At 42.9% G+C, this 1,153,433-nt stretch overlaps 10 protein-coding genes, 5 long non-coding RNA genes, 1 other non-coding gene and 3 pseudogenes across 50 annotated transcripts; 7 read left to right on the forward strand and 12 right to left on the reverse strand.

The window, feature by feature from the left end:
* Positions 1 to 5,879: 5,879 nt before the first annotated feature.
* On the reverse strand, positions 5,880 to 12,649 carry LOC129525059 (uncharacterized). Its single transcript, XR_008669089.2, has 3 exons — positions 12,134 to 12,649; positions 8,345 to 8,473; positions 5,880 to 6,603 (listed from the first exon to the last, which is right to left on the reverse strand). It is a non-coding gene; the product is annotated as an uncharacterized lncRNA (long non-coding RNA).
* A 142-nt stretch (positions 12,650 to 12,791) lies between these two features.
* Positions 12,792 to 16,788, forward strand: LOC101147528 (uncharacterized). Its single transcript, XR_175701.2, has 5 exons — positions 12,792 to 12,970; positions 13,446 to 13,560; positions 14,302 to 14,423; positions 14,677 to 14,774; positions 16,633 to 16,788. It is a non-coding gene; the product is annotated as an uncharacterized lncRNA (long non-coding RNA).
* Positions 14,944 to 122,329, reverse strand: TEX36 (testis expressed 36). Of its 3 annotated transcripts, none has more exons than XM_019035106.4 (4): positions 122,097 to 122,329; positions 101,045 to 101,176; positions 100,220 to 100,300; positions 14,944 to 15,296 (listed from the first exon to the last, which is right to left on the reverse strand). In XM_019035106.4, the coding sequence occupies exons 1-4, from the start codon at positions 122,208 to 122,210 to the stop codon at positions 15,171 to 15,173; spliced, it is 453 nt and encodes a 150-aa protein (XP_018890651.2). In that variant the 5' UTR covers positions 122,211 to 122,329; the 3' UTR covers positions 14,944 to 15,170. The 3 variants fall into 3 exon arrangements, with proteins under 3 accessions (XP_018890651.2, XP_004050301.2, XP_055208976.1); XM_004050253.5 differs by lacking the exon at positions 14,944 to 15,296 and adding an exon at positions 94,425 to 94,923 and having other exon boundaries at positions 122,097 to 122,328; XM_055353001.2 differs by lacking the exon at positions 14,944 to 15,296 and adding an exon at positions 94,425 to 94,923 and having other exon boundaries at positions 122,190 to 122,326.
* LOC109028452 (fructose-bisphosphate aldolase A-like) lies at positions 106,072 to 107,174 on the reverse strand (annotated as a pseudogene).
* A 35,532-nt stretch (positions 122,330 to 157,861) lies between the features above and the next one.
* EDRF1 (erythroid differentiation regulatory factor 1) lies at positions 157,862 to 203,452 on the forward strand. 3 transcript variants are annotated; one of them, XM_019035073.3, is made up of 25 exons: positions 157,862 to 159,162; positions 160,449 to 160,657; positions 162,302 to 162,368; positions 163,044 to 163,169; positions 164,535 to 164,659; positions 164,899 to 165,055; positions 168,215 to 168,316; positions 168,570 to 168,691; positions 169,505 to 169,616; positions 172,601 to 172,748; positions 172,832 to 172,940; positions 173,267 to 173,378; positions 174,838 to 175,098; positions 177,111 to 177,182; positions 177,509 to 177,659; positions 179,714 to 179,902; positions 180,251 to 180,451; positions 182,359 to 182,577; positions 185,030 to 185,253; positions 186,858 to 187,016; positions 187,186 to 187,335; positions 188,753 to 188,906; positions 192,141 to 192,256; positions 193,030 to 193,181; positions 202,610 to 203,452. In XM_019035073.3, the coding sequence occupies exons 1-25, from the start codon at positions 159,055 to 159,057 to the stop codon at positions 202,779 to 202,781; spliced, it is 3,717 nt and encodes a 1,238-aa protein (XP_018890618.2). In that variant the 5' UTR covers positions 157,862 to 159,054; the 3' UTR covers positions 202,782 to 203,452. The 3 variants fall into 3 exon arrangements, with proteins under 3 accessions (XP_018890618.2, XP_018890619.2, XP_055208977.1); XM_019035074.3 differs by lacking the exon at positions 168,215 to 168,316 and having other exon boundaries at positions 158,486 to 159,162; XM_055353002.2 differs by lacking the exons at positions 186,858 to 187,016; positions 187,186 to 187,335; positions 188,753 to 188,906; ... (1 more) ...; positions 193,030 to 193,181; positions 202,610 to 203,452 and adding an exon at positions 186,550 to 186,774 and having other exon boundaries at positions 158,746 to 159,162.
* On the reverse strand, positions 184,408 to 188,836 carry LOC129524999 (uncharacterized). The gene is made up of 3 exons (XR_008669023.2): positions 188,716 to 188,836; positions 184,867 to 185,021; positions 184,408 to 184,710 (listed from the first exon to the last, which is right to left on the reverse strand). It is a non-coding gene; the product is annotated as an uncharacterized lncRNA (long non-coding RNA).
* Positions 203,438 to 216,099, reverse strand: MMP21 (matrix metallopeptidase 21). Its single transcript, XM_055353006.2, has 7 exons — positions 216,012 to 216,099; positions 213,142 to 215,460; positions 211,923 to 212,062; positions 211,530 to 211,671; positions 209,646 to 209,903; positions 206,839 to 207,011; positions 203,438 to 206,270 (listed from the first exon to the last, which is right to left on the reverse strand). The coding sequence occupies exons 2-7, from the start codon at positions 213,503 to 213,505 to the stop codon at positions 205,974 to 205,976; spliced, it is 1,374 nt and encodes a 457-aa protein (XP_055208981.1). The 5' UTR covers positions 213,506 to 215,460; positions 216,012 to 216,099; the 3' UTR covers positions 203,438 to 205,973.
* Positions 215,897 to 262,620, reverse strand: UROS (uroporphyrinogen III synthase). 7 transcript variants are annotated; one of them, XR_010135308.1, is made up of 11 exons: positions 261,262 to 261,362; positions 255,760 to 255,848; positions 255,500 to 255,583; positions 254,357 to 254,453; positions 251,538 to 251,612; positions 246,744 to 246,818; positions 237,396 to 237,476; positions 235,434 to 235,519; positions 234,188 to 234,286; positions 224,961 to 225,151; positions 217,929 to 219,678 (listed from the first exon to the last, which is right to left on the reverse strand). XR_010135308.1 is itself a non-coding variant. In XM_019035079.4 (11 exons), exons 1-10 carry the CDS (start codon positions 261,311 to 261,313, stop codon positions 225,391 to 225,393), a joined length of 858 nt encoding a protein of 285 aa, XP_018890624.2. In that variant the 5' UTR covers positions 261,314 to 261,362; the 3' UTR covers positions 225,015 to 225,151; positions 225,367 to 225,390. The 7 variants fall into 7 exon arrangements, 6 of the variants coding, with proteins under 6 accessions (XP_055208995.1, XP_018890624.2, XP_063566648.1 ...); XM_019035079.4 differs by lacking the exon at positions 217,929 to 219,678 and adding an exon at positions 225,367 to 225,510 and having other exon boundaries at positions 225,015 to 225,151; XM_063710578.1 differs by lacking the exons at positions 217,929 to 219,678; positions 224,961 to 225,151; positions 261,262 to 261,362 and adding exons at positions 227,892 to 228,315; positions 228,593 to 228,673; positions 262,356 to 262,620.
* Positions 259,063 to 259,172, forward strand: MIR4484 (microRNA mir-4484). The gene has a single exon (NR_106520.1). It is a non-coding gene; the product is annotated as a microRNA mir-4484 (primary transcript).
* A 235-nt stretch (positions 262,621 to 262,855) lies between the features above and the next one.
* Positions 262,856 to 292,979, forward strand: BCCIP (BRCA2 and CDKN1A interacting protein). Of its 2 annotated transcripts, XM_004050258.5 has the most exons (8): positions 262,856 to 263,082; positions 265,962 to 266,036; positions 266,932 to 267,012; positions 269,927 to 270,016; positions 270,785 to 270,972; positions 273,122 to 273,296; positions 280,590 to 280,665; positions 292,409 to 292,979. In XM_004050258.5, the coding sequence occupies exons 1-8, from the start codon at positions 262,858 to 262,860 to the stop codon at positions 292,525 to 292,527; spliced, it is 1,029 nt and encodes a 342-aa protein (XP_004050306.2). In that variant the 5' UTR covers positions 262,856 to 262,857; the 3' UTR covers positions 292,528 to 292,979. The 2 variants fall into 2 exon arrangements, with proteins under 2 accessions (XP_004050306.2, XP_004050305.1); XM_004050257.5 differs by lacking the exons at positions 280,590 to 280,665; positions 292,409 to 292,979 and adding an exon at positions 275,434 to 275,881 and having other exon boundaries at positions 262,877 to 263,082.
* Positions 275,667 to 335,734, reverse strand: DHX32 (DEAH-box helicase 32 (putative)). Its single transcript, XM_019035021.4, has 13 exons — positions 335,457 to 335,734; positions 320,256 to 320,343; positions 319,815 to 320,146; positions 306,264 to 306,457; positions 298,869 to 299,241; positions 293,266 to 293,508; positions 291,827 to 291,926; positions 291,577 to 291,735; positions 281,078 to 281,269; positions 280,182 to 280,331; positions 278,333 to 278,520; positions 277,538 to 277,719; positions 275,667 to 276,188 (listed from the first exon to the last, which is right to left on the reverse strand). The coding sequence occupies exons 3-13, from the start codon at positions 320,094 to 320,096 to the stop codon at positions 276,017 to 276,019; spliced, it is 2,235 nt and encodes a 744-aa protein (XP_018890566.3). The 5' UTR covers positions 320,097 to 320,146; positions 320,256 to 320,343; positions 335,457 to 335,734; the 3' UTR covers positions 275,667 to 276,016.
* Positions 329,802 to 329,956, reverse strand: LOC115936158 (uncharacterized; annotated as a pseudogene).
* An 11-nt stretch (positions 335,735 to 335,745) lies between the features above and the next one.
* Positions 335,746 to 509,286, forward strand: FANK1 (fibronectin type III and ankyrin repeat domains 1). Of its 15 annotated transcripts, none has more exons than XM_019034890.4 (11): positions 335,751 to 335,894; positions 436,723 to 436,900; positions 445,150 to 445,274; positions 452,036 to 452,117; positions 453,169 to 453,243; positions 454,046 to 454,111; positions 461,485 to 461,650; positions 464,989 to 465,132; positions 465,639 to 465,716; positions 465,807 to 465,851; positions 465,958 to 466,177. In XM_019034890.4, the coding sequence occupies exons 1-11, from the start codon at positions 335,882 to 335,884 to the stop codon at positions 466,021 to 466,023; spliced, it is 1,038 nt and encodes a 345-aa protein (XP_018890435.2). In that variant the 5' UTR covers positions 335,751 to 335,881; the 3' UTR covers positions 466,024 to 466,177. The 15 variants fall into 15 exon arrangements, with proteins under 15 accessions (XP_055208983.1, XP_030870909.2, XP_018890435.2 ...); XM_063710575.1 differs by lacking the exons at positions 465,639 to 465,716; positions 465,807 to 465,851; positions 465,958 to 466,177 and adding exons at positions 358,101 to 358,231; positions 395,414 to 395,476; positions 508,978 to 509,286 and having other exon boundaries at positions 335,778 to 335,894; XM_063710576.1 differs by lacking the exons at positions 335,751 to 335,894; positions 465,639 to 465,716; positions 465,807 to 465,851; positions 465,958 to 466,177 and adding exons at positions 336,027 to 336,147; positions 358,101 to 358,231; positions 395,414 to 395,476; positions 508,978 to 509,286.
* LOC109028453 (guanine nucleotide-binding protein G(I)/G(S)/G(O) subunit gamma-10-like) lies at positions 399,127 to 399,333 on the reverse strand. Its single transcript, XM_063709793.1, has one exon. The coding sequence runs from the start codon at positions 399,331 to 399,333 to the stop codon at positions 399,127 to 399,129; it is 207 nt and encodes a 68-aa protein (XP_063565863.1).
* Positions 468,979 to 845,988, reverse strand: ADAM12 (ADAM metallopeptidase domain 12). 3 transcript variants are annotated; one of them, XM_019034886.4, is made up of 23 exons: positions 845,407 to 845,988; positions 788,060 to 788,157; positions 736,267 to 736,340; positions 611,573 to 611,651; positions 591,958 to 592,034; positions 574,183 to 574,369; positions 565,914 to 565,979; positions 564,724 to 564,795; positions 557,222 to 557,391; positions 554,561 to 554,645; positions 550,133 to 550,281; positions 527,086 to 527,263; positions 522,329 to 522,418; positions 520,442 to 520,637; positions 506,110 to 506,218; positions 505,802 to 506,000; positions 502,615 to 502,692; positions 499,602 to 499,710; positions 495,859 to 495,994; positions 494,816 to 494,924; positions 492,714 to 492,893; positions 476,261 to 476,391; positions 468,979 to 473,911 (listed from the first exon to the last, which is right to left on the reverse strand). In XM_019034886.4, the coding sequence occupies exons 1-23, from the start codon at positions 845,492 to 845,494 to the stop codon at positions 473,851 to 473,853; spliced, it is 2,721 nt and encodes a 906-aa protein (XP_018890431.3). In that variant the 5' UTR covers positions 845,495 to 845,988; the 3' UTR covers positions 468,979 to 473,850. The 3 variants fall into 3 exon arrangements, with proteins under 3 accessions (XP_018890431.3, XP_018890434.3, XP_063566644.1); XM_019034889.4 differs by lacking the exons at positions 468,979 to 473,911; positions 476,261 to 476,391; positions 492,714 to 492,893; positions 494,816 to 494,924; positions 495,859 to 495,994 and adding an exon at positions 497,907 to 498,800 and having other exon boundaries at positions 845,407 to 845,946; XM_063710574.1 differs by lacking the exons at positions 468,979 to 473,911; positions 476,261 to 476,391; positions 492,714 to 492,893; positions 494,816 to 494,924; positions 495,859 to 495,994 and adding an exon at positions 497,907 to 498,806 and having other exon boundaries at positions 845,407 to 845,930.
* On the forward strand, positions 730,165 to 733,568 carry LOC129525022 (GTP-binding protein SAR1a-like; annotated as a pseudogene).
* Positions 845,989 to 869,866: 23,878 nt separating the features above from the next.
* Positions 869,867 to 878,982, reverse strand: LOC109028536 (uncharacterized). The gene is made up of 5 exons (XR_002007547.4): positions 878,782 to 878,982; positions 876,055 to 877,022; positions 875,008 to 875,100; positions 874,091 to 874,202; positions 869,867 to 872,100 (listed from the first exon to the last, which is right to left on the reverse strand). It is a non-coding gene; the product is annotated as an uncharacterized lncRNA (long non-coding RNA).
* A 3,004-nt stretch (positions 878,983 to 881,986) lies between these two features.
* C8H10orf90 (chromosome 8 C10orf90 homolog) lies at positions 881,987 to 1,128,084 on the reverse strand. 8 transcript variants are annotated; one of them, XM_031015705.3, is made up of 11 exons: positions 978,460 to 978,599; positions 977,686 to 977,851; positions 973,593 to 973,633; positions 970,951 to 971,042; positions 961,331 to 962,459; positions 921,974 to 922,264; positions 918,666 to 918,850; positions 916,305 to 916,482; positions 886,782 to 886,845; positions 882,982 to 883,081; positions 881,987 to 882,893 (listed from the first exon to the last, which is right to left on the reverse strand). In XM_031015705.3, the coding sequence occupies exons 1-11, from the start codon at positions 978,479 to 978,481 to the stop codon at positions 882,855 to 882,857; spliced, it is 2,307 nt and encodes a 768-aa protein (XP_030871565.3). In that variant the 5' UTR covers positions 978,482 to 978,599; the 3' UTR covers positions 881,987 to 882,854. The 8 variants fall into 8 exon arrangements, with proteins under 8 accessions (XP_030871565.3, XP_055208048.2, XP_055208049.2 ...); XM_055352073.2 differs by lacking the exons at positions 973,593 to 973,633; positions 977,686 to 977,851; positions 978,460 to 978,599 and adding exons at positions 1,103,735 to 1,103,807; positions 1,127,282 to 1,128,084; XM_055352074.2 differs by lacking the exon at positions 973,593 to 973,633.
* On the forward strand, positions 1,059,734 to 1,068,020 carry LOC129524846 (uncharacterized). Its single transcript, XR_008668777.2, has 3 exons — positions 1,059,734 to 1,059,843; positions 1,066,722 to 1,066,803; positions 1,067,675 to 1,068,020. It is a non-coding gene; the product is annotated as an uncharacterized lncRNA (long non-coding RNA).
* Positions 1,128,085 to 1,153,433: the final 25,349 nt, after the last annotated feature.

Below are 1,153,433 nucleotides of genomic sequence, written 5' to 3' on the forward strand. Positions count from 1 at the left end.
TTATGAATTTGACTCCTTTAGATACCTTGTGCAAGTAGAATCTTACATATTTGTCTTTCTGTGACTGGCTTGTTTCACTTAGCATAGTGTCTTCAAGGTCTATCCACATTGTAGCATGAGGCGGGAGTTCTTCCTTTTCAAGGCTGAATAATATTCCATCATATGGGTAGGCCACCTTTTGTTAATTTATTCATCCCTGGGTGGATAGGTCACTTCCACCTCTTGGCTATTGTGAATAGCCTAGAACATGGGTGTCCAAATATCTCTTTGAGACCCTGATTTCAATTCTTTTGCATACATACCCAGAGGTGGGATGGCTGGATTATATGGGAGTGCTAATTTTATTTCTTTGAGGAATATCCGTACTGTTTTCCATAGGGTTTGCACCATTTTACACTGTTGCATCCTACCAACAGTGCAAAGGGGTTCTAATTCTCATTCTTTTCTGGGTTTTTTGATAGTAGCCATCCAACAGGTGTGAGGTTTGGATTTTCATTTATCTGCTGATTAGGGATTGAGCATGTTTTCCTATGCTTCTTGGCCATTTGGCATATCTTTGAAGAAATATCTATTTAAGTCCTTTGCTCGCTTTTTAATTGTTATTTGATTTTTTGTTATTAAGTTGTGATTTCTTCTTCCTTAGAAATGTAAAGATTTTCTGTTTTGTTTTGCTTTTAACCATAAAAATTGAAAAAGAGAAAAATGACTAGATTGCTGTAATGGAGATCCAGATACTTATACAGAGGTGGTTTCCAATGTAAGCCAGATAGAATTAATGGGTGAATTTGAACTATCCATATAGCCAATGTGAATCATCATTCAGACAACAAATATTTCCTGACAACGTTCTCAGCCAGTCCTCCTGAAGGCACTGGGATATGACTGTGGAAAAGGCAAGGCATCTGCCTTCAAGGAGCTCACAACAATTCAGAAAAAGTGGCAGGGGCTTTTGTCTGATTTTTAAAAACCACCTTTATCGAGATATACTTCACATACTATACAATCCATCCACTTAAAATATACAATTCAATAGGTTTTGTATATTACATTATTAATATTTAAATTTATGCTAAAATATTAATAGCATAACATTTACCATTTTAACCATTTTTAAACTGTTGTCTGTTTGATCTTTTAATCAAAGGATTGTTTCTCTGTGTTAGGGTGCCTGCTGCCTACTAGGCCTATGGAGTCTTCTAAGAGAAGCATCCCTCTGCTGATGGGATGATAGCTGGATGTAGTCAGATGGCCACGTCCGGACCCCACGACCCAATCTTGTCCTGCCTGCTTCATACAAAGCCATACACAGGTGCCCCATCTAGGAGAGCTGTGGAGCACAAGACTTCTGGGTGTGCACTCCATTGGTTGCTGGCCAGCAGTCTTCAAGGTGGTTGAGTTCTTCCTGCCGCACAGGCTGGACAGTCAAGTGCTCCTCTTGCGTGGCTTGTGAGTAAAGGTAAATGCATTAGCCCTTATTCCTGCCTCGCTGGTTCCCTTCAGTTAAAGGATAAATACCAAAGGGAAGCTGGTGAGGCATCTGAACATGCCCCTCCATCATTTAATCACTAATCATCAATTACTTTTTTTAATTAAATAATTATTTGGGTTTTTGGCCAAATTACTCATTGACATGAATGAGTTTATTTGTTCAAGCATCGAAAAATCCCAAAAGGCACCCAGTGGAAAGCCTTCTTCCCACTCCTAACTCCTATCTGCCAACTCCCTATCCCTCTCAGCCAGGGACTAGCGTTATTAGATTTGTCTTTTGCTTTTATTACCTTTTCCTTTCAGACATCTTAAAGCATTTAAAGCCAATACAAACATATATTCTTCTCCTCTCTTCTTTTATCATAAATAGTACCATATTATATACTTTCTTCTGCATCTTGCATTTTTCACTTAATATATTTGGAGAGCTTTCATGCTACTTTTTTATTATCACAAATAACAAGAAATCAAGACTCCCGATGAGAAGAATTTTTGCAAAGTATTTAGTTAGTACCTGATAACTAATATGTGAGTTATTTACAATCAGTGTCTACAGAGTACACTGAAATTTACACCTAGGTAATTTACAGCCTAAACTACCTAGTCACTTAAATGGAAAGAGACCTCATTTCTATCTGAATTATCTAGGCAATTGTGGTTGATTAGAGTGGATCTAAAAATACATGAATCTTCCCCATTTCCCTTCAGGGAAAAACTCTGGATCTCGATCCCAACTTCTCTTCAAAATCAGCATAACTGGATTGTGGCTTGAATTGATTTGCCAATGTTTCAAATGTAAGGCAATGCTCAGAAAGATGAGAAATGGCTCAGTGGGAACCATTTTGTATTCTAGAACACCAACAGAACACTGAAGAGTAAATAAAGAGCCCTGAAATGTGAAAACCATTTACCGGAATGCAAGGTTGTGGCAGATTCTGAATTAGTAGATCAGCTCCCCAAGAAAAACCACATCATTAATCAAAAATGAAAAAAATTCTCCTTTCAAGAGTGATATATACTGTGAGAAACTGGACTCAACTTGAAAATTCATCTAGTCACTGTAGCTGGGCTATTCCTGAGCAAAGCTCTTGATGACCAGCCAGCCAGTGCCCAGGACACACCACGAAGTTGAATGGAATTAACTGCATCTGAGGAAACAATGGGGGTACAGAGATGGGTTCCTGAGGATTAAAAGGGACTAAATTTAATAAACCTCAACTGATAATACTTTCCTTTTGACCTTACATGGGAAAATAAAAAGAGGTGAGAAAATGGGAAAATTGCATTTTGGTGAAAATATTTCATGTATAGCAGCAGTCCCCAACCTTTTTGGCACTCACTAGAGACCAGTTTCGCGGAAGACAACTTTTCCACAGGCTGGGGAGGGGGATGGTTTTGGATAATCATAAAACTCACCATAAGGTAGAATCAGTGGGAGCCCTGAGCTTGTTTGCCTGCAACTAGATGGTCCCACTGGGGGGTGATGGGAGACAGTGACAGATCATCAGGCATTAGATTCTCATAAGGAGCATGCAATCTAGATCCCTCACGTGCACAGTTCACAATAGGGTTCATGCTCCCATGAGAATCTAATGCCACACTGATCTGACAGGAAGCAGAGCTCAGTGGGTAATGCCACCAATATGGAGTGGCTGGCTCACCCGCCACTCACCTCCTGCTGTGTGGCCAGTTCCTAACAGGCCAAGGACCTGTACTGGTCCATGGCCTGGGGGTTGGGGACCCCTGATATACATGTGTCTGTGATGACATTCACCATCGCCCTGTTAAATCTTCCTCTCTTTATTAAATTATCATCCAAGTCAGTCCACCAGCTATCTCATCCCACCCTCCTTCACTCATTGCATCTCAGCCCTCAATCCTTTTAAATTGGATACCCACTTTAGTGCTAGTGAAACAAACAGGCTGCACATAGTCGAGTACCTCCTAGTCCAGCACAGACTCCACTCCCGAAGATGACGAATGGAGCCTGCTACCTTGGCCTTCAGGCTCTGGCATGCTCAAGAATTCACAGAACTTTAATATTTTTCCCAGATGTCTCATAATTGTGCCAATTTAATGTTTTAAAAATAATCTATATTTTATTTCCCTAATCCCATTAACAGATTTATGACTTAACATTTCGTCAATAGCACAAACTCGTGGGGTTTTTGCCAGAGAAAGCAAGTTTAATCACTGGAAGTTGTCTGTTGCAACATTTATTCTGAAACCTCAAGTAAGCGGGACTGGTGGAGAGATTTTGTGTGTGCCTGGGGAGGAATTCATTTGTGCCACTTGCCCCAAAGCCATGTCACAGCTCCAGCAAGGAGAACACTGGGGTTTGTGAGCACATTGTTTTTGGAGAAGGATAACGTGGCAGGAGTTTGTTATTTAATAACCAGTTGCCTTCTGAGCTGGAGAGTTAATCACTACCATTAAGTACTGATCACTCCAGGTGAGAAGATGAGAACAGTTCCACATTTGCAAAAGTTTGGAAGTCAAAAAGCTAATAGGCTAATGCCATCGAAACTTGTCAAGAATGCTGTTTTCCCTTCTGATTGCGTTTGAGCTTCATTACCTTGCTTTTTCACGAAGTTCTTTTTTTTCTAAATGGAAATTAAAATAAAACAACTAGATCCCGGGGAACTGCCCCTTTCCAGGTTTTATCTGTCTATCATGTTTGAAATTTTTTACAATAAGCCCATATAATTTTTATAATTAGAAAAAGCAATTGACCTTCCTTAAAACAAAAGAAAACTGTTTTTTTGTTTTTTGTTTTTTTTTTCATTCTTGTTTTTGTCTGGCTCAGCCTTCTGTGGCTCACAGGAGTAGCTCGAGGTTTAAGGATGTTTATTCAATTGTGATAAACAACAGCAGATTTTTGTTTGTGCTTTCTGACTCTATGAAAGACGAGATACATGAAAGCCATTTCCAAGTAAGACAGCAAAATTAAAAGCAACAAAGAAGGTGGAGATAAAACGGTCATCACTTCTATCCTACTAAGCATTTGTCTTCAGTTTGTCTTTCAGTTCCCCAAAGCCATTCTGCACACTCTGCCAGGAATCAGCTTTGGCTTTAAAAGCCAGAGAAATTAACACACAGGAGTGGGAGTGGTGTGGCTTATGGAGGGATAAATTCAGCTGACACTGGCTCTATGACACTGCCACTCAACCTTGCCGGCAGTTTTAGTCACCTGGGGAGCTTTACAAAACACTGATATCTGTGTCCACCCCCCAGAGATTCGGATGCCATCACTCTGGATGCGGGCCAGGTGATTCTATTGTGTAGTCAAAGTCAAGAACCTTCACTGGTCTCCTCCCCTTTCTACCCTCTGCTGCTGCCAAAGCCCTCCTTTTTAAAGTGTGGTCCAGGGACTCACAGCACCAGCAACACCTGGGAGCTTGGTAGAAATGCAGAATTTCAGACTCCGGCCCAGAACTTCTAAATCAGAATCTGTGTTTTAATAAGGTCCCCAGGTGTACTGTGTGCACATTAAACTTTAACCTTCATAGCTCTTGCCCAGACTCATCCAGTCTCCAGAGGGATCTTCTGTTCTCTATTCTCTCCCATTTCAAAGCAATCTCCATATTGAAGTGATCCAGAATAAGCCACTGTGGCATAAAAGTTATTTTGAGCTGAAGGCATTTGAGTTTCCAAAATCCCTTATCTACCTAAAAGAAGAGCCTCCACAAAACCCAAAAAACTAAATTGTCATAAATTCCCTCCCCAGGAGCAACTCTAATCCCTACTCCCTGTGAACCAAAAAGTATCTGAGACACGTATCAATCAATTTGGTAACTTTATTTTGCCAAGGGTAAGGACACACCCGTGACACAGCCTCAGGAGGTCCTGCAGACACATGCTCAAGATGGTTGGGGTACAGTTTGCTTTTATGCATGTTAGGGAGACATGAGACATCAATCAATACATGTAAGGTTTACATTGGTTTGATCTGGAAGGATGGGACAACTCAAAGGGAGCAGGGCACTTCCAGGTCATAGGTAGATTTAAATATATTCTGATTGGCAATTGGTTGAAAAAGCTATTGTCAGTAGAAAGGAATGTATGGGTTAAGATAAAGGGTTGTGGAGATCAAGGTTTTATTGCGCAGCCTCCAGGTAGCAGGCTTCAGAGAGACTAGATTGTAAATGTTTCTTATCAGACTTAAGGTCCATATTGATGGTAATGCTGGAGGGGTATAGTTAAGCATGTTCGACCCCCCAGTTCCCGTCATGGCCTGAACTGGGGGGCTGGGAGGCCTTTGAATTTTATTTTTGGTTTACATCCCAGACAAACGTCACAAAACCATCATATCTCTCATCTTTTCTCCTAAGGCCTTATTTATTTTTCCAAAAAGACAATTGTTTTTCCATAAGTGACCCTTCTCCCCTTCGTCTAAGAAGTCATTTCTCCCAGAGGTGTCCCTTCCCCTGTTAAGATGATACATAAGCCCCAAATTCTAACTGCTTCCTTGGGTCACATTTCTTTGTGAACTCCCACACACACATATGTAATTAAATCTGAGGGTTTTTTTCTCTCGCTATGTTGTCTTTTTTTTTTCAGTTTAATTTTCAGGCCCTCGATACAAAACCTAAGAGAGTAGAGGAAAAGGGTTCCCTCCCTGAAACTGTGCACATGATTACATCACATGCATGCTGACACGGACAGGAAGCAGAAGGGCGTTTCCCCGGCAAAGGCCCCACCCCCAAGTCTGGAAACCCACGGCCCTAAATGGGAACAGGCTTTCCTGTTTTCGTGCCCAAATGTTGCCTTCTTCAAGATCACTCTGGCTCACCACACCCCTATCGTGTGTCCATATAAACCCCAAGCTCCATGAGCAGAAAAAAAGAAGAGCAGAAGAACGGCAGGGCGGTGAGGCAGAGAAGGAGAGAAGAGAAGGTGCGTCTGAATGTTGGGAGGGGTTCGGCTGGGGATGGTCAGAGAGGAGACTGGCCAAGGGACAGCTGGACTCCAGGGGGAAGATAATCTTCCAGTCCGTCTCCTTTCCAGCTCCCCATCCATCCCGCTGAGAGCCACCTCCATTACTCAATAAAATCCCCACATTCACCATCCTCCAAGTCCGAGTGACCTCATTCTTCCTGGACACTGGGCAAAGACCTGGGTACCAAGAAGGCAGGGTATAAAAGGCTGTCACCCTGACTCTCCACTGAGCTGGTTTAACACTTAGCCATTTGTGAACAGCAACTGCTAAGGGCATTAATTGTAACACACTCTAGATGCTACCATGGGGCCGGAGCCCAAAAGTGCTCACCCTGGCTCCTGCACCTGCCTGTCTGCATGCTCCCTCTCCAGAAAAGGGTTTGAGCACACCGCGGGCCAAGCAAATGAGCCACACCCCTGTTGCAAGTCCTGCAAAGGGGTCAAGGAATTCTCTCATTTCAGTGCCTATAGGATAAATTATAAACTCCTTAACATGGCAACAAGACTGCTCAAAACTAGGCTCCAGCACACCTCTCTAGACATATGGTGTGTTCCGGGCTCCTTGAAACTTGGCCCATCAGACATGTTCAAACCTAGACATTAAAACCCTTTCATGAATCTGTGCCTTTGCACAGACTGTTCCCTCTCGTCTGTTTTTCTCTCTCTTCTCCCCTAGTGATCACTGACTCTTCAAGACCAGCTTTCATGTTGTCCCATCCAGTATAGCTTTCTCTATTTTCTTCTACAAAAGGGTTCCCAATGCCCCCAGTCTGTGACCCTAGCACCTAGCATAGTACCTAGTACATAGGAAGTACTCAAAAAAAATGTATTTGAATAAATGGATGGATGGGTAGATGGACTAAAACTCTTGTTTCCCAAATTTCTTCATTTACAATATTCAAAAATATTTAAACGTTGGTTCTACCCTTAGTTCCAAACAAGAGGAACCTCTGTCCTAGGTTCTGAAATTGTGAGGGTTCTGCATATCACAAATACACACAAGGAATGTTTTAAAAAATACACAGGGGCTGGGCGCTGTGGCTCACGCCTGTAATCCCAGCACTTTGGGAGGCTGAGGAGGGCGGATCACAAGGTCAGGAGATCGAGATCATCCTGGCTAACACGCTGAAACCCCGTCTCTACTAAAAATACAAAAAATAGCCAGGTGTGCTGGTGTGCGCCTGTAGTCCCAGCTACTCGGAAGGCTGAGGCAGGAGAATGGCATGAACCCAGGAGGCAGAGCTTGCAGTGAGCTGAGATCGCACCACTGCACTCCAGCCTGGGCGACAGAGCGAGACTCCATCTCAAAAAAAAAAAAAAAAAAAAAAATACACAGGTGAGCCGGGCACGGTGGCTCACACCTGTAATCCCAGCACTTTGGGATGCCGAGGTGGGCGAATCACAAGGTCAGGAGTTCAAGGCCAACCTGGCCAATATGGTGAAACCCCATCTCTACTAAAAATACAAAAAATAGCCAGGTGTGGTGGTGTGCGCCTGTAGTCCCAGCTACTCGGGAGGCTGAGGCAGAAGAATCGCTTGAACTTGGGAGGCAGAGATTGCAGTGAGCTAAGATCATGCCACTGCACTCCAGCCTGCGTGACAGAGCAAGACTGTGTCTCAAAAAAAAAAAAAAAAAAAATACACAGGTGCCTCTGTCCCATGGGATCTGACAAGTAATGCTGGCATAGTGCCACCTGCCACCTTAAACATTTACTCAGGTGACTAACATAGCTCAGGTCCCAGGGAAACACTTCTTTACATCTCTTGCCCTATTCCTTGAAACAGAAAGTAACTGAGCCTGAATGCCACAAAGGTTTGTGGGTTGTACCTGCATGTGTCAAAAACAGACACTGCTTCAGAATCAGGGAGGACCTGAGCAGTAGAAGTGCTTAGGTAAGATAAATCACTAATTAATTACCTTATCAACTCCATCTTCTGAGATCAGACAAACAAAATGGATTCTCACATAATGAAGCATTTTTTCTCTATGGTGCTGAGAGTCTATTTTCTTCTGTCTCTTCATATTCTAATTTGTGGCCCAGAAGTCCTGAAGAATTAGTGCATAATTTGCAACAGTTGCATCTAATATCTGAAGAACATTTTTCAATAGTTAAATAATTCATATTACTCTTAAATTTGCATGTATGTGGATCTAGCTATGGCATGCATGAAGCCTGGTATCAACTCCTACATGCACAACTAGATGGCCATTGAACACTAGAATTGGAAGTAATCCTGTTATTGTAAACTATTCAATAAGATAGAGCTAAATTTTCAAAATTAAATTAAAAATTTTATTTCTCAAAAATGTTTCATTTTTATATTTGTTAATTATGCTATTTTTAATTTAATTTTAAAATTTAACATCTCTTAAAAGTAATATTTAAAAATATAAAAATAATATTTTTGTCACATTTGCTTTTTATTTTTTTCACATTTGCTTTTTAATACAAATATATTTAAATTGTTTTTTCTTAAAAGACAATTACATTCTATTTTTAGTGTTTAAATAACCAAGAATAAATATAAGGCAAGATCATGACAGGAATAAAAATAGTAGAATTCAAAAAGAAAAAAACTAAAAAGAAAAAATACCTATAATACCTTCAAAGAAATGGTTTGCTTAAATTTTGTAAAACTGAAATAATAAAAGTGAGAAGTCTTATACAAAAGCATGAGACACATAAAATTTGCTAGTAAGACATTACAACTGCTACATTTAATAAAGTTTTAATTATGAATCAAAACAAGATAAATGAGCAAGAAAATGATTCTCATCAAATTCACAACTTCAAGAGGTCGATGAAATCCCTGGAACTTCACATTCTTCAGTACATGAAGATTTAATTAGTGCTCAGAGCAATGAGAATGAAAAAGAGGATGTTCATAATGAATTCACAACTCAGGAGTGCAACTCCGGCCTGCCCTTTAGAAGGGGAAGAAATATCCGCCTTGAAGGCAGCAACCTGGATGAGAAAGAGCAAGTCTCCAGAGCACCCCTCATTAAAGGTCGATCCTAAAAATGGCGCTCATCCCCCTCACAGCATGAGAATGTTTCTAGCAAAACACAATCTGATTCAAATGAGCAAATACGATGTTTCACTGGGTGAGCATGGCAGGAAACTTAGTATTTCATTTTAGACCAACATTCTTTCAAATGGAAAAAGAATCTCTAGAGCCAGTTTTTCATATTTCAAAGTGAAACTTGAACTTTTTGATTATATGGGTTACGTGATTCACACCAATTTTCCAGATGAGTGTTGGCCAAATAAGTTATTTTTGACCAGAAACATTTGGATTTTTAATTAAAATAACACAAAATGTCATTCACACACATAAAAAAAATACGCATGTAAATACTAGAAATTGAAAAATAGGCCAAACCCCCAATAATATTCAACAATGATAAGTGCACACCAGATTAGAACATTGTTGTGATGTTCTGAAAAAAAATATTAGGGGTCCAATATGTAACCAAGAGAAATGATGCTTTTCACGTATTAACAAGCACCATATTCATAGAAGCAATAAAAGAATTCTAGGTTTAATAGAAATAACTCCAATTTTTATGCTAGAAGGGCCAAAAATGTAACATGAATAAAAGTAATAAAACAGTCACTATCTAGGATGAATAATTCAAAATGAGATTACTAATTTAGTAGGTAATAGAGTGAGAGAATAAATCATACGTAACACACAAAAGTAGGTAAATATTACTCAATGCAATTAGATGATGGTCACAGGGACAAAGATCATGTTGAACAACTAACATATATGATATGTACTGTTGAAGAGTGAAACAAGAACATATTAATTACATTGTCTCCACACCTAGAAGTACAGGTTTCGATTTAAATGAGGAACTGGAAAGATAACTTACAATTTTAGGAATTAAGTTAAAAGATTGTGAAGCTAAGTCTATGAAAATGGCAGGAACATACTTGGTAAAGGAAAAGGTGTATAGGCCAGAATTTTGGCGGAAAATTCAGCAGCATCCACTGTAAAGCCCATAGTATAAATCTGTTGCTAGGACACGTGGTCTCAACTTGACCTGTGGTGATGCAACTTTCAGAACAATTAAGCAAGTCTGAAGGGTAGTTTCTGGACCCACCCGAAGAGGGAACATCTTCGTGAAACATATATCCAATTTGACCTTACAAGCTCTCTCAGCATATGGTGGGAATGCCAACTAAATGCTGTTCAAGGAATTAGATTTCATTTAAACAAGACAGGAGAAGAGTTAGGCAAAGTAACAGAAGATCTACAAAAAAAGTGCATGAATAGAAAATTAAATTTACTTTGAATTTGCACTATCCATAATCTTTTGGTATACATTGTTGCTTGCTCTCAATTATATTATCAGAAGCTTTCAAAAGAAAAAATAATTTAAGTGTGGCTACCTCATCTTTTAAATATTAAAACGAATTTTTTGAAATTTTAAAGAGAGAGTTTTCTAAATCAAAAGAAAATACACGTAAAATGTGTGACATTCCAATAAAATGTAAAGAAATTAGAACAAGGAAACAAAAATAATTGAGTCACTGGGAAGAAGAGCTACATAAAAATAATTCCCAAATGAATTTTCCTTAGATAATATTTTGGGGGTACTGTGGATCAGAGAAGAGTCTTAGTTGAGTAGGGATATGAAAAAATTGAGCAATTTACTAACATTTTCAGCTTTCTTCATAATATCCCAGCATTTAAAAATTTGAAAGAAGAAATTGAGAAATATTAAATCAATCTAGACACTGCTTTAAGAGATGGCTAAAATTGCTAAATACATGATTATTGTATATATGACAAAATTATAATAATTTATAACATTTTCTGCAATAATTTATCATATTGCATACGTGATATGTAAAATTCATGGTCTATTTTGGCATCTAAGTATTACTGGAAGAAGTTTATTGATGACTTCAGCAGCTACTGCTTCAATTTGAAGTTAATAAAAAACTAAGAACTATGATAACTCAAGAAATGTTGTCTAATTTGGCATTATTCCATGTGACATGTAAATTATATGGAAATCTTTATTATAACAAGATAATTAGTGATTTTACTGAAATAAAAATGAGAAATATAAATTTTATGGAATAAGTATATAATTTATGAGTTATGCATCCCAATTTTATTACCAATCCATCACCGAGCCATCAGTAAAATGCTTAAACATACACAATAATAATTAAATTTAGTTATCTTTGAAGTTTTGCCAACTTTCTGTCATGTACAAACTACAAACATATTTTTACCATATTTAACACATTTGTTTTTAGCATGCACTCATGTGCTGGGCCCCACCAATGTCAGGAGGTGGCCTTCTTGTACCCAGCGACAGACATTTCACCCCAGGCTCATCCACTGTCGCTCCTGGAACTTTAGCAACACTTCCATTTCTCTTCACCCTTTGTTTTTTAACTCAGCCACTGGGAGGGAGTGGGGGTTAGGGGGGCACCGAGCATTGTACTTTCCTGCAGACCTCCAGGGGCTGGGGCTGCTGAGGGGCTGCTCAGCACCTGCCCCGACCCCTCTGCTGCCCTCCTGGCTGCTGATGGCTCCTGCCAGATGCCCTGTTGTAGCAGGATGTTGTTGTGAGTATGGCCACCACCACCACCTACCTCCCATGTGGACCACTTGTGCCACCCAAGAGGGCCTCCCTCTCTCCCCAGCCTCGGTTCAGTAATCCCAGGGACCCCATGCGTACCTCCAGAAGTGTAGCTGTGTGCTCCAAGCCCAGTGACTGACAGCTCCCGCTAATGCCATGGCTGCCGTGAGGGAGGAGTAGCTCCCCCAAGTTTCCCCAAGGTGGGCCCTGCAGCCAGCGTTCAGCCTTGGCGTGTTGCCCTGGCTCCCCACATCTACGGATTTGGGGCCTTCTCTTCTTATTGATTTCCTGTCACTGCTGTAACAGATTCCCACAGACTTAGTGGCTTAAAACAACACAAATGTATCATCTCACAGTTCCAGAGGGTGGAAGTCCAAACCGGGTCTCCCTGAGCGAGGGTCAAGGTGTTGGCAGGACTGCTTCCTTCTGGGGCCTCGAGGGTGAATCTGTGCTCTTGGCTTTTCAGGCTTCTAGAAACTGCTTCATTCCTTGGCAGTGGCCCCTCCCTGGATCTTCAAAACCAGCAATGGCAGGTTGAGTCATTCCCATGTCACCTGATGGTGACTCTTTCCTGCTTCCGTCTTCTACTCACGGGGACCCCTGTGATGACTTTGGGAGCACCTGGATGATCCAGGAGACTCTCCCCATCTGAGGGAATGGTTGGCAACCGTAATTCCATCTGCAACCTTCATTGTCCTGTGTCATAGCATATTCACAGGCTCTAGGGACTAGGTTGTGACATCTTCAAGGGGCCATTATTCCACCTCCCACACTTTCCCAGCCCTGGCTGTGCTGGCCCTGACTGAGAGGAGGGGGCTTCCACTTCCGTCACCTGGCAAAGGAACCTCCACAGCCCAAGAATATTAACATTTATCAGGTGCCGGGCATGGGCCTCATGTGTTTTATGTAATTCAATCCTCCCAACAAAAGTATGAGGTAAGTAAAATAATTCCCACCATTGTACAGGTGAGGAAACGGAGACATGGAAGGACTTGGTAGTGAGACCAAGGCCCCATAGCTAGGAATGGACAATGCTGAGATTTAAGGCAGAACATGGATTCCTACAGATTGATTCGGGTGGCCGTTCATCGGGGAACGGATGTTTATTGCCCACCTCCTAGTGCCAGGCGTAGTGCCCAGCTGGGGACACAGAACAGGGAACAGCACCGTTATGACCTCTGCTTCTCTGTAGGGAGGACTTCTCCCACACGGAGAACTCGGCTCTAGAATTGGATAGGGGCGAAGGTGATGGTGGGCCGAAAGGAAGGAGCGGGGACAGGCAAGCTTCTCCCACCCTGCAGTCTCCCCTCCTCCATTTCGTTCTACATGTAGCAGCCAGGGTTGTTCTTAAACCCAGACCTGACAATTCTCTGCTGAAAAACCTTTCATGTCACTCCACTGCTCTCACCAGAAAGACCACACTCAGGCCAAGCACTGTGGTTCCCGCCTGAAATCCCAGCGCTTTGGGAGGTGGAGGCAAGAGGATTGCTTGAGCTCAGAAGTTCAAGACCACCGTGGGCAACACAGTGAGATCTCATTTTAAAACTTTTTAAAAAAATTAGCCAGGCAAGGTGGTGCATGCTTGTAGTCCTAACTATGTGGGAGGATTGGTTGAGCTCAGAAGTTTGAGGCTGCAGTAAGCTCTGATGGCGCCACCGCACTCCAGCCTGGGCAACTGAGTGAGATCTTGTGTAAAAAAACAAAAACAAAACAAAACAAAATCCTCTTAAACCCAGCTTATAAATCTTTAAACATGGGGCCTCCCCACCTCCCCAACCCATTCTCTCATCTTTCAAGACTCCTCCGCCCACACTCTATGCCCCAGACAGCCTGAAACCCCTTTCTTCCACGTCTTGCCTCTAGGCCTTTGAACATGCTGTTTCCTCAACCAAGCCTGCCTTTCCTGCTTCCCCCACCTCTCACTGCCTTTGCCATCTCCTCCCCTACCTCCTACTCCCCAACAGAACTTGGCTCAGAGCCATTCCCACCTAACTCCTTCAATGGGTGGCAACCCGCTAGAGACTCCATTTTCCTATTGCACACTTGCCACTTCCTCATCTTTGTTCGTGACCGGACTGCAAGTTCCTTGAGGTCAGGGGCTACCCGTCTGATGTGGTGTTGTACTGCCAGTGCCTGACATGGTGCCTGGCTTATGATGCTCAGAATATTTTTGTGGGTGGCTAGATGGATAAATGGATGGGTGAATGAATGGACTGACTGGTGCCTCAATTTTCCTGCCTTAACCTGTTAATCCGCTGCTACATCAGAGCCAGCCCTGCAGCCCAGCCTTCAACATGAGCAACTCCTGCTCTCTGTAGCTCCAGCCCCAGCCTGGACCTATCTTTCAGAGCCATAATGCTGAGACAGTCCCTGAGTCTTGGATGAACATGTGAGTACCTCCACGTGGTAACTGTGAAGGAGCCATGGCACACCCATCTTTCATGGAGCCGGGGCCTGCCCACCTCCTCCCTGGGCCAGCCACACCAGTGTTCCCAGTTCTTGAGTCCCTCTAGGTCCTTCCTGCTCCCCTAACTCCTGGATGCCTCTGCCTGAAGGACAGTCAGGACAATGCAAAGTTCAGACGTGCTCTCGCTGCATGGGATGGGCCTTGCATGTGTAAAAAGCTGTGTGTTTTTCTGTAGAGGACTCACCGTGTCTACACCGGACGGTTTCTGTTTGCACAACATTGAGTAAACTTCACATCCGTCGGGGAAGTCACCCTTTGGAATTACTGATGAAGGTACTCCTTTTGAGATGCTCTCATACAACTCCAAAAGATGCTCTGTCAGGGGCAGAGTGGTCCTATCTGATTTTTAGGGTTTATACATTTACTCTGAGAGTGAAACAACAGGACAAACATCATCTCACTGGCTTAAGAGGGCAAACAAAAAAGACCATTAGACAGATCATTCTTCCTGCCAGGGAGATAGCCCTATTAATACCTGCGCCCACACAGGCAAGCAGAATAAGAGGATTTCTCCATAGCTGGAAATTTATTTTTCCAAGAATGCTGAATAAATCCTGGTGGTTACTAACTAGCTAGGCTAAGACAAAAGGTCCTTTTCTTCCCAACTAATACACACTCTATTAGTCAGGACTCTGGGGAATGGGTGACAGAAACTTGCTCCCAAAGAGCTCACACTGCAAGGAGGGGTGCATTAGTTCTCAGGCCTGGATGAGGAATGGACTGGGTCCTCACTGGCTCACAGAACTCTTGTCTCTTTTCTGGTTCTCCCTGTGAGTCCGTTGCTGTCATTCTTTCCTGTGAGGAAGAGGGAAGATGTAGAACCATGAGTAGTTGTGTGCTTAAATCCTTGTAGTTCAGCAATCAGAGAGGAAAAGGGGCCTTATTCTCCCTGCCCAAGCTTTAAAAACACCCCAGAGAAGGATTTAGTGAGACTTAGCCTGAGCCCTAGGCCCATCCATGAACTGGGACAAGGGAATGGGATATCATTACTGGCTCAGTTGGGTCTATCTCTCCGACTGGAAGGATGGGGTACAATGAGGGGCAGCCCTCAGCAGAAGCACAGGGTTGAAACCAGGCAGGAAGTTTTCCAGGAGGTCTCAGGTGCTCTTCTGCATGGACAAAACAGTAAATATCAGGCTGGGTGCAGTGGCTCACGCCTGTAATTCCAGCACTTTGGGTGGTGGAGGCAGGAGGATTGCTTGAGCCCAGGAGTTGGAGACCAGCCTGGGAAACATGGCGAAACCCTGTCTCTACTAAAAATACAAAAAATTAGCCAGGCATGTTGGCGCACGCCTGTAATCCCAGCTGCTCAGAAGGCTTGAGGTGGGAGCATCACTTTAGCCTGGGAGGCAGAGGTTGCATTGAGCTGAGATTGCACCAGTGCACTCCAGCCTGGGGTACAGAGTGAGACTGTGTCTCAAAAAAAAGAACACACACACAAAAATTGAATATAAGTATTCATTATTTTAAATCATAAAAAATAATTTAAAATGTGGAGTGAAAACATCACCCATAATCCTGTCATCTCCAAACAACTGTAATTAACACGATAGAGTATTTCCTCCAAGTCTTTTTTCTCCAGGCACATGTACGTGTTTAATATAGTCCTGCCATATTGTATAGACAATTTTGCATCCTGCTCTTTTTACTTAAAATTATAACAGAAGGATTTTCTCATGTTATTTCCTTTGACTCTGTTCCCTGCACAATCCACTTCCTTTCCTACTCAGCTCTTTGGCAGAAAAAGTTTGTAGACTGCACAAATAACTGGAAGGAGTACTGACTTTTTTTGGTTTCCGGGGGAATGTGAGCAAAGAGAGGAGAAAGAAAGATTAAAAAGGGCAGGTCTTGGTGACTCTCACAGGGCTGCTGAAATAAACAAATGTCATATTCTATGAGAGCATGCCTTGAAATGGCTATACTTATCAGCATTATAGTCATTAATCACTAAATTTATTTTTCCCCATTTTTTAAATAACTGAGTCCACTGGACAGCCTTGAATGCTAGTGGAGGGTGGTGCTCTCCTGCCACAGCCCACTGCGGGGAAAAGAGTAATTTCCCAGAGAACCTATGGATTTACAGTGGGTTGTGGGCGATAACAGGGTTTTCTAAAAGCACTTTCTGCTTCAGGTGAGGAGAGGATGCTGTTCTGAGAGCTGCTGATAATACGTGGATCCAAACCCACAGGCTTGAGCTGCTTAATTGAAATTCACGTCAAAATGGAATTCTGGTTTAGCTCAACTTGACTACTATGGATGATGAAAATAAATCCCTGGGTCACACAAGGATAGTGATTGAGTAGAGCTTGTTTGCTGGCACAGGAATGACATTTCAACTGGAATTAAATTGTCGTCAGTTAACAGAACTGAATTTTCAGTGATTCTTTGACTTGAATTTTCTTTTTTCCCAAGATAACGTGGACAGGACCCAGGTATTTTCAATGACTCAGAAAAGAGTTCATTTGGCTATGGGCTTACCCAGCTTTAAGCGGGCTCTGCTGTCCCTGAAGAACAGAGCCAAGGGAAGGTGGGGTACCTTGTCGTCCCTCCTCCTCTCATTTTCCATCCTGTCTGTCCAGTCTATAAACATTCTGTGGCTCTACCTCTAGAATCTCCTCTGCTACACCCATGGCCAGACCACCCCATCTCATGCCTAAACTACTGTGGTCCCTTCAGCCATTATCCCCACAGTAGTGAGAGCAACCTCTCAAAAACCAAACCCACCTGTGCCAATCCCCTGCTCACAGCCCTCAATGGCTTCTTGTTGCCCTGACACCAAAACCCTCATTTGTAGCCCTGCTGATGGACTCCCTTTCTGACCCACCTCTACCTTTCCCCACATGCTGTGCCCTGGTCGCCCATGCCTCCTTCCTAGTTCTTGAAGCCCCCAAACTCGTTCCTGCCTCAGGGCCTTGGCACATGCTCATGCCTCTATCTGTCTCCTCCCCAACTCATTACACAAAGGACTCCTGATTAGTCAGATATTGACTCAAAAATGCCTTCCTTGGTGAGGCTTCCCTGAATAACTTCTGCTTTACTTCATTTCTGGCACACTCATTCTTGGAAAGAAGCTTGCCGTATTAGTCCGTTTTCACGCTGCTATAAATAACTGCCTGAGACTGGGTATTTTATAAAGAAAAGAGGCTTGATTCACAGTTCCTTATGGCTGGGAAGGCCTCAGGAAACTTACAATCATGGTGAAAAAGGAAGCAAACACGTCCTTCTTCACAAGGCAGCAGGAAGGAAAAATGCAGTGGGAAGGGGGGCAAAGCCCCTTGTAAAACCACCAGGTCTCATGAGAATTCACTCAGTATCATGAGAACAGCATGGGGGAACTGCCTCCATGGTCTAATCACCTCCCATGAAGCCCCTCACCCAACACGTGGGGATTATAATTTGGATTACAATTCAAGATGAGATTTTGGGTGGGGACACAGTCAAATCATGTCACTTGCTTTCTCATTCCTTCATGCCCATCTTCTTGCTCTGATTTGGTTTGGATTTGTGTCCCTGCCCAAATTTCATGTTGAATTGTAATGTCCATTGTTCGAGGAGGGTCATGATGGGAGGTGATTGGATCATGGGGGTGGATTTCCTCCTTGCTTTTCTCATGATAGTGAGTGAATTCTCGTGAGACCTGGTTGCTTAAAAGTGTGTGGCGCCTTCCCTTTTGTTCTCTTCCTCCTTCTCTGGCCGTGTAAGACATGCCTGCTTCCCCTTGACCTTCCACCATGATTGTAAGTTTCCTGAGGCCTCACCAGCCATGCTTCCTGTACAGCCTGTGGAACTGTGAGGAAATTAAACCTCCCTTCTTTATAAATTACCTAGTCTCAGCTAGTACTTTAGCACAATGTGAGAATGGACTAATACAGTCTCCCCAGTTTGAAGTAAGCTTCTTGAAAACAAGAATGTTGTTAGATCTTGGTCAACATGATTTAGAAAGTACCTGTTGGGTACTTAATAAATATTAGTTGAATAAAAGAATGAATGAACATGCAGTTCTGAAAAGGCATGGTCTGTATTATTAGACATGGAGGAGATTTTGGAGTGTCAGCTTCTCTCCAACAAATGGCTGCTTGGTTTTTACCACTAGTTTCTTGCACATTGGACTTGTCTTTAAACCATGAAAGGATCCCTTTAACATTCATTAAAGTCAGGCAAGTGAAAGTCTTATTTCTAGTACAGGAAAGCAAAAGCGTGACTCTAACTAAAATGTCAAGTGCCCTAAGGTGTGAAATATATTTAAAAACTCTCCATTTGCTCTTTTGTGGTAGTACCCTTTGTCAAAAGCTTTTCTCCAACTTTATTCATGCCTGATAAATGGAAGAGGAGAGTTTTCCCAGAATACCATAAAATACACCAGCTAGACAGGGCTATGAGATTTAAGTGGCTTCCTGCCTGTCCCAGTGCCTGGAGGGGTAAAGGGGAGGAAAGAAACTTTTGAGCTTGAAGACTGCTGGAGGGAAGAAAAGAGAAAACATAAACTTAGGTCCCAGAAGCTTCTGAGAGGGAAGGGATCAGACCCCAACCCTTGTCACCAAGGGCCCACATTACTGAAGCCCGCTAGGTGGGATGGCTGGTCCTGGTCAAAGTCCAATGACCAGAAAGGGCGCAAGCTTCTACTGGCCTCAGCCTCCCGCTTCCAGTTACAGGCCCCATCCCTCTGACCAGGGCTAGGGAAATGACCCATCCCGGCCCAATCATAATCTTCCATCACCCTGACTACCATGATTGGCATAGGGATGGTCACATGACACAACCAGGCCCATCAGAGTCCTTCCCTGGGACTTTCCTGCCTGGAGCTGGAAGGGAAGAGTCCTCTATAATCTCTAAGAACCTCAGCCCAGAGTGGCCTGAGATGGAGCAACCTGAAGAAAGCCCACTTGCTGCCAGAGAGAGTGAAAAAACCAGCAGACACAGACAAAGGAGTCCCAAGGACATTTGTGCTCAGAGTAGAAGGTGTTGGTGCTCACCCCATAGCCCTGGCCCACCTGAGTTCTCTAGCAGCAGCAGCAGCCTAGGGACAGCTTCCCTCCCATCTCAAGTCCCCACATGTTTCCTCTCTTCCTGAGGCCTTTCTCCACCTTGTTCTGTCTCTGATGCAACCAGGCACACCCTAAACAGGGAGATTTAGGTTCCCAGGGACAACCCTCAGTCAGGGACGGGAGTTGATTGACAAACACCCCCAGCCTGCCATTCTAGTACCGAGAAGATTCTGAGGCTGATGCGATGGCTTCTCAGAGGGTCCCTACCAGAAAGGCCCTGTTGCCCCTAGTATAACTCACCACTCAGGCACATCTTCCTGGGTAATTCATCCTCCCAGGCACATCCTCCTGCATAACTCACCCCTCGGGCACATCCTCCTGGGTAGCTCCCCACTCGGGCATATCCTCCTGGGTATTCTCAATTTCCTGTCCCACTTTTCCCCCACGTCCTTACAAGGACTTTCTGGAAACACCTTTTAAGTAAACTACCTGCACTCACCTACTTCTCTCGGAGTCAGCTTTTAGGGAACCCAAACTAATCAGGAATGGCCTGTCTGTGGGTTATCCCTAAAGCCAGTTCAGTCTCTGCCTTTTTCCCCCCGAAGGTTGAGTAATTGAATTAAATCCTGTCATTCTCAAGCAAAGAATCATGAAACAGAGAAGGTGGGTAAATCACTCAACCCTGGGATTTTGAGAGAAGTGGTCACTGGGGGATGTAGGATGGTGGTCTCTCAACCTTATCTGAGCTCGCACCTCCCAACCCATGGAAATAATTGAGGCCCAGATGCCATGAACTGGGCATATCCCTGTAGAGGGTAAGTAGCTGTCTGTCCTCCCACCCAAAGAAGCCTGCATCGAGCAGAGTTTGGCTTCAGCCACAGAGGCAGCAGTGAGAGGAGGAGGCTGAGCTCCACTCATACAAGGCCACAGTGACGCATGGTCTTAGGGGGTAAGCAGGGGCTCTCACCAGACCTCAGGGAAGGGGTGGTTTTCCCGACTCAGCCAGCTGGAGGAAGCGAATCTGAGTGCCTTCCCATGGCAAGGCAAAGGGAGTAAGAAAGCCAAGGAACATGCTCAGAGAGATGGCCAGCAGCATCCCGCAGGGGTGGGGTGGAGTGGTGCCCTCAGGGAGGGCTGGCAGCCTGTATCCTAACAGCTGCATCATCCCTAAGAAGAATCATGAGTTTCACCTCAGTGATGTCTAGTTGTAAAGCACTTTCACTCCCATAATTTAACTGTATCTTCTTAACCTCAAATTCTAGACCACAAATTTTCTGCACATTTCACAGAGGAGGAAGTTCAGGCTCTGGAAGGTGAGGTGGCTGCCAGCTCCACAGGGCCAGGGTGCATCCCTAAAAACAGACAACTTCCCCAGTCTCAAGAGCATGGTCATGTCTTTCAAATAAATGCACATACCTAACTTTAAGTTTGGTTCTTCCATTCTGCTGCGTGCGTGCCTACAGATCCAAAATGGTGGCCAAGTGCACTGGATTTTATCATTTATTTGAGTGAACTTGACTGCTTACTTAGCTGCTTAAAAGTTTAGTTTAGAGAGTGATTCAGCGGCCTACACCTAAAGGCAACAATTCATCATTTGTTCATTCAGACAGTCAATAAATAAACCTCAGGAATTTACATGGATTAAGAGCTCAAAGTCTTCTTGAAGTGGTATTTTTCAGCACTTATTTCACTTTGGGTTGCTAGGAGATAAATTGGTTTTTTTAAAAAAGCAATTTGCATAAAGACCAGGAAAGCATTTTAATAATGTCAATATATAGCCAAATGGACTAAAGTGCTAAAGTGACAATTTTTCACTGGATAATTAAGCCTCCAAATTTAAATGTTATAAAAGAGATATAGTTGTATTCCATGGAGATCTATTCCACTTAGGTAGCTAATTATTTCTCAAGAACAACACTGAGTCATGTTAGACATCTTCTTGCTAATCTAATAATATTAAGAAACTGGGAGATGGTCCTATCCTACCACACAATCAGAAATGGAAAACTGGTAGGATTTTAATTGCAGAATTGTGGGAAATTTATTCTTCTAATCACTAGCACAAATCTGACAATCTGTCCAGCAGCCAGGAACTAAATTGAAGTTTACTTTCCCTGATACATACGTTGTAAATTTCACTAATTTGAACGGGTGGAGAGGAAGGCTGTCTTAGTTCAGTTGTGCTGCCGTAACAAAATCCCCGAGACTGGGTAACTTACAAACAACAGAAATTTATTTCTCACAGTTCTGGAGGCTGGAAGTCCAAAATTAAGGTGCCTGCAAGTTCAATGTCTGGTAAGGGCATGGTCTGTGTTTTCAAGATGGTGCCTCTTGCTGTGTCCTCCTCCAGAGGGAATGAACGCTGTGTTTTTGCATAGCAGAAAGGGTGGAAGAACAAAAGGTTCTTTTTGTTTTGAATGCTGCATGGATCCTCTTTTGTAAGGTATTAATCTCATTCATGAGGGCAAAGTCTTCACGACTTAATCACCTCCTAAAGGCAGAACTTCTCAATACTATCATACTGGCGATTGAATTTCAGCATGTGAATTGTAGAGGACACACTCAGACTCTAGCAAAAAGCCCATCTATTTTGGTTAAAAATATCAGCTGTAGGACTTATGTAATACTTTTAAAATGTTTTCCTTCAAGTCCAAATAGAATCTTGAGTCTGGCACAAAATAATTATATAAGTGTCAGCCATTATTATTGCCTCTATGTAGATACATAGCCTGGAAGAAACTAAAAAATTCTTTAAAACAGTATGGTAGATCATTTGCAAAGAGTCTGATCATTCTTCCCATCCGTGTACTCCAGCCTTTTCATCCTGTGACTTTACTGCTTCTCCCATCCAGAGAGGCAGAAAAGATGTCTCTCCTCACCACCCCCAAATCTGTCAAGCCTGTGACTTGCTTTGAACAACAGGTTGTGGAGGGAGTGACACTGTGGGAGCTTAGAGCAGGCCTCAGAGACCTCAAATCTTCCACTCCTGTCCTCTTCGAGCTGCTGCCACTATGCAAAAAAAGTCCCAGCTGGCACTGTGGACATGAAAGACCACCTCGAGAGAGAGGCGTGCCTGCCATGTTATGAGTCTATCTTGTACCCAACAGCCCCAGGACAGCTACCAGACTAGGGCCACCTGAAAGACTCCAGGCAAGACCAGCAGAATCACTGCCCAGCAGAGCCCAGCCAAAGCTGCTGACACACAAAACTGTCCACAAATAAAATGGATGTTGTTTGAACCCACTAAGTTTTGGGGTGGCTTGTAATGCAGCAACAGATCACTGATACAAATGGGTTTTTAATAAATGTAGATAATTCAGAAATAAGAGTATAAAAATAATCCTCGTAATCCTACCCCTAATTTTAACAGCCATTAATATGTTGGTATTTTCCTTCCAAAGTTTTTCTTTATGTTTTTTACAAGGATGAAAACATTGATCTGAAATGCATCTCCTACCTCCAGTTCATCTGTTGAAGCCCTTACCACCAAGGTGACTGTATTTGGAGATAGAACCTTTAGGGAGCTAATTAAGGTTAAATGACATCATAAGTGTGGGGCCCTAATCCAATGGAATAGTGTACTTGTAAGAAGAGGCAGAGACACCAGAGATTTCTCTCTCTCTCTCTCCTCCTCTAATGTGCAGAGGAAAGCCTCTGTAAGAATGCAGCAGCAAGAAGATAGCTGTCTACAAGCCAAGGGGAGAGACCTCACTAGAAACCAACTGTGACTTCCAAAGGGCAGAAATGTGAAAAAATACATTTCTGTCACATAGTTCATCCCTCCTGTAGTATTTTGTTACAGCAGCCTGAGAGGACTACTACACATATTGAACATCTGCTGTTTCATGGACCCAATACAAATGTTTCTTCATGTCATAGATAGCCTTCAACATCATTTTAAACAATAGCTCAGATAAATGTCTCAACATGGGTCCATTAGAAAATACAGCCTTAGGCAAGGATTAACCTGCTGATACTTTCTTAGGGAGGTGCAAGCTCCGGGAAGAGACCTTGAGAAGAATCGAAAGAAAAACACCAGGAAAAACACAAATGCTGTGTGATGAGTCACTGTGTTGACTGAGATCTCACGACAAACTGCACAAAGACATAGCAGGTCAGTCATCCCCTGGCTTAAGGTGTGTCCCGAGGGCCTGCGAGGAGGAGCTATACCATGGACGAGTTCCCAGAGGGAGAAAGTGGAGAGGATGTACCTGCGCAATTCCCTCCCGCCTCCCACTTCCAGCAGGTCAAGAGTCACCCCCAGAGGGAGTGTCTTGGGCTTAGAAGACAATACCCCAAAGTATGGCACGTTGGTGTGCTGAGTACTTTGAGCTGAGGAAGCTTGGGGAGGCCTCAGAAGCAAGGGCTCTTCAACCTTCTCCGCTTTCTCCCCCAAGGCCTGTCATAGAAAACAAAAATCCTCTCCCCCAAGGTGGATCAAAGAAACTAGAACTCCTCTACCCCAAAGCTAGCCATAAAATATGGGAAGGTCACTCTGATCTCTCTTTCCCTTGTAAGCCCTCATGGGACAGGTGTCCTACCCTATGTGTAGAAGGGAAGGAAAGTCTTACAGAGACAAAGAATCCGAACAAACAGGGCTTTCTGGATTCCCCCACACAACTCACCCAGTTTGTTACCCCTTTTGTGTACAGTCACGTTTCTCCACAACTATCCACTTCTTTCATCAGACTTCGCATCAAAATCCATAGTTTTCCCCAGGCTTTTGGGACTTCATTTCCTTGGGAAGGCTCCCATGTCACATAAAACTTTCATTTAATGATTTGGATTCGTTTCTGCTGTTAAGCTGTCTTTGTCAGTTTTACTTTCAGCCCTAGCATGGAACCCTAGGAAGGTTTGGAAACTTCCCTGCCCTATAGGAGCTAACTGTCCCATAGGACTGGGATGTGTGGTCCAGTCCGTTGGGTTTGCACAGAAGCCCTGACTTGTGGTATTTTATCTAAGTTCAGTAATAGACGGCAACTGTGTGCAGGTGAGACACAGAGCTCAAATGACAGTGAGACAGAGGCCGTCTGGGGCATCTGACAAAGCACACAAGTTTGTGTCCTATATACATGTAGATAGCATAATTTAGTCAGTCAAATGTTTCAGTCCTATTATTGTATACTTAGTTGGTTTCCAATGTATTATCTTTATAAATAAGGTTGGGATAGACATTTTTATAAGTTAACCCTTACTCTCATCTGTGCTATTTCTTTAGTGTAAGTGCCTAGAAGTAAAATCATTGGGTCAAAGGTAATGAACAACCTAGACAGACACTATTATATATCTTCATATATCTTGTAGTTTTCAGGTCTTGTACATTTCTTGTTAAATTTATACCTTGGTATTTTATTTTATCTTTTTGACTCTTGTGAATAGGATCTTATTCCAATAGTATATTCCTTAATGGGTTAGTGTGTATAATAGTCTATCAAAAAGATTTGCCAGGGTGGCTCATGCCTGTACTTCCAGCAGTGTGAGAGGTCAAGGTGGGCAGATCGCTTGAGCCCGGGAGTTCGAGACCAGCCTGGACAACATTGTGAAACCCCGTCTCTACTAAAAATACAAAAAAAAAAAAAAAAAAAAAAATTAGCCAGGCATGGTGTCACACACTTGTAGTCCCAGCTACTCAGGAGGCTGAAGGGGGAGGATTGCTTGAGTCCAGGAGGCAGAGGTTGCAGCACTGCACTCCAGTCTGGGCACCAAAGTGAGACCCTGTCTAAAAAAAAAGAAGAAAAAAAAAAGATTTGCCAGGCGATACGGTTTGGATCTGTGTCCCCACCCAAATCTCATGTTGAATTGTAATCCCCGGTGCTGGAGGTGGGGCCTGGTGGGAGGTGATTGGAAAGGTGGTTTCTAGTGGACTAGCACCATCCCCCTAGTGCTGTTTTGTGATAGAGTCCTCTTAAGATTCACTTGTTTAAAAGTGTGTAGTGTCTCCCTCCTCTCTCTATTTTCCTGTGCCTGCCATGTAGACGTGCCTACTTCCTCTTTGCCTTCCACCACGATTGTAAGTTTCCTGAGGCCTCCCCAGAAGCAGAAGCCTGCACAGCTCACAGAACTGTGAGCCAATTAAATGTCTTTTCTTCATAAATTACCCAATTTCAGGTATTTCTTTACAGCAGTACAAGAACAAATTCACTGGGTGTGGTGGTGTGCTCCCAGCTACTCAGAGGCTCAGGCAGGTGAGTTGCTTAAGCCCAGGAGTTCGGGGCCAGCCTGGGCAACTTACTGAGACCCCATCTGGAGAAAAAAGGGTTTTATGTTTTGTATTATCATGTTTTAATTTAATTTTTAAAAGTTATTAAACTTACACAGTTGAAACTTTTAAAGTTTAAAAAAGTTATAGAGTAAAAAGCCTCCCACCAGTATTCTCACTGCTGGAAACAATCAATGCTATCAGTTTCTTACCTTAGAGACACTTTATACAGGCCAGACCAGTGGCTCACACCTGTAATCCCAACACTTTGGAGGCCAAGGTTGGCAGAGCACCTGAAGTCAGGAGATCGAGACCAATCTGGTCAATGTGGTGAAACCACATCTCTACTAAAAATAAAAAAATTAGCCAGGCATGGTGGCATGCACCTGTAATCCCAGCTACTCAGGAGGCTGAGGCAGGAGAATTGCTTGAACCAGGAGGTAGAGGTTGCAGTGAGCCAAGATCTCACCAGCCTGGGCTACAAGGGCGAGCAAAGCTCTGTCTCAAAATTAAAAAAAAAAAAAAAAAAAAAAAGAGACACTTTATATACATGAAGCAGACACACACACACATATACACACGTATCCTTCTCATTATAACTATAACAAGTAATAGTTCTTCTGTGCCTTGCTTTTGTTCATTTTGCAATGTATCTTGGAGATCATCCCATATTAGCTGCTAAGGATTCCTTTTTTTGTTTTTTAACTAGATTCTCCATCATAGTGTGGATACCATAATCTATTTAATCATTCCACTGGTGACTGGCATTTAGAATGTTTCTAATCTTTTGCTATTTCAAAAACAGCGGTAACTTTGTAAACATATCACTTCATGCACATGTGAGTATATCTCTAGGATAAACTCTTAGATGGTGGATTAATGAGTCAAAGGGTACAGACATTTGTAATTTGGATAGAGCTCTCCATAGAGGTTGTACCAATTTACGTTCCAAAAGGATTGTATCCAAGAGAGTCCCTCACCTTCATCTCAGTGCGGTATTGACTTTCTCTATCTTTGCAAGTGTGATTGGTTAAAAGTAGTATCTTAGTGTAGTTGTCATTTGATTTCACTTACTGTGAATATGCGTTAGTTCATTTTTGCATTGCTTTAAAGAAATACCTGAGGCTAGGTAATTTATAAAGTCAAGAGGTTGAATTGGCTCACAGTTCTGCAGGCTCTACAGGAAGCAGAGTGCTGGCATCTGCTTCTAGTGAAGACCTCAGGAAGCTTCCACTCATGGTGAAAGGTGAAAGGGGAAGCAATGCAGCATGTGACGTGAGTGGGAGAAAGAGCGAGAGAAGCGGGAGGCCCCAGGCTCTTGTTTTTTTTTTTTGTTTGTTTGTTTGTTTGTTTGAGATGGCATCTCGAGCTGTCGCCCATGCTGGAGTGCTGTGGCCCGATCTCGGCTCACTGAAAACTCCACCTCCCGGGTTCAAGCGATTCTCCTGCCTCAGCCTCCCGAGTAGCTGGGACTATAGGCACGTGCCACCACGCCCAGCTAATTTTTTGTATTTTTAGTAGAGACGGAGTTTCACCATGTTGGCCAGGATGGTCTCAAACTCCTGACCTCAAGTGACCCACATGCCTTGGCCTCCCAAAGTTCTGGGATTACAGGCGTGAGCCACGGCACCCAACAACCAAATCTCAGGTGAACTCACAGAACAAGAGATCCCTCATCACCAATGGCTGGCACTAAGCCATTCATGAGGGGTCCACCCGGTGATTGAAACACCTCCCACTTGGCCCCACCTCCAACACTGGGGGTACCTTTCAACATGAGATATGGAGAGGAAAACCTCAGACAATATCGGAATGATTTTCAGCATCTTCCCGTATGTTTAAAAACCATCTCTATTTCTTTTTTCTGAGAACTACCCATTTATGTTCTTTGCCTATTTTCATGAGATTGTTTATTGTATAGATTTGTTAAAAACAGCAAACTCACTGGCTTCTCCTTTTCATTCTAATAGTTTGTCAGTTGACCCTGTTGGATTTTTCGGATGAATAGCTAAAACACCTGCAAATAATTACCACCCGTATCTCCTTTCTAACATTCTTATCTTTTTTCTGTGTGTGTATTTTTACATCAACTTAGAATTTCCAGAAAAGCATTAAAAAATAGGGGTGATAGTGGCCATCCTTGTCTTATACCTGACTTTAAGGGGAAGGCTCCTAGCGTTTCAGTAACAAGTGTGATATTGGTTGATACACTGAGATGGATACTCTACTATTTTAAAGGAGTGTCTTTCTATTCCCAGTTTACTGAGATATCATTAGTGTTTTGTAAATTTGATCAGTATTGGATGTTGAGTTTTATTAAAATATTTCCAGAATACATTGAAAGAATCATATATTATTTCTTTGTCTTATAATATGATAAATTACATCAATAGATTTCCTAACCCTAAACTATCTTTGCATTCCTGGGATAGTGCAAGACTCAATTATCTACTATTGTATTTAGGATTTCTGCATCTCTTATGTATAGTCATATGAAAAATTACAGTATAATTTTCATTTGGTCAGAATTCACCATATGACATTGAGCTATTATCAGAATAATATTGTCTGATGAAGAAATATGATTCAGTGTACGCTCATCTTCTCAAGTGATGTGGTTTGTAAAGTCTCGGTATCACAATTGGTTAGATTGTTCTTGGGCAATCTTCATCTTTGAGCATCATTTTGCTTTTCCAAATCTGCATAATTAAGTTGCAGGTCTCCTTTTTCACAACTGCAATCACGTGTCTGCAAGGTGTCTGCAGGAAATCCACTTATTAACATTATACGACCTTGGACAAGTCTGTTAATGTCTCTCAGCCTCATTCTCTCTCTCACTTTTTTTTTGTTTTAATTTGAGACAGGCTCTTGCTCTGTCGCACAGGCTGGAGTGTAGTGGCACCATCTCGGATCACTGCAGTCTCCACCTCCTGGGCTCAAGCAATTCTGCCACTTTATCCTGTAGCTAGGACTACAGGTGCGTGGCACCACACCCAGCTAATTTTTTTAAAAAAAATTTTTTTGTAGAGAGAAGATTTCACTGTGTTACCCAGGCTGATCTCAAATTCCTGGCCCAGGTGATCCTCCCACCTTGGCCTCCCAAAGTGCTGGGATAACAGATGTTAACCGCCACGCCTGGCCTTCTTTCTCTTTTATTTTATAAAAAGGTGGGGGGCAGCTAATCATAGTACTATCTTCATGGTGGCAATATTTTGTAAAGATTAATAAAATTTTACAAAAGCCTTTAGCACAACATTATAGGGTAAGAGCTCAAAATGCGGCAGATATTATTATTACTATTATTACTAGACTAAAAGTGTTTCCTGAAAACCAGTTCCATCCAGTGGAAGTCCATGTCAATAATGTACTGACTTAGTGAGTGCCGCTCAGTGCTCAGATAAGATGATGTTTATGAAAACCCATTGGAAAAAAGCACTATATAGAAGTTAGCTATAATGAGAATAATATTGTCTGATGAAGAAATATGATTTACTTTGTGTTGATCTTTTGGATTGGTGTGGTTTACAGAAACATCATGACACAATAGAGAGATTCTATATATAGATATAGATATATTGATATATACACATATTATGCAAGCAGGAGTTACAAAAGGGCTCCAAAAGTTGTTCTGTTGCACAGTTTAAATGTTCCTCTTCGGTTATGTTCACATGAGTAATGTTCGTGGGATATATTTTTTTCCCCACACGTGGCCCAAAGGTGAATCGTCTCACAACGGGCCTGGCCTGCACTGTACTATACCTGGAGAGAGCACAGCCCAGTGATAACGGTGGATCTGAGCTCCCTCCCTTCCACCAAGCTGTGAGGCCATGCACAAGTGATTCTCTTTCTCTGTGTCTTAGAATGATAATGACAGAAATCCATTTCATTTGGAATTTGAGAACGAAAAAGTGAGTTACTAAAGGTAAAACATTTACAATAGTGCCTGGCCTATCTGGGAAGCATTCAATGAGCGTTTGATGTCATCTATATTATTTTAATTACTGGACTCTCCTCTCAACTATCAACAGGAGGGAAGATCAGTTGGTGGATGGTGAAAGTTTAAATTCAATGTAGTCCCCAAATCCCCCCAAACCCTTGCAATTTGGCTCTGCCCTTAGTAACTGGGAGCCACCAAGGCCCAGAAGTGAGGGCCCCCAAGCTGTGTGGATTTGTCTTGAAGATCTTCCCGCAGTGGGAAGCCAACAGCTGGCAGGATCCACACACTATCCTCCTGGAGTGTCCTGTAGTACTCTAGAACTGTCTCAGCTTCACTATCTGTGTGTACACATGCTGGGAAACCGCACTGATCAATACCCTCGTGTCTGCCATGGTTCTCTCTACACTGAATTTACTTGAATCAATAGGAAATTAGTGTTCCTGTATTAGAGCAAATCTTAGTCTTAGCCTTGAAAGTGTAGCTACAATACACATGCATGTTCATGAAGCTGCCACATTAAAGGGAAATATCCCTCAGACTCAGAGGATCAATTAGCAGATGCGTTCATGACGAACTTGTTTACTCTGCTCTTGTCAACTTTTCTTTGTTGAAACTGACCTTCCCTGCTTGTATGAGAATCATTAGTGCCCAACAGGAAAGACAGGGCTTTCCGTTTCACAAGTCTGTGAGCGTTCATTTCTGAGTAGGGCCCAGGCTCAACAATATTTTCACAGAGTGACAGTCGTAATCAAGTCCTAACAAATGACTGTCCCGCACAATAGAACTGCAAATAAAACTCTACATGTTGAATGTGCTTATTGTTCCTCCTTGTTTGCAAACATGTACACAGTGAGATCTTGATTATTTCAGAGCTTGGAAAAACAAAATTGTCTTCCAGTCTGTTTGAGCACTGGTTTATTTTTCTGGCTCCTGGAGAAATGCCCAACTTTTTTGGAAGAGCGTATCTTGTGCATCCTAAACCCTCCCGCTGGGAGAAAACCTTCGGTAAAGACAGCAGGCATGAGGAAAGCGAGGCTGGGGGTGGCAAGTGGAGACCATCCCCATGAAGCCAGACGTGCGTTAGGCCACCAGGGCCACCAGCCACAGTCTGTCTTTGATGAGCTTCCTGTGAGTTCTGACCTCCGTGTAACGACTCCTCTCTAACTACATGCTCACAAATACAACATATTTTTTCTTTGCTTGTATAGAATGTAGCTACTTGAATTTTATGTTTAGATTTCTGTAGAAGATAGAGGAGAAGGCAGTGTTTTTCCTACTTTCTTACACAGTCACTCAACACAATGCTTCTGACATCAGATATGCTGGGTTTCCTCCCTGCACATCCAGCAATTCTCTAGCAGACACCAACTGAATAAAAAATCCTGTCATTTCATTCAGTTTTGACACTATCCACCTAGAGATGGCTTCAGATCCCTCAGGGCGAGGGCTCAGTCCTACAGCACTCCCATATGAGAGACCAGTCCCAAGCCCCAAGTTGTGACCCATACTTCCAACCACCTGGCTATAAGTCAGGAGTCCCACAACCCCCTTCCTCACATTTGATTACTTTGTTAGAGCAGCTCACAGAATTCAGGGAACACTTTACTTAGGCTCACCCATTTCTTATAAAGGATGCTACAAAGGATAGAGAACAACAGCTAGATGGAAGAGATGCCTAGGATGAGGTATGGAGGAAGGGGCACAGAGCTTCCATGACCTCTCAGGGGCAACACCCTCCAGGAACCTCCATGGGTTCAGCAACCTGGAAGCTCTCCAAACCCTGCCCGTTTGGGTTTTTATGAAGGTTTCATTATGTAGGCGCGATGGATTACATCACTGGCCACTGGTGATGAAATCGACCTTCATCCTCTCCATGCTCCACTGAGGGTGGGAGGTGGGGCTAAAATTTCAACCTTCCAATCACAGAGTTGATTCTTCTGACAACCATCCCCCATCCTGGGGCTGCCCAAGGGCCCCAGCCACCAGTCATCTCATTAGTATGACACTTGCTACTTTGGGGATTCCAAGGATTTTAGGAGCTGTGTGCCAGGAACCAGAGGCAAAAACCAAATGTATATTTCTAATTATATTATAACATCACAAGATTCAGGAGGAAAGAAATCATCCCCAACTCCTGAGAAGTTGCCATACTCTAGAAAGAATAATGGAATTTGTAGACCTAGACTTCTCATCCTGCTTCTGCCACTTGCTATGTGACTTTAGACAACATGAGTAGCTTCTCTAGACCTCAGAGTCCCGTTAGGGTAATAAAGTCTTCGGTGCTTGCCTTAAAGGATTGTTATGAAATTCAAACAGGCTAATACATTAGAAAATTCATGGATGGTGCAAAGCATCACACAGTGTAAGGCATTATCCCTTACAGAGGCATGTGAGGTTAGCTCCTATTAAATGTTCGATGAGGAAACAAAATACAATTTTAAAAATGAACAGATATGCAAAAGGGCAACTCTTGTGTGCTTCCACTACAAATAGGCAAATTCATAAAGACAGAAAGTAGAAGAGAGGTTACCTGGGGATGAGGGGAAGAGAGAACAGGGAATTCGTGTTTGATGGGCACAGAGTTTCTGTTGAGGATGATAGAAAGTTTCTGGAGATGGATGGCGGTGATGATTGCACAATAATGTGAATGTACTTAAGGCCACTGGATTATACACTTCAAAATGGTTGATTTTATGTTATGCAAATTTCACCTGAATTTTAAAAGAGAAAAGAACAGATGTGAGTCTTCCTAGTGGAGGTGACACAAGGGATGTTTTGGTAGAGGAACACGGAGTAGCACAGGAGACAGGCAAGCACGCTGGCCTCTCTGGAGCTGTAGGGAGCTGTCTGAGGCTAGAGTCACAAGCAACCTCTCTCCCAAGACGTAGAAGGACCCAACTGCCATCTGGATTATATTTTGGGGAAGAGGGACCACACCTTACTTTAGCCCAGAAGAACTTAAATTTTAAACTTCTGGTTTCTACAGTATAGTAGCCAACTGTCTTCTCGAATAAGTAGAGCAATGGACAATTTGCTAGATACATATTTAAATAAGCAAAGGTTAAAAGTCAAAGCATTTTTTAAATGTCCCAGCTAAGTGAAAACAAAAAGAGAGCAGATGTAATAAAATTAATAACAGAAAAAAACTGAATTCATAGTGAAAATCATTAAAAGAGACAACTGGGATCTTTTATACTGATGAAAAGTGTATGCTTGAGCTCTCATATACTCAGCAACACAGCTTCAAGATAGCGGAAGCAGCTGAAAGATCAGATGGGATTGAGAAGCCCACATTAGAGTTTAGCACATCTCTCTCAGACATTAATCAAGTATATTTAAAAAATGTTTCCTTCAAAAAAGCTCTCAAACCTACATTTTTAGAAATGTAAACACACGATTCTACATAAATATGGGTCAAAGAAGAAATTGTGCTGACATTTTTGAGATATTAAAGAGTGAATGACAAAGTTCAAAATATCAAAATCTATGTTTTTGCTAAACTATTACTTAGAGGGAAAGTCACAACATATGTTTGGGAAAAAAAGGTTAAAATTGATAAAAACTGTCTGCACAAGTTAGAAAAAGAATAGCAGCATAATGGCAAAGAAAGCTGAATGAAGAAAAGTATAAAACTAGCAAGGAATAAACAGAATAAAAGAATATACAGAATCCACAGAACCAACATTTGTTTTGTAAACTTAAATAGACAAACATCTGGCAAGATTGATTGAAGAAGATCTAGAAGGAGAAAAAGAGAAGTCGCAATAAAAACTATTAGGCATATAAAGGGGTAATATAACTATAGTCACAATTAAGATTTTAAAAATTAGAAGAAAGCTTTGATGTAAAACAGTATTCTTTATGTCACAGGGTTTGAAAATTTAAGTGAAAATGAATAATTTTATAGAAATACACATTACAAATGGTGAATTTAGGAAATCAGAATGGATCTCTTAAATAAATCTGAATCAACGGTTTTCTCACACCGAAGGCCCTGACCCAGTCATCTTGACAGGTGAGATTTACCAGGCCTGCAAATAATAAATAGGTTGTCCCTCCCTCATAAAAATCACCCCCCCCCACCAAAATAAATAAATATTAATAAATGAAAAGTTCCCCAACTTGTCTGAAGCTAGCATCACATTGATATCAAAATCAGACAAGAACATTCAGAAAAAGGAAAATCCTTGGCCAATCTTCACAGCATCCGCCTAGCTAATCTCTCTGTTGCCATTTTTGCCCACTTAGTTTTTCTCCTCTTTGGGGCCCAGGGGATCTATTTAAAGTATAAGTCAGATACATCACCAACCTGCTCAGTAGCCCCTCCTGCTCAATATGTGCTGCCTTCCCTCTGTGCTCCTCCCCAGCCACCTCTCTGTCCTGCCCTCTACTGCTGACTGTATGCCCCCCTTCCAGCTCCCCAAGCAGGCTGTGCACTCCTGCCTCAGGACCTTTGCACTGGCTGTTCCACTGATACTCACATGGCTCACTCCCGCCTTTCTTGAGCCTCTGCTCAAATGCCACTTCCTCAGAGCATCCTGCCCTTATCACTTTGTCTAGGATGGCAGTCACTCTCCACCTCCTTCCCCTGTTTACTTCTCTGCCTAGTACATAGCATTACCTAGTTATTGTCTCCCTGTCTAGAATGTAAACCCTACAAGGCAGGGATTTTTTCTATTTTATTCCCTGATGAATCCCAAAGTCCTGGAACTGTGCCTGACACATTGCTGATGCTCCAAAGTGTTTGTTAAACAAAGAAAGAAATCTCACTTATAAAGTTAGATGTCAGGAATCTGCAATCTGAATCCAGAAATTATTTCAAAATACTAATAAAGCAGCAACATGACTAGGTAAGTATTTAACCTCAGGAATGCAAGGATGGTTTAACATGAGAAATGTGCCGATGTAACTGTGGTGGGCTGAACAATGGCCCCTCAACATGTCTGTGAATATGTTGCCTTATACAGCAAAAGGGACTTTGCCAATGTGATTGTCAAATATGTTGACATCTGGATGTTATCCTGGATTATCAAGATGGGCCCATAAAATCACAAAGATCCTTATAAGAGGAGAGAAGAAGGTCAGAGTCAGAGAAGGAGATGTAAGGCTAGAAATAGAGGTGAGGAGGTTAGAAGGAAAGGGAAGAGGAGGAAGAGGGAGGGAGAGAAAGAGATTCAAAGATAAAGCAAAACTGTTGGCTTTGAAAATGGAGGAAGGGACCATGAATTAAGGAATACCAGTGGCACGTAGAGGCTGGAAAAAATGAGAAAATGGATTCTCTCCTAGAGCCTCCAGAGGAAGCACAGCCTGGTTGATACCTTGATTTTAAGGCTTTTGACCTACAGAACTATAAGATAATAAATATGTGTTGTTTATTATCTTATTGTTGTTTTAAGCCATTACATTAGTGGCAATTTTTTACAGCTGCAATTGGAAATTAACACAGCAATTTACCACATTAACAGATTAAAGAAAAGGAAATCTCAGTAGATGCTGAGAGAGCATTCAACCACCTGCATGAGAAATCGGCAGATAGGCCCTATAGTCCCACTGGCAAGGATCAAGCCAGCCATTCTTTATGGAGTGCTGTTTCAAGCACAGCTCAATATAACAGATAACCTGGGACTCTGGATTCAGAAATTCCTGGCTGGGAATCTGGACTTAAAAAGCAGTTGTGTAAATTTGTAATCTCTCCTGTTAACTTGCCTAATCTGTAAAATGGGTTAAAAATATTACCTACTTCAAAAAGCCATTATGGGATGACATGAGATGCCCTTTGCAACATTGCTAGAACAGCTGGCACCTGTGAACTGCCTGCCCCAAAAAGAGTGACCCAAACTTGGCTCAGCCCTGCAGGTGACCACATGCAATTTTAGGGGAGTGACTGTTGACTTCACCATCGCTTAGAACTGCAAAGTGCTTACACTACCCAATGTTGTAGTCCATCTGTCTTCTCTATCCACTGCAGGTGCATGTTTGCACCTGAGGCTTGGACTTCACATCAAACTCTACTTGTGTCCACCATGTGAAGTCCATTCTTTGTTCCACCCATTGGGGTTCCTCCAGAGCCCAACCACTGTTACCAAGCTGTACTTGGGTCTGCTCACCCAGTGCACAGAAAAAAAAAAAAACACTCACATGGGCATTTGCAGCAAGAGAAAGTGAGGCATTTATTACAGGGTGCTGAGCAAAGAGAGCCTTGCAACTAATGCTTAATACCCAAACTGCCCAATAGCTTACAAGCAAGAGTTTCTAATGGTAGGGTTACATTTCAGGAAAGCAGAAGTTATGGGAAAAGCTGTAAATCAATACATGGAGGTTTTATGTTGGTTTGGCCCAAAAAGGCAGAATATCTTGAAGCGGGCACTTAAAGGTTATAGGTGGATTCAGAGATTCTTTGTTTTGCAATTGGTCAAGGAAGCAAGGCTTTCCTAAAAACTGAGGGTCAGAGTAAAGGAGCCTTCAGCTCTGGCCTGGAGGACTTGCTCCAGGCCCCACAGGAAGAAATTTAGAAGAAAGAATGGCAGTCAGGGTTTAGTCCTTAGTTCCCCCTTATCTAGATCCACATGACAACGGTTGACATTTTCCATTTGGCGGGGGGCCTGTGTTTCCAAAAACAACTCAAGGGCATATGCTAGGTGTTATCTTTTAGTTTCTATAGGGATCCCAAACACTTTGTGACTCTGGTTCACTTGGGCGGCTATTGTTGAAGTTATTATTTCCTTCTTATTTAGCGGGTTATTTATTTACTTTCTTAATTGCTGATTATAGAGCTAGCTAGGTGCCTGGAATTTCCCTTGAAGAGACTCAAAATTTGCCCTTTATCTCCATGCCAGGGTTAAGGAGGGGGGGAGTGGCAGGCCCCTAAGAGGGGTCCCTGCTAGGGTCTGTGGGCCACCTGCAAATATGATTCTAGCCTCATGTCAGCAGGACACACAGGTTTCCTAAGTCTCCAGTGTATGGTTGTTTGTCATGTTCTCTGGCCTGTCTTTGAAGACACTGCTGATATAAAGCACATTTGTTGAGGTCGTAGTCTAGGCTGGACCCTGCCCAACTGTTATGTGTAAGCTCACCACAACGCTTCAGGGTAGCAACAGTGGAGGAAACAGGATTACAAAAACTGGGTTAGTTTTTTGGCGGTGATGGTAACCCTGTCTGGATGATGCTGAGGCTAGCACTCCTCCTGCCTTTGCCTCTGAGCGTGTCTAGGCCTACAGGCAGCTCAGCAGCCAGCTCACTCTAATCTCTAGGAAGAGGATCCTTGGAAAAATTGTCCTTTAGGACCTTGACAAGGCCACCTCTCCCCAAACCAACAGAGCCCAGTGCCAATCATCCATTGCCAAGCCGGCCTAATTTTCATGCAAAGAAAATGAATCCAGAAAGTCCATTCCTAGCATTCTCAACATCTCTTCTGACTCTGTATCTTGCTAATCAGTAGATTTTACTGATTTTTGCTTGGAGGTTTTTAGAGACCCAGCAGATTCACTATAGGAAATCAAATTCATTCAGCAAACAAGCAAGTCCTGTTTAATCATTGGCCAGGCTCAAAATCATCTCAACAATAACTCACTTTACCTGAGTTAAATTGCACCTTTTCTGGAAAAGAAATTCCTAACATTGAGCTGTCTTGAAAATTCCATACCATTGTTGGAACTCCCAATCCAAAAATTTATAATTGGTCCTGCTGGTTAACCACTAACAAATCAGCTAAATGTGAAGTTGACCATATCAACCCTATTTTTCCATAAACTGGAAATTTGCTCTGGAATCTCATCTTTCTTAACCATGACCTTGCCTGCCCCACGCCATGCCCCCTGCCTTCTGCTACCTGAAGAGTCACTTACTGAAAGATGAAGAGGTACTCATCTTGGATTTTTCTTCTTAAAATAATCGGAAAAAACTTTTTTTATTATAAAATATAACCACATTAAAGAAGATTTAGAAAATGGAAGAAGAAAAACACCTATAATCCTAGCAAACTGCATCCACTAATGGTTTGTGGAAGAAGTCCACATTGTGGCCCTTAAGATATTAAAACTGAAATCTGTCTCAGTGTGTAACCAGGGAGACGCATGTCCTGGGCTCTTGGAACCCGCTGAGGACCAGCTGACACCAGTGCCAGGCCACCACACCTGCCCTGGGGGCAGCGTCCTGTTCTGTGTGTGCATATGTGTGTGTTTCCTCTTTACTTCACTCTCTTTATTGATGTTCATTCCTTTCATTTTCCACTTTACTTTTGGTTTTGTTTTTCTGCATTTCCTTCCTTTGTAACAGGTGTCTTTCAGTATCATGTTCTTAGATTCCATGCATGCTGGAGGACCTGGATAAATAGCAAATGGAAATTGCCCATCTGCTTAGGGAAAGATGGCGCATATGAGCACCAAGGTTTACCCAATGCCAGGAACACACACCTTGCTGGAATTAGTAACATTTTCACTGCCTCAAACAACTGGCGAAAAATTCTGTGATGATATCTCTCCCTTAATATAATACGCTTTGTATTGTATTTGTGCAAATACTACTTTGTGGCCCAATATTTCTGAATGGGCAATGGTCAGAGGCTTCAAAAGTGTAAATCCGTTTCTGAGTCTCAGTTTACCCATCTGTAAATGTGAGGCACTTCAGGTGGACCTTCCCTGGCTTCCGGGCCACCCCAGCCCTCCTCAATGGAAGCTGTGCCTGTGAGACCCCCAATCCCAGGCTCAGCCCTGCTCTAGACTTTGGGATCCATGCTGTCCTGAGACAGGTGGGAATTAGAAAGCTTCAGTCCCTCATTTCAGGATTGGCTGTCTGATTCAGCCCTAACGTCTCTAACCCAGTTCAGGAAACTGGGCCTGGATCCAATTTATTTAGGCAGCAAACACAAATGAGTCCCTGCCCAGAGCAGAGGAGCTAGTCTACAGGATGGCAGGTAACTTACGACCTGTGTCATCTTCTTAATAAGATGAGCTGGGCCAATCCAATTACTTTCTCAGAAAGTCTGCATGAGAAAACTAAAATTTCGGAAGAGTTGGCTGTGGGGATGAATCACAAGTTGATGTAGAGGGGCCCAGGGAGGTTGTGCTGGCTCACGTGTAGGCTGAGGAGAGAGTAGAGACTGGGGAGCTGGGGAGGGAAGAGATCTGGGTGGGCAGACGCAAAGAGAGGTGGAAAGATGTCACTAGATGGGAGTGATCACGGGGGTCTCCAACCTTTACCACCATTCCTGTGAGATCCCTGCTGCTGGAATCCTGGACTCCTGAGCCTGTTGTACTTCTGGTGGACCTTCCTTTACTTCAGCAAATGTGGGTGAGTTTCTGTTTCTATTTGAATTACTTAAAATCAGAAAAAAGAAAGCCCTTGGATCTAGCCCTACATGCTACATTTGTGGAAAGTGAGGACCACCGCAGTCAGGTCACTTGCTGAGGACCCCCAGCGATACCCCAGGGTCCCAATCACAACCCTCTATGCAATGGCCTTTGAGTTACAGAGCTCAGGAGGACAACTTTCCCATCTTTAAGCTAAACACAAATCATTCTGTTTCTAAATATAACCCCCACGGAATGACCTGAAAGCCTCTTGGCATCTCATTAGTGTTTCAAGGGTACAAGGAGCCCTGTCTGTGAGAAAGCACAAAGATCTGATTTTGCAATTGTGAGACACTGAATACCGTGGCCCATTTCTATCTGGATCCTACCTGGAACTGCACTAATCCCAAGAGCCTCACTGATGACCTTAGCAAGCAAGAGCAATTGCTAAAGAATACAGTGTATTTGCTGAGTCCAAAAGCAATTTTGTTTTAGCTTTCTCATTTGGCCAGAGGAGTTGGCATGCATAAGTGTTGATTCAATTTTGCTCTCTGGTTGAAATAGAAGACTCAGGAAAATTAAACATGTTTGTGAAATCTAAGCATAGTTTATCTATAAATGCCCACATCCTAATATTTTTGGTTTAATTTTCAGTTAATCATAACAGCTAATATTTATGGTATGTTTACAATGTTTGAGGAACTTTTGATTAATAATCACATTTAATCTTCACAATAATTCTATAAGACACATATAGTATTAAAGAAACTATAATAATTAATATATGGATGGGGACCTCCCTGTAACTTGCCCAAGAGGCATAGCCAGGAAGTGGCAATGCCAGGTTCCCATCTCAGAGGCCCATTATCTCCCAACCTTTTAGCCATATAGCCCCAAAGGTGGTTAGCTAAGGAAACAGATGATTTCTTGTTTGTTTGAGTTACAGACAGTGAAGATAATTCAAGAATTTGTAATTGCTCATCCCTGCTGGGGGATATTAGCTAGACATTAGCTGTAGCATGTGAATCACGACACTTGTTTCTGGCTGAGCTATTACCTATGCACAATGGTGCTCACCAGCTTGCCAGCTTGGTTTAGAAAGTTTGGGGAGAAGATGGTGCACACTGCTTCCAGTTGCTTCCCACTGCTGATGGCTCAACTGGGGATCCAGGGCCCCCACCTACCCTCAATTGTTAGCAGGCAGTCCCTGGCTTCAGTTTTACATCTGAGTTGTGACCCTGGGATGATTTGGGGGATGTTGATGTATCACAGCCCATGAACTCTTCAGACATCCTCTGGGAACACCGACCTGCTAACCAGTTGGAGGGAGTGGTAGACACTTGGCAAGCCTCCACACATTGTGCACTGGGGTCCTCGCCCTGGACAAGGTCCAGAGGCAGCACCTGCATGCGGGGTTTCTTCCTTGTCCCTGCTCTTGCTGCTCTGCCAAAGATGCACATCCAAGGACCATCCCCATACCCCCAGCAGGGAGGTGAACAGATTTATAGCAAGATCCAGGGAGGTGTTGCAGGGGGAAAGGGGAGGCCAGCCTGGGCTCTGCCTCTATCTGCTGAGCAAGCCACTGCCCCTCTCTGTGCCTCAGCTTCCTTGCCTGTCAAAAAGAAGGGGCAAGAGTATCCTGGGGAGAAGGAGGGGGCTCAACTGTGACTTAGTGAGGCAGAAACGCTGCCTGGTTTATGCGGGATATGAGGCTGGCCTAGCACCCATCTCCTGGCAGGTACATCTCAGGATACACAGGGCCTTCATTTTCACCATGAAATTTGAAGTGAATATTGTCATTCTTGTGCTTAAAGCCATAGGTGGGAAAGTGCTTTTCATCTATTAAAAAAATTCTCAGCTGTCATCACATCCCTCTACCACTCTGTATTCAAACCAGGGAGGATTTCATTACTCCTCAAGCCCCACTGGGCACCTTCCACCCTGTCTCGTGCTATTCCCCTCTATCCTTCCTTCAGGGGTCAGGCAAGCCCCATCTGATTCCCTCCACTGGGATTCGTCTCTCCTCCTCATGCTCCCCGGCAGCTGTATTACTCTGACTTGTGTTTGATTGATTCATTCATTCATCATTCAGTCATTCATTCAACAAACACACTGTGAGTGCCGGCTCTGTGTCCTAAAGACACAAATCAAAGATGGGACAGAGAAGAAATGGATGAAGTGAAGAAAGCAAAGGTGAAGGTACAGAATAAGTCTAGACACATTTCCAAACTCTCTCCATCCAGACTTTTAAAAATTCTATGTGTTTATATTTCTATGCCATATCGAATTCTGTTCTCTTTTTTAGGAATTAACATTTGTATCCTTTCCATGGAATACTTGTTAAGAATACATCAAACGCATGCGGTACAAATGAATACTTCGAGGACAGCCTGATGATTACATGACACCTGGAGATTTCCACGGGGACCTGTGTGGCTTGCGGTTCCGGTTCTGTCCTCTCCGGGGCTTGGGAAGGTTCCACCCAGCTGGACCCTGCCCACGGGCCCACCTGGTACCATGTATGGAGAGGTGAACACGGCTCCCAAGGCCAAGCATGACAGAACTGGGCAGAAAGAGACTCGGACCATTTTTCAGGAGCGATGACCATCTACGGACAAGGCCAACCAGCCTTCCTGTCCTAAGAGTCCCATTTGCCCAATAAAACTACTTAAATAAAAGCACCACCCCTCTCCATGGCCCCCCTCCAGAAACTACAGGAAGGGATGGTTCCCTTACCAGATGGTTTCCACTTTGATTTCTCCGACTTCCAAGTACCCGTGCCCCCATCCCTGCACCAGAAACCTGGTGGGGGTCCGGGGGTGGGGTGGGCAGGGCAGAGGTCACAAGAAAGTCCATGAGCTCCCCTCTGCACCTCTTAGTGGTCCCCCATCTGCTCCGCCCGTTGCCTGAGCCCATTTGCCCCAATGGTCCTTGCCCCCGCCACCCAGTGCTTCTCTTCTCTAACCCAGCCCCCAGGAGAACTTGTTGACGAACCTTATACTGCACAGTGGTCACAAATAAGGCTGTGCCATCATTCTCACCTCTAAAATGCTGGCATGCAATTGATGGCAAAATCTGGGGACAGGCTAAGCTGTTGCTGAAGCATGGCAGCCCTGGAGGCTGGTTTCTGTGGCAGGGCATGCAGCCACCTGCACAAACCTCACGTCCACAGTGCCAGGCGTCAAAAGGACAACATATCCACAGTTCCCTTATGCAGTCCTAATATTGAAAATCAGAGCCACAACCTCCCCTCCCCACCCAACTCCTGCAGTCTGAGATGATCCACCCTCTCCACCAGAACACAGGACCCTCTAGAGTGCAAAGTGCCCCATGTCACCGAGCAAAGAGGGAAAGGAGGCACTGGCTGGGCCCAGTGGGCAGGTCAGGCAAACTCCAAATGTCTGGCTCTTGTACTGCACTGTAAGAACTTGGGCCCTAGGGGATAAGGGGCCCATTCCGGTTCAGTCCAGGCCTCCCCCGGGACCCGAGAAGCTCAGAAAGTGCTTGCTGGTGAGCAATGAGCCTAGGATGAGGGTCTGTATGTCAGAGTTGATAAGTCGGGGAGGAGTCCTCAGGAAAAGAAACTTGTTTCCCATAAAATGTGACCAGAGCCAGGAGAAAGAACTCTCAATGGCAGGGTTCCCCGACCAGTACCAGTTGGTGGCCTGTTAGGAACCAGGCCACACAGCAGGAGCCCAGATGAGCAAGTGAAGCTTCATTTGTATTGACAGCCCCTCCCCATCATTTGCATTACCGCCTGAGCTCCCTGCCCCCTGTCAGATCTGGAGTGGCATTAGATTCTCATAGGGGCACAAACCGTATTGTGAACTGTGCATGCAACGGACTAAGTTGCATGCTCCTTATGAGAATCTAGCCTGGGCACGGTGGCTCATGCCTGTAATCCCAGCACTTTGGGAGGCTGAAGTGGGAGGATCACTTAAGTCTAGGAGTTCAAGACCAGCCTAGGCAACATCATGAGACCCCTGTCTCTACACATAAAGAGAAAAAGAGAGCCAAGGGCAGTAGCTGCAATCCCAGCACTTTGGGAGGCTGAGGCGGGCAGATCACAAGGTCAAGAGATTGAGACCATCCTGGTCAACAAGGTGAAACCCCATCTCTACTAAAAATACAAAAATTAGCCAGGTGTGGTGACACGTGCCTGTAGTCCCAGCTACTCAGGACGCTGAGGCAGAAGAATCGCTTGAACCCAGGAGGCAGAGGTTGCAGTGAGCCAAGATTGTGCCACTGCACTCCAGCCTGGAGACAGAGCGAGACTCTCTCTCAAAAAAAGAAATAGAGAGAGAATCTAATGCCTGATGATCTGTCACTGTCTCCTATTACCCCCAGAAGGGACTATCTAGTTGCAGGAAAATAACTTCAGGGCTCCCACTGATTCTACATGATGGTGAGCTGCATAATTATTTCATTACACATTACACTGTAATCATAACAGCAATAAAGTGCACAATAAATGGAACATGCTTGAATCATCCGGAAACAATCCCCTCCAGCCTTGGTCTCTGGGAAAATTGTCTTCCACAAAACTGGTCCCTGGTGCCCAAAAGGTTGGGGATGGCTGCTCTCTGGTACAGGGGAGAAGGATGCTAGTGGGGCCTGTCCCCAGGCACAGCATGCAGGGCAGCTGGGCCCACCTTATCCCTCTTATTCTCCTGTTATGCCTTCGACTCATTTTATTTTCCTTCCTAGACAGCCTGTAAAGTCTATGAGGTCAGGACCATGTCCTCCCAGTTAATCTCCATACGCAGCATAGTGCAGCAATGTGGTCAGTTAATCTCCACACACAGCACAGTGCAGCAATGTGGTCAGTTAATCTCCACACGCAGCATAGTGCAGCAATGTGGTCAGTTAATATCTCCATACGCAGCACAGTGCAGCAATGTGGTCAGTTAATCTCCACACACAGCATAGTGCAGCAATGTGGTCAGTTAATCTCCATACGCAGCACAGTGCAGCAATGTGGTCAGTTAATATCTCCATACACAGCACAGTGCAGCAATGTGGTAAGTGCTTTAGAACTCTTTTGTTAGTGAAAACAAAAAAGAGTGAAGGAATGAATGAAGGAAACTTTCTGGGTCCAAGATGTTTGTTTGTTTGTTTATTTATTTATTTATTTATTTTTGAGATGGAGTCTCACTCTGTCACCCAGGCTGGAGCACAGTGGTGCCATCTCAGCTCACTGCAACCTCCACCTTCTGGGTTCAAGCGATTCTCCTGCCTCAGCCTACCGAGTAGCTGGGATTACAGGTGCCCACCACCACACCTGGCTAATTTTTATATTTTTGGTAGAGACGGGGTTTCACCATGTTGGCCAGGCTGGTCTCGAACTCCTGACCTCAGGTGATCTGCCTTCCTCAGCCTCCCAAAGGGCTGGGCTTACAGGTATGAGCCACCACGCCCAGCCAGATTTATCTATTTTTAGATTCTAGTTACAGGGAATCTATTCACCTTTCATCTTATTTATTAAAACCAACTTTGTGGACTAAAATCAATGATGCATTTAAGTCATTCATCCACCGAACTTTTATTTAGCACCTACTCTGTACTTTTTTTATGCAGGAGTTTACCAGCCCAGAGGGAACTTTGTATCTGAAGACATTCTTAGACTGTTGGGCCGTGTTCTAAAAAATCAATTCCTGGAATCCCAGCAGTCATATAAGTAGAAAAAGAGAAATTGACAGTCCTTCCAATTAAGCACCCTTGTAGGATTTGTTTTTTCCCTATAGTGAAATGTATTCAAGAACGACAAGACATCAATAGATTCCTACGTTTTCAACCATCTCTCTGAAAATCCAAACCCTAGACCACATCTTCCTTTCTGTCCAAACAGGTAATTATACTTTGTGTATTAAAGTCTTATATCTTTGACCTATCCAGTGCACAAAAAACAGTTTAACCTTTAAACCAAGTCATGTACACCATTTTACTCCTAGAAAGTTGAATTTATGTTATTCCGTCAAATCAGTATCAACCTGACCTTTAAACACATCAGTGTTTCTTGGAAAAATATTATGGCTGGGATGGCTACCACGGTAAACAATATTAGCTGCTCCTACCCAGTGCTGAGCCGTGCTGTGCTGTAGCTTATCAAATCAGGGGGTGGAAGTCAGCAGGGACCAGAGCTCTTCTGACAAACTCTACAGGATATGAAGAACAATGTAAATGCGCCAGAGTTGGCAGATATATTTCTATATTACTGTTCCGGAGATAACAGCTAAGGTGAATCATTTCCTACCACCTACCATTCCAAATTATTTCAAATTCTGAAGGGACTCTATTTATTTCATTGGTAGCTAGCAATTTACTTAGCTGAAGATCATTATATTTATGTGTCTGTGAAATCCTCACAATAATTACACATTTGAGCCGTCTCAGATGTGCTATACGCATTCTCATTAGTCATATACTTGCAACGATAGTATCACATTTTTCTGTAGCAACCTTCACAACGTACACATAAAGTGCCCAACTGGATGTGAACTTTGATTCTCATGGTTTTCCTAGGTATCATATTTATCAAACAGCAGGATGCCTTCATTCACATGCAAATGCTTACAGAAAGCTGGAAAATAGTCTTAATTTCTCTTTTCTCTAGATCACTTGGGTGCTGCAGTCCTGGAAGATATTGTATTGGGCAGCAGGGAGAGCAAACCTAGCTGAGATCTAAAATTACTTTAGGAGCTTACAAAAAGTTCCATAATGGGAAATATTTATAAGACAGCACACTTCCTTCCAAAGCATAAAGTCATTGCAGGATAAGCGCAAGGCGTTTGTAATTTCCAGTGCTGTCAAGCAAGTGTCCCCAGGTTGAATCCTGGACAATATTTGTGAGGCTGGTTGGTTTATCCGAAAGGTCTATTTTGTCATTTTAAAGTCAGAGATTATGAAAGAGAACAGACTGCCTGGTGGTTTTGCCCATTTCTGCCCTCCCCGCATTTATGTCAGAAGCTGTTGTTAGTGTAAACACGGTGATTCTCAGAACATCTCTAACCTCGACAGCAAATAAGAACAATTCTCCCTCCTGAGCAATGATCTCAAGAGAACATGGGGATTCATTCAGGTGCCAAAGAATATTGTTGAACCACTGAGCTCATGACAGAGACACATCCTCATTTGCCATAGCGTCTCAGAACACATGTGTGCCCACTGGGTTTACATGTGACTCCCCGACTAGTTGGTAGGCCCTGGGAGCATAAGAACTCTATCTACTCATGTCCACCTTTGCATCCCTAGCATCTAGTATAGTGCCCAGCACATAGTCAGTGCTCAATAAATATTTACTGGGTAAGCAAATGACTGAGGCAATGAGCTGAACCGCCTCCATGCCGTAAGCCTTTTCATGGGGAACTATAACCCTATCTCGAGTTTGGACTGTCTGAGGCTGAGTCACATGACTTTCCCATAGAAGATTGAGGCCAGAGTGAGAATTCAAGTCTCCAGAACCAGCAGGTGCCATCACCCTCTTCCATGCATGAAATGATGGTTTAATGAGTACCTACTACGAACCCAAAGCTGTGCCAGTCATAGGGGCAGCTACGGTAAACGAGTCACACGGATCTGGCTCTCACAGAGCTTGGAGACTGATGAAGAAACAGGTTTAGCAACAGCTCACAGGAAAGGATATTCCACAGCGGGGAAAACAGTCACTAAACAAGGACACTGTTCGCAATAAAGAGAAAGGAGGATGTGGTTCCTGTGAGTGTTGCTGTATGTGAAACCACCCCAAAGCTTGGGTCTTAGAGGGGAGTTCGTGGGTGGTGGAAATGTTCTATAGATTGGTTGTGATGATGGTTTCATGACTATACATTTGTCGTGAAAACTCATTGATCTACTGAAAAGGGATGCATTTTGCTAAATATAAATTGTAACTTAGTAAACTGACTGTTAAAATTAAATAAAAAGACTTTAAAGAATGAAAACAACAGTCATTGATTATGCTCACAGATACTATGGGTTGGGAATCTGACATGGACACCATGGAAAAACTTGTCTGTCCTCCACGAAGCCTGGGACCTCAGCTGGGAAGGCCCATAAGCTGGAAATGACCAAGTGGCTGAGGGCTAGAGGGTCTGGGCTGTGGGCTGGTGTGACTGGAAGACTAGACTGCCCCCTGGAGCACCCCTATTTCAGCCTCCCCGCTCAGCACATCTTGTTGAGGGCCTACTGTGTGCCAGCACTAGGGATGCAGAAGTTAGCGCCATAGACAAATAGCCCCTTTCCTGTTGGAGTTGACAGTCTAGAGAGGGAAGGCAGACAGGAAACAACATTATACATAAGGATATTAACGGTATGTTAGAGGTAATACACGCATGGAATAAAAATTTTAAAAAGGGAGGCCGGGCGTGGTGGCTAACGCCTGTAATCCCGGCACTTTGGGAGGCCGAGGAGGGCGGATCACTTGAGGTCAGGAGTTTGAGACCAGCCTGGCCAACATGGTGAAACCCCATCGCTACTAAAAAATAAAAAAAAAAAAAAAAAAAAGAAAAAAAAGAAAAAAAAATTAGCTGGATGTGGTGGCTTGCACCTGTAATCCCATCTACTCAGGAGGCTTGAACCTGGGAGGTGGAAGTTGCAGTGAGCCGAGATGGTGCCACTGCACTCCAGCATGGGCAACAGAGTGAGACTCCATCTCAGGAAAAAAAAAAAAAAAAAGCAAACTTTTAAACAGGGGAAGGGGTTGGAGAGGTGGGAGAGGGAACATTCTCTGTGTGGAGTTGTGTGGTTGGTTGGTGGCCCTATGTTTTGTTTTGACAACTCAATGGTGTGAAATGGAATCACATTATGGTTTTAATTGCCTGAGTTCAGTATCTTCAGATGTGTGGCAGACACTGCTAGCTGGTCACCCAGCACGGTTCCTCTTTTTCTTGGGCACAGTTAAACTGTATTTCCCAAGCTCAACTGCATTCAGCGGTGGCCTTGAATGGCGATCTAACCAACAGAATGTGAGTAGCAACCCGCTACCATCCCCAGGTCCAGCCCAGGAAAACCTCCCATGCGGGATCCTTCTCCCTCTTTTCTTTTTCCAGCTGCTGAATTCCTACGGCAACTTTGGAACTACCATATTGAAGATGGCAGAGCCTCCAATAGCCAGGAACCCTGTGAGCTGTGAAGAGAGAACTTTGCCCCTCCCTTCACCAGCCTGGAACATTTGCCCTGTTTATATGAGCAAGAAAGAAACTTCTGTTGTGGGGACACACGTTGCAGCAGCAACCCCATCCTAACTCACACCACGTGTTTATTGATCATTTGGTTTCTCTCTTCTGAGAATTACCTGCTCAGACTCTTCACCAAATTTAGTACGGGGTTATATTCTTTCATTTGTCTATAGTGAGATAGGAGTTTGGCAGGACTGGTTTCACAAGATACAGGTCACGAAGACCCTGCTGATAAAACAGGAAGCAGTCAAGAGGCCGAACAAAACCTGCCAAAACCAAGATGGTGATGAAAGCAACCCCTGGTTGCCTTACTGCTCATTATGTGTTTATTATAATACATGAGCATACTAAAGGACACTCCCACCACTGCCATGACAGCTTACAAATGCCATGGCAATAGCTGGAAGTTATCCTAAATAGTCTGAAAGATTGGGGAACCCTCAGAGAATTCCCTGCCCCTTCCTGGAAAACTCATGAATAATCCACCCCTCAATTAGCATATGATCAAGAAATAACCATAAAAATAGCCAACCAGCAGCCCTCAGGGCTCCTCTGCCTATGGAGTAGCCACCCTTTCATTCCTTTACTTTCTTAATAAACTTGCTTTCACTTTACTCTGGTGGCTAACTCTTCAATTCCTTCCTGTATGAAGCCAAGAACCCAGATGGCCTCCCAGGCTGAACCCCAATTTGGGGGTTCTGTATATCCTGCCGTTTTCAAAGTGTGATCTTTGGAGCAGGGCATAAACTGAAGTCTTGTTAGAAATGCAGACTCTCAGGCCCCACCCAAACCTGCTGAATTGGAACTTGTGTTTCAGAAGATCTCCTGGTGGCGCCCATGCATATTGAAGTTGAAGAAGCTCGGCTTCAAATGTTCTGAAATAATTCTTCCTCTTTCCTATGCGTTGAATTCATTTTCTGCCGATTTGTAGCAACTTTTGCATTTTGGGGATCTATCTTTTCATGTACAGATTTTTTTAAAATTTTAACCTTGTAGTATTTGCCAATATTTTATGTTATGGTTTGTTTGCCCTCTTTGTCACTTAAATCCTTCTCTTCCTGAGATCACACAGATATGATGCTATATTTTCTTCTAAAAGTTTTTAGTTTTTCTTTTCACAGATTGTTCTTTCATCTGGAATTTACATTTGTCTCTAGTGTGCTATAATGCTCTCATTTTATTTTTTCATATTGATAATCAATTATCCCAGTGTGGTTCATTGAATTATCCACCCATTGCCTCCTGACTGGTAGTGTCACTCGAGTCATAGGTGCTATCTTACGTTTCCACGGATGTGTGGTTCTGGCCTCCCTATTTGAATTTTTCAGTTGTGTAACCTGCCTTTTTTTCATTTAATGGTATATTGTGAACATTTTTCGGCAACATTAGCTGTTCCTGTACAATGCAAATTTTAAAGGCTGCCTAGTATTCTGCCATACTTTATTTTGTTAGACAGTTATGTTGTTTTCAGTTTTACTCTATTGTAAATAACACTGGGGTTAATATCCTTCACGCAATCTTTGCACACGTGCGTATTGATTTCCTTAAGATAAATTCTTTGAGTGAAATTACCAAATAGGCATATTTTTAAAGTAGTTGATAGATACTGCCAAATTGCCCTCCAGAAAAAATTGTACCAATTTATATTCCCACCTGTTTCCTGCCACTTTCCTCAACATTTTAATACCTCAGCATTCAAATCCCTGCCAATTTCATAACCTGAATAAATAAAAAGACATGCTATTGTTGTAATCCATGTGTCTTTGATGACAACAGAAGGCAAATATTTTTTAGATGTTTATTGGCCTTTTGTATTTACTTGTTTTAATGTGTGTGTGAGACTGTCCAGTTCTAAGCCCATTTTTTATTTTTTCAGTAGGTGCAGGTATCTTTTTCTTATTGATGGATAAAGCTATTTATATATGAAAATTTTAACTCTTGCCTAGGCTTATTGCAAACTTTTTTTTGCAATTTGCACTTTGCCTTTTACTTTTGCATATGGTGTTTTTTCTTCAATGAGCAGAAGCTTTAAATGTTGACAGGGTCAAATTTTGCAATGTTTTTCCTTAGTATTATGCTAAAAGAAAAATATAAGCCCTACCTCCAAATTATCCCTCTATGTTTTCTTTCTGTTCTTTTAGGTTTTGTTTTAAATGTTTTACTGTTAAAAGGAAATTGTCCCTCAGGTCTCTGCTTGTGTTTTTTCTGATTTCCCCAGTCAGGTAAAATGCCTCCTGAATGCCAGATACCTGCTGTCATAGCACTTTGCACAATGGCAGTATTTTCTGCTTGTGTGATTCTTTGATTAATGTTTGTGGCCTACTATAGCATGTGAGCCTCATGAAGGGGGCAGCACTGTCTCTTTTCCACTCCCTTTTCTTTTCTTTTCTTTTTTTCTTTTTCTTTTTCTTTTTTTTTTTTTTTTTTGAGACAGAGTCTTGCTCTGTCACCCAGGCTGGAGTGCAGTGGCAATCTCGGCTCACTGCAACCTCCACCTCCTGGGTCCAAGCAATCCCACTGCCTCAGCCTCCGGAGTAGGTGGGACTACAGGTGCGCGCCACCACACCCAGCTAATTTTTGTATTTTTAGTAGAGATAGGATTTCACCGTACTGGTCAGGCTGGTCTTGAATTCCTGATCTCAGGTGATCCACACACCTTGGCCTCCCAAAGTGCTGGGATTACAGGCGTAAGCCATCGCACCCCAGCACCCATCAAAGTGCCAAGCACCTGTATCTGCTCTTGTGTTACCACTCAGGGAAACTGAGGCTTTCTGTTTCTTTCTATCAGCCCCCACCTGTTCTATTTAGCTCAGCTAATATACGTATATACATATTTACATATGTATATATACACACATTACTATGTATATAGCTTTGTGGCTACACATTTATATCCTATCCAGCCTTTTTGTGAGTTTGCAGCCAGAAGTCTGCCTTGGCTCACTGGGCAACCGTCCTCTTCTTACCTGCAGTAGCTCCCTTAGTAATCCCCCGGGCTTTATAAGCAGGCAAACATCATACCTAAAAGTAATCGAGTATATCTTACTTTTACTAGTTACAAAGTGCATCTTTGATTTGTTTATCACATCCGCTAAAACTTCCAGAACATGTGGGGATTTTACAAACAGGAAAAAAAAAAAATATATATAAAACCAAAATAGAAGAAAATGGGTAGATTTCATTTGGGTTGTAATTTTTTTTCAATTACAAATTTTAAAAGATATCTGGATGGTCTCCTGATGTGCACACAAAGATAATTTCCATCATTCTTATATCAATACTAAAGGCAGCCACCAGCCACCCCCACCAAAAGCCTGCTCTGGTCTCTTTGCACCACTGCAGGAGTCCAGTGTTCCAGCTGAAAGAAAAGTCCTGCCCCCTCCAGCCAAGAGACCGAGAGCAGAACAGCAGCAGAGTATCGTGCATGTTGAGGTGTCCGGCCCGACTGTCAGGAAAGCTAGGGTCAGTCCCAGCTCTGCCGCTGGGCTGGAATCCTGTCTTGGACAAGACTGTCTTTCTCTAGGTCTCATTTCCCCACTTCCTTTTTTTTTTTTTTTTGACACCTTTTATTTATTTATTTATTTATTTATTTTTATTATTATTATACTTTAAGTTTTAGGGTACATGTGCACAATGTGCAGGTTAGTTACATATGTATACATGTGCCATGCTGGGGTGCTGCACCCACTAACTCTTCATCTAGCATTAGGTATATCTCCCAATGCTATCCCTCCCCCCTCCCCCCACCCCACAACAGTCCCCAGAGTGTGATATTCCCCTTCCTGTGTCCATGAGTTCTCATTGTTCAATTCTCACCTATGAGTTAGAATATGCGGTGTTTGGTTTTTTGTTCTTGCGATAGTTTACTGAGAATGATGATTTCCAATTTCATCCATGTCCCTACAAAGGACATGAACTCATCACTTTTTATGGCTGCATAGTATTCTATGGTGTATATGTGCCACATTTTCTTAATCCAGTCTATCATTGTTGGACATTTGGGTTGGTTCCAAGTCTTTGCTCTTGTGAATAGTGCCGCAATAAACATACGTGTGCATGTGTCTTTATAGCAGCATGATTTATAGTCCTTTGGGTATATACCCAGTAATGGGATGGCTGGGTCAAATGGTATTTCTAGTTCTAGATCCCTGAGGAATCGCCACACTGACTTCCACAATGGTTGAACTAGTTTACTGTCCCACCAACAGTGTAAAAGTGTTCCAATTTCTCCACATCCTCTCCAACACCTGTTGTTTCCTGACTTTTTAATGATTGCCATTCTAACTGGTGTGAGATGGTATCTCATTGTGGTTTTGATTTGCATTTCTCTGATGGCCAGTGATGGTGAGCATTTTTTCACGTGTCTTTTGGCTGCATAAATGTCTTCTTTTGAGAAGTGTCTGTTCATGCCCTTTGCCCACTTTTTGATGGGGTTGTTTGTTTTTTTCTTGTAAATTTGTTTGAGTTCATTATAGATTCTGGATATTAGCCCTTTGTCAGATGAGTAGGTTGCGAAAATTTTCTCCCATTTTGTAGGTTGCCTGTTCATTCTGATGGTAGTTTCTTTTGCTGTGCAGAAGCTCTTTAGTTTAATTAGATCCCATTTGTCAATTTTGGCTTTTGTTGCCATTGCTTTTGGTGTTTTAGACATGAAGTCCTTGCCCATGCCTATGTCCTGAATGGTAATGCCTAGGTTTTGTTCTAGGGTTTTTATGGTTTTAGGTCTAATGTTTAAGTCTTTAATCCGTCTTGAATTGATTTTTGTATAAGGTGTAAGGAAGGGATCCAGTTTCAGCTTTCTACATATGGCTAGCCAGTTTTCCCAGCACCATTTATTAAATAGGGAATCTTTTCCCCATTGCTTGTTTTTCTCAGGTTTGTCAAAGATCAGGTAGTTGTAGATATGCAGCGTTATTTCTGAGGGCTCTGTTCTGTTCCATTGATCTATATCTCTGTTTTGGTAACAGTACCATGCTGTTTTGGTTACTGTAGCCTTGTAGTATAGTTTGAAGTCAGGTAGTGTGATGCCTCCAGCTTTGTTCTTTTGGCTTAGGATTGACTTGGCGATGCGGGCTCTCTTTTGGTTCCATATGAACTTTAAAGTAGTTTTTTCCAATTCTGTGAAGAAAGTCTTTGGTAGCTTGATGGGGATGGCATGGAATCTGTAAATTACCTTTGGCAGTATGGCCATTTTCACGATATTGATTCTTCCTATCCATGAGCATGGAATGTTCTTCCATTTCTTTGTATCCTCTTTTATTTCCTTGAGCAGTAATTTGTAGTTCTCCTTGAAGAGGTCTTTCACATCCCTTGTAAGTTGGATTCCTAGGTATTTTATTCTCTTTGAAGCAATTGTGAATGGGAGTTCACTCATGATTTGGCTCTCTGTTTGTCTGTTGTTGGTGTATAAGAATGCTTGTGATTTTTGTACATTGATTTTGTATCCTGAGACTTTGCTGAGGTTGCTTATCAGCTTAAGGAGATTTTGGGCTAAGACAATGGGGTTTTCTAGATATACAATCATGTCGTCCGCAAACAGGGACAATTTGACTTCCTCTTTTCGTAATTGAATACCCTTTATTTCCTTCTCCTGCCTAATTGCCCTGGCCAGAACTTCCAACACTATGTTGAATAGGAGTGGTGAGAGAGGGCATTCCTGTCTTGTGCCAGTTTTCAAAGGGAATACTTCTAGTTTTTGCCCATTCAGTATGATATTGGTTGTGGGTTTGTCATAGATAGCTCTTATTATTTTGAGATACATCCCATCAATACCTAATTTATTGAGAGTTTTTAGCATGAAGTGTTGTTGAATTTTATCAAAGGCCTTTTCTGCATCTATTGAGATAATCATGTGGTTTTTGTCTTTGGTTCTGTTTATATGCTGGATTACATTTATTGATTTGCATATATTGAACTAGCTTTGCATCCCAGGGATGAAGCCCACTTGATCATGGTGGATAAGCTTTTTGATGTGCTGCTGGATTTGGTTTGCCAGTATTTTATTGAGGATTTTTGCATCAATATTCATCAAGGATATTGGTCTAAAATTCTCTTTTTTGGTTGTGTCTCTGCCTGGCTTTGGTATCAGGATGATGCTGGCTTCATAAAATGAGTTAGGGAGGATTCCCTCTTTTTCTATTGATTAGAATAGTTTCAGAAGGAAAGGTACCAGTTCTTCCTGGTACCTCTGGTAGAATTCAGCTGTGAATCCACCTGGTCCTGGACTCTTTTTGGTTGGTAAGCTATTGATTTTTGCCACAATTTCAGCTCCTGTTATTGGTCTATTCAGAGATTCAACTTCTTCCTGGTTTAGTCTTGGGAGAGTGTATGTGTTGAGGAATTTATCCATTTCTTCTAGATTTTCTAGTTTATTTGCATAGAGGTGTTTGTAGTATTCTCTGATGGTAGTTTGTATTTCTGTAGGATCGGTGATGATATCCCCTTTATCATTTTTTATTGAGTCTATTTGATTCTTCTCTCTTTTTTTCTTTATTAGTCTTGCTAGTGGTCTATCAATTTTGTTGATCCTTTCAAAAAACCAGCTCCTGGATTCGTCAATTTTTTGAAGGGTTTTTTTGTGTCTCTATTTCCTTCAGTTCTGCTCTGATTTTAGTTATTTCTTGCCTTCTGCTAGCTTTTGAATGTGTTTGCTCTTGCTTTTCTAGTTCTTTTAATTGTGATTTTAGGGTGTCAATTTTGGATCTTTCCTGCTTTCTCTTGTGGGCATTTAGTGCTATAAATTTCCCTCTACACACTGCTTTGAATGTGTCCCAGAGATTCTGGTATGTTGTGTCTTTGTTCTCGTTGGTTTCAAAGAACATCTTTATTTCTGCCTTCATTTCGTTATGTACCCAGTAGTCATTCAGGAGCAGGTTGTTCAGTTTCCATGTAGTTGATCGGTTTTGAGTGAGATTCTTAATCCTGAGTTCTAGTTTGATTGCACTGTGGTCTGAGAGATAGTTTGTTATAATTTCTGTTCTTTTACATTTGCTGAGGAGAGCTTTACTTCCAAGTATGTGGTCAATTTTGGAATAGGTGTGGTGTGGTGCTGAAAAAAATGTATATTCTGTTGATTTGGGGTGGAGAGTTCTGTAGATGTCTATTAGGTCCACTTGGTGCAGAGCTGAGTTCAATTCCTGGGTATCCTTGTTGACTTTCTGTCTCGTTGATCTGTCTAATGTTGACAATGGGGTGTTAAAGTCTCCCATTATTAATGTGTGGGAGTCTAAGCCTCTTTGTAGGTCTCTAAGGACTTGCTTTATGAATCTGGGTGCTCCTGTATTGGGTGCATATATATTTAGGATAGTTAGCTCTTCTTGTTGAATTGATCCCTTTGCCATTAAGTAATGGCCTTCTTTGTCCCTTTTGATCTTTGTTGGTTTAAAGTCTGTTCTATCAGAGACTAGGATTGCAACTCCTGTCTTTTTTTGTTTTCCATTTGCTTGGTAGATCTTCCTCCATCCTTTTATTTTGAGCCTATGTGTGTCTCTGCACGTGAGATGGGTTTCCTGAATACAGCACACTGATGGGTCTTGACTCTTTAACCAATTTGCCAGTCTGTGTCTTTTAATTGGAGCATTTAGTCCATTTACATTTAAAGTTAATATTGTTATGTGTGAATTTGATCCTGTCATTATGATGTTAGCTGGTTATTTTGCTCATTAGTTGATGCAGTTTCTTCCTAGTCTTGATGGTCTTTACATTTTGGCATGATTTTGCAGTGGCTGATACTGGTTGTTCCTTTCCATGCTTAGTGCTTCCTTCAGGAGCTCTTTTAGGGCAGGCCTGGTGGTGACAAAATCTCTCAGCATTTGCTTGTCTGTAAAGTATTTTATTTCTCTTTCACTTATGAAGCTTAGTTTGGCTGGATATGAAATTCTGGGTTGAAAATTCTTTTCTTTAAGAATGTTGAATATTGGCCCCCACTCTCTTCTGGCTTGTAGAGTTTCTGCCGAGAGATCCGCTGTTAGTCTGATGGGCTTCCCTTTGAGGGTAACCCGACCTTTCTCTCTGGCTGCCCTTAACATTTTTTCCTTCATTTCAACTTTGGTGAATCTGACAATTATGTGTCTTGGAGTTGCTCTTCTCGAGGAGTATCTTTGTGGCGTTCTCCGTATTTCCTGAATTTGAATGTTGGCCTGCCTCACTAGGTTGGGGAAGTTCTCATGGATAATATCCTGAAGAGTGTTTTCCAAGTTGGTTCCATTCTCCCCGTCACTTTCAGGTACACCAATCAGATGTAGATTTGATCTTTTCACATAGTCCCATATTTCTTGGAGGCTTTGCTCGTTTCTTTTTATTCTTTTTTCTCTAAACTTCCCTTCTCGCTTCATTTCATTCATTTCATCTTCCATCGCTGAAACCCTTTCTTCCAGTTGATTGCATCGGCTCCTGAGGCTTCTGCATTCTTCACGTAGTTCTCGAGCCTTGGTTTTCAGCTCCATCAGTTCCTTTAAGCACTTCTCTGTATTGGTTATTCTAGTTATACATTCTTCTAAATTTTTTTCAAAGTTTTCAACTTCTTTGTCTTTGGTTTGAATTTCTTCCCGTAGCTCGGAGTAATTTGATCGTCTGAAGCCTTCTTCTCTCAGCTCATCAAAGTCATTCTCCGCCCAGCTTTGTTCCATTGCTGGTGAGGAACTGCGTTCCTTTGGAGCAGGAGAGGTGCTCTGCTTTTTAGAGTTTCCAGTTTTTCTGTTCTGTTTTTTCCCCATCTTTGTGGTTTTATCTACTTTTGGTCTTTGATGATGGTGATATTCAGATGGGTTTTTGGTGTGGATGTCCTTTCTGTTTGTTAGTTTTCCTTCTAACAGACAGGACCCTCAGCTGCAGGTCTGTTGGAGTACCCGGCCGGGTGAGGTGTCAGTCTGCCCCTGCTGGGGGTGCCTCCCAGTTAGGCTGCTCGGGGGTCAGGGGTCACATTTCCCCACTTCCTAATGGAGGTGCCTGCCTCCCAGCTCCACAGCCTAGGTTCCTGATACCATGGCCTTCAGCTAGTGCAGGTCCTGCCCACCCTCCAGACCTTGATCTCCAAGAAAGGTTATCTTTGCCAGAATAGATGCAAGCCAAGCAATACTTAAACACAGACTCCCAAGCCTGATGCAGTGACGGTGTTAAAGAGATAAGCCTTGGCCAGGTGCGGTGGCTCACGCCTGTAATCCTAGCACTTTGGGAGGCTGAGGCGGGCGGATCACCAGGTCAGGAAATCGAGACCATCCTGGCTAACATGGTGAAACCCCGTCTCTACTAAAAAAAAAAAAAAATACAAAAAATTAGCCCAGAGTCGTGGCGAGTGCCTGTAGTCCCAGCTACTTGGGAGGCTGAGGCGGGAGAGTGGCATGAACCCGGGAGGCGGAGCTTGCAGTGAGCCGAGATCGCGCCACTGCACTCCAGCCTGGGTCAAAGTGCGAGACTCCGTCTCAAAAAAAAAAAAAAAAAAAAAAAAAGATAAGCCTTGGAGAATATCCGTTATTGGTTGAGTTGCACCAAGACAGATCGTGGAGAAAATAAACCCTAAAGCTCTGTAAACCTATCACAGAAACAGAGCACTGAAGGCAAGCAATGGCGGGAAAGAACAAAATCAACAGGAGGCACCACCACCAAGTTCAGGGGAAGCAAAGGCAAGAGTGCAAATCCTCCAAAGCCGTACAGGCACCACCTCTGCAGGGCTCCATCCCTGGTCCCTGCCCCAACACCACCACCCACTTTCCCCTCTCCTCATAGTAGATGTCTCCACCACCATGCCGTCTGCTCCTTGAGAACACGGACTATGCCTCATCATTTTGTGTCTCCAAGCACTTTTTGAAAGCTCAGATGGTGAAGCAATTTGTTTTTTGCTTGTTTGTTTGTTTTTGAGACGGAGTCTCGCTCTGTAGCCCACGCTGGAGTGCAGTGGCACGGTCTTGGCTCACTGCAACCTCCGCCTCCCCGGTCCAGGTTCAAGCAATTCTCCTGCCTCAGCCTCCCGAGTATCTGGGATTACAGGCGCACACCACCATGCCCAGCTAATTTTTGTACTTTTAGTAGAGACGGGGTTTCACCATATTGGCCAGGCTGGTCTTGAACTCCTTACCTCATGATCCACCTGCCTCCACCTCCCAAAGTGCTGGGATTACAGGCGTGAGCCACCTCGCCCAATCATTTTTTACTATTTATTTATAAATATATATATATGTGTGCATATATATATATATATATACATCTATATATCACCTAGGTGCATGTATCATTGTAAAAATTTTTCACATCATTAAATATTCTTGTAAAATATGATTTATTAGTAGCTACATAATGTTGCATCTTGTACCTAAGCATTCTCTATTTTGCCAGGTATTTAGCTTTGCTCTTTGAGCTGTTATAAGTAACTCTGTAACATGCATCTTTGCCCCTAAATCTTTGTCTGAGTATCTTGTCAGTCCCCTAGGATTTGTCCTTCTTGGGTCAAAATCTATGAACATTTATAGGGCTGCTGATATATACTACTACATTCCTTCCAGAAATGTACAAGCACTGTCTGAAGTTACTCATCTCAACAAATCCTTGCGAGCACTAGGTTTTTAAATTATAATAATAAAAATCTTCGCTCATTTTGTCGAGAGAAATGGAAACTCACTGTTGCTTTAATGGCCTTTTCTTTGATTACTAGTGAGGCTGAACATTTTCTCATTTGGCTACTGTCCATTTGTAATTTATCTTTTGTGAGTTTTCTGTTCATTCCTTCTTCCCTTTCTCTCTGTCTCCCTCTTTCCCTCTGACATTCAGTGAAGATGTGCTGGGCATTGATTTGTCAGACCATGCCAAACAGGGATCAGGAAGATACAGTCAGGGACTCACAACACACCCCAGGCCAGAACACTAGCTGGAGCCAGTGACAGTTGCTGCCAGGAGGCAATCACAAGTCAATTTTTTTGTAATTGTGGTAAAATGCACATAAGATAGAATGTATCTGCTTAACTATTTTTAAATATATACTTCAGTAGTGTTAAGCTTATTTACATTGCTATGCAACCCATCTCCAGAACATTTTTATCTCGCAAAATTGAAAATCTGTACCCATTAAACCATAACTCCTCAGACCTCCCTCCCCCAGAACCTGGCAACCACCATTCCAGTTTCCATCTCTGTGAATTTGACTACTCTGGGAACCTCAATTAAGTAGAATCATATAGCATGTGTCTTTTTGTGGCTGGTTTATTTTATTTAATATAATAGCCTCAAGATTTATCCATGTTGTAGCATGTATCAGAATTTCCTTCCTTTTTTAAAGCTAAATAATATTCCATTGTATGGATAGACCACATTTTGTGTGTTCATTCTTCCATCAATGGACACTTATTTCTATGTTTTGGCTGTAGTGAATTGTGTTGCTATGAAAATGGGTATACACATATGGTATCCCCAAATACCTGCAAATATCTTCTGGGTATATATTCAAAATATTCTTTGGGGATATATACACTCTGAGTATATAGAATAGCTATCCAAAGAATATTTTGGATATATACCCAGGAGCGGAATTGCTGAGTCATGTGGTGATTCGATTTTTCATTCTTTGAGGAGCCCTCATGTGTTAAGCAGTCGCACCATTTTACATTCCCACCAGCAGAGAACAGGGGCTCCGATTTCTCCACGTCCTCACCAACACTTGGCATTTTCTGGGTTTTTTTTAATAGTAGTCATCCTGACAGATGAGAGGTGATATCTCATTTTGCTTTTGATGTGCATGTCCCTAATGATTAGTAACATGTTTTCATGTGCTGGTGTGGTGTATATCTTCCCAGTGTGTAATTTTTGATATTGCCTTTTCCACTTATATTAGTCAGGGCTCTCCAGAGAGACAGAACTAATAGGATATATGTATATATAAAATGGAGTTTTTTAGGGAGAATTGACTCACATGATCACAAAGAGAAGTCCCACGATAGGCCATCTGCAAACTGGGAAAGAGAAAAGCCAGCAGTAGCTCAGTTCAAGTCTGAAAGCTTCAAAGCCAGGGAAGCCAACAGTGTAGCCTTCCATCTGTGGCCAAAGGCCCAAGAGCCCCCCAGAAGCCACTGGTTCAAGTCCCAGAGTCCAAAGGCTGGAGAATCTGGAGTATGATGTCCAAGGACAGGAGGAGTGGGAGGAAGCACCCATCATGAAAAAGAAGGAAGCCAGAAGACCCAGCAAGCCAGATCATCCCAACTTCCCCCACCTGCTTTGTTCCAGCCGCGCTGGCAGCAGATGGGATGCTGCCACCCACATTGAGGGCGGGTCTTCCTCTCCCAGTCCCCCGACTCAAATGCCAATCTCCTCTGACAACACCCTCACAAACACACCAAGAAACAATACTCTACCAGCCATGTAGCCATCCTTCAATCCAATCAAGTTGACACCTAATGTTAATCATCACAAGTCTACCCATTGTCAACTGGGCACCTATACACATGTCCTGAAATCATACTTAATCTCCACATAAAGACAATAATAAGGTCATAATTGTGCCTAACATAATACAGCTATCCTTCGTACAACCAGAAGCACACTAATCCTTAATCTAAATGCTAAGACAAACAACGCTTAAATGCTGATATGAAGTCAATAAATTTTATGTTACATGATAAAGGAAAAAGAAAAGAAATAAAATGAAGATTTTCCTTAGTACAGGTGTATACATGCACAAACATATTTTTAACAAAATAAGGAGGAAATACTCATGACAATTACAGTCTTCATTTCTACAACTGGTCACGTGGTCATAGCTGTTATTGATGACTACCTTCTTCTACGCATTCTGTACTCCCTTTGCCTTCAGCAAGTGCCTTGGCTGATCATGATTTTTCACCTGGTAGAGTGATCCTTCATTCCTGAAAGTCTGGGTCATTTGTTCCTGCCTGGATTAGGCTGCAGTTTCCCATTGGCCTTAGCTTCCAAGATCAGACGAGATGGGGTGGATTCAGTGTGGTATGGCCGTAGAGCCATTGACCTTAATCCCAGGGCATGGTAATACTAAGAGACGCCCTGAGGGATCTCATGTGTTCCACACATACTCTTCCTTACCTTCATTGAGGAGTAGTAGTCTGATTTCATCTTGATAGTCCAGGTCAATCACCCCAACCAACACTGTAACTCTCTTCTTAACCTGTTGTCTTAGAGGCAGGAGGAGCCCAGAGTGGCCAGATGGCAGTCTTAACTTCCAGTTCAATGGAATCCTTGTTGCGTCTCCTGGTGACAGCGTTCCTCCCTCTGGAGCTAAGACCTCTAGGCTTGCAGAACATAATGTCACAGTAACAGGAAGCAAAAATTCTGCTAGTGGATCACTAGAGGTGATGGTGAGTGGTGCCACTTCCACTTTCATCCCTTGATTCCTGGACCTGTGAATCTTGGCTACAGGAGAAAGAGTACCATATATTGGAGGCTGATTCAGAGTATACACAGCCTTCTGGAGAACTTTGCCCCAACCCTGCAAAGTATCATCACCTAGTTGGTGTTGTAAGGCCATTCCACTGTTCTATCAATCCAGCTGCTTCAGGATGGTGGAGAACATGGTAAGAATAGTGAATTCCATGAGCATGAGCCCACTGCTGCTCTGGCAGCTGATGGGATACTGCCCACCCACATTGAGGGTGGGTCTTCCTCTCCTAGTCCACCGACTCAAATGTCAATCTCCTCTGGCAACACCCTCCCAGACACACCCAGAAACAATCGTTTACCGGCCATCTAGGCATCCTTCAATCCAATCAAATTGATACCTCGTGTTCATAACCATCACATTTAGCACAGAAACACTGGGAGAGATTTGTCTTTCTGCATTAGCTCATGACTGTTTAGTAATATCTGTAACATGAAACTGACTCGGAAATATCCCCAGGATTGACTGGTTTCCAAATGAAAAAAAAAAAAAAGTCTCCTGTTAGCCCCTGATTAACCAAACCCTGCAGAGCCCCGAGACAGGAAGGTGTGAGGCCCTGTACGGGACTGATGGGTAGGTCTGAAGAGACTCTGTAAGTGTGAGAAAGGCACTTTATTCGAAGGCATTCTGGCTCTTCGAAGTCTCACTGTGAATGTTGTATCAGCAAATATGTACCCAGGGATTTAATAACACATTAAAGAAAGGATTGGACATAAATTATTTTGAATGGCTGTCTATGCAGTTTGAATCTATAAATAATCAGTCGCCTCTTTGTTTTAGCTCTGGAAAGAGGGCATGGGACATATTAACAGGGATCATCTTATCCTCACCTCAGAGTGGACACACGTGTGAGAGTTAGTGGGATTAACCCGTGTGGACAGGTTGGGAGGTTTTCTAAGATGTTGATAATTTTTCCCTCTTGATATCATTAATTATCTATGTCTCTGCTTTCAGATTTATCTGCAGTAACTTTTTGATTCTAAGCTGGACAAACTCTGCAGTCCTGAATCCCTTCTCCCAGTTGTGAATTGTTACAGGCTCAGAAAGGCAAGTTAATCTTAGTGTTTGTGGAAGCAAAACACATTCTGGCTGTTGAATCTCTTGATCTTCTCCCAAGACCTCCCTGCCATTCACTATCCCCCTAAGAACTTCCCAAATGACAGTGAGAGACACAGATGCTCATGTGAATTTTGACAGGATTCTCCTTTCTCTGAGCTGGGGGCAGGTGCAGCTCCACACAGGTTGAGTGTTGGGGGTAGTCAGAGACCAGAGAAGAAAGTGGGGAAACCCAGGGGCAGACATCCTCATGTCCTCCAGTCCTGAGCCTGTTTGGGCTCTGAATCAGACCAAAGGATTTGATTCTCAACCCTGTCCTGCAAAACAGATCAGAGGGTCCTGAGGAAGAGTTGCAATGGGTCATGACTGGTGGGGCTGGTCGTAGCCAGTCAGAGGTGCCATACAGCCCCTGAGGTCTCCATACACTCCCCACAAAGCTTGTTCTGGTGAGCTCATCTTCATTGGAGGTGGGGAATGACCCTTCCTCAAGATGCCCAAATACTCATGAGATGTATAATTCTACAGAAAAAAAAAAGGCCTGAAAGCAGCAGCAGAAACAGAAACCATATGAATTTTAAAGGAGTGTTGTCCAGCGCACTTGGGGAAATGGCACAGAGGGTTTTGTGAGAGGGGGCTCGGGGGCAGATCCCAGGGAAAGTGACTGTCCTTTCCACAAGCAAGCACAGCCATCTAAGAACAAGCCATCTTTTTGCATAAAGAGATAAGGAAGGGGCACAAAGTCAGGCACAGATGTAAAAAGGCAAGAGCTGTCAACACAGGAGCCATAACTGCGGAGGAGGCCAGGGTGACCTTGGCCTCTGGAGAACAAATACAAGCAAAACAAAGTTTCCAGGAGACATGCCAGACGATTGAGATAGCAATCTCTCCAGATCTGGCAAGGGCAACACCTCTTCCAGAAAGTCCGTGCTGACCCGTGCACCTCCCCAGTACTCCAGGTGGCCCCTGGCTCAGCCATCACTCAGCTTTTCTCAGGACACGCAGGCGATATGTGTTCATCCTAATCTCCCACCAGACATGAGCCCATCCTGGGCAGGACTGCCTTATTCAGCCCTGGGTCTAAGCCCAGAGCCCAATTCCAGGCCCGGCACAAAGTAAATGTTCAATTAAACTTTGGTGACAGGAACTGAAAATAGTTTAGCCCCCCCACCAAATCCACAAATTTTACTTTGTGCGTGTGCAGTGTGACATGGAAGGCCAATAAAGGGTTTGAGTAGAAGATGGAGAGTTGCCCAAATTGAAGGTAAAAGTCAGATTTGATCCAAAGGTTATTTTGATGTTCTGGATCAGTTCACAGTTTAGTCTAAAAATGTTTGTTTCCATCTGGGGGTTGGCAGAATTGTGTGTAGTAAAACCTCAGTGACATGTTCTCTTTCAAAAGGAGAAATAAGAGGCAGACTGGAAGGTGAAACATGACACAGTTGTTATAAATAAACTAATTTTAACAACTTTTTTGAGATGTAATTTACATAACACAGATATAGAACCATAAATATGTCATACATGTTCAACTAGATGTAACCTCTCACAGAGAGCAAGGAACAGAACGTTGCCAACACCCCAGAGGCACAGCCCTGGACTCTTGAGTCTTGGCACCTGACCCAGTGCAGAGCCACTTTCGTGGCAAAGACTTTCTGTGTATCTACCAGGCTATGTTTCTCCAACCGATGCCACCGCTGCTACAGGTGAAGGATTTCCTCAACTCTGAGCATGCTCCCTCTGGTTATGGGTTCTGTCGGAGTTGGTATAGTGGACACCGAGGTGTGCTGCCCAGACCGCCCCCTGACATGAAGGAGGCATTACCCATCACCTGCTCTCGTAGACACCTTCAGGGACCACGGCTGCAGAGAACGACCTCACCCAAGGTTACAGACCAGTGCAGGTGATAAAGGTCAGGCCATCTTAGCCCAACTCAGGACAACTCTGAAGGGCCATTCTAGCTCAGAGCACCCCTGGGGTCAGCCAAGAAGCCACATTTCTGCCGCTGCCCAGTCCTGCTCCCTCCTCCTCCCTTCTACAAGTTCGGTCCCATGAGCCCTCCCTGGTAAATAACCTGCACACTGAACTCCACCTCAGACTCGGCTTGCTGGGGACCAACCTGCAGCAGTCAGCTCCCCATTCAGCCTTCCTGCCTTCACTTTCCACAGAGGGTGCTGGGTGCCCCCTATGTCCTGGGCCTGGCATCAGGACTGGCCAATGTTGACAGAATAGTCATTAACGCTCATGTGCCTGCCGTGGTGCTGTGCTGTTTACAGAGCACTTTCATGCACATTATCTCATTTCCTTTCTTTGTCTGTGCATTCATTCATTTACTCCTCATCCAACAGACATCGTGAATGCTTGCTCCATGCAGAAGTGAAGATATAATGAAGAGAAAGACCTTTCCTTCCCCTGGAGAGCTCACAGTCAACTGCACAAGGCTGATGTCAAACCAGAGAATTCTCCCAGGTGTTAAAGCCATGATGGAGCAGACACAGAGGCCATGAAGTGGGGAGAAGGAGGGCAATCAGGGAGGGCTTTCTGGGGAGGTGGGAACTCAGAACCAGCAGCTGGAAGCAATGGGATCCAGGGGAGCACTAAATCCAACACCGAACACCACAGTCATCCCAGCAGTGCAAGAAACCTGCACACAAACCAAGCTACTCAAAGGTTTCTATTGGTCTAACCCGGGATGGCAGGAAGTCAGAGACGTCTAATGGCCTTGCACTTCCCTCCAGCACGACCTCCTGGAGGCTCCTTTCCACTGGGGCCTGGGAAATAGAAGAGAAGAGACTGAAAAGGGAAGGAGGGAGTTTCCGGAGGGGGCTGGTGGGATCCCAAATGAAAGAATAACAGGATCTTGGAAAGCTGCCCCAGGTCCCACCTCAAGCACTGGATTAATTTAAATCCTTCTTTGCCACTTTCCAGAGTCAACAGGATTTGCTAAGTGTTGTATCTCCCTTAGGAGAAGAACCTTGAGAGAAAAAGATTTTTAAAATACATGTAAGTGAGATGTTTTCACTAATCTGATTTTGGGGCATATTGACACTTGTAAAATATTTAAATGCTTCGTTGTGCTGTCAGACACACTACTTCAGAACATATCTGGATAGAAGAACAATGAGCATTAGATTATGCTTTTAGATGTTACAGAGATGAAAATATATCTTGGCTATTTATCAAATTAATCACCCTATAATCTAAAGACAAATGGGATTCCTAGGGCAGTATTCAGCCAGTAATTTAATGCCTAAGTTTTTCTGATCAATAAACCATTGGCCTGTTAGAATATTTAAGTCATGCTTAAAGTCATTCAGAAAAAAAAAATCTATTAACTTAAGTTCTTGAAAGCATGTCTTTAATTTAAAATGTCATTTTCTATTTAAGCATTGCATTTTACATTATTCTAAAACAATCCTGATCTTTTTTATCTTAATTTTAATAAAAAGAGTGAAACAAATATTTTGAATCAGAACTATGGCATAATGTATTGTCTTTTGTTCAATGAATATTTTGTTCAACAAATATACAAATAAACAATGCCATCGCATTGTACAACTCCAGGGGACACCATTCCTGTTTTATCCTCAAGAAACACCCAGGTCTGCGTGAGTCCTTGGGACACCAAGGGATAAAACAGAGCTCTGGGAGCTGCAGACGCCAGCACAGGGCACTGCAGAGCCCAGAGGAGGGTGTCAGTCTCACTGGTGGATTTGAGAAGGTGCCAGGTGGTAACACCTAGAATATCAAAGCCACAGGAGACTCTTCAAAGATTATCCAAATGAGAGATTAAGAGACTTGTCCAGGCTAACCGAAGTGACTGTAAGACCAGAGTCACAATTTACTGCCTGTCCAAATTTAGCGTGCCTACACTCATGGGTTAAAAATTATGCAATTTATTGGTGCCTTAAAAAAAACTATTAATAAAATGTATTTGAGACCATGTAATGATAAGAAGCATTTGGCACTTGAAGGAAAAAAATGCAAGTGTGGTGTTGCAGAATTCTCTCCTATGAAAACATCTGGCTTTGTGTGCTTGTCGTGGAAGGGAGCAAAGCTTTAAAGGATTCCATCTGGGGTCACTGCATTAGCTGTGCCCACTTAATGCTAACAGGCTGCAAAGCAGCGCATGTTCTGTCGAAAATGATTTCCACCTCAGCACCCTGAACATGGAAGCATAGTTAATGTCCCACTATATCTTATTTGTTATTGTGGCCTCTGGTGTGGGTTTGTGGCTGCTGTGCAAAGTCTTCCTGGAATCATATTGCAGCGAACCCTCAGAGAGGAGAATGGTAAAGAAAAGAAGCTGCTTTTTAGAAGTTGCTTTCTTTTGGAATAGATGAGCATATCAGTCTCTAATAACACTGACCACGAAAGGCTTCGTTTGTCTTGACTTTTTTCTCCCGATGAAGATAATTAGATTTCCGGACACAGGAAGGAAGTGTGGAATGGAGCATCGTTTTGGAGGAATCTTTTAGAAGTGCTTCTTGAGATTGTGCATGAGTATGCAGCTGGTAAAGAAGATGCAGCGTTCATCTACCATCTCTGTTTTCAGAATCGTTATTCTAAAGATTTTTATAGAGCGGAAAGCTGGGGGATAAAAAGTAAGAGTAGTTAACTGTCTAGGGAGTGCCTGCTGCATCCCAGACATTGTCACAGACATCCCAGGTGATGCATGATCACAGGGAGACTTGTGGCTGTGGTAGGGGGGACGGAAGAGTTACTGAGCACTGATGACGCATGTGCCGGGCATGGAGTTTCATGCTTTATATCCACTACCTTATCTATTCCTCACAACATCCTCTTGAGGAAAATAGAAGTGTGAGCTCCATTTGACAGGAGAGAAAGCTGAGGTTAAGAAAAGCTATTTCATTGCCCAGTCATATGACTTACACCCAGCCTGGGAGCTCCATGGCCTCTCTGTAGTTCGGAATTTGTGCAGGGAAAATTGCAAGTAAGCCATCAGTCAGAGTCTGATATTTCAGCCTGATCTACATCATAACTGCAATTAAGCTGGGCTGCAGAGACCAGCACTGGTCACTCACAAAAAAAGGACTGACTGTGTGGTGTGCAAGGAACACCCCGTGATGGAGACGATCTGAAGTTCATACGAGATATTTTGAAAAAACAATTTGTAATCAGAAAAAACCCAGGTTCTGAGAAACCTGTTTCCTCATCTTTCTTGAAGAAATTGAGGCGACTTCAAATTTACCCAACGAATTACTTCATTTTAATGTCAGAATGCATGGGGGGAGGTTCTGAGGTGAAAGAAAAATCAGTGTAATTGCTTCTTCTTTCAAAATCACATATTACTTTGTTCATTATGAAATAATGAAGCATTATTTAATCCCATTATGAAATAAATGAGATTGAGTAAATAGCACATCTGCATTCATTCGGTGATACAAAGTCAGGAAATGTTTATCCCACTGACATTTAAAAATAGCAGCTCGATTTTTCTTAGTAATGAAATTGTAGGTGTTTTCATGACAAGAATATATTTTATAATAGATACAAATATGGCATTGTTAAATTAACTGTTAGGGATGAAGGCCTTCCCAGCTGGCTGGGTTTTGAAATGTAGATTCACTTCTTCAAAACCGAAGTCTATCCATCACCATGATCAATATGAAAGAAAATCATCAGTGAATTTTTTTTTAAGTCACTGTGAGAGACTAGGGTTAGGTCCGCAAGGCCCTATTCCAGTAAGTACACCTGCCCTTTGGATGAAATTTTTTTTAAGTCACTGTGAGATACTAGGGTTAGGTCTGAGAGGCCCTATTCCAGTATGTACACCTGCCCTCTTGTGGTATGCATCTGTATGATCACGTACTATGCATTTTTAAGACCATAAGATATACAGTATTCCAAGTGGCTGTCTATAAGCCAAGTCATGGGGCCTAGTTCTCAAATAGTTCTGATTCTTTATAACAAGTGTGTTCTAGATGCCTCCTCTGCTAGGCATTAAAAATCTCAATGTGCTCATATTTAATGACAGCTATAATGGAATGAAATTATTTTATTGGCATTTTATTATTTATTTTGTTTCAGCTACTAGGGGTGCATAACAAATTACCCCAGAACTTCATGGTGTAAAATGTCCATTCTACGAGTCAGGAATTCAGAGAGGGGATGGATTATCTGGGGTCTCAGGAAGGAGGCTCAAAGTCTGGGGGCTGGATACACTTGAAGGCTTGTTTACTCCAGCGGTGGATGAGACTGACTACAGGTGGGAGCCTTGGTTTTTCTCAGTGCGTGTGGGCTATTCATGTGGGCTAGTCTGGGCTTGTTTAGAGCACAGTGGCTGTGCTGCAAGGATGAACGTCATGAGAGACAGAATACTAGGCAGAAGCTCTATTCATTTTTATGACACAGCCTCAGGAATTAGACATGGTCACCTCTGCCATATTCTACTGGACACAAAGGGCCAGTTCTTATTTAGTATGGGAGGGGACTGCCTAAGGACATGAATATGGGGAAATGCGGGTCATTTGGGCATCTGGAAGGCTGACTGCCATGCATGTCAATGGGAAACTAGTGTCTGTTAGGGGGATGGCACCCAGTCCTGATGCACTCTCCATCCAACTGCGGGCCAGTGTGGAAGGTTGACGTCCCCTCCCCTTCCCACTTCCACTGGAATGTCTCCAGGAAGATGATCAAGGGGAGAAGTCCTGATAGAGGAAATTACCCAAGGGAAGAGACCCAGTCTTCCAGGATGTAGCTCTGGAGTTAAAAAGGGAGGCCAGAGGAGGGGCTGTGGCACAGATGGGCAGGAGGGGGTCAGGCTCCAGGGAAGGGTGGGAATGGGACTTCTCCCTATGCTCCTGTCTCAGGTTCTCTTCCCCATCCCCACTTCTGCCTGCTCTTTAAGAAAGTCCAATCAAGGACTTCTGGGAGAAATACGAATGACTAATAAACATTTTTGAAAAATCTTCAATCTCACCAGTAACCCTGGAAACAGACACTGAAGCAACAAATCAGGCATGCTGAAAGGATTTTATTAGGCAGGAAAGGTATGGTCAGAGTGCTTTCTCCAATGACTACAACTGCATTTGATCAGAACATTGACTGCTGCCTATAATTATCTGAGTACATCTCAAGTCTTAATTCAGATTTTTTTAAATGAGTATTTTGACTCCTAAAAAATAGCTCGAATTTAGGAACACCAGCTGCTGATATTGTGGTCACTACTCATGAGCTATTTCAGAAGCCCTCTGTGTAGCCACACACCTTCGGGCTGGGCCTCGGCTGTATGACGGAGGAGAGCCCTGTCCTGATCTTGAACATTCTGTGTCATCGCCGGAATGAGAGAAAAGCACATTTTCTGAATGTGTTCTCTTAGAGGCAGGAATGATCAACTATAGGAGCCAGAGGAGGATGCAACTCATTCTCCTTGGGTTTGGAGGGAGTTAATAAAACGGAGTGACCAGGGGCAGCGTTGGGATGTGTGAGGATCCAGAGAAGATGGATTGCACCTGGGTCTTGAATGACAGGTGAACAGGATTTTTTTCTAGGTCCTCCCTTCTGGTGGGTAGGGGGAGAAGCATTCTAGGTAGAGAGAACAGCATGGCCAAGGCCCAGCGATGTCAACGCGTGCTATATGTGTGGGAAGTGGCAGGTGCCTGGTGCCCTGGTTGGTGACACAGAAAGTGAGTATTTGGAAGCAAGTGAGGCCACATGCGGAGGCTGGTACAGAGTGGTCAGGGGCCATGCAGGGAGGACCAACTTGATCCACTGGTGGGGAGCCTGGCATGGTCTTTTAAGCAGGAACACCAAGCAATCAGGTGTGTATTTTAGGAGAAGCCCATCGTGTGGTGGTGTGTGGAGGAGCAAGAGGATAGGACAGAAGATGGCAGCAGAAAGCTGGAAGTGAGGGGGATCTGGGGCAGTGTGTGTGGGAGTGGGAAGAAGGAAATGACGAAAGAGACTGTCCTCAGGCTGAATGGCAGGGTGTGGGCAAGGGGCATCTATGAGGACTCCCAGGCTTGGGGCTTTGGTGACTACATAGATGGCAGTGTCTTCAAGCAGACAGAATGTGGACTCTGACGAGGAGAAGAGTGGTCTGGGGGAGAGCTGGCACTCATATTTGGACTGGCTGAGTTGATGTGCTCGTGAGACATCCAGGGAGCAAGTCCAGCAGAAACCAACCCTGGTTCTGCCGTGGGATATTTATCTGGTGAAATCCTCTTGGCTTGTCTGTGTGTCTTCTACCCACTAAGATGCACAGTCCTAAGGGAAGAGACTCTCCTTCTTTGTCCCGCATCTCCTGTGCCTAGTACAGGGCCTGGCACCTTGGAAGGTTCAGTAGACTTAGCTGGATAAGCAGCTCTCTACATAAGGGACTGGCCCACAAAATGCGTTCAGGAAGAGAAGCTAAGGGAGGGAAGAGGGCCCAGACTGTAACTCTGAGGACCACCTTTTGAGGAATGCTTAGAAGAGAAGCTGGTAAAAGTGATGGGAAATAAGAGAAAGGAAAGAGCGGGAGAACAAGCCCAGCTGGTGTATCTGTCACCAGCTGCACGAGCTGCTCAGCTACAGTCCCTGTTCCACCTGGCAGTATGGGCTGGGGTGGGCCAAAACTAGTTCTGTCCGCTTTTCTGCAGGATCCCCTCCCAATGGACAGCCAGGTGAATAAGCCAGCTCATGTCTCTTGAGCCATTTTCTTACCAAAGATCAGAATTACATGCACACTGGCCAGGTGTGGTGCCCCTGTAATCCCAGCATTTTGGGAGGCCAAGGCAGATGGATCATTTGAGGTCAGGAATTCAAGACCAGCCTGGCCAATATATGAAACCCCGTCTCTACTGAAAATACAAAAATTAGCTGGGCCGTAGTGTCATACGCCTGTAATCCCAGCTACTCCGGAGTCTGAGGCAGGAGAATTGCTTTAGCCTGGGAGGTAGAGGTTGTGGTGAGCCAAGATTGTGCCACTGCACTCCAATCTGGGTGACAGAATGAGACCCTGTCTCAAAAAAAAAAAAAAAAATTATATGCATACTTCACTTCATTGCTTCATCTTTCCACTTTGTCTCTCCAGAGGGAAAATTCCCTAAAGACTGTTAATTACCTGAAAGAATTCAATAGGTGGAAAGACCTGATGAGGGATGATTTTTTTGTTAATGGTGGCAACTTTGGAAATCCGTAGGCGTCAACATCTCTCTAGATGAAAGCTAAGAAACCCAGTCTGCTGATATTTGGTTGAATTTCTTGGGCTACAGCTGATTTGCTTGACATTGGACACCTCCTGTAATGCTCTTAGTTCTGAGTAATGGCATCTGCTAAATAATTAGCTAATTGTTTTACCAATCGATTTTTTAAAAACATTCCATTGTAAAACCAATATAGCAGGAGAAAATGTAGAAAACAGAGGGAAAACGATTTCCCCAAATCCTGCCCCAACACAAAGGTTCTGATAGCGATTGTGCACTTGCAGTCCCTCCCCATAAGCAGACGGCTTTTTAGTTGTAAACACCATGTACCTTGTATCCTGCTTTTTTCCCACTGAACATTATCTGATTCTTTTTTATGAGCAATGAAATTTGATACAAGGTGCTGCTCACATGTTGTTTGGAAAAGACCGTTGTTGGAAGGATTGGTGAGTACTTTCTAAGCCCCATCGACTTCAGGGAATCAGGAAATTAAACTTTTTATTTATTGGTCTTTGACTTTCCCATAAATGGACACAGTTCTACGTTGTTTGACTGCATTGTAAAAGCAGACGCCTGGCGAACAAAGGCATGCCGATGAGTAATTAGGCATTAAGCGGGAGGCAGGGAGCACTTTATGGGGCCCTTAGTACCCACCCCTCTGCCTCTAGGGTTCAAGTCTACTCCTCAGCATTGGATACCTTTACTTTCTTGGATTAAAACAAAAAAAAAACTTACATTTTTTTGGAGCAGGGAGGTTGTTTCTGGCTTTGTTTTGTTTTTGCCCAAATGTTTAAAAACAATGAGCTGACCTTTGTATATTCATTTAAGGGAGGGGATAAAGGATGTTTGTTACATACATGATTTTTTAAAAATCCTGTTGTCTGAATCTTATTAATCTTGCATAGTGCTTGAGTGATTGGGGACTTAAAATATAGAGAGTGTGATTCCTTCTGCAGAGCCAGCGGAAGCCAGGTCCCAACTTTGCAACATCTCTCTTTGATGCCAAGCAGAGGAGGTGACCTGACCTCATTTACCTCCACACATTTGATGTCATTCCGGAGAGGGTAGGTTGTTATGACAAGTTCTTCTGTGAGCCCACTGGGGTTTTTAGTCTTGATCCGAGTACTGACGGGGGAGCAGTTTTTGCTTTGGGCACTTTTCCTTGTGAAATGCATCTCTTCATCTGCTTAGTCCAGAGCAAACTTCTTATCTTCTCTCCCTGTGATCACAGCTATTAAATAAATAACAAAAGGGAATCTATCTTCTCAGAAGAAAAACTGAAACATTCTTTTCTGCCTTGGTAAAAGGTTATCATTTCTGCAGACACATCTTTGCTTGCGTGCTGCAACTTTGTAGAACAAAATGATAGTTGCTGCCTGCTAGAATGGATAGCGCCCATTTTGTTAAAAAACAGAATGTTTAAAAATGCCCAGATCTGCAAACAATGGTTTAGTGGTTGGCTGTGCTGAAAACATCCACCAGTTCATTAATGCAATACGTCATCATTGAGGGTAGATAGAGTGAAGTACTGTGACAAGCTAAAGGTGAAACGATGGATAGTGAGCACCTGTCCCCAAGGCATGTAGCTTGGGAGGAAGATGAAGCTGTACAAAGATGCCTAACATACAAGTGGGCTGTGCTCGGGGCTGTGAGGGAGCTCAGAGAAGGAGGTAACATTTCCTCAGCTGGGGCCAGGATGGAATGATGAGGTCTTCCTTAAGCAAGGCAGGGAAAGGGATTAAGGCCACACCAGACCCATTGCCAACCTAAAATTCCTTGGTTTTCTGGGAACTAGCAGAATCTACCAATAGTGCATGAGAAGTGTAACTAGGGGCTTGATTTTGTGAAGATTTAACAGCAAAGAGTCTTGCCAAGAAGCAGGCTCCACCACACTGCTCCATGCATTTAGGAGAAGGGATCCAGAAAGGGATCCTGCAGGCCTCACCCACTAGCCATTGGAATCTTCTAGGTAGCCAGACTCTTACCCTGCATCTAGCACTTTGAAAAACCTTGTGCAGGCCGGGCGCGGTGGCTCACGCCTGTAATCCCAGCACTTTGGGAGGCCGAGGCGGGTGGATCACGAGGTCAGGAGATCGAGACCATCCTGGCTAACACGGTGAAACCCCGTCTCTACTAAAAATACTAAAAATTAGCCGGGCGTGGTATCGGGCGCCTGTAGTCCCAGCTACTCGGGAGGCTGAGGCAGGAGAATGGCGTGAACCCGGGAGGCGGAGCTTGCAGTGAGCTGAGACCACGCCACTGCACTCCAGCCTGGGCGACAGAGCGAGACTCCGTCTCAAAAAAAAAAAAAAAAAAAAAAAAAAAGAAAAACCTTGTGCATTCATTTTCTCATGCAATCCTTAATTATACAAGGTAGGTCCTATCATTAGCCCCAATATAAGGATATGAAAACTAAGACTTAGAAGTAACTTGCCCAAGGTCACGAAGATAGCAAGTAACTGAGCTGGGCACCAAAGCTCTGCTTTCAACCAGTAGACCAAGAGCAGCCTTGACAACTGTCCATGGCAAAGGCATTTCAGAATGCTCTTTGCTAGCTCCCCTGCAACAGTGCTCTGCATACAAGGCAGGGCATCGCGTGCTGGGGTGCGAAGGTACAGCGGATGGGGGAAGTTCACCGTCTTTCTCTTGTCCCCCAGCACTGCCATCCTCCTGGCCTGAGAACCCAGCAACATCGCAGTGTCCACTCATGTCCTTGGGGCTCTGCCTGCTTTCTCACAGTTTCTCCTGTTCTCCACTCACTCCAGCCAGTGCCCAGTTAATGGTATAAATGAGCTTCTGGGATGGTGGGTTCCACCTCCAGCCCAGACTGGAACCCAGCCATCCAGGGCTCTTTCAACTTCTCTGCTTGGTGATTGGGCAGCCTGAATTTCTAGGACACTTCATTTTTTGTTTTTTGAGACAAGGTCAAGCTCTGTCACCCAGCCTTGAGTGCAGTGACACAATCATGGCTCACTGCAGCCTCAACTTCCTGGGCTCAAGCAATCCTCCCACCTCAGCCTCCTGAGTAGCTGGGACTACAGGTGCACACTACCGCACCTGGCTAATTTTTAAAATTTATTGTAGAGATGAGATCTTGCCATGTTGCCCAGGCTGGTCTGGAACTCCTGGACTCAAGTGATCCACCTGTCCCGGCCTCCCAAAGTGCTGGGATTATAGGCGTGAGTCACCACATGCGGCCTTCAAATGTTTACAACTGTGTTTGCTGAATTTTTTTTTTTTTTTTTTTTTTTTTGAGACGGAGTCTTTCTCTGTCGCCCAGGCTGGAATGCAGTGGCGTGGTCTCAGCTCACTGCAAGCTCCGCCTCCCGGGTTCACGCCATTCTCCTGCCTCAGCCTCCCGAGTAGCTGGGACTACAGGCGCCTGATACCACGCCCGGCTAATTTTTTTTTTTTTGTATTTTTAGTAGAGGCGGGGTTTCACCATGTTAGCCAGGATGGTCTCGATCTCCTGACCTTGTGATCCACCTGCCTCGGCCTCCCAAAGTGCTAGGATTACAGGCGTGAGCCACCACGCCCAGCCTTGCTGAACTATTTTATATGGATGACTCATTACATGAATAACCAAATGAGATTCAATTTTGATACCTTCATAAAAGTTCCAAATGAGTTCACAAATACAAACTTTCTAAACCTGTGTTCCAGTTCTGTAAATCTGCCCCACACATTGTGATCCACCATCGTATCAGTGGCCGGTCCCCGAACCCACTCAGGCCAGTTCTCACTTTCTCCAGTCACGTCTCTCTCACTCTCAGTTCCCTGCCGCTGTACTTGTGTGTGGGTGAGCTAAGAACACTCAGCGTGAGATGCGTCCTCTTCGATGTTAAGTGTATAATATGTTACTGTGGACTGGAGGTGCAATGTGGTAGGGTAGATTTCTAGAGTTTATTCATTGTACTTAAATGAACCCTTATACCCATTGATTAATAACTCCCAATTTTCCCCTCCCCCAGGCCCCAGGTCACCTCCATTCCAGTCTTTGATTTTATGAATTTGACTATTTTAAACATCTCAGATAAGTAGAATTATAGGCCTGGTGTGGTGGCTTATGCTGGTAATCCCAGCATTTTGGGAGGCAGAGGCAAGCAAATCACTTGAGCCCAGGAATTTGAGACCAGCCTAGGCAACATGGCAAGACCCCATCTCTACAAAAAAATTAAAAAATAAAAATTAGTCTGGCATGGTGGTAGACACCTGTGGTCTCAACTACCTGGGTGGCTGAGGTGGGAGGATCACCTGAGCCTGAGAAGTCGAGGCTGCAACGAGCCGTAATATTGCCACTGCACTCCAGCCTGAGTGACAGGGTGAGACCCTGTCTCAAAAAAAAAAAAAAAAGTATAATTATGCAGTGTGTCTTCTTATGTGTCTGACATTTCACTTAACATAAGATCTTCAAAGTCTGTTCATATCACAGATTGCAGAGTTTCCTTCCTTTTTAAGACTAGATGAGATCCCATTGTATGTATGTACCACATTTTCTTTATCCATTCACCTGTTGACCGGATGTCCAGGTCAGTTTCACATCTTAGCGATTGTGAACAGTGCTGCAGTGAACAGAGGAGTGCACACATCTCTTTGAGATCCTGATTTCACGTCTTTTAGATATACATTTCCTCCAGTCCTACCAGCAGTTGTCAGCCCTGGCTGACCCTAGAATCACTTAGGGAGCTCTTCAAAAATGCTGAGGCTGGCCCCACCCCCAGGGACCTGACTCAGCCGGTCCAGTGGGACCCCTGTGGTGAGCTCCCCAGGAGATTTGCCAGGCAGCGGCCTCAAGAACCTTGCCCCCGTCCATCTCATGGCACAGTCTCCTTGCTTTTCCCCACAAGAACGATTTCCACTTCACAATCTTCATTTTCTCCTGCCCCCACTCCTGAGCTGCTGAGTTCTGTTGGAAAAATCCCACAGCGGGACCATAAACCCTCTGCAAGTCCAGACCACCCCCCTGCTGCCGGGCCCCCTCCAACTTCCCCTTGGTGATGGCGTTCCCCTGAAATGATGATGCCACAGGCTGCTCATCTTCCTATGGGTTTCATCTCAGGTGCCTCATTCTCAGCTGAAGACCTCTCTCCACCTCCCTCAGTCACTCCAGAGAAATTCCCCAACTGCCTCCTTCCCCACTCTCAAGTTTCTTTCATCTCTTCCCATCCACTTAAGCCATGTGACAACCCCCTCCCCCAGCCCCCATCCCCCACTGCCAGAAGTGGGTCTCCCTTCCAGGTGCAGGCCCCTCCCCGTGCTGCCCCTGCTCCCCTTCTCTCCTTCCCCATCCTCAGGCAGCCTCAGCCTGGGCATTTCCATTCCTTCTTTCCCTCGGTCTATAAGCACCACTAAGTCCTATGTTTAAAAAAAAAAAAATCCTAAAAAAGAAAGAGAGAGAGAGAGAAGAGAGAAGAATTCAGAAGACAGAAGCAGAGAGATGGCAGTGAGAGAAGGTCTCAGCTCAACGCTGAAGCTGGAGAGGGAAAAGAAATGGATTCCCCCTGGACCCCCAGAAGGAAAACCAGCCCTACACCTTGATTTTTGTCCAGTGAGACCCACTGTGGACTTCTGACCCCCAGAATTATCAGATAATAAGTTTATGTTGTTGTAAACAAACAAACAAACAAAATTTGCTGACTCGATTTCTCCATCAAGCTATCGCTACATCTTCTCCCTACGTGTCTAGTCCTGAGCTAAGCCACCGTGCCCAGCTGTCAGCTGGAGATTTCCCTCTGCCTCTCCTAGCACCTTGAACTGAGCTGGTCTGCGGCCACACTCACCTGCCACCCCAACCTGCTCCCTGTCCTGGGCCCTTGTGCAGGTCACTGCACTCCAGCAGGGGCTGCATGAAGCCTAACGTCACACATCAGCATCACTCAGACTTCATGTTCCCAAATCTAAGGTGGAAATGCATCATGCTCCTTCCGTCTGCTGAATAAACCCATCATCCCTCTCTATTACACTATTAATTCTTTGTTTTACCTATCATTAGGCTTTCAGTAAATAAATAAATGAAGCCAAAATAATTACCTTTATCCATAAGTAATCAGAATGTGTTTAGTGTTTAGTAAATAGTTTGTTTTCTAATTTTCCTTTAATTAGCAGTGAAAGAATTCAAATGAATTCCTTATCTGGCAGATAAAAAATTAGATTCAGCTTTCGCTCTTACACATATATCCAAATTTTAATGTACACAAGAAACACAATTCATAATTGTTCTGTGAGATAATATGTATCCAATACTAAACACATTTCTATATTTATCTTCTCACTCTCATCACAGCTTAATAAAATTATAATGATGACGTTTCAAAGTACCATTGCCTGATCCACATTGACACAGCATCCCTAGCTCCAAATCTCGGCTATTGCAAGGGGCCTGCTGCATCTCACTGCCTGACAGTCTATGCTGGATGCACTACAGGCAGCATTGGGGTCTGTTACCACTCATGCTTGTACCCCAGAAGCCAGCATAGCACTTAGGGCTGTGATAAAAAAAATTGTCACCGAATGCTGAGTAAATACATAAGGTCTTTGGGCATGTCTTACATTGTGTTCATACCAATACACATGATACTGTGGCTACATCACCTGTCCCAAAGGGAATGGGGCAATGGGGAGGCGGGGGCGGGGCGGAGGTGTGTCATGAAGCTGAGGGTGGGAGGGGCTGCAGCCATATTAAGGAATGAGCTGTAAAACAACCCAGATTCAGTTGGCAAACATGATTGCTTTAACCCAGACTATCCTGGTTGATTGAAGTTATCCAACAGAGTCAAATCCTTTCTCTAAACATCTAGAATGTCATAAATATGAGGCATTGCTTTCAATACAAAATATTCTTTGGAGGAACAATAAGATTTCTCCTGTGGGATTATGTTGAGACTTCTCAATCCTCTTTGGGAACTATAACGGCAGATGTTGGAGAGGGATTGGATATGCCACTCATGGCCGATACCAGTCATGGAATCTTAGACAAAGGCTATAAACAGCAGAAGAATGTTTAAAATGGCTTCAGTGATTCTCCTTCAGGCCAAAGGAATTACAACCATGTGTTCTCAGCAGAGAAGGCGTAGTATTCCGCTATGGTCACTTATTATCCTGTCAGTAGCTATATGGAACGTGGATAATGAGCAAAGTTGTTTTTTCTGTTCAGAACTGGGATTGTCCCCTGCAGATGTTACAGCCACATCAATGCCCAAGTGCAGTAGAAATCATTGTTCTTGGACTGAACATTCTGATGCTAGCTCCTATTTGGCAGGAGGAGAGGAAGAAGGGAAGAAAATAGGATTTGTGTTCTTGTGCCTGTATTACCCAATTTGGGAACTTACAGATCTGTTTAATTTCTATTGGGAGAGAGAATAAAGCATTTGAGGTTATTTTGGTTACTCTCTGCAGAAATCACACGCTACACCTAACAGATTCAACAATTTCATAGAGCCGTAGTCAAGCGCGTGAGTTACAATTTTATTCATTCCATTTATTCAGTGAGTCAGGCTCTGACAGGGGGTTGATTTGTTGTTTAATATTTGGGGGGATTATTTTGGTATAGCCATAACATGTTTACTTAAATACTGTGTGTTAAATGAGATGTTTTGGTTTGTTTTGATGGGTACTTATAAAGGCAATACACAGCATTTCACACTTAGCATCTTCCCGTCCTCAACATGGCACCAGGATTAGCGCAATTGACTGCCCTGTGTGTTTGGGAAGTGTCAGGTTTGTTTCACCCAGGGAAAGGCAGGACTAGAAGACAGGGTTACTCAAGGCAGAGCTGAGCTGAAGGGGATCTTCCCTAAACACTGGGTCCCAGTGCCATGCTAGGACCAAAGACTGTGGGTGGCAGCAAAGAGCCCGAAGGAGAAAATTGATTCTTCTTGCTTGTTTTGTGGGTCTTAGGGTGTTACCATAACAGCATGGATTCTTCCCTGTACTCAACAGAACATATGGGAAGCCTATAGTTAGCTCATCATTTCAACCCTTCCTCCCCCACACCCATCTCTCCCCCCTCCCCCGGGAATCTTCAATATGGGACCAATTTTTCTGTAGGTGAAAAAAAAAATTTAATTGGGATGAAACGTCCTCTTCTCCTGAACTGTAGACCAGCTGTGATATGTCCTGAACTTTGATTGGAGCTGAAATTGACCACTAAACTGCAATGTAGAAATTGTTCCTAGAAAGGCTGTAGAATTAGCTATGGCAGGAGAAGTGCCCTCACAACATCTGATTCCCGTGCCTGGCCACCCAAACAGAAATGGCTTTGGCCAAAGGCAACCACAAGATACTCTAACAAAAAGAAGGCACAAGGCAACTTTTAAGTCATGGTCCTAAATGCTAAAGCAGACCAAAACAGAATGTACTTCTCTAAAAAGAGGCAGGCATTTAAAAGTTTGTTTCGTATAGGAAATCATCACTTTGCCCTTCTAACCATCATGTCTGAGGGCCTTTACATCTGATTTTTGCAAATATAAATTAGATACTCAATAGTTATGCAGATGCCTGCTACATGCACGAAAAGTGACTGAAGATTCCTAGTATGGGTCTAGAATGGGTACTAGACAGCCTCGCTATGAAACGTTATTGCCCTCGGGTGTCATTTTAGTGTCTAAGTCATCTCTCAGATGGCACAAGTCCAACTCTAATGCACTAAAACAGAAGAAATCTATAAACACCTTCATGTATTTGATGAGTAAGTTGGGGTTTCTTTAACTGGCTGTTTATTCCTCTGTTCAGAACAACACATTAAAACAAGGAACCAACAACAGCAAGTCACTGACACTGTGCCAAGTTATTAAAGACTTTTGTTTTTGTAAAGTGGGCTGTTGTATTGGGAACATCTACGCTAGAGTCTCCAGGACCTACCCCTCCATTCCTGTGCAGTATCCTTTTGTTTTTGACTCACTGGATTGAGAATTGTGAGGTGGTTGGACAGTGTTATCTCTTTTGTAGAAAACTATTAAGAAAGACTGGTTTTAAGGGGAGGTTATCTAATTTGCGTTTCCATGGGTGTTAAATATACCCTTCCCACTCATTTATCTCTGTGTCCCTCCACATAATTGCAGATTTGGTTCTGTATGTCTTTCGGGTAATTTTTTGAATTTCACTTCCCACAAGTGGAATTATGTGTCACTCCTGTTAGAGACTGTTGGTGTTTGGGCAGAGAAAGGAGAGAAGAGGCAGAAGGCTCCACAAGTGAGGATTTTGTGAGGACTCCCTGGGAGAAGAAAAAAAAATGCACCTGGTGGAGAACAAAGCTCCTACATGTCGAAGGCAAAGACAGGGCCTTGCAGAGAACTTAGCACAGGCAGAGATAAAGCCGTGTAACCTGTGTGTCAGATATGAGCTTGAGAGTTATGCCCATTGCAAGCCTCTGATGTCACAAACCTGCCTGTTAAATGGCATTCTGTTAGAACCAACCACAACAAAAACAGTATCTCTTTGACACAGAGGACAGGAGAGAAGCTACCAAGTTTCCCTCAGAAAAAGGAATGAAAAATGGAAACTACAATGCTTACTAATTTAAGATACGTGAAACATCATTTGATATTCTCTTTATTTGTGTCATTTTTTTAAGATTTCATTTTAGTGAACATAAAATCCCTTAGTTGTATGTATTTCCTAAAGTGTGGGAGGGAGTTTAGGTGGCTGCCAGGTGTGACATTAAATAATATTGACTTACATCTTAAGAAAGGTTTTTGGTTTTTTTGTGTTTTCTATTTCAAACCTTCTGTTTAGGCTGAGCAGAAAACCTTGGGTTTGGTGGTAATATGTCCAACACCTCTCTAATACTTACTAATTCCCTATTTCAACAAACGGAGACCAGGCCTCAGACAAGAGGTCTTTAGGAGGCAACAATGTCCAGCTGGAATTTAATCGCATTGGTTGGTTGGTTGGTTGGTTGGTTGGTTTTTCCACTGTATTTACTTTTAGATTGCCTTCTATCTATGACAAGTGATCTCAATTTTCTAAGTAATGGAAGCTAGACAGGATCAAATTGGGCACAGGTCAGGTCGGCTACAAATGTATTCACTGTTCCAGGGGTGCTGGCTTGGAGGCAGTGAATTTGAGAAGAGGCAGGGTCCAGGGCATTTGACGAGGTTATTCATAGAGGTTCTCTGCCAAGGCTGTCCTCAGCACATTCTCTGTGCAAAGTGATGAACTAGATCCGTGTCAGTGACAAAGCAGAGGAATTGAGAGTTATCACTTGGGCCAGGAGGGCAGGGCAGTGTCCCAGAAAGGTGGCAGTAAACAGGCTGGGAGCCCCTACCCAGAAGAGGAGCTAGTGGACACACCTGGGGCCTCTCCCCCACCCTCATGCAGACAGTGTGAGAAGAACATATATACTGCTCACAGGTAAGCTATCAAGGATCTTCAAAAAGCAACTGTAATCCCAGCACATTGGGAGGCTGAGGTGGGCCGATCATTTGAGGTCAGGAGTTTGAGACCAGCCTGGCCAACATGGCGAAACCCTATCTCTACTAAAAATACAAAAATTAGGCCGGGCACGATGGCTCATGCCTGTAATCCCCGCACTTTGGGAGGCTGAGGAGGGCGGATCACGAGGTCAGGAGATCGAGACCATCTGGTTAACACAGTGAAACCCTGTCTCTACTAAAAATACAAAAAATTAGCCAGGCTTGGTGGCGGGTGCCTGTAATGCCAGCTACTTGGGAGGCTGAGGCAGGAGAATGGCATGAACTCCAGAGGTGGAGCTTGCAGTGAGCAGAGATCACACCACTAGTGGCACTCCAGCCTGGGCAACAGAGTGAGACTCTCTCTCAAAAAAAAAAAAAATACAAAAATTAGCTGGGCGTGGTGGCACACACCTGTAATCCCAGATACTCAGGAGGCTGAGGCAAGAGAATTGCCTGAATAGGCAGAGATTGCAGTGAGCCCAGATCGTGCCACCACACTCCAGCCTTGGTGACAGAGCGAGACTTCACCTAAAACAAAACAAAGCAAAATAAAACAAAAGAACAACAACAAAAAAAACAACATGAGCGTAAAACCAAGTCACAAAATGTTTGCACCATGCAATAAAGGCAAATAGACACAACAATACCCAAGGAAGCCAAGTGGGTGGAGAAAAATAACAAGCTATAGAAATAAGTAAAATCGTTATCAGGCAGAATCAAATATTACACCCACAAACAAAAGCCAAATAGAGACCTTAGAAATTAAAATGTTGTTTGGTTACAAGAAAACCTCGACAGATTGGCTAAATAGCAGAATGGATCATTGAAGAGCCACTTAGTAAGCTGGAAGATGAAGTTCGGGAATTCTCCCAGAAACCAGTGCAAATAGATAAGTAGACAAAAAATACAAAGGAATGCTTGAGAGCTGAGGAAGATAGAGCCAGGTATTTAAGTAGCCATCTAAGACACATTCTCGAAGAACATGGAGGAGAGAAAATAATCAGAGATATAATTGAAAAAAAATTCTATAGCTAAAAGAAAACTGAAAATAAAAAAAAAAAATACTGAAAGTGAAATACCCTACCTAATTCCCAAGTGTGCATATTATGTAAATGTCAGACATGATTAGCTAATTAAGGAGCTAGATATAATCTAATTTTGTAGCCAGAAAAACACATACACACACACGTAAAACTGTGAAATCTGAATAAGGCTTGTGGATTGTACCAATATCAATTTCCTGGTTATGATATTTGTGGCACACAGAATTCTAAGATGACCTTCAATGAATCTCACTCTTGTATAATCCCCTGCCCTTGAGTGTGGCAGAACCTGTGAATATGATGCTGTATCAATCCCATGATTATGTTATGTTACATGTTATGTTACATGAATTAAGGTCTCAACTCAACCTTAAAATATGAAGGTTATCCTGGTTGGGTCAAGCTCAATCAGGTGATCCCCTTAAAAAGGACACTGAACTCTTTCTGGTGAAAGAGATTGCAAAACTTGAGAGAGGCATTCCACTCGAGGTTTTCCATTGCTGGGATTGGAGATGGGGGTGCCATGTAGCAAGGAGCTGAGAAGGGACCTGGCTAACAGCAAATGAGGAAGCAGGAAAGCTCAGTCCTCTAACCACAAGGAACTGAATTGTGCCACAACCACACAAACATGAAAGAGAACCCCTGGCGTCTGATGAGAGTGCACCTCGATTTTAGCCTGTAAGACCTTGAGCAGAAGACCTCACCACGTGCACCCAGACTTCTGGCCTGCAGAGCTGTGTGTTAAATGGTGTTGTTATAAGCCACTAAATTTGTAGTCACTTGTTGCACAGTACTATAGTTTTAATATTTTCCCTCCAAAATTCATGTTAACACTTAATCTCCAATGTGACAGCATTGAGAGATGGGACCTTTTAGAGGTGATTGGGTTATAAGGGCTCTGTTCTTATGAATGGATTCATCCATTCGTGGATTCATGGTTAATAGGTTATCATGGAAGGGGGACAGGTGCCTTGATAATAAGAGAAAGAAAGACCTGAGAGAGCACATTGGCATACCCAACCCCCTCTCCATGGGCTATCCTATTCACCCTGGGGACTCTTCAGAGAGTCCTCACTAGCAAGAAGGCCCTCACCAGACGCAGCCCCTTGGCTCTGGACTTCTCAGCCTCCATAACTGTAAGAAATAAATTTCTTTTCCTTATAAATTATACTTGTAGTTTATAATTTTACATTATCATTCCAGATATCCTATCCTAAGCAACAGAAAATGGACTAATATGCACAGCAATAGAAAATGAATATTCTATTTTACCAGAGTTATGCCAGATATTAGCATTGAAGAAAAGTGGGTAAAAAATAGGCAGAATCTTTCTGTAGAATTTTTTTGCAACTTTCTATGGCCCTATAATTATTCCCTCTAAAAAAAATTATGTAAAAGGGAGATTGTGTATTCTTGTCAAATACATGTAAAACAGTGACAGAAATTGACTATGTGTTAAGCCTCAAGAACATTTTAAAATTTTCAGTAAGCAGAAATCATACAAATCTTAATCACTGACCACAATGCAGAAATTAATTAATAAAATATTGACAATGAAAAATAACAACAAAGGAAAAAATCAAATACACTTCTCAATAACTATTGAATTAAGAAAGAAAACAGACCAGGAGCAGAGGCTCACACCAATAATCCCAGTATTTGAGGAGGCCTGGGTGGGAGGATCACTTGAGCTCAGGAGTTTGAGACCATCTGGGTAACATGGTGAAACACTGTCTCCACAAAAAATACAATATAGCCAGCCGTGGTGGTGTGCACCTGTAGTTCCAGCTACTTGGGAGGCTGAGGGGGGAGGATCACTTGAACCCCGGAGGTCAAGGTTGCAGTGAGACATGATTATGCCACTGCACACCAGCCTGGGCAACAGAGTAAGACCCTGTCTCAAGACCAACAAAACAAAATTAAACAAAAAATAAAAAGAAGGAAAACAACTGCAAGCTATTTAAAAATGGGCAATAACAAGAGCACCATGATGTGTCTATGTATAGTGGCATTCTGAGGGAGTAGCCTTAACTACATTTACAAGAAAACAGGAAAGACTGGAAATAATTGAGTTATGTTTTCACCTTGAGAAGCCAGAAAAAGAAAATCAAAATAAGCTCAAGAAAGGAATTAGTAAACATGAAAGCATACATTTACGAGATCAAAAGCAAACAACAGCAACAAAAATGTAGAGTTGGTAAACAGAGCAAAGGCGTGTAAACATTCAAAATGTCAAAGGACAGGATGTGACTTGAAGAGCCTTAAAAAAGAGAACTGTATTAAAACACCAACATTTTACAAATCCATGTAAAACAAATGGTTTCCTCTAAAAATAAAAATGATCAAAATTAGAAAAAGGAAAAAAAATGGAAGTACCATACAGACCAATCTCCATAAAAATAAATGGAAAAGACATGCCAAGATTTGCACCCGAAAACAGCCCCAGGTCCAGGAGCTTTCCTGGCAAATTCTATAGGTATTTGCAATTTATATAAGTGGTGTCAGAAGATAGAAAAGGAGAGAAAGCTGCCTTCAACTGAAAGCTAAAATAATAATTGCAGAAGTTTAAAAACTAAATGACTGCAAGTAAGATAATTGCATAGCGAATTCTGAATGTATCGAAAGCATAATACCTCATAACAAGTAGAGTTTGTCCCAAGAATGCTAGAATGGCTAAAGTTTAGAAAATCCATTGATTTACCTTATTATATTAACAGATTAATATAGAAAAACATAAGATCATCTCAATAAAGACCAGAACATTATTTGCTGTAATGTCACTCCAGACCTACAACCATAGCACAAACTCAGAATTATTTAATAAGCTCAAGCAAAGGAAGTCCTCAGCAAGACATGAAATCCTGAAGCCATTAAATAAAAATTTCATTCATTTTACTCTGTTATAATATGCAGGGCTTTTATATGATGTGTACCACACCAACGCAAGATGTTAACAGTAAGGGAAATTGTGGAGATAAGCGGGAGAGTGGGTATACAGGAACTCTGAACTTTCCATTCAATTTTTCTGTAAACCTAAAACTGCTCTAAGAAATAAAGTTTATAAGCAAAGAGGAACAAAAAGCAACAAATTAGATAAAACACTTGAAATACATTTGACACAGAGAAGATTCCAAGATGGACGAATAGGAACAGCTCTAGTCTGCAGCTCCCAACGTGAGCGATGCAGAAGACGGGTGATTTATACATTTCCCACTGAGTTACTGGGTTGATCTCACTGGGGCTTGTCAGACAGTGGGTGCAGCCCACAGAGCAGGGTGGGGCATTGCCTCACCCAGGAAGCACAAGGGGTCAGGAAATTCCCTTTCCTAGCAAAGGGAAGCTGTGACAGATGTTACCTGGAAAATCGGGACACTCCCACCATAATACTGCGCTTTTCCAATGGCCTTAGCAAACAGCACACCAGGAGATTATATCCCGCGCATGGCTCAGAGGGTCCCACGCCCACAGAGCCTCGGTCACTGCTAGCATAGCAGTCTGAGATCAAACTGCAAGGCGGCAGCGAGGCTGGGAGAGGGGCGTCCACCATTGCTGAGGCTTGAGTAGGTAAACAAAGCATTGGGAAGCTCAAACTGAGTGGAGCCCACCACAGCTCAAGGAGGCCGGCCTGCCTCTGTAGACTTCACCTCTGGGGGCAGGGCATAGCCAAACAAAATGTAGCAGAAACTTCTGCAGACTTAAACGTCCCTGTCTGACAGCTTTGAAGAGAGTAGTGGTTCTCCCAGCATGGAGTTTGAGATCTGAGAACAGACAGACTGCCTCCTCAAGTGGGTCCCTGACCCCTGAGTAGCCTCACTGGGAGACACCTACCAGTAGGGGCCGACCGACATCTCATACAGCCAGATGCCCCTCTGAGACGAAGCTTCCAGAGGAAGGATCAGGCAACAACATTTGCCGTTCTGCAATATTTGCTGTTCTGCAGCCTCCACTGGTGATACCCAGGCAAACAGCATCCGGAGTGGACCTCCAGCAAACTCCAACAGACCTGCAGCTGAGGGTCCCAGACTGTTAGAAGGAAAACTAACAAACAGAAAGGACATCCACAACAAAACTCCATCTGTATGCCACCATCATCAAAGACCAAAGGTAGATAAAATCACAAAGATGGGGAGAAACCAGAGCAGAAAAGCTGAAAATTCTAAAAATCAGAGTGCCTCTTCTCCTCCAAAGGAAAGCAGCTCCTCGGCAGCAATGGAACAAAGCTGGACGGAGAATGGCTTTGACGAGTTGAGAGAAGAAGGCTTCAGACAATCAGTAATAACAAACTTCTCTGAGCTAAAGGAGAATGTTCGAACCCATCACAAAGAAGCTAAAAACCTTGAAAAAAGATTAGATGAATGGCTAACTAGATTTAATAAACAGAGTAGAGAAGTCCTTAAATGACCTGATGGAGCTGAAAACCATGGCACGGGAACTACATGACACATGCACAAGCTTCAGTAGCCGATTCGATCAACTGGAAGAAAGGGTATCAGTGATTGAAGATCAAATGAATGAAATGAAGCAAGAATAGAAGTTTAGAGAAAAAAGAGTAAAAAGAAATAACAAAGCCTCCAAGAAATATGGGACTATGTGAAAAGAACAAATCTACGTCTGATTGGTGTACCTGAAAGAGACAGGGAGAATGGAACCAACTTGGAAAACACTCTTCAGGATATTATCCATGAGAACTTCCCCAACCTAGTGAGGCAGGCCAACATTCAAATTCAGGAAATACAGAGAACGCCACAAAGATACTCCTCGAGAAGAGCAACTCCAAGACACATAATTGTCAGATTCACCAAAGTTGAAATGAAGGAAAAAATGTTAAGGGCAGCCAGAGAGAAATGTTGGATTACCCACAAAGGGAAGCCCATCAGACTAACAGCAGATCTCTCGGCAGAAACTCTACAAGCCAGAAGAGAGTAGGGGGCCAATATTCAACATTCTTAAAGAATTTTCAACACAGAATTACACATCCAGCCAAACTAAGCTTCATAAGTGAAGGAGAAATAAAATACTTTACAGAAAAACAAATACTGAGAGATTTTCTCACCATCAGGCCTGCCTTACAAGAGCTCCTGAAGGAAGCACTAAACACAGAAAGGAACAACCGGCACCAGCCACTGCAAAAACATGTCAAATTGTAAAGACCATCAATGCCAGGAAGAAACTGCATCAACTAATGAGCAAACATCAAACATCATAATGACAGGATCAAACTCACACATAACAATATTGACTTTAAATGTAAATGGGCTAAATGTTCCAATTAAAAGACACAGACTGGCAAATTGGATAAAGAGTCAAGACCCATCAGTGTGCTGTATTCAGGAGACACATCTCAAGTGCAGAGTCACACGTAGGCTCAAAACAAAGGGATGAAGGAAGATCTACCAAGCAAATGGAAAACAAAAAAAAAGCAGGGGTTGCAATCCTAGTCTCTGATAAAACAGACTTTAAACCAACAAAGATCAAAAGAGACAAAGAAGGCCATTACATAATGGTAAAGGGATCAATTCAACAAGAAGAGCTAACTATCCTAAATATATATGCACCCAATACTGGAGCACCCAGATTCATAAAGCAAGTCCTGAGTGACCCTACAAAGAGACTTAGACTCCCACACAATAATTATGGGAGACTGTAATGCCCCACTGTCAACATTAGACAGATCCATGAGACAGAAAGTCAACAAGGATATCCAGGAATTGAACTCAGCTCTGCACCAAGCGGACCTAATAGACACCTACAGAACTCTCCAGCCCAAATCAACAGAATATACATTCTTCTCAGCACCACATCACACTTATTGCAAAATTGACCACATAGTTGGAAGTAAAGCACTCCTCAGCAAATGTAAAAGAATAGAAATTATAACAAACTGTCTCTCAGACCACAGTGCAATCAAACTAGAACTCAGGATTAAGAATCTCACTCAAAACAGCTCAACTACATGGAACCTGAACAACCTGCTCCTGAATGACTACTGGGTACATAACGAAATGAAGGCAGAAATAAAGACGTTCTTTGAAACCAATGAGAACAAAGACACATCATACCAGAATCTCTGGGACACATTTAAAGCAGTGTGTAGAGGGAAATTTATAGCACTAAATGCCCACAAGAGAAAGCAAGGAAGATCTAAAATCAATACCCTAACATCACAATTAAAAGAACTAGAGAAGCAAGAGCAAACACATTAAAAAGCTAGCAGAAGGGGCAAGAAATAACTAAGATCAGAGCAGAACCGAAGGAGATAGAGACACAAAAAACCCTTCAAAAAAATCAATGAATCCAGGAGCTGGCTTTTTGAAAAGATCAACAAAATTGATAGACCACTAGCAAGACTAATAAAGAAGAAAAGAGAGAAGAAACAAATAGATGCAATAAAAAATGATCAAGGGGATATCACCACCGATCCCACAGAAATACAAACTGCCATCAGAGAATACTATAAACGTCTCTATGCAAATAAACTAGAAAATCTAGAAGAAATGGATAAACTCCTGGACACATACACTCTCCCAAGACTAAACCAAGAAGAAGTTGAATCCCTGAATAGACCAATAACAGGCTCTGAAATTGAGGCAATAATTAATAGCTTACCAACCAAAAAAAGTCCAGGACCAGATGGATTCACAGCCGAATTCTACCAGAGGTACAAAGAGTAGCTGGTACCATTCCTTCAGAAACAATTCCAATCAATAGAAAAAGGGGGAATCCTCCCTAAATCTTTTTATGAGGCCAACATCATCATAATACCAAAGCCAGGAAGAGACACAACAAAAAAGAGAATTTTAGACCAATATCCCTGATGAACACTCATGCAAAAATCCTCAATAAAATGCTGGCAAACCTAAACCAGCAGCACATCAAAAAGCTTATTCACCATGATCAAGTTGGCTTCATCCCTGGGATGCAAGGCTGGTTCAACATATGCAAATCAATAAACATAATCCATCATATAAACAGAACCAAAGACAAAAACCACATGATTATCTCAATAGATGCAGGAAAGGCCTTCGACAAAATTCAACAGCCCTTCATGCTAAAAACGCTCAATAAACTAGGTATTGATGGGACGTATCTCAAAATAATAAGAGCTATTTATGACAAACCCACAGCCAATATCATACTGAAAGGGCAAAAACTGGAAGCTTTCCCTTTGAAAACTGGCACAAGACAGGGATGCCCTCTCTCACCACTCCTATTCAACATAGTGTTGGAAGTTCTGGCCAGGGCAATCAGGCAGGAGAAAGACATAAAGGGTATTCAATTAGGAAAAGAGGAAGTCAAATTGTCCCTGTTTGCAGATGACATGATTTTATATTTAGAAAACCCCATCATCTCAGCCCAAAATCTCCTTAAGCTGATAAGCAACTTCAGCAAAATCTCAGGATACAAAATCAATGTGCAAAAATCACAAGCATTCCTATACATCAATAACACAAACAGTGAGCCAAATCATGAGTGAACTCCCATTCACAATTGCTTCAAAGAGAATACCTAGGAATCCAACTTACGAGGTATTTGTGAAGGAACTCTTCAAGGAGAACTACAAACCACTGCTCAATGAAATAAAAGAGGACACAAACAAATGGAAGAACATTCCATGCTCATGGATAGGAAGAATCAATATTGTGAAAATGGCCATACTGCCCAGGGTAATTTATAGATTCAATGCCATCCCCATCAAGCTACCAATGACTTTCTTCACAGAATTGGAAAAAAACTACTTTAAATTTCATATGGAACCAAAAAAGAGCCTGCATCACCACGACAATCCTAAGCCAAAAGATCAAAGCTGGAGGCATCACGCTACCTAACTTCGAACTATACTACAAGTAACCAAAACAGCATGGTACTGGTACCAAAACAGAGATATAGACCAATGGAACAGAATAGAGCCCTCGGAAATAATACCACACATCTACAACCATCTGATCTTTGACAAACCTGACAAAAACAAGAAATGGGGAAAGGATTCCCTATTTCATAAATGGTGATAGGAAAACTGGCTAGCCATATGTAGAAAGCTGAAATGGATCTCTTCCTTACACCTTATACAAAAATTAATTCAAGATGGATTAAAGACTAAAATATTAGACCTAAAACCATAAAAACCCCAGAAGAAAACCTAGGCAATACCCTTCAGGCCATAGGCATGGGCAAGGACTTCATGACTAAAACACCAAAAGCAATGGCAACAAAAGCCAAAATTGACAAATGGGATCTAATCAAACTAAGGAGCTTCTGCACAACAAAAGAAACTACCATCAGAGTGAACAGGCAACCTACAGAATGGGAGAAAAATTTTACAATCTACCCATCTGACAAAGGGCTAATATCCTGATTCTACAAAGAGCTTAAACAAATTTACAAGAAAAAAATCAAACAACCCCATCAAAAAGTGGGCAAAGGATGTGAACAGACACTTCTCAAAGGAAGACATTTATGCAGCCAACAGACACATGAAAAAATGCTCATCATCACTGGCCATCAGAGAAATGCAAATCAAACCACAATGAGATACCATCTCACACCAGTTAAAATGGCGATCATTAAAAAGTCAGGAAACAACAGGTGCTGGAGAGGATGTGGAGAAATAGGAACACTTTTACACTGTTGGTGGGACTGTAAACTAGTTCAACCATTGTGGAAAACAGTGTGGCAATTCCTCAAGGATGTAGAACTATAAATACCATTTGACCCAGCCATCCTATTACTGGGCATATACCCAAAGGATTATAAATCGTGCTGCTATACAGACACATGCACAAGTATGTTTATTGCGGCACTATTCACAATAGCAAAGACTTGGAACCAACCCAAATGTCCATCAATGACAGACTAGATTAAGAAAATGTGGCACATATACACCATGGAATACTATGCAGCCATAAAAAAGGATGCATTCATGTCCTTTGTAGGGACATGGATGAAGCTGGAAAACATCATTCTGAGCAAACTATCGCAAGGACAGAAAACCAAACACTGCATGTTCTCACTCACAGGTGGGAATTGAACAATGTGAACACCTGGACACAGGGTGGGGACCGTCACACACCAGGGCCTGTCATGGGGTGGGGGGAGGGGGGAGAGATAGCATTAGGAGATATACCTAATATAAATGACAAGTTAACAGGTGCAGCAAACCAACATGGCACATGCATACATATGTAACAAACCTGCACGTTGTGCACATGTACCCTAGAACTTAAAGTATAATAATAATAATAAAAATTTTTTAAAAAAGAAATATATTTGACACAAAAGCTTAACACCTTAATATAAAAAGAAATCAGGACCAAGCATGGTAGCTTATGCCTCTAATCCCAGCACAGGAGGACCTCTTGAGGCCAGGAGTTCAAGACCAGCCTGGGCAACATAGCTAGATCCCATCTCTGCAAAAAAAAAAATTTAAAAATTAGTTGAGTGTGGTGGCATGCTCCTGTAGTTCTCACTACATAGGAGAATCACTTGAGACTAAGAGTTTGAGGCTGCAGTGAGCTATGATGGCACCACTGCACTCCAGCCTGGGCAACAGAGCTAGATCCTGTCTCTTAAAAAGAAAAGAAAAAGAAAATGAGGATATATACTCTCTATAATAATATTCCAATTGTACTGGAGGTCCTATCCAGTGCAATAAGATGGGAAAAATATAAATTTTGGAAATGACATAAAAGAATTATCACTTTTATGAATGATATAATTTTCCATTTAGAAAAATCCAGAAGAGAATCAACTGAAACATTATTAGAACTTTCTTTTTATTTTACAGAATATTTATTTATTTATTATTAGAAGTTTAGCTGGGTTGCCAAGTAGAAGACTCATATGTAGAAATCAATAGCTTTCTCATGCATCTGCCAAAACCAATCTAAAAGTGCAATTAAAACATTCAAAATAGCCATAGAATATCACAATAGCCAATAGAATATCAAAATATACAGGAATAAACATGGAAAAGAAACACATCAGACCCATGTGAGGAAAATTATAAACTTTACTGAAGGACACAAAGTAAATTCAAACAAAGGGGAAGATACAGTATAAAGGTGTGGGTTTTCCCATAAATTAAAAGCTAAATTTGGGGAAATGCCTATCACATTGGCAGTGTTATTTTTGTTGTTGTTTGTTTGTTTACTTTACAAGCTTATTCTAAAATTCATGTACAGAAAAAAATTCAAGATAAACAAGAAAATGGTGGTATGGAATGATGGGGACATTGTCAGTCTATAGAAAGGAAATAGAGGAGGCCACTGCATGGGAAAAGATACTCAACTTCACTAATAAATAGAGAAATGCAAAATAAGAAAATAACAAGGTACCTTTTTTCCCCTTAAATATCCTGAAATATTTAAATGATAATGTGAGAGGGGATAAAACAGAAATTCACAGATACGGTTGGTAGGAGTTCAATTGGTCCAGTCTTTTTCAAAGCCAATGCATTATTTCTCAACGCTTTGTGCATTACTGTCAACCAAGCACTAACAAAGCAACTTTTCAGAGTCTATCTACTCCAGAGGTGCAGGGAAACATGTATCCAGAGAGGCTGATCAAGCATGCTCATGTACCACTGTGTCTAACAGCAAAAACACTAGAAATGATTCAAATGTCTATTAAGATAATTATTTAAAACAGAGTGAATTTGTATTTGGGAATATAGGCAGCGATTTTTTAAAAAATCAGTCTATTCTTATAACACTGCAAGAATTCCAAGACACATTATTAAGTATCAAAAGAAAGCTGTAGAAGGCCAGGTGCGGTGGCTCATGCCTGTAATCCCAGCATTTTGGGAGGCCGAGGTGGGAGGATCACTTGGGGCCAGGAATTCAAGACCAGCCTGGCCAAGAAGGTGAGACCTCATCTCTACTAAAAATACAAAAATTAGCCCAGCGTGGTGGTGCACACCTGTAATCCCAGCTACCGGGAAGGCTGAGGCAGGAGAATCGCCTGAACCCAGAAGGCAGAGGTTGCAATGAGTCGAGATGGTGCCACTGCACTCCAGCCTGGGTGACAGAGACTGTCTCAAAACAAAACAAAACAAAAGTTGTAGAATATTTTGCACTGTGTAACATAGTAATGTTGAAAATTTTATGTCTTATGCACATGTATATGATTGTAAATGCAGATTAAAAACAAGTAGTTAACTTACTTCTGAGGACATACAGGATTGGAGATGTGGTGAAATCAAGGAGGACTTTTGTTTCCTCTGTATGGTTTGAAATTTCAAAATGAAAATGTGACCGTATATTAAGGATGTTCTTTTTAAAACTCCCCAAAAGTAAATGTGGCCATCTGAAAAGTTTATTTACACATGCGTATGTCATCACATATTCATTTCACAAGGATTTGAATGTTTTTTGACCTTACAAAAATCATAAAAGTACTTTAAAAATTAAATAGTAGTGCTGGATCAGAAAACATATACTTTTAGGATGTCTGATGAAATACCAGTATTACAAAATTCATCAAAAATCTTCTGGGAGGATTAGGACTCCAGTGAAGAAACAACCTTTTTGTCAACAGTGCACCTTACTTTGGGCTTCTTTTTCAAAACCTCTGTATAGCTTCTCTCAGGAAGAAATGTAAAAGCATTCCATATCTCTTTATAGCATCGTGGAAAGCGTCTGAAGCTTGAGACCACCACGGCTTCTTTATACACGTATGATATTTGGTTATTTGAAAAGCCATCAAGACAAGATGGAACATAGTCACATGCCCAGAGATTAAAATTTCTTGAAACATGTTGCCTCTTATCTGGAGAGATCTTCTTACGTCCCAGGCCCTGGAGAGAAGAATTACAGGATTAGAAGGAAAATATTCAAGGTCACGTAGTTCTTTTTTTTTTTTTTTGAGACAGAGTCTTGCTCTGTCACCCAGGCCGGAGTTAAGTGGCATGATCTCAGCTCACTGCAACCTCTGCCTCCCGGGTTCAAGTAATTCTCATGCCTTAGCCTCCTGAGTAGCTGTAACTACAGGTGGATGCCACCACGCCTGGCTAAGTTTTTGTATTTTTAGTAGAGACGGGGTTTTGCCACGTTGCCCAGGTTGGTTTTGAACTCCTAAGCTCAGGCAATCTGCCCGCCTCAGCCTCCCAAAGTGCTAGGATTACAGGCGTGAGCCACCGTGCCCAGCCTCAGTCACATAGTTCTGAGGTCTTTCTTAAAATCAGTTACCTGACATGTATATGTTCAAATGCACACTATGACGACTGTCTCAAGGTCTCCTTTAACAACCTGTTGAAGCTTATGAATTGACACTCGCAAAACCCTGGCAGGGTTCTGTTATTGTCCTCACAGTCTTCTGGTGCCACCAAGGGGCCTGCACTTTTAGAGACATGGAAAGAAGAACCAGAGACAATCCAGCCAGAAACAGACTGTTAGCCAGCCTCAACCCTAGGGACCCAGGTAGGTTCCCTTCACTCCCAACACCTCCGACCCTCCCTGCTCCCCAGCACTGAGCTGCCCCCCAGCACTCAGTGGGACCAATGATGATTCTTTCTCTGAAAAGTCTGAGGAGGCTGAATTCTTTCCCAACCCTAAGGACTCCCTGAAGGACCCAGCACCTTTGGGTCCTGGCCCACAGGCTTCCTCATTCACTCTCAGCACCTTATGTGTGAACCTGATAATTACTGTGTACTCAAAATTGTACATTGTTTGTTCACAACTAGATGAAAACTAAGAAAGAAAACACTATACTGACATGAGTGACTGACAGGAAATGGACATTACGTTACATAGACTTCACGTCAGTAAAGTGAGGTTTCTGTGATGAAGGGTCAGTGTCAGATTCGCAGCAGGAGATGCAAGCCACATTCCAATTAGAGTAATTTGAGGACAGTCTATAAAGGGACTGTCTACATACATGTGGGTATGTGTAGGGACACCCCAAGGGGCTGTGCAATGGCTCCAGGACTGAGGGGACTGGGGAGGAATGTACTCCACATAGATCAGCCCCCGGAACCAGAGTAGGGAGAAGAGGAGAGTGGCACTGGAGGGACAAGTGTATGACGCGGGGCACAATGTCCAAGTCGGCTTCTAAAGAATGACTTGAGGATACTCCAGCAAATTGAAAAACAAGTAAAAGAAAGGCATGATGAAAATAGGGGAAAGAGCTTCAAGGAAAGTAGCAAGTAAAATTTATGATGAAATCTAAATGCTTGCTAATAATGTGACTATGAAATGTATTGAATTGTACAAATTCACAAAATGGAAAGGAGGGAGGGAAACAGAAAGAAAAGAATCTGCAACCGAAATTCCGGGATTTCAACTTGATTAGGGAAATCAGGGCCACATCTCTGAGCTCCCAGCTGAAGTCCAGGAATGGCACCTACAGGACTTGGGGGAATACAACCTGGCCACCAACACAGCAGCCCTGGAACAGGAAGTGAGTGAGATAAAGCATGCTGGAAGACTTACCTTATTCTTGGGGAAAAGCTACAGTTATTAATTTTTATACATAGAGTAATATAGTGTTAATATGATTATTAAATATTTGTACTTGAGGGCAAGTACTTGTAGAATATCAATATCAATATCAATAGAAGTCAGAGTGAGCAAATAAATTCAATCAATCTAGCAAAGTCAGGAGAGGAAGAAAAAAAGAAAAATATAAGCATAATAAATAGGAAACATAAAAGTGAGATGGCAGAAATAAAACCAAAAGCATAAATTGTCATAATAATGTGAATGGGCTAAATTCTCACATAAAGAAATAGATTCTTTGATTTTTTTTAAAACTCTGCTGCATTCTATTTATAATAGAAGACAAATGCAAAGCAAAATGACTACGAATTATGGAGACAAAGGAATGGCCCATAACATAAAGAACAAACATTGGCAAAAAGAGAGTAATAGTGACAATGCCAGTATCATAATGTAGATAGAATTTATGGCTAAAGGCATTAACGCATATAAAGAGAAACACTTCATATTGATAAATGGCAAAAGCCACCATGAAAATAAAACAACAAAAATTTTTGATGCAGAAAGATAAGGTATTAAACTATAGAAGGCAAAAAAAAACTTTAGAAACCCAAGAATAATCTTAGAAGCAGAAATTGACAGATCAATACAAAAATTAAGACAAGGATATGAAAGATTTAAATAATTCACAGTTCTAAATTAATAAATACAAAGAACTTTGTAACCAACAGGGGGGAATATATATTATTTGTAAACAGCCACGACATACTTGTTAAAGTTAATCACACACAAGACAACAAAGATAATCTCATAATTCAAAAAGTGAGAATCTTAGATTATACTCTGAAATTTACCATAACCCATAAAACTAGATATTAGCAATGAATAGATTATTTCTAAAATTTTTAACCATATAGATAATTCAAAACATTCTTCCAATTTTTTTAGGAAAGGGAAAAATTAAAAATTAAATCATAGGCTATTTGAAAGCAAATAATAATGAGACCTTAATCGGAAAAACCTTTGGGATGTAGTCAAACCAATAATCTAAAGACTACTTATAGTTTTAATAAATTATTAACAAAAACAATTGCAAGTATGTCAACTAAACATTCAACTGAAAAAAATTTAAAGGAACAACAAAATAAGACTATTTTGAGAGATGTTATACCGTACATTTGAAATGAATTACATAAATTTTAGGCAAATACGTATCAGCAAAATCTACCCAAGAAGAGATAAAGAGTTTGAATAGATTAATAATCAAGAAAGAAAGAAAAAGTCATAAAAAACTTACTCTAAAAAATATACCAAACCCAAGTTATTTCATAGGCAAATTCCGTCTAACCTCCATTAAACTGAAAACCTCCATTAAACTGAAAATCCAAAAGTTATATAAGCTATTCCAGAACATAGAGAAAGTTGGAAAGCTTCCAAGGCTTTCTAGAAGGCTATCATAACCTTGGCAAAATACAAGTGGTAGAATCCTGTTTATATCATTAACAAATATACATTTATGTGTGTACATTTGCATGTAACCTTGGCAAAATACAAGTGGTAGAATCCTGTTTATATCATTAACAAATATACATTTATGTGTGTACATTTGCATGTAACCTTGGCAAAATACAAGTGGTAGAATCCTGTTTATATCATTAACAAATATACATTTATGTGTGTACATTTGCATGTAACCTTGGCAAAATACAAGTGGTAGAATCCTGTTTATATCATTAACAAATATACATTTATGTGTGTACATTTGCATGTAACCTTGGCAAAATACAAGTGGTAGAATCCTGTTTATATCATTAACAAATATACATTTATGTGTGTACATTTGCATGTAACCTTGGCAAAATACAAGTGGTAGAATCCTGTTTATATCATTAACAAATATACATTTATGTGTGTACATTTGCATGTAACCTTGGCAAAATACAAGTGGTAGAATCCTGTTTATATCATTAACAAATATACATTTATGTGTGTACATTTGCTTGTGAATTGGAAAAATTCTCAAATTTTACCCACAAAACCATTACTAGCAGTGAATCGTCACGGTCAGACTGTGAGGAAGGAAAATAAGGGTGTGAATTTATTTTTAATTTTATACAATTCTGTATTATTCCAGTTTTTTAAAGGACATATGTTGCTTTGGTTATTTAAAAAACAATATTAAGCACCCCATTTACAGAGGCAGGCAAAGTGGGTATTCTGGTCTTGTTTTCAACATTCTGCCAGAAGAAAACCACATTTTTGGGGTTAAGGCACTTCTATTTAGTTAAGACATTGTAGTCTAGAAGAAAGAGGGATTTGGGGCAAGTTGTTTAACTTTACTGGATCTCAATTTGCTCATCTCTAAATTGAGATGATAAGTGTAATTAGCCCGTAGGATTGTTGTGAGGATTGAATACAATAATACGAGATGTTGGTATATGGCAGATGCTTTATAAATGGTGGGCCATTAATAACATCTTCATTATCATGGACTTTCAGGTTCCATGAGGATTTGCAGGTATCACTTGATACAGGTTTCTATCTAATAGGTTTCCCTGTGCTGTGCAGTCTGGTAGCCCCTAGCCACATGTAGCCACTGGGCACTTGATATGTGAGTTGTCTACGTTGAGATGTTACATAAGTGTAAAACACAAACTGTATTTTAAAGACTTGGTTTGGAAGGAAGAATGTAAAATATCTCATTAATTTTTTATATTGATTACATGTTGAATGGTCAATTTGGAGAATTATTGGGCTAAATAAATTATTTTTGTTTGCTTGAGATAGGATCTCACTCTGACACCCAGGCTGGAGTGCAGTGTTCGTGATCATAGCTCACTGCAGCCTTGAACTCCTGAGCTCAAGTGAACCTCCCGCCTCAATCTTCTGAGTAGCTGGGACAACAGGCATGCACCACCACACCTGGTTGATTTTTTAATGTTTTGTCGACACGGGGTCTTACTATGTAGCCCAGGCTGGTCTCAAGCTCCTGACCTCAAGTGATCCTCCCACCTCAGCCTCCCAAACTGCTGGGATTTCAGGGCTGAGCCACTGCTCCCAGCCAATAAAATATATTATTAAAGTAAATTTCACCTGTTTCTTTGTACTTAATGTAACCACTAAAACATTTAAAATTATGCATACAGTTTACACTACATTTCTATCACACAGTGCTGTGTGAACCACCACTGTATCAGACTTCATGTTCTCCAGTGATGGGGAACTCACCACCTGTAGAGAAAAGGCAACTCCAGTTACAAGGAAATCCTTCCTTATATTATGTAAGCTCCTCCTCCTTCTGACCTTTCCTCGTGGATCCTGGTTCTGCCATCCAGAGATAAGCATAGCAGTCCCTCCTTTCCATGGCAGATCCTCACAAGAAAGCTAGCAAAAGAGACAATTTATGGGAAGGCACTTGCAGAAGGATGAAGCGCACATACACCTAGGCAGAACACTGGTGTAGGTCTTGAAAGCGGCGTGGAATTCTGAGAGCTTTGAACATTGTTTTTTAATCTGTTATGAGTCTTGTTTAAGACCTCGCTTTGTTTTGACCTTGTTCCAGTTTTGAGGCCAATCCTCTATCTTCAACACACCCCAGAAAATCAAGATCCCTTGTGTTGTTCCCTGTTTTATTATAATTTGTAAACAAATACTCACGGAGTCAAGGTAGCATCCAGAGTTCTCCAAGCTGTGCCGATTGTCATGCACGGAGAAGGGGAACTGGTTATTCACTGCTTGCTGGAAAAGTGGGATGGAAGGGAAAGAGCACACATTAGAACCCTGCATGCTTTCAGAACTGGGATCGGGTGATGTGGAAGGAAGATGGATGAGGCAAAGCGACCTCTAAGAAAGACAATGAAACCTGGCCCCAGAGATGGAGCAGACACAGGAGGGGGAGGATATCCACGTGCTCATCAGCGCCCGGCTTTGAAACCCCACCTTATTTCCAGCTTCCCGAAAGTCATAAAAATTCTCTTTCAAAACACCTTATTTGGATGCAAGGATGGAAAAGTGTACAGGCTCATGGAGCCAAAAACTGGGAAGGACTTTTGAGGCCGTGTAGACCAACTCTGTCATCTGGCCAGTAAGGGTCCCAGGAGATGAGAGCCCTGACCCAAGGCCTCGGGGGGACCCTGGCAGGTATGAAATGGACCCTGGCTTCTCCTTTGTGCCACTGCAGGGCCTTGAAGTTGCTCAGGAATTGGCCGGGGAGGCAGGAGGTGCATGTTAATGAGCTGTGGGCTGGAAGGGGGTGTTGCTTCTTGTTCATGGAGGAGCCTAACTTGATTGTCCATAGCAGGAAGTAGTTCCTGCTGGAGAGCACTAGGGTATGGGGTGGGGATACTACCAACCCTTAGGGGTCCAAGGATAGTAAATGCGCAGTTTCTTACAAGGAAGAATTGTTTGGCCCAACGTGCCAGAGGTGCTGCCTCCTGGGAGGTCCACAGGAGCACATGGCTGTGGCCAGTGTTCAGGACTCACCTTCTCCCGGACTTTGTATATGGGCGGCAGCTTCCCCTCCGCTTGCCGAGGCAAGTGTGGACTCTGGGGCTCTTTTGACGTAGCACTGGTGATGGATTCTGGTGTCTTTTGCGTTAGCCCGATGTGAGGGAACTGGAAGAACAGCACACGCCTTGATTAAAACCAGACACATTTGAATCTACAAGCCAAGTATCAGGGCTTCCTTTGTACAGTGATTAAAATGCAATTTGGGTGCTTTTGGCATGCAATGGAAATGGCATAATTTTTGCAATTTTCAAGTATTCTTTCCAAGACAAAAAACATTGTAATGGCCCAGAGCCATCACTGCCGGTTGTTTCAAGTTACAGAGGCCACCCCTGCTGAGCTGGAGCCTGAAAATGTTTCCATAGCCTGGTAAGGAGGGTGTGGTCCTCAGTGAGTGAGCAGACACATTCTGAGAAGACAGAAATGTGTTATTTGAGATCCTTCCTGTGGTCAGGGAGCTCCCAGTACTGAAGACCTTGGAGCCAACCCACGTTTATGGAGATGAGCCAACCTCCAGCAATGTAGGTATGAGGTGGCCCTAAGACCACGGGAAGGGGAGGAACAGAGAATCTCAAGTGATTCTCCACTGGAAATGTAGGATGGTAGAGGGGAGGTAACGTCTAGGAGGGAAAAAGAGGGGGTAGAAGGATGTGAAGCAAGAAAAATGAGGACAGTGAGGATTATCTAGAATATGTCTTTGCAATCTCCCAACAAAAGCCTGGGAAGGAAACAGGACTGGGCAGAAGGGGGGTAGTCCCAACAAGGGCCTCTGTTGACCCGGCTGGGAGCTCTGGACATTGGGTGGCCACTCAGAGCTGGGGAGAGGGGACCCAGTCTCTGTGCACCAAGCAATGAGGCATTGGATTTATTCCTGGGCTACACCCAGAAGAAGGCGTGACCCTAGGGAGGCAGCTCTCTTCAGATAACAGACCTGTAGGTGTGGGCAGTGAGGGCCATGCTCCCAGCAGCCAGAGTGATGAGTCTTTCATTCCTGAAGGGGGGTGTGGCTAGCTCTTATGGCGAGAGAAGCTCACCCCAATGTTATTTGAATGGCGCCTTTTGAAAGCCACCCCAACAAAGTGAGCTCTGAAGCAGGACTCTCTAGGAGGAAATGAATGGAAATTAAAAAGACAAGACCCAATTCAATGAAAATTCCCATAAAGGGAGAAGGAAGCATAATGTGGTTGGGTCAGAGGCTGGACATTCAGAGGTCCTGAGTCCAGCCCCAGCTCTCTCTCCTATCTCCTAGGTGAGCCTGATGAGAGAGACTAAACTTTCTCAAGCCTCGGTTTCCCTATCTGTAAAATGGGAATAATAATACCTACCTGATACGGTAGATTTGATACAAAGAGGAAATGTATACACTCCAATAGTGTGAATAGTTTGCAAATGTTTTTGGCTAAATAGCAATCACATTTTCATTATCCATTCGTCAATTGATGAACACTTAGGTTGATTCTATGTCTTTGCTATTGTGAATAGTGCTGCAATAAACATGCAAGTGCAGGTATCCCTCAGATATATTGATTTTTTTTTAGTAGATACTCAGTAGTAGCATTGCTTGATCAAATGGTAATTTCTCTTCTTAGAGTTTTGAGAAATCTCCATACTATTTTCCATAGTGGCTCTACTAGTTTACATTTCCACCAAAAGTGTATAAGAGTTCCCTTCTCTCCCCATCCTCGCCAACATCTGTTATTTTTTGTCTTTTTAGTAATAGCTATTCTGACTGGGATAAGGTGATATCTCGTCGTGGTTTTTATTTGCATTCCCCTGATGATTAGTGATGTTCAGCATGTTTTCATATGCCTGTTTCCCATTTATATGTCTCCTTTTTTAAATTTTTTAAATTTTTTATGTGTACATAGTAGCTGTATATATTTATGGGGTACATAAGACATTTTGATACAGGCATACAGTGTGTAATAATCACATCAGGGGAAATGGAGGATCCATCACCTCCAGCATTTATCATTTCTTTGTGTTACAAACAATCCAATTATACTTTTAGTTTAAAATGTACAATAGATTATTATTGACTGTAGTCACCCCCCTGTCATGCTATCAACTACTAGATCTTATTCATTCTAACTATATTTTTGTACCATTTTCCATCCCCATGTCCCTCACCGCTACCTTTCCTAGCCTCTGATAACCATCATTCTACTCTCTATGAGTTCAACTGTTTTAATATTCAGCTTCCACAAAGGAGTGAGAACATGCAAAAAGTTTGCCTTTCTATGCCTGGCTTATTTTACTTAACATTTCCTCCAGTTCCATTTACATTGTTGCAAATGACAGAATCTCATTCATTTTTATGGCTGAATAGTACTTCATTTTATATGTGTACCACATTTCTTTATCTATTCATCTATTGATAGACACTTAGGGTGCTTCCAAATCTTGGCTATTGTGAATAGTGCTGCAATAAACATGGGAGTGCAGATATCTCCTCAGTATACTGATTTCCTTTCTTTTGGGTATATATCTAGCAGTGGGCTTGCTGAATCACATGGTAGTTCTGTTTTTATTTTTTTGAGGAACCTCTATACTATTTTCCATAGTGGCTACTATGGTTTGGCTCTAATATGGTTGTCCCCACGCAAATCATCTTGAATTAGAATCCCCAAATGTCAGAAGAGGCGCCTGGTGGGAGGTGATTGGATCGTGGGGGCAGATTTCCCCCTTGCTATTTTCATGATAGTGAGTGAGTTCTCATGAGATCTGATGGTTTAAAAGTGTGGCACATCCCCCTTTGCTCACTGTCTCTCCTGCCGCCATGTAAGATGCCTGCTTCCCTTTTGCCTTCCACCATGATTGTAAGTTTCCTGAGGCCTCCCAAGCCATGCAGAACTGTGAATCAATTAAACCTCTTTTCTTTATAAATTACCAGTCTCAAGTAGTTCTTTATAGCAGTGTGAAAACAGACTAATACAGTGGCTGTACTAATTTATATTTCCACCAGCAGTGTACAGGTGTTCTCTTTTCTTGATATCCTCACCAGCATTTGTGATTGCCTGTCTTTAGGATAAAAGCCATTTTAACTGGGGTGAGATGATATTTCATTGTAGCTTGGATTTCCATTTATCTGATGATCAATGATGTTGAGCACCTTTTCATATACCTGTTTGCCATTTGCATGTCTTCTTTTGAGAAATGTCTATTCATGTCTTTTGCCCAATTTTTAATGGAATTACTTGGTTTTTTGGTGGCTGTTGTTGTTGTTGTTGTTTTTTACAGTTGAGTTGTTTGAGTTCCCTGTATATTCTGGATATTAGTCCCCTGTCAGATGAATGGTTTGCAAATATTTTCTCCCATTGAACAGATTATTTACTCTTTTGATTGTTTCCTTTGCTGTGCAGAAGCTTTTTGATTTAATATAGTTCCATTTGTCTATTTTCATTTTTGTTGTTTATGCTTTGGAGATCTTAGTCATAAATTTTTTGTCTAAACCAAGGTTCAGAAGAGTTTTCTCTAGGTTTTCTTCTAGTGTTTTTTACAGTTTCAGGTCTTATATTTAAGTCTTCAATTCATTTTGAGTTGATTTTTTTATGTGGTGAGATATAGGGGTCCAGTTTCATTCTTCTACCTGTGGCTATCCAATTCTTTCAGTACCATTTATTGAACAGGGTGCTGCTTCCCTGATATAAGTTCATATTGGCTTTGTCAAAGATCAGTTTTCTGGGTTCTCTATTCTGTTCCATTGGTTTGTGTGTCTAATTTTATACAAATGCCATGCTGTTTTGGTTACTACAGTCTTGTAATAAGTGATGCCTCCAGCTTTGCTCGTTTTGCTCAGGATTCCTTTGGTTATTCTGGCTCTGTTTTATTCCATATGAATTTTAAGATTGTTTTTTCTAATTCTGTGAAGAATGACATTGGTATTTTGATAGAGGTTGCATTGAACCTGTAGATTGCTTCAAGCAATATGGTCATTTTAATGATGTATTCCGACGCAGGAGCATGGGATATTTTTCCATTTGTTCGTGTCATCTTTAATTTCTTTCATCAGTGTTTTATAGTTTTTCTTATAGAGATATTTTACCTCCTTGGTTAAATTTATTCTTACATATTTTTATAGCTATTATAAATGAAATTGCCTTCTTGATTTCCTTCTTAGCTAGATCATTGCTGATATATATAAAAGCTACTGATTTTTGTATGTTGATTTTGTATCCTGCAACTTTACTGAATATATTTATCAAATCTAAGTGGGATTTTTTTGGTAGAGTCTTTAGGTTTTTCTAGATATAATATCATATCCTCAGCAAAAAGAGACAGTTTCACTTCTTCTTTTCCAATTTGGATGCTTTTTATTTCTTTCTCTTGACTGATTGCTCTGGCTAGGACTTCTAGTACTATGTTGAATAGGAATGGTGAAAGTGAAAATCCTTGTCTTGTTCCAGTTCTTAGAGCAAAGGCGTTCAACTTTACTCCATTCAGTATGATGTTAGCTGTGGGTTGGCTGTATATGGTCTTTATTATTTTGAGTTATGTTCCTTCTATGTCTAGTTTGTTGAGAGTGTTTATCATAAAGGGATGTTGAATTTTATCAAATGCTTTTTCTGTGTCTATTGAGATAATCATATGGTTTTTGTCCTTCATTTTGTTGGTGTGATGTGTCATGTTTACTGATTTGTGTGTGTTGAAGCATCCTTGCATCCCTGGTATAAATCCCACTTGATCACGGTATATTGTCTTTTTGATGTGCTGTTGCATTTAGTTTGCTGGTATTTTGTTGAGAAATTTTGTATTTATGTTCATTGGGTATATTGGCTGTAGTTCTCTCCCCGCCCCCCCTCCTCCAACCTTGAATAGCTGTTTATTGGCAGTGTGCTGGAAAGGGTGATGGAGTTAGCATCCACAGACGACACCACACACCACTGTCACAAGGGAGGCAAGAGCACGGGCAAGCCAACCTGGAGCCCCGAAGAGGAGGCCCCCTCTTCAAGAGAGTGGGGTCGGGGCCTGGAGTGTTGGGGACAGCCTGGGAACACCTCCGCTTAGTAGGTATGGTTAGAGATGAAGAGGGACTCGCTAGCAGCAGCCCCAGGCTGACTGCTCAGGGTGTACTTTCCTTGACAGGCCAGGCTGTTGGCCACGGCTCACTTGACTCCTCCTGGGCAGGCTTCAGGTTCTCCTTCTTCCTGCCCCAGGCCTTCAGGGCAGAGGCCTGCAGGGCTCGGCCATAGGAGAAGGTCACAGGGAGCACTTGTTAATGGCATTGAGGTTGATGGATGCCTCCTCCTCATTCTGGCCTCCAGACAGGAATGTGATCCCAGGGACAGTGGGGGGCATTGTGCGGTGCAGCGTTGTGACAGTCACCATGGCAATCTCCTCGTGAGAAAACTTCTGGATGCAGGGATGGCCTGGGGTGACCATGCTGGGGTTCAGCAAGATGCCTTCCAAGATAGATGTGTTGATCACTCAGAGCCTTGTAGACAGCAGTCAGCACCTTCTTGGTCACACACTGGCAGTGCTTCAAGTCATGGTCCCCATTAGGGAGGATCTCAGGCTCCACAATGGGCACAATGCCACTCTGCTAGCAGATGCTGGCATAACAGGCCAGGACGTTGGTATTTTCCATGACGGCAAGGGCAGAGAGGGTGTGTTCCCCAGTCTTCAGAACACAATGCCACTTGGTGAAGTCAGCTCCATCCTTCTTGTACTGGGCACAGCACTCAGACAGCCCATACAACCCTTGGGTGGTGGTCTCGCCATTTGTCCCTGCAAGGGGGACCACGCCCTTGTCTACCTTGCTGCCCCCAACACCACCCTTGGATATGACAACTTGGGGGAAAGGACGCCCATCATCCTTCTTCTGGTAGAGTGTCTGGTGGAAGAGGATGACGTCCCCGATGCAGGGGTTCACGCAGTCGTCAGCTGTCAGCAGCAGCTGACGGTAGAAGCGCCGGTTCTCTTCGGTGTTCTCGGCGCCAAGGGACTGCAGCCGCTTGGCAATGCTCCCAGTGGACTCATCTGCAGCCAGGATGCCCTTGCCCAGTGCCACGATGCGGTGAGCGATGTCAGACAGCTCCTTCTTCTGCTCCAGGGTCAATGCTGGATATTGGTAGGGCATGGTGCTGGTGGTGGCAAGTTCCAGTGCTTCAGAGGAAGTTTCTTCCTTGTAAATCCAGACGGAGGCCCTTGGTTGTCAAGAGAAATAAATCTTTGGCCAGGGATCTCCTAAAATAACTGAGAGTCTGTGGACAGAGTGTGGTTGGGGCACCCCTGCATACCCTGTAGTTGTCTTTTTTTGTTGTGTCTATCTCTGGTTTTGGTATCAGTGTGATGCTGGTTGGCCTCATAGAATGAATTAGGGAGAATTCCCTCCTCTTTAATATTTTGAAATAGTTTCAAGACAATTGGTATTTGGGTTTTGTTTGGTAAAATTCAGCTGTGAATCCAACCAGTTCTGGACTTTTCTTTGTTGGGAGATTTTTTTTTTTTAATTACTGATTCAGTCTCACTATTCAGCATTGCTCTGTTCAGATTTTCATTCCTTCCTGATTCAATCTTGGTAGGTTTTATGTTTTCAGGAATTTATTTATTTCCTCTGGGTTTCCCAGTTTGTCAGCATATACTTGTTCACAGTAGTCTCCAACTTTTTTATTTAAAAAAAGATCTCCAACTTTTTATTTAATAAAAGATCTCCACAGATCTTTTATATTTCTGTGGTCTTACCTGTAATGTCTCCTCTTTCATTTCTGATTTTGTTTATTTGGGTTTTCTCTTTTGTGGCTAGTCTAGCAAGGAGTTTATCAATTTTGTTTTTCTTTTTTAAAGAATCGACTTTTAATTTCATTGATTCTTTGTATTTTCTTTTAGTCTCTATTTCATTTAGTTCTGGCTCTGGTCTTTATTATTTCTTTTCTTCTGCTAATGCTGGGTTTGGTTTATTCTTGCTTTTCTAGTTCCTTGGAGTGCATTGTTGATAGTTAATTTATGTAATCTTTCTACCATTTTTGATGTAGGTATTTATTGCTATAAATTTTCCTCTGCTTGGCCGGGCACGGTGGCTCATGCCTGTAATTCCAGCACTTTGGGAGGCTGAGGCAGGTGGATCACCTGAGGTCAGTAGTTCAAGACCAACCTGGCCAACATGGTGAAACCCCGTCTCTACTAAAAATCCGAAAGTTGCCAGGTGCAGTGGCTCATGCCTGTAATCCCAACACTTTGGGAGGCTGAGGCAGGCAGATCACGAGGTCAAGAGATCAAGACCATCTTGGCCAACATGGTGAAACCCTGTCTGTAATAAAAATACAAAAATTAGCTGGGTGTGATGGCGTGCACCTGTAGTCCCAGCTACTCAGGAGGCTGAGGCAGGAGAATTGCTTGAACCCAGGAGGCAGAGGTTGCAGTGAGCAGAGATCGCACCACTGCCCTCCAGCCTGGAAACAGAGTGAGACTCCATCTCAAAAAAAATAAATAAATAGAATAAATAAATACAAAACTTAGCTGGGCATGGTGGCAGGCACCTGTAATCCCAGCTACTCGGAAGGCTGAGGCAGGAGAATCACTTGAACCTGGGAGGCGGAGGTTGCAGTGAGCCAAGATCATGCCATTGCACTCCAGCCTGGGCAACAAGAGTGAAACTCTGTCTCAAAAAAAAAAAAAAAAAAAAAAAATTCCTCGGCTTTTGCTGTATCCCAAAGGTTTGGGTATGTAGAGTTTCCATTTTCATTTGTTTTAAGAATTTTTTAAATTTTTATCTTTTTAAAATTTATTTAACTTTATTTTAAGTTCTGGGATACAAGTGCAGGAGAGGCAGTCTTGTTACATAGGTAAAAGTGTGCCATGGTGGTTTGCTGCACCTATCAACCTGTCACCTAGGTATTAAGCCCCACATGCATTAGCTATTTTTCCTGATGCTCTCCCTCCCACACCCCCTGTAACAGGCCCCAGTGTGTGTTGTTTCCTTCCCTGTGTCCATGTGTTCTCATTGTTCAGCTCCCATTTATAAGTGAGAACGTGATAGTGTTCGGTTTTCTGTTCCTGTCTTAGTTTGCTGAAGATAATGGCCTCCAGCTCCATCCAGGTTCCTGCAAAGGACATGATCTCATTCCTTTTTATGGCTGCATAATATTCCGTGGTGTACATGTACATTTTCTTTATCCAGTCTATCACTGATGGATGTTTGGGTTGACTCCATGTCTTTGCTATTGTGAATACTGCTGCAAGAACATACGCATGAATGTATCTTTATAATAGAATGATTTCTATTCCCTTGGGTATATACCCAGTAACAGTATTGCTGGATCAAATGGTATTTCTGGTTCTAAGTCTTTGAGGAATCACCCACTGTCTTCCACAATGGTTGAACTAATTTACATTCCCACCAACAGTGTAAAAGCATTCCTATTTCTCCATAGCCTCACTAGCATCTGTTGTTTCTTGAATTTTTAATAATTGCCATTCTGACTGGCATCAGATGGTATCTCATTGTGGTTTTGATTTGCATTTCTCTAATGATCAGTGATGCTGAGCTTTTTTTCCATATGTTTGTTGGCCACATAAATGTCTTCTTTTGAGAAGTATCTGTTCATGTCCTTTGCCCACTTTTTAATGGGGTTTTTTTCTTGTAAATTTGTTTAAGTTCCTTGCAGATTCTGGTTATTAGACCTTTATGAGATGGATAGATTGCAAAAAGTTTCTCTCATTCTGTAGGTTGCCTGTTCATTCTGATGATAGTTTATTTTGCTGTGCAGAAGCTCTTTAGCTTAATTAGATACAATTTGTCAATTTTTGCTTTCGTTGCAATTGCTTTTGACATTTTAATCATGTAATATTTGTTTGCCCTTTCCTATGTCCTGAAGGGTATTGCCTAGATTTTCTTCTAGGATTTTTATAGTTTTGGGGTTTACATTTCAGTCTTTAATCTGTCTTGAGTTAATTGTTGCATAAGGAAGGGGTCCAGTTTCAATTTTCTGCATATTACTAGCCAGTTCTCCCAGCTCCATTTATTAAATAGGGAATCCTTTTCCCATTGCTTGTTTTTTTTAAGTTTGTTGAAGATCAGATGGTTGTAGATGTGCAGTCTTATTTCCGAGTTATTTTGTTCCATTGGTCTATGTGTCTGTTTTGGTACTAGTATCATGCTGTTTTGGTTACTCTAGCTTTGTAGTATAGTTTGAAGTAAGGTAGCATGATGCCTCCAGTTTTTTTTCTGAGATTATGGGGTTTTCTAGATATGGGATCATGCCATCTGCAAACAGACAGTTTGACTTCCTCTCTTCCTGTTTGAATACACTTTATTTCTTTCTCTTGCCTGATTGTCCTGTCCAGAACTTCCAAATACTATGTTGAATAGGAATGGTGAGAGGGGTCATCCTTGTCTTGTGCTGGTTTTCAAGGGGAATGCTTCCAGCTTTTACCCATCCAGTATGACATTCACTGTGGGTTTGTCATAAATGGCTCTTATAATTTTGCGGTACGTTCCATCAGTACCTAGTTTATTGAGTTTTTAACATGAAGGGATGTTGAATTTTATTAAAGGTCTTTTCTATGTCTATTGAGATAATCATGTGGTTTTTGTCTTTAGTTCTGTTCATGTGATGCATTACATTTATTGATTTGCATACATTGAACCAGCCTTGCATCCTGGGGATGAAGCTGACTTGATCATGGTGGATAAGCTTTTTGATGTGCTGCTGGATTCAGTTTGCCAGTATTTTATTGAGCATTTTTGCATCAGTGTTCATCATGGATATTGGCTTTAAGTTTTCTTTTTTTATTGTATCTCTGCCAGGTTTTGGTATCAGAATGATGCTGGCCTCATAAAATGAGTTAGGAAGAAGTACCTCCTTTTCAATTATTCTGAATAGTTTCAGGAGAAATGATACCAGCTCTTTTTTGTACCTCTGGTAGAATTCAGCTGTAAATCCATCTGATCCTGAGCTTTGTTTGGTTGGTAGGCTATTAATTACTGCCTCAATTTCAGAACTGTTATTGGTCTATTCAGGGATTCAACTTCTTCCTGATTTAGTCTTGGGAGAATACATGTGTCCAGGAATTTATCCATTTCTTCTAGATTTTCTAGTTTATTTGCATAAAGGTGTTTATAATATTCTCTGATGTTTGGTTATATTTCTGTGGGGTCAGTGGTCATATCCCCTTTATCATTTTTCGTTGTGTCTATTTGATTCTTCTCTCTTTTCTTCTTTATTAGTCTAGCTAGTGGTCTATTTTATTAATGTTTTCAAAAAAACCACCTCCTAGATTCATTGATTTTTTTGAAATGTTTTTTGTATCTCTATCTCCTTCAGTTTCGCTCTGATCTTGGTTATTTCTTGTCTTCTGCTAGCTTTGGGGTTCATTTGCTCTTAGTTCTCTAGTTCTTTTAGTTGTGATGTTAGTGTGTCAATTTGAGATCTTTCTAGCTTTTTGATGTGGGCATTTGGTGCTATAAATTTCCTTCTTAACACTGCTGTAGCTGTGTCTCAGAGATTCTGGTACACTGTCTCTTTGTTCTCATTGATTTCAAAGAACTACTTGATTTCTGCCTTAATTTCATTATTTTTCCAGGAGTCATTCAAGAGCAGATTGTTCAAATTCCATGTAGTTGTGTGGTTTTGAGTGAGTTTCTTAATCTTGAGTTATAATTTGACTGCACTGTGGTCTGAGAGACAGTTTGTTATTATTTCACTTCTTTTGCATTTGCTGAGGAGTGTTTTACTTCCCATAATGTGATCAGTTTTAGAGTAAATGCCATGTGGCACCAAGAAGAATGTATATTCTGTTCTTTTTGGATGGAGACTTCTGTAGGTATCTATCAGTTCCCCTTGATCCAGAGCTGAGTTTGAGTCTTCAGTATTCTTGTTAATTTTCTGTCTCAATGATCTAACATTGACAGTGGGGTGTAAAAGTCTCCCACTATTATTGTGGGGAGTCTAAGTCTCTTTGTAGTTCTCTAAGAACTTGTTTTATGAATCTGAGTGCTCCTATATTGGGTGCATATATATTTAGGATAGTTAGCTCTTCTTGTTGAATTGATCCCTTTACCATTATTCAATGCCCTTCTCTGTCTTTTCTGATCTTTGTTGGTTTAAAGTGTGTTTTGTCCAGGAACTAGGATCACAACCCCTGTTTTTTTCTGATTTCCATTTGTTTGGTAAATTTTCCTTCATCTCTTTATTTTGAGGCTATGTGTGTCTTTGCACGTGAGATGGGTCTCTTGAATACAGCACACCAATGGGTCTTGACTCTTTATCCAGCTGTCCATTCTGTGTCTTTTAATTGAGGCATTTAGCCCATTTACATTTAAGGTTAATGTTATCTATGAATATGATCCTGTCATCATGATGTTAGCTGGTTATTTTTGCAGACTTGTTGATGTAGTTTCTTCATAGTGTCATTGGTCTTTGTAGTTCAGTGGCTGGTAATGGTTTTTCCTTTCTATATTGAGTGCTTCCTTCAGGAGCTCTTGCAAGGTAGGCCTGGTGGTGGCAAATTCCCTCAGCATTTGCTTGTCTGAAAAGGATTTTATTTTTCTTTCACTTACGAAGCTTAGTTTAGCCAGATGTGAAATTCTGAGTTGGAAATTTTTTGCTTTAAGAATGTTGAGGCTGGGCACTGGCTTATGCCTGTAATCCCAGCACTTTGGAAGGCCAAGGTGTGCTGATCACTTGAGGTCAGGAGTTCAAGACCAGCCTGGTCAACATGGTGAAACCCCGTCTCTGCTATAAATACAAAATTAGCTGGGCGTCGTGTCAGGTGCCTGTAATCCCAGCTACTAAGGAGGCTGAGGCAGGAGAATCAATGGAACCCAGGAGGTAGAGGTGGCAGTGAGCCAAGATCACACTATTGCACTCCAGCCTGGGTGACAAGAGAGAGACTCTGTCTCAAAAAAAAGGTTGAATATTGACCCCCAGTCTCTTCTGGCTTGTAGGGTTTCTGCTGAAAGGCCTGCCCTTAGTCTGATGGGCTTCCATTTGTAAGTGACCTGGCCTTTCTTTCTGGCTGATCTTAACATTTTTTCCTTCATTTCCACATTGGAGAATCTGATGATTATGTGTCTTGGGGTTGATCTTCTTGTGGAATGTCTTACTGGGGCTCTCTGGGTTTCCTGAATTTGAATGTTGACCTGTCTTTTTAGGTTGGGGAAGTTCTGGATGATATCCTGAAGTACGTTTTCCAACTTGGTTCTGTTCTCTCTGTCTCTTTCAGTTACACCAATCAGTCATAGGTTTGGTCTTATTACATAATCCCATATTTCTCAGAGGTTTTGTTCATTCCTTTTCATCCATTTTTCTCTATTCTTGTCTGCCTGTCTTATTTCAGCAAGACAGTCTTCAAGCTCTGAAATTCTTTCCTCTTCTTGGTCTATTTAATTATTGATACTTGTGGTTGCATTGTGACGTTTTCATGTTGAGTTTTTCAGCTCCATCAGATCATTTATGTTCCTCTCTAAACTGGTTATTCTGATTAACAGCTCTGTTATGTTTTATCATGGTTCTTAGCTTCTTTGCATTGAGTTAGAACATGCTCCTTTAGCTCAGTGAAGTTTGTTATTACTCACCTTCTGAAGCCTACCTCTATGAATTCATCCATCTCAGCTTCTGCCCAGTTCTGTGCCCTTGCTGGAGAGGTGTTGCCATCATTTAGAGGATAAAAGGCACTCTGACTTTTTGAGTTTTCAGCATTTTTTCATTAATTTTTTCTCCTTTTTGTGAGTTTTTCTAGCTTCAATCTTTGAGGCTGCTGGCCTTTGGATGGAATTTTTACAGGGACTTTTTTGTTGATGCTATTGTTTTTGTTGCATTCTGTTTGTCTTTCCTTTAACAGTCAGGCCCATCTTCCACAGGACTGCTGCAGTTTGCTGGGGGCCCATTCCAGACCCTATTTGCCTGGGTCCCTCCGGCACCTGGAATTATCACCAGTGGAGGCTGCAGAACAGCAAAGGTGGCAGCCTGCTCCTTCATTTGGGATCTCTGTCCCAGAGGGGCACTGACCTGATACCAGCAGGAACACTCCTGTGTAACTTGACTGGGTCTCACCCAGTCAGGAGGCATGGGAACCAGGGCCCTGCTTAACGAAGCACTCTGGCTGCCCCTTGGCAAAGTGGGTGCATTGAGCTGGGGGAATCTCTACTCATCCAGATTGCCCAGGTTCCTTAGAGCCAGCAGGAGAGAAGACTAAGTCTGCTGATCCAGGGAGACCATAGCCATCCCTCCCCACAGGGGTTCAGTCCCAGGGAGACAAGAGTTCTGTCCTTAAACCCCTGGCTGGAGTTGCTGAAATTCATGCAGGGAGTCCTCATCCAGTGAAGAGGGATGGACCAGAGTCCAGCTTAAACAGGCAGTCTGGCCACGATCTGCCACAGCTGCTATGCTGTGCTGTGGGAAATTCCTCCTGGGTCCACATGGTCCCGTCTCTCCAGCACCAGCAGGGTAAAAATGGCAGACTGGAGCTACAGCAATGGTGGCCACTCCTACCCCTGGGAGCTCAGTTGTCTTAGCAGGCAGCCACAGTGATGGCAGCTGCCCCTCTCCTGGGGAGTTCAGTCGTCTTAGGCAGCAGGCACCCACGGTGATGATGGCCACCCCTCCCCCCAGGAACTCGGTAGTCTTAGGCAGTCCCCACCAAGTGGCTGCTGAGAATCTGCACAGCTCTGTGCTTGAGACCTAAGGCCCTGGTGGCGTGGGCTCATGAGGGGGATCTCCTGATCCATGGGTTGCACAGATCTATGGATAAAGCATGGTTTCCAGGGCAGGGCAAGATGATCACTCACCACCCTTCTTGGCTGGGGGTGGGAACTCAACCCCATGTGGCTCCCAGGTGAGCAGACACACCACCCTACTTTTCCTCGCTCTCTGTGGGTCATGCCAACCACCTAGTCAGTCTCTGACAGAATCAGGATACCTCAGTTGCCAGTGCAGGATTCACTCACCATTTTCATTCTTCTCAGTGGGAACCTCCAACCACAGCTGTTTCTAGTTGGCCATCTTGGCCCCTCCCCCCTAATTTTATCCCAATTTCTTCATTGACCCAGTGGTCATTCAGGAGCATGTTGTTTAATTCCTATGTATTTGCATAGTTTCCAAAGTTCCTCTTGGTATTGATTTCTAGTTTTATTCTACTGTGGTCTGAGAAGATATGTAATGACTTTAATTTTTTTAAACTGCTGAGACTTGTTTTGTGGCCTGACATATGGTCTATCCTAGAGAATGTTCCATAGGCTGATGAAAAGAATGTATGTTCTCCAGTTGTTTGATAGAATGAACTGTAAATGTCTGTTGGGTCCATTTGGCCTAAAGTTCAGTTTAAATCCAGTGTTTCTTGGTTGAGTTACTGTCTAGATTGTCTGTCTAATGCTGGGAGTAGGGAATTGAAGACCTCCACTATTATTGCATTGCAGTCCATTTCTTTGGATCTAATAATATTTGCCTTATGAATCTGGGTGCTCCAGTGTTGGATAGCCATATATTTAGAACTGTTATATCCTCTTGCTGGATTGATCCATTTATCATTATATAATGACCTTCTTTGTATTTTTTTTACTGTTCTTGACTTACAGACTGTTTTACCTAAGTACAGCTACTGTTGTGCACTTTTGTTTTCCATTTGCATGGAATATCTTTTTATCATGACTTTATTTTCAGTCTATCTATATGTCTTTACTGGCAAAGTGAGTTTCTTGTAAGCAGCACATAGTTGGATCTTTTTTTTTTAAATTCCATTCAGCCAGCCATTCTGTATCTTGTAAATGGATAATTTAAGGTTTCTGTTCAAAGTTATTATTGATATGTGAGGCTTTGTTCCTATCATGTTATTAAATTGTTTTCTTGTTGTTTACATCTTCTTTCTTCCTTTCTTTTTATCTTACTGCTTGTCATTGTGATTCGGTGGATTTTTGTAGTGGTACAATTTGAATCCTTTCTCTTCCTCCTTTGTGTGATTGTTCTACGAGTGAGTTTTATACTTTTGTATGTTTTCATGATGGTAAATATTGTCCTTTCACTTCCAGGGATCCCTTGAGTATTTCTCAAAAGGTCAATCTAGTGGTAAAAAAGTCCTTCCCTCAGCATTTGCTTGTCTGGGAAAGACTGTATTTCTCCTTCAGTTGTAAAGGAGAACTTTGCTAGAAATAGCATTCTTGACTGGCAGTTTGTTCTTTCAGCATTTTGAATATATCATCCTATTGTCTTATGACCTGTAAGGTTTCTGCTGAGAAACCTAATGTTAGTCTGACAGAGTTTTCTTTATTGATGACTAATGCTTTTCCCTTGCTTTTTAAAAAAATTTGTTCTGTATCTTTGACTTTAGATAGTCTGACTATAACATTTCATGGAGAAGACCTTTTTGTATTGTATCTGCCTGGGGACTGTTGAATTTCTTGTACCAGAATGTCTAAATCTCTTTCTGGACTTGGGAAGTTTTTATCTATTATTGTGTTAAATAGGTTTTCTAATCTTTTCTTTGTCTCTTTTCTCTGGAGGATCCTGATAACTTAAATGTTTGATCACTTTATGTTATCCAAAATGTAACAAAGAGTTTGCTCATACTTTCCAATTCTTTTTTATATATTTTTGTCTGACTGGATTATTTCAAAAGACCTGTCTTCAAGTTCTGAGATTCTTCTTCCTGATCAAGTCTATTGTTGAAACTTTCAAATGTATTTTGTATTTCCTTTCATGAGTTCTTCAATTTCAGAATTTCTATTTGTTTCTTTTCTTTTCTAAATATCTATCTCCTTGGCAAATTTCTCATTCATATCCTGAATTATTTTTCTGATATCTTTGTATTATTTTTCAGCCTTCTCTTGTATCTCACTGAGCTTCTTTAAAATGATTTTTTTTCTTTTTTCTTATGAGACATAGTCTCACTCTATTGCCTAGGCTGAAGTGCAGTGATGCGATCTTGGCTCACTGCAACCTCCACCACCCAGACTCAATTGATCCTCCTGCCTCAGCCTCCTGAGTAGCTGGGATTACAGGCATGCACCATCATGCCCAGCTAATTTTTGTATTGTTAGTAGAGATGGGGTTTCACCATGTTGGCCAGGCTGGTCTTGAACTCCTGACCTCAAATAATCTGCCCACCTCGGCCTCCCAAAGTGCTGGGATTACAGGCATGAGCCACTGCACCCAGCCCCTAAAATGAATATTTTCAATTCTTTATCTGGTATTTGGGAAATTTCTTTTTGATTAAGATCTATTGCTGGTGAATTATTTTGTCTCTTGGAAGTGTATTTCCTTGCTTTTTCATGTTTATTCTGTCCTTACATTGCTATCTGCACATCTGGTGTAACAGTCTCTTCTTCCTATTTTTAAATTTACTTTTATAAGGGAGGACATTTTCCTGAAGATGTTTCTATGGTGTCAGTTGGATAGAGTACTTTGGCTTTGATTCTGCATGCATGTAGTCATGCAGGCTTTATATGATTTCTTTGTCTGTAACCACAATTAGTGGTACCTGTGATTTCCTCAGTGGGTTAGGGTGTGGTTAACAGTAGAGGCTGTGATGAAGTTGTGCTGGGGACTGAGATGCCAGGTAGGTCAGTCTTCAGGCCCCATTGGTGGCAGCAGTTGGCTGAGCATGTCTATCTTTGTGCCTCAGAGTAGTATAAGCTGGCACCTGTTTTGGCAGTTCCTGGTGGGCCAATTCTTGGGCCTCCCGATGGCTTGCTTTGATACTAGTAGTGGCAGCAGTGAACCAGGCAGGTGGGTGGGTTCTCAGGCCCCTAGGCAGCTGGTGTGGCATGGGTGACGGCAGTAGCAGTGGCAGGATAATTTTTTGGGTCCTGAGTGGTGTGCATTGATGTTGGCAGTGGTTGCGATGGGCTGGGCAGGCCAGTCTCTAGGACTGCAGGTGGTGCTTGCACATGGGGGCCAGCTGAGATGGTAGTGGCCAGGAGTTTAGGCCCAATCTGAGTTCCCTGGAAGGAGTGTACTCAAGGTGGTAGATGGGTTGGGCAAGCTCAAGGACGTGAGGCTATGTGTTCTGTCATGGAAGAGGAGCCAAAGCCAGGCTGGGTGGGCTTGTGCTCAGGCCCCCAAAATATGACAGCAGGCACCAGCCATCATGAGCAGGAGCAGGCCCCAGGTGGAGTGCTCAACTGAGAGGTGGTAGCAGCTGTGCTGAGGCCCTGTCACTGGAGGGAGGGGTTGTCTTTGGTGGCCACAGTCTGGGCTGGTGCATGGGGAACACACATCCCTCTCATGCTCCAGTCCTGCCAGGGTTTGCCCTCCAACCTTGGCAGCAGTAGCCCATGTCTAGCTCTCCCCCCTTGGCTCTGGCTACAGGAGCACCCCCGCCAAGCTGACAACTTAGTTCCAGTGTCAATTTGTGCCTCGCTCACATCCCAGTCTCCTGGCAGTGCTCACTTCCCAGCACCAGCAGCTGCAGCTGCAGCCCGTGCCTCAGTTGCTTCTTAGCCTCAACTGTGGAAGTGCTCTCAGCTCACTCCTCAGTCCCAGTAGCAACAGCCCAAGTTTCCATAATGCCTCAGTCCAGATGCTGCTGGGCCCTAGGACAGCGTGCAGTCTGCCAAAAGATAGATTTGAAAATGGCACCTTGCTATAGCAGCCTGGGTCTCAGAAAGGAACCCAGCATGACCTTCCTCCCTAGAGGAGTTCCATCCCACAGTTTCCAGGAGACTCTCTCTCTTAGTTTCGGGGATGGAAGGGTCGAGAAGTTCTCCATGGCCAGAGTTACACATTTCTACAGTGGGCATGTGGGCTGCCGGAAGTCTCTCACTTACCCACTTACCCTTTCCCCATGTTGGGAAGTCACTCCTGGCTCCCAGCCGATCTCGGCCAGGCAGGCTGCCTTTTTCCCTTCTCTTTCCCCACGTACGGTGTTTCCTGTCACTTCTCTGTTGAATTCCAGCGTTCTCTCTTGGATAACATATTTGAAGTGTGACTGCCTGTACACTATTTTGGTTTTTCTAAGTGGGATAGGCGGGCACGAAATGCTTCTAGTCAGCCATCTTGACTCCCCTCCCCTGCCTTATTATTTTACGGTAGCTTTGGGTTGCTTTCTTCTCTGCTTCCTGTCGCACTCCCCAACCCCAGATAACAATATTAGGAACCAAGCACTCATATGATCACATACAAACACCTATGCCTGTGAGAAGACTTACACTGCTTTACAAAAATCAGATTATATCATACATACTGCTTTGCACCTTGCTTTCCTCTCTTAATACATTCTAGAAATGTGTTCAAAGTCAACCTATATCTTTCTCATTCATTCTATCTTCTATTTTTAAAATGTTTTCCAAAGAAATATTTTTAGAGGTAAATATAAATAATACAAAGGGTCTTCGGGCTCTGAACATTTTCCTTCACCCTTCCTCCAGTCTGACTGAGTCAACACTTCCCTCTCGGAAGTTGCGGAAAATCAGGCTGGGGGTTGGGGGAGGCTGTTCTAACATCAAGAATGATGTCTCTCACCAGTTAAATGACAACTGACTTGGGTTCATTTGTATTCAGCAAGTCTGTAGACTAAATCACTGTAAAAAATGGCTCTAGCGTTTTAATTTCGCTCTTTTAAAATATATATTTAATGGCTATAACATGATAGCTGTGAAATAAACCCTTCTGTTAGATATTGTAACCGTGAAATACAGCTTTTTAACAAGTTGGTGGTGAAATTTTTGCTTTGTTCAATCACTCAATGACTGAAATATTAAATAGGAAGGGGCAAGTGTGTGGAAAAAGTCTTTCCTACCTGGCAATAGCTAGATTGCAACCAGCAAGGTCAACTGCAAAATGACTGTCACCTCTAATGTGGCAATTACGGTCCTCCCAAATGGGCTGCAGCTGACTCAAAGCCAATAATTTCTTTAATTTTTCCCTCCTCGTCTACAAGTTACTTTGGGAAACTTCATGATCAGCACTATTCTTTTTATGCTCTTAGGTGCTGACAGCAGAAAGGATTTTTGCCAAAGGCTCAAGCCAAGCTTTGGGGAACAGTGCCTTTCTCCCTAAAACCCAGGGACTGGGCTACGTTTCTGGGGTCTTGATAGAAGGATAAAATAAAATTTCTTCCTATGAAATGTTGATTCTCACTTTCCCCCTTACTACAGAATTCAGATTCTTCATTCAGAGCAGCCACGTGGTTGGTTAAAAAAACACCTCCTCAGACACCCTTGCAGCTAAATTGGCCATGTGACACAGTGAGATGGAAGCAGAGGTCTAGGGAGCAGGCTCCAGGGAAGGAAAGAGAGTATTGTTTTCCTGATAAAAAGGGGCGGACTTAGGTGACAGGTGCCTTCCACCTTTCTGTCCTTTGACCTTCCTCTTATTTTCCTGCCTGAGTTGTGGACTCACTGTTTGGAGCTGGAGTCATCCCACACTAAGGATGGCAAAACAGAATGCTGAAAAGGGAGCTGCTGATGACTCCCTTGAGCAGCTGTACTAGCCTGGGATGGCCAACTTCTAGGTTTCATTGTTACTTAAGAAATATAAATCCCTATTTGGTTAAGACACTGTAGTCACTTTAGTCAGCCTTCTATAAAATTCAGGCTAACAATTGTAACTGATACATAGGTAATAGCTAGAGGGAAAACTACTTAGTCTGAGCAACTTACATTTTTCTTTTCATGGGAACTTAGCTTTATGGAGTTGACATTATCTCTCATTTTACTTTGGCTGCCAGGGAACTCAGAGTCAAATGTGGTGCCCAAATATCTACCATATAATCCTGGAAATATACCTAATATTATGTCTATGTTATATGTGTTCTCAGACTCAGCCTCTTCTCTTTCTAAAGTATTTATAAAACTGGTTATAACTTTCTATTTGATTTATACTGTATTATTTTATTGTGTACATTTTCCATGCTTTAAATTTTTGTGGAATGAAACAAGGTATACATTTGTGTGTATACACATACATGTACACATACATACAAAGTGTATGTATGTTAAGTGGTTTCTATGTACTCACTCATTGTACTGAGCACTTGTTAATGAGTCATGAATCTCCCACCATGGTCTTCTACCCTTGGTACATTATGCTCCCATTTTACACACAAAGAAACTGAGACTTAGAAAGACTAAGCTGCTTAGCCAAGGTTGTATCCAAGTGGGTAGATCAGTTTTTTAAAGCCTTCAGACCCAAATTTGCTGAAGTGTTTTCTGTTTTTCTTTGGAACAAATTAAAATTTTAACAATTTTTTACCTATTGCTACCCTAAAAGAAGTCGACATCAGGTTTTTCTCTGATTATGTTTCTCATTGCGAGTCTACTGCTGTGATTTCCCCTTAACATTCTTTTTGTGAATGAATCGTAGAAATTAGAAATGGGAAAGGCTTGTCGGCCATGAAATATACATGTTTAAGAGCAAAGGAGAGAAGTACTTGGCCGACAAGGCTAAGACCTCACACTTAGGAGTGACGCAAATGTTTCTTGAAGATGGTAGAAGAGTGAAAAATCCCACAGGCTCTGTAAGTGACATCAGAAGAGCAAGGGTTGGGGGAGAGCATGAAGCTGGAAAGGGAAAGTTTTCAAGTGATGAAGATGAGTAAATGATGCATTCCTGGACTCTTCTCATTTCATAGGCTGGAGGGGCTAAAGGAATTGGATTGGGAGCCAACAAGAATTTGTTTAGAGGTTTCCAGTACAATATAATTACTTCAACAAATATGTATTGAGTGCCTTCTATGCTCCAGATCCTGTTCTAGGCACTGGGGATACATCAGTGAATAAAATAGACAAAAATCCCAGCTCCATGGAGCTTATATTCTAGCAAGGGGAGAAAAATAACATAGATAAGAGAATAAGTTCTGTAGTACGTTAGAAAATAGATGTTAAGGAAGAAAGAAAAAGTAGAGCAGGAATGACTGCTTAGTAGACATTCATGAGGCTCCAGTGTGCTGAGCATTTTACATGCATTATTTCATTCAATCTTCGCAAGAGTGTTAGAGGATTCCCATTTCACAGACAAAGAAACTGAGGTTGAGTAAAGTGAAGTGATTTGTCAAAGGTCATTCAGTAATAGCAGAAGCAGGATCGGAACTCCTCAGACCGTTGACCACACCCACGTGGCATGAGAAAGGCACCAGGGGCCACCATCTTCCTTACCCATCTCCCATCCTTGTCTGAAGGTGGGTTGAAGCGTCGCCCTTTGGTCATTCTCTCCAGGAAGCTGAATGTAGCTGAGATTGGCTCCCTCACCTCTCCATAAGCTCTACACATCTGGGAAGCTGCTTCCTAAACTTCATAAGCTCTACACGTCTGGGAAGCTGCTCCTTCTCCTTGTTCCTGATCTTTACTTCTCAGCCTCTTCCAGGAGGGGAAGGTGCGGGTGCTCATTGTTGTCATGGAATGGGAACTCACCCATCACAATGGGAGAAGGAGTCTTCTAAGCCCTCTGAGGATTCTTGCCACTGGCTCCTTGCAGCTGTGACTCCCTGGGGTAAGAGGCAAAGAGCCACCAGGTCCCAGCTGAGGAAGCCCTGTGGTCAGCTCAGACAGGTAAGGACAAGATGATTTGGGGGTAATGGCAAACATTTTGTACCCTCTCAATTTTTGAACCAATAATGTTTGAGTTGCATGTCCCCCTGGCAACCGTATGTTCCAATCTGTTAGTTTTCAGAGAAGTAAGTTGAGTCCCAGGCTGGGGGTGACCTTGTCTGCATCAGTGGCACTGCTGCACCCAGGACCCACGCTGCCTACCATCTCCTTCTGTGGCAGCCTCTGTGTCTCAGCTCGGACCCAACCTCAGGACTCACTCATAGCCACTCTTACCTGCCTGGCACAGCATTGAGACCATGCGGAAGTAACACTCATGAATAATTATTATATGCCAAGCGCTGTGCTAAACTAAACATTCACCTGTTTTTATTTTTTCTCCATGACAACCTTCAACATTTACAAATAGGAAACAAGGGACATACAGCAATGGATGGGATGCCACAAGTCCCGGCAAGGTCATGGGCCAGCTCCAGAGCTCATGAGCCTTGCCAAGGGCCACCTGGCCTCCCCAGGGCTGCAAAGGCTGCTCATGAAATCTGGCGTTTCTCTCAGGGCCTGAACACACATGTTCTGCCTCCCTTCTACTCAGTAAGGTGTTTTCTGCTTTTCTTTCTTTCTCTTTTTTTTTTAATGTTGTGTCTTGCCAATTCTCTTGGCTACTCCGTGTGAATACGAGAGTAAACACGTACAGGACAACCTGTCCAGCTGCTCTCTCACTCAGAAATTGTGTCCTCCACCCTTTCCTCCCCCAGTCACCCCCCTGGGTTTTCCAAGGAGAGTTGCTGTAGTAGTGATAGAGGACCTTATCCACTGCCAGCACCGAAGGGCCAGAGGTGGCCCTTAGATGTGATGCCGGAGATGCACAGGTCCACTTGCACTATGATGCCAAAAGCCATATGGTAAGAAGAGGAGGAAAAGGTGGTGGGCCGCCTCTTTTGGTGTTGCAGAGCTGCTGCACCAGGCAATCCTGTTGTGTGTGGAGTAAACCCTTCCAGGATTTCTGCTACCTGCTGACAAACCCAGTGCAACAGACACTGTTTTTCACCTTTACCGGGCATTGCCCACTGCTCTCCAAAGCCGAGGTATAAAGAAATACTCCCAGCAGCAGCAGTGCAAGGGAGTTCTGTCGTCTCACAGCCTTGCCAAGACGCACTATATGGATTACGAACAAATTTGACTGGGACAGGAAACCCGAACTAACGGGGGCTTAAACACGATAGACATTTATTCTCTCTGCGTAGTGAAGTCCAGAGGGAAGTAGTCCAGGCTCGATATGGCGGCTCTGCTGTTCAGGATTCTCAGAGATGAGGCTCCCTCCCACCTACCACCACTCACCAGCTCCAGGGGGCAGCTGTCATCTCGTGGCCCCAGACGGCATCTGCGTTCCAGGCAGCAGAATGCAGAAAGGGAAGTAGAGGGGAAAGGGCGTGTCCCCATGGATCATATTGGGCCAACCCCAGTTGGCTCAGCTGCTTCCTCCTAAGGAAGGTTCCTGGCAGCTGCCATACAACACTTCCTCTTGTGGGCCGGGACTTCAACCACATAGTCAGGCCTCACTGTAAAGGGAGCTGCAAAGTAGGCATTGTCCTGGTGGGATGATTGCCCAGCCGAAAGTTTAATTACCATGAAAGAGACAGAGAAGCAAAATCAAAGGACAGCCTGAAGGTTCTGCCACCCCAGCGGGTGTTCTCTTATCTTTAATTTGATCATTTAATTCCCCAAATTCTAACAAGAATAAGCCTAACTTCATTCCAATTAGCCTGGCCAGGGCAGGGGGAGGGGTGCAGAAGACGATGCGTAGTGCTGTCTACTTCTCAGCATTGTGCTCACATAGCACCTTATAAATACTCTGCAAACTCTAACGTACTTTGCAAAACTAAGGAAGAACACATGAAAGGCACTTCAATGTTTACTAAGTACTTTTATGTTCATTGTTTTATATAACTTTCACGACAACCCTAAGACGTGCTGGTTATCTTTCTTTTGTGTGTACCCCTCTCCCAGTCATTCTCCATCCATTCCCTGTTCTGCAGTCTGGAGTCTAAGCTGTAAAGGCTGTATCCCCTATTCCCCTATGCTTTGGCTCTTTTTGCTTTTGAATTTATTATTATTATTTTTTGAGACAGAGTTTCACTCTTGATGCCCAGGCTGGAGTGCAATGACACGGTCTCAGCTCACTGCAACCTCCGCCTCCTGGGTTCAAGCGATTCTCCTGCCTAAGCCTCCCAAGTGGCTGGGATTACAGGCACCAACCACCACACCTGGCTAATTTTTGTATTTTTAGTAGAGACAGGGTTTCACCATGTTGGCCAGGCTGGTCTCGAACTCCTGACCTCAGGTGATGCACCCCCACCTCGGCCTCCCACAGTGCTGGGATTACAGGCGTGAGCCACTGCGCCCAGCCCATGCTTTGGCTCTGGTTGGATTCATCCCATAGGAAATAGCAGTGGGAATCAGAAGGGCAGAAGGAGATAGACAGTGGTGTGCTCATAAATGGTTCACAACCAGCTCTCCAGAGGAAACGCAGCCTGATGTGTAGTGGCATCTGCCAATTTCCATGCATAAATACTTCCACCATGGTGGATTTCAAGCTACTGACATCACTGAACATGGAATTGGGAAGAGATGTACGTAACACATTCTGATACATCACAGGTTCAAAGTACTGGCCCCCCAGGCTCTATCCCTACCAGGCCAGAATTTGGAAGGGGCTGTATTTGTCTACTTATGTCCATAGCTCCTGCCGGGCAGCCCCTTCCCCACAGCCACAGTTCTCCCCGCTCACAGTGCCCTCTCCCTACCCCTTTGGCCCAGGGATAGACAGGCTTCCTGCTCTTGCTGGTCCCAGGAAGCTGCACCATTCCTTGTCAGTTCCTGTAACCCTGCCCACATCTCTGAGAGGAGACCCTTCATTACAGTCTCGTCTGTCACTGGTTTCACTGCAGGGATGTGGACTGAAGCCGAAGCAGGTGTTAGTAATTGTCGTACCTACAGACGAGGAAACTGAGCCTCCATGAAGTGAAGTGACTCACCCACAGTCACACAGCTAATATATGCCAGAGCCCACAGCAGAACCCAGACGTACTGAGGCCAAGTTCAATGCCAGCATAAAACAGGTTTTGTTTTAATGCACTTGCTTGACGCTGTTAAATTATTGAGCAGTGATTTTATAAGAGGATTCCTTTTAATTCCCTTTCCTTAACCTGCACAAAACAGGGCCTGCTGAAATGCCTAGTGCTTCAACAAGGTGAGCTCTTGTAGGCCAGGGGCCAAATGACGGACATCATGTGCCACCAACATCACATAGATGAAGGTGGTGGGCCAGGGCAGAGTTCTGGTTCTCCTGCACCCTAAGATGAAAGCTAAAGTCAGAAAGGAGGGAGGAAGACAATGACGACATTTAAAACCTAAAAACAGCGGCCATTTCCAACTCAGTATTTCACACGCATTCACTTTGTCTCAACCAATAGAGCAGAAAATCTCTTAGAACTGAAACTTCATTTTCAAATATGTTTCGCATCTCCTCTGTATTTAGTCTTATGCTCTGTTAAACAAGGTATATGACCGCTGGTTAACGTATGTTCCAATTTTCTCCTTTTGAATGATTGCTTAAAATTCTAACAAGTTTGTCCAGGAAAATCAAAACTGAACAAAGAAACCTGGCCAGAAAAAATGAAATTCTACTTCTCTTCAGCTAGGATTTCTCAGCCACAGGTTGGAGTAGGGATGCTCATGGTGGCTGTTATTATTTTCAGAGGTTTAAATTACTGGGCTGTACTTTGTGACCCACCATTCTGAAAACAAGTCCTGTAGCACTAACGGTACTCAGACCACCAGGGCCGAGAACGCCCGAGGGTCAAGTTGGGTCCTGCCTCAAGCCTTATGCACATGCTCGCACGTAGTGGTCCAAGACCGCCAGCTAGGGACTGTCTGCAAAGACAACACTGAGCCAATCACTCCTTCAACAAATATCACTGCACATTTGCCATGGGTCACAGCACTAAGGCAATCACCAAAAATCAGTTCTTTATAAATAGCAAATCACGAATTTAGCAATACATTCAATGACCAGTACCTCAAAACTATTGATTAACCAAAAATTATTTTCACTGGACTACCTACAACATTTACAGCAAATTGTTTTGTCCGGTGTATTTTTTGACATGACAGTTTTTGTGGACTTTGAATTTTAAATCTTTTTTCTTAAAGATAGTGCAGGGTAAATGCGCCTATGTCTTCCATGCATTTCCAGGGCAGCATGCCACTCCTCGTTTTAATGATTTGCTGTCTTTTGCAGGAGAGGAAGTGGTAGAATTAGGGAGACTTTGCAGGAATGTTCTCACATGTGTGTCTGCACATGCCTACCCACAAGTCCACCCACAAATACTCAGCTGCCATCTATGCAGGCATGTTACAGTTTGTCGGTCTACCAAATGAAAGATTCATTTTCATGTTTACATCTGCAAATCCTGGATAATTAAACATGCATATGAGGAAGGCCAATCCATTTGTATGTAAAATGTGGACCATCTAAGAAATACTCAGGTATCTTAACTATAAAGCACATTTGGGGCTCACCTTGTAAGGGTGAATCTGGATTCTTTCTGCAAATAACAACCAAATTGAAGTGACTCAGCTGCATTTATTTATTACGATACATGATTCATATGGTACTAGTAGAAATTGTCATGAATATACAGCACATTTGTATGCTGCCATCTTGAAAAGTATTCAGGCATCTATAACATAAAGCACATTTTTTGTTACCCTATGTTGCAAACTATATGGAAAATCAACTGTATCTCTCTTGCTCACACTCAAGGGAACAATTCCTGGATCAAGACAGGAAAGACAAAACCAGTTGAAAGATAAGAAGGATAAGTTGGCCCACTAGAACTTTTTCTTTTTTTTTTTTTTTTTTGAGATGGAATTTCACTCTTGTTGCCCAGGCTGGAGTGCAATGGTGCGATCTCAGCTTACTGCAACCTCTGCCTCCCAGGTACAAGCGATTCCCCTATCTCAGCCTCCCAAGTAGCTCAGATTACAGGCATGCACCACCACATCTGGCTATTTTTTTTTTTTTTTTTGTATTTAGTAGAGACGGGGTTTCACCATGTTAGTCAGGCTGGTTTCGAACCCCTGACCTCAGGTGATCCATCTGCCTCGGCCTCCCAAAGTGCTGGGATTGCAGGCGTGTGCCACCAGGCCCGGTTAGAACATCTATTAAATTGAAAGGTAGAAACTAACTGTAATATTTACAAAACTTCTTGACTCTGCTGATGCTCATGACACCCCAAATTCAAATTTCACAAGACATTGTCATTGTAATGACTGAATTGTTGACATCCTTGCCAAAACAAGAATTGCTATAAACTGTCCAAATCATTTCTAGAAAAGCTTTTGGTTAATTGATAACTTGGAGAATTGGTCACCCAAAGAAGTGCTGTGACCTAGGAAATTGTACTGGATACAGTGACAGGCACAGTAAATACAGTCACTGACCTCATGAAGCTGAGGTAAGGGAGATAGACATTATTGCACAAATAATTGGTATGACTGTGAGAGGTCCAGGGTGCTCCAGGAGCCTGTGACAGTGAATGAATGTGAAAGATGATGAAGAAATGAAGAATGACGTCAGCAAACCAAGGAAGATGGAGAGTGTCCCAGGCAGATTGATGACTGCTGCAGCCCTGATGTTGGGAGGAGCTTGGCTCACTCAAGAATCTAAGAAGAGGCTGGGCATGGTGGCACACACCTGTAATCCCAGCACTTTGGGAGGCAAGGTGGGCAGATCACGAGGTCAGGAGATCAAGACCCTCCTGGCCAACATGTTGAAACCCTGTCTCTACTAAAAATACCAAAATTAGCTGGGCCTGGTGGCGGGCACCTGTAGTCCCAGCTACTTGGGGGACTGAGGCAGGAGAATCGCTTGAACCCAGGAGGCAGAGGTTGCAATGAGCCGAGATCACACCACTGCACTCCAGCCTGGTGACAGAGCTAGACTCCATCTCAAAAAAAAAAGAACCCAAGAGGAGGCCAGAGGGGGGCTTTGATGCCACCGAGAAGGGCATGGGTGAGAGCCAGGCTGGAGGAAGGACCAGGGAGGCAGATCATTCAGGCAGCCCGAGAAATGTGGACAGGCACCTTGCCCTCTGTGACCTGGACCAACTGACAATGTCAGTAGGAAGCAGAGATGCAGGTGATGGGCAACAACAACAATAAAATCAGCTGGGAGCTTTGGCCTTCTGAAAAAAAGCACCTTAGAAATAAGACTCACACTAGAATATAGCAGATGTGTTGAGCGTATTTGTTCTTTCTCTAAATTCCGAGAAAGGTGCAAATATTTAGTTGGATTTCTGTTTCTCTACTTGTTGGGAGTTTTATTCCTATTTCCACTTCTGTGTTTCAATGTTTGTTGAGGTTTACATGAAGACTTTATGCTATTGTTTTCACTCCCTGGAAAGACAGCTGCTTTTGTCCTCTCGCAGTTTGAACAGGCTAGTCCTCCGAAAACACAGACTAAAAGACAGCAGTAATTACATGTGTGGTTCAAAATGAAGAGCACTAAAATGGAAAATGCCAGCCTCTAGAATCGTCAAGCAAAATGGCAAAATAAATATCTATTTTTCAGCTGAAGAGAAAATGAACAGTGTCTTAGAACATGACAGAAAGTTGATCTCTACCCCACACAGGGACAGAATTAGGGCAGGCAGGGTTCCTAAACGAAGAAGAGATCTGCAGGCCTTTTAAAAACCTCTCTTATCCTCTTATTTTGTACTATAAAACATAATGGAGATTTCATCAACTTGGCAGGAAATCACAAGCTCATAAAAGAGCCTTGTTACAAGGATAATAATAAGACAAAGTCATAAAAGGCAGACTTGGGCTGAGTGCTGGTTTAGGCTTCACTTTCTCCAACTCTACAGGGATCTAGGGTTCATCAACTCAGTTAATCGTGTGGATGGCCACCAATACAATGTGTCCTTTCTTGATCTTGCTCTTTGTTCACATTCCAGGGCATTTTTGCCAATGGGGTGTGCCTTGGAAAGGCGAACGGGAAATGTACACCACATTGAGCCTTACCATGTTGCCTTCTGCACACTCAGCTGAGTAAATGATACTGTAACGGAGAGCTCATAGGGCTGCCATCAAAGCCCGTCTAGACACTTCCCTTCACTCCAGGGATGACTGGCTGGTTCTTTGTGGCCATCAGCCTCCACTCTGGCTTCAATGCATCTTGTCACCAAAACATCAGCTATCTTTTTCTTTTCCTACCCCTCTCATGTTTGCTTTGGCTGTAAGGTAAGGGAACCCTCCTTCAAGGACCTCCCTGCTCCAGTTGTGGACCTGGGACTAGCAGCATCAATATCACCTGGGAATCTATTAGAAATGCAGGATCTCAGGCCCCAGCCAGACCTACTAAATCACAATCTGTGCTTTAACAAGATCCTCCAGGTGATTCATGCTCTCATTAAAGTTTGAGAAGCGTCTCCTTATAGAATCGGGAGAGGCACCTGGGCTGTGTCTAGGTCAATACCACCTCAGTTCTTCTAAGGGAAGGACAACGATTGCCAGTGCCCCTTGGGCACATTTGACCTTGCACCTGCAGATAAGCGCTGAAGCCTTTTCTCAACCTGCCACCTTTAATTGGACAGCGGTTACTGTACTGCTAAACTTTTAAAGATTCAGAAGCCAAAGTCAGGGACCAAAAGAGTGAGTTTGCATTGTGTTTACCCAGAAGGTTTTCCCTCAGGAGCTCAAAACCTTTCTAGACTGTACCATACCCACCTTCCTGTGTGCCTGATATGCAAGTAGGAAAGTGGATAATGTTTTACCCTGGAGGATCCTGAGACACACGCTGTTTCTTTGCAGAGTTACATAAACATGTTGCGGTGTGGCTGTCTTAATGTTTAATTTAGATTGCTGCCCCATTGATTCAACTGTGGCCCAGGCACATGAGAGTAAACCAAATTCATGGTTTTGCCATGCCACGGTCCAGTCGTTTTGACTGTACAAGAACGACCACATAAGAGCTGTGCGCCTAATTAAGCACTTAGTCAATAACCCACTCCCTCTGGACTGAGTCATTTGCTTTATCCATTGCGGAAACGAGATCAAGCTGGGCAGTGAATGTGGGTAATTCATGCAGGAAGAACGCATTTAAGGTGAGGGTGGATTGATTGGAATTAGTTATTTCAGACAGCAGAGCGAGAGAGACTGAGAGAGAGAGATTTTGTGTGCGTGTACGTGTGCCTTCCCTCCCCAGGTGATTCCAATATTCCTTTACAAACAGCACGGCAAGGTCAAGTCCAGCCTCCAGGCGTGCAAGTACATGTGGGGACTATTTAGTGCCAGCATCCCAATGTGGAGGTGTTGATGCCACCGTGCTGGGCCCAGAGATTTGGGGACAGAGTCTGTCATTGGTATGCACACAGCTCACGACTATATGATTTTTTTAAGTAATTTGGTGTGTCTAATTGTTCTGCGGTGAGATAAGAACATTCCATTTTATCTGAAGTCACAAGACAGCTTATTGACCGCACTGTCTTACTGGTACAGCACATAATAGCATTGTTAGGGGAAATGTCAGCGAAGTCACTGAAGGGTGGAAAAACATGAAATCAAATTTCTCACATGACAATAGCCCAAATATTCACTGGGCTCTTGCTTCCACCAAATGTGGCTGAGGCTTCTTTTCAGGCTGATTTGTTTCGCCACGGTACAGCGTCCATCCAGCCAACCCAACCAGCCACACATTTTAGCAAGTCCTCCACGCTTCCTCCTCCCAGGAAGAGGTCTGCACACTCTTCCCTATGCTTTAAAAGTCTCTTTGCAGAGAATTCATTTTCATAACATCCCGAGCGTCCTAAGACTTCATGTGTATTCTTTCATCAGCCATCTGCTAGGGGAGATGCATCCATAAGACATCTTCCTTCACTGGCATAATTAAAAGAGATTCTCTCCCTTCGAATGTTGTGTTACATTTATATTCAAAGTTATTTTGCTCTCTCTCTGCCCTTGCCCTCAAGGAATTGTGGGAATTCAAGTTAATAGGCTTTTAATGGTTCTGTGATAACTGTGATTATAAACTGTGAATCAGATCAGGGAGAGCATCCAAGTTCAGCTGCATCTCACGCAAAAAGACACCACCATTGCTTTTGATCCTCAATGGAGATTTGGTTTTCAATGTTCAGACACCACCATCCTTGGGGAAAAAAAAGAAGAAGAAAGGTACCTCATTTGCTTTGCAATTGCTTTGATAACAATTTTAAAGCTTTTAACTACACATTCTCCTTTTGATATGTTAGTGGTATTTAGAAACACATCCTGTTGCTAAAAATTAAATTTCAAAGTCTACGATTGTATTTCCTGCTTCCTTTTTGAGGGGAAGATGCTGGGTTTATTTAAAACACATGCAACATGTTGGACACACACACACACACACACACACACACACACTGCCTTCAACCTTTCACCGCCAAATATTTAGAAATAAATTTTTACTGTGTTCTCTGAACATATAATTACTGCTTTGAGGCTAGTTAATGAAAATATACTTTTCTTTGAAACATGTTGGCTTTACTAAATGAGCCTGTCCTTGTGAGTCCATAGATGAATCGATTGTGAGCCTCCTTTAAAAAAGAGGCATTCTGATCATTGTTGCCAGATGTCTCAAGAAAGCCTGCCAGGCTGGGGCTAGAAACGCAGCCTTAAAATAGTAGGCACGTAATTGTACCATCAGCCAATTAGAGCCCTGAGAGCAAATTAGCAATCACTCCCATTGGCCAGAATAACTATGACTTTTGCGTGGCCGGCCCAGGGACATTCCGGCAAGCATCTCCTACTTTGGCCAATTGTTGCTGGCATCTGAAAAGGCCACAATAAATGATTGGCCCTCAATTTTAAAAAGCTGCTTTGCTGAAACACCTCAGCTCACTTCCCAGGAAAATCCTTATGGCCATTTCTAGAGACCAAGCCATTGTCTAGACAAATTAACCTGTGTGGTTGGAGTACGTAGTTCTGAATGCCAGGGCCCTTACTAACACTGGCCTTTGGAGAGAAGGTCTTGCTCTCACGTAGGGAAGTCCTTACCTACAGGCCCTCCTTCAGGGATTGTCCAGTAGAAAACCCACGAGATCGAAAGCTGAGTAATTGAGTGACAGACGCACTGCCTTCTTGAATAGGCACTGTCTCAAATTGGAGATTGCATTCACCCCAATGTAAAGAGACATTTGAATGAGAAGCAGTGGGAAGGAATAGACCCTGAAAGACCAGTTCGTCTGTAAAGAACAAAGAGCCGCTGTAGCAGGAAGTCTCACCTACAGAGGTTGGCTCTCACTTTAGGCACTGTTCACTGGAGCTGCCAGGCCTGGCATTAGGACAAAGAATTAAGAAATTACTATTGGCAGCAAAAAGTAATTGGGTAGCAGTGGCTCCCAAAAAGCCTTACAAATATCCATATCTTATGATCCAGCAATTCTACTCCTGAGAATTTATCCCAAGAAAATACCCAAGTATTTGCACAAAGATTTATCCCTAAGTATGCTCATTACAGCATTTGTTAGGGAAAAAAATTGAAACAATTTATAGTAGTCCTCCCCTTATCCGAGGGAGAAATGCTCCAAGACCCCAGTGGATGCCTAAAACCGCGCATGGTACAGACGATCCCAACGTAGAATGATTCCACTTGTGAGTTTTCAACTTTTCAGTGGTGCAAAAGTGATACCCAGACAGCAGGCTCCTGGACTTACGATGGTGTTCAACCTAAGATATGTTAAATTTACAATAACTTTATCTAGATGTAACCCCATTGTAAGTCGAGAACATCTGTTTATACTACTTTCTTTTCTATACATACATACTATACATTCTATACATACATATGATAAAATTTAACTTATAAATTAGACACAGTAAGATATTAAAAACAACTAATAATAACATGGAACAACTATAACAATATACCATAGTAAAAATCACATGAATGTGTTTTTTCTCTCTCTCTGTCAAAATACTGTAATATTTTTGGACCACAATTGACCTTGAGTAACTAAAACTGCAGAATTAAAAAGAAAAGTAAATACATAAATAGAATAATCCTTTTTGTAAATATATATCCACATATTATGGGAAAACTGCAGATTACACAAATATTTAGAATTATTTATTTCTTTTTTCTTCATTGAGCGTTTCCAAATTTCCATAAGGAACATATTTGTATTGTGGTCAGAAACAAAATTTGATGATTTTTTAAAAGAAGGTATGGCAAACCAAGTAATGTATGATCAATGTCTTGCAGCAATTCAAGACCCAGACAATTGGAAGGATGTATAAATTAAGCTACAAAACACAGAGAACTAGTGGTGATCTGCAAAGAATAGAGACGACCAGACTGGCTGATGGTCAAATCATAAATTTGCATGTGTTCCAAAAAAGTGTTCTACCGGCAATCCTCCAAATTGTATCAGGTGCTTAAAATACCACAGTGCATAATAGGTGATCCCTATTCAAGGGTTCAAATCCTGACCGAGGAACGCATCCACATTTCCACAGAAGCACTGTCATTCCACCCTGTGGCAGGCAGAGAAGCTTTCCTGTCAGCTCCTATGGAATCCACTTTAATAAGCCTTGCATTATGGAATGTGAAATCATAGAAAGCTTAAAGAATGCTGAGACATGGTGCTTGGCCTCACCCCAGACTCTTAAGAGGGAAGCCTTACAGTCAAACAATGAGTAATAATAAACCTCCAAGTTCCAGTAAAATTCCTGATAAGATCTTTAAGCAGGAAGGCCATGACCAGCTAAAGTGTCTTTATGGGTTCCTCTAAACACAGTCGTGAAATTTTCAAAGCTTCCACCCTCAGGAATCAGACTCAAAAGAAATAAATTGTGTGTGTGTGTGTTACATATAAATCTTCTCCATTATTGAAAGCTTTTGGCATGATTTCTTTAGTATCCAGTGCTAATTTTTACAGTAAATAGACAGCCTGACAGATTCTTACCTAAGGGGTTAAGGCAGGTGCCAAGGGCACTGGCCAAGTGATCCAGACCAAGGTTGGGTCACAGGGGCCAGATCTGAATTTACAGGGCAGTCATGGGGGACTCGGAGGCAGGAGGAACTGGGTGCATGGAGGCCATTTGGGGCTTGCCTCTCCAGCATCCAGCATCCCTCTTTTTCCAACAATAGCTGTCTCTCCATCTCTCCTGATTGTCATTCCATATGACTTAAGTGGAGTTGATTCTGCCCTTGCTCCAATACCAGCCAATCAGAGCAGCCCATTCCCCTGGCAGTAATGTTTGCTTCTGCCGTGGGTACATGACCCAAATCAGAGCGAATTAAACTCCGTTCTAGACTCTTATTTGGGCAGAGAATCTCAATCTTTCCTGACAGATTTGAATCTAAAAGCACATGGGCTGGCATTTCTGCTGCCACCTTCCCACGCCCATGCCTCGAGAATGAGGCCAACTCTTGGAGAAGGCTGTGGGAGGAGCTGAGGGGTCTTGGGTTCTGGCAACTCCAGCTGAACCTGCACCTGAACCCGGCAGTACCTCTGAATCTTTCTGCACATGAACCAATAAAGTTTCCTTCTTGCTGTTAAGAGGGAATGAAGATTGAGGGAGAAGCTAGGAAAGAAAGAAGACTTGGCCTCCCAGGCTGAGTGTGAGAGGATGCTATGGAGATGTGCCATACTAGACAAGTTTCTTTCCAGTGGGAAAGAGAGAGATGGGGCCACTGGAGGGTAGAGGGAAAGAAAAAAACAGGCTCTGCTCTCCCAGGATCAGAGACTCCTACCAGAGTCCAGGCTAAAGCCTCCAAAGCCCAGGACCACATGCCTCTCCCTGACCCATGTTTCTGACCCATCCCCTGCTGTCCACCAATGCTGAGCATGTCTCAGTCCTCTACCATGCTTAGCCTCTGCAAGACAGGGTCTCCTGGTATTGACTGTCTCCAGGAGAGCAGGTGGGAAGCTGAGCCCCAATGTGGGTGGGGAAAGGAGAGGGGGAATTCCAATTCCCTGGTCCCTGGGGACCCTCCAACCCCAGCCCACCCACTTTGGGTTTGATGTCACCCGCAAAGCACCATTGTTACTCCCGGGAAAGGACTTCTTTTGGAAAATCCTGGGGCCTTCACGACAGCCCCACCGCTCATCCTGTAATTTCAGCTTTCCCTCCACCTGGCACAGACAGACCAGATGCACACCTCAGGGACCAAGCGACCCCTTCTTGTCCTGAGTGTAGTTTCCTTTTTGTTGACAAGACCAGCTCCTCTGTTACCCACAGGGCCCAGTCACTCCCTTTAGGGTCTGACAGGCATGGTAAGGAAGTTATGAAAACTTTGAAAAAGCAAAAGGCAAAGGCCCCACAAATTCAATTTCATAGAATAAAATTGATAGGTTCCATATTCAGTATATTCCCTTAATCATCCCCATATCAGTATCATTCATATGCAATTGTTTATTTTTCTGTTAAAAATCAGCATTCTCATCTGGCAACTTTGTTGACCATGTTTTCTGGATTTCAGTGCACTTGGACTCTTCAGTCTGAAGAAATTGCTAACCTCTGTTTTAACCCAATCTCCAGTGCAGTAAAACAATGTTTAAAAAGCACATTCAGAATAATTTGTTATTATTATATAATAAGTCATACTTGAAAACAAAACTCACCTGAATGCTAATGCCTCACTATTTCTTTAGACAGCAGGAATATTTCCCAACACTTAGAAAGCAAACAACAGGCCAGGCGCAGTGGCTCACGCCTGTAATCTCAGCATTTTGGGAGGCCGAGGTGGGCGGATCACATGAGGCCAGGAGCTCAAGACCAGCCTGGCCAACATGGCGAAACCCCGTCTCTACTAAAAATACAAAAATTATCCAGGTGTAGTGGTGCACGTCTGTAATCCCAGCTACTCGGGAGGCTGAGGCACAAGAATCATTTGAACCTGGGAAGTGGAAGTTGCAGTGAGCCAAGATCACGCCACTGCACTCCAGCCTGGGCAACAGAAGGAGACTCAGAAAAGAAAGGAGGAAGGGAGGGAGGGAGGAAGGGAGGAAGGGGAAGGAAGGAAAAGAAGGGAAGGAAGGGAAAGAAAGAAGGAAAGAAAAAGAAGGAGGGAAGGAAGGAAGGAGGGAGAGAGGGAGGGAGGGAAGGAAGGAAGGAGGGAGAGAGGGAGGGAGGGAAGGAAGGAAGGAGGGAGAGAGGGAGGGAGGGAAGGAAGGAAGGAGGGAGAGAGGGAGGGAGGGAAGGAAGGAAGGAGGGAGAGAGGGAGGGAGGGAAGGAAGGAAGGGAGGAAGGAAAAAAGAAAGAGAAAGAAAAGAGAGAAAGACAAAGAGAAAGAGAGAAAGAAAAGTGAAAGAAAGAAGAAAGCAAGAAAGAAGGAAGGAAGGAAGAAAAAGAAAGAAAGAAAGAAAGAAAGAAAGAAAGAAAGAAAGAAAGAAAGAAAGAAAGAAAGGAAGAAAGAAAGAGAGAAAAGAAAGAAAAAGAAGGAAAGCAAGCAAGGAAGCAAGTAGCCAAAGCCCTGGGAACCCATCGAGGAATGGCCCCGGAGGCAGAGTTACCCTCAGGTAAGAGCACAAGCTTTGGAGGTAGCCAGCCTGGTTTTGCACCCTAGTACTGCCGCTTATTAGACGTGCCATACTGGGCAAGTTATTTAACCTTTTCATGCATCAGCTTCTCATCTATAAACGATAGTGCCTATGTGGGAATGCAGTGGCGGTTGAAGAAAGGAGAAAAGGGCCTAGGACATCAGAAATGGGTAGGACTGGAGCTGGGGGTGCGGTACAGCTCGGAGGCTCTGGAAGTGAGTCCTGGAGTCAGGGCTTTGAGACATGAGAGGAGGCTATGGCAGAGGCACATGTTCTCTGTGCAAATCCAAGGAGCCCACCAGGAAGACCCCGAATTCCCATTACTGGCGTATCCACCGACTCTTGCACGTCCTGACCTCCTTGGAGGCTGCCTCTCGCTCTCATTTTCTTTTCTGCTCAGACACCTACAGCTGTGTTGGTAGCTGTCCTTCTAATGGCTTGGGGGTAGGGGAGCACAGCCAGGGGGCACGTAGCTGGGATGAGGGTGAAGAGGAGTGCTATGGAGAAGGGGTCTCAAGTACTAAATTGAAGCCGGGAAGGCTCAAAGGCAAATATGGATTCTCTACAGCTCTGATGGAAAGCCTTGCTCCAATCTGAATTCTGGTCTTCCAAGAAAAATCACAAGCAATGACAGGCTCTTTAATATGGGTTCCAGCCACAGGCCAGAGATCAAACGTCGCTGAACCAGTGTGAGGAAAAGAATGGCAGGCAGACGTCTTCTTTTTCCGCACACAGACTGTAATCAGCTCTCCACAAGGTCATCCCAGAACACCAAGGACAGTCCAGATACCTCCAGGCTCTCCTCAGTAATGGACGGAAGCAGTGGTGCAGATAATCTGCCCAAATGGCGGGTAATCCAAAAGCCATTTCTATCTGGCCTTGGGAGAAGCTTCTGTGCTTGTTCTGAGTGTGGGTGTGTGTGAGCCTCCCTGCCAGGTCCATGTGCACAGTGAGGCTGCTCTCAGGGAAGGTGTCCTCCCGCTGGCAGCAGGGGCCGTGGGTACTGGCAGGGAGTTGGCGATGGAGAGGGCAGTTCAGGAAGAAAAGGGTGCAGGTGGGCTCCATTTGGCCTCCTTCCTTGGTCCATTCTCATCTTCCTGGGCCCTGCGGATGCATGGCCTGGGCTGCTTTGCCCTCTGGCTTTCAAGCTGGTTTGAGCTATGAGAGATGGAGCAGAGAAAGGAGAGGAAGGTCAGCATCTTTCTTCCCTGCTTCCTTCCGGCTCTGGCATCCGGTGCAGTCTTGCTCGTCATCTCCGCTTCCCTCTGCTTCTTCCCAGGCTCCAGTTCTCCCTGGATTCCAGGAACACCATCTCCTTCCTCGTCCCTTCCGTCTCAGGGAAGGTAAGAGAACTTACATTCAATAGAGAAAACACTGTTTTTTTAACCAAAGCTATGTGGGAGTGGGGACTGGGAGTGTATGTAGAAAGGCAGGGAGTTGATTATGCTTAAGTCCTTGTCTATCTAATTTACCGTGCCTAGAAGTAAAAAGATAATGTAAGAACAGACACATCAAAAAATAGCTGCCCAGAACTGAAAACAAGGACTTGAATAGATGTTTGTACACCTATGTTCATAGCAGCATCATTCACAGTAGCCACAGGCAGAAGAAAACTAAATGTCCATGGACAGATGAAGAGAAACAAAATGTTACATATAAAAACAATAGAATATTATTCAACCTTAAAAAGGAATGAAATTCTGTACAATGTGGATGAACCTCGAGGACATTATGCTAAGTGAAATAAGCCAGTCTCAAAAGGACAAATATCGTACGATTCCACTTACATGAGATACCTAAAATAGGCAAATTTATAGCGACAAAAAGTAGAGTAGTGGTTACCAGGCCCTGGGGACAAAGGGGAATGGGGAGTTATTGGTTAATGGGGACAGAGTTTCTGTTTACGAAGATGAAAGCATTCTGGAGATGGATAGTCGTGATGATTGCATGACATTGTAGATGTACTTAGTGAATTGGACACTTAAAATATTAAAGTGGTTTAAAAAATAGCTGTGTAAGAATACTATTTAAAGTTATGGTGGTGACTGTCAGGAGCAGCGGTGGAGAGGGGTTGTGAGAGCTTACCACCAGGAAGTGATACTCGGGGGCTGGAGGAATACTGCAAGAGAATGCTGCCTTTCACTGCAATCCTTTCAGTGCTATTTTACTTTGGAGGTACAGTTAACACTGATACAGTGCTTACGACCTGCCAGGCATGCTTTGCACACTTACATATGTGCTCATTTAATCCTCCTATCAATGCCATGATGCAGTAGCGCTACCTGTGAGGATCTGCATTTTGCAGAAAAGGAAACAGAGATACTCAAGTGGTAAGGCCTCCATCTCAGGCAGCTGCCCAGAGGCCCTGCTCTTAATCATCCTACTTTGCTGCACATATATGACTGGGATGAAAGAAAAAAATTAATTTTAAAAATATGCTGCGGTGAATATCCTTGTATACATATTTTATGTGCTTGTGTGAGGATATCAGACTCCTAGAAGCGAAATAACCTCAATTTTTACAACAGACAAAACATGGCATTCAATTCATCTTTTGGATATAAAAACTATTAGAACACTGATACTGACGTTATACTCATTTTATTATAGAATTGAAGCACAGAAGCAAACGACTTTTCTTTGTATTCATGATTTTTAACAGGTCCCCTGGTTCTTCTAGCCCCTCTAATTTCCTCATCTCTCCTGTAACAACAATGATCAGAATGATACCTGAGGAATAAACCATAAGAAAAATGAGCATTGAGAGGGTAAATCAAGCTTCCTTTAGAAAGAGAGGAAAATAATTTTGCAGTTGCGAAACATGTTGAAATATTATTTTTACAGTGAAAACAGTTACATCACAAGTTTAAATTACATTTCCATTTGAAATGGAGTCGATTTGCACCACCTACTGGAATATACAGCTCCATATAGTCAGAGGTTTAAAATTACAAAACCACTTTTAAGAATTCAGAGTTACATTTCTAGTTATCTTTAAGAGACCAGCTCCTTTGACATGTTGGAAATGCCAAACACTAATTTACTTCAGGGACTATTTTCTAAAACAAACTCTCTTTAGAAGCCAAATTTAATCATCTAGCTAAATTAACAAATTGTACAACTGCTTATAAAAATAAAATGATTAAGCCAAATACATCAACCAAACAGATACAAATGTAAATTAGAAGCAAAACTGAAATCAATATACATTATCAGTTGCTAAATCACTATTGAAAAACAGAATTCAAGCAGACAACTGGAAAATGACAGGAAACGTAAGGCAAACAGGATAATAAAAAGAACATAACTCAACATTAATTTAAAAAGAACTCGCCCAATGAAAATTTGATAGTGTTTACATCCAAAGTAATAATCTTTGTCATGGCTTAATTACAGCCTGAACATCAATATACGAAGTATTCATATTTAGGCTCTTTGGCATTTTAAAGGAAACCCCAACAAAAATTTTCATTTTTTTTATGACAAACAACTCCAAGCAATAAATTTCTCAATATATAGTAGCAACATTTATAATATAATTGACAAGAATTCATAGAAAAAATTACATCTACAGTATCTGCTATTCTAGATCAAATTGCTTTAGAATAGAAGCCTAAATATATTAATTTTAATTTCTTGAAACCTATTATAGCATTTCACTTATTTTATGGGTATTTTGTCTGAAAATTGATTTTATTTTTATACGTCAACTAAATTAGATGTCAACTAAATTAACTGAAGCATAAAATATGCTGGCAAGATATATTTACAAATACACGCCACAAAATGCTGTGCAAGTCACAAGAACCTGATTTAAAGTCACAGGCATACAAAGACCTGGGCAGAGTGACCAACTGATCCACAGTCCTCCTTGTGGTTGCAAGTGATTTGTGTATGACAAGCTGGTTTACAGTGACAAATGTCAGATGCAAGGTTGCTAGAAGGTTTGCCTGTCTCATTTTAGTTCACTGCTTGTGTGATTTCATTTCTAAAGTTCTCATCCACATTGGAAAGCTTGGACTGTTTCATTTCTACCAGGTAAGCAGCCAGGTACCTTTCCCCAGGGATCACCTCCATGGCTTACCTCATATGGGGATGGCTTCTACATATTTTAAATCTGCAGCCCCAATCTCTCCCTCTCTCCCCCCTCCCTTTTTTTTTGAGAGTGAGTCTCACTCTTTCGCCCAGGCTGGAGTGCAGTGGTGTAATCTCAGCTCACTGCAACTTCCACCTCCCGGGTTCAAGCGATTCTTCTGCCTCAGCCTCCCGAGTAGCTGGGATTACAGGTGCCCGCCACCATACCCAGCTAATTTTTGTATTTTAGTAGAGATGAGGTTCCACCATGTTGGCCAGGCTGGTCTCGAACTCCTGATCTCAAGTGATCCGCCCACCTCAACCTCCCAAAGTGCTGGGATTACAGTCGTGAGGCACCATGCCCGGCCCCAGCCTCTTTTCATAGCTTGGCAGTACATGCTCATGTCTACTTGCTGCCCTCTCAGATGTCCCAAAGGCATCTCAAAATGCACATGTCCCAAAGCCAGCTCATGACCTCCCCGGACTTCAGTCCTCATCCTCTCTCAGTGTCCCCAGCTCATCCATCCCATTTGATATGATTTGGCTCTGTGCCCCCACCCAAATCTCATCTAGAATTGTAATGCCTACCTATCAAGGGAGGGACCTGGCAGAAGGTGATTGGATCATGGGGGCAGTTTCCCTCATGCTGTTCTCGTGATAGTGAGTTCTCATGAGATCTGACAGTTTTTAAAGTGTGGCACCCCACCCCGTACTGCTGCCATGTGAGACATGCCTTGCTTCCCCTTTGCCTTCTGCCATGACTGTAAGTTTCCTGAGGCCTCCCTCACCATACAGAACTGTGAGTCATTTAAAACTCTTTTCTTTATAAATGACCCAGTCTCAGATAGTTATTTATAGCAGTGTGAAAACAGACTAATACATGGTTCATCCAACTAGATATGCCTGGTACCTACTTTCCTCCTCATTCCTAACCCAATCCATACCCAAAGCCCTGGCCATCTGACTTTCTACATCCCCCTGAAGCCTGACTGCCTCACTCCATCTCCTCCTCTCCCCTACTATTCCAAAGAATTATCAGGTCTAATGGAATCAACCTAAATGCCCACCAATGACAGATCGGATTTAAAAATCTGGTACATATTCACCGTGGAATACTATGCAGCCATAAAAATGGAATGAGCTCATGGCTTTTGTTGGAACACAGATGGAGCTAGAGGCAAATTATTATTCTTAGCAAATTAATGGAGGAACAGAAAACCAAATATTGCATGTTCTCACTTATAAGTGAGAGCTAAATGGGCCAGGTGTGGTGGCTCATGCCTGTAATCCCAGCACTTTGGGAAGCCGAGGCAGGCGGATCATGAGGTCAGGAGATTGAGACCATCCTGGCTAACAAGGTGAAACCCGGTCTCTACCAAAAATACAAAAAAATTAGCTGGGCTTGGTGGCAGGCGCCTGTAGTCCCAGCTACTCGGGAGGCTGAGGCAGGAGAATGGCATGAACCTGGGAGGCGGAGCTTGCAGTGAGCCGAGATGGCGACACTGCATTCCAGCCTGGGCGACGGAGCGAGACTCCCTCTCAAAAAAATAAAAATAAGTAGGAGCTAAATGATAAGAATTTATGAACACAATGAAGGAAACAGCAGAAAAGGTAACTATTGGGTACTGGGCTTAATACCCGGGTGATGAAATAATCTGTACAACAAACCCAGTGACATGCATTTACCTGTGTAACAAATCCTCACATGTACCCTCAAACCTAAAATAAAAGTTTAAAAAAACACACAATACTGTTATCAGAAAACATTAATTCCTTAATATTATCAAATGTCTACTTAATATTTACATATTTCACAGTTCTTTGTCTAATATTTTGCTTTACTAAAACAAAAAAAAAAAAAAAAAAGGGAAAAAGAACAGGTTTAGCCTGGACTGATTTAGCAGTCTGGTCTAGCCTCATTGCCCCTGATTATGTGACCCCTGGCTAAAAGCCTTTTACCGTGGATAGACCTAGTTTCTTAGTAAGGCCACAGAGGCCCTTCCTAATCTGGTGCCCACTGCCTGTCCAGCCCAACTCACACCTGAGCCCCATGTCCTCTTAGCTTTTCACGCCTCACTCTGGCTGTGCTCTCCACTGCTGCTAGGACTTTGCCCACAGTTTTCTCTCCACCTGAAATTCTCTTCTCTTTTCTTCTTTGCAAAGTGACCTCCTCCTAACTTTCCTGACTGAGTCAACTCAGAGTTGCAAATTTACATTTTAGGGGGCACTTATTTGAATGTCAGTGTGCCCCCACTGGACGGCTTTTACTCACCTTTGTGTTCCCAGCACCCAGCACATGACCTGCACATGGGAAATATGGAATGATTCACTCAGACCAGAGCCATAGAGGTGCCTGCCCTGGGCCCCATGAGGCTACGGCTCCACTCTGGCCCTCCTCTGACCACCACTCCCCACATAGGGTGAGAAGACAGGTGCACGTGGAGCTCCAGGGAACCGGCCCTAATGGCTCCAAGCCTGCTTTTAGGGCCTGTCCCCAAGATGATTTGGCATACACACCCCAACCCAGAGGGGTGGCCAAGGGACAGCTGTTATGAAGGCAAGAGGATATAACATATTTAATAGCTTCCAAGGGGCAGCTGTTATGAAGGTGTATTTATCAAGGAAGGAGGCTAGAACAGATTTTCTTTAATAATGAGTTAGCTTAATTTATAAAAACTTCAACTATTTGGACATATGCTATTCAGACCTCCATGCGCAGTTTTCCCAAAGGCCTGCAAATGTTAGCACAGAGTTTTTGGCTTCACAAGTATCTGAGAATAAACTTTATATCAACACTTATATCAAGATGATTCCCTGTACCCCTTCTGAAATCTGAGTTCAAAAGAGAATTGACTCTTAAAAAAGTCAATACGATTCCCCGGCCGGGCGCGGTGGCTCACGCCTGTAATCCCAGCACTTTGGGAGGCCGAGGCGGGCAGATCACGAGGTCAGGAGATCGAGACCATCCTGGCTAACATGGTGAAATCCTGTCTCTACTAAAAATACAAAAAAATTAGCCAGCATGGTGGCAGGCGCCTGTAATCCCAGCTACTTGGGAGGCTGAGGCAGGAGAATGGTGTGAACCCGGGAGGTGGAGCTTGCAGTGAGCTGAGATCGTGCCACTGCACTCCAGCCTGGGCGACAGAGCGAGACTCTGTCTCAAAAAAAAAAAAAAGTCAATACAATTCCCCAAACTCATTGATAATCATAATGAATTGGGGGGGGGGGGGGCGGTGGAAGAGAGCAGGGATAAGATATTGAAGCCATTCAGTATGAAAAGCGTGTTCCAAAATCATTATATGACACCAAAATTCTGAAAAAAAAATGTTATTTGGGTAGTGGGACCATGAATTTCCTTGCCTTTTCACATTTTACTAATTTGAGTTTTCTTTAATAAATATGCTTAAATTTGTAACGAGAATCTTATCCTTTTGAAAAATCAAGTTACCATTCCATTTCACGTATAGAATATGAACATTTTGCCCGAGTCTGTCACCTTTGTCATCCCTCGCGTGAAAGCAGTGCTAGGAATTTTCTGTCTATATATTTGCTTTGCTAGAGGCAAAAACAGTACATTTTCAGATCACAGTGGAAAAGGACTATGGCTTAACTTCCATTTTATGTAGTGAGAGTCATGGACATACTTCATTTATAGGTTAAAACAGTGTGGTGCCTGGCTGGTGGACCTGGAGTCCACTGGATTTTAGGCAGCTACCTGCATTTTCTTTTATTACCCCTACTACCTAATTTCCATTAGGCCCACTTTGATTTCCTTTCAGTTTCCTAATTGGGGTCTGGAGTTGTTTTTTTTTTTAATAGCCATGCTTCTAGAAATCCAGTTTTCTTTTTCCTTAGAAATAATAATTGTTTCGTTATTAAGCTAGAAAAAGCCCAAGGGTTTCTTTGAGAGCCCAATTGCCTACCTCCCCCACCCCAGATCCCCCATGGGGCCCCTTGCACCATGTGTTCTCGCTGCTAGGCTCGCCTGTCCCCCACTGCCATTCCCACCTGCACACTTGAGTGTTTTGCAGTCACCGTCCCAACTGTCTGCCCAGGTTTCCAAGTCCCTCTCGAATGCCTCAGGCTTCACGACCCTTCCTGATCCTCTTCCACTGTTACCATTCCCAGCCCAGTGTGTTTGTCATGCCTTGTAACCTCCGCCACACCTTGTACCTTTCCTTTCCCTGTGGCCACATTCTGCCTTTCCTGAGTGAATACTTGCTGTGGTCCTCGTCGCACACCCAGAACTAGAGCACTGAACCCTGTAGGCCAGAAACCATGTTTTACTGATATGTTGAATCCAGCACTGAGGCTAGGACTCAATAAGTAACTGATGAATTGAACTAAATTAAGCATACCTTGTTTGGTCAATCTGCAACATTTCTCTCAAAACTACTTAGAACTCTTTCTTAAGAAAGAAAGAGTCTTTTCCTAGCCAACCCAGCAGACTGTCTGACTTAAGACAATGATTGACAGACAGAAGAACGTGGCCAGAAAAAAAATGCAACAGAGAGGATTAAATGAAATATAACTAGGGATGAGCTACTTTTGATAATAATCTGGAGCAGGGATGAAAGTAGGGAAGACGGACTTAGACGGCCCATTGATCGCTGTTGATGGTGGGTGATGGTGACGGCCCCTGGGGGTTCCTTTTACTGTTCTCTCTACTTAGGTTTACACTGAAAATTTTTTGTGATGAAAAGATTTGAAGAAGATGACAGGAGACGGAGAAGCACCAGCTGATCTGCAGACTCCAAGGAGGTCCCAGGAAGAGGTATAAAGGAAGGAATCTGAGACATGGTTCTTCCTCCCTGTGGGTACCATCCCTTCCTGTGGCAGCTCTCCTGTTCTCTAAGCACCTCGATCCCCCCAACCCCACTCATTTATATGGACCTGGCACTCAGATCTTTCACCCGTATAATGCCACTCCAGGCTCTGCCTCTTGGGTAGTGTCCTATGTCCTAGAATATTCCCAGATGAGAATGGGACTCCTTAGGTAGAGCTGTGTGCTCTGCCTCACCTAATCCAGCTGGCAACCCCCAAGGGTGTCATCCACTAAGATCTTCTGGGACAGGAAAGCCCTGTGATACCTCTTACATCACACCAAACAGAGCCCCACACCAAGAAAAGAGCTGCCCACACCTCACAGAAGCCAGGTTAGTGGACATTTCTCCACTCTGGAAGCCTTCCTGCGCGGTGGAGGCCAGTGCAGACCATCCTCTGCCCAGAAGAGCTGCATTCTAAATGACCCCTCAGAGAGCCCTCTGGATGGCCGTCTCTCCCACAGGTCCCTGCAATCACATAAAAAACACTCATTGCAGCCAAGATGCACAAAGCACGGTATTGACTTCATACTCAGGTTTTTCCAAAACAAATCATAAACCCACACCAATTATGTCCAATCAGTTTTATGGATAAAGAAGTCTGAGACTCTCCAACAGGAGAGCTTGAGTTTCCCTTCTCACTCTTGTGCTGGGTGTCCTTTTCCTACCTCCAGACCATCACAAGGATATCTGTAATGTAGATGAGCCCAGTCCTTTTGCCCAATGTTGACAGACAAGAGGAAGATTCCAGGGAGAAATGCCGCAGCAGCAAATGAATATGAATGATGCTTTTCCACTTTGTGCTTATAAAATGCCTTTTGTACCAGAATCTCAAAGCTCTCCAGGAAGCAAGGCTTTGAATGGGACTTTCACTCGGGGTAAACATGAGTGGTCGGAGCTTCCCAAGTCATTTGTGATAAGAAAGAACAAAAGTCCGGGCACTTTTAAAATGCAATATTCTTGCCTTCTGGGTAGTAAACAAAGTGTGCAGATGGATAATGACATCTGTGGATTCTGGCTCCACTTCCTAGAGAGAAAAAAAACATGTAAATAAATACGTAAAAAATTGTCATATGTGGATGACACCCTTGGTTCATCCAGTAGTTACCATTCTGCCTAACATTCACGAGCTATGGATTCTATTACTGGGTCCCTTGTGACTGCATTACACTGAAAAAGTGAAATATATTTCTCTTCAATGCCTGAGGGAAGATAAATGTTATAGAAATGTTTAGTAAAAAGGTCCAGTCAGTGGCTTTGACACTTGATGCTTTTGCACTAAGCAGTGCTGTCCTTTGTTCTCTCCATTGGAAGCCTCCTTGTAAATGTTTAATAGCTAAATGACTCACCAGGGTCTGCAAAGGTCAGGCCCTTAACTGGAAAGGCAGAGGGGAACTCAGAAGCAGTCTCTATCAGATTGATTGGAAGATTCATTTGAGAATTCTTTCCTTCTCATCCTTAGTTTAAGGTGCACATGCAGCATGAATAACTGCCTGGGCTCCAGCCACCGACATGCCTGAAGAGCAGACATTAGTGACTTTGACACTCTTCCTAGGATTCATTCAGGGTATTAATACCCTGAGTTTGTTTGAGGAAAACGTCACAAACACTCTAAGAAGAATTCTGTTGCAAAAGTGATACCTAGCAGAGACAGTCTACCCTTGCAGTCACTTGCATTATATCCCAAAAGTCAATGCTAAGAGCTTGCAAAAGAATTTGAGTTCATCAGGTGTCCAGAAAATAAACTCCTTCAAATGCAGTCGAAATAGTTTCAATAACTTCAAATACTCTGCCTGTTATGAATCTACAGAGCAGCAATTAAATAATGATCAGTTAATGATTCAATGTCAGATAGCTATAACCAAGGGTGTCTTGCTATTACACTGAAAAATTACATATTAAGGTTTTGCTGGGGTGCAGAAAATGATCCCCCAAAATATAGTGCTTCGGCATGCCGAGTACTTTGAAAATCGGAAGGTTTTAGAAATCAGCCTTAGACCCAAGCTCTCTTTCTGACTTTCCTTACCTCCTTGTTTCTCTGATCCTCTTTCTAGAAGCACCTGGAGGGACTGGACTGACTCTCTGGAATTTTCTTATCTAACAAAGCTTCTTTCCAAAAAAAAAAACGGCAATTGTCTTAAGACCCCCCCATCTTTAGGAATCTCATCAAATGACCAGGAAAGAAGCGAAGAGACGGAGTTGTCACTATACCCAGATAGACTACTCATCTATTCTCGAGGGCAGGTCTGACAACCTTTGTGCAAGGTGACGTTTCACTCCTCACCTTCCCAACACCTCCCCCAGAGCTCAGAGGAACTTTTGTCATTTACTCCTACACACCTCATCCCCGCCTTCCCTAAGAAGAGAGGGTAGACAGGCATCTGGACCCTGCTGGGTTATTAGGCCATTACTCTTCTGCAACTCCCCATGGTATGCACGTTAAAATAAACGCATGCCTTTTCTCCTGTTGCTCTGCCTTTTTCAGTTTATTTTCAGCAAACCTTCAGAGGGTGAAAGGGGAAGTTTTCTTCTTTGTCCCTACATTTTACATTGTCTTATACCTTGACATTTTTCTACTCGTCAAGTTAAACTGTAAAGCAAAATATAGATCATTAGCTGACTAATTATTTTTGAGTTAAAAAGTAGCTAGCATTTGGTTTTGGGTACCACAGTGTGTCTGATATAGTCTTTTTAGAAGCAATGATCTATAAACATTTTTTATCATTCACTATTTCTGGTTGAGTAAAGTGACTCACAGTTGTAGTCCTACCTATTCAGGAGGCTGAGGCAGGAGGATCACTTCAGCCCAGGAAGGAGTTCAAGTCCAGCCTGGACGCTCTCTAAAAATATTAAAATTAAAAAAAAATTCTGAACATGCAACCCCAATATATATTTATTTGTAAATGATATGCTGTCACTAATACATTGACATTAAACAAGTAGAAAACAATGTAACATTTTAATTTATTGACTGAAAATTAGTTCTATTTTCATTAATATTTTTTAAAAGAGCAAAACTGCTGAATAGGCTTCTTTTATTTTTGAGAATCTTTGTTGAAAACTTTGTGGTGTAACAGTTTGAGGTCTCCTTCCAAGTCAAGTTTATTTTAAAATGTGGTTTTAATGGCTGTCGTCACTTAAAATATCTCAAAAGATAAGCAAGCCTACTTGAAAAAATCACTCTGTCTCAGGGTTTACTAAATCAAACTGCTCATTTCAGTTGTATGCACAAATCACGCACAGGTTTTAACTGAAATTTAATTAGTTAAATTTCCATCTTCTTTGAAGTCCATCAGTCTTTTTTTTAACAAACCAATTAAACAGTATCAAGGAATAACTCAGAGATTTTTAGTTAGTTGTTTTATATGCAATTTGTTTACTTGTACAAGAAGAAAGGTCAATAGACTGTTGTCATGGAACAAAATTAAAAACAGGATGTATAACAGATAGGAGAGAGAAAAACCTGCTGGCAGCCTGGGAATCGTGAATCTTGCAGGCATATTTTTGGGGTAAACAAATCAGTTGGCAGCTGATAAAGAGATCAGTCTGGGCATTCTGGGTAGGACAACTAGTATCAAACAAAACAATTGAGTGTGGACAGATTTTTCGAACCCCCTGATGGTGTGGCTGAGGAGCATATGAGGCTTGCTGCCTCTGGACGAGCTCTGCTGGCTCTCTTCCCTTCGCACGCCTTAAGTAAGCCAGAACTGCGCCACTGTCCTCCTTAGAATTCCTCAATATATTTAAAACTCAACCTCTCCATTTGGAAGATTTCTAAAAGAGGTTAGGAATTTCAGTTTCTAAGATAAGTGTGCAGATATGAGTTTTTATAAGCAATATACATCATTTTTAGAGACAAAAATCACATAATGTTGGAAAGATTTCCAAACATCTACTTTCAAAAATGCTCTCCATAAGATTCTTTTGAAAACCAAATACTGGCCGGGCGCAGTGGCTCATGCCTGTAATCCCAGCACTTTGGGAGGCCGAGGTGGGTGGATCACCTGAGGTCAGGAGTTCGAGACCAGCCTGGCCAACATGGTGAAACCCCGTCTCTACTAAAAATACAAAAAATTAGCCAGGCGTGATGGCAGGCACCTGTAATCCCAGCTACTCAGGAGGCTGAGGCAGGAGAATTGCTTGAACCCAGGAGGTAGAGGTTGCAGTGAGCTGAGATAGCGCCACTGCACTCCAGCCTGAGCAACAAGAGCAAAACTCTGTCTCAAAAAATAAAAATAAAAATAAAACCCAAATACTTTCCCACTCATTGTTAAAATATCACCTTTGTTTTGAAGAAACAGATTGAGTCTGTTTGTTTTTGTGAAACTTTCTCCTGGGTATCATCCTAATGACAGCTACATGTCATCACAGATGAGAAAATGTAGAACACTCCTTATAAAAGAAAATATAGTAACTCATTTTCAAGCTTGGCAATTCTTTTGAATGCTTTACCACTGATGATCTACGATCTCTGTGTGGTACAAGATTTTCAAGGTCGCTCCTTGCTGTGGTCTGGATATATATACGTCCCCACCAAACTCATGCTGAAATTTGATCTCATTGTGGTAGTGTTGGGGGTTGGGGCCTAATGGGAGGAGTTCAGGTCATGAGGGCTCTGTCCTCTTGGGTGGCTTGGTGCTGTTCTCATGGCAGTGAGTTCTTGCTCTGGCAAGACTGGATTAGTTCTCTCAGGAATTGGTTAGTTCCTGCAAGAGTGGGTTATTATGAAGTCAGAACACCCACCTGGTTTTGCCTTTCTTCACACATGTCCATTTACCCATTGATCTTCTCTGCCATATTATGACGCAGCCTGAAACCTCTCACCAGAAGCTAGAGCCATGTGCTTGAACTTCCCAGCCTGCAGAACCATGAACTAAATCAACCTTTTTTAAAAATAAATTACCCAATCTTAGGTATTCTGTTATCATGATGCAAAACAGACTAAGACATCCCTCATCACAAAACTCTGAAAAGATTCTGCAAAAGGCCTTGTTTTTTCACCAAATTTAGCCTTGTGAATGGCACCCAATAGCCTATCCAAGCCACCATATATGCCTGTGGTAGACTGCATAATGGTTACGGATAACCAACATTCCTCCTTAGGGTCCAGTCTCCCCTGCCGCATGTATGCTTAGCTTGGCTATGTGATTTATTTGGCCAAAAAAAGGTGAATGACAGTGATGTTTGCCATTTCTGACCAAAAGCCTCTGTAGCTAGTCTGCAATGCACCAATCTCTTTTTGTCTCTCTGCTACTGCAACTGGCAATGTTCCAGATTGAAGCTGCTTCATCAGATGGGACATACTTACGCTAAATATTTGGGACATTCTCATCCTAAAAATTTTTTCACCGTTTATCTGAAATTCAAATTTAATTTTGCATCCTGTTCTTTCTCTGGCTAACCCAGTTGTAAGCCACTGACACTTGGGGATCATTTGTTTTATCAGCATAGCCCAATCTTATTTGACTAGCTCACCATGGCCCAAGGAAGGGCACCTGTGTCAATCTGTATATTACATATTAGTAAAGCTTAATTTTGCCCTTACTTTTCATATTAAAAAAAAAAAGTTAGTCTTCCTGCACCTCAGGGGACTGTCTTTGGAGACCACTGTCCAAAGGTGTAATCTACAGGGCAAGGTTGTCAGAAACTTAACAATTGCACTAAAAATGTAGACTAATCAGCACTACCCCAGAGATACTAGATTCTGGAGGTGGCTGGAGGATCTGTTTGCTAAACAAGTTCCTCAGGTGATTATGAGACAACTTCAAATTCCACTGGCCTATGTCTACTATTTGACTTTTTAGAAAGCTAAGTAAGTAGGAGACCTGGGTACTAGTCCTAACTTTGTATGATGTTCAACAAGTCAATCCTATTCTCCTTTCTGGACTGCATTGCTCTCATCTAAAGAGGAAAGAGATTGGCTCAGACAACCTCAAATCTCTCTTTCAGCTCTAAAAGTCCAGGATCAGGAGCCAGAAATTCAGAACCTTCTAAGGTCCAGAAAGTAAACAAATGAGGCTGGTTAGGGGTAAGACATTAGGTTGTGGAAGGGCCCAGGGCAAACTGAAAAGGATATTCCCCAAATGGTCCCTGAGTTTAGAAGGTTTTCAAGTTTGTCATGCTCTGCCAGTGGGGCTAGATAAGAACCGTGAGTACCCTGGGCACTTGTACTTTTGGCAGGAGCCCCAACCACATTTGCCTTACTTATAAATGTCTTGCTGTAAAAGTTTTGAAAACTATACAAATAACTACATGAATTTACAAATGACTGGGATTTCTCAGAAATCACTGCATGCTGGGAGGATTTTTGCTGAGAAAGTCTAATCTACAAATTGTTTTAGAATGAAACAAACTGTATGTCAATACTAACTTTAATAATTAATGACATTGACATTGCAGTATTTTGGAGCTACTTCATTAAACATATTTAGCTTTGATTTTGCAGATTAAAAAAATATTTTGGAGCCAACAACATTGTTTTTATGTCTCAAACATTTTGATGAGCATTTTAAAAGCCTGTCAACCCCAGTCATTTTCCCTCCGTTGCCTAAGGGCTGAAACAGTTCTGTCCTGGTGCTGTGCCTGGTGTCAGTGATCAGACGGGACACCAGCCTTTGAGGAGCTCACAGTCGGGGAGGGAGGCAGATACAAACAGGTAATTTTTCTATAATGTGACAAGTGCAGGATAAAGCAATACAAGCGACTGGAACAAAGGAAGGAACCCTGAGGGGTAAGGAGGCAGAGGTGTCAGGAGAGAAGCCAGGTGAGGAAGGAAAAGGTATTTTAGGCAGAGGAAAGCACCAGCAAACGTGGAGCTATGGAACAAGTAGCTGGAGCAGCAGACAAGCATGCTGCTCATTCATTCAACAAACACTCTTAGTAGCTAGAGCATCAGGCACTGAAGAGGCAAGTAAACACGTGAGAGCCATGGGTAGTTACAAGAGCCAGGATAACTACACAGACAAGGCAGAGCAGGCCATGGATGATGGGGTACATCCCAAGTGGGTCCCTGGGGCAGGAGGACAGAGATGGAGGAAACAGGCAGACACTGGTACAATATAAAAATGAAAATCAATTCGTGTCTGAAAACTTGAAATTCTAAGAGTAATGTCTTATTCTCCATGTTTTCCCACAAAATATTTCAACTTCCTATATTAAAAACAGTGACAATAACTTTTTAAAAAACACTATACCATGTAAAAGTGGGTTTTTTTTCCCACTTATTTTTAAAATTTTTCCTGACCACTATGAGCTCCAGCAGCATGTGAAAGTGTTTGACTAGGGAAAAAGAAAAAATTAATAAGCCCTTAGAGCAAGAGGCATATATAAATTTTATGTAACCCACATGTGCCCAATTGTTCCAGCCCCCAGGGATCATGCTCCTTTATGAACTAAATTACAGTACTGTAATCCTGGTCCTGTGTGTGGCTGCTGGAGACCCAGCCCCAACTCAGGCTTTCCTCCACAGTCAGTCCCAAGGGTCCCTGGTCACCCTTAGAGCTCCCATTATCCTCTGTGTGCTGCCAACCTCTCTTTCTGTGCTGACTTCCTGGTTCTGTTTCATACTTTGTCTTTTCACAAGCTATTTCCGGCACATTTTCCCACTAAGCATCATCAACACGTGTCTAGGCACTCACTTCTCAAGAAGCATGCAAAATATTTGAATCCTGAGAAAAGAATCACTGCTATTTCTTTCTTACAAAGATAGAATTACACAATAAAACAACAGAATTTAAAGATTATCACAAGCTGAATTATGTATGTGTGTAAAAGCTTAACAAAATTACATATTATCATAATCAGAAATAAAAATAGGAAAAGAAAATGTTAAAGAATAAATTTTATTTTATTTTAGTTTTATTTATTCTTATACTTTAAGTTTTAGGGTATATGTACACAATGTGCAGGTTAGTTACATATGTATACATGTGCCATGCTGGTGTGCTGCACCCATTAACTCCTCATTTAGCATTAGGTATATCTCTTAATGCTATCCCTCCCCCCTCCCCCCACCCCACAACAGTCCCCAGAGTGTGATGTTCCCCTTCCTGTGTCCATGTGTTCTCATTGTTCAATTCCCACCTATGAGTGAGAACATGTGGTGTTTGGTTTTTTGTCCTTGAGATAGTTTACTGAGAATGATGATTTCCAATTTCATCCATGTCCCTACAAAGGATATGAACTCATCATTTTTTATGGCTGCATAGTATTCCATGGTGTATATGTGCCACATTTTCTTAATCCAGTCTATCATTGTTGGACATTTGGGTTGGTTCCAAGACTTTGCTATTGTGAATAGTGCCGCAATAAACATACGTGTGCATGTGTCTTTATAGCAGCATGATTTATAGTCCTTTGGGTATATACCCAGTAATGGGATGGCTGGGTCAAATGGTATTTCTAATTCTAGATCCCTGAGGAATCGCCACACTGACTTCCACAATGGTTGAACTAGTTTACTGTCCCACCAACAGTGTAAAAGTGTTCCAATTTCTCCACATCCTCTCCAACACCTGTCGTTTCCTGACTTTTTAATGATTGCCATTCTAACTGGTGTGAGATGGTATCTCATTGTGGTTTTGATTTGCATTTCTCTGATGGCCAGTGATGGTGAGCATTTTTTCATGTGTTTTCTGGCTGCATAAATGTCTTCTTTTGAGAACTGTCTGTTCATGTCCTTCGCCCATTTTTTGATGGGGTTTTTTTTTCTTGTAAATTTGTTTGAGTTCATTGTAGATTCTGGATATTAGTCCTTTGTCAGATGAGTAGGTTGCGAAAATTTTCTCCCATTTTGTAGGTTGCCTGTTCCCTCTGATGGTAGTTTCTTTTGCTGTGCAGAAGCTCTTTAGTTTAATTAGATCCCATTTGTCAATTTTGGCTTTTGCTGCCATTGCTTTTGGTGTTTTAGACATGAAGTCCTTGCCCATGCCTATGTCCTGAATGGTAATGCCTAGGTTTTCTTCTAGGGTTTTTATGGTTTTAGGTCTAACGTTTAAGTCTTTAATCCATCTTGAATTAATTTTTGTATAAGGTGTAAGGAAGGGATCCAGTTTCAGCTTTCTACATATGGCTAGCCAGTTTTCCCAGCACCATTTATTAAATAGGGAATCCTTTCCCTATTGCTTGTTTTTCTCAGGTTTGTCAAAGATCAGATAGTTGTAGATATGCAGCGTTATTTCTGAGGGCTCTGTTCTGTTCTATTAATCTATATCTCTATTTTGGTACCAGTACCATGCTGTTTTGGTTACTGTAACCTTGTAATATAGTTTGAAGTCAGGAAGTGTGATGCCTCCAGCTTTGTTCTTTTGGCATAGGATTGACTTGGCGATGCGGCCTCTTTTATGGTTCCATATGAACTTAAAGTAGTTTTTTCCAATTCTGTGAAGAAAGTCATTGGTAGCTTGATGGGGATGGCATTGAATCTATAAATTACCTTTGGCAGTATGGCCATTTTCACGATATTGATTCTTCCTACCCATGAGCATGGAATGTTCTTCCATTTCTTTGTATCCTCTTTTATTTCCTTGAGCAGTGGTTTGTAGTTCTCCTTGAAGAGGTCCTTCACATCCCTTGTAAGTTGGATTCCTAGGTATTTTATTCTCTTTGAAGCAATTGTGAATGGGAGTTCACTCATGATTGGCTCTCTGTTTGTCTGTTATTGGTGTATAAGAATGCTTGTGATTTTTGTACATTGATTTTGTATCCTGAGACTTTGCTGAAGTTGCTTATCAGCTTAAGAAGATTTTGGGCTGAGACAATGGGGTTTTCTAGATATACAATCATGTCATCTGCAAACAGGGACAATTTGACTTCCTCTTTTCCTAATTGAATACCCTTTATTTCCTTCTCCTGCCTAATTGCCCTGGCCAGAACTTCCAACACTATGTTGAATAGGAGTGGTGAGAGAGGGCATCCCTGTCTTGTGCCAGTTTTGAAAGGGAATGCTTCCAGTTTTTGCCCATTCAGTATGATATTGGCTGTGGGTTTGTCATAGATAGCTCTTATTATTTTGAGATACATCCCATCAATACCTAATTTATTGAGAGTTTTTAGCATGAAGGGTTGTTGAATTTTGTCAAAGGCCTTTTCTGCATCTATCGAGATAATCATGTGGTTTTTGTCTTTGGTTCTGTTTAAATAACTAAAATCAGAGCAGAACTGAAGGAAATAGAGACACAAAAAACCCTTCAAAAAATTAATGAATCCAGGAGCTGGTTTTTTGAAAGGATCAACAAAACTGATAGACTGCTAGCAAGACTAATAAAGAAGAAAAGAGAGAAGAATCAAATAGATGTAATAAAAAATGATAAAGGGGTTATCACCACCGATCCCACAGAAATACAAACTACCATCAGAGAATACTACAAACACCTCTATGCAAATAAACTAGAAAATCTAGAAGAAATGGATAAATTCCTCGACACATACACCCTCCCAAGACTAAACTAGGAAGAAGCTGAATCTCTGAATAGACCTATAACAGGCTCTGAAATTGTGGCAATAATCAATAGCTTACCAACCAAAAAGAGTCCAGGACCAGATGGATTCACAACCGAATTCTACCAGAGGTACAAGGAAGAACTGGTACCATTCCTTCTGAAACTATTCCAATCAATAGAAAAAGAGGGAATCCTCCCAACTCATTTTATGAGGCCAGCATCATTCTGATACCAAAGCCGGGCAGAGACACAACCAAAAAAGAGAATTTTAGACCAATATCCTTGATGAACATTGATGCAAAAATCCTCAATAAAATACTGGCAAACCGAATCCAGCAGCACATCAAAAAGCTTATCCACCATGATCAAGTGGGCTTCATCCCTGGGATGCAAGGCTAGTTCAATATACGCAAATCAATAAATGTAAAGAATAAATTTTAAATCACTTCATTTTACAGCTCAGAGGTCTGTTTTGTGGACACAGAGACAGAAATGGAGACGTTTTTAAAATTAAGATCATATTGCACATTAGCTTTTTTTTTTTATATACGGAGTCTCGCTCTGCTGCCCAGGCTGGAGTGCAGTGGTGCAATCTCGGCTCACTGCCAGATCCGCCTCCTGGGTTCACGCCATTCTCCCGCCTCAGGCTCCTGAGTAGCTGGGACTACAGGTGCCTGCCACCACACCTGGCTAATTTTGTTTTTGTATTTTTAGTAGAGACGGGGTTTCACCGTGTTAGCCAGGATGGTCTCGATCTCCTGACCTCGTGATCCACTCGCATCAGCCTCCCAAAGTGCTGGGATTACAGGCGTGAGCCACCGCGCTAGGCCGCATATTGGCTTTTTAAAATTTCACTTATCACTTAACATTATATGATATGCAATTTAAATGTTCTTAAATATTCCTGAAAAACAAGTTTATGGTTGCACAGGGTTTATTTTCTACCAAAAACAAATTTGACTATCCTCCTCCTAGTGTTAGATATTATGTTCAACTTTTCACCATAAAAAACAATGCATAACTTGCAAAAACCAAAAAAGAATTATTGGCTGCAATATTCAAACGAAATGATAAAAATCAAAATCAATACATGTTGAAGTAAATGTCTACAAAATACACTATTATATCAAATTAACTGTTAAATTTAATTCATTATTATTATTTTTTTAAGACAGAGTCTCACTATCGCCCAGGCTGGAGCGCAGTGTTGACATCTCCGCTCACTGCAACTTCTGCCTCCCAGGTTCAAGCGATTCTCCTGCCTCAGCCTCCCTAGTAGCTGGGATTACAGGCGCCCACCACCACATCTGGCTAATTTTTGTATTTTTAGTAGAGATGGGGTTTCACCCTGTTCGTCAGGCTGGTCTCGATCTCCTGACCTCGTGATCCACCCGCGTCGGCCTCCCAAAGTGCAGGGATTACAGGCGTGAGCCACCGCACCCGGCCTGTTACATTTAATTCATAAAATTGTTTTGTTACATTTGAAAGCAATTTGTGAGTTGAATGCTTACTCATCAGGAGCATTCCTGAAAACGGACAGGACAGCGAGTTATCAGAGCCAAACGTGAATTACAAATTGAGACAGCCAAACTGCAAGAGCCAAGTTAATTTTTAAAAACACTTTCTGTATCTTACGGCACAACAAAACACTTTTACTACAAAACATGTATTGTATAACGGATGTGGCAGCGTTTGACAGTTTGAGATGACACTGAGGAGTGTGAAAGAGAGCCTGGACCTTCAAAGCTTGCAAACGGCCCGGGCTATTTCTCCCGGGCTATTTCTCCACCTCCTCGCTACTCAAAGCGCTGGCATCGTTTCCTGGGAACCTGTGAGAAATGCCGAGTCTCGGACCCATCCAGAGAGCCCGAATGGAAACCTAGGCGTTACGAGGCCCCAGGTTCAGCGTCTCACCACCACCTGGGACGCCCCGCAAGCAGCGGGCATGCCGGGCCCCCAGAAGCCTCCGAAAGCCACCCATTCCCTAAACCGGGAGGGCCTCGTCCGCGCGTCCCAGCGCCCTCCCCGGAAGCCCCGCCGCTCCCACATCCAGGATGGGGCCACATGGGCACTAAAAGGCGGGCAGGAGCGCCCAGTCTCGAGATGGCTGGCTCGCCTTTCCAGTCCGGGCCCTCGGGGTGCCCGTGTGAAAAGATGTGACACTGAAGCCTGGGGAAGAAGTTTGAACCTCTCACTAATCCACGTAACAGGAGCCGCCGGCAGCGCTGACGGCTGCACCTCCCCTCCCACACGGACACTACCTGCAGGCTCGGACGACCCCCAGAACTGTTTGCCAACAAAGACATGCAGGGGGCGGAGCCTGAGCATCAGATACCGTGAGCGGCGTTCAGAGGGCGGAGCCTAGGAGTCAGATACCGCGAGAAGTAGTCTCCCGAAGAGGTTCGGACAAGCGCAGGCGCACTACAATTCCCGCCCTGGCCGCGAAGGTGGCACCCGCAGCGGGAGGCGGGGCCGGGCCTACGGGACAAAGATCGCGAGATTTAATGGCGAGTCACAGCTACTTCTTCCTGGCAGAGACCGGAAGTGCGGTCCGCGGAGCGTCTCTGGCGCTTTCGCTGCTTTGGGCCTGGGTTGCTGCTGCTGCCCCTCTACTCCCCCTTCGTATCGCCTGCCCTGGATCGAAGTGATGGGGGATGCCAAGGAGGCCGGAGCCGAGGGTCCGCCGGCCGGGGCCGCCGCTCGAGGAGGGCTTAGCCTCCTGTCCCAGGGAGAATCCGAGGAATCTTCTGCACAGGTGAGTCCTCCGCGGAGGGGAACCTGCCAGGGATGCGGGAGCCGAGGACCCGCTCCACCGGGGAGGGATGCCACGGTTCCCGGCAGATTCTGGAGGCTTCTCCATGTTTCCCTGACACCCCCAAAACAGGGAGTGGAAGTCCATGCTACATTCGGCGGGTATTCGTATTAAAAGCAGTTCTGGTAGCCGACAGGTGAATTAGATACGATCTTTCCTCTCAAGGAGGGTACATGTAAATATGTCGTTCCAAAACGTGGCACAGTCGTGCATAGCAGGAGGGAAGAAACGGTGCCAGGTAGTGACTCGCCGAGAATGAGACCGAACTAATTCACAAAGGGTGTAAAATGTTTGCCATGCAGAAAAGGTACTGCGTGAAAGGTTAGAATATTGAACCCAAACACCGAACTTGCTTTGGGAGTGTGCAAGTGCAGGCTGTGAGGAACGAACCCCCAGTGCCTTGCTATGAAGATAGAAACTCAAGAGTGTTTGAACCATGCATGCATGCATGAACCGATGCATCGATTACTAAATATTTGCATTAAAACAAAAAGCCCAAGTGTTCTACCAGACTATTTTATGAATGATGTGTTATTAAAATTAAAATACATCTTTGGCCGGGCGCGGTGGCTCACGCCTGTAATCCTAGCACTTTGGGAGGCCGAGGTGGGTGGATCACCTGAGGTCGGGGAGTTTGAGACCAGCCTGGCCAACATGGCAAAACCCTGTCTCTACTAAAAATACAAAAATTAGCCGGACGTGGTAGTGCACGCCTGTAATTCCAGCTACTAGGGAGGCTGAGGTAAGAGAATGGCTTAAACCCCAGAAGCCGAGGTTGCAGTGAGCCATGATTGCTCCACTGCACTCCAGCCTGGGCGACAAAGCAAGACTACGTCTCAAAAAAAAAAAAAAAAGAATTAAAATACATCTTTAATACTGAAAATAGACTTTACTAAAGTTTGCATTTAGTTAACATGATACCATTGAGTCTCCTTGGTTTCTGCTTCTCCACTTTACATGAATACATTTTAAAAGAGAGTGGGTGGTCCATTTTCTAGCTGATAACCATAACCATCATACTCCTTGCCTCATCTTTTTTCTTTGAAGTTGGTGTAAAAGAACTAAGTAAATGTTACCATTTATGCTCAAATTTATTAAGTGCTGTTAGTAACACGTGGCATACGTTCCTTGTGAAGCCTGGTGTGACAGGTTCTTGTTTTCTTTTTATAAAGGTGAGATTTTTCGTTCCTAGTAATTTTCATTAAAGTTTCACCCAATGTGTTAATTAGGGATCAGCTTTATTTCTTGGAGGCAATGAAGTGAAGAGCCGAGCTGTGGTGAAATACTCTTCTGCCCCTCCTCGAACAGCATTTGCACGCCTTGAAGAGAAAACAGACTTGAAACTCCCACCTGCCAACTGGTTACGAGAGAGTGCCAAACTAGGGCCAGCAGGAACTACCATTCTTGGCAACAGCAAGAAAAGCAAGCCATTTTCAAGGTAAATATTAATCAGTGGCATTTTTACCTGCCCCTCCACCCTCACTTAAAACTCTTATTTGCTTTTAAATTCAGTTTGTAATGCCTATTAACTTGTCGAGATTTCTCTTTAGAGAAAGATCACATTTGATTTTCAAAGGCTTTTTATTCTGATAATAGATGATGTTACAACATGAAGATGTACATACAATATCAATTGCATATGCTTCTTTCAAGTCTGCGTCATGTTATTAGCAAAGATGAGTTTTGACTGCCAAAGTTCAATCAGCCCTTTCATTTTAGCCAATTTGCATACCTTTTGAATATGTGAATACAAAGGATCGGCTTGGTGCATGAGGAGGAAAACCTTGAACATTCCTTCATCTTTCCTGTGGAGTTTTTCATTAAATGGTGGCAGATTGATCTGGAAAAGCCAGATTTAAAAACCCAGCATGTTGGGTGACCTACACCTTGACTTTGACACCAGAACTGATGGTATTCAAAGTTGAGAGAGTAGCCTGAGGTCTTATAGAGAAAAATGTATTAATGTCCATATTGTAGGACATTTAATGTGTAGGGTTCTCTTTTCTTCTTCCCCCTTCTGAGCAACTCAATCGAAAATATTTCCACGTAACTTGTAGCAAGAGGCACAAATACACTAATACTTTATGAGCTGGTAGTTTGGAAATTATCCTAAAGCCTCAGAAAATAAAAGTTATATTTGCAAAAATGCTGTTTGTAGCATCATTTATAGGAGCAAAAAGTTGGGAATAACCCAAATATCATTTTTTAAAAGAATGGCTTAATCAATTATGATTTGTCAACATAATTAAATGTTGTGAGGAAATTTGAATAATTATACTGACTCTACAAATGCTGTGGCAAGTATTTTATATGCTTATCTCATTTAATTCTCACAACAACTCTTTGAGATAGGCACTGTTAATTATATTGCACCTGAGAAAACGGAAGCTGAGAAGAGCTAAATAATTTGGCTCAAGCATACAGTAAATCACAAAGCATGCTTTGCTGTTAGGTAGTCCTTGGTAAGTGTCCTGACTCTGCCATTTAGTAGTTGGAACATGGTGATGTCGGGTACCTTTCAGGCTTATAGACTATAGATGTGCTTCAGGTGGTACGTGGCATGAGTTGGCTGCTCAATTAACTTTTTTTTTTTAATTTCCTTTTGTGGCTGAATTGGTGTCAGGTACATTTTTTTCATGTATATTTTTTAAGAGGTATATCACTAGAAACACAATCTCAGAAAGTAAAATCCTGATCAATGTTTCTGTTTCTGTTTTTCTTATCTCTCCACCTAAAAAGAATAAAGTTTTGAACTATTTTCCCTTGGAGACTTTGAGTTTTGTGATTACAAAAATAAAAAATAATTGTTTTTATTCTAAATATTTCCTACTGGATGCTTGTAATGATTATTACCATGTTTTATCAAATCTAAGATGCCATTGACTAGACACACCATTATTTTAGTACCACTAAGAAAAAAAAACTTGCCAACTGTGATGGTGATACACATCCTGGTTTCAGAGTTGTTAAAATGTGGAAAATGTGTATCCTAGAAGCAATGAGCTACAGTATTGTTATTAAGCTCTACTTGCATGATTATGAGCATGACCTCATAACCTGTGTCCTTTTTTCTCTTTGGTAGCTTTGGCATGGCATATGACTTTATTGATTCAGTGGGAAATGATGTGGATGTTGTCTCTGACTCTGAAGTAAGTGTTATTTGTCGCTTAATGTAATTTTGGGGGTGTTTTGTGATAGGTGTTTTATATCATGCTGTGTTTTGCATAATATAAATGTGCAAGTCTTGAGAAATTAGTGATGAAATAAGATAAAACTTACCTGATTATTGAATATCTTTTTTGTTGTTAAAGTATCATTGTTTACCACATTTTTATTTAAAGAGGAAGGAATAATCAATCCCAAAACACTGGCAGTGGTAATAATATATTGATGGTTATATTTTAATGATAGTAATTGAAACTGATAATAGTGTTTGGGATTATACTGTATATGTTACCAGTTGAGTTACAAATGATATTTCTAGTAAAATTTATTGATCCTTAGTGGCTTTGATCTGATATGCTAAAAGCCTGGGTCAGCATAACAGTGTGACGTATACACCCTTAACTTTAAGAAATCCTATCATGTAAAAATAAATGTTTGACTGTCACTAACATAGTGTGACTCATAAAGTGTACGTGATTCTGGTTTGAAAGCTCCGTCCTCTGTGTGTTTGCATGTAGCTTTTTGTTTAAAGTTCTATTTGTATAACCTTAAGGAAATAAGGTTTATTCTGCTTTAAAATGAATGAAGCTAAAATTTAAAAGATTCCAAATCACACTAAAACAGTCTTTCTAAACTATTTTTTCTCTTAATTTTTTAAGAACATAAAAAAACTCCTGAAAATTCCCTACAGCAAGTCGCACGTGAGCATGGCAGTACACCGCATAGGAAGGACTCTCTTACTAGATGAGCTAGATATTCAAGAACTCTTTATGAGATCGTCTCAGGTAATGCTTTTGTGAAAAAATCCAACAAAACATTAACAGCTTAAGAGCACTAGAAATACGATTTTGTTTCAGAGAATGGCCAAAGTGGAAATGTAGTTGAGTACTTCAACAATCGAGAAATTGAAAGTTTCACTGAAGATAGAAAAGCTTGAATGAAGAAAAAAGAAGAGAATGAGAATGGTGAAGAAAATTATTTTATTGATTCCAACAGCCAGATTCTTTTTTACAAGAAAAAAGATGAAGCCAATGAAGAAAGTTGTGAAAAAATCTGTGAAATTTAAGGGACTAGTTTAATATTTTTAAGAATCCTTTAACGTCTCCCTTAAACAGATTCTCATGAAACAGCTACTGGAAAATGTGAAAAATATTAGAAGCTGTTCCTATGAATAAATACAGTCATGTTCCCATAATGACGTTTCAGTCAGCGATGGACTGCATATACCGGTGGTCCCATAAGATTATAATATACTGTATTTTTACTGTATTTGCAATGTTTAGATACACAAATACTTCAGTCACATGTACAGATTTGTAGCCTGGGAGCAATAGGCTATACCATATGACCTAGGTACGGAGTAGGCTGTACCATCCAGGTTTCTATAAGTAACACTCTGCGATGTTCACACCGGGACAAAATCACCTAATGACGTGCTTCTCAGAATATATCCCCATTGTTAAATGACACATGGCTGTAGTTATTAGAATTAATTGATGCTCTTTAGCCTAGATTCTCAAATTGTATGTTGGTAAGGACTGTTTTTCCCACATGTTGAGAATGGATACTTTTGAAAAACATAATAACGTTGCAGTTTCTCAAGGACTACCCTCCATATCTGTACTTTTCTTGGGCTGGCAAGAAATAGTTCATGGTCAGTCTTTAAAGAGTATTACTACAGTGCTTTGATAAAGAAAATTAAGTTATGGTGATGTAAATGACATTTAAAGTAAGTGTTTTTTTCCTTTGAGAAGACCACCGTTTAGTTGATCATGTGAGGCACGGGGATGTGACAGTGAACAAATCACAGGCCTTGCTCCTCAGCAGTTCATTGTTTGGGGTTATAAACACATACACAGATCATTTCAATATAGTTTGCAAAGTGGGAACTACTCCAGCTGCTAAGGAACATGTTATAGAGAAGACTCACCTCTCCCAGCCTGGCTTAGGAGGAGGAAGACGGGTTTCCTTTAGGAAACAAAAAACAAAAGAAAGGTGGTATGAATTGACCCAGAAAGATATGTTTTTAATGAGTATGTGTTTATGAAACTATTCAAAAAATAATAGGAGCCTTTTCTGTAAGCTAGTACTAGGTAACATTGTTTCGACTATGTGTGTTGTATTAATAATATGTATCTCATGTTATCCAGACTGGTGACTGGACATGGTTGAAAGAGTTTTATCAAAGACTCATTGATCAGAAGTGGCAGAGGAAGAAAAAGAGCAAAGAGCACTGGTATCAAAAGGCAATTCTTTCCAAGTTTTTATATTACAGGTACTTGGCTACTTATTTATCTCCAAAGAGAAAAAGGGGATTCTGATCTAAAATTTAGCGTGAAGCTTAATCAAGTAATAATTTAAGTTTTGCCCCTGTGATACTGTTAACATTTGTTTCATATTTCTTTTTTAGAAGATGTATGCTTAATTACAGATTGCATTTTTTATAAACGGGTAGACTGTTGCATAAAGTTAACTTTAGTAACAGCAATCTTTTTTTATTTCTGGTTTGGCCAGTATCAATGGTGATGGAGCCGCTCAGCCTGTCTCATCCACCGCAGAACAGCAGGAATCGTCCAGTTCAGATCAGACAAATGATTCGGAAGGGGCTTCATGGCCTGCTCCCTTCGAAATGCCTTCTTCAGTTTCTGAAGATCCCAGTGCTTCCAGTCAGGTTAGTACTTAAATGCTAATTCTAGAAACTCACATAGGAAGACAAAGCCTTTTTTAACATCTCGTTAAAAAAAAAAAAAGATGAACAGGACTAAGAAATATTCCGTCAGCTTATGGAATGGGGGAAAAAAGACTTCTATCAATTTATGGAATGGGAGAAATACTTTTTAGTTTTTCACAATAGAATTTACAAGAGCTATTATAGGTGGGGAGATCAGATTTTTTTATTAAATCGAAATATAATAGTTGACTGATATGTTTATTAATACTGATTATCTCCTTCAAGTGATGAGTATTATATAGAGATATAGTATATTTTACTATAAATGCTAGTTAGTTATTTGTAACTATAAATACTATTTTAACTATAAATACCTGTCAATATTTGATAGACATTTCCTATCAAATATTGAGACTCAGAGGCCCATTTGTAATTTAAGTTCTAACCTTTTTACCATAACTTTCAGTCAGATTGTTAGGCCTAAAATATCCGTTTAAGATTTTCCGGATAAAATTCCTGAAACTTAGTCCACATTCATGTTATAAAAGTTTTAGAAAAGAGAATGGACTAGGTTGTCCATTTTATCTCTTACATCCTTGTTTCTTCCTAATGCATGTTTATTTTTGTACTTACTGTATCTATCAAAGAATAAAATAAAGCCATAGATGTAAATTGTGACATGTCTATTTTGAGGAAAATAGATTGATAAATAGATAATAAGATCTGTGACTTGATAAATTACGTCTTCCCTCTTGCTATGTGTTCCCACATATTGAGCACTATTCAACCAGATTGTTTCAATCTTCACAAATTACAGGGAGCAGATACATTTAACTCGATTTTAGTTTCAGTAGGTTTAAAATAGAGAAAGCATCCCATAAAACTCCATAATGAATTTAAATTTTTTTCAAAAGTGAGAAAAATGTAAGGAAAAGGAAGTAATTAATATGCAAGTCACATAGTGGTAACAACCAAGAAGTAGGGCTGTTCTATGATTCAGAAGGGAGAAAAGACTACATAATACAAATACTACCCTCCTATTACCCATGTCACCCATCTCCCAGTGTTGTTCTGTCTTTACCTTGTTTAGGAATTACTGTGAAAACTCTTGGAGACTCGGGAATCTGTAGACTTGCGTGTTGAGGAAGCAAGCTGGCATTTACTGAATAGCTCTTACGCCATGTGTATGTTTGTACAAGGTTTTTTTTTCATTCTTGGAGCTGCATATTGTACAAATAAGTAAACTAACGCACATCAAAAGATGTTTCACATGGTCATACAGCTGGCGAAACTCTCAGGCTAGGGCTTAAACCCAGATCTTTCTGCCTGCAGAGGCCTGTTCCTCCAGCAGTACTCCACTGTGTCCGTGTACTCCACACACAGCAAGGCCCTACTAACAGTCAGATCGTCGTAGTAGTGGTGTACCCCTAGGCACAGCTAGCCTGCCTTAAGAGTCTCTTACAGAGTACTTTTCTTATATTGCTTAAATTTCAGCTTTAGAGATTTGTTTATATTTGCAAGCTATCTCTGCACAAATTCTTGTTCCAAAAACTAAAACTGCTGGCTTGAGGCCTTTGTTAAGCAGTTATAGAGGTTAAATAGGTGACTGTGGGATGGTCCTAGAGCCAGACATTTATTGAGAACATTATAACCTAGAGCTCATACTCCTGACTAAAGCAACTGCCTGGCAAACTGTTTTGAGAATTGGTTCATGAGTTGATAACTTGTCTGTGTAAACAAATAATAAAATAAAAAAGAGTTTAAAGTTCTCTTAGGACTCCTGAGGGAGAGGACAAGGCACAATAGAAGTGCTAGAGAGCCACCTGTGCTTGTAGTCACACACTCTTCCCAGGCAGGTGCCAAGCCTACTGGCACACACACATGACAAGTAAGACAGATGTTTGTGGAATAAGCAACACACGCATGCCTGTCTTGGGTTCTGTTGAGGCAATGACATTAAAAGCTTAAAGTAGTATTTCTTAGTGGCAGTACTACTTTGCTAATGATTGAAAAATTGAGTGGTAGGCTGAGTTTACCCAGTGTCAAGAGGGCCCAAGTGTATTCAAAAATGCATTCCAGGCTGGGCGCGGTGGCTTACGCCTGTAATCCCAGCACTTTGGGAGGCCGAGGTGGGTGGATCACTTGAGGCCAGGAGTTAGAGACCAGCCTGGCCAACATGGCGAAACCCCATCTCTATTTAAAAAAAAAAAAAAATTAGCCGGGCATGGTGGCACGTGCCTGTAATCCCAGCTACTCAGGAGGCTGAGGTAGGAGAATTGCTTGAACCCAGGAGGAGGAGGTTGCAGTGAGCTGAGATCATGTCACTGCACTCTGGCCTGGGCAACTCTGTCTCAAAAAAAAAAAAAATGTATTCCAGAGAATATCTTAAGAACAGAAAGTGTTCTGAGATTAAATACATTTGGGAAACATTGGTTTTTACAAATATAAAGTAGATTTTTCTATTGCAGGATTGCTTATTATATATTTATTGTTTTAATATCAATAAATATTGTTACTCCACAAAAGTGAGTACCTGGTAAACGTCATCTTTCAAACCTGACTCTGGAAAATTTTCATTCAGTTTCCCAGGAACTAGTGTTCTATGAAACACTCATCAGGAAATGCTAAACTGGAGACTGTTAAGATAATGAATATCTCAAACTGTGGCTGAGTAAGATTTCTTAGGGTTTCTTTTTTTTAAGAGACAGAGTCTCACTATGTTGTCCAGGCTGGATTCGAACTCCTGGGCTCAAGCAGTCCTCCCTTGTCGACCTCCCAAATAGCTTGGACTACAAGCACATGCCATCGTGCCTGGCCAGTTTCTTAGGAATTTTTAAATTCAATATAGATGGAGTAGGCTGAAAGAGCAGTGGTAATCAGATGCACCAAAAAAGAGAAAAATGAAAAACTAGAAAGTTTAGAATAATCTTTAATCTATCTCACTTGAGTAAGATCTAAATGTGATTCGCTTCTTATAGTAGCTATGATCATTAGCCAAAGCAAGCCACCCAATGAGGCGTGTTATTATTTGTATTGGCCTAATTCACAATGGTAGATTTGAAGTGCGTGCTTTGAATATTTAGGTGATACTCTCAAAAGTGGGTCAATTTTAAGAAATGTTGACAACAGAATCACTCCTTATCCTTGCACTTTTCACAGGGAAGTGAGCCTCTTGAACCCTCATACATAGTGGGGCATGTGGCCTCAGCCCCCAAAGAACAAAACCTGATTACTTTATTCAATGACGGGGAGCACAGTCAGGTATGCTTTCCATGGTGTCCAAGGTGACAGCAAATCCCCAGTCTATTTTGTCATTTCAAAACTGGTCTAAGTCGAAACTGATAGGGAAAAACTCCACTTGATCCTGAAACTGCTTTCTAAGCATCTTTGTGATCTTAGCTCTGGGGCCTGACTTTGTCTTCTTTGTCTCTTCCTTTTTCTAGTCTTTTTATGGATCATGGGGGGAAATTACAGACTGACTGTTTATTATAATCCTCCCTATTTTAAATCACAGGGTCTTAAAAATGATTTTGTTCGGAATATTCTATGGACATTTGAAGATATCCATATGTTGGTCGGCTCCAACATGCCCATATTTGGAGGAGGCAGATACCCAGCAGTCAGCTTACGTCTCAGGTGAACCAACATCATACCCCTCCTCAAGCTTACGGTATTTAAATTCTTCCTTTAGAATCAGTTGTTCCATCAGACTGAGGTTGCAGTGAGCCAAGATCATGCTACCGCACTCCAGCCTAGGCGAAAGAACAAGACTCGTCTCAAAAAAGAATCAGTGTTCCATCTATTTGGGCATCTTCCTCTTTCTCTAGGTTTTTTCCCCTCCCTCCTTCCCCTGCCAGTTGAAATGGCCACATTAAGGAAGGAGCTACTGTCAGCAGATGCTGAAAGGCAGGCCTATAGCTGAGTCTTCATTCTAGACCTCATTGAGTAGAGCCAGAGGTTTGTTGGACTGGCCTAGTCTTAGGTCTGAATCTACAACTTGTGAGAATATTCAAGAGAGTTTATTTAATTAGTTAGAGAGATTCCTACTAACTACTTGTGAGCATTTTTCTTAATGCTCCACGTGTATTTGTTGATATTAGCCAATGTGAATTCCAACTTAAGCATGGTCTTGTATGGTGTTCAGTCTTTCTTCAAGCTGTGTGTGAGGAGCAGGCAGTAGGCTCACCGTCCTTTCCTATCATATTGTCTTCTATTCTTACTGAAAACTTACCAATGTCAGTTAGAAATACAAGCAAGCTTTTGGAAAGATGTTAAATATAGCACAACCACTGAGCTGCATGTGCATATCTTATCAGAAAAGAAAGCATAGATGGCATTTTCTATCTAGAGAGGACAGCTTAAGATACTTAAATGGTGAAATAACTTTCAGATGATTCATTAAGGAACATCTTAATTAAACCAAATAACACTAGAAATGTATATTTTTAGGGATAACAACAAACCAATTAATGTGCTAACTGGAATTGACTATTGGTTGGACAACTTGATATGCAATGTGCCAGAGCTTGTGATGTGTTTTCATGTAAATGGAATTGTACAGGTAAGATACAGTGTGATTTTTCTGATCTCTCAAATGCAAATTGGTACAGAGAGTTCCTCACCAAAGTCTTTACGGCCCTGAAGTACTAAGATGCATTTTTGCCAGGGAAGATAGCTGCAAATAAACTGAATTTGAGTGTACATTTAAGTTGGTGATAACAGAATTGTAGATGTTATAGAAGTATAATTTTACAGGTAATTTGGAGGAAGTACATAAATATATGAAAACCTGCATTTGTAGCCATAGAACTCTAATTTTAATGCCAAGCACTCATTAATAATTAACTGAAAGTGTCTATACAATGGAGGCGTTTCTTCGTTATGCAAATATCTACTCGGTACATGCAAAGTTTTAGGGAAAGGTCTTGTAAAAATTGCATATGGTGGATAGCTTATATAGCAAATTCTTATTGAGCATATTCTGTTTAGAAGACACGTATCCCCATTATAAGTGTTGGGGGAAGCTAGGCGTGTTGGCTTATTCCTGTAATCCCAAGCTACTCAGGAGACTGAGGCAGGAGGATTGCTTGAAGCCGAGTTCAAGACCAACCTGGGCAACATAGTGAGACCCTAATTGTAGAAAAAAACGCACACACTTAGTTGGGCATGGTGGTACATGTCTGTAGTCCCAGCTACTTGGGGGCTTGAAGCAGGAGGATCACTTGAGCCCAGGAGTTTGAGGCTGCAGTGAGCTATGATCGTGCCACTGCACTCCAGTATGAGTGACAGAGCAAGACCCTGTCTCAAAAAAATAAAAAATTGAGAATTTAAACGATAAATAATTGTTGAAGGAAAACAAATAATAAGCTTGGTTGTCACTCAGAAAGAGATAATCTAATGGGAAATAATATGCAGAGAGAACAGTAGGAGACAGATAAGAATTAGAAGTGTAACACACAGAAGTCTAGATCATCAGAGTAGGGGGTGAGCACTTCCATTCAGGTCTGGAGGAAAGACTTTGTGGAAGAAGGGACATCTTAACTGAGTCCTGAATGATAGCTAGTATCTCAAAAAATAAGAGCTGGATTTTAAAAGTCTAGTGTAAGTACATGAAAGGATTGATAATAAATCCAGCTAGGGAACACAGGATTTATGTAGCAGAATAGCTGCAAGTAAGGTTGAAAAAGTCATGGTCAAATGATGGAGATCTTAAATGTTGAGCTAAGGAGTATGGACTTGGTATCAGTTGGTAATCTGGAATCAGAAGGCTTTGCATCTAGGAGGGGAAATTTGTTGTGTTAGAATATTAATTTAGAGATAGCATATAGGACAGAAAAGGAGGACTTAGAGACAAGAAAACCGGAGGCATTGTACCATTTTGCAGATAGTGTAATGTACTTTCCACTAGAGAGGAACTATTAAGAATCAACAATGGTAAGAATAGATAGCATTTATTGAGTGCTTATTTTATCCAAGCACTTTGCTGAATGCTTTAAATGCTTTACCTTATTTGATCTTCTTAGCTACCTCACATGCTGTTATTCCTATTTGATGGAAAGAGAGACTGAGGATCAAGGAGCTCAAGTGAGTTGCCCAGGGTCAACTTAGTAGTGAGTGGCGGTGCCAGTCTTTGTGCCTCTCTCTGGCTGAGGACATGCTTTGAACCATTATATTCCAACCCAGTGATTCTTAACCTGGTTGTGCATCAGAATCACTTGTGGTCTCTGAAAAAATGCACTTGCTTGGGCCCCCAGTGTTCTAGTATCAGTAGGATGTGTAATTCTGTCTTTTCTGAAAGTCTGCTATATGATTCTGGTTTGCAGTCTTGATTGAAAACCACTGTTAGACCATCTCCCTAAATGGCAACATTTAGTGAGAGGCTGGGGTGGGAGTGGGGAGCAGGAGAAAAGAGAGAGGCGGATAAAGCGTTAGCAAGGCAGAGGGGAACAGGAGTCAAAGGAGATTCCACGGTTTAGGGACTAGAATAATGGTGGTGCCATTTAGTGAGATAAGGATGTTGAATTGGTTTAGACAGGGAAGGTAATATGTTTTTGTCACATGTTCAGTTTGAGGAAAGTATAAAAATGTCTAGTGAGCATTTTGAAGTTGCAGCCATTAGAGAAATAAATTGAAGCATCATCTGCCTAGATACTGTCAGATTTCATCACCAGAGGAATCTATTAAAATCAGACATTGGAGCCTCTCCTCATAGTGGTAAAAATAGAAGGGCATTTAGAGAGAGAGAAGGAGAACAAGAATAGCACAGATTAAAATACAGGAAAGGAGCGTTTTAAGGAAGGAAATAATCAACATTGGGGACTTTAGATGAACAAAGTGGGGTGAAAATCAACCTCAGATGATTGTGTTTGGTCTTACATTCCAGTTGATTTGAAGTTTCTAGTTTTAGAGTACTTCAGAAAATGTGGTAGGAGATATTTAGGAGAGTGTGTACAGAAGATAAACAAGAAAAATGCAAAGGCACTTTTAAAATAGTGGTAGTAATGTCCATGAAGCCTTTACTCTTATTGCCACCTCCATTCCCCCCTGCTCCATCCCTGTGAAGTAATAAAGTCCATAGATGAAGGGAAGAGAGGTGTCTACTGGAAAATTTCCTAAATGATTCTCTCTCCTTGAGTCACTGACTCTAGTTTCTAGCAAAAAAAAGGCCAGAAATACATGTGTTTTAAAATCTTGCTGGGTAAAGCCTACCTTCATTTACCATCTTCCCAGTTGAAAACCATTCAGGTGGAATAAAAGTAGTCAGTATGATTTGTTCCATGTTAGAACAGAAATAAGATCATGCCTGAATCTGAGGTTCTAAATCTGGTAGTGATTCTCCAATAGAACTGCCCTTGCTGATGGGGTGGATGAGATTCCTTTGGGAGGCTGGGGCAGAAAAAAGATTAAAAACCACTAGTTTAAACACTTTCATGCTACATAGGTCTCTGTTTGCAGGACTTCTGCATTTGGTTGCTTTTTAAAAAGAAAGGTGTTGTTTCCTTGGGTTTTCTCTTAAACTGCTTTCCATCTGTCTGTATTTTACAGAAATATGAAATGATAAAGACAGAAGAAATTCCCAATTTGGAAAATTCTAATTTTTCTACTAAAGTAATAAAAGACATTGCACAGAATATTTTATCGTTTTTGAAATCTAATTGTACCAAAGAAGGACATACCTATTGGCTCTTTAAAGGTAAGCTATTAATACTTCTTGAGTGAACAATAATTGATTTGGGTAACTGCTGTAAAATGAGGCTTCTTTGTTTTTCTTTCCAGCAAGTGGCAGTGATATAGTGAAGCTCTATGACCTCACTACTCTTTGTGAAGAAACTGAAGACAAATACCAAAATCCATTCACAATGCCAGTAGCCATTCTCTTGTACAAGTGAGTGCTTTAAGAATTTAAGATGAAGAAGTAGCCTATTATATATAGTTTTAAAGCATACAGTCAGTTTCCAAACCAAGGCTTTTAAATGCTTTTAGGTTTTCATAGTAGGGGGAAAAATACATGTACACATTGTACCAAATATTACTCAGCTTTCTTATGCCACCATAGTATAAACGTTTTGGGGGTTGTGGGTAAAGCGTAAAGTTTAGTATTTTGTTGTTTCTTATAGCTCTTTGTTGGAAAGAAACAAGAGCACTCCTAGACTTGAGTCTTGCAGACAATGATGAAATGGGCAGTAAAGTTGATATAAACTCTTTTTTTAGGGTTGCTTGCAACATGATGATGAAGAAGAATCAAAATAAGAAACACTATGGAACTATTAGAACATTGCTTCTTAATTGTCTGAAATTACTGGACAAAAGCAGGCATCCTCAAGTAAGATTAACATTTATGTATTCTCTAAAACAATTCTAGCATTCTAATAGGAGATTGTTACCTAGACAGTAAAGCCTCCTGATTCATATTCCGTAACTGCCCTATTCAGTGTGGTAGCCATTAGCACATGTGGCTGTTGATCACTTAAAATGTGCTTTGTCTGAACTGACATGTGCTGTAAGTGTAAAATACACACTGAATTTTGAAGATTGGGTGTCTGTACGTATTACATGTTGAAATGCAATATTACATATATTGGATTAAATATATTTAAGTTGATTTCACAGATTCTACTTTTTAAATGTAGCTACTAGAAAATTTAAAATTTCTGTATGTGACTCATGTTACATTTCTCTTAGACAGCACTGCTCAATGAATTTAGAATTCATGTAATTCTAACAGTAGTGCCCTTAGTTCTTTGTTTTGTCGCTATTAGACCTTGTTACCACTTTGTTAATATAAATAGGGTCCACATTCCACACTTCAGGATATTAAAGCATCTCTTAAATAAAGGCCAGTAAAATTTCTTTTAAAGAGAAGGGGAAAAAGCATCTCTTAAAATATTCCCTCAGTCATCCTCCCAACAGTTTTACACCATCCTTACCCTCGGTTGTCTGATTGACAACTTTATTTTTCACTGTAAGGCTATTTGTTGTATCCTGTTCAAATCAGTAAAGGTATGTAAGATATGCAATTTTTCTTTGAAGAGCCAAAGTAATTTTAATTGTAGCCACATTTGATTTAGAGATAAAGATTATCCTAGAGACCAAACTCAGAAATGTTTTTGAAGAAAAATAGTAAAACATTTTGTTTCTGACTGAAATACCTAATTGCTGACTGAGGTGGCAGTGTTTAGTGGAGCTTGAGTGGTTTATGTGGATGTTAGAAATGGTGTTAAAGACTATTGTCTGTGATTAAGAACTGATAAATAATAGAATGGGTTAAATGGTCATATATAAATGCTAATTTTAAGAGATATCAGAATGGACTTTTCCCTTTTTAATGTAATGGTTTTTTTTTTCTAGAACCATAGATTGTATGATAAATATTAGTTACCTATTATAGAGAAACTTGAATTAATTTATAGTTTGTAAAGAAAAATTCTGGTTTCTCACTTGGCATAGGGTGGTATTAAATTTTTGTTAATATTTTAGTTATGACACTCTATACTCAAAAGCTTTTGTTTGTCTCCAGTGAAATTCAGTTGACACCTTTTAAGGGGGAGGGCTCAGGGTGGAGTAATTTCGGGAAATAGGAAATGCATCAGCCTATAAAGATTTTGCAGAGCATACCCAGAGTATCAGTAGCTTTGAACTGGGAACATTTCTGTGTGTGTTATAGTCTATATGGTGGAAACAGCCTGTGTGCAGACCTCCTCCTAAAATTCGTTAGTATGATAGTAAAATTCATGTATTTTTTGATGACAGTAATTTACACATATTTCTCTCTTTTTCATAAGATTATTGCTTCCGCCAATTACATGCTTTCAGAACTTTTTCAATTGGATGAACCTAAAAAGGAAGAAAATTCAGAATCTCCTTTAAATGAGAATTCTGATGAAAGTTATAGTGAAGAGGAGGAAGAGATGCCCGACAGTGATGAAAATGGATCCTATAGCACCAGCTCTGATCCATCAGATGATAGCAAAGCAGTAGCTATAATCAAGTCTGTTGGAGAACTGTCAGTACCAGAAAAATACAAATCTATTCATCAAATCAGAGTAAGCCTTTAGAATTTATATTAAATTTTTATCAAGGAAACATAATTGCTAATCGAATATAGTTAGCCTTTCCAAAGATACCATTACTTCAGTAAACCTTTCATGGTCCAGCATCTAGTAATCATTAGTTTTCTGAATTCTTAAAGTTGGTTTTATAATTGTTCGAGGGTAACTGACCCACATTATGCAAGCCTATAGTGGACAGATGTGTAAACCAGGTGTCTGTCTATTCTTATGTGAAGGATTTTCCTTTCCAGTGAGCAGTGTGTAGTCATAGTCATGTCTCATTACTAGGGCACTTCTATCCGGTTTTGGGGTTGCTGGGAAATGACATATATAGATTGCTTGGTGAACACAGAGTAGAGAAGGGGGTGGCTCTTGGAGCTGTATGTGGTGAGCTCTGGTACATTATCCCTGTGCTATATAGGACAGTACTTTTTTCGTGACTCTTGTGATCATGTCTGTCATATTGGACATGTCTCTGCCCTGGAGAGGGCCAGACAGATTTCTCCCTGTGTGGATTGCACTGACTCTACCATCAGTGTATCTCCAGGCAGTATATACCTTTCAAATACTGTCTCCCTATGATTAGATCCAGGCCAGCCTTAAGAGTTCTGGCTGTTCCCTGAACTGAAATACAGTCGTATTTACAGATAATCTCTTAATTTAAGCACTGAGTGTAACTTTCAGATGGAAACTCTAAGCAAGTTTTTGAGGGGCTATGTCTGTCACCTTAAAATATTGACCATCTTTCTGACCTTCACTTGCTCCATTGGTTTGCCGTGGCCATGCTGGGTTTTTTTTCTCTCAGAAGCATCAAGATTATGCTCATTGGAGGGTCTTTGTATTTGCTGTTGCTTCTGCTTGGAATGTACCTACCCTAGGTCTGTTCATGGCTGCCTTTTTTAAGGCTTAAGTCTTGACTGAAATGTTGCCTCTTCAGGGAGATGTTCCCTGACCACTCTGGCCAAAGCGTGCTCTACTTTTTTGTCCTTCAAGAAGCCTGTCTGTTCCTGAAGTTCTTAATGTTTTTCTTGCTTCACTAGAATGTAAGCTCCCTGCGGGTACAGACGCTCTATCTCCCATGTCTAGAATACATTATGGGTGCTCAGTAAATATTTGACTAAATGACTGCAGGAAAAAGTCATTAACTGTCCATCTAAATTTTAGTTCACTTTCAGCTTGAACTTCCACAGTGGAGTGAAAAAATGTTCTGGTTATAATCATTGATTGCAAAAGTTACATGTATATGGAAAACTGCATTGTAACACTAGGCCATGGACTTACGGGGCAATTAGGTAATAATTAAAGATGTAATGAGTTAATGTCACTATTTTTCACAGATAGCACTTTCTGTTCAGTATCTGAAGCACTCAGAAAATGCAGTCTTAGTATTCATATAAACATGTCTTTGGTTAGCCTTTCCTTATCCTTATTGAATGACTTTGTGGTATGGACAGTCAGCATGAGCTCCAGGGTCCCAGCTCTGCACTCACTCACCATGTCCTCAGACAAATTGCTAAACTGTCTGTGCATGCTTCTCTTCTGTGCAGTGAGAACAGTAATTCCAACCCCACGGGATTGAGCGAAATGAAATGCTTCACAGAAGCCCCTACACATAATATCCTTCATAGTTGGAGGTTGCTAGCTGGTTTTGCTCCTTAATTAAGCAAATAAATTAAACAACGAGAATATTGGTGATACTTGTTATTTCTAAATTGACGCTAATTGTTAATTGTGTTTTGTCCAGTATCGGTGCTAATTATGAGTGGAGCTGACCTATTAGATGATGTCTATATTTGTCTAAAACATTACTACCCTAGTTCTTGCTTTTTTGTCATAATAGAATTGTATTTAAAATTGTAAGTGCTTAAAGCAACATATATGTTGTAGGATCTTTTTAAGCAAGATTTTTGTTGATAATGCTTACAGTAATTTAATCTTCAACAAAAACAATATGTTGACCTTAATACATTGGTAGTGTATTAATAATTTTACGTTTGTTCCTCAAGCCCAGTTGTGCATTTCCAGTTTGCCATGACACAGAAGAGCGCTGTAGACTTGTGCTTAGCTATGTTCTAGAGGTAAGTTTAAGTTTAGTCTTCACTTTTGTAGTAAAGTTTATACTTGATATGCAAATTACACTTGTTTGTTGGTATCTAAATGTTATTCCGAATTGTGTTCTGCTGCGATTTTTTTTTCCTTAAGTGAAAATAAGTGAAATAAATCTGATAAAGTGAAAATCAGATTTGTTTTTCCCGAATCTTTCAGATCAAACATAGTTTTTGAAAGTCTGTTTGTGAGATGGAAATTTTCCTAAACATATTCAGTAGTCCAGATACTGTCTTATATTTAGTTTTCAGTTGACCTGAAGTTAGGTATATAGTGAATGCTTTTCCTTTTTTTGAAGGGTTTAAAATCTGTCGATAGCAGCATCAAAAAAGAAAGCGACCTTCCAGCAGCCGACCCCAGCACTCCAATCCCGTTAAAATACGAAGATGAATCCTCAAGAGGGGGTCCCGAGGGGCTAGAGAAGCAGATGGCCTTGTTTTTGGACAAAAGTAAGTTGAATTGATGTGCAAATAAGGCCTTCAATAGAATAATACACTGGTTCTTTATCAACAGCAGACTTATGTCAATTAAGGCATTAATTGAAAGGCATTGAGAAAAAGATACCCTGTGAACTGGAATTAGGGGTAGTATTCTTTCATTTGAAATATAAAAAGGATAATTTTGATGTTTCATGGACATTTCTAATAAGAACATAAGGAGCCTGCATCTTCCTGTTACCCACAGTGAGGAACTAATGCTTCAGCCTGGTGGAGTTCTCAGAAATTGCTGCTTCAGTAAAAGCACTGGATTGTGTAGGAGCCACAGACTTAGCCAAACTGCCTAACTTCATATCTTGGCTTTGCGAGGGCAAGTTGTTCCACTTCTTTGAGTCATTCTTTATCTCTTTCAAAATGGAGACGATAATAATGGCTTCTTTAAAGGGTTGTTAAATGATTAAATGGTTAATATATGTAAAGTGCTCAGAACAGTGTACATAATAAGCACTATAGAAGTGTAGGCTGTTGTTACTGCATAGTACTTGAATAAGCTACAAACGTCACTTTTAAATTATCTAGTTCTTCAGGAATATAACATCATGAAGAATATATGGACTTCGAAGCAGAAGTTGTGAATTTCTTATTTTAACCTAAGTTGTATTTCTTTTTCCAACCTTATTTCTTTCCCCCTTTTAAATCAGTTTCAATTGTTTGAAAAAAAAAAAAAAAAAGTGTAGAAAGCCTGTATGTTTGAAGTACATCTGAATCATAGTGGAAGCGCTTTCTGAACCCTTCTTCTTTTCCTGAACAAACATGGTGGAGGTAGGAGAGGAATAGATTTATTTCCCCAGCATTTATATAGTGCTGCTGGTATGCCAGGCTTCGGCCTACAGGCAGTAAGGAGATCACACCAGGACTTTTGCCATTCTTTTTTTCTGAAATGCCTTTTCTGTCTCCTTCTCCATCTCCCCTGTTGAAAATCCTGCTCAAGCTCAGAATCTCCATGTTTCCCTCTGTTCTCCTTCAGAATTACTTGATTCTCTTACCACTTTGTCCTGTGAGCCTGCCTTATGTCAGAGTTCCAGCGTTAAATGGTTTTACACACACATGCACACACACAGTTGTGAACAAGAACTTCATCTTAATTTTAGTTTCTCACAATGCCTGTTACTCACAGATGATGCTTATATCAGCAGAGGAAAAAAAATCCGTACACACATTAAACCATAATGAAGACTAAGTACCTTTCATCGCCTTGAAAGACTTGTGTTGTAGCTGATTAAAAAATGAGAAACCTTCAGGCTGGGGGAAGGGGTGGGTGTTTTTGTTATTTGCAGAGCAAAATGTTCCACAGTATTTTGTTCTTTGTCTGTTAATTACACTTAACATATTTTGTTGTGGTTTATGTTATCAAGGATAGAGGCCATATAACTTCATGTCACAATTTCCAGTGCATGGCACAGTACTTGGCACAAAAATGATCATTTGTTGAGTAAAGAAGGTAGCAATGGGCTGGACTTTAAATAAAGAGTATTCCTTATAGAGGAAACAGTAAACTAAGATGGGAGATAGGAAAAGCAGGCATATTTATAGGTGACAAGCAGTAACTTAACATTGGCTGATGGGTAGTAGGATGGACAAGTAGGAAGTGAGACTGAGAAACACGCAACTAGCTAAGTGGGGAGAAGCCGTTTTCATGTTTGAGGACAGGCTTTCACGCTGATCTAAGCTGTGCTTTAGGAAGGTAAACTTTGACAGGTTGACACATAGACTGGAAAAAGGAGACAGGTGTCACTCATGAGGTTAGCTATGTCAGTGACACTGGAAGAGAATGACAGAGTGCCGATGTCAGGGAAGCAGAAGGCCTTAGAACTCCCAAGTGAGAGTCTTTTAACACAGCCATTTCACTCCAGTGTATTTAAGCAGTAAAGCATAGTATTTACCAGTCTTGTCACAATAGCACCTAAGTCTAGAGTGTTTCCATCAAGAAACAGAAAATATTTTTTGTGCATGAGACTTACAGTCAAATGAAATGTGCTGTCTTTTTTTTTCTCTCCATGTCACAGTGGGCTCCCTTCAGAAGGGCAATTATTCCAGTCAATCTGGAATGATCCCTGGCTCTTGGCAACATAAAATGAAACTTCAGCTGATTCTCAAGTCATCAAAGGCCTATTACGTTTTGTCCGATGCTGCCATGAGTCTTCAGAAATATGGAAGAGCATTACGATACATTAAATTAGCTTTGCAAAGCCATGGTAAGCCACTATAAATGAATATGTTTAATAGGCACTGGGAAGAGAGAACAGAGAAGGCATCTGAATCACAGTGGAAGTTTACTCCTATTTTTCTAGTAAACCTTTATTTTAAAATGACTGTTTCCAATCCTGTGTGTGTTACCTTCTATTGTAGTTTCTGCCCAGTGGTTTAACATCTCTTTGCTTTGAACTACGTGAAGCCGTAATATGTATTGTTGGACATAAAATAAATAGAATAGATACAGTACTACAAAGCGTTCAGCTGGTAACACAGTTTCTTCATATTTCCTATGATCATTAATTTTTTCTGCATTTGTGTTTTTTCTTCTTCCCTCCCTTTCTAAACAGATACTTATTGCTGCCTCTGCACCAATATGCTTTCCGAAGTGCTGCTGTTTCTCTCTCAATATTTGACACTTTGTGGTGATATCCAACTAATGCTGGCCCAGAATGCAAATAATAGAGCAGCACACCTTGAAGAGTTTCATTACCAAACAAAAGAAGACCAGGAGATCCTGCATAGCCTTCACAGAGAGTCCAGTTGCCAAGGTGTGCCACAGGCTTGGACCACGTGGTTCACAGTGGGACTGTGCAGTCTAGCTCATGCTTATTTGAGTATTCAGAAAAGGGATAGAAATATTAGAGTTTTGATATTTGCTCTGTATTTATTTATTTATTTTTTGAGACGGAGTTTCGCTCTTGTTGCCCAAGCTGGAGTGCAATGGCGCAATCTTGGCTCACTGAAACCTCCGCCTCCCGGGTTCAAGCAATTCTCCTGCCTCAGCCTCCCAAGTAGCTGGAATTACAGGCATGTGCCACCATGCCCGGCTAGCCCACCTTGGCCTCCCAAGGTGCTGGGATTACAGGTGTGAGCCACCACACCTGGCCTGCTGTTTTATTCATTTCCTAATTTTAAGATTAAGCATGATCTTGTGTATTTGTATAAAATGGTTTTTAAGTATTTTATAATTACTATTTATATAACTAGAACTAAATATAAAGTAAGATATGAAGACAGTTGTGTCAACTTTTTATTTTATTTTATTTATTTATTTTTTTGAGACACAGTCTCGCTCTGCCACCCAGGCTGGAGTGCAGTGGGGCAGTCTTGGCTCACTGCAACCTCCGCCTCCTGGGTTCAAGTGATCCTCCCATCTCAGTCTGCCAAGTAGCTGGGACTAGTACATGTGCCACCACACCTAGCAAATTTTTGTATTTTTGTTAGAGACAGGGTTTCACCACGTTGCCCCAGACTGGTCTCAAACTCCTCAACTCAAGCGATCCTCCCACCTTGGCCTCCCAAAGTGCTGGGATTACAGGCATGAGCCACTGCGCCCAGCCTTGTGTCAGCTTTTTACACTCTTCTTTTCATGAGGTTCTTCTAGGTAACACTTGTAGTCAGCTACAAGTGTTACCTAGCTACAAGTGTTACTATGGCTTTCCTTTTCAAAAGGAAAGCCATAGGTTTCCTTTTGAAAGGTATAACAGTTGGTGAAGGTGGTTAATTAACCTTCTGAATGATTCCTTGGGGCTGAAATAAAGTGATCATTGTTTTTAAAGTTAGTTCATAGCCACCTGTCTTGCTGAATATGTCACTGGGTTTGGAATTATCAGGCTTTAAAACTGGGAAGTATAATAATCTGATCCGCAGCAGTGATATCCCTCCCTCTTACCTCAGCACAGTGTGTAAGCACGCTGCCATTAACACAGTGAATGAAGTAAAAGATGAGTCTTCTGAAGGTGCTTCTGTAATGTCTCATGGGGTTGTTTTATTATGCTCTTAAATTGTTATACTGAATATTACTTGATGTTTGCCTCCCAAAGTTTTAGACAATTCACAGCTGGAGGAGTATACTGGGGGAGAGGGAAAAATGTGTTATTTTGTAACAGTTTTGCCCTTTCTTCCCCTCTCTCTGTCTTTCTCAAATAATCATGTTTTAATAGATGTAGTAGGAAAGTCCTTGGTGTATTTTTACTACTCCCATCACAGCAATTTCAATTAAATATTCTTTTTACTCCAGTCCCCACTAGATGGCATTTTTAATCTTTGAGGGCTTCTGTAGCAGCCTCTTCAGTGACTTAAAGTTAATATTGGCACATTATTTCAAGAACTATTTCCATTAGTTAAAAATAACAACTTTACTTTGTATTAGTGGACAACTTTAGGTCCATCCTAATAAACAAGTGTACCTGGGAAAACCTGGATCACGGAAATTGTTTGATATTCATAGGCAGGAAAATATTTTTATCCAACATTAATATCCCAAGAAATATAATTTTATAAATAAATCAATCTTTATTATGAAACTTAAATATTGTTGTATTGATTGAATCTTGGTATACTTACACTATATTGCATTTTTTCTTACTTAGAATTTAGAATCTCAGGTTCATTTGGATACTGAGGAAGAAGGAATCACATGATTCTCATTGATGTATCCCTTTTTTCTTTTCAGGATTTGCATGGGCAACTGATTTGTCTACAGACTTAGAAAGTCAACTTTCTGTCAGTTGTAAATGTTATGAGGCTGCTAATGAAATCTTGCAGTTTAGTGACTTGAAAAGCCAAAATCCAGAACACTATGTACAAGTATTAAAGAGAATGGGTAACATTAGAAATGAAATTGGTGTGTTTTACATGAATCAGGCTGCTGCATTACAGAGTGAGAGACTAGGTGAGTATCTCTTTAGATTCCTCTCTATTGCCTGTTCTCTCAGAAAATAATGCTAATTTTGTATGAGTCAAGCAAAGAACTGTGGCACTTGATTTTATATCATAAAGAGGTGCTCTGTTAGAGAACCTCTTATTATTCTTAAGAAATAGAATTAGGAACACATGATTTTCCCTTGGAATTAATTATTTCAATGTTCTTCATTCTCACTTTTGTACTCATTCCATCTGATCAATTCAGAAGCAAATGGGACATCCAGCCACGTGCCAGGCTCTATGTTGGATATGTAACTGGCTAAAATATGGTCCTCTCTTCATGTTGGGAAGCTCGATAGGAACACAAAGCCTCAAAATGCTGTGGATGAGTACCGATGAAGTATAATGGGAGACTGGGGAAAGAAGACATTTATGGAGGTTATAAGTTAGAAGGCTTTTGGGAAAGTGTCGTTGAGCAGGGTGGTGCAGGATGTGTAGAGCATCATCCGGCAAATGTGAGGAAAGGAGGGCACTCCAGACCAAGGAGGCTGTGTGAGGAAGAAGCCAGGGATCTCAAAGGGTGCAAGTGTACGTTTAGAGGGAGCAAGAGGCCTGTGTGAGGAAGATGTGGGATAGTGGGTAAGTAAGATGTGGGATGGTGTAGTAAGATGTGGGATGGTGTAGTAAGATGTGGGATGGTGTAAGTAAGATGTGAGATGGTGAATCATTTGGGCCCATGTTGAGTTTGAGTTCACTGTGGAACATGTATGTGAAAGGTATAATTTGTAGTCAATTTGAAGTGTGCTAAGAGCTGTAGGGCTAGTGAGACAGACTGAGAACCGTTCACATAAAGGTAATAGTTGAAGCCGTGAGAATAGATGAGAATGTAAAGCCTGGACACAGGGACAGAACAGAAAAGGGCTGAGGTAGAACTGAGGTGAGCAGGTAAGCTGAACATCTGTGGGCCTTTGGTTTTGGTTTCGGTTTGTTGTTGTTGTTTTTTTTTTTTAGAGACAGGGTTTTACTCTGTCGCGCAGGCTAGAATGCAGTGGCATAATCATAGCTTGCCACAGCCTCGAACTCCTGGGCTCAAGCAATCCTCTCACCTCGGCCTCCCAGGTAATTTTTAAAAATTTTTTTAGAGATGAAGTCTTGCTGTGTTGCCCAGGCTGGTCTCGGACTCCTGGCCTCGGGCAGTCCTCACGCTTTGGCTTCCCAAAGTTCTGGGATTACAGGCATGAGCCACTGCACCCAGCCTGTGTGTCTGTTGATCTGTGAATAATGCTTGGCACTTAGGGATACAAATGTTGCCCTCAAAGAGTTCATTGCTAGTGGGAGAACCTGTGCATTTACGGTGCATCTGGAGGGGGCAGTCAGTGAGGGAGCCTGGAAGGTGTTAGTCAGGAAGCTAGGGAAATTGGATACAACACGGGTTGTAATCTCTTCAGACTCCATGGGGACCACGCTTTTGGATCTTCACAAAATGGCACTTTGCTCAGATGTTTTTGTTTGCTTATTTTAATATCATTTGGTTAATAGTGAAGAGGGTTATACTTAAGTGTTGTACAGTAGACCCCACTTATCCTTGGAGGATGCATTCCAAGATCCCCAGTGGATGCCTGAAACTGGAGAGTTTTTCAGTGCTTTTTCCTATACATACATACCTGCGATGAAGTTTAATTTACAAATTAGGCACAGTAAGAGATTAACAGCATTTACAACAGTATGGCAGCATCGTTACTCTTGTGCTTTGGGACATTATTAAGTCAAAATAAGGGTTACTTGTACAAAAGCACAGCAATATTGTAACAGTCATCTGATAACCCAGACAGCTACTAAGTGACTAAATGGGTGGGCCGTGCATACAGCATGAATGTGCTGGACAAAGGGATGGTTCCCATCCTGGGTGAGGCAGAGCAGGATGGTGAGAGACTTCATCAAGCTATGTTAGTGAGCTGGGGCTGCTATAATGAAATATCATAGACTAGGTGACATAACGAGAAATTTATTGTGTCATAGATCTGGAGACTGGAAGTTCAAGATCAAGGTGGCAGCAGCGTTGGATTCCTCTCATGCTTCTACCTTGGCTTGCAGATAACCCGCCTTGTCGCTGTGTCCACACAGGGCCTTCTCTCTGTGCATAGCCCTGGAGTCCCTCCCTCTTTAAAAGGACACCAGTCATACTGGATTAGGATCCCACCCTTACAATCTCATTTAATCTTAATTACGTCTTTAAAGGACCTGTCCTAAATACAGTCACATTCTAAGGAACTAGGGGTTAGGGCTTCAACATATGAACTCATATGGACACGTTTACCTTCATGTAACAGGCATGGTGAGAGCAATGAGCCGTGGTTGACTGCAGGTGACTGGCTCGCCACCACACTCCTGTCACTGCCATCCTCCTCTTATCAAGAGACAGTACTAAGGTTTACACTGATGTCTGCTTACACAGTTGTTTTCTTTCTTTCTCTGTAAAGTGAGCAAATCTGTGTCTGCTGCCGAGCAACAGTTGTGGAAAAAAAGCTTTTCTTGTTTTGAAAAGGGAATTCACAACTTTGAGTCAATTGAGGATGCCACAAATGCCGCCCTTTTACTATGTAACACGGGAAGACTCATGCGGATTTGTGCGCAGGCGCACTGTGGTGCAGGCGATGAACTGAAACGTGAATTTTCACCAGAAGAAGGCTTATATTATAATAAGGTAACACATTCACGTACATGTTGGGCCTCACCCATTCATACCTGTCATTTATTTACATTTTGCCATTGTTTCACTAAAATACTACAAAACTAAAAATAATTAAACGCTGCTAATGATACAACACCAGACAGATCATGAAAACACTTGCAACCTGGCCTAAGACTAGTAAGAATTGAGTATTGAAGATGACATGTGGAATTGGAAGGGAAAAGATGATTCTGCAAATGGTTTGTACAACGAGCATGAATGTCAAATGGATTAAAGATTGACATGGAGAAAGTGAAACTGTAAAAGTATTAGAAGAAAATATAGGTAGAGGCTTATATGATAGGTTATGGAAAGACTTTCCCAGCATGGCACAGTAAGCAGAAATCCTGGGTAAAAGTTGAATAAACTCAAATGTGTAAAATTAAAGTTCTAAAATGCACAAATGTATAAAAAATAAAGATCTAAAATGCTCAACAGAAACTGAAATTGAAAGCAAATCATAGAGATGAGAGGTTAATACACTCTTGCTGTATAAAATAAGAATCATTGAAAATAAACCACCCAAAGAGAAAAAAGGGCAAATGACCTTGAACAGAAAATGTACACATTTTTTTAAAAAAGTAAATGGCTAATATATATGAAAGAAAATTTTCAAAGTTTAGTTTTATTTATTTATTTTTTTGAGGCAGAGTTTCACTCCATTGCCCAGGCTGAAGTGCAGTGGCACAGTCTTGGCTCACTGCAACCTCTGCCTCCTGGATTCAAGTGATTCTCATGCCCCAGCCTCCTGAGTAGCTGAGACTACAAGCCTGTTGCCAACACGCCTGTCTCATTTTGGCATTATAATATTTTTAGTGGAGATGAGGTTTCGCCATGTTGGCCAGGCTGGTCTCAAACTCCTGGCCTCAAAATTGAGTTTTATTTATTAGATTGCCAAATTTTATGACAAATGGTCACACCCACTGTTGGAGAGGGTACAAGGATATGAGCACTCATATAATGGAGGAATTGAAGCCATTTAAATGACATTAGTGAAGAATGTTGGTGGCATAAATTTTTAAATGAATGACCTTTTTTGATTTTCTTTTTTAAATTTATATATACACAGAAAAGAGTGAATAAATAAACACCAGAAATGTAGAAATTATTGCTGGGTGATTAAGTGTGGTTTTGGTTTTGGTTTCAATATAATGGCCATGTATTTGAGGATTGGGGTAACAAGGTAGGAGGAGATACTTCTTTTTACAGTAAAATTTGGCAAGTTTTTAATCTAATTTACTAGTTATATAAACTGTAATTTTCATTTAGAAAGAAAAAAAACAAAGGAAACAAGTGCATCGTCATGCTCAGCCTGAGTCAGAAAGCAGCAGCACGGATTGGCTTCTTGTAGCCTTGAGATGGGAACACAGAGTGGTCTTCAGTCTACTCGGAATAACTTTCTTCATTGAAATATTTTCATTGACTTACTTTTTTCATTTCCTCATAATATTGTCCCTTTATAAATTATCCCAAAATTAAATTAACATCTGGGTAGTTGTGAAGTGTGTTTTATTTTAATGCAGTATTGGTATATGTTTAAGCTGAGTCAGAAATGTACACTGTTTTCTCCTTTGCAGGCTATTGATTACTATTTGAAAGCACTAAGGTCATTGGGAACACGAGACATACACCCAGCTGTTTGGGATTCAGTGAACTGGGAATTGTCCACTACTTACTTTACTATGGCAACTCTACAGCAAGATTATGCTCCGTTATCTAGAAAAGCTCAGGAGCAGGTGATAATATTTGCTGGATTATAAAATAAGTTCTCAATCTAATTCCCTTGTTTAACAAATATTTAGCATCTGTTGTCTTTTCCTTAATAAGCAGTATTTAAACCTTTTAAAAACTCCTACAGTCAGGTTAGAAGCTTATTTTTTTTCTCCCCCCTCAAAACAAGAACAGATTGAAAAAGAAGTCAGTGAGGCCATGATGAAGTCCCTAAAATACTGCGATGTGGATTCAGTGTCTGCTCGACAGCCCCTTTGTCAGTATCGAGCTGCAACCATCCATCACAGGCTGGCCTCCATGTACCACAGCTGTCTGAGGAATCAGGTATTGTCAGTCCAAGTTAAGTACAGTGCCACATCAGTTTAAAAGTGTTCTGGGTGCTTTTTGTTTTTGTTTTTGTTTTTTTAACATGGTCATATATGTCTTCCTTGACGTCCACTCAGGTGAACTGCTGTCCTAAATTTTCTGCTGCGTCTGTGCCTTTTCTGTGCCGTGCCACTTAAACAATATGTCCGCATTGTGCTCCATGTTGAGCATGGGAAAACAAATCCGCTGTTGGTGTTCTGTGGCTTACTGCCTGTCACTTAATATCGTGTTTTTGAGATACATCTGTGTTGGCACACGTAGCTGTTCATTTTCTCAGCTCAGTAGTAGTCATTAAATGACTATATCTTAGTTTATTTATCTAGTCTATGATTAGTGAATTTTGGGGTTATTCCAGATTCCGGTTTGATGCTATTAGAAATAATCTAGTGCCAGCAGGATTGTACATGAATCCTGGTGCCCAAATGCCTGTATTTCTGAGAATAATCTGAGGCCGAGGATAAAGGCACTTCCTTCCGAGAGATTGCTTGGCTTTTGCTGCGAGTCTTGGGCCTGTAGTTTCTCAGTGATGTTTTTTTGTTTGTTTTGTTGATTTTCCCCCCGTAAGGTAAGACTACTTACCTTACAGTCCCTTTGGCATGAGTTTACTTCTGGGTTGTCTTTATTCTGAAAAGTATCTTTTGAGATACAGCTTAAACTGGAGAAGTTTTTTTTCTTTTTTTTTTTTGAGACAGGGTCTCACTCTGTTGCCCAGACTGGAGTGCAGTGGCACGATCTCAGCTCACTGCAACCTCCGCCTCCCAGGCCTCCCCACTCTTTTGCATATAGATATCTAGTTGTCCCAGCACCATTTGCTGAAAAGACTACTCCTCTGCTGAATTGTCTTGGCACCCTTAAGCTTGCTTTTGCCCTCAGGATATTAGGCCATCTGGGCAAACCTGAATTTTGGTTGAGGACTTCCTAAGTCGAAGTGGAAAGAAATCTTCTCCAGTTCATGCCTGTAATCCCAGCACTTTGGGAGCCGAGGTGGGTGGATCATTTGAGGTCAGGAGTTAGAGAGCAGCCTAGCCAACATGACAAAACCTCAGAAAAAAATAAAAAAATTAGCCAAGCAGTAGTGGCGGGTGCCTATAATCCCAGCAACTTGGGAGGCTGAGGCAGGGGAATTGATTGAGTTCAGGAGGCGGAGGTTGCAGTGAGCCAGGATTGCACCACTGCATCTCCAGCCTGGGCGACAGAGCGAGACCCTGTCTCAAAAAAAAAAAAGAAAGGAAATGGATTAAAGACCTAAATATAAAAGCTAAAACTAATAAGACCTAGTAAGACCCACAGTGGGGGAAAAATAACTAAGAAGCACTTAGTGAAGCCTGAAGTAGTTACCGTGAAGGATTTGTTGCTTGTTTTGGTTTGGTTCTAGGTTGGTGATGAACACCTTAGGAAACAACACCGAGTGCTGGCAGATCTTCATTACAGCAAGGCCGCAAAGCTGTTTCAGCTGCTGAAAGATGCTCCCTGCGAACTGCTTAGAGTACAGCTAGAGAGAGTAGCATTTGCTGAATTTCAGATGACCAGTAAGTCGTAATTTTCATTTCTCAGATATGTATGCATTGGCTTAGTGCTGGATTGTCTTAGAGTAAGGCAGGCCTGTGAATCTAAATAATACTATTTTCTTTTTAATTTGCCCCATAGTTAATGACTTTGGGTAGAGAGGGTGAGAAATCACTACATGTTTTGAAGTGCTTTTTAAAACTTAGAGGAATGTATTAGATTATGTTCAGTGACTATAAATATTGAGATATGGCCCATGACCCCTAGTTTGGAAAAAAAATTGACAAATAAATTTAGACAGTTAAAGAATTCAGTCGGCCAGGCACAGTGGCTCACACCTGTAATCCCAGCAATTTGGGAGGCTGAGGCAGGCAGATCACCTGAGGTCAGGAGTTCGAGACCAACCTGGCCAGCATAGTGAAACCCCGTCTCTACTAAAAATACAAAAATTGGCCATGTGTGGTGGTGCAGGCCTGTAGTCCCAGCTACTGAGGAGGTTGAGGTGGGAGAATCACTTGAACCCAGGAGGCGAAGGTTGCAGTGAGCCAAGATCGTGCCACTGCACACCAGCCTGGGTGATAGAGCGAGACTGTGTCTCAAAAAACAAAAACAAACAAAAAAAAAAGATTTAAATCGGCATGAAAAATTTGGGAATGGAGAGGCAACAGTAAAGGAGTAGTGGGCCTTATTGAACCCCTTAAACATAGAACTGACCCTTGGATTGTGGTTCCAGAACAGACACTACTGTAGAGCCTGACCGAGGTCAAGATAAGTCGGGAGATAGAGAAGGGTGAAAGTGAGAATGCTTTCTTATGTTATTTTCCATGGCATGGAGTAAGCAGATACTTCAACCACTTAATGATTTTTCCTAAGTTCTCCCCCTCTCTCTCTTGCTCACCTATTCTCCTCTCCCGCAGAGGAGTCTTCTGAGAAATATCTCCTGTGTGGTAAAGAAACAAGAAACAATTATTTGAAGTGCAGCAGTTCATTTAGTTTTTCAGTCTGCTGTAAAATAAGGTTAATACTTTACATCTGTATGACTTAGTTTACATAATACAGTAGCCCCTGAAGGATGCATAAGAAACTGGTAACATTGTTCCCTTTGGGAAGGAAACCTGGAAGGCCAAGAGGAAGGGTTTTGCTGCATACCCATTTGGACCTTGTAAATTTGGGAATGTATTACCTATCTAAAACAGTTTCTAAAAGTAGTTTTTACTAAAACTAATTTTTTGCTGGCATGTAATGCATGGCTAGATGTGTGGGACAGTCACCAGAATTAACAGTAGCTCTTTATGTGGGGAAGGTTTGGGGAGAGTGATCTTCAGTTTTCACTTGCACCTTTGAATATTCTGCAATGTTTGAATTCCTTTGAATGATCAAGCATCTTTTTTGTTGTTGTTGGGGTTTTGTTTTGTTTTGTTTTGTTTTGTTTGAGACAGAGTTTTACCCTGTCACATGGGCTGGAGTGCAGTGGCATGGTCATGGCTCACTGCAACCTTGACCATCTGGGCTCTAGTGATCCTCAGCCTCCCCGAGTAGCTGAGATCACAAGTGCTAATTTTGGAAAAATTGTTTGTAGAGACAGGGTCTCACTATGTTATAAGCCCAGGCTGGACTCAAACTCTTGAGCTCAAGCGATACTCCTGCCTCGGCCTCCCAAAGTGCTGGAAGATACTGGAACAAATTTGCTAAGATGATAAGTGTGTTTAATTCCCTCCTTTAAATGTTTTACTACTGTGAGTACTTTAGAAAATAATGTAAATATTTTAGAGGGTTTTGTTAGCCAGGTTTGTGGGTTTTGTAAGCCAAGTTAATAAATGCTCTAGTTTGTGACACCTTTTATTCTATCTTATTTTACCCAGTGTGTTTTTTTTTTTTTTTCTAGTACATATGATTCAGATCTCCCTTCCTAATGTCTATATGGTCTGGTCGTTGGCCCAACAACACTTTCATACATAAGCAATAGCTTGTCTTCCAGATGCCAAATCTATGCTGAAATCACATTGATCCATTGATTTTAAAGAGAATAGGTTGTTTAGAAAATGTGGGATTATACTTCTAAAGGAAGAAGGCAACAGTTATTCTCTCCCCACCCGCAGAGTCGGGGAGTCCCCAAGACAACTTTCACTTCTCACACTAACTACGAGTCTGTCAGCGGTCTCCAAGACCACCCTCAGGTTTGAGAATTTGCTAAAGGACTCACAGAACTCACTGAAAGCTGTTCTGCTTACAGCCACAATTTCTCACAATGAAAGGATGTACATTAAAATCAGCCAAGGGAAGAGGTTCGGAAGGCAGAGTCCTGGAGAGTTCTAAGCGCGGAGCTCCCAGTTCCTCTGCCGCTGGAGTTACAGATAGTGCTAACTCACCCCGGCAGTGATGCATGACAGTGCTCACCAAGTGTATAAATCAACACATGTACAACTGGGGAAGCTCACCCAAGCCTTGGTGTCCAGAGTTTTCATTGGAACTTGGTCAGATAGACATGGTTGACTGCCACGTGGCTGATCTTTGTCTCCAGTGCCTCCAGAGGTCAAGCTGTTACCCTGGGGCCCAAAGTCCCCACAGTAAATCCCACTGTTAGGCTATCCATTGTGACCCAAGGCCCCCCAGGTAAACAAAGGCGTTCTTACCGGGCAGGACATTTCAAGGACTTAGTGATTACCTTCTGGGAGCCAAGGACAAAGACTAAACCTCTGTTTGTACAAGATTAATCCTCTACTGCACACCACCGCACACAATTGAGTTCTAGGAGAACAGGAACAAAGGTGTACTGTAGTATCTGATAGCTGTAGAAAAATTGTATTTAGAAGGCTCTAGAATAAAACAAAACCTTGTTCATCTGGTCTGACTTCCTGCCTTTGAACAGAGATGTAATAAACTATTTTACAGATAGGACAACTGATACTAAGTACTTACGTGACTTGACCACACAACTGGTAAATTGTGAGGTGGGCCTCGAGCCCCAGACTCTTTTCTGCTGGTCCCTTTTCCTAAGGCTCCTGTTCTGAAAAAGTGGCCTGTCTTGACGAAACCAAATGGTGAGGCAGGGAAACAATGATTATTTATTGATTTGTCCAGACTTAGTATTTTTGTCAAGGGAATATTATTAAACAGAAGTTGGATTTAGAAGATTAAGATTCTCATTAGCTTCCTTTATAGCATTTTGAAAGTCTGAATTTTCATTAATACATTAACATTAGATGGGTTTCTAGATTTATATTAAAGAAATGAACGTTTTGTATTTAAAACTTTAGGTCAGAATAGCAATGTTGGAAAGTTGAAAACACTGTCTGGGGCTCTTGATATAATGGTGAGAACCGAGCACGCATTCCAGCTTATCCAGAAGGAGCTTATAGAAGAATTTGGCCAGGTAAATGGAGAAAATGACTGTCTTTGGTTTTTGTGTGTCTTAAGCTACATGGTGAATGTATATAGTGGACGTGTGTGTGTGTGTGTGTATATATACACACATGTACATATGTATGCTATGCACTAAAACATTTTAACAGTGATTTGTTATATTTGCCTGGTATTCATCTCCTTTCTTTAATATTTAATTCTTAAAATATTTTTAAGAATATATCTCAACAAGACCATAGTTAGCAAATTATAAAGTCTCTTAAGTTTTTTTGTTGCTGTTGGTGGGAATTTGTTTTGTTTTATGTTTTAAAAGAAGAGGCCTGTGCCCTCTTTTCTAATTTCCACTAGAATGCCTGGGAGCAGTTGAATGGTGAATGGGCCTAAGCAGGCTCCTCAGGAAGGAATTTCTTGTTTTCTGGGCATTCCGGCATTCATTTTACCTTCTGCTGTTGCTAAAAGCTTCCTGAAGCCCCCATGGTGCGCCCACCTATTGCTCTCCTAGCCCTGCTTGGTCAAATCCTGTGTGGTACCGTACATTTCTGCGTTGTGTCTAATGTTGGAAAGTCAGGATTAATTTCTTCTACAAAAGTGCCTGTTGGGGCTGAGACATTTTAATTATGTGTTTTAGTCTATCAAAATGATCATAGGTGTGCTTTTTGTTTGTTTGTTTTGTTTAGGGTTAAAAATGTATTGGATGAATGAAACTGCAGTTCCATCACTTGGTACGATATGAAACTACAGTAGTTGGATAGCTCGAGTAAAATAACTTTTTGTTGTTTTTAGCCTAAGAGTGGTGACACCGCTGCAGCTGCTGATGCTTCTCCTAGTCTCAATCGAGAAGAAGTGATGAAACTCCTCAGTATATTTGAGTCTCGGTTGTCATTTCTTCTCCTTCAGTCCATTAAACTACTATCTTCAACTAAAAAGAAAACAAGGTAAATTAAGTGGTTATTTGTAGGAATTTCTTTCCCAGCACCCTACCTATAAAAATTTTCTCTACTAACATCATAAAGAAAAACTAGGGGCCAGGCGCATTGGCTCACACCTGTAATCCCAGCACTTTGGGAGGCCGAGGCAGGCAGATCACTTGAGTTCAGGAGTTCGAGACCAGCCTGGCCAACATGGTGAAACCCCATCTCTACCAAAAATACAAAAACTAACCGGTATGGTGGTGGGCGCCTGTTAATCCTAGCTACAGGGGAGGCTGAGGCACGAGAATCGCTTGAACCCAGGGGGTGGAGGTTGCAGCGAGCTGAAATCACGCCACTGCACTGCAGCCTAGGCAACAGAGTGAGACGCCATCTCAAAAAAAAAAAAAGAAAAAGGAAAGAAAGAAAAAAACAGGTTGTATTCTGTCTTGTCTTCTATGTGGATAGTAGAATTTTAAGTGGTGTTCCTTCTTGACTTGTTAAACTAGGTAAGAACCCTCTCCACAAAGCCTTCTATGTATTGAAGTTACAGAAAGAAAGAAATCTTGCTGCCTAAGGGCAAATACTCTGTTGTTAATGTTTTCCTTGAGGGAGATGAATAACCCTGAAATGAAGATCTGTGTTTCTAGTGACGCTTCTGAATGTTGTCATTAATGGAGGGTCTCGACTGGAGTTTGATGCTCAGGGCCAAGTGCACTGCAGAGTAGAGGACAGAACACAGAAGCAGGAGAGAAGCAGGAAAGAAGAGCGCACACCTCCGCAGAAATGTTCTAATGGCCCTGGGTCATCTTGTTGCGCTTACATTCTTTTGCCAAAGTTTGTTATTTTGGCATTATTGATTTAATTTGAAATTTCAGTAGTAAGTACTAGATCAGGAAAGTAATATCAATGATATGCCTTCCTTGTTTTTAAATATAAGTGCAATCTGGCCATATTACAAAATTTGGAAAATAGAGAAAAGGAAATGACAACCGTTTATCCTAATACATCCATTGTTACCAGTTATCTTATGTATATTTTACCGTTTTATAATCTTAGGGTACAGATCATTTTTGTCTATTTTTTTACGTTATATACAGTAAAATGGACTCTTTGTGGTGTATACTTCTTCAAACCTTGACAAATGCATATAGATGTGTGCCTGCCACCACACTTATGACAGAAAACAGTTCCGTCACTCCAAGAATTCCCTCCTGCTGTCCCCTTTGCAGTCAACCCTGCCCCTGCCCCTGCCCCCAATTCCTCAGGATCTCAGGGAGAAAGTTTTCAGTCTTTTACCATTAAGCCTCATATCAGCTGTGGGGCTTTGTAGAGGCCTTTATCAAGTTGAGGATGTTTTCTTCTATTCTGAATTTGCTAAGAGTGTTTCTATCATGAATGGATATTGAATTTGTGTCCAGTGCTTTTATTACATTTATTGAGATGACTACATGGTTTCCCTTGTTTAGCCTTGTTTAGTGGATTATGTTGATTCTTCAGATGTTAAACCAGCTTTGCATTCCTGGGATAAATCCCAGTTTGTTGTGATGAAGGATTCTTTTTATGTATTACTGGATTCAGTTTGCTGATATTTTGTTGATAATTTTTGTGTGTATGCATAGGGGATAGTGGTCTACAGCTCACTTTTCTTATAACGGGTTTGTGTGGTTTGGGTATTAGAACAGTGCTGGCCTCATAAAGTCTGGGTTCATGTTCCCTCTTCTGTTTTCTGAAAGAGATTGTATAGAATTGGTACTATGTCTTCATTAAACATGTAGTAGAATTTACCAGTAAAACCATCTTAACCTGGAGTTTACTTTGTTGGAAGTTTTTAAACAGTGAGTTCAATTTCTTTTCATGGATACAGTATTACTCAGGCTGTCTTTTTCTTGAATAAACGAGGGTCCATCATCTAAATTGTCAAATGTATAGATTCACAGTATCCCTTATTATCCTTTTAATGTCTAAGGGGGTTTGTGATGATAGCCCTTCTTTTAGTCCTGATATTGGTAATCCTTCTGTTTTTCTTGGTCATTCTAGCTAGAAGTTTTCGATTTTTTTTTTTTCCAATCTTTTCAAAGAACCAACTTTTGGCTTGATCGACTGTTTCTTCCCCTCATTGTTTCTCTCTTTTAAATGTCATCAATTTCTGCCGTTCATTTCCTTCCTTCTACTTGTTTTGGACTTAATTTGCTCTTTTTGTAGTTTCTTAAGGTGGAAGCCTAGATCACTAATTTGAGACATTTTTCCTTTTTAATATAAGATTTGCTGCCAAAAATTTTCTTCTAAAGCACTGCTTTTGCTACATCTCATATATTTTTGTATATTTTCATTTTCATTTGTTTCAAAATAATATTTGATATCCTGAGACTTCTCCTTTGACCCGTTTGTTATTTGAAGTGTGCTGTTTAGTTTCTGAATATTGGGACTTGTTAGCTATCTTTCGATATTGCTTGCTAGTTGAATTCTGTTATGTGCTGAGACCATAACTGTGTTTGTTCTCTTCTTTCACATTTGTGTAGATTTGTTTTATGGCCTAGAATGTGGTTTATCTTGGCACATGTTCCATGTGTACTTGAAAAATCTGCGTGTCCTGCTGTTTGGGGTAAAGCATTGTGTAAATGTCAGTTAGGTTAAGCGTGTTCATAGTATTGTTCAGGTCTTCTATATTCTCACTGAATTTCTGTCTACTGCTATCAATTTACCGAGCGAGGAGTGTTGAAGTCTCCAGCTACGCTTATGGATTTACCTGTTTCTTCTCTCAGCACTGTCAGTTTTGTTTCATGTGTTTTTGAAGCTCTGTTAGGTACACACATGTAGGATTGTGATATCTGGGAGAACTGACCTCCTTTTTACTACAGATGTCCCTCTTTGATAATATAGCTACTCAACGTTCTTTTGGTTAATGTCTTTTTTTGTATGTCTTTTATATTAAAATTGGGTTTCCTATAGGTGGCAATAGTTGGGTCTTGCTTTTTATTTTTTATTTACTTATATTTATGTTTAGTTTTTTTGAGACAAGGTCTCACTCTGTCACTCAGGCTGGAGTGCAGTGGCATGATCATAGCTCACTGCAGCCCCAACTTCCTGGGCTCAAGCAATCCCCCACCTCAGCCTCTCAGAGTAGCTGGGACCACGGGTGTGCCCCACCACACCCAGCTAATTTTTTAATTTTTTGTAGAGATGGGGTCTTGCCATGTTGCCCAGGCTGGTCTCAAAACTCCTGGGTCAAGCAGTCCACCTTCCCCAGACTTCCAAAGTGCTGGGATTACAAGTGTGAGCCACTGCACCTGGCCCAAGGGTCTTGCTTTTTAAATCCAGTCTTAGAATTGGTGTGTCTAGACCATTCACATTTAATATGATTCTTTCTCTGCCTTCTGTTAATTATTTTCTGTGATTCCATTTTATTTCACTATTGATTTATTATGTGCCACTTTTTAATTACTTTGGCAGTTGACCTAGGATTTTGCAGTATACATCGTTAATCTTTCATGAGGCCACCTTCAAGTAATATGATACTGCTTTACATGTACTGTAAAGACCTTCTAACAGTAGACTCCCAATTCCTTCCTCCTGTCTTTTGTACTGTTATTATACGTTTTACTTGTACGTATGTTATAAACAGAACACACTGCTACTAGTTTTTACCTTATACAGTTATCTTTAAGAGCAGTTAAAGGGAACAGGAAATTTTATTTACCTTCATTTATTCCATTTCAGTACTCTTACTTTTTGTGTAGGTTTCTGTCTAGCATCATATTCCTTCTGCCTGAAAAACTTTTAGCATTTAGCATTTGTAGGTGTGCTAGCAATGAATTCTGTCTTTTCAATTGAGAGAGTTTTTATTCTTTTTTCAGTCTTGGAAGATCTTTGAGCAGAGTATAGAATTCTGGTTAACAGTCCTTTTCATTCAGTACTTTAAAGATGTCACTCCATTGTCTCTGGCCTGCGTGTTTTCTGACCAGAAGCCAGCTGTGTTTCCTACCTTTGTTCATCTGTTAGAAATGCATCTTCCTTGCCTGTAGGCACCTCACCCCCCAGCAGTTTGACTATGATAGGCTTGGGTGTGTCGTGATGGCTTTTACCTCTGGCTTCAGCGTTTTTCTTTCTTCTGTTCCATTCTCTCTCCTCCTCGGTAGCCCGTTATGCCTATGTTAGACTGTTTGATGTTATTCCACAGCTCGTGGATATTCTGTTCTGGTTTTTTTTGACGCCATTTTTTCCTTTTTGTGATTTTGTTTGGGTAATTTCTGTTGAACTGTCTTCAAGTTCATGGATTCCTTACTTGGTTTTGTGTCATCTACAGTTGAACTTTTTGAAGGCATTCTTTGTCTCTGTTACAATGTTCCTCACTTCTAGCAATTGCCCTGGGTTCATTCTTACAGTTCCAGCTCTGCTGAAATCACCAATCTGACCTTGCGTGGCATCCATCTTGCCCATTAGTGTCTTGAACATACTAATTATAGTCCTTTTAAATTCCCTATGAGATAGTTCCAACATCTGTGTCATAATTAGCTGGTTCTGTTGATTCTTTGTCTCTTGGAAGTATGTTGTTTTTTCCTTTCCTTCCATATATCTCTTGTTTGTTGAAAACTGGACACCTTATATATGATAGTAGAGACCAAGAGAAATATTTTTTTTTGCCTGGAATTTTTTGTACTTTCCCCCTGCTACGGCTTTAGTGTGGGAAGTGGAATTCATTTTTCTAGCCTGGAGTTGAGCTGTGGTTGAGATTTTTTTATTGCGATGGTTACCTTCCATGTACCACAGGCTTCAAGTTTTCCTAGCAGTCCTCGTGTGTAGGGTGGAGCAGATCTGCAGAAGGTGATTCTTAGTGTCTTCTCTACCTTCAGCTCTAGGTCTTTCTTTTGTTTTGCACCTTAGAGAGGGTCTGTCTTTACACTCTCACAGTTCTTCCAGCCATATTCCACTGTCACTGGTCCTTCGGTGCCTTTTCGCCTGTTTGGGAGGGAGCAGGGAGTTAGCAAGGACTCCGTAGTTGTTTAAGCCTCAGTCCAGGCAGACACTCGTGTCCCTGAGTCTCAGGACTGTGGCCTTCCCACTGCTCCTGCACCCCCACCTAACCCTTCAGAGTGTTTTTTCTGTTCCCTTCCCCTCTCTTCATTGACTTTAACCAATGCCCTAAGGTTGGCAGGGTTCATTGTCTTCCCCCACCCCCATTGAGGCTTTTGTTTCATAGAGGAGAAGGGTCCAGGTGGGGTTGCCGGTCCCTCCCATAGCAGCTGCTATTACCCTGTCATAGGTCTACACCAGGAGGGTCACTCTGTCAGGATTCTCACTGGTCTTTTATGTGGGCATTTGGTGAGGTCCTTGGAGAAAAGCCAGTAAGAAGATGTGAACCCCCTGACTCCACAGAGGCCCTATACTTTCTCACCAGCCTCACTGGGCCCCCACCAACTCATTCACTATTTTAGCTAAATGCTTACTGGCATCTGGCTGCATCTGCCCCGGGTAAGGAAGGACTGTCCTTTCTCTCCCTGCATCAGCCTGTCTCTCCTTAGATTGCAGGCTAGTTGGCTGCCCCACCTCTCTCATGGATTTAAGAAGAGCCATGACCTTGTAGTTTGCCCTGCTTGAGCCAGAGACTTTTTCCGGTTCTGCACCATGAATAGAAACTTCTTGCAATAATTGCCTTTGAACTAAGTGCCATGGCTCACACCTGTGATCCCCGCTATTTGGGAGACTGAGGCAGGAGAATTACATGAACCCAGGAGTTCAAGGCCACAGCAAGCTCTGATGGCACCACTGCACTCCAGCCTGGGAGACAGAGCAAAACCCATCTCTTTAAAAAAAAGAAAAAAAATGGCTTTTGAATAATTCTCTATAGTCTAAGGAGAGCTTTTATTTGGTTGTGTTTTTTTTTTTTTTTTTTTTTTTTTTTTGAGACAGAGTCTCGCTCTGTCACCCAGGCTGGAGTGCAGTGGCTCAATCTCTGCTCACTGCAAGCTCCGCCTCCCGGGTTCACGCCATTCTCCTGCCTCAGCCTCCCGAGTAGCTGGGACTACAGGCATCCGCCACCACACCCGGCTAATTTTTTGTATTTTTAGTAGAGATGGAGTTTCACCGTGTTAGCCAGGATGGTCTCAATCTTCTGACCTCATGATCCACCTGCCTCAGCCTCCCAAAGTGCTGGGATTCCACCGCGCCTGGCCTTATTTGGTTGTTAATCCACAGTGTCTGCACCATATCCTGGTTGTGGTACACAGCAGCGGGTGTTGATACACTCACTGTAATTTAGCAGAGCCATCCATCTTTTTGAAGAGCCCTAAGGCGGAGCAGATACTGCATATAGTAACAAGGCTTGGAAAGAATTCCTGCCTTTTTCTAACAGCAGTGAGTAAAGTTTTTAAATTTGTATTGGTTTCCACAAGATGGCAATATATGATACGTGAGAAAAAGTGATTCGTTGATTTTTCACAAGTCAATCATTTGAGTAATTGGTAATAGGTAATAGTTTCAGTTTTATCTTTTATAACTGTCATATGTATGACCTAAGTAATTTTTATTTTAATGGAAGGTTTTCTAAGCTTCTGTTTATTTAGGTTATTAATATTCTGCTGAAAACTATTTGAAGCTAAAGTTTTCATGCATGACACATACAATCTTATTTAGCTAATTTATACTGATTTTAAGGTTTATTAAACTTAAATGTGATAATGTGTTAATAAACACTTTGACAAGTTTCAAAACAAAAATATTAATTACTGAGTCAGTGACTATTTCATTTTTCACTGATGTGCAAATGAAAACATCTATAATTTTATTGTTAAGAGGAAAATATCCTCTGCCACAGGCTTAGTTGTTTCACAGTGAATACATGAACATTCTCTTTTGCAATATAGAGAGAAATCAGAATGAGACCTAAAAGAAAGAAAATGCAATCAGCCCTCTGTATCCAAGGATTCTGCATCCACAGATTCAACCAACCACAGACTGAAAATATTAAATAAATAAAAAATAATACAAATTTAAAAAGCAATATAGTATAACAACTATTTATACGGCATTGACATTGTATTAGGTATTATAAGTCATCTAGAGTTGATTTAAAGTATACAGGAAGATGTACACAGCCTAAATGCAAATGCTGCACCATTTTATATCAGGGACTCCAGCCTCCTCAGATTTTAGTTTCCTGGAGGGTCCTGGAACCAATCCTCCACAGATACTGAGAGGCCATGTTAAACAAATTTTTGTTTTATTTTTTGACTACTGCTTTTTCCACCTCATGCCCTCTGGCAAAAAAATAAACAAGGCTTAATAATTAAAATCTTAAGTTTATTAGATTCCTATAGAATTAGAGTGAAAGATGCATTTTACTTGTTTAAAAAAAATTTGTGTTTTCATTTTCAGGTGATGCAGGCATTTCATCATCATATGACAACTGCATTGACATTGACCTGCTAGAAATTCTAGCAGTAGCAGTTTGTTAGGCCAAGGTTTTCTCTTTTCTCTTTTTGAATTTAGAATTTACTCTTCTACTGTATTTTAATATTCATTGCTTTCACAGATCCAGGCCTCTTAACATTTTAGTGGCTTTGCGGTTTAATATAATGAAATACCATAAAAAGTAGAAGTAATCTCTGAAGATTCAGGGAGCTCTCTGCTGCAGTGCTAAGAACAGATCCTTTGGATTCATGGGTTGTTCCCATTAGATGTGTACATTTAATATTTTGTTAAGATTAGTAAAAAGGGAGATGAAAGAATGTAAGTTAGTTCCCTTTAGAAAAAGCCTGTGAGATGATGGAGCCCTCTGAATAGGGGTCATAGGTCAGTGAAACTGCTGATAAGAATGCATTAAGGAAGGCGTGATTTGTAGAAATTGGAAGATGAAGATTTAAGATTCAGAATGATGGTTAGGACAAATCAAAAGATTTTAAGTTTATGATCCCTGCAGCCATCAATTATCTTTAGGCACCCAACTATTAATAAAATGACAGTGTGATGTCATTGTCCACAAAGAATAAGTCATCTTTCAAATGCCTTTTCTAATTGTTAAGTGCTAATGCCTTGATTACTGTTAGAGTAATTTAAATTTTCTATAAGATTATCAAAGGTTTTGTGACTGTTAACTCCCCACAAAACTAAAATCTAGCCAATCTTAGGCCCAGATTACAGATAGGGAATGCATTTGGAACAGTCACTTGCTGTACTGTGGTTGTTGGGGGAAGGCAGGGGGAGATTTGCCTGATAAAATAAGTGGGAATTGGAGGGGAGAAATGTCTAAAGGCAGCGATGGGGATCCTGTGGAGGAGGAATGGAGCCAGGAATAATAGAAAGGGGAACTCCTGGGGAAGGGAGCTCTGCATGCTGGCTGCTCTGTGGCAGGCCTGACTGGCAAGCCCTTGGGTGAAGGGAGAAAATTTGTACCCTGAAGAGGTGAAAGAGCATAGCATTTGAAATTGGAAAACATGACATTTTGACCTTAGTCCAAATTGTTAACCCTTCTGGGCCTTAGGATTTACATCTGTAAATTCAAAATGCTAGTCCTTGCCTATCTGAGGGGATGGGATGATTGTAAGGCTCAGGTGTGTTCATGGACACTGAAAAGAGTTGTGGAATTGTTACCTGTTATCTGGTTATGTGAGCCAGGGGTCTCCACCTGGACTCATTAAAAAAAAAAAAAAAAAAAAAGATGCTAGATATGAACTGCCACGTAATTACTAGTCTTTTCCAGTAGTAACAAAAATAGAATTCACCGATGCATCATAAGGGGTAAATATTTTCAGGACAAACTGTAAACTGAAATAGTTTTAAGGTAGAGTACTGTCTAGTACTCTTCAGCTGAGGGGCAGTCTTCACACAGAATTGCACTGACATTTTTAGAGTAAACTGAGATGCAGCAGTTCTTGTAATTCAGGAATCCATGTTTAAATCCTAGGTAGTTCTAGCTCTAGAGATGGCAGTACAACAGTGGCTTTAGATGTGTGTTTGTGACACAGGAAGGCGCTTAGGCCGAGCTTGAGGAACAGAGGAAATACTGCATAGCTCCTTCTGTGCCCTCACCCGGCTCCACTGCGTTTTCTTCATGGCCGTCCGTCTGTCACTCTCTTGTTTACTGTGGTTTCCCCCAGTGCCTCCCCTCCCCTCCCCCAAACTCCTACCTCAATAGGATGCAAATTCCATAAGGCAGGGGCTTCTTGTTGCCTGTTTTGTTCTCTGTCAAGAGCAATTCCTAGTACATAATAGGCATTCAAATATTTATAAAAGGAATGAGTACTGGATTTCATTGATGTATTGAAATAAATGTGTAGAAACAGGCCCATGAGCAATATGTAAAAGAAGGCAGGTCTGTCTGAACCCGGCAGGAGAGGAACGCCTGCTGCTCTGTGAAGAGTGACTGTTGGGCTGTCACTGTCCGGTTTTCTGGACCTCTGAATTGTCGGTAGGCATTGCTGGTCCCTTACCTGTCTCTTTTTCTTTTTTAACCCTAGCAATAACATCGAAGATGACACAATTCTCAAAACCAACAAGCACATTTACTCCCAGCTTTTGAGAGCAACTGCAAATAAAACTGCGACTCTTCTGGAAAGAATCAACGTTATCGTCCACCTGCTGGGCCAGCTTGCCGCCGGCAGTGCAGCGAGCAGCAATGCCGTTCAGTGACTGCACAGAGCCGTGTCCCAGACACGCTGTCAGTGCCTTCAACACGGAGCCGGTTTGTTCATTCGGTGCTTTGTTTCATTAAATAATAGGGAAATATCCATTTAAAACAGGTATATCAGTGGAAACACAGAGTTATTTTAAGTGACAGACAAATTACGGTTGAGTTCTGTGGCTTCTTCACTTGAAGTGCTAACATCAGAATCAGACTTAAAGCTTCCACTATTTATTTCTTTGAGAAGTATGTAGTACCTCGATATTAACAGACTTGCTGTGATGCAGTTACACTTTCACATATTTTTGAAGTATGTCAAGCTACATGGGTCTAAGATATGATTATTTTGGATAAAATGTTACTTTGGTCAAGAGAACTTTTATCCAAATGACATTACAGGTTCAAGTGGGTTAAGGAGACCTTCTGTACATCTACAGTGTTTCCTTTTAAATTGTCCAGAAAAAAGGTGTGTTCTTCATAAGCTTCAGTGCGGGATTTTTCAAAGACTAGCTGTTGTGCAATTTGCTGTATTTAATGCATGTTCTGAAAGGATTCACTTTTGACTTTATATGACAGTTGATCAAGAACAGGTACTACCCCTTTTTTTCATTTTAAACTTGAAACTGTGAATAAGGTAAGAAAACTATTTTGAATAAATAAACTATTTATTTAAAATGTCTTTGTATTTTTCCAATTTCCATTCTTCACATTGAGTTTTGATTTGAACTCAGTCTAAAATTAATGAACTTTACAAAGCAAAGCTCAAAACATTAAAAGTAAAATTCTGCTGTCCACTAAATTCTCCCTAGAATATTTTACTTATTGCTGCTGCTACATGGCTCTTGTCCAGTTACACACAAACATCCCCTATTCTTTGTAATGGCTGCAGTGCACAAGGCTGTTTTCGTTCATAATTCATATTTTCAACTTCAAGACAGTGTAACAGATAAAACAGGCTCTTTCAAGGTGAGGTGAAGGTCTGGACTTCTGTGCATGACACCATTGTAGGTAGGTCTGCTGCGTAGGCCTGGGGGCAGGTGCGCTGGAGATTCGGCCAGCTCCCTGCAGGCCCTCCACGGTGGCCAGAACCTGCTCCCACACCAGCCAGACCTCTGAAGGAATTCCAACTATACTGGAAAACTGTCTAGAAGACCTAGTTTTAAGCCAAATTTTTTACAGAGCTATGATGTAAAAGAGACTTCTTTCTCTTTTACAGAGATTTTCAGGTGTTTTCATTGGCTGAGATTTTTTTGTTTGTTTTGAGACAGGGTCTCACTGTCACCCAGGCTGGAATGCAGTGGCACAATCTCAGCTTACTGCAACCTCTGCCTCCCAGGCTTAAGGGATCCTCCCAGCTCAGCCTCCCAAGTAGCTGTGACTACAGGTGTGCACCACCACGCCTGGCTAATTTTTTGTATTTTAGTAGAGACAGGGTTTTGCCATGTTGCCCAAGCTGGTCTCAAACTCCTGAGCTCAAGGGATCCACCTGCCTCGGCCTCCCAGAGTGCTGGGATTATAGGCATGAGCCACCACACCCAGCCCACTGACAGTGAGTTAACATCCATCATAGCTTAGCAGAATTCTCTCTTGCCATTTGTCCACTTAGTTGTTGTTTACTTAGTTTGCATTTTCCCTGGAACAGATTTGTATCGGTTTGCAACAATTAATCACTGAAACATTTAAAGTTTTGCCTAAATTGTAAAGCAGTTGTACGAATTCAGCAATGTTTCATTTCAGGACCACTGTCATTCCGTTTCCCCTTGTAGCAAGTGTACACACATCATAAAACTGTCTTTGCCCTGCTAGATAAACCTAGACACTTCTGTTGATTATAATGAAAGATGATATAGTATCTTTTGGGTTAATGAATTCAAAAGGATGTTCCTACTTAGGTAGGAATGAGCTGGGATTAGGGGTATGAGAGATGCTTATCTTTCCTCCCAGCCCCTCTCCTTGGTTGAAACAACCTTTCAGTCACGAGGAAAATTTGTTCTTAAGCAAGTAAGAATAAATTCTAGTTATCTTCCTTTGTCAAAGCAATAACATGAAAGTTCCTACAGGGGGGAATAAAGATCCTTATAAAATATATTTGTAACTTGCTGTTTTTAACTTAAAATTTCCTGAAGTACCTGTGTTTTAGCTATTCCTTTAGAAGAAGAAATTTGGTATTTGTGGCCTGATCATTGAGGCTACTGAATCCATTTCAGCTAATTTCAGATTTTGTTCACATCATTACAAATGACATTGGGTTTTTGTTTGGGTTAAGAGTTAATAGCCATATTATATAAGAGTTAAAGGGATATAATGCCTATCCTAGATATAACTGATATTGGAGAAATAAAATTATCCAGCTAGCTTCAAGAGTCTCCTTTTGGTAGTCTGGTCTTTAGAACCTAAGTAAACTGTCATGTAAAGTGGTAGGAGAGAACACTAAATGAATTATAGTGAACCAGGAAAGCTGTTCTGTTCAGGGCCATTTGGGTTGCAGGCCTGTGTGTTCGAACAAGAGGGTGCAACTCACTGCAGGGCCCGAGACCACCACAGTGACACAGAGCAAGTGCAGAGGGCCCTGGGCTGGGATTTGGAGATGAGGACCCAGAGCTACCACTGGGTTTGACTTTTGGCAGGATACAAACAGATGAACTTTGGCTAATATGACTGGAAATGTGTACAGTAGTATCCATCCTGCCACGCTGACAGAGTTGTGAAGATCAAGAGACAAATACACATGAAAACCTTTTGTACACTGTCTTTAGAGAAATGTCATTCTGACAGGGACTGTGGAGGGCAATTTATTTGAATCTGTGACTTTCCCATTAAATCCCTCAGTAAAATCATCTCTGTGGCATCTCCTTCCTTGATAGCTTGACTCAGGGCTCTGGCCGCCCTTCCAACTCCCATCAATCAGGTGGGCAAGCAGTTGGGATGGGCGGAGCCCCACAGAGTAGAAAGCAGGCAAAGATCATTGGATGCTTAGTTTTTGGTTTTTTGTTTTTTTAAACCTTTTAGGTTATGAATTATGTTTTCCCTGAGCAATTGTTTTTAAATCAAGTATTTTAAAAGTTCAACTAAGGCTTTTCCCATTGGGTTTTAACTTACAGTGCCATATTTTCTTCAGCTACTGAAAATCCGGTTTTCTTTGTAAACAATATCAGAATTTTAGCGAAGTCCTATGACTCTCCATTTCCTACTTTTTCTTATTACATGTTCAGTGTGGAGATATGGACATCACAAACATCAAACCACTTCTCTGAAATAAACTTTTTTGGAAATAAGCCATTAGCAGGAAGCCAGGAATTCTGTTTGTCCTTGTCATTAACTACCTTCCAGTATGCATTGCCTTTGAAAAAGAAAATGGAGTTGTATGCATAGGAGTAATAAGCGGAATCTATATTTCTGAAAGGATGGTTTTGTGGTATTATTGCTGGAAAAACTTCAGTAATCCTCTTTGGATAAGAATTAAGTACTCGATTTCTGTTGACATCAAATGCAAATACCTGCAAAGCAAATAAGATAGACTGGCTCTTCTGAAAATTATTAATATTTTTTGGTTAATTTATAACAATGAGATAAGTAACTCAAGACTTTGTACCAAATTCTTTAGACTTGAACTTCTTAATTTTCCATCATGCTCTGCCATTGCGATTTAGATCTGAAGTGAGTACACGTTTTTTGTGTTTTTTTGGGCCCGGTCTCACTCTTGTCCAGGCTGGACTGGAGTGCAGTGGTGCAATCACAGCTCACTGCAGCCTCAACCTCCCAGGCTCAAGTGATCCTCTTGCCTCAGCCTCCTAGGCAGCTGGGAGCACAGGCACGTGCCACCACACCTGGATAATTTCTGTATTTTTTGTTGAGACCGAAACATGGGTTTTACCATGTTGCCCAGACTGGTCTCAAACTCCTGGGCTTAAGCGATCCGCCCACCTTGGCCTCCCAAAGTGCGGGATTACAGGCATGCGCCACTGTGGCAGGCCAAGTACAGCTTTTAAATATGAACTTGGTCATCTGACGAATCTCTATTAGGGATGACAGAAGCATTGCTAGGCTGAAGAGCCTTCTACTTACAAGGGACTCCTTGAAGAAGTAAATTAACTTCTGTCTTCGGTCATAAAACGCCGTGTCTAGGGGACTTGGGATGCCAGGAAATCCTTCTGAAATCAATTTGGGATAGCTTTTTCCTTGTTCATCTTCTGTGAGGGCCTGATCCTTGTCACTGTCATATCTCCAGTATTGATTTCCTGAGAGCCAAACAAAATACGTTCATGTGGTTTATTACTATTAAATCACGTGACAAAGAGGACAGTTTTCAATCTAGGTCTCAGCCAATCCTGTACAATGTGTTGCCATGATTCTAGGAGAAAACGGGGCTTTCGGCATCTGAGTGAAGCCTCCACTCCGCCATTTCCCCGCGTCTTGAATTACTCTTACATTTAACCCAGGAAGTGCATTTTTCTTGGCCGTCACTGCTGCAGTTGGAATGCTGGTTGCCTTTCACACCAAAGCAAACCCTGCCCCATGAGCATCATCCTCCCGGCTCTCATCAAAAGCAAAAACAAAACAGCAAAAATCATGTCATTTTTACCTTAGTATCTTAATGTTTTTTTCTTCTTCCTTTATAGTCTAAAGATGTTCCTTTTAATGTTAGTGGCCCAAGGCTTGGAATCACTTTCGTATCCTAATCAATCTAAGTCCTTTTTTTACTGAAGAAATCATGATCCTTATCAGTGGATTATACCTTGAGTGTTTTAGAGTCCCCTAGTCCCACCACCGCGCCCATCTTACAAATAAGGACACTGGAGTAGAGAGCTGAAGTGACTGGTCCACATTCAGACAGCCTAGGCTGAGCCAGGAACGCAAGCCAGGACTCTCAAATGCCACTCCAGAGAGGCTCCCCACTGTCCTGTGAAATGGAACTTTGCTCCATTTTGTTTCAGAGTTCAGATGCTCATTTCGTGCTCTAAATCAGTAGAAGCTTATTTTAGCCTCTTCTTGTTAGTTCCTAATCCTGGATATTTGGCATCTTGCCAACAGAATAGACTAGATCCACTTAGATACTTTGGTGTTCACAGCTCACAGAACACCCCAAGCAGTACGTTCCTTAGCAACCAAATATTTAATATACTTGGAAAAGTTCACTATTGAGAACAATGTGACGTTCATCCAGTTAGAGATGCAGTTCACTCTAACAGGAATTTCTTTTAATCCAAAATATTCATAGCAAATTAAGATGTTTTTAAAGCTCCAAGAATAAAATACAGCTGTATTGTAGCAGTTACCCTATGATGACCTAAATCTATAATTACGATTCTTTGAGTGTTGCCAACATAAATTCTAGTCTGGGACTTCTTAAAACCCTGAAAGATGTGCTTCCAACTCTGAAAGACCTGAACTATAAAAGTCAGCTGTAAGTCAGTTTTTTTATGTAACTGAAATAATTCTTCCTTTGTGTAATAATAAGGAAAACTGAGACCAGATTTATATACAGGATCCTTATGGTAAAATTTGCATATAAAGTTCATTCAGTTTGGCTCTCGCCTTGTTAAGTCTTTTTGAGCAATTTAAAGCCCTATGGTTATATTACCAGGATTCAGGCAGAGGGGCTACACAACTTGTCTCTGGGTAGGAAAGGGGAAGGAAAAAGCAGTGACCCCAAAATCATGTTTATGATCGGACTCTGTGCTGTCTGGTTTTGCAAAGGCAGTGTGCCTCGTGCACCGGGTCCAGGGTACTGGATGAGACCGGGTGTGAGTAAGGAGCAGCGGCAGTAAGAGTCCCAGACCTGCCTTTCTTTGTGTGTTCCCCATGACCCCCCAGGCTCCACCACATCAGTCTCTGTCTTCCAGCAAAACACTGACCTTCCATGTTGAGCAATTGCCATTGATGGTTCGTGGCCTGCTCAGTGAAGTCCAGCCCCGACCCTGGCATTCGAGGCCCTCCGTGGTTGGGCCAACCCGCCTTTCTAGCCTGACCTCATCCCGGGTAAGTCTGTCGCCAGCTTTGATGGACCCCAGTCTCACAGCTCTGTGGCTTTTTCACTCCCAGCCCCACGGCTTCGCTTCTGCTGCTTGTCTCTGACCACTTCCATGCCCTCATCCACTCTCCATTCTGGGTGCCTTTTTCTGGGCATCCCAGATCCCACCCATCCTTGAGTCTAGGCCACGACCTGATTCCTGGGGGCGCCAGCACCCAATTCCAGGTGGCAGTGATCACCTCTTCTGCTCGGCTGCCCCTTAAAAACACTTCTGTTGCTAGATGTCCAAGGTATTTTTTTTCCCCTCCAGAACCAGATTAAAACTCCTGCAGGGCAGGGCCCTTTCTTACAGTTTTTTGGCAGCCACCTTAGTACCTAGGAAAGTTCATTCACTCATTCGGTGACTTAGTGCCTTCTTAAAAAGATCAGGGCCTGGGTGCAGTGGTTCACACCTGTAATCCCAACACTTTGAGAGGCCAAGGTGGGAAAACGGCTTGAAGCCAGGAGTTCAAGACTAGCCTGGGCAACATAGTGAGACCCCATCTCTAAAAAAAAAAAAATTGTTTTAATTAAGCCAGGTGTAGTGGTGCGTGCCTGTGGTCCCAGCTACTCAGGAGGCTGAGGTGGGAACAGCACTTGAGCCCGGGAGGTCAAGGCTGTAGTGAGCCGTGATTGTGCACTCCAGCCTGGGTAATAGTGAAACTCTGTCTCAGAAACAAAAAAAAAATGGAATAGAACCCAATCCTTGTGCCCTCAGAGCTTCCAGTCTGATGGAGCAGACAGAAATTAAGCAAGTAATGACAAGAGCATTACAACAGATTCCTTGGTAGGGGCTCAAGACATTCCTTCTGAGTGCATTCGTTTAATAAGAGAAATAGAACCATCCATGAAGAATCTGTACCTTGAAAAAAATAACGTTCATCTCTTTTCCATGTCCAGATGTGAACAAAGGCATCTATGTTGTGTGTTGGGATTCCAGGCCAGCCAGTGAGGATTTGGATAGGGTCCCCATAGCGTGTCCTATTGTTTCGATTTTCATAAAGCCAGTACCAGCTGTTACGGAAGAAATATGTGCTAAATCTCACCATCACCTCTCCATATTGGTTTCTGTCTTTGCGAATCCAGTCAAATGCGGTATCAAATGATCCCTCACAGGAGCCTTAAAAAAACAAACAAAAAACAGCCACTTGTCACATACATGGTGCAAAACTTATATTTTCATATGTGACTTGAATGAAGACAGTTGCAAAGCTGGGGCTTTCTATAAAAACACCTTAAAGCAAGACACCACGTAAGGCTGAAGTGGGGCCAGGTGCAGTGGCACATGCCTGTAATCCCAGCACCTTGGGAGACCGAGACAGGAGGATTGCTTGAGTTCAAGACCAGCCTGGGCAACATGGTGAAACCCAGTGTCTACAAAAAAAAAAAAAAAAAAAAAAATACAAAAAGTAGCCGGGCATGGTGGCACGTGCCTGTGGTCCCTTGGCACAGGTTACTTGGGAAGCTGAGGTGGGAGGATTGCTTGAGCCTGAGAAGTTGAGGCTGCAGTGAGCTGAGATCAGTCCACTACACTCCAGCTTGGGCGATAGAGTGAGACCCTATCTTGAAAAGAAAAAAAAAAGATTGAGGTGGTGCGCAGAGGGAGCTGGAGGTGCCAGGCTGCCTGCTACAGTCCTGGTTCACAGGCACATCCTGGCTTCATTCTTCACAGTGCCCCAGGCCACTCTCAGAAGCATCTCAATTTGGTTGTGAAGTTATGTACGGTTGACCACCCTAAATACAGCTAGTGAATGCCTCCCTTGACACCTTGATGGCAGTTTGACTTCATTAGAGGGAAGAAGTTTGATTCTGGGCTCATGTAAGAGTAAGATTTCCACTGGGGCAAGTCCGTGTGTCCTGGCTGTTGTTGTCTCCAAAGACACAGAGTGCTGAGAACGGGGGGATGTGAGAACAGAAATGGGGTGGTCTCTGTTAGGGACTTTTTTTTTTTGAGACAGAGTCTCGCTCTGTCACCCAGGCTGGAGTGCAGTGGTGCAATCTTGGCTCACTGCAGCCTCCACCTCATGGGTTCAAGCAATTCTCCTGCCTCAGCCTCCCAAGTAGCTGGGATTACAGGCATGTGCCACCATGTCCGGCTAATTTTTGTATTTATGGTAGAGAAAGGGTTTCAACATGTTGGCCAGGCTGGTCTCGAACTTCTGACATCAAGGATCCGCCCACCTTGGCCTCCCAAAGTGCTGGGATTGCAGGCGTGAGCCACTGTGCCCGGCCTAGGGACCTTTGAATGGAAAAGAGGAGGACAGCTTTCTTCCCTTGGGCCTCGGTACTAAATCACTAACCACTTTAATTAAATAATCAACCACTAGAACGTTTGGCCTGAACGATTTTAAATAGAGATTGGAGCTTATCCTGGCCAGGCTAAGCTCAGTTTTTTGGGATTGCAGTAAACTCCCAGGGCTTCCAGTGTGTGCGTCTCTGGTGGGATGCCACAGCACGGGTTGGGGGCCCGCTTGTGTTGAGAAAACCACCGCATTCACTCTCCTCCCGGGAAATGCATGTGGCGAGAGAGGACACAGGAGGGACTGGCTGTCGACTGGGCAAAACCACTTTTTAACTGAGAGAATGGCATCAGGGAGCTAGAGGGTGGCTACCCTTGGGTGACATGAGTTGTACAACGTTACGTTCTTAGGCCCAGTTCCCCAGTGAGGAGTGAGCGGGGGCCCTACAGTGCTCTGGAATACAGTGTCCTCCGCTAGCTCAGGGATGCCCTCCGCGGCAGTCTTACCATACAGCTTTTGAATTGCTTTCCTGTCTGACCAGTCCAACTCAAAGGCAGGCTCCTGGGGAATGTAATTTGGTTGCATTATGGATCCCGTCCTGTAGGTGTGAGGCAAGCCCAGGACATGGCCAATTTCATGGACGGCCACCTAGAAGGGGACACACACCATGGGTGCTGGGTGAAGCCTGGGCGATGGATCCCTGCATAACAGACGCAGGCCTGTGCTTCGAGAGGAGCGTTGCTTGTGAAGAGGGGAGCACCGGTGGAACTGGGGAGCCATTCCACGGATTCACCTCCTCAGAGGATGCAGACACTACATGAGAAAAGCTTGGACTTTTTGGACGTCAGCCCATGAGCACTGCTGGTGTCTTATCAACACAGTGGCTCAGGACCACTGACCTTGAGAAGGCTGATGCCCGTGTCACTGGTGGGAGGCGTGAAGTGCTCGTCGTCGTCAAAGTGAATGTCACCTAGGCGCCAGGCGTGTGCAAACTCCTGCCCGCTCCCATCGAAGGCCCGCGGACAGCCCAGGTGCCGGCCTGGCGAGGGGGAGGAGGTGGTCCCGGTGAAGGATGAGTGCCCCCCATACAGACATCTCACCTAGGGGGTCCCCACCCTCCAGGAACCGGCAGCAGAGGCAGACAGAGTGACAGCTCCTGGATTAAGTCCTCAATGTGCGGAGGGTGGGAGACGGTTTGTTTATAAACTGTGTTTACAGTCCACAGACTGTCAGAGACCAGCAGGCACCAAGTGCCTGGGAGCAGAGGGGAGCGGGGCTGGGTGAGAGCCGGGCTGGGGGCCTGGGAAGATGGCAAAAAGGCCTCACCCGGACAAGATCGGGGCCGGATCCTCGCCTCTGCGGAGGTCGTGAAATACTGAAAGCTGGGTCCCTTAAAATTTGTCTTTTTCAGCCAACTGTGTCCCTGTACTTCTCACCCTGGGACATTAACCCAGTGAGACCAGAAGACAGCCCTGAGCACCCCCGGGTCACAGATGGGGCTGCAAAGCGGCTTGTCTGCTTGCTGCTTGTCTCTGACCACTTCCATGCCCTCACCCACTCTCCATTCTGGGTGCCTTTTTGTGGGTATCCCAGATCCCACCCATCCTTGAGTCTAGGCCAAGACCGGATTCCTGGGGACGCCAGCACCCAATTTCAGGTGGCAGTGATCACCTCTTCTGCTTGGTCTGCCCCTTAAAAACACTTCTGTTGCTAGATGTCCAAGGTATTTTGTCCCGCATTTGTCCAATTGTAAGACGGAGGTGGTGGCAACTTGTGCCTGACCCGGCCCTGTCCTGAGACCCCAGCTGCTGCTCCCTAGGGAAGCTGGAGGCACAGGCAGGGGGCCCGAGTGGGACTTTGAGGAGCAGCCCGGGCAGCAGCCTGTGCCCAGGGCCGGCCCTAGTGTCCCCGTAGGCCACACCAGGCTCTCTGCAGGGTGACCATGATTCCGACAAGACGACGCTGACCGATGGCTTCTGCCTGCCCCGCTGACAGGTGCCCCTGGGACAGGCCGGAAGGGCTTAGCCCCCCATTCTGCAGGTGGCCGAGGTGGGGGTAGGTGCGCCGGGGTCCCCGAGGGGCTGGGTCGGGCAGGCAGGGAGCCCGGGGTGCTCTTACCTCTCCCAAAGCCCAGCTTGATGTCGACCGCGGCCCCGGGGGCTGCCAGGTCCTCGCGGAAGTCCAGCGGCGTCACCTCGCTCCACATCCTGAAGGCCAGCGCCACAATGCGCCGCTGCTCGGCCGCGGACAGTTGGCTGCTCAGGGCCTCGCCCAGCAGCCGCCAGCTCAGCGTCCTCTTGGAGAAGGCCTGGGCAGCTCCGCCGTCGGGGTAGCCCCGGGGCTGCCAACCCCGCCGAGACAAGGACAGCGGCGCCCGCGGGGAGCGCCTGGAGCGGGCTCTGGGGGGCGGGCCCGGGGGCGAAGGCGGGGCGGAGGGGGGCGGTGGGCGCATGTCCGGGACCCCGCAGCGCGGCCGGTTCATGGCCGCTAGGGTGGCCGCGTCCAACTCCCCGCTGGCCGGCAGCGCGTTCGCCCGCTGGAACCTGCGCACCGCCTCGGCCAGGGCGGCGCCCTTGGGGGTCTCCGGCGGCCCCTCGGGACTGGGCCCCCAGGCCGCCCACACCCCTGACCAGCCGTATCTGGACAGGAACCGCTGTGGGAGAGAAAGGCACCCTAATCTGGGCCGCCTCGCTCGGGGCCCTCCCGGGCTGCCCTGCCCCAAAGTCTAGAGAGACAGAGACATGGGGATAGAGACAGACAGATAGAAGCAGAGAGACAGACAGGGAGAAACAGATGGAGATAGCAATAGAAACAGGAAGACAGAGAGAGATAGATACAGAGAGAGCGGCAGTGAGAGACAGAGACAGGAGAGAGGTAGACAGGAGAGAAGGAGCGAGTCCTGGGCGCCTTCCTGAGTGCGGGCCCTGGACGGGCACCAGGCTGAGTCAGAGGCGCCCTAGGGCCGGAGGAGCAGGAGACCTGGGCAGCGGGGTGGGCGAGTGCCGGGAGGAGGTAAGAGGTCGCGGGGGAGGAAGACGCTCCCCCCGGCCTTGCGGGGCAGGTCACGCAGGGCAGGTCGTGCGGGGCAGGTAGGGGGTGCCAAGGAAGTCCAGGCGTGGCCACACCGCAGAGAAAGCCATGGGAGGCACGTCCTGAGAGCTGGGAATTGGAACTGAGGGGCTTGGCAGTGGTTGGGTCTGAGGACCTGGGGGGCTTCCTCATGGCCGCACAGCGGGAGGGAGGTCAGCGGCCTCCACGCGGCTGCGGGCCTGGCCACAGGGCGGCTCTCCTGCTCCCTGCCCTGGCCTCTGGGGCACCGTGGGAGCTGGGGATTGGACTTGACCCTGAGCATCAGCTCCTGGCCTATGGTGACCACAGGACCACGTGCCAGAGCAGGTGAAGGGGCCTCATGGGTCCACTCCCTGCCCCCCACCACGACTCTCTGGAGGAGGGGATCGCCTGCATTGGCCCTCCTGGGTGCTTCACCACAGACTCCGGTGAAGTCCACGGATGCCACCACAGACAGCTGTTAGGATCCTTACAATTGCGGTGTTGGGGAACCTTGCAGGGCTGTCCCCTTCTCTACATCCAGAGATTGGCATGGTGAGCAGCCACAGAATGCCTTCGGACAGTGCCTTGGCCCTACAGTATCACATGCTTGCCTTTGGAAAGGCACTTGGCATTTGAGTCTGTTGTCTGCGCACTGACATTTCTTTCTCACTAGGGCTGACCTGTGGGATTGTCGAATCAGGTTAAGCATCGATTCGTGGTTGTTCCAATAGGAGCCACAGGAGCCACTCCTCCCTCCCAGCGCAGCCTGCCTGGCCCTTGTCTGCCTCTGCACAGCCGGCATCCTGGCCTGTGCCTGTGCGTGCGTGTGCATGTGCCTGTGCGTGCGTGTGCATGTGCCTGTGTGCACGTGCACAGGCCTGGGGGTATTGCTGTTCTTCCAGCTTCCTCCTACCTGAGCAGCGTGGAGGTCAGCAATGGGCTTGGCCTGGCGCAGTGGGGATGGCTCCAGGTCCGAGCGGTCCCGGTTGTGGAAGAGACTCTCAGGCTGGGTGGGCCAGGGAGCAGCCAGCCAGCAGAGCAGCAGTGTCGGACGGAAGATGGAGGCGGCGAGCATTGGCCTGGTCTGAACCCTTGCCCTCCCTGCCTGGCTTCTTCCCCGTCCCCGTCACCTCTCCTTAAGGAGCAGGACCTAGGGTGGCTTTTATAAGCTACCCAGGAGGGAGCACCCAAGTTTCCAAGCATTTCTCACCCAGCCGTGAAGTGTGCCCGCTAGGAGGCCACGTGGCAGGCCCTGGGCGTGCTGCCTTTGAAGACCCCAGGCTCACCTTTCTTGTTGGTGTGAGAACTCCTTCTCTCAGCCTCCAGAGTTTGCCACGTCCTCGGATAATTACATCCTCCAGTTGCCAGTGCCTGTGGGTTCCATTTCTATGGAGATATACCATGGGCAAGTTTGCCGCTACATGAGCTGTGGAATTAACAGAGGCACGAGACTGCGCCCCTAACAACATGCCTCTCAGAGCTGAGCCTGAGTTTAAAAACCCTGACCGTTGGTTTGCTTACAGTTTGGGTCACTTTTTTTTTTCTTGGTGAACTGGGGTTTGGAGATTTTTAGTGTGTTTCTCACACATTTTTTGTGTGGCTTTTCTTTTTGTTTATATAAAGGAGATCTTCTGAGCAGATAGTATAAATTGCAAAAGTACTGAGAATGAAGGAGACATTCTGTGATTCCGGTGGTGACATTTCAGTGAACATTCTTGCAGATACATATGCGCAGATGCCTAGAGAAGTATTTGTGTGTGTCTCTCATTTTACATGAACTCTATTCTCTTATTCTTACAAGCCAGCACAACGTTACAGGCACTTTTCTGTTTCTGAATGTAAGTATTTATTGTTCTAGCTAATGACTGCACAGTGTCCCATTCTGTGGGTAAAGATTTTTATAGAAGGATAAACTAGAATCACCTCAGTCCACTTACTTTTTCCCCTCATGGAGAAGCCTCAAGTTTCTCTGGGATCCTGAAGACAGAGCCTTCCCTGAACTGGGCTTTTATCTGAGCAGACGTCCTCCCGAGAGTGCAGACTGACTGGGTCACAGCCGTCCATGGGAATATTGAGAATCATAGAAATACGGAGAGGCCAGGTGCAGTGGCTCAGACCCATAATCCCAGCATTACGGGAGGCTGAGGCAGGAGGACTGAGGCCAGGAGTTTGAGACCAGCAAGGGCAACAAAATGAGACCTCATTTCTATCAAAAAATGTTTAAAAATTAGCTCAGCATCGGCCGGGCGTGGTGGCTCACACCTATAATCCCAACACTTTAGGAAACCAAGGTGGGTGGATTGCTTGAATCCAGGAGTTCAAGACCAGCAAGAGTTCAAGACCAGCCTGGGCAACATGGTGAAACCCCATCTCTACTAAAAATACAAAAATTAGCCAGGTGTAGTGGCATGTGTGCCAATAGTTCCAGCTACTTAGGGGAGCTGAGGCTGGAGGATCACTTGAGTCCAGGAGGTTAAGGCTGAAATGAGCCGAGATCACGTCACTGCACAACAACTTGGATGACAGAATGAGACCCTGTTTCAAAAGGAAAAAAAAAGTGGATAGAGTGATGTGTGCCACTTGGAGGCCTGAACTCTAAGACCACCCTCGTAATCTCTGTGATTTCTCTTCCCTCAATTCCTGACCAGACGCAGAGCATTCAGCAGAAGTGGCTTGGATCCCTGAATCCCCCTATGGAAGGCCACCCTCAAACCCTTGACTGCTCTGTGACAGGAGCAAGAAACACAACTGTATTGTGTGGAGCGTAAGATTTGGGGTTGGTGGGTGCAGCAGTTAGACAACCCTAATACAGGCCACTAAATGCTTAGTCTGTACCCAGAAAGACCTGTAATATGCTCCTCATTCCCTAACACCTGTCTCCAGTAGAGACTACAGCTTGCCCTTTCCTCCCTGGTGAAGGCTGCACAGGTCAAAGAGCAGGATGGGTTTTCCTGTCCCTGATGGCTGCCTCCACTCAGGGAAGTGCCCTGCTCCTGTGAGCCTCATGACAGTTTTCTGGGTCACTTCCAGCCTTCCTAGTAGCTGTCCTCTCCCCAAGATGCATTTGCCCCTTTTCTTGCAGGGTTCTCCTGTATTCCATGGCCTTCCATTGTCCTGGCTGACCCTGGCATCCCTGTGAATGACTGGTGCATTGCTCTGACCTCCCCCTCCGTGACTGTGATCTGAAGATTCTCACCTCCACTCCACTTGAGTCACCCATGGCCTGGCCTCGCCTGGCCCAGCCCTGACACCCCCTGGACTGCTGCGCCTCTGATCCCACAGGCATAGGCAGCCCCTGATGCCCACCGCTGGCGCTCCTCGGAGCTTCTCACCCTCTTGTCCCTATCACTGGCCCTCTGACCCCCAACTGCACTGAGGGTCCTGAGGGTCCTTCTGCCTCACCCACCTAAGTTGTCTTGGATCCTTGGTTTTTACCCTGTCCAGCTCAGATCCCACAGATGCCGACCAAGCCCTTGCCTGAGAGCCTCCTACCACCCCTGCACTGGGGGCCGCACCCTGGGCGGATCTGGCTTTCTGTTTCCTCCATCTTGCTGAGCACTCATTTGCTCATCCATTTGCTCATCCATTTCCTTTAAACTCATGACTACAGCCCCTTCCCCGTGGGCTCGTGCACTGCACAGCAACCCCCGCATCTCCCACTTTCCTGAGTGTTTCCTTTCCTCCTCTCTTCTTGGTGGGTCACACACAGCCCTGAGGTGCTGACTCTCGGGGCAGGGGAAGGGCAGAGTATGAGAAGGAAAAAGTAAGTAGAGGTTCAGGTTTGCTGCAGGAATTTCTACCCCAGTATCCAGAGGGCTTGCAGGAAATGAATTAAAGTTCTTTGGGCACTGTGATTTTGCAGATGAGAACTGAGAATTTTATGTCAAAGGTCTCCAAGAAGAGCAGGTGTGCACAGGCCTGTGTGGGGCTGTTAGTTATTCATTCAGTCATCATGCAGCAAATATTTATTACTGTCCTAGGGACAGGGAATACAGAAATGAACATGATGAATTCATTCCCTACCATATTAGTCAGGGTTCTCTAGAGGGACAGAACGAATAGGGTAGATATATTAAGCAGTATTAACTCACACGATCACAAAGTCCCACAATAGGCCATCTGCAAGCTGAGGAGCAAGGAAGCCAGTCTGAGTGCCAAAGCTGAAGAACTTGGAGTCCGATGTTCCAGGGCAGGAAGCATCCAGCACAGGAGAAAGATGCAGGCTGGGAGGCTAAGCCAGTCTAGTCTATTCACGTTTTTCTGCCTGCTTTGTATTCTAGGAGCTGATTAGATGGTGCCCACCCAGATTAAGGGTGGGTCTGCCTGTCCCAGCCCACTGACCCAAATGCTAATCTCCTTTGGCAACACCCTCACAGACACACCCAGGATCAATACTTTACATCCTTCAATCGAATCAAGTGGACACTCAGTATTAACCATCACACCTACCCTCATGGAATGTAGATCCTAAGTAGGGAAGACAGACAATAAACAAAAAAGAAATGAAAAATTCCAATAGTGACAGGTGCTAGGAATAGAATTAGGGAAAGTGAGTGTCTATGGGGAAGAGTGAATGTTCAGGTAAGCAGGAAAGACCTCTTGTGCAGATGAAATCTGGGCAGTAGCAGAAAGATCAGAGGGACTCAGTCACATGTGACTGGGGGTTCGGGAGTGGTGTAGATTTTAGGCCAGGAAAGGGCAAGTGCACAGGCCCTGAGGCTGGGACTGGCTGGGAAAACCTACAATAGTAGGGAAGAAAGAACAGCCTTGCTGGACATGAGTGGGAGGAGTGAGCTGGGACGGGAGGATGAAGAGGAGCAGGTGAAGGTCAGATGGGGAAGGACCCATAGGGCAAATGAGGAGTCTGGGTTCACTGTAAGTTCAGGTGGAACATTTTGAGTGGACAATGCCAGGACTGGCTACTTATTAAAGAACCTCTGTGCAGTTCTGAGATTGGTGTAGGCTGTGCCTCCCGGGGTGAAACCCTGTGGCTATCATCAACTCCTCTCTGTTTTTCTGACTGTGCCGCACCCTAGAACACTTTCCTGGGCTCTAGGACACTGGGCTTTCCGGGGAAGGCACAGTCCTACACTGTGACCCAGGGGATCCATTCCTCATTGGGCCCACACCGAATGCTGCAGGGGAAAGGCGGGACCTCGGATGCTGGGAAGGGGTGCTCAGGAGGAGCTTGGGCACCCACCACGATCCTTGTTCTGTTTGAAGACTGGCAGTTCTGTCCATTCCACCAGCTCTGGTCAAAGACTGTGCTTCTGAAAGTCAAATCTGAAAAGTTGCATGACAGCTCTCCCCAGTGGGGTAAGATGATTCCCCTTTGGGATTACTGTGGCTTAAACGTTTGTGTTCCCTCCACAATTCATGTTGAAACTTAATCCCCAGTGCAACCGTATTAAGAGGTGGGGCCTTGAGGAGGTGATTGAATCATAAGGCTCTACCATCCTGCCCTTAGAAGCCAGGCTTCAGAGAGCATTCAGCCCTTTGCCCTTCTGCCATATGAGGACACAGTGTTCAAGGCACCATCTGGCAACAGAAACCGGGCTCTCGTCAGACATCAAGTCTTGCTCTTGGACTTGCCAGCCTCCAGAACTGTGAAAAGAAAATTTTTATTATTTATAAATGACCCAGTCTCAGGTGTTTTGGTATAGCATCACAAATGGACTAAGACAGGGATCATAGGCTTGAGGGCTTTGTTACTGAAGGGTCTTGTTCCCTAAAGTTATTATTCTTTAAGAAACTTTATGGTGCAGTGGCCTCGTGCAGCTTGGGTGCTTGACTTGGGGAAGTATGTTCACCATGTGGATGCTTGCTCTTCTTTTGGAGGATTCTTCTCTCCGATTATTACTAAGCTTTGGAATGTACTGGCTGATCAAGGCTGAGAATGTTTGATTAACCAAATTGCTCATTCCAGGTTAATTGGATTTCAAGGAAATCAATTGGATTTAGGAGGGAAAATGTCAGAGGAAGACACGTGACCTACAATAAAGACAACATGAGGGACAGGGGCTCCTGCACAAACTGGTTCCTGGTCTGTGCAGACCACCTCCCATTCCTGAGACTGGGCAAGGGTTTGGCTTGGAGCTTCTAGAATCTCTGTAAGCCATGAGATGCATAACCTAATTGTCAGTGGGAGAACTGAATTTTTTTTCCCCTAAAACATTCATCATTTACAAAGTGGATTTGCTTTTTTTTTTTTTTTTTTTTTTGAGCTAGGGTCTCACTTTGTTACACAGGCTGAGGTGCAGTGGCACAGTCACAGCTCAACTGCAGCCGTGACCTCTCTGGCTCAAGTGATCTTCCCACCTCAGCCTCCCACAAGTAGCTGGGACTACAGGTGTGAGCCACCATGCCCAGCTAATTTTTGTATGTTTTTGTAGAGGTATGGTTTTGCCATGTTGTCCAGGCTGGTCTTGAACTCCTGGGCTCAAGCAATCTGCCCACCTCGGTCTCCCAAAGTGTTGGGATTACAGGCATGAGCCACTGCACCCAGCCTGGATTTGCATATTCTTAGTATAGTTGGACAATAATATTGGGAAACAGTCATTCCCACAGGAGATCTTTGAGCCTTATGTTCAGCGAGGGGTCAGTTCTGACTCTGAAAGTGAGCAGAGCTCAGGAGGCCCAGGTGCTGGGGAGTGATGCCATCAGCACCAGGGCAGGCCTGTTGTTTCCAGCTGCATAGCGTGCCTGAGACGGAAAGACTCTTCCCAGTGTCTGTCCTGATTCCCTTCTGTCCAGACTGCATTTTGGTCTCTTTTCATCCATAAATAAACCCTTTTCCCCATCTCTGGGCCGGCATAGGACCCTCGGCCTCCCTGGGGAGACCTGCTTGTGTTTTACACACGAGAGTCTGCGTTTGGGGCTTGTTCCTCCCCGCAAAGGATGCACATGGAGGCTGCTCAGTGGTTGCGGGAGGGAGGCCCCGCTCACTACCCACCTGCACTTCTCTGCCAAGGCACACCCAGGCCTCCTGGCCTCCAGATGAGAATTATGCTCATCGTTGCTGGTGGTATCCCTCAGAAAGCTCCCAACTGGTTCTGCTCTGAGAGTGGGGCCCTCTGATGAGGAGATGCCCGCAGTCTGCTGGTCAAACCCAGCTCTTCTCAGGGCAGCTGCCAGGGCAACAGCAATGACACCAGTGGAGAAGCTGAGATTTCCCAAGCACGATGGTAAATTCTGTATGTCAGTGTGACGGGGCCAAGGGATGGCCACAGACCTGGTAAAACACTGTTCCTGGGTGTGTCTGTGAGGGTGTTCTACGAGAGATGAGCATTTAAATTAGTAAAGAAGAGCCAGCCTCATCCGCAGGCAGGAGTCATCCAGTCCACTGAGGGCTCGAGGAGAACGAAAAGGCCGACGAAGGGCAAATCCTCCCACTTCCTGAGCTGGGACATTCATCTTCTTTGTCCCTTGAATCCTGTCCATCCAGGTTCCCAGGCCCTCAGACCCCAGGACTTACAGAAGCACTGCCTTCTCCCCAGGCCTTCTTCAGACGCGGACTGGAAGTCACACCACCAGCTCCCCGGCTCTCAGCCTCCAGGCTCAGGCTGAACTGCAAGCACTGGCTTTCCTGGGTCTCCAGCTTGCAGCCCACAGATGCTGGCCTCCTCGGCCTCCAGAATTATGTGAGCCAATTCCCCTAAGTGCCCCCTAAGTCTGTCTGTCTGTCTGTCTCTCTCTCTCTCTGTCCATCTATCCTATTGGTTCTGTTTCTCTGGAGAACCCTAATACATTGAGAGAGAGAACCCCAGAAGCAGACCAGACTCAGAGGGAGGAGGAAGCGGTCTGGCCTGGCTCAGAGATGGGATCTGGCTGGTTACGTGGGACTCCTTTCCGTCTCTGGAAATGCAATTTTTACAGGACTTGGGGGTGTTTGGGTGAGAGATGAGGAAAAAGTTACGAACTCCCGAGGTCCAGAAATGTAGTCACACGATGAACACTCAGTAAAGTAACTCAGTGAGTCAGCTTGGTGACAGGCCCCATGAGTGCGAATCATGCAGAATCTTCCATGCAGATTAAAGCCCCTGTCGCCGAGGTTACACGGCAAAGCTCAACCCACTGCTGCTGGACCCATCTGCTGGCCTCTCTCCCATCTGCATCACGTGGCCCCTGGCTCCCGTCACCCCCCATACTCCTGAAAAGCTGCTACACATGCGCCGCCCCTGAGGGACCCATCAGGCTGAGAACAAGAACCAGCTCTTTCCATAACTGCACCATGCCTGGGTCTCTCTGCTGGCTTGGGGAGGGGACACAGGTTACATGTCAGAGGTTCCAGAGGCTTAGGGGTGGACACGGTACCCTGGAGAAGGGTGTAGGAAGGAACGTTCTCAGGCCCAGGCCCAGTTTCTGTCCTGCCACCGAAAGTGGGTTGACGCTGAGGAGTCTCTACCCTGTCGTCGGAGCATCAGTTTCCCATCCGTTAAGAGAGTTTGAATTGCTGCCTCCAGATGTGTTCACCATTGAGGAAAGGGCTGCTACAGCCCATTGGAGGGTCAATAGCTTAATGCGGTGACTAACAAACACCGTGTAAAATGTTCTGAGAAATAAATAATATTGCTCATGATTTGCTGCTGGGGCTGAGATGAGAAGCTTATCTGGGAAAAGCATCACTGATGGTAAAGGCGGATTCCGATCATTACCCCCCCACACCTATGAGTCCTAGGCCTCTGCTAGGGGCTCAGGGAGCAGAGACAAGCACAGGTCCAGCTCTCAGGGGCCCACAAACACCGTGAGAAGAACAAGGTCTCAGAATGTCAGAGAGGTGGAGTGGCCACGGCTTGGAGCTGCGCATACACACGGGCTGTGGGCGGTCAAGCCAGGCTGAGAAGGGGGCTTGGAGGCCATGCCGAGGAACATGACCCCCGTCCTGCAGTCCTGGGGAGCCCCGCCAAGGGGAGGTGGACTCCAGCGTTCCCGTGGGAACACTCTCTCATCTAACTCTCCCTCAGCCCTTGGTCAGCAAAGTTCGAATCTGCCCCCACCTCACTTAACCTTGTGTATGGCATTAAATTCCTCCAAGTCCAGTTTTTCTTGTCCCCAAAATGCAGGTAATAGGACCCACCTGATAGGGCTATTTTGAGGATTAAATAAGATGTTGAGGGGAAATGTTTAAGTCTCTTTTAATTCAGAGTGTTAAGTTTAGCCTAAAGCTGCCTCCTTACATGTTTTAAGTTCAGCCTAAAGAATTCTCCGTATACAGTGAACTGTAACCTAAATAGTTACAGCTATGGGTACAAGAGTAGGTTACAGCCTGTTTGTAGGATACAGCTTGGGCTCTGTCCTAGATGTGTAAACAGGCTGTAATCTACTCTTGTACCAATCACTGAATTTCAGCCAATCAGAGGTGGCCAACTGCTCAAACCCTGTTCAAATAAGGCAAATGCTGAGATGTAACCAATTCAGCTGTTTCTGCATCTCACTTCCATTTTCTGTACGTCACTTTCCCTTTACTGTCCATAAATCTTCAACCACGAGGCAGCGCCACAGCCTCTCTGAACCTTTCTGGTTTAGGGGCTGCCCCATTCGCAAATCATTCTTTGCTCAATTAAACTCTCTCAAATGTAATTTGTCTAAGGTTTTCTTTTAACAAGAGATAAATATGATAAAAGACTACATTTCTCCTGTAAGCACTGTGCATACCTTCCAAGCAGTAGAGTGCTTACCAGTAAGAACGAAAGAAACTGTCCAAGCAAATGCATTCCTGCAGCTTTTGTAGGTTTTATCAGTATTTTGTGAAAATGAGAATTCTTCTACTGCTGAAGTCTTTTTGTTGTTTCAGTTGCTTTTCAAACACTTTATATAATTGCACAAGGCATAAATCTATAAATAATTTGCAAATACACAGCTTAAAATTGAACTTGATAAAAAGATTCAACAGTAAGTATATGAGGGACTTCTAGTAACCAAACTTTTTTTTCTTTTTTTTTTTGAGATGGAGTCTCGCTCTGTCACCCAGGCTAGAGTACAGTGGTGCCATCTCGGCTCACTGCAACCTCCGCCTCCCAGGTTCAAGCAATTCTCCTGTCTCAGCCTCCTGAATAGCTGGGATTACATACGTGCACCACCATACCCAGTTAAGTTTCTGAATTTTTAGTAGAGATGGGGTTTCGCCATGTCAGCCAGGCTGGTCTCGAAGTGATCCACCCGCCTCGGCCTCTTGGAGTGCTGGGATTACAGGCATGAGCCACTGCACCAGGCCAAGATTTTCTTAAAAGGCCATTTTATTCAAACTCGGAAACGGTTTATCTTGATGTTTACTCTACCAATTCACTTGATTATTTTATCATTTAGATTTGATTGTAAAAGAAAAAATCTCGTAGTAATAGTGGCTTAAACAAGATAGAAGTCGATATGTCTTTTACACTCAAGAAGTCTAGAGTTGGGATAGTTTTTGTGCCCACAGTGTCACCTTGTTCCAGAAAACTTTCTTTCCCCAATGTCATCTCAGGGCCCAAGATGCCTACTGGAGCTCCAGCTCTTCTATCTGTATTCCAGGAAGAAGGAAGAATGATGTCAGGGGTGTGCATCTCACTACATCCCCTCGGCTACAACTTAATCACACTCTCATGCCTGCCTGCAAAGGAAGCTGGGAAATGTAGTTCTTATTCCAAATGGCCACGTACTTTGCTGAATATCAAGGATTCTTGTTCCAGAGTAATGAATATTGAGACCACCTCACTGACTCTATCCCGGTCATCTACTTCCTTAGAATTTTTAGTAAAATGATTCTTGGTAGCTTATTTTCTGAAGACTTGTATACAACACAATGTTTTTATTTTGTTACCTTCTGTTCACAGGGAAGTTGTATTAACGCTTAACTCATTAAATGAGTGACCACATGTAACTCATGAGTTAAAGCATATAAAACTTACAACACTGTCTGAGAACATGTCCCATCAATGAGCTGTGGCCGGAAGGTCCAGAGGGAACATCTTTAGTTCTCACTGCTAGCCCCTCTGGGCCTGGGGGGCCAGTTGCACTTTACTTTGGCTCTCAAATTCCTGTGTGATCCTTTATTCCTTCCCTGCACGAACTTCTTCAGCAACTCTCCTCCGTCCAGGAGCTGGAGGGGAAGGCACATGAGAGCAGATGCAAAAAGGGAATGTAGATCACACAACTGTGGCAAAACCCTGTGCAGCACATCTGTTGAGCGTCTTCTCCCACCCCACCCTTCTGTCCCTTCTGATCCCCAGGAAGGACACAAGGAGGCTGGCCACCCAGCCTGCTGGGGCGTTACTCTGTTTGGAACTGGCAGGGTGGGGGGTGCGACTCACTCACCGTCTTGGGTGGCCCTACTGCCGCTCAGGGTGTCGAGTGAGACTCTGGCTTCCACCCGGCTTCCCACATTGACTCTGGGAAGGCACCTAGAACATCTACAAACTCAAAGCTGAACCTCCCCCAGCACATCAGGAATAGCTGGATCTATGAAAAAGTAGGAATGAAGTTTGGGAACAGATTTCCAAGGCCTTTCTATAGGGCTGTACATTTGCACATGAACCTTTTTTTTTTTTTTTAAGACAGAGTTTTGCTCTTGTTGCCCAGGCTGGAGTGCAGTGGCACAATCTCAGCTCACTGCAACCTCCGCCTCCTGGGTTCAAGCAATTCTCCTGCCTCAGCCTCCCAAGTAGCTGGGATTATAGGGACCCTCCACATCTGGCTAATTCTATATTTTTAGTAGAGATGGGGTTTCACCATGTTGGTCAGGCTGGTCTTGAACTCCTGATCCACCCGCCTTGGCCTCCCACAGTGCTGGGATTACAGGTGTGAGCCACCGCGCCTGGCCACATGAACCTCTTCTAAGTAAATACTGACCTCCCAGCCCCTCAGATTCCTGGGAGATCAGATGGTCTGTTTAATGCTGCAGTTCTATCTTTGAAGGAAAGCCTTATGCCAGCTTCTGTTCACTCCCATCTAGCCACTGAGCCATAGAATGATTAACATAATTATTGCCCTTAACAGAAACTGCAGTCCTGTGGGAGGGTGAGCAGAAGAAATGACGTGTGACATCCCTGGGCTTCACTTTCTTGAGCTGAGTAATTACAGATCTTACTTTCTGTCCCACCAATACCCTCAGAACCAGGGTTTCTCCATAGTCCCTTTCAAACTGGCTTTTGCCTACTCAGCCTTCACGTTCTCAGGAATCTCCAGCCCAGTTGCCAAAGCAAGCCCAGGCTCCCGACTCACGCAATCGTCGAGGACACTGCGCCTGCTGCTTTGCTCATCTCCTGCCCCTGTATGAGCTCCCTGCCTTCCTGATCCCAAACAGAACCATCTTTAACCACGCCCTGGCGCACTCCATCTGAAACAAGGCTTCGCCAGAATTGTTAATAGCCTCACATCTCTTCAAAAGGTGGCTTCGGGTTGTGTGGGGATGAAAGGACACACGTGTGGTGTTTACTAGCACGTAGACATTTAGTGAACCTTTGTCCCCGATTCTGTCCCCCACCCCGAGGCTCTGAAAAGGAACCTATTTTCCCTGCCCTGCAACAGGGTGTTTTTCCTCCTCCTTCAATGTGTGCTTCCGAAGCCCACACATCCCTCCCGCTCTTGTCTGCCTACAGCTTGGACTTCTCCTCCTCCTTCCTCACTTCCGGGCTTGTCTTGCTTCTCCAGCCTCTTCACCATGCATGAGGGCATTCCTGATCACACTCCAGCTATGGGGGACACCATTCCTGCAATCCAGCAGTTTCCAAACACGGGTGCACACTGGAGGCACCTGGAGAGCGTCTAACACCTCCTGCTACTTGGGCTTTATTCTAGAAACCAATTCAGGGGACTCTCTGGGGGTGGGGCCTGAGCAACTTCATTTTAGAAGCACATTACGTGGTTCTGATGTACAGCCAGGTTCTTAGTTCCTGGGCAAATCTATTTCACTTTGGTACTATGGTGAAAACGTGTATGAAACAGTGCTTGCCCAATTATTTTCCTTAATCTTGAGACAAGTGGTCACTTCATGGAACCATCACCATAATCCAGTTTTAGAACAGTTCTCAAAGAATTTCTGTATAATCACATCAAGATTTGGAGAACAATCATCACTGAATTCTAACCTCTCAACTAGAGTGAATCTCATATGAGGTGGCTGATGTATTTCATTAGTCTAGGCCTCAGTGCTTATGCTCGTCCATGCCTTTTAATTTTGTTCTGGTTCTGCCACTCACTAGCATGTGACCCTGAGAAATCATTTCACCTCTTGAGTCTGTTTCCTCACCAGAAAAATGGAACAATAGGAATGTCCACTCCTCAGGGTTGTTATGAGGAATAGAGATCAGAGACGTGGAGCCCAAATGCCTTCCAGCCAGATCTTTCAAGGAGACAGAGGCGTGTGGGCAGAGCCTTCCCACCACCAGCCCACATGCTACTAAGAGACAAGTCTGGGTTTCAGTCAACTTAGCCTAAACTTCAGGCTGAGTTGGGAATGAAGTTTGGGAACTTTGGGAATGAAGTTTGGGAACAGATTTCCAAAGCCTTTCTGCAGGGCACTGCATTTGCACATGAACCTCTTCTCAGTAAATACCGGCCTCTCCAGCCCCTCAGATCCCTGGGAGATCAGATGGTTTGACTGTCTAATGCTGCAGCTGCATCTTTGAGGGAAAGCAAGTCTCTCTATATTTGAACTACAGTTGTCCATGGCTCACAAGCAGGAACGTCACGGTCCTTTTTATAGAATGAATAAACCTACTTTATATAGAGCAAATTTTCTGATTCATAGCAGGTTTGTGGGTTATCAGAGGTGGGCATACCTGTCTCCTCCCTGAACACAGCTTTGCACTTAAAATGACACACAGCAACCATACACTCAGTAAGCACAGGTAGTCAGTGTGGTTTATTTGACTTCCTTCCTGCTGGGCACAGGAAGCTCTCACAGGGCTAGGGTTTAAGCTGGCTTCCACAGAGGGCAGTCACGTGCACGTGGGCCTGAGGCCAGCCCCAGGTCAGGTCCCGATCCCCGGTCCTCAGGTGCTTCCACTCAGGCTTCAGGCAGGAGTCTGACGGCAGCAGCTCCCGAGAGCCCTTGCCGATGCCCGGCTCCATCCAGAGCCAGCCCAGCCCAGGAAGGCTGCATGGGGCAAGCACTAGGTGGCTGACTCAGCAGCAGCCATGGGGCTGGAGAGCCTTCCTGATGCCAGTGGCCAGGGCTTGTGGCGTGGGGCTCTCTGCAGTGCAGCTTACAGGAAGGCCCTGGGCGGCCAGCGCGCGAGCCGTAGTGGGGCCGATGGCTGCAAACTATAAAGACAGAAGAGAAAACAGGGCTTCAGCACACCAGGAGGGGCTGGGGCAGCCGGCAGCTGGATGTGTGCAGGGGCTGTCAGCCAGCTTTGCGGTTGGACGTTACCGCTCATGTGACGTGTTTATAAAAATGACAACACTGCCCGATTCTAGCCCAGCTTCTGAGCGTGCAAAATACCTCTGCATCCACGCTCTCATCAGTCTGCCACCCTGAGCGACTGTCGCCAGGCTCAGGTGAGGGGCAGGGACTTGAAGGCCCCAGGCTGGTGCTCACCATCACGGCTGTGTCAGTGCAGTCCTTCCTCAGAGGCTCTAGCTGCAGACAGTTCTTCTTCGGGTGTTGGGGGCCCTGGGTCTGATCAAGGGGAGGATGGTGTGGCAGGGGCAGTGACTGAATCCCCAGGAAAGTAGAGCCATCAAGGTCAGGGCTCTGCGGCCACAGGGTTGAGATTTAAATCCCAGCTCCACAGGACAATGACCTTGGCCCGTGGCTCATCCTCTCTGGCCTCCATCTCCTCATCTGTCAAACCGAAACGATAACAGGACTCTTCACTGGGCTGCTTTGGGGATTAAATGAGGTGACAGGTGTGAACCACTTGGCCTGGCCCAGAGATAAGCTCAATGACCGTCATGGGCTGCTGCCTATGTTGTCGTGATACTTCCAATCAGCCAATCCGGGGCACTGGCCTCATCCACAGGACATCTCTCTCTGAACAAGCACCACAGGCTCAATGGTTCTGTGCAGAGCCTCGCCTGGGATGGAGCACTGCTTCTGTCCCGGCTCTGCCCCCTGCTAGCTGTTATTAGTGCAAGTCCCTTAGCCTCTCTGATCCTCACCTATAAAAGGGGCACAGTTACCCTGGCCTCAGAGGGATAGTGTGGGCGTTAAATGAGAGAAGGTCCTCATCCCCCACTCTCCTCTGCACTGAGACTGTGGACCCCAAACCTGTTTGGGAGCAAGTGAGCATCCAACACTGGCAGCCCCTGCCCAGCACTCCGCTTCATCCTCCCTCCCAGCGAGTGAGCAGCAGGCCAGGTGGTAGTGGAGATAACAAGCCACCTGTACCTCTGCATAACCTCGGATGCTGCGGGACTGAGGCTCCTTCCTCCGGCTGAGTCAGAACGAGGGGAGGGAGGCCACTGTCCTGCAGAGGCCCCGCTCCCACCCCGCCCACAGTACTGCCTTGCTAAGCACCCATTGCTTAGGAAACTCCCTGAGGAAAAAATAAAGTTGGACCCCTCCCTCACACAACACACAAAAATCAATTCAAAACAGATCAAATACCTAAGTTCAGAGCTAAAACTACACAACTCGTAGAAGGAAACATAGGAGTAAATCTTCAAAACACTGAATTAAAGCAACACTAAATTAATGGTTTCTTGGATACAACACCCGAAGCACAAGAAACAAAAGAAAAAAACAATAAATTGAACTTTATCAAAAAAGTAAAAAGACAACTCGCAGAATGGGAGAAAATTTTTACAAATCGTATGTCTGATAAAAAGTTTGTATTTAGAGGCCAGGCATGGTAGCTCACGCCTGTAATGCCAGCACTTTGGGAGGCCGAGGTGGGCAGATCGCCTGAGGTCAGGAGTTCGAGACCAGCCTGGCCAACATGGTGAAACCCCGTCTGTACTAAAAATACATATAGTAATCCCAGCTACTTGGGAGGCTGAGGCAGGAGAATTGCTTGAACCCGGGAGGCGGAGGTTGCAGTGAGCTGAGATCGTGCCACTGCACTCCAACCTGGGCAACGAGAGCAAAACTCCGTCTCAAAAAAAAAAAAATGTATTCAGAGGCCAGGCGCCGTGGCTCATGCCTGTAATACCAACACTTTGTCAGGCCAAGGTGGGCAGATCACCTGAGGTCAGGAGTTCAAGACCAGCCTGGCCAACATGGTGAAACCCCCATCTCTACTAAAAATACAAAAATTAGCCAGGCATGGTGGCGTGCACCTGTAATCCCAGCTACTCAGGAGGCTGAGGCAGGAGAATAACTTGAACCCCGGAGGCGGAGGTTGCAGTGAGCCGCAATTGTGTCACTGCACTCCAGCCTGGGCAACAGAGCGAGACACCATCTCAAAAAAAAAAAAAATTGTATTCAGAATAAGGAATTCTGGCAATTCAACAATAAAAAGACAAATAACCTGGGTTAAAAGTAGGCAAAGGATTTGAATAGATATCTCTTTAAAGAAGATATAAAAATGACTTACAAACACATAAAAAGATGCTCAACACTGTTAGTCATTAGGGAAATCGAAATCAAATACATGCTGAGAAACCACTTCAGACCCACAAGGATGGCCATAATCAGAGACAGAAAAATAAGGACATGGAGGATATGGAGAAACTGGAACCCTTACACATTGTTAGTGACAATGCAAAATGGCACAACCACTTTGGAAAATAGCAGTAATTCGACCAAACGTTAAAGTTACCTTCGATCTAGTAAATCTACTCCTAGATATATACCCAAGAGAAATGAAAATGTATGTCCACACAGAAAATTGTATTTGAATGTTCAGCATTATTTAATAGCCTGAAAGTGGAAAACAATCCAAATATCCATCAACTAGTGAATGGGTAAATAAAACGGTCCTCAGCATGTACTATTATTTGGCACTAAAAAGGGATGAAGTACTGGTACCTGCTACAGCATGGATGAACCTTGAAAACACTATGCTAGTGAAAAGAGTCAGTTACAAAAGACCACATACTGTATGATTCTATTAATATGAGACGTCCGGAATAGGTAAATCCACGGAGATGAAAAACAGTTGAGTGGTTGCCAAGGAGTGGGAGGAATAAGGGAATGAGGGGTGGCTGCGAATGGGTACCGGGTTTCTCTTTGGGGTGATGATATGTCCTGGAACTAGACAGTGGTGATGGTTGCACAAATCTGTGACTCTCATAAAAATCGTGTTAAAGTTTACATATTGGGCTGGGCATGGTGGCTCACATCTGTAATCCCTACATTTTGGGAGGCCAAGGTGGGAAGATTACTTGAGGCCAGGAGTTTGAGATCAGCCTAGGCAACATAGTGAGATCCCATCTCTAAAAAAATAAAAAAAAATTTTTTAAGTTTACATATTAAAATCATAAAAAGTAAATTTTATGGTTTGCGAATTACATCTCAATAAAGCTATTTAAAAGTTTGAAAAAAAAGAAACTCCCTGGGACTGGGAACCAGCAAATGGCAAACACGACTGTAGTCCTAGAGCAGGGGTATCAATAGTTTGGTGAAACGGCAGCTTTTTCACAGGAGCCTTTCACTCCTGCGTCAATGAATGCTCACACGATGCTGCCCCACAGAGCAGCAGTCTTCCCCAGGCCAGGCGAGGGGGCCCAGCATCAACGTTCTTTCTCCATCCCTGGCACAAACTGGACGTGAGTGCACCAGCCTGGCTTTGGGGGCAGCAGCCACGTTCACAGCCTGGCTCTGCCACTGTGGCTAGTGAGCACTAGGTGTGAAGATACCCACCTCACAGGCTACAACGGCATTTTGCTGTACACAGGAAATTCAGCTGCTGCCATTAGTGTGGTGGTGGTGATTACAAATCTGCTTACCTACTGCTTTGCAGTGACATCTCTGTGGCATTTATAGACAAGTGCGTGGTCTTCCCAAGTCAATGGATAAGTAGCAAGCTCAGGTCGGAAGTCACCCCCTTTGATCTTTTGTGGTACGCCTGCATGTTGTGCAATGCTGTACAAACAGTGGGCCCTACAGGGACTCCTGGGGAGGGAGGACAGTAGCAAATCTGAGGCTGAGCTGAGACAGAAAAGCCTAACTACCAACTCACGGGCTAGGACCGTGTCCTCTGTGAACCTTGAAAGCACCTCACTATCCAGCGCCAAGTCCCAGTGTCGAGGGACGACTCACACCCCACACACAGTGCCTTCGTGGCCCCCAAGCAGTCCACAGTCACTGTGAGCAAGGCCAGTTCTGTCACTTTCTCTTCCTCAGCAATGGCAGAGGTGTTAACTACTGGCAGGCAGGGTAATCAATCACTGTAGTAAGAGGCAAGGGGGCTACTGAGAGCTCCTCAGAGCGTCTGGAGGGCTGCAGAAATGGGTGTAACAGATGCAGGATAGGAACACGCACTCAGCCCCCAGCTGCCATGGGTGTGGACAATGCAGGCAGCAGTCTATTCAGAAAGGCCTGAGTTCTTGGTTCAGATGCTGAGTATCCATTTGTGCTTTTAAACATGCTCACTTTGAAAGAAGATAGAGTATAAATCTTTTGTTCTTCCTGTAGGCAAACACTAAGAAGCTTGGGGAAAACTGTGTTAGGCTTATACCACCAGGCATCTCACAGCATTGTGTGACTCGGGGGTGGGTGGGTGGGATGGAGGTGGGGACTCCTCCTACAGGCCCAGGAGAGAGGCAGCAGGGCACAGAGGGACAAGAACCAGAGCAGGACCAGCACCGTGACCCATCCTGACCTGCAATATGACGTAAGCGCTCGCTATGGACCAGTTGCCATGCTAAGCACTTTATGGGTCCTATCTCTTCAATTTTTCTTTTTCTTTCTTTTTTTCTTTTATGGGGCAGGTACGGAGTTTCACTCTTGTCACCCAGGCTGGAGTACCATGGCGTGATCTTGGCTCACTGCAACCTCAGTCTCCAGGGTTCAAGCGATTCTCCTGTCTCAGCCTCCCATGTAGCTGGGATTATAGGCGCATGCCACCATGCCCAGCTAATTTTTATATTTTTAGTAAAGACGGGGTTTTCATCATATTGGACAGGCTGGTCTGGAACACCTGACCTCAGGTGATCCGCCTGAGGCCTCCCAAAGTGCTGGGATTCCAGGTGGGAGCCACAGCGCCCGGCCTCTCTCTAATCTTTCTAACCACAAGATTCAGATATTGTTTTTCTTCCTCGGTGACCTGTGTGAGTCCTGGGCCTTCTAGGAACTCAAAACATGACTTTGGCAAGTTGTTTAACCTCTCTAGCCCTCAGTGTCCTCACCGGTAATGAGGAACACTGACCTCTTTTTCTGGATACCCACCACTGGACTGGTGTGAGAATTGTATCAGTTACTGCCCAGAAGTGCATCAACTGCTCAGCAGCTCCTGAGACCACGGCAAGGCATCACCATGGCTGACAATGTGGAATCAGTCTTCCCAGGTTCAATTGCAGCTCTTCCTTCTCAGCAGTGTGACCTACAGACAGGCCATATGACGTCTCTGAGCCCCGTGCTCCATCTTTAAAACTGGGAGAGCGGTGCATACTCCCCACATGAGATGCACCTGTGAGAAGGCAGGTGAAGCCTTTTGCTCTTCCTGACTGCAGTGAGTGGCAGTGTCTGTCCTTGGGCTCTGGGTCACATCCTGCACCCTCTCCTCAGTCCCTCTGGAGCCAGTTCAAGGGTGTTTCTATTACAGACACAAGAGTTGTGGTTATTTGTAGACTCATAATAAACACAGTCCCTAGTAAGTGAGAATGTAAACCCTTTAAAAGATATGAAAAAGGTGACTGCTTTTAGAATAGACAATAATGGCAAACATAAGATGGGGGAAAGGAAGGAAAGGATGTTAACACCTGTACCAAGCCCTGAGCTAATTCAGGACTTTACTCAAATTCCCTCAAGTAATTCTGAGACTCATCCTAAGCAGGGAAGACCATACACATGTCTATGAAAGCCACAGAGAGACAATTATCCCCATGCTGCAAGTGAGGAAACGGGCTGGGAGAAGGTGAGCAATCTGTGCAACAACCCAGCAGGAGGTAGAGCTGCCCTTCCAATTCTAAGGCACCTGCTAGGCCAGGGGTGTCTCACTTGACATTGAAGCCCTAGGATAATTTGTAAAGATTAAAAAAAAAAAAAAAACGAATCTGAAAAAGACCAAAAGCTCACTGAAAAACTTACCTTAATTTGATCGATATTGTCACCAGATAACTCCTGAATGTGCTTAAGACTGTATGTGAGGCCAGAGGGACTAAAAAACGTGATGCTGGCTGGAACCCCCTGTGGGGAAGAGAAAACAAGATCAGTCCTTGCCATGAGACTGAGGAGAGACAACATTCCTCCAGCTTCATCCGCATCAAGCCCTCAAGCCACAGGCCACCAAGGTGGTTTTAGCACAGGAGTGGTTCCCGGCTGATGCTGGCATCCTCTGCTCCAGTGAGGCAGGATTCTGGTAGGGAACTGTTGGAAAGAGCAGGCTGCCATCAGAAAGCTGGTGCTGCTCCTTGGTCGCTCTGCTGGCCCCCAGGTCTGTGTCTGCCTGGCCAGAGGACATGGGCATCCCGGAGCTCATGTGCCCAGCAGCCTAGACAATGCCTCTAGCTCCTGTGGTCATACGGCACTGATCACATGAGGCAGTGGTGTGAGGCAGTGCTGGCTCCCTGTCAGTGCTCCCTCCCTCTGGAAGCAGAGCAAGCAGACGAGCCTGCCTGGCCTTTCTGCATTTGGTTTGTCCTATCAGGCCCTCCCAATACCAGGCAAGACATTCAGAAGCTTGCCCTGGGAGAGGAAAGGGAGGTGTTTTACTGCATATAAATGCCGAAGACATCGAGGAACTCAAGCAAGAGCTATCCATTCTCCTGCCTGAGTCCTCCAACAGCCCCCACGGACTCCCAAATTCAATCCAGACTCCTTGGTGGCCACTGTCAGCTCTTCCCACTATGGGCTCAGCCTCCCTTTCCAGTGTCTGCCCCTCCAGCTCCACCAGCGCCCCCGTATGATGAATAGCAATGATAACATCAAGGCCACTATTTACCTCAGGGTTGTATGTATCTTCGATGCTGTACAAAAAGCTTTGCGTAAATTATCTCCTTTAACCCCTATAAAAACTTACCACTTCCTCAAAGTCACCACATTAATCTCTCCAAACAGGGAGGTTTCATAGACCACCTACTACAAGCACCTCTTACCGAAATCACTGATTTCAAACCAGCTTGCAATAGACATTTCATGAAACAACCACAAAATTGTTTCCATTCCTAATTCTAGAATCCCAGACCAACTATGTGACAGGAAAAGGCATGCAGGTGACAGCTGGGGACAGTGAAACCACATATAGAACCAACATCTGTCAGCTCGTGCCCTTCACCCTGTGCTTCCCCACCTGGGCACCCACCCTGCCAGAACTCTCCCCCAAAACGCCACGTACCTGCTGGGAATAGTAGCTGTTCAGGTTCCCTTGGATTCCTGGGTGTGCAATTGTCTGATACACAGTTATGCTTTCCATGGCAATCCCTGGGTACAATCAAAAGCAGGAAAGACTTTACCGCACTGGGCACACAATGGGGCCTCCACCACTTCACAGCACAGTTGGTGAAACCTCCCAGTACAGCACCACCCTCCTGGAACCAGCTGCTTGGAAGCTGAGAGGCCAGACTCAGCAGAGAGGCCCTGAACAGCTCTCTGCAGCCTGCTGAACGCTGTGGAGTGGTCCTGTGGAAGAGGAGGCTGAGACGGCAGAAAAAGAACAAAGGCCCAGAAACCAAAGCCTTCATTTGTACCCAGAATGCCTTTTGTTCCCAGGCTTATGTAGGTTTGTCCACACAAGGGTGTCCCTAGTCACTCCATGGATCCCACACAGACAGGTTGCATGACACCAGCAAGTGTAGGAAGGGCAGCTCTTGGGAGAGGCCTGGAGTCCAGATCCCCGGCTGCACTCCAGCTGTGCCTCCACATGGCCACGCGTCCCCTCTCTGGGCCTCAGTGTGTCCACTTGTACAAGAACTGATTAAGCCGTGGACTTTCCCACATTCCTCCCTGTGCCATTCAGCGAATCTGAATATTCCCAGGGGTTTTCAGGGCTGGTGATGAGGCGCCAGGCACTGAAGGGACTCACGCAATTTCAATCAGATATTGACTTATGAGGGGCAGCCAGATGGTAGGTGAAAAGTAGTGAAAACTCAGGCTTCTGAAAATAAAATGGGAAACTCTCTCAGAAGAAATGATAACTTCAGCATAAAACAGCAACCTATTGCCATTTCATATCCCTGAAAACTAAAGAAATAAACTGAAGTATCAAACCTCTGATTTATATATTATTTCTTTAAGGGTAACTGAGACCAAGCTTTCTCTTATTTTATCCTGGTATTTTCTTGTTCCCAAAAAGCTAATGATTTTGCTGATCTTATTACCTAATGTCCTCTGCCTTTATTCCTGGTAGCTTTAGAAGACAGATGATATGGGTAGAAGGGATACGATCTAGCTCCATTTTAATACGGGGGGAAAGTTACAAGGTCTAGGGTCATCCTGGGTCACACTGCTCATGTGGACTATTAGAGCTTCAAAACCCTGGGAGAGACAGTAACAGTCATAGTTCCATGAAGAGCTTGCCTTTGGAGAACAAGGTGTCATGCTACGTGATCTCTGAACACCTCTATGAGGCAGGTACCATGGTTATGTACAGATAACCATACTTCACAGATAAGGATACTGATGCACAGAGAGATTACATCACTTACCTTCATTCACATAGCTAATAAACAGCAAAAGGGAGAATTCAAATCTGTTTTTATCTCATCCGAAAGCTGGTACTCCAAACCACTGATAGACTTTGCTCCCAGACTAACTATGTGACAGCAAAAGGTGCGCAGGTGACAGCTAAGACATCTGCATCGAGGACGGCGGCATGCTTCAGAGGCAAGAACTGGTTTCTAGGTGCTGACAGTCTTGGGAGCCACGGCAGATGGAGCTGGAGGGGCAGGTGGAGCTTGTGTGGCTCGGCTGGAGGGTGCTGCATGCTATTATAAGATTGGCTACATTTGTAGACTTTCTTCTACATGTGGAACCAATTCTATGGTTTGTCACCTCAGTTATCTGCCCAGGGGCCACCTCCACATCTCGATCTCCTGTCCTCTTGGTGAAGGACTGGAGACACACTGTGTGCTCCTAGCTTGAGCTAACAAGCTGAGAAGAGTGGATCCAAAGAAAGGAAAGTGCAGACTGCACGTCCACTCTTCCCATGAGCATGGTCTCTGCGTCTCTTGGCCTGGCTTATCCAACCCAGCCCTGCTCTCCCTTGTGTGCTCTCTGCAGGGCCACCCACTTCTATCACTGCAAAGGCTCCTGGTGGATCCCAAAGTGGTAAGGGATGCAGTCAAAGCATTCTACTCACCTTTGTCCTTGAGCGCTTTTGGCAGGATTTCTCTTTTGAGGTTTCCACAGGGAAATAGAAGAGGCAGTGCTGAGGACTCCCCTGTGAATAAATAACCAGGCTTTGTGAAAACTCAGGGCCAGTGCCCTGTGCACAGGGGAATGGGGAGGGGCAGCTTTAGGAAGGGGGAAGCAGCCCTGGGCTCCAGGCCTGGCTCTGCTTCTAGGACTCAGTTTCAGCATCTGTAAACAGGAAGAGCACCTGCTACCTTGCTGAACTTGAAGGGTTGTTATATGAAGATCATAAGAGGTAATGTGTGTGGAGGTGCTCAGAAAATGAACATCCACACAAACAAGTTAGCCACATTCTTTTAACTCCCTCTGATCCTGAAGTGACTCCCTAGCCTGCAGTCACTATTTAGAAGGCAGACTTTGCACCTTAACTAAGTCAGGAAGGTAAAGATCAGGCCTGGTGCTGACTGGCACTGGGGCAAACATTTTCTACCTTTAAAGAGGCTCCAGATGAGCCAGGGCTCATCCTCAGGAGGCAGCTGGTAAGCAGCAGCCAGGAGTGGCTCTGCAGCCACCCTCAACAAAGACAAGCTGACTGCCCACTCCTCTTCTAGCCACACCAACAGCCACTAGGCCAAGTGCCAAAAGGCGAATGCACAGGCCTTAGAGAGAGAAGCCTGCTAAGAACGGCCTGCCTCTCCTTTCACCACAACCTCTGCTCCCAGCATCTCCACTCCGGGAAGACTTAAGGGCATTTTCAGCCCTTAACTCTTTGCAGAATAGTGAGGACAGCATAGGATTTGAATGCCAATTTGCAACAATACTGTCCAAAAAAGCTGATGAGTTGTCAAATGCCAGAATCTTCCCCAAATGTGAAAACACAGCATTTTAGTAGAACCAGCCATTTCCCCCCACATCCATGCGTAAGACATAAGAAATTTTAATGGGCGTTATTCATACACATTGTATATTTTCTCACATCCTTATGATCTCTCTGATCACATCTTCTCTGGTGACTACAATGAGAGGAAGGAGCAAAACAACCCCTTTCCATCCAGTACCACCTCTAGCAAGCAGCAGCCAAACAACAGGAATAACTGCAGGCCACTTGATTTCAAGTGTATAAAGGCTACATACTGGTGAATGTTTTCTTTAAACTGCTCTGTAAATATCAGTACCAACATAAAAGAAAATAATGAATTGGGAGATTGTTAAATTCGTTAATAGATGCCTGCTGATTTCTCTCTTCCAGTGTGAGGAAATGTTTTCATGCTCTGCATCCCTAGAGACATATTTTCAAAGCCATGTTCAGAGGCAATTTTCTTCCCTGTTTCTGTGTGTCTATGTGTGTGTTGGGGAATGCAGGGTGGAAGATGTTAGGAGCCAAAGCTCTTCCTGGGGATCCAGTAAGAAAACTACAGTCCAGTTTTTCAGCAAGCCCAGCCCCACAGGTGTGCAAGGGCCTTGGAAAGATTCAGGAATCTTCCCTTGGCAGCACCTCTTGTGAGGGTCCAGTGGAGTCCTGAGTTGCTCATTCTTATCTCTGACTCACAAGGTTGGGCTGAAGGGGTACGCGGCTCCCTGAGGGCAGCTGCTTGTCTCTCTCTCTCCAGCACCTGTGCCTTGCAGAGAGCTTGGCTCTGCAGGCACACAGGGCCCACAAATGTCCAACCAGCTCAGCTGACTTCACTGAAAAGGCACCACCCTGTCAGCAGAAAGCAGAAAACTGAAAATGTCCTGGCTGAGTCCTCCTTTGCTGGTGAGGAGAGATCTACAACTACATTTCCTGAAAACTAACCCACTTCAAAAAGCCAAAGACAAAGGAGTTATTCCCTTTTGGAATATGCTTAATGCCTGGGGATTTATCTTCAGCCCCAACAGGCCAATGGGATGGTTAAGGCTGACACAAAAATAGTGAACTGTGGAGCTCAAAGGCTCTGCTCTCCGTTTGTTTAACAGGAAGGAGGCCTGGAATTCTGGGCTGTCCGGGCTGATGATGAGTAACAACACTGAAAATCCTAACACAGTATTATTATTACGCAGCTCAGGAGGGGGCTTGATAAAGTCACTGTAGGCAATTAAGAAAATGATGATAGAAGCAGGAGGCAGACAAATGCCTAGGCAGATAGGGAAGGGTCCCCGGTGAGACCTCACCTTCAAGTCCAGAACAGCCTGAAGTCTGAAAGACCAGATTGCTGGTCCCGGATGAAACCAGCGACCCAGGGGCAGAACGTCTGCCCGTTTGTCTGCCCTTTCCCAATTGATTCTTTCTGAATAATGCCTTTTAACCAATCAAATGTTGCCTTTTCCGATACTACCTATGGTTTACCTGGGCATCCTCATGTCCGTGCTGGGGGAAAGGGGCGGAGCCACTAGGATTCGCACCTTACGCAGGGGAGGAGCCTGGCCTCATCAGCTCATGTGTGGTACCCCTGGTATTCAATAATGAGGGAGAAACCTGCTTGGAGAATCCCTCTCTTTGTTGAGAGCTTTTCTTTCTTTCTTTTTTTTTTTTTTTTTTTTTTGCGACGGAGTCTCACTCTTTCACCCAGGCTGGAGTGCAGTGGCGCAATCTCAGCTCACTACAACCTCTGCCTCCTGGGCTCATGCAATTCTCCTGCCTCAGCCTCCTGAGTAGCTGGGATTACAGATGCGGCCACCAAGCCCAGGTAATTTTTGTATTTTTAGTAGAGATGGGGTTTCACCATGTTGGCCAGAACTCCTGACCTGGTCTCAAACTCCTGACCTCAGGTGATCCACCTGCCTCAGCCTCCCCAAGTGCTGGGATTACAGGAGTGAGCCACTGCGCCCAGCCGAGAGCTTTCCTTTCACTTAATAAGTTCTGCCCTTCTCACCCTTCAATGTGTCCACATGCCTAATTTTTCCTGGTCATGAGACAAGAACCCAGATTTAGCTGAATTAAGGAGCAAAAAGTCCTGCATCAATGACACTGACTTTTTAAAATGTCATCTTACTGAAGGACGTGCACACATCTGTAGAACAGTAACAACTTCCAAGTTAACAATGACTTCCCCCTCTCGGGCACTGCCATGAGAATCAGTTCGAGCAGACAGTGGGCGCCTGAGTGCTGATAATAAGGATGAGGAGGCTGATCGGAGGAATGGAAGAAAAGCCCAGTAAGTCTGCCAGGCTGCAGAGACTTTCCCAATCCAGGAGGACATTTCAAATAAACTGCAGTGCAATCTTTCTGCCCACACAGTTTCTCTCTCTTTTCAAAAGTTATACTGTATTCTGCCTTTTACCATTTAGTGTGTAATTACTTTCCCATTAGAGGAGATATCTGGGAAAGAAGGAGAATCTATCAGAACAATGAGTTATCAGATTAAATGGATTAATAGCTTTAAGCACTTACAATAGTGCCTGTCACAAAGTAGTAAGTGTTAACTAAAATAAATAGGCATAGCTATGAATCGGCCTGTTTACTACAAGCATTAGAGGTAGATTTTTAGCTTTTAAAATCAGGCATCAAAGTTTACTGAGAAAGAAAAATCATTAATGCCTTGGTAAAGCCAAGGTGAAGGTCCTTATTAGCAGTCAACATGGATTTTTATTTGGATATTCTAATTGCAAATGGAAGATTTATTAGGACCCATAGATGTGCTGGTAATAAATTAGAGGAAATGGCAGAAGCTTTGCAAAGAATGCAGACCAGTATTCTCCCAGATAAGGTCAGAATATGTTAATATCTATCCAACCAAGCCTTGAGTCAGTTAACTGAAACACCAATGTGATCACTCAGAAGTGACATTGATCTCTTCTGTCTTGTGTTTGCAAAGCAGGGACACCAGCCTGATGGTTCTGGGTCTTCTAATGAACAACGACTCAGAGGTTCACTTCTGTCTCCTTACAAACAAACTGTGGGTACAGCTCAATGTCTTCACTGAAAACAGGCAGGAGCCACCTATTCTATTAAAGAGCTAATTGTCAGCCACTCATAGAAATAATTACTATTCTTTGTAGATCTTAATCCCACAAGCAATGTCAAGATCTAGCATTTACATTTATTTCTACATTTTTAAAAGAAGGGCTTTGATACCATTTATGTGGTGATGATGACTCTCTAGAAACAACATTAGAAACAAAAAGCCTGGAGCCAGACAAGACCCATCTGCATCCTGTACCAGGAGCCCCTGGAGCGAACCCTCCACACTGATGTGTGGCTCCATGACCTGAGAAGCGATCCCATGCGGCTGGGGCCACATGGCACGGGGCCCAACCAGTGCTCTCTGATCCGGAAAGCTGGAACAACTGTCTGTGGCTTCCCTGCAGCTATTTCAACACCTGGCTGAATAAAAGAGAGTCACTGCCTGTCTAGGCTGCTGTTAAAGAAAATGACCCCCAGCAATCCAGTCTGGAACATTCCACAGAAAACAACACGTTGGCCATCAGGCCTTTTCCTTTCAGTTGCTTAGCCTCAGATGCTCTTTGAATTGGCCTCCAGAGGGCTTCTCGACACTGGTGCATGGAGAGGCCTCTTCCGAGAACACCATGTGGCACAAGTGGCCAGAGAAGGACAGGGCCAACCGTCTTTACTAGCAGCAAATGGTGAACACTTTCTACCACAGATTACAGTCTCCTGAACTGTATGTTTTTAGCTTGAAAATGTCTCACAGTGCTGGCTCACGAAACATTCTAGAGAAAGCCTAGCAGTATCTCTTTATGTACAGCCCAGGTAGGGAGGGTAGGTCTGAGATGGCACGAACTCCCAGCGGTGCAGACTGAGGCATCTGTGCGAGGCCCTGTGCGCTCCTGGAGATGAGCTGAGGTCAGGAGGTCCCAGTAGCCCCTTTCCCTTGGGGCTCAGGCTGGCCTCACCCTCAGGGGCTTTCCCCACCGCCTTGCCACCAAGGATGCAGCTAAACCCCAGATATTACTCCAATGATTCATCAGCATAAGGGCATGTCCAAACCCACTTTCTTCACTTCAAAAGATTCCTTTGACTTCTTCACCTGATGGAAGAGAAACGAGCATATTTTGGACTTGGACTAAGTATCTTTTAGAAGCACACAGAGCAGGGGAGACAGGAAGAGCTTTGCAGTCAGCCAGTCCTAGGCCTGAGCCCCAGCCTAGCACTATTAGCTCTGTTCCTATGGACAAGTTTTCCCTCTCTGAGCTCAGTTTCTTCATGAGCAAAAGCAGGTCTAGTAATCATTCCCATGTCACAGCTCAGTACCACAATATGTCAGACAATCAAAGGCATGCACAAAATGCCAATGTATGTCAGACTCGTAACGGGCCCTCAAACTCCCTTATAGCATTTCTGTTATGCCCCTAGAGCCTCCAGGACCCCGTGGAAGCTGCCTGCCAGCAAGCCCTGGAGCACACTGAGCTGTGGGAAGATGGCTCCCTTCAAGGCAAGACCTGCCACAGCACCCCAGGCCCTGCTCTTAGACTGCGATGCCTCTGTAGGTTTTAAAGAATGCTCTTTTTACTTAAGGGATAAATTTCAGAGACACTCCTAAAAAGTCCCAGAAACAAGAGAACTGGGTCCTAATCCAGTGACTGCCTTTTGGGCCCAATCCTGGCTGTACCTAGTGATGCCCGCTAAGAGGGAGCAGGCAGTGTTGTGTTCCCGTCTAGGCCTGGGGAGGACCAATCTAGCCTGAGTCTGACCCGCAGGAGCTGATGTAAGGCCCCGTGCCTCAGGGCTCCGGTCAACTCTCAGAGGCTACTCAGTGCTCCCCAGCTTGCCACCCACTGCCCCTGCCATGCTGTACTCTCCAGGAAAACCCTCTCCTTCCACGTCTCTGCTCAGTGGCTCCCTCTGAGTGGGAGGGCTTGGCCATGGCTACTGCCTGAGGGAGGGCCTGCCCTTCTCTGTGGAGAGGAGGCCATGCCTTTTGTACAGACTTTCCTGAAGACCTCTGCCTTCTTTTGGACACCCTGACATGACACTGTGATATAAGAGGAAATATTTCGTTTTCCTCCCTGTTCCAGGCACAGAGCTTCTGAAACTCTTGGAACTTCCCATTAGAGGTGAGAGGAGCATCTTTTGTTATTCATGATAAACCCCTTTTAACCATACTGGAGTTTATGCTAATGAGGTGACTGGTGGTGGCCCCTAGAAAGCTTCAGGATGGGGGCTGAAGGCCACACAGAGGATCACAACCATGTGATCAAAGGGTTGGAGATGGAGCTAGTCACCAGGGGTCAATGACTTAATCAATGGTGCCTACATAATGGAACCTCCATAAAACCCCTCAACTATGAGTTTATAGAGCTTCTGGGTTGGTGAACACATCCATGTGCCAGGAGGGTGGCGCACCCCAACTCCATGGGGGAAGAAGCTCCTGTGTACTCAGGACCCTTCCAGACCTCTTCATCTGGCTGTTTATCTGTGTCCTTTTTATCTCCTTTATAAAAATCAGTACACATAAGTGTTTCCCTGAGTTCTGTGAGCCATTCTAGCAAATTACTGAACCTGAGTAGGGAGTCGTGGGAACTCCTGACTTGTAGCCAACTTGGACAGAGGTCCCTCAGCATCCAATACTTGTATCTAAAGTGGGGGACAGTTTGCTAAGACTGAGCCCTTAAAGTTGTGGGGTCTGGGTTAATTCTGGGTAATGTCAAAATTAAGTTGTAGGACACCCAGCTGTTATCTGGAGCATTGGAGAATTGGTCATTGATATGAGGAAAAACCCCACCTATTTGGTATCCTGAGTGTTTTACAGGTAGAAACAGATATCTTAATAGCAGGCCCACCATACAAAAACTGTTCATACCTCTTCTGGTGACTTAATCCACCCTGCCTTATCACGGTTACTGATGTCTATGTTCCCCACCCTACCCCACTTCCAGCCCCAGCTAGGCTGGGAACTTCCAGAAGACAGGAATGGAGTTAAACTCCTCTTCAGTCCCAACGCCCTGCAAAGGGCCTGGCACACAGGTGCTCCTGGGTAAACATCTGCCGAACCATATTGAACTGACTTGTTCTCCTGTGATGTGGGAAGCAATATGGGGGGTGGGGCAAGAGAGGCGTCAGTCAATGCATTAATACCTGAAAGCCGTGTCCGAGCCGATGAATGCACATCCACTGAACTAAGGAGGGCACAGGCTCAGGATTGCCAAGTGGCTGAAACACTCTGGGACTACAGCTTATTCATCTGAGTGGCCAGAAAAGGCCCGTGTAGTTCCTTTAAACTGGAGGCTCCTTAAGCCTCTGCCCACCAGAGTCAAACACAGAGTCAAGCACACTTACGTCTTCATCCCTGCAGGAGCCCCAGTCACTGTAAATCAGAGTGGATGGAGGTGCTTGGCCAGCATCTCCTTGAGAGCAGTTCGGCATGGAGCAGATGCCAGTCAGGCCTCTGAATGTGACAGGCCATGGGATGAGCAGTGGCCTTGCTGTGCTGAGTGTGAGTTCCAGCCTGCCACTTCATAGCTTGTGACCTTGGACAAGATCTGGGCCTTGGTCCCCCAAGAGTCTCTACAGCAGCACAGTCAGAAAGAACTTTTGGTGATGATGGGAATGTTCTGTGTGGTCCAATTTGGTGCCACTGGCCACAGTGACAAGTGAGCTTGTGAAATGTGCCCAGTGTGACTGAAGAACTAAATTTTCAATTGTATTTAATTTCAATTAATTTACATTTACATTTAAATAGCCATATGTGGCTAGTGGCTACTGTACTGGACAGCACAGCTTGCAGTGGACATGATTCTGACTTCATGGGGTGATGGTGAAGATTAAATGACATCATACAGGCCACGTGTCTATGTACCTGAAACACGCTGGGCACTCAGTAAATGCTAGTCTTCAACGTTAACACCGAGCATATAGTGACTCAGGAAAGGTACAAAGAAGTTATTTTTAAAAGAAATTAGAAAAGAGAAAAAAGGAGAATTGGAGAACTTGGAAAGGATCCACTGAGCCCAGCAGTATCTCTGCTGTTCCCTGACTGCTCACTGCCACCCCCAACCCAGACGACTCTGTCAGGGGCCTAATTAAGCTCCAGGGATCCTCAGACCACAGTGTAGAAAAAGATGCAGGACTTTCTCTAGAACAAGCTCCCAGTAACACAAAGAAAAATAGAAGCTAGAGAACCTTCAGGCAACAGCAATGACTTACGGCAGGAAGACTTGTAAGTAATGCCTTATAAGACGTTAGTGTACAAGTTTGCACGTCAAGAAAGGCCAACATCACCTTTAGGAGTATTTTTTTTTAATAACATAAATACTTTGTTTTACCAGAAACAAAACCATCTATCACTGTTTCAGAAGCCATAAAGAGACTTATTTAAGGTATACTCTCTCCCTATACCACTCATCCTGATCTCACCACCCAAGGGCCAAGGCATATACCCCTCTCCTGGGACCACCTTAGAGGAAACTCTCAGCTGTCAGCAGTTCATCTGACCCTGGCCTCCCAGCTCAGCAGACACTCAAGCAATTTTAGAAAGGGGTCAGAAAACTCTAGCCTGGGGTCAAAGCCAAGCCCATTGTTTGTTTATTTCCTATGGCTGCTTTCATGCTTCTGTTGCAGAGATTAGTAGTTCTGACAGACCATTTGCCTGCAAAGCCTAAAATATCCTTAACAGATGAAGTTTGCCAGCTCATGATCTCTAGGAAAGCCTGGATTTCCTCCTCTTCAGCAATCTAAGATAAGATAGTTCTACTTCATGCTCTCATGGGGGTGTATGATCTTACACCTACAGCAGGGGAGTCAAATGACAAGGGTGTAAGAGCTTGCGGTTGTACTGGACATTCAGGGAAGAGAGAGGAAGAGAGATGCACCTTAGAGGTGGGGCTGCCCTACAAGTAGACGGTCAGCCTTCCCATCCCTCTTGCTCCAAGAATTTTTGCCTATGTATCTTCTGAAGCCTACAATTCCATAATTAGTTTAAGACTAAGTCCCATTTAAATGCTAACACCCCTAGAACAAGTGCCACTTTAAATCCAAGTCCACAGGCAGCCCAATGATGAGTCAGTTCTTTACCTGGGAGCAAGCTGGGAGAGGGAATTCAGAGACAGAAGTAGCTCCTGAGAAGGGAAAGGACAGTCCTCAGGAAGGGGAGAGCACCCACTCACACCTCCTGCCTCTGCTCTCTTTGGAATCCCTCAAGTGATCTCTCCTCTGTTTTCATCTCCCAAATGTTTTATTTTGTGTTATGTTCAAGTCAAGTTCTTTGGTACAGGGGGTAGAAGGAAGTGGGCTAAACCTCACAAAGTATAGACATACACAAATACAAATAGGCTATGCTCCCAGAGTGGGTTATACGATGCTCACCAATCAATCTCACCACCAAGAATGCACTGAGGAAATATTCTTTTCCCTAGGTAGTGGTTGTAAGGTCAACAAAAAATAAATGGGCTTCATTTGGAGTGATGTTTTTCTACTTACTGGAACAAATATATTCTGCAAGCTTTTCTGCATTTCCACAGGCTGCTCCTTCTGTATCCAGGCCAATTTTACTCACTGGAAAACAACAAAGAAATGTATTTCTTAACACGGTTATCGAAGTCCTTTTGTTCCAGCATTATTTTTTAACGTGCAAATACACAGGTATGCAGTTTACAAATCACATAGAGGATGTCTTTTCTTGAAAGCCACTGAGGGAAGATCGCAAGTGTCTGTTCAGACGAGAAAGCATCAGGTCCTGGTACCTGCACCCCAGTTGTGTAGGCTGGGTAAGTAAGGCCTTAACTAGCTTCCCTGAGCCCCACATAGCTCATCTACAAGAGGGGGAAACACCAACCACATGGAACTGTTTTAAGGATCGTGTCAGATAATAAGAGCAAACTGCTTGCCATCTAGGAGGTGCTCAACAAAGACTGTTTTCTCTTCAGTCAGGAAGGAGATGATGCGCATTTGGTACTTTTTGCAGGAATCGGCATTACAGAGCCTTCATTTTTTTCGGAGGATGTGGCCAGACCACATCCAGAAAGGTGTTATGGCTTGACATGGCCAGACTAAAATGGAAGGAAGGGGAGGAAAGGTTTCATAATAATCTGCTAACAGGGACCCACAGCGCTACAAATACCAGTCATTTAGGATGAGGGGCTGTACCAGCACTTTTGTGAGACCCCTATTCATGAACCAAGTAAGAAGCTAACAGACTCAGGCTCCCCCTGCACTTTTCCAGACAGCACTTGGCCACTCCACAAAGCGTGCTGATGAAGGGAGGCCCCAGGGACTGGCTCAGTCAACACTGCTACCTGCTCACAGGAATGCGGAATGCCTCTGAGGAAGGAAGTGCTGTGGGCTTTCCACTTAGGAGTCACACAGAGGCCGGTTAGTAACAAATGGCAGCTTTAATAAAAACACCAGCAGCTTTTAACGTATGGATCATTAAAAACATACTGAATCAAAGAAAAATAAAGCTGTAACTCAGTTCAGGAACTAAGCCCTTGCTTATGCTACAGTGGCAACCGAGGCTGGACCTCCTGTCTGAGCTTAGAAGAGCTAAACACATCAAAAACAAAAGTAAACAAAAAAACCTGTAAAAATCCCACAGGAACTGAACTGAGACATAAGAACTTAGCAGTGACGCTGGTAATCAATATTGACATAAATATGCATTTTTCCCAAGTAATGAAACAATAATAACCATAACCAGAACATTAACTCTCATATATAGCTTTGCTGATCACAAAGTAAGCACTTGCTCATTTGATCCTCACACCACAACCCTGTGAACAAAACAATTACTACTGTACTTGAGAGAGAAGGAAGCTATTAAGCAGTGGCCAGCTCTATTTGTGAGGGCAGAGACTGGGGCTACCTGGTCCACCCCACAGTCCACAGATGGCTCTCAAGAAATGTTTGGGGAATGCATATTTGGTCTAAGGTCTCAGTCCCTGCATGTGGCAAGACTGACTCTGCTTCAAGTCAGTACATTTCAACCAACACTCCGGCTGGGCAAGCCCATCTTAAGGGCCCTGCCCAGGTAAAAGCTGACAGTGAAACTTCAAATTGTCTCCAACTGTGTTAAATAAACCTGCCAGAGAGTATTTTTTACATTTGAGAGGTTAAGACACTGACTGCCACAGTTAAAGGGACTATAAGAATGTACTACCAAGTTTGGCTAATTTTTGTTATTTCTGGTAGAGAAGAGATTTCACCATGCTGCCCAGGCTGGTACAAACAGTCTTTCTGTGTTATGAATTCCAAGTTGTTAATTGCTAAGCTATCTTCTGTGACATCACTGGTCTGGGTTTACAAGGCCAAGCAACAGTGCCTACTAAATGGCGCCCAGGTCCAACCTTGCAATCAGATGGGAAAGTTGGGGCACCTGACCTTTGGGCAGCCAAATGGAAGGCTTTCCTAGGATATGGCTGGCTGAGTTGCAAGGTATCAAACCACAAGCCAACCATCTTTGCTTCTTCAATAAAAATTAAAATGTTATTAAAATATGCATATATTATTGAACCAAATAATGTTCTCAGGAGATTTTATGTAGACCAAGTACAGTAAGTCCTCACTTAATGTCAACAATAGATTCTTGGAAATTGCCACTGTAAGTGAAACAACATACAGCAGGTCCTTGAATAACATCGTTTCATTCAACATGTTTTCATTACAACATTGATAAGGAAAAAAAAATTTGTTTCATTATATATCATTTCACTTGAAGTGGCAGTTTCCAAGAACCTATCAACAATGTTAAGTGAGGACTTTCTGTATAATGTTACATAGCATGTACTTTTGAAAAAAAATTTATTTTCAAATAAATAGAGACAGGGTTTCACCATGTTGCCCAGGCTGATCTTGAACTCTTAAGTTCAAGTGATCTGCCTGCTTCTGCCTCCCAAAGTGTTAGGATTACAGGTGTGAGCCACTGCACCCAGCCAGCATGTACTTTTTGCCATCTATTATTAATCAATAATACCTGTAAAATTATGTCAGCGTGCAACATTTATAAAGAAATACTGGCATCTTCTCTCACTGGACTTCCACACCGAAATCCCTTGCTGTTCACTGGACCCTTGTTTTCATTTCTACTTCAAGAAAAATGTCTACCTTGTCTTCTCTTTGCTTCAAATGTCCAACTTTCCTAACCTGATTCCCAGGCTCTAGGGAGCCAGGGGTGGCTCTTGACTAGAGGGCTTGTGGGCAGTGGAAAGTGGCTCCTAATGATCCCTGTGATCCATGCCCCTGTGTCATCCCTCCGCTTGAGTGTGGGCTGGACTTACTTGATTCAAGCCAAAAGAAATGGCAGAAGAAATGGATGCCACTTCCAAGATTAGGTTATAAAAAGACTGTGGCTTCAGTGGTAGGTGCTCTCTTTCGCTCTCTCTTGGATTGCCTTGCGACAGGGGACGCCAGCTACCATGTCTTAGGTAGCCCTCTCGAGAGGCCCCTGTGAGTGAGCTGGGAAGCAGATCTTCTGAGGCCCACTGACAGCTATGTGAGTGATTTTGGAAGCAGACCCTCCCCCAAGTCAAGCCTCAAGATGTCTGTAGCCCTGACCACCAGCTTCACCATGGCCTGGTTACAGAGAACCTCACTAAATCATGCCCAGATTCTGGCCCACAGAAACATTGAGATGATAAATGCCTGTTTCTAGCTAGTAAGTTTTGGGGTAATTTAGGGGTAATTTGTTACGCAGCAAAGATAATACATTGGGCCTGGTCTCCTCCCAGCTGTTGGTGCTCAACTTCTGATAACTCTCCAGGCTCCTGCTGAGATTCTAGTTGAACAGAAACCTCAGAGAGTTCAAGCAGTGCCTCGTCCCTGTACCTACTCAAAAGAGCTCCTTTGTACATTATTATATCTGAAAAGGTGAGCTAAAATAGAATGTTCAAAGTTGGGTGATTGACTTTCACGTCAAGGAAAAATGTGGTTTCCTTTCAAAGACATTTTTAAAAGTTACAACATTTCTAATTTCTTCTCTCCTTTGATAATATGTTCCCTGCATTTAGAACATGTCCTTTTCCTTCACAACTGAATAAACAGGGACCAGACTGAGTCCAGTGAGTGCCTAACTGAGACCAAGGCCCTGCTGCTTGTGCTGCACTTGATATGGTCCACTCTCAGCCACTCTAAGTCTCAAGACATAGATGCTCATCATTCATTGTATCACCATAGTCTTTTTTCTCATTTTCTTCTCATATGACAGGACAGTGACAGCAAAATGCATAGTGATGCTACCGAAATCAAACTGAAGGGGATGTGATGCTCAAAATGTTTGCTTATCAGTGAATGTGTGAAAGTTTGGAAAATGTATAAATATACTGTATATTTGATAGTTGAGTTTTTGGTAGGAAATATAGAGAATGAAAGAAACTGGCTATTTTCTTTCCTCTTCTCATTCAGGAAAAAATGATAAAAGAAAGTAACAAGCAAATTCTTAACTTATTTTTGGAGAGAGATGTGCGGGAGGGAAGATGGTTTCCTTGGCAACCAAGACACTAATTCCCTTTCCCTGGCTGATCTGCTGAGCTTGTGGTAAAAGTCATGCTGCTCAGAAGATCTAGGAATCATCTTTTAATTAGCTTAGCAACTCCCAACTGGTTTCTTCCCCAGCCTCATTTTGTTCTCTGGAAAATGTGCTTTTAATTCTTAAACTATTTTCACTCATACTATACATTCCTCTAATATTTTCAAATTCACTGGACAAATTGAACTGTTCTGAAACAAAGTTACAGGCTAATTTATGACAATTGCTAAGCATTGTTTTAAGTATTTAAAATGCTTAATGTTAATTTTTAATGATTACTATTTACATTTTATGCTTTAAGAAGAATAAATAGACTGAAGACTGGAAAAATGCACAAAATATTAAGAAAACTAAAAAAACCAACTATAATATCACTATCTGGAGATTTAGGCTTTTAAAAAAATCATAGTAAAAATATAACATAAAATTTGTCATTTTAATCACTAAGTGCATAATTCAGTGGCATTATGTACATTCACAATGGAATTAGTCAGCCAAAGGGTACAAACATTTTAATAAAGCTTTTGCATACATACTGACCAAGTGGTTCTCAAAAGATGTAAACCAATTTTTAATGCCATTTGGAAATGTTTGATTATATTTGTTTCATTGCATTCTTATCAGTAGTATCGTATACTTAATTTCTGCAAATTTAATAAGCAAAAAATAATATTTTTAAACTGAGTTAAAGTGTTTTTTAAAACTGAAAAGGCTAAGCCATTTTTTGTTGTTTTATTTTTACCTTGACTCCTTACCTAGAGAAGCAGTAGCATTTCCAACCACATACACTGACTTGGCATTCCATTTTTCTTTCAGAGACCTTTCCCAGACTGTAAAACATGAAATGATATGTGAATTGCAAATACCAAAGTGGCCATTTGGACTGTTGCCCAAGGCTGCTTGTTCACCCTAAGAAACTGTGAGCAAAGCAAACTATTAGCAACCAAATGTAAAAAACAGCATCTCAAACTAAAATTCCATTTTCACTTTGTTCATGTTTTATAGGCAATTTTTAAAAAATTGCTTTCATAAATGTTTTAGTACTCCTTGCTTGAAATATTAGCCTATCTCCACAGTTGGTACTAGAAGAATTTTAATGGGAACCACGAAATCAACATAACTTGGAGAATTAATCTGCATAGTGAAATCAAAAATTTAAATCTAGACTTTTAAAGAAAAAGACACTGGTCATTTAAAAAAAGCAACTTAAATGTCTAACAAGGAAATCCAATTGGTTTATTTGGGACATAAATCTGAAAGCAGTCAACAAACTGTAATCTCAGAGGAGAGGGTTCATTTATCCATTACACCAAAGTAAAAATAATAAATTTCAGGTCAATTAACAAACAGAATTTGATACAGAATATTATCATTTTATGATCATACAAAATCTTTATAGATTAAAGAAACACAAAGAGAAAATGGATTGTATAAATACATCATAAAGCTACTGGGCATTCATTACATTTTTAGAAAACAGGGAAATAATGGTTCTTCCTTTCCAAAATCTGGTTATGAACATAACTTTCCCTTAAATTCAAGAGTATTCCTCTACCCTTTACATTAAGGGAAATTCCCTTTGAAATGGTAACCAAAGATTGAGTTCCACTTTGCTTCCTACCCCATAAATATCAATAGTATTTATTCAAAAGTTATCCATAGCATGTAAACAAACTACTTTCCAAGCCTCACAGCAGAACAACTGGAGTGAGCACTGGGTGGAGTCAGAAAGCCTTCCACAGAGCCAGCTCTGCCCCTTAACGTGTGTGTCCCAGGTAAGTCAGTTAATGCACCTCGTCTGTTTCTTCATCAAGGTAACTGGGATTAACTACACTCCTACTGCTTATTCCCTATGGTTGTTGTGAGAATCAAAATAAGAAAATATATGGGAAAATGCATTTTAAACTTTATTATAAAGCACCAGAAAGAGTTATAGTGACCTTTCTAGGGTTTTCCTCTTTTTCATTATCTTCATCCTCAAAACATACACAAAAAGAAAAAATACAACTGCAAGAAAAAGCACCCAGAGCACCACTGGGAAAGAGTACACATGCTTCCCCATCTAGCGTATAATGGCACAATCGCAGCTCACACAACCTCTGCCTCCTGAGTTCAAGTGGTTCTCGTGCCTCAGCCTCCTGAGTAGCTGGGACTCCAGGCATGTGCCACCACGCCCAGCTAACTTTTGTATTTTTTGGTAGAGATGGGGTTTCACCATGTTGTCCAGGCCGGTCTGGAACTCCTGACCTCAAGTGATCTGCCCACCTTGGCCTCCCAAAGTGCTGGGATTACAGGCATGAGCCACTGCGCCTGGCTGGCTCTGAGTTTCTTAGGTTCTCACGCTTTCTTTTCAACAGGAGGTGAATGTGTGTATGAAATCACCAAGAAGGTGGGATGTTTAGGCTACAGCGAAGCCTGGTTAAATGTGGAGACAGAATAACCAAAACTCACCACCGTCACTTACTCCATGCCCACTCTGCTCCAGGTAATGTCCTGGATGCTTTCCTTTGGGACTCAGACTCTGCAGCTTGAATCCTGCACTTGTGCTTTACACATTGTGGGGGCCTGGAAAGTTCCATACCCTTTGTTCTTCAGGCTCCTCATCTGCCAAGTGAAAATACTAAGCACATCTATCTCACAGGAAAAAGTATTCAGGACAGAGTCTCGCACAGAGTGAGCATTCAGTAAGTTCTACCTAACTAATAGTCTACTATTAGTAGATAATCCCATTACTATTAGTAGTAATCCCATGATGAGAGGTCAAGGAACTCATTAATGTCCAAATGGCTGCATAAACCCAGGCCTAACTCACTCCAAAGTCCTTGCATAACCACTCTGCCCGCTGCCTCCGCTCATCAGTGTAACTGTGGAGGTGGGTGGCCCGAGTGTGAGGCCTGGCTCTGCACTGACTTGTTCTATGCTTACTATCCTGGCCTCGATTTTCTCAATGGTAACATAAGACATAAGATCATAGCAATGTGTGCCTCTGGATTGTTATCTAGGGTTAAGTGGGGTAATGAACGTGAAGTATTCATTACACAGGGTCTGACGTACAACAGGCACTCCATAATTGTTAGCTAGGAAGCTGTTCAATTGCATTTATTAAGAAGGTGTTTGCTCAGGCTGAAACTCAGGGTTCTGTTAATGGGCACTGCCATTTTCACACTGTTCTAATAGTGAGGGATGGAGGTGGGAAGACAAGTCAAAGAGGTGACTGGGTCACTAAGTGCCTGACATGGTGGCACTGACCATTTTCTCATAGTTAGATTTTTTTCATCATTTCTCTTTCAGGAAGTAGTATTTATCCTATTTTCAGATGATACCTTCTAAGGGGATATATCAGTCCCTAGGAGGTGAACAACGAATAGACAGGGGAAAGTCCCCCTCAGGGTCATCTGTCTGGGAGTTTAGGAGACAGCCCTGTTCTCCTGTTTCCCAAGGCAGAGTCTGTGACCTGATACCACTAAGCACTCACTTCTCTTAGAAGTGCAGCTGCTTCTGGAATTTAGTCTCCCAGCAGGAGAAATAAGAGTAAATAAATGTCCAGTGGAATCCACAGCAGACCCACCCTCACCTTCAGTTTTATTGTTTTGCTCCAAACATAACTCTGCTGCTTCCACTGCTCTGGGGCTGGTAAAAATGAGTCCCCCGTAATCTTCAGGATGAGAAAGCTGCACACCAAAAAGCAATAAAGACATTTTATACGATGGCTATGTTCAACATCTTCCAAGGAGCTAAGACTCAGAATTCCAAATGCTTCACAATAGTAGTAGGCAAACTAATTCCTTCCACCCATCCCCCCAACACTTACTGAGTGCTTACTATGTGCCTGGAACTATTTATTCTAGGACTTTTAGGGTACACAGGTGAATTCCTTATTCCCAGTATTTCCCCCAGGAAGCTCACAGTCTAGGGCAGAGACAGTGAAACACAGGGTGATAAGTGCACTGCAGCACAGAGGGGAAGCCTGACGCAGCCTGGGATTAGAGTAGGGTGCAGGTAGTGGGGGAAGACTTGACCCGAATCTGTAATAAAAATGGGAATATTCAGGGGGTGATACCAATGCTGAAGCCCTGATTTTCAAAGAGGATAATGGTGATATCATCTACCGAACATTTACTCTGAGCCAGGCACTAGGCTGCTGTACATATCTGACTTCACTGAAGCTGTGGGCACTGAATTTTCACTCTGAAGCATTTGGAAGGCTTTACTGGACTTGTCTCCTGCAATTTTTCTCACTCCTCACTGGAAGAAGAACTGAAGTTGTGGGCAGAAGCCCTGGGTTTGAGTCCCAGCCCTGTCTCTTACTTGCTAGAGGTCTTAGCTGAGTTGCCTAATTTGAGACCCCAATCTCTAAAACGGGAAAATAATACCTCCCTGGCCTGCTTTGCAGAAGTTGGGGGTGAGGGGTAGATTAAATGAGAGGATGAGTGAAAGGGTTCTAGGACTGCTGAGAGCAATGCAGGTTTGCTGCTCTCACCATGACCTGCTCTCCTGGGCCCCAATCTCTGAGTCTGGGTGGCTTTCTGGAGGGGCTGATAGAGGCTCAGTCAGAACCTCCCAACAGCAGCAGCCTCCTGGAGCCAGGTGAAGTTATGCTGCCTTGTTTTAAAGTTTGGAAATAAAATAAAGAGACAGTAAAATAGTCCCTCTCTGGCTTCAGCTGGCAAGGGAGAAATCAAACACTAACATGGTGCTCAGTCACAACAGGCCTTACCTTCTCAGAGAAACTGGGAAGAGACAAAAACTCAAATGATAAAACAGGGATCAAAGTGGCTTCAAGTCCATATAATCCTAATTCCTGAAATGAAAGAATATAGTTCTGGATTGACTAGGGCTGTTTTTAAAATAAGGAAACATTAACAATTTATTCTGCATCAGTTCCTCTGAGGTTTTGCAAAACCCACCCCTGCCTGCTCCAGGCCCCCTGACTCAGTAGAAAGGACACTGTGGGATAAGGAGTCTCAGGCCACTTACCCTGATATACGGATCCTGGCCACAGTCATCTTCCTTCGCATCCTTCAGTAAAAGAACCTTCATTATTGCCTGGCAGTCCTTATAGGGCACTGTGACAGAGCAAGGAAACAGATCTTAATTAGATCTCGAAGACTCTTCCTAAGCAATTTCCGATGGGGACGGTACACAAGAAGAAGGCAATCAAATGCTTGTGGAAGAGACCTATCCCTCCTACACCATGACTTAGCACTAATGGGCTTGTTCTTTCTGAAGACCCCTGTCACTGATAAGGCCAAGAAAGAGCATGTTAGCAGTTGATATCACCTGGAAAGACAGATGAAACCATTAGTGAAAGCCAAGTGTCCTATGCCAAACGTTTATGGTTCCGGAAACAGAACTGATGTAAATTTAGGGTTGTATCAACAACAAACAGAGAAATGGATATCTTATGTTTTAAGGAGATAAATAGCTTTTCCATTTCAAGATAAATATGCTAAGTAGCTCATAAGCACTTTGGGAAATAATTATATTGACTCTTCTACTTATTAAATGATGTTTTCTAAACGTCAAGTATCATAAGAGTCTAACAACATGGAAAATGATTTGTTGACATCAAAAGCTTTATATACTTCATCTTCTTTCTTCCCGTAATTTCACTTCTAAGAATACTAAAGCAATACTGATAAATGTGTCCAAGGATTAACATAAAGATGCTCACACTAGAATTCTTTGGGTCTCGTTGGGTCATATTAGGGAATGTGGCTCTTATCTTAATAGCAACGGGAAGCTTCTTGTTTATAGATGTATTTTTTTTTTTTTTAGAAGTAGGGTTTCACCATGTTGCCCAGGCTAGTCTCGAACTCCTGAGCTCAGGCGATCTACCTGCCTCGGCCTCCCAAAATGCTGGGATTACAGGAGTGAGCCACTGCACCCAGCCTTATAGATGTATTTCTCCTCTCTTTTCCTCATTTCTGCTTGCCCTTTTACCTTCTCCCTTCTCTAAGGTGATAATATAAGGAAGGAAGTATGGTGTCACAGAATAAGCACAGGACTAAGGGCCAACGGACCTGAGCTCTGGTCTCAGCTTTATGACTTAACCATGGTGTGATCTTGTTTTTTCCCATGTTAAATGGGAATAACCTCTGCCCTACCAAGCCTTAGGGTTGCTGAGTGACTCAAAGAAGATAAAAACAGTGAACAGATCTATTGAACACTTACTGCCTCCCAGGCACTATTCTAAGAGCTTCACATGCATTAAGTCCACCTACGAGGCTTAGGAAGAAGCTGAGGTGTACAGAGGATGACACTCATCCAAAGTCTCAGAATTGCTACGTGGCAGAGCTGGGATTCACACCCAACCAGTCTGGCTCCAAAGTCTGTGCTTTTAACCCCCTACGCTATATTATGCCTCACATACACTTTGAATACGAAAATGTTTGGGAAAAATAGAGGTATAAAAATATAAAGTATCACTGTAGTACAAAGTGCTTAGTTTAGTTACGCAAACACCCCAAAGAAAAATCAATCTACCCATTGTAAACAGAGAAAGTATTTCTCCTGGGTTCTAATCTGTGGTTCTCTTAGGTAATAAAACCGATGCAGGCATGAAGTTTAGGCTTCTGGATAATAAAGAGCTCTCTGAGATGTGTTGCAAATAAAAATCCAACTACTACCCTTATCCTTTATCTGACGTCACTGAAAGCATTTGTCTTCTTTTTTAATCCTGTATACAATCATTCCCAAACACTGAAAGCATTTCTAATATAAAATTGGGCCAGGACAGTGGTTCATGCCTGGTAATCTCAGCACTTTGGCAGGCTGAGGCAGGAGGACTGCTTGAGAGCAGGAGTCCGAGATCAGCCTGGACAACATAGCGAGACCCCATTTCTACAAAAAATTTTAAAAATTGTTAACAAGGAGCCGGGCATAGCGGTGCATCCCTGTAGTCCTAACTACGCAGGAGGCTGAGGTGGGAGAATCACTTGAGCCCAGGAGTTCAAGGTTGCTGTGAGCTATAATCGTGCCACTGCACTCCAGCCTGGGTGACAGAGAAAGATCTTGTCTAAATAATAATAATAATAATAATAATAATAATAATAATAATATAAAATTAAAAGGTTCTGTTGTTGTTGATTCTTCGCTGTGCTAGAGTCACATATTATCAGGCTGACTGGGAAAGAAATCAATTGAGAAGCATGCACAGATAGGTTAACACGTCGCCACCTTGGGCTTTAGGAAGAGGCTTGGTGGAGTAGAGGGTGTTTGCACAGGAGGGCCAGTGTCTGGGTTCTGGTCTAGGCTGCTCTTGCCTCAGTCTCAGTTTCAGATTCCTGTACGTTGGAAAGGGGCTGTGAGCCTCTCCATTGTTGGCTTTTTTGATGGACTTTCTTTCCTGTAGTAGATGCTCATTATTTGCTCACCTTGTGGGAAAACAACAATTTCAGTTTTACCCAGCATCTTTGAAACAGAGAGAATGATTAATTTTCCTTAAAGTAAAATGGAGCACTTGTCCTTCAAGTTGCCTGCTTAGGTCTCTCCCAAGCATACTCTACTTTCTTTCCTGTTCTAAAGTTTTTTGTTGTTGTTGTTTTTTGAGACAGAGTCCTGCTCTGTCGCCCAGGCTGGAGTGCAGTGGTGCAATCTCAACTCACTGCAACCTCCGCCTCCCGGGTTCAAGCGATTCTCCTGCCTCAGCCTCCTGAGTAGCTGGGACTACAGGCATGTGCCACCATGCCCAGCTAATTTTTGTATTTTAGTAGAGATGGGGTTTCAGCATGTTGGCCAGGATGGTCTCCATCTCTTAACCTCGTGATCCGCCTGCCTTGGCTTCCCAAAGTGTTGAGATTACAGGTGTGAGCCACTGCACCCGGCCTAAAGTTTTTTAAAATAAACTTCTACTCCTGCTCTGAAGCTTGCCTCGGTCACTTTTTCTGCCTTATGCCCCCAGTTGAATTTTCTTCTGAGGAGACAAGATTGAGGTTGCTGCAGGTGCCTACTGATTTGCCACTGGTAACATATTTGGTGCCACGTGACTCAGATGGTAAGGGATCTCTATGCCTCGCTTTCTTCTGCTGGAGGCATCTGATCCCTGTGCAGTTTTTCTTCTCCTCCCTCTCTCCTGCTTACTAAACAACCCCCAGAACAATTCCTCTTGGCCATATGTGACTCTGCTCTCTGCCAGTTGATTTCTTAGCTCACTCTGGTGGGTGGCTCATGGGAGTGGGAAGGACCCTAGGGTCTGCATCAAGCAGATCAGAGGCACTATATGGCCCTCCTTGATAGGAGGCTTGTGAGACTGGTGAGGCTAGGGCCTAAAAACCGTGCAGTGTCTGGGGTTTCCTCTGCCTTTTTTTCCAATGAAAATAACGAAAACTGTTATTTCCCATTGAGGGGGAAAAAGGCGGGAGAAGCCCCAGCAGAAATGAAGCTGCTCCTGAAGCTTCCAACATGAAACTCACCTCGGCACTGGTAAAAAGAGGGCTCAACCTGTCTCTAGATTTACAGTCTAATGCTTGCTATGCCATTTTACCCTCCTACTTATGTTCATCAATCATTGACGAAAAAAGAAAAAAAAAATGACTGGAATAAGGGCACCTTACTGGTAAGAAAGAACCAAACCTCAAACCCGTACCTTCTATGTCATGGTGTTCTGAGTATCAGCAATAACAACAGTCACCCTTTTACTGAGCATTTACTCATGTTAATTACTGGGTGTATTAGAGTTCTTCAGAGAAACAGAACCAATGGCATATATTTACATCTAGAAAGGGATTTGTTATAAGGTATTAGCTCATGCAGTTATGGAGGCTGAGAAGTCCCATGATCTGCTGTCTGCAAGCTGGAGACTTGTTAGCAGGAAGGCTGGTGTTGTAGCCTGAAGGCCTGAGAGCCAAGGGTGTAGGTTCCAGGCTGAGTGTGAAGGCCTCAGCACCAGGAGCACCAAGGGCAGAAGATATCCCAGATCAAGCATGCAGGAGGAGACAGGACACATTCTTCTTTGGCTTTTTGTTCTATTTAGGCCCTCAACAGATTGGATGCTGCCCACCTACTCTGGGGAGGGCAATCCACTTTACTCAGTCTATCCATTCAAATGCTCATCTTTTCTGAAAACAACTTCACAGACACACCAAGAAATAATGTTTAACCAGATATCTGGGCATCCGTGATCCAGTCAAGATGACATGTAAAAGTAACTATCACACTGGGCTAAGCATTTTACATGCAAGACTGCAATCCTCACTTAAACCTGCAAGGTAGGTGGTATTAGCCTTATTTGCAGGAAGTGAAACCAAGTCCCTGGTAGGTTTGAGTAACTTGTCCCAGGTCACACAGCACAGTAAGTGGGAGAGATGGAATTTGGATCCTGGTCTGAAGCCCATGCTCAGTCTCCTAACCACTTGCTACCACCCCTCTGCCTCATTAAGATAAATTTTGAGCTAAAGATGAACACTGAACGAGTGGTAAGCAATCTACTACCTGCTGAGTTCAGTTCCCTGGGGTCAGCACTGTATTTACTTTCACATTCACTATTCTAATTCACACTTTGACCATGAGCTCAACACTGGGAACTAATCTGAAGGCATAAAGTAAGGCTTTTTCCCCTACTTGTCTTACAAAAGTGATCCTGTTTACTGTGAAAGATTTGCAAACTACAAAAAAGTATAGTTCCTCAAAAAAAATAAACATAGAATTACCATATGATCTAGCAATTCCCCTGCTACATATATACCCCAAAGAATTGAAAGCAGGGACTCGAACAGATATTTGATACTCATGTTCATAGCAACATTATTTACAACAGCTAAAATGTAGAAGTAACCAAAATGTTTACCGACAGATAAGTAGATAAACAAAATGTGGTCTATACATGCAATGGAGTATTATTCAGCCTTAACAAGGAAGGAAATCCTAATGCATGCTACAGCATGGGATAAACTTTGCAGACATCATGCTAAATGAAATAGTCACAAAAGGAAGAATATTGTGTTACTCCACTTACATGAGGTTTCTAGAATAGTCAAATTAATAAAGATGGAAAGTAGAAAGGTCATGGAGGGAAAATAAGGGAGTTGTTTAACTACAGAGTTTCAATTTTGCAAGATGAAAAGAGTTCTGCCAATGGATAGTGGTGGTGATGGTTGCACAATGTGAATGCACTTCATGCCACTGAACTGTATCTTTAAAAATAGTTAAGATGGTAAAATGTATGTTATGTATCTTTTACCACCATAAAAAAAGTATAAAGAAACAGGAAAAAAAAATTGGCTATGGTATCTCAGTGCAACTCTATTGATATGTTCACATGGTCTTTCTGAGTCTTTTTTCTAATCTTAGCCTTTTGATGGGTCTTTTTTGACAGCTTCCTCTCTTCTCCATTACAGGAACATGTTTTTGCAGTTGTGCGACCCAAAGAGGCCATTTCAAGCTGCCCCATCAGATGTGGAGCGCTGATGTGTAAGTATTACTTTAATATCCATGACATGGCTGGGTAGACAAGAGACTCCCAGGAAAGACGGAACTCACAGAACACGATTATGGGCAATCTGGGCTCCTGGGGACCTTTAGGGCACGCCATCTCCTACTGATGAAGGATCACTGATTTATCAGATGTTACCCTGCTTAAACAGAAGCAGCCTATTAGGGCAGCTCACACCATTCCTAGAATCAAACATATCCAACCCACCCCCCTCATTTTACAGAGAAAAATCAATTGAGAACCGCAGATCTTATTCCTAGAAAGCTGATGAACCCTGTTTCTCTCGCAATGGGAAGACCTGGCTGCCCCAGGCTGCATCCCCACCTGCCACAGGGGCTGGCGCTCGCTCTGCAGTTGGCCGCAGTCCCCTCCACTCTTCTCTCCAAATAGGCTCGGGTCTTTAACCTAGACTACCCCACTGGCCCCGAAGCATTTTTTTTTTTTTTTAGATATGGTCTCCCTCTGTCGCCCAGGCTGGAGTGTGGAGTGCGGTGGCGCGATCTCGGCTCACTGCAACCTCCGTCTCCTGGGTGCATGCGATTCTCCTGCCTTAGCCTCCCGAGTAGCTGGGACTACAGGCGCGCACCACCACACCTGGCTAGTTTTTGTATTTTTAGTAGAGATGGGATTTCGCCATGTTGGGCAGGCTGGTCTCGAACTCCTGACCTCAAGTGATCCACCCATCTCGGCCTCCCAAAGTGCTGGGATTACAGGTGTCCACCACCACGCCCGGCTAATTTTTGTACTTTTAGCAGAGATGAGGTTTTGCCATGTTGGCCAGGCTGGTCTCGAACTCCTGACCTCTGGTGATCCACCCGCTTTGACCTCCCTAAGTGCTGGGATTACAGGCGCGAGACACCGGGCCCGGCCCCCCGCCGAAGCATTTTTAATTGCGGTGCCGGCTTTAAAAAAACTTTTAGGTCAAGAAATGCGCTCCAGAAGCTCGGCGAGGGTAGGCTGGGCAGGCGCCTTCCGTCACCGGCGCAGCGGTAGCGGCAGCGGACATCCCCGCCTGGGCAGGACCAGGTCCGCAAAAGCCTCGGGGCCCTGGCCCCACTGTGTCACACACCGCCCGGGGCCGGGCCCCTGCACGCCCGCGGGCCTCGGCGTCTGTACCGGTACAGCGGGCGGCGACACCTACCTCGCGGGGCTGGGGAGGCCCGAATGGGCTAAGAGACGGGACCGTGCCCAGCACCCGGCCTGGCACACAGCGGGCACCCAGTCGGGGGGCGGTGTCGCGCAGTCCCAGCGAAGAGGCTGCAGGAGCAATGACAACACGGGCGGAAGCCCCCTCCCCACGCAGCCCGAGGGGCCGCGGCGGCCACCCGCGCCGGGCCCCAGGACCCCGCACCTCAGACTGGGGTCGCGTGGGTGGCTGCGCGCAGCCAGGCGCTCGCGCATGCGCACCGACATCCAGGCCATGGAATGAGGCCAGAGGTTAGATGGGTTGAACCACTACGGGAAGGTGAGGGGAAGCTTTGGGAGGAGTGATGGAGGGGGGGAAAGCGGAAGAAAAAAGCAAGATAGGACCGCAAGCTGGACGTGACTATAAGGAGTCATGGCTGCGGAACCCAGCAGGGGCATTGGGGTTGACGTGCACTCAGCGCCGAGCTTCTTCGTAGTTCCTCACCCCCTTGGCTACTATGGGCTGGTCCGGAAGGTCAGGCAAGGGAAAGCTGCGCAGGCGCAGTGTGAGCGGCAACATGGCGTCCAGGTCTAAGCGGCGTGCCGTGAAAAGTGGGGTTCCGCAGCTGCCGGATCCCCCAGTCCAGCGCGACGAGGAAGAGGGAAATGAAGTCGAAAATGAGGATGAAGACGATGATGACAGTGACAAGGAAAAGGATGAAGAGGACGAGGTCATTGACGAGGTGAGAAGGACACGCTCCCCTAGTTGGTTTATACCTGAGAAAAACTTTCTGGCAAGCCCAGGCTGTGTAAAAATAGTGTAGGGTCTTCCCTGACCCTGAGGGTCTGTGAGGAGAAACTGGAGATAAGTTCTTTCTCAGGTTTCTTCTCGGTCTTTAACACACTGCAGCCATAGTAGTTATTTTTTAAAGGTCTAATCCGGTCCAGTTAACCTCCCAACCCGCGTCCTCCCCGAAAAAGCCCGCCACGACAGGTGTGTTCTTCTCGCCCTCTTTAGTTCTCAGGCCGAAGCCTCAGATCCTGAATCGGCCACCCCGGGCTCGCAGAGGGGGCCCTCTCCCCTCGGGGCAGCAGCTGTCCTCCTCTTCACTCTGCAGGCGGCACTCACTTGGGCCCTCAGTTTCTTGAAGTCTCCTGCCGCGTTCTACCGTAGAAGCCTTTTCAAATGCTCTTCTTTATCCTGCAGTTTTACCTTCCTTCTTCAGATCTCAGCTAGGCTGTATTTTTTGGCTTCTGGGGCAGCTGACCCAAGTCGTGGGTAAATCTTTGGTTTCATTGTCTCATAGAACTGTGTTCCTTTCTTCAGACTAGGTCATACCGTAGTGCCTGGCAATATAGGTACTTATTATTTATTTAGTAAACAATTAGGACTGAATGATCTTTCAGCCTACTGAATGTTTAAATAGATACCTCAGCCTTAACTTGTTCAAAGCAGAATTTGTATAATAATTCATGCCCCTCTCTTAATCGTCACCATTTCTATAGATGGCCCCTAAAGTCACCAGCTGCTCTAACCCAAAACCTGGGGCTTAACTTTAATTCCTCCGTTTCCTCATCCTATATCCAGCCCATCAGTAAATCCTGTTATCCAGACATTTCTCAGCACTAATTCTGAGACCATCGTAGTCCACACCTCTATCATCTCTTGCCTGGACTACTATTTAATGTAACAGCTTTTAACCGGTGTTCTTTTCTCCATTTTTGTTCCCCTACAATCAGTCTATACTCCACTTACAGTCAGAGAGATCTTATAGGTCTGATCTCAGGCCTCTGCTCAGAATGCTGCATTGGCTTTCTAGTTCATTTACAAGAAAATCAAGAGTCTTCACAATTGAGGGGCGGAAAGGCAGCCTGGATGGCTGGATCAGAATAAGGAAGAGAGAGTGATAGGAAATAAAATCAGAGAGGTAATCATGAGTCATGATGAGCATGGAGGGGAGCATGGAGAGAAGCATGGATGCAGGATTAGAGGTGACACCATGGTGTGGGTATGTGATCAATCTTCCTTCCCTTACAAATCTTTACTTTGGCTCTATGCCTTGAATGCCATCTCACCATTTTTCACTTAGAACTTTGACTGGCTATTTTATTACTTTTGGGTTATAGAAATCAATGCTGCTTGTGTTAACATGGGAAATCTATCACACCACCACAGTCTTAATTCTAAATCACCTGGGAATGAGGGACAGGGCTCTTTTCTACAAACGTGACTGTTCCTGCTGAAGCCATGTGGAGATGAGCCCATACCCAGGAAAAGGGTGCTGGACAGATAATCCATTTGCCGCCCATTTCCCTGGTGGTGCCATAATAATAGTCTGGGACAGAGGTTCGAGATGTCTGTCTAGACAAAGAAAAAAACACTAGATGAGCATTATTTACAGAATGTATTTATATCTAAGGAATAAGTTTAAGTCCTGAATAATGACGGTTTGTTATTTGGTTTAGTTTGATCCTGTTTGGAACACTCCCACCCGACCCCTTGTGTTTTGCTGCTCACATAATCTGGCTAAGTTAGCATTTGAAGTCTGCAAAGCTGGACTTAAAGAGTTCAAATTGGAGCTGGAATTGCTCTAAGCAATTCCAGGGCCTTGCACGTTTACAATTAAGGAAGACTTAAATATATACATAGTCAAGGTGGCAAGGTAAAAGGAGGTCTGATTTCCTCTGCGATGTCCTTCAGCTAAGACCTAAATTCTGAAACCGTTAAAACCTGAAGTGCCTTTAAATATATTATTTCATCAGAGCCCCAGGTTCATTGTGTCACTTATCAAGGTCTGATTTAGGGTCCTCAAGGACTAATCTTGTTAGTGTTTAAAAGCAACTAGGTTTTGTTTTTGGCATTTTAGTTCCATCTTCTAGATTCTGTTGTCTTGCAGATAGAGATCAGGGAGCCCAGCTACACATTCATTCTTCTAGTCCCTTGTACTCATTGTATTTCCTTCTGCCTTAGGGCCTTAGTTTGTGCTGTTGCCTGTACCAGGAACTCTCTTTGCTGTTTCTCGGTTCCTTGCTCAAATGTCACTTCAAGGAAGGCTTTCCTGACTGACTTCTTATTTTTTAAGTTGTTACAACATTGTGTACCTTTGTTTTATAGCACTTACATTTATTTCTATGAATATTTCCTTAATGCCTATATTCCTCCCTAAATCGTAAGCTGCACGAGAGCAGGATCATTTGTGTCTGCCTTACTAACCTTTTCATCTTGAGTGCCTGGCACAGTGCTTGGTACCTGGATTGGTACTTAATAAATATTTGCTAAGCAAATGTAGTGTAACCTCAAATCCATGGGCGGCTAAGTCAAGCTCTAGGCAATTCCAGGGACTTTTGAAGTGATTTTGATTTTTGCCCACCCGTTTTGTAATCAGGAAAATAATTTATCCTTTGTGGCTGCCGTGTCTGGTTTATTTGAATTGGACTTTCTCAACATTTAAACTAGGTTACTCTGAGTGTTTTGTTTTCTCAGGCTTTTGTGTCACCTGAAGAAATAGTGTGAAGGTGCTTTGTATTCTTTACAGATGGCAATCTTGGCAATGTTTGCCTATTTTAAAGTCTAGATGTTTGTAGTTTTTCTGGTAACAACTATTTTGTGTGTTATTTACAGGAAGTGCATATTGAATTTGAAGCTTATTCCCTATCAGATAATGATTATGACGGAATTAAGAAATTACTGCAGCAGGTATTGTCTTTTATTTATTATGCATAAATTTCCTCTTCTAAGAAAAATCAGGGGCCGGGTGCAGTGGTTCATGTCTATAATCTCAGCATTTTGGAAGGCCGAGGTGAGAGGATCGCTTGAGCCCAGGAGTTTGAGACCAGCCTGGGCAACATAATGAGAACCTGTCTCTACAAAAAAATTAAAAATTAGCCAACTGTGGTAGCACACACCGTTAGTCCTAACTCCTCAGGAGGCTGAGGCTGGAGGATTACTTGAGTCTAAGAGCTCAAGGCTGCAGCTATGAATGTGCCATTGAGCTCCAGTCTGGGCAACAGAGTGAGCCTCTGTCTCTAAAAAAAAAAAAAGAGAGAAAATTCAGGTCATTCAATACAGGCTCTCCCAAGTTCATCTTTTTAGAATTTCCATTTCTATCCTCTCCACCTTGCCTGGAAGGAAGAATTATTTCCTTTCATCTGCTAATTAGAGTTATTTTGTTTTTTTTTTAATTCACAATTCTTATGTAACAGTCATATAACTGTGCTGTTTGGTGCTATAAAATTGATGCTTGCTGCTTCTCCTTATTCTTTTACTCATATAATATGACTTTGGTTCTTTAGCCTTTATAGCTCTACCGTCCTTTTCACCAAATTCTTTGGCCTTAAGTTTATCCTCTCTCATTTCTCCCTTTTTTCTCCCCATCCCCCATTACTTCTATATTACTACTGACTGCTTCTTTTCTGAAATTTCCTAATCTTTAGCTTCTTTGACTCTCCTGGGCTTTTCTTTCCCTCTTGGGGTTCCTTTTCTAGATTATCATCTTAAGTCACAGAAATTTCATTGTATTTGAATATAGGATTTGAAGTTATTAGAAATCATGCTTTGATCTTAATTTAAAATAATTTTTTCCTCCTTTTAGCTTTTTCTAAAGGCTCCTGTGAACACTGCAGAACTAACAGATCTCTTAATTCAGCAGAACCATATTGGGAGTGTGATTAAGGTAAGTAGGATAATTGTGTTTATTCTGATTAAATGAGTTCTTTATTCTGTTCATGCTGGGCATCACCATGCTTGTAATCCCAGCACTTTGGGAAGCAAAGGTGGGAGGATTGCTTGAGGCCAGGAGTTCAAGACCATCCTGGGCAATATAGCAATACTCTGTCTCTACAAAAAATAACAAAAAATTAGCCGGGCGTAGTAGCACATGCCTGTAGTCTTTTTACCCAGGTGGCTGAGGTAGGAGGATCTCTTGAGCCAAGAAGTTGAAGGCCATGGTGAGCTTTGTGCCGCTGCACTCTAGCTGGGCAACACAGCAAGACCCTATATCTGAAAAAAAAAAAAAAGGAGTTCTTTGTTTAGCTCAAATTGGAAGCAGTATTACTGGAGGAATGGAGACTGATCAGAAGTCATTGCAGAAATCCAAGCTTATTAAATGCAGTAGTCCAGGTGGGGGCAATGGAGAGGGAGAGAAGTGGGCTCATTTAGAAAATATTTGGGAGATGAAATATGATGAGGTTTAGTCCCTGATTGGGTCTGAAAGTGAGAGGAAAAGGAGTCAAGGATGACTTCCAGGTTTCTAGCTTGAGCAAACAGGATAACAAACATGGAGGAAGGTCAAATTAGGAGGGGGAATGTGAATTTGGATTTGTACATTTTGAGTTTGAGTTACCTGTGAGATACCGGGTAGCAGGTGGAGCCCTGGAGACTTGGGAGTTGGTCGTAAATGTTACTGAGGTCGTAGAAGTGATTGAGATTGCGCAGGGAGGGAAGGGACAGACACCTTAGTAATACCAAGAATACTTGGATGAGTAATATAAGTGGCAGAGCCAGCAAAGGAGATTAAAAGGGATGACAGGAGAAGTAGAAGAAACAATAGTGCAGTGATGTCATACACGGCAAGAAAGAGAACATTTGAAGGAGGAGGGGATGGTCATCCTTATCAGATAGATGTTGTAGAGAGCTCAACAAAATAAGGACTGGTTTAGACCCTGGCGCTGCTGCTTATCATCTGGTGGTTCTTTGGGTTATCTGTTGTTTGTATAACAAACCACCCCATAGCTTAGTGTCGTAAAATAGCAATAGTCATTTATTTGGCTAATGGATCTACAGTTTGGACAGAGCTCAGTGGGCACAACTCATCTATGCTCCTGCTCCATCATGTTAGCTGGGGTGGCTTGACTAGGGGCTGGAGGATTCCCTTTCAAGGTGGCTCACTCACATGACTGGCAAGTTAGCCCTAGCTGTCTGTCGGGAGCTTAGCTGGGACTCTGGACCAGGGGCCTTAGTTCTTCTCCATGTGGGCCTCGTCACACATTGGTTTGCTTCCAAGAGCAAGCTGCCCAAAAGAAGCAGGCAGAAGTGATATAGTGCCATTTCCACCATTTGCTTAGTCTTTACAGATACAAATTTCTACCTAGGGGGAGGGCACATTGATCCCACCACTCCATGAGAAAAGTACCTAGGTCACTTTGTCAGAAGAGCATGTCCAAGGAGAGATCCATTGGGGCCATCTGTGAAAGATACAGTCTGCCACAGTACCTTAATCTGTTTCCATTTCTGTCTCTGAAAATGAGGATGGTACTAGCACCGATCTTGTAGAGTGCATGGGTAAACAAAATGAATTGCTGACTGCTTAGAACAGTGTCTGGCAGCTGACATGTGCTACATATGTGTAGCTGTTACTGTTGATGTCTTTTTCCTGTTCCTAGCACCTGTTCCCTAGCCTATTGTGAAAAACACAACAAACAAAAGCTCCATTCAGTCTAATGTTCCACTCTTAAGTACATCACCTTCAGAGCCAAAATTCTTGAAAAGTAATCTTAAGTCATGGTTTCTACTTCCTGTCCTCCTATTCATTCTTCAGACACTCTTATCTGACTTTTACACCACTAAAATTCGGACACTGAGTGATAGGGTCACCAACATACTTTTTACTAAATACAGTGTACACTTTTCAAGGCTTCTGACAATATTAGTAACTTTATGGCACTCAATGTAAAGAAAATGAGAAATTAAACCTATGGGGCATTCCTTTTATTAGGGCAATGGGAAAAAGCAGATCACTTGCTCTTTCATCAAATAAATGTGATCTCTAGCTGATTCGTGTCTTAGAAGACCTAATGGATATGGAGGAGAAGGAGTTATTTTTATCCTTGAAAGAGGTTATTATATAATGGCAGGATTCACTCTTTAAATGGATAATCACATCAATAGCTCTGCAGTTGTAACTGTGGCTTCTTGGGATTCTCCAGAGACACTTGAGGTGTCCTGAGGATAGAGACTTCTTGTTCTTAGTAAAGGGACTACCCATAGTGTTCAGTGGAGCTAGTCCCTAGGATCATAGAACAAAGGGCAGGGGGGTTCTCTTTTTTCCCCTTCTCTCTTGCTAATGTGGTAGGTGTTAGTGGCCCTCCAGCATTGCCTAGCTTCACTAATGGTCAAGACTGACAAGTGTTCTGGAAACTCATGAGTTTTAGATGAAACAATGCTGTGGGCCAGCAGAGAAGCAAGGCTTGGCTCCAGCCTAATTGTGTAGAAAACAAATGAAAATGCTTTATTTCATGAGGTTTATCTCTTCTGGATTTGTATTATATTGAGAATCTGATAAAAGAAAATGACTTAAGAATCTAGTACAAAGAAATTTCAATCTGTTCAGAATCTGAAAAGAGGAACAGAGTCGAGGTAAAGCGAAATGAACAAGGTCACACAGTATTTAAGATACAATGCTTTCCAAGATGATGGTGGTAAAACTGTGACAGTATTTAAAATACAATGCTTTCTAAGATGGCGGTGGTAAAACAAAGTTTTGCTTTTGAAAAGTGAAAAGATAAATGAGGCCTACATCCCAAGACTTGGTATTATACTCTTGGTATTATACTAAATATAACATTTAAATATTTTTTCTTTTAAAATAGCAAACGGATGTTTCAGAAGACAGCAATGATGATTTGGATGAAGATGAGGTTTTTGGTTTCATAAGCCTTTTAAATTTAACTGAAAGAAAGGTTGGTTTCACTGGATGGCATCTGAATGGTTATTTCTTAGGCCAAAACCACTTTTATTTAATGCATGGTGAAAATGTCTTTTATGTTAAACAGTGATATTAACTATAGAGGTAAGTGCTCTTGTGAAATATTATTGTAATCCTTTTTCAATATGAAGGTGGTGGTGTTGGGTCTGTACCCAGTTAAAGTTGTTTACTCCCTGTGGTTTAGGGAATCATCTGGCTTTGCAGTCCTGATGTTGGTACTGATGCAGGAGCTGTTTGTGCTGTGTCTCTGCAGCTGTTATCTTTGCTACTTGTGTAGTGGGGATATTCTCAGGCTTTGCTGCCTCAATGTTGAGGGCATTTACTGACATTTTATTTTGTTTTGATTCATCTCTTTTTATTGATTCTCTGATGAGTTGTAATAAAAAGTAAACCAGCTGCTTACCCACCTCAGAATAAGATGCAGGCTACACTTAGTCTTTAATTTTGAAATAAACTTTCCAGTTACTTCCATCTGTCTTTATGAGATGGACTAGAGTTGCCATTCCAGTGTGTCTGAATGTTAATTGTGACTCTCTTACCACTCATCATGGGATGGTAAATAACCAGTGTATTTACTTTTGAGAAATGCTTAAGCAGTCAACACTGAAGACATACAAGACGTTAAGGCTATGGCAGGAAACTGCCCTTAGCTGTAAGATGAAAAGTGATAGCTTTTACTCTCAGGTTTTGTCCTCTATGTGATGGCTTGTAATAGGAAACAAGCTTTCTCTTTGCTTTCTAGGGTACCCAGTGTGTTGAACAAATTCAAGAGTTGATTCTAAGCTTCTGTGAGAAGAACTGTGAAAAGAGCATGGTTGAACAGCTGGACAAGTTTTTAAATGACACCACCAAGCCTGTGGGCCTTCTCCTAAGTGAAAGATTCATTAATGTCCCTCCACAGATCGCTCTGCCCATGTACCAGCAGCTTCAGTAAGAGATTCTGGGAAAATATCTTTGAACAGTAATTTTTTTTTCAAATAGATTCAGAAATGTCATTTAAGTAGAATATGTAGATATAGAAAGAGTTCTGTCCTTGGTTTAAGCGGGTTTAGTGTGAGGGGAGTGGAAGAAACATCCTGTGAAGTACATACATTATTAACAACTGGCTTTTTGAAGTTTGTGACAATAATCATGAAATTTTAACTTAAGATTTAAGTGATATATAAGTAGATCATTTCATATAGACTTTGCATCCCCATTTGATTGAAGTTTTTCACCTTCACAGATAGCTTTCTGCAACATGAATAAAATAATGAACAATTACAACAATAACAAAACTGGTAAAGTTCCCAAATTCTATTGGTATGTTTCATAACTAATGAAACCATAGTCCTGATACTGTGGCTAGCTTTTCAGGGTTTTTGTTATTCTATTTTTTAATCCAGAAGTTTTAAGTTTACAAAAATATTTCAGATGTAGCTGTGAAATCTAGCAAACTGAGTGTACTAAGAATTGTATTGTCTGTGCTTTGCAATAGAGGACAAAATATAGGCAGATTCTCTTATTTATTTCTATCTAATTTAAATTTTTTTTTTTTTCGGTAGAGACAGGGTCTTGCTACATTGCCCAGGCTGGTCTTGAACTCCTAGGCTAAAGTGATCTTCCTGCCTCGGCCTCCCAGTGTTGGGATTACAGGTGTCAGTCACGGCACTTTGCCTAGACAGGTTCTTTATAGAATATTCTTTCTCAGAGGTCATAGCCCTTGCGTTGTGGTTTTCCTTTAAATAGCTGTAGGAATGCAACTCTACTCTGGAAACCTTTACGTTTGCTGTTTTTTTCTAGGGATTCGGTGCTTCTTATCTCCTGCTCCCTGCTCTCTCAGCTGTAGCTCAGATTGTGCTTCTGGTGCCTTAAGTGGTTTTTGTTTTTTTTTTGGTTTTCTTTTTTTCTGATCAGCTGGAGCTCACATTTATTTGGTTTTATAGGCGGGTGATATGCTTTCTCCTAGTCCTGTTAAAGCTGAAGTGAGCCAAGGGCAGTGGTGCACGCCTGTAGTCCCAGCTACTCAGGAGGCTGAGGCAGGGGGAATGCTTGAGGCCAGGAGTTCCAGGCTGCAGTATACTATGATTGTGCCTGTGAATAGCCACTGCACGCCAGCCTGGGCAAAATTACAAGACCCTATCTTTTTTTTTTTTTTGAAAAGGCCAGGTGTGGTGGCTGACACCTGTAATTCCAACACTTTGGGAGGCCGAAGCTGGCAGATCACTTGAGGCTAGGAGTTTGAGACCAGCCTGGCCAACATGGCGAAACCCCAATTCTACTAAAAATACACCCACAAAAAATTAGCCGGGTATGGTGGTGCAGACCTGTAATCCCAGCTACTCAGGAGGCTTAGGCATGAAAATCGTGTGAACCTGGCAGGCAGAGGTTGCAGTGAGCCGAGATTGTGCCATTGTACTCTACAGCCTGGGCAACAGAGTGAGATTTTGTCTCCAAACGAAAAAAAGAAAAAAGAAAAAGGAAAGCTGAAGAGGATGGTTGTTCTGAGTTTCTTCTTTTGTTCAAGGGCATCCAGATGCACAAGGCTATGTTTAATTTTCAGAAAGAAGAAACATTAAGGCTTTGTTGCGATTCCATTGCTAGAATTTAGGTTGTGTGTTTATGCAGTTTCTGCAGTATGTCAGAAATTAGTTCCAGACTCTAGCAATTAGAGACTGTGGTAGTAGTCACAGGCTGTAGTGACATTGGTTGTGGCTGTATACCTTTGTGTGTTTCAGTTAAATGTTCATTGCTTTAAAAAATTCAAAAATTCAGATTCGTATATATTTTTAACTTCTGCACAGGCAGAGCAGTGATACATTGAGTGAATTTGAGACTCATCTGATCTGTTAGTTGCTATATATCCACAAATCAGCATAATCTGAGAGATGTATCATAGTATTATAAAAAGTAATACATAATCTAAAATGCAACTGATTATGTAAATAAAAATCATTCCTGTAGACTAAGTGTTCAGATTGAATGCCTGCGTCACAGCAGAACCCACTGAAGATGCCTCACCGGGTTTTCTGTGCTCTGGTTTGTTGATGGATTTCACTTGACCCAGCAGGTAAACAAACGTTGTGTGTGTGCCTTGCAGGAAAGAATTGGCGGGGGCACACAGAACCAATAAGCCATGTGGAAAGTGCTACTTTTACCTTCTGATTAGTAAGACATTTGTGGAAGCAGGAAAAAACAATTCCAAAAAGAAACCTAGCAACAAAAAGAAAGCTGCGTTAATGTTTGCAAATGCAGAGGAAGAATTTTTCTATGAGGTAAGACTATCCTGCTTATTTGTTTAGATGTAAATAAGGATTTTCTTGAAAATGATTTATCAAGATTTATTGTTCTCCCACTTTAGGTCCAAGTCTTTCAAGTGTGGCTACTCTGTTTTTCTGTTTCCCCACAGGACCTAGCAGCTAACATAGTGCCAGGTGCATAGTAGGTACTCAAGAGGCTAGGCACCAGCCTCCTTGCCTGCACTGTGGTTATGAGCATGAGGAGGAGGAGGAGAAAAGTGATTAACCTGATAAGAATGATTAGGCATTTATAATATGCTTCCTGTGAAATCTTTCATTCTAAAACCATGCGGAGAGGTAGACATTAGCCTGGGGTTTACAGATATGGACTTTAAGGCATAGGGAAATGAGGGAAATTACCTGCGATCACACAGCTGGTCAATGTGGAAGCTGGGGCACCCCTGCTGCTCTGTGTCCTTAGTCGTGGATGTCATCCTGCTGGTGGGATTTCTCCAGCATTTTTTTCCTATAAAGGTAGCTTGTACTGTGATGGACAGCCATATACCAGAGAATATTCTTACCCTCTCTTCCTCTGAAAAATCTTGAAGTGGGCCAGGTGCGGTGGTGCACACCTGTAATCCCAGCACCTTGGGAAGCTGAGGTGGGCAGATCACCTGAGGCCAGGAATTCAAGACCAGCCTGGCCAACACGGAGAAACCCCATCTCTACTAAAAATACAAAAAAAAAAAAAATTAGCCGGGCATGGTGGCAGATGCCTGTAATCCCAGCTACTCGGAAGGCTAAGGCAGGAGAATTGCTTGAACCTGGGAGGCAGAGGCTGCAGTGAGCCGAGATCGCGCCACTGCACTCCAGCCTGAGCAACAAGGAAGAAACTCCGTCTCAAAAACAGAAACAAAAACATCTTGAGCCAGGCGCGGTGGCTCACGCCTGTAATCCCAGCACTTTGGGAGGCCAAGGCGGGTGGATCACGATGGTCAGGAGATCGAGACCATCCTGGCTAACATGGTGAAACCCCGTCTCTACTAAAAAATACAAAAAATTAGCCGGGCGTGGTGGCACGTGCCTGTAGTCCCAGCTACTCGGGAGGCTGAGGCAGGAGAATGGCATGAACCCGGGAGGCGGAGCTTGCAGTGAGCCGAGATTGCGCCACTGCACTCCAGCCTGGGTGACAGAGCGAGACTCTGTCTCAAAAAAAAAAAAATTTTGAAGTGTATCTCTGAGGGGAACATATTTTCCTGAATTGGATGATATCACATCACTTTTAAGACTTCTGCAGAAGACTAAGCACTACAAATTTAGCTGTGCCCTTCTTTTCCAGGAAGTAAATAGTAAACATAATTTTTAAAAAACATAGGCCGGGTGCGGTGGCTCATGCCTGTAATCCCAGCACTTTGGGAGGCCAAGGCGGGCGGATCACGAGGTCAGGAGATCAGACCATCCTGGCTAACACGATGAAACGCTGTCTTTACTAAAAATACAAAAAATTAGCCAGGCACAATGGTGGGCACCTGTAGTCCCAGCTACTTGGGAGGCTGAGGCAGGAGAATGGTGTGAACCCGGGAGGCAGAGCTTGCGGTGAGCCGAGATCACGCCACTGCACTCCAGCCTGGGTGACAGAGTGAGACTCTGTCTCAAAAAAAAAAACAAAAAACAAAACAAAACCATATGCTTCAACACCTCAGGTTGACCATTTGGGGGGAGTATGTATGGGTGTTTTAAGATGGCGGGGTATGCAGATTTACTCTGTCTTCACACAAAAGCCTGATGCTAAGGAAGCAGCTGAGACAGTGAGAAAAGAGTGTTTGAAGACCAGTTCTTGTTAAACATCAAATTTTACAAGTCTTAATTTCATTATGTTTCACAAGATTATTTTGACAATTAAATGAAAATACCACTTAGCTGCTTGTTCACCTCTTAGAAATTGCACACCTCTATCCCTGTTCCTCATGTGGGTTTAAAATCTACTTGGTTTGTGTTTTATAACTTCTGCCTGAATGTCCCATTTGAACTTTTTCAATTCTGAGTTTTGCTTTTTTTTAGCTCTCATTCTTATTTAAGCATATGCCAAACGTAATATTCTTTGCCGTAGATTAAATGGGTTTTGTCTTTGGGTTGTCCCGATTTTTAATTCATGGTTACTTATTTGGTTTAGAAGGCAATTCTCAAGTTCAACTACTCAGTGCAGGAGGAGAGCGACACTTGTCTGGGAGGCAAATGGTCTTTTGATGACGTACCAATGACGCCCTTGCGAACTGTGATGTTAATTCCAGGCGACAAGATGAACGAAATCATGGATAAACTGAAAGAATATCTGTCTGTCTAACCCATTTCCAATGGACAGTGATGGGCTTGTTTTTGTAAAATTACCAGAAAACTCAGTGGAGATTTACTGAAAAACTCAGACTTTATTCAGATGAAGTTCCTCTACAAAAAGTAGGGTTCTGTCCCATGTGTCTCTGACACATTTACAAAATACCAGTTTTTTAAAATTTTGGTCAAATTATGAGTGGTTGATTTAAAAACTTTTCCAAGAAGAAGAAAAGCATGGAGTAGTAATTTAAAGAACTCAATAAAAACTTCTATTTTTTATTTTAAAATAATATACACAGTGTTATCTTCTTCAAGACTGTCCTGTGGATGTGAAATCCGTCTTCGCGTCACGTATCTCCCATCTCCAGCAGTTCAGCCATCCAGCTACCTTTGGGACCCTTCCGCACCTTGTGTTTGCTGGGGAGTCACTGGAGAGTGCATCTCTGTTCAGCAGTTTCAGGGCACGTCTCACACATTTGCTCTTCCTTATTCATTGTTGACACAGGGGATAGGTGATCCACTACTTGCTGTAGAATGTCCTTACTTTCACTAGGAGGCAGATTACTGAAATAGTATTGTGGTACCAGCTGCATAAATCTGTTTATTTAAGACAAAAAGATGAGATTATGAGTGGGGAAGGTGGTGAGAGACACCAAACATTATGTCTGGGCACTTCCCATCCCTGGAGAATCTACCTGTAGAACCGGTATTTAATTTGAACTCAGATAGTATCTCAGTCCGACTTTGTAAAATAAATACTTTCTGGTTTTTATGCAGCCAATCCTGTTGCATTTCTAGAATAAGTTGGCCTCTCTAGTGTTATGCCACACAGTGGAAGTGCTGTCTACCACTAACCTTTAGTGGAAACTAGTATTTCCCCTAAGGCCCATCACGATATAAGAGGCACCAATCATATGCTTAGGAGAGCTTTGGGTAGGGGATAGAGGGGGTATCTTTGCTTCTTATTTTAACTAGTACCACTCCACATCCAGCTGTGTAAGCCAGACATCTATGAGTCACTCTTGGTTGCTGCCTTGAACACTACTTGCCGGAATAGTAGTGGAACCTTCAAAATGGATCCAGACTCTCTACTGGCCTCTCAAAGACTAGTGGAGTAGTCTCACTCTTGCCATTGCCCCTCCTTTCCATTCATGTAGCAGCCACAGTTATTTTTCCTTTTTTCTTTTTAGACAGTGTCTTGGTCTGTCTCCCAGGCTGGTGTGCGGTGGTGTGACAGTACCTCACTGCAGCCTTGACCTCCTGGGCTCAAGTGATCCTCTGTCGCAGAATCTCAAGTAGCTGGGACTATAGGCGCATGCCACCACACCCGGCTAATTTTTTTATTTTGTAGAGACGGGGTCTTGCTATGTTGCCAGGGCTGGTCTTGAACTCTTGGGCTCAAGCCATCTTCCTCCTGCCTTGGCCTCCCAAGGTGCCTGGCCAGCTACAGTGATGCTTAAAACTATATCGAGAAGATGCTACTCTTGCTTAAAATGCTCCAATTGCTGTGTACTGCACTTAGATAAAATATAAACTATGTGGCCCATAAAGCCTTACACCTTCTGGTGTCTGCCTCTCTCTTCAGCCTTCCCTCCTTCCTCTTCCCTGACAGCTCCAACTGCAGTGGCTCTTGAAAGATGGCTAAGCTCATTCCTCTCAAGGTCAATGCACCTGTATACAGTGCATTTCTCTAGCATTCTGTCCTTCTTAAAGACACATGGTCTTTGTTTTTATTTCTACACTGTCTTTTCTATGCTGTAATCTAACAGGCAGGGACATTTCTTAGGTGTCATCCACAGAGGCCTGCCCTTAGTAGGTACTCTCAACGTAAATTAAGATTGCATCAGTATAAACTTTAGAACTAAGAATAAAAGCCAAATTTGTCATTTACTCCTACAGGTATGAATTAAAAAAAAATACAACCCTTTCTTCTCCATTAAACTTACAGTTCAGGAGAGATTTCTGAGGTAATTCTGATGTAGTTGTTCTCAGAAATGCTGAATTTATGGAAGAGGACCCACTCTGGCATCTTCTTGGTGATTGAGTAACCAGACAGGGGATGCAGCTGAGCAACCTGCTTATGTGTCAGCATTAAGTAGTTACCTGATCCATCAACATCCCGAGCAATCTGAAAGGCAGAGTTTTAAAGAAAAAAGATTTTGTATTAATATGGAGATCATTATACAAAAATGTTTGTTGAAAAAAATACCAAAGTATTTTATACGGGATAGTTAAAACTAACGTTTGCCACTCATGTTTCCTACTTTCACATGTAGAAAATAAGCCATAAGCATGTTTTGCCTAAAACTTTGAGACAGTGATGTTAACTAACTTCAGCAACAGCAGGGCACTGCTAAAACAGTGCCGCTGTGAGGTTAATGTTTTGGCCATGAGATGAAACTTAGCACGCTACCCACCATACTATGGGCGACATACACTCCAATGCCAAGTGCTTTACACTTGGTGTGTAGCACGCAATGACCCTGTGATGTAGGAACCTTACTTTACAGATGAGGAAATCCATAATGATATGTCATTTTTCTCCATTAAGACTACATATTCTGCCTTGGCCCTTTATTCCCTTGAGCGGAAGGATATTTAAGTACCAAATCTTTAATAATAACATGGATTTTTAGTTTTACTTAATGTCAAAATCATCATCCTAAGCCATTGTTGGCAGCATGTCCTGAGTATGTGCAATTCAGCAGAGCCTATGCTGAGGTGGCCCCACCCCTTCTCACCTGCATAAAGTAACCGGACAGAAGAGCTTTCTTTATGTTTAGAGTGTTTTCCTTGGAGCCAAAAGCAGGTTCTGCATAGGGAAGCTCGATTCGCTTGATAATTTCTAAGAGTTCAGCTCGAATAACATCTGCCATTCTGAGTGCTGAACAGTTGAGGAAGTAATCACGACACCACTTTTCCACACAGTCTAGGAGGGAAAGAACACAAGGCTATTTAGAAATGATTTGTCAGAAGCTCTAAAGAGCCCAGGCCAGGCAGTTGCCATCTCTAAGCCCTGTGCTCTCCTCTCCTACAAAGGAGGCCACATAGGTGAGTGGCAGGAAGGCAGCAAGGACAAGGATTTCTGGTGGCTGCAAGGTCAGCTGTCAGGGCACTACCAGGAAGGGAGACGGTGCCACCGACAGCACCCATGCCACCTGCTGGGGTTCTGTGATCCCAGCCAACTGTGGAAAGTGTTCCTAGTGGTGACTGAAGATGTATTTCACTAACCCGTGGCTCATAAAGGCCAGAGAGGATTTTGTAAGACCTATGTTGTGTCTCTATGCATACAGCACGTATGTATGTGGTCCCATTTAATCAAACTAGGCAGAAAAAAGCCCACAGTATAAATTCCTCTGATCTATGAAAATATCTCATATTTTATTTAATGATAAGAACAGGATTACTACCAGGTTGATTTGGGAATTAATTATGTTATAGTTAAGCTCATCTATCTACCCTAGCTGTAACTTTTATCTTAAAATTCAGGCATGTGGGTGAGTTTGAAGTTAGTCTTTCTGGCCACCTGTAATTACTTAAGATGGACCTGGGAATGTACATGGCCATGGCACCATGGACAGAAGACCCTCATTTACCCTGTCCTGTCCACTCATGCTGCTCGGAGCAACCACAGCATGTACTTAGTGTCACCCATTCAGCATGTCCTGAAAAGATGCCACCAGATTCCTGTGTACCTGCTGGCTCCACTGACAACTTTTTCTTCTCAGCTTTGAAACACTAACTCCCTGTTCTTTATACAATTCTGTCTTTCAAATTGCTATCATATTTTTCACACTACTTCACATATTTTCACACCATCTTTCAGAGCAAAGGAGGTAAAAGATGCTTCATGGAAAATGTCAGGGAGGGACCTTACTGGCTGCCCTTTATGGGTGGCTCTAGCCTCTGCTATGCTGCTTTGCCCTGTTTGCCCCCTCCTCTTGTTTCTGTCTGCATAGCAGCTTCCAGTTGACTTCTGAGTACCTTCCTGTGACAGGTAATCTACCCACTGCCCTTCAGGCATACAAAGGACTTTGTGGCTGTGCTTTGACATGCACCATTCTCTTCTCTGGACACCCTCTGCTCTCCTCTACCAAGCTCCGTCAGCAACTCTGCAGCCTCACCTCAGCACCTCAGCCTACCTATTCTGCACTAGTATCTGGAGCTCTGCAGCCTCTCTGCATGCACGTGGTGAATGTGCCAGGATACGGAAGGTGCACAGCACAACTCTGACACAGTGGGCACGTAGAGGTGGCTGTTCCTTGTCTTCCTCCAAAGACCCATGTACGAGTCTGTGTCCCCCGTCACCATGCCCCAAGCAAGCTTGCTCTGAAGGCTGGCTGAGTGGAGTCCTGGAGCTCTGGAAGTACAGGCCCGCCATGGTGGCACACCAGAGCTCCGTGGGAGCAGGGGGACTGAGCATCTCCCACTCTGCAGACGCCTGTGGGTGCGTTTAGGGCCTCAAGTGCCATTGCATTCAAGTGGCCAGTAGGGCTAGCGAAGAATGTTTGATGAATAACTAATAAGGACTCAGACTTATCTGGGGAAAGGAAGGTGGAATTAATAGGTAGTTTCTGAGCATTCACTTACACTCACTGCTAGAATTCAGAGTTGTGTCTTGGTAAGCCTTGTAAATGCTGATGAGGGTAAAGTGATCTCCTTCGGGATGTAAAAATGTCTTCCAACAAGTCAAGGCAGCCTCTTCAGCTCCATGTGGCACATGTGAAAAGCAATTTGGAGCTTTAAAATGAAAAAGGTCACATGGTTAGCAATAATGAAGACATTTTATCTTAGCCTAACATGCAGAGGGGAGGGGTCACGACTGTTAGTGGCATGGCTCCTGTCTTGGTACTCTGAATAAATATATTATTCTTGTTTACTTAGAAATCCCAGAAATTTACAGTGAGTCATCCTAATTCTCCCTCTCCTTTTGTGTGTGTGTGTTTGCTTTTCTAAGGTCAACTGAATATGGTTAATATCCTGCTTCTATTCCGGCAGGAGCAGGGAAAACCTGAGGTGCTCGGAGGTCCAGACACAAGAAGAGGATTGGAACCAGTTCCGATACAGCACAATGGTTGGTCTGTTCCCCCAGTATTAGAATAAATTAAAACATACAAGCCAGGATGAATGAAGCCAATAGGAAATAAAAAACAGGCACACAACATTATTTGGGGAAAAACACCTCTAGTGACATGTTTTCTTCATCTGCACTGATTATTTCAGCAAAAGAAATCTAGTATGTTTTCATACATCCGATGTATAAATTTGCTGAACTTTGAGTTAGTTTTCTTAAGATAATTTTTCATATTAAGAAAATTTTCCTTTTCTAACCTATTAAAATACCTCACTATCATTTCAAAAGGTTAAATGAGTTGATCACCATCTCTGCTCTGTGCTCCTCAAAATATAATTTCAAATGGATCCGATTTAAATCTATACCTAGTGCAGATTTGCAAAAAAAGAAAAGGAATAGTCATTAAGGATACCTGTTACCATGGCCGCGATTGTTAGCACTTCATCTACACAGTCAAATTCACAGGACGCTAAGATAGACTTCGAGAGTTGTGGATCAAGAGGAAACTCTGACATGATGATTCCAAATTCAGAAAGATTTCCATCATTATCCAGTGCTGCCAGATAATCTAAGTCTTCCAATGCCTGCATCAAACTTTCTGGTGCTAGGAAAGGAAAAAAATAATAATTTAAGAGTCTCATATGGCTAAGATGGAGAAACAGGTACTGGACTTTTCCCTCCTGCATGAAACAAGCAAACAATGGACAAAATATGTGAAACAACGGTTTGCAAGCCACCAAATACCAGGGAGTGAAGGATAGTGATTCTTGAGAGGGCAAACTCAGGAGGGGAGCCCTGTGATTGTCCAGCTCATGCTCCGAAGAGGGTCCCAGCTGCAGTGTGCATGCGGTGGGTACCCAGGTGGAGCCTGCCAGCCTCCCTGCAGTAGGAAAACAATGCCAGGGATCCAGGGAGACTAAGGTGGCCGGAACTCGCGGTCACAGTACTGGAGAGAGACACACAGATCTAAGTCAGGGGCCAGAGGGACCTCCCTCAACTAGGCAGCACAGCCCCACTGATCAGCGCATGTGTGTAAGGAACCATCTCAGGCCAGAGAAAGAGCCATGTGAGAAGATTAGAAGGAACAGTGGTGCTGACACAGGACCTAGGGTAGGGCCTGTTCCCACCACCCTAGCTGGAAAACCTCATGATTTATGGGGCACTGGGTAGAAAACACAAGTGAGAAACCCTAGATGGGCACTGCCACCTGACACATCTATACAGCAAGACCTGAAAGGATCACACTGCATCCTAGGACAAAGCTCAAAAGTACCTCTGGGACTACAAAAATATTCAGTGCCCAAGAAGGTAAAATGTACAATGTCTAGCATCCAGTAGAGAGGCATGAAAAGCAGGAAAATACATTGCATAATACAGAGAAAAATTAATCACAACTGACCTGGATCTCAGATGCTAGAAATAGTAGACAAAGATGTTATTTCCCAGTGCAAATAAAGAAATAAAGATAGCAAGCTGATTCTCTCCATCTCTTTATTTCTTTTAAGTTTATGTAACATCGATAATGATGTGGTATTATATATGCTCAATCTTTACCAAAGTTTTTAAAAGTCCATTTATTTAAAGAAATATATTCTCTTTGTGGAATAAGGCGATATATAGATTGGTGCAAAAGTAATTGCGGTTTTTGCCATTACTTTCAATGGCAAAAACCACAATTATTTTTGCACCAACCTAATATTTATTAAATAAATACATGTGTTTTGTCCACCCTTCTGGTTCCTGGTATAGCAATAAAGGTCACACAATGAAGCAAATCCCATAATAGAAAGCTGCTGTATTGTTATACCCCAAAACTGCAGGATTTATGAGCCACTAGGTTGGTTTTGTTTTAGTTCCAGTAAGTGCAAGGTGGGCAGGAGCTGAAGACTCTGGGGCCCTAAGAAGCGCTTGAACCTGTCTGCTCCTGGGAGTTCAAAGTAACATATGGTAAAAATTTTCTTATGTGCTGTCTAAACTTTGATCATTAAGCTCTATGTCTAAATTTCAGGCAAACTGAGTAGCTCAAAAACCTCACTTTGGGAGGCCGAGGCGGGAGGATCACGAGGTCAGGAGATTGAGACCATCCTGGCTAACATGGTGAAACCCCGTCTCAACTAAAAAAACACAAAAAATTAGCCGGGCGTGGTGGCAGGCGCCTGTGGTCCCAGCTACTCGGGAGGTTGAGGCAGGAGAATGGCGTGAACCCAGGAAGTGGAGCTTGCAGTGAGCCGAGATGGCACCACTGCACTCCAGCCTGGGCGACAGAGTGAGACTCCGTCTCAAAAAAAAAAAAAACCTACTCACAAACTTCGATTTGATAAAATTCCTCCATTCCTGTCAGGACAACTGGAAGGCATTAGAAGCCACTACTGTGGGCTGGGAAATGACTCAGGGAAGCTGCGATGCAGCCCACCACACCTCCAGTCCTGCTGGAGGACAGCGGAGCCAGCACCAGATATAACTTCAGCCTGACGCGCCCACCACAGGCAAAAGATCTGCTACTAGGAGTGAGGGGGCAGTGCCAAACCACCCAAGGGAAATCTGCAGGGAACCCAGACATCCGCTGGAGTACTGAAGCAAGGCTTTCATCCTTACCTTGGGGCAAATATGTTGAATTTCCCTATTCTGAATGTTTTCCCATCAAGATTTAAAACTGAGCAGAAGCTTATGGCTTCTCAGAGATATTCCTGTCCTGCCTGGGTCCTGACATACAGCATTACCGTCTTACTTGTTCATTCTTGGGGACCTTTGGACTAACCATGACCTTGAGAAATCACAATCATGGGAAATAAACAGATGGGCTATTCAGAAAAAAAGTTCAAGAGTTCTATCAGTGAGGCATGACATGAAAAGTAACAGCCGATCTGCTGGAGAAGGTACAAGAAGCAGCATCAGAAATAAGCATCTTAAACAGCAGGAAGGGGCTGGAGTACAAACTTAACTACTGAAAGCTTTTCAGAAACCAGTTTCTATAAATCAGCAAAGCTGCTGCATTATAAGTTACAGGATCTTTGGCAATTGTCCCTTTAAGCATCTGGCTTGACAGCCAGGCTCTGTCCCCAAAGGGCACCTACTATTCATTTTTACACCCTGGAGTTGAGTTGGCCGCACACAGGGTTAGTAACATAAATGACTTCATGATTCTGCTCCTGGTCCTACAACAGAAAAGGAGAGGATGTTCTTGGGGTTTTACTATATTAGAAAGAATGAGTTAATGAATGCAGATTACACAGGTGAAGGAACATTAATAAATAACTAAATAGGATTTGCTAATATTATATTCTGCATTTTATCTCCCCAGTGTGGCCCATAAACTTGCTTAGCTAAAAAGCAGAAGAGTTTAGATGGGGGTTCTTTAGGGCAGTGCTGCTTAAGTATAATCCATAGTAAGTAATGCTAACGAATGGAATGGAAGTGTTTTAGTGTCAGGCCTCTTTGTTCTGGCAGTGCAAAATCAGACTGCTTTATTCTGAAGGCAATTTTGAGATGAACCAAACATCATCTTTATTAAGCTCGCTTGCGAGCGGCAGCTGTACTCCCTGTGGAATAGCTCACTGCAAGGTCACACTCCTCCTCCACTACCATCACTCAAAGTAATGTGAAGGGCTATCATTACAGTATTTCTTCACTGTTCTGTGTGCCTGTTTTCTGTGGAACCCCAAATGCCAAGCTCCAATATGTGCCTGCATTTTCCTTCCTTGGCATCAGTAGAAAACCTAGTTACAAAGAGGTCATTAAACTGCAACCAGCAGAGGAGGAGCCGATGCAGCGCTAACTCCAAGCTGAGCACAGGCCAAGTGGCGTCCAAGGCCACGGCAGTTCCAGAGCTGACAGCCCCACACAGCATGTTTCCCATGTTCTTATAGTGTTCTTATAGATGTCAGATGGTAGGAAGCCTTGGTTGGCTCCCAAACCCTCACAGGAAGTCTGTCTACTCAGGTGCTCAGGAGGCTTCCTCCAGCCAGGTCTCTTTTGTTATAACAATCTTTGGCCTACTTTCTGCCTAATCTGGCAAAAATGGCTCAGAAACACTGAATTTCCTCTCAAGGTAGCTGACATTATGCAAATGTACGCCAACATATTTATATGTACTTTCCTACAGGTAAAAGTTTTAGTCTGCAATTATTCCTGGGAATACGCATAGGAGAGAGAACATCATGCCTTCTCTTGTCTAAAGTGGACATGTATTTCCACGAGAATAGGGCAGGGGGTCTCCTGGTAACCAGTCCCCAAAGCCAGGGCCATTCCCTCTCCTTCCACCACACTCCTTAACCCCCTTTCTTCCCAATAAGAGTAGAGAAGTAAGGCTGGATTTGAGTCATTAGAGTTGGAAAGGATGTTAGAGATAGAGTGGCCTCCATGGTAAACTGAAGAAAAGCATTTTCAACTCCCCGCCCACTGGCGGGAGCCAAGATCCTTCTGTCCAGCCTTGCCCTGGGCAGGGCTCTCGGGTAATGGCAGTATCCCCACTGCCCTCCCAGTGCCACCCGCACCGTGAGGCAGGCGGAGGCCAGCTCCTCCGAGCTTAGCTGTGCCTGAAGACCTCTCACACGCCAGCTCTGCTCCTGCCCGTGACATGGAAGGAAACACACGCAGACCTTTGACAGCCACAGGCACCTCCTGATCCTCTCGACTCTCCCTGCATGTCACATCACTCACACCGCCCAGGCCTCAGAAAGGACTAAGTGGGGAAGGAAGCTGAGTTTGTCTCCCACACGCGACTGCCTTTGCTCATGTTCTGGGGAAGACTATCGGCCTTCTAGAGGGCACCTGTCTAGTCAGTATTCCTCAAGCGTAAGGGCATTGGGAAAGTTCTGCCACTTCACAAATTACCAACGGTCTCCACTCCGAGTAACTGTTCTTACAGCCAGGAAGCTGGCCCCAGGTTTTTGTAGTGGTGACTAGCTGAAGACTCTCCCCACCCTCATACCATTATAGAGAACTATCTTTAAACAAGAGTTGGCATTGTAGTTAGATAGTATGGAACTGGCAGCCCCAGAACAACCTAGAAAAATCAGGAAAAAAATGCATGGGTTTTAAAATGACCATACAATGGGTGTTTTCTATATGAGTAGTTAAAGGACTTTATGTTTGGTGTTGGTTCATGATTTCCTTATAAGGGTGAGGCTCAAATTATTATTTGCTCTCAGTCTATTTTGAGTATCTTGTGCTATTGGCACTGGCAAGGCTCTGGGGCAGGCACACGTCTGGGACAGCCTCACTCTTGGCCCTTCTAGCATGGATGGTCTCATTTATATATGGAGATGCACACATAAATCAAGAATCCTGCTCTACTGGAAATGCACTTTTACCTCCAAATTGTCCCCTTTTATAGGAACTGTACCTTCACTTCCATACTTATAGGACAGGATTTTGTGCCACGTGACAACACCACATTATCACTACTAACCCCAGTCACAGGGGACTGGTTCAGGGTGGGCAGCTTCTCAAATAGAATCAATGGCTCCCTTTCTTGGGTGTTTTCGACTTTAGACCAAGGGAGTTTCCAGGAGCTGACATAGTAAATCATAAAGCTTAGGGCAGAGAGCAGCTAAGACTCTGCCCAGTTCCTAACAGGTCATTAACTAGTACCCATCGCGGCCTGGGGGTTGGAGACCCCTACATTAATGTATATACACATTTACATCAATGGACAGAGAGAAATGCAGTTATCACTTAGGAGGGCTGAAGGAGCAAATGAAGTTTCTGTTTCTGATTTATTTTAGGGTTGGGACTTGGGCATTGTGTAAAAGAGTCCACAGGGGGAGACTCTACACATTTGCATAATGCCAGCTAACTACTCATATAGAAAACACCCATTGTATGGTCATTTTAAAACCCATGCATTTTTCTTCCTGATTTTTCTAGGTTGTTCTGGGACTGCCAGTTCCATACCATGGAAGGGAGGGAGGGAGGGGAACCTAGAGATACAGAGATGAGAAACTAAAAAACTTGTTTTGGATTTCTTAAGATACCTCAGTTCCCTTATCATAATTCACTTTTTCCTTATGCTAGTTTGAGCTGGATTACTAGTGCTTGCATTCAGAAGAATTTAATATATCCACTGCAACATAATACATTCTATAACAGAGTGCATCCAGAGTGCCACTGCAGCTTCCAAATGGTAGGGACGTAGCCTAGGGAAGAACAAAAAGAGCTATACTCACATAGTACCTACTGTGTGCCAGGTACATGCATTAGTGCAGAGGTCCCCAAACTTTTTGGCACCAGGGACCGACTTCATGGAAGACAATTTTTCCACAGACCACAGGGTGGAGAGGATGGTTGTGAGATGATTCAAGCTCGTTACATGTGCACTTTATTTTTATTATTATTACATTGTAATATATAATGAAATAATTATACAACTCATCATAGTGTAGAATCAGTGGGAGCCCTGAGCTTGTTTTCCTGTAACTAGACGGTCCCATCTGGGGGTGATGGGAGACAGTGACAGATCATCAGATTCTCATAAGGAGCGGGCAGCCTAGATCCCCGGCATGTGCAGTTCATAATAGGGTTCGAGCTCCTACGAGAATCCAGTGCTGCCACTGATCTGACAGGAGGTGGAGCTCAGGCAGTAATGCTCGCTTGCCCCCAACTCACCTCCTGCTGTCCAGCCCAGTTCCTAACAGGCCACGAACTGGTACCCATCACTGCCTAGGGGTTGGGGACCCCTGCATTAATGTATATACACATTTACATAAATGGACAGAGAAAAATGCAGTTATCACTTAGGAGGGCTGAAGAAGCAAATGAAGCTTCTGTTTCTGATTTATTTTAGGGTTGGGACTTGGGCATTGTGTAAAAGAGTCCACAGGGGGAGAAACTGAAGAATGAAGAGATGGTGTAGACCCTAAGACTCTACAATGTCTAGGGCCTCTGGGGAATAGCATTAAGAGTTGGCTCTTAAGAGGACAGGGAGGAAAGGCTTCTGCTTCACTTAATTTCACAGGGACATGTTCCCAAAACCTGGCATTTGCCTAACTCCTACTCCTTTACACTGTACATGGCAATTTTGCATAAACATCTCATTTGTACCTCTAAATAACCCCAGGATACAAGAGGGCAGACACTCTACCCTAATTTTACAGATGAGAAAAAGACAAGTGGCTTGCCAAAGCCACATGGCCACCCAGCAGTTTTGTCATATGTAAAGTGAGGTTTTGAACTTGGGCCTTCCACTGGCAGTGTTGAACCTGGCACCTGGCATGCTCTGCCAGCACAGCTGATGCTGGACTCCCAAGTCCAGTGCTGTTGCTGTTATCTACCATGGCTCTTCCTGGCTCCGGCCCATCTCAGAGGCAATCTGGTGATGTCTCCTAATAACTGAGGGTCATTATCTGCTTCTCACACCCATTAAAACTGCTCTTTCTAGGACCCTCTGCAGCTCAGGGCCCCTGTGGTGCAGAGCTCAGGTAGGAGTCACTCAGACGATGACTGTGCTATAGCATTTACTATACACCAGTCACTTTTCTAAGGGGCATGCATATGTTAACTAATTTATCTTAATAACTCTATGAACCAATTGCTTTGATTATCCTCATATTCAGAGAAATGAAGTGAAGCAATGAGAGTCCTAATTTACTGAATAATACCCCACTAGCAACTGATGGGGCCAGGCTTGGAGCCCTGGCAGCCTGGCCCAAGAGCCTGTGCCTTTTGGCGTAGTCCCCTCAATATGGGGACCATCTACCCCAGTTTACCCAGGGCGGTATCTGTTTCCACCTTTCATCCCAGCTTAATCATTAATAGCATTCATGCCCCTGTCCCATGAAGTTCACAGGGACATGGTCAGTTTGTCTGAATTCATCGCAAAATAAACAGGTTCCATTAAGTTAAATTGCTGTTTTGTTTTGTTAGCAGGGAGGGGTCACTCCTGCTAAGCCACAGCCATCTTTCCGCCTGCACTGTTGCACGCAAAAACATATCAACTTAAATGATAAGCCATATAGTTCCCAGGCCCACAAGAGCCTAAAGGGCTTCAGGAGCCAAAGGTACTTCCATTCTGGGCCCTTTAAAACCTCTCCTGGGTTTTGTTTTCACTTTCTGTAACATTATTTACTTTATTGTTTCCAAGATCCTCACACACTGGCCCTGGAAAGTTGTTTCGGCATGTTTGCGTCTCTTTTTCACACCCCCTCATCTGAGTATAGTAGTAACTTTTGTGTAGCCTTTAAACAGATAATAGTGTAACCTTCATTAACTTAAAAACCTAGGCTGTGGCCTCCTGACAGTCATGCTAGAATATTTGCTCGACTCTCTGGGCTGTTTGGGCAGTGCCACTCCTGCCTGTAGGTGTCAGGCACTGCGGCAGAGCTATGGGGAGGGCCACGTGTGAGGGCCGTTGGCAGCCTGCTTCCTCCCATTCTCCTCTTAGTACATGTAAATATTATATATAGTATAGTAAATGTTACGTTAACATTTAAAGATCATTTTGTAAATTCCAAAGCCAAATCTTGAGTTTCCAAGTGATTTACAAACAAGCGCATATACTTCTCTAGTATTCTTACAAACTGGGCTTTTAGTGTGGTAAATACTATTCCAGAAGGTCTTGATGAATTGGTTTAGGAATCCTCTGGTGAAAGATCTGCACCATCACAACAGATGACACCACTGTAGAATCTTTTGTTTCTCTTTTGAACCAGGGTCTTGCTCTGTCGCCCTGTCTGAAGTACAGCAGCACGATCATAGCTCACTGCAACCTTGAACCCTGGACTCAAGTGATCCTCCTGACTCAGCTTCCCAAACAGCTAGTACTACAGGCGTATGCCACCACACCTGGCTCATTAAAAAAAAAAAAAAAAAAATTTGTAGAGATGGGGTCTTGTTATATTGCCCAGGCTGGTCTTGAATTCCTGGCCCTCAAGCAGTTCTCCCACCTCAGCCTCCCAAGGTGCCAGGATTACAGGTGTGAGCCACCATGCCCAGCCCTGCAGAATCTTTTCACCAGCGCCATCCCTGGCCTCTGCAGCCTTCGACTTTCTTTTCTTTCTTTCTTTTTTTTTTTTTTTTGAGACAGAGTTTTGCTCTTGTTGCCCAGGCTGCAGTGCAATGGCGCAATCTTGGTTCACCACAACCTCCACCTCCTGAGTTCAAGTGATTCTCCTGCCTCAGCCTCCCAAGTAGCTGGGATTACAGGCATGCACTACCATGCCCGGCTAATTTTGTTTTTAGTAGAGACGAGATTTCACCACGTTGGTCAGGCTGGTCTTGAACTCCTGACCTCAGGTGATCCACCCACCTCGGCCTCCCAAAATGCTGGGATTAGAGGCGTGAGCCACTGTGCCCAGCAACTTTATTTTCTTCCTGCATTTTCCCCTGTTTTCATGAGGCGTTGCCTTATCTAACGTGCCATGCCTGTTTGTGTTTGGGTTCACTTTTCTTTTCATAATCCAAAGAATCATAGATCATACCAAAGCCAGTCATCTGGCTACTACCAAAATGAGTTCTGCCTCTGAATACAAAGATGACCTCTGGTGTAGTCTGGTACCTTTTGGCTAGTTTTTCTCCAAATTTCTATCTAGGTACCACTGCCTTCCCAGGGTAGCGGCAGTCTCAGGCCATCTGTTTCCACTGAAGTGGTCAGCTGGTCCTGAGGCCTCCTACCCCAATGGACAGTGACTGTGTCATTCAGCTGTGTCAGGCAGCCAAGGAAGAAAAATACAACTGATTTTTTAAAAAGAGGTCCAGATCAGGGGAATTCAATTAACAGCCTGTAGCCTAGTTATGCCAAATTCATTTTCACATGGTTCATGCATCCTGAAAAGGGTAACAAGTTTGCTGGATTTGCGTATTTCAATTATAAGTTGAATTAAATGCAGCAGCTGCGAGCATCTTTTTCTTTTTTTGCTTCCAAAACAATGAGTCAGAATTAATCCACAGTTATATTTTCCCCAAGCACAGCAGAAAAGTTATGTGTGTATTGTCAGGAGACAAAAATAAATTGTTACCCTAACCCTTTTGTCCCCCAGTTATCAGCTTTAAGCCTCATGGAATGAGCAGCACAGAGGGTGACTATCGAGAGAACACAGTGAGATAGTTTGCTTTTAAAAATCCTTGACATCACCAAGCCTTCCTTTTCTTCTCCCTGCATTTCTAGTCCACCAAACATCTACTACCCTGAGCAAGAAGATGCCTAGGAAATCAACAGGTGGTGATTCCTGGGCTTATGAGATGAACAGTGGGACTGGAAGAGCAATTTTCAAAAATGAAACCTATCTTGTTGGGGCTCAGGACACACCACCCCAAAATATGACTGGAGGAGACTAGAATATGCCACCCCAAAATATACTTCTCTGGCATATTTTGAGCTGGTTATTCTGAGAAACTGCAGACATAGGACTAGCTCTGAAAAGCTGTCACTTTGTAAAAGAAATCTACATCTACAAAGGAAATCTACATTAATAAGTGTGGTGGCTTGCACCTGTGGTCCCAGCTATTTGGGAAACTGTGGTGGGAGGATCACTTGAGCCTGTGAGGTGGAGGTTGCAGTGAGCTATGATCACGCCACTGTACTCCAGTCTGAGCAACAGAGCAAGACCCTGTCTCAAAAAAAAAAAAAAAAAAAAGGACAATTCAAGCTGCTGAGAATTCTTCTTTCTGCTGATTCACCCTTACGCTTCCATACTCCACATTACCCAGCTCCTTAAGCCCAGTTCCCCTGTGCTGCAGTGTCCAACAGCAGACACATTTCTCGTGTCAGAACAGTTATTTCCTAGAGGTTTGCGGGTTTTTAAAAATTACCTTCAGAGAATGTTTACCTCTAGTGGGAAAATGCTTCAGTCCAAACCAACGCCCCCTCCATGCTTGTGTGCACTGCTGCGCATCATGTGAGCTCAGGACAGAGAATGGGCAGGAGAAGGTGAATCTCAGCCTACATGTCTGGCTGACATGGGAGCATAAGGCTACCTGGTCTGTTCATGAAGTCACAGTGGCCTAGGCCCGCAATGTCTATCCTCTTCATAAAAAGCACCATGCTTGTTAGGTTGGCTTCCTGCATTTCTGCTGGCTTAAGTGGCGTCATGTCTTTGGAGGCAAATTCTTCAGTGTACAGGCAGAAAAATTTTCCTAAAAGACACCAAGAAAAATGGCTTTAATATTTCTGGGTTGCCTGCATACAAGAATTGACAACATTTAGTATTTGTGTCCACAGCACTACCTGAAGAAGATGAGCCAAGAATCTGCTTGCGTATCTCTGCCTGGCTCTGGCTGATGGGCTGCATGACGAGCGAGTTTGCTCTTATTCTCGGGTTGTACACCTTTAAATGGAAAGACAGCATCATTAGCGTCAGATAAGTCATGATTCAGTAGGCTCACTGATCCTGAAGAGAATATGCTGCGCAGTACTTTACTCCATGAAATGCACTGCCACAGACTCATTTTCTTTGCACGATATTTATTATTGTTTCACTTGCCTTGAGATGGAAACTGCAAGTGCTTTGATAAATGGATTTAAAGGTTGTCTGCTTTCATTGTGGCTTCAATAACTATGAGACCTTTGTGTCATCTGCTGAAATACTAGCACTGTCACTTCTCAAAGCACTGTACTGGTGAATGATAACATATGCTCATATGTCACACAGAGAAAGGGTTCTCACCTGATAGTGCCATGTTTCTTTATAGTTTTGTTCAAATCAACCAGGATCTTGGTGGTCTCACCTTTACAATACATACTGAGAGTTCCAATCATAACAGCTAATACAGAAACTGCGTATGGCACTAACAATGATTTTCCTTACAGGTGGTTCACGGGGGCAAGTGACAGCCCTGGTTTCTCTGAAGGTTGGACTAATTCAATCAAGATCAACTCTAAGTGATTTCCAGGGAACCTTCGTGACTGTTGGAATTGCTCTGTCATAATAAGTCAGGGATATTTAGGAGGCTCATAGTCTCCTGGAGGGATAAAACATCTCAGCACCTAGTAATGGTAAATTAGTCAATATTTGTTAGTTTCGTTTGAGATCTCAAATGTTAGGATTTTCTGAAGTCTCAGTGTCTTTCAGAGTTTGAGATACCTTGTTTTCATTTTTTCTAATTTTTAATTTAAAAGTAATAAAGAATATTTTGTAATGATTAGGATGAAAATTTTATCGTCAATTATAAGCCAAAATTTGCTAAAATTAAAGTCAGTATACTTGAAACAAGTTTCTAGTAAGTTCTCTGGGGTAAGATACTAATTACTCTGATAAAGGGGCTATCAAAAAAATCCAGTAAATTGTTCATAAGAAGAGGTCAGTTTAAGAGTCAAACAATTTGCTTTGCTAGTACCTTAGCTAAAGAAAAAATACTATTAAAGATGACTATCACCTTTATGCTCTAGTAGTTGAGTCTTTCCTCAAAACTTTCTCCTTTGGCAGCTCAATTTAATTCATTTCCAAACCTCCAGCATGCTAATGGAATCAAGACTTTTGTTACTGGCTGCAATAATTCTTCTTTGCACTCACGACCAAATTCAACGAATCCCCAGGTCACATAGTTCATCCTCACTTCCTGATCAGTAAAATGGTAGGAAACTGAGAAACTAGTGCTTGACAACGATCAGCAGTCTGTTTAGCCTACTCAATAATAATTACCTTTAGCCTACTCAATAATAATTACCTTTCTTCTTTCCACACCCACATCGATAACAAATCTGACTGAGTTGCTCCAGATCAAAAACTCTCCAGAGCTAGTAGTTAACACCACTCTTCTTTGATAAACTTGGCATCTTTTTTCTGCTTCATCGAGTGGCTTGAACAATGAACATTTCTCTTTTGGATACAAAGGAACAACCACCAGTTCTCCAAGATCTGGGTTTAGGTTAGATCCTTGATAGACAGTTTCACAGACTTTCTCAATATCCTAAAGAAAAAAAACCCCATGAAAATAAAATACAATGCAAACAACGTCACTATTAAAAAAATGTCTGAATTACAAAAAATTTTAGGCAATACTACGTAACAGATACAGGGAAAGAAATCCCTGTGTTGCTGCCTACGTGTATCTTTAAATAAGTAAAGATGCACCTAAATGAGAAAATGTCTTTGGGGAAGTTAAATATAATTTATATTGTTTTCCCATTTAATTTTGTTAGATTTCACTAAAAATATAAGTAAAAAAGATGACTTCCCACAACTGCCATAGTTTTTACAGCTCAATTCCATTCTCTAGGTCTCTAGCTTATGTCTCTTTCCTTTCCATACCATTTGTAGAATGGGATTGAATTAACTCAAGGGTTTTGTAGGAAGACAGATCCATCTAGAAAAATAGCAAGGTATCACAGGTCACTGAGAACTAGGTGAGCTGTGCTCGTTTCCTGATCTGCTAAGCGGCTCCCAGGAAGCTGGGCAGAGGCCGCTCCACGGGGTCCCACATCAGCTGGCACACAGGTACGGTCCCTTGCTTGCACTTCGTTTTTCCACATATAATTGATTTACTTGGGGCAGATTTTTTACCAAGCAAACAGCATGGCTGTTGATCCTAATGAGTGAAAACTTACCAATTGGAATAATGAGAACAAAACGTTTTCTCCATTCTTATAATTCTGATTACTTCACTTTACTCCACATATTAAGGAAGGATTGTTTAGAAATTAAAAGGAAGGCCAGCAGTGGTGGCTCACGCCTGTAATCCCAGCACTTTGGGAGGCTGAGGCGGGCGGATCATGAAGTCAAGAGATTGGGACCATCCTGGCCAACATGGTGAAACCCTGTCTACTAAAAATACAAAAATTAGCTGGGCATGATAGCATGCGTCTATAGTCCCAGCTACTCACAAGGCTGAGGCAGGAGAATCACTTGAACCCGGGAGACGGAGGTTGCAGCGAGCCGAGATCGTGCCACTGCACTCCAGCCTGGCAACAGAGTGAGACTCCGTCTCAAAAAAAAAAAAAATGAAAAGGAAAAGAATGAGTACTTGAGCTGAGCTGCATCCCCTGAACCTGGCTGCTGCTTGGCCTTAGGAGGACATGCATTCATTCCTCCCAGATGAGTCCATCAAGCAAGCTTCTCACTGGTGCAACTTAACAGCTAACCTGGATTTGGAAAGGGGTATTTGATTCCAGCAGCCCATTCATGAGCAATTTCCTATCAAGATAAACTGTTTTTTTTTTTTTTTTGAGACAGAGTCTCGCTCTGTTGCCCAGGCTGGAGTGCAGTGGCCTGATCTCAGCTCACTGCAAGCTCTGCCTCTCAGGTTCACGCCATTCTCCTGCCTCAGCCTCCCGAGTAGCTGGGACTACAGGTGCCCACCACCATGGCCGGCTAATTTTTTTGTATTTTTTAGTAGAGACGGGGCTTCACCGTGTTAGCCAGGATGGTCTCGATCTCCTGACCTCATGATCTGCCTGCCTTGGCCTCCCAAAGTGCTGGGATTACAGGCGTAAGCCACCGCACCTGGCCCAAGATAAACTTTTTATTGCACTGAAATATTTACTTTTATTCTCCTAGAAGATGTGGGAAAAATAATTATGGCCACTAATTCTTTATTTGGTTCTAGCTGCTAAAACTTTTTAGTCATAGGTGAATTCTTCGGTCTAATGCTCTCTCACTGAGCTATTTTGGCTGCCTTGTAAGTTGGTTCTAATGTTGAATTTTGTTCCAAATGGCAATAAAAAAGAATTTTTAAAATCTTCAGAAGGGAAAAAGCAGAGCAAAACAGAAATAGATAAATAGTTTAGGCTCCTCAAGCACAGCTGATACAGGGCTTTAAGGCCATAATCTGCAGAATTTGGGGCAGAAAAGCTTTTAAAAATGTGCATCTGGTACTTCAGACATTTTGTTTATTCATTTCCTTGATTCTTATTCAATGTATGTGGTTTATTTACATATGCATAACTTTCCTATAACTACCTGCACAGTTACGGAAAACAGCAACACCCACTGAAGTACGATATCTAGCAAGACATCTAGCTCACCAAAAATGAAAGAAGATCCACAACTGCATAAAACATTTCCCAGGAAAACCTCCAACCTAAAAACACCTTTGTGATAGTTTATTACTGTACAGTAATCTGGCTACATATTATCGTAAATCTCAATGTATGTTTTCTGTTTATTTCATATTTTGTCTTCCGGTTAAAAGACAGCTAGGTGATAGGAAACAACACGCTAAACATTCAGGGCTCTAAGTCTCAATTAAGTGCCAAGACACAGGGCAGCCTGTGAATTAAGAGATTAATTCACAGCAGGTGTGGTGCTAAGCAAGTGGTTGGAGAAAATGTGACACACCTAAGGTAAATGTACTGCTGTTTCACCAAAATGTTTGAGAATATTTCTGTAATTTAAAACATACTTCTTAATATAAAAAAATGGCAGGGCTGGGTGCAGTGGCTCATGCCTATAATCCCAGCACTTTGGGAGGCCAAGACAGGAGAACTGCTTGAGGCCAGGAGTTCAAGACCAGCCTGGGCAACATAGTTAGACCCCGTCTCTACCAAAAAAAAACAAAAACAAAAACTAGCTGGGCATACTGGCACACACCTGTAATCCCAGCTACTTCGAAGGCTGAAGAGGTAGATGGCTTGAGCCCAGGAGTTCGAGGTTACACTGAGCCAAGATCACACCACTGCACTCCAGCCTAGGCAACATAGTGAGGTCCTGTCTCTAAGTAAATAAATACAAATTTTAAATGACAATTAATACATTTGTATTAGACTGGTTGAGTTTGTTTTCACATGATATTTAAGTGCTACGGTAGGTTTTAAAGCTTTATATAGAAATCAAGAAAGCATCAAATAGCATGGGGGGAAATGATCAATAGCTGTTAGCACTGATTTCAGTGCAAGACAAATCTTTCCAAGACACAAATCCCAATCCATAAGAGATGAGAATCTTAATGAGGGATCCTGACAAAAATAGTGAAAAAGAAAAGTCCATCAGTATACTGAATGGTGTTCTGCTTGTTAGGCAGTAGATGGGGTAAGGAAAACCAGATAACACCTGTGGAATCCAAGGCTGAAGCAGGAGAAAGAAACCTGGTGCCCAGGTAGTCTGCTGAAGCCAGCCCAATGTCAGTGGCTGGCTTGCTGCCCCACCCACAGGGCAGGTCGGCTGTTGAGCCCCTGAACAATGAGGAGCTCACCTTTAGAGGGTCCAGTGCTCCGCCTGGGTCACAGAGGCTCAGAATTACAAAATCCTCTGGTAGCTTTCATGGCACTCTCACTTTAAGACTGCAAGACTGATGGTTTCTTAATAGGAATGCCTTTCCAGCCTGCCTTCAGGGGAAATTACATACCTCTCCAAGTCCTGTGGCATTTACAGTTCCTACTACCAGCCTGGATAATGATGCATGTTCTAAAGTTGACAGTTCAAAAGTCACTCTACAATTAATTATAGTTTATATTAAATTTATAAGAATCATGTACTCTAAGACCATCTGCACCTCAGTTCTGTTATGAGCTTTATTTTCCAAGATCCAAAATCCATTTCCAAATCCATTTAGGAATTTTTGCTTACCCTGACTTGAAGGATTACACCCATCCTATCAGTCTTAATTGCATTTTTTTCTTGCAGAAATGTATATCCTGTTTTTTTTTTAATTTTTCATTTTTTTTTTTTCTAGAGACAGGGTCTTGCTCTGTCACCCAGGCTGGAGTGCAGTGGTGCAATCATAGCTCACTGCAGCCTCAAACTCCTTAGTTCAAGCAATCCTCCCACCTCAGCTTCCTGAGTAGGTGGGACTACAGGCCTGAGCCACCATGCCTGGCTAATTTTTTAATTTTTTTGTTGAGATAGGGTCCTGCTATGTTGTCAAGGCTGGTCTCAACCTCCTGGCCTCACGTGATCCTCCCGCCTCAGCCTCCCAAAGTGCTGTCATTACAGGTGTGAGCCACAGTGCCCAGCCTACGTCCTGTTTTTCACCTGGCAATTCTGACTCTCAAATATATTAGATTTGCCATTCTTCCCTTCCTTAGGCTTCATCTGTTTACACTGAGAACCTCCAACTGTTTTCATAAATCCTATGTCTCCGTAATCATTTTATTATTTTCCTCAGGACTTTCTTGAATATCTTGAATCATGCAGGATGAGATGATAACAGAATAAATCACTGTAATAGGCAGATTTGCCATTCAAGAGAATGTATATCATATACATACAAAAAATGATAAATATGCAGTCATATTGAGGTTCTAGAAACAGATAAATTTAAGAAAACTAAAGTTCCCAAAGCCAGAAGGAGCTGTCATCCTTTATGCTTTGAGTATAAAATAGAATAAATACTTCTGAAAGTGTTTCTGAAATATGTGGATGTTCAAGAAAAGGCTCTGACAGACAGCTGAGCCACTTATCTGTTCAGCTGTGGCTCAGCCTACATCAAATAATTTCCTTTTTGGTTTCTGTTTAATGAGTAGAACCACTACATATATGGGTCACGGTCTAAAAACTCATGCTTCTCCTCTCCGTGGGAGAAGACAGGGAAGAAAGGCCAGGCAATTAGTCTCCATGAAGAGAGGTCTAATTCTGGAGATCCTGGAGGCTTTTAGATTCAGCCAACAGAGTAGTGGGGAAAGAAATAGGGCCAGTGTAGCTGCAATTTAAAAAAAAATGCAACCCCAAATGGTACCTTGGCTGTCTAAAAGCAGTAACAGAATGGAAATGATGCTTGATTGCACATTTCCAGTCATTCTTTTAAAGAGATGTTTTAAAGAAATCTGAGTTAAAGGTTTTTTTTTTTTTTTTTTTTTTAATCTTTTAAGAATGGAGCCCCAGTCTAGGGAGATGACCTTCTCGGGTGGGCTATATTTTCTGCCCATACTCCACTGACTATCACAGAACTGCTTGTGGGAAATGTTGTGTTACTTAACTCTATGGTGAGTGCTTAGGTAATAGTCCTGATCTCCAACAAACACACCTGCTCATAGGGAGGCAGCGGAGAATGTCAGGGGAGTCGGCATACACCTACTGTACCAAGAGACAATTCACAGCAAGCATAAATAGAGCCAGCTGTGCCTTTGGGGCAGCCACTCTCTGGCCTGAGCCTGCTGGAGGGAAGTTGGCTCTGGAGATCATGTCTAGAGACTCCTCACCCATATTTTGTGTTCAGAACTGCATGTGATTTTAGAAACACTTCCTGTTCTCCTTTCAGCACAGGTTTTATTTAATGAGGTGTGATGAAACCAAATATTTAAACAGTTAATTAGCAAACTGAAACCTGTATGTTATTAAAAGCTTCCCAAATGAAATACCTTATTGCTCTGTAAGGTTAGAGTATCACTTACTTACTTGTTCACAGGCCAGAAAGACTGCAATGTCACCTTTCTCACCCGAGTGGTGAATTTCAAAGATAAGGCGTAAAACAGACTCAAAAGAATCCTTTTGAGCCTCACTAAGGTACACAACCTCCACAGGGTGTTTATTTTTCACTTCTATGACAGGCACGTTTCCATAATAAGAATTGAGTTTGCTGATCAGGTGAGGTGAGGAGTTAATTATGAGCTTCAGTTCTGGTCTTGCTAGTAAAACATCTTTAAGAAGTCCAAGTAACACATCAGTTGCAATGCTTCTTTCATGAATATCATCTAAGATGATGACCCCATAGCTACCCAAAAAAGGATTGGACATCATTTCTCTTTGCAGCATATCATCAGTACAATACCTATAAAGAAGAAACATTAAAGTTAGAATATTCTTATGCTAAGTCATGCAAAAAACTTCCTAACAAGAAAAATGCCTTTCCTATATTCATTTCTCTAAATCAGTAACTCTAAATTTTTACTGGGGCCAAAATTCCTTTAAGTTGATACAATCTACAGAATTATAGCACAAAAAAACACAGATAAACAAGATTTATACCCAGTTTGTATATGTTCATGGACTGCCCCCTACAAAGACCATTCTGAACCCTAAGTTAAAGACCTCTGCCTAAATGTTTATTACAAATATTAATAAAAGCCTGCATCTAACTTTTGTTCTGAGCTTTATACATAAAAAGTAGTATCATAAAACACCCTGGTCAATTTTTCCTCTCGCATTCATCAATGAAAGAATTTTGAGTAAAATTATACACTTTTCAAGGAAAGGATACAAGAATAACCATCCTGGCTCAGGCTCATGGTCCTGCTAGCCCACTGTTAGGACAGACACTATTATTGGTGATTCACTGTGAGAGATGATATCATTAAGATGTCATCCAAATAATAAGCAAACAGAAGGATCTAAAAAGTAACCACCTATTTAAGGGCAGCATGAAAACTGGCTAGAATTCCTGGAGTGGGGAGAGGTCATTAGTGATTTTAATGGACTTTTCCCATACTTCTTGGGATGATTTTTTAAAATTAAAATAACCACCTATTAGTCACTAAGCTTAATGAAAATAACTTTCTGACACTATTTACATATTTACCTGTATTACTGCTTGAAGAAACCAATCCCATTTTTTTTTTTTTTTTTTTTTTTTTTTTGAGACAGAGTCTCTCGCTCTGTCCCCAGGCTGGAGTGCAGTGGCGCAATCTCGGCTCACTGCAAGCTCCGCCTCCCGGGTTCACGCCATTCTCCTGCCTCAGCCTCCAGAGTAGCTGGGAATACAGGCGCCCGCCACCACGCCCGGCTAATTTTTTGTATTTTTTAGTAGAGACGGGGTTTCACTGTGTTAGCCAGGATGGTCTCGATCTCCTGACCTTGTGATCCAGCCACCTCGGCCTCCCAAAGTGCTGGGATTACAGGCGTGAGCCACCGCGCCCGGCCCCAATCCCATATGTTTTTTACCCATTTAAGGTATTTACTTTTATTTATTCTTGTACATGGCAATTCTGAGATTGCTATCCTTCGACAGGCCTGCCTGCAAGGTTAGCCCTTGGCTAGCATTTGGGAACTTAGATTTGGGGAGGGTTCTCACCATTCCCAGAACTGATAAAGAGTAGTTTGCCCCGCCTGTAATCCCAGCACTTTGGGAGGCCGAGGCAGGCGGATCACAAGGTCAGGAGATCGAGACCATCCTGGCTAACGCGGTGAAACCCCATCTCTACTAAAAACACAAAAAATTAGCCGGGAGTAGTGGCGGGCGCCTGTAGTCCCAGCTACCCGGCAGGCTGAGGCAGGAGAATGGCGTGAACTGGAGAGGCGGAGCTTGCAGTGAGCCGAGATTGCGCCAGGGCACTCTAGCCTGGGCGACAGAGCGAGACTCCCCCAGAAAAGAGTAGTTTGCTGTGTCTGAACCATTTGTACAGGCAATATGTTTTACGCTGCACATGTGCTTTCCTTCTGGGAGTCTGGAATTTTGAAACATACTAGGCAGAGGGTGCCTCTACGGCCAGCCCTCAGTAAAAACCCTGGGCACTGAGCCTGAGTTTCCCTGGTAGGGCACCATTTCACGAGCTGTGAATGAAGTGCACGGTTTGTGACTTCACTGGGCGAGAGCTCGTGAGCTTGCGCCTGGGTTCCTGTAAACTTCGTCCCATCCACTATTTCCCTTTGCTGATGTTGCTTTGTATCTTTTCAATGCAATAAACCTTAGTTATAAGTAAATAATATGCTGAATCCCATGAACCTTTCTAGCAAATCACTGAACCTGGGGGTAGTCTTGGGGATCTTGACACAGTCCTCAATTAACCTCTTTCAAGGAAAAAAAAAAAAAAAAGGAAGTAAACAAACATCTATTAAGCGCCTAGTGTGACCCAGTCACTAAGCTGGTGTATATGTTTCTCATTTAATCTTCAGAATAAATCTTCAAAGTAGATATTGCTATCCCATTACTATGACTCATTTATAAATGAGAAAACTGAAGTTCAGAAAAATTCAGTACCCTGCCCAAGGTCACAGAGCCAGGTAGAGAGTCAAGATTCAAACCCGGATAGTTGTTCTGTCTGTTGTCACTGTCAAATTATAACGATTGCTTCCTTGGCCTTGTAGTTTTGGTGATAAAAGTCCATGTTCTTCCTCTCTGGATCTTTATGAGATCAAAGTGTATGCCCTCTGCCTTTCTTTTCATACAGGTTCTCATCCTGTGTCTTATCAAATGAGCAGTGATAAATTGATGATTCCTTTCCTCAAACTTAGAAAATAAAGCATCTTGAATACTATAGTATTATACTTTGTGCAAGATGCCAACAGATGCATTGAAATCTAGTTTTCAATTTTTTTTTTTTTTTTTTTGCTGAGGCTAATTAGAGATTTAATTTCTAATGTTATCTCTGTTTCCTTTTCAGCAAAACTCACCTAAGCACTGATCTTATAGGAAGTAATGCTGCCCTATAAGATTGAGGAGGTTTATGTGTTATGTAAATACATCTAGGCTTAATTAAAAAAAAGAGAAGATGCTAACTTATTAAAAACTCCAGCAGACTCATCCAGCAAGGCCTAGCGTTACAGATGATTATATAAGGGAATTGTGAAGGCTCAATCCTAAAACTTACTATACAAACCCACATTTTTCTGCAGTCCCACCTACTTGGGAGGCTGAGGTGGGAGATCACTCCAGCCCAGGAGGAGTCCCACATTACAGTGAGCTATGATCCCACAACTGCATCCCAGTCTGTGCGATGTGAGCAAGGCTCCAACTCAAAACAACGCAAAAAAAAAACTACTTTTTTTCTATATAACACAAAGATATGTTTCTGAACTTTATGGTAATGAGATATTGTGTGTATGATACTTTAAAAAGTGCTGTTAACTAATAAGTACGTAAAAAAAATAGATACACTACCAAGGTTTCAGGAAATGCAGTTTATATCTTTAAATTAAGGCTAAATTTCTAAAAGCGAAGACTATAATAAAATAAAGTTTGATTAATATTTATATTTTATAAAATTATATAATTGAGTTTAACCTTAATGAAAATTTGAGAATTTTCCAGTTCTAAAAACAGAAAAGACCACCATTTGACACTATGAGTCACTTCTATGAGATATCTTGATATGTAGTTCCTAAAGACTATTTTAGGTATATAATATTCAGGTATTCATGGTTTCAAAAAAGGCCAGAGAAAAGCTTAAAGAAGAACAAAGTTGTTACATATAGCATCCAAAAAAGAGTAGTAGGCTTAAAGACAGTTTACTAATTGCCTATGATGTGTTTGATAGATACTAAGGGGCTACCAAAAAAATGAAAAAGACAGTATCAAATATAGACTACTGCCTTCTATAATCAATGATCAATTTTTTTTTTTTTGAGATGGAGTCTCACTCTGTTGCCCAGTCTGGAGTGCAGTGGCATGATCTCGGCTCACTGCAAGCTCTGCCTCCTGGGTTCACGCCATTCTCCTGCCTCAGCCTCCCGAGCAGCTGGGACTATAGGCACCTGCCACCACTCCCAGCTAATTTTTTTTTGTATTTTTAGTAGAGACGGGGTTTCACCGTGTTAGCCAGGATGGTCCCGATCTCCTGACCTTGGGATCCGCCCGCCTTGGCTTCCCAAAGTGCTGGGATTACAGGCGTGAGCCACCGTGCCCGGCCAATCAATGATCAACGTTAAATCCTCTGATTTAAATAGCTATTCAATCTGAGCTTATTCAAAATTATGGCTAGCATACCTCTTCAGGAAAATCAATCTTGTTCTAATCATAATTATAAAAATATAATTATAAACATAGCTACCACATACATACACCATGCATCAGTTACATAAATTTAATAGTCCTCACAACAACCCTCAGAGCAAGTATATTAATCATCCACATTTTTCAGATGAGGCGACTTAAAGCTCAAAGAGGTTAGGTGACTTCTATAAGGTTACAAGTGAGTAAGTGGTGGAGACACCCTTTGACAGCCATGTTGCCTCCTCTCCAGAGCATGGAATACCAGGAAGAAAACAGGTGTTGCTTTATTTTATCATAGGGGTCTTTTCAATAGCTCTGGCCTCTTTCCTGTGACTCAAACACTGTTTACCACAATGCATCACAGTATCTTCTGACTCTGCGCTGGTTCCGGGGGCATGTCACAGTGGAAAAGAAAGTACAATGTTCAGAAGCAAGAGTAACTGTGAAGTGAAGATATGAAAGCAATGAAGAATAAGGCAGCCCAGCAAGGGCAGAAAGAAACAGAACCTGCAAAACCTGTCAAAGCAGGAAGCTACTCTCTACCTGTCTCCATGGGTGCCTTTGTACCTCAGCCCACCACACCTGAAGCAACTGTCCCTGTTAAGAAAGGAATGCCATACACAGATAGAAACTAATACATACTTTAATATATAGTATTTCCTTTGGGTGTCAGAATTGAATGCTTGCGTTTTTACCATAAAACAATCCTAAGCCTAACATGTGATAGATGTTTAAAAGGTGAGGCGTGTCTAACAGTATTATTAGATTTCCCCACCATTATTTATCTTTGTGGCTTTCCATATTAAGAAGTATCTTAGGCTGGGCGCGGTAGCTCACGCCTGTAATACCAGCACTTTCAAAGGCCAAGGCCAGCAAACTGCCTCAGCTAAGGAGTTTGAGACCAGCCCGGGCAACATGGTGAAACCCCATCTCTACTAAAAATACAAAAAGTTAGCCAAGCGTGGTGGTGCATGCCTGTAGTCCCAGCTACTTAGGAGGCTGAGGCACGATAATCGCTTGAACCCGGAAGATGGAGGTTGAAGTGAGCTGAGATCGTGCCACTTCACTCCAGCCTGGGAGACAGAGTGAGACTCTGTCTCAAAAAAAAAAAAAAAAAAAGAAAGAAAGAAAAAGAAATATCTGATTCCATATTATGACAAAGCTCTTATAATATTTCATTTTAAAAATGACTAAAGAGTCGTTTTAAAGGGTTTTCAAAGTCTAGATGGTATTAAATATATAATATTAACTTCAGAACCTAGTCAGAACCATCATTTAATTAAAAACATAATTCAAAGGGCTACTTTAAAACGTCAAACCAACCAACCAACCAACCACGAATCTGCTTAGGGATCCTTAACCCTTTCAGGGTCCTATGTCTTGTCCTGTCCAGCTCTTTAACTAGTTTGTGAGCTCCTAAGAACCAGAGAGGTTTTTATGTTTCTTTTGTACCTCTCACGTACAATTTACACAATCAGCAATTTATAAATACATAGTAATTTAATGACTCAGGGACATAATTGTTATAATAACAGAAGGTAATATATCTTCAAGAAGTTCAAGTCAGAGTGCTGATGGTCTAAAGACTTTCCCCTGTGATTTGACACTAGCCTGAAGACTGTCTTCTACTTTTGAAGATAAACGTTTGAGGGAAAGTAGCTTAGTACAAACCGAATGAGCCCCATGGGCTTTCTTTTTTTCTGGGACAGGGTCTCACTCTGTCACCCAGGCGGGAGTGCAGTGGCGCGATCACAGCTCACTGCAGCCTCGATTTCCTGGACTCAAGTGATCTTTCCGCTTCAGCCTCCTGAGTAGCTGGGACTATAGGCATGCACCATCACGCTCACTAATTTTTGTATTTTTTGTAGAGATGAGATCTCACTGTGTTGCCCAGTCTGGTCTCAAACTCCAGGGCTCAAGCAATCCTCCTGCCTCGGCCTCCCAGAGTGCTGGGATTATGGGCATTAGCCACTGTGCCCGGCCCCATGGGTTTTCTGAATGGAGATAAGAACCGCACCAGAGTGCAGTGCTAGCTGGGACAGGGCAAAATCCCTTCCACTATCCAGTTTACCGAACATCCTCCTGGGGATGAGCACATGAGACACTAGGGATATGAGTACGTGAAAAACCATCCCTGCCCTGTTACAGTAAAGCAGAGCTTCCCCAATGCTGCGCGTGGCACACTGTATGCCACACAAATGGGTTAGAGAGGTGCAGAAATACTGACCCCGAGATACTTAGCTACTTGGCTCTTGGAGTGGTCGGGCAGTGCCCGGGGCAGCTGAAGCCCGTGGGATGGTCAACTCTGGCTGCAGGCAGCTGTGACCATTTCCTTGCGGTACTGTATGGATACTATCACTTTCTATGATGGCTGTAATATAAAGGTGCTTGAGAAGCACTAGCCCAGAGCAGTGATTTTTCCAGTTTCTTTTTCCTTTTTTTTTCTTCTTTCAGGCTCTTGGAAATCCTTCTTCAAAGGAAATCTCATAATGAAGCTAAGCATAGAAGAGATACCACAACTTGCGGTAGCCACAGAGAAGTCTCCTTGGAACATAGAAGACTCTGCAAAGCACAGTTTGAGAAACACTGGTCGAAGCTGCTATGATGCAGGCTGACACCAAGTTTTCCAGAAGCCCCACAGAGGGTTTTCTAATGTGTCTTACTGGAGGGGCAGGGAAGCCTTCCTGGAGTAGGTGGCTGCTACACTGCATACTGAGTGACTAGGAGGAACTAGCCTGGCCCGGACATGCTGAGCACAGGGAGGGGCAGGTGTACAGGCACAGGGTGTGGAAAGCACAGGGCACACAGCGTGCTCCAGGTGTCCATGTGGCTTGCACACAGGCAATGATGTGGACCCTGCATGAGGCATAGCTCCAGAAGCACACACTTGAAGTTTCTGAGGGGCCAAGCAAGTTGTTAACTTTTTCCTGGGGATAATGGGAGTCATGGGATACATTTAGACAAGGAATCCCAGATGATGCCAGTGTGGGAAAGCAACTGTTGCTGGCTGGCTGATGACAGAGACCAGTTGCTACTGCACAGCATAGATGCTTAACAGGTAGAATGGCAGAATAATGCTCCTTCAGAATTGTAGAACCTAAGCCAAGAATCATCAGCAGGCAGCGGACTGAACCCCACAAACCAACCTCAGGATTGTTTCGTTGGTACAGCAGTTCTCGAAAGGGATCACGTAGCCAACCTCATGACCAATGTTAACATCCATTTCATCCGCCACCCGCAGGGCGAGCTGGACCACAGTCTGCTTGTGGACCTGTGTGCATATCACGCCCCCGTGCTGGTAGTGGATGGAAAGACAATATTCAGCACACCACTGAGGAACCTGTAGCAGGAAAAAATGAGACAGGATCAGCTTCTGCTGAAAACAAAACAAGACACAGCTCTGTCTTACAGCAGGGTTCATCTTATAAATGATTTTCTTTCATCAGTAAATCAGCTGTGGGCTGTATTACATCTTACTTAGTGAAACTCTGAACAATATGGATTATGCACAGAGTTACCGCTAGGAAATAAAGTTAAGAAGAAACAGGAGTTAACAGGGACTGTGAAAGTTTGACTGCCAGACAAAAAAAGGCAGATAAAAATCAAGGACAGGCCGGGTATGGTGGCTCACGCCTGTAATCCCAGCACTTTGGGAGGCCGAGGTGGGCGGATCACGAAGTCAGGAGATCGAGACCATCCTGGCTAACACGGTGAAACCCCGTCTCTACTTAAAATACAAAAAATTAGCCGGGCATGGTGGCGGGCGCCTGTAGTCTCAGCTACTTGGGAGGCTGAGGCAGGAGAATGGCGTGAACCCGGGAGGCGGAGCTTGCAGTGAGCTGAGATTGCGCCACTGCATGCCAGCCTGGGCGACAGAGCGAGACTCCGTCTCAAAAAAAAAAAAAAAAATCAAGGACAAAAATGAAAAAAAAATACTTTCAACCTCAACTGTGTTTCTGAAAAGACTAATGTATTTAGAGATTATTTTCTTTTTGATTAGAAGGCCCATCAAAAATATGGCTTCTGTTATCAGCTATTGTGTTTTAAGCAATGTAAATTATAGATAGCATTTAGATAAAAAATAGTGACTCAAAATTAAAGCATTTATATTTAAATCCAAATGATGATAACAAATATCCAGATAAGCCTACTTAACATTTCTCTGATAATAAAAGCTAAAATATCCTGGTAATTTACCATCTAAATATAATTAAATAAATAAACCCATCTAAATAAACCCAGTGAGATAATCAACCAAACCATCTGGATTTGGAGTCAATTCTAAGCAAAGCTACTCTAGAGCCATTTTATTTTAAAAATCCTTTTTTTTCTAAAATATATTATGGACCAACTGATGTTTATCACATTCATTTGTACAAGAATTATTATAGTAGAATGTACTGAATTCATTTGTATGCTACAATCTTAAGGCATTGTCAGTAAATTATGCATTGTTACATGCATTTTAAAAATAAATTATTCCAAGAGTGTTTTTAATTGATCTAAGGAATTTAAACGTTGTGAAATTTCTAATTATCTTGAGGTCTGCTATTTACGAGATTCATTATGAAATTCTTAGATCTGAATTCTCACTGTAATTTGAAAAATAAACATAACTCACCAGAAATACAAGTAACTCCAAAATCAATGACTGCTGTAGACTGTAAATTCCTAAGGACTGAAAGGCAAATGCACTTCCTGCATTTTCAGATAGGTGTCAGCCTTGTCAACAGGTTGAAAGTTATCAGTAATTATTTACTCAACTCTTACTTTGTTCTATGAAAGATGAAATTTTAAGATACTGCGCTCAGGAAACGTGGAATCAAGGCAAGACCCAGGAATAAGAAGCCACCTAAGGGATTGGCTTGCCATTAATTTGTTCCATGTAAACCACAAATTTTCTAAGCTTTAGTTTTCTTACCTGTAAAATGAATAGACTGAATGAATGAGAATTATCCTTCAAGTTTGAACTCTGGTGTCGTTTTCTCCACAAGGCTTGCTGTGATCCCCTAGGTATCTGGATCCATGGTGTGCTTCCCACCGTGGCAGCCATCACCTTCCTGAGGTTGCTGTTTGTTCCTAGTTCCCCACTACCTAACGGCCCCTCAAATGAGCTCTAAAAGCACAGACCTATCTGTGTTGGTCACCAAATTATCCTAGTACTCAGTAATTATTCGTTGAATGAATAATTTCTTATACTGTCTAGAAATAATTTAAAATTCTGTGATTCTACACAGTTTAAGATTCTACATCGTTTAAGAATTTACATAAAATTTTGCCTCCTTTATTCCTTAGCAAGTAATTTTTTATTCTTGCCAAATTCTTACTTTTAAACGGATTGCCTTCATGTCAGGGTCCACTATCTAGAGTCCCTAGCCAAGACCTCAAACATCATTCATGTGAAAAGCTGTATTAAAACTACTTGTTTTTAAAAAATTTTCTTTAGGCCAGGCATGGTGGCTCATGCCTGTAATCCTAGCAATTTGGGAGGCCAAGGCAGGTGGATCACCTGAGGTCAGGAGTTCAAAACCAGCCTGGTCAACATGGGGAAACCCTGTCTCTACTGAAAATACAAAAATTAGCTGGGTGTGGTGGCGTACGCCTATAGTCCCAGCTACTCAGGAGGCTGAGGCAGGAGAATCACTTAAACCTGGCAGGCAGAGGTTGCAGTGAGCTGAGCTGGCACCACTGTACTCCAGCCTGGGCGACAGAGTGAGACTCTGTCTCAAAAAAAAAAAAAAAATTCTTTAGTAGAGACAGGATCTCGCTCTGTTGCCCAGGCTGGTCTCAATTGCCTGGGCTCAAGTGATCCTTTTGCCTCAGCTTCCCAAAGTGTTGGGATTACAGATGTGAGCCACTGTGCCCAGCCAAAACCCTTGTTTGAATTTGATTCTCTGTCTCCCCACTATGTGGGAAGATCCTTAAGCTACACGTGTGGTTTGCATTTGTTCCCAATACCGAACAGAGAATCTGACATATGGTAGGGATAAGAGTTGAGTGGAAAGATGGATAAGGACATCATAATAATTGAAAAGAAGAGAGAGAAAGGCTTGGGCTCAGTGCTAAGCATGGGAGAGAGGTAATAAAACCACGGGAAAATTACTGCAAAGGAAGAATAAGCAGTGCCCACTAACAGACTAATTATGCATAGGAAGAAGACAAATATTCTATGATTTCTAACTTAAAATACTAATTATATAATTGACAAGAACAGGAAATTGGAAAGTAAAATAAATGAATGAAGCTAAAGAGCAGCATAAAGTTCTTTTGGGGGGAATCAGGAGTTAGGAGGGGAGGAAGATGACCTTCAGGATAGTCAGGAAGATGGTCAATGTTATCAGAAGAACATCCAGGCATAACCATCCTGGGATCAACGGAAAAGCAAGGCAGGAGGCTAAGGGAGAGGTCAGGGCTAGAGATAGGCATGGTAGTTGCAGAATTTCAGTACTGAAAGAAATCTCTGGAAGACATGAAGGCCAACACCCTCATTTGATGCATGAGGAAAGAAACTTAGAGGCGTGACTTGTCCAAGGTCATACTGCCAGTAAACAGCATGACCAGAACCAATCCATATCTTCTAGTTTCTTGGCGAGTATAATTTCCACTACATCACAGTTGCTTCTAAGCATCTTTATAGAAAGGTGGCAACTGAAACCATGAAATTCTCAGGCCATCAGCATTTTAAAGTACTCTTTCTAGGCCGGGTGCGGTGGCTCACATCTGTAAACCCAGCACTTTGGGAGGCCAAGGCGGGTGGATCATTTGAGAGGTCAGGAGTTTGAGGCTAATCTGGCCAATGTGATGAAACCCCATCTCTATTAAAAATACAAAAATTAGCCAGGCGTGGTGGTGGGTGCCTGTAATCCCAGCTACTAAGGAGGCTGAGGCAGGAAAATCACTTGAACCCGGGAGGCGCAGGTTGCAGTGAGCTGAGATCGCACCACTGCACTCCAGCCTGGGCAACAGAGCGAGACTCTGTCTCAAAAAAATAAAAAATAAAAATAAATAAATAAATTACTCTTTCTAGCCTAATGGCAACATCAGGGGGACAGTACTATGATGACAGTGGGCACTGCTTTACATAGCTAGAATCGTTGCTGAAATAATACCATCCAGTTTTATTAAAACATTTGGACACGTTCAGCCTGGTTATTCATATAAGGTCCAGGACAGCTGCTTTCGAACTCTAAAATTCGACAAGATTCCAATGATCATGAGCCATGTTCTCAAGCTTCTGATTTGGGCCTCTTTTAAAAACTGCATTTAATTTATTTCTCTTTGCTCATGAAACACATTCTGCAAGATTAGTTTATTACAGTATGTTGATAATAGTATAAACATTATACATTCCTGGAAGTACAACAAATATACCAATCCAACAGTCTTCATTTTCCTTTTCTGCCTTCCTCTACATTAGAGCAAACTATTTCACCTATGAGGCAAAGACATTAATTCAGAAATGGGAAAAGGCCGTCTAAATACCAGTTAAAATAATCAGTAGAAGACTGAACATATCCATATCGTGCTTAATGTAGGAATGTTTGCTTACGTGGCCAAGTTAACAGTTGAGCAGAAGTCACAACAAATTATACTGCACGTACTCAACTGTGGCTCTGACCACATAGGATGCAGCTCCCCTTCCAGTAACAGCTACTTGGAGATAGTTAACAGTAAGCAATGCAAACACAAACTGAAAAGGTTATCTCCAGCCAGAAAAGAGGGAAACATGAAACCATCTGCCTTATTTGTTAGAGTTCTCCAGTTTTACATGCCTTCTGAATCACTCTGGGCAAGCTAAGTAACATACTGAGGGTTGATTCCTTAGCAAACTTGAATTACTGGCTAAAAAATGTTATCATTTGGCAAATGTCGATAATTTGAGTATTTCACATTTCAAGGGATACTGAGATTGCAGCTTTACAAAGAACTCTTGCCTTCTCTGCATTTATAGTAAATATTGTATCTCTTGTTGGTATTGACCTTTCTTGCCCTAGTTCTGCTTCTTTTCTTTTTTTTTTTTTGAGATGGAGTCTCACTCTTGTTGCCCAGGCTGGAGTGCAATGGCAGGATCTCGGCTCACTGCAACCTCCGCCTCCCGGGTTCAAGCAATTCTCCTGCCTCAGCGCCCCAAGTAGCTGGGATTACAGGCACGCACCAGCACACCCGGCTAATTTTGTATTTTTAGTAGAGACGAGGTTTCTCCATGCTGGTCAGGCTGGTCTCCAATTCCCAACCTCAGGTGATCCGCCCGCCTCGGCCTCCCAAAGTGCTGGGATTACAGGTGTGAGCCACAACACCTGGCCTAACTTTTCTGGGTACTACTTAGCAACTTTTTCATTGTCCCAGTTGCATCTTTGTCTTCTCACCAAGGACTTACAAGCCTGTTAGAGGTTTTGTTTCTACCCCATAGTTCCTCTTTGGAAGATATTCCCCCCTAGTATTAAAAAACATTATTCTGGATGGACTAGTTGCCAAGTTGGCACTATGGGAATTAGAAAAGCTTAAATAGTTGTACCTTTCTATGAATCATTTGGCTTTAACTTTTTTCAGAGAAACATTGAATTCTGGGTCACTTTGTGACTGAGTACTTAGCAAAAGTTTCACAATATGGTGAAGAAACAGAAAATTGCTCCTCTAACACATAAAAAAAGCCTATTTTCATGTGATTTATCCTGGGAGTTTGGTGATGTGCAACCCTTGGATTTACGCATTTGGTCTGGAAATGCTCCCTACCTAGAAATCAATACTTCACATCTCTTTATTCTGAACTCACCAAATACTTTTTTCATGTTTCTCAATCCATTTTCTAAATGCAGTTTTCTGTACTTCTGATGTGCCATTTGCATAAAGCCAGAGCAGTGGGGCCTGCCGTACGCTCTGTCCCAAAGCCCAGCTGGAACTGACTCTGGGGCATGCAAGGTAAGCAATCGAGGCATGAGAATGTGCATCCTTGGCCTCTTACCGCCTATCTGAAAGGAAATCACCAACACTCTGGCCAATCTGCTGCTATGAGAGTAGGTAAGAGGAGTCCTCCGGGTAATCAAAATCTAATCTAAATCAAGGCTTTATCAACCTAAGTTAGCAACTGCAGTTCTACAACTTGTACAAATTCAGATAGTGAGGCAAAGATGCTCCATTCCCGACTCCGGGCAGCACACAGAGGTTGGGCTGCTGGGTAGTGGGAGAGCTGGGACCTGGGGTCTTTAGGGTGGGCTGCAGGGAGATCTCCTATAAGAATCTGCAATCAGATCCAGATGAGAATCAAGGGAGCAGCAGCAGCATCATGTATCCGTGTATGGTCTCATCACTGCCACTGTGGCAAGAGGACCTCCACATGAGCTACACTAGTGTAGAACTTTCTGTCCTTTCCATCTACTGCCAGTGATTGTTTCACCTCATCTAGTGGATAATAAAGTTAGTTAACTATAATTTAATATAGTTAAATGAGAATAAATGAAGTGAGAAAAAAAGGACCTCCATGAGACACAATGCTATTACTGTTCTGTTAGACACATACTAGTCCCAGAGGCCTCTAATCCCTCACTTTCGATCATCAGGACGTCCATCAGGGCCTGAGTCCTCTTCTGCTTTCTTCTCTTAATGTCTCTAGGACCACCAATCCTGAAGCTACTGCCAAGGTCCCAATCACTCCCTTTAGTTTCAGTACCGGAAAAACAGAATCTACAAGTTTAAAGGAATCTAAAGAACCACCAATTCACCCAAAGGTGAATTCAACACATTCAGTGTTGAATTCATCAGCACAAGCTCATGGTTTTTAAGTTTGCAAGTCTTAATGGTTTCAACAACAATCCTGTAAAATGCCTAGCCTGAGTATGCCCCTAAGGCAGCTATCCCACCCAAAGTGAGCCAATATATCAGAATCCATTACTGAGGAGTGAGGTCCCTTCTGAATCAATTGTCACACATTCCTGGATAACAATTCACATATATCTTGAGTGAATACAGGTAGAACCTACCAGCAGAAAATGGTGAACAAGTTTACTCAGTCAATAGAAGTACAGATGTTCTAAGTCATACATCTTTTAGAATCTAAGTTAATTCTTTTTTATATCATGCTTATTCACCTCACTGACCCATCCATTCATGGGAAATTTCAGGACAAAAACTAGAGAAGGAAAAATAAGCAAAATATACACTTCTAGAGATGTTTCTCTCTCTTTTAGGATCGTTCATAACCTGTCTGCAAAAAATGTAATAAGAAAAGATTCTATAAACATATGGGAAATTGTCCTCTGTTTCTGCACCAAAGACAGGTGAAATCTTTAGGACCTTTGTAAAGCTTGGCTCTGAAGACTTTTTTCTTGAAAGGTTTAAAACTCTGAAGAACAAGAAAACAGTCTCGCAAACTCTTAAAACAACAACAACAAAAACCAAGTTGTTTCCAGAAGAAACCAACCAATGCTCCCACTATCTAAATTAGTTTAGGATAGATCCATTTTCTTATTTGAGTACCATTTTGATTTTTCTCACTTTGAAGATACATGTCATCCCAATTAACAGAAAATAAGCATAATTCATTGAAATAATTGAGAAATTAAAAATGACAAGAGAAACCATTGCTAGGTATTAATATAACATATAATATATAACAATTCTTGCTCTTGAAGATGATAAATTCTAAAACTCAAGAAGTAGATTAAAAAATTTTTTTAAACTGCAGTGTGGATTAGCAATTCTGAAACTACAATATGAATTGTTCTTTCAAGTATCTTTACTTGTTCAATCTGAGAACAGGTAAAGATAGTGTGAATAACACGAAGCCCTGTTTCTCATAGAGAAGTTATGGATATGAAAACGGGGAAGGCTAGAATAAACCCTGTAGTGCTAAACTGGAATCAGAGGCATCAGTACAAACTCATGGTTTTTAAGATATAGAAAGAGAGATAAAAAATATGAGAGGTAAGAAAATAGAAATACATACAAATAGAGAAAGAGAGAAACAGAGTCACCAATAGATGGATAGAATGAGATGTGCGTATATTGCACTCACATACATTTATTTCCTTGTTGTGTCCACTGAGATGGCCTAAAAGCAATGATAGGCCGGGTGAAGTGGGCCTATAATCCCAGCACTTTGGGAGGCCAAGGCAGGTACGTTGCTTGAGCCCAGGAGTCCGAGACCAACCTGGGCAACATGACAAAACCCCGTCTCTATAAAAAATACAAAAATTAGTTGAGTGTAGTGGCACACACTTGTAGTCCCAGCTACTCTAAAGGCTGAGGTGGGAGGATCACTTGAGCCCAGGATGTTGAGGTTGCAGTGAGCCGTGATCATGCCACTGCACTCCAGCCTGGGTGACAGAATGAAACACTGTCTCAAAAAAAAAAAAAAATTGCAATGATAAACCAATGGTAATAGGTACTTAGTGTCCAGATCTTGGTTTCAAAACACAGTTCACCACTAAACGGAACCAGGACTCCTGGAGAAAAAAAAAATGGTTTCCTACACCGGCATGGGGAATGTACTAGATGAACCTGGAACATCTTACTGAGCCAGAAAGCAAAGAAGTGCTCAATAATGGGGAAATGTCAAAAGGACAGAGAAGCCACATTGGGGGCAATTTGAACAACAAAGTAAGTAGGCTTAGTAATACATTATAACCCATAGAATAAAATAAGAATTTATGAGTCCACATTGACATAAATAAATGATGAAGGAGAGAAAGCTCAGACTTACAGAAAAATTCTAAATAATGTGTAGAAGGCATGTCAGAATTAGAACAATCATCTTTGGTTACTACTAATGTAATAATTCAAAGGTAAGAATCACCAAAAATGCTAACACTAGTGGATGAATGTGAAACTGCCTTTGCAGAAATTGTAACAGTGAGAAAATTATGATGGTGAAGGAGATCTGACCTGACCAACTCCATCTTGCCTTTCACTGCCAAACTCCCTTAGCCATTCCTGCAGTGGGCCAAGCTAACTTTTGGAGATAGTTTATAGTTTAAATGATGACAGCAAAATGAAACTGCCTTTGTAAAACTAATGAAAGGACACCAGGTTAGGAGGATGAGAGGGGCCTGAATTCTGCCAAGATGTAGGTGTAGTTAAATGATTACCAGTCATTATTCCAGAGGTCACAAGATTTGTAACCTCCCTGTAAATAACATCACTATTATAGAACCTAAGATTGGCCTTCTGAGATGTCTTTTCAGGTTTTTGTATTTCTGACAACTGGAGGCCCTATAACTGGATAGACCAGTAACTCCTCTGTTGTCCCTACCCAGAAGTGGACTCAGCACATGAGGACTGTTTTCCACACCTCTGTGATTGCATCCTTAGCCAATCAGCAGTACCTATTCTCTAGCCCCCTGCCCACCAAACTATCCTTGAAAAACTCTAGCCTCCAAATTGACAAAGAGGCTGATTGGAGTAATAGTACAACTCCTGTCTGCTGTTTAGCCAGCTTTATGTGTATTAAATTCATTCTCTATTTCAATTCCCGTGTCTTGATAAATTGGCTCTATCTTGACAACAAACAAGATGAACCCATTGGGTGGTTACAAATGTATAATGAGAAACATTTACATACTCTCAAAATATGTATCTATTAAATGATTGGAGGGAAATTGTTAACTTTTCAATAAAGAACCACCTTACCAAGTGGTTCTTGGTAACCTTACCAAGGTAAGGCAGATACCACCTTACCAAGGGATCAGATTTAACATCACCAGCATGGGCAAAACTGACATCTTGTGCCTCCTGATATGAGGCACTGAGAAGGATACACAGCACTTGTGTGATCTTCTTGCCACAAATGCAGAGCCAGAACCTAACCCTAAGGAAACATCAGACACGTTCAAACTGAGGGACGTTCTGCAGAATATATAACCTGTGCTCTTCAAAAATATCAAAGTCATAAAGGACAGGGAGAGACTGGGGAGTTGTGTCAGATTAAAAAATGACAATAAAATACAATGTAATTTTAGATTGGATTTTGGACCAGAAAAACAATTTTTTTCAGTGATTATAAAGGCTATCAATGGGAAACTGATTAAATGTGAATGTCTAGAAATCAGATAATAATTAGATATCAACATTACACTCCAGATTTTGGTAATTATGTTATGGCTACACACTGTTTTTCAGTAAATAAATACTCTGTTAAGTATTTGGAGGCAAAGGGCATCATGTCCTCAACCTACCCCTAAATGGTTCAGAATAAAAATGTGTATGAATGTATGGAGGGGGCAGGGAGGGAAAGATAAAGTTTATATGGTAAAATCTTACATTTGGGGAATCTGGGTGAACAACATATGGAAAATCTTTGTACTATTTTTGCAACTTTTTGTAAGTTTGAAATTATTGTAAAATAAAAACACATTTTTTCAATGTTATTTGTCCACAGAAACTAGGAAAATTATACTCAGTTCTCATCGTTAGCTTCTCGTAATGAACTGAAATCGTTTGTTATAACAATAACAGCGTAACAAAGAACAAATCATAATAAACCCTTGATACTGGCAGCTGTAAATTAGATAAAAAACATCTGTTGTCCAGCCCGCCTCTTTTCAAATTACCTTTAAAGTAAGTTAACTTTAGGGCAGGTACAGTGGCTCATGTTTGCAATCCCAGCACTTTGGGAGGCAAAGGTGGGAGGATTGCTTGAGCCCAGGAGTTCAAGACCAGCCTGGCCAAAATGGTGAAACCCTGACTCTACTAAAAATACAAAAATTAGCCAAGCATGATGGCACATGCCTGTAATCCCAGCTACTCAAGAGGCTGAGGCACAAGAATTGCTTGAACCGGGAGACGGAGGTCGTAGTAAGCCAAGACTGCCCCACTGCATTTCAGCCTGGGTGACAGAACGAGCCTCTCTGTCTCAAAAAATAACAGTGATAATAATATAGGTAAACTCTAGAGATAATAAACAACTTGAAAGCAACAATTTATAGTAGAAAATATTCTTTTAACTCCAATTCAGAAAGCTACTGACATTAGATAGACAAATTATCAAATCCTTCTGGGCCACAGTTTATTCATCTGAAAAATGAAGGGGTTCCATCAGTTTCTAATTCTATTCTATTAGAGCATAGTCTATTCTATTAGAGCATAGTCTATTCTACTAGATCTATTAGTAACTTCTCTATGAGAAATGGGACTTATTATTCACACTATATGGTCTATTCTAATTCTTACATCACGAGAATCTAGAAATGAATTTCATGATAAAAATACTGGTTGCTTGCTTTAAAACTTAAGAGTAAAATATGGATCTCACTTGAACAAAAACTTGAAGTCCAAATACAACAACAAACTGAATAGTAAGTATTTATTAACTATCTAATGTTGGGGCTCAGGACATACCTCCCCAGAATATGACTGAAGGAGACCAGAATATGTGACCCCAAAATATGCCTCCTTTGCACATTTTGAGAAAGTGTAGACATAGGAGTAGCTCTGAAAAGTTACCTTTTTAAAGATAAATTTGTGCCTATACAAGAAATCTCTGCTTATAAGGTCATCTCCCTCTCTGCAACAGGAGGAGATGACTAAGTAAAGAAGACATCGACTTACATCTTCATAACAAACTTCACCTTCATTTAAGGTGCTTTTCCTGGCCATCTCATCTTAACAGGGTTGTTCCCCACAACCTTTTTTACTTTGTTTCAGAGAATGATGGTATTTAAGCCCAAAATTTAAATGCTTTCTTTGAGATCTACTATAGAGACTTGCTCATTTCTCTGGGGTTTTCCCGTGTATACATGAGGCATACATATTACTACACTTCTGTTTTTCTTCTGTTAATTTGTCTTTTGTTACAGGAAGCCTCAGATAAAGAGTTATGAAGGACAGAGAAAATTATTACTTTTTCCTTCTCTACACTACCTTGTTTTTCTTGGTGTTTTGTTTTGTTTTGTTTTGTTTTTTGAGATGGAGTCTTACTCTGTCACCCAGGCTGGAGTGCAGTGGCACAATCTCAGCTCACTGCAACCTCCACCTCCCGGGTTCAAGTGATTCTCCTGCCTCAGCCTCCCAAGTAGCTGGGACTACAGGTGTGCATCACCATGCCCAGCTAATTTTTGTATTTTTTAGTAGAGTCAGGGTTTCACCATATTGGACAGGCTGGTCTCGAACTCCTGACTTTGTGATCTGCCCGTCTCGGCCTCCCAAAGTGCTGAGATCCTAGGCATGAGCCACAGCGCCCAGGCTTTTCTTGTTTTTTTTTTTTTTTGAGATGGGGTCTTGCTCTGTTTCCCAGGCTGAAGTACAGTGGCATGAACATGGCTCACTGCAGCCTTGACCTCATGGGCTCAAGTGATCCTTCTGCCTCAGCCTCTTGGGTAGCTGGGACCACAGGCACGCACCACCATGCCCAGCTAATTTTTTTATTTTTTATAAAGTTGGGATCTTGCCATGTTGCCCAGCCTGGTCTCAAACTGCTGGACTCAAGCAATCCTCCTGCCTCAGCCTCCCAAAGTGATGGGATTATAGGTGTGAACCACTGCACCTGGCCCACTATACCGTTAAACAAACAAACAAACTTTAATTGAGAGGCCATTAGGCTGAGGCAATGACAGAGCTCTAGAAGGTCCCACATAAGCAAACTAAAGTCCAATGTAAACATTAAAACCATACTAGACTTTATCAGTCAGAAACTGCCAACTATTCCCTAACTCGGAACTTTCCACTCTAACCAATTTAAATGTCTTTTGTCTTACTTTCATGTTCAGCCTATAAAAGCTCACTGCCCTTGCTGCTAGAATGGGGCTCACTAACCTCCAATGGTTCTGAGTGCTGCGTAATTCATGAGTCATTCTTTGCTCAAATAAACTCTTTGTTTTTTTTGTTTTTTTTCTGAGACAAGGTCTCTCACTCACATCGCCCAGGCTGGAATGCAGGGGCATCATCACAGCTCACTGCAGCCTCAACTTCCCAGGTTCAGGTGATTCTCTCACCTCAGCCTCCCAAGTAGCTGGGACGACAGGCATGCGGCACCATGCCCGGCTACTTCTTTGTAGAGACGGCATTTTGCCATGTTGCCCAGGCTGGTCTTGAACTCCTGGGCTCAAATGATCTGCCCACTTTGGTCTCCCAAAGTGCTGGGATTCCAGATGTCAGCCACTGTGCCTGCTCTAACTCTTTAATATTTTAATATCCCTAGGTTTATCTCTTAATGATCCTAATTCTTTCCCCCATCTTAGACCCCAAAGTGTGTGGCCCCAGGCCTGGATCATATTTAGTTGCTCGGTTATTTCTTATAGTCAGGAAAATCAGAATTTCCTTGTGCTTTTGATTTCAGTAGCTCAGCCAGCTTCACCAGCAAGCACATCCACATATCTGGATTCTCAGACCACTGGGCACTGAAACAGAGCAGTTAATCCCCATACCCATGCTGAGGAAATAACACGCATCACATCTTTTAAAATATCATATACACAATGGATCATTTGAGTAATTTTAATAGTAGGATCATTTGAGTAATTTTAATACTGCTCTATAGACAATTCAGTGGTACCCTAAACACAATTAATTTCTACATAGATATTAACTTTTCAGCTAGTATTCGTAAAATTAATAAAATTAGGTAAATGATTTAATTATTTTATCTGAATAATGTTTTGTTTTTTGTTTTAGACACTATTATTAGAACACTAGGCTGTGACATGTCATTAAATAACAATTAAAAAATCAACACATACAGCAAATTATTTTTTGTAGTGGTTACTCACCTGAGAGCTCTTACCACATTTAGCATCTCCTGAAACAATCACGATTTGATTTTGAAGCAGGTTCTCCATAAAGGAGTATTTTTCTTTCCATATAGGAAGATCTTCTCTTTCTTTCAGAAGTTTATAATAACGTGATGAATATGGCAATCCATCAAAGGGGTTAAGTTCCAAATCCTCACAGGCCAAAACCTCTTCCTCATTCCCATCGCTGGAATCCAGGGATTCAGGAAAATAGCGTTTTTCAGAGGAAGAGTTTGGACACTCCAGCCCTTCTTCTTCCATCTTGTCCGACAGTGAGCTCACGCAGCTGACATTCCGCAAGCAAGTTTCTCCTATCAGTAACCCATTGCAAACAGGGCTTAAAAGCCTATTTATACAAACCTGTATGTTCCAATCTCTAAGACTTCAGTTTAAGGTTTTAGCAAGTTAAATTCCTCAAACCTGCATCTGTTCTCCGTTGCTGTGTTACCCACTGTGCTGGCTCACTACAGCACTCTTCGGCATTGTAAATGATTGTCAATAAACCACACTAAGAAACAAACAAACAAAAGGAGTGAGGAAAATTAGGAACACATATAAGTTAAAAAGAAAATGCACAGGCGTTCAAATGAAAAGCATTATTTTTTTTTTCTGTTAACGGGTTTCTGTCATTTCTGCTGCCTGCTTAAAAGAACAGGAATAATTTAGGCTGGTGTTTAAAGTTTGGTGGGTTCCGGTATTTCCTGGCTGGTTCAGAAAATGATTCTGCACTGGGCCTCGTGCTCTCTGCCTGACCTCTATCTCAGGCTCTGCGTCTTGATCAACTGTGAATGGAAAGCAACAGGAGGGACAGGATTGTGATTGTGAGGCTAATCAATCACGTGGTCACCTAATCCCATGTCAAAAGAGGAGCTGGACCCTATAAAAGGAGAGAACTGTGATGGCCTGGTGAGTGTTCCTCTAACACAGGCTACAGGAAAATCTATTATTAAGAAATCCTTTACTTTAATGAAAAACATTTTTAAAACTTTTCGTTTTCCTTTTGCTTATGTGAGTTTAGAAAGCCAAGTGAGGGGAATGAATTTATTATTTCCTTCTATATGTAGTTATGGTTGGCTTTTATTTTATATATATATAAAAAAGACAGGGTCTTGCTCTGTCACCCAGGCTGGATGCAGTGGTGTGTTCATGGCCTACTGCAGCCTCAGCCTCCCAGGCTGTTTTCCCCCTGCCTCAGCCTCCTGAGTAGCTGGGACTACAGGTGTACACCACTATGTCCACCTAATTTCTGTATTTTTTTGTAGAGACGGAGTTTTGCCTTGTTGCCCAGGCTAGTTTCAAACTCCTGGGCTCAAGCGGTCTGTCCTCCTTGGCCTCCCAAAGTGCTGGGATTTCAAATGTGAGCCACCATGCCCAGCTGGCTAGCTTTTATTAATAAGGTCTTTTGTTTAATTAAATCAGAAATCTCTAGCATATTTCTTGAGATTCCTGGGTCTTGAGCCCAACATGTCAGCTCCAAGAGGCCATTAAGGACAACTTTTAATTTAAATGAAGAAGAGAAATCACCCAAGAAAGAGCAAGATTTATACCAATAACTCAGTCCCCACATGTCAGGTGAAGGGTCTTTCCCCTTCCAATTATTAGTGATTAAAAAGAAAAATTCCATTAGTGTTGCTGGAAATAAGCTCCTTTTCACATTAACCAGATAAAAATGAAAAAGAAAACTCAAGTTAAAAAGAATAATAAAATACAGTTCATGATATTTTGTAAGTTACTGCTTTTTCGGATCACCTGATTTACCTTAATTATTGCTTTAGATTGTTGGAGCCAGTGTGCTCAACAGCTAGTTCCTAATTAGTAAGTGATAAGAAAAGCTCTCTCTCTATTGGTCAAGACAGGCTCCAGGGCAACAGTCAATCACTCAAAAAACATTTGCTGAGTGTCTTCTAAGGGCTTATTAGATGAGTCAACTAGGCACTAGATACACACATAAAGGATATTTTGAAGATGGCAGCAAGAGCAGGATAGAAAGTTTTAAAATTCACAGATGAACAAGCTAGTTTAGAGGTAAGTAACCAGAGAGGGAGAAGAACTTTATAGCTCTTCCCAAGTAAAGTTCTTAAAAATTCATCTAAAAGCCAGTGTTTCAAAATTAAAATGGAATTACAAAGGCATGATAGAAATGTTGTAATATGGATTCACTTCAGAACTCTTCACTGCTTCTATAAGGTGAGAGTAGACCCACAGAATAGCTCCAGGAAGCATGGTAGCTTGAGATCATCACACAAGCTAACTCTGGGAAGGTATCCAAGAATCAGAAAATTCCACTCTTAAGAGAAGTTAAAATTTAATTTTATATTCTATTTTTCTTTTGTTCTGATTAGAATCCCTTCCAAGGGTTCTCAGCCTACATGTAAATTAAATTGCTATTAAATATTATAACCAATGATTGCCTTAGGTAGTATTTCTTAACTGTTTTACCTTAAAAAAAAGAACAGCTATTATTTTTACCAAAAATAAATGTTTCTCTTATTTATAATACTCCCTAAGAGTGTAATAATCTTATAATTACAGTAAATTCTTACTTATAAAGCACTGACCACTTTGAACCCTGAGGAAATAATCAAGTTTTCTGAATAGTCTTCTTTCTAAAGACCTGAGACTTACCTGGCCCCTTCATCACACATTGTGCAATGTATCCACACACATTAGCCTTAACCACTTCTCTGTTATGGTGGAATTAAAGATGGCCACAGATTATTTGCCACTGTTCCAAATGGAGAGGTAGAGTCTATTTCCTCTCCCCTTGAATCTGAGCTGGCCCTGTGACCAGTGTCACTATGACTAAAAGAATGCAGTTAAGTGATACTGAATCACTTCCAAGATATTCCCATGCTTGAAACACTCCTCTTTAGAACCAGCTGTCATTCTATGAGGTACCCAAGCCCAAGCCACCGGGAAGAGACCAAAGCTGAACTTCCAGTCCACAGCAGCATAAACCTCCAACCATGTGAACAAGCTGCCTAAGATGCCCCAGCCCAGTCGAGCCTCCAGATGACTGCAACCCCAGCCAACTGAGCAGAAGCAGCACCCACAGGAGCCCATACAATGCAAAGTATCATGAGACAACAAATGGTCACTGTTTTTGTAAGCTACTAAGTTGCAGGGTGGTTTGACTTGCAGAAACAGATAACCAGACTTCTGCCTTCTTAAATAAACTATACTCACAATTTAACTTTTTCATTGTGACTCAAGGTCACCATTACATCAGTTACCAAAACAGAATGATGTCCTCAGATGTCTCCGAAATCTACAGAGGCCAAAGACCAGACTGCTCTCCTGGAGCCCTGCTCTTCCCTGGGGACTCAGAACCCATGCTGCAGTGTGGTGTGGCCTCTTACCTTGTGAGGCTCTTCTCTGCCTTTCTAATCTGCTCTCCTAACCGGTGCATTAGAAGCCAGACAAGCTTGTTTGACAGACACATTTGTAAAGCTTGAGTCCACAAAGGATGCTACCATTGAATCCAATGAGTCTGAGGCGCAAAGCTATGACATTTATAGACTCTGGAACATCTATTTCAGTCTTCTGACTACTCAGAAGGACGTTTTGCTGCTATATGGTTTGGATTCCAAATTTGGAGGGTGGAGTGGCTGAGACCTAACTAGAGGAGTTGGGCCCATTGACTCCAATAACATTCATATACCTCTCCTTATTCATCTTGCAACTGGTGTAAGCCATGTAAATGTTTTTTCCTAGAGGTAATTAAATATGTACCAAAGATCTATGTCTTGGCCTTTGGCAAATTTAACAGTACCAGTCTAAAGAAAGAGAAACAAATAACATGGTAGGTTAGATGTCATTCAAAATAAAGTTTCATAACTGTTCCGTTGTAAGTATAAACTACATTCCACTATAAGAAATTTAAATCTGAAAGATTGACATTTGCTCTTTCAAAGCTATCATACATGTATATTGTAGACGGCACACTTTGTCAAGGACAGCCATTTGAAATCAATCTATTACAGCTCTTAAACATGCATCCATGAAAGTAACACATATCTAATTAACAGACAACCTTAACAAGGTAGAATTAGAAGTCGATGTAAGATGAAGCTATGTCTTAGTCATTTATGTGTTTGGCTCTGGTCCACTAATTCTAGAAATACAGTTCACAGAAATGGAAAGACAAAGTTTGTAAGGCATTAAGTGAAGCAAAAGCATTAATTTGTCCTGAGTAACTTCTGATGTTTCACCATTCAGTGCTCCTCTTTTGTGTTTTTTTTTTCTGTATTCAAGCCAATATTACTGCATACTTTTCAAGTATCAAATACCCAAATATATAATTTTAGCACTTGGTAGATATCTGGAAGTTCCCAATACTTAGTTCCTGGACCTCTCTTCCCCTTTCTCTCTTTAATAGGGCCTGAGTGGTCTCATCTCATCTCATGGCTTTAGTGCCATCCATACTTGGATGTATGGGTGTATCTGTCCTTAGGATCCATCTATCTAAACTTCAGTGTCATGTATTCAACTACCTATGCATCATCTCCCATTTGGATATTTAATAGGAAACTCAGACTTTACATGCCTGCAACTGAGCTCCCAACATGTACCCCAAAGCCACAAATCTGGTCCCCCCAATTTCAGTTAATTCCTTCCTTCCAATTGCTCAGATCAAAATATTTGCAGTTACCCTTGATTTTTCTCTATCTTAAATCCCACATCTGGTCCTTCGACTGATGTGGTATGTAGAACGGCCTCCAAAGATGTGCATGTAGGAATCCCTGGAACCTATAAATATGTACTTTGCATGGCAAAAGGGACTCTACAGATGTGATTAAATTAATAACCTTGAGATTGGAAGATTATCCTGGACTATCCTGGTGAGCCCAATCTAATTACATGAGTCTTACGATCAGAGGACCCTCCTAGCCACAGTCAGAGGAAAATATGACTATGGAAGAAGGTCGGAGAGATGCAATGTTGTGGGCTTTGAAGGTGGAGGAAGGGGCCACAGCCGAAGAATGATGTGAGTGACCTCTAGGAGCTAGAAGAGGCAAGGAAACAGATTATCTCCTAGAATTTCCAGAAACGAACACAGTCCTGCTGGCACCTTGATTGTAGTCCAGTGAGACTGACAACCGACTTCTGATCTACGAAGCTGTTAAGACAATAAATTACCACTCAATTTACGGTAAATTTCTTATAGAAGCAATAGAAAACTAATATATTCAATCATGTCAGTTCTGTCTTCAAAAAATATCAAGTGCCCCATAACCTCTACTGTGAACACTTGGTCTGAGCCACTATCCCCTCTCACCTGGATTACTGCGATAGCCTCCTAACCGGCCTTCTTCTACCCTTAGCCCCTTACAGTCAGGTCTCAAGCCTGCAGTCAGAGTCATCCTATTAAAGTCAGCTCATGTCTCCTCTGCTCAATAGTCTCCAATACTTCCCATCTCATCTCACTCTGAGGAAAAACCAAAATCCTTAAGAGGACCAACAATCACTGTATGATCTGGACCCATCGCCTCTCCGCCCTCATTTGCAACAGCTCCTACTTCAGTCTTCCCTAGCCAGATGGCTCACCTGCTATTCCTCAAACACCATGGCAGATGCCTGCCTCTGGAACTTGGTGTTCACCCTTCTGTATGTCTGAAATGTTCCTCCCTCAGATATCCAAATGGCCAGCTTCCTTGCTGCATAAAGGTCGTTACCAAATGGCAGCTCAGTAAAGGCTTCCCTGGCCACCCTATCTAAACTTTTACCGCTCTCCCACACTCCCAAAAACCACTTCCTAACCTCTTTAACTGCTTCATTGTTTCTCCTTAAGACCACCACCTAACATAATGTATATATTTTCCCTCTTTGTTTTCTGTTGGTGCCCTTCACTGGAATGTGAGCTCTATGAAGCAGGGGCTTAGTGTTTCCACTGCAGTCTATCTTGCATAGTTACATCCTTCATTCTTTCACTCTTAGCTAAGTTCAAGGTAGTTTACTACTGCTGCATAGAGTTTAAACACTTCTATCAGGAATTCACTATGTTTCTGGATTTATGTGACTTTTTTGTTCCCTTCTGTTTATGATATATGATAGACTCTTGCTATTCTTAGAATTCTTTAAGACTCACAAACCCACAAACTGGAATATTTGTAGAGGCTCCTGGTCGTCCCTTGAATCATACATCCAAACCCCAAATTAACTGCTTTCAACATTTATTAAAGCTGCTTTCTTCTTGATCAATTCAGAAGAGTTATCATGTTGAAAAGTACAAAGCTGCAATGAGATTCAGACAATGGCAGGTATCACGCTTGCTCTAGCAGATCACTGATTTTTGTGGGACCGCTTGTAAACTGCACATGCTGAGGAGGCAACATCAAGTATGAGGGGACTCTTGAACCGTTTGTACTAGTGATTATCTTTTCCCCATGTCTTTCTGTCTCTTTACTTACAGTGTTATTGGAGCTACACCTTCTTCACTGGTAATTTCCACTCCTAAATCCAAATATAGTGGGTGACTAATTAATAATTATGGGCTGAGTAAATAATGAATGAGTCATTTTCTATCCTTTAGGGATCATATGCTTCTAAGGGCAACATCTGATTGTATTTTACCATCGATATCATTCATAATCTAATAGGTCTTCTGTGTCCTCAAGTTTTCTCATCCTCAATGCCTCCATTTTTGGAAGTTTTCCATTTACCTGTTCAACCAATACTTGAGTGCCTAATATGTGTCTGCAATGTGAACATGGTAGGGACACAGTTTGAACAGGCAGGTCTGGTTAGGTGAGGCTGAGGGTGGGGTGTGGAAACAGAAACTCTTTGTCTATGATATGTAGACTCAACCTTACAGACAATTACTTAAAAGAAGGCAAGTGTGGCTGGTACCTAATTGCAGAGAAAGACTTTGGTACAAGATGAGTTCAAAGATGAGATAGGGGCCAGATCGCAAAATACCTGATCTGCTATGGTAAAAAAGTTGTGATTACAGTGCCATGGGTCTAACTTACCTAGTCATTTCTTGATCCAAATTTCATTTTTTACTCTTTTTTTCCTTATAATTCTCCTCTTAAATTTCAGGTTACTGTCTTTTCTTTATTTTACATTGTATGTGTTTTTTTTAAATTTTAGAAATAGGGACAGAGTCTATGTTGCCCAGGCTGTATTCAACTCCTGGGCTCATGTGATCCTCCCGCCTTAGCTTTCCGAGTAGCTGGAACTACAGGTGCGCACCACCATGCCTGCCTTATATTCTTTAATATTACCTATAATCTTTCTAACACCCACCTTCAATTTTCTTAAAGTCATTAGTGAGATTAGGTAACAGTTTATGGCAAAAGGCACAACAAACGTGATTATGAGCAGGTGCACCAAGCATGGCAATAAGAGAAACCAATACATCCACTTCCATGCAAAACATTCTAAGAAATATTAAAAATGGAATAACATTTCTTGACTTGAACATTTTGCATTATTTTCCTTTTTTCCCTAAGCCCACTCAACAGTAAATTAGTCTGCAAAAATAAATCTGTCTCATGATCTGACTCATAGTTTGTAAACCCTATACTATATAATATACATATTTATATATAAAATATACACACCTTGCCTTTTAAAAATTATTATGTTTATATTACCCCAGAATTTGTTTCAACATTATCTGTTTGAGCAATGCATTTTTTTTTTTTTTTTAAAAGACAGGGTCTTACTCCATCGCCCAGGCTGGAGTGCAGTGACATGATCATCATAGCTCACTGCAGCCTCCAACTTCTGGGCTCAATTGATCATCCTGCCTCAGTCTCTCGAGTAGTGGGACTATAGGAACACACCACCATGCCTGGCTAATTTTTATTTTTTTATTTTTGTAGAGACAGTGTCTCCCTATGTTGCCCAGGCTGGCAGTGAATTTTTTTGAGAAGAAATTGTGCTCATTTTAACCAAAACTTTATAAATATTTTAAGATTTATTTAATGTCTCTTCATATTCTATGGAACAATCAATCATTTATAATTCATATATTTGCATGAAGGGTGAAATAGTAAATTAGTAATTTAAAAAACACTTAAGGATAATCTTCTACAATACAAATCTTTAAAAGTTATAATTTTGTTATTATACCTAAAACTCAGATTTCCCTAGTACTGCAGGTTTCTGAATCTCCTAGAATATTCAAACACTATCTTAATAAAGCAAACTCTGAACTTTATTGTGATAGCATAATGCTGAAAAAGTAAAAGGTATTAATTCTGTCCTGGCCGGGCGTGGTGATTCATGCCTGTAACCCCAGAACTTTGGGAGGCCAAGGCAGGTGGATCACTTGAGGTCAGGAGTTCAAGATCTGCCTGGCCAACATAGTGAAACCCCGTCTCTACTAAAAATACAAAAATTAGCTGGGCATGGTGGTGGATGCCTGTAATTTCAGCTACTCAGGAGGTTGAGGTGGGAGAATTGCTTGAATCTGGGAGGCGGAGGTTGCAGTGAGCTGAAGTGCGCCACTGCACTCCAACCTGGGCATCAGAGTAAGACTCCGTTTCCAAAAAAATAATTAATTCTGTCCTATTGTGGTAGCAGCTCAGCAAAAGGAAACATCCGTCTATATTGAAATCTTTGGAACCAAGCCATTACACTATTGCAAACACTCACTGCATATATTCAACACATTTATTTAGATTTTCACTTATTTCCTCTTGCGGGTTTATGGTAGACTTCCTAAAGGCAAGATTAATTTCTGAGCAAAATTAATTTTGCAACTCCTGCAAAATAAGACACAGGGCTGTGCACAAACTATGTGATCAATAAATATCTGCTGAACTCATAAACAATATACTTACACTCTATTTTTACAATGTTTAGAAAAAAAGAAAGTTAATGAGGTATTATGAGTGAATAATAACATCTTCAGAATAAAGGACTATTATTTTTGGAGAGCGGGATCATTGGTCCAACACTCCACGTCAACTCTGGTGCTGGTTTGTGGCAAGGTAAAGAGCTTGCACCAGAATGTAAATCAACTTAACTGCTTCCTACACTGAAGAGGTCTTGCTATTTTTAAAAAGTCAGCTGAACAGTAATCAGTATGTTTAGTGACATCGCCTATTTACATTCTGGCACAAGCTCCAGATCTCACTGCAAACCAGTAAGTCTGCACTGGCCCTGATCTGCAGGCCACACTTTTGAGAAGCCTGGTTCCATGCTACTACTATAGCTGGACTAACAATAACAATGATGATAATTTTACCAATTAGCATTTATAGAGTGATTATTGCACACCAGATGCTACGTTCAGCACTTAAGCACTTTATATGGATTATTTCATTTAAACTGTTAAGGACCCCATGAGGGTTTACTTTATTATTTCCATTTTTCAAATGAGGAAATGTAAACCCTCAGAGGTTTAATTTATACGGCTTCTAGAAGATCATCTGTGGTAGAGCAGGTGCTTAAAGTCAGGCAGTATGATCTCTGCTTAACCCCAGTTAAGTGTATAGTGTATATGCTTAACCGTATATCCATACTGCTTCCTGACTATGTTACATATTGCTTCCAGACTACATTTTTAAAAATAGGCTCACGTTGCATCACTGGGGGTTGAAGAAATACTTGACACTAATGGAGATGTCAGGAAAAGAGGTCTGGAAGAAATACCATAAAACTGAAAAACATGGTATAGATAGATTTGTAAATCTTTTTTATAGATTTGAAAAACATATTTCTAACACAAAGTTACAGTCAAATATTTAATACACTTTATCTCTCAAGCATGGTATGCTTTAATTGAAACAACGGACCTAATCATTACTAGGACTTTTAGAAGGTCACTTCTTTGTTTGCCTTTGTTTTAATAGCCTCAAATCTCCCAAAAATATATCCTATTTGGTTTCCAGTATCAATTTAAAGTCTTTCTGGAAAAAGATAAGGTCAAAATTCAAAATCTATTTTAAAATCCTTATTTCTAGACTTGTAACAAGTTGATTGCTTTGATTTTAAGTAAGCAAATCTAGTTAATTAGCTTTTTAAAAATAAAAAAGGTCCATTTTTAACTCAATGTTGGTTCATATCAGATACAACCAGCCTTGTATTGACAATTGGTTGAATATACAGTATTATATTAATGACAACAGATACTACAGTTGATCTTAGCCAAAAGGCCGAGAAGTGATGAATATACAGTATTGAATATTGTATTGCATATTGGTTGAATAACCAACCCTGCACAATCAAATTTTTTAAAAAGAATCCTTACATTCTAACGGTACTTAAAAAAATTTTAGGCTTGGGGCAGTGGCTCATGCCTGTAATCTCATCCTTTTGGGAGGCCAAGTGGGGAGGATAATTTGAGCCCAGGAGTTTGAGACTAGCCTGGGCAACACAGTGAGACCCTGTCTCTATTTAAAAAACATATTTTTTAATGTATATACAGAAAGTCCCCCCGAGCTCAATCAATGTTTATGTATAGTATTAATATACCACTCCCCACAAATAAGTTTCTAAGTCAAAGGTATTGTCAGAAGTTCAAATGACTGGACCACTCAGTGCTTTGTGATATTATTTTGATGATTTTTTGACTGCATTCCATTCCAAAAACTAATTACTCTGAGTAGAAGCAGAGTTAATAAAGTATGCAAAAATACTAATCTGGCTTATTTAAGTAGTCTAGTGACACATCTGAGAAAAATTTTGTGTGAGATTCAATAAAAGCTGAGATTTAAAGAACAGGTTACTGCTGGTCTCCCCAAGTTAACATACTTTACCTGAGACATACACAAAATGAACTTTTATCCATCTCTCTCTCTCTTTTTTTTTTTAAGTATTTGCTTGAGGCATAATCATAATCAACTTCTAAAGTTACATTTTACTTGATTTGTTGTCCCAAATGTAGACAAAAAACCCATAAATAGCCACAGGCACAGTGGCTCATGCCTGGAATCCCAGCACTTTGGAAGGCTGAGGTGGGAGGAGCCCAGGAGTTCCAGACCAGCCTAGGCAACATAGCAACACTCTATATCTAAAAATTTGTTTAAAAATGTTTTTAAAAATATTTTTAAACATAAATATCAAGATTTCTGTTGTTAACAAAGTAATGAGTAGTCATTTTACATGAACTTTAATAAAACAATAATAGATGAACTGTGTTGTGCGTTCTACGGTGTCTAGAGGAAAATATAATCATTTTGGGGAATGCCAATGCATGAACTCCTCAGGAGTAGGTACTCTTCCATTAATCCTCCCAGATTTTCAGCTCCCTTTTCTGACCACTGGTCTTTAGTCTCCACGGGTTCTTCCACCATCAGCCCCTCCCCACAATGTAAAATGTGCATACTTCAGGGCTCTATCCTTTACCCTCTTATTCCACATAATATCCCTGGAGAAAATCATCACATTTTAACTTCAATCACTAAATGCTTAATCCAAATTTCTATCTTCATCTCAGACTTTTTCCTTTAGCTCCAGACCCACATGTCCAACTACTACTACTTATGGGACCTCCCAACGTACATGACAGGCATCTCAAACTGAACACATCTACCCCACTTCTTAAACGCCTCAAAAAATTTTTTTTTCTTCTTTAGAGTTCAATGAATAACAAAACAATCCACTCTATCACCCCACTGTGATCCCTGGCTTCTCCTTCCTCATCTCCTGTATCACCAAGATCTGCCAATTCTACCTTTTTTAGTGGCCCCTCCTTATTCCCACCATCGCTCTCCTAGTTCTCTTCATTTCTTCACTGAGCTTCAGCAACATCTCCAATTTTTTTGTCTCTCATTTAGGCTCTCTACCAATCTGTCATTTGAGTGTTGCCAGTGATCCTTTCCAAATGCAAAACTGATGCAGTCACTGACCCAAATCCTCGTTATTACCTTTAAGGAAAATAAACTCATGGTCCTTAGGTTCCTTCTGATTTGGCCCACATTTGCCTTTCTGGCCTTACTTCCTCCCATTTTCTGCTAATACACATGAAGAAGTATTCTCCAGTTCAGCCACAATAAACCACGGCTTAGTTGTTCTCCCGGCCTTCGTGCCTCAGCCCAGGCTGTTCTGCTTCGGAAGCACCTGGTCATTTCCTGTTCACCCTTTATGACATGCAATTCCAGAGCCCAGGAAGTACCTAACACATTGTGAATGTGGAATCAATGTCTGTTCTATGCCTAAGTCAATAACAGCCCTTTATATTTAAAAAGTTCATTATGACATACAAGATATTTTCATTCATAATCTATAATCACATTTATCTTGATTCTCACAACTAGACTATCAGACAACCACTGCAGGTTTTATTATCCCAAGTTATCAATGACAAAATAATAGCTTCTGGTTTTCCAAAGGGGCAAAGCTAGAAATTAATGCAATGACCCCTAACTAAAGGTTTGACCTCTCTGTTATTACCCTACTTAAATTATCAGGTACACAATGAAGACCACCGTGTGCTAAAAGCAACACAGAAGAAGCGTTAAGTCACGCACTTAGCTCCAAACATATTTAATCTAGTCAGAGGTACAAGATCCATCCATATGAGATAAAATTCTATAGGAAAGCATCCTACAGAGCTAAATGCTAAACCGTGTAGCACCCCCAGTAGGAGAGCGAAGTGCATTTAGTGGGCATTAGCCTAATCCTGAAAGACTTTCCAGAAACTGGGGCAGCATGCTCCTGCAGTCCCCTTTATTTATTTATTTATTTATTTATTTATTTAACTTTTATTTTTTTTGAGACGGAGTCTTGCTCTGTCACCCAGGTTGGAGTGCAGTGGCCCAATCTCGGCTCACTGCAAGCTCTGCCTCCCGGGTTCACGCCATTCTCCTGGCTCAGACTCCCGAGTAGCTGGGACTACAGGCGCCCGCCACCATGCCCGGCTAATTTTTTGTATTTTTAGTAGAGATGGGGTTTCACCGTGTTAGTCAGCATGGTCTCGATCTCCTGACCTCGTGATCCGCCCGCCTCGGCCTCCCAAAGTGCTGGGATTACAGGCGTGAGCCACCGCGCCCGGCTAGTCTCCTTTAGACTGTGGACGAGTAAAGGGCTGAGAGATAGACATTCCATGTGAGTGCAACAAATTGAATGTAGACCATGACAAGTTTGGAGAACAAAGAGGAAAACACCAAAAATAGAAATTGATTGTTTTCCATCTTTGACAGAACTCCCTAAGAGTTTCAGAAAGTATCAGATAGAGAAAAAAGTACCCTCACTCTGGTAAAGAAAACAAAAACCAACAAAAACCCTAAAACCAACAAAAACAAGAATGAAAACTTCCTTCAACTTACCACAGTAAGGCTAGAAGACAGAACTATTAATAACATGTTCATTTGCTACATTTTTTATCAACCTATTTGCATTAAATAATGTTAACCTCCCATTAAAGTTATTTCTACTTTGAATTCTGAGGTAGTCAGGAGATTTAAATAAGAAAAAGACATCTGTCTCTTCATTGTTACTTTGTTATTCCTGATCCATAATGCTTCAGTTTGCTACATTTAAACATCAGCAAAGTAAACAATAATGTAACTATTTAGTAATGAGCTTGGAGACTTAAAAAAATATATATAGAACTTTATTCCTTTTCATTTGACAACTAATAACATACTGAACATGCCCGTGAAAAGAAATAAAACACAATGGTAGAAAACTCCAAAAAGGTACAATCAGTGTCTTTACCATTCATCCCCCACCGCTATCTCATTAGCAACTTTCTGATCTCGGGTGTTTTCTCCAATAGTAAAGTGTATCCCTATATCCAAAGCAATTTCTCTAAAGCCCTTCTCACTCATTCAACAAACATTTAACAAGTACATTGCACAAGGTGATAGAGGAAGAGAAACTGAATATTGTCCCTGCCTCGGACATTTCAGTGCCTTTACGCCTCACTTCCACTCCTAACCAGTCTTCTTTCACAGGTACCCTGTCCCCTAAAATCAAATGTTGCTTTCCACAGTTGCCTTTACTTGTCACCTAAAGTATTTCAATTCAAAATTTCCTCAAAGTCAACTTAACAGCTGCTGATAAAATAATCATTCTATATGATTACAAAGTGTTTCACCAATACATATCCCCATTTTTTCCAAGCTTAAAACTTCTTCAGTCCTTATTACTTTAGCATAGAGACCTGCACTGTTGTTTCTTCTTTTTAAAAAAATACTAATGCTAATCCTTTACTGTTTGAGCACACTTAATCCTACCTTTTCTTTTGTCAATAAATGCCAGGTGTTTTTTAAATCACTATCTTGTCACTTTTGATTATGATATACTGATCACTCTATTTGTATCTTGAATGAAAAGACCGCTTTGTGATTTTGCTAATGATATGTAAACTAGAACTTGAGAACCACTGGATACAGAAGTACTGCTGATCTTTAGATACTTTCTGCCTAAAAATGAAGCCCCTGTCTCTAAATTTCAGGAACAGGGAGTTAAGGTTCCATGAAGTGTTTACTTTCCACCCTTAATTTATTACCTTAATACTTCAGCTTAAGAATTATGTGTTCTGTATATATCACGCTGCATGTCAATATCCACACATAAACCTTCTTGTTTTGACAATTAATCTGAAAAAGTCCCCATATAGTCTGAGAGGGGGAAAACCTAATTTGGAAGAATATAATAAATGTCAGTTTCCATCACAGAATATATGCTTCTCAAGTTCAATTAACCTCTCAATGATTCCCTAAGAGGAAAGTAATTCTCCTTAGTGTCCTTGTCATCCATGGAGTGGAAATCTTTCTACTGGCAAGATTAGTAATCACTTGCATGACCCCCAAAACGGCTCTTCCTTCCATTTCCCTCAAGTACTGCCTGGAGCAGCGGTTGGAATTAATAGAGGAGCCATAATCTCCAGACCTGAGTACCAAATCAATCCTGCAGCCCCCCACACCCTTAATGCCCCCGCACTTTCTTGCTTATCCTTTTTCTCTTGCCTCCATTTTCCTTTCCTCCTTCTCGTGTTCCCGAACCTATGATACTCTCCCGGTTGTTTGAATTTTTACAACCTACCAGATAATAATCCCTTGTGATCCTCAAAGCTTCCTTAAAGCAAACCCTGAATCACTGTGTTTTAAAACCAGTATGAAAGACTATTGTGTGGGATAATGTTACATTGTTTCACAGCCCTACAAAGTTTGGCCACAAACCGTGTGGGCAGATTCCGTAACTCAACCGGAAACGCGAAGGACTGAAACAAATCAACACACAAAAAACGAAGCCAGCGAGAAAGATCCAACCCGGGCCCCCTGCCTGAAATGGGACACGGGGATGACGGGGCAAAGCCGGGCAAAACCGTGCTCCTGGCTCTCGCGATTCAGGAGACGCGCCCGGCTCACTGGGGACGACAGCGACGACGACAGCGGCGGCTCGCATTGCTCCACGCTTCCCGTCGCGGGGCTCGAGGGACCGCCCCAGGCCTGGCCCATGCCCGGGCTCGGAGGGAGCCCCTGGTGCGAGTGCTGCCCGCAGGGCTCCGTCCTCCCGCTGAGGCGCGGCTCCCGGAGCAGGAGGCGCGGAGGCCGCCCTCGGCGTTTCGGAGTCGGGGCGGGGAACGTCCACGGCCAACTGCGGGCAGGGGACCCCCAGGCGGCTACAACAGGTGCGCCGGGGCCGCCCACCCGGCTGGGGCGCGCCCGCCCCTGCGCCGACCCCCGACCCCTTCCGCCGCCGGGGCCCCGCTGTTACCTGCAGCGGCGGCTCCCGATTCCCGGGAGGGCGGCCCAGGGCCGGCGCCTTACCCGCGGGCAGGCCCACTCGCCCGACGGACGCCGCGGGTCGGCGACAGCGGGAGCCGCGGGTCGGCGACGTCGGGGCACAGGTCCTGCGGGGCCGCGGGGGCCGCCAGGGAGGGCGCGACCGCCTGACCGGGCTTCAGGAGCAGTGTCCTCAGCCGGTGACCTGGCCGCTACCCTCGCTCAGTGTCCCCGGCGACGCGCGGGTCCTCACGCGCTCCCTCACTTCCTGCGGCTTTTGGTCCCTCCCGCTCGCCGTCCCTCTAGTTCTGCCCACTCCGCCTCCGGGTTGTCAGGGCAACCGTAGCGACGCCGGCCCTGGCTGAGAGGCGTTAGGAGCCTGGGGGTTCGCCCGCGGAGGCCGGGGAGCAGCCGACCATGGAGCCCCAGAGTAAGGGAGGCCCGGGCTGGAGCTGGGACCGGCGCGGGCGACCGGGCTGGGGCTCCCCGGGAACGAGTGTGGGCGCCCCGCGCGCGACTCCGCAGGTTTCAACGCTCGGACACGGAAATACGGTTTGCGTGTCCTCGCGCTTTTCTCTCTTGGAGAGGGGAGAAGGGGGCTACATCCTGCCAAGTCTGTATGGTTGGGCCGCCGGCGCCCGAGAGTCCGCGCTGGGGGCCGGGAGCGACTGGAGAGCCCCGAGGTATGGGTGGGGGAGGGCGCAGCGACCCCAGCGTGCGTCTTCCTGAAGCTTCGCCCAGATGGTTCCATTTACTCCTCCTCCTACTCATGATTTTAGTTTGGTAGTTTGGTTCATTAATTGTAAGTAGCCCATTTTTCTTCTAAAATGTCAGCAATTAAACACGTCCGAGGCTGGGTCTTGTATTTATTAGAGACCCCGTCTTACTCCCCGCCCCCCGCCGCACACCCCTAGTCTGCGACTTGAAGGAGAGAGAGAGAAAAAAAGAGCTTTGTCCAAGTGTATTTGATTCATTCCTAGGGGTTCTACAAGTTAGGACACTCAAAAAATGTTTGTAATCTCTTTTTCTGTTTTCCCATGTTGCTTTCGATGTATGGCAAAAGTTGTGCAGTTTTGAGTTATCAGATCTAACACGAGCTCTAACTTACTATTTTTGTTGTTGTTTTTACCTTTCCAGGGACTTTGTTTCAAGGCCTTTCTTTCTCTGCCCCGTCTAAGCTGTCTTATTGTTCCTTTTGTTCTCAAAATAAGGGGAGTGTTTTGTATGGAGACTTAAAATTTATCTGAAACCTTTATAGAAGGATGCAGTTTGACTCGCAAACCAAGTCGTCTTATCTTGTACAATTTCAGAAATGAAGAACTCAGACCAAATCTATTCTCTGGGGAAAATGTTGGCATTTTTAAAGGTCATTCGTTTTCCACCAAGAAAGTTTCAAATACTTTTTTTTCCTTTTAACTCATTTGCTGAGGAGAAAGCTTGCAAGTTGTGACTTATAGTTGCTTGATAGATTTTGTACAGTATTTGTCATTTGCATTTACAGCTCTTTGGATTCTACATTTTTTTTAACCTAGTAAAAGAAATTTAGCATACAACAACGCTAAAATTTGTGTTTTATGTCAAACTGATGGCAGGCTGTGTATATTCCCGCCTTAGAGAAGTGAGTTGAAATATATCTTTTAAAAACAACAACTTGGCCTGGCCTGGTGGCTCACGCCTGTAATCCCAGCACTTTGGGAGGCTGAGGCAGGCGGATCACGAGGTCAGGAGATTGAGACCATCTTGGCCAGCATAGTGAAACCCATCTCTACTAAAATACAAAAAAAAAAAAAAAAAAAAAGCCAGGCGTGGTGGCGCGTGCCTGGAGTCCTAGCTACTTGGGACGCTGAGGCCGAGGCAGGGGAATCGCTTGAACCCGGGAGGCGGAGGTTGCAGTGAGGCCAGATTGCACCGCTGCACTCCAGCCTGGTGACAGAGCGAGACTCCATCTCGAAGAAACAAAAAAAAAAGAACTTTATTTCTTCAGATTTATGTTATTGTTTACATGTGTAAACTATAATTTCAAGTTCTTCAGTGCTGTCTTTATCCATTCATTCATTTATAGTGCCTGTTACGTTGCAGCTCTGTTCTAGGGATTGGGGATTGAACAACGGATCGGACAGTGTTAGTTTTGGTCATCCCAGGAAAACTAAGCAGAGGCTTGCTCAAGAACTCCTGAGGTCTTGGTGGGGTTCGGAGATTGGGGGAAGAGGAGATGGACAAAGGCTCCCAAGAGGAAGTAGTACTGGGTCTGCAGAATGACCCAGCAAAGAATGAGGGCAAGGGATTCCAGGCAGTGGGAATTACTTGTACATAGGCCCTGAGACCTGAGAGCAGCGTGGGTTTGAGGCTCACGGTAGGAAGATTAGTAAAGCTGTAGCTAAGGAGAGGAGGAGGAAAAAACAGGGTTGGAAGGAGGGAGGAGAAATGAGATAAGGCTGGAAAAGTCAACCGGAGCCTGATCAGAAAGGTTCTGTAACCATGTGAGAAATGTATTACTTATGTGAACTATACATTTATATCTCATGTCATTGGATTTTGAGGTGGAAAATATTTAATTTATACCTGAGGAATGACTGTAAATTTCTTTCTTTCCACATATTCTTAAATTATTTCATCAATTTAATTTTAAATCAATCACCATTTAGCTCAAGTTTTTTTTTTTTTTTTTTTTTTTGAGACAGAGTCTTGCTCTGTCACCCAGGCTGGAGTATAGTGGTGCGATCATAGCTCAGTACACACTCGAACTCTTGGACTCAAGCAATCCTCTCACCTGGGCCTCCTGGCTAGATGTGACTACAGGTGTGTGCCACCATACCCAGCTAATTTATTTATTTATTTAGAGACAGAGTTTCGCTCTTGTTGCCCAGGCTGGAGTGCAATGATGTGATCTTGGCTCACTGCAACCTCTGCCTCCCGGGTTCAAGCAATTCTCCTGCCTCAGCCTCCCAAGTAGCTGGGATTACAGGCATGCGCCACCATCCCTGGCTAATTTTGTATTTTTAGTAGAGATGGGGTTTCTCCATGTTGGTCCGGCTGGTCTTGAACTCCTAACTTCAGGTGATCCTCCCGCCCTGGCCTCCCAAAGTGCTGGGATTACAGGAGTGAGCCACCGTGCCCGGCCCCTAATTTTCTTTTTAATTTTATTTACTTTGAATAGAGCTAAAGTCTGATTTTGTTGCCCAATTTGTTCTCAAACGCCTGGCCTCAAGTGATCCTCCTGCCTCGTCCTCCCAAAGTGCTAAGATTACAGGCGTGAGCCAGCACACCCAGCCTGGAAATTCTTTTACAGTCTAAGAAACATAATTTGGATAAATATTTACTACCATTCACAGTTACTAAATATTTAAAAGGACAAGATTAAATGATCTTTGAGGTTTCTTTTAACTTGGAGATTTGTATCCACCCAGATTTCACCTGAGACGGAAGTTATTTCCTACTGTCAGCCATAATGGAAGCACTACAGATGTGGTATCAGGTATTACAGTTAATTACAGTTATACTGTCAGCAGTATTATGTTAACGGTACATTGTTTATGCCGATATTATCTAACATATTTAAGCCCATTGTTACTGAGAGGTCTAAAATAACATTTTACAAGTGTAGTTGAATATAGCATCAGTAAATTGGTTATGAGGAAGACTCCTTCATAATTGCTTTTAAGGATTAAACATGTATCTAAGGACAACACCAAGGAACTACTAGAAATAACCCTCGAGTAAGTCTTTTCCCTTCTGTTTCCACACCCTTAGTTTTCTGTTACTTTTAGGAATGACCTTTGTTAACTAAGTCATTAAAATCCAATAAACATAAACTCTTCAGACCCCACAGCTGGATCATACTCTTGGCAGCAAGCAGAGGAAGGCAGGGGCTACCACTGTTTTACAGAATAATAGTAAGTCAATGATCCAAGAAATGACTTCCCAGGGAAAGGGCAAATTAAATACGTTCACAACCTTGGGCTGTTGAGAGTGGTTTTGGCTCTTGGCTGGCACATTGACGTCTTTAATTATTTTCTTGCTAAACCAACTTCAGTGTTGGAAAGATAGCTCATGTATAAAATAACATGGAAAACTACATCACTTCCCATTTGTTTTGGGTTTTTGTCCTTTTTTTTTCTTTTTTTGGAAAATAGTTCAATAGTACTATCTCTTCCTAAATTTCTCAATGAGTTTTAATACCAAGGGGCGGCTTTGGGGATCTTTAGCCCAAATCTCAGCAAACATATAATCTGAGTAAAAACTGTGTATATTTATCAAATGCAGCATCAAGAGAAGCCCCCCGGCTCCCACTTGGTGCTGCCAGTTCTGTAAGCTCTTGCTTACAGAGCTCTTGCTTAATATTATATATTAAAAATCTGGGGTTAGTTTAGGCCCAGCAGGCAGCAGTTTTCTGCTACACATGTTTCTTTCTGTTTTTGTTTGTTTGTTGTTTGTTTTTTGTTTTTTGAGACGGAGTCTCGCTCTGTTACCCAGGCTGCAGTGTGGTGGCACTAGCTCGGCTCACTGCAACCTCCGCCTCCCAGGTTCCAGTGATTCTCCTGTCTCAGCCTCCCAAGTAGCTGGGATTACAGGTGCACGCCATCATGCCTGGCTAATTTTGTATTTTTATAGAGACAGGGTTTCACCATGTTGGTCAGGCTGGTCTCGAACTCCTGATCTCATGTGATCCACCTGCCTCGGCCTCCCAAAGTGCTGGGATTATAGGCGTGTGCCACTGTGCCCAGCCTTTTTCTGCCCCCCCCTTTTTTTTTTGCAGTTGTTGTTGTTTTTAGAGAGACAGGGTCTTGCTGTGTTGCCGAGGTATGCCTCAAACTCCTGGGTTCAAGGGATCCTCCCCCATTGGCCTCCCGAGTAGCCAGGACTGCCTACTGGGCTCACGCATGTTTTTAAAGAAATGGTAGATAAGAGATCTAAGGTATTCCAGTGACTAAGAAACTGAGGTGAATGACTAAGGGACTGAGACTTCTCTCTCCAAACCTGTTTCTCCACTAGTCTTCCAAGCCTTCCCAGTTACTCCAACCTGAAAATGAGTCATCCTTGGCTCCTCATTACCAACCCTCACCCCACCCTTCTCCATCCACCAGCAGGTCTGTTTATTCCACTTCCAAAATATACCCCAAATGTGCTTCCTCTTCCTCCGTACTCCAAGCTACCATGCCGTGTAAGTTATGATTGTGATTTTTGCATGTCTTCTTCCACTGCTACCTGGAAGCTGGAGTGACCTTTCAAAATATACATCAAATCAGATCATGTCACTCTCCTGCCAAAAGCCCTCCAAAGTTCTTACGGTGATCTAGCTGCCTCTTCAAACTCATCACACATCTGATCTTAGAGGTATTATGCTTCAAGCACATTGGTCTTCTTGTAGTCCCTCAACCAAGCTTCTTTCAGGACTGTGGCTCTGAACAAGCTTTCCTCTCTGCCAGGGATGCTATTCCCTCCTGCTATGGCAGGTCTGACTCCTAATGTCCTTCAATCTTTGCCTAAATTTCACCTCCTTCAGCCCTTCCCTGGCTTCCTAAAATGGTGGTGCCCCCTCTCTGATGTTATTCTATCTCTGCGCTTTTCTCTTAATAGTAATAATCAGAACTTGTAATTATTTTGTTAATATTTAAAATCTAGCTGGATGTGGTGACTCACGCCTGTAATCCCAGCATTTTGGGAGGCCAAGGCGGGCGGATCACCTGAGGTCAGGAGTTAGAGACCAGTCTGGCCAACTGGCGAAACCCCGTCTCTACTAAAAATACAAAATTAGCCAGGTGTGGTGTTGCACGCCTGTAGTCCTAGCTACTCACGTGGCTGAGGCAGGAGAATTGCTTGAACCTGGGGGGTGGAGGTTGCAGTGAGCCGAGATAGCACCACTGTACTCCAGCCTGGGAGACAAGAGCAATGTGGGGTGGGGGGAGGAGGGAGGGATAGCATTAGGAGATATACCTAATGCTAAATGACGAGTTAATGGGTGCAGCACACCAGCATGGCAGATGTATACATATGTAACTAACCTGCACATTGTGCACATGTACCCTAAAACTTAAAGTATAATAATAATTTAAAAAAAATTCTACTTTCTTCACTCGACTGTAGGGTGGTGGAAGAGTTCAGGGGACCTGTCTGCCCTGTTTGCCATCCTGTCCCTAGTGCCTAACACGGAGTAAACCCTAAACATTCATGGAATGGATAGCACTGCTGCTCACAGATAGATGCCTTACCTACTTTCGTTTCCTTAAGAGTGTTGTGGTGTACTTAAAAAAAGAAAGCCATTTTATTCTACATTATTCTACAACACAAAGGGCTGTGCTCCAGTGAAATTTGAAGTGCCTCTTGTGGATTGTGCTTTGGGTAAAGTTCATTTAAATCAGGTACTTATAAATGTTAGGTCGATTACAAATATGGTGTCCCATTTTCTTTTCTAACCTAAACGAGATGTTTTAAACGAGTCTCATTCTATCCGGTAAGAATAAGGAAGGAGGCAAGTAATCTTATTTTTTGGACCAAGCGGCCACGAGGTCATAAGACCCAAAAATCTTTACACTCCCAGGCAGCACCTGCTCGTTAATTATCTGGGAGACTGGTAAGGATTTAAAAGTAATTTTTTCCTTAAGCCCAGGAATCATTTAAAAAATCTGTGTAACATTTTTTTCTCATGTAGTCTTAGCCCCGAAGAATATTAAGTCTATCAATTAGGTTATAATTCAAATCTTATCAAGAAATAAATGCTTATATAAATCAAGATTAAAAAAATTTTCAAAGCAGTGTCTTTTAAACAGTCATGTTTTAAAATCCCCATCAAAATGGTAAAATTCATTGTGATCCTGACCTCTGATGCTGTCAGCCACAGGAAGGGGCAAAACGACTTGAGGCTTGAAGCTGTGTCTTTCCCGAAGCTCAGGTTCACCAGACATGGTCTCCAGATGGAGTCTGTTCCTCAGAACCTGGGCTTTACTTCTTGATGGGAGAAGGAAGCAGTGTTAAAACTTGTCTATTCTGAACTAGCCAACCAGATTAAAGGAGGGGTTTGTGCATACCAACATCATCCCAGAATGACCTGAATGACTCATTACATGCAGACAGTGGTGCAAACTCATTAACAAGTAAACAACTCACACCAGTGCTCTGTGCTCACAGGGCTGGGGGCGTTCTTGGGTATTTTTCTTAAGGGAGGCTGGAAGAAGGGAGGAGGCATTCCTTTCTCCTAGAGGCAAAGGCCAGTTCCTTTCGCTGTGCCCCAGACCTTTCCTGGTTGGTAGAAACTCTTCCAGGCCTTTTCTTGGGAAGGTGCTCTCATCCCCACACTCCTGCCTCCTCCCTCCACCTGTTGTGCACTCCCTGAGAGAAACAAAACAACTTAATTAGCTTATTCAGCTACTTGGGAAGCTGAGGCGGGAGGACTGCTTGAGCCTAGGAGTTTGGATTCAGCCCGGGCAACATGTGGAGACCCCATCTCTAATTTTTTTTTAAGTTTTTATTTTTTTAATTTAAGCAACATGTGGAGACCCCATCTCTAATTTTTTTTTAAGTTTTTATTTTTTTAATTTAAATAAACATATTCAGGCTAGTGCACGTACTTCGGTTCTCTACTGAAGTAATTCACCCTAAATTGAAACTAGCATTGCTAGTTTAGTGTATTACTCCTCTCTAGGCAGCCTCTCTCTCTCTCTCTCTCTCTATATATATATATATATATTTTGTTTGTTTTGTTTTGTTTTTTTGAGACAGAGTTTCACTCTTGTCGCCCAGGCTGGAGTGCAGTGGCACAAGCTAGGCTCACTGCAACCTCCACCTCCTGGGTTCAAGCTATTCTCCTGCCTCAGCCTCCTGAGTAGCTGGGACCACAGAATGTGATCCCACAGCTGTGACCACACCTGGCTAATTTTTTATTTTTTTGAACTGGAGTCTCACTTTGTTCCCCAGGCTAGTCTTGCCACTATCCTAGTTTTTCTTCTGTATTATTAGACAGGGCCTCAGTGTCTGTGAACTGCAAGGAATTAACACTGAGCGTAGTATTAGTAAAACTTATCTTCTACTCATGAAAAGTCAATCATTTTTTTAAAAAAAAGATTCCACAATTATTATAAGCAGAAACAAATTAAAAGGTTGTATACCTACTGTTTGAAAAACACGACTTACCAAACCAAACATAAGAAGTATGTATACCGCTATATTTATGAAATAAATAGAATCCATAATTTAAAACTTCCTCACAAAAACAATCCCAAGTTCCTGATGGCATCACTGGTGAATTCTTCAATGAAAGGGAAAAAATAACACCAACATTACAGATTTTTTTTTTTAATCTTAGGGACAGGGTCTCACTATGTTGCCCAGGCTGGAGTGCAGTGGCTGTTCACAGTCACGTTCCAGTTATCCTCCCACCTCAGCCTCTTGAGTAGCTGGGACTACAGGCTGCAGAAACTTTTAAGAGAACAAAAATAAAGGGAACTCCTGAGCTCAAGCACTTCTACCATCTTGGCCTCCCAAAGTGCTGGGATTACAGGCATGAACCACTGCACCCCGCTTAGTGTGCTGTTTTTAAAAATGACTTTTGGGCTTGTGTTCATGTGACTGATTAGCCTGTAGTTTTACTTTTTGTAATTTTTTAGACTACTTTTGGTATCAAGTTTATTGTAATCTCAAAAAATGAGCATGGCTCTGTTCCCTTTATTTTTGTTCTTTTAAAAGTTTCTGGCCGGGCGCGGTGGCTCACGCCTGTAATCCCAGCCCTTTGGGAGGCCGAGGCGGGCGGATCATGAGGTCAGGAGATCGAGACCGTCCTGGCTAACAGGGTGAAACCCCGTCTCTGCTAAAAATACAACAAAAAAAAAAATTAGCCGGGCGTGGTGGCGGGCGCCTGTAGTCCCAGCTACCAGGGAGGCTGAGACAGGAGAATGGTGTGAACCCGGGAGGTGGACCTTGCAGTGAGCTGAAACTGCGCCACTGCACTCCAGCCCGGGTGACAGAGTGAGACTCTGTCCCAAAGGAAAAAAAAAAAAGTTTCTGTAGCCTGTAGTCCCAGCTACTCTGGAGGCTAAGGTGGGAGGATCACTGGAACGTGACTGTGAATAGCCACTGCACTCCAGCCTGGGCAACATAGTGAGACTCTGTCACTAAGATTAAAAAAAAAAAATCTGTCCCTAAAATTAAAAAAGAAATTCTGTAGTGTTGGTGTTACTTTTCCCTTTCATTGAAGAATTCACCAGTGAAGCCATCAGGAACTGGGAATTGTTTTTGTGGGAAAGTTTTAAATTACAGATTCTACCTATTACTAGACATAGGAGTTTACATACTTCTTCTGTTTGGCTTTGGTAAGTTGTGTTTTTCAAACAGCAGGTGTAGGTGTACAACCTTTCAATTTGTTTCTGCCTCTAATAATTCTGGAATCTTTAAAAAATGACTTTTCATGATGAATAGAACATAAGTTTTACTAATGCTATAATCAGTATAAATTCCTTGCAGATCAAGGACAGTGAGGCCATGTCTAATAATCCAGAGGCAGAACTTGGATTTGGGAGATAACTCCCGCCTCTTGCACTCTCTGTGACAAGTCTAGTTTCGATATCAAGTTTATCTTAATCTCAAAAAATGAGCTTGGCTCTGTTCCCTCTATTTTCTCTTAAAAGTTTCTGCAGCCTGTAGTCCCAGCTACTCAGGAGGGTGAGGTGGGAGGATCACTTGAGGCCAGGAGTTCAAGGCTGTTTACTGAAACAATCAGGAATGAGCATTCCCAAGAGAATACAATTACAAAAGTAAAATCACCTAGAGCTTTGGGGCTGCTTAAAAAGCCCAGAAAGAAGTGCCAAGTGAGAAAATAATCAAATTCAGTGGAAAAACTCACTTGAGAATATCATGGTCAGCTGGGTTTCCACCCCTTTGATGCACTTCAAATCCTGTGTATCCCACAAAGACTTGCTCCTTTCTAAAGGCTATGGTTCACGTTCAACAGAATAGCAGCAACCGCCATAAGCCTGAGGGCTGGCTAGTCTTTAATATTCTGCCCTATTCAAAGAAATGAGTCTTTTCCTCATTCGTAAAGATCTCCCAGGTCTGTTACAAAAAAAGAAGGAGCAGCTAGGCGCAGTGGCTCATGCCTGTAATCCCAGCTCTTTGAGAGGCCAAGGTGGGCAGATCACTTGAGGTCAGGAGTTTGATACCACCCTGGCCAACATGGTGAAACCCCATCTCTATTAAAACTACAAAAATGAGCTGGGCATGGTGGTGTGTGCCTGTAATCCCAGCTACTAGGGAGGCTGAGGCAGGAGAATTGCTTGAACTTGGGAAGTGGAGGTTGCAGTGAGCCAAGATCACGCCGCTGCATTCCAGCCTTGGGGACAGAGCAAGACTCTGTCCCAAAAAAAAAAAAAAAAAAAAAAAAAAAAATTCTTACGTCCTGGAAGTGTTTTACTAGTGTTGGTTTCTATTTGACATTAAACACTTCCCCAGGCCAGTGCATTAGCAGTTAGCTCCTTACTGAATATTATCTGTAGCAAACAGTAGCTGACTCCTAGCTCTCTTCAGTGAACTTGAATTTAAATTTATAGAATTCTCATGACTTCTATTTCATCTTGAACCAAGAGATTGCTTCGTTTTCCTACTGATTTACCTTTCAGTTACATGTAGACTGAACCAGTCCCAGCCATCTTTAGTTGGTCTCTATTCAAACATTGTACTTTTGTTTCTTGATTACATCTTCAATTATTTTAGTTATTTCTGAGATTCTCCCCTGCAATTTCTCCAGTTATCTAGAGGAGAGTGTGGCAAGGTAGAAAGAGTGCCTGAATAACATTATGAAGGCTGTGAGACTTCAAATAAATGAGTAGCCTCTCTGAGCCTCAGTTTTCTCCTCTGTAAACCAGGAATAATTTTTACTGAACCAGGGTTGTTCTAAGGATTAGTGAAATGTATGTAAAGCCTTTAGCATTTAATAGGTGATCAGATGGTAAGTGATGCTTATAAAATGTTTTTATCATGGTAAAATATACAAAGCATAAAACTTACCAGCCTTTTAATCTAAATTGTCTTATTGTGATAGGCTTGCTTATAGTAAAACAAACTCTTATCTTTTTAGTATCTGTAGGATCTATAGTGATAACTCTTCACTCCTTATATTCTAACTCGTGCCTAGTTAGGCACAACTCTTACTAATTAGTTATCTATTGCTGCATAAGAAATTACCTGAAACTTAATGTCTTCAAACAACAACAAGTATTTATTATCTGTGATAGGCAGACTTCTAAGATGTTTCCCATGATCTCAGTGTCCTGGTGTTGTACTCTGTATGATCTCTTCCTTTTTTAGTGTGAATGGGATCACTGCTCAACCTTTTGGATGAAATCGAGTGAGCATTGAGTAGGATCTGTGACTTGTTTCTAACTGACATAATATTGCAAATGTGATGGGTTGTTACTCCTGGGATATGTGTGTGTGTGTGTGTGTGTGTGCACAGAAGAAAGGAGAGGGAAGAGGAGAGGAGGAGGAGGAGAGAGACATACATTAGGATATGAGATAGACATATTGCTAGCATGCACGCAAGATTCTCCTTGCTGATTTGAGGAAGTGTGTGACCATACTGAGGAAGCCCAACAGCAGGTGGTGTCTAGGACCTGAGGGTGGCCTCCAGCCAATACCCAATAAAAAACATAGCTACACAATCATACAGACATAAGGAAATGAATTTTGTCAACAACCTGAATGAGCTTGAACCCAGCTCAGCTGACACCTTGCCTGCAACCTTGTGAGACCCTATGCAGTGAACCCAGTTGAGCTGTGCCCAAATTCCTGACCCACAGAAAATACGAGAGAATAAATACGTTTTTTCTCCCCCTTTTTTTTTTTTTGAGACAAGAGTTTCACTCTTGTTGCCCAGGCTGGAGTGCAATGGTGCACTCTTGGCTCACCACAACCTCTGCCTCCCGGGTTCAAGCGATTCTCCTGCCTCAGCCTCCCAGGTAGCTGAGATTATAGGCATGCGCCACCACACCCAGCTAATTTTGTATTTTTAGTAGAGATAAGGTTTCTGCATGTTGGTCAGGCTGGTCTCGAACTCCTCACCTCAGGTGATCTGTCTGCCTCGGCCTCCCAAAGGGCTGGGATTACAGGTGTGAGCCACTGTGCCTGGCCTTTTCTCATATGTTTATAGCAGCACAATCTGCAACTGAAAAAATAAGGAATCAGTTCAAATGCCCATCAGTGAACGAATGGATAAAGAAAATGTGGTATATATGTACCATGGAATACTACTCAGCCATAAAAAGGAACAAAATAATGGCATTTGCAGCAATCTGGATGGAATTGGAGACTTGTTCTACGTGAAGTAACTCAGGAATGGAAAACCAAATATCATATGTTCTTACTCATAGGTGGGAGCAAAGCTATGAAGATGCAAAGGCATAAGAATGATACAATTGACTCTGGGCACCCAGGGGAAAGGGTGGGAGGGGGATGAGGGAGAAAAGACTATACATTGGGTACAGTGTACCCTGGTCGAGTGATGGGTGCACTAAAATCTCAGAAGTCAGCACTAAAGAACTTACTCATGTAACCAAACACCATCTGTTCCCCAAAAACCTATTGAAATAAAAAATAAATTTTAAAAAAAGGAAGTAAAAAAACCACTTAAAAAAGAATAAACATGTATTTTCTTAAATGAAATCTTGGCCCACAGAAACTGTATAAGAGAAAATATACTAGACAATATATGTATATTTCCTGAGATGTTCATTTGTTATACAACAATAGCAAACTAATATAGAGCTTCTGTGGGTCCTGATTTGAGAAATGCTTTAGCTGGGTGGTTCTGTCTTGGTCAATATGTTGATCAGGCCTGCAGTCATCCGAAGGCTTGACTGAGGCTAGGGCATCCGATTTCAAGACAGCTCACTTAACATGGCTAGCAAGTCAATGCTGTCTGTTAGCAGGAGACCTCTGTAATGTAATGCATTAACTTCTGTAGGGTTGCTTGAATGTCCTTGCAGTATGGTAGCTACTTTCACCCAGGGTGAGCAAGGTGGAAGCTGCCATGTGTTTTATAATCTAGCCTAGGAAATTTGAGCTATCTTTTTGATAACACAGGTCAGCCATATTTAATATGAAAGAGAACTGCACAAGGCATGGATAGCGGGAGTGAAAATCACTGGGGGCCATCTTGGAGGCTGGCTGCCACAGAGATTAGCAACTGGAATACTGTTTTCAAAGAAACAGCTTTGGCTTTTTATATTTTCTCTATTATGTCTTTGGTTTTTTTTTTTTCATTGATTTCGCTTTTATCCTTATTATTTCCATCATTTTAATTTCATTCGGCTTAATTTGCTGGGATTTTTGAGATGGATGCTTAGATCAGTGGGGTTTTTTTCTTTTTCTTTTTTTTTTTTTGAGACAGGGTCTTACTGTGTCACTTAGGCTATAGTGCAATGATGAATCATAGCTCATAGCAGCCTTAAATTACTGAGCTCAAGTGATCCAATCCTCCCTCCTCAGCCTTCCAAGTAGCTGGGACGACAGGTGTGCGTCACCATGACCAATTAACTTTTTTTTTTTTTTTTTTTTTTTTTTTTTTGCTGTGACAGGTCTCACTATGTTGCCTGGGCTGGTATTGAAGTTCTGGCCTCAAGCAAGCCTCCTGCCTTGGCCTTCCAAAATGTTGGGATTATACATGTGAGCCACCACACCTATCATATCATTGTTTTTCAGTACTTTGTTTTGTTTTCAAATACATGTGTTTACGATTATAGATTTCCCCCACCCCAGAATTAGTCACATCCCACAAGTTTTCTACTTTTGTAAAATTGTATTGAAGTATAATATACCTGAGAGAAAGTGTGCCATCTTAAATGTACAGGTGGATGAATTATCACAATGTAAATAAATCTCTGTAACTAGCACCAAGATTAAAAAAAACTACTAGTTATTTAAACCTAGGTTTGATAATATTACCAATGACTTTAAAGTTCATGTCTGATAATTCTAATACCTGAAGCACTTGTGGGTTTGTTTCTTTTTTCTGTTTTTTATTTTGTTCATAGTTTTCAGTCACTTGATCATATATCCTGGCATTCCAGGTAACATATACATACTTCTCATTTTTAAAAATTGTACAGCTGTAGCATAAAGAGTCCTACAATGGGTACTTATCCCCCATCTATAACTTTTTTTACACTTTGTTTTCTTTTTACTCTCTAGACTTTATTATTTTACTTTTTGGATAAGTAATACAGTTACAAGTTTCAAAGATAAACAATTATGGAAGAGTGTTAGTGAAGTCTCATTCTTGCAATGCCACCACCCTCTTCCTGTCCTACAGGTAACCACCATGATTAATTTCTGGTATATCATTCCAGAGATAGTTTAAACCTTATATATAGAAGCAAATTATGTATACTGCATTCCTGTGTCTGTTCTGTACTTTGCTTTTTTCACCTGACATTATATTTTGGTGAGTTTTCTGTTTAGTACATAATACATTTTCTCGTATTTTAAACAACTGTATTCTGTTGTATGAATTTATCATAATTTATTGAATCAGTCCACTGCTGATGGACATCCAGTTTGTTTCCAGACGTTTGCTATTGTGATAGGCTGAATAAAAGATGTCCACAGGCCGGGTGCGGTGGCTCACGCCTGTAATCCCAGCGCTTTGGGAGGCCAAGGCGGGCGGATCATGAGGTTAGAAGATTGAGACCATCCTGGCTAACACAGTGAAACCCCGTCTCTACTAAAAACACAAAAAACTAGCCGGGTGTGGTGGCATGCGCCTGTAGTCCCAGTTACTTGGGAGGTTGAGGCAGGAGAATTACTTGAAGCCGGGAGGCAGAGGTTGTAGTGAACCGAGATTGCACCACTGCACTCCAGCCTGGGCGACACAGTGAGACTCCGTCTTTCCAAAAAAAAAAAAAAGATGTCCACATTCAAATCCCTGAATCTAGGAATATATTACTTTACATAGCCAAAGGGGCCTTGGGAGTAAGGATTGTGAGATGGGCAGAGGAGCGTGTATCATCCAGGTGGGCAAAATGGAATCAATCACAAGCGTCCTTATAAGCGGGAAGAAGAAGCGTCAGACTCAGGCGATATGAAGATGGAAGTGGTGGTTGCAGTGATACACGATCATAGAGCCAAGGTGTGTGGAAAGCCGTCAGCAGAAGGAAGAGGCATGGAAACGGACTCTCCCCTAGAGCCTCCAGAAGGAACCAGCCTTTGATTTTAGCTCCGCAAGACGCGTGTGGGACTTCTGACCTCTGGGCTCATAATAAGATAAGTTTCTGTTGTTTTAAGCTGCTACATTTGTGGTAACTAATTATAGCAGCAATAGGAAACTTAGAAGAGCTGTTTTTACAATTATAAGCAAAGCTGCAAGAAACAATGTGTATCTGACATTTTGCATTTGGGCAAGTATATCTGCAGAATGAATGTCTAGATGTGGACTAGGTAGTTAGTTTTGATAATTGTTAAATCACTCTCCTCTAGACGGGTTATACCAGTTTATACTTCTAGTAGCAATATGAGTGAATACCTCTTTCCCACAGCCTCCTCAACTCTGTGTGTTACCAAACTTAGAATTTTTACTGTTCTGCTAGTAAAAAGCCCTAATTTCTTTGGATAACTTACTAATTATTGAGTCTTCCTCATCTGCACAACATGGTTAGAAGCTCCTTCAGAGTTATGCCTGGGTCCTTATTTCTATTTTTTTCTACACTGCATACCTTTGTGTCCTTCCTGTTAACCTTATATAGGGCGGGCTCCCTGCACAGAAGGAGGAGATGATGTACTCAACAGCATCTGTGCGTGATAGTTAGAGGGGAAAAAATGCAATGTAGAATCCATTCTGTCCATCTATCAAGTTCCATTTAGGAAAACAAAATGTTAGAACTAAAATATCCTAATCACAATAATTGACTAGTGAAGACTGAAGAAGTGGTTGCCTAGCAATGCTCTGATCGTCTTTGATGTTGACTGGTTGACATAAGGCGGGATCAACAAACAGCACGTGTGTGGCCCTGGCAGCTGATTCAGATCCTTCCCACTAAGGTCAACATTACCCAGGCTCTTGGAGGCAGCCACTCCTCATCGATTATTTGCACATGAGATAAACCTGTTTGTTTTACCATATTGAAGGACTAACAGAATCACAAACTGTAACTCAAGTGCTTTTCCAGTGAAGAGTGAAATAGGAAAGAACGAAAATAACATGTATCTACCCCCCTCCTCCTCTTCCTTTAGCTTGGGGATCATCATTACCTCCATTTCTCCATTTTATTTTTGTTTCCTTTTTATTGGCACCACCAAAGTGTGTGTGTGTGTGTGTGTGTGTGTGTGTGTGTGTTTTTGAGATTAAAACTTTAGGGAAAGAAACAGCTCTCTTAATGTCAGCAACTTCAATTCATTGCTTTTTAAATATCCTGGTTAATAATTTACACCCTTGGTTAAAATATTCAATCATCTACTTAATATATAGTGGTTACCTTTGTTTTTATTTTTTTGAGACACAGTCTTGCTTGCTCTGTTGTCCAGGCTGGAGTGCAGTGGCCCAGTCTTGGCTCACTGCAACCTCCACCTCCTGAGTTCAAGCAGTTCTCATGCCTCAGCCTCCCGAGTAGCTGGGATTACAGGTGCCCACGACCATGCCCAGCTAATTGTGTTTTTAGTGGAGACGGGCTTTCACCATGTTGGCCGGGCAAGTCTCAGACTCCTGACCTCAAGTGATCTGCCCGTCTCGGCTTCCCAAAGTGTTGGGATTACAGGCGTAAGCCCTTGTGTCCAGCCTATTGCTTAGCTTTAATGTGAATCAGTGTTAGCATATACATTCAGAATTCTTTAAACTTCTAAGAAACCACAAAATTATGTATCATGGAAATACAAATCAGAACAAAAATCTATTGACTGTGAGCCCACAAAACATAATTTTTGTTTCCTGAAAACAGAAAAGTATGCAAATGGATGAGGCCTTTTAAGGGAATCTTGTGGCTTCTCAGTCCTTGCTGTTCTGAATTGGTGATTATCAACAGAAATGCCCAACAGGTGATTCTAAAGATACTGGTAATTCTCCACCCTTATCTGATTGCACCTACATTTTGCTTGTTGCTCATTCTGCATGACCCCTAAACGCTGCATGTCACCCAAACTCATTCTGCATGACACCTAAACTCAGGTGACACCTAAATGCTGCATGACACCCAAACTCATTCTGCATGACACCTAAACCCTTTAGTAGGCCAAAAGGAGGAAGGAGGGCGTGTTTATGAAACAGACAGCTGTCGTGAGTCCTGGCGCTCAGCTGCATTCACTCATCAGTTGTCCGTTGGTAACTTGATTACAGATAACTTCAGTGTGACTCAGGCTCGTTTGCCACAGCTGTTTCTCTTAAAAGTTCTCTGATAAGTCATTGCCACCACTACTTCCAAATAGTGTATGTTAACTTTGAGTTAATTTTAGATAAACCTGGGTTAATTTACAAAATTTTGGCACCAACAACATGGTTAGGCAAGGCAGCATGGATGGGTATTGGAATCCGTCAATCTGGGTTGCTGTATACCAGCTCTGGGACTTGGGGGCAAGTTGTAGCAGCCCTGAGCCTCCTGCTTCACCTATATCGGGGAGGCTGAGACCCACCTTGCAGGGGTCTTGTGAAGATTAAATGCAATGCTGTGTGAATGGTGCCTACTTTTGTGCCTGGCCTGTCAAGACCAGGCAGTTTACACAAAAACACTTGATATTGACTATGAAACAAGATCCAGAAGAGAACAAATATAAATACAGATGGATCAGCTAAATGAAGGACTGTCGAGTAAAAACACAAAGAGGATGTTTGTGAGTGGAGGGGGATGGATCTCCTTCTCCACCCAGCAGTGAATATCATGGGAATCTCTCTCTACCTGAATCTACCTCTTATAATTCTTAAATTAAGAACCATTAGAACTCTCCTAAACTTTCTAAGTACTCATTACAGTATGAAACCCTGCCCGCCTCCCAGACAACTTCCTATGGACATTAGATTTTTTAAACATAGGATATGTTAAGTGATGGTCTTCATTCCTCGATGTCACATTCTAAATTTGTATTACTTTTTCTTCATTTTCCAAAGCTCCAGCTCAGCATCTTTGTATGCCTTATATATATATATATATATATATTTTTTTTTAAGTCTCAGTGGTCTTTTTATGTGTCAGTTTCTACACCCCAGCCTCAGGTAGTGTAAGCTTCATGAGGACAGGAACCAGCCCTGCCTGCTCACGCTGTCACCAGCGTGTTCGCAGGGAGGACACATGACAGGCACTCAGGTATTGGTTGAATAGGTAAATGGAAGACTGGAAAATGTAGGCTGGACTGAGAACTTGTGGATAGACACACCTCAGTGATTTGTGAAAAGGAAGATTGGTCCAAAGCAATGTTTGTTAACCATATTTTCATTATCAAAGAGGAAAAACTAAACATTCCCTAACAGAAATGAAAAAGGAATAAAATTTTTGGTAGATGATGTTGAGCTTTGAAAGGCCACCAAGGACACTTTTAATATCAAATCTTCCTCATCCCCCCCAACTCCAGAAAACTAGTTTTTGCTCAGATATTGGCTCAGTGGAAAATGTGTGGTCTGAAGCTGTAGTCTCCTAGTTTGTGAGCTTATTTTCACTGCCTGAAGGTTTGAGTCACTGTAGAAGAGGAGGAGGGGTGGTGGAGATCAGAAGTGAGGTCTGAACTCCGGGGTTGACTTAGGTGCGGAGGGGATGAGGTAGAACTGCTGGCAGGGAGGCCCCATCTGATCCGAGAGTGAGCTGGCAGGCAGAGAGCACTTGACAAAGCCCAGGGAATGGTCGGGAGAGACTGGTAGATCCAGCACTCCTACTCCTTGAGGCTGGTCAGTGATGTGTATTAACCTAGGGTGGCTAATGTGTCAGTGAAAGGGATCCGGCTACAACTCCACACTCCTGAGTTGGTGCCCAGTGTTGTGCATTTCTGTCAAAAATACTGCAGGGGACTGCCAGGCTGCTCTTTCCATAGGCCACACTTTGAGAAGCATGGCGTTAACTCACCTGTGCATGTTACATTTGTTAAAGGGTAACTTTTCAAAAACAGGGAAAACTATCATTCATATAGATATAAATGTTAAATATTTTATTAATGAAGTGAGCAGTGAGATGTTACAACCAGTTCAAAAGGGAACCCAAAGGGATGGACACATCTATTACTCAGAATATTGAAATAAACTGGAAACTGATGCATAAGTGGCTTTGCCACATGGAGAAGGATTGGCTTTCCAAGGCAGGTTGATTTGCATGTTTATAAACAAGAATCATTTGCATTATCTGTTCTTTTCAACTTCACATACCATAAAACAGGTGAAAGGCTAGACTAGAAAACCTTAAAGGGGCTGGGGACGGTGGCTCACGCCTGTTATCCCAGCACTTTGGGAGGTTGAGGTAGACAGATCACTTGACCCCTGGAGTTCGAGACCAGCCTGAGCAACATAGACCCTGTCTCTACAAAAAAAGTTCCAAAAATTAGCTGGGCATGATGGCATGAGCCTGTAGTCCCAGCTACTCAGGAGGCTGAGGTGGGAGAATCCCTTGAGCCAGGGAAGTGGAGGTTGCTGTGAGCCAGGATCATACCCTTGCATTCCAGTCTGGGTGATGGAGGGAGATCCTATCTCAAAAGTCTGAAGGAGTGTGATCTAAACAATGTGTAGTGTTTCCACTGAAGCACAGATGTTTTCCCTGTGATTTGTAGTGATTGGCATTTTCAAACTGCAGGTTGCTGCCTATATTAACTTGACAGTTTGTAATAACTGCTTGAAATTAGCAGTTTGTCTGTTTCTTCAGTTTAGTTAATTGTCATATGTAGCTCCTCTGTAATATGAGAAAGTAATGAGAATTTTTTTTTTTTCTTTTCAGACGGAGTCTTGCTCTGTCACCAGGCTCTGGAGTGCAGTAGTGGTGCAGTCTCAGCTCACTGTAACCTCCGCCTCCTGGCTTCAAGCGATTCTCCTGCCTCAGCCTCCCAAGTAGCAGGGACTACAGGTGCATGCCACCACGCCCAGCTAATTTTTGCATTTTTAGTAGAGATGTGTTTTACCATGTTGGCCAGGATGGTCTCTATCTCTTGACCTCGTGATCCACCTGCCTTGGCCTCCCAAAGTGCTGGGATTACAGGCATGAGCCACCACACCCAGACATGAGGGCTCTTAAATAGAATTGTCATCTATAAAAAGTAGGTACTGTCAGTATTCCCCTCACATAGGTTTATGAAGAAGGCATTTTAAAAAGAGAACCCCTGTAATCGATCAGGGACCCCATCTGCCTTCTCTGTGGGCGTAGGATAAATTCTTTTGATTGTTTATGTCTATTTGATTTAAAAAAAATCTGTAGTTAAAATATACCATTTGCATTATCCGTAATAGCCAAAAGGTGGAAGCAAGCCAAGTGTCTATCTGCAAATTGAATAAACAAAATATGGTACATATACACTATATGCAGTAGAATACTATTCAGCCTTACAGAGAAAGGCAATTCTGACACATGCTACACCATGGATGAACCTGGAAGACATTATGCCAAGTGAAATAACCAGTCACCAAAGAACAAGTATTTTATGTGATCAGCTTCTTGATAATCTCCAAAATAGCCACCTTAGCATATTGAATGTTTGAAGCTGAAGGAATCTCAGAAATGACAGGAAGGACACTCTGACCTTCCCACCCTCTTCTCTGACGCAGGTTACAAGGCCCTTGGGTGAGAGGTGCCCTCCCTGTCCCTGGAGGAAGGAGCATCCTTCTCTCTGAAGATAACGCTGAAAGGAATCTGAATGATACGTCCTGCTGTTCCTCCCAGTTTACTACGCTTAGCTCCTACCCCTTTTTGTCCTCTCACAATTTTCTGCTTCTCTCCACTTTTCATCAAACTGTTAAAAATTATGGGAGGCCATTCTTTTGGGCTGATTTCCTGCACTAGCCCTCAACAGATCAGACCAAATCAAAATGGAGTTACTTATGCTAAATGCTGTGTCATCAAACTGAAACTTTAAGGAAGCAGATAGATCCCCAAACAGACCAGTTTTTCCTGAAAACATGAGATTCCAGTCTACTTGAATCAGCGGAAGAAGAAAGTCCCCTCTGCTTTAACCATTACAAAAAAGTAACTGAAGTAGCTTGATGTTAACCAATCAGGTTTTTATATTCTGTTTCCTTGTTCCTACCTCATAAAACCTGCGGTTCTGCTATTGCCCAGTGGGAGCTCTCATTCTGTTTTGTAGAGTGGAAGGTGCCCAGATTCATGAATCATGAATAAAAGCCAATTAAATCTATAAATTTGTTGTCCTCTGATAAACTTAATATAAAACCTAATTTGTTGTAATTTAGTCTTTTGATGAAACTAATATACAAAGACATAGGTTTAACTGTTTCTTCAGGTCTTTATTTCCTTACAAAGGTTCCTGGTTATATCAAGTTACTTCCAGAAAAGTCAATTTCTTCTGTGTCATATAAAACTTAAGTAAATGTGTATGCTTTTCTCTTGTTAATCTGTCTTTTGGTACAAGAGCCCCAGCCAAGAAATTAGAAGGGTGGAGGAAAAATATTTTTCCTCCCTTACATATGATTCCACTTATATGAGATACCTAGATCAGTAAAATTCATAGAAACAAAGTAGAATGGCAGTCAGGCCCGGTGGCTCATTCCTGTAATCCCAACATCTTGGAAGGATAAGGCGGGAGGATCACTTCAGCCCAAGAGTTGAAGACCAGGCTAGACAACATAGTGAGACCTCATCTCTACTTTAAAAAGAAAAGCCAGGTGTGGTGGAACATACCTGTAGTCCCAACTACTGGGGAGGCTGAGGTGGGTTGGATCACTCGAATCTGGGGGTTCAAGCTTTCAGTGAATTATGATTATGCCACTGTACTCCAACCTGGGCGACAGAGTGAGACCCTGTCAGAAAAAAGAAAAAAACAAGGTAGTTTGGTGGTTGCCAGAGGCTGGGGTAGAGAGGAATGAGGGCTTATTGCTTACTGGGTACAGAGTTTCACTTCGGGATGATGAAAATGTTCTGGAGATGGATGGTGGTGATGGTTGTACAACAACGTGAATGCACTTAATGCCAATAACTGTACATTTAAGACTGGTTAAAATCGGGCTGGGCACAGTGGCTCACGCCTGTAATCCTAGCACTTTGGGAGGCTGAGGCAGGCAGATCACGAGGTCAAGAGATCGAGACCATCCTGGCCAACATGGTGAAACCCCGTCTCTACTAAAAATACAAAAATTCGCTAGGTGTGGTGGCGGGTACCTGTAATCCCAGCTACTTGGGAGGTTGAGGCAGGAGAATCCTTGAACCCGGGAGGCGGAGTTTGCAGTGAGCTGAGATCGCACCACTACTGCACTCCAGTCTGGTGACAGAGCAAGCCTCCATCTCAAAAAAAAATATATATATATAGTTATATATACTTTACCATGATAAAGACATTTTATAAGCACCATTTACCATTTGATCACCTATTAAATGCTAAGTGCTTTACATATATTTCACTAATCCTTAGAACAACTTTGTTCAGTAAATATTATTCCTGGTTCACAGATGAGGAAACTGAGGCTCGGAAAGATTATTTATTTGAAGTCTTAAATAGCCTTTATAATGTTATTCATGCACTCTTTATGCCCTAGATGGAGAAATTGCAGGGGAGAATCTCAGAATAACTAAAATAATTGAAGATGTAATCAAGGAACAAAAGTACGTTTGAATAGAGACCAACTAAAGATGGCTGGGACTGGTTCAGTCTACATATAATTGAGAGGTAAATCACTAGGAAAGGGAAGGAGTCTCTGGGTTTCAAGATGAAATAGAAGTCATGAGAATTCTATAAATTTAAATTCAAGTTCACTGAAGAGAGCTAGGAGTCAGCTACTGTTTGCTACAGATAATATTCAGTAAGGAGCTAACTGCTAATGCATTGGCCTGGGGAAGTGTTTAATGTCAAATAGAAACCAACACTAGTAAAATACTTCCAGGAGGTAAGAATTTTTTTTTTTGTGTGTGTGTGTGACAGAGTCTTGCTCTGTCCCACAGGCTGGAGTGCAGTGGCATGATCTTGGCTCACTGCAACCTCCGCTTCCTGGTTTCAAGCAATTCTCCTGCCTCAGCCTCCCTAGTAGCTGGGATTACAGGCACACACCACCACACCCGGCTGATTTTTGTATTTTTAGTAGAGTTGGGGTTTCACCATGTTGGCCAGGCTGGTCTTGAACTCTCGACCTCAGGTGATCCTCCCCCCCTTGGCCTCTCAAAGTGCTGGGATTACAGGTGTGAGCCACTGCGCCTGGCTGCTGCTTCTTTTTTTGTAATGGACCTGGGAGATCTTTATGAATGAGGGAAAGACTCATTTCTTTGAATAAGGCAGAATACTAAAGACTAGCCAGCCCTCAGGCTCATGGTGGTTGCTGCTATTCTGTTGAACGTGAACCACAGCCTTTAGAAAGGAGCAAGTTTTTGTGGAATACACAGGATTTGAAGTGCAACAAAGGGGTGGAAACGCAGCTGACCATGATACCCTCAAGTGAGTTTTTCCACTGAATTTGATTATTTTCTCATTTGGCACTTCTTTCTGGGCTTTTTAAGCAGCCCAAAAACTCTAGATGATTTTACTTTTGTAATTGTATTCTCTTGGGAATGCTCATGCCTGATTCCTCGTTTCACCAAACAGTAGGTGTGTAACCTTCTTATTTGTTTCTGCCTATAATAATTCTGGAGTCTTTAAACAAAACGACTGTGACTTTTCATGATGAGTAGAAGATAGGTTTTACTCATGCTACAATCAATATTAATTCCTTGCAGTTCAAAGACACTGAGGCCCTGTCTAATAATACAGAGGTTGAACTTGGACTTGGGAGATGACTCCTGTCTCTCATACTCTCTGTGGCTCTGCTTTCTGTTATTTTACTCATAAGCTTGTTTTGTCTCCTTGCTGAGAATTGTCAAACATGAAATGTAATTTCAGGCTATAGTGAAGAAAGATGACATAGGCCGAAAAAATTGGCAGTCATTTGGCCTGTACATGTTGCTTTTATTTTTTTTTCTGGACTTAAGATATAGACCAAACCTTGACATTTCTGGCCTTTGAGTCTTTCACAACTGTGATTATAATACATTAGCTCTTCTAGAAGTTAGAAGTGACTTTGGATTAAGTCTTTCATAAGGTGGCTAAATGAATTTATATGGCTCATCACAATTCACTAGATTGGTTAAGCAGGAAATTTACAGAGATTTTTTTCTTTGCTGTAAATGTTTTTCTAAATTGAAAAACTTCTAATACTGTCTTCTGGAGTACTAGAAATAAGTGCAAGTGATTATTTTTGGCAGGAGGCCACATAAACATTTCTGCTTCTCTGTGACTTATGGGTAGCATTGATATAAATTGTTAAAAATAATGATCGTAGATAGATAATGTATCAGAGTTTGGGCTCAGCCGCTGTAGCTGCTGTTGACCCAGAGGGACCACTGGGATCCTCACATCTCAGGGCAGCACATCGTTTGCAGCAATGGTTGGTTCTGTACAACCTTTTATGAAATTAGGTGAGGCCCTTGATTAGAATTTGTTTTTTAAAAGGTTTAATATGAGTTTATATCTCTAAATATCAGTTTCTAATATTTTTTTAAAAGCCTATGTTTACAACAAATTTGGGAGATACCTATATGCACTACTAACTAGTGTTCTTTTGTGGTGCTTTAGAAATTCTGGCTTGTATTTTTGCTGTCCTTCTAGTGATTTCACTCATCAATCAGAAGATATTTGTGTCCACCTTCCTGCTTCCTCTCCGGTGATCTTGTCTATTCTTGGCCATTTTAGGGTTGACTTAGCAGCCTTCACAAAACTGGTTGGAATTTCCACTGGGATTAAATTGATAGGTCATTTTTGGGAGACCTTTGCAATATTGAACTTTCCAATCCGTGAACTTATCTGCCCATTTATTATGTTTGTTTTTGGTAGATTACAAAATTATATGATCACTCCAAAAATTACCTTGCCCTTTATAGTAAAACCTTCCATTGTAAACTTCTGGCAATCACTGATCTGTGTTCCTCTAGCATTGCTTTTTTTTCAGAATTTTGTACAAATGGAATCGTTCAGGATGTAGCCTTTGAGTCTGGCTACTTTCATGTACTGTATCAACAGTTATTCCTTTTTATTGCCAAATAGTAATCCATTGTATAAATACTACATGGTTTGCTTATTGGTTTGTCATTGGAGGAATATGGACTATTTTCACTTTTTGGTAAATTATAAGTGGATTGGAATTCACAAGGTGCTTTTTGTCTGAGCATAGGTTTTCATTTCACTTGTGCAAATGCCTAAGGGTAGGATTGCCGAGTCACATGGTCCGTGTACGTTTGACTTTATCAGAACCTGCCAAATTGTCTTCCAAAGTGCTGTGCCACTTATGTTTCTTTAATAAATACAGGGGTATTCAAGCTGTCTGTTTCTTCTTGAGTTTTGGTAGTCTGTCTTTCAAGGAATTGGTCTATTTCACCTAATTTGTAGAATTTAGAAGCATATAGTTGTTTGTTTTTTTTTTGTAGTATCCATTCTAGCCTTCTAGTGTCTACAGGATTTGTAATAATCCTTTCATTTCTGGTATTGGTAATTTGTGTTTTCTCTTCTTCCTTCGTCAGTCTGCTAGAGGCTTCCTCATTTGATTGATTTCCACCTCCCACCACCCCTGCAAAGAACCAACTTTGGATTTTGTTGAATTTTTTTCCTTTACTGTTTTTGTTTAAATATTACTGATTTAGTCTGTTTTTCTTATGCCTGATTTGAGTTTATTTGGTTCTTTTTTTACTTAAAGTAAATGCTTACATTATTGATTTGATGCTTCATTTCTCATAATTTAGTGCTATAAATTGCCCTGTAAGCACATATTTTTATAAGATGATGTCATATTTATTAAGTTCAAACTGTTTTCCAATTTTTCTTAAGATACTCTCTTTGACCTATGGGCCATTTAGAAGTACGCCATTTAACTTCTCATATTTGGGGATGTTCTAGAAATGTTCTAGATTCCTAGTTTAATTCTGTCATCAGAGAAAATAATTCACTGAATTTTAATTGTTTAACTTTAGGGTTTGTTTTATGACCCAGAATATGATCTCTCACCACCGTCATCCAGATAATTCTTCAGGTTTTGACGTTTCCCAACCTGTCTGCTGGTTACTTTTCAGAGTACTTGGATCATTGCTATTTATATTTTGTCCAGAGTTTCAAATTGTGATCAGTGGAAATGACAGGCCGTAGCATACATACGCCATCCTGGCCAGCATCACAGGTGGTCAGTACATCTTTCTGTTGTTGTTTTGAGACAGGGTCTCACTCTGTTGCCCAGGCTGGAGCACAGTGGCATGATCAGGGATCACTGCATTCTCAACCTGCTAGGCTCAAGTGATCCTCCCACCTCAGCCTCCCGAATAGCTGGGTCTATAGGTGTGCTGCCATGCCCAGCTAATTTTTGTATTTTTTATAAAGACAGGATTTTGCCTTGTTGCCCAGGCTGGTCTCAAACTCCTGAGCTCAGGCCATCCTCTCACTCGGGCCTCCCAAAGTACTAGGATTATAGGCATGACCACCACACCTCGCCAGTACATCTTAAGAATAATTTCTGATCCACGTTGAATAATGATGGCCTATAAATATTTTTTCTTGCACTTGCCTTGTTGGGTTTTGATATCAAGGTTATTTTTATTTTAACCTTATAAAATGAACTGGGGAGTCTTTTTTTATTCTCTCAGTTTGTGTTAGTGGCAGAGTTTTTTTTGTTTGGTTGGTTGGTTTCTCTTTTTCTTGTATGTTTCATGGAACTTTTTGGTGAAGGCACTTGGGCCTGGAAATTTCTTTATGGCAAGTTTTTTCATTACTGATTCAATATATTTAATCTATGTAAGATTTTTTTCTACTTTTTGAGTCAATTTTGATTTTTTTTCCCAAAAATTCATATCTCACCAAGTATGGTGGCTTATGCCTGTAATCCCAGCACTTTGGGAGGCTCAGGTGGGAGGACCACTTGACTACAGTAGTTCAAGACCAGCCTGGGCAATATAGTGAGACTCCATCTCTACAAAAAAAATAAAAATTAGCTTGGTGTGGTGGTGGGTGCCTGTAGTGTGAGCTACTTGGGAGGCTGAGGTGGGAGGTTCATTTGAGCCTGGAAGGTCGAGACTGCAGTGAGCTGTGATTGTGCCACTGCACTCCAGCCTGGGCGACAGAATGAGACCTTGTCTCAAAAAAAAAAAAAAGATTTTTCATCTATGCTTTAAAGTCTGTTGGCATAAAGGTATTCATAATTTTACATTATGAATTTGTTTATTTGAGACAGGGTCTCACTCTGTTGCCCAGGCTGGAGTACAGTGGTACAATCATGGCTCACTGCAGCCTCCACCTCCCAGGCTCAAACCACCCTCTTGCTTCAGCCTCCCAAGTAGCTGGGACCACAGGCACTTGCCACCATGCCCAGCTAATTTTTGTATTTTTGGTAGAGACAGGGTTTTGCCATGTTGCCCAGGCTGGTCTCAAACTCCTGAACTTGAGCATTCCTCCCACTTCGGTCTCCCAGAGTGCTGGGATTACAGGTGTGAGCCATCGTTCTTGGCCTGCAAGTTATGACTTCCTTTCAGAGTCTTTCTATCTGTAGTACAGTCCTCCTGTGCAAGATTGTTTTTTGACTGCTTTTTCTTGACAAATCTTGCTAAAGGTCTGTGAATTTTATAATGTATTTTTAAAGAACCAGGTTTTAGCAGGGCATGGTGGCTCATACCTGTAATCCCAGCACTTTGAGAGGCAAAGGTGGGAGGATCGCTTGAGCCTGTAAGGGGGAGGCTGTAGTAAGCTGTGATTGAGCCACTACACTCCAGCCTGGGCAACAGAATGAGACCCTATCTGAAAACCAAAAAACCCACAAGTTTTAGCTTGGCTGATTCTATTGTGTGTTTCTTTTGTATTTCATTTGTTTGTTATGTTTTTCCTTTTTCTTTCTTTGAATTTAACTTGTTCTTTGTCTGATTTATTGACTGATGCTTAGTTTTTTTTTGTTTTTTTTTTGAGATGTAGTCTCGCTCGCTCTTTCACCAGGCTGGAGTGCAGTGGCACAATCTTGGCTCACTGCAACCTCCAGCTCCCGGGTTCAAGCGATTCTCCTGCCTCTGCCTCCCAAGTAGCTGGGACTACAGGTGTGCACCACCACGCCCACCTAATTTTTGTATTTTTAGTAGAGATGGGGTTTTACCATGTTGGGCAGGATGGTCTCGGTCTCTTGACCTCGTGATCCACCTGCCTCGGCCTCCCAAAGTGCTGGGATTACAGGCGTGAGCCACTGTGCCCAGTCTGTTGATGTTTTTTCCAAGTTCCTTTTCTAATGTTTTCATTTAAGACTATAAATTTCCCCAGCCTGGACAACATGGTGAAACTTTATCTCTACCAAACACACAAAAAATTAGCCAGGCATGGTGGTGTGAGCCTGTGGTCCCAGCTACTCGGGAGGCTGAGGTGGGAGGCACACTTGAACCCAGGAGGTGGAGTGTAGTAAGCCAAGATTGTGCTACTGCACTCCAGCCTGGGTGACAGAGTGAGACCCCATCTCAAAAAAAAAAAAAAAAAAAAAAGACTATCATTTTCCCCTTATGAATGTATTTAATTATATCCTACAGTTTTTAATATGTAGAACTGATGATGAATTTGCCTTATTTTATCTTCAAGCTATGGGCTATTTAAAAGTATACTTTTAGAAAGTTTCTAAAATTGTTACCAGAAATTGTGATCTGTCCACTTTCTTAGAAATTTGTTACCTAACACTCGTCTATATGGTTAATTTTTGAACTTGTCCACATTTTCTTGAAGGGAAGTCTATTTCTGTAGTTAAATCTCATGTTCTATATGTTTGCATTGAGTTTTTTTTTTAAAATTTTAAATCTTCATCCTCCCTAATTATTTTTATACTTTATTTACTGAGAGATATATTAAATATCCTACTAGAAGCATGGATTTGTCTGTCTCCTCATCTGTCAACTTTTGCTTTTTGAGGCTGTAGTTGGGTGCATATGATTAAAAAAAATACATCTTTTTTTAATTTGAACTTTTATCAAAATGAAATGTTTTCCTTCATTTATGTATGCTTTCAACATTATGTATGATATAGCTATAGTAACTTTGGTTAGACTTTGCACTGTGTATCTTTCACGTGTGTGTGTGTACTTTTTTTTCCACTGTGCTGCCCAGGCTATAGTGCAGGGGCTGTTCACAGGCGTGACTGTGGCTCCCTGCTGCCTTGAACTCCTGGGCTCAAATGATCCTCCTACCTCAGTCTTCAGAGTGATGTGTGCCACCACCGCCAAATAATTGTTTTTATTTCTTTAGAGATAGAGTTTGGCTATATTGCCAAGGCTGGTCTTTGAGCTCTTGGTCTCAAGTGATCCTCTCACCTCTGCTTCCTGAGTCACTGGGATTATAGGCATGTGCTGCCAAGCCCGGCTCCTCTGATACGTATTTTAATACCTTTTAAAATCATTCAATATCTTTGTATTTTAAATATGACTTAAAAATAGCATGGAATGAGATTTTAACAATTTATCCATCTTTAACTGGATTACTTAGTCCATTTGCATGTATTTGTATTCTGACATACTTGGATTCTGTATAGATGGTGAGTGGTGTGTATGTACATGCATATGTGTTTGTGTCATTTTGTCACTTTCTATTTATCCTACTTATGTTTCTTTTTTTCCTTTCTTGCCTTCTTTTCAATTGGTGGGATATTTTTTCTTCTCTAGTCATTTTAAGTTAGTCTTTGTTTATATTCTTTTAGTAACTGTCATGCTAATTTAAATGTGCATATTTAAATTATGAAAGTCTAAAATTTATCCTCCTCCTGGGTGATAGGATAACTTAAGAATACTTTCATCGCATTAAACTCCTCTTGAGTTATGCTACTACGGTATATTTTCAACTTTTTATTTTGACATAATTGCAGATTCACAGGCGGTTCTAAGAATATAAAGAAATCCCATATAGTCTCCACTCAGTTTCTCCCAATGGTAACATCTTGCGTAACTACCTTGTTCAGATTTCACCAGTTTTATGTGTACTTTTAGTTTTTTTTGTGTATTTAGTTCTATGAAATTTTATCGTGTACATAGATTAGATACCTAATCACCATTACCATCGTCAAGATACAGAACAGTTCCATCAGAAGGATGGATCCCTTGTGTTACCCATTTTATAGTCACAAACACGTTCCTCACTCCCTAACCCCTGGCAACCACTAATCTGTTTTTCATCTCTATAACTTTATTTCAAGAACACATGTAAATGAAACCATACACTGTCTGATATTTTGAGATTGAGTTTTTTTATTCAGCATAATTATCTTGTGATCCATCAAAGTTGTTTTGATATATTTTATCATTTTTCTTTTTATATTTCATGGGACATTACTTCTATTTTATACGTTTCACATTTGTTTAGTTTTATCCATATATTCACCTGTCTTTTTCCTGCTCTTCATTTCTTCTTATATCCCAGATCTTCCACTTGAGATCATTTTCTTCCTGCCTGAAATCTTTTTGGTATCTGTTTAGTAATGGTTTCATTGGGCGAGCTCCCTCAATTTCTGCACATTTTAAGCTCTATTATGTTAGTCTCATACTTAATTTTTTTTTATTGTGGTATAAGAGGCATACAGGTAAGGAGATCATGAACGAACAACTCAAAATTTTCACCTAGTTAACACCTAAGAAATGGATATGACCAGCAACCCAGAAGCCTCTCTTATGTTTCCTTCTAGTTGCTGCTCTTACCTCCTCTCGAGACAGGGTCATCTGCCCGCCTTGGCCTCCCAAAGTGCTGGGATTACAGGCATGAGCCACCGAGCCTGGCCTAAAATGACCATCTTGTCTTTTGAGACAGAGTCTTGCTCTGTCACCCCAGCTGGAGTGCAGTGGCATGATCATGGCTCACTGCAGCCTCAATCTCCCTGGCTCAAGCGATCCTCCCACCTTAGCCTCCTGAGTATCTGGGACAGGAGGCACACATGCCACACCCAGCTCAATCCACTGGGCTCAAGCAAAAGGTATCTCCTATTCTGACTTTTTACACTATAGATTAGTTTTCCTATTATTCGCTTTATAAATGCGATCTTTTCTTTTGGCTTCTTTTCTCAGCTTTAGACTTGTGAGTTCTATCCATGGTGTTGCACATGGCCGTGGTTTGTTTGTTGTTGTGTGCATTCAGTTTTACTAATATTGCACAATATGTTTATCTGTTCTGCTGGTGGCTGACATTCAGGTTCTTCCAAGCTTGGGTCCATTATGAGTAATGCCATTATAAACTTTTTTTTTTGTTTTTTTGGGGGGGATGGAGTCTCACTCTTGTTGCCCAAGCTGGAGTGCAATGGCGCAATCTCAGCTCACTGCAACCTCCACCTCCTGGGTTCAAGCAATTCTCCCTGCCTGGGCCTCCCAAGAAACTGGGATTACAGGTGCCCACCACCACGCTTGGCTAATTTTTTTTAGTAGAGACGGGGTTTTGCCATGTTGGCTGGGCTGGTCTCGAACTCCTGACCTCAGGTGATCTGCCTGCCTCGGCCTCCCAAAGTGCTGGAATTACAGGCATGAGCCACTGTGCCCGGCCCTAAACTTTCTTGTACTTACCTTTTGGTGCACACGTGTGTACTTTAATTTGATCTGTATCTGGGAGTGCAAGTGCTTTATAGAGTGTACGTACAGTTTTAGGAGATACTGCTAAAAATTTTGCAGTGGCTATATCAGTTTACACTCTGCCAGCTGTGGATGAATGTTCCAGTTGTTTCCCATCCTTCTGTTGTAGGAAAGGAGTCCTGATCTAGACTCCAAGAGAGGGTTATTGGATCTGGTGCAAGAAAGAATTCAGGGCGAGTCCATAGAGTAAAGTGATAGCAAGTTTATTAAGAAAGTAGAAGAATAAAAGAATGGCTACTCTATAGACAGAGCAGCTCGAGGGCTGCTGGTTACCCATTCTTATGGTTATTTCTAGATAATATGCTAAACAAGGGGCGGATTATTCATGCCTCCTTTTTTTTTTTTTTTTTAAGACCATGTAGGGTAAATTTCTGATATTGCCATGGCATTTGTAAACTGTTGTGGCGCTAGTGGGAGTGTAGCAGTGGGAGAACGACCAGAGGTCACTCTTGTCACCATCTTGGTTTTAGTAGGTTTTAGGCAGCTTCCTTGCTGCAGACTGTTTTATCAGCAAGGTCTTTATGACCTGTACCTTGTGCTGACCTCCTATTTCATCCTATAACTAAGAATGCCTCACTCTCTGGGAATGCAGCCCAGTAGGTCTCAGCCTTTTTTCCCAGCTCCTATTCAAGATGGAGTTGCTCTTTTTCAAACCCCTCTGACACTTCCATGTACTTACTATCGTGTCAGCTTTTAAAAACTTTGTCTTTCTGATAGATGTGTAGTAGTATCTCATGGTGTTTGTAATGTGAATTTCCGTAATGCCTAAGTAGGGAAGAGCATCTTCTCATGTTTTAATACTGGTCATTTAGTTGTTCTCTTTGGGAAAGGGCCTGCTCAGGTCTCTTGCCTAGCTTTCTATTGGGTTACCTGTCTTCTTTTTTAAAATTACTGATTTGTAGGAATTCTTATATTATGGACCAAAGTTATTTGGTCATATTCTACCCAGTATTCTCTGAATGATTATTTGAATAAAAATGATTAATTTTGCTATAGTCCAGTTTATCAGTATTTTCCTTTATGGGTAATGTTTTTGGTTGCAGGGGAGTTCTGAACTTTCTCTCTTTTCCCTGAAGGTCCGATAATTTGAGTCTCTGTAATAAACTTGACAGTAGCCAGATTAGCAGGAACAGTGGCATACAGCCTGATGATGTGCGTATGCACAGGAGTCCACGAAATATGAGACTCACAGAAGAGCCAGGTGGTTGAAGCTTTGCTAGCAATTTGAGCTGCAGAAAGAAACAGGAGCTTAAAGGCCCCTGGATGGTAATGGCGACAGGCTATGGGAGAGTGAGGGGAGGAACTGCACTGGGAACAAAGGCTCTTATGCAGAAAAAAGTCCCTCGGGTAGCAGCCTTCAGAATAGGTGAAAAGTCTGTCTGGTGTGGTATCCTGAGTGTGGAGACCTTTTAGTTTCCTCTGTTTCCATAGGAGTCTGGTTAATGTAGATCCCAGGAAGGAGGGCAGGGTTTGTGACAGACAACAGCATTCCTCCTGGGGGAACTTCTCTTAATCAAGTAAGTGAAACTTCGGAGAAAGCACTGCCTGTATTTGCTGCTTTCCAGGTGCTCTCAGTTTGAAGTCTACAGCTGCATATTTTGGGGTATTTTTTTGAGCCCCAACATGATCTTTATGAAAAATTTTACCTAATTCTATGTTATCTTCTAGAAGCCTTTTCACATGTAGCCTGTCTATCTGGAAGGGATTTTTATGTATGGTATTGTTAACAGTGGAGCGTGTGCAGGTTCTTGGCATCTTGAACAGAGAATTGGACAAAACGCACAAAGCAAGGAAGGAATGAAGGGATTTATAGAAAATGAAACTACACGCCACAGTGTGGAAGCAGCTCTGAGCATAGGGGCTCAAAGTTCCTGTTACAGAGTTTTTATGAGTTTACCCTCTACTTGGGGTACACCCTATGTAAATGAAGAGGATGAAGTAAAGTTACAAGGCAATTTACGGCATACGCCCTATGGAGAGGATATTTCCTGTTATAGCTGAAGTGTGAATTGGCCTGATGTTGCCTGCCTCCAGACCCTATTTTCCTGCCTCAGTATCAAGTAGGAAACTTTTTCACATGGCTATCCAGTTGACTTTGGCACTGTTTATTAAAATGACCATCTTTTCTTTTTTTTGTGATGAGGTCTTGCTCTGTCACCCAGGCTGGAGTGCAGTGGCATGATCCTGGCTGACTGCAGCCTCCGCCTCCTGGGTTCAAGCGATTCTCCTGCCTCAGCCTCCCGAATACCTGGGATTACATGTGCCTGGCTAATTTTTGTATTTTTATTCTTTTTTTTTTTTTTATTATACTGTAAGTTTTAGGGTACATGTGCACATTGTGCAGGTTAGTTACATATGTATACATGTGCCATGCTGGTGCGCTGCACCCACTAACTCGTCATCTAGCATTAGGTATATCTCCCAATGCTATCCCTCCCCCCTCCCCCCACCCCACAACAGTCCCCAGAGTGTGATATTCCCCTTCCTGTGTCCATGTGATCTCATTGTTCAATTCCCACCTATGAGTGAGAATATGCGGTGTTTGGTTTTTTGTTCTTGCTATAGTTTACTGAGAATGATGATTTCCAATTTCATCCATGTCCCTACAAAGGACATGAACTCATCATTTTTTATGGCTGCATAGTATTCCATGGTGTATATGTGCCACATTTTCTTAATCCAGTCTATCATTGTTGGACATTTGGGTTGGTTCCAAGTCTTTGCTATTGTGAATAATGCCGCAATAAACATACGTGTGCATGTGTCTTTATAGCAGCATGATTTATAGTCATTTGGGTATATACCCAGTAATGGGATGGCTGGGTCAAATGGTATTTCTAGTTCTAGATCCCTGAGGAATCGCCACACTGACTTCCACAATGGTTGAACTAGTTTACAGTCCCACCAACAGTGTAAAAGTGTTCCTATTTCTCCACATCCTCTCCAGCACCTGTTGTTTCCTGACTTTTTAATGATTGCCATTCTAACTGGTGTGAGATGGTATCTCATAGTGGTTTTGATTTGCATTTCTCTGATGGCCAGTGATGATGAGCATTTTTTCATGTGTCTATTGGCTGCATAAATGTCTTCTTTTGAGAACTGTCTGTTCATGTCCTTTGCCCCCTTTTTGATGGGGTTGTTTGCTTTTTTCTTGTAAATTTGTTTGAGTTCATTGTAGATTCTGGATATTAGCCCTTTGTCAGATGAGTAGGTTGCAAAAATGTTCTCCCATTTTGTAGGTTGCCTGTTCACTCTGATGGTAGTTTCTTTTGCTGTGCAGAAGCTCTTTAGTTTAATTAGATCCCATTTGTCAATTTTGTCTTTTGTTGCCATTGCTTTTGGTGTTTTGGACATGAAGTCCTTGCCCATGCCTATGTCCTGAAAGGTAAAGCCTAGGTTTTCTTCTAGGGTTTTTATTGTTTTAGGTCTAACGTTTAAATCTTTAATCCATCTTGAATTGATTTTTGTATAAGGTGTAAGGAAGGGATCCAGTTTCAGCTTTCTACATATGGCTAGCCAGTTTTCCCAGCACCATTTATTAAATAGGGAATCCTTTCCCCATTGCTTGTTTTTCTCAGGTTTGTCAAAGATCGGATAGTTGTAGGTATGCGGCATTATTTCTGAGGCCTCTGTTCTGTTCCATTGATCTATATCTCTGTTTTGGTACCAGTACCATGCTGTTTTGGTTACTGTAGCCTTGTAGTATAGTTTGAAGTCAGGTAGTGTGATGCCTCCAGCTTTGTTCTTTTGGCTTAGGATTGACTTGGCGATGCGGGCTCTTTTTTGGTTCCATATGAACTTTAAAGTAGTTTTTTCCAATTCTGTGAAGAAAGTCATTGGTAGCTTGATGGGGATGGTATTGAATCTATAAATTACCTTGGGCAGTATGGCCATTTTCACGATATTGATTCTTCCTACCCATGAGCATGGAATGTTCTTCCATTTGTTTGTATCCTCTTTTATTTCCTTGAGCAGTGGTTTGTAGTTCTCCTTGAAGAGGTCCTTCACATCCCTTGTAAGTTGGATTCCTAGGTATTTTATTCTCTTTGAAGCAATTGTGAATGGGAGTTCACTCATGATTTGGCTCTCTGTTTGTCTGTTGTTGGTGTATAAGAATGCTTGTGATTTTTGTACATTGATTTTGTATCCTGAGACTTTGCTGAAGTTGCTTATGAGCTTAAGGAGATTTTTGGCTGAGACAATGGGGTTTTCTAGATATACAATCATGTCGTCTGCAAACAGGGACAATTTGATTTCCTCTTTTCCTAATTGAATACCCTTTATTTCCTTCTCCTGCCTAATTGCCCTGGCCAGAACTTCCAACACTATGTTGAATAGGAGTGGTGAGAGAGGGCATCCCTGTCTTGTGCCAGTTTTCAAAGGGAATGCTTCCAGTTTTTGCCCATTCAGTATGATATTGGCTGTGGGTTTGTCATAGATAGCTCTTATTATTTTGAAATACATCCCCTCAATACCTAATTTATTGAGAGTTTTTAGCATGAAGGGTTGTTGAATTTTGTCAAAGGCTTTTTCTGCATCTATCGAGATAATCATGTGGTTGTTGTCTTTGGCTCTGTTTATAGGCTGGATTACATTTATTGATTTGCGTATATTGAACCAGCCTTGCATCCCAGGGCTGAAGCCCACTTGATCATGGTGGATAAGCTTTTTGATGTGGTGCTGGATTCGGTTTGCCAGTATTTTATTGAGGATTTTTGCATCAATGTTCATCAAGGATATTGGTCTAAAATTCTCTTTTTTTGTTGTGTCTCTGCCCGGCTTTGGTATCAGAATGATGCTGGCCTCATAAAATGAGTTAGGGAGGATTCCCTCTTTTTCTATTGATTGGAATAGTTTCAGAAGGAATGGTACGAGTTCCTCCTTGTACCTCTGGTAGAATTCGGCTGTGAATCCATCTGGTCCTGGACTCTTTTTGGTTGGTAAACTATTGATTATTGCCACAATTTCAGCTCCTGTTATAGGTCTATTCAGAGATTCAACTTCTTCCTGGTTTAGTCTTGGGAGAGTGTATGTGTTGAGGAATTTATCCATTTCTTCTAGATTTTCTAGTTTATTTGTGTAGAGGTGTTTGTAGTATTCTCTGATGGTAGTTTGTATTTCTGTGGGATTGGTGGTGATATCCCCTTTATCATTTTTTATTGTGTCTATTTGATTCTTCTCTCTTTTTTTCTTCATTAGTCTTGCTAGTGGTCTATCAATTTTGTTGATCCTTTCAAAGAACCAGCTCCTGGATTCATTGATTTTTTGAAGGGTTTTTTGTGTCTCTATTTCCTTCAGTTCTGCTCTGATTTTAGTTATTTCTTGCCTTCTGCTAGCTTTTGAATGTGTTTGCTCTTGCTTTTCTAGTTCTTTTAATTGTGATGTTAGGGTGTCAATTTTGGATCTTTCCTGCTTTCTCTTGTGGGCATTTAGTGCTATAAATTTCCCTCTACACACTGCTTTGAATGTGTCCCAGAGATTCTGGTATGTTGTGTCTTTGTTCTCGTTGGTTTCAAAGAACATCTTTATTTCTGCCTTCATTTCGTTATGTACCCAGTAGTCATTCAGTAGCAGGTTGTTCAGTTTCCATGTAGTTGAGCAGCTTTGAGTGAGATTCTTAGTCCTGAGTTCTAGTTTGATTGCACTGTGGTCTGAGAGATAGTTTGTTATAATTTCTGTTCTTTTACATTTGGTGAGGAGAGCTTTACTTCCAAGTATGTGGTCAATTTTGGAATAGGTGTGGTGTGATGCTGAAAAAAATGTATATTCTGTTGATTTGGGGTGGTGAGTTCTGTAGATGTCTATTAGGTCCACTTGGTGCAGAGCTGAGTTCAATTCCTGGGTATCCTTGTTGACTTTCTGTCTCGTTGATCTGTCTAATGTTGACAGTGGGGTGTTAAAGTCTCCCATTATTAATGTGTGGGAGTCTAAGTCTCTTTGTAGGTCACTCAGAACTTGCTTTATGAATCTGGGTGCTCCTGTATTGGGTGCATATATATTTAGGATAGTTAGCTCTTCTTGTTGAATTGATCCCTTTGCCATTATGTAATGGCCTTCTTTGTCTCTTTTGATCTTTGTTGGTTTAAAGTCTGTTCTATCAGAGACTAGGATTGCAACCCCTGCCTTTTTTTGTTTTCCATTTGCTTGGTAGATCTTCCTCCATCCTTTTATTTTGAGCCTATGTGAGTCTCTGCACGTGAGATGGGTTTCCTGAATACAGCACACTGATGGGTCTTGACTCTTTATCCAATTTGCCAGTCTGTGTCTTTTAATTGGAGAATTTAGTCCATTTACATTTAAAGTTAATATTGTTATGTGTGAATTTGATCCTGTCATTATGATGTTAGCTGGTTATTTTGCTCGTTAGTTGATGCAGTTTCTTCCTAGTCTTGATGGTCTTTACATTTTGGCATGATTTTGCAGCGGCTGGTACCAGTTGTTCCTTTCCGTGTTTAGGGCTTCCTTCAGGAGCTCTTTTAGGGCAGGCCTGGTGGTGACAAAATCCTCAGCATTTGCTTGTCTGTAAAGTATTTTATTTCTCCTTCACTTATGAAGCTTAGTTTGGCTGGATATGAAATTCTGGGTTGAAAATTCTTTTCTTTAAGAATGTTGAATATTGGCCCCCACTCTCTTCTGGCTTGTAGAGTTTCTGCCGAGAGATCTGCTGTTAGTCTGATGGGCTTCCCTTTGAGGGTAACCCGACCTTTCTCTCTGGCTGCCCTTAACATTTTTTCCTTCATTTCAACTTTGGTGAATCTGACAATTATGTGTCTTGGAGTTGCTCTTCTCGAGGAGTATCTTTGTGGCGTTCTCTGTATTTCCTGAATCTGAACGTTGGCCTGCCTTGCTAGATTGGGGAAGTTCTCCTGGATAATATCCTGCAGAGTGTTTTCCAACTTGGTTCCATTCTCCCCGTCACTTTCAGGTACACCAATCAGACGTAGATTTGGTCTTTTCACATAGTCCCATATTTCTTGGAGGCTTTGCTCATTTCTTATTATTCTTTTTTCTCTCAACTTCCCTTCTCGCTTCATTTCATTCATTTCATCTTCCATTGCTGATACCCTTTCTTCCAGTTGATCACATCGGCTCCTGAGGCTTCTGCATTCTTCACGTAGTTCTCGAGCCTTGGTTTTCAGCTCCATCAGCTCCTTTAAGCACTTCTCTGTATTGGTTATTCTAGTTATACATTCTTCTAAATTTTTTTCAAAGTTTTCAACTTCTTTGCCTTTGGTTTGAATGTCCTCCCGTAGCTCAGAGTAATTTGATCGTCTGAAGCCTTCTTCTCTCAGCTCGTCAAAGTCATTCTCCGCCCAGCTTTGTTCCTTTGCTGGTGAGGAACTGCCTTCCTTTGGAGGAGGAGAGACGCTCTGCTTTTTAGAGTTTCCAGTTTTTCTGTTCTGTTTTTTTCCCCATCTTTGTGGTTTTATCTACTTTTGGTCTTTGATGATGGTGATGTACAGATGGGTTTTCAGTGTGGATATCCTTTCTGTTTGTTAGTTTTCCTTCTAACAGACAGGACCCTCAGTTGCAGGTCTGTTGGAATACCCTCAGATGGAAATGCAGAAATCACCCGTCTTCTGCGTCACTCATGCTGGGAGCTGTAGACCGGAGCTGTTGCTATTCGGCCATCTTGGCTCCTCCCTCAATATTTCTTTATGATAATCATTCTTGACCAACTCTCAATGAGATGGAGCTTAACACCCGTGAGTGTGGGCTGTGCTAGGGACTTGCTTCCAAAGAGTAGAGTCTGTAATCCCAGCACTTTGAGAGGCCGAGGCGGGAGGATCACGAGGTCAGGAGATCGAGAACATCTTGGCTAACATGGTTGGAACTCCGTCTCTACCTCCTCTTTCCTGGGCACGCAGCCTCGGGTCAGCGGTCAGCGGTCAGGTCCTCTGACCGGTCTCTCAGCGCTCCCCTTTTCTAGTCCTGCTCCAGCAGCCTTTCAACCTCAGTCGACTCCTGCTGTTCTCTCATTTTTGTATTTTCAATAGAGATGGGGTTTCACCATGTTGGCCTTGAACTCCTGACCTCAGGTAACCCGCCTGCCTAGGCCTCTCAAAGTGCTGAGATTACAGGTGTGAGTCACCACGCCTGGCCTAAAATGACCATCTTTTCTTTAGAGCAGAGTCTTGCTGTGTCACCGCAGCTGGAGTGCAATGGCACGATCATGGCTCACTGCAGCCTCAACCTCCCTGGCTCAAACAATCCTCCCACCTCAGCCTCGTGAGCAGCTGGGACAGCAGGCACAACATGCCACGCTCAACTTTTTTTTTTTTTTTTTTTTTTTTTTTTTAATTAGACATGAAATCTTGCTATGTTTCCCAGGCTGGTCTTGATCTACTGGGCTCAAGCAATCCTCCACTTTGACCTCCAGAAGTTCTGGGATTACAAGTAGGAGCCACTGCACCTGGCCCATCTTCATTGTTCTTCAGTGTCACCTTTATTATAAATCAAGTACTATATACATGGGCATGCCTTTGGCCTCTGTAAGTTCCTTTTTTAAAATTTTCCACAAGTTATTAGGGGACAGGTGGTATTTGGTTACATGAGTAAGTTCTTTAGTGGTGATTTGTGAGATTTTGGTGCACCCACCACCCGAGCAGTATACCCTGCACCTATTTGTAATATTTTATTCCTTGCCCCCTCCACACCCTTACCCCCAAGTCCCCAAAGTCCATTGTATCATTCTTATGCCTTTGCATCTTCATAGCTTAGCTCCACATATCAGTGAGAACATACAATCTTTGGTTTTCCATTCCTGAGTTACTTCACTTGGAATAATAGTCTCCAGTCTCATCCAGGTCACTGCAAATGTGTTAATTTACTCCTTTTTATGACTGAGTAATATGCCGTGGCATAAATATACCACAGTTTATTTGTCTACTTGTTGATTGATGGGCATTTGGGTTGGTTCCACGATTTTGGAATTGTGAATTGTGCTGCTATAAACATGCATGTGCAAGTATCTTTTTTGAATAATGACTTCTTTTCCTCTGGGTAGATACCCAGTAGTGGGATTGCTGGATCAAATGGTAGTTCTACTTTTAGTTCTTTAAGGAATCTCCACACTGTTTTCCATAGTGGTTGTACTAGTTTACATTTCCATCAGCAGTGTAGAAGTGTTTCCTGTTCACTGCACCCACACCAGCATCTACTGTTTTTTGATTTTTTGATTATGGCCTTTCTTGCAGGAGTAAGGTGGTATCACATTGTGGTTTTGATCTGCATTTCCCTGATTGTTAGTGATGTTGGGCATTTTTTCATATATTTGTTGGCCATTTGTATATCTTCTTTTGAGAATTGTCTATTCATGTCCATAGCCCACTTTTTCATGGGATTGTTTTTTTCTTACTGATTTGAGTTGTAGATTCTGGATATTAGTCCTTTGTCAGATGTATAGATTGTGAAGATTTTCTCCACTCTGTGGGTTGTCTATTTACTCTGCTGACTGTTCTTTTGCCATGCAAAAGCTCATTAGTTTAATTAAGTCTCAATTATTTATCTTTGTTTTTATTGCATTTGCTTTTGGGTTCTTGGTCATGAAATCCTTGCTAAGCCAATGTCTAGAAGGGTTTTCCAATGTTATCTTCTAGAATTTTTACAGTTTCAGATCTTAGGTCTAAGTCCTTAATCCATCTTGAGTTGATTTTTGTATAAGGTAAGAGATAAGGATCCAGCTTCATTCTCCCACATGTGCATAACCAATTAGCCCAGCACCATTTGTTGAAAAGGGTGTCCTTTCCCCACTTTGTTTGGTTTGTCGAAGATCAGTTGGTTATCAGTGTTTGGGCTTATTTTTGGGTTCTCTATTCTGTTTCATTGTTTCTATGTACCTATTTTTATACCAGTACCATGCTGTTTTGGTGACTATGGCCTTATAGTATAGTTTGAAATCAGGTAGTGTGATGCCTCCAGATTTGTTCTTTTTGCTTAGTCTTGCTTTGGCTATGCAGGCTCTTTTTTGGTTCCATATGAATTTTAGAATTTGTTTTTTCTAATTCTGTGAAGAATAATGGTGGTATTTTGATGGGCATTGTGTTGAATTTGTGGATTGCTTTTGGCAGTATCATCATTTTCACAATATTGATCGTACCCATCCATGAGCATGGGATGTGTTTCCATTTGTTTGTGTCATCTATGATTTATTTCAGAGGTGTTTTGTAGTTTTACTTGTAGAGGTATTTTGCCCCCTTGGTTAGGTATATTCCTAAGTATTTTAGTTTTTTTGCAGCTGTTGTAAAAGGGGGTGAGTTCTTGATTTGATTCTCCCCTTGGTTGCTGTTGGTGTATAGAAGAGCTACTGATTTGGGTACATTGATTTGTGTACATTAATCTTGCATCGGAAAAAGTTGCTGAATTCTTTTATCAGTTGTAGGAGCTTTCTGGAGGAGGCTTTAGGGTTTTCAAGGTAAACAATCATATCGTCAGCAAACAATAACCGTTTGACTTCCTCTTTACCGATTTGGATGCCCTTTCTTTTGTCTGATTTCTCTGGCTAGGACTTTCCAGTACTATGTTGAGGAGTGGTGAGATTGGGCATCCTTGTCTTGTTCCCCTTCTCAGAGGGAGTGCTTTCAACTTTTCCCCATTCAGTATTATGTTGGCTGTGGGTTTGTCATTGATGGCTTTTATTACATGAGGTATGTCCCTTGTGTACCATTTTTGCTGAGAGTTTTAATCATAAAGTGATGCTGGATTTTGTCGAATGCATTTTCTGTATCTGTTGAGATCATGTCATTTTTTTTTTAATTTTGTTTGTGTGGTGTACCACATTTATTGACTTGCATATGTTAAACCATCCCTGCATCCCTGGTATGAAATCCATTTGATCATGGTGGATTATCTTTTTGATATGTTGTTGGATTTGGTTAGCTAGTATTTTGTTAAGGGTTTTAGCATCTATGTTCATCAAGGATATCGGTCTGTAGTTTTCTTTTCTGGTTATGTCGTTTCCTGATTTTGGTATTAGGGTGACTTGGTACCAATTCTTCTTTGAATATCTGGTAGAATTCTGCTGTGAATCTGTCTGGTCCTAGACTTTTTTTTTGTTGGTAATTTTTAAATTACCATTTCAGTCTTGCTGCTCGTTATTGGTCTGTTCAGGGTATCTAATTCTTCCTGATTTAAGCTAGGAGGGTTGTATTTTTTCCAGGAATTTATCCGTCTTTTCTAGGTTTTCTACTTATGTGTGTAAAGGTGTTCACAGTAGCCTTGAATGAGCTTTTGTATTTGTGTTGTCAGTTGTAATATCTCCTGTTTCATTTCTTAATGAGGTTGTCTGGATTTTCTCTCTTCTCTTCTTGGTTAATCTTGCTAATGGTCTATCAGTTTTATTTATCTTTTCAAAGAACCAGCTTTTTGTTTCATTTATGTTTCGTCTTTTTTGTTTGTTTCAATTTCATTTAGTTCTGCTCGGATCTTGGTAATTTCCTTTCTTCTGCTGGGTTTGGGTTTGGTTTGTTCTTGGCTCTCTAGTTCCTTGAGGTGTGACCTTAGAATGTCAGTTTGCACTTTTTCAATCTTTTTGATTCAGGTGTTCAGGGCTATGAACTTTCCTCTTAGCACCACCTTTGCTGTATCCAAGAGGCTTTGATAGGTTGTGTCATTATTGTCATTCAGTTTGAAGAATTTTAAAATTTCCATCTTGTTTTCGTTTTTTGACCCAATGCTCATTCAGGAACAGGTTACTTAACTTCCATGTATTTGCATTGTTTTGAAGGTTCGTTTTGGAGTTGATTTTCGATTTTATTCCACTGTTATCTGAGAGAGTGCTTGATATAATTTCAATCTTCTTAAATTTATTGAGGCTTGTTTTATTGGCATCTGCAAGTTTCATTGGTTGATTTGTCTATATTTTGTTTGGTTTTGGAAATAAGTATAATAAAACACAGTCCTGCTCTTAAAATGCATACAATCAGTTAAATAGCTAATTTCAATATAATGTGATGTGGAAGAAAAACATATTAAAATTGTGCTGTATTTAAAGTTTCATAATTGAAATGTTAATTTCTTTACTAAAGTGACCCTTCTACTGCAGCAGGAAGACTGTTTTTATAATTGAAAGATAGTTTGCGTTTTATTACTTGGCTTTTCTTTATAGTTTACTGTACATTAATATATCCCTAAACACGTATTATTATAATTCTGCCTGTTTTGGGGCAGCATCTACCTTATAGCACTGGCTGAGGGCTGAGCTGAGCGTGGCTCCGAGGGAATCCAGCCTTGGGCAGTAGGTGGCAATGTTGGGCAGGCAGATAAAGGCTCCGGGATGTCTGGCTAGTCATGGGGACTGAGCTGTGGGCAGAATTCCAGTCCTGCATGAATTAAGGCTGGCCCCCAAACCAAGTCGAAAAGACAGAACAGACTGGAGGAGGAGGGGGGAGAGGTATATGATGAGAGCCGCTGCCATTTATTTAGCATTGTGTACTGAGCTCTGTGCAGGGCACCTAACAGCCTAGCATGCAGCAACTCAGTTCCCGCTACCTGTACCCCCACCGTTTTTGTTTTTGTTTTTGTTTTTGTTTTGCAAATCACGAAGAGAAAGACAGTTGGAATGTGGCAGAACCAGGATTCTATCCCAGTCTGGCTGTCCTCACAACTCTGAATCATCAGGTGACAACAGTGTCTTGCTAGAATTGCCAGTTGCTGCTGCTTGGGTGCAGCTGGTGCCTGCCCTGCAGGATGGCGCCATGGGCCTGGCTGAGCTGTGGCTCCCAGCACGATGCTGTTTCTTCCCCAGGTCTGCTCAGTGCTGCAGTTCAGCAGGGTGGAGGCTATGCTGTGCATGCCCCAATCTCTTCTGCCTGGGGGTGTGGGCAGAGCTGCTGGCCTTCATCCCTCTGCTTGTTTCTCCAGACATCTCCTCCTACTCTGATAGAGACACCCTGTCTTGGGACATCCCCCCATTCATTCCTTCACGGAAAGTCAGCCTATTTTTGTATTTTACTTTGTGGTCATCTTCATAATATTTCTTCGTGGCATCGACAGCAGTTTGTAACTGGGGATTATCTGATTGTTATCTCTCTGCCCTGTGGAACTATAAGCTTCCTGAACGCAGGGGCCGCGTCTGAGCTCACTGTTGTATCCTCATAGCTTTACATGGCACCTGGCATCCAGAAGCCTTACATATTTACTTGATGAATGAATATATGAATGACTTCCTTCAACTAATTTTGTCTCTTACTTCCTAGTTGCCAGGTGGTATAAGACAGCAGGGTTATCATCTAATATATATTTGATGTGATAAGAAACTAAAGTCTTGTTGGGAACTTCAGTCTCAATTGGGGCAAATCAAGATTTTGTGATTCTGAAGGAGTTTGGGGAGTTGTCTTTAAGAAAAAGAATGCTGATTATAAACACAAAAAAGATTATAAATCTGTCTTTTAGAATGCCAAAAAGTATAATTAAAAATATAAAAAGCTGACCAATGTCACAAATGTCATAACATTTGAAAAATAACATTTATTAACTAATTGTCCAATATATTTCTATAATATCTTCTCCTATATATTTTGGCTACATGTTATTACCTTTGTATAACAATTCTGTCATAATAACTTCAGTGGCTAGAATAGAAAGATAATTAAGTCTTTCTATTAATATAGTAATTAAACTTTTTTCTTTAGTCTAAAAATGTTAGACTTGCATAAATGTCTTGCTATATTATATGAAGACTACATTTTTAAGCTAATAAGGGCCACCAGTGAGGGAAAGGTTTACATACTTTCTTTACCTTCTCTGAATTCGTCATTAGGTAGTAGCATGTTTGATGGTAGATTTTCAACTACAGGAAAAGCATGGTACATATTCCTGGAGCATCAGTTTTACTTGTTAGTATATATGTAGAAACATTTTTATATTAGGACAAACGGAAACATCAGAGAATACTGTGCAAAACGTATAATTTAAAGCTCAAACACCAGACTTCATAAGGCTATAATTTTGACCTAATAGCTTGACACTTTTGAATCTAAGACAATAATCCTGATTTCCATCATAGTCTTTCCATTTGTTTGTAGGTATTTAGTTGAATTTAGTGATTTATTTTTTGTCCTTTTTTTCATTCCTTAACTGAAATTTAAACGTAACTTTTTATAGAAATAAAAAGGATATACAGAAAAATGCACATATCATAAGTTTATGGCTTGCTGAATTTTCACGAAGTGAACCCATTGGAGTGAGATGCTGTCTCAAAAAAAAAAAAAAAAAAGAAAATTGCCACAACCCCAGAAGTACCTCCTCTTCTTCCTTTCCGGATTCAATCTCCATGCTTGCCAAGGAAACCACAGCCCTGACTTCTAACACCGTGGGTTAGTTTTGCAAGCTTTTGAACTCTGTGTAAATAGAAGTATACAGTATCTACTTATTTGGATCTGACTTATTTTCCCCAACATTATGTTTGTAAGATTAATCCATATTGTTGTAGATAGTTGAAGATCCTTCTTTCTCATTGCTGTTCCATTAATATAGCACCATTTATTTATTCCAGTATTGATAAATATTTGTATAGTTTCTTGTTTTTGGCTATTATGACTAGTACCTCTAGGCTGGGCGTGGTGGCTCACGTCTGTAATCCCAGCACTTAGGGAGGCTGAGGTGGGTGGATCACCCGAGGTTGGGAGTTGGAGACCAGCCTGACCAACATGGAGAAACCCCGTCTCCACTAAAAATACACAATTAGCCAGGCGTGGTGGTGCATGCCTGTAATCCCAGCTACTCCGGAGGCTGAGGCAGGATAATCGCTTCAACCCGGGAGGCGGAGGTTGCAGTGAGCAGAGGTCGCACCATTGCACTCCAGCCTGGCAACAACAAAAGCAAAACTCCGTCTCAAAAAAAAAAATAAAATAATACCTCTGTGAGCATTCTAGTACATGTCTGTTGGTAAACATATGTATGTATTTCTGTTTACTATATCCCTAAAAGTGGAAATGTTAGGTTATATGGTGTGTATGTGACTGACTTGGGCTAGATATTGCCAAACAGTTGTTCAAGGTCGTGACTTATCTCACCCACAGTGTAAGGAAGTTCTTTTAATACATTGCATGATTGTATGAGAGATCTCACTGTTCCACCTCTTTACTGACACTTGGTATTTTCTGTCCTTTTAATTTTAGACTTTGTAGTACCTGTGAAAGCTGTTTCTCATTGTGGTTTTAATTTGGATCGTAGTTTATTAAAGACATTTTTGAAAAGATTCTGCTTCACAACTTGTTTTTGGTATGGAGTAAATGTTTAGAATGGCATATTTGGAAAGACCTCTATCAACTTTTTTCATGTATAAGCTTTAAGATTTCAGGGTATTTCCCATATGAAGGAGTCTGATGGAATAAACTATGGTATGGACAATGGAGTACCAAGCAACTATATTAAAAAAAAAAAATAGGATGATCTCAGTGAACTGATAGGGAGTGATTTTCTATGATATATAAAATGAAAACTGCAAAAGGTATAGCTAGAATGATGTATATACCTTTTGTGCATATGTATATTTATAGTATATAGGTCTTGCAAAAAATAAGCAAAAGAATAAATCAAACATGAATGAAATGAAATACCCACAACAGGAGGTAAGTGGGAATAAGGTTGAAGGGATAGGTAAGGGAATGAGGCTTAAAGCTACCTATAAAAGTAACTTTAACAAGTTTAACAGGTAGCTGTTAAACCATGTTAATGTTTTACAGATTCAAAACTAAAAATTTACAAAGATGGAAAAAAACTGAAATATAATACAAACAGAAGCAAGTAGACCTAGTTTATTAACAAGCCGCACAGATACTCATTGAACTTGTAAACACATTTTTCAGACTCCATGCGTTTATTGGTATATATATACTAAAGACACAGACCATAAAGGCCTACTGAACATTACTCAGTCTCTTGGTAGTTTTGATACTATTTCATGTGTATTCTGGGATTGAACAATTGAGAAACTATATTGATGCTTTTGGAAAACAGGATTCTCACTGCGGAAGAAAGAATATGTAAATATGGAAGGAAGAAAACAATATAGTCATGTTGGATTTGAACTGGAGTGAATAGTATGAATTCATGATTAAAAAAAAAAATCCAGACTGTCCACTGAAAAGTCTAGAAACAATGATTGCTCAGTAGGAATGAGCACACAGTGCGAGACCTCAGTTGCTAAATATATTTCCCATTAACGGAAGTAGGGGAAATGGCTTAGCAAATTGGATGATCCTGGTATTGGGGCATGAAAACTACAGGGTGAGCCTAGAATATTCAATGTGCCACGAAAGCAAAGAGGTGCTTTAAACATCTCTGGGGAGTGGCTGGACATGGTGGTTTACACCTGTAATCCCAGCACTTTGGGAGGCCGAGGTGGGCGGATCACTTGAGGTCAGGAGTTCGAGACCAGCCTGGCCAACATGGTGAAACCTTGTCCCTACTAAAAATACAAAAATTAGCCGGACATGGTGGCAGGTGCCTGTAGTCCTGGCTACTTGGGAGGCTGAGGCAGGAGAATCGCTTGAACCTGGGAGGCGGAGGTTGCAGTGAGCCGAGATTGCACCACTGCACTCCAGTCTGGGAGTCAGTGACACTCTGTCTCAAAAAACAAACACCCCCCCCCCCCCCCCCCCCCCGCCAAAACTCTAGGGAGTGGTAAAAGTATACAGAACCAGCTTGAAGGGTCTCCCACTAGCCAAATTTGGAAGCATTTGAGCATCAAAAAGAATAATGTTAATACCTTCACAATGGAGAGATCTGGCAAACTCCACTGTAACCAAGTCATCAAGCTTAGAATCACTAATAATGAAACACACCAACATCACATGCCACCTGATATGATGTAGTGGAAAATATACAGTATCATCTATGTATTCTTTTCGCTAAAAGTGTTTAATCTGAATATAATTATGCACATACAATCAGACAAATTGTAGCACATTCCAGAACACAACTGGCCTGGACTCTTAAATGTGAATGTGAAAGTCAATGAAAGATGGGCATCTGTTCTAGAATAAAGGAGACAGACACACCAGCTAAATGCAGTTTATGATTCTTCATTGAATCTGATGGATTGCAGAGAAAAAAATTAGCTAAAAAGAAAAAGGACAATTGGGAGAAATTTGAATATGGACTACATATTTGATAATATTAAGTCAAGCTTTTCAGTGTAATGGTATTGGGTTATATAGGAGACTGTCTCAGGATATACATGCTAAAGTACTTAGAGAAGCACATTATGATATTTGTAACTTAAATGGTTCCGTGAAAAATAAAAGTGTACACATATCAGAATAAAGCAAATGTGGCAACATTTTAAGAATTCATTGCACTATTCTTTTATCTTTCTGTAGGTATAGAATTTTTGAAATTAAGTTAGAACAGTGATTTCAGGGCATTTTAAACATTTTTGTGCAGTGACTAATCCCCGTATCTCTTTAAATTAAGGATACTAATTTACCATTTTGTCATCTATGGTTCCCTAATAGGAAACCTGTTAATATAACTCATGGTATTAATAAATCCAAAGAATGATGAAGAGGCACTGATAAGTCTAAATCCTTTCTAGTTTAAAAATACTTTTAAAGTAGGAAGATACAGATGATTGCCTTACATAATAAAATTATATATATTTCATTCTAAATGCTAACATCATGCTTTAAGGTAGCAAAACCTAGAAGCATTCTTATTAAAGACAGGGTCAATAAAATAAATAATTTCTACTGTCATTATTATTATTATTTTTTTGAGACAGAGTCTCGCTCTGTTGCCCAGGCTGGAGTGAAGTGTCATGATCTCAGCTCACTGCAACCTCCACCTCTTAATCTTAATCCATTTAAATGTGAAAGGCAAAACAAAAACTTTTGGAAGATATGTCAGTGAAGGGGTGGCCTGTCGCTCCACACCTGTGGGTATTTCTCGTCAGGTGGGACAAGAGACTGAGAAAATAAATAAGACACAGAGACAAAGTATAGAGAAAGAACAGTGGGCCCAGGAGAGCGGTGATCAGCATACGGAGGACCTGTACCAGCACCGGTCTCTGAGTTTCCTCAGTATTTATTGATTACTGTTTTCACTATCTCAGCCAGAGGAATGCGGCAGGAGACCAGGGTGATAGTGGGGAGAAAGCAAGAAAACATGTGACCAAAGGAACTCTGTGTCACAAATAAGTTCAAGGGAAGATACTATGCCTGGATGTGCACGTAGGCCAGATTTATGCTTTTCTTCACCCAAACATCTCAGTGTAGTAAAGAGTAACAGAGCAGCATTGCCGCCAGCATATCTCACCTCCAGCCACAGGGCGGTTTTCTCCTATCTCAGAATAGAACAAATGTACGATCGGGTTTTATACTGAGACATTCTGTTCCCAGGGGCACGCAGGAGACAGAGGCCTTCCTCTTGTCCCAACCTCAAGAGGCCTTCCTCTTTTACTAATCCTCCTCAGCACGGATCCTTTACAGGTGTCGGGCTGGGGGATGGTCAGGTCTTTCCCTTCCCACGAGGCCATATCTCAGGCTGTCTCAGTGGGGAGAAACCTTGGCCAGTACCCAGGCTTTCTTGGGCAGAGGTACCTGCGGCTTTCCGCAGTGCGTTGTGCCCCCTGCTTAATCAAGAATGGAGAATGGCGATGACTTTTACCAAGCATACTGCCTGTAAACATATTGTTAACAAGGCAGATCCTGCACAGCCCTAGATCCCTTAAACCTCGATTCCACACAACACATGTTTCTGTGAGCACAAGGTTGGGGCTAAAGTTACAGATTAATAGCATCTCAAGGCAAAACAATTGTTCAGGGTACAGATCAAAATGCAGTTTCTTATGTCTTCCTTTTCTACATAGGCATGGTAACAGTCTGATCTCTCTTTTCCCTAGAGTCAGAAAATATATTTCTAAACTTGGGATAGGAAATAACATTTTCACAAAGGTAAACTGTAAAGAAAGTGAAATAATAAGACACAATCCTGCAGAAGTTCTATGTTTGCAACATATCTGACAGGATTAGATTTCAGACTACATAAAGAATTTCTACAAGTCAATTAAAATAAATCCAGTGAAAAAATAAGCAACATATGGACAATAGACATTTTGCAGAAGAAGCAATTTGGCAAATAAAATCACAGGAAGGCATTAAAGCTGTTTGGAAAACAGGGAAATAAAAAGACCATCGTAAGATACGATTTTGCATCTACAGGACTGGCAATAATTAAGTCTGATAATGGATTATGGGTCAGTGGAAACTCATACTTCTGGGGAAAGTGGAAATTAGTATAATCACTTCGAGAAACAATTTGGCATTATCACATAAGTTTGAATATTTGTGTAGCTATTGACTAATAGATTTCACTGCTATGTCTAGGCCCCAAAGAAACTTTCATGTAGATACCAAGAAACCAAGAATGTTCATAGCTGTACGGTCTGCAGTAGCAAAAACCTAGAAATGACCACATGCCCATTGTGAGGAGCCTGAGTACATTATGGTATATTCATATGATGAAATATAACACAGCAATGGAAAAGTGTGAACCGCAGCTACTCACAACTTGATATATCCCAGTAACATGACATTTAATAAAACAAGTCTCAAAATCATACCATTTTATACCATTGTTATAGTGGCATTAGCATTGTAGCAGCAAAGCCAAACAATACGGAAGAATTCATATGTACAATGTTATTTCACTTTTATAAATCATAGGGATAATGTATGCAAAACTGGTGGTGGTATCTTTGGGGGTTATTCAGGGTAATAGGATGGGGCCAGCACACGAGTGGAGCCACTGGTATTAGTAATGTTCTGGCCTTCAGATGGGGGGGCTGGTTCCCAGCATGTGCCTTTTACATTTTATTAGGGATGGGGTCCACACACCCTTCTGATATGAAATGTCATGATAATGATGAAGGAAAAATAAATAAGAAATAGCCTCTGTATATAAAGAGTAATCAGAGTTAATATAGGAAGGGAACTTCCTAGATAAAATGCTAGGAGTAAATTTCATGGGCAGTGTGCAAGAGCACTGTGAAGACATCGAGAGTCTGCCGAGAGCCACAAAAGAAACTCGAACAAAAAGTCACAATTTGTTCTTAGAAAAATTTATTCTCGATGGATTGATAGGTGCAGCAAACCACATGGCACATGTTTACCTATGTAACAAACCTGCACGTCCTGCACGTATATTCCAGAATTTAAAAGAACAATTTATTCTTATAAAGATGTCAATTCTCCCTGACTTCATAGGCTTAACATTTTATAAAAATTTTAGAGTTTTTCCCCAATCTGGACAAGCTGAGAACTCTCAGCAAATCTTAAACGATTTGAGGAGGAGGATATTTTTTAACGAAAAGAATACAAAATTAAGAAAACAAAATTAGGTAGAAAAGCTAACATTAACTAAAAACAAGAAAATAAATTACAAATATTTAAAAGCTGACAAATATAAAACATTACCAACTTAAATTCAGAAAAATATTTTTATTAATCGACTGCTTGATACACTTGTTATATTTTTCACTTTTACTAACTGAATTATCAAATCTACGAGCTTATTTGCTACTTCTATTTGAAGTTTGTGTCTTTACTGCTTTTCATTAGATCTGAAATTTTTTTATAATTTGCTTTTTTTTTTTTTTTTTTGAGGTGGAGTCTTGTTCTGTCACCCAGGCTAGAGTGCAATGGCATGATCTCAGCTCACTGCAACATCTGCCTCCCGGGTTCCAGCAATTCTCTTGCCTCAGCCTCCTGAGTAGCTGGGATTACAAGCGTGCGCCACCACGCCGGGCTAATTTTTGTATTTTTAATAGAGGTGGGGTTTCACCATGTTGGTTGGCCAGGCCGGTCTCGAACTTCTGACCTCGTGATCTGCCCACTGCGGCCTCCCAAAGTGCTAGGATTACAGGCATGAGCCACTGTGCCCAGACTATAATTTGCTGCTTGATGTCAGAATAATTTCTATTAATTTCATTGTTCGTCTTTAATCACCCTTGTTTCATAATCCAGCAATTTTCTGTATTTTCTGTTAAACTCTTCATATGTCTAAATCAGGAATCAGACATTTTTCATTTTTTTTTCTAAACTAGCCTAAAATTGTTTTTCTAAATTGCAGTTAAAATGGCATATTTGACCTTTGGTAACTTTTAAAATATTGACATATAATTAATATACCACAAAACTCACCCTTTAAAAATGTGCATGATTCGGTGGCTTTTTATTATATTCACAAAGTTGTACAGTAATCACCATTATCTATCTTCAACATTTTCATCACCCCCAGGAGAAATCTCATAACCATTAGAAACCATTCTCCCTTTTCCTCTTCTTCCAGCCCTTTGCAAACACTAATCTACTTTGTCTGATTTGCCTATTCTGGACATTTCGTTACATAGAATTATACAATATGTCACCGTTTGTGCAACCTTTATTAAATTTTGAATGAACTCTCTATTCATGCTCAGGTGTTCCTTCTGAGTCAGAAAATATATTTTAGAGTCTTTAAGATGTTGTGTACTTTGTGCTACAAGATCTCAATGCTTTATAATGGGCAAACCACCTCACTATCCTTAGACCCTTGAATACTAAGTTGGCATGGGTGATTAAAATACTACATGTAATGTAAAAGATAAATTCAAGAAGAACGTGTAACTCGCAAAATCTGAAGTAGTCAGCAACTTTAGGGACTGGGAAGGCAGCTTTCCCAGGGATAACTAAGTGATAAAGCGAACTGTGTCCAGAATATATTTTAAGTACTTACTAATGTTAAAGCATTGTGGAATCTTCATGTCTTCTAAAAGTCACGTTTTTACGTGACTGATTGCAAATGCAACATAAGGTTAAAGTTGCTCAGAACTTATTTCATTCTGTTGAAAAGACAAAACTGTGTTTGAATTATTCTTGTGTATACTTTAATTTCAGATGAATTTTGACAGTTAAAAGTTGATTTGCTGTAGAACATGATTTTTCTGTTTTAGAGTAGCACACGATAATGGCATACATAAAGCAATTTGCTACTGGAGAATTTGTAGCAATATTATTATTTGGTGTTTTGTTCATTTACTTGAGTTCCCACTTTATTTTGTACATATTTTCCCTTATTTTGATTAATTCTCCATGAGCTATTTTGGATAAATAAAAGTCATATTTGTCCTTCTACCTTTATAGTTTTCCAGGCACTCATGTAAAAATTGATCAAATCTAGAAATCAATTGGGTGATTCCTAGAAATTTCTGTTACTTGAAGAACACAACTTTTTCATTGTGATCTCTGATGAATAAACCTTTTTCACTTAACAATTCAATACCTTCCTGTTGGGAGCAGGCCTCCCAAAATCTGGCCATAAACCAGCCCCGAAACTGGCCATAAACAATCTCTGCAGCACTGTAACGTGTTCATAATGGCCCTAACGCCCAAGCTGGAAGGTTGTGGGTTTACAGGAATGAGGGCAAGGAACACCTGGCCTGCCCAGGGTGGAAAACCGCTTAAAGGCATTCTTAAGCTACAAACAATACCATGAGCGATCTGTGCCTTAAGGACATGCTCCTGCTGCAGTTAACTAGCCTAACCTATTCCTTTAATTCGGCCCATCCCTTCCTTTCCCATAAGGGATACTTTTAGTTAATTTAACATCTATAGAAACAATGCTAATGACTGGTTTGCTGTTAATAAATACGTGGGTAAATCTCTGTTGGGGGGCTGTCAGCTCTGAAGGCTGTGAGACCCCTGATTTCCCACTTCACACCTCTGTATTTCTGTGTGTGTGTCTTTAATTCCTCTAGTGCCGCTAGGTTAGGGTCTCCCTGACCGAGCTCGTCTCCACACCTTCCACTATTCTTCTTAGTACTTCAGCATAATACTGTATGTTCCTTCTTTGTCCTGCAAGACAATGGTAAAGTACATTATAATTCATTTATGTGTAATCCAAGTAAACAAGCCTCATTGTGTTGTATGTGTCTTATGATTAAGAGCTCAATACATTTAATCTAGTCTTGACAGTTTGCCTGGTGTAAGTCATGTGTGTCTTGTTAAAAAAAATTTAATAAGAACAAAACAACCAATATGTATATATTTGGGAATAGACTGGCCAAGATCTTATAACTATTTGCTCATATTTTTTATAATACCTGTTTAGGAAACATTTAAACAAATCCTTTATGTTCTGCTTGATTCTCTGTAAATAGGAATCACGATTTTGGAGGCAGAAAAATTTACAACTTCACAGTGTTGCTGTGAGTTGCTCATTGTGACAGGCAAGGATGAAAGTTCAAGGTACTTACGGAAGTCAACACATTCATTAAAACGAGGCTGTGCTGACTGTAGAAATTGTTTTCTGTTTGGAAGGTTTTGTTTTCTGTTGGGAGTATTCTGATTCTCAGTCTTATTTCTCTTCTGTTATTACCAACATTTTCTTGGTGATCATGATTCTTAATGAAACAGTTCTGCATACCATTTCAACCATCAGAGTTTTTAGTCTCCATTGTTTTATAGGAGGGTTCTTGACATTTTGAGGCTCCTGCCAATCTTCATTCTTTCAATTTCCTTTTTTGGTTTCCACTAAGATACCTTCCATTGAGTTTAAATTTTGGAATGATCAATAATTGTGGAAAGAAAGAATTCATCTGAAATTGAGACATACACAAAAGCAATTCAAATGCATTTAAAAACTGCCACTGTGTTCAGTTGAGCCGTGTAATTGTGTAACCAAATTATTCTTGTACTGTAAATATTGAATTATTGATGGGATACATGTGGGCATTTTTCACTGGAACATTTGTTTCTTCAGGCCACTTTGCTATATTGGTGGCAATTTTGCATGCTGCTTTATCTGGAACTGTCAGACTTTGTGGGGACAAGATGTGTGAGATAAGTTCAGGTGTGCATAAATCAGGCAGCCTCATCCCAAGTTGTACTTACTATTTGTTGTAATATTTGGTGTTTGTGTCCTACAAACCCAGGAATTTTCACAAATTTTATTTCATGTGATTTGCTTTAAAAAAAAAAGTGTGGTGTGTTTATAATTATGTACACTATTTTTTGAGTATCTTTCTTGACAGGTGAAAAGTTTTATTTTAACTAGGTATCAACAAGAACCAAATTCTCTGCTTAAAATTGTAAAACTTGGGTGTTTGGGTGTTTGCCCGAAATGTCAGATCAGGGTTTAGATGCCAATCCTGCCAGTTTCTTGCCCTGATAACCACTGAGCTGTATGATTTAAGTCAGTGAATTTATAGTGTGCGGATTTCATCTCAATAAAGCTGTTTTAAAAAAAGTTCAGAGAAGATGTTTTTTACTGAGCTCTGACCCAAACCAGGATCACCCGTATGTATATCAGGTGCTGGGGCTGGGGGATCTGGACACCAAAGCACTTCTCTGTGCCTGGAAAATTCCTATTTGCATTTTCCAGCGGCTCAGGTGTCATCTGGATGAAAATGTTCCTCGATGTCTGAGACAGAGTGGCCCACCCTCCTGGTTTGTATACCTCTGCTTGCCTCTCTGCTGTGGAATGGTACCTTGTTGTTGTTCTGTGAGTTGTTTATCTCCCTCTATCTCCCTTAAGACCTTTGCTGCTGTGGTGCCCAGCAGGAAATACACACACACACACACACACACACACACACACACACACACACTGTTCTTACGTGCCTGATACGGTGGACTCATTAAAGGCTGGGGTGGCAGCTCTGGGGGAGTTAATGGAAAGCTTTATCCCCATAGGGAGAAAGCTCAGTGTAGAAAATGCTGTGTTCTCTTCCTCACAGCTGCTGACTTCAGGGTACTGGTCAGCCTCTGTTTCTTCGTAGTGGTTTTTAGACTTCCATGTGCATTGGAATGACCTGAAAGTCTGTTAACACGTGAAATGCTTGGCCCCAGCCTCAGAGTTTGGGTCAGTAGGACTGGTGTCAGAACTGATAATTTCCATTTCTAGCCAGTTCCCAGTGATAAGCCAGGAACCCTGCTTCGAAAACCACTTGGCCCCCCTGCCAGGGCTCACTTGTCTTGGGAGAGGGCTTGTGAAGGCCCCTCTGTTTGTGCAGTTTGGTGGTTTGCATCAGGCTCTATGGCTGAAGTTGGAATCTTCAAGAGGCCCCCCTAGATCCATGTCACTAGTTAGTCTGAATGACTGTCTAGGGATTTCCAGACTTTGCTTTCCAGACCTCCTAAATAGAATGGAGTCACCTCAGGGTGACTGATCAGGGAGGTGGTGTGGGTGATGCTTCAGACCTCACCTTCTCACCAGATCAGCTCTGTTTTTATGTCTTAGGCACTAGGATCCTATAGGTGAACTTGTTTGGAGAATGAGTTCCTATGCAGGGGAAGAACCCCACATTTTTATGGTAACAACCTGGATTCTGGGCCCTACAAAGTGAGCAGCTTGTGAAAGCCCTGAGATTTCCTCTGAGCTGCAGGTCCCAGAAAGCCAGAGGGCCAGAATGCCTCTTGGTTGCTAAGTAGTATTTTTTTCATTTCATAGAGAGCTACAACTCCAAATTCAGCATAGCTTTGTGGTTCAGATGCTGAAGTCAGACAGAGTTGGGTTCAGGTCCTGGCCCTGCCCCTCCTAGCTGGGCACCCTGCTGCTTCTGGGAGGCCTTTGTGTCTGTGCCTGTAACATGGGCCATGATTCTCTGCCTTCCCCATGGGCTGCTGTGAGTCTTGGATGAAATCTTTTGGAAGTAAAGCTCAGAGTCGCAAAGAAAATGAGCACTTAAAGGATTTCTCAGCAAGGCAAAATTTACTTCTGCAGAAGGGTGCTGCTCGCAAGTTTGGTCACCATGAGAGCACACCAAACAAAGGAGGGAAGGGGTTTTTATCCCTAACACAGTGTGTCCCTGCTGCTGTGTCCTATCTCCACTGTGGAGTTGGACCGTACAATCTAAGCAGAACCTGATTGGCTAACTTGAATGGTGCAGGAATGTGGTTACAATTGGGGAAGGGGCGGTTTTGGTGGGAAGAGCCATTGTGACGGGAGGGGTAATTTACAGAGTGGGTAGCAGATGTGGGCTCTGTAGATAAGGACCAGTGGGAAAGTCGTTTACTGAAACCAAGACAGGGAGGCATAAAGGATAAGGAAGTTAGTTTGGCCTTGGAAGTAGGGAATGAAGAGCAAGGATGCTGAACAAGCTAAACCTTTGAAGAGGAACTTCTTTTGTATCTAACAGATTGTAGATCCCAAACACTTGGCACAGTATCTGACCCATCATCAGTGCTCAGTTAAATATTAGTATTGTCATGATGGTTTTGTTATTATAGTGAAAATTAGAACATTATTCTTAAAGGATCAATAATTTTTAAATGAAATAAATATGAAGACCTACTTGAAATCTCAGAAAAATTTCAATAGTTCATGGATTTTTTTTTTCCTGTACTGGGCAAAATTGATTTTTCATTTTAAAAAATAGAGAAAGGGGTCAGGTGCAGTGGCTCATGCCTGTAATCCCGGCACTTTGGGAGGCCAAGGTGGGCAGGTCACTTGAGGTCAGGAGTTCGAGACCAGCCTGGCCAACATAGTGAAACCCTGCCTCTACTAAAAATATAAAAATTAGCCGGGCCCAGTGGTGCACGCCTGTAGTCTTCAGCTACTTGGGAGGCTGAGGTGGGAGAATCACTTGAGCATAGGAGGCAGAGGTTGCAGCGAGCCAAGATTGTGCCACTGCAATCCAGCCTGGGCAACAGAGTAAGACTGTCTCAAAAAAATAAATAAAAAAAGGGGAAGGAAAATGAATTAAAGGAGGATTTACTTAACTAAAAGACAGTTTTAAAAGAACAACTGCCGACAATCATAACATTAGCAGAAATCACTTTAGCATTTTGTGTTGATTGCTTTGCTCCACCAAGAATATCTGTGAAACACTCATAATGCTCAAAGTTTTTTTTTTTTTAATCTTCAGCTTGTAAGTTCAGGGGTACATGTGCAGGATGTGTAGGCATGTTACATAGGTATCATGGTGGTTTGCTGCACAGATCAACCCATCACCTAGGCATTAAGTCTAGCATCCATTAGCTATTCTTCCTGATGCTCTCCCTCCCCACCCACCTCCCCGACAGACCCCAGTGTGTGTTGGTCCCCCCCATGTGACCATGTGTTCTCATCATTCAGCTCATAAGTGAGAACATGTGGTGTTTGGTTTTCTGTTCCTGCATTAGTTTGCTGAGGATAATGGCTTCCAGCTCCATCTATGTCCCTGCAAAGGATATGATCTTGTTCCTTTTTATGGCTGCATAGTTGTAACATCAAAGTTGATGCATCTTATTATTGTGATCTGTTCAGACAGGGTCTTGCTGTGTCACCCAGGCTGGAGTGCAGTGGTGCGACCATGACTCACTGCAGCCTTGACCTCCCAGGCTCAAGAGATCCTCCCACCTCAACCTCCCAGGTAGCTGGGACTACAGGTGTATGCCACCACACCCAGCTAACTTTTGTCGCAGCAGATTTTCGCCATGTTTCTCAGTCTGTTCTCAAACTCTGAGGCTCAAGCAGTTCTCATGCCTCACCCTCTCAAAGTGCTGGGATTACAGGTGTGAGCCACTGTACCTGGCCCCATCTTATTTTTAAATGAAATTTTAATAAGATCTCAGTTGTATGCTTCATCTCAAGTGATTATTCAGCTCCAAAACAAATCAAGTTCCTTCCAAGTACAAAAGAATCTATGTTCTAAGGCAGTGGAAGGAAGCAGGGTTGGGGAGGATATATCATGTTCAAGGAAAATGAAAAGAACTTAACGTTTTGAAAGACTTCTAGTCAAAGGAACTATGACTCATTATCCTGGATGTGATGGGAGGTGGGGGGCATTTAAGCCCACATTCCCACTTCCATTTTAAAGTCAGAATCAGGAGGAAAATGGGGATTGAGATAAAGAATTTTGCTGTATCACAGTTTGGCTGAAAGGCATTCTGCCTAGCAAGGATGCAGGTGATTTACACACAATCTACTCTTGAAGCTTAAACCAGTACTTCTATGATACATTTTTGGGGGGAGGGGTGGGGGTAAAGGGAGGAAACAACCAGGATGAGGATTGAATATATTTGAAAGGAGATTCAAAGTGATGTTTATTGAGCACTTCATTTTGGAAAAGCAAAAAATCAAAGGCTGTCTTAAAGATTGTACAGAAAATATGATTTATTGGAGATATCGCTTGCCTCCAAGCTCTAATATTAAGCCTCCAAATATAATGCAAGTTATATTGGTATAGAAAATGGGGAGGAGCAGGCAGATTTATTATGTATGAGCATGAATAATTTTTATCTTTATTGCTTTCCCACTTCAGATCAAGTTGGAATTTTTAACTTTTCACCAAAGATTCTTTAGTTTTACAGAAAATATACCACAGGTACATGAAATGTAATATATTTATTGTATAGGTTTTTAATAGTAGAAAGTAATTTTATAGTTATGCAGTTTAAAATTAAAATTATAGTTTAGTGGTCATAAGAGTTAGATCATTGTGTGGTAACCTGTGAGTGTGTTTATTTAGCAATGATGGTGACCATGAAGGGACTCGCTCAGGCCATTTAGGAGAATATCCGACAAGCCAGAAGGAAGATGGTTTTAATAACCAGGAAAAACGTAAAACTCATTATAGATTTGTATAATAAGGGCGAGTTCGGGGTAGTATAGGCTTCTAATGTACAGTGACAATCTCGCTCTGTCGTCCAGGCAGGAGTGCAATGGCACAATCTCGGCTCACTGCAACCTCCCCATCACCCTCCCGGGTTCAAGCGATTCTCCTGCCTCAGCCTCCCGAATAGCTAGCCGGGACTACAGGTGTGTGCCAGCACACCCGGCTAATTTTTTCTATTTTTAGTAGAGACGGGGTTTCACCATGTTAGCCAGGATGGTCATGATCTCCTGACCTTGTGATCTGCCTGCCTTGGCCTCCCAAAGTGCTGGGATTACAGGCGTGAGCCACCACACCTGGCTTACCGTAGACATCTTTAACATATCACAATCTTCCTTCAAATAATACCCCACTGCTTGATGTTATGCACAAGAACCTTACGACAGTATTCTTCCAGGCCCCAGACTCTCTGCTGTTGTTATCTTCTGTATTGCTTTTGCATATCCTATTAACCTCACAAAACGTTGTTATTTTTGTTGTAGGCAGACAACATATTTTATATTTACCCACATACTTGCCTTTGTTAGGGCTCTTTGTTACTTTGTGTAGATCCAGATTTGTATCTTGTATGGTTTCTCTTCTGCCTGAGGAACTTCCTTTAACATTTTGTATGGTTCAGGTGTCAGGTGTATTAGCGATGAGCTCTCTCAGCTTGGTTTATGTTAAGCTTTTATTTTGCCTTTATTTTTATTTTTTTGAGATGGAGTCTTGCTCTGTTGCCCAGGCTGGAGTGTGCTGGCGTGATCTCCACTCACTGCAACCTCCATCTCCCAAATTCAAGCAATTCTCATGCCTCAGCCTCCCAAGAAGCTGGGACTACAGGCACCCGGCACCACACCCGGCTGATTTTTGTACTTTAGTAGAGATGGGATTTTACCATGTTGTCCAGGCTGGTCGCAAACTCCTGACCTCAGGTAATCCATTCGCCTTGGCCTCCCCAAAGTGCTGAGGTTATAGGCGTGAGCCACCATGCCCGGCCTTGCCTTTATTTTTTAAAGATAATGTCACTAGGTAAAGAGTTCTAGTTTGACACACTTTCCTTCTGAGTACTTTTTTTTTTAATATCTAAAAAATTGGTTTCTTTTACATTTTTGACTTTTTTGGTCCATATTTATGGGGTATATAGTGAGTGATGTTTTGGTGCATAAAGTGTACAGTGATCGCATCAGGGTAATTAGCATATCGTCTAGAACATTATTTTGGGAGGGTGAACATTAAATATTATCTTTCTAGCTATTTGAAACTATGTATTACTGTTAACTATAGTCATTCTACAGTACTGTAGAACTCTAGAACTAATTCCTCCTATCTAGCTGTAATTTTGTATCCTTTAGCAAACCTCTTCCTATCTCTCTGCTCCCTTTACCCTTCCCAGCCTCTAGTATCCTCTGTTCTCTTTTTTACTTCTGTGTGATCAACATTTTTTTTTTAGCTTCTGTATTAGTCTGTTTTCACATTGCTATGGAAGAACTGCCCGAGACTGGGTAGTTTAAAAAGAGGCTTAATTGATTCATAGTTCTGCGTGGCTGAAGAGGCCTCAGGAAACTTACAATCAGGGTGAAAGAGGAAGCAGGCATGTCTTACGGGGTTTCGCCATGTTGGCCAGGCTAGGTCTCGAACACCTGGTCTCAAGTGATTGGCCAGCCTTGGCCTCCTAAGGTGCTGGGATTACAGGCCTGAGCCACCATGCCAAGCCTTTTGTAGTTTTTTGAGGAACCTCCATACTGTTTTCCATAGCGGCTATACTACTTTACATTCCCACCAAGAGCGTTTAAGAGTTCCCTTTTCTCTACATCCTCACTAGCATTTGTTATTTTGTCTTTTGATAATAGCCATCCTGCAGTGAGGTGATACCTCACTGTGATTTAGAGTTGCATTTCCCTTTATAATTAGTAATGTTGAGCATTTAAAAAATATATTTCTTGGCCATTTGTTTGTCTTCTTTTGAGAAATGTCTGTAGATCATTTGCCTATATTTAAGTTGCATAGTTTGAGAATACAAACAAATGGAAAGACATCCCATGCTCATGGATCAGAAGAATTCATTTTTTTTGAATTAAGCAGAAATTTTATTTCCAAGCTCTTTAAAGATTATTGCAAACACAAAGTTGTCTTCTAAAAGTCCCAAATCAAATCAAAGGCACAGTGTCAAAATAAATAAAACGCTTGTGACATTAAGAATTATTTTAGGTTGTAGTATTTTACATTACTTTGTTTTTAACTATTTACAATGTTCTTCGAGTCATATTTAAACATTTCTTAAGACATGAAATAGGCCGAGCATGGTGGCTCATGCCTGTAATCCCAGCACTTTGGGAGGCCAAGGTGTGTGGATTGCTTGAGGTCAGGAGTTCGAGACCAGCCTGGCCAACATGGTAAAACCCTGCCTCTACTAAAAATCCACACACACACGCAAATTAGCTGGGCGTTGTGGCATGTACCTGTAATCACATATCACAGTTACTTGGGAGGCTGAGGCAGGGGAGTTGTTTGAACCCGGGAGGCTGAGGTTACAAGGAACTGAGATCATGCCACTGCACTCCAGCCTGAGTGACAGAGTGAGACTCTGTCTCAAAAAAAAAAAAAAAAAAAAAAAAGATACGAAATAATGTATTTAGGTACAACCACAACTACAAGCAGAAAAACTTAAGAATACAAAGACTGAATCTGCTTCATCTAATCTGTATATACGATGGGACAACCTAATGCCCAACATAAAATTAATCTTTCTGGACGAGTTTGCTAAGAAACAGCTCCCATGTTAAGTGTTAAAAAATGAAACAACCTTCTCATTTGGAAAAATCAAGGCATCAGTTAATTAGTAAAGCCTACTCTTTTCCCCAGCAATTTGTACTTTCTTGTCTTCATTTAGAAATTGTAAATTCATGAGCAGAACACATTTTGTAGAATTTGGTATAAAAATATTTGTCAGGAGCAACAGATAACAAATATTCAATTTTTTAAATAAAATGTTTTCCTTTGTAAATGTAAACATCCAGTAAATAAAACATACATGATATTCTAGGTATAGAAACATCAGTAATTCACTTATGAAAGAGGTACATTTTGACATATCTGGTGGTAAGGTTTTTGTCTTACATATAAAGCACTTCACCAAAAACAAACAAATGAAAAACCCAGACTGTTATTATTTAGAGCTATATTTCTTCTCCCAGTTTCCTCAGTTGAGTAGAAACTCACCAATTTCTGTAGAATTTTGGTTATAGGACAAGGCTACAGGAAAGGTCTGAAATAACTATATGTCACTTGACTAGGGAAAAGCCTTCTCTTGAGGCTTGGAGGCAGTCACTTATCACTTTGTGCTTGAAGGCATTCCTCTGCAGACTTCTTTCCTAGAGCCTTCAGGGTAAAGCACAGGATCTGGACTCCAGGAGGGGGTTACTTCCTGCTGGAACACTGACCAGCAGGGCATCCTTCCAGGCATTCTGCATGCAGTACTGTTGCAGCTCTGCAGCTGCCTGAGAGACCTTGATCCTCTCCACGCCGACCTGCAGCTTGAGCTGCTCCACCAGGCGCTGCAGGGCACTCTTGCTGGCCCTGGAAGACATGGTAGCAGTGTGCTCCAAGGGCGGTTGAGCCACGCTAGGCGGGTCAGCCCTGCCAGGCCCTGAGCGTGGGCACTGCCAATATTGTTGAAAGGACCATACTATCCAAAGCAGTCTACAGAGTCAGTGCAATCTTTTGAGATGGAGTCTCACTCTGTTGCCCAGGCTGGAGTGCAGTGGTGCGATCTTGGCTCACTGCAAGCTCCACCTCCCGGGTTCATGTCATTCTTCTGCCTCAGCCTCCAGAGTAGCTGGGACTACAGGCGCCCACCACCATGCCCAGCTAATTTTTTTTTGTATTTTTAGTAGAGACAGGGTTTCACTGTGTTAGCCAGGATGGTCTCGATCTCCTGACCTTGTGATCCGCCCGCCTCGGCCTCCCAAAGTGCTGGGATTACAGGCGTGAGCCACTGTGCCCTGGCCTCAATGGAGTCTTTATCAAAATACCAATGACATTCTTCATAGAAATAAAAAAAATCTTAAAATTTATATTGAACCACCAAAGACTCCCAATAGCCAAAGCAATCCTGAGCAAAAAGAAAGCTGGAGGTATACACTGTCAGACTTCAAAATATACTACAAAGCTGTAGTAACGAAGACAGCATGGTACTGTCATAAAAACAGACACATAGACTAATGGAACAGAATAGACCACGCAGAAAGTAATGTATTCATCTGCAGCCAACTGCTTTTTAAAAATTTTTTATTTTTTGAGACAGTGTCTCACTCCATCTCCCAGGCTGGAGTGCAATGGCATGATCATGGCTCACTGTAACCTTTACGTCCTGGGCTTAAGAAATCCTCGTACTTCAGCCTCCTGAGTAGCAGGGACTACAGGTATGTGCAACCATGCCTAGCTAACTTTTAAAAATTTTCTGTGGAGACAGAGTCTCACTATATTGTGTAGGCTGGTCTTGAAACCCCTGGGCTCAAATGATTCTCCTGCCTTAGCCTCCCAAAGTGCTGGGATTACAGGCATGAGCCACCACGCCTGGCTACCAACTGATTTTTGACAAAGGCAGCAAGAATACTCACTGGGGAAAGGATAATCTCTTCAATAAGTGATGCTGGGAAAACTAGATATCCATAGGCAGAAGAATGAAAATAGACCCTCACCTCTCACCCTATATGAAAATAAATTCAAAATGGATCAAAGACCTAAATGTAAGATCTGAAATTCAAAATGGATCAAAGACCTAAATGTAAGATCTGAAACCATAAAACTACTACAAGAAAACATAGGGGGAAACCCTTCAGGACATTGGTCTGGGAAAATATTTTATGAATAAGACCTCAAAAGCAGTCAACAAATCACTTGAGCTCAGGAGTTTAAGACCAGCCTAGGCAACATAGTGAGACCCTGTCTTTTCAAAAAATAAAAGTCAGCCAGATGTGATGGTATGTACCTGTAGTCCCAGCTACTCAGGAAGCTCAGGCAGGTGGATCACTTGAGTCCAGCAATCCAAGGCTGCAGTGAGCTGCTATCAAACTACTGCCCCCTAGCCTGGGTGACAGAGCAGAAGCTTGCCTCTAAAAAACAAAAGCACAGGCAACAAAAGCAAAAATAAACAAATGAGATTACATCAAACAAAAAAGCTTCTGCACAGCAAAGGAAACAATAAACACAGTGAAAGGGCAACCTACAGAATGGGAGCAAATATTTGCAAGCTATTCATCTGATGGGATTAATATCCAGAATATCCAAGGAGCTCGAACATCTCAACAGCAAAAAACAATCTGAACGCTTTAAAGGCATCTCTACTCTATCAGCTTCCATGCTTCTGAAGAGAGGTCTGCTGTCTCTTTGTTTTTCTATAGACCCCCTTGCACCCACCATAGCTGCTTCTAAGATTTTCCACTGAATCCTAGCAATTACATTAGAATGCTGCTTGGCATAGTTTTCTTAAGTTTATTCTGCTTGGGGTTGTTGAGGTTCTTGGATTTGTGGGTTTATGCTTTTCATCAAATTTAGGAAATTTGGACTATTATTTCAAACATTTTGTTTCTTGTTTCTCGTCTCTTCCTTGGACTACGATTACACATATGTTAGACTGCTTGATATTGTCCTTTAGGTCACTGGTGCTCTTAATTTATTCTCAGTCATTTTTTCTGTCTCCTTTGTTTTGTCAGTTTTCAAAATTGCTATTTCTTTTCATTGATTGATACAGTTTTCTGCCAAGTATAACCTGCTGTTAATTCCATTTTTCAATTTTGTATTTTTTATTTTTAACAGTTCTAAGTATTTTTAAAATATTACAATGCTCATGTTTTTATCTCGAAGACAGTGTACTGACAGGATAATGTATTTGTTTACTAATTCTATCATAGATGTCATTTCTGGGTTTATTTCTCTTGATTTTTTTCTTTCTGTTACTGTTATTTCGTTTCCTTGCATATTGGTGATTTTTTAAAAATGTATTTTTATAAAAATTTTAGATTTATAAAGTACAAATATATTTCTCAGAATTCTCACATAATTTGCACCCATTTTCCCCTATTATTAACATTTTACATGAATATGGTGCATTTGTTGCAAATAATGAACCAATGTTGATACATTATTATTATTACTGTTTTTTTTTTTTTTTTTTTTTTTTTTCAAGATGGAGTCTCACTGTGTCACCCAGGCTGGAGTGCAGTGGTGTGTGATCTCCGCTCACTGCAACCTCTGTCTCCTGGGTTCAAGCGATTCTGCCTCAGCCTCCTGAGTAGCTGGGATTCCAGGTGCCCACCACGCCTGGCTAATTTTGTATTTTTAGTAGAGACGAGGTTTCACCATGTTGGCCAGGCTGGTCTCAAACTCCTGACCTCAGGTGATCCACCTGCCTCGGTCTCCCAAAGTGTTGGGATTACAGGTGTGAGCCACCACGCCCAACTGATACATTATTATTGACCAAAGTCCATATTTTATTCAGATTTCCTTAGTTTTTACCCAGTGTCTCTTTCCTCTTTTATCCCATCCAGAATACTGCATTATATTTAGTTGTCATGTCTCTTGAAGTTCCACTTGGCTGTCAGTTTCTCACGCTCTTCTTGTTTTTGATAATGTTTACAATTTTGAGAAGTGCTGCTCAGGTATTTTGCAAATGTCTCTCAATTGGAATTTTTCTGTTTTTTTTCTCATAGATGGATTTTATAGATTTTTTGGGAGGAAAATCAGAGGTAAAAATGAGATTTTCGTTACCTCAAATTAAGAATATATACTATCCACATGACTTAACTACTGTTGATTTTTGAGATGGAGTCTCGCTCTGTCACCTAGGCTAGAAGGTAGTGGCGCGATCTTGGCTCACTGCAACTTCCACCTCCCAGGTTCAAACAATTCTCCTGCTTCAGCCTCCTGAGTAGCTGGGACTATAGGCGCCTGCCACCACGCCCGGCTAATTTTTGTATTTTTAGTAGAGATGGGGTTTCACCATATTGGCCAGGCTGGTCTCGAACTCCTGACCTTGTGATCCAACTGCCTCAGCTTCCCAAAGTGCTGGGATCACAGGTATGAGCCACGGTGCCCGGCCGTTCTGTTGACTATTTAATCATCTGGCTGAGGTAGTGTTCGTCAGGTTTCTCCATCGCAAAGTGACGCTTTCCCCCTTCCTTTCCATATGCTTTTTGGAAGTCTCTATATGCAACCACACTTCAGGAGTGAGGAGTTACGCTGTAGCTCCTTGAGGGCAGATGATCTACATGAGTTATTTGCATACGAGTTTTGCCTCTTCTCCTGTGTTTGTTTATTCACTCATTTATTTATATCAGTATGGACTGAGGAGTATTTTTTATACTTTCAGTTATAATCCAGTGCTGTTTAATTTGTTATTCAAATGTTCCAGTTTTGGTCATTAGAAGTTTTTTCAGTTTCTTGTTTCTCCTGTGTCCCTTTGGCATACCTCTTCTATAGTGGGATGGGCTTTTTTTAAAAAAAAAAAACAAACAAAGAAAAAACATTAACTTACATTTTGGCACAATAAGATGTTCTAGACTAATTTTGTATAATTTCCTGCTCCCAGTCTGGAATCAGCTATTTCTCAAAGGAGTTCTGGGAAATGTATTAGTGTCTGCTTACCTGTTTATACAAATATACCTGCAAATATTTGTTTATGTGAGTTAAACTAAAAGTGAGTCCAATTGATGTCCCCAACAGTAATTCATTACCACATGGATCATTCTAGCCGCCTTCCCTTGCTTATAGGTAAACTCCTACTCCAACAGAGAAATCTGGCTTTCATCATCTGCCATTAATTTACTTAGTTGTTCATTTCCTGTATACGTGCACAGCAATTTCAGAATTGTTAAGCTTTATCTCTGTGGGAAATATGTTATCAACTAGAGTACGGTGCTTATGTCCAGTTTCCTTTGCTTTTAGTCTCAGAAACTGCACTCATTTCCAGAGTTATTTAGGGCAAAACCCTTTCCCCTCACTCCTTCAATAAAGTTGTTTCATCCATTCGTAATACAGCTAAATTATATACAATTTTGTTAGTCATCTGTATCTTGATATTTCTTGTATCATCAACATGTCATAGTCTGCATTCTAACTTGGGATTCCCCAGCTTCCTAAATGCTTCTCTAAACTTTGCAACACTAAATTTCATTATTTGTACTGTGAAGTTCTATAGACTTTCACAAATGCAGTGTCATATAGCCACCATTCTAGTACCATGAAGAATAGTGGCCAGGTGCAGTGGCTCACGCCTGTAATCCCAGCACTTTGGGAGGCTGAGGCACGTGGATCACAAGGTCAAGAGTTCTTGACCAGCCCGGCCAAGATGGTGAAATCCTGACTCTACTAAAAATACAAAAATCAGGTGCAGTGGCAGGCATCTGTAATACCAGCTACTCAGTCGGGAGGCTGAGGCAGGAGAATCACTTGAACCTGGGAGGTAGAGGTTGCAGTGAGCCGAGATCACATCACTGCAGTCTAGCCTGGGTGACAGAGCAAGACTTTGTCTCAAAAAAAAAAAAAAAAAAAAAAAAAAAAAGTAGTTTTACTGCCTGAATAAAATCCTCCATCTCTCACCTATTCAACCCTTCTTCCCTCTTCTTAAGCTCCTGATAACCACTGTTCTTTTTAATGTTTCCATAGTTTTACCTATTCCAGAGTGGTATATAGTTGGGAAAATACAGATGTACCTTTACAGACTAGCTTCGTTCACTTAGAAATATGTATTTAAGTTTCCTCTGTGACTTTTCATGGCTTGACAGCTCACTTTTTATCACTGAATAACAAATATTCCATTGTAAAAATACCAGTTTCTCCATTCACTTATCGAAGGATCTATTGCTTCTAGTGTTTGGCCTTATAAATAAAGGTGTTGTAAACATTCATGTACAAGTTTTAAAATAAACTGGGCAGCTACCTAGGTGCATGATTGCCGAATCCCGTGATAAGACTGTGTTTAACTTTGTAAGAAACTTCCGAAGTGGCTGTACCATTTTGCAGTCTCAACAGCAATGAATGGGGGTTCCTGTTACTCTGCATCTTTGCTGGACTTTGGTATTGTTAGGCTTTTGAATTACAGCCATTCTAATATGTGTATGCTGGTATCATGTTTTAATTTGCAATTCCCTAATGACACTTGATGATGACAATCTCTCAGTATGCTTATTTGCCATCTGTACATCTTTGGTAAGGTGTTTATTCCAATCTTAATTTCTTAATGGGGCTTTTTTTTCTTATTGTTGGGTTTTAAGAATTCTTTGTATATTTTGGATACTAGTCTTTTATCAGGTATGTTTTGCAAATATTTGCAAAATGCCCTCGTTTTTAAAATTGGTAAATGCATTTATTTCATTCTTGTTCCCAAAGGGAATTTTGGCTGAGTACATAGTTCTCTGAACAGCTCCTTTTCTCTTCTGTCTGCAGATCGTACTGTATTACTGTCTAGTCTGCATTGTCATCATTGAGGACTCTGTCATTTTGACATTTTTCTGTAGATGATGTGTGTGTGCTCTCTAGTTTTTGGGATCATATTATTGCCTTTGATGTTCTGCTGTTTCCTTTTTATGTGTCCAGGCATGTTTTTCTTTTTATCTTAATTGGGATATGTTTTGCCTCCTGGAATTTTGAATTCATATTCATATTTTTAATTAGTTATGACACATTTTCCTTTAAATATTTCCTCTCTTCTGTTCCTTTTATTATTCCTTTCTGGCTCTCTGATTAAATATATGCAAGATCTTCTCATTTTGTTTTTTATACCTCTATTTGTGTTTTCCATCTTTGTTTTATTTTGGGTAAATTGGATCAATTCTTCAGATATGTAATTATCTTTTTATTTTTGCCTTATTCGCATTTGACTCACCTACTTTATTTCAACAATTTTTTATTTTAGGAATTTCCATTTGCTTCTTTCCTCAAGTATTTCTAATTCCTAGCTCTTTAATATTCAATTTGTAATAGAATCTTCTCTTTCTTTAAAGTTTTGTACATAGCTCTTGGGTATTCTGAATCTGACACTCCAGCCTGTTTGGTTCTTGGAGGGTGTACATCTCTGACTGCAGTTTGCTTGCCTCCCTTTGGGTTTAATCTTTGATCTTAAACTGGGTGGCTAACTTGGTGAGTCCTTCCTTTAGAGAGCATTTGCATCTGCCTCTGGCGGTAGTCAAGGGGCTTATCCAAACCATGATCATATTGGATCCACTGGAGACTTTTGTTCAGAGCAGGAGTCTCAGGTTCAGCTTCTATTTCTTTTTTAATTTTTTTTTTTTTTTTTTTTTTTTTTTGAGACGGAGTCTCGCTCTGTCGCCCAGGCTGGAGTGCAGTGGCGCGATCTCGGCTCACTGCAAGCTCCGCCTCCCGGGTTCACGCCATTCTCCTGCCTCAGCCTCCCGCGTAGCTGGGACTACAGGCGCCCGCCACCACGCCTGGCTAATTTTTTTTTGTATTTTTTAGTAGAGACGGGGTTTCACTGTGCTAGCCAGGATGGTCTCTATCTGGTGACCTCGTGATCCGCCCGCCTCGGCCTCCCAAAGTGCTGGGATTACAGGCGTGAGCCACTGCGCCCGGCCCAGCTTCTATTTCTTGCTGCTTTCCAAGTTCAGTATCCCCACATCATGGCTGCTATATTAACCTGGCCTCATGGTAATCTTATTCCTCCATCTGTGTGCAGATCAGGCCAGCTCTTCTTCTCCACTGCTCTCACTGCCTGCTTCTCTGGTCTGAGTCCTCTCCCTCTCTAGATTCCTTGGCTCCTGTCTTCTGGGTGCTGTTGCAGTGGCTTTGGAACATGGAGACACTGGTTTCTGTTCTTTCTGGTTTCTGACTGATCTGAGGTCTGCTCAAGTTTTAAATTTTTAATTTGGTGGCAAGAGGGTGTGGGGAGAAAGGGTGGGATGTCCCTGGATGGTTCTTCTACATTTTATGAGAAATACTTCAAAGGATGTGTACCAGCCGAAGTCTAATTGTTATAGAGTGGAGAGTCCTTCAGAGTCTGATAGTTTTTGATGACTGAATCTGATCACTTCTCATGACCTGTCATGCTACTCCCTGGTCCTACCTTCATCATATTTGCACATGGATTACTAAGTTGCCTCCTGTCTGATCTCCCTGCTCCTGCCTTCACCTCACTTTGGTCTATTTTCAATATGGTAGCCAGAGGGATCGTGTTAAAACCTAAATCTGATCATGTCGCTCCTTGGCTCAGAATCCTTCACTTGCTTTCCATAATTTCTTTTTGAGATTTATCTATGCTATTGCATGTACCAATAGTTCATTTTTATTGCAGATTAGTATTTCGTTGTATGGGTATAACACTATCCATTTATCTGCTGATTGGCATTTGGCACGTTTTTAGGTTTTGGTGATTAAAGCTACTGTGAACATTCATGTACAAGCCTTAGTGTGGACATGCTTCATTCATTTTGGGTAAATACCTAGGAATGGAATTGCTGGTTCATTGGGCAGGTCTGTATTTAACTTTGTTAGAAACTGCCAACAATCTAAGTTGGTTATACAATTTCAGGTTTCCACCCACAGTGTATGAGAGTTCCAGTTGTTCCACATCTTCACCAACATTTGGTGTTTCCAGTCTTTTTACATTTTAGGCATTCTCAGCATTTCATTGTCATTTTTACTAGCATTTCCGCAATGACTAGTCATCTTACTATATCCTTATTGGCCATTTGTCAGTTTTTTGTAAAGGATGATTTCAAATTTTCTGCTCATTTAAAAATTAGGTTGTGTTTGGGTGCGGTGGCTCACGCCTGTAATCCCAGCACTTTGGGAGCCCCAAGCTGGCGGATCACCTGAGGTCAGGAGGTCGAGATCAGCTTGACCAACATGGAGAAACCCCGTCTCTACTAAAAATACAAAATTAGCTGGGCATGGTGGCACATGCCTGTAATCCTAGCTACTCGAGAGGCTGAGGCAGAATTGCTTGAACCTGGGAGGCGGAGGTTGCGGTGATCCAAGACTGTGTCATTGCACTCCAGCCTGGGCAACAAGAGCGAAACTCCTTCCCCACCCCCCCAGAAAAAAAATTGGGTTGTATATCTTCCTGTTAGTTGTAAGCATTTTTAATATATTCTGGAGGTAGCCTTTTGTTAGACATATGTATCATCAATATTTTTTCCCCACCCTGTGAATTGCCTTTTAATTTTCTTAATGGTGATTTTCAAAGAGTAGAGGTTTTTAATTTATTGAAACTCAATTTATCGAATTATTTTCTTTTGTAGTTAATGTTTTTTGTGTCCTATATATCTTTATCTTACCCATGATTGTAAACATTTTTTTCTAACATTCTGTGTATTTTGCTCTCAGTAAATATTTGCCGAATGAATAAATTTGTTTTTATCCTACATATATATGTATTTATAAACAATAGATTATTTTACATATTTTATAAACTAACATTGAATATGAGCTGAAGTAAAGCATAGTGGTTCCAGGTAGACTCTAAATAACAGATACTATAACTTATCTAACAGATGATAAGAAAATGGATAGTATGTTGTGATGTAAACATACCTCAATTTATTTATCTACTCTTCTGCTGCAAAGGTTAGTTCCAGTGTTTTATCACTACGGTTCTGATGCTACCATGATCATTCTTGGCTAGGTCTTCTTGTATACATGTGTTAATGTGTCTTTAGACCTTATATCTGGTAGCAGGAGGTGGATAATCTTTATGGGACTTCCACTTGAAATTACATACAGTTGGTACATTGACATATGCTCCTTTTAAAGGGCATTTTGGCAATATGCATCAAAATTAAACCTATACACATCTGAAAACTCAACAATTCAATGAATTTGCCATAACATATCTAAAAATATTTTCATCACTATGTAAAGTTAAATGCACAATTTTTATTGAAGTGTTGTCTGTAAAAATTATTTTATACAGAGAGTACCCTTGTTTTTAAAAATTGAGTTGAAATCCCATGTACTAACATGCAAAAATATCTACCAGTAGCTTGTTAATTTAAAAAGGCAAGCTTGGGCTGGATTCAGTGGCTCATGTCTGTAATCCCGGCACTTTGGGAGGCCAGTGTGGGCGGAACAGCTCTCTTGAGGTCAGGAGTTTGAGACCAGCCTGGCCAACATGGTGAAATCCTGTTTCTACTAAAAATACAAAAATTAGCCCAGCGCCGTATGCCTGTAATTGCAGCTACTCTGGAGGCTGAGGCATGAGAATTGCTTGAACCTGGGAGGCAGAGGTTGCAGTGAGCCATGAGCCATGATTGTGTCACTGTACTTCAGTCTGGGAGACAGAGTCTCGCTATGTGTCATATACACACACACATAAGCTGCAAAACAGTACCTTGAATGTGGTGGCTTTTTGTAAAATTTTTATGTATCCATGCTAAATAAATCTTTGAAAGAATTTTTACCAAGCTATTGCTGGCGGTCATCTCTGGGTCGTTGGGGGTGTGGGTATGAGAGAACTTCTATTTTCTGCTTCAATATTTCTGTATTGCTTGATACATATATATATTTTATATATATTATATATATTAAATATATATTAAATATAATACATAATATATAATATATATATATTTAAAAGTGTATGTATATATTTAAAAGCCTATATATATATATATATATATATAATTATTATTTTTTAAAGTATATATTTTTAAAAGTTTCCAGGCCAGGTTCAGTGGCTCACACCTGTAATCCCAGCACTTTGAGAGGCCGAGGCAGGTGGATCACTTGAGGTCAAGAGTTTGAGACCAGCCTGGCTAACATGGTGAAACCACGTCTCTACTAGAAATACAAAAATTAGCTCAGTGTGGTGGTGAGCGCCTGTAATCCCAGCTACTCTGGAGGCTGAGGCATGAGAATCACTTGAACCTGGGAGGCAGAGGTTGCAGTGAGCCAAGATCATGCCACTGTACTCCAATCTGGGCAACACAGCGAGATGTGTCTCAAAAAAAAAAGTCCAATATCTGAATATATATTTTGGCTTTTGTTTTGAGACAACAGAGCGTGCATTCTTGAACCCATCTGACTGCATGGCATTTTTTACATTCCTTGTTCATCAAGGTTACACCTAAATGCCTCACACATGCCAGTTTTTATTTGTAGGGTTATTTTGTAATTTGAATTTTGAGAGGGATATGTATTTATATACTGTAGTAAGACAGGGTGAATCAGAACAAAAGTTGGTGGTTTAAAGATAATTTCAAGTGCAAGTCCCCTAAACAGTTTTAGGAAATTTAATGAAAGAGTTGAAGGAAGTGTTAAGTTGTGAAGAAAGTGGGAGCTTGAGGAAGGAAGTTAGCAAGGGAAGAAGAAGGAAGCAATACCTGATCAGAAGATTGAAGAGATTTATTTGTATTCAAGCTGAGATTAAAAGTGTACATTTGTAGCTAGCGCAGAGAAAGGGAAGTAAATTTATTTTCAAACTCTTGTTTTTCTATAAGAGGAGAATTTTTGGAAGGACAACTATGATATAGTAGCTGCCTTTGCATTATATATGCAGAACAGGTTTAGTTACTGTTAGCAGTAAGGGTCTGTACATGAATCTTGGCCGTTAAGACATGCTTGGAGCCAAGAAACAGATGAATGTGGAAACAGTCCCATGGTAGAAACAGGGGATTTATTATGTAGAATGTTATTCTGATAGATGCAAAGAAGAATGACCATTATTTATAATTAATATCTGATTTATGATCCTGGTTATTTTCATACTGGCTGCAAAAATACAATTTATTTTTCTGTGTATACCCTGATAACCTATTTAGAATGAGTATGTTTGGGGAGATTTAGGGCACAAAATTTGTCTTTATAAGGTAAGTTCATCCAACCCTTCTATTTATTATTTTTATTGTTAACTACTGTAGAAAGCTGTTAGAGAAACAGGGACACAGTTGTTGATATGGTTGGGCTCTGTGTTCCCACCCAAATCTCATCTTGAATTGTAATCCCATAATCCCCATATGTCATGGGAAGGGCCCAGTGGGAGGTAATTGAATCGCGGGGACAGTTCCCCCATGCTGTTCTTGTGATAGTGAATTCTCATGTGATCTCATGGTTTTATAAGGGGCTTTTTCCCACTTCACTCAGCACTTCTCCTTCCTGCCACCATGTGAGGAAGGACTTGTTTGCTTCCCCTCTGCTGTGATTGTAAGTTTCCTGAGGCCTCCCCAGTCTTGTGGAACTGTGAGTCAATTCAACCTCCTTCCTTTATAAATTACCCAGTCTTGGGTTTGTCCTTATAGCAGCATGAGAATGGGCTAATATAGTTGTAGATTATAAAGAAACTCCGTTTTGAAGAGCAACAATGTGTGACAGATACTATGAATTGATGTATAAAAAGAAAATTACATTTTCCTTAAAAATTACAACCGTTGAGGGGTTGTCTATCTTATCTATCAGGTACATCAGTCATGAGGATTAGATTTCTCTCCAGAGGGCTAAATATTAGTTGGACTACTATATTAAGATGATTGGATTCATTTTCAGTTTGGATTTGCATGGGGCAAGTTTGCAGAGCATGTCACTGGTGACTTAAGTGGAAGAAGGAATCTTTTTTCTTGCTATTGTGTTCTTCATTGCCCTCTCTGTGCTGTTTCCTTAAGGTATGAGCTCGGATGTCCCTCAGCACCTCAGTTATTTTCCTTTAGAGCAATCATCACAATTGTGATAACTTTTCTTAGGGGGACAGGTAGTATCTTTGTTTAATGTCTGTTTCTCCTGCAAGACTGCAGACTCAGTGAGGGCAGAAAGTGTCTTGTGCTCTCTGTTCTTAATAGGTTTACCACATAGTAACATTCAAAAAAATATCGTGAACAAAGGAACAGAGAATGAATATAAAAAATGATACTGGCAGACCAGGGGATGGAGAAGGAAAACAGCAGTAGAGGGCAGTTCGGGAACAATCCCTGATATAGTCATATCCACCCTTTAATACTGCATTATGTGCTAAAAAACAGTAGGGTTTCAAAGATTTTTGTGTCAGTATGTGTCATTCCATTTTAGTTGTGTGAATAAGAGAGGCTCATGAGAATATAATTGATTTCTGTAACTAGCTGGATTGAGAGCTTTTATCAGACTCAACAGACAGCAGCCTGACAAACCTGAGTCGAAAGACAGCGTTACATCCTATGGGTGACACACGTGAACTAGGAGATGGGTTGGGTTCATGTGATGATGGGAACTCACGTGACAAATGTTGGAAACCTCTGTTTGCATATTTGAAGTTAGTTGCTATCTAATTTTTACACCTACTGGTAAATGTGGATAAGCAGTGTAAATGTGGATAAGCACCAAAGGCCATAGAATAAAATATGCTACATATTGTGTGTTAAGACACTGCTTATCTGTCATGGTTAAATTAATTGCAACATATTTTAAGGAGGGATAAAACAGAATCTTATGGATATTTGAATAATAACAGATCAGCTCAGATCAGATAATTATTGATAGTACTAGGGTGGAGAGTGAATGAACCTCAGCTCACTCTCCTTCAAGAGCTTTGTGTCTGTAATTGGCCTCTGTATCTGTGGGTTCTGCTCTGCACATTTAACCAAGGGTTAAAAATCTTTGTGGGAAAAAACCCTAAAAAATAACAATACAACAACAAAGAAAACACAAAAATACAGTATAACAACTATTTCAACTACTTAAATAGCATTTACATTGTATTGTGTATTATAAAAGTAATCTAGAGATGATATAAGGTATATGGGAAGATGCATATAGGTTATATGCAAATACTATGTCATTTTATATAAGGAACCTGAGCATCCTCGAATTTTAGTCTCCTTGGGGGTCCTGGAACCAATCCCAAGGGGCAACTATAGTTGATTGAAACTATATTGGAATATAGAAAATACTAAAGATGCATAGCTCTCAGGATTACTGAATTTGAAGCTGAACCATCTTTATATAACATTTTAAGGGGGGCAGTTCCAAGATGGCTGAATAGGAACAGCTCCAGTCTATAGCTCCCAGCGTGAGCAACACAGAAGACGGGTGGTATCTGCATTTCCAACTGAGAGTACCTGGTTCATCTCCCTGGGGCTTGTCTGACAGTGGGTGCAGCCCACTGAGCGTGAGCCGAAGCAGGGCGAGGCATTGCTTCACCCGGGAAGCGCAAGGGGTCAGAGAATTCCCTTTCCTAGCCAAGGGAAGCTGTGACAGATGGCACCTGGAATATCAGGTCACTCCCACCCTAATACTGTGCTTTTCCAATGGTCTTAGCAAATGGCACACCAGGAGATTATATCCTGTGCATGGCTCAGAGGGTCCCAAGCCCACAGAGCCTCGCTCATTGCTAGCACAGCAGTCTGAGATCCAACTGCAAAGCGGCAGTGAGGCTGGGGGAGGGGTGTCCGCCATTGCTGAGGCTTGAGTAGGTAAACAAAACGGCCCGGAAGCTCGAACTGGGTGGAGCCTACCACAGCTCAGGGAGGCCTGCCTGCCTCTGTAGACTCCACCTCTGGGGGCAGGGCATAGCCGAACAAAAGGCAGCAGAAACCTCTGCAGACTTATTAAATGTCCGTGTCTGACAGCTTTGAAGAGAGTAGTGGTTCTCCAAGCACAGAGTTTGAGATCTGAGAATGGACAGACTGCCTCCTCAAGCAGGTCCCTGACCCCTGAGTAGCCCAACTGGGAGGCATCCCCCAGTAGGGGCAGACTGACACCTCACACGGCTGGGTATCCCTCTGAGAGGAAGCTTCCAGAGGAATGATCAGGCAACAACATTTGCTGTTCAGCAATATTCGCTGTTCTGCAGCCTCCGCTGTTGATACCCAGGCAAACAGGGTCTGGAGTGGACCTCCAGCAAACTCCAAGAGACCTGCAGCTGAGGGTCCTGACTGTTAGAAGGAAAACTAACAAACAGAAAGGACATCCACACCAAAACCCCATCTGTACCGTCACCGTCATCAAAGACCAAAGGTAGATAAAACCACAAAGATGGGGAAAAAACAGAGCAGAAAAGCTGAAAATTCTAAAAATGAGAGCGCCTCTCCCCCTCCAAAGGAATGCAGCTCCTCGCCAGCAACGGAACAAAGCTGGAGGGAGAACGACTTTGACGAGTTGAGAGAAGAAGGCTTCAGATGATCAAACTTCTCTGAGCTAAAGGAGGATGTTCGAACCCATTGCAAAGAAGCTAAAAACCTTGAAAAAAGATTATAGATGAATGGCTAACTAGAATAACCAGTGTAGAAAAGTCCTTAAATGACCTGATGGAGCTGAAAACCATAGCACGAGAACTATGTGGCAAATGCACAAGCTTCAGTAGATGATTCAGTCAACTGGAAGAAAGGGTGTCAGTGATTGAAAATCAAATGAAATGAAGCAAGAATAGAAGTTTAGAGAAAAAAGAGTAAAAAGAAATGAACAAAGCCTCCAAGAAATATGGGACTATGTGAAAAGACCAAATCTACGTCTGATTGGTGTACCTGAAAGTGACGGGGAGAATGGAACCAAGTTGGAAAACACTCTGCAGGATATTATCCAGGAGAACTTCCCCAACCTAGCAAGGCAGGCCAACATTCACATTCAGGAAATACAGAGAATGCCACAAAGATACTCCTCGAGAAGAGCAACTCCAAGACACATAATTGTCAGATTCACCAAAGTTAAAATGAGGAAAAAATGTTAAGGGCAGCCAGAGAGAAAGGTCGGGTTACCCAGAAAGGGAAGCCCATCAGACTAACAGCTGATCTCTTGGCAGGAACTGTACAAGCCAGAAGAGAGTGGGGGCCAATATTCAACATTCTTCAAGAGAAGAATTTTCAACCCAGAATTTCATATCCAGCCAAACTAAGCTTCATAAGTGAAGGAGAAATAAAATCCTTTACAGACAAGCAAATGCTGAGAAATTTTGTCATCACCAGGCCTGCCCTGAAAGAGCTCCTGAAGGAAGCCCTAAACATGGAAAGGAACAACCAGTACCAGCCACTGCAAAAACATGCCAAATTGTAAAGACCATCAATGCTAAGAAGAAACTGCATCATCTAATGAGCAAAATAACCAGCTAACATCATAATGACAGGATCGAATTCACAAATAACAATATTAACCTTAAATGTAAATGGGCTAAATGCTCCAATTAAAAGACACAGACTGGCAAATTGGATAAAGAGTCAAGACCCATCAGTGTACTGTATTCAGGAGACCCATCTCATGTGCAGAGACACACATAGGCTCAAAATAAAGGGATGGAGGAAGATCTACCAAGCAAATGGAAAACAAAAAAAGACAGGGGTTGCAATCCTAGTCTCTGATAAAACAGACTTCAAACCAACAAAGTTCAAAAGAGACAAAGAAGGCCATTACATAATGGCAAAGGGATCAATTCAACAAGAAGAGCTAACTGTCTTAAATATATATGCACCCAATACAGGAGCACCCAGATTCATAAAGGAAGTCCTTAGAGACCTACAAAGAGACTAAGATTCCCATACAATAATAATGGGAGACTTTAACACCCTACTGTCAACATTAGACAGATCCATGAGACAGAAAGTTAAAAAGGATATCCAGGAATTGAACTCAATTCTGCACCAAGCAGACCTAATAGACCTCTACAGAACTCTCTACCCCAAATCAACAGAATATACATTCTTCTCAGCACCACATCACACTTATTCCAAAATTGACCACATAGTTGGAAGCAAAGCACTCCTCAGCAAATGTAAAAGAACAGAAATTATAACAAACTGTCTCTCAGACCACAGTGCAATCAAACTAGAACTCAGGATTAAGAAACTCACTCAAAACTGCTCAACTACATGGAAACTGAACAACCCGCTCCTGAATGACTACTGGGTACATAACAAAATGAAGGCAGAAATAAAGATGTTCTTTGAAATCAATGAGAACAAAGACACATCATACCAGAATCTCTGGGACACATTTAAAGCAGTGTGTGGAGGGAAATTTATAGCACTAAATGCCCACAAGAGAAATCAGAAAAGATGTAAAATCAACACCCTAACATCACAATGAAAAGAACTAGAGAAGCAAGAGCAAACACATTCAAAAGCTAGCAGAAGGCAAGAAATAACTAAGATCAGAGCAGAACTGAAGGAGATAGAGACACAAAAAAACCTTCAAAAAATCAGTGGATCCAGGAGCTGTTTTTTTCAAAAGATCAACAAAATTGACAGACTGCTAGCAAGACTAATGAAGAGGAGAGAAGAATGAAATAGACACAATAAAAAATGATCAAGGGGATATCACCACTGATCCCACAGAGATACAAACTACCATCAGAGAATACTATAAACACCTCTATGCAACTAAACTAGAAAATCTAGAAGAAACGGATAAATTCCTGGACACATATACCTTCCCAAGACTAAACCAAGAAGAAGTTGAATCCCTGAATAGACCAATAACAGGCTCTGAAAGTGAGGCAATAATTAATAGCCTACCGGCCAAAAAAAGTCCAGGACCAGACGGATTCACAGCCGAATTCTACCAGGGATACAAGGAGGAGCTGGTACCATTCCTTCTGAGACTATTCCAATCAATAGAACAAGAGGGAATCCTCCCTAACTCCTTTTATGAGGCCAGCATCATCCTGATACCAAAGCCTGGCAGAGGCACAATGAGAATTTTAGACCAATATCCCTGATGAACATTGATGCAAAAATCCTCAATAAAATACTGGCAAACTAAACACAGCAGCACATTAAAAAGCTTATCCACCATGATCAAGTGGGCTTCATCCCTGGGATGCAAGGCTGGTTCAAGATATGCAAATCAATAAACGTAATCCAGCATATAAATAGAACCAAAGACAAAAACCACATGGTTATCTCAATAGATGCAGAAAAGGCCTTTGGCAAAATTCAACAGCCCCTTCATGCTAAAAATTCTCAATAAATTAGGTATTGATGGGACGTATCTCAAAATAATAAGAGCTATCTATGACAAACCCACAGCCACTATCATACTGAATGGGCAAAAACTGGAAGCATTCCCTTTGAAAACAGGCACAAGACAGGGATGCCCTCTCTCACCACTCCTATTCAACATAGTGTTGGAAGTTCTGGCCAGGGCAATCAGGCAGGAGAAAGAAATAAATGGTATTCAATTAGGAAAAGAGGAAGTCAAATTGTCCCTGTTTGCAGATGACATGATTTTATATTTAGAAAACCCCATGGTGTCAGCCCAAAATCTCCTTAAGCTGATAAGCAACTTCAGCAAAATCTCAGGATACAAAATCAATGTACAAAAATCACAAGCATTCTTATACACCAATAACAGACAAACAGCCAAATCATGAGTGAACTCCCATTCACAATTGCTTCAAAGAGAATAAAATACCTAGGAATCCAACTTACAAGGGATGTGAAGGACCTCTTCAAGGAGAACTACAGGCCACTGCTCAACAAAATAAAAGAGGACACAAACAAATGAAAGAATATTCCCTGCTCATCGGTAGGAAGAATCAATGTCGTGAAAATGGCCATATTGCCCAAGGTAATTGATTCAATACCATCCCCATCAAGCTACTAGTGACTTTCTTCACAGAATTGGAAAAAACTACTTTAAAGTTCATATGGAACCAAAAAAGAGCCTGCATTGCCAATCAATCCTAAGCCAAAAGAACAAAGCTGGAGGCTTCACGCTACCTGACTTCAAACTATACTACAAGGCTACAGTAACCAAAACAGCATGATACTGATACCAACACAGAGATACAGACCAATGGAATAGAACAGAGCCCTCGGAAATAATACCACACATCTACCATCATCTGATCTTTGACAAACCTGACAAAAACAAGCAATGGGGAAAGGATTCCCTATTTAATAAATGTTGCTGGGAAAACTGGCTAGCTGTATGTAGAAAGCTGAAACTGGATGCCTTCCTTACATCTTATACAAAAATTAATTCAAGATGGATTAAAGACTTAAATGTTAGACCTAAAACCATAAAAACCCTAGAAGAAAACCTAGGCAATACCATTCAGGACATAGGCATGGGCAAGGACTTCATGTCTAAAACACCAAAAGCAATGGCAACAAAAGCCAAAATTGACAAATGGGATCTAATTAAACTAAAGAGCTTCTGTACAGCAAAAGAAACTACCATCAGAGTGAACAGGCAACCTACAGAATGGGAGAAAATGTTTGCAATCTACTCATCTGACAAAGGGCTAATATCCAGAATCTACAAAGAACTCAAACAAATTTACAAGAAAAAAACAAACAACCCCATCAAAAAGTGGGCAAAGGACATGAACAGACACTTCTCAAAAGAAGACCTTTATGCAGCCAACAGACACATGAAAAAATGCTCATCATCACTGACCATCAGAGAAATGCAAATCAAAACCACAATGAGATACCATCTCACACCAGTTAGAATGGTGATCATTAAAAAGTCAGGAAATAACAGATGCTGGAGAGGATGTGGAGAAATATGAACACTTTTACACAGTTGCTGGGACTGTAAACTAGTTCAACCATTGTGGGAGACAGTGTGGTGATTCCTCAAGGATGTAGAACTAGAAATACCATTTGACCCAGCCATCCCATTACTGGGTATATACCCAAAGGATTATAAATCATGCTGCTATACAGACACATGCACAGGTACGTTTATTGCGGCACTATTCACAATAGCAAAGACTTGGAACCAACCTAAATGTCCAACAACCATAGACTGGATGAAGAAAATGTGGCACATATACACCATGGAATACTATGCAGCCATAAAAAGGATGAGTTCATGTCCTTTGTAGGGACATGGATGAAGCTGGAAACCATCATTCTCAGCAAACTATCACAAGGACAAAAAACCAAACACCACATGTTCTCACTCATAGGTGGGAATTGAACAGTGAGAACACTTGAACACAGGAAGGGGAACATCACACCCTGGGGCCTGTCATGGGGTGTGGGTAGCGGGGAGGGATAGCATCAGGAGGAATACCTAATGTAAATGATGAGTTAATGGGTGCAGCACACCAACATGGCACATGTATATGTAACAAACCTGCACGTTGTGCACATGTACCCTAGAACTTAAAGTATAATAATAAAAAAAAACATTTTAAGATAATTTTGCAGTGCAGCTTACCTGGATACCTATTTAGTTGGGAGAAGGGTAAGACAAAAATAAGGAGAGAAATATATCCATGTATGCAGTACTTTGTTCTTTTATTAAATAGTTCAGACATAAAATATGTAAAATAATACTCACATGCCACCACCTAGCTTAAGAAACAAATCATTGCTGACAAAATTATTTTTCTTTCATCCTATTTTTCCTCTTCCTCTGTCTGTGATATAGTTTTAATCGAATATTATGTAGATTATATCATTCTCTCTCTCTCTCTTTTTTTTTTTTTTTTTTTTGAGATGGAGTCATGCTCCGTCACCCGGGCTGGAGTTCAGTGGCTCAATCTCTGCTCACTGCAACCTCCACCTCCTGGACTCAAGTGATTCTTCTGCCTCAGCCTCCTGAGTAGCTCAGACCACAGGTGTGCGCCACCATGCCCAGCTAATTTTTGTATTTTTAGTGCAGATGGGGTTTCACTATGTTGGCCAGGCTGGTCTTGAACTCCTGACCTCAAGTGATCCACCCGTCTAGGCCTCCCAAAGTGCTGGAATCACAGGTGTGAACCACTGCACCTGACCTATATTGTATCATTCTCTACATAACGTTTTACAACTTTCTTTTGTGATTCGACCTTCCCCTCGATTTATTCACATGGATATATTTAGCCCCAATTAATTTTAACTTTAGTCTTAACTGCTATATGGTATGCTAATGTTTGATTATTCATAATTTGTCCAGTCTTCTCATGCTGGCCATTTCAGTAGTTTTCCATTTCTGTTAAATGTAAAGTTGCCATGAACATTCTTACACATGTAAGGGACCATACCTAGGAGTGGAATTGCAGGATGATAGAGAATGCACAACCTCAACTTAGCCTTGCCAACTTGTTTTCCAAAGAGATTTCACAATTTATACTCTACTGGCAGTTTGAGAGTGTTCCGCTCTTCCTCTTCACTGCTATTGGCAGATTTTAGATTTAATGAACTTGATGACCAGCACTTTTGGAGGCCGAGGCTGGCGGAGCACCTGAGGTTGGGAGTTCGAGACCAGCCTGACTAACATGCAGAAACCCCGTCTCTACTAAAAATACAAAATTAGCCGTGTGTGGTGGTGCATGCCTATAATCCCAGCTACTTGGGAGGCTGAGGCAGGAGAATCACTTGAACCCGGGAGGCAGAGGTTGTGGTGAGCAGAGCCAAGATTGCACTCCAGCCTGGGCAACAAAGAGCAAAACTCCGTCTCTAAATAAATAAATAAACAAATAAACAAACTTGATGAATGCAAAATGTCATCATTGTGATTGCATCATTTTGATTTTCAGTGAGGTAGAGTAGGTTTCACTGGCAATCCTCCTGAATTGCTTGGTCATATTCTTCAGTAGCACATTTTTCTTAAGAGTGAATATAAGCTGATCCATTTGAACACTTTGCTATTGTGAAAGTATCCTACCATTTCTCACTGTGAATATATTTTAGACTTCAGTGACATACTGTGTCGAAAGAATATATATATAACAATTTGGCTTTTCTTATCTGATTGTGAAAGACTTTGTCATTTTACACACTCAGTGTGCATTTCTATAGAAGATCTCAGGAGCTCCATACCAGGCACAGCCTGTGGGGGAAAGAGCACAGATTTTGGAGTTAGAGATCTGGATTGAAATCCTTGCTCTCCACTTATCACTTCTGTAGCTTTGAACAGGCTGCTGTACTTTTTTGAGCCTTGGTCTCCTTCTCTCTGTCCTCATCTATAAATTGAGAACACCCCATCATCGTGAGGTTGAATCCATTGTTGATCAAGTGTCCTGTATGATTTTTTGCTTAGAGCGAGCCTGCAGTAAATTGAAGTTGTTGTAATTAAGTAAAGGAAATATCTTGGGAAGTACATTTCCTTCTTTGCCTACTACCTGTTACCCGTATAGAACTCCAAGCAGGGTTTCCTTGTAGTTAAAAGTGTGAAATAGGTGAGCATTGTGACTTTCAAAGGCATTATCACTACCTTATGTTCGTGAAGTCCTTTATACATTTCAAATCACTTCAGTATTTTGTCACATTATTTTTTTGTTTGCAGTAAATCTGAGAGGGAGGCAGGACAGGTATCCTTACTTATCCCCCACTTTTCCTGATGAGGAATATCCATGGTAGAGACACAAAAGGAAGCAATGTTTCCCCATTACTACTCTAGGGAGTTTTGTCTTTTATTGTTTTTGCTATTTGGATTTTGATGTTTGAACTGATTTTTGCCCTTGAAGAACTTACTAGCAAAGTAGAGGAAAGCAACTTTTGGGCAGTTTGCACTTACATTACTTACTTTTAAAGGATAAGGAATGTTTTGGGATAAAAAATATAAGAAAATTTAAGTATATTGAAATGTTTTCATTAGATGATGTATTCTTTGCCTGCAGGCTCTGCCAGACTTGCCTCTTTATCCTGAGACCTCACTTAAGGCACCTCATTCCCAGATTAGAATGTATGTAAACTATATGCATTTTGAACACGTCTTCCTGTAGGCTCCCTCTGCACCTGCCTCCCCCATGCACCTGGTTTGTATTTGTTTGGTGTCAAATGTTCCCTGCTCCTCTCTTTGCCCTTCCCTCTTGGTCATCTTGGTTACACATGTGCCCTCAGGACACAGGAGAGGTGTCCCACAAGTGTGCTGAATGAATGGGTGCAAGTAAACTTTTTCCTTGGAAATAAATGTCAAGCAGGATATCTGCTTGACACCAAAATGGTCAATAAATTGAGCCAGAGTGTAATTGAAGTGTCTCATGCTTTGAAGCATCCACATTGACTTATTCTTGGTTTATTTTTATCAGACTTGTTGCTATCATATATGTATAAGCTCAGCAAGGAAGAGTCTAGGCTAGTAGTTTGTCTTAGCTGAATCTTTTTTCCATTAAGAATATACAGAGATATAGATCAATGGAACAGAACAGAGCCCTCAGAAATAACGCCGCATACCTACAACTATCTGATCTTTGACAAACCTGAGAAAAGCAAGCAATGGGGAAAGGATTCCCTATTTAATAAATGGTGCTGGGAAAACTGGCTAGCCATATGTAGAAAGCTGAAACTGGATCCCTTCCTTACACCTTATACAAAAATCAATTCAAGATGGATTAAAGATTTAAACGTTAGACCTAAAACAATAAAAACCCTGGAAGAAAACCTAGGCATTATCATTCAGGACATAGGCATGGGCAAGGACTTCATGTCCAAAACACCAAAAGCAATGGCAACAAAAGACAAAATTGACAAATGGGATCTAATTAAACTAAAGAGCTTCTGCACAGCAAAAGAAACTACCATCAGAGTGAACAGGCAACCTACAAAATGGGAGAACATTTTTGCAACCTACTCATCTGACAAAGGGCTAATATCCAGAATCTACAATGAACTCAAACAAATTTACAAGAAAAAAACAAACAACCCCATCAAAAAGTGGGTGAAGGACATGAACAGACACTTCTCAAAAGAAGACATTTATGCAGCCAAAAAACACATGAAAAAATGCTCATCATCACTAGCCATCAGAGAAATGCAAATCAAAACCACTATGAGATACCTTCTCACACCAGTTAGAATGGCAATCATTAAAAAGTCAGGAAACAACAGGTGCTGGAGAGGATGTGGAGAAATAGGAACACTTTTACACTGTTGGTGGGACTGTAAACTAGTTCAACCATTGTGGAAGTCAGTGTGGCGATTCCTCAGGGATCTAGAACTAGAAATACCATTTGACCCAGCCATCCCATTACTGGGTATATACCCAAATGACTATAAATCATGCTGCTATAAAGACACATGCACACGTATGTTTATTGTGGCATTATTCACAATAGCAAAGACTTGGAACCAACCCAAATGTCCAACAATGATAAGACTGGATTAAGAAAATGTGGCACATGTACACCATGGAATACTATGCAGCCATAAAAAATGATGAGTTCATGTCCTTTGTAGGGACATGGATGAAATTGGAAATCATCATTCTCAGTAAACTATAGCAAGAACAAAAAACCAAACACCGCATATTCTCACTCATAGGTGGGAATTGAACAATGAGATCACATGGACACAGGAAGGGGAATATCACACTCTGGGGACTGTTGTGGGGTGGGGGGAGGGGGGAGGGATAGCATTGGGAGATATACCTAATGCTAGATGACGAGTTAGTGGGTGCAGCACACCAGCATGGCACATGTATACATATGTAACTAACCTGCACATTGTGCACATGTACCCTAAAACTTAAAGCATAATAATAATAAAAAAAAATAAGTAAAAGTGCTCAGTTACATTTTGTTTTTCCCCCTTTATTCAGTACTATACCAGCTTAAAATAATACCAAAAAATCAGCCATAATGCTACTATTTTGTCTTTTGTTTTTCTAAATTCTTTCAGTTCTTCTGTCTGCCTGCATCTGTACATTTTATGCCATTATAATCATAGCATCTGTGTAAGTTCGTATCCTTTCCTTAGTATATCATCTTCCACACTTTTAATGACTAAATATTCTTGTATATAAATAATGTACCAAAGTGTATCTAACAAATTCCATGTTCTTGGACATTTAGATTAGTTTTCATTGCTATCAATGGTATTAAAGTTTTCCTCTCTGGTTTTTATTTTTTGTTGTGATTTATGCATGTGTGTATGTAGTTAAACATAGGGCAGTAGTAGATAGCACATGGAAAGTTAAGGGCACGCCGCTGGAGTTGGGCTCCCTGGGTTCGAATCCTGGCTCTGCTGCGTATTGCATGGACTCCCCGGCAAATTATGGGACCTCTGTGTGTCTCCAGTCTTACAGGTAAAAGGTAGGAGGAAAGTTATAGCACTTTATAAGGTTGTTGTGAAGATTAAATAGTATATGTAAAGAGTTTAGAACACTCATACAAAGTCTTGTGAAAACTTAGCTATTAAATAACCCAGGTTTGGGCAGGGATGTTGGATGGACTCCTAGGTAAAATAGAGTTGGCCCTAATTGTGCTGATAATTGAAGCTGGGTAACAGATACAAGAGGATTTGCTATACTATTCGTTCTACTTTTTATGTTGAAATTTTTATTTATTTATTTATTTTTTTGAGACAGGGTCTCATTCTGTAGCCCAGGCTGGGATGCAGTGGTACAATCATGGCTCACTGCAGCCTCAACCTCCTGGGCTCAACTGATCCTCCCACTTCAGCTTCCCAAGTAGCTGGGACTACAGGCATGTGCCACCATGCCCAGACAGAAACTTTTTTCATAATAAAAATAAAAGCACATACAATGCAAAAACATTTTAGCTTTTATATTTATTTTTTGATTTCTGAATTTATTTCTTGAATGTGTTTCTAGAAGTGAGACCACAAAGTAGGAGATCTTATAACCATTTTTGAATACAGCCAAATTGTTTTTTTTAAAGAATTGTGTAATATACAGTGCAATGCTCAATCTAAAACAGTTTTATCACAGTCTTAAACAACACTGAATATTATTACCATTACATGTTTTTCATCTAATTTTATAGGTGAAATGGTACCTTACAGTTATTTTAATTTCTCCTTTTTTTTTTTCTTTCTGAGACAGGGTCTTGCTCTTTCGCTCAGGCTGGAGCGCAGTGGCATGATGATGGGGTCTCTCTAGGTTGCCTAGGCTGGTCTCTTCCTGGCCTCATGTGATCCTCTCACCTTGGCCTCCAAAAGTGTTGGGATTACAGATGTTGGTTGGCCACTGCACCTGACCTAGAACGTGTTTTTGATTAATGGTTGCTGTAAATATCTGATCAAGCCATGATAAACTGCTTTGAGGTGACAGCCACCACTGTTCTCATATAGCATCCCCGTCAGTGTGCAGTCATCTTCACTGTGGACCGTATGCCACCGGAGGCTAGACTGCAGATGCCCCTTGCCAGTGAAATTTGACTTCGGTAAATTTTCAGATGAGTTTTGGAAGAGCAGGGAAACTACAATTCTACTTTAAGGTGTTCTATTTTTATATAGTGAATATATTTATATTTGTTTTTTTTCTTTATCATCCCACTTTTCATGATACAAATCACAATTGCAAATTCCAATACAGTGTATGAACACCACTTCTCTCTGTAGCTTTTGAGATATGGTCAATTATTTATCATAAGGATGCTGAATAATCTGATTTTTTTTGTTTTACTAATTTGTTTTTTGAGTCTCCTCTTGGTGCATTTCTTTTACAATCCTTTTTAAAAATGTAGGATGCTAAGCCTAATATTGTGTAGTGGTTTACATAAATTTTATAGTTTTCTACGTTCAAACCTATAATTTGTGAGTGATACCTTTTTACTATGATTTCTGATATACTTGAGCCATGTTTTATGCCATCTTCTGAGTAACCATAGGGACTGGGTGGCGACAGTGTATGAAGCCCTTTATTATTCTATATTCCCATTTATTACTTGACAAATGGCACCAGAGGCATAAAATTGTTTTATTTGTCAGATTTGCATAAGAACTTTCTTACAAAAAGCTTTTATGGTACGTAACACATCCATAAATTCTCATAATCGTCCTTTTGAGGTACTTCTTGTAGTTTTACTGTTGTTCTTCCTTTTTCATTATTTGGGAAACTTTTAAAATAAGAAATATTTGTCATGATGCAAAGATCCTACCAATTATTTGAAAGAACCATTGAAAATTGAACATAAGGTCTCCTTTTTCTTTTTGCTTTTTTTAGAAAACAAACTCTTTAGAAAATTTTTTAGAAAACAAAATCTTTAGAAATCTTTAGAAAAGCTAAAATAAAGTTAAAGCCTGACTTTGTAATGAAATTAGTTGGTTAAATTTGGATGCTGGTTATCAGACTTAAAAAAAAAAAAAAGTACCTTTTGAAAGATCTGAGACTTACTTATGACCAAGAAAAAATAGTTCTAAAACTTTTGTATAAAAAGTAGCATGTAAGTTGTGTCTGTGAATGTGTATCTGTGGGTGTGTTGTATCTGTTTTATAAAACTTGAATAGAGCATCTATAAAAACAGTTCTCAAGAGTGTTTGTACTGATAACAGATAAATACAGATAGGGATATAAACATCATGGTTAAATAAATAGCAAAAAAGATCAGCTTTTGAATTTTTCTTTTTTTTAAAATTTTTTTAGTATTTATTGATCATTCTTGGGTGTTTCTCGGAGAGGGGGATTTGGCAGGGTCATAGGACAATAGTGGAGGGAAGGTCAGCAGATAAACACGTGAACAAAGGTCTCTGGTTTTCCTAGGCAGAGGACCCTGTGGCCTTCCTCAGTGTTTGTGTCCCTGGGTACTTGAGATTAGGGAGTGGTGATGACTCTTAACGAGCATGCTGCCTTCAAGCATCTGTTTAACAAAGCACATCTTGCACCGCCCTTAATCCATTTAACCCTGAGTGGACACAGCACATGTTTCAGAGAGCAAGGGGTTGGGGGTAAGGTTATATATTAACAGCACAAGGCAGAAGAATTTTTCTTAGTACAGAACGAAATGGAGTCTCTCTGTTTAATTCTTTCTACACACAGTAACAATCTGATCTCACTCTCTTTTCCCCACATTTCCCCCTTTTCTATTCGACAAAACCGCCATCGTCATCATGGCCTGTTCTCAATGAGCTGTTGGGTACACCTCCCAGATGGGGTGGCAGCCGGGCAGAGGGGCTCCTCACTTCCCAGACGTGGTGGCTGGGCAGAGGGGCCCCCCCACCCCCCAGAGGGGGCGGCCAGGCAGAGGCGCCCCCGCCTTCCAGACGGGGCGGCTGCTGGGCGGGGGCACCCCCTGCCTCCCAGACGGGGCGGCGGCCGGGCGGAGGGGCTCCTCGCCTCCCAGACGGGGTGGCGGCCGGGCGGAGGCGCTCCTCGCCCCCACATGGGGTGGCGGCCGGGCGGAGGCGCTCCTCGCCCCCAGACGGGGTGGCGGCCGGGCGGAGGCGCTCCTCGCCTCCCAGGTGGGGCGGCCGGGCAGAGGTGCTCCCCACATCCCAGATGATGGGCGGCCGGGCGGAGACGCTCCTCACTTCCTAGATGGGATGACGGCTGGGAAGAGGCGCTCTTCACTTCCCAGACTGGGCAGCCGGGCAGAGGGGCTCCTCACATCCCAGACGATGGGCGGCCGGGCAGAGATGCTCCTCACTTCCTAGACGGGGTGGCGGCCGGGCAGAGGCTGCAATCTCCGCACTTTGGGAGGCCAAGGCAGGCGGCTGGGAGGTGGAGGTTCACGCCACTGCACTCCAGCCTGGGCAACATTGAGCACTGAGTGAGCGAGACTCTGTCTGCAATCCCGGCACCTCGGGAGGCCTAGGCGAGCAGATCACTCGAGGTCAGGAGCTGGAGACCAGCCCGGCCAACACGGCGAAACCCCTTCTCCACCAAAAAATACAAAAACCAGTCAGGCGTGGTGGTGCGCGCCTGCAATCCCAGGCACTTGGCAGGCTGAGGCAGGAGAATCAGGCAGGGAGGTTGCAGTGAGCCGAGATCGCGGCAGTACAGTCCAGCCTCGGCAACAGAGGGAGACCGTGGAAAGCGGGAGATGGAGACAAGGGAGAGGGGGAGACCATGGAAAGCAGGAGACGGGAGAGGGAGAGGGAGAGCTTGAGCTTGAATTTTTCAAAATGTTGATTTTTGTCACCTTAGGAAAGATGTGTTACTTGTTATATATCCAGCACGGTTAAGTCCTAGTGTCAAGTGAGCCAGGACTATAGTCATAGATATACTTACCTCTCCTTGCAACTTTAGCTGTATTATAAAACTTGGGGGTGATAACATTTACAAATAGAGAGACTTGTTCATGTATTAGTAGTAAATTCAGAGTACTTTTCTACTGTGATATGTGCTTTCTGCCCTAAGTATATACAATCTTTTCAGATTTATCTATGAGCTATCTTGCTAATTGTTTCACCCACATTCTATAGCCTTACCCTCCTGTTGATGCAACTCTTCCTCTTCCAGATTTCATGCTGAACCTAATGCAGCATTGGACTGGCTTCCTACCCATGCCCATAGTGTCTGCAAGTAAACATCAGCCAAACTCTCTGCCTTCTTGGTCTCCACTACTGGTTGCTGTAGGCTTTCTATACCATCTTTCCTTTCCTGGACTGGGCTCCTGAAGGTCAGCAGCCTCCCTGACCTCAGTGCTATAATAAGTTGCTTTCTCTTCTGCTTGCACACAACATCTCTCTAATTTATTCAGACAATTACCTGGTTTGCATTGTCTCACTTTTTCTGACCAAGTTTTCTTGATCATTTAAAAATTTCCTTGGGGTTCAAGCCAGTTCACAAGCTAGACCTGATTTAAAATGAATAATTTAAGGAAATCTGGAGAATGAACTAATAGTAGATTTTTCACCCCGGTCTACATTTTTCTGAGATGGAGTCTCGCTCCGTTGCCCAGGCTGGAGTGCAATGGCATGATCTTGGCTCACTGCAAACTCCGCCTCCTGGGTTCACGCCATTCTCCTGCTGCAGCCTCCCGAGTAGCTGGGACTACAGGTGCCCGCTACCATGGCCGGCTAATTTTTTTGTATTTTTAGTAGAGACGGGGTTTCACCATGTTAGCCAGGATGGTCTCGATCTCGTGACTTCGTGATTCGTCCACCTTGGCCTCCGAAAGTAAAGTGCTGGGATCACAGGTGTGAGCCACTGCGCCCGGCCACCCCAGTCTACATTTTATATCTCTACTCTTAAGAGGCAGTATGGTACAAGGTTAAAAGTAAGGGACTTCTGAGCCAGATTATCTTCATTTTAATCCTGGTTCTACCAGTTATTTCTGTGTGACCTTGGGCAAGTTATGTAACTTCTCTGTGCCTCAGATTGTTTATAAGGGAGATAATAAAAATCCTTACAGCATATAGAGTTGGTGAAGTTAAATGTAGTGAAAGTTAAATGAATAAATAAAGCATCCACACTAGTACATGACCCAAATTAAGTGTCATATAAGTGTTGCTGCATTGCAGTTCTCCTCAGTAACGGCCTGTGACCTGCCATTTCTGTCGGCTCTTACCAAGGCTCGGTGCCGCCCCGGGCCTCTGCTCCATTGTCATAGTAATGTTTGCACTCTGCTAGTCACCTGTAAATATACATATTTAGGATCCTAAAACCAATATCCTAAAATATGTATATTAGCAGATGATGACAAAAACACCAGAATTTTTATCAAAGAGAAAATAGAAAGTATATGGGTATAATATTTTAAGGATTAGGATACACCTGTCAAATTACTCTAGGTTGGCTTAGAAACAAAGCAAAACAAATTGGGTCCCATCCACTATTTTTTGGCATTCTAAAAATAACTAGCTCTTACCTGATGAGGTCATTCATTCATGACCTGACCATCCAGGTCCTATCTGGCAATAATAGCTTTTTGCAAAAAGCAACTCTTGCCTAAGTGGAGATTTACATCTTGATGAGTTTTGTATGAAAGTAAAGAAGATGCAGGAACATTATCAATGGGGCGTACACTAACCATTGGCATTTCTGTGTGAGCAACGTGTTGTGTAGTTGTGTGATTTGGCAGCAGCTGGTCCATTGCTGACACGTGTCTGTGTTCACTGAGGCTTCACTCACACCTAAGGCTTCCTTGGAGAGACCATGCTGCCATTACATTTGGATCACTACCTGCCCCCAACACACACACACACACACACACACACACACACACACACACACACACACACGAACCAACTTTCCAAGCACCACACCCACCTTTTCCGGGCTCTGTACCAGATCTGGAGGGGTGATGGCTAGCAGTGAGGGTTTTGGCTCCATCATGAGTAGCAGCTGGAAGTGGGCCTATGGCCAGCTCTGGTGGCAGTGGGCCACCTGTGGCTGGTGCCAAGCTCACTGATGGAGATCTCATTATATACCTACATCAATGATCAGTAAAGAACAAGCCATAAGAAACTTTTGGGTCTCTGGGAATGTTATCTTTTTACTCCTCATATAACTTCATGGTGAACTGTTTTGAAATTTGACATTAATTTAGAATTTCTTGCCTGTTCTGATCTCTAGTAGGATTCTAGGCTGGATGTCTTTGGAATTGAAATACTTGTTGGCTTCTGATTATTTTGGGGGTAATCCATAACAGCCTACCATTCCTGGTGTTTGGTTTTAGTGGGCTGTGAAAAAAATCATTTGTTCAACACTGATGTCATGATACGAGGACGTGAAGATGTGAGTCATTGTGACATCACCAGCCAGAATTGCTGGGATTCAGTGAGATGACTCACAGTAAGAGGTCAGTGTCTGGTTCAGTAGTTCCTTCTTCCACATGTATCCCTCAGTATCTAGAACCCTGAAATTGGTTTCTCTAAGAAAACCAAGAGGCCCATAGGGGTAATGTATACTGTTGATTTTTATGGTTATTTTTCAAAAACTAATATTTTAAACATATCAAAATTATATCAAATGGTAATGTACTCAATGTACCATTTGGTTTAAGATGTTAACATTTTGCCATATATGTCATCACGTCTTTTCATGAAGAAATCAAACCTTACAAATATACTGGTAAGACTCCCCCCTCCTGCCCATCATGCCCCCATCCCTTCCGTTATGTTGTTGAGGTGGTGTATGTTCTTCCCTTCAGCTTTTTAACTTTTACTACATATCTGTGCATTCATAAATAACATGTAGTGTTTTTTGCGTGTTATGTAGTGTGTCCTTTTGCAACCCATGTTTTCCACCCCTCCATTTTGAATTGATCTATGTTGATGCAGGTGTATTCAAAACTCATACAGCTAAATTTCTTTTAGTTGTTGTATAGGATTTTACTGTAGGAAATATGCCATCATTTATTTAGATACTTTGTAACTTAATTATCACAAAACACTTTGTGGTATTTTTAACTCAGTTTCAGAGAACATATTCAAACCTAGGTTTATCCAATTCCATCATGCTTTCTATAAACATTTGGAAAATAAAGTTGGGAAAGTGAGCTTGCAGGCTGCCTCCTAGCATATCTCTGGGGTCTTCGTGTAAGGGACATTGTTGGCTGTGTGCCCCACTGGCCTGGGGTGGCAAGACCAGGGCAGCCCTGTCTTCCTCAGTGGGTCTGCACTGCAGGAAGACCCCTGGGTCTTCAGAGGGTGCCGGTCAGCTACTTGGGACATTGGCTCAAGGGAAATACAAGATCCTTTTTTTTTTAAATGAGCAATGCAGTAAATCTGTGATATATTTGAGGCTCAAGAAGGATTGAGTTACAGGGAGAAGTTTCAAAGGAAGTGTAAGACATGGACCCAGCCCGTAAGAAACTTAAAGTGTAGCAGGGGAGACAAAACTAACATAGAACAATTGCATGCTAAACAGCTTGGTATACACTCTACTGTACCCCTTGTTACCTTTGGCAAAAATGAGATACTCTGTGTTTTTCTTTGCACCTTGATTTCTCACTCAACAATACTTAGTGGAGGTCCTTTCAAAGCACCTAGTATAGAACAAATTCATTTTTCAAAGGGTGTATAATGTTCCACTTTATGGACATAGAATAACTTATTTGTCCAGTCTCTTATAAATGGGTCATCTTTTGTTTTGTTTTGCTGTAAACTGCTGAAAACTATAGTAATGTCCTATGTGTCTTTGTGTGTATCTATTTTTATTTTTTTAATTTTTATTTTAGGTTTGGGGGTACGTGTGAGGGTTTGTCACACAGATAAATATGAGTCACAGGAGTTTGTTGTACATGGTATTACATCACCCGGGTATTACGCTCAATACCCAATCGTTACCTTTTCTGCTCCTCTCACCCTCCCCCTTCAAGTAGACCCCAGTGTCTGTCGTTTCCTTCTTTGTGTTCATAAGTTCTTCTCATTTAGCTTCCTCTTATAAAAGAGAACATGCGGTATTTGATTTTGTGTTCCTGCATTAGATTGCTAAAGATGATAGCCTCCAGTTCCATCCATGTTCCTGCACAAGACCTGATCTCTTTCTTTTTTATGGCTGCGTAATATTTCATAGTGTATATGTACCACATTTTCTTTATCCAGTCTGTCATTGATGGACATTTAGGTTGATTCCATGTCTTTGCTATTATGAACAGTCCTGCAATGAACATTCACATGCATGTGTGTTTATGGTAGAATGGTTTATATTCCTCTGGGTATATACCCAGTAATGGGATTGCTGGGTCAAATAGTAGTTCTGGTTTTAGCTCTTTGTGGAATTGCCATACTGCTTTCCAAAATCGTTGAACAAATTTATCCCACCAACAGTGTATAAAGGTTCCCTTTGTGACCTTGCCAGCATCTATTATTTTTTTGGCTTTTTAATAATGGCCATTCTGACTGGTGTGAGATGGCCTCTCTTTGTGGTTTTGATATGCTTGTTGGCCACATGTATGTCTTCTTTTGAGAAGTGTCTCTTTATGTCTTTTGCTCAATTTTTAATGGGGTTGTTTATTTTTCTCTTGTAAAGTGTTTAAGTTCTTTATGGATGCTGGATATTAGACCTTTGTCAGATACATAGTTTGCAAATATTTTCTCCCATTCTGTGCCTTTTAAGTGGGGCATTTAGCCTCTTTACATTCAAGGTTAGTATTGATATGTGTGGATTTGATCCTGACATTGTGCTGTTTGATCGTATCATTGATCCTGTCAGCTGGTGCTGTCACTGATCCTGTCATTAGCTGGTTATTATGTTGGCTTGTTTGTGTGGTTGCTTTACAGTGACACTAGTCTGTGTGTTTAAGTGTATTTTTGTATCAGCTGGTAGCGGTCTTTCCTTTCTATATTTACTGTTTCTTCCAAGATCTCTTATAAGGCAGGTCTGGTAATGAAGTTCCTCAACATTTGCTTACCTGAAAAGGATCTTGTTTCTCCTTCACTTAGGAAGCTTAGTTTGGCAGGATATGAAATTATTGGTTGAAGATTTTTTTTTTTTTTTTTTTAAAGAATGTTGAATATAGGCCTCTAATCTCTTCTGGCTTGTAGGGTTTCACTGTTAGCCTAAGGGGATCTCTTTGTAAGTGACCTGCCCTTTCTCTCTAGCTGCCTTTAACATTCTTTCATTTCAATGTTGGAAAACCTGACAATTATGTGTCTTGAAGATGATCTTCTTGTGTAGAATCTTGCAGGAGTTCCCTGTATTTCCTGAGTTTGACTGTAGGTCCCTCTAGTAAGGTTAGGGAAGTTTTCAGGGATGATATCTAGGAATATGTTTTCCAAGTTGTTTGCTTTCTCTCTCTCCCTTTCAGGGATGCCAGTGATTTGTAGATTTGGCCTCTTTACATAATCCCATTCTTCTTGGAGGTTTTATTCATTCCTTTTTATTTATTTTTTCATTTTTGTCTGACTGTCCTATTTCAGAGAACCAGTCTTCAAGTTCTGAGATTCTTTCCTCAGTTAGGTTTATTCAGCTGTTAATACTTGTGATTGCATTGTAAATTTTTTTTTTTTTTTTTTTTTTTCCGAGACAGAATCTTGCTCTGTCACCCAGACTGGAGTGCAGTGGAACAATCTCCGCTCACTGCAGTCTCTGCCTCCCAGGTTCAAGCGATTCTCCTACCTCAGCCTCCCGAGTAGCTGGGACTACAGGTGCCTGCCACTATGCCTTGCTAATTTTTGTATTTTTAGTAGAGATGGGGTTTCATCATGTTGGCCAGGCTGTCCTGAAATTCCTGACCTCAGGCAATCCATCTGCCTCAGCCTCCCAAAGTGCTGGGATTACTGGAGTGAGCTACTGTGCCTGGTCGTGAAATTATCGTATTGCATTATTTAGCTCTGTCAGACCCGTTAGGTTCTTTTTTATGCTGGCTATTCTATCCTTCAGCTTCTGTATCATTTTATTGTGATTGTTCTTTTCCTTAGATTTGGTTTCAACATCCTCCTGAATCTCAGTGATCTTTGTTCCTATCCATATTCTGAATTCTACTTCCTATATTCCAGCCAGTTCTGCCTGGTTACAAACTCTTATTGGAGAACTGGTGTGGCCATTTGCAGGGCGTATGACACTCTGGCCATCTGAGTGTTATCAGAGTTCTTGCTGGTTCTTTCTCATCTAAGTGTGGGTGTTCCTTTAATGTAGATTGAGTACGGTCAACAGACTTTTCTGGATGTTTTCCCTGGGCTGATGCTTTATGTAGGGTCTTTATTTGAAGCTTACTTGTCTCTGGTTTCAGAGGGGGGTATGTTAATGAGGTATTTTTGGTATTGAAGCTTTGGGGTGTGATCCAGTAGGTGGCGCTTAGGTGAACTGGTCAGTTGCTAGACTCTTGTTTGGTTGCGTGGCTCCCCTGTTTCCTCACAGTTTCCGTCATGCTCCCTTTCAGTGCTCTGAAACTGTGCGTTCCTCTCCCACTTGAGTGCTGGCTCTCCTTGGCACTCCTGGGATGCCCACTGCAGCTCTGGGGTGACCTCAGTGTTTATGTTCCTTTCTCAGCTTAGAGGCAGCAGAGGAAGAGATCTTAGCAGGGGTTGTGGCCAGGGGTTATTTGCTTGCTCCACCTCAGAGAGATGTGGGTCAGCAATCACTTGGTGCAGTCAGCCCAAGATGTAGGGTTTGTGCTGTGTGCCCAAGCCAGGGGTTCCTTGTCTGGTGATGAGCCATGCTGGGGAGAGGGGGTGTGGGACCTGTGGGAGACAGACTGGCTGCCTCTCCTTGGGTTGACTGTAGCTTATTGGAGGTATAGATAAGGTACTCTTAGAGTCTTTGCTCCTTTGTTAGTTTGAAGGTGGCAAGGGCAGTTCCACTGCTGAGATAGTGGCAGAGAGGCTTTCAGTTGGCCCTGGAGGCTCTGTTCAGGGAGTTGCTGAGTTGGTAATGGCTCCATAGCTCTGGCGGGGGTGGCTGGAGGCCCAGGCCTGGAGGACCTGTCCGGTGAGGAGATATGGGAACAGGCACCCATGTAACAGTCTGCCCACTTTTCCATAGGGCTGCTGTGGTATGCTTGGGGCCTGCTCCAGTCCCTAGTCATCTCAGATTTTCCAGAACCTGGAGGTGTCACCAGTGAAGGCTGAGAAACAGCAAATATGGCAGCCTGTCCCTCCCTCTGGGAGCTTCGTCCCAGGGAGGTATGGATCTGGTGTTGGCCCAAAGGCACCTGTAGGAAGTGACTGGAGACCCTGGTTGGGAGGTCCTGGGCAGTGAGTAGGAACGGGATTGGGACCCACTTAAAAAAGCAGTCTGGCCACATTTCGGGAGAGCAGTTGTGCTGTGCTAAGGGTCCGCTTCAGCCCCCGATCGCCTCGGATACTATGAGGCTCAAAAGCTGGAACAGCTAAGGCACCTGAACAGTAAAGATGGTGGCCTACCTCTCCCTCTGGGAGTGCCATCCCAGGGGAAATTCAATGTCTATCTGTCAGATGGACAGCTCGGACAGGGGTGGCTAGAGGCCCCAGTTGGAAGGTCCTGCCCAGTGAGGGAACGGGATAGGTACCTGCTTAAAGCAGCTGTCCGGCCACGTTTCGGTAGAGCAGCTATGCTGTACTGGGGGATCCCTTCTGCCCTGTGTTGGCTCGGACTCTCCAAAGCCTGAAAGCTAGAATGGCTAAGGTGCCCAAACAGCAAAGCTGGTGGCCTGCCCCTCCCCCTGGGAGCTCCTTCTTAGGGTGGTGCAATGCCGCTACTGGTGGCTGGCTGGAATTCCAAGCCAGTGGGTCTTATCTCGTGAGGTGCAGTGGAAGTGGGGGCTGTTGCTGCTTAGCCGCCTGGATTCATCCTCTTTCCTAAGTGTATGTACAGGAGTCTAACCTCTCACTTTGCCAGAGCTACGGCTACTTTTGCTGGAAAGCCTGAGTAGCTAAGGCTCCAGGGTCTCCACGCGTGCCTGAGCAGCTGCTCTGCCAAGACTCCACGCAGCTCTGTCAGACTGAAGACTGAAGGTGCTGGTAGAGAGGGGTTTAGGTGGAGAGCTCCTGACCTGAGGTTTGCAAATATCTGTGGGAGAAGCATGGTTTCTGGGTCGCTCATTCGGTCATTGCTTCTCTGGGCAGGGGAGGATCCCCTGGCTCCGTGCTGACCCCCGGGGGGCCATTGTCCTGTCTTGCTTTTCTTTGTGGGTCAGGTTGTTTCCTTGATGAGTCCCAGTGTGAGTACCTGGCTGTTTCAGTTGAAGCCGTTGTATTCACTCGCCCCTTCTGTTCCTCTCCGTGAGAGTCAGGTACACCAGCTGCTTCTAGTCAGCCATCTTGGCCACTCACTCTTGTGTGTATTTATGCTCTGATTTCTGCAGAAGTTTCCAGGGGTGGGATGGTGAGACAGGGATATGTGTATTTTTAATTTTAATAGATGCTTCCATATTGCCCTCTAGAAAGGCGATAATTCATATTTCCCTACAACTGGCAGATGAGAATATCCTCTCCCTGTCTTGTGAACTCCAATAGTTATGAAATTTCTTTTTCAGTTTCTGACTGGATATAAAGTTATACACCATTGTTATCAATTTCTGTGAGCACTAGGGGATGATATGAGCATCTTTCCAGATATTACCTTGGCAATTTGTTTTTGCTCTTTTGTGTGCTGCTCATCTTTTGCTAGGTTTGTTACTAACCTTGGGCCTTTATTCCTGGTTAGTTTCTGAGGGCTGTTTATATAGCATAGATGTCAACCCTTTGTCATCTATGTTCCAGATACTTGGATCAGATAGAGCATTTGTCTCTTGGCTTTGTTAGTCACTGAAGGATTACAGAAACAAACTGAGTTCCAGCAGGTCAAGTACAACCTTATTAGTTTGATATGTTAAGCAGCCCTTTGGAAGGGTCAGTGGGGGTGGTATGATATTGATGGGCATGGTACAATATATGCTTGTTGAAGACTGTGGTAGCTCACACATCAGCTGAATTTTGTATCTCTTTAGCTTTTCAGGGGTTCTTTAAGCAACAGGGAGGTATGCTCATATGTGTGCCTTATGCTCAGAAAAATAGCTCGATCACCAAGCAGCTGTAATCCACTCGACTGGTCTCTCTTCCTTATGGAAACTGGGTCCTGAAGTTGGGTATCATTCTTTTTTTTAGAAATCATGCCACCCTCAAAGCCTCATCCACCTGTCGTGGGCAAAGTGACTCATCACAGCATTGAATTATACTGGGATCTGGAAAAGAAAGCCAAACGCCAAGGACCTCAAGAGCAGTGGTTCAGGTTCTCGATTGAAGAAGAAGACCCCAAAATGCACACTTATGGTATCATTTATACGTAGGTGCAGTGTTGAATTGCTTGCCACTTTGCCTTGACTTCCTGATTAGCTGCAACGATTTCTGTTGTCTCTAAAAAGCCACTGCTTGTTTCAAATTAAAGAATGAGTCAGCATCATTTGTATTCATGCTCTTTTATGAATTACAATTTTTGGAAAATAGGCATTAGCAGTAACTTTGAAATTAAACCTCTGTACCTTTGAGAGCTTCTTTGACTTCTGAAATATTTTAATGATATGTATTTAAAATCCAGAATGTAGAGACAGACTCAAACAATAGCTTGATGCAATTAGGTGAGCTTCCCATCAGGCTGTTGTGTTCACTGATGTGGAATGGCCCCGCCTGGTCTACCCTGGCCAGCTTCTCTGATCTCATGTCATACCATTGTCCCCTTGTCAACTCTCTTATACCACGCTGGCTGCCTCTCAGCCTGGACAGGCCAAGCTGGTTCCCATCGCAGGATCTTGCTTGTTGCTGTTGTCTTGAATACATTTCCTTCTGTTTTTATACAGCTGGTTCCTTCACACCATGCCAATCTCAGATGAAACATCCCCCCGCCCCCAGAAGGCCATCTGAAGTAGCCATCCTTTCACGCAGGCCTCCTGTAGCTCAGAACCTCGTTTTGTATGCCACGTAGCATTTAGCTCTGTTGGGCTTATTTTACTTGTTTACTTGTTTGCTTAGTTTGTTTACCTTGTTGTTTACTTGTTTACTTCTTGTTCCTTTCCTGCCTCCTCACCCAGTATTAAACTCGGTGAGAGACAAATAAGACTCCTGCCTGCTTAACGCTCTAGCCGGTTCCTTGACAGTGCTGGCTGTTATATAGCAGGCCTTCCAAATGCTTCTGGCATGAGCAAATACCACCAGGAGTAATGAAGAAGTCATTTTTGGCCAGGCATGGTGGCTTATGCCTGTAAACTCAGCACTGTGGGAGGCTGAAGTGGGCAGATCCCTTGAACCTGGATGTTCAAGACCAGCCTAGGCAACATAGCGATATCCCATCTCTACAAAGAATCCAAAAGTTAGCCAGGTGTGGTGGCTTATGCCTGTAGTCCCAACTACTTGGGAGGCTGAGGTGGGAGGATCACTTGAGCCTGGGAGATCGAGGCTGCAGTGAGCCATGATTGTGCCACTGCACTCCAGCCTGGGTGACAGAGTGAGACCCTGTCTCAAAAAAAAAAAAAAAGTTATGTTTTTCTTCTTAGTCTTCATATCATCTCTGACCTATTTCTTCACCTTGATAGATTTACCACTTGAAAAATGCAAAATGACTGTTTTGTGATTCAGGAATACCAAAAATGAGATACAAATATGGTTTTTAGTGAAACTTTTAATTTTGAAATAATTATAGATTCATATCCAGTTGTAAGAAAGAGTGATTGTACCTTTTTCCATTTCTCCCCTATGGTAACATCTTTGAAAATAATAGTGCAGTGTCACAGTCAGGATATTGGCATTGATGCAGTCAAGATGCAGAACAGGTTCATCACTTTCCTGGCCTTTTCTCAAGTTTGCATTGTGATAAAAGTGCTGACATGAGAAGATAGATATGTTTATGTGTATGTGTGTATAAAATATCTATAAATATGTATATAATCTGTATATGAAAGCTCCAATTTCCACTGTTACTTGAGTGATAATATATCTGATATTTGAGAAATTTCTCTGCACCTTAAGAAAAATCTGAAATGTAGTTGCAATGTAAAAATAGTTCTTGTTCTGACTACTCAAATGTTATTTTAATCATGTCATTTTACTTATTGAAGGTATGCTTTTTCTATCTAAAAGCATGAATTATGAGAAGCATTTCTCTGGAGAAAGAAAAAGACATCTTTCTTTCCCCCATCACCTTAGCACCACAAGCTGTGTTGGGCAGGTGAATGGGGCCATCCTGCATCGTTCTTTCTTCCTTGGCTGTGCCTTTGCTGGGTGGCCAGGTAGGCAGCCTCAGCTAGAGAAACCATAGCTGCGTGTGCTGGCTTCCACCCTGAGGTGTGTGTCTGTGTTGTCTGCATTCTCCCCAGAGACCTGGTTGCTGTCAGGCTGGAGAACGCACTCTCACTCTGACGACAGCCTGGCACTGTGGGGCTGGCAGTGACATCTGTGGTCCCCGCTCTAAGGACAGTGGGGAAATGCCTGCATTTCTCACAGAATTACAAGTACAAATCTTGACGCTAGGTGGCAGAATTAGGCTGCATTAATCTTGACCTCTTTTGCTTCCTTATTTCTTTCTCTACATAGCATTAAAACTAGCAAATGCTTTTCTTGTAAAAAGTGATTATCTAGAATACCTGATGTTTGGATTGTGGATTTAAGAACTTCTTCCTGATTTGTCAGTTTCTGTTCCCATTAGTCATCAGTCTATCTGGAAACAGTGATATTGTCTTTGACTTGGGCTTTCCTCCATGGCTTCTCATAGCCAGTCAGTTACTGAGTTCTCCATTTGTAGAATTGCTTCTGTGCTTTCCCTCTTTAGCTGGGTTTTCCCCTGCAGGATGTAAGCTTTATTTCTGTCTAGCTCATTTGTGGATCCCCAGCTCCTACACCTGCCCAGTGTATTTTCTGATGGAAGGAGTTGACTTTATTGCTTTTTTTTTTTCATCATTCTATCTTGCTGGGCTAATTTCCATTTTAATCTTTCTTTTGTCACATTGTCTTTGGTGGGTCCTCCATTGCTTAAAGGATAAAGGCCAAATTCCTTAGACTAACATTGAATGTCTTTCACAGTTTCCCTACACCTGCCTTTCTTGTTGCCTCTTTTTTCTCAGCACAAACCCTCCAGTCAGATTTCCTACTGTCCTTTGAATATGCCTTGACATTTTCTGTATGTGTGTTCAGTTGTTTTCCCTGTTTGGACAGATTTTCCCCTCTCACCCTATTCTTTCTTCTGCCCTGGACAGATTTTACCTCCACTGAGAAGCTCTCCTTACTACCCTATTGTCTGTGCCCTAAATTCCTGTGATCATTGCTGCCCATGCCACGCATTCCATTTATTCCATCAGCGTGTATTATTGAGTGTCTGCCATGTGTCAGACACTGCTCCGGATGCTGGGGATACGGCACTGGGAAAAAATTCCTCCCTCATGATGATGAAGGCAAACAATAAATAAGATACATAAGGTAAAAATAGGTAGTCAGCAGGCAATACATACTGAGGGGCAGCAGCATAGGAAAAATTGAGGGCCTGGGGTAGAGGTGGGGAAGTCTTCACCAAGAAGGTAGCTTCTGAGTAGATCTGAAGCAAGGATACCTGGAGCCTTGCAACTATCTGGGGGAAGAACCTTTCAGACATAGCAAAGGGCAGGTGAGAAAGCCTGGCAGTACAAATGTACCTGGCTGGTCCCAGGAGCATTGAGGAACAGAGGGAACAAGGAGGAAAACAATGGGGGCGAGGGCAGCTGGGTCATGAGAGGTCACTGCCTGGGCCTTGCGGGTTATTGGGAGAACACTGGCTTACTCTGAGAGAGGCGGGGAAAGCCACTGGAGATTGTAAAGCTGAGAAGAGGCGTGATCCGGCTTATGTTTTACGAGGATCCCTCTGGCTGCTGAGTTGGGAACAGGCTGTAGGGAGGCCAGGCAGCAAGCAGCAGGGAGGACTGACGAAGAAGCTTTTGAAACAGTTTAGGTGGGAGACAACACAACAGTGTGGAAAGTGGGAGGATGCAGGATATGCTTTAAAGATGGATTTAAGAACTTGGTGGTGGACCGGATATGGGATATGAGAGAGAGGATGGTCAAGGGATATGTGGCAGCCAGCACAGGCCCAGTGATGCTGCTGGAAGCATCAGCGTCACAGTCTCAGTGGCTTATGGCAGCAGTGATTCCCTCCTACACACCATGCCCACCATGGGTCGGCCAGGGCTCCATCCTGCATTGTCCTCCTGCCGCAACCCAGGCCATGCGGCAGCCTCTGCATGAACATTGTCAGTCACTGTAGCAGGGGAGAGAGTATGGCATGCTGTTTCTTGAAGCTTCTGCCCAGAATGACATACTTCACTTCTGTGTATACTTCATTGCTCAAAGCAAGACATGCAGCCATGTCCGAGTTCAACAGGGCGGGGAGGTAGGATCCTTGTGGGAGGGCACCTCGTGTCTCTGAACAACAATCCAGTCTTCCACAGGAGGCACCCAGGGTCTGGCCTGAGCAACTGTAATAACAGAGATGGGGAAGACTGTGGGTGGAGTAGATGCTCAGTTTGAAACTGTCTGACATCCAAGCCGAGATGTCAGGGAGGGTGTTGGGGATGTCAAGGGCCAGGGAAAGGGTCTGGGTTGGAGAGACAGACTCCAGAGTCATCAGCATGAGGCTGGATTGGAATTCTGGGGGAGGGAGTTTAGAGAAGAAAGGGAAGTCTGGTAACTGAGTCTTGGGGCTTTTCAATATTTAGTTAGCTTCTTATGTTTCATATTTGCTCAGCTCTTGCATCAAACATTTGCTTATTGACTGATAACAAAAACAAGACTACGCTTTAAATTTTTGTAGACTTTACTGTGGAAGTCACTCTAAGATTCATTTATTTTTTCAGCTGTCATGTCTAGGTAAAGTTGCGCTTCTCCATGGGTTCAATGAACTGCTTTCATGAGTCCTCCCTGCACCTGTGTTGTAATTGCTGTAGAGTACCCTGGTGGGCAGTTGTGTCCTGGTCCCTGCTGTGGCTTTTGTCCTCCTTGGAGCCATCTCTAGTGATGCAAGAATCTTCAGCCTTTGACAAGTGTGCTTGGTAACATCTGGTTTCTAACACAGTTGCATTATTTCCCTTTCCAGGGGTTATGGAGGTGCTGTTTGCTTCAGGGTGACCTTATGATATTTAGCAATACTGAATTTTATTGGGAGCACTTCTGGTTTTATTTTGGTCTAATGCTATGCTAAGTCTTTGACACCTTGCACTGAATTCCGGTGAGGCTTGGCTATTATATTCTCACTGAACTTCTAAAGATCTTTTCACATGCCACACATTGTTGAGGGCTCAGTTTCTATGACTCAAATATCTAAGTATTCATGGACCTATTTTCATTTAACATCAAAATCTACCTACTCATAAGACTACTTTGTGCCAGGCTGATACATTTTAGTTTTAAAAAAATTATTACTTTTTAGCCCTGGCGGTTTTTCTGAATATTTATCTTGGTTTTAGAGCTTTTACTTTTATGGTAAATGTGTTTATATCAATTTTTAACACTTATCTACTTCTCGGTTTCTTGATCGAAAAGTTTCTGTAATGCCATTGGCGTTATTTCTTCATTGTCTTTCCTACAGTTTCTTTTTTGTTGATACATACTATCTCAGTTATCTGCTGCATGACAAACCAGCCCCAGACTTAGTGGTTGACAGCAGAAACAGTCATGTGTTTGCTCATGATCTGTAATTTGGCTAGGGTGTTGATGGCTTGTTTGTGCCCCATGTGGTCTTGGCTGTTGCAGCTCTCTTGGGGCTGGAAGAACCAAATGGCTTCACCCATGTGTGATGCATCAGCTGGGATGGCCAGGACAACAGGAGACTGGCTGGGCTTTTTCATCTCCTTTGTAGTCTGGATCTCCCACTGACTGTCTTACTAGGTGGCCTCTTTCTCTAACAGGGAAGTTGAACTTCTCCTCCCTGCTTCCAAGGGAAGAGAAGCAGAAACTTCTGGGCATCTTAAGGCCCAGACCCAGAGCTGTACAGATTCTCTTCCACCACTTCCCATCCTGTTCAAGGGGAGAGGAACTAGACTCTAACTCTGGGGCGGGGAGGAACATGTTCCTGCGGGGAAGGTAGAGACTGTGGAGGTCAGCTTGACTTCCAGCTCATTTGGCTTCTTTTAGGTGAAGAGAAATGTGTTTCTGGCAAAGATGATGTCAGTTAGGAGACTGAATCCACCAGCACAGAGCAGGGAGGCAGAGACACGTACGTGGTCAGAGGTGCCTCAGTGTGCTTAGTCTTTTTCTTGGCTCTGCTGGTGCTACACCCGAGAAGTCATTTAGATTTGGTGTCTGAAGTAACTTTGTGATGCAAAAACAGGATCAGTGAACGTTCAGTGTTTGATTTTACCTTGAAGTTTCACATTTTAACAAAGGACAGAAACATCAACTGAAGAAAGTCTTTGTAAATGTTTTTCAGTTTTCAAAAAAAGGTTCTGTTAGATGTTAGAATTATGATGTTAGAGTTGTCTCCAGATTTCACGGAGGCACCTCTTTCCTGGATGTGCCAGACTCTTCTGCGCCCTGACTCTCGCCGCGGTGAGAGCAGCTAGACCATGACTTTCCCAGGCGTTGTGTGTTCTTTCAACCCTACTGGGAAGTCCCTTTCTCAGACTGCCTGGGAGACGTCTGCCTGTCTGTCATGGAAGTCCTTTATGCCATTTCTCACTTGACATCAAAGATACCTCAACCAGAGGACACTGTCCTGGCACCTCATTCCCTCTGCCCTGTACCTGTTTCTCAGGTACCTGTTCCTGCCCCATGCCTGTTCCTCAGTGGGGGAATTACTTGTTTGATGGATGAATTTGGCGGAAGGAACTTAGACCTTCTGGCTTCTCCTTTGGGGATACTCCTCCCTCTAGGACAAGTGTTGGGTCTGTTCTTTAGCCACACACTTTGTGCCATGCCTTGTCCTTCAGGAGAAAGAATCCAGTGGGGACTGGGAGTGAGTGGGCAAGGCTGTTTGATGATTAGGTGAGGTGTTAGCTCACCCACCTGGTCCAGATCTGAAGTCAGGTTTTCAAGTGTGTGTTAGTGATGCTAACTCCAGCACTGTCATTTCACCCTTGCTCAGCTGTCCCTTCTTCACTGTCCTTGACTGCCCCTTTTCTTGCCACCCCATCAGTAGGAAGTTGGGGTCAACTCAGTGTTGACAGTTTCATTTTGGCCCTGAGCTGGTTCAGAACTACATCCCAGCCTGTCCCAGCACCTTGCAAATAATGGGCACTAGATACACTTGTTGAGTTGTATGGAATGGAATTGATGTATAAATATTTAGTTGCACATAAACATCCTGGAAAAATTAGTTGTGAATCACAAAGAATGGTTCTGGTATCTTTGGAGGATCTATTGAGAATAAAAGTAAAAACTAGAGACAGGAAAAAAAAATTGGAGGAAACAGTGGTAACCTTGGCATCTAAGGAGCTATGGAGAATGGTCCAAGGGAGGAGAACAAGAACTGGATTAAGTGTTGAAGCAGGAAAGAAGAAAGAGCTGGAAATGACACACACACACACACACACACACACACACACACACACACACACACACACACACACCCTCAAAAACCAAGGCTTTGAGTAGAAGAAAAGAAAAATTTAGAGATAAGATTTGAAAAGGGATACATGGAGTTTAGTCGGATAAGAAGAAAGAATGTTGGCAGAAAAGAGAAATGGGTAATATAGAGGTTTTGGGTAATACTGGGAAATATATACAGCTCTGTCAACTTTTGGAGACCTGATATTGTGGAATACATGCCAAGTCAAAGCCAGGCTCCTGGGACCTGCCTCACAAGCAGAAGGTGGGGTCTTATCTTAGCACTTGCGCTAGGTCCCAGCATCTTCTGAGCAGGCAGGCAAACTACCTTACTGCATTTATTGGTGCTAATTTTGCAGACTGCAAATGATGAGACTCAGTACTACTACCCTCTGGAGGTGTGTGGATTTCCATCGTGAGTCTCTAATCAGATTTCTATCCCAGAAGTGCTCAGCATCCATTTCCCACAAACATTCCTAAGATGAACTTGACCATGGGGCATGATGTTAGCATTGTCTTCTATGTGCTGCCTGAGCTCCCAGCTCTACTGGAAGTTGCTCATGGACTACGAGCAATCTTGCATGTGACTTCTTCAGGTCCTTTCCCTGCAGTGGTATTTTGACTGCAATAGTTATACAGCCATGTATTAGCCTTGCAGCCCCATCACTAGATGGCCCCCACTTGAAAATTACATATATATGATTTGACTGCCTGTCTTATCTTTCAAATATAAAACTTTGTTACTTGAGGGCAATTGTCGTGGTTAACGTGATTATTTCTCCAAAGTACAAAACGGCATGCTGGCTATGTGTCAGGCCCTGGACTAGGCCCTATGGGACAGAGTGCACCTGCTGGATAGGGACAGGGGCACCATGTGGGACTTGTCCTTCATTCTCTCGGAGTTCAGCAAAGCAGGATCCATCGGCTGTGTCCTGGAAATAGAAGGAAAATCACTTCCACCTGCTCTTCTGCTGTCTTATCAGAGAGTGCAGATTAAGCTACCTGGTGTTGTCAGCATGTTTGTCTCCTCCTGTCTAGGGGATATGCAACGAAGCATGTTGTTGAAGGTCTGGAACCAAGGACGCTGTACAGATTTCGCCTGAAGGTCACCAGCCCCTCTGGGGAGTGTGAGTACAGCCCACTCGTCTCAGTGTCTACAACCAGTGAGTATTCAGACCATCCGCACTCACCTGTCTCTAGATCAATGGAGATGACAAGCAATTTAGAAAAAATATTCTGCCTCTTGTTTGGCCTTACCAGAAGCAGAAATGATACAATTTTTAAACACCGCAATAATATTTACTAGTTGGGCCTTGCCATAACTTGTAATGTCAGGAAAGTCTAATTATGCTTTCACAAACTGGGAGAGCTATTTTTGTGCCAGAACTGTCCTGTTAGTAGCCATTCAGCACAAAAGGGTGGAGTCACCTTTCTTAGGAAATGGGCCACAGGGGTGTGGGCTGGGTAAGCCTAAGCGTTCCCACACAGCCAAGCAGGCTGCCTGCCTGAGCGTCCTTGGGCAAGCAGCTCCATTCAGTGTCTTATCCATTTTAGACAACCCCAGGGTGTGCGTCTTAACTCACCACACAAACCCTATTCCTGGGGTCACGGTGAGTGAGGGTGAACGAACAGTGCTGCTGCATCCACGGAGAATCCTGTGAGGGAGAGCCCCACATGGAGACCTCTGAGCCCTTCAGCCGGCTGAGTTTTAAGGTTGTTTCTGAGATTGGTATTTTAAAGCATTTTAAAGATGCTATCTATGTCCAGGGCCATCTCTGAGCAAGAGCATTGTAAAAATTAGGATGGTCACAAGTGTTCTCCACGGCCCACCCACTGAAAACACAGGCAAGTAATTTTTCAGTTGCACAAAGGAAACCTTCCTTTTGTGAGTAAAGCTGTTTTTCCATTTTATTCCAGGTAGCATTTGGCTTTGGAGGTATGTGCTTTCCATGGCTTTCAACTGTGTCCTTTAGGCATTTCATTACAAGTTTTGTGTAGACTAACGTTAACTCAGCTTTTGAGTTAACTCAGCTTTTGAGCTGTGGTACCTTCAGTTGCAGACCTGGCATGAGGGGACAGGATCTGAGTTTAGCAAACTGGGAGTTTATCTGTGAAAAACACAATTTCAGAGGAGACTTGTGATATGAAATGGTCAACTCTGGGGATGCAGGTAAAAAAAGAGGGCTCGTTCCTTCATCCGGCAGTGTTGAGAACATTTGCTGTAACATGGAAGGTACTTACCTCTGGGGTTCTTAAGAGAAAGCAAAGACAGCAGAACATGAGCTCTGTGTGCTGAAGGAAGGCAGAGGGCATTGCAGGAGAAGGGGCAGGAGGAAGAGGTGGCAAAGGGAGCCAGGCATATGAACAGAGATTCCGGGCAACCCCAGCCAGGTTGCTGTCCCAGGCTACCTTTCTGCTCCCTCCCATCCTCTTGCTGTCCCCACTGCCCACAGGCCTCCTGCCACTGCACACTCCCCTACCTCTGCCCTTCTTCCCTGGTGCATTCACTTCATTGCTGTGCTCACTGAGCCTGCTCCATGGGCAAGCATGGCAGGGGCGATTCCTCATGTGGCTTTCCCCTCCTCTGTCACATGCCTTCCCTCCTCCCCAGGTACAGAGCAGTATTCCCCCACCTCTATGAACACTTCTTGCATCTTAAGTATTTGTCTACCTTTTGGTCTCTCACCTACATTGCGGGCTCCGAAAGGATGGACAATGGGTTGGCCATCTGTAGCTTGTGGGAGTTCCTTAATAAATAAGTCAGTGTGTGTGTCTGTGGCCCGAGCAGGAGTATCGCTTGAGCCAGGAGTTCAAGGCTACAGTGAGCTATGGTGGCACCACTGCACTCTCCAGCCTGGGCAACAGAGCAGGACCCTTTCTTTAAAAAAAGAAGATCCTTGATGGATGGATGGGTAATGAATTAAAGACCAGTGGCAGAATTAAGAGTATGAAAAGAAACACTGATTTTCTCAGGTTGCATTTATGTTTGTTGGAAGATGTATTAGTTTTCCACTGGCCAGTGAGAGTCCACCTGAACCTTCCAGGTGAGGGTGAATATGGTTGGTTCCGCAGCCTTCCATGGTGGGCTTCAGGTGGCCTCTAGCATCCTCTTAATAGCACACCAAAGCCAGGGCAGGGGCTTCTGGCCCTCCTAGCCTGAGTTTACATGGGGTTGGAGTACCATTTGGAGCAATTTTAGGAAGGGCTGTTTATTAGTGTGTTCTCACACTGCTAATAAAGACATACCTGAGGCTGGGTAATTTATAAAGGAAAGAAGTTTAATGGACTCACAGTTCCACATGGCTGGGGAGGCCTCACAACCATGGTGGAAGGCAAAGAAGGAGTAAAGGCATGTCTTCCACGGCGGCAGGCAAGAGAGAGCATGTGCAGGGGAATTTCCCTTTATAAAACCATCAGATCTTATGAGACTTATTCACTATCATGAGAACAGCATGGGAAAGCCCCACCCCCATGATTCAGTTACCTCCCACCAGGTCACTGCCATGACACATGGGAATTATGGGAGCTACAATTCAAGATGAGATTTGGGTGGGGACACAGCCAAACTATATCAGGCTGTGCCTGTGGGCCAGATGTGCCTTCTTCTCACTGAACTGGCTCCAGAGGCAGCCATGGAGAGTTGGTGCAGCGCGTTTGTCCTTACAGCGCCGTGGCTTCCATGAGTAATTAGATGAGGCCTCCTGCAGGGATGAGTGTGTGGTGGTGACCAGGGGTGTGTGTGTGTGTGTGTGTGTGTGTGTGTGTGTGTGTGTGTGTGTTGGGGGAGTGATCCTGGCCACTTCACTGCCAGATAATAGATAGTATCACTGCCTGCAGCCAGGAAGCCTTCTCAACCTCAGGGGGGCTGTACTGGGTGGTGAGGATCAGGTGTCCTCCTCCTCCTAGCTGGGACAGGCTCTTGGCTCTGTGGGCTGGCTGCAGCTCCCTTATGCTATTGTGTTATATATTTATAATATCCAAAGCAGATTCTCCTAAGGAGGCAGATCATGCTAAACAAAGAACTGAAAAGGTGCACATGATACAAAATGCTTCTGTGTGGTGATAATTTGCATTCAGTTTGAGAGTGTTTTAATGAATCACAGAGGCATGCACTTTGTTTGAATAAAGAATGAACAGCCTTTTTTTTCCCCCCAGGTAAAGTACACGGATTCTTGCTTAAATGAGGCATACAATTTTAATCAGTTGGGCCCTTATAAAGAAAGAAAAACAGCTGCTACTTGTTAATTGGCAAATATATTCTCCAATGAGCTCGTGATTTATTCACTGCTTTTAATAAAGACTTAAAAATCCACCAAGAAAGGTGTTATCACCATATTATAATATCTGCAGGTACATCTGCAACTAAATGACCCTCTTAGAGAACATGAGTGATGGCTTCCTCAAGACCACTCTGCCCTGCTCTGCCCTTCTCCTCCTCGGTGTCCCTGCTCACCTGGCCCTGACTGGTGAGTCCATCCGGCTCAGGTGAGCATGGGCTAACATCCTCACCATGGGCAGAATCAGTTTGATAATTGTAATTGCAACACTCAGGGTAAAACACTAGAAAAACAAACCCGCAGAGCAATGGCCGGCCTTTTAAAAATATTCAGTTGCACTTATTGATGGCATTCCTTTGGGCGAGGCCCACAAAGTCTTGAAGGATTCAGGGGTGGGAGGAATGGAACATTCTGTTCACCCTGGAATTTCCTCTCTGTTCCTCAGGACTCCTACCTATAGTGGGAGTAGAAAGAATTGCTGTGCACTGCAAACAAGGGCCTTTTCATTTCTTTTCTGTTTCTTTGTCAAATTCAGGTAAATGGAGACGCTTTCGTACCTCTGTTGCTTCACACAGGTTTCAGTGTAATCCTCAGTCCCTCCTTTCCCTCTTGGTAGTAGCGTGAGGACGGTTAAGGAGTTAATACTGAGAAAGAGCTCTCACACCCTGGAATGGTGGTTACTACTCAGCAAGCAAGGACTGAGGAACAATTATGTCATTCCCCTCTCTTCAGTGAGGTGTCCCTTTGTTCTCAGAGTAAGTTGTGAAGTGCTCTTTACCTCCCGTGGAAGCTGGAATTGGCATTACATTTATTATATCCTAATACTAAAAGCCCTGGTCTTTGCTACAAACGGTCCTCAAGCTTATAAACATGCAATGAACTTGTTTCATTTCCCAACTTTTGCGTGCTGCAGAGCTTCCTGGTTAGGATGTGCTAGGAAGTGTCCCCACCGAGAGAGCCTTTCTGTTCAGGTAAGATGGAGACCGTGGAGTAGAGGGGGTCGGTGTAGAGAGGTGGTTGGGGGTGTGCCCTTAGAACTTTCCTTAACATCTCAAGCAGTTAGCACTTTTTGGAAGATTTTTAGGCATTCCCTTTCTTTTAACACTTTGTGGGAGGACCACATTTACTTATGATGTTCATCTGTATTCAAAATTTGGTAAGAATGGAAGCATATAGTGAACTGGTCGATACTGCAGTGTTTACTGAATACTAAAGGGAAGGAGTGGGCCTCATGGAAGACTTGGCCTTGGCTCTGATGCTGCCCTCTCCTAACTGGGCGACCTTGGACAACTTAGCTTTTCTGACTCCCAGTCTTGTGGTTTGGAGGAGAATTTTAAAAGCACTGTGTAAAAGGCCTACGTACAGCTTAATTCATAGGATTTGATTTAGGATACTACACATTGTACAACTTAGTAGAAATAGAATGAGCTTTATATGTTGTTATAGGTGATTTATCCAAATGACTTGTTTTTATGTTTTAGTGGCAGGTGAAGTTTCAGATTAGGAAAAAGTGGGGCCTGTTAATGGGATAACAGAGACTTTTATAAACATATCACTTTTTCTTCTCCTGGTTAGCAACAGAAGGGGAAACAGTCTATGGGTTTAGTTCATCCATCTAAAGTATAGATGAGACGCGTCATGATTTTAAGTCCTTATTAATCTAGCCCAGGGTTCTCAACTTTGGTACTACTGATATTTGGGGACTGGATGGTTCCTTGTGGTGTCCTGTGCACTTATGGATTCTTAGCAGCTTCCTTGGCCTCTATCCTCTAGATGCCAGTGCTCCATCCCCTTCGTTGTGGCAACTAAAAATGTCACCAGACATTGCTAAATGTCCTCTGGGGTATAAAACCCTGCCTCCTTTCTAAGCCCTTCTAGTGAAACCACTGAGCATGGCATGAACTCCCTTGGAAGGCCAGGGACAGCTGTGAGCCTTGGCCTTTGACAGGTTATCGTGCGACTTTTATTTGACACTTTTGATCTAAAAAATGTATAGAATGATGAAAAGGAAGTATAATGTAGCTAAAAAAAATCTGTAAGAGATTGGCAAGCTCTAGCAGACAAAATTGTTATTTCAAAATAATTTAAACTTGGCATAAATTTATTTTTATGAAAGAAAGGAAAAGGTATCAGCTAAAGATCATTCTGGTAGAAATCCTTTTATTCTCCTGTCTCACTGTTTTCCCAGTTTGTACATTGCCCAATTCACTTTGCACCACTGAAACCCTCCGAGGAAACCCAGAGAAAAAGTGTCTCCTGTGCCCAGGAACTGGCATCCCAGAGAGATTTTCTACCATAAGGAGCAGGAAGAGGGAGGCCAGCTGATCTTTCTGGGCCGGACCATAAGAGGGAGGGTGGGTGAGCCCCAGGAGGTGGCGTAGGGTGCAGTGGGGGAGGATGGGGTAAGAGGGAGGGTGGGTGAGCCCCAGGAGGCAGTGTAGGGTGCAGTGGGGGAGGAATGGGGTAGGAGTGGATATTTTCTTTCAGGGTTTAGAATAACAGGCTGAAAGCAGGCACTACAGTGTAAGTGAGCATGGGAACTAATGGTTAGCTCTTTTCATGCTAACCCCCTAGAGCCTAGCACAGGACTTGGCATGTACATTACTTAGGTTTGTTGAATGAATAAATGAGACCTTTGAGGTTATTTAGACCAGGGATTATAAACTCAAACTCTTGCCGTGTGCGGGTGAGGGGCTGGGCATACAGTTGGAGTACGTAAGAAGTGGTGGGGCTGTATCCACTGACGATGGTAGCTGCTGCTACTGTCACCCCCAACAACAGGTTGTGTGCTGGGTACTTACAACGTGTCAGGTGCTATTCGAAGTGCTTCATTGGTGTTATTTCATTTAAGCTTAATCGTGATACTTTTTAAAATCAGAAGGTGTAGAATAAAGAACAAATGAAACTAGAAACGCCTAGAAAGATGGGCGGCTTCTACATAGCCCTTTATTCTCCCTCTGCTTGTGCTGCCTGCCTGCCTGTTGGCTTCGCTGTGGAGCTGATGTCCCCTGTACAAAGGATGCCCTCCTCCCCGGCTGTGGCCCATTGTTCTTTTAGGCTTCTGGACTCCTCCTGGGTCTTTGCTGGTTGGCAAGCTCTCTCCCCTAATTGGCTTTTCTCCCAGTGCTCCCCACCTTCCTGTGGGTCGAAGCCCTTCTGCCCCCAGAAGCTCAGAGAAGACAAGGCCAATATGTAAGTCACATTCCTGGGAAGAACTGAAAATTTTAATTTCAAATGTTAAAGCACTTTGTCTTTTTTTTTTTTCCAAGTAGTTTAACATCTCTTTGGCAAATAAAACTAGCATATTGTGACAATTGCTGAGGTTTTCCTTGCTTGTAGGAGACATTTATTAAGTCTTATGAAATCTGAAAGGATTATTTCCAAATATCAAAATAACATTCACAAAGCAATACTGTATAACTTGGAAATGTCCCAAGCTTTAGGTGAGTCAAAATGTTCTCTTAATATGTGAAAACAAGGTCGTTTTCGGTAAAAGAAGCAGGTGAGTAGGAAATGTAAGATATACTTACAGGAATAGCCAAGCACCTTCCTGAAGATGATCCCCTGAAGGCCACAGGAGGAAGATGGCGGGAAGCAGTCTCCTTTTCTGATGTTCTGGGTGACTGCCTTCCATCTCATTTCTCCAGGAGAGCCCATAAGTAGTGAGCACTTGCACCGGGCTGTCAGTGTGAATGATGAAGATTTGCTGGTCCGAATACTTCAAGGAGGGTGAGAGAACTCTGTCAGTTGTTTTTCTTCCCCCATGCCTATAAAGTGCATAGAAATACATGCAGTAGTTTCATTTTGTTTTCCTAAAAATTCCCATGCCTTTGAAACTGCCTCCAAAATGGATCTCAGGTGACTGGTGTGAGTTAATAAACCACAGTTAATAAAGATGCTTGTGAAGCCCCATGTAAATGTTATATTTTGTGATTGTGTAATAGAAATTGTAAAAGGAATTACAAGGCTGGGTGTCATATTTTCTTCCCAGAAATAATTTCTGTCTCTTGCTTATAAGCCACAGCATTTAGGCAAATTTCACCCCCAAATGCCCACATCTAATTTCTGATGAAACAAGGGACTCGCCAAATCAACTGCTTTCTAATTTAGAAGGTTGATGTAACACTAGAGGGGAAATGGTGAATATAGCTGCTGCAGATGAGATGTTTGAAGTTACCTTCTACATGAAAAGTAGATGTTACCTAGGTTCTTTTTGAATCAATAGTTTTGAGTGCCCTAGAAGACAAGTCATTTGTGAATTTGGCTCTGTAATTTGGAGCTCTTAAGAGAAGGTTCCCACAAAAAGCCAAAGCTGCTACGCTGGAGTATGTGCATGCAGACCTCCGAAAGGACTGCTGTCTACCCAGTAGGTGAGATGGGAGGCAAGGATAAAGCTTGAGTCTCCACCAATACAGACTCATGTTCGGTAGAGCTGAGAGTCAGCAGTGAAGACACTGTCCTCAGCTATCTTAAAGAGCTGTGTTCACTGGAGAGTGCTTTATCCGATGGCCTCATGGCTTTGAGCCGAAGCATGTATATTTTAAGTGAAATTACATCAATTTTCTCTTTTATGATACATTTGAATCTCATAGAATATTAGGTATATAGTTTAGAAGATTCTTAGCAGTCTAAGACAAGAAAAGATTTAATGGCCGCAAAGAAATTGGAATTTTCAGTAAAATGAGTCATTTTACCCACCTAAGCCCCGTGAGAACCACCGGCTTTGACTCTGCAGTAGCTGTACTGAGCATGCTTATCTCTTTTCTCTGCTTTTCCCAAGCCATGTTAAGGTTGATGTTCCCAATAAGTTTGGCTTTACTGCTCTGATGGTTGCTGCCCAGAAAGGATACACCAGGTATGGCACTTCTTTTTTTTTTTTTTTTAAATCTCTCTTGGGGATTTAACTTTTTATTTTATTCAAAGGCTCTGGTCAGGATAAGGATGGGAGGAAAAAGGGCCATGGAGGAACCGTTTCTTTTCTGTCTCCCAAACCGTACCATATGATGGCTTAGAAATCCAGCTATTGTAATCATAAAGTTACACAACATGCAGGAGAGAAGGTAAATCATGTGTTGAGGAAGAGAGATAGCCATTTAATTACCTGCAATATATTTTTTATGTTCTTGGAAAACTGGTTATTGGAATTCAATTTTTTTTTTTAAGATGTAGAGAGAGGGATATTCTGGAAAACTTTCTGCTAGGTTGCTAAGATATAATTTTCACAGATACACTCTCATTATCTGTTCCACACAGAGATAAGTATTAATACGAATGCCTCATTTTCATTTATATTTTAATTAAATGCCATTTAAAAAAACAGAAATGCATCTTCATTACATGCTACCATTTAAGAATATATTAAAAATGGCCATTCAAAGGACAGCGAATTATTTTGGTAGCCCGATTTGTTTCATGGGCTTTCATTTGATTTTAATGAATAACTCGCGTCAAAGGTAAAAGCCCACGTTTCTGGAATAAAGAGGTGGTTTTCTGGTATAATGGTGCCTGGTTTTAAAACCAGCTGGCTTCTGAAGGTGCAGAAGAAACTGTTGCAAAGATACATCTTGGATGCTGTGTTACTCATTTTTACTGGACTATTGTGGGTTCTGAGTGATCAAGGTGACTTATCTAGCTACACTTAAGTTTGTTTCCTTTAGGCTTGTGAAAATCCTAGTTTCTAATGGCACAGACGTGAATCTGAAGAATGGAAGTGGCAAGGACAGGTAGGAGGTGGGATATGACTGAAATTGTGCTGATGTTCTCAGAATTGTGTTGCTAGGCTTGTGCCCAGAGGGGTTGTGATTTCACCAGAACATTGTCTTGAGTTTGACAGTCCTGAGAGGTGAGTGGGTCACCGAGGAAAGATGGTGATCACAAAAGCTGGCTTGCTCACATGGTCTTGTGCTTTTGCTCACCAGGGTGCTTAGGGGGGCATCTGTTGTAACGTATGGTGACTTCTCTGGCATGGTCCCTGTGCCCAGTGGACACGCAGTGCACGGGAAATGGCAGCTACAGAGCAGTTCTCGCCATCCACGCTGGGCGTGGGTGCAAGCGTCTGCCCCTGGCACCCCGTGCCTCTCTCAGGCCCCTGCTGCATTTCAGCCTCATTCATTGCTAAGAAATCTTCGTTGTTTCTAAAGAAGCAGCCAGAAATTACCACGAGAGAGTCACCCAGAGCACTTTCCTGAGGTGAGAGGCACATGGTCCCCTTGGAGGGCTGAGAACACTATAGGAAAAGCTCAGGGGAAGAACATGACACACATAAAGGACAGATGAGAGTGTTCCTGAAAGACCTAAAAACACTTGCTCATCTAGTCATTCATCAATAAATTCCAACTAACCCATGTTTATTGATGGATTACTACTTGCCAGGCGCTGTGCTTTGGCACATGGGTGAAACACTGAGCAAAATGCCAGGCCCTGGCTTCAGGGGCTGTGGTCACAACACACACAGAACCAGGGCTTGGGCACTGTAGACGGCATCGACGGACAGCTGCCAAACACCTTCTGGGGGAGGCCGTGAAGAAAACCCCAACTAACTTCTCAAATCGGAAGGCCTATCTTCTACATTTACATTCTCTGAACACAATACAGCAATAGATTTTAAATAACAATATCTTAAATATCACTTATAAATTTAAAAAGTATTTTTCCAAATAACTCATAGGTTAAGTTGAGACTAAGCTATCAACTCCAAGTTTGAAAAGAAAAATAGCAATCTGAAAAGGGAAAAGAAAAAAAGTATGAGGAGAGTAGGAAAAATGAAAGAATTAAAAGTAGACATTGATTAAAAAATAGAAAGGTTATTGAGAAATGTAAGAATTGCGTCTTAAACAACAAGCTATCTAATAAGATACACCAATCTTTTGTAAATCTAAGAAGAAAAAAATTAGAAGTTTGACAGAGAAGACGACAATGGTTATAGAGAAAATGTAAACATGAAAAGTTTGTGTCTATAATAGATAATTTCATTGAAATGGATACTTTTTTCTGAGAAAATTTAAATCGCCAAGTCAACCCAAGAAGCAGAAAATTCGAAATAACCAATATCCATGCAAGCAACTAGAAAATTCATTTAAAAATTACCTCCAATGTAGGCTCTGTGGCTTGACTATTCGACCAGTGAACCTGTTCAGATTTTCTAGGCACTGATAATAACCTTGGGCTTTTCCAGAGCAGAGAGGAAGCTGGAAAGCTCCAGAGGACAACCTTATTGCTAAATTTGATAGAGGAAAAAAAAAAAGCTATTTGTATGTTTGTTTGTGTGTAGGTATTTATAAATCTCTTACATCCCTCCTATGAGGGCCATACCAGAGGGTAAGGTATCAGGAAATTTTTTAACATAACACTTACCATCAGTCGATTAAAGGTGAAAACCTTTATTTGTGTAGATGCAAAACAAAAATTGGGTGTAACTTGGCATGTATGTTAAAAAGTATCTTTTTTTTTTGAGACGGAATCTCACTCTCCTCCAGGTTGGAGTGCAGTGGCGCGATCTCAGCCCACTGCAAGCTCTGCCTCCCGGGTTCACGCCATTCTCCTGCCTCAGCCTCCCAAGTAGCTGGAACTACAGGCGCCCACCACCACACCCGGCTAACTTCTTGTATTTTTAGTAGAGATGGAGTTTCACCGTGTTAGCCAGGATGGTCTTGATAGAAGTATCTTATTTTTTAAAGTGAAGGATACTTTCAGCCTTTGAACAGTGTATGGCACATGGGAGGCAGGAAGTATCTGTTGAATGAAGGATTCCTTTGATTGCAGCATACAAAGGTTTCTTTTATTTTTTAAATGATCTCAATCAGCCAGTGTCATTCTTAGTATTGGCAAATTCCTTTCCAAAATTAGTAGTGAAGCCCAGGAGAGTGGTGGAGAGCTTGATGTGAAATCTGCATCCCTCTGAGGATGTGGCGTGACCTTGGGCAGGCTACCTAACCTCTCCGTATCTCAGTTTCATGTCTATAAAATTCGAATAACAGAAGTACTTATAGCTTGTAGGCATTTAATGAGTTAATATGAAAAATGCATTAAAACAGTTCCTGGCATATGGTAAATACAGATATATTTTGTTATTTCATGATTAGACAGTATTTTGAAGGCTGATCTACCTAAGAAGATGTGAACTGAGATAAGAGGTATGATTTATTTCCTGTAGAACCCAACAGAATCAACTTGAAAAACTTACACTTAATAAGGAGGCTCAGTAAAGTGGACAGCTACAAGGCAAAGAAAAGACTTTCTTAAATCCCTGCAATTACTGGTTAATAAATATAATGGGGAAATAGAATGAAAACAAGAAAGGTAGGAAATCTGAATTTTAAAAAACCCTAAAAACCTTACTGAGAGATATAAAAATTTAAGAAATAAAGACATGTCATTTGCCAGAATGGCAAGATTGACTATTACACAATTTTTAGTTCTTCTCAAATACTGCATTGAGGTTCAATGGATCCTCAACTGGAATTATTCTTGGGAACCTGTCGAAATGATTGTAATTTATCTAGAAGAACAAATAGATAATATCTACTAAAACTTTGTCAAGGAAGAATGTGGAAGGACTTGCCTTGACAGTTATTAAAATGCCTCATAACGTTATAGTAATTAAAGTAGTATGATACTGGAACAAATAATCAGAAAAAAAGTAGAATGGAATAGAAATCCTCAAATAGATCCCTATCTACGTAAGAACCTGGTATATGATGATGGAAGTAACATAAACCACTGAGGAAGGTATTGGAAAAATAGGATGTTTGAAGGAAAAAGTCAAGTTAGATCCTGGTCTTATAGCATGTACCAAAATAAATTCCAGATGAATTAAGAATTAAATGTAAAAAACAAAACCATAAAAAATGACCAGAAAACACAGAGGCATAATTATTTTATCTTGTAATGTGAAAGGAATAAATGCATTGAAAGGAGTCATTAAGAAAAAGATTGAGTGTATTATATATTTTTAAAAACTTAATTACAATGTTAAGGACATTCCAGGGAAATATTTACAAATGTATTATAGATAAATTACCAGCATCTTTAATGTACAGAACACACACACGCCCATACATATACTCCAAAAAAGCCTCCACACACAGTAGAAAAAAGCAGTTTACACAAGAAGACAATTTATAGCAGAATCAATATAAGCAATTCATATAAAGATGTTTAGCATTACTAGTAATAACAATTTTTCTAGCTATCAAATTGGTGATTAAAAAATAATCATGTTGGTAAAGATGCAGTGAAATAACCTGTACTTTCAAATATAGTTGATAGAAATGTGAATTGGTATCATCTTTCTGGAAAGCAATTTGGAAATGTGCATCCATATTAAGCCACATCCATGGACACAGTGATCCCATTTTAGGAAACAATCAGAAATGCAAATACGATTAGTAAGGGTGTTTGTTGTTGCCTTATTTAAGATTGCGGAAAATGTGAAACAACTGAAATGTCTGACAATAATGGACTGATTGAAGTTATGATATATTCATATGATGGAATATTTAGTATGTGTTATGATATATTCATATGATGGAATATTTAGTATGCGAATGCTGTTTTCAGTGCTTAAGTAAACAGGGAAGTATATGAAATAATAAGAAACTGAAATAATACTTTTAAAAGGCAGGGAGAAGAGAAAATCATACAGAACAAGAGAGAAAAGATGGGATTTTGTGTAGAGCTAGGAATGTGACTCTGAGCAGGGGACTCAGCAGCAGGCAAGCGGAGCGGGTCCTCCATTTCTGGTGGGCTTGTACTAGGGCACAGTGGGATGCCCTGCAGGGCTGTGCTCAGGAGTGTGCTATGTCCTGGCCACTCTCCCCTTCTCCCACCTTGTGAACCAGAGAGGGGAATTCTTATAGACCAGCAGATAACAGACCCCGCGGGTGCCAGGCAGTTTGAGTTCAGATGGCAGTTGGGCTGGTGGCTGACTCCAGCTGCTTGGCCCTTGGAGGACCTTGGTGGCTTTCTGCCAGTGGGAGGTGGTAAATTCAGGGCTGTGCCTATCCCTGGGAAGGAAGAGCGCCTGGTTTCAATGAGCTCATTGCTGGGCAATCCAGAGCCTCTGGGGCTGGTTATTAAACAGTCCTCCTCACCACCTAGAGCAAATTCAACAGAATCTTAAGAGTTTGTTCTCTGTGAGGTGAGGCTATGGGTGACTCTGATACGGGATTTTTTTTCTAGGTACCATTCCTTACTTTATAATCAGAAAAGAAGCATTATTTAAAAATCATGCAGATAGGCTGGGCGTGGTGGCTCACGCCTGTAATCCCAGCACTTTGGGAGGCTGAGGCGGGCGGATCACGAGGTCAGGAGTTTGAGACCAGCCTGGCCAGGCTGGTGAAACCCTGTCTCTACTAAAAATACAAAAAATTAGCCGAGCATGGTGTTGCATGCCTGTAATCCCAGCTACTTGAGGGGCTGAATCAGGAGAATCACTAGAACCCAGGAGGCGGAGGTTGCAGTGAGCCAAGATTGTGCCAGTGCAATCCAGCCTGGGCGATAGAGTGAGACTCTGTCTCAAAAAAAACAAACAAAAAAAAAACAAAAAGTCATGCAGATAATTAGAGTTCTATTTGAATATAATTTAAAAAATGAAGTTTTCTTCCCTTAGCAAAGGTCATTCAAAAGACCTTTGAGTGCTTGGGAAAGCAGTATGAACACCCTAAACCCAGCAGGCAGGTGCTGCACCATGCTGACTGTCTTCTGGGGGTCTCCAAGAAATGAGGGACTGTGTGAGGACATGCAGCTGCAGAGTTCTGGCGCCATCTCAGCTCGGCTGTGGCTTGCCTTGGGGGCTGGATGTTCCAGCTATCACTCAGAGGCTTTGCATGTTTCCCTATTGAGAAGATCTTCTGTTTTATTTTCCAACTCTCTATTTTGAAATATTTACATATTTAGAAAAAATGAAACCATAATACAACAAACACCTGTATACCCCCCACCTAGGCTTGGCAGTTGACATTTGGCCATATTTGCCTCTCCTTTTTTTTTTTTTTCATTCTTGCTAAACTATTTTGAAATTAGTAGATAGCATAACCCTTCACCCCTCAATACGTCAGAAAATGTTTCCTAAAAACACAGTCATTAACCTGCATAGTAATCGTATCATATCACTTCTAAGACACTTCAACTAATTCCTTAATATCATTGATACACAACCACCCTGCAGGTCTCCCAACCTGTTCCCCAAAGGTCTTCCACAGCTCTATTTGGGAGGTGGTGTGGGGTTTTGGGGGTGTTGTGGGGTGAGACGTTCCCACATTTCATCTGGCCATTCTCTCTCTTTATAGTCTCTTGTTCTAGACCAGTCCTCTCTTTAAAATTTTTTTTTTTTTTTCTCATAGCAGTGACTCTTTGAGGAGAGCAGACCAGTTATCTTATAGAATGTCCTATGTTCTGGATTTGCTTGTCTCCCGGTTGTGGGGCAGGCATTTCACTTGTTCATCTATCCCTTTATTAACAATAAAGTTAAAGACAGGCTTAAGGGCTCTATTAGGTTGGGTGCTGTGGCTCCTGCCTGTAATCCCAGCACTTTGGGAGGCCGAGGCAGGAAGATCACTTGAGGCCATGAGTTTGAAACCAGCGTGGGCAATAAGGTGAAATTTTTTAAGAATTAAAAAAAAATTAAAGGCTTAATTAGACTCAGGTTAACACTTTAGCAAGAATGCTTCAGAGCTAGTGTTGTGACTTCATGATACATCCATTGGGAGGCCTGTGATGCAGGTTGTCTCACAGGTAGTGATTCTAGGTTTCATTATTTTTTTTAGAATGATGACAGCAAATTTTCTTCTTTGTAAAGATACAGTGTTCCCATTGCACTTAGAAAATAATTTCTGGGATAATTCATTGCCGTGTGAATATTCCATTCCCCATTAACTTTTATTTTTTATTTATTTTTTTAATTTTTTGAGACAGAGTCTTGCTCTCTCTTCCAGATTGGAGTGCAGTGGCATGATCTCGGCTCACTGCAACCTCCGCCTCCCGGGTTCAAGCGATTCTCCTGCCTCAGCCTCCTGAGTAGCTGGGATTATAGGCGCTTGCCACCACTCCCAGCTAATTTTTGTATTTTTAGTAGAGATGAAGTTTCGCTGTGTTGCTCAGGCTGGTCTTGAACTCCTGAGCTTAGGCAATCCACCCACCTCGGCCTCCAAAAGTACTAGGATTACAGGGGTGAACCTCTGTGCCTGGCCTCCCCATTAACTTTTACCCAATAATTTTAGTGCCAATAATTTTATTGCCTGAATCAATTATTTAATTGGGAATTGCAAATAAGGGTTTTTCTAACTCTATGGTTCCTTTTATATTTATTAGTTGGCAGTCTTCTGTGAAAAACAGCTTCCCCCCACCAACTGGGGATGGACTACATTTTATCCTTTAAAAAAAAAAAGAAAAAAAGAAAATATTTAATTTTTAAATACCAATTTTTAGAGTAAGAAATTGGTTTGATAGTTATCTCTAATAGTGTCAAATGAGTATTTTTTTTCCTTTTTCTCTTTTTTGTATATCATGGACTTCGGATGTTTTAAAATCTAATATTTTACCCTCAGTTACAGTCACTATTCATTTTTTATTGAGATATAATTCAGATACCATAAAATTCACCTTTTAAAACATACAATTCAACATTTAAAAATGTATTCACAAAGTTGTGGAACCACCACTACTATCTACTTCCAGAATATTCATCCCCTGCCCCCCTGAAAGAAGCCCTGCCCTCTTTAGCAATCACACCCCATTACTCCTTCCCTTCAGCCGCAGGCAACCACTCACCTGCTAGTTCTGTCTTGTAGATGTGCCTGTTCTGGACATTTCGTATAAATGGAATCAGACAATATGTGGCCTTTCATGTCTGGCATCTTTCAGCACAGTGTTTCAGGGTTCATTCATGTTTGTAGCACTTCATTTCTAATATTCCATTGTATGGATATACCACATTTTGTACATCAGTTGATGGATAGGTGTACGTTTTATATGAACAGTTCCCATGGCTTTTCCACTCAAGTTAGGATTTCTTGGTTTAAGCCAGGTGGGGTAAAAGGTGAAGCTGAGTTTGGTGACTGTGCTTATTGTCAAATGCTGCTGCTTCCATATGTTGCAGTCTAATGCTGGCGTGCTATGCGGGACACCTAGATGTTGTGAAATATCTCCGAAGACATGGCGCTTCTTGGCAGGCTAGAGACCTGGGAGGCTGTACAGCTCTGCACTGGGCTGCAGATGGAGGCCACTGCAGTGTGATTGAGTGGATGATAAAGGATGGCTGTGAGGTACGGGACCTGCCTTGTTAACCATGCACATATCGTTAAGAATCTGAAATGCTGCTCCATGGGGTCTGGCAGAAGCAGGGCCTTTGATTAGTCAACCTTAGAAATGCTGGAGAAAATTTTCTGACTTAGCAAGAAAGCCCCTGAAACCTTAGAATGGACATGAGAGTGAGCTTTCCGATTGTCACGGGGGTTTATCTTGTGTAGGGAAAAGAAACAGGTCTGAATCCAGAGCTGGACCTGATGCTTCTACTTTCTTTTTTTTTTTTTTTTTTGAGATGGAGTCTTGCTCTGTCGCCCACGCTGGAGTGCAGTGGCGCGATCTCGGTTCATTGAGGCCTCCGCCTCCCAGGTTCAAGCAATTCTCCTGCCTGAGCCTCCCTGGTAGCTGGGACTACAGGCACATGCCACCATGCCCAACTAATTTTTGTATTTTTAGTAGAGACGGGATTTCACCATGTTGGCCAGGCTGGTCTTGAACTCCTGACCTCAAGTGATCCACCTGCCTCAGCCTCCCAAAGTGCTGGGATTACAAGTGTGAGCCACCGTGCCCAGCCTGATGTTTCTACTTTGTTCTTTTGTTCATTTGCTTCTCTCTCCATTCAGTCTGTCACCAAAGCTTTACTAAGCATGTACCAGATATTATCTCAAATGGTGGAGACACAAAGATATTAAGAGAACTCTTATAGCCATTGTGCTTCTTGTTACTTCTAAAATTAGGTAATTTTTATTCTTGGTTTGTTTTAAAGATTAGTCATTACAAAAAATTTCCAAAGAGCAAACTGACCATATCAAGAATAGAACATTTCAGTTCTTTGCATCTTTACCTGGAAACAGGCAAGTGGTCTACTTTTGATTTCACGTTATCAGAAACTGCAAATTTGATTTAGCCAATAGAAGCAGTGTTGTTGGACGTCTATAGATATTTGAAGATGGGTAATTAGAATTAGATCAATTATGGAAATTGCTGGTAACTTTGAAAACTTTATTTCAGGACTTTGAAGAACTTAGCTAAAAATTTCAAAGCATGGAACTAAAGAATGATGGACAAAGTTCTGTGCTATCTGTGATTGCCAGATGGTGTGTAGAGTGCTGAGAAATTAAGTCAATGACCTGGAAAATCAACTCAAGTTGAGAAAAGTCATGTCTCCTGGAAGATGTCAGTAGATTTCTTCTAGTTTGTTTCTGAAGGGTAATTGAGGGAAAGTGAGACTGCAGTTACGGGATCTATCTGGTTCCTGCTGCTGCTTTTGGAGAATTAAGAAAAGTGCCCCCTTATAGGAAAAATCTCAAGTCATTAAAAATTTATTACATTTCTTATTTTCCTTATGTTTTAGAGACAGGCACAGAGGCAGAAGGCTGAGTCAATGGGCTTCCATAGTAGAGCCGGGCCCACGTGCCATGTGTGGTAGTGACAGCCACACACTCCTTGATTGGTTTATGATGAATTCTGGGCAGGTTTTGCACCTAGTGAAAGTCTGTGGTTGAAAAAGAAGGTTGTACTTTGCTGAAAGAAGTCAAGCATCCAGGCCGGGCACAGTGGCTTATGCCTGTAATCCCAGCACTTTGGGAGGCCAAGGCGGGTGGATCACTTGAGGTCAGGAGTTCGAGACCAACCTGGCCAACATGGTGAAACCCTGTCTCTACTAAAAATACAAAAATTAGCCGGGCGTGGTGGTGGGCGCCTGTAATCCCAGCTATTAGGGAGGCTGAAGCAGGAGAATTGCTTGAACCAGGAGGTGGAGGTTGCAGTGAGCCAAGATCGTGCCACTGCACTCCAGCCTGGGTGACAGAGTGAGACTCCATCTCAAATAAATAGATCATTCACAATAGGGCATATCTCTGCTATCAACATTTAAATACTGGAGTTTTGGAAATGTAGGCTCTCTGGGCTTCAGATATGAATATACTTATTTGGGATAAATTCCATCTTTCTTTGAAGCACTGGAACTACTTTGCAGAGGACAGAACAATAAGCATGGATGTGTTTACTATAGATTTCCACATGATTGGCCTGGTGGCGGATGGATGATGTCAACATGAGTCTTTCCATGTTCTGGCAGATGGCTCATCTGATGCTTCTGAAGCCCATGGGAAGGACTTGAGAGCCAATCACCACCTTCTTCCCAAATGTAATGATCATATACTAAGAGTGACTTATTCACTTGGCGACTGACTTATTCATTTGTGCATTTAATGATCCATGTGATCTCAGGAAAGGCACTTCTCTGAGATTTATTTTGATTGTTTGTAAACCAAGAATAAAAATACCTACCTCTGATTAACGTTTATAGGACCAAAAGAGAAAGTGTGTGTAAAGAGGGTTGAAAGCTGTGTAAAGCATCATGTAATATGAGGTGCTTATTTTATTATTCTTTAAATATAATGGAGTGTGTTGCCCACAGGTTAGTTCTTTGCATGAAGAAGAGCTGCAAATCCAAATCATGTTACAGTGGATAATCTTATATGCAGAAATACCCTGAAGTGCCCCCAAGATCTCCTGGAAATTCCTTGTTTGTTTTTCCATTCTGATGTTTTACTAAAGCTATGGATCATCTTTGAGTAATTCTTCTGTAACAGATTGTGTGTGTGTGCACGTGCTCATGTGTGCTTATGTGCACATGGTATGCATGTGTGTGCGTGTCTGAGCACAAACACGTATCTGTCTTTACTTCAGCACCACTCTTCATGGATTGGCGAGGTCTTCATTGGAATTGGAAGCGACAACATTTACATTTTCTTAATCTAAGATATTTATTTTAAAACACCAAATGGAGAGATTTCAGTGTAGAGAAGATGATCAGGAAACAGCCATCTGATTACTGGGCACACTGTTTTGGAGAAGCCTTTAGTCAGACTTTTCAGACAGAGTTTGTGTAATGAATCTGGTTGTTCTGTATTTTACCTGTAGGTCTCCTGCCTAAAATTGATAAGTATTAGTAAGTATAAGGGTGTATATATATTATTACTGTCTTGTTCCAGAAAGGATGTAAAGCTGCTTACAACAATACATAAAAGTAAGAAAAATGAATGCTAGGTGAGGAAAGTTAGGCAAGAGAAAATAAGAACTCACCAGGGGCCAAGTGGAAAGTAGTTCAGTTAATTTTTCTAGCCCATCTTTTTTTCCACTTTAAAGGATGTAGATGAAGAAGCCGATGGGGAGACCCTGGGGCCTCTCAGCACCAAAATGTGACTTAAATTAGCACAGTGCAATGAACCAAATATAGAAAGACGGCTATCTAAGTCCGGGTGTTGGGGCAAGCAAATATTCCTTTTATAAGTTTGAATCATTTTAAGAAAAAGAAATTGGGCTCAACACAGCTGTTTCTCTGTCCCAACAGGTAGACGTCGTGGACACTGGTTCAGGATGGACCCCACTCATGAGAGTCTCTGCGGTGTCGGGAAATCAGAGGGTGGCCTCTCTTCTAATTGATGCTGGGGCCAATGTGAATGTGAAGGACAGAAATGGAAAGACACCCCTTATGGTAGGTCCTCCTCCTGAAAATAGGCAGTTTTCTACGTGGAATTAAGGTCAGAGCTTTTTCTATAATTAGACAATTCTTGTGAGTTCAGCCCTGCACCAGCCCTTGGGTTTGACTGTGTGTGTGTGTTCCCTGTCGGCTTGTTCATAAGGGCATGAGGCTGTCACTAGAATACTTTCATTGTCTTTTTACAACTATTTAAGGACTAAAGAACCCCTGTCCCCAGGACCACTGTGGGATCAAAACAGAACTGGTGAAACAAAGAACAAGCTGCTTTCTGTCCTGGTTTTAGTGTGGAGAGAGGGAGAGTCCATTTTCCATTTTCCGTGGAGTTGCTACCACTACAGCTGCAGAGGAAGCGCTGTGCCTGCAGGCCATGCAAAGCCACAGTGGTCTTTTGGGGTTGCAGGGGGGCTGCTGGGACCCTGCATGTGCCAGGCTTATGCCCCCTGCTGTGTGTGCCCTGGAGGGAGAAGCTCATGCACACCACCCTGGGTTTTGTTTTCTAGGTGGCTGTGTTAAATAATCATGAAGAGTTAGTTCAGTTACTTCTTGACCAAGGGGCAGATGCAAGTGTAAAAAATGAGGTAAATGAGTCCATCTTTACGTAAAGATTTTTCTCGGAGGGGGAGAAAACATTTATAAGCATGTAAAATTTTTGTTGTTTCCTGTTTCAGTTCGGCAAAGGTGTCCTAGAAATGGCCAGAGTTTTTGACAGACAGGTTGGGATGCTCTTTCTGCCTATCAAGGCTAATTTTTAGTCCTTCTAGACTCAGAAAAACCACCAAAACCCTGGATTACATTCGCCTGTTTGTTTTGTTTATCTAGAGAGTAGTCTCCTTATTAGAAGAAAGGAAAAAAAAGCAGAGGCCAAAGAAGTCTTGTGTCTGCTGATGAGAGCACCACTCATCTGCGAAACCCACGTAAAACAAAGTGAACCGTGACTGTTAAACTAGGGATGGGAAATTCTGCATCTTGGGGGGCTGTACATTTATTTATTTAGTTGAAGATTCACTGATCCCACTTTGAAATACATCTTTTTACCTAAGCATGTGCGTATGTGGTACCATCGTTGGGTGTCTGTAGAATGGGGATGTTTTCTTGCACTTGTGCCTTTTGGAGTTAGACATGAAACAAACTATTTATGCACCGGAGCTACACAAACACACATGGGGTCTCCCACTCCCGGCTCCTGCCCCGCAAGCTGTCCTTCTACCATGCTAGGCCTTGTTGGAATTCTTTCCCTCATGTGTTTTCAATTAAATCCTCCCCTCCCAACTTAGGGCTTCCAGGCTGGTTGTCAGGCCGCAGCTGCCTCCTGGAGTGGCGCTCCTCCGAAAAGCCCAGGAGTTTTCTCTTCAGCTGTTGGCCTCACATCAAAGCTCAGAATACATACTTCAGGACTCCGATTCTGTTCTATTAGAGGTGTCTGATTGAGGGTCAGCCTTTTTGGCCACAGACAGGTCTAATGTGTTTGCATATACTCATGCCCTGACAATGGAAGACTCAGCCTGCTGATGGGTGGACGACGTAGCCAAAGGGTAGTATATTAAATTTTGTCTTCAGAGCAGAAGGTTTTCTGATGCTGATCATGCAGTTCCTAGACAAGTAGGAATTAACTGCAACCATGTCTGCTGGTTGGGAGCTTAAAGACACAAATGTGGTAGAGCTTCAACTCAGCAAACACACTTCAAAATCAGCAAAAAAGTGAGCACACAGACCACATGAGTCTTATGTCTGCAGAGAGACACTGGTTAACTTGACCCCATGGGAAAACCAGCTACAAAGGTCTGTAGAGGAGTGGATTTTTTTTTTCCTGTAGGGAAAGCCTAATAAAAGGTAATTAAAGCTCTAAAGCTTTTGCTGAGGGGCATAGAGAAAAATCACACAATTTTATTGACGTTAGCAATCAGCTTTATTCCAAAGAGCCCACAGAATATTCGTTTTAGGAATTGGATTTGTGGACCATATATAGTCCATTCCTTAGATATTTCATGAGTGTTTTACCTTTTGTACAAATGCAAATTCCTTTAGATTTGCCAGATTAGGTTTTTAAAACCTCTTTTAAAATTGGAGCACATTTACAACTCTCCAGAGGTCCCTCCTTTGGTTGGTGGTCAATGTTGATGTTCACCTTAGTTTCATTTTTTGGTCTGTTGTAGACTGTATTCACTAGCCTGCTCTATGGAAGGAGTGTGCATCCCTTCTGGTTGACATCAAGCTTGGCAAAACTGCCCACCCTCCTGATCGATATTGAGCCATCCTTATATTCTTGAGATCATCTCCCTGGGTTATGGTGGACTGCAGGATTCTTCATGCTCATATGCTATGTATGTTTGCTCTTTTTCTTCTTTTTACTTAATGAGATTAGAAAGTGGCATATACACTGTTAGAATTTTCCCAAAGAGCAACTCATAGTTTTATTAGCTCTACTTTATTCTAATGAACTTATCCTTAGGTCTACAAATTCATTTCTTCTATTTTTTCCCCTGGGTTTATTTTATTGTTCCTTTTATAACTTTATAGTAGATATTAAATTCCCTTTTTCATCCTTTACAAATTAATTTATAGATTTAGGGCTATGAATTTTCCCCCAGCAGTGCTTTAGTTACATTATCATAGAAGTTTTCTAAACTTTTCTAATGAAAAATTCAACTGGGAGAACTTGCTAAGTACACATTTCGTAGCCCCATCTCTGCTCTCTGAATTGGAATCTTCAGGAAAAGGGCATGAGCAATGGATTTTAATGGGTTTGAACAAGCATCACAAGTGAGTTCTTCTAATTCTAAGAGCTTGAGAATCCCTACCATCACATGTGCTATTAGAAATGTTTTCACTTGCTGTTTTCTAATCTGCAATTCATCTTTGAAAACTAATGAATCAATTCATTTCTAGGGTATGGAATTATTTTTTTGGGAATTTTTATTCCTCCAAGGCACTTGGAAAGACGATATATTCTGTATGTTTGGAGTATCCTGTTTGATATATATCAATTATGTTTGAAGTTCTGTATGTACTAATTTTTGCCAGCTTGTGTGATCATAGGTGGAGAGTGGTGAGAATAAAGACTCCTTCGGCTGGGTGCCGTGGCTCACACCTGTAATTCCAGCATTTTGGGAGGCCAAGGTGGGCGGATCATGAGGTCAGGAGTTTGAGACCAGCCTGGCCAACACAGTGAAACCTCATCTCTACTATAAATACAAAAATTAGCCAGGCGTGGTGGCACGTGTCTGTAATCCCAGCTACTCAGGAGGCTGAGGCAGGAGAATGGCTTCAAGCCAGGAGGCGGAGGTTGCAGTGAGCTGAGATAGCACCATTGCACTCCAGCCCGGGTGACAGAGTGAGACTCCGTCTTAAAAAACAAACAAAAAAAAGACTCCTTTATTCTTGTTAGCATTTTGTATTTGTATTTTTGTATTTTCTGTAGTTTTATTAAGTTGGATGCTGTGTTTTTTAAATAGGTATCTATTTACACTTAGATTTTTCATACCAAATAACTCCGATATTGTCTCTACCACTGCTTGCTTGCTTTTTGGATTTCTTATGTAAATAGATGAGTTTTAAAAAATTAGGTTATACATTCACATTGTTCAAAAATCATATCATGCCCCACCCCCCGTGTTGTGTGTGAGCATATTCCTTCCTGTGCTGTGGTCTCACACGTTCATGAGGTTGGTAGCACACACCCCTTATGCACCCCCACCCTGCCAACCATACTTCTTAGTTTCTTATGTACTGCTCCAAACTTTTCTCAAGCATCTATAAATGAATGAGAATACATTTTTCTACATGAAGGCCTTCCACCAATTTTTGTAACATTCTCAGTAACAAATGAGAGACACATTGATATTTACCTTTATACTATTTATTGGGTTTAGTATTCATAACAATAACTTTTTCTACTGAAATAGCAGGTTGTGTTTACCTGTCGAACCCCAATATGAGAAATGTGTACAAAAGCAACAGACTGTGATAGAAAAAGGTATGTGAAAAAATTAGCAAACCAAAGCATGATAAATGGATGAAGCACTATAAAATTACTTTGCTGGTTTACGTAACTGTATCTTTAATCTGTACTGTGCCAAACAGCCTATAGCCAAGTTTTAAAGAGTTACAGGAACAATTGCTACACATTCAAAGAACAGGCATTCACTGCAGCCTCCTGATTTGACCTGATGGGAGGGACAAGAGAATGAGTCACTCTGCCACCACTTTTCCTGCCTTGGATTTGTAGAGGATTTGTTTTGGTCTAATTTGTTTTTCCTATATCTGCCCTACTAAGGTACCTGCTTATAGGCCATGAAAATAAAACGCCATTCAGCGTTTTTTTTGTAAAGCTAAAATAATCACATGATACTTATTCTTTGGAGGATTTAAAATGTGCTAAATGGAGGACTAAAGAGTTACCTTATAGGAGAATCATGGGGAACAGAGAAACTGCTTTTTGAAGATGATGTGGAAGGTCAGGGTGGGTTACAGGGCATTCAACCTGGAAGAGCTGAATAGCTTTACATTGAGAATTACTTTGTATGTTAAATCTTCTGGCCATCATTATCCATTATTGGATATTTTAACAATTTTATAGTTATTCTTAATTTTTCTCATATGAAACTGTAATGGCTGTACTAGAAGCTGCCATTACTGTTCCAAAAAGTAAAGGGGATTTTCTCTACAAAAGGAAAGAAAATGGCACATTCACATGTAGGTAAGTAGCTTCTGGAAACATCCTCACTGCACAGAAATGGTTCTCAGCATGGGGCTCCCAAACTTTCTTTTAGAGTGTCATTTGTTTTAGTATCAGAGTTTTCAAATAGGTTTAAAAGCAGTAGATGTCAATAGGAACTTTAAGGTGAGTCAAGATAATTTTGTAATTAAGTTGATTTTCTATGGCTAACTTCCCCTTCTAATTAGAACAAGACATTGGGTGAGAGGTCCTCTGCTGGACTTAGGCTGGTGGGGTTGCTCTGGGCTGCAGCCCTGGAGAAGGCTGGGCTTTGGGCATCCCTTGGGTGGGCCTTGTAGGGATAGCCACACACTGCAGCACTCACCACTTTGGCCGATCTAAAGTAGCAATGGAAGTAGTGATTTGACTGTCAAACTGGAGATGCATCGGCCTGTGGTTTGACCTGGGAAAAAGGGGCTTGTGTCTGGGTGATAGGGAAAGGTAAACAGATGTATTAGCCACTGGCTTCGTGTGGGCAGCTGTGTTGAATCAGCCTGCTGCTGAGTCACAGGGAGTAACTGCAGTTGCCTAGGGCTGGCTTCTAGCATGGAGAGGAGAAGAAAAGGGGTCCTGCAATGTCCCCCAGCAGCCTGTCATAGTGTGTGAAACTCCTAGCCTGAGAGCCCCACCTCTGGTCAGCACTAGTGTTGGGAGACTTCTGGGAGGGTTTGTGACTTTCAGCTGGGGTAACTGGTGTCTGGCTGGGGCCATCTTGAGCGCAGTGAGGAAGGATCTCCAGCCTGAGTGTGCCGTGGGCCCCCCGAATACATAGGGGAGCCCTGCAAAGCAGTTTTGAAATTAGTACATCTCACGAGGAAAGTCTGCAAGAGGTCGGGGTGCATGAGAAAGATCTGGCCCTGCTGCCCTGGCGCCACCTTGTGCCCTTTCTGCTGCTGGGGGGTCTCATTGGCTCAGAGTGCTTAGTAAACATCAGTGGCGAGGGGGCAGGAGGATGCTCAGCCCTGCCAGTCGGCCCAGCACCAGGCTCTTTTTAGCACCGTGGAGACCATAGGCTCCTTAAGAACATTTTGACACAGTTTTAGCAGTTTTTTTTTTTTTTTGAGGATGCATTGATGTATTGATTTGCCAGGGAACAATGGCCTATAGTTCAGCCTGAGAATTCTCATAAAGTTAAGAAGGCATAAAAATGCTCCCCCCGAGACTCGTCAGGAGTATTGACTCTCCTACAGTTTAATTTGCTGCTTTTGTGGTTTCTGTGATATCATCCCACATGTGTAAGCTGGAAAAATCCACGCTGTGAAGTGTAACCTCCTGTGTGTATTTCCACAATGGAGAATGTTAGGCTTCGTTTCCCTCGGTTGCTACACATCTGATTACATGTGTCAGGAAAACAAACTTAAAAAATTTCAGGAGACAAACCTTTCAGCAGAATTGCCTGGAACCCATGAAGTGAGGTCATAGAACCTACAACTATAATAAGCTGTAGGAAGAAAAGTAGCCTCTGGGCTACTTTGTGTCTAGTCTCATTGACTTTCCAGGTGATGGCCCTACAAAACGCAAACCACCTCTATTATTCATGCCTATACAGTCTTTTAAAAAAATACTAGATTGCCATTGAAATATAAGTATTGATTTTTTTTGTTTTGAGGATATAAAAAAGAATACTCCACCCCCTGCCTCCTCCAACCACAAAACACCCTGGTTATTGGCTCCTAAGTTATGTTAAAATGGAATTTGCTGCTAAATATGCTTCACTTGATAAATACTGCATCTTGGAAGGATTAATACTGTCCATATTGTAAGGGAATATTAGTTTAAATATGTTCTTATTCAGAAATAAAATGCATGGCTCTATAATAACACATTAGTACTGTAGAGATAAGAATGTGTCATCAGCCATGACCCCTAAGTGGCCATTGATGACATGGCATAAGATCACAGTTTTAACCTCCTTTAATATCAAACTCTTCCTGGCTCTCTGAAATAGAAGCATAGGAATTACAGCTAAGAACAAACAAACAGCAAAAGAAAAACTCAGTTCATATCCTCTTATAATTGGAGGAAGGGCTAACATGCCAGATCTAAGGATTTGGGCATCTAAAAAGACAATGCCCACGTAATGCACCATAAAATTCTGTAAACCTTTTTATATATGTTTGGCTTTAGTACAGTTACCAAGTGTAATCAGTTACAGTAATTCTGTATGTATCTCAGCAGTATTATTTTCCAACATGGCTTTACATTTTTAAGAACTTAATAACTACAGAATAAACAGATACATGCTATACGAGTTGGAATGTATTAGAGCTGGGTTCCCTTTTGTGTGTGTTTGTGTTACGTGTTTAGTTTATCCATAGTCATGAATACTATGTTGCCTAGATACAGTGGGGAACACCGGGAAAGTGAAATGCAGTTTTGTTTTCTGGGAGGCAAACCAAGATTCTTGGTACATATTTTTCTGTTTCAAGGCATAGGAAAACTGTTGACCCCCAAAAGAAGGCTTTCTCATAAAACACTCAGAGTGAATTATGTAACTGTTGTCAATTGTCTTCTAATGTGAAAACCAGTCCAGAAGACAGAGGCATCATGGCATTTTACCTTATCTGAGTATTTTTGTATTTCTCATGCCATTAGTCACTTTAAAGACCTTGTGAAACATGGCTCCCTAGTCAGGCATTTGAAGAGTGAAAAGTTCAAGGGGATGCTGCCCAAGCCAGCATCTCATAATATTTAGGAAGTTGATAAGCAAGTTGATTTCCTTATCACATTCTGTGATGCTCAACAGGTAGGTTGCAAGTGTTTAAGAAATAGGTTCAGACTCTGTTAAAAGCATCTTTTAAAGATTCCTGCAGCCAAGTTGGAAAAAGAGGATGCCCCATAGAGAAGGTTCTTTGTCCAATATCTACGAATAATGATAGCAGACATGAACTATACCCATGAACATCACATTCCATTGGTTGTAGTTTTTGCAAGCATAAAGAGTCTGCCTAATTGTTAATAAGTTGAACCTTGCAGTAAACAGACTTGATTGACTAGATCTGGTTAATGGTTCACATCTGAAAATAGTTGTGGTCCCATGGAAAGCCTCATCTGTCTGAATACAGGATCATTGTATTACAGTTTGTGGTGATTTGCTCGGCTCCAAGCAGTATAGGGAGGTGGCAGTTTGCAGTGCCTGGGCAGTAGGTTTCTTACGGAAACACCACCTTTCCCAAGCTAAATAACCTACTGGTGGCAGTGCTCTAGAAAGGACAGCGAGAAAAAGAAGTGCTTGGCATTTCTATCAAGCACCGCCTTGAGTGACACTAGAGACCCCTTCCAAACATGCTCACGGCTGGTCAGCTCAGGGTCAAGTTCTGGCTTGTCTAGTGTTCCAGTCTCTATCCTGGTGTGGCTACACCTTAAGATTCCTGTCTGCAACCCAGGTTCTCACCAAAGCTTCCTGGCCAGAAGCCAGATTTCTTCCAGCTGTCCCTGGGAGCCTGCCTGCCAGTTGTCAAGGGACACAGGGCCTCCCTGAAAGCCAAACACAGCCTGGACCTGAAGCCCCTTGGCTCTGGCCTGAGATGGGGAATCCAGAAAATCAACTGAGGTTCTACTTGGGATCTCTTGAGCTGCATCTGGTACCATAAGCACAGCTTGGGGTAGTTGGGGGACTGCTTTCCAATAAGGCCTTGATCAGAAAGCAAACACATCCTGTCCAGAATCCCATCAAGCAGGATATTTCAAGTTCACTAAAATACTAAAAGCACAACAAGCCTTCCTGCCATGGAAAACTCAGTGATGGTAAAAATGCCTACTACAGCGCACTGCACTGTAATCAACATTCTGCATAAATTAATAATTTACAAGTACCTGAGCAAGTAGACAGAGCACCATAGCACAGCACAGCACTGACGGCAGTAGCTCAAAGTTCTTATAGTAATGATGTTTTAAACATTAAAAAAAAATCCTAAAAGTTGGTACAAAAAACTCCAACTGGAGCTGAAAGATAGTGCAAACTTCTGTCTTCACTGTTGAAAAAAGGTGTCGGCTTCTCACTTAATATAGGCGGTGTGGGTGGATCTGGGCACTTGGTGTGGATATTGCGGAGCAGGTCTGAATGAAGAGAGGAGAAAAAAAAATGATCAGAGACCCTGAGAAGTGATTCTGAGGATAGAGAGGTCTGGGGTTGGAGATGTATTCTGATAGTCTGAAGGGTTTTCTGTGTCAGATACCACTGCCCCTCATAACGGGGGCGGGAGACCTGTCTCCAAAGCCGCACTTCCCACCCACAAGTCAACTCTAGACCAGCACTGTCCCACAGAAAAAATGTGAGCTACACAAGAAATTTTAAATTTTCTAGTAGCCACATGAAAAAAGTAAAGAGAAAGGTGCAATTAATTTTAGTAATACATTTAACTCAGTATACCTAGAGGATTATTTCAACAGGTCATCATCAATAGAAAAAAATGGATAGTTGACATTTTAGGGTACTAAGTCTTCAAGATACAGTAAGACTTTTACCAGGCGCAACATGCCTAGCAGTCCCTGCATCCCACAGCACAGCTCCAGAGAACAGGGAGCAAAGGTGGGCACCCAGTATCCCTAAAAAATGAAATGTGCAGGACAGGACCAAAATCGGCAACTGACAGAGGTAAGATTGGCCACAGCTTGAGGGCATTTAAGAAAAAGGGCTTCCCCTCATTGTTTTCATGTAAAGTAGTGTTTCTTCCTCAAATAGAACAAGAAAAATAACTTCAAGATCAACATGCAAACCACAATGAAATAATTAGGATGCTATGCAATTTTTCTCTATTTATGAAGTCGGGAATTAAACAATTGTCCTGACCCTTTGACCGCCTTTATCTCTGAGATTTATTAAGCAGCAATTTCTTTCACGGGCCAAACATTCTTCCCAAGAGCTGTAATGAAATCACTCCAGTGTGTCTTCTCCTTCAGAGATACAGGATTACTGAACCCAGGGCCTGGCCAACACAGTACCTTTGGTTCTTTTGAGCTCACAAAGCAGGCTTCCTGCCAAGAGGGCATGTGTGTCAGAAGAGTACTTTGGCTGTGGGTTTAACTCATCTGTGTGCTGGTAAATGTTGAACAGCCCATGGGGTTGGGGGCAGGAAAGCCTGATTTGCAGTATTTGCCAATGTCCATGGTGTAAATACTCCCCCTGTGGCTGGTTTCAAGCTACACCTGACATCACTAAACATGGAAGAGATGCAGGCAGCTACCATGACCTAGGTTTTCTGCCATACAGAAATAATGGATGAGTGCAATCTCAAGAGCAATGGAGAAAAATGTGAAGTGAGTTTTGAGCACTTATTACCTTTGTTTCTAATATAAAATATCATAAATTTGTATAATTTAATCCTTAATATTGGCTAGGTTTAACACCTAGCTTGCAAAATTCCTGGAAATTTGTTATCTCTCACCAACCAGGGTAAGCTGGCTCCCCTACACCATGGGGTTAGCCTCCCAGCATAAGTTGGGATTGAGGTCTCTGCCTTCCTAGTGGACCAAGCAGGATAAGCTGTGAAAGGTGATTCCTTTTGCCCATTGTCCCTGGTTTCCCAGTGTCCTGCTGCCAGGCAGCTGCTTTCCCTTACTCCCCATATGTCCCTTGCTCCAGCTGTATGCCTCCAACCCGACTAATGTCTCAGGACCTCAGGAACTGGGCAGATTCTGCTGAGAGTTGTGGAGATGGGCATTGAGATGGTCTGAATCTGTGTTCCTGCCCCAGTCTCACATCAAATTGTAATCCCCAAAGTTGAAGGTGGGGCCTTGTGAGAGGTGACTAGATCCTTCATGAATGGTTTAGTACCATCTCCTTGGTTCTAAGTGATAGGAGTTCTCATTAAATCTGGTTGTTTAAAAGTGTATGGCACCTCCCCTTTTTCTCTTTCTCCTGCTCCAGCCATGTGAAGTGCTGGCTCCCCCTTCCGCCATGATTGTAAGTTTCCTGAGGCCTCCCCGGAAGCATATGCTGCCATACTTCCTGTACAACCTTCCTGTACAACCTACAGAACTGTGAGCCAATTGAACCTCTTTTCTTTATGAATTACCCAGTCTTCGATATTTCTTTATAGCAATGTGAGAACAGACTAACACAGGTGTCCAGTCTTCATACTGTCATGCTACTTGGTAGCTCCTCTTTTTCTTTGTGTCTTACAGGCCTGGCTTTCTGAGGTACTGTAGTTTTATGACATCTTGATTTGCTCTCTTAGGTCCACTGTGGCTGTTGATAGGCACTGTGTGCCAATGCCTGTGATTATAAGCTCACGTGGACTGCTTCCTTCCTGGTAATTGTCATGTCTATTTTACGGTATTCCCAGTTGTAGGGAGAGCAGGAAGCACGGCCTAGACTACCACACCCCTGTCCTGGCTTGGATTAGTCGTGGTTGGTCCCATAAGAGTTTGAGAGAGAAAGAGATGGGCATGGCATGTCACACAAACCTGAGGGGTGCCAGGCAGAGCCCAGTCTCCCGTTGTCCTGGGGTCCTGGCCAAGGCATGAGTGAGCCGAGTTGTTCTGGCCAGAGGATCTGCAGGCAGAGGCTTCTGAGGGGGGTTTGGCTTACAGGTCCCCTGCAATAAACATAGGGTTAGGCAGGGTCACTTTCCAGGAGCCAGCAGAGGCCCCTGAGAAGCAGGGCCTGCCACTTGGCACAGGCCTTGCTTCCTGAATATCATCCTCTCACCATACAAGGTGGGTGGAGGCTGACCTCTGTTAATCTTCTTGCCAAAATTTTCTGTAACATTTAAGACTTATCCATGGATCGTAGTTATAAACACTCAACTACGGGGCTTCTGGACTGCCCCTGGGCCCTGGGGTAGCGTTGATGTTGGGGTTTCTCTGTCAGTGTCACCCTGAGGATACACACTTTCCTGTGCTTTTAGTTAGGCGGCTTCTCTGTTCACCCTAAAATAAGAAGTTGGTGAAAATCTTTTCAAACATCACATTCGTTTCTTCAGTTTTGCCAACATCACATAGCAGGACTCGTTCATCTGTGGGTGGATGAGATGGTGAGGATGGTTGTGCTCAGTCTGCCATGTGCAGGCGCTGTTCCACATGTTGCTCTGATGGCTCTGCGAAATGCACTGAAGTTCTTCCACTAGATACTTTCTCATAAGCTCAAAGAATTGATGCAGTGGTCTGAGGGGCAAGTCAAGCTTTGTAAACACACTAAGGGGCAGGGCTGTGTTGACCAGAAGCCAGTGTGAGGGAGCTGGCCAGGGAAGGTAGGGTTATTCCACGCTGGCTTTTAGCCAAAAATGATGCCTTGGGACTTGTGCAAGTCACTTGACCTCTTTCTCTGGAAAATGTGGGGAAAAAGACCTATCTCAGCATTGTTATGAGGATTAAAGAAAATAATGCATAGGAAGTTCCCAGCACACAGATAATAGTTATTAATATCAGCATTCCTTCATGCCGCAATTTAAAAATGTTTAGTAGAAGTAGAAGAAAAACGGCGGGGCGTGGTAGCTCATGCCTGTAACTCCAGCACTTTGGGAGGCCGAGGCGGGCGGATCACCTGAGGTCAGGAGTTTGAGACCAGCCTGGCCAACATGCTGAAACTCCGTCTCTATTAAAAATACCAAAAATTAGCCTAGCACGGTGGCACATGCCTGTAATCCCAGGCTACGCAGGAGGCTGAGGCAGGAGAATCGCTTGAACCCGGGAGGCAGAGGTTGCAGTGAGCTGACTGCACTCCAGCCTAGGTGACAGAGTGAGACTCTGTCTCAAAAAAAAAAAAAAGTAAGAACACATGCCCCTTTTTTTCGTGGGGCCCCTCCTGTGGATACCCATGAGAGAGGGGTTCATTGGAGCTGTGTCCAGAAGTCAGTAAGTGTTGGACACATCTCTGCTCTTGGCCCCAGGTGAATGTGGGTGCCATGTCTTGTCTTTGAAGCCCGGAAACACTCACGAATGCACAGAATGTCTGTTGGAAATGGTGCTAGAACCTCCAGGGAGACAGAACACCCCTAATAACCAAGTGCTTCAATTCACCATCATAGGACCCAGTATATATCTAGCAACACTCAACAATGATTTCAAACACTTGAGTTGAATTTCTCTCACAGTGCCTATCATATGAAAATTACATTTATTTAGCAGTTGGGGCTCAGCTGAAAGAATGCAACAATATAATCACCATTTAACATATCTTTGTAAAGCAAAGGAAGCTACCACAGAAGTTTGTAAATCACAAGTGTCCACAGGTGTGTGGAAGATAAGCTGAGTTGGAACAACGGACACATTGGGCTAGGAAAAAGTCCCTGAACAAGGGAGAGACTTAGAAGTGATATTTCTACATTAGTTTTCATTAAAAGAAACATTAAATAGAAAAAATTCCCTAGCTAGGAATAAAGGCCATATAATGTGCCCAAGAGCATGGATTGTTTATATATTCAACCAGTTCCACATACACACACAGTATCCTCACTGGTGGAGCAGGGATGATCATAGTCCCTTCCTCCCGGGTGGACGTGAGAGTTAAATGAGATATTGAGGCTCCTAGCACAGGGCCTGGCATGCAATATAACCCATAAGTGTTAGCTGCTGCTGGATTACAACTATTATTAATGGAGTGAATTTACCACCAAAAAGCACCATAACCCTACCAACAAACTTTGGATAATTAACTAAGGTAACAAATCAAGCTCCCCTTCCTATAGATAACAGAAAACTGTGAGCAAGACATTAGTGTGTCATGTAAAAATGGATGTATGCACTCATCAAATTGAAATAATTAGCAATACTAGTTTTGCTGCTAAGTATGACTAAGCTGTCTTGGCAATAAAGAATAACGTCAGGTTTTTATTGCAATGCTGGAGAAAAAGTGAGGTATGTATCACAATATATTTGGATTTATCATGGAAACATAGGATATAGTTAGGTTAGCCATTCATTCTAGTTTGCCTGGGACATTCCCAATTTATGTTTATTGTCCTGTTTAATTATTAATCACACTCTCTCAGGCATGTCTCCTACTTGAGAAGATAAATTTTATGGTCACCATAGTGATGAAAACCCAAATGACTGAGATGCGATTGAAGGGTCTGACCTCCAACCTGGGGATCAGCGCAGGCACCATCTGCTTCCTCCAGCCATGGCCAGGACATGGTTTGGATGGAAGCATGAGACAGGTTGCAAGCAAAGATGTTGCCTAGGTAAGATGCTGGCTTCCTGCCAGGGCTTAACTGGGACAGAATGGCCATGGAACAGTGGGGATTAGTCCAAGAAGATGTGCCTTCACTCCTTAGACATTAGGCATGGAGGTGTGGAACCTATGATGCAAGAAGCACCAGCTGCACATTTTGACCCTGGAGGAAGGGATGAAATTGCCATGCTGTCTTCTAGGTGTTGCTTTTCATTCTGCCTTTGCAAAACCTAAACCTGAACCTCTCCCAGAGAAGTCCAGTGTGATCACCAAGCATCATCTGAAGGGAGCTGAGAAATGACTCTAAGCAGATTGCTCACACACGATAAACATTTCTTTAAATCTATTTTCATTTTAAACAAGGAAATGAAGAATTCAAACCTCATTCTTATGCCCTCTTAACTTCTTCCAGATATTGAAGAAAAATCCAGGTATGCTATTAAATAGGGCTGTTCCATTCTTCTATATTCTGCTCATGTTCTGGCAATAGCCACATATTTCAAAATTTTTAGAGGTTTCAAAACAATTTTAAATCCAAATATAACCACTATGCCTTGACCAGCATCATGAAGTCTCAGCTGTTATCAACTTCACATGGTAAACGAGAGTAAACATGCCCTGCTTATCCAGAGAAATCTCTGCAGGAAGACTGGAATTCATCACAGGAAAATGCCAGCGATGCCCCAGAGATCCCTGACGAGCTCATGCAGGGCTGGGGCGGCATCAATATGTTGCACTGTGCAAATTCGGTCTACCTCTAGCTAAAAACAATTGTGGGAATTATGGCTATAGATCAGAATATAAATGTCATAAACCCTAATGTAGGTATCATGGAACTCGCCAAAGTTGACAGGCGGGTCTTCCATTTCCAGTAACATGGCAGGCTCTGTTGTTGTGCCCTACCCCTTCTCTGATAACCACCAAGAGTTACAAGACAGCAAAAGTTTTAAGTCTAAGTGAAAGCAGCAGCTTGGAGAGGGGGTAGTAACTGAAGATGGAGGCATCTGCCAAGTTAGGGAAACCTAAATGTGGGTTTTGATACTCTTTCACAGTGAGGAATACAGAAATCCAACCAAGGTCAAGACATATGGGCAGAAACCAAATGTCCAAGTTGAATGAGAGATAATTCTCTTCCCGACTCCTCTCCATTCAAGTTGGGCTCTACAGACAAGACCTCAGGTTAAGAATCTTCTAGAAGTAAATACATACTATAATCTATCCCCAGGATACTACAAGGAGCATTCTACTGGTGCTGGACAGACCGACGGAGAAAAATAAACCTGTCACCACAAATTGTCCTTGAGGACTTGAAGCTGAAATCACATCACCTGGGTATTTCAATAAGCTCCAAGCCATTTTAAAGTGGTCTCAAACTGGTACTGCCTCCAGGCACCTGGCAGAGGCAAAATAGCCCTTTATGGAAGAACACACCTGCATCCTAGGCCTTGAAGAACTATAATTTAAAAAAGTGAACTCATGGGGAAAAAAAAAAAAGCGTACAGGGAAACAAGGAACCAGGAGTGAGAAGTGATAGAATCTTCAGCAGTAACATATCCAAAGACTTCAGATTTGGGTATTATTGGAAAAAGTTTTCTTACTATGTTTAAAGAAGTACAAGACAAGCTAGCATAGTTGAATTAGAACCAAAGAGAACTTCTAGAAGCAAAAAAAAGTACAACATAGATGAGTGCAAATTGCACGAAGGTAAGTACAGTTTGATACCACTTACGTAAAGTTTAAAACAGGAAACACTATATTCATGGATACATATTTATACAAAAATATTCAAAATATTAAATAAGCAAACTTACGACAGTGCTTGTATCTGGAGGGAGGCTAATGTAGTGACTTTAATGTTTCACTTCTTTTGAAAAAGGATATTATATATTATATATCTGAAACTTAAATAGGCATATACATCTAGAAAGATGTAAAACTGGTTATTTCTATGTAGAATAAATGTGAGTAAATTTTAGTTTTTACTTTTCTATATTTTAAATATTTTAAAAACAAAAAATAACTTCAATCTTTGGGCTAAGGAGGAAAACAGAAGAGAATATATAGACTATTTTAAAAATACACACTACAAATTGGAACCAGTGAGCAAGGTGTAAAACAATGTTTAGAGGAAAGTTCTTAATAATATTTTCATGTAACTGTCACAAAGTCCCAAAAGGCAAGTGCTATTATTTCACATTTGTAGAGGGGACATTAAAGTGATGTTTCCAAGATCTAATGGTAGCAAGAGGAAGATCATATAAGACCTTGAGCTGGTTGAAGGTAGGGGAGAATGAGAAACCAGACAAATCTAATAAAACATAGGCCAATCAAGGACAAATAAAATAAATGGTATTAAGGATTACTAGGTGGTCATCTAGAAAAAAATAAAATTTGATTATTTATACACTAAATGGGATTGATTCGGGAAACAGACACATGGAGAACAAAAAAAAAAAGCAGGGTGAGGCAATGGCCCACCTGGGAGTGACACGGAGCCAAGGGAACCCCCACCATGGGAAGTGGTACAAGAAAAACTGAGGCTACTGGGGTCTGGAGCAGACCCCCAGCAAATTGCAGCAGCCTTACAGAAGAGTGGCCAGACTGTTAAACAGAAAACAACAATAACCCCATCCAAAGGTCAGCAACCTCAAAGATCAAAGGTAGATAAGCCCACAAAGATGAGAAAGAATCAACACAAAAACACTGAAAACTCAAAAAGCCAGAGTGCCACTTTTTCTCCAAATCATGGCAACACCTCTCCAGCAAGTGTAAAGAACTGGGCTGGGGCTGAGATGGCTGACATGATAGAAGTAGGCTTGAGAAGGTGGGTAATAAAGAACTTTGCTGAGCTGAAGGAGCATGTGGTAACCCAATTCAAAGAAGCTAGGAATCATGATAAAACAATAAAGGAGCTGACAGCCAAAATAGTTTAGAGAGGAACATAACTGGCCTGTTAGAGCTAAAAAACACACTATATGAACTTCACAATCACAAGTATTAACAGCAGAATAGATGAAGCAGAGGAAAAAATCTCAGAGCTTGAAGACTATCCTTCTGAAATAAGATGGGCAGACAAGAATAGAGAAAAAATAATGAAAAGGAGTGAACAGAAGGTCTTGAGAAATATGGGATTATGTAAAGGGACCAAATCTACAAGTGATTGGGGTACCCAAAAGAGACGGGCAGAACAGAGCCCCCCCAGCAAATTGCAGCAGCCTTACGGAAGAGTGGCCAGACTGTTAAACAGAAAACGACCCACAAAAATCCCATCCAAAGGTGTCACCAACCTCGAAGATCAAAGGTAGATAAGCTCACAAAGATGGAAAACATACTTCAGGATATAATCCAGGATAACTTCCCCTACCTGGCAAGATAGGCCAACATTCAAATTCAGGAAATCCAGAGAAGGTAAGATACTCCATGAGAAGATCAACCCCAAGACACATAATCATCAGATTTTCCAAGGTCAAAATGAAAGAAAAAATGTTAAGGGCAGCCAGAGAGAAAAACCAGGTCCCCTACAAAGGAAAGCCTATCAGACTAACAGCAGACCTCCCAGTGGAAACCCAATAAGCTAGAAGAGATTGGGGACCAATATTCAACATTCTTTAAAGACTTTCCAACCCAGAATTTCATATCTGGCCCAATATCTTCTAGATAATGAAGAAAGACCCATTGGTGTGCTGTCTTCAAGAAACTCATCTCATGTGCAAAGACACACACAGGCTCAAAACAAAGGGATGGAGGAAAACTTACCAGGCAAATGGAAAACAGAAAAAAGTAGGGGTTGCAATCCTAGTTTCTGACAAAACAGACTTTAAACCAACAAAGATCAAAAAAAGAAAAGGGCATTGCATAATGGTAAAGAGTTCAATAAGAAGAGCTAACTATCCTAAATATATGTGCATCTTATACCACCCAGATTCAGAGAGCAAATTCTTAGAGACCTGCAGACTTTAACACCCACCTGACAATATTAGACAAAATCAACAAAGACATGCAGGACTTGAACTCAGCTCTGGAGCAAGTGGATCTGTTATACATCTACAGAACTGTCCACCCAAAACCAACAATCTACATTCTTATTACTACACAGCACTTACTCTAAAATTGATCACATAATCAGAAGTAAAACACTCCTCAGCTAATGCAAAAGAACTGAAATCATAACAGTCTGTCAAACCACAGCGTAATCAAATTAAAGCTTAAGATTAAGAAATTCACTCAAAACCACACAACTCCATGGAACCTGAACAACCTGCTCCTGAATCACTCTTGGGTAAATAATGAAATTAAGGCAGAAATCAAAAAGTTCTTTGAAACTAATGAGAACAAAGAGCCAACATACCAGAATCTCTGAGAAGCAGCTAAAGCAGAAGAGGGAAAGGTATAGCACTAAATGCCCACATCAAAAAGCTAGAAAGATCAAGTTAACAACCTAACATCACAGCTAAAAGAACTAGAGAAACAAGAGCAAACCCCAAAGCTAGCAGAAGACAAGAAATAACCAAGATCAGAGTGGAACTGAAGGAGATAGACATGAAAAACCCTTCAAAAAATCAGTGAATCCAGGAGCTAGTTTTTTTGAAAAAATTACTAAAATAGACCACTAGCTAGACTAAAAAGAGAAGAATCAAATAGACACAATCAGAAATGATAAGGGGGATATCACCATTGATCCCAGAGAAATACAACTATCAGAGAATACTATAAACACCTCTATGCACATAAACTAGAAAATCTAGAGCACATACAGTCTCTGAGACTGAACCAGGAAGAAACTGAATCCCTGAATAGGCCAATAATGAGTTCTGAAATTGAGGCAGTAGTAAATAGCCTACCAACCAAACAAAACCCAGGACCAGACAGATTCACAGCTGAACTCTACAAGAGGTAGAAAATAAAGCTGGTACCATTTCTACTGAGACTATTCCAAAAAAATTGGAAAGAAGAGACTCCTCTCTAACTAATTCTGCGAGGCCAACAGCATCCTGGTACCAACACCTGGCAGAGATAAAAGAAAACCTCAGGCCAATATCCTTGATGAACATTGATGCAAAAATCCTCAACAAAATGCAGGCAAACACAATCTGGCAGCACATCAAAAAGCTTATCCACCACAATCAAGTAGGCTTCGTCCCAAGATGCAAGGTTGGTTTGGGATATGCAAATCAATAAATGTGATTCATCACATAAACAGAACTAGAGACAAAAACCATATGATTATCTCAATAGATGCAGAAAAGGTCTTCAATAAAATTCACCCCATAATATAAAAAACTCCCAATAAACTAGGTATTAAAGGAACATACCTCAAAATAATAGCCATCTATGACAAACCCACAGCTAATATCCTGAATGAGTAAAAGCTGGAAGCTTTCCCCTTCAAAAGCAGCACAAGACAAGATGCCCTCTCTCACCACTCCTAGTCAACATAGTATTGGAAGTTCTGGGAAGGGCAATCAGGCAAGAGAAAGGAAGTGTATTCAAATAGGAAGAGAGGAAGTCAAACTAACTTTGTTTGCAGATGACGTGATCCTATATCTTGAAAACCCCATTGTCTTAGCCAAAAGCTTCTTGAGCAACTTCAACAAAGTCTCAGTATATAAAATCAATGTGCAAAAATTGCTAGCATTCCTATACACCAACAGGCAAGTCAACAGCCAAATCATGAATGAACTCCCATTCAGAATTGCCACAAAAATAATAAAATACCTAGGAATGCAGCTACAAGGGACGTGAAGGACCTCTTCAAGGATAACTACACCACTGCTCAAAGAAATCAGAGGACATAAACAAATGGAAAAGCATTCCATGCTTATGGAAAGAAGCAATATGAAAATGGCCATACTGCCCAAATAGAATCAATGCTATCCCCATCAAACTACTATTGACATTCTTCACCAAATTAGAAAAAACTAAAAATTCACATGGAACCCCAAAAGAGCCCAAATAGCCAAGACAATCCTAAGCAAAAAGAACAAAGCTGGAGGCATCATGCTACCTGACTTCAAACTATACTACAAAGCTATGGTAACCAAAATGGCATGGTACTGATACAGACACATAGACCAATGGAACAAAATAGAGAACCCAGGAATAAGACTGCACGCCTACAACCATCTGATCTTCAACAAACCTGAGAAAAAGCAATGGGGAAAGGATTCCCTATTTAATAAATAGTCTGGAAGAACTGGATAGCCATATGCAGAAAATTGAAGCTGGACCCCTTCCTTACACCATATACAAAAATAAACTCAGGATTGATTAAAGACTTACATATAAAACCGAAAACTATAAAAACCTAGGAGAAAATCTAGGCAATACCATTGAGGACATAGGCATGCGAAAAGATTTCATGACGACGTCAAGAGCAAAAATTGACAAATGGGATCTAATTAAAGAGTGTCTGCAGCAAAAGAGACACAGAATGAACAACCTACAGAATGGGAGAAAGTTTTTCAATCTATCCATCTGACAAAGGTCTAATAGCTAGCATCTATAAGGAATTTAAAATTACAAGAAAACAAGACCAGTAAAAAGTGGGCAAAAGACATGAACAGACACTTCTCAAAAGAAGACATTCATGGAGCCAACAAACATGAAAAAAAGCTCAACATCACTGATCATTAGAGAAATGCAAATCAAAACCACAATGAGCTACCATCTCATGCCAGTCAGAATGGCAATTATTAAAAAGTTAACAGATGCTAGAAAGGTTGCAGAGCAAAACGAATGCTTTTACACTGTTGGTGGGAGTGTAAATTAGTTCAACCATTGTGGAAGACAGTGTGATGATTCCTCAAAGACCTAGCAGCAGAGATGCCATTTGACCCAGGAATCCCGTTATTGGGTATATACCCAAAGGAATAGAAATCATTCTATTATATGCGCATGCATATGTTCACTGCAGCACTATTCACAATAGCAAAGACATGGAATCAACCTAAGTGCCCATCAGTGATATACTGGGTAAGAAAATGTGGTAAATATACACCATGGAATACTATGCAGCCATAAGAAGGAATGAGATCATGTCTTTTGCAGGGACATGGATGGAGCTGGAGGCCATTATCCTCAGCAAACTAATGCAGGAACAGAAAAACAAATATCCCATGTTTTCACTTATTAAGTGGGAGCTGAATGATGAGAACACATGGACACAATGGGGCAGGGGGAGGAGGAGAGCATCAGGATGAATAGCTAATGGATGCACGGCTTAATACCTGGGTGATGAGATCTGTGCAGCAAACCACCGTGGCACATGTTTACCTATGTAACAAACCTGCACATCCTGCACATGTACCCCGATCTTAAATTTTAAAAATGGCAAAGATGAAAAGGCAGTTCATGAAAAAGAAAATCTTAAACCTGTGAAAAGGTATTTCATCTCACTATGAAGTATTTCCTATGAAGAAAAACATGGAGACCACTGTTTTTAACCTATCGATTGGCAAAGAGATGAAAAACCTCCGAACACACTGTGTTGGTGAGGAGCTGGATAATAGAATAGCTGAAACAACTCCTTTAAAGGCAGCTTCACTCAATCTATCAAATTTCTAAATGCATATGACCTTTGCACAGCAATTGTGCTTTCAGGAATTTATCCATCTTGGGCAAGATTATGCCTGTGTGACATAGCAAATGATTGAAAACAACCCATCTGGGAATCTGTAAGGGACAGGTTAAAGAAGTCATGGTATAGCTTCACAAATAACGATGTAGCCAGTGAAAAGAATGAAGCAGATGTATAAAACTAATAAGGAATAACCAAAGTAGAAGAAAGTACGTAATGTGTTGCCATTTGAATTCAAAACAAGGATGTAAGATGAGTGACAGCAAGTTGACGGTTGCTGAAGTTGAGTGATGGGTAGATAGGGTTTCACTGTACTCTTCTCTCCAATTTTGAGTGTTTGAAAATTTCCATAATCTCTCCTTGCAGAGAGGTGGGTGGGGGGTAGAGCTGAGACTTTTCATTGTATCCCAAATTGCGTTTTATAAAAGCCTAGTAACAGTGACGATTGCTTCTGGGAAGGGAGACTGGTGACAGGTGTGAAGGAGACTGTTTCCCGAATGACCCTTTATACTGTTGAGATTTTTAATTATAGGCCTATATTACCTATTAGTAAATATAAAGGCTAAAATATCAGGCATCTGCTTTTTATGTAATTTTCATGTTTATAGTAACAAATAAGTGGGAAACAAATACCCCTTTGAACACTGTAATCACGTGAACAACTTCCCTTGAAAACGTGTTCTGAGAAGTTCCCTTCAGGGAGAGATCGTGCTTCCGTGGATAACTGATACCCTTAAAGACATTTGATGTTTGTGTCTGATGAATAATTAGTATATGATGCCAAAGAAAGTTCAGCTAAAGTTTCTGGAAGTATTGGGTAGGTGGCAGGGAGAGTCCAAGACCTTGGTAGCTGTGTTTTAGATTTACAGGGGGAATGGACTCATTGTCATTAATCCGTAACTGAGTGTGATGGCGCCATGGAGAATGACACTGTGACAACTGATTTTTTACTATTTTAAGTCCACATCAATTCAGCATATTTCCTACACATCTATTATGTTCGAGGGGCTGGACTTAGGTGTGCCTGGGATCAGTCTATGCCTTCAGAAGTAGGGCAGAGCTGGCATACTGGTAACTCCAGGCTACAGCAGCAGGTGATCAGAGGTCCTGGAGGGAGGACTGTGGAGAGGTCTTAGGGGAGGGTGAGATCTGGAACGCAGGGAAAGGGCACAGAAGGACACTCACCAGCACCTTTACCAGTTATTAGCCTGTGCTTTGTGTGTAGCAACAGAAGCTCTCATAAAACTGAGTTTTCTTGTATTTCATCTTCTTTAGGAAAACATACTAACGAATGGGTCTTCTTTTTCTCATTACAAATTGGCATTTCTGATGAGCAAGGACGTAATCCCCAGATTTCTAGGCTCTGCAAGTGCAGGTTTCAATATCAGACAGCCACACAGGTCCAGAAGGGCACATGCCCTTATCCATTCGGAGCCAAATTCATTTTGTTGAACAGTTTGAAAGTTTGGACTTAACCTCTGAACTGGCCAGCACCTGATTGATCTACAATCGTGGCTTAAATTAATTGGCTTTGCTCACATCTGCATCCTGACCAGGCATTTGAAGGAATAGCTGCTGTTTACCAGTAACAGCCCCAGCTCATCATTCATCACCTTTTATAAGGGTTTGAGGAGGAAGAGGAATTTGGACTTCCTTGTAATAGCTGCCACCGTCTTCCCACGGCAACTTAAATAAAGTAGCCTTTTCTTAGATGAGACTGTGCCAGACTGGTGAGTCTTGTGTTATAAAATATTATATGTTGCATATAATACAGACAGATAAAAGTTGTTGATTAGGAGAAATGTTGTGTTTTGACAGCATCACTGAACTGAAGATCTCCATCTCTGCAGAAAATGCATAGAGCCTTCTTTAAGATGCAGTGAACAGCTAGATGAATACACTGAATTATTTTTCCTCTAATATAGCTGATGGGATGAAAAAAGTTTGTTTCCTTGATCAAGACTGGGGAGTTAGGATGAGAAGCTTGAATTCCAAGGGTCCTTTTAGCATGAAGGAAGTGGTACATTGCAAAGGTATGTTTGTGGACAAGAGGGTACATTCATTCAGCTCTCCTTCATTTATAAGTCAAACAGAACATTTATAGAAAATGAAATGGTTTCTGTAAAGACCTAGCTTACAGTTTAAATGTGAGGTGGACCAAGATGGTGTTTGTGGTAGTGTTTTCTTCTGGAATGCTTAGTACATTGGGACAAATGAAGCAGGATTAGCTGTGTGTCACGTTGTCCTGGGCAGGGCATGAGGAACCCCAAAGTACAAAATGTCAGTGGATTCAATTTGTGCTGCCAAACAGGAGTCACCTCCAAATATTCTCCACACCTGCATGGAATTAATTCCCGTTCCCTATGTGTGATGGGAGAGAAATCACACACTTAATCTATATCATATGTCTTAGAAAAGTTCCAGACAGACACCAGCCTGGAGTGAGAAATGTGGATTTTTCAGTGACTGATGTTTAAAGGGTAACATTTCCTTAGTTTCATAAAACAGAATGAAGGACTTTTTCGGGCCTGCTTTAAAGGAAATCTTGGAAGAGTCCCTGCTGGTGGAGGAAAAAATACCAGCAGTAGGAATACCTTCCTCTGATAACATGGTCTGTTAGCCCCAGTTTGACATGGTACACAGGTGAGTTGCTTAAAAGAAATAAAAAGGTTCAGGATGAGGGGTACATGGGAAAGGAGCTTCTCTGCTCTTTGGCTACCTGAAATGTGCACACAAAATACTAATATTGGTGCATTTTATGAGTTCATAGCTTTTGTCAGATTCTCAAGTCCACGGACCAGAAAAGTTTAGGGCGTGCTCACCACCTTCCATGACTGCAAATCTAAAACAAATTAGAAAAACAAATGTAAAAGAACTGTCAATAAACAGAAGAAATTATATATGGACTTTCACTAATAATGAAATGGGAGTGGACTTTGCAAGCATGAAAGGAATGGGAAAATTCACAAAAGAAAAATTCAATCTTCAAAACCAGAATTATTCTTATGCCAAAAAATCATAACTAAAATTACATTAAAATATTTTTAAAAGAAACTTATAAACCAAGAAGAAAACCTCTACCTCTCGAACAGAAATAAATAGGCAAAGGATAGGAAAAGACAAGTCACAGAACAAATACAGTGAACAGCAGTGGTATGCTTGAGCTGGCTGGTACTGGCTCATAACTGCCAATTCCCTACTCCTCATTCAGTAATGTCACATTAGTAGCTTGAAACTGGCCACAATGGGAAGTTTTATACCAGAGAAATCAGCTGCAAATCAGAATTTTTTTTTAAAAGGGCCAGTTTGCCAGCATACCATTGGCTAATGGATACATAAAAAGTAGTTCAAGTGTACCAGTAATCAAAAAAATACAAGGAGAAATGAGGTCTGGACAAGATGGAATAAGTAAATTTCACCCTATTTCTCCTGCTAAGTGCAACAAAAATGTCTGGACATAAAGTATGCTGGCTAGGGATCTCAGAACTCAAGGAACTACCCAATGGTGTGTTTGTGTGTGTTTTTTTATATATCTTGGCCTGGGCTCTGGATAGGCCTACAACTGGAAAAGCCTGCTATCTCGAGCCAAAAGACTAGAGAAAGATCAGTCCAGAAATACAGAAGTGTTTTGACCATACCTGACCTTACTCCAGCTCAACACTTGAAAAAAGCCATGCCTCCCTCCTGCTCCTCACCAGGCATCATAGCCTAGAGACTGGCAGATCTCTACTTTCTATCACTTCTTGCAATAACATGCCACATCCCTTCCCTGGAACAGAGACTATGGGTAGAACTTTTAGTGGATTTCTCATCACCATGGAGTCCAGAAGGAAGGGGAACAACATTTTTTAAGTACTGAATGGAGAAAACAGTCAATGCAGAATTCTATATCCAGCAAAACTATCCTCTAGGAATAAATACATTCTCAGATAAAGGAAAATGAAGAGAATTTGTCACTTACAGATTTGCTTTAAAAAATGGCTAAAGAAAGTTTTTCAGACAGAAAATAATAAGCAAAGTTAAGTTTTAAAAATTATGTTTGGCTGAAAGCAAAATTACAACATCTGAAGTGACTCTCAGTACACATAAAGGTAATATTTAAGACATCTGTATTATAAAAGGAAGAGGAAAAGCGACCTAAAAGGTGATAGTTTCTGTATTCTACTTAAAATGAAGAAATATTGACTAGTAGACTGTGATAAAGTAAGTACATATATACTGTAATCTTTAGAGCAGTGGTTTTCAATCAAGGGAGGTTATGCCTTTCAGAGGACATTTTGGCAATGTTTGGAAACATAATTACACATGTTACTTCCATCTAGCTGATAGAGGCCATGGATGCTGCTAAACATTCTACAATGCACAGGAAAACCCCACATAACAGCGTATTCAGTACAATATGTCAAAATGCTGAGGTTGAGAAACTGCCCTAGTGTAATCATACAAAAAAAAAAACAAAGATATATACTCAAAAACATAAATGCAGATAAATCACTATGGAATACTAATCTACAGGAACACAGAAAAAGCACAATGAAACAAAAACCAGAGAGAACAAACAGAATAATATTAACATGGTAGACTTAAATCCAAACATGTCAACAATTGCATTAAATTTGAATGTTCTAAACACACCTATTAAAAGATAGTGACTGGCTAAATGGATGAAAAAATCTATATGCTGTCTACAAGAAACGCTTTTCAAATGTAATTCCATAGGTATGTTAAAAGGATGGAAAAATTCGTACTTTGCTTTTCATGCTGTTTTTAGAAGTAACCATTTCTGTTTGCTGCAATCATGAATGATGTTTCCTATTGTGAAATATCATTCATGATTGCAAAAAGACAACACTAATACTAATGAAAATAAAACTGGAGTGGATATAATAATATCAGATAAAGTAGATTTTAGGACAAAGATTACCAGAGCTAAACAGAGACATGACATAATGATAAAAGGGTCACTTTACTAAGATGACACAACAATCCTAATTGTGTGTATCACAAACAACAGAGCTTCAACATACATGAAGCAAAAACTGATGAACTCAAAGGAGACACAATTATAGTGGAAAAGTCCAACATCTCCTCTTGGTAACTGACAGAACTACTAGACAGCAACAAATTGAGATATTTTGTTGTATTTATCAAACTGGTAAAAGTTAAAATTTAGTGTTAGCAAAGTCATGGTGAGAAAGACAATAATAATGTGGGAATGCAAATGTATATGAGTTCTGAAAAAATATTTTTATGAGGCTTAAAATGGTCATACAATCTTTCAACCCAATATTTTACTTTTAAGAATCTCTCCTAGGGGAATAAAGAGGTCCCAAGATTTACCTGTCTAGAACTTTCTAACAGCAAAGAATGATACATCAAAATATGCCCAATAATTTGCAAGTACTTAAACATTTATATTCAAGTATAGTGTTATTATTAAATAGGATTTTTAATGCCATTGTAAATGGGACTAATTTTTAAGGCAAAACAAAGCATTATATAAAACTGTGTACAAATAAATTATGTTAAAATACACAATTATAAACAAAAAATATTAATAGCAGTGAAAAATTACCAGTGATTATCTCCTACTTATTTGCTTGTTTTCTCCTCCCTTCAAGTTTTCTATTGTGAAATATCATTCGCTATTGCAGCAAACAGAAATGGTTACTTCCAAAAACAGCATAAAAATGAGATGATATACATAAACAATACAGTGCTAAGTTTGGTACGGAGACACTCTATATATAGGTGGTATAATTCTTGTAAATAATTTTGAAATAAAATGATGAGAGAGTATAACTGATACTTCTTAGGGTGACCATCTGTCTTAGATTGCCTGTCTCTATTTTACTCTCCAGGCCTAATTATTACTAGTCTCTCTGCTATTCTCAATAGTGTCATCGTTTAGTTGCATGAGTGGTCTAACTATTCAAATACTTAAACAATTATAACTAGTAAATTAAAATATATGACACTCTTATTATTATACTCCAGGCACCAAACTAACTGCTTTATGTGGATTATCTCATTTAACCATCTGAGTAGCTGAATTATCTCCATTTTACAGAGGCACCGAGAAGTTAAGCAACTTATCTAAGCTCACACATTAACAAGTAGCAGAATTTGGATTTGAACTACATCCTATCATATTAGTACTGAAAGCATACCTGGGCCTGCCTAAGTGCAGGGTTGGCTGGCAGGGGTCTGGCAGGGACGCTAGGTGCACGTGGAGCCCGGTGGAGGGGAGGAAGCACTCGCTGAGTTGACTGGGGCTGAGGGACATTCAGGCCATTGAGGGGTCTGCTGATGTCAACATTCTGACACTGCAGCAATCTCCTGGGATTGTCCTGTACAGTCAAAGTAAAAAGCCATGCTATAGCGGGTTTCAAAAATATCAGTAATTCCTTAAGGAAAAAGCAGTGCTAACTCATCTGTTATAGCTGAAGGCCAAGGTGGGGTAAAGGAAAGAAATCAAGGATGTACACAAGAGGGGAATTATTTTTGTATTTATTTAAACTTCAAAATTCAAACAGAAGCATCACCTGCCTCCCTCCCGCCAAATCTGGAATAGAAGGATCGATTTTTGTTTAGATTTTAAAAAACTGTTTAACAAATAGGTGCAAAGCACTTGAAAAAGTACCAAGTATAAAGACACAGACCGAGATCTTAGGGAAGTTACAAAAGAGATGTGAAAATAAGATACAGCTTAATGTGTTCAAGGCTCAATGAGAACTGAGAAAACCACTGGGGAAAGGAGAGTTGCGGCTTCAGGAAGCCAGGGCTGAGGTTGGGGCTTGGAGTTGGAGACGTTCTCCCATATGGTAACCCTTGTTCTTAGAACAGGTGCTGCAGGGACCCTTATACCTCAGGCTTCTACCCCTTCCTTCCTCTTTCTAAAAACAGCTTAATTGAGGTATAGTTGACATAAAGTATACAACTTGGTCATTTTTGACGTGTTTACACCCATGAAACCCTCACAACAAACAAGTGGACAAATGAATGCATCCATCACCCCAAAGAGTTTTCTTGTCATTCTTCTCCCTTCCCTCTCCCTCCAATCATCAGTCTGCTTTCTGTCACTATCAGTTTGCATTTGTCAGAATTGTATATAAGTGGGATCACAGAGTATGTACTCTGGCTTTTCTTCTTTTACTCAGAATAATTATCTAGAGATTCATCCTCAATGTTGTATACATCAATGGTTCATTCCATTGTGCAAATATACCATGTTTATCCTTTTACTGGTTGATGGATATTTGGATCGTTTCTAGTTTGGGGCTCTCAAAAATAAGGCTGTGCTTTTTTTTTTTTTTTTTTTTTTTTTTTTAAATAGAGCTGCATTTTTCTTTTTTACGAAAATGAAGATGTGCTTTTGGCTACCACACAAAGCCGTTCTCGCTTATGGTTCCACCTTTGGGGACGAGCAGGGGTAAAGCTTGTTGGGAATGGCAGCCTCCTCCTTGGAGCCCCACCCTTTGCGTTTTTCGGATCAAGGGAGTTAAAACAGTTTATTGCCTACTGCATAAGCAGCAATGACTTTTCAATCACTCATTTGTTTTTGACACCAGTCTTGTTCACTGTTATAATTTGGACTGTTGTTGACTAAGTTCAATATTCAAGAATTCTTGTGGGTACATCAGAAAAACTCGGTGGGGAAAAACTATTAGAATGAACTCTAGCTGTAATTCACCAGGGTAGCAAGAGGGTTAAGAGACAGCAAGGAGCTGTGAGGTACTCTGGGTTAAGGATCCAGTTCTCTGAAACCACAGGGTGGACAGGGCTTCCTCAGCTCAGGGCTGGAGCAAAATGGTCAATTCTGAGAGCTCCATGTAACTTTTGAAAAATATTTTAAGAGTAACAGTGGGCTAAAGCAGCTCACCTAAAGCCAGGTGGTGGCATTTGGAAACCATGGTGGGGCTGGCATTGGGGGCTGGTGTCAGGAGCCAGCTCGGGCTGCAGACCCAGTGGGGCCCCAGAAATGTGGCTGGTCTGGGTGACTGAAGGGATCACAGCTCACACTATGCTGCACCATATCATGCAGGGGACACTGACTGCGCCAACAGGATCTAGGTGGGCTTCCATGGGGGCACCGTGGGGCCTCCCTCTGGCCCCAGATCACAGAGACCCTCCCTCAGAGCCTGTTGACCTAGTGAGGCTGACTCAGCATTTCATAGGCAGCGCCTCTAGGATCCCATTCTTATTCAGTCTTGTATTGAAAACCTCATGTCTGCATGTGTGCCCTGAGCACTCACATCTACTCAAGACTCACCTTCGGTGGGTAGGAATCTGGCGGCTTCCTCATCAGGCCTTTTCCAAGGTGGCCGAGGTGAGCCTGACAGGGTTGGAAGCCACGGGGTGGCCGGGAAGGGCGCACACACCTGCAACAGAATCCCATACCTGCTGACCAAGCGTGTTTCCCCTTCTCACTGACTTGACTTTTTACACTTTGCTCATAGTGGCACTCAAAAGATAGTTTACTTAACTCAGTGTGCTAAACATGCAAAGGAAAAATTACCTAATAACACTCTTAGGAGATTAAAAAATAAATACTGGTTTTTCCCTCAAAACCTCTATTTTGTCAAATTAGTTCTTACGCTCCATAGAAATGCAGTGTAGTGACACCTGGAAGATGATTCGTATGAAGCTGGCATTTCAGCAATAATGTCTTTGAATATATTTGGATCAAAAGCTACCCCATCTGATGAAAATATTTCAATGTCTCCATGTTGTATAAAAATTACTAATATAAGGGTGGGAGAAAACACATCAGTGGAATTTCCTGACACCCTGCTAGCTTAGGTAATAAGCAGCACATTGTTGTTTGAAGGGAAGTAAAGGAGGCAGCTGATCTGGCAGAAATTTAAAACAAGAAACCCCCCAAAAAAGAACCAAGTCCCAGGTTTATGATCCAGAAAATCTGACCTTTGCTAAAAAAATGAAGTGAGAAGCAGTTTGCTGTACATTTTCTGAGCCACCATTTCTTTTTTTTTTTTTTTGAGATGGAGTCTTGCTCTCTCGCCCAGGCTGGAGTGCAGTGGAGTGATCGCTACTCACTGCAAGCTCCGCCTCCCGGGTTCACGCCATTCTCGTGCCTCAGCCTCCCGAGTAGATGGGACTACAGGCACCCGCCACCACACCCGGCTGATTTTTTGTATTTTTAGTAGAGACGGGGTTTCACCGTGGTCTCGATCTCCTGACCTCGTGATCCGCCCGCCTCGGCCTCCCAAAGTGCTGGGATTACAGGCTTGAGCCACCGCGCCCAGCCTCTGAGCCACCATTTCTAGAACAGATGACAAGCTAAACCCAGGGTACCTTAGCTTTTCAATGGTGGTCTTCTTATTTGTAAACAGCAGTCGTATCAAGGTCTTCCTTTTGAGATAAACCACAAATCCGGCAGCAAGAAGACACAGGATGGTCACCAGAATTCCTATGGTTAAACCTTGGTTATCTGAAACAAAACACATGGGGCTCACAGAAGGAGGCAGTTACAATGAAATATGGGAGGTATCAAGTTGTGACATTTATGGCAAAGTGAACTCTGAAGCAACAGAAATGAAGAGAGTACACCTGTGAGTGATGTACTAATAAACTGTCTTACTTCAGATGCCATGTTTGAGGTTCAATCTATGTTACCATCATTCATTTCTGACAACTCTAGAACTTGCTAAACAGGAATATATAGTCGGGTAGGTGGGGTGATGGCCTGGACCACGCAGGTTCCCTGAGGCGTGACAACGGCACAGTGGACCATGGTAGCCACAGAAGGTAGCAGGGAGCCATCACTGAAACCTCACCGGAATCACAGCCATCCCCAGGCTCAAATGTTTCCAGTCCCCAGCACAGATTTGCCACTCCAAAGTGCTTTTCTTTACTCATTCTGTAGTTGGGTTCTGCTTTATCTTTTTTCGTGTTTTTAAAAAATGAATTGCTTTCTTGCTGGACATCTCAAAGTAGATAGTGAAAAAAGAGAAAGAAAACTCATTTAAATGAAACACCCATGAGTTTTGCTTTGTTATGTTGGGGACTTAAAAACACAGCCTTTGTGGGGGAAACCCTTTTCCTGGGAGGAAGATATTTTCTCTGTGAAAACATCTTCTTTTCTATGACCTGCTGCCATTTTGTTTAATACAGTTAAGAGCCTCCTCAAGGGTAGGGAAAGGAAGGAAAAAAATCAAACCATCAGACTGGTTTCTTACAGTAGCTATGGTCAGCGGCTGTCTGGGAAGGACTCTAAATGCTCAGACTTAGAGGAGGTCTACCTGTGATTTCAACTGGACAGTGAATTTTTAGAGGACAGGGATCTTGATTCATTTGTCTTCCCATCAGCAAGGATCAGGGTGTACTTCACATCAGGTAAGTGTGCAACAGTCCTTTCCGGCTGCTGGTGATCGCCGTGATGCAGTTACCTGGGCTCTCCTCGGCCCTGCCTCCCACCTGGACCCTCAGCTGGTTGTGGACCACTGCAGCAGCAGCTCCTACTCCAGGGAAAGAATGTCTTTCACACCTTCTTGGTTTCTGGACCCCATCCCCCACTAACAAGGCTTATCAGGGATGTGTCTTAGCCTAAGCAAGACAGCCAACAGATGACAGTCTTGACTTACTTGTTGGTGTTACTGGAAAAGCATTGCTTCTGGTTTCCTGGCCAAAATGTCACTCTTTTCAGACCCTTAGCAGTGATCACAGGGGGCTCTAGCTAGAGTTCTGGTGTCTCATAACAAAGTTAATTAAAGTTAATTTAAAAAGTGAACAGCAAAAATCTTGAACGATAATTTCTAGTTCCATAAAGTGAATCCATAAATCTTCAATACATCAATCTATGAAACTGAACATTTACAGGGCCCCCACACTGAACCTGCTGAACTCCCCAGGGTTGCTCAAGCCAGAGGCCTGGGCAGTGACTGACTCCATTTCCCTCTTCCCCAGGACCAGCATGAGCACCGTGTCCTGTGTCCCCTCCTGTTGGCCCAGTCGGCACTCTAGAATCTGAGCCCAGGCCAGTCCACACTCCTCTAGATCTTCGCACAGCCAGCTATCTCGGCTTCAGAATGCACGTTTCCCTTGCCCCCTTCAGACCTCAACAGATGCAGGGTCCCCAGGAGCCTTCCTGACAACCCCCTGCCGCTCTGTGGGGGTTGCTCCCCTCCCATGATGCCCTCTCTCCCTGCAGTCGTACCCCTCACTTATGCCATGTCATTCTTGCTTAATGTCTCTCCAGGACCCAGGAGAGTGGCTGGTGTGTGGCAGACACACAAGTACTTGTTTAATGAGCCTCTGAGCCATGGCCAGGCCAGGGAGCAGTGAGCCATGCTTGCTCATGGCCTGCCTTGATTTTATATATGTATGAACAGGGTGGAGGCAGCGGTATTTCAAATGCACTCTATTTTATGCAGTAATGGCCACGGGGGATGGAGTTAGGCTCTTACAGTGTTTTCACTTTTTAACATTCTTACTTGTTAAATGAAGGGTTGGTGACTCTGTGGGTTCCCTGGCTTTTTGCAAACCCTCAAACCTGAGTACTGCTGGTCACGCATGTCCACAGCAAAGAGCCAGAGTTCACCGCCCTTTCTCCTACCTTCTTCTCCAGTTTGTTTCAATGCCATTCAGTTTGCTTGGATGGAGATGGAATGGGTGGCAGGGTCTCTGATAAATTAAAAACTAAAACCCTGCTATTTTCATATAATAAATGCTAAAAGCCATATCAGAGCATTAAGTTGCAGCCAGAGACCAGTCATCAGGGCTGCCAAGGCTGAGGTGTCACTGGGGAAAGGGGACACTGGGCCCAACCCTTGCTTCTCCCCCACCGCTGTGGAGGCTCAGTGAAAGGCCAGACTTTTGAGTCCTCTTCCTCCTTGCTGCAGGGCTGGGGCCTGCTAGAGTGGTAACCTGCTACTCTCTCAGGAGCAGCACTGAAGCATGTCCATGTTTTAGCAGAAGCTCAACCGGGAACTCGCTGCCCTTCCTTGCACTGTTTCTGCAGACGTGCCTGGTAGGCTGGACTTCCCCTCCTGAGCCCCGAGAACTGTGTTGTGTCTGTTGTCATGGAAACGATGGCAAAGCCACAGAGTCAATGCTGCCAGTCACAGGAGGCCTTGGGGACGCGTGACCTCCTCTGCAGCAGCAGTGGTCACGGTCTCCATGTCATGGGAGGGCTCAGATGAGTGTCAGTGAGGCAGTAGACGCATGCTCCTGCGATCCCACGGGCTCCCGGCCCTGGCCGCGCTCCCTGTTGGACTCTGCAGCTTCCTGCCTTGCTTCTTTCCCTCGAAAAGAGGCATCATTTAGACTTGCCCCTGAATTGCCCAATAAGAACTCAGAGAAAAGAGCACCTCACCAGTAAACCATTTCTAAAGGTCATCTGAGGAGAAATGGCCACGAGTTCAAGCACAGCTGCTACTAAGAGCTTCTTGGGGGACAGGCAGACCTGTGTGTAAATCTTAGCGAGATCACATTAGGCAAAATACTTAACTTCCCTGAGCCTCAGGTCCTAGGTATGTGAGAAAAGAATCATACCACCTTCTTCAGAGTTGTATAAGGAGGGAATGACATCGTGGGCATAAAATGCACCACACAGCACCTGCACACATCATTCCATATGCAGAAGCTGTTGCAATGACTCCCACTGCTGCCGTGACTGTCACCTTTACTAAGAGGTGGGTGTCTTTCCAGTAAGATTTTTAAAAGGCATTAAACTCCACACCTTGTCACCCTACCACACAGATGTCGGCCTTTACAAAGTACTTTGATACAGTGATGAAATTCATACCCATTCAGCAGTTCGCTATAGAAATGACCTTAGTTAAGAAAAGTGTCACAGGCTAAGGAACTAGCAAACTCAGCCACTCAGTCAAAGCAGAGAGCAAGGAGCCTCAGAGAAGATCGGGCAGGGATGAGAGGGGCATCTGGAAACTGCGGGAGACCCTAGGCTGTGTAGACCCATGTGGGGTCCCCACTGGGTTTCTTGTTGGCTCTACCTGCACCCACGCTGACAGCTGGCAAGCCCACCCGCCCCCAGGTGCTCAGCCTCCTCCCACCGGGATGCAGGGGGCTTCACTGACCTGCTTGCCGGATGGGGCCGCTGTCTGTGCTTCCTCCAAAGCCAAACTTGTCACAGAAGGGAGGTGCCCAGTGGGCCTCGCAGTGGCAGTTCTTCCTGTTGTTGCACACCTTTCAGGGCAGAGGGGAGGGATGTGGGGTTAGGGCATATGCTCTGTGCATCACCACAGCAGAAGCAAGGGGGGCCATGGTCAGAGCCCCCCCAACACTGACACAGCCAGACTCAGCACACGCCATGGTGCGAATAAGCCCAAGGCTAGCACTACACACCACACAGGTGCGACCAAACCTGAGGCTGTGAAGACGCATCAGCTGCCTATTAGTGGCTGTAAAGAGAGTGATGAAGATTATTTGGGTTCATCAGCTTGCCTCCCCCACCCACCTCACTTCCTTCTCCATCTCCCCGTCTTCCTTTTTCAATCCGGGAAACTGTCTGACCATGAGGAGAAGCCCCCTCAGCAGTGAGGAGGGACCATGCTTTGGGGCTACAGACCCAGAGCCCTGGGGCACCGCGGGACCTGACAGATGCTTGGCGCATCCCTGTCTCCTTCAGACAGAAGGCTCAGAGAGGCTGGTGACTGCCGGGTCCCACGCCAGGCTGGGGTCCGAGGCAGGCCCCCTGTTTCCTGAGCAAAGGAATCCTGTTTCCTGCAATCCTAGCAGGGTGCATGGGATTTCCACTAATACTTCCTGAAGCCTGTCCCCGTATGTCCTTCCTGCAATGCCTGCCTCCTTCTTGCAGAGGTTCCCAGTGGCTGTTCCCTGGCTCCCAGTCGTGCACCAGGGTGCGAATCCAACAGTGGATTCTTTTCATTGTGAAATAAGAGAATGGTTCTGGCACGGTGGGAAAGGGAGACCAAGAAAGCCCGAGGAGGCTGTGCTTCACCCTTGTTGGGCCCAGCTAATAAACCAGAGCATTCCATGCAGGGGCCAGCAGCCCCTGCCCACCTGGTTACTAAGGGCTACTGATGGCGGCCACTCCCAAGCCTGTCCATGCTGGTTGGACTCGCTATTGTGCCAGATGTAACTAACTGAAAGTACATGATCCAATGGAAGATGACCATGAAGATGATATATATTTAATATATTTTTTTCTATGAAAATTAGGTTGTCAAGTCCAGGCACGGTGGCTCATGCCTGTAATCCCAGCAAGTGGGAGGCCAAGGTGGGCAGATCACTTGAGGCCAGGTAGTTCAAGACCAGCCTAGCCAATGTGGTGAAACCCTGTCTTTATAAAGATAAAAAAAAAAAAGTTAAAAAAAATTAGGTTGAATCCTTTGGGAACACTGGATTAAAAAAGAGAAATCACTAAAAGAATTTCTGAAAAATTAGGAATGAGTGGGACTACTGCACGATGATTGGGAAGAGCTGCAGAGGACAAGGAGGAGGCTGTTCTTGGATGCTGTTGAGTGTCTAAGGTTCCCCTCCACAAAAAGAAATGAACTAGAAGTTGTTGATGATGCATTTTTGGGTGGTTTATATCAGGAAGTCGATGCACAATGACATTCAGTAAATCAATCCTAAAGGCCTCAGCCCGCCATCAAAATATGGCTGCCAGATACACACTTTCATATTTTAAGGCAAAATAAAATGCGTAGAGTATATGTCTCCCATGTAATGCTTTCCTGCTTCAACCGACTTGTTTTGATGAATCAACCACCTACCCTCATTGCTTCAGATAAGAAGGCCGACTGTCAAGATAGGCTTTAATAAGTTAGAAAGTAGACTGCTATAAAGCAGAAATTGAGTAGAATTAGTCAGCACGTGGCAGAGCCTATGTCAAATGTAAGTGTCTTGCCTGTCCCCTCAAAGATGCTGCTGTGGACGTACTAGCCCCAGATTCATGCCTGCCCCTCATGGCTTCTCTCTGCAACTTGTGGTCATGTGCCTTGTTTTAAAACCCACAGGAAGGTGCTGCCGGGAGCCTGCCCTTGTTAGGGTGGGACTGTGGCCAAGCTACCCTTCAGCAAGTCTGGGTAGGCTCCACCTACCCAGCAAATGTGGGCCTCTCCGCTCCCATGTGTGGATAAGGCCGAGGGGTATTGGAAAGGGAGTGGTCCAGGGTCCTCAACCAGCTTGCAGCTTGCCGGCCATATTACCTTGGGCACACCATCCCCCCAGCTCAGGGCCTGGCTTCTTCAGTAAAATAATAGGACTGGACTTGATCATCTCTTAACAGCCATCAGAAAATAATCTATGATCCAATGAAGACATAAGAAGATTCCATTCTATATTGAGAGTTAGCTAACCTTACCGTCAACACACCCATCTAAGGTGACACTGTGATCCTTTATGGTTCCAGCATGATGGTAATTTACAACCCCCTCCCCCCATGCACCCCGTAATTCTGTGTAAGAATCATTGGCAAGTGTCTACAAGTTTTAAAATAAAGAATTTGGAGCATGATTTCTGTAAGAAAGGTTTCAGGAAAACAAATGAACCTCTGGTGTGGTTAATCAAGACTAATATGATTCCATTGGAAATAAGCCCATCAAGAAAAATAAATTATGTTTTCAGCAATTAGAGTCCTCTTCTACCCTAAAGGTTCTCTGAACTAAAATAACAGCCTTCTTTAGTTGAAACCCATTGTGTGTGATTTCAAGAACATGTGTTTAATATGATCTGTTGTCCTTGTTTTAATTCCTTTTGGAAATATTTCAGTTCAGACACTGGTTCTGAATGTTGGTAGTAAGAGGAACAGCACAGTTTGAAATGTTATTGTGAAACTCTTCATGAAGGAAGGTTGCTTTTCAAATTACTTTGAACAACAAAAATCTTTTTTAAAATCATAGAATGTTAATTTAAAAGGTAATTACAGCTCGATCTGATTTTCTTTGTTAAATAAAAGTCACATGAAAAGGTCAAAAGAAATGAATATCTTTAGAAGAAAATATTGCAAACACACTAACTGCTCTATTTAAAAAATGCTATGGATTGCAAAACCTTTTACAAATGAATGTATTATTACTTAACTTGTTATGGGCTGGCTGTAAAAGGGCAGCTCAGCCTACTCACCCCTCTGCCGTGGCACTGCATTGCACACTCGTGAACCCCAAAGACACTAATATTTTGACACTGACGATTCAGGCAGATCTGTAGGAGGAGGAAAACACAGCAAATCTCTTAGTATTTCTCCAACCCCTCCAGCATGCATACATACCTGTATTCAAACAAAAAGCAAGCAAAAGAAAGCTTGGAGAAGACCCAACCTTCTCTCAGTTAATACGGATGCAGCATAACAATACGTTTTATACTGGACTCAGGCATGGATCTTATTGCCTGACTCCTCCAAACTCAGCACATTTTGAGACTAAGTTCAATGTCAACACTATTAAATTATTTTGCATTTTATGGCTTTTAATATAACTTTCAGTTGATCCTAAAATTATAACTGATTTTCTTATGAGTTTTGTTTGGAGCTTGTAAAGAAATCTATGTATTGCAGTATTTTTTTCTTCCATTACAAGATATAGGAGAGGGCAAGGTTGGGCGCGGTGGCTCACTCCTGTAATACCAGTACTTTGGGAGGCCGAGGCAGGCAGAACACGAGGTCAGGAGATCGAGACTCTCCTGGAAAACATGGCGAAACCCTGTCTCTACTGAAAATACAAAAATTAGCTGGGTGTGGTGGCACATGCCTGTAATTCCAGCTTCTTGGGAGGCCGAGGCAGGAGAATCGCTTGAACCAGGGAGTTGGAGGTTGCAGTGAGCCGAGATCATGCTACTGCACTCCAGTCTGGCGACAGAGAGAGATTCCGTCTCAAAAAAAAAAAAAAAAAAGATATAGGAGAGGGCGAGACAGATTACTCCTTATCCCAGGGCCTGGATAGACATCGATGGAGACTCCAAGAATCCAGGGTTGAAGAGTCTTTTAAGGGAGAGGTTGAACTATGGGAACTTTTTCCAGATACTGACTGACAAGTAATATCATCAATGACATAAACCATCAGCAACGAGGCTCAGCAGAGGAAAACAGACGGCTCCTTGAATTTATCAAGCTGTTGTAGTGGTAGGCATTTGCTAAATGATACTGGGCTGGCTGAAAGAACTCAGCCTCATTTCAAATGTGCATAATATACTCCAGACTCAAGGGATGCAGCCCTTTATCTCCTATAAGATTTTACAAATCAGTGGAGTCAAAGGAAAAAGAGTCTAATGTTCAAATGGCAGAAGAATTTTTAATCAAGTAGAACCTTCCTATTGAGGAGGTCACCATCCGACCCCAACAGCTCCTATAAGGGCAAGAGGCATAGCCTTTGGGAGAAGCGCTGGCCCAAGCAGCACTGAGGGATTCCCCCTCTATGGGTGCGAATCCTGGCCAAGGGGATGGTCACATCCCAGCTGATAAAAGAACCTGTCCTGGATTACAGTGAACACAGCAGGACTCTCATGGGAATCACTGCGGATCCCTGAGCCCTCAGAGAACCAAGGTTCTGAGATCAAAGCACATTTCATCTTGAATGTGGAAAACAAATCTGATGATAAATTGAGCCCTTGGAATTGGAATGTCCAGATGCACCTGGCCCTGGCTGTTCAGGCTACAGTTTAAAAAAAAGGTGTCAGTCAGAATGGCTGTTATTAAAAAGTCAAAAAACAACAGATGCTGGCAAGGTTGTGGAGAAAAAGGAACACTTATATACTGCTGGCGGAGTGTAAATTAGTTCAACCATTGTGGAAAACAGTGCAGTCATTCCTCAAAGGCCTAAAACAGAAATTAACATTTGACCCAGCCAACCCATTACTGGGTAATACCCAAAGAAATATAAGTCATTCTATCATAAAAACACATGCACTCATATGTTCATTGCAGCACTACTCACAATAGCAAAGACATGGACTCAAACTAAACATCCATCAATGATAGACTGGATAAAGAAAATGTGGTACATATACACCATGGAATGCTATGCAGCCATAAAAAAGAATGAGATCATGTCCTTTGCAGGAACATGGATGGAGCTGGAAGCTGTTTTCATAAGCAAATTAATTCAGGAACAGAAAACCAACTACCACATGTTCTCACTTATAAGTAGGAGCTAAATGATGAGAACACATAGACACATACAGGGGAACAAAACACACTGGGCCTATCAGAGAGTAGAGGGTGAATGAGGGAGAGGATCAGGAAGAATAACTAATGGGCACTAGGCTTAGTATCTGAGTGACAAAATAATCTGTACCACAAGCCCCCATGACACAAGTTTACCTATATAACAAACCTGCACATGTACCCCTGAACCTAAAAGTTAAAAGACAAAATATGATTTGGGCCTAAAAATATCAGATGTCATTTTAATGTCAAGGCCTGAATGTGAGCAAATGTGGGTAAGGAGACATTCAGAATGTATAAGAAGAGTCACGTACTATCCTATTTCTCAAGGAAAAAGGATTTGTGGCTCAGGGTGTGTGGGGGCAAAGACAGGAGAGTGGAGGCAACACCTATCCTCAGGATTCTGTCTCTGCTTCTGTCTTTTCTTGCCTGTGTGACCTCATGTTAGTGAGTGATTTCAAGACCATGTTGAAAATGGAGTCCTAAGAAGCATTTGGGGGTTGTTTCATCCTTTTCTTAAAACATTGTATTCGCTTGCTGTCATTTAGTCTGATGAGAAAGTTTGGTGAAAAAAAAAAATCAGTATGGCAGAGCATGAAAATCTCAAATTCTTTTTTTCTTCCAAAAAAAAAAAAAAAGTTTGACTTTATTTCTAAACCTCAAAATATCTCCATGTATCTTTCTCCCTGTTCTCTGAAAGGACTCCCCTCTGGTTTTGAGTTTCTTCCACTCCTTTCCCTCTCCTATTCTTCTCTCTACAGGGTTCTAAAAATACATCTGATTTCCCATTCTGTTCAGGTGAGGACAAGCCCCCAAGAACTCTGTGCTAAAAACCAAGCCACATATCCAAAACCAATAGAATATGCGATTGTATTTCTTTCCAAAGTAATTTCCTGGCTAGAAGTCCTCATGCCACCTGGAGTGTAGAAATGACTTATTAACACTCAAGGCCTAAGAAGACAGGCTTGATTTTTCCCCAGTCTGCATTTTAATAGACCAGGATCTAGGATTTATTGACTTTTTCTTCTAGGTGCATCTGAGAAGAAGTAGATTTAGGAAAACAAACAAACCTTGTAACCCAGTTCTTGCTGTTTTTCAATGGGCCCTGTTCCAGACTTACATTTATGATCCAAGCAAACATTTGGGTCTTACTTTTCCATCTGCACACTTTGTGCCTGCAAGCACAAGCCCTGGGTCCGGCATGTCATCACCCAAGTACACGTGGGTCCCCCGGCACAGAATCCGGCCTCCTTGCTGCAGAGGGATGTTTGTTTCTATGGAAACGGCATTGGTACCAATGACTGGCCGGCTGGCACCTCCTTGACACTGGATTTTTCCACATTTAGCATCTCTGGAAGGGTAAGAACAAACAATTCCCAAGGAGAAACCATTTGGAACCAACCCTATGCAATGTGGGATGGTCAGAGCAAAGACTTTGCCAGGATGTCTGGATTCCATACCTCATCTCGCATTTGGCAAAGGAACTCTTCGAGACTTTGCCACAGTTGCCATAAGGATCACCTGCAGAATTGACTCTCTCAAAGCAGATCCCAGGGGCAGGTTTAGCACCTGAAACAGAAGCAGAACTGCATTTTCATCTCCTGCAGGTGATTTTTTTTTTTTTTATGGCTCTAGGCCTCTCAAATGGTTACGGGGAGACGTGCTCAAAGCAATCACACCCAGTGTCTGTCCTGACTCATGGTGGGAGCTGGCCAGGGGAAGCCTAGGGTGTCAGCAGCTCGCATCCTCTCTTGACTCGGCCTCCGGCAGAGCACATGTTCCAATGCTTACTCTTCCTTAGGTCTGCTCTCTGGGCTCGTGGCATGTGTGGCCTCTCAGGAAATGAGGCCTGGCTGTGGAATGAGATCTGATCCAGGGCAGAAAGGAGGTGGCTGGCTGGCTGGCTGGCTGGCTGCAGAGAAGGGGAAGTTTGCTCTCTTTAACAACATCCCACACAATTCCGGTGAGAAAATGCAAGCCAGGGCAGGCTCCAAAGGAGCAATGAAGATATCTTCTATGATATTTTTAGTCCCATAAAGCTCCCTATAAGAGCAAGTACTACCTTCTTTTAATACCTTCTATTTTATTTGCAAGGCAGAGATTTATCTCAGAGGCCATGGAGTCATAAACCCTGGTAATCCCTATGTACAACATGACGGGTCCCAGCAAAGAGGGTCATGGCAGCCAGAGAGCTCAGGAATGGCCATTTTTAGCACGTCTTCCAGCCACAGAGAGAGCACATATAATCAGCATTTGCAGCCAAAGTTCTGGAGGACTCCTGAATCCTGGACATAGTGATGTCTGTTGAAGACTATTGAGCAAGTCAAGAAAACATGCCACATTCTTTAGAACAAACCATGCCCTGCGGCGTGGTCCTTTTTCTCTCCCTGATTGGTGTCCTGTTTGGCACTTTATTTCACATCGCTTCTGATGGCCAGGATGCCGACACTCCAGAGCCTCACTCTGACTCCTGCCCTTCTCTGCTCTCCACTCTGGGGAGGCTTTGTTTTCCAAGGTGACAATGGATTTATTTAAGATACCTCATCCCAGGGAACAGAAGATGTTCTTATTACTAAAAACATCCCCCTTCGTTAGCCTGCACCTGATCCCTTCTCATCAGCTACTAGCAGACATGATCATCTCATTCAACACACACGTGCCACACCACCTTGCCACCATTTGAAGTGAACAGTGTGCTCAGCGCTCCAATCTCTGCAATGAGCCAGCCTTGCACCTCTCCTTTTCTCATTTCTTTTATAAGCCATGTTAAAGAAGCCTCTGCAATCTCTTTTTTCAGGGGCATTAGCCCAGACTGGACACGATTCTCTGTCATGGAGAGAGATGAGGTCCCTAGCTCCTCACATCACATGCCCTTTCCTTCCATCTGTTCCACATCTGCCTTGCTCATAGTAGGATGACAACACTGACACACTCAGCTCCTATTAGGGACGTGATTTGTCCACATTCTGCCTTCTTTTTCTCTTTCATCTATCTGTCGGAGCAGGGAAGGATGGGGAGGGAGAGCCTCAGTGTGGAACCTGCACTTTGTGCTTAATTTAATCCTGTTTGGCGGCACTTTTGATCAGAGTACTGGGATCTGATTGATCAAAGCAGTTTGGAAAAACTGGCATCTAGAATAGTAACAATTCAACAATTGTTTGTGTTTTTGCACACACCCTATGTATTTGTTGCTTGCCTAACTCTATCTCCCTCCCAACCATCCTTCTTTCCCTCTTTTTCCTCCCTCCTTCCCTTCCTACTTCCTTCCATCATCCATTTATCTACCCATCTATCCATTCATCCATCCATCCACTCGTCCATCCAGCCAGCCACCCAGCCACCCGTCCATCCATCCGTCCAGCCAGCCACCCATCCATCCATCCATCCATCCAGCCAGCCAGCCACCCATCCATCCGTCCAGCCAGCCAGCTAGCCACCCAGCCACCCGTCCATCCATCCATCCATCCAGCCAGCCAGCCATCATGTTGCAGGCTTCAATCAGACACATGTATTTATTCAGCACCTACTATCTTCCAGACATTGGGAGTATAAGAGGGACCAAATTGGACAAACCTCCTGCTTACTTGAAAATTGCAAGGAGACACAGAAAAAAGACCCAAATGATTATGTTCCTCTAAAGTCCAGTGTTAGGGAATGCTATGAAGGTAGAAACAGAGTAGGAGGGTTCAGGGGACTGTTGCTTTTAAAGGCAGGCTGGTCGGGGAAGACCTCTTAGAGAAGACATAATGAGCTGAATCCTACCATTTAATCCTACAAGGTAGGTCTCATTATTCCATTTTATGGACAAGAAAATTAGCACATCAGAGGTTAAATATATTTCTCAGATTCACATAGGTAACGAAGGCAGGATCATCTAAGGGTAAAGCCAGGCTTCTGGGCTGTTCCCTCCTGTGCTCCATCCTCACAGGTGCTGGACCCTGCACTGGGTCTCAGGTGTAGAGAGCAGATTAAGACCTGGCCCTGCAGCCCAAGCAACAACAGGTTCAGTGGATGTGGGGTGTGCTGCTGCAGCTGCCTATGGAAGGGCTAAGAAAATGGGGCAGGAAATGGCTTTGTTGCTTCTTTCCCTACTTCATAAGGCTAGGACTCGGAAATACAAGCAGCTCCTAGTGACTGCTTAGCTCCTAGGAAATGGGTGGGTGGAGTTGACATCACTGTGCCATTGCACGCAATGCTATTCTGATGTCCTAGATTCTGCTACCTTTATTATAAAGTAATTTCTTTCTTGGGAATTGTGACCACTTAAAAAATACATATACCATGACACAATTCAAACGTGTCAGTTGATAAATTTGTTTTCCTTATAGGGAGCTCTAAGAGACTTTGGGCAGTTTCAGACACGTGAGCTCACAAACAGCTCAACAGCAGCCTGGGAGGAGAGTTGGACGAGGTTGGACTGGGGAGTACAGAAGGATAAAAACAAAGAGAGGAAGAGGGAGAGAGAGAGGACGAGAAAGAGACCAACCTCAACAGGGATTGAAGACGCTGCAAAGGTACCGGCGAAGCAAAGGGGAAGCTTGATACGTGAATACCAGATAAAGGGCTATCGTTATGATAGGAAGTCAAGCAAAGGCATGGAAACAGTGTGTAATCAAGTATAAAAGCATTCTGGAAGTGAAAACACTGGATCTCTACTTGGGAATCCAAAGCTGAAACATACTGAGCCTTCTGGGTCAGAGTGTGACGTGGTTTGGATCTGTGTCCCCACCAAGTCTCATGTAGAATTATAATTCCCAATGTTGGAGGTAGGACCTGGTAGGAGGCGATTGGATCGTGGGGGCAGTTTCTCTTGAATGGTTTAGCACCATCGCCTTGGTGCTATTCTTGGGATAGTGAGTTATTGAGATCTGGTCGTTTAAAAGTGTGTGGCACCTCCCTTTTCCTTCTCTCTCTTGCTCCTGCTCCGGCTGCGTGATGTGCCTGCTTCTCCTTCACCTTCTGCCATGATTAGAAGCTTTCTGAGGCCTCCCCAGAAGCAGAAGCTACTCTGCTTCCTGTAAAGCCTGCAGAACCAAGAACCAATTAAACCTTTTTTCTTTATAAATTACCCAGTGTCAGGTAGTTATTTATTTATAGCAGTATGAGAACAGACTAATACAGGGTGTGCTTATGATTGTAATGCCCCAAATGCTGGTGGAGCAGCACAGCTCAGAAAACCAGGTGTGTGTAAGATGCAATGCCTTGTTTACCAATAATGCAGAAGCATGGTACACGCCCCAGCAGAAGGCCACCTGGCATTTCAGGAGCACCGCCATTCTCCCAAAGACAAACCCTCAGAAAGGCTTATGGCCAATTCGAATATGTGAATTTTTACCAACACAGATGACACAGTCAAGCATCATCTTATAATATGCTGTCAATTAACTTAATGAGAAACAGTTAAAAGAATCACATTTTAATTTAGATTGTCTTAAAAAAAAAAACCTCTCCCACACCGTGGAACAATTTTACTGAGATGACGTTTCCTTTGGTCTCAGTCTTTTTATTTTTTTTGAGAGAGAGTTTCGCTCTTGTTGCCCAGGCTCGAGTGCAATGGTGTGATCTCGGCTCACTGCAACCTCTGCCTCCCGGGTTCAAGCTATTCTCCTGCCTCAGCCTCTCATTTAGCTGGAATTATAGGTGCCCACCACCACGACTGGCTAATATTTTGTATTTTTAGTAGAGATGGGGTTTCACCATGTTGGCCAGGGTGGTCTCGAACTCCTGACCTCAGGTGATTCACCCACCTCAGCCTCCCAAAGTGCCGGGATTACAGGCATGAGCCACCGTACCTGGCCTGGTCTCAGTCTTCTTGCTTTCCACGGCACATTCCCTGCACTTCCGGCTTTCTCAGGATGCTGACATTTTTCTTCTGTTATGTTATCGCTGGAAATCTTGTTTCTAGGTTCAAGTACCCACTCTTCCAACACTTTTTAATAGAGAAAGTGAGCACTTTCTCTATTAGCCCAGTGGGTGTATATTCATAACCTCCACAACTGAACCACCCACTCTATTGCTTATGAAAGTGAACCCTTAAAAGCTTTTACCAGAATAACCAAAATGGGATGAAGTCACAGCCGAAGAATAATATTTAAGCGTGTGATAGATGCACCTGCCTTTTTTTAAACCTGATTTTGTCAGGCAGCCTTGATGAACCTGCGTGGATGCAGGATGATGAGCGCCAAAGCTCCTTCCCACCTGCTCTGCGACATCCAAAAGGTGTGGCTGAGAGAGTGACAGGTCAGTGGTTAGCGATTCTTTTTGCTGGCTACTTTCAGGGGGAAGCCTTGTTTTATAGCTGGGCATGTATGGGGTCTAAGAAAAATACCTAATGCCTATCAGTCTTCAGCCTTTTTAGTTTGCCCCCTCCTGTCTGACTGACCTACTCAGTAACCATGCTTCAGAGTTGGAAGAACAAAGGCTTGGAACTCGGGCTGATCTGGCATTCAATGTCCAAAAGGCCTTGTTGTACAAGCTCTCGAGGTTCCGTCCCCTCATCTGTAAAATGGGGACAAGGACCTGACTCAAAGCTGCTGTGGAGCTGCATCAGTGTGTAGAGCTCCTGGCATGTGGCAGACCCCTAGGAAACCCAAGTGATAATGAAGACCACCTTGGACTGTGGGGAAGGTGTGGCTTCTGGACTTTAGGGGCTGGGGGTGTGTGTGGGGAGAAGAGAGTTCCTTGTACCAGCCCCTGCCCGCATCACTTACCACACCTGTAACGATTCATGATCACGTCAGTAGGGGCTTTACATCCATCTCCCTCACACTTCATGGTCTCCAGGGCCTTACACATTATGGGCAACTAGTGGAGACTGTGGGCTAACCAGATGCCTCAGGAAATGAGAAGGAAAGAAGAGAATCTCATCTGAAACCCTAATAGTTTTTGCACATCCTTTGCATATAAATCAGAACTATCATCCAGCACAAGGATTTCAACTTCCCTGCACCCATCCCCTTACTCCTTTCAATGAGTGTGGTTCCCCACGGCCCCCAAATCCCAGCTGGTTCTGGGAACCCTCCTGGCCTGGGCTTCCAGACTCCCCCTGAGTCAGCACCCAGTGCCACATTGAAAGAGGCAGCAGGCAACCCTGGGCAAAGACCCTTGAGTCTGACTTCTCTTTATGCCACTCAACCCTAGAACAAAGATCATTTTCCTGTCATTACTCTCCTTGCTCTTAACAAACACACACACTTTAAATGAACGACACATTTTAGATCATCAGCAGGCCATTTGTAATTAAAGTATGGTGCTGGATACAGCACGCGGTATCATCTTTGATCCTTATAGCCACCCTGTAAGGTCTACATTCTCCCCATTTCAGAGATTTTCACTTAGACTCAGCGTTTTAGCAACTTGCCGAAGATCACAATGTAAATGGCAAAGTTGGGTTTGTCTCATGGGTTTAAAGCTAAAACCCATGATCCAGCCATGATCCTGTGCTGCCTTCCTCTTGGAAACCCCCTACTTGACTATAGACTCCTGTCCCTGCCATCCTTTCCTCTTCGGAACCACCAACATATTCTCCTGTAATCCAGCTGCTCGTGGAGTCAACTTCATCTTCACCAAGTCTTTTTCCACAAAATCTCCTGACAGGTGAGGACGACAGCTGCCTCATGCTCATGTCTCAGGTGCTGAACTGACCTGGGTCACAGCCTACCCCCTGCATCTGAGCATGCTCAGTGAGATTTCCCTTTAAAACTGGGACAATGGAGGCAGGCAGCAGATATTTGCATGGTTTGTGTTGCATCTATACTGATTCAGGGAAAGAAATGAAAAATTCAGAGTAGAATGACTTGGAAACCTCTGAGGGAGCAGTTCCTCAAGAAATAAATCTCAGTGAAGTTTGGCCAGTAAAACTGACTCCACTTTGCCATTAATTCATCCAGTGGCTTGAACGATGCGAGGTTCTAAAGGTTAACTTTCTGTCTACCTCCAGGAAGGCAATAATGGTCACCTTCTAAGAGTTTCATTCATTTGAGCTTTCACCCAAAACATGAGGGAGTGAGGGATGCCATATCATACTTTACCGCTGAAATATGGCCAGGACGTGATGTCCCTGAGGCACAGCAATGATAGGGCTCACTGCCACGTGGCAAAGAAAAGGGGCATTTGCAGGAGAGGCAGGCTATGATTTCATCAGCCATGTAAACACGGGGATAGGACAGATGCATTTCTCTATGGAATCAAAGGCCCGAATGCATACTCCAGCCCCTGTCATCTACTTTGTTCATTCTCTTCTCTGGAGAATGAAGAAGAGTGGCTAACTCACGGGTAGCCCCAATAGATACGATCTTTTGCTTCCTTTTATCAGCCCTCTGAAATTGCTGCTGCTTTAATTTGGTAGTGGTGGTGAGGGTTTGCAAGGAAGGTGGGAGGAAGATGGAGCAGAGCCCTGTTTACAATGCTTACTCTTATCCAGTTGGCCAGGGTGCCTTACCCTGGAGTCTCCAGGCTGTAATGAGAAATCTCCCATGAGGAACACGGATATTTAAAGGCTAAGGGGTTTCAAATGAACCAAACTTCTAAGGACGCAGCGGCCAGAACTTGGTCCTGTTTGCAACACGCCCCTGCTGCCCCAAACTCCAATGTTAGGTTGTAGGATGGTACCATGGTGGGCTCTGGGCCACTTCCTGGGGCCAGGGAGCTGCCAGCTAGTGGTCGCCAGAGTGATTCAGCACAACTCCTTCCAGAACCACACACTGGCCACACCCCTCCAGGGTGAAATCTACCTGTGTGGTAGGAGGTTGCTCTGGGAGCTTGGAGCAGCAACAGCACTTTGTGAAAACGGATTGTGGGGTAGGAGACACAGGGTTATTGTTTTGTTGAACACCTCTCCCATATCCCTTCTTCTAGGAACAAGAACATTTTCCCCATGGGAAATCCATTTTTTATAGTTAATTGGAGCTAACTTTCCTATCTAATGGCAGAGGTATGCACATAAGATTGAATCAGAGAGGTCCATCCCACAGGTTATATGATCGGGTCAATGCTGGGCACATGACCGAAGCCAGGGGAGTCAGTGTCTTCCTTGGAACTCGATGCCTGAGCCAGCTGGATCAGGGTCCAGGGCTCCTGTGTCCTTCAGGGCTCTCCTCTGCCCCCAGCTTTGCCATGGAGGCTGGGATTGGCCCTCCTTTCCCTCCTCCCAAGGTTGTCTTCCTCTTGTATTTACCACACTTGCTTTTGCCTCCTGAGAGGCCCCAGGGCTCCTACCTGTGGGCAGGGATGCTGCCTCGGGCCAGCGCATAGCAGATGTGTTCCAAGAACGAATGAGTGAAAAGCCATTTGGGGAAAGCACATCATGTCTCCAATGCCCTTCCCGGAGGAAGTCAATTGTGGTTCTGCAAACACAGCAGCCTGGGTAAATGAACACTGTCTGCTGGTTTATCTTTTCTATGACTCTGGATTTCCACTTATTCATTGACATCAAATGAAGTATTACTGTGGGATCTTATGTAAGGTCATAAAAAGACAGACATTTTACTTCCTGGAAAGGTAAATTGTTATTCCCTCAAAGTTAAGGAAGAAAACTTATAAGCAGGGAAACCAAAGGGGGCTGAGTGCTGACCTTGGGAGCAGATGCAGCTCCAGCACTGAAAGAAAACATCATTAAAGGAAAGAGGCTCAAAGGCACGGAGCCCGCAGACAACTCTCTGCGTGCCCTGCCTGTCCAGAACCTGCTGATCCTGGTCAGGATAGCGGAGGAGGGGCCAACAGAGTGCTTCCCGTGGCTTTTGTGCGTCAGCTGCCATCTGGAATTTATCTTAGAGACAGAGTGGTCAATAATTTAAAAAGTGCAAATGACTTCTATCCACTTGTAAGATGTTACAAAGGCAGAGATTTGGTTCAAAGTTGCTGCATTAAAAAATGTCTGTCTTCATGAAGACAAGCGATTTCACATCTCTTAGAAAGAATGACAACGGTTTTCTTATCACTACCATATTACATCAATGTAGAGCCTTTGAGTCCTTAATAATGGAACACTTAGATATTTTGCCATTATCAAAAGATAAAATTTAGCCTTTCAGAGGGAATCTTGACACCATACTATATTTTATAATGATGTAGAAAGTGATGGATTTTAATTAGCAGTTTTATCTTCAGAGTGCTATAACTTATATTTGTAATTGTAGTTTGGAAGTCCCCAATGTCATTATGTTTTTTTTGAAAGAGAAATGATGGCATCTTGCATTCAGCCCACAATTTACTCAATCTAATCTTACTAAAATGACTCCACGATGCAAATGTACTTCCCCAGTTCAGTCCAATCGGCTCCTCCTTCCCTGTGTCACTGATTTCCCTAACCCCTGCCACTAACATCCACAGACAAAGGCATTTTTACAGACAACTGGAGACTGTATTGTCCTTCCCATCTCTCTTCTTCAGACGGACCTTTGTATTCATCAGAAAATGAAGTCCAAATGAACAAATTTTATCATTTCTTTCTCACTTGATGGGACAAAAGGGAGACTTTCCTGACTTCTAAACAACAAGACTTCCGGCAAAAATCTCTTTTTTTCCCATCTGTGGCCACAGGAGTTGTAGGTGATTCATAAATGCACTGCCCAAAGTGGGTCACAATAAACCAAGCTCATGTAAACCAGATTTGCAAATAAACACTGAGTATTCACCAGCCCATAAAAATGGTCTGGTCAGCTCACACTGCAGAAATCAAACATTAGATTCTGGTGAGTGATAAAATAGAAAAAACTAACACATTTTGGGAATTCTCTGATGCCAATTGTTTGTGACTATAGATGTGTAGTTATCTGTAAGATTAATTGCCAAGGAATATTTTCAGTAACCATGCTGGTGGTTCTCACAAAAAACATTGGTAAAAGTAAATTTGCTACCTAAACAAAAATATCCAGCTATATTTCAGAAGGAGTAAAGGTCATGTCATATTGACAGAAAATCTTTGTAGATATTAAGACTAAACTGGGCAAGGAGAGCTAAACGCCAACCACACAGTTTGAACTGTGAATAACATTTGTATGTTTGAAATCAACATAGCAAGTCTTGAGATACCAGATTTGTGGGACAAAAATCAGTGAGAAAAAAAATTATACTCTTAGCCAACGAGAACGTACGTTATCAACAACAAAAACAATTAGAACAACAAATAAATGAACAAAAAACCGAAAAGGCATTCTTAAAGTGTATTGCTTTGCCAGTTAGAAGTTGCAGGCATGTGTTTTGAATTTTCTATTGTTTTATTTGTAGAAAGATTTGGAAGCAGGATTGTTTTATTGAAATATAATGCCAGATTGAGAAAAGCCCATTTCAAAAGGGAATCATTAGTTGGAAGGAAGGGCTTCATCCAGTCAGTGTTTGGGTTGCCAGATCTGGAGGGTGAGTAATGGACATCCTGAATGTAACTGGAGAATTCTGGACAACTCAGCAACTCGGGCAAGGTCACTGGGGTGCAAATGTCAAGGGCCGGTGGGACAAGGACTCAAGGACTCCTAGAGCTCTGAGCTCCTACATTTCCCAGGAGGCCTATGATGACCCCAGTGCATACGTGATCCAGATCCTGAAGCATTTGCTCCTGGGTGGGGAAATACTGCAAATGCAAACTTGACAATAAGTTTTCCTTTCTGAATCATGAAAAGCTAATTCAAACCAACCACTATAACAAAGCATTGAAATGTTCTCAATGGTATATCTGGCTGGCCAGGGGCCTGGCTGAGGAAGTCACCTCTGCTCCCAGGACTGCATTTGTCCGGGATCCATGCCTCCTGGGAGGATACTGTGAAGGATTCACATCCGCACTCCCCTCCAGATCCAGGCAGGAGTGCACAGGGACTGTGGGAAGTGTGTCACTCTGGCAGAGTCGGGGCTCTTGAGTCAGCATCTTACACACAGCAGGACATCAACAAATACTTGACAAATGAGAGAATGGTATGGCAGTTGAGGATCTCTGCTCTTCAAGGCACAGCCCAAGCTCTACACACACAGAACTACCTGCACTTGCCCTGGTTGGCCCCACTGTCCCTGTGTGCCCTGAGCTGTGCTATTCTGTATACCGGAAATATCCATCCTCTTCCACCCCTGGCAAACCACTATTCCACGGCAACCTTGTCTTCAAAGCCTCCTAGTTGGCTGCTTTCCTCCACCCCAACATATCTGGCCCATGACCCTCTTACAGCCCGTTTTACAGACCCCAAGGATTTGAGTATCTTGCTCACTAGTCTAAGCTTCCTGGGAGTGCAGCTGCATCTTATTTATAGAGTTTAGATTTACTAGGAGCTCTGCATCTAGCATAGAACCACATATATTACATGGAATAGATGATAGGCTATGTTGGAGCATAACAGACCCTTGGGGTAGGTAGATCACTATCCTTATTTTACCGATGAGGCATAACAAGGTTGAGCAATTCGCAGAAGGTCCCTTTCTAGTAAGTGGTCTGTTCAATGCCTGTGGCTCCCCTAAAAGGCCCACATCCTTGTCTAAAACCTACGCACATGTTATCTGACATGGCAAAAGGGACTTTGAAGATGTGATTACTTTTAGGATCTTGAGGTGGGGAGATCACCCTGGACAATCTGGGTGAGCCTGATAGAATCACAAGGGTCCTTATAAGAGGAAGGCAGGAGAGTCAGTGTCAGAGAAAGGGATGTGACTACAGAAGCAGAAGTCGGAGAGGGACAGACACTTGCAGATGCTGTGCTGTTGGCCTTGAAGATGGAGGAAGGGGCCATGAGCCAAGGAATGCAAGTGGCCTCTAAAAGTTGGGAAAGGCAAGGAAACGGATGCTCCCCAGAGCCTCCCAAAGCAATGCTGCCTTGCCAGTATCTTGATTTCAGGATTTCTGACCTCCAGAACTGTAAAATGAAGCATTTATAAGCCATTAAGTTTGTGCTAATTTGTTACAGCCGCCATGGGAAACTCACACAGTGCCTGTAAACTGGAAACCAGGTGGAAACACCGACAAGGGGAGGAAGGAGCACACTGCACTCCCGAAGGAGGTGGTCAAAGGCCCATTCCAAGAGCTCCCTGGCATCAAGGGCCACAGTGGGTTGCAGCCTTCCCTGCTCTCTGCTCTCCCAAGGAAGTCTGTATAATGATCTGAAGAACTGAGGAGGGGCGGGCAGGACAGACCAAAACCCAGGAAGTCACAAGCCCGAGGTGGCTTCCCAAGCCTGGTCTCTGTGCTGTGGCTTTCAGGAACCCTGAGCCAAAGATAAAGTCTCTTCACCAAAACTTTACATTTGTTACCAACAGTCCTGATGCCATGGATGTTCCATGCTGTGTGCAGTGGCCACACATGACACCACCCACCACCACCCCAGCAAAGGCCTCCTGGTTACCAGGGAGAGAGTGGGTGGGAGAGAGTAGAGCTAAGCCAGGAGCTCCCAGGGAAGCCCCCTCCTTAGGAAGAGGACGTGGCTACCTGGGTGCTCAGACCTCCAGCCTCCCCCTCCATCATGGGGATGATGAGAGCCCAAGCAGATGACTTCCTATTGCTCTTGCTTTTGAGAAGCTCAGTCTGTGGGTCAGGTTGTCAGTCTGTCTGTCTGTCTGGTTCTCTCTCTGGTCAGGCAGCTACAGAAGGACTAGTCTGATGAGATAATAAATACCAGCCTTGGTCACCACGAATCAGAGGCACACAGCCAGCTGAGTCACACAATGGGGGTGGCTCAGACAGCACTGTCGAGTTCCATCTGACCTCACTTTGGAAACAGGGCCAGCTGTTCGAATACGGCAGGGCATTAAGGAACACATTTCACTCCCAAAGCTCCAAGTGCTGTGTGTGCTCTGGCCACAAAATGCTTTTTGGAAAGGAGCTTCATCACAGCCCTTGTAACTCAAGAAAAGGAGACTGCTGATTCTGGAGAAAGGCTGGGACGGGGACGGCACTAGGGATGCCTGAAGCCATGAAGATTTGGCCTGCAGCAGTAGCCGCAGTCCCAAAGTGACCTCAGTTGGCTAAAAGCTGCCTGAAGTCACTAAACCATGTCAAGCCCAAACACCATTCAATGTGTATAGCGAGTACTGGCTTAGTCCTTGTCACTGCAACAGGGTGTCCCCCACTGCTCCTGCCCCCTGCTTTGCCCAGGGTGCCCCAAGGCCCAGCAGGCGATGATGCCAGGACTGAGGGCTGCTCAGGGTCCAAGGATGAAGCACTAAGGGCCCGGGAACTGCAGGCCTCCCCATCCCACCTGCCCACGTGCATCCCTGAGTGCTGAGGAGCATCAGAACAACTCCTCGGAGGCCGAGCTAAAGAGGCCTGTGCTCGTCCCTCCTTGCTACCAAGCTGCCCTTTCTTTTCCCCCAGAAAGCTCCAAGTACAGAGGACATCGCTGGCTGGCAGGGGACATGGGCCTCCCAGCAGGACCCAGCTCCGAGAAACATCCATCTTGTTTTCCATGCCTGGGCGTGGCTTTTACATTCCATTGAAAACCCAAGCTTCGAGGTTTAGTCATCAATTTCTGTTCCACTTTATTTCCCTCATCACTCCTAAAACCAAAGCCTCACAACAAAAGTCTGACAAAGGTCCTATCAGGTTTCCCTCCCACTAGAGATCCTGCCTGATTCTGCTTGGCTTTCAGCCTGGGCCTGGCCGACCACAGCGGCCTTGCCAGAGATGGGGTCTCTGGCCAGGGCTGAGGTCATTTCTGCAGCCAGCAGGAGGAGGGAGTGACAAAGGACTCAACCACATTATCATAAGGGAAAGAGAACTGCAGGACAGGGTGGGGCCTGCACTTGTGGATTTCATGGTTGGACTCCTGGGAGCTGGACACAGGCATTGAATCTCAAATGGTTCTGGGGTGACGGGGCCTTGGAGTCCAGGGCTGCCCAGTGAGGCCTTGGATCTCTGACCCCAGAAGGTGGGGCGTGGAGGAGAGACACGCAGGGGATGGATTCTTCCCTTTTGCATCTGAGCTTCTGCTTCATTTTGGAGCTTTGGTGGAGCTTTAGAGCGAGACCTCCCTCTTCAGGGTGACTGTGCATTGTGGGAGTAACACATGGGCATTGGGTCACAGTGACCCAGGTTCAAATCCTAGCCCGGAGACCTGGGGAAACTGACATTTGGCCTCAGAGTTTGAGCATCATCTTCTGTAAAACTTCATAGTCCCCACTTCAGGGGCTTGTTGGAGGGTCAGAAGAGACAAACTGTGCCAAATGCCCAGCCTGAACTGGTGAAATGGTGAACTGATGGTCTCTTGTTTGACGCAACCACCCCACTTTCCCATTTGAGAGCCACTCACTGCTGCTCTCAGGCCTTCCGATTACAGACACACTTATGCTTCAAGTCTGATCAGGGCCTTCCCCACGGAGCCCTGGGCCCCTCACTTGGTTGGGGTCCTCTTATGAGTACAAAGGGGCATTACTAAAATCTCAGTGGTGGTGGGAAAGTTCTGTCTGTCTGTCCAACTACGTGCTATGCTATCTGAGGGCAGGAGTCATGGTGGATTCATCCCTGCCATCCCTCGGGGCACACAGTAGGTGCTCCTGCAGCTCCCGTATCTCCTGGGGCACACAGGTGCTCCTGCATCTTCTGTATCCCCCGGGGCACACAGTAGGTGCTCCTGCATCTCCTGTTGGACTGCACTGAGCTTCTTAAGGCCAGGCTCCAGGCAGTGTCCATTTCTGCGCACCCCATGCCCAGTGTGGCCTCAGCCCCTCCCTGGGAGTCAATCACTCCCGACTGAACACACCGGATGTTGTGTGGATAGCGCCCGCCAGGAGTGGGGGCTAACCAAAACAGAGCACATGCCCCCAGTCCCACAGCCCAGGTCTGCCAGTGCCTCTCCTGATGCCGAGCTTGTGGCGGCCACGTACCTGGTCCCCAGAGCGTGACACACTGCTGCTCATGAGTCTGGCAGATGCCATTGTAGCAGTAGCCGTCCACATCCTGACATGAGTGCCCATCGTGCAGGTACACGTTGGCTGGGCAGTGAGGGCTGGCCCCTGTGCAGAACTCTGGGAGATCACAGGAGTTGCTGGAGTCCCTGCACGCTGTTCCTGCAGGCTTCAGCTGGAAGGAGAGGGCCATTTATGACACATGCACCCGGGGAAAGGGAGAGGCAGCTCTCAGCATTACTCCTGGGCTGGAGTGGACAGGGCCATAAGTCCCACATAAGGGGTGAGGATTTCAAAGGAAGTTGCTTCTAATGTAGAGACCTCATTAAATTATCAGATTCTTGTTCTGGGGTTCACTGTTCCACTATAAAGTGGGTGGGACAACCAAGAGCAGCCTCTGTTTAATGTCATGCAACATTAGGGTTCTCCAAGAAACACACAAGCTGGCTGCTGGCACTTGGCACCTCAGAGGAAGAAGAAGGAGGGAAGCGTTGGCTGCTGGCCTGGTTGATTCTTAAGAAAAAGGTCTCTGGGTGTCAACACTATGACACATTTCAAGGGGACATTTGCATTTATGGTGTTGGCATGTGTGGGCAAGTTAATAAAAATAACTTTAAGGTCACAATCACGATAGCAATTTTACTCAGTCGTCAAATCATAGAACTCTCTTTACTGCTTTATGGGAAGAACAGGAGAAGAACAAGGGAGAGGTAAAGGGTGTTAGAAGCCATCTGACCAATGGCTCAGCTTTTTGTGGTTGAAGAAATTAAGGCTCAGAGTAGCCTGTCTGAGGCTACACAGCTAGGGACCCCTGCGAGTCCTGGGCTTAGTTCCCTGCATACTCCTGAAACGCAAAGAGATAAGACCCCTGCCAACTTCTAGAAGATCTGGAAGTTGAAAGCAACTGTTAACAAGTCATAACCTAAAAGTGAACCACAATCAGGCATTGCCCTGTGGTCCTCCCTCCCCCTGGGCACAGGCTTAGACTTGCTTCCCCCTTCCCCCAACTCCCTTCCAGGCACCTTCCTTCACCAATTACTGGGAGCCAGGGAGAGCCAGCTGCTTATAACATTCCGCAGAAGTTAATCAGCATTAGGAAGAGGATGAAGGCTATTTTAAAGCCGAACATTAAATGTTATAATGCCTTCTAAATCACCGTGCTCACATGGGGCAGCTAAGAGGGAGTTTCCTGCAAGCAGAATGTCAGGATCAATTGCTTAATTAAAATGAAATAAAACTCTACGCTTGGAACTGTTGAATCAAAAGCTCAGGCTTCTACTCTGTCAGATATCAGCTCTGAATAATGAGACAATGGAACTGCCAAAAGAAACGCAGTCCTAGCCAGCAGCAATGGCGAGAGTATAAAACTGCCATTCTTGGCTGGGCAGGGTTGGTGGCACCTTCTTTTGGGAGGACATTAAGATTGAGTTGTTTATACAAAACTTCTGGGACAAGCCAGCAGGCAGATGTCCGCGGGATCAAGAAGATGAACCTGGGGGAACCTGAGTGACAGTGGATGGGGACTTGTTCTTGCCTTGCTCTTCTTGTCAGCATAGTAGGACCCCATGTGCCTCTGACGGCACAAATGGAGCATTTAAAGTTGAACTAGGGTTTATCGGTCTGATCAGTTGTCAGCCCCTAAATAAATAAACACAAGTGACTGGCAACTGAAGCGTGCATTTCACCCCAAGATTAGAAGCTAAACAGTAAGAGGTGGGTAACACCAACTGGCGTGAGAAGGAGGGATGGTGCGTGCTGTGGTGAGTGCTGGGAAACCTTCCAGCCACACTGCTTGCCCTGCAACAGATCTGAACCACCTGAACCTGTTGGCGACCTGGGGGTCAAGTTGCAGCTCCAGTGACTCACCTGGCAGTCTTCACAGCACAGCCCATGTGCGCACACAGCGTCCGGCTTCAGGGTACAGGTGGTGGCATTGCAGCAGCGATTCATACATTCCTGGAGAGAGGAATGGGATTTGTTTGACAGGGTCTTATGGAGTATGCACTCACTGAATGCAAACATCACACCTTAAATGGCTGCAAAAATCAAGAAAGACCAAGAGGGCCCAGCTCCTGAACTGCACACCTGCCTGTTTCCGTCTGTTAGGAAAGCAAAGCTTCTGCTGTTTATGAACCAACTGGGTCTACGAGTCCCTGGAAAAAGCCAGTAGCACACAAGTGCCCTCATGAAAGGTAAAGCAGTTGTGACATAGGCTGGCCGGCTGGGGACATCACTCTAGTCAGCAGTACACTGGGGCTCTGTAGAGGGGTGTCCAGGCGGATCTCATTGCAATGGACTGCATCAGGATCCCTGGAGGACTTTGAAATTACCCAATCAAAAATATACATAGATGCATACAATCTGTACTCTTCAAAAATGAACCTTTTTTGATTTAGAGAGTACTGGCAGGAAATGAAGTCAAACCAGTGGTTTCAACCACAATTCCCTGCAATCTCGCCAGGGTTGTGGATGAGACCCTTGACCAGCCCAGGTAAGTTGTCTGGCCTGACAATTCCATCACTCGGAAAGTCAGAAATGGACATTATAACAAGCAAGTGGCCGGAAGGAGGCCTATGGGCTGTGCCCATTGATTTGCAAGGGATTTAAATGGATAGTTCAAGCGTTAGATGTATTGTCCTCTCTGAAACAAAAGTGAGAAAAGAAAGTAACTCCTTTATAATGCTGTGCTCCACACGTACCCATTGCTTCCATTTTTTTCCTAACAAAAACAAGAGATTGACGTTTTTTGCTCAGTTCTCAACAAAAGGCCTGCACGCACTTATCAAGTGAAGTCCTTGTACTTGAGGACATTCAAGTAACTGCACTTTACACATTTTAGAAGAAATGTAATTATCATAAGATGGAACAGTTCACAGATCTTTAATACTGAGTAATTTATCAATGTTCTTTTATTTTATCCAATATATGATATGCTTTGAAAAATTTATATACCATTGGCTGGGGTGAAGCTAATCACATACTAGTTTAATAATATAATACTTTACTCCTGAAAACCATCTTTCTTGAATGGATTTATCATGAGTTTTATAAATGCAATTAATAAAATTTTGTCAATAATCCAGAAGATTTATGGCAAACCCAGATACTGAAACTATATCCTATGTAAAACACTAATTATGCTCTCATTTGATGTTCCATTTGATTCTATTATACAGACTTCCAAAGTTATTAAATTTTAAATTTGCTCGAGGACTTTATAAACATCCAGAATGTGTAATATAGACAATAAGATAAAACTGTCAACCAGAAGTCATAGCTGTAACTTTTACGACAGTAAGAGTTTCTAACCTGTGGACTTATGATTCTAAAAGAGTTTAGGAACTTTTTTTAAAAAAAGTAGTCCATTAATTGCATTTTTAAATCAGTGCCATCAAATGCACACCACTGCTATCCTGGTCCTTATTGGCTCTATGGATGACACATTTACCAAATTACAAGTGTTCTTGAAATTCCATGTTAAACCAGCCACCCTAAATCTGGGTCCTAAAATTCTTTAAGAAATATCTTCCCCCCTCTCTCAAATCACCCAGCAATATAAGCAGCAGCTCAAATGGAAATGCAGCCATGCCAAATGGCTCTGACTTCTAAGGGGATGATAATGTGAGAAAGTTAACTAAGTTGAAAAGATATTCGCAAGCTACTGGCATCCTATTGACTTTAAACAAGGAGATAAGGCTGCTTTCCCAGTCCTGTTAGCTGGAAGAACGAGTGAGTTGTCAGGATTTCCTTATGTTGATATAAATCCAATGCCCTGTCCGGGAAGGCTTCAGCAATCAACCTGCCTTTAAACCACCCAGGATCTATTTCTTCTGCAGTACCATATTTCTCAGAAGAGACACATTCTTCATCTGCTGCTACATTGATTATTTTAGTCCTCAATAGAGAAGTCCAACAGAGCCAATGAATACCAAGTCTCCAAAGAAGAAAGAATAATGAAAGCATTACAGAATTCTCTGCAAAGCCCTAATTGTCATTCTCAGGTTGTAGGTAGCAGACATAGATTCTTAATCACAATGAACTGGGAGAAGACTAGAAGCCATCTTCTTGAAAATAATGGAGATTATTTCTGGGAGCAAGGGAGAAGCTGGTTTCCGTTGGGTGCTGGCGGTTGTTTTTCAGATCCCATTTACTACCCCTTCCCTGATGTCATAACACACTGGGTCCCTCTGTGGGCCAGGGAATGGCCAGGTCAATCTGATGTAAGGGCATGCAGAATAACCAGGGCCTGAGCACTGGGTAGTGGGATAAAGAACCTAGGTTAACAAGTCTTTTTGTCTAAAATTCTTAGGCAAAGCAGTTTGGAAACTGTAAATAGGTTGTCACACTGCCAAACACAATTTGAGTTTGAACCTTGAAACTCTTATTTTCTAATAATAACTACTTGAAACTATTTTTTGAAAAGCAAAAAATAAAAAACAGCAAATCTAAAAAGTGAGGCAAAAGGCTCACCTGTAACTTTCAAAGAAAGAACTTTGGATGAGGGGAATGAGAGCTATCTTCAAATATCAAGAAGTTATCCTACAAAATAAGGACCTTAACTGCAGAAATACAAAGTTGGTAACTGCATGCAAGCAGTTTGGCTCTGTACAAGGAGGGAGTTTGTAATAATCAAAGCTACCCTATAATGCAACATGCCACCTGGAGAGACAGCACCCTGTCAAGCCGCATGACTCCTTCATGGAGAAAAGAGGGAGGATCAGAATATGAGTGGCTGACACATTTTAGGTACTCAAGCATTTGCTGATGTGATGGTGGTGGTGGGGATAATGATAGGGGTGGGGATGGTAGCAGTGATGCTGGTAGCAATGTGGATACTGGTGTGGCCATGGTGGTGGCAGTAGCTGTGGAGATGGCAGTGGTTACAATAGTGGGGTGATGGTGAGGGCGGTAGTGATGACGGTGGCGGCAGTGGCAGTGATATGGTGATGATGGTCATGAGAGAAATGGTGATGATGTTGGGTGGAAGAGGTGGTGGTGGCGATTGTGGAGATGGTGATGTTAGCAATGGTGGTCATGATTGTAGCAGTGATGTGGCTGCTGCTGGTGGCATATGGAGTAAATAACTGCTAACGAAATCATTCCAAACCCGAGAGTTCATGGCTTCATGAAGAGCTGTCAAATTTATTTAGATTAACAAAGAATCATAAAAAGTTCAAATCAAAGACAAACCATTTTAAGCCAACATGGCCTCTCCTGAGAAAGGTGAGTAATTTAAACTAATTCATTTTTTCCTTTAAGAAATTAACAAGGCCCACAAGGAATTTCCCCTTTGCATACCCCAACCCATGATGGTTTTAAGTTTTCCTCTGCTAATCTTGAGAAGAGTTTCTGTAACACTATAATTAGGACTTGCTCCTACACAGCAACCATTCCCTGCTCATGGTGAGCAAAATTAAACACCCCTCCAGACAATGTCATTATCATGGTTAAGTTCTGAGTTTGGCAAGGGCATAAAAACATTTGAAGAAACCACTTCTACATCACATCCCCCCTTACTCCCACCCAATACTTACATACTTCCAGCGTTCTTGCAGAAACTGTCAGACCAAGCTCATTCCTCCTGGTATGGAAAACCTCAGAGACTTGAAGATGGGGATATGATGAACATTCTGTTTGCCAGTTGTTTGTGTGATGAACACAGGAATATACCGGATGCGCCAGTCTCAACACGATTTCTCCTCCACCCTAAACTCCCTCTTTCAGAGCAGCCCTTGGAGATGCTCTTCCTAAGCCCTCATTAAGTCCATCTGTGAATTTAGCTAAGCCTGCCTTGAACTTGTCTACTATTTCAGCTTGCATAAACTCTCGGGGAGGGAATCCCACATGGAGACTGCCTGCTGAACAACTGCTTGCTTTGATTTATTCTAAACACAACCTCCTCCAGACTTCGAGGGGGCACCTGTTTTACTAGGAGGTCTCATGCTGTCTTCTCTCTTTCCTTCTTGAGATTATTCAGAGATTAAAAAGTGACTTTTATAATTTTTATATTGATTATCTTGGGCCCTATTAAAACAAGGACATTTCCTGATATTGGCTGGAAAACAGGGTTAAGCCCTGTGCTAGATAAAAACGTTCCCTGCCTTCACTTATTGCTTCTGAAAGCTACAAGCACGAGAGGCAGAAGCCTCGAGTTGTGCATACAGAGGCGTCTGCAGCAGCAAGGCAGAATTTCAACTGGAGAGGAAGCTCCTGGTTAAAAATGAATGCTGCTTATTCAGATTCCCCTCTGGTAGCACACCTTATGAAGAAAAAGAAATGGTGCTTATTAGCTATTTGAATCTAGAATTCCAGGGCTCTCTTCTCTGTCAAACTCAAAGCTAAACACTTTTTTTATTGTTTTTGTCCTCATCTTGCTGAGAATGCTGTACCCTTCGACAGGATTATTTATCTTTTTAAATCAAGTGATCACTTATTCCATGCAATAGTTAAAATTCAAGAAAGCCACCCTAGCTCACGGGGCTTGTTCAGGGTGGGCAGATAGGACTCTTCCTTCCTGAGTTCTAGTACTTTCATCTGGCTGTACAGTTCCTCCACGTTCTCTCTTCTTTGCCTAGCCGAGGATACAAGTCTTCTTGTATCCTTGTTCTGGGGATGGTTCTTACCTCTGGCTCCCCACAGTCACACTCCTCTCCTTCTTCCACAAATCTGTTCCCACACTTCTGACCCCCGAAAGACTCCCTGACTTCCGGCAGGTTAAAGAGGCACATCCCCATTCCTTTCTCCAGGCTGGTCTCCAAGTCCTTCCTGCTGCAACTGCTGAACACCATGGGAAATGGGTACCTGTGAAAGGAGAGCCCAGAACAGTAAATCACAGGGCATGGAATGGCTTTGCCTGCCCTTCTTGTGCCCACAAGAAGGCACCCACTGGCCACATCTGCCCAGGTGTTCACTGGTGGTCTCAATGAACAATGCATCTCAAAAAACTCAGATATGCAGTGTAAAGCGAGGCACATTCAGTTCCGTCCCGACATCCATTCCGTACAGTGCCAATGCGGCTGATGAAGAAGTGCTTTATCAAAAAAGAAATGATCTTTCGATGGTTTTCAAATCAACAAGTTCAGGCAGAGTCTCATTAAAGACATTATTAATAGTTCTGGGTGAAATGATGCTATGAAAAGTGAATTCATAGGGATTGTAGCTTGTAATACAAACACATAACAATGTCCTTATTGGAAAGTGCAAAGAAGAAAAGAGTACAAATGACAGTGTTTATTAATTCCATGGTTCCAAGGACACATGGTTCCACTGTAGGGCAGGACCTGCTGATACTGGCATTCAGGTCTATAAAGGCCAAGTCACTGTCTTCCCCCAGCACAGGTGTAAGAGAATGGAGGTGATCCAGAAATGCAGGTCTTACCCTTGCCTCCAAATTCCAGGGTGTGGCAGGGTCTAAACAACCGGGTGCCTCTAAACAACCGGGTGTGGCAGGGTCAGCCAACTCCCCAGCAAAGTTATGCTCCCCTTCTGTGCTCTAGAAGGGCTGCCCAGCCCCCATGTACCTGGGTGGGCTGCATGACTAATTCTTGGCACTAGAACATGAACAAAAGTGATATAGGTCACTTTTGGCTAATGGTATTTAAGCGAGTATTCCTTCTTCATATCCTTTCTTTCCCCATCTGCCAGCTGAGATTAGAGTATCCCACGGTTTTAGGAGATGGAGGAGTCAGGCATGACATCTGGTCCTAACTCACTGTATGGAGGAAGGCCGCCTGCAGCCTAGAGCCTCAGAGCATCATACAGAAGGAAAACACGCTTCTAATATGGTAACCCACTGAGCATTTGGGGTTTGATTCCAAAGCAGCCAGTGTTATCCAACATACACAGAGTGTCTCACTTTTTACAAATGCATTTTCCCATGTCTTGAGGCAGCAAGGATTATTAAGGTATAAGCATGCCAGAAACCCAGAAAGTTTTAGTACTTAGAGAGGGAGCAGGGGCTGCTGTCCAGCAAACCCAAGCACCCTCTCCCAACGGAGACGTTTATAAGGATGACATTAGAACTGGATCTCAATCAATTGGCCAAACCAACGCAAGCTGCTACGCTCCCCTGATGATGGTAGACCAGCGGCCACTTAATGATTGAGCTTGGTGAATTTTGAGATCATGCTAATTTCCAGGACCAAACTGATAACACTGCACCATCCTCTCCGAGTGGTTTCCCTTTTCTTCCCTAAGTATATAAGGCATACTATTAGCCACAGATTTTTAATGACCAGGTATTTATTTTTTCTTAACTTTATTTTCTGAGACCGAGTCTCACTCTGTTGCCCATGCTGGAGTGCAGTGGCTCACTGCAACCTCCGCCTCCCGGATTCAAGTAACTCTCCTGCCTCAGCCTCTCAAGTAGCTGGGATTACAGGCGCCCACCACCATGCCTGGCTAATTTTGTATTTTTAGTAGAGATGGGGTTTCACCATGTTGGCCAGGCTGGCCTCAAACTCCTGAGCTCAGGTGATCTACCCGCCTCGGCCTCCCAAAGTGCTGGGATTATAGGCATGAGCCTTTAAGCCTGGCCCTTAACTTTTTTTTTTTTTAACTTTAATTGTAGGTTCAGGGGTACATGGGCAGGTTTGTTATGTAGGTAGACTGCATGTTAACGAGGTTTGGTGTACAGATTATTTCATCACCCAGGCAATAAGCATAGTTCTCCACAGGGAGTTTTTTGATCCTCTCCTTCCCCAGTGTCTGTTCCCTTCTTTGTGTCCATATGTATTCAATGTTAGCTCCCACTTATAAATGAGAACATGCAGTATTTGGTTTTCTGTTCCTGCATTAGTTTTCCCTCCAAGTGGTTTCTATCAACCTCGGGCTATTAACTCTGGAGTATATTAATAATTCTAATCTACAAATAAATTAATAAATGAAAGTGCTCCTCTGTGGATGCAAAGGCAACATACCAGGACTTACTCATAGTGCTGTAACAATCTTGAAATCTTTGTAACTTCCCCTGGCAGACAGACTGGTTATTCCTGGTATCAAAATATACTAACTAGGATCAAACAATGATCCACAAGAAAAATGATAATGTTTTTGCAATTTAGAAGGGTATTATATTGAAGTAATTGGTATATTACACATGGACTTAAGAGCAGTTCTTCTCTTTGCAAAAATAAATAAATAAATAAATAAATAAATAAAAAATAAATAAATAAATAAAAATCAATTTCATGGAGGTACAGATGGAAACTTCTTCTGTATCTGAGAGTTTTCCTAGGACATATATGTCTCCAGGCCTGATCTAGGAGATGAAACATCATTCTCACTCAATGATACGCAACTTAGTTCTGTGACAAACCATTATCAGTTCATTCTAGAAGGGAAGTGATTTCTAGAAAATATTAGAGTTAATTAGGAAAGACGCTAGGATAAATGTTAAGTCTCAGGAAGGGTTTATAGCCAGAATCACAGCAATTAAGAGAAGCTTGGAAAAGAGTGGTCTGAATTGCCCTGTTTCCCAAAGGAGCAGAGAATGTCCATAGACCCCAGGGATTGGAGAGCTGAGGCCAGCTCCGTTCACTAAGCTCAGACATGCCTTCCCCATCTCATTCCTTTCAAAGCAACAAAACACACAAACATTGGTTTTTTTGGGGGTTTCCCATCCAAATAGGGTGAAGGAGAACAGTTTAAGTCCAGGATTTAAACTTCAGAATGTGTAGGAGAGGAGAACAGAACAGATCATCATTGGCAAAGATCATCATTGTATTTTTGTGTCTGCAATGGGTGTTGTCAGACAGTATAGTGATCTGTGTAATAATCTATTTCTACTTCCCTTAGCTTTTCCTCATTCTGCTGGAGGACAACTCCCAAATGTTAACAAAATTCTTTCTCATTTAGAATCATGCATACATAAATGGTCGTCATCCAATTCACAGGTATTCAACCTTGCTCTGAGGAACGGCATCCTAGCATTGATTCTTCAGGGATGCCTCTGTTTTAAAAGGAAAGTAGCGATGTCCTCCTCAGATGCGAAATGAGGTCTTGATGAATTCACCAACACTGAACAGATCCTTTCTCAGGGCTCCTTTCCACATGGCCTGAGCTCACCAGCATGCCGCCTGCCTTCCAGGTCAGGACAGTTCAAACTTCCAGCAACTCCTGACCATGGGTGACAGCTCCAGCCATGAGCAGGTGTGAGTGGCTTCTCTTCCCACCAACCTGGGATTTTTCTGACTTGCTCAGGGGACCCAGCAAGGTCAATGGGGAGTCCAGCAGCCCTTCCACAAACATTCCTGCCATTTCCTCGGACTGGGTCAGCCAATATCGCTACCATTTCCTCTATGTAATGAAGAAAAAAATGCCTCGTTTATTGTCAAGAACTTACTTCTGATGACGAATGGTGATGAGGCTGAGAAGTACCTGTAGGATGTCATTACTCATCCCATCCTTTCATGATTTCTCAGCAAGGAGGCAGGCGGCTATTCACTCTGATAGGATATTTATGAACCCTATTTGGGCATTTAGAGGAAGTCAGGCTTTAGAGGAAGAAAATCAGAACAGCCTATCACACGTCATTCCATTATTCCCCAAGTATTTATTCAACACCGACTAGGTGCCAGGCATTGTTCTAGGCTTTGGGGATATGGGAATGAAGAGAACAAAAAAATCTCAGCCCTCATGGAGCTTGCATTCAGTGGGGCCAACAGATAATAGGCAAGCTAAGGGAACAGAATGAGTTAGAAAGAGTAGAACTGAGAAAAAAAATAAAAGAGCAAGGGAAGAGGGTGTGTATTGAACTTTTAGGGACAGTGGACCTCACCAGGAAACCTCCCCAGGAAGAGGGTCATTTGAGCCCCTCACCCAAAGGGAAGAAGGTGTGAGTGCACCTCGGGAAAGAGCTGGTACAAGTGTGTGCAGACAGGACTGGCCTGGAGGAACTTACTCAACAGTGGGAAACAGTCTGCTCTTCCTGCAGACACACACCCAGAGAGGCAACCCCTTTTCTACTTGGCATCATTCTTAGATAGGTCAAGGTCATGCTGATGGTGAGAAGATCCCATGGAGTGTCAATACACTGGGAGCTGTGCCTCTGTACGGGCCAGGCACTGGGAATGACTAAAGGTATTTTTATTTATTTTAAATAATTTCAACTTTTATTAGCAATGAAGGGGTACATGTGCAAATTTGTCACATGGGTATATTGCATGATGCTGGGGTCTGGGGTCCTGTCACCCAGGTAGTGAGCATAGTACCCAATAGGTGGTTTTTCAGCTCTTGCTCCCCTCCCATCCTCCCCCATCTAATAGTCCCCAGTGTCTGTTGTTCTCATCTTTACATCTATGTGTATTCAATGTTTAGTGCCCACTTATAAGTGAGAACACATGGTATTTGATTTGCTATTCTTGCACTAATTTGCTTAGGATAATGGCCTCCGGCTCCATCCATGTTGCTGCAAAGGACATAATTTCATTCTTTTGATGGCTGTGTAGTATTCCATACCACGTTTTCTTTATCCAATCCACTGTTGAAGGGCACCTAGGTTGATTCCATGTCTTCGCTATTGTGAATAGCGCTATAATGAAAGTATGAGGGCATATGTCTTTTTGGTAGAATGAGTCTCCTTTTGGATATATACACAGTAGTGGGGTTGCTGGGTCAAATGGGAGTTCTGTTTTAAGTTCTTCGAGAAACTGCCAAACTGCTTTCCACAGTGGCTAGCCTTGCCAGCATCTGTTATTTTTGACTTTTTAATAATCGCCATTCTGACTGGTGTGAGATGGTATCTCACTGTGGTTTTGATTTGCATTTCTCTGATGATTAGTGACGTTGAACATTTTTTCATATGGTCACTTGTATGTCTCCTTTTGAGAGGTGTCTGTTTATGTCCTTTGCCCATTTTTAAATTGAACTATTTGTTTTTTACTTGTTGATTTAAGTTCCTTGTAGATTCTGGATATCAGACCTTTGTCAGATGCATAGTTTGTGAATATTTTCTCCCATTCTGTAGGCTGTCTGTTGGTAATTTCTTTGGCTGTGCAGAAGCTCTTTAATTAGGTCCCACTTGTCGATTTTTGTTTATGTTGCAATTGCTTTTGGGGACTCAGCCATAAATTATTTGCCGAAGCCAAAATAAAAGGCATCCAAATAGGAAAAGAAGTAGTCAAACTTTCTCTCTTTGCTGACAATAAAATTCTATACATAGAAAATGCTAAAAATTCTGCCAAAAGGCTCCTGGAGCTGATAAATGAACTCAGTAAAGTTTCAGGATACAAAATCAACGTACAAAAACCAGTAGCTTTTCTCTACACCAATAATGTTCTAGCTGAGAACAAAATCAAGAACACAATCCCATTTGCAATAGTCACACAAAAAAAGGAAATACCTAGGAATCTATCTAGCCAAGGAGAGGAAAGTTCTCTATGAGAGAACTACAAAACACTGCTGAAAGAAATCAGAGATGACCCAAATAAACAAAAAAATATTCCATGCTCATGGATTGGAAGAATCAATATTGTTAAGATGTCCATACTACCCAAAGCAATTTACAGATTCAGTGCTATCCTTATCAAAATAACAATGTAATTTTTCACAGAATTAGAAAAAAACTACCCTAAAATTCATATGGAACCAAAAAGGAGCCTGAATAACCAAAGCTATCTTAGGCAAAAAGAACAAAGCCAGAGGTATCATATTATCTGACTTTAAACTATATTATAAGGCTACAGTAACCAAAACAGCATGGTAGTGGTACAAAAACAGACACATAGACCAATGGAATAGAATAGAGACCCCAGAAATAAACCCAGACACCTATAACCATCTAATCTTTGACAAAAATTGACAAAAATAAACAATGGTGAAAGGACTCCCTATTCAATAATAAATGCTGCTGGGATAACTGGCTAACCATATGCAGAAGATTGAAACTGAACCCCTACCTCTCACCATTTACAAAAATTAACTCAAAATGGATCAAAGATTTAAAGGTGTTTTTCATAAGAACTCCAAACCCTTATTCCCCCATCTTTTTATTTTTTTAAAGCAAACTGCTTTTTAAGCAGGCAAAGGTCTGCTCCTCATCTCCCTTTTGCTGCTCTAAGATAGTCTCATTTGATCAAAACACAGAACTAAGTATGGAAAACTTATAGCAAACCCAATGACTGCCCCCCAATACAAAAAATTTAATAAATGAAAATTACTTCAAATCTTAAGAGATAAGGGAAATTTGCCAGTAGCGAATATTAGATTCCTCTAATGGTAACACCATCTTAATCCACACATATTAGAATATTTTCTACATCCTAAGTAGCCACTAGTTACCTAGTGCCTAGAGCAAAGCAGGTGCCAATGCTCAGCAAAGCCAGGTGCATCACCTGCTCCCCAGGTGCTGACTCTGCCTACATACCTCTGATGACGGCAGAATACAACTTTGAGTGGCAAATTCACAACTCTCTCATTTATTCACTCACTTATGGAGCAATAGTTTTCAAGTGTCTATTGTACTCAAAGCACTGAAGAGGATCCCAATTCCAATATGACCTGAACCTGGTCCCATGCCCCCCTTGCCAAGCTCCTTCCTTAAGGGATGTGCCCACCCTCCCATCTCATTTCCTCTCCAGCCATTCTCCAAGGCCCATATAATTCCACTCCTCCAGAAATGGTCTTTGAAGTCCCAAACCCCCAGAAACATATCTTTTATGCCACATAAATGGAGTCTGAGTGGAACTATGAAGTCCAAGGCTGTGTTGTAAGTTCTCACTGCCTTCATGTGTCACCATATTCTGGCCACAACATTATAAATCCCCAAGACTAGTAATTGAGTTAAAATATATACTTTTTTGGCGTAACTATGTATGGAGTACCTGCTTTTAGCCAGGTGATATGGTGGTGCTTTCTCATGGCAATATTTTTCTTCTTTTATACTTTTTTTTGAATTTCAAATTTTGGAACAATCCAATGAAACAGTTATTAGTGCTCCATTTGCAAATGAGGTGAAGGGATTTGACAGTTCACAGTTAGGGGATGGCAGTACTAGATTTCACCAATTCTTATGATTCCATGTTCAGGTACTAAAAACCATTTTCTTTATTACCAGTGCCAGTTCAGCACTGGATGACCAGCAGTGAATGCTGAAACACAGAAGGTGATTGATTAACCCTCAATGTACCGATTTAAACACAGGAGACAAATCCTGCTGTGATCCCACATATGCCTGGACCAGTGGTTCTCAAAGTGTGCTCCCAGGACAAGCAGCACCAGGAACTTTCTAGAAATGCACATTCTCAGGCCCCACTCAGACCTACTAAGTCAGAAAACTCAGGGTAGGGGCCTAGCAACCTGTATTTTAATAAGCTCTGCAGACGATTTGCTAAATTGATGTCAAATTTACACAACATAAAATTCATCCTTTAAGTCACTTCAAAGTATGTAATCCAATGTTTTTTTCCAGCACATTCACAATGTTGTGTAACCATCACTACTAACTGCAGAACTTTCCCCCACCCCTCAAACAAACCCCACATCCATGAAGCCATCACTCCTCATTCTCCATTCCCCACCCAGCCCCTGCCAACCACGAATCTGCTTTCTGTCTCTACAGATCGCCTGTTCTGTTCATTTCATGTACACGGAATCCTACACCATGTGGCCTTTTGTGTTTGGCTCCTTTCCCTTAGAATAGTGTTCTCGAGGTTCAGCCACATGGTAGCATGCATCGGAACCTCATTCCTTCTTATGGCTGGATGATATTCCATTGTAAGTGAGACCATACCACAATTTGCTATCTGCTCATCTGTTAATGATCCAGGTGATTTTGATGCCCATTAGAGACTGGAAACAACTTCCCTAGATTTAAACCTCAAATGTTGTTGTACCTATTTGTGTCGTAACAATAAAAAATGCAATCTAGACTCACCATGGGCCACCTGTCATATCCTAAAAAATAATTCTGTTTTGCTCTCTTGTCCCATCTTCTAAGAAAAGCCCAATGTATGGCATTTTGAAAACCCGATCTGATTTTATGATCACATGAAAGATGTGCCAATGGACAACAGGCAAGGCAAGGAATCATAGGCAGGATCTGTCAGTGCGATCGTTGATAAGACTGCTATGGCTCACTTAGCCATGCCAGAGAGAGGATGCTGGCAAGATGCTACTGATCTGATTTTAGGCATGTGCTAAAAATCCCAAGAGTATCTGTCTTATAAACAAACTTCATATCAGAAATGAATTTTCAAGTACCTGGAAGTGTTATGTTAAATAGACTAATCCTCATACTGCACAGTAATTAAAGTGTAGGAAAAGTTCTGGTTGTGAACAGAGTGATGTTTCCCTTCCACTTGCTTGCAAATCCAAAGTATGGTACATGGTCATTGTGCCTCCTTTGTGCTTGTATTTTTCTTATTTAACAGCTTTATTCCCCGGAGCATCCATGAAAAGAACATTGACTTGGGCCAGGTAGTTGCTCATGACATCAAAGATCTCATACAGCCCCTCGTCTGTGGTTAAAAAGACAAGCCTCAGTTTCTTCCGTAGCTTTTGGCAAGCTCATCACAATGTACTTTTTAACATGTCTAATAAATTATCCCAAATGTGCCAGGACAGCAGCTAATTGAAGTGACATATAGCAGTGATAGACTGGTGCAAAGCAATAAAACTGGAGAATTACTCAGGAAAGAAGCCCTTTAGCACGATCCTTTCCCTTGGCGTGAGAATGCTTTAAAATGGTGATACCTGCGGCCCAGGAAAAAAAAGTGCTGCTTTCAGCTCAGAGGCAGAGAATTTATCTCCAAAGCCGTGGCAGGGTGACTGTGGCCCCCGCTACGATGTGACCTCTTTTGTTAGCCTTGCTTTCCTTTTTCTCTAATATTTAACTACCAGGGACACTTGGGGCAAGTTTACCATGTTGAATGCAAGGTTAAAAATAAAAAGAGGATGAAACAGACAGCTGGGTGATTTCGGGGAAAAAAACACCACTTTTAAAAAGAGGAATGCCACTTACAGCTCCCCACCATAAAGGCAGTCACAACTTCATATTTTAGCCATCACAAAGCTGCCAAGTAAAACATTATTAGGGGTTACTTTTACTTTGAAAAATCTGCAGTCAGAAGGTTCTTTTCTTGTAGGAGCCTATTGTGTGTCTCACTGCTGTATTCTTGGGGGTGAATCACACTAGGCCAATTTATCAACCTTGACAGTAGAAGTCGGGAGTTATCTGACTTACAAAAGCTCTCCGGGTATGATTCGGAGACAACTGCTTTTCTTGCTGGAAATTAGGCGTCTAGAGAAACCAGCTATAATCAGGCTGGATTCAGGGGGGCTGCAGGTCAGGGTCCTGCTGCTTCCTGTGACTCTGCGGCCTCATTAATAAACACGCACTGAGTCTAGGTTCCCCACCTCCAAGCTCAGGGGCTGACATCCGTCTGAGTGCTGACAGCAGGAAAGGAGTGGAAGTGACCGAGGAAGAAGGATGGAACAGCCAGGCAGCGGCTGAGAACAGCTTGGAGCCGACATAACTGTGTGATAGGAAAAGCCAAAGTTGCAGGGAACCGGGGATGGGAATCCATCCAGATTTTTCAGTTTAAACTGATTGGGGGAAAAAACCAAACTAAACAAAAAACAACCTCATATCGTCCACAGCTGATAAATGATTAGATGGTAAAGGGCTAACTGGTTTTGGAAAATATGTTGCTGACATTCTGCTTCCCACTGGTTTCTTTTTGCAGACCGAAATGGAGTTTTGTTTTTCTCCTGACAGCAGATGCCACAGATTCAGCAGACCCAGGAGGCTCTTCTTTACCTGGGCGTGTGGTGAGAAGTCAAGTCCGAAGCCTATGTCTGAGCAGCCTGTCTATCTGTACTTCATTGAGCCTCTGTTTTCACATCTATAAAATAGGGATAACAACTACCTCATTGCACTGAAGTGGAGGCTAAACGAGCTTCAAACAAAAAGATCAAAGTCTGGTTAACTTCCAAGCACTGTGAAATGCTAGCTCCTAGTACTGACAGGCAAAAGATGTGTCTTTCTTTCTCCCATTGAGAGTTGCCCTGACTGCGAATCCCCCCGTATATGACAGTGCTCAAGAACATTTCCAATATGGTATAGAATGTAGTACTTGTAGCCAAAATAGAGCACGCTTTACACTGTAAAACCACAAATACAAGTAAATTTGAGAGCAAGATGATTCAGGAGGCGAAGGGATGAGCAAACAGTTAAAGATCATTCCCTCCGTTTAATACATAGATGGTGTCAAAGAAGCAAAAGAGCCTGTTCCATTCTGGAAGGGCCAGTTTTTCTTTAGCTCAACAAGAGCATGTAGTTAGGAGCACAGCCAACCAATGAAGCAATCCACAAACAAAACAAAAATGCCATTTAGATGGCTGTTACCTGCTACGCAGCTGTGGTTGTCTTCTGTTCCTGAAAGCTTTTTTCTGGCCCTTTTCCTAAAGCTCATGTCACATGAGCTCACCCCACATCTTCCATTTCCTGGCCACAGCCAAGTCCAGGCACTGAGCTCAGAGTGAGACGTGGCCACAAACTGTGGGATCCATTCCCTGGAGAAGACAATCTAATGACTGTTTTTTTTTTTTTTTATGTGGAGTTTCGCTCTGTAGCCCAGGTTGGAGTTCAGTGGCGGGATCTCGGCTCACCGTAACTTCCACCTCCCGCGTTCAAGCGATTCTCCTGCCTCAGCTTCCTGAGTAGCTGGGATTACAGGTGCACACCACCATGCCTGCCTAATTTTTTTGTATTTTTATTAGAGATGGGGTTTTGCCATGTTGGCCAGGCTGGTCTCAAACTCCTGACCTCGGGTGATCCACCCACCTCGGCCTCCCAAAGTGCTGGGATTACAGGCGTGAGCCACCATGCCGGCCACATCTTTTATCATTCATTCCATAACTAGCTTGCTGAGCTTTTCCAAAAAGAACTTAGCCATTCTTAGTTCACAGCCAGTTCTACCTATTCCTAGTCCGTTGAGAAGCATAAGCCCAACATGAATTCCCTCTTCTCTTCCCAGGTGAGAGCGAGGTCCTCTTACAGTATGAGGGGGCAGGGGACCGCAGTGTGGGGAATGGACGTTGCTTGGACTAGCTGCTGACCAAAAATTCTAGGGCCATCTTCAGGAAAATCTTCAGGTCTTTCCCCAGTTATGCCCAACAATAAAAACTTTCAATCACCACGCACAGAATTTATGTGCAACCAAGTAGCACGCCTGGTAGGCCAGGGCGGTGGCATTTGTACTCGCAGGTGACCGGCCTCATGTTCAGTGCCGTGGCAGGCCTGCCGTGGATGCAAGGAGGTCATCTCATTTTAGGGGCTTTTTACTCCATCCTGCCTGGAGCGGGGCTGGCCAGGAGCCACCATTTGTTTAGTGAACCCCTGCTGGGGACCAGAAGCCTGGCAGACATTCTCTCACTGACACCTCTGGGAGCCAATTATGACTCCTATTTTAGAGATGAGGAAGCTGAGTGCAGGCAGCTTGGGTTCCTTGCCGGGACCCTGCAGTTCCTGCGTGGAGACTGAAAGCACAGATCTGACTAGAAGGCCTGTGTTCTTCCCACTCAACCACACCGCCTCGAGGGCTATCAGGAGCTGCCCCAGGGCAGGGCCTCTGGGCAGCCTCAGGCATGACCCAGCACAGATGGCTATGCCAGCAGCAGTAGTATCCATGGGCTGGGAGAGGCAGCTGCTCCGATGCCTCGGGACTCCCAGGAGCCAGACGTAAACAGAAGGAACACCCAAGGTTCTACACTTCCTTCCAGGTGTACCTTAGAGGACTTCCCTAAAGGTCTTTGGTGTAACAGAAGACAAAGGCCCGGTCTTGGGATTCATCCAGCTAGCCTGAGGTGATACCTGGGCCAGATCGTGCACACCTGAGGAGGGCTGCAAGCCTGTTGAGACCCTAATGAGCTGCAGGCAGGGGAAACAGGCGCCCCGCCTCAAAAGCCTCGTGACTCCTCCTCACGGTGTGATGGGAGAGGGAACTGGGCCTGAGTCAGCCCACTCTGCTGCCCAGCGGTGCACAGGGACACAGCTCTGACCACACAGGCTCAAACGATAGAACAGAACTGAGGCTGAAGCTAATGGGGCAATCCATCCTCACGTCCACTCCAGAAACAGAAAGTGACTGCCTTATAACTGGATGCTGACCCAGTGGGCCAACCAGACGGACCACAGAAAGCTAAGAAAACCGCCAGGCCAGGAGCAAATGATCAGAAAGATCCTTAGTAGGCCATTTCCATTGTTAATAGCAAACACCTGGGCCCCAGAATACAGCCATCTGCAGCACATTATAATTCATGGTCTTAACTTGTGAACTTTGACCTCTGCTCCTCCTCCCTGAAACCAATTTAAGTGCAAATATAATTTCCCAGAATTTTTAATAAAGACACCAACTGAGCTCTGGTCAGTTGAGACATGTACAGGAAGCTTCTGGATGTTACCAAAAAGTGGACTTTTCACTTCTGAGCTATGATGGCTATTTCTTCCTGCACCAAGTCCTGAAAGACCAAGAACCCAGGGGCGGGGGACACAGTGTCCATATTAAAAGGACCTCAGCCCATCAGAGGCCATGTATCAGACGAGTTACTCAGCTTCATTGCAAGAAATGACTGCTGAATTTGTGTGGGGGTTGTTGGGGGAGCAGACTCTCGTAGACATGGACAGATGCAGTGGTTAATAAGGGACAGTGGGCGTGTCTGAAATGGTACCACCCTTTCTTCCTAGCCCAGTAGACAGACCTGCACAGAATACGCTAGTTCTTTCTGTTGACTTAGCAAGCCTGTAACAGGGTAGAGGCTTCTAATCAAATATGATAGAAAAAGCAGTCACGGTAGATATCTCCAAGCCTGCCACCAGGGCTGAAGTCTACATGTGCCCAGTTCTTGCCCCACTGAGCAACTGACACTGAAGTTACCACCAGGGCAATGTGGAACTCGAATGGGAAAGAGCTGTCCCTCTCAACCCTCCCCATCCCCAAGCCTGCGAGCCAAAGGCTCACAGGTACCCAGTGAAAGGCCAAAGAATGGATCAGGAGCCTGAGGCTGCAGGCTGAGATCCAGAATGACCCTGACCACCTGTGGGCCCTCTGGCCTTCCTGAACCTCAGTGTGCTCACCTGTAAAATGGAGACGATTGTACCTGTTCTTTATTTTTAGGGCTGTGACAATGAAAGGAGATGCCAAAGATCTTTGTAAACTGGAGAATGGTACTACAAAGTCTTATGCTCACAACTGCTTTTAGATTTGATATTTTTGATCTCTCTCCTCCCACTTTAGCTAAATTAAGCAAAGACTTTCAGGGGAAGGCCCTGCTGGAAAGACTCTACTGTTTGAAAGCAAATTGTTTCCCTCACCCAGGTCTCCACGGATTATGTACAGAAAAGCAGTGGACTCTGCCTCCTATTTATCTGGGTTTTCTCTGCTCTATTTTGTTTTTATTTTCTTCTATTTATTGTATTGTGTGTATTATTGCAAACTATTGTAAATCCATTGTAGAATGATGTGGAATAAACAAAAAACGAAAATGCTGCTGCTGCAATTGCTAGATTTAGTACAAAAGACAGTGGCCTCAGAGCGTTCTCCCCAGAGATTTTGCCATTACACAGATGGGGAAGAGAAAACCTCACTCTGCACTTATCTAATTGTGCTGTACTCATCGTCCCTCTCTCCATACACCCACCCAGCCAACGTCTATCCATCTGTCCATTGTACCATCTATCTATCCATTATCCATTTCCACCTACCCATTATCCATTCATCCACCTCTCCACCTACCTATCATTGATTTATCCATCTACCCATCTTTCCTTCTTTCCATCCATCCTTCGGCTGTCCGTCCGTCCGTCCATCCATCCATCCATCATTCCACCCACCCATTATCCATTCATCCACTGACCCATCTACCTATTATTTATCTATCCTTCCTTCCTCCCATCCATGCATCCATCATCCAGCCACCCGCTCATGGATCCTTTCAGTCAAGAAGTATTTATTGAGCTCTACTATGTGTCAGGCACTGTTCTAGGTGCTGGGGATTCAGCAATAAACAAAACACAAACTCCTGACCTTGTGGAGCTGAAAATGAGTCCTTTTGGATATTGTCTGTTGTAGAGAAGTCTAGAAATAACCCTTTACCCCACACTGTGGCCTCTGTGCCTGGGGAGAGGAGGAAGCCATGGGGGTAAGTGTGTGGGAGGAGGATTGCAGGATTGGCAGGATTTCAGCTGAAATGTTTTCACACATGCTGTACAACAAATAAAATGCTGGGTTAACGAGCCAGTGACAGGAAAGCATTCTCTGCTGTTGGAACATAAATTGAAGGAGGTTTGCAGAATTAAATGGCTTAAAAATGGGGCTACCTCCCACCGCCCAGAGGTTGCACTGGGACATGGCTCTGTACTGAGGCAGCTTTAGTTCTCTCATAAAGCCCAGATGTGTTCACGGCCACTTCCATGTGTCAAACACACTGGGAAAAAGCCGCTTGACTTTATGTCCTGGGGCTTCTACTTAGGTCGGTCTGGAAAAATGCAAGCAGTTCATTTAACACTCTGAGCTCCAGTAATATGGGTATAGTTGGCCAGGTGCGGTGGCTCACGCCTGTAATCCCAGCACTTTAGGAGGCCAAGGCAGGTGGATCACTCGAGGCCAGCAGTTTGAGACCAGCCTGGTCAACATGGTAAAACCCCATCTTCACTAAAAATACAAAGAATCAGCCAGGTGTGGTGGTGCACGCCTGTAATCCCAGCTACTCGGGAGGCTGAGGAACAAGAATCATTTGAACCTGGGAGGCAGAGGTTGCAGTGAGCCGAGATGGCCCCAATGGACTCTGCCTCAAAAAAAAGAAAAAAGAAAAAAAAAATATATATATATATATACATATATATAAAATAGGTATAGTCATGACCATCTCACTAAGTTCATCCATGGGCCAGGCGCGTGGCTCACACCTGTATCCCAGCACTTTGGGAAGCCGAGGCTCACAGATCACTTGAGGTCAGGAGTTCCAGACCAGCCTGGCCAACATGGTGAAACCCTGTCTCTACTAAAATACAAAAATTAGCTGGGTTTGGTAGCGTGCACCTGTGATCCCAGCAACTCGGGAGGCTGAGGCAGGAGAATTGCTTGAACTGGGGAGGCGGAGTTTGCAGTGAGCCAAGATCGTGCCACTGTATTCCAGCCTAGGTAACAGAGCGAGGCTCAGTCTCAAAAAAATTAAATTAAATTAAAAAAGTTCATCGATGAAACAGGACACCATGAATGCAATCCTCCAGGGTCAATGTCAGTTTGTCTGCGTTCATTCCCCTAAACTGGATTTTCAAGGATCAGTGGCCACACAGAATCGGCCTCCCGAGCTTGATCTCTATTTTGTGTACAGCTTAACAGGGAGGACAATTCTACCTTGGGCAGCAGCTTTTCATATTCTAATGGAATTGCACACAAATTCTTTCATTTTCCAGTGAGCAATATCTAATTACATGGAGAAGAAACAAGAACAGGCTGTATATTGATGCGCCCTTCTTGAACTGTTTTCAAGAATCCCTCCTGCCAGTTCATTTTTCCCTGTGATAATGTCGGGGTACAGCTGACTCCATTACTCTGGCTGAGTAATTAAATTGATTCTAACTAGTAGTGTTTTCATCTTACCAGAGTTCCTCATTCTGTAGCTGTTCCTCCTTTTTTCTCTCTCTCTGGATAAAGATTTCCATTTTTTCACCTAACACTTTGAGGAAGGAAATGAAGATTTTCTTAAACTTTTCATTGAGAAAAAAAATTATCACTCTCAAATGAAGAGTTAAGATGGAAAAATAATTCCCTTCAATTCCATCTTGGTAAAATTCCAGCATGACAAATGTATTTCATAATCTCCAACAGCACCCCAAATTTCGAGGGAGAATTCTTTTTTTTTTTTTTTTTTTTTTTTTTGAGACGGAGTCTCGCTCTGTCGCCCAGGCTGGAGTGCAGTGGCGCGATCTCGGCTCACTGCAAGCTCCGCCTCCTGGGTTCACGCCATTCTCCTGCCTCAGCCTCCCAGTAGCTGGGATTACAGGCGCCCGCCACCACGCCCAGCTAATTTTTTTTGTGTGTTTTTAGTAGAGACGGGGTTTCACCGTGTTAGCCAGGATGGTCTTGATCTCCTGACCTCGTGATCCACCCGCCTCGGCCTCCCAAAGTGCTGGGATTACAGGCGTGAGCCACCGCGCCCGGCCGAGAATTCTAACGATATGTATTGTCCACTGATTTTCAGGAAAGCAAGTTCTACAGAGTGTGGACTTTCCCGCTACATTGAATTTCTATCAATTCCTACCACTTCCAAAGCCCTTGGGGGATTTTTTTCACTGAAAATTGCAGTTCATTTTACCCTCTTAAAACACCTTTTCAGGCAGAAATCTCTTCCAAGAGAAATCCAGTTTTCCCACAGTGTGAAGTAGGGATTTTCAGGGAGCGGTCTGCCCAGCCTGTATTTAATTCTTCCGAGATCGGTTTAGACTGGACTCTATTCCAGGATATCTTTTCTGCCTGCTGCCTCTTCTAACCTTTGCTCCCTGTTTGTAATAAATTATTGGTCGCTTTTTAAAAGATGTGAAATGATGTTATGGTTATAGATTTTTCTCTCTGTCTTTTAGAGGCTCACACTGAAATCACTTCTAGATGGTGCTTGATACCCGGACTGTGTAAGCAGATTTGATGAGGTACCCTGCAGTGAGGTCCCTGAAGTCAAGGATCCTGCCTCGTGTTTCTGTGCCTGCTCTGAATCTGCTCCCCAGGATCTGGCCTCTAGAGGGTACATGGTAAATACTAGTGGAGTAAATGAGTGGCTTTGCTCTGCCTGGTGGCCAGCTGCTCGTCTGTTGACCTCATTTCCTGTAGCGAGCTTGTCCTGAGTCAGGGGCAGGGCTGCTGTCTTCTCTGATGTCATTAGAGAAGGCCGAGGCTGTGCACGGTCACTTACACCTGCATTCCTAGCACTATGGGAGGCCAAGGTAGGCGGATCACTTGAGGTCAGGAGTTCAAGACCAGCCTGTCCAACATGATGAAACCCCATCTCTATTAAAAATACAAAAAAAAAAAAAAATTAGCTGGGCATGGTGGTGTGTGCCTGTAATCCCAGCTACTCGGGAGGCTGAGGTGGGAGGATTGCTTGAACCTGGGAGACAGTGGTTGCAGTAAGCCGAGATTGTGTCACTGCACACTCCAGCCTGGGTGACAGGGAGAGACTACATCTCAAAAAAAAAGAGAGAGAGAAGGCTGACCTGGGTGGAGGCCACCTAGACCTGGGGACACATCTGTTTGTGTTCCATGTCCAGGCAGGTGTGCCACGAATGTGTCCTGAATGGAATTAAATGTAATCGAATGGGCCAATTATACATGCTTGTGGGGAAGTAGGATGGCAACACATTCTCCTTAAACGTGGTTATTTGATCTGGGTGTAGATTGCAGAAGGTCTGACCTCAGCTTAATGTGAATGATTTGCACCCCAGGAGAGCAGGGGGTAACCCTCATTTGCTTATTTTCTCATCCCACATTATCCTCAGTGCACAACACGAACACGCTGCCCGACCCCCCCACCCCCCGCCCCACCACCCCCACTCCCAGTTGGCAGCTGGGGACACACTCGTCAGTTGAAGCCATTTGCCAGTATAGACCCAGCAAAACCCAGACAGGCCCAAACTCCTGATTTCAGCATCCGCGTGACAACTGTGGCAACAATTCTTTTCAGATACACATGAAGAAAATGTGAATGTGCTCCTTGGTGGCTCTCTGACAGAATCCATAAAGGATGCTCACTATAGGAAAAGGAAAAAGAAATCTCAAACCAAAAGAAATATTTTACATCAAGTGTACAAGGCTGGAGAGGTGAGTGTGGAGTGTGGTGTGATGAGCACCTAGTGTGCTGGTGAAGGATCCTTCCTCTTCACAGTTTCCAAATGCCTATGAATTACACCAGAACTAAACTAGAATTCACATACTATTATTACTTGTTCTTCTAAAGGAAGCCTCCCTCTTCTTTTTTGTACAGACAGAAAACCCCTTAACTTGGCAAACTGCAATATCTCAGAGGCTGCACGGTCTTCTTAAAAATGAGGAAACCTTAAAAGATAAATCAGATCGTATTCCTATCTTGCCTGAGAAGCTTCAATGATGTCCCGCTGCTCTGCAGATAAGAATTCACGTTCCTGCTCTGGCCAACTGGGCTTTGCTGGCTCTGGTTCCTCCATTTCTATCCAGCATCACTTCCCTCCAGCCCCCCACAGCCCCAAGGCTCCTGGCAGCAAGGTGTCCCCACAGCGCCCACGGGCCCATGGTCCCCTGCACCTGAACTCCCTTCCTTCCATGCTTTGCAGGCTCTCCATCCCTGTCTTCCTTTTGGCCTCCCCCAAACCCCCACTTAAAGTGGGCTCCCTCACCCCATGTTTCCTCTCTTTGTCCTCTTCCTTTGCTTCCTTCACAGCACTCCTTCCAACCTGCAATTTATTACTTTTATTTTTTTATTTTAAAAATAGAGACAGGGTCTTGCTATGTTGCCCATGCTGGTCTTGAACTCCTGGCCTCAAGCAATCCTCCTGCCTTGGCCTCCCAAAGTGCTGAGATTACAGGCTTGAACCACCACACCTGACCCAACCTGCAAGTTTTAAATTTTCCATTTTTCAACTCTTGACCACTAGAACACCAGTTCCAAGAGGGCAAGAAACAGGCTTGTCCTGTTCACAGCTGTGTCCCTAACACCTATCAGTGTGTAACAGTGGCAGGGGCTCGGTGAATATGACTTGCAGATTCACCTACCCCACCTGAGGAGATGGCCCTGTTCCTCCAACTCTCATTTAACAGAAACTTTCTGCAAAAAAAAAAAAAAGGAATCTGTAAGAGTCATTTTTTGAATGTTAATATTGCCTTTTTTCCTACTCTAGGAAGTGACATTTACTATTACACTAAATATTCTTTGCTATGAGTGTTCAAGTCATTCACAATTTTCTTACTCCTATAAATGCAGCATACGTAGCCCTCACCTCCCTAAGACCAAGGGCTCCAAGCTCATTAATGGATAAACTCAACTGAGTTAAACTCCCACATGAATCCCCAGATACTGCTTTTGCCAAAGAGTCATTTCCAGGACAGGTCTTAAATGTTTAGAGACATAAAACACACACTCTTACACACACTTAAAGCCTTGCAGTAATTAATGATACAATCCATAAGGAACCCCTTCCAACCATCCCTGCAATGTGCAACTGAAGTCACACAAGTCTTAAGCTGAAATAGGACTCTATCCTTGTATTTACAGGCCTCAGGTCCCATTTGTCAGTGACAGCAACTGGTTAATGTTTTCAGAGTTAGGATTCTGGAATGTTTTGATAAAGAATAAACAAGGTATATGAAGGGATATACTTTTCTCCTTTAAGCCATCTACAATGCTTGGTTCTTTTTGATTCTGAGATGTTAATATCATTAAAGCAGTTACTGATTCATCTCTGAATCACCTTTGGAGCTGAGACTGAATTTGACTGACATCCCCAAGCCTCCATCAGTGGTGGGAGGAGGAAGACAGAGGCTGGCTGGTGTTTGGATGTGGGCCAGTTTAAAGTGAGCCATCATGCGGAAACTGTGGACATGCTGCTGAGTGACTGCTAAGGGCACTGGGAGTCTTTCCAGCAATGATGAGTAGGAATTCTGAAAAAAGCCTTTAACTTTTTGATAGTTCCAAAATCCCTGTAAGCTAAGTAATAATATACCACCTTTGTGGAATGATTTACAATTTACAGACATGTGATCTCATTGAGTCCATTCTCCCACTCTCTCGGAGACACTATGAGGTAAGAGAACCACCATTTTGAGATAATACCGGAGCAGCCGGGAAAACTCCACCACGGGTGATGGATGACTGAGGGTTGACTGAGCCGCTCGACCTCCCCCTCACTGTGGGCTTTTGTGATTAATTCACCTACTTGCTTAGGAAGTTGCTTTCCATCTGAGAAAATTAAAAACACCACTCTCTGGACAGGAATGTGGGATCATAAATGAGAAGCAAATAGAAAAGATTTATACAAAAGCACAAGCTCAGCAAAAGAGAAAACTCAGAAATTGCTAATATGGTATAAATCAAATAAAGGCTATTAGCAAACCCCTGGTAATGGGGGGAAAAAAAAGCCTTTTAAATGATTTGTCGAGCTCTTAACAATACCATTTCTACCTATGGTGTTCAAATATCTCTGGGGCAATCTGGCTTGCATTCTTCAGCACTGCCATGAAGACTTTCCAATTGGAAAGGATTTAGATAAAACCATATAGAGTGCCAGAAAATATGCCTTGCTATTGTGCCTTCAGAATTATATAATTTTTAGAGCTGTAGAGTCTTCATCATCTATGCATTCCTCCCCACGAGCACAGGGGTCAAAAATATGTGTTTAATATGTGAACAAGTGGGTGGAGAGACAGATGGAAAGAAAGGAGGAAGGAAGGGTGGATGGGTGGATGGATAGATGGTTGGATGGGTGGATGAAGACTGACTCACTCATCTTATTGATGAGGAATGTTAAGAGCCAGGGGGTTACTAAACTGCCTATATTATTTTAAAAAATGGTGTGAGAATTGGGACAACCAGATCTCTTCAAGTCCAGTGTTCTTGATCTAGGTTTTCCTCTCTTCCATTGGTTTATCAATAATTAAAAAACATTAACAATATTAACAATATGATCTTCTTAGTCATGGGAAACCATTTCTGGAGGCCCATAGGCTAATGTATTTGTGCCCATCTGATGATCAGGGAAATTAGACACAGAGTGCATTTTCTATGGCTATGAGTTCATTGAGAGTGAAAAAACACAAAGGCCACTCGGTTGCACATCAGTCTCCTGCCAAACTCACTGTCTGAAAGTCACCCAGCGTGTGGCCCCGCATCGCGATCAGGGCTTGTGAAATGTTGGAAACAGAAGGCATCTATAGGCCCTTGGCCCAACCTTATACCCTAAGAAGGAAATCCTTGCCCCAAATGTCCAGCAAACAATTACTGTGCTTCTGCTCAGACACCTTTAGTGACTAGGAACATATTACTTTTTAGGGTGGCCTCCCTTTTGGAGAGACACACATGTTAGTATCTTGAGTTTTGCAATATTTCATTTCCTATTGGTTAGTACTTTGACTTTGTGTACAGATCCTTGGTTTCTGTCATTATACACTCACAAAGCAACTTCCTCAACAAAGTCTTGGTGACTCCCTTGAATTATGCTTAAGAGGGAACCACAAGCAGAAAGATGCCCCTGAAGCCTCTGCCCAAATGGGGGCGATGAACATGAGGAATCAGTCACTTGCTGTAAGAAGATGCCTCCTGATGGCTCCCATGAAATGACAATCCCCTGATGAGCTATGTGGTTCTGTTCAGTCCTTGTTTCAAGGGCAACTCAATGCCCTACAAACTATTTCCCAGGAGGCCCACAAGGCTATTGCTTGAAAAAGCACAGACACATTCTTTAACAATTCCTCCCTCTACTGGGTCTTTTAAACCGCAGTAGCAGGTATCCCCTCACACCACGCTTGTCCCCCGGCCAGCAAGTCTTCACAGAGATGAGTCACTGGGCTGCTCAGAGCACTTGCCTCTTGCCCCAGTGTCTCCTTTTGGGAAACCCAGAGAGCAGGCTTGGGCTGGAACGTTCCATGAAAGTCAGTGTTCATAAGGTTTCAAGGTATAATAAAGAAGATAGCGTTGTATCCAGCGCATGCTTCCCGTTACTAATGAGAATCTTCTTAAACTAGCACAAAGTTCTAGTTTGGGATAGGCCCTTTATAGATATAAGAACACGTCTGAATCTCTAATCCCTCCAAGGTGCATCTGTTTCCACTTCATTTGAACACTCCAAATAATGGAACTGTCTTGCTCTTTTCTGGTTGAACCAAGTCGGGAGTGTCAGGAAAGCATTAAATAAGGAACAGCATTGTAATATACCAAAGCAGAGAAATCATTTCATTTAAACCTCTAAGATCTGGTAAGGTGATGTCAGGGCAGAGACACTACAAACCCCCAAGCTACCGACTTCAGAGACACCCTAGGGCCAACCCTGGGGAAAGAAATACCTTCTACCCAGCACCCTCTAAAGACATGTGGCCCATCTCCACTCTGCCCAGTGAGTTTACATGTGGCCCATCTCCACTCTGCCCAGTGAGTTTACATGTGGCCCATCTCCACTGCCCAGGCTTTCAGATGGCTGGCTCCTGGGACTGCCTGGCAGCTGGAGCCGTAGGCTCAAATAAAAAACACTTGCTGGGAGCGCCTGTAGTCCCAGCTACGCGGGAGGCTGAGGCAGGAGAATGGCGTGAACCCGGGAGGCGGAGCTTGCAGTGAGCCGAGATCGCGCCACTGCACTCCAGCCTGGGCGACAGAGCGAGACTCCGTCTCAAAAAAAAAAAAAAAAACAAAAAAAAAACACTTGCTGGGACAGGAAGATAATTAGCGATTTCTAAACACAGACAGCATCCATGCCCACCATTCCTCAAGGAAAAGGTCAGCCCTCTTCCTTGTACACACCATGTAGCATTGCCATCTGGCTGCCCATGGCTCTCCAGAGTAGCACAGGCCACTCTTGCTTCTTGGGAAGGAATTACTTTTTGGAAGCTTCCCTGGGTGCTCTGACCAGAAAACGAGGGACACTTTGACTCATCTGGTTCCCAACACACACTTCAAGCCATGCACACTGTCAAAGCAGATGGAAGCAATGGTACTTGCCCGGTGGAAGCGTTCATGATGCAGCCTCCTTTCTCAACCGCCATTTGACAGCTACAGCCCCTATCCAGTGTGTCATGATTCATCCCGAAATTGTGGCCCAGCTCATGTGCCAGGGTCACGGCTGCACCAAGGGGATTGTCTGAATGGTCCTCAAAGAAAACACAAAAGTACAGGTGTATAATTCATATCTCCTTGGCCTTATTTCCCAGGTCTCCCTCCCCACAGAAATATACCTTTCATTAACATCTGACTTAATGTAATTCCTTATAAGGGACCAAGGTAAAATGCTATCATTTAGTTTAAACTTAAAAAGATATAATTTGACATTTCATTAAGCCAGTTTGGGGTCCTTTCTGCTGAGGAATGTCTGTATGCCGCACATATACATGTGTGATTCTTTATGTTTTTATATGACATCTTCAAGGCAGGGTCTCCATCCTGCTTCCTACAATTGCCCCACAAAACTCTTCCATTGAATGAAGCAAAAAGTCATCCTGCATCATAGGAAAAGCTCATTCCTTCATGGGCCATAGAAGTATCATTTTACCTTTGATTGAGATGATGCTGATATAAAGGTGACAGGTGCAAGCATGCTTATTGACATTCTAAATGAGCCCTGAAAGGTTGTCATTGAGCCTGCCTCTTCCTGTGTGCTTGGTCGGGGAGGACAGTTGGAAAATTCACAATACTTCATAATAAATCTGACCACATTGAGTCATCTGTCTGAAGAGCCATTCATTTCATTTAAGATTATAATCCAGCTATATCTTATTCTTGCTGGCTCTTTGTGTTGCCAGGCAGACTTTGGAAATGGGAGGTGTCCCGATTCTCTGGCTCTTGCGGCTGGGGTTCATTAACCTTTTGCTTGGATATGGAAGGCGGCTTCTCCATTCAACAAGCACTACTTGGCCACCCCTAACTTAGTGGAGTGCCTGGATGGCTTGGCTCAAACAGATACTAGAAATTAACTAAAAAATATAGTTACTTAACTTTTACAAACTGAAATTAGTTAATTAGCATATATGATCTACAGAAACAGTGCCTATATACAACATTTCTGAAAAGGCCTGTATACCATGGAGTAAGGAAAATACCTTGTTTGAATCTTGCTTTGTGCTACTTAGGAAAGAGATAAGATGTTTTCCAAGAGGCTTCCAAGAAATAGTGCTGCTATGCTTTGAATGTTTGTTCCCTCCAAAACACATGCTGAAGCTTAATCCCAATATGGCAGTATTGGATGTGGGGCCTTTAAGAAGTGATTGGGTCAGGCCAGGCGCAGTGGCTCACGCCTCTAATCCCAGCACTTTGGGAGGCTGAGGCAGGGGGATCATGAGGTCAGGAGATCAAGACCATCCTGGCTAACACAGTTAAACCCTGTCTCTACTAAAAATACAAAAAACTAGCCGGGCGTGGTGGCGGGCGCCTGTAGTCCCAGCTACTCTGGAAGCTAAGGCAGGAGAATGGGGTGAACCCGGGAGGCGGAGCTTGCAGTGAGCCAAGATCCCGCCACTGCACTCCAGCCTGGGTGACAGAGCAAGACTCTGTCTCAAAAAAAAAAAAAAAAAAAAAAAAAAAGTGATTGGGGCATGAGGACTCTGCCCTCATAATGTATTAATCCATTCATGGGCTAATGGGTTAATGCATTCATGGGTTATCATGAGAGTGGGACCAGTGGCTTTATAAGAAGAAGAGGGACCTGACCTAGTTTGTTCAGCCCCCTTGCCGTGTGATCCCCCGCACTGCCTTGGGACTCTTCAGAGAGTCCTCACCCTCAAGAAGCCCTATCAGGTGTGCCCCTACCTTGAACTTCTCAGCCTCTGTAACTGTAAGAAATAAATTCCCTTTCTTTATAAATTATCCAGTTTCAAGTATTCTGTTAGAATCAACAGAAAATGGGCTAAAACAAATATGATACTGAATTTCAGAGAGCACACTGATACAGTCTGTGTGAGGCTCCTGGATAAAAGTGTGCTCATGTAAGATCTTACAGGTTTGTTGACAGTGTTTACAATGAGGCTTCTGTCTAAGAAAACAATGGCATATCAAGGAACCAAGATAATCTTACAGTAGATGAAATTCCTAATAAATTACTTTGTTTAGATTTTAGAGTTTCCTGTTGTAGGAAGTTTACAAATATGTTTCAGGAAATCGGTTCTCGAAAATAACACAATGGTGAAGAGAATGTAGTCAGTCTAAGAACATAGGGGCTGAAGTTACCATGCTCTGGCACAAAATTCAAGGAATTCATCCTTAAAAAATATTCTTCTGATTCTTTTGTGTCATTGAATGTCTTGGTTTTTAGTTGCCAGATTGTTTTACATTCTTTCACGCATCAATGATTATAAACAGAATGTCTCTTAAAAGACCTTGATAAACAGTTTACATTTGTAGTAAGAAAAAATATCTCTTTATTCATGTTATCAATATTATTTCCAAACCAAGGCTGTTTTAGGCTAGTTAGATAAAAAAGGAATGACTTTCAGTCACTAAAATTAATGATTTGCTCTATATTGGAAAATACAGAAATGGTACTACAATCCTGTTTTCAATTTTATGAGGATCTCTGCTTCCTTGCTACATGGATTCCTTCCTGTTAGATTTGTGAGTTCTCTAATGAAGCACAGTCACACGGGATGCCCGTGAATGTAACTTTAGAGACACAGGAGAAGAAAGTGAGTCTAGAGGTTTTTGGTCTGGTCAAGATGTTGATCTTGCTGATTTCATGACTTTTGTAGAAATCAAAGGTGCTGAGGCATTTTTACCCTATTTGATGTTTCTGTTATATGTGGAACGTGTAAGCAGTGTGTCTAAGGATGACGTTAACTGCTGTCAAATTGCTAAAACATATTTCCTGATAATTAACTTTCATCTTCAATTGATTCTTATTGCATGACACATAATTTGCTTATATTTCCCACATTCATTTTCATATATCTTTTTTAAAAATAGCCTTCCCTGTATCCTTTTAAAGAAGGAATTTTCATCAAATGCTTGTATGGAAATGGAATAAGGGACACGAGCTGAAGAAAGCCGCTTACTCTGGTGAGACGGGTTACAGGCCCATTTCAGCACCGCACAGCAGCAGAACTTACCATGCTTATGAAGAATTGAGTTCCAGCTCTAAAAAAAATATGATGCCAACTTGAAGTGGCAAAGTCAGTAGCAACTGACCATGGAGCCATGAAACAGAAGATTATTCCCTCTTAAAAATGTACAGTCTGCTCTGTAAAAATAGAGTTGGGATCTGACTTGAAATGAACCTGGCATCACAAAAACCAAACTTGCCAAGGACCTGCCATGGTGGAGATCACATGCAGGGCCTCCAGGTCCACAGAAAACAAGGCAGTCACCGCTCAAGCCAGAAATCCAGTAAGTGGGGGCAATCCCTCCACGCAGCTTTGACCCTTAGTGCAGGCTTACATTAATGACCAATCTCTGAACCCAGAGAAGAGGGAAATGTTGGTTCCGTATATTCATGAAGAATATCTGATTAGGCAGTAGGTGGAGAGAAAGTAATCATCAGCAGAACATAACTCCTTCCACTATGTAATACAACAACATTCACCATGTTCTGTTTAAAAAACATGGAGGAACTCACAGTTTCTTGGGAGGGCAGGGTTCTGTTTGTTTAATGGAGATGGAAGAATGGTCTCTGAGGATACTCCCTGTCTGAGGTCTGGTGCAGAGGAGACACTAAATTTTCAGAGCAGGGACAGCATAGGCTGAAAACCTCTCCTTTAATTATCTGATGAAGTGGAGCACAAGCCCCCTGCTGGCAAGCCTATCAAAGCTACCTCCCTCCTACATTCATAACGAGTCCCAAATAGTTTTCCCACTGTATTTCCTTTCACAAACATATATAGCTTTTATATGACAAAATGGTCCTCGTAAAGCAATAAACCTGGGTTTCTGACTTCCAAGAATAAGGTTATTTTAAAGACAAACTGTATACTGGCCAGAAGGTATGTAAAGCATTTGCAGTGGTAAAAAGCTAAAAACCTCAGACTTTGGGCCATTGGGCTTGGAGACAGAACCATCAGAAAACCATCCAAACGGGAATGTCTGGTGAGACCACAGGGCGTCCCAACAGCTGCATGACGAGGGCAACCCCAATGCCCTGGCTCACCCCAGTGCTGTGAGGAATTCCTGGTTTGGAAAGTCCTGGTTGAAAATGTTTCTCCATAAAAGAGGTAGGCTTGCCTCTGCTGAGCTATTTTACATGCCCACCTTTCCTGTGTGCAATTTGCTTTTAAATGGTTCCTAAAACACTGTGGGATATATAAAATTATAAATACAGCTACAGTAAAAATAGAGTTAAATCTAAAAAGCATTAAAGGAAAGGATCTATCTTCACAAAGTCTGATAAAAGTAGTGACTTCCTGGGGAATCATTATCAAGGGGAACCAGCTCCCGATGCCCTTGGCTTACCATGACAATTCCCCCAGACTGGTCTGCTGTGCACATGCTCATGATTGGGGCCATGCCGATGGTGGTCCCTTGGAAATAAACCCCACTAGGAAATAAAAGAGAGGACTTTCTTTAATCAAATGAGAATGGGGGCATTCTCTAATATTTAAAAATTCTGTTGGATATTCCTGCAATAAAATACGCAAAAATAAAAATAGCTGTATGAGGGTATATTCCCATGTGATTTTATCTTTTTTCCCTGAAAATTTTATTTCTGCAGTTGCGTCATGGTTCTGTCATTTTTTAGAGTTTTGTTTTCAAGACTCAGATTACAACTAGTTATTACTTTTGTACTTATGAGTTGTAATCTGCCTATTTCCTAATGGACTGTAGGAAGCTGCTCCATTTAAACAATGTCTGCTGATGGAAAGGCTGAAAATACTCACAGAGAATCACTGTTAACTAAAAGAAATGCATTAGATGGTTTACTAGATTTTCACCGTAGCTTAACTGCTTTCCTCGGTAACTTACTACAGTTCTGCCAGACACCCAAACTCTTTCAAAATGTCCTGCTAAGATAGCTTGCAAAATTGAAATGGACAGAAAAATTATCAACCCTGGAGCCGGTGTAGAACAAGCGAGCACCCACAAAGCCTTGGCACCTAGGGAGGAAGCTTCTGGAAGGGGACTTCATGGCTTCAATGCAGTCGTCCTTCTATCTGGAATCTTAACCTGATCATGAATCTAATGACACCAAGGGCCTGTTGAACACAAGTGCTGTTAATTCCAACCTCATGCATGAAAAACAAAACACTGTATTTGTTGAATTTCCTTTAAAGGAGTCAAATGACTTACCAATACTATCTTGGCCATGTATGTATACAGATATATTGTTTGAAAAGTTAGATACTTTAGCTATGGTCAATTGAACAGAAAGTGGTAAGTGTATATAAAACCTTCTCCCTCCTTCCCTCCCTCCCTCTCTCCCTCTCTCCCTCTCTATCCACCTATCCCACTATACTTATATTTACAGTGGTAGAAATTTCGGCCTTTATTTACATCTATATAGACTATATGAACAGATATAATTATACATGTGTATAAATAATAAGGTTACATAAGATGATAATTTATTTCCAGATGTTCAAGTTGGACAGACTCCATTTGGGAAAAATATCAAAACACTCTGACTCAAAATACATAAAATGTACTTTTAGTAGTTCAAGACTAATCAATGCATAAAATGTGAGGCAACCACAAATATCCAAGGGTAGGGGCAGGGGGGAACCCTGTGAAAATGGCCGAAGTAAATTATCAAAGAATGCCAACAGCCTCAGTTCAGACGTAGGCATTTTCTGAAGTGACAATGGGGTAGGACTGGTTTTTTAACTTTCCACAAATGTTCAATAGCTACATTGGGTTTGTCAAAGGAAAGTCTCTGTCCCAGAAGCTGTCCTTTCTGTGCTATAAGCCACATGACAACAAAAGAATAATAGCACAAAGTATTTAAAGATTTAAATAAAAATTTGTCACTTCTAGAAACATCTACTTCATACTAATTTAGATTGTTGTAAGATTGTTCCTTTTTTTTTTTTAAGTATAAAAGCATCGGCAACATCTCAACAGTTTTTGTGTTATAACAGAGCTATGCTTTCCCTTAGTTTATCATCTGCCAGTTGATCTTGCTGAAATTGTCCTCTTTATTGTTGTCTCTCAGTAGAGTAGAGACTTCTGAGAGCAGGGAGATTTACAGTGTTGGTCACCACTGTGTTCAAAGCCCCCCAAACACTCTTTGGTTCCTAACAGGTACTCGATGCATATTGATTTAAAGAGGGAACACAAGGTTAATGTGCTATACTTCCTGGTATTCTCTGATCTAGAAAACCAAAGAGTCACAGCCACAACAGGAGGAGGAATAAAGTCTTTTTTCCCTCCAGGAATCTGACAGTATTCACCCAAAGTACTGTCCTTAGATCTTGTATAAACATACATTTTCCACTAATAATGATGAATCTTTAAAAACAGGCTCCTCGGCCGGGCGCGGTGGCTCACGCCTGTAATCCCAGCACTTTGGGAGGCCGAGGTGGGCGGATCATGAGGTCAGGAGATTGAGACCATCTTGGCCAACATGGTGAAACCCTGTCTCTACTAAAAAAAAAAAAAAATACAAAAATTAGCTGGGCGTGGTGGCGTGTGCCTGTAATCCCAGCTACTTGGGAGGTTGAGGCAGGAGAATCACTTAAACCAGGGAGTTGGAGGTTGCAGTGAGCCGAGATCATGCCACTGCACTCCAGCCTGGTGACAGAGAGAGACTCTGTCTCAAAAACAAACAAACAAACAAACAAAAAACAAAACAAAAAAATAGGCTACTCAGAACAACTTTACATCACAGCTAAAATCAGAAAAATTGGTATAGAAGAAAATGTCCAGGTTCTAGAAGAAGGAAATGAGAATTCTGTAGAGGGACAGGTTTTCCAGGGTGTTCAGAGGGAGACTTTACTAAAAGACCTTCAGTTCCAGGTGAGGGTGGCATCTGCCCCCCTGGTGTGAGCTGAGAAGCCCCCTTGTACAAGGCAGTGTGCTCTGCAGAAAGATGGCAGCTCCTGGGGCTGTGCAGGTGAAACGAAGGGCTTCGCCGAGGGCACTCCTTTTTTTTTAAGCAGACAAGACGTAACTCCCTACCTGACAAGCTGCGCATTGTCATGGGATTTGCGAGGTAGAAGCTTCATCTTCCTCCAGTCCAGAAATTCATGGAGGCTGGTGAATGGGTCCTGACTTACAGAGCATTTGTCCACGTCATTCCACACTTCCACGCCTACCAACACGATCCGAATGTTCAGTGGTCTGTAAAACTGGGCAAAACAGGCAAAACTGGCATTGGAGTTGGGATCATGTTAATAAAAACTCGAAATGAAAATTAGAACAGATTTGCGTTATTTGAGGGTCACTGACACAGGTGAGAAAAATATCTCTGTGCTCTTTGGTTCCTGTGGTGTTGGAATTTAAGAAATATTTGCAGTGCCTAATGCAAAGTGATGTGTTAACTAGGTTCTCGAAGATTGACCAATTAGATGCTGAAGTTATTAGCTTTTTCACTGTCTACTTGCATTTGTATGGAAGCATACATTTCAAATGACTCATTGGTGATTTAAAATGTACATACAGATGTGTATTATAGCTAAAGATGACCAGTTAATATCCACTGCAAGTGAAACAATAAGTGAATTAGGATCTTTCAGACACTTCTGCCAAGGATAATAACTTGTTCATTTTGAGCAAAATGTTCTGCTTATTAGTTACTGAAAATGAATCTGTATTAATTTTTCAGCAAAGTCTCAGCTTTGGCCAACACTATCATATTCTGTCACCTATAATCAACGTAGGTTTTAATAAAATAAAGAAGTCAATATCTTTCAGAATAACAAAGGCATAAACAGAGCCCTTCTTCAGGAACATTAATGACTATCCTCTCCATAGCCAGAAGTTAGCTCACCAACAGTGTCATGGAAAGGTCTGTTAAGTGAAGTTCCTCTTTTATGGGCCTGTGAAACAAAGCATCTGGCACACCACTGAAAGCAAGACTTCTCACTCCCCTGCCTGCCCCCACCATCTTTGGGTGTTCCTGACTTCAGCCTATGGCCCATACCTGACTACACCTACAGGCAGGTCGTTCTGGGTCAGAGCAGGGAAAAGCAACTCCTCCAGGGACTAAGGGATGGCTTTGTCTCATAGGAGTTCAGAGGGCCAGGATGAGTGGTCAGGGTAGAGGTATGACCTACCCATTGTCCTCATAGGCATCACATAGACAAGGAGATGGCTTTGTACTCATGGTTGAGGGGGCTAGGACATGGTGTTACCTGGTTGGCTGTCAAATCTTTCAATGCCCCTAGTGTATGAGGCAGCACACAGGGAGAAAGCGCTCATCTTCTGAGATCCCAGGTAGCCACGGAGAAAAGGGTGGCTAGTGATAGCAGCCAAAGCCAAGCACCAGATGAAAGCAGGTCCTATTCTCAGTTGCTGGAAGCATCTGGCCAATAACAAAACTTATAGAAGTTCTGCATTTGCTAGTTAGGCACCATTCCAACATGGTGAACTAAAGTAGAAGAAACTCCTCAAAGTTGAACATCTGACCCTAGATTCTAACCCACATAAGGTGAGCTCATCTTTTCCCTTGCTGGTCCCCACAGTCATCTGGTGAGCATTGGGTTAGCAGGAGAATATGACCGGGGTACAAAGTGCGTCGCAGAATATATGCTGATTGCATTGGTCCAACTTGGTTTCAAACAGATCACAATTACAGACATTACATTAATGAGTTAACGAGACGATTACATGACTACAACACAGCCCAAGAGTTTGTTTTCAATCAAGAATTGCATGGCCCGTGCTATCTACTTGCAAACTCCCAGCCCAGGCTTCCGGGGCGAAAATAAGTTCCTGGCCGGCTCTGGAACTCTGAATGCACATGTTTGGCTGCTGTCCACTGAGAGATTACATTTTCAGCTCTATTATATACAAAGGTAACAGTGATCAGAAAGCAGAAACGGAGGCGATCCAATGCTGATGCTCACGCCAGCTTGCTAAGAGATCTCCTTGGGGTCAGACACCTTGCGTGGGCTCAGGGTTGGCATCTGGGAAGGAGACACTAGGTTTGCCTCCTAGGAGTGTCGCATGGAGCCAGTAATGAAGGTCAGCAAAGGACTAAGTGTCATCACTCCTCAGTGCTAGGTTTGCTGCTTCCTCATCAAGGAGCTTTTCATGATAATGATGGGTTTTGCATTTCCACCTACTAGGCTTCTCAAACCACATCCTTAGAACAGATTTCATACTTAGTAGTAATATAACAGACAACCTCCCCTCTCCAAAATTAGTGCCATTGTTTGACTGTCATTTATGCTAAACTCACATCAAGTCATCATACATGATGCCTTTGCTGCCTGCTCTGAAAGTTCTTTCCAGGGCTGCTGACGGGTTCCTTTTGATTCTTCCTAATAAACACCACCACAGCTAATGTTTAGTGAGCATTACTGCATCACAGGCATGATGCCACGGTGGTTTCTGTGCTGTGGCTTAATCCTGAAAACAACTCCATGTGTTAAGAATTATTATTATTTCTATTTTATAGTCAAAGACACGGAGGCTTGGAGAAGTCAGGTGACTTAAGATTGCGACTCCATGGCTGGGGTTGGAACACAGGCCAGCTAACCCTGACGCTCATGTTTGAAACCACTAGGTAACACTGCCATCTTCTGTGAGCACTAAGACTCCCTTCCAAGACGGCCCACTGTGACCCCAGGCCCGGAGAGAAGCTCACGGGCCTCTGCTGTACAAATGGAGCTTGGCAGCTGCCTGCCTGACTTACAGAGCCCAGAACATATGTGGACACAGTCAGAGATCCAGCTGAAGCGATTCACCTGTTTACACAACAGCAACAAATATTTTCTTGCCTCTTGCTGTGGGCTGGGCCGGCAGTGGCAGAGAGAGCAAAGATTTGGATGCCCTCGCCCCTGCCACCCAAACGCTCAGAGGTTACCAGGGGCTTAAGGCATGGCACACTGAACTGTCAGTTCAGTTAACTACAATACAGTGAACTGCCAAGCCGTGGTGCACATAGGAAGTCCAGGGACACTGCACTGGAGACTTTTGGGAAGAAACAGTGAGGCGGAATCCCCTGGGGTCTAATGAAGGAAACTGCATCCTTCAGGCAACTGGTTTGGGACAGGAGGAGAAGAAAACTGTCACATGAGTGAAAATATCCTAAGAAATTCAATACACAGAGGCTGGACATGGTGGCTCATGCCTGTAATCCCAGCACTTTGGGAGGCTGAGGCAGGCAGATCACTTGAGATTAGGAGTTTGAGGCCAGCCTGTCCAACATGGTGAAACTCCATCTCTACTAAAAATACAAAAATTAGTCAGGCCTGATGGTGGGTGCCTGTAATCCTAGCTACTCGGGAAGCTGAGGCAGGAGAATTGCTTGAACCTGGGAGGTGGAGGCTGCAGTGAGCCAAGATGGCGCTATTGCACTCCAGCCTTGGGGATAGAGCAAGACTGTCTAAAAAAAAAAAAAAAAAAAGAAAGAAAGAAAAAAAAAGAAATTAAATACATAGATGATGAGTCCTTTCAGAAGCAGGTCCCTGAATTTGCAGCTGACACTAACTTCCTAATGAATAAGGACAGTCTGGAGGTGAAGGGTGGAAGATGCAAACTCCACGATAGCTCCATGGGCAGGTGCGCTCCCTGGGCTCCTGTGGGAATGTAATGAGGACCTGGGGAAAATTCTCAGCATCTGGCCTAGAAGCATGAGTGTCAGACATGCCTTCTGTGTTTTGCTTATGGGGGGATTTCCTGAACATTCCAGAATGTCACCTTCATCACTAAACCACTCGTCTGTTTTCCAGTCTAGGATGTCCTCTTTCTCCATGCAGCAAGCAGTTATTAAGTTAGAACGGTCCAGGAGAGCCAAGACTTCAGCAAATGAGGAAGTTGCCACTGGCACAGTCGTTGTTTTCTGGACTGAGACACTTTGATTTGTAGAGTTGAAAAACTGAAATTTAGAATTGTGTAACAGAGCTGGGAGTCATCTGTTCATAGACTTGGAAGCACCAAGTCTCCCAGGGGGCCTGGGTATCTCCTCCAAGGTCTTTGGCGTCTGCTGGGGATGGACAGGGATGTCAGGGCCAGGGGTAGCTGTGTGCTCAGCAAATCGGCTCTCTCCCTGCCAGAAACACAAGGACAGCCAGGCCGGCAAACTCCACGGAGTCCGTTAGGACTTTTCCGAGGCACAGTGGTTTTTAATTACCGGTGCAAGTTATTAACAAACCCCCAATTGCTCATTTTTGGTTTTGCAAACTGAAGCAAGATATAACCTAGAATAAATGTGAAGAAATACAAACACAGAGGACCCAAACACATCCCTTTTTTAAAATGGGGCTTCAGCAATTTCCAGTTTGGGTTTAATATAGTTTATCATTTCCTTTTGCTCCCAAGGTCTAAGAAGAACTCGTGTTCTCTTCTCGTTGGACAGTCTGAGGATAGCCTGAGGCCTTCGGGGCAATGGTCCAACTCGCTCACCTTGGAGTGGCACCTGCGCTCCCAGCTCAGGCACCTAAGCCTTCCGCCCTCTAGGCCAGTGCGTCTCAGTCCCACTTCATGTTAGGATAACTGGAGGACCCTGGAGAATATCTGTGCCTAGGCCCTGTGCCAGGTCAATCAAATCAGAATCCCTGGGCCAAGGTGTGGGAATCAATATTTCCAAAAGTAAACAAATAGACAAACTCCCCTCCAGGGGTTCTAATGTCCAGTCTAGACCGAGGTCCAGTTCTAACTGCCGTGCTATCTTTGATGTCTCCTCTAAGACCCACCCTTCATCCCCTCTGCCAGGATTTGCCTTTCACCAGGATTCTGCTGCACCTGGACTATGGGATAAAGTTGAATCTGCAAAGAGTAACTACTGAAAACACATCAACAGGCAGGGGTTGCCAGGGAGTTTGACCTGCTTCAAAGGTGGACAAGGGCAATATCATCCCAGGATATCAATGGCCATGTGGGTTTTTCTGGCTTCCAGAAAGTTCCATGTAGCCATAGCCTCTCTCTGAGTGGCAAACCCAGATCTCTGACTGTTCAGAGTGCCCTTCAAACTCCTCTTCCTGCTCCTCCTTTCCTGGGGTATGAAGCATCGTCTACCTGCCCCTCCACTCCAACGAAACTGGCGGTCATGTGGTCTCCCACTCGCCCTCAGCCTCTGCTTGGTCATCATGAGGTCCTGGGACTCACAGCAGGAGGAGTAGAGTCAAAGCCAAGAGCCCCTGCTGCTGGGAGTTGGCAAGACTAGCACTCATCCCTCGTCCTGCAAATGAATAACCTCTGCCCATCTCAGCCTCCTCTGCTTTAAAAATAAGAACAATAGTATGTACCTGAGAGCGTGTGCAAAGCACTTAGAGCCTGGCACACAGTAACTGGTAAAAATAATAATCAGGAAACACATCCCTTCGAGCCTCTCTCAATCCTCGTCCTTCTCACATCCCCATTCCCCTTGCCCTGGGTCAGGTCAGGCCTTTATCACTTCTTTTTCTTTTTCTTTTTTTTTTTTTTTTTTTTGAGATGGAGTCTCGCTCTGTCACCAGGCTAGAGTGCGATGGCGTGATCTCGGCTCATTGCAACCTCTGCTTCCCGGGTTCAAGCAATTCTCCTGCCTCAGCCTCCCGAGTAGCTGGGACTACAGGCGCCCGCCACCACGCCCAGCTAATTTTTGTATTTTTAGTAGAGACGGGGTTTCACCACGTTGGCCAGGATGGTCTCGATCTCTTGACCTCGTGATCCGCCCGCCTCGGCCTCCCAAAGTGCTGGGATTACAGGTGTGAGCCACTGCGCCCGCTCAGGCCTTTATCATTTCTATGCAATAGGCTCCTCTCAGCCCTATTTGTCTTTGGTTATTCCACCCTCCACACTAACTGCAGGAATATCTTTCTACTATCCTGTGCATCTCTCCCCTGCTTAAAAACATTCACCTAGCTCTCTATTCACTGCAGAATAACATCAAGATGGCTTCGTAGAACAGCCGGGGCCTTGAGCACCGTGAATCTTTGCAGCTTCATCTCCTCCTGCCCTAGCTCTGCATGCATATATTTGCATACAATATGAGCATGCATGTACACAAACACACATACATGCATGCAGGGCACACACACGTATGAACACACACATGAACACATATAGGAACACACATGCATGTACATGTACATGAAGCACATACATGTCCACATCACATATACTCCTTCTTCTGCTATGCTCACGGTGAAACTGAGCTTACCTTTGAGGATCCTCTCCCTGCAAAGACTCCCTGGCCCTGGGAAGAAGTAAGTGATTCTCTTCTGCATCCCCATAAACCTCCATTCATAGCATGGATCTAGTTCTTAATGCCTTGGACCATGCTGTGTGGGTTGCATGTCTGCTTCCCTACGCAGCCTTGACATTCTCAAGTGGAGGGACCACATCTGATTCATTCTGAATTATTGATGCAGAGTGCATAAGGTCTTGTAATATGGAGCTGAATTTCTGAAAGGACCTTTGCCTTCATTTTTCTGAAAACTTAGAAAATGCAATTCAAATCGAATAAGATTGCTTGGAAACAAGGCTAGAGCGAGGCACCCTCACAAACCACTATGTGTAAAATCTGCTGCTTCAGAGGACCATGGATGTGAAAGGCTCGGCCATGACCAGATCCCTTCTCACACTGTCCCCACAGGCAAGAGACTCAGTATTGCTGAGAGACTATGGTTGCTTTAGGACAGCGGTCACCATCCACATTGCACATGACAATTGCTGGGGAGCTTCTGAAAATTCGAGGTCTAACCTCCCCCACCGCCCTGCCCCTTGAGGGCAGCAATGCTTTCAGAAACTCACAGGGCAACTCCAATATGCGGGGCTTGTGAGAAGCCTATTTTAGGCTAAGGGTCATCAGCATCAAATAGCCAACATCCTCTCCAGCAGGATACATTGAGGAAGGACAGGTGGTTTAGACAGAGAGCGCTACCATTTTCTTTGCCGGCCCGCAGTGTGAGGAGCGGTTAGTGAACAAGTACCCCAGGAGTAGGACCTGGTTTGCAGGGGCTCCTCCAGCAAGGAAATCATCTTTGTGAAAGGTGAGTTTCTGACCTACTTGTTCTTGGCGAGGGATTTTCCAATAGCTGATTTAGCTGAAAGTCAACTTCTGTGTTCCAGGAGCCTATGGATCCCTTATAAATGCAAGCCCACCCTCAGGGTTACATTGGTACAGGCCTGCAATGATGGGGACAGATTGAAGGGGCCTGTGGGATCCGTCATCGGGAGACCTGGGAGAGGCCCGGCTCAGGAGGAATCCGAAGGATCAGGTGAACTCTGTAGGGGTTCTGGAGCTAATCAGGAAGTCCAAAACACCCTCAGACTGGTATTCCACCTGACCAGAAGAGAGCCTGGAGGAAGACATGTCACCAAGGCCACCATAGTCCAGACAGCTGTGGTTTGGCATCTCCTGAAGCTGCCCCAGGACCCAGGAATTACACACTCAGAGGACAGGAAACAGTTCCAAACCAAGGCCCAGAGGCAGAACCTCATCTCCTTGCTAAGTCAGATGAGGTCCCCCAACCTCATTTCCAAACATTTACATGATCTGAATGATTTAAAACTACTGAAAAAGAACTTACCTTGTCAACGTGATTAGCAATCTCTATTAATCGCTGCTTAACTTTTTCCAGATCTTTTCCTTGCCTCTGAAACTTAACAATTTTAAATGTCAGCATTAATACCAGCAAGAATATCAATCATGTTTCATCTTCCTGGCTTCTGGAAATGTGAAGTCTTGGGATTTTACAAACCACTGGGGACCCTCCACAGTTCATGGTAAAATGAGCTTGCATCCTGCCGACTAACTTTCCCGGCTGGGGACTCCCTGAAATTCCCTGAAATCTGCCTAAGCCAAGTGCTCTCAAGACAGCAACTTCTGCAATTTTCCAGCCTCATAAATGATGGAGGCAGTGACATGTTTTGGCAAAGAGGAAACAGACAACTAGAAGTCAGTCCAAAGCCATTTTTCATATCATCAACTTGATTTTAACTTCCTGAGAAATTTTCTTTATATTTGTTTTTAAAAATTAAAAAGTAAAAGTCATAGAAGCTCATGGCAACTTGTCAAACAATACAGAGGAGAATAGACAAAAAAATCAACAAATTTCCCATGCCCCTCTCTAATCTGACCTTCCAGAATGGGAATCATTTTCTGAAAAATAGTCAAGCCTGTTTCATTCATAGGTGTTGAAAGAGTCTATGAGAAAATATCACCCAATCACCCAATTCATATATGCCAATGAGGCAGTAAATACAGAGAAGATAATCTTTAGAAAAACTAATTCAAAATTAATTAAAATAAAAAATGAATGTAGTATCAAGCTATAGCTCAGAGGGGAGGATTTTTCTGCTGTGTCTCTATAGCCTTCATTCATTCATTCATTCATTCATTTATTCATTTTGATTAATGACATATGGGATATTTTTTAAATGTCCCATTTTAAAGACTAAACTTTTCCCCAAAATGTTTTAGAATATAATCGAAAGCCTTCTGTTGTTCCTCTCAGTTAATTCTCCTTGTTTGGAGAGCTGAGGTATAGAGCAACTCTGCTTTTTCCTGCAGGCTTTGCCATTACTTTATATATCAAATAAATTTTTAATATTGTATGCTTTATAAAATCAGAAAACCATTGTTTCAATGGGTTGTTTCCATTGCTTTTAAGAGCACGTAGGAAATGAGGTTCATTAAAGCAAGTAATAACTTGCAAAACATGTCCTTTTTTCTTTTATCTCTAACCAACCGTACTGAGAAATTTTAAAAAGTTCTTACCTCTCGGTTGTCTGCCACGATCACCAGCTCCACATACTTAGTTGCCTTGAGGGTCTCTCTTTTATGCTGCCAAGAGTAAACATGCACTTAATCTCTCTTAATGCCTCTCTGGCATTAAGACTGTCAATGTCTCTCAATCTAAACACTTTAGGTTGAGAATGTATATCCCCCATCCCCGCCAGGCCCTCACACCTCCATTCCATCTAGAAGTTTACCCCAACTCCAACCATCTCTTTGTAAAACCTTCTCAACATGAGTAACCAGCTTCCATTTCCACGGAAAACCCTTAAAAAGGAGTTTAAGCTTTCTGCTGAATCACGGATTACTGGAGCAGAAAATCAAGATTATTAAACAAAACGAGCACATAAACAAACAAAACCAAAGCACTCTCTAGAACAGGAGCCAGTCAAAGGTCGTTTATTTCAGACCACGTGTAGGTCTTCTCTGATGACCACATTTGAAGGTCATCAGAGAAGACGACGGAGTTCAATGCACTGTGGCTGTTCCCTTTGTCTTTATGGTCCAAGTGTACCTGTTTTGAGACTTAAGAAAAGTGGAGGAGAATACATTTTGAACAGGAACTGTATAATCATTTTTTAAATGATCATATAAAAATCTAGTTAGAAGCAATGGAAGACCGGGGTGGTCTGGAGAAAAGGAAACTGTCAGACTAATGAACAGAGAAGTGAGAAAGGTATGAGGAGAAAAAAAAAGAGCAAAAAGAAAGAACAGAAAGAAACAGAGTTAAGAAAAAATAAGACTGCAATATGCCCCTGGAGAACAGCGATTTCGTAAGAGTGAGACAGTTGAGAGAACATGGAAAGTGGATATGGAAGTGGATGAATGGAGATGATTCAGGCAGCAGAAATAGGAACCCCGTCCCCCACAAAGGCAGCTCCTGAAGTGGATCACATTTTAATCAAACTTCCTCAAAAAGCATTCACACTCTTCTGTGAATTACTGGAAGAATTCCAAATGCATTTTTAAGAGAAATAAAGCAGTTCGTGGACGGTGGTCTCAAAAAGCAAACATTAAAAACAAAAAACAAAGCCTTCTGTTTCTGCCATAAAATGCAGTTGGAGGAAGTGGGGGTTAAGTTGGTCTTTGGTCCTGATGACTGATATTGCTGGTTTATGAGTTAACTACACACACTGCTTCAAGTTTAAAACTTGCATGTTATAACCACTCTTTCAGACAAAAGCAAAAGAAAATCACAAAAGTATGCTTTGAATCAGGTTTCCAGTCACATAATCCTGAGGGAAACATCTTTTATAAAACAAATCCCCATCAGTCTGGGATCTTCCAAACAGATTTTTACAAGAAAAATGTTTGTATTATAGCAGTGTTCCTTCTTGCTGCCCAGCTGTGCTAATTCATGAATTTAGGTGTTCCTAAAGATATCTGGAAACCTTATGGAAAAGGAAAAATAAAGCACCAGGAAAGGTACAATTTCTCATATCTTTACAATGTTACAAGAAGAAACTGTTACGCTTTGTAACTGTATGTTGTAGGCATGCTTTATGGTGATAACTATGCGTTACTTATAAAAGAAAAGACATTTGCCCCCATGGTGCCCACAGGTGCACACAAAATGAGACACCTTCTGAAAGTGTGAAGATCTTGCCCTTTTTCCTCATTGAGGCGTGAAAGAGGCAGAACCCTCTCTGTTGTCCATAATTCCCTGATTAATCATTAAAAAATTTGGCTAATTATGCAGAATAAAATATAGCTCTAGAAATGAAAAACTAATCTCTCGTTGAAAAGCTCATGGAAAGGAATCTGGTTGTTTAGACGTTTACACTTTTCAGCCTGCAGAGGGGTGAAATAAACGACCATGGGATATTTCCAACTGGCTTAGGATCCCCATTTAGAAAATACACAATTCCAGATAATAAAAACAAACATGTGAACACAATTTTCCTGTCTCTGCAATTTTCAGAGAAGTCTACATTTTCTCATGAATTCAGAGAACTGCAAGCTCAGAGGGAAGCTTAACCACATAATAAAGAGAAGCACTGGGGGAGTCGCCGGCTCAGGGCGGAGGTTTATTCTCCTGTTAGCTGCACACACAGAGAGAGGTTTACATTATCCCCACGTGATTTCCACCTATCTGGCTGTCCAGTTAAAAAAAAACAACAAAGAATCATGTTTTTAAATTTGTGATATGGAGAGCAACATTTGAAACTGGTTGCTGAAGACATGGAACCAATCCAAATGCCCATCACTGATAGACCGGATAAAGAAAATGTGGTATACATACACCACGGAATACTATGCTGCCATAAAAAGGAATGAGATCATGTCCTTTGCAGGGACATGGATGAAGCTGGAGGCCATCATACTCAGCAAACTAATATAGGAACAGAGAACCAAGTGGGAGTTGAACAATAAGAACACATGGACACAGGGAGGGGAACAACACACACCAGGGCCTGTTGAGGGGTGGGGGATGAGAGGAGGGAACTTAGAGGATGGGTCAGTAGGTGCAGCAAACCACCATGGCAGACGTATACCTATGTAACAAACCTGCATGTTCTGCACATGTATCCTGTTTTTTTTTTTAAAGATGAAATTAAAATAATAATTTTAAAAAATTTAAAAAAAGAAACTGGTTGCTCGATTGGATTTTCATTTTGGGGGGTTATGAACAAAAGCCCTTCCTCAAACAGGAACATCAGCCTCTGGGATTAGCCTAAAAGTCTCCGTTCCCAGGTGGAGGCAGAGGCCTTCTTTGAATCTTGCTCAAGAAAGAACCAGTTACTGGGCCTCTCAAAGTCATCACAGCCAAGTTTCCCAGGATAAATAACCCCCGAGCAGCCTGCAATAAGGACTCTGGCAATGGGAACTTAACTCAAGTTAGAAAAGCAAGTTGACATTGGGGCTATAATAAATCCTCATTGCAATTCTTTCTTCATATGGGTCAGACCATTTGTATAACATTTATTCATCCCATGCTATCTACCAGGGATGCTGTTTGCACTAGGCCCTGTGTAGGGTGCTGGGGATACAGTGTGGACAGGAAACTCATATTCCTGAAACCCAGTGTCTTCCTGAAGCTCATATTCAGGAAACCCAGTGTCCTCCTGAAACTCATATTCAGGAAACCCAGTGTCCTCCTGAAACCCATATTCCTGAAACCCAGTGTCTTCCTGAAACTCATATTCAGGAAACCCATATTCGGGAAATCCAGTGTCCTCCTGAAACTCGTATTCTGGTGGGGCCTGGGAGAAGGTGAGCCCATGCAGAATTAACAAAAGAAAGAGAGAGTCTGTGAAAAGTACAACAAAGGAAATAAACAGGGTTCTGCAGGTAGGATGAAGCTGGGCAGTGGGCAGGCCAAAGGTAGCTGAGGCCTGAAGGATGAGAAAGAGGCATGTGTGGAAAGATTGCGGGAACAGTGTTTCAGGTAGATAGAATGGCAACAGCAGATGTCCTGAGGCTGGGGAGAGCTTGTGGGTGTTGGCAACAGGCCGTATGACCGGAGTCTGGCGAATGGCGGACAAGAGTGGATGAGAGGAGGTGGAAGATGGGGGCAGGACACTGGGGCCATGGCAAGGAGGTTGAGTGATAGCCTAATAATCTAAGAGCATGGGGGCCTTGAATGTGAGATTTTAAAAATATTGCAACTGGGCGTGGTGGCTTACGCCTGTAATCCCAGCACTTTGGGAGGCTGAGGTGGGCGAATCCCTTGAGGTCAGGAGTTCAAGACCAGCCTGATCAACATGGTAAAACCCTGTCTCTGCTAAAAACAGATAAATTAGCCAGGTGTGGTGGTACACGCCTGTAGTCCCAGCTACTTGGGAGGCTGAGGCACAAGAATTACTTGAACCTGGGAGGTGGAGGTTGCAGTGAGCCGAGATGGCACCACTGACTCCAGCCTGGGCAACACAGTGAGACTCCGTCTCAAAAAAAAAAAAAAAAAAATATATATATATATATATATAATATATTGCTCTGGCTACTGGAAGGAGAACGGATTCTAGGGGGATGATATTGGATGATATTGGAAGCTGAGAGTGCAGCAATGAGGCCATGCAGTCGTCCAGGTGAGAGGTGGCAGTCATGATGGACATGGGTAGCCACATGCAAGCCAGCTGTGCTATCACCCAACAGCGAGAAAACAACAATCACAATGAGACCACAGCCAATGTGTCCATCGCCAGCAATATCAGCAAAGGAAATTAATCAAAAGTTTGGTTTCTCTTCCTCCAGGCAAGAAAACAATCAGTATTAGCTCAAGCAAGCAACGCTCCATGCCTTGACTGTAAGATCACTTTCCGCGTATTTGTAAGTTGAGCTCCAGTTTCGGTTAGGAAAGGTTGTCTCTACCATCCTTGACCGTGACTGGCATGGGGACAGCACACACTGATCATATCCACACAGGATACAGCCTCTGACACCTGGCTGACATGTAGGTGGGCAGAAGTAAACAAATGAGACATTCTGCCAGGAGAACAGGCTGAATCCGGCAAACTGAATGTTAATAGGGAGAAGTGTGAAGTATTGAAATTAAGCCTTAAAAACGAATGACACAAGTCAGATCTATTATTTATTTATCCAGAGCTTCAGTGGATTTGAAACTCACTAGGAATCCACACCTGGAAAACTGGAGCCTCCACTCACATAAATAGATATTCAAAGCCCAGGGCCAAGGAAGTGGTGCTGCCCCGTTCCCCACCAAGCAGTTCTTTTGTTTTGTTTTGTTTTATTTTTTGTTTTGAGACGAGTTCCACTCTTGTCGCCCAGGCTAGAGTGCAATGGCATGATGTCAGCTCACTACAACCTCTGCCTCCTGGTTTCAAGTGATTCTCCTGCCTCAGCCTCCCAGGTAGCTGGGATTACAGGTGCCTGCCACTACACCCTGCTAATTTTTGTATTTTTCATAGAGATGGGGTTTCACCACGTTGGCCAGGTTGGTCTTGAACTCCTGACCTCAGGTGATCTGCCTGCTTCAGCCTCCCAAAGTGCTGGGACTACAGGCGTGAGCCTCGTGCCCGGCCCCCACCACCAAGCTTTAAGAACAACTAAGGTAGTAAAAGAACATGACAGTCTCTTAGAAGAGGCATGGAAGCAAGGATGGTTGTTAGAGAGGAATTCAGTATGCCTGTCATATTTAAGGAGTTTTCAAACAGTTCTGGCCAGTTCCTGATATTCAACTCTCATTAGGCTCTACGTATAATGTGCTATATACTGCTATGGCTACAAATACCCCACCACTACTGTGCCTTCTATTAAACAAACCCGATAGGCTGTCTAGAAACACAAAAGCACTAGCACCAGTTCATTTCAGAATGGCCACCTTCGAGGAAGCAAAACAGCACCTCCCCAACTCGCTGTCCTATATGTACACAGTACCCAAGCAAACATTTCTTTTCAGAGAAGGCAGCAACTTTTCTATTTGACTCATAATTATCCATACTAATGGAGGGGAACAATGGCACAGATAATCCCTAAAGAAAAGGCAATTCAAAAATAATTTGCATTTGCCTTTGGGATGTCTTATGTGATTTTCTCCAGTAGATTTACCATCTTTGCCTTGCTCAGAGCTTGCATAGGATGATGTTAAAATTGGTTTGCATTCTTGAATGAGTAGCCGATGGAGAGGGAAGGAGTCTGTTGTGGGGGAGCTGAATAGTAAGGAGGCTTCAGGATGGAGACTCAAAAATCCACAGAGAGAATGAGCTGACTGTGACACTCCCTGTTTCTCTGTGCCCTTCGAGGGGCAACTTGGGTTCTCACTAAAATCTAATGTAGAGCCTTGTAAAAATGACAAACAATAGCTCAGGTTTATATCACAGCCAGTGTATACCCTGAGTGCAGATTTATTCCTGATGCTCTGTGAAGAAAAACGCAAACATCTGCAGAAAAATCACAGTCTGCAAACCAGTCTTTGCAATAGTTAACATTTAGTGGGGGCAGAAAAATGCAGGGAAAAAGCAAATGCAGTTGCTGCATTGCATAAACAAGATTTGTTAGCAGCCTTTCTATTGATTTTTTTTTTAAGAGTGAAATAAAGGCAGCATAAGTGGGGCAGGAAATGTCCCTTTCATATTTACCATAGGTGTTAACCCAAACAATCTACTATATAATTCCAATTCACAAGGATTCCACATATTTGAAATTATTTTTCGCACCATCTTCATTATATACATGCATTTTAAGTCCAGGATGCTTTCTCTTCCATAAAAACCATCACAGTGCTTTCTAGAGAGAAATATTGAGAACCGAGTTGACCGGCATTGATGCCTTCCCTTTTCAATTTAAAGGTTCATTTGCACTTCAATATGCATTATTAACAAAGCACCGTTGTTATTCCCATTCTCCCCATTTCTCCACAAGTCAAAATGACTGGAAATTACAATCATGATTCAAGAAAGCTGTAAGCTAAAAGAATTAAAATATGGCTGGCAAGTACAGACCAAGTTTGTACTTCTATATGAAACGACAAACATATTTGAGTGTCATTTAAGCCATCAAATTATAAATCTTGTAACGTGGGCAACGTGCATTTAACAAGGTACTCAAAGCAAAGAGCCTGGAAAACAAAATGCAAATGTTCTACTTGCTTATGACCGGTAAAGCTACAGCTTAATCACATCTTCTCCAAGGTTTGGAATCAAAGGCAAAAGCATTTGAAGAGTAAAATAAACCTGCCGTGGGACCCCAGAGGCTGATCTTTAAATCCACCACTAAGACAGGTAGCGGGGAGAAGCACAAGTTGAAAAGTCTCTTGAGCTTGTAGGGGTAGAGGTTGGGGGGTTAATTTTCAAGCTCTGTTCCTTGGGATTAGGATACAGTGTTCTGCCACCAAGCAGCAATGTCAAGGTGAGCCACAGTACCAGATGGGAGAGTTCCTCCCCTTCCTGTGATGGGGCAGGAAACGAAAAAGAGGTTGTGAGCACCTGCCATAGAAACTCTTAGAAACATACTAGCAAACAGAAGACGTGAGGGTTACACAAGCAGAATACCTGGACTGAAAGAATGAATGTAAAATTAGAGTTAAAAGTCCTGAACTGGTTCTGATAAGAGCAGTTTTAGGGGAACAGACATCTATCCACAGGTATGAGGGGAATTCTAAGAACTAGAAGGTATCATTTGGGATAACCCCTACTGTTTCCAAGTAGAAAAATGATTTAGAATGAACCAAGAATAATATTCATTAAATATTGAGTGCTAAGCAGTGGTCTACTGAAATTCAAGTTAGGAGACAACAATGGGTTAGGAGAAACCTAGAAGAAATGTTCTCGGACAGTCAAATATAAGCACAAGCGACATCCTATCTATAAATTTTCTTTATTTCTTGTCAACAGAGGAACAGGAAATCCAGAAATGGAAAATCAGGAAATTGTTGATAATTTCCTATCTGTTTCTGCTCATTTAAATTCAGGGCCTCCAGCCAAATGTTGGGAACGATTGCCTTTAATCCTTATTAAAAGAGCTCTACTGTAGCCTCTGTTGCCCACATAATGCCAGACAGAAAAGGGGCAGGCCGCCCTTAGGGGTGGAGGTTTCATGGTGTGACACTACACGTGTCAGGAAGGGAAGTCTGTCTGCAGCACAGACTCCCTTAGGCAACTACTCTTTCCAGTGCTGCTGCAAAAAGGAAGACATTTTATCAGCAGATCCAGGGGCTGGTGGCCAGAAAACACAGACTGCTTGGATGGTCCCAGGAGGGAACTAGGACAAGCATTTGCAGCTTGGACTGTGGATAAGCAAGATTCCTGAGCCACATCACGTGGAGGAAGGCCAGTTCACCTCTGCATAAGTGTGTGGGCAAAGAGTGAGAATTCTCTGCAAATTATAAGAACCCAAACTTGCTAATAAAGAAGGCTCTGTGTAGTCTTTCACCTCCAGTAGATGGAGAGCTGCCAGAGAGTGGGTCAGGGTCCGATCTTGTCTTGCTTGTCATGGTGGCGCCCAACCCTGGGCCTAGGACCATAGTAGGGTCTCTTGGGAGATTCCATGAATCTTGAGCTTGTGGGGGTAGAGGTTGGGGGGGTAAATTTGTCATCCTCTGATCCCAACTGTGTGACTTTCCCCAGTATATTTTAATGAGTCTGAGACTGACATCTGCAGTACAGTGATGGGGATTTGGCTTATGGTTGTGTCCCACTGTATAATGTCTACCACCTCCAGATAAACTGGGCACTTCCATCCCCCAGATGCCGCATCATCTAGATGGCAACATTTCTCCAGATGTCCTAGTGTGGGGTATCCGTAGCTTGAGCTCCTAGCTTTCCAGAAACACAAAATCAAGTATCCCCCTTACCCTTCTTGCCCATGTCTGAGAGGGCGGTGGAAACACATTATTTGCAGCGAGGTTTGGTGTGTTGTGATGTGATCCACATGATCCCCGGAAGCTTTTCAGCTTCTTCACTGGGAAGAGTTTGTATCTGTTGGTTGCACTTTTCATTGGTTCTAAGACATAGCTTTCATTTTCAAACACAATAAGTCCCCTGTTGAAAAAGAAACAAGAAAAAATATATAATTTTAAGGACAGCTTCTTGTTTATGGCCAAGACACAGCTCTTAACAAGAGAGAGAATGAAAAAAGAAACACCAATTTACTTATATTCTCAGATTTTGATTGGAAAGGACGTTTCTGTGACATATGTTTGCATTGATTCATTTGGCAAATCTTTTGGAAAGTTAGCCTAGGAATTTTCTTCTGTTTGAAATATTTTATGGTAAAGAATACAGTGCATTTTGCTTTTGTATGTCTTTATCTCTTTTTATGTCTCAAAGATATATTGCCGGGAAGAAGAATGAGGAAAAAGATGTTTCAACTGCTTAGAAGATAACTGTATCTGAATTAGCAGACACATTTCAAAGGGAAATGTTTACTTTTAAAATATTTCAATAGCCTCAGGGGTACAGTAGCCTTTGGTTACGTGGATAAATTGTGTAATGGTGAAGTCTAGGATTTTAGTGCATCTGTCATCTGAGTAGTGTACGTTGTACCCCACAGGTAGTCTTTCATCCCTCTCCCGCCTCTTGGCCTCCCCCTTCTGAGTCTCCAATGTCCATTATATTACTCTGGATGCCTTTGTGTACCCATAGCTTACTTCCCACTTAGAAGTCAGAAAATGCCATATTTGTTTTTCAATTCCTGAGTTATTTCACTTACAATAATGGCCCTAGTTCCATCCAAGTTGCTCCAAAAGCCATTAGGAAATCTTTTTATAAAAGGACAATTCCTACATCTAATTATTTATCCTGATCAGCCCTATTCCCTAAATATTTGATGGAATTATAAGCACCATGAGTACAAATTTATATTTTTTAATTTACTTATTTAATTTGTGGGAGATGTGTGAATAAAGGAACCCACTTAAGTACACAGAGCATTAGCACTGCTTCTTGGAGGCTGAGGTCTGGCCTCTGGATCCTGTGTTCAGCTCTTTCTGGAATCAAGAACACTACAGGGAGAAGTGCCAGTCTCAACGCTGCAAGGGTGGCCTCTGGAGTCTGGAAGCTCTGGGTTTGAGTTCCAGTGTTTTACTTACTAGGTATGTGACCTTAACTTTGAGCCCTGGTTTCTTCACCTGTAAAATGGGGATAATGGTACCTACTTCTCAGGGTTGCTACGTCATCGAGTCAAAACGCTTAGCCCAGGGGAGGCCCCAGGTCAGTGCTTGAGAGGTGGTAGCTTTCTTTACTATTAAGAAGGGCAGATTCATGGATTAGGCATCTGTTAACAGGTTAACTGAAAGACTGACAATTTCAGGAAAGTTCTGTATTTTGTTAACCCATCTGCTCATAGGAATACTGGTCACTCATGGCTCTGTGATATAAAATATAGCATTAATAATATAAATACATTTCTGGGAATGACAATAACTAAGAAAGAACCTTTTGAGCCAGTCTTTAGGTTTGGGAATGAAAGCATAGATTCTTTTTAAAAATGGACAAATTTGCTGAAGACTCTAACTTGCAGAGATAGAAGGTGACATTTAGCGATGGACCATGACACATGTCTGACCTTCTGGAGCTCACAGCCAAGGCCACATCCCACTGCCTGGAAATGAGTAATGCTAGCCTTGGGCTGTCGGGTTCCTTCAAACGATGGGAACCTTGGCCTGCAGCTTGGTTTTCATTCCTCTCTTTGCTAAGGTGGGGCAGTGAAGTGCTTTAATTTAAAAGGTGCTTCCTGATGTTGAGAGAAAGGTTTTCTTTGGAGAAATGACAATTTGGGTAACAGCAAACTGGCATCTCTGAATTCCCATGTGTCTAGTACCTTATGTTATTTAGCGAGGTGACCACTATCTCTCCACTTTAGAAAGACACAAAATTTTCATGTAAAATTCATCTGACTGGAAATGGACCCTTCTAATACAGTGACTACTAACCTTTCGTGAGACATGAACCTCCTCAGACTCTCCCTAGAATAATTCACATACATGCCTGTAGGGGCTAAGGGAAAACGTCCTCCTTTGCCCTCTGAAAGTTCACTACAAATCAACTGACAAAAGGCAGAAATATTATGGGAGAAAAGGCATACAATTTTATTTTAACAGTCACAGCACAGGTGAATTGTAGAAGAATGATTACTCAATGGGGGCACAGATGGTTATAAACCCTTCTTAGGAGAAAGGGAGATAGGGAAGTATGGATAATTTTAGGGGGTGAGTAAATGATTTTTAGGGGAATTCATTGGGCTGGAAGAACATACAATGGCCTGGGACAAAGTCTATTGGGCCTGCAGAACAGACAACGGTTTATGACAAAAGTCTGTCTGGATGTGTTGACAGGCTTCAGTCTTTCTTCCTGTGACATTAGTTAATGAAAACTCAGAGAGGGACCAAGGTAATTTATTTCTTTTTTGGAGGGTCTATAGTTTAGGCAGATAAGGGAACGTCAGAGAACAACTTCATCCTGTGCTTTTGGAGAGTCAGATGGGGTGAAGGCGGGTGCCAGGGGCCAGAGAGACCTTGAGGGTTTTCCTTCAGTTCAGCATGTCAAAGATCCATATTTTGGGGTATCATTTTCTGAGCCCCAACATACATAACCACAAAATTTTGCAGATTATTTTAGCAAATTCAGGAGTGAGGATAAGGTCTATGTAAATGGAATGAGGTTTAGGGCATTAGTTCTAATATATAATAATATACAATATATAATAATATATATTATATAATATATATGCAATATAATTATATATTATATATTACATATGCAATATAATATATTATATATTACATATGCAATATAATATGTATTATATATTACATATGCAATATATTATATATTACATATGCAATATAATATATATTATATATTACATATGCAATATAATATATTATATATTACATATGCAATATAATATATATTATATATTATATATGCAATATATTATATGCAATATAATTAAATATATTATATATTACATATGCAATATATTATATGCAATATAATTAAATATATTATATATTACATGTATAATATACTATCATATATACTATATATACTATATATATAGTATATATAATATAGTATATATAGTATAGTATATATAGTATAGTATATATAGTATATATAGTATATATATAGTATATATATAGTATATATACTATATAGTATATACATACTATATATTATACAATATATAATATATAATATACTATATTATATTATACATGTAATATATATTATATATGCAATACATAATATATATTATCTTACATGTAACATATATTATATATTACATATGCAATTATATATTATATGCAATATATAATATATTGCATATTATATAATATGCAATATGATATATATCAGAAATTACATGTAATTATATAATATGTAACAATATATAATATAATAGATAATAATTATATATTATATAATTATATAATAATATATAATCTTATATAATAATTATTTCTAATATATAATTTATATTGCAGCAACCCAAGGATCTAGGTATACATCAATCCTCAAGGAATAGCTGGTCAAGTTGCAAACTCCATCAGTTTTCCTCAATCTAAGCTTCTTTCCAAAGAAGGGACTGTGTAAGGTGTTCCTATGTCATTCATTACTGCTTACATATTTGTTCAGTCATTCATCATCCTATGCTCATTGATGGCCCATTCGTAGGTAGTATTTAACAACTCTTAAATTTTAATAGATTGACAGTATCTCAACGTTCAAATGATACGGAAGGAAGAGGCTTGAGTTAGTCAAGTATCTATTTTGAACACAACTGGTAAGCAAATACAGACTAATCAACTCATTAGTATTTAACTGGCTTACTCCACCAATCCTGTTTTATGAGTTGTCATGGGCAATGGGAGAAACAGATCTATCATGCTCAGGATACTTGTATCCTAATAGACAAGGCAGCATCGAGATATCCGGGACAATTAGAAATCCTGTGAGAGCTAAGATGTGCATTTGAAGAACCGTAACACTTAATCCTTCAGAGAAGAGGGGGTCCAATGTGGTTTGGAGCAACTAAAACATTTTTTAATATTTTCAAATACCAAATCTGTAGAAATTGTTACTTAGTCATGAAAATGTTCTCATGTCTCCTTCTAAGTCATCCAAAGTCCAGATTGACTAAAAGTCATTCTATGAAGTGTTGCCTTCCCCCACACTGGTGTCCATGTGTATCACCAAACAGATCATTCAGGGATTACTTTGGTCATCAACTCTGTGGGGTGGCTTGTGTCTTCTTCTCTGAGATGTTCTTTATGAAATAAAATGTAGACTTCTAACTTTGGAATAGGTAGGAGAGGATTTTTGTTTATTAAAGTTGATTTTATTAAGGATGCGAACTTAAAAAAATTGGCAAAGGGAGGCCGGGTGCGGTGGCTCACGCCTGTAATTCCAGCACTTTGGGAGGCCGAGGTGGGTGGATCACCTGTGGTCAGGAGTTCAAGACCAGCCGGACAACATGGCGAAACTCCATCTCTATTAAAAATACAAAAAGTAGCTGGGTGTGGTGGCACGCACCTGTAGTCCCAGCTACTTGGGAGGCTGATGCGGGAGAATCGCTTGAACCCAGGAGGCAGAGGTTGCAGTGAGCCAAGATGTGCCACTGTACTCCAGCCTGGGTGACAGAACGAGAGTCCCTCTCAAAAACAAAAAAAACAAAAACAGGCAAGGGGAAAGAGGAAATGAATACCATCAATTCTGCCCTAAAAAGAAAATGGCAGTAACATTTCATTTTGTATTGCAACATTTTCTATTTTATATTGGATCTAAATAAGCTGAACACTTAACTGTAAAACATGTCACCACATTCTAATCATGAGAAGCAAATTACTGAAAAAGTTTTTCTACATAGTGGAATATTTCTAGCAATTGTTACTTAGTCGTAAAAATATTCTCTTATCTTCTTTTATCTTTTAAGTCATCCAAAGGCCAGATGTTGAGAAATCAGGATGAAGGCCTTCCCTTTACTGCAAACAATTGGCAGCCTATAATAAGCTTAATTAAATAATTGCTTTGGACTGTCTTGGGTATAATTAATCATTTAGCTCTAAAGAATTGCTGGAAACAACAGTGGACACAAAATTGAAGCATTCAGGGTTTCTGAGATACATTTTGATGTTCTCACAGCCCTTACTGGCCCTGAGTTAGATAAGTGAATGTAATTTGTTTTAAGTTGAATGTCACAGATATTTAGTTGTAAACCTGAAGTTGGAAGACTCTCAGAGCATGGAATTTAAATCCAGTGGACTTTGCATGTGGGGTTCTTTCTCCCTAGGTAGAGTAGGGGGAAAAGATGAGAAGAAAGGCTCCAATGTTTGGGAAAGATGAAGACCGTGGGTCCCTTCTCTAGAGCGACAGGAGGAGGCCGGCCCAGCCATCACCCCAGGCTCAGGCCAAGTTCTGGGGCAGAGAGAAGGGGGTTCTCAGGGTGGTCAGGGTCACCCCCCTGTGGCACTCTTCTAGGATCCAGGTTCTGGGCTGCGCTCCGTACACTGATCACTCTGCTGACCATGGCTGCAGCTCCCGCCATGACCCCACTGTCCAAGGTGCGCAGGTGGCAGAGCTGGGGACCCAGTCGGGACCTGTGTGCCCCGGGCTTGGGCCTCTCAACCCCACACTCGCCTGCTTCCCTTTGTGCAGTTTTGAGAGAGGGGCCCAGAACCAGCAGGAGCATGAAAAAAGCAGAATTAAAAAAGAAAAGGACTAGAATTAGAATTAGAAAGAGAAAATGGAGCCGCTGCTTTGAAAACCAGTGGCCTTCCTTTAACATGTAAAATCCTGTTGTTTTTCCTTGACAGGAAACAAAGAGGAATCTATTAAAATTTAATTAGTTGATTATTTTAGCTTTCAAAGTGGACACTCAAGAGACCTATATTTCCTCAAGATAAGTTTTTGTCCTTCTGAAAATTAGTTTTTAATCTCCAAAGCCACGATGCAGCAGGCACCGGGGCCGCTTAATGTCTGATCCTGATTTTTTTGACTGCACCCGGCAAGCAGGACAGTGGCACATGGATTTTGACTGCCTGTAATAAGATGATGATTAGAAAACATGAATTATCCTGGCTAGCTCAGTGTCCAACTGCTAACTGAATTTCCTAGAAAAAGACTTTTGGTCTCAGTGTGGTGCTGTCAATCGTGGTGGAAAAGCAGTTGGCTTGAAATTTAATTTCAGCTTTTTTTTTTTTTTGGAGGAACTCGTGGGTAAAAGTAATATCTCACCCCATACATGTTTGATAAACAGTCGTGGCAGCAGTATTACTTAACACATAAGCACCACAGGGTTTCAGTAATTTCCATGTGAACTACTCAGGTACAGTCAAAACAAATATTCTTTATCCCTTTACTATGTGCAAGACACTAGGCTAGACATGCAAAGACCCCTTGCCCGTGGTTCCCATTTCAAATATAACTCATGACCAGGGTGTGGGAGCACGACAGAGGAGGTAAGAGTTTAAACTGTGATAAAACACATTAAGAATAGTTATTACCAAGGGCTGGGCATGGTGGCTCATGCCTGTAATCCTGGCACTTTGGGAGGCTGAGACTGGCAGGCAGATCACTTGAGGTCAGGAGTTCCAGTCCAGCCTGGGCAACACTGTGAAACCCCATTCCTACTAAAAATACAAAAATTAGCGTGTGTGATAGTGCGTGCCTGTAATCCCATCTACTCGGGAGGCTGAGGTAGGAGAATCACTTGAACCTGGGAGGCGGAGGTTGCAGTGAGCCAAGATCGCACCACTGCACTTCAGCCTGGGTGACACAGTGAGTGAGACACTGTCGCAAAAAAAAAAAAAAAAAAAAGAAAAGTGTTATTACCAGCATTACCAGCACATCAATAATAATAATAGCAGCTATGATGTATGAAAAGATTCCCTGAGTCAGGCTCCTTTTTTAAATTTCAGTGTTATGGAAAAATAATTCACATAGCATTAAGTTCACTCCTTGAAAGCATGCAATCCAATGGTTTCTAGCATATTCACTGAGTCATGCAAACATCACCACTATCTAATTGCAGACATTTTCATCGTTCCCCCCCAAAACTCTGGACCTATCAGCAGTCACTCTTGATCCTTCATGGCCCCATGAGCCAGGCTCTCAAATGTATTACTTCCTTTTTTTTTTTCTTTTCTTTTTTTTTTTTGAAACGGAGTCTCGCTTTGTCGCCAGGCTGCAGTACAGTGGCGTGATCTCAGCTCACTGCAACCTCTGACTCCCTGGTTCAAGGGATTCTCCTGCCTCAGCCTCCTGAGTAGCTGGGATTACAGGCATGTGCCACCACACCCAGCTAGTTTTTGTATTTTTAGTAGAGACGGGGTTTCACCATGTTGGCCAGGAGGGTCTCGATTTCCTGACCCCGTGATCCACCAGCCTCGGCCTCCCAAAGTGCTGGGATTACAGGCATGAGCCACTGTGCTCGGCCAGGAATATATTATTTTCTTTAATATTTACAGCAATCCTGTAAAGCAGATAACATGAGCCCATTTTACTAATGAGGAAAATAAAGATGAGAGCCCCCAGGTCACTGCAGGGGGTTGAATAGTGTCCCCCCCAGCCCCCAGAAAAGATATGTTTAAGTCCTAATCTCTGGACCTGTGAACGTGACCTTATTGGGAAAAGGGACTTTGCAAATGTAATTAAATTAAGGATCTCAAGATGAGATTGTCCTGGACTAGGGTGGGCCATAAATCTAACGACACATGTCCTTAGAAGAGACCGAAGAGGAGACACACAGACGTAGGGAGGAAGGCCAAGCAAAGATGCAAGCAGAAACGGGAGTGACATCTTCAAGTCAAGGCACAGCAGGGATGGCCAGAAGCCACCCAAAGCGAGGAGGGAGATGTGGGAGGGATTCTTCCGTAGACTCTGCTGAGGAAACCAACCCTGCTGACCCCTTGATTTCAGACCTCTGGCCTGAAAAGCAGTGAGAGAATAAATTTCTGTTGTTTGAAGCCACCTAGTTTGTGGCAGTTTGTGAAGGTAGCCCTATGAAACAGACACAGCCATACAGCCAAACAGCAGCAGAGCCAAGATGTCCCAGTTGGGACCTGGCTCCTGGGCCTGGTCACTTGCCCTCATCAGACTGGATGGTTAGCCTCCTCTTCAGGGTCACGCACAGCACTAATGCTGGGGATGACCTTCGAGGCTGATGAGTGACCTTCGAGGTCCAGGTTAGCCAACCCTTCCTTCAGGATCCCCAGCATCTAGGGCCCTTCTGCGGAATTCCTCATGTGGTTTTGTGCAACCTGCTTCCTGTCACTAACAACATTTTATTAAATTGATATCTGGCTTCCTTTACACACCCAGGGAATAGTTTCCTTATTTTCGTTGTTTTTTTTAGAACCAGCATTGCAGTTTGCACGCGACCAGTAGGTGAGTAAGTGATCACTAAATATTTGCAGGACTATTGAACAAGCATGAGACTGAACTAGAGGCTTTGACATGTAAGCCATGGGAGAGCCAAGGTGGGCTGGAGTGCAATGGGTTGGCAGGATTTATGATATGATCTAGTAGTGTTTTTAAAACATGACCTTCTAGAATGTGCAACATGGCAATGAAAGGAGGGGTGGAGACAGAAGCACAGTGGGGGAGGCAATTTTCAAATCTAAGAGGGGGGTTGAACAAGGATGGTGATAGAAGAGAGGGGTGAAGGAGACGCTATAGGGGAGAGCGTGCAGGGCCTGGGTGGATACAATAGGTTACAGAAATCTCCCTGGGGTCAGGCTTATAGACTCGAGGTGGTGTGGACCTTCTGGACAAGAGGTCAGGTGGAGAGCCAGTCTGGAGACCTACCCAGAGGAGTTTAGATTGAGACATCCTGAGTTTTGAGTGACAGTGGGGCCCGGGGAGAGCTGAGAGACTTGACCTTGGATCTCCTTCAGAGCAGATGCCACCTGGCAAAACCACCATGGCTGGTGGCCAGTGGATCCCTGTGGCATGCACGTCAAAGCTTCTTGCTGACTCGTGCACATGTCCAACAATATCTGCAAACAGCTGAGGTGGGCCCCCAGGGATGGCTCTCACAGGAGTTTACCCGGATGTCCAAAGATCTCCATGGGAGGAAGCAGAAGGGAGAAGGGAAGCAGTGTGGAAACCTGGCTAGAGACACCTGGCCAGAGGTTGGAGGAGAGCCAGGTGGGCTAGTCAGACAGGTGCTGATGGAGCGAGCACCACAAGTGCAAAGGTGGAGGTCAAAGTGGCTTTACCGCCATTCCATGCCAATTTCCTCCTTCATATGATCTACTGCACTTTAAATAGTTTTTAAAAAGTAGATTGGCCAAAATTAAGGTTTATGAACTGCCTGACCTTTGGGGAGGGCACATCTATTCCTGCACTACTTACTGAGTACTTGTAACATGCCAGGGTCTAGGACACAGCCGTGTTGGGGCACCCAGTCCCTGCCTTCCTGGAATTCCCAGTGTAGCAGACAGGAAGGTGAAGGCAAGGCCACCTCCATGCACCTGACCTTCTGGGTGTTAGACCTATACATTGCAGGCACCTCGTAGAATGAGGTACGGCAGTTACCAAGGCATGGGCAAGGAAGGATAGGGGCCTTAAGACAGGGACGTAAACACATATTTACAAAGCACCTGCTATGCTACCAGAACTGCAATGTATGAGGAAATGCATGACAGCACATGGCTGAGCCAGATGATGAGGAGATGGCGACACCAGGAGAGGCTTCTTGGAGGAGGAAGCAGTGTTTGACTTGGGCCTTGAGGGAAGAGTGGATCTTCCAAAGTCAAAAGGGAGGGCAGGGAGTAGTGTGTCCCAGGCAGAGGGGCAGCACCACGCATGTGGGGGCATGCTCTGGAAACAGCCAAAAAAACAGCGTGGCGGGAATAGGGTGGTTTCCTCAGGAAGGGGATGGTGGGACTGAAAAAGAAGACTGGATCCAAATTATGCAAGAGGTTTACCAGAAAAAAAATTGAACGGGGGTCAGCCAGGCTTGGGTTTAAGATCTAGTTTTGCCCACTATCACTGAGAGGCCATGAGGAAGTCACTTTTGTGGTCTCTGCTTTTTACCTGTAAACCAAGGAACACGAGACCTGCTCGTGGCTTGTGTGAGCTTCCCATGAGGACAAGGAAAGGTGCGGTGCCAATTCAGGAGAGGCCCCGGTCTGCAGCTGGGATGAGGAAGGGAAGTGAGCTGGGTCAGTACCTGGTGATATGGGGATGCGGCAAAGGGCTTTGAGAGGGTGGCGATTTCAAGGTGCAAACTGCATGACAGCATTGCTGGGGGTTGGGAAACGAACTCCAGGCCCCTGAGGATGCCATGCCTTAGTTGGCTGCTCAGGTGACAATAACATCTGCCCCATTCTCATGAAAACAGGAATCATAACAATGAAGAAAAATAAAGTATGACCTACTGCAACTATCATCAGCACCCCACAGAGTGGGTACGCATGTGAGTGTGTGGTGTACGTGTGGGAATGAATGTGTGCAAGTGGGCACATGTGCATGTGAGTGTGTGGTGCGTATGGGAATGTGTGCAAGTGGGCGCCTGCCCATGGGAGTGTGTGGTGCGCGTGTGGGAATGTGTGCAAGTGGACGCCTGCGCATGTGAGTGTGTGGTGCGTGTGGGAATGTGTGCAAGTGGGCGCCTGTGCGAGTGTGTGGTGTGCGTATGGGAATGTGTGCAAGTGGGGGCCTGCCCATGGGAGTGTGTGGTGCGCGTGTGGGAATGTGTGCAAGTGGACGCCTGTGTATGTGAGTGTGTGGTGCGTGTGGGAATGTGTGCAAGTGGGCGCCTGTGCGAGTGTGTGGTGTGCGTATGGGAATGTGTGCAAGTGGGGGCCTGCCCATGGGAGTGTGTGGTGCGCGTGTGGGAATGTGTGCAAGTGGACGCCTGTGCATGTGAGTGTGTGGTGCGTGTGGGAATGTGTGCAAGTGGGGGCCTGCCCATGGGAGTGTGTGGTGCGCATGTGGGAATGTGTGCAAGTGGGCGCCTGTGCGAGTGTGTGGTGTGCGTGTGGGAATGTGGGCAAGTGGGGGCCTGCGCATGTGAGTGTGAGGACACCTCATACTCAGGTGTCACCAACCCCATTTAAAAAGGAAATAACTATGATGACAACCAGTCTCTAGTGTACGATCTGATCGAGATACCACTTCCTCATCTAGCAAGTGAGCTTGGCTCAGGTCTTTTAAAGCACAGGTAGGCCCTTAAGAAATTCAGCTTCAGTCGAACCTCTGTGCCTGCAGATAATGAAGACTTGGGGCTCATTCCAATGCCAAGAGCCCACGAGACTCCTCCTGCCAGATACCTGAGTCAGAGCTGAGAGAGCGGGGCAAGAGAACCAGAAAAATTAGGGAAAGACAACTTTTTCCCTCCAGGAGCTCATGCTCCAGCCAAGAGCTGAAGCAGTGGGAACGTGGCATTTAGGAACAAACTCAGAAGACGGGTGCATGGCTGTTTTGATGCCCCAGCTGGAGCATGACAGGGCTGGACGTCTATCCCATTACAAAGTACAGTAGGTCGGTTCCTCTGGGCCAGGAGCTGGATTCTCTTCCCATCTCAGTGACAGTTTGATGTCTGTGCCCTGCAGAGTTGCAGATTATCTGAAGCTCATGGCAGTTCCTCCACGCTCCCTGGCTGGCAGGAATGAGAGCACCAAGCCACCAGAGCAAATTGGGGACCAGAATGTAAAAAGGGGGAGGAGAATCACAAGCACTTCACCGAAACCGTATTAACTGGGAGTTGCGCATCGATGGGAGACATACGATACGGGACAAAATTAATGTATGGCCTCAACTTCGCATTCGACTTGGAGTCATTTCAAAGTAAGAATAAACTCCATGGCTGAACTCCTTTTTATGACCCATTTTCCATGTTGTACTTCATTCCCTCCATTCAAGAGCTGTCTCCTCTTTAATGTCCCTTTCTACTGACATCTTTGTGCTGTTTTTGTCTCCGTGTGCTTTCCGCTTCAAGCTTCAAATGATGAAGAACAACTTGTTAATTCCCTCCTTCTTCTATGTTCTAGAACAGAGTTTTTTTCTTCCTGCTGATTTGTGATCCTGTATTTTTGAAGCAATGTGGGATGTTCTTTCGCTGCAAAACTGGGATCTGTTGGGCTGTAATTAATGTGTCTTCTAGGACACCCCAGCTTCCCTCCACGTTCCTAGATCTTAATGTGTTTTTGGAGCACACCACATTTAACACAATTTTTAATCCCCATTTTCTTTCTTAACAGCTAGCAGGCTGGGGCTACTCTAGTTGCATTTTTATTTTCCTTTTATTTCCAGTCTCAATCAATTCTTCTGTCAGTGAGCAGTTGATCAGATACAGCTTCCCCTCACCCTGGTCTGATTCTTGACTTGAAAGATCATAAAGTTGACTGTACAGCTGCGGAATTTCTCTGTTGATGCACGGTCTGCTGCTTTTATAACAACAGCACAAAGATCTGGGAAGTCAAAATTCTCAGAAGCGCCCACAGTGAGGAGTTCATTAGACCCACACAGTGTTCCTCATCACCATTCCCATTCCCTCTTGGTGGTTGACACCAGACAATGCAGCACTTACTCTTCTGACTTTTCCTGAAATCCCAGCTGCAAGGATTTCACAATATTCTTTTCTGCCAAATTTATGGGTCTGTGCCTGCTCCTGGGGATGCGGGGTGATGTGGAGACTCAGACACTGCAGAGTCTGGCCAGCGAGGTCGTCACCACCATGCGGAAGGAACTGGCAACCCTGACAGTTGCCCTGCACCTTTGTGGGAGGCTGAAAGAGCTAAGGCAGCGTGCCTGGCACACGGTGACTACAGGGCTGGCCTGGGAAGAGGGATGGAGGGTCGTGACTGAGTGGCAAGGCCAAGCCCCATGGGAGGATTTGTCTTGCTTGGATATTACTCTAGGAATACCTTCCCCAGTTGTCACTCTAATGAGTTAATGTCACTAGTTTATAAGTTGTTTTATTAAGGTAAATAGGAGCGATTAGAAACTCCTTGTAGATAATCCTTTTCTCTTTGCCCATCAAGAATCTGATAGCCCTATAAAGATAACCTGAAAATTATCTGGCCAATCCTGGATGTTTCCATTGATGGCTGATCTCAGTTTTGATAATTGAGAATTTCTTCATAATTGTTGCTGGAAGAGGCCTATTTGTTTCTGAGTGTCCCTGGCTCTCAGCTGTCTTCTTTTTTTTTTTTTCTTTTTTTGGCAAAAGCTCATTGCATTTCTTTGGTACATTCACCCCTTCCCTGCTCCCTGCCTCGGGGACCCTGGGTGCAGTTTTCCCTCAACCTGGTCCAGGATATAGGGCCATAACCTGTTTGATCAGACTACTAAGCTCCCCACTGACCACTCTGATTGTTTCACAGATGAGCCAGTGGCCTAGTCAGAGCCACTGGGATGTGTTTAGATGACCTCCACGGAGCTTGGGAGAGAGGCCCTTATTCTTCCTCTTGCTTTTTGAGCATGGAAGCCTCATGCTGCCAACAAAACAAAACAACAACTGCCTATTATGGACTGAGTGTTTATATACCCTGCAAATTCATATGTTAGAGCCATGGCCCCCATGTGATGGTATCAGGAGATGGGGCCTTTGGGAGCTGATTAGGCTTAGATGAGATCATGAGGGAAGCCCCATGATGGGATTCGTGCCCTTATAAGGGACACCAGAGCTTCCTCCCTCTGTACACGCACAAAGAGAGGTCATGTGAGCACACAGCAAGCTAATGACTGCCTGGAAGCCAAGAGAAGAGGCCTCAGGAGGAAAAATCAATCTTGTCAGCTCATTGATCTTGGACTTTCCAGGCTCAAGAACTGTGAGAAATAAATTTCTATGGTTTAAGCCAACCAGTCTATGGTATTTTGCTATGGCAGCCCATGCTAAGATAGTGCCTGAGAATGAAAGTAACACAGAAGAAGGTAGAGGCTTGAGATAGAAAATAGACCATGATAATATTAGCTAGGACCCTGTATCCAGCCATGCCTAGATTTTTCAGTAGCATAAGCCTATCTCCACATTATTTTGTTTTTCTTTAAGTCAGTTTGAATTCGTGTTTGTTTTTTTTTTTTTAGATGGATTCTTACTCTGTCTCCAGGTTGGAGTGCAGTGACACAATCTCGGCTCACTGCAACCCCCGCCTCACGGGTTCAAGCAGTTCTCTGCCTCAGCCTCCCAAGTAGCTGGGACTACAGAAGCATGCCACCACGCCCAGCTAATTTTCATATTTTTAGTAGAGATGGGTTTTCACCATGTTGGCCAGAATGGTCTCGATCTCTTGACCTTGTGATCCACCCACCTCAGCCTCCCAAAGTGCTAGGATTACAGGCGTGAGCCACCGCGCCCCTGGGCAGCTTTTCTCTTCTTTACACACAATGACCTTAATGCCAAATTGAAGGCTGAGAATATCCAGCCTTCAACACATGACCTTTGAAGAAAGAGGTCCACCTTTCAGGCCCCAGAGAGGCACAATAGTAAAGTGTGGACTTCCCTTTCCAAGTGTGTGTGGTCCTTACTACCATGGCCTTGAGTATCTCTGCCCTGGTCTCTACAGGAGCTGCAAAGCTTTGCAAGGAATTATCCCAGGAGTGCTGCATGAACACACCCCCCCCAACTAGTCCAGTCCCAGAATCAAAGAACAAAGACTGTCTCATGATGCTCACTAGAGGTGGGCACAGGGCTTGGCTTTCCTAGAGGTCACTGCATTTGTTTACTGTTTCTCCCCTGGCACCCATCACAGGGGAGAAACAAACTCAAACTTTGTTTGAACATGCAAACTTCCCACCATGCAAACTGGGGCTCAGAGAGGCCCAGTGACCTGTCCATTGTCACACAGCTAATTCACCACCCTGACTATCATGTTCTAGGGTGAGAACATCTACCTGGGGTCCCAGAGTACCCATTTTGAATTGGTCACTCACCTTCACCTCAGATGCCACCAGGTCTGACCCCATTTCACCCCCAACCCTACTCATCTCTGTCTCCTCCAGGAATTCAAGCACTGGTTTTCCATGAAAACTGGCCCCTTATCCCCCACAAGTCTTTAATCCTCTACTGACTCTATCCCCACTCCCTTTTCCCTAACCCTTCCCACTGTGCTCTTGGGGCTCATGGTCCATCCTCAAATCCTATCCTGATCCAAATCTCTTCCAGAATATTCCTCTTACCTCCTTCCCCTAGCTGAATCCTGGCTGATTCCACTGATATCACCTCCCCTGCAGCCTCTCAGGATGATACTTCATTACTTAAAATTTCTCCCTCATGTACCTCAGCTCCTTGGTGGTGAACAGTTGTCATCTTTGCTCTAAATTGTCACTTCCAAACTCTCCTTCTTCACCTTCTCCTGAGCGCCCACTCTGCATGCTGGGCGTGTACGTGTATTGGAGTCCCTGCCTGGTAGTGGATTTTGCTGCATCTTCAGTAGGTCCTTTCATGTGCTCACACCCCACGCTTCCTCAGGAAAGTGACTTTAAGACACAGATCACTAACAAAATTTAGAGTCGCCAGCCTCTCTAATACCCGTGGAAAGGTCTCTCGACTCTCACAAAAGTTGCCACCTTTGACCAGGCCTGCCCCACCACCTCTTACCAGAGTTACTGTGAAGACACCTACCCAAGCCTCCGCTTCTGTGCACATTCCCTACAGTCTATTTCCAGCCTGGCAGCTGGAGTGCCCCTGTAAAAATGTGAAGTCAGACCACATCACTTCAGCTCCAAGCTCCCTGGCACCCATCACTGGGGGGAGGCCAAAGGACATCTGATCACCTTCTTGACCCCTGGTGATCCTACCTTTCCACTTCCCTTCTGACCTCATTTCTTTCTACTGCCTCCCTGTCCCTGTCCACTCTAGTTATGCTGGCCACCTCGCTGCTCTGGGAATATCCCAGGCCTCTTTCTGCTTCAGGAGCTTTGCACATGCTCTTCTCTCTGATATGCTACCTACATCATCTAAAGGGCTCACCTCACCTCCTTCCGAACCTCCCTGACTACCTGTTGCCTTTCCTGTCCTCCATCTCAGCTTTGTCTTTCTCCATGATCCTTGACATCATGTACCTTACTCTATGTCCATTGTCTGTTCCTCCCACTAGGAAGTGCTCCAGGAAGAATGCATTTTGTTCAGTGCCATGTCCCCAGAACCTAGAACAGAACTGGCAATGAGGAAGCACTCAAGGAATGTTTTCTGGATGAATGAATAACTGGAGAGAAGCAAATTCAAACCACAAGGCACCTCCTTCACTTTTCAGAGTAGCAGACATCTTAAAGTTCAATTGTGTTGCATAAATAGGACATAAAAATGCTTTTAAAAAATGCAGGTATGCAGAAATGTGTGTGTGTATGCAAATGTGTGTGTTCACTCAATGATTTGGGTCTGTGTCTGCTAACTTGGAGAAACAGACAGGGTTGGGTGACAAAAGAAAGCCGTAGAATGATGTATATGACGTGACTCTATGTTTGTAAAAATAAACAAATACACACCCCAATCTCTGACTATGTGTTTACATGCACAAGGGATGAGAAAGCTGGGAGGGGAATTCCCAGCTTGCATTTTTATCCAAGTGGGACTGGAACGGGATGAACGAGGAAGAGGAATAGCTTTGTGTACTTATTTTTAGGTACATGAAAGGACCAATGCTGGTAAATACTTAGAGATAAATCAGATGTATTGAGCAATGAGGAACATGTGAGCAAATAGAACTCTCATTCTCTGCTGGCTGGAGTAGAAGTGAGGGCAGCAAAGAATAAACTGGTAGGTGTGTGGTTGTTGTGTGTGTCACATGCATATTCTCATCCTCCATGATCCCACACAGAACCTGCAAAGACGTCACAGGAACTGCTGATGCGCAGAATGTGATTCTGCTTTTTAACTCAAGCAGGTATATCCTTCCAGGGCCTTCTCTCTCTTCCCTCCCATGGAATGATGCTTTGGTGCCTTGGGCCAAAGTTACCCAGGACTCTGAGGATACAAACATTTAGTTCACAAACTCGATAAGCAAATCCAGTAAAAAGGCTGAAACAGCTGAAAATTTATCAAACAAAATGATTTTCCTGGGGAGCACATAAGGGCCACCTGATGGCCAATAACTGTGATGTGGAAGGAAGCGGGCTGTGAGTAACACCTCGGGTTGACTTGTCTAGCATGGGAAGGTAATTGTTTCCTGCATCATGCCCATAGCATAGTAGCAAACCCCCCTACCAATCCAAGCCTCTATTCAACTCACCTTGGTTGTTGCTAAATTAGTTTCCTTACTTTGTTTCCTAATGAGAGGAGGCCCTTTAAGATTTACATTAAGCCAGCAGCTTCAACATTAGTACGTAATGTTCTATCTTTTAGCACTGGGAATTATAAAGCATCAGAGCCACATAAATGGAAAATAATTCACAAAATGCTTGGATGTTGAAACTCAACCAGTTCAGTCGCTCTTACCCCACCAGGCCTGAGGATGGCACTTTAAGAGGGGGCATGAACATGAGGCTAAGATCCTGGGTGGCCATGCTCTTGTAAGCAGTGGAGAGAGGGCCTCCGTGTTCTCTTGCCTAGGTGGAGGTGTAGCTGAGCTGGGAGCCCCCATGACTCACTCTCAGTGCTTTAGCACGAGCACGAAAAGACAGAGGTTGCCTGCAGTAGATGGCTGAAGACTAGAGCCGCCACGGTCATGGCCACTTACCTGAGACCAGAACAGGTGCTGAGACTGACTGCTGAATCAGAATATCCCCGTACATGTCCATGGTAGTAACAGTGACCCTAAAGGGGAGGAGGAGAGAATCCCATTTCAGTCATAACACATTTTTGCTCACTTATAATAAATCAACTGCCTCTAATCCTCTCCACTTGTTTTTAACTATAGAATTTTCTATTGTGTAAAATATTGTTCTACAGTCTTAATATTTAATGCAAAGCCCAACATGACCCAGCCAGGGTGTATGTCGGGAATATCTGATTTACTTAGAGATGACCAATAGCGGTTTTTAAATGAACCCTAGTTTCACTCTTGTCTCTCTGGCACCCTACAGGAAAGCCCTGATACAGAATGTTTTACAAAATCCAGCAGCAAAACAAATCACGTTGACATCGCCATTTTACCCTCATGTAAATTGTCTTTTGTAATGAGATGAAGAACTGTAGGGGGTATTTAAGCACACTGTGAAATGTAATAAAACAAGGCCTAAATCTGTGGCTTATGAAAACAGGAAAGCAGATGAGAGGAAGTGGGGTTGAAGAAGGAAGGAGGGGACCTCACTGAATTACCCAATTGAGAGCTGAAAGTCTATCTCAGCAGGAAAGAAAAATAGGAAGGTCTTCTAAGTCTAAGACAAAAGTTACCATGTGTCATGCCTGCAATATTCTGTTCTTTGATAATGTCACAGCTTACAAAAAGAAACCACAGCACAGACACTTCCTTAGTGAAGACAGATATCAGTCCGGAATCAAGGTTAATTTTATCACCGAGCAAAGGTTATGCTGCAGCCCCAATTAAGTGGCAGACTGGCAAGAAGTGGCTGAGTATACTCAGTACTCCTCACTCAGATCCTCTGGATGCCAGCTGGGTGCAGGTCTCTGCAGAGAAAGGTACATGCATCTTCTCAGGGTTTCCTCTGAGAAGCTCCTCTTTTGAGCAGCTCAGGTGTTAGTCTGTCTCCACTGCACCCTCCTTAGCACACAGCTCCTTCACACATGACAATAGTCATGCACTTTGTCCAGGGCAGAGCTTGGTGTCCAGTCGTTCTGCCCAATAAAACCCACCTTGACTTTGCTAACAAAAAGCACCAGATGCAATTGAGTCATGAAGAAAACCAGACACCACCATGGGAAAGGGGCTAAGATGATCTCTTGGTCTCAACGTAGATGACAAAATTCTCAGATCAACTAAAAGGCGATGAAAGGAGGGTGATAGGGTTAAGGGGTTGCAGGGACATTTATTATTCTGTTGAGCTTTTTCATATTAATTTTAGAAGTTCTTTATATACTCAGGATATTAATACTCTGCCTGTTATTACATGGGAAATGTCTTTTAACTTAGCTTATGATATTTTTTTGTTCAGAATTTCCAGTGTATATCAATCTAAATGCATTTGTCTCTCTCTTCATGCATTTTTTTGTATAGCTCAAGGTGGCTGTTTTCAGGGTCACAAATAAGTTCTTCTTTATTTTCTTCTATCTTTATAGTCTTACAATTAGCTCTTTAATCCATCTGGAATTAATTTTTGTGGGAGTGTGAGGTTCAATGCTAACTTTCCCCTACAAATGAGAGCCAGCTGTGCTTTGCTGCCATTTTTCCTTTTCTCACTGATGTGACATGCTACCTTGGCATATATCAAAGGCCCACAGTATGTTTGTGGTGCCACTTTTGTACTCTCTGTGCTAGCCCACTGAGACAGACATCCATTTGTCTGTTTCTGTGCCAATTCCACACTGTTCCAATGACTATTGCTCTATACTCTATTTTGATATCAGGTAGAGTTAAGTTGTCCTTTAAAATTAAGATTAAATTCACTTGCCATAAAACTCACTTTTTAAAAGCATATATAATCAGTGAGTTTTGTTGTATATTCACAATATTATATACTCATCACCACTAATTGATTCTAAAACATTTCTGTCACCTCAGAAAGAAACCTCATATTCATTAGCAGTCACTTTCCATTCCCTGCTCCTCCATCTCTGGCAACCATTAACCTGCTTTCTATCTCTATGGATTTGCCCGTTCTGTTATTTTATAGAAATGGAATCATACAATATGTGCCTTTTGTGACTGGCTTCTTTCACTTAAGCATGGTGTTCTCAAGTTCAGTCATACTGAGGCATGCATTAGAATGTCATTCCTTTTCTATGGCTGAATCACCTTCTGCCTTGTGGATGAAAACATATTTTGCTTATCCAAGTGTTGAGCACATGAGTTGTTTCTACTTTTTGACTATTATGAGCAATGTTACTATGAACACGTGTACACATTTTTGTATGGATGTGTTTTCAGTTCTCTTGGATATGCACTATGAGTAGACACATAGGTCTAAAAGTAAGGTTGCTGGTTATATGGAAACTCAATGTTTAACTTTTTAAAGTACTGCCAAACTGTTTCGCCAAGCAGCTGAACCATTTTACATTCCTGTGAGCATTACACGAGGGCTCTAGTTTCCCCACATATTCACCAACACTTGTTATTGTTCATCTTTTCAATTATAGCCATCCTAGTGGATATAAAGTGGTATTTCAATATGGTTTTGGTTTTAATTTTCTTAATTACTAATGATGTTGGGGATCTTTTCATGTGCTTATTGTCCATTTTTATATCTTCTTTGAAGAAATGTCTACTCAAATCCTTGCTAATTTGTAGATTGGATTTTGGTGTTTTTATTGTTGAGTTAGAAGAGTTCTTCATATATTTTCAGCACTAGACCCTTACTAGATACATGATTTACAGATTTTTTTCCCATTTTATGGGTTGTCCTTTTAGTTTCTTAATTTTTATTTTATTTATTTATTTTTTTCCAGACAGAGCCTCGCTCTGTCACCTAGGCTGGAGTGCAGTGGCACGGTCTCGGCTCATTGCAACCTCTGCTTCCTGGGTTCAAGTGATTCTCCTGCCTCAGCCACTGGAGTAACTGGGATTACAGGCACATGCCATCACACCCAGCTAATTTTTGTATTTTTTTGTAGTGATGGAATTTCACCATATTGGCCAGGCTGGTCTTGAACTACTGACCTCAAGCAATCTGCCTGCCTTGGCCTCCCAAAGTGCTGGGATTACAGGCGTGAGCCATCAGAACTGGCCCCTTTTACTTTCTTGATTGTATCTTTCGAAGCTCAAAGTTTTTGATTTTGATGAGGTCTTATCTATTTTTTTCTTTGGCTACTTACGCTTCTGGTACCATGTCTAAGAAACCATTACCTAACCTAAGGTCATAAAGATCTACACATATCCTTTTTTTTTTTTTAAAGAGTTGTATGGGTTTAGCTATTATATTTAGATCTTTAACCATCTTGAATTAATTTTTGTATGTAGCTTGAAGTACAAGTCCAACTTCATTCTTCAGCATGTGGACAGCTAGTTGTTCCAGAACCATTTGTTGAAACACCTACTCTTTTTTCTATTGAATTGTCTTGGTGACTTTCTCCAAATCGTTTTCTTTCGGTACCATTCTTTTCTCAAAAGTTTCTAGGTTATCATTCCCTATTTTCTCTTCAGATGAATTATAGAATCCAATTTTAAGCTACACAATAATCCATTGAGATCTCAGTTTGTATTACACTGAAGTACAGGTCGGTTTGGGAAGAACTTACATTTTCATAATAAACAGTTTGCCTATTCATGTACATGGCAGGCCTCTTCTTTTAATAAGGTCATTTTTATGTCCTTTAGTCTAGTTTTAGATTTTTTTTTCCATGTGGCTGTTGGAAAATTTTTGTTAAGCTTATGTATAGGTATTGTGTAGATTTGTTGATATCATAAATAAGATCTCTTTTTCCCTATTTTGTCTTACATATATTTATTTTTAATGTAAAGGAAAGCTTTTGATTTTGTAAGTTGGTCTTATATTGGGCACTTTTGCCACACCATCTTATCAGTTTATCAGTTTGTAGCGTATCTTTTTTCTATGTTGCTGATTATATCAATTGCAAACAATGAAAGTGCCATGTGCTCCTTTTTGGATCCTTCATACAACACTGAAGAGTGAAATGGCTAGGTATGCAGGGGCCATGGCAGGAGAGGACTTGCCTACAGAGGGAAAGCATGTGCAAAGATAGTGGGCACTGGGGATGGGGAGTGGCATTCAGGGGTGGGGTTAGTTCTGCTGGGCTGGAAGGTTCAGATGCAGGAGTGTAGCTCTCACAGTGCCCTGTTCCTCCCCCAGAGAAGCTGCCATCTTCAATAAGCATGTGGCTTAGGAAAGGATGCATCAGGCTTCCATCCAGGCCATCAGGGAGGGCAAACCTCACTGCCAGGTCACCTCCTTAGCTTTTGTGTGACATATATTCTGAATGGCTTCAGTGTCCTCTCACTCTAGATAACTCTTAGTTGGGTATGTAGGGGAAGCATGATAATTCTCTGACTATGAGGGGGTTATATAATTGGATCATAATGCTCTGGGGCATCAGGGGGATCCTAGTACCTTCCCAGGCTGGGCTTCCCTGGTAGGGATTTTAGCCCTGGGCACACGGCAGGCATCAAAGCGGAAGACAATGCAGAGAGTGAAAGGTTGGCAGCTGCTGTTAGGATTTCGGCTGCTTAAGGTAACCAGAATCACTGGGTTTTGACTGTCACAGATCTTTGGGGTCACATATGGTTACAGAATTTCCCCCATTTTAGAGGAATGTGAAATGCTGCTCTAAGTAGCTAAATACTGTTTAAAAAATTGAAAACCAAATGGTGACAATAATTTTAATTACTGACCTCTGAAATTTCAAGCTCATTTATACTCAATCTCAATTTGTTTTTAATAGATTATTTATTAAATGTACTTTCAAATTAAATACACAGAAATATAAGCTCGTTAGAGCATGAGCTTAGAACAAATTAGTACCAAATTAATTTCCAGTTCAACAACTCAGTTGAAGTATTGCTTACGAGGGAGGAGGGGGGTGGATTTCAGCTCTCATAAACTGTTGCTTAAAGTAAACAATCTCACTTCTCTCAGTCATTAGTAGAGTTAACAACTGATTTCCAGCTTTAACACCACTTTTGTATCACCTTCAGACAGTTGACTAACAAGTCCGTTGTTCATTCCTGACAGTGATTAACTTCTTAGATTACTGACCATAATTATGAGAACTCCAAATTCTAGATTTTCCAAGGCAATGACAATTTTGTGAAATTTAATTTTTTTCAATATGTCTCATTAAATGTTTAAACAAATGTGATTGAGTTTTTATAACATAAGTCAATACACAGATAATTTCACAACTCAGCAAGACACGGTTGTCACACCATGCATCACGTGGCTGGTTGGGAAATTTGATTATGGGGAGTGGAGGAGATGCAGTCTTCAACCCCTAGGGGTGGGGGGTGACCCTCTTAGCCAGTGACATAGGCAGAGAGAGAGGAGCACAGGCTACATCACCACTAGTGGCCAGCAGTGGCCAGTCAAGACAATCTCCAGGTGAGCCTGTGCCCTGCCCAAGGGTGCACCTCTGCATGCACTGATGCTAAGAGGCAGGTACCAACTAGGCCTTGTGGGTTCACAAACACTTGGTTTTTGGGTCTGAATATGCACACCAGAAAGAGACCCAGCAGGGAGCCATCATGCCTAAGAGGGGCTTGCACCCCAGGGCCCCCTGACCTGTTGATCACTGCATGGTCCTTACCAGCCAGCCAGCTGTGGCCACAGCCCTCTGCAGACCTTCCAACACTGCATCCCTGTTCCTCTCTCTGATTGCCTCAAGGGCGCTAAACTGTATAGCCTCTTTCTTTTCCTCACCCTTATGTCTCTAAAGACATTGCTGAACAAGACCTGGTCCCACTAGGCCAGGCCGTCTTTGCCTAGTTCTGCTGATCCAAGACATTCTAATTCTACCAACAAAACACAACACAGAAAAAGAGCCCCAAACATGCATAACCACAAAATTACATCTTTTCCTTTTCAAAAACCTCTAACCATGTATTTTATATACTTATTACTTAACCTAATGCATTTTCCCACTCCAGTAGAACAACTTTTCCTTCTGTTTAATACTATCAATCAAATATAATGGTGGGTAAGAGGAAGATGGAATAAGAACTCTTGAACTTGAAAATTGGTAGCCCTCAACTCTACGCCATGTGGGAAGTAAAATCAAACGTCTGTTACCCAACTCTCAGTGGACTAGAAGGAAAGGCATTTTATATGCTTAAGTGGTAACAAAGATGGCTTGACCTTGTGATTAGAAAGGAATGCTACCAGACAAAGTCTGTTAAGGAGTATACCAAATGAAAATTATTCTGAATGCCTTCTTTAGGGGAAATTTGTAGGGTCTTCCCAGACTCCTTGCCCTATGCAATGTGCCAAACTATCTTGATTAAGTGCTTGAATCACACAATATTCTAGCCAGAAGGAAGCTTTGGGCCATCTAAGGCCAACCTTTCTCTTTTAGCCAGCCCCTTCCCTGAATAGATGGGGAAACCAAGACCTAAATAACCATCAAAGGTCACAGAGCTGGTTAACGGTAGGGCAGGAACTAAAATCCAGGCCTCTCAACTCTAGGCCAGACACTTCCCTCCATACCTGGCTGTCAGAAACATGCATTTCTGTCAGAAACATGAGTTTCTCTCTCTTTTAGAAAAGAAAAGCTGCCGAGACCAGCTCGGTCGAGGAGACCCTAATCCAGCGGCACTAGAGGAATTAAAGACACACACACAGAAATACAGAGGAGTGGAGTGGGAAATCAGGGGTCTCACAGCCTTCAGAGCTGAGAGCCCTGAACAGAGATTTACCCACGTATTTACTGACAGCAAGCCAGTGATAAGCATTGTTTCTATAGATTATAGATTAACTAAAAGTATTCCTTATGGGAAACGAATGGATGGGTTGAAATAAAGGGATGGGTTGGGCTACTTATCTGCAGCAGGAGCATGTCCTTAAGGCACAGATCACGCATGCTATTGTTTGTGGTTTAAGAACACCTTTAAGCAGTTTTCCGCCCTGGGTGGGCTGGGTGTTCCTTGCCCCATTCTGGTAAACCCACAACCTTCCAGCGTGGGTGTCATGGCCATCACGAACATGTCACAGTGCTACAGAGATTTTGATTATGGCCAGTTTTGGGGCCAGTTTATGGCCAGATTTGGGGGGGGGCCTGTTCCCAACAAAAAGCTATCACCTAAAATCCATACATGGGCGGAATGCTTTTCCTGAGTACCGCAGAGCCTCATTACAGTGTCACTCATGGCATCATAAGAAGGTGAAGTCATTTCCAAACTCAGAGAAAAGCCCATAAATAGGAGGGGTCCAAGGGTGGGTGAGCGTACATGTGTATGGGTGTATGTGTGTCTATAGGTGTGTATGTGTGTGTATGTGGGCACGTGTGTATATTTGTGTGTGTGCATGTGCATGGGTATGTATATGGGGTGCATGGGTGTGTATGTGTATATATGCATGTGTGTATATCAGTGTGCATGTGTGTATATTGGTGTGCATGTGTATGTATGCATGTGTATATATATGTATGTGTGTATATGTATGTGTGTATATGGTGTGCACATGTGTATATGTGTGCATGTGTGTATATGGTGTGCATGTGTGTATATGCATGTGTACATCAGTGTGCATGTGTATATGTGCACGTGTATATATATGTACGTGTGTATATGGTGTCTGTGTATATGTATGTGTATATATGGTGCGCATGTGTGTGTCTGTGTGGATGTGGGTGTGCATGTGTGTATATGTATGTGTGTATATGGGTATGCATGTGTATGTGTGTGCATGTGTGTATATGGTGTGCACATGGGTATATGTGTGCATGTGTGTATATGTACATGTGTATATGCTGTGCGTGTATATATATATGTTTGTATGTGGTGTGCATATGTGTGAATGTGTGTATATGTATGTGTGTATATGGTGTGCATGTGTGTGTATATGTGTGTGTATATGGTGTGCATATGTGTATACGTGTGGATGTGGGTGTGCATGTGTGTATATGTATGTGTGTATATGGGTACGCATGTATGTATATGTGGGCACATGTGTATATTTGTGTGTGTATATGTGCATGTATCTGTATGTATATGGGGGTGCGTGGGTGTGTGTGTATACACGTATGTGTGTATATGGTGTGCATATGTGTATATGTATGTGCATATATGGGTGTGCATGTGTGTATATGTGTGTGTGGGTATGCATGTGTATATGCATTGTTTGTATATGGGTGTGTATGTGTCTGTGTTTCTGAGGGTGTGTATGTACATGCATGTCTGTTGCCAGCCTGCATTTCAGCATGACTGCAGTCAGGTCCTTGTTCCCTTGCACGCAAGCCCCAACATACTACATGTTTGCTTGAGACTAAAACAAGGTGACAACGCATCTGAGCAAAGAAAAAGTGACTTTGCAGATCTGTGTGTTTCTATAACTGGGCTACATTACACTTAGTCCTGAGAGTGTGCAGGGCAGGATTGTGAAGAAATAAGTCACCACACCCATCCTCCGAGCATCTCTGCTCCCATGTCCATAACAAGAACCATGTCTGGTTAAAAGACTATAAAGAACTAACCTCAGGGGCCACTGAAATCATTTTGCTGTGCTAGAATTCTGCAGAGAGAACAAACGCTTACAAAATCATGTTCATAGTCTTCGAGACCTCCAGGCAAACTGGGCCTGGGAACAGCACGTCTGCAATAGTGAGATCACTAGATCCATCCAGAATTGGAAATCTTCGGGTTGAGTCTCTCAGTTTTTAATCTGTATAATGGGACGGGCACTTAGTTGTCCAGAGTGTTGTGGATCAAATAAACATGACATGGGGACGCAATTCATAAAATGTAAGGCATTGTTACAAATCTGGAATACGAACATAAATATTTTAAACCCACTCTGCTGTAAGCTCTATTTTCCACCTGCTATTTTCTTCCACACTGACCCATTGCTCAGTGTATTTTTGTTGAATGAATGAATGAATGGACGTGCATGAGAGAAATCGACCCATTAGAGAGAAGGGAGGGTTATTTGCTTATACCCTGTCACTTGGCTCTAACTCCTAACTGCAAATTTTCTTGGATATTGTGTGAAAATGCACACGAGGGGGTTAGCAGGGGCAGGGGTCAGAAGACCTATGGGGCCATTTGCAATTTGATGGAGACACACAGGCCTGAACAACTCAGTTATCAGCTGCATCCCAGCTTCTCATCTGTTCTCAGAATCTACAAGGGATTTCAGAAGGAACATATGGTACAGCGTGGGGAAGAACTGCTGTGAAATGATCACTGGCACAGCAGTGGCCATGGCTGGCTGACTTCTCCAAAGCCCCGACTGCGTGCCAGGCTCGGTGTCTGTTTCATCGTCACATCCCACAGCTGGTTAAGTGCTCGAGCTGGGATTCGAACCTGGGTAGTTGGACTCTGGCTTGTGATCCTAACCTTGACGTATCCTGTCTCCAGACAGAAGGTCTATCTTACAGCCTGCCCTTTCCTGACAATTTTATGGAAGAAAAGTCACCAAAACAGTGAGTTCCTCTGGGAACGTGGGTTTGCCCCTTGCATCGTTTGGCTCCCAAAGCATCTCTGTTATGGGCACATTATGTCATATGTTGTTAGAATGTATGTTCCCTGAGGACAGGGGCTGCATCCTCCCTTCTGCAGACTTGCCACAGAGTATGGGATGTTTACTGGTCTGAGTTCAGTTGGGCCTTGGAGTGATGCACTTAGTGAATCCCCAGAGGCCTGTTCTGGCCTCTCCTCTCCTCATATTCCAGGACTTTGGTTCAGCTGCTGTCCCCCAAGAGCATTCTCTAGGTGTCTCCCATTGTAAATGAATGCTACCCGCTTCCCCAATCCACCCCATTTATAGACTAATTTCATTACAACAAACACCATAGCCAGAAACGTATAACCGAGACTCAGTGTTTTGTTCCAAGTGAACTGGAGGCAGTGTAGCACAGCGTATAGGAGCTGAGACTCTCCCATCCAAGAGCTACCCAGGCCTGATCCTGCTTAGCTTCCAAGATCAGATGAGATCAGGCTCATTCTGGGTAGGGTGGCCTTAGACTAGGAGCTCAGATTCTAGAGTCAGACTATCTGGGTTTGAATCCTTATTAACTGTGGGTGTGGCCTAGTTATTTAACCCCTCAATGTCTCAGTATTCTCATCTGGGTATAAAGATAGCAAGAACTGATTTTTGGTGAAGATCAAACAACAGAATATATGAAAAGTTCTGTGCACAGTGTCTTGCCTATTGTTGATATTTACTCAATGTTAGCTACCACATTGGACACTATCAGTAAACATTTGTTGAATTAGTGCATGAATGAATGACTGAATAAACATAGGCATGTGTGAAAAGGTAGGGCTGTCACCACTGTGGAAGGTGATACTGGCCTAAGAAATTTGAATTTGACGGAGGAGGCATTGGGGGAAGCTGCTGATGATTTGGGAGGCTCAAAATGTAAATGCAATCTTGTGATACAAATAGAAAGATGTTTTAGAAGGATCATTCAGGCAGGTGCGGGGTCTGGATTAAAGCTAGGTTATACTGGTAGTCAGGAGAAAAAGTCAGGTGGCTAAAACATCTTCCAGCTGTGAGGAAGGGAGGGCCTGAGCTGGTGCAGCCATGTGATGGTGGACAGGAAAGGGTATGGAATGTGCTGTGGAGGTAGGAGTCACCACGGGACTTGGGTGAAGACCCAAGGGAGAGAAGGCACTGGTGTTGAGTGCCTCGGCCAGTGGGACAGCAAAGCAGCCTGTGAGGGAGAGGCAGGCAGGGAGAGCCGGTGAGTTAGGTATGTGTGGAGTACAGCAACAGCAGGGAAATTCAATCCATTCTCAATGATGTTTTAAGAAGAATATGATGATGAGCCTGGCTTGTGGAGTCCTAGTTAGGGAGGGGGAGTCAGGCTAGCAGGATTGGGGGAAAGCAAAATGAAGAAGCAGATAAGCTATAAGTCTGCCTTTTTCATGGTCCAGGACACATATCCCTCCTGTGCACATGACTCACAATCTTCCTGTGCCCAGCTATCACCAGACCCCCAGCTGACAGAAAATTGCAATTTAGTTCACTGCAACCTTGGCATTATCAATATTGCACAAAGCTTTCTTCAGCACACTGGTGGCACAAGCACCATCCTATAAAATCTCCAGCAAGCCTTTGTCTCCTTGCAGTCAGCTCCTCTCTTGCTGGCCTGCCCATTGCTCCTTTGTAATGTATTTTCCTACGATCTCTAGTAAATCTCCCTTTCTTTACCTACAACTGTCTTGGTAAATTCTTCTTACCCCCACGCCTCTGGCCCAGATAGTCACTGTGCACCTGCAACACTGCTTACACTTGATACACTTAAGAGATGTGCATGATCTCTGACTTTCCCCTTCCCTCCAGAATTATCTTTTCATCTCGATTAGATGCTTTCTAACTGTAATGAACTGTGGTTAACTCCTGATAGTCATCCGCCCTGACGTGTTTAGTCCAAGCCAGTTGTAGAAGATACTATCCCTTTCTGACAATCAGTAGTTGCCATGGAAATGAATGGGATGTCACCCAAACAACACTTTTGGCCAAAATATTAGATTCTATCCTTACCTGATGGTCCAGCCTCAGTTCATCTCAGCTGGTCTCCTTTGAAACTATCAAAGCAAATGCTCTCTATTTTTTCCAGTGAGAAATATATACCACGAATGAAACATTTTTGGGTGCTGATCATGTCTAAGGGGAGACATGTTTCCTTCCTTTCATTCCGTGCACCTGGCCTCTGCTGCTATCTCCTCTCACCCGGGCTTCATGCTGTTCCACAAGAGGCCCCTGCCTGACCCTGACAGAGCAGGGGACCCTCCCTCTCCCCTCCTGTTCCCTCTGACTACGACTTCATGCTGGAGCCAGCGGGTGCTTTTCAAAGCCCAAACATAGTCATGACACGCCTTGGGGAAGGCCTTTATTGACCTCCTAATGTTCCCCTATCACAACCAAGGCTATCACCATGGCCCTCAGGTCCTATACGCTATGACTTTCATCAGCTTCTAAACACTTCCTTCCTCTCCCCCACCACCCCAAGTAAAACTCAGCATCAGCCTGGAACGTTTCTCCTCCTGTCCCCTGGTTCATGCCTCCTCAGCCTCCAGCTGTTGGTTCAAATGTTCCTTTCCCCATAAAGCCTTCCATGATCCCTCAGACCAGATTAGGGCCCCGTGGCCTTTCCTCTGGTGCACTTAGCCCAGATGTTAATTATGTTTGTGCTTACCAGGATAAGGGCAGTCTTCTTCCTCTAGCCTCCCCTCACCCATGGGCTCCCTTGTCTGTTTTTAATCCCTGCTGTATTCTCAGTGTAAGGGGGCATGGGAACAGGTCATGGTACCTGCGTAGTGCAGGTTCTTGGTTGACAAGATGCATGTAACAGACGAATGTATTCCCTCCAAAGCACTGACAGCATCTAGCCTTTTTGGGGACCTCTGCCAGCCTTTCAGAGCTGTCTTTTGGCATGGAAACAGCAGAAATGTCACGCGGATAGTCTCCCGCAGGCCTTATTAAAAGTAACAATATAAAACATAATCTCCCCTTAGATGTGGGCAGCAAAGGATAAAGCCACAAATATTTCATCCTGTCAGGACAGTCGAGAGAAAAGATGTGATTAACTCCAAAATTAAAATCAGCCACTCTTCTGAGTCAACCAGCTTATACCAATTGTTGAGATATTTGAAGAAAAAAATAGCACTATACACTATAGCCAACAAAAAGTGGTTCTTATTTTATATATAACTTTAAATTTAGGAAAATTCCCTGTGTGCTGACTTGAGCAGAAGAGGAGATGAGTCAGCAAATTTCTTTTTGTTTTCCAGCCTGATTCAATAAAAACAAAACCCTAAAAGCTGCATCTGGGTCCTCACCACGAAAAACAATGCAAGGCCTCGGACTCTCCTTAAGGGGCTCCTGCTGGAAGGACCAGCTGCTCTGGGCTGTGGGTTTTAATTAGTGAACAACATTGTTCACTCCCTGTCTTTACCGTAACAAGGCTGACTGCTTGGAAAGGCATTCAAAGGAATGGGGGAAGGGAACTGCCGGGTTAAAAGAAAAGTCACCATTTTTCTAATTATAAAAGCAACATGTGCTTGATGCTTCTGGAGATTTGGGGGTGCCAATTAGTCTAGCTTTCAGTTGCTTCCCCAGTGGAGATGATCCACAGAGTCAGATGAAGATCAAAATACAGCATCAGCTTAATGACTGCCAAAAAAGAGGCTTCTGGTATATTCTGGAGAGGATACTAGTTTAGGCCTAGACAGTAGAGAGGCTTCCTGCAATTTCCAACTTCCATCCTCCCCATGCCCCGACCTCTTTCCCCTTCTTCCCAGCCAAAGCCTCAGGACCCATCGTGGGGAAGCTAGAGATGAGGAACACTGCTGCCTAGAGGACTCCATGGAGGGAGGGAGGGACAAGTCTCACCCACTACTGACCTCAAGGGCTGCCCAACACAGGGGCTGCAGCCACTCCCCAGTTAGCAGGGACCAGGGATTTTCAGGGCCTGTCTCCTCCCACCCTCTTCCCTGTAAAGAGACAGTTCCACGGGGAGGACCGGGGGAAGACGAGGGGAATGGAGCAGACATTCACCCTTTCACACAGTAACCACATGGAAAAGGAGGAGAGGAAAAATGTGAGCTCCTGCTCCTGTGCACATGTGAATCAGAGAACCCAGAAAAGCAGAGTCCCGCACCACGTGGAGACAAACACTATCAATGCCCTGGAGCCCTTCCATCCGGGCTGTTTACTAAGATGCCTGGATATGTAGACTTCAGCTTTTGCAACCCAAGTCCCAAACAGACCTGGCAGTTGTTGAACCCCGGTTTCTCTAGTCCTCTATTTCTTCGTCTTCTTGCTTATTGCATTTTTCCTCCCAAGTGAGAAAAAAGGGGAAAAAGTACTGTGATAGTGAATATTGAGTGTCAACTTGATTGGATTGAAGGATGCAAAGTATTATTCCTGGGTGTGTCTGTGAGGGTATTGCCAAAGGAGATTAACATTTGAGTCAGTGGACTGGGAGAGGCCCACCCGTCCTCAATCTGGGTGGGCACCATCTAATCAGCTGCCAGCGCGGCTAGAATAAAGCAGGCAGAGGAATGTGGAAAGACTAGACTGGCTGAGTTTTCTGGCCTTTACCTTTCTCCCGTGCTGAATGTTTCCTGCCCTTGAACATCGGACTTCAAGTTCTTCAGCTTTTGGACTCTTGGACCTACACCAATGGTTTGCCAGGGGCTCTTGGGCCTTCAACCACAGACTGAAGGCTGCACCGTCGGCTTCCCTACTTTTGAGGTTTTGGGACTTGGATTGGCTTCCTTGCTCCTCAACTTGCAGATGGCCTATTGTGAGGCCTTACCTTGTGATCGTGTGAGTCTGTACTCCTTAACAAACTCCACTTCATATATACATCTATCCTATTAGTTCTGTCCTTCAAGAGAACCCTGACTAATACTAATACAGATGCCTAAGAAAAAGAAAACTAGTAAGGGAGATTGTAACAGAATGCACAAAACTATTCAAATAACTTTGAATGCATATTTTACACATTCTAGAGATGTCTGTATTAGACAAGCACTGTTCACCATCACAGATCGTGGACGTTTGGAAGACCGGAGCCTATTGTTGTGGTATTTCTAAGATCTCTCTTTTCTGTTTCTTTCTGAAATAACTATTTACACTGTGGAGATAGCCTCAGTGCTGAGTCTGAAAACATATTTTAAATGAGATCTTAGGGGGGTAAAAGAGGACATAAACGTCAAATGTGAACTCATGGCCCTGCCCATCACTTATTTATGAGGTTGATCCACAGATCTTTACTTTAGGACTCCATCTTTCTCTGTACTCTAGGTTCTTATATATCCATCTGCCTACAGAAGACCTTTACTTGGCTGTCCTATGACAAACTCAACACAGACAAACCAAGACTCATCTCCTCTGCCTTCCAACCAACAACTGCTCCTTAATGGTACCAGTGAGAAACAAATTGCCCATCCAATGGCCTAAGCGGAAGGGAAAGTCCCACTGATGACACCTCCCCCACCCTCTATTCCCTGATCCTGTCTCCTTTGACTTCCCAAGCACTCTTGACTCTGGCCAATTGCTGACCATTCCAAGGCCCACTTCTGTAGGCAAAATTTTCACTAACTACAATGGGCCCATAAGAAATCTTCCTGTCTTCTGTCTACCAATATTCCTACCAATCTTTCTTCCATTCTGTCATCAGAGACCCTTTCTAAATCACAGAACTGAACAGGCCATTCTGCTGCATGAGAACTTCCTATGGCTCCCAAATTTCAATAGGTAATGTTGAAACTCTTTAGTACGGAAAGGTTTCATCCCCACCTTGGTCTTCTTCTTTGCCCACTTTTAAAGACCCAGATTAATGTTACTTCCTTAGTGAAATGGCCTCCAAAGCATTAAAATCAGCCACAATTAAAATACCACAGTGGTATTTTGTACACATCTCCTATTATAGTAATTACATTAAAACATGTTTTTAAAATGTCTTTAAAATGCTCTGTGCCTCTCAAGCAGAATTTATATGCTGAGGAATATATTTTAGTCAGCCTATCTCCCCATAGCCTAACAGTGTCTGCAAACAGGAGGTGCTGAATAAATGTCTGCTGAGTGAATAGATGAAGAAATGAATTTTACATGGCATCACCTAAGACAATGCAATGCTAGATGGATAATTTTATTAAAAATCTATTATATGCAAGATGCTATATGAGGCTCTATGGGGTTAGGAAAGGGATAGATAGCATTCTCCACTCACAAAAGCTATTAAAATCACTATAAGAAACAGTATAGGTTATCACAGAAGAAATACTATCAGTTATAATACTTTTAATCTGAAGATATTAATGGATTAAATTACCTTAGTAGATACACTAATGTTGAACTATCCTTGCATTCCTCAGTTGAGTATAATTTGGTCAGAAGTGTTTTTAAAATATGTACGGGATAGGGTTTGTAAAGTTTACTTAGGATTTTTGCAACTATGTCAATAATTGAAACTAGTCTGTAGGATTCATTTTGTGCATGCTCTTTTTCTTGTTTTAGAAGCTCCTTCCACACCCTCCTTTAAAAAAATTATTCTTTTTTTCTCAGGAACTATTTGTTTCTTATATGTTAGTTAAAACTCACCAGCTAAATCATTTGAGTCTGAGCTTATTTTTGTCAGTAAATATTAAAAATACTATTAAAAATTTAATTTCTTTATATAGTTATATTTAAATTTTCTCTTTCACCTTGAACCAGTGTTAATAATTTTACATTTCTAAGAAAATAATTAGTATTGTTCACAACATTCTTGTGATTTAAAAAATCTCTGAATAAAAATATTTATATCCCTCTTTGCATTCTTAATATTATTTACTTGGGAATTCTTTCTTAATTTTATAAATGTTTTGTCCATTTTATGAATATTTTCAAAGCACCAGCTTTTGGTTTAATTCATCTTCTCTCTTGAGTTTTTTTTTTTTTTGGTCTTCCTTTTCATTAATTTCTGCTCATTTAAAAAATCTTCATTTCTGAGAGAGGTATATTTAAATCTCCCACTCTGTGAATGTGTCCAGACATTTTCAGTGACTTGCTTTATGAATTAAGCTTATCAATTTTACATCTAGAGACTTTTCTTTTGAGGAAAAATTGTAAAATGCTGTCAGTATTGAAAGCTTTTTTGGTAACCTTCTAGGAACCAAACAAGTTTTAGCCCATAATGTCTAATCTTTAATGCTTTTTTGTTTTGTTTCGGATTTTAAGAAATCCTTTAATTAGGAGCTGGGCTAAAGCTTAGTTCTAGATGAATCTATAATTAGATTTAAAAGTTATATCTGGATTCTGTCATTTATTGCTTTATATATTTTGAGACAATTTTGCTAGCATATACAGTTTCAAATTTCTTTTACTACCTTTCTAAGTTGCTCCTTCTATCATTACAGAATTACCCCCTTTATCCCTATTAATGTCATTTTTGCCTTAAGGTCTAGCTTCTCTGATGTTACCACTGCAGCAGGTTTTTTTGATTAAGATTTGTCTACAATATCTTTTCCCATTCCTTTTCTTAGTTCTCACAACCATTTTATATTTTGGGTGTGAATCTTGTAAAAATGATGTAGCTGGATTTTATTTTAAATTCTAAGAAGATTATGTTTTCATTTTTACAAAGAGATTCCGTCTATTTACATATAATGAGATTAATGTGTTGACTCATTTTTATCTTACTATTTTATGTTTTTCTATTCTTTAAATAGTTATACTTAAAATTGCAGGACACACTCTTATCAAAATCTAAAGTTAATCAGCATGTCTATTATTCTCCAGTACAATAGAAATTCTTAAACCATTTTAAATCTATTAGCTCATCTGGTTTTAAACCATCCAAATTTGGTCACTGTTGCAACAGTCATTTTAAGAAGCTTATTTAAATTTATTCACATGCATTATTTTGCTTACTAGTGCCTCTGACTTCCTGTCCTTGCTGCTGGTGATCAGTTTCCTTCCTACTGAGCTATTCTTTGTTAGTTACCCTTTGGTAGATACCTTCGTTGGAATCTGAGGGTAGTAATTTCTCTCATCTTTGTATGAAAATGTCTATTTCATTTTTATTCTTACAAAATAATTAATGAATATAGGATTGAGACTGACAATAATTTTCCCTTAGCTCTCAAGTTTTAATTGCATAGTTACTAATGAAAAGTTTGTTGTTGGTTTAGTTGTCATTATTTTGTACAAATCTCTCTTTTGCCTCAAGTGGTTTTAAGAGTTCATCCTTGGTGTTCTGCATTTTCATCATAAGCTGTCCTGGAGTATGTTTAGTTTAGTTATTCTAAGTTATCCACCTCCTTGGTGGATTTTCCTCAAGACTCATGTCTTTCCTCAATTCAGGGACAGGCTCGTCACACTCTGATTAAACACGGCTTGTTTCCTGTGTGTGTTTTTAAATTTTATGTATTTTCATTGTGGAATTTCTATTAGACCCATTCTGTTCTCTTTAATTTTTTTTCTCTGATTTTTCCATTATCTCTTATGTTCTCAGAAGTCCTAATTCTTGTTTCTCTTGTCTGCTGATGCTTGCGTACAATGGCTTTTTGCATTGTGTGGCTTGTAATTTTGATTTGGGGCTCATCTTTAATATTTTTATTACTTTTTCTTCCATGAGGGCATCTCATGTTATCTGGGTTATAGAAATATTCCTACAGAACTATTTTGGGTTGGCTTATGTCTGGGCCCATGGGAGTTTCACTGATGTGGGACCAGTTTTGAGGTCAATATCTTGACTGGGAATTCCATTCCTACGCTGGTATTAAAAATTTGGATACAGGCCCAGACTATTCCCAACATCCACACATGAGACTAACTGGGGTTTCAATGTCTTCATTTTTTATGAAGTCTTTTTTCAATCCAAGACACCTGGCAAACAATTCTTCCTCCCAGCCCCCATCCCTGGATTGGAAGAGTTCTTTTTGTCTCTTTTTCACAGAGGAAAGCAGCTCTCCTGGGGATCTGGCTTTTGTGGGATTCTCAGTTGCAGGCGGTTACTTCTCTTTTTCCAAACCCAAGCACAGGCCCTCTTTCTGGGTCTTGAATAGCCCTTTGGGTCTTTGAATAGTCCTTTGGTGAGCCCCAACTCACCAGCCAGTGCTCAGGAATAACATCCCCTCTTTGTTTCTGCCTCTTGGGGATTTTGCTGACTCTCTTTTGAGCTTGACCAGGCATTAGCAAAAATTCTTAAATGTTTATATTTTATCCTGGATTTCCATGTGTTTTCTTTGGGCTGGGAGAGCTATAGCAGCTCATTCCACCAAGTTCCTGGAAGGCTGCAGGTATCAGCTTGCAAGTGCCAAGTGTCAAACAAGTGATAAAGAAAAGTGTTGGTGTCATGCAGAGAAGGGAGGAATCACTGCAGACAATAATGGCTACTTGACAAGCTTCAATGATAAGGGAGAAGCATAAAGCCTGCCTCAAGCTCATCCTTTCTAAAATACCCACAGTTCTTTAAAACAAGTAACCTTCCTCCTTCCCAGAGGGCAGCGACTCTGTCCTATTCTCTCTGAATCCCCATATTCACATGTGGGACAGATCAGGGAGAGTACACAGTAAACATTTGTTAAAGCAACAAATGAAGTGAGCATTTTGTCCAGGACACAGCTAAAAGTTCAAATACCAGAAACACTGCCTGAGAGGGGATAAATGTCATGTTACAGTAACACCCACGATATAGAATTGTATCCACATTGTGGATACATTCAGAATAGGTTAAGCAGAATCAGTTTTCTTTTAAAGTTCTTTAAGGCACCTCAGAGTTTAATGTAGCCAAGTTCAGTCTAGGCATGGCTGCCTTCCAAGCCATCTCTAACTGGCTAGGTTTTCTAAAAAGGATTTGCCCAAATGAGGATCCATAGTCCTTGGAAGGTGGTTTCAAGGTTCAGCTCTGCCATAAAGCCATTCCCTCAAGGGCTGTCCGTGCACATACCCGGCCAAGGCTGGTGTTTTGGATTTTCAATAGAACGCCTACCACTAAGGGACACACCAGCGCTTCTTGGGGGGGCCTAAGTTAAGAATCAGGGCATGTGATTTTGCTCTGAATAAAATGGCTACAAAGTTTAAGCACAGATCCAATGGTGTAAGATTATGGTGATCCCAACGTGCCAGAATTACCGTGTAATTTCGAGCGAGGGAGACATCAGTACCGTCTTGCAGATAGTGGGTTTCCGTGAAACTGCTGGCAATGAGACCTCTGCGGAAAAATAAAAACACCATAAAAAGATGAGTGCAGAATTGCATTGATACATTGTTGTGAATGTCTAGGCTATAGGGTAGCAAGATTGTGACCTCCTTTTTTTTTTTTTTTAACAGATAATCCAAGGAGGCTCCCATTAGGCCCTTCCCAGTTTAGGTTCTCCGGGGAGAATTCAGAGGAGACTCAGACAACAGAGTCAGATATGCATCCTCGGAACAATAGCCCACACACTCAATGTAGAACCCTCCCTCTCTCCCTTCCTCCCACCTCATTCCCTCATGCGCACACTGGGTGCACACACTTGCAAACGCACACATGTGTGCACACACATATACTCTTCCATGAATAGTACAGGCAGATTTCCAATTTGGGAAAATCTCCTGCTTGGAAGTCACAGTCTCCACCAACTGGAATCAATGGTTGAACCACCCGATGGGAAAATTATTCTGATCCGCAGCAGTGCCCCTGCTGGCTCCCCCGCAGGTGAGAGAACCGGCTGACAATATTGAAATGTCACAGAAGAGAATAGAACAGCAACGAAATGCTAAAAGCAGCGATGTATGTATGAGGTGAGGAAAAATGATTTTGCACACCCTGAAATATTGAATTTCTAAGATAAATTGAAAGGGGGAAGAAACCCCCTGTTTATGCTAACTATTAATAAAACTGTATGCAGTCTACCAGAACTTCATTAAAGATTGCAAAGCATGGGTTACTTAGATTTTAAATTATTTTCCAATGTCTTACATAACATGCACTATTTTATCCTGTTCAACACAACCACAGAAAGTATTTCCTGTGTAACTACCGCTGCCAGGTGCTAGCTGCTGGGATACAAAGACAAGTAGGAACAGCCCCCATCTTGATGACACCACGAGCTGGTAGGGTGATGGGTGACACAGAATCCAGTGTGAAGGGAGCGATCACAGAGTAGAAACAGAGTCCTTCTGAGGCAGGAGAGTAAGGTCTGGAGGCAGGGAACATAAGGTCGATTCATGCTGACTTTCTAGAACTAAGTCAAACGGAAACACTTCAGCTATGACAGGAAATATCCTCTCCATTTACATAGGGCGTACGGTGATTAAATGACTTTGTAACTTTACCTCATCCCCTTCATTTACATAGGGCGTACACGAAGTAACCAATGGAAACCTCTAGAGGGTATTTAAATCTCAGAAAATTCTGTAACAGGGATCTTGAGCACCTATGCTTGGGCCCCCTCACACCCTGAGGAGCGTAATTTCATTTTCAATAAATCTCTGCTTCTGTTGCTTCATTCTTTCCTTGTTTTGTTTGTGCATTTTGTCCAATTCTTTGTTCAAAACACCAAGAACCTGGACATCCTCCAGCAGTAACACTTCTGGGTGCGTGGATGTGCTTTACCTGGAGCCTCCTGCAAGGGAAAGGCTTTGCATAGGGAGCCGACAACTACTGGGCCCTAACGATGGAGCAGGAGTCGGCCGGGCCCAGGACGGGGTGGAAGGAGAGGGGAAATCCTGGCAGATAATGTCAAGGTCAGGGCCTGAAAGGCCTGGAGTCTGGGGAGCTGGGCTGGTGGAAGACACAGAAAGGCTCTAAACAGAACCTGGGTTTTCTGTGTCTGGACAACAGGGAGTCAAGAGTTGCTTTAAATACTGAACTTTGTGGATGGTGAAGGTGCTGCCTGCCCTCGCCTGTCTTCAGAGGAAGACACTCTCCACTCTTCACACAGTTTGGTTCTGTGCGGGGCGGGGCGGGGCTCCTCCACTCTTGATCCGGAGATGAACACGTGACCCAAGCTAAGCCCATCACAAATCTTCCCTACAGCATGTTGAGCTGGGATGTCTGGGGATGACGTCTTTCTTCTCTGTTCTCAAGGCTCTGAGAATGTGGCCACCATCTCCATCCTGGTCCCTTACTTAGAAAGCTAGTCAGAGAGAACAAAGCTGTCACCCTCAGGCAGGGACAAAAGGCAGGGAGAGGGAGATGGACCTGTTGCCCATGGGGCCTGCTCCGCCTCTCCTCCTCCTCATAAGTCCCTCTCTTCTGCCTACGCTGGCTGGAGCTGGGTTTTGCAACCAGAGTCCTGATCAGTATGGCAGGGAAGGAAAAGAAGCGGGAATATGCAAATGTCAGAGATGAGAAGCACTTCCTTACACAGTCAGAGTTCTTAGACCTGCTCCCAGCCAAGTTCAGAACTGAGAGTCAGCTCCTTGTTTTACATGGATTGCAATATGTTGAGGATATGCCTGGCTTAAATCAGTTAGACCCCAATGGCAGGTCTCCGCTACAGTCTACTTAACAGCGAGTGTTTGAGAGAGTGTGCGGAAAACATAAAACACAGATGGGCCCTCACACTCACTGGCAAAGGCACGTGGGCCTCCCAAGTGCTGCCCCTCACTCTCCTCAGCAGTGCACACATCGTGCCAGAGAAAGTTGCCCTCCTTGGCAGCGGTGAGCTCTCAAACCCCTGTCTTCTAAGCTCACCTCCTCTGAGCTGCCAGAGGGGCTGCCTGGGCAGGCTCATTCACAGGGCACCCCGGCCCTGTCACGCAGTCAGGAGCAAAGGAGAGGAAGAGGGGAGGGAGAGCAGGCAAGGCAGTGGGAAGGTGACAGGGCCCTGAAGAGAAGAGTGTGAAGAAGGGGTAGTCCTTAGTCACAGGCAGAGAGCTCCAGGAGGGTGGAGGAGTCTAGTGACCTTGACAATGGAGATGCAGCAGGTGAGCTCAGGTCAAGGTGACAGGTGAGGTGAACGAATGTTCCACAGCACAGTTGCAAAGGGAAGCAGAGAGGCGGGATGTGAAAACCAGAGATGGGGACTTGAGGGGAATAACTGGAGGGATGGGGCTGAGAGGGGACATGGGCGAAGCTGCAGAGGAACAGGCAGAAGGATGCAGAGCACAGAGAGATACACACAACACAGGACAATGTGCAGAGCATGGGGTAATGACACAGTACGGGAGAATGCACAGAGCACAGGGAGAGAATGCACAGAGCACCGGGAGAGGAGGCACAGAGCACAGGGGGAGGCACAGAGCATGGAGGGGAGGATGCACAGAGCACGAGGGATGCACAGAGCATGGGAGGATGCACAGAGCATGGGGAGAGGATGCACAGAGCACAGGGAGGATGCACAGAGCACAGGGGGAGGCACAGAGCACAGGGGGAGGCACAGAGCATGGAGGGGAGGAGGCACAGAGCATGAAGGATGCACAGAGCATGGGAAGATGCACAGAGCACGGGGAGAGGATGCACAGAGCACAGCGAGGATGCACAGAGCACGGAGAGAGGATGCACAGAGCACAGGGAGGATGCACAGAGCACAGGGAGAGGATGCACAGAGCACGGGGAGAGGATGCACAGAGCACGGAGAGAGGATGCACAGAGCACGGGGAGGATACACAGAGCACAGGGAGGATGCACAGAGCATGGAGAGAGGATGCACAGAGCATGGGGCAGGGATGCACAGAGCCCGGGGTGGGGATGCAGAGAGCAGAGGCGGGGAGGATGCGGAGAGCATGGGGCGGGGATGCACAGAGCATGGGTTGGGGGAGGCACAGAGCACAGGGAGAGGATGCACAGAGCACGGGGAGAGGATGCACAGAGCATGGTGGGGAGGATTCGCAGAGCATGGGGGTGGGGATGCACAGAGCACGGGTGGGAGGATGAGCAGAGCATGGAGTGGGGATGCACACAGCACGGTGGGGAGGATGCACAGAGCACGGGGAGTAGATGCACAGAGCACGGTGGGGAGGATACACAGAGCATGGAAGATGCAGCTAAGGATGCACACAGCCTATTCTCGACTGAGCCAGAACCCATAGTGGCCTCAATAGTCTTAAAAAAGAGCACACGGCTGGGCACGGTGGCTCAAGCCTGTAATCCCAGCACTTTGGGAGGCCAAGGCAGGCAGATCACGAGGTCAGGAGATCGAGACCATTCTGGCTAATACGGTAAAACCCCGTCTCTACTAAAAATACAAAAAAATTAGCCAGGCATGGTGGTGGGTGCCTGTGGTCCCAACTACTCAGGAGGCTGAGGCAGGAGAATGGCGTGAACCTGGGAGGCAGAGCTTGCAGTGAGCTGAGATCACGCCACTGCACTCCAGCCTGGGCAACAGAGCGAGACTCCATCAAAAAAAAAAAAAAAAAAAAAAAGGAACACACTTGACCAGCTTAAATATTACAGAGAAAGGAAAGCAAGAATTTAATGTAGATTAAGCTATATTAATTATTACTTATATTATTTACTATGTACTTGTACTTCTATCACATACTTTATTAATATTTTAGCAATTCAGGTCTTAACAATGTTGAAATCTTATTTGAATGAAAAAGGTATATAGATACCTAATATTAAGGGGAGTGATGGGTGCAGACATTTGTAGAACAAAGATACATCATTCGAAGGCTTCTGACCAGGCTTAACTGAAAGCTGGTTTGGACAGATGGCCAAGGAGAAAAGTCATTTTACGTATGAGGGAGAGAAAAATCCATCAGGAAAGCTGGGGATTAGAGAAAACGAGCTTTTGATAGACAACTGTCAGCAAACTGGAGGACAGAGTAATTTTAGGGTTAAACCGCAGTAAAATTAATTAGAAGGTTTTGAAATGTGACTCAGAACAGCAATACAAAGCCCTAAAACTACCCACTGCTCCTCATCATCATCCAAGTGTCATTGGAGCTAAGCAGAAATACAACCACAGTCATGCTTGGAGCTCTGGAGAGTTCTTAAGCACTGTGTTATGTTTTCTCTTGTCTAAGGAGAGTGGAACAGGGGCTTGTGCTTACAGCCCTGACCATGTCCCACTGCTGCTGAGGCACTAAATGATATGTTCCTTTTCGAGTTTTTCTTATGCAGTCTGGAAAAGAAATGTTGATTTACAGATAAGATGCAGTCATACCACTTGTGTACATTTTATCTTCTCAAGATATTTTGAAGGCAAGAGAGGGGAAGGGGAAAGGAAAGACAGGAACAGGAGGAAAGCCAGCAAAAATTCATGCTCAGCATACAACAGAGTCTTGCAAAATGCAGGCAGTGAATGTTACGTGCGCTCACCACAAAAATGGTAACTGGGAGGTAATACATTTGTTTATTAGCTAGATTCAACTATCTCCTTCAAAACAGCATGGTGTACCCAACAAAAACACGCAATAATATGTCCATTTAAATACCTAAATACCTAAATAAATACCAACTCCCCCCCGTCCAAACAAAAGCCCCAAACTGAAGATGGGCTTTCCGTTGATCAGCCCCAGTGCTATGAGCTGGAAAAACAGGCAGCTTCCTTGGTTTTCTTTGAGGGGTTTGAATGAGAGATGGAGGGAAGCAATGTGACCTGATATCTGAACTCCTTCCCAGCTCTCCCTTCCAGGAATCTGTGCTTCTGCAGCCAAGACTCCAGGTGTCATGCGCTCCACACCCTTGGGAATGAACCCACCATGCAGGGCTTTGTGTGCCCCTGCTCTCTGCTCTGACTTCCTCAGGTCCTGCTTGGAGATCATGCTGCCATCCCTGCTAAAACTCTTTAGTGTCTTCCTGTTGGCCCTGGGGTGAAATCCCAACGCCTCCCGATGGCCTCCGAGGTGCTTGCAATCTCATGCTGCCCACCCTCCCACCACACTGTGCTCACTTTTCCCTCTAGCTCATGCTACTCTAGCCAACACTGGCCTCTGGTTGGTTCTAGAACATTCCAGACCCTCTCCCTCTGAGGGCCATTGCACCTGCTGTGCCCGTGTCTGGAACATTCTTTACATGGCTTTTCATGTAGCCAGCACCGTTTCATCCTTCTGCTCTTGGTTTCAGTGTTGTCTCCCCAGAGGGTCCTTTCCTGATCTCTTATCTAAAGCAGCCCCATCACCACTATTAGCCCCCATCGTAGTACTCCTTTGGTTTTCTGCCTGGTATTCCTATTTTGTTTATGCGTCTCCTTACTTATTTATCTCTACCTTCAAGAATGTGAGCCACAGGAGGGCTCCTTGGTCATCGCTGTATTCCCTCACTTCCAGCCCTGCAGAGAGCCTGCATCTCCTCCTGGCTGTAAGCATTAATAGCTGCTAAACACTCACCCTGGTCCAGGCACTGTGCTGAGCCCCTGATATCTCATTTAATCCATATATTATCTGGCCCATGGATATTATTTTTTTAATCCCTATTTAAAAGAGGAAACCAAGACACAGCAGGGTCAAATGACTTGCCCAAGGTCATGCCATCCATGACAGTGTCCGGGTGGTTTTGCTTTAGAATTTGTGCTCTTAACCACTGTGTGGCGCTACCAGACCTTACAGGATGGTCAAGCAATATTGACGGAGTGTTTGCTGCAGGTGCTGTGCTAAGTGCTGAATACATTACGTGTTGAGCAGATGAATACATGGATGAATAAGTGAATTTGAGGAGCATGCAGCAGGCACTGCCCCTTTTGCTTCCGGCTTTCTGCTCCTTCCTGGGTGATACACGTCCCACATCTTTCTCCAGCACCATGACTTGCCAGGGAGCATGGGCGAAACTGAGAAGGCGCTGGATGGAGGTTTTCTAAGATGTGTGCCTAATTTAAAAGGGGCCGGGAGTCAAAGTCCCCTGGAGAGAACTAAGGGGGGTGGATGGACAATGGCAGTATTGGAAATGTGACAGCAATGGCCTTGGAGCCTGCAGATTTCCCCAAAGAGAAAATCCAATTAGATGGACTATCTTATGTCAGCAAATGAAAACAGAAGGTGAATGCATAATTTCATGAGAACATTCTTTTTCTCTGCTTATTGGATTAGGTGATCTAACAAGGTACTCTGCTTCTCTCAATACCAGGAAGTAAAACGCATTTTAACTGTGCCAGGAGTTGATTTTGCTATTTGCCGTTTGTTGTGGGATGACACGTGACACCTAAATATTCTCTCATTTAAACAATATCTAGCATGCTGCACAATGGGAATAAGATGCTCCAGGAGGCCCCACTGGTGAAGGACACAGACCCAGAGTGGTCAGGGCTCCATGACAGGGACACGCCCAAAGCACTGCTGGAGCCCCAGGAAAGGCTTCCAACCCAGAAGTCAGCCTGGGGAGGGGGTGCCCAAGGGAGCCAGGAAAGATGGGGAAGAATGAGCTGGGCTGGTGGGGAAAAGGTGAGGAGAGGAATGGGAAATGGGGAGGAGAGCATTCCAGTGAGAGGGGACTGCATCCTCAAAGGCATGGGGGTGCAGAAACAGCATGCTAGCGGGCAACGCGCAGAGGGGAGGGGAAATGACACGGATGCCACATGGTCAGGGTGCAGGGCCTGAGGCAGGGAGACCCACTGCTGCTGAGACAGGCAGGCTGGGGACAGAACCTACATGCTGCCCAATGCTGCTGACTTTATCCTGTGCCATGCAGAGCCGCCAAACACGGAAGGGACCTGAGCAGACACGAGCTTCAGAGCCACAGGTGGTTCTGACAGCCACACAGATGAGACTTGGAGGGGAAAGAGAAAAAAACAGGCTCCAGGAAGGTTAGCAAGGAGGCTGGTGTGAGCGTCCATACAGAGCACCAGGCCAGGACACAACTGGATGGGAAATTCAGGGGGGCCCAGAATCAGGAACTGCGTGACAGACTGAGGACTCTTGCATGATGTCAACAGAGATGGGTGACTCATAAAGGAGAGAAGAGACATGAGTTCAGTCTTAGCCATGGATGTAGTTTAGATACTTGTCCCCACTCAAATCTCACATTGAATTGTAATCCCCAAAGGTGGAGGTGGGGTCTGGTAGGAGGTGTTTGGATTGTGGGGGCGGATCCTTGATGGCTTGGTGCTGTCTTCGTGAGAATGAGTTTTTGCAAGATCTGGTCATTTAAAAGCATGTGGCACCTCCTCCTCCCACCCCTTCCTCTCACTTTCTCCCGCTTTCATCATACGAGGTACATGCTTCCACTGCACCTTCCACCATGACTGCAAGCTTTCTGAGGCTTTCCCAGAAGCTGAGCAGATGCCGATGCTATGCTTCCTGTAAAGCCTGCAGAACCGTGAGCCAATGAAACCTTTTTTCTTTATAAATTACCAAGTCTCAGGTATTTCTTCATAGCAACGCAAGAATGTCCTAATCCAGCCATGCTCAGTGCTGAGAGCTGTTCTCTTTCTTGGACACGTCATGGGAGCAGGTGACTCCTACGGTTTGGAGACACATGGTGTCCACCCTCATTTAGAGAGGACAAGTAGACTCCCATCCTTTTTGGCCGAGTACTGTATTTTCTGATTTCAAAATCTTTGGATATACTGGCTGAAAACGAGTATTTAGAATTTGCATGAAAATATTACCATGTAGGTAAAGTTCTTCCTGATAAAATTTCCTGCATTTCTGAAATGATTTGAGTATTGACTCAAAACATGAATGAGCTCCAAATTGCTTTCAGATCAATATTGAAATTATCCAACTTTAACTTTACCCTTATATAATTTAGTTACACAGTTTGAATGAGATGGATTTCATTAAGATAACATATGTTACACTCCAAAGCATGGGAGAGCTGAAAGAAACCCCCCGGCCCCAGAAGTGAATCAGCCTTTCTCTTGTGTTCTGCCAGGATTCTGTAACAAGACTTTCCCTATTCGGCCTTATTTCTTGTTTACTTGTCTTCCTCCCACACTGGGTTGAGCTAAAAAGCAGAAACAACACCTCTAAACCTAGTACAATGCCTAGCATAGAAGAAGTGCTTCGTAAATAAACGAATGAGAAACTGAATCATTATCATAGAAACGCAACCCAATCTGGATAGAATGTGTCGGAACTAATTGGATCAATCAAAAATAAAAGAAATATGCTTCAAATTGCTTACACTGATCATACAGGGGGTATGGGGTGGGGACAATCTCATTCATTCCTTCATTATTTCAAGAATTCTGAATGTTCTCCGGTCATCCAGATCAATGCTGACAACATGTTATCAATTTCAAACTGCTTAAATGAGGGAAACAGGGAAAGAAAAGTAAGAGATTGGCATCAATTACTTAGAATATGAAAAAACTCATTGATGACATGTCAACTTTTTCCTATTATTTCTTTGAAGACCATACGTATTGTTGGAGGGTTTAATTATTCTGTACAGCATATTCATGCCATGCCAAAGTGTCACAAGACAGTTCTTGTTTGTCAATTAACACCAGCAGGCAGTGTAGATACTCTTTGCAATTAAATCATGCCAGGCAATGTAGGCTTCAGTGATTTCTTCTTCCTGGTGGATCCATTTGGTATTCGAACAAAGCATCCAACTGAGTTTTTTGCTGAAGATTTACTTTATCATGTCATCATTCCACAAATTACAAAATCATTCATATATAAATTTGGGTAATGGATTTCTTTTATTAGAATGTGGAAATACAGCTACAAATACTTTCATATGTGGGACTAAGGGCCAGGAGCTTTAACAAAACATAGCACTCAATAAAGATCATAATTAAAAATCATGATCAGGATTTTCCAAGTTACTAAAATGATATCCTTTAATGAAAACTGTCTATTCCACAATCACAGGTAAATAAATATAGAGAAAAGATCTGGAGGGCAAACGGTATGCACCCAGACCGGACCCTGCATCCTCTGAAAACACTCACTCTGGTTTTCAGCAGAAACTCTAGACTAGCTGGAATCATGAAGATCTTCATGCTGCTATCATTGGCTTTTCTGGACTATTTTATGAACAGATCAGACAGTTGAAAGATTCTCTGTAAAACCAGTGTACTGAGGTATAAAATAAGAGGAGAAAAATGAAAAAGAAGTATCGAAGACATCTGGTATTTCTCACATCTCAACTTTGCTCAAACTTCTTTCAGAACTTTGTCTTTGCAAATATTTATGCTTCTTTTTTATGGCACAAGTTATCACAGCCTGGTAAAGAACTCACGGTCTGGGTTCTCATCTTAGAGAATGAAAGCAAAGCATCGCGGCCACCACCTCAATGCCTTGCCCTCATCATCTCGCCATCTTCCTCCTGCCCCTGTTCATTGTTTGCTCACAGGGTGTCAGGCCTTGGGGCATTCACTTTTTTTTTTTTTTTTTTTTTTTTTGAGACTGAGTCTCTGTCACCCAGGCTGGAGTGCAGTGGTGTGATCCCGGCTCACTGCGACATCCACCTCCCAAGCTCAGGCAATTCTCCTGCCTCAGCCTCCTGAGTAGCTGGGATTACAGGCACACACCATTACGCCTGGTTAATTTTCTGTAGTTTTAGTACAGATGGGGTTTCGCCATGTTGGCCAGACTGGTCTTGAACTCCTGACACCTATCTCAGCCTCCCAAAGTGCTGGGATTACAGGCGTGAGCCACGGTGCCCAGCCGGGGGCATTCGCTTTTGATACGCACTTCCTTACTTTATCTTGAAAGAGACTCTGCAGGGTAAGGACTGTAATTGCCTGCTTGATAAGGAAGAGGAAGCACTCAGAGAGGTTAAGTGACTTGTCCAAAGCTACACAGCTGAGCCCTGGAGACTAAACTTGACTCTATTTAGCTCCAAAGACCACCTGTTCCTAACCACTGGTGGACACTGCCTTCCCAGGAAGCAGCATCAGCATATGGTTCGGACGGTCTGAAAAAAAGCAGCAACAAACCAAATTCCGTGTTTTTCTGAAATATTTTTTCCTCCGTGTTGGAAGAGACACTTGAAAATGGTGCTACGCTATTTCTCTTCACATGCAATTCAATTTTGTTACAAAATCCAAATTATTTTTGGATATAATTTCAGTATTTTGGGATCCTAACTATTTAAACTGTACATCTGTAAGAACAATGGAGCACGTACATTCCATTTTTCTTTTGTTATTCTCCATTTACTGAAAGATTCAAAATGATCAAAACAACTTTTGTTTTCCCCTGGAATAAAAAAAGCTTCCTTTGCCCAGCTCTTTCTCATTTAGTTTCACAAACTATATTAAATAAAACTGTTGATACAGCATTTTGGAAGCTGTAGGGGACAACAAAGTTTCCTGCAAAATAACTTCTTAATATACTGCTTCATTATAAGTCACAAATACACAGAATTTTGGGTCCAATCATGTGACACACTGAGACATGCTGTTATGGTTGTCTTTTGGGACTGCTCAGATGAGCCTATCTGTTCATGAGCGAAGAGTTCACAGACAGCCTTTTGGACTGCTGCAGACTCAGTGGAGGTCTCTATAAGAACAGGCGGGCTGACTTGTCAACTGGCTGAAATGTATGAGCAGGTGGAAACTGATGGGTTTCCACCTTTGCAGCTCTCCAGTTGGCATGAGACTCAGTCTTAAGGCTTTGGGCTGTTTTCTCCCCTTTCAAATGACTAGATACAGTTTGCAAGTCTTGGATGAGGACTTACATACCATTTCAGGCAGGTTTCTTTTTTTTTGTTTTTTGTTTTTTGTTTTATTTGAGACGGAGTCTTGTTTTATCACCAGGCTGGAGTGCAGTGGTGCGAGATCTCGGCTCACTGCAACCTCCGCCTCCTGGTTCAAGTGATTCTCCTGCCCCAGCCTCCCGAGTAGCTGAGACTACAGGCATGTGCCACCACACCCAGGTAATTTTTGTATTTTTAGTAGAGATGGGGGTTCACCATATTGGCCAGGATGGTCTCCATCTCTTGACCTTGTGATCCACCCGCCTCGACCTCCCAAAGGCATGAGCCACCATGCCCGGCCTCAGGCTGTTTTTAATGTGTCATGATTGCCTTCCTAGTGTGAGATCTATCAAGTTGCAGTAGCACAATTTTAAGAAAAAAAAAAATAGGGCCTCAGATACAGGGGAAAAGTTGTAAAGCTGATAAACGATTACTTCCACTGACAGTAAAGCCCCACGCTCACTTCTCTCAGAATGAATCGCAAGGGTAGATTTAGTAGGTCAGCTTACGTTGCATTCTTCAAACGTTTCTACCAACACAGGTAAAACAGTCATTTCTCTTAAACTTCAAAATTTTCCTTCTTCCTTTAAGAAACCAAGAGTTGGCTGTAACAGTAGCAACAGCATCAGTCACTAAGTAGCATCAGTCACTAATGTTCATTTGAGCTCTTCCTAAGCAAAGGCACTTTATGTGTATTTTTAAATTTAACTTTTACAACAATTTTGGCAGGCAGGTACTTATTTGTATATGAGACACTGGAGGCAAAGAGAGGTTAGGCAACTTTGCCGGGGTCACACAGCTGGCACTGTGTAGGAATTTCGACTTCAGAGCTCTTATTGCTATGCTTATACAACTTCTATTTCCCCTTCATCTGACTTTTGCCTTTTCTGCCCATATTCCTTTAAAGGGACAACTATACTTAATGTAGCAATCTCTGTCTTTGAAAGAAATTATAAAGAATTTGGAGTGAGTTGGGTGAATCTATTTCCCACTTATTGCCATGGGTCAAAACTGAAAGGAACAACGAGGAACTGCATAAATCAGGGTTCTGTTTGCCTCTAGTGTGGAGAATAATCACCTTAGTCATTTTATGTGTATCAGTTCATACTATTCCATGCGTAAAGGTGCATGAAATATTCAATAATGCGAGTGAACGATCAAACCCATTTATATTTATTCATTAGTGCCACATACCACCCGCAAATAGTCTATAGACTAGAAGCAAAGTGAACGTCGAATTCATTTTCTAATTGCCCTTCTTGCCCTGGACTGCAAGTGGTATTTATTAGCCACTGCTCATTAAGCATCCACATGGTCTATGATGTGGGAGGACATGTGACAACTGGTGAGTCTTTAAATCTTTATAATGACACTATGAGTTGGTATATGGCCATTTTATAGATATAGGAATTGAGGCTCAGAAGTGTTAAGAAATGTGTTCAAGGCCACACACTCTTACAGCGGCAATGGGCTTGGGTTGTCACATGCTAACATATCTTACACCCAGCCCTTGGCCATAAGCATGTTGGATAGAAAAGCATACCTTTCTCCCTTCCTGTCCCAGAAAATTCTTGGTTGATTATTTTAAGGAATGTATTTACCTAACTGATTAACTGAACCTCATGTACAAAAATATTCAAGTGGAGAGAGGTGCCTTTTCAGCTGGGCTAACTGATGGGGTCTTTCTTACTCACCTCTGAGGCCAGTTCCTGGCTCCAAAAGGCTTTCAGTCAGTATCTGCAGAATGTTTGGGCTGATACATTTCTCAGTAATAAAATGTGGACAAGAAGACCAATCTACCTTCAAAATATATCTCTAGCAGTAGTATAGCAACAGTGGTTAAGAACAAATCTCATTCTGCCATTTTCTTCTTTTATGACTTTGAACATGAAATCCGACCTCATGCTGGAGTTTCCTCATATAAAATGAGAATGATAGTGCCTGCCTCACAGGGACACTATATGGGAAGTTAATATATGCTATAGATGATAAACATGCCGAACCCATATTATGTACTCAGCAAATGGAAGCAATTATTATTATTAATAAGTCCGCTGGCTTCCATTCGTCTCACCTACCATTTCTCCGGTCCCAGCCACCATTTCCCCTCACCTAACCTTCCATAATAGATTAGCCAGACTCCTGTTTTCACTCTTGAAACATTTAGGTCTGTTTTTCATACACCAGCCAGTGTGAAGTTTTTAAAACGAAAATGGATCATGTCATTTCTCCACTTAAAACACTGCACTGCTCCTTACAGAACCCAGAGTAGAATTCTAATTCCTTAGTGCACGGCCGGGCTCGGTGGCTCACACGGGAATCCTAGCACTTTGGGAGGCTGAGGCGGGCGGATCACTTGAGGTCAGGAGTTCGAGACCAGCCTGGCCAACATGGTGAAACTCCATCTCTACTAACAATACAAAAATTAGCCGGGTATGGTGGCACGTGCCTCTAATCCCCGCTACTCAGGAAGCTGAGGCAGGAGATTTGTGTGAATCCGAGAGGCAGAGATTGTAGTGAGCTGAGATTGCACCAGTGCACTCCAGCCTGGGCCACAGAGTGGGACTCCATCTCGAAAAAAAAACCAAAAAGCAAAAAACAAATTCCTTAGTGTGGACCAGGCCCACCCCCTCTACCTGCTCAATTCATCCCACTTAGGCTCTGTGGCCTCGTTTTGGTTTCCCAAGTCCACCACCCTTCTTATCATGGTCTGGAACATTCTTCCCACTTTCTCTGCCTCGCCAACTCTTAGTAACCCCCATCCAAAATGACAGTATCTGCAGCAATCTTCCCTGCCTGCCCCTTCCTAAATGCGGTTCTCCTTGTTCGCTGCTCTTGCAAGGTTCTGCCCTGTTCCTTGAGCACATAGTGCCATTTCTCATTTATTTGCTCTGTCATTTGAGGTATGTTTCCCCCATTAGGGCAGAGTCTGTCTGGGTCCCTCCCCAGCCCTTACGTTAATGTCTGGAACTTAGTAGATGCTCAATAAACACTTGTAGAATGAATGGAATAACTGAGAATGAGAAAAATACGGCAAAAGCACTCATACATAATAGAATCATTATTGACTTGCTGCTATTTTAGGATATGAGGAGTTCTTTCTACTCTAAATAAAATAAAATAAAATAAAACCACTAACACCACCCAATCCCACAAAACACTGACTGGTAAAAGACACGTTGATCCTTAGAAGTTCTACCACCTAAAATATATCTGGTTTTTAGTTCATAAGGTAGAACAGAAAATATACTTTACAAGATACATCTTCAAATGGCATTTCCTTAACTTCCAGAATTAAAAAAAAGTTCAGCCGACTTATTTGGAACCATTGAACCAAATACCTTTGACTCCTTGGACACACAGCTTTACACTTTAAAAATAAAATGACCTGGTGTATGCGTGTCCCCTCCTCACACCAGCTGGTATCTCAGAGTCTTCTGGTGTAGATTGGCATCTTCCGCCTAGCCCAAAGCAGGGGGTCCTGCAAGATATCAGGGCTGATGACCTCGTAAGTGGTTTCACAGAAAGCTGGATGCATTTCAGCCCTGTTTCCTTTACCCACCCAGCTCGGTGAAGAACTTGTATTAATTGGTGCTTTGAGGCAGAAGGGGATTTTCTTGGCCGTGGCGGAAGCCAGCCAGCCAGCCAGCTCCCTGGCAGACTTGCAGACTGGCCAGCTGGGCTCTCTTAAAAATTGACCTACATTGAACCAAACCCGTAGAATGTGTGTTAGATCAAATTTGCTCCTCTCTGCTTGCTCAGAGAGGGTCATGCTCTGCAAATTTCCATACCATCGTGGCCAGGAGACAGACACCAGCAGGGATCCGGAGCGGGGAAAAGGACCTTCACTTTCTGAAGTGTTCTAAATTGGCCCACGGAGCGGTTCAATTCCTCTTGCTGAGGCTACCGTGAAATGTGCCTGGATTTTGAAATGGATGTGTTTTTCCTTTAAAAAAAAAAAAAAGGGCGGGGGGGAGTCCCTGTGTGTGAACCGAGGTGTACAGAGGCATAATCAGTTAAAGCACACCCTCTTTTCTGCGAAGGCCCACTGAGTTTGCCTGCTCCAATCCCCTAGGCTGAGTCAGAAGGATCCAAAAAAAGCCATGGGTTGTGCCAGCCCCATGCAGACACCACTGCCTGCAACAGAGCTGTTAGAAAAGCACCGTGTCTGGGACAAGGAAGGATTGTAAAATATAAAATTGTAAAATAAAACCATTAATCCCATCTGAATTCTCGCTGTTGGGTTCTTTATATGAAGTAGTCTTCTGTTTTCTTTGTTTTAAAGAAACTACAACAAGAAGTACTTGTAATACCCATGCTGAATATTTCTGTTTCCCAGTAACGATTCTCCAAGTGCTTAGTTGATTTACTATCTGATCAGCAACTGGGCTTAAAAAAACAAAACAAAACAAAACAATACAAAATTGGGAGCATTTTGCATTAAGATCTAATGCTGTCGAGAACCCTAGAGAAGAACCAAAGGACAGATGTCAGTGACAGTGGGCCATTCATTGATGGATTTCTCTCCAGGATAAAGGCCACACCAATCAATATTCTTACAGCTGGGCCTTTGAACTATTTGCTTCCTCCATATGGACTCTCCAAGGGTAAATGGACATTTTCCCCAGTGCCTTAATTTCTTATTCAATTCCAGCCTCCTAGGTTACAAAAGAGTTTGGCTAATTCTAACAGCTAATTTTCCATAAGTGCTTAAATAGTTTAGTCAGAATGATGGTTGGGAATATTTTATGCTGCTTTCATTATGCTTTGGCTAGGCAGGGTAATTCTTATGAATTACCTTGTTGATTTAATTAAGTAATGCAATACACGACAAAATATTACCCTGGGTCATGAAAAATAGAGATCTTTAATAAGCATCATGGTCTCAAATTGTAAAATTACTTAAAAACCGTGGCAGGGGTGGTTAGTTGGTTCATATTTGATCGAAGCAGTAATTCATTACATTTATGAAATCTTTAGAGTTCATTTGCTGTCCAGGCATTCTAATGTATTACTTACTTGGATTGCATTTTTAAAAAGCTGCTGGCATTAGGCAACAAGCAATCTTACAGTCCTAGGCTAGAGTTAGCACCTTTTCCTTGTGGCTTGTTCACCGCTAAGTCTCCACGGTGTCTTGCGTATGGGACAAAACCAGATACCTACTCAATGCACCCATCCCAAAACATGACTTCACTTCTCAGGATGGACTTTGGCCAGAAAAAGATGAACATGCTTCCACTATTTCTGGCTTCCCAGTTGTGGATCTGTTACTCAGATGACACTGCTGTGGTTTCTTTAGAAAAGGAAAACAGAAGAATACTTCCTATAAAGGACCCAGCAAGTAGAATTCAGATGGGATTTATGGTTTCATTTTCACACAACAATCTTGCACGCAAAGTTGGGAATCAGGATGACATCATGTGTGCTGCTAAACTCATATTCTAGAAACATGCTCCAGAAAGGAGTTCTTCATTAGAAGCTGAAAGCTTTCCATGTGTCTGGGGAAAAAAATAGCTAATACGTTGAGGAGGAGGGAGGCCCAATTTAATGACTAAAAAATGTAATTTATAATGATCAGGCTCAGTAATCCCTCCTAAAAGTTTCATTTAAAAAAATACTACTATGATCTCCAAACTTACTGAATTAATCAACACTTCTTGGGGTCAGAAAACAATTATGTATTAAGTGCACTCCTGTACACTCAAAGACTGAGGCAATGGATCCAACCAGAAAGTAGATAAAATGTGGAGTTACTGTTCTTTATCTTTCCAATAAAGGCTGAGATTTCCAAAATTAAACAATCACATTTCAGTTCTCGACGGGTCAGAGCATTGTTTGACCTGGAACTTCAGACTCTGGTTATTAGAGGGTCCTGAGGAATCATTACTAATTTTCTTGGGTGTAACAATGGCACGGTGTGTTATTTTAAAATTTACAAGAAAAAAAACAACCCCATCAAAAAGTGGGCGAAGGATATGAACAGATATTTCTCAAAAGAAGACATTTATGTTGCCAACAAACATACAAAAAAAAGCTCATCATCACTGATCATTAGAGAAATGCAAATCAAAACCACGATGAGATACCGTCTCACACCAGTTAGAATGGCAATCATTAAAAAGTCAGGAAACAACAGATGCTGGAGAGTATGTGGAGAAATAGGAATGCTTTTACACTGTTGGTGGGAGTGTAAATTAGTTCAACCATTGTAGAAGAAAAGTGTGGCGATTCCTCAAGGATCTAGAACCAGAAATGCCATTTGACCCAGCAATCCCATTACTGAGTATATACCCAAAGGATTATAAATCATTCTACTATAAAGACACATGCACACGTATGTTTACTGCAGCACTGTTCACAATAGCAAAGACTTGGAACCAACCCAAATGCCCATCAATGATAGACTGGATAAAGAAAATGTGGCACATATATGCCATGGAATACTATGCAGCCATAAAAAAGGATGAGCTCATGTCCTTCGTGGGGACATGGATGAAGCTAGAAACCATCATTCTTAGCAAACTAACACAAGAACAGAAAACCCACACCACATGTTCTCACTCATAAGTGGGAGTTGAACAATGAGAACACATGGACATAGGGAGGTGAACATCACACACTGGGGCCTGTCACAGGGTGGGAGGCTAGAGGAGGGATAGCATTAGGATAAATACCTAATGTAGATGACGGGTTGATGGGTGCAGCAAACCACCATGGCACGTGTATACCTACGTAACAAACCAGCACGTTCTGCACATGTACCCCAGAACTTAAAGTATAATAATAATAAAAACACAAATTGAAGTGTTAAGAGGAGCAATGGCATGAAGTCTGAGGTGACCTCAGAAAGGGGAGAACCACAGAAACAGCAAACGTGGCGAATCTTAACACCGGCTGAATCTGGGCTTCTCAACCTCAGCTCAGCTGACAATCGGTGCAGATGATTCTGTGCTGGGGGGCTGTCCTGTGTAATGGAGGGTGTTTAGCAGCATCCCTGGCCTCCACCCCCAAGATGCCGGTAACTCTCTCCCAACCAAAACTGTCCCCAGACACGGCCAACTGTCCTCTGTGGGGCAAAATCACCCTCAGTTGAGAACTGCTGGTATGTAGGAGGGATTAACATACTATTTCCTCTTCTTTTGAATATAGATATTTTTTTAAGTTTCAGAGTGCAAGTTTTAAAGTCAATGGAGGAACAAAAGTGTGAAAAATCACAATGCTAATTCAGTCTCTTTTGTGGTTTGGAAAATCTTCCTGAGGAGTATAGCAGAGTCTGCCTGGGGCCCCGAGACCAGAGGCCCCAACTCCAGAGAATTTCTCAGGCCGGTCTGGGACCTTGGTGTCAGAAACCACCTCAGGCCAAGGGAGTCACCACCGCAGGGGTCTGGGGGCTAGGAATGGGCATTTTTTTTTTAAAGAGCATTAATATTTGAAAATAATTTCAAACTTACAGAAAAATTGCAAAAATAAAAATCATACAAACAACATATATATGCCTATACACCTTTTATCCAGATTCATCTGTTGTTGATTTTTTTTTTTTTTCTTTGAGATAGAGTCTCACTCTGTCACCAGGCTGGAGTGATCTTGGCTCACTGCAACCTCCCGCCTCCCGGGTTCAAGCCATTCTCCTGCCTCAGCCTCCTGAGTAGCTGGGACGATATTTTATTCCATTTGCTTTATACGTTGTTCCCCTCCTCCCCCTTCCCCCACTGCCCGCCTCCCAATCTTTACAAACACACACAGTGTTTTTCCTAAACCATCTGAGGATAAGTGATATACACCATGGCCCTTTCCCACCAAATACTTCATTGCATATTTCCTATAAGCAGATATTCCCCTACGCATCATGGCCCGGCTATCCAAGTTGGCAAATGTCACATCCAGGCAGTCCCTCGCTTCTCAGCCACACTCAAGGCTGTCCCTGACCCAGCTGTGAGCTTTGCAGCATGTCTTTCCTCCTCCCAGGCCGAGTTCAGGGCCGGGGCTTGCATTAGGGTGTCGTGTCCATTTTCCCTACCTTTTTATTAACAACTTTAAGACACTATTCCCGTACCAGACAACTGGCACACTGAAGATGTACAATTGCATGTTTTTTACCCTATTCAGGGTGGTGCCACCATCTACCACAAGATGATTTTAGGATATTCCATCTCCCCGTGCCCTTTACCCTATACTCACTACCCTTAGTCTCTTGGAATGAGACATTTCCACGGCTTTTATCTCCTATGATAATGACATATTTGAGGACCACAGTCCTCACCCCCCCCCCCCCTTTTTTTTTTTGAGACGGAGTCTCACTCTGTCACCCAGGCTGGAGTGCAGTGGCTTGATCTCGGCTCACTGCAAGCTCCGCCTTCCGGGTTCACGCCATTCTCCTGCCTCAGCCTCCCAAGTAGCTGGGACTACAGGCACCTGCCACAACGCCCGGCTAATTTTTGTTTGCATTTTTAGTAGAGACGGGGTTTCACCGTGTTAGCCAGGATGGTCTCGATCTCCTGACCTCGTGATCCGCCCACCTCGGCCTCCCAAAGTGCTGGGATTACAGGCATGAGCCACCGCGCCCGGCCACCCCTTTTTATTAAAACAATTTTGAGTTTGTCTGCTATTTCCTTGGGACCACCTTCAGAGCCAGAATCCTGAGAGAATAGCCAGAAACAATGGCTTCACAAGGACCTGCAGCCAAGCTGAACAGCACAGCACACACGAGGATGTGGTGTATTTACAAATAAGCGAAGAACACCGCCGAGAGAAACACACAGCACCGGAAGACCAGTGTACGTGGAGGCCACTGGGCCACACAGCCAGGTGCCAGGAGTTGCAACTCACCTCCACAATGGCCTGCCTGCTGGCGGGGCAACCTTACAAAATATTATTATTATTTACTCATAACAATAACAATTGCTCGGAAAATAAAACTCAAAACAGGCAAAACCATTGGAACACCAAGATGAGACTTCTACAGGTTTTATTTTAAACATATGTTTCTAAAACAGTCAGTGGTGAGTGCCAAAAAACCCAGCATCAAGTCGATTTTCCTTTTTCTGTGTACATGACTTGCTCTGGAAACTGCCTATACATGCCCTACATTTTTTTCTCTCATCAAAAACAATCGAGGAACAGTACAAGGAGTTCTGAAGCATAACCTAGTCATTTCATTCGAGTGGCGAGAGAGGGACGTGATGTGATGTGGGTGCCACGTAAGTGTCGTGCTGGGGGCAGTTGGGAAAGAGTCTGCTCATTCCATCGGACTGCCCAGAAGAGCAGGGGCTTCCACTGCACTTTGCAAAACAAGCCCAGCCGGTGGCTGCCCTGCAAGCTGCTCCTGGAAGGAGAGGAAAGGCTCTCCCTTACCACTCTGGACTTCCCTGGGGGTTCAAGCCTCATGCAAGAGAGCCCAGTCAGCATTTAAGCCCCAGAGGCAGGTGTGATCTGCTGTTCCCCTCTTTTGGAAATATGGGTCTCGTAAGGTCTCTCTCTGAAGCTGTGTGATGGAAATCAACATTGTGTGTGTGCTAGCTCAGCATAAAGAAAGGCTGCCTCACCCTCACCCTGCACACCACAGAGAAAGATCTGTTCCAAGAGAGTCAGGTCACTGCGATCCTCAGGGGGTCAGAGAACCAGGAGGCTAATAAAACAAAACAGATCAGGCACTGAGTTCCGGGAAGTTACTGAGCACGCATAACAACTGCAGAACAATCCCAAGTAAAGAATATTCTCAGCGACTCTGATGGAAAACATACCATGAATTAACATGCGTTCAAGGCCCTCTCTGGTCCTGCGGCCTTTCGTTCAAAGAGCTCACAGCTCACCAAGAGGGTAAACACTGCTCTCGGCCAAGGCCATGATTCAAAATCCTGGCTTTGGGATGCTTCAGGGTGGGATTCGTTATCACGAGGCCTCCTAGGGTATTCATTTATAGGTGATATGAAATAGAGTTTACCGTCATTTTAAATAAAGACAGTAGGTGAAATTTAAGACACATTTCGAGGAGAGGAAATATAAAACCAGAAATGGCAAGACATTGCCATTGCAAGAACTCTGAATCACTCATCTAGGGCATAGTCTATCTTGTGCTCAGAATACGTAAATAGTTAAATCAAGTACATCCCATATTATTTGTATTTCACAGAGTAATACAATTCTTTTGTTTCAGAGGCATAGGAAGCAACAGTGTAACTAAAATATGATACTCTTTTAGCCTAAAAATAATGACCTTAAAAAATAAATTCAAATAAAAACTTAATTCCTAATGGCTCTGAACAAAATCTCTCATTGTCTCCCAAAGCGTGGAGACGTGTGTGGTTAAATGTCAGGTGACTCTTCCACGTGATGTCTGGGGACTGCAGGAGCTTCCTCTAAGGGTTTACTGTAGCCGAAGCCTGAGAGAGAGAAAAAGCATGGAGAAAAATTGGCAACTGGGACTCCTGAACTTTCAGAAAAGGGCTCCCTTCATTTGAAAAAGAGCTGCCCTGTTTGTATACAGCCATAGTGAATCTGTCATTGGGTCACTTTTTTAAGCAGGAGTGTGCCAAAGTGTATGTGTGTGTACACATGTGCATGCACGCACACACACACACACACACACACACACACACACGGTTTCCTGGTCATAATACACTTGGTATTATTCATTTATGGCTGTACATGGCTGCAGGTGTGCTATGGGAAATGCTTATTAGAGCTTTTTATGAAAGGAGAGGCCAGGTTGTCAAGAAAAGACTAAGAAAAATGGAGAATTACTTTACCAGGAGGAAAATAGAAGATAACATTAGATTGTAAATGGAAAAAAAAAAGTAATGAGATGAGAAACAGGAGATTTGATGCCAGTGAGATGTGGAACACTGATAATTACAGAATAATGATGACGGCCACCATTTATGGAACACCTGCTATGTGTCATGCTAATATTTAATAAGCACTCTCTCATTTAGTACTTAAAAAGACTTAGAAGGTCTCACGAATCTGACCATTTTGTGGAACTGACAACTGAGACACAAAGAGGTTACATAGCTTAAGACCACACAGCTAATAAATCAGAGATACCAGACTGGGACCTAAATCAGTCTGACTCCAGAATCAGTTTCAAGGTTTCCTACTGAAGATTTGTGACGATGATAGGAATAGATTTTGTTTTGCTTGGTTTTGGTTATTTAAAAGACAAAAGTAAACAACATTTTGGTTTAAGAATGTGGGAAGAAAGCCCAGGGAAGAATGCAGATACAAATCGGCAAATGAACAACAACAACAAAATGAATCCAATGCAGTGAATTCAAGATAAAGTTAAATAATACAATCAAGAGTTGCCCCTGCTTTCTTACATTGCAACAAAGAATGGGAATTAACTGCGGCTGAAGTCCTTCATTATCAGGCTTTTGGCCAAAAAGAAAGGAAGGCTTTGCATTTGAATGGAGGTAGCTGGAGCGAGCAACGTGTCACTCAAGCCTCTGGCATCTTTGTTCAGCTTCATTAGGGAAGAATCTCCATGCGCTCATTTAACTTAGTTTATTAACCTCAATTCTGAATAAAATGTTAGTCTCTAACTTAATTTTGGAATTTTTTAAAACAATAACTGGGAAAGTTTTGTGTTTTATGTGATTGTTGATGTGAAAATGGCTGTGTCAATATCTTAGCATCTACATTAGACAAAGTCAATCATCACAGTCATTTAAAAACTCCCTTCTATATAAATGGGAACTATTCTCTTATGTAGAGAATAAACATGGTCTCAAACAGTCAAAAAAAAAATTCCCACATTGTAGTTACAAAGCTTCTTACCAGAGGAATTTGGTTTGTGACACATGTGTTCTTCAAGTCACATTTTTTATAAAGAGAATTTTGCACCTTAAACTCAAATTAATAAAACAGGTAGGAAAATTGAGAAATACTTATATTTCCTTTTTGGCTTACCTTAGTCCTCATTGGAGGACATCTTTTTTTTTTTTTTGGATAAACATCTTTCAGATAGTTTTATAAGTAGCAATTGAAACGTTACACAAATTATCAAACTCTCTTTCATATAAAAGAGCAATGTATTTCTTTGTATGCTTGTAAAAATAATTGTTTATTTCTTACTCTTTCTTTTATGGGATTGAAAGTACTAGAACACAACAGAAACAGGCTTCAGAGAGAAAAAAAACCAAAGGAGACAAAAAGATGAAACCAAAACTCTTCACAAAATGCTCTTGGAGGTACTTTGTAGAAAAGCAAACGAGCAAATGTCTCCATTGCATGTGAATTGGAAAACATAACACACAGCTGTCAAAATCCACTCAAGCAGGCCGGACGCAGTGACTCACGCCTGTAATCCCAGCACTTTAGGAGGCCGAGGTGGGTGGTTCACCTGAGGTCAGGAGTTCAAGACCAGCCTGGCCAACGTGGTGAAACCCCATCTCTATTAAAAATACAAAAATTAGCCAGGTGTGGTGGTGCATGCCTGTAATCCCAGCTACTTGGGAGGCTGAGGCAGGAGAATTGCTTGAACCCATGAGGCGGAGGTTGCAGTGAGCCAAGATTGTGCCACTGCACTCCAGCTTGGGCAACACAGTGAGACTCTTATCTTAAAAAAAGAAAGAAAAAAAAAAGAAGAAAAAGAAAATATCCACTCAAGCACTCAAGCAGTCCCTATCAACGTGACTGTAGTTTATTTCATGAACAAAAGTGTAGTGTGTGGGAATCTCCCATCAGCTGTGCCCGAAGTTTTCGTAAATATTGGTTAAGTGAAGCGGGTTAGCCGCCCCTCTTCCCCCTCTGCTGTTTGCTCTGGCACCTCTGTAGTTAGCATTAGAGCCGCTGCAGGTAACTGTGCTTTCAGTCTGTTTCAATTCTGGCTTCTTGTGTTTGCAATCAAGTCATCCCACAGGATACAATCAATCGGCACCACTTTCTTTACACATTGGGCTCAAAATGAGCTGGTCTGATTGGTCAGAACCAAATTTCTATTTCTTCCACCAAGCGTGGTAACGGCCACTCTGATAAAACAAAGTCAATTCTAGAGAGAAAGTTCATGCAATTTAGAACTGTTTTGCCCTTGTGAAGAAAAATGGGTCATACCTTTTGGATGCTAAAAAATGTTACTGAGCCACAGGTACTACCTGCCTGTCTTTTGACTATGTTCAACATTATGTAGGTGATCTTGGATTAATGTGTTAATTAATTCAATAAACATTGAGTGTCGATAAATGCCAGGCTGGGTACTGGGGAAACCAACATGGGTTAGACCATGGTTCACATACTCCATGGTCCTTCTGGTCTCCTGCGGGTGACCAAGAGGTAAGAAAGTGTAAATAAATAGTTATTGATGCTGGGGTAGCAGTTCATGCATGGCACGCAAGGTTGAAAGAGGAAGTAGTCGGCTGTCACTAGGCAGGCAGAATAGAGACGGGAGTGAGAGCTAAGGATGGCTTCCTGGATGTGGTGACCGCACACCAATGCTTCTCCTAAGTCTTCTTGTTTGCCTTCAAAGAAGGTCTTTCCCAATTTTTACAATAAACCAATGCAAAAAACCCAACGTATTCTTCAAAGAAAACTATTATTTAGGCTACAAGGTCCATACAATACCCATCCATATAATATTGATACAATACAGACAATATCATCAGAAATAACAGTAATTATTTGGGATGATGGCCATGTCCTAGGCACTGTATTAAGGAGTTTTTAATCTTCCAACAACCCCAGGCACTATTAGTATCCAAATTTATACAAGAAGATGAACGCAGATCAAGAATGTCCGGAAGGTCATCCGCTTAGTAACCAGCCGAATTAAGGTTTGAATCCGAGCTTTCTGACTGCAGAGGTCAAGGTTCAAGGTCTGAGCAACAGCAAGGAAGACCTTTCCGAGTATTCTGCATTCAAGAGCTTGAGAGCCAGGCTCTGTGATTCTGGAGGGGCCCCCCAGCAACCGATCTCAGGAGCCATGAGGTTGATTCGGTACTCACGTGTGTTCATGTGATCTCTGTACGTGGGTGGCATGTAACGTTTATTGCTATGCTCATGAAAAAGCATTGAAATGTTAAACGAAGACAGTACGAGAAACCTGACTGTAAAAGGTAAGCTTGATAATTCCAAAAGTATGCATCTTCTATTTTTTCTAAAAAAAAGATAAGCCCCAGTGTCTGTATGCCTAGCACCTGTTTCACAAGGATTTAAAACCAAGCAGCAGAAGTGCCCCATTTTCCTCAGATAAATATTTATGAAGTTTTAATTTGCTTTTGCATTGGAAGTTATCGATCCTTTTCCCTCTTCAATTACAAAACCTTATCACGTACAAAGAAGCTTCTTAGAAAGGAAGTTAATGAACACCAAATTTGTTATTTTGTTGATTTTCACTTCCCACCGTGGCACTGTGCTTCTGGAGAGAGGGCCATCGTTACTGCAATTATACTAATACACTTTCATTATTTAACAATCAGCCACACACATTCTAGAAGAGGAAGAAGTACAAGTCTGAAGGAGGAAAGTTCAGATATTGCTTTTAGCCTGATAATTTCAACAGTCAATGCTATTTCATGGACAATGTTATACTAGCTGATTAACATAAATACTAATAAAGAATCTAGCAGATATAAAAGCAGCTTGTGCTACATAGGGATTTTTTTTTTTTTTTTTTTTTTTTGAGACACAGTCTGCCTCTGTTGCCCAGGCTGGAGTGCAGTGGCATGATCTTGGCTCACTGCAACCTCCGCCTCCTGGGTTCAAGCAATTCTCTTGCCTCAGCCTCCTGAGTAGCTAGGACTACAGGCACATACCACCATGCTCAGCTAATTTTTGTATTTTTAATAGAGATGGGGTTTCACCATGTTGGCGAGGCTGATCTCCAACTCCTGACCTCAAGTGATCCAACACCCTCGGTTTTCCAAAGTGCTGGGATTATAGGCATGAGCCATCACGCCAAGCCTACACAGGGATTTTGATCATAGCTTTATGAATGACTCAAAATAATTATGATAATTATATTGATAGTTTTATAGTTATACTGATATATATTACATGATGCCATGTCCTACTCAATTTGTGATTACTACTATTTCATAAGTATAGTATCTGTGTACATATCTGTCCACCCACCCAGCCATCCACACATTCAGCCACCCAGCCACTCAAGAAACATTAATTACGAGCCTGCTAAGTGTCAGGTGCCGTCTTGGGCAGTGAAAGACAAATGAAACAAGCGAATGAAAGAACAACCTTCAGAGGAAGGAGAGAGGCGGAAGAGAGGCATACTGTAGGATTCCACCTCCATTTCTCAGTTGGTTAAAATTGCAGCTTTGTGTTTGCCTTCACTGGCATTACACCACTTCTTCTGCAAGCAAGCCAGCTGTTGCCAGTCAGAAGATCAGGCCTTTGGCGGCGGTCCTTCTGGACTGATGAATAGCCGCAGGAGCCCCTCCTGGTGTGGAAGGAGCTGAGATCCACCGGGAGATTACATGATTTCTGGGGTCTTTAATTGCACGGCCCGGTCAGCGACCATTAGTCCGCTGCCTACACAATGCCTTTGTTTCTCAGATGGTAGCAGAGGACATCCTTCAGAAGACACGTAAAGCACATGATTAGGGAAACAAATAAAAGATAGAAGTTCACCCTCACACAGCACCAGCAACGCAGTGCATCTCAGGAAGTAACCACTGACGGATGGCACGCCAGGAAACAGCGGCCCTGCTGCCAGGTGCCCCTCCGCCTGGTGGCTGGCGAGTTTCCTCTGACATGCCTTGTCAGAATTATATTTCAAAAACTCGAACATGTAGAGGGAGTATGTGGTACAATCAGAAGTCTGACATTGAGGGCCAGATATCTACCACAGCACAGCATACTTATTTGCAGCATCTAAGACATGAAGACATCTAATAAAAACCATTAAGGGACTAAAAACACATTTATAGTCTCGTACAAATGGAATTTCCTTAACCAGGGACCAAGATTTGTCCAGCAAAACAAACAAACAAAAAAAACACTCACTATAAATTTTTCTTCTGGATGTGTTCACTTATTTAATGAAAGTTTATTAAATTCTTGATCTTTTCAAAGTATCCTTTGTAGACAAAAGACATAAAAGCATGAAAATATCAGATTCTGCCTTGGGGAAGTTTAAAATGTCACTGGAGGTATAGGACTTATCAGGCACATGAGAGAGAGAGAGAGCCTGCGCCAGGATGTGAAGAGCCCAGATTTCATGTAAGTTGCTGCGGGGATTCAAAGCAAATACTGATCATGGTGGGGCAGAAATAAACATCCGTGAGGTCAGTGGAGGTGGGCTTGAGGAGTGTAGCAGAAGGTTTTGCGTCCCTAGCGTCTCTTCTATTTGGATGACCCCCAGTCTAATTCTCGGGACTATGGGGATTTACACAAACATAAGAAGAGTTAATTTTCCCGCCTCCTGGCACGCAAGCATGCAATCCACTAGAACAGGGGTCCCAAACCCCCGGGCCACAGACTGATACCTGTCCGTGGCCTGTTAGGAACTGGGCCACACAGCAGGAGGTGAGTGAAGCTTCATCTGTATTTACAGCCACTCCTCATTGCTTCCATTACTGCCAGAGCTCCAACTCCTGTCAGATCAGAAGAAGCACTAGATTCTCACAAGAGTTTGAACCCTAATGTGAACTGTGCATGCGCGGGATCTAGGTTGTATGTTCCTTACGAGAATCTAAGGCCTGGTGATCTGTCACTGCTTCCCATCACCCCCAGATGGGAACGTCTAGTTACAGGAAAACAAGCTCAGGGCTCCCGCTGGTTCTACATATTATGAGTTGTATAATTATTTCATTATATATTACAACGTAATAATAATAGAAATAAAGTGCATAATAAATGTAATAAGCTTGAATCATCCCCAAACCACCCCCTCAACCCCATTCCATGGAAAAAGTGTCTCCACAAAACTGGTCCCTGGTGCTGGAAGGGTTGGGGACCACTGCACTAGAACACCACCAGTGTGCGAGCAGGGCGTCACATTGTAAAACACCTCGCCCCAGTCCCAGGATGGCTACTGCAGACAGGTGAGCTTCACCTCCTGCCATGCCATTTACACACCATCCTGGAAAAGCAGAACAGGTGAAACAGCCATCTGGGGCAAGTGGTGAAGTGCAGGCTTTTTGAAGGCATAGCTGATAAGTCAACATGTCGTCCGCACTTCTAAAATAAAATTCTTAATTCATATAAATGTGTTTTGGATGTCTCCTACGTTCCCACACATTATCCTAAGTGCTTTGAGTATGACAGTAATAAAGACAGAGTCATGGCTTCATCTTTCCCCAAAGTACAACCACAGGAGCCTGTGACATCTTTTCTCCTAGAGCCACAAAATGGGCACCCACTGATATGTCAGGAATGGATGGAAAAGTGAGTAAATTATAGAAGGTTTTGAAATCCAAACACGGAGATGTCAATGGCGATTTCCGTGTAACTGCAGAAGAATCTATTACTGAATTCTGTGATGAACACTAAAAACTAAGTCCACACTTAATAAATGCTTATGTAACACAATGAAATATCTAATAATCTTTTCTTACATTATTATGATCCTTATATTTTACTTGATTTTCTTCAAAAAAGTGTGAAATATCTATTAACGTCATAACTCTGAGCCAAGGAATCTGGACCTAGTCCTACCAAATGTGTACCAGAACCAAGACTGTGTCCCATTGAAAGCAGAAATATTTCAGCCCCTTCCAAGAAGCACTCAGCACCTTCTTCTCCCCCAGTACCTTGGGTCTTCCCAGTGTCAATCCAGAGCATATCAGAATTGAAATACCAGATAAAAGTGAAATGCAAAGTGATATTTCGGTGCCGTTACATTCGGTTTTGTAATATCAGCAACTTTTAGATAATATTAATATGAACAAATTAACCTCTCATAGGTTTTATTATTTTTCATAAGTAATAAAAGAATGCTCAGCAGAAAGCCCCCAGCTCTTGAGTGTTACATAAAAGTGATCTCGAATTTTTAATATGGCGCAAAGCTTGTTAATCCTGCTTGGATTTCATGCTTAAACCTTCATTAGTACATTAGTCTTCCAAATATAATTTATTTAGACTTAAGTACTCCAATTCTTATGATGAAGTGGCAAAAGCTGTGCCGTATTTTGCAAATTGCAGATGACATTTTCTAGACTAGAATTAAGGGATTCAGTGCTAAAGTTCAATTTTTCATGGTTTTGTCAAAATTTGGTATTTGGGCACCTTCACAACCTGATGACCTTTCCGACGGCTGCCACGCTTCAGTTCTGTCTCTTGTGTTTGTGCTTGGTCTGTTGACAACCATGTTGCAGGAAAAATGAACCCCAGCACACAGCAGCAGAACATACACAAGATCCACCGGAGAGGACCAGAGTTCAAATCCTGCCTTTCCCTCTGCAAGTGTACAACAAGGGTACGAGGACGTCACGAGCCATGCCTTATTTCTTCGGGACTCCATGAGGAGTGGAATCAAAACTTTAGTGACCATCACCATCCTGTGTGGGGAAAACTGAGGTGGAAAGGGCACATCCTGATGGATTTAGAGACCAAGCCAACATGGCACCCTGACCGTGATCTCTTATTGGATTAAATCTACCCATCTAATGAAAGCACGGGTTGGAGTTTCATTTTTTCTCTCTTTCGGGGCCATATATCCTTTCAGGACTGTCTTGCACATGGTCTGGATTTTGTAGCACAAAGCTGGGTCCTGGCTTACCTCTGTGGGTAACAAATGCTGTGGGGTTGTTGCTTCATCTAAGTCACAAAATTCTTTCATTTTGAGGTCCATGAAGAAAGAAAGACGTTGCTATTGCATTGCATCTTCCAAACATATTTTCATTTTTTAACAATGGTGTAAAATAAAAAGGGTCTGAACTTACTCTTCAGCTTTCTTTCGTGGAATTTCTCTTTGCCACACAGGGCTATGCCCTATAGCCTTAGTGAAATGACTCTGATCATCTTAGAGGGGCAAATGACAGCAACCTTTTCTGAACACAATGCTCCCACTTTGCAAGAGTCAAAGGTTGCTGGAATATCTTGATTTCTGTTAACATCTGTTTTTTTTGGATAGAGGGAAAGTAATTTTTAGAAAGTACATAATGGGGCCAATTGTGGTCTATTATATGCTTAATGGGTGAGATTACAAGTGGAAACTATAGCAAAAAAACTTCCCAAAAGATGGAGTTTGACAAGCAACAGTGCATTTGGGGGACAACATCTAGGATGGCAAGAGAGTAAGACACACCATCCCATGGGGAGCAATTAGAGAAACAGAGATGATTTGAGTGAGAAAGAGCAGACCAACGCACAGTGGCTGGAGCTACAGCGGCCTGGGCAGCCCAATGCAAGCAATAATTTTACCATCATCATGACTGTCTCAGGAAATGGACCATCTCAAACGAGAGCACATTCTCCTGGCCCCAGTTATGAATCAACTCCTGAGGGAATGTTTTCAAAAATATTTGAAGATTAGCCAGGGAAATGAACTAGATGACCAAAAACGTCACTTGTAATTCCAAAGTTTGATGATATTTTGTTTAAATGTTCTGTCTAGACTTGTGCTGTTGCTAGAAGTCACTGGCCTCTATCCAGAATGACAACCACGCAGGCCAATGAGAGCTAAAGCACTAAGAGAGGGGACTGCACCTGTCCTGTGTCCCCAAGGGTTGTGGCAAGGGTGTCCGTTAGCAGGAGCCGGTGGGGATGCCTCAGGAAACCCATCTCTGTGTCTTCCTTGACTGCTACCTTCTAACTGGACAGTGTGCAGTGTTCAGTCACTAGGCTTACCATGTTGTAATCCTCGCGGGGCAGAAAAACCCTATCGATCAATATACTTAGCAACTGTGACCTTTGAGAGGACCATTTAGCCAATAAGGAAGAAAAAGTGAGAGTCTATTGCCGGAGAACAGCAATGTGGAGCAATGTGCTGCTTGGCTGAAGGAAAATTTCTGTCTGGGTCTGTCTGGGCAGTAATCTGAATAGAAGAGCTTTGGCCTCCCTTGGAGCTATCACTCCAACTCCTCAAACAAGGGAGCAGCATCTGAGTTCCAGAGAAAAGTTCAGCCCAACACTCTGTATTCACTTGAACAAAGGTCATTTATTTCTGCACTCAATTTTGTAGTTCTAGGGACATGGGGATGAATGGGAAGATGGAAAAGGCCATTCTGTGTGGCATTTGGCTGAGTGTGGGGGCAGTGGGCCATAGACGGGGGCAGGAATCGCACAGTGTCTGGACCAGCAGACAACAGGAAGGGGCTGGACCCTTAGGGAGGGGGCAAGAAGCAGGTCATCGAGAGCAGAGAAGACCAATGACAGAGGTGGCTGGGGCTGGAAGAAGCAGAATGCATCGCGGATGGACAGAAGATGACTTTTAAGTTTCTTGTGACATTGACATTTCTGCAGGATGGACAGCGAACAACACTTTCATCCATATCATTTTTCTTTGATCTCTCAAGCAGCTCTGGGAAGCAGGCACTACCATCTTTGTTTTATAGATGGGGAATCTGAGTCATCATGAGCAAATATGCTTTCCTGAGGACACACAGTCACTAACTAGATCAATCTCCAACTTTGGATTCCAAATTGCATGGTCTTCCCCTGTGCCTTTCACTGTCTTGCAGCTCCTCTCTGCCCCAGTTTTAAGCTAATTACATGAATGACAGAGTAACTAATTTCTTCTTTCATTCCAATGTTTAGGTGCTGTTTATATATAAAAATCTCTGTATCGTGGGAATTACTACATCAGTAAAACTTTCATACTTCTTCTTAAAATACAGATACAATACAGGACAGGCATCCTCTGAGGACTTGTCCACTCTGGTCGTCTCTGCATGATTTTTATTGTTCTTATTACCTCTGCTTTTTAAGTTCTCCCCAACTGTGAAGGAAATGAAATAAAAAAAAAAACAAATTTAATGTTGCAAATAAAATACCAAGCGGCTTTTTGCTGCTGGGGGCATTTCAGTAAATGATTTCAACCTTCCTTCTAGCTTCTTCTTAAAGCCAAGGAAATCAAAATGCTGACACACAGGCGCCAGGGTGCCCAGCAAGTGGCTGTATTTGATGTCTGTAGGCAGAAGGCTCAGGTCTGGAGTCATCATGAGGTGGGAGCCCAGGTCGGTGTTGTGGGATGCCCTGGCTGGAAACTCCACCCCTGGGGCTACATTGCTCCTGCCCCTAGAGGGTGGTGTTAAGGCAATCCAACCCTAGGCTACTTCAAAGTGACTTCACAGAGGCTGTCTAAAGGAAGAGGCGGAGCTGCAGGGCGGGCACAGAGAGGGCACCAGGTGGGAATATGCAAGGCACAGCATGCTGGCCACAGTGCACAGGTTTTAATATCTTGCTGGAATTACTTGATGAGCTAAAGTGAAAGGAGTTTTGAAGACCTCCTTACGTTCCACTAGGTCCAGGGTAAATGTGCACACGGCATCACATGCTACTCTGAGTACCAGATGACGCTGTCCCCTGAGCCTGACATTCCTGCAGATGACTGGGAGTGTGAGATGAGTATCCAAGAAAGAAGCACATGTCTGCTTTAGGTCAGAGTGCTGGCTAGTCAGACACCTAAGGGATCTGCAAAGAGGAAGTGCAGGTTCCCAGGAGAGGCCACTGGAAAGCCAGGCTGTGAAGGGGCAATGACAGCCCAGTCCACCCTATGTGACAAAGAACTTCTGGACACTGCAGCTTGTTCTCACTGTTTGCTGTCCTCTTCCTCCCAACTCAGGTTCCCATGTCAGCTTCTTTCCTCTGACAAGTCTGGCTCACAAGGGCAAAAATATGTTGAGAGCAGAGTCCAAAGCCTCAAAGTGGAATCTAAGCTTTTACAACTCAAAGCAAAGCCTGTGAGTTCTGTGGACCTTTGCTAGACTCCATGTGTACCACTGGCTGTGCTCTAATTCTCTTGGCCACATCACTGTTGAAAAAGCCTTCAAGATTCAGTGTGGTCTCATTCTGTTGCCCACACATAAAACGTGCATCGAAATTCCTTCTTTTCCAAACTCACTGAGTGGGGCACCTGCAGAATGGTCCATCTGTTTTTTTCCTTCAGGGTTACTTTAAACCTATTATGCCTCATGAATTTGGTGGGCACAAGGAAGAAAACAAACAAAGGCCTTGCCTGTGGGTGAACTTACAGCTCAGTGTTAGATAGCATTCTTATTTCCTAATTTCAGGGAATTTAATAGTCACAGGCATCTTCTGTGAGTGGAATCACTTTTCTTTTATTTGATCCCATGACATATCTTTGTACGCCCTTTAATCCCCTCATCTTACCTTTGGGAATCTTTTTGTCAATTGCATTTTAACTATTACAATTAATCATTCATTATCCATTTATCCATCCATCTATCCATCATCCTTTCATCCATCCATCCCCCATCAACCCATTTATCATCCATCCACCAATCATCCATCCATTCATCCATCCATAATCCATTCATCCATTTGTCGCCCATCCTTCATCCTTCATTCATCTATCTGTCCATCACTCATCCATCCATCATCTATTTATTATCCACCCATCCATTCATCATCCGTCTATTCACCATCCATCTATCCATTCACCATCCATCCATCCATGAACGTGTTCTAAGCATCAGGTGCAGTGTGAGCCCTGTTGCACAAACATCCCTTTTCTCAAGAAGCCCACATCCTAGAGTAGGGAGACAAATGCAGATACAATGAGAGCTTTAGGAGCACTGAGGAAGGAGCCCTGGACTTAAGGAATGAAGGAAGGTCCCACAGACCAAGTGGCATAGAGAAGGATCATGATGAAGGACAAGGGCTCACCAGGCATAGAAAACCGAGCAAGGTGTTTAGACAGTGGGAACAGCACGTGGAAAGAAACCAAAGCAGGAAAGAGCATGGAGCATTCCAGGAATGGGGAGAAGTTCAGTGGGGATGAAGAATGGGGTATACGGTGGGGAGTGTAGGAAGGACTGAGGCAGAAGGACCAGTTGGGGCCAGAATGTGAAGGGCTTCAAATGCCAGAGTCAGCTTCCAACTCCTCGTCTTCCTTGTCCTTTGTTCTATCCTCATTTATCATCATGACAACAGCAGCCACAAGTACGGCTGCTCTACTCCATGGATACCACCAACTCTTAGGACTGTTTTTTGAGTGCTGACTACGTGCCAGGCATGTGCTAAACATGCATTGCCATGTTTATGCCTCAAAATAAGCTATGGGTAGATACTGTTGTGATTCCCACTTTACAGATGACAAAGTGAGGACAGATTGGGCTCCCTGTCCTGGGCTACAGAGCTGGCACTCAGGGGCACCGGAATCTACCTGCAGGCAGGCTTGCTGTGGAGCCCATGCTTTAAGCCCTGCAAGCTGTCCCTTGCTTCAGTGGCTCCCTTCTCTCTGCTTGACCTTTCATATGTCCAGCCTCTGCTCTGCAAGGCTGAGCCTCCTGCAGAACCTTCCTGAAGATGGCATTGCAGTAATCCCCAACCCTCGGACTCCCTAGGCCGTGTGTGCAGCAGCTCATTTCACTCTTTATCTCAGGCGCACATCATCACACAGTTCTTAATCCTGTAGACGTTTGTCTCTTTTCAGGAGATGGTCACTGAAGACCCAGCATTGTGAATGGGATCCTGAGCTCACTCTTCTAAATGGTTGTGCTGAGTGCAGCCTCGATGCCAGGTAGTCACTAAGGACCAGGGCCAGGCTTCCCCACCTGCTGAGACATCCCATCCGTCTATCCAGCCTCCTCAGGTTGGGGCAGAGGGGACTGGCATGTGGCGTGCCTGCTTCTGCATCTGCCCAATTCACTCTTTTTTTTTTTTTTTTTTTTTTAGATGGAGTCTCACTCTGTCACCCAGCCTGGAGTGCAGTGGCATGATCTCAGCTCACTGCAACTTCCACTTCCAGGTTCAAGCAATTCTCCAGCCTCTGGCTCCTGAGTAGTTGGGATTACTCAACTACTCTTGCGCCACCACACCCGGCTAACTTTTGTATTTTTAGTAGAGATCATGTTTCACCATGTTGGCCAGGCTGGTCTCAAATTCCTGACCTCAAGTGGTCCACCTGCCTCTGCTTCCCAAAGTGGTGGGATTACAGGCATGAGACACCACACCCGGCCCCAATTCATTCATTTAGCAAAAGCCGGCCAACCCTCCAGCCAGCTGTGCTGGAGGCTGGGAATTTCACCAAAATTCATGTGTATGCTTCTGCCCTTTGGGAGGTTCAAAGTCTGGTGGGAAGCAGACAAAATGTGAAGAGTGTATATTACAGCCTGTGCTGTTTTGTCTATGAAAGCGACAAACACACTAATGGGAGACTGAAAATGAGAAGGTGGTGAGGAACAGACCTCTTTGAAATGATGCTATGGAGGCTGAGAGCAAAGCTGGAAGGTGCTGGCCTTGTGGACAGGTTTGGGGAGGAATGCTCCCACACAGGGCAGAGACAGGAAAGAGCAGAGCAGCCCAGGAATAGAAATAAGATAGTGGGGTTAGAGCATGCAGCAGGTGGGAGGCACAGGATAATGCTGGAGAGGTTGGCAGGCCAGGCAAATGCCAGGGTGAAGAGTCTGGGAGAGTTTGGGTTTTGTTTGAGCTGCCATGAGGAGTTTTTTCTTTTTTTTTTTCTTTTTTTTTTTTCAGACAGAGTCTTGCTCTGTCACCCAGGCTGGAGTGCAGTAGCACAATCTCTGCTCACTGCAACCTCCACCTCCTTGGTCCAAGTGATTCTCATGCCTCAGCCTTCTGAGTAGCTGGGATTACAGGTGCCTGCCACCATGCCCGGCTAATTTTTGTATTTTTAGTAGAGATGGAGTTTTGCCATGTTCGTCAGGCTGGTATTGAACTCCTGCCCTCAAGTGATCTGCCTTCCTCAGCCTCTCAAAGTGCTGGGATTACAGGCATGAGTCACCGGGCCCAGTCTACGAGGAGACTTTATGGGGTTATAAACTGGGATTACCATTGTTTAGTTTATGCGTTAATCCTTCCAGCTGCTGAGTGGAGGATAGATGGGGGTGAGCAGCAGGAGGGGAAGCCTGGAGGAAGTCAGCAGGTGACCGCATGAGTCCAGATGAAAGGTGATGATGGTTTGGACTGGTTCAGCGCAGGGTCACTGGGAAGGAGGAGCTGGATGGATTCAGGATTGATGTGCATAGAAGGAGATGGATCAGAGGGGGTGGGTAAGGAAAGAGAGGATTCCTAATGTTCTGGTTTGAGTGATGGAGAAGACTAAGGTTGGGGGAATAGGGGACAGGATTAGGACAAAATTTAAGACTTCCAAGGTTAGTTGACAAAGATAATTCAACAATGTTGAATGCTGTGGACAATAGCTTAACATAGGGTTTGAGAAGGTGGAACTCAGGAGCCAGCAAGCTCGAATTTAAATCTTGGCTCTACTAATAACTAGCTCTATTAGTCCACTCTCACACTGCTATAAAGAAATGCCTGAGACTGGATAATTTATAAAGAAAATAGGTTTAATTGGCTCATGGTTCTACAGGCTGTACAGGAAGCATGGCTGGGAGGCCTCAGAAAACTTATAACCCTGGCAGAAGGTGAGGGGGAAGCAGGCACGTCTTACATGGCTGGATGAGGAAGAGAGAGAATGGGGAGGGCTACACACTTTTAAACCAGATATCGTGAGCACTTATTCACTATCACAAGAGCAGCACCAAGGGGAAAGTCTGCCCTCCACCCCATCCAGTCACCTCCCACTAGGCTCCACCTCCAAGTTGGGGATTACAATTTGACATAAGATTTGGGTGGGGACACAGATCCAAACCATATCACTAGCTGTGTGCCTTTGGGAAAGTTGCTTAACTTCTCTGTGACTGCTTTTTTCATTTTAAAAATGAGGACAATCTTTTTGTGGTCCTTATGAGAACTGCATGAGTTAATATACATACATAAAATGTGTAGAATAGTGCCTGGTACATAGTAAATAATGGCCACCACCCAATAAGTTATAGTTATTACTAACAACAAACATACACTGAGCACCCTGTCTGCTGGAGGCACCCCTGTCCTGAGTGCAAAGGGACATAGGGACATCAGCTTTACCTTCCAAAGGCTTATGTTCAATGGGAGTAATAAACACAGATTTGTTCATAAAATATATCTTTAGTTACTCCTTGTGTCAGCCAATGACCACGTTATTACACAGAAAGAAGAATAACACGATTCCAAGAGAAATGTGACATGGGAATCAACCACAAAGATGTCTATATTCATCCATCGCACATACTTAACTTACAATTCTAAATCTGTTTGTACGTCAGTAGATGGGATCCCCCTTGGGAATATTTTGGAAATGTCCTTCACTACCAGTTGATTACAAAACTTCTGAAGTGGTTAAAGAATACTTGAAAAGATCAAATTAAAGCATGGAGGCCAGTGAAATTTTGAAAGATATGCCAAAGACCCATTTCAGCGTGTGACTATCTGGTCCTACTCAAATGGCCTTAACTTGACTGGTCTAGAGCTGCAGGTTTCTACCATGTAATTCTGCAAGAGGCAGAAACATTCAGCTTACTCCAATGGGAGAGAGTCGCCAGCCTTTGCCAAAGGGGCATTGTAATGGATTTTTAATTTTTTAATCTTTTTTGAAAAGGACAGACCTCTGGGCGTAGTGGCTCATGCCTGTAATCCCAGCACTTTGGGAGACCAAGGCGGATGGATCACAAGGTCAGGAGATCAAGACCATCCTGGCTAACACGGTGAAACCCCGTCTCTACTAGAAATATAAAAAATTAGCCGGGTGTGATGGCCCGTGCCTGTGGTCTTGGCTATTCAGGAGGCTGAGGCAAGAGAATCACTTGAACCCGGAAGGCAGAGGTTGCAGTGAGCTGAGATTGTGCCACTGCACTCCAGCCTAGGCGACAGAGCGAGACTCCATCTCAAAAAAAAAAAAAAAAAAAAAAAGACAAACCATATGCAATAGACAAGACTAAATAAACATTTCCAGAAGACAATGAACTCAGGTAACCAGTATGACGGTTAAGGTTTTGCTTAATTTGCAAAGTCACTGTAATCTGATGGCAATGATGGACAAAATCTATTTGATTCCTGCCACTGGTCAAATACATTAGAGAAATGTGCTTACTGGATTAATTTATTGTGTGGTTTAAACCGGGCACTTTAAAGAAAACTAAGCTATGAAACCCAGAGAAGGGGTAGATTCTTTCTTTCAAAAGATAAAGAAACAACAATGGCATTATCACACCTTTTAAACATATGAGAGAGGGCCAGGTGCGGTGGCTCACGCCTGTAATCCCAGAACTTTGGGAAGCTGAAGCGAGTGGATCACATGAGGTCAGGAGTTCGAGACCAGCCTGGCCAACATGGCAAAATCCCACCTCTACTAAAAATACAAAAATTAGCTCCATGTGGTGGCGTGCGCCTGTAGTCCCAGCTACTTGGTAGGCTGAGGCAGCAGAATCTCCTGAATCTGGGAGGCGGAGGTTGTAGTGAGCTCGTGTCATTGCACTCCAGCCTGGGCAACCGAGTGAGACTCTGTCTCATGAAATAAAATGAAATGAAATAAAATAAAATAAAATAAAATAAAACATGTGAGAGAGGCCTGACATCAGAAACCAAAGTTGAGGGGTTGATTTGGAAACGGAGAGACTGCTGTTGTACAGCCTGAAATGCGTTGGAAGCAGTGATGTTCTTCCTGGAAAAGTTACACTTGTGAAATGAAGAGAACACCATTCAAGAAACACTCTAGGTGCTTATTAGGAGAAGATAATGAAAAATATACATAAGACTTTAAATACAGCGTGTTATGTAAGTAAATGTTAAATCAAACTTTGGAGTGGCTCAGTTTCTAACAACTAAATATCTTTGGTGCTTCTGTCCCTTGCCAGCAGTAACAGACACCAAATAAGTTCGTATGCTCAAAAAAAAAAAGCGTTCTGGACACTGTCAGCCCACCTGTGTGCAGACTAGAGAGGAATCCTTTAAGCTTTCTGAGACAAATAAAAGGCAAGGAATCAAAGGGAAGTGTACACCTCACCATTTATCGGGAAGCAGACTTGTGTAATCTGGCTGAGCCAGTGACAAATAAAACGTGATTTAGTGTAGCATTTCTCACACGTAGAGAAAGTCTCCAATTCTCAGAGACCCCTGGTGTTGACTTACAATATTTTTATCCCAATAGTATTTAAATGTATGCAAGAATAAAATGAAATATAAATGTATGTGTATAACACACCAATCAAAACAAATTCACAAATGAAATACAGAGTAAATTACCAACCCAAGACCACTCAATTGAAGGATATTAATTCAGCCTAATAGGTAACGTGGTTTTGTTGAAGCAAAATTGCTCATTCAGAGCTTCAGAGCAGAAAGTTGCAACCCTGGTTCTGGGTCTGCAGTGAATGTTTCTGTATTTGCCTATAATCGTACCCTTGTGTATAATGTCTGTTGACATATGTATGTAACACAGAATGCTAGGAACATCTTCAAAACTTTGTCTCAACGGGATAATCAGACCTCATGTGGCCCCCAAAATTCTGCTGGCAGGCAATGCTTGAATGCCTATGGCAGTGAGGTAGAATTTGATAGCCTTGTTACTTTAAGCTAAGGTCGCATGATTGTAGTATTAAAAAATCTGCACTAATTACGTATCAGCCTTAAATATTGTTCTCATTTATATGTAGAATCTTAAAAAGTTAAGTCTTAAAAGCAGAGCTTACCAGGGGTGGGGGCTTGGGGGTGGAGAGATGTGGGTCAAAGGACACAAAATTTCGGTTAGGAGGAATAAGTTCAAGATCTACTGTGCAATATGGTAACCACAGTTAATACCAGTGTATCATATTCTGGAAAATTGCTAAAAGAATAGATTTTAAGTGTTCTCACCACACACACACACACAAATGTGTGAAATAATACATATGTTGGTCAGGTGCGGTGGCTCATGTGTATAATCCCAGCACCTTGGGAGGCCCAGGTGGGTGGATCACCTGAGATCAGGGGTTCGAGATTGGCTTGGCCAACATGGCGAAACCCCATCTCTACTAAAAATAGAAATATTAGCCAGGTGTGGTGGTGTGTGCTTGTAATCCCAGCTACTTGGGAGGTTGAGACAGGAGAATCGCTTGAACCCGGGAGGCAGAGGTTGCAGTGGGCCAAATTGCACCATTGCACTCCAGCCTGGGCAATAAGAGCAAAACTCCATTCCCCACCCAAAAAACAAGAACAAAAACAAAAACCAACATACGTTAATTAGATCAGTTTAGCCCTTCAACAATATATACATATTTCAAAACAACATGTATATGATATATACGATTCTTAAATTTTTCAATAAAAATAAATACAATTTTAAAAATCTGCATTATGTATCAATCTTAAACATTGTTGAATTCTTAGACACCATTTTTAAATGTGACTACTCTATTTATATGATACAATTTATATGATAAACTTGGGAACTGATATCTAAAAGGCAGGGGTCCATGAAACTGTTAAGTTACCTAAAACTTGGAAATAAGGTGAAAAGCTCACTATGTCTGCTTTCAAAGTAAAACCCGATCACTGTCTCACAAGCTGGCCTAGAATGCATCTAAGTGGGGCAGGGGTTAGCGGATGGCCTCCAGGGGCCTGTTTCTCATAAAGTTTTATAGGAATGCAGCTACTTAACGTGTTGCTTATGGCAGCTTTTGTGTTGTGGCAACAGAGTGGGGTAACTGCGACAGAGACTGCATGGTCTGCAAAGTCTGAGATGTTTAATAACTGGCCCTTCACAGAAAACGTTTGTAGACCCTCATTCTAGGGGATGCTATTTGGGTTGATTTACCATTTGCTATTGATTAGGGACCTGATTCTGTAAAGTTAGATGTTAACTTGCAGAAGACTGAGAAATGGCAAGTAATATCTGTCAGGCAGAAAAGATAAACCGCTAAAGTGACGGTTTCATTGCCTGGAAGAACATGAGCCGGCTCTGGATGTGAGCTAGCAGGCTTCTCTCAGCCTTCCTTGTTCTCCCTGAGCCTGCTTCGGCATCCTGCTGGTTCCCTCATCAATCAGCTGCATAAACCTTTGACAGATGCTCACTATAGGTTTATGTGAGAGCCATGGCTTTAACTTTCTGAAGTTTGTGCTTTGACGTAACTTATTTGTCTACATTTGATTGAAGACACATTTACTGAGCAACTCTGATTGGCTCAATGACCTACTGGGCCCCTTCTATGTCACTGAATCATGTTGGATGCTAGGTGGGATACAAGAGTGGTTAAGAACTGGAGTTGACAGAAAATAACTCATCCACTCAAATAACTATAATACATAATACATGTGCTCAGAAATAAATTTGTGTAGTAAAAGTCATAGTTCATGGTAACTGCCTGATTAGTTATAGTTAGTTGCTGGTGGGTGAGATTATGAATACTTAAAGATTTCTTCCTTTCCTTTCTGTAATTTTCTGTAAGGAGCATCTGTTGCTTCTTGTAAAATAAAAAAAAGTGGGGAATTTGATTTTAACTTTTCAAAAATGTCAGTCAGGGAAAATCAGGGTATGTCGTTTGGCTTCAGTCGGAGACTAGGGGACAAAGGACAAATTCAGATAGGGCAGGGGATCTAGGCTATAGAGGCCTTGGAAGCCGGGCTGACAAATTTGACCCATCATTTTGGGTAAGAGGGAGCTGCTGTGGCTTTAAGATGGGAAGAAGAGAAAGAAGTAGAAATCTGCTGTGCAATCCAGACCTGAGATAAAGAAGACACAGTCCCAGGTGGAGGCAGGGGTGGTGTGGAAGACACGGCTAGGTGAGGAGCTATTTGTAAAGACAGACTTAGAGATGATGAAGCAAAGATGAGCCGGTTGGAAAGGGCACTGACTAGGGGCCCTACAGGGAGTGACAAGGCATCTTTTGGACAAAGTTCATTGGTGAACTCTGGAAGAAGCCAGCTGCATCTGATCTGTCCTCGAATCCCTGAGGCCGAGCCTGGTGCCCAGAACATAGAACATGCTCGGGATACATGTCCCAGGCTTGAGCGGAAGGGAGGCAAGTTGAGGGTTTTGTTGATGCAGCCTGGAGGCTGTGCCCCACAGGAGGTCCACAGCAAGACTGTGAGTGACCCTGTGGGAGAGGACAGTCGTGTGCTTCCCTCCTGGGGTTGCAGAGGAAGCACAACCAAGCCAGTAGTCTGAAGAGGAGCAGCACAAAGATGGAATGGAACTCAGGGAATTTCTCATTGCTGGGAACTAAATGACTGATTTAAGGAAGGCCGGATGGTTGAGCATCTGAGGACACAGAGGTAAGCCTGAGAAACAGACCTGGGTTTGGCATGCAGGAGCCTGCCCGGCTGCATTTGGTATTTATATATCACTGGTGCCCAACAAATAGTCAATGAATTTGGAGGCTAAAGTAAAGACACTTAGGTGGCCATGTGACAGAGGGAAGCCATGCTGGTAGGGACATCTTTGGGAAGGGAGGGAGGTTATGAGTGGAGAAGCAGCAAGAAAATGCTTCACAGGCCTGAAAGCCCCAGACAGCAGGTGGCACGTGGAAGGCCTAAGTCTCCACCACGCATGGGGTGCCATCACCTCCGTGAACTGCAGGAATGGGAGAGGGAAGGGACTGGGGCTTCAATGTGAAATTACAGTTCTTCATTCCACACAAAGGCATGTGTTCCAAATTAACATCACTGTTTCCTAAGAAGCGTGAAGATGCAAACCAGGTATCTCCTCATGGGTTGGGGCTGGTGTTCAGTCGAGACGGACAGCCACTATGGGCCTTGCTCTCCTCCCTTGAGTCCACGGCCCTCCCTGGCAAGCCCCCTGTGGGAGATGCAGATGCAGGACAGGAGAGGGGTGAGTCACCAGTGCAGACACCCATGCTTTCCGGCATCAGTAGACACATTTCAAAGACTGAATCTCAACGCTGCCATGGCAGAGGGGAGGTCACACTATCAGGAAGGTCTGTACCTTTTTCTGGTCTAATGAAGTGTAAGACGACAGAATTTACACAACCAGGAGAGAGACCAGAAGGGCCCAGCAAGTCTCGTCACCCACATGCTGGATTTGTCTCCAGCTCCTGGAGCCACTGGAAGGGGCCGTATGTTCTGCATTTCACCGGCTCTTGCAGTGAAATATTTGCTATCTGGTTTGTGGACGCAAAATGTGCAACCAGGGCCAGTGTAGCCTTTAGCTCGTGTGAATCCTGCAGCTTCTGTTTCTGGGCCTGAAGACAGAGATCCAGCACCTCCCCTGCTGCTCCTACCCAGCTGTGGGTGCCGGGGATCTCTGCCTGCACCTCTGTATGAGGCTGAGTGCCTGGCACGCATCCTTGCAAAGCAAATGAACAACCATTACAAACAGACTCAGTTTTCATCTCAAGGTAGGTCTGTGCTTAAACCTGACAATATGCTCTTTCCATTTTATTTTTCTTTAAACCCCACCAAATTTCATGTGTATTTATGAATATACTGTTACTGCCAAATTCCTGGCACTTTATTCATATTAGAAACTCCCAGCTGTGGTGAGAAAAGAGGAGAACATTTTTCAAGAGGGGAAGAAATGACTTTTCCCAGTATATCAAAAATATGTCCCATTTTATTACCACTATCTGATATCAAAGAGTAAGGAAGGTAGGCTTGAGCAGAAGGCCTGTAGATTCCAGAAATTTCTCTCAGGGCGTCTGTGTCTTTTTATGGTGAGCTTTGTGCTTTTGGGGCCCTAGGAATAAGGAATTTAAGTTATGTAGTCAAGTCCTCAGTCTCACTTTAAAACTACCTCCTTACCAGGTTGAAGACCCCAATAAGTTGAGACTAACCACCTGAATGAAGGTTTCGTTTGGGGCAATTATCTAGATGATTCAGTAAAGTGTAAGAAAAAGTGATTTCAAAGCCTTGGACAATGACAGGAGGATGAGGCAACCCAGCCCTGCTAAAAACTTATCCACCTAATCACCATCGAGATCAGCGGGCCTGACCATCCCGCTGAAATGGCCGGTGTTCATTTCAAGTCATGCCAACAATCATGTCTGCTTGCAGTGCATGAGTCATTTTAGGCATAATGGCCACCAGCCAATTTCAACGACTACCCATGACTCAGCCATATTGTCAAGTTCGCAGCCCCTCCTGGCCTCCAGCTAATGCGTTGGGATTCTACTGCAGAAACGCTCCCATAAACCTCTCCTCATCAAGTGTCATCAGCCCCATGCATCATGTGACCCTGTCTGGGGGAAGCTGCTGCTGCTTCCCAGAGTGTGTCTCGGACCGTCTTACACATCTAAACAAAACCAAGTTTTCATTTTTAGACTTCAGTGAGTTATTTTACTAAATCAGAGAAAAATAAACATTTAGAATTACAAATGAAATACATATAAAGTTTCTCTACATGTCAGTAATATTCCCTGATAATGAAAGAATAAGGATGCATTCTTTTAAAATAAGTCATCCTATCCCTGTCTCTCTAGCTAATTGAGATTGTGCATGACCTCGAGAAAGGCATTAAGGTTTGTTCTATTAACAAACATAGACAGTGTGTACCTGATCAAAGCAATGCTTTTTGGTCAAATGATTGACTAACAAAAACAAAAGCCCACTGGCACAAAATACAGGCACTCAATGGGGTCTTCCACACGCACCATGATCTATGTATATAGTCCATCAACAGAAGGAAGGGCAGTGACTTACACACTAGTTACCAGACAATTACCACCTATGAGATGCTCTTTAATATTCACTGTTCTATTAATTAGAATATTCTATGAATTGGTATTTCCATGCAGGGTCTGACCTGGGCCACATAACGAGGTGGAACAGGTGCAAGCTGTTAAGGTTGGCAAGAAGTGCAGCTCACACAGGGACTGGATGGTCTGAGGGCACTAGGAGGGAGCAGGAAGGACTCCAGACTTCCTAGGTCTTCAGTTAACTCAATGGTTTTTGTCTTTGAAAATGGAGTAACAGATTAATAACCATGACATTGATCCCCAAACACGATCAGATGCCTTCAAGTATGGTCTCAAGGCTCAGGAAGTTTATGCTCTAATTATGAAAATGAAATTGAACAGTAACCAACACCAATAAAAGCAGGAGCATTTGGAGGTTAAGAACCAGAATTTTGGAGTCAGAAAAATCAGCACAACTCCTGTCTCCATCTCCCACTACTTGGTGAGATCTTGGGCAAGGGATTTGCCTCCCTCAGCCTCAGCATCTTAATCGACAACACCACGATATAATGGTTCCCACACCGTGGAGCTGCCGTGGGGTGCCAATAAGATCATGTGTGCAAAGAGCTCAGTTACGGTGCCCAGTGAACTCTCCAGGAACGTTAGCTATTTATGGCAAGAGCAACATCAGCAGCAATAAAGCACCAGATGAGAAGCTCTAAATGGTTCAGAATGTTCAAAGGAGAGAGGATTCTCAATAGGTTGGAGTCTCCAAGACTCTAGAGAAAGAGCCCAGGATGTGGTTTGAGATGGACGTTGGAGAGTTGTTAGGACTTAGATTTTGCGTATGTGATGGGGGCAGGGTGGTGGTGGTTAAACCAAAGCAACAGAGATTCTGTAAGCAAAGACACAGATATTGTAAATGCACATGGAATGTTCTAGAAACAGTAGACCAGTCTGGGCAGGGCATAAATTTCTCATATGGGAGGTAATAGGATGTGATCCTAGAAAGGTGGGGTTGTCCAGGCTGGAAAAGAGTATGAGCATCAGGCTAAAGTAGTCAGAATTTCTTCCACAGGCCAAATGGTTATTGAACAATGGGGTGAGAAAAAGGGATCATTTGAGAAAGGATAACATGATGTGTGCCGTGGGTTGAACCGTCCTTCCAAAAAGATACGTTTAACTCCTACTTCCCCGCACCTGTGATGGTGACTTTATTTAAAAATAGGTTCTTTGCAGACGTAACCAAGCTAAGTTGAGGTCATACTGGAGCAGTGTGGGCCTTACAAGGAGAGGGAAATTTGAACACAGGCACGCAGAGAGGAGGCTGCCATGAGACGAAACAGAGATACAGAAGAGAAACAGGGGAAAAGGCCAAGTGACAAGGGAGGCAGAGACTGGAGTGTTGTTGCCACGAGCCAAAAACGCCAGGGAACCCTAGGCAAGCACCAGAAGCTGGAAGAGGCGAGGAAGGGTTCCTCCCAGAGCCTTGGGAGGGAACGTGGCCCTGCCAGAAGTCACAAGTCCTGGATTTAGGATTTCTGCCTTCCAGAGCTGCGAGAGACCGAGTTCCTGTTGTTTGAAGCCACTCAGTTTGTGGTGCTTCATTACAGCAGCCCTGGGAGATGGGGAACTGGCAATGTACAGGGAAGACATGATGTAGTCACCAGATGAGAGAGTGGTGGTGACAAGGAACAGAGCTGAGAAGCCGTTCTTAGAGTGGATCAAAGACCTGGAGATACAACGGTGAAATGAAGAAAGAAAAAGGGAAGTGGTAAGAACCCAGAGAACCGAGGTGCTCCCAGTGATAGAAAGAAAGACCAGGCAGAAACAAAAACAGAGAGGTGTTGGCTCTGAGCAAGACCTTCTACCTCGAGCAGAGAGGCCTGCCCCAGAGAGAGGCAGCAGGCTAGTTCAGCAACGTTGTCGTTCACATAAAGAACGTCCAGGGAAAGAATGGGCGGGCCTTCTTTTTGCAAGGTCAGAGCTCGTCCAGTGGAAAGGCTCTGGGGCTGCAACGCACAGGATGTACAGCACCAGTGCCAGGCCTCCTTGTCCACTTCCATTCACTCTTGTCTTAATGCCTTGGCAATTAAAACTTCCAAACATCTCAGTCGATTCTTCTTCCACTGTGGCTGGAGATCCACCCCATGTGGGGAAATTCTACTCCGAACCTTATTCCCATGGGTTTATAGCTATTAGTACCTGTGGAAAACTTTTGCTTTATTTCAAGATCTTTAGAAAAATAAACAGGGCATACCATAATTGTTGGTTAATTTGTTTTCAGTTAATTGATTCCAGATTTCGGCCTTTCTGATTATTACCATTTTTACCTTTTTCAGCCTATCCTTAAGTTCACTGAACTGTAATTTTGTATAAATTTAATGACTATCCAATGACATTACGAAGTCTGAAAATCTTGCTTTTGTATCTTGAGGTGTCCTACCCTGTAATCCGAGGGTTTGAAAAACCCCAAAATGCTCTACTACTTCTCTCTCTCTCTCTCTCTCTTTAACCAGAAGAAGATAAAGGTCACTCTGCAGTCAGAATAATTGCTGCAGTGGATTGAAGATATTTTTAAAAACTTTCTCTCAAAATTACAGATTTAAGATGACAACGAAAGTAAAATTGCAGTTGAACTCCAAAGCAAAACCTTCAACTAAAAATACAAACTACTCACAACGTGCAATTTTGCCGGGGCCAAGAGGCAAAAGAGCTTCATGTCAACAGAATTCTCATAATCTCTGAGTGTCTACAGAACTCAAGTGGCTTCAAGTTGTATAAAGTCCCCAAATCACTGCAGGTTCGCAGACGTACGTGTCTCTGAAACGCTCTAACATTTTTCCAAAGGTCAAAGTGAGACTCGATCTTTAAACCACCGAAAGAAAAAACGTCTCCTTTCAAGACTTTTTATTTCACATTGAAATTAAAAATTAAAATTAAAAAGTTTCACATTGTTGCAGATAGTAGAATACAGGGGAAATTGTGTACAAAGTTCCATACTGGTTCCTTTTAACTGGACATCTTTTGTGAAAGTTCAGGTGCCCAACTAGTTGTCATCAGGGAAGGAGTAAGGAAGGAAGAATGAATTATGGAGACAGCGATGGTCAGGTTTTCAATTCAGTAAAAACCACAAAAAACCTTTATTTCTAAACTGAAAGTTTCTTACCTTAATAACTAATCAGAGTGTAAATTTTATTTAATCTATAGGGATTGTAGTAGTAATTTCCTATAAGAAACTAGAAAGTATTCTTTATTTGACATGCATATTAATATGTCATATGCCTTCCTACCAACACCTATTGGAAAGAATTATAGTCTGAAGGAGAAGAAATAGCTTGGTTCAGTTGTTACTAAAATTATATTTAAGGTAAATATTGCAACAGACGTTTTATTTTATAAAAAGCAAGTATAGTGAAATTCCTGTGTGGAATGGAGGTGCTTCAGCCAAGAAAAATTATGTTTTACACATTTCAGACGTTCTTTTTGAATAAATATAGAAGCATAAACATGCAGAAATACAGAATTCAGGAAGAAAAATGATTTGGGCATAAACTCTATCAAAGCATCAAATACCATTTTACTGAAGAGCTGTTCAATTTTTAGATAAGAAATCATCTTTCACAAACATACCCTAAATACCCTTTGCTTATCTGACAGGATCTGATCAAATATCTTTTGAGGTAAAATTTTCCTTCCTACTCCCACAAATTCTTCAGAAACTGCTTAGCAGAACCATTTAAAAAAATAAGTTTCATAACTTTGGGCAATGTGAGAGTGTGACCCACAGAGACTGTGCTATGGCCCAGTTCTGTGTTGGGAGTGTGGCTGCCTGTGATGGACTTCACCCTCTGTGGTGGACTTCACTCTCTGTGGTAGATGTATTCTTGGAGAAATCAAGCAAATCAGAGTGTGTGCGTGTGTGTGTGTGTGTGTGTGTGTGTGTACCAAACTAAGTAATCTTTTCAACATCCCCAGAAGTTCACCCAGGAGTTGAAGGAATTCTGCAACAAATTATTCACAGTAGGAGCTGCCAATGCAAGCCTGCCAGTGGCGAATGCTTTGGCTGCTGAACCCCCAGCTCCTATCTCCAGCCCCTGGTTCCTCATGGAGAAGCCACCTCCTACTTCAGAGGCTAGAAGTGGAAATCTCCCCACCCCTGGAAGCCAGCTCCAGTCAATGGATCTGCTGGGAAACTTTCTAGAAACATTTTCTTCCCTAACAAGAAGAGTAATACAAGGGAGGAAACACAGCTTCCCTTTCCCCTCCATTAGACATTGTTGGGTGAAGATGTGATGCTTGGAACTGGAGCTTTCCATCACCCATGACTAGGAGAAAGCCCAGAGAATTGCAGAAAGGCTGGCCCAGGATGCAGGTGCTGTCAGCTGCTAAATTAGCCTCACCTAGCAGTGCCACCTCTGGATGACTGTGTCTATGAGACAATAAGCTCCTCATTGCTGAGTCACTCTAGGTCAGGTATTCTGTTACTCACATGGAACAGAAAGCAGATTCCCGCTTCATGCCCTTTCTTCAGGGCATTTTCCTCTGGGAAATCCCTCTCATCCCTCAAGGTTTAGTCTATGAGTAACTCAAGAGACCGCAAATGAAAATGTGGCACCCTTTGTTCATAAATTGTTAAGAATTTAAAGATGGTGATAGCAGAGCATTAAACCAACCGTGGGCCCTTCTAGCTGTGAGGCCTTGTGTGACCACTCGGACTGCACACTCATGAAGTTGGCCCTATTTACGGGCTTATCTTACCTACCAAATGGGTAGCACATTTTTTCTGTAAAAGGCCAGATCATAAATATTACAGGCTTTCCAGGCCTCACAGTCTCTGTCACAACTACCCAACTCTGTGCTATTCTAAGTAGATTAGATAGGTTGGAACCCACCCACAGTCACAAGAATGGGCATAAGAACCACGTTTGCCAAGAGTAACTCCAGGTTCTTGGCCAGCGTGGATTGGCTCGGGGATAGGCACCTGACGGAAGCCAGGCCATCTGGACACCACCAAGTCTTTCCAGAAGGTACTTGGGAGAGATGGTACCTTTCCCCTGGAGTTCCATAGCTAATACTGTGTGATCTGTGGATGCCAATGGCTTTTGTCATACAGCATAGCAGGAGAGCCTGACCAAGAGACAACCAGAGAGCCAGAGCCATGATGACACTCTGAGCCCCTGGATCAAGCCACACCTGAAGCAGGTTGTACCTTGCTTCCCAGTTATGTGGCACAAAACCTCTTTACCTTTTCTTTTAGCAGTTTGAGTTGGTTTTCTGTCACTTAAAACCAAAAGAATTCTGAAAGTATGTTAAAAAAAAAACAACAACCAACCCTGTGTACTTTAGGCCAACTTCACTCCTCTTAAGTTAGAATAGCTGAATCACTGGAATACACTTTATATAAGATGGCAAAAGTCTTAATTTAATGTCAGCAAGAGTTGTAAAACCTAAAATGAAAAATCTCCCAAATCCACTGGCTTGTTACCATTTCTTGAAGCTCAACTCAGCCCATGCCAGCTCAGGATCTGTATATTTCTTAAACCTGATCTGTCTGTCACATAGAACATCCTTCTGAAAGGGATAGGCTTCCACAGGACAAGTGAATGCTTAGCATCAGGTGGCTGAAATATACACTCATTGCAGTTTCCAAAAGTAAAGACAAAACCCAGGCTAAGATGTAGAATCTTATCTCAAATTTTGCAGACTTCTTGTATCTCTGCCCTTCCATTACTCATGACTCTTTAGTTCCAGATGATGTATAACATGTTACTGTCTGTGAAGGACTGATCAGTATATCCTGGAGATTTTTCTTTTTATTGTTTTTCAGTTGATATCTTTTTAAATTTGAGATAATCTGGTCATATGATTTATTTTATAGACAAAACATCACTGGTATCTGAATAAATTCTAATAATGCACACTAGTACATACACTCAACCACATAAAAAATAACACATCATAGTCTAAAAATCTTGGTGGGAAGGCTATTATCTGGCCTTCTTAGCTAGACTTCATGTGTCTGGAAAAATGTCCAATTTTTTTTCTAGCACCTAAACAAATTATCTTGTGTATAGCAAAGCTGGGTCTAACCTGAACTCAAATAACTAGATCACAAAACCCTCTGATGTTGTTTTGCTGTTAAGCTTTCTTTATTCAGGGGAAACACATTGTAAGAAAACAATTGCAAGGCAAAGCAACTAGTCTATAGAACTACCACATGGACATGAATCTTTCTGACCCTTTCTAAAAGTACTTGCCCTACACACCAGAAATTCTGACTCTGAGAGGCTTCAAGACCCTAAATCCCAAAACGATAGACAATTAAAGTATACTCAGGTGGGACACTATCCTGCTTAGTCTAGGGAGACACATGAATCAATTTTGAAAATATTTTCAAACACAAGCATCAAAGTAAAAGAGGTGACTCCTCGGCACTCAAGCAGGGAATTAAGTTAATCATAATATCCCATGAGTAAAGAGAAACCCCCAGTCTGCTGCCTCTAGAATGTGTGTATTCATATCCAGCATTGACAAACACACCACATCTCACTCAAAAAGTACATCGTTTTCTATTACGGGATGTTTATCTGTATCTGCTAAGACCAAACACCAGGCAATTATAAGATTACGTGGCTGGCAAGTACCAACATTTCAAGAAAGAAACATGCAAGAATCATGCTCGGAGTTCTAAGTATGTTGCAGTAGGAGGGTCTTCTTTCTCCTGAAGGCTTTGCAGTTCTCTGCTGGCAGGGAGGAAGGAAAGTGATACGGTTTGGCTGTGTCCCCACCCAAATGTCATCTTGAGTTGTAGCTCCCTGAATTCCCATGTGTTGTGGGGGGGAGCCAGTGGGAGGTAATTGAATCATGGGGGCAGATCTTTCCCTTTCTGTTCTCCTGATAGTGAATAAGTCTCACAAGATCTGATGGTTTTATAAAGGGGAGTTTCCCTGCACAAGCTCTCTCTTCTCTCGTCTGCTGCCATGTGAGATGTGCCTTTCACCGTCCGCCATGATTGTGTGGCCTCCCCAGCCATGTGGAACTGAGTCTATTAAACCTCTTTCTTTTGTAAATTGTCCAGTCTTGGGTATGTCTTTATTAGCAGCATGAAAACGGACTAACGCAGAAAGCAAGGATAAAGAACATAAACTAGAAGTCACCTCAGATGAACATCTTGAGATCACAGATGAGAAAGCTTGGGGGAAACAATGGAATGGGGAGACAGGACGCAGAAAAGGGAAAGGGATTTACTGTGCCTCATTGGCAGAATGCAATGGCTCCCAACATATTAGTAGTGTTGCCACACTTTTGATTTCATCACTAAGAAATGATCATGCATTGGGATCTTTTCTTATAATCTTAGCTAAGTTATAGTGCAAATTACGCAAGCTATTATAATTAAGGTCTGATATTTTATGTGAAACCACATTAAAATGATCATTTAAGAGAACATTCTCAAAGAGTGCTCAAGATACATCTGTGCAATTCCAATGTTATTTTCTCAGTTTTGAAATGCTATTGGTATTGAAGACTCTGCCCACGACCTTGTCTGTTACTAATAAGCTCAATATAAAATACGATTGCTTCTGCTCCAATTATACTGACTCATATAGCAATTGGTTAGTAAGATATAATTGCTTTTGTGGCTAACATTTTTGTAAAATTTTAAAGTTTATATTATTTGAGATTACTTACTGATACTAAGAAGATTACAGCTGCTGTTATTTATTTAAATAGTTGCTCAAACACCAATATTCTTCCAGATTTTTGTTTCACTCATCTCTTTATCATCATCTCTCAGGAATTAGAGATGAAATTCCAGAATATATTGTTGATAAGATTACAAAAATATACAGAAACCCTTACATGTTTCAATATGTAAAACACTAAAAGGAAAAATAGTAGACAGCCAGCCTTGCAAGGAACAACATATTTCAATGATTTCTGTAATTTTTTTCTGATAATGTACATTTTAAATAAAGAAAGTTATTATTCACAGAATTAGATTTTATGTAGGGGATTATATCGGTTTTCAAACTCTGTTTCTTGATGTGGAATTTATGCTGCTCTGATAAAGGAAATACTTCTATCAGCTGACTGAGATAAGGGAAAGAATTCCCTGGGAGATTTAAAGAAGCCACCATAAAAGGTTCTTATTTTAAATCAGTGGTTCTTAATGGGGCATAGGGTGATTTTATGCCCCACCCCAGGGGACAATGGCAATATCTGCAGATACTTTTGGTTGTCACAATCAGGGGAGCAGACTGTGGGCAGAGGACAGGGATGCTGCTAAACATCCTACAATGCCCAGTGCAACCCCCAACAACAAAGAATTATCCCCTCCTCTGCAAGAGTCAATAGGGCTGAGGGTAAGAAACCTGTTCAAGCTTCATCAGACACTGGTTCTTGGTTGGTCAGATGGCTTTCAGAGCTCTTGAAAATTCATATGCAATTGTACACAAGCACAAATAAACGTGGGAGGCACAGGATAAGCACACCACACATAGATTTCTTAATGAAGTAAAGGTAAAGAAAAATAAATAAAAGTAGGATTTATCTTTACTTTTCAACGGCAGCTGACTGGCCATCAGGAAATCTATTTCATGTTCATTGGGGGATACAATCTACACTCCAAAATTCAGGTAGAAGAGAATGGAAACTCACAAGACAAGAAGACTGAGCAGAAACAGAACCATCTGGTAAGCTGATTAAAATGATCATTTGACACTTGCAGGAAAATGCTATGAAGCCCAATGGAGTAAGTACACTTCTTTAAATCATATCCATCAGAAACTCTTACACTGCAGGACAGAAAGGAGAAAAAAGAAAGTTTTTTTTTTTTTTCCTGTTACCACCCACATCTTTCTGGTGATCACATCCCCTAGCCTATACAAATTGAGCTTTTTCCTCAGTTACGTGCCAACTTCTTATCGTAAGAATGTTCTCTGAGAATTGTCAAATGACAAGACATTTCTTTTCAGAATTAATGAAACTTTTCTATTACTCATTATTCTGCTGTCAAAACTGAGACCAGCAAGAGAGCAATGAAGATCAGAATTCTAAAGGAAAGAAGAACGTTGTCAATTCACTGTTGGGAATTTTGGCAGCAAGCCAAAATCCTATCAACATAGGAGGGATATTTTCATCTTCTAATTGCTTCTTATGGCTACTTCCAGAAAATGTAGACTGTTCACACCTTGATGAAAAGGGGTAAAAAGCTAATGCTGCTTCTGAAAACTTTATTATTGTAGCATCCCTGAGTATAAATTTTTTAGACACCTCTACAAAATTCTGTTAGATATGTAAATTGTTTCAAACTGATAAAACTGCCTAACAATTACCTGATCCATAGTGCTGTTCCTTTCTTGTCTTGGCAGGAAAGACAAAACTGTCTTAAGCAGAGATTATTCTTTAGAATTTATAAGGATAATTGATGGTGAGAAAAATAAATCACTGGGGTGTCCTATTGTCACACAGAATTTATTAGAATTTGTCCTAATAACCATAATATGATGATTTGTCACAGCTTTGCTGGTGACAAACACAGGAGTCAGATTTTACAAACTCTGTTGAGTTTAAGGCAATGATCACATGATGATTGAAATAATCCAAATATTTTAGCTGCATTCTGTCAACAGCTATTTTTAGATATAACAAGTTTTCAGAAAGAGGGTGACAAAACAAGGCCTATATTGTTACATTGAATGCAGGTTTTAAGCCACAGAGGATCCAAGAAAAAGATTTTGTAAAACAAGAAGTTCTTTACTTTTCCTTTACCATAACTCCCAAGCCTATGAGCACTAAGTTCAACAGCAGAACACGACTCAATAGATTTAGAGGTCTGGACCCATGAAAAGCTCAAGACACAGCTGATTATCCTAGCTAGCACACAGCTTCACTGGGAATAGTCTACTGCTGATCACTCCTCATGTGTAACTTATTCTCCTTAATCATTTTATTAATGCGACTCACATAACTACATCTCGGGATCCTCCGGGTACTACGTTAACTCTCAGGCTTGGTTTTTGGACTTTCCAGATGCAACACTCAACTCGATGACTGAATCTCCCATCTTTCCCCATCTGCCAGGTACATTCATGCCTGCTCCCTTCCTCCTGGGCTGACCCTCTATGGGGAAGGTCCTTCCTTTCATCTCTGCCTGGTGAACTCCATTTCATTCTTCCAGAAATAGCACGTGACAAAGCTGGACTAGCAGCAGCTCCTGTTGACCAATGCTTTCCTCTGTGTCAGGCGCTGTGCTGGTCATTTTATAAATGTTATAAATGTTATTGCATTTACTCCTCCCCAGGTCCTCAGCCTGAGAGAGAGACAGCCCCTACAGCAATTTCTTCCTCGCTGCTCTGGACATCAGCCCCGTGTGAGTCACCTAGCACCCAGCCCTGGCAGGTCCCAATCCAGGAGGAGGCAATGACCACACAGCATGTCAGATGCTAGGTGGAAAGAGCAAGGTGGAACAAGCGGGGTAGGGGCAGGGGCACAGAGAGAATGTCATGGATGGCTTCCTGGCTGACAGGATGTGAGTGAGTCCTCCCGACTGTTGAATAAAAGAAGTCCAATGAAGAAGGTGGTGGAGGAGATGAACATGGATATGGACGATGATGACTGGGCCACGAGGAAGGTCACCAGAGAGCCCAGGATGAGATTCAGCCATATGCCTAGGGAAAGGTTCCTTCCACCAGTGAAACCTGCACTGGAGGAGACAGAGCAGGAGAGCAGAGGGCTGGGTTGACCCAGAAGTGGGGCTTTTCTGGACATTAAGGGAGGCTGATAGGGCAGGGGCAAGGCTGTGAGAAGTCTGACAGACTAGGAAATCATAGAAAGGTTACGAGGGTCATTTATGGGTGGCTTCCAGGTAGGTGGCACTTTGGTCCCTGTTTTCTGCCAATATCCTCCATATTTTCCTCTGAGTAATTGCCTTTTTCCTATTTTCAATCTTTGTCCTTTGGTGGAGTTGACTCCACCAAGGGTGGGGTCTTGGTGCCACTCAGGCACCTTACACTGTGGTGTAAGGAGCTGCCTCTCTCTTCCTCTGTTTGGGGCTGTGGCATTACAATGTGAGTTATGGCAGCTGCTCTCGCCATTTGCAACCACAGGGTGTGCACAGGGGTGGCTGGAGGTGATGCCATAGAAAGAATGAAGGTGGAGCTTCCCTTCAGGGCACTCCCTGTCCAGGTATACAGAACCCATCATTGAGATATCAAATAGCTGCATCAAAACTTGCCTGAAGTGTGTTTGTTTCCCTGTTCCTTTGCCAAATGGAGCTAGGCAGGCGGCATACCCCATCCTCCCGGGCTCAGCAATTGGTCCTCAAAAGCTGGGTGCTTCACTTAAGTTCTTTCAGAGGTTGCCAAGGACATTGGAAAAGAGAGTTCACATATTCTCAAAGGAGAAAGAACTTAAGAACCATGGGATCTTGGACCTGCCAGTAGCCATCTCTGCCTCCTGGACCACATGATCCTCAACCTGCCAGTAGCCATCTCTGGGTCCTGGACCATGTCATCCTGGACCTGCTAGTAGTCATCTCTGCCTTCTGGATCATGTGATCCTGGACCCTCCAGTAGTCATCTCTACCTCCTGAACCATGTGATTCTGAACCCACTAATAGCCATCTCTGTTTCCTGAACCATGTGATCCTGGACCTGCCAATAGTTATCTCTGCCTCCTGGACCATGTGATGCTGAACCTGCAAATAGTCATCTCTGCCTCCTGAACCATGTGATGCTGGACCTGCCAATAGTCATCTCTGCTTCCTGTGGACAGATCCAGATGGATAATGAAAACTACACAGACGAAAGTTCAGTAGAATGAGGGAGACCACGTGAGTCGATAAACACCCTCTGTGCTTCAGTTATTTTGAGTTGGGTTTTCTGTTACTTGAAACAAATCTGTCCAAATAATATGCTTAGACTGGAGCAGTTGTGAAGTCCAGAGTGGGAGGCAGAATGTGGGTGATGGGGAGGGAATAAGGACTTACCTGGGGTTTCATCATTGCCTGGAAAGGTTGTGAATTTGGGTCTTGTTCACTCCCAGGCATGACTGCTGCGCAGCTCACCAGCCTGGCTGTACATTGCCATGCCAGGTACCGCACTGGTGATTAAGATTCAGGGGCAGACTCCCACTTTCCAAATGAGGATTTTCTCCTCTTTTATGCATACTCATCCACAAACTCCAAAAAAAGTTTCATCTATAGATGTGAAAATTCAATCTAAGTATGGTGCCCATATTGAATCAACACAGCTGGGGTTAATTAGAATTTGGAAACAAGAATGATTTGTTCTAATAATGATCATGACGCTGTCATTTTCCAAGTGACTAAATTCTACTGATTTTATCTTGAACCAAGGAATAAAAGGTATATTCTAAATGTATCCTGCCCCTCAGCTTTGTGAAAAAATTAAGATGTACTTATCTTGATTAAACATTGGTTTATCTTTTGGTAACTATCTTGAAATGCAAATAAAACTTGATAGAGAGTTAAGCAGCAGCTCTTCATTCCTCTTTATTTTATTTTATTTGGGTCAATCCCTTCTATTCCTACATATATGAAGAAAACTGGGCTCTCTTGGTTTCTCAGTCTTGCCTTGCTAATCTAATTTTATCATCTTTAGCCACTGATACAGGTATCTCTTAAGCATGAGCCTTTGAATTCTTCTGAATTTAATTAAAAGAGCAGCTTTGATTATGGAGAGATGGATTCTCTTCAATTTTGCTATCACAGTAAGCAAAGGCTTTTTCTTCCTTGCTATGATTAAATGCTTAAGAATGTGTCTGGACTCCTAAGCTTGGTCCTACCACCTGCCTTTTGTGCATTCTCTCTCACGCAGTCAGAGTAACTTTTTTTTTTCTAAATAACAGCATTATTGAGATATGCTTCACATACCATAAAACACAGCCTTTGAATGCACATAATTTGGTGGTTTTTACTACATTCATAGAATTGTGGGAGGGATCTTTAGTAAGTGCACCCCCACCCTTCAAAGCCTTCCAAGAGCTCTACAAGATTCACATTTGGTTCACAATTTCTTTCCTGTCGTATCCAGCACAGTGTTGAGCAGATAATAAGTGCTCAATAAATACTTGTAGAAGGAATGTACCCATTCTTTTAGGAGAGGGCTTAGCTCCAAGATCTACTAAATATAGTAACCTCATTTGTGTTCTGGCAAAAGCATCATAAACCAGAATTTTATAAACAATAAAATGCTATAGGTTTTCGTTTTCACTTGACAACATAAATTTAGATCATCCATGAGGGGATGTGCATATGGTTCGTTCTTTAGATAGAACACACTCGTTTTATCTAATTTCAGCCTAAGAAATTTCAGAGATGATCCCCAGATTATATGCCAGAAGGAATCTGTTGAACAATTTTTAATTGAGTGTTTTAGCAAGACAAGCAGGAAAACAAGAAGCTAATAATTGATCAAACATTTGTTTCAAATGGAACTCTTTGAAATTATATGCTAGAATTTGCCAACTTGTTGAAATAAATAAGCCACCCACTGAATATACCCAAACCACTTTCTCTATGAGGCTTGCAGAACAATTTTGGGGTATAAAAATATCCACAGGCTAAATTACCCATCAACACAAAACTGAATATTCTTATCCTTAAATCTCCATGTGACTAAAACTAATTACTGTTATAAGTGAAAATACATATTTCAAAAAGCTCCCAGTGATGCCAAAAGCATTCAGACTGAAGCACCAAGCAGGTGTTTTAACAATGTCCTTGAAAATTTCCCTGCCAAAATGCTAGAACGAACTCTTGTTTGGTTTGCCCCTTAAAGCAGGGACCATCTGCTGACTTGACCTTCCATAGACATAGCAAAAGCAAATTAAAGCAAGTTCCTTCTATTAGAAAGCAGCTTTCCAAACTGAGATGAATTCCAGGCTTAGCAAAGGTTTTGCTACCACTCTGTAGAAAATAACATACTGATTACAAAAGTACAATTTTATAACATGACCCAATAAATCACTTCAAAAATATGGCCAAAATCAGGACACTGGAAACCACTAAAATGCAATAAGAAGCATCAATAAGAAGCTGGTTAGATGAATGAGGGTTCACTGAACACGTGGCATTCTGTGTGAGCATTAAAACAAGAAGGAAGAAGCCTACAGCTACTAAGGAATGATTGTTGGCCGTGGTCGTATGTGCAGAACACCAGATGCAGAATGACAAGGATTATGTGGTCACATCCTGGCTCGACCCTTCATTAGCCACGTGAGTTAGTCAAGTCTCTCCCCTTCCTCTGTTTCTCTATCTGTAACGTGGGGGAGGGTAAGAGTTTCTACCCTGTAGGGTTGCTACAAGGTGCTCCTCTGAGATAACATTTATAAAGCACTTAGAATGGTGCCTGACATATAGTACCTATTATATAAATATTTGCTACTATTCTCATCACCATCATTATAAGCAGTAGCAGAACACAGCCGTGTTAATATATGCATGGGCTGTCTCTGGAAATGTATATGAGAGACTGGAAGCAGTGGCTGCCTCTAAAAGAAGATTCTGGAGGGTGTGGGAGTAGATGGTCAGAGGAAGATTCACTGATTGACAGTACCCTTTTGCAGTGATTGAGTTTCTGTGTGCATTTGTTTCATGGGAAAAAGCACCAAATTTTTAGAAAATGAAGAAATTGGGCCACTAATGAGAGCAAATGTTTTTGAGAAGAGTATCTATGATGATCGTTATGACTCAGCTTGGAGTCCTAGTTAATCACAGGTGGCTGTGCACAGACCATTTTTGACTCTAGAATAGCAGCTTTCTGGAATGGGACCCTCAGCCCAGCCCACCTCTCATGCCCGCTGGCTGGATTAGGATGCCACTCAGCTGCTCGCCTCCCAGGTCTCCACACCTCATCCCTTACCCTCACCTTGGTGACTCTCATCCACCTGGGAGAGTCAGCCCCTCGCTGGGCCATTTTTCTGTCCCAAAGCCTTCTCTGACACCCGTTTTCCCATGGCACCTGGTCCAAGACCCTGGGGCTGGCTTTGGAGGTCCTCTAGCTTGTCTGACCACACCCATCTGTCCAGGCCAGCCTCCCCATACCCACACTTCCTGCTCACATCTGTGACTTCTGTGAGGGGCACTCAGCTGTGGTTCTGGTCTACCTGGGTCCAAACCAGCTCTGCTCCTGAAGGTATTGGCTGTACGGCCTGGTTGGCCTTTCCCTTTCTGGCATGCAGGGATAACACTCCCCACCAGCACTACTGACAGGGGTGGGGGGGGGAAGGAGGTACGTCCTCGGCACAGGGACAATCCCATGGTGCCTTCCTCATTCCTCTGGCCTCTCCCTGGCTCTGGCTGCCCTTCCATAACTCAGGGTTTCAATCCATGTTAAATATCTGGGGGAGGCCACAGGACAGGGCCTTCCCCTTGAGGAATTTGTAGTTCAGCTCAGGGCCCCCCCGAAATCACAGCCCTTAATAGAGTAATCAAGGGCTTAGGTTCTGTGTGGGAATCTGTGAGGGAAGTGTGCTAACCAAGGACTAGGCCATTAGGAAAACCTTTATATAAAAAGTGAGACACGATAGGTAAACTGAGGCCAGGAGGAAACTGGAAAGGTGCAGGAGAAGAGAGCAGGCACATCCATTGGAAGGTGGAGGGCAGAACTCAATCAGGAAGACAAAGACTCAGTTCAAATGCAAAACTCAAGCCTGCAATGAAAAATAAGCCATTTTTCAAAAGCAGAATATGTACCAGTGACAGTAAATTGTGTATTTGTCACCCCCGGCACCACAACAGCTTTAAGGACTTGTGTAAACAGCACAAAAAATCAGGGGTGTTAGCCAAGGTTCATGGTATTCGCAAATGCATCAATATTTTGACTAGTGAGAGCTCACGAGTTGCCCTTGTTTTCTGGTTAAAGGCTTTATGCTTGCATTCCTTGAAGACATCTGTATTATTGTCATAGCCATGAACCCACCCCAGGGAGGCAGCAATATCCCCTTTCCCCAAGTCATATGACTGTGGCCTTTTGTTTTCCCCTTTCGAGGGTTTGCTGTGCCATTTGGTGTTAAAAAGCTTTTGCTCACAGCTTGCTTCTTTTAAAACAGTCTGAGAGATTACAGAGAAGATAGAGAAACTCCCTAAATCACACACTGATGTGCCTTCTGTAGACATGTCTTAGTTGTTCCTGCTAAGGGTCCCGATCCTCACTCCATCCCAGCAGTATTTAAGTGACTACTTTGTGCAAAACACTGTAATGAAATTGGGAAGATAAAACTCCGCCCTAGCCAATGAGGATGAGCTACAGCCTTTCCTACAACAGCAAAGCCCACTTCGAACTTCAAAGAATTCCCATAAAGATTAAAAAGCAAACTCCAGGCAGGCACAAGTCAGCCTGCTGAGGCTTAGCCATTTGTTTCCCGACTGTTACAGAGCTCGAAAGCTCTCAATTTCGCCCCTGCCAAGATGTATTCCATCAGAGCCTTCTACATAAATCACGGCTTGTGATAGATCTGTTGTTTCAGCCTCAAGAAACTGTTAGGTCTGAGTAACTCCAGGAAAAGGGCTTATCCTCCGGGATCATAAATCTTCTCTCCTGACCGTCATGTGAAATGCATCACACTGCTTCAAATGTTCCTTCCGACGCATCCTTTATTAATGATGCCTTTGGTTTTGACCATTTGGAATGTTGAATGTATATCAAAAGCCCAGGGGGCTTCGTAGGTCAGGGAGGTGGCCTCCCTCCCTGCCTGGAACTTAGCCAGGCCACCAGGGTGACCCCGGCAGAAGGCCAGAGGACATTGCCTTGGGGCCAAACAGAAAATTCCAGATTTTGAAAGATGATCCATGAGGTACCCCCAAAGGGCTTCTCATCCACATGCACACCCTGAATCTTCAGTTCTTGAGGCCTTTTCCCTATAACTTCCCATGCACTGTGGTTTTGCCGAAATCCCACATGACAATTAAGGAGAATATTTTTCTGTTTCTCCTGTTTTCTTGGTGCTCATCTTTCCAACTCTGAGCTCAAGAATCAGGGATGTCAGCAAACAAATCCTGGTACATTAATAAAACAATGTTTAATTAATGTTTAATTAGTAAAACCATGAGAGTAAGAAGATTTTTTATAAGAAAACTGATTAAGATGAATGCACTTTTATAATAATCACTATAAAAGGCTAACCATTAGTTACCTAATGAATGTCCTAAATACACTGTGATCTTTGAAAAGATGAACTAAAGTTTACCCAGAAGAGAGCAAAGGTTACTGAGAAAAAACAATCAGTCCCATAGCTTTCTACAAGGAAGAAAAATAAATACCTCAAATTTATGAAGTTATCATAGGAAAATAGAAAAGCCTGTGCATTTGGAACTTTTTTTTTTTTTTGAGATGGAGTTTCGCCCTTGTTGACCAGGCTGGAGTGCAATGGCGTGATCTTGGCTCACCACAACTTCTGCCTCCAGGGTTCAAGTGATCCTCCTGCCTCAGCCTCCTTAGTAGCTGGGATTACAGGAATGCACCACCATGCCCAGCTAATTTTGTATTTTTAGTAGAGACAGGGTTTCTCCATGTTGGTCAGGCTGGTCTCGAACTCCTGACCTCAGATAATCTGCCTGCCTTGGCCTCCCAAAGTGCTGGGATTACAGGCGTGAGCCACTGCACATTTTTGCTCCATGTAAATTACAATATTTTGGCCAGGCATGGTGGCTCACGCCTGTAATCCCAGCACTTTGGGAGGCCAAGGCAGGTGGATCACCTGAGGTCAGGAGTTCGAGACCAGCCTGGCCAACATATAGCGAAACCTCGTCTCTACTAAAAAATATGAAAATTAGCTGAGCGTGTTGGCACGGGCCTGTAGTCCCAGCTACTTGGGAAGCTGAGGCAGGAGAATTGCTTGAACCCGGGAGGTAGAGGTTGTAGTGAGCCAAGATCACGTCACTGCACTCCAGCCTGGGTAACAGAGCAAGACTCTGTCCCTCAAAAAAAAAAAAAAAAGATTACACTATTTTCTAATTGGAAATACAAGAAGCTTTTAATTACATGGAAGTATAACGTAAATAAGGATTTTTTGGTACTAGGTACTTCAGTCACACTGAGCTGCTAGGAATAACAGTGACATGATTATGATTATAATCATTAATCATTATCAGCAACAAAAGCAAAATACAGTTGTTGAGTGTGTGTGTGTGTGTGGGGGGGTGGTAACTATCATCCACACTGAGATACATTTGGAGTGAGAAGGGACACTATAATACACGTGCCCTGACAACAGGCATAACTTGGGCCATCACAGGTAAACATGGACATGTATTCCTTCTAACTATGTTGTTCACCTAACTCCACATCAACTCACCAAGGTAGGTATTCTTATGCCCATTTTGCAGATGGGGAAACCAAGGCTTGTTCAAGGTCACACAGCTGGTGAACAGAAGAGCTGGGCTTGGAACTGACTGCTATGCATTGACTTTTCTGGGCAGACTCAGCCAACAAGAGACGTACTGAGGGCATCTTGGTACTTCCTCCCTGCAGGTGCTTGGGTCTGTGAGGTACCCGAGGCAGAACAGACAGCAAAACCTTCATTCTCTGTGAAAGGGCCTGAGAACAGGTGCTGTGGGAAGGGGAGTACAAAGGTGCCAGGCAATAGGTCTGCCTTGCCAGGGCCTCACACACTCATCCCACAACACTGGCTTCATATTTGCTTTATCCATGTTCAAAGGATATCCAATGTCTGGACACAAAAGTGAACCCCAGAAACAAACCCTCCAGAGGCCGAATGTACTGTTCTACCCCAGTTCTCACGTGGCATTAGGATAAGAAGGGCAGCTGCCAAATTAGGATCTGTAGAGATGTCCGGGGTTATGACAAAAGTGAGACATTTAGATATTTGTGATAAATATTGATGCCAATGCCTCCCTCCCATCAACTGCACAGCTGCATCACGCCTGGCCTCATGCTTGATGCTTTACAGACATCACGTTGAAGCCTCCCAGACCTGCAAGGTAATGTTACCCTCAATTTACAGGTGAAGCAAATGAGACAGAGATTGCAGGCAGTAACTAACAGGGCCAGAATGTGGTGCCAGGCACGGACAACTTCACAGGCCCCATGCTTTGCTCTGTAGTTGTACAACTCTCATGGCTCAGGCTATTTGGGGTTTGCTCTTGGATGAAAAATAACAAAAACAAAAATCCATTGCTACAACTTCCAAAGGATTTATCACCCCAGATGTCATGCCTGACCACGTGTGACCTCTGAGATGAGGGCCTGTTGCAGTCGTCCTTAGCGCCTCGAACAGAGGTCCTGGTGACCTGCTTCGGGAGGCTCTGCTCAGACTGAACCATTGGTGTGACAGCCACATCACCTCAGGCCCCCGTGCCTTTTCTCCCCGTGGGCCAGCAGGGAACCTTTGCTAATCAGGACTTACATTAATCTCTTCAGCTATGTGCAACACAGACATCAGTGGTCTTTTTCTTTTAAGATGGGCAGAGCTATAAAATGTCCACATTTTATAGAGAAAAGGAATGTCCATAAATCCAACTGTAAGTGTTACTATGCTATTATATTTTAACAACTCAGAGGTTTCTGGTGAAAATCCTTATAGTTGAACAACCTTAGTTGAATATAATAGTTTATAATTGACATAGATACGCTGCAATTGTCTAGAAGTCAACTTTTCTCACAAAGTTTAGGTTCTGTGAGACAATGAGTAAATTTAGATGCTGTTAGTTAAACCATCCATTTAACGGGTACATTAATTAATGCCACCTATTTAAAGAAACATTTGTTTTTGGGTAGACTTTCCTCTTATTATCAGACAATTCTGGGCAAGTAAAAAAAAAATTATTGTCAGTTTGTAAGCAAAATAGGAAATGGGTTTTCTTCATTGAACTACACAATCAATGGGAATCTACCTGAATCATATTTGTCCAAACAAGGCCACTGGGAATTGGAAATGAGATGGAACCGATGGGGAGACAGGAGCTGGAAAATTCTGGATTTTGCAGTGGTCATAAAGCAGCTCCTCGCCGTACCAAGTAGGATGTCTCTGAATCTCAGCAGAGACTCAGCCCGTGTAGGAGGAGGCTGAGAGATCTCCTTCAAGGATGACACATGCCCACAGGGCCAGCCAGCCATTCGGAAGCCTCCACTCTTCAGAGACATGCGTGTCTGTGCGTGGCAATGTGAAACGTGACTAGGGCTTAGTTAACTCTCTGAAGAGCTGGATTCTCGATTCACGATAACAATAGTGACTGTAAATATTTGTTGAGTACTTACGAGGTGCCAAGCACCACACAGCACTTTCTGAAGTAGGTGCAAATACTACAGTCCTGTGTATAGCTGGGAAACAGAGTTCAGGGAATGCAAGGAACTGGCTCAGGGCTTATTAGCTCTCACCCTTAATGAGGGTGCTGTGTCATATTTGTTGTGCCTGGAGAGGAGAGCTGGATAAAACACAGGATGCCTAGTTAAATTTGAATTTCAAATGAGGAAATACAAATCAAAATTCACCCCAAAATCAATTCATTCAAAAATGATTTTTTTTGTTGTTGTTGAAGTATGTCTTGTGTACTATTTGGGACATACTTATAAAAATGATTTTTTTAATCTGAAATTCAGGTTTCAATGGGCATCCCATATTTGCATTTGCTAGACATCGCAATCCTTAGTGTCCTCCCTTCTCTGTGATGCTAATGATGGGTTCCAAAGTTATGAATGCCTTGCTTATAAAATAATTGGCTTTGAAAGTCTTACCCAATGTGAGCAGTTGGAAAGTCTAGGAATAATTGTCACCTATTAGGAGCCGCTCCTCCCAGACACAAATCTGGCAGCATCCGTGTCCCTCTTAGCAACTTCAGGCCCTTTCTCTGGGGCACCTGTGGGTTCCTGGGATCAGTGCCTTGGGGCAGGGAATTGCGCATCTCCAGCAGGCCACATGGAGGCCCAGGGGCTTCCAGAACACATTCTGATCCCACCCCGTTAGGGGATGAAACAAAGCCTCTCCACATCATTGGGGCACTTGATGGGCAGTTCTCAGGCATGGAAGACTCCAGTTTTGAAGATGATGGAACAACACAGGAAATGTATCAGGTGGATTTAGAAGAGAAGCAGGCTGGGTGCGGTGGCTCACACTTGTAATCCCAGCACTTTGGGAAGCTGAGGCAGGCAGGTCACTTGAGGTCAGGAGTTCGAGACCAGCCTGGCCAATATGGTGAAACCCCGTCTCTACTAAAAATACAAAAACTAGTCAGGTGTGGTGGCACATGCCTGTAATCCCAGCTACTCGGCAGTCTGAGGCAGCAGGATCACTTGAACCTGAGAGATGGAGGCGGAGGTTGCAGTGAGCTGAGATTGTGTCACTGCACTCCAGCCTGGGCAACAGAGCAAGACTCTGTCTCAAAAAAAAAAAAAAAAAAGAAAAAAGAAAGAAAGAAAGAGAAGAAAAAGAAAAAGAGGCAAAGTACTGTTGACATTTGGATGTAACATGCATACAAAAGATAAAATAACAATTATTATTCTCAGGTTATTGACTTGTGGGTGATTTTAACATAGCGAGCTTCTACTTTTTTAATATTATAACATGTGGACAAGGTTAAAATGCTTAAAAATCTCTTCACCATCTGTCTTCTCTCTCACTTAAGGAAAAGGAATTTGGCCAGCAAGTTGCTACCCATTCATTGTTCGCATCCAACACCGAGGAGACAGAGGTGCTGAAATCTGTCACAGGGGGCAAGAAGCAGGTCTGAAATTCAAAGGAGCTGGAATCCTCCTTCTCCCAGGAGATTAGATCCTTCTCATTCTCCCCAAAGCACGACAGGGCTGAACCAGGTGCTACGAAACTCTACTATGTTAAAAGAGTAACCAAGGCTGCCACTCATTAAACGTGCCCAATGGTGGCATCTTGAGACCAATGCTTCCCTCTAAACCACCGAACTGTCATAGACCCTCAGAACCAGAGTGCCAGGTTAGGTCACAAGAAGTCATCTTGTTCTAGGCCACCCACTGGCTGTCCATCAGAAGTCCCCCTCTCCAGATGGCTGTCTCCTGAGGTCCTCAGCAGCTGAGTTTGGCCCACTTTGAACTATGATGCTGCCTACACGTCACACGTGAACATAGGCATTACACGGAACCATGGGCACCGTTCTTCTCTGCAAGGTACTCAGCTACAAGGACTGCTCATAGGTGGCTAGCCTCTAGGATTACTGATGGCATATTCTGGGTTTCTGCATAAAGCTTTTGTTTGCAGAGAGGACGCTGGGTTAGAACATTTATTTCTATAAAAAAAAGCACCTCATTCAGGGCAATTCGCCTTTGAGGTCTCACGTGAAATTGAATTGGCAGGTTCATAAAGCATGGTGCCATTCCTCACTGTGTATCTTTGGGAAAATCTGTTAGCCTCTCTGTGAGTCAGTTTCCTCATCTGAAAAACAGGGACAAGTCTCATGCTTATCCCACGGGGTGGTTGGAGGAAGAGCCCGGCACAGTCTCTGACTCCCAGTGAGTGCTTGGCATACCAGATATCATCTCTTCTTGCAAAGTGGCAGCCCTGGCTTCCTGGTGGCCCCAGAACCGAGCACGCCAGCTGGTATACAACAGACTCACTGGGGGTCCTTTGGTGGCTCTGATCAGCATGCTGATCCAGAGAGTTGCCTAAAGCTTCCATTTGGGGCTCTCATCCTGCATTTCCGGGGTGTTTTCTAACCGTAAAGAAGACAGGCACCATGGTAGTGATTTCAATTTTCAGGAATAGTTGGTGATAGCAGAGGCTGCTGAGAATCTGCAATTTCACACTTTTATAGATCCAGAGTCAGTAGATAAAAAGCATCTAGTCTTCCTGGCTCCATATACTCTCTCATCCCAAGCTGCTTTCTGACTCTCCTTAGAGACCTCAGCCTTTATCCAATGCATAGTCCAATTTCTTGGGAAATTAGACTAGCAATAGAAAATTTTCCATTGTTTCACACAGGGCCAAGGGAAAAAAAGCCTATGTCAGCTGATTCATCATACTTACTAATTGTTCCTGCGTTCCTTGGAGATTTAGAAAGCACAGCTCTGCCAAATCTACTGAAAATGCTTTATTCAAACATGAAAAATAGTCTTCATTTTGCCTATCGTTTTTTCTATCAATTTATAGCCTGTAAGTTTTCACAAGTCCTTCTACTTAGGATACAATTTGGGGGAAGACTTTTGCTTATAATAAGCACAATTCTAAATAAACTTGTGTTATTCAATCTAGTTGTTTTTGCTTCCTTAATAAGTCTAAAGTATAATGCTCTGACATAGATTCGAAATTGATTTCAAAGAAGTATTTCTCATATTACAGCTTCTGCCTGTCACATTCTTCTGCTCTCTCAAATCAGCTAAGGTTCTAAGCACCAAGAAGATGAACATTATTTGTGGATGGGTGCCATTTCTCCAAGGAAATGATTCTGTTGTCTGCCTTTGCCATACATAACACACACAATACAATGAAGAACAACCTTCTATTTTGAATGCCCTTGAATGCTTGAGCTGAGAGCCTAATAGGCATCTATATAAAATTTTTAAAAGGCCACCACTCAAAATTGAGAAGGAATTATAAGCAAGCAATGTTAGGTGAACATCCTCAGCAGCACCTCCCAGCACATGCCTCTATAGTACGAGAAAAGCAGCCCGCGTGGCCCTTCCTCACCACTTCATGGTGTAGGAGGTGGGCTGATGCCAGGCTCAGGGACAGATACATGCAGGACAGAAGCACCGTGGCATGAAAGAAAATTCTCCACGGTCTTTGGTCACATTACTGAGCCTCAGCAGCAACACTCCAGTTGCCAGAGGGAGGGGAAAGCTGTGTATTGGGCATGACTGCTTTCATTCCTGGACCTGTGCTTTATGCGAGGCCAATGCTGATATTCCTACCCTGGTACTACACCAGCTAGAGCCATCCCAGCATCCCTGGGGGTTGGTGCCCAGACTTATAGATGAGGAAACTGCTATCTAAGAGACACTGGATGACTGACCAGGATAGTACGGCCCATAAAATGTGGGACTTGGATTTGAACCCGGCACTGTCCTCTCAGAGTGGAACTCATGACCCCCACCAGCTAAGGCTGTGGGGCTCCAGACATCTGGACTCCTGCGGAGGGGGCCTGGGGAGAGATGCGGGAAAGGCAGCTTCCAGGTGGGTCTCTGGTGTTATATGGAGCTGACTGCCCTCAGGGGAGCCCAGAGAGGGCCTGACTTGGGGCCCCTCCTCCTGTCCTTCCCTGTCTCTGGGGTTAGAACCACCCCCATGTTCAGCTCCTCCATTCTTAGACAGGTCCTGCAGGCTCCAAGCTGGGGCCATGCTGGCGAGGGGAGCCCCAGGAGAAAGAAGAGCTCCAGCTGGCCACACCTCCAGCTCTGGGCATCTCCTTCCACCAGGGCCCTGTCTTGCTTTCCTGGAGCTGGGAGCTTGCAGCTGCTGGACTCTTTCCCCAGGGCCTTTCTGGAGAAGAGGTCCCCCAGGCAGGAGAGGGAGGAACAAGCACAGGAAGGATGGACAGTGGCTCTTCTGGCTCTTAGAAGGCTCTAGGGGATGGACTCTGGGGGAGGGGCCTGGGGAGGTGCCTGGGTGGTGGTGGGGGCGTTGCACGGCCCTTGTCACGAAGGGAGGTTCCACGGGCATCTTCCCATAATACTGCAGTCTTTAGCCCGTGGCTTCACCTGAATCACAACATACCAGCTCCAGAGCCCCGCTGCTTCCTGCCTTCCCTGGCTCACCTTGGCCCTGGACTGCCAAAGAGCCATTGTCATGATGTTAGGTCAAACGTCTGTTGCCACCTACAAGTGAGCAGGAAGGGACACAGGAGAGGGGCGTGTCTGGAGGCACTCTGCAGCCCCAGCCAGCCGTTTCATGGAGGATCCCAGGCAGGTGCAGCAGCAGGAGACGAGGGAGCAATTACTCGGGAAAAGCGGACATCAGGGAAGCATTAGAGCCAAGCCAGTCCCGCCACCCTCCTCCTCTACATGAACGGCTTTTGTTGTCGTCACAGACACTGCTCCTGCCACCTCTGAGTCAGGTTTGGGAGTGAGAAGCAACTCTTTAGAAAGGGGGCACCCCCGAAGAGGGCGGGATCCTCTGAGCCCACTGTTTCGATGGCTTTCAGAGGAGGCTGTGCTGGTGGCAGAAGGGCAAGAAGGCTTTTTCAGGGATGAAAAACATTCCTGACCATTTGTACCACATACATCTCTGCCTGACCCCTGGAAAGGGTGGCCAGGAGCTGGCTGCCTTTGCTAAAGAACCATGTATGTTTTCTGTTGTGTCTCAAGATTCAAAGCAAGGAGGTAAAAGGGAAATAATGAGAAAGGAGTTATTAAAAAATATGTCACACACTTGGGGAGTCAGAGTTTGAAAGCTGAATGCTCTCTGCAAAGTTTCCTCGTCAAGTGTTCCCATTTTGCCGGTGAGGAAACACGCCCAGAGAAGTAAAGAAACCTGCACGGGATCGCACAGCAATTAGTGTGGGGGCAGAGCCAGAGCTTCCGTCATCCATGCGTGATCCTGCCCGATCATTTGGAAAATCGGTTTTTAGGAGTGAGCCCGACTGCATAACTGGGCGGAGGTGTGCGTGTGTTCATGCTTCACACGTGGGAGTGGAAAGTGAGCATGTATTCAGGCTGCAAAATGAGGGCAAGAGGGGCCTGGATTCCCCTTCACAAAGCAGACTGACCTGGTCAGCCACTCCGATAACCAGCTGGAACTTCAGCACAAACCATGTTCAGCTTTTATCACCAAAATAAGCAAAAGACTTCAGTCTGAACCATAGCTCACAGAACTGTGGCTGGGAACATTGCTCCTCTCTGACCTTCCTGGAACTGCAACTGGGAATTCCTGCAGTCACAGCGCAACCCTCACAACGATGTTACGACAGGATGTAAGAGCCCAGAGCGTGGTAACTCCAGCCTCCCTTCCAAATGGAACAAAGTCGAAGCCTTTCGCAGCTTTAACAGAAATGGGAGTGCGGAGCAAAGTTTATCAAACATGAAATGGGCATCTGGGGTTCAACTTGAGTACCCTCAAAGGGCAGCAGGGACAGGCATCTTATGGGGGAACAGCTGCAGACCTAAGATGTCTGGCACAGACCACCCGTGCAAGCCAGGATGGTGCTCTAGGCACATGGAACAGACGGGTTAAAGGTGATGGCCCAGCAATGAAACCGGGCGCTCTGCATCATCCCTGGGGAAGGGTGGTGGCGGGGGGAGGGGGCGGGGGGAGGCGGGGTGGGAGTGCTGTTCTTTCAGCCACTGGATGTCAGCCTGAGCAAATCTCTCCAGGACAGAATCAGAACCACGTGGAAAGAATGCACGAATTCAGGAGCAGGAATAAGAGGAGAAGTCGGGTGGACATGGGCATGGCTGGTGGGCACATGCCTCGCCTGGTGAGGAGCTTCTGTGTGGAGGGGATGCGTGTGCAGCCCTGCGTTGGCAAGGGGTGTGAAGGCAACATGGGCATGGCTGACATGCATGCAATGGTGGCGCCGCTCCAGAATCACATGTCATCACTAGAGGACTGGGATTGGGCTGTCGACTCTGATGGGCCTGAGCCTGAATTCTGGCTTTGCCTTCGGCCAGCTGAGGGACCTTAGGCAAGACTTAGTTTTTCATACCTGCAAGTTAAGGTTAATAATTATACCTCCCATTCAAGTTTGTTGTGAAGGCTAAATGAGAAAAATGCATGTAGAGAGCTTGGCTTGTAGTAAGTGTTCAGTAATTGAGGACAGAAATAGTAAATGTTCAGTAATTGAGGACAGGAGCCAACATTTACTGAGCGATCACTATGTGCCAGGCACTTTACCGGATGCCAGGACACAGGACAATGATGACTGACTCAGTTACGCCCTCAGAGCTTATGGCCTGAAGGACTAAGGCTGGTTTGCAAACTGCACTAAATTTCTGGGTGGAAATATGAACATATATACTGGCCAAGTGAACCAATTCCTGTTTTGCTCTCTGTTCTCCTTGATGCTCGTTCTCTGAAAATAACTGCTTATCGTACAGCAGATTCAACAATAACATTTCTATGAAGATAAGTGTTTCCTGCTACCACCAGCATTACCACCATCACTATCATCAATACTTGCCCTGTCACCACCACCATCACTATCATTATCACCATCATCACCACCATTACCACCATCACCATCATTATCACCACTGTCACTACCATCACCATTATCATAATCACCATATCACCATTATCACTACCACCACCACCATCACCATCATGCCCACCACTATTACCATGATTACCACATCATCGCCATCACCATCATTACCATCATCATCGTCACCATCACTATTATCACCATCATCATTGCTATCACCACCTGTCATCATAACCACATCACCGCTGTTATCATCATCATCTTCACTATTGCCACCATCACCATTTTCTCTTCATCATCATCTTCACGCACATTGTGATGCACTTAGTATCTGCCAGGCCCTTTGTTAAGCCCCCTACATAGAAGATCTCATTGACGTTCAAGTAGCACCCTTTTCAGGACAGCATGGGCCAGCAGCAGGTACGACACACAGGAGCTTGTTAGAAACACAAATTCTCAGGCCCCACCAGACCCACCGATTCAGAATCTGCATGTCAGCATTATCCCCAGTGCTCTGCAGGCATGCTCACGTTTGAGAAGCCCTGGCCCAGATAAGAAGATGGCGTTCAGGAAGGCACCGTGTCTCAGCAGAAAGTGACTGCTTTGGAGAGAGTACCCCATCACCTTTCTCTTTCCCCTCCTTTTCCTTCCCAGGGACCCCACTGAACAATCCTTCTGACAACCTCACTAGGCCAAGAAAACAAAGAGGCAGAAAAAAAATGGCAATATTTTTGTGAGGCAGAGAGAGAGCTGGGAGTGGAGAGGACAGTGAGGAGGGAGCTGAGTCATGACAGGTGGTGAGCTGGCAGCGCCCCCCAGAGCCATGCCTTTCATACCATTCATATCCTGGAGTCCCTAGGGAGGAGACAGTGGGGACCTTCCTGTGATGATTCCCCTGGATCAGGGTATGTCTGGGTGGAGACGAGCTTCCAGAAGCCAGGGGAGGGAAAAGGGGTCAAGGACGGCCCCAGACACTGCCAGTCCTCACTTGAAAGCAGATAGGACATCTGATGGGGAAGCCTGCACCCCTAACAATGCTTGGGTTCTGGAATGAAAATCAAGTCCCATTGACAAAAGCAAATCAACATTTTCTGAAAGTTCGCAAAGTCGTAAGTGTACCCCCCAATATGCCAACAAACGATTGGTATTAACAAAGGCTTAACACTTGGAATGTAAGAGTTTTTGATCCATAAAGTGCATCCTAAGATATTTTTCCCCATTCAACTTCCATTAAATGCATGATTCCAAGAGATCGTTTCATACAAGACCAAGAACTGGGTGCTGAAAGAACAGAAGTGAAACAGATTTTCAAAAAGTAACTTCAAATGTACAATGTTGGGCTCAGATAGAAGGATTTAATTTTTATAAAACCCTAAGAAGGTTTAGTTGTATTTTTAAACATATGTTTTTTTGAAATACTTAAATAGAAAACATCCTACTCATCAGTCTATTTCATACCAGAATGAAATCAGATAATTAGAAATCATGTTTCTAGCAGGGTATTTTTACACTCTGGAAATATAAGACAATTTCCTACTAAATGAAACACTTCGTTGCACATTTTTGTCCTTCCTCCTGGAGCTTTTAAGTTCTGATTATCAGGAGGAAGGGGTGGACTTTAAATTCATCTTTCTGCCCCCAAACCATGCTCTGCAGTAGACATGGGCCAGGCCTCCCACCCAGGTAGCTGAAGCTTCTGATATGTTCAAGCCTCCTCTTTTCTTTAAATAAAAGTGGCTGTTTTCTTTGCAAGTATAAAACAAACCAAATGTAAATCCAGTGATTAAATGCAGTAAGATTTCATAGATTATTTTTAAGGTTAAAAAAAAAATCTTATAGGCAGTGTGTACAGAGGGTTGTCAGACAATATAAAATCAATTGGTATGGAAAGAAAGAAAATCCAATACCTTTTTGTGGTTCCCCTGTTTACCAGGAAAAGAACAAAACAAAAGAGAAAAACCTGAGATGACCACGCTAATGGAAACACTTCTGCAGGGAGCCCGGGGATTTCTTTACCCAAGTGATCACACGTGCAGATGCCCTCAGAGCCTCCCCTTCCCAGGAGGCGGGCAGGGGCTTCCGGTGGTGGGAGAGGAATCCAGGAGGCGGGCAGGGGCTTCCGGTGGAGGGAGAGGAATCCAGGAGGCGGGCAGGGGCTTCCGGTGGAGGGAGAGGAACCAGGAGGCGGGCAGGGGCTTCCGGTGGAGGGAGGGGAATCTAGGAGGGGAAATATTATCAATTGGCCTGAAAGTTCTTAATTTGCCTTTTGAGAAAAAGCCTGTAGGAACCAAATTCCAATCCTGTTTGACTCCTGTGACTTCTCAGCCTCAATTCTGGGTTTGTCTGGGCATGGCAGTTCTGAGGATAAATTATGTTTGATGCATTTGAAAACTTTCATTCATTTTAATGGCTGCATAATTGTAAGAGTCTTTTAAAATTGTTTTTAGAATAAAAAAGTTATATATATTAACTTGAGAAAATTATAAAGAATAAATTTCAAGTCTCCAATAAAACACATTAGAAAATATTAATTAGCATTGAATGTATCTATTTCCTTCCATTCTTTCCCTATACATGTGCATTCTCTCCCTCTCCCTCCCCCTCCCTCTCCCCCTCTTCCTCTTTCCCCCCACTCTCTCCTTCCAGTCCTATTCTCTTTATCTCTCCCGCCTCCTTCTCTACCTTCCACTCACTCTTTCTCCTTCCTCCAGTTGCAAACCTCACTTTTCCTTTGGGAACCCCCTCTTGCTCTGTTCATGCCTGCTGTTCAGGTGGAGCTCTGCCCCGTATTCCAGTAAATACTCGAAGGCATGACTGTTAATCTCTTACTGATGTCATGCTTCTGCGCTTTCTATTGAAGACTCTCAAGGCCCTTGTGACCTGGCCGCTGCTGCACTCTAGTATCCCACATGCAGGTGCTCAACGAGTTGTGCTTCTCCAGCACTGTTTGGCCCTTAAGGTGTCAGTCCACATCCTTGGCTTGGCCAATTCCTGCCTGCCCTTTATATGTGGCTAATTCTTACTGATCCTTCCATTTTGGCTGAGCTGCAACTTCCTCCAGGAAGCCTTCTTGTGGTACTCTCCTTTCCTGTCTTACCAAGCCCAGGGAAGGTTCCTTTTCTGTGTGATCTTCCAGCCCCCAAAGCACTCATGGCATTGGGCTCTTATGGCCAAATTACTTATCTGTACCTCAGATGCAGGGTACACTCGTAGAGGGGTCAGGGACTGGATCTGTTTCTACCCGCCCCTCACACCTTATATTCCCTGCACCTAACACTGCTCCTGGCACTCAGCTGATGTTCAATACAACATCTTCAATGCCTATCATGACCACACTGCAATGAATATACTTTTGCATATGCCTTGGGATACACTATACTTTCCTGAGGATAAATCCCTGATGTGAAACTGCTGAGTCGAATGCTGTATGTTTAATATTCTTAATATGTATTTCTAAACTGCTCTACCAAAGGGTGTATCCATTTCCACTCTTCCAAACTGTGTAAGAACCCACCCACTTTCCTGAAACTCCATCAACACCGAATTGTAGTTTTTAAAAGTTTTGCCAATCTGATAGATGAAAAATATGACCTCATTTGAATTTTCATTTAAGTATAAATCAATTGGAATGTTTTCCCACATATTCATTAGTCATTTGTACTTTCTTTGTGATTGTCTTAAGCCCTTTTTAAATTCAGTGTGAACGTCTTTTGCTTCCTGATTTGTAAAAGCTCATTATATATTCACTATATTTATGCTGCCAATATTTTTTCCATTGTATCATGTGCTCTTTGTCCTTGATTTGGATATTTTAATAAAAACAAACATTTTTAACTTACAGATTAACTATTAACTATTGCAGTCTTATCCCTTGGAGTTTTTTCCCTTTACCTTTACGTTAAGCAAGGACATGCATTAAATCTAAGGGAACTGTGTCCTATGTAAATTATAAAACTTGTGCTTTAGAAGGTTATAAGTTCAATTTTAGCAACCAAAAACATTTTATTAAGAACGTAAGACATCAACTTAAAGGGACTTTTTCATTGCATTGTCCTGTAAATGGAAGCATCTTCTGAGTCCCCCATTGACTTTTGCCTGCCATATACTGTAAATCTATTTATTCTTGTACTTTAATAGCTTTAGTTTTAAAAATGATTTCTTCAATCTATTAGAGGCCGAGGTTTGCCAGAATAGTACAGTCCACTAAGATTATTTAAAGTTTGCGAGAAACTTATTTACTATATTTTTTTCTTCTCTGCGTTGGAACATTTGGCTTTCTTTTTCCAGGGTTTTTATAACAACGATGTCTTCTTAGGAACTTTGAAATCTTAGGAGGGAGGAAATAAGGCAACAGAAATAGAAGATTAGTAGGAAAAAAAAAAAACCCAAGCTATTGGGTCCTTTATACCATACGAATGTCTTAATAATATCTACCCTTGAAGCAAAACTGCCACCCTCCCTAATTCTAGCTACTGCGCCATCTATAGCAACTCCCTCCCAGGAGTGGTCGTGATGTGCTGCGTTTCTTACCTTCCATCCTCTCCTTGCCCTGGCGCGGGACTCCTGTCTCTAATAGGGATGTCACCAAGGTCACCCATTACCTGCTCTGGTCACACGGAAAGACCAGTTCTTTTCCTGATCTTATTCTCCCCACATTAGCACAAGGCCAGCCCACCACTCTCTCCTCCTGGCAATGCCTTAGGTCCTGAACTCCCTCCTGCCTCGGGGCGGCTGCTGTCTGTTGGCGCCTCCTCCTCTTCCCAACCTCAGTGTGTTGGGCTGTGGAGGAGATACAAAGGGATGAACGGGATTGGTCCTTGACCCACTTGTCTTCCATGTCTTCCCTCTTTAGGTGACTCGGTCTAGCCTCAATGTAGATTCTTTTGATCCCCAATTGTTCTTTCTCAGCCTGAATTCTAGACATAACCAATTGCCTTTCTGACATTTCTACTTGAATGTCCAGCAGACACTGCAAACTTTATATAACTGAAAGGAATTCTGGACATGAGTGTCCCTCACCCCATTGTTTCCTGTAATGGGCTGAATATTGGCCTCCCCAAAGATGTACTCATTCTAATTCCTGGAACCTGTGAATCTGTCACTTCATTTACCAAAAGGACTTTGCTGATGTGATTACATGAAGGAGCTGGAGATGAAGGAGATGATCTGGGTGGGCCCAACGTAACCACAAAGGTCCTTGTAAGAGACAGGCAGGAGGGTCAGAGTCAGAGAGAGAAATTAGAAGATGCCACACTGCTGGCTTTGAAAACGGAGGATGAGGTCAAGAACCAGAGTATGCAGGCAGCTTCTAAAAGCTAAAAAAGTCAAAGAAATAGGATTTTCCCGAGAGGCTCCAGAAGGAACACAGCCCCACCCACATCTTGGTTGTATCCTAGTGAGACTGATTTTGGACTTCTGACCTCCAGAATGGTATGACAATAAGTTGATGTTGTTTGAAGCCATGAAGTTTGTAGCGATTTTTTTAGAGCAGCAAAATAGGAAAATGACACGTTCAACAGCACCACCAGAAAACCCCACATGGAGCCAAGCAATCTGCTCTCTCTTTGTTCTCCTCCTTCTCAACTGACACCTGCACTGTCCCCTCATCTTCTCAGGCCAGCATCTTAGATATCAACCTTTCATCAATCTTTTTCTCTTAGATATCCAATAAACACATGCTCAGCTGGCACATGTGCAGCAAAACGAGTGACTTGTGAAGATGACCTATTATATAGTTAGGCAGCCATGACTGGAGCCCAGGTGAAAATGACGAGGGTTCGAACTAGACAAATAGTGGTAGGACTAGGGAGGAAGATAAGGAATATTAAAAATATTTAGAACAGAAATTCCACAGGATGGGGACAAAGAAGAGTGAGTAGGTAGGTGGGGTTACTGATGGAGGCAGAGGAAGGAAGGACGGGGGCAGTAGGGAGAGTCGGTGGGGAAAGATGTGGCATCTCGATATGTTTCTGCTGCATTTGGGGTGCACGTGGAAGACGTCCAGGCAGAAGAGCATCCCCTACTACAGTCAATTCAAGGGGCCTGGGGCTGGGCTTTGGGGACAGATGTATGTGGGAGATGTACACTTGGGCTTCATCAGTGAAGAGGTGGGAGTTCAAGGATGGGTCCCCATGATGCAGGGTCTGCAGGAGAAGAACAGCCAAGGGCAGAACCCGGAGGGCACCAGCATTTCAGACCTGAGTGGAGAAGGAGCAGTCTGGAAGAGGTGGGAGAGGACCCCTGAGGAGTGACAGAGAGGAAGCTAGAAGAGCCTGGTCACAGAACCAGGTGAGGAGAGTGTTAAAGGAGAACCTGAGGGACTGTGCCGGATACAGTGGAGTCCACATCAAGTCAGCCTCAGACAAGGTCCTGCTGGGGGAGGAGGGTGTGCAAGTAGCAGTGATGGGGATAAGAACCAGCGGGGACCAGGAGTGGAGAAAGAGAGAAAGGTAGAGAGGCACCGCAGGGCCCACATGGTTTGGGTGGGAGGTTGGGGAAAGGAGGCATAGTTTTAAGGCTGGTATATGTTGTGGGCTGCATGGGAGCTAGGAAGGAGGGAGAGGCTGGAGACAGACATGTTCTGCAGGAGATAGGAGGATCGAGCCTGGCTCTCCATAAGCCTCAACCATCTCGTGGGAGCTTTTTGCACTCGTGGGAGTGCTCTGCAATTACTGGACACTTGTGAACCAAATGTTTCTAACAAGGGGACTCCCTCCACTTGCATATTTTAAGGTGAGTCCCACCTGAATTGGAAATGCGCTTCTCTTACTGTAGAAGCAGTCTTTGATTTATGATAACAGATGAAGTAAGTGGCAACTGTGTTTACATTGCACTTGGTATTTTATGATCCTTCGTATGCATAATTTTGTATCCCCTAAGGTTTTATAAAGGAAAAGAGAAGAGATTAAGGAACGGGCAATATATCATTGTTATCTTTGCGTGTGTATGATGGGAAAATAAACAGGCACCTATTTTACAGTAAAGATAGCATAAGCTGGCTGTAGCTGGGCCTCCCGAGGAAAGTAATGAAGAGGCTGAAAATACACAGCAGGCGGAGTACAGAAATTCCCAAGCTCATGGACAGGCACACCACTCCTGTACAAAGAAAACCACCAGGGAGAAGTTCGAGCATGTCAAAGAAAAAAGATGGGAAGGAAGGCTACCGAAATGGAATGAGATTCTGCGTCATTTCTTCTTTTTTTTTCTCTTGGCTTACTTGTGCTTAATTTTTATGTAATTATCATGGGCTGCATTTATAATAAGAAAAGCAATAATAGTTACAATTAAAATTGCATATGTTAATAAAAACTCATAAGTATTCTTTAAGCAGACACAAAGCAGTTCAGTACTGTTTGTTTGTTTGAAAGCCAGTTAGATTCCTGTTGCCAAATCTCAAATATACAAATGCAGATTAACGCTGCATCTAATATCCAAACACAGGCTTAGAAAACAGATCAGTTACAACATTTCTAGTTCAACAAGACGACTCCTTTCTTACTTCCCACGTGCCTGCTCTGCCCAGTAATGAGTTGGGTATGGAGGAGGATATGGAGAGAGGTGCGGTGTAGTATCAAACTCAGAACTTGCCTGGCGAGAAACAGAAACACACACGCATCCTGACGGTGTCCACCTATGTGGATGCTCAGCCTTGAAAGTGCAGATCTGTATTTGCTTCCATCTGTGTGAGGAGCTGGAGAGGCAAGAATGGTGCCGGGCCAGTGATCCGGAAAACAGGAATAACTCCAAATGGAGGGAGGATGGATCAGGCCAACACTCACACCAGGCAATAACCAAGGAAAGCCCAGCTGCTACCAGTGATGGCTGAGGTGCCAAGCAGTTCCCCATCTCAGGGTCAAAGGGGCACGTGGAGAGACCTACAAATTGTAAGGTGGCATGAACAAGGCATCGCACTGCAGGCAGAAAACAAGGCAGGTCTCCCGGGTCTGACGCTGCAGGTGGGGAGTTGAGACAGGCCTCCTGGACTAGGACTGGATGGACACGGGAGGAGATGGAAGAGTCGGGGAAGCTGGCAGAGGGGTGGAAAGGGTCGTCTCCACGTGGCACACAAGGCCAGGCTCCTCACAGGTCGATGAGTCCAGGCCAGGCCACCGCAGGTTGGGGCCACCCTGGAAGCCCAGGCACCTGCTGCTCTGTGGCATCTGCCTCAGGTGACCCATCAGGAAGCCACCCCCCAGAGAGGGACCTGGCCTGACTGACCGGTGACCACGGCCTTGAGGGAGAGTGGGCTGAGTCACAGGATGAACCTCAGGCCTGGGTGTGTCGGAGGAGGCTCCATTGCCTCGAGGCAGCAACACAACAAAAGCACAAACGTGGCTACTCCAGAGCAAGAGAGGACACATCTGGAGGATGACAGGAAGAGGCTCTAGGAGAGATGAGAGCCAGGGAGCGCGGACCGCTGGGCTCCAAGTCGGGCCCCTGGGTGTGAGTCCTGGCTCTGCCCTCACTGGCCTTCTGGCCTTCCTCGAGGGACTTGAACTTGCTGCAGGAGCGTGCCTGCATCTGTGAGGCAGGCTCAAGCTATCTCACGGGGCTGTTGGAAAGGCAGCAGTGGCACACCGTCCAGCCCAGCCACACTCAGAAGATGCAGCCAGGATGCGTGTCTCCTTCTCCAGCCTCCTCATCCCTTTCTGCTCTCCTCCCACTTTCTGCTCCAGATTTCAAGGGAAGAAAGGGCTCCATTGTTTACAAATCTGCTTACAAACCATTGGTTTCCAAGAAAAATGATGGTTGTGTTCGAGGAGAGTGGCAGTGTTAGGAACAAAAGGGCCAAATCGCAGGGCCTGGCAACTGGCTGGGTAAGCAAGAAGCAGGGTGTGGGGGACACAGGGATCTGGGTCAAGGGGAACACACGGAGGAGGGGGTGGCTGTACCATGGGCTGCGCAGGACCTGGTCGGACCAAGGGGCTGGGGGAGCAGAGGCGAGGGCAGCCCAGGGCCTGGCAGACAGGGAGACAGAGCTGGGCTGGAGAGGGCATCTTGGGCAGGTGCTGAGGCTCTGCCAGGGCTTTGGGTTCCAACCTGAAAAGGACAGGCCACCAGCGTGGAAGGAGGAAGAACACATTTGCGAGTTAGAAGGGAATGCCCTCACTTGGGAGCAAAAAAGCCAGGGGATGCTGGAGCTCAGCCCAGCGAGTGTCCGTGGAGACAAGAAAAGGAAGGTTATCCAAGGTTATCCAGAGCTATGCCCAGGTGGCATCAACAGGCCTGGTGCCCTGGGGGAAGGCTGGGGCAGACCCTGCAACTCTCGGGTGTCTGGCTGGGGCCACTGGTCAGATGGAGATGCCAGGGCCTGCGATGGGGAAGCCCCTGGGATAAGTGGGGAGCAGGAGAGCAAACCTGTGAGCTCAGGCTGGGATTTGCTGAGTCTCTGATGCCTATAGGACAGCTGAATATGGACAGCCTGGTTTCTGGAAATTATCAGACTCATCTGGAACTCCAGATAAATGACAGCCTGGGCCACAGAGATGGATACTGCGTGGGAGAGTGTGGAAAGGAAAGCAAGCACGGCCCCGCGGGGGGAGCTGAATGAGCACTCACAGGAAGGAGCACTCACAGGAAGGAGCACCCACAGGAAGGAGCACTTACAGGAAGGAGCACTTACAGGAAGGAGCACCTGCAGGAAGGAACACCCATAGGAAGGAGCACTCATAGGAAGGAGCACCTGTAGGAAAGAGCACTCACAGGAAGGAGCACCTACAGGAAGGAGCATCACAGGAAGGAGCACCTGCAGGAAGGAGTACTCACAGGAAGGCACACCTACAGGAAGGAGCACCTGCAGGAAGGAGCCCATGAAGGAACCAACAGATCTCTGAGGATGGAGAAACCCCTGGGGACAGCACCCCCAAAGCCAAGGGGCAGGGCTGCCTCCTGGAGGAAGGGGTGACAGGAGCCGTCCACCCTGGGCATGGGCAGGCAGCATGACATTGCCTGCAGAGAATGTAAAACAATACAGAGCTGACCAGAAGCCTCCTGCTTTTTATTATCACCATGCATTGCCCATTCTAAACAACATCAGTGATTAAGCTCTCCTCCCTGCCTGGGCCAGCCTCGCCCACAACCCCTCCCCCCATTTCCCCAGATGCGTCTGCGTTAATTAACATGTTTTCTAGCACTCTTCAAATAAATACCCTCATGACACATCTAATTCAGATATTTTCTTTAAAACTGCTGTGTTCCCTTTTCTGGACTATGAGATACGTAACCCCCTATTTTATTCTTTGCCTTGCCTGTTAGAACTCTATGGGAATCTTTTGTGTGTTTGTTGGCCTGGCAACTTAAAATTAATTTGAAAATTTTCAAATAATAGGGAAATAGAGAGGACTTCTATTATTCTATTCTATTCTATTATTCTCAGAAAAATAGAGGGGACTCCCCTATACCCATCACCCCAATTCAACTATCATTAACTTCGGGCCGACCTCATTTCATCTATGGCAGCACCCGCTCCCCGTTCCTCTCACTGAATTATTTTGAAGCAAATCCCAGATATCTTCACTGGAAACACTTCAGCAAAAGTTCTGCTTTCAAAACATTTCTTATCTACAATATCTTCATATATTTTTGTCCTCCTCCTTCCCTTTTTCTTTCTACTTGGTTTTCATCTTTATACTGGGCTGTGACCCTTATTATTTTGGCTGTGCCACTTCAGATAATATTTGGTTATAGGTAGAGCCTAAATGAAAATCATATGTTTGTAGCAAAACGTTCCTAATCACATGCTGACAATCAGCCCATTGCATATGATGGCCCAGGTTAAGCACTGCACAGCTTCAGAGGCCCCCACTGGAAAGAACTCTAATGCAAATCCTCTCTCCAGCCCTAGAGTGATGGGGTATAAAGAGCTTGGGACAAGCTAGGATGACATAAAGATCAAGGTGTGTCATTCTGTGCTCTCAACAGTGCCCAGCACAGTGCACTGAACTCAGGAGTGACACACTGTTTGTTGAATTTAGGCATGAATGATAAAAGAATGGGTGAAAGTGTTGGCCCTGCGATGGTACGGAAGAAAACAAAGCAAGGACAACTGTTAGCTACGCAAAATAATTATCCAAAGCATTTCTTTAAAAAAAGATCATTAAAATGGTTTTATTTGTAAAAGTGCAACTTTTATTCTGTTTTAGGAGTACATACGTTGCGTAAAATAAGGTCCTTCAAAACGCTTCCTACAATTGTATTTTAAATTAAATCCTGGCCGGGCAGGGTGGCTCATGCCTGTAATCTCACCACGTTGTGAGGCCAAGGCGGGTGGATCACCTGAGGTGAGGAGTTCAAGACCAGCCTGGCCAACATGGGGAAACCCCATCTCTACTAAAAATACAAAAATTAGCCGGGCGTGGTGATGCACACCTGTTATCCTAGCTAGTGACAGGCTGGGGCAGGAGAATCGCTTGAACCCAGGAGGCAGAGATTGCAGTGAGCCGAGATTGTGCCATTGTACTCAGCCTGGGAGATAAGAGCAAAACTCCATCTCAAACAAACAAACAAACAAACAAAATTTAATTAATTAATTAATTAAATCCTGAGAGTTCAAGTTCTAAACCTATGTGTAACCATTTTACTACCTATATGCATCCCAAAACTGCATGTTGTGTACTTTCAATATACAAAATAAAATTTATTTTTAAAAGTTGTATGTCAAAAAACATATGGACCATTCTAGAAATTAACACAAGAACATGGAATGTAATACCCAGACCAAGAACACGTACAGTATTATGCTTAAATATTGATGTCATTACTTCTTCCAGGCAACAGCTCATAAAATAAATCCATAGTTCTTTGCCAGCTAAGAAGTCACAGGAAACAGAAACTCCCTCAAAATCTTAGCCTGTTTCTGAGGGTAAACCTGAGATTTCATGGGCACTCATTCTGCTCTGCTACATTTTTCCCTGTCTTTCTTTTTTATAAAGAGGATTTGCTTCAGAGGCTATGCAGACAAATGAATTATTCATAGAGAAAGATACAAGAGAGAAGGTTTCAGGGACTAAAATAGGCCTCAGGTTCTATGAGTTTGATCACATTGACTAAGCAGGCATCTTGGGAGCGGAAATAAACCAAAATTAAGAAGTAAAAATGATGTCAACAAGTTTTTTAGCAGGCAGTAAGGGAGAACCACTTCCAGCAATAATGCCAGTATTAAAGATTAGCTTTTGATTCTGAACCAATTCAAGTAACACCACATGTACATATAACCGAACAATGTTTTCTAGATAACAGGTGGGATATGTAACCTACATAAATAAGAATTATATAGGAAAAAGAACCTCATTGTTTCCATGTATCTATAAGAACCAATGTACTACTGGATGAAACCATAGCATAGAATATCAAGAAGGCATGTGTGGATAAAGCCTTTCCTATAGGATATGACATAACAGTGAATTTTTTGTTGAAAATTTCGTCAGTCCTACATTTATAAAATCTGTCTTGGATTTTTAACCCTCAACTTTCTGGAGTACTTGGGGGTGTCTAGACCAATGTACAGCTCAAAGCTTTTGTTGACAGGGGAACAAATCCGACCTTTCTAAAATAAATGGGTATGGGGTAACATTTTTCTTTCAGAAATTCAAGCACATGACATTTATTTAGGTCGTTATTTCCTCCAAGAGAAAAAAAATCATCTTAACATGGAGAATTACAACAGAATCCTTTATTGTCGGATCTAAGGAATTATGACATAGTGCACGTTTGCAACTTTTTGATCACAAATCCTAATATTAGACTCTCAAAACCTTGTGAGGTTGAAAGAGAACCCTTCACTTCATTCAGAACTATCTGATTATGTATTCTTGATTTTCTGATGGGAATCAAAATTTGGCCCCTTTCTAAAGGAAGGCCAGCATCTCGCCCCATGATGGGCAGGTGGAATCCATATAGTAGGTCCTAGGTGAGCTCTGGTTGATGTGGCTTCCAAACTGGGGTCTTACACCCAATCACTGGGTGTCCACTGCCGTGCCCCCTGCCCTCCTCCTCCATCCTTCTGTGCCAAGCTCAGGCAGCACATCTGTCCTGCTCTGCCCGGAGTCGACTCAGCTCCCTCCTGGCTTGCTGTAGCATTGCGTCTACACTGCCCATTGGTGCACGCAGTGCTCAGCAGTGAAGTGCTGTATCCATTGTGTGATGACCAGCCCGAGGGCAGAGACCTGGCTGAGCACTGTCCTTGCCTCCCACTCAGTGTGTACATAGCTGAGGACTCTTCACCAGCTGAAGGGGAACTATACAACCAAGACAGGCACACCCTTTAAAGTATTCATTCCACAGCACTCATTAAGCTCTGGGCATTGTGGCACAGGCGATGCTCTGGGGGGCATCAGCCCCTAAGAGCGTGACAGAAGTTGCACCTGTGCTAATCTCTGCTTCAGCTGGGCCTTGGAGACAAAGCAACAGGAGTGGAATCAGTCCCTGTCAATGGCATTAAGCACAGTGGAGGAGACCTACATAAAACGAGCAAACACACGACAAGTGCAGAATCATAAATGAGGAGATGCAGTTTAAAGGGAAAGAAAGAAAATACTAGGAAAGACTGAGGGTTAGGCAGGCCTATTTCACACAGGTGGTCAGCTGTGCTCTGAGTATCTGGGCTGAGACCTGAAGGCTGAGAAGGAGCTACCAGGCAGGCTGGAGCTGGAGGCAGAGACTTCCAGGCAGAGAACAGAACACAAGTGATCCTGCGGTGAAAGAGACCACGTGCTTGAGAATTGAACAAACAGCAGCTGGAACTCAGTGAAAGAGGGATATGACTGAGGTCAGAGATGCAGGCCAATAGCAGGGCACGCCGGCCTAGAAGGTCACAGTCAGGAGACGCCGGGTCCTTCTGAGAACGACACAGAGCCCCCAGGGAGCTCCACTTTTTGCTGTATCACCATCAGGTATCTATCCTGCAGCGAAAGACCTTCCTTCTGTAGCTTGCTATGGCGTAGGCCAAACTCCTTGAAATAAAATCTAGAGTGTCATTGAAATGTCATTCAGTAACAGATGAATGGGGCATGTCCATAATGTCTTAATGGAACGTGTTCCAGCCATAAAAAGCAAGGAAGTTCTGGTACATGCTACAAACAACATGGATGAACCTGAAAACCTCATGCTAAGTGAAAGGAGCTGACACAAGAGGACATGTACTATATAACTGCACTGACACGAGATGTCTAAAATAGGCCAATCCATAGAGACATAAAGGTGAGCATTTGCCAGAAGCTTCAGAGAGATGGGCAAACGGAGAATAGGAAGTGACTTTAACAGGTTTGGGGGTTGTTTTTGGAGAGGATGGAAATGTTCTGGAATTAGATAGTGGTGACAGCTGTACAACATTGTGAATATAGCAGAACCCACTGAAACTATACCCTTTAAAATGGTGAATTTTATGTTATGTGAATCACATCTCAATTAGAAGAATCGTAACCAGAAAAATAAAACTGACTTCTAAAAAAATATGTCATTCAGTAAATTGTTTCCTTCAGTCTCAGAAATCATGACTTGTGCTCAAACTGGCAGAATTTCTCTCTGGACGAGGTCTCTGCCTTCCAACAAGCCTTATGCCTCTATTGGGCCAATGTTCAATTTTCTGTTTCTAAGACATGTTGAGGCCATGACAAAGCAGGTGTGTTTAAGGCCAGGGCAAACTGAGCCTGAACGCTGATTTGCCACTTAATAGCTTTGTGGCCTGCAGCAAGCTGTGTGAATGCTCTGCACAGTGTCCTCATGTATAAAATGGGGACAAGAATGTTTGCAAGAACATCACTGTAAGTATTAGAAATGACATGTGCATGGGATAAGTATAAGCAGCAGATGCTTAATAAATGGTGTTATTAATAGTGCTAACAATACTTTACAGGGTCTTGACAGTATATTTTATAAATTAGTACATTTGTAATTAGTCCATTTTATAAATGCTATTTGGAATTCTCCATGGCAAAGAAAGAGCTAGTGGGGTACACTTTGTAAAACAGAGCTTTTTTTTTTTTTTAAACACATCAAATAATCATCTCCTGACATACATGTTTAGAATCTTAGACTGATTGTCCCCCCATTATATGAATCAGTCTGCTTGTTTCGATTTATGCTTGCAAAGCTATGTTTCTGAAAAATTGCATGCAAATCAAATTTTTACAATTCTGATAATATTTTCCCATTGTTCCATATTATATGCTCAGGGGTGATTTATCTTCATTTGTGATTGATTTTCAGTTGGCAGCAGACCCTAACACTTTAATTTTAAGACTTTTTTCTCCCCAGACTCTGTCAAGTTGTAAAAACATACTTTAAAACCCCCTTGACATTTTAAGGAACTCCTAACTTACTATTTTGTAAAATCAGACGTTTATTCCTAAGGCTTTTCTACCAGCAGGGAATAGAGTTGTATTTATGGTTCAGCAGTAAACACTAAACAGGCTTGCTCATTTTCCATTGAAATTCCCCAAAGACTCTCAAAATCAAGGCAAAATGATGGAAAATTAAGAACATGTAAGCAATTCTGGCCCAAGACAGGAGTAGGGAGGTGGTGTCTGAGGGTTACTTCCCTTCCATGAGATTGTGCGAAGGCAGCACTTCACAGAGCGTGGGCGTCTCCTGGCCCATCCACAGTGGGTCCTCCACAACGCCCCTGACACAGGCTGAGCAAACCCTTTTAATGAAGACCAATTGTGCTTTATTTGAGTTGGAATAGGTACGGAAGTGCTCTCTCTGAGTTTCTGACACAAATAACAAACAAAGCCATGGCCAGGGTCCCAAGCTCCTCAGGATTTCAAGATGTCCACATCTGGGGAGAAAGAAGTGGACACAGGTCTGCCTCCCAGCTCTGGGTTCACATGGTGAGACAGAGCTCTTGCTGGCTCTTTCCAGTGTCTGGTTTTGACATCACAAAGGGCTGTGGACTTTTATGATCTCGTATAAGAGATTCTTCCATTCTCCGCATTAAAACTGTCCCCTGAAAGGGATATGATCTAGCCAAGGCTGTGACACAAGAGACATGTGAATACAAGCCCAAGGGGTGGCCACCCATCCACCCATATGGAACTAGCAATGACTTCATCCTTTTTCTTTTTCCCTCTAGACACATTCACCCTGTCGGCGCGCACAGAGCAGCTGTGATGGCTGCATCGTGTTGCTGGAAGCAGGCCAGTGTTACCATGTTCCTGGGCGTGCAGCTGCTGAGCAGGCAGCATGGAGGCCGCCCTGGCTGCAGGGGACCCTTAGCCTGAGGATCCTGCCCCAAGTTGCTGATGCCAACAGCCAGCCCTTGCCAGATGTCTTATGTCTGACTCTTGGGTGTTTAGGCAGCATAACAGTGAAATTGATAATAACTATGGATATCAATTTTGAGTGTGTAATTTTAACCAGAGCAAACCTTTATTGATCTCTTACTCTGTTCTCAGGCCTTCTCATGCATCTTACTTAATTCTCTCAGTTCCCCAGGAGGCAGGGACTAACATTATCTTCCGTGTAGACCAGTGGGGAGCAACTCTGTGTGTGTGTGTGTGTGTGTGTGTGTGTGTGTAGGTCATTCAGGACAAGTTAAAACACTTATGGGATGTGTTTTTCACTTTCAGGGTGAATATGTTTTTATTGACTTCTTTTGGGGGATAAAAGTGGTATTCTTGCAGATAGCTGCTTTCTGAGTAGAATACTAATGAGACAGCATACCCTGCTTTGTAGGTGTTTATACGCAACTATCTAGTCATTTTAGAGAACCAGCCAAACGGAAGCAGCTTCTGATGTCTTTCACGATGGAACTAGACCATGGCTATTTTTCAGAGGTAGGAGGGCTTCTGATTGTTGTGGGATGGCACAGACATTGACAACGGGGAATGTGAGGCTTAACCTCAGTGACTGTCCTCTATACGCTTTTGACAATTCTAGAATAAATCAGTTCGGAAAAGATTTGCATCTCTATCGAAATCTGGGGGATGACATTGCACCAACTGGATCAGACTGGGGGAAAAAGGTTTCTGTTTCTCAAATTCTAGTCATTTCCAGACTGCCTACTCATGTTTTGGCAACTCTGTGATTAGAGCACATGGATTTAGCCATAAAACTGTGGGTTTGATGGTCTTGAATACTTGGCAATGAAATCTAAGATATCTAAACAACTCATCAAGTTTCTGATGTACAACTATGGGCAAAGTATGAATCCAACATGAGTTGTATTCAAAGGAAGCGAATGGCCAGCCTCTGCCTTCATCTGGCTCATACAGAATTCTGAGAGATCAGACAATCAGGGAAAACCAGCGGAGGGTTCATGCTTGGGTCCGTGACCACGCAGTGCACTGCCGGTATTTGAAGGCAACCACAGCCTGCATGGAAGAGAGGAGAAGGTACAGATGGTGAGAAAGGGGAGACAGACTCTGGAGCAGCAGAGAAGGGAGGGCTCAGGATGAGAAATGTGAGAATGGGCTTAGGCATTTCCAGAAAACTCTGACTGACTGACTGACTGTTGGGGGATCATGGTAGACATGGTGGAAAGTTTAGACTAGAGATGCCAATTAACAAGATCGTATCCTCTTCCTTCAGCAGGAAAGTGTCACTTAAAATCTAATTCAATCAGTATATACTGACAGCTATTAATTCACAGGTGTGGTGCTGGGGAGACAGAGAGAGGACACTAAATGTCATATCTCAGGGAGCTCATGTGCCATTAGTATAAGCAGACCTATTAATAGATCTAATAAAGTGTACATGCTATGATAAAGAGAGATGTAAAGTTGTACGGAATGAAAGAGGAAGGAAAATGCTACTTCAGTGGGGACAGGAATGGGGGACTAGAAATTGAACAGCAAAAGCTTTAAGAGAAGATGATATTGGAGTTGTACATTAGCAAAGGAGTAGACATTCACCAAGCAAAGGAGACAATGGCATTCCAGACAAGAGAACAGGACAAGCCAAGACATGGAGATGTCAACATCCAGCTATGTTTGAAGATGGGGAGTAGGGTACATGATCAGGGGAGGGGCTTGCACCAAGGAGAAGGAAGATGGTAAGCAGGAGCAAATGCAAACAGCAAGGCTGGGGCATGGCACAGAGATGTTGGAGTCACCTGAAGGCACCAGGACATCCCCTCGCCAGCCTCGGGGAACCCTCAAGGGAGAGTGAGCATCACATTGGCATGCTCCAGTCTGTGCTTTGGAAAGGGCACTCGTCTCTGTAACACAAACTGGTGGCAGGGTGTTTCTGAAAGGTCATTGAGGAGACAAATAATCCAGGTGAGACCTGACGTGAACCTGCAGCCAGGCAAGGAAGAGGAAGGACACATCCCCCAGAGACGCTGAAGAACATGGAACTTAGACTAAACCTAGATGGTGAAAGGAGAGAGTCCTGCCAGCTCAAGAAAGGAATGCACACAATTGGGAACTGCAGCCCACTATGGAGGCATGGGGGACACCAGGAGCTCCCAGTTGGAGACGATGGCTTTAGAAGATAGGGGGACCATCCTGAAGGACTGGGCAGTGGGCAGGAGGTCGGGGCTAGAGCCACTGCCTTTGGAATCAATGGGAGTGGGAGATAGGTCCCAGAGGAAGCCTATAGAATGCAGACCCCAGGGCCAAGGACCAGGCACCCTGGCATCCACCCACACTTAGGAGGAAGGAAAGGCAGTGAAGGGGATTTGCCATTGGAGAGGTTGGGAGCACCAGGAAAAAGTTATCATGGGAGTCAGGGCAGGGGGCTCCTCAAGGGGAGCATGAACGGCAGCGTCAGACGACAAGGAGGAAGTAGATTGAGAAGAAAGCATTGGATTTGGCAAGAAAGTGGCCCTTTCTTTGGGTTGTCTGAAAGAAAAGGTCACGGAGAGGACGGGGTGACAGGAGAGAGGAATGGATGAAGAAGTGAGAGGGTAGCAGAGCCTACAGGTGTGTACAGTTTGGCTGCAAGATAAAGGAGAAAATTTGACTGGGAATGGATGGACGAACAGATAGCTAGACAGACAGAGAAAATAGTTGGATTGACTTTTTAAAAAAATGGTGGAGACATCAGAGCATATTGAGACGTGGAAAGGAAGGAGTACACAGGGAAGGGCCTAGGAAAAATGGTAAAGACAAAGAAAATAATGAGGGACACAAAACTCTTGCATTCTGGAGGAGAAAGGCAGGAATAAATAGGGCCTAAGATACAGGTGAACAAATGGCTTTGGGGACAAAAAGATAACCCTCTTTCTCAGAAACTGGGAGAAGGATGAAAAGACTGAGATATTGATCTGTGGATGTAAAGTTATGAGTAATTACTTGACTCTCCAATTTATTTTGAACCTGTTGTAAAATGCCCCAGATTTTATAGTTTTATCCTCAGGAAAATAGCCATAGACAACCTAAGGTAAACTGCGAATATCCAGCCATCCACGAGGTATATACCAAAACCTGGCAGAGATACAATAAAAAAAGAAAACTTCAGGCCAATATCCTTGATGAATATCAATGCAAAAATCCTCAAGAAAATACTGGCAAACAGAATCCAGCAGCACATCAAAAAGCTTATCCACCACAATCAAGTAGGCTTCATCCCCGGGATGCAAGGTTGGTTCAACATATGCAAAACAATAGATGTAATTCATCACATAAACAGAACTAAGGACAAAAACCACATGATCATTTCAAAAGACGCAGAAAAGGCTTTTGATAAAATTCAACACCCCCTCATGCTAAAAACTTTCAATAAACTAGGTATTGAAGGAACACACCTCAAAATAATAAGAGCCATCTATGACAAACCCACAGCCAACATAATGAATGGGCAAAAGCTGGAAGCATTCCCTTTGAAAACTAGCACAAGACAAGGATGCCCTCTCTCACCACTCCTATTCAGCATAGTATTGGAAGTTCCGGGCAGGGCAATCAGGCAAGAGAAAGTATTAAAGGGCATCCAAATACGAAGAGCAGAAATCAAACTATTCCTGTTAGCAGACAACATGATTCTATATCTATTTCTAGCAAACCCCATAGTTTCAGCCCAAAAGTTGCTTAAACTTTTATTTCTCTAAAAGAAGAAATGTAACTTGTTATTTAAATACAAATCGTTTCAAAATTGTATAAAATTACTTCTTGTTGGAAAATAATTCCAATTATCCTGTAAAGTATCTGAGAGTGGTTTCTAAGAAAATCCTTTCCATGTCAACCTTAGTGTATCTATCTCAAATCAACTTTGCTAAAACATGAAGGCCATTGCTAGAAAATTGAAGGAGAATCAAATGCATCTTTTACTTAAACATTACTGCCTTTAGAGAGAGTTTGAAAATATCACTGCATAAAATGTTTACGTATAATATTAACTCTTCTCACCCTTTTCCTAGACAAAATAGTTTCGATTCCACTCAAGTGCAAGGTCAACAAAACCAGCAACGAGGAAAACTTCCCAGCAACAGAGCCACTAACCAAATTTCACTCATGTATCACAGTAGTAGCAGGAACTTGGAAACCCTTGTCCACTCAACAATTATTGTTAGATATTTAGGAGAGAGCCTGCCATCTGTGACGTATGGGCAATCCCAGCGCCCGGCTCAGTCCTGAGAAACTCATGTGCTTTCTGGCCCTGAGTCATAGGGACCCGATGGCATTCCACAGCCAAAGAAAAGAGTGAATCATTTAAAACAGGGCTTGGCGCCAATCTTGAGACTAAGTCACCAACCAGGAATTCTTCACTGTTATCTAGTTTTTGGTAATAGTAAAAATGTCAGCCATGAATAATGAACGTGTGACTCTAAAAATACCTCTCAAATCAGCATGGTGGCAACAAACAGATAATACAGTCAGCACACAGTGGCCATAACTTCACCTCCTCCTCTGTCAAGCCACTAACTAAAACTCCAAGAAATAAAAACAAAGCCTGCCTCCTGGGATCCTGTGGCTCCACGAGCCAATGACGGAGTAAGATGCTCTTTGAATTTCATAATTTCTTCAAACCAAAGACTGGAGAATCAGAATGCTGTCTGTGGGCCGTGAAGGCAGTAGTGCTGTTGGAAGATTGCTGGAGAAGGTATCAGATGTGGGTTCAAGTCTCTGGCTCTGCACCTGCTGGTGGCACAGCTCATTGCTGAAATTACTCGGGTGACATGACTTCCTTCTCTAGGCCTCACTGTCCTCATCTGCAGATTGAGTGTGGCAGTCATACCCCCTATGCATCACTGGGTAGTGGGAAGAATTAAAGGCCATAATTCACGTATTCTTTCCAGGGTGATGCCGACTTCACATGTCAGGAATTTGTCTAGGTACTCGGAATGAACAAATGAACTCGGAAATGAGCAAAACTTGCAAGGCCCCCGCCCCTGATATGAGAGCACTTAGCACAGAGCCTGGCATATAACAAACAACCATTTTTGTCTCTCCTTAGGCTTCTGACTCTCAACCAGGACACACAACTGCCACTAAGTCATGGCTGGGCCCTCCCAAACACAGGCCTTGCCACCCCTCGAGGCAACGTGCCTTTTGTTTTAGAGCTGATTGTGCTGCTCTGGCTTCTCACTGGTCTGTTCTCGTCCTTGGTGGCCAAACAGATGTCTCTGCCATGTGACAGGTTCATCAACAAGCAAACACATTTCAATACTCTTGACAATTATCGAATGCATGCCATGAGCTAGGTATTGTTTTAGGAGCTTCACAGGTATGTATGTATGTATGTATTTATTTATTTATTTTGAGACAGAGTCTCTGTCGCCCAGGCTGAAGTGCAGTGGTGTGACCTTGGCTCACTGTAACCTCCGCCTCCTGGGTTCAAGTGATTCTCCTGCCTCAGCCTCCTGAGTAGCTGGGACTACAGACAGGCGCCATCGTACCTGGCTAATTTTTGTATTTTTAGTAGAGACGGGTTTTCATGATGTTGGTCAGGCTGGTCTTGAACTCCTGACCTCAAGTGATCTGCCCCGCTCGGCCTCCTGAAGTGCTGGGATTACAGGCATGAGCCACCATGTCTGGCCTTCGCAAGTATTTACCTATTTCATTTCCAGAACCAACTATAGAGTAAAATTATTACCCTTACTTTACAGTTGGAGGAAACTGAGGCACAGAGAAATTAAGTACTCTACCTGAGGCCACACAGCTTATGTTTCTCCTAAGTCTTGCCTCCTCTAGGCTAAAATGTTCTCACCCTCTCTTTCTAATTAACTCTGGAAGATATTTTTTATTCTGTAATCAATTTCCCCTACTAAAATGTAGCCACGCAGCTAATGGCCAATAGAATCCAGTGCAAACACTCTACTCTCCACTACCTCTAGACCACAAAGAGGGCAGTCTAGGTGGGGGTTGGTGGTGATGGGGAGTGCATTTATGTCTGTGAGGGGAAGCAGAGGCCTTACAAGTTAGCCAAAGTGCCTTAGAAAACCGACACCAGGCCGGGCGCCATGGCTCACGCCTGTAATCCCAGCACTTCGGGAGGCCGAGGCGGGAGGATCACGAGGTCAGGAGATCAAGACCATCCTGGCTAACACGGTGAAACCCGTCTCTACTAAAAATACAAAAAATTAGCCGCGTGTGGTGGCGGGCGCCTGTGCCTGTAGTCCCAGCTACTTGGGAGGCTGAGGCAGGAGAATGGCGTCAACCCGGGAGGCGGAGCTTGCAGTGAGCCGAGATCACTCCACTGCACTCCAGTCTGCCAGACTCCGTCTCAAAAAAAAAGAAAAACAAAAAGAAAACCGACACCAGCATGCAGCCCCTGCCTGCAATGTAATTTAAATTGCAGGAATTCTGATTTAGAATTCATGGCTGAATTTGCTTTTCTTCTTTTCTTGAGTTCATCTAGCACTTTGTTACATGCATAAGACGTACAGACCCACTTCCCTGACTGCTCATTATTGGAGCACACACCATGGCCCTCTATCAAGCTGCAAATTCCTTAAAGGGAGAACTGGGTCTTAGTATCCTCACTACTTAGCACAGGGACTCATACACAATAAGTAGGCCACTGATAAACACTGGCTAGAAGAAAAAGAAAGGGGAAAAAAAAGGAGTAAGCAAAAATCTGGTGCATGGCTAGATTCCCCTTCCACCAAAGCAAGACTCCAACCCATCCGGGACTACCACAGAAAGCTGCAAGCCAGGGCATACCGACCGCAAGGCCCTTCAAAGTCCTCGCATGAGGTTTCTTCCCCCAGCATAATCCCAGAGTATATAAACAGGGACTCAAGGACTCAATAAACCCAACAAATATCCCTCCAGAGCTGACACTCACTGGGGCCCACCTTTACTTAAATAAACTAACATTTATAGATAAGATTTGAGAACAAACAGTGCTCTCTAAGATAAACCACTGGGGACTAACCAGGCTGACATTTTGTTCACATGTTTATTGGGAGGGCAGGAGTGTGTGAGCGTGTGTGTGTGTAGTCAAGTTTACCATATGCCTAATAATGAACATTTTTAGGCAGGGAATATTCTGACCTGGCCCTGCTCATTTATCGTATCTTAAGTTTCTCTCAAGCCTTTAAAAATAATTTTTAATCCATCAAGACTCTTACATGTAAACAACATTTTTCTGATTTTTTTTTGTGGCTTGGGGAATTAAAACAATGAACCGCAATGGGGACAAAACACTTCTTGGGATTCTGAAGCCATCATTAGCTTTACGTTGTCAACTGAAATTTTTGTTGAGACCATTGTAGATTCACATGCGTTTATTAAGAAATAATACAGGGAAAATCTCTGTCCACCTTGCCCAGTTCCCTCCAGTGGAAAGATTTTGCAAGCCTCTAGTGTAATTTCACAACCAGGATATTGACACTGATACAGTCCAACAATCTTATTCATATTTCTAATTTTAATTGCACTCATTTATGTGTATGCATCATTAGCTTTTTATCTGGAATAGTTTACATTATTGATCTGCTATCAGCCATTCCAATTTATAATTGTTAATATGCAATGGCTGATTTTTCAGCTCTTATGATGTACTAGGCATGGTGCTAAGAACTTGACACACATGATGTTAATCAATCCCCATAACATTCTTGCTTCTTTCTTCTGAGAATAGAAACTCTGCCTCTCTCACTGGCTCACATCAAAGTGGCTTGTTCTCCTCTGGCCAAGGGGTAGGAACATGACCAGATGACACAAGGACAGTCCTTGGCAGACCCTGCTGAGCGTGTCCATCGGTTCTTTTTCCAAGATCCCCAAGTGGCCTGGTCCTCGACCTTTCTGAGACCTGGTTCATTGTGCTTTCCTCCAGTTCCTTCCTAAACATTTCCTCTCTGCTTAAGTCAGCAGTGTGCATTTGTCTTGCCTGCAATCAAAGAAACCTGTCCAGAGAGTGGGTAGCATGTCATTATTCTTTATTTAGATGAGGAAGCAGGCTTAAAGAAGTTAAAGAACTTGCCCAAGGTCACTGTCTTGGTCAAAATTATCCAGAGAAACAGAACCAATAGGATAGATGGATGGATGAATGGATGGGATGGATGGGATGGATGGGATGGACAGATGGAATCGATGCGATGGATGGGATGGACAGAATGGATAGATGGATGGATAGGATAGATGGGTGGGATGGATGGATGAACAGACAGGATGGATAGGATGGATGGATGGATGGATAGATGAATGGATGGGATGATGGGATGGATGGGATGGATAGGAAGGATGGGTGGATGGGATGGAGAGGATGGATGGGATGGATGGGATGGATAGGATGGATGGATAGGATGGGATGGATGGCTAGGATGGATAGATTGGATGGATGGATGGGATGATGGGATGAATGGATTGGACGGATGGATAGGATGGATACATGAATTGATGGGATGATAAGACAGATGGATGAATGGATGGGATGGATGGGATGGATGCAATGGATGGATGGGATGGATGGGATGGATGGGATGGATGCAATGGATGGATGGGATGGATGGGATGGATGGGATGGATGGGATGGATGGATGGATGGATGGATGGGATGGATAGGATGGATGGGATGGATGGATAGGATGGATGGATGGGATGATGGGATGGATAGAATGGATGGAGGGATGGATGGATGGATGAACAGGATGGATGGATGGATGGGATGGATGGATGATGGATGGACGGGATGGATAAATGGATGGATTGGGTGGGATGGATAGATTGGATGGATGGATGGGATGGACGATGGATGGGATGAATGGATTGGATGGATGGATGGGATGGATGGATGGACAGGATGGATGGGTGGATGGATGGGATAGATGTGATGGGTGGGATGGACACATGGGATGGATGTGATGAATGGATGGGATGAACAGGATGGATGGATGGATGGATAGGATAGATGGGTGGGATGGATGGGATGGATGGATGAATGGACAGGATGGATAGGATGGATGGATGGATGGATAGATGAATGGATGGGATGGATGGGATGGATAGGAAGGATGGATGGATGGGATGGAGAGGATGGATGGGATGCATAGGATGGGATGGATGGATAGGATGGATGGATAGGATGGGATGGATGGATAGGATGGGATGGATGGATACGATGGACAGATTGGATGGATGGATGGGATGATGGGATGAATGGATTGGATGGATGGATGGGATGGATACATGAATTGATAGGATAGATGGATGAATGGATGGGATGGATAGGACAGATGGATGGATGGGATGGATGCAGTGGATGGATGGGATGGATAGGATGGATGGATGGGATGGATAGGATGGATGGATGGGATGGATAGGATGGATGGGATGGATGGATAGGATGGATGGATGGGATGATGGGATGGATAGAATGGATAGATGGATGGATGGATGGATGAACAGGATTGATGGATGGATGGGATGGATAAATGGATGGATGGATTGGGTGGGATGGATAGATTGGATGGATGGATGAGATGGATGATGGATGGGATGGATTAGATGGATGGGATGGATTGGATGGATGGATGGGATGGATGGATGGACAGGATGGATGGGTGGATGGATGGACAGGATGGATGGGTGGATGGATGGGATGGATGGATGATGGATGGACTCAATGGATGGGATGGATGAGATGGATGGATTAGATGGATGGATGGATTAGATGGATGGATGGATTGGATTGATGGATGGGATGGATGAATTGGAGAATGGATTAGATAGATGGATGGAATGGATGGGATGGATGGATGGGAGAGGATTAATTATGGGAATTGGCTCATGCAGTTATGAAGAATAAGAAGGCCCATGATATGCTGTCTGCAAGCTGGAAAACTGGGGAAGTTGGTGGTGTAGCTCAGTCCAAGTTCAAAGGCCAGAACACCAAGGGAGCTGATGATGTAACTCTGTCTAAGGCCAAAGGTCTGAGGACCTGGGAGGCCAGAGTCTAAAGGCTGGAGACCTGGAGTTCTGATGTTCAACCAAGGGCAGGAGAAGATGACTGTCCCAGCTCCAGAAGAGAAAGTGAGCAAATTCACTTTTCCTCTATTTTTGTTCTATCCAGGCCCTCAACTGACTGGATGGTGCCCACCCACATTGGATGAGGGGGGATCTTTCTTACTCAGTTCACCAATTCAAATGCTGATCTCTTCCAGAAACACCCTCCTCATGGATACATCCATACATAATGCTTTACCCGCTTTCTCGGTGTCTGTTAACCCAGTCAAGTTGACACCTAAATTAACCACCACAGTCACACAGCTATGAAGTGGTAGAACAGGGACACTGAGCAGGTTGCCTGGGTGCAGAGCTGATGCCTTAGCCCTGGCATACTGCCTCCTGCTCCTTGTAGAAAGGGACAAAGGTGGCACTTGCAACTTCATGGTCTTCTTTGGAATTTCTCTGGATGATTTTTCATCCATGCTCTGATATGTGCTCTCAAAACCCTGAAGTGACGTTCTATTATAGCTACTGTCACATAACAGGACATACCTGTTTAGGACTGTGGTTCACATTCCTGATGCCATTCCAGAAGGACTGTGCCAAAATATGCTTAGCACTCACTGATTTGAAGTATTCTTCCAAACCCACCCTTCCCTGAACCTCTCCCTGCAGGGTCCAGCACAGGAAATGGTTTTTGACCACTCTTGACATTTACTGCAATTTTTTTTTTTTTAAGACCGAAAGCGTGAGCATGCATACATTACACTTTCAAGTCACCATGATGCATTTCTCCAGCATTAGCTTGTGCTTTTACAACTGGTCTTCATCAAAGGTTTTTCATCTGCTCGCCAATGTGGCATGTGTCCTAATGACTCATGATGAGGAGTCGTTCCTTTTAGCATGATTTATGCTCGCTTATCATTCTCTTGTTCTCCAGAGGGGAAAGCTGCTCTACTGAATGAGCTCAGCCCACATAGAAATAGCCACTAAGCAGCCGTCTCTTCATGTTAAGAAAACTAGCTAATGGCAGTGTCCACGCATCATCCCACTTGAAGATTAGAACAAGACATCTGCTTCTCGTATGGCAGAGCTTGGGCTAAGAGGGGGAACACCCACCCCCCAGAGAAAACCTTGCTCCTCTGACAGCTCCTGGACTCACTTTGCTTGAGCAGATCTTTGCGGGTTGGGTGGGGGGAGGGCTTCTGCTCTCCTCCTCATACTGTCCCACTCTTCCTCCTAGAGGGCTTGTAGGGACCAGGGCAGAGCCCGGGATAAGCAGGGAATGAGATGCAGTTCTTGCCTGGCCTGAGCTGGCACAGGCTCCATGAGAGAAGCCTCAAGGATGCGTGAGGTGAGCCCTAAGCCCTCCCCGTTTCTCTTCACTGGCAGGCCTGCCCTGCCCCATCCTGCCCCATCCTGTACCTGGAGTTGAGCAATTACAGCACAGGATGCTGAAGGCCAGACTTCCAGGGCGCTATGTCTCTGCCGGCTCACCCAGCCCAGTGCTATCTTCAGTCAGAGCCATTCAGTGGCCATCCTCCAAGGTCCTATGGCCCCTCTGCTACCCTTCCCCAGTCCCCTCCTGGGCAGCACTGTCCATCTTCCCAGCTCATCCCTTCCCTTCCCTTGGGAGGCTCCGGAGGTGTGTTCAGCTCTCAGCCATTAGAACAGGTTTGTAGCTTGGGGTCTGCAGGCAGCCTGCCTGGGTCTGCAGCCAGCTCTGGCACCTATCAGCTGCATGACCTGGTGGGAGTCATTTGATAGGGCTGTGCCTCAGTTTCCTTCGCTGGAAGACAAGGACAGTAATGGCACATACCTTATAGGGTTGATGTGAGGAATAAACAAGATAATGCAGGTGAAAATGCCAAGCGCAAGTCATGTGTTCCCTCTGTGTCAGCTGTCGGCATTGTCACTGGCTCCAGGGAGAACCTGCGGTCTGGTCAGCTTCACCCCAGCAAGAGCAACTGACAAAACTTCCTTCTCAGGATGCAGTCTTGGCCTCTTCCCCTGCGGATGCTCTCCTCATCCCCCGCCCTCTCCTCTCGCCTTGCTCACAGAGTCCACCTGCACAGGTGTGTTACTCAGCATCAATTCCACACCCGGTCCAGGCGGGAGACCCTTTCCTTGGCCCTCCTGAACTGCTGTTCTTCCTTCCTTCCTTCCCTAGGATCCAGAGCATCCATGGAGCCACCACTGTAGTGAGGACAAAGGCCACTGACCGCTCTGCTCACATGCTCCCAGGCCTCCTCTGAACTGTGCAACAGTCGCCATCGCTGGGGAGGCCCCTCTGTTTTGCAGGGGTTTCTTCACCTGTTCAGAAATTGCTTCAAGACAATAGGACTTAAGAGTGTACTGACAGCCTGAAACTGTCATTAGAACCATTAAAACGTCATCTCTCTTGACATAAACCATAATTAAAACAATTAGGGCACCATCTCTCTTCCCTGACATCAGTACCCCTTTACAAACCACAGAAGTCTCATGTTCTGGGCATAGTTTGCCCCAGTCACCAGCCCCCAGTGGCATTTGGATAGGGGCCACCCTCAGAGCACGGCTTTCGTGCACCTGAAGTGGGGTCAGCTTGGACAGCTTTGGGGCATTCCTGTCGTGAGCCCATCTGCTGACTTGTCCTGCAATGCCACCCTCTGTGGGTTCCACACTAGCAGTCCCAGCTCCCAGTGGTGTTGCCGGCCAGCTGGCACTCAGGCTGATGTCAGGTGGTGATAAGTACAGGTTTCTTCCTGTCTTCCTTTTGCTATACTCAATGAAAGTTTGTGAGGCCTGAGAACTGAACAGACTCAGGTTTTGACTTACTTTGGGAAGTAAGAAACTGCTCCTTTTTTACCTCAAAAAGAAGCCTCAGGCGTGTGGCAATCTCAGATGGTGTCCCGAGTCCAGCTCTCATTCGCATTCAGTCCCAGCTTCCTCCCCACGGCTCCACCTCACACACTCACCCTTAGAACGCAGCCCCTTCATGGCAGGGGGACTAGGAGGGTCCAATAAGGCAGTTTAAACATTGATGATATCATCATGGCCATACTATTAAATTTTGTAAAAAGCAAACAGCAAAGGTTTCCAGGAAAACTGATTTTTAAATCCTAGCATTAAACAAAATAGTACAACCTCGCTTTATACTAATATCAAAACATACTTCCTCCTGCCCATGGAGGGTCCCTCCTGATGGGGACTTCGTCTTACCTTTCTTTGAATCCCCAGCAAAGCACCTGGCTCCATGAGGGTTGTCTCCAGGACAACTGAATGATGCTCTGAAGGGGGTACGGCAAAGCTAACTGGCCCCATTGCAACTAGTCTCAGAGATGTCTGCACAGAGGCAGCAGACAGCCGAGACACATGCCTGGTCATTATGGTGTTATCCTTCCCTCACCTCTACCAGAGCCAGATCCAGCTAGTGCAGGCTGTCCAAGGGCCTTCGGCATCAGGAACGGTGCAGAGGAGGAGGTGGGTGCCCATGGGCATCTCGTCAGGGCACTTACCACCTAGCCAAAGGAATATCTTCACTCGCCCACCACGGCTGGTACTTAGGACCAGCCAAGTCTGCCACGGTGGTGCTCAACCCTGTTGCTTCTGCAGATCACCTGGGACACTTAAGAAAAATACTGATGTCCAGGTAAAAGTAAATCAAATCACCCCCCTACCTGGCAACTTTGGTTTTTGCTCCAGGGTCCAAGCAGAATGAAAGCCATTGGTCTAAGGTCTACCAATCACATTGTATGAATGAACGCTTAGTTTGTGAATGAATGGGTAAACATGAATGCAGAGTCCTATGGCTCTGTAACAGTAGAAGGCCAATGTATTAGGAAACAACTCTGGGTTTATGACCTGGACCCTTTGGTTTAGTTTCTAACTCTACCAACAACTACGGGATCTTGGGCAAGTGTCTAAACCTCCCTGCCCTTCCAGTCTCCATCTGTAAAACGGGTGACGTGGACACAGTGATCTCTGAGGTCCCTTCATTCCCTCTGCACTGGTAGAGGTTCTACTACCTTGAGCCGTCGCTGTGTGTCAGACTCTGGTCTGGGAGGTGGGGATTCAGCCCTGGGGCCTTCAGGAGCTTACATTCCAGCAGACATCCTCACTTCCATCTACTTCCACTTAGAAAGTCTACAAATCCAGGAGTCTACTTCATTTATCTGGACAATAGCCCAGTGCAGAGAAGCAGAGACTATACCAACTAAAAAGCAGAGGAACTGGAGAAAATTTTCCCTGAATCACTCTGGAGGGCTTCAAAAGAATGGAGACAGATGAGATAGGAGCCCTAGAGGATGGGGAGATAGTAGGCTTATCCAGAAATCTCTTTTATATTAACACCAACATTGCAAAGGCTGGTTCTTTAAGTACTATTTTGCATATTTATTTCTAAGAAATACTGTTCCTGCACCTTTGGGTGGGAATAATAATAATAATGATGATGATGATGATGATGATGGAGGGACTTCTGTGGTCTTGCAGCTTTTCATATTTTGCAGAGCATTTGACCATCCGCTCTTAGCAGCGGCCCACCCACTGGCCACCTGGGGGCTCCCCAGTCCACTTCTGCATCCTGCATAAGGCCTGCAGTGCCCACTCTCAGCCCCTTCCTCCCTGAACACTGACACCACCTGTATGTGTACTGCCAGCCTGGATTCCCTTTCACTTGACAGCAACCACCTAACCCTACATGTGCTCTGCAAAACACAATGACACACACAGTTACCCTCCAAAGACAGTACCGGGAAGGAATGATGTCAGGCAGTGATGTCCTAAAGCCCAGACACCAGGTATGCCCAATCCTCACCAAAACACCTAAGTAGCCCTGGAACGTGCACATTGTCTTCTGTTCTGCGATCAAAATGTTCCATTTGTATTGAGATGGCCTCTTCACTGCTGAGAGAATGCAGGAGTTGCACTGAGTTTAGCAAAGTAACTCGTTCTCACTCAATACAACTTAGAACAAAGAGGAACTTCTCAAGCATGTGATAATCTATTCTTTTCACCAACTTTCTCAGGTGCATGAAAGTGGTCATGCATTTCTATGCTGTATTTAAAAGAAAAACATTTTATTGACTCTTTAAGTAAAACTCTATCCACAACTATAAAGGAAAATGGGGAAATATGACCTGTCACACAATCGCATAAAAATTTACATCGCAGATAAAATACTACAATCGCTTCATGAAATAACTTTCATCCATCAACCGTGGAGATGGGCAAGGAAATATAACCATCCTCATTTTATAGAGGTAAGAACAAAGATAAAGATAAGAATATATAAAAGCAGAGGTTAGAATTATAAAAACAGTCAGCCTTGCCAAGGGCTCAGGAAAGGCTCAGCAGCGCAAATGACTCCAGGCACTTAGAAGCAGGTGAGTTCCTAACCAGAGGTCATGGATTTCTGGACAGTGGTGGTGTCTTTACAGGCACCATGCCTGGAAATAACTAGTAAGATAGGTGCCTACTCTATTTGGCAACCTCAAATAGAATTGGCCTCTCAATTTTCACAATGAGAAGATACCAAAAGGATTTTTGGCCATTTTATATCTGTGTCCCTATATTTATATTCAGTTTTCACCTCCTGCTATATATCAAGCATAGAATAATATGCTGGGGACACAGTGGGGAATAATATGCTGGGGACACAGTGGGGAACAATCCACTGTCTACTGACAATATTTAATTGGCCAATTCAGGCACACATTTAAAATAATGTAAGCATAAGTTTATTCAGATTGCTTTCTGCACTCTCATATCTTACAAAAACACTTTTATTTGCAATCTGTCTTTGTCCTCATTAGAGTCTGAGTCATCTCACAGTTTTCTAGACTGTCACTTTCACCTGCATCTAAATGTCTCTGGATTCAGGATTTTTCCCTAATTATTTCTTAAATTCCTCCACCTCACTCATCCCCACTGCCTCCGTGCCCCACACGCCCCACCCGTGTAATGGTCTCCCAGTGGCCTCCGACCTCTGCTCTTGATACTTTTTGTTCCATTCAGGAAGCCATTCTTAAGACACCCATTTCATTCCATCCATGCCCTACTTACCAACCTTCAGCGGCTTCCCCTGGTGCAGGGTGGCGTCTGAAACCTGGCCAGATCTAGTCTGGTCTTTGGTAGCCCCTTGGTCTCCCTTTTGGATTACTCTCTCAGCCCGTGCCCTGGCATTTGGCCAGAGCCTCCATGCCACAAGCTCCTCACCCACCTGGGCCTTTACTTGCACTGCTTGCTTGGCCTGAAACTCTTCCTCCTCTCTGCACCTGGCTGACTCCCACAGGTGATGGTACTTCTAGCCTGTGGGCCTTCCCTGGCTGCCACACCAAGACACCTTTCTTCCCCTCATTGCCCATGCCCGTAAGCACTTCCAGTGCATGTAACAGCATAATCCATTATTTGTAAGATCATCTCTTTGGCATCTCACAGCCGCACTAGCCTGCAAGCTCTTTGAGGTCAAGGGCTGTTTCCCCCCTGTTCCCTACCGTGTCCCCAGCGTGTTGTTCAATGCTTGTTATATACCAGGAGGTCAAAAATAATGGTTGAATTTATAACAGCAGCACCAGCTAACCTTTGTGGGATATTTGCTATGCCTTAGACTCTGTAGTAAATGGTTTTATGGATTATTGTATTTAATTCCTAAAACAACAGTAGGATCTTGGTGGTCTGTATCTAACAGACGTCAAACTGAGGCTTACACAGCTCAGTTCCTAAATTCACACGGCAGAGTGCAGCTTTCACCTGGGATTATCAGATTCCCAGCTCAGTGCTCTCAATTTATCTAGTGAAATAAATAACCTTCTTAGATATCCAAGCAAATGTGATACAGATGAAAAACCCTTCTTAAAAAAGCTTCAAGGAGCTTTGAGAGGAAAGTCAAGCTCTGCAAAGTGATAATAAGTTTACAATATGAGCTATAGACCTTGTGGCTTAAAAAAATCTCTTTTCAGTATTTTTGCAAAGTTTGTTTACTGAAAAGAATGATCACATGCTTTCTTACTAACAAAAATAAAGGCCACTCATTTCTTTGCTCACTGAAAAGGTCTCAGGCACCTGATCTGGTCTGACATAGCAAAATATTTTACTATGGGAAAATGCACTTCTAATATTTGATACTTAGATGGGAATTTGATGTCCTGATTTTCTTTGTTCTCTACTACAAATGCTTTGAGCTATCATTCATCATCCACGCATGGGTTAGAGAGAGAAAGTACATCTTCTCCACACATGAGGGAATAAAGTCACTCTCTGAGAATTAAACCGGGACAATCAACCCAACTGATGATCACTCCTAAAAAAAGTCCCAAAGTGCTCAGTAAGGTTTGGTGGGCCAAACATCTAACACTGAAATTCTTTCTTTAAAGAAAACTGAGGGAAATCGAGTCAGCTCATGGATGGTGATAGGGAAATGATGCATATATGACAGTGATGAGTCTGGTTTAGGTGTCTGTCACATGGGAGTTTGGGTCATTGTGAGTCAGACCTCTTGAGTTCCGTCAAGAATGATTTGTGGATGTGCAAAGCTGGGATGATCTCCCAGAGGTGACAGTACTGCCTGCAAGGTCAGCCACCACCTCAAGTGACACCTGGGTCCCACCTGCCTACAAGGGCCCCAGCATTTCTTCCATACACATTACCATACACATTACCTACCTACCCATGGCTGGTGCTAAGTAGTCTTCACTTGGTTCTTCAGATCTGTCCTGGGACAACAGGACAAATGACCAGGAGACCGCGCTCCACGCTGCCTGCTAGACTATCCATACTCACAGGCAAACATGGATACAAATTAGCAATTTAAAAGCTGCCCTCTGTTCCTGGCTGGGATTCTCATAAATCAAAAGTGGTCGGTGTTTACAACAGGGTCCAAAGGGAAAGCTGTTGAGCCAGCCCCAAACACTTAAAATTTCTATATGGGAACCCAGAAACCTTCATCTGAGGACAAGAGATTGGAGGAACCAATGGGCTGCTCTTCATCTGCTTCTTATTTAGAAAAATTGGACTACTGGGGAAAAGAGTAAAAACAAAAATAGGAAGCAAAATAAATGTTTACAGGCAAGCAGGTCCCTCATTCTGAACATACAGAGGTTGAAACTTTCCTTAAGGCCAGTTAATTGTTCAGATAACTTGTCAGGCTGTGAAGAAGGTAACGTGAAAAGTGGACAGAGGGTGAGTGATGACAGCCATGGCACTTAAGAGAAACGTTGCCACTGAAAACCAGAGACCATCAGTCTTCAGACAGAAGGGGTGTGCCGTGGCAGTGCCACCGTAATGACATGTGTGTCTATCATGTCCACCCCAAAGCACTGTGACAGAAACAGACCACCCAGAGATTACACCAAAAAATATACTTGTATGATGTGACATATATATTGAGCTTTATATTTATGTCCATACAATTGGCCCTCCGCATCCTGGGGTTCCCTACTCTCAGTTTCAACCAATTGCAGATTGAAAATAATTGGGGGAGAAAACAAAAAATAATAACGCAGCAATAAAAATGATACAAATTTAAAAATATACAGGATAACAACTACTTACATAGCATTTACATTGTATTAGGTATTATAAGCAATCTAGAGATGACTTAAAGTATACAGGAGGATTTAAAGTATACAGTAGGTTATATGCAAATACTATGCCATTTTATATTAGGGACATGAGCATATTTGAATTTTGGTACCCATGAGGGGTTCTGGAGCTAATCTCCTTCAGATACCAAGGGATGACTGTGCGCGCACACACACACACACACACACACACACTGGTATGTTTAAAAATTCTATATGGGAACCAAGAAAGCTTCATCTGAGGACAGGAGATTGAAACAACGAACGGGCTGCATTTCATCTGGTTCTCATTTTGAAAAATTGAGAAAACACTTAGCAATTAAGACTATACTTAGAAAAAAGCAAAAATTACTAAATTTTTTGGGAGTAAAGACATGGCAAAGATTGGGATAGGAAGAGCAGTATATTATCTGATTTTCCTATTAATTGGCAATCTAGTTCAGTGATACCCTATAGTGAGTATTTGTTATAAATAAATTCAGACAAGCCTATCCTTTGCGACTGTGTAAAACAGTGGTGGATTTAGGCCTTGTGAAGGGCAGGAACCGTGTGTTATTCATCTCTGTGTCTCAAACCCCAATACACTATCTGGAACACAGTTTGTTAAATGAATAAGCAAATGAACAAACATGAATAGATGAACAGAATATGCAGTATGGCATCAAGCACTTCAATGTCCAAATGTAAAAAATGAAAACGGCAAAAACACCCCACAGATTAAAAGGCCTTTTCTCTCTTAATAAGGATGGACGGATAGTATTTTTTTTTTTTTTTTTTTGAGATGGAGTCTCGCTGTGTCACCCAGGCTGCAGTGCAGTGGCGCGATCTCCGCTCACTGCAAGCTCTGCCTCCCGGGTTCATGTCATTCTCCTGCCTCAGCCTCCCGGGATAGTATTTTTAATACCCAACATTTAAATGTTGGAAGGAATTCTATTTCTAAATCAAAACCTATAGATTATTTTTAGGGCATAAGCCATGTTTGTACTGCAGTAGAATTTTTGAAAAGTCATCAATAGTACAGGTTGAACTAACATATTTTTCTAAACATAATATATTTGTTATTGGCTCAACCTAATAAAATGAATCATTGCATTCTAAGCATAATGACCTGTATTTTGTAATATCATATATAGTATATGTAGAGTATGTACATGTATTTATGTATATTCATATCAGTACTGAAATTTAATTACAAATACATTCTGAGAAATCCTACTTTTTATATAGTATTTGTGTTGGTTTTCACTATTTCCACTTATAGGAATTCCATGCCAATGATTATAGGAAAAAAAGATGCCGATTCATCAAAATATTTAGCCAAGTTTTGTCTTTGGCAACAAACAGTGGCCACTTTCCTTAAACTCATTCCAATGACAATGTCCTCTGCAAATCTGCAAATCAGTCAGGATTCCTAGCCAAGCAGGTCAGAGGGGAAGAAGAAAACAAATGTGTTCAAAAAGAGCAGTATGATTACCCTTTTTGGACAAAAATATTTGTCAGGTTTTGCTACCAAAAAATAATGTTTTATTTTTGTGACCTACAGTGAACACATAAAAGAATGTGGAAAAATGAACACTAAAATAAACACCCGTGTCCTCATCACTTGGCTTAAAAAATAGGACATAACTAGAGTCCCAGCGGCTTCCCAGTGCCTTTCTTCTATCATAACTGCTTTAAAATTTTTTAAAAGCCTTTAAGGAAGTCAAGGTTGCCATTATATATAAGAGTATCATGAAGGCATCTAGCTTTTATCAAATGCCATCCACTCCTCAGGCCAAGGGCACTTCCCACCCTGCCTCCATCCCACAGGTGGGGTGCTCCATGCTGGCTTCATCATGTTGGCGAGGGATGTCCCTAGAGCACACACTTCCCCCAGATGAGGAATCTCAGACATTTAAATCTCCCAACAAAATGGACTGCTCTGGGCACTGAGATGCATCCTGGGATTCTCAGGTTTCCAAGGAACAGCACTCAGCACCATGTGGAAGGAGCCACTCGCTCAGGGTTTCCTGGTTCACTGAAATACAATGAGATAAGAAACCTTGGCTCTCGTAGGAATTGTTTAATTTGTTTTGATGCTTGAATGCCACATGCCCTGCATGATTCCTCATCTAGTGTTGTAAGTATGATTTCTGCCAGTAGGATCAGTTTAAGCATTCCTCTGGTTAAAGCGAGAACATACTTGAATGCAGAAAATTACTGAGGCCGAACATCTTAGAGTGGAAGTGGAGCCCCAGAAAACCATCTGATCCAGTCTCCAAGCTGAGGAGGCTTAACTTCAGATTATAGATGAGAGAACTCAGGACCAGAGAGGTTACTTAATTTGCCTAAAGTCACAGAGCTTACAAATACCAGAGATTTCATGTTTCCTTTCCCTTGGCTCAGTGCTTCTCCCCTATATCACACTAGATCCTCTTTGCTGTTTTTTTGTTTGTTTAAGTAAAGCAGTAATAGGCATGCATCATACTTCCTCAAATGGTCTTCATCATTTCTATTCAATATGAACTAGAACTGCTGCTCTGAAAACAGTAAAATGCAGACATGTTAGTTTGTTGGTGGGCAGGGAGGGGGGCGTATTTTACACATCTGGAAAAAGTTTACTAATTAATTTATGTGTCCTTCAGTAACCTTGAATCTTTTCTATAATATGATAGGGTAAAAACCAATTAACTGATTGAATAACATATTTCCATCTACATCAGTGATTTCAGTTCCTACATGTAAAATTACTTTGGAAAAAGCAGCTGTCTTAAATAATTTTCTAGATAAAAAGAGATTTATGTAATATCTATACAGGTAATTTATGGTCCAATATAAAAATACAAGGCTTTTGGATCAGGAAGTACTTACAGAATATAAGAAGTGATGTTATCCAGTCATAATCATTACCCTATTTGGTAAGATAATGAATTTGCTCCAAAATATAAACGAATTTTAAACATATTTATTAAATTGTAGGGCCAGTATTTTTAGTAATTTTTTAATGTCACTTCATATTTTTTCATTTAACCAACCTAATATTCTATATATTTTGTTGATATGAATGTACAATACCATCAAAACTTTAGTGAAAATATTAATGAATAATTGTTTTCATTTTACGAAAACCACATGTAAAAACCATTTCCCACAACTCCCAAGGAACTTCTGTGATGCTGATATTTGCTTAATGGGTGCTGGCCGGCTGTGGACACAGCACGAGAGGCTTCTCCACTGGAGCCTGTCAGATTTTCAAAGAAAACCATGAAACTGACCAACAAAATCCTCTAGGCCAGTTGAAACTGAAGAAGTGGCCTTAGAAGGGCTGTGAAAATAACTCTCTCTAAATAAATCGTCTCCCCAGATAACCCTCCTGCTGGGGACTTGGTTTTGTATCATCTTCTATCTGACCACATGTTTTTCATAAGGAAGAAAATCATAAAAGAAAATAAAGAAAGCCTTGTTCTCCACTTATGTTGAATCTACCTCATCCCACAGTGAAATCCACCAGCATACTGAGAAGAAAGAAGTGAGTATTTCATAACATTTTTAGACAAACGCCCTCATTTTGTTTTTCTCGCGGGTCCCTGAAGAAGTAGGGTTAGCCTCTGTGTCTTCTCTGGCTTCGGTCTTTGCCAATTACGGCGATTTTCCTTCAGTGGGACTAAGCCTGCTTGTGAATGAAACTTTTTTTTTTTTTAACTTGCCATTGCCATTGGAATGGAAACAGTCCTCCAAGGGACAGGCTATGTCTAGACGCAATCCAGACCCCTGCTTTTCCTACTAGCAACACTGGAACCAGTTCCTGCTTCCCTGTTCTCACCCCAACATCTACCTCCATGCCAGATGTGAGGATGCCTTTGTCTTTAAAAACAGCAAGAAAATTAGGTCTCTGTAGAGCAGTTTCAAAGTCAGCCTTTTATCCAGCACTCTAAATAAAAAGATTTGTGTAATATCTATATGGGTAATTTATGGTTCAATGTGAAAATACAAGGCTTTTGGATCAAGAAGTGTTTACAGAGTATAAGAAGCTACTCCAGGACAGGCTGTGGTGCACCTCGTTATCCCCACAGAATGTGTTACAAATGTGGACCCTCAGCAGGGGGCTGTGCAGCATATCACCAAATGTGAGATGCTAAATTTGGGAAATACAGTGGCTACCCACTGGCAAAGGCAGAGTGATAAGTAGAGGTGGTCTCTAGGAAAAATTTATCTTGCCTTTTATCTCATATCTCAGGGAAACCAATAATTGATGAGGGAAAGTTCTTCTCTATAGGAGCATTTCAGCTAATAAAAGAAGAAAGAATGATAGAACACTGCCATTCTGCAGGACCCAAGGAAAGAACAGATCTAGGCACTGATTGTTAATGGCCACTGAACCTGGTGGGTGAAGTCTCAGGCAGACTTTTCTAATGGAAGCATCAGAGTGACCCTAAACTCAGTGATCAACCTGTCATCACAAAACAAGATAATCAGAGGTCACAGAACTATTGACATGGCACAAGAGAAGAACGAGGACCACCTGCAATGTCATCCTGCCTAAAACCAGTACCCCAATCTGCACAAGCCTGTACACTGAATTACCAGTAAACAGAAAACACAGGGCCCAGAGGAACAGGCTAGACAACACCAAGAGGATGAAATCAGCAAATTGAGAGTGTGGAAAATTCTACTGAGTATAAAAATCTGGTTTCATTTGTAAGGACTGCAAGATTTTAATTGCAAGAATTAAAAGGAAGGATAGGGAACCTATATATTAAAAGACACATTAAAAATGTAGCAGACAAATACAACGTGGGGACTGTGTTTATAACCAAGTTCAAGCAATCCAACTGCCACAAGCAATCCAACTGCCAAGAAAAAAATGGAGAGATATTAAATCTGGGAAACATGAATACTGGCTGGACATTTGATAGTATTATAAAATTTTTATCTTTTAGGTGTGATAAAAATAATTCTTTTTTTAGCAATACATATGTCAGAATTTGCAGGTGAAATGACATGATGTCTGGGGGTGGGGGAGTCTGATAATTGCATGGTAATTGTTGCACACAGGCGATGGGTACATAGCAATTAACTGTTGCATGCACCTCACCTAATCTGTAGCCAGGCCAGCCAAACAGGTGGTCCCTGGGCTCCACAGGCCTACAGAATTGCACTGCACCTCTTGGCCCACTTCCATCCACAGCACACAGGTGACTTTGGGGCCTTCCCATTGCTGATGCCGGGGAGAATGGAAATGGGGGTATCTAAACCTTCAGGTGACAAGAGCAGCAGGTGCAGGGTGGGACGAGGCAGGGTACTGGGATTGACCTGGTCTGACCATCAAAATGAAGGAGGAAGAGAAAGATGGGTGAGGAAAGCAGGAATAGGGGCAGTCACAGGAAGCTGGTTGCAGGAGGGAAGATGTTGAGACCTGAGCATGTGACTCCTTTTCCTACAGACAGAAGTGGCCAGGGTGAGGAGGGAGATAATGCAAGAGCAATGGCAGCAGAACAGCACACATGCTGTGAATGGCAGTGCAGTGTCAAGCACACTGAATACCATATCCCTTATGTATTAGTCCGTTCTCGCACTGTTACAGAGAAATGCCTGAGTCTGGGTAATTTAAGAAGAAAAGAGGTTTAATTGGCTCATGGTTCTGCAAGCTGTACAAGAAGCATGACAGCTTCTGCTTGGCTTCTGAGGAGGCCTCAGGGAGCTTTCAATCATGGTGGATGGCAAAGTGGGAGCAAGCATCTCACATGGTCAGAGCAGGAGGAAGAGAGAAAGGTGGGAGGTTCCACACACTTCTAAACAACCAGATTTCACGAGAAGTCTACCACGAACAGCGCTAGGGGGATGGTGCTAAACCACGCAGAAGAAACCTCTTCCATGATCCAATCACCTCCCACCAGGCTCCACCTCCAACACTGGGGATTACAACTGAACAGGAGATTTGATGGGACACAGATCCAAACCATATCACTGTGTTGTCCTAACAACCTGGGAGGAAGGTCTTACTCTCCATTTTAGAATGGAGGAGCTGAGGTGGCTTGTCTCCAAGCAGCCTGATACCCAAATCCAAATCCAAATCCTAACACTGTCAATCATCTCCTCTGATAGGGATACGGAAGCAGCTCTAGAAAGAGTCCAGGGAAGTCAGATTGGGTTTTGCAGTTGAATCACAGTTACACCCTTATTCATTAGCTCAGAACAGTCACCTCAATCAGTGGTCCCCAAACTTTTTGGCACCTGAGACCCGTTTCATGGAAGACAATTTTTCCATGGACCGGGGTGGGGGCAGGGGATGCTTTCAGGATGATTCCAGCACATTGCATTTATTGTGCACTTTATTTCTATTATTACATTGTAATATATAATGAAATAATTATACAACTCACCATCACGTAGAATCAGTGGGAACCCTGAGCTGCTTTTTCTGCAACTAGACGATCCCATCTGGGGGTGATGGGAGACAGTGACAGATCATCAGGCATTAGATTCTCATAAGGAGCGGGCAGCCTAGATCCCTCGCATGCGCAGTTCACAAGAGGGTTCATTCTCCTATGAGAATCTAATGCCGCCACTGATCTGACAGGGGGCGGAGCTCAGGCAGTAATTTGAGTGATGGGGAGCAGCCGTAAATACAGATGAAGCTTCACTCACTCATCAGATACTCATCCCCTGCTGTGTGGCCCAGTTCCTAAGGGTTGGGGAGAGCATGTCAGAGAGGGTGTTGGGGACCCCTAGCCTAAATGGAGCTGGAGGATTGTGATTTTCCTAGAGTTACAAAAAAGAGAGGTGGGGGGCGGGGGGGTGGATTTAGAAGAAACTATCACCGTCTTCCTCTACACTATGTACCTTCATGGAGGAGGACAGGGAGGGAGACCTTTTGTTAGATAATAAAAACAAACCAGGAGCCCAGCTTTGTTTTTTAACTGGGGCAAAATACACATAACATAAAATTTACAATTTTAACCATTTGCAATTATATAATTCAGTGGCGTTAAGCACATTCACAATTTTGTACAACCATCACTGACATCCATCTCCATAAGTCTTTCATCATCCCAAACAGAAACTTTGCCCACCAAACACCTCACTCCCTAACCCTCCAGTCCCTGGTAACCACCATTCTACTTTCTGTTTCTATGATTTTGCCTATTCGAATTTTGCCTATTCGAAGTACACCTCACGTAAATAGAATCTCATAATATTTGTCCTTTAGTGTCTGAGTTATTTCACTTAGCATAATGCCTTCAAAGTTCATGTGATGGCATGTGTCAGAATGTCATTCCTTTTGAAGGCTGAATAAAATTTCATTTTATGTATGCCACATTTTGTGTACTGATTCATCTGTGGATGAACACTTGGGTTGTTCCCACCTTTTGGCCATTGTGAATGCTGCTGCTACGAATGTGGGTGTACAAATCTCTCTGTAAGTCCCCGATGAAGCCCAGCTTTTTAATGATGATGCTACCTATGATGAGGAATAAAGGCATGCCACATACTGTCAGCATGCAACAAATGAGCTAAGGGTAAATACAGTTACGTTGCAGCTCTTTGTCATCACTAATGAACTGTGAAAACAACAGAAGTAAGAAACCAGTAAGAAGGCCTCAAGAAAACAGAGCTGTGACTATCAGTTGCAGTTTTCCCATGCATGTTATGAAACATGGCCAATCACAGACAGGGCTCAACTTCACTCAAGATAACGAGTTTGAAGTAAACACTTCTGAAAACAGTAATCTAGGATTTTGGCCTCCTGGGGCATGATACTGTAAGAATGTAGCAGAATCTGTGTTTATGAACTCAGCAAAATTATGTCTAAGAGTTACAGGAAAGGTTCCCGATCCAGACCCCAAAAGAGGGTTCTTGGATCTTGCACAAGAAAGAATTCAGGGTAAGTCCACAGTTCAAAGCAAAAGCAAGTTTATTAAGAAAGTAAAGGAATAAGAATGGCTACTCCATAGACACAGCAGCCCTGAGAACCGCTGGTTGTCCATTTTTATGGTTATTTCTTGATGATATGCTAAACAAGGGGTGGATTATTCATGCCTCCCCTTTTTAGACCATATAGGGTAACTTCCTGACGTTGCCACGGCATTTGTAAACTGTCATGGTGCTGGTGGGAGGGTAGCAGTGAGGATGACTAGGGGTCACTCTCGTGACCATTTTAGTTTTGGTGGGTTTTAGCCAGCTTCTTTACTGCAAGCTGTTTTACCAGCAAGGTCTTTATGACCTGTATTTTGTGCCAACATCCTTCTCATCCTGTGACTTAGAATGCCTTAACTGTCTAGGAAGGCAGCCCAGTAGGTTTCAGCCTCATTTTACCCAGCTCCTATTCAAGATGGAGTTGCTCTGGTTCAAACGCCTCTAACAAAACTTTCAAGCTTTCCAGAGAGTTAGTTTTATTGTCATAAGCAATCAATGAAAGCATCATGGTCTTTCTTTTGAGAACACAACAACTAGAAAAAATCCAGAAGAGACAGGCCATAACGACCCCAGCCTGCACAGTATCTGCACGTAACCATCCTGGTCGCACCAGGAGAGGGAAGGTGCAATGACAGCCACTAAGATGGCATCAGCCTCTCCACTGCTAGAGACCTCCTGGGAAGAGCCAGGACAGCCATTACTGTCTTCTTGGGATACAGAGTTGGGGAAAGGAGCTTAAGGCTGCAGGAGGATTTTCATCAGAAAACCCTGAGTCTGCAGTGTCAGAAGGGAAGGAGCACGAGGGATGTAATGAAATGTGGAACTCCATCTCCATCTCAAATGCCCTTTCTCATTCTTCCAGCTTTAAAGAGTTCACTCAAGGATGCCACACTCTCAAATCACAACCCAGAGGGGCCTGTTTTAAAAAGGTTGATCTTAACCAGTTTAGGCACTTTCAAGTTAACTCGGGTTGAGGAACAAAAAGCTCTAAAAATGCTGTTCTGACCTTTTTCAACGTCTATACAACTTCAAAGAATGAAATGAGGGGAGAAGCTCAAGGGAATTATCTCTTACTCAGGAAACAAAATTTAGCTCAATTAAAAAGATCTTAAATGTTAAGGTTGAGAGATTTTAACTTAAGTCTGAAGGAGTTTGGTCTAGTTAGATTGCTGAAGTGCATGTAGCTTGAGTTAATTCCCTGAGTCTATAGTCATGCTTAGAGAATTTTTGACTGCACCATCACCCTTTCATCAAAGTGGGCAGAGATGAACCCTCTGGTAGCACCTGATTCTCCAAGGCAGGGGATGGGGCTTTTTACGCTGCAGGCATTAGGCAAGCTGAAGAGGTGTGGTCACTCCCTGTAGGAAAGAACATTCCTGTGGGTGATGCATCAGCTAAGACAGATATCCCAAATTCTCACAGAAGGATCCAATGGGCTGGAATTTCCCTGCTGGCCCCAGTGCTGTCCAACAGAACTTTCTATGATGATGGAAATGTCCGTCTAGCCACACATGGCTATTGAATACTTGAACTGTGGCTAGTTTGAGCAAGGAACTAAAATTTTAATTTTATTTAAATTAAACTTAATTTAAATAGCCACATGTGGCTAGTGGCTCTCCAAGTAAAGTGTGAATATAACTCCTAGCAGAATGTGTTAAAAATATAGACCCTCAGGCCCTATGGCTGGGGATTCTGGTTAAATAGCGGTGGGGCCAGGCATTGCCCTTTTTAACAAGCGCTCCAGGTGGTCCTGATGCTGGTGGTCTTGAAGCAATGCTCTAGACTTCAAGGAGGGCAGGAGTCCATGTGTGAGCTCCTGGTAGTGGGGAACACCCACTGCATGGAGACAGACTATAGGAAGGATATGGAATAGGGCCTGGGAGCGATCCTAGAGGCCAGAGGCTCACCCACTAGGCTCCAGCTTAGAATTCAGTGGAGCACTGACATTGCCTTGGGTTGTGACAGCTATTTAGATACCATCAGGGCCACAGCTGATGCCTCTCCATGTTCTGCCCACTGCCGGCTCCTGATCTCCAGCTCATAGCTGCCAGCCACTGGTCAGCGGCAAACATCCATGAACACCCCCCTTCAAAAATGCCATGCCCAGTTCTACAAGGGCCCTCCCCACAGGTCACCTCCAGAGTGAATTCTGTGAAACCCAATATTCAGCCCCTCCCAGACTCTCAGGACCATGCCTACCATGACCCACATCTTTGTGTCTCTGGCCACTGCTCAAAGGGCAAGTTCTTGGTCCTTTTCCAGGGTTCTGTATTCCGATCGAAGGCATCACTGTTCTCCCGGCATCTCAGGTGAGAATTGTATGCCTTCCTTTCCATGATCCCACACATTCCATCATTCATCATGTTCTGTCCATTCTGCCTACTTAACATTTCTTAACTACTTACTCCTTCCCACCAATACTCTCTTGGCTCAAGCCATCATCAGCTCTCCCCGGACAGCAGCAATATGCAGTCCCTTGACCACACCCACTCTACCCTCCCAGCTAGTCTTCACAGGCAGCCAGATGGACTTTAAAAGACTGAATTTTGGTGGAGAGCAGTAGCTCATGCCTTTGGGAGGCCGAGGTAGGCAAATTGCTTGAGGCCAGGAGCTCAAGACTGGTCTGGGCAACATGGTGAAACCCAGTCTCTACAAAAAATAGAAAAACTAGCTGGATATGGCAGCGCATGCCTGTAGTCCCAGCTACTAGGGAGGCTGAGGTGGGAGGATCACCTGAGCCCAGAGCAGTCAAGGCTGCAGTGAGCTGTGATTCCACAAATGCACTCCAGCCTAGGCAACAGAGTGAGACCCTGTCTCAAACAAATGAAAAGCAGAATCTTATCATGTCATTGTTCTGCCTATAGGCCTTTTCTTCTATGGCGTGCCACTGTATTTAGGAATAAAGTCAAGATCCTTATCAGGACACACAACCCCTGTATGGCCTGGCTTCCTCTGTCTCTCTCCTTCTTGGTCATCAGTACAAAGACCTTCTAGAATCTGAGAAGCTGGACATTTACTTCTGCTCTTCTTTCTCTCTCTACCTCCTGCCCTCCTTGACTGGGCTCTTCCCTCTGTGTGCACAGCTTAAGAGCTGCTTCATTCTACATCTTCCCTCCCCAGACCAGGCATTGGCCCCATACCTTCCCCTCCTAGCACTGAGCAATGCAGTCATCCAGTTACTGTTTTTGTAATGATCTGCTTAGTGTTGGGCTCCTTGACTAAATTCTAAGAGGACAGGAACTTTATCTTATTCACTACTCTCCCTCCAGGGTCAATTATACTGTCTGGTATTAAACACATATTTGTGAATAAATAACCAGGTGAAGAAGCGAATGAGCAAGTGATTTAACACATCAATAAAGATTAATAAAGATAATTAATATGACAGATGATAATCATTAAAGATGGCAGATTAGGCCAATGTTTTCCAACATGACCTCTGACATCAGAAGAACTGACAATTGTTGACATGACTTTTATAACTTTTGATCTTGGGAGGCATGAGCAAGCACACTGTCTTAATTAGCTTTAATTATTAATGTTTAGTAAAGATAATTATTAATAAGATATTAATAAAGATTCTGATAAAGATCAGTGAATAGTAGAAGGGAAGCTGAGAGCTGGAAACATGAAACTATAATTTCTGAGATATGGTTCCATCAACATTTGTTTAGTCACTAATTAGAATCACCAGCCAGTTTAGAACTCCCCATTCCTAAGGGCAGGCTTCAGGGAGGGGGTGTGATGTCCATCTGGTGAGTTAGCGCTTGTCCGGGTGCTGCTGGTCTGTGTGCTCTGAGGGAGGGTCCAGGCCATGCGCTGCCTCCAGGGGAGCCCCTCAGGCTATGGTCAGCATTAATAATGTCTTTCATCTGTGAGTGGATCTACAATGGCTTCTACAGTGTGCTCCAGTTTCTAGGACTCTACAAGAAATCTAGAAAACTTGTTCTCTTGGGTTGGGACAATGTGGATGAAACCATTCTTCCTCATATGCTCAAAGATGGCGGATTGGGCCAACAGGCTCCAACACGACCTCTGACATCAGCAGAGCTGACAACTGCTAGCCTGGCTTTTACAACTTTCGATCTTCTGGGGCATGAGCAAACACGTTGGATTTGGAACAGTGATCTCCCAGCAATAAATGGGATTGCCTTTCTGGGGTACTGTGCAGATTGTCCTCGGATCCTGGAATCCAAAGTGGAGCTCAGTGCTTTAACGACTGATGAAAGAATATCCCATGTGCCAGTCCTTATCTTGATTAGCAAAAATTGGACAGAACAGGCACAATCAGTGAAGAAAAACTCTGTCTGCCATTTGGTCTTTATGGACAGACCACAGGAAAGGTAACTTGTAACCCTGAAGGAGCCAAATGCCTTTTCTAAGGAATCGTTCACGTTCAGTGTGTACAACAACAGGGCTATGGCAAGGGCTTCTGCTGGTTTGCCCAGTATATTGACTGATGGTTGGGCAGTGAAAATAAAAGTTTAACTTCTTAAAAAAAAAAAAAAAAGATGGTGGGCGGGGAGGGGGTAAACAGTCTAGGCTTCTTCTGCAAGAGAAGAAGAAAAAAGGAATAGCACTCTACACTCAAAGATTTTAAAAGTCCAATCCCTGGGCATGTCAAGATTGTAAAGGTAAGAACCCTACAGCAGCTGGATCCCAAAGGACCAGCCTGGCGTGTCTGTTCCAGGTCTTGTGAGCATTGAGATGTTTGACCATCACCAAGAATTAGAGGTAAAGAGTAGGCATAACCTGATTTCCATTAATTTAGAAACTCTGAAACAGAACATAATATAATTCGGTAAAATAATTAAGATTGCTGGATCCACAGAAAAATGTTATTGAGTCATTCAAACCTGATCATCAAAATTAACATGAGCTATAATCTTCCTGCATTGACTGGACACAGATGCTTATTCCATTTTGCAGACAAGGAGGCCAAGGTGGGCAGATCGCTGGAGGCCATGAAGGAAGTGGAGAGAATATCAGTAGCTTGCTGTTGGGAGCAATGCTGCTTTCAAAGCCCGGGCTCCTAACTCCAAATCCTGTGTTCCTTTCTGGAAGGTTTTCTCCTTGAATTGTTTCTCACCCCACCCAAGTGATTTTCGACCTCCTGGGAACTCACTTCTGGCTTGGTCCAGGTTGTCCAGACTCCATCATCCACTCATTTGAGGAGTGCTTTTCGAGTGCCTGTGATGAGCCACGCTGTCCTACCCCTGACCGTAAGGATGTCATGGTTGGTGGAAGAGGAAAGGAAAGAAGCATCCAATGGTGGAAATGAGAATAAAGTGGCAGGTGGCTCTCTGATGTCAGGCTTGGAACGGCGAAGGATGCAGGGTTTTGGCTGTGCCCCACCCTGTGTAGCAGAGGACTGACCTCCCCTGTCTAGGACCCACCACATATACCCCCACACGCTCAGGTGGCAGTCACCTTTTCAGCAGCCACATTGCCTCAGGGGCTTGAGTATGCAGGTCTCATTCACAAGAACTACTAACAAATTTCCTTCTGAACTTGCAACGTTTATTTTTTTGTTAACCCAAGCATAGGATTTTACATTTATCCCCATTAAATCTCATCTTGTTAGTTTTGGCCCATTGATCCAAACTGCTGAAATCTTCATAATCCAGATTTTGCCGTGCCAAGCACAGTTATTCCCCCTAGCTCTGCATTGCCAGGAAATGTGATGAGAGCACCTTTTATGTCTTCATCGAGATGGTCCATGAAACTGTGGGCCAGGACAAGGCCATGCACACAGCCCTAAGGCCACCGGCAGCAACCTCAGTCCCCCTCTTCAACATGGGTTGGGTCAAGGGGAACAATGGCTTGATATCCTCTGGATGGTGATTCAGCCAACTAAACCATCTAATGCCATCCCCACACTGGTTACATTTCTCCATTCTGTACCATGATATTCTGAGAGATGATCTAAGATAAATGCCTTTCCAAGTATTTATACCCATGTTTAGCCATTTTAAAATGCCCTTTCTGTTATTGTTCTAGAGTGAATACTAATTAAAGTTGCCCTGTAAGAGATGTCTGGAATCGTTCTAGGCAAAATAAGTCAGTGCTGAAGTTATTCTATCCCAGAGATACCCCAAACATAAATTCAACGGGCTATGGACTTCCCATGGCAAGTGCCTTCAATCAGTGATGGGAACAGAACTTGAAGGCATGCTGGGATTGAGAGATGTAGGGAACGTGATCTACTGCCATCACTCTTCATTATCCTAAACTGGAAAAGCTGATGCCGAAGCTGGCCAGCCTGTCCAATAAAACATTTTGATCAAAGATACAATTTCACAGAATACCTGTGTAAGGGATGGCCTGAGAGTCCACCGGGATCTAGTAGAGGTATGAAAGTTATCAACCTGGTTTCTGCAGGTCCATAGGCAGACAGCAATATTGTGAAAATGCTTCTCAGGGGCTATACAAATACAGATTTTAAGTGAACAGCATCCAATCTTTTCATAAATTAGGGATGTTAGAAGGTAAATAAAAGAGATTCCCTGAAAAACTATTTAATAAAAATTCAGCCCTGTGCCATGAAGAATCGGTTCACCGCAGAAGCATTTTGAGTAGGATTAATTAGATGACTCTCCGCATTAGCTATAGACTTAAGAGACTGGGACTGCTTTAATTTAGGTTGTGGTTTCTAAGCAGGTTTTTCAATTACAGCAAACTTCTGGATATTTAAAGACCCAATATTCAATGAGTAGATATTTTTTGTTCTTTAAAAGTCACCAGAGGCCTTCCAGAGGCCTCTCAAAATAACTTTTATCATTTTCTTTTTAGGAATAATAAATATGTTAGCATTCTTCTCTTCAACCATTATCAAGTTTTACGATAGTTTTTTTCCTTCAAAAGAAAATGTTTTTTCCTAATTTTAAAAGTAATATTTTATTTTTGTGAAACATTAATACAATAAAGAAAGTAAATATCCTCTATAATCTTCCTACTCAGAGACACATGTCATGTGTATAATTTTAAAATAAAAATTGAATACTATGTAAACTATTTTCATTTTTTTAAAAAATAAACACTAGCAGGAAACAACTATTTTCTAACATGCTAGTTACATTGATTATACCATGAATTTTTTATAATAAAAGTCTCATCATTTTAAATTGTTGTATGGTATCCTGTTTCACAGCTGATTATTGAATCAGTCTCCTATTGACGTACTTTTAGGTAAAACATCTTTAAGCACAGGGCTGACTCTGGGGCTGAAGGTGTTGGAGCGGTATACTAACCAGCTTGCCTTCTGATTGGTCAGCTGTTCATCCTGATTGATCAGGCCCTTTATTGTACTCATTGTGAAACATGTAAATGGCCTCTGCTTATATTTTTATCTCTGGGTTCTTATAGTTTCATTTGTAAAAACTCTCGGACTTGACTCTATTGGGCCAATGGCTATGCAAATTTAAAATTCTATTATATACTAAATGATTGATTGACTTTGGTGTCTAACAGCATTATGTGCTGGTAGTGCACAAGCATTTCACTCTACTTGATTATTTTTGTTTTTAGTATTCATTGCGTCAAAGGTATAGTTAATTTGGAACAGGTATGAAACCTTTTGCAAAAAAATTGTTATACTGAAGTATTTTTGGTAATGCATCATTAAAATAGTAAGATTGGCATCCTCTTATTATGAAAATGTTACTTTTCATATAATGGGATTTCTAAAATTGGTACAAGTAATACAATTAAAATTATAGCATATCATAGGAACATATGAAACACTTTCTATGTATTTTTGAAAATGCAGTCTGACAGTGAGGTTGCAAAGAGAGAAATAAATTAAAAAGATAGTTTTGTTTTCAACTTTTATAATTTTGAGATTATCTCATGAAAGACTCAGAATTGAAAGGGAGCAAATTAAGTCACCTTTTAAAATGATATTTATACAAATTAGCTACTCTCTAGCAGTCAACGTGTATTATAGTATCTGCAGTAATGGAAGGTAAATCATTTTCAGGGGGAACCATGGACAAGGCTATTAAGTCACATTACAAACTCAGAGAACCAGACGGGCTCTAAGAAATTATTTATCTGTGGAAATGTGTGTCCATTATGAAGCTAAATGAAGTAGCAGGATATAAAATTGCATACAGACTGTGATATCAACTAAGAAGACAAAAGAAACAAAGGCTTATTTATAAGAAAAAAAATCCACCTATATAATTCACCAGAATCTTAAACAGGATTGTGTTTGGTGGTAAAAGTACTTTTTAAAAAATTTTAGGGTTATTTGTTCCCTTCCCCCCTATAATGTTCAGTTTTCTTCACTGGGTATGTATATTATTTTCATAGTAAAAACAACTTAAGGTTTTTATGAGGTCGCTTTTTGCTTCTCTACCTGCAGTCGTAATGCTCCATAAAACATTCAGGATTAGCCTCCCCTCATGCTGTGCACCACGTTTCTTCCAACAGCCTAACAATGGGAGCAGATGCAATAAAGAACACTCCTAAATCCAGCTGCCCACCACAACGACCCCGTCGAGAAAATGCATCAACACCAGCAGCCTTAGATGCTTTTGATCTTTCAGGGAATGCCTAGCTTCTTCCACTGAGATATTTTCAAAACCATACATAAAAAGGTACAAAAATGTGTGCCCCTCGATATTCTTATGTAAAGAGAGTATGAAAATATATACTTTGCTAAGGGAGATGGATCAAAAGCAATATACAGTTTTCTCTTCAGATTCCTGATTATATAATACATGTGTCTGAACCTCTATTTTAAGATCAAGTCACAAGAAAAGCTAAAAACACCTCATTTCTTGTTTCCAAAGCTTCTGATCTATTTAATGGTGAGCAGTAAGCATGTAAGAAAAAAAAAAACACAAAAGAGGCAGGTTGCAGATCCCAGGGAGCAGGTAGTGTGATTTTTGTATACATTTTTATATATTGCGGCATTAGATACCGAACTTTCGGGCTGGCTGTTGATTGACTGTCTTTCGTCTGTCTTGCTTAAAACGCTCAAATCAAAGCACTAACACAAGTAAATGATCTGAGTTGTTTACAGGGAGATGTTGAGTCAGGTTCTGGGGCTCCACATCCCTGACAGAACTCATCCCAGTGAGGGCCTGCGACCTCTACTCTTGTTTCAGAAAAAATCAGCATCCTGCTGATGGGTGAGGAACAGGAACCAGTACTTTTGGAAGAGAGAAACTGCTATTTTGGCCAAGCAGGACTTGGAAAATTGACTTCTATCTTTACATACAGATTGCTTATTAGAAGAACTAATAAGCTCTTCTTTTATGGTACTAATGAAATAGAATATTAAGGAGTCCTTTATATCTGAGGAATCTGTGGGGATAGCCAGGGTGCAAAGAATAAGAAAACGAGTTGTTTGTCTTATGGTTGGAGGCAGACAAAGTTTTCTGCTAGTAAGGCACACAAAGTTTATGATAGTATCCAAGCGGCCCAGAAAAAGCCATAATGCCATTTTCTGGAAATTTATATAATTTTTCCATAAAAGGACCAATTTTTAAAAATAAGAAGATGACAGAAATAGTCCAAATCACTGGAGATAAGCTTTGAAAGATAAAATGAACTCTTGGTATTTCTCAGGGAGAAGATAATTTCTATCAGTTTGAAGCTGTTTCCCCTAATATAATCCAGGAGTTGTCAAAAGTCAACTAATTATGAAACTCTGTTATTTGAACAGTACAGGGATGCTTAAATTAAATCTTTGAACAACCAGGCACTGAAAAAATAAAACATCAGAATTATGAAAAAATAGTGTTGAGTTATAAAGTTCCTTAATAGAGTGATAAAATTCTTTATTTTTCCATTAGATAATTTTTTAAAGTTAATTCTCACCTCAAATCCAAATTTGGATTACAAATCCATGCATTTCGTTCTTTGTTTCTAAACCCCAACATAAATCACAGAGCACTTTTCTGTCCATGGTGTCTTAACTTTCTCCTATCATGCAATAAACAAGAATTAACTTACTCATTTCTTTCCAGATTTATGATCAGTTCTTTGCTTTCCCGTTGTATTCGAATATTCAGCACTTGTGGATGATTCTGAAAGATAAACAACAAAAGTCAGTTGAAAAACGCTTGGCTTTGATTTGCAAATAGCTGAATAAGACCCACAGGCGTAGTCAATTGAGGGAATAAACGATGCGGTCAACCTAAGAAAGAGCCAAATGCCATCACAATGCAGTGTATAAATGAAGGTTTCTTAGCAGCTTAAAAAGAGCAGTGAAGGCCAGGCACCAGAGGATTGCTTGAGTCCAGGAGTTTGAGACCAGCCTAGGTGGGCAACACAGTGAAACCCTATCTCTACAAAAAGTAAAAATTAAAAAAATCAGAATATTAGCCAGGGGTGGTAGTTTGTGCCTGTGGTCCTAGCTACTTGGGTGGCTGAGGCGAGAGATCACTTGAGCCCAGGAGTTCGAGGCTGCAGTGAGCTATGGTCACGCCACTGCACTCCAGCCTGGGTGGCAGAGTGAGACTCTGTCTCAAAAAAAAAGAAAACAAGGCTGTAATCCCAGCACTTTGGGAGGCTGAGGGGTGGGGGTGGGGGGGGGGGGGTGGATCACCTGAGGTCAGAAGTTCAAGACCAGCCTGGCCAATATGGTGAAACCCCATCTCTATTAAAAATACAAAAAATTAGCCTGGTGTGGTGGCACACCCCTGTAATCCCAGCTACTCAGGAGGCTGAAGCAGGAGAATCGCTTGAACCCGGGAGGCCGAGGTTGTAATGAGCCAAGATTGCACCATTGCACTCCAGCCTGGGCAACAAGAGCGAAACTTCGTCTCAAAAAAAAAAAAAAAAAAAAGAAGAAGACGACAAGAGTGGAGGGAGAGTTGGGTCATCCCACAGAACAGGCACCACAAACTCAAGGAGACCTCATTCTTCCTGGTCAGCATTGCATGAGTGCAGAAAGTGGAGACTCAGTCTTGCTGAGACATGATGACCACCACACTCAATTAGTGCTTCCTTCAGTTATATTGACTTCATCTGCCTTTGCTTTGTCAGTTATTTCGGTACTAGGCTTGTATGAAAGCATGAGAATGAGAAGTTTATACATACTTTTCTAATATTTCATATTTGAAAGTCAGTCTTATAACTCCAGAGCTCAAAAGATCTTTTCACAATATATATAATGTTTCAGCTATACCATGACTTAACTAACCACATGCCACTACACTTTCAGATGAAATGGATTGTGGGTTCCAAATGTCCAACATGAAAATAATTAGTTAAAGTAAAACAGAATTTAAAGAAAACCCATAACAACTGAAGGTCACATGAGTTTTGGGGAAAAAAAAATGAGTTAAGGCGAAACATGCCTTAACTAAGGCCATATAACTGGGGTAGAGTCACGAAGGCTGAAACATTATTTGCTTTATTTTTAGGGCAGCCCTTTGCATATCTTCTTATACTCTTTCTGTGTCTCTCATGGTAGCCATTAGCTGCATATGGCTATTTAAGTTAATTAAAATGAAATGAAATTTAAAAATTAGTTCACCAGTCATACTGGACACATTGCCAGACTCAATAACTTGGTGTGACAGGTGGCTACCACTGTGGGACAGCACAGATATAGAGCATTTCTATCATCATGGAATGTTCTATTGGACAGCTCTGAGTCAGTGATAAAGACCTAAAACTTACATCATCCAATTGCCACCTGAGAATTAGATTATTTTAAATATCAGGGCCTTCAGGAGATAAAATTACGTACAAACTCAAGGGTTTTTTTCTTATGAGCTTCAAGGAGGTTCTTTCTCAATTTTCATTGATGGATGATATTACTTTAAATAGTTATTTAAACTTGAGAGTTAAATTGGTGAATTTCCAGATATGTGAAATTCTTATGTATCTTTTCTGGGTTTACACAGGCCTTGTTTTTGATGGATTTACTCTAGCAAAAGAGTATAAAAACATACCAAATTTATATACTTTGATACTGTCTGGTGTTTATAAGAACTGTATGTATTTCTGAGTGTTACTTGACTTTGAAAATTAATCTATTGGATCCTACATGCCAAGAAACATGCACCATTTCTTTGTAGTGTAGTGTGTCAAAGTGTTCTTATGCCCTCACAGGTATTTGCTTTCGAGTCCATCACAGGGACTCTTGCATATTTGCCTATACTTGCTGACACCCGGGTTGAACTACAAAGACTTCCATAATGTTCTCTTCAGGGTTTGCAATATGTACCCATTAATTATATGTGTGAAAAACAAGATTATTAATTATATTTACAATAAAATATTAGAACAAAATATGTCTCAATATTCTGTCAAAATGTGCCCAAACACACCATATGTATGTATACGTGTGTGTGTATAACTACGTTTCATATGTATGTATATATAAGTAACTTAGTTACTTTAGTTACAAATAGTGTTTGCCTAAGATATCAATGCACAGATCACATACCTTAAATGGAAATCCTGACCATTTTATATGTGAATAAAAATATATTATTTGCAATATCCCTTTTCCCCCAAAGAATTGAGGTAGTTTAAGCATTAACATTTGTAGTAATTCCACATAAAGTACTAGAAGTGTTAGGAGAGTCCAATGTCAACATCTTGCAGAAGAACATATTTTCCTTCAGGGAAGATCTTTATGTACATTAGTTGAGGTATGACTAGTAAAGGAGAAATCAATAGAGAGGGAGAACAGACAGCTACTTTAATTGAAGACCACTAATTGCCTTAGACTTCTTTTTTTTTTTTTTTTTTTTTTTTTTTGAGACGGAGTCTGGCTCTGTCGCCCAGGCTGGAGTGCAGTGGCGCAATCTCAGCTCACTGCAAGCTCCGCCTCCCGGGTTCACGCCATTCTCCTGCCTCAGCCTCCCGAGTAGCTGGGACTACAGGCGCCCGCCACTACGCCCGGTTAATTTTTTGTATTTTTAGTAGAGACGGGGTTTCACCATGTTAGCCAGGATGGTCTCGATCTCCTGACCTCATGATCCGCCCGCCTCGGCCTCCCAAAGTGCTGGGATTACAGGCGTGAGCCACCGCGCCCCGCCTAGACTTCTTAAAAGCATGTATTCATTCCATTTTCTTTTGATTGTTACCCATTGGAGATGATGAAGTAGTACCGGTAAAATATGGCATTCCTTTTCTTAAAAATGATATATTGATTACCCTAATGGAACTGTGTCTTTTATTGAATGCTTAAAGAACTGTACCTGCTGAATAAATCAATTAAATGCTAATCAATGGGCCAGAAATGTTTTGGCAGTAATTGTTGCTCTATTATTTTAATTGGGAAAGTACATCCAAGAGTATATAAAATGTATAAGTACAATTTGAAAAACAACGATTAAAATAAACACCAGGGCACCTACTACCCAGCTGAAAAAGCAGACTATTTCTATAATCTTAGAAGCCCCCTGTATTAGTTTGGTGGGGCTGTCATAACACACACCAGAGACTGTGTGGCTTAAACAACAGAAATTTATCTTCTTATAGCTTTGGAGCTAGATGTCCAAGATGAAGGCATTGGCAGGTTTGGTTTCTTCTGAGGCCGCTTTCCTTGGCTTTGAGACAGTTGCCTTCTTACTGTGTCCACAGATGGCCTTTTGTATCTCTGTGTCCTGATCTCTTCTTATAAGGACACCAGCCATATAAGATTAGGGGCCACACATATGACCTCATTTTACCTTAATTGCCTTTTTAAAGGGCCTTTCTCCAAATACAGTCACATTCTAAGGTACCGGGGTTAGGATGTCAATATAGGAATTTGCTGGGGGGAAGGGAGAGGAAATTCATCTCATACACTGTCTCATGCTAAATTCATTATTACATTTCCCTTATTCCCAACCAGTGGTAACCATTATGCTGAAGTTTCTATTAATCATTATCTTGATTTCCTCTACAGTTTTATTTCTAGTGTACATATTCCTAAGCAATACACTGTTTAGTTTTACCCTGTTTTGAACCTTACAAAAATGGCCTCATACTTTGTCCATTCTTCTATGACTGGACTGGTTTCTTTTACTTACTTTTATATTTGTTAGATTTATACATATGGTTGTATATAGCTGTAGTCCATCTATTTTCATTGCTATGTAGTATTCTATTGCACAAACAATGTGTAAGTCCTTTCTCCTACAGGGGGACTTTGGCATTCTTTCTCTCCACCCCTCTTTTTGCTCTTAAAATGCTGTTATGCATGTTCTTGTGTACATGTCTCCTACTACAGCAGTCCCCAACATTTTTGGCACCAGTGGCCGGTTTTGTGGAAGACAATTTTTCCACGGAACTGGGGCTGGGGGTGGGGGATGGTTTCGGGATGATTCAAGCACATTATTATTACTTACTGTGTACTTTATTTCTATCGTCATTACATTGTAATACATAATGAAATACAACTCACCATAATGTAGCATCAGTGGGAGCCCTGAGATTATTTTTCTGCAACTAGATGGTCCCATCTGGGGGTGATGGAAGACAGTGACAGATCATCAGGCATTAGATTCTCATAAGGAGCCCACAACCTAGATCCTTCATGTGCACAGTTCACAATAGGGTTTGTGCTCCTATGAGAACCCAGTGCCTCCGCTAATCTGACGGGAGGCGGAACTCAGGCAGTGATGTGAGTGGTGGGGAGCTGCTCTAAATACAGATGTAGCTTCTCAGCCTGCAGCTCACCTCGCCTCCTGCCGTGTGGCCTGGTTCCTAGGCTACAGGGGTTGGGGACCCCTGCCTTGCTGGACAGATATGAGTTTCCCTGGCTAATCTGGGATGGAAACTCTGGGTGGTGTAGTTTGCACATGTTTGACTTTACCAGGGATCTTTAAATTGTTTTCCAAAGTACAAATGGGTTATAAATGTTTCTCTCATTCCATAGCGTCATGAATATCTGGCAAAAATTTAAAAAGGCGGGCAGTCCCAATCTGCTGACTGTGCAACTGCGGCTCACTGGGGTTTTCCTTTACGCCTCCCTCCTCAGTAGCAAGACAGAGCACCTTTGCTTATGTTTATGGAACATTTGATTTTCTTCTCCTGTGAAATACTTGCTCATGTTTTCTGACCATTTTCTTTCCTGCTTTCTTCCTCCTCCCTTTCTCTTGTCATTGTGAATTTGTAGTTACTTCTACATTCTAGAAGCTATGCTTTTCTCTGTTTAATGTGTGACAAATATCTTCTCCCAGTTTGGGCTTTGTCTTTTCATCCTCTTAAGTGTGTTCTCATGAACAGAATGCCTTAATTTTAATAAAATCCTTCATGGTTTAAAGTCTTTGTGCCTTATTTGAGAAATCCTTCCCTACTCCAAGATCAAAAAGCAGACTGTGTTATCTTCTAAATGTTTCATAATTTTGCCTTTCACATTTAAGTCCCATCCAGACTTGATTTTTGTGTCCAGTACAAAGTAGGAGTCCAACTCTACTTTAGAGAAAATGTGATTAACCAATTGTTCCAGCACCATTTATTAAAAGTCTATCCTTCCTGGCTGGGCACGGTGTCTCATTCCTGTAATCCCAGCACTTTGGGAGGCCAATGTGGGTGGATCATCTGAGGTCAGGCCTTTGAGACCAGCCTGGCCAATATGGTGAAACCCCGTCTCTACTAAAAATACAAAAATTAGCTGGGTATGGTGGTGTGCTCCTGTAATCCTAGCTACTCGGGAGGCTGAGGCAGGAGAATCACTTGAACCCGGGAGGCAGAGGTTGCAGTGAGCTGAGATCACGTCACTGCACTCCAGCCTGGATGACAGAGCAAGACTCCATCTCAAAAAAAAAAAAAAAAAAAAAAGACCTATCCTTCCACCGTATCTGTAGCAGCCATGTGGAGATCTGTTTCTGAGCTAATACCATGTGTCTCATTGTCTGTCCATGCACTAATGCCACCCTGTGTTAATTACTACAGCTTTACTCTGAGTCCTGATGTTTGGTGAGTCTTCTCACCTCTACTATCTCAGCACCCTGGGATTGCTCCACTGTCTTCTGTTTCTATTTCTTTTTTATAAAAATGAGGTCTCCATATGTTACCCAGGCTGGTCTCAAACTCCTATCCTCAAGCAATTCTCCTGCCTCAGTCTCTCAAGTAGCTGGAACTACAGGCTCGAGCGATCATGGATGACTTGGTTTCCATTCTTGTTGCTGAGAAGTCAGTCCTCAGCCTCCTTGGGCAGGTGACCCATCTCTTCTCTGCAGCTGCTTTTGTTATCTTTTTTCTTACATGTTTGGCAGTGTGGCCATTGTATGTCCGGGTGTGAATTTTGTTTTATTTGTTCACTTTGATTTGTCCTCCTTGGAGAAAGGATGCTCCCTTACTCTCTTCATTGGGGTTGTTTTATTTCTTATTCACCCATACACACTTGTCTGTCTTTTGCAGTGTTTAGGGCTCAATGGCAGGTTGGAAAAAGTAGGTAGGGTTAAGGGTGTGACCCAAGATTTGAGACTGTGCAGGCCAAGAGTGGCCGAAGGCCAGGGGAGAATACAGGCTGGAGGTGAGGGAGCCAGCAGGTAAGAGGAGCCGGGAGGTGCTGGCCAAAAAAGGGCTACAGACTGAGAGACTGGACAGAGGTCTGTGGAATGGACATTCTAGAGAGGAAAGGACCACTTCCGATGGGATGCTGGGTAGGAGAGAAGCAAAGGGTTCTGCTGCAAGAGAAGCATTATAATTTGGAGGCAAGTTCTCCTCAACAAAGGTGACAAAAAAAGTCATGGCAATGTTCAACAGCTTCCTGTTTCCTCCAAAGTCATAAGAAAATATCTTTTTAAGTTTGAAAGTTCAAGTGAATCGATATATTTTTATCTACTACACTGCCTCTTAGGCCATAAGGCACTGCATTTATTGATATCCCTATTTACCTGTATGCATGCAGGCATGTGCATGAACACTTGCTTTTGTGCGTAACTGTATTACGGAACCTGGGCTGATGTCCCAGTTTATTATAGAATTTTTCATGAAATAGCTCTTGCTATTTGTACTTATACTTCACTCTCAGTTCCATCTAGGAGTCAGATCTAAGTTCCCTCTTTAGGGCACGTAGGCTTGGACATAAACCCCAACACTGATACTGCATTTACTCCAAATCCCTCTTTCCTCCTAGGAGGGAAGCTTTGTCGTTGGGCAAAACTCATCAGACACTCTACCCTCAGTGCACATGTGCTCACAGGAGGCGAGTGCCTTCCTCACAGAAAGGCTTTTTTGGCAGACTCCCCTTGAGATGGCAAGCCCAGGCAAATCTGCAAAGACGGGTGCGGCCAGGACCCAGCTGCCCACCTCTAGGGCCCCCAGGTGCCTGTGTTCTCTCAGAGGTTTCCCACAATGCACTTGGCTAGGGCACCCCAGTGAACCGGCTGTACAAACAGATGTGCAAAAAGTGATGATTGATTGATTGGCTGATTAGATTGATTTCCCTATTTTTTTTTTTTTTTGGTGCTATCCATGTCGTGCTACCCTTCTTTAATGTGTGCGATTGGAGGCTGATCCAAACTTGACTTTAAATCATTTCACCCATAATGAACACAAAATACCTCGAGTCCATAAATGTAGCTTTGCATGGTTGTAGGGTGCTCATTATTTTCCCTGAAGGACAGGATGACACACAGCATCAGGTCCCTGGTGTTTTTCTCTCTTTAGAGAACAAGAAATTTTCAACAGCTTAGAAACATCTGCCCTGATTCTGAGGGTGAATTAATGTGGCAGTGGAACGGCAGCAGGTCTGGCAGGCAGGAGGGAATTACCATCCAAAAAGTAAGATTTGGGGTCAACAGCCAAGTCCACTCCCATCACAACTCTGAGGTTATCCTTCCAAAGACCATGGTCAGCCAGAGCCAAAGTCATTCATCTCAACCATCAATACTGGAAGCTCAGAGGGATCTAATTTTTCAAGCAGAACAACAAAATTAAAATATTGCATTCAAGGGAACTCTAAAATAACTAGATCCCTCTCCGGCACTAAATAAATGCTTCAGGCTGCAGCCTTGGCATTCACGGGGCACGAGGGAGTCATTTATTGCTATGAATATTTAGAGGCAATCTTGATTACCACTTTAATATCAGTGTGCTACTTCCACAGCCTGGAAGATATGCACACTGTGGAATCTAGAGAGGACAAAATTGAATTAACTGCAGTATAACACAGTCAGGAATTAAGGCACGGCAGCATTATAATGGGGTGTCCCTGGATTGGGGCCTGTTTGTTATTACATAAATAATGATAATGTTTATTCTTGAGTTACTGACAATTTTTCTGATGGATAATTAACTTTAGCCAACAACCTGTTAAAATGCTATGTACAGGATGGCATGTATTATCCTTAGGTTTATAATGCAGTTGGAAGTTTGTGTGTTAAAATGTTGGATTATTTTAAGCACGGGATCTTCTCACTGTGTTTCTGCAGCATGATAGAGTCTTGGTTTTTCAGCTTGCTTCTCCCTCCCTGCAGGAAAAGGCACAATCACATCACCTTTGGTCCTCGTGATGCTCTTAGCTCAAGTTCTTTGTCCCGTCGCTACCAGTGTGATTGTTAATCCTCGGGTTTGTAGCAAACATTTCAGATTTTCATTTTAGATTACTTTAGCTATAGCCAGAGCATCTTAAAGCCTTATTTATTCACTGAAATACTTCTGGTCTGCTTCTGTGCATCTGAATGCTATAGAATGACAGTCCACCAGGCGCGTGCATCTGTCTGAGGACAATGGCCAATTCTGAAGCAGACGACATTACTCTGTTCCTTTCTTGAGCTTACTATTGGGTTGGAAGAGGGAAATGAAAACATGACTTATCAGAAAGCAACCTGCAAAACACTATGACATGGATTTCTCAAACTTAACACAGCTAAAATTCAGCTTTTATTTGACCATCTCCCTCCATCACCCCTGATCCACGACAGAGGGGAGGTTGGAGAAAATCCACCCTGGCTTTCCTCCAGAACTCCTGAGCTTAGTGATGCCCTTTCTTAAGACCCTTCAATGGCAACCTGATGTGCTTAGAACAAAACCACGGCCTTCATGCTGTGAAGGCTCTGGCGTCTGCTCACCTGGCACCTCACTTGGATGTCATCACTTGCTTGCTCCCAAACCTTCTGGGTCCTTGTGGCTGCTGACTCTCTGCCAAAACATCTTCCCTGGGCCCTTTGTGTGGCTTAACCTCCAGGCACTGGCCTGGACGTCACCACCTCAGAGAAGTCCCGGCCTCCTAAGGGGGCTGTTGGTTCTCACACACCCTGTTCTGTCTCTTCCTAGCAAAGTTCCTCATTTGTGATGATTTGTTGTTTTTCTTTTACTTGTTTACAGTCTATCTCCCTCGGTAAAATAGAAACTTCCCAAGGACAAATAATTTGTCAGCATGCTCCACATTACAGTCCCCACACCCGGAGCAGGGCCACCGAGATGCCTCTGTAGGATGAAGGGTACAGGCAGGAGGAGTCGGGGATGCAGGAGGAACACTAACTGGGGGGCGGAGAGGAGACCCCAAAGCTGCAAGGTCCCCTGAGGAGGTATAACAGTGGCCTCCAGTCCCTCCTCGCCTGTCACACACTGTCACAAGCAGAGGGTCCTCTGACCTGCGGGCTGTCTGCTTGCCTCACCCTAGGAGGCCAACTTCCCCTGTGGGACACAAGTGGCTGTACAAGGATCCCTGTACAAGGAGCAGGGAAACCCTGGCCTTTGAAAATGGACTTGCATTCTGTTCTTCTGAGGAGAGTAGGCAGGGCTTGCCCTGTGAGCTGAATTTCTTACATTTGTACTTGGGACTCTACAAATGACCAATGAATGCATGTTCCCAGGCTGGGTCCCAGCACCCTCAGCTCTCCGGAGAGGATTCCACATCCTCCTGCTCAGTTTATTTGGATCTTTGTGATAAAAAAAATCCAAAATAGGGCAGACAGGGTGTGGCGGCAGCAGCAGGAGCAGCAGCAGCAGCAGGACTTTTGATAAAATCTGAATCAATGCAAAATACAAGGTAAAGAGTGGAGGTGGGTGTGGTGACATGATGGCCTGGGGATAGGACTGTGTGGTGACGTGGTGGCCTCAGGAACAGAACAGTATGGTGACACAGTGGCCCAAAGGACAGGACCATGTGGTGACATGGTGGCCCCAAGGACAGGATCATGTGGTGACGTGGTGACCCAGGGACAGGACCGTGTGGTGACATAGTGGCCCTAGGGACAGGACCGTGTGGTGACATAGTGGCCCAGGGACAGGACAATGTGGTGATACAGTGACTCTAAGGACCTGACCACATGGTGACATGGTGGCCCAGGGACAGGAAAGTGGTGACATAGTGGCCCAGGGGAAAGGATCACGTGGTAATATAGTTACCCCCAAGGACATGACCACAGGGTGGCATGATGGCCTGGGGACAGGACCGCATGATGACATGGTAGCCCTGAGGATAGGACCACATGGTCACATGATGGCTTGGGGACAGGACCATATAGTGACATAGTGACCCAGGAATAAGATTGTGTGGTGACATGATGGCCAGAGAAAAGGACCATGTGGTGACACGGTGGCCCAGGGACAGGACCGTGTGGTGACACAATGGCTTGGGGACAGGACCATGTGGTGACTTGGTGCCTGGGGGCTGGACAGTGTGTTGACATCATGTTGCTGAAGTCAGCCTCTGACCAGGCCCCAGCTGACACCAAACCCTGCCAGGCTGTGGGACCACCTCCTCAGACCTCTGCTGCCCTGTGCCCTCTCCCGCTTCCAGGCATCTCTGCCAGCACCTGGCTGCCTGCTGAGGACCATCAGATGCCAAGGCGGGGAGGCAGAAGGCCGAGGCCGGGATGAGTCTTTCCTGTCAGCCATGTACCTCCTGGGCTCATAAGGACCACTGGTAGCCCCAGTGCCATGTGCCTGGCATCCACATCCACGGGTACCAGCCCCTTGCAACGTTCAGTGTCAATGCCGGCTGCACTGGAAAGCAGGGCTGATGAGGAGGTGTGCCTGCCATGGGAAGAAGGCCTAGGCTGGGTTCCAAGACCCAGTTCATTTCAGCATCCTCGGACCACCCCAGGTCTTGGAACACCCTGATCAATTTCTAGGAGCATCCTAGGTTGAAAGTTTATGGAGATGCAGCAATTCCTCCTCTTTTGACTGCAAAGGAACAATAATTTTAAGCAACAAAGAACTATTTCATTTTGGAAATGTAGCATTTTTCCATTTAAGAGGCTATAGTAGGAGGGGCCTCAGGCTAGAAGACTACGGTCAGATGGCGGCTGTGGGCCACGGACTGAGGGCCAGTCTTTTAACTCTGCTGGACCTCAGTTTTCTTACAAGGAAAATGGGATAACAAAACACTTTTCCTGTCTATCATTGTGGTCATTGAAATGACAGTCCCCGAAGATGTGCTAACCCTTGGAATGTGTGCATATGTTACCTTACTTGGCAAAAGGGACTGTGAAGATGCAATTAAGGTTAAGGACAGGGACCTCACCCTGGATTATTCAGATGGGCCCAATGTAATCACAAGGGTTCCTGAAGGCAGAGAATCTTTCATGACTGGGGTCAGAAAGATGTGACAAGAGGGCTTGACCCACTGTGCTTACTCTGAAGGTGCCATAAGGGAGCCATGAGCCAAGGAACCTGGTGTCTCCAGAAGCTGGGAACTGCCCTCAACCGCCAGCAAGAAAATAGGAACCATGTTCCTACCACCACATAGAACTGAATTCCGCCAGTGCGTCAAGGAGCAGGAAATGGGTTCTCCCCCAGAGCCTCCACCAAGAAGGAAGTCCTGTGGACACTTTGTTTTTAACCTGGGGAGATTTGAAGCAGAGAATCCAACCATGCCCACTGGGCTTCTGACCTTGAGATTTTGACTGTGAGATAATAAATGGGTGTCATTTTAAGCCACTTAAACTGGTGTGATTTGTTATAGCAGCACTAGACAACTGACTTAATTAGGATGATCGCTATGAGATTCAAATGGTAAAAAGGCTGTTTGGAAACCATCATGCATGACAAAATGAAAATGCATGCTTATTACAGAAATCCAATCACAAATCAAACTGCTACTGCACAGCATGACAGTGACAAGATACCGTTTCACTTATTATCGATTGCTATTTTCCCAAATTGCACCCTTTTTATGCTTTTTATAGTTAGATCAAAATGGGCATAATAAATGACGCTTCAAAAATTTTTCAAAAAGGAATATTATACATTTATTAACTGAGGGCCCATTTATGAGCCAGGCACTGGGTCCAGTCCTGGGTTGATAGCTGAAAGCAGCTTAGCTTTCCCCCTTCTTCTATATGGGAAGAGGCTCTTACGTACTATGTGTACGACCAATCATAGAAGGGAATAGAAGGTACTAGAAGACCTGTAAGACGCAGCACAAAATATGTGAATGTACTTCATTTTGGTGTAGAATGTTTTAAGCTAATACTTTCTAAGATATGCTTACTGATATAACCAGGGACATTAAAATATTATAAAAGCACAGAGCATTGTTTTTGGAGTGGCCTATGCGGCCTTCTAAGACACAGCCAGTGGTAGAATAGCATGGACTGTGTTTATTAACCAGAAAGCTTGCTTCCCATTCAAAGTGCATTTATATAACTAATTTGATGTCTGGAAACATTCATGTACCATTTTTTTTTCCTACGACACCATTTCAAAACTGTCAGTCAGGGGAAGTTAGTTTAAGTTGCTAGTTTGTTTGCATGCAAGCTGTCTTCTAGAAAAATACCCCATTCATATGTTGACTAAAAGCCATTTATAAAGCATCACTGTAATGTCTTTCAAATAAACATTAGCAGAATATACTAAGCCCTTTAAAGAGTAATCCTGCTATCGATCACAGAGGCACCGCGAGTCACTATGTACTAAGTGAGGCCGAATGCAAACAAGTTTTTCTATTACAAACAGAATTACAGCTAATTGCTAACTTTTTAGAAAACACATTCAAATTGCACCATAAAAACACACACTACAAGTCTCATAAAGATCTTGCAAAGAGAATTCGCATTTCATGGCTGCAGACAAAAATTGAAGTTAGACTGTCACTTGCTCTTCCCTTTGCTTGCCTGCCTGGCTGTGTCTTGAGGCATTCATGAGAGCCTCAGCATCAGGAGGGAGATGGCACGGGAGGAATGGGACAGAGGTGCACGCTGAGGCTGGAGGAGAAGCTCCACTGGAGATGGGAGATGGAGCCAGAAAGCCCAGGGCTCGGGGGGTGATGGATGCAGCTCTGGGACGGAGGACTCAAGGCAAAAGCAGATGAAGGACTTGAGAAGGACTGTGGGTCATCTGGCTGTGTGGCCCCTTGGAGCCACCACGTCACTTCACCAGGCTTGCAGGACTTTGCAACCTTTACTGGTATAACTTTCCATTTCAACCCAGTCTGTCTCTGGGACAGAGAGATCCTCAATCTGTACACTTTGCTAATGAAAATTGGGGTTCAGCTTTTTTTTTTTCCTGTTAAAACATTAGAAAAATCAGCCAGTCATGAAGCCCAGGCATACTTAGGAAAAACTTGGTCCTCTATGTAGAAGATGCTCGATGCCAAATCTCCAGCTCTGACTGCTCTCTTGAGCCCAGCACATGCATTGCAAATGCCCCACAAGCCACAATCAGCAGATCTCTCCCTGGCAACTCAAAGGCTACAGTGCTGAAAACTCACCAGCTCATTTCATATTTCTCCCGACTCCTCCGAGTGCATTCCTCATTTTGTGACCCCCTTGTTTTTCCTATTGTCATCATCATCCTTTTGGCCCCCATTGGTACCCTCTTCTGACTCTCTTTTTCCTCTCGGTTCCAATGTTGAATTAGTGGCTGAGTTTTGCAATTCCTTCTCTGGAGTACCTCCACAATTCCTTCTATTCCTGCAACATGGCCCTCATTCCAGCTCTCCCCTGGCTACTCTTTCATCAGCCAGTCCTATATATTGTTCCCTGAGCTGTTTTATTAATGCAGGGCTCAAATAATTCTTCTGCCCTTCATATATAAAACCAAAGTTGGGTACAAAGCCAAGGTTCCTGAGCATCCCAGACTCCTCCACCTGCCTTCTCTTCCTCCATCCCATTCAGTGCTCTAGAGCAGGGTTGATGCACATTTTCTGTAATGGAACAGATAATAAATACATTAAGCTTTGTTAGCCATACAGTCCCTGTCATGACCGCTCAACTCTGCCACTGCAGTGCAAAAGCAGTCATAGATCATATAAATGAATGTGGCTGTGTTCCAGTCAAACTTTATTGATGTACACCAAAATTTGAATTTCACATCATTTTATGTGTTATGAAATATTCTTTTGAATTTTTTTCTCCAGTCATTTAAAAAGGTAAAATAAAAATAAAAATAAAAAATCTCAAACACAGGCAAGCATCAAAATCGCCTGGAGTGCTTATTACAACAGATATCATCGCGCCCACCTCAAGTTTCCAATTCAGATGATCTGGGTGGGGCCCAAGCATTTGCATTTCTAGCAAGTTCCCAGGTGATGCTGATGCTGCTGGTCTGGGGACCACATTGCAGAATCATTGTTGCTCGACCAAGTTTCACAGGCCAGCAACCCACAAGGCTCCTTCAGCCTGTAGCTCTATCACTGGCATGGCCCCGAAGTGGGCGCCATCCAGTGCTGTCAATTTGATTAAGTTGCTAACATCTAAGAGTCAGGAGAATTCTCAGACAAATCTGGATGTGCAGCTTCTGGGAGGGGAGAAATACCAGGAAAAATGGCAACCCTTGGTTTCTACTTCAATGGTAACAGTTGGCTAAAACTAACTAGAGGCCACCAATTCTCCCAGCCCCACCTGCCCTATGGGATCCACACATGGAGCCCAAGGGGCAAAGCTTACCTGTCATCTTATGTCTGGCTAGCTTCACTAGTTTGTAACCCTGGCCTGGCCCCTACAGGTATTGACTTCACAATCCCTGGCCTCAAGTCAAACAGGATGATGATGTGGGATACACATGAAACAAGTGAATGAGCACCCCATTTATTTTTATTTATTTATTTTGTTTTTTGAGAGATGGAGTCTCACTCTTCACCCAGATTGGAGTGCAGTGGTGTGATCTTGGTTCACTGCAACCTCCACCTCCCAAGTTCAAGCAATTCTCCTGCCTCAGCCTCCTTAGTAGCTGAGATTGCAGGTGCATGTCACCACGCCTGGCCAATTTTTGTTGTTTTTTAGTAGAGACAGGGTTGCACCATGTTGGCCAGGCTGGTCTTGAACTCCTGACCTCAGGTGACCCACCCGCCTCGGCCTCCCATTTCTTCTTTTGCCCTTCCTTCTAGTTCCTAAAATACTCCCCATCTTCCATAAGGTCCCTTCAGATGCCCTGGCCTTTAAAACTCTCCATGAAGGCCCAGGTAGAGCTCTTCTCTCCAATCTCTGCTCTTCTAACTATACTGCCACATTTTACCTGAAATGTAGTTATTTCTGTTTACTCACAAACACTGTCTACTCACTGGGCTTCAAGCTTCTTGAGGCCTCAGCCAACTTTGAAGACCCATCAATGTGCCTCAAGCATCGCTTCTTTGTATATAGAAAGTATGAAATCAATGTGTTTTTGGATCAACTGTATTAATGCCTCATAAAATGTGCTCATCCCTTCATCAGATGCTTACAGGGCAGAACCTGACACTGTGCTAAGTACGGGCTGTCCACCCTGAGAGTCAATCTTGATTTTTGCTACAAAGTCAAAGTCATCATTACATGGAATAAATGAATATACTAGAATTTTGGCTGTTGATTTGCTGACAAAGTATTTAAATTCACCCTTAACACAGACGAATTTCAGACCAAAATAGAAAATGAAGTCCTTGCTGAGGATGAGGCTGGAATGATCAGAAGTGTGTGATCACCAAAACCTTAGCGTATTTTCAGCCTTCCTGGATGATCCCATCTGAAACTAAACCACGGGAGTGAAAATGTCACAGCATTTAAGAGGTCACTGTGGAAACTGCAGGATTTCTCCCACGACAGTCTCGGCTGTTCAGGTTTCCTCCCTGTTTTGCTAGGAAGAGGAAAGGATTGCTCCATTCCTAAGAATGACCTGACTTAAATGATGAAAAACTGGGTAAATAATCAACTTACTTGGACTATAAAACTAATGTGGACTTGAAAAAAAGGAAAACAGAGGAAGAGTCAAGACAGCTAACAGATGTAACACGTGGGTATGAATAACTTACAACTGACCAACATGATTTACAACCAGTAAGAACCAAAATTCCATTATTTTCTAGAGATATCATATCATACAGAGATTCCTGAACTCCTACAGACAAATCTTTTATTTGTAATGATTTCAGAGAAAATAGTTCAGAAAAGATTTCTGATGCATTATTAGCTAGAAGAAATTTTGTATAAACAAAATTGTGTGTAGATGTGTGTGTGTGCACGTGTGTGTGCCTGTGTGTATTCTCCCTAAGTATACAGCAGGGTCTTACCTAAAGTTGCAATGGAATAAGGAAATCCAAAAACTGTTACATGATCATCAAGCTTAAATGAAAGGTTTCCTTGCTAATTCTTTACAAATGGAAAATCCAGGCTCAGTGGAAAATAAAAGGAAGTGGTCAGTTAAACCCATCAGAGCTTCAGAGGAAACTAGAACTCATTTTTTTTTAATATTATAGCTTCCTCTCCCTCTGCCCCCCAAAAATAGAATCACATAGATCTGGGGTCAAATCTAAGCTCCATCACTTACTAGCTGTGTGATGCTTTGGTCATTGTTAGCCTCTCTGAGCCCAGTGTCCCTCACAGGTAAGTCATACTACGCCAGCTGGGAGGACTAAATGACATAGTTTCTATCACAACTTGGACAGGGATGGCACATAAGAAGCACTTCATGTGACTGACAATAAGTATTACACCACACTGCCACTTGTATTGGTCATACCTCTGCTCCTTTTGTCTAAGAATATATTTTTGCCCTGCAATCCAGGAAAACACTACTGTTCTTACAATTGAATTTTCATTTTGTTGCAAACCATAACACCTTACCACAAAAATACACACACACACACACACACACACACTTATCTCTGTTCTCCTATTGGAAGTGAGAAAAAGAATCACTCATAAGAATTTCATCCAAACTGACAATCATAGTTACCTGAATAAGAAAAGTTAATAAATGTCTTCTCAATAACTCTGGGGGACTCTATCCTTTACCATGAAAACCATGCACACTCTTTTGTCCCCAGTATGCCTGGACTTTTTGGGGGCCTATTGCTTGCTGTTAATAAAGAAAAACAAAATAAAACAAAATTACGGAATGTAAAGTAGAGAGAAGGCAAGCCCATCTTTCTTCCTCTGATGATCAAAGCTAAAAATGAACCACTGTCATGAAGTATCGAACAACAGAAACACACACACACACACAAACACACACACACACACACATAAACACACACACCCCATGGGTAAATCAGGCAATCAGGCATCTACCCTATGCTACAACCAATTCCAAGTTCTGGCAGGAACAGTCCATGAAGGGCAGTAACTGGAGAGAAGAGCAGGCTCATGTCCATCCCCGTGCGTGGGGACCATCAGGAAATGTGCACCAAAACATTTTTTTAAATAAAATATTTGGCAGGTAACTGCCTGTTCCTTATTTTTATTTTGAGATGTTCTGCTGCCCAGGCCTGGAGTGTAGTGGTACAATCATGGCTCACTGCCACCTTGAATTTCTGGGCTCAAGCAATCCTCCCACCTCAGTTTCCTGAGTAGCTGGCACTACAGGCACATGCCACCATGCCTGACTAATTTTTTAGTAGAGACAGGGTCTTGCTATGCTGTCCAGGCTGCTCTTGAACTTCTGGCTTCAAGCGATCCTCCCCATTCAGCCTCCCAAAGCACTAGGATTACAGGTGTGAGCCACTGTGCCCAGCCTTTTAAATATTTTTAAATGTAGTCGAGAAGAACTATCTTTTCAAAGTCATGCAAATTCATTTCTTCCCCCAAACACATCTTTTGTGAGGGACACACACCCCTGTTCCCTCAGCTGTTCTCCCTGCCACGTGGTTACAGACCAGCCTCTTTCCATATTCTGCTCTGGAAGCATGTCACAGACTTCTTAAAATGTAACCATGGTTGGAGTATTTCAGATATGAGCCACCTAATTTAGAGTTCACTGAGACCCCATGTTTCCATTTCTGTACCTTCAAGGTCTACAAATCCAGTCCAGGAGTGCATTCACTTGTCATCTAAAATGACCCCTCACTCTTTTTAATATGAACTGCTATTATACCAGGTTTCCCTATCGGGGATCTGCTTAGCTAGTTTTTTGTCTGTTTGTTTGAACTGCAGGCCTTTTCATTTTACCTAACAACTTATTCTGTGAATTTTGACACACAGTTCCAACCTATTGAGGACTTTTAAAGCTGGGATTCCTTCAGCCAAGCTGGTAGCCACCTGGGGCTGTGCTAGGCTTATTAAAGCATGAGATGCTGGTGTTGGTGAGATGTCAAGAAATGGGCACTTCCACACACAGCTGGTAAAAGTGCAAATTGGTACAGCTTTCCATAAGGCAGTCTGGAAACAGTTTTCCTACTCCTTAAAAATGTGCATAGCTTTGATTCAACAATTCCACTTCTAAGAAGTCATCTAAAGGAAATAACTAGAAAAGTATGCACAGATATAAGCAGAAAGACATTCAGCATAATTCACAGTGAAGTCAGAAAACACCTCTTCTATGTCCAACTCAGGGCAATGGTTAAAAATGAAAAAACATAAGCGCCTGTAATCCCAGCACTTTGGGAGGCCAAGGCAGGAGGATCACTTGAGGACAGCAATTCGAGACCAGCCTGGGCAACATAGCAAAAACCCATCTCTACAAAAAATTTTTAAAAATATATTAGCCAGGCTTGGTGGCATGTGTCTATAGTCTCGGCTACTCAGGAGGCTGAAGCCAGGAGGATCACTTGAGCTCAAGAGTTTAAGGCTGCAGTGAGCTAGCCACTGCACTCCAGCCTGGGTGAGGGAGCAAGGCCCTGTCTCAGGAATGAAAAACAGCAAAACAACATGGGAACCACACGATGTGATATTCCACAGTCATTAAGCTGATGGTACACAAATGGAGGGGTTTTGCTTCTGGTAATGACAGTTTGAGTCATTCAGACCTAACTTCCCACTAAAAACAACTAGAAAAGCTAGGGAAAATATACAAAAATGGTATTTGAAAGCAATGTAGCATTTCCAAAGTAATAAAGTATTATGGGACCATGACCCAGATCGAGAAGAAAACAGAAGGTATGATCCCAAAATGGGGAGGTAACTGTCCCACTCAAGGAATCTGCAGCTATTAGGAGAGGCAGCTGAGAGGCCAAAAAACCTCACCAGAACTTCCCACAGACTCACAAGGCAAGGAAGACAAAATCCAGAAATGAGGGCCTGCGAAGAGGCAGTATTGATAACTCCCCACTCCAGGGTTTGGGTTGGGATCTCAAAATGCTATACCCAAGGAGAGAGGGCGAATGAGAAGCAGATCAGTCTTCACAAAGCCTGAGACCTGTTCAGTCACTGATCACAAGTGCCCTTAGCTTAGGCACCAACCATATGACATCATCTAGTGGCTCAATTTGTCTTTAAGCTGTCCATATACAATGTCTGACACTCCAAAAATAACCAGGCATAAGTGAACACCGAGAAGATAAGACTGAAATACAAGAAAAAAAACCACAGGCAATAGAAACTGACCTATAGGAGATGCAGTTAAAGGAACTCAGAAGCAGAATTTAAAATTTAAAATGCCACACTTCATATGTTCAAGAAATTGAAAAACAGAAAAGTCAGCAGAGAACTAGAGCCACATGGAAATTCTAAAAACTGGAAAATACAACTCAATGAATAGGTTCAATGGCATTTTAAACACAGCTGAAGGAAGAAATCGTAGAGTGAAAAATCGGTCTGAAGAAAATATGCAGGACAAAAGCATAAAGAGATAAAAGGCTGGAAAATTCAGAAAAAAGCTTCAGAGACATATGGGACATGGTGAAAGGTATATGTAATTAGAGACCCAGCAAAGGAGGTAAGAGAAAACCTCAGAAGCAATATTTGAAGAGAAAATAAGAATTTTTCAAAATTGGGAAGAGATATTAAGTCACATACTTTTATAAAAAAATCACGAATCCGAAGTATTATAAATGAAAAAGAAAAGCCACACCTAGATGAATCATAGTAACATTGCTGAAAAACAGAGACAAAGAAAAGAAAGATGCGGTATATTAAAAAGAGCAATAATAACTGACAAATGACACCACAGAAGACAAAAGAATATACTATATGGTTCAAAGAAACAATTGTCACCTAAAGTTCTGTATCATTAAAATTGAAAATGAAATATCCTTTAAAAAATGAAATATTCTTAACATTAAAGGTGAAATAAAGATATTTTCAGACAAGCAAAAATTGAGAGAATTCAGCAGCCGCAGATTGCATTAAAGAAATACTAAGCACTTCTCTTCAGGCGAGAGGAATATTACTTTTGACAGCTGCTTGGAGATTGTAGGAAGGAATGAAGCGGTAAGGTTAACATGTGGGAACCTCTAAATGAATATTAAAGGCATGGTACAAAAATGAGAAAGAGAGGAGGTAAACAGAACCCAGTGAATAAGTTTACAACAGTTTAAACACAGCACATATCCACTTTCAATGCCTTCATTTCCAGGAACATATTTTTTAACTGGAAGAAGATTCCATGACCCCAGGCCTCGGCATGCCTGCCTGGAACTTCAGTCACTAGGGATTTAGCCCAGATTTCTTCTAGCTACGTCCATTTTATTCTTTTCTCTCATTTTTTTCAACAAATCTGTTGAGCATCTATTATGGGCAAGGCACTATACAGAGTTCTGGGGCCACAGAGATGAAGACACTCATTTTATAGGCAAAGAAGGAAAACTCAGAGAAGTTCAGCAACTTGCCCAAGGTTACCTGGCTCCTACATGGCAGAGCCAAACCCTGGATCTATTTCCTTGCCATGAATTTTTTACTAAGCAACCTTGACTCCCCCACCCCTAAAAAGTCACATACATGAATGCTCATGTTGAATTTACCCATGTTACTCTCTAATATTTTATTGCTATTACCATTCAGCTTTTTTTTTTTCTTTTTTTAACAGTCTCACTCTGTTGCCCAGGCTGGAGTGCAGTGGCGCAATGTCGGCTCACTGCAAACTCCGCCTCCTGGGTTCAAACAATTCTCCTGCCTCAGCCTTCCAAGTACCTGGGATTATAGATGCCCACCACCACGCCTGGCTAATTTTTGTATTTTTAGTAGAGACGGGGTTTTGCCATGTTGGCCAGGCTGGTCTTGAACTCCTGACCTCAGTTGATCTGCCTGTCTCAGCCTCCCAAAGTGCTGGGATTACAGGGGTGAGCCACCTGGCCCAGCCCCACTCAACTTTTTTTCTCTGACATCCTCATATCACCGTCAGTCTCTTCACCATCTTCGAAGTATTCCTTTTCACTTTCTTTCCTATTATTTTTACCTTTGTAGAATAAAAATATCTTGAATTCATAAATGGATCGTGTGACCTTCTGTTTCTTAAGATGCGAGCATGCAACGTTCTGCAGTTAGAAGAATCCCACTGGAATTTTCAACCATTTAATGATGCTACCCAAATCATACACAGCTACTGTCCTCTTGCCCTGGCCAAGAACTGGGGTCAGGGTCAAAGCTAAAGCTCTAATGTGGCCCAGGAAAGAAGGAAGGAGGCTACCGCTTTGCTCCACCTGCCTGACCCCATCCCACCTGACAGGGCCTGGGCACTGGTCCCCCACTGATAAACAGGGGGGAAGAGGCCAATTTTGATACTATCCATGGGGCTCTGCAGCCAGACCACTCTCCTTCCTTCTTCCCCTTACCAAATTCAGTACCTCCAAGCTAAGAGTTATCCTCCTAAACCCTGGCAATAACTTCTGCATATATCTGCATTACTGTTTAACAACTTGCAGGAAAAATTATATCTATACAGCAATAATCAATCATGGGTGTATAGATAATTTATGGCCAAGACACATTTTAAAAAGACGGTTTTTTTAAATGAAAGTACTGTTTCATTATCTCTGCTATTAACATAATAGCCCAATTTTATTTACCACAGAGCTTATTACCATATGACCTCACTTTTCTTTTTTTAATTAATAGGAAACACAAAAACCTGACCCTACTGGAGAATAAAATTCTGCACAGAAAAATTAATGTAACCTCTAAAACCCTGACGTAAAAGGCTACATAGGTTGAGTGCGTTAACTCTTCCCATGTCCACAGATTAACATTGCTGGAGTATTCCACAAGATTCCACTAGTATATCATGATGAAAAAGACCAACTTCTAAGGCAGCTTGAAGCTTTCTGTCCTCAGGTCTTTTCAGTTTGATTTGCTTAATGTAAAACAAGTATTCAAAATAAGCAACTACTTAAATAGGTTGGTTGAAATCAGTGGTTTCAACTTGGGGCAATTTTGCCCCCCAGGGAACATGTGGCAATGTCTAGGGACATTTTTGGTTGTCTAAACAGGGTGAAAGATGCTACAGGCATCCAGTGGGTAGAGTCCAGGGATGCTGCTAAACATCGTACAATGCACAGGACAGTACCCTCCCTCTCCCCAGCAAAGAATAACCCAGTCCAAATGTTAACAGTGTCATCGTTAAGAAACCCTGGTTTAAATTTTTCTTCTTGAATAGCTGCATTTAACCAGATGGTCTATAATCTTGTAAGTGCTAACAACACACTGGCTTACATAGCTCCCACCCTTGTTATTTTATTTATATATGCAAACAGATGTGTTATGTTCTTTTTAAGACCACCTTTGAATGGAAGAAAACTTGCCAAAATGTAATCACATTCAATCTATGTCAGGGTGAGTATAGTTTCATTCAGTCCCCAAATGAAGACACATTGGAAATTAGGTGGCAGTGCATTTAATATGGGGAGGTTTCCTGAGAGTTAGGCCTTCAGTTCTTGTTTAAAGGAAGAATAAGGAAAGAAGAACCTCCACATTTCTAAGCTAAATGAGGAACATGGGGGTAAGGGGTGGGGTGGCTGACATAGCTGAATCAGTGGATTTTTGGAGAAGGAGACTGTATTTATAGGAGGTCAAGACTTGTAGGATGTGACCAGCTGGTAAGAAGCTTTGAGGATGATCATCAAAGGTTATATTTAATCCCAAGCAATAAAAAGGCAGCAACCATTATGAGTCCACTGAGAAATACTCAGAAGACAAAAACACATTGGTCTACTGTCTTCCCATCCAGATTGCAGACATCGCCCTTTATACATACTCTTACATCCTCCCTAACTTCCAGGCGTAGTTAATACTCTGCCTCCTTAAATCATAATTTATACTCTGAGCCTGGGGCCTAATTACTTAATCTTTTCAAATTCATGGAACATATATGGGTAGCATGTATCATGACCGTGGGACAGCTTGAGCCACTTAATAAAACTTTCAAGTCCAAATCGTATACAAAAACATCCTGGTCTTATCTAAAATTTCGACATTCTCTGGAGAAACAATCTTTAGTGTGTTCTCCAGAGGGATTCTCAGGGTCATCCAATTCTGATGCTTAAATCAAATAATCGTTTGGCTTTCTCTCTTTGTTCCTCAAACCCCACCGACCCCACCCCCAGGGTTTTGTCCGTCCAAACTGTTCATTTTGCTTCACCAAGTCTGTTTCTGTGCCAAATTCTGCAAGTTAAGCCTTCAGCCTTTGGACTATCCTTCTACAAGATGGGGGCTCAGATTAAATTCTCACTAACTTTTTCCTGTTGTGATCCCAGATGTGCTTCTAATCTGTGTTCCTTTTGTGTGTGATCTCAAGGCATTTGGACTAAAAATGGAAAGTCAGCATTTTTTAGAAAGTAATTGGTCTTTTATTATACGATACTTTGAATGGGATCAATGTGTTTCGGCAAAAACAGAAATGATGACGAGAAGAAAGAAAGAAGAACACAGATAGATGGGAAGATTTCACCCCTTTCGTGAGGGCACTTAGGATAATGGGCAGGGGTCTAAGCTACAGGAGGGTGGAAGGGGAGGACGTCTGAAGAGCTTGAAGTGATCTCTACAAGTTTAAAACAAAAGCACAGTTGTCTCCTGTCTAGAGTCAGTTTGTATTCAATTGTTCTTTAAAATGAAACCACCAATGGTGAGGATGTTTCATTATGCTAAATTATAAATCACTCCTGAAAAATAACATTTAGAAAGAAAGGAAAAGGTTTTGGAAATAGGCTACACGTACCATTACCAAAATTGTGTCATTTCAGAATGATAAATGCCTTAACTGTGTGTATTTTTGAGGCATAATGCAGTAAAGACTTTAGTACTTCCAATTTTCACTAGTTGAGCACAATGGCAGTGACGCCAGAAAAGAAGTGACTTTTATAAGAAGGGAACAAAGGAAGAGGGGACATGGTTTTGGAACAGGCTGGGCATTAAGGATAAAAAAGAACTCAAGAATGGAGCAAAGTAGGGAGCTGGGTGCCCGGGAGGACACTGACACCCAGAGGAAAATAAGGGAGAGAGGGCTGATTTGATCATTTTTGATATTTGATGTGTGAAACATTTTTACCTACTTGAAAGTAGTGTTAAAGTACAATGTGATCCATTGCTGTTTTGGGAAGCATCGATATTCCTTTTTACATGCGTAAAATCCCCATTCATCACTGGGAGCTTTCAATCCTTTTGGTATTTCCAGTTGCTCATACTATCCTATGTATATCACCAGTGTAAGAACAGCTGTTTTTATTGCTGCTGTCATTGTGCTGGAAAAGCGCAAACATGTTTGTACAGCTTTCTAAGCAAAACTGTCATTTTCCCTTTTATTAAATTGGTTGTTTGTGATTAGTGGGAAGAGTTAAATCGCTGTAGAAATCCTATTAGAAAGAGTAATGTAATAGCCTGTACAGGGATCCCAGTCCATTTCCCAAGACAGGTCATTAAATTACTTTCCGAGAGGAGAAGATTCACACAAAGCATTCAGGGCAATTAAGAAAATCACCCTATTCCTGGCTCTTGGGCATTTTTGAAGTGAGATATGCTTTGAGCAAAACCAGGGAATGTGGTAAAGGAAAATAATTTTTGCACAGGCTTTAGAAGGTCACAGGACAGGGAAACAAGCAATATGTTTGAATCCTGGCCTAGCCACAGAGCAGCTTTGAGACAGATTAACCCTGCAAAGCAAAGCGTCTCTTTACCTGTGGTGGGTTTGGCTTCCTTAATTCATTGTAAGGTGATGCCTCACCTTGTTTGTCCTAATTGTGAGAACACCATCATATTATACACCAAACTGGCTGGTTCACAGAAGGGCAAAGATCCTAGACTGAAGATATTTTTAAATTCTCCCACTGTGGTATACTATTATTTGACAGTAGACTATGAATACATTATAGAACCATACTATAAATTTCACAGCCTTTCTTGATCAGACCTCCTCCAGAGATTGAGCTGTAATACCTTAACACATCCATCACATATGATGAATTAATGTCTCTCCTATGCATTTAGAATGGTGTTACTTATGCATCGTCCTTGGGAGAATTGAGAAAGACACTCAATCATTTTTCTCTGTCTTCTGTGATTACGATGAAACACTCTAAGAAAGGCTGTGCCTCACACAAACACCCAAGAGTAATAAATTAGTTAACAAATAAATAATACAATAGAGACAAAGAGCTAAGAAACCAACATACAGAAAACTAGAATACTGATTTTTTAAAAACCCAAAACCAGGTAACAAAAAAGAAGTGAAAGAAGGAAGGAAGGAAAGAAGGAAGAAAGGAAGGGAGGGAGGGAGAAAAACAAACAAAAAACCCAAACAGATGGAAAAGTAGAAAATAAAGAACAGCAACTTCAAAAAAGCCAACCATATTAATAATTACATTAAAAATAAATGATCTAAATACTCCAAAATAAAAGGCAGAGATGGTCACAGGCAGTGAAAAAGGAAGACTTAACTACATGCTGTCAGCAAGAAACCCACTATAAGTATAACAATGCATATAGATTAAAACTGAAAGAGCAAAGAGCAGTAAATGATATATTATAGAAGATGAAATACTATTTGATAAATTGGACTTCAAAATTTTAAAATTCTGCTGATCAAAATACACCATTAAGAAAATATAAAGTTAAGCCACAGTGTTGAAGAAAATATTTGCTACACAATCGACTTGTATCCAGAATATATAAATAACTGTTAACCACCTTAAATAACGCACGTAAAAATGGGTAAAAAAAATCTGAACGTTTACAAAAACAAAAAATATATTTGAATGGCCAATAAGTTCCATGTAAACATGGTCAATTTCATGAAATATCAGGGAAATGTGAACTAAAACCACAATGAGATACCAATATCCAACCATTATAATGGTTGAGATGAAGAAGACTGAATATACCAAGTGTAAATTATAAATCACCACCACCACCGACATATAATGTTTACCTTGGTGAGGATAGAAACAATAGAACACATATATATTTCTGGCGGGAAAGTAAAATGGTAGACTTTGGGAGACAATTTGGCAATTTCTTAGAAAGCTAAACACTTGAAACAGGAATTCCATTCCTGGGTATATTCCCAAATGAAATAAAAATATATTTCTACACAGTGACTTACACAGAGTTAATTATAACAGCTTTATTCTTAATAGCTCAAAACTTGAATCAACCCAAATATCCATCAACAGGGGAATGTATGAGCAAACTGCGGAATATCCAACAATGAGTTACTACTCAAGCAATAACAAGAAATGGACTCCTGATACCAACAACACAAATGAATTTCAAGAGCATTATGTTAATCAAAAGGAGCCAGACACAAAAGAGTACAATCACATGATTTCGTACATATGAGTTTCTAGAAGAGAGAAATCTAATCTTTAGTGCTATAAAACAGATTGGTCGTTACTTGAAGCCAGAGTTGATAAGAAAGACTGATTGAAAAGGAACACTACAAAGGAACTGACTATGAAGAAATATTTTTGGGATGAGGGAAATATTTAATGTCTTGATTTGGGTGACGGTTACGTGGGTGTATATACTTGTCAAAATTCATTAAACTGTCCACTTACGTGTATTTTATCTTTTTATTGTTTTACTTCAAAGTTTATTCTTACAAAAATCTCCACTGTGATATGGTTTTCTCTCTTTTTAATTCTACAAATTTCTATGGTATATATTTTGAAAAAATTCTAAAGCAAGTGTTTCAGATTGAAGGAAAATGATACTGAGTAGAATTATGACCAGGCTAGTAGACTCATTTTTTTATTATGAGATATGACTATTTCTCATCAAACTTCCTGTCTTAAATCGACTATATTTAATATTGTTACAGCTGATCAGCTTCATTTTGATGTGTTTGCATGGCATATATATTTTTCTCTCCTTTTACTTGATTCCTGTAGGAAGTTCTATATTTATATATACTTCATTTCTGTATGTATTGAAATTTAAAGTGTATCTCTTGTAAATCATATACAGGGAGTTTGGTTTCTTAACCCCACCTGATAATCCTTGTTTTTTAATTTTTCCGTTTAATTTTACTATAATTCCTGCAGAGCTCGGTTTAAGTCTGGCATCCTTCTACTTATTTTCTTGTGTATTAGTATTTTATTTTTCCTGTTTTTTTTAAAATAAACTTTATATTTTTATTATTTCATCTTTCTCCTATAGCAGCTTCTTATATCTTACTGTCATCCTTTCAGTGCCTACTTTGGAGATAAAAATGAGGATCCCAGACTTATTATTAACTTAGTATCTTTACTGTTTTCAGAATAAGCAAAAATATTATAATAGTTGAGCTCTATTTGTTCCTCCCTTTGTGCTACTCATAGTTTACTTATCCATATGTTGTAAAGCCCTAAATATCTTGCATTATTGTTTTAAAGAGTTAATAGTGTTATATTTACCAACATGTTTACATTCTCATGCTCTTTCTATAGTTCTATGCTTCTATCTGGCATCGTTTTCCTTCAACCTGAAGGACATCCTTTCATAGCTCTTACAGTTTGATTCTGTTAGAGTTGAATTTTATCACCTGCTTTTGGTTTTTAAATATCTTTATTTTTCCTCCATTTTTAAGAGTATTTTCTCCCAGTTTGAATTCTGCATTGGCAGTTTTTCTTACATCTTGACCTTCCAAGATATCTTTCCATTTTCTTCTGGCTGTTTCTATTGAAATGTCAACCATCAGTCTTAACTTTGCTCCTTTGAAAGTCTTTTTTCCTCTGAATGTTTAATAGATTTTCTCTTGGACTTTGACTTTCAACAGTTTGATTATCACGGGCTCAGATGAAGTTTTCTTTGCATTTACTCTAATTGGGGCTAAATGAGTTTGAAATTATAATTAACTATTAGTCATAACTTTCGAAAAATTCTCAGCCATTATCTCCTTAGACATTGCTTCTTTCCCAGTCTCTCTCACTCATTTCCTTATAGGATTCCAGTTATATGTAGTTACACTTTTCACCGTTCCATGTGGCTTCTGTGCTCTGTTCTGTTCCTTCCATTCATGTCTACTGTGTTTCATGTCTATCGATCTGTCTTCAAGTTCACTATTCCCAACAACTTCTGTTTCCATTCCAATGAGTACTTAATTTTAGATATTGATCACATTATTCAGTTATAGAATCATATTTGTAGAATCCAGGTCACTATTGAAATTCTGCATATTTTTCTCCATTTCAGAGATTTTGTTTTTCGTTTTTGCTTTTTTACCACACCAATGCTAATTAGCTTCAAGTCCTTCTCAGCTAATTTCAATATTTATATCATTGGTGGCTCTGTTTTTTTCTCTTGTCAGTCACAGTTTCCTGCCTGCCTTTTTTTGAGATGGAGTCTTGCTCTGTCACCCAGGCTGGAGAGCAATGGCACAATCTCCGCTCATTGCAACCTCTGCCTCTGGGGTTCAAGCAATTCTCATGCCTCAGCCTCCCAACTAGCTGAGATTCCAGGCATGCACAACCACACCCGACAATTTTTGTATTTTTTTCTTTTCTTTTCTTTTTTTTGAAACAGTCTCACTCTGTTCTGTTGCCCAGGCTGGAGTGCAGTGGTGCGATCTCGGCTCACCACAACCTCCGCCTCCCAGGTTCAAGCGATTCTCCTACCTTAGCTTCCTGAGTAGCTGGGACTTCAGGTGCATGTCACCATGCCCAGCTAATTTTTGTATTTTAGTAGAGACAGGGTTTCACTATGTTGGCCAGGCTGGGGAATTCTTGTATTTTTTGTAGATACAGGGTTTTGCCATGTTAGCCAGGCTGGTCTCAAACTTCTGACCTTAAATGATCTGCCTGCCTCGGCCTCCGAAAGTGCTGGAATTACTTGCATGAGCCAGCGTGCCTGGCCCTCATGCCTGCTTTTGAAAACATGTCTAGCTACTTTTTATTTTATGCTAGACACTGTGTATGGCAGTGTCATAAAGGATCCAGATGATTTTCCCACCAGAGAGAGCACAGCCTTTCATCTGTAGGAAAATTGGACTGATGTGATCAGTCTCTCACTTGCCAGGAATTGAGCTGGGTCAGGGTTGGGCTGCACTTCCAGTAAGGCTCAGTCCAAGCCTTAGTAAGGCTCATCCTCAAGGATGGTTCCTTGACGGTGACCATCCTAGGCTTTTAATTTAGGGTCTGGAGTATCTGTCTTTTTGGCCCACAAACACTACAAAAGACTACAGATGAAGTTCAGTTTTATCTTTTGCAAACTAGAAGCGTACTCTTTAGCTTTCTTGCCCATGCAACTTGGGCAGGAAACATGACATGGGAGACTAGTTATGTGTTTGTTGCAAGCCCCATTCCTCTTGCTGGACCTTGTCTCCCAAGTTACCAGCAGATTGTGGAAGATTTCACTCTGCCTTTCTCACCCAGTACCTCAGACTCCTAAATGATGCCAGAAATTATATGTAAATTTATACTACTTTGTCAAGCAAACTTTCAACACAAGTCTTTTCTTTTTTCACTATTAACACTTTAAGCATCACCATAGACATATTGCTTTTACTATTGACTGACTTAATATTGTTTGATAGTATAAAAGCAAACTGTTACACAGCCACTATTTAAAATTAACTCAAATCTTGAGTAAGTGATGTTTTGACTATTTTTTCAAATTTTGATTTTCTATTTGAGCAAATGCCCTCAAACTATATCTTAGAAGTTTAAAAACATTCATTTCAAGTTGGCCGATGCCTGGTGTGCTTTGTGGTAGAAGACAACTGAACATCTCATCTCAGATAAGAGGCATTATCATCTCATAGTTAGCAAATGCAAGTAACAGCTGTGATGTGTTGGAGACCCTTTAATATCATATCCAATGTTGAAGGTCAGATCTTATCCCTTACCAGTCCAAGAATGATGTATGTGTCAGCTGTCATGAAGCCCCTTCTGGGACAAGTGGAGAGATGCATCTATACAACTGAGTAGATATCTGCCATTTTTGCCTGCTTGCCTTCTATTCTCCTCTTATACCATCCCAGAACCCAGTTATTTTCGGGAACCACAGTTCTCCCACCCAGTCCTTGTGATTTTGGTGGACTACCTCCTTCCCCCTGTGCCAAGAGTGGACACATGGCCCAGGCTTGGCCAATCACTGTATTCTACACCTTTTGGCTACATTGATCATTTCATATGAGGGCACATGACTTAAATGAGATCTCAGAGACTCTATTTGAGGACTTCTATTTACATCATTGAGGAAGACAATGTTTGCAGCTGGGGTTGCTGAGAAGGGGAGACAAGACTGTAGCTGTTGGCAGCCATCTTGCCATGATGAAGGTTGGCTCTCTCTGAGGGCAGAGACAACAGAAAGAATAAATTCCAGTCTTGGGAACACTGGTTGAGTCACTGGAGTCTGTCATATCTAAAGCCAGAAAATGCCCCTGGACTTTGGGTATTGTAAACAGAAAACAAATTCCAATTTAACATAAGCCGGCTTTAGTTTTCTGCCACTCATAATCAAGAGTTGATTTATTAAGTAATTCTTACTAATGGATCATCATTCTCAGCCAGACTTCATTCCAAGAATAAAGGGCTAGAATGATGCATTGGGTCCAGAAAATGGAGATAAAATTAAAGTGCTCCTATTGCATTACACTGAGTGGGAATCCATTCTTGTGAGTTGGCTCTGTCACAATGCAAATATGGACATCAATAAGCCACTAAGCTTTGGAGGAGCAGAGAAATGCAGTTTTAGGGGCTGGACTAGCAGTTAGAGAGAATAGTTAAATAATCGGATTGAGATGATCTAAGACAGTTGTAAATATGGACTTGAGCCTTGCAAAATATTAGAACTGGAGGTAAAGATTTTGTGTCATGTTAACAGAAGCGACAGATGAAATGGTCCGGGTGCAGTGGCTCACGCAGGTAATCCCAGCACTTTGGCAGGCTGAGGTAGGCAGATCGCTTGAGGTCAGAAGTTCAAGACCAGCCGGGCCAACATGGTGAAACCCCATCTCTACTAAAAATACAAAAATTACCCAGGCATAGTGGCATGCGCCTGTAATCCCAGCTGCTCAGGACGCTGAGGCAGGAGAATCGCTTGAACCCAGGAGGCGGAGGATGTGCTGAGACAAGACTGAGCCACTGCACTCCAGCCTGGGTGACAGAGTGAGACTCTGTCTCAAAAAAAAAAAAAAAAAAAAAGTGATAGATGATATTTTGGAGTATTCTGAAAGGGTCCAGAGATGCAATGCAGTAAAAAACAAGCAGACAGAAGACAGAACCTTGGGAGTTGCATACATTTAGAAGGCTGGTGGAGAACAGGAGTGGGAAAAGAAGGTAGTAGAGTGGTCAAAGGGGTCGGAGGAGAACAAGGCAAAACCTGGGACCAAGAAATCCAGGGGCAGCAGTTGCAAGTAAGAGAAAGAAATCACCAATGACAAATACCAATAATTAAAGACCCCAGAGAATGTAAGAGAAGCAAGGTATTTACCAAGGCATTACTGACCTTGCCAAAAGATGTTCCAAGCAAGTAGTAGGGTAGAACCAGGCTGCAATAGTTACACAGCAAAACCCATGGTACACAGCAGCCACTAAAAGCAATCAGCTGCCTCTGAGATGCCTGGTGGCTGAGGTAGGGGCAGAAAGGCAGGTGGGTGCAGAGGTAACAGTATGGAAACTGGAGTGCTAACTCTCAAAATTATGTAAATACCATTATATTGTTTTTAATTATAGATCACTGTGTGGAATGTGTCTCATTATCAATGGGAAGGTACAAAAGAACTTTCTCAGTAAATAAAAGAAGGTTGTAATGCAGAGTAGCACAGGTACAGGGAAATTATTAACATAGTCTCATAGCTGTTTGGTGAGAATGGGACCAAAATATGAAATTGTGCACTATGAGAGGGATGATACATTTTTGTTAAACATTTATTGTGCAAGGGGACATGGTGGACCCTAAGGAGCAGGAAAGAAGTCCCTGCCTTTAGGGAATGCCAGTCTTCATTAAGGGTCGTTGCAGGGAAAATCTCTAGGATGCCTCCTCTGAGCTAAGCTAATACTAAATCTCCAGCCCACCTTCTTAGTGGGTTATGGGTCTTCCTCATTATACATACACACAAATACACACACACACACACATACACACCTGCATGCACACAAGCTGCATGAGATATACTCAAAGACTCCTCATTGTTTTTCTGAAATTTAAATTTAACCGGGCATCCTATATTTTCTTCGGCAATGCCACATTCCATGCATGTTTGCTGAATAAATACAGAAGTATAACTGGGGCTGGAGTGGGAGGAGAAACCTGGGAGAGGAAAATAATTCTTTTTAAATCTAATCTCCAAAAAACAATTATAAAAAAGTAGCACAGTGCTTAGGGCACAGCACTGGCAGAGCAGATGAGACCTTTGTGGCATAAGGAACATGTATCTGGTCTCTGCCCCCTGTTCCTGGAACAGAACTTCTAAAACCCCTGTAATTTCTCGGGTGACAGGAATGTCTTTTGTTCTAATAAGGTGACTGTTGGTGGGCTCCCGGATGGGGGCTGGTCACCAGAAAGACTGAGCCATGATTAGAAGCTGGGAACTTCCATCCCACCCCCATCCTCTGGGGAGGGGAGAGGAGCTGGAGCTGGAGTTAAAAATCGACAATGCCAAAGTGATGAAGCCTCCATAAACATCCTGAAAAGAGGAGATTCAGTTTTCAGAGTGGTGAACACATCCACGTGCCAGGAGGGTGGTGCACTGCAACTCCACGGGGACAGGAGCTCCCACGCTCAGGACCCTCTAGACCCTGCTCTGTAGGCACCTCTTCATCTGGCTGCTCACTGGTGTCCTTTACCATATATTTTATAATAAAGTAGCAAGACTAAGTAAATAAGTGAGTCCCGAGTCATTATAGCAAATTATTACGCCTGACAAGGGGGTCATGGGACCCCTTCACTTGTAGCCAAGTCAGAGAGAAGTGTGGGTCACCTGGGGACCCTCTATTTGCAATTGGCGTCTGAAGTGGAGCATCTTGTGGGATGGAACCCTTTGCCTGTGGGGTCTGTGCTAACTCCAGGTAGTCAGCATCATAACTGAACTGTAGGACACCCAACTGGTGTCCAAAGTTGGAGAATTGGTTGGTATGAAAAAAAAAACAAAAACAAAAAACCCATGTTTGGTGACCAGAAGTGAAGTATAAGCGTCAAGACCACGGTTTGCATTTTCTGTACAGCTGCAATGAGACGATGTCAGAGAGGCTGTGAGAAACCCATGGCAGAGCACCAGTGGGGGCCACAGATGGGTGCAGAGGGAACCCGACAGCGGAGCCTTCCAAGCACACCTGCTCCTTCCCTCTCCAACACCTGGGTTCTGTCTTCCACAAGCTCCAGAACGGCAAGTCCTGAAGTGAGAACCTGGCCGTGCCTCTGGATGAATGTGACTTAATTTAGGTAGTTGTCTCCCTTCAACAAACCAACACAAGAGGAGAAATGCTGAGTGTGGCTGGATGGTCCTGACTATGTGGTTAATGAGATATGGACGCCGTGTGGTCAGTGGAGTCTGGGTGGTCAGGGAAAGCTTCAGGGAGGAGGCAGGCCTGTGGGGAGCCTTCAAGGAGGAGGAGAACATAAATAGGCAGAAGTCTCTTCTTAGGTTCTAAATCTGAATTCGTTGTAATTAAACCTAAACACTAAGCCAAACATGATATCAAGATTGTGCCTGGTTTTATTAAATACTGTTTATATTGTAGACTTTGCCCTTCTTCAGCAGCAAGCAACTGCCTTCTCTTCTCTTGTTAGACAATGGTGCCATCAAACCCGGGGACATCAGCACATCTTAGGCGCTGACAAACCAGGAACGATGCCCTCTCATCGCAGCCACATATGCACGTGAAGATATGTGAGCCACATCGCCAAAGCTAACAGGTAGTTATGGTCAAGTCTTCAGATTTTGCAGTTTCTTCTTTTACTTTTCAGTAATACATTATTACTTACTTGCATAAATTAGCCATGTTGGTTCAGATGAAGAGACAACATCACACGTTGCTATTTCGCTTACAGTTTCTTTGCAGCAGAAATGCAGAGCAGCTTGGCTGAAAGGTCCCAGCCTGAGGGTCTCTCATGAGGGTGCAGTCATCACCTGAGCCTGCAGCTTGGCTGGGATGAAAGGACCCACTGCAAGATGGCACCCTAGTATGCCTGGCAAGTCAGCGCTGGCTGTCGGCTTTCCACATGGCATCTCCACAGGGCTGTTTAAGTATCTTCGTGGCTCAGCAGCTGGTTTCCCCCACCAGTTGAGAGGGCCAAGAAACCAAGGTGAAAAGTACAATGTCTCCTATGACTTAACCTCAAGGTCACACACTTCTGCCTTCTTCTATTGGTGACCCAGACCAACCCTGCCTCACAAAGGAGAGGGCCTTGGAAGGGCAAGGATCACCTTGGAAGCTGGCTATCACAAAGCCCTTGAATTCCACTTTGAAAATGCAAAGTATGGGGTCAAAGTCTCCCACCTGGGAAACAGAACATTTTAAGATCTCATAAGGAATAGCCAGACATATAAGATGACCACATAAAAGGGTGGAAGAGAATACATACACCTCATCAACACCACCTGCTTCAAGGTGTGAGCCCCATCCATCCATCTGTCCATCTGTCCATCCATCCATCTATCCATCTGTCCATCCGTCGATCTGTCTGTCTGTCTTCCCACCCGCCCATCTATCCACCTACACATTTATCACAGAAGCTTCTGTGATGAACTCTAGGAAAAAGTGGTGAATAAAAAAGATAAGTCTCTCTCCTCATGGGATGGACAGTTAAGGCTGAAAGGCAGACATTAAACGAGGACATAAACAGATAAAGAAAATGGTGAGGTAGAGCGTGGAAGAAACAAAGAATAATTACAGCAACCAACCGAGTGGGCATCTGCTTAAATGAGATAATGAGGGAAGGAAGTCTTCCCTAAGGAAGGGGTTTTAAGGCAGAGATGAGAAGGGACTCATTCACCATGCAACTAGATGGGGTGCTGTAGGCACTCACGGATGGAGGTCAGGAACAGGCATTCCCAAGGACATTCCCAGGGCTCTCCTGGACAAAAGCCAGAGGAGGAGCCAAGCCAGGAATAAGATGAGAAGCCAGGTGTGGAAGATGAGGCATCACCATCGACCTGAGCAGGTTGGCAGGAGTAGCGTGGTCTGAGGACTGCTGGAGGAGCCGAGGGTGGGGCAGGAAGTAAGCTTGGAAAGAGGGACATGGACGCAAGTCCCACAACCATGGGAAAAGTAGCCAGCTCGATTGCTAGAGAGGAGACCAGGTGTCCCTGGTGGGGTAGAGCGGAAACCAGCTGGGGATGCTGTGGGTGAGGATATGGTGTGAGGGGGGTGCTCCAAAGGGAGTTTCAATGCAGACAGAGTAGGGCACAGGGAGCGTTAGGGCTGCAGGCCAAAGTCTGGCTGCCCTTTGGAACATCACCTCAATGGGGCCACACATTAAGAAGTTCTGCTTTGAATTTGGGACAAATTTTGGGAGCACCCTCCACTCATAAATGAGACACACTCAAATCAATCAAGAGATACGACATGGACATTTTCAGGAAAAAAAGATTTGTCTGAGAGCCCATTGTTTATATAAAATTTTCAATACTCTATTTTCAAACCTTGTCTAAAATTACACCCCCAAAATGTCACTTGACTATTCAGAAACCTTCAGTGGCTCCCCATTGCCTTCAGAATTGAAGTCAAGCCCCCAGCATGATATTCAGGGCCTTGTTTAATCTGAAAACTCCTCAACCCAACCCCAAATCTAGCTGGAATAGGTACTTAATAGTCACTTGCAAACATAAACAGAGGACTGGAACTTGCCTCTCAGAGCACAGTCAATGCAGAGCCTCGTTCAAAACCCCTGCTATGAGGCTTTCTATGGAAGGAAAGGGAGAAGCGGGGGTTTCAGCGACTGCCCCAGTTTGTACAGAAGCTAGGACTGGTAAGGTAATTAACGTTCCTTCTCATTTGGGCCTGAGATGCAGGGCAAGGAAACAGTAAGCATGCCGCTCCAAGTCACTGCATTTAAAATGAAACACTTAAACTCATTTGCCGTCATGGTTGCAAGAGCTTCTTGAAAGGAGTTGCTCTGAGGTTAATGAGCATGATAGGTCAATTCTATGTGTGCTGAAATTCTTGGAATCTGAAAACATGGCAGTTGTAGCTGGTCAGCTTTCACTGAAAAATGTACATGTGTTGTCTTTGAGGGTATTTACTTAACTAAAGACGTACGTTTCCACAGCTTCTGGACATTTATTTTATAGGAAAAGATCTTTAAAGTTTCTCCAACTCATTTCCCCACCTGCCAACTCTGCTCGCCAGCTCTTTCCTCGTAATGCCTGCTGGAGCCAAAAGAACGTCTCCGTGTTCCTGTCTGTTATAACCAACAAAAATGCATCCAATCTTTTGTATTGGACTTAAGGACGCTGTTTCTGTCCTTTCCAACTGATGGCTCCTTATAACCCTGTCTGGGCAACTGAAGTATGTGGCATAAAAATCAGAATATTAGTTTGATCCTTGGAGCTGGGAGGATGACCAGTTTGTGTTTTGCCCATCACAGGCGTTTCCCATGGCAGCTGCATTCCCAGAAACACTTCCAGACTGAACCAGACGAGGCTCAGTACCTGCCAATGAAACAGCAGGCTGGAAACTCAGTCTCTGGAGCTCCACCGAGACCGTTCTGGAGATCAACCTCACAAAGCTCCCTTCTCTTTTTACTTAAAACTGCAAGGCAAGGGTGTCTGTAGATGTGTGATTCTTCACTTTTCCACAGCAGATCCAGACATGAAAATCGCAGGACAGCAAATGCCCACTCTCAATGCTCTTTATAAGCAAAGACACAGACATGGGCAGCCAGTGTCTGGCTGACCGACAGCTCCCAGCCATCTGATGCATTCCCACGAAGTCCACTTATGAGATCTGCCTGTGTCAAGGAACACTAAAACCAGCAATAACTTTTGGCAATGCAAACGCATTCCTATTAGCTGAATAGGCATGACCAGAGATTATATGCCCCCGTGGTCTTGTTTTGAACTATAAAAGAAGGAGCTGGATTTCAAAGGAGATATGATAGAATTTTTTACCCCTGATGGGCTCTTAACTCTTCCTTATGTTTGTAGTGCAGGAGGAGTTAACATTTCTAAGAGTTCTGTTTGAGCAAGTTGCAAAGTAGCTCTGAAATGAAATGGCCAGTTTTAATGCAGTTTTTAAAAGGGCAAAATATCTCTATCACTTAGCACAGGGCCTGGCACATAAAGGATTCTCAATAAATATTTGTTGATTAAATGAATATACAGAAAGGACTCAACAGAAAAGCAGGGTAATCTCTAATCAGTAATTTCTTCCCCCTCAAAAGTGTTAAGTCAAAACTCATGGAGATAATTCCACCCAATAGTATCCTAGGCAGGGCCTCCGCCCTCAGCAGCTGAGCAGGTTTAGAGCCACTCAACTCTAAGCCCCAAGTTGCGCAGGGCTCAATTTACATGGCTATACATGTAAATTGATGAAAACATACACCTGATGAGGTGTTCAAGGTGGAAAAATTAAAGAAATTGGTTGGGCACAGTGGTTCATGACTGTTATCTCAGCACTTTGGGAGGCTGAGGCAGGTGGATCGCTTGAGCTCAGGAGTTTGAGACCAGCCTCAGCAACATGGCAAAAACCTATCTCCACAAAAAATAATTTTTTAAATTAGCCAGGGGTGATGGTGCACTGATTGTGCCACTGCACTCCAGCATTGGTGACAGAGTGAGACCCTATCTCAAAAAAAAAAAAAAAAAAGAAAGAAAGAAAGAAATTGTTAAAAGTCTACAATAGCTAAAATAGCATTTTCCAAGTGGTATAATGTGTTCCCCCATGATAGACAAATACATTTTAAGAGGTATACGGCACACTTCATTTTAATCAGTTTTAGTGTTTGAGAAAAAAAATCACTAGGTACCTCAAGCTTGTATAAGCTATTCATATGATAAGCTATAATATTAATGATGTGATTGCTTTTATAATTAGGTTAAATTCACGCTGGTGGGTCCTGGGTGACTGAAGTTTGAGAAACATGGATGCAAACTATGTTGCCTACATATACAGAAACATCACCGCGAGTCCATCAATGATGGGAAGTGCTGTACCTGTGATGTTTCTGCAATTGAGCGCATCCACCCACAGCCCTTCTGAGGAGTCCTTCCTGAGACACCTCTGGGGTGGGACCTGCCAGGTGAGGCCGAGGAACACAGCCAAGCTAATGGCTCCCATGGAAACAGGAAATCTTAATAGAGACCCAGTCCACAACCCTGGATCTCAGTAGCTCTGTGCTCTCACCAACTCTGTTTTGGGTTTTTGACCAAATCTTTAAACAATATGCTTGGAAAATTAGTAGGTTCAAGCAAAAAGAAGACCCTTAGTACCTCTGCTGAGTAAAAACTGCATATGGCAAACATTATGCCAGCTGAATGAAACATTTTGTGTGCCAACTTTAGAAAAAGGTCAATTTAATTTCAAGTAATTAGCAGAAAGGCAGCCTTGAGGCATGGATCAATGCAAGGAATGTGAAATACCAGAGCTAGGTCAAATACTGAAGAGTTGGGAATTAATTTTTTTAAGAAATGTTTTTTTTCCTCCAGGGAAAAGAGCCTAATGGTTAGGTTTCTAAGTAATTGATTTAACTTATTGAACACAGCTATTTTATTTATGTCTATAGGTACATCCATAAAGAGCCAAATTCCTGGCATATTTCCTTTTATACCATTTTATTTTATTATTTTTTGAGATGGAGTTTTGCTCTGTCACCCATACTGGAGTGCAGTGGTGCGATGTTGGCTCACTGCAACCTCTGCCTCCCGAGTTCAAGCAATTCTCCTGCTTCAGCCTCCCAATTTTATGCCATTTTAAATTAATTATGTGAAAATATAGGGTGTGTCTCAGCCATGAGCCAGCACTTGAGATCTGTTTCTTTATAATCTACCCACAGCAGACAAACACATATATTTCCCACACTCTGTCAGCTGAGAGGGCCTAGAAGCAATGACTGCCCAGTAGCAGTGAGCCTATCTAGTACCTAGAGTCTCTAATACCATTCGCCAAGGAATCGGGCTCGTGGAGAAATGGCTGACTTTAGGACAGGAACAGGAAATATACCAGATGAACCCAGTGCAGCTTGCAGTGCCAGAAAGGAAGGAAGTGCTAGAACACACACACACACTCACAGTCATACCGTCTCTCTCACACACACTCTCACACATTCTTATACATTCACATACACTTTCACACACTCAAACTCACACACTAATGTACACCCACACACTCACATATACTTTCACACACAAACTCACACACATTCACACTCTCTCACTCGCATACATCCACAAGCTCTCAGTCACTCTGTCACACAGAAACACACACACATTCTAACACACAGATACACTTTCACATACATTCAAACTCATGCAGTGACATTCACACTCACACATTCACACATTCTCAGAGTCACACTCTCTCACACACACTCATTCTAACACACACTTTCACACACAAACTCACTAACATTCACACTCACACTCTCTCACACACTCACATACACCCACACACTCACACACCTTCACACATGCACCCTTGGGTGTATGTCAAAGAGACACAGGAGCCAGTGAAAAGAACTCTCAATAGCCAAAGTAGGAACAATTTGAACAATAAAATAAATAAGAGTATTGGATTATATTCTAAAGTATAAAATAAATACCTGTATTAGTCTACTCTCACACTGCTAATAAAGATGACCCAAGACTGGGTAATTTTTAAAGGAAGGAGATTTAATTGACTCACAGTTCCACATGGCTGGGGAGGCCTCACAATCATGGCAGAAGGCGAAGGGGAAGCAAGACACATCTTACATGGTGGCAGGCAAGAGAGCATGTTCAGGGGAACTGCTCTTTAAAAAACCAGCAGATCTCGTGAGACTTATTCACTATCATGAGAACAGCATGGGAAAGACCTGCCTCTGTAATTAAATTACCTTCCACCAGGTCCCTCCCACAACATGTGGGGGATTGTGGGAATTACAATTCAAAATAAGATTTGGGTGGGGACACTGCCAAACCATATCAATAACCATGAGACCACATTAATGTCATTAAATGATTAAAAACATAAATAGGGAGCACAGACAAATCTCACATGCATGAGAATTCCAAATAATGGATGCAGCTACCTCACCATCCAGGGGTGCAGCGTAACTCCCCACTCCTCAAGTATGGGATGCGCACAGTGACCTTCCAGGCAACACAGCACGGGAAGGGGAAAAAAGGAGCTTTGTAAGTGGAGAAACCCAGCAAACACAACCTCAGCCAGGTGCTGAAGCACCTACAGATAAGACATATGCACAGTATGTCCCCTTGATATGGTGTAACAAGATGGGGAATTTGCCTCTGTGATCTGCTGCCCAAAACAGACAAGCCCAGTCCCATCATGAGAAAAACGCTGGAAAATCCCAGCTGAGGGCCAGTCTATGCCACACCTGATCTCTACTCCCCAAAACCGTCTAGGTCATCAAGAACACTGAAGGCCCAATAAACCGCCACAACCAAGAGGAGCCTTCAGAGACACGACACTGAACATGATATAATGTGAGGTCCCAGATGAACCATCAGAAAAAGAACACTGAGTCAAAGCTAAGAAAATCAGAATAAGGTACGGACATTAGCTCATAATAATCCACTGATAAGGGCTTGTTAATTGTGACAAGTGTAATAACAGGGGAGACTTGGTGTGAGGTACATGAGAACCATACTATCTTTGCAATTTTTTTATAAATTAAAAATTATTCTTATATAAAAAGCTTATTTTTAAAGATCTAGCAAGAGCAGTCTTGGGAGGATGGAAGGGTGGGAATTGACTTTTATTCTTCCTTGCCCCAAATCTCTAATGGGCAGATTTCTCTAAACACATGTAGTCTTGGGAGACACGTGTTTCCTTTTGACCATTTACGTGTGGTGCCCACCATGCATTCTCAACGGGGATAAGCAAAATTGGTACTAGGAAGGGGACGAAAACCTTCGATATTACAAAGGTTTTTACCCTCCAAAGTTTAGCTTAGCACAACCCAATAAAATCTTATTCCTTAGTGTTCAAGTTCTCTTGTTAGAAAGAAATTAAATTTAAACTCATTAATTTTTCTCTTTAGGCAGGCGGTAATGAAAAGTGCTGGTAAAACACTAGTGTGCACCACCAACAATGCATGTCTTCTTCACATTCTCAGGGACACGTGCAAGACACAAGAGCATGAAGAGTGTGTTAAATATACCCAAAAGGAAATTCTTCCCACAGCGGCTCTCTATGCAGGCATATGTTACATTCTACAATGGTGCTGTAGTCAAGTGTTGTTTTAATATAATTTTATATATGTGGTTGCAGGCACTGTCAGGATAGGTATAAAAATGTTTCTCACTTTTTAGGGAAAGAATAGGAGGATTTAAAAAAATCTGAACTTTCCATTTTGGTTGAACAAAAACATCTTCATCACTATCACAACTACTTATTGAGTGATTATTAAGGAACGGTCCTCACTGGTTATATGTTGCAACTTCAAAGAAATTCCACAGTAAACACATAGATGAAGGCTTCCTCAGCTTTCCTCTGACATAAAATTATAAAGTGCAACATTAATACCATTAAATCTCTTGGGAAGATAAGCTCTTCAGTTTAAAGTAAGATTTTAGAATCCTAATCCTTTCTGGAAGTTATATGTTCTTCCAAATGACCTCAATCCCCAGAATGTTCTCTCTCTTATTAAAAAATGTCAGGCTTAAAAAGAAAAAAATATTGTCACAAATGAACTACACAAAGATAATTGTGAAAAATGGGGAACCAAGGTATGCAGTATATAAAAATTCTCTGTAATGTCTTTGCAATTTTTCAATAAATCCAAAACTTTTTAAAAATAAGTTGTTTATTTTTTAAAATCCCATATGTCTGACTAAGTACTTATTCAAATTTACTACAGTCTGTGAGCTTCTCAAGGGCAGGATTGGGTCCCATTCATCCTTGCTTCCTGGGAACCTGACCTCGGGTCTCAGAGACAACAAGCATTCCTACGTCCTTGGGCAAACGTACAACTGAAAACTGAATTCATCAAACTCCTTCTCTCCTAATATCAAGCAACTATAAGCCCTATATGTCAGTCAAACATAAAAAGCATTACTCAGGATTATAAAAATATATTTTACAATTTCTGTCTCAAGAAGGTAAATCATGATATCTCCTGCATTATCCAAATTTGTTCAGTTATTTTAAAATATGATTTTTTTTTCAAAAGGACCCAGTTTAATGATGATGACAGAAGCTTGTAGGGGAAGGAAAAGGTACAGAATCTAAGACAACCCGATTCAATAAAAACAATTTAAAAGTATGATATTAAGGCCTTGCTAAGAGGTCACAAGAAACAAGCGAGTGGGTGGTGAGTGTTGTTGGAAATGCAGAGCCCTTCCTTGGTTGAATGAAAGCTCCCTAAGCCAGGGACACAGTTGAAACAAGTACAATACCTTGGCCTGCTTTCTCCTCTTTGTGTGTTGGCCAAAAAGGAGGAGTGAACAGGAAAGACCCTGGCAGGGAGTTGGGATGCAACAATCACATCTTGTTGAAGAAAGCCAGATCTCCCTCGGAGGCAAGACAGACAGGGAGGGAGAGAGCGCTGGCGAGTGCTCACCACGTCTGCCCCCTGAACCATGACCTCAGCTGTCTGGAGTCAAGATGTATGAAGCAGTGCTGATATGATGCCCAGGGGAAAGAAAGTTAAAGATTTTTCTGAAAGGTAGCAGAGGAATATGCAAAGAATACTGGATTTCAAATCTGACAGGCCTTGGCCCAGATGCTAGTCTTCTCGCTTAACTTTCTACCTGGGGGTGGGGGTGGGGGGGGCTTTAGCACCCTCATGTGCACAACAGCATCCACCTTGCAGGGCTGCTGGGGGCATCCAGCGAGCTGATATCTATGGAATATCTAGCCTAGGGGTTATAAACTATGGCCCTCGGGCAAAGCCAATGCACTGCCTGTTTTGGTTCAGCCTGCAAGCTAAGACTCATTTCATATTCTAAAATTGTTTAAAAAGATTTTTCATGACACATGAAAATGATACTAAATTCAAATTTCAACGTCCAGTAAGTTTTATTGGAACATAGCCATGCTCATTCATTTATGTATTATCTAGGGCTGCTTCTACGCAACAGCCCAGTTGAGTCGCTTCAGCAGGTATCATTGTGACCTGTGCTGCTGAACATATTTACTGTTCAGCTCTTCCCAGAAAAATCTGCAGAACCCCAGTCTGGCTCTGTCCAAGGCCAAGACGGGGATCCCAGTAACTGCCAGTTTCCTGTCCTTCCACATCTTTTCTCACCGTGCAGTGGTTCTCAACCCGGGGCAATTTTACACCCCAGGGGCCACGTGGTAATGCCTGGAGACATCTGTGACTAGAAGAGGGTGGCGCTGGCATCAGTCAGGTGTATCAGGGATGCTGCTACACATCCAGGAACTCCCAGGCCAGTGCCCTCCCCCCACACACAGCAAAGGCTTATCCAGACCTGGGGCAGTGATAGGACGACCCAGTGAGGGACAGGAGAGAGGCTGGCATTTGCTGAGGATTCAGCATGTGTAGGGCATGGCATCAGGTCACAAGGCCACCATCACCATCTCCTTTACAGCTAAGGAAACAAAGCCTGAGCAAGGGCGAATGACAAGCCCAACGCCACACGGCAAGGCAGAGGGAGTCCGAATCCATTTCTGCAGGTTCCAACATCCATTGTTCTCCTCCCACCATGCACGGAAATGATTCTTGAAACAGCTGAGCTCCCAGACAAGATACAAGGGTGCCAGCTTTTACCTCTTCAAATCCTCTCTCCATAATGATGGGTTATATGAGGCCTGGTGCAGGAGTTGGGGCCTCCAGCAGCCTCCTGTGTGGCAGACACAGCTTCATGAGGATTGTCAGGCCAAGGGTGGGGTTGGGGTTCCCACAGAAGGTAAGAAACTGAGTGGGACAGACCATACCCAGGAACCCCGAGAGTCTGGGAACAGTGTTCCAACCATAAGGCACTGTGCATGTCCTATGAGGATATCTGTTCCACAGTAGGTATTTTAGTCATTACATTCTTAAGAGGAAACACCATTGGCTGGCTTGGAAGCTAATGCAAAATGGATGCTTCCTAAGTCTGAAAGGCTAACTATTGAGCCTGTTCAGCCAAGCTGGAGGTGCTACCATCTAGCCTGAGCAACTCCTGCAATTACTCGAATAATCCCTTAGATAAAAAATATAGGTCTGGCTATGTCAACCCACCCATGTAGAGTAACAGCACTGCTCTTGGCACAGAGCCACACTTGGGGCGGTGTTCCAGGTAAGACACCACATAGCACTAAAGTGAAGAAGGTAGCATTCTATCAGCTAGACGCAGCCTCCAAATGATTTTAAAGGACCCAGAGTTGCCAAAAGGAGGTAGGAAACATCTAAAAAGTTGTGGTAGTCAGAATGGTTCGCAAGGCTTAGGATCCAGGCACGGATAAAGTCTCAGAGTCAGTCAACAAGCATCCTGCAATCACTCCACTCTGTGCCAAGCACTGCACCAGGGTAGAAGGGCACAGAGCTGTGGCTGCTGCCCTGAGGGAGGGCACAGGCTGGTTGGGAGAAGCAGGGATAAAAACTAATAATGATGGTACTCTGTGATCGCGCCAGAGAGCTGAATCCCAAAGTCATGCATGGTTGGGGTCTAAGGCCAGTATAGAAGGTAGAGGTGGCACCTGAGGCACAGTCCAAATTAATCTTTGAAAGCCTCACAGCTTTCATGCTTTTATACAGGTTCAGCATTTCTTCTCCACAGAGCACTGGGGCATTGCTTATTGGGTTGAGCATAATTGAGTTGGCTTATTTTAGGGGTTGCGCTATTTCATGATATCCAACAGAAAGAACTAGAACTGCTCTTAGGAAGTAAGAAGCTTGCCTCATGAGAGGCAGAAGGAACTAAGAAAACAGCAGATGCCCACATGCTCCTTGGGGACCCAAGGGGATGTGATCACCTATGTCACTTAAGTTGCGTCTCTGCAGCATCTGTTTCTGCCATGTGCAAGGCTGAATTTGCATGAATTAAATGTGCGCATGATATGATTGCACATCACAGAGATGTGGACAACTTATAAAGACAAAGGTATGGGAAGGAAGAATTTGGCCAGGAGGCCAGGGGTTCAGGATGGGTTTCACAAGAGAAGGTGCCGTTTAAGAATGAGTGCTTAAGTGGTGCTTCAAGAATGAGTAGGACTGAGGGAGTCAGGGGACACAGGGACAGAACATAGTGCAAGCATTGTGGTAAAGAACGTGGCCTATTTAGGCAACTGGCTGCCCTGACAAGCTTCATGGCTAAGATGTAGGGGTGGGGGCTCTAGAGTCCAGATGGCCCAGGCTACCCAGTCCCATGGGCATCATGCTAAGAAGCCTGGCTTTGAATTCAGGTGTCATCCGGGACTTCCGAAGGACTGGAAAACAGGAAGGGAACAGGTTCTATCTGTGCTTTAGACAGAGTACCCTGCCTCCTTTTGTAGAATGGAGGAAGACTAATGAAGGCAGTGGTAGACAGCAGAAAGAAGAAGCACATGTCAGGATACTGGGCCAGTAGAGTTAAGAAGTGTTTCAAACCTTACTATTTCAGGGGAGAAGGAAGATGACAACCTTATCTTCTAGGGACAATTAAATTAAGTGGGAGGCAGAGTCTACGTTGGGGGACAATACATTTGCATAACTGTGAACTTTCAGCTGGAGGTACCTGTAATTGATTGAAAGTAGATGATCAAATCTCAGGGGTCAAAGCAGAATGAGAGGTGTGGATTTTAAGTCAATGCATGCTAGATGACAAAAGCTGAAGTTATCGTTCGTAACACCTGACACAGCGGTTCACACAGTGGGAACTCCACGTGTGGTAGCTCTCACTGCTATTTTCACTTATGTGAGCCCCTAGGTGCAAGTAGACCATGAGGTCACAGTTGAGAGGGACATTACCAGCGTGACCCTTCATCAGAAGTGGGGCCACAAAGAAACTCAGAGGACACCAAGAATGAGGGACAGAGCCAGGAAAACTAATGAAAAGCAAAAACAAAAACATATGAGAAGAAACATGAGAACGGGGTCTCAGGAGCCCAGAGAAGAGAGGATTTCAGAGGAGGAGAGGGAATGGGTATCAAGATAAGTTAAGATAAAGAGTGAAAGGTGTGTGCTGGCTTTGGAAATTAGGAAGCCATCTCTGACCTTGGCAAAGGCCATTCCAATGACATGTTGGGAATGGGAGCTGCTACCAAGGGTTGGGAGGGAACTGGCGGGAGGTAAGCCAGTGAATGCGGATCACCTTTCTGGGAAGTCTGGCTGTGAAGGAAAGAACGGGGATGGTTATTGGAGGGGAGAGCAGGGCTCCATTTTCTCAGCTGTAAAAAAAGGCAAATGGAAATGTATGGAGTAGAATGTGCCTCTGTCATTTTAATTAGCTGCTATTTGATATTTGAGACCTGCCATATGCTAAGGGAAGCTTTGGTTTCATGTTCTAATGGGTTTGCCTTCCATTTTCCATTTCTCATACTCTTTCTGTAACTTCATTCTCACTCAAGGAAGCTGGAAATTGGACATTTCCTGGAGTATTCAAAGGCTGAGCTCAAGTTAGGTCATCTCACGATCAATCACATTTTGACATGTCTTCACTGGTTCCGCGGTTAAGTTTTTCAAGACATGAAATTGGAGTTTGGTTCCTAAAGACACTTTAAACTTTCAGTGTCACCTTACATTTCTGTAGTAGTGTTAGGTTTCTAGCGTATTTTACAGCCATCGTTTCATCTCATTCTCACAATGACCCTTAGAGGGAGGGAATGCAGATAAGTTTATCCCTGCATTATAGACAACAACCAACGAACAAAAAAGTGCAAGCTCTCCAACACACACAAGGTCACCTCCTTTCCTGTCCCTCTACTCTTTCCACTAAATTATCAGTGGCAGTGATGGCTTGATTCTTGATTTGGAAAGGACATTCTAACAACCCACTCAGAGAGAAAGAGAGGGAGAACTTGACAGTAATTTTACCTAAATCAGCCGAATTGACTTGACCAGCAATCTGGCATTGGATGCAGCATCAATTTCCCCAAGTGGATCTAAGCCTTGGGTGCTCACTAAAATCACCGGGGAGTATTTTTTTTTTTTTTTAAGAAATCTGCATGGGCCTGCCCCAAACCATTTAAATTAACTCTCAACAACTGGAGGTTGAACACTGTTATTTGTAAAAGTTTCTGGGTGATTCTAAAATGCAGCTAGGGTGAAAACCAGTATACATAGTAAGTCAATGACGTGGTGAACACCAAATTAGACAGGGGGTCCTTTCTCTTTGGGGATGTATATGATGGAAGCTCCTGCCACCTATGTAGCCAGGGCCAAAACACAGGGGTTGTCCTTAACACCTTGAATCCATGGGCAAGTCCAACAAACTTTCCCTTCAAAGTACATCTCCAGTCCAATCACTTCTGGTGCTGTCCATGGTCAGAGTGTGGACGCCTCCCTCTCCTTCCTGGACAGTCGCACTGGATTCCATGGCTCTCCTCATTTCCATTCAGGGCCCTACACTGCAGTCTGCGCACAGCTGTCAGAGGTCACTGTTAAAACTCACTTGCACGCCCTGCTCCAAGCCCCCAGGAACCTTCTCGTGGCTGTTCTACCTTGTCAGGGCCCTGCTCACCTCTCTACACGCTCCCTCTTTGGCTCCCTCTGTCACTGTTTCCTCAGCCTGGATGCTCTTCCCCAGAACTCCACATGGCAGTCTCAACCTTCATGTCATTTAGGTCACCTTCAGATGTCACCTCCACAGAGAGGCCTTTCCTGACCACCCTCAGGGCAGAGATACAGCTCCAGCACCAGGTGCATGGCAGGCACATAATCCAGATTTGGGCATGAGTCACTGAACCCCCAGGAACTTGTTACCGCTTTTTAGCCCAAAGTGCTTTGGGACAAAGCACAGCGGGGCAGGTGACCAGGCTGCCTGAGGTCACAGGGGTGGCCCCATGCTATGGCACCATAGGATGAAGAAGAATGCACATGAGGAGAGAATGGAGGGACAGTCAGAGCCCCAGAGCCATGGGGTGGGGCTGTGGTTAGTGCCTCTGGGTCACAGAGCGACGTGCTTTTCATGCCAAGCCTAGAGTTTGTCTTCACACTCTAGGATGTGGATGTGAGGAATGCCTCTGAGGTTTTCAAGGAAAATCATGATGAGTTAGATCCTCATTTTAGGAAAACAGTTGTGGAAATCTGTCCAGAAGAAAGCCAGAAAGGATGTGACTTGGAATTTGAGGCCCCCTTTCTTTAGGTTCCCATGGCATTCCCAGCCAGAAATTGCTGGCCAAACTTCCAGATCTGGCTTACTGGACTTGCCATGGCCATCAGATAAAATGTTTAAGAGTTAGGGATTTCTGGCAGGGCACAGTGGTTCAGCCTATAATCCCAGCACTTTGGGAGATCGAGACAGGAGGATTGCTTGAGCCCAGGAGTTTGAAACCAGCTTAGGTGACAAAGGAGGCCTGTCTCCTACCCCCTCCCCACCCCCTCATCTCTACCAAAATAAATAAATAAATAATAATAAGAAGAAATAAAAAAGCTAGGCATTTCTGTATAAATAAGGAATGTGCTCCATGGTTGTGAACACTGCATGTCACCTCTGGGGAAAAAGAGTCACAAAAAATTAATGTTATGATTTGGTAAGTCATATAAAATCAGAATATTTACCAGAGAAAGAAGGCCACAGTTTATGTCGCTATCTCAGGATGAATGTCTGTTTCCTACAGGCTACTACTTCCACAGTGAGGTCACACATGGGAGGAGCCCTGTGGGAAATCTTGGCCCCTGTTGCTCCCGCATCACTCCAAGTCTGTCTTATTTTCCATGCTCTAGACACACCTGCCTCCTCCCTGCTCCTCCAGCCTCTTACACTCTGGCTCTTCTCATGGCTGGCTCTTTAGAACTTATTGAAAAAACTATCTTTCCTTCTTAGAAAGGGCTTTCCTGGCCAACCTATCAAAATCCATCTTCCCTGCTGGCCCCTAGAATACTTTGTTGTTTTTTTCTTAACAGTTATCACAATGTGAATTTATTTAATTATGTTTCCCTTACTGCAATGTAAGTTGCAGGTGGCAGAAAGCGTGTCTGCCTTCTGCATTGGCTGTATGCCTAGCACCTGGCACATAATAGGTGCTCAGTTAAAAACTGGCTGAACAGAAAGAGGCAAAGAGTGAGAAGCAAATCTAAAAGTCTATATTCTGAGGCACAGCAGGCACTGTTGTTCTGCAAAAATATTCTTAACGTGAGTATGCTTTGTATACTGAAGATACACTGCATGATTCAGTTCAAAATGAAAATCTTGACTTACTGGTAATGAGGACAGATACACACATACACACCTTTGGCCAGAATGCCTATTCCCACAGCATGTATACACGTCTTCCCCATGGGGAACTCCTGCAAACAGGTACACACACGTAACAGACATTGACATGCACCACTTCTCACACAAGCTTTCGGGGTTACCCACCAAATATGAGTACATATTGTAATTTTATGGCCATACACTGATGCCATAAACTATATGTTGAGATGAGCCCACTGGCATTACAACAAAATTCTGTTCCCAACTTACCTAGGTCATCATGCCCCTACATAACGTCACTAACCTGGAATTCTTTAGTGCAGTAGGTGTATGCCTGTCACCCACAGGGCTCTCATTCTGGAGACAGAAACCCAGAAGAGTTGGGACAGCTACCTAATAATCATGGTTCTTCCTAGTCTTCTAAAAGACGATGCTTGTGACCCACAAGCACCAGGTGGTAAGCTTGGCCAGCAGTAGATGTGCCAGTTCCTCCTCCAACATGCCTTGTGATGTCTGCCAGGTGGCTGGAGGGTAGGAAGGAGGAAGCTGGGGGTCACAAACCAGAGAAGGCCTGAGCTGGTCCACCCCAGCGGCAGGCCCATAGCCCTCAGCAGCTTGTCCCTCTGATTCCCTCCAGGGAAGGTTGTCAGACACAAGACAGGACACATTCAGTTAAATGTGCATTTCAGATAAGCAACAAACACTTAAAAAAAAAAGTATGTCCCAAATATTGCACGAGACATATTTACACTAAAATTAAATACATTGTTTATTTGAAATCCAAATTTAACCGGGCATTCTGTACTTCTAACTTGCTAAATCTGGCAACTCTAACCCCAGGGAAAGTCTACATAATGGCTCCCAACATCCAAGAAACTTTAGATTATTCCATATTTTTCTATTATTCATGTATATCAATATTTTAAATCAACTTTCTTTATAACGAAGGCCCACTCCTCTTTTACTGTATCTATTATGTTGTTTTTAATTTTGCTGACCAATAGCATGATGGAATTTTCTTTAATATCTTAAGTTTTTCTTCCAGAAAATATCAACACCACTATACTTGACTTGTACCTTGTATATTCAATTTGCAACAATGTCTGTGAAACAACAAAGTTAGAAAAAATGTGCACATTTGGCATTTGGGCCTTTTAATCAAACCACCAACCTTTCTAAAAGCTCAGTTTCCAAGGTAAGCTCCCTAGATGGAAATCACCTTATCATTACTCACATAAAGGTGGCCCACTGCAACCATTCCAGGAAGTGACAGAGGAGGTTCACAATCTCAACTGCTCTTCAAAAAATCTGCTTTCTATTATGAAAAATGATCTAAAAATAGTTCTATATAATACAAGGACCAAGCCATCTGTATGATCTCTTCAAAGAGCTCATATTTCCATAGATTTTTATCACTTTCCAACTGTTCCTACAAGCACTGAAATTTAAGAAAGTCATGTCAGTTTAGCAGATAAAACGCACCAAGATATTAAATTTAATCACTATTATTTCAATTATTTTATATTATCCTTTTACATCATAAAAGGCTCAAATCAAACATGTCAAAGTAAATAAAGTTTAGACTGCATTAAAACTCATGACAAATGGGTTTTTAAGTTGCATAAATATATTTCTAGCAATAATCAATTCGAGGAAATCAATGTTAATTAAATAGACATAAATATAGAAAAATGCCCATCATTCACTCAGTTAAACTGAACATGGAAGTTGTATATCTGGGATTGTAACCCCTGGTTTTTGTTCAAAAACTAATTTTCAGTAGATGCAAATAATGTTGGATCCCTCATCAGCACTGTCACATCAAAATTGGTTTGCATTTTATTGTCTGAAGAATAAAGCTTCCATTCTATAAGGATAGAGTTAGCATTAAAGTGAGTAGAGACAACCCTTGAATGAAAGAATACCAAAGCAGCTAATGTGATTTAAAAGCTTCGGCAGTCTCAAAGCTGAGAAAAGGAGAGGAACTCACCTTGGAGTCGAAGCTCTTCACTGGGATCCAGAGGTCTCCACTCCGAACAGAGGCACTGACAACTTCATCAGCTCTTCCTTGGTTCCATAAGCTCACCCCTGAATCAAAAGGAAAACAGCCCTATATTTCACTCTAGTCAGGAAGAGTTTGGAATCAGAAGCTTATTACATAAATGACACAGTGAAAATATTTGGAAGTTAAATAAGCCCAGGGAAACACTAGAACCCATTAAGTCATGAAAAGTGTTAAAACTGCTGAATTCTCTGTCAATCTAACCATGAAAATTTTGTAACTTAAAGAAAACAAAAGTTAATTAATTTGTTCCTTCAAGACCTGTAACATGTGCTGGGGTATTATCATAGACAAGATATATAATTCAGTCCTTCAACAAGCAACAAAAATGCAAAAGTGACTTTGAAATGATGAATTGATACTTTATTTAAGATCTGCTCTGTATTAAAAGTCACACGGCTTTAGCTGTATCAAGACTAAATCCATTTATTTAAGTCCCAGTGAATCTGTTAAACATAATGCCAATTCTCCTCTCTGCACTTATGGAGTCTAATTTTATATGCTTTAGTAAGTGATTCTATAGACAAAATTAATTTTCCAGTTCAGACTGACTAGACTGGTTTATGTTTTAAAAAAATCAAGTCATTCAGTAAACTATTATATGATCTTGTTTCTTGGGGTCCTGTTTGTTGAACCAGTTAATATACTGACACAGGTTCAATTTAGACACATTTCCATAAACAATCCTCATGGAAAGTATAACATTTTTCTCTTCTGGAGGGTGTATCACTTTCTCAACAAATACGCTAATTTCTCTGGACTTGCTCTCCTATGAGGTCATGCTCCTGCTATTTGGTTCGACCACAGTATATCCCTCAAGGTGAAGGATGGGACCAGATTCCCTCACATGTTATTCCCATTTCTTCAAGCAGGACTCATAATTTTCAGACCTGAGTCATAATAACACAGTTTTAAGTTACTAAAGAGTTCACATTTATTGGGCACAAATGGTATTGAAATTTTAATCCTAGACATTTTACAGTTCCCCAAATACTTTTAAATCCACACCATTTTATCATGCTCAATGTGGAAGTCTGCAGTTATATTCAGGTTACCAAAGGATTACTACTCCCGTAGTCACTGTCTGAAACAGCCTCTGTGAAATTCTCAAGCTGGTCACAGAGTGTTTAAAACTCTCAGGTGTTGAGGACCAAGGGGACAAGGAACAGGAATGAACTGAAAGTCCGAAATACAGCCAATGGGAGAGGGCTGAGCTGCAACCCTCGACCGCATGGGGAAGGAAGGAGGGAGGAGACTGTGGGCCCAGGACGTGTGGTCTTCAGGATGTGGATGGGCTGAGTCTTCAGGGATGAACCTGCATTCAAGCGAGAAGGGTTCTGGCGGAGCAAGTGGAGGTGCCGGCTCTGACGGTGATATCTGTGACACCCGTGAACGGCTGCTTGGAGGTGAAAAGAGTCAACTCTCTGAATGGGAAGCATCCGAAGTCCTTCTCCTGGCTGCAAGGGTGCAACCACTGGCAGCATGGAGATCTTAAGTAAGTGTGTCTCCCTCCTCCTGTCGCTTGAGCCCATGCCTTCCATGTGCTCAAAGGCAGAATAGTGCAGGCTTTGGAGGAAGATGCACCCTGCAGCAGCACCAGCTCTACCACACATCAGCTGTGGGGCCACGGGCCAGTTGTGTCCCACGTGTTTACTCACCACTCACCAAGTATTCAACTGTCTACCTGGTGACAGGCACTCTTGTCAGTGACTCTAGATCTGATGCCTTCTATTCAAAAAGCCTATTCTTTCTTCACGCCAGCAGCCCCAAAGTGAGCCAGCTCCCTCCGTCTATACTGCTGAGACCCTCATCTCTTGAACACAGCTTCATCCCAGAAGGCTTGCTTCTCTCTCCGTCCTGTGCATTTCAGAGAGGGACATAGAGAAAACTGCCCTCAGGACTTGCATTCTTGTACTGGGAGAGAAAAACGATGAAAAGAAGACCATTTCAGAGAGCCAGAAGTGCTGTGAAACAGCAGGACCACAGCAACTCTGTTAAAACTGCAACCTTCCTGTCAATCAAACATTATTTCAAAGTAAAAAAAAATTAAGAAGAAAAACAGGGTGACAGCAGAATGGCTGGGGATGGTACTTCTGAAGGACAGGCCAGGAAAGCCCCCCTTTTTTGTTGGGGATGGGGAGCTTATAAGCTGAGAGCTGATGATGAGAAGCCTCCAGCTGCACATATAGCCACGAGGATCGACAGCAGTAGAGGGAGCGCAAGACTTTCCTTTCCCATAAAATGAGGCAGAGCGTGGTGAGCCCGAGGGAAATCACATGATGTGTGAGGGACGCATCGGCCGGTTTCAACGGCACTGTTCTCGAAGCTTTGCCAAGACCAGGGTCTCTTGCTCAGGACCCCACGGGATTCACACGTTGGAATGCAGAGAAACAAAGTGAGTTCTGATCCAGCTATACAGCTCCTGCAGAGGCCGACTACAGAGTGCAATTAACTGAACTTATAAGAGAGCTGTCATGTTATTGGAATTGGATTAAGGCAGCTTTAAAATACTAGCAATTATGGGGTGAAAACTGGAGATCCATCTGAACTTTCCCTTCACCTGCTGAAAACCACACCACGCCGAGAGTTACCACGGGCATTGGTGTAGTCTTTGGAAAGTCAGCTAAAACTGTCAAAGTGATCGCGAGCATTTTAAAATATCCTCCACATAAACAAACCAGTTTAATTATAAGGTACTCCTGGCAGTGCTGAGTTTCCAACACAAGTGAATTGTTAAATTGAACAACCACAAACCAATCCTATTGCCAAGGTTCTGTTAAATTTGGCAGAGAAAGAGTTCTAAAACTAGAATCCTCTATCACTCCCAACCCAACCCCAGCAATGGGGAGGATGGGATGGTTTCCATGGGTATTCCAGCCACACTACCAAAAGGCCTGGAAGGTTTTCACCCAGGCCTCAGATGCCTGGAGGAAAAGTCTTTGCACTTAATAGACTTCCCTTGAGAAGCTGTATGTGTGAGGAGGAAGGAGATGATGCGTGAAATCCGGGTCTTCTAGTCGAACTGTTCGCAGGTGCTCCTGCAGGGAGGGGTGTAGGGGAGGCAGCAACTCCACACCTTGACTTTGGGGAAGTTCAGGAGGTGTTGGTGGGGCCTCCTGTTAGATAATCAGGGTGAGGCTACAGAAACCAAGTGTAAAGAACATCCTCCATCCTCTGGACTGTTTCTTCCAAGGCTCTTAGTGGCTGAGAAAGACACAGTTATTTAGTTTCCTGAAGGCAAAATATTCCAACCACTGAAACATTTCCTGTTTCACCTACATATTCCAGTATCTCAATCCAAAAGGAGCCCTTTTTGGCAAATATGTTTTCCTTGAAGAGGCTTTATTTCCAAATATTCGAAGGAGAATTTAGAAGCAGGCTGTGGCAGCCCTTGTAGAATGTGGTGCAACCTTTTTGAGAAATTGAGTGACTGCACTATTTGCTGAGTACGGTATTTATTATCTATGTACATGGATAATGAAGCCATCTCTCAGCTTTTTAATTGGCTGCACAACATCCCCTCAGCAGTATCTGTAGTCAGAAGACCGTTTCTTATGAGCTTTTCTTATGTATTTATACATTGGTATTTCTTTTAGATGATGCAAATAAAAATTTTATTTCTACTGCACGGATAGACAGAATAAATTATACACAGCTGTGAGGTACCAGAATATATTTTATGGAGTGATCTTATTGATAAATTATAAACGCGGGACCTGAATGATGGATACATTCAAGCCTGAGAAACCCGAGGAAAAAATATGACCCTATAAAATACACAGTTTGCATATATTTTATTTTTCATAATATATATTTGGGCATGAACAGAACTCATAGTTACCTAAATAAGAAATGTGGATAGATTATACTGGGCAGGAAGCTCTTTTGCCACTGCATAACCTGATACACTGCTTGCAGTTTTGATAAAATGGACAGTTTGCTTCAGCCTCAGAGTGGAAAAACACATATTAGATCGTTCATCTCAGACGGTTATCTGCTGTGATCATCAGCTGTGCTTCCCATGGGAAGTGTGTGCCTGCTTTGCTTGTCTCCTTGTCTGAGTTTGTCATTTTCAGATCTGATTCAGGCTAGTCAAGATTGCAATGAAAGTTTTTAAGGTTATGGGAAAGCAGGCAAAGAAGAAACCTCTCAAAGTGACTCCAGATCCTCCCCTCATGTCACCCAGAGCCTGGCTGCCTGCATGAGTCCTGCCCCATCCTTGCTCTAACCAACCTTCCTTTGGTAACTTATGAAGGGAAACAGGAAAGGCTATAACCAAGTCCACACCACCCTGATGCCCACATCCGCGCAAGCTCCATTTCACAAGAGGTGGAGACTGATGCAGCAGCTCTAAGACATACACAGTGAAGAGGGGACATCTTGGAGCCACAAGACCTGACCCTGGTCCTGACTCCTCCTTGATTTATTTTCCTTTGTCAAAGCCTGACATCTGAGGCTCTACCGTCTACAAAATGAAAACTGCATTCTCTCCTCTAAGATTCTCATGAGGTTAAGGGAGCTCAAATAAGTCAACATAGTAAAGCGCTTTCGAAAAGCTTAATGCATGAAATCCGTCTTAGATATCAGAATCCAAGTTTCTAGACTTTGAGGCAGTGTCTGTTTAACCAAACCACACTATTGGTGCAAAAATCACAACTCCATATTGATCATTTGAAAACGCCAGTGTGTAAGTGGATGCCAGTGGGTATCCTCCTAAGCCACCCAGTGGGCCATTGAGAAAATAAGCTCTGATGAGATCATTAGTCAAGAGAAACTTAAATATCACACCTGGAGTTCTGGCTTGAAAGGGAAATCATTATCAACACCTACATGAACTTTAAAATGGAGAATCAATCTGAGGTGCAAAAAGTAGAATTAAGATAAACATTCTTTTGAAAAATCTAAGTGAAAGCAAAAAGTTGGGGCGGCCATTTGCCACGAAGCCAGGGACAAGGCTTCAGAAACTGACTAAGCAATTTTTTTTAGCCCCTAAATATCCGAGACCTAAAGAAAATCTTACAGAACTGAGCAGCTCCTTGTCTCAGGGCAATATGGTGGTGATGCTCCTATAAATGATAGCAAGATTTCCTTTCAGATTCACATTTTCAATCTTAACCAAATAATGATGTAGTTCTTTCATTTTAGCTGCACGCTCCCTACATGTAAATTAGTAATGCAATTTTAAAATAACATAAGTGAAGGATCCACAAAAGCACCAATAGCAAAAGTTAAGCTGAAAAAAGTAACTTTATAAGAGAGAAACCTGACAAACCCTGCTTTAGCCAGATGGTCAAGGTCAACATCAACAGAGATAAGTCCTGTGGATGGCACGACCCTTGATGTGATGTGATGACAGTCACACTTCCATCTGTGATCTTCCACTTCAAAACCCACAGCCTCCGTCTAATCATGAGATAAATTCCCAAAGAGGTATGCTCTAAAATATACCAACCAGTAATCCTCAAAACTGTCAACATCATCAAAAACAAGGACAGTCTGAGGTACTGTCACAGACAAGATGAACCTAAGGAGACAGGACAACTAAATGTAATGTGGTATCCTGGATGGGACTGAGCAACACAAAAAATGCACTCAGTAAGAACCAATGAATAAAGTATAAACCTAATTTAAAATACTATGTAAATATTGGTTTACTAACTGTAACAAATGTACAATACTAAGGTAAGATGTTAAGAATAGGGGAAATGGGATGTGGAGTGTCTGGAAACCATCTGTTCTAGCTTTGCAATTTTTCTGTCACTCTAAAATCATTCTAAAAATGAAGTCTACTAAGAATAATTTTTAAAATTTAATCTGAATTTTACAAGAATAATCATGTCATTCTGGAGCAGTTCAGTACATATCAAAAGGCTCAGGGATGACTGGTTATCACTGGGGGCTCCAAATACCAGAAAGTTGGCATGTTTGCCATTCACTGCTCTTCTGACATTGCTATTTACTCAGATGGAAGATGCAGTACCTGCAGGCAAGCTAAAACCTTGTCACTGACAAGGATTCCTGAGTAGAAAAAGGCAGAGGATGTGAAAATAAGTGATTCTCAAGCAGCTTAAAGGGCCTTCTGAGTACTCCAGCATACTCTAGAAAACACAGAAACAGCAAGTTGAAATAAAAACTTAAAATTTTTTGCATCATTGGCTACAAGGGTCTGGGATGGCAGAAAAGTGAAAGGGAGAAACTGCCACTAGGTTTGGGAAGGTGACACCAAGTGACACACACATAAACACATTGACAAAACCATGTCAATACAGAATATAGCTTCTCTCAGAGCCTAAGATTGTAGCTACCACGCTGGCCCGCTGAATTATGAAGATGTAGGCAGGTGTAAGAGAAGCAGCATAATATTTTGAGTCAGAAGACGCATCCTGCATCCACCACACGCTCTCAATGACCCTGGGCAAGTTGCTTGCATTCCTTGCTATTGAGATCCTTGGTGAGTGGAGCTGGGCTATGGAACAGCATCCGCCACAGAGGGCCAGCAAGAGGATCAGATGAGATCATGGATGCAAACATGTACATGGTGTATTACTCAGGTTTTCCAGAACCAATAGAATATGTGTATATAAAACAGGGAGTTTATTAGGAAGAACTGGCTCACACAATTACAAGGCGAAGTCCCAGGACAGGCCATCTGCAAGCTGTGAAAGACAGAAGCTGGTAGTGGCTCTGTCAAAGCCCGAAAGCCTCAAAACCAGGGAAGCCAACAGTGCAGCCTTCAGTCTGCGGCCAAAGGTTGGGAAGCCACTGGTCTAAGTCCCACAGTCTGAAGTCTTCAGTCCCTGAAGTCTGATGTCCCAGGGCAGGAGGAATGGGAAGAAGGAAGAGAGCCAGAAGACTCAGCAAGCAAGCTTATCCCACCTTCCTCTTCCTGCTTTGAAGTCACTGGTGCAAGTCCCAGAGTCCAAAGGTCAAAGAACCTGGGGTCTGATGTCCAACGGCAGGAGGAGTGGGAGGAAGCATTCAGCACAGAAAAAGAAGGAAATCAGAAGCCTCAGCAAGCCAGATCATCCCACCTTCCTCCACCTGCTTTGTTCCAGCTGTGCTGGCAGCACATGGGATGCTGCCCATCCATCCTGGGAAAGGGCGGGTCTTCCTCTTCCAGTCCGACTCAAATGCCAATCTCCTCTGGCAACACCCTCCCAGACACACCCAGAAACAATACTTTATCAGCCATGTAGGCAACCCTCCATCTAGTCAAGCTGACACCTAATATTAACCATCACACATGGATCTCATTTGGTTTAAGTTGTTTTTTTTGTTTATTCCTTATCAGTCACTGGAAAGAAATACACCAAAATGCTCTTGCTGGCTTTCTTTGAGTGCTGGGGCTATGAATTCATTATGATTTTCTTCTCTATGTTTGTATGTATTTCTGGCTTTTCTATAATTGGCACATTACTACTTTTATGATGAAAAAATAAACTTAAAAAAATCCTTTGGACTTATGATGACAAAACAACAATTCTTCTGGCACCACAGATACACAGCCTTGGGCGTGTTAGAGGACAGAGCCATTTGGAAATAAAAGCAATCAAGTGCTATGGAACAATTACAATTTAGAAAAGATGTTTCATGTGTCATTTTGAAATTCAAAGAAAGCTAGTTATAGCTTCTCATAAATGTCTAAATAGATTCATACCCCAAGCACGAGCTGTCTCTACTACACATAAACATAACTGTCCATGCCTATGGTGCCTCCCAGCTGTGGGGAGCAAAGTCACTTACAACAGTAACTTACATTTTTATACCCGTTACTGGTGAGTGAGATACTAATCCCATTTTACACACTGTGAGACTAAACTATAGAGTTGTATAGGTTTTTCTCAAAGTTGCCTAATAATATAAATGGTGGAATTGATGGCAAAACCCAAGCCCTTTGCATGTCAAATACATACATTCACTTTGTAACACTTTTGCAGAGGGTCAGAATTCTTCAATGCTTACCTTGCAAGAAACGATGTAAGGGGAAAATGAAACTAATTGTTAAAATGTACACCTAGGAATAATTTTTGGATCTTAACAGCAAAACAACAAGAATGGAACCTTGTATATGTCATTAAGTCCTGTAAACTTATTAAATGGAATTAAACAACAGTGAAAAACAAGTCATTCTGCATCTACACTAAAGCCCCAGCTCCATGTAACGGCATTCTCTCACATCCCTGCTGCTTCACTGGGTATCTGTGACCACCTTCTGCCAAAATACACACTAACTTGGGCAGCACTCTGTGATTCTGGATTTCTTCCCCTCCTCTGCCCAGGTCTTGCCTCCTCCACTTGAACATTCCCCAAGTCTCAGCTCTTGGCCATCTTCCCTTTCTACCCTTACTGTTCCCCAGAGAACTCATTAATTTTTAAGCTGATGTTGCCCAAATCAATACGTTCTTCCCATCTGGCCACTTCACCCAAGCACAGTCTATATTTTATCTACAGGACATGTTAATTTCAATGTCTTGTCACCATCACCACCTCAAATTCAACGTGTTTAAAATCAAAGGTTTTTAATCTTCATCTCCCAGCGAAAAACCAACACGTTTTCAATCATACACGTCTTGTCAATACCATCCACATTCATCGCCCTTTCTTAAGCCACGTGTCTGGATGACTGACTTCTTTGGCAGAGTCCTCTTCTTATAAAACTCCAGTTGGTGTTTTGTGCTTTGTTTTGTTCTTTTGTCTTCTAAAAGATGCTCCTAGTACTTAACTGAATACTTCTAGATAGCCTCATCATCTGCAGGTTCTCCCTCTTTCAATCTTAAAGGAGAGGGACCTTTAACAAGAGCAAACATCTATAACAGGTTTCTCATCAAGAGAACATGAATGTGAAAACCCCAAGGCAGTAAGTGCTTTGTGGGTTCCAGGAACAGCCAGGCAGTCAGTATGGCTAAGACGGAGTGAGAGATGGGATGCAGAGAGGGAGGAGCAGAAGTCCAGGTGGTAGACAAGGCTCAGACTGTGGTGGGCTTTTCAAGGCAGGGAAATTAAATTTTATTTGAGTGAAGTGGGAAGCCATTCTAGGGCTTTTTTTTTTCCTTTTCTTTTTTGAGACAGAGTCTTGCTCTGTCACCCAGGCTGGAGTGTAGTGACCCGATCTCAGCTCACTGCAACCTCTGACTTCCAGGTTCAAGCGATTCTCCTGCTTCAGCCTCCGGAGTAACTGGGACTACAGGTGCATACCACCACACCTAGTGAATTTTTGTATTTTTAGTAGAGATGGGGTTTCACCACGTTGGCCAGGATGGTCTTGATCTCTTGACGTCGTGATCCACCCACCTTGGCCTCCCAAAGTGCTGGGATTACAGGCATGAGCCACAGTGCCCAGCCCCATTCTAGGGCTTTTAAGCAGGCTAACTCTGACCCATAATGGACACATTCTCTGCCTAAGAATGGATTGTATAAAGCCTGAAGAATGGTTAAATGAGAACTATTCATAAGGCAAACATGGAGGGTTGAGCATAGATTACATAATCAAGAAATAGTTATTGATTACAACGAATGCTAATTAAGCAATTGCTATGCAAGAAAGCCCCATTCTAATCTTTTACAAGCTTACCTTGTTTAAACCCAACAACTACCCTATGATATTTATCCCCATCTCATAGATGATGAAACTGAGGCACAGAAGTTAAGTAACTTGCCCAGGATCACACAAATCATGAAGCCAGGGGGCTGACCTATACAGCCAAATTACAGAATGCTGTGCTCATAATCCTACTGTGTGATAAATAAACAATCATGCTGATTAGGAAAACTTGGAGTATGATTCACATTTTTTTCCTAAGTTCTGGAACCTCATGTCCTGATAGCACCATCTTCCTCTCTCTACTGCCACCATACTGACCAGCCTCCTGACCCCTTAATAGTGCCCAGCTATGTCCTACCTCGTGGCCTTTTTTTTTTTTTTTGAGGTGGAGTCTCACTCTGTTGCCAAGGCTGGAGTGCAGTGGTGCAATCTCAGCTCACCGCAACCTCCACCTCCTGGGTTCAAGCAATTCTCTGCCTCAGCCTCCCAAGTAGCTGGGTTTATAGGTGCCCCCACCACGCCTGGCTAATTTTCTGTATTTTTAGTAGAGATGGGGTTTCACCATCTTGGCCAGGCTGGTCTTGAACTCCTGACCTCGTGATCCACCTGCCTCAGCCTCCCAAAGTGCTGGGATTACAGGTGTGAGCCATCGCACCTGGCCACAGCCTTTGCATTTGCTGTGCCCTCTGCATAGAATACCCTACTCTCAAACCTTCGCATGCCCCCAAACCTTGTTATTCAAGTCTCTGCTCAAATGTTACCCCTCAGAGAGTCTTCCCTATTTAAATACTTTTCCTCCCAACCCAAGTTGCTTCCCGGCCCATCATCCTTTATCCCGCCTACAGCAACTATCAGTATCAAATCTTGTTTTATTTATTTACCTCTTTGTCTGTCTCTACCACCCCTCAATCAAAAATAGGAATAACAAGAGGTAGGGGCCTCATCTATCAAATTTACTGCTATATCTTCATGTGCAGACAAGTATTTGTGCAATGAATTATTATCAAACAAATTAAAAATTTCCATGGCCTCACTGTGATCATGATGAGACAGGAATGGGGTCCAAGGCTTCGTTCTCATGGACACTCTGATGAGTGATTGACTTTTAGCTCACCCTGCAATGTCTGATCCCTCACAGGTGGATGCACACAACCACATCCACATGAGCCTTATTTATAAGCCAGAATTCCAATTTGCTTATTTTTAATGAGAAAGAACTGCCAAGTCAACCAGAGTCCTCATCTAAAACATTTTGTTCATTATCTACCCAGCAGGAAAGCTTCCTTGAGAAGCCAAATTAAGAGGAGAACAGAGAACTAAGGGACCATAATAGCAATTGTCATCATAGTAGCCTGATACTTCCTTCTCTGTTTAAGGATCCATGCCTGCTTCATTAGCTGAGGGGAAGCTAAGCCCCAGCATGTACGTGGCTACACACCAGAAGGCAGTGGGCACAGGGTGATGATTTGAATTTGAAATGTATTTTTTATAGACTCGGTTAGTTTTTGAAGGCTAACTCTTAAATGCCTTTTAACTCATAGAGTTGACTTTCATATCACCATTTAGAACATTTCATTTTCTGTATGAGAAAAATGCACTTTGACTTCTAATGTGGGTAATAGTTTCTAGATCTGAAACCTCATGTGTTTTCATGGGAAAATAGAATCTGAATTCCAAAAGACAACAAGAAGGGGCACATCCTATGCCCCATGCCCGACAGCAGGAATGTTCATTTCCCTTTTTCCCCACTTGCAGGGATGACTGTGGCTTGGGCAGGATGCAGGTGGGGAATAGGGTGAGATGGGGAATAAGGTGGGACTTCAAGCACTGCGATGATTGGAATCACAAAGTTAGGGGACACCTGCCTAAGTTCCAGTGGCCAAGGAGAAAGTGTGGCTATCTAGAGGTAGGTGCTGACATGATTTTTACAACCTTTGATTTTCTAGCCATTGACTTTGGCCATTGCATTTGGAGGACCCAAATGGGCAATCATAATTTAAATAGTCAAACAGGATAAACAAAACTATTACAACTTAGAATTAGCGTCCTGAAGAACTTTTCATTCTATTCAATTTGACAGATATTTATTAGGCGTATAGATTGACCCAGGAACATTTTAAATAATTCTAATTAGAATTTTTTTTTTGTTCTTAGTGTTTGAAACTAAACACTGTGCTTAACTGTTTAAATCCTTGCTTCATCTTACATAGAGAAGCCAAAAGAGTAAAGAAAACTGTTCATTTTAGGAACTTCTAAATAATTTCCTCTCAACAATACCCATCTTGACTCTGATCTATTCCCACAGACAAGAGAACTGGTCCAATCCAGTATCAGCTGGCAGGTCTTTTATCAGAGCAAGAACATTTGTAGGCTGAGAACACTGCCTTGGTTTAAAATCCACACTAATGATGCACTAATTGTTCTAAATGGATTTTCATTTCTCTGCAAGATGAGCACTTAATATGTCATCCAAGTGCACAGTTTTTCTCCTTTCAGTGTCTGATCACACAGTGTAGCACTATAAATCAACAAGGTGAATCCGCTGATGAGGGCTGGAGGGAGGGTGGAGGGGTGGGGCGTGGGCAGGGCTCCCTCCTCCTCTCTGCTGGACCTGAAATGTGACTGGTTTCCCTTCATTCAGCAACGACCAGGCACTGGCAAGTTGACAACTCAATAGCCAATCATTATATTTTTTTCTTTTTTTATTATTATACTTTAAGTTCTAGGGTTTGTTACATATGTATACATGTGCCAAGTTGGTGTGCTGCACCCATTAACTCGTCAGTCATTTACATTGGGTATACCTCCTAATGCTATCCCTCCCCCCTCCCCCCATCCCATGACAGGCCCTGGTGTGTGATGTTCCCTTTCCTGTGTCCAAGTGTTCTCATTGTTCAATTCCCACCTATGAGTGAGAACATGCGGTGTTTGGTTTTTGGTCCTTGCGATAGTTTACTGAGAATGATGATTTCCAATTTCATCCATGTCCCTACAAAGGATATGAACTCATCATTTTTTATGGCTGCATAGTATTCCATGGTGTATATGTGCTACATTTTCTTAATCCAGCCTATTATTGTTGGACATTTGGGTTGGTTCCATGTCTTTGCTATTGGGAATAGTGCCGCAATAAACATACGTATGCATGTGTCTTTATAGCAGCATGATTTATAATCCTTTGGGTATATACCCAGTAATGGGATGGCTGGGTCAAATGGTATTTCGTTCTAGATCCCTGAGGAATCGCCACACCATCTTTCACAATGGTTGAACTAGTTTACAGTCCCACCAATAGTGTAAAAGTATTCCTATTTCTCCAGATCCTCTCCAGCACCTGTTGTTTCCTGACTTTTTAATGATCACCATTCTAACTGGTGTGAAATGGTATCTCATTGTGGTTTTGATTTGCATTTCTCTGATGGTCAGTGATGAGGAGCATTTTTTCATGTGTCTGTTAGCTGCATAAATGTCTTCTTTTGAGAAGTGTCTGCTCATATCCTTCACCCACTTTTTGATGGGGTTGTTTTTTTCTTGTAAATTTGAATTCTTTGTAGATTCTGCATATTAGCCCTTTGTCAGATGAGCAGATGGCAAAAATTTTCTCCCATTATGTAGATTGCCTGTTCACTCTGATGGTAGTTTCTTTTGCTGTGCAGAAGCTCTTTAGTTTAATTAGATCTCATTTGTCAATTTTGGCTTTTGTTGGCGTTTTAGACATGAAGTCCTTGCCCATGCCTATGTCCTGAATGGTAATGCCTAGGTTTTCTTCTAGGGTTTTTATGGTTTTAGGTCTAATATTTAAGTCTTTAATCCATCTTGAATTAATTTGTGTATAAGGTGTAAGGAAGGGATCCAGTTTCAGCTTTCTACATATGGCTAGCCAGTTTTCCCAGCACCATTTATTAAATAGGGAATCCTTTCCCCATTTCTTGTTTTTGTCAGGTTTGTCAAAGATCAGATAGTTGTAGATGTGTGGTATTATTTCTGAGGGCTCTGTTCTGTTCCATTGGTCTTTATCTCTGTTTTGGTACCAGTACCATGCTGTTTTGGTTACTATAGCCTTGTAGTATAGTTTGAAGTCAGGTAGTCTGATGCCTCCAGTTTTGTTCTTTTGGCTTAGGATTGACTTGGAAATGTGGGCTCTTTTTTGGTTCCATATGAACTTTAAAGTAGTTTTTTCCAATTCTGTGAAGAAAGTCATTGGTAGCTTGATGGGGGTGGCATTGAATCTATAAATTACCTTGGGCAACATGGCCATTTTCACGATATTGATACTTCCTATCCATGAGCATGGAATCTTCTTCCATTTGTTTGTGTCTTCTTTTATTTCATTGAGCAGTGGTTTGTGGTTCTCCTTGAAGAGGTTCTTCACATCCCTTGTAAGTTGGATTCCTAGGTATTTTATTCTCTTTGAAGAAATTGTGAATGGGAGTTCACTCATGATTTGGCTCTCTGTTTGTCTGTTATTGGTGTATAAGAATGCTTGTGATTTTTGCACATTGATTTTGTATCCTGAGACTTTGCTGAAGTTGCTTATCAGCTTAAGGAGATTTGGGGCTGAGACGATGGGGTTTTCTAAATATACAATCATATCATCTGCAAAGAGGGACAATTTGACTTCCTCTTCTCCTAACTGAATATCCTTTATTTCTTTCTCCTGCCTGATTGCCCTGGCCAGAACTTCCAACATTATGTTGAATAGGAGTGGTGAGAGAGGGCATCCCTGTCTTGTGCCAGTTTTGAAAGGGAATGCTTCCAGTTTTTGCTCATTCAGTATGATATTGGCTATGGGTTTGTCATAAATAGCTCTTATTATTTTGAGATACATCCCATCAATACCTAATTTATTGAGAGTTTTTAGCATGAAGGGCTGTTGAATTTTGTCAAAGGCCTTTTCTGCAACTATTGAGATAACCATGTGGTTTTTGTCTTTGGTTCTGTTTATATGCTGGATTACATTTATTGATTTGCATATGTTGAACCAGCCTTGCATCCCAGGGATGAAGCCCACTTGATCATGGTAGATAAACTTTTTGATGTGCTGCTGGATTCGGTTTGCCAGTATTTTATTGAGGATTTTTGCATTGATTTTATCAGGGATATTGGTCTAAAATTCTCCTTTTTTGTTGTGTCTCTGCCCCGCTTTGGTACCAGGATGATGCTGGCCTCATAAAATGAGTTAGGGAGGATTCCCTCTTTTTCTATTGATGGAATGGTTTCAGAAGGAATGGTACCAGCTCCTCCTTGTACCTCTGGTAGAATTCGGCTGTGAATCCATCTGGTCCTGGACTTTTTTTGGTTGGTAGACTATTAATTATTGCCTCAATTTCAGAGCCTGTTATTGGTCTATTCAGGGTTTCAACTTCTTCCTGGTTTAGTCTTGGGAAGGTGTTTGTGTTGAGGAATTTATCCATTTCTTCTAGATTTTCTAGTTTATTTGTGTAGAGGTGTTTATAGTATTCTCTGATGGTAGTTTGTATTTCTGTAGGATTGGTGGTGATATCCTCTTTATCATTTTTTATTGCGTCTATTTGATTCTTTTCTCTTTTCTTATTAGTCTTGCTAGAGGTCAATCAATTTTGTTGATCCTTTCAAAAAACCAGCTCCTGGATTCATTAATTTTTTGAATGTTTTTTTGTGTCTCTATTTCCTTCAGTTCTGCTCTGATTTTAGTTATTTCTTGCCTTCTGCTAGCTTTTGAATGTGTTTGCTCTTGCTTCTCTAGTTCTTTTAAATGTGATGTTAAGGTGTCAATTTTAGATCTTTCCTGCTTTCTCTTCTGGGCATTTAGTGCTATAAATTTCCCTCTACACACTGCTTTGAATGCGTCCCAGAGATTCTCGTATGTTGTGTCTTTGTTCTCGTTGGTTTCAAAGAACATCTTTATTTCTGCCTTCATTTCATTATTTACCCAGTAGCCATTCAGGAGCAGGTCGTTTAGTTTCCATGTAGTTGAGCGGTTTTTAGTGAGTTTCTTAATCCTGAGTTCTAGTTTGATTGCACTGTGGTCTGAGAGACAGTTTGTTATAATTTCTGTTCTTTTACATTTGCTGAGGAGAGCTTTACTTCCAACTATGTGGTCAGTTTTGGAATAAGTGCGATGTGGTGCCGAGAAGAATGTATATTCTGTTGGTTTGGGGTGGAGAGTTCTGTAGATGTCTATTAGGTCCGCTTGGTGCAGAGCTGAGTTCAATTCCTGGATATCCTTTTTAACTTTCTGTCTCGTTGATCTGTCTAACGTTGACAGTGGGGTGTTAAAGTCTCCCAATATTATTGTGTGGAAGTCTAATTCTCTTTGTAGGTCTCTAAGGACTTGCTTTATGAATCTGGGTGCTCCTGTATTGGGTGCATATATATTTAGGATAGTTAGTTCTTCTTGTTGAATTGATCCCTTGACCATTATGTAATGGCCTTCTTTGTCTCTTTTGATCTTTCTTGGTTTAAAGTCTGTTTTATCAGAGACTAGGTTTGCAATCCCTGCCTTTTTTTGTTTTCCATTTGCTTGGTAGATCTTCCTCCATCCCTTTATTTTGAGCCTATGTGTGTCTCTGCACATGAGATGGGTCTCCTGAATACAACACACTGATGGGTCTTGACTCTTCATCCAATTTGCCAGTTTGTGTCTTTTAATTGGAGCATTTAGTCCATTTACACTTAAGGTTAATATTGTTATGTGTGAATTTGATCCTGTCATTATGATGTTAGCTGGTTATTTTGCTCGTTAGTTGATGCAGTTTCTTGCTAGCCTCGATGGTCTTTACAATTTGGCATGTTTTTGCAGTGACTGATACTGGTTGTTCCTTTCCATGTTTAGTGCTTCCTTCAGGAGCTCTTTTAGGGCAGGCCTGGTGGTGACAAAATCCCTCAGCATTTGCGTGTCTGTAAAGGATTTTATTTCTCCTTCACTTATGAAGCTTAGTTTGGCTGGATATGAAATTTTGGGTTGAAAATTCTTTTCTTTAAGAATGTTGAATATCGGCCCCCACTCCCTTCTGGCTTGTAGAGTTTCTGCCAAGAGATCAGCTATTAGTCTGATGGGCTTCCCTTTGTGGGTAACCCGACCTTTCTCTCTGGCTGCCCTTAACATTTTTTCCTTCATTTCAACTTTGGTGAATCTGACAATTATGGGTCTTGGATTTGCTCTTCTTGAGGAGTATCTTTGTGGCGTTCTCTGTATTTCCTGAATTTGAATGTTGGCCTGCCTTGTCAATAGCCAATCATTATAAAGAGAAAGCCCTACAAATAATGTTTGGCCACTTATAAAGAAAACAAATTTCTTTGTTGTTTCAATGTGCATTTACTTATCACTGAAATTGAGCCTTTTCATATTTTCATCAGTTATTTTTATTTCTTAATTTGGGGGTTGTTTGCTCACATTTATTGCCAATTTTTAATTAGTCTGTTTTTCTCTTATTTATTTGAAACTTTATGTGTTAAGAATATTAAACAGGTTTATTTCTAAAACAAACTTCTGGGTCACCCTGAATCCTGCCCTGAGAGTGGAGGCTGGGAGCCACACATCCAGTGACGAATTCTCTGCTGCTGCTCAGAAATGGGGTACCAATGGTACAGGCTGAGAGTCAACAGCATTTCAGGTTTCCATGGGAGTCTAGAACAACACCTTCCAGTGAGCTCTGCCTTTCACCAAAGGTGGGACCTTTGGAGTACAGGGTGCTTAACCCCTGGGGCAATTGAGAAAGGAGAGGATTTGTGGAAAGCCTTTGTCTTAGCACCTGTACATTTAGTGCTCAATTAGAAGTTACGGACAGAGAGAAGAGAGAAAAAGAAACCTCTTCTGAATGTCAGTAGCCTGGAGGTTCCTCCCCCTGGGTGTTTTCTTAAGTTAGACTGCATCCTGCCTACTGGGAGCACAGAGTCTGATAAAGAAGACGGAAAGGGATAGTGCCTTTAAGAGCAATCGGAGTTGGGCTAGAAACCTGATTCATTCGAGGCGGTCCAGGATGTCTTCACAACAGGGATGCCAATGATATCAGGCTTTGAATGGGCAGGATCTGGGCATTCATGTGGGAGGATGGGGGAGGGAAAGGAAGCTTCTTATATGAAAAGAGAATGGGCCGAAACATGCCTTTCCGAGTTATGCCCTCACCTCCGTGCTCTGCCTATATAATGTGGGAACAAATGCAAGAGGGGGAGATGAGAGAGAACGGATGCATATGGGGAGAAAAAAGTATTCAACCGAGCCCAATCAGAAGTGCAGTAGATGTGATCTACGTCCACTTTGTTCTAACAGAACACTCTTTTTATTCTGCAGGATGACTGAACTGAGATTTCCTCTGTCTCTGTGCCACGTGGACTTGCAAACTCACAGAACCTTCATCACTGAGGAATGCTCTTTGACAGTCACTGTTTATGAGAGCGAACCATAAATTGGGATCCAAGGAGAATGATCAAATTTAGCAAATCAAAATATAGAACTTCCAGTTGAATCTAATTTCAGATAGACAATGAATAATTCTTTAGGATAAATATGTCCCATGCAATACTGAGGATATAATTACGCTAAGAAAAAATCCGTTGTTTATCTGAAATTCAGATTCAACTGGGAGTCCTGTTTTATCTGGCAATCCTAGGTCCATGCTTCCTTGAATGGTTTACAGGCCCACAAAGCCAATACGTTTCAATAGATTCTTAGGAAAAATGTTCTAGTTTCAAAATTTGAAGTTAACATGAGAATGCTTTACATTTAATTATTCTAGATAAATTCAGAGTGTACAGCACTATTTTCTATGGCACAGAATTTGAGACCAAATAACCTAGTGACATATTTGAGGGGGAAAAGGATCCTACGCTCACTGGAGAACACACCTCATAGCAACTGGATCCTCTTTATCTCCCAGCTTCTGCAACCCAATTGCTGGAAGACAAAGTCTATACACAATAAAGTGTTTCATTCAGGGGCCCACATGACTCCATCTGTCACCAAAGCACATGTTTGGCACGGACTGAAAGCCAAAAGCAGTCCAACAAATATTTCAAAACTGAATTTATATCTTTCTAACACATGGTTTATATAGGGAGGTAATACCTAGAGAGCTTTGCAGTTCTCAAATAACATCCTGGCTCAACTACAAATGATGTCTGCAGCAGACCACAATACCAAAATTATTTGCTTTTAAAACATGTTAAAGAAAGCTAAGTTTATGAGGGGGCTGGTGCCAGAGATGCCTGTTTTAGTATGCAGTTGTTATAAAATAAGAGACAGGAATCCAAATATATCCACTATAAAAAAAACATTTGCATAATTCCTTATACGAAGAGGAAACTTCCCTCTAAAGGTCCAATTGAGAATGAAATTATCAAGGGAAGCAACTCCTATTTTGACGAACTTTCAACGTCCCTTACAGCCTCAACAATCTGCATATCTCTTCCATCTAGGCAAACTGTTTCAACACCAGATCTATCAGATCTATAACAATGCAAATACTATTACATTTATCTCTGCTAAGCAGAAAAAGATTACATAATGGAACTTTCCGTGGGCAGAATCACACAGGTATGCTGGCTTGCTCTTCAGGTATGGGTTTTCCCCAGAAGACAGATTTCTAGATGGAAAGTGAATATGATTGAAATCTAGATATTTGTCTTTAGAGCCAAGAAGCCACATAGTAGCCTTTGTTTCATCTTTCCTTCAACTCTGTGATTGCACGTGGACACAGCTTCCACTGAAGAGAGAGTTGAGGGTACTTGTCACTGGCCGGCCAATGATATTCTTATAAATATTTCAATGCTCTCCCTGTCCCCAAGAAGAAACTGGAAAAAACTGAAACAACTAAAACACAGCAGCATCCACACACTGGCACACATTGTAATTCCTAACTTTTCCAGTGTGCCCTAAAGATTACTGTTCATGTCAAGGGCTGGGTGGGGAGCAAAGAAATTGTCAAATTGATTTTCTGTGGAATCAAGCAATTTGTGTTTTTCAACTTGACAGTATCAGCATAAATCAGAGCCACATGGAGAGAAACTCTCCTCTTGAAAATACACACCCACACACAGAGTCGGCCAAGCCCGAGTGAAGCAAGTTCTCTACAAGGCTGACTTTGAGAAAGGGAGGAAGAGGGGAGAGGAATTCAGCCCCGGGACAGTGACAGCTGCCTGGGCATGGCCACCACAACTAGACTCACCTGGCCCTGTCAACTCCATCATTCTAGGAAGTTCCTGCTCCAGAGCCTGACTCTGTCCATCTCTTGGAGCATTTTCCGCAGTGACCTGCGTGTGTGAGCAGCTGTGTCTGTTGTCAATGGCAGTCTTGCGTCGGATGTCTCCCAGTTGCCAGGCACTTGACAGTTTACAAAGTGCTTCCCACATGTGTCCCCTCACGTCGCTGCACAAGAATGCTGCAGGAAGTTTGATTCATCCCATTCTACTGAGCAGGGGATAGGGTGAGTGGGAAGAGAGCCTTGGAGGCAGGGCATCTGGCCAGAATTCACGCCTCTGGCAGTGGGCAGAGCTTAGGCTCACATCCAGCGCTCTGCCTTGCCATGCGTACCTCAGATCCAGAGTATCCTGTGACCTGAACTGCTGCCGACCCCCAGAGCCCTGCCCCTTCCCCTGTCCAGGCTCTCCTGCATGGCACCTTTGCTCATGCTGGTCTTCCATCAGTCTGGGCCATGTTCCCCCACCACAGTGTACCCATATCGGTCACATAGTGAAATGAAGCAGGGTGTGGAAAGCAGGCCATGGCCAGGATTTCAAGCGAAGCTAGGCTGTGGCAGAGGTGTCCACGGGCAGTGTCCTCAGCCCGGAGGCCCAGACCCCACCTGTTCAGCCCAAAGCTGGCACCAGACAACATGTGCACTGCTCCCCCACCCCACCCTGCCCTTCCCTTCTGTCCCGACTTCCCCCTTTAGTCTCGGCTTTCCTGCAGCTGTCCGGACCTCACCAGATGTGGCCTGGTTGTGACTGGCTTCTGGCAGCTCTGTCCTCTGCCAGCCCCATCCAAATCAAGAGGGTTCCCACTGGATAGGCTGGTTCTTGGCCTCACTGGTGGTCACCATCCTGCATGCTTGCGCTACAATGGATCCCTGTCTGAAGCCTCCTACAAGAAACAGTCCGTCCAGCTCTGGCCCTCTGGTGCTGGATTTCCCTGCCTGACTCAGAGCCCATGCATGGCATGTGCTTACTACCTGGCCACACTGGAGGGGAGCTGACTCCTTGCGACAGAGACTGCTGCTTCCTCTCCTCGGATCCCCCAGCACTGCACCTTGAACCTCCCACATGCGAAATCAACATGATGAATAGACGTGATAGAGACGGGGGAGGTCCAGAAGCCCTCCAGTGACCTGCATGAAAACACCCCCTGGTTGATGGGTTTGGATCCAGGATCCAGGAACAAATCTCAAACCTCCTCATCAAGACAATGCCTTCAACTGTGCATTGCTCTCCCTGCACCCCCACCCCCAGTGAGAAGTGCTGAGCCCCCAAAGACTCTAGTTGGCTTCAGGGGTTATTTATAATCCCCCGACTCCAGCACTCAGCCCTCATCCGGCCTTTGGACACACACAGGAGGAGTGGACTGAGAAAGTACTCTTGGGTCACCATAGGACTCTGGCCTCGTCCCCTCTGCTTTAGACAAAGACTCACTGAGTTGTTCAGGGACTTCACTGAAGACCTCCGGCCTCAAGCCTCAGAACCCAGCACTCAACAGCACCCCTCAAAGGGCCAGACATACCCAGCTGGCTTGATGGAGGTGTCCTTGGCGGTGCTGACACTTAACATAAGGTCAAGGGGGGAACAAATTATTCACTTTTCAGTTTCCTGTCAAGCCCTCTAATTAGGAAAAAGTCCATTTGGTATTCCATGCCTAAAACCTCCCAGCCACTGGCTCTCTGCCCTTTTTCACAAAGAGAACAGGTCTTGGGCTCAGGGACACCAACAGACACTATTGTCTGGCTGCATTTTAATAACATTGTTTTGTTTTCCTTCAATTTATCTTTATAGTATTTATGTCAAGTGATACTGGCCTACTTAGAATATTGAAGTACAACTTCCTTCTTAAACAAATTTAAGCAAAATGTGTATACTGACTTAAAGTTTAAGATAAATTAAGAAAAATCAAGATAAACTAAGAAAAGCAAACCTGTGTATGGCACAGGTGATATACATTTATTAAAAAGTCATGAAAGTAAGTTCTCAAATGACACCAAGTTAGGAAACTTGGTACTATATGAACTGCTTGGACCACAGCTGGTCAGCATTGCTATGCATGTAATTACTTAATGGCTGTCTTGTGTCGGATGTCTTTCAGTTGCCAGGCACTTGACAGTTTACAAAGGGTTTCCTCCATCTGTCACCTCACGCCAGTGCACAAAGATGTCGCAGTAGGTTTTATTCACCCCATTCTGCTGAGCAGGGGAAGGGCTGGGTGGGAAGTGAGACTTGGAGGCTGTGGACCTTGCCATAAACAACAGGAATAAACAATAGGGTGTCACCACCATGGCAGTGATGTGATCCAGATTCAAGGTGGGATATAAGAATGTACATTCAAAACAAGCTCCCAGGGAATGGTTTCAATGCAGACCATTTGGTAGACCAGCAGTCTCAGAGACCCTAGCCTTTGAACCAACCATCTCTGACCACCAGCTAAAGTGAAAGCACAAAGGCTGCTCTTGCTGTGGGTGCATCCTCACTGTGATCAAAGCAGGCTTCTCTCCACTGCTCCAGAACATCCTTCCTCCCATTCATGGAACATCAGAGCATCTCCTGCATACCAAATGCAGCCCACAGATTCAAAAGGAATTGCCATCACTCCCTATACTTAAATGGCTGTAACACCCTATGAGTGGAGACTTGAACTCTGATATCAATGAGCTCACAACCTCATGAGATCATTGTGTAACCAGGAGCTTTTACTTAGCACCAGCTATGTGCTAGGCCAAGTCCTTGAGGTTGGAATCAAAGGTCACATGCCTAGATCTGAAAGATGTTACGGTACAAGTGGGGAAAGCAACAGTGTCATACTAAGATGGTGGAGCTCCCAGGGAGAATGTCTTCCACAATCTGGAGAAAGGAGCCAAGGCTGAAGTGAGAGGACAGTGGTGAAGGAGGTTTCCCAAGGGACACGGGCTACTAGGCACAAAGGGAGGGTCTGCAGTAACAGCATTCAAGGTTCAGAAAGCAACAAGCACAGATAGGCACTCAATGATAAACAAGGCAAATGCTGTGTTTACATTAGTTTATCATTTTTTCCATTTAGTTTGCTGAGTATCTCAACCTGTTTATTAAAGAGCTGAGTTTTATGAAGGTCTCTGATAGCAAAATAAATAAGAGATTTATGACTCTTCTAATACTAACCACTATTTGTGAATAGACAAAGCTAATGGAATCCAGGTCTAGCCTGGTCCTGCTCATGTATCTTTCAAAAGATTTCATAATGAACTCTCCAGAGTCCTTAAAAAGAAGGGAAAGCTCCCTGCTGTAATCAATTGACTGCTCTGGCACAAACAGTCATCTGTAGGCTTCCAGCTGCCCTTATTTTGAACAGCATATTTTCCAGGGATAATACCCTTTTACAAGACTACAAGACCATGTCTTAATCCTGGCCAGGGGAATCATGTTGACAGAAAATTCCAAATCCCTAAAGGAAGTTAACCAATTCAAACTTAAGATGCCATATTTGAAATATTTTTTATAATGTTAACAAGCTTTTTTTTTTTTTTTAAAGAAAAAGATATTTGCATTTCTTTACTTAGACTTATTTTTTCATTGATACTTCATCCTCCCTCCATCAAATCCTGCTCCTTTACTGGTTTGGTGTCTATCTTTGGACAAGTAATTTGGCCTTCCAGATTTGCCTTCCTCATCTGAAAAGTGATGGTAAATTTATGGGTTGTCACCTGGTTTCTTGGGGTTCCAAGGATATAGTACTGCAGTTCCAGGAGTCATTTTTATTAGAGTAAAAGCCCTAGAATATATTTTGCAATAATGTTAGTTAGTTTAACGCAATTGGCTCCAGCCCTCTACCAAGCCTCAGCTTTCAAGTAACTCATAGTCCTGTGTTCTGGAAGTAGGGGGATGAGAGGATTCAGAAGTTACTGCACATGGTATCTGGCATGCAGTAGGCACTCAATGAACATCTGCGGGAGATGGAGAAAGGTTGGCAACCACAGGACTGAGTGAGTTTCTAGGATCTGCTGCATCTCAAAAATTACGTAATTGTTTATGTTTCATAGTCCTTACTGACAATTGTACATGCAAATTTCATTTAAATTATAACTAAAATTTTCATCATTAGCTTTTTTTAAAAAAAAAATTAGAGCTTTAATGGAAAAAAGATAATGTTTAATGCCAAGAACAAACTGGTTGATGATTCAAAAAGAAAGCTCCACCACATAGACTTTAGGGGGAAAGAAATTTTGATAAAAATCTAAGTCTTTTAGTGAATACTGCAGAACTGACTATGGCAAGATTTTGAGTAACCACTGCTAAAGTTTTTTTTTTTTTTTTTAATGAATACTCAGAAGATATATTTAACCAATGAAATTCTAAATCTGTACTCATTTTATGTTGGAGGGGAGGCAAAATAGGGAGATGGGAGCTTTTCACATATTTATATTAAAACTTGCATTGATCTTGGAATTCATAGTTCACAGAAAACCTGACCCACAAGAGTTCTTATGTCAATTGTCAAATAGCAATTCCTCACAGGAAAAAAATGTTGAAAGGTAAAAAATTTTTATAATTGTGTTGAGTGAATTTATACATCAAAATATATGGAATGAAACCAAAACTCGACTAACAAAAAATGTATAGTTTTAACTGCTTTTATTATCAAGAAATATGAACATAGATGAACTAAACATTCGGCCAAAAAATCACAACAATAAAAATACAAAGGAGTTAAGAAATAAAACCAGAAATGACTAAATTAAAAGCTATGAATAAAAGGAATAGTGTTGATTAATAAATCCAAGACTAAATTCTTCTGACAGGCCAAATACATATCTAAATCTCCGACAGGTCTAAACAAGGGGAAAGATAAATTGCAAATAAAGAGAAGTGGGCAAAAATAGTGGAACAGGTGGCCCCAGGCTTTACTATCACCCACAGAAATTTCAACTAGCAATTATCTACAGACAGGAACATGTGGGTCAAAACCCCAAAACTTGGGAATAAGCCTGAGAGACCTGCCTAGACTACAGAAATGAATGAAGTCTGCATTGGAAGGGTAGGAGAAATGGTCTCACTTTGACCACACTGCTTCTCCCTCCATCCTTTCATTCAGCATGGTGCCACACAGAGAGGATGCCTCAGGGCCCATGGTTTCTGCAGTGGGCAGGGAGAACCAGAAGCAGACATCTAGCTTCTCTAGCATTCTGAGATGCTTCCCAGGAAGCCCACCTCAGTCTCACTTCATAAAGAATGCTCGAGGTAGCGGCATGGCGAGACCAGCTGGAGTCAGTTAGAAACAAAGCAAGGAGACAGGGCCCACAGCAGATACTGGTGATATCTCTGTGTATCTTCCAGTGGCAGCCCCCAATGAGAGGTACCAGCAAACAGCATAGCACACCTGCAAAGCCAAGATGGTCACTCCCAAGTGGTGAAAAGTTTTGCCTGGCTTGAATCCCAACAGCCATCTTCCAGGCCCAGCCTTAGGCTCTACTTGAAGGCTCCACCTGGGGAGAGAGCTCCCCACGACTACACATTTTGGTAAAGAGCAAGAGCTAGTTCTGCAACACCCAAAACTTAAAACAGCACTCAGCTTAACCTCAAAGCCTACCCTAAGGCCCTGGTTAGGCAAAGACGCAAACCTCAAGCATACATTTCTACTGAAGCACCAGATAATCCCATCCTTCCTGAGCAATGACTCCACCTAACCCCAGGGAACCTCCTGCAACTCTGTACAACTGAAGAATTCAAATAAAAGTACCACCTGGTGAAGGAATACACCCTGTAGCCCAGCCCAATCAGAGGAAATTGCAATGACCAGCCAGTAGTTCTGCCTAATTACAGAGTTCAGCTAGTGCTCTCACCTGACACCTGAGCCCAGCTAGCTTAGCTCTACCCGAACTCAAAGCGAAGGCAGCATCCCAGCCATCTAGAGAACGGAAAGCAAGCTTTGCCTGCCTGGGGTCATTACCAATTGGCCCATCCGGAATCACAGGCTAGACTAAATAGTAAAGGTGTATTTCTGCCAAAGAACACCTGTAACATCCAGAAGAGGTGACTGTCTCCCCAAATGCACAAAAACCAGTGCAAGAACATAGCATTACAAAGATTCAGAAATCATGACAACGCCAAAAGAAACTAGCAAAACTGCAAAAATGAACCCTACAGAAATGGATATCTATAAAGTGACAAAGAATTCAGAATAATCCTCTTAAAGAAATTCTGTAAACTATATGATACTACAGATTAAAAATCAAATAAAATTTGGAAAACAATACATGAATAAAAGTTTGATGAAGAAACAGAAACAATCAAAAAACAAATAGAAACACTAGAGATAAAGAATACAATGGCTAAACTTTAAAAATGCAATAGAAAGCTTCAACAGCAGGCTTGAGCAAGATGCAAAAGAATTGAAGCAGATAATTTAAAATTATCCAATCAGAGGAACAAACAGAAAAATGAAGGAAGCCAATGGGAATTATGGAATACCATCAAATGACCTAACTTTTGCATAATACAAATTTCAGAAGAAGAAAGAGAAAAAGGGGCCACATAATATATTTAAAGAAATAATGGCTGAAAACTTCCCTAACCTGGGGAAAGATGCCAACATCCAGGTCCTGAAAGCATGGAAGTTTCCAATCAAATTCAACCCAAGGAGGAGTCCACCATAACACACATTAATCAAACCGTCAAAACTTAAAGACAAAAAATTGTGAGAGCAGCAAAAGATAAAAAATACGTTATATACAAAGAAGTCTCAATATGACTATCGGTGCATTACTCAGCAGAAAACTTGCAGGCCAGGAGAGAGTGGGATGATATATTCAAAGTGCTGAGGGAGGGGGAAAAAAAAACTCCTGTCTACCAGGAATACCTTACCCAGCAAGGCTGTATTTCAGAAATAAGGGACAAATGAAAACTTTCCTAGACAAACAAAAGCTAAGCAGAGATTGAATGCATAATAAAAAGTCTCCCATCAAAGAAAAGCCTGATGGCTTTTCTAATACAGAACCTGATGGCTTCTGTATTAGTCCATTCTCATGCTGCTAATAAAGACATACCCAAGACTGGGTAACTTATAAAGCAAAGAGGTTGAATTGACTCACAGTTCAGCATGGCAGGGGAGGCCTCAGGAAACTTATGATCATAGCAGAAGGTGAAGCAAACAAATCCTTCTTTACATGGCAGCAGCAAGGAGACGTGCCGAGCAAAACGGGGAAAAGACCCTTATAAAAAGACCCATCAGATCTGTGAGAACTCACTCACTATCACAAGAACAGCAGCATGGGACTAACTGCCCCCATCATTCAATTACCTCCCACCAGGTCCCTCCCATGACACATGGAGATTATGGGAACTACATTTCATGATGAGATTTGGATAGGGACACAGCCAAGCTATATTAGCTTCACTGCTGCTGAATTCTACAAACATTTACAGAAAAACAAATATGAATCCAAACTTTTCCAAAAATTGAAGAGGAAAGAATACTTCCAAATGCGTTACCCTGATGCCAAAGGCAGACAAACACCTCAAAAGTAAAGAAAATTGGGCGAGGTGGCAGATGCCTGTAGTCCCAGCTACTCAGGAGGCTGAGGCAGGAGAATGGCATGAACCCCGGGGGGTGGAGCCTGCAGTGAGCCGAGATCGCGCCACTGCACTCCAGCCTGGGCGACAGCGAGACTCTGTCTCAAAAAAAAAAAAAAAAAAAAGTCAAGAAAATTACAGGCCAATATCCTTGTTAAACATACATGCAAAAATCCTTATCAAAAACCTAGCACACCAAATTCAAAAACACATTAAAAGGATCATTCATCATGATCAGGTGGGATTTATCCCTGAGATGGAAGGATGTTTCAACACAGACAAATCAATAAATGTGATACATCACATTAAGAGAACATAGGACAAAAACCATGTGATCATCTCATTAGATGAAGAGAAAGCATTTGACAGAATTCAATATCCTTTTATGATAAACTCTCAATAAATTAGGCATAGAGGAAATGTACCTCAACACAATAAAGCCATATATAATAAGCCCACAGCTAACATCATACTCAATAGTAAAAAATTGAAAGCCCTTCCTCTAAGATCCGGAACAAGACAAGAATGCCTACACTCACCATTTCTATTCAACATAGTGTTGGAAGTCCTCTCCAGAGCAATTTTGCAAGAGAAAGAGATAAAAGACACCCAAATAGGAAAGGAAGAAGTAAAATTGTTGCTGTTTGTTGATGACGTGTTTCTTCATGTTAAAAAATTCTAAAGATTCTCTAAAAAAACTGCTAGAATTTAGAATAAACAAATTCCGTAAAATTGCAGGATACAAAATAAACAAAAAAATCAGTAGCATTTCTATATACTAAAAAGAGACTCTTCAAAAAAGAAATCAAGAGAAGAATCCTGTATTAGTCCATTTTCATGCTGCTGATAAAGACACCCAAGACTGGGCAATTTACAAAAGAAAGCGGTTTAATTGTACTTACAGTTCCACATGGCTGGGGAAGCCTCACAATTATGGTGGAAGGCAAGGAGGAGCAAGTCATGTTTTAAATGGATGGCAGCAAGCAAAGAGAGAGGTTGTGCAGGGAAACTCCTGTTTTTAAACCATCATATCTCACAAGACTTATTCACTATCACCAGAACAGCATGGGAATGACCTGCACCCATGATTCAATTACCTCCCACCAGGTTCCTTCCACAACACATGGGAATTCAAGATGAGATTTGGGTGGGGACACAGCCAAACCCTATCATTCTGCGCCTGGCTCCTCTGAAATCTCATGTCCTCACATTTCAAAACCAATCATGCCTTCCCAACAGTCCCCCAAAGTCTTAACTCATTACAGCATTAACTCAAAAGGCAACAGTCCAAAGTCTCATCCGAGACAAGGCAAGCCCCTTCCGCCTATGAGCCTGTAAAATCAAAAGCAAGTTAGTTACTTCCTAGATACAATGAGGGTACAGGCATTGGGTAAATACAGCCATTCCAAATGGGAGAAATTGACCAAAACAAAGGGGCTACAGGACCCACGCAAGTTCAAAATTCAGCAGGGCAGTCAAATCTTAAAGCTCCAAAATGATCTCCTCTGACTCCATGTCTCACATCCAGATCACTCTGATGCAAGAGTTGGGTTCCCACGGTCTTGAGCAGCTCCACCCCTGTGACTTTGCAGGGTACAGCCTCCCTCCTGGCTACTTTCACGGGCTGGTGTTGAGTGTCTGCAGCTTTTTCAGGCACACAGTTCAAGCTGTCAGTGGATCTACCATTCTGGGGTCTGGAGGATGGGGCGGCCCTCTTCTCACAGCTCTACTAGGTGGTGCCCCAGTAGGGACTCTGTGTGGGGGCTGCAACCCCACATTTCCCTTTCGCACTGCCCTAGCAGAGATTCTCCATGAAGGACTCACCCCTGCAGCAAACTTCTGCCTGGGCATCCAGGCATTTCCATACATCCTCTGAAATCTAGCTGGAGGTTCCCAAACCCCAATTCTTGACTTCTGTGTACCCACAGGCTCAACACCACATGGAAGATGCCAAGGTTTGGGGCTTCACCCTCTGAAACAACAGCCCAAGCTGCACATTGGCACCTTTTAGCCATGGCTAGAGCAGCTGGAATGCAGGGTACCAAGTCCCTAGGCTGCACACAGCACAGGGACCCTGGGCCTGACCCACGAAACCATTCTTTTCCCCCTAGGTCTCCAGGCCTGTGATGGGAGGGGCTGCCATGTAGACCTCTGACATGCCCTGGAGACATTTTCCCCATTGTCTTGGGATTAACATTTGGCTCCTCATTACTTATGCAAATTTCTGCAGCTGGCTTGAATTTCTCCTCAGAAAATGGGATTTTCTTATCTATTGCATTGTCAGTCTGCAAATTTTCCAAACTTTTATGCTCTACTTCCCTTTTAAAACTGAACGCTTTTAACAGCACCCAAGTCACCTCTTGAATGCCATGCTGCTTAGAAATTTCTTCCTTCAGATACCCTAAATCATCTCTCTCAAGTTCAAAGTTCCACAAATCTCTAGGGCAGGGGCAAAATGCTACCAGTGTCTTTGCTAAAATGTAACAAAATTCACCTTTACTCCAGTTCCCAAAAAGTTCCTCATCTCCATCTGAAACCACCTCAGTCTGGATTTCATTGTCCATATCACTATCAGCATTTTGGTCAAAGCAATTCAACAAGTCTCTAGGGAGTTCCAAACTTTCCCACATTTTCCTGTCTTCTTCTGAGCCCTCCAAACTGTTTCAACCTCTGCCTGTTGCCCAGTTCCAAAGTGGCTTCCACATTTTCAGGTATCTTTTCAGCACTGCCCCACTCTACTGGTACCAATTTACTGTATTAGTTTGTTTCCATGCTGCTGATAAAGACATACCCAAGACTAGATAATTTACAAAAGAAAGAGGTTTAATTTGGACTTACAGTTCCACATGGCTAGGGAAGCCTCACAATCATGGTGGAAGGCAAGGAAGAGCAAGTCATGTCTTACACGGATGGCAGCAAGCAAAGAGAGAGGTTGTGCAGGGAAACTCCCATTTTTAAAAGCATCAGATCTCGTGAGGCTTATTCACTATCACCAGAACAGCATGAGAAAGATCTGCCCCCATGATTCAATTACCTCCCACCAGGTTCCTTCCATAACACGTGGGAATTCAAGATGAGATTTTGGTGGGGACACAGCCAAACCTTATCAAATCCCATTTAAAATAGCTATAAAAATTAAACAAAATATTAGAAATAAATTTAAGCAAGGAGTTAAAGAACTTGTATACTGAAAATTATAAAATGTTAAATAAACTGAAGAAAACATAAATAAATGAAAGATAGTCCATGTTCATGGATTGAAAGAATGAGTATTGTTAACATGGCCATACTACCCAAAGCAATCTACAGATACAATGCAATCTCTATCAAAAGTCCAATGTGATTTTTTATAGAAATAGAAAAAACAATCCAAAAATTTATATGGAATCACAAAAAACCCCGACTAGCCAAAGCAGTACTGAGCAAAAAGAACAAAGCTGAAGGCATCACAGTACCTAATTTCAAACTATACTACAAAGTGATGGCGACTAAAATAGCATGGTACTAAGCATAAAAATAGACACATCAACCAATGGAATAGAACAGAGAGCCCAGAAATGAACCCAAACATATACGGTCAATTGATTTTTGACAAAGGTGCCAAGGATACATGATAGAAAAAGTGCAGTCTCTTCAATAAACGGTGTTGGAAAAACTGGATAATCATAGGCAGTAGAATGAAATTGGACACTTATCTCACACTATATACAAAAAAGCCAACTAAAACTGGATTAAAGATTTAAATATAAAATCTGAAACTAGATTGCTAGAAGGAAACAAAGAAAATCTACACGATGTTGGTCTATAGGCAATTTTTTTTTAGATTTGTCCCAAAAGCACAGGCAATAAAAGCAAAAATAAGCAAATGGAATTACATCGAACTAAAAAGCTTTCACACAATGAAGAAAAAAATTAACAGAATGAAGAGACAATGTATGCATTGGGAGAAAATATTTGCAAGCCATTCATCTAATAGGAGTTAATATCCAAAATATATAAGGAATTCAAACAATTCTGTAGAAAGAAAACTATTAGCCTGATTTTAAAATGGGCAAGGGACCAGACTAGACATTTCTCAAAATAAGACATACTCCAAATGACCAACAGATATATGAAAAAAAGTCCAACATAAATAATCATTAGGGAAATGCCAATAAAACCACAATGAGATATTATCTCACACCTGTCAGAATGGCCATTATCAAAAAGACAAAAGATAACGAATGTTAGCGAGGATGTGAAGAAAAGAAAACACTTGTACACTATTGGTGGAAATGTAAATTAGTATGATGATTATGAAAAACTCTATAGAGGTTCCTCAAAATAACATTACCATATGACCCTGCAATATTACCATATGACCCAGCAATCCCACTTCTACATATTTACCCAAAAGATTTGAAATCAGTATGTCAAAGAGATGTCTGAACTCCCATGTGCATTGCAGCAATATTCATGATAGTCAAGTTACAGAATTAACCCAAGCATCTGTCAACAGATGAATAAAGAAAATGTAGTATATATACAAATGAAATACTATTCAGTCTTTAAAAAGAAAAAAAAATCTGTAATTTGCAATATGTTTGGAACTGGAGATCATACTAAGTGAAATAAGCCAGGCACAGACAGACCAATACTGTGTGTTCTCATTTATATGTGGAATCTAAAACAATTGAGCTCAAACAAAGAGTAGAATGGTGGTTACCAAAAGTCTGGGGATGGGGGAAATGAGGAGATGATGGTTAAAGGGTACAAAGGTTCTGTTAAACAGGAGGAATAAGGTTTTTTGTTTTTTGAGATCTATTGCACAGTGACATGAATATAGCTAATAGCAGTGTGTTGTACATTTCAAATTCTTGAAGGAAATAAACTGCAAATGCTCCCATCACAAAAAAGCCACATATTTGAGGTGATGGATATGTTAAGTCACTTGATTTAATTATTCCATGTTGTATTTATAAATCATAACATCAATTTGGGCCCCATATAATTTGTCAACTCATAATAAGTTTTAAAAAAAGAAATGAGTATAACTATTGCTACAAAAATTAAATTGTAATCAAGTATTACATGTTCTTTATACCAATGAATCTGAAAACATGGGGACAATAAATGATTTTCTAGGAAAAGATAAGTTATCTCAACTGGTTCAATAAGAAATAGCAAAACCAATAAGTCTGTAAGAAGTTCAAAAATCTGTACAAGATTTATGTTCCATAAAGATATTGGGGCCAGATAATTTTAAGAGAGAGTTTTTTAAAGCCCCAATGTGACAGATTATTTTCATATAATTTTTACTGTCCCAAAAAACACACAGTAAAAGACTGGATAAAAGAAACTTTAGGATTATGGCTGATTGCTAAAATTGCCCTAATACTTTACCATCCCTCTATCTGAGCCCCAGGGAGTCCCTTGTCTGGGGGTGGGATATGGCTTTTCCACTCCTCCTCTGAAGAGGTAGAACCTACCTCCCCAGTTTGCTTCCCTGACATGTCAATGGAATGTTAGCAGGTGGGTCCCAAGCAGATGCTTGAAATGGGCTTGTGTCTAAGGACATGTCTGTTCTTATGCCTCTGCCTTCCCTATGAGAACATGCTGGGTCAGCCTGCTAGGGAGATGGGAGAGACATGGAGAAGGGCCTGGTCATTCTATTATACTCAGCAGGCCCATAAACATGGCAGCAAGCCTAACGGAGACCAGACCTGCCCAGCCTAAATCCCTGACTCACAGACACATGAGCTAAAGATCGGTTTTATTGTTTTAAGCCACTGAGTTTGTATAAACAGAGAACTAAGACCACTTTCCTTCCTAATATAGATGCAAACAATCTTAATTAGAACACTAGGGAATTAAATTCAGCAGCATATTAAAAATATGATACACCTTGACAGAGCAGGATGTGTCCCAAAAATATAAGAATATTTTGATAAGGGGAAATCCATGAATGAATATTTATATCAATAAGTCAATTAATATTTTTATCAGGTCACAAGATTTAAAAAGAGAGAGACAAGATATGGTACCTCTGTAAATGTCTAAAAAAAGTTAATAAAATTCAGTATCCAATACTGTTTTTTTTTAAAAAAAACCTATTTGAAAACTAGAAATAGGTTCTTAAAATCATAAACTCACATCTTAAATCAACAGTCAATATTAAAATCAATGGTGAAATATCAGGAGCCTTCCATTAAAAACCAAAACAAAAGAGGAATTACTGCTATTTGTACACATTTTTATAGCAATTCTTTATGTTTGAGACACTGCAATAAAGCAATAACAATTCAGGGAAATAAATGTTAGAAAAGAAAAGTTATTTATAAGTGATATGATTAGTTACCTAGGAAACCCAAGAAAGTCAACTGAACATCTACTAAAACCAGCAAGATATTTTAATAAACAGGCTAGTCCCAGAATGTGTGTATATAAACTAATACAAGATATATCATTACTAAAATAAAATTGAAAATTGGATCCCATTTATAATGACAAGGAAAGAAAAATAACTAGAAAAATAACACCTAAAAGTGCTTTGTAATAAATGAATGGTATGCTGTTCATTCCAAATTATGGCTCACAAAAGGGTAGTGCTGTCATATATAAACAGCTCTTAACAAATCAATTAAAAGAAGACAAATCCTCAATAACAAAGTGACCAAAGGATACGAACTAACAATTTAAAAAAATAAAAAATTATTGATAAAAAAAAGGGGGGAAATTAAACTGCATTATTAAGAATTTAAAGAGAACCTCCTTCCCTCAACTCCTCCATCACCATCCCACCTTTGTCCTTGTTTTAGTGTACATGAATTTCCATTAGATTAATATTCCGGGCCTCCCTCCCTTCCCCTAACTCCCCCAGGTAAAGAATAGTGATGTATATAAGAGTTCGAAAGGAGGAACTTAATTTTGTGTCTCATTTCTTCTGGGATCTCCCTGTCATCTTGGATGTGTCTACAGCATGCTCATTCTGGTCTGCCCTTTGCCATATGTTAAGGGATATGACCCTGTTGGGCAAGATACTACATTGTTAATATTATCCAGTATGATTGGTGACTCTCAAATTTGGAAGTAAAACAGTAGTAAGCCTACTCAGCCAAAGACCTAAAGCCAAATTCTACGATCAGCTGTGTATTAATAACTGATAATTTGTTCTCTAACATTCTGCTTCTGGTGCCATCGTTTACTTCTGAACCTAAGAGGGGAAGGAAAGTGTTGTTTAATAGACTCCTAAGACCCCAACAATAAATTTAAAATGCAAATTAGAATATTTTAACCTAGAAAATTGGCAAAGAAAATATGATAATAATTGGTAACAATAATGCCACTAGCTAGGAATGAAGAAGCTTCAGAGAAACAGGCCAGGAAGAACATAAAGGCGTGTATCAGTCTGTTCTCAGGCTGCTATGAAGAAATGCCCGAGACTGGGTAATTTATAAAGAAAAGAGGTTTGACTCACAGTTACGTGTGGCTGGGAAGGCCTCAGGAAACTTGTGATCATAGCAAAAGGCAAAGGTGACAAAAGGCACCTTCTTCACAGGGAGGCAGGAAGGAGAAGTGTGGAGCAAAGGGGGAAAAGCCCCTTATAAAACCATCAAATCTCATGAGAATTCACTCACTATCACAAGAATAGCATCGGGGCAACTGCCCCCATGATTCAATTACCTCCCACCAGATCCCTCCCACAACACATAGGGATTATGGGAACTACAATTCAAGATGAGATTTGGGTGGGGACACAGCCAAACCATATCAAGGAGCACAGCGACTGGAAAGCCAATTACAACACATAGCGCAAATTTTAAAGGTGCTTACTCCTGTCTTAAATCACCTGCTTTTCAAGTGCAATCCTGCTTACATTTATTGTGATTTCTTTTAGATTCTAAAGTTTATTTATATGGAAAGTAATAAGAAGGTACAGAACAATTCTGAAAGAATATTATAAGAGGTTTAGATCTACCAGGTGTTAGAATCATCAAATAGCAATAATTAAGCAAACAGTCCAAGTACAAGAATAGACAGATCAATATAAGTGAATAAAAGTGAGAAAAGTTGACACAAATATGTATAAAAAAACTAATAAACAAGGTAGTATTTCAAATCAATGGAAATAAAACAGTCAGTGGTCATAACTGGGTAGTCATCTGAAAAGAGAATGGATTCCTATCCTCACCTTTTGTGTAAAAATGACAGATGAATGAATAATTTAAATACAAAAAATAAAACTATAAAACTACTGTATGAAAACACTGCTTCCATATTAATTCCATGCAGCCTTTTAGGATGTCACAGCAGGATGCATGATCCTTTCTATAACTCTCTAAGTTAAAGATACATATTCTAATTCCTATGGCAAACACTAAAATATAATAATAAAATGAAGAACTACAGCTAAAATAGGGAAACATTAAAACTACTCAGTACAAAAGAAAATGAGAAAAGAAGGGAAAAAAGCAAAAACATACTGGGCAAACAGTAAAAGACAGCAAGATAATGAACCTAATTCTCCATAAGAATAATTAAGTGTAATTGGAATAAATATTTCAATTAAAAGGTAGTGACCCTCAGAAAAGATTAAAATGCAAAGCTAATACACACTGTTTAAAAGAATGCACTTTGAGCATAAATATAGATATACTGAAAATTTAAAAAAATGAAAAAAGATGCTCTGCGCATACATATGCAAACACTAAGCATAGGAAAGCTGAGGTGGCCATATCGATGTTAGTCAAAGTGGACTGTGGGACAGAAATTACTACCAGAGATAAAGAGGAAATTTCATCATGATAAACAGGTCAATTTGTCAAGAAGACGTAACAATCCTAGATGTGTATAAACCTAAAAAGAGTTTCAAAATACATCAAGAAGACTGATAGAACTGAAAGTACAAATAGATAAATTGGCAACTTCAGTTAAAGGTTTTACTCCTCTCCCAATAATTGATAGAAATAACAAACAAAAAATATTAGTAAGCTTAATATGAGATTTGATAACACCATCAACTAACTATGCTATTTACGGGACATTACCCTATCCAACAACAGCAGATTTTACATTCCTTTCAACCATTCATGGAATATCCATCAATAAAGACTATAAGCTGAAGTATAAAACAACTCTCTAACAAATGTAAAGATAAAAGTAATAAAGAAGACATAATCTGACTATAATAAAATAAAATTAGAAATAACAAAATCTTAACATCTCAAATGTTCAGAAATTTAAAAACATATTTCTAAATAAGCCACAAGTCATAGAAAAAAATCATGAAAGAATTTTTTAAAATATTTTAAACTGACAATAATGAAAAAATAACCTATACAAATTTGTAATATTCAGCTAAAGGAGTACTGCACCAGGGATATTTATATTTCCAAATGGCTGTACTAGAAATTGAGAATGTTATGTTAACATTCTAAGTAAGGATCAACCAAAAGCAGCTAAAGAGCAAATCAAAGACAAACTAGAAGAAAAGCAACAATAAGTAGCAAAAATCAGTAAAATAAATAACAAAAGAGAAAATCTTTGAAACCAATGTTGGTTGTTTGCAAATATTGATAAAATTGTAAAATTCCTAGCAGGATAAAAAAATGAGAAAAAAATCATAATTTACCAATTTTAGGAATTAAAGAAGGGTACGTCATTACAGATAATATAGGCATTAAGTGATAATAAAATATTATGAAACATGTTATGCCAATATGTTTGTTAACTCAGATGACATGGACATATTTTTCGAATCTCCAGGCCCAGATGGCTACGCTGAATAATTCTATTAGACATTTAAGAGAGAAATAATAACAATCTTATACGAACTCTTTCACAAAATACAGAAAGTGAGAAAACCTTAACTTATGAGGCCAGTATAACCCTGATACCAAAACCAGACAATAATATAATAAGAAAAATAGCACTATCTCTTATAAAAACAGACACAAAATCCTTAAAATATTAGGTAATAAACCCAGATCTGTCTCTATATGTACATAAATGTATATGTGTGTATGTGTATGTGTGTATATATATAAACGTGTGCATATATGTATATGTATGCATGTGTGTATATATATATGTGTGTATGTGTATATATAATATAGGATAAACAACAAATGAATGGGCATGCTACTTTGTGAAACCTAGGTAGGTCTCATAGTTCATATTCCCAGGACTACAACTAATCAGGCTACCCAGTTGTTATTTATATTAAAACTCCTCAGAAACATAAATTTCTTATTCCTTTGATAACTTAATTCACTGTTTTATGATCCCAGCTTGGATTGTGTGATTTTTTTTTTTTTTACAAAGGACTGAAGTCAAACCACCAAAAGAAAAATGTATTGTAACAATAAATAGGGTACAACTTTAAGGAATGTACTTTTACAATTACTATGAGTTTATCAATAATAACCTGTCATGTTAAGTCTTCCAATTTTTGTACATAAAAATGATTTTCATCAAACCACTGAAACTATCCATTGTAGATGTAAATAAAATAACCAAGTTCAATGTAAGAAAGCAGCATAAAACAAAGTAAAACTTGTGATTTGCAAATCAGCCTGATGTAAGTTTTTTGTTGGTTTTTTTTTTTTTTGCCTTTGTAGTTGCAGAAGGTGATCTCTGTTTTAGAAGGAGTCATTTCATTCCCCAATTGAATTTTTACTCATTTAGGCTAAAATCACTTCAAAAGTTTAAAATGAGGGTAGAGGAAATAAAAAGGAAAAAAAGTAAATATATAGTTAAGTTTATCATCACCAGATCACTAAATGCTAGCTATAGAATATCCAAACCCAAGCAAACACATAGAGTTCTTCACGCCCATCCTTGCATCTGTACATTTCTCAGGGAGATAAGAACAAGCTAAAATTAATAGAGACCTCTTGCGATTTTTATTAGACTATCAGCTCACATTTTCTACCCAATATAAAAATTAGCATCCATTACAGCATCATAGTATTTCCAAAAGATGTTCCTTTAAGATGTTCCTTTTGTATCACTAATATATACTAACTACCTTTTCCACATCAAATATTTGGATACATGGTATTTTTTTCAAAAAGACTTTCCAAATGTGAAAATTCACTTACATGAAAGGTTGTACAAACACAAAAAATTTAAGAGTAGAGCTTTAGTGAATCACATTTGTTGAAATGAAAAAGCAGCACACCAAGTGGGACTATTTACTCATCATGCCAATATTTATTGAGCAGCTGTGATGTGCTAGGCACGGGGGACCCAACAGAGAATAAGATGGATGTGGTCTCTGTCACCACAGAGCTTAAATTCTAACCAAGAAGACAAACAGTTGATTAGAATGTGATAAGTGCTCTGACGGAGACATAGTATTTTGAGAGCATTTAGCAGGGGGACCTTTCCTTGACTGGGGTTGGGTGGGAAGGACCAAGAACCGGCTGCCTGTGAGGAAGTGAAGTCTAAGCCAAGGAGGAGTTCAGCCAAGTGTTGGAGTCAGAGTGGGAAAAGAACTGTCAGGCAAAGGCAATGAAGACACTGCAGTAAAAGGACATGAAACAGCTAAGCAACAAAAATGCAGAAACAGAGCCACCTTACCAATCAGATGCTGCTGCCAGCTCCAGGACCTGTACATAGTGAGTGGACACCTCTGAAAACAGAAGCTTCCACCTGTCAAAGCCATTCCTGGTATTTACAATGCTGATTATCTAATTAACTCACTGTGCTAGACTGTTGAGATGGTTCTCAGTGCCCCCGCCTCCTGGTTTTCACTCCCATGTGTAACCCTGGTAGGGTCAGAATTAAGCAAGTCACTAGGTTAAGAGACTTAGTGACTTGTTTTTAACCAATAGACTATAGCAATATTCACAGACCATGATTGGATTATACAACTTTTGATTCTGTCTTATTTGCAGATTATATTGCCTTCTCAGTCTGCAGGCCTTGATGAAGCAAGCTTCTATATTGGAGAGAATACTGATTAGGAAAATGGGAACCAGCTAGGAACTGAAACCTTCAGTTCAACAACTCAAGGGACTGAATTCTGCCATGCTTCTGTGAGCTTGAAAGCAGATCCTTCCCAGTTGAGCCTTTGAATGAGACCCAGTCCTGGCTAACATCTTGACTGAAACCAGTGAAAGAAGCTGAATTAGAGGACCCAGATGAGTTGTGCCTAGATTCGTAACCCACAAAAGCTGTGAGATTGTACACAGGTGTGATCGTAAGCCACTAAGTTGTGGCAATTTGTCATACAGCAATAAATAACAAATGCACTCATGCATGTGCATTTATCATGTTTACAAGTATTTTCTACAGCCATCATAGGTAGCAGTTATTAGGTTGAGTCCTGCATTTTATTTGTGAGAGAAAACAGAAGATAGTATACTTAATTATTAAACAGTAAGTTTCTCCTTCAGGAAGAATAAATTTTAGCTGGTAAGTCCATATGTTCCTTTGATGTGAAAATGAAAGGTCAGAGATACCAGGCCCTGCAAACGGGTCTCCAGTCCTGTTTTTCCTGCCAGTCCTTGCAGGTCAGAGCCCACAGGACAAGTTCCTGGGATTCACACAGCTAAAGACTCAAGTATTGTTCTATCTCAGTGTCTTCCTAGGTTCTCTCCTCAAATCCCAATGTCCCAAGATAAACACAAGCTGAGATAGCTGCAAAGGGTCTGGAGTATGGAAGAGTTACTGGACATCATAGGTCCTCCCTTGGCAGCCCAGTGGTTTAGCATGTGGGCCCTGAAATCAACTGCCTAGTTCAATCCTGGCTCAGCCTTTTATAAGATGCAAGGGCTAAGGCAAATCATGAGTTCTCTATGCCTTAGTTTCTTCATCTGTAAAATGGAAATAATAATGACCCATACCTCTAAGGGCTACAGGGATATTTTAACCACATAATTCATGTAAAGGGATTATTCGAGAGTCTGCTGAATGTTTTGTTAAATGCCGGAGTCATCACTATTAGTTATTCGTGTAAGTCCCATTTCTAGTATATTCCCTATTTGTGCAGTAATTCATGCGGATAATCTCAGCTGTGTCACCTTGTAGCTGTATAACTGCACAAGCTGAATGTCCTAGCCCTGGCTTTCCTATCTGGAAGAAAGAGTGGTCATAGTGCCTGCCTCCTAGGGCATGGTGAGAATGTATGAGAAGCTACTGAACCAGTGCTAGCACAGAAACCACACAGGCAAAATCCCTTCATGGAATTCCTCAATTCTATCCTATGAAGAAAGAGCAATTACCACTCAGAAATGTGATTGTTTTCCAGGTACACAGATAAACCTGTAACCAGGAGCCCTTGGGTGTTGTCTGATCATGCACTGAACTAAGACTGAGTAAACATTTTAGAAAATTCATTTGCTGCTGTGCAAGTCAGAAGATAATGGTAGCTGCAGCTTAGTTTCAGAAAGATTCAGATGAACAATCTTAGTAGTGTGGGAGAGATCTTTCCATTCACTTACGTTTTCCTGTAAATTGGGAAAACACCACCAATATTTGGTCTTAGAGTGGAACATTTCTGACAGATTCTGGATGTTCTAAATGTGTACTGTTTGGAGCCACAAGGATGTAGAGTGCTTAACGGGCTTTACTGCTGCAATCACCTGCTCTAACTGGTAATTAAGATATAAGTCAAGAGCTTATGTGTCTGCTTCACCCACAAATGTGAGGTTCCTATTTCTACAGCAATTCTTATCCATGCCAACCCAGTACCCTGAGAGGCATGTTAAATTTTATTTGCCTTGCCATTCTACGCTTATCCTCCCTCCCACATCTCTTTCTCAAAAAGCCAGTGGAAGCTGAACGCTAGGAAAACTCATGCCCCTGGCCTGGGCATCTGCTACCATTCATTCTCTACAGCCCTTATGCCTAGCCCACAGTGAGTCCCATACAGCAGAGAAGAAGGAAACTAGTGACCATTTTGTGTGCTATAAGTAAATGATATTTGAAAGAGTTCACATTATTAACACAATCTCAAATAGTCCTGGTTAACAGAGATGCCCCTAATGGTAGACTGATAAACAACAAAGATGGAAACATGAGATTTAAGGTAGGAGAAAAAGGAATAGAAACTGCCCTCCTCTCCCAATTCTCTGCCACCCCCTCTGTCAAGCTTTGGGACTAACTTGGACACCCATCTACCATGAGCAGAAGGGGACGGTGGCTCATGGATGCTGGGAACTTGTGCCATTCAAGGCATGAGGACAAACCTCAGCCACTGAATGAACATATGAACAGTGATACCATGTGCCCCCCTGTACCATCAGAAGAGAAGACCTTAAATTACAGAACACATTCCCCAACCTCTCCCTCATTTGGAATTCACCACAACCCAGGGAGGTAGGCTGCATCCTTGCTCATTGTTGACAAAGAAACTAAGTTCAGAAAGATTTAGTGGGTTCCTCAAAGTCACACAGCCATAAAGAGGCCAAGCCAGAACTCAGAGCCACTTCTCACTCCAAGTCCAGAATTCTGGCCATGATCCAAGCCACCTGTCAATTTTATAACTACAACGCCAGAACACACAGCACTCTTGACCCACTAAATCCATAAGGAAGTAACATCAGGGGAGATAAGCTGAAGAAATCTCATTATTTTATGTCACTGAAGTCCATAAGAGAAGCAGATGCTTCTACTAGGAGCTTTTGTGCTTGAAAACAGTTGTCTTGATTTAGCTTTTCAAACCATATCCTATCCCAGCCCTTTCTGCCTCCCTCTTTCGAAATTGCTTTCTCACTGAGCCTCTGTAACCAATGGCTTAGTCTTCAGCAGCACTGAGGGAGAAAGAAGGATGATAAGCACCTTTTTAAAGGAGAGCAGAGACAAGAAACAGAAAAGAGACTAAAGTATGTGAGAAAAAAGTTTCAAGAGGACCATCTATTGCAGCTGAATAAATTATGCTCCAAGGAGCAGACTCTCCCTACTAAGAAACTGGAAGTAAAGCTTAGTGAATTGAATAGACTAAATCTGACATGTCCAAATTTTAGTGGCAAATCAGACATCTGATTTTCCTGTAGATAAATTAGTGGAGAAATCAATCTATATGGAATCATAGCATTCATTCTGAAGGTTACAAAAATATACAAATGAGTGTCTCCATTGTTGGCTTACTCCATTGTACAATCTTCTCTGTATACTAGAATGTTTAAGTATGGAATGAATTCACTATACACTCCTGGAAGGCTCACATGACTGGAATTCTGTTGACACCTCCGCTGGCAGAGGAGCGGCTTCTGGGAGTGGATGTTGGCCTTGCTTCCCAGCTGTTCTCATTTTGCCTCCGCCAGAGGGAGATGGGAACAGCTGATGGCTTCACCCCCAAAGCTCAGCTTGGCCCCGTCATTAGCACATCTCACCCCTGCAGCTGCCAAGGCCAAGACTAACATGCCAGCAGGAAAGCAGCTGACTGACTTTTCTGACTGAGTGTTTGGAGTACTGGAAGTTGAGAATCAAGCTCCCAAGCGGGTTCAACTTATTTTCTGTACATTTTTACGATCGACTCGCTCTAGAGGCCATGAAATGAGGGTGTCTGTTCTTCTCAACACTGTATCCCCAGTTCCTGGCACAAATCTGGGATTACAATAGGCAGCCAACAAATGTGTTGACTAAAAGACCCAAAGAATCATTATCAGAGATGTCTAGTTCTGAAAACACAGTGGACTGAGCTGACACAGCTAGAAAGCCTTTCTACTACAAACACAGAAAAATGTTAAATAAAATGTGACAACCTACATAACTGAACTAGAAAGAAGGGAAAGAAAATTATCAGGGAATTAAGGAATTCCTAGCCAGAGCATCCACCCACTGCCAAAGTCATGGAATCCCAGAGGCCTGGCAGACATAGGACTTCAGCCTGGAAACCATGAGTTCGGTAACATGAGGCATGATCTTGAACACACGAGTCAGAGAACTCTAGCTAGATCCTTGAATAAAACCAAGTCCAGACAGGCTGCCCTTCCCAAGTCACCAGGGCTAGAAAACCTCTACCAAATGCCACAGGAAAACTTCAAAGTGACATGTCTCCCCAGAGATCTGGTGAGGGTTAGGGAGTTCCACAAGAGAAATAGAAACTTCAAGCCTTTGCCACATGGGTATGGAGACCAAAATTAGAATAGCCATGTGGTGTAAAATTCCCACAATAACTGGGCTTAGACAAGGGAAATCCCTGAGGCATCTGTCATGAGTAAACAGACTCTGCTCCACAGGAACTCTTCTAATCCAGGGTACATAGGACTCCCATGGAGAGGGTAGCAGTGGAGGGAAAAAAGCTGGAAATGAACTCACAATTTAAAATTGCAAGGCACTGGAAGAGATAATCCATGGGTAATACAGAATCAGCATCCTAAGAACTTGAAATAATAACCTGAAATGGATAACAATATATAAATCCCAAATTATTAAAGACATGTAAGAATACAAAGAAAAGATAATAAAAGATAATTTGAAAATATTACATTTTAAGAAGATCAGGCAAGTTTGAAAAAGAGCAAAACAAAGCTTCCATACGTGAAAAAGTAAAGATATTGAAAAATGTGAAGTCAACAGACAGTTTAAACAGCATTTAGACACAGCTCAAGAGAGAATTGGTAAACTGAAATTTAGACTTGTAGACATCACCCAGAATATAAAGCAAAGAGTGATAAAGAGATGAAGAGAAGCTAAAAACAGGATGACTGAATTATAAGGCCCAAATACATATAACAAAAGTTCCAAAGGAAGTGATGAAGCAAAAACGGCAAGGCAGTAATTAAAGAGATGCTTGCTACATTTTTTTAAATAATTGATTGGATTCAAGAAGCACCACAAGGCCAGAAATACACAAATTTAATATAAAACCATATAAAAACACATGAATAAAATACAGAACTACACATACACAAGCACACACACTCCACCACCACCACCAAAGAACTACCTTAAAAGTAACCAGAGAAAAAGGCAGGTTTAGTGCAAAGGCACAGTCATTAAATGAAAGACTCCTTAACAACAACAGGAGAGGCAAGGATACAACAGGTAATATCTGCTAAAAGAAAACAATTGCCAACCTCTGGTTTGGTTATCCATACATAGCTAAACTAACATTCATGAAAAAAAAAAACATTTTCCAGGCAAACAAATATAGGGAATTTGCTACTCAGAGACCTTCACTGAAGACTACTTCAATAAGAAGCGACTGGATCCAGAAGTGGAAGTGGTTTGCAAGAAGCCATGGTTAAAAAAAAAAAAAAGAAAAGAAAGAAAGAAAAAGAAAGGAAAGAAAGGAAACTGGTTGCATTGGATAAATCAGCATAAGCCTGGACTGCTCAGCACAGAACAAAGCCTAGTATTTCCCCACTATATTTTTTGATGAGAGATGTGTTTCAAAATGGCAGAACTAAAATTCTAGACAATAATAAAAAAAACAGGAGGCACAATGAAGGGCACTAAAGCATGGTTAGCTTGTAATTGTTTGGGAGGAGGCCAAAGTTATTGACTACCTTTGGACTCCGTGTCTGAAGTGCAAATGTTAAAACTTTAATGGTACTACTAAAACTGTGGAAACAGAATATGTAACCTCTAAATTAACAGAACTGGGAAAAAGTAGGTATAAATAATCCTACAACAATAGATGAAAGAAAAGAAAGATGTGCAAAGATAGCAAAAGTTAGTTATTTTCATTAAAGTTGAAAAAAAAAACAAGGAGACTAGTAATCACTTCTTCTTTTTTTTTTTTTTTTTCTTTCTTTTTGGAGACAGGGTCAGGGTCTCACTGTGTCTCCCAGGCTGGAGTGCAGTGCAAGATCACAGCAGCCTCGACCTCCTGGGCTCAAGCAATCCTCCCACCTTAGCCTCCCTGCGTAGCTGGGACTACAGGTGCATGCCACATATATGACTTTTTTTTTTTTTTTGTAGAAATGGGGTGTCCTTATGTTGCTCAGGCTGGTCTCAAATTTCTGGGCTCAAGTAATCCCCCCTCCCCACCCCCCAGCCTCCCAAAGTGCTGAGATTACAGGTATGAGTCACTGGGCCTGGCTAATCCTTTTGTTTATCATTGTAATGGAGATGCTACCCAATGAAACAAGAAAAATGAAGTAGAATGAATAAGGAATGTAAAAGAAAAAACAAAACTTACCCTTTCAGGTGATTATTCTCTTAGAATTTCTATGACATCAATCTACAGACAAATTATTAGAATAAAAATTGAGCAATCACCTACCTATGATTTGAATCATCAGGATTAAAAAAAAAGTGAGCAAGATTTCTGAATTCAAAGTCAACCTACAAAAATAAGTAACATTCATATACACTGAAAAGAAAACATCAATTAGAACTTTCAATAAGGAAATGACTCCACAGATAAAACAAGAACAGCCATGAACTGGCACTTGTTGAAACTGAGTGATAGAAACACAGGTATTGATTGCAGTCTGTCTACTTATGTGTATGTTTAAAACTTTTCATATTAAAAAATTAAAATCTTTTAAAAAATAGTGATACCATCTAAAGTGACAATAAATCTATTAGGTACTTAGGATATCTAGAAATATATCTTACAAAGATGCACAAGAACGTTGGAGAGAATATTATTGAAAACTTATTGAATAGCATTAAAGGGAACAAATAAATAGAGAAATCACCACATTCATGATGGGAAGCCTTGATGTCATGAGGATGTCAATTCTCCCCTAAATTAGCCTACAAGTCCCCAAACAGTATTTTGCGGAACTTAGCAAGAAGATTCTAAAGTTCATATGAAACACTAAAGTTTCAGGGATAGTCAAGATAACTTTAAAAGGAGAGGAGGGGAGAAGGAAAGGAGACATTAAACTTTATACTTTATTGAATACTTAGCATGGTCTGAGCACTGTTCAAAGCACTGTATATGTATTCTTTCATTTCACCTGCACTACGGCCCTGTGGAGGTAGATATGATCATTATCACCATTTCATCAATGGAAAATGGGGAAAGAAAAAGATTATATAGTTTGTTCAAGGTTTGGGGTGAGCAACGATCCCAATTTGCCTGGCACTGAGAGGTTTCCTGTGATGTGTCATCTTCAGTGCTAAACCTAGGAAAGTCTGGGCACACAGGATGGTTAGTTACTTTCTCAACATGACATGTCAGGAGCCAGGTGGCAGAGCTGATCTGCAAACTCCAGCAAGCTGGCTTCAGTGTCTGCCCTCTGCACCACCACATACCAACTCTATTAGTCAGGGTTCTCTAGAGGGACAGAACTAATAGAGAGGTATATAAAGGGGAGTTTATTAAGGAGTATTAACTCACATGATCACAAAGTCCCACAATAGGCTGTCTGCAAGCTGAGGAGGAAGGAAGCCCGTCTGAGTCCCAAAGCTGAAGAGCCTGGAGTCCGATGTTCAAGGGAAAGAAGCATCCAGCACAGGAGAAAAATGTAGGCTGGGAGGCTAAGTCAGTCTAGTCTTTTCACATTTTTTTCTGCCTGCTTTATATTCTGGCCATGCTGGTAGCTGATTAGATGAAGCCCATCCAGATTAAGGGTGGGTCTGCCTTTCCCAGCCTACTGACTCAAATGTTAATTTCCTTTGGCAACACCCTCACAGATACACCCAGGATCAATACTTTGCATCCTTCAATCCAATCAAGCTTAACCATCACGCCAACCAATCTAAACACTGAAGGCTTATTGTGAAGTACGGGATACTGAGAACAATATGATGCTGGAACGGAGGTAAATAGAACAGTAGGACAAAGAACCCAGAAGCATATCTGTGTGTGCTTGCTGGTTATCAGAAGTGGAAAAGGATTCAACAAATGTTACTAGAGCAATTGGTTTTCCAGATGGGGGGAAACAGACATGGATCTCATACAAGAAATAAAAATTAAATTCCAGTTATTCTAAAAGCGAAAAGCAAAAATTTTAAATTTAGAAGAAATTATCAAAATTTATTTCAGAGCTCAGGAAAGAGAGGAGGATTGTTTAAACTAAACTTAAAAAGAAACATGAGTAAATAAAGATAAATAATTCAAAGAAGAAATACGAAGAACATATAAACACATAAGAATCTTAGAGTCTTTAGTAATGAGAAAAATGCCAATTAAAACAATGAAATATTTAACATCCAGGTTGGCAACATTTAAAAAGCCTGAAAATACCAAGTATTAACAACCACATAGGTAACCAGAGCTCTCTAATAAGTAGGCACATAAATTGGTACAACCAATTTGGAAAGCAACTTAACAAAATATGTTACAGTAAAAAATTGGTGTACTCTACAGCTTAGTAATTCACTTGTAATAGGTTCCCTAGAGCTTACACCCATGCCTAAGATAGCAAGGATCCTCTCACCATTGCAATATCAAAAAGTTGGGGAAAACATATTTATTATCAACAGAGGAGTACACAAATTATGATTTAGTCATTCAATTAAAAGGAATGAACCAAGCACATATATGAATAAGTCTAAAACATATATTGATTTTTTAAAAAGTTACAGAAGGTTGTCATATATAGTAGGGTACCATTTACTTAACAGTTAAATACATAAAGAGTATCAGATATTGATTAGGGGTATGTGTGTGTGTACACACATACACACACACGAACCAACCAACTTCACAGTAGTACAGCCTCTGCAAAAGGAAGACTGAGATCAAATAGTCTGAATGGGTGGGGAGAAAAGGGATGGCTATAAATATATCTTTAACATTTTACATCTTTAAATGTTGAAAGTTCTGAAGTACATATAGTAGAATCTGGCTGGCAAAAATACGGGTGTATAACTTATTCTATGTCTATTTTTCAACTTTAAAATTGTCATATTTTAGAAATGAATGATGGGGTTAGATTTCTTTTTCAATCATCTTTTATATGATATTCTCAAATTATACTGAAATTGGCTGAAATAATGATTTTAGCTTAAAAGTTTTACTTAGTATGCTTAATTTCAGAATGTACCTTTCCGTAGGCAGACAACAGCTGCATTTTAAGGTATAATGCAGACCCTAAATCCTAATGCAGGCTCTGAAGAACACTACCAACAACAACAAAAAACCCAAGATGAAAACAAAACCAAAATAGGAAGGCTTTTACACTGTTGGTGGGAGTGTAAATTAGTTCAACCATTGTGGAAGACAGTGTGGCAATTTCTCAAGGATCTAGAACTAGAAATACCATTTGACCCAGCAATCCCATTACTGGGTATATACCCAAAGGATTATAAATCATTCCACTATAAAGACACATGCACACGTATGTTTATTGTAGCACTATTCACAATAACAAATACTTGGAACCAATCCAAATGTCCATCAATAACAGACTGGATAAAGAAAATGTGGCACTTATACACCACAGAATACTATGCAGCCATAAAAAAGGATGAGTTCATGTCCTTTGCAGGGACATGGATGAAGCTGGAAACCATCATTTTCAGCAAACTATCACAAGAACAGAAAACCAAACACCGCATGTTCTCACCCATAAGTGGGAGTTGAACAATGAGAACACATGGACATAGGGAGGGGAACATCACACACTGGGGCGCCTGTCAGGGGGATGGGGAGCTAGGGAAGGGATAACATTAGGAGAAATACCTAATGTAGATGACGGGTTGATGGGTGCAGCAAACCACCATGGCACCTGTATACTTATGTAACAAAACTGCACGTTCTGCCATGTACCCCAAAACTTAAAGTATATAAAAAAAAGTTTCTCATATATCTAGGCAATCCTTCATGTACTCCCAATATTTCAATTTTTTTTTTTTTAAGCAAGACTAGTTTCTCAGATCACATTCAGATTCAAGTGAGCATATCTCTCACAAGCAATGTCTCCATCCTATCCTGGCTTTAATTACAAACATAGCAACACATAATACAAGGAATCTTTTGGCCAAATTGCAGACCAGTGCTCACCATGCCTGCTAGGGGAAGACATGTCAAGGTGTTTCAGCATTTCTAAGAATGGATCATCTAAACTGATTAAGCAGTTCAAGGCTTCCAGGAGTAGGTAAACAGACAGAAAACGTTATCCAATGAAGCTGTCCAATTTTTTAAATAGTTGCCAAGAAGCTGAGCTCTTAATGTAGCCTTGGAATGACATAAAAGCTTAAAGGATAAAAAATATCAATATGATGCTGAATTACTCGGCTTTTCCATCCCATCTATCAACTGGAGGCAAGGTATATTGGGCATTAAATAAAGCACAAAAGAAACAGGGTGAAAAATGGGCTGGAGAAAGTATGAAGATTGAAATGGCAGCCTGTGAGAAAGTGTAATATTCAATGTGCACATTTCAATTGGCAAATAACGTTCATTTGAACTGCATTACCGTTCTGCTGAGATCCAAGCTAATTACAATCTCACTGCTATAGTTATGGCAAAGATAGGTTATGAACTGTTTGCCACAGCTAGGTTAAGATCCAGTCTCCAGCGTGAGGTAGACTAGATTGCCTTGCCCCTGTCACTGCTGATCTCACTATCTGAGGCTATCATTTCCTTTTCTGTAGAATGAGGGTACTAACAGGACCAACAAGATTCTTTCAGCAGAATTGCAGGAGATAGTGCACGCAAAGACCTGCGCACCGCTCCTGGCACTGACGCACTCGACAAACTCCTTTTTAAGTAACAATGTGCTGGTATGACAATTTTAGGTTTAAAAAAATACTAACCAAACATATGAAGAAACAACTATGAAAAATGCACAGCAACTACTCTCAAAAACATTCTGTCTAGATTACACCAATTTCACTTCTCCAGCCCAGAGACCTGACAATTAAAGAGCATGGACATACTCCAGAGCTGCTTCATATAGCTCCCTGTGGGCACACAGCCAAAGGGTTGCAGGGCTTAGCCATTTGGTACAGAAGAAACATCTGAAAATTCTACACCTGTCTTTGTAAATCATGGACGCTGCAGAAACCATTTAGCTTAAGGAGGCCTCTGAAACACACTCTGATACAAAATTTTTTTTCTGCAACTCTAATGAGTTCATTACAGCATCATCTACACCAGGAAGGAATGTGCTTAGCTTCTTTAAATTATGTAGCTACATTCCTTAAGAAAAATTTTGTTACAGTTTCCACAGCTGCAACATTTATCTAATTAGGTATATGTTGACTTTGAGTTTTTATAGATTTTGAAAAGAAAGTTTTGAAACATTTAAAAATGAGTTTAATTTTTGTTTCCACAAGGAAGGAGTTAGAAAGTGCCAAATGACAAGTGAGAGAAAGAAAATACATCTATATGTCGAGCATGGTAATCAAAGCCTTGGCTAAATTCTAAATGTACATGGCGGAGTCACAGGTGTTTATCTGTATGCCCTCCTGAAACCCTGCCATAAGGGAATAATTGTAATAACAATAATAGGCTGCGTACCATGGTTCAATGCCTGTAATTCCAACACTTTTGGGGGGCTGCGGCAGGAGGATGCTTGAGCCCAGGAGTTCAAGACCAGCCTGGGGCAATAGAGTGAGATTCTGTCTGTATAAAAATTTAAAAATTATATATTTTTTAAAAAAACTTTTGAGACAGACTCTCACTCTGTCACCCAGACTGGAGTACAGTGGCACGATCTCGGCTCACTGTAGGCTCTGCCTCCCAGGTTCAAGCGATTCTCCTGCCTCAGCCTCTGGAGTAGCTGGGATTACAGGTGCCTGCCACCATCCCTGGCTAATTTTTGTATCTTTTTTTTAGTAGAGATAGGATTTCAACATGTTGACCAGGCTGGACTCAAACTCCTGACCTCAAGTGATCCATCTGCCTCGGCCTCCCAAAGTGCTGGGGTTACAGGTGTGAGCCACCATGCTTGACCAAAAATTTAAAAATTAAGAACAAATTAGTTGGGCATGGTAGTGTGTGCCTGGAGTCCCAGCTACTAGGGAGGCTGAGGTAGGAGGATTACTTGAGCCCGGAGGGTCAAGGCTGCAGTGAGCTATGATTGCACCACTGTACATCAGCCTGGGTGACAATGCAAGACCCTGTCTCAAAAAAAAAAAAACAATAATAATAATTAAAACACAAAGCAGCAAAGCTTTGGAAGATGGAAAGGGGATGGACAAGTTGTTACCTATTTAGCAGGGAAGCGAGAATGGGAACTTATGACCTGGAAAGGAGGGCAGCCATCAGAAGGTGGGATGGATAAGCAGAACCCTGGAAAGGTTTGGGAACAGGGGACACTGGGCACTGGAACAGGGGGCACTGTATGGGCCAAGGCCAATACAGGCTGAGGCTGAAAACCTGTATAAGGAGAAGATAGAGCCCTAGATCCCCTGCAAAGCCAACACAGCTAGGTGTTGCCTGTCCTACTCTGACCAACATGGGAGGTGTATTTCCTGAAGACACTGAAGTAGAGAAGTTCTGTACATAAGGACTCCCAGGAATCGTGAAGGGGGGGTTAGCAAAGTGCTAAACGGAAAACAAAAGGATTAAGTTTAAACAATACAAGCATACTTAATGGCAACACTATCTTCTTTTCCCCTGCTCAGTTCACAGGCCCTAGAGCCAGGCTTAAATTGCCAGAGTGAAATCGCCTTGGCAGGAAGCTGAAGGAGTCTTCCTTGGAGAAATTGACCGGCCTAAGAAAAATAGAGTCTGTGATATGTGGACGTCTCTCAGCAAAATGAATGTTCATCAGTCAGTAAATCCATCTGTGGAAGTACACAGAACTTCTAATCAGCTCTTTAATGCCCCGTTATTAAATATCAACAGAGAGCCAAAAATCAGACATTTGAAGAAAGTCAGACAGATATTAAACAAATAGGGGGGAAAGAGAATCTCAAAGCTAACAATGAGAAAGAGGTGAACAAAAAATGTTTAACAAGTAATGACTAACACATTCAGAGTTAATAGCAATCTTACATCCATTACAAAAAAGAAGAGGACACTATAATAAGAATAAAAGAACATTCATTGCACAAGAAACCTCTTGGAAATTAAATGTGGTAGGATAAAATTTAAAATTATTTATTTATTTTGATACAGGGTCTCATTCTGTCACCAAGGCTGGAGTAGCACGGCATGATCATGGTTCTCTGCAGCCTTGACCTCCTGGACTCAAGTGATCCTCCCACCTCAGCATCCTGAGTAGCTGGAACTAAAGGTGTGTGACACCATGCCCAGTTAATTTTTTAAAAATTTTTTGTTGAGATGCGGTGGGGTTGGGGGGCGTGGCTCACTATATTACCCAGGCTGTTCTTGAACTCCTGGGCTCAAGCAATCCTCCTGCCTCAGCCTCTCAAAGTGCTGGGATTACAGACATGAGCTACCGTGCCCAGCCAAAAAATTTAAGTAGAAGGGTTGGGAAATGAAATTAAATAACTGTCCCAGAAAGTAGAACAAAAATGTAAAGGGATGAAAAATAGATAAGAAAATTAAAGGATGTTTTCAGGAGGCTGGGACATTCAGCTAATAGCAGTTTCAGAAAAGCTGTGGTTAAAAACAGTGAGGAAGAAATAATTGAAGAACGAATATAAGAAAGTATACTAAAACTTGACAACATGAATATTCAAACTGAAGGGGCCCACTGAGTTCCTAACAATTACTGATAAGAGCATTGCTAAAGCACATAATCATAAAATGCAAAAATACTAGTGACAAAGAAAAAAGATAATCACTTCCAAAAAGAAAAAAAGGCTACATTTAAAGGTTTGACAAGCAGAATACCATCAACATCTCAAGCAGTAATGGCCATAGAGACAATGAAGAAATGCCTTATAAAATACTGAGAAAATATGATTTCTTTCTTGGAATTTTATACCTAAACAAACTAGCAATCAAGGGTGGAATGAATGAATGTGTGTTTATCTATATATTTTATACAAGGTATGCCAGAGACACATTCCAGTCTTTGTTTTTACTCACAGAACTGTTTTGTTTGAAGCAGCAATGTATATAGTTAAAAAAATATTTACTTTTCTAGTATTCTGTACAAGCCAGCAGGGGCCCTGTGTCACAGTCTAGCCAATGATATCTAAGACAAAATCTACTACAAACGCTTATGGAAATATTATTTTCCTGATGAAAATAGATTTGACTGGTTCTGCCTTTTGTCCTTTCTGCTGTATTACTGCCTGGAATGCAGATATGATGCCAAGAGGTACAGCAGCTATCATGAGACCATGAGGAAGTAAGCATAAAGGCAAAAGTCAACATCTAAGTATCGCAGATAGAAATAAAAGAAAGTGCTTGGGTCCCCGATCACATCACTGACCTGACACACCAGTTACACCAGCCACCAAAATACTTATTTTGCAACTGCTTGTAAAGAATACAAGCTTGTAAAAATTGCTGCTGTCATGTTTTTTTTTGTTATTTGCAGCTGAAAGCATCCCTGACATATTCACAAGTTATCAAAAAAAGTTGTATCTTCCCAACACCCTTCCTCAGGAAGTTACTGGAAAACGTGCTGCACAGAAATGAGGAATGAACTAAGAAAAATTTACAGTGCTCAGAATATAGATGATTCAACACAGGAAGGACGCAAGAGGAATTCTTAGCGTCTTGGTAATAAGGGTAGTCCTGAGATAACAGCTGTAATGTATGCCTAAAAAGCAACCCGTGAGTCACGTTGGAACAGGAGGATGAAGGGCTCCAGGAAAGATGACATCAAGAAAAAGAAAAATCATGGCTAGACTACCTGATGTGTTGGATCATATTGAAAGGAGGTTGATAGTTCTCCCAGAAAGTGTGGAAGTAAAATAGAGGTTGTGTAAGGGATGGGAAAAACCAAAAACCAAGTATTCTCCCTACTCTCACTCTCAGTACCAAATGTTTCACCTCTGGTCACCCAAATATGTGGGAGTTTCTCCGCACCAACCACCAGTTCTTCAGTAGAGATCAACTGGGAGTCCTACAATTTAACTCTATTCTGACTCTATCTACCTGGAGAAAGCATCAGATCACACAGGTTAAGGGCTCAGTCCCACAAGACTTCCCCCCAATGTCAGATGCCAATCACAAGTAGTAGGTTGTCACACCTATACTTCTGACCAACTAGCTATAAGTTGGGGGTCCACAACCCCCTTCTCACGTTCAGTTAATTTGCTAGGTAAGCTCACAGAACCACAGAAAACACTTGCTTATATTTACCAGTTTATTATATTAATGAAGGATGTAATTAGGGACACAGATGAAAAACAGTTGGAAGAGATGCAAAGGGCAGAGAATGTGGAAAGGGATACAGAGCTTCTGTGTCCTCTCTAGATACACACCACCCTCCAGGAACTTTGATTTGCTCAGCAATCTGGAAATTCTACAAACCTTGTCCTTTTGGGGGTTTATGGAGGCCTAATTACACAGGCATGATTAATTACACCATTGGCGATCAAGTCAACCTTCAATCCCTCTCCCCTCCCTGGAGGTTGCAAGGGAGGTGGCACTAAAAGTCCCAACTCTAATCATGCCTTAACAAGCTCATTAGCATACAAAAGACACTCTTAATACCCCAGAGATTCCAAGGATTTTAGGAGTTCTGTGCCAGGAACCAGGGGCAGAGACATATTTCTTATTATATCACAATATCACAGCTTGGTGCACAGAAAATAAAGCAAACAAAAATCAAGACAAGGCAATCATTAACTCTAGGAAAAGCAAAAAGTTACAAGAGGGATGAAATGCCATAAAACACTGCATGGCAAAACAGTGAAAAGTATTTGCAAAGTCTTCTTAGTGCAAATATTGAATTTTTTTTAATGATGGCACTACTATATTGGGTAGTTGAAAAGAAGAGAAGGCAGTGTGTCTGGAGTAGGGTGAGCAAAGGGAGAATGGTAAGAAAGGAGATCAGAAAGGAAAACAGGAATTAGGTCATGCTGAGGTTTGGATTTTCTTTCCTAAGGGTGCTAGAGAGCCACTGGGGAGTTTTAGACAGGAAACTTGAATGCTCTAACTCATGTTTGAAAATAATAACTTTGGCTCTATTGTGGAGGAAAGTATACCATACAGGGATAAGGTGAAAAGCCAGTAGGCCCGTTGGGTAAGAGGGATAAGAGGCTTCTGCAGAAGAGATTTTTCCTATAAGGTGGCCTGGACTGGGAAAGGCACACTTCGGGATGTAAGGAAGTGGGTAGATGGGAATATACTTAGGAGGTTGGTGGCTTACGGAGTAAAAAGGGGGACACAGGGATGACTTCCTACATGTCAGCACAAGGCATGTGGAGAAGGCAGAGGAGGTTGTTACTGGGTTCAGGAAGGCTGGGGAAGGAATGATTTGCAACTAGAGAGTCTGGGATCTAGGGTTCTGTTTTGGACTTGCTAGGCTGAGGTGCCCCAGAAAGTACCAAGTAGGCAACTGTGCCAGGGCTCAGGGTACAGACAAGGCTAGGGAGAAACTCAGAATATGCTCTGACTTAACAGGTAGTAATTCCGCCTTTTCTCTTGCCAATGCAAAGAAATGTTTCATTATATGTTTGGAGTTTTATACGGCCTCAATGGTATGATTTGGGGCACTGATTGATTGAAGACTTGATACTGAGAATCTAAGGGTAAACAAGCAGTGAATCCCGGAATATATCACAATAGGTAACCCATTCAAAGTGCTTAGGCCTCCCTGGTTTTCGATTTTGGGTCATATCTGTCTTAAGGAAACACTCTCTCTACCAAAGCTGAACTCATAAAATAGTAAAAGTCCTCCCCCCCTCCCCACACACACACAAGAAATAATTTCCCATTATTAGCTGGATTTAATAAACATTTTCTTCCAAAAAAAAAATTTGTCCCTGCTCAGTAGACTTCTCTTTATGTGTACAAAGCACGTGCCAAGTTAAAGACCATGTCAGGCACACTTTGAGACACTTTCCGTTTTTTAAAAAGTTCTTTCTCAATAAACATTCAAAAGGACCAATTTGTTTAAAAGTCTTTCAAAGCACAATTCACTACAGGTCGTAGAGTTCTTTAAACCCTCAGCAGTATTCTTTCTTGACTTTCTCATTGCTTTGTGCAATCTTTGTATTTAATCATTTATCCCCAAATTGGTCTTCGCAGTGTGGATTTTAACAAGAACTGGGTTTTAGCCACATTACAGTAGACGCGGTGGGAGCGGAGGGCAGCAGTGGCAATCGCAAAATAAAACGTATCATAAAGCGGTAACGGTTCGTGATTTAGGCCAGTTGTTGAAAAATAAATGCCTGTTACATAGAATCACAGAACTTTAGAGCCTGCGGCCAAGGGAAGTCGTTCATCGGTGGACCGACAGCGCCCCGGGCGGCAGAAAGAAGGCGGCGGCGGCGGAGACCCGGGGAAGTTGCCGGATTTTTAAAAAGGCACCTGCTGGGTGAGTCCTCACTGTGCAAACGGGAACCACAGGTGCCCGATTTTAAGGGGCTACAACTCGGGAAAACCTAAGTCTGTAAAACAACCATAAGATCCGCACGTTAAACTAAGTTCGTTCTCGCTGTACAACAAGTTGATGTGGGCGATTATTTACGGCGGAGAAACTGAGTGGAGGAAGGAGGGAGAATTCCGCTAAAGTTTGCCTGCGACTGACAGCTAGGGAGTGACCTGGAAGCCAGGAAGAGGGGCAGAGAGGAAACTAAAGAAGTAGGTAAGAGAGTCAGTTTATGAAAATAGAGCCTGCTGTGGAGCGCAGCAGGCACACCTGCGGAGGAGGGGGCTGCCTCACCTGCGGGGCCGCTGGGCGCCCCCGCTAAGTGTTTTAGCGGGGGAGGCGGGGGCTGGAAAGGAAACCTGGTGAAGGGCTGGCCCGGAGCCTGGGGTGGGGATATTCACTGCCGGATAGGGCCAGCAAGAGGACCCGACACGCATCGTCCCGAGCGACACGTGTAAATGTCAAGATACAGAGACATCTGCAAATGTCACCCAAGAGGGTGAGGACGGGGGAGCGGTCCCGAGGCTGTGCCCTCCGGGGCAGGCACTGGCTCCTGCGGGGCTGCGGGCCAAGTGTCCCCCTTCCCCAGGGAATTGGCACCTGGGCGGGGCTCGGTCTCGCCGCGCTGGAAGCGCAAGCCCCGAAGCTCCGGAGATGCGCTGGGGCGCGTCGCCCCTCGGGGCAGCCCTGGACCTCGGTGCGCCCAGGCGCAGCGTGAGGTGCCCCCGGCGGGGCGGGCAGCGAACCGCCCGGGTTCGGCGACTTACCTCTGGCCTCGCAGGGCGCGAGCAGAGCACCGGCCAGGGCGAGCAGGAGGGCGCAGGCGGGGGACACGGGCAGCGGGCGCGCTGCCATCGTCGCCGGCCTTCAGTGCAGCAGCTCTCGGGCCCGGCGGCGAGCGCTGCACCATCCCACGCGGGCGCCGAGCAGGGGCCGGGCGTCGCGACCGGAGGGATTTCCTGCCGCGGCGAGTCAGCTCCGGAGCCCTCGCGCAGCGCCCGCGCCGCCGCTGAGCTCTTCTAGCCTTTCATTTTTAAAAAAGTTTCCCCCCGTGTGTGTGCGTGCGTGCGCGCGCGCGCGCCGTTCTGGCACAAGCCAGCCTTGACCGTTGCAATAAATGAGCAAACTGTCCGAGTTGGCCCGGGGACGAGGAAGAGCATTAGTGAGAGAAGGCAGGCCTGTGAAATGGATCCACGGCCAGCAGTCACCGTTCTTATTACCGCGGAACAAATTATTGTCTCCCCCGCACCCCCGCCAGTTGGCGGCGTCCCGCGGGTCCTAGAGACCGCTCGGGTCCCCCCGCCAGGGTCCCGCCCCGAGCCGCGGCTCGCTCACCCCCGGGGGTGGGCGGCTCGGGGCAGGGCGCCTCCCTGGCCGCGAGCGCCGGCGGCATAGACGTGGCTCAGTGGCGTCCGGGCGCCCGGAGCGCACACGTCCCCGCCCCAGGATGATGTGGCCGCAGGGCCCGGGGCGCCCGGCTGCCAAGCGCACATGCGGCGGCACGGTCCAGCTTTCCAGGCTGAAGCTGGAAACGATGACTCTGCTACTCGCTCCCCGGCTCTCTGGGAACCCTCGGAGTGCAGGTCAGGTCTCCACCGCGGCCCACAGCCCGGCGCGCGACCCCGCCCGGCCCTAAGCGCCCAAAGGGGCATCTCTCGCCCGTGAAACAAGCTTGGACTCGCAGGCACAAGACACCTGGGCGTTACTTTTGATCAACAGTGTTAGGTTTTACGTTGATAGATTGGCTCACGTTTCCATTCCATGACCTGGACCCAGAAAAGGGTGTACAGTGACGTTCCCCAAACTTTCCTGATTGTAAGAAGCAGCTGGGTTGGCTTGTTAAAAAGATTCCCGGGCGCCCTCCTACGCTTTCAGAATGAGACTCTCCAGGCTGTGGGGCCGGGGGAGCCCAGGGTGTTTGGAGAAACACCAATGAAAGAATGGTGCGCCTTGCCTTCTCATCCTTGTTCCGGGCTGACCCCACCCCTTCAGCCTCGCTCGGCCCTCAGGGAGACCATGAAAAGCAGCAGCGAGGGGGCCCGCACAGACAGAAATGGCTGGAGCTATGGAGGATGGCTGATGCCCACCCTGCGGGTTACCATGATTCCCAACCTTGGGGACTTATTAGAATAGTAAAAGACATTGCCAGCCCCAGACACCAGTTAACTCAGTTTCCCACAATGCGTGGAGCTCAATAGTTTTCAAAGCCTCAGGTGATTCTACTGTGCTGCTCAGACCTAGGACCACCTGCAGAAATTCCATCCTGGTCCTGCGACCTCGCACCGATTCCTAACTGAGCACCCACTCCTAGTAGGCGGTTATCCAGCATTTGAGGAAGCTGCCTTCCATACCATCTCTTCCCACTGCAGAGGAGTTTTCTCAGGAGTTCCCTCCCACGGCAGGTTTTGCAGTGTTCCCAAAACCCAGGTCGATCCTCCTAACAAGGTGCAGGACTTTCTTTTTAAAAAACCTTACTGGGAAGCACAGGCTCTCCAGCCCCCTTCCCAATGCTGCCATATCTCAGTACCAGATCTGGAAACCAGGCCTGGTTCAAGCCCTGTGTCATATCTAACCGTACTACCAACCAGCGTTGCAGTGTACTTCTTTTGTTCATTCATTCAGTCAATCTACATGAGCAACCCTATGTTAGAACTTGGGAAACTAAACGAGAAAGCCTCTTGCCTTCAAAGACTTTTCTTTTGATCAAACTGATAAATCATCATTATTGGACAGTGTGAGCTAGTTACTTAACCTAGTTAATAATGATTAGGCTTGTTTACTGATACAGTTTGGCTGTGTCCCCACCCAAATCTCATCTTGAATTCCCATGTGTTGTGGGAGGGACCTGGTGGGAGGTAATTGAATCATGGGGGCAGGTCTTTCCTGTGCTGTTCTCATGGTAGTGGATAAGTCTCACGAGATCTGATGGTTTTAAAAAGAGGAGTTCCCCTCCACAAGCTCTCTCTCACTTTCTGCCTGCTGCCATCCATGTAAGACATGACTTGCCCCTCCATGTCTTCTGCCCTAGCCATGTGGAAATGTAAGTCCATTAAACGTTTTTCCTGTATAATTTTACCCAGTCTTGCGTATGTTTTTATCAGCAGCACGAAAACAGACTATTTACTACTTCATAATTCATTACATACCTCGTATAATCGGAGTATTGTGCTAACGTCTTTCACCTGCATTATTTCATTTTTTAAGTCCTGAATATACAGATGAGGAAACTGCAGCATAGAGATGTAGCTTTCCCACCACCACACAGTGAAGTAGGTCAGAGCCCAACCTCAGATCTGTTAAAGATAAAGCCTGTTTCTTTAAGGCTGAGTTCCAACCTTCAGTTTTAGCAGCTGTTAAGTGAAGGTAAAATACAAACCTCCCAGGTGGTTGTGAGCACCAGGTGAAATAATGCAATGTCTCCCAACCTACCTGATCCCTGGGATGTCTGTTAAGAATTCAATTCCTCTGGCGTTTGCACTGGAGATTCTCATTAGAAAGTTCTGGGAAGGACAAGTTTTAGCAAGTACTTAGGTGATCCTGATACTTGTGGCCCATAGAACTTCAGACACATCGATGCAGGAGAATTAAAAATTGTTTTCTTCCAGCTCAAAGGGCCAGATTTGCTTGCAGATGAGCCCAGCCACTGGCCTCTCGGATCCTTCTGACTGGTTAAATGGTTTATTCACAATGGACCTAATATGTGCTGTGCACTGGGCTGGGGGCCTTGTATACATTTTCTCTTAATGATCAATTTATTTTCGCTCTTTAATATTCAGTTGTTAATGTTGACTGTAAAAGTCCAATTTCTTTTAAACCTGGATGTTGCAAAGCTTCCTCCAAAGAACTAAATGTGCCCCAAGACTGTCCTCGATTTGTTTTTGACTGAATGAAAGAAAACAGCCATTGCAGAGGAAAAATGAAGAAAAATAAAATCCTAGCTGCAAGCCCTGGATTTCAACCCTGTAATTCACCATCTCTGTGAAGCAAGCGGCCTGGGCTGACACTGTCTCCATAAAGCCTTCATAGACATCAATAACAGCCAGCTAAGGCAAAGAGCAAATCCTGCGTCCGGCAGATGGTCTGTCTTTGGATGGAAATTCTGCCTCCTCATTCACAGGAAATGGAAGCCGACATCACATTCAATACTGGATTGTTAGGTAATGGTGTGGGGTCAGAGGCCAGGATCTACACACGAAAATTTCAGATAGATGGCTGGTTGTCCCTTCCTTTCTAGAAGAATTGACCTTTGCAATACTGTTTCCTGTGTGCTATTTTTGTTTAACAGCCTGGGCATTCACAACGAACAGGGCACTTATTTCTTACTCAAGCTCATGTAAGCTCAATCTGCTGTGAGTACAAGCAGATGAAAAATGGAGGCAAACTTTCCTAAGCCAGGAATTTACAGGCAGCCACTCCTAATTTCTGCAGTAAGTGAAGAGCCGGCCTCCTTGCAGAGTGACCTATTGACAGAACTTCAGACACAGGCTTGCAGAACAGCTTTCCTCTCTCCAAGCACAGTTCCCAAGGCTTACTCCAAACATAAACAAATGCGATCACCCCAAGATTAAGATTCTTGGAAATCATTTTCATTCTATCTCTTGGAGAGATGAAAACTCCTGCTCCTCTCGGCGTATTATAATAACATGTAGTCCATTTTTCTTTTCCTAGATTTCTCACTTCAAGAATCCATGCCTTCACCTCCTCAGAAACCTGCCCCCAGTGAACCTCTTCTGGGCAGATTAAACCCTCTTGTCTCTGATGCTTTCATTATTGCACAGAATCAGCACTTAAGTAGCCAGTCTAGATGCCAAAGAAAGAATGCTCCTGGGGCTGGGGACAAGGAACTCGGGGATGCGCTGTGTCACAAGAGACAGGAAAGGTCACCCCATCTATATTCATCTATGTCACCTGCCCACTGACCAGTCAACTTCTCCAACCAAGTGACAGTCATACTTCACTTAACAAAGACACATTCTAAGAAATGCATCATTAGGCAGTTTTGTCACTGTGTGAACATCACAGAGTGTACTCACACATCTAGATGGTACCGCCTACTACACATCTAGGTTTTATGGTATAACCTGTTGCTCCTAGGCTATGAACCTGTATGGCACATGACTCCGCTGAATACCGTAGGGAATGGTGCAGTAAAAAGGTAGAAAGGTACAGTAAAAATACAGCGGAAAAGATTTTTAAAAATGGTACACCCGGATAGGGAAGCTCCATTATAATTTTATGGGAGCATCCTTACAAGTGCCCAAGTGCGTACTACGTGATTGACCAAAATGTCATTTGGTGACTCATGACTGTACTGTGATGGGAAACTTATTATGCCCCTCCCTACACACCCCCAGATTCCATTTTACGTACCCCAAGTGACTGACAGTACTAAGAGAAACGGACACCTCCTGGAGCAGCAGCAGCTGCTGAGACAGCCTCCTGGCCCAGGTGCTTATCTCTCCTGCCATCAGCGGGGGCAGGCTGAGTGCAAAGGCAGCACCCAGAGAAAGGAAAAGGGGAATCTCAAAAACAAACATGAACTATGACAAGAGTGACCAAACATTTCAGGATACTTCATTTAAGAAATAGGGCTGGCCGGGCGCGGTGGCTCACGCCTGTAATCCCAGCACTTTGGGAGGCCGAGGCGGGCGGATCATGAGGTCAGGAGATGGAGACCATCCTGGCTAACACGGTGAAACCCCGTCTCTACTAAAAATACAAAAAATTAGCCGGGGGTGGTGGCGGGCGTCTGTAGTCCCAGCTACTCGGGAGGTTGAGGCAGGAGAATGGCGTGAACCCGGGAGGCGGAGCTTGCAGTGAGCCGAGATCGCGCCACTGCACTCCGGCCTGGGCGACAGAGCAAGACTACATCTCAAAAAAAAAAAAAAAAAAAGGGCTTAATCCTCTTCCCTTTTCATGTGGGCTGGGCTTAGTGACTCATTGTTTTTTTATTTCAATAACTTTTGGGGTACAAGTGGTTTTTGGTTACATGGATGAATTATATGGTGGTGAATTCTGAGATTTTAGTGCACCTGGGACCCAAGTAGTATATGTTATCCCTGATGCCCCTCCCATCCTTCCCCTTCTGAGTCTCCATAGTCCATTATACCACTCTGTGTGCCTTTGCACACTCATAGCTTAGCTCCTACTTATAAGTAAGAACATATGGCATATGGTTTTCCATTCTTGAGTTACTTAGAATAATGGCCTCCAGCTCCATCCAATTGCTGCAAAATACATGATTTTATTCTTTTTTATGGCTGAGTAGTATTCCATAGTGCATATATACCACATTTTCTTTATGCACTCATTGGTTAATGGGCACTTAGATTGGTTCCATATCTTTGCAATTGTGAATTAGTGACTCATTCTAACAAAACGCAGCCTAAGTGAGCAGTGTGTAAGTTTTGAGGCCAAATCATGAAAGGCATTTCAGCTTCCTCCTTGACTCAGGTTGCTCGCTCTGGAGGTGACCAGCTGCCATGTCGTGAGGAGCCTCAAGCAGACCAGTGGAGTAGAGCTGAGGTGGGGAATGAGGTTTCCTGCCAATAGCCATGTGAGTTAGCTACGTTGGAAGTGGATCATTCAGCCCGTCATTTTCAGATGACAGCAGCCTTATGAGAAGACCCCAGGGCAGAACCATTCAGCTAAGCTGTTCCCAAATTCCTGACACACAGAAACCCCCTGAGATAATGAGTATTTGTTGTTTTGACCCATTACTCTGGGGAATAATTTTTTACACAGCAATAATTGTTATGCATGTAATAAAGCGAACATTCCATTTCTATGGATTTTTCTAGCTTTTGGAATGTCTTGATAATTTCAATATGAAGGGCACCCTTCTTGTTTATCAGCTTTGAAAACAGGGTGTAGACAGGGTGGCCATGGGTCCCAGTCTTGTCCTATTGTACTTATCAACGGCAGTCCCTTTCTCTCTCACTAGAGTCCTGATTTGTAAACAAAGTGCACAGTTATCCTGTCTGTAGATAAATGTTTCTTTTGTGCCGTGTCTTCAGGGCAGGAGGGATGGGCATGCACACGTGCTTGGTTGTACATCTTGACTTGATTCCTTCCATGAAGGTTGGTTGGCTGAGTGAGCTCGCTCGCGGTGATAGATACGAAGCCACAGCTCCCAAAGCAAAACTGGCTGAGGCCATGAAGACTCACAAAATTGTCTCAGTATCCCCACTACACGGTTAGCCAGTCACACAGTGATCTGATCTGGACTGCCGTTTCCGGAAGTTGTAAGACATTTTTTACCTCCTGCCAAAGTACCTGGGGCTCTGCTGGTGGCTGTATCTTGAATGCATCAAAGAGAAGACGTGATGAAAGGTCATGCTTGCTCTTTCTCTTAGAGAGAATCACCAGAGGAAGCCTAGCGGCCCCACCACCCAGGCTGGCCACTCAAGTGTCAGGTTTCTGTTCCTGCAAGGATGCATGGACTCCCAGAAACCAGGAGGGCTGGGGTGGATGGAGGCTGGGGGAGGACTCCAAGGTGCTCTGGGGACAAGTCTTGGCCTCCCTATCCAAACTCCAGCAGGTTTCTTCCTAGGGAGAGAGGCCAGACCTACTTTACGATAACGCGGGAAAAGCCATCCCAAGACCTACATGACTTATTGAAACTCTGTCTTTACCTGATCTCTCTCGTGGCAAATTAGGCCCTTTGCCTCTTATTCTGTGCCCTTAAAATTGGCAAATAACTAGACACTGGTCCCACTTCATGTACTTGAATATAGTTCCCATTTTGTCTTTACTGTTTCAGGCAAATCAACCCCAATTTCTTTAATGTACCCCTTGGGTCCTATTCTCACTCTTTCTAATCATGTTTGTTGCTGTCCTTTGGCACCTCTCCAGTTTCTTGATTTCTCTTAAACTGTGGAGGCCAAATGTGGCTACAGAGTTCCAAGAAGGGTCTGCGTGAAGCCAAGGGAAGCAGAGCACTGGCCGATTGCATCTAGTGGGGTCTCTCTGCAGCTGAGACTTTTAACTCCTTTTTGGAGGCCTGACCTAGTTTCTACTCTGAGGATGAAGAAGCGTTTCTGGGTCTGGGGAGGCCAGCTGCTCTGAGAGCAGGGTGGCTGACCCTGCACCCATCCGCTCCCAAGCCCTGCATGTGGTATGTGCAGTCCCCCTCCTTTACCATGGTTATTTCAGTCTGCTTCTTAGACCTCAATTTTCTCCGCTGCTTCAGTTTCTCTCAGTTCTGCATCCTGGTGAGCACTTTTGTCCAGGGCTCCATTCTCCCTAGAATTAACTCCTTGATGAGCTCAGGCAGAAGAGACAACTCAGCTGTACCAGGGCCTGGGGTCAATTGTTGTTTCTCCTACATTAAGCTCTGGTCTGGACTCTAATGCAGCTTTAATTGTTTAGCAGTTACCAAGCATTTAAAATTTTCATCTCCATCAGATCCTGAGCCAGCAGCACCCCACTGCTGCAAGTCCCCCAGCACTCCTGAGTGAAGGAATTATCCCACCGCCTTCCTGGATAGAAACTCCAGCATTCCTTTCCCTAATGTCCCTAAGCCATACTCACAATGTTCCAGCTTTCTTTGTCCTAGGCTGAGCTGAAAAATAAAGAACCAATAGTTGAGGAAGCGTCCCCACAGGTTAAGGACACAGACACAGATCCTGCCTTCAAAGACCTCCTGGTCTTAATGATACAGAGAATGGTTTGAGCCTACCTAAAATAATAACAACAGGGCCTGTCCTGCAGCCACTCTGTCCAAGGCCTCCAAGATCTCATCAACCCTCATTGAGACAGTTAACTACTCCTCCTCTTTTGAGAGGAAATGGTGCCTTTGAGAAGTGGCTTGCCCATGAACACAAAACTCAAAAGTGGTCCACCTGGGATTGGAGGCTGGGTCTGTCTGACTCCAAAGATCTTCCATTTCATCTTCTCCCTGCCAGTGCTGGTCCAAAACTCGAGTCATCGCTGGCCCCTTCCTTTCTCTCTCCCTGAACCACACCCATCAAGTCCTGTGCATGCCACCTCGGAAATATCCCCCTGGCTCTGCCCTCTCCATACAATCCCCCAGGGTAGATAACCATGGTGCCTCCCCTCAAAGACAGGGGTAGGGTCCTGAGGCTTGTTTTGTTGTTATTCTAGCCACTGCTCCTGCAAAGGCACTTTTAAAATGGAAATCTGACAAAACTTTCATGGGTCCTCATTGTCTTCAGAAATATATTGAATCTACTTCATGAGACATACAAGGCAATTTGGGGTTGGTCCTGATATGGTTTGGCTGTGTCCCCACCCAAATCTCATCTTGAACTGTAGCTCCCATAATCCCCACATGTCATGGGAGGGACCCAGTGGGAGGTAATTGAATCATGGGGGTGGGTTTTTCCTATGCTGTTCTCATGATAGTGAATAAGTCACATGAGATCTGATGGTTTTATAAAAGGCAGTTCCCCTGCACACACTCTCTTGCCTGCTGCCATGTAAGACATGCCTTTGTTCCTCATATACCTTCCACCATGACTGTGAGGCCTCCCCAGCCATGTGGAACTGTGAGTCCATTAAACCTCTTTCCTTTATAAATTACCCAATCTTGGGTATGTCTTTATTAGCAGCATGAGCACGGACTAATACAGACCACAGTCAGCACTCCCAGGCTCCTCTCTTTCCTGCCACCTGACACAGCACCATCCTCCAGTCACATGGCACCACTTAACTTTTGCAAAATGTTGACCACGTCATGGTTTTCCATGTGCTTCTCCCACTGTCTGAACGCCCTCCTCTTCCACTCCATAGAGGATCTATCCTTCAAGGTCCAGAATGGCACCATTTCCTCTGTGATGCCTTCTCTACCTCTTCAGGCAAAGTGAACATTTCATTTTGTGCTCCCACAGTTCTGTGTATCCGCTGATAGCATGAAGCTTAATGCTTGATGGTATAATTATTGCTGGGCAAGCCTGTCTGCCTTGCGAGACAGGGATCCCCTTGGAGGTAACCCCGTCTTGCTCACTCTTATTGTCCATGCCTAGCTCAGTGCCTGGGAAAGAGAAGGCACAGGAATTTCTGGTTAAGTGGATAAATGAACCAGTGTGTGCTACCATGTTCCCATCTGGGTCTTTAGGAATTTTTCTCTCTATATAGTTTCCCAATCCAGGCTTAAGGACAGGGATTCCATGTAAGTGTATTTATTGCTGAGGTTCAAGACAATAAGTGGACAATATTTCATTTCTCTCACAAACTATTTTTCCAATAACCTCCCTAATTATTCCAGTTAAGGCTCATTACCATTGCAAATCAAGTTTGAACTGATATTCACAGAGCTAGCAATCTGTACTGGGACATGTTTTATTTTTGAAAATCTTTGATTTTTAACTAAGTCTGTTACTTCTGGTACTATTTTAAAATTTAATAGAAACAAAATAAAACTCTTTTAAGGCTCTAAACAACTTCAAACTGTGTTTTGTTCTGGTAATCAGACAATACATAAGGATTGTGGTTAGTTGGAGATATTGCCAACAATGGAAAAAATAAATATGAGCATGAGTCAGAATAATCTGAAACCAGAAATGTGTGTTGGTAATAACTCAGAAAGTCACATGGAAGAGCTTCGGTCACAACACCAGATTTGATGGTTTTTCAAAAATTACAATCTCATATATTAGAGAGCCCCTTCCACCTGGTAGAGTGCCAAGAATTCTTACAAAATTGAGTCTTGAGAAATCAAAATCCTGCACCATCAGGAAAATGCTGTCTCTGTTGGGGGTAAGATACAGACAGTCTCGTGCATGGAAAAATGGCCCCCAGTGATGAGGACACAACATTGTCATTAAAGGGGAGACTGTTAAATCAGGTAAAAGCCATTCCTGCAGCCTGAGCCTTTTAGGCACTTTTCCAGCAGCAGAGCAGGAACTGCAGCAGCACTCTGGGTGGGGGGGTTACGGAATAGGATTCCATGTCCAATTCCACTGCACTGAAATACCAGAAGCATGACCCAATAATGTGGTTTTGCTATTCAACACCAGTGCTTATTCACCTACCCAGGGAGGGGAGAAAGTATCCTGCTTATTCATCCCCAAGCAGAATGTTGCCCTCAACCCCATGCTGGGCTTCCTAATGACATCAGGCTTAAATCTGCCACTTGGTCCTGATGACCAGCAGCCGTGATCTCTGCCCTGGAAAAAGAAGATGCAGGCAGCAATGGTACCGTAGAGTGTCTGGTGTCACCCTTGTACCCCAAATGGTCCTCTAGCATTTAAATTAGCCTTAGCAGAACTGGCACCAGAGGTCTAAACATGAAATCTTTCTAGAGCTGAATGCTATTTCCTTCTTCTGCCTAGATTTATGGCAATTGACCTATTTTACAGCTCTCTTACTGACCTACTTTCAAGTTCTATTTTGGAAAGTGACACGAAAGTCTTTTGTATCCCTGCAAGAGAAGAAGAGGCTAAAACACATACATAGGCACCCATGAACACTTACACTTGCAGAAATCAAGGCCAGAGTAATTTTCCAGAAAGGAGCATTTGTTTTCTGTCACCAAAAAAAAAAAAAAAAAAAAATTAAACTCATCAGAAAGTACTTTAAGCAGTGTCAACAGTACTTCAAAACTAAATATAAATATATATGTTCAAAACCAATAATACGTATAATTTATTAGATCTTATTTTCTGGTCAAATACCTGCAGGGTAATGTCAATGCATGTTGGTGGAAAACCTCATTTTACACACAGAAACCAGGCAATTTTTACATGAGTCATGGTAGATTTAGATGCAAATGGCCCTCTAAACGTCTCCTCCTGCTTAGTGTCACTTTAATCAGAGGTTGCATATCTGAGCTGTAACCCCATAGTAAACTGGAGGAATAAAAATTACATATCTGTTTAATGAGAGAGTTGTGTTCTGGTTAGCAAATGACCCGACATCCGGCTCCCAAGCTTGGGTAATAAGGCTGCCCAACAAGATGCTATGATAATGGCAATTATCATTGAAGTAGCACGAATTACAGCCAAACACTTCACATGTGTTATTTATAAACTTCCCTATTGCCCTGTGAAGTATATTTCAGTTTCACAGATGAAAAATGAAGGCTCAGTGATATCAAATAATCAAAACCTTAAAACTAGTAAGTCCCAAACTAGGACTCAAACACAGGACTGCCTAATTCTAGAATCTACATTTTCTTTCCATAAACCATAATGCCTCTTGTAAAAGTCAATTCTGCCCAAATGTGTACTTAAATCCTGTGATTATCCTACCACTAGTTAACCACTTGGTTTCTGTCATTTACTGCCCACAGAATGGGAGTTCTCCTTAGCATTGATCAATTTTTAGGTCGATTAAAAATGGAAAGATACTGAATACGATGTGGTATCCTGTACTGACTCCTGGAACAGAAAAAAACATTAGCGAAAAAAACAGTGAAATCTGAGTAAAGTCTGGAGTTAACAGCAATATACTAATGTTGGTTTCTTAGTTTTGACAAATGTACTCTGTTATTTTAGATGTTGACGATAGGGGAGCCTGGGTGAAGGGATATGGGGGACCTCTCAGTACTGACTTTGCAACTTTTATGTAAATCTAGAATTATTCCAAAACTTACAAGGGGGAAAAATAGTAGCTATCCCGTGGTTCCTGATTATCCAGGCAATTCAAATCAAGATTTGCACCGAGTATTATTTATTGCAGGCAGAATAGACACATGGAGTAGCATTTTCCAATTCTACATCTATGCATTAGGACTAACAAATTTATTTAAAAGTGCGACCAAATGCACTGTCCTTATATATTTTCTTAATGAATGCCAAGAATGGAACTACTATTCAGTATAAAAATGGCTGACAATATAAAATGGTCTCAAAAGCTAAGTGGGCAAAAGTGTATATAATATAATATATAATATAATAAAAGTATATGTAATACAACATTTATCCAGGAAGTTGTGATATAAATATATGTGTGTGGGTATAACATTATACATGTACTGTTAATACATTGATTTTAAATGAAAATATAAACCATACATAGTTTTAAAAATTATCTCATATAAGGGGATGAAGAGATATGACAGAGAGAAAAAGGAACAGGTCAAATACCTCAAAATATGCTTCGGTTTGTAGATTTGATTTCGAAACCACATAAATATTTTTACATAATTATGAAACAAATTGAAATATTAAAAAAATCAGTTCCTAAACATCAAAACCAAAATGGAATAACCATAACTATTGATTTGTGGCATGTCCACAAAGAAAGAGACAATTTCATGTGACTTAAAAACATTAATTTCATTGTACATCCTTAGTGAGACATGCCCTACAAACAAAAAGAACATAAAAAAGAAAAAACAACTTCAGTGGTTTTTAACAATCCTATTATTGGCTATAGGGTTAGAGTCGTTCTTCTGGGTTTTAAGGTTGATGAGATCAAGTAAAATACCCCTTAAACTCTAGTTGAAAGTATTCGTATAAACTCAGGACATATTTTGTTTTAGAAAAATAAAACCTATTTTCTAGCTTTGTGCACTGAAAGGGTCTGGAGACAATGACCAACCCATTAATAATGGTGCTTTTAGTGCCTAGATTGTGATCTCTCTGCCATTTCCCCTTAAATACAACCAGGGCTCCTTGGAGATATGACTGATTCCGGGTCTCGGGAAGGAAATAGATAAGGTGAGCTATAATATCTTGTCATGTCCAAAGAAAGGAAGCTGTCAAAGATCACTAGAGTCATGTCAAAAGGACACATGAGCTAACCTAAGTTCCCATTAGTCAAAGATAGGACAATTTGAACAGAAACAATAACTTAATGTATTGAAACATGCCAAATATGTTTGTATTCATGAGTTCATTAGGATAAGTCAAAAAACAGGCAAACAAACCAAATGTCTCTTTGATTGCTCAGGAAGCTGGAGAACCTAGCCATTATTTTGAAAATGGGTTAATAAAAAGAAAGATTCAAACATTCATCCTGACTTTTCTGTATCAACTCTATCTGAGAGTATTCAAATAGTTGATGAGAGAAAGTCTCTTTCTGTTGAATTAAGCCAGGTAATATGTGAAGAAGGAACGGTAGATTTAGGAATTACCATATTGTAACCTCTGCTGAAATAAAAGATCTAGGGATGATCATTGCTGGCTACTTACTGGCCAGAGGTGAAGCCTCGTGATGAAAGTATACATACTTTCTACATACCCTACATACGGATCTAGCCAAGGTGACTTAAAAATATGTAAGGAGCAGAAAAGCACGTTCAAAGTCACCCTGGGAGTGCAACTAGCTAAATCTGCACTGTGGGAAATGAGTGGCACTATTCCACTTGGGTCTATAGACCAGCATCAGCATCATTTGGGAGCTTGTTAAAAATGCAGATTCTCAGGCCCTGGCCTGGACCTACTGAATCAGACTCTCTGGGGTTGGGCCCCAGGAACCCGCATTTTAACACACTTACCAGGGGGTTCTTTTCTATGCTAAAGTGTGTGAAGCATTGATGTACAGCACAAGCAACCTGGTTTAACAATGAACTGCAAGAAAACTCAGAAGGGGGATCTATGGATTCAAAAGGAATTTTGAAAAATAGCAGCAACATGCAGTATTTGAACAACCTGTAAACATGTTTTACAAGAGAAATGGAGAAATATGAATATCAACTTGATATTTACCATTAAGAAGCTATTGTTAATTTTTTAAAGATATGATAGTTATCTTGTGGTTATGTTTTAAAAGAGACCTAACCATACGTACTTAAATATTTGTGCATGTAATGATGTCATATTTGAGATTTGTTTCTAAATAATTCTAGGGTAGGAGATGGGGAAATAGGTGGGGATATAACTGAAATAAGATTAGACATGGCTTCATAATTATTGGGATTCGGGTACATGAGAGTTCACCATACTACTCTCTCTCTTTAATGTTTTTAATCTTTCCATAAGATGGCTTCTTTAAAAAAGACTAATTCCGAAAAATAGTATATCAATTATAACAAAATGTTAACAACTGTTCAATTGGATTGATGGTTTATTAGAGTCATTATTCAATGTTCTCCCTGCTTTTCTATATGCTTAAAAATGATGTTCATAATTATAAATTTTTTAAAGTTTCATTGGAAAAAATTTGAAATAGGTTCTCATGCCTAAAATGTGAATGTCACTGTAGAAAACATGGACATATTTGCTTTGACCACTATTGATCCAATTTTTATGTGCAGAGATGCTATATTAGATGATTCCAGGTGTTGATAGCTTAAGCCTTATTATCACCAATTAAAAAACTCAGGAAGTGAAGTCTCAGAGGCATTTCCCAGGGTCACAGTGCCATGAGTGGGGTCAATCCCATGTCAGTCTCTGTCTAGGTTTGTGCTCTTTCTACCTTTCTCCCCACTAGGACATTTAAGAATAAAACGTTTTTATCTAGCAGATTATTCATAATTCCTGCGAAGTTGGAGATCCTTTAGGTGTCCTAGACTATTAAGTAATGGCATTCTGTTTGTGTATTTGTTAGCTGCTTTTTGACTTTTAAAAATTGTATTATCACATACATACAGTAAGGTACATGCATATTAAGTATATGGCTTCATGAATTTTGCTCATATTTGCAATGCTTGTACTGCAACACAGATCAAGATACAGAACACTCCAGCACCTCCACTCCTTGTATCCCTTGTCAAAACCATCTCCCCATAGCTATCAACTACACTAATTTCCATCATCACAGACAAGCTGACCTCATAGCGGGTAGTTCCTTGTGTCTGGCTTCCTTCACTAATCTTTATGTCTGTGAGATTCATGCATGTTATTGCATGTGGAGGTAGTTTATTCTTTTTCATTGCTGCATATTCCATTGTATGAATATACCTGAATTTATTTATTTATCCTACTATTTGATAGAGATTTGGGTTGCTTCTGATTTTTAACTATTATGAATAAACCTGCAATGAACATTCTGATAAATGTCTTCTATAGACATATGCACACACTTATCTTGGGTGTAAACCCAGGAGCGGGATTGCTGGGTCATGGGATCAGCATATATTTACTTTCAGTAAGTGACTGCCAAAGAGTCTCCAACACAATTATACCAATTGTTACTCCCACTGGAACAATGTGGAAGCCCCAGTTTCTTCATATTCACGAGGATACTGGGGTTGCCACTATTTCAGCCATTCTGGAATCGCCCTGTCTTGGAAACCTCCTCGGAGATGTCCTGTGTCCTTCTGCAGAATTAATTCTGCCTCCTCTGGCTCTCACAGCAGTTTCTCCATGTCTCTGCTACAGCTCTTATCACCCCTAGCAGAATCATTTGTTTCCTGTTTGTGTCTCTTCATTAGGATCTAAATTCCCCCAGGCCAGACGCAGTGTCTTACTCTTTTGATTCCGGCGTTTATTCACAGGGCCTGGCTTAAGAAATATTTGAATGACTGGATCAATTAATTGATCAATCAATATTCTTAAAAGCTTAAAACCTACTTACTTACCAGGTAGGACCTGGTATTACTAAACACTTAAATTCTTTGGATCGTCTGAGCCTATTTCCATAGCTGTAACACAGAGGGATAATTTATTTTGCCTGAAATTCAGAGAACTCTCTGGGACTGGGAAATATTTTCCATCTCCAAGGCTTCACTCGCACAGGGCCTGGAGGTGCAAAGGAGCAGGACTCAGCAGCCAGGAGGAAGCCGCTGTGATTGGCACTTAGCTTAGATCGCACAAATCTGCTTTGAAAAGTCCACCTCTCCCTCTCGGCCACCATATTGCCATGATCACAGAAAACAGCATTGACAAACTCTGTGTTTTTAATACTTGCCAAGACCAGCAATCTTCTCTGTGTGGAGGCTTGATGGGATGCAAATGGGCCTCTCTGGCCCTGGCCCTCGCTCTGCCTCCGGTAGCTCTTAGCACCGACCTCAAGGTCCAAGTGCACTGCACGCCCAGAGAGGAGCATGATCACGGAGATGCTACTTGAAATTTCTCTAATAGACACGTCCACAGTAAGGGTTGACATTTGTGTAATGGTGGATTGAGAATTCACCGGTAGGTTAAAATAACCTGAGTGCCTGTGGAGATAATTGTAACCACCAGCAATTAAACTGAAAAGCCTGTCTTTCAGACAAATATTTGGCTTTCATTGAACTTCCGCAAAATGATTTCAACCAGCGGACTGACATCTGCAACTCTGGTTGTGAGTGACTTATGAGCTTTTCTATATGCCGAGGGTGCTGCAGGATGAAAAGAAAGAATAAGAGATTGGGTATTATAAAAGTGGAGCTATGAGAAAGCGATGGAAGAAATTGGGACAAATGTAAGTCTAGTTTCACCAGGGTTTCTTCAAGTCATACCAGCAGCCTGGGGGTGAGAATGAGACTGCATTTTGCTGCCTTTATCTGACTCTTTCCTTTTTTTTTTTGTAATGGAGTCTCGCTCTGTTGCCCAGGCTAGAGTGCAGTGGCACAATCTTGGCTCACTGCAAGCTCCGCCTTGCCGGTTCACACCATTCTCTTGCCTCAACCTCCTGAGTAGCTGGGACTACACGTGCCCACCACCACGCCCAGCTAATTTTTCTATTTTTAGTAGAGACGGGGTTTCACAGTGTTAGCCGGGATGGTCTTGATCTCCTGACCTTGTGATCCGCCCACCTCGGCCTCCCAAAGTGTTGGGATTACAGGCGTTAGCCACCATGCCCGGCCTTTTTTTTTTTTTTTTTTGAGAGATAGTCTAGCCCTGTCACCCAGGCTGGAGTGCAGTGTCATGATTTCAGCTCACTGCAACCTCCACCTTCCAGGTTCAAGCAATTCTTGTGCCTCAGCCTCCCAACTAGCTGGGATTACAGGTGCTCACCACCACGCCTGGCTAATTTTTGTATTTTTAGTAAAGATGGAGTTTCACTATGTTGGCCAGCCTTGTTTCGAACTCCTGGCCTCAAGTGATCTGCTCGCCTCAGCCTCCCAAAGTGCTGGGATTATAGACGTGAGCCACGGCACCCGACCACTTTCCTGCATTTTCTGTACTAGTCCTGTGCCCACATGAAGGCAGAAGACTCAGTCATTTACTTCCTGGTTGCCTCTAGGACAGTCACATATGTGCTTTTGCGCAAATGCCCTTAACCTCCCCCTTCCCCGACCCCCAGCTAACAGAGCCCTCAGCCCCGTCTTCCTAAAGCTGTGCACCGGAAACCCTGGAAGGGCCAGATGGCCAGGGCTGGACACTGACGTCAAACTGTGATACGTGACCCCAATCAGACTGCCTTGTTTCCACATGTCTCCTTGGAATTTTTGTGAAGATAGCAGTTGTCCGCTTGGGCTGAAAAAAATTATGGTGGGAGCATTGTTAGCATTCTCATACTTACCTCCCTGCCTACCCCAAGGGAAAAAAAAATTGTGTATGAAGAGCCCTTGTATCTCCAACCTACTGGGGATAGTTTGTTTCTTCCAGGCACATTCCTGGGTTTTGTGCTGCAAGAGGAGGGATGGGCAGAGGAGGGCGGGAGAAAGGCCAGCACGAGAGAGGTGAAGCTGGAAGCCCATGACAATAGGTTGCAGTTACTTCAGCAAAAGCTGGGAGTGGGGAGGGAGCTGGGGTGCTGGGGAATAGGGGTGAGTTAACAGGTGCCTTATTTGGGGGCAGAGGACAGTTGGGGTGGAGAGAATTAGAAATGGAGGACTCCAAAAAATAGGGTGCTGGTTCCTGAGTGTTACGATTTAGAGCCTTAAAAGGAAGGGCTGGACTCCCTGTGGATTTGCATGTGGCTTTTGAACCATGCTGTTTGGAATTGACACGAGCGGTGGCATGACAGGTCACACTCGCAGTCCCCAATCCTCCTGGGACTCAGATGTGAACAAATCTAAACATGAAGTAGCCTGCTACAGTCGAAATGGCCTGTTCTCTCCAGATAACCCAGGCCTTCCTATTAGATATCAGCCTAGGATGAGGTCACTGCAAGAGGCTGCCCCACCTGTCTGCCCACCTAGGTCTGGGGCCCATGGTGAGCAAGGCTGGGGGTTTAGTGGATACAGGTACACAGAGGAAGAATCACTGCCCAAGATGGGGCTCCACACAGCAGAGGTGGTGATCAGCTGCTCTTCCTGTTCACTCTGGCCGGGTCCTGGAACCAAGGAAAGCATGCATTTCACAGGAAGCCCAGGGTAACAAGAACTCCTTCCTGCTTCCAGGGCCAAATTGGACCAACCAAACCCAAGCTCTAGTCAGTTGTTCAGACATAAGATGGCCAGTAAAGATTTGTTAATTTGTTTCATTTAAACTCAATTAGACTGAACATTTATAGTGCTTGAATTTATAGGTACAGAGCTAATACAGGTGACATTATTTAGTAAAGTGACCATTAGGGAAATCACAGTGTTTGAAAGATGTTACCAAGTCAATGAAAGCCATACTTCTAGAAATAATTAATGACATAAAATCATGCTTATTAGAGAGTGGGAAAGGCAAGAATTCAACAAAATGTCATAGAAATTCTGTGTATGTTTCTATCATCTTCTATTGATCATTGTGTCTCTCGTTCTCTCTAGCTATGTAACCAAATACAAAAATTCATAGAAAATACACCAAAATATTCACACTGGTTATTTTGGGTTGATGGAATTGTGGCTGACTTTTGTTTTCTTATTAAATTTTTTTTGAGTGTTTCTTAAAATATATTTGTTAGCCTTGGCTGTATAACAGATTACTCTAAAATTTAATGGCTTGAAACATGAAACACTTGCTATTTCTCACAATTCTAAGGGACCTTGGGTCTGATCCTTCGGTCTAGGCCAGGTGGTAGGTCTTGAGGTCAGCCTACAGCTAGGCCGACTCAAGATGCCCTCGTATTGTGGCAGCACTCACATTTCTAGCTTTGGCAGGTTGGTTGGTCCAAGGACCTGAGCTGGGACTGGTATCTTTATGATATGTCATCTCTCATTCTCCCAGGGGCCAGCCCAAGCCTCTTTTTTGGTGGTCTTGGGGGTCCAAAGAGCAGGAGGAAGGGGCAAGTCCTAAGGTGAATGCTCTTTTCACACCTCTGCCTGCATCACGTTGGCTCCTGTCCATTGGCCAAAACGATCTGCGTGCCATGCCAGGCTTGAGAGGGTGGAGGGGAGACTGCCTCTTAATGGAAATGCCCCAAAGCCATTCTGCAAAAGGCCTGTGCACACAGGGATGGGGACATCGTGGCCATGCAGGAAAACAAACACACCATTTGAAATCAGAAAAATGAAGCTCATTTTTAAATAATAAAAATAGAAGAAAATTTTGTCAAGGGATTTGGAATTGTGTTTGAGAGTTGAAGAAGCCAGAGGTTTCTTAGAAAATTATGACATTCACAGAAATGGTGAGCTATTTGTAGGGGACTACTGTTTATTTTGTTAAAGGCCAAAATATGGCGGACACTCCTTCACTTTATTTAAATTGGCTTCTTTTTCAATGACTTTTTAAAATTATTATTTAAAAATGAATGTTTGTGGTAGGTAGGGTTTTGACATTAGGATCTTAGGGTGTACCTGCAAATATGTCAGTTATAAGGCAAAAGAGAATTAGGGTTGCTAATATCAGCTGACCTTAAAATAAGAGGATTACCTAGGATTATCCAGTGGGCTCAATGACCCAGTAGAATAGGATGGCAAAAGATTCCATCGAAGAGATTCGAGGGACAAAGAGGCAGGAGAGATTTGAGGTTTCAGAGGGACTTGACTCACCATTGCTGGCTTTGGCAAGGGAGAAAGGGGGCATAAGCCAAGGTATCTGAGTGGCATCTAAAAGCTGTGAAAGGCCCTCTGCTGATAGCCAGCAAGGAAACAGCAACTTCAAGGGAATGTATGACTCAAGAACTGAATTTTGCCAACCACTGGCATGAGCTCAAGAGCAGATGCATCCCCAGAGCCCTCAAAAAGGAGCATAGCCCTGCCCTGCTGACACCTGCATTTTTTTTCCAGTGAGACGCACATCAGACTTCTGACCTGCAGAAATATAAAATTACAAATGCCTGTTGTTTTGTTTGTGATAGCAGCAATAAAAATAGAATGCAATGTTCATTATAATTTTTTTTTGGGGGGGGGGGGGACAAGATCTGGGGCTTTGTCGCCCAGACTGGAGTATAGTGGTACAATCTCAGCTCACTGCAACCTCCACCTCCCAGGCTCAAGCCATCCTCCCACCTCAACCTCCCGAGTAGCTGGGCCTATAGGCACACACCACCACACCTGGCTAATTTTTGTACTTTTTATAGAGACAGGGTTTTGCCATGTTCCACGGGCTGGTCTTGAACTTATGAGCTCAAGCAATCTGCCCTCCTCAGTATCCCCAAGTGCTGGGATTACAGGCGTGAGCCACTACGCCTGGCCTTCCTTATAAAATTGTTAGAAACTATGTAAAAGCCCAAAGAACAAAGCAAAAACCATCCATACTTTTATTATCCCTAGATAATCACATTTTAGTTCAGATGTATTTTTATCTATTTAGCTACCTTAGCCCAACTGAAATCACACTGTACATACTTTTGATAGCTGATTTTTTGAATTTGTACTGAACAGATATTGGCAGTTTCCCATGTCAATATATTGCCTTTTCTGTCTCTAAAAATATATTTTTAATCAGATCTTGGTAGTGTTTCTGTAGAAGTCACATGGGGTGTGGAAACTTGGTGATGGGGTCAGGAACGCCTTCCTGGAGGAGAGGAGGTCTTGTTCAGCAGGCAAAGACCCTTAGAAGGGCTTTCCCAGTAGAAGGAATAGTATGGACCAAGACACAGAGGAACAAGCCCAGAGCACAGTCCCTGCAGCAGCAGTTCACACCCCTAGGTAAGAGCAGGAGCCCAGGAGGAGAAGGAGAAGTGTGGAGCTGGGTCAGACCGCAGATGACCTTCACCACCGCCACGCCGACGTGATTGGTAAGCCCCCTCCCAAAGGTCATCCTCTTATCTGGGTTTGGTCACTGTTTCCTTCAGGGGATTCCTTTTTGACAAATGACGTACGACTTGCCTCTGAAAGAGAGCTGCAATCTCCACTCCAGGAAAGAATTGCACAAACCAGATTTTCCTAGAACAAGACTTCAACACCAGAAACATCACATTCCAATGACAATAGCATCAAAATAGTCATTACCTGGGAGCCTTTTGGGAAAATGGAAATCCTTCTAATCTTTTGCTGTAGAACTGGGACTTACTGACACAGAATAAGAACTTTTAATTGTTACCAACTTATAAGGAAGTTGTGGCATACGGACAGATATTGTCAGGTGCAATGTGCTATCCTTACACATTCTGAAACCATGAACCCACGGGGTGTTTTCCGAGCTGGATTTTCTTTTAAAAACTTGAATTCCAAGGAGTTGCTTAAATGGGCAGTGGATGGGGTTGGGTGGGGAGTTCATTCGTGTCTTCTGGGACATAGATAAGACAGGCAAATGATCTTAGGACCTCTCTTAGAGGTCCCAGCTTTGCCAAGGAAGTTAACCTCAGAGTCACTTTTTTTTTGCTCTTTCCCCAGTAGAAGATAGATCAACAGGGTCTCTCTCTGTTCACAATAGTTCAAAGATGTTATCTCCTGAACAATTCAGTAATTTCTACTCTTGTCTTCAAACTAGTGGGGATCAGTCAAGTTGAACAAATCCCTCTTCATCCATCTCCTTCTGTCCCCCAACCCTAGTTGCATCTTCCTAAGCAGGGAAGTGGACTGTGGCCCTGCCTTTCTCTGGGGCCCGAGTGTGTTGTCTATTTCTACGTGCCAAGCTGTCTGCAGACCTGCGTCTGAAACTGTAGAGCCCTTTCTTTCAGCCTCTTCCCTGAACTCGCCTCTTAATCCAATCCTAATTCCACCTGGGCACTCTGTCGCTGCCTTTTAAAACATCAAAGAGCAGCTGCTCTTTCCAACATAATGGTTGTCTTTGTTATTCCTGCAAGACTGGAACCTTTAAAATGTCACTTCCTTGCAGATCTCATTTGGTATAAATGAAATAGGATTTTAAGTTAAAACTTGCAGTTGGAGGTTTATTTCTGGGGATCGTGTCTCTTTTTGCCTTCTGCTGGCTCACCCCTTGGGTCTAGCAGCCTGACATATAGGGCTGCCCTGCAAATCCTGGAGAGGCTTGTGGTTTCTAAATCTTTCCTATCGGAACTTACAGAGAGAGACACCCCTGAGGATTCTAATGCTGCAATTGTGCATTCAGCATAGAGAATATTGCTATTTTAAATAATTTTATCTTCAAGTAGCAATTATGGTTGCATTCACCTTAGAAATGATTTTTTTTGGTAAGATCGGATGCATCATATTAGATTTGCCCAATTCCATCATGTCCTGGATGGGCCTCGACCAGAGCCATGTCCCCAAGTCTGCTTCTGCTCTGTGGGAGAGATCAACTTGGTTCCTTTGGCCTGATCATGAGTTAGAGCCTGCATGCCAGCATCTGTCCTGGGCCTCAGCCTATATCCCAGCTTCTGTCCTGATCTTGGTAAAAAACAGCACCCTACCTTTTAAAGTCACGGCTGTGTCAGGATATGTTAATGAATATCTGAGCTTGCACTACACAGAGGTGAGGCCTGCCTTTGCTTAGGACTCTAGGAGAGTTACTACCCCACGCCCAAAGGGTGCTACATCTTTCAGGTCATGAAAGCAGCCTTGAGAAGAAACCTGGGGCAATCATTGAGGCTACGTAAGTCTCCAGTGAAATGAAAATGAAATCATGACCAATCACACATTTTAAAAATAAATGCTTTTTCCAGGTCAGTAACCATTGTTCCTGAAAATTGGCCTTTTTTGGAGGTGAGGCTCCATGATCAGGGTGCTAATGGCTCTCAGTCACTGCCAGCAGGCCCTCCACTGAGCCCCTACTTCCCCAGCTTCCACTTCTACCTGCAGGCTTGGCCCAGGCGGCACATACATTTATTTCATGGGTTCCTTCCATCCAGAAATGCTGTGTCCAGAATGATTCTGAGGCTTTACCTGGGTGTTGTAGTCAGGAAGACTGCCATTGGTCATGAGGTCTGCCTTGGACATGGAATGGGGGGAAGAAAGATCTTCGCTTGGCCCCTGAGGAGTCCCAATGTGCTCACCGCCCCTATTAGAGGGGGGCCCTAACAGGTGATGCTTGGGACCCCAGAGCTCTCTGTGGACTCAGATGTTCATGACAGGAAAGATGAGTCTGGCTCACAGAGCAGATGGCTTCATGTTCCGGGAGGCTTTCTCAAGGGATCTACTTGAGGCTTTTAGGATCACTGTGGTGCACACACCCTCCCACCCAAACCCTCAGTGAGGGTTGCCCATGTCCATAGTGTAGGTATGTATTTCCTGGTGGCAGTGAGTTCTTCACAAGCGCCTTTTTTTTTTTTTAGACAGAGTCTCACTCACTCTGTCCCCCAGACTGGAGTGCAGTGGCACCATCTCCACTCACTGCAATCTCTGCCTCCTGGGTTCAAGTGATTCTCATGCCTCAGCCTCTCGAGTAGCTGGGATTACAGGTGTCTGCCACCACACCTGGTTAATTTTTGTATTTTTAGTACAGATGGGCTTTTGCCATGTTGGCCAGGCTTGTCTTCAACTCCTGGGCTCAAGCGATCCACCCGCCTTGGCCTCCCAAAATGCTGGGATTATAGGCGTGAGCCACTGTGCCTGGCCACAGGTGCCATTTTTATGGATGTACACTTTTTCTTTAGAAGGATGTGCTAGTTTTCATAACCATTTCTCTGTTGTTAGACATCTGGACTATTGACATTTTTTTCTCTTAAATGAATACTGTAAATACATTTTGTTCATCTTGCCATTTTGCAATTTTAGAATAATTTCTTAGAGTCCCAGAAGGATTATTTGTTCAAAAGAAATGTACATCTTTAAAGCTTAACATATGTATTTCTAAGTTTATTTCAAACTTAGAATATATCAACTTATGATTGTCTAGACCATAATTTTTAAATTACTTAAAGAATTTCAGAAGTAAACAGGTGTGATTTACTTCTTGAGATAACATATGTTATTATTTTTATCTAATTACAAAGATAGAAAACTTGGGAAATACAGAATAACGAAAGAGGCAAAAAATATAAATAACATTTGAAGGTCACTATTGAGGGGTAAAAGCATATGATCTCAGCAACTTACCATCAAATGGTTCAGAAAAATAATGCATGTGATTTTAAATAACATGCATAGTTACATTTTGAATAACATACATGTTCACACATATATAAACTATATATAATATACAATATTATATAAAACTATATAAGGTATATAATTAATATACATACATATTATATATGTATATATCATGTAAAATTGTTATAGTCATGCAGTAAGAATTATATGTGAGTGAATGTGTATGTTGGAGAGAGAACAATAAATCAAATGTTGCGAAGTGTCAACAATTGTTGAGCTGAGGTGAAGACACATGAGCACTGCTTGTACTGGTTTTGCAACTTACCTATACAAGTGATATTATTTCAAAATAAAAGATTAATAGATTTTAGATGACACACTTTCAGTGTTTTTTATGCATAAAAGCATCATCTTCTGCCAGTTTAGGGTTCATATTATTTCGCTTTTTCAGCAGCAGGCTTTGCAAGACCACACCGTGGGTATGTTACCATGACCTTTGTATACCATCTTATGGAGAGAAACTATTTCCTTCCTGTGGGGCTTTTAAGTTGTTTCCAATTTTTCACTAATAAAAAATAACATTTCAGTAAGTGTCCCTGGACACAAATCTTTAGTCATATCTTTGATAAATTCCCTTACTGGGAATTGCTGAGTTGAAAAACAACTCCCAACTGAAAGCTGCTAATACAAATTGCCACGTGCCCTGGAAAAGTTCCACCAATGTGCTGTACCCCTAGCAACGCAGGAGCACGGCTCTGTCAGTGGCTAAAACAGAGCCCAGCTCAAAGCAGCTCAGGTGAGATGCAGGGTCCATTGTAGGCTTGTTGGGGGAGCTCAGTGCCTCCAACTGGAGGAAGCACAGCCTGGCCTTGCCCACCTACAAAGCCCAGGCGCTATGTCTGTGTGTGTTGTCTCTGCAGCCATCTCCTCTGCTCCAACCTCTGGTTAGTGGGTGAGTAGCTTCTCTGCAAGGCTCTGAGTTCTTTCACTCAGCTCCCGGGAGCCTTTGCTTTGCTAGAGTGTATGGCCCCACACTCCGGGCCCTTGCTGATGAGCTGCTCTCCATGGTGAATGTAGGTCAGAGAAGTAATAGGTGGGTAGGCTGGGAAGAGGACAGATTACCTAGAACAGGGCATGAACAGGCAGGCAATGACCGGCACCTCCAACTCCACTTCACTGTGTTTCATGTGCTTTCACTAACGGCTTTGAATCTTAAAAAAAAGAATAAGAGAACGAAAAAGAAGAGGAAAATGTGACAGGCTTAAATGTTTCATTATTTTTATTGTATTTCTTTAAATATTAGCTATTCTTGGCATTTTGTATGTCTGTCAGTGATTTGTATTTCTTCTGTGAAGGGCTTATGTTCTAGAACCATGTTTCTGTTGGACTGTTTTTCCTTTATTGAGCTATATGACGCTTTCATAAAGGATCTTACCCTTTATGGTTTTAAATATTTGCCCCATTTTGCAATTCGCCTTTTAAATTTTGTTTACAGTGTCTTTTGACATTCAAGAGTGCCTCAGTATGTTTGGGCTGCTATAACAAGATACCTTAGACTGGATAATTTATAAAAAATAGAAATTTATTGCTCACAGTTCTGGAGGATGGGAAGCCCAAGATCAAGGCCAATTTAGGTTTGACGTCTAGTTTGATGTCTAGTGAGGGCATTCTCTGCTTCACAGATGGCACCTTTGGATGCATCCTTATGTGGTGGAATGGATGGGCAGCTTCCTTGCACCTCTTTTATAAGGACACTAATCCCATTCATGAAGGCAGAGACTTAATCACCTCCTAAAGTCCCTACCTCCTAATACTCTCCCATTGGCAATTAAGGTTTAACATATGAATCTGGGGGGACACATTGAGACCACAGCAAGCAGTTTCTCATTTTTGTCTAATCAAATTTGTCATTTCTTTCTTTTTAAAAACATTTGACTTACAACTTAACATTTGTAGAAATGTTTCTTCCATTGCTCTTATTAGAAAGATTTTTACCTTCCATGTGTTGCTGCTTCTAGTCATTTTAACTTTTTGTACTGCATCCCTTTTTGGATGCACCTGGAAGCATCTAGCATAGGGCACCAAGTAGACGCTCGATCAGTAAGTGTTTGCTGTTGACATGAATGAAGGGTAATGAAAACTCCTTATGGTCTAATGACCTTTGAAAATTATTTGCAAGGCTGCAAATGAGAATTCAAGAAGCAATGTCCTAAATGGTACTCTAGTGGCTCTCAGAGGAGCTGGCTAATTGAATTCAAACCATAGGTGAAAGCTGCCCCTTCCAGGACAATATCCTCCAGCCGGCTGTAGGGATGAGTTTTTTCAGTGTCTGGAAGTCCCATAACAGGACCAAATGAAGACTGAAGTCAATATCCTCCTTCTTCCTCTTCAGAGATTTGAATTACGATGTGCACATTCTAATGTTGATGATCTATGAAAATACATACAGCTGATTTTTCAGGTCTTGTCTTCAAAGAGCAAAGCCAGAGCATTGTTTTAAAGCAGACAATGGTGTCCACAAGCTCGCAGCAATGAGTAAACTGTCACTGTGAACCTTCTTATGATGTATTTAAGGCCATACATTAAAGACAACAATAACATCATTTGTGGTGGGCCTAATTATGGTCGCTGGACTTTAAATCCCATTTTAGAAAGTGCCCACAAACAAAACCAAACAAAACAACACATAGTGCATCTCTAAAGATGTGCCGCTTCACAGTACCTCTGTGTTTTCTCAACTTTGGGGAAAAATCTTTGCTTTGAAATCTTACTTTTTGACCAAACTATTGATTCTGTGTTGACTCCTTGACTACAAGATCATGAACTTTCTTGATCATTACAAATAAACATTTCTACAATTGTCTCTTTTCACCGATATCAAAAACAAAAGAGCTTGGGGTTTCTAAATAAAGTGTCTAGAGAAAACCAATGTGTGTATTGCCCTCATTATGTTGTTAATAGTGCATTTTTAGATGGAGTTAATATTTTATGGGCTATTAATAATATATGTGTTTAGGGAAATGCATGTATTCTATAGAAGGATGAGAAAGTTATAAACTTGGAATTTTGCTTCTTTGTATCACAGTGCAGTTGTGACATATATTTGCCGAAACCTTGCCTGGTAGAGTTTTGTGTGTGTGTGTGTGTGTGTGTGAAGAGTAAAGCACCTCCATTGATGTAACCTGGAAAGTTCAGAATTCAGGAGGCTGTTTCCACTTTCTGGCCAAGATTGTTGCTGCCAGGACCTCCTCCTTTGCTTAATCACCACTCAAGTCCCTCACAACTCTGAACACGTCAACACTGAGATGTCCACTAGAAGAACGCATTAGCACTGATGAAGAATCACGGCCTGGGGCATGTGACTGGCACTGATCCACAGGTGTATATAAGAAGCCTTTCTCATTTTTGCAACCTATCCATCTGACAAAGGTCTAACATCCAGTGTCTATAAGGCACTTAAACAAATTTACAAGAAATAAACAAACAACCCCATTAAAAAGTGGGCAAAGGATGTGAACAGACACTTCTCAAAAGAAGACATACATGTGGCCAACAAACATGAAAAAAAGCTCAACATCACTGATCATTAGAGAAATGCAAATCAAAACCACAATGGGATACCATCTCACACCAGCCAGAATGGCTATCACTAAAAAGTCAAGAAACAACAGATGCCGGTGAGATTATAAAGAAGAAGGAATGCTTTTATGCTGTTGGTGGGAGTGTAAATTAGTTCAACCATTGTGGAAGACGGTGTGGTGATTCCTCAGAGACCTAGAGGCAGAAATGCCATTTGACCCAGCAATCCCATTACTAAGTATATACCCAAGGGAATAGAAATCATTCTATTATATTACTAAGTATATACCCAAAGGAATATAAATCATTCTATATATATAGAAATATTATATTATAGAAATCATCTGTTATAAAGATACAAGCACACATATGTTCATTACAGCACTATTCACAGTAGCAAAGACATGGAATCAACCCAAATGCCCATCACTGATAGACTGGATAAAGAAAATTTGGTACATATACACCATGGAATACTATGCAGCCATAAAAAGGAATGAGATCATGTCCTTTGCAGGGATATGGATGGAGCTGGAAGCAATTATCCTCGGCAAACTTAACGCAGAGACAGAAAACCAAATATCACACGTTCTCACTTATAAGTGGGAGCTGAATGATGAGAACACGTGGACACATGGGGGGAACAACACACACTGGGGGTGGGAGGAGGAAGAGCATCAGGAAGAATAGCTAATGGATGCCGGGCTTAATACCTAGATGATGGGATGATCTGCGCAGCAAACCACCATGGCACACGTTTACCTATGTAACAAACCTCCACACCCTGCGCACGTACCCCTGAACTTAAAATATAAGTTGGAAAAAAAAGAAGCTTTTCTCACCTCTTAGAATCTGATTCAAATGTAGCAGCAATTTCTGCTCAGAATTTCAGGAGGGTCTGCCTGTCCCATTACTTTTGACTTCGGGGAGAGATCTCAAGTAATTTTTGCTTTTCTAGATGGAGTGAGACACAGAGGGAAGAGGGTGAGAAACAGCTGGTGATGTAAGGGAAAAACTAAGCCCTGATGGCTGGTGACACTGGAGTGAGGAGAATGTCCTGATACCCAGAGATACCAATTTCTATGGAAGAGAAGCATGGTATAGCCCCTGCCCCCAGGGTGCTTTCAGTCTAGTGGAAACATCACATCCTCCATGATTCCCACATCATAATAAACCTACATCATAATCCTAGGTAATTTTTCCTTATTCTGTTAAGGATGCAACTTTCCAAGGCAAATATTTTCTAATTTTATTTTCCTAAAGTTTTGAGGGATCCTATTCTATAATTTAAGGCTCTTTGGGGCCAGTAAAATTACTTAACATTTTAGTGAAACCTGAAAATCTGTATCTTTCATTCTTAGACACATGTACACCATCTGCAGCATGATGTCAATATAAGAGCTCAGAGTTCAGGAGGCAAACAGACATGGTTCAAAGCTCAGTCCCAACCCACCAACATGAAATACCCTGCACGAGTTACACGTGTTCTCTGGCTTACTCCATCTCATCACGTACAATGGGAACTATTCAGGGGCAGTGCTTCATATGTGCATGCTTCTCTTAATTCAGAGATGAGCTTGGGGAGGAACAGAGAGGACAATTTCACCAGCAGTTGAATGACTGCTCATCATTCCAATCCAGCCTCTGCCCTGGAGGCAGAACCAGATGGGAGATGTAAATCTGTATATGGTTCCCTTGCTTCTCAAGGCATGACCATCTCCTCATGCTGAGTAAGAGTCTAATATTTTAAAGGAAATACCTCTTGTACATCACATCTCCCATCCATGTCAACTTCATCTGGTGCTCGATCGATCTGTTTCAGAGCTGGAGGAAGCTGTCTGGGTGAGCTGACCTGTACAGAGATATGTTAGTCTGTCGTCAAGATGACACTTAAGGGACTTTAAATAGTGATTCTGATATCATCGTATTCTAATTGCACCTGACTTTAAAAATGATTACTAACCCCCACCCACCTCTGGCCCCTATAAGAAAGGAAGTCAGTCCAGAGCCTGCCTGCTGCCTACCTCCCAGGGCCCTCCTGAGAATAGTAAGTGTGGATTGGGCATGAGTTCTAGATGCATAGGGAACATCTGTTCATTAGCCAGGGGACTTTTTCCCTTAGAAAATAAAGTAATGGAGAAGTCTCACAAAACAAAAAAGGGGCCATCAAGCCCTAAAACCTAGTCTCTTAACATCTTTCATGACACAGTTGTCTTGAAAACCAGGCCTTTTGGGGGAGTGGGGAGTAATTTTCTGGAATTCCATGAGCATTTCAAGAGCTATGCCTATAGGCCTAGGTCCCAGAGGTCCAATATGCCCAGGGCAGAGAGAATTCAGGATATGACTTGGGGAGAAATCCACCTCCACCAGCTTGGTTCTCCAGCAGGTTTCCATGCCCTTCCATGCAGGAAGGTGCATGCAGGAAGGTGTCAGGAAGCTCCTGTAGACCACAGGGGCAGATGGAGAAGGTAGTTGATGGTACCGGTTGCCTAACTTGCCCAGAATTGTGCCAGCATCAGTAGAGTCCTCCTGCAGCCCAGGGCTGCAAAGTAGACCACAGAGCCTTGGGTCTATGGGAGCCACAACCGGCCTCAGGGGAACACATAGTCCCTGTGAGTGCAAAGGTGGAGCACAGTCAGCAAGCTGAGAGTTTCCCTGCTGTAGACTTGAGTAGCAGATGCCAGTAGAATGGGCAAGGGACCCTGTCGCCACTGAGGACAGCAAGGGTCCCATGTTAGTTGACTTGAGGTACCATAACAAAATACCCACAGCTGAGTGGCTCAAACAACAGAAATGGATTTCTCACAGTTCTGGAGGTTGAGATGTCCAAGATCAAGGTGCTGGAAGAGTAGGTTTCATTCTGAGGTCTCTTCTCTTGGCTTGTAGGCTGCTATCATCTCACTGTGTGCTCTTCCTTGTATGGTCTCAGAGAAAGGCAGAGGCAGAGACAGAGACAGAGACAGAGGCGGAGGCATAGACAGAGACAGAGGCAGAGGCAGAGGCAGAGACAGAGGAGGCTCTGGAGTCTTTTCTAATAAGGACACTAATTCCATCAGATCAGGGCCCCACCCTATGACTTCATTTAACCTTAATTACTTTATTAGAGGCCCCATCTCCAAATATAGACAGTCACTCTGGGGATTAGAGCTTCAACATATAAACACAAACATTCAGTGCATAGCAGTTCCATTGCTACCCAAGGACCCTGGACACAGAGCTGAGACTCTGTCCCACTGGTCCTCTCCCCAGGAAGCCACATTATGAAGCTAGCCACAAGCTTGGGAAGGAGGTGGTGGTGGCAGAACTCAGAAAGGCCAAGTGTGAGCCTAGGCAGGGCTTCATTTCAAACTGATGGGACCTGTACATGAAATGGAACTGTTTGATTCAAGAGAAGGCTGAGGGGGGTTCCAAAGTGATTCAGTCCCACGTGCGGGCTGCTTTAGCCAGTTACAACACTTCCAAAAGGATTCAGAAGAGACAAGATACTAACTTGCTGTCCCCCAGTTAGCAGTAAGGTGGAAGCTCCTAAAAGGGCCAGGTCGGGAATGGGATATACAGAGGCAACAATTGATTTGCATTAGTTGAGGCTGCTGTGACCCAGCGGGAACACATAAATGGATGACAAGTGAGTGTCACTTGGTTAGCGCTCAGAAAAAAACAAATGTAAGCTATTATTTTGAGAAATGTTCAGAATGCACTCTGGGTTCAGCGGTTTTCTGCTCAGGTTCTTGTCCCTGTTTAGAGGTTGTTCACCAACCGATCAGAAAACACTTCCTGTGTTGAGGGGGTGGGAGGAGGGGGAATATTAAAAAACTGCTCATTGAGAATTAGGGTTGAAACACCCTAATCAGGAAGAAATGCTTCAATGGAAACAATCATCATCCACCTGAATCAATACCGCCATCTAGAAATATTGGTGTCCACACACCTCAGTTTAATCCATGAACAAACATCTGTTTTCCATTGTAAAGAGCTAAGCTCAGCCTTGTTAATACAATGTCACATGCTACCAAAAAAAATAAATAAATAACAGACAAATATTTTGAATTATTCTGTCATTTTGATGTAATAAACATTTCAGCTGAGAGAGCAAGACCGGGTATTTTAATTATGTCAGCATATAATAATTAAATCTGGCCTTACTCGCCTTTGGGTATATTTTTAAACAAAAACAAACACAGAACTTCCGTATATGCACTCAGTAGCTTTTAATGTTAAGCACATATTTGGCAACGTGTACCTGTTAAGTGGGCTGTCATCACTAATTTCTTTGGTACCCATGTGATAACATCAGCCAAGAGGAACTATAGTGGATATAACACAAAAGTGTGGGTTTATTTCTTTATCAATCGGCAGCTGTGAAAAGATTTATAATTTCCCTCTCACTGACATCACTGGGCAGGTAAAGCAGGCAGCCCCATTGGCTTTGATGAAAGGATATTACCCAGCGTATGGAGTTAACACAGGTGACAGTTGTAATATCTTTTCCCTGATGTCAGTTACAGCTGTTGTACCATTTCAGGCATGTCAGGAAAGTAGAGATGTTTAAACAGAGGAAGAATCCTCAGAAAGTCATCAAAAGGACATTTTTTCCTATGCCATTCACTCTTGGTGCTATTTAATAAAAATGATTTAAAGAAATTCATTTTTTTTTCTCAGCAGCAATTCAGATCATAAGCTGCTTTTTCTTTCCTTTTCAGCTTTGATAAGAATAACCCGGCATTTTTTAAGATTCTAAAGGCAAGTCCAGTCTCTTCCTCCCCTCCCCGCTCTTCAAGTTCCTGATGCGCGAAGATCTGAGAAAAGGGCCACAGGTTGACATCATGTTTCTGGCTGCATTCTGGCAGGCCACGGCAGCATCCAGAATGTGTATGCGGAAACCTTCTCAGAGAAGGATAAAAAAGTGGAAGGATTTCAAACCCCCCTGCCCAACACACACTCCAGGCAATTACCTCAGACCGTCTCTTGGGGTCTCAGGATCAAAACTGTGCCTGAGGCAATTGACCTGACTTGAAAAAAATCCTTGAATTTTGGAAGTGACATGCCAAAGTCGTGGCTCCATTCCATGTGGCTGAAACATCTGCGTGAGTAGAGGAGTGCCCCACTCCCAAACAAGAAGCGACTGTGGGGAGAAAGGGGGGATCTGATGGAATCTCAAGGTTCTCCCAGGCAGCCTGCTCTCCTGCCTGAGTGGGGAAATGTCCCATCAGCAGGGTACACTCAGGAGAAGGCTGGGGGGATTTCCAAAGCCATTCAGTCCCGGGTGCGGGCTGCTTCAGCCAGTGGAAGCCACTTCCAAAAGGTTTCTATTAGAGCTAGACATTCGTGGGTAATTATCAAGTATTGATAAAAGCACAAATTCAATGAACTCTATAACGTAGAACCCTCTGCTACTGGGCTCATTGTAATCACTGAACAGATTATTTCCTTTGCTTTTAATGCTCATGCAGACACACTCACACAGACCCACAGTGGATCTTTTTTGTGTGTTTTTTCCTGAACCCAGAGCTCTCACACACCAACTGTCAGATACCTCCTGCTGGGCAGCCACATCACCGTACTTTCTCTTCTCTTGTTCTGCCCCTGATGTGCCTCATACTCAGACCGTTGGTCATTTGATGCAGTCAGAGACCAGGCCCCTTGCCTGCAATTTTTATACCAAGTGTTGAAATGGGAGAACCTCAGACATCAAAGTCTCAACTGCTCTCCCACAATTGGCTGTTTCAGAAATAGTTCATTCAAAGAGCCCTGTTACATCGGAGCAAGCATTTGCTGACTCACTCAGGGAGCCCACAAACTTCCAGGAAGTTTGGTTGGCAATAGACACTGGCTAACAAAACCAAGGCAATTGTTTTTCCATTATTTCATTACCGGCTGGCAGAGAAAACAACCAAAATAGGAATTGCTCCTTCGACATGAAGTCATGGAGACCGCAGTGAGATGGCCCGGTGCTGTCGCCACCTGGATACCTCAAGTTATTTCAGATGTTGCTTGGCCTAAGCCCATGAATATCCTCTAACAATCTTTACCCCTTGCTGCCAGCTGTATCATTGAAGAATTGTTTTAGACCAGAATCGAAACACACTCAGATGTAAATAAATCTATTCCAGAACAGAATTTAATGATTGAAGTTACAACGGTAAATTCTATTTAGAATTTTCCAAAACCTCAAAGTATTCCCTGAAGTCTGATTTTAATAACAGAATTCAAAAAATGGGTAACCAATTCCTGAGAGAAATATAAGGGACAGTAGTTACAATTCTTCAGGGCTTTACTTTCATATGAATTATAACATAATTACATTATATTTCTGCTAACATATTTCATAACAGAAAAGAAATACTGGCTCTCTGAATTCTTTTCTCAGCATTGAAGGACGGTTACAACAATAACAGGCCAAGAAAAAAAAATTAGTTAAACAGAAACCCAAACATTAGTTTCCAGCCTTGTCCTGAGCCTGCTGCCCAGAGGAAAGACCAGCTCACACCAGCTATCACATATTCCTACCTTAATTCTCCATCCTAGCCACCTTAGTTAAGACCTGTTCTCAGAAATACATGACTCAGAGGCATTTCCTCTCAAGCTGATGTTTATTTATTCTTTAGATTTTTAAGGCTGGGCATTGGATTTGCAAAGGGGATGAGGCTCTTTGTGGGCATTTTTGAAGGCTGGCTCCATCTAAGCATTCTCTCTTTAAATATCAGCCAACATAAATCTAAAAAATGTCATAGAACAGTCTAGAAGTGGTTGGGCCCTGAGTTTAAATGATTGATTACAGAAAATTAAAACATTAGCCTGATGAATTTTTGCATTTTTTGTAGAGACAGGGTTTCATCATGTTGCCAGGCCAGTCTTGAACCCCTGGGCTCAAGTGATCCTTCCATCTCAGCCTCCCAAAGTGCTGAGATTACAGGCATAAGCCACCATACCTAGCCATGTGCAGGATCTTTATCTGGGAAAGACTGTCCTTAACTAATATCATAGATTTGATTTAAATGTTTTCTAAAAAATCACTTAAAGTGTAAACAGAAATTCAGTGTAACATCCTGGAAGAGGTCTAATGAGTTCAAGAAAGCAGAAATTAACCTGAAGGTAAGCTTGTCACCCTGCTGAAATGGTTTCTGAGCGTGAGAAGCACATAAAAGGAAGGAGTTTATGAAGCATCCTATTTATGTTGGCTGATTTTTGCTGTACCAGCACCCATGAGTTCAATGGTCTTGTGTAGCACTCACTACAGAGCTAAGGGATTACAGGAGGACCAACTCACAGCCGCTCTTAGGTTTCCCAAGACAGTCCTAACTTCCACCTCTGCTTAGAATAGGAAACACTCATGGTGTGTTTGCTTTAGGCTAGTCATTATTCTAAGCATTCAACACTCACTGGCTTATTCAATTCCGCTAACAACCCTATGAAGGGAGCACTATAATTATCTGCATTTTGTGGTTAAGGAAACAAAGGCAAGGTTAAATAACTCTCTGTGCCAGATATTGATTATATTCTCTCTCACCTCCAAATTCACCCTTTTTGCCTGCTCTGTTAAAATGGATCCAGGCCCTTTAAGTATTTTCCCTTTGCCAGCTGACACAATGTTAGGCTTTGTCAGTAGAGAGAGCTAGAGAGAAACTGCAGGAGAAAAGGGTGCTGCTTCCCAGAGACAGTGCATTTGCTCAGCCAACTCCAGCGCCAGGCCCTGCAGGTAGCATGTGGCCAGCAGCACTCATGGCCAGCTGCTTCCCCAGCCCCCTCCCTGAGGTGGTATTTTAGCAGTGTCTCCAAGGAGACAGTTCTCTGTGGATCCTAGAGGGCAGATCTCTGGCAAGTTCCAGAAAGACTTGTAGATTCTCAGCAAGTTCCATTGGCACACCACCACAGAAACTTCTCCACCACCTGCTGAGACACTGTGGTTCCCTCTCAGCCCAGGGCTAGGAGGAACACTCTTCCTAGGACTCCTTGCATCTGCTGTACCCACCTATACTCTTCAGGGCTATCTTTACAACTTACTAGCCAACGTTTTGCTACTCTAATCTGCTATTAAGGTTAATGATTAAGCATATTAAACATTTCCATTCAAATGACTGTGTGGTTTCTCTCTCCTAGTTGGACCCAGACTGACACTCTTGCCTGAGGGCACAGACCAGGGAGCAGCAGTCAATACTGGACACCAGGCAGCTTCCACACTTGACAGTGTTGCCAGACCCTCGCGTGGGCAGGAGGGCACAGGTCTGATGCCGTGTGTGCTGATGTGAGGTCTCTAATTCATACTGGAGGGCAAGGCAGAGAGGGCACGTGTCAGGAGAGAACCCCAGGGTAGAGTTTTAAACAGTTTGCAGCAGATATGTAAAAGAAAGGCATTTCAGAAAGAGGGGACAGTATGTACAGCAGCGGGAGGAGGGAAGGAAGGGTGACAACTTCAGGGAAGGGACAGAGGTATCACCAAGCTCCTGCTTCATCCCTAAACCTTTTGTTTCATTCCCAGGGAGAATCCTAGTAAGATTTAGAGTCTGCAGGATCCTAAATCTTGTTCTCAATGGTTTTACCAGCTTTTCTCTTACCAGCTCTCTAGGAGGCAACATTATCCACTGGAGCATCTAGAAGCACAAGTACTTCCATGATGGTCAGAGGCAGAAGAGGATGCGGAGCAGGTCAGTGGTGCCTGCTGGGTCTTGGGCAGCATTTTATACCTTATGTTATCTATCCTGGCCACCTACTTCATAACAGGATATATAACAGAGAAATACTTGAATTTTTATAATAATTGCATTTATTTCCGTTTGTGTTGTAAAAACTAGCTTGTTCTTAGCTTCCCAAACACACATATTTATAAATAATGTGTATTATAAACATTTGGAAGAACAGACAGCAAAGTTGGACCATTAGGCTATTTCTTAACAAAACAACTTTTTTAATGGGGCTGGGCAGGAGGAGTATTGTGGAAAACACTGAAGTTACGTCAGAGCTTCCATAGAAATGGATTCTTTTCTCTGGTGAGGAATGGGGCGGGGTGACTGAGGGCCACTCTGACTGCTCCAGGTCACAAAGAGATGGGCTGATTGTTCCACAGCCTTGGGCATTGCACCCACCGGTTTCCAAGTCAGCCTCTAGTATTGGGTGGTGTACATGTTCAGAAAGGTTTCAAATATACTATATGATGACCCACATTTTGGCATTTGCATAACTGGCAGGTGTTGAGATTGAAATTTAAAAGGAGATGGATTTGGATCCCAAAAGTTTGATGTAAAAGATTCCCCAGGGATGTAAACAAACTTGCTTGTATCAGGCCTCTCTGATGGGCAGGAAACAGCAGGGGAGAAGAAATCAGAAGCAAAAAGTACAATTTAGAAGCAAAAGCATTAAGGGGACTGTATCCAGTGGGTTACATGGAGGTGGTTTCCCCACAACAGATTGTTGACCTATTTTCTCGAGGGTTATTGTTTCTGTTTGGCTTGGGTCAGTAATTCAGGAAGTGATGTTTTCCTTTATGGAAAAAAAAAATCGAAAGTAAAATAAGTGTTTTCCCATCATGAAGATAATGCTAAGTTTAATGGCTTATCCAGCATTTGAAGTCCTCCCAGGTCCAGGTAGTGTGGTCAGCAGGGCAGCCTGTGGTTAGACCGCATTCCTTTGAAGGAGCTGGTCCAGTAATTGCTAGAGGAAAAGGGAAACAAAGATGTCAAGTTCAGACTCGGCATCTGTGCACCACACACATCACACCTGCTGGTGACGAGGCCATTACCTTTTTGAAGACTTCGGCACGGAGTCTGTTACTTTGTAAGATCACCCTTTTCCTTTGTTCTTCTTTTTTCTTTTTAACTTCCGGCAAGTTATTATAGATTCTGAAACAGATTCGGAAAACATTTGGAATGGTAGCTTGACAGCGTGCTCCTGCTGTGGGGCTGCATCCTGTCTTGACGGCAGGCTCTTACATTTCAAAGAGAAGATCGCTGCTTATGGGCTAGCTCACAACTGTAGGATGCCAGGACGAAGGGCTGTCCTGACCATACCCAGAACCCGCTGCATAGCAGGGGATGGCACCTTGTCCAGTGCTACCTGGGGCAATGCAACAGGCAGAGTCCCATCAGGGGCAAAGCTGGAGAGGCCAGTTGCTTATTTAGAAGTCATTGTTTTTGTCCTTCCATTCTCTATGATAATTAATGACTTAATTGTAAAATGAAGGATTCTAAACCTACTGCTTTAGCATTCTGATTGTAAACTTGTTTCCAGATACCTTCTTACCACTCAATGTTTGCCTTCCTGTGACTTAGAAAAGGAACAGCATATAAATAGAAATAGCAGGACTTATAATACTGTAATAAAACACATATAAGTGTGTGTGTTTTTACCTCTCAACCTATTGCACTTTGAATTAAGGGTCCAAGGGATCTTCCTCTGGACACTTCTTTCCTACTTTCTAACAGAAACTTCATGGACTGATGCCAGTTAATATTTCATTATAATCCACTGACACAGTGGAGTCACTGTAGCCTGAGTATTTGGATTGCTGTACATGTGGCACTCGGCTAAAACATCTTTCTCTCTCTCGTGTTTGAAAGCCAGATATGATATAATGAAGATGTTCCACCATTAAAATAATAGGACAATGTAGAAAAAATCATGATGACAATCTTTGCAGGAGACATCTTAGGTATTGGACACTAGGCTTGAATTACTTGACATGAATTATTTCATTTCATATTCACCACAGTTGGAAGAGGCGTATCGTGTCCCACTGTTATATAAATGAGAAACCCAAGCCCCAGTAAGATTAGGAGACTTGTATAAAGCCCCTAGGCTGGGATTCGAACCTTGGTCTGTTTGACTCTTTCTACACAACACTGTCACCAAACCATAATATGGCATCAAGCTACTTGTGAGACCCGGGAAACGCTTGTGCCTAGTACAGTGCCTAGCACTCTGTAGGCATCAACATGGGTTGAATGAATGCATGAAGAAAAGAACACATAATTGCCACATTCAGGAGTGATTCTAGGAAGGACTAGGAGAGAAAACTGTAAAGGAGTCAGTTAGAAAGTAGACATGTCTCAAAGCTCTGCAGTGGGAATTTCCTCAGATCCATATAGACTAATCTTTCTGATACTGACCATCTCAATCACCTGGCAGAGTGGTTAATATTAGGTGTCAACTTGACTGAATTGAAGGATGCCTGGATGGCTGATAAAGTCTTATTTCTGGGTGTGTCTGTGAGGGTGTTGCCAGAGGAGATTGGCATTTCAGTTGGTGCACTGGAAAAGGAAGACCTACATTCAGCGTGGGTGGGCACCATCTAATCAGCTGCCAGTGTGGCTGGAATAAAGCAGGAGGAAGAAGGCAGGATAACCTTGCTTGCTGTGTCTTCTGGCTTCCTTCTTTTTCCATGCTAGATGCTCCTCCTCCCGCCCCTCCTGCCGTTGGACATCAGACTCCAGATTCTTCGGCCTCTGGACTCTTGGGCTTGCACCAGGGGGCTCTCAGGCCTTCAGCCACAGACTGAAGCCTATGCTGTTGGTTTCTCTGGTTTTAAGGCTTTTGACTTGGACTGAGCCACCACTGGCTTCTCTCTTCCCCAGCTTGCATATCACGGGACTTTGCCTTGTGATTGTGTGAGTCAATTCTCCCTAATAAACTCCCTTTTATATACATATATCCTATTAGTTCTGTCCCTCTGGGGAACACTAACTAATATACCTGGGAAGTATAAAATAAAGGCTCCTAGGTCCCACCTCTGTTACTTCTGATTCAGTGTTTTCTTAAAAGAACATCCCAAATAAATCATGGTCCATCTATACGATGGACCACTCTGCAGACAGTCAAAACCGACAAAGGAAATAATCTATCTATTCGTCACAGTAGGGGTTCACAGACATAAAGTGAAAAGCAAGCTACCAAGAGATAGTGTGTAGTATGATACCATTCATGGTTAAAAATCACATAGCTATATATGCACAAATAAAAGTCTACTTTAAGGCAAAGAGAAAGGCCTGACAGGATACTCAGGAGATATCACTGTGGGTGTCTGGGGAGCTGGGACTGGGGTAGGGAAAGTGGGCTGGGAACAGGGAGGGGAACTGCTGGTCATGAAGGGACTTTAGCTTTATCTCCATTATTTGCATTTTTAACATAAAAATGTAATTTAACAATATAATTAATAGCAAAGAATACAAAGAAAAGAAAGCTCCAGGTGATTCTGTGGGTGAGCCAGAGTCAGAGCCCACCCAAAGTACAATCCACAGAGCAGAGTGCAAGCCCAGCTGCTAAATCCACCAGAGGAGACCAGCTGGGGGAAGCCAGTTACTTGAGGTGCAACACCACCTAGCTCACTCGTCCTCTTTGAGCCTCAGTTTCCTCTTCAGTAAAATGATAGGGCAATACTCTCTGACTATTCACGCTGCTTTGAGATCTATTATTTTAATTGCTTAGTTTGCAAGGCTCTGTAATGGTGGCTTTGGGTTTGGGGACTGGGAGGGGAGGATTTGGCTGAAATTTTTCAGTAAATTGAAAAGGGAATGGTTCTGGCATGAGGTATATGCAACTTTGCACTTCTGAAATAGCAAGTCTTAAAGCCCAGTGGCCCTTTAAAAACTCCAATTAGAATGCTACGAATCAGGTCTTTAATGGGATGGTCTCCCTTTTCCTCATTTTCGCTTCCTTATTTACAAAGAGCCTTCCAATAAATGATCAAAGTTACCTAATCACCATGGAAACAATATAATCATAGTAAAAGCAGAAATTGTATGCCTGAAGTGGGGAGAAAAGTATTCTCCCTATTTCAATGGTTTCTTTAAGTGCGCTATCAATTTGATTTAATTATGATAATTCCTCCCTGTGCTAGACACTTTATTATAAATTAATGACATTTTACTTGCATGAACTTGGCCAATGCTGCTGAGCTATTATATTTTGGTTAAGAGGCCAGATCTCAGAAAGAATGGCAGCCTTTGTGTGCATCAGATTGGTGAGAATTAGTGGGAGTCTTGAACAGCCACCAGCCAAGCAGAATAAGAAGGATGCGTTGGCAGCATGGCTGCCAGGTCTGCTGGAGACAGAGTACCAGGAAACCTAGCTCATGGCCCCCCTGAGGCTCCACTGGCTCGCTCCCATGTGCCATCTGCCTCCAAGGTTGGATCCTTTCCTTCAGTCCCTGCCACAGTCCAGACCCTTAGGAGAAATAGTTTCTCTCCTCCTCATAAAGTTACCTTCAAAGGTGCAGTGACAAATAGCTCCTGCCCAGAGCGACAATACTAATGTGCAGGAGTTCCAGCTCAGAGTCTGGGAATCTCTTAGAGACCAATTACTGGATTGGTTCAGAATCCAAGACCTACCACTTTCCTAAGGTTTTTCCAAGAGCAGCATTAACATTCAAAAGCACATTTCAACTACCGTACTTATTTTAGCCGTTTTTTCAGATTTGCAGCCAAAAAGACCTCAGACCTTAAACATGGACCTAGAAGCAGTGGTCCCATTGGAGGGCACCTGAAGCCATCAAACCACCCCACTCCCCCCACCAACTTCTTTGCACACCATACAATAACCAAGTACCTCTTAGATCGCATATGCATCTCCTTCTCTGAAATGCACCGTTCTTTGGGTTTGAACAAGTTATCTGGAAAAAATAGAAAGAGAATTAAGTTCAGAAGGTATAGAATCTCACACATTTCTAGAGAAACATTGTGATTAGTTCATAATCCGTTAATTGATCCTTATTCTAAGCCATATCCTGAGTCTAAGCAGAACTCAGTAGAGACTGATACACCATAAGTGGTTGTATTGACAATGGCCAACAATGGGTTTGGTCTTGACAATAGTTAAATAAGGACATGAAGTACAATGTTAGCATCTAACCTACTTTATGGAGAGCAACACCTTTGAATGCTTCCTTTAGCAACAGAGTCATGGTTTTCTGAGAAAAGTGCCAGAGTGCAAGCTCATTCCACCCATAGAGAAATCCCTACACTAGGTCTGTGAGGCCTCTAAGGACAAGGAAATCCCCCACCTATCCCTAGAGCATTTTGCAAGAAGGAGGTTTCACTCTTGTCTATAGCCCTCTATAGGGCTGCTCAGCCTCTGCAAGATAAAGACCACCTTGCCCCCTTCCTAATGTGGGGAAAGGTAATGAACAACAACATAATAATCATGTATGCTCAGTATCCTTTGATTAAGTACACAGTAGCTAAAAATCACTATGAGACTGGGATTTTTTCATTCTAAGTACATATTCATAATGATGTTCACAGATGGCACACTTAAAAGTGGTGTGTGTTAAAAAAAAAACAGTGTATATCCTCTTGCAAAAGTTGAAAAGGGACTGTTCCAATAACTCAAATTCCCATGAGACACTTGGCCATGTAGATTAATAAAGGGTCTGGCATATGTAAATGCTCCTGGGGCGCTTGTTGCATGGGGGTGTGTGTCAGCAACTGCCGTGCTTCCTAAAACACCTGGGCAGTAACCTGCTCATTCAGCAGAAGCAGACAGGCAACTTGGCTCTTTGCCAAGCATCAGAGTTGGAGTGGGGCTCCTGCGATCCCCAGTGAAGTCCTGGGTCTGTTTCTATTCATCTCCTCCAACCCGGGCCTGTCCCTTTGCTCATCAATCCAGTGGAGCAACCAAATATTTCTCAGGCTTGAGAATAGACAGAATTTTCTAGGAATATCTAAGAAGGTAGGACAGAGCCAAGGATCCTAAGAAATTTCTTCCTCTCTGGAGAAACATAATACAGCTACTGACTTACAATATGGAAAACAACAGAGTGGCTAAGCTTGTCGCCTGTCTGGTTATTCAGACATGAAAAAGAATATGGCACCATCGCTTAACTTCAAAGACAAGATTGAAAGGAGAAACAAGAAAAAGAAATTGGAATATTTCCACTAAGTGGCTGTATTGACAACTGACCAAAAACAAGGTTAATCTTGACAAATTAAATAAGGGTGTGAAGTACAGTGTTAGCACTTAACTTACTTTATGGAGAACAATGCCTTTGAATGCTTCTTTTTAGCAACAGAATCATGGTCTTCTGGAGAGAAGTGCCAGAGTGCAAGGTCACTCCTCCCATAGAAAAATCCCTACACTAGGTATGAGGCCTCTAAGGACAAGGAAATCTCCCAGCTTTCCCTAGAGCAATTTGTAAGAAGGAGCAGTGAGAAAACAACATCACCATGGAGACTGCAATGGGCCAAGATGCTTCCCAGTATCCAGCAGTCCCTGCTCCAGGCAGCACCAGGTCAGAGCCAAGGGCCACAGAAACATCCCAATGGCATTTCCAAGAAAAAAGGAAATGTCAGCTTCAGTCAGTCAGGCCCTTGCGCAAGCAAATATGTGACTCTTGACAGTCACTTATTCCACTTAGGGAAAAGAAACCTTGTACAAAGAATTAGATTCAAGTCCAGCTCAGCAATCCTCATGGGCTACTCAAGATTAGGGTGAGGCCAGGGTAGACAGACGGTGTCCTGAGGAGATTAAAAACATTACCAATACCGTTTGTAAGATTTTGATCATCTTGGTTCAACTGTTTGTGGTCTACTCTGGGAAGTTAGATTTTCTTTTCTTTTTTTTTTTTTTTCAGTTTGTTTCTTTAGAGCACCTGATACCACAATTAAGCTTGGGTTTGATTCCCAAGAGGAAACAAAAGCAAATGTGAGCTCTCTGACACCTCCACTCTTGTGTTTCCTCAACTCGGCTCAGCCTGCTGTGCCACACAGAACTTTTGATTCTGGGCCCAGCAGCCCATGTTAGGTGCAAAACAAGCAGGACTGTGTCCAAGGGGGCTTCCCCTGCTGGTGACCTCAACCCACACCCCCGGGGAAGTATTTGCAGGTTGATTGCTGCTGACTTTGAGTTTTCCTAATGGTTCCCAAGCTCATCTGATAAATAGCAGGGTCTTTCCTAGCCTGGAGGAAAGAGACGTGAGGAAGCGGTTTGAAATAGAGCAAGTGCATTGCAAACAGCTCCCAACCTCACTTGAGTGAAAGGAACACAATTCACTGGAGCAGCTTTGGGCACTTTGAGAGAGAAAGTGGCTCGTGGTTGCAGAAATTGTGTTTTGGGAGCCCTGACCAAGAACTCCTCCATTTCCCATGAGACCAATTCAAAATTCATTTCTTAGATATGCCTTTCTCCTTCCTTCTACATTTAATGAGCAGTTATGTTGGTAGGGGATGCTCAGAAACAAAAATAACAGATAAGATCGTCCCTTCATGAGATTTCATTTATTTTGGGAGAAGCTGGACAAGTCAAAAACCAGCTAAAGTATCCGGCAAATGCTCTGGTGAAAATGAAATGCCACCATGTGTCAAAGGGGGAATGGAGAGGCAAGAAGTCCCCGCAGGGGAGGAGATCTTTAAACCAAGACCCGAATGACCACAAGAGCCAACTGTGGGATGATCTGGGAGAAGGGCACAGCGAGCTTCTGCAGTAAGAACTGAAAGTGGGTCATCGTGGCTGCGCGGGGAGGGAGGGTGCAGAGGCGAGAGCGAAGATTACTTTGGTTCTCCACCCAGGTGATGCCTTACAGCTGCCTGGGGATTTTGGCAAAGATTCCTGTGTGTTGGCATTGGAATCTCAACCAAAGTCTCCAGATGACTCCAACATGCCCTAGAATAGGAAACCACCCACGTTGGGGTTTGCAAACCTATTTAAGGAGCTTTGCAATCCTGTTAAGGAGTTGCCTTCAGAGTAAGAGAGTTGGAGAGCCATGTGGAGTTTTAAACATAAGATCTGATTTTTATTGCTAAAAGATGACCACAGTGGCTCTTCAGAACATGAACTGGGTGGAGGAGATGCAAAAATGGCAGCAGTGAGATAGGTCAGGCAGTTGCAGCCAGGTGGGGAAAGATGGCAGCGTGCAGGTAGCCATGGGACTCTTCTACCCTGTACAGGTAGAAACTGAGTTGTAGGGGCCAGGAGAGATGAATCAAGGATGACTCCCAGGCTTTGGGTTTAAGCAAACCCATTCATTTGACAATTGTAAAGTTTTTATCTCCTTGGTGCTAAGCGATAGGGACATGAAGATAAATAAAACTAAGAGCTCAGAGCCCAGGATGAGAATGAGGTAAATAAGGCCTTTAGATGCCAAGAGCAAAGTCTGCACATGGTGAGGGGAGACATCAGGAGGGAGTGGTTAGGTCCACCAGGGAAGAAGGGCATCTGGGAAAACTCCATAACAGGAGACAGCTGAGCTGGGTCATGAAGTAGAGAGAGACATACCCCAATAGCCTGTGGTTGGTGGGGGTGGGTGAAATGGCAGCCCAGGGTCACATGGGCCTGCCTGCAGCAAGAGATGAGTCATCCTTGATTCATCTCTCCTGGTCCCACAACTCAGTTTCTTCCTGTGCAGGGTAGAAGACTCTCATGACTACCTGCACGCCACCATCTTCCCCGGCCTGGCGCAATTGCCTTCAGGATACATATAGCATGACCCACAGGGATTTCACTTCATGGAATGCAAAACCAACCTGCATGAGCTTTGTTTGAAAACAAAACAAAACAAAACAAAAACAAAACAAAACAAAACAAAAACAAAACAAAACAAAACAAAACAAAACAAAACAGAGAGATCCTATCTATAAAATTACTCTTAATGGAAATTCTGCCTGTATAAAATTAAAGTGGCAGGTGAGAACCATTTTCAGCTTGCTTATGGGTCTCTTACAGATTTTCCTTGAAGTTTCATGTGTTCTAATTCCCGGATATGGAGGGAAGAGACTACAGTTGTGTTTACCTCGAATTATCTTTCAAATAGAGGTGGTGTTTTCCCCCAATAAAATTACTAAGGTAAATTGCCTATTTCTATATTTCTGGAAAATACTTTTTTCCCCAAAAAGTCTTGCATCTGCCTCATTATTGGATCCAAACTACAGTGTCTATTGCTAATTTAATTTGGTAAGGCCAGACTTCCTCAAGCCCTTGCCTGTGTCAAAGTCAGCAAACAACCAGGTACCAAAATTTCAGTGCTTCTGAGAACTACTCAGGTAAGGTCAAAGCCCAGACATCCCATTAATCTCTATAAACACATGTGGGTGTTTATTGTAATCCTCATATCACCTGTGTGCACACACATACACAAGGACAAGTGGCCTCAATATTCAGACAGTTGACAGTGTCACCAGAAGGTAGCAAAGATCACCCTGCCACCAGCATGATTCGTTGTTTTTGGAGCTGGGCTGTTTTTCCTCCATGCAGAGCCCTTATCTACAGCTCTGATTGCAAACTTCATTTTCCCTACCGAAGAGATAATCTAAATGATAATCAAGTTCACACGATTTATTAGGACAATGCCTTCCAGAAGCCTATTTTCTGAAGTCACCCCGAGCACTTTGAAGGATGTTTTAGACATTTGCTTCCCCTATCTTAGAAACACCAAAACCAAGAGATACCTGTTGGAGAGAATTCAGCAGGGAGTCAACAAGCCAGCCTGGAGTATAGACGTCAAGTCTCTACCTTCCTGAATCTCCTATTAAAGATTGGACCTTCACAAAGAATGGAAATGGGGTGTGTTTAAGGGAACCCCCAACATGTGTGAATTCTAAGATCACAAGGCTGTGCATTATGCAATTCCAAAGTCACTGGGTCTCTGCCGCCGGCCGTTAGAGTAATTCCATCATGGTTCTCAGGGTTTAAACTTGTACATCATTTCTGTTCAGCTCACCATGGTGGACCCTCTAATTTTCTTGATGTAGGCGATAGGAGAGTGGTCTATCTTGAACCAAATTAGCCCTCCAGAAATTAAACAGCACAGGTTACACCATATGAAGGTGAGTTAACGACTCTGAAGTGGTTTGGCTCTGAAGTGCTCTCATGATAAAATCTTATGCTGGATTCTCATTTTCTAAACATTATCCTGTTTCTAAAATCACTTCTAGCCATCTGTGGAATCCCACTGCCGAATGACCGTTGCACGTGGCAGCTTGTTTCAGAACCCTGTCAGGTAAGTGGAAGCCACACAGATGTTGGTATTGATATGAAAGTGATGCCATGTGCCAATTACCATCCAGACACATGAGAGAGTTGCTGATGTAACAATCTGGAAAGACAATAAGCTCTCAGACCTTTCTGGTGAAGGAACATAAAATTAAATAAAAAATAAGCCAGAGAGTCTCCAGAAAAATCTGTTTCCTTTTGCATGCTCAGTTTGAGAAGCAAGGTGTATAGGGCTTCCTGGTTAAGGAAAGTAGATCATTCTCTTGCACATAGAGACTTACCCTTGAGCTTGAGCTCAGAGTCGGGTCACCATCTTGCAGCTTCCATGGAAAGATAGGGTGCTTTGGAGCTACTGGATGGATTTGATAAAGGGTCTGCACCCTTGGTGGGGAGGTGGTGAAGAGAACGCCCCACCATGAACACTGGCAGCCACAAGCCTCCCCAGATCTTCCAAGGAGAGACCCCTGATGCAATATGGCAGACGAGGCACAGGACCAGAGCTTTGCTTCCCCAGCTGGAGGATCCCAGACCCCCAAGTCAACCATATCTATGAAAAAAATTTTTGGAGAGAAATAGAGTCTTGATGTACTCCCTGAGCCCATGCTGCTCTATCTCTTGGATCCAAGAGCACTGTCCTCAGTCCCCTTCTCTTCCTGACTCTCTAGGGGTCTTCTCCTTTATGATTCTAGACGTGGTTTACAGCTGTCTGCCTGGCCAGCTCTCTCCCCAAGTGGCACATGAACTCCTGGAAGACAGAAAAGTCTCTTCTCAGCCCCTAATATCCCTGCCTTTTCCCACTTGCACTCCATCCCTATGGTCAAAAGAGACCCAGTGCTTAATATTTTTATTTCTTGGCTGGTTACTTCTCAAGAGATCCAGTAAGAGACAAAGGGTTCCCCACAAAAGCTATAGGAACTGCTAAGGAAGGCTGGCACACATCACCTCCTAATTCAGGTTGCCCGTAGTGCCAAAGACCCACGGAACAACAAGCTCTACCTGTGCAAATTCAGTACCCCAATGTTGACAGGATCAGAGACTCTCAAACTAACCAGACTCTTACCCAAGACCAGAAACTTACAATATGAATCCCAGCGGAGGACTCCTGTCAGTTGCCCAAAACATGCATTTCCTCCTAGGGGAGCTCAGCAGTGCCTGACAAAGTGGTACAGACTATTTTCTCCAATGAGCACATTGTTGAAGTTGAAGGCAAATCAGCTGAAAGATGGGCAGCTATACCCAGTCTCTAGGATTTAATGATTCAAATTCTTAATGACCTCACTAAACACAACAGGAAATTCAGTTTCTTTCTTTTTACAAAAAAAAAAAAAAAAATGAGCATTAGAAAATTAAACATCATACTTTTATGATGTATATATGATGATTTCTTTGGCTTGCCTGAGCCTCCATAAAATGATAAAGTCTTCTTATGTATAAGTCTAAAAACCTGGCAAGTCACCTTAGGCCTTTGCTTGGTGCTATGTGCTTTGGGACAAGCTACTTGTGCTAAGATTTGGTTCCTCTGCACCCATTGCGGGAGCAGAATCATTTTTTAAAAACTTTTCTTTTTTGAGCCAGGGTCTCACTCTGTTGCCCAGAGTGGAGTACAGTGGCACAATCATGGCTTACTGCAGCCTCGACCTCTCAGGCTCAAGTGATCTTCCCACTTCAGCCTCCCCTGAATAGCAGGGTTTTTGTTGTTTCTGTTGTTGTTATTTTTGTTTTGTTTTTTGTAGAGATGGGGGTGGTCTCACTTCGTTGCCCAAGATGGTCTTAAATTCCTGGTCTCAAGCTATCCTCCCACCTCAGCCTTCCAAAATGCTGGTATTATAGGTATGAGCCACTGTGTTGGGAATGGTCCATATGAAGGTGCTCTATTAACCATGAAGAAGCTAATGGCAATGCCAACGACCACTGTTTCCCCGGTGTTCCTCTCTACACAGGGCACCTATCCCCCAAATTCATGTTTCAATTCATCCTTACAGCAACCTACTCAAGCTAGTCTTCTCTCCTCTTTACAGGGGTTTTGTGTGTAGGTAAATTACCTCTAGTCTCAAAGTAAGTAGACAAGAGACCTGAGAGTTGAGTATTGATGGAACCAGTGGGATTTTTATTCTCTGCAAAAGATATAAGGTTGTGGTTCTCAAAGGAGGGATTGTATTTTCACATAAATGTCAACATCTGTGTGGCTTCCAGTTACTTTCCAGTCCCTGAACCATCTGCATCAACATCACCTGGAGACTTGTTACAAATGCAAATACTCAGTTCCTATACCAGGTCATCAAAATCAGAAATTCTGTGGCTAGGCCAGTGGTCAGTGGCTTCAGTAGCTTTCTGGGTGATTCTGACGCCTGCTTGGGTTTGAGGACTGCTGTTACCTTGATAGAATGTAGTAAGAGTGAGAAGGAAAAGAGTTAAATCCCTACATGGGTTTTGAGGCTTTGAGGAAGTATTGCCAGATAAAATAAAGACTACTCAGTTAAATTTGCCTTTCAGATCCACAACAAATATTTTGTAGCATAAATATGGGACATAAAGTAATGGGACATATAGTATTTGGGACACACTTATACTAAAAATGCTTCATTATTTATGTGAAATGCAAATTTAACTGGGCATCCTATATTTTCATTAGATAAATCTGGTAACCCTACTTTGAATGTTTACAGAACCTCTCCATACCACGGCAACAAACAGGCCCCCAGCTGCAGGGTCCCTGAGGCTATAGTCTGAAGCAGCTGCATGTGAAGGCAATGCTGTGGAAGGCCAGCCTGTGTCCTTGTTATGCAGTTAGTTCTCTGGCAGTTTATTGCTTCTTCCAGCTATTCTCTCATATAATTGGTATGGATGAAACTTCCCCCTTGATCTTATTTTCTGTGGTTATTTCACATTGTGACATCTGTGAAGACTTTCTTTTTTTTTTTTTTTTTTTGTTTTTTTTTGAGACGGAGTCTCGCTCTGTCGCCCAGGCTGGAGTGCAGTGGCGCGATCTCGGCTCACTGCAAGCTCCGCCTCCTGGGTTCACGCCATTCTCCTGCCTCAGCCTCCCGCGTAGCTGGGACTACAGGCGCCCGCCACCACGCCCGGCTAATTTTTTGTATTTTTTAGTAGAGACGGGGTTTCACTGTGTTAGCCAGGATGGTCTCGATCTCCTGACCTCGTGATCCGCCCGCCTCGGCCTCCCAAAGTGCTGGGATTACAGGCGTGAGCCACCGCGCCCGGCCGACATCTGTGAAGACTTTCTAATGGGAATGTGACTGACTCCACTTTTTCCAGATGACTTTGTGCTGGGCACCAAGTGGCATTGTTACAGATGCCGGGGTACACACAGGGAGACAGCTCCAGGAAAGGTGCATTGTTAGGCAAGCTTCCTGTGAGGCAAAGCTAGCCACAGATGGAAGCCTGCACCCAACCCTACTGCCCAGAGGAACCCCAGGACCCTCAGCCATCCCTTCCTGGAATTGCTCAACATAGAGGATGCAGGTAATGAGGGTAAGACCACTTTCTGACAGTGCCAGATTTCTATGGAAAATGGCAAATTGAAACTCCAGTTGGGGTTTCATTGGCAAAGCATTGCAGATTCCTAAAGTAATGTTTCCAAAGCAGACTATCAAGAATTAGATAAAAACATTTCAAGGTCCAAAAGGAAATTTAGGAAAAACAGGATTAAACAAATTTAAGGCGGCTTTTTTTTTTCTGTAGGACTTATCAGTGCTTTTAACATACACTGAGCATTACACACTTCTAAAAGAATACAGTATACGACAAAGAACATATTTTTCAAAGGAATCTGAAGGAACTGGTTCTCCTCTGGAATGCATTGTCGTTAGTATTTGGCTAGAGGAAACCAAGAAGAAAAATGAGACCAACTATAGGATATTAACAGCTATAACTAGTTCTCAGTTTTCAAAATTATTTGTACCTGTTAATAGAATTTAATGTGTGTGTATATGTATACGTGTATATGTATGTTGTGTGTGTGTGTGTATCTGGCATGCACAATCAGGCCACATGGCATCTCTTAAAAGTGTGTTTGTGTGCCATTACCAACATGGCAGTGGGGGTGCTGATGCCTGAGAACCTATACAACTGCTGGCCCAGACCCTGGAGTTGTGTTCCCTCCATATGTACCCAGGCCCCAGACCCTGGAGATGTGTTCCCTCCATATGTACCCATGCCCCAGACCCTGGTTTCATGGCCACTCCATTGGTACCATACATCATACACCAATGTCAACATCACCATGAGTGCACCTATCAGTCAGACCCAGTTCAAGAGAAACCCCCTTGGCCATAACGTTCCTGGTGGTACAAAAAGCAATCAGGAGGATCCCAGCAGCCTTTGCCATCAAAGACCCTAAGAACCCTTGCTGCTGCCGTAGACATCCACAGCCTTGGCCACTGAGGACATCTGCAATATTGGCAATTGTCAACCTCAGCTGACAGCTATGCCACTGCACCCTCAGTAGACCTAGAACTGCCACACTCCACCCAATGTTCTTACACTCACCCAAAAAGGATGACTTTTTTCCCCCAATGAAACCAATACTTAAAACCTGGAAGAGGTGACTGCTCCATCAAATGTGCAGACATCATTGCAAGGCAAAACAAAACAGAAAAACAACAACAAGGAAGCATAATACCAACAAAATAATGTGATAATTGTCCAGTAACTGACCCCAAAGAAATAGAACTCTATGCATCATCTGACAAAGAATTCAAAATAATTGTTTTAAGGAAGCTGATCGAACTATAAGAGAACACAGAAAAAAAATGACATCAGGAAAACAATATATGAATAAAATGAGAAGTTTAACAGAGAGATTGAAATAATTAAAAGGAACCAATTAGAAATTCTGAAACTGAAGGATATAACAAATGAAATTTAAAAGGAAATAAAAGGCATTAACAGACAAATTAAGCAGAAGAAAGAGCCTGCGAATTCAAAGACAGGTTATTTAAAAATATCTAGTCAAAGAAAAAAATTATGAAAATGAATGAAGAAAGCTTATGGGATTTATAGAACAGCATCAAAAGAGCTCACTTTTGCATTACAGAAGTTTAAGAAGGGCCAAGCAAAATACAGGGGTAGAGGCAGCAGCGGGAAAGGCCCTGGGAGCTCGCTGAGTCCCCAAGCAGGCCATTCCTGCCAAGCATCACAGGAATCCTTTGGGAAGGCAGCCAGAGGTGCAGGGAAAATGCCACAGAGAGAAGGAAACCTCCAGCTGAACTTTGTAACAATTTGAACCAGTTAAGAAGCCTCCTGGCAGGAATTCAGGGGAGGGCATGAATCTTGCATGCAGACTCCACAGGCAGGGGAAGAACTAAAGCCCTTTTCTTTCACAGCTGGGCGGCGGGTAGCTTGGGGCAAGTTCTTAGCCCTGCTTGTCCACTGCCTGGAAACAGACTTGGTGCTACTACGGAGTGCAACCAGCCCTTTGGATTGCGTGGGAGCTGGGTGAGGCCTGTGACTGCTGGCTTTCCCCCACTTCCCTGACAACCTGCATGACTCAGCAGAGGGAGCCATAATCCTCCTAGGTAAGTAACTCCATTGACCTGGGAACCTCATCCCCTATCCGCCACAGCAGCCGCAGCAAGACCTGCCAAAGAAGAGCCTGAGCTCAGACATGCCCAGCTCTGCCCCCACCTGATGGTCCTTCCCTACCCACCCTGGTATCGAATACAAAGGGCATATACTCTTGGGAGTTCTAGGGCCCTGCCTACTGCCGGTTCCTCTCCATACTACCACAGCTGATGCTATCTAGAAAGTGCCACCTCCCAGCAGGAGGCCAACCAGCACAAAAATAGAGCATTAAACCACCAAAGCTAAGAACGCTCACAGAGTCCATTTCACTCCCCTGCCACCTTCACTGAAGCAGGTGCTGGTATCCATGGCTGAGAGACCCACAGATGGTTAACATCACGGGACTCTGTGCAGACAACCCCCAGTACCAGCCTGGAGCCTGGTAGACTTGCTGGGTGGCTGGACCCAGAAGAGAGATAACAATCACTACAGCTCAGCGCTCAGGAAGCCACATTCATAGGAAAAGGGGGAGAGTACTACATCAAGGGAACACCCTGTGGGACAGAAGAATCTGAACAACAGCCTTCAGCCCTAGACCTTCCCTCTGACAGAGCCTACCCACATGAAAAGGAACTCTGGTAATATGACAAAACATATTAAGCTCTTTAACATCCCCCAAAAATCACACTGGCTTACCAACAATCGATCCAAACCAAGAATAAATACCTAATTTATCTGAAAAAGAATTCAGGAGGTTAGTTATTAAGCTAATCAAGGAGGCACCAGAGAAAGGTGGAGCCCAATGCAAGGAAACCCAAAAAAATGATACAAGAAGTGAAGGGAGAAATATTCAAGGAAATAGAAATCATAAAGAAAAAACAATCAACACTTCAGGAAACTTTGGACACACTTATAGAAATGCAAAATGCTCTGGAAAGTCTCAGCAATAGAATTGAACAAGTAGAAGAAAGAAATTCAGAGCTCAAAGACAAGGCATTGAATTAACCCAACCCAACAAAGACAAAAAAATAAGAATAAAAAATATAAACAAGGCCTCCAAGAAGTCTGGGATTATGTTAAATGACTAAAACTAAGAATAATCAGCATTTCTGAGGAAGAAGAGAAATCTAAAAGTTTGGAAAACATATTGGGGGAATAATCGAGGAAAACTTCCCTGGCCTTGCTAGAGACCTAGACATCCAAGTGCAAGAAGCACAAAGAACTCCTGGGAAATTCATCTCAAAAAGATCATCGCCTAGGCACATTGTCATCAGGTTATCTGAAGTTAAGATGAAGGAAAGAATCTTAAGAGCTCTAAGACAAAAGCACCAGGTAAGTTATAAAGGAAAATTTATCAGATTAATAACAGATTTCTCAGTAGAAACCCTACAGCCTAGAAGGGATTGGGGCCCTATCTTCAGCCTCCTCAAATAAAACAATTATCAGCCAAGAATTTTGTATCAAGTGAAACTAAGTGTTATACATGAAGGAAAGATACAGTATTTTTCAGATAAACAAATGATGAGAGAATTTGCCACTACCAAGCCACCACTACAAGAACTCTAAAAGTGCTCTAAATCATGAAACAAATCCTGGAAACACATCAAAACAGAACCTCTTTAAAGCATAAATCTCACAGGACCTATACAACAAAAATACAATTTTAAAAGCAAAAACAAAAAACAAAAAACCAAGGTACATAGGCAATAAACAGCACAATGAATAAAATGGTACCTCCCATCTCAATACTAATATTAAACGTAAATAGCCTAAATGCTCCACTTAAAAGATATAGAACTATAGAATGCATAAGAATTCACCAGCCAACCATCTGCTGCCTTCGAGAAACTCACCTAAGACATAAGGACTCACATAAACTTAAACTAAAGAGGTAGAAAAAGGCATTTCATGCAAATGGACACCAAAAGCAAGCAGGAGTAGCTATTCTTACATCAGACAAAACAAACTTTAAAGCAACAGCAGTTAAAAAAGACAAAGAGGGACATTACATGATGATAAAAGGCCTTATCCAATTTTAGGAAAATATCACAATCCTATACATATATACATCTAACACTGGAGCTCCCAAATTTACAAAACAATTACTAATAGACCTAAGAAATGAGACAGACAGCAACACAATAATAGTAGGGAACTTCAATATTTCATATATATATATATCTGTTAAGTCCATTTGTTCCAAGGTATAGTTTAAATCCATTGTTTCTTTGTTGACTTTCTGTCTTGATGACCTGTCTAGTGCTGTCAATGGAATGTTGAAGTTCCCTACTATTATTGTGTGTGTATATATATATATATATATATATATATATATATATATATATATATAGAACATTTCATCCAACAACCACAGAATACACATTCTATTTAACAGCACATGGAACTTTCTCCATGATAGACCATATGACAGGCTACAAAACAAACCTCAATAAATTTAAGACAATTGAAATTATATCAAGACTCTCTCAGACCACAGTGGAATAAAACTTGAAATCAACTCCGAAAGGAACCTTTAAAACCATGAAAATACATGGAAATTAAATTACCTGCTCCTGAATGAGAATTGGCTCAAAAACGAAATCAAGATGGAAATTAAAAAATTCATCAAACTAAATTACAATAGTGACATAACCTATCAAAACCTCTGGGATACAGCAAAGACAGTGCTAAGAGGAAAGTTCATAGCCCTAAATGCCTACATCAAAAAGACTGAAAGAGCACAAACCGACATTCTAACATCACACACCTCAAGGAACTAGAGAACTAAGAACAAATCAAACCCCAACCCAGCAGAAGGAAATAACTAAGATCAAAGCAGAACTAAATGAGATTGAAACACACACATACACAAATACAAAAGATAAATGAAACAAAAAGCTGGTTTTTTAAAAGATAAATAAAATTGATAGACCATTAGCAAGACTAATCAAGAAAAGAGGAGAGAAAATCCAAATAACCTCAATAAGAAATGAAATGGGAGATATTACAACTGATACCACAGAAATACAAAAAATCATTCAAGGCTACAATGAACACCTTTACATGTATAAATTAGAAAACAAAGAAGAGATGGATAAATTCCTGGAAAAATACAACCCTCTTGGCTTAAATCAGGAAGAATTAGATACCCTGAACAGACCAATAACAAGCAGCAAGATTGAAACGGTAATTTAAAAATTACCAACAAAAAAAGCCCAGGACCAGACGGATTCAAAGATGAATTCTAGAGCAGAATTCTACTAGACATTCAAAGAAGAATTGGTATCAATCCTATTGACACTATTCCTGAAGATGGAGAAAAAGGAAACCCTCCCTAATTCATGAAGCCAGCATCACCTTAATACAAAAACCGGGAAAGGACATAACCAAAACAGAAAACTACAGACTGATATCCCTGATGAATACAGATGCTAAAATTATTAGCAAAATACTAGCTAACCAAATCCAACAACATATCAAAAAGATAAGCCACTATGATCATGTGGGTTTCACAACAGGGATGCAGGGATGGTTTAACATACACAAGTCAATAAACATAATACACCACATAAACAGAATTAAAAACAAATGTCATATGATCATCTCAGTAGAAGCAGAACTAGCATTTGGCAAAATCCAGCATCACTTTATGATTAAATCTGTCAGCAAAATCAGCATACAAGGGACATAACTCAATGTAATAAAAGCCACATATGAAAACCCACAGCCAACATAATACTGAATGGGGAAAAGTTGAAAGCATTCCCTCTGAGAAATGGAAAAGAGAAGGATGCCCATGCTCACCACTCCTCTTCAACATAGTACTGGAAGTCCTAGCCAGAGCAATCAGACAAGAGAAAGAAATAAAGGACATCCAAATCAGTAAACAGGAGGTCAAACTGTCACTGTTTGCTGATGATAAGATCATTTACCTCAAAAACCCTAAAGATCCCCCCATAAAGCTCCTGAAATTGATAAAAGAATTCATCAAAGTTTCCAGATACAAGATTAATGTACACAAATCAGTAGCTCTCCTATACAACAAGAGCGACCAAGCAGAGAATCAAATCAAGAGCTCAACCCCTTTTACAATAGCTGCAAAAGAAGTAAAATACTTAGTAATATACCTAACAAATGAGATGAAAGACCTCTAAAGGAAAACTACAAACACTGCTGAAAGAAATCATAGATGACACAAACAAATGGAAATACATCCCATGCTCATGGATGGGTAAAATCAATATTGTGAAAATGACCACACTGCCAAAAGCAATCTACAAATTCAATGCAATCTCTATCAAAATACCACCATCATTCTTCACAGAATTAGAAAAAACAATTCTAAAATTCATGTGAAATCAAAAAAGAGCCCACATAGCCAAACCAAGACTAAGCAAAACAAATAAATCTGGAGGCATCACACTACCTGATTTCAAACTATACTATAAGGCCATAGTCACCAAAAAAGCATGGTACTGGTATAAAAATAGGCACATAGACCAATGGAACAGAATAGAGAACCCCAAAAAAAGCTCAAATACTTACAGCCAACTGATCCTTGACAAAGCAAACAAAAACATAAAGTGGGGAAAGGATGCCTTTTTCAACAAATGGTGCTGGGATAATTGGCTAGCAACATGTAGAATGAAACTAGATCCTCGTCTCTCACCTTAGACAAAAATCAACTCAAGACGGATTAAGGACTTAAATCTAAGACCTGAAACTGTAAATATTCTAGAAGATAACACTGGAAAAACCCTTCTAGACATTGGCTTAGGCAAGGATTTCATGACCAAGAACCCAAAAGCAAACACAATAAAAACAAATAGTTGGGACTTAATTAAACTAAAGAGCTTTTGCATGACAAAAGGAACAGTCAGCAGAGTAAACAGACAAAACACAGAGTGGGAGAAAATCTTCACAATCTATACATCTGACAAAGGACAAATATCCAGAATCTACAATGAACTCAAATCGGCAAGTAAAAAACAAACAATCCCATCAAAAAGTGGGCTAAAGACATGATAGACAATTCTCAAAAGAAGATATACAAATGGCCAACAAACATATGAAAAAATGCTCAACATCACTAATGACCAGGGAAATGCAAATAAAAACCACAATGTGATACCACCTTACTTCTGCAAGAATGGCCATAATAAAAAAATCAAAAAACAGTAGATGTTGGCGTGGATGCAGTGATCAAGGAACACTTCTACACTGCTGGTAGGAATGTAAACCAGTACAGCCCCTATGAAAAACAGTGTAGAGATTCCTTAAAGATCTGAAAGTAGAACTACCGTTTGATTCAGCAACACCACCACTGGGTATTTACCCAGAGGAAAAGAAGTCATTATACAAAAGATACTTGCACATGCATGTTTATAGCAGCACAATTTGCAATTGCAAAATCATGGAACCAACCCAAATGCCCATCAATTAATGAGTAGATAAAGAAACTGTGGTGTATATATATATACAATGGAATACTACTCAGCCATAAAAAGGAATGAATTAACAGCATTTGCAGTGACCTGGATGAGATTGGTGACTAATATTGTAACTGAAGTAACTTAGGAATGGAAAACCATGTGAGAGCTAAGCTATGAGGATGCAAAGCCATAAGAATTAAACAATGGGCTTTGGGGTCTCAGGGGGAAGAATGGGAGGGGGTCAAGGGGTGAAAGACTACAAATAGGGTACAGCATATACTGCTCGAGTGATGGGTACATCAAAATCTCACAAATCACCGCTAAAGTATGTACTCATGTAAGCAAACACCACTTGTACTCCAATAACCTGTGGAAAAATAAAATCTTTTTTTTTAAAGAAGTTTAAGAAGGAAAAGAGAAAGGGACAGAAAGCTTATTAAAAAACTTACCAAAAAGGTTTCCAAATCTGGGGAAGATATAAACATCCAGATACCGGAACTCAAAGGTTTCTAATCATATTCAACCCAAAGAAGACTACACCAAGACATATCATAATCAAACTGTCACAAATCAAAGACAAAGAGAGAATCTTAAAAGCAGCAAAAGAAATTAAGATCCTCATATTCAAGGAAACCTCCATCAGGCTATCAGCTGATTTCTCAGCAGAAAGTTTTCAGGCCTGAAAAGAGTGGGATGATATATTCAAAGTGCTGGGGGGAGAAAAATCTGTCAACCAAAAATTCCTTACCTAACAAAGATGCCCTTTGGAAATGAGAGATAAAGGCTTTGTCAAAAAAAACAAAAGCTAAGGGGTTCACCACCATTAACCTGCTTTACAAGAAATTCTGAAGAAGTTTTTCATGCTAAAGCGAAAGGATACTAATTACTAACATCAAAACATATAAAAATATAAAACTTACTTGTATAAGTAAGTACATAGTCAAATTCAGAATACTCTAATAGTGTAATGGTCAGATAAAAATCACTTATATCTCTAGTAGAAAGGTTAAGTGACAAAACTATTTAAAACACCTACAGCTACAATAATTTGTTAAGAAAAAAATATATAAAAATATGTAAACTGTAAAATCAAAAACATAAAATGTGAGGAGAGGAAGTAAAAGTAGAGATTTTTGTGTAAAATCAAAATTAAGTTGTTATCAGCTTAAAATAGCCTGTTATAATTACAAGATGTTTTATGTATGCCTAATAGTAACCACAGTGTAAAAACCTATAGTGGATACACAGCAGACAAAGAGAAATAAATCAAAGCATACTACTACATCAAACCATCAAATCATAAAGGAAGACATCGAGAAAGGAAGAAATGAACAAAGGATCTAAAAAACACACCAGAAAACAACAAAATGGCAGCAGTAATATCTTACCTATTAATAATTACCTTGACTGTAAATAGGTTAAATTCTCCAATCAAAAAAGCATATATACTGAGTAGCTCAATGGGTTAAAAAAAAAAGACCTAATAATATGCTTCCTACAGGAGACTCACTTTAGCTTTAAGGACATAAATAGACAAAAAGTGAAGGGATAGAAAGGATATTCCCGATAAAAGAAAACCTAAAGAGAGCAGAGGTAGCTATAGTTATATCAGACAAAATAGACTTTAAGTCCAAAACTGTAAAAAGAGACAGAGTCATAATATAATGATAAAGGGGTCAATTCATCAAGTGGATATAACAATTACAAATATATATATACATCTAATATCAGAACACTTAAATATATAAAGCAAATAATAGATCTGAAGGGAGAGAGAGATAACAATACAATAGTAGTGGAAGGCTTCAGTATCTCACTTTCAGCAATGAATAGATCATCTTGAAGGAAATCAACAAGAAAACATTGGACTTAAACTATACATCCAAGCAAGTGGCTTTCACAGATATACACAGAGCACTCCATCTAACAGCAACAGAATAAATATTCTTCTCAAGTGTACATAGAACATTCTTCAGAATAGATCATATGTTAGGCCAAAAAATAAGTCTTAATAAATTTAGATGATAGAAATCATATCAAGTATCTTTTCGTTGTTGTTGTTGTTGTTGTTTTTGTTTTGAGACAGAGTCTTGCTCTGTTTCCAGGTTGGAGTGGAGTGCAGTGGTGCAATCTTGGCTCAGTGCAACCTCCGCCTCCGGGGTTCAAGTGACTCTCCTGCCTCAGCCTCCCAAGCAGCTGGGACTATAGGAGCCTGCCACCATGCCTGGCTCTTTTTTTTTTTTTTTTTTTTTTTGTAATTTTAGTAGAGACGGGGTTTCACTATGTTGGCCAGGATGGTATCGATCTCTTGACCTCGTGATCCCCCTGCCTCGGCCTCCCAAAATGCTAGGATTACAGGCCTGAGCCACCACACCCGGCCGCATATCAAGTATCTTTTCTCATCACAATGGTATGAAACTACAGTAACAGGAGGAATTTTTGAAAATTCATAGATATGTGAAAATTATACAACATGCTCCTGAACAACCAATGGGTCAAGGAAGAAATCAAAAAAAGAAATTTAAAAATATCTCAAGATAAACAAAAATGGAAACACAATATGCTAAAACATATGGAATGCAGCAAAAACAGTTATAAGAGTGAAGTTTATAGCAGTAAATGCCTACATTAAAAAAGAAGAAAGATCTCAAACAACCTACTGCTACACCTCAAGGGACTAATCAAGAACTAGAACTAGAAAAACAAGAACAAGCTAAGCCCAAAGTTGGTGGAAAGAAGGAAATAACAAAGTTCAGAGAAGAAATAAATGAAAGACAGACTAGACAAGTAATAGAAAAGATCAACACAACTGAAAATTGTTTTTTTGAAAAGATAAACAAAATTGACAAATCTCTAGCTAGACTGAAGAGAGAAGACAAATCAAATGAAAATGAAAGAGGAGACGTGAAAACTGATACCACAGAAATACAAAGAATTATAAGAGACTGAGACTACTAAGAATAATTATACACCTACAAATTGGATACTACTAGAAGAAGTGAATAAATTCCTAACAATATACATCCTGCCAAGACTGAATTGTGGAGAAATAGAAAATCCTAACAGAGTCACAGTGAGTAAGGAAATTGAATCAGAAATTGTAAAATCTTCTCTTTAAAAGAAAAGCTTGGGACCAGATGGCTTCATGGCTGAATTCTACCAGATATTTAGGGAAGAATTAATAGTATCCTTCTCAAACTCTTTCAAAAAAAATTGAAGAGGAGGGAATACTTCCAAATTCATTTTATGAGGCCATCATTACTCTGACACCAAAGTCAGATAAGAACATTTTAAGAAAAAGGAAATTACAGACCAATACCCCTGACGAACATAGATGCAAAAATCCTCAACAAAATACTAGCAAACAAAATTCAATAGCAAATTAAAAGACTTATTCACCATGATCAAGTAGGATTTATGCCTGGGATGCAATGATGGTTCAGTATCAAAAATCAATAAATGTGCTTTGCCACATTAACAGAATAAAGGACAAGAGCCATATGATCATCTCAAAAGACACTGAGAAAACATTTGACAAAATTCAACATCCTTTTATGATAAAACTTCTCAACAAATTAGGTGTAGAAGGAATATACCTCAACACATTAAAGGCCATATATAATAAACCCACAGCTAACATCATACTCAATGGTGAAAAGTTGAAAGCTTTTCCTCTAAGACCAGGAATAAGACAAGGATACCTATTATTGCTGCTTCTATCCAACATAGTGGTGGAAGTCCTAGCTATGGCAATTATTTAAGAAAAAAAATAAAAGCATTCAAGTTGGAAAGAAAGAGTGAAATCACCACTGCAGATGACATGATCTTATATGTAGAAACCCCTAAAAACTCCACCACAAAACAGAAATAATAAACAAATTCAGTAAAATAGTAGGATACAAAATCAACATACAAAAATCAGTAGCAGGGCCAGGCGCGATGGCTCATGCCTGTAATCCCAGCACTTCGGGAGGCCAAGGCAGGCAGATCACAAGGTCAGGAGTTTGAAACGATCCTGGCCAATATGGTGAAACCCTGTCTCTACTAAAGACACAAAAATTAGCTGGGCATGGTGGCATGTACCTGTAGTTCCAGCTACTTGGGAGGCTGAGGCAGAAGAATCGCTTGAACCTGGGAGGCAGAGGTTGCAGTGAGCCGAGATTGCACCACTGCACTCCAGCCTGGGTGACAGAGACACCATCTCAAAAAAAAAAAAAAAAAATCAGTAGCATTTCTGTACACACACAATGAACTATATGAAAAAGAAATCAAGAAAACAATCCCATTTACACTGACATCACAAAAATAAAATACATAGAAATAAATTTAACTGAGGAAGTGAAATATATATGTACACTAAAAGCTATAGAACACTGATGAAAGAAACTGAAGACATAATTAAAAGATAAGAAGTAAAAAGTAAGAGTAAAAAGATATTCCATGCTCACAGATTTGCAGAATATTGTTAAACTATCTGTACTACCCAATGTGATCTACAGATTTAATGCAACACCTATCAAAATTTCAATGACATTTTTCACAGAAATAGAAAATGCAATCTTAAAATTCATATGAATCTGCAGATGACTCCAAATAGCCCAAGCAATTGTGAGCAAAAAGAATAAAACTGGAGACATCACAGTATCTAATTTTAAAATCTCTTATGAAGTCATAGTAATCAAAACAGCATGGTGCTGGCATAAAAACAAATAGACTGATGGAACAGAGTGGAAAGCCCAGAAATACATCTATGTATTTACATTCAACTAATCTTTGACAAAGGAGCTGAGGATATACAATGGGGAGAGGAAAATCTCTTCAACAAATTGAGTTGGGAAGATTGGATATCCACATGCAGAAGAATGAAATTAGACTTTTAATTTACACCATATTTAAAAATGAACTGAAAATGAATTAAAGAGTTAAATGTAATTCCTGAAACTCTAAAACTACTAGAAGAAAACAGAGGAAAAGCTCTGTGACCTCAAAAGCACAGGCAACAACACCAAAAACAAACAAATGGAATTATATCACGCTATACAGCTTCTACACAGCAAAGGAAACAATCAACAGAATGAAGAGACAACCTGTAGAATGGGAGAAAATATATGCAAACCATATGTCCAATAAGGGGTTAATATCCAAAATATATAAGGAACTCAGACAACTCCCAATAGCAAGAAAGCAAATAACCTAATTAAAAAATGGGCAAAGTACCTGAGTAGAGATTTCTAAAAAAAAAAAAAATTGGCCAACAGGTATATGAGAAAACACGCAACATCACAAACCATCAGGGAAATGCAAATTAAAACTGCAATGAGCTAGCACCTCACACCTGTTAGTATGGCTACTATCAAAGACAAACTATAACAAGTGTTGTCAAGAATGTGGAGAAAAGAGAACCCTTGCACACTGCTGTGGGGATGTAAATTAGTACAGCCATTATGGAAAACAGTATGGATATTCCTCAAAAATGCAAAAATAGAATGACCGATCCTACTGTTGGGAATTTATCTAAAGGAAAAGAAATCAGTATGTTGACGAGGTATCAGCACTCCTGTGTTTGTTGCAGTATTATTCACAATAGCCAAGATATGAAATCAACCTAAGTGTCTATCAACAGATTAATGGATAGAGAAAATGTAGTGTGTGTATATGTGTGTGTGTGCATGTGTGTGTGTATTATTGTCCTTCACAGACACTGTGAGGTGTTGTGTTTTTATAAGATGCGTGGGAAGAAAAGATCAATTTATGCCTATTGACTGGTCTATTGATATATATATATCCATATGTGTGTGTACATATATATCACATATATGTATAATGTATATATACACATATGTGTGTGTATATACACACAATTTCTCATAGTCTATTGATATATATACACACACATACATACACATGCAACGGAATACTATACAGTCTTAAAGAAGAGGGAAATCCTGTCATCTGCAACACCAGTGATGAACCTGGAGGACATTATGCTAAGTGAAATAAACCAGGAACATAAAGACAAATACTGTATGATCTTACTTATATGTGAAATCTAAAAATATCAAATTCATAGAAGTAGAGAGTAGAATGTTGGTTACCAGGGGATAGCAGGGGAGAATCCAGGAGATGCTGGTCAAAGGGTACAAAGTTTTAGCTAAACTGAACGAGTAAATTCTGGATACCTACTGTAGAGCATGGTGACTATAGTTAATAATAAAGCTTTTTTATATTTGAAAATTACTGGGAGTAGTATTAATACATCTTAAATATTCTCACCAAAAATATGCAAGGTGATGGATATGTTACCTGCATTTAATAATTTCACAATATGTACATATATCAAAACATCATGTCATTCAGCACAAATATATACAACTTTTATTTGTCAATTAAATCTTAAAGTTGAAACAAAATGTGGGCGTATGGTTTTTTTAATGACAAGTTTAAACTGCTCATTTAAAGGAATTTTAACAATGACTTGAATCACAACATCACCATAAAACAGCTACATCCAGTACAAGTCTTATAGTGTAACTTCACCGTTTGCTCCAATTCCAGGGTTTCCCAGCATTTTTTAGAGAACCATAAAATATGGCGATTTATAGATTATTAATAAACTTTATGCTTGTTGCCAAGTAGATTTATATCTGTGGTGTCACTGCAAGGTTTATTACTCAGCTGCTTTGTGCAATATAAAGGGAAATCACTTGGAAAATAAAATCAAGGCAATTGGGAAATGTAACTCCTCACAAAGTCATTTTCCTTATCATTCTGAAACTCAGTGTTTTTACCTTACATTATTTTAATTGGAAGTACAATTGTCCTTTAAATCCACTTCTAATCAATAGACATAAATTGGTCTTTTCTTCCCAAGTATCTTAATAAAAACATACAACCTCACAGTGTCTGTGAAGGACAATAATAAAAGTGTACAAGTGAATGTCTTTGAATTGGGGAAACAGCCTTTTCAGTAATTCATGCTTCCTGTTTTCTTTGTAGACTGATAAAGTAAAAATTTATTTTTATCTGATAAGCACATTTAAAAATTCTCTTGTGAGTAATATCAGGAGAACTAGCCCCAAATATTTATTAAAGGCTATATGGAGAATGAGAGCCTTGAGATCAGACCGGGCAACAGGAAGGATAGTGCGGCCTGTACTCAGTGTGCAAATCTTTATTACTGGGATAACTTCCACCTCTGTCTCCTGTCTGCTGGGTCGCATCTTCAGCTAGATGCTCTGGGAATCCAAATTAATTTTAATACTTGCTCCAACCAAGAATCATCAGGGAAAGAAGATTTGTTGGAGAAGGAATTCTGCCGTGCCTTCCAGAGAATTCCATTCCTCTACTGGTGCATGATTTGAATGGCTCTGACTTGGCTCACCTTTGGAAGTGCAGATAATGCAATTTGGATGAATTCAGTCTGCTGTGCTAGATGCAGCAGGGCCTCTCGCAGTGATTTGGTGTGGAGTATGCCCACCAGCTCTTACAATCTAGAAGGTTTTCCAACACAACCACACAACCTTAAGCCAAAGTGAAGAAGGGAAGAAGGCAGGTGATCTGGAGGGATGCAAGAATACCAAGATGCAAAGAGTGTTCAAATGGGAGTGAGAGGAGAGGAGAGGGAGTGAAGGGGAGAAAGAAGGATGGGAATCAGGAGGGCTTTGTAGAAGAAGGCGATGTTCCTGAAGGGTTTTCTACACATTCGAAGGTTAAGGGGACAAACTGAGAGAGCCATGGAGGAGGACCCTGACAGGTGTCCTCAGAGGGGGAAATGAGCTGAGAACAGAAGGGGGCAACGTGGGCTGAGTTTGAGCACTGTCAGGCTGAGTTAACTGCAGTGAGTACAGGCAGTAGCAGTAATTCATAACAAAGTGCTCGGCTGAGAGATGAAAGCCACCAGAGCCCAACTCAGGTATTACAGGAAGCACAGGAAAGGGTCTGGGGGTAAGAGATGAATAAAAAGGCTGGACTTGAGAGGGGCTTGCAAGGTTAAGCAGGATTTTATAGCACAGAGAGGAGGAACAGAAAGGCTTCTCTCAGGTGGTTTGGGAACCCTGATCATGAATGTTTTTGGAGTGAAGGAAGGACAGGAAATGAGACCAACTGGAAAGGTTGAGAGTGGGCAGAGTCAGGCTGAGAGGCGTCTGGATTTTGGGGTGAGGGATGGAATCCAGGGAGGCTCTGAAGCTGGGCCCCCAGCCTAGAAGGAGATAACCAGGGCCAGGTTCGAGGAGCTGCAGTGGGCACAGGATACAGGCACAATTGTGTCAACGGGGCATGGTGAAGACGGCCACTGACTGAGCACCTGCAATCTGCAGATGTGGCACCCCCTATGACCACAGGGACTGTATCCTTACTGCCTGCAGTGGCTCTGCCCCCTACTACTTGCAGGGGATATACCCCTATGACCTGCAGGGCCTGTACCCATATGACTTGCAGGAGATGTATCCCTATGACTTGCAAAGACAGTACCCCTATGACCTGTAGGAGTTGTACCCCTACTGCCTTCAGGGCCTGTACCCCCATGACCTACAAATGCTGAACCCCCTATTGCCTGCAGGGGCTATACCCTCTACAACTTGCAGGGGCTGTGTTCCTATGACCTGCAGAGGTTGTAACTTTACTACCTACAAGGGCTGTACCTTCTACAATCTGCAAAGGCTGTGCCCCTACGACCTGCAGGGGCTGAGCCCTTACTGCCTATAAGCTATAGTTTACCCCTACTACCTACAGGAGCTGTACCCCTACTGCCTGCAGAGACTGTGTCCCCTACCTGCAGGGGCTGTACCCCTCCCAACTGCGGGGACTGTACCCCCTAATACTTGCAGATACTGTCCCCACTATGACCTGCAGGGGCTGTGCCTGATGCTTCACACTTATTTTTAGCCTATCCTGCTCTGGATTCATCCTGTAAGGCAGAGCAATGACAAATTCTGGAACACGCTAATTCCCAGGTTATGGCCGGCCTTTGAACATGACCCAATCCACTTGGGACCCCAGGAGCTGCATAGTGATGATGGGGAAGCCTTGCTTATCACTCCCAGGCAACTCTGGTGAATTGCACAGGTAGAGCCCTGACTTGGGAAGGAGAGAGGCCCTTGGGTTGGAGTGTTCCTAATGTCGGAGACTTGAAATCAAAGGCCAGCTCTTCTGCCACCTTCCCTTGGCATGCCTCGGTGTCAGCCTCCCTCTTCCACATCTCACAATCACCACCTCCCACTGATCCCTCTACCTGAGAACCCCTGGTATCCACCACCTTCCTTATACCACTGCCCTGCCCAGGCCCCACCCTCATCATGTTGTACCTGAAGCTACACTACCAGCTCCCAGCCTTGCTTTTGACCTCAGAACAAGGTTACACTTAGCAGCATCTACAGTTCATCTTTCCTTGGGCTCCTCTTTGGCCCCTTTGCCTCCCCGCCCATCCCCATTTTACCATCCAATCGTAGCTAAACTGCATGTCCCCAGCCTCCTTTCATCACTGCGTGTTCCCTTCCTCACCCACCCTGCCCTATTGGCATGGTTCTCCCCCATGTTGGGAACGTTCCTCCCCAGGGTGGGAGCAAGGCTACCACCTATGAGTTTCCACAACAACCTTGGCAAACTCCTTCCATGGCACTATGAGAATCCTATGACCATTGCCTCTTCACCTGCCTGCTTCCCCACAAGGTGGGCAGACTAGGGACTGTGCCTAGCACTGTGTGGGTTCTCAAACAAGGTACGCTGAAGAGATGGACAAAGAAGTTCCTTCTGTCACTGCTAGAGACGTGGGAAGGTGGCTCAGGTGGCTCCTGGGTGAGGAGAGAGACTTACGCATTGTATTTATTGGCTCTGAGAGTTCAAACCACAGGTGACGAGATAGTCAAGACAGGTACAGACTGTAGCTAGGACCTTGATGATGTTACTTCCTGGTCCCTCTAGAGTCCCCAGTTGTTCATGAAAATTTTCCTGCCTCCAAACAAGCAGTCCTAACCCTAATTAACACTCACCCACATGCAGCACTCTTCCCCTGGTCTCAAAGGTGCTCAGAATTCACTAACTACCATGAAGTACCTCTGGTCCCCTGACTCACCATAGTCATCCCCTGCAAGTCCAGGGACTGGCTTCTCTGGCATTGTCAGCTGCCGGGGCTCCCACTTGAACCTTTCAGGTTCTGCTCCTGAGCCAAGATTGCTTGACAAGCCCCGATCAGAGGCAGCTACCCCAGCACCAAAAGCAAATAGGAGTCTTCTTTTTAACAGACGCCTTGACACTGTAGCCAAAGCTCGTTCACGCATATGATTTATTAACTAATTTAGCAAGTAAGAAAAACATCTGCATTTTGCTTTTATCATCTTGCCAGCAGACAGGCTGAAGACAAGATGTGTACTGCAGACTTGTTTAATAGGGCCTTAAACATTTCTTCTCACTTGCCCGAGCTTGTATGAGGCTCTGGTTTCAGAGGCTGTCTGATTTCACTGACCTAACACAAACGAACCCAAAAGTAAAGCTCTCATCAACACATAAATACGGCAGGGATGGTCAGGGTGGCCATAAAACCCATGTTGGCCAAGTCCCACTTTGAGAGCATGCTGGTTGCCAGGACTGTCTTGGAATGTGGGGAGTAAAAGGTACTCAGTTAACATTCTGAACTGAGCCTGGTTACCTTTTATTACATACAATTTTAAGACTTCCATTTAAAGGAATGTGAACTTGTAAGGATATTTGTTTTGGGCAAACACCACAGTTGAATGATATAATGAGTGTAATGATGTCGCCCCAACAAAAAGATATGTTTAAGTCCTAATCCCCCATAACTCTGAATGTGACTTCTTTGGAAATAGGGTCTTTGCAGAGGTAATCAAGTTAAAATGAGGTCAGACTGGTGAGGTTAGCCCTAATCCAATGACTGCTGTCTTTATGAGGAAAGGAAATTTGAACATAGAGACACAGACGCAGGGAACATGGCCATGTGGAGACAGAGGCAGAGACTGTAGTGCCGCATCTACAAACCAAGGAACATCAAGGATTGCAGGAAGCCGCCAGGAGCAGGGAGGGAGGCTGGACACAGGATTGACCACTGAGCCTCTAGAAAGTAACCAACCCTGTGGAAACCTCAGTTTTGACTTCTGGCCTCTAGAACTGCAAGAAAGTAAGTTTCTGGGCTTGTTTTGTTTTTGTTTTTGCTTTTGTATTTTGCTTTTTCTGAGACAGGGTCTTGCTCTGTTGCCCAGACTGGAGTGAAGTGGTGTGATCATGGCTCACTGCAGCCACGACCTAGCGAGGCTCAGGTGATCCTTGCACCTCAGCCTCCCAAGTAGCTGGGGCTACAGGCATGCACCATCACACCTGGCCAATTTTTGTACTTTTTGTAGAGACAGGGTTTCTCCATGTTGCCCAGGCTGGTCTTGAACTCCTGGGCTCAAGAGATCCATCCACCTTGGCCTCCCAAAGTGCTGGGATTACAGGTGTGAGCCACTGGGCCCTGCCAGTTCCTGTTCTTTTAAGCCCCCGTGTTTGGTGATTTCTCACAGCAGCCCTAGGAAATCAGTACAGATGGCCAAGGCCACATTGCCTCTGGTGCTTGGGATGATGGTGTCCCAGACCACTTGTGGCCGGCAGAATGGTACAGCCGGGAGGTGCTGGCCCAGGAGAGGAGAAGCTCAGTGCAGCACCACACTGAACAGGTTCCCTAAGGTCTCTGGGTCTCTGTTTCTTCCCAAAGTGAAGGGACCTTACTGAAAAGGAAGCCCTCAGTGTCATTTTGTGTGTGTATGTGAGTCTTGAGCTCTAAAGTGGCATCATTCTATAATTGCCTACCACAAATTTGGTAACTAACCATGCTCTCAAGTAGCATCTTCAGAACTATTGAGGCTGAGGGGCCCACACAGCCTGGGCACCATCACCCAACTGAAGGCCCCAGGGGTCTCCTGGTGCTGGCTTTGGTCCTCACAGCAACTTGAGAAGTCTGTGCCTGAATCCAGTTTTCTCTTTACTGGGCCAGAGACGAAAAAGCTTCCTGGAAACTATATCCCCATTGAACCTTTATCTGCCAATGGGCTTATAGCACTGGTTAGAGACACATTTTCCCATGGGGAGCTCTTTGCACATCCCCTTTCGTTAGTATACTGGAACTTGTCATGAGGAGGGAGCAGCAGGTGTCTTGGCAAATATTTAGCCACAGGGAAGGATGCATTCAAGTTCATCCTTCCCCGAGGTCTTTAGACAGCTCCACCAGCAGAGTTCTGGTGGAGAGAAGGAGACTTAGCCTGCCCATAGACTGGGGAGATTCGCAGGAATTCTATTACAACACCATTTTCCTCAGTCCCCCAGGCACCCAGAATAAGATCTTGGTAATGTTTGCTAAGCTGCACTTTATTGAACATGGTTATTTCCCCAAAAGACTTTTATTCTGAGTTATACTCATGATTTCACCTCCTAGGGGCCAAAACATTTTCCTAGGAAGAAAGTTCTCATTCCTCTATCCAAAGGAATAAAACTGGGGTTTCTCCTGGCCTCTAGATTTTAAGATTTGGGTTGGCAGGCACTAAGTTTGTGCTCTGATGTCCCCCATCCTTACCCTCATTTCTTTTTGTTATTCTTGCTAGTTTAATAGTCTGTTTATAAGCTCCATGAAGAAGGGACTGAGGTCAGTCTTGCTCCCAGCATGGCACCCAGAGAAGGGTCTTGATAACTCCCTCTCCAGTGAGTAAGTAAGTGCCCTCCCTCACAGGGTCAGTGTGACAATGGCCTCACAGTGCTGGGAAGCCGGCCATGTATTCTCTGAGCTCACAGCAGGAAAGGGGTTTCAAGATGACGAATGTTGATGTAGACAAGCTGGAGTCAACCTCTCACCCCGAGATCTGTTTTGCAATCTATAAAGGGCAAAGGGGATCTCTTGCAAATATCTATTAGGAGCCAAGAATTTGAAGTTGCTACCCTGGCTGCTACAGTGGTGTGGCTTCTGTCCCAGCTGTAATGGTAAATTGGTGTCGAAGTTGTTTCTGCTGAGCTCAATGCCCATATGTGATCTCTCAAAATGGGCTGGCTCCAAGAACAGGATTTATGACGCTGAGGGTCAGCCACTTGGAGCCATAACAGGTTCTGCGTATGTCAGTGGCATCATTTGGAGCCATCACCCCTGAGTGAAGCCTCCAGCTCTAGGAACCCCCCATCCCTGGTCTTTTCCAGTCTCCTCAAGCCACCTGCAGCTTACCACTCAGAGGATGGGGAATCGTGAACTGCTTCTTGCTGGTGCGGATGGGAAGGAGGCTCTGCTTCTGCCTCAGGTCCTCCTTCCGCTGGGCTTTCCTCTGCTGGACCATGTGTTCAAGCTTCTTCAGCCGTTCTTGTGAGCGAGAAATGAACTGAGGCTTACGAACTTCCAGTGCTTCCTATGCAAAGCAAAGAAAATACGTCATTTTTAAGAGCAGTGACACAGAAAGGCAACGCATCTGTCTGATGCGGCCAAGAAGCCGATGGCAAGCACAACACTCAGAGACCAAAAGCCACGGTGCAAAAGTACATCACACTTTTCTTGCACATCTTTGTGTAAAGAAGGTAACAGGCATGTTGACAACACAGGTCCTGGGGGTCAGGCCTGGCCAGCGCCGAGGCCCCTGCTGCAGCAGGATTGACCGGCAACTGGCATCAAAGCTGGGAGTGCAGAGGCAACGTCTGCCCATTCATCTTTCTACTCTGCTGAGTCATTTGTTCCCAAAAGACAATCCAAGAGCCCTACATTCTGTATTCCAAAGAGACGTGGGTGTGGAGGGCATGGAGGTGCTGAGTCACTTGCTTCTGTTGCACTTGGAAGCCCCAAGAAGCACAGACACAGATCATCCACTCGGCGTGAAAAACGTGCTCTTTCAGGAGGCACCACAACTGCGGCTAAAGGAAACAGCTCCTCCTCCTGGGTAGAAAGAGCTGGGAGGAAACCTTTGCCTATACAGAAAGTTCTGTGAGCTCCACAAACCATGTCAGAAGTCCCTATGTCTCCACTCCCACCTCCATGCACTAAGCCACCCACACAGGTCTCCTGAACAAGACTAACTGCCATTCTGCTCTGTCCCAGATGCCGGGCTAGGTGCTTGATGTGTATTCATCATCTCGTGGAGTCCCACAACTGTTCAGGAAGGCAGGCATATTTCTTTCCATTTGACAGATGCAAAAACTGAGGCTCATGGTAGTTTGGTAGATCACATGGTAACACCCTATCCACGGGAACCCCATTCTTTTCCTGCACTGCCTTTTATGGTCTTAACTTCCTATTCCTTGAGTGTCTCTGCTCAAGTTGTCCCCAGCCTGAAGTACCACCCATAGCCATTGGCTCAAGTTCCATCTACCCCAGGAATCCCTGTTGAAATGTCCTGTTGAGCCAGAGCATGGTGCTTCACCGATGGGCTTGAGCAACAGTGAGTCACACGTTTACCTCCGTGCTAGGCTGTGAGCTCCAGGAAGTCATGGGCCGTGTCTCATTGACAATGCATCACTCACACAGTAGGAGTCCTGCATGTATATGCTCAGCAAAGGCTCACTGGGCATGCTGCCATGACTGAAACGTTCCTCTGCCCCCTTCCTCTTCCTTGGGAGCTCAGAGTGCCCAGGGGGAAGAAGTGTGGGCTCGGTCTGTATCACATATGTGTCCCTGGCAGCTACGCTGGCGAAGAAGTCTTCTTGGCCAGCTCCCCACGTGGTGCCAGCCACCAGGAACAGAGAATCACAAGGTACAAGTCACTGGATGTGCTGAAGCTTCAAGAGAGTTCCATGCCTAAAGAGATAACCCCTAGGAACAGCATGGTGGCTCAGGTTTAGCTGCTGCCTTGGCTGTCCACCCCACCAAGAATGGCCTTAGAGACTTTGGGGGCACCATGAATGCCTCACCCAGGTCCCACCGAGGCCCCCTGGGTACAGGAGCCAGCCAATGGAGCCATCTCCACAACTGCAACTGCAGGGAGGTTTGCAACCTTATTAAGTGCCTTCCAAGAAGGTGTGGCTAGCTGTGCAATACAGTTAGCAGAGGATTCCTCTGAGGTTGTTTGCCCTCCTAATTTTTATTTCTCTGTATTTTTTTAAACTTTATAAAATGTGTGCATACTACATTTTATAAAACAATTGGGAGAAGATGCCAAACTAAGACTTTCCTATCCCTCCATTCATGACCATGTGACCTTGGCCAACTTCACCTCTCAAAGGCTCAGTGTCCTCATCTGAAGACACTGAGATCTGGAGCCCCTGTATGCTCCTACCTCCTGGGAGCCTTGCATGGATTGGAGGCACTGATGCCTAGGAAGTGACCTGTGGAATGCTGGAGCATCCATCACTGCTGCTGTCACTGTCACTACTGATAGTATTTGATCTTCATTCTAACCTGGAGGAGTCAGTGTCATTATCTCCATTATTCAAACAGTGACAGAGTGGCCCAGAAATCTTAGGGGACCTGCCCAGTCACACAGCTGCTACAAAGTGAAATCAGGTTTCCAGCCTCAGAGGTGCAAGTGAGGTTGTGTGCTCACGGACTCCCTAGGAAATCTCTCCCTTTGGCAGGAATCAAGCCAGGACACACAGAAGGCCTTACCTGCAAGGTCAAAGATCTTGCAGGCGTTTGCTGAGACTCAGAACAGTCTTCGGACAGGCCAGGGCTCCCTGCTCCGTCGCGGGGTGCTGGCGAGGGTGCTGCTAGGGAGGGCTCAGGTGTGGTGGGGTCCTCACTCTTCTTACATTCCTTTATTTTTACAACCAAGTCACAGCATGTGTAATCTCCTAGGAGAGAAGATTTAGAATCCCATTTAGAGGGCACCAAGTGATTTTCACCTGACTTCTCAATACGGTTAGACACAGAGGACAATTTTGAAAATAGAAACGCCAGTGGATTATTAATGGGCCTCGTTAAGCTGACAAGATCATGCCTCATCACAGAGCCCCTGGCTGCCCCGGTCACAAGGAAGAGCGTTTGCATTCAGCCAGACTTCAAGACCAGCTAATTATGCCAGGGAGGTATTCCGTAGGCTTCTGATGGTTAGGATGGCTTTGCTCAAAATGAAAAGAAACTTTTCTATTCAGTGCTTCATATTAAGTGTGTCCTGTCCAATTATCACAGTTCGGTTGTTTTGGGACAGTGTATTAATCTACCCAGCGCTTACTACACTGATGATATAAGGACAGGGCACTGGTATTCAATTATAGAGCCCTCCCCTGCACTTGCTGGAGACGACCACTGGCTTTGCACAAGTAATTGGGATGACTTCTCCTTCAAGGCTGGTTTGGGGCCCTTCCTGGGGCCATTTTGACTTTCCCTTGTGGAAAAGGTCAGGAAATGAATGGATCCAACAGCATCTCAGGCAGGACAGTTTCTGATGGATTGGGGATTAATGAGTATTCACTGGGCACTTACTGGCCTCAGCAAGCAACACAATGTCCTTCACTCTGTCCTTAGCTCCCGCCTCCCATATGAGCCCCACTACTTGCCTCACTGCACCTTTCCCTCAACGCAGCATGCTGAAACCACCCCAGTTCTGAAAATGCATGGCAGCCTCTCCCTCACTCCTCACCCACATGCTTGCCTATCTCCATAAAGCCCCTTTGATTCCTCTGCCCAGTGGACTCCCACCCTCCAGGCTGAGTCCAAACCTTCCAAAAGCCTCCCTCCCCTTCCCAAGGCACGACCCATCCCTGCCTCTGCTACGTCACTGCAGGGAACACACATCACTCATTCAGCAGCATCCATCACCAGGTGGGGTTGGAAGATCATGTTTCACCTCACAAGCCTATGACTCCTTCGAGGGCTGGACCATATCATACCCACTCTGCATCTCTCCACAGCACCAGGTACCCAAAAGGAGCTCATTCTGTGGGGAGTGGAGAGGTGGCCTGCTGGAGGCTCACCTGTCCGTGGGATGCATCTCCATGATTACAATGACTACAACAACTACAACTCACCATTTATGCCTGGGTCCTCCCTCTCCTGGGCCAGCTGTCCAACCTCTGCTCAAAACCCACCTACAGTTCCTATTACCTACAAGCCCAAGCCAACTGGAGTTTTCATGGCTGTTCATGGTAGACGTCCCACCTGCAGCTGTCGCTTTGGAGTGTCTACCAACAGCACACCACTTAGAAGGTTTCCAGTCATGCTCTTTCATTTTTCTGAGCATTTGCTCTGGTTCCTTCTGGAAAAGAGCGACTACTCTGCCCCACCCACCCCCCGTCTCCCAGTGCCCCTTCAGGCCTAACACTAGCCCCAACCCCCATCCTGTGGAGTTAATCTTGCCTTCTGCCACACTGTTTCCATGTCTTCTTGTGAGCGTGTTTTCTAGTTCACCCTGTGCACAGGGGAGGAAGCCACAATTTCTCTGCCTCCTTCTCCACCATTCTCCCCAGCACCAGAACCAGAAACCCAAGGGCCAACCCTAACACTCCCACCTCTTCACTGCTCAAAGACCCATCCCTGGATCCTGAGCGTCTCTGCAGCTGCAGCCCCTCCTGCACAGTGACTCCACGCTCTCCTTGCCGGCTGGGCCTCAGCCCCCAGCCGCGCTCCTCTCCCATCTGTCCTCCACATTGCGCACGAGGCAGTAGTTTCCTCTCGAGCAAATCTAATTATGTCTCTTCCTCTTCAAAGGCTTGGCTCTGCCTTCAACCCAGACTTCCTAAGTGGGTTTAGAAAGGCCTTCCAACCTGACGCACGTGACCTCTGCAGACTCACGCCAGCCACTGCCACCCCCACAACCCTTGCGCCCTGGCCCCACCCTCTGCAGGTCCCCAAATCAACCATGTTCCTCCTGTCCCAGCCACTTGCGTCATGTGTGCCTTTCCCTTAGCCTGCAATGCTCTTTGCCCTCAGATCTGATTTGAAAACGTCAGATATACTTTCAAGTTCCTGCTCAAATCACTTCCTTGGCAAAGATGCCTCTGCACAGACCCTCCTCGGAGTGTCAGGGGCCGTCCTCGGCTTCCCCATGGCCCACCACACAGACACGGCTATGCTGCTGACTGTTTCCTGTGCCAACTGACAGCCTAGAGGGCAGGGGATATAAAGCACAGCATCTGGCATACAGTAGGTGCTTAATAAATGCTTCTCTAAACGATTAATGAATGAGAAGCTAGGGATTAACTTGTGTTCCAAGTGAAATTACTTTTATAATTGCCATAACCAATTTAAATTTTACAACCCAAGCTGATATCTTTCTTTCTGTCCTTTTCCATAGTTCTTTGAGAACATCTTTAGAATGATAGGAAATGTACATTTTTCCTGCTGACATAACCGGGCGCCACAGGACAGTTTTCCAATGTGTTCTTGTGTCCTTTCTATAACATTGTTTGTTGCACCATTTAGTAGTGGTCAGCAACTTGATCCCCAGAGAAATGATGACTGTGTTCTAATTCTTGGTTTCTTCCTCTGTGGAAGGCTGAGTTTGGGACCTACCTTTTGGGCACGTGAGTTCCAGTGTCTCATGCTTGTTAATCGCTGGGGACCTGTGGAAGCCCCGCGCCTTAGTCATTATATCCCTGCTAGTTAGTCACAGGGCCACAGTCAACCCAGAGGACCTGCTGCCTTCAGAGCAGCCACACACACCTGCATCTCCAACCTTCCTTAGCTGAGCCTGAGAATCCGCTGTGCACCTGGGTGTGGTCTTCTCTCAGCCTCAAGGGAGTACTGGCCTTGCCCACAGTGGTCTTGAAAATCCCTGACCCACATACGGCTGCCTCCTGGGTGCTTGGGAGGTTCTTACTTGGCAACCATTTGTCCCCACTCTGCTCTCCCAGTTGGAGAAGGGGAGGCTTCATCAGGTGAACGGTGACAGTATGCACGAGGTCCAGGTAGGCAATCAACAAATTTTTATCGAAGGTCAAGACCAAATGATGTCACCCACCACCCTCGCTCCTTACCTTTGGGGAACTTGCTTTCTATCTGAACACCATTGTCTTCCTGCGGAGATGCACATACATCTTGTAAGGGGCAAAGAAACCCAGGAAAAACGATTCTGGGTTTCAGGAAGCTTTGATGTCGTCTCTCTGTGGGCTCAGAAAGGTCTCTAGACAGACAGTCATCGCTTGGAGAGCTATCCCCAATGGGAAGGAAATGTCTAGTGGGCTTCTGTTCCACTGGAGGAGCAGACACAGTCATACATACTTCTCCTTGTTGCCTCTTGCTGCTTCCAGAAAATACTTTTGTGTGTACTAAAAATAAAATGAGAGTTGTGCTCAAAATCTCTTATGAATCCAATCTAATGTACTGACTTCTACCGCACATGGTGCTTTTCTCGGGACAGACTTGGAGGGGAGTACAGCACTGCAAGTTCAGTTAGGAGCACCATCTGCATACAGTGCTATCTTGGATTGGGCTTGAAAGAGACTGTGCTTGGTGGTGTCCTTAGGAACTCATATTACATTATCTGCAGTGAGCAATAGAGTGAGTTAGCACCTTGATTCTGGGGCCAGAGTACCTGAGTTCAAATCCCACCTCTGCTACATTTAAATTTTCCAGCCTCATCTATAAAATTGAGGTAAGGCAATAATATAATGGACTAATATTAAATTATTTATTATTATATTATTTAGGTTTCTGTAATCAGTTTATTTCTATAACAAATTATATCTTTTATATAATTTATATGATTATATTGTATATAACAACATACCTATATTATTATATAAATCTCAAATATGAAAATTGAGGTAATGTTATCATGAAATAGTAATTTATGTAGAGTGGTTAGCACAGTACGTGATGCACAGCTTGAATAAATGTTTATTATGATTACTATTGCAGAAGCATTGGTGCTGAGTTACGTACTATGGCGAATACAGAGATAGGAAACAATTTATCGGGTCAACGTGCATAGCTCTAATAAAGCAGTGGGTTTAAAGACGTGTACAACATGTCACTTGTTTCCATGTTGTACTATCAAAAGCCTGGGAACCACCCTATGTCCATCGACAGGGGACTAATTAAATAAATTATGGTACATTCATGCTCTGCAACGGTTAAAAAGAATGAGGCAGATGCTCTTGTGTGGATGTGGGTTAATCTGTAAGATACATTATCTAATGAACAAAGCAAAATGCAGGACAGTGTGCTTCCCCAGTAAATGCTTTTAGACTCAGAAATCTCTCAAAGGACATAGAAGATGCGGGAGACTGTGTTGTCTCAGGAGAGGGCAATGTAACACTAGGAATTGGGAGTGGAAGACAGGCTTTCTTTTCACCATCCATTTTGTACTCTTCGATTTTTTTAAACCTCTTTTATTTTGGAATGCCCTACACGTTTTTTAAAGAGCTACTCTTTTTAAGTAAGGGAGGGACTGCACCACGTTTTCAACCCCCCATGCTGATGCCACCCAAGAGAAATGGCCCCACCATTGCTGCCAGTGGGAATGTGTCCTAGCCTTCCTGTGTGTTGGGACAGAAAAAAACACATTGGGAATCCCTGGAATAACAAAAGTTATAAGAATATTCTTGCTTGGGAGGCCAAGGAGGGTGGATCACGAGGTCAGGAGATCGAGACCATCCTGGCTAACACGGTGAAATCCCGTCTGTACTAAAAACACACACACACACACACACACACAAACACACACACACACACACACAAACACACACACACACACACACAAAAGAATATTCTTGCTGTATTTTCTCAAATGTCTTATATATAAAAAGGAATTGAGCTCATGACTACCAACCTCTCTCATCAATTTCTCAGAAGTCTGCGATTTGTTCCACGCCCTCTGTCCTGGAGTCCCCACTGCTCCAGCCAGTGGGAGCAGGCTGTGTGGGGTGGGGCCAGGCTGTGTAGTACAGAGGGAAGAGCAAAAAGTCTGGGGCTAGAGGGCCCCCAAAGCACCTTCCTGGACATGGGATCCAGCGCAGGTGAGGCCACCTGAGAGCCATCAATTTTCTTATTCACCAAGAGGGGAAGAAACCCAGCTTTCCACGTTCTTATGCACAAATAAACAAAATGTAGGTCCAAAGTGCCTGCAGGCCCCAGTGTTGGATACATAGAAAGTACCAAAAAGAAAGAAACTGTTATCAGCCTTTGTCATTTGGAGACGTTTGACTACCTATTATAAAGTTGGCTTTGCTAAATTGTACAGAAAATGTTTCCAAACTTTTATTTCAAAACATTGGTTCTGTTTAAGTACAAAATATTACAGACAGGACAAGTCTGACAATAGTCATACATCACTTTCTTTTATTAAAGCTCTCTGACAGAATCAAAAACCAAATTAGTTATCAGTGATGCAGTCTCAATCTGCCAGGTGATATGGATCCATCCTGGAGTATGATTTTTTAAATTAACGTATTTATTTATAGATTTAAAGAGATCAACTGGCCAATATTTTAATCTATCTATCATCTATCTATCTCTAGTTTATTATAAATTTTTATGTGAATGAGCTTGTGTAAGTCAGATGTTCAGGCTGTGACTTGGAAGAGTTAAAGCAACTCAGAGAAAATAGAAGGTGGTTAGTGTACTGGAGAAAAGAAATATGCAGCCAAAGAAGGACTTTTCTGACTACTGATTGATCAGGTCTCATTTCACGCATTCTGAAACGTACAATCGTCAGCTGTGCAGTCACCCTCAGGTGGGCCCTCACAGGACAAGGCGGCATGTGTGCTCTTCTCCTCCCATGCACTCCACGTGCGAGTGGGACCGAGTGGGCTGAGAGTTCTCGGTTCATGCCCAACATGCTAAACTGCATCACCCCACTGAGGACCCACAGTCACTGCAGGATCTGGCCAACTTGAGAGCAGCCTGCCAATGAAGCCACTTATCTCGGGCATTTCCATTCACTGGACAGGCGCTTAAAGCCCCCGTCCTGAGTCTGACACATGGAGAGGGCTAGGCCATCATGAATGTCCTTTAAATAGAAACATTCCCCATATCCCCTTTTCCCAAATTGGTTGACATGCCATAGCGCAATAATCTCACAAACTTGATTATCCCAGAATTGAGCTATGCAGCAGGAAGTGAAAAAAACCAACCAAAATATTCTGCCCAACAGTGGTAAATTCCTTCTGTTATTGCAAAATCCATTATATTTACAATGTAAAGATATTAAACAGAGCACCCACAAAGTTACCTCCTAGATTAAGAAGTGGAATATTTCCTGGGCTTCAGACATCTGAGCTACTCTTGGATGGCACCCACCCACATTCTACGGGACAGGACCACTCACCACTCACCTCAACTGTGGGTTACTCCACGTTCTTTTTGTCTCTTAACTTTCCCACCTATGTAGTTACCCTTAACCCATATGTTTTTATATCAAAATTCTGACTAGCAAGCACAAAGCTAGCTTTTTTTTTTTTTTGACAGAGTCTCGTTCTGTCACCAGGTTGGAGTGGCACAATCTTGGCTCACTGCAACCTCCGCCTTCCGGGTTCAAGCAATTCTCCTGCCTCAGCCTCCTGAGTAGCTGGGATTACAGATGCCTACCACCATGCCCAGCTAATTTTTGTATTTTTAGTGGAGACGAGGTTTTACCATGTTGGCCAGGATGGTCTTGATCTCTTGACCCCATGATCTGCCCGCCTTGGCCTCCTAAAGTGCTAGGATTACAGGCGTGAGCCGCCGCGCCTGGCCAAAAGCTAGCTATTTTAAGGTAAGGACATCATTGTATCTGTTAGATAAAAGCTTCCAGAGGAGGCTTCAGCAGGTTGGCTGGGCCATAGCTTTCATGTGAGTATATGGGACCTGATTCTGGGGAAGAAAGTAGCAAGGGATGAATGAGTCCTGGACACCAGGGACTGATCACGGTTGGCATCAGGCAGGGCTGGCATGTGTCCGGGCATGCTGGCAGGCAGGAGTAGCATCAGGGGAGTGGGCTGGTCCGGATTTTCTGTTCCTGACCTCACCATGTTCAACTGCAGGCCTTAGGAATAAGTTGAAGCAGGACATTCTGCAGTGAAATGTGAGTCCTGTGGAAACCCATGCAGGGCAGGGACTGGGGGTGGCAGAATTTCAAGGACCTCAATGACACATCATCAAGAACAGGCCTTAGGGATAAGTTGAAGCAGGACATTCTGCAGTGAAATGTGAGTCCTGTGGAAACCCATGCAGGGCAGGGACTGGGGGTGGCGGAATTTCAAGGACCTCAATGACACATCATCAAGAACAGCCGAGAAGAGGCATGCATCTGGGCTAGGTGGGGACACCGCCAGCCCATGCAGGTCCTTAGGACAATATGAGAAAAAGATGGGTCTCTTTCAAGACATTTTACCTCCATTGGCCAGAAAATGTCACCACAAGCCAATCTGATAGAAAAAGATACTTTATTATCTCTCCAAATGTACAAATCTTCGATGTTCTTATATGAGCCCCTGTTGAGCCAGTGGCTCCCTACATGCACACCGTCTCATAACTGTGGCAATTTTGGCACAGTAGAAAATCAGAAAGCATGAGTGGTTGCTAAGGAGAGAAACCAGTACAACAGCAAGACTGTCAGTCACATCTCAAAGGAAGAGTAAGAAAACTATGAAAAGCAGACACACGAGCCGGGAGGGTACAGCTGCCCAGGGAATTTTAATAGCCAAGGTAGGTAAATGACATACAGAACTCACATTAGAATCATTTATATCCAGATTAGTTTAAATTGTGTTAAAGGCATTCTGGTATTGAAGATGAAACTTAGCTCTTTAGAACATTCATTCACTCAGGAAGGGAAAGATTGTCTCTGAGGTTTTGGGTCACAGCTCTGTGTAGCCTCCTGCCCTCTTAAAACAGACTTCAACCAACCACTCAACCAAAAAGACCTCTCTGAACAAAGCAGGCCTCCCTGAGTGTAAACCACACATTTCCTCCACATGCTGATGTTCTGGGCAGTGACGTTTTCTCCCCGCAGAATCTGGGCCATCTTACAACCAACCGTGTCTTAAGAGTTCCAGTAACCCAAGCTTGTGTCATTGTCTCTGGGCCATCAACATAAACAACAATTTCTCAACTCAACTGCAGGGTGGCCCTCAGCATCTCCTAAAAGCCCTAATGCTCTTTGCCATGAACCTAAACAGCCCCAGACTGCCTTCTGCCCTCAACACCTTTGCAAAGCTCTCGGGTCTGCATTTTATATGTAGTGTCTCACCTCTTCCTCTCACCTGGGTTCTCTTCCAGCAAGCTCTATAACTACAGCATCTAACTGGAAACCAGTTAAGAGAGATTGGCAGGCTTGGGTGTCTGTTGAACACCCACTCTGCATGGGCGCCTGCAGGTGAGTTGAGGACTCTCCTTTGCTGTCTCCTTTTGGCAAGCGAGAGGCTGCTGCAGAGGGGAGGGAAGGTGTTCTTCTGCAGGCAATAAATACGTTGCATGCTGCGGAGGCAGGGAAGGCATTCTTCTGCATGTTGTGTCCTGCAGTAGAGGGAAAGGCATTCTTCTGCAGGATGCATGCTGCAGAGAAGGAGGGAAGGTGTTCTTCTGCATGTTGCATACTGCAGGGGGGAAGGCACTCTTCTGCATGTTGTGTCCTGCAGTGGAGGGAAAGGCATTCTTCTGCAGGTTCCATGCTGCAGAGAAGGAGGGAAGGTGTTCTTCTGCATGTTGCATACTGCAGGGGGGAAGGCACTCTTCTGCATGTTGTGTCCTGCAGTGGAGGAAAAGGCATTCTTCTGCAGGTTGCATGCTGCAGAGGGAGAGAAGGCATTTTTCTGCATGTTGCATGCTGCAGAGGAGGAGGGAAGGCATTCTTCTGCATGATGCATGCTAATCCATGGACATGGAGGCCATGAAAGAGGAAGGAAGAGGCAGTAACAATGGGTACTCCAATCGCACAGCTTTTCAAGCAAGTGTTGTTTGCTTTATTCTTTTCCTTTCAAAGGAGAGAGAAAACCCAAAACCACCTCCAATTACAATACATGGAAGATGAAATAAAAGAAAGTCAAGTTAATTTGTGGCCTTTTAAAAAACAAGAGGTTGAGCATGGTGTCTCACACATGTAATCCCAGCATGTTGGGAGGCTGAGGCAGGAGGATTGCTTGAGTGCAGGAGTTCAAGCCCAGCCTGGGCAATATAGTAAACCCTAACTCTACTAAAAATTAAAAAACAAACAAACAAACAAACAAACAAAAAAACTTGCCAAGCATGGTGGTATGTGCCTGTGGTCCAAGCTACTCTAGAGGCTGAGATGGGAGGATCACTTGAGCCCAGTAGTTCGAGGCTGCAGTGAGCCATGATGGCACCACTTCACTCCAGCCTGGGTGACAGAACGAGACTCTGTCTCAAAAAAAAAAATACAGAAAGGAAGAAAGAAAAGAAAGGAAGAAGAAAAAGAAAAGAAAGAGAGAGAAGAAAAGAAAAGAAAACAGAATAGAACAAGCCTATTACATGGACAAGACTGGTAGATATTTTCTCTGCTTTTTTTTCTGGTTAAAGCTTCAACTTTTGGCTGCAGGTTAAAACTCTATTTCCTCACGTGGGATTGGGTCTCCATTTGGTATCTCTGTATTTCACCGCATCCAGACTTCTGTTTAAAATCAACCAATAATTGTTTCAGCACATTTCTGTTCAATTTCTATGTAGTGGCATTGCAGCCCAGGAAGGGAGTCAAAAAAGGTAGGAGGAGGCAGATAGCAAATGGGATAAACAGCTCCCGGCAGAGAGGATGGAAGCAGTGAGCTGCGTTACCCACAAAGATGATCCACAGCAAAAACAGAGCTGGAGCTGGCGCCACTGGGAAAAGGAAGGAGAGAGAAGGAATGGGAATGCCAAGGAGGACAGCCAACCTGAAAATCAACCCACAGGGATGAAGGGGCAACAGCGGGGCTGGAGGAAGCAGACATGGAGGGGGCCTTTCCTCGCCAGAAAACCAGACTTCCTACAAATGCCTTTCTAGACAGTAAGCAGATTTCCTCTGCTATAAACGTCAACCATTAGAACCTTTTCTCCCTAAAGCAGCAGACCTCAGGGGCAGAGGGGCTGATGACCAAGAAATCAGACTGACTTGTAAACTGTGGTAGTGATATGTGAGAAAAGCCTTCCTTCTTCTGGGAGCTTGGGCAGATGGTCAGGAAGGGAGAATCATAGTTAAGATGTCAATAGCATGTTAGGATACTATTATGCAAATTCAGTGATCAGAAGCACTCTGTGTATTCAGAGAAAAAGGAAAAAATCCCCGTATATTCAATGTTATTGTTCTAGTGTCAAGTTTCAAGGTACCATGTGGGCAATTGTGCAGGCAACTCTCATTTGACGTAAAGACTCACATGTAGTTGCTGCAAAGTAGGAATATATATATCTACCCACACAAAGAATATCTAGAAAGGACTGGATAACTAGCCAGTTCTAGTTATTCATTATTATTCTGTTATTAGCTGGTTATGATTATTCCAATAATGTCATAAACCTAGAGATTTTCAGGTTGATGAACAGAAGTCTTAAAATGTAACAAAACTATTTGGAAGGCAGAAATAAAACACACACACACACACATGTGCACACACTCATGCCCGTTTCCTAATAACAAGATTACTTCGACTACATTGCGAACATGATCAACAGAAACAAGTTTCAATTAATTATTAGATCACATCTTTCTACCTTTCTTTCAGGAATTAGAGTCCCAGAATATCAGTTACCCTACAGTCCTTTATCCCCAAAGCATGGCTTAGATTCTGGAAGCACACAGATACATAACTTTAAGCTTTTCTTAAAACTTACTGCTAAAGTTTCCCAAAGTGACCCTTTGAAGTAATAATTATTTTCATTAAGACATTTCCATTTAAAAAATCTTTTTCTAAATTATAAAAGCAATAAATGATCACTGTAAAGGAAACCTGACCTATAGAAAAGTATTAAAAATTAATACTGACAATCTGACACTCCCCAAAATGCTCACGGTATTTGTCTCTGGGAGCTATGACATATTTCTAGTACATTAATATATGAGCTTTTTCCTTCATTTCTTTCATTTCCACTTTGGATACAGCTTGTAACTCAAGTGGGTCACCCTCTCTCATACTCATACCCACTGACACATAACAGCACAGGTTCATCAAGACATGCCTGTTTGGGAGTGGAGTTGGGTGCTGGGCTCCTTGCTGTTGATGGTTCTCCTTTCCTGGCGCCTGGCAATTTCAGCAGGCTTTCATGTCTCCTCCCATTCTTGCTTTCCTGGGTACTCTGACAATTACCAAGCAGGCAATGCTGCATGTTAAAAATTGGAAGAAAAAAAATCAAGGTAATCTTCCAGGAGTTGAAGGGAACAGCATAGAGGAATGTTGACCAAGGTCCCCACAGAGTGAAATGTCTGCTCAGGACCAGATGGTCACCCCAGAATTACTGGACATGTACGTGCACGCATGCATACATGTGTGTGTGTGTCAGTGTGTGTGCATGTGCATGAGTGAAGAAGGGAGGTGGCTTCCATGTCAGACTTTTAACCTACTACCCTCATCTGAGGGTACTGAGCTTTTAGCATTCCAGGAAAGGAGGAAACAAAGTTTTTTTGTGGGTTTCTCCTGCTCCCTCAAATAAATTTTTTGACTTCTCTTCAATGTAACTATTTATTGAGTAACTACTATGTGCCAGGAAATGTTATAGGGCACTTGGGATGCAACAGTGAAAAAACAAAATTCCTGCCCTCATGCCTCCTACATCCAATGGCCATCATCTCCACACCAGCCCCACATTCCTACAACCACAGCTGCTTCACCTCTGAGCTTGTAGATTTAAGGCTCCTACTCTCTGACTACATCCACTAACTCTTCCAGCTCACAGAATGCTACTCTGTTCATGGCTTTTACTCAGAATCACTGAGCCCTCAAGTCCCCACCACCTCTGTTGTCAGGCACATCTGGTTGCCTAATCAATACCCATTTTTGTTTTTTTGTTTTAACTTAGAAAACCCCCATTTTGTTCAAGATGGCAATGGTCCTAGCTAAAAACATTTTGGCATCGTAGGCCACTGCTCTGGCCAGTGAGATATAAGTAGAAAAAGTCCTTTGGGAGAACTGAACAGGTCTTGAGAGGAGATGGTCCACACAGTATTTAGTGTGGATGTGGATGTGAAGGCTGGAGTTCTGGCAACTACTTTATGAACATAATAATGAGAGCCACACCTAAAGGAAATAGAAAGGAAGGAGTCAGGTTCCAAAGCCATACCCTCCCCCAGGCTGCCCAACTCTGGATTTTTTTTTTTTTTTACAATAGATACGCTCTTACATTTTTAAGCCACTGCTTTTTGAGTATCTAGTTACTCAGAGTTAAACACAAGTCCTAATTGATCTATCAAGGTATAAGAGTAGACAGATGCGTGGTAGCATAGAGCACAATCACATGGCATGTTTGTTAAAACTTAGACTGCTGGGCCCACTCTGGGGTTTCCAATTTAGTACATCAGAAGTGAGCCCCAGAAATGTTCATTTCTGAGTTCCCAAGTGATGCTGATGCTACTGCTCCAGGAACCATACTTTGAGACCCACACAGTTAGGTTTCATTGCAGTGAAGAAACAAAGAACAAAAGCAAGCAGATTTTGGTGGCACAGTGACTTGCTACTAAAAACGTGGTACACCAACCAGTAGCATTGACCATGCCCAGGAACTTGCTAGACACACAGAATCTGAGACCTCGCCTCAGAGCCACTGAATCCGAATCTGCATTGTAACCAGTTCCCAAGTGGTTCACATGCATGTCCACGTCTGAGGAGCAGGACCTGTTACATGGCCTGTGCAAGCCCGGGGGTCTCTGCCCATCACGGTCATTCAGGAAGGTCAAGGAGGCTCCATCTGCCTCCATGACCACGGGTGCTGACAGGAGTGGATGGAATGGATTGTCACACTGGCTCATCAAGTCTCCACTCTAGATGAGTCACCTCACTCAGGATTACATCAACCATTAATGTCAGGGTGGCGGGTGTGCAATCCCATCAGGTTCCCAGAAAGAGAACAAGAATAAGAACAAACAATTTAAGGACTCCTACAGTCAGCCTGGCTTTCTCCTTTCCTGTCCTTCAACTACTCTCAGAAAAAGGACTACAGAAATTTAAAATAGTGTAAGTACAAATGTATCTGCTAGAACAAAAACACAAACCTTCTTAAATACCAAAACAAATAAACAGATGTAAATGCATATATAGCAAAGAATACATATCTTGGAAAGAAATATCACAAGTATGAAAAATAAAAATAATTATTAAATTATGATAATGTTGACACCAAACATTGGTCGTATCAATAAATGTGAATGGACTTAACTTATCTTTTAAAAGAAAAAGACTTTCAATGTGGCTTGTAAAACAAGGGAACTTTGGCAACGCCTGACAAAGCCACATCTGAACGTAACTTGCAATTCAGCCATTCCCCTATGAGGATTCCACTCTGATGGGGCTTACAAGATGGCCTGCAGGCCTCCCCCAATATCATCGGCTCATTTGCTTTGTCCTCTGTCAGCAAGTAAGCCAAGGGCAAGCCGCAGAGATCTAAGGACGAAGAGTGAGGCCAGTGGGGAATAATGGCCCTTCCATAGAAGGAATGGACATCATTTTGAGTTGCATTTGGGCAGACCAGGCGGGCTCCTTCAGATAATCAATTCTGACTCCAGCACTGAGCAGTGAATGTCACCTGTGCTGAGCAGTCCAAATCACCAAACAAATATATCCAACATGTGGGAGCTGGCTGAGAGAGCCCTGGAGAGTCTTTGAGCTAATGAGCCTGGTCAAAGGGACGTGGAGAGAACTATTTTGAAAGCCAAAAGGCAGCAAGCCACAAAACATCTTGAATGAGACTAAAACTTGCAGGCAGTCTAGGGAGGGCCCCAGCTAGATCAGTGAGTGAGGGCTCATGGATACTAAATTAAGGCCTTAATCATCCCTCAACTATCTTCATGCTTAGGCTTAAGCCCCGGGATGGTCCACACACAAGCAGATCTTGATGTTCCTAATCTTGACTCTCCTACATTTTAGAATATCCCCCTACAACAACTTCCATGCATTGATTTTGAATATTGGCACATCGACTCACCACAGCCTCCTGCTCAGGACGCTGCCTTCATCATTAGCATGGCCGTCATTCTTGTTTGGACAGCTGTTTCCTGGCAATAATTTGAACATATACTACATTTTCCCTTCTTTATAAAAATGAGTAGCAAATGGGCATATGAGTATGCTTGGCAAAACTTAATAACTATAATTAAGTTGAAGATGGAGATCATTAGGTGCTGGAAGAAGCAAATCTTTAACCTTAATTCATGGTCATGGGACTAAAGCCAGAAATGGGTTGATTTCATGCTGAGTTGTGAAGGAAATGAACAAAATTGAAGAGTCAATTTGAAATGTGAAATATATATGACCAAACAGTAGGCCTAAGGAGGAGTTACAAAATCAGAGGTTTTATATTACTGTTGAGAGCTCTGATCACAGAATCCCCTTTCTAATATGTTTTTTTGATATGTATTCAACGTCCAAACGTGTTTTCAGGACACCGACTGTAAGGGATCCATGGTTTTGGTGCTTTGTGGGCTGGGGCCAGGAGGCAGACAGGCTTACCTCGCACAAAATACCTCCACTTCCTGCCTCTCCCGGTCAGGTCAGTCCTGTTCCTCCCTCCAGCCCCGTCAGACCCTCACTTCCATTACAAGATCTGGAAACCCCATTTTGGGAAGATATAAATATCTTAGAGGATTCCATGTCAGGAAAGGAAGTGAATTCCAAGGCTGCATGATTCCCGTGGAAAAGGCCCCGAGTTCCACTTCTCAGCGCTCCTGGGGCCGCTGGAAGCGCTTCCTAGCCTGGCTGACATCATCTCTCTGGTTTTCTCAGACACTTTTTGCAAACCTCAATCACATCAACCCAAACTCAGCTGGAAACACGTGGCCCTGTGTGCATCTCCTTCTAAGAATACTGCGCCCTTTGAAGAACTATTTTTGACAATCAGAATTGGAGACAGTCCCTAGGGCCTCTGAAGAGAAGCACATGCCACATGAAAATAGTCACTAAGAATAAATCAAGCCACCAAAGGAGCTCGCGTCAGTGCAGGCCAGGCTGCAGGCAGGATGCAAGGAAGGCGACACTGACCCCAGCTGGTTTTCTCTGCCTCCGTCTCCTGTGACTGCGAGGCTTAGACATTTAATGTCCTTTTGTTGCCGAGTCCCTCCCCAAATGACGACCATTTCTCAATGCAATAAACAGGTGCTGCGGCACCAGACAAATGCTCCGCTTTCTAATCACTCCCATTTAACGCGGACTTCCTGAGTTATTTCTCTTCGCTGAGAGTAATTCATAAGAAACAAAACATATTTGGTTTATGGCTTTGCCCCGTGAGACCACTTAGGTATAGAAAATAGAAATATGCTTAACTGCTTCTTGAAAGCTACCGTGAATATTTGTACCTAGGAAAAGCACTTCCTTTACACCCTAAGGAGGGAGGGATTTCTTTTGGAAAATAAATGTATCACCATTTTACTTTTTTTTTTTTTTTTTTTGAGGCGGAGTCTCGCTCTGTCGCCCAGGCTGGAGTGCAGTGGCATGATCTCGGCTCACTGCAAGCTCCGCCTACCGGGTTCACGCCATTCTCCTGCCTCAGCCTCCCCAGCAGCTGGGACTACAGGTGCCCAACACCACGCCCGGCTAATTTTTTGTTGTTGTTGTTGTTGTTTTGTATTTTTGGAGCAATGTGGAGAAGGCAAACTTCTGACATTTTTAAGTGCTCAGTGAATACAGCCGAGTGTTGTTTTATTTAAACTCACACCACTGGCAATGAATTATGCGGAATGACTGTAGGATGTGCATATTTTTTCCCCAGACCTTCTCCCCATTTTTGGGTCAGAATACTCAACATTTTTAAAGAACATGAAAAAAAAAAAAAGATAGTTGATTTCTTTTCATTGGGCTTTTAAACCTCGGAATACCCCAGTCAAATTTTTCCAAAGCTTCTCTTAGGAAGATAGGCCTGCCACGTTTCACACCCTCTGGGTCTACGCAGTACCTGCCACACTCCTTTGTGTTTTGCCTTGACACTTTTCAAAGAAATCTTTTTTAGAGCAAGTACAGATCCCCTTAAAAAGTGAGTTTTCAGGAAGCTGGTCTTTAGGTTGCATTTGCTTGTTTCTTTAAGAAAAAAACAAAAGAATGGTCATTGTTAACATCTTACATGTTAGCATTAGGGAAGCAGGGCCAGGGGTACAAGGGAGCTCTTTGTACAGTTTTTGCTCCATTTCCCTAAGCCTAAACATGCAATGTTTCTAAAAGTGGTCATTTGTGGTAGATTTAAAAAGTTCCTCATGGAATAGGAGTTTTTTATATAGTTGAGTCACTTTTCAGCAGCTCTGCCATACATACAATCTCTGCATCTGTTGATTCACCAGAAATGGCATAAACATATCTGTAAAATCCTGTGCTGTAGTTCTTAAAGCACCCAGGTACATCTGATCATGGTGTAGTTCCCATCAATCTGTTGGAGAGATAGGTCATCAGCTGCTCAGAATCCCACCAAGCCCAGCTCTGCTGACTCATGCCCCTGGCAGAGTCCCCCAGCGAGAGCATGAATAAAATCTCTCAGGGTGGTTGGTTTGTGACATGGCATCATTTGAGAAAGACGAAAGGCATTGGAACTAACTTGGAATACAGGCCCTTGGAATAACCTGGGATCCTTGGAATAAATAACTGGGACCTATGGTTGGTTTGTGACATGGCATCATTTGAGAAAGACAGAAGGCATTGGAAGTAACTTGGAATACAGGCCCTTGGAATAACTTGGAATCTTTGAATAAATAAGTGGGACCTATTCCCGCCTGATTCTGCCACCCTTTAAGTGGGTGATGATGCACAGGTCACTCCATCCATCTGGTCTCAAGTTCCTCATCTACATCACAGGCTGATCGCTATCCTGCTACAGGAGGGGGAAATGGGACCACTGGAAAACGCGACAAGAACAATGCAGTGCACAAACATGAGCCTTTGTTATAATTGACTCAGCCCCAGGATGGCCCATAGCTAAGGCACGACTTTAAACAGAGGATCTGTAAGTGACATAGACTTTGTTCTTTATTTTAAGTCTAAGAAAAAATATATACACGCAAGATGATACAGAAAGGCAGGAAGCCCATTTGCTAAATCTTTGACCCACGTCTCACCCCCGTGCTCAAAGATGGCTGTTTCCTGCCTTTTTTGCCAGAGTCACTGGATGAAGGCCAGATGAAGATCGATGCGAGTTAGGGGTGTGACCATCTCGGAGGGTGAGCTAAGGGCTGTCCTTAGACTGGAACAAACCAAAGCGTGCTGGGGGAGGAGGTTCTGCTGTCCAACACCCCTGGCCTTGGTCTTGTCCTTTCAATGTGCCAACTCCTTTCTTGTGTTGTGTCCCCTGGGGAACAGGGGAGAAGGATATAGAGCTGCCTGCAGGAGCTGGAGGAGATCTGAGACGCTCAGTGAACTTTAAATGCAAAACAGGAATGAAGCGGGGGCGACATCAGCCTCTGCCCCTCTGTGCCCTTCCGTGCTGGAACAAGCATACTCTCTCTTCTCACCTTCAAAGATGCCCTTAAACACCTTGGTCAGATTCATCTGGACACCAAAATTTGCACTAGGGTGGGGAATGGGGCTGAGAAGCATATAGTGAGATTTGTGCTGAACTCCCGCTCTACCCCAGGGTGTGAGGAGTAAAAGAACATAATTGTCCAAGGCCAAGCAGTGAATAAGAACGTCTGGACCCTTCTATGACAAGTCTGCAAGCACTGAGGGAAGGGGCTGTGCGTTATTCCAATGTGGGCGGTCCTCCTGATGGGCTTCCCATGGAGCTGGGGCTCAGGTTCATGCTGGTTGAACTGAAATGAATTACAATTGCACAAATTTATCAGAAAAGACCAGTCAATGGGACAAGCTCTAGGGTCACACTGGTATACACTTTGGAGTTGGGGAAGAGAATCCAGTAAGAAGGGGGCTCAGTCCAAATGGCATGGGATTTCTGGTAAGTCATGCAGAGCCTGCCCAGCCCAGATCCGGAGGGCGAAGAGCTGGGCCAGAGAAGGTGCTCCTGGGCGCTGAGCTCCTGCGAGGCCCTGATTGTTCAATCCCAACTCATCCTGAATGGGAGTCTGAGTTGGGCAGGACCCACCCCCTCCAGGACGCAGCTGACAACAGGCATGGCAGCAAGGCCTCCCCATGGTTACAGGCCTGCTATTATTTATACACGTGGGGGTTATTCTTTTCCTCCATGAAGACGCCTTTCTCCCATTAAGGCTAATGGAAGTCATGTGGCTGAACTGAAGGCATTTCATTTTCCAGATTTTCTAAAAATAAAATTCAGAGAAGGAAAACATATGTACTGTTTCTATTTGGGATTTTAAGAACATAAACAAAAAGGAACCAGAGAGATTCACTGCCCAAGACATCCAGTTCCTTCTCGATTATAATAGCAGACTGGTTACTTGTCATTAAATTGGTTTCGATGTGGGATAACATGACATCTTGCTCAATTTCTTACATGGACACAGTTTAAATAATGCTCTTTCTATCCCTTGAAAAATATATCCCATCTTTTCTTTGATGACCAGGATACTGAAAGGTTTTTATTGGCTAGTGGAGTACTGCATTCTGGTTCAAAAGATCTGTATTCCAGAAAAGTTTACTGGGAAGAACATTTTTAAAAAGATAATTTTATTTTCCTAATGACTTTTATTATTCACTTGTGATTATGTATGGCCAAGATAAAAAGGTGCCTCTTGGATATAATAAAATCACACTTAAAAACACAAACATACTTTTACAGTAACGTTTAAAGAGAAAAGTGTGATAAAATGTTAGTACCACTCAAAATGCAAGTAACACTGTGGGCCAAACTCAAAATGTCACTAAAAAGCAACTGAAAATAAAGCTCTGTTCTGCTTTGTCTCATGTAAGTATAGTAATTTCTAATTTGGCAAAATTTGCTCAGTCTTCTATTGGCTTTAACATTCTAATTTTCCACATAGGACCATTTCATGGTTCAGGGCACTTTTCCCATTGCTTGAATTTACAGACATCTTTAAACACGGCTATACCTCCATGTACCGTTTGGCCCAGAGCTTGGGAGCTTTCAGGCACATCAGTCTCTGCCTGGAGATGAAGGTTGTCCCCAGGGACTGGTGAACATACAGCGGCCTGCCCACTGTCACATGCATTTGAAAATGATCAGTTAATGATTAGGACCTGTGCTAACCTTAACCATCACATCCCTTAGTTCAATGAATTCTTTACCTCCAGATCTAGGCATTAAGTCAACTCCTGCTTCCCTATGTTCTGCATGGAATCCATATGCAAGCACTAATTCTGCATAACTGAAACATCCCTGCAACTATACTCTCTCCATCCCCACCTGTACCACTCACTAGGTGGACTCTCTTGCTTTGTTGACTTTCCTGCTTCACCTGAGATCTTGAGAATGTAGGTCAGGTTATGGTAATGCTCAGCTTAGATCTCTCTGATGGCTTTTCCTCCCACCTAAAATAAATCACAAACTCCTCCTGGTGTGATCTGGCCTCTGCTCACCTCCATGAGCCCAGGTGTCCCCTCTCTGCCCCTCTGCTCTGCAGTCCCACTGGTCTTGGTCTCATCCCTTGAACGTGCCAGCTTCATTCTTGTGCCATGTCAGAGGCTTTTTGCCAGCTGTTCCTTTGTCCTCTCCAGTGTCACAAGACAGGCTCCTTCCATCATCTGCAGATCTTGGCTGAAATGTCAATCAGAGAAGCCTTCCCTGGCCACCCATCTAAAGGAGCCAATGAGTAGCCAGCCCAATCACATCATCCGACTTCAGTGCTCTACACAAGCTCTTATCACCATTGAAATATCTCACTTGGAAGTGTCTATCTGTTGTCCATTTGCATCTATGCAACAGCAAGCTCCATGTCAGCAAGGACCTTGCTTTTGCTCACTGCAGTGCCCAACACCTAGATGACACATGGCACTCAATAAACATTTGTCAAGTGACTTATATCATCATTTAACTAATGGCTCATGTCAAGTGACTCACATCATTTAACTGATGACTCCTCATGGATTTCATTCAGCCAAAAGAAAAATTGGTTTGAGACAGAGTCCACATCCCAAATGGCAGAGGCATTTCTGCATTCTCTGGCCCTTTGTTTTTCTTGCACCATTCCCTCTGTGTCAGGAGGTTGTTGGAAGCCTGGCTCCCACTAGCTGGGCCACCATGTTGGCAGGTACCAGTGTTGGGGCTCAGAAAACACCACCCTAAAATGAAGAAGCCAAGTCTCTGACTTTCTCCTTCCCTCCTATCTCTCCCCGTTCATCCTCCTCCAGGGCAGGTCACAAAAACTAGAATGCCTTGTCCCAAAGACCAGCCATAAAGCCTCCTCCCCAAGTTGGGCCACACAAACCAGAATGCCTTGTCCCAAAGACCAGCCATAAAGCCTAAAATGATGACTCTAATCTTCTTCCCACCTTTCTGTGTAAAAGCTGACCATAAAGAAATTAAGACCCTCATTCCAGAGGGGTTCTTACCCCATAACTAGGAGGAAGAAATGCTACAAAAGAGAAGCCAAGACGAGTCTGAACAGACAGTCCTTACTAGGTTTCTCCAGTCTATTGCCATTGGCTCATACTTTTTCTGTCCAATCACATTTCTACATTTGTCACTAATTTGCTGATCCTAAGCATAAAATCAGATGGCTTCCATGAAGCTTTGGATCTTCATCTTCAAGACTCCCGTGTCATGTAAAACTAGGATTAAATAAATGTGCTATGCTTTTGTCTTGATAACCTGTCTTTTGTTATAGGGGTATCAGTCCTGACTCTTATGAGGGGGAGGGAAAAGGGATCACTCCTTTTCTGCCCCTATACTATGAATCTACTTGGCTGAATGGAACAGGTGGCAGGATGCAGAGTTGAGTGCATCATAGCCTAGTGAGCAATTGCCATAAGCAACAATGCAAATGTACAGATTCCATCAGAACCATTTCACATGACCCTCAAGGCCTGCCCTGTTCCACTCTGAAACTTGTATAAACTAAGTGGCAAACTTGACTAATTCCAACTTCACCTTCTCTCTCTGCACCTTACCTTCACAGAAGCACAGGTGAGCAGGAAATTAGACAAAAGCCAGGTGTGAAGAAGAGTGGGAATGGAGAAGCTGAGAGCTCAATTGCACTGTCACTGAGATCATTTACTTCCTAACTAGCTAGTAGTAGCCCTTATGACTTTTCCCTGGATTAAAATTACACATTTTCCATTTCTGACATGACCACCAGCCCAGCCACGTGAGGGCAATTTTCAGGAAGGAAGCAGCAGATCAGCTTCCCAGGCCACGCAGACCAGACACCAAGCTCTGGTGTGTCATTAGGGAAAACAAGATGATCAGGCTTTCTCTGAGGTTAGAAGAGGAGTGTGCATTTCCTTGCAGGAAAAAAGAATCCAAGTTTTGGGAAAATTTCTCTGCTGGAAAAGGAGTTAAGGAACAAGGAGTTAAAGAGTTAGGCTTGGGGGACCCTTAATTTTAAGTTATCTGCATTTGGGACATTAGGTACTCTTGCTGAATAATACACAACACCCAGATATTCAATGCATTTCTAAAGAAAAATGCCTTCTAGAATATATTGCTGGCTAAAATAACACAGTGCATGACAGTTATAGTGTGTGAATTATGTCTCCATGAAATTGTTAACAAATAAATCTTTATAAAAGCAAAACAGCTAACCAGGTTGATAGCCTGTGGCCAGCAGATTCTGAACCAGGCAGGAACAGAAAAGGACTTGCCAAAGGCAAACCAAGAGCATTTCATTCTTCGCAGGTAGAGCCTAAGTGAAATACACTGTTTCATACTTGGCATTCTGGTCTTTGCTAGTCTTTTGACTTGTACTCTAATTTCTTTTGGTTGAGAAACTAATTCAACTCAGCTGCAGGGACTCCAAGTTTTGTGCTTTAAGTTTTATAATGTAATTAAGGATTCACATCCAATTATATCATGTGAAAAATCCTCTCTCAATCCTTTTTCTACTAATCCTAGACTCCATGCCTTGTGTGCTGACTTGATCTATGCTCAGGAGAAAAGCAGAAAGCTCATTTGCAAGCACCGAGCTGAGCTTGAAATGATCGGTGATATTTTAGCCTAGTCAACATTGTCTGAAAATACATGCATTCCTTTTGTTTGTGATTTGAGATCGTAAGATGTATTCTTATAAGGTAATCCTCAAAAAGGAGGACTGCATCTTCAGAATAAGACTTCAGCATTAGCTCTATAAGCATAGATTTCATATCAACCAGATGCAGGTATTGTCACTTCTCTCTGAGCAACCCTTCAGAGGCCTCAGAGTGAGGCCTGAAATCTTTGGTGCGGATAGCCTCACATGCTGGGTCCTAAACTTCCAATACCATATTCTATTTGCCACCCATCGAGTTCACGGTGATCCAAGAACGGGTTCTGTTTGTCATTCTCCAAGGCTCTGCATTTCTGTGTCTGCTGTGTGTTGCTTCCACCCTGGGATGTCCTTACCTACCCCACTCATTGAAAATCAACCCCCCGACCCCACCTTGCTCTGTAGACTCAACAGAGGCTTTGGATATTCCATAAGCCTGATATTGACTCATTTTGCAAATGTCATTGCTGGTAGACCTTCTCTCCTCTCTTTCTCTCTCCTGTCTGTGTGCATCTTGGGGCAGAGAAAGTTATCCTTCTCTTCACTGTATCATAAAGCACAGTAATTCATATGCCTTCTATACTTAATAAAACTTTAAACTCTGTTATTTTTGCATCCCAGTTCTCTTCATGTATACGCCAATTCCCTCTAGATTCATCATTATTTTGAGTCGTCACAACTACCCCAATTCTCTAAAAACAAAAAAAAGTTAGAATAATAAAAATGTAAAGCACAAGTTCAAAAGGATTTAGGGGTCCCTATACACTGACTCAAATAGTACAGGTTAACCACTGTGGTCCCTAATGACGTAAAAGAGTTAATACACTAACAACTCCAAAAAAACCCTAACACCAAGACCATTTCTTAAGTAAGAAATATACATGGCCAATATATGAAAAAGTCCTGCTTTATTTGTGAGTTGATATTAGACAAAAATAACGTATTTTTCACCTATCAAATTAGTAAAGTGTAGAGATATATATACTCAATTCTAGAGAGACTAGAGGGAGGCAGAAACTCTCCTACATTGCCAATGGCAGCGCACATTACCACGATACTTTTTAAGGCAATTAGTAACATAGAATCAAAAGCCTTAAAAATGTTCAAATCATTTACCTAACAATTCCTGTTCCAGGAATATAGCTTAAGAACATAAACATAGGTATAGTCAAAGTTTTACACATAGAGATATTAAGAATTATTTATAATGGTGAAAAAATAGGAATCAAGCTAAATACCCAACATTAGGAATATAGTTTAAAAGTTCATATCATCATATCATCTGAATATTAGTTATTTCATATGTTTGAAAATAACTTTAAATAACAAGGAAAACAGGTCACTCTAATTCATGGCTTAATTAAGAACTGTGACAATATTAGAAAAAGCCTAACAATGTAAGCAAAAAGGAATCTTCAAGAATAGACATGGTACAATGGACTGAAGTTCATGTTCGTACCAAATTCATATGGTGAAGCCCTAATCTCAGTGTGATATTATTAGGAGGGAGGGTTCTGGAAGGTAATTAGGTCATATGGGTGGAGCCCTCATAAATTGGATTAGTGACTTTATAAGCAGCAGCCAGTGAGCTAGCTAGCTCACTTTCCACAATGTGAGGACACGACAAAACCTCAACAGTCTGCAATAGGAAGTGGGCCTTCACCAGAACCCGACCATGCTGGCACCTGGATCTCAGACTTCATTATTATTCAGAACTGTGAATAATAAATTTCTGTCGTTTATAAGCCATCATGTCTATGGCACTGTGTTATAGCAGCATTAATAGACTAAGACATCCCATATAAGTCCACTTGTATAAATGGACTTCATGAAGTTCATTATTAAATGAAGAGGCATACCATCTTTATATAGAAAAACTAGCAATGCAATGATGACGATTAAACTCATCTTTGAATTTAATTTTTTTAAAAGAGCAAAAAAGTCCTAACTTTTTTATGGATGGCCAACTTAACACTCTAGTGTGAAAAATAGATTTAGGAAATCTTTTATTTCCTGCCATTTGGTAGACTAGATATCACAAAAATTCTTGTGCTATGAAGCAAATAAAAACCTTGGAAATGGCCGGGCGTGGTGGCTCAAGCCTGTAATCCCAGCACTTTGGGAGGCCGAGGCGGGCGGATCATGAGGTCAGGAGATCGAGGCCATCCTGTCTAACATGGTGAAACCCTATCTCTACTAAAAAAAAAAAAAATACAAAAAATTAGCCAGGCGTCGTGGTGGGCACCTGTAGTCCCAGCTACTCAGGAGGCTGAGGCAGGAGAATGGCATGAACCCGGGAGGCGGAGCTTGCAGTGAGGAGAGATCGCGCCACTGCACTCCAGCCTGGGGGACAGAGCAAGACTCCATCTCGAGAAAAAAAAAAAAAAACAAAAAACAAAAAAAAAAAACCTTAGAAATAAGTATAAAGACATGTTTAAAAACATATGGCTCAGCTTGCAAGAATGTAAGGAAATACTTCGGAAACCAAGAAGAAAACTGGAGAACAAACCCAACTGCCTTGGGGGCCACTGCTGATTTTCGGTCCCTTATAGTTTTGAATTTAATGTCAAATAGAGGCCAGGGGACTAAACATGGGACCTGAGAATGTAGGAAGTCAGACTGGAAATCCCTGCATAAAGACTCAATTTATAATCATAAGCTAGTCCCCTTTCAGACTTGGGGCCAAAAGTTCACACAACCTGCTTACTGTGGACAACCACAAGCTGGAAATTTAGCAAGAAGTAAGCCCAGCTGAGAGAAGCATGGAAAGCCCATCTGAAGGAACTTATTCTCAACCCAGAAAATTTTCACAGATAAAGTCCCAATAAACATGAGCTCAGGATCATAGTAACAATATATATGGACCAGAAATCTTAATAATATAAGAAACAACTTAAGCAAAAGTCAGTAGAGACACCAAACTGCAGAAGCAGACACACATATGCCTCAGATAAAAAAATACATAAAAATATTAGTTTATGTCCTGTATTTTCATCTTAGAAATAAAAAATACAGGATATAAACTAATATGTTTAAAGGCATAAAATAATTAATTTATGAATGAAGAGCATGAGACTATAAAGATTACCAGAGTGATTTCAAAAGAGCTAGAAAGCACTTTTATAAACAAAAAATGTGCTAATTGAAGTTAAAACTCAGATGACTTTAGATACAAGTGAAACTAGAATTAGTGAAGTAGAATATTAATCTAAAAAATTTAATGAAAGCATCATAGAAAGTCAAGAAATCAAAAATGGGAAATCTGTGAAAATGGGAAAGACAGGTTAGAAGGAAGAAAAATAGAATGAGGCCAGCAGCACTGGCTTATGGCTGTAATCCCAGGACTTTGGGAGGCCAAGGGGGGGTGGATCACCTGAGGTCAAGAGTTCGGGACCAGCCTGGCCAACATGGTGAAACCCCATCTCTACTAAAAATACAAAAAAAGTAGCTGGGTGTGGTGGCAGGTGCCTGTAATCCCAGCTACTTGGGAGGCTGAGGCAGGAGGATCACCTGAACCTGGGAGGTAGAGGTTGCAGTGAGCCAAGATATGCTGTTATACTCCAGCCTGGGCAACAACAGTAAAACTCTGTCAAAAAAAAAAAAAGAAAGAAAGAAAGAATGAAAGAACGACATAGTATAAAACACACCTAATCAGAATTCTGAAGGAGATAATAGAGGAAATAAAGGAGGGGAAACAAATGGCTGCAAAATTTCCAGAAGGAATAAAGACAAAATCCATCAGATTCACGAAGGATAACACATCATTAAAAGAACCAAAAAGAAATCCACTTTAAATACATTGTAATGAAGCATAACACCAAGCACAAAGGGAAGATCTCAAAAACAGCCAGAAGAGGTATGAAGGTATAATAATTAGACATATAGCTGCCTTCTCCGTAGCAATAGTGGAAGCCAAAGACACTAGGATATTTTCAAAGGACCTAACAGAAAATAACTGTCAACATACCTTAGTATGTTAGTCTATGTTACAAGGTACAGAGACTAGCACCTTGTAAAGTTTTCTTTTAAGAAAACAGTAAAACAAAGATGTTTTTAGGATTTCCACTTTCTCCCAAGCCATCGGAAATAATTTACCACCAAAAGTCCCTCCACTTTGATGTACCACCAAAAGGAACAAGTAAAATATGTGCTTTAGGAAGGTAAAAATTGATAAGATCTGCGTGCACAAGGGAAAGAGAAGCAAAGGCAAGGGTAAACATAAGGTAAATCTAAATATTGTATAATATAAAAGGAAAGTCCAATTTGTGAGAATCAAAAAGCAAAACAAGACACAACTAAAACATATAATAGCAGTAGTATCTCTGTTTGAGGGGATGATGAGAAGTAAAGTATTCTAAGATTCTAAATTGCTCCAGAGATAAGTAAAAATATTGATTAAATTTTGGCCTTGATGAGTTCACATGTTACAATTTTTAGCTGGTCACTAAAATAATAGAAATAAAGAGTATAACTCCCAACTATCACAGACAAAAAGTGGAATAAGAAAAAAATTAATTCGATACAAGGAAAGATCAAAAGAAAAAGAGGTAAGACAAATAGAAAAACCTAAATAATAGGGTAGAAATAAATCAACACATATCAGTTATCAAAATAAATGTAAATGGCCTAAATTTTCTACAAATGTATGATAATAACTAGCAAAGTTTTGCAAAAATGTAGTAGTCAGCATCTTGCCCTAAAGGATATTAAAGTTCATGATGAAGACATAATTAAAACAAAGGGGATATTTATGAGTATATGCAGAAAATATTTTGAGATGAATAAAAATGAAAACAATACATACCAAAATTAGAAGGAAATTATAGCTTCAAATTAGTGTATGAAAATATTTGATATAAGCATTTGATCTAAGCTTTTTAAGAAGCTACAAAAAATAAGAGGAACAAATACAGGACAAAATGATAGACAAATAGAAATAAGAAAGCTAAAAGCAGAAATCAGTATAAAAGAAAATTGACAAACAATAGAGAAAATCAATAAAATAAAACCTGGATATTTGGGGAAAAAAATCAATAAAATGGACAAACCTGTAGCTGGACTGATAAGGGCAAAAGAAAAGACAAAACTATCATTATCAGGAATAGATTAGAGGACATCACTGAAGATCTTAGGATAATAGAAAAACACTATGAACTTTATGCCAATAATTTAAATAACTTTGATAAAATGGCAAATCCGTTGAAAGACACAGAAGATTGCCAAAACAGACTTATAAATGAGATGGCAAATTCCTTGAAAGACACCAATTGCCCAAACACTTAAGAAGTAGAAACCTGACTAGTCATACAGCAAATAAAAAATTGAATTCATAATGAAAACCTTTCCCACAGAGAAAACTTCAGGCCAGATGACTTCATGGGTGATTTCTACCAAACACTTATAGAAGAAATAGTTCCAATCCTCTAAAATCTCCTTCGGAAACAGAGGAGGAGAGAATGTTTCCCAGTTCATTGTATAAACCTTTTTTCGATACCAAAATCAAAAATATTTTTAAAAAGAAAACAACATATCAATATTCCTCACAAACATAAATAAAAAATCCCCCAAAATATTAGCAAATAGAATCCAGCAATGTATTTATTTTTTAAAAGTATAATGGATCATGACCAAATAGTTATCCTGGAAATAGTTAATGTAACATATGAAAAAATCAATGTAATTCCCCATATTTATAAAATGAAGAAAGAAAATCCCATTATTATTCTACAGGTGCATAAAAAGCACTTGTCAGTATTCAACACCAATGCATAAAAAAGCTCTCAAATTAGGAATAGAAACAACAATGATTAAAAACACCCTAAACAACCTGAATAAAAATGGGCAAAGGACTTGAATAATTGTTGCTTCAAAGAAAATATACAAATGACCAACAGAAACATGGAAAGATGTTCAGTTATTACTAGGAAATCACTAGGAAACTGCAAATCAAAACCACAATGAGATAACACTTCCCACCTATCAGGATGGATATTAATTGAAAAAACAGAGCACGACGAGTGTTGGTGAAGATGTGGAGAAATTAGAAACCTTGTGCATTGCTGGTGGGGATGCAAAATGGACCACCACTATGGAAAACAGAATAACAGTTCCTCAAAATATCAAAAATAGAATTTTCATATGATCCAGTAATTCCACATTGGGGCATATACCCCAAAGAATTGAAAGCAGGGACTTAAAGATGTACTTGCATTTCCCTTGTGTGGCGTATTAATAACATTATTCATACCAGTCAAAAGGTGGTAGCAACTCAAGTGTCCATCAACAGATGAATGGGTAAACAAAATGTGGTATATACATACATAGAATATTAGCCCTTTAATACATACACATGCATACAATTGGAGGCTAAAGAGGGGAATATATGCCACATATCTATGTGTGTGTATATATACATATATATATAATATATATGTATATAATTATCTAATTATATGTATATTATATATACATATAATTAGAATATACACATGCAGTTAGAATACAATTAGAATATCAACCTTAACAGGAAAGAAATTCTAATGCATGCAACGGCATAAATGAAACCTGAGGACGTTAAGTAAAATAAGCCAATCACAAAAGAACAGATATTGTACGATTTCACTTATAGGACATACCTAGAGCGGTCACATTCACAGACAGAAAGCAGAGTGGTCGTGGCTTCCAGAGAATGGGGAGTTAGTGTTTAATGGGGAGTTAGTGTTTAATGGGAAGTTAGTGTCTAATGGGGAGTTAGTGTTTAATGGGAAGTTAGTGTCTAATGGGGAGTTAGTGTTTAATGGATATATGGGTGGTGGCTTCCAGGGAATGGGTATATAGCGTTTAATGGGTATATGGAGTTTACAAGATGAAAAGAGTTCTGGAGATGGGTGGTGATGATGGTTGCAAAACAATATGAATGTACTTAATGCCACAGAACTGTACGCTTACAACTTGTTAAAATGGTAAACTTTATATTATGTGTATTTTATCAACATTTAAAAAAAGAAGAAAAAACTAGGCATAAAAGGAAGCTTCCTCAACCTGGTAAATTCTCTCTAAATAGATATAGAGAGAATCTATATATCTCTATTTTTGAAAATCCCCTCAGCTAACAAAGGATAAAGGCGAGGATGTTCCCTCCCATCACTTGTACTCAACATTGTATGAAAAGCCTTACCTAGAGCAATAAGGCAAGAATAAAATAGAAGTCATCAAAATGGGAAAAAGTATGTAAAAAAATTGTCCCTATATAATATTATTACATAGAAAATCCTAAGGAATCTACAAAAACACTACTAAGTGCATCTAGCAAAAGCTGCAGGATTCAGTTCCCATACAGAAATGATATATCTCCATAAGTAAGCAGAAAAGCTGGAAATGAAATTTTTAAAAATCTGTATCAGTCATTTATACTAGCATTCAGAATATAAAATAGGTAAGGATAAATTTTGCAAAATATGTAAATGATCTCTATAATGAAAACTACAAGACTTTGCTGATAGAAATTAAAGATTCATGCAATGACATGGAAGAATTTCAAAAGCATTAGCCTGAGTGAAAGAAATCATACACAAAAGAGTATGCTCAATTTGCTTCAATTTATATAGATTCTAGAATAGTGACAGAAAGATCAGTGGTTTCCCAGGACTGGGGGTGAAGGAAGATTGAATGCAAAAAGATTAAACCTTTTTAAGGTGATAGAAATCATCTATATCTAATTGTGGTTAGTTACATAGATATATACATAAAATGTGTGCACTTTAATATAAGTATATTATGTCTCCAAATAGCCAATGTAAAAGGAAAAAAAACAAACAACAGAGTACAGAACCGGGTCTTTTTTAAAATATAAAATTAAAATTTGGAAAAAGTATGATGGCATCCGGATTCTCTCACTCCCTAACTCCTGCAGTAATGAGGTACGTGAAATGCTAACCATTCACACTTAGGAGCATCTGAAAGATTCCTCATCCTTCAAATCCGCAGACGGAAACAGAGGAGCTTTTGTGATTCACACAATATTCAAGTTGCGTGAGAATTTCTAGAAGGAAACAATTGTATAAGTCAGGGAAATCCTTGCATAAACAAGATATAAACCAGAATTAAATGTGTGACTGGCATTTCCAACCAGTAGAAAAATAACAAATTATCTCATCCATGGTCTGTGGACAACTGGCAAACCATTTAGCAAAAGCAGATTCCAAACTTACACTGTACAGGAAACACATCCAGAAGGACTACAGATTTAAATAAAAGTACAAGAGAGGTATGCAGGTTGCAGAAGTCCTTTCTAAGCCTGTCTGTGAAAAGACAAAGGGGAAAAGATGAAGAAGAAATCTGAATGTGAAAAATTACTAGAAACAGATATGATGCCTAAATGCAAGATGGCATCCTGGATCGGATCCTGGAACAGAAAAAGGACATTAGAAGAAAAACTGATAGAATCTGAATAAAGTCTGTAGTTTAGATAACAGTAGTGTGCCAATATTAATTGCTTAGTTTATAAGTCAATTGTTCTCATTTGGGACCAATTTTGCTCCCTGGGGAACATTTGCCAGTGCCTGGAGACATTTTTGGTTGTGTGCTGGGGGAGAAGGGGAGGCTCTACCAGCATCTAATGGTAGAGGCCAGGGATGTTGCCAAGCATCCTTCAGTGAAAAGGACAGCCGCCCATAATGAAGACTTATCCAGCCCACAATGTGAATAGCACCCAGGTCAAGAAACTCTGTCTCAGATAGATGTACTGTGGTTATGTAAGATGTAAATGTAAGGGGAAGCTCAGTGAAGGATGTATGTATGGGAATGCTTTCTACTATCTCTGTAACTCTTGTTAATCCAAAGTTATTTCAAAATTCAAAGTTTTTAAAATTACCATAGACAACACTAAAAAGTAAAATACAGGTTACTTTCAGCATAAATACAAGTGCAAAATATGAGAACTCTGAAGAAAACTGAAGAACATAGAGGCGACCTACAAAAGATGAAATACAGATGTACAACAAACATATGAGAACGTTCAACATCTTTCTGAAAAGATGCAAATTAATAAATCATAAGTATCATTTTTCACACATCAAAATGGCATGGAGTTTTTTGTAATGACAATATCCAATACTTGTGCATGTTTAAGAAAGCTGATATATATGTACAGATAGTGCAACTTGGAGTGTTATTTGGAAATCTAGATTAAAAAGTCTTAAATTTGTGCCTATTCTTTGACCAGAAGTTCTAGAAATGTGGCTTCAGAAAATCATATAAAATGCTCACATTTTTCTCTAAGGACATTTATCAACACACTGCTATAAAAATGTAAAATGGAAATAGTCTATTTAATAAGGTTTTTTAAAAGCAGTTTAAATAAAGCTATACAATGGAAGCCCACGTAGCCATTAAATGATTAACAGGAAGTTCGTTCAACAGGTACTGGAACTTCAAAATCCATTGTTGAGAAAAGTAAGCCTTCCAAAACAGTATGTATTTTTGCATAATCCCCCTTTTTTGTTGAAAAAAAAAAGGAAATGAAACAAAACAAAGAAAAAGAAAAGTTTGTTGCATTTATGAGAGATTCCAAGTAATCCGTGTGGGACAATCTACTGAAATGTTAACCATGATGTTCCCTCTGGGCAGTAGGATTATGGTTGATTTTCCACTTTCCTCTTTTTGCTTATTTATATTTTAAGTTTTATAATAAACATGTTTTACTTTTTTTTTTTTTTTTTTTGAGACAGGGTCTCGCTCTGTCGCCTAGGCTAGAGTGCAGTGGCATGACCTCAGCTCACTGCAACCTCTGCCTCCCAGGTTCATGCGATTCATCTGCCTAAGTCTCTCAAGTAGCTGGGATTACAGGCGCCCGCCACCACGCCTAATTTTTGTATTTCAGTAGAGAAGGAGTTTTGCCATGTTGTCCAGGCTGGTCTCGAACTTCTGACCACAGGTGATCCGCCCACCTCGGCCTCACAAAGTGCTGGGATTACAGGAGTGAGCAGCCATGCCTGGCTGTGTTTTGCTTTTTCAATAAGAAAAAATGAAGCACTAGAAAATCAAATGAAATGAAGAAGAAACTGATTCCATTTAAATTCCTTTCTAAGCAACATTTCAGTGAATGATGCTAGACCTGGAAAGAAACCAGTTACCAGCTGCGCCAACAGCCATGGTAGGCTTTGAGGCCACAAAGTTCATGAGGGTTTTGACAGTGAATTCCATCAGCATAAATTCTCCCTGATGTCTAGCATGCTATATCTTCCAAATGTACAATACTGTGACATTCAATGGACCACCCCTCCCCAGCTCCGCTGGCTGGGGTCTGATGCTCCACTGTTCACAGCTTTTTTGGCTCTAATCTCAGAACTGCAGTGGTCCACGTGCTCTTACATGCACAAGGATATTCATGAAGGTTCAGGAGAGGATGTCAGAGAAACTCAAAGTCATTTGTTCACTACCTACAGAGGCCATCAGATCAAAAATGCCTAAATATGACCCACCTATATACAGAAATGGATAAGCCTCTATTTTCTTAAAACACCAGGGCCGTTCATCTGCTGAATATACACCAAAGACTTTCACATCCCACCTGAAGATTGAGTAGATTTTAAGTAAAACTACATAAATTTCCCTTTATTTCATTAAACTTACGTATTTATAAATGGGAAAGGTAGGAGAAAGCCAGGAGTGAGGTTTGCACACCAAATATCACTGTGAGAGCTCACATATTTGCAAGAGTTGGGCCTCAAGGTTGACTCTGAATTTTAACACACAACGAAGTGCACATTTGTTGCCCCATGGGTCAAATGCTCTGAGAAAGAAAAACTAGAGTTGTTCAGAGGATGCACGACTCTGGAAAAAAGCAAGAATTTAGATTTTTTTCCTGTGGGGCGCACATAAATAGCATTGTCTAATAACATGAATGAGACACAGGCTCAGTGCAGGCTCTGCACCACACCAAAGCACACAGAAAACCAGCGTAGTTCTGCAAGAGACCGCCATGATGCGATCCTTGCATGCAAATGTTTCACTCAACTGAGGAAATGGTTAAGAAAAACTTTAACTTCCGATTCTATAGACAACAACCATATAATGGACCGGTTTATATACTTGTCATCTGTATGACTTTTGCGGTTCCTACAAGGGCATTTATTTCAAGAACTGGATTAGGCAAGAGTAGGCATTTGAGGAACAGCTTCTAATCTTAAGTGACAAAGGTTGTGTTCCCTGCAAAGAGGACACCTGTCCTGTGCACCTGCCCTTCAGGCCCTCACAGGGACCTTAACGTTGAAGAATCTCCCCATTACCCATGAATAGCTGAGAAAATACACTATAGAATGGACCTGTTTAAACTATGTTGTCAAAGTAGTTTGTTGTTAAATGCAGGAATATTTTTCATATTGCTATCAGATGTTCTCAGATGGGCCTCATTCCCAAGCCCATGGTGCTTCTGCTAGGTTACCCTGACACTCACAGTTACTCATGTATAGACAGTTGCTCTGCAGTGTCCTAATTTAATCCTAATTTATCCCCCAAACAGAGCTCTTAACCAGGGAGGCACTGACTGAGACATGTTCACTGCAGCATTGGATGAGTGTGTTTTGGTTGGGTGCAGTGGCTCACGCCTGTAATCCCGGCACTTTGGGAGGCCGAGACGGGTGGATCACTTGAAGCCAGGAGTGAGTGTGTTTTGAAAAAGTACCCCACCCATGTCTGATGCACCTCTCTGGTTACGAACATCTTTTTCACACTCTCTGATAAAACCCTTGTGCCACCTAAGGTCAATAGAACGCTCCAAACATAGACTGCAGTACTTTGTTTGCAGTAATGCCCTCATGGGGCTATGACCTAGCAGGGGAAATAAAAGAACATCTGATAGCAATATGAAAAATATTTGTGCATTTAACAACAAACTACTTTGACAACATCGTTTAAGAAGAATTAATGGGCTGGCTCTACCATCTTTATTTCTTTGTTCACCAAAATTAGCTATTATTGATGAAAAGAAAATCACATTTTACAGAAAGATATGGACTTTGCTTTAAGATTATTAGGAAAAGAGAAAAACTCACCAAGTCAAAGGAATGAAACACATCATCAATTTCTCACATTTTTTGCTCTATTTTCCAGGGTCATCTGTATATAGAATACTTTTTCTTTCAGAACTCATCATGCCACTACCACTGCCTTTTTCCAAGATCCCTTCTAAATTCACTTCCTGTGGACAGCTTGGATGATACTGAAGACTAATGATAATTACAAAATGGTTTGAGTCCCCACCATGAGCCCAACTGCTTGGCACTCTTTACGTAAATTACCTTGTAAAGGACAAGCAAGCAACTGGCGGAGTATAAATGGAGCCTCAGATGGGCCCCATTCCCAAGCCCGTGGTGCTTCTTCTAGGTTACCCTGTTACCCACTGTTACTCATGTATAGACAGTTGCTCTGCAATATCCCTAATTTAAAAGATCAGCCCATTACCTGGTCAGCCTGCTTCAGGCTTTGAATCCATTTCTTTTCGTCTATTCCTGGCAAACCTGAGTAAATGGCCCATTAATAATGACTCTCTCCTAAACAGTGTAGGGACACCCCCTATTCATGTAACTGAAAGAGTTACTCAGAGAAAAAACAAAAAACAAAGCCATTCTCTCCACGAAGCTAACTGGGATGGCTGACATGAGCAACCTTTAGATACCATATGGACTCTTGGGAATGATCTGGAAACCGTGTTTATGATGAGGAGGAAAATGACACAATCTCATCAAGACTTATCAAGAGATAAATAAAACATTCTTAGAAACCTTCAAAATATTTTTGCAACATTGCTTACATATTTTCTCTTCTTTAACATTACATTTGACCACATGAAGGACAATAAAGTTGTTCCTTGACAATACTTGATTATTCTTACCGAGTTCCTAAAGGGAAACAATATTTTGAGACATTTCCCCCGCCACCCTCCACTTCAATTTCAAACCAAGTGGGGATTCTAGTTTTCACTTTACTTTTCACAACCTACCTCTTGGCGGTGAGTCTTTCATCGCTCCTCACCCTTTCCTTGCCAGAGAGGTTTTGAATATGGGGATGGGGAAAGGTAGTTTGAGGAAGGAAACACATCAAGCACTTAAGGGGCCGTGACATAAGCATGGGCTTTGTTGGGTCATCAACGTAACCTGTCCTCCACCCAGCCCACAGGTCCAGGGCACCCACTCTGTGAGCCATTGCTCCCTGGCTCTCTACTGGGTAAGATGAGGTCAATGCCAATGACTCAGTTGAATCCTGCCGTCCAGGAATGTGCAGTGTGCAAGTATAACAATGACCTCTACAAAATAGCAAACGCATCATATTAAAAGGCTGCTACCTGCATAGCAAGGAGACCAGGTCTGAGTCATGTGTCAGCATCGCAGAACCAGAGAAAAGCCCAGTGTCTGGTACCACAGCTGACACGATCAATGTCAAGTGAGTGAGGGGAGGCTGTTTCGGTGCCAGCAGGAGGTGCCAGGGCCCTGCCCATTGAATCACAATGACCACCAGCACAGGAGCACCTGTTCTTGCTGCTGATGGGAAAGGTGGCAGGCAAGCTGGAGGCCAAGGTTGAATTGCAGTGGGCACCTGCTCTTCTGGGACCGGAAGAGAGTCAGAGCGAGACGGGATGGTATTGGTCAGAAAAGGTGAAGAGTAAACAATGCAAGGAGGCCGACAGCTCTTCCCTTTGACTCTGAGCATTGCTTCTTCACCACGTTCTAAGAATCGACCTGAGAAGCTGGCTTGCCTGACACCTCCTGTTGCAGAAAACCATAGGCCCCAAAAATGTATAAATTAACAAACAAGGAGAGCAGAATTCACAAGATGATCTTGTCCACCTCTCTTATTCCACAGATGGAAAGAACCGAGACCTCGCAGGCAAGTGACCTGCCCAAAGTCACCCAGAGGGTCTGCCCTGGAGCAGGGGGGTCACACATTTCTTCAGAAAAGGCCCAGATAGTAAAAATGTTAGGCTTCATGAGCCATAAGGTCTCTGTCCCAACTACTCAACTTTGCTGTTGCAGTATGAAAGCAGCCACAGAACAATGCATAAATAAATTGGCATGGCTATTTTCAATACAACTATTTACAAAAACAGGCAGCAGGCTGGACTTGGCCTCCTGGTGGTTTGCTCATGCCTGCCATAGGGCTGCTCCTAAATACCAGGGGCTGAGTTCTTGTCCATTCATCAGCTGATTCTAATACTCTCTGGGTTACTTGTTGTTAACGATGAAACAAAACACAAAAACTCATTCTGCTCAATTCTTCTGGCTTCCCTAAAGATAAGAAAAGACCATCATAAGATTGTTTACCTGGTTCTCAACCATGCACCCACTTCATTAGGAAGAACTGGGTAGTTGTGGTGTGAATGTCCACCAGCCAGCAGCAGAAAAGCTTTGCGTCTAGTGGTGGAAGCTCTGCAGGGTAGAGGCGGCTCCAGAAAACCTGGAGGGGTTAGGCACACCTGCAGGCCCTTGGAGTCAGTGTGGGACTGCCAAACCATCTGATCCATTGGCAAACCTTGTTGATTTACTCTGAACACATAGCCCCAGAATCTGACCACTTCTCAATACCTTCACTCCTGCCACCCTTTCCAAGTCACTGCCCCCACTCCTGGACAATTTTCCAATATATATTTGCTGAATGAACAAACATCAAGAGTGAGAGAGTGGAATTCTGCACTAGCCTCCTCATACAGGTGCTAAGGTCTATAGCGCTCACCACCATCCCCTGCCCCAGGTCTAGCCTAGCAAGATCCTTGACTTGTTTCAGAGCATTATGGAGTCACAGAGTGGAAAACGCAGACTGAATGGCAAAATGGCCAGCTGTGATGGACACTGTATTACACTGCTCAGATCTCCCTTCAGGAAAGAAGAGCTTCTTCCCCCAGCTGCTGGAAGTCCTGTAGGAAGAGTGCCCTCGGCGGCGATCCACCCTAGAGGAATTGGCTGACTGAAGAGAGCTGCCTCACCCAAGGTTACATATCTTCCTGGGGAATATAAGGGCCCAGCCCCCTTATGGCAACTCAGAATAACCTTGAAAGGCCATCCTAGATTCAGAGTTCCCTAAGTGGCTGGCAGAGGCCTTGCTTATGACTGCACCGCAGAACGCTTTCTCCCTCTGCCCAGTCCTGCTTCCCTTCCTGGATGCCGTATCCCAGAACACTCCCCAGTAAGTGCCCTACCCATTCATCTCCACCTCAGAGTCTGATTTCTAGAGAATCCAACATGTAATACTGGGGAACAGGGTAAAGTTTACCTTGGCAGATGGATTTATTTGAATGCTAGACCAGAAGTCAGTAAATTACAGACTGCAGGCCAAATCTGGCCCACTGCTTGTTAGTGTAAATAAAGTTTTATTGGCAACAGCCACATTTATCTATTTATGCATTGTTGATGGCTGATTTTGCACTACAACAGCAAGTTGTCTCCTGCTGTGCCCTTTTCAGTGACAGCCCCAGACAGAGCAGTTAAGATGGTGGTGACTCAATGGCAGGCCCCATCTCCACTGCCACTATCAAAGGTGGTATCTGAACACTGTTGCTAGTTGAGTAGTTGCTACAGAAACCATATGGCCTGCAAAGCCAAACACATATTTTCAATCTGGCCCTTCACAAACAAAAGGGAAAAAGAAAAGTTTGCTGATCCCAATTCTAGATCATTGAAGAAAAAAAATCACATTTGTAAAATATCTTCTGGTCCCTCTAGTAAAAAAGTCCTCATGGGATGAGAGTGGGAGTCTTATGCAGGCTTCTCCCCTACAGGTAGGCTTGGCTTGTGTGTACATGGTTTGTTATCTGCCCTTGAGTGGTGTAAGTGAGATAAGCCTCACTCGCTATTAACGTGGCAGACCATACCATCTAAGTGCGAGTAGGCACAGTGCTCATTTGGAGACCTGGCAAGGACTTCTGCCTTCCAGTCATCCACATCTTTATTCACTAGTGATGCTAAACTCCACCGAGGACATCTCAGACCAATGCCACCAAAGCCTGTGCACTGACTGAGGGAGTTGCAACATGGGCCCACCATAGAACACGAACGCAAATAGGCGTGGACAGCGTATTCACTAGTCTCCTCTTCAGTAGCATCTACCATCATCAGAAGATTTTGCTCCCTCTACTTGGATATCTCAGAAATGGTAAAAAGCTTCAGATTTAAGCCACAGATGCACAATAAAATTGGCAGTAAGAAATGTGTCTAAGTCAATAGTGAGTCAGGCATGCACATCCGGTGAGGTGGGAACCATTTGGATCAACACTGTATATTTCACAGACCACCACAAGGAACTGGATTTCAGGCTGAGGAGGATTTCTGAGCCAATACATTTTAACAGCATAAAATGATATGGCTTATTACATTTTTTCATAAATTAACTTGCAGTTCACTCTCCTAATAGTCTACCGGGGTAACTGGCAACCAAATACCAGTATTACTCCAGATGTTCATAAGCAGCCTTCAGATACCACCTTTGGTAGTGGCAGAGGAGGTGGGGCCTGACGTTGAGTCACCACCATCTTAATTGCCCTGCCTGGGGCTGTCACTGAGACGGGAACAGCAGGAGACAAGTACACAGCTGTAGCACCAATTGGCCACGTGGACTTGGGCAAATCATTTAATCTTCAAGCCTCATTTGTGTTGTGAGAAAAATAAAGATAATGATACTCTTTACAGATGGTTGAATGATTCAAAATAATGGATGCAGCCCAGGGCCTGGTGCCTAGGACTTCTACAACATATGTTGTGGTTATGAATAAGATGATGATGATGATGATGATGGTGATGATGACAAGAATGGGCATTAAATTTTTTTATGATAGATTCGAAGATTTGCCCAATGCCCACCTACTTGGTGCTATCCAAATGCTTACCAGTAGTAGAGATGTAAAGACAAAACATACAGGGACTGAGGAGATGAGCAAAGAGAGAACCAATTTCTTAACATTCAGCCCGAGATGAGAGCAGGTGCTCACGCGTCTGTTGGAATGCTATGTCTCAGTAGACACAGCTATTTGAATTGCATGATGTGCTTGTGTCTCATTTTTCCTCATCTTATCTTTTGGGTGCATATCCTGGAGGCTCATTCATGAATACAATTTGTAGAACTTTCTGTCCAATGACCTAATGACTAGAACTAAAATTGCTTTGCCTCTGTTTGTAGAATTGCCCAGGCTGTACCCACCAAGCAGCTGAATGTCAGTAAGCCAGCCAACAGAAGATCCTGCTCATGAGGTATTTTGGAATCCTTCAGATACAAAGAATCAGATTCAGTAACTATGAAGTATGAAGACTGCTAATAGCATGTGTAACTACAGGAGGCTGTCAAGAATGTCTCAGATAGGATTCCAGTTTCAGACAGGAAAATATAAACAGTTCCTCTGAGTTTTAATGAGCACTGCTGCAGTCTGAAAGCTCTTGCATTAAGGCTAAAGGTTTTGTCGAATCTGAAGGTCAGCAAGCTCACCCTCCACACATTGTGCAGGCTGTGCAAGGACAGCCCGTGGTCATTAGAGTCAATGAGCTGTGCTGGTAAATTTCAGGCCAGAATTCTACAGCATGGACAGATGTGCTTTCTTGTCACCTGAGAAGAAATAGAGTCCACTGGAAATTATTTCTGAGTGAGGGAGCACACAGCCAGGGGTGCACGTGTAGGTGAAGGTGTGCATTTGTAGGCATCCGAGGCAAGTGCCCCACAGCACACCCCAGGTCTCTGTGGCTTTGGACTTTGCAACTGAGGGGTCCAGAATCCCACGGAGCCTCTTTTCTTTGCAGAGTCCACCTTGGGCAAATAGAGCTGAAATTTTTTAAGCTTGATGGGACCTCGAAAAACACCCTATCTACCCCCTGCTCTAGTTACCCAGATGAGGAGTTCAGAGAGTATCACTCCTCCACATTCACTGAGCTAGAAATAATAGATCAGCAACTCTACAAAAAGTTCTTCCAAATGTGGTCTATATATACACCATGGACTACTACTAAGCCATTAGAAGGAATGAAATCATGTCTTTTGCAGCAACTTGGTTGAACCTGGAGGCTATGATTCTAAGTGAAGTAACATAGCAGTGGAAAGCCAAAAACCGTATGTTCTCATAAGTGGGAGCTAAGCTATGAGTACGCAAAGGCATACAGAGTGATATGATGGACTTCAGAGACTCAGAAAGGGGAGGGTGAGAGGTGGGCCTAGGGATAAACACACACACACACACCACATATACACCACACACACACCACACACGCATACGCACACACCACACACACACACCACACACACACACCACACAACCACACACCCACACCACACACATGCACACACACACCACACACACATCACACAACCATACACACACACCACACAACCATACACACACACCACACACACTAAGTGCAATATATACTACTTGGGTGACGGGTGCCCTAAAATCTCAGAATTCACCACTGTAAAATTCATCCATGTAACCAAGAACCACTTGTACCCCCAAAGCTACTGAAATTGTAAAAAAGGTATTCAAGACTCCCCTGGTGTCTGTGACTATCTCTTTCCTCAAATGGTAGAACGAAGCCTCACGGCTTAAAGCTACTGAAATGCTCCACATGTGAATCTTTGGGATCTGTGCTTTTTCTGGGGGATGTTGGCCTGTAGGATGTAGAATAAATTTGTACTATTTGCCTAAGATAATCCCTTAGAGGAGCAGTCATTTCACTAAATCACAATCAAAAATCTTCTCTGCACCACCAAAGCCAAAAAGTAAGTTGGGGGAAGTGTCCACACTCTTGCTGCCCTCCTCTGAGATGAGTGTATGAGTGTTTGAGATCTGGCTCTCATTATTAATGAAGAGCCTTTGGTGAAAAGTACTATAAATCCAAATTATTATTTCACACCATGACACGTGGTTTAAAAATGAGGATGTGCTTTAACTGGGGTAACATACAACAATGCAGTGGTGTATTTCTGGAATCATCATCAATAAGGAAGACGAAGTGCTTAGCTTGAGCAATCTCTTTAACCACTAAAGTGGGATTTATCTTTGGAACACTGATAGCTGCTTATGTTGTCCTTCTTGTAATAAGTCTGTAAGACATGCATTTCAATGGTTTAATCAATCTGAAAGCCATGCCAAAATTGCCTTAAAAATCTCTGAGCATTCAATATATACACACTCGTTAAAATTAATTACATCATTTAACATTTCTATACACATTATAACTTTAAATGTTTTACAGTCATTTTTATTAATAAAGCTTTAATGAATAAAAGTTGTACCGTAAAATTATGATGCATATCCTGCATTTTAATTGTATACTAATATCTTTAAATACTTTTTTCCAAATAGAAAGTCAGTAATTCATAAACCAGAGCCTCTTGCAGAAAGCAAAGTTGAAAATCAGAAGTTTACACAGAGAAAGAAAGAAATCTGGCCTCTTTCTTCCAAAAAATGCCTGCTTTCCTCTTTTGATTTCCCAAGAAAGGTGCAGAGTCCTCAGGGCAGCCCATCTTGGGAATTCTTCCTGGCCCTGGAAATGGCAGAAACAGCAACAAATCCTGGCCAAGATGCCCCAGAAGACAAAACCAGGGGGACAGAAAATTGCTGCTGTTGCTGCTACTACTATTTGGCACAGAGAGTCCCTGACTTGCCTAATTTAGAAAATGTCCTATAATTATTATACACACACACATGCACACGTTGACATACACACATTCACACATACACGCTCCATTATGAAGCTTTGCAGTCTAGCTTTTATATCGATGAGGCTAACTTGAAAAGTAGAAAGTACAGAAATCTGGACACTTCCAAACACGCAGATGTTTGGCGAGAGAGATGAAACATCTGGGGGCAAATGGCATTTCATTCTTCTCACCCTCTTTTGGAACGCAATTTGGGCATGTTGTAAATTAACTTCCTTTGGAGGCCCTCATTTCCTTCTCATTACATATGGTCTGGAACTATTGGGAACAAGAATTTGACAGAAGGCCTCTTACAATCTACAAAAGTCTCAACTAAAAAAATCTATCCAATCAGACATTGATGCCGAGCTATCAGTTGTCAACTATGAGCAGAGCAGATCACTGCAAGTCTACTGAGAAATGCCTCTTAGAATAAGTTTTGAATAAGAAATTCACTCAACAGCCACCTTGCTAGGACATTTACACAGGTCACCCTCCTGCAGATGGATGCACCACTCACCTGCCCTGTAACTCCAGCCAGGAATGTGAATGGACAGTTGATTGGCATGACCGCTGGCATGACAATGAGTTGTATGGTCCTTTTCCCCTTTTCTTACAGTGACTTGGTTAGCTCCCACATTTGCCAATTCTGTGTTTTCCAATGGAAAAGAACCACTCCAAGGACAAGCGCCGGTCCCCAAATGCACCCGCCCCAACGATGGGGTTTCCTTCAAGTGACTTTCTTGTAAACCTGGGTTCCAGCGCTGGCCTACGAGGTCCTGGTCTCCCTCCAGGAGCTCCTGCTTCAGGGCTTCGCTTATTGGCTCTCTGTTCACTAGGCCATCTACTCCATCTGCTGTTAATCTGTGGGAACTACAATTGAGGTTGAGTGACAGGACGGATCTGTGCATTTTGGGGCTGGCAATTTGAGGTGGCTCAATGGGGACGGAGAGAGACTTGTCTACGTAATAGATTGAATTTGGACACTGCTGAGACACCCTGAGGTGGACACAGGAACTGAACACCAGCGGGCTCTTTCCTGACAGTGGGGTGTCTGGAGAAAAACTGGTCTCTTTGTCATCTGCATGGTTGACCCAGCACTTGCGTCTCTCACACAACCCAGTGTGGGCCTCGGGAACCTTCAGCCGCACCACGGAGCTGTTTCTGGAGAACTCTGTGCAGGCAAAAGATCTCTGATGCCGACCTGGATGGTCGCCATTGGCCAGAGCCGGGGGCGCCTGGAACAGTGTGTCCTCAGCCCTGCACTTGGGGCACAGAGAGTCCCCAGCAGTCCCCCACACCAGGGTGCGGGCTGGGGGGCCCACGCGTCTGGCCGTGATGGTGATGGATGCAAACCCTCTGCGGGGGCCCCCACAGGGTCTCTCCTCTTTGGGCGGAAGCTCTGTCTCAGGTCCTCGCTCATCTGACGGTGCTGGGATTCCTAATCTGCCCGGAAATAACGCAAATGCTCTGTGAATGTTGACTCCGCTGCGGTTAGCCAGAGACTGCTTGGCGTGATGTGCACGAGACTGAGCAATCGCACACGGTAGGGGCAAGGAGGCCCTGTTTTCTCTTGACTTATTCTCATCAATCATCTGGGAGATGACTATGGATGAAATCATTTTTGTGTTTTGTGATGCCAGGGTCTCCTAAAAATAGAAAAAGATCCCGATTATTCAAGCAGTCTGTTGAAACATAGACAGTAAATTCTCTTTCAAGGGCCACCAGGATGCCGGAGCACTGGGTTCATAACACTCAGATGTCTTGTCCAAGGCTTTTTACTGCACACCTGATGCTCAGAGATGGCAGGAAGGGCAGGAAAACTAGATGTGTATGACGAGTTACACGTTCTGGAAGCATTGGTCTGAGTCATGAATTGGTTTTCTCTGCTGGGCATCTATTCTTAATTTATCTAATGATGTGTCAACGGGAATCATCTAGTCTGATAACCACCTCCGCCAAGCCCAGGAACCCCTGAATACAGGCTCATATCCTCAATGGAGAGGAAAGACAGAATTCTGGAGGTGGCTGGAACTTGGGGCCACAGGTTTATGTGGGAGATTAGTCAGTAGTCCTGAAAGGAAACAGCAATGGTGGTTACCAGAAGCCCCCTCCCTACCTTGGTCCTTTGGAGTCCTCCACATTTGCCGGTTTAGACTCTAATTCAGTTGATCCCTGCTGCTTGGCATCATGGAAGTCAAGGTCCAGAGAGCAAAACAATATAAATCAAATGCCCAGCCGAGCATGGTGGCTCACACTTGTAATCCCAGCACTTTGGGAGGCTGAGGTGGGTGGATCACCTGAGGTCGTGAGTTTGAGACCAGCCTGACCAACATGGAGAAACCCCGTCTCTACTAAAAATACAGAATTAGCCAGGCGTGGTGGCACATGCCTGTAATCCCAGCTACTCGGGAGGCTGAGGCAGGAGAATCACTTGAACCCAGGAGGCGGAAGTTGCGGTGAGCCAAGATTGTGCCATTGCACTCCAGCCTAGGCACCAAGTGTGAAACTTCATCTCTCTCAAACACACAAACATTAAAAAAAAAAAAAAATCAAATGCCCACGTTTGCCCAGACCAACACTATGGCAATCAGATGATTTCACTTATCAGAATTGGGGGACAGGGGATGCTGGACCAAGGCACATGTAGCTTTGCTACATTTCAATGATCAGTTGTATGAGTTTTTGTCCAGTATTTTTAAATGACCAAGGTGTTTCATTTTTCCTAATCAGCAGATTGTTTGTCCTAACAGTAAATTGCTCATGTGTCCAAAAGAGTATGCTATGATTTTTAACAAAGCATCTAACCAGGTCTATACTCATTTGTTTCTATTATGGTTATGTATGAAGCACTACAAAATATGACATGGAAGATGGACTACACCCCAGCACTTAGTGAAGGCTAACAGGGTCCTGGCCCCCGTTTAGACGTTCATTATGGTACATGCTTACAATGAATCCTTGCGTAGAGCTGCATAGGATCTGGAATAATATATGTAACCGCTAAGCTCCCACTGCTTGCAGAGAATCTTTGCTTTGGGGGCCTGAGGGCATAACTGGATGCCCAACAATTGCCACAGCAGCTCCCAAATCCCAACATGCAGAGAATGGCCTGGGATGTTACAACTGCAAGTTCCCCAGGCCCCAGAGATTGATTCTGTAGATTGTGGGTGGCACCCAGGCATCTGCATTTCAACTGCATTTCAAGTGATTCTGATGTAGGTGATCTGGGTCACATACTTTGAGAAACACAGACAAGTCGTGAGGCTGCTGGTCTTCTCAAGACAACACATTTTGGAGAGGAAGGGCCTGTGTGTGTTGGAAGCAGGGTATTTGCTCATTCCAAGATGTGACAGCAAGCACAGTAGCATTTTTACTTTCTTCAGGGCAGGACTAATATTTACTGACTCAAATAATTGCATGTTCCCCACTAGCTGGACATTTGGCATGGCAAGTCCACATGGCTGCAGGAGGGCCATTGTGTGTGTGTGTGTGTGTGTGTGTGTGTGTGCATGTGTGATCTTAGCCACCTGAGGGGCTTTGTGTCCTCAGAGTCAGGCATGGGAAGATGGTTGGCTTGTTTTGCATGACAATCTCCATCACATTATATGTGGGTTTTTTAAAAAAAGGATACATGGGGCTGGGTGCAGTGGCTCACGCCTGTAATCCCAGCACTTTGGAAGGCCAAGGCGGGTGGATCATGAGGTCAGGAGATTAAGACAATCCTGGCTAACACGGTGAAACTCTGTCTCTACTAAAAATACAAAAAATTAGCTGGGCGTGGTGGCAGGCGCCTGTAGTCCCAGCTACTCGGGAGGCTGAGGCAGGAGAATGGCGTGAACCCGAGAGGCGGAGCTTGCAGTGAGCCAAGATCGCGCCACTGCACTCCAGCCTGGGTGACAGAGTGAGACTCCATCTCAAAAAAAAAAAAAAAAAAAAAAATACATGGGGAATTGTACATTCAAATACCCAGAGATGAGTGAAAAAGAAGAAACAGACAGGAAAGTCATTTTAAAATTTACTTCATTTAAAAATAAATCAAAATATCCATGGCTACTTTTTTCCAAAAAAAAAAGTCAATGCAGTAGCACTGAGTCATGAAAGGGGACTTTCAGCCCTCTCTTTTAGCCCAGCGGCTACCTCACACTTCCCAATCATATCATGCATTGCTTCCTTGAGGCTAATGCTGCTGGAAGTCCTGCCAGGTGGGGCTTCCTCTCCAGCAGTTGTGAGCCCAGGGTTCATCAGTCACCTGGGAACTCATCCAAACCCTAATGCCCAGGCCTCATTCCCAAATAATTACATTAGAATTCCTGGGCAGGGAGGCCCAGGCATCAGTGTTCTTAGAGCTTCCAGTGAGATTCCAGCCTGCAGCCCCAACACTTCTGCGGCACCCTGAATCCCTTCCCCTTGTAGCACTTTTTACGGATGTAGTTTACACATAAGAAAAACTGAAATGCACCTGCTGCCTATTTCACTTGGTACACATTCCCTCCCATTTTAGTTAAATTTAGTTCTGATCATAATTGTTCTTGTGTACCCCACGAGGAGTGCAATCATACCCAGTAGGAACTCCTTTGACACTGCTCTTTGAAGAAAAAAAAAAAAGACCCACTTTGGAAACTGCAGTATAGGTCTTATTTTATAGGGCAATGTTTCCCAAAGTTTGCGCCAGGGACTGCCTGCATAGAAACCACCTAGAGTGAATGAGTGAAAGAGAGAGAGAGAGAGAGAGAGAGAGAGAGAGAGAGAGAGAGAGTGTGTGTGTGTGTGTGTGTGTGTGTGTGTGTGTGTGTTGGTGGGGAGGACATGTTAAAAACGCAGATTTCTAGATCTCTCCTTCCTTGGGCCTAGGTTGCTCAGGATCTATGGGGATAAAGCCTAGAATTTGTATCTTTCACCAGCTGCCAGGTGATTCTTCTGCATGGATATGGTGGGAAAGATGCCGGCCTAGGACTCAGGCCACCTGGGGTCTAGCATGGGCCGGGACTCCCATACTGGCTACAGGACCTTGGACAGGGCCTTTGGCTGCCACAGCTGCTAAGCAAGGAGAAAACAGGGGTGGTTCTCGGACGGGGGCCTCCAGGCTTCCTGGTACTGTGGTCTCCAGTATCAAGAGAGTACCTACTCTTCAGGCTCAGGACACCATGACACCCATGAGCTTGGCATCAATGAGGGGTGTGTTGCTGGGGATGAGTGAATGTCATCTCACCCTGGAACAACAGGGATGGGAAATACCTGACTCTGACTACACGTCTGGACTGAGCCCTGAAGCCACAGCCAGAGCCCAGGGCCGTGCATGCTGAGGGATGCCCCCAGGCTGTGCTGAGGGGCTGCAGGCCTGTACGTCCCTCCAGAAGGACCTAGAGGCCCAGAGGACGGGATAAGGAATTAGCCACCATTTCATTAAGTGGGGCCTGGCAAATGTGACCGTGATTTTTGACTCTATCAGATGTGAACGGATGAGGGAAGAGCAATCATGAATGGCATGAACTTCAACTTATTTCTGAAGCCCTGGAATCACTCAGGATGTCAAGGTGACACTGCTCCTGAGGGACAGATACTGATGAATGCCCAGTTCCAAAGAAAAATCGATTTGCCGTCTGAAAATACCAACGTGTGATGTAATTCTCCAATACTCTTCCCATGACCCAGCAGAAACGAGTGGATATCTGACATAATCCAACCTACAAGGGAGTAAGGGGTGTTCACATCAAAGTGATACCATATTTCAGTGGAATTTACAATGGAATGCATTTGAGTTTACCTGAATGACATAAATAGAAATGACTTGTTGTATATCCAATACATTGAAATTTTGCTGATAGAAATGTAGAAGTCATGTAATTTTTTAGGTGCAATTCTATTATTCATACATACAGCCACGGTCAAACTCTTTAACTGTGCATTCCACATATTTATTTGGGCACCTACTATGAGCCAAGTGCTACATTTTCCCAGTGTATTGTCTCAGCTTTGACAAAAAGTCCCCATACAACAAACTCGGAGATATTGAAAAGGAAACACTGGTGGACTCTTTGCTCTTTAAAACACAGGACACTCTTGTATGGGAAGTTCTGTGTATTAAACCCTAGTGTCTCAGTGAGACCCATTAAATGATTGAAGATAAGGTCCAACCTCTTAAAAATCTATATGAGTTTGCCAGGGCTACCATAGCACCAAAGTACTACACACTGTGTGACTTAAACAACTGAACTAATTTTCTCAGTTCTAGGAGGTGGAAATCTGAGATTAAGGTGTCACAGGGCTGGTTTCTTCTGAGGCCGCTCCTTGGCTTGTAGACGGCCATCTTCTTCCTGCATCTTTACATGGTCCTCCCTCTGTCCTCTGCTCCATGTCTGGGTCCTAATCTTTTCTTCTTATAAAGACACCAGATTGGATTAGGACCCACCCTAATGACCTCACTTAACCTTAATCACTTCTTTAAAGACCCTACCTCCCAATGCAGTCACATTCTGAGAAAGTAGAGGATAGGACTTCAACATATAAATTTAGTGGGGGTTGGGGGGGATGCAATTCAGCCCCTAACACATCACTTTGTGTTGCATCCCTCTTCTGGGTCTCAGAAACCAAGAAGGGGATGAGATGGGGGGTTATTCAATGTTCCTAAGTCAGCCGACTACTTTTAAAACTCGGCAAATTTTCTCTAGAAACTAATTACATCTTTTACACCAAATATCTTCTCAAATTAAGCTGTTTCAGGGTGACATTCCATCCTCCTTTCTACTGGGTTAACGAAACATGTCTTTACAAAGAGATTTCTTTCATCTAAAATAAAATTAACTGACATCACATTTGATTTAAAAGGAGGATGAAAATCATCTCATATTTATGGTAGAACGTTCGCATTGGAGAGAGGTCAGATGAGTGGCTGGATTTTGTGTCTTGCTTTGGTGAACCATCCATTTCCTGACCAGCACCACATAACACATTTTTTTACATTTTCTTTCTCATAGATGCTACTTTAAGATATTGATCTCTCTTAAATGTTTCAAAGATGATTTTGTAGTGCTGGTAACTGCTTTCATAGTTTTATGCTTTTATTGACTGTTTTTAACTTTATATTTATGCCTTGAGGTATTTCTAAGAAGGGCATAATTTCATAAATTGAAGCCAGAAAGAGTCAAGTAGCAGATGATCAGAGGAATCGGCTCCTAAGCCACTGGAGAGGCGATGCCTCCATTCCTGTAGCAATTTATTTCTCCAAAGAATAAGGCTCTCCTCCCATCTCTACCTTGAAACCTGAATTTTTCCCCATTGCTGCTCTGCAGCCTACGCTGTACTTGCCCAACGATTCTTTGGCTGCAGCTTCCCACAGAAGACTCTGCAGTCCTCTCCGCGTTTGCTGCAAACCTGCCTTCCTCCATTGAGTTGATCTGGAGCCATGGTCACTAGATAATCTATCAGCCTAGGGGCATTTCATCTCGAATGGAAGCGCATTTTCCAGTGTATGAACTTGCTCTGGTATGTAGCAACAAGGGAAGACAGTTTAAAGACAAATGGAAAAATCTGAGCTTTTCTCACTCTCCATCATGAAACTTTTGCCTTTCCGTGCAGTTACTGAAAACAACTCACTGCAGTGTGATATAGAGCAGTGAGAAGCCAGAAAGAATCTATTCTTCCCCCAATTTTTAACTTGTGGTAAGATATACATAACATTTAATCTCTTAGCCATTTTTAAGTGTACAACTTGGTGGTATTAAGTGCATTCATAATGTTGTACCACCATCACCACTATCCATTTCAAGAGCTCTTCTCGTCCTGTAAAACTGAAACTCTATACCCAGTAAATACTAACTTCCCAGTCCCTTTTCCCCATTCTCTGACAACCACCAAGAATCGCTGTTTTTTTTTTTAAAGGTGGAGTGGGTAAGTAAATTATGACTGCACAACTGCATCTTATATTCTGCAGAAATTAAAAATACAAATTACAAATAATTTAAATGACATGAGGAATTGCTTATGAGGGGTATTATAAGAGAATAATACAAGAGAGCTACAAAAGTTAATATGCACACAGTCTTATGTTAAAATGCTGGGGAAAATAGAGGAAAATGTACAGATATTTTCTTATTTATATGTTTCTGTATTTTCCTGTTTCTGCATGGGGTTGCTATTACTTTTATTAAGAGGAAAATTTTAAAAATTTCTTAAAGAAGAGAACTCCGTTCTGTATTTACTCCTTTTAAATAATCGTTTGGCAGAAAAGGTGACTTCCCATCATTGCTACAGCTTGAAGCATTTTGGAAGGAAAAGTGATCAATCTCGTATGGGCCCTGGAGAAGAGGCGGAGACTTACGGCAGCCACAGTCACAGGGCAGCAGGGCAGTCCCTGGAGTGTTTCATCATCTTATGGCAGCCTTCTAGCGCACGCCCAGGGACAAGCTCTAAACCTTCCAAGTTAGGAGGGAAATTCGAGTCACCTACTGACCAAATTGGATGATCCAGATGATTCCAGAGCAGGTGGTCAGAAGGTATAATTTCCAGAGTTATTGAACTCAGTCACAGATAATGACCAAGCATGAGAGCGAAAGGGGAGACAGAGAGAGAGAGACAGAAGTGTGTGTGTGTGTGTGTGTGTGTGTCTGTGTGTGTGTGTTCTATGTGCGTGTGTGTGTGTCTGTGTGTGTGTGTATGTGTGTCTGTGTGTGTGTGTGTGTGTCTGTGTCTGTGTGTCTGTGTGTCTGTGTGTGTGTGTGTGTGTTACAGGGATCCAGCCACATAGCCACAAACATCGACATCAACATTAGTGACTAAACTCTAATTAATTTTTGAGATCAATAGGAAAATGCTGAAATTTGCCAGCTCAATGTGAAAAACAGGTGACAAATATCCTCAGTTGATATCTTTCTTAAAAAAGTGTAGCAGTGGAGCTCAGCAGAATCGCCCCCATGCCCTTCCCTGACTCAATCTCTCTCCTCCTAACTGGCATCTCCACCCAAGGACAGCTCTCAGTGATCCACTGCTCTTTGCATTCATTTTCCTCCCCAAACCTAGGGCTCTGACTCCTGCTCCGAGGGAACAAATTAATTATAGCCATGCATCTTTACATCTTGAGACAGTGAGCTTGGTGCTTTCACATAGAAAGGAATTTAAATACTGATGAGTAAATCTCAGGACCCCAAATAACTTCCTTTCTCCATCTTGTGGGATTTCAGGCCCGGAGTCTCTGAAGGAAATGTTGAGCTTTATTAAATATGGAGCTAAATCAAAGTAATACCTGACACAAGCGTTTTGGGTAAAAAAAATTTTAACAGGTATCTTTGCCACTTTAATCTGTAATGAGAGATTGATTCTTATAATTCCACTCTCTCTTAGAACTACAAAAATTGGCGGCAGAATCTCCATCTGTGACAGATAGCAGATGCCTTGTAAACTGTAACATCTTGGACAGTTTTTTAAGGTGAGAAAGTCCATACTGTAAATCTGGTTAACTCAAAAGGGATTTCCACCATGACAGTCCTTTAGAGCAAACTAAGTACAAAAGCTCCAGAGCCAGGCAGGTTATACGAGCTATGAGATTTGGGGCAAGTCACCTACTGAAGCTGTAGTTTTCTCATTTTTAGGTATTAATATAAGAGCAGTACCTGTCTTGTGGGGCTATGGGAAGGATTAACTGCATCAGTCGATTAGTCAGAGCCTGGTGTATGATACATTGACGATATTAACCACTGTGCACCAAGCTCTTTTGTTCCCTACAATCTGAAATATTTCATTTTATAAATATGACCTCTAATTTTCCTCCCTATTCAGACCACTGACAGTTTCTGCAGTTCTAACAACCTATACCAGCTTGTTAGATTTCAGAGTACCTCTTTCGCATCTTCAAAATGCTGTATGGCATAATTCTCCCTCTCTTTCTATCTCTCTCTCTAGCTGATACATTTTAGTTTAAAATTGGGAGCAATTGCCATATTCTAAGATGCTGCAAGCTTACAAATTGTTGCTGAAGATGATAACAGAATAATTAAATCTATAGCACGGTTAGATTGTTTGCTACATTAATTCAATTTTGACTAAATAAAATAAAATGCAATCACATCACAAGTAGGTCAGTGATTATATTTTATAGATGGGTGCATTTTGCTGACTATTCTAGAAGTTAGAAATGTATGTTACCTTGGTGAAGTCAGATTTCGCCTCTGTAACATCAGACTGGAGATTTTTAAGGGCAATTTGATCTCTTCTACTGTGGTAGTTGTCCCGTAATCCTAGCAAAAGAAGATAATATTGCTACTTTTTAGTATATAAAAGGATAAAATGGAATATATAACTCTACTGTAAAATTTAATGTCACCTACTCACATATTCTATCAGCCAATAGTAAATCCAGGATAGCCTAACCATGACAAAACCTTGTACACTTCTCTTATTTCATCCCCTCCATTTAACCTCTCTGGGTTCGTTATTAGTTTATTCAGCTGCAAGATTTCTTCTTCCATATGATCGTTTGTGTCCCTTAGACTCAGTCACAATTGCATAATTTTAGCCCTATCATATTCACCAGTGTCCCAAGTTTATACTCAGCAGAAGAGAGACTCACATCTATAGATGTCCCAACATCACTAGAGCTAAGAATGGGTGAAATACAATACTGATCTTCATTCAGCCTCTTAATGCAACCATTATTGGAGGGGTCATGGATGACTCAGAAACTGATATGAACACTGTTTTAGATGCTCTGAGGATAATTTAGTGATCATATAATGACACACTCTATGTAAAATCCCCCACATGTGCCTCTCTGTGAGTATCTGCCACAAAGATAGCTAAGAATATTGTCAGATCCAACTGGATGGAGCAGGAGACCAAGAACTGGAGAACCGGGATTCTAGTGCTGGATGCCCCAAACACTGGCTTAATAACAGTGGATATATTTATGGATCTATTCTACCTGAATTCCTCATCCACCACACCTGCCCTGAGTACCTCACGGAGTTCTGGGCAGAAGCTTTCTCTTAGCTGCAAGCCAGCAGTACTGCAAAGCCTATCCAGGGCTTACACAGCCTTACGCTACAGACCCTCAGCAGCCACAGCACCGCCCTGCGCCCCCCTCTCCACCCCCGCCCCGTCTCTAAAAGTGACCTTTGTCCGGTCGCTAATGTAGAGACGTGAACCAAACACAGGGAAATGGTATGAGTGTGGAAGTAGGAAGCAAGTCCAGGAAGAGGCCCATTTTCTGCAGCCCAGGGTAACCACTCTGCCTCTGCAATGGAAATACTCTAGGGAAGGAGATTTTTCAAGGGGCTGTAATAAATGGCTCCCCAACTGCTAGTGCAGGTGATGAGAAAGAAGAGATTTATGAAAGCAGCTCCCTAGAGTCCTGCCTTTATCAACTCATCAAAAAGGTTCATGAACAATTTAGATATACAGTCACGCACTGCATGACAACCTTTCGGTCAATGAAGGACTGCATATATGACAGTGGTCCAATAAGATTATAATGGAGCTGAAAAATTCTTATCACCTACTGACGCTGTAGCCATCAGAACGTTGTAGTATAATTGTTTGTTTAAATAAAATTAGTGTAGCCTAAGTGTGCAGTGCTCATAGTCTACAGTAGCAGACAATACTGTCCTTGGCCTCCCCATTCACTCACCACTCACTCACTCATCCAGATCAACTTCCAGTCCGGCAAGCTCCATTCACGGGAATTGTCGTATACAGGTAGGCCATTTTCTATCTTTTAGCCTGTATTTTTACTGTATCCTGTTTATGTTCAGATATGTTTAGATATACAAATACTTACCATTGTGTTACAATTGCCTACAGTATTCAGCACAGTCACACACTATACACGTTTCTAGCCCAGGAACAATATGCCATACCATACCGCCTAGGTGCATAGGAGGCTATACCATCTAGGTTTGTACATTCTACAAGGTTCACACACCAACAAAATCCTCCAACCACATTTCTCAGAACATATCCCCATCCTGAAGCACTGCTTGACTGTAACTGAAAGCATTTTATGAGGAAAATAATGTGCTCTAATATTTTCAAGTTTGGCAGATTTGCAAAAGGGTCAGGACATGGCTCGAGGGAATTTCAAGGGCCACCATTGACCTGTCCAGAGCCTGGCTATGTCTCATCTTGTCCTTGGGTGACAGTGAGCGCCATCAGCTCTAATTCAGATGTGGGGCCCTGCCTCCATCTATGACTGCTATTGAGTGACAGAGACGGTTATCCAAGATGATGTGCACAGATTACTTTTCGTGAAGCACAAATATAAGAGCTGAAAGGTCTTTTGGATTCCTGCGCAGAGATGATGCATCATGATGAACTGACAATAAAGCTGATGACAGAAATCACCTGCTCTGGTCATGTGGCATCGCATGTGGTTAAGAACTTTGGAGTCAACACAGGCTGAGGCTAGACAGGTCTAGGCCTGCATCCTGCTTGGCCCCAGGCCGACCTACAGTGGATGGGCTGTGTACCCTTTCTGAGTTTCTTCTTTTATAAAATGCATGCAATAACACCTCCTGCAAAAATGCTGCTTTGCCATCCGAGCACTGAGGATATCGTATGGAAAGCATTTGGGCAGGGTGGGGTGTGGAGTTAATGTTTGAAATGACACCAGTTATGATTGGCAATGAGCAGGATCAAGGCAGCCCTCCCCAAGACCCAGCTGGTTGCTATCACTGTGGCATCAGTGGTCAGGAAGCCACTGGAATCACACCACAGACTCCCAGCACCTGAATCCCAGATCTTGTTACTCATGTGGCTTTGAGCAAGTTACTTAGCATCCTTTGGTTCCTCACCATGAGATGAAGACAGTGAGGGTATCCACTTCAGAGGGTTACTGAAAGAAATTAAATGACATAACCAGCCCTTAGTGCAATGCTCAGAACATAACAACATACAGTAAACACTAGCTTTGGGGAGATGCCTCGTCTCCAGCAGGGAGGCGGAGGGACTGCCATGATCAGATACACAAAGGCTGAGCATGAGCTGCCTGTGGCTGCTGCGACAAACGACCACAAATTCAGGGCTTACACAACATAAATGTGGTATTCTCCAGTTCTAGAGTTCAGAAGTCCAACCTGGCCTCACTCGGCTAAAATCAAGGTGGTGGCAGGGCTGGGTTCCTTTCTGAAAGCACTAGGGGAGAATTCTCTTCCTTGCCTTTTTCAGCTTGTAGAGGCTACCGGCATTCCTTGGCTCACAGCCCTGCATCACTCAAACTTCTGCTTCCAATATCACATCTCCTTATCTGACTCTGACCCTTCTTCCTCCCTCTTGTAAGGACCCTTGGATTAGATTGGGCCCACCTGGAAAATGCAGGCTACACTCCCCATCTCAAGGTTATTAACTAAATCTCATTTGCCAAGTCCCTTTGGCCAAGGCAACATATTTATAAGTTCCAGGGATTAAGACATGAACATCTTTGGGGGTGGAGGGGACATTATTCTGCCCACCACAGACTAGCTGGGAGATGGAGGTAGATGTATTGGATGTAATGTAGGGCCTTTAAAATAATGAATATAAAGTCTACACAGCAACATGAGAAAGTGCTTACAATGCTATGTTTATCAAAAGAAAGAAAAAGCCTATGAACCACATGACTGCAACATTTAAAAAGTGTGTGTAGGAATCTGAAAAAATAGTAAAGTTGTAACTGCATCAAGAAATTGCCCTGGTTAAAGAAACGGGCAGAGGGTGTGCAGGCCCTGAACACAGCAGCATACACACTAAATAGGGCTTTGTCTCTAACTTAACTTCACTGATTCCCATGCCCCTATCTGTGAAATTAGAATATGCAATCAAGACTGTCTGAGTCCTGCCCTTTGCTGGGGAACTGCCCCATACCCCAGCTGTTGGGAGAGTGACTGACAATGGCTCATAGCTTCACTCTGAGAATGACCCTCCACGTTGAAGCATGGCCCAGGATGACTCTTAGGAATACAAAGGTTGGGGCCAGGGGCAGTGGCTCACACCTGTAATTCCAGCACTTTGGGAGGCCAAGGCAGGTGGATCATGAGGTCAAGAGATCGAGACCATCCTGGCCAACATGGTGAAACCCCGTCTCTACTAAAAATACAAAAATTAGCTAGGCGTGATGGTGCGCATCTGTATTCCCAGCTACTCAGGAGGCTGAGGCAGGAGAATCGCTTGAACCCAGGAGGTAGAGGTTATAGTGAGCTGAGATCACGCCATCGCACTCCAGCCTGGCAACACAGTGAGACTCCATCTCAAAAAAAAAAAAAAAAAGGAATACAAAGGTCAGGACAACTCTGCCTTTTATGCTCCAGAGCAAAAACCAAAATGCCTGACTTCATCTGAGATGACATCCTTGCTTGGCTCTTTCCCCTTCCTTATCAGGTTTCCCTCACTGTTGTATGTTTTTTTTTTTCCTGAAGAGCAGCCCAGCCCCACTGCCCTCAATCCCTGCCTCAGGCTCTGCCTTTTGGAAACCTGACCCGAGACAGGGTCCTACCCCGCATTGCTGTTCAACAGCAAGGGCTCCCAAAATGTGGCCCCCAGACCAGCAGCATCCACACAATGGGGGCACTTGTTGGAAGTTCACATTCTTGTGTCTCACCTACTGACCTGCAGACCTAGCAAATGAGGAGTTTTGAGGAGGCTCAGCCCTGTGCTTTAGCAAGCATTCCAGGACATTTGGCACAGCTCAAGTCCAGCAGTGCTTGTTGATCTAAGACAGCTTAAGACATCTTTTACAGATGGTGAGTCTGAAACCCCAGAAGAGAATCATAATGCTTTGATTCAAAAACCACTCCACGACTTTTAGAAAAACCACACCTAGTCTGTGGGCGTGGGAATCTCAATGAGGCTTTTCACCAATGGTTTCCATTCAAATAAAACCGTCATAGAAAAAAAAAAACATCATGAGAGCCAGCATGCTTTTATTTTGAAAGTAATTAAAAACCAGCTCAATTAACCACCCAAAGTTATTGCTGGTTCATGACTCACTTGTGTTTGCTGCCCAGCACGCCGGCCCTCTGTGCCCAGGGAGTGTGTGTGCTCACCAGTAGGTGCTAAGAGCTCTTCTCTCCTAAGATGACTGGAAGGATTGCACCCGCTGCTGTCTCCATCAGCCTGAACCACACATCCAAAACCATTCCCCACTTTCAGCCCCTTCCCAGAGACTACAACCACCACGACTGAACACACCACAAGGCCCTGAGTCAAGTACTTCCAGAATCCCGGTTTTCTGCCTGGAGGGCGGTGTGTGTTTCAGCAACGGAATCCAACTGAGCAGGAATTTAGGCAGTGCTCAGGGTGTGTGGGGCCCTGAGCTGAGAGATAAAGGTGGGAGAGATGCTTTCTTTTTCCAGCAACTCTAAGAGAAAGTCATGGCTTTGCTATCCCCGGCCTTGATAAGCCACGGACAGAGCCCTTCCAGCAGAGGGAACCAGGAAAAGTTGGTGGGAGGGAGGAGACACTTGACATGGCTTTGTCAGCTGGGGTTGGGTTTAGACAAAGGTGAACGGAGTGGAGAGGGATGGTGGCATAGCCCAAGCCACAGTCAAAGGGACAGGCAGAAATGGCTTAAGATAAAGTATGAAAGCAGAAAAATCCAGCCTATTTGGAGAATAGCAAGTAGAATATTGGGTGAAGCATAGAATATGGTTAAAAATTATGCCCAATTCCAATCTGTTGCCCAATACCGCTTGGCTTATCTCTACAAAAGTAGCAGACAAGCACCATCACGTATTGCCTCATGAATCGATCCACCCAAGAAATGTGCAAATGGCAAATGCCCAGAGGCCTTCAGTCTGTTTAATAATTACACTTACTCTCCTACCTACATCATTAGTGTCAGAGGCAGGGAAGGGGCACTCAAATTCTTACTTCTTGGATTTTTAAATGCCTTCTCTTATTTGTAGTCTTATGGAAGTCAAGGTTTATTCTGAATTTTCACCATCCTTTTAAAAATACTCTCTGTTAATATTTTAAAACAGATGTTTCTCAGAGAGAATCACTTTTCAGCTTTAAATTCAGCTAATCATCTTGGTGTGATTTGGCGCTATTGACTACACAGTTTCTCTGGGAAGTCTTCCTGTCTTCAACTTCTGGTCTCCTGTCTTTTTCCTCTTGGCTAGTGTGTCTTACTTTCTTTTGGGGGTTTCCTCCTTGACATTTCTCTGTCCTGCCTTTGTGCCCTCTTCCCAAACCTGAGGGACCAATCCAGCCAAGGAGAGGCCAGATCCCCTCCGTGAGCACCGCCTCAGAGGCCAGCTGCCTCCAAGTTGCCTCAAACAGCTTTTGCAAAGGAAACCAAGCCCCCTCATGGTTCTCTGTCCTTTCTTCCTCCTGTGTCATCGCTTTGGCTGGTGGTTGAGCAAAAACCAAATGCCTGACTTCATCTGGGGCAACATCCTCCCCACCATCCTGTTGCCCTCATCGGAAACAGAGGTGCCCACTCCACACCCTCCCCACCCTCCTGTTGCCCTCGTCAGAAACAGAGGCGCCCAATCTGCACCCTCCCCCTCACCTCCAACATCCAACTGAAAGCCAAGGCTGGTTTGCTCCTGAGACAAAGGCTCTGCTCCATTGCGTCAGTTCACCTCCCTGCCCTGCTGGTGTCAGCAAGGTCACAATCAAGCTGGTGACCCCACCAGCCTCATCTCCCAGCCGGTCCTGCCAAACCTTCTTGACATTGCCAGTTTGTGACCGTGAAGGCCACATGGTCCTCCAAAACTCAAATGCAAGGGATTCGTTTCTCCCCAAGAAAAGGTGCAAAATTGAAGCACACATGTAGGGGGACCCTGGGAGTTCAAGGAGCCCAGGTTAGAAATCCTTAAACCCAGCCTGCTTCCCACAGGGGCTGGCTTGATGACCATGAGTGCTGCCTTCACCTTTTCCCCACTGAGCTAACTCCTAACTCCTTACCCGTGACACGGCTCAAGATCGCTTCTCTTAGAAGGACATCCCGATCCGCTGCTACTCCACATGGCCCCCAAGCTGGATTGGTGCCTGCGTTCATTCCCAGCGCTGCCGTGAAAAGTGACTGTAAAGGGAGCAGCTGGATACAACAGGGATTTACTCCTTCCCAGTTCTGGAGGCCAGAAATCCAGGTGTCAGGACCGTGCTCCCTCTGAAGGCCCTAGGGGAGGACCCTTCCTTGCCCTTCTCAGTGTCCCGTGGTGTCTGGCATCCTCTGTGTCCCTCGGCTTGGGACAGCCCCTCTCTAATCTCTGCCTCCACCTGCACATGGCCATCTTCCCCGAATGTGCCTCCAAAACTCTCTCCTTTATAAAGACACCAGTCATTGGACGTAAGCCCCACCCTACACCAGTGTGACCTCATCTTAACTCCATGACATCTGCAAAGGTCCTTATCCAAATGGCCCTTATCCCAATAAGATCACATTCACAGGGATCAGGGGTTAGGCCTGGAACGTATCTTTTTCAGAACACTATTCATCCAGCCCACACCAGCGCCCCCATCAGGCGCTACCGTGCATCCTTTTCATGCTGTTGTGTAATGATCTGTTCCTGAGTGTCTCCCCAAGTTGGCCCAGGTCTTTAGAGATACCTGGTTCATCTCCTTTCCCCTGGGGCCTCACACAGTACTGGGCCCAGAAGATACTCAGTGTGGACAGAATGAACAGATTACTTTATATTTTAATAAGGGTTATATCTGTGGAAAAAAATTAGAACATACCTTCTCCAGACAGTTTGAGCATGTTCTACTGAGGTTTCAAAGCCATTTTACTCAGTTTCAAAGGTCTTTTAATGACAAGGATGTATTTGGCTAAATGAAAGAAAAAAATGTCCGGAGTTTACCTCTGTAGCTAGGCTCGGAATGAGTCAGGCTTCCACCTTCCAGCCTCGGCCAAAGAACCTCAAAGCTCTATGTGTAATGAAGTCACCGGAATGTTTACAGGGCAACCAGGGGAGGTGGCATACAAGCCCACCTTGTGACATTTCTTGTTAGCAGCAATCGTCTCTTTGATGTTTACATTTGAGGCTTCTTTGATGAGTAAAACAAGTTTGCATGAGAGTTATTTAAAAGTTTTCATAGTATTAAAATACATCCAGATAACGTCACACTGGTGATTAATCTACTTGTTACCAATTTTTTTACGAATGGTTTACGTAGAAAATTGAGCAATATAACAGTTTACCATGCAAGCTCTTCTAAGACTGATTGGTTTTCAATTTAGTGAAATATCTTGGACACTAAATTATAATGAGCATTGTTTTATAATTCATACCCAACCAAATTTGAGGTAGCTTATAGTTAATAATGCAGTTTAAAAACAGTAAAACTGACTTTTAAAAAAAGCAAATAATGAGCTGGAGAAGTCATTGAATCAAACCCAAAAGCCTGGGCTAAAGATGGCACTGGCAGCCTGGCATGGTGGCTCATGCCTGTAATCCCAGCACTTTGGGAGGCCAAGGTGGGTGGATCCGCTAAGGTCAGAAGTTCAAGACCAGCCTGACCAACATGGAGAAACCCCATCTCTACTAAAAGTACAAAATTAGCCAGGCATGATGGCGCACGCCTGTAATCCCAGCTACTTGGGAGGCTGAGACAGGACAATCGCTTGAACCTGGGAGGCAGAGGTTGCGGTGAGCCAAGATAGCACCATTGTACTCCAGCCTGGGCAACAAGAGTGAAACTCCATTTCAAAAACAAACAAACAAACAAAAAAAGAGATGGCACTGGTACAGATGAATCACAACTACAGGGTGAGTTCCCCACTGCTGAAGCAAAAGGGGAAATGTGAGAAACTGCATAACTTATTGCCTTTCCAATGAAATACACAATTTTATAAGGAGAGCCATTTTATCTCCTGGGATAAAGCCTCAGTCATTACATAAATGCATAGTGGCTTTGTAAGCAGTTTCACAAACACAAGACAAATGTAAATTTCACTGGATAATCTCAAGCCCCTTGCGTCTGGTCAGTGTCTCCGTCATGTCATAATGGCTAAAACGCATTGCACGTTTATCGTGAGCCACACACCTGCTAAACACTGGACAGGTGTTATCTCGTTTAATGCAAGAAATGACCTTGTGGAGAGGGCACTATGACTACTCATTTTACAGATGAGGAAGTTGAGCTCCATTTAAGTCTCTTACCAGGTGTCACCCCTCCAGTAAGACTCAAGTTGCGAGCTTGCAATATGAATAATCACTGTACATGATTAGGAGAAGGTAAAAGTAGAACAGCTTGAGTTTTGACGCCTGGTCCAGGTTGACGCTTGGTGCCACCACATTTTAATGCTGTCTAGCCTTGGATGAGCCACGTAACCTCCTGGCCTCTGTTTGTTCCTCTGTAAGAGAGAGGCTGGCATAGGCTTTGTTGGGCTGGGAATTATTAAATGAGGCAAATAAAGGTTTTCATGGGCTCAGCACAGTGCTGTCATGGAACGCTCCCTCAAAAAACAGTGTGTTATTAGATACAGTTTTACACATAGTTTCCATCTCTCTCAGAAAATTATGGTTTATAATAAAGACATTTTAAAAGCCTATTCTACTGAATTTTGTGGTCACTTGGGCTCTAGCTGAATCTGAGACCCCTGGAGTGTGAAGCACAGTCTTCTGGCCCTTGGCAGCCAGGGTGGGTTGTTCCAGCTTTGCTTTCCCTGTGGCTGGAGTGTGGGTCTCTCCTGGTGACAGAGCAGGGGCACCAGACTCAAGGATGATGACAACAGCCAAATACAATAATGCACGTGAAAGCACCCCACTCATGGGTACTGCACTGATGTGATCATGCCACTATCTCAGTGCAGCAAACATTTACAGAGAAGATAGCACGTTTGAGGGCCTGAGTTGGGTGCTGAGACAGCAAAGATGCAGAGAACACAAGGAATCCCTATCTTGGAAGAACTCACAGTCTAATGAGGAGATGACACACATAAAGAGATATTTTTCCATGCATTGTGGATCTGACCATTTTCTTTTCTCTCATGAGTTGTCTCATTTTTTGAAACCTGTGATAAAATACACATAAAATGTACCATGTTCATCATTTCTAAGTGTGCAGCGGTATTAAATACTTTCCTAACATGCAAGCATTACCATCATCCATCTCTAGAACTCTTTAACCTGCAAAACGAAACTCTCTCCCCATTAAACACTAACTCCCCCTTCCCACCTTCCCCCAGCCCCTAACAACCACCATTCTACTGTCAGTTCCTACAAATTTGCCTACTCTAGGAACCTCATACAAATGGAATCATACAGTATTTGCCTTTGTGTGGCTTATTTCACTTAGCATGTCTTCAGGGTTCATCCGTGTTGTAGCATGTGTCAGAATTTCCTTCCTTTTTGAGGATAAATGATATGCTATTGAATGTATATACTACAATATCCATATCCATACATCCATCAGTGGACACTAGTCACCGCTTAGCTATTACAAAAAATGCTGCAATGAATATGGTTGTACAAACATGTATCCAAGTCCCTGATTTCAATTCCTTCTTAAGAATTGTCTTTTGCCTTTCATTCTATGGTTCTTGATCTTATTATATAATATTTTCTTAGCACAAACTAGTTCTTGTTTTGAGAGGTGGGTGGGGGTGGCAAGGAGATAGATCTCTGGATAGATAATTTTGGTAGTAATCTTAAAACCATCTTTAAAAACATTCCTTCCTCCCTTCATGACCACATGTGCAGAGGGAGGAGGATATAAGAATGAGGGTCTTGTTTTCAGACCTTGATGGATATAAGCAGTTAGACACAGGTAGTCTCTGTTGTGCAACCCAAACACCTTCAATGTGGACATCAATATGACAGGAAGAGGAGGCACTCTCCTCTCAGAAAGATTTCAGAGCTGGGAGGCAGCCCAGGTCAGGGAGAACTGAGGCCTGGGTAGCGGGGACAGGAATCCTGCTGGGAAGACTAGGAAATTAGGAGCCTCACCTAAGCAGAGAGTCAGGGCTTAGGCAGCAAGAAGGTGCACTGGGAGAAGCTGAAAGATGAAAAGTTTGTCCCCATTTTGGGAGCCTTAGTAGGACACAGCATGATATGCTGGGAGGGCTCCAGACGGCAAGGACACTAGGCTCCAGATCCCACCTGTCCACTCAGCCATGTCAGCTCCTCCTCTGGGCTCATCTTCCTCATCCACAAGGCAAGGAGTGCACGCACCTGTATGGCCCCTAGGATGCCATCTAGCTCTGCCATGAGGGCTTGTCCTACAAGAGCTGGGGGCCATCGAGGGAGGGCACGTGTGAGAGGGAGGCAGTCTCCACTTTAGCTTGCTTCTCCCATTAAGTGGAAAACGCCATTATTTCCATCACTATGTACTCCCTCCTTTGTCAAGCTCACTGAACAAGAATCATTATTACATAGTATTGAAAGTCAGTGTGGTTTGATTTCAGAGGGGACCACTTCTGCCCTTGCGGGTGGGCGGCAGAAAATTGGGATGCTTCTGTGGACAAGAGTGGCCAGAAAGAGACGCCACCCCCAACTGCCACCCCAGCTTCCCCCAAGGGAGATCCATGCTGCAACAGGGTCCCAATTACCAGACTCGTTAGTCAGGCAACTTTCTGTAGGATGAGCACGGATGAATTATTTGCTTTTAGTTCAGGACTGGTGAACAAGCAACCCACCAGGAAGAAAAATGGGACGTCTTTGAAACTTCCTGCAGAAGAGGACCTGGAGGTGCATTCGGCCCACTGCAAAGCCACACACGTCGGTGAGACCAAAGAATTTGTCACCTCAGGTTCTTTCGTTAACAGACAGATGCATTATGTAAACAAGACACAAAAATATTTTCATAAGATGTCAGAATGGATTTCCTCTCCTTCCCCAGCAGCAATGTGATTCTTGTTTGTGGGACTGTGGGGCTTCTTGTCTCTCATCTGTTCAGCTGAGTTGGCCGGAGCAGAATGTCTGGAGCCCGGAGCCGGAGCCCGCAGAGATGATTACAGGTTCTGCCGTGAGCTGGACAAATGAGGTTGGGGCAGCATGTGAAAGCCCAAGTTGTAAATCTCTCATTATAAGAGCCATTAGCCACACGCTGCACATCGGGGGTCTGGAGAGCCACTGAAACCGGACATGGTCCGAGAGCCTAGCATCAAAGGGAAAACCCAGGCTCAAGATGCTCACACCACTGCCATTATCCTGTGTCCCCACTTAGAAACTCAAAGTGGCCTCTCTACAGAACTCTCCAATGGCTTATCAGCAACGCCAGACAATTAGAACAAGGTTGTTCTTCTCCCTGGTGTGGGTTTGGTTTTGAGTTCTTTGGCTCTTTGTTTTTGCTGTTGTTGTTGTTTAATGGAGCAAGGAGCCCTGCACTGCCTGTCTTCTGTTATTCCCTGCTGTATAGCAGACCTTCAATTTAGGCAAGAACAGGGAAACCGTCCTCTTAAATGGGTAGGCACATAAGAATCCAAAGTCGCCTAAATAGCTTGTCCACACCTGCCACAACACACACACACACACACACACACACACACACACACACACACACACACACACAAGAAGCAGAGGCAAAGAGGGGCAGGGCCCTCCAGAGAGGCCCCAGCTAGGAAGTCACAAAGTCAGGCTCCCTCAGTCAAGTCTAAGAGAGGCCCCCATGTCTCTGACTTTTAGTTACATTCTCTTCTAAACACAGCCCTTCCTGATGGCCTGAGGTGATCTCTCCTCTCTCTGCAATTGACTTTTTTTTTTTTTTTTGAGATGCAGTCTCACTCTGTCATTCGGGCTGGAGTGCAGTGGTGCGATCTTGGCTTGCTGCAAGCTCCGCCTCCCAGGCTCACGCCATTCTCCTGCCTCAGCCTCCCAAGTAGCTGGGACTACAGGCACCCACCACTACACCCGGCTAATTTTTTACATTTTTAGTAGAGATGGGGTTTCACCGTGTTAGCCAGGATGGTCTCGATCTCCTGACCTCGTGATCCACCCGCCTCGGCCTCCCAAAGTGCTGGGATTACAGGTGTGAGCCACCGCACCTGGCTGACTAATTTTTTTAATAACAGCTTTATTGAGATATAATTTACAAGCCATACAGTTTACCCTTTTAAAGTGCACAATTCAGTGGTTTTTGTTTATTCACCAAGTTATGCAACCATCACCAAATTCCAGAACATTTTCATCATCCCCAAAAGAAGTCCCATACCTGTTAGTAGCACTCCACATGATCCCTTCACCTCAGCCCCTGGCAACCACTCATCAACTGTCTCTCTCTGGATTTATACATTCTGGACATATCCTATAAATTGAATCATATAATATGTGGGCTTTTGTTTCTGGCTTCTTCTGCTTATCATAATGCTTTCAAGGTTCATCTATGCTGTAACACGTATCAGGACATCCTTGCTTCTTAAGGCTGAATAATATTCCAGGGCATAGGTAGACCACCTATGTTGCATCTCTTCAACAGCTGATGGACATTTGAGTTGTTCCCCCTTTGGGGTTATAATACTACTACTGCGAAAATTCATGCACAAGTTTTTGAGTGATATATGTGTTCTATTCTTATACATAACCTAGGAGTGGAATTGCCAGGTCGTATGATCACACCACATTTAAATTTGAGGAATTGCCAAACTGTTTCCCAAAGTGTACCATTTTGCATTCCCACCAGCGATGTATGAGGGTTTCATTTTTCCCCAGCCTTCCTCACAGTTGTTGTTGTCATCTTTTGGATTATAGCCATTCTAGTGGGTGTGAAGTGGGATCTCATTGTGGTTTTGATTTGCATTTCCCTAATGGCTAATGATGTGGAGCATCTTTTTATGTGCTTATTGGCCATTTGCATTTCTTCTTTGGAAAAATGTCTATCCAGATCCTTTGCTCATTTTATAACTGGGCTGTTTGTCTTTTCTTAGAATTTCTGGGGAAAAGGTGCTTAATGACGGCTCCTTACCCCTGCCAATGAGTGAAAGAAGCAGTGACGATTCTCAGACTCCGTAAGGCAGCATCTCGTATCTCTGCACCTTCAATGGCAGAGCATTTCTGTCATTTCTGACAAGGGGGCTGAGAGAATGTTCTTTGGTGTCCCACAGACATGGGTTTGAATCTAGCTTGGTCACTTATAAAATCTGTGACTTAGACAAGTCACCTAACTTCTCTAGGCCTCAGCTTCCCCATCTGCGAAACAGGGATTGTGATGTCTATTTCATCAGATTATTATGAGAGCTAAGAAAGAAGACACATAGAAAGCCCTTAGCACGCTGCCTGGCACGTAGGAAGCACCTAATACAATTTATTTTTTATTTATCCAGCAAATATTTAGATAGCATTGACCATGGGCCAGGCATTGGTCCAGGTATCAAAGTCGTGGCAATGAGCAAAACAGCCAGAAAAGTCTCTGCCCTCGTGGAGCTTATGTGCAGTTAACTTTCTTTAAAAAGTTAATGATGCTAGTTACTATTATAATTTAACATTTTTACCCTTGATTGCAAAATAAGTATGAGCTCATCCGAAACCAGAAACCAGGAAGACAAGATAAAGGAAGTTTCACTAATGAACTTGAACTTTAGAGAGAGACAAAGCATTAGCTTCAGTAATTACAGCTCTCCTGCCAGGTCCCAGTATGGCCTTTCCTTCGTCTCTGCTTGTAGAGAGAGATGGGGAAGGAGAGGTGCCTGAGAAGCCATAGGCCGCGGGTCAACCAGGTCTCAGGAACAGGAAAAAGAAGGAGCAAACACCAGATTTAGCATTTCCAGATATCTAGACAACGAGAGAGATAATACTTACCAATAAATACACTTACAAATCTTGGGGAATTTTAGAAGCATAAAAATAATTATTTAAGTATAAAAAAAGAGAAGCGTGGGTGGGAAGAAACAGAAAGGAATGAACCTCTTGATGCTTGAAAAACAGGTCTAACAGGGCTGAGTGGGGCTGAACATGAGACTGATTTACAGGAAAACTGCTAGCCTAGGCTAAAGAATGCTTCTGAAGCATGGTGGCGAAACTCATTTGAGTAAATGAAGTCCTGAGATCATGAGAAACACTGTTCTATTTAGAGGTCAGCAATTCTGCAGTGGCAACACCCAGCTGGACCGTGCTCAAGGCCAGCTCCACCACGGCCCAGCACTGGGAGCCAAGTGAGTCGCTTACCTCCTCTTGGTTTCCTCATCTGCGAAATGGGCTCAATAACCCTGATCCCATCTGGACCTGAGGCTGGACTCTCAGGTCCTTCTTAGAGGACTTTCCCACAGCCTGCAATGCTGCTTCTCAGCTCACTGTGGGGTTCTCTGTGCACCAGACAACAGCAGCCCCTTTGTATGTGTGAGCGGGAGAGGATAAGTAAAACCTAGGTAGACAGCAGTTATCAACAAGACTGCCATTTGGAGAAAGGTAGATCTACAAAGGCAGACGTAGCCAGGGATCTGCCCTATCAGATATCAAAACTTATTATAAAGGTGAGAAGAAAGGTAGGTCATTGCTACAGAAATAAACAAAAACAGGCTAGTGGAAAAGAATAAGGAACCCCAAAAGAGACCCTCACATATATGGAAATGTGAAAAATAATGAGGTGAGACTATCTGTCAGTGGATATACACAATAAACACAACATTTTACAAACTACAATAAATTACGCTGGGACAATTAGCTACCATTATTTTAAAAACCAAAATTAGACACCTTTTCCTTACCATACCTACAAATCAACTCCAGATAATCTAAAACCTTAAACGCAAAAGGTAAAACTTTAAAACATTCTTTAAAGATAAAATAGTTAATATTTTCATGATCCTGAATAGGAAAGGATATCTTTAGAATATTCCCAAAGACAAACACCATTAAATAAAAGTTTGATAATTTCAATCATTTTTACTGTAATAATTTCTGATCATCAAAAGATTCCATAAAGAGAGGAGGCAAGCCACAATTTAGAAAAAGATATTTGTAACCCATATAACAGACAAAGGGTTATTATGGTTATTTAAAACTAATTTTAAAAACCCCCGTAAATTAATTTGAGAAAGGCCAGCACCTCAATGGAAAAATAGGCAAAGACAAAATAGGCATTTCTCAATAGAATCATATTTTTCCCTAAGCAACTGAAAAGATATTCAACCTCGTTAGTAAAGAGAGAAAGGCAAAATAAAATGACAATAAGAGACCATTCCGCATCTACCCAGATTGGCAAAAAATCAGTGATATTAAATATTGGTGAGGACATCAGACAACAGGAGTTCCCGTGTGTGATCAGCAAGCAACAACTAATACGATCACTATGAAGAGTAACCTGGTCAACAGAAAGATAAAAATACCTAACATCTAGCAATTCTGCTCTTATTTACAATGTTCCATCAAAATCTAATACTTCATTAAGATGTGCCATTTACAAATGTATCATCAAGGAATAAAAAGCTGCTAATTATACTCTAAGATATCATTAATTTTAATACATATTCTGGTTTCAGAGATATTGAAATGTAAAAAAATGCATCTTAAACTAAATGAAATGTAGTATGTACATTAAAAAACCTCTTGTACATTTGCGCTGGGATATATAAGACTGTTTATTGCATCAGTTTTTAATGGTGTCAGAAAAAGCCCCTGAAAACAACAAAAATGTTCTTTGACAAGAGAATTTATAAATAAATTGTGAAACATTCAACTATCTATCAGTGAAAATGAATAAACAATAGGTATGCACATTAACATGGATGAGAAAAAGCAAACCAAAATAAGAATGGAAACAGAAAATAATCAATCAATAAAACAGAAAAGAAATGATAGAAAAACTTAACAAAGTTAAAAGGCAGTTCTTAAAAAAAACAAATCAGTCAAGAAAAGAATTTAAAACACACATAAATTTCTATTGTCAGGAATAAGAGAGACATCACTGCAGAGACTACAGACATGAAAAGGATAATAAGAGAACATTATGAATAACTTTCATGTGAATAAATTCAACTTAGAAAAAAATATACAAATTGCTTGAAAAAAAATACCTTACCAAAATGATACAATATGAAACAGAAAGTATTAGGACCCCTATATCTATTAAAGAATTGACCCATTATCAAAAGTCTTCCCATAAAGAACATGCCAGATTCAGGTAGCCTCACTGGAGACAAGAAAATGAAAGGGATAGAATGAGAAGGAAGAGACCAAACCGAGCCCAGGCAGCCTGCAGGCACATGTGGGAAAGATGAATTCTATCAAACTTCTCAGGAAGAAAACATGCCAGCCCTACAAAACATAAGAAAATAGAGGAGGCTAGCAAAAGCTTAACTGCAAAAGCTGATAAAGAGAAAAAAAAAAAAAAAAAAGCAAAAGAGAGAGAGAGGGTGAAAGAAAAAATGAAAATTACAGACCAGGCCAGGCGCGGTGGCTCACGCCTGTAATCCCAGCACTTTGGGAGGCCGTGGCAGGTGGATCACTTGAGGCCAGGAGTTCAAGACCAGCCTGGCCAACATGGTGAAACCCTGTCTCTACTAAAAATACAAAAATTAGCTGGGTGTGGTGGCAGGTGCCTGTAATCCCAGCTACTCAGGAGGCTGAGGCAGGAGAATTGCTTCAACCTGGGAGGCGGAAGTTGCAGTGAGCTGAGATCACATCACTGCACTCCAGCCTGGCCAAAAGAGTGAGACTCCATCTGAAAAAAAAAAAGAAAGAAAAAAGAAAATTACAGATCAAAGATCTCTCATGAACATAGACCAACAGCTCTCAGCTGGGGTTGATTTTGCTGCCCAGGGGACATTTGGCAATGTCTGGAGACATTTTTGGTTGTCACCCTTTGTGGGAGAATGCAACTGGCATTGGTGGGTAGACGCTAAAGCAATCAGGGGTGCTGTGAAACCCCTGAGGATGCATGGGACAGCCCCATGACAAAGGATTGTTAGGCCCAAAGGGTCAACAGTTCTGAGGATGAGAAAACCTGACATAGACACAAAAAGCCTTAAGAAAAGATCAGAAATAAAATCCAACAATGTATAAACAAGATATATTTATCCCAACCAAGTAGAGTTTATCCCAGGAATGATGCTGGAACAACTGGATATTCCACTGAAGAATAATATGCCTCAACCCTTACCTCAAATGTTTCACAAAAATTAACTTGAAAAAAATCACAGACCTTGCTCTAACGTTAAAACTATAAGGCTTTTAGAAGAAAATAGAGCAGGATATCTTTGTAAACTGAGGAGGCAAAGTTTTCTTGCACCCAGAAAATAACAACTATAAAAGAAAAAGAAGGTAAATTAGACTGCATTAAAGTTTAAAACTTCGATTCATAAGGAGAAACTGTTAAGAAAATAAAAAGGGAAGCCACAGACTGGGATAAAATATTTGCAAGCCATATTTCTGACAAAGGACAGATATCCAGGATGTATAATGAACCCCTACAATTTAATAATAAAAAGACAACCAATCCAATATAAAATGGAGTTACCGAATATTTAACTACCCCCACTGGGTTGGAAATCACACACATTTGGCTAGTTTCTGGGTAGCTGTGTGTAGCATATAAACTTAGGCAGTTGCCCCCCACATCCAGGGCAATGAACTCCCCGGTCATATACAACTTAGCTCTGGAGCTAGGATGGACTTCCACCTTTTCCAGATATGCCTCCAACCTGCCAGGGCTAAGTCTGGTTTTCTTCCATCTCATTGCATCTCAGCCTGCCATGTCCCTAACTTGACCTATGGCTCTATCTGTGGATGGTGGGTAACTTTATGATGATCCTCTTGTGCGGTATCAAATGCTCAGTGTGTAAACTGTCTCCTCATTGTAAATGTGATCGTCTAAGAGGCCACAGAGTCTGGGGTCTGAGGCCCTGATTCCAGTGGCTGGCATCACAACTGCATCTTTCTCCCATTCCCTATCCTGTTTCTTGTTCCCAGAAACCTCAGAGAAGACAGCTGCCTCATGGTCTCTGAGCTTTGGGCAGTGGGTTTTACAGAGTTTAATCAAAGTGGCATCACTCTCAAATGAACCCCCGATAAGTAAGGTTTGGACTCATATAAAGAGTGAGCACATGGCCAGGCGCGGTGGCTCACGCCTCTAGTCCCTGCACTTTGGGAGGCCGAGGAGGGCAGATCACGAGGTCAGGAAATCGAGACCATCCTGGCTAACACGGTGAAACCCCGTCTCTACTAAAAATACAAAACATTAGCCGGGCATGGTGGCGGGTGCCTGTAGTCCCAGCTACTCCGGAGGGTGAGGCAGGAGAATGGCGTGAACCCGGGAGGCGGAGATTGCAGTGAGCCAAGATCGCGCCACTGCACTCCAGCCTGGGCGACAGAGCGAGACTCTGTCTCAAAAAAAAAAAAAAAAGAGTGAGCACAAAAGAAGTGTTTTCAAAAATCTAAAATAAAATAAAGGCTTCCTACTGTATTATTATTATTATTTATTTATTTATTTATTTATTTATTTTTTGAGACGAAGTCTCGCTCTGTCACCCAGGCTGGAGTGCAGTGGTGGTACGATCTCGGCTCACTGCAAGCTCCACCTCCCGGGTTCATGCCATTCTCCTGCCTCAGCCTCCGGAGTAGCTGGGACTACAGGTACCTGCCACCATGCCCGGCTAATGTTCTTGTATTTTTAGTAGAGATGGGGTTTCACCATGTTAGCCAGGATGTTCCCGATCTCCTGACCTCGTGATCCGCCTGCCTCGGCCTCCCAAAGTGCTGGGATTACAGGCCTGAGCCACCGCGCCCGGCCTGCTATTGTATTATTAAGCCTCACATCAACCCAGTGGGACTTACAACAGTATACTTGTGGGCTTCTCTCTTGGCTTCATAGATAATATGCTTGTGCTTAAATCTCTTCCCAGCCATGTCATACATATTTTAGCCCTGAAAAATTAAGATCGAGGTGATAGCATTCCTACGTTCCTTGAACACAGAAGTGAGACCAGTCCGTTTAAACTCAAGGAAATCTATCTTATCATTTAAAAACCAGCTCAAATTGTTTCAGAACTTTTTGTCCCTGGACAAAACAAACCAGTCCTGTTTTCAGGGCACATTGTATTGTAGCAATTGGGTGATTGGGTGGTCATTCCCCTGGATGGACTCTAACCCTCTTGGGGACAGGAGCCCCCACATTTGAGTCCTCATTGCCTAATTCTGGACATGGGGAAATAACAAGGAGATATGAGCTCAGACAGTAAAGGACCCAAGGCCAGGTTTGACTTCAGTCAAGTTAACCCCTCAGAGCCTGTGTCCTGCCTGCGAAATGAGAATACACGTCACGCTCACTTTAGGGAATTGTTTAAGGCATGAAAAGCTCTTAGCACAAGTGCCTGGCACATTGCAGAAGCTAACAAGTGGCAGCTGCCAATAGGTATGAGAGCTAATTAAATGTTTGCCGAACTGGGCTGAATTACAAATGCTGGATCTTCGGGAGTGGACCCAATCCAGAGTGTTTGGGTGGCACCTTGCCACTGAGACCAGGAACCCCGTGCAAGCTGGAGCCGTATTAGACCAAAGCCTCCAAAATTGTTGTACACATAGAGAAGAGGGAGGAGGAGATGTGAGGATCCATTATGAGAAGGAGGAATCTGCTCTTCCCTGTCCTCCTGTCCTCCCTTGGAACTGCCAGCCCTTCAGGCTCAGGATTTCATCTTGCCCCAATGAGATCAGCTTTCCTTGAGAACCCTCTGCATTGCACAGCCAGGGTGCAGAACTCACCTCCAACGATAACACTGCAGAGCTTACCTGCTTGTGCCAAACTCAGGTTTCTTGGCTGCTTGTACTCTGTGCTTCCAATGTGGGCCTCAGAACTCCTATGCTCTGTGTCCAAACGACTTCTCTGGCTTTGCCACTTAAGAATTTCTGGTCATCTCTTCTCTGCCATTTCTGTTTCTATGGTGTCAATGCCTGCCATTTTTCACGGTGCCTCTGCTCTTAGAGTTGTAAGTGGACATCTTTCTCTCCAATTCTCTTAGTCCTTAGGATCTGTCTGAAAGATATTTTTCCCGAAAGAGGCTCCTGCAGTGTTTGGGTGACCTGCTCTCTCCTTTTATGGGAGTATCATTGGTGTCATTGAGCAAGATCCAAAAAGCACATCCACCATTTCCATGATGTCTACAGAAAAAGCTCTCCCATATCCTTCTTCCACTTCCAAAGGAAGAGAAGATGATATCACCATTGGGTCCATGCCACCTTCATTTTTCTACTCAGTATGTCAGAATTCTAGAAATGGACTCTGGGTTTGCGTGTTTCTTCTGCTTTCCCTACACCCTCAGCAAATTGAAGAAATGGGGAGCAAGCGGTGGCTTTGGAATCTCTTGTTTCCATGTAGTGGGAAGATGGTGCTGCCTTTCAACAGACCTGTGAGCTCTGCACTCGCATTTGTTTCCCGTGGTGGCCTCCATGGAGGTCACACTCACTCCATTAGCACCCGCCTCCTGGCAGCAGTGGGCCACTTCCCACCTCACTCCTTCAGGAGCTGAGACCTAGGTGGTTTGCTCAGAGCATCTGAGACCACATTCATGAAAGAGCCACATATTATCACCCCAGGAAATTTTAAAACAGATCTTTGAATATATTGTGAGATTGTGAGAGAAGTATTCACAATGTAAACCCCTGGTAGCAGGGATTCTGATAAATATATATACATACACACACACATACATATATATATACATATGTGTGTGTATGTTTAGAGAGAGAGAGAGATTCACACAAAATTGTATTTTTCTTCATTTTTTAAAAATTTGTTGGCTGGGTGTGGTGGGTCACGCCTCTAATCCCAGCACTTTGGGAGGCCGAGGCGGGCGGATCACGAGGTCAGGAGATCGAGACCATCCTGGCTAACAAGGTGAAATCCCGTGTCTACTAAAAGTACAAAAAATTAGCTAGGTGTGGTGGCGGGTGCCTGTAGTCCCAGCTACGTGGGAGGCTGAGGTAGGAGAGTGGCGTGAACCTGGGAGGTGGAGCTTGCAGTGAGCTGAGATCACACCACTGCACTCCAGCCTGGGCAACAGAGCCAGACGCTGTCTCAAAAAAAAAAAAAAAATTTGTCTTCTGTCCGACAAGTTAATGAGTGCAGCACACCAACATGGCACATGGATACATATGTAACAAACCTGCACGTTGTGCACATGTACCCTAGAACTTAATGTATAATAATTTAAAAAAAAAATTGTCTTAGATCTCCCCAGTGGAAATAAACGTGGAGAAAAATGGCCATTTCTTCCACAGGTGACAGCGAAGAGCTCTCCTCTGCCTTAGCCAGCTGAGCTTTTCCTTTCTGAACACCCTCATTAGAGAGCACAGCATGGATAACAATGAGCCATAAAACCCCCTATGAAGCAGAGCTGCCCCTGCACTTCCAGCTCAGGCCCACGCTAGGAGTGCGCACTGGAATCCCTGCTCAGGGTTTCTCTTCTCCAAGAACCATCTGACGTCAGTGCAGAGAGTCCATCGTTAAGGGGCAGGTGGAGCAGAATCTAGATGTGCACTGAAGTTTTTTTCCACTGTTGTGGAACAAAGGCTCAGCCCTTATAAAGGGCCATCAAAAGGGACGTGGCTAAGACAGTACATGCCCACCATCTGCAAGGTGTGGGTCTCCCAGGGGTCCTCTGTGGCCACGGTGCACTGCATGGGAACAGTGGGCCTCCTTCGACAGGGACAATCAGCTCTGCCATTGGATGCAAGATGCCCGCCCAACCCCCTGCACACACACACGTGGATATGGGCTTTTGATACTACTTTGAACTTGCGGAAGAGCCCATTAGGATGGTGGTAGCAGGTCGCGGAGGAGGGTAAGGAAGCATCTCCCTGTCATAGTAAAACACAGATGACTCTCCCCACACTGCTGCCTCAGCAATTAGCTGGAGCTTGGCGCTGTCCAAGATTTCAGGAAACGGCAAGACTACTTTCCTTTCCTGGCTACTGCGTACTATCTGCGTAAGGACCTCAGATGGATCATCCCAGGGCTCACGATTGCCTAGTTCCTTGGTGGAAAGATCCCCATTTTAAAGAAAGAGAAGCACAGGGTCGGAGCAGCTAAGCAACCAGTTAAGAGACAGGGAGTTCGACCCAGACTGCCTGACTCCAGACCCAAGCTGTCCCACCAAGCCACACTGGCATCAAGGAAAGGAAAGGTTTTAGCTTTGGTGCTCTCCACACCAAGACTGTCTTCCATGAACCAGTGAGGAAAGCTGCATTTGTGTTTCTACAGACAAAATTGTTCTTGAATTCATTTGGGGCCCTCGCGAGTCTGATAAAAATGTCTCCCATTCAAAGGCAGCCCTGAAAATCTCCCAGCTGGAGACCTGGCCACGCAAGGAGGCTCAGGGCTGCTTGATCACGTGGACTTTGTGCTTCCCCTAAAACGTGAAGCTTCTGAGGGCTGGATTGGGTAAGTCAACCACCACCCTGCCAACTCTGTGGAACCTGCAATAGGAATACCTGAGATTAAACAAACACAGGAAAGTAAAAATAAAGAGGACTGTAAGTGGGTTTGGTGCTTATCTTCTTTTCCAACAAAAGATAACAGGTAATTGCTTTTTTATCACTAGCACTTGAAATTTGAAAGTAAAGAAGAAGCCAGGCTTGATATCACACATAAACTTTGCAGTCCACAGATCCTTAACTTTCCCTTCTCCTGCTAAGGCCCAGCAGTCAAATCACCCTGATGCCCTTACACGATTCAATAAGAAAAATAGCCCAGAAGCAACAAAGGAAATGGCTACCATGTCATTTCCAACAGGAGGGTTTATGTGACTGATGACACATATAAATTCCCCTTCCTTCTGCAAAAAGAAGCTTTAAATTATCCTCAGTTCTCTAAATGTAGCCTTTACCTAAAAAGAGATGTTTGAACAGGTGGAATGAGACAGTTTATGGCCTTCCTAGAAAATGAGAAAGCTATTGCCTAGCAACCCAGCCCCCCAAAACTCCTGCTGGTTAACTTTATCTTCTGAAAACGGAACATCTTTAATAGACAGCTGCTGCCTGCAGCTACCAAAGTAAAGAGCTGCCCGGGGAGGCCTCTCTTTCCCGCTTGGGCCTTTGACCAATGCAAAAGCCTCGGGTCTGAGCTTCGAAGGTTGTTTTCCTCCAAGATTAGGATCCTTGGATTTCTCACCACTTTTTAAGTTCTCTTATAGCTCAGCTTGACAGAAATATACTCTTTCCTGTCTAAAGAGTTCTCTGGATCCCAAGAAATTCTACAGCCCAGGAGAGATAGTGCTCTTTCATCTGAAGGTAATTCCCAGGTTTCAACTTACTATTGGAAATTTTTAACTGATAATATTTATTGAATGCTGTTATGGGTTGAATTGCATCCCCTCAAAATTCCTCTGTTGAAATCCTAACCCCCAGTACCTCAGAATGTGATCTTATTTGAAAGAGGATTGTTGCAGGGGTAATCAAGTTAAAATGAGGTCGTTAGAGTGGACCCTAACCCAATGCGACTATTGTACAGAAAAGGGAACATTTAGAAACAGACATACAGTGGAAGAAAGCCACGTAAAAACGAAGGCAAGGATTGGGGTGATTGTATTAGTTCTCACACTGCTAATAAAGATATACCCAAGACTGGGTAATTTACAAAGGAAAGAGGTTTAATGGACTCTCAGTTCCACATGGCTGGGGAGGCCTCACAGTCATGGTGGAAGGCAAAAAAGGAGAAAGGCACATCCACATGGCGGCAGGCAAGAGAGTGTGTTCAGGGGAACTCCCTTTTATAAAACCATCAGATCTTATGAGACTTACTAACTATCATGAGAACAGCATGGGAAAGACCCACCTCATGATTCAATTACCTCCCACAACATGTAGGGATTATGGTAGCTACAATTCAAGATGAGATTTGGGTGAGGACACAGTCAAACCATATCAATGATGCTTTTACCAGCCACCAAGGATTGTCATCGAACCACAGGAAACTAGGAGAGAGACATGGAACAGATTCTTCTGCATGGCCCTCAGAAGGGACCAACATCTTGATGTCAGACTCCTAACCTCCAGAACTGTGCATCAATAAGTGCCTGTTGCTTAAGCCACCAAGTGCATGGTGCTTTGCTACGGCAGTCCTATGAAACTAACACAAAGGTTTACCACTTGCCACGTGTTGTTAATAGGTGTATCCCTTCCCCTTCTTCTATAACTCCTCCAGCAAATCCATGTTTGATTAACCATATTTAACGCAGAGGGAATATGTGACTCAGAGGAGTGAGTAACTTGTTCGACATCCCACAGCTCCAAAGTGAAGGAACTAGAATTCAAACCCAAGTTGGATGCCTTGGAAGCCCATGCTTAACCCTATGCCATTCTACCTCTGCTTATTCTAGATATGGCTCCCATCACCTGATCATGAAGGGTTTCCTCCAAAAGTAGCTAAAAGCACAGCTAATTGCTAACCAGGCCAGGGAAACCCCAATGCCAAGGCACGATGAAATATTTAATATGTTGAAGTGAGGCATGCCAGCTGAGCTGGAGCCAGGAACTGGTCCTTGGCTGATGGGCAAGAGATTTCTGCTGCATAAAGCTGGGCCTGGAGCAAAATTAGCTTTGAAGTTGATTAAACATCCCCAGCTGCAGGGCCATGGGGAGAAAGAGCCTGGAGGCAGCCCCCACAGTCCCCACAGTCCCAGCTCAGAGCAAGACAGCAGGCGGGGTCCTTTCCACCCCAGTGGCAGATCAGGAGACTTCAGAAGGAATTTTTCACTTTTGGAATGCGCAGCAACCCATTTGAATTAGCGCCTTTAGCAGGAAAAGCAAATCGGCTGTGAGTGGAATCCATGCTAGGGTTCTGTTCCACAGCAGAGAGAGGCTAAAATTATTACAGACAGGTGAGGGTGAATTTATACTGCAAACAAGGTCACTGTGTTTATAAAACTAAACACGTGGGGGGAGGATGTGTGTGAAAGGATTCTTGATTGTTAATGGGAGTCTCTGCAGTAGCGTTTTATGGCAGGAGTGAAGCTTTCATATCAAAGAAGCTACTGCCATGCACCATGCTAGTTAAAATGAGAGGCCATATGAATAAATGCATTTCAGTGATTCTTCTATTCACACAGACCTTCAGCCAAACTACTATAGAAATAAATTCATTCCATAAATATAATATGAAGGAGATGACCAAGATCTAAAACCTAGGGAAAAAAACTTTAATAAAGCAAAAGAAATATAATACTTATTTTGTGATTTCTATAAAATGGGCAAACTTCTAAGGCTAATATATTTGGAAAAGTTTGTAAATTAACTTTTTCCAGCAAATAGTTATTAAATACGTTGCATGACTTGTGAATTTTTTAATTTCATATAAACAATGAACTTTATTGTGATGAACCATGAAATGCTAAATAATAAAACTTTAGATGCTAGGAAGAGGCAAGCATTCCCAGGCTCACTGGGGGTGCTGCCAACACAGAAAGATTGCAAAGAAAGAAGCACGAAGCTGGAATGGAAGATCACTATTTCAGGTGATACAATTATCTACCTGTAAATCCAAGGGTTTTAACTGAAAAGCAGTTAGAACTACTAGGAGGGTTGAATAGTTTAGCCAGAATCAAAGCAGCCTCCAAGAATAAATAACTTTCATAAAGAGCAGTAATAATCAATTAGAAAATATCAGGAGAAAAAATTAACAATGGCAACAAAATTATAAGACCTGCAGGAAGACATCTAACATCAAATATGCAAGACCTGTATCAAAAGTATCATAAAATTATACTGGAGGAAATAAAAGGAGAACTTAATGAATGAGAAGGCTTAACATCTTTCTAGATGAAAAAGTAAAAACTGTAAAGTCATACCTGCCGAAGTTAATTTATAAAATTCCAGATTTAATCAAAAACTTGACAATTAGATTTATAAATTGAAGTGGAAGACAGAATCCATAAGAATAACCAAAGGCTGGGTGCAGTGACTCATACCTGTAATCCCAGTACTTTGAGAGGCCAAGACAGGAGGATCACTTGAGCCCAGGAGTTTGAGACCAGCCTGGGCAACACAGTGAGATCCCATTTCTACAAAAAGTTAAAAAGTTGGTCAAGCATGGTGCCACGTGCCTACCGTCCCAGCTACTCGGGAGGCTAAGGTAGAAGAATCACTTGAGCCTGGGAGCCAGACGGTGCAGTGAGCTGAGATCATGTCACTGCACTCCAACCTGGGAGACAGGGTGACAAAGTGAGACCTTGTCTGAAAAAAAAAAAAAAGAACCAAGATAATTAGTGAGAACATACAATGAGAGAGGACTACTGCCATACTGCATATCAAAACCTACACTAAGGCAGTATTAACTAAAACAGTGTGGTCTCAGCACAGGAAGAGATGGATAGATCCATGGAAGAAAACAGAGTAAGACATCCATGTATATTTGGGAATTTAGTTTATGAAAGGAATATTTTAAATCAAAAGGAATATTTGCATATAATATTCGTAATCTGTTTGGGGATAATGTTATAGTCCATATTTAAAGCCATACACCAAACTAAATTTAAAATGCATTTAAAGTATAAATATAAAAAAGTGAAATTTTCAAAAATGATAGAAGGATGTTTTGATACTACTGGAAGTCTTACTAAAGAAGACAAAATATCTAGAAGCCATGAAAGATGAAGAGCTGGACTACAACAAGTAATTTTTATATGACAAATGTATTACACACAAAAAATAAGATGCTTAACAGACTGGAAGAAAATACTAATATTCTGGCTATAAAAGTAACTCCTATGATTGTATTAGAAGAAAACACTTTAGAAAAGTGAGTAAATGATTTGAACATGGATGTTACTGGAAAATAAATACAATGGGATAATATATACTAAAAAGATGCTAGAGCTCTTTAGCAATTGGATAAATAAAATTTAAAAAAACATTTAAAGAAAATAAATTAAAATAACAATGTACATCAAAGGGCATCATCAAGAAAGTGAAAAGATAATCAACAGAATGGGAGAAAATATTTGCAAATCATATACCAAATAAAGGTTTAATATCCAGAACATATCAGGGACTCTTATAACTCAACAACAAAAGACAAGCAATCCAATTTAAATATGGGCAAAGAACTTCAGTAGACATTCCCCAAAACAGATATATGAATGGCCAAAAAGCACATGAAGACATGCTTAACATTATTAGTCATTAGAGAATGCAAATCAATACTGCAATGAGATACCACTTCCAACCCACTAAAATGGCTACAATTAAAACAAAACAGAAAATAACAAGTGTTGGTGAGGATGTAGAGAAATGCAAAGTCTCATCCGTTGCCAATGGGAGTGTAAAATACTGCAGCTGCTAAGGCAGTTCCCCAATAAAGATACAAAGAATTACCATATGACCATATGATCATGCATACAAACCCCAAATAATTAAAAACAGGGGTACATACTTTCACAAAGTGTTCACATCAGCACTACTTACAATAGCCAAAAGGTGGAATCAACCCAAATGTCCATCAACGAATGAATGGATAAATTGTTGTACATACATTCAATGGAACGTTATTCCAACAAAAAGGAATGAAGCCGTGACACATGCTATTACATGGGTGAACCTTGAAAACATGCCACATGAAAGAAGCCAGACACAAAAGGTCATATAGTGTACGATTCTCTTTACACGAAATGTCCAGAGTAGGTAAATTTACAGAGATGGAAGGCAGATTAGCAGTTTTTAAGTACTGGGGAAATAGGGACTGGGGAATAGGAAATGACTGCTTAGTGAGTATGAGGTTTGGGAACTAGGCCAGGTGCAGTGGCTCACATCTGTAATCCCAGCACTTTGGGAGGTAGAGGCAGGTGGATCACTTGAGGTTAGGAGTTTGAGTCCAGCTTGGCCAACATGGTGAAACCCCATCTTTACTAAAAATACAAAAATTAGCTGGGTGTGGGGCAGGCACCTGTAATCCCAGTTACTCGGGATGCTGAGGCAGGAGAATTGCTTGAACTCGGGAGGTGGAAGTTGCAGTGAGCTGAGATTGTGCCACTGCACTCCAGCCTGGGCGATAGAGCGAGACTCTGTCTCGAAAAATAAATAAATAAAAAATAAAATACTTTTTTTAAAAAAAGGTTTGGGAACTAGATAAAAGTGTTTGTTGCATAGCATTGCAAATGCACTAAATACCACTTAACTGTTCACTTTAAAACAGTTAATTTCATATTATGTGAATTTTACCTCAATTAAAAAAGCAGCAAGGAGATACTCTGTCTTTTCTTTAGCATGGCAAATACACACACGCACCCCTATAAAAATCCAGCATCAGGGTATGGGAAGGTGGGTTCTTCCCAAACTATTGGCTGAAATGTAGACTGGTAGAACATTTACGGGAGGAAAACTTGGCAGTATCTATTGAAACGTACAATGTACATACACATACCTTGTGACTCATCTATTTCACTTATAGGATTCAATGCCACATGTGCCTCAAGATATGTGTATATATGTATATATTCTGTTCACTGGTGTTTTGTTTAGTTACAAATGAAACAAATTTAAAAATTTTAAAAACTGTCAAATGTGTGTTGTTGATTTTGTTGAGAGCCTCAGAGAAGAAAGTAAACAACGAATTGGTCTCTAATTTCCCTTGAAAATTCCTTAAATCACCCATAAATTACATATATGTGTTTCGTGTGAACTCCATACAGCAATACAAATGTGTAAATATATTAATTTACAGTATAGTATATAGTTTCATAAAGTGGCGGTAATAAAATGAAATCACTCAAGTGCTGTGCTGCTTAGACACAGTTCAACAAATTTGTAAATATTCAAGCCTGCTAGCTCTGCTTGCCTGTCAGTCATCAACCGTCTGTGCACCTCTGTTCTTTCATCTGAAAAATGGGGATGAGAAACATTCCTGCCTCAAAAGGTTATTGAGAGGATGCAATGAAGTTAGTTCAGATAAAGTGCTTAGCATTATGTCTGGCACATCTTAAGCACACAGTAAGTGTAGGATATTATTAGGCACTCAAGGGGTTGACATTTGGAAAGGAGAGGTAGGTAATTCAGGACAATTTTTCTATAATTCAAGGTGATGAGGGCTACGGCAGCATAGGCACATGCTAACATGGAGTATCAGACCTTCCCATCAGGACTCAGTACCATGGAAGCTGCAGGTGACCCCATTCCCTGAGACCAAGCCAATGGCTCATGGTGGAGACAAACAGCTAATATGCTTTTGCCTCTGATGGTCACATTCCATTTCTCCATGCCTATGCTTTCTACCATTAGCACATATGCTTAAGAGTTTCCTGTGTTTGTTCTCTGGAAAATAAACTGTTGGAAAGAAAGATCAGTTTTCATTAGCAGTGCCATTACTTTCAAGAAAATGCTTTCTCAAAAGAGGTAAAGAACACTCAGAAGGTTGGTATCAATGTGACCTCCCCTGAAAGCCTCGGTAAGCTGCTGACTCGAGCCTCAAGGCTATCACCACACATCAGCCACATACCAGGGTCACGGTGACATGTCAGCAGAAGTAGAAGGAAGCTAGATAGGACTAGGGCAAGCTGGCGAGCCCCGTGCTCCAGGGGTGGGTGACTCTCAATTCAGCTGCTGGAAGCACAGGTCTGGTGTTGCCAGATCTTCTCATTTTTAAAGAAAAACTCTATGCTTGAATTTTTATGTGAAATCTTACAATTTTTTAATATTGTCAACTAACTCAAAGTAAATGACAGAAACTCCCTGGGGCCAACCAAAGACTTTTTGAGATGGACCTGGCCCAGGGGCCCCAGTTGGTGACTTCTGTGACATACATTTGTCCTTACAGATGTGAAACTGCATCTGCTCATAGATCATGACTGTAAATATCATAGGAAAACAATCTGCTGTACCCTTTGGGTCCTACCAAGCCCAGCATTACATGGGAGGTGGCTTCCCATCCCCAGCCTGTCAATCATCCGCCTCTAGAACTTGGCCCATCCTCCCCTCCACGAGGTGCTCATGGGCCACTACCCCTGCTGGGGGCCATTGCGTGAAATAACACCTGTAACTGTACTGTGCTATCCACACAACTCACTTCAGAAAAATAAACCATAAGACACATTCTCAAGCAAGAAAGTGCATGTGAGAGGTTTTTTTTTCCTTTCCATCGAAAGTTAACAGAATTTGTGACATTTGGCATTTCTGTTTTGTTGGTGGAGATTTTAGAAAGATTATGTTAAATGAATATAAAGAGGAATGATAGATTTAGAGGAAAGAAACTACGAAGCCACCAGGCAATGCTGCAGAATTGATTTTTCTTAAGTGAGGTGAGTGAATAATCGCATAATTCATGGGCTGGGAGAGGTCCTCTGAAGTCCATTCTTCCCTGATGGTGTAATGTCCCTGCCTTGCCCTATCAATCCTGCCCATTTGTACTGCCAAAAGTGGTGGGGGGGACTTTGATTGCCTGGTGATTTTCAGTACTATTCCCCTTCCTATTGATCGGCACCAGTAGGGTGACAAATGTTGAAGCCAATTCCTAGGCTAGATTTTCCCATCCTTGGTGTGGACAAAACGATTTTTAAACACCACTGTTGTTTTCAGAAGAGATAAATGCTGACCTATTATTTAAAAGATGTGGTGCAATGTTAACCTGTGCCTGAAAACAAGCATCTTACAGCTTAGCCAAAGTCATGCAGGTCATGCGTAATGCACCCCCCCTTCCCATGCCCTCCTAACACCCTTGTTTGATCTCTGTTTCGTAATCATACCCAGCCCTCCTCTGATCTCTCTCATCCTCCCGAGCCAGGTCTCTGACCCCTGGGACCCATGCAAAAGGAGGTGAAATTGAGTGTAGTAAAATCTCCCAGAAACTACAGTTCAGTGTACAAAATGTACAAGCCACGACTGGTTTTCCAATATCCTAACCCTTCTTGGTCAATGTGTCCCTGTAGCCTTAATTAATTCCTTGTTCTTCCCCTTTTATAATGTTAAGGAAGGCATCCTGACCTGCACTGTCTGGCCCAGTGAATGATACAAATCCTTTAGTTTTTTTAGTCACTGATTTAAAAAAAAAAAAAAAACCTTTAAAAGTATTCACTTATTCTTACCAACATGTGTTGGCTATTTCAGGCTTACTCTATCCGTTGCCTACCATCCCAAGATTGTTGCAGAATCTAGAGGTAGCAACCTCTCATAATGTTTAAATGGGACTCTCTCCTTTTCTCTTTGGCAAACCCATTTACTGGAATACCTGAAAGCAAGTATGAGAAAGATGTATCCTCACTGTATAGCACTTTTCTGAGCATATAACTCTTGTTTTCACACCGTCAGCATGGAATGCCCCTCCCCCTCTTCTCTCCCAGTTAATCGGTTCTTAACTTTTAATAACCCAGTTTAGGTGTTGGAAGTTAGGGTGGTGGCTCTTCTCGGGGAGGGCAGTGACTTATTTCTGACTTATTTCTTATTTCTTCAACTAAATACCACTAATGTTGTTCTGGATGCTATATATAAAATATATGTAAGAGCTATCTATTCTGTATAAAACAAACATAAGAAGACTCTTAAAGGTGGAGAGGAGAAAGACTAGCTATGGACCTCGAGACCCAAAAATGACATGGTGACGAATTCCCTGGATTTTCTTTTGTCTCATGCATCTCAGACTTGAAGCTACAGGAACAAGCAACCTGAAAACATCAAGGGCCAAAGACAAAAAAACCCCAGGCCAAGCCTGCTCTCTAGGAAAAACAAAAACCAAGAAAGACACGGCAGAGCTAGATAGAAAACTTTCAGACAATAACCACTCTACTCCAGCCAAACCCCACTGTACCCTCATGCCCACATGCCAGCATGCCTCCACACTTGTGAGGCTATAAAGAAGCACCCTAACCTAACTGGCAGGGTGGGGTCAGAGAAAGCCAGGCTGAGCGGGAGCCAGAATTCTCACCCCTGCCTGCCCCCAGGTTCAGTGCACATCACTTGGGGAGCCTAGACTTCCACCCCCACCCAGCAGAAAGGAGGTATCTCTTCCCCTCCCCACCGGGATGGTGCCAGAGGAGACCTTGTAGAGATTTTGGACTGTTACCACCCACCAGTGATAACAAGACCAACTCCAGGGTAGTTCAGGGGAAGCCACATGGGAAGCAGTAAGGAGGCACTCCTGACCCTCCTCCCACCCAGGGAGATGTCAGTGGAGGCTGAGTGGGGAGCAGAGCTCTCCTCACCGCCCAGCAGCAATGAGGATTTCCCCCCTCTTGGGTGTCAACTGAAGCCTAGTGAGAAATCTGGACTTTTACCTCCACCTGGCAGTAACAATGTGGCACTCCCAGGCATAGCAGTGTCAGAAAAAGCCAATTAAAATAGAAGATTTAATAAGATCCAGAGTTTTATAACATGAGTGTCCAGGTTTTCATTGAAAAATCATTCATCACCACCAGGTGCGGTGGCTCAGGCTTATAATCCCAGCACTCTGGGAGGCCGAGGCGGGTGGATCACTTAACGTCAGGAGTTCCAGTCCAGCTTGCCCAACACGGCAAAACCCCGTCTCTACTAATACTACAAAAAACTAGCCAGGCATGGTTGCGCATACCTGTAATCCCAGCTACTCAGGAGGCTGAGGCACAGGAGGTGGAGATTGCAATGAGCCGAGATCGTGCCACTGCACTCCAGACTGGGCAACAGAGCGAGACTCCGTCTCCAACCACAACAACAAAAACAACAAAAAAAGGCCGGGCGTTGTGGCTCACGCCTGTAATCCCAGCACTTCGGGAGGCTGAGGCGGGCGGATCATGAGGTCAGGAGATGGAGACCATCCTGGCTAACGCGGTGAAACCCCGTCTCTACTAAAAATACAAAAAATTAGCTGGGCATGGTGGCGGGCGCTTGTAGTCCCAGCTACTCAGGAGGCTGTGTCAGGAGAATGGTGTGAACCCGGGAGGCGGAGCTTGCAGTGAGCCAAGATCGTGCTACTGCACTCCAGCCTGGGCGACAGAGCAAGACTGTCAAAAAAAAGAAAGAAAGAAAGAAAGAAAACCATTCGTTCATCACAACAAGAACCAGAAACATCTTTAACTGAGTGAAAAAAAAAAAAAAGACAATAGATGCCGACACTGAGAGGACAAACACACCGGAGTTATCTGAGAGAGAGATTAAAAAAGCTATGATAAAAATGCTTCGACAAGCAATTATAAGCTCACTTGAAACAAATGAAATGAAAAAGCCTCAGCAAATAAAATAGAAAATCTCACCAAAGAAATAATGGAAACTGTGAGACGGTCAAATGAAAATATTAGAATTTTAAAAACTAATGAAACAAAAAGCTCAGTAAAGAAGCTCAGCAGAAGAATGGAAGGTACTTAAGAAAGAATCAGTGAGCTAGAAGACAGAACAATTGAAATTGCCCAAACTGAATAACTGAGAGAAAATAGCCTGAAAAAAAAATTGAACAGAGCCTCGTTAAGAATCTGTGAGACTGTAATAAAAGATCTGACTGTATGTCAGTGGAGTCCCAGAGGAGAAGAGAAAAGGGTTACACTGAAAAAGTTCTTGAGGAAGTAATGGCTAAAAACTTTTGAAATTTGAAAAGAGACCAAAACCTACAAATTTAAAAAGCTTAGTGAACACCAAAGATGATAAACAAACAGAAAAAAAAATCCACACCAAGACACATCATAATTAAATGTGATGTGAAAGCCAAAGGCAAACCTATATATAGGTTTAACATAATTCCTATCAAAATCTCAACAAGGTTTTTTGTAGGTATAGACAAGATGCTTTAAAAATTTGTATTGAAATTCAATGTAACTAGAATAACAAAAATAATTTCATAAAAAAGCAAGTGGGGCCGGGCACAGTGGCTCGCGCCTGTAATCCCAGGACTTTGGAATGCTGAGGCAGAAGAATAATTTGAGGCCAGGAGGTTGAGAACAGCCTGGGAAACATAGCAAGACCCCATCTTTTTTTTTTAGACAAAGTCTCTCACTCTGTCACCAGGCTGGAGTACAGTGGCACAATCTTGGCTCACTGCAATCTCCGCCTCCCAGGTTCAAGCGATTCTCCTGCCTCTGCCTCCCCAGTAGCTGGGATTACAGGCACACGCCACCACACCCAGCTAATTTTTGTATTTTTAGTAGAGACGGAGTTTCACCATGTTGGCCAGGATGGTCTCGATCTCCTGACCTCATGATCCACCCAACTCGGCCTCCCAAAGTGCTGGGATTACAGGCATGAGCCACTGCGCCCAGCCGCAAGATCCCATCTTTACCAAAAACTAAATAAATAAAGTGGTAGAAAACATTCTACGGGATTGCAAAATTTATTATACAGCTTTTGTAATCAAGACTGTGTGGTGCTGGCAGAGGGATAGACCCAAATATTAATAGAATAGAACAGAAAATCCAGAAATAGATCCACATAAATAGGACCAAGTGATTTTTGACAAAGGTGCAAAAGCAATTCAATGGAGGAAAGCTAGCCTTTTCAGCAAGTGGAAGCAACTAGACACTCAAAGGCCAAAAAATAATCCTTGACCTAAATCTCACATCTTATATAAAAATAACTCAAACAGGATGATAAACTTGAATGTAAAACTATAAATATTTTATAGAAGAAAGATTAAAGGAAATCTTTGGAATCTAAGGCTAGGCAAAGAATTCTTAGACATAACACAAAAAGAATGATCCACAAAAGGAAAAATTGACAAATTGTACTTAATCAAACTGTAAAACTTTTCCTCTATGGAAGACCTTGTTCAGAAGATGAAAAGACAAGTCACAGAGGGACAGAAAATATTTGCAAGCCACATAGCTGACAAAGGACTAATATCTAGAATATTTAAAGAGTTCTCAAAACTCAACAGTAAGAAAAACAAACAGCCCAATTAGAAAATGGACAAAAGACATAAAGATACATTTCACTGAAGAGGAAACACAGATGGCAAATAAGCATATGAAAAGATGTCCAGCCTCATTAGCCATTAGGGAAATGCAAATTAATACCACAATGAGATACCACCACATACCTATCAGCATGGCTAGGATTAAAAAATAGTGACAACACCAAATTCTGGCAAGGACACAGAAAAACAGGATTACTGTTACACTGTTGGTGAGAATTTAAAATGGTACAGCTGCTCTGGAAAATAATTTGGCAATTTCTTAAAAAACTAAATATGTAACTATTCTATGAGTCAACAGTTTCACTCATGGACACTTCTCCCAGAGAAATGAAGAGTTGTGTTTACACAAAAACCTGCATCTGAATGTTTATAACATCTTTATTCATAATAGCAAAAAAAAAAAAAAATTTAAGAACAACCCAGATGTCCTTCAGTGGATGAATGGCTAAACAAAGTGGTGCATCCATATCATGGGACGCTCAACAAAAATAGACTAGTTATACATGCAACAACCTGAATGAACCTCCAAAGAATAACACCAAGTGCAAAAAGACAATCCCAGAAGGATACATGCTACATGCTATACAATTCTATAAAGCGTTCTTTTTTTTTTTTTTTTTTTTTTTTTTGAGACAGTCTCTCTCTGTTACCCAGGTTGGAGTGCAGTGGCGCAATGTCAGCTCTCTGCAGCATCAGCCTCCCGGGTTCAAGCAATTCTCCTGCCTCAGCCTCCTGAGTAGCTGCGATTACAGGCACCCGCCACCATGCCTGGCTAATTTTTTGTATTTTTTAGTAGACAGGGTTTTGCCATGTTGGCCAGGCTGGTCTCGAACTCCTGACCTCAGGTGATCTGCCTGCTTCAGCCTCTGAAAGTGCTGGAATTACAGGCATGAGCCACCGCGCCTGGCTCCTATACAGCATTCTTGACGTGACAAAATTATAGAAAAGGAGGATAGACAAGTGGTTGCCAGAGGTTAGGAAGAGGGAGGTGCAGAAGGGAAGTGAGTGTGACTATAGAAGGTCAACAGGAGGGAACCATGTAATCATGGAAATGCTCTGTCTTGAGTATACCAATGGCAGTATCCTTTGTGATACTGTACTGTAGTTTTTAAGATGTTGCCATTAGGAGGAAATAGAACAAAGGGTATATGAAATATTTCTGTATTCTTTCTAATTTTTTGGAGACAGGGTCTCACTCTGTCGCCCAGGTTAGAGTGCAGTGACATGATCTCAGCTCACTGCAACCTCTGCCTCCTGGGTTCAAGGAATCCTCCCTTCTCAGCCTCCCTAGTAGCTGGGATTACAGGTGTGTGCCACCAGGCCCAGCTAATTTTTGTATTTTTAGTAGAAATGGTGTTTCACCATGTTGGCCAGGCTGGTCTTGAACTCCTGACCCCAGGTGATTCGCCTGTTCCAGCCTCCCAAAATGCTGGGATTACAGGCATGAGTCACCGTGCCTGACCTCTTTCTGTATTATTTCTTTAAACTGCACATGAACCTATAATTGTCACCATATTTAAAACCTTCAACTAAAAACAATTACAATGCCACTGCCTTTCTCTAAACTAGGATTAATGTGCCTCTCTTCTGTGTTTTCTCCCTCTGAGGATAACAGGGTGAGGACAGAAGGGAGAGGGAAGAGAAAATAATAAATAAAATGGTGGACTTAAGCCCTAACATCTCAATCATTACATTAAATGTAAATGTTCTAAATACACAAATACTCCAAGGCAGAGCCAGCCTTAGAGCTGGTAGTCCTGGATTTAAGTCCTTGGCTTTCACATCCAAGCTGTAAAACCTTGAAGAGGACATTCATCCCCTCCAAGCCTCAGTTCTCTAGGCAAGGGATAATTCAATCTACTTTGAAGGATTGTCTTGAGATTAGAGAGAACATTTGCTATAATGCACTGGCAAATAATAAATGCTTAGTAACTGGTAACTGTTTCTACAACTACAAACACCTCTGTGTGGACTTGGTCCACTCTGCCTGGTGCAATAATAGATGGAAATATGAGCTCCCCCCCCACTAGACTGGAAAGTCCTTGTGCAATGTACCGGGTCCTATTAATTTGCTTTTCCCAAGTACACTTCATAGTCTTTCATGCAGTAGATATCTCAGAAACACATGTTGGATTGAATTCCTGAATGGTTAAACATTATATGGGGAGGGAGTTGGCATGAGAAAAAAAAATTTGAGGCAGAAAAACTGAAGATTAATAAAAAGAATGAAAACAACTCTGTCAAATGCAACCTACTGAATCTCAGCAGATCCAAGAAGCATAAGATTCCTATGCCAGGTGCAATTACTCCATACTTATGTTTCAGACCACAGGCTGCATCTGAGGACATTTTATATATTGCCTCAAAGAAAAAGGCACAGAAGAGAAACCAGTGGTTTACAGCATTAAATCAAAAATCGCTTTCCTTATTGATAAGGGCCTTGCACGCTTGCTGAACATAATCTCAAAAAGGCCTGCAGAATAACAAAGTAGCAGCTATGTGTCCGTTTGTTGGTAAAACCACAAAAAGCATAGCCTACAACTGAATTCATTTGCTAGAACAAGGTAGGACCCGCTGCCTTTCCAGGGCATTTCAAGTTACTCCTCCCATTTTCCAGTTTTTGGAGATAAAGCAGGGATTACTGTAAAATGGTTAAGAAACTGGGATACTGTCTAGGGTTAGTACCTAGAAGAACTAGGTTGTCAAAATGCCAGTGGGGGTGGAGAAACTTGGGGTAAGAAGTGATTGGTAAAGTTCAGTTAATCTTTTATTGATAGAGCTTTAGGGTCATCAGTGTAAAAAAGCCTCTATAAAAGATTCTTCTTTGAATGTTAGTTCCTTGAGGGCAGGGTCCTCATCTGTTTAGTTCATTGCCATTTTTCCCATACAGGGAACCATGTAGTATACACTCAATAAATATCTGTTGAAGGAATGAACAGAACAGCTTGCCTTTGTTATCTTTAAGTGCTTCAGGGTACTGATTGTAGCACTAATTGTAGCACTAAACTGTAGCACAAATTTGCATTTGTCTTAGTTAAATCCAGTCGCAGAACAGAAGTCCCCACACTGGTCGAGAACCTCCCTCCACAACACCTGAGGAAACACAGCTGCAGTGGAAATGGGCATTCAAGAGAGTCCTCCTGCCAAACAGAGAAGAACTGGACAGGTTGTCCATCGTCCAGGTGTTCTCGCTGCAAAGACCAGACTGAGCCCTGCCAGGAGACGCTGTCTTATAAAGGATACTCACCCAAGATGCTATGCCATCCCCACCACCTGCAGCCCGATCGTGTGGCTCAGTGGGCATTCCCTTTCCGCTTTGCCACGTGATTTACCCAGGAGAAAGGAAATGCTGCAGCAGTACCTACCACGCATATGCGCAAAGGCAGAGGACGAAGTAGCAAGATCTTGAGCTCTTGCTGCATGGCGGGATAAATTACATCATCTCTCTGAGCCTCAGTTTTCTCATATGTATGTTAGGAATAAAACCAATATCTATATCTTAGGGTTATGAGAATTAATGAATGGAAAACATGGAAAACACTCAGAATGCCACTGCAATACACTTGGAGGAAGAAAATATTTCCAACAAATCGTTTTGGGTCTATTAGACATCGGTTGGGGGAAAAAAATGAACCTCAACCCTGCTTCCCATCATAAACACAAATCACTTCCACATAAATAATAGACCTAACTAAGAAAGGTCAAACCAAAATGCTTCTAAAAGAAAATGTAGGAGAATATCTTCATGATCTTGGGACAAAGATTTCTTTAAAAGGATACAGAAAAACTCTGATTTTAAGAGAAAAAAGGATAAATAATACTTAGGAAAAATCAAGAACTTATATTCATCAAAAGATACCATTAAGAGAATGAAAAATCAAGCCATAAATGGAGACAGGATATTTACAATACGTATATCTTATGTTCTATTACGAACTCCTACAAATCAATAAGAAAAAGATAGAAAACACAATTTTAAAACTAGGCACAGGACTTAAAAAGGCATTTCATAAGAGAGCATATCTAGTGACAAATAAGGACATGAATAGGTGCTCAACACCTATTAATCATCAAAATACAGTCTTGTACCACATAATGACATTTCAGTTAATGACAGACCACATATATGATGATGGTCTCATAAGATCATAATGATGCTGAAAAATTCCTATTACCTAGTGATGTCATAGACATCATAACATCATAGCACAATGCATTACCTTTTCTATGTATAGATATGTTTAGATACACAAATTCTTAGCCGGGTGTTACAACTGCCTATAGTATTCAATACAGTCATGCCGTACAGGTTTGTAACCTAGGGGTAATAGGCTATATCATCTAGCCAAGGTGTGTTGTAGGCTATACCATCTAGGTTTCTGTACATATACTCTATGATAGTTCTGCAGTGATGAAATCACCTAACGACACGTTTCTCAGAACATATCTCCATTGTTAAGTGATGTATGACTGTAAGACAGAAGAAATGCTCAAATTAAAATGTTTGACAATATCAAGTTTTAGAGAGGATGTAGAAAAACCGCAATGCCCATACATTGCTAGTGTGAAGCTAAAGTGATACAGCCACTTTGGAAAACTGCTGAATCTTATTCCCAAAGATAAAAAACCCTATACCTACCCTCTGATGTAGCCATTCTACTTCTAGATATATATGCAAGAGAAATGGATTAACGTGTCCACCGAAGACAGACACACACACACACACACACACAAGAATATTTGTGGCAGCTTTGTGCATAACAGCCACACATGGAAATTACCCAAATGTCCACCAACGGTGGAACAGATAGTGACATATTAACACAATGGAATATTATGCAGCTATGATAAATAATACTTGGCATAGAAACACACTAGAACATGGATAAATCTGAGACATAATGTCAAGCAAAAGAAGCCAGACCCCAGAGCATATATTACATGACCATTTCCATCAAGTTCAAGGGGCAAAAGTAATCGATTGCAGTAGAAGTAGGAATAGTGCTTATCTTGGTGAGGCAGCTGGAGATAGTAGTTATGGATGAGGAAAGCCTTCGGAATTCAGAAGGTAGGAGCCTTCTGAATTACTGGACATACTCTATTTTGATTTGAGTGGAAATTATAGAAGTATACACATTTGTAAAATGCATCAAGCTGTAAGCCACATTTGTATAGTTTGCTGCACGTATGTGCTATCTCATTAAACATAATGAAAATCCACTAAGCACGGTGCAAAGTGCATAGCAATCACCCAAAAAATTAGCACTCTACTATTTTTGTTAATTTTACTCTCACAGTGATAGATTCCTCTTCAACTCCATTCCCTGCTACCAACTTTCTCTGGAAACACTGCAGAGGCAGTACAATATTTTTAAAGCTAAAAACGACTTCTGATTTTTTCTTCTGTCTCAGAAAATGTGTATGAAAGTCAAAGACGCTTTTATTCCAAATGACTCCTCCTGCTGATTATACTTAGGCAAGATAGCAAAATGTACAGCACAATCAAGCCAGCATCAAAACAGAGAAGGAAAGAAATGCAGACAGGACAGCTGATTATCAGATGCATCGAACAACCTGGGCATTGAAGAAGCACTTGCTCCTTGCTTTAATCTCATGACACTCGCCTTCCTCAGGAGTCTTTTAAAATCCTGGAAAATGTCTCCCAGATTTCCCTTTTATTCAGGGAAGACAATCTGATTGCGGTCCACACAAAAGGAGTAACTTCTCAGAGATGTGGCGTCTGCACATTATCAGTAGGACTCCACCTTACAATCAGCAAGTTCAATAAGGAAGGTGGGGTGGTGACATGGTTGGTCCCACCTGACTCATCAGCGTTTCATTCCTTACTAATTCACAACTTGACTTTGGGTTAACCTTGAATGTTTATGGGATAAATGGATTGGGCTTTGGTAGCAGAGGGGTGAGGAGTAGGAAATGAAACAAAAAAACAGAGCAGTATCCAAGTGCTAGCTCCTGGATACAAAAGAAACTGGAAGAGGTTGATATATTAATTTATATGTCTCATCATACACTGTTTAAGCTAATCAGGCTGGGCACGGTGACTCATGCCTGTAATCCCAACACTTTGGGAGGCTGAGGCAGGCACGATCACTTGAGGTCAGGAGTTTGAGACTAGCCTGGCCAACATGGTGAAACCCTGTGTCTACCAAAAAAATACAAAAATTAGCTGGACATGGTGGCCTGTGCCTGTAATCCCAGCTACTCAGGAGGCTGCCGCAGGAGAATCGCTTGAACCTGGGAGGTGGAGGTTGCAGTGAGCTGAGATCGCACCACTGCACTCCAGCCTGGGCAACAGAGGGAGACTCTATCTCAATAAATAAATAAATAAATAAATAAATAAATAAATAAATAAATAAATAAAAATTAAATAAATAAAAAAGCTAATCAAATCCTCCAAATTTACACTTGGGTCAATGCGAGTGGAGTCAGCATCAGATAGAAATGCTGACAGAAGTTGGCAGATGGAAGTCCCTCTCTCCACATGAATGGTTAGTTCACTTCAGAAGTTACTTATTCATAGAAATAGAGAGAAATGACTATACTCCACAAAGATATCACTCTGTCGATGCCAGAATCCATTTCACACTTTAACCTGCCATAAATCTCCTAAAATAAAATGATACAATTTTGGTGAACACCTGTGAATTTGTGAAGTGAGTTGACCTCACGTTAACCAAAATTGGTGAAAAATGTCTGGCCTAGCCTGCATCAGATGATAAACGAGTCTCCACTTTCTGATAGTATCAAAACCAGCTGGTGGTCTGGCATGTGGTCAAGTTACACCAATGTGGGAACCAAAATGGCTGGGGTTGAGTGCTGTATCCTGTAACTATAATTTCAGGCCCTCTATCAAGACAAAGAAATGGTATCTAAATCGGGATATGCACAATTGCAAAATGTCAACAGCGAGTACTACAGAGGGACAAGGATGCAAGAAGCGAGGATGGGAGGAGAGCTGAGTGGGGACTCTGCAAAGGGCGCTCCCTTCTCCCTCCACGTTTAAATAGAACACGGGCAGTTTCTCCCTGTGCTTATCAAACCCAGATATTTTCAGATGCTGTTCTAGCTGCAAACTCATGAAATGATCCTTGAAATTATATTACCAACAGAAATTTTCCTTCATTGCTTATTTTGATATAATTTCAATAAATGTACGGTATATAAAATTACTTCTTCATTTCCTCCTGATTCTGAAAATGAAATTCAATTTATGAACCAGCCTGTGGAACTCCAGCAGAGTGCAATACACCGGCAGTGTATTATTGGCTGTGGGACCAGGTCCCCACGGGAGAACAAATCACCCTTTAAGGGACAAGGTAATCGTCAAGTTCATTTCTAGTGGGTTAAATCGTGACCTTGGATTCTTAATCCATAGCAGCCACCCAGACACCCTATTTCTCTGATCTGTTTTGTGGTCTCTGAAAAGGGGCAGGAGAGAGTTCCTGTAGACATCATGAAGTTCAAACACTGTGAACACAGGTGTGTACTCCAAGCTGTGACCTGTGGGGAAGGCAGAAACCTGGAGCCTGAGAGGCAGGCAGTGCTGTGGGCCCCAGAGTTTCTTCCTGAAGGCTCTGGATAAGAGGGGAGAAGAAAGTTGTTTCTATTAGGTTGGTGCAAAAGTAATCGTGGTTTTTGCAATTAATCAATTTAAAAAAAAAAAAAAAGGCAAAAACCGCAATTACTTTTGCACCAACCTAATAGGAACTATGTTAGAATGATGGTCTCAGGTGATGAGTCTCTGATGACTTTTTTAAAGTCATCAAATAGTCAAGACATATGGATGTATAATGAATAACAGGTTGTCCATACTCACCATTCAGATTAAGAAATAAATGTGGCCGGGTGCAGTGGCTCACACCTGTAATCCCAGCACTTTGGGAGGCCGAGGCGGGCAGATCACGAGGTCGGGAGATTGAGACCATCCTGGCTAACACGGTGAAATCCCGTCTCTACTAAAAATACAAAAAATTAGCTGGGTGTGGTGGCGGCGCCTGTAGTCCCAGCTACTTGGGAAGCTGAGGCAGGACAATGGCATGAACCCGGGAGGCAGAGCTTGCAGTGAGCGGAGATCATGCCACTGCACTCCAGCCTGGGCAACAGAGCGAGACTCCATCTCAAAAAAAAAAAAAAAAAAAGTTACCAAAAGTCCTCTATACCTTTCCCCCATAACTTCCCCTCCTCAGGTAAACACTGCCTGGATTTGAGGTCTGTCCTTTCCTCGGTCTACTTTGATACACATATACCATTTCTTTAGCAACCTGTGACATCATTTTGCATGTTGTGAAACGTTTACAAATAATACTGTACTGTTCATACCCTGCTGGAATTCTCTCCTTCTGCTCAATATTTTAAATGAGATTCACCCAGGTTAACACTTGTAGCTCTAATAAGTTCCTTTGCACTCCTGTATAATGTGAGTAGGTCACTTCTTTCTGCTCCTTTTTGTTTTTCACTTTCCAAATTGCCTCCATGGGGCTGGTGTTACTTTGAACATCGAGATGAGTTGGGCAAGGGAGAAACATCCTCCACATGCCTCCTCCCCACTCCTCCTAAGTTCTCGCTCTTGGGGGGTGACGGTGTTGAGTCAGGAACCTGGAAGCATTCGCCAGTCCACTCCTCTCCCAGCCAATGATGCAGTCCTGCTGGCAGCCCTCCTAATGCCCCTCAGACTCTGCAATATCCTCTTCACTCTCGAGGCCTCACAGCAGGAGCCCACCTTTCCTGCCTATATTGTGGTGCTGTATTTGCCCAGCTTTCTCTTTGTCTTGCCTCAGTCCAAGTTCATCTTCATTCATCCCAACTGCTAATATCCCAGGCCAGGCTACCATCATCTCATACTTGTATTACTTTGCCAGTCTCATTACTGGTGAAACTAGACCAGCCTCCAGCCTCATTGTCACAGGATTTTCTTAAAACAGAAACTTGTACCTGATCAAATCCCCTCCCCTCCACTTCAAAAATCCTTCAGTGACTTCTCATTGTCTTCAGGATGAAATCCAAACCCCAAAGCATGACATACAAGACTCTCCTTGTGATCTGATCCCACCTGGCCAGCCTCATCTCCTAAGACCGCAGCCATCTCCTAAGACCGCAGCACTAATGAGCTGTTGAAATTCTGCAGGCGGGCTGTGCACCCCCTCACCTTGCAATGGTTTCCTCTGCGTATGCTTGTTCTGCCTTTCCTCACCTGGGCAATGTTAGCCACGGGTCCTTCAAGACACAGCTCAGCTGAGCTGAGAAGCCTCAGGAGGCCTTTCTTGAGCCTCCACCCATCTGAGTGGGGCTCCCTGCTCTGTGGCCCTCAGCATCCGTTGCATTTGTGGCTCCCATGTGAAACTCACACTGTTGGAACACTTCTATGTTACTGCCATGGATGAAGAATCCAAAGTCATGATTTAACCCACTAGTAATGTGTCTCTCTTCTTCCCCAACCAGAGTTGGGCTCCCAGAGAGCAAGGGCTGTGCCTTGTACTTTGGATCCCCAGGGCCCAGCTCAGTGCCCACTCTTGGCAGTGCTGGGTAAATGCTGGATGGACTGAATCAGGCTGCCTGGGGGAATGTGAGGGCCACACACCATTAGAAATGCTAAAGGGCAATGATCTCATTACTGGAATGATCGCGAAGCCAGTACCCTGAACGTGGCTTTCCCACATCACTGAAGTCCATCTCTTTGTGCCAAAAATACCTGCATGTAGTAATTTATAGGGAACATTTTGTAAAACCATTCTATGCCAGCTGATATTTGGCCAATATTCTCTTATATACCTGGATGTGTTGTTTACAACCACATTTATCCTCATAGGCCAATGCCTATGCCCTGTAGTTGTTAAATATTTTCAATGTCACTCCTTATTGTTTGTTTCCTTAAATTTTTAAAGTAAGCAATACAGATGTTTCCAGCATTTCCGTGTTTCCATGCATGCTCTGTTATAATGAGCACCTATTCTTACATAGTAAAATCCAGACAAGGGTTTCTCCTTACATCAGCGGGCCCCATATGGCTCAGCTTTTTTATGGACACCTGATATCCCTTCTGTCAATAACATTTGCTCTCATCTGTCATTTCTCAGTTGACAAGGGCAAGTTCTGTGTTTGCAGCAGTGAATATCTCTTACAGTGATATTCAGAATTGTCACTGGGAGCAGGACTGAAGGCAGCCAGGAAAAGCCACCTGCCTTAAGGAGGCTATGGATCCATCCATCCCCACCAACCCCTGACCCTCCCTCCTCTCCTTTCACCTTCTGCCTCCGCCTGGTTGCTACAGGTCAGTGCTGGTGGAATTGATCGGAAGATGGGTGCCAGAGAAGCTGGATTATCTCTGCCATCTCTAACCAGAAGCCTAATCATTTAAAAAACCAACCAAGAAACCAGCCAACCAAGAAACCTCACCTTTTTCTTATATGATAAGAACCAGCCAAGTCAGGATATTTTATGTAATAGCTTATTTCAGAGGGTTTCCTTCAGCAAGCAAGTCAGGAATATTTTTTCCTAGTGTTTACTAACAGCTCCTAGTCATGCTCAAAATACTTGCCGGAAATTCTACTGAAATTAGACCCTCAAGAGTTTCAGAGAAAATGCAGCATAACATTATAAATGATAAATAATGTGAAATTAGACACCGCGGAGAACTGCATATTTGGCCGTTTCAAGTTCTAGGCCTTTTTCCTTTCCTCTCATAAGAGCCAGCTTATGTGGAGTTAGGCTGCCTGAAGGTTATACATTTTCAGTTTATAATATCTGCCCTTAACAATAAATATCATATTTCTATACAACCGCTCCATTGTTCCCCCCAACAAATCTCACTAGACAGTTCCCCTTGGCCAGCAAGAATTACTTTCAGAAGGAAATAATCCCCACAACCTCAGTGATTTGTAAGTGGGTAAGACTCAGCCTAAGATGAAAACACACCAGTGATCCGAGTCTTCATTTTTAATTTCAGCATTCACTTGCAATAGGAGGAAAACCAAATTAATTTTCCACTTTACTTCATTGGCGAACTATTTCTCGCTTTGCTGAAGGTTCGAGGCACGGTGATAAATGGTGAATAATAAGCTGCCGACACACACAGTGCATGGTTGGAGGCCCTGAGACTTCATCTTAATGGGCAGTCCTGTCCTGCCACCAGGAAGCCTCGTCACCGTGTCCAGTCCTGACTCACAATGGCCTTCAGGGCCATTGGAGGGCATAGGTCTCAAACCAGAATGACCCCATGGGCATCATCGAAAATGTAACTCTACTAAGAGAGCCCCACCACGGTGCTTCTTCAGAGACGGCAGAGGAACCAAAGCCATCCCCATGGAGACGCCTGCTCTTCTGTGCTAGAGGTCAGCAAACGTCTTCTGAAAGGGCCAGAGAGTCAATATCATAGGCTTTGCAGGCCATGCTGTCTCTGTTGCTGCTACTCAACTCTGCACTGCGGTGTGAGACCTTCCCTGGATGATATGTCAACCAATGGGCGTGGATGCATTCCAACAGAATTTTATTTCTGGACATCGAAATGTGGATTTTGTATAATTTTTGCATGGCATAAAAGATTATGCTTCTTTTAATCCATTTTAAACGTAGAAAACATGCTTAGCTCAGAGGTCTTACAGAATCAGGCAACCTGATCTTCTAGGACAGTATCTATTCACCCTACAAAGCCTACGTTGGGAGTGCATCCCTCTAGCTGTTTGGATGAAACCAAACTCTCACAGGTAATTTAAGACACAAGTACAATGCATCCCTCCACTTCCTGTCACTGGTTTTTACCACCTGCTCACAAAGAGGTGGTCAGAGTGGACAAACAATTCAGTCACCATGTGCAGCCAAAGGTACCATAATAGCTGGAAAAGAATCAGGAGACGTCTGGAAGAATCTTTAGAAAGTACACCAAGAATATAATTCATAACCTGCCGCTGTTTCCAAAGTGTGGGCCCTCAACCTCTAATTAATCTTAATGGCACTGCTGACTGCTTCTGCTCTTGGTATCATGATGAAAATTCACCACACGTTTCATTCAAGCACACGTGACGCTTGAATACCTTAGAAGAGAGTGATTCCATGGAGATGAAATTGCAAAGCGGCAAGCTGGCTGAAATTCTGCAGCTCACAGAGGAGAGTGTGGGTGTGAAATTGTAGGCAATTACATTTTATCACTGCTACACAAGTTTCTGCTGAATTCATTAAAGTTTGCTCCGAGAATCGGGTTGGAGGACTGTGGAATTTCGGTGGTCCCGATGACAAAAACGAAAGCAGATTTTCACTTTCCGTGCTGCAGGAGCCACAGAAAGTCCGCAGTGCAATGAGGCTTGGATGTGACTGAGAAATGTCATCTCCTGGAACTGCAGCTGCAAATTAAACAAGGGGACTCTCTCATAGAAACAATGACTGCATTCCAAGCAGAGAGAATCAGGGAACAGAGAGGACAGGCAAACAGTGGACAGATGTGTGCCTGACACAGAGGGAGCAGGCCCCTTTCCCGGGCCCCGGGTGGCCTGCTGAGTGCCGGTCAACACCTCCAGATAGGAGCACAGGAAGAGAGGAGAGGTGTAAATTTGGAAGTTAAGTGAGAAAGAACCCCCCACTGAGAGATGAATTAGAGATGTAAAAGCTGTGACCAGGAAGGTCTTCCTAATTAGAAAACTGAGGAAAGATCTTGGGCCTGACATGAAGCGTTCATTTCGGCTTCAGCACCTCAGCTGGAGAGTCCTGGGTGCCGCCCTCCCGCTGAAGTGCTGACTGCCTTCTCTCCCCTCTGTCCGAGCGGGGACAGGCTGCCCAGAGGCCGCTGCAGGCCCAGCAGCTTCCTGCCAGCGTTAGTTTATCCAGAACCTCTATGAGCATGGCCCAGAGGGTCCCTGATGGAGGGAGAAGGCGGCCCTCATCTCACTGCTGCATGCACGTGCTAGCATCTGCCAACTTTCCACATCCAATCTGATTTGCCTAGCCACCCCCTGCCCTCCCTTAGACTGTACGGAAGCCAAGTCCAAAGGCTGGGCCTCTCCCTAGAGTGGACATCCACAACCAACATTCTGTGTTCTTCCCCCACCAAGACCAACCTGCTAACCACACAGGCAATGAGACATTCCTCTTAACAGAATCCCTCATTCCTGCAGATAGCATGAGACAGAACAGTCCCAGACAAGCCAGCTGGAAATCCAGTCTCCATTAATTGCTACCTGTGGCACCCTGGGTGGCCCAAGTGACCTTGCTGATATGCAGATTGTCCCACCTGTCAAACGGGCACAGAGCAATCTGCAGACGCTCAATGAGCGGTTCCTCTCCCTTCCCTGGGATAGGACTATTTTGGATTCTGAAGGCACAATCAGTTTTAATGGGCACCAATTGTGTGGTTACAGACAATTCTCCTATAGCCTGCTGCTAAGAGGCCTATAACCCACCTGACAGTCAGCAATATCCAGGGAGCAGAGCCTGCCAGAGCTCCCCAACCAGGACAGTAAAACCATCAGGCGAGCCCCTTCTTTCACAATTTACCAAATGCACATAACCCCATCTGCCAACCTGAGGCTGCACTCGCACATAGCGCAGAGACCAAGATTCCCAGAGGAAGGGTGTCTGACTGAACTCACTTCTCCCGGCCACCGGCAGTGGCATGCTGCCACCCACTCTCATGGGCTGGGCGGAGGGACCCACGTACATTGCTTTCCATGGCTGTGCAGGTGACATCACACATGCACATGATGTCACACTGATGACCTGAAACCAGCCCCGGAGTATTTACACCACAGAAAGCGGCAAATGCTACAACTCAGGGCAAAATTCCCCACCAGCACTCCAGCTGGTTGTCAAAACTGACCAGCACATGCCGGGCACGTCCACTCACCGCCATGGGCCCCAAGAGGGGAGTTCATTGGCACTGCAGTAGAGTGAGGCTAAAGAGAGGCCACTCGTCCACCGCATGCCTGCCACCCCCACCCTCACACCGCATCTGGCCTGTGACAGAATGAGCCTTGAGACCCCAGCTTTTACCCCCAAGATGCAGTGAAATAGATCCTGGGCAGCCCAGGCCAAGCCCTGCCTCAGCTTGATCAGGGTTTAACCAGAGCCGTAAATGGCCACATGCAAAGCTCCTGTGGTCACTGGGTGTGCAGCGTGGGAAAGAAGGGCTCTGACCTCTGGAGCCTGTTTTTCTATCTATAACGAAAGGACAATCACAGTCAAATCCTTAGAGGGTTGGTGTGAGGATTCAAGGGGATTATTTGTGTGAAAATGTGTGGACCAGCTGGTGGCTGTGAGCCCAATCCACACTGATGGCTGTGATAGAGGTGGCTATGATGAGCAAATATCCCGTCTGCCCGCTCAGCAAAGGGATCTGTGAGCACTAAACATAGGAACACAACCCATGGCATCCTGCCTCCAGAGTTTGCTCATTTGCCCGCTGTGAAACTATTTGGTCCTGAGGCCAGAGGAATTGGCGGCGGCAGCTGATGGACATCCTGCACTCATTAACCAACACTGACCGAGGATCAGCCAGTAGCAGCCCTGCCTTCAAGTGGCTCACAGTCCCGTGCAGGGCCAGATGAGTAAAGGCCCTGACCACGGAAGCTGAGAACAGGCGTTCTCAATCTCAGCACTGCTGACCCCTGGGGCCAGAGCAGTCTCTGCATGAGGGCTGTCCTGTGCCTTGTGGGAAGTTAGCAGCATCCCTGGCCTGCACCCACTGGATGCCCGTAGTCCCCATCCCACCCCAGTTGTGAAAACCACAAATGTCTCCAGACATTGCAAATAGCTCCCACTCGCTATCTGTCTGCTTGGGGAGACATGGACCAGGAACAGGGCTCTAGACCACAGGCCCTGTAGATCTGCAGGCTCGGAAGAAATCCAGAGAAGCATATGCCAAAATGTCAGCAGCAACTTTCCTCTCCACGCTTTTTAGTCTCTGTGGGCTTTGTAACCATCCAGATGAACATCAAGAATGGAGACCCAGTCCACCAGGTTGTGGTGAGCACAGAAGAGGGTCTAGAAGTGGTGACTCTAACCTGGGTCCCAAAGGCAGCAGCAGCAAAGTCCCACTGTGGGTGCCATCCTCCTTCCAATGCAAACACAAACCAACAGCCAAGCCTGCAAACCTTCAAGGAACAAACGGCTTGGCTCTCAGAGGAGGCCATAGTCTCATCCAAGCAGCATGTAGCCCGAGTCCCTGGAGTTTGTGTCCTGGCGCCCACCCAGTGTGAACCTTGCCTTCAACAGCAAAGAAAGGGCCCGCCTTTTGCAGCCTGGAGAAGTTCCCAGATTGAAACCATAGCAACCTCCTCCATCTCATGTGGAAGTGGCCAGCCTTGCTCCACAGCCACTCAGACACACGATTGGCTTTGGGCTTCCTTCTCTCTGCCTCCTACATATGTGTGGCCTGACTACTGAGTGTCCTTCACTCATCCCCACCCTCCTGAAGGCGTCCAATTAAAGACTGAAATGAAGACCTCTTTGCATGACTCAATTACAAGTTTAGGAATAAGACTCTTTCTCTCTATATATATATATTATATAATATATATTATATTATATATTATATATAATATAATATATAATATAATATATATTATATATTATATATTATATTATATATAAAATATAAAATATATTATATATTATATATTATATAATATATAATATATAAAATATATTATATATTATATATAATATATAATATATATTATATATTATATATAATATATAAAATATATTATATATTATATATAATATATAAAATATATTATATATTATATATAATATATAAAATATATTATATATTATATATAATATATAAAATATATTATATATTATATATAATATATAAAATTATATAATACATAATATAATATTTATATTACATATTATGTAATATAATATATATTATATTATATATTTATATTATATATAATATTATATTATAATACATATTTATATTATATATAATACTATATTATATTATATATTATATATATTTATATTATAAATATAATATACAATATATACTATATATTATGTATAATATACAGTATATATATTATATAATATATAGTATATATTATATATAATATACAGTATATTATATATAATATACAGTATATATGTTATATATAATATATAGTATATATTGTATATATTATATATAAAATAATATATATTATATATTATACACACACACACACACAAACTTGTGCATCAGTCAATTTGCTGTCACCCTCCTTAAAAACAAGGCACTTGTAGAACACCAAGCTCTGCTTTTTAAAAATGCCCTTCATTATTAGCATCTGGAAAATTGGCACGTTTCCAGTGAAACGAGAAACTTCGCACTCTGCAGTCCAGGCTCTGCACTTGTGGTAGCTTAAGGAACTTCAAAGCTCCTTGTTGTTTGAACAAATTGGAAACAGAAAACAAAGGATGAAAAGAGGCCATCCCCATGCAAGTACTCTCCATCCAGGAGGGGAGCAGAGTCTCATCAGCCTTTGATGGGCCACATTCCTCTCTCAAAGCTCCAGATGGTGGTCGCAGCATCCTCCACCCGCTGTTTTGAGACTGAGAGAAAAACCTCTCAGATGCTGTGCTGCATGTGCAAGCAAATGCACCTAACAGCATGTTACCAGCCACTGAAGACATGATGGTTAACCCAAATAGCACTCCTCCACGTCCCCTTATCATTTCCATATTCACAAAGAAGACCATTTTCCTGTGTGCAGCTCTGGGTATTTTCAGACTACCCTATTGTCATTAGTTATGAATTTTCCACTATAGTCCTGTGAGTGGGCTCATTGCCCAGCCAGGTGTAGGACTGACAGGCAGGCTCTGAAGCCAGAAAGCCTGGCATTTATGCAAGGATAACCTTGGGTAAATTATTTCACCTGATCCAATTTGGTCTCCTCACCTTCTAAACATTCACGATCATTATACTTACAGATGGGGTTATAGAATGGATCAAATGGAGGTAGCTATGCTTGAAAGACAGTAAGCCAACATGTGATGTTATTAGTTTTCAAAGTAAGCGAATATTCATTAAGGGTCCCCTATGTGTCAGGCACTGTGCTAAGTCCTGGAGATAAAACAGTGAAGAAAGTGGACAGAATCTTTACTCAGAAGAAGAGTACAGGCCTTCAGGGAACAAGAAAGAAAAACATCAAGAATTACCGCCAGTTTCAGTGAGTTCCACAATGGAAACACAAGGGCTGCAATGAGGGATACTGGGGCAGCCTTGCTGGAGTGCACAGGACCAAGCCCCCTGAAAAGCCACCTGAAAGGCGAGAAGGAAGGAAACCACCGGCAAAGAGAAGGCAAAGGGTATTCCAAGGGCCGGTGCAATAGCCTGGGCAGGCACCCTGAATCAGGAAGGACGTCGGTTGAGGTTGAGGACCAGAAAGAGAACAGTGAGACTGGAGCTGGTGCCTGTGGGGCAGTGGCATGGAGGACCACAGGTGCTGCTGACCTTTTAGGAAAAGCACTTTTGCTGTTGAGTGGAGGATGGACCAGGGAGGGGCAAGAGCGGAGGCAGCGAGACCAGTTAAGAGGATACATCTGGGAGGCAGGACACACAGGACTTGACGATGGAGCACACATCGGGAAGACAGGTGGGGGAGGGACTTTAAAATGACCTCTAGATTTCCTACTGAGACCGGAAGCCCAGGGAGAAGATCTGGGGGCAAGAGGAGAGGAAGTGAAAATTTCCATTTAGACACACCCATACTGAGAGGCCTATTACCCACCAAAGGTGGCCCTGGGTGGGCCATTGCCTGTGAACATGGAGCTCAGAGGGGACCCTGCAGGGAGCAACAGCTGGGTGCCCTAGTCATACAGAAGTAGTTACAGCCATGGGGATTGTATTAGTCCGTTCTTGCATTGCTATAAAGAAATATATAAGACTGGGTAAATTGCAAAGAAAAGAGGTTTAACTGGCTCACGGTTCTGCAGGCTGGGGTAGCATGGCTGGGAAAGCCTCAGGAAACTTTCCTTCATAGTGAAAGGCGAAGGGAAAGCAGGCATGTCTTCGCTTGGCTGGAGCAGGAGGAAAAGGATAAAGGGGAAGGTGCTACACACTTTCAAACAACCAGATCTTGTGAGAACTCACTCAGTATCATGAGAACAGCAAAGGGGAAATCCACCCCATGATCCAATCACCTCCCAACAGGCCCCTCCTCCAACACTGGAGATGACAATTTGACATGAGATTTGAGCAGGGACATAGATCCAAACCATATCAGGAGGCATGAGACCCTCTTCCCCCACCCCCGGGAGATTTGCTCAGAGAGGAGCAAACCCACAGCTGGGTTGGCTGAAGGAGGGTGACCAGCAAAGCAGGGTCGGAAGCCCTGGAAGGTGACTTGGAGGAGACCACAGAAAGGGGTGTCCTTGAGCCAGAAGAAGATCGAGACTCGACTGCATTCTGTGCTGCTAGGAAGCCAAGCAAGGTGGGGACACAGAGGTGTTGTCCCTGTGGACCTTGTTAGAGCAAACGCCAGACTGGAGCAGGTGGAGAAGGGGGACAAGGGATGGGGGATGGTGCCCCCTCTGAGAAGTGTTTCCAAGGGAGAAGAAGCCTCGAGTGGCACCTTGAGAGGGATGAATGACTAGGGAAAGATATTTGTAAGATGGGGCATGTTTGTATGCTGATGGAAATAATCCAGGAGAAGAAATGAGTGGTATTGTTTATTGTACAAGAAATGGGGGAAAAGAGAAGGAGAAAACCTCTGGGAAAGGAGAGGAAATGGAATAGAAGCAAAGTGGAAGCTTAGGCCACTTCCTAAGCTTAGGCCACCTAAAAGGTGGGCAAATCTCCACAGCCAGAGGGAGGAGGCAGTAGTTTTCTGCTGCTGTCTAACAAAAAACCACAAATGGAGCCCTCAGAACAGCACATGTTTATAACTCACAGGTCCCTAGCTCAGAAGCCAGGCCGGACCCAACCGGGCTCTGTGTCCAGAGTCACACAAGGCTGGAATCAGCCCGTTAGCCAGGGCTGGTTCTCATCTGAAGCTTGGGATCCTCCTCCCAGCTCTTTCTGTTGCTGGCAGAATTCAATTCCTTGTGGTTGAAGGACCAGCGTCCTCATTTCCTTACTGGCTGTTGCTGGCCAGAGAATGCTGTCTGCTCCTAGGGGTCTCCCTCAGGTCCTCACCATATAGCCCCTCCGTCTTCAAAGCCAGCACAGAATCCCTCACCCTGAACATCCCTGACCTCAGGAAGGGCAGGACCTTTTCATGGGCTCACTGGTTTAGTCAGACACACCCTGATAATCTCTTTCGATTAACTCAACCTCAAATGACAAGTAACCTAATCATGGGAATTATATTCTATCACATATTCGCGGGCTCTACCCACACATAAGGCATGGGGATTGTGCAGGGCTTGTACCCAGGGGTTCAGAATCTTAGCATTCTGCCTACACCAGATAGAGGGAAAAGACAGCCAGACAGAGGTGCTTTAGGAGGCTCAGAGTGGGGAAGCCAAGGGGCTCACAGCTCACAGTGCCATTTCCCAGTGTAACTGGAGAGGAGTTCACCTGAGGAGAAGGCAGGAGGATCTCCAGGAGGGCTGAAGAGTGAAGACAAGGAGGTTAGGGCATGAGGATCTTAAGGACGGTTCAGGAATGAAGACAAGGAGGTTTAGGGCACCTCCCAGCCAAGGGATGAGGCCGGGCTGGCAGGAGGAGGTCTGGAGAGGAAGATGGGCACCAGAGCCCTGCTGGGGGCAGGGATGGGGTGAAAGCAGGGGCAGCAGCCCGGGGGCAGGGTGCAGGGCGACGTCAGCTGGCAGGAGGGTATGCAAGTCAGGCTCTTCAAGAAGGGAGGGAAAAAGAGTCTGGGAGCAGTAGAGGGGGGTTTCAGGGAACCAAGGACACCTCCTCTAATTCCAAGGGTGGCTGCCAGGGGTGGGTAGCCACAGGGTGGCCACTTTGAGAAGGAACTGGTCTATGATTCCTGAGGGCTCTGGAGTCCCAAGAGAACCTCTTGTTAGTGCCACATTTGATAGAAAAAATGCAGCTCTTTCTGGGGCCCCACGAGATTCCTTCCTCCTTTATTGCAGCACAGATCCTTACAATAAACTGTCTTTATGGGGAGGAGCATGAGTGAGTCTCTCTTCCTTATAACCTGTAAGGTCCAACTCACCCCAACACTTTATGCTAAGCAGAGAGAGACCAAGAGAGACTGGGCCTGCCTTTGAGGGTTCTACAGTCTGATATGAACCCACAAATAATCATCACATACATCAAACCCAGGCAGGCCACAGTTCGGGTGTAAACCAAGTAAGTATCTTGGCAATACATTTTTGTAAAGAGATGAGAAAATAAAAAAATTAGAAGCAGAAGCCAGGGTGAGCAGAAAGAGGGTGTGTCTTGGGAAAAGAACAAGATGGGATTTACTGGAAGTGTGGAGTCTTACCTCTCAGCACAACCTGTTGGGTGTCTATGGCCAATCTATGCTAATGGCTCTCAGTGTTATAAAAGAATAGCCAACCAAAACATGGAAAATAGCTCTTCTGACTGTCCCTAGTAAAATCAACCCAAGGCACAGGGTAACCAAGTTTACAAGGGACCCCAAAACTCCTAAAGTGTTTCTGAACTGTGGAGAAAGCAGGTCGTGTGTCACTTTCAAGCTTAAAAAAGAAAAGAAAAGAAAAGAAAAACAATGCTGCTTTTTAGCTGGTGACTTCACAGCGCATTCCATGGTGACGGTACTAAATGATTCATCGTAATCCTTGTGAACCAGAGGCAACAGCCTGCATCTAAAAGAAATGTCTCTTTAAAAATTAAATAAAGCAAAAATTCTCTGCGGGTGCTGGTGTTACACTGCATGCTGAGCTCTGCGCTAATCGTATTCTCCCACGTAATTGCAGCCCCTGGTTTATGCTGCACTATCTCTCTGCCTTTGATTCCCCTGCACAGTATACTTTATGCCTGCGACTCAGAAACTCCTTGGGGCAGGGACTTCATTAAGGTTTATGTCAATCAGTAAAGAGTTATGTGCATTTTCAACAGTGCTGGCACACAGTGGACTTTATGCACTGCCTCACTTTCTTCCTTTAACTTCCCACCAAGCCAGTGTGCTCTCTATGTTTCAGGAGTGAAATGCATTTACGTGAACCCCAAGCAGTTAATATATTATGACCCAGTTAGCACAGTTTTACTTCACGGTACTATAATGTAATGCTCAATGATTTTTAAGCAATAAAAGGAGTGACTTTAAAACTTAATTAGGAAAATTTAGACCCTACAGGGTTCATAATGAGTTTTTGAAAACTTTGGAGTAATGCACTGAGATTCCTGAGATTTATCTCATGGGAATCTCAGAAAGGGTTTTTTGAGCCATTGTAAAACTATTCTCAAAGCAACTATTTCTTAGCCTCACTGAAGGTATTTTGCTGAAAATAAATGAAAAACCAAACAAGAATGCCACCACTTCTATGAGAAGCAAATCCCATATTACGATTCCATTTCTGTATTATTTGGGGAGGTTCCTAAATATCCCCTATGTTTCATGATACTAGGCCACAGCTATGCTCTTTCTCACACTTCCAATCCAGTCTTTCAAAATAATATGATCTCATTTAAAAGAAAAAAAGTGAAACTATTTGAGTCGTAATGGAACCCGTATCAAGATCCCAGAATCATATTTTCTCAATGCTCCCTGCTGCAGCATCTCCACAGACAGCAGTCTCCAATGCCATTTCCATCCCATCCATTTCACAAACCTGTGCTCAGCCCACAGCTTTATCTACTTCCATTAAATAGATGTGCTTGCAGCAGGAAGTTGCCATGGAAATAAATGTTAGGTTTGGCACCAGTTCCTTTTAAAGAAGCTGCAATTGGAAACGTAAACGCAGTGAGAAGATGCAGCCAGTGAGAGCAATGCACCCAGCTCCTGACCCACGAGGTCCTTCTGGGGACACTGAGACTTCTTTTAGAAGTGAGTGTAATGCAGTCACTTTTCAAAGACAAGAATCATTCATTCTTGACCCGGCAGGGGGCTCCCACAACCTCGTCCAGGCCAAGGGGCAGGTGAGACTCACCAGGGCAACGATTTGTCTCAGGAGGACTGGCCCTGAGCCCGGTGGCCCCAGTCACCCAGGAGCAGCACAGTCGGGAACCTGCAGGGCTGCTCCTGCAGCAGAGACTTCTAGCAGCCAGGGCAGTCGGGGACAGGCTGATTACCTGTTGCTCTGCCACTGGGAAGCCTCCAGGCATCCCTGCACCCTGGAAGGATGCAGAGGGAGGAGGCGGCACATGAATAATGAATATACTCTCACCTCCCATCATTAGCATTCCATTCAAAGGACGCAAATGAGGCATTCATTTTTCCTCCTGGCTTGAAAGGAGAAGTGTCTCCGGGAATAAGCAAGTGGGACCTGGGACACTGGGTGGGGTGAGGGGGAAGGTAGACCACCCACTGGGGTTGACTTTCCCACTCACCGTTCAGCAAAGTGACAGTTCACCACCAGGACTGGAAATAACATTGTCAGAGAACAGAACCTGGGACTCCAGGCGTAAATAAACCCAAGACCTCAGGCCACTGGCTACCAAACCTCAAGGGGCACCAATCACACCTAACAATGCAGGTAGTCAGGCCTTATACACTTCCTGGCAGGATACCAAGCACCTGGAATCCCTGTCCTCTCAGAGGAAGTCCCTGCTAGAAGTAGTGGCAAAAGGAAAACCTCAAAAGGCCTTCTGATGCCCTGGTCCAGCATCGATGCTTAGTACATTTGTCAGAGGCATTTGAACCACAGCAAGTCCATCTTGGATAGGACCTGGGTAAAATAAGGCTACGACCTGCTGTGCTGTATTCCCAGGAGGTTAAGGCATTCTTAGTCACAGGAGGCGACAGGAGGTCGGCAGAAGATACAGGTCATACAGACCTCCCTGATAAAAGAGTTTGCAGTAAAGAAGCCTGCCAAACCCACCAAAACCAAGATGGCAATGCGAGTGACCTCTGATCATCCTCACTGCTACACTCCTGTTACAGGAAACGGGTCCTGATCCAGATCCCAAGAGAGGGTTCTTGCATCTTGCGCAAGTAAGAATTTAGGGCGAGTCCACAGTGCAAAGTGAAAGCAAGTTTATTAAGGAAGTAAAGAAATAAAAGAATGGCTACTCCATAGACAGAGCAGCCCCAAGGGCTGCTGGTTGCTTATTTTTATGGTTATTTCTTGGTGATATGCTAAATGAGGGCTGGATTATTCTTGCCTCCCCTTTTTAGACCATATAGAGTAACTTCCTGACATTGCCATGGCATTTGTAAACTGTCATGATGCTGGTGGGAGTGGAGCAGTGAGGACAACCAGAGGTCACTCTCCTCACCATTTTGGTTTTGGTCAGCTCCTTTACTGCAACCGGTTCTATCAGCAAGGTCTTCATGATCTGTATTTTGTCCCGACCTCCTATCTCATCCTGTGATTTAGAATGCCTTAACTGTCTGGGAATGCAGCACTATAGGTTTCAGCCTCATTTTACCCAGCTCCTATTCAAGATGGAGTTGCTATGGTTCACATGCCTCTGACACTCCTACCAGCACCATGACAGTTTACAAATGCAACGGCAATGTAAGGAAGTTACCCTATATGGTCTTAAAAAAGGAGGCATGAGTAATCCACCCCTTGGTTTAGCATATCATCAAGAAATAACCATAAAAACAGTCAACTCTGTCTATGGAGTAGCCATTCTTTATTCCTTTACTTTTCTAATAAACTTGCTTTCACTTTGTAGCAGGACGAGCCACAGACAAGAACCCCTCAGACACCGAATTGTAGAAGGAAAGGGCTTTATTCAGCTGGGAGCATCAGCAGACTCACGTCTCCAAAAACCGAGCTCCCCAAGTGAGCAATTCCTGTCCCTTTTAAGGGCTTACAACTCTAAGAGGGTCCGTGTGAGAGGGTCGTGATCGATTGAGCAAGCAGGCGGTACGTGACTGGAGGCTGCATGCACCTGCACTGGTAATTAGAACAGAACAGAACAGGACAGGGATTTTCACAGTGCTTTTCCATACAATGTCCATAATCTATAGATAACATAACCGATTAGGTCAGAGGTCGATCTTTAACTACTAGGCCCAAGGTGTGATGCCAGGCTGTCTGCCTGTGGGTTTCATTTCTGCCTTTTAGTTTTTACTTCTTTTTTTCTTTGGAGGCAGAAATTGGGCATAAGACAACATGAAGGGTGGTCTCCTCCTTTAACTTTACAGACTCGCCATGAGTTCTTTCTTGCACAAGATCCACGAATCCTTCCTCGGGGTCTGGATCAGGACCCCTGTCCAGTAACACTTTCACAGAGGGGTCCCCCAAAAGCCCCAGGGCCTTCCACAGCCCCCACACTTCTGTACTTTGCCCCTGCCTTGAATGCTGCGCACACCTCCTCACCTCTGGGATGTCTCCAATGAGAGCATCCCCAACCTTCACAGAAGCTGAGGCTCAGCTGAGAGGGCACTGTTGTTTCCCTGACTGCTCCTCAGTACCCAACACAAAGTCTGGCATGAGGAAACTCAGAAAGTATTTCAAAAGTGGAGAAAGAGCTCTAACTTTGCTTTTTTTTTTAACCCTGCATAAACAGTGGCTACTATTTTGTTCAAATTCTACCTCATGCAGAGTGGGGTGAAGATCAGAGCCTGAAAATAGGCCCAGTCCTGCTCTGGGGGACTTACTTTTTAGTTTCACAAATAGAAGTTTGTGGTAGTTCACTTCGTCTAACAAAAATGTGTTACGTGCTTTGCTCCACAACAAATTCTAGTAGTCAAATATTTAAACATTAAGAAATAAAGCCATAGAAGTATAAAAAAGGGAATAATTGTATGAGTGAGGATGCCCTTCAATGCAAGACTTCAAACACAGAAGTCATGAAAAACTGAAATCATTGACTACATAAAAAATTTGAATGTTGTGCATAGTCACAAAAATATACCATAAACAAAATCAAAAGATAAATTTGAAATTGGCAGAAATATATTGAGCACTCGTATGTGAGGCAAAAGATAAATTTTCTTAATGTATAAAGAGTTTCTAAAATAGATAAGAAGGAAAAACAAAGGAAAAATGGTCAAAGGATACAAATGGGAAGTTCACAGAAGAAAAAAATTTAGAATTTCCTTAAACATGAAAATATGTTTGACCTCACTACAAAGAAGAAAATACAAAGTATTGCAACCTGAAAATAATTTCACAAGACGGAAAAACTAGAGATCAGTCTCCAAACATAATGCAAAAATTTTAAACAAAATATCAGCAAATCAAAGCAAGTAATATGTAAAAATAATAATATATATTAAAATCAAGTGGGATTTATTGCAGGGATGTAAGGGTGGCTTAACAATAAATCAATCAATGCAATATACAACATTAATAGGAGAAAAGAGGAAAGTAACACAAATGTCTTAAAAGATATAAAACTAATAATATTAATTAATAATCTCCAGTACCCATTTATGAACTTTTTAAAAATAAAGTCTTAGTAAACTAAAAATAGGAGGGAACTTCCTTAATGTGATAGGGTTATAAGGAAATCCACAGCAATCTATGGCCATACCACTCTGAATGTGCCTAATCTCAGAAACTAAGCCTGGTTAGTATTTGGGAGAGGGAAAATAATCAACAGCAAATTTCATTTCTCTTGGTAAAATATTGAAAGCTTTCCCTCTGAGCTTCAGGGATAAGATAAAATGCCTCTTACAACCATTTTTATTCAACATGCTACTCAAGGCCTGGCCTAGTAAGACAAGAAAAAGAAATAAAAACAGAAGCATTAGAAAGGAAAAAATGAAATTTTTGTTACTTAGAGACAACATGATTATGCATGTAGAAAACCCAAGGGAACCTAAAAACTATTAGAATAGGTGAAGGAAGTCCTAGCCAGAGCAATTCAGCAAGAAAAATAAATAAAGGGCATTTAAATTAGAAAAGAAGAAGTCAAATTGTCCCTGTTTGAACACAGTATGATCTTATATACAGAAAAACCTAAATACTCTACCTAGAAACTCTTAGAACTGAGCTGAAAAAGAAATCTAGAAGGTAATCCCACTTATAATAGCTACCAAAAATAAAATAAAATACCTAGGAATAAATTTAACCAAGGAAGTGAAAGACCTCTGCAAGGAAAACTACAAAACACTGATGAAAGAAACTGAAAAAGGATACAAACAAATGGAAAGACACCCCATGCTCATGGATCAGAAGAATTAATATTGTTAAAATGACAATAGTACCCACAGTTATTCACAGATTCAATAAAATTCCTATCAAAATACCAATGACATTTTTCACAGAAATTGAAAAAAAAAATCCTAAAATTTGTATAGAACCACAAAGGATTCTGAATAGCCAGCCAAAGCAATCCTCGTCAAAAAGAACAAGGCTGGAGGTATCAGACTATCATACCTCGAAATATACTACAAAGCTATAGTAACCCAAACATCATGGTACTGGCATAAAAACAGATACATAGACCCATGAAACAATAGAGAACCCAGAAATTAATCTACATATCTTTAGCCAACTGATTTTTGACAAAGGTGCCAAGAACACTCATTGGATAATCTCTTCAATATATAGTGCTGGAAAAACTGAGTCACTATATGCAGAAGAACGAAACTACGTTCCAACCTTTCACCTTGTAAAAAATTCAATTCAAAATAGATGAAAGACCTAAATGTAAGACCCCAAACAATAAAACTACCAGAAGGAAACATAGAGAAAATGCTTCAGGATGTTGGTAAGGGAAAAGATTTAATGAATAAGACCTCAAGGGTACAGGCAACAAAAGCAAAAATCAATAAATGGGATTATATAGCAAACTGAAAAGCTTTTGCACAGCAAAGGAAACAACCAACAGAGTGAAAGGACAACCTACAGAATGGGAGAAAATACTTGCAAACTATTCATCCAACAAGAGATTAATAACCAGAATACACAAGGAGCTCAAACAATCCAACAGCAAAAAACCCAATTTGATTTAAAAATGGGCAAATGATCTGAGCCAACATCTCTCAAAAGGAGACATAAAAAATGGCCAAGAAAGATATAAAAAAATTTTGACATCACTAATCATCAGGGAAATGCAAATCAAAACCAGAAGTAGGTATCATCTCACTCTAGTTAAAATGGCTACTATCAAAAAGACAAATAATAAAAAATGCTGGTGAGGATGTAGAGAAAAGGAAACTCTTTATACACTGTTGGTGGGAATGTAAACAAATACATAACACTTCGGAGAGCAGTATGGAGGTTCCTCAGAAAACTACAAATAGAACTACTCTATGATTCAGCAATCCCACTACTGGTCATTTATCCAAAGGAAAGGAAAACAGTATATTGAAAAGACATCTGCACCTGCATGTTTGTTGCAGCACTATTCACCACAGCCAAGATATGGAATCAACCTGGGCATCCAACAAGGAATGAATGGATAAAGAAAATGGAATATATATAACATGTACATGTTATATATGCATATATAACATGTACATGTATATATACATCTATAACATGTACATGTATATATACATATATAACATGTACATATATACATATATAACATGTACATGTATATATACATATATATATATTTCAATGGAATACTATTCAGCCATAAAAAGAATAAAATCTTCTCATTTGTGGCAACATAGATGGAACTGAAGGACATTATTTTAAGTGAAATAAGCCAGGAACAGAAAGTTAAATGCCATATGTTCTCACTCATGTGTGGAGGCTAAAAAAAAAAGTTGATTTCATAGGAGTAAAAAGTAGAACAGAGGATACTAGAGGCTGAGAAGGGTAGGGGGAAGAGAAGGAGATATTTGTTAAAGGATACAAAATTACGGCTAGATAGGAAGAATAAATCCTAGTGTTCTATAGCACAATAGGATGACTATAGTTAACAGTCATATGTTATATCATTTTAAATAGCTGGGAGGATATGAATACTCCCAATACAAAGAAATGATAAATGTTTGAGATGATGGATATGCTAATTACCCTGCTCTGATTCCTATGCATTGTATATATCAAAACATTACTATGTACCCCATGAATATGTACAATTATTATTTGTCAATTAAAAGATAAAATTAACAAGAAAAATTTAAAAATTAATAAGTGAAACTAGCAAGATTTCTGGATGTAAAAGACCAGGACACAAAATTTAATTGTATTTCTATTTGCTAGCAAGAAATGAATAGAAAACAAAAAAATCTTATTTTAATAACATTTAGAAATCAAAAACCTAGGAATAAACCTTACAAAAGCTGTGCAAGACCTCTGGACTAATTTTTTAAAAATTATTGAAGTAGACAAAACACAAATAAATGGAGGAATATACCATGTTCATGGATTAGAAGACCTGACTTTGTAAAGATGTTCCTTCTTTCCCAAGTTGATTCATAAATTCAACAGTATTCCAGCAAAATTCAAGCAGGATTTTTTGCCAAAATTGACAAACTGGTTTTCAAATTCAGGTGGAAAATCCAGGTAATCTTGAATAACAAAGCTGGAGGACTTATGTTACCAGATATCAACGCATGCTAAAGTTACAAAAATTAAGACAGTGTAATACTAATGAAAGAACAGGCAAACTAACCAGTAGAAATCAATAGAGGGTCCAGAAACAGACCCTCTCCTAATTTATGACAAATGCAATACCGTAATGTAATGAGGAAATAATGGTCTTTCAAAAAAAGGGATTCTGTGGAATAGATATCCATATGAGAGAAAAATTTATCTGGTCCCCCATTTTCATCATACACAAGAAACAATTCCAGATTAATAGTATCTCCATGTAAAAGGTAACAATCAGTAAATAAAGCTTTCAGGAGAAAAATTAAACAGCAACATCATCACAACTTTGTAGTAGGCCAAAATATCATAAACAGAAAATAATTGCTTTATTCATAATGCATAAAACATTAATAAATTGGGCCTTATTAAATTAAGAGCTGTTCATGAAAAGACACTATTAAGAGAGTGAAAATGTAACTAATACAAAGGGAAAGATATTTATAGTACATATATCTAACAAAGAATTTGTATCCAGAATACATAAAGAACTCTCGTGAATTAGTAATAAAAAGACAAACAACCCAATTTTAAATGAGCAAAGAACTTAGACTTTTCACAACAGGAAATATTCTAATAGCTTATAAGCAAAGAGAAATGTTCTCAACCACATTAATCATCAGGGCAAAGCTAAATAAAACCACTATCAGAAACCACGACACACCCATCAGGATGGCTAAAATGAAACAGTTGGAAAATGCCAAGTGTTAGCAAGGATATGGAGCAACTAGAATTCTCAAGTAGTGCTGCTGGTGGTGAATATTAGTGAAATCACTCTGTAAAATTATTTGGCATGTCCTATGACCCAGCAGATCCCTCCTGCGTATATACACAATAGAAATGCTTACGTATGTTTACCCAAAGACAGGTATAAGAATGTACATCACAGCTGTGTTCATTATAGCCCCAAACTAGAAATTATTCAAATGCCCAGAATGGGTAACTAAATTGAATGTTTGCACAAAGAAATTTCTCTCAACAATGAGAATAAATGAACACAACAATACAACAATTACACAAATATAATGTTGTGTGAAAGAGGTCAAACACAAAAAAACACATACTGCATGATTCCATTGACACAAAATGCAAAAATAGGCCAACAATCTGGCCAGTATGCCAATCCCAGAAGGGAGTGGCTAAACAAAGACATGGGAGAAATTCATGTTCTCTTTCTTGGTCTGGCTCCCAATTACATAGGTGGAGTCATTTTGTGAAAACTCATGAGACTGTACACTTATAAAATGTGCATTTTCTGTATAGTGTACTTCAATTAAAAGTTTTTTTTTAAAAAAAAACCTATCAGCTCTGCTCTTATGGGTAGACATTTAGTGTCTCTTGCCAGGGTAGCAACAGCATACGCCATATCCTTTCCTCTAGAGAAGCAGGGGCCACCAGGTCAGCCTTATCAATCATTTACATACAGGTGCTTCAGCAAGATTTCCTTCTGCAAGCATTTTACAAATCTATATTTCTTTCTTTCTTTCTTTCTTTCTTTTTTGAGACAGAGTCTCACTCTTGGCTCACCGCAACTTCTGCCTCTTGGGTTCAGGCGATTCTCATGCCTCAACCTCCCGAGTAGCTGGGATTACAGGCACCCACCACCATGCCCAGCTAATTTTTGTATTTTTAGTAGAGATGGGGTTTCATCACATTGGCCAGGCTGGTCTCGAACTCCTGAACTCAAGCGATCCGCCCACCTCGGCCTCCCAAAGTGCTGGGCTTAGAGGCATAAGCCACCTCACCCAGCCAAATCTGTATTTCCTGATGCAGTTTACACTGAACAAATTTTGTTGAACTCTGTTCACAGACCATTTGAAACTTGTAAAAAGTTTAGCATGTATATTATTCATGGCTAGAGAAAAGACAAAAAACAACAGAAGTTTTTCAGGGGTGATCTCTTACTGAAATCTACCATCGCTTTCTTGAATTTTATTGCAAAATATCTCACATGTATTTGTAAACTAATGAAAAAAAAAAAAAAGAGCTGATTCTTACTGAGCACTAAATGCCAGGCTTTGATGCAGGTACTTTTCATGCGTTAACCCATATTCATTCTCAGGACAACCCCACAGTGCAAGGATTATTATTATTCCCATTTCATAGACGAGGACGCTGAGAGGGTTAGCATTTGTTCGAAATCATCAATCTTTTATATGAAGCTGATGGGACACAAACCAGGCTGCCTGGTTCCTGTGCTCAGAATTCTACCTGGGCATGATTTTCACCCACAAAGTGAGCTGTGGGTATTTGTGCTACGAGAACTCACCTCTCCTGGGCCGTAGTGCATTTCCTAAGGGTAGACCCCTGATCAGTGGGAATTGCTCCACTCTCTGGTCAGCGTCCAGAGCTGATCTAAACACTACCTAGTGAGAGGGGCATAGGGTCTGGGAAAGGAAAATACCTGAGGGAAGGAGGGCATGTGGATGCCCACCGCTGTCCTAACGCCATGCCCTGGCTGTCTCTCTTCTGAGACCTGGATAGTCAACTCTTCTCGGATCTTAGGAGATCTTGATCTTTTCTAACACATCCATTTTCCCAATGGCTAATTTGAGTTGGTTTCTCTCACCACAAAAACGTTTAAAAAGACATTAAGAGGCCGGGCGCGGTGGCTCATGCCTGTAATCCCAGCACTTTGGGAACCCGAGGCGGGCGGATCACAGTCAGGAGATGGAGACCATCCTGGCTAACATGGTGAAAACCCGTCTTTACTAAAAATACAAAAAATCAGCCAGGCGCAGTGGTGGGTGCCTGTAGTCCCAGCTACTCGGGAGGCTGAGGCAGGAGAATGGCGTGAACCTGGGAGGCGGAGCTTGCAGTGAGCTGAGATCGTGCCACTGCACTCCAGCCTGGGCAACAGAGCGAGGCTCTGTCTCAAAAAAAAAAAAAAAAGACATTAAGACAAGATGCTTTTCCTCTCCTTCTCCACAGCACAAACAAGAAGTGTGCATGTATGTATTGTTTGTGTGTGTGCATGCATGTGTGGTGTGTGAACATAGTGTGTGTCTATGTGTGGTGTGTGTGTGCAAGAGCGTATATACGTGTGTGTATGTTCATGTGTATGAGTGTGTGTCTGTGCATGTGTGTTTTCTGGACACATTTCCATCCTCCCTCCCTCTACCCATAAGTAGCTAGCCACATTGTCAGTTCTCCCCTGTGTTCTTGGCCCTGTTTTTCCAACAGTCATGACTGACATCTATAGTCGTTGCGGGAGGCATAGATTTACCTTTCCCAGGCAAAACTACAAGTGTCCAACCAGAGAAGGCACTCACAGCTTGTCTGAGCAACAACTCGCTTAGACTAGCCGCCGTGCAGAGTGGAAATCCCAGAAACACACACTGTGTCTCCTGCTGTTTGCTTAGCTTGGACCTTAGCTAGATCAGCTTTCTCATTCCTCTGTCTCATGTAGCCTCTGGGCAAAATGGGACCAACAGAGATATTCATGCAGGGTATTTTGTTCCCAAAAGCTCAAAGGAATTGGAAGGAAAAGGGCACATTACAGTGGGAATTCCAGAACGTATTTGATCAGCAGTGTTGCACCAGGGAGAGCAGATAGTCTGACTCTATGGCCATTTTCCTAGGAACACATCATTGATCTGGAGTAGCCAGGAGAGAGCGGTTCGAGAACGGCCCAGTGACGTGGACTGCATGCTGGCTGGTCCTGTCATCATGCCTTCTTCAGGGATGCTGCACTCTGCATCCCTAAAGACAGTCCCAGGCACTCCGCAAGTCCTCCATCCTCAGTTCAGTCAGGTTTCCTCTCTTCTCCTTTCTTAGGGCACAGACCTTTGCCTTTCATCTTTCTGCAGGTTGGTCATCTTCCTCACAGGCATGAAACTGATGTCTGGAGCCAAGCTGAACAGTAGTTCACATTGGCCAGTGTTAAACATAGACACAGCACCCAGGTATCACATGTGGCCTTGTAAAATATGCCGAACACCTCTCTATTTAGAAAATTCCCCACATTGTGATTCCTACACTCTAAGAACAGAAAAAAAAACTATGTTTCCCAGCAGACTCTGCTGCCACAGTGCAGACATGTGACTCAGATGCCACCAGTCAGACAGGCGCCTGTGGACTGATTCGGATAGGAGCTATGGAAGGAGACCTGGGGCCACCTTACTGCTGCACGGTGGCAGCATCTCAGTTGCAGAAGGACAATGTGATTCGGTGGTTGGCAGCTGTGGTGACAATTTCTGATGCTAGCAGGGACAGTGGGCTCCCACCTGGGAGGGAGCAAGGGGACAGAGCAGTTTCCTGACCATGACAGGAACAGCATATTCCCGGCATCCACAGCAGCTCCTCTCCCAGGTCACCCTGCAGCTGCTGTGGGACTTGTTCCTGGGGTTAGCCTATAGTCTGCTGCTATGGCCCCTCCAATGTTGTCCTTAATAAGTCCCCCAAACTAACAGCAAGGGACTTTGTGGTATGTAACAAAGAGCCATGGGTAGTACAGAACACCTGTGCTGAGAGTGTGCCAAGGGCACCTTTAAAGAATAGGACTGCATGCATCTCCCCTGCCCCAACTCCTTCTCAATAGCTTCTCCACTTTGGATTTGAAGTGTGCAGTTGCCTTCTTACTCTGCTTCCCTGATGGATCTCTGTGGTTTCTTTTATCCTTTTCCACAATTGAAACCTAAGGACACTTACGAAGCCTGCATGGAAGTGTGGAAAACAAGGAGGGTGGATGTGCATATCTGCAACCTGCTGAGACACCAGCTTTCACTGCGAAAATGTCGGCTGTGATCTTGGGGAACAGCGAGAAGGAGTTGGTGTTTCCAGATTCCATTGTAATGTCTGTGGTTAAAAGGGAGACAACGATCCTCGACTTGTGTGAGAGAGATGGGGGCAAATATATAACAATGTAAATATGAAAATGGATGAGGAGATATGCATCTTTCCATTTGGGTCTCTTTATTTTCCTCTCCTGATTATATGTCTTTTCAGTTTTCTAAACATCATAAAAATGATGCAATCCAGACATGCAAGCCATATCCCATGTTACCTCCAATAATCTCAAGGACTCAGACAAAAGCCTTGAAATATAAGGTGTGTTGAACCACTTACAACTTGAAAATATATCTTTCACCGCTCTTAGGAAGAAGCGGGTGGTGCCACAAAATGACAGACCAAGACACTGTTCCTGCAAATTGTTCAAAGTCATTCTGCAGGAGCATTTCTCAGACTTGGTTGGCACTATTGATATTTGGTTCTGGATAATTCTTAGCTGTTGGGGGGTGGCTGTGCTCTGCATTTTAGGATGTTTTGCAGCATCCCTAACCTCTATTCGCGAGACACCAGCAAACCTCACTCCATAGTTATGACAACCAAAGATGTCTCCAGATATCTTTGTCACATGTGCATGGGGGACAAAACAACCCCGTCAATAAACACTGCTTTAAAGATAGAAACAATATCTTTATTTTTATTTTTATTTTTTTTTTGAACTTTGCCAAAACAAACTGCAAGAAACACTTTGGTGTGTATGTGCACATATGTGCTGTAGCTTAAGAAAAACTCAAAAGTTGTTCATTAAATCTCAATGTAATAATTTTTTATCTGAAACATTTGGAGAAAAAAATGGTTACAAATTCTCATATGAAGAACTAAAAGTCTCTCATTCTCAAAAGTCATCTTCCTTTATTGGGGATTTTACATTGAACACAGATCCTAGGTTGGCTGACAGATCCCTTATTCAAATTTATATTTCAGGTTTAAAAGCTCTGAATTTATATTCTTAAATTTTCATTCTGTTTCATATTTATGAGAGTGAACACTATCAATTTTTTTCTTTTAAATAATCATTTCTTGGCATTTTTCTGCTCAGACTTCAGCCTGACAGGGTGAGTAGTTTCTCTTATCATTTGGAAGGAGTCTGGGACTGTGGGACCTGCCAGACAAAGCTGGCTCTGCCCCCCACCTTGCCACAGCTGTCCGGAGTCTCTCTGCTTAGCTCTCCAGCTCTTACAAGGTCCAGGGGCCTCTAGTAATACTTTCCCAGAAGGCTGTCCAGCTGCTCACATTCCCAGTGCCAAATGGCCTAGCTGAAATGATAAACAAAACTGGATAAAAATTCAGTGCTCTTGCTGGGTGCGGTGGCTTACACCTATAATCCCAGCGTTTTGGGAGGCCGTGGTGGGAGGGTTGCTTGAGCCCAGGAGTCTGAGACCAGCCTTGGTGATGTAGAGAGACCTCATCTCTACTTAAAAAAATACAAAAAAAAAGCAGGGCATGGTGACACATGCTTGTAGTCCCAGCTACCGGGGAGGCTGAGGTGAGAAAATCACCTGAGCCCAGGAAATCAGGGCTGCAGTGAGCTGTGATGGTACCACTGCCCTCCAGCCTGGGTGACAGAGTGAGACTCTATCTCAGAAGAAATATGAGGGCTCTGACTTGAAGGGGAAACTCTCAGCAGCAACACAAATGACGCATTTATGTGTCTGCCTGTCAATCTGTCCATCTGTCCATCTGTCTACTTGTTCACCAGTCTACCTTTCCATCTGTCTGCCTGCCTGCCTGTCTACCTGTCTGCCTGTCCATCCGTCTGCCTTTCCACCTGCTCATCCATCTGCCTGTCTGCTTGTCCATCCGCCTACCTGTCTGTCTGTCCACCTGTCCACCTTCCATCTGTCCATCCATCTACCTGTCCACCTGCCTGTCTGTCCACCTGTCCACCTTCCATCTGTCCATCCATCCCTCTGTCTACCTGTCTGTCTATCCAGTTATAGAGCTGTTCAACAGGCCCCGTGAGCATCTCCATCTGCACTCTGGGGACTGGAAGCATGAACAGAGCACATGCAAGCCTGGTATTTCATTCGGAAATACCGAATGAAGCCAGCCTGGCCTTCCCATTCAAGAGAGAGGGACTTTGCTCACGTGTGCCCATGTTTTGCCCCTGTCCCTGTGCTAACAGCACAAGAGACCAAGGGACCCAAACCCCTCTCAGAATCCCACTGATTTGAGAGCAGCTGATTTCTGGAACTTGGAGGTGGGAGTTGAGATGTTATCCCTCTTTAAAATTTTATAGTATTAGTTTTTAAGAATTTCTCACAATTCTGATACCTTTCCGCCTCGATCCCTGAGTGACACTATATGATGTGTGTGTGTGTGTTGGTAGAGCTCCCTGGATGTGTTTGACAAGCCCTCTCTTCCCTCTCTCATCCCTAAAAGTACACACAGGCACATACACATGCACTACCCCCACTAGGTTGGCAAATGTTAGCTGTGGCCAATGCACAGCCCCTGCAGAGTCTAAGCAGGAGAGCTACCGTGATATCAGATTTTGATCTGGGAGACACCTCCCCAGCAGTATGGAGGTTGGATGGAGGGGTCCATGCTGGAGACAGGAATTCCTGCTGGGAATTCCAACTGTGCATGGCAAAGATAATAAAAGTAAGAATAAAGGTAATGTCTGAATCCTTAAAGGTAGGATTTGGACACTGGAAGAAAATTAGAAGGAAAGCAGGAAAAAAATGGAAGGAAGTTAGGAAAGAAGGAAGAAAGAGAGGGAAGAAAAGAAAGAAAGAAAAAGAAACAAAGAAAGAAAGCAAGCAAGCAGAGGGGGGAAGGGGAGGAAGAAAGGGAGAGAGGGAGACAGGCAGGGAGCGAGGGCGGGAAAAGAAAGGAAGGAAGAAAAGAAGAAAGAAGGAAGAAAAGGAGGGAAGAAGGGAGGGAGAGAGGGAAAATGGAAAGAAGGAAAGGAGGGAAGAAGGAAGGAAAGGAAGAGAGGGGGAAGGAGAAAAGGAGGAAAAGAAAGAAAAAAGAGCAGAAAGAGGAGAATGAGAGAAGAAGAGGGAGAAAGGGTGGGAGAGCAGAAGAAAGAGAGGAAGGAAGGAAAAACAAAGGAAAGGAGGATGGATGGAAGAAAGGGAGTGGGGAATGAGGAAGGGGAGGTCAGATTCAGCATGTATGAGTCAAGAGTAAAGAATAGAGAGCATTCCACTGGACAAAGGAAAGGATTTATGAATTGAAGACCAAATTGGAAAGGCTAATTAGGGCCAGATAACAGCGCTTTCAGTCCCGGGTTAATGTGCTTGAGCCTTATGCTATAAACCACTGGTTCTCCAAGTGGAGTTCCCAGACCACATCATCAACTTCAGCATCATTACCCAGGAACTACATAGAAATGCAAATTCTCAAGCGACCCTGGCCCCCGCCCCACAGAATAAGAAGTCTTCCAGGAAATTCAGACACTTGCTAAAGTTTAAGACCTAGTGCTGTAAGCAACAGGGAATCATTGAAGATTACTGAAAAGAGAAGGGACTTAACTCTACTATAAAAACCAAGGCAACTCATTTTCTTTCCAGCCTCTCAAAAGATAAATGGTAAATACAAAATTTAAGTTGTTACATGTCCTAATTCCATGCCTTTGGCTTTAGTGTATTTCCTAATAGCCAGCCTTAATTATTCAGGAACAGTTGTGCTACTGTAACATTTACAGTGTAGAAGCAATTGTCACAAACCAATATCAGGTGGAACAAGTAAGAGCCACAGGAAATCTCTTCAAGGAGAAAGAGACATGAGGACGCTGTCTTGAAACCGCAGCCTTGAGCGTGCCTCACGCTGGGGCTCCCCAGCAGCTGTGGCCTGGAAACCCATGGCTTTAATTAAGCAAAAGAGCGTTTGCAACGCCAAGACGGAGGTGGCCCCAAGCCACTGGCACAGAGGGCAGGCAAAGGAAAATCGGCACGCGTTCTGAGTAAACGGGGCGCCCTTTCGTGAGTCCATTCAAGGTTCATGTGGCTGTTCTCAAAATAACAGATTGGAAACCGGGTCAGTAATTGCTGGCCCGGCACCTTCGAAATGGCCATTTACATCCTTTTCCTTCTGGAAGGTCTTAACTTTCATACAGCTGCTCAGAATATGCCTACGGAACATTTTCTTAATTGGGTCCCTTAATCCCCAAAAGTTAAGAAAAAGAAGTGTCGGACTTGGAGGACGAGGGGCTCTGGAGACTTCCTAAATTCCTGCATGAAAGCGGGAGTGGGGAACAGCCAGAGGGAGATCAAAGCTTTGGTTTAATGAGGAGGCTCTTCAATCTCAAAATATGTTGCGTTATCCTATCCACCACAGGCGCTGCTCCTCTGTGACTCTCCACTGCTCCCCGCACCCCCCAGCCTCAGGGATCTGACTCAGTGGATGAAAATAGTCCGAGATGATGGAGCTCTCAGAGGCCAGGAATGCAAAGGGTCCTCAACGGTCTTCTCTCTATCAGGAAAGGAGGTGACCCATATGGAATAGCGTCAGAACAAACCATCTAAAAGTGATGTGATCATCCATTTTTAGTCACACCATTGTAATAGCTGAAGAGGGGCTGGCTCTGAGGTTTCATACTTGTGTATCCTGGAATCCACCAATCTGTGACCATCGGTGAAGTCATAGCCCCATGACATCACAACAGGGACATCCAGAGGCCTTACTGTTCCCAGGCATTCTTATAGTTTACTGGATAACTTATGTTTTAAAGCATGCATGGGATCTGGGGCATTTAAAGATCTTTGACTTTGCCACATCCTATGAAATGTATTAAAATTCCTGTATCAGTCAGCTCAGGCTGCCATAACGAAACACCACAAAGTGGCTGCCTTTAACAAGAGAAATTTATTTCTCACAGTTCTGGAGGCTGGAGGTCTGAGGTCAGGGTGCCCACATTCTTGGTTTCTGGTGAGGGCCCTCTTCCTGACTTGCCAATGGCTGCCTTCTCACTGGATCCTCATATGGCAGAGGCAAGGCCAGTAAGCTCTCTGGTATCTGTTTTCATAAGGATACTAATCTCATCCTGAGGGCCTCGTCCTCATGATTTCATCTGAACCTAATTACCTCCCAAAGACCCCATCTCCCAATGCCATCACACTGAGGGTTACGCCTTCCATATATGTATTCGAGGTGGCACAATTCAGCCCATAGCAATGCTCTGCTAGAGCCTTAGAGGTGAGATGTGGGTGGTTAGTTGACATAATGTAATATTTTGTAGACACTTATTAAACATTTAGTAATATTAATTTGCACTTTTTATTTCCACATTATGAAGCCAGCAAAATGATGTTTTAAGTACTCAACCATTTTGTAGATCCTTGAAAAGTAGGCAGGCACTGTGCCTCTAGAACCCAGTATAACTAGGCCCTTGTTGAATTACAATTGTGAGCCATGCAGCCCCAGGAATTCTGGCAAGACAGGAGATCCGTTAATGCATTCCCTTAGGAAGGGGGCTGAATCCAGGGAGGCAAGTGGCCTTGTTCTGCGGGCCCTAATCCTATGGCTCCTTACAAGTTAAAACCCACTGGCTTGGAATTCCAGTGGGCCAGCAGCAGCAGGTTAGAGACTGCCAGAGATGGACCAAGTTCCCAGGGGAAGGGGTGGCTGCCATACTGCCATATCTGTGGTTGCAGTTGGCTGTTCTAGCCTGCCGGCTCTGGGGAGTCCAGGCAGTCGGAACCAGAACTCTGATCTCTCCCTGGGACAGAGTCCCCAGGGGGAAGGGTGACTGCAGTCTCTGTGGTTCAGATGACTTAGTCTTTCCAGCTTGCTGGCAGTCTGCATGAGGGGGGTTCCCCCAGCATGGTGCACCCACACTGCCAAGGGACAGCCAGACTGCTTCTTTAAGCAGGTCCCTGATCCCATTCCTCCTGACTGGGTGAGATCTCCCAACAGGGGTCTCCAGTAACCTCCTACAGGAGTGTTTCAGCCGCCATCAGATCGGTGGTTCCTAGGAAGGAGCTCCCAGAGGAAAGAACAGGCTGCCATTTTCGCTGTTTCTCTGCCTTCACTGGTGATACCTCCAGGTGTGGGAGGGACAGGCAACTAGGGTCTGGAGTGTACCCTCAGCAAACCACAGCAGCCCTACAGAAGAGTGGCCTGACTATTAAAAGAAAAGAAAACAAAACAAAACAAAAAACAGAAAGCAACAACAACAACATTAACAAAAAAGACTCCACAAAAACTCCATTCGAAAGTCAGCAGCCTCAAAGATGAAAGGTATGTAAGCCCACAAAGATGAGAGAGAATCAGTGCAACAACACTGAAAATTCAAAAAGCCAGAGTGCCTCTTCTCCTCCAATTGACTGCAACATCTCTCTAGCAAGGGCACAGAAATGGGCTGAAACAGATGGCTGAATTGACAGAAGTAGGCTTCAGAAGGAGGGTAATAATGAATTTCACTGAGCTAAAGGAGCATGTTGTAACCCAAATGCAAAGAGGCTAAGAATCAAGATAAAACAATACAGGAGCTGATAACCAGAATAGCCAGTTTAGAGAGGAGCATAACTGACCTGATGGAGCTGAAAAACACAACACAAGAAATTCACAATGTAATCACAAGTATCAATAGCAGAATAGACCAAGTGGAGGAAAGAATCTCAGAGCTTGAAGACTATCTTTGGGAAATAAGACAGGCAGACAAGAATAGAGAAAAAATAATGAAAAGGAATGAACAAAACCTCTGAGAAATATGGGATTATGTAAAGAGAACAAACCTACAACTGATTGGGGTACCTGAAAGAGATGGGGAGAACAGAACCAAGTTGGAAAACGTACTTCAGGATATCATCCAGGAGAACTTCCCCAAGCCAGCAAGACAGGCCAACATTCAAATTCAGGAAATCCAGACAACCCCACTAAGATACTCCATGAGAAGATCAACCCCAAGACACATGATCGTCAGATTCTCCAACGTCGAAATGAAAGAAATAATGTTAAAGGCAGCCCAACAGAAAGGCCAGGTCACCTACAAAGGGAAGCCCATCAGACTAACAGCAGACCTCTCAGCAGAAACCCTACAAGCCAGAAGAGATTGAGGGTCAATATTCAACATTCTTAAAAGAAAGAATTTCCAAGCCAGAATTTCATATCCAGGCAAACTAAGATTCATAAGCAAAGGAGAAATAAGATACTTTTCAGACAAGCAAATGCTGAGGAAATTCATCATTACCAGGCCTGCCTTGTAAGAGCTCCTGAAGGAAGCACTAAATATGGAAAGGAAAAACCATTACTAGCCACTACAAAAACACACTGAAGTGCATAGACCAGTGACATAAAGCAACCACATAAACAAGTCTGCAAAATAACCAGCTAGCATCATGCTGACAGTATCAAATTCACATATAACAATATTAACCTTAAGTGTAAATGGGCGAAATGCTCCAATTAAGACACAGAATGGCAAGATTGATCATAACCCATCATTATGCTGTCTTCAAAAAACCCATCTCGCTTGCAAAAACACACATAGGCTCAATTTAAAGGGATGGAGGAAAATTTACCAAGAAAATGGAAAACAGAAAAAAGCAGGGGTTGCAATCCTAGTTTCTGAAAAACCAGACTTCAAATCAACAAAGATCAAAAAAGACAAACAAGGGCGTTACATAATGGTAAAGTGTTCAACAAGAAGAGCTAACTGTCATAAATATATATGCACCCAATACAGGTGGACCCAGATTCATAAAGCAAGTTCTTACAGACCTACAAAGAGACTTAGACTCCCACACAATAATAGTGGGAGACTTTAACACCCCACTGATGATATTAGACAGATCACCAAGACAGAGAATTAGCAAAAATATTCAGGACCTGAACTCATATCTGGATCAAGCAGACCTAATAGATATCTGCAGAATTATCTGCCCCCAAGCAACAGAATATACATTCTTCTCATCACTGCATGGCACTTACTCTAAAACTGATCACTTAATTGGAAGTAAAACACTTTTTAGCAAATGCAAAAGAACTGAAATCATTAACAGTCTCTCAGACCACAGAACAATAAAATTAGAACTTAATATTAAGAATCTCACTCAAAACCACACAACTGCATGGAAATTCAATAGCGTGCTCCTGAATGACTGCTGGGTAAATATTAAAATTAAGGCAGAAATCAAGAAACTCTTTGAAACTAATGAGAACAAACAGACAACATACCAGAATCTCGGACACAGCAAACCAGTGTTAAGAGGGAAATTCATAGCACTAAATGCTCACACCAAAAATCTAGAAAAATCTCAAATCAACAACCTAACATTACAACTAAAAGAACTAGAGAACCAAAAGCAAACAAACCCCATAATAAAAAAGAAGAGAGAGAAAAAACAAATAGACACAATCAGAAATGATAAGAGGAATATCACCACTGACCCCACAGAAATAAAAACAACCATCAGAGAATGTTATAAATATCTATATGCACATAAACTAGAAAATCTAGAAGAAACGGATGCATTCCTGGACACATACACCCTCCCAAGACTGAACCAGAAAAAGACTGAATACCTGAATAGACCAATAATGATTTCTGAAATTAAAGCAGTAATCAATAGGCTACCAACCGAAAAAACAGCCCAGGACCAGATGGATTTACCACTGAATTCTACCAGAGGTACAAAGAAGAGCCGGTACCATTTCTACTGAAACTATTCCAATCAATTAAAAAGAAAGGACTCATCACTAAATCATGTTATGAGGCCAGCATCGTCCTGATACCAAAACCTGGCAGAGATACAACAAAAAAAGAAAACTTCAGGCCAATATCCCTGATGAACATGAATGTGAAAATCCTCAATAAAATACTGGCAAACCAAATCCAGCAGCACGTCAAAAAGCTTATCCACCATAATCAAGTTGGCTTCATCTCTGGGATACAAGGTTGGTTCAATATATGCAAATCAATAAATGGAATTCATCACATAAACAGATCTAAAGACAAAAATCACATGACTATTTCAATAGACATGGAAAAGGCCTTCAATAAAATTCAACATCTCTTCATGTTAAAAACTCTCGGTAGACTAGGTATTGAAGGAACATACCTCAAAATAATAAGAGCCATATATGACAAACCCACAGCCAATATCATACTGAATGGGCAAAAGCTGGAAGCATTCCCCTTGAAAACCAGCATAAGACAAGGATGCCCTCTCTCACCACTTATATTCAACATAGTATTGGAAGTGCTGGCCAGGGAAATCAGGCAAGAGAAAAAAAATAAAGGGTATTTAAATAGGAAGACAGGAAATCAAATTATCTTTGTTTGCAGATGATATGATCCCGTATCTAGAAAACCCCATCATATCAGCCCAAAAGCCTCTTAAGCTGATAAGCAACTTCAGCAAAGTCTCAGGATACAAAATCAATGTGCAAAAACCACTAGCATTCCTATACACCAAAAACAGGCAAGCAGAGAGCCAAATCATGAATGAACTCCCATTCACAATTGCCAAAAGAGAATAAAATACCTAGGAATACAACTAAAAAGGGAAGTAAAGGACCTCCTCAAGGAAAACTACAATCCCCTGCTCAAGGAAATCAGAGAGGACACAAACAAATGGAAAAACATTCCATGCTCATGAATAGGAAGAATCAATATCATGAAAATAGCCATACTGCCCAAAGTAATTTATAGATTCAATGCTATTCCCATTAAACTACCATTGACATTCTTCACAAAATTAGAAAAAACTATTTTAAAATTCATATGGAAGCAAAAAAGAGCCCAAATAGCCAAGACAATTCTAAGCAAAAAGAACAAAGCTGGAGGCATCACACTACCCAACTTCAAACTATATAAGGCTACAGTCACCAAAACAGCATGGTACTGGTACAAAAACAGAGACATAGACCAATGGAACAGAATAGAAAACTCAGGAATAAGATCACACACCTACAACCATCTGATCTTTGAAAACCTGACAAAAACAAGCAATGGGTAAAGGATTCCCTATTTAATAAACGGTGCTGGGAGAACTGGCTAGGCATGCGCAGAAAATTGAAACTGGACCCCTTCCTTACACCTTATACAAAAATTCACTCACGTTGGATTAAAGACTTAAATGTAAAACCCTAAATTGTAAAAACCCTAGAAGAAAACCTAGGCAATACCATTCAGGACATAGGCACGGGCAAAGATTTCATGGCGAAAACACCAAAAGCAATTGCAACAAAAGCAAAAAATTGACAAATGGGATCTAATTAAACTAAAGAGCTTCTGTACAGTGAAAGAAACCATCATCAGAGTGAACAGACAATGTACAGAATGGGAGAAAATTTTTGCAATCTCTCCATCTGACCAAGGTCTAATATCCAGAGTCTACAAGAAACTTGCATTTACAAAAAAAGAAAAACAACCCCATTAAAAGTAGGCAAAGGATGTGAACAGACACTTCTCAAAAGAAGACATTCATGCAGCCAACAAACACATGAAAAAAAGCTCAACTTCACTGATCATTAGAGAAATGCACGTCAAGACCACAATAAGATACCATGTCATGCCAGTCAGAATGGTGATGATTAAGAAGTCAGGAAACAACAGATGCTGGCAAGGTTGCAGAGAAAAAGGAACACTTTTATGCTGTTGGTGACAATGTAAATCAATTCAACCATTGTGGAAGACAATGTGGTGATTTCTCAAAGATCCAGAAGTGGAAATACCATTTGACCCAGCAATCCTATTCCTGGGTATATTACAAAGGAATGTGAATCATTCTATTATAAAGATACATGCACACATATGTTCACTGCGGCACTATCCACAACAGCAAAGACATGCAATCAACCCAAATATCCATCAGTGATAGACTGGATAAAGAAAATGTGGTGCATATACACAATAGAATACTATGCAGCCATAAAAAGAAACAAAATCATGTCCTTTGCAGGGACATGGATGGAGCTGGAAGCTGTTATCCTCAGCAAAGTAACACAGGAACAGAAAACCAAATACCCCACATTCTCACTTATTCAGTGGGAACTGAATGATGAGGACACATGAACACATGGATACATGGAGTGGGGAACAACACACATTGAGGACTGTCAAAGAGGCATGGGGGAGGGAGAACATCAGGAAGAACAGCTAAAGGATGCTGGGCTTAATACCTAGGAGATGGGTTAATGTGTGCAGCAAACCACCACGGCACATGTTTACCTAAGTAACAAACCTGCACATGTGCCCCAGAACTCAAAGCTGCAGGAAAAAAATGAGGAAAAGAAAAAGAAAATTGTTTATTTCCTACCATACATTGTGTTCTCTGCTACCCTGTAGTTTTAAAAAGTTTTTGTTGTTGTTGTTGTTTCCAAACATTGTGCTTGGTGAGGAGTCGGGGTGTGAGGGTGTATCATATTTATGCTCCACAAACAGTATCCTAGGTCTTCCAGACAGGATATCGTCTGCCATAATCCTGCATGGAGGGGCAGGAAAGACTGAAGATGGCCACATTGTAAAGGAGCCTCCACAAGGGAAAGAGAAAATGAACACCTAAAAGCAGGATCAGCCCAGGGAGGGAACTGCTCATGAAGTTCTAGAGCCACAGGAGTGAAAAAGGCCCATGTGTCCCCTGATAATCACATAGTTACCTAATTGTAGAAGACCAGGCTTGCTTTTTTTTTTTTTTAACCTAAAATGAAGTCAATCTCTATGTGCTAAAGTGAAGTGAAAACTTCCCTCTAGGCACATTCCTAAGTGATAAGAGCAAGCTGGAGGACGGTGTGGCTAGAAAGATCTCATCTGCTAAGAAAACCAAAAAGGAGCAAAAATAGAGACAAATCATGTGTCTGTGTGTGTGTCCATACATGATTGTGTGATATATATGTAAATACTCAGAGAAAGGACTAGAAGGAAATACATGAAAATGTTAGCAATGATCATCTCTGGGGAGGGAGTTTGGATTGGGAAGATGAGTGTGGACAGGGGACATCCTCCTGAGTTATGTGACTCACTTGTAGCAGTCAGCAAATGTTTCTGAATATTCACCTACACCAACCTCTGTTCTAGATGCTACATCCAGGGTGAACCAGCCCGTGAGGCAGCACCCTCCTGGTGACTGTATTCAGACAGAAGGATTGAATAAATAAATATATAAATAAGTAATTCGGGTATGAATAAATGCTGTGTACAGAACTAGAGAGTAACATGATTGGGAATGGTGTGTGGAGCTGGTGAAGTCCTCTCTGAGTAGCTGATGATGGTGAGGACGGAACTACAGCGGATTCAGAGCAAGAGCATTCCAGGCAAAAGGATCAGCCAGGGCAGATGTCCTGAGACAGGAAGGGTTTGCTGTGTTCAAAAGACAGAAAGAGAAGGGATATGGCCAGCAAGTAGTGAACAGAGAGGAGGTGAAAAAAGAAGGGCACTAAGAGGCAGGTGCGAGACTTATTGGCATGCTCATGGGTCTGGACTGTGTCCTCAGTGAAATGGGAAGGCCCTGGAGAGTCTTAAGGTGGAAGAGGAGAGACATGATCAGGTTCATGCTAAGAGAGACCACTCTACTTTAAAAGGTTTTTAAATAGAATTTAAGTTTTTCAAAGAAGCAAAATGTTGTACAGGAAACAGTGGCACCATAGCACTCTCCCATCTCAGAGCCAGTGCTAAGGATTCCCAGAACTCTTTGGCCTTGTTCTCAAACTCTGGATTCCAATTCTCACTGTGAAACCACTTGCACTTAACAGTTATTAGCTAGTTTGCAAGAATCCAGAGTCTTTGGAAACACAAGCAGATCATTAGGATGTCAGGCCACATTTCAGAAAGTGGGGAAAAGAAATTCTAATTGATATCCATGAAGCTGACCTCTGCTCCACATTGATTGATAGGTTGGGCTTTTCCACTGAGATGCAGAATGTGCTTGCAGAGCCTTTGGACGACTGCCACCCCTCCTGACAAACTCATCTTTTATCTCCTCTGCAAGTGACAGCATCAGAAAAAGAGGATCTAAATTATTTAGCTTTAAGTGTTACTCATTTTCAATGTTTAAAATGCTGAAAAGGCAAATTGCAAATAAGGGATTTTGTGGAATCTCCCGCAGCTCTCCACCAGAGGCTGTGTGGAGGTGGGGCAGAGGAAGGTGTGGTACTCTAGGAGGAGACCTGGCCTGCGGGTCCAGTTCTGGCATGGACTCACCTGCAAAACTACAACCTTCTCTGGGCCCGGTTCCCCCATCTTATAACTCAGAGACTAGACAGGATTCTAACATTGTTAGATGTGAAACTCTGTATTCAAATGAAACTTTATCTAAAGACCAATAAAGGCGGATATAGCAGTGGAGGAGCCCTGACTGGGGTTGAGGAGGAGCTGGGGTCCACATCTCTAGCTCAGTACCCTATGCCCCAATACATATCCCAGCCATGTTCCTCTTCTTGGGTGTCTGCGAGTCCTCAAGTTCAGGAGACTATGACATTTAGAAAAAAAATAAACCTCAGCCCGTACCTCACACCACACGTGAAAATTAATTTGAAATGGGTCATAGACTTGAATGCTCAACTATAAAACTTATAGAATAAAACACAGGAGAAAATCTTTGTACCTTGGGATAGGCACCGATTTGTCAGAATGCCAAAAGTACTAACCATGAAAATAAAAAGAAAATCAGCCTGGGCTACATAGTGAGACCTTATCTCTTATTTAAAAAAAAAAAAAAAAAAAAAAAAAAAAAGCCAGGCATGGTAGCACACACCTGTAGTCTCAGCTACTCAGGAGGCTGAGGTTGGAGGAGCTCTTGAGCCCTGGAGGTCAAGGCTACAGTGAGCTGTGATTGCTCCACTGCACTCCAGCCTGGGTGACAGAGCAAATCCTTGTCTCAAAAAAAAGTAAAAGAAAAAATAATTGGACTTTGCCAAAATTAAAATCTTGTGCTCCTTGAAAGACACTTATTAAAAAAAAAAAAAACAAACAAAAAGAAAAGCCACAGACCAGAAGCAAATATTTGCATTAAATATGTCTAGCAATAGACTTGTACCTGTTACATATGCTTCTTCACTTATGATGGGGTTACATCCTGACGAACCTATTGTAAGTTGAAAATATTCTAAGTCAAAAATGCATTTAATTCACCCAACCTAGCAAACATCAAAGCTTAGCCTAGCCTACTTTCAATGTACTCAGAACACTTACATTAGCCTACAGTTGTGCAGAGTCATCTGACACAAAGCCTATTTTATAGTAAAGTGGTGAATATCTCATGTAATTTATTGAATACTGTAGTAAAATTGAGAAACAGAATGGTTGTATGGGTACCTGAAGTATAGTTTTTATTGAATGTGTATCACTTTCACACCATTGTAAAGTTGAAAAATCACAAGTTGAATCATCATAAGTTGGGGACTGTCTGTATATAAATAACTCTTATAACCCAATATGACAACTCAATTTTGAGAAATGAGGTAAAGATTTAAATAGACACTTCATAAAGACAAACAAATGACAAATAGGCACACAAAGAGATGTTCAACATCTTTAGTCATCAAGGAAATGCAAATTAAAACCACAATGAGATATCATTAGTCACCTATTATAATGGCTTATACTAAAAATGCTGACAATATCAAGTGTTGCTGAAGATATGGAGAAATCTGAACTTTTGTATATTGCTGTTGGGAATGTGAAGTAATACAGTTCACTTTGGAATACTGTTTGGCAATTTCTTATAAGGTCAAATATATGTTTACATGTAACCCAGCAATCCCACTCCTACAGATTTCTACCCAAAAAGAAATGAAAGCATATGTCCACAAAAAGACTTGTATGAGAATGTTCATAACTGCATGAATCACATTGGTGGTACATCCATGTAATGGAGAGTAGTACTCAGCAATAGAAAGGAATGAATGGATATTCCAGGCAGAGGGAACATGTGTTCATCAGCCTAGAGGCGAGATAGCACATGGTGTGCTTGAGGAGCTGCATGATTGGGGCAGGGCGAGTGGAGAGGAGGTTGGAACCAAATGCCACACAGCCCTGTGAATCATGCTAATGAGCCTGGATTTGTTCCAAGGGCAAGAAAAACTGATGCAGCAGATGAACTTAATCAGCTTTGCATTTTAAAAAGACAATTGGATGCTGGCAATAGAATGAACAGTAAAAGGACAAGAGTAGAAGCTGAGAGACCAACTGGGAGACCATGACTGGGAGATGATCATGGCTGGGGTCAGGATGGCGATGATGGATAGAACTGGGTGCATTTGGGAGAGCTTTAAGAGATCACGTCAAAAAAATTCGATGAATGACTAGATTTGGAGAAATTATTCTACTCATCCCTATTAAATTTCATCTTCTTAGTTTCCACCCTTCATTTTAGATTCTGTCACTCAGGCCATAAGCAATTCCTTACAAATATGATTAGTGTCTATGTGTGTCATCTGAGCCATTGCTACAAATATGGAAACAAGATAAGGTGCGTTAAGGGACAAGAGACTCCCCTACCCATTTCCAGGTTGACTTGGAGCAATGCTTTTCACTCTACCAGCTATGAATATACCTAGCCCATGTTTTTCCACCCTCCCCACAAGGATATCATAAGACCTGGCCAAATGCCTCGTGGGCATCCAGATACCCTATTTCCATGGCATTCCTCTGAACTGCTGCTTTGGTAAGTATATCAGAAAAGGAAGAAGGCTAACATGACCCACCCTTCTGTAAACTGTCCTAGGGATCTCAATAGCCTTGCTTACGGTCCTTGCTCATTGCTGCCCACCAGTGGCAGAGCTGGTCCCATACACAGGATGCTGTGCACCACCCACTCCTGGCCCTTCTCCAGCAGCTGTAGGACTGGGTAACAGGTCTAGCAGGGCTAGCCTTTGGCCCTCCTAAGCAATGTGTTACAAACTCAGGTGAATAATTATGTCTGGCATGCTTCTCGTGGAAGAGAAAAAGAAACAGCAAATATCCTCTTGACATCTTTTTTTTTTAACTTCCTATATGATGCCCATATGAGAATTAATATCTTTGAGCACCAAATCCACAGAAGGTAGATGTCTGGAACAAAATCTGCCTTGCCTTCCAGCTATGCCATCCCACAGGTTATGATTTAAGCATCCATCACACCAATACGGCTTCAGCTTGTGGTCTCTTCAGCTCTTACACATTTTCGGTGTCTTCCTCTATCAGATCTGTAATTAAGCTACTCTTGGATTACACCGTTTCACTTGCAGTTGGTGTGTGAGCTGCTCTTTAGGAAGGAAGCAATCATGAACTCACGGGTAAGCTTATTCAGCAGTGGCATTTCTAAGCTGATTTAAGCAGGCTGTCAAAACTGAGGGAAATTAATGAGTTTACTAGGGAATATTCCCATCTCTGGCATTGGGGTAAGGAGGGGAAAGGAATGGATGAAAACTAGGGAGTCAGGCTGACTGTGCCTTTTTCTTTCCTTTTTTCGTCCTTCTTTCCTACCTTCCAATTCAATAATGAAGGCTTAGCTGCTTCTTGATGATCTATAATTCAGCTTTGCTCTATATTCAAAACAAATCTTCACAAGTACATGTTGGCAAACTTCTCACTGCTATTTTGTTGACAATAACGGAGAAACTTGAGGATATTTCTGTTGGAGACACCAGGCTTCAGCATCAGCCCGTCTGACATTTCCCGGATCTTGGCTTTTTCAGGCAAGATCTCCTCTGCATACCAAGTGGACCTCTCTTTGCACTACAGAGATAAGAATGCCAGGCCTCATTGGGTTCCACTCTTTTTTTTTTTTTTTTTTTTTTTTTTTTTTTTTTTTTTTTTTTTTTTGAGACGGAGTCTCGCTCTGTCGCCCAGGCTGGAGTGCAGTGGCGGGGATCTCAGCTGACTGCAAGCTCCACCTCCCGGGTTCACGCCATTCTCCTGCCTCAGCCTCCCGAGTAGCTGGGACTACAGGCGCCTGCCACTGAGCCCGGCTAATTTTTTGTATTTTTTTTTCTTTTTTTTAAGTAGAGATGGGGTTTCACCGTGTTAGCCAGGATGGTCTCGATCTCCTGACCTCGTGATCCACCTGCCTCGGCCTCCCAAAGTGCTGGGTTCCACTCTTAAAGACAAGGCTGGGATCAGCTTGAGGAGCCATTCAATTGATGGAAGGGCAGAGCATTAGGAAGGATCGGAAGACAGAGGCTGCATGGGGCCCCATGCATCCTCAGAGATGTGAGGGCTGATCGCCACCCTCTGGCTGCCCCTAAGGTTGGTAGAGTTTTAGGTGCTTCATTTACAGCTGCCTACACAATTAAAGGTGGATTAGAAAACTGGTAATAGGGGATTAGGGCACAAATCCCCTTCCAATTGTTAATATTAATTACAGTGCTTTTTTCTCTTATTATGTAACAAACACTAACTACTTCATTAAAAAGAGGAAAGAGAGAATATAGTTTGGTAGGGTAATATCTGGATTACTTTTTCCATCCAGGAAAGCACTGGTGCGTTTTCACTTCCAGAGCATAAACTGTAATAAATGTGAAACACAAAAAGGAAGAAGAGAGTATCTTTTGCTTTCCACCAATTAGTCAGTCAGAAAGTGTTTCAATTTTAAGATGTAAATGTCTATCTTTTCCCCCAACAATTTTCTTACTGGCCACTGTAGTCCAATTATTTCGATTAAAGCAGAGAGGGCTCAGTTAATGAGAAGCAGGTTTCCACAGTGTGTGCGTGCATGCGTGTGCACACATGTGTGTGTGTGCACATTGCATGTGTGTGCAGGCAGGTGACTTTCCTTACGGTCCAGATGGCCAGCAGGAAGCCAGCTCACCGGCGTTGGCATGCGGAGTGCAGACTGTCCAAGCTGTGCAGGTTTGGCCGTCCCTGGGAGACGCTACAGAAAATCTCCAGGGCAATATTATTATCTTCTCTTGTGGCCATTGGATGAAAACAGTCACTGAGCCCTGTTGTGTGCAGAAACCTGTGCCTGCCATGTGCGGGGAGGAGATATGAGAAACAAAAGCCAGATGTGGTGAGCACCTCATGGGCGCACACATGGCAACCAAAGCCAATCAAATGCAAATGAGCAAAAGCCAACTGCCTGCGGAGAGTCAGGAGACACCGGGCAGGGATGAGAAACCCCCTCACCCCATCTTGGGAAAATCCATCTCATTAATGCTCTGAATTTAAAAGTAAACAGAAGATATCTAAGTCCTCCTCTGTGCTCAAACCAGAAAGTTTATATGATGTATTACAGTCCCAGCTACACATAAAAGACTGAATATGTGTGTGTTTCTTAGGCGTGAGTGTGTGTGCATGTGTATGTGTGTGTGTTTCCTCAGGCATCTGTTTAAATGCAGTATCTTACCTTAATTGAGGGACACTGAGGATCCAGGAATCCCTCTTCTGGGTTTTACCCAAAAGGAGATGAAATCACCGCCTTGTAAAGGTATCCACACTCTCCAGTCCCTGGCAGCACTATTTACAGTAGCCAAGATATGGAAACAGCCCAAGTGTCCACTGACAGATGAATGGATCAAGAAAATATGGCATCTGTACTGTGTATACAATGGAGTATTATTCAGCCTTTAAAAAGAAGGATATTGTGTCATTTGCTACAACACAGACAGGCTTGGACGACATCATGCTAAGTGAAATAAAGCCCGCACAGAAAGAAAAATACTGCTTATCTCACTTAGATGTGGCATTTTTTTAAAGGTCAAATGTACAGAGATAGAACAGAAAGCCCCCGGGTCACCAGGGGTAGGGGCTGAGGGTGGGGAGATGTAGGTTAAAGGATACAAACTAGCACATGTGTGGGATGAACAAGGCCAGAGATCAAATGTACAACATGAGGACTCTAGGTAATCAAATGTATTTGAAATTGTTCCTAAATAAGTAGATTGTAACTGCTCTTGCCCCCAAAAAGTAACTATGTGTATGGTAAATATGTTAATTTACTTAACTATAGTAGCCATTTTAGTATCTATGTGTCTCCAATGACATCATGTTATAAACCTCAAATATACACAATAACATTTATTTTTTTAAAAAGGTGACACAGGGACTGTGCTTTACTTACCTTCACTTTCCCCAAAGCATCTTATATGAACTTGACCTCAAACAAGCAATATTTCTAGTTTCTTGCCATTTTGGTGCATTTATATACACCAATTATTTGATTGATACAGCTTTTTAAATATTTAAATAGTATAAAGTGATTTTTCTAGTTATACCCTAGAATTCAGAGGCTGACTAAAGTTTCATGCTCCAAGGTTCCTACCACACAAACCCTTTCCTGGACCCAGAATAACCAGCAAGTGGCCCTCCTAAAGAATAGCGGGGACCCCGCCAAAGCCACTGAGGCCTGGATGCCGGTGGAGGGAGAGGCTTGCCTGTCATTGCCCAGGGGCGTGCCCCGCCTGTGCTTGCCCACTTGCCTCCAGGGAGCAGGAAAACCCCCTAAGACATTCTTATACCCTAACCTCGCTCTCATTTATAGCTAGTCTCAGATCTAAATGCTGCGACTGTCCTAAAGATGAATAAACAGCATGCAAGTACCCTACGTTAGGAAAAGCAGGGGATGGTCCAACAGCCATCTTTCACGCTGCTATGTAAACGTTTGCTTCAAAGCTGGCCCCTCTTACGTGAGCGCACAGTCTGTCCCTCCCAATGAGGCCCACAGATCCAGCTCCAGGAAAACTGTCCTCTCAATTGCTGGTATTTAAGGACAAGCCCTTCTGATGAATCACATCTCTAAGCGAGATATTATACTGTAATCCTAATCACCTCTTCCTAGGCTTTGAGCTACAATAGGGTTGCTGGATGCACTGAACACCCGTCTTGACAAATAAGCAGCTATGAGTAAAATCATGATAATAGTAATGAAAGCTACTGTTTAGCCAGCAGTTTCTCTGACCTGGGCCTCTAGCTTACTCGGAATATAATATCTCATGCCTATACAGGGAGGTAGGTACTTGCTGAGATATAGCAAGGGTAAGAAAGCCTCCAAGATGACCTAGGTGTGAAGGGACTTGGTATCAATCACAACAGGGTGGTTCCACTGTGGAACTCCTGAGCCTGAATATTCCCTGGTGGGCACACAGCCTGGGCTCAGGAGCACACAACCCTTTGAAGGTGGGAGCAGCACCTGTTTACACTCAGAGCGGGCCATTTTCCTGGTTTGGACAGAGCCCATAACCACACGAGTGCTTTGAATATGATCTGTAAGCTCATTTGCTCTGATAGTAGAGGCAATTTAACCCCTCAAAAAGCAAGATGGGTCTTATAAGGGATGCTGTGTCATAGTGTCATCGGCAGGGTTTTGGGCTTTTTTTTTTTTTTTGGTCTTTCTGAGCTCTGCATAAAATAATGGAGAACCTTACAATCAGTGGGTCTTGGATTCGATGAAATGTGGTCATGTCTATTCATCCTCTTGTTGAAATACGTTCCAAAGGGCAGTTTTCCAAAATCAGAATATGACTAATGCAGCACCTGCAGATTGGCAACTCGGAGAGAGGGACAGGGTTGGGGAGAAGGGAGAGAGACAGAGACAGACAGAGGGAAGCAGACAGAAGGAGGGAGGAGAGAGGGAGCGGACAGGCGCGGTCGGGGAGGAGATGATGCCTTGCATTAGTCACATTTGGACATCAGAGGAGAGTTCCAGTCTGGAGGTGGAGCTGGAAGTCATCTGTATTAGTCCGTTCTCACGCTGCTAATAAAGACATATCTGAGACGAGGTACTTTATAGTAAGAGGTTTAATTGACTCACAGCCCCTTAGGGCTGGGGAGGCCTCAGGAAACTTACAATCATGGCAGAAGGGGAAGTAAACATGTCCTTCTTCACGTGGCGGCATCAAGGAGAAGTGCTGAGCAAAAGCGGGAAAAGCCCCTTATAAAACCATCACATCTTGTGAGAACTCACTATCACAAGAAGAGCAGCATGGGGGTAACCGCCCCCATGATTCAATTACCTCCCACCAGGTCCCTCCCATAACATGTGGGGATTATGGGAATTACAATTCAAGATGAGATTTGGTGGGGACACAGCCAAACCGTATCATCATGCATGCCATCCGATGTTGTGGATAAAACCATATACCTGAGTTTCACCCCAGCTGCCCTGATTGCTAGCTGTGTGACCTTAGGTGAGCTGCTGAAGCCCTCTGTGCCTCAGTTTCCTTAACTGTAAAAGGGCCCTAAGAGTTGTGCCTGCCTCCCAGGTTGATGTGAAGGCGAAGTGTGATAATTCACATAAGGTGCTGAAAACAGCTCCTGGCCCTCAGTTCTTAGGTGATAGGGAACCTCTGTCTATGAAAGGGTTCTTACATACCTCCCAGGCCGAAAAGTCCTCACAGTGGTGTGGCTGAATCAATACAAACATTAGAATGGGGGAAGCATCTGCTGCGTGACAAGAGGAGCCATATGCAGAGGGAGGAGCCCATCAAGGCCAGCTTGACAGGAGACTGCTTCACCGCAAATCCAGAGGCCCTCCCCTTCGACTCAAAGGTTGCAAAGAGGTACTCAAGCTCGTTAAAAGTGGCTGAGCTCGAAGCCTGGAGTTGAAATTATGTGGGACAAGCTTGAGCGGAAGGGGTGGTTGTGTTCACTGAACCCAAAGTGTGGCTTTTCCTGCATGCAGTTCCTGCCCGGAGCCCTCCCTTCCACCCACCTTGACAGGATGACCCCTGCATCAAGGCTGGGCTCCATCCAGAAACACAGATTCGGAGAAGCCATCTGACCTCTCGGCCTTGCTTGGGTGGCAGTCTGTCCTGGTCTTCTGCCTGACTCATTCTCAGTCCCTGAGTAACACTGAGCCCAGGGGAAACCAGCATCACCCGGGCATCACCCAGAAGCCCTCACAAAGCAACAACCATCACCAAAAAAAATGCCTGCAGGTAATTTATTTTGCCTGAATTGTTTGGCTATCTTGATTCCTCATTTTCTTTCTCAGACTTGATCCTTAGTTGAAAGAAAAAAATATACACCATATATATGCACTTTTTTAAAAGGTAGAGAGAAATTGCTTTAGCAAAAAGTCCTCAGCCTTCAGGGAGAAGCTCAGCTCTGCTACTCAAGGCAGGAAAGATAATCTCTAAGACACAGAAATGCAAATGTGGACGTGGTCTCTTCCCCTCTTGCCAGACCCCCAGCAAAGTTAATTTGGGGATTCTTTCCCCCTCAGGAGCCATAGAGTGAGACAATTTGTTTTTACCACATCTCTCCACATCCAAAGGGTCAGAAAGGCTGAGATTCTGATAAGAAACACAGATGTCACTGAGGTAACAATTTAGCTACACTTCTCTGCAAGTTCCACCAAGCTTGAATTTCTTTAGCTACATGGATCCATTTTAATAAGAGCTGACAGTTTAATCAGGTAAGATAAGGCCCATTTTCATAATAGGGCACAAGAGGTATGCATATTTTTCCATTAATGGATCTTGGGATTTGGTCATGTAGTCCCTGCATAAAATGTAGACATTTCACTCCACCGTGCTCTTTTGATCCCGTGCCACCCCAGGAAAGCTCAGAAAAGAAAAGCCAAAACTAGCCGCAGAAGATACATGGTAATGAAATGGATTGCACACATTCAAAGAACTCGATTTTCAAATGAATGTTGCTTCATGTCTTCAGTCACACTAATCACTTAATGGCCATTTTAACCTTACAACTAAGAAATAAAAACTTTATTCTGAAAAATGGCTTCATATTTATTCTAAGTAGAGCCAGAATTTGGGCCAGCAAGTCATGACTATGAATGACCGTAAATGCCCTCAGAGGGGCGTGTGCTTTGGTGCGCCAAGCCAAAGGAAAGATGGAAGCAGGAAGGGATTTCTCTGACTCCAGCGCTCCCCTCTCCTGACCCCAGTGCAAGCACAGGGCCCTCCTCTGGGATGCACAGCTGCAGGCCTGTGGGGAGCGGGCAGGGGCCAAAGCCCTGCCACGTGCAAAAGGAGACTTAGTTTCCCTCTGGGGCTTGTTGTGGAGGACCCTGGAGAGGTCCCACTACTCCTGCAGGACAACTGCTCCTTGGAGACCCCTGCGCCCCTGCATGGGAAGAGCCTGTGGAAGTGGTCCTGGCAAGACATCCAGGAGAGGAGAAAAGATGTGTTGAATCCTCGCAGCTCCTAGCCCCTAGCTCTGCGGAGAATGTGGATCCAGCCTTTGTAGCCAAGGAGAAAAGGAGGTCCCAAGGTCTCCCGCTGGTGCCGTGAAGATAACTGCACTGAGAGATGGAGCCTGCTGGGCTGCCTGCCAGGTGTGGCATTGCTGCCTCCAGAACCCACCTGGACTCTAGCAATGACTAGAGCTTAGGATTAGGGAACTCAACAGCCCAAGAGTGGAGGAACAACCAGAGACCTGGAAAAGGCATGTCATGACATGGAACCGCTAAAAGATACAAAGGAAAACCTAAAAATACATACACACATACATACATACATACATACATACATACATACATACATACATACATTTGATTGCAGCACCAAAAAAAGACAGTCTAACTGAAATATGATCCTTAAATTTAACAATTTCATCTGTGAATTGAAGGAGACCACTTTTGAGATTCAAATTAGTAGCCTTGAAATTAAACAGAAGAAATAGCTAAGCCACAGAGCGGCAATTCAGAGGCAATGCAGTTTCATGCTACAGCATGAGAAGACTGTCCCACTGCACCCTGGGAACCCAGGCATTCTCAAGGGCTCTGCCCACAGTCCATGAAGCAACTTCCAAGACAATACCCTCAGGAATTGTATTGATGCATTAATTAAACGAATGATTATGTCCTTGGAGATGTGAAATGATATTAAAGAGATGAATAATGTCACCCTTGTAGGTTATAATCAGTATGATAAATGATTTGGGTTTCAAAACACATGGCAGAGAAAACGATTATGGCTCATTGCCCTGACACCATCGGCTGTTGGTCAGTTCTGGTTCTTACCAGGGGCTGTTGGGCTACTGCACATTGGCTATGATCCATGAACATCTGATTTATCTTTCCCTTTGAATAAGAATGAAGATACTACAAGTCATTTATGCCATTTCTCAAGGTTATCCGGTGTGGGCTCTCCAACACTGACTTTCATGGAAAGTTAAAACAGTGAGCTCACCGCGGACAAACAGAAAACGTACAGGCATTCCATCTACTGGAGTGCCACCTCCGAGGAACTTTGAGCAGCTCTGATGATTTGCTGTTAGGATTAGGATTTGCAGCATTAGAATCCTTTTAGAATTAGGGAGTGGGGCCCCGGATGAAGGTAGAACTACGACTGGTTTGGCTCCTGATTGAATGAAGTTCAATCATTTCCATAACGTAGCTGCTTTTGTTGGGGTATTTTGGACTATTCACACAAATGCTGTGGATTATTCCTGCATTGCTGGACCTGAACATAACCAGGAACCAGTCATTAGATGTAACTGATGATCCTCATGACATCAGACAATAGCCATCAGAAGAGTCATGGCAACGACCCATAAGGCTTAAAGAGAAAACTGCTAAAAGTAGGCATCTCTTAAAATTGTCATTCTCAAAAGATAGGGATTTCCATGATCCTTAAGAACTGAAATTATTTCTGTAATATTATCAAGTCGTGATTTACCTTTTCCATGGAGTTACCATTTGCGCAGATGGGTGCGGAAGTCATGATGGGTGAAGCAGCTGGCTCCATAACATGAATGAAGGCAGGGGCGCCCAACTCTGCTATCAGTCATCACACTCTTTAACACAGTATTACTTGTACACTTAAACAACAATGTTCCTGAGGAAGCCAGGAAAAGTGTTTTATTATATAGCTACCATTGAGTACCCTTCATTTTAATACCCTGCATAACAAAATGGGAAACTCACATTAGCTGTGATGCGTTGGCTGTGTTGAAAACCATTTGTACAATTGTTACTCATTGTAGTTGCAAATCTAACTAGACACTGTTTTCATGAAACACCACTTTAACTTGAAAGAGATACTAACAAACTATGGTTTCTCAGACATGAGTATTTGGCAGACATTTTTTCATGATGAACACAATGAGCCTGTCACTTTAAGGAAAACAACTGATAATATGGGTTATCAATAATCAAATTTGAACTTTAAATTAGAATTTTGAGAACTTCTGCGTGCCTCCTTTATCCTGACAGATTCTCAATAATTAGGGACTTTTCTGATGAGTTCAGTGGTAATATCAATGAATTCTTTTCATATTGTAAAATAAAATGTACCAACATTTAGAAGATGGGTATAACTCAAAGAATCAATATTTTCCAAATAACCAGTGCAGGATGTTACAAAATCATACATGGATAAAAGATCCATCCAAAGTATTAGATCCATCAATGAATTTTAAGATAACAAAGTCAGAGTTTACTCATACGGTTTCATATTGACCTCATAACTTTTAAGAAAGTATTACATGTCTATTATGTTACAGGAAATAAGCCAGTCCCAAAAGGACAAATACCGTATGATTCCACTTACATGAATTACTTAGAATAGTGAAAATCATAGAGATAGAAAGTCGAATGGTGGTTGCCAGGGGTCAGGGGAAAGAGGGAATGGGGAATTGTTGTTTCATGAATGTAGAGTTTTAGTTTTCCAAGACGAAACAAGTTCAGTTCTGAGGATGGATGGTGGTCAATGTTGCACAACATTATGAACTTATTTATGTATTTATTTACTTATATTCTTTTGGACACAGGGTCTTGCTCTGTTACCCAAGCTGGAGTGCAGTGGTGCCATCAGGGCTCACTGCCGCCTGGACCTCCTGGGCTCAAGCGATCCTCTGATCTCAGCCTCCCAAATAGCTAGGACTACAGGCACACACTACCATGCCTGGGTAATTTTGTTCATTTTTTTTTTGTAGAGAAGAGGTCTCACTATGTTGCCCAGGCTGGTCTCAAACTCCTGGACTCAAGCGATCTTCCCTCCTCAGCCTCCCAAAGTGCTGGGATTACAGGCTTGAGCCACCATGCCTAGCCTGAATGTATTTAATATCACTGAACTGTTCACTTAAAAATGGTTAACATGTTATATTTTACGATATATGCACTTAACCACAAAATAAAATGAAAAAAGAAAATTCCACTCAAGTTGTGGTGTAGTATCAAGGAACAATATCCACAAGTATCTGAAAAAGCTATTAAACTATTTCTCCTTTTCCAGCTACATACCTGAGTGATATCTGATTTTCTTCATATATTTCAATCCAGACAGCACATCAGAATGGATTATATGCAGAAGCAGATATGAAATCCAGCTGTTTTCATTAATCCAGACATCACAGAGATGTGTGGCAATGTAAAACGATGCCAGGCTTCTCATACTGTTTTTGTTAGAAAATTATAGTTATTTTTTAATAAAAATAATCCTATTTATGTCAACATTTAATGGATTTATTATTGTTATTTTAAATGAGTCAACAAACTAATACTTTAATTTTTCCCCAGTTTTACTTTGTAGTTCAGCACATATGGGTAGAGGCAGCCTATGTAAACAAAAACTCTTAGGGACCTCCAATAATTTTAAAGAGTATATAGGAGTTCTGACCAAAAACTTAGAAACCCACTGGCTTAAAAATTCTGTCCCTGCCACTTACAAGCTGTATGGCCTTGGGCAAGAGATTTCATCCTTTCCTGCCTCAGTTTATCCAGTTGTAAAAGGAGGTAATATGAAATAAGGTATGTGAATCAGGCCAGGCGTGGTGGCTCACGCCTGTAATCCCAGCACTTTGGGAGGCCAAGGTGGGCAGATCACCTGAGGTCAGGAGTTTAAGACCAGCTTGGCCAACATGATGAAACCCCGTCTCTGTTAAAAATACAAAAATTAGCCAGGCATGGTGGTGGGCATCTGTAATCTCAGCTACTCAGGATGCTGAGGCAAGAGAATCACTTGAACCTAGGAGGCAGAGGTTGCAGTGAGCCGAGATCGCGCCATTGCACTCCAGCCTGGGCAAAAAGAGTGAAACTCCATCTCAAAAAACAAAAAAGGTATGTGAATCATTTCATGCAACACCTGGTCCCTAGTAAGCCCTCAATGATGCTGGCTGTCACTGCTTTCTCAGTCCCTGTTTGTTGAGTATCTAATTGCCAGTGCTTATCTATCAATAGGTACTGGGGAAACAAAGCAAAACAGACAAATTGCAGTGCTCAGGTTCTGCCAAGGGCAGCAGACAGTGAACCACATGAAGAAGTAAGTTGGCAAGGGTGCATGATGGGGTTGAGCATTGTGGGAGAAGAGGGACAGGAGGGCCTTAGGAGCAGTGGCTTAGAGCAGGGAGAAGGAGCCTGTGAATGACACAATAGGAGGCAAGGGAGCCAGCCAGATGCTGCACGGGATGCCAGTGATGGCCCATGTGGTTCTGCATGGGCAGGGGGACTGTGGGTTTGTTCTGAGAGAGCTGTGAGGCATGGGAGATGCTGAGCAAGGGTGCGATGTGATCTGACTCCCAGTGTAATGAGATCAGGAGGATGTGCATCTCTCCAGAATTGTTCTTCTTGCCTGTGTAGACCTATTAAGGCTGCTCACATTGGACCTGTACCTGGAGCCTTCCCAGGAGCCTCCAGGCAGAACACATCACCCCTCTGTCAGCTCCTCCAGGGGCCCTCAGGATCATGAGTGTCTGGGTTAGCTGTGTATCCCTGTGCCCTTGGACCCCTGTTCTCTGGTGGACCCCTCTCCACCTCTCCAGATCCACTCCATCCTTCACAGGCTGACCTGCATGGACCATGTCCACAGGGCTCCCTGGCCTCTGGCTTCTAGGGTGTTCACCCAAGGGGACCACAGTAGAATATAGGATGAAGGGCAGTTGGGGTGTTTAATCCCCTGGCTCTGCCTGGTGGGCCCTTTATGGGCTGGCTGAGTCCAATTCCTACAGGCAACTCCTCCTGACCCTCTACTGTCTATAACCTGGCCTCCCCTGTCCACCTCCAGCAGGACTGCAAAGGGCTCAGACAGGAGCCCCAGGGCTCTGCAGTTTTCCCTGCCCACATCTCATAAATGGTTCCATTTGCAAATTCTCCTAAAACTACCTAACTGGAGTGTGTTCTCTGTCTCCTTCCAGGCCTCAAACTAATGGACTCCCATAGATCCAGTGCCTCAGATGCAGATGACACTCTGGGAAGGCAGACACCACCTCTCTCCTGCACTCCGCCATTCTCCAGGATTGGGAAGGATTCTGGGCACACAGTAGGCATTTATTAAATATTCATTGGATGAATAAATGATAAATGAATATTCATTATCATTCTCTCCACATATTAAATCAAATGCTTCAAAACACTGTAGAATGGGAATTAATTGCCTCCCTTAGTCATTATTTTTATCTATAGCTATCATCAAACCTTCACCCACTCAGAGTTAATAATTGAAAAACAGACACATAACAAGTTAGCAGAGAGGAGAGCTCAAATGAAGCCCCATCTGAAAACCTCACCTACAGGCCACACTCCCCAGACACAACTTCTTGTAACTGGAGGTGGGGTGGGAGTCTCTATATTCTATTTTTCTTTCTTTTTTTGTCTTTTATTTATGTTTTTTGACATAATAGTTTGATTGAGATGTACTTGTTATGCAACACAATTCACCCATTTGAAGTGTATAAATCAATGGTTTTTAAGTATATTCTCGGAGTTGTTAAACCATCACTACTACCTAGTTTTAGAACATTTTCATCACCCCAGAAAGAAATCCTGTACCCACTGGCAGCCACTCCCTCCCTATCCCCCTCAGCCACCTTACCCTAAGCCAACACTCATCTACTTTCTGGCTCTATGGGTTTCCCTATTCTGGACATTTCGTATAAATGGATTACAAAATGTATTGTCCCTCGTGTCGGACTTCTTTCCTTCCCTTAGCATAATGTACTCAAGATTCATCTATGTAGTAATATGTGCCAGGACTTCATTCCTTTTTATTGCCGGATAATATTCTGTTGTATAGATGGACCACATTTTATTGATCCGTTTATCAGTTGATGGACATTTGAGCTGTTTCCACTTTTTGGCTATTAGGAGTAATGCTGCTATGAACATTTGTGTACAAGTTTTATGTGAACATATGTTTTTGTTTCTCTTGGATGGAGTTGCCAGGTCATATGGTAATTCTACATTTAACCTTTGGAGGAGCTGCCAGATTATTTTCCAAGGCAGCTGCACTATTTTACATTTCCACCAGCAGTGTATGAGGATTTTAACTTCTTCAAACTCTTGTCAGCAAATATTATTATTATTAAATTTTGGTTCCACACTCATTCTTAAATTTCCCAGAAGAGGGGATTTTTGTTGCAGGTAGCTTCTATCTAAACTCCTTATTGCAGTGGCCAGAGATTTAAGGCGCTCTTGAACTGCTTCCTCAGCCTCTCACCATTTCTGGGGTTCTCTCTGGGCTCCAAGGGTACACAGTAGTTGGGTCCCAAGTGGTGCATAGAGAGTACACACAAATTCACAATGGCACAAATCCTACATGCTGTAGACCTATCCTGTCCAATATGGTAACCACTAACCATGTGTGACTATTAAACTTTAAATTTATTTTAAATTTTAATTAAGATGAAATTCAACATTCAGTGGTTCAATCACATTAGTCATATTTCAAGTGCTCAAGAGTCGGCCAGACGCTGTGGCTCACGCCTATAATCCCAGCACTTTGGGAGGCTGCGGCGGGCAGATCACTTGAAGTCAGGAGTTCAAGACCAGCCTGACCAACATGGTGAAACCCCGTCTCTAATAAAAATACAAAAATTAGCTGCGCATGGAGGCGCGCACCTGTAATCCCAGCTACTCGGGTGGCTGAGGCAGGAGAATTGCTTGAACCTGGGATGTGGAGGTTGCAGTGAGCCGAGATTGCACCACCACACTCCAGCCTGGGTGACAAAGTGAGACTGTGTCTTAAATAAAAAAAAAAAATCAAGTGCTCAAAAGTCACATGCAGCCAGTGGCTACCACATCGGACAGTACAGATCTAACACATTTCCATCATTGTAGAAAGTTCTATTGGATGGCATGAAAGGAGGAAAGAGAAAAGGCCCTCACGTGGCCACCCTGTGAGAGACGCTGATCAGAGTGGCTTTGTCTCCAGACCCCCTCCGCTGAGGTACCCCATCACCCATGGCCCATTTTGCCAGCCATCTGAAGAGGTTCAGAATTCTTAGGGATGCCAGATAAAAGGGTATCTTTTTTATGTAGAAAAGCACAAAGTTAGGCCTCAGGCTCTCTCAGGTGGACTATCGTGTTTTCCAATCGGTTCAAGAACATGTAAGCTATGATTTCCACTCCTCGGGGTTCAACTACCCAAACCTTGATGTCTCAGATGAGAAATATTAAATATCTAAAATGGTCTATTTCTGAAAACTCTTCTGTGAAGGATTGCCAACATTTACGTGTTTCTAAAAAAAGAAGTTGCTGCGTATGAGCTATTAAAAATTAGCGGCCAATTAATACTTTTCAGCTTCCAGCCTGTTAGAAATGTTATGCAAGTCATTTATAGGAAAAATGCTCGCCCTCGCAGCTCCAACGGCATGTTACATACTAAAGCAGAGTTGGTCTTGAATTCTGGGGGCTGATGTCTCGTGAGGCATATCAAATGTTGGATTTTACACACCTTTGAATATAATTATTATTAATATTCAAGCAGTATATTCATTTATACCTTGAAAGGGAGGCAAATACCTCTTACTATTTGTATATGATATTAAAGGGCTCTAGACTTATCTCTAAAATTACAATACTGTATTTTGCCACAAGTTAAATGGTATTCAAAGACCAAAGCTACAGGTGACCATTTTCTTTTATTTTTGTTTTGTTTTTGTTTTTTTGAGACAGGGTCTCCTCTGTCTCCTCTCTCCACCTAGGTTGGAGTGCAGTGGCATGATCTTGGCCCACTGGAGGCTTGACCTCCTGGCGTCAAGCAATCCTCCCACCTCAGTCTCCTGAGCAGTTGGGACTACAGACATGTGCCACCATACCCAGCTAGTCTTTTTGTTTGTTTGTTTCTTTTTCTGTAGAGACAAGGTCTCACTATATTTCCCAGGCTTGTCTCAAACTCCTGGCCTCAAGCAATCCTCCCACCTGGGCCTCCCAAAGTGCTGGGATTACAGGCATGAGCCACCATGCCCGGCCTCAGATGACTATTTTAATCCACTGATGCAAAACTGTGCAATTACCAATTCAAATCTGAAAAACTATATGAAGAAACTGAAAAGCCAAGTCCTCCCCAGAGCCTTTATCTCTCTTCAATCACTGCAGACAAACAAGCGCTTGCTAGGTCTTGTTTTAAAGATGCAACCAGTAACTTCTCAATTAGAATAAATCAAATTCACAAGCACGTGACCTTCAAGTAAAGACTGAAGGGCGAGGGAAACCCTTCCCTCTGGATTTGAGCCTCTGGCTTATGCATGAGACAAGGCTTTCAGTGTTTCACATCTGAACAGAAACTGCGATAATCTGGAAGAAGTGGCTGGTTGTGATGACCTGACCCTCACCCCATGCTTAGGAAATGGGGATAGCCACCCAGTCCTCTTCCAAAGGAGTCCAGAAAACTGAGACTCCACGAATCTGATGCCACTCCCCTTCCTTAAAGGCCTGTTACATTCCTCATGGATAATATGGGTGGGTTACATGTCCTCATCACACTTCTCATCTCCTTGCGTAGTGGGTCCCCAAAACAGCAGCAGGATATCAGGAAAAGTTAATGTGATTTTCAAGGAGGTTCGAGGGTGAGAACAATCTGAGGTCTTTCAGGGACAGAGTGAAACCTTAAAGGTCATTGCACTGAGCCCCTGGGACTCCCCCTGCCCACTTTCCCAAGGAAGTAAAGTCTTCTCCTCACTTTACAGAGAAAACCACAGAAATCAAATGACTCACTCAAGGTCATTGGGGTTAGAAAGGAATCACAATGTCTAGTCACCATTAAGAGAATAAAAACATTCAAAGGGAATAAAAATGTGATAAATACTCTGCAGACTATTCCAAGGTCAAGAACGGCCTTCAGTGGATTCAGGGTTAGAGAAAAGCATAAAACAAAGCCTATGGCAACATGTATCACCTTCTGCTCAATCCTGAAGCTACGCAAATTCAGATGATCTCTGCCCTTCCCCTGCCTGTGGATTGAGGTGCCATGTGGGGGTGGATGTGGGCCACTGGGGATCTAGTTGAGGAGACCAGTTATACCATGCTTAAGGCGGTTCCCAATCCAAGGGAAATCCTCCTCCATTTATTTCTGCTATGCTTAGCTCAGCCTTTCAACACTAGGGAAGGTTCATCAAACTTGAGGAACAGCAGTGAATAGAGAGGGGCGTTGCTCGATGACTCCAAAGGACATCATCCCTTGAGAAGGCATGACACAGAGTATTAGCCTCTGTTCAATAAATTTACATATTTGGATAACATGGGAGATTATCTGTGAAATATAGCAGTAGAAATACCCTTTTCTCTATGCCGCTATTGGGTTCAGTTGTATATCAATTAGGACTTACAGCATAACAAAGTTCTTCAAGACTCTGTGTGCTGAAATGACATATGTTTATTATTTCTCATCATTTTGTACATTAGCTGGCTGCTGCTTCTGTTCTGGCTGGCTTGACTGAGGCTAGATGGTTCCAGGTGGCCTTGCTTCCATGCCTGGGTCCTCGGCTGGGATGCTGGAGCTCTCTCAGTGTTTTCTCATCCTCCACAGAGGCTGGGCTGAGGTTATTCAGATGGAGGCTCAAAGGTTTCCAGAAATTAGAGAGGATGCGCCCTACCTCACCAAACCTGTCAAGCCTCTGCCTGCATCCTATTTGTTAAGATCCTTTTGCCTAAAGCAAGTCACATGACCCAGTCCAGGGTTGCAGGGAGGAACTACCCAAGGGTGTGGCTACAGAGAGGCATAATTCATTGGAGGCCACATCTACAAAGACCTACCCCAAGTTATCCCAGATGTGAGGTCTTGGATACCCGAAACCAGCAAAGGACATCTCTTCTGTTGAATGGGATATAGAGAACACTGAATAGGTACCTTACACCAAGTTATTTTACTTGTTAGTAATATTTCATAATATGACTTCAGTAGCTATTATCTATGAAAAAAAGATGCCTTTGAAGCAAGGCTATAAAAATACAAAATCTTAACACAATGATCACATTCAACTCATACTTTTAATTTTCTTATATTTTATTCTCTAATCAAATGGTTATGTTTTCCCCCCTTAAGCTTTCTTTCAGTTATTCAGCAAACATCTTTTTTTCAGTAGTTACGATGTGTAAGGCATTGTAGGGACCAAAAATGAGTAAGAGATGCCATCTCTACCTGACTAGGAGGGATAACACCTATGCTCAGATCATGGTCATACTCACCATAAGAGATGGGGAAAGGCATTATGGGAGTAGAGAGACACAGAAAAGTCCAAACGGGCTCAAGATCAGGCTGTGTATATATCCTATGATCCCTCACTGTTGTAGCTTCATGGGCTCCCCAAACAGTTTCCATCTATTTCCAATTTGGCCACTTACTGGAGCCTTCCCATCAGGCCACCACCACCTTCACTGGTGTCCAAGGTCTAGGGGATTTGTGAGTGGCTTGTACTATTAACCATGTGCGTGTCCCCTGCAATGGCTAGATGTGGAGCTGAGAACTGCTTTGAGGCACAAATGCGCATCATTTCTGCTGGACCATTGACCAGAGATACACAGGCCCCCCACCACCCAAGACCCCAACATTTCTTGTCGGAGTAGGATCTCTTAATTCCGAGTGTGTGAGTCTTTTATCTGTTCTAGGTGTGGAATAAACTGGTTCTGCAAATGTGCCTCCACATCCATCTGCCTTGTATTTATTGAACATAATAATCAAGAGTGTACTACCATCTATGCTTCCCTCTCTGCAGTGGCCCTCTTCCGACAAGCAATGGGTGAGTCATGTCTAGCTGTCCTAGGAGAAAGGTTTTCAGGGCTCACCGGACGATTTGATGAGCATAAAGGTAGAAGGTAAGAGAAAAGTACGGCAATTAATTATTCAAAATATGATTCTCCCTACCCCATTGAATCTTCCAGAGAGCCTTGCTACCAAATAGCTCCAGTTGACACTTGTTTGTTTCAGCAGGAGGTGGAATGTGAGCTGGGCCTTGGGAAGATTTCGAGAGTCAGAGACGCCTAATAGATGCTGACACGGGCACAGAGGAAAGCCATGCGACATGAGCAGCTTGGTCAGCAACACGGTGGCTCTTTGTCCACTAACTTAACTCTGGAGGTCAGAGGCAGGGCTTTTGGCTATTTGAGCTTCATCTTTCTGGTCTATACAATCCATCTCCTTAATTAATGGCCATTCACCATTAAAGCCAAGCTTGTGGCAATTCGTGCCACTTGAAGAGCACAACCTTTTAATCTTTACTCTTTGCTTGTCTCCTCCTAACTGAATCTCAGGCAGGAAGAAAAATAACAGTAAGTCTTCCCTCTGGGATCCCATGACCTTCAGTGCCCCAGCAAAGTAGGTCCGCAACATTGATATGTGACCTGCCTTCCTGCTTCCCACACCTCCCCTTCTAACCAGGGCTATGTTATCTAAGTTGAAAGACAACGGGAGACAAAAATTCCTGGACTGTGTTTCTGCCAAATCTCTAGGACATCATTTGCGGTCAGGAAATGAAACTGACTTAATTCCTACCTAGACAAAATTCTTCCTGTTTCTCATAACACAAAGAGAAGTAGAGCAAAAACACATTGGGAATAATTAAATATATACATTTCTCTGTGTAGCGGGGTGAATTTTCTTTGCTTTTTCTTTAGCTTTCCCAAACTACTGTACCCACTCATATCCCACCCCAACAGAGAAAACATTTTAGGAGTTTGGTCCAATTTGGTCTCCAGCCGGAGCAGGATAAGAGCAGAGCTTGATCTCCAGTTTTCTCCCCAGGAGGCCAATGAAAAGAAAGTTCTGCTTGCAGTTTTGGCAAGAATGAACACCACAGCCTGTCATGTGTCCCACAGCAAGATGACACCACTGACCTAAATACCTGCTCAGGGATACTGTGCCTTCCCGCTCATAATGACTGGCTTGGATTCTTCCAAACCACTAGGTTGAGCCATTATGGCTTGGGATCCTCAGCTTCTCTCACACAGAGTCAGTCCTCTTAGCAGGTGTACATATCACAGGTGAATGTTCAGTCTTTGGGTGTGGACACACACAGACACAAGGTGCCCCTCAATTCATTCTCTGCAAGAGCAGCATTCTCCACCACTGTGTCTCATTTGCTGGAATAACTTCCAAGGTCTTTGCTAGGGCAAGGAGCTCTGAAACGAAAGCCCATGTCCTTGTCTGTGTCCTGGTCTCCTCTCTCAGATCAGATTTGCCAGGCTGATCTGCTACCTCATCCCACAGTTTATCTCTACAGTAAAAAAAGCATCTCCCATGAGCTCTACCTGTGTCCTACCTTGTGTTTGCCATTATGAGAATACATTATACAGTCAGAGAGAAAGAGAGAGGGAGAGATCATCAGTCACAATATCCATGAGCAATAAATGTTAACATATGCCAATTTTTATCGGGAGCTGGCTGTGGGCCATGGCTGATGCTTAATATTTATTGAGTGCCCATAATGGACGAGGCCGCTTCTGACCCTCTTGTGCAACAAACCCTCGGGAGGGATAGAAAATGCCTTCCTAAGGGAATAAGCCTCCCTCACCATGAGGCTCAGAAGAGAATCTTCAAGCTGGAAGGAATTTTATTACCATATTTCATCAAATTGAAGGTGCTTTTTGATCTTACAATCTTATATTGATGCACCGTTATTTTTTGGACCTAAGAAAGGGAGACACTACCATCAATTGTCAAGTGCTATGGCCCGCATGAAGCATCTCGATTTCAGAGATGTTAAAATGTGACAAAATGTGCATCTTAGAGTCAAAAAACTATGCTGTTTTGATCTGGCTTTGCCCCTGACATTGACATGGAAACTCAACCATTGGTGTAGGACACTGTGTCCTTACTGAACACTCTAAGACAGGGGCCTCCCGCCTCCCCACATACTGTTATATTTGAAACATCCTTATTCTCAAGAAGTCCTTCTTTCTGCCTGGCCAAATTCTGTATTACTTTAATTTACACTTGCTTGATCTCCCACTTACCTGGAAATAGGCTAAACCTCTCCCTCCTTATTTTAAATAAAATCCTGTAGTTGCTTAAAGAGTAAGCAAGCACTCCAGTCTGTTCTCCTGTAAGTCAAACGACCTCAGTTCCTTTTATTGAAGTATGATTCATATATAGAAAAAAAAAACAAATCACAAAGGGATAGCTTGGAATTTGTACAAAGTGAGCATATTGAGGAATCACCACGCTGACTTTTAAAAAGTATGAGCCTCTCTTGTGCCTTCCACTCCTCGTTCCCATCCTCAAATTAATCATTCTGACTTCAATCAAAACCAGAGCTGCATTTTCCCTGTTTCAAACTGTGTATAAAGGAAAGCATACAGTTTCAAAAGCATACAGCATAGAGCCACTATTCACAGTAGCAAAGACATGGAATCAACCTAAATGCCCATGAGCGGTAGGCTGGATAAATAAAATGTGGTACATATACACCATGGAATACTATGCAGCCATAAAAAAAATGAGATCATGTCTTTTGCAGGGACATGGATGGAGCTGGAAGGCATTATCCTTAGCAAGTACAATGGCCATTATCCATTATCCTTATACTTCTTTGTGCTGGTTTTCTTTACATAGCACCGTGCACACTATCTTGCCGTGTGTGGCAGTGATTTGTTCCTTTTCACTGTAACAACACATTTATCCATTTCACTTTCCATGGACATTTGGCTTGTTTCTCATTAATGCCTATTCAGAATAACTGTCATGGATAGTCTTATGCACGCCCTCCAGGACACATAGGCACGTATTCCTGTCAGGAATATACACAGGGGTTGAATCACTTGGCATAGAGCATCAGTTCCACTTCAGCACTGACTGCTCAACAGTTTTCCAAAGTAGTTGCGCCAGTTCTTACTCCTTCAAGCAATGCATAAGCATGTCAACTGCTTCAAATCTTTATAAACTCTTGACAACGTCTACTTCATTTTACCTTCTGGTGGGTGATAACTCATCAAAGTTTTAATTTGCATTTCCTTGATGATTAATGATCTTGAGAACCGTTTCATAAATGTGTTGGTCATCAGATATCCTCCTTAACTAAGAATCTGTTCAAGGGTTTGGCACTTTTAAAAACTTGGTTGTTTTTTTCCTTTTCATTTTTACGTTTTGTTTTTGAGATAGAGTCTTGCTCTGTCACCCAGTTTGGAGCACAGTGGTGCAATCATGGCTCACTACAGCCTCAACCTCCTGGACTCAAGTGACCCTCCCAACTCAGCATTCTAAGTAGCTGGAACTACAGGTGCACACCACCATGCCTAGCTAATCTTTATATTTTTCTGTAGAGACGGGGTTTTGCCATGTTGCCCAGGCTGGACTTGAGCTCCTGGGATCCGCCCATCTTAGCATCCCTAAGTGCTAAGATTACAGGCGTGAACCACTGCACCTAGTCATTTTTTCTTTTTAATTTTTAGAAATTCCTGATATATTCTGGATGTTGGATACAAATCCTTTGTTTTATATTAATCAATAATCTATTATCTAATATATATCATAGATATAAATTATCCTCTGACACTCTGTGGCTCACATTTTTATTTTTTTACATGGTGTCTTTTATGAGCAAGAGTCCTCAATTTTAATTAAAGTTTACAGCAGTTCAAGTCAGCAACATTTTCCTTTATGGTGTCTTATGTTTTTCCCATTCCACAATCATGAAAATATTTTTCCATGCCATCTTCTAAAACCTTATTGTTTTAGCTTTCACATTTAAGTCAGTAATCCATCTGCAAGCAAACTTTTATACAAATTTCCAACTGAGTCAGGACCATTTTCCCCCTGCATCATTGCTGTGGCCCCTGTGCCACACACCGGGTGACTACACCTGCAAGTCTGTGGCTGGGCTCTCAAGTCTGTCCTTATACTAATTCCACACTGTCTTGATTACTCTGGCTTTTTTGGCCTTAATCAATTTTTAAAAATATTAAAATTCACGTTATCAATTGTCACTCATGTGATTCATCCTTAGGACACAGTCTTGTTTAAAAGAATATCATTCATTAATGCTAAAGGAATTTCAAAATAATTTGAAACTTTTATTTGTATTTCTTGAACATTATTTCTTGGCACCTTCTCCTTTACTCCACTATCTTATTTTCCATCTTAGAAGCCAGAAAAAAAATAGAAGACCCTCCTTGGAGGGTGGGAGAGAGGACAAAAATGTCAACAAATCCAGAATCATTTTTACTGGTCAGTGGGGGCTAGAAAAAAAAAAAGCTAGAAAGGTGCACTGCTATTCATTTGTTTTCATTTTGTTTGGTTTTAAATTTATAGAAGCCATAAAAAAAACTTCATAAATTTCAGTAAATGGAAGGGAGGATGATCTATAGTTCCAACTAGCTCAACAACTATGGATTTTTGTGTATTTCTGCCTGGTCTTTATTTTATATGCATAGTTTGTCACTGTTTTTTAATTTGACATAAGAATTATAGCATGTTTTATATTATTGCAACCTCTTTATAACTTCCATTTTAAATGAATGTAATATTTTATTAAGCATATTACCAAAATTTATATAATCTTTTCCCTGCTATTAAACTTTTAGGTTGCTTTTGATTTTTCTTAGAATAGATAATACTGCTATGAACATCTTCAAGTATATAGTTGTTTTGCCTCTGTTGAATTCTGTTTTCCCAGTGGACTCTACAACTTTACATAACCACTGGAAATATTCAGTTTCAACATATAAACTTAGATTTTACTTATAAATTGTGAATTAATTTACATTTTAGTGAGGTTGGATATTTCTCAATGTGTTTTGTAGCTACATCTCCTTTTTGTTATTTGTACATTGATACAACAAGGTCTTAATATTTTTCTTAACAATTTGTATGACACTTAATGGCAAAAACAGTCGTTATTTGCTTTTTATTCGACCTTGTGACCCTTCATGTCAGGAACAATGTGGAATTTCTCTTCATATCGTTGGTGGCTGGTAGGTGATTGGCATGCAGTGTGTGCTCAATCAATTTTTGCTGAGTGGATGGAGTTGTGTTTGTTTCAAGTATTCTTCCCCATATATTCCCACCATCTGTGCTTTGTGCATGGAAAGAATTAATAAATGTTGATTGTTTATTATGATAATGATGGCATATGGTATATTTATTTTTAGTGGCATCTGCCACGAATAAGAATCCCCAATTTGGTTATTTCAGTCGGACAATCTTATGGATTGTTTCTTCTGAGGCCGTTCCACTCATTCTTGATATTAATAAAAATTCCTCTGTATGATTAATGTACTATAAATATGGAAACTTTAAAGAGAATTCCCCTGACTTTGCTTTAACTCATCAATACGCAGCTATTCATGCTTGACGATTATTTTACATTTCAGCAATACTGAATGCACTGCAATCTCTCTTGTTTCACGGTCTTTGAACATGCTGTTCCCCACCATTTCTACCACCCCTGCCCCACACCATCCCCTAACTGGAGTACCCCCAGTACCTTCAGATTCCCAGCTTAGCAAGCATTGTCCTGGCCTATCCCTCCCGTGGGTTGGTTGGGTCCTCCTCCCATTTTCTCCTAGCACCCAGAACGTGTTCCTTTTCATAGCAGCTCCGCACAGTGTGAGAACTGTCTGCAGGGATCATATCTGGTTCATTCTTATGCTGACTCCCACCCTTCACTCCTGAATCTATCATAGTCCCTGGGACATAGTAGCCATCAAAGGTTTATTGTGGAGTGAATTACAGTGAGTGAAGTAAACTCCACATCCACCAACCTTCTCTAGCTCGGCTGATGAAGAATATTGTAAGACTTAGAAACGAGACTCAGACCCAACTTTCCAATCTTCATCACCCCTGCCCACTGGTGAACTCTGTTCTCTCTCCTCTGTGACCCAGAAAAAAGCCTCAGGTTCCAAGCCCAGGTACTCCATGACACTGGTTCTCAACTAGAGGTGAGGTACAACCTCCAGGGTTTCATTGCCAATGTCTAGAGACATTTCTGGGTTTTATCCCTGGAAGGAGGAGGTACCACTGCTAATGGGTAGAGGCCAGGGTGCAGCTAACATCCTACAGTGCTCAGGATCCCTGCCACTACAAAGAAGTTTCTGGCCTCAACTGTCAATAGTGCTGAGGTTGAGGACCCCTCCTTTATGAAACTCTTCCCAATGACTCTAGCCTCTCTCACCCCCTCTGCCCACTACTTAACAGTCTCCATTCCCCTGAAGCCTGAATGACAGGGAGATTTTTCACTAGGCATAGCCAGGATGCCCCTTTATGCAGCTGCGGTCCCTGGCTCTGACAGCATTAACCATGCTGTAGTCAGAAAGGCGCACATACTTCTATTATGCAAAGAAACCTCGACAACCCTTCAGATACCTACTTGACATAAAATTATTTAATTTACATGTGCAAGCACACATTTTCATGCAGACTTCTTATTGTTACAAATTAAGTAGCAATATTGGAAAGCTTCACATGAAATATTAAGAATAACATCTGATTTCAAAAGGCTCGATGCCATCATCCTCCATGGGAGATGTAGAAGTTAGAAACAATGGCACAGGCAAGACCTCGGGCCCCGACCCTGCCTGGCCAGCAGCTCTAAGAACTGTTGGATGAGCTCACAGCTACATGTCATTGCAGACTTCAGAGGAGTGTTTTAAAAACCCAAGTCACAGCAAGGCTTTCCCTGCTCAAACCCTTTCTTGGGCTTTGGACTTCACCGTGAGTATAAGCTAAAAGGCTACAGGATACCCCCATGAGGTCATCCCCACTACCCGTCTTGTTCATTGGCTCCAGACTGGGCTCAGAGCTATTCTCAAACCCTCCATACATGTCCAGGCCTCAGGGTTTTGTCTTCTCCAAATTTCGGCATATCTCACTTCCTCCCATTCCTCAGGTCTCTCAACATTACTTTATCTGAGAGGCCATTTCCAACTACCTGTATAAGGTAGTACACCCCGTTCCTTTCTACCCACTCACATCATTTTATTTTCCTTTGCGGAGCTCACCAACACCTGACAATTTCTATCTTGATCTCTCTCTTTCCCCAAGTAGAATGAGAGCTTCATGAGGCTGGGCATAGTGACTCATGCCTGTAATCCCAGCACTTTGGGAGGCCAAAGTGGGTGGATCATTTGAGGTTAGGAATTTGAGACCAGCCTGGCCAACATGGTGAAATCCCATCTCTATTAAAAATACAAAATTTAGTCAGGGTGGTGGTGGGCGCCTGTAATCTCAGCTACTCTGGAGGCTGAGGCAGGAGAATTGCTTGAACCCAGTAGGCAGAGGTTGCAGCGGGCAGAGGTTGCAGCGAGCAGAGATCACGCCACTGCATTCCAGCCTGGGTGACAGAGCGAGACTCCATCTCAAAAAAAAAAAAAGAATGAGGGCTTCATATGACAGGGTCTTTGCTCCAGGCTACAGTCCCTGCCCTTAGAAACCCTTAGCTTCTAGAACACAGTGAATATTTAATAAATATTTGTGGAATGAATGACTCCACCATCGCATTTTGGGGTTGACCCTGGTAATGCAAAGAGATGAGGAACTTTGCTGGTCAACTCAGCAAATAGGTATCAGAATCCAGCTGGGGCCGAGCGCGGTGGCTCACGCCTGTAATCTCAGCACTTTGGGAGGCTGAGGCAGGCAGATCATGAGGTCAGGACTTTGAAACCAGCCTGGCCAATATGGTGAAACCCTGTCTCTACCAAAAATACAAAAACTAGCTGGGCATGGTGGCAGGTGCCTGTAGTCCCAGCTAATGGGGAGGCCGAGGCAGGAGAATTGCTGGAACCCAGGAGGTGGAGGTTGCAGTCAGCTGAGATTGTGCCACTGCAATCCAGCCTGGGCAACAGAATGAGACGCCATCTAAAAAAAAAAGAGAGAGAGAGAGACTCCTACTGAAGTTTTGTGAATTCTGGCATTAGAGGATGATGACGAGATAGTACAACACGGCCCTTTTTGTGTGTCACTTCGCATTTGAAGTTCTCAGCAGAAACTGCCTCTGGCTAACCTAAGCCAGTGGGATTTGGGGAGCTCACAAAATTGCTAAAAAGGCTAAGAACCAGACTTGGAACTTAGCAGGAACTAAGTAGGCTCCTGGGAATGAAATAGTAGAGAGTTAGAAATGGTTCCATAGCTGGACAGACAGTCAGGATAAGAGCATTGAGTCAAATAACCTGAGATTGTTTTATTTCCTGCTTATGTTACTTATCCCAGGGTCAAAGTCCCAGGAAAGAGCACCCATAGGTGTCACCTTTTGAATTTTTGCTGAGTGTACAAAGCAGGGAAAGGAAAGGTCTGGCAGAAAATCTGCCTAAGGACCCCATTAGCCCCCACAGTGGGGGGCAGGCATCCATATTTATTCCCCACAAGGTTGCCCGCAGCGGGTTAAGGCCTACACAGAACGTGGCAAGCTAGTAGAAAATGGAAATGAACCCAGCAGCCAAAGATGGACGATTACCATTTGAGCCTTGCCCTCAGAGAGCGGGCAGTCTATTAAAATGTTAAATTCTATTGTTAAATCACCTCCTGTTAAATCACAATTGTAAGAGGCATCAGGTCTGGGGCCCCCGTCCATGCTGATGCAGGGAGCTGGGGGTGCTGAAGAGAGTGCCTGATGGGACCCCAGCATCTCCCCCACAGTCTTCCTTCTTGGAAGTGGAGCAATTGTACCTAAGCAGACACTCATGTGCCATTTCCCCTGTCAGCCTCAAGCCCACGCTGGACCCCCTTCAACAAATATGCTGGGAGCCCCTGAGCCTCAGCAGCACTTCGTCATGTATTATCCACTTGACAATTGTCCTGCAAGACACTCATCACACAGAGGCCAAGCAGGATTGCAGAACTTGTAGAAATATGTCCATTAGCATAGTGAGGCCCCTAGGAGGCCCCTCAGTAAAGAGCACAGCTCACCACAGTGTTACTTTCCAAGCTGATTTGACCACAGGACATTTTTATAAAATATAGCAGGTGTTTAGCATCCTGCTTAACTGTATCCTGCGGAACATCCTTTGGGAAACTCCGTCCAGAGTCGAGGGTTCTTTTAGGGTACACTCCTGCCCCCCTTCTCCTGTCTGGTTGGCTCCAGTGCATCCTGACAGGAGAAACTCTGAGCGAAGAGCAAGAGGAGAGGCAGTGCAGGCTGAGTTTGCTAATTACGTTTGGATGACTCCTTCATTTTTCTAAAGGTATCAAGGCCTCCAAATGAAGTGAATAGGTGGGAACATGGAAATTAGTTTGGGGGCTGAAATCCAACTTTATTCCTTTACATCATTCATTGGAATTTTTATTACAATCTTCAATTCGGTGGACAGAGACCTTCCACGAAATGTAGAATTCCTTCACAAATGTGGGCAGGCGGGCTGGGCGCAGTGGCTCACGCCTGTAATCCTAGCACTTTGGGAGGCCGAGGTGGCAGGATGACTTGAGGTCAGGAGTTAGAAACCAGCCTCGCCAACATGGTGAAACCCGATCTCTACCAAAAATACAAAAATAAAATAAAATAGAATAGCCAGGTATGGTGGCAGATGCCTGTAATCCCAGCTACTTGGGAGGCTGAGGCAGGAGAATTGCTTGAACCCAGGAGGCAGAGGTTGCAGTGAGCTGAGATCGTGCCACTGCACTCAACCCTGGGCAACACAGCGAGATTCCATCTCAAAAAAAAAAAAAAAAAAAAGTGAGAAGGCTCCAGACACCGTCGATTTCCTGGTAAATAAGCCCCTCTCTTCTGAACAGAAGGTGGGTATCACAGAAGGCCCCAGGGAAGGCTAGCCATTGCCTCCACTGCTCTGTCCACCCCCTCAGGACAGAAGCATCCTAGAACAGACAGGGAGGGGTCCTTCCTTCATTGTGACTTGCATCTGTATTGTCCTATGGGGACCATTTGCCTCCCAGAACCCACAGTTGTCCTGATGAGGAGTGGGGGAAAGACGTCGCCTGGCTGGTGAATGCTGAGTACAGAAACTTCTATTAAGCTCAGGGGTACCAGACGCTTGGGGTCAGTGCAAGAACCAAAGAGCCACCTGTCTTGCCTAGTGTGTGAAGGGCTTATTACTGTGATAATAAAACGTTACCCCGGCTTGAGATATGTTCTTCTAACTTAAGGAAGCATTACTGCATCTTTGACATCACAATTAAAATGGATCAGTAAGGAGAAATAATGATTGATCTTTGAACTATTGTGCTGATGTGTTAAAAGTGCTAAAATGTGCCTGGAGCAGAAACTGAATCACAGGGATCGATACAGTGAGCTATATTGGTGCAATGGCTGCTGCTGGCAATAAAAAAACAGAGTTGATGCTGAAACTGCTTCCCCAGGAGCATTCACCTTGATTTTTAAGTGAAAGTGTAACTTTCTTTGGGGCTGTCAAAGCTTCTCGACTCTTCTCCGTCTGCAAGGACAATTCATTCAGCAGCTGCCTCAGCTGCCATGACAAAGGCCATGTTGCTAAATTCAAAGAAGGCTCAGTGAAACCAGGTTGAACAGACAGGAGCTGTGATTTAGATTTTTCTTTTTCTTTTTTTTTGAGACGTAGTCTCGCTCTGTCACCCAGGCTGGAGTGCAGTGGTGCAATCTTGGCTCGCTGCAACCTCCGCATCCCGGATTGGAATGCTTCTCCCGCCTCAGCCTCCCAGGTAGCTGGGATTACAGGCATGCGCCACCACGCCCAGCTAATTTTTTGTATTTTTAACAAAGATGGGATTTCTCCATGTTGGCCAGGCTGGTCTAGACTCCTGACCTCAAGTAATCTACCCACCTCAGCTTCCCAAAGTGCTGGGATTACAGGCATGAGCCACTGCATCTGGCCTCTTTTTTCTTAAACAATGAGTATAACTGGTTATTTTCATTTCTAAGAACTGGTTCCACTGTAACTTGTCTCATGAATGATTAGGAAAACTTCACTATGGTCCATGCGGGTGTAATGGAATCGAATTTACCAGGAGTGAGGCCTACAGGGAAACTCTGCAAAGGAGCACACGTCTTGATTGTCTCTGTGGGGTTCCTGCCTCTAGCCTGGAAATCATGGCTGAAATTCCAGAAGTTTGGCAGCTCCAAGGTTAAAAGGAAAAAAAAAAAAAAAGAAAGAAAGAGGTGAAGCCTGGGTGAAAGGGAGATTCGCTGTTAGAATACTCACTGCTAGTTCATTTCTACCTTCTGGCAGTTAAAGGTAAAAAGGAGGAAGTTAATAGGTTAAAGCTACGCACTGTAATTTCTTTTCTCTTGTCTCCTCAGCAAAGAGAAAACCCAACTCCTAGGTACTCAGCAGAATTCTCCTCCCTTGTATTTTTTAGGCAGAGTCTTGCTATGCTATCCAGGTTGGCCTTGAAATTGTGGGTTCCAGCGATCCTCCCAACCTGACCTCATGTGTAGCTGGGACTATCGGCATGCGCCTCTGTGCCCGGCTATAAAGCAGAACTTGTTTTCATGTTAAGATGAATAGTGCTGGTTGATTTCTCAAAATGCTGTGCCAGTTTTCTCTGAATATGAGAAAACTTCCTTGTTCTTTTAATCTCAAAAGAGCAAGTGTCTCTTAAAAAAAAGTGCATGGAATTATACCCAATCTATAAAGTAGACATTTGTCTTTATCATGAAATTAGTTCCCTCCATGTAACACGTGAAAACACCTTCGCCTGGCAGGGAAGAGGCCTGGATTCCAGCCCTACCAGGCTGGGTCGCTCCTGTGTTCTGTGGCTCAGTTTTCTTATTGGACAAATGAGACAAGGCAGCCTCTAAAGATTTCTGGCTTTGACATTCTTGGGATCTCCGAATGTCCATTTGCTATAGTGAATTTAAAACGCCAAGGCCTATGTCTTATTCATATATTGTCAAAGCCTTTCTCAAAGAGTCCATTAGGTGGTGGAAGGAAAAATGGGTGGGTGGATGGATGGATAGATCGATGGACGGATGGATGGATGGATAGATGAATGGATAAAAAGATGAAAAAAATAGGATGGAGTTGGGTGATTGGATGTTGTGTTTGTCGCTGTTTCACAGCTTCTTTATTTGTGGAGAATTCCAGGACTCACCATCAGCCCTCTGCTTAAGGTCTGGCAGTCACTGGGAACATTGAATGGAGCCCAGGGGGAGGCGTGCTGATCTTGCTAGAGGTCAGGCTCCCCGATGCAAGGCGAGTTCTATTGGCTCTGCCTCTCAGCAGCGAGAACAGTTCAATAAGTAATTTGGGGATGGTTTTGCAGAGTGGACAGTTCTGAACACTTGGCAGTAAGCTGTCCCGACCTGGACGTCTCCCCAGCCACTCACTTGCCTGCCAGTCCTGTATCCAGTCCCGGCAGCTTCTGCAGAAACCAGGCTTGCCTGCCCACCACTCACTCTCCATGTTCCTCACTGGCAGGAGTGCAACTGGTGATCCCAGCCACTACAGAGGGGCAGGGGCTGGGCTGGGACAGCTCTGCCCCTTCCAAACACACTGCTATCGTGGGTGCCCACCACTGTGTAGACACTTGCTCTACCCCGTGGCACACCCTGGCCTTTAAAGAGATCTCTGCGTGGTGCTTCTGTAAGAATCGGGGCTCTTAATAGAACTCCTTGTGACACTGCCAATGCACAAATTAGGATTCCAAACACAAGCCAGTGTTCCATACAATTACATCCTCATCAGGATTGGAAGACAGAAGCAGCCTTCAAATGTGGCATTTAGGGCTCTAACTGCTCACGAACGATGAAGGCTGATTTCAACGGCATTCATTTACCATCATTGACCTCTTCCTGCATTAATTGTGAAGGGTAAAAACTTTTATGACGACAGCTTCTTAAACGCTAATTCCATCTTTTTGGCGAGAGAACTAGAAGCCCAGCTTATCCTAGCTAATAGGATGAAAGAGGCAGACACTCTCTAGCAAAGAGTTCTCATGAGCAATGTCTGATGGATACATTCTAATGAAGGAGAAACATCTGGCCAGAGACCATCTCTTCGGCACCCTCAGATAAGCCTCCTCCCTGATGCACAGCACATCTCAATTATCAAGAAAGGTCTGTGCAGAGACAAATGACAGCTGTTAAAAGCAAGAGCAGGAGACGGAGCTACCAGCTGCCTGACAGATGCAGACATCTGAAGGGATCTATTCTTTATGCAATGACTTGAAAGGGGGAAAGTTTTCAAAGTAGCTTTAAATTCCATATACTTAAAATTTTAGTTAAACTAACCAGGAAACCTGAAGCTCACAAGGGATGAGTAGCCATTTGTAGAAAATAGGCTTATAAATAATATGGCCATGAATGTTTTGTATTCCAGGTGGATATGACATCCCTTTCCATTACTAAATCCACATACTTGGTATTCAGTGAAGACAGGAGCCACCAGCCCGGCAAAGCACTGTCCAGGGACAGGCCAGGCAGAGCAGGATTTGCTGAATGTCAGCTGCAAGGAAAGGTGAGTGTGGTGGGAGGGTGGGGTCTCCAGACCCCAATGATCATCTGTAAACCTCACTGCTAGACAAGCCTCCCTTTTACATTCACCAACTTCTCTTTTAGCTTGCAAATATCTCTGAGTTTTATCCTGCATTAACCATATGACATTGCTCATATTTCTTTCCTCTTAAAATATAGATAATAAAAATAGCAGCTGCCTGTGTGTGCACTGCATGCAAGGCATGGTGCCGGCAGGACCATATTTCATCTTCTTGATGTCCCTGTGATGCAGGGACTATAACTGTTCCACTTTAATAACAACAAAATGGAGCTGGAGATCTTAAATCCCTGATGCCCTCGTACTTCACCAACACGCTGCTCTGCCTTTATGTTGAAGGCCTTCATTCAGCAAATCCTGTCTGGACCCCCACTCTGTGCTGAATCCTGCAGATGCTGGATGAAGAGGGCCCAGCATGGCCCCAGCATAGTCACTCTGTGGTTGAGCTCATAGGGGTTGGGATAGGCAAGGGAGGAGGGAGAGGTGACCATGCTGATGTGATGGCCCAGGCAGGGCTCTGAGAAGCATAGAGGGGCCCTGGGCTTGGCGATGGTGGGGTTGGGAAAGGGGAGAAGAGCAGAGTGGGGGCAGTGAAGAGGAAGTTTGAAAGGACAGAAACTTCACTCAAGCCAAGTCCGTCTGATAGACACTCCGTGTGTCTGGTCTAAAGTCAACAATTACCATGAGTGATCACCCAGTGCTGTTTGTGGTTCTGAACCCCCACAAGCACCATGGTGACAAAGGCTTACAAGCAGGTACTCCAGTGGCAGGCCAGGTTTATAGAGGTTATTTAACCTTTCCAGGTGTCAGTTACTTTACTTCTGAGCTAAAAATAATAATCAGCAGCCCTTGGATCTATTAAGAGGATGAAGTGAAATGTGACATCATCTTCCACCCTCCATTCCCTTACCATCCACATCCAATGCTCCAGCCAAGCCTGGGGCTCTATTTGCAACAACCTGGGAATCACCCTGTTTAACTGGGACAGCTGCTGCAGGCCTCTGATGTGTTTCCAGCGTTCACTCCTGCCCTCTTTCATTCATACCGTCAAGGGAGATTCCGCGTGGAACAGAGGATACTCACTCACATGTACACCCTTCCATGCCTCTAGAAGGGGCCACAGCAGTTTTGTACTTGTCATTTTGTCTTCCATTTCTTAAATAGGGTTGGCCAGATTATCTAGGTGTTAGGCTTTCTAACACCAGAATCTGTTCCAGCATGCACAACAGTCTTCTCACAAAGCAAAACGAAGCCTGTCACTCCCTCCTTTTGAACCTGTTAGCAGCTTCTCCTGCACCAAACAGAAAACTCGCCACTGTTACCTCAGCCCTCCTCCTTTCTAGCTCTCCAACTCGTTTTCCTACTACTCACCCCATTTCTTGGTAGGATCAAGCCACAGTGAGTTTTATCTTGGCTCCTTGAACACACCAGTCCCGTTCCTTCCTCAAAACCTTTGCAGATCCTGCTTCCTCTCCTGGAGACAGCTGCCCCTTGCCCTGCTGCTTGCATGGCAAACTCCTATTCAACCCTCTACACCTGAAGCAGAATGCTCCTTGGTTTTTGCTCTCTTATCTCTTTGTTGCAGTAATTTTGCTTGTTTGTCCACTTGATGTTTGCCTTTCCTGAAGCACTAGAACATAGATTTCAGGAGAGCAAGTTCCCTTGACCTCTTGCTCAGCATTGCATGCTCAGTGCCTGGCACAGTTCCTGGTGCATAGGAAGTATTCAGTAAGAGGGGAACCACCCTTCTGATTTAGCCACCCTCTACCTCCCTGGCTTCTGAGATTGCAGAACACCACCAGCACCAACGCCCAGGGCAGGGACTTGAACAGTCAACAAATGAAATTGAGGACAGGCAGCATAAACATCAAGACCCAGCAAGCAGAGGCACAGGCAGCAGCACAGAAAGAACGAGACAGTCACGAAAGAACCACAACATGGACCTTCCTCTGCAGCCTGAGGACTAGGTCACGGTAGGAGTGCTAAGAGCAGATGGGGCAGGCATCAGACACTGACACAGGGGACCAGACACTGTCCTCACGTGTGTAGCCGCAGATGCCCCAGTAGGGCTGGAATACAGTGGCCTTGGAGAGCAGCCCCAGAATCCCAACACAAAGAAACTGGCAAAACTCATAATGGAAGAGATGAGGAAATTTCCAAGAATGACCTCGAAGAGACACCATGTTGCCCAGAAACCAGAAGTCTCATAGTTCATAAGTGATGGTAAGTTTCAGGCCAGGTCTGCCTGACCTTGAGGCCTTTCCACCCCACCCTCTAATGTTGCCACACATCCAGTCCCCAGTTGTGTATTGGGTTCTAATGCTGTCTCGGGTGCTGGGGCTGCAGCAAGGAGGGTGACACAGGCAGTTGCTGGGCCTCAGGCTCCCAAGCTAGCAGGCATCCAGCACTGCCTCTCTGGGTACTTAACACACCCCAGATCATTAGCCCCCACTGCAGTCCTTGGGGGAGAAATAGGACCTCCATCTTAGGCATGAGCAATTCAGAAACCCCATAAATATTCCCATTTGGTAGATAATACTGAGATCTGGACTTTTCCAGATCTCAGTACTATCTACCAAATGGGAATATTCATTTTATACCATTCTCATGTAGTGGTTGTGAAAATAGCACAAATCCTTTTCAATGCCCAGTGAATTGCTGGGTGTGGAGTTGGTCCCAGACAATATGCGCTGCTGCTTTGTTGTAGAAGCATGGCAATAGGGGCTCCAATTCTCTACAGCCCCTACCCAGGGACCCTGCTCTTTTCAATGAACGTTTAGATCTTTCCATCAAGAGGTAAGGTCTATATTTCCACCTCTAGATTCAGAGTGGTGCCATTATATTTACTTTGCTTTGAACGTGAACTTATGCATTTTCTTTTCTGTGCTTGGCCCCAGCCTTCACCTTGTGAACATTTTTAGATGAGCCTGAGTGAGCAGAGCCATCACCCCAACTGACAGCTCACTGACCCCACAAGTGGGCCCAGTGAGAGCAGAACACCAAAACTGCCGACCTGCAGCCCTGAGAGCTAAAGAAATGCTTGTTGTTCCATAAGCCACTGAGTTGGAAGATGCTTTGTTTATTGGCACTGTGGCAACAGATACCTGAATCCCATGGCTGTTCATACCCAAGCCTATGCCAGGTCCTCTGACAAAATGGCACTTCTGGATCTACATGGCACCTTCTGCCATCATACAGACATGCCCCTACCCCTGCCAATCATGTGATAAAACTGCCTGGAAGGGGGTGATGTCCAGGTTCTGCAGGCATTTTCCATCCTCCCTCCATCAACTGCCCAAAGACCTATGAGGCAGGAATTTTGCTGATGGGCAAGAAATGATGCGGAAGGGGAGGCCTAGGACATCCCAGGGCCACATGATGTCTTGGAGAACATCTCGCAGTATCTGTCTGAGGTGGAGCAGCACACAGGAGCTGTGAGGTCACCAGCCCCTGCTGACCCGCTGTGAAGTACAGGCCAGGAGACAGGCCTGATCCACCCAATGGGATGGCCTGATGAACATGGCCAAGGCCAAGGACAAAGCTGGCCATTGCAGGGCTCCTGGCCCAGAAAGATTTGGGGAAGGAGGCTCCGTGGCAAGCTGGGAGAAGAATGGCCCCTCCTGTAGGATGAGGCTGCAGGAATAAAGAAGAAGCCAGGCGTGGGGACGGGCTGAGCATGGAGACCAACTGTGCATGTCACTAGCAAGCGGGGAGATGTCCAACTTCCTGGGATGGCAGGCTCAGAGTGAGCTCTCAGGTCATCCAACAGGTTGTCCTTCCCTTCTGTGAGACCCACCCCAGTGCTCGCTCTATTTCCCTCTTCCCAACCTCTCTGCTTCCCCCAACATGCAGGAAACATAATGCTTCAGAAAAGAAAATAATTACACGGACACACCTGTAAGCATCTGTATCTTTTGGCAGGTGGAGAGGTTGATACCATGTGCTGCTAATTTAAAAATTAATTATTAGAATTAGTCATTACTCATTGGGGAAATTCTAATCAAAACTACAATGAGGTATCACTTCGCACCTGTCAGAATGGCTGTTATCAAAAAAGAACAAAAGATAAGTTTTGGCGAAGAAGCAGAGGAATTGGAATCTTTGCACACTGTTGGTGGGAATGTAGAATGTTGCAGCCACTATGGAAAACAATGTGGAGTTTCCTTAAAAAATTAAAAATAAAACTACCACATGATCGAGCAATCCGACTTCTAGGTATATATCCAAAAGGCTTAAAATCAGATTCTCAAACAAATATCTGCACTCCCATGTTTACTGTAGCACTATTCACAGTATCCAAGAATCAACCTGAGTGTCCATCAATAGGTGAATGGATAAAGAAAATGAGGTGTATAGGCACAAAACAATACTATTCAGTTTATAAAAAGAAGGAAGTCCCGTTACAACATGAATGAAACTTGAAGACATTATGCTAAGTGAACAAAGCCAGACACAAAAGGACCAATACTATATTATTCCACTGATATGAGGTATCTAAAATAGCAGAATTCATAGAGTCAAAAAAACGGTGGTTACCAGAGTTGGGAGGCAGGGAAACATAAAGACTTAATAATCAATGAGCATAAAGTTTCAGTCCAGCAATATGAATCAGCTCTAGAGATCCACTATACAACATTGCACCTAGAGTCAACAATAGCATATTGTACACTTAAAAAAAAATCTAATCCCAGCACTTTGGGAGGCCGAGGCGGGTGGATCACGAGGTCAGGAGATCGAGACCATCCTGGCTAACATGGTGAAACCCCGTCTCTACTAAAAATACTAAAAATTAGCTGGGCGTGGTGGTGGGCGCCTGTAGTCCCAGCTACTCGGGAGGCTGAGGCAGGAGAATGGCGAGAACCCAGGAGGCGGAGCTTGCAGTGAGCCGAGATCGTGCCACTGCACTCCAGCCTGGGCGACAGAGCGAGACTCCGTCTCAAAAAAAAAAAAAAAAAAAAAAAAAAAAAAAAAAAAAAATCTATTGAGAGGGTAAATCTCATGGTAAGTATTCTTAGAGCACAATAATAAAAAAGATTACGATGAGTGTCTTATATCTATTACGACTACTCCTCATAAAAACAATGCAAGGTAGGTACTATCATTTTTCACTTACAAATTGTAAAACTGAGTCTCAAAAATTAATTAAGTTGTTCATGGTCACAGCATGAACCGTGGAAGAGCTGGGATTTTCCAAAGCCTCCTATTTTCACCCAGACACTGACTCTCAATCTTGTCTCCTAAGGAAAGAACAGTATTCTTTGACACAAAATTTTAATCCGTGCTCTGGGCACCCCAAGCTAAGAATCCACATTCCCAAATTTCATCACACAGTGCGGCTTTCTGGAAGGGAAGTCCCTGACCCCCAGTGTTGCCCATTTTCAAAGCTGTCCAAGAACAAGGCCTGGCCAACCACCTCAGGCTGCCTGTCTCAATGTTTAATCACCCTCATAAATTGTTTCCCAAGTCTCATAAAAAGAACAAATCAAGCTTAAGCACACACAAGGCATTAGTGAACGCCACATTCAGAGATGAGTTGGTAGCTGGACTCCTGCCAGCGCTGGTATGAAGGATCTAAAAGAAACTATAAGCTGAGGGTCATTAAAGTAAAGCTATTTAATACCGGAAAAGGAAGAAAATTCTAAAGCACGGTCCTATTACAGATTATTGCTTCTTCCCATCTTCCAGTTAAAATCCAGAGCACACGTCTACCACCTCTTCTCCATTCAAGGCATGGGGGGTGCGGGGAGAAGAGGGGCCAGGAACCATTCCACCCTCGAAGAGCCCAAAATATCAGCTGTGGCTTAAGGGCACCAAGATAATCACATTCGTGAGAGCCATAAAACAGAGTGGGCTCAGGATTTGGGAACTGGAGTGCAGATCAATAAAGAAGCAGGGCCCGTCTCTGGGTTAAAAAGGACCACCACAGTGATAACCTGCTCCTTCCATGGAGCTCCAGATTAACGAGATGCAATCTCAATATTCAATGAGAAAGCAATCAATGTCACTCAAATGGTCTGCACTCCCCTCCCAGACCTGCGGACAGTAGTTTTCAAATCATGTTTGACACACTATGGGATGTCTCTAACTGCTCAGGGGAGTGGGTCCACCTGGCAGGGGTGCTCAGCGTCCTCCTTCAGCCAGAGCTCCTCCACTTTAATCTGTTTTATAACCCGGCCTCCCATAAGATTTTCTCTTCAGAAAGATTTCCATTTAAAAATATAAACTGCTTTAGGGAAACCTAGCCCTCTGTGATCTGTACTCACTCCAAATGGTCAAGGTAGTTTGAGAGACACAGACACTTCACAACTGAATCTCTCACAATATTATTCAGGAGCTCTCCCCTCAGCGCAGAGGTCAAACGGTGGCATTGTCAAATACCAGCCTAAAGGGAGAAGGTTCCGGGAGGTTTTATAATCATAAGGTCTCCTCATGTACCCAAGGTAGGCATGTGACATGAAGCCAGGGCTCTTTCAAGAACAATGACACCTTTGAACAAGAAGCAAGACCTTACCTGTCTTCTGCTCAAACACAGGAATACAATTTGCAGCAGGACACGTGACATCCTTGTACCCCCTTGGAAGCTGGAAAGAGATCATCGGCCCTAATTTTCTGTTTTTGATAACAATGACCCCTCACACGTGTTACAAGCTGTGTCTCAGCCAGGCGTGGGCCTTCCTGCCTACCGCATTTCACCAAGGGGAGTTAAGGGCAAGTTATCAGCGTACCACACACAGAGAGAAAGAGAGAGACTCACTGTTGAAAAAGAAGAGAGAAGCAAGCAGGTTAGGAGGTAATTCATTCCAAAAAAAAGATGCTGTATGATAATGGTCTCATGGCCAACACTGACATTTTTACCAAGATATAAAATAAGCCGTGAAAAGTCATAGGTGTGTAGTGAGAGGACAAACAATTGTGTTTTGTTTGGCAGTTGCTTCACTCTGCCTGTCCTTCTCTCCTCCGGCTCTGCCACACTTCAGCTGCTAGATAAATATTCCTTTTCTGCTGGGAAGCTGGATATTAACATGACCATTATATTAAATAACACAATAAGCTTCAAAAATACATTTAATTCCTTGTGTCACTTTCAATTTATGTTGCATTTGTTTATATGCTTTTTTCTTTTTTAGAAATCCTTTCCTTAGATAGCCAACTGAGGAAAAGGCACTAAAAAAAAAAACACTTTAGCTCATAACCAAGTCTGTTCTCTCCATGCCTTATTAACAATATTTCACCAAAACAAGCAGCATTCTGCACAGCGGGGACCACAAGAGTTTGGGAACATGCCCTCTCTGTGCAGTGTTTTCCCGATAACATACAGCCCTCGGAAGGAGTGTGTGACTTCCAGTGATTATTTGTAAGTATTATTTTTCTCTTGGGGGGCGCTCTTGATATACAACTAACAATTAATAAGGAAGTCGAAACAAATAAACTTCTTTCTTTAAAGGAGCCGAAAGTCACACCAAAAATAATGCATAAGCCCAACTCGGACTTCTGCAGAGGTTAGCGTTCTTGTTCTGGGTCCAGGCAACACCAGGAGGAGACAGGCTGATGGAGTCAGAGGAAGAAGAGGAGGCTGATGCCAGGAGGAGGGCAGATTGATTTAGTGTGGTGAGTAGAAAGCAGACACAAGGGGACATGCACTCTGTGTCGTCTCAAAGTCCTATTGATGTCTGCCTTCTGCCTTGGAGATGGGCCTGATTCCCTGTCTCCATGCCCCACCCGGACTTCATCCTAGACTTAGCTCCTACCTCCCACCAGCCAGCCCATTCCCCCACCAGGGGGTTATTGAGTGCTTAGGCACAGCACTGAGACTGGCGAGCAAAATCAGACAGGCCCCTGCTCTTGCGGAGCTTGTAGTTTGGATGGAGGAGCAAGTATTCATCAAATCCAAATCAACCTGAAAGCATGACTGCAACAGGCACAGCAGGGGAGAGAAAAGTGGACACCACCGATTGGTCATGACATCAGGCTGGCTTCCAGAGGACATGCAGGTAAGGGGCTACAGGTCAGGTCGGTGAGGGACATGGCCACTTGGCAGGATGGAATCCACAGGCATGGGCAGGGATCCCAAAGCAGGAGGCACATGGCAGCAGAGGGTGGGACAGAGTGGGAAGGAGATGGAGTGCAGGGTGCAGGACCCAGGGCCTCGGGGCCTTTTGCACCACAATAAAAATGGTCCTTATTCCAAGAACAACTGGAAGGCATGGAAGGGTCTTAAGCAGGGGTGGTGTGGTCTGAGCAGGTCATTCTGGCTGTAGATGGAGATGAGAATGAGGAAGGTGCAGTTGGGCTATTGCAGGAGTCCAGGCCAGCACGTCAGTGGCTAGAGAGAAGAGGCTGGGCCCTAAAGATGATAAGGAAGCAAATCAGAAGGACTTAGTCACGGTTGGACATTGGAGTGAGGGAAGGCAGAAAGACTCCAGGTTTCCGGCGTGGCTGACAACTGCGGTGCCATTGCTGACATGGAACAGCATTCCTGAGTTCAGAGCGATGGCGGGCTCTAGGTCGGGGTTCACTGGGCCCCCCTGCCTCCCTAGGCCCAGTCTAGAACTCAGATTTCTGCATTGCTCTGGGAAGTGAATTCATGACTTGGATCTGATTCCTCTGCCCGATCCTGGGACCTCAGGAGCTCTGGATGGGGCTGGTCATGAGCCAGGGATGTGTGTGGGACCTGGGCACCACCTCTTTCCACTGTATCCCCACCCTACATTCCCAGTCACCAAAATGTGCCTCCTCTGAGGACTCTGTGTCCTCTTGCTGCACCCCTGACACTGCCTCTTGCCTGGTTGGTGTCCACACTTGCCTCTCAGCACGCCCCTAGGAGCCAAGTCTCAACTTTGTCACACCTTCTAGCACACCTGGATCAGCAGGTGTGCTGATCCCTGGGTCCCAGCTGGTCATTCTGCCCACTCCTCTACATCTTCTCTCTCCCCCTGCCAGGCCCTCCTGGTGAAAGGCCTAACATCGAGGTCCAGTATGACGTGTGCCTTGACATCTGGGGAAAATGATGAGGGCCTTGGATGGCCTATCATATTTCCTCTCCCATGCTGCTCCCTCAGATAAGCTCCCCCAGCCAAACAACCCTCCTTATCATGGGATCACAGGAACCCAAGGTCACCCCACACTCTTTTTACTACAAAGCCTGCCTCCCACAGACCCGACGTGTTCACACGGTTCCTCAGTGCAGTCCTCACGGAGCCCTCCTCCCTGGAGCCATGAGTGTATGTGGCTAATAAAGAGCTGTTGACCTCAACTGTCCAGTGCTGGGTATCCTGTGTGGGCATTTCCATCACGCTAGAGCAGCAATCCTTCCCTCACCACCAGGATGAAGAGGAGGCCATTAAAACAGCCTTTTATGGAATAACTTTACGCTGAGTAACTCTTAGACATGGGGGAATGACAATCACTTGGATGAGCAAATATTACAACTTTCTTTCTTAAAACCCAGCAAACTCCAAAAGACCCTGAGTGGTGGGTGAGTGGTGGTTTTCACAGGGATGCTCATGACAACTTCTTGGGCTCCACACCTGTAGGCTCTGATGCTACAGGCCTGGGTGAGGCCTGGAGACCTATTTCTGTTGTACGCTTGATCGGTGATTCAGATGCACCCCTCCATTTGACAACTGCTGCCAACTCAAAGCTATTTATCTTGCTCTGTGGTTGCAGGAAAATCTCGTCTCCATGGCGCATGGTGTGAGGTTGCTGCTCAGCCATGATACTCAGGTCTCTTAACGATATCTCCGCAGGAGGTGCTCCTTCTAAGCAAAACCAAAAACCAATGCCAGATGCCTGTCTCTCAGACCTGGCTCCTTTATTCAGATCAGGATACCGGTGCCCAAAGGTGCCCACCCTGACACCCATGGCGAGGTAGAAGGGCTCAAACACTTCAGAGGGGGAATTCATTGAAATCATGGGTAGGTCTCCTCATTCCACTCTTCTAAGAATGAGACACGGGGCCTCCTGGACTGTCCCCCACATGTCCACCCCAATGTCTGATTTCCTCACATCTGGATGAAGTCTTGTTGCCAACTGCCTTGGTACAGAAGAGGCAGTAACTGAGCATTCATGCCTTTGAGAGGAAGCTGTAAAATCTGGCTGATGCATTTCTGTCTGACACAAAGATATATAGACTGCGAAATCTGCAGTTGAGCTCCTTTCGTAGTACAGTGTTTTACCAATTACTTTTTAAATTAGATTATGTTACCAGGTGATAGGCAAAGGCCAAATTAGAGCAGAAACTCATGCAGGGGGAAACAGTTGCTTATTGCGCTATTTGTGGGTGATTGCAGCAAAATTGGGGGTCAAGGCCCAGGGAGCCATGAAGCAGAGTAGAAGATGGCACAGAAGCACAGCGGCTCTTCATAAGAGGACACACAGGTGTCACACAGTGGCAAGGGCCGGATGGTCTATTTTCTCTCTAATAACATCCTACCCAAGCAGGCACAACAGACTCAAATGCATTCCCTTATGGCCTCCACAGGAAGCAGGAGTAAATACATTTTATTCTCCAGTGATCAGAAAAGCGATGCTGCCTTTTTCCACCGCCGCTGTGCACAGGCAGGGTGGATGCTAGCTGAAGTAAACACCAAGCAGACCCCATCCAAGCCACTTCTGGGGGACCCTCTGTCCCTCTCAACAAGGGAAGCTGAGGAGCAGGTCAGAAGCCTGTTGCTCAAAGCTCTTGAAGAGCAGAAAGGCAGATGTTTTCCCCGTGGGGTTCTCAGCCACTCACACGCTGATTCCCACCCTGCTCCGCAGGTTTGCCTGGGAGGGTAAAGTGAGAGCCTCTGAAGGAGAAATGGCTCCAATAGCTTCTTCATACAAATGATGCCATTCAGTCTATTGAACCACTTCTCCCTGCTGATCCCTGAGCTTGGAAACATAGAGATGAGAAAATAAGGTCCCTACACTCAGAGCCCATGGTCCTGGAGAGAAAAAGGATGAGTCAGCAAGGTCACGTGAAAGGATTGTGGTTGTGGTTGTGCAATCAACAAAATGCCCTGGAGAGACCTGGGGCGGGGTGGGGCAGGTTGAATCAAGCTTCAGTCAAAAGAAAGGGTTTTATCAACAGAAACACATAGAAGGGTTTTCAGACAGAAGAGTCTCTGGACAAGGAGAGAGATAGGCAAGGGCTGGGTGCAGAGCACTTGCAAGGCCATGGACCTGGAGAAAAACCCAGAAGAATAAATCAGACTCTGAGGGGGAAAGGCACTAAATGCTATGCTTATATTTTGTCCTCTGGGGACTGATATGATTTTTGACTGGAGAAGTTGCATTGATTGGAGATACTCTTATAAATTGTTGAATACATGGCTTCTCCCATGGGCAGGGAGGAATCTATGAGAAGGAGGCAGATGGAGTGAGGTACAATGAAACAGTTTCTGTATCAAAAGATAATCCACACACTGAAATTCCAAAAATTAGAGCCTTCCTAAAAACCAGGTGTTTCAGGGAAAGTAAACAGATAAATGTGGTGTCCCTTCTATACCTTGTTAACAGAGAAGCTGCATTTACAAGTGGCTTCTTCTGGAAGAGAAAATAAATGTAACTCACACCAGGTTCTGGGATGTTTTTGAAGGATCCTAGAACAACCCTTCCTTGAATCATGACGAAGGGTATAGGTAATGGTTTAATTCAGTACTGATGAAATAGAAACTATTGTTATGAAGGAAGCAAATCACTGCTTTTGTAAAATCTGGAATAAAAGAACAATCATCCTCAAGTTTTAAGTGAAATATAATTACTTTATCCCACTCATCAATCAAAGTTTAAAAACTGAAGGTTGCAAAGGTCAGGTTAAATCGATCAGAAGGGAGAAAATTCCACGCCCCCCCGCCATCCGCCCCCTCCTTTATCCCTAAACCAAGTGAATCAGTCATTAAAAGTTCCAAGTGACCTTCATCATTTCCCTCTCTATTTACATTTCCCCTGAATGATTTCCCCAGAAATGGCTGAACTAGACACCTGACTTCCAATCGCCCTCAATCCATAGACCAAGCAGTCTCATCGGCAGACAGGTAGCACAGTGATGGGGAAATGTTACAAAATCTTTTTGTAACATGCAGAATGGGATCTGAAAGGGACTTTTTACCTCTCTCTGATTTTAAAAGCAGATGTGAGTTTGGACAGAATAGTCACCGTTCTCACATTTGTTTTCTCCTTTCGTGTTCAGATCCTATTAATCATAGTAAACTAATCTTTTACACAGGCCAACAGATTTCAAAGGCCCTGCCAGGAGGACCATTTAACTATAAGAAATCCACTCCCCACCCTTCCCAGTCTTGGAATTTCCAGTGACTGAGGAGGTGAATAGCTTCATTGTGAAAATGAAGGATGCAGAAATGAAAATTCAGAGATGACATTCAATTCTGATTTCCTGCTTGGGCTCTATGCACCCTGTTTGGAACAAATACCCCACTGATGGAGCTGCTGCTGGAGGCTACCACCCGCATCACTGAAGTTTAGAGTAGCTTCATAAAGATCACAGCATCCAAAAGCACCCTTGTCTAAGAGCAAACCAAGAAATGAGGAAGTGGAAGGACCATTCCAAAGATGAATCGCTAATTGATGGCAAGGTCAACGCTGGCACTACGTACTTCAATTTAAAAGACAAGGCCGGGTGCAGTGGCTCACGCTTGTAATCCCAGCACTTTGGGAGGCCAAGGCGGGCAGATCACGAGGTCGGGAGATCGAGACCATCCTGGCTAACACGGTGAAACCCCGTCTCTACTAAAAATACTAAAAATTAGCCAGGCGTGGTGGCGGGCGCCTGTAGTCCCAGCTACTCGGGAGACTGAGGCAGGACAATGGCGTGAACCCGGGAGGCGGAGCTTGCAGTAAGCCCAGATCACGCCACTGCACTCCAGCCTGGGCGACAGAGCGAGACTCCGTCTCAAAAAAAAAAAAAAACAAACAAAACCCTGATGTCTGCTCTGTGGTTTTCAGGACAGTGCTCCTCTTCCCACTCCACGCATGTGGCTCCTCCTGGTTTTGCAGCTCCATCCTCTTCCCAACTCATACCTTCTCTCCCGCTGTAATCTCAGCCATTCTCATGGTTTCTCATACCACCCTCGTGTACACCATGATGATATCAAGATTTACAACCCTGACCTGTTTCTTGATCTCTATGCCACACTGCCAGCTGCTTCCCGAGCATCTGGAGCAGATGAGGTCACACTGACCTCTCACACGTAGAGTTTCCAAACACCACAAACTCAAGATCCTCCCACCAGCACCCCGCTAACCCCATAAGCCTCCTGGATCCTGAGTTCCCTACCTTATGAATGACAGCACTATCTATCCAGGAACATCTTTAACTTTTCCCTTATCCCAACAGCATATAAATAATTTGACTAGTTTCTAGGGCTCCAAAAGTTCTAGCCACCATAGCCACTGCCCCAGCTAAACCCACATTACCCGCCACCTGGAATATCACAACAGAGTTGTCTTCCTAGCACTTGGATCAGATAGCGTATTCCAGCAACTTCAAAATACTTCATTGTTCCTCTTTGCCTACCTAATAAATACAGATTAAAAATAGGTGAGAAGGCTGATTTATTTTGGCTTAATGCCATTGAAAAGCTTTCTAAAAATCCCTGCTGTGTGAGCACACCACGGGCTGCCTTAAAACAGAGTGAGTCCCCTGTCCCTGGAGTTTACTATGTGGCCAGCCCACTCCACAGGGCCTTCCCCATTCCTGCATGGGGATGATGAGGAGGGGTTTAAAACATCAGACATCTCAGAGAAGCTAGACACAAGGACCTCTGTGGCCCCTCCCAAGCTGGAGATTCTACAGGCCTACTTATGCCTTTTGAGATAAATGCCTGGCCCATGGATTCCTTCTAGAACATTGCCCCACTAGCTCATCACCCCCAGGACTGGGTCTCTGGAAGTTGTACATCTAATATCTGACCTTGCCTCCTGACTGATGGTCGGGTCAGCATGGCGCCTGACCCAGCAGTTCCAGGTAAGGGTCCGCACGCTCTTGCTGCCAGGGCCGAAGTAGCAACCTTGGTTCCTGTGTTTCTACACCCCAGTGCCTCATCCTCCCATGAAGTTCACTGGTTTCCTTACAACAGTTTCCCTTTGTCTACAATAGTGGGTTTCTGGTCTCCAAACCCAGAGTTTGACCTAAAACTCTGTTCTTTGGGTTTCCCAAAGCCACTGAGAGGGCTAAGAAAGACTTCATCCTGGTCCCAGGCCCTTCTGATGAGCATGGAAACACAGGCTCTAGTCCTGAGCTAAACTCCCTGTTCTTTCCCGAGGGAGAAAGGCCAGCCATAGAGAGCCCAGAGGGCACGGGTGGCTGCTTAGCCCTCCTTTTGTAGAAAAGGTGCAACTGTACTCCCTCCTTGACCAAACCTCAGACAGGGTCCTCTGCGCCCTCTTCTTGACTAGGCCTCACCCTTGGCCTGTTTTAAGCCCAGTTTTAGGATTAGTGAGAATCCCTCGGAGCCCACGGTTAGAAAGAACCCTGCCAAGCCAGTTTAGGTAGAATGCTCCCCACCCTTGATGGCTAATCATGTTCACCTTCCCCGACCTTAGATACTAAGTTCCTCTTTGTAATTTTCCATCAGCTGAGTTCCTCACTCTGCCTTTTGGCCGTAAACCTCCAGCTGCCCTTGCTGTATTCAGAGCTGAGCTTAGTCCTGCGCTGAAGGCTCCCTCCTCCACTGCAGAACTCCAGTAAAATCTGTCTTACCATTTTAAACAAGTGCCCAGTGCAATTTCTCTTAAACAGATGGAAACAACCTTGCGGGAAGACACAGAAAACATGAGAGGGTGCCTTGGAGAATCAGCCCTGCCGGGAAGCGTGAAACCCATTTAGGTCTGACTCCTTGCCTTCTACTAGAATATACTCAGGTTTAGGACTGCCTTTAAGTGTTCTTCCATAATCAGCACATATTGGCAGACTGAAAAAAAAGATACAAAGCCAAGAGCTCTGTCTCCCTCCCAACCCAGGGTTGCTTGAGCAATTTCCCTGCAGCCTGCACCGTTAACCTCTAGCCTCCGGCCAGCATGGGCTTGATTCCTAAGCCATTAAAGTGCTCAGCCCCTCTCCAGTAGGCATCCACTGTGGAAGTGCCCGGTCCTAAGATAAAGAGGACCAAAGCATCCACATTTAAGTCACCAGGCCTCGTTGTTCTCACGGCCACCTCCAAGTGCTCTGAGGAAAACATGGCACTCTTCTCAGTGTCCCCAAACTCCCTGTGGGATGCAAGTAACCAGACGGGTTTTGGGAGCCTGCCTTTGCTGTTCAGACCACAAGAAGTGCCTGCAAATGGATTCATGTTCTCACTACAGGCAATTTCTGGGCTAAGTTTTCAAAGAGTTCAAACTAAATATCTGTCACTATTAAAAAGCTGGAGGCTGGGTGCAGTGACTCATGCCAGCAATCCCAGCACTTTGGGAGGCTGAGGTGAGCAGGTTGCTTGAGCCCAGGAGTTTGAGACCAGGCGAGGCAACATGGCAAGATCCCCTCTCTACCAAACAAACAAACAAAACAACTAGCTACGGATGGTGGTGCGTGCCTGTAGTCCCAGCTACTTGGGAGGTTGAAGTGGGAGGATCGCTTGAGCCCAGGAGTTCAAAGCTGCAGTGAGTCATGATAGCACCACTGCACTCCAGCCTGGGTGACAGAGTGAGACCCTGCCTGGAAAAAAAAAAAAAAAAAAAGAACAAGCTGTAAACCATGCTTCGGGACTACCAGAAAGGATTAAACACGAAAGCTTGTTTCAAGTAATGTTTTTGTCTTGGGTTGACGGTGTCAGTTTTGGAAAGGAATTCAGGTCCCTGATATCTTTGCTATAGGCAGGTGGTGGAGAGAAGATATAAATGTGTCTATGTGTGTGTACATGTATACAAACATGCATATATATCCACATCCACATACATACAAACACACACATAATCTCATGCACTTTTCATCTATAGCGGCTCATCTGCCACATTTATAAATTAAAATTAAAATGAGGATTAAAAAATAAAATTGTGACATTAAAACATTCTTTTAGAATTGAATTTGTTAGTCTCTGAATGGAAATAGTTGATTAACCCAGTAGTCTTATTACAGTTCCATCAGAACATTGGATTAATCTGTGGGATTTTGCTCACAAAGAGTGGGGCAGGGGAGCTGGTTTTCACATCATTTATGTTAACAAACTTAATAAAAGTTATGAACTGTAACCATCTCACCTAGCATTTTTACAGTTTAGTGGCTAAGAATGGAAGCTTTATAAAAAAGATTTATGAATGCACATATCCTGCCTATATTTAAATTGCATCCAGTTTGTTCTGAGAATATTCATATTTGTCCCATTACTCATCCCTGATGGAGCCCTGCTGCATGCTGGCCTGACCCACATGCTCCATGCTCTGCAGGGAGCTCAGGTTCCAAAGGCACCCCTGAAGTCACCGCTGTGCCTGTGGCATCATTTAGCCTCACTGCCTGGCTGTTTAGAAATTCAAATCAGCTTCAAATCTTGGCAGAGCCACTGAGCTATCATCTCACGTTTGGGGGAAAACTAGGCTCAAAAGTACATTCCATTATTAATAAAAATAAAAGAGAGAGAGAGAGAGAGTAAATAAAGGCTTGAAAGGGAACCCTGCCTGGGCAGGCCCCAGTCCTTTACCTTCATTGGAAAGACTTTCATTTCTTTCCCAGGCAGAATGATCTTTGGGGGATGAGAAGAGTCGACTGTGGATCTAGAAAATAAACAGAAACATTTCCCAATTTCATATTTTGATTTGCCAGATATATAATCTTTAATAATGTACATTATTTTTTTAATCAGGAACATCCTGGAATTTCTCAATTGTCCTGAGAAACAGCTACAGATTGTAATGAGGACTTACTTCCATTTTCTCCTGGGTTACCTCTATCAATGACTAAAAGGAAGGTTTTTGAGGATTTCAAAATGCACAGGAAAAGAGGGAGGGAGGAAAGGAAACTAGAAAAATTCAGCCAACATTGATTTTGCCGTGGATTTGGTTAGCAGATCAAGGAACCACATCTAATATTTCTCTTCTGGCCCATCACAGTGCTGAATGGGTGCTGGGCTGAAGCTGGACATTCAATAAATATTGATAATTGATTAGCTATGAGCCATTCAATTTCAGGCGTTTAGGACCCAGTGAAAATAAGCAGAATGTATAGGAAACTATTCTGTTGTCTGCAGGTATGACCGTTTTGCTGACTTTTTCTGCCAAAAGGTAAAGATTTCTTTTGTGATTTTATTCTCAAAGCAGTTTGCTGAGGGTGAGACTTTTGCCTCTGATTTCTAACTTTAATGAGACTCCAGAACATCTCATTCCATACTGGGTTTGCCCTACCCCTGTCGTCCCTTGGAATATCCTGTGACCTCACCCCAAAGCTGGAGAGCAACTGTCCTGATGGTCCTGTCATCATCTTCACATGACTTGAAGGGGCAACACAGTCATAGAGCACGAGCTGGGCTCTAATTGTGAGCCTCAGTTCATGTCCCAGTCCCGAAGCTGAGTTAAACTTTTTGGTGTTCGGTTCCCATTATCGGCCCCTTCTCATCCCCTGCATCTGGGCAACCAGCTCTGGGGTTGCAGAGGGGAATCTGTAGTCAAGCACTTCTTCCATCCCAAGGAGAAGTCTGGCTTCCCCCCGATCCCATAGTGGAAGAGAAAGAATGGGGTGGGACAAGGACCTAACCTGGGCTGAGATCCAGAGAGTTATTTTCTACCATCTGTGCCCCTCCCCATGGCCCAACTCAGCCACCACCTATCAGCCATGTGATTATTAATTCTAATAAGTGCTGAAAATTATTGAGACTTCACATATACTGGTTATGTATGCTCAGTGCTTTACATACATCCTCTCATTGAATTCTCCCAACTCTCAGAAAGGTATGCTTCTTTTAGCTCCACTGTGAAAGCTCAGAAAGCTAAGCCTTCAGTTTGGTAACAGGCCAAGGTCACCTAGCTGGATGTGATGGAGCCAGGAATCAGATTGGGCCAGTTAGGCCCAACACGCTAGCTTTTAGCCAATGTGTTCCAAATGTTGTTTTTGTTACTAAGTGCTGTGGTCTAAATGTGTCCCCCAAAATTCGTGTGCTGGAAACTTCATCTCCAGTGCAACAGTGTTGAGGGTGGGGCCTAGTGGGAGGTGTTTTAGTCATGAGGACTCTGCCTCATGGATGAATCAATGCTGCTGTTTTTAAAAGGGCTTATAGGAGTAGGCTTGCTCACTTCTGCTCCTCTGCCATGTTTTTTTGTTTTTTTTTTAAGCAGGAACATCTTGGAATTTCTTCATTCTCCCAAGAAACAACTACAGATTGTAATAAGGATGTACTTCCATTTTCTCCTGGGTTACCTCCACCAATGAATAAAAGGAAGGTTTTTGAGGATTTCAAAATGCACAGGAAGAGAGGGAGGGAGGAAGAAGCAAGAAGGCTTTTACCAGATGCAAGTACCTTGATCTTGTACTGCCCAGCCTCCAGAATTGTGAGAAGTAAGTTTCTGTTCTTTATAAATTACGCAGTCTCAGATGGTCTGTTATAGCAGCACAAAGAAGACTAAGACACTAAGTATCATTATTTGGCTATTTGACTATATCTGGCAATACTTATATAGCCATTATACTTCTATATATCTTTTTCTCAGACTTAGCGTAGATGCGCCATGGGAAATATTGGATAATGCGTAAAAACTTTCAGGGAAGGAAATAAAAAGGCTGTAACATTGTATATGGGGCTGGAAAATAAATTAAATCTTAAGTCTGTCAGAAGCAGCAAGTTATCTCTCCACTGCTTCACACCAATCAGGTAGATCTGGAGGCTGTCTTGGAGGTGGAGGGATGCAGAGAGAAACTGGCATAGTGGAAATTTTAAGCTTCTTCTCTCCTGGGTTGTTGTCTTGTGTGGTTCTTTTAAGAAAGACTGTTATGCATATTTTTAATGTAACTCTATCAAGTCTAGCAAGTTAGTTAACCTGGGATATGACAACACAGAATTAATTTCCACTTGAAAAGCTCCTGATGCACCATGTAGCTGTTAGTCAGGAGCCCCAGCCTTGCCATTACGTAACAAACACTGAAGTGCTTTGGTTTGGATCACAGATGATCTCTTTCTCTGTCTCTGTCTCTCTCTCTATATACCCCCAGCAATTCACAATGGATGGCAAATAAACTAAGACCCACAGCGTTCTGCAAATGCCTGGCTTCTCCAAAGCCCAGAACCATGTTCTACAGGCTATGGGCACTATTGATTCAAGAATTTTCAACGATGGGGTGATTCAGGAACTTCTTTCGTCAGCTGGACCCCAGGTCTTAGTCCAGTCACAACATCCTGCAAAGACTTGGCGTGGACTCTGCTTTCTGCTGGTTTCTCACTGTAATCCTTTCACGCAGAAGAGCCATGCTTTCCATCGCCATCAGGGTGAAGTCTGATGAGGGCCCTGGTGGTGCCCCTGCTCATCTCTGTGGCATCACTCACTGGGCATCTCTCTCCTGCCACACACTCTATGAGCTCCCCTCATCTCCTTGATTGGTCACACACTCACCCACCACAGGGCCCTCGCACGCATTGTCCTATTTGCATAACACGTCTCCCTGGTCCTTCTGGAGCTTGGCTCACATGACCTGCCCACATGCGTGTCTCTCCTGACATTGCCTTCAAACCAAGGTCAGGTTTCTGTTTTATAAGCTCCTGCAGAAGCATTCTTTTTCCTTCAGAGCACTTGCCTTGGTTTGTAAATACACACTGATGCATGTGAATCTACAACCGATGTCTTCATCTTCCCTCAACCATAACCCCCATGAGAAGAAAGTTGTTGGCCTCACTTGCTAATGGATTCCTCCTCACCCAACCAGGTCTGCCTCCCCCTGAGACCCAGAGGTTGCTGGGAGCAGGGCCTACCTGTACATCTCTGGTGTCCAGCACCGTGGTGGGTGTTAATGAGAAACACAGTGGATGTTTGCAGAAGAAAGGAGAGGAGAAAAGATGGAAGGAAGGAAGGAAGTAGTAAGGGAAAAGGTAGAATGGGAGCTCGGGAGGGAGTGGGGAGGGAGGAAAACAGGGGAGGGGAGGGGAGAGGGAGGGAAAGGGCAGAGTTCCCGATCAAGGTCAGGAGTTAACAGGAGATGCCAGCCTCTGGCCTGCAATGCCTGGGATTTATGTGGCAGTCTTTTTACAAGTGGAAATATTTTCCCCAATAAACCAAAGGTTGACTCCAATTTTTACTATTTACTACTCTGAGGGAGAGCCTGATCAGTCTTTGCTATTTCGTGAGTGATCATTAAGTGACTCCTAACTCAGGCCTTTCAAGACTGTGTCTCCCTTAAGTCTCTGAAGACATTACGGTGTTATTTAGTGAATGGAAACGGTAGTTTACCAAAGCCACACAATGGGAAAGATTTAAGAACCATTTTTCACCTCTGTTCCCAGTGACTCATACGCCTGATTTAAGCCTGGTGTCACGTGAGGAGCTATCATTGAGGGCAATTAATCCTCACAGGATCATCTAACAACTCTGTCACAGAGGCGTGATCATTATTATTTCCACTTTACAGAGCTGGAAAGTGAGGCACAAAGAGGGTAAGTAACTTGCCCAAAGTCACACCCCCCTAGTAATTTAGTAAAGGGCCCCACATTGGAACCCATGCTATTAGAATCAGTCCTAGGGAATAGAGAACTATGATTAGGATCAAGTGCCGTAAGAAAATCATGACACTCCTTGATAGAGTGGGATGCCCCAGCTGGCAAAGCTCTGATATTCACATGACTTCATTTTGATTCTCCAAATTCCCTGAAAGGTGGTGACTAGGACACATAGATTTTTAAAGATATATATAACAAAACTCAGGCCCAGAAACGATAAGAAACCTAAGTGTCCAAGAACAAGAAAACGGTGGCTCTGTCACCTACACCAGCCCTCCTGACCCTGGTCCAGCCTTCCTTCCACCCCCCCACCACCTGCCGCTTCACAGGTACAATCCTGCCAGACCCACCCTGCAGAAATTCTGTGGTCAAGCCTGGTATCTGCTAAGACAATGGTAACATCAACATCACATTGATCTATGAATTCCATCCGCAGCCAGAAGCAGTGCTCCCATGAGCTTTGACTAAACATTGTAGGTGCAATAATAGTAGAACCTCCCATATATGTAAGACTAAATGCTTTACAAAGCAACTCCTACATTACCTCACTTGTTCTCCCAAATCCTGCCATCATAGCTGGACTCAAATGAGCAAATATTTTACTGTTTTTGTTGTTTCCTGACTCTCCCTTCAAGATACCTGAGTACTCACTATGGATCCTAATCTGCAATGCTAACATGCATAAAGCTCTGTATTCCAAGAGTTTTTCTCCCTGGGTTTGTAGCAAACTACTCTGACAGCAAAACCTTACCTGAACTAACCTAAGGCTATTTATGATATTAATTTATTCCATTGAGTGTGAATATTCATACATTTTATTAATTAAGCTTAATTACAGAGTTCTACCTCAGATCCTGATGGAGTTATTGCACAATATTATCTTTTTAAAATCCAAAAAAAAAAAATTATTGTTCAATCACATCTGATTCCAAGAGTTTGAGATGGAGGATTGTCAATCAGTACTGTGGACATTTGATGAATACTTATCGCCAGCTTCTGGGTTAGGGTTTTTCATTAAGCAAGCAGAACAGGGACAGAAACGTTATACACAGCAGGAAAGAAGAGATGGGAGAAAACAGCTGAGAATTTCCCAGAGTCTATACAGAACACTGCTGCCAGTGCCCTCCCCCACTAACTTTGCCTGTCTGGACATGTGCGTAGTTTGCAGAGAAAACAGAGGAGACATCCCAAGTCTACTTGGACCCCAAGGAGGCAAAGACCAAAGATGGATTTTTGGCTGCATCTTCTCTTTAAGATAAAGATAGACATTATTGGAGTCCAAAGGAAAGAGGACTATCTCTTTTCAGTATCTGAATGTCTCCTCCAAGGGATGTAGGAGGCTCCACCAGAGGGCAGACAGCACATGTGATGGATGGTTCCAGGTTGGACTGCTGATTGGTTGGTGAGCACAGACTCTAGTGGGGATGGTATGATAGGTACTCTCTACCGCTAATCTAGATGCAAGATTGATCTTTGCCGGCGTTGCATGTTTTTATTCAATCTTCTGAACTCTTCTGCAACAACAATTAATGTCAGATCAGTTTATGGATCAACAGTGTATTTTCTGGTTAATGCAACCCTGCACCTATAATAACTCAAAACTGAGATTTATCGCTCTACCATGATTCCCTCTTCATGCTTCATCTCTTCATGTTTACATCTGGTTTAACTTTTTCTAATCTAAAATAAATCAGCATGAAAAGCATTAGATTTTTCATTTAGATTCTCAATTGCCTTTTATTACCAAGATAATATCCCTTATCTGATTGCAAATGGTAGGATTGTTCCCTTGTTAGGATCTGAATGAGGATGCTGCAGTTCAGTCTATCTGTCTCTCCTTATTTCTCCTTCACTTTTGTTTTCAAGGGTGGTGGCTGGTGGGGTTCTGATATGAAAATGAGATGAATCAGGATGTAAAGTGGATATATTATTCCTACTATTTCTGCTCTTGGAGGTACATGGAGGAAGACAGCCTCCCCTGGCTGTCTAATGAGATGTGGTCTGCAGAGCGTTCACTCTTCATTTTCCCATCAGGTGACTTCAGCTCCCTGTGTGTTTGCAGGTATAAGCGAGAGCAGCAAGGACGAAGCACTTGGCTGGAGATTTCTATGCAAACATCAGCCATGAGGGGAGAATAACTCCAAAATATAGGCATGTTAAATATCCAGTTACCAAGTCAAATTTAGCTGAACTATTTTGTATATGAAAGAGGTAGATTTCCCCAGATTCCTTAAGTATTCCTTTCAGCATGTTCTATTATGTTTCTTGTCATTTGTAACATTTTCTCTTCACAGGCATACCTCAGAGATATTGGGGGTTCGGTTGCAGACCACCACAATAAAGCAGATTATCACAATAAAGCAAACCACATGAATTTTTTGGCTTCCCAGAACATAGAAATATTGTTTACACTATATTATATTCTATTAAAGGTGTGTTATGTCAAAAAATGTACATACCTTAATTTTAAAATACTTACTGCTAAAACAAAAATGCTAATCATTTGAGCCTTCAACAAGTTGCAATCTGTTTCTGGTGGAGGGTCTTGCCTTGGTGTTGACAGCTGCCAGCTGATCAGGGTGGTGGTTGCTGAAGGCTGCAGTGGCTGTAGCAATTCCTTAAAATGAGACAACAATGAAGTTTGCTGCATCAATTGACTCTTCCTTTCATGAAACAGTTCTCTGTAGCATGTGAGGTTGTTTGGAGGCATTTCACCTGCAGTAGAGCTTCTTTCAACTTTGGAGGCAATCCCCTCAAACCTCACCACTGCTCTATCAACAAATTTATAGAATATTCTAAGTCGTTTGTTGTCATTTCAACAATGTCCACAGAATCTTCACCAGGAATAGTTCCATCTCAAGAAACAATTTTCTTTGTTCCTTCATAAGAAGTGACTTCTCATCCATTAAAGTTTTATCATGAGATTATAGCAATTCAGTCACATCTTCAGGCTCCACTTCTAATTCAAGATCTGTTGCTATTTCTACAACATCTTTAGTTACTTCCTCCACTGAAGTCTCGAACCCCTCAAAGTCATCCATGAGGGTTGGAATAAACTTCTTCCAAACTCCTGTTAATGTGCTATTTTGACCTCCTTTCATGGATCATGAATGTTCCTAATGGCATCTAGAATGGTGAATCTTTTCCAGAAGGTTATCAGTTTGCTTTGCTCAGATTCATCAGCAGAATCACTCTCTATGGCAGCTATAGCCTTAGGAAATGTATTTCTGAAATAATAAGGCTTGAATGTCGAAATTAATTCTTGATCTATGGGCTGCAAAATGGATGTTGCGTTAGGCATGAAAACAACATTAATCTTCTTGTACATTTCCATTGGAGCTCTTGGGTAACTGGGTACATTGTCAATGAGCGGTAATATTTTGAAAGGAATCTTTTTTTATCTAAGCAGCAGGTCTTAACAGTGGGCTTAAAATAGTCAATAAACCATGCTGTAAATAGATATGCTATGATCCAGGCTTTGTTGTTCCATTTATAGAGCACAGACAGAGTAGATTTAGCATTATTCTTAAGGGTCCTAGGATCTTCACAACGGGAAATGAGCATTGGCTTCAACTTAAGTTACCTGCTTCATTATCCCTAACAAGAGAGTCAGCCTGTCCTGTGGAAGCCAGGCATTGACTTTACCTCACTAACTATGAAAGTCCTAGAAGGCATCGTCTTCCAGTAGAAGGCTGTTTAGTCTCCATTGAAAATCTGTTGTTTAGTTTAGCCATCTTCATCAGTTATTTTCTGGATAACTTGCAGCAGCTTCTACATCAGGGTTGCCGCTTCGTCGTGCACTTTGATGTTATAGAGACAGCTTATTTCTTTAAACCTCATGAACCAACCTCTGCTAGCTTCAGACTTTTTTTCTGTATCTTCCTCACCTCTCTCAGGCTTCATAGAATTATGGCTCGATTAGGCCTTGGCTTAAGGGAATGTTGTGGCTGGATTGATCTGCTATCCAGACCACTCAAACTTTCTCCATATCAGCAATAAGGCTGTTCTGCTTTCTTATCATTCCTGTGTTCACTGGAGTAGCACTTTTAATTTCCTTCAAGAATTTTTCCTTTGCATTCACAACTTGGCTAACTCTTTGGTACAAGAGGCACAGCTTTCAGCCTGACTGGGCTGTTGACATGTCTTCCTCACTAAGCTTAATCATTCCTAAACTAATCATTTCTAGGCATAATCATTTCTAGCTTTTGATTTAAAGCAAGAGATGTGAACGCTTCCTTTCACTTGAACACTCAGAGGCCACTTGAGCATTCACTTGAACATTCAGAGGCTTATTAATTAGCCTAATTTTCATACTTTGGTAGCTCAGGAAATAGGTAGGGCTTAAGAGAGGGAGAGAGGTGAGAGAACAACTGGCTGTTGGAGCAGTTTCTTGATTAAGTTTGGTATGTTTTCTGGGTGCAATTTGTGGCACCTCAAGACAATTACAATAGTAATATGAGGCCGGGCGCGGTGGCTCACACCTGTAATCCCAGCACTTTGGGAGACTGAGGCAGGTGGATCATGAGGTCAGGAGATCGAGACCATCATGGTCAACATGGTGAAACCCCATCTCTACTAAAATACAAAAATTAGCTGGGCATGGTGGCACGTGCCTGTAGTCCCAGCTACTAGGGAGGCTGAGGCAGGGGAATCGCTTGAACCCAGGAGGCGGAGGTGGCAGTGAGCCGAGATCGTTCCACTGCACTCCAGCCTGGCAACAGAGCAAGACTCTGTCTCAAATATATATATATATATATATATAGTAATATGAAAGATCATTGATCACAGATAACCGTAACAGATATAATAATGAAAAAGTTTGAAATATTGTGAGAATTTCTAAAATGTGACACAGAGGCACCCAGTGAGCACATACTTTTGGAAAAACAGCACAGATAGACTTGACCAATACAATTGCCACAAACCTTCAACTTGTAAAGTATGTGATATCTGCAAAGTACAATGAAGTAAAGTGCAATAGAATGAGCTGTACTTGACAATGTGAGCTGATGATTCTAGAACTGAGTCCATTTCTCATTCTGTGTGGAAACGTCCTTCCCCAGGAATTGTTTACCACTACTTCCTACTTTCCCCCAATTAGAGTCCTGAACAGTTTGAAATACTTTGAAATCAAATACACTGAAGTTACTCTGACTTTGGAACACCTCAGAGAGTTCTGAGAATTCAATAGCCCACTTGACCCTTTAACTTTTAACTCAATTGTTGTTTTTCTTCTTTCAAAGCAACAGAGACAAAACAAAACAAAAAAGAAGAAGAAGAAGAAGAAGAAGAAGAAGAAGAAGAACAAAGGCATTTCCAGCTCCCTGGCTCACCTGTTTCCATGGCATGCATGCCCTGGGCCTGGGGGGAGAAGACCTTCAGATTTGGTATATTTTACCACTGGTGGTTGCTTTCTGTGATTTTTTTCAGCCAGACTGACAGAAAGGAGTCCTTTTCGTGGCTGACTTTCACACTTTCTCAGAATTAGGGGAAGTGATAACTTCTGCTTATTGAACACTAGCAAAATTTGGTCCTTAAGAGCTTTATAACAGAAAAATCGTAGCAGCCACACCATGGAGTGCTTACCAAGGGCCAGGCACCATTTTAAATGCTTCACAGGCATTACATAATCTCCATGGCAACTCCCAAAGAAAGGTACTACTGTAATCCCATTCTAAAGGCAAAGAAATGTTATTCTTATTAATAATAACATCACTAATAATGTGATCAATAACTTTTTGGGCTCTTATTATGAGCCAAGGGCTTCCCTAAGTACTTCTCATACACAACTTACTCCAGCCTCAAAGCAGCACAAGAAGAAGGTACTCTTAGTAACTCCATTTTACATGTGAGGCAATTGACACTGAGGCAGCTAAGAGTCCATGAAAAATTGAAGAGTTAATGAATGGAAGAGTCAGGATTCATATCCAAGGTCACCTGATCAAGGCCAAGCCCTTGCTCCTCTGCTGCCTCAGTAGAACATCATTTCTTTAATTAAGATGCTAGAAGTTGTAACCGAAATTTATCACGGCCACACAATACTACATACTTCAGGATTTCAGCTACAAGACATTTCAGAACAGGCAACACTATAGCTTTAGAGAGTAGACAGGCGGCTGCCAGAGACTGGGCTTGGAAGTGCGTTGAGTGCAAAGGGCACAGGAGACTTTTTGGCTTGTGGAAATGGCCTATGTCACGATTTGGTACTGGAGTTCAACTGTACCCATTTGTCACAACAAAATGAACTGTACGCTTCAAAAACGTATGAGTAATCATGTATGTAAATTATATCTTAATAAGGCTGATTTTTAACAAATATCTTGTGAATAAGCTTCAACTTAGCTTAGAATTTCAATTCAACAAACATACAACTAGTTCGGGAAACAGGACATGCACTTGACCTCAGGGATCTCACTGTCCAACAAAAGAACCTATAACTGACAACCATCCCAGGCATTCATACTTCGTGTTCTGTAAACACAGGTAAGTGCAGGGCCAGTTTCATGGGTGTGAAACCCATGAATCTGCATAGGGGCCAGTACTCAGAAGTGCCATGCATTCAGTTTAATGTCACTATTTTGAATGATTTTTTAATTGTGGTAAAATATACACGACATAAAATTCACCATTTAAATCATTTTCAAGTTCACAATTGAGCACGTTCACAATTTGTACAACCATCACCACTAACCATCTCCAGAACTTTTTTATCATCCTGAACAGCATCTCTGTACCTGTTAAATGATAATTCCCCATTCCTCCTCCTCCCAGCCCCTGGGGGCCTCTATTTTACATTCTGTTTCTGTGAATTTGACAATTCTGGGTTCTTCATATAAGCAGAGTACAACAACGTTTGTCCCTTTGTGTTGGATTATTTCATTTGGCATCATATCCTCACAGTTCATCCAAAGGTGGGCTGCATTTTCACTTTGTTGAGTGTCCTTTAATGCACCCAATATTCCATTTGTATGAAGTCCAATTGATCAATTTTTTTTCCTTTGTGGGGCTGTGCTTTTGATATCACCATCTTGAAAATTTTAATACTTTGTCTTCTTTTTTTTCTTTTCTTTTTTTTTTTTTGAGACAGAGTTTCACTCATGTTGCCCAGGCTAGAGTGCAATGGCCCCATCTCAGCTCATTGCAAACTCTGCTTCCTGGGTTCAAACGATTCTCCTGCCTCAGCCTCCCGAGTAGCTGGGATTACAGGCGTGCGCCACCACACCTGGCTAATTTTTGTATTTTTAGTAGAGACAGGGTTTCTCCCTGTTGATCAGGCTGGTCTTGAACTCCCGACCTCAGGTGATCTGCCTGCCTCGGCCTCCCAATGTGCTAGGATTACAGGCATGAGCCACTGTGCCCAGCTACTAATACTTTATCTTTGAACTTGTGTTTTGTGACAGCCAACAGGACTATGGGGCATGCTGGGGGCAGAGGAGGCACATGCACTCCCTCACCACCCCATTGACATAAGGTGCTCCTCATTCACAGACTTTGGGTGAACCTACAAAGTCTGGGTGTGGGAGTTCAGGAAGATGCACAGTGAGTACAAGGTGAACGCATCCTGTCCCAGAACAAGGACGTTGAAATGCCGACAGCCATGAGGTCCCACTTTCCATTGGAACCAGACTGACTTCAAAGGCAGACAGAAGGCAGTGATGTTCTGAAAAACATGAGTGATCAGTAGCCCTATCAAAATCTCTCTTACTCATGCTACTTGCCTGTATAGCCAGCCACTTATGCTGAAGTGATGACACAGAAGGAAAAGAAAGACAGGGCAACCCTAGTTCCTTTCCTTGTAGTCTTTCCTCACTCATCAGCAGGCCAAAGGGCAGAGAATATTGGTAAAATTATAGGAAGCAATGAAATTAAAAACAGTTGAGTTGATGTTTGCAGCACTTCCATTATTCTGGTTTGAATGAAATACATATATGCATCTATAAGCTACAAAAAACATGAACTCTGTCATTTAGGTGAATCCACCTGTGAGTTAAATGGTTTTTGTATTTGTGTTGAAACTGTCATTGCACAATGTAAAGCTGAACAGTAAAATTTGTGATAATAATTTAACACTTTAATTTTTACTTAGACCACCATTAAATAGCAAATTTAAAACACTGTAAAAAAGTCAAGAGAAAGACTACAGAATAGAATGAAAATTATTTGTATTTTAGTACCATTGCTGACAATTTTCCTTGGTTTTCATGGATTGATTGATTGATTGATTGAAATGGGGTCTCACTATGTTGCCCAGGCTGGTCTTGAATAGGCTCAAATGATCCTCCCACCTCAGCCTCCCAAAATGCTGAGATTACAAGCGTGAGCCATTGCTCCTAGCCCTTTCCCTAGTTTTAAAACAAGGGAATCAGATTTTCATTTCGCAAGCTTCCTCCAGATTGCAGAGGCTGAACCTGAATAAATAGCCATTATTGTGGAGCTGCTCCACAGAGTCTTCATGGTTTCTTTTCCTGTATATCTGACAGCCAGCACAGTGGCTGCACGCATTGGGAACTACAGAGCTTTCCTACTTCCAATCAGCAGTGAGGATATAAGTACACGGCATCTCCCATTCACTTCTGAGCCTCTCTGCATATCCAATAGCCAAGTCCCTTTCACACAGCTGACCCAGGACATCACCACCAAACAGGCTGCCTTGAAAACTAGCGCAATATGAGGCAGCCAACCTAGAGCCATGCACTGAGAAGCTGGCAGTTTCCAGAAAGCATCAGTGAGGAGTTCAGTGCATTTGTGGCTAAAATAAGGGGATCTGTGAACTTTCTGTAAATTGAGGGCTGAACAGAGGCATCTGAGCCCTGACATAGGCCCTTGGTTGCCAATGCACTTGCCCCTGGCTGCCGGCTACTCTGCTGGGAGGTGGTTGCTTGCATTAGACATAAAATAGCAAGCAACGTGTTGTTTACTTTGAGAAAATATTCCTCCCATTTGTCTTCAGCCCTATTGGTTTCTCTAATACATTATTATTCCTAAATTTGGGATATTTTCCAAGATACTCATTTTTAGAGCTGTCTCAAAGTCCTTTCTAGATGGAGAAGAGATATAAATTAGACTCACAGAGAGGAAATTAAATAATTCCGCTTTTTGGAATTGGATTAATGAAAACATTGATCAAACAAAGTGACCTTCATTTTTAGCTTCATTTGGACAAACTAGAGCTGTTACCTGTTTGTCCATCTGTCTGTCTGTGATCACTGAAAAATGAGTGAATCTGTAATAGAGACTAATGTAAGTATTGAATCAAGGAAGATCTCTCACATGCACAGAGTAATCAACCATCATTCACCCTGGCCCCAGGTGCTCATCTAACACATACCGCATGCACTTCTGTTTATTCATTTCTTCCTTCATAATGCATCCCACAAACGTCTACTGAGTGCTCATCTGGTGCCAGGGGCACATGGTGAGCTAGAGGAGATGATGTGCACTTTGCCTCATGGAGCTCCCAGACAGAGACTCCAACCTACGTGCTTTCAATCCCAAGGGCTCCTTCTATTTCCTTTACTCCACAGATGCAAAAATTTAAAATATAATGTGGCAGGCCAAATACTCAGATGATTTTTAAGATTCCCCTTGGTGTACATGCCCTATATGTTCCCCTGTCTTTGATGGTGAAAAGATCCTATGAATGTGACGGGCTATCATATCCATGATTAAGTTACATTATATGGCAAAAGGGTTGGGTTTTACTGACATAATTAAGGCTACTAATCAGCTGACATTGAGTCAATCAAAAGGGAGATTATATCAGACAGGCCTGACCTAGTCAGGTGAGCCTTTTATAGAAGTCAGAGAGATTCAAAGTAGCAGAGATTCTCCTTCTGGCCTTGAAGAAGCAAAAAACGTATTGGGGGCTGCCCACGGCTAGAGCCTCAGACAGTGACCTGAAGCAGTCCTCTAAAAGCTGAGAATGTCTCTGGCTAACAGCCAGTAAGAAAATGGGGACTTCAGTCCTGTAGCCACAAGGAACTGAATTCTGCCAAGAACCAGTGATCTTGGAAGAGGATCCCAAAGCCTCAGAGATCACAGTCTCAGGTGACACCTTGATTCAACCTGAAGACATCCTAATCAGAGAAGCCATCTAACCTACACCAGGACTTCTGATCTACAAATAATCAATGGTGTTGTTTCAAGCTGCTGTATATGTAATAATTTGTTAGGCAGCAATAAAAAACAAATACAGATTGTGTCTGCCAGATGTTTTCCTTTTTCTAATAGCCAATCATAACAGACGCAATACATGATCCTGCCTTAAATTGATATCATCTCAGTCATAAGTACAGCAGCTAGCTGCTTCAGTTAATTTGTGCATGGTGATCATTTCCCTTGGACTGGAGAACCCCTACTGTTAACCCTGTGGACCATGATTTTGGAAACACTTAACGTGGCATGGGACAACCTTGAGAATCTGGCTTCTGCTATTGTATGCTTGACACAAATGTCATTAACTTGGAAAACTTTTAGCCATTATTTCTTCAAATCTTTTTTCTCCTCACTCCTCCCCCACATTCTTTCTGTGTATCTAATCATATGTGTGTTGGGCTTCTTGATATCATCCTCCAGGTCACAGGAGCAGCATCCATAAAGTACTAGTTACAATTTGCCTGCACCCAGGGGCCACGTCTTTGTGCCATGGCTCTATGATAGAGTTGGAGATGGCAGGAAAACGTATGTTCAAACTTGGACAACAACAGCAACTCATTTTCATGGGGTACAGCCTCCATGCCAATTCCAAGGCTCAACCCTTTATATAGGTTATCTCTTTTAATGCCCCCAGCAACGCTATAAGGCAGATATTATCATTGTTCATATGAATACAGATGAGAAAACTAGGCACAAAGAGAACAAGAAAATTGCCAAGGTCACTCAGCTAGTAAGAACCCAGACAGTCTCAACCCAGTGCTCTTTCTCTTAATCACACCACCACCTGTCATCTGCCATCTCTTCTCTCCCTTTGTTTGGCTGAAACGTGGATATGGTTTCCCCACAAGTTCCCAATTCCCTGATGGAAATTGACCAAAATGATGTCAGATAGATGTTACAGTGCTCTTTCTCTCTTGCTGTCTCTCCCTCTCCGAATCTCACTCTTGCTCTCTCTCTCTCTTTTTTAATTTTTTCTCTCTTGTCTTCATTTTGGAAAGTTCATTGATCTTTTCTTCTGCAGCACCCAATCTGCTGTTAATCTCATCCAGTAAAATTTCCATTTTAGATAGTGTCATTTTTTTCTTATCAAGAAGTTCTTTTTTAAAAATCATCCATTTCTTGCCCCATTATGGTGATGTCTTTTCTTAAATCCTTGAATTTAAAGGGAAAACAATATAATTATAATATTTGTAATAGCCTTTTAATAGATCATTGCTTGCTAATTCTCTCATTTGCATCATTAATGAATCTGTTTTTACTAACCAGTATTATCTTGGTTATGAGTCATATGCTCTGGTTTCTTTGAATGTTTAGTAATTTTTATTGGATGACAGACATTGTAAGTTTTATATTATTGCTTGCTGGATTTTGTTGTAGTCTTGTTAAAAAAAAAAAAAAAAAAAAAAGGTTAAACTTTGTTTGCCAGCTAAACCACTTGAGGAATGGCTTGATTATTTCAACAACTGGTTTTAAAATTATTATGGGTGGATCTAGGGTAGCCTTTACTGAGGCTAGTTTAGCCGCACTACTAAGACATGACCCTTCTCGGGGCTCTAGGTGATTTTCCTGTATTCAGTGAGGTCTCTACATTCCAGGTGGTGAAGGACCTGAATGATTCATGGCTCTGAGGTAGTGCTGAGAAGGGCTCATCTCACAGCTCCCCAGTAAGATGTTCTTTCCTTGCCAGTTTTCTCTGTCTGGTCATAGAGACTTTCTCCCTACACAGCACAGATTAATTTTCAGCCAGACTTAAGAGAGCCTGAAGCAAACTTCTGGAGCTCTTTTTTTTCCTCTCAAGAAGTGTGCCTTGCAAATTACAGTCACACCCTGTGTCTCCTCAGCTCAGAGAGACTACTGGGTTCTGTTTAGGTTTTCCCCTCCTGTGCCCCCATTCAGAAATTGCCATTCCTTCTGCCTAAAATGTCCTCCCCTTCCCTATTTGCCTATACTCTCTCTGTCCCCCGACGCCTGGAAACCTCCCACTCTTCCATAAAGAATGTGCCCAAAGGTCTCCTCCGTGCATTCTTGCTGAGTTCTCTGGATCCACAACTCTGTGTAGACACCCTGGCCTGGCATCATTGGGATGGGTGCCTCCTTGATCAGATGATAAGCCTCTTTGACCTCTGTGTCCCCAGCACCTACCACAGTTCCTGGCACATAGTAGGTCCTTAATACATATTTGTTACAAGAGCCAGCCCAAGTGTTTCCTCTTTAATCCGTCTGCTCCACTAGAGGAGGAAGAGGACCTAGAGTGGCAAAAACAGAGGGTGGTAAGAACACATGTGGTCCTCAGAACTGTAAGGAAGTTCTCAGTGAGAAAGCTGCGGAGGGACAAATGTCTCAATCAGAAGGAAAGAGAAAGAGCACCCGATTTAGAGGGGCATGATAACTGCTCCTAACCACTTGATTCTGGTGTAGTTGACTTTCTCTGTAGTTAGCTCTGAACCTCCCTGGGTTCTAGCTGTTGTTGTCAGGAGACGTGCTGCCCCCCACCCAGCACCACGTGAGAAGTACAATCTGCAGAAGAAGACGTAACATAGATGGAATCCTCCTTCCGCCGCTCCTAACTGTGTCACTGTGCAGCCTGCACCAACTCTCTGGCCTCACAGAATTTTCTCTTTGGAAAAATAGGCCTCATGTGTCTCACACAGCTGTGGTGAGCTTCAATGAGGAAATTCAGGAATCAGCTGACACCCGCCTCTTTTGTTCCATCTCCGTCTCTCAGCTCTCCTTGCACACAGTGGTCCTGGCTTCCACACTGTCCTCTCTGACTCACATCTGCCCCCACCCCCTGCCCTTCTACACACCAGTTTTCTTAACATGGACAATCCAGCTGGCTTTTTTGTGACTTTCTTTGGGGTTCATGCGGTTGGAAAATATTGGTCTAGAACTTGCAGATCATGGTTTCAGAACTGCAAAAAAACCACCAGGTACTCTATTTAAAAACATAGATTTCTGGACGCCACCCCTCCCAGAACCCAGGGGTCTGAATTCTTAGAAAGTTCTAAGGATTCTAAAGTACACTAAGGTGTGAGGGCCATGCAATCTTCCATAAGATGGTAAAACCCCATTTAGATCCTTGCCCCTAGGGAGGTCCATTTTATGTCGAAAATGCCTCATTAATGCTTTCTGCCTTAGCCCTAGCTTTATCGTGAGGGAATCAGGTGTGGATGAACTCACACTCTCAAGAGTCTCTTGTCCCTGACGGAATTTGCAGCTGGCCCCAGGAGTAGGCGTGCTCTAAATGAAAACTGTGCATTCAGGTCCTGGCCAATTTGATGACTAATCTCTGAATTGCTTGGGGGATGGAGATTACCCTGAGCCAAGAATACAGAAGGTCATAAGTCTCTGTGACCTGACGCTCTGAGTGTGGGGAAGCAGGGAAAGGAAGTGTTTCACCCCAATTTAAACAAGACCTGCTTACAAAGCAGCAGCACCCATAAATCACTGGTTACAATTCGCCTGCACCCAGGGGCCACGTCTTGGTGCCGTGGCTCTGTGTCACTTTCACGGGGTACAGCCTCCATGCTAGCCCCAAGACTTAACCCTTTATATAGATTATCTCTTGTAATGCCCCCAGCAACGCTATAAGGCAGATATTATCATTGTTCATGTGAACACAGATGAGAAAACTAGGCTCAAAGAGAAGAAAATTGCCAAGGTCACTTAGCTGGTGAGAGCCCAGACAGTCTCAACCCAGTGCTCTTTCTCTTAACCACACCACCACCTTTCATCTGCCGTCTCTTCTCTCCCTTAGTTTGGCTGAAATGTGGATATGGTCTCCCCACAAGTTCCCAATTCCCTGGTGGAAATTGACCAAAATGATGTCAGATAGATCTTATAAGCCTTAGCTGCCAATGCCCTGGGTCAGCTCACACTTGACCTCTCATTAAATACTGTCCATTGTAGCGAGATTGGAGACCTCACTCACCAGATTTCAGATATGCCTCCTGATGCGACAAAACTGACTTCAGACCTCTAACTCCTCCCACCTCTTTAGGACCTTGCCCTCTGACAGGCAGCTCCAGTTGACAGGTGCAGGGAGGGCTGGAAGAATATGGCGAGAGGGCAGCATTGAGACCCAAGTACAGCCATTTCATTTCCCTCTTGGCTCCTGGACTTCTCATGTCTGCATTTGAATGGAGGCCATCAGCCATTGCCAGTGGAGGCTGAGCTGAGGCTTCTTGGAGGAGCCCCAGCACCCACCAGACAGCAGGCAAGGCACAGGAATGAGGCAGGGGCTCCCAGCTTGTTGGCAGAGTGGCAGAGCTCATGGAAATCTTTATTGCCCTTTGTGAAACAGCCTTTTCTCAGCCCTCCTCAGGCTGGAGGTAGAGTCTTCACTGCAGTCAGAGCCATAAGCACATCACAGCAAAAATACTGCTTGGAGGCCGGGACTTCAGGGGGAAAGGTGAGACTCCAAAAGCTTTGATCTGGCTAAGCTCTTCAACTTGGTCTGGAAATAGGGAAAATTGTTTTGCACCTTTTGATAACTGTGAGAAGAAAGGAAATGTTCGCTTTACCTCCTGTTTGGTCTCAGTGACCTCTTTATTTCCTGAATCAAGTTCTCTTGAAGCCCAAGTACTTAACTTGAGTGCTTTTACTTTACAAGACTGAACGGTGTACTCCAACCACTGGAAAACATTCATCAAAACCCAGAGCTAAGTTTCCAAACTACGGTGGGATATTGAAACCACTCTGGGAGACCTCTTCTTCCAGCCATGATAGAGTAACCAGACAACAGCTAGGAAACAATGATTTCCAGATATTGAACAACAAGCAATGCAGCACTATGACCCCTGAGAGGAAGAAAATAAGAGAGGTGAGTCCTACAATTGTCCCCACCTGGAGGTAGTGTCCAGGCTGCAGCTTGGGAGGGGAAACTCAGCTGAGTCTGGGGTCTTTGCTGAGTGGAGGAGGTAGAGACGGAAGTTAGGCCAATGTAGCTGGAATTTAGGAAGAGGAGAACTGCAAAGGAGAATTCCAGCAGCCTGCAGGGAACTTCCCAGGTCTTTGCCTGAATACTGATCTGCACCTGCCCAAGAGAAAAATACCTGAAACCAAGAAAAGAACTTCCAGAAAGTGGTAGGTCACATCATTCAGGACCTATTTGGAAGCAATTTAGGTTCCCGCCAGCCCAGGTACAAACACCTTGTCACACATGAGACATCAGGTAGAGTCCTCAGAAGGGTCATGTTGTAACACTGGGACTAAATTAGCCCACATCAGGGTTTCTAGGCCTCAACACCATGGACATTTTCAGCTAGGTAATTCTTTGTTGCGGGATTGAAGGTGGCACTGCCCTGTGCATTGTAGAATATTAGCTGCATCTCTGGCCTCTGCCCATTAGCCACCAGTAGCATTTTCCCCAAGGTTGTCACAACCAAACTGTCTGCAGACATTAACAAATATCCCCAGGGTATTTCAACAAGCCCAAACAAATCGAAAAAAAAGCCTCAAAAGGGTCAAGCTGTTTTCAAATAACTTAACAAAATCAAACACCAAACAATGTAAGATTCACAATATCCAAAATTCAATTTTAAAATTACCTAGTGTGCAAAGAAGCATGACCCATAATCAGGAGGAAAATCAATCACTAGAAATGACGCAGAAATAACAGATGCTGATAAAATGAGGAGACAAGGACCTTAAAGCAGCTCAAGAAGGTAGAGGAAAGCATGAGCACGAGGAGGGGCGTGGGAGATGAAAGGAGTCACCTGGTAAGTGTTCTTCCTTGTTTGTCATTGCCAATGCCTTCATGCTGCTCTGGGCCCACTGAGTCACAATGGCCATGGCTGCACCAGAGGCATATGCAGTTCTTTAAAAAGTTCACTATGAGGCCAGGCACGGTGGCTCACACCTGTAATCCCAGCACTTTGGGAGGTCAAGGTGGGCGGATCATGAGGTCAGGAGTTTGAGACCAGCCTGGCCAATATGGTGAAACCCTATCTCTACTAAAAGTACAAAAAAAATTAGCCAGGCATGGTGGCGGGTGCTTGCAATCCCAGCTACTCAGCAGGCTGAGGCAGGAGAATCATTTGAACCCGGGAGGTGGAGGTTGCAGTGAGCCAAGATCGCGCCACTGCACTCCAGCCTGGGCGACAGAGTGAGACCCTGTCTCAAAAAAAAAAGAAGTTCACTATGATTCTACTCAGCCAGAATTCAGCACTACTGGCTAAACCCAATTTTTTTTGTTTGTTTTGTTTTGTTTTGTTTTTTGTTTTGGAAACGGAGTGTTGCTCTGTCACCCAGGCTGGAGTGCAGTGGCACAATCTCGGCTCATTGCAAGCTCTGCCTCCCGGATTCATGCCATTCTCCTGCCTCTGCCTCCCGAGTAGCTGGGACTACAGCACTGCCACCACACCCAGCTAATTTTTTGTATTTTTAGTAGACACAGGGTTTCACTGCGTTAGCCAGGATGGTCTTGATCTCCTGACCTCGTGATCCACCCACCTCGGCCTCCCAAAGTGCTGGGATTACAGGCGTGAGCCACCACACCCAGCTGACTAAACCCAATTTTTTAAAAGAATGAATAGAAAAGGGAGATGGAAATGATGATGGAGATTTCAAAAAATATTAGGAGGCATGGCCAAATAGTGATTTCAAAATACAAAATCTTTCTTTGGCTCATTTAATGATTAAAGGCATTAGAAACTGTCGCCTGTCAGAGGACAGATGGGTGAGCCTTAGCTGATGCATCTCAGCCTGCACCTACCATCAGAAAGGTCTCCACAATCAATCAGGAGATGCTCACTTACATTCACACCATAGAAGATATGAGCACATCACTGAATTCTATGAGGTTTCCCTTCCCAAGCTGGCAAAACCATGCAAGCTCTGCTGCATAGAGAGTCTCAGAAAGTGTCCCTGCTTGCCATGCGGACAGAAGGCAGAGCTCCAATATAGGCTCATCCCATCCTCCAGTTATGGCTACATTGATGTCTGAAATTCATCAAAAACATACGCAGGGGGAGACATGCCCTTAACAAACTGTATTTCTCAGAGTTTGGGTCATTTTTAGAGTGTGCAGACATCAAGGCTTTGAAAATATGAACCCGGGGACCTTCAGCACCCCTCACCACCACCTGCTCCCAATCCTGGTAACTTTCAGCGCAGCAGGCTCTGCTCCTTGTTCCTATCAGAAGGAAGTCTATGTAAAGGTATGCGTGTGGCTGGATCATCCCTGGGCTGCAGTTTAGCTGGTGAGAGGTGGCTTCTCCAACCATTAAGACAGCTCAGGACTAAGCCCATGGTTTTGGAAAAATTTGAGTCTGTAGGTTTTACACTAAAACCAAGCAGATTTGCAGGACCTCATGGGAAGAACTTGAAATCCATAAGGTTTTTACAGAAATAAAATCTCCAAAACTCACTTTTGCCAGATAACCAGCCAGTTTCTTTAATCTAGCACCTTTGTGCATTGAGAGTTCATCCCAGAGACCCTGCTCATTTGTCAGCCCATTGAGTACTTTGTGGTCAAAGCTCAGGGCAGGTTAACCAATGGCCTTGGAGCTGATAGAAGAGAAGGAGTCACCGGGCCAAGTCCAAAGGCAGAACCCAGAAGCGCTAATTGGGGTCTCTCAGCAGTTCAGCTTGGGAAATTGAGCAAGGAAGTTTCCTTCTTCCTAAATTTCCTAATCTAAATAATGCTGAGATGTCATGGTAGGAATAACATGAAGAATAGTTTAATGGATGTGGAATATTTTAAAATCGGAAATGTTTGCTACCAAAAGTCAAGAGCAGACCTTGAAGTTCAGAGGGACAGGGGGTGCAAATCCCATCTGATGGTTTTCAAACTTGGCCCGCCCTAGAGCTGAGGAGGCAGGCCCTTCCTGGACAACTTGGGGAGTCATGGACACAGTGAGGCCCATCCAGCCCATCAGACTGATTGCGGGTGGGGGCTTGGATCTGGCATTCATTTTAACATTAGTGGCTCAGTTGTTGGCTGTCAATAGTAGCAGCGTATTGGGCCCTGGAAAAAATGTAGCTGTGACTGTCATATATTTGAAGTTTTTTGTAACCTCCTAAAAAGGTGTACTTTTTTCACATTGTTTTAATCAGTGTGGCTATAGGAATAAGTGAAGTTTTATATACGAAGAAAACGAGAATGCCAGATCTACCATTTGCTACATAGGGTTTAAAATGAAGCTATGAACACTTTTGTAAAATGCATGATAATGTAATTCAACAAGTTTTTCTCTCTCTGGAGGACTGGAAAATAACCTCAGTGAAAATTATGCAATGATAAAATTCTGTCCCCATCTGATTAATTACTTGTGAATAATGACATCTCTGATTTCTTTCAATTATATTCTAATTGCACACCTTTTGCTCCGGTTGATTGGGCAGTGAAGTAATGAACAACTATTACTGAATTTAATTAGCACCATTATTTCTGTGGCCTTTACATCTCTGTTGTGAACATGGAAATTCACACTCCCAGGGCTGGAACTGGAAGAAGCCAGCCTTGAACCTTGAAAAACCTGTTCCTTCCACACTGTGCTGGCTTCCTTCTGCCCAGCCTGGGGAACAAAGACCTGGCGTATTTGCCAGTATTCATGGGAAGGCTTTCCTAATAACAGCATCAATATTCAGAAAGGTTACCTTTTCATAAGGCATTAGCAATTTGCATGTTACATCTATCAAAAGAGATGGGTAAATGAGCTATATGGGAGTCAATTACAATGTCGTTCATAATTTATTCCATGTACAATAAAGAGCCGATCAGATTTCATGCGTGTTTACTTTCTGAAAAGATAACTGCTTGTGGCTGATACTAGTTGCAGAATACAAATATGTTTCAGAGGAATGTGTTTATCTCACTTTGACATTTTAAATCTCCAAAGTTCTCTCACTCTCTCTCTCTTTTTTTTTTTTTTTTACAAAGTTGTCTCTGCCTGAAAATTAGAGCTTGCTCTCAAAAATAAAAGATCATTCTTACTGGCCTAACTTGAATCATTCTATTTTAACTCGATGAAGGCACGTCATACATATTCTCCTACAAAACACAACAGGAAACGAGTAGGAATTTGCTTTTAAAGACAGGTGATTGCAAACATACAGAACTAAGAATATTTATCTCACAGAAACATGCTGTAGTTTCTAAACATGGATACAAATTACCCAACTCAGTAGTCTTTGGAGCACCATTAAAGTTTCTAAATGAGACATGTGTCATCGTAAATTAACTTCATCCGATATACTTTCCCCCTCCCCCATATTTCAAAAACTAAAATAAATTCAGAAATGAAGAAGGCTTTTCCAAATCCCTTAGGGAAGTCTACAAACACAAATGATTAATTTATTAGACCAGATAAAACACCTGAACTGTCTGATGAGCAACACGTCCATCTCTCTCTGAGTCAAGTGTGTACCCACTCACCCACCCAGGCTCAGCCATACCTCATATCTGCTGGCTGTCTGCTCAGCCGTCTTCAAGCCTTGACACATATGGATGATACAAACTTTGGCTCTTCTCTGGGAGGGAAACCAGTTACTCTTCACAAAATCCATGACCATCACATGGTTTTTCAACTCTGTACTAAATGTTTTTATCTGGAAAGTCCGATGCACGGCCGTTTCTGTGTAGTGGGCAGCATACCCCTGCGGATGAGTTTTTGTAGGAATTCCAGAGTGCTGCATGAGACTCAGAATCTTGTGACTTTAGCTAGCGAGACTGGCAAACACAATTTTCTTTGTTTAACCCAGGTATTGAGTGCAACAGGAGGGACTTGGGCAGTGCCCCAGCTCGGACCTGTCCCAGTGTTTTCCAACTCCAGAGCTAGTTGTCTCAATATCCCAGCTACATTTGTGAAGGATGTGGATGTGGGAACCTCAGGGGTGACCTTTACGTGCCAAAAAAAAAAAAAAAACTTCTTGTTGTGGTCTGTTTCCAGCCTCACGCCTGAGCTCTCTCGGGTCACTCAAAGTCTTCTCTGATTTCAAAGAAGTATTTCTCTTTCCACTGCATTGAAGTTTTGAACACAGAATTCACCCAGTTACCGAGAGATTCAATATGTTTGTCAGTCTCTACCCCCTCAAATCCAAATAAATTATTTACAGGGCTCTGTACAAAGGAACTAGGAGGAATAATCGTTGCTTTTTAGAATTCCTGCTTTTACTTGCCAGGACTGAAAGGAACAAGTGCAGGCTGCCTACCAATACAAAGAGCGTCTTCAGCCCTGGAGAAGAAAACATTCAAGTGAAAAAAGAGAACTCCCAGCGCAGAAGCAGCAACAGCTGCAAGAGGGCATCAGAAAAACAGCGCGTCACGTGGGGGCTGGGGGTGGAGTCCACTCGCCTAGAAGGGGGCTCTGGTCCTGGGTCAACCATGGGAAGTTCCCTCACCACCCTGAGCCTCAGTTTACCAGGAGGAAAACTGGAATGAAAACACCCCATCTGCCACTCACAGGGTTATTGTTAGGATCTGGTGAGCAAAACAGTGAAACAACAACACAGAATAGAGTCACGTTAGGCATCATTTTGAAAGTACAGTTGCGCGTTCTCTACCCAAATTATTTTGTACAGTGTTCGCTACACATATGATAATGGAGATTAACACAATGCTAATAATTATCAGATTCTAAATTTCTAGTCAATTAGAATTGCAGATCCATGGTATATGCCTCACTTTATTTCATGTTTTGATGCCATTTCTACTAACCTAGTAATTTATAAGTGAAAATGGCAAGCCTTGGATCAAGGGTGTGCACCAAGAGGAAGCAGATGACAGCATCGTGGCTGTGCTCCAAGTCCAGACACAGAACTCTTCACCGCAGGTGACTTTCTCTTGGCAGAGACACCCCCTTGAATAATTAACTCACCTGCCCCACATTGAAAGCTATGGGAGAGGCTAAAGGAAGAAGAGCCTCCAGATAACTTTCCTGAAAACAGAGCTGCAGTCCTAGCCCAGAACTGTGAGACTTCCTGCTGTGGGTCGAAGCTTTGCATGTCACACTCAGCAGGGCTAGGACTTGGGGGCTAAAATGCTGAACTTCCACCTTCGGAGCAATGGAAGTATTGAAGACGGGAACTACAATGAAGGAGGAGACAGAAAAGACTTTAGAGATCATTTAGGCCAACATTCTCATTTGAGTGTTAAAGTAGAAGACCTACAGAGACTAAATGCTGGCTCAAGATCACACAGTGAAGTGGAGTTCATGGTTCCTTAAACAGAACACAGCCCGGGTCTGCCTGGGGCTCTCCCAGGGATGTCAAAGAGAGTGTCAACACCCAACTGATGGCATCCATGGCTGACTCAAACCTGAGAGTCATGCTGGAAACTCCCAGGGAGCTACACCATGGAGCGCCATCTTGGATTTGGAAGCAATGTGATAAAGAAAGCCACGGGAGACATTTGAGCAATAAAAACATGAAAATTGAACAGGGACACCAAGGAGAGAGGGGATCTGCTTCATGTTTGGGCACAGGGAAGGTCATTCCCTGTGTCCCCAAAAATGCCATTTAAACCAGCTCCCATTTGTGTCTATCTGCTCCTGTCCAGGAGACCCCGCAAGGCAGATAACAAATAATAAAGTCTTTTCTTCCACCGCTACACACATTAAAGGACCTTGGACAATGCTGAGGCCAGCAGGACTGGTCATCAGCTACCCCGAGACCAGGACTGGTCATCAGCTACCCCGAGACCAGGACTGGTCATCAGCTACCCCGAGACCAGGACTGGTCATCAGCTACCCCGAGACCAGGACTGGTCATCAGCTACCCCGAGACCAGGACTGGTCATCAGCTACTCCGAGACCAGGACTGGTCATCAGCTACTCCGAGACCAGCATGGAGAGGTTTGCTGATGGTTGGCTGACTGCTAGTGTGAGCACTTGTCACAAGCAGAGCCAGCCTGTGGTGATTATGGAGATTCCAAAAATCATTAAGGCTATGGGTGAGTTTTCTCTCTCCCTTGACCACAGGTGGTGGCTGGATCTTAACTGGCCAGTATGGCCAACAAGAGGAAGCAGTAATGTGGCCTTAGGCAGGTCTCTGGGATTCTTGGTCAATAGGGATGGACGGAAGACTTGGGATTGTCAGATTGAATTCCTCATTATATGGAGGAGAAAATTGAGGCCCAGAGGGAGAGAACCTTGACTGAGAGGTCAGAGGGCTGGAAAGAGCACTGGATGGACAATTGGAGATGGGTTTGCACCTAGGCCCTAAGACAAACTAGCAGGTGATTGTGGACAAGCCTCCTCCCTTCTGGCTTAAGTTCCCTTTAACCACAAGCCCCCTAGCTTCTCTGACACCCCTGGGTTCTAGAGTGTGTCAATTTTGACCATGTGCAGACACAGCTCAGCAGAGAGCAGCTCCACCCTCCCTGGGACAGGCCTTCCTGTCTGGGTCACTGAGGTGGGGGTGGGTGCAGAAGAATGAGCTGATGTCCTTCCATCTGCCCTCAGAACTGTTGCTTCTCACCCTCCAGCAGGGCCACAACCTCCACAGTCCAGCCACTGTACCCTCTTGAAGCACAGCCTCCAAGTAAGAAGACGTGGTTCCTGCTGATGTTCACAGTGCTTGCCTTGCAACCTTGGGCGAACTACACACTACCCTTGCTTCAGTTTCCCCATCCATTTAAGAGGATAACAATAGTGCCTTCTTTGATGGGCTGCTGTGGAGACTGAAGCAGCTGGCACTAGTAAAGGGCTTGGGACAGAGCCTGGCACCGGGCATCTGCCCGACAGACACCAGCTGTCATCACTCCCAAAGGGCAAAGACTCTAAATTGCCAGACACATCATTTTAATACCAAAGAAGGAAGATTGTTAAGGAGAAGCTGGAACTCAACTGGCCATCCTAAGACCCTATCTCCAAGAATTCCTCTGCCATGTAATGCTGCCCAGAACTGGGGCAGGTGGCCAGCCTTGATCTCCTCAAATGGGAAATACAGTTAGCATCCCCGGAGCAGACAGCTGTGAACATTGCGTTAGGTGGTTGGTATATGTGAAACTGTTTTATAAAGTATATATTTTTAAAACTATGCAAGTATAGATTTTTAATGCTAGATGCTAGCAAAAACAACGGAAGGAAGAAGTGCCAGACACAAGCACAAACTAAGCTAGTTCTCATCCAAAGGACAGAAAGTCAGTCACATTTACAGTCACAAAAGAATGGTGGTATTAGGCACCACCATGCCACCACATTCACACATATTGACAAGGACACTGAACGCTTTTTGGTTTGCCAAGAGTCCCGCTCTTCTGGGAACTCTTCCTCCACATCCACCCCGAAGCCTCCCATGTGGTGCCCATAGAAGCTGGCCATGCCTCTGACCTCACTGACTGACCATTGACTGGCCCAGGGGTGGGCACCTGGCCCAAATAGGGCCAATCAGAGCCTTTTGTTTTGATCTAAATATTTGGGTATCCCCCAATTCATATGAAGAAGCCCTAACTCCTAATGTGATGGTGCTTGATGATGGGGCCTTTGGAAAGTAATGAGGGTTAAATTAGGTCATGAGGGTAGACCTTCATGATAAGACTAGTGGCCTCATGAGAAGAGGAACAGAGATCTCTTTCTCTCCCCCACCCCCTCCTCATGAGCATAGAGGAGAGGCCATATGGGGACACAGTGAGAGGGTGGCTGATTGCAAGCCAGAAGGAGAGCTCTCATGGGGGACCTAGTCCAGCTGACACCCTGATCTCAGATTTCCAGCTCGAAAAACTGCGAAAGAATACATGTCTGCTTTTTAAGCCTCCCGGTCTATGGTATTTTGTCGTGGCAGTCTGAGCTGACTAAGACTCCTGGAGAAACACCTGGCTCACATAAGGCCAATCAGAAAGAGTCTGTTCTGGAGAATCTTGATCCTGGAACTGAGCAAGAGTGGGTAGCTGAGGCTGTGGGCTGGAACACTGCAAGGACTTCTGGCAAGGAGCTGTCACAGAGAGAGGCAGAAGCCAGAAATGGGAGTATGTGGATAGTTCTGGAACCCTGGGTTCTACCCGGCCCACATTCTGCATGTGGAATCAATGTGACTATAGTATCTTTACAATACTCTCCCCTTTAGGCTTAAGCTGTTTGACTTAGGTCCTGTTATTTGCAACCAACAGAGTTTATGTTAATCTTTGAAAATTCACTCATTTATCAAACAAGCAGAGGTGAAGTGCTTCTGAGCCAGTTACTGTGCAAGGCACTGATGATACAGAGATGAAAGGGAGTTCACTGTTCAGCAATGGGACGGATGCCTTGACAAGCAGTTACTCAAAGCACAATGAATGTTTCCTATGAGAGCATCTGCATGGTGAGGACACTAAGAAACCTTCATGGGAGAAGGGGTATGGCATCAAGTCTTGACTGATGGCTGCTTTACTGCTGAACCCCCACAGTTAGCATTGCATGGACAAAAGTCAGCTATAGGACATCACTTTCTACATACTGTTCATACATTTTGTCATAAAGCATTCACAGCCAAGAATGGAAAAGCACTAACTGAAGCCATATTTACTGCTAATAATCAGCACTGTTTATGGAAAATGACTTCCTGAATCTTTTGTTGTTTCTTTCTTAAAGCAAGTAACTCAGTCAATTAATATAAAAGTTAGATCTCTGACCTTATTAATGTCCTGCAGAATATCCTATTTAATTTCCCTAAATTGGTCCCTGGGGTGACTAATTAAAACTGTTAACATTGTTAGCAATTGCAATCCAATGATACCAAATCAACATAAATGAGCCTCAAATGTGTTTAGTGTTGAAATACATGGGAAATTAATCTCTTACCTCTCCCTTGCCCCTGAGACAATATGCAGGGCTGTATATAATATGCACTGAAGTATTTAAAAAATGAATTATTCAAAAAGAAAAGAAGCTGCAGGTACCTGATGCCAAAAATCATGCCTGTGAATTCTTAATCTGTTCTCCAATGGGATTAGCATTTAGGACTATGAAAGATATCCTAATTATGCAGAATTTCGGAGTTGATTTTCTGAAGGGCCTGTGCAGATCTAAAAAGCATTAGGCAACAATAAAAACAGATGACTATGAATTTCTGAATTCATAATTTAGTTTCACTTACGGGAGAAATGACATTTTTATTTATGGGCGCTTTACTCATCAGGTGGGTGCTGAAGTTTTTCTCCTTTCTCCAAGGCCCAATGCTTGCTGCAAGCGCATCCACGCAATCATCCTTCTAAAACAGATGTGTGAAATTTACAGGGCTGTCTAACATAGGACCGATGCAATATATTTTTCCTCTTGTTAGTCCCCACCCGCCGGGGTGCTAGAATAAAACAAAAGAACTGAGAATAATATGGCCAACTAAGGAATCCTGGACCTTTTCATCAAATTAGGAAGAGGATGCAAGTTTGCTTGATGAATTCCATTCCCTTGTTAAATTTTTCAGCTACACATCGATGTGATGGAAAAGAGTAATCCTTTCAGTGATCAAGTTACAGATGCTCTATAAATAGTTGTTCAATGGGTGAATGAAAATAAAAGGTGTCAATTATCCTATATGCATTCATTTTTCTTTTCTGTAGATGGAAAACTTTTTTCTTCTTCTTTATACAATGTTTGGACCAGGTGATAATTTCATATTCCCTCCCAACTTTCCGAGGGGAAGTGGCAAAACACAGAGAAAACTGGAACAGAAGCACAACCAATGTTGTCACATTTATCCACAATATTCATTTTCTTCCCGCTTTTGCAAGCCATCAATCGTCATTTATTTAGCACCTACAGGGTGTTCAGCTCTGTGCCAACTACTTCAATTAAATATTCAAAGCCATTTCTAACACCACTGAAAACCAAAGCAACCGCAGTTAGGGATAAATCACATATCCCTCCTTTAAACTCATTGGGAAGAGTAAGCTATTTGAAAATAACAAATGGTATTGTCATAGTTTCCTTCCCATGTCTCAACAGATTTTGAACAAAGAAAACCAATGACTTTGTTAGAAACGATGTTTGCTTTTAAAGCGTATATGTTTGCAAGCAGGAGGTGAAGGCAAAGATATGGGTGAAGTTTTAAGAAAACATCAAATGCAACTTGCTGTTTGTGTCCTGTGGCAATTTTACCCTAAAGGAAAACCTAGAGTGCCTGGCACCTGCCCCTGCCCTCCCTGAAAGACGTCCATGTGTTCTCCCATCAATGCACAAAGGGCAGCTCCTTTCTGCAGGTCAAGCTGTGGGAGCAAAGGACAGGGGCCTGTTGCTGTAGCCTGAGGGTGGACATGCCACTTTTTCTACTTTACTTGGCACAAACATATTCACTGTCACTCTCAGCCAGGTATTTTTTGCTTGGATGAATTAATTTTTCAATGAGTTGTGCTGAGCAAATTTCTGAAATGTAGTATTTATCAGCAAAATACCCAAGCCCCAAGGGAAACAGCAGGCCTAACAGCAGCAGATAATACAGCCACCACCAGCCTCCTGGACTCACCAAAACCTGGTCCCTCCCTCCCATGGGGACAGTAGGTGGGGACCAACTGCTTGAGTAGCAACCAGACCCTCACCCACAGTGTGGTGAGGTGGGCACCTGCATGAGGAAGCCCCAGAGGCCAGGCCACTCTGGTTCCTCCCCTGGGGCTGAATGAAGGAAAATGGCCTGCATAGCCCCACCTGTCCACCTGACCCTGCATGGCCCATGCCAGGCAGTCCTGTCTTGGTCAGGGCAGGACTCTCCTTGAGCCCCAGAGAACCCACTTACTTAATACCAAGGTGATAACCCTGAGATTATCTTCAGCATTAGTGGAGGGGGTGGGGGGATGGGACACGTGGCTAATTGGATCATCCCTACACACCAAGACCAATAACAGGTGTCAGCAGAACCCTGATTTCCCAAGCATTATTATAAAACCACTTCCTCGTAAGTAATTATGTCCTTAACAGTCCCTGTTATAGAAGGTGAGAAGGGAGATAAAGGGAAATAAAATTAAATATATGTTAAAAATATATATACATACACACATATATTTATATTTATGTGTATATATGTATATATATACACACATACACAGACTCATACATACAAGCACATCTATACATAAAGATATCTAATAATACATGTGTTTTCTGAAAATGAAATAGGCCCAGTATAATTTACCTTTTGGAACATTTTATATGAATATAAGTAAGAACTTTCTACCAATCCCAGCTGTCTAGCAGTGAATGAGACCAGGGGCCTGCAAATCATGGCCTGCAGATCAAATGTGGCCCACTGACCATTTTTGTCAATAAAGTTTTATTGGCACATGGCCGTGCCCATTTGTGTACATGTCAATGGTACCTTCACTTTCATAGGATGGCAGAGCTGAACAGTCACAACACAGGCCGTATGGCCTCCAAAGCCTGAAATATTTACTATTTAGCTCTTGACAGAAATAATGTCACTCCCTCAAATGAGACCAGCTGGTGAGGTGGTGAGTCAGCTCTACAGTGACCATCAGCTTTGACCTCAGCAGAGTAGTCAAACCTGGTTTACCAAGGTTTACCAAACCTACCTATGCAACAGAATCACCAGATGCTTCTGAAAAGCTGTACTCCTAGGGCCCACTGGCCCTGAATCAGAATTTCCAGATAAGTGGGTGGAGCAGGTGGGTTTAAGAAGCACTAGTTGGCTCCCAGGATTTCTGATAGCCACATCTCACCTCTCCTTCACTGTCCACCCTTTTCTTAGATCTTTCATGTGTATTTCCTTGTTTAGTGTGAAGATGCAAGTATTACCTTCATTTTGCAGATGAGGAGGTGAGGTTCCTCTGATGTGCCTGCCTGTCAATCTAGAGCCAGGGCTCATACTGAAGGGCAGAACCTCTTCCATCAGCCCCCTGACCCCTCCCCATGACCTCTAAGATCCACAACCCTATAAAGTCCCAAATAAAACAGGAAAGAAAGCCTCAAAGATAGAGCCAGCTCATTAGCATGTAAGCAGCAAATGCACACATTTTGGGTTTGGTATGCCCAGGAGAGCAGGACACCTATTCAAGGAACTGTGCCTGGCACAAGGATGAGCAAGTTCACATATTCACCCATTCGATAAGCACTACCAAATTCTAGGCACCAGGATAAGATAGAACTATGACCAGGAAGGAGACAGCATGATGCTGCCCTCATGGAACATTCTAGAAGAGTTGGAGGGCAGGGACTTACCCAGATAATTCCAGGAACATTGAGTGTTGAGCTTGCCCTTGGGTCTTGCCAATCACACTCCTACCTGGTCTCCCTTCCCTGAACCTCTGCTTGGCTCTCTCCTTCACTCAGCTCCCAACTCAGATGTATCTTCCCAAAGACCTTTCCTGGCCAAACTCCCCCTGTGAGTCCCCTACACTGCTCGGTCTGATTTCATGTTACTTCTTACTCTGATGTATGGATTGACTCTGGTTTTCTCTGGTCTCTCCGTTACCCCAGGATGAAAACTTTCAGAGAGCAGGACATGGTCTCGTGTATGATGGTTGTGGCATTCCATATTTGCTCCTGCCTCCCTCCTTCTCTTGCTCCCTCCCTCTGTCTCTCCTTTCCTTCCCACATTTTACCACCTAAAACATGAATGAACAACAGCGTTCTACCAGGGTATTAAGAATATGGGTACTGAAGCAGAGGGGGTATGGGCCCTAAAAGAAGGGCCTGCAGGGATTAGATGTCCTTAGCAATATTTGGAAACGAGTGGGTTTGGGTTAGCCCTTCAATGCAGAATGGGACTTCTCTTGTGGCCCCATCCAATCTCCTCCTCCCCATCTCTGGCTCGCTCTGTGCAGGCTTTGGCCAGCTTTGTGCAGCGCCACCAGCAGGGCCACCTTGGCCACTGGGGGATGGGGTGTGATGGATCCCCAGAGGACACACCTGAGATGCTCTTCCTACGGCTCATCTGAGGGGCCCTTGGAGGGAGGACTGGTCACCCTGGGGGTTCAGCACTCCTCACTTTGGTCTTTCCAGTTTCCCAGCTTCATGCTCCTGGTTCCTCACTCACTCCTCCTCCTGGATACACTTCCCAGTCAACTACAGCTGCAAGGGTTTTCTCAGGCTCTGCTATCAGGGGAAGACAGGCTGAGCCCAATTTCAACTCACCCATGATGTCTCCCACCACCTCACCCCTATCGAGTGGCCCGTCCCACCCCTGACTTGAATTCGAGTTCCCTAGGGGCTTTGGTGGTGCCCTCCTCTTTTCTTGGAACGACTAACAGGATCTTCACAGGTCCTCCTAAGTGGCTGCCTCCACGTCTTGCTCATAACAGAATCTCAATAAACATTTGTTAAGTGTGGTTTCACAAAAATGAATCCATCCACATTTCTGAATAAATAACAGTTCCTGTGTGTAAGGATCCTGCCTGAGCCCATGAATCAGCCTTATCATGGAACACCGAGTTAAGTAGCATTTAGAGGACCTGGTGTGACTCAGCGGCCCAGGAACTCTGCATGGTCCACCTGCTTTCTGTCCTGAGGGTCAGCTCTTTCCCCAGTAGGGCCGACACTCAGGCACTCAGGCGTGGAGGCAGGTCATAGAGAATGCAATGCCATAGGCTCTCCTCTGCTTCCAAGCTGTCATCAAAGGGGATATAGGCCCGAAATAACACTGAGGGGTTTTTAAACACATGCCAAAAGAGCATCAGGCTATCTCCTATTGTGTTCAAACCCAGGGAAAGCAGGCAGCTAAGTGCAGGGCAAAGCTGAATTTGCTCTAGTGAGCAGGCAGGAGCAAAAGGAGCTGACTCCTTCACAGTGAGCTCCCCTCTCCTGCTCCTTCTCTATAGCTCACAAGCACGGGTATGTTGAGTCTTTGCCCGAGCCCCGTCCTGCCACAAGGCAGAATGCAGGAAATGTTGGTTGAACTGATCAGTGCTCCACACTTACTGGATTCCCCCTGCATTGGTTCAATAGGCTTCTATTTAACCCTTTGGATATAATTCAGCAAAATGCGCGTCACTCCAGAGCAGGATTCTGTTTCTGTGCTGCATTTGAGTTCATCTCACCACCCGCTCGGAAACCAGGAAGGATGCCGAAGTGAGTGATCAGCCCTTGATCGCCTGGTGGACCAGCCTCCCCAGCCCCTCTGGCAGCTGTCTGGGAGGCCTCCACTTACTGAGGCGGACAAAGAAACTGCAGCAGCATTGCAAACAGACCAGGAGCGTGAGGCCTGCCAGACAAGCCTGTCCTGTGTCTGTGTGGAGTGCACACTATCCCCATTCCCCACTTCCTGTGCCTGGACACCCTGGGCCTGGCTGATGCCACCTTACTGTGTGACTCTGCTCCTTCCCCTCTCATGTGTCCCCCGGGGTTCTAGCTCTTCATTCTCAGCTGCACTGCCTGGACTGCGTTCCCAGCCAGCCCATCATGCACGGGAATTGGGCCTCAGATTTGATTTCTCGTCCCTGCCCGGCTGATCACAAAGCACACCCTGCTCGGGTTTCCAGGGCATTTTCTCGTCCCAGCTTCTCTTTCCCAGATCCTCCGTCTGCATTGGCTGAGGGCTTCTCTGTGCTCCTCACCCTGCAGTAAGCATTCAAATAGGATGACAGCCCTATTTTTAAGCAAAGAAAACAGCCTTCTGCAGGAGAACTGAAATGAGATGAGGAATACAGGGCTGCACCAGCCAAGTGCCCTTTTTAAAAGGATGAAAATAGAAAGTCTGAATTTTTTTGTTTGTTTGTTTGTTTAATAAGTAAAGAAGAATCTATACCGTCAGCCACTCGCCAGGGCTAAAATAGTTTTATACAAGTTATAGCTGGGGTCCTCTGAGGAAGGGGGCAGCCCTTTTGGCACCTTAGCTGGAAAACAAATTATTCCAGGTCTAGTGCCCAACACCCCCCACCCCGCCCCCAGGGAAGCACTCAGTGGAGCTTCCTGCTGATCCGCGTCCAAACTGTTGGGCCCACGCCACTGCATTATCCCTGCAGAGGCCAGCATGGTTCACTCCCTGACCCCACCGGAACTTCAGAGAGCCTTCTGAAGCTCCCGAGTACTCCTCACTCATGTATTCACTCCACCGCCATTTTCTGAGCACCCTCCAGATGCCAGGCACAGTTCTAGGCCCCAGATGTGCAAGGTGAACTTCAACATGGCCCCGGATTGTGCACTGCTGCTGGGAAGGTAAAATGCTGCAGCCGCTGTGGAAGACAGCATGGCAGTTCCTCAGTCATTTACAAATAGAAATTTCCACTGGGCGTGGTGGCTCACGCCTGTAATCCCAGGACTTTGGGAGGCCGAGGCGGGCAGATCACGAGGTCAGGAGATCGAGATCATCCTGACCAACATGGTGAAACCCCGTCTCTACTAAAAATACAAAAATTAGCTGGGTGTGGTGGTGGGCGCCTGTAGTCCCAGCTACTCTGGAGGCTGAGGCAGGAGAATGGCGTGAACCTGGGAGATGGAGCTTGCATTGAGCCAAGATCACACCACTGCACTCCAGCCTGGGCGACAGAGCAAGACTCCGTCTCAAAAAAAAAAAAAGGTGGAAGCAACCAAAGTGACTATTGATAGCTGAATGGATAAACAAAATATATGTGTATGTGGCATACGCACACAATGAAATAGGATTTAGCCTTCACAAGAAAGGAAATTCTGACCCATGCTGCAACATGGATAAACCGTGAAGACATTAGTGAAAGAAGCCAGACACAAAAGGACAAATACCGTATGATTCCACTTACGTGAGGGATCTAGTGTAGGTCAAATGCACAGAGACAGAAAGCAGAATGGGGGTTGCCAGAGCTGGGTCTAAGGGGAAATGGACAGTTACTGTTTTATGGGTACCGAGTCTCGATTTGGGAAGATGGAAAATCCTGGAGATGGATGGAGGTGATGTTTGCACCACAATGTGAATGTACTTAATGCCACTAGCAGTACACTTAAAAATGGTTAAAATAGTAAATTGTATGTTATGTGCATTATATCACAATAAAAATAATTTAAAATGAATTATATAAATAAAAACCACAGTCCTGGATCTCAAGGCTCTCCAAGTCTTGTGGCTCTGGGCAATTGTCCCCAGGGCTCGTCTGGCACTTGCACAACCACTGTTGTCCACAGGAGTGATGAAGGAAAATACTACAATTTTTATTTATACTTACTTTTATCTCATCTTTTACAGTATCCGTATAGAACTTATGAGTACAATGGCTTGTGGTCATACTTCATAGACAAATAAATGGGCCATCATCAGGAGTGCCCTAAAAGTTCCTTTCTGATGGGGATGAGTGATGGAAAGGAATGTGGAGCCCCCGTCCTGGTGGATAGGTTTTTGTGGAGGGCCGGGGGATGCCCCCAGAATTGGAATCATCTCCTCCTTACCGTGGGGAGGGTGGTGGCAGGTTCGGGAGTGTCATCATCCAAGATGTGCTAATGACCACAAGTAGGCAGTGAAGTTAGGGCCCGTGGTCCACCAGGCCATCAACCCTGCACTGGGAAGGCCAAGCAGGGGTCCAGAAACAGCCCACCGCAGGACCTCACCGCAGCACTGGCTCCCAGATCCCCTTCCCTTTCTTCAAAAAAGATCATGGCTTCTTTTAGAGCCTTTTCCCACTGTTCCTGGGACTGCTTGTCACTCTGCAGAACTGCGGGCAGCTGAGCCTGGCACAGCCACTGTGGCTAATACCACTGCCTGGGGCCAGCCTTGCCTGCATGGGCTCTCTCTCTACCAGGATTAGAGTTTGCCATTAGACACCTCACTGTGGTAGACCTTCCTACAGCCCCACTCAGAAGGAACTTGTGTCACGCTTTTCCAGGACAGTGCCGAGTGTAGCTGTCAACCATCCTTTCCACTGTCCCTCAGCAGGGTCCCACACCAGCCACTGACAAGCCTCTATCTTGGATGAGGTCCAGCCCCACCTTGGAGGGAGGAGAATTTGCTGAGGCTTCCAAGGAAGATGCTCTTCTTTGATCTGGGAGATACTTTGCTCAGTGGCTGCGAAGTCCAGAACTTCTATAGCCATCCTCTCCAGAGAACACAGCTGACAGCAGGGAAGCCGGAGTGAATACACAGAAGGCAATCAGGTTCTTGATTTTGGAGCAGCCAAATCAAAGCATCCCTGAGGTCTGCCTCACTACTGGATTCCAGTTCCACATGCAAATGAATCCCAAACTCTTTTAGAATTCAGTTTGAATTTATTATTTGCACCAAAAGCATCCTAATTATACACTGGCTATTTGATTTGGGTCCTGTTTTTTTTCTTGCTGGATTTGATAGACCAGGGAACTCTCCATGGACTTCTCTCAGGTGGAATTATTTTCAGCAGAGCATGGAGTGATGTGTTGGCCTGTGCTCTCCATTTTTTCTCAGAAGCCAGTGAGTTCTGTGAACACAAAATGTCTGAGACAGATCTCAGTCAATTTAGAAAGTTTATTTGGCCAAGGTTGAGGATACATCTGTGACACAGCCTCAGGAAGCCCATGGTGGTTGGGGGTATAGTTTGCTTCTGTACATTTTAGGGAGACACGAGACATCAATCAGTATGTGTAAGATGTGCATTGGTTTGGTCCGGTAAGGCAGGACAACTTGAAGTGGGGGCTTCTAGGTTAGAAGAAGATAAGAGACAAAAAGTTGAATTCTTCTGAGTCCTTGACCAGCCTTCCACTGAATACACAATTTAGTCTGGCTCAGTGAATCTGCATTTTTACATAAACAGTAGGGGAGAGGGAGCAATCAGATATGCATTTGTCTCAGATGAGCCTCAGAGGGATGACTTTCAATGGAATGAGAGGAAGGTTTGCCCTAAGCAGTTCCCAGCTTGACTTCTCCTTTTGGCTTAGAGATTTGATGGTATTTTTGTTAATTATTGTAGATGAGATTATTTTCTTGATTTTTTTTTTTTTGGACACTTCATTGGTAGTGTAGAGAAACACTACTGATTTTTGTATGTTGATTTTTGTGTCCTGCAAGTTTACAGAATGTATTAATCTAACAGTTTTGGTAGAGTCTTCAGGCTTGTCCTATATTTAAGATCATATCATCTGCAAACAGAAACAATTTAACTTCTTCCTTTCTTATTTGGATGCCTTTTGTTTCTTTCTCATACCTGAGTGCTCTGGCTAGGACTTCAGTACTATGTTGAATAGAAGTGGTGAAAATGGACATCCTTGTCTTGTTCCTGATCTTAGAGAAAAAGGTTTGCTCCAGTGGTGAATAGGATGATGTTAGTGAAACAACATAGTTCCCTTGACCCTTTTGTGGGACTCGCAAAGGGGTTGGCTCATTTACTCAGCCCACAGCTCTCAACCCCTCATGGGAGGGGGAGCATCCAGGTGAGCAGGTGCAGGGGCCAGGACAAGTGCTTCTGTGTGCCAGGAGGAGTAGAACTCTTTGCGGCCCTGCAGCAGCATCTGGGGGATACCTGCAACCTTCAAAGCCCCAGAGGGTGTGTGTTACAGTGTGCTTTTTCAGCTTTGGCACACTGTATGGCTTACGTGTTTAACAGCTCAGTGGAGGGTCAGTGTGACAGCCTTTTGCACTCATCCCCTTGGTATGCAAGTCCTTGTCTTGTCCAGCATCTAGCAAAAATCAGGTCACACAGGTAAATTGAAGGGTGGTGAATGTGGAGAATGTTACTGAGCAGTGGAAGTGGCTCTCAGTGGGATGGGAGCTGGAAAAGGGATGTAGTGGGAAGGTAGTCTCCTCCTGGAGTTCAGTCGTCCCCAGCTGAACTCTTCTCTGAAGTCCCACTGTCAAGCTGTCCCTCTGAAGTCAAGCTGCTTCTCTCTGCCCACTGCCCAGTGGGGCCTGGGGATTTTATGGGTACAGGATGTGGGGCTGGGAAGGGTGGGGCAGGGTGGGGCAGAGTGGTTTTGGAAAAGGCAACATTCGGGCAGGAAAACAGTTATGCATTTCTCACTTGGTCTGCAGGTCCAGGCTTGAGGGTGGGGCTTCACCAGGGACCCTCACTTCTCTGCCCAGTATTTCCCTGCCTCCTGTCCATATCATTAGCTGTGGGCTTATCATATATTATCTTTATTTTGTGGAAGTACATTCTTTTTATACCTAATTTATTGACAGTTCTCATCATGAAAATTTGTTAAATTTCGTCAAGTGATTTTATGCATCTATTCAGATGACTGTATGGTTTTTGTCCTTTATTTTGTTAATGTGGTATATCATATTTATTGATTTCCCTATGTTAAACCATATTTATGTAGCTGCTAATGAGTTCATCTTGCCCGCTGCCTAGACAGAGCTGATTTATCAAGACAGAGGAATTGCAATGAAGAAAGAGTAATTAATGCAGAGCTGGCTGTGCGGGAGATGGGAGTTTTTTTATTACTCAAATCAGTCTCCCTGAGCATTTGGGGATCAGAGTTTTTAAAGATAATTTGGTGGGTAGGGGCTTGGGAAGTAAGAAGGGCTGATTGGTCAGGTTGGAGATGGAATCAAAGGGGGTCAAAGTGAGGTTTTCTTGCTGTCTTCTGTTCCTGGGTGGGATGGCAGAACTGGTTGGGCCAGATTACTGGTCTGGGTGGTGTCCACTGATCTATCCAGTGCAGAGTCTACAAAATATCTCAAGCACTGATCTTAGGAGCCAGAGGTTGCATGACCCCTGAACCATAATTTCTAATCTTGTAGCTAATGTGTTAGTGCTGCAAAGGCAGACTGGTTCCCAGGCAAGAAGGGAGTCTTTTCAGGAAAGGGCTATTATCAATTTTGTTTCAGAGTCAAACCATAAACTGAATTCCTTCCCAAAGTTAGTTTTGCCTATGTCCAGGAATGAACAAGGACAGCTTAAAGGTTAGAAGCAAGATGGAGTCTATTAGCTCTGATCTCTTTCACTGTCATAATTTCCTTAGTTATAATTTTTGCAAAGGTGGTTTCATTTACATCTCAGGGATAAATCCCACTTGACCATGGTGAATGATCCTTCTAATGTGCTATTGAATTCAGTTTGTTAATATTTTGTTTAGGATTTTTGCAGCTATGTACATCAGAGATATTGGCCTGTAGTTTTTTTTTATTGTAGTGTCCTTGTCTGGCTTTGACATCAGGGTAATGCTAGCCTCACAAAATGAGTTTGTAAGTACTCTCTCTTCTTCAATTTTTTGGAAGAGTTTCAGAAGGACTGGCATCAGTTTTTCCTTAAATGTTTTGTAGAATTCAGCAGTAAAGCCATCAGTTCCTGGGATTTTCTTTGATGGGAGACTTTTTATCACTAATTCAATCTCTTTTCTTGTTACTGGTCCGCTCCGATTTTCTATTTCTTCATGATTCTGTTGTGGTAAGTGGCATGTTTCTTGGAATTTATCCATTTATTTTAGGTTACTCAATTTGTTGGCATGTAACTGTTTATAGTAGTACCTTATGATTCTTTGTGTTTCTGTGGTATCAGTTGTAATGTCTCCTCTTTCTTTTCTGGTTTTATTTATTTGAGTCTTCTCTCTTTTTTTCTTTGCCTAGCTCAAGTTTTGTCTGTTGTGTTTATCTTTTCAAAATATTAACTCTTGGTTTTATTGATCTTTTCTATTGTTTGTTTAGTCTCTTATTTATTTCTGCTCTAATCTTTATTATTTTCTTTCTTCTACTAACTTTGGGCTTATTTTTTTTCCTACTTCCTTGAGGTATAACGTTAGGTTGGTTTATTTGAGATCTTTCTTTTTTGATGTAGGTTTTCATTGCTACAGCCTTCCTTGTTAGAATTGCTTTTGCTGTATCTCATAAGTTTTGGTATACTGTTTCCATTTCTGTTTGTCTCAAGATATATTTAATTTTCATTTTTAATTTCTATTTTAATCCATTGGTTGTTCAGAAGTATGTTGTTTAAATTCCATATATTTATAAATTTTCCAAAATTCCTGCCATTATTAATTTCTAGTTTCATACTATTGTTGTCAGAAAAGATATTTGATATGATTTCAATCTTTTTAAATTTGTTAAGACTTGTTTCATGGGCTAACATATAATCTATCCTGAAAAGTGTTCTGTGTGTACTTGAGAAGAATGTGTATTCTGATGCTGTTAGGTGTAATGTTGCATATGTCTGTTAGGTCCATTTGGCTTAAAATGTAATTAAAGTCCAATGTTTCCTCATTGATTTTTCTGTCTGAATGATCTGTCCATTCTTGAAAATAGGGTATTAAAGTCCTGTACTATTATTGTGTTGTAGTCTATCTCTCCCTTCTGATCTATTTATATATTTAGGTGCTCTTGTGCATATATATATATATATATTCCCATTAGGTGCATACACACACACACATACACACACACACAATTGTTATATCTTCTTGATGAATTAGCCACATTATTACTATATAGTGACCTTCTTTGTCTGTTTTTATGGTGTTTTTGTCTGTTTTTATGGTGTTTTGTCTGTTTTTATGGTGTTTTATGGTGTTTTGCTTAAAGTCTGTTTTATCTAATATAAATATAGCCACTCCTGATCTTTCTTGGTTTTTATTTGAATGGAGTTATCTTTTTCCATCCCTTCACTTCCAATCTATGAGTAACCTTAAAAATGAAGTGAAAGTGAGTCTCTTGTAGGCAGCATATAGTCGTGTCTTTCTTTTAACCTATCCATTCAGCCACTCTATATCTTTTGATTGGAAAATTTAATTCACTTATATTTGAGATAATTATTGTTAAAGACTTGGCCAGGTGCGGTGGATCACACCTGTAATCCCAGCACTTTGGGAGGCCGAGGCGGGCGGATCGTGAGGTCAGGAGATCAAGACCATTCTGGCTAACATGGTGAAACCCCGTCTCTACTAAATATACAAAAAATTAGCTGGGCGTAGTGGCGGGCACCTGTATTCCCAGCTACTTGAGAGGCTGAGGCAGGAGAATGGTGTGAGCCCAGGAGGCGGAGCTTGCAGTGAGCCGAGGTTGCGCCACTGCACTCCAGCCTGGGTGGCAGAGTGAGACTCTGTCTCAAAAAAAAAAAAAAAGACTTACTATTGCCTTTTTGTTTATATTTTTCTGGTTTTTTGTAGATCCTTTGTTTCTGTCTTCCTCTCTTTCTGTCTTCCTTTGTGATTAAATAATTTTCTATAGTGGTATCGTTTGATTCCTTACCATTTATCTTTTTATGTATCTACTATAGACTTTTGCTTTGTGGTGGCCATGAGGCTTACATAAACCACCCTTTATACTCTGGTCATTATTCATCCTTCTGATTTCAACACCACTTCTGTCTACACATGAACCCAAGTCCAATCACAAGAGACAAATAATGGTAGGGACAAATTAGATTCTGTGCATTTACTTGGGGCAAAGGAAAGAACCAAACACCATGATTTTGAGCATCTCTATTACTCTCACTCAATTTCCCATAGCTGCCTCATTTTATATCTCACCAGTCTCTCTATTAGTAGATACAAGGAACATTTTAATGTTTTCTTATATCTCAGGCAATTGTGTTCACAGGATGCTTCCAACACTGTGATCTTTAATCTAATTAATAGGCTTAAGCCCCATCTTTATTTTCTCTTGCCTTGTCCTGCTTTTGTTCTATCAATCAAGTTACTACGTAGAAAGTCACTGAACTACCCGCAGCGTATTCTTCTCCAGCGCATATATCCTGGTGTCATTTATCTTGCTGTTGCTCTTTCACCTCATTTCTTTCAAGAATTACGTGAACATTCACATGTGTTAAATTAAAAATATATACAACCTTGTAACAGGGAGTTATCATTTGCATAAAATACTGCCACCTGACAGCCTTGTAAGCCATTACAGACAAGACAGGACTTAAACATGAAGCTCAAGGCTGCCTTGTCATGCACAGCAGATGTCTCCTGCAAAACTCACTGTAAGTCAAAAATACTACAGTTTGGGTCATGCTGGAAATGCATAAAAGGATGGTTTTTTTTTTCCTCAACAAACTGGTAGTAAGTTGTTTTCTACAATTAATAATGCTTACAGAAATATTAATTACTTGTGGCCGGGCGTGGTGGCTCACGCCTGTAATCCCAGCACTTTGGGAGGTCGAGGTGGGTGGACCACAAGGTCAGGCGTTCAAGACCGGCCTGGCCAACATGGTGAAACTCTGTCTCTACTAAAAACACAAAAATTAGCCAGGTGCAGCAGCGGGCGCCTGTAATCCCAGCTACTTGGGAGGCTGAGGAAAAGAATTGCTTGAACCCGGGAGGCAGAGGTTGCAGTAAGCCGAGATTGCAACACTGCACTCCAGCCTGGGCGACAAACTGAGACTCTGTCTCAAAAAAAAAAAAAAAAAAAAAAATATATATATATATATATATATAAATTACCTGCAAAGGTAGCTCCAAATTTAAATTGTGGCAATATTTTCTTAGGCAGGTTGTAGCTAACTGACAGCTTGCCTCTCCATAGGAGTCGCCCTTAAATCACATGATCTTTCTTGTGAGATAATTGGATCAGGGGTAAAAGTTCAATCCAAGCCTAGCCAATCAAATTCTCTCAAAGTGGCTTGGTAATCAAAATAGCTTTGTCTCTCAAAGACAGGGAGACTCAGTCAACTAGCCCTGAGAGACCAGTCAGGAAGGAAATATAGACTGAAGCCGGCCATTTTGGGCCAACCAAGACAGAACCATGTGCATGGGTGTGATCTGAGTCTGGGCAGCAGAGAGAGCAGAAAAAAGCAGTTTGGCAGCAATAATGAAAGGGGAGAGGAAGATGCCAGAGCACCTTACCCAAGCTCACCTGCAGTTACTATAGTTAGAATCCAAAAATACTCTTTTATTCTAACTATAAATCCTGCATTACTTGGGCAGTCACACTGGCTAGTATGACTGTGTGCATCAGTGATACATTGGATGATGCTTTAGACAATGAAGCACAAACATCCAGTGGCCTCTTATCCACTCATCTTTCCTGACACTAGAAACTTCTCCCAGACAGTCAGCTTTACTCACTCTGCCTTCTTTTTTTCTTTCTTTCTAATTTACCAGCTGTTCATGAATGGCCTCTGGAGAAGCCTTTAGTGACACACTGCCAATTATCTTCTATGAAGAAGCCCAAGTCCTCATGATGGGAATTTCCAAATCTTAGTGCACTCATGCCTCAGTTCTAATTAACAGAATTTTAAAGTTCAAAGGAACTTTATATGAAAGGACCATATGGGCCAAATTTACAAGGTAATCCTCACATCAAATATTCTGTTTAATTTGCAATTAATCTATTCTCATTTTTGTTTCAGAAAAATGTTTCCCTTCAGGCCAGCCATGGTGGGTCACACCTATAATCCTAGCACTTTGGGAGGCCAAGGCAGGAGGATTGTTTGAGCCCAGGAGTTCAGGACCAGCCTGAGCAACATGGCAAGACCCCATCTGTACAAAAAAAATTTTTTTAATTTCAGGTGTGGTGGTGTACATCTGTGGTCCCAGCTACTCGGGAGGCTGAGGCAAGAGTGATATGGTTTGGCTGTGTCCCCACCCAAATCTCATCTTGAATTCCCACGTGTTGTGGGAGGGACCCGGTGGGAGAAAATTGAATCATGAGGGCAAGTCTCTCCTGTGCTGTTTTCATGATACTGATTAAGTCTCATGAGATCTGATGGTTTTAGAAAAAGGAGTTCCCCTGCAAGTTATCTCTCATTTTTTGGCTGCCGCCATCCAAGTATGATGTGACTTGCTACTCCTTACTTTCCACCATGATTGTGAGGCTTCCCCAGCCACGTGGAACTGTAAGTCCAATTACACCTCTTTCTTTTGTAAATTGCTCAGTCTTGGGTATGTCTTTATCTGCAGCATGAAAATGGACTAACACAAAGAGGATCACTTTAGTCCAGGAGTTTGAAGCTGCAGTGAGCCATGATTGCACCACTGCACACCAGTCAGGGTGACAGAGTGAGACCCTATCTAAATAAAAAATGTTCCCCTTCCTTCTCCTGAGGATCAAAGAATAAGTGTGGACCCAGTAGCTAATCTCAAGAAGCTTACAGCCTAGTGGAAGATTAAACAAGTACATGTTAGTCAGGATTCCTCAGGTTACAAATGACAGAAACCCACCTAAACCAGGCTGGACAAAGAGAGGAACCCATTGGCTCAAGGAATCCAAGGACAGTTTAAAGACTCAATCTGACAAAAATGCAAGAACTCATCAAGGAATCAGAACCAACTGGGTTCTCCATCCAGACTCTTCCTCTGCATACACCAGTGAGGTTTAATTTATTACTAATAAAATGGGAGGATAGTGTCTACCTTAGAAGTCTGGGGTAAAGATTACATTTTAAACATCTTGAGGAAGTGCTGAGAATCATGCAAGGAAGGAGCTCAATAAATGTCCCTATTTTCTCTTATAGATGTTCCACAGTACTTGTAAAACACTGAGCACCAAAATGCAGCAAATCCCAGGAACAAAGAATTTGTTACCACATATACTTTAGGTAGGATGAAATGGAAAATGGAAAACTGAAGAAAAGGGGGAAAACAGAGATAAAGAAACTTTTGAGTAATGAGGGAGAATCTTCCAGGCATCTTCCAGTCCAACAGAGATATTCTTTCTTCAAAAACCAAAGCGGTATATTCAATTTCTCCCCCTCCCAGGAAAGTTGCAGGAAATTACCTTGAAGAAAGTGTTATCAAAAAGGAAACCACACTTCCTAAATTTCCAACAGTTGCACAATAGCTAAAGTATTAAAATGGAATATGTAGAGCTAGAAAAATAGGAACACATTTATAATGCCTATGGATCTGAGTTAGAAAACTTTTATAGATTCAAGAATGAATTTGGAACCACTTAACTGAGAACTCTCTGGAATTAGCATATAAAAAATAAGCAAGCATTCTGAAATCAAGAAGCATGGACTGAAGCTGATTAGTACATTAGGAGTAGAAAAACTCATGAAGATTAACATGGATGCAAAAGGGCCCAGAACAAAACTGCCTCCACCATCCATAGCTAAGGATTCACCAGTAACCTGATAAAGAAAGATCTGAAGGAAATAATGTGAAATGATGAAAAACACATTTTTTAAACTGTCAAAGGTGCTAATTAGAATATTTTTTTAAAAACTGAAATGTCTCAATGAAAACAGAAAATTATGTAATATAAACTTGTACACACAGAGAAAGCTGTTTAAATGGAGTATGCTAAAATAATAACAATGGTCTGTTTGTAGGGTGGCACTATAGACAACTTGCTCTTCATTTCTTTTCTGTAATGAATATGCATTACTCTTCATTAAAAAAGATTTTAGGAATAGACAGTTCTCAAAAGAAGATATACAAATGGCCAACAAACGTATGAAAAAATGCTCAACATCACTAGTGATCAGGGAAATGCAAATCAAAACCACGATACAATACCACCTTTCTCCTGCAAGGATGGCCATAATCAAAAAAATCAAAAAACAGTAGATGTTGGTGTGGATGCGGTGATCAGGGAACACTTCTACACTGCTGGTGAGAATGTAAACTAGTACAGCCACTATGGAAAACAGTGTGGAGATTCCTTAGAGAATTAAAAGTAGAACTACCATTTGATCCAGCAATCCCATCACTGGGTATCTACCCTGAGGAAAATAAGTCATTATACAAGAAAGGAACTTGCACACTCATGTTTATAGCAGCACAGTTCACAATTGCAAAATCATAGAACCAACCCAAATGTCCACCAATTAATGAGTGGATAAAGGAACTGTTGTATATATATACAATGGAATACTACTCAGCCATAAAAAGGAATGAATTAACAGCATTTGCAGCAACCTGGATGAGACTGGAGACTATTAATGTTAGTGAAGTAACTCAAGAATGGGAAACCAAACACCACATGTTCTCACTGATATGTGGGAGCTAAGCTATGAGGATGCAAAGGTATAAGAATGATACAATGGACTTGGGAACTTGGGGGGAAGAGTGGGAGGGGGTGAGGGAAAAAAGACTACAAATAGGGTGCAGGGTATACTGCTTGGGTGATGGGTGCACCAAGATCTCACAAATCACCACTAAAGAACTTAGCTGGGCGCAGTGGCTCAGGCCTGTAATCCCACCACTTTGGGAGGCCAAGGCAGGTGGATCACCTGAGGTCAGGAGTTCGAGACCAGCCTGGCCAACATGGTGAAACCCCATCTCTATAAAAATACAAAAAATTAGCTGGGTATGGTGGTAGACACCTGTAACCCCAGCTACTTGGGAGGCTGAGGCAGGAGAATCGCTTGAACCTGGGAGGTGGAGGTTGCAGTGAGCTGAGATTGCACCATTGCACTCCAGCCTGGGTGACAAGAGCGAAACTCTGTCTCAACAACAACGACAACAAAAAGAAAAGAACTTAGTCATGTAACCAAATACAGCCTACCACCTGTACCTCAATAATCTATGGAAAAAAATAAAAAAATAAAAATGTTATAAGGGAGGTAGTCAAAAAAATAAAAAATAAAAATAAAATAAAGTTATAAGAGAGCTAGTCAAAAATAAAATAAAGTAAAAAGAATACAGTATAAGTAATGGGATGTCACTTCTAATAGTAGGTTACAAAAAGACTTCCATCTTGAATTTTTTCTTGCTTTCTTGCTTTGAGGGAAGCCAGATGCCACATTGTGAGCTACCTTTTGGAGAGGTCCATGTGGCAAGGAACTGAGGGAGTCCTGTGATCAACAGCCAGCAAGAAACTGGACCCTGGTAACAGCCACACGAATGAGTGTGGAAAAGGACACTCACCCACCCAAGGCTTTGGATGAAAACCCTAACCTTTGCTGATAGCTTGACTAAAACTTCAAGAGATAATTTGAGCCAGAGAAAACCCAACTAAGGGCCAGGCATGGTGGCTCATGCCTATAATCCCAGCACTTTGGGAGACCAAGGTAGATGAATCACCCGAGGTCAGGAGTTTGAGACCAGCCTGGCCAACACTGTGAAACCCCATCTCTACTAAAAATAAAAAAATTAACCCGGTGTGGTGGCATGTGCCTGTAATTCCAGCTACTCGGGAGGCAGAGACAGGAGAATTGCTTGAACCTGGGAGGCAGAGGTTGCAGTGAGCCGAGATCACACCACTGGACTCCAGCCTGGGTGACAGAGTGAGACTTTGTCTCAAAACAAACAAACAAACAAACAAACAAAAAAGCCAATTAAGCTGTGCCCAGATTCTTGACCCAAAGAAAATTATAAGATAATAAATGTTTGCTATTTTAAGTTGCTAAAAAGAGCAAAACAAAACAAAAACTACTTTAGGAAAATGTTTTAAAATGACTTCTGTCATTGCTAAGAGAGGGACATGGAAGATCAGACTGAAGTTTCAGAAAAAGTACCCAGAACACAAATTTGAAGGCACAACATTCTAACTAACACCTACTGGGTGTTCCAGTGTCCAGGCACAGTGTAGAGAGAGGGCTTAGTGTAGAGGACCAGCACATTTCATCTTCACAGCAACCCCACAGGTTGATGCTATGACTCCCCCCTATGCTATAAAAGGATAAAGTGAGGAACAGAAAAGGGAGTGATGTGCTCAGGGTCACCCACCTGGGTAGAGGCACAGCCAGGATGTAGACTCAAGTCCATCTGACGCGGGAGAACACACCCTCTAAACCTCTACTGGGGCAACTCACTCCATCAAAGCCCATCGGTTCACATGAGATGTTCCATTAAAACTATTGCAAAAATCACTCATTCAATTCTCATGGGAGTCCTGGGGCAGGTACAGAGGCTATGTCTTAAAGAAGTCAGGCTACTAGACCACACTCACACAGCTGGTAGGGGTATAGCACTCATGTAGCCCTCCTCTTTCTACACTGCGGCCACAACACTCATCACCAGGAGAGGTGGCATTCCAACTGTGCTCTTCCCACCCAGGATCAGGGCTTTTGTTCAGGAAATTCAATAGCACATTCAACAACTCTCCATAAAGCACTGCCCCGGGGGCTGATCACCAGGAATCCAAAGACAGAGCTTTGTCAATGTTCCTCTTTCAAGGGGCACACATTCTGTTGGGTTACACACATAAGGCACACAGAGTCATAAGGTGATATGACAATGATTGTGATGATGGCAGCTGTAAGATTTACACGTTTCCCATGGAAGACCCAGGAGAGTGCCCAAGAGGTCCAGACAATAAGAAAAGAAGCCTGTTAGACTCTGTTGCAAGCCAGCAACAAAGATTGATTCTCTTGTTGAATTGAAGACAGTACCCCAAGCGTCTGTAAACAGAACACAAGGAAGAGATTCAGCTAAACATGGAATCCAGAGGTGCATTCTTCCTTGCTCCACCTCCCATCCTCCCCTGTAATCCGGTTAGCACCCTGTTAATCTTAGCTTTGTTCATTGGTAAGTGCATTTTAGCCTATGGGATACACACGCATAATGCTATGCAGAGCACAAGCATGGGAGCCAACCTTCTTTCTGATGTTTAGACTCCTCATTCCTGACCTCATGCTCTAGAAGGGCCAACTGCAGCTGTTGCTCAGTGGTACTGAGTCAGATCTGTGGTTAGCCCACAGGATGCTGATCCAGATGGGTAGAGAGGAAAGAACAAGGACACCGGGAGCTGGGCTCCTGATTTCAATTCTGTTCGTGACTGGGTTATCTGCCCTCCCTATACCTTTTACTCCCTTTTCCAAAATAAGTGGTCTTGAATATTGGACTCACTAATTTTATAATTGGAATTAGTCTTAGAGCTGGCTGCCTCCTATATTGAATGCAAGAGAAAACCAAAATATAAAAGAGTCAAGCAAAATACTCAAAGCCACATAGGGAATTAGGGATACCCTTTCTATTCATTCTAAGTG

This window comes from Gorilla gorilla, chromosome 8 (assembly GCF_029281585.2).
Source record: "Gorilla gorilla gorilla isolate KB3781 chromosome 8, NHGRI_mGorGor1-v2.1_pri, whole genome shotgun sequence".
Lineage (NCBI taxonomy): Eukaryota > Metazoa > Chordata > Mammalia > Primates > Hominidae > Gorilla > Gorilla gorilla.

Coding starts and splice junctions, on each gene's coding strand:
- TEX36 (XM_004050253.5), bottom strand. CDS start 122,210: ATGTGTAGAGCTTATGGAGAGGTGAGGGAGCCAATCTCAGCTACATTC. Junction 101,177..122,096: donor CAGACAAGGATGGGAGATGG/GTAAGGAAGATG, acceptor CTGTTCTTCCAG/TTCCCTCACATCGGGCTAAC. Junction 94,924..100,219: donor CTGGATGCTACCTTGACTCC/GTGAGTATTTGT, acceptor TCTTCTCTCCAG/GGCCTGGGACGTAAGAAGAT.
- DHX32 (XM_019035021.4), bottom strand. CDS start 320,096: ATGGAAGAAGAAGGGCTGGAGTGTCCAAACTCTTCCTCTGAAAAACGC. Junction 293,509..298,868: donor TCTTTCTGGCCTGTGAACAA/GTAAGTAAGTGA, acceptor TTTTTTCTTTAG/GATATTGAGAAAGTCTGTGA. Junction 291,736..291,826: donor TCTTGGCTCATCTTCTTCAG/GTAGTGCTGTGG, acceptor GGTGTCTTTTAG/GAAAATTTTTCTGCCTGTAC.
- EDRF1 (XM_019035073.3), top strand. CDS start 159,055: ATGGGGGATGCCAAGGAGGCCGGAGCCGAGGGTCCGCCGGCCGGGGCC. Junction 169,617..172,600: donor ATGTAAATGGAATTGTACAG/GTAAGATACAGT, acceptor TGTATTTTACAG/AAATATGAAATGATAAAGAC. Junction 177,660..179,713: donor GGCCTTGTTTTTGGACAAAA/GTAAGTTGAATT, acceptor TCCATGTCACAG/TGGGCTCCCTTCAGAAGGGC.
- C8H10orf90 (XM_055352073.2), bottom strand. CDS start 1,127,521: ATGCAGCACTCTGGAATTCCTACAAAAACTCATCCGCAGGGGTATGCT. Junction 962,460..970,950: donor CGAAATCTGACTTCACCAAG/GTAACATACATT, acceptor TTCTATTTTTAG/GAGACCCTGGCATCACAAAA. Junction 886,846..916,304: donor GATTCCCCATCCTCTGAGTG/GTAAGCTGCAGG, acceptor TATTTTTTCCAG/ATAACTTGTTCAAACCCAAA.
- FANK1 (XM_055353008.2), top strand. Junction 445,275..452,035: donor CGTCTCAGTGTCTACAACCA/GTGAGTATTCAG, acceptor TCATTTCTCCAG/GAGAGCCCATAAGTAGTGAG. Junction 454,112..461,484: donor AATGGAAGTGGCAAGGACAG/GTAGGAGGTGGG, acceptor CATATGTTGCAG/TCTAATGCTGGCGTGCTATG.
- ADAM12 (XM_019034886.4), bottom strand. CDS start 845,494: ATGGCAGCGCGCCCGCTGCCCGTGTCCCCCGCCTGCGCCCTCCTGCTC. Junction 574,370..591,957: donor AGCACCTGTTCTGGTCTCAG/GTAAGTGGCCAT, acceptor CTTTTTCAACAG/GGGACTTATTGTGTTTGAAA. Junction 557,392..564,723: donor TTGCTAATCACGTTGACAAG/GTAAGTTCTTTT, acceptor TGTTTTGCCCAG/TTTTACAGACCACTGAACAT.
- LOC109028453 (XM_063709793.1), bottom strand. CDS start 399,333: ATGTCTTCCAGGGCCAGCAAGAGTGCCCTGCAGCGCCTGGTGGAGCAG.
- UROS (XM_019035075.4), bottom strand. CDS start 261,313: ATGGCGTGCCCTAAAGGTCCCCAGGAGCCCAGATTGCCCATAATCGTG. Junction 254,454..255,499: donor TTCCCAGTTTCTCTGAGAAG/GTAAGGCCTGTT, acceptor TTTGGTGTGCAG/CTTTCTCATCCTGAAGATTA. Junction 237,477..246,743: donor TGCAGAATATATTTGTTCCA/GTAAGTAGAAAA, acceptor ATTTATTCACAG/GGGAGTCCTCAGCACTGCCT.
- MMP21 (XM_055353006.2), bottom strand. CDS start 213,505: ATGAACCGGCCGCGCTGCGGGGTCCCGGACATGCGCCCACCGCCCCCC. Junction 211,672..211,922: donor CGGGCATCAGCCTTCTCAAG/GTCAGTGGTCCT, acceptor GTCCCCTTCTAG/GTGGCCGTCCATGAAATTGG. Junction 209,904..211,529: donor AGCAATTCAAAAGCTGTATG/GTAAGACTGCCG, acceptor TGTTTTTTTAAG/GCTCCTGTGAGGGATCATTT.
- BCCIP (XM_004050258.5), top strand. CDS start 262,858: ATGGGCTGGTCCGGAAGGTCAGGCAAGGGAAAGCTGCGCAGGCGCAGT. Junction 266,037..266,931: donor TTAAGAAATTACTGCAGCAG/GTATTGTCTTTT, acceptor TCCTCCTTTTAG/CTTTTTCTAAAGGCTCCTGT. Junction 280,666..292,408: donor AGTTCCGATACAGCACAATG/GTTGGTCTGTTC, acceptor TTTTCCTTACAG/GTGGTTCACGGGGGCAAGTG.